At 33.7% G+C, this 1,153,433-nt stretch overlaps 1 protein-coding gene and 1 long non-coding RNA gene across 2 annotated transcripts; one reads left to right on the plus strand and one right to left on the minus strand.

Annotated features, from left to right (window-relative positions):
- Positions 1-306,258: 306,258 nt before the first annotated feature.
- LOC306642637 (melanoma inhibitory activity protein 2-like) lies at positions 306,259-308,090 on the plus strand (the record flags this gene model as incomplete). Its single annotated transcript, XM_079108394.1, is given in 2 exon segments — positions 306,259-307,756; positions 307,759-308,090. Coding segments are annotated over 2 exon segments (1,830 nt in total), but the record flags the coding sequence as incomplete, so codon positions are not given.
- A 30,894-nt stretch (positions 308,091-338,984) lies between these two features.
- On the minus strand, positions 338,985-889,423 carry LOC306643285. Its single transcript, XR_013758875.1, has 2 exons — positions 889,182-889,423; positions 338,985-339,425 (listed from the first exon to the last, which is right to left on the minus strand). It is a non-coding gene; the product is annotated as an uncharacterized lncRNA (long non-coding RNA).
- Between the last annotated feature and the right edge of the window lie 264,010 nt (positions 889,424-1,153,433).

Consider the following 1,153,433-nt stretch of genomic DNA (forward strand, 5'->3'; position numbering starts at 1 on the left):
GAAATCCATATGTAAGAAAATTAAATTAAACCCCTATCTCTCACCCTGCACAAAATTCAACTCAAAATGGATCCAGAACCTAGGAATTAGACCAGAGACCCTGCATCTAATAGAAGAAAAAGTAGGCCCAAATCTTCATGTCGGCTTAGGACAAGACCTCTTTAACAAGACTCCCAGAACACAAGAAATAAAAGCATGAATCAATAAATGAGATGGATTCAAACTAAAATGCTTTTTATCAGCAAAGGAAACAATCAATAATGTGAAAAGAAAGCCTACAGCATGGGAGAAAATCTTTTCCACATGTACTTAAGATAGAGCACTAATCTCCAAAATTTATAAAGAACTAAGAACTTAAAAATACTTTACACCAAAAACACAAAGAACCCAGTTAATAAATGGGTTAAAGAACTGGGCATACTCCTCTCTTTTATTGTTCCCTTGTCATTGAAGCATTGAAGGAGATTCTCTCTGACTTTAGGAAGAGTTCAGTTGAGCTCTTCAGGCTTCCATACTTTCCTGAGCTCCGCAAATGCACCTGCATTTGAGTTTCCTCTAGAGTCCAATTCATCACCATAGTTTTAGGTAAGAACAGAACATTTTCTGGTTCCTCTCTTCCCTCTTGACAGACAGAGTCCCCAGACCCCCAGGCTAAGGCTGAGCCTAAGTCCAAATTGAGTATCAGCAAATGACCACAGAGCTAACCCATCCTCTAATCCTCAGCTCACTTGGATAATGCTATCTTCTCAATAATTATGTCACCTAGTCAGCTTTGCTTTCACAGTTCTTTGATGACTTTAAAAATTTGATTTCATAAGGTAGTTTTAGAGCTTTTTTAAAAAGCAGTTGCAGTAAAAGTATTTGACCTTTTTGTCCACCTTGAATACCAAATTTAAATGTCAAAAAATTTCATGACAAATTTTACTGCAGCATAATAATTTCACTCTCACCATGTATTGATTAAAAAAAAAAAAACTGCGTAATGAAGAAACTTACCATGCATTCATTAGTGCTTTTAGGCAAATTTGAATTTTAAGAATCACAATAGAATTTATAAGTTTTCAAAAAATAATACCACACATGGATTATATTATACTTTCAGACAGAAGGCTAACTATTGTGGTGTGTAGATTAGCAGAGCACTTTCATGGTCATAATTTATACATGGACAACTATGGAATTAGATGTTTCATTCAAACATAATAAAGTCAATAGCCTGGCAAGAGTGAGATTCTGCCAATTCTAAATCAGACGCAAAGCTTGAAACTTCTTTGCTTAAATGTGAATTTGTGACTAAAGTAAATATTGGTAGGTACCTTTTGTGAAAAAGTTTTTCTTTTGGGAAATTTTGGCTTAGCAGCCTACTTTTATCTAAGCTAGTTTATATGACATCAACAACCACATGGATTTACAATTACTGCTAAGAAATCTACAATTTAAAGAAAGGAATTAATGCAATGGAAAAATTCTGGAGATAGTAATTTGTATTTGTTTTACCTAATTCTGTAAGAAATTCAGGTTCTTTGTGCATCCCTGGCTCTAAGCATTTCTGTTGTTAGGCTAAAACAAAAGCTGTTCTCAGACAATCTGTTTTCTAGGCTTTTTTTTTTTTTTTTTTTTGAATGCCTGACTCCTAAGTGGGCATAGTAAATGGGAATAGGAAGAGACAGGACTTGCAGGGTCTTTGCTTCTTGGTGAACTCTGTTGTCTGCAAGGTCTGTTGGAGGACTGACTGCTGGATCTTATGTGAGATCCCAGAAAAAGGCCCCCTATCATTGATGGTGGTGTGCCTTGCAGTAACCCACATTAAGTGACCATGAGGGAGAGTACCAATGGAGATCCGTAGTTCTTTCATACCTGGAGAAGTTTCCTCAATGATTTTGTTATCCTAAGGAAAGTAAAGCAAAGACCAAAGGAATAAAGATTGCATTTTTGGCAGGTCAATTGGTTAGGATTTTTAAAAAAATTGACACTATTTGCTTTTTAATTATCCCATTTCAAATTCATACATGTGAAGATGATATAAAGCGTCAAAATAGACTAAATTAATAAAAGTGCCAGTAACAATAAGGAAGTGAATTTTCAACATTGTGAAAATCTTGGATTCTGTCAAAAAATTTATCATTTCCCAATGAAATCTGCAAAAAGGAAAAGCCCGAATTCTGAACCATACATTATTTACCTGAACAGAAATTTTTTGAGTATTCTATATATGCCCAAATAGCTAATGACTCATTGCTGAATTCTTTCAGCACTACAAAATGAAAACTATAGATAGATAATAGTAGTTGTAGTAGTAGTAGTAGTAGTACCAGGGGTTGATCCTAGGGGCATTTAATGACCGAGCCACATCCCCACTCCTTTTTGATATTATATTTGGAGACAGGGTCTTGCTAAGTTGCTTAGGGCCCTGCTAAATTGCTGAAGCTGGCTTTGAATTTGCAATCCTCCTGCCTCAGCCTCCTGAGCAGCTGGGATTACAGGCATGTGCCACCATGTCTGGCCAGAGTAATTTAATTAAAGTGACTTTTAGAACTGACCCAGCAAATAATTGGGTTAGAAAAAAATAGTAAAAGTTTCATAATAGAGTAAAAGGTAATATCAATACGAATACCTTACTGAAGTAATGACCATGGGATACCTCATTAATAAGCCTTTAAATGAGGTTCAGGACCGTGTCTTTACCTGCACTATAACCTTTTCTAGCCAGGGCTCCACCATTTTTCAGGCCTGAAATTTGCCAAGTGAAATGACAATACCTGAAGAGTTAATATTTTGAAGCAGGAAAAAAGTAAGTTTTCATATAGAAATTACTGACAAAAATAAGTCCCACTGTAAAATATAAGGATTAATGTATTAATCAGAGCCTTGTGAATGCTCACATTAAACTGCTTTGTTATGCTAATTCACTTGTAAATGAAGAATGCAATGATTCTCCCATTATTCAATATCCTTGTTAAGGGTCTGATTTAAAAAAAATAAAGATGTCCTTTGTACTTGCAGATGATTTTAAGTTATGAATCGGCAGTCTGTTTTAGTGAAAAGTCACCTTATTTTTTTTTTCAAGCTGCTAAATAGCCATTTAATTTTATACTTACTTTACCTTATGAAGTTTACAGAAGAAGTATCTACTCAGGAAGAAAACAACAGAAGAAACTTTTAGAAATGTATTTTCTCACAATCACCAGTTAAAAGGTCAATGTGCCATGACTAAAACAAATAAGTATATCTACACCAAGCGTCAAGACGCCTGCTGTGGGGTTATCAAGTCATAGGAGATGCATTGTTTTTCCTACAGAGTTTTGTTTTTCATTTTTAAAAATCTGAATTATTTAAAAATTTTTTTAAATGAGAAGTTAAATTTCTGAATTTTAGTAGAAAATAAGGAAATGGGACAATACTAGCATTCATATTTGGCAATACTCAGAGGCTGCTGAATAGCGAATATTTTACTAAACTGATGTTTTCCCAGGTAACTCCAGATGTTGGGTGCAGTGTGCCATTAAGGTTTGTGTTATTGTTCCTCTTTCAACAGAAGTACAAGGAGAGAAATATATTTGTATGATCTCTGTCAAAAAGTAGGATGATGAGGATAAGCTGAAAGAGCTGCCGTCTCCAAGAAAAAATCAGGGTGGAGCCCTTGCTGAACATGTGCAAGGCCCTGGGTGGAATCACCTGTACCGCTAGACACAAAACAAAACAAAACAAACAAACAAATCAGAAAGAACATTTTTGTATAAGATGATACTATATTTTTATATCAAAATAATATTAAGGAACAAAATCTATCACATGTTGGGTTAGGAGTGTGGCTTAGTGATAGAATGATTTCTTAGCACATGCCAAGCCTTTGGTTCCATCTTCAACACCACAAAAAGTGAACAAGAGCAATAACAAAAACAAGCAACCGAAATAAAAGGTAACTTGCTAATGAAAATTTCAGTGAACTGATAAAGAACCAAATATCATCAGGTTTCAGTTTTGCATTTTATGAATTTTTTTGTTTTCCTTGTGGTCCTGGGGATTTAATCCAGGGCCTCACATGCCAGGCAAGCGTTCTACCACTGAGCTATTTCTCCAGTCCTGTTTCATTGATTTTTTAAAAAGCTTTTCTGTAAGACTAATATTGTTGTAAGGTTAGCTATTTATTATAAAAATACTGTCAAAATATTTTTCTCCCTTTAAATTTATAAATTCAGGTCTACTGAATATAATACAAAATTAGTGTAAAAAACATTGGCAGTTATATATTTCTCAAAATACTGTAGCTCAAATTATTGATCATAGTACTGTGAATTGACCCAATAATGAATGGTAAAAAGCAAAATCCTCTATTGAGTTAATTAGAAATTAGATATTAAGAAGGCCACCTAGTAACCTCATTTCTTCTGTTGTAGTGAAAATTAGTGAATATTTTATGCATGTAGATTCTAAGAAGTATAATACCAAGCAATGACATGTTTTTAGCTATTGAGAAATATTTACTCATGAATAGGTTAAGTTGAGTAAGCAAGAATACAAATAGTCTTCTCATAGTCAATTATGACATATTTGATATGAAAATTAAAACCAATGTTTCAATATTTTCAAGCTCATGGTACTCAAATCCTGTTCAGATATTCCTTTAAGATAAACCATTACAATGGAATATATTAAGGCTTGACAATTAGTAGTATAAACTGAACACTCAACAAACCATCTTTACTTAACTTGATTAATCAGTGCACAAGAGAATAGCTTAGAGTGCCAACTGGACTATAGGTAACTGGCTCCTGACCCAATTAAGGAAATTGACTTGCTCATGTATTCAAAGAGAAAACCTATACCTTTTCACTAAACATTGGTTCAAACATCTATACATTTTAGTTAATATAATCAGTCTCATTTTAATAAATCTTAGATTGTTCAATCAATTATACAATTATATGCTCAGAATTTCTTAAGTATCATCCGTTATACAATTCTTGTTTACATTTTGTCTTTAAGAATCTCATTAGGCAAAAAATAATAAAGATCATTTTGTTTTTCTGAAATCAGTTCCAGAAGAAACAGTGATGGTACAACTATATTCTAATACTGTGGACCACAAAATTAAAACCCAGTAAAGGTTTTCTTATCTTTGACTATGTGAAAATGAATGTATATTTCATAATCAATACTGATAGTTGATCATAAAAACAAATAAGAAATTGAATTTATTAATACACTGTGTAATGAGAACCAAAAACTAAGTATCACAACACTAAAATAATGAAGTTTTACATTTATCTCTGCATTGGTCACCCTAAACACACACACAAACACACACACATGCACACGTGTGCACAAATACTTACACTCATACATAGTTGGATAATACATATTTGTGTACAGCTGTTTCCTATCACTAAACTATTATTCCACATGAAAAGTAAAAGGATGAACTATTCACTCTTGCCACACAAATAAGTGGAAAACACCAATGGCATCTTTGTACAAAAGAAAAGTTGCTAGGTCTCTAGTTCCAACTGAAAAATAAATTATGAAAGAAAATGAATCATTAATCAATTATATATTTTCTCATTGTGAAATTTAGGTATATAATTCCCAAAGCATAATGCTTTGTCATATTAATACATCATATTTCAGAAGGAGTAAAGATGATATTTCTAGCACTGACATGAGTATTTTAGCTACTGAGTTTTCTAATAGTAGCAATATTGGTTACTTATAATATCTCTTCATTGTTACAGGTATTTGAGTTTGTAGCTCTGATTCACAGTAAAGAACTTATTTATAATTATTATAGTGTCATGCTATTGATTCAAATTGATTCAATATAAGTAATGCATTCATTAATTAAATTACTGTTTAATAATATATTTTTTTCTCTAAACTAACAACTTGTGTTGGTTTTGGTGAATAAGAAGCCAGCCTAAAAATTGTGTAATATAAAAATAACATTTATCTTCCATGTAACTATAGGTTTCAGCTTATTTTGCTTGGGTTAAAAAAATAGACAAACACTTCTTATATATAAAATATTGATTGGTTATTTACTTAATATCTTCCAGAAAAGTGAAAAAAATGTTACTAAGCCTTTATAAGCAATAGTGAACACTATCTTACAGTATTTTCCTCAATTTTCAAGTTACTTTCTTAGCTAATGGCACTGGAGATGGCCCACTTCCTCAAAGGGTCCATGACCACCTGCAGGCTAATGTTGTCAGCTGGATGAGTATTCGTTTCTTTTCTGTAAGCATCCAGGTTATTGTGTGACTTGAGATGAATTCACTGGACAACAGGAATTAAGCCTAGGTACCTCCATGTTCCATGTTGATGTAAGGAAGCACACTTGCAAAATTTCTTGAGAATCATTCATTGGTGGATGCAGACGGTGCTTAAAATTTTGTGTTTAGCTCTGATACCCAGCTTTCCACAACTGGGATGTGGTCTTTCCAAGACAAATAACAATTAGGTTTAAAAAGAAAGAAATACACACACACACACACACACACACACATTATTAATATTATATTATTATACTTACATATAGTATACATTTTTAAATATATATATAGATACAGATAGATATAGATATAGATATCTTCTCTATTAAAAGGCTGCCAGTTGAAATGCTGCTGCTAATATTGCTAAAATACAGGCTCTGGAGACCCATTGAGGGAGTAGGAGTAAATAATGGACTGGATCATGATGAGAAACTAGATCAAATTTGGGGGCACAAAGTGATGTCTGTAATATACCTCATCAGGACTGTTGTTAAATATTGAAGAAATGGGAATCTAAGATGCAACATAACTGAGTATATACAGAAAGGGAATTTGATAACCTAAGAGAAGGAGGGAATTCCTTATTTATTTTGCAAATTTCTGACACAATTGGATGAGTTGTTGGTCCAGCCACCAGAACATGTTGGCACCTTTCTCTGACTCTGCTCAGAACACTTCAAACTATTCCCTTCAGGGATGCTGCAATATCCTAGTTGAGTGTGGCTTCCATGTGTCTGAGCTGACTGCATTTGCCCAGGTTCACACAATGGTGGTCATGTGGATGCATCTCTGGGTCCTAGAGTGTTGAGACACTGTGACAAACTCAGTGGCACTTTTGTCTCCCTGGGAGATTGGAGGGTTGTACTGATAAATTACTTCAGAGAAGATTCTGAATGTAGATATGGGGTCCAAGATATAGATTTTCCATCGACTCATGTCCCTGATACCAAGTTCATTTTTTGACACACCTTGTTCTTTCATATTCAGAATCACCTATACAAAGAACAATAGTTCCAATCATCTTCAGTTCTCTAGCGATCTTTTCTTCCAAAGTGTACCAAACGCCATTTGGAAAACCCCCATTAAAATCTTTACAAAAGTTTTCTGGAATATCTATTTGAGGAGAGAAATGTGGAAAATATTTCTCATCACAATGTGGTCTCCAGTAACATTTGAACATTTAATCTCCACAAGTCTAGTTTGATCAAAGTTGCAAAAGTACTAACATAAGCCTTTTGTAGAAATTCATTTAACAAGCATCTCATAGTGCTTAGTTTCCTTTTTCATGAACATGCATGATCTTTCTCTATATCATACTGAAAATGAATAAGAATTTTTAATTCATCTCCAACCCTCATGTAATGCCCTTGGGTGGGGAGACCACCAGTAGACAACATGACACTGGCTCCTCTTTTTGGAATAGTGCTCTCCAACAAATCAATAGCATTGAATGAAGTCATACCCATGGATTTCAAGGCTCTTTTGGATTACTGGTTATGTGTCCCTCTGAAGTTTAATGAGACCAGCGATATACATATTAATCTTGTCAGTGGACTGCAGGTATCTACTTGAAACAAAAGTGTGCCCTTGGGGTTGAGAAGAAGATTTTGCTTGCTTTGCAGTCATGGCTACTTTGGGAAGTTTCAGCACATCTTCTATTGACTATGCAGTTAAAACCTTGGTTCTTTGGAAGACACAATTTTTGGATAGTCCTTCACAGCTTCATTTGTGAACCTGTACTATTCTCCCAAAAGTGTTCATATCCACTAGAGCATTTGGAGAAGAAGATTCAGGGACAGTGATAGTGGCTCTTTGTTGATTGTAGGTCATCTTCCTCCAAGCATGTGTCGACCCAGAGAAAGATCTCAGGGAAGTGAACAACTCAATGCCTCATGTATTCAAGTGTATAAAAAGTGGGGGGGGGGGGGGTCAATTTAGCAGGTTCATTCACCTCAGAAAGGCAGCTATAAACTGAAAGAAAATGATCTCTTTGGGAGGAGAAATTAGAAGCCCAAAATTTTGCTCAAAAATCAACCTGACAAAGTGGATTGAAGACAAGTTTGTGAGTTGACCTACTAAAGCATAGACAGGTCTGGATGTTCTCTCAAAGGAGTAGGGAGACAAGTAGAGGGAACAAGAATTCTTCCAGTCTTAAGTCAGCTGGAAGGCTACACTGTGAAACTAGAGTGTACATCATCCCATTCTTTATTCTGCTATATAAACTCAAGTTATTCTATCATATTCCGAAAGGACATTGACCAGAACCATCTATACCCGCAGCTATCTGGGGTAAGCTAATCTTAACTCAGGTCAGTCATATTCAAACATTTGTGGGATGATTCTTTGTATGTGTTTTTCACTGTTCTCCTAGGATCAGTTATTAATCCAGGTATACTACTTTGGCAATAGCAGAAGCACAAGAGTGTAGGTCAATGTAAAAATCAATTTCCACCCTCTGCTTTTATCATGACATTAACATTCCATTGTCCAAAACAAGTCACATGATGGAGTAAAAAGTTAAAAGCAGGTTAAGTTCAGCCTAAACATATGAAAGAGTACAAAAAAGTTATGTAGCAATGGGTGTGGACTCATGGATGGGTGATGAATTGGGACAAACTGAAATTTATCATATTCATTTTATGTCTGTAAAAATGATGAGACGTAAAGTATGGTTAAAAAAAATAGGGAAAAATATGGTTCAAGGGAAGAGGGACAAACAACATTTTCCAGAGATTCTTATTTGTTTGGTTATATAAGGACCAAAACAGTATGCATTAAATAAAACAAATGAAAAGCATTAATTATCATGGCAAGTGTGGCAGAATACTGTAAATAGAAGCAAGAAGTATGCGAAAACTGAATTAGTACATCTGTTTCTGGAAAATAGTCTTACTGAAAATCAGCAAGAAATGACACAAGCACTATATTCAAATTCTTTCAAATGGATAATTAAATTTGAAAAATTATAGGTAAAATCATCAGGAGCCAAATCTGAAAAATGAGTTTGGAAAAGAGTCATAAGTATGCACTGATTTTGTGGGGACTTCCTTTGGATATTTTCCAAACTCATGTTTTTTTTTTATTCTAAGGGACTGAAATATGTTCGTAGACCTATTCAATGGTACAATGTTATTACTGAAGACCCTGTGTGATGCCTGGAACCTCAAAGACCTCCAGGTTCTTTTGTAATATATTAAAGAACATGGATTTTGGCAGAAGCAGCCTCTTACATTAAAAATAATTCCATAAATAGGGGCAGGTGTGGTGGCACACACCTGTAATCCCAGTAACTTCATAGGCTGAGGCAGAAGGATTGCAACTTCAAAGCCAGCCCAGCAATTTAGTAAGGCTCTAAGCAACTTAGCAAGAGCCTGTCTCAATTTAAAAAAAAAAAAAAAAAATGGTGATATGACTCAGAGGTTAAGCACCCCTGGGTTCAATCCCCAGTACCAAACTAACTAAATAAGTAATAAAATAAAAAATTCCACAAAGAAAGCCTTCTAAACCCAAATTTGCAAAATAAAATTAACCAAAAAATCATTATGATAAACACCATGAAGAATAAACAGGAAAAGCTGTCAAAATATTGTTTCCCAGGAATTAAAGTCTCAGTAATATTAATAGAATTCTGAGATGTAAATTTGTAAAACTATAAAGAATGAAACAAAGGATAATCATGATACAGGAGTAGGAAATTTATCAACTTGAATTTAGATAATGAATTAGAAATTCTAAAAGTAAACTATATAAAATTATTTATAATTTGGAAAACATGTGAACAGGTTAAATACATTGACCATTGAATTAATGAATAAAAATAGAGTGTTAAGGACCACTGCATGTTTGCAAGTATATGAAGTCAATAACAGAAGTCAATGACTCATCCATGGCACATTCTATAACACATAAAGGCTTAATGTGTATTGCCCACTTCCCTATATCTTACAAAGTTTTAGTGAAACACTTATTTTAAATTTTACAACTTTGTTTCTGGTTACTTTCTAGATTGGAATGATGCATGTGGTGTAGGGAAGTCGTGTGAAGAAACAGGGACATCTAATTTTTAATTAAGACTAATTAAGTACAGCCACTTAAATTTGCCTGAAGGTGATAGAAAAGGCATTACAGCATAGCTAAGTTTGAGCTAAAACATAAAGTATGAGTGAAATGTGTCAGACTGACTCAGCAGGACATTGTAAGAAGCAGATAAAAGCCTGAAAAAAGCAGGCTCTACCCTAAACAGAGGAGATCCTAAAAAAAATTAAAGACTATGCCATATTAAAGGTGACCTAAGCATTGACACATCAAATGCAGCTCAACTCCTGAATAGATTAACTGATTCCTCACATCAATGCCTAACAGGAAAAGGGGACATTTTCCAAGCATATGATCTATCTACCTCAATTGCTGTTGAGCAAAACAACTTGTCTAACTTTCAACTTAAATTTCTGATGCACATAAGGAAGGAAAGAAAAAAATTGAAACAGTTAAGAAACAAACCAATCAACAGAGTGTGACAAATATGATACAGAGGTTGGAAATATCTGATAAGAAACTTAAAAACGACTGATTAATATGTTATATGTGTTCATGGAAAAGGTAGATAATATGCAAAAGCAGATAGGTAATTTTAGCAAAGTGATAAAAATTATTAAAATTGGAAGAAGTGCTAAAAATAAACACACACCTGTACACACACACTCACACAATGTAACAGAGAGACAGTCTCATCTGTAGGCTTAACACAGACAAGGGAAGAAAGTGTCAGTGAACTTGATAGAGAAATACAAAATTATAAATGGAGACTTCAACATTCTTTTCTCAGCAATAGATGAAGTACTAATAAAGTCAATTTGAATAAAAAAGGTTTAAAAAAACTATGAACAAATTTTATTTAATTGAAATTTATAGAACTCTCTACACGAATGCAGAATATACATTTTCAAATGCCCTTAGAACTTTCTCCAAATGAACTATATGATCAGGCATAGAGCAAAGTTTAAATTTTGTTGTTCTATGTATGAAAAAGTAAGGTAAATATAACAGAAAGTAAAGCACTACCTATCTCAAAAAGATACTAGATCAGTGTTTAGGCACAGGAAAGTGGTGGTCATGAATAGGAAAAAATAAAGTTGTATATTTAAACAATGAGTATCTATTCCCTGACACTTGCTATGCAAAATATCAGCTTATACTCTTCAGAGAGTTAACAAAAAAAAAAAAAAAACCTACGTGGAAAAATTAAGCATAGTTTAATTCTAAAAAATGGAAAGACAAATTTAATTGTATTCACTATAAACGAATGATAAAAACTTAAGGCATTAGATATATATTAATTGCCCTGAGTTGATCATTAACCATATTAGTGAATTGAAATATCACATTAAAATTTATAAATGTTTGCAAATGTCAAGCACTAGTTGGACAAGGTGACACACACCTATAATTCTAGTGACTCAGGAGTATGAGGCAGGAGGATAATAAATTCAAAGCCAACCTTAGCAATTTAGAGAAGACCTAAGCAACTCAGTGAGGACCTGTCTCTAAATAAAATAGATAAAACGGCTGGGGGTATGCCCCAGTGGTTAAGCGCCCCTGGGTTCAATACTCAGTATCAAAAAAAAAAAAAAAAAAAATGGTTAGGCATCAATCAAAAAAAAAAAAATAAGTCTAAGACTTCAAACAATAGAACCTATGTATAAAGAGTATTCTAGAATAACAGCAGAATGAAGTAAATTACAATAACACCAAGAGACCTGAAAATTCCCCAAATGTTTGAAAATTAAATAATACATTCCTGGGTAACTCTGAATCAAAGACAAAATAAGGGGAAATATATAAATAAACAGAAAGAAAATGAAAATACGGCCATAACAAAATTTTTGATATGTAACCCAAGAAGGGATTAGAGAGGTATTTGTAGAAAAAAAAATGTTCATATTATTAAAGGAAAGTTTCAAATCAGAATTCTAACCTTAGAATTCTCCCATCTAAACAATCAGATGGGAGAAAATAAAAGCATAAATCAATGGTATTAAAAAACAGAAAAACAAGACATTACATCAATGTAACCAAAGTTGCTCTTTTGAAAAATCAATTAAGTAGGCAATTCTTTAACCACACTGAGTACTAAATAAGATATAAACTATTAATAGAAATGAAAGGAAGGACATCATTATAACCCAGTAGACCTTAGAAGTATGATACAAGGATGTTATGAAAATCTCAATACCATAAACAGGACAAACTTAGATATAACTTAAATCTATTCCTATTTCTTTAATGACACAAACCATTAAAACTCAGAAAAAAAAAACGCAATGAATTGATCATTCAACTTTTATGGGAAAAATTTCAGCAGCAGTTTAAAACTTTTTGATAAAGAAAATTACAAGCACAGATGATTATAACATATTTATGGTAAGAATTGTGTCAGGTATTCAGAAACTATTTTACTACTTGTCGACTATTATGCAATTCCAAAACAGTGTTGAAAAAAAAAAACACAAAGAAGGAATAAGATACAATCCTAAGAAGGACTGAATTTTGTTAAGAGAGCATATTGATGACCCAAGCTATTGAAATTTTAACATTTTGAGTCTTCCAATTTTGATTTTCTTCTTTGGAATTTTTTCCAAGAATAATCTTAGCTATTTAAAACTTCTTTTAAATGTCTAATGATTAAGACAGTGAGGAATCATCATTGAAATAGATAAATAGACCAATAGAGTAGATAACTTAAGAATAGAGTGATTATGCTAAGTGAAAAAACCCAATCCCAAAAAACCAAAGGCCAATTGTTTTCTCTGATGAGTGCATGATGATACATAATGGGGGTGGGGAGTCAGGGCTAAGAGAAAAAGGGGAACTTTAGATTACTCAGAAGGAAATGAAAGGGAGGGAGGTACGAAAAATGATGGAATGAGATAGACATCATTACCCTATGTACATGTATGATTGCATGAATGGTGTGACTCTACATCATGTACAACCATACAAATGAAAAGTTGTACCCCATTTGTGTACAATGAATCAAAATGCAGTCTGTAAAAATAAAATTTAAAAAAAGAATAGAGCTACACTCCTGTTCCTGTCCCCCACCCTGCTCAAAATCTGCCAATGTAATTCATTGGAGAAAAGTAAAATCTTTTCCAATAATATTACTGTAACAACCAGATATCTGAATATTAATTCAAATTGAAATAGACCTCAAGTGAAAACTGAAGCAATATGACTTTAGAAAAAGACTGATTTTCTTCAGTGCTTTTGGGTAGGGAAAGATCAGAAATAGGTATCAAGGTCACCAAGCAAACACAATAAGGAAAGGAAAGTCTATTTAATTAATGATTGGAGATATCATATTCACATGGGAAATAGAATACTATCATGACATTCACTATGTTTCCATAGAAATACATAGAAAATGAGTGCTATATTTATTTTAAAACTAATAAAATTGCATTTTAATCAAGAAAAATTAGGTCCTATAAAATATAACATGATGAGGACTATGAAACATTGATGAGAGAAATTAAAGAAGATGCATATAAATGGGTAGACATCCCATGTTCATGAATAAGTAGAATTCATAATATTAAAATGTTCATGCTTCCTGAAGTGCTGTGCAAGTTCAACATAATCCCTATCAAAATTCCAGTGATATTTTTCACATAAATAAAAAAAATAGATTCTAAAATGTATATGGAACCACAAAAGATCCTGAATGACTAAAACAATCTTGAAAATGAAAAATTTGACTGCAAATTATATTACCAACTCTAGTAATTAAAACAGTATGGAACTGGCATAGAGTAATTAAGACAGTATGGTACAAGACTAGAGAGAGAGAGTGCCCAACAGAATGAAATATAAAACTTAGAAATCAATTCAAGCAAATAGTGAAAACCTAAACATAAGACGTGAGATCATAGAAAGAAGCATAAAGGAAAACCTCCTTGATATTGACCTTAGTAATATGTTTTTTCTTACTAACACACCAAAAATTTAGTTAACAAAAATCAAAAACAGACAAATGGGACTACATCGAACTAAAAACTTTCTGTACAGAAAAAAAAAAAAATCAACAGAATGAAAAGGCAGCCTATGAATTGGGAGAAGACATTTGCACACACTGTATTCAATAAGGCATGAATATACAAAATATAAAAGAAATCTACAACAATACAATAGCAAAAAAAGCAAATACCCTAGTTAAAAACCTCGCAAAGGACCTTAATAAACTCTTTGTCAAAAGAGACATATAAATGGCCAAAAGGTATATGAAAAGATGCCCAACATCAAAAATCATCAAGGGAAGGCAAGTCAGCACCACAATAAGCTACCACCTCAGATCTGTTTGGATGGCTATTGCCCAAAAGACAAACTCACAAGTACTGGTGAGGACATGGAGAAAAGGGAATTCTTGTATACTGCTGGTGAAAATGTAAATTGGTTCAGACATTATGGAAACAGTTTGGTTCTTCTTCTAATAATTAATAACAGAATTATTATATGATCCAGCAATCTCATTGCTGGATACATACCTGAAGAAATGAAAACTGTATCTCCTATATGTATGTAAGCTCCCATGTCCATTGTAGCCTTATTCACAATAAACAAGATGTGGAAACATGCTGAGTGGATAATTGTATACAGAAATTGTGGTAATATACAAATGTAATATTATTGAGCCCTAAATAGAAAGATAAACTCCAATTTATGTCAACATAGATGAACCTGTAGAACAATAGGGTAAGTGAAATAAGACAAAGGGAAGGGGGAAATATAATATGACCTCCCTTACACGTGGAACAACAAAATAAATTGAATGCATAGAAATAGACAGTAGAGTAGTCATTATTAGAAGAGTGAGGAAATGGGGGAGAAGTAGTTGAGATGGTACAAACATATAGTTATGCAGGATGAAGAAGTCTGCAGAACTAATGTAGAGTAAAAAAATGGAGTTAATAACATGTTATAAAATACTGAAAATTTGCTGAAAGAGTAGATTTTAAGTGCTCTTACCACACACAAAATTAGATCAATATAGACTGTATGGTTAGGTTTATTTATTTAGCTTAGTATTAATTCACTATGTATAATTTCAAAATAGCATGTTGTATACCTTCAATAAATAAATTTTTAAAAGAAAGTTAAAAGTCAAGCCAGATTGGGGAGAATACTCTATAAACAGTTGTTGGAGTTGCATCAAGAATATAAAAATAAAACATTAGCCTACAAGAGAAATAATAATACAGTCTAATTTAAAATGAGTGATTTGAAAATACATTATGCATAAGAAAATATACAAGTGACCAATAAGTACATTGAAGCACTCTTTAAATCATTAATCATCAAGCAAATTCAAATTGAAACTACAATGAGACATGACTATGTGGACCACACTAGATGATGGAAGCAATCTTGAAGCAATTCATTATTTGCTATAGAGGTGTGCGATGGTAGAGTCACTTCTGAAAATGTCTAGGGACTAATATTAAAGTTAAACATACTCCCTTCCTATACCTCAGAAATTCCACTTCTTTTAATACTGAAATTCCTGAGATGAATAAAATAAATTTAAAAAAGAAGACGTGGTATTTTCACAGTATTTGAAAGCAACCCTAATGTGCAGCAACAAAACAGTGAATGACTAAATATGGTCTGTCATAAAACAGAATATTACATAGGAAGGGTGAAGGCTAAAGCCAGATTCATTGGGTTGAGAAAAGAAAGGGAACACGTGCAAACATCCTGTAAACTTTATCTTTCACAAAATTCATTCTCAGTGGGACATTGTTGTTTTCCAGGGGGCAACTTTGTAAGTACTTCTGCAGGTGTGTTTTTACTATAGTTGGAAGGTACTTGATAGTTAGTAGAAGAGTGAGAAGGGGAAGCTAGACATTTGGCAATCTGGACAGTACTCTGTAACAAAGATGTGTTCCTACACCATGGCCAGCTTCTGAAATCATATAAAATTTTTTAAAAATTGAAAAGTAGGTTTTAGGAGTTTTTTCTTGTCTCATACCAAATCCATCAACATATAATAAAAATGTGTTTGGCATGATTTTACATACTACACTGTAATTTTGGGGAAAGCAAACCTCATGTAAATCAACACATTTTACTTTGTTTGCCAAGAGGTATTTACTGTTTCAGAAAACCACACCAATCGCAACATTAATGTTTGAAACACCAGTGCAGCACATCTGTATCAGCTTGCATTTGTAGCTAGTGCATGAAAATCTTTTACACACAACTGCAAGTATCCTATCATTTCTTTGTGTTTTCTGTGTGGTTCTGTCCAAGCATTTTCAAACTGAAATGCCTAGTGTTTAATTAAATCTTTTATTTATATGACATTGAGGGCTTTCTGTTGATTTTTAAAAATATACTTTAGGTAGTTTATTATCTATGCATTTCACATTTCATTTTTGGAGAGAAATTTGAGTGTTAAAATACTTGTAATAAAAGGAAGGTGTGAAGTCTGCTGCAGCCTAGAATCTCTGTTTTAGAAACTTGCGAAAAGAGCGTGATGGTAACTAAAGGTATATTTTTAGTGATTTTAGTTTAATGTTCAATCTGGAAAGTTGGGACAGTCGCAAGTGTATTTCTAGAGATAGGAAGAGGCAGCAATAGAAATGAGTGGAACGTACAGATGGACAATGGTAGCAGGACCAAGTCCATGGGATTGAACAGGATGTTAGAAATATGGTGAATTTTGCATACCTATCAGATATGCCTGATAACACCTACAATAGTGACCATCAGTATCAGAACTGTAGTATATATTTCTAAGTAATCTGTTGCTGACTCACTTTATGACTTTCTCCCCATTCGAATCTAAGCTCCCTAAAGAACCATGTGCTTTAACCACATGTTGCCAATCACTCATTACATCGTTGACACTTGTTAAATGCTCTCATATTTTCCTGTCCCTTTGAACATGGAGACCAATAGGTGCTGAATGCAGAATGGTGCTGGAACAGAGAAAGGCCTGAAGGAGATAGAATGCACAGCCACCTTATTGGCAGTATGGGATGTCTTCTGCTTATTTCTATCCCTGACTTTAAACTTCAGACAATGAGACCATGGATGAGAGTGAGAACCCAGCAGAACATAATGGATGACTTGACTTTGAACTTTAAAAAAACATCAGGCATTAAGTCACAGTTGTGCCTCGTGGAATAAATTGTTTTCGTAGTAGAGGGCAAATACTTTGTGTGCCTAATCAGCTAAAAGTTACTGTGTCTTGTGATACTGTCTTAGCATGCCTTGATTCTTCTCTATATCAAGGCTTTAGAGCTTTTCACAATTGGATCCTAATGGTAACAGCAGGAAATTCTTCTTATCTCTGGTTTTCAGATGAGGAAATCAAGCAGGAGGTTCTGTGACTTGGGTAAGATCAGTTAAGAAATCAATGGGTTGAAAACAAATATTGGATCACATAAGGTCTAAACTTATATTCCAAAAGACATGTCACCAAGTCATGCAGAAATATAATAATTGAAAATAAATACCCCTGAAATTATTCTTTCAGATTTGCTTACTTGGAGGTCAGGTTAAATGAAATAGGGGACAATATAGAAATCTTGAGTATTTACATCATAATACTAAAGAAAACATGCAATATTTGAGAAGTGCCTTCTCAATTTTGTGCACATCATGTTTGATGTATTTACTGAATTTTTTAACAAAATGCAAATTCCACTTCTGAATCTAACACTACATTGTTTGATGTCACTATAATCATTTTAATAATTTAGCTTTAAAATAGTCCATCAATGAATGTTTATATACAGAGAGACACAGTGAACATATATGCAGACATATATGTGCTAATGCCTTTTATATATATTGTTTAGAGTATATTTTATAAGAATTACCCAGAAGTAGTTATGAATCACCATGAATTTTAAAAGATAGAACAAAAGACAAGGCAGTTAAGCATTCTCAGGAAAATAGACTGGACTTTCTATGACAAGATTATGTTCAATATTTTACTGAGTCTATTAGATATGTGTGAAACTAGGGAAATCATCATTAACTCCATTTATTTTCAGGGTGGCACATGCCTGTAATCCCAGCAACTTGGGAGGTTGAGGCAGAAGGATTGTAAGGTCCAAGTCAGCCTTAGTAACTTAATGAGACCCTGGGCACTTTAGAGGGAAACTGTCTCAAAAGCAAAAAAATAGAATTGATTGGAGATGTGGCATAGTGGTAAAGCATCCCTGGGTTCTATACCCAGGACCAAAATAAAACAAAACAAAATATCATCCTAATTAACAGCAATATTATTATTATTGTCCCCTGGCATTTTTAAAATTTATTTCTTCTCCTTCTTCTTCTTTTATTTCACCCATAGTCCTTGTCACAGGCTAATCTTTGTATTCTAGAATTGCAAGTTCCATGAGAAGGAAGTTTTTCCCTTTGATTTTGTCCCTTTTATGTCCCAGCCCCCCAAAAAAGTGGTCTGCAAATAGTGTGCACTTAAATACTGAATGTATAAAAAGAACATAAGAAATTATGAGAAAGAGATTAGTTTAATGATTAATTTTCTGGGTTCATATATTTGAGAGAAGTTCATGTAAGTCAACTATGTACAGATATGTTTATTGAATATTTACACTGGGTTTAGAAACTATTTCTGCCAAATCAGTCACTGCAAAAGATATGGTGTGATGTTCACTCTGTTCTCAAGGAGATACAATTCTGTATATAAAACAAATAATCCATTGAACCAAAGTATGATTGTCAAAATTTGTCAGCCAGACAGTAAGCATACTTGTTGAGGAGTAAATGGGTCTTTTATTGGAGTAAGAATCAAGTTCCATGGAATAGAATAAAAGAGGAGTGGAAGAAAACAAGGAAAAATTCTGCCATGGACAGTTTTGGAGCTAACATATTTAGACCTTTATCCCAATTCAGTGTTTTAACAATTAGCTTACAGACAAATATATTATTGTGTGGACATAATCTATCCAATACAGAAAGTAGCATTTAAATTAATTCTATCAAGTGTTGAACTGATATGGCAATACATTTTAAATGAATTCTATTATGCCAATTCCCTCCTAAATCCAAGATAAGGTTGTTTGCAATTCCTCTCTTGTGTTCTTAGGGTCATATCCTAGGTAGAAGCCCAGCATATTATTACTAGGTGTACAATAAGTTCTTCCTACATAAATGAATTAGAATAAGCCAAGGAAAACAAAAGTTAGGAATTTTCCCCCAGATACTATACACAAATGACATTATATTATTATATTTTTTACTGCTAACATGTCTACATTATTTCAATCCATATGGTTATTGTAATTATAAGCATCAATTACATTCACTATATTACACAATAGACTTAAACCCTGCCGTTCATTTATTTAGCCAATATATTTTGTGTAACTATGGATACATGACGTTACCTCTGCCTTCAAAGAGCTTTCATGGAAAAAGAGCACTTGAAAATAGAGAATTACAATGTATATTGATGAGTAAAAAGAGAAAGATGCTATAGATACTCAGCCCTTTCTTTGGGAGTTAGAGTATGATTCAACATAGACTAGACTTAAGCTATATATAAAATGACCTCCAACTCCCAAAGCTTACATATAACATTATGTTTCTCTCTCATGCAAGTTCCACTGTAGGTCTTTATGGGTACTTTGTTCACATGATTATTCAGACATTCAGACATCCATTTTGTGAGATGCTGGCCACCTGTTGTTCTCCTAAGCACGAGAAGACAGAGGCTGGAAAATTACTCAAGGTCTTTTACTACCTCAGTTTCCATGTGTCATATATCATGTACTTCACATTCCACTGACCAGAAACATACAGATGCTGAGAAGTATATTTTCTCATACACTCAAGGAAGAAAAGAGAATTGGATGACTTTCAACAGAGTAGTATTCATTGTTAAGGCACGTCAGAGGTGAGAGCTGAAAATTGAGTTATTATTTCCAGTCAATTATGGCCAATACATTCTCTGTTCTTTCCCAAGTTGTTACACAGATTTCATCACAGGTATCCATATTTCTATATTGCTTGAAACAGTCACTATATGAATGTTGTGTCTTCCTAGAATTCATATGTTGAAACTTGATCACCAATGTAATAATATTAGGAGATGGAACTTGTGGGAGGTGAATAGGTCACGAGAGGGGAACCCTCATTAATAGGATTAGTGTCCTTATAAAAGAGGTTCCAGGGAGTTGTGCAGTTCCTTCCACCAACTGAAGACACTTAGAAAATGCCATCCATGAATCAAATAAAGAGTCTTCACCAGACATTGTTCTTGGCCTTCTCATTCCCCAAAACTGTCAGAAATAAATTTCTGTTGCTTATAAATTTCCCATTTTATGGTATTTTGTTTTAGCAACCCCAAATACCATAAAATACCAGACTAAGACAGACCTTCATCCTTGGAGGAAAAATGTTGACAGTTGAATTGACTAGACACCTTAGCCATATCTTAAAAGTAAACTAATAAGTATTAACAGATTTTGTTCACCAAAGCTAAGAGTAAGCCATCAGGCCAGGAACCATTAGGAAACAAATTGGTCTCCATGTAAGAATCCCAGTGAGCCTTGAGAATTTAGACTTTGAAGTCATATTCTGCTGCATGGATCAAGAATTAGGAATATGGAGGACTTCTGAATTCAAGTTGTTAAATAAGTCTGTAACCAAGTTTTGTTGAAAGACTTTATAATGCATTATTTAGAAAGGCACAGCCATTTCTTCAACTACTTAGCCAATAAAATAGCAGAGAAGTCCTGAAATTTTGTTCTCAGGGGTAGTTGAAGCAAAGCATCTCTGAACACTAGGCCACCAGAGCCAGAGGCTGTACTGAAAAATGGGAACTAAGTGTAAATTCATGTAAAAAGTTGTGAATGCTCCCTTTTCTCCCTGCCTCCTTTCTTTATGTCTTAGAATCCTTGTATTCAATTTCAGCCAGGTAATTGGAAGATTCTCATTGAGAGGGAAAAATTTCTATTAATCACAGTTCGAGATTTCTCAATGAAATTTAAAGTAGGATTATGTCAACACAAAATATTATAATGGCCTGATAATATATATGAACTAACATTTAAGGATCACTAGATATTTAAGAAAACATCCACATGAAAGAAAAATATCAGTAGAGTAATAAATGTCCTTTGTAAGAAATAGAGGCAAGTTAATCCTCTATTTTAAAACAGTGGTTTCATGAAAAAATAAAAACATAGAAAAGAAAGCCAGGGCTGGGGATGTAGTTCAGTGACAGAGCACCTGCTTAGCAAGTATGAGGTCCTGACTTCAGTTCCCGGCAGCAAAATAGAAAGGAAGGGAGGAAGAAAGGAAGAGAGGAAGGAAAAGAGGGAAAACAGAGTTAGATAATTTCTTCAGAATTAAAAATATGAGAGATAATAGGAGGGATTTTTGATTCTGATTAGGATGCAGAAACAAAGAATAGATTTATCCTCTTGCTTCAAATTACCAAACCAAGGACAAAATATATGAAAAAATAGATGACAAGTTAATGTACATCAGGCAACAAGAGACAATGATCCCCAAATTGCCAAATGAGAAGAACCCCATCATAAACCCAGCTACAGTCTTGAGAGGATTCTGTGGCACAGGGAAAAGGAACTAAGGTAGAGTCCAGCATACTCCCTGACTGGAAGAAAGGAACTGAGTATCTGGGGAGAACAATCTGGACAAAGTATCTACCAAGGGTGCACCTCAAGTGTTCAGCCAAGGGACCATGTTCACATAACTTGTATTAGTAATTAAACTGTTTGATTTTATTATTATTGTTCATCTCTTACTATGCTTAATTCATAAATTAAACTATATCATAAGGATGAAATCGGTAGGAAAAAGCATGGTACATTTAAAATTTATAAAGAAAAACAACAAAAAATTTGGTTACTATCCATGGTTTCAGGCATCCACTGGAGATCTTTGACAAGAGGAATCTTGGCCTAACTATAAAGACTCCATTTACACAAATACTCTGCATTTTCTTTCTAAAGAAATTTAGAAATCTTGAAATTCTAATACATTATTTTATTATTGTTAAAAGTCTGTGGCCAAAACTGCAACCCTATATCGAAAGGTAAAAGGCCAAGTAAACCTCCTGTGCCAATTACGTTAATGAATGCAAAGAGAAAACTCCCCCCTTAAAAGCATGGTTAAAATATGATATAATTAGGTTTTCCCTAAGATGCATGAATTTTAACAAGCTACTGACAGTTTTGCTTTAGGTCATCTTTTTTTTTTAAACCATAAGAAATTTCTTCTATTTTTTGTTTTTTTTTTTCAGACCGTCGATTGGTTTTAAAACAAATGTACGTCAGTTTCAAGAACTCTGAATGAACAGGGAAAAGTTCCAGGTAAGCTAGTTTTATGCATTGTTTTAAGAAAAATTCATATTATACAAAATAATTGTTATTAGAAAAAAGAAAGGCATCAACAACTGCTTTTTCGTTTGTTTTTTGTTTTTTTTTCTTTTTCTTTTTGCGGTGCTGGGGATCAAACCCAGGGCTTTGTGCTTGTAAGGCAAGCACTCTACCAACTGAGCTACCTCCTCAGCCAAACAGAGCCCAGGGAAAGACTGTACTATGGGAAACCTCATTGCTCTGTGCAAAGTACCAGCCAAACCAGAAAGGTGATTCCAAGAGGAGTTAGCCAAATAACAAAAACCGTGCTATTCAGGTTTTGTTTTGTTTTTAGCTTTAAGGTATCTTTAGACAACTTTATTCTTATTTTTTACTTATTATTATTATTACTTTTTTTTTTTTTTTTTTCATCAGAAATGACCAAATTAAGATGGTGAAACCTCTGAGACCTTTTGTTTTTGTGGTGCTGGGGATTGAACCCAGGGCCTCTTGCATGTTCCTCAAATGCTCTACCACTGAGCCATGCATATCCTTAGCCCTGAGACCAAATTTTTCTCCCATCTCTACCCCCTTCCAGGTGTTCACAAAATGGATCATGGACCCCTTAATCTTGAGGTGACCACTTAATTGCTCTCCTGTCTCCTTGAAAAAAAAGAAAGAAAGAAAGAAGAAAAGAAAATTACGTTTTTGCCACTGATTTAGCCATATGAAACTCATCTCATCACCCTTTTCTGGGTCTGAAACTGCTGTATCTAAAAGTGCCATCTCATTGTGCTTTGTATCAGTCAGTGCTGGAGAATCTTGAATAGCTCGTGTACAAAACTTTTTAGATTTTATATTATTTTGAAACTTTGCATCTTTGGGGCTGGGGTACCTGGCCACCCCATCTGGCTGTGAGAGTCCTGCAGTCTGGGCTGGCAGTGTGCTGATCTTTCAACGTTTCTTTCACAACCCAATCCCCACTTTTAGATGAGGTTTCTGTGAGGTCTGTTAGGTGTACATCCTGCAGCTTATTGGCTTAAAATGTACTCTCCTTTGTTGTGGTCTCTTTGGGGCCAGTTGGGAGAAAGAGAAACCAATAGTGCAACTGTTTTGATACTGAATATTGACAAGTGTCTTTTTGAAATAAAGAACCAGTCCCTCCAAAAAAAAAAAAAAAAAAAAGAAAGGCATCAAACCAGTTGGCATCACTTCTGAATGGAGAGCCACGTTTACAAGAATGTGCTATTTAATGGTAATAATGGCAATAAATCACCACGTGCTAGTGTACATATTGCATTGTATCTTTTATCTCATTTAGTTTTGTGGGTTTCAAATCCCTAAACTTGCATAATACAGGAAAAGTAACATTCGAAGCAATCTTTATGAATAGTTTTTCTGTTTCATAGCTTGCAGATAACAGCTTCCATCTGCTGCAAAAAAAGTCTCTGTCAACAGAATCCACTTGATCAAAGAGTTTTTGTCAGTTATTCAAAGAGGGAGAATCCACAAATTGGTGATTCTATGTTATCTTTTCCATTTTCTGTTTGCAGCTTATACAATTTTCATGCTTTTAAATTGTAACAATGGTTTAACATTTTAAGTACATTTTTTAGCACATTATTGATGGAGCATTAGGGACATTTGCGTCTTTTTTTCCTGTTCTTTAGCAGCTCATTGATGATTTTCACCACCACCTCCTGCCTCCCTAAAGGAAATTCAGCCTTTTCTTTGCCTATATAGCTACTCATCAGCTCTAGAAATTTGTCGTCTAGTTCCAAATGACCTACTCAATAAAGTTAAATAATTCTTTGCTTAGATCCCCCCACCCTGTCCCCAGAAGCAAAGATATTATGACATTTAGGCAAGGATCAGTTTAAGATTTTAAGACACTGATGCACTTGAAATAAAATCCTTTCCTGTAGGTAAACTTAAACTACATCCTGGTATGATATGAGAGAATGATCTGAATGTTTTTCTTTGCCTAGAATAAAACAATATGCTATGTGGGGAAAGTAAAAATAATCACCTTTTAAACATGCATATCTTTAAGTATTTCTTTAAAAAAATAATGTTCTATTCTAACCCACAATGTCATTGTGGTAAAATCTGACCTTTTTGATATACTCACCCAAATCATTTTAAAATAAATACTAATTCAGTCATTTGCAAATTTTTTTGTCTATGGTATATTTAAACATCTCATTTGGTAGTCATTATCATGAATTGTGATTAGGAGTAGGGGCTAATATCAAAAAGTGTAGTTGTCCTATCGAGTTTTGATCACTCCTGTGTAAATTTGCTCAAGGTAAAATTTGATCTGTTTGACAGCTCTTCAATATCTCCCATTGCTTGAGGAATCAAGCCCAAGTTCACAAATCTTCAAGACATATTGTCCACTTTTCCCAGTCTACTCTTCAGAATTCACCATATCCATCACCACACATCATTTTCACCCATGGCGCTTTTCTAAGGAAGCTCCTCTTTCTTCTGGCTAATGTATATTTTAATACTATTATTTTAATATAAATACTTTGTTTGTAGCAAACAACATGTATTTCTCATTCTAGAAGTCGAATGGGATTGTTTGGGAAACAAAAGTTTCCCCTTTTCACACTCCCGCATCCCCTCAAATCTTGATCCTCTGAGCAGAGCAAAGTGCAAAATGAAAACATGGGACCCATTTTCAAAAAGCAGGAATAAATATTGTTACTGGTAAGTAAAATATGAAGTGTTTTTCTTTCTTCTTTTTTTTTTTTTTTTTTGTTTTGTTTTGTTTTGTTTTTCCCAACTCCTTCTGGTATTTATTTGTAACTTAATGCTATTTATGTCAAGAAAAATTAAAATTTAAATCTTTAGCATGAATCTTGACATTCATTTTTATACTGCAAGTGACAATAATAAATGCACATATAAATCAATTACGTCTTCCCAGAATAATTATGTAATAATTTTCATAAATTAGTAATCAGTCTTCAGGTCATGACTGTATGTCTTACAACTAAGCAAGGTAGCATATTAGAGTTACATAAGGACTTTTCTTTTATAACTATTTTCACTGGAGTTATCTGCCTTATTTACTTGATTTTCTCTTACCTCTCAAATCTATAATATAAATTTCCTCTCCTAAACTTAGAGATGAATCAGCATATATATAAAATTAGGTGAGGTGGAGAGATGGCACAGATTTGATCACACTACTCAGAATGTCACACAATTTAAAACTTACGAATTATTTCTGAAAATTTCCACTTAATATTTTCAGACTGTGTTTGACCATGGTTAGTGGAAAACACAAAAAAACTGCAGTCAGAGGAGGACTATTATAACAGATATTTTACAAACAACCACTGTATGGCAGAGTCTGGTTTTAGAGTGTAAATTCCATAGTGAGATTATTTTCTTTCCTGTCATATGCAGCACTGGTCTTAATATCTTGCTATGAAAGTAGGTTGCAGGGTGATGTGAATTGAGACCCACCTTGTGCTTATTGTTAACATTTAAGCCTTAATTCAGAAGATTTCTAAATAAAATGAACAGCAACACACTGTTAGAGAAGATATAGAGACATGATTATTAGAATTATATGCATTATTTATAAAGGGCTTGGAGTTGTTTAATTCTTTTTTTTAAAAAAATGTTATCAAACTTAGAACATTCTCAGAGAAATAAAGTAAAATATCCAAAGAAATCGTAAGACCTCGAAGTCTTCATGGCTCTGCTAGGGGCAAAGGAAGCATAGGGTTAGGAGATGTTGATATACCTGTGTAAGCATTTATTTGGCTTTTTATCTGGGTGATTCTCAAATGATTGTGGGATATCTTGAGGTCTCTCATCTTTTCATTTCCTTTCATGATTCATGGATCTTTCTTTCTTTCACTCAATTAGTGTGGACACTGAAGTTGAAGGAAAGCTGTTTTCTGTGCATCATGGGTATACCATCCTCTGGGGAACCATTAAGTACGGAGGGAGATAAGTGCTACAAATGGCTTGAATTTTTAACCAGTTGAAGACATAGGGAGCAAATACTGATGGATCATTTGGTGACTGCATCTTACTGGGGAACACCTACAGTTGCAGAATATTGTAGGATCCACTTCTGCACATGCCTTCCTCCTCTCCAGCTATGGCTTCATGTCTTTACATCCTGTCTTTAAAGCATCCTTTTCAGTTCAGTTTATGATTAAATCTCTTATTGAAAGCCATTTATTTTGCTTCGGGTGATAGATGGCTTGTGGAAAGAAAATGGACCACATTAATACATATACTCTTTCATGTACTAGGAGAATCTTGTGATCTACAAAGAAATGTCACAAATATCCAAGGAACATTATAATATCTGCTGCAAAAACACTTCTATAACTAAAGCTTACTATAAGAAGAGACATGAAAACACTAATATTTCATTTCTTTGACAAGCTCACAAAAACAGGAAATAAATGTTAATGTGTGTTTTTATCTGTTAATGGAGACTTAGGGAAGTACAGTGCTTTTTGCTGGTAATAATCACAGTTTGTTGGGGCAGTGGAATCTGTCATCAAGAATACTTTGGTCAGAGCTGAGGATATAGCTTAGTTGGTAGAGTGCTTGCCTCACATGCACAAAGCCCTGAGTTTAATCTCCAATACCACACATGCACGCACGCAATGCTCATCATGTAAGGAATTATATGTAGGTTTTCATGTTGTCATATGAGATCTTAAGAGGGAAATATTTGCTCCTGCTTTTCACTTAATTAGTATTAAGTATGGGAATTATTTTGTTTTGTTTTGTTTCTTGTGTCTTTTAAACACAGATGACTTCCATTTATTCCAGGAAAACATTAGCTTTCTTCATAACCAACATCTGTCATTTGTAACCTGGTACTTTTAAGAATTGAAAACTCCTGGGATGTGCAATTGCCATAATAAGAGCAAACATTAATCTAAAGCAAGAACTTACCCTACAAAAACTCATTTTAACTTCACATCATCCTAGATACACTATCGTTATACCTATCACCTAGGCAAGAAACTAAGACAAAAAGAACTTTGCTAAATGTTATGAGGTAGGAGCTAGGATCCAAGACAGATGACCTGAGTCTGAAGCCTGTGCTCTCAGTTTCCTTGCTACCCTTGACATACCCGTTTGGTACTGGATCAATCTCACCTGATGACACACTGGATTCCTGGTCTTTGTTAACAGGGAGGACTTACATGAATATTTTTTGCTAACCGTTTATTTAATCAGGGTCTTTTTAGCCAGTTGGTCTTGTTTATCTGTCTGTCCTATTTGATATTCTAGTGCTGGTGATATATGGCAAATGGGAGGAATGGACATTTAGGGTTTCTCAAATTGTTTTTTCAAATATCATAGTGATTTAGATATATATTTTATTAATTAATGTGATATTATGGGAAAATAATTTTGAAAGACATGTTTAAGAGAACAGAGAGATCTTAATTTACATGTGCACTTTCAAAGAGAATTTTGAAATAAGAACTTTGCCACAATAATATCCTGATGAAATCAAGGGATGCCAGACATTTGCTCAGGCACAATTATTTGGTTATTATAATCTTTCATGACCAGAAACCGGATTTCTTCAAATTCTAAAACATACCAGGGACTACTGTCTGAATTAAGAAGCTAACAAACTAATTTACAATAAGAATTTTAGTTAAACAAATGGACTGAATCTTTCATATTTAGTGGTCAGTGCAGTCTCTCCCTGTTTACTAATTTATGTTTGAAGACAATTATAAACTGAAGATTGATCACTAAGTACAAAAGGAATCAGAAGATTTGGAACACATTCCCAAGCTGATGTAATTATGTTGTCAAACTACTGTGGCTTCCTCAGGGCTTATTACTGAAGAGGTAGAATTCAATTATAACAAGTAGTTTTTCTTGTTACTCTTCTCCACCTTGTAATATTTAGGGGTTACTAACTCATTGATGAAAATATTTTTATTTCTAAACTAAGAAATCTATACTTTTTTCAATGTTATGAATATTTGAGAAATTATGACTAAGCATACATACATAGGTATACTTCAAGAAATATTATTCATATTAGTTTTGCTGTGCTTAAGTTCTTCCGAGGATACAGCATGAAAACATCTCCAAGTGATTTGTGAGAATATTCTTTCTATATGTGGCAAACATTACATTTCATTCTAATGTCAAGCTAGACACTAAATATTATATGGATAGGGAATAATTTACAGAACTCTTTTTTATTTTCCAATTATTTCAATTTTCCCTGTCATTTCACTGTTGCTAAAATTGTCATTCAATGACTATTAGAAAATTATGAAAGACTTCAAAACTTTCCTAGGTTTAAGGCTAACATGACTTCAAAAATGCAACTGACAATTGCTCTGAGTAGTCATTTCTTTTCCTATTCAGACAATCAAATTTGTTCCCACATTGTGAGACCCAGTCACCCATCATCAGTCACCTGGGTCTATCATTAGTCAATGGGAAAATGTAAAAATTCTGGTATCAGAATTTTTGGTATCAGAATTCTGGTATCAGAAAGAAAGAGCTCTTTCATCTTGAAACCTATGGAATATTTTGTTAACATATCATAGCAACTGTACATTGAAAAAGTGTATTTTGTGCTTGACCTTTTTTCCAAAATGAGGTGAAAAATGGTTTTTGAGGTTAAGCTTTCATTAGTACAAACTTCCTAGAAAAAAAAATATTTGATTCCTCCCATCTCTTTTTCTGTTTTTGTTTTTGAGATGGAGCCTTGTTATATCACCCAGACTACCTTCACACTTAAAAATTTGTGCTAGGATTATGGGCACATTCCACCATTTCCAGCTTCTACCATCTCACTTTCTTTTGTTTTGTTTTCTTTGTTTATTTATTTACTTATTTATTTTCCTTATTTGTTTATATATTATGCTCTACTTTTTTGTACCGGGGATTGAACCCAGGAGTGCTTTACCACTGAGCTACATCCCCAGTCCTTTTTATTTTGAGACAGGGTCTTGCTAAATTGCTGAGGCTGGCCTTGAACTAAAGATTCTCCCGAATCAGTTTCCCAAATATCTGGGATTATTTATGTGTAGCACTGCACCTGGCTTATTATCTCACTTTTTAATCTGCAACAATTGTATTTTTTAAAAGTCTATTCTTGAAAATTGGTAGAATAAAATCTGACCTACAAGTATCTGTTATATTTGGGATCTTAAATGCTCCCCAGATATCCTTGTCCTTAGATTTGGTTGCCAGCCTGTGGTATTTTTGTAGGTGACAGTAACTTTTGGGGGTGGGAACTAGTGGAAGGATAGTGGAAGGTCACTGGAAGATACAACATGACCTCGAGTGGGATAATGGAACCCCTGATCCTTCCTCTCTTTCACTCACCCTGAAGTGAAAAGTTTCCTCTGCTATGGTTTCTCACCTTGTGGTAGTATCAACCACAGGTCCAAAGGCAACAAGGCTAAGCATCCATCCTCTGAAACCTCAGAAACCATGAATCAAAATAAACTTTTCATCTTTTTAAGTTAATGCTCTCAGGTATCTTTTCACATTTTTGGATTCCTGACTAACCCAGTATGTGTCCCAGTACACTCCCCAAATCAGGGTAGAAAGCAAAATGTCATTTAGTATTTAGCAATTAAAAAATCATGCTTTTCTAATCCATCCATGCTTGTCAACTGTTGCCAAAACAGAATTAGATGATCATCCAAAGCACCCTTACATGTTTGATCTAGAAATGATTCATAGTAAGTAGCCTAAATTTTAAAGTAAACCAATTGTTTGCAAATCTGAAGAGGAAAGAACCGAAGAGGGAGAAGATTCAAACTAATTGAGTTTTAGAATTTAATGGCCAAAATCATAAATTAGGAAAAATAAATCCAATTAAATATAATCGATATTGTTGCACTTCACACAACAGGACTCATAAGTGCTCTAAAAGAATTCATATATATTGGCTCAGGGCTGGTAATTATTAAATAGATAAGATTTTCAATTACTCTCAGTGTTTTATGGCAAACTAAGTCTCATGTTCTGAAACTAATTTAGATTCATTTATGATTTTCACATAACTGCTTATGGGGTCTTTCGCCATTAAAGGAAAAAAAAAGACAAAAAAAACAGAAAATCAATGAGGGAAGTCAAAGCCAAAACCAGTTGAAACAATATAACTTTAAGAAGAAGAATTTCAGTCTGATACTCAGAGATATGAAGATCATTTAATAAAATTTCTACGAAGGGCAAAAAGAATAACTGAGGGATAGATCTCATGAAGAACGTTTTTGAAATCATTTAAGTAAGATTTCTTTTGAACGCAACAAGAAAGTAGTTGGTACAAGAACTTCATGATGATACGGTTCTCAGCAAGAATAGAGAAAAAAAGAGTTAGAACTGAGCAGAGTTTTAAGGAGTTCATCTCCTGTGCAGAAGTTTTGAAGAGTTTTTAAATTATTTAATATGTCTTTTTAATGATAATTTAAAGCAGGACCCATGTTGAGTGTGCAAGAAATGTGCCAAGTGACCCATCAAACACAAAGAACGTGGCTTCTAGGGATAAGCATCATAGAGCTTAGGGTCCTCTTCCCAACTGCTAACCCCTCCACTTCTCAGAAGTCCTGGGAAATGGGCACTTTCTTCTCACTGGATAACATTTCCTTTCTCCTTTTGGATTTCCTCTTTTCTTTATGTTGGCCATCTTTGAGGCTCATATGGTTTATTCAGTAGAGTATTGATTCTCTCCCAACCGGGTGTTCGTCACTGATGTCAAAAGATGTGGAAGCCACAGTCCCTGCTGTTGAAGAAATCACACATAGCAAACAAAAGCAAGAAGCAAGCCCCAGACACTAATCACGGGGGACTTATGAACATCGGGCACTTTTTCACATGCTCACTGGTCATTTATAGATTCTTTCCTGAACTGCCTATTCAAGAATTTTGACATATTTTACTGGGAATTTTGTCATTTTTTACTATTGACAATATATTGTGACTACAAAGTCTGTGTCAATTATTTGTGTCACAAATATTTCTCCATTCTTTGGATGATGAAGAATATTTTCATATTTCTCTTGATATTTTTTATTGACATTTCAGTTATGTTCCTTTGAGTAGTTTAGTAGTTGGTGTATATCCAATTTAAACTATGTACTTTCAAAACTGATTTCACCATTTTGTGAATAATATATGAACTTTATGCTATTATATTTATAATATTACTGTTGGATCTTCTATGTTCTTACTTGTTGTAAAGTACTCTTTAATACTATCAACTCAAGGAACATTACCTTTTTTTCCCTCAGTCAACTTTTTGAGAAGTTTAACACACAAACACTCATATAAAATAATCATTTCTAGGTCACTATATCAAACAGCATATTCATCTTTTTTGACCCATCATCAGAAATCTGAGTTCTATCTGTTGTCAGATGCCTTTAATCTTAAAATTTTCAACTTGTGCTGTAGGACAAATGGAGATTTACTTATTTTTTCAATTTACATCTAGGTGAAAATGTCTTTATCTTTTTATTTTTTATTTATTTTATTTTTTTATTTATTTATTTTTTGTTTGATTCATTCTGTTATTTTTTCCCTTCCCCCCACCTCTCCCACCACTCTTTTTCCTCTATACAGTCCTTCCTTCCTCCATTCTTACCACCCTCCTTATCCCTAACCCAAAACTTAACCCTAACCCTAACACTAACCCCTCCTACCTCACATTATATGTTCTCATCCGCTTATCAGCGAAATCATTGGTCCTTTAGTTTTTTGAGATTGGCTTATCTCACTTAGCATGATATTCTCCAATTTCATCCATTTGCCTGCAAATGCCATAATTTTATCAGTCTTCATGGCGGAGTAATATTCCATTGTATGTATATGCCACAGTTTCTTTATCCATTCATCAACTGAAGGGCATCTAGGTTGGTTCCACAATCTGGCTATGGTGAATTGAGCAACTGTGAACATTGATGTGGCTGTATCTCTGTAGTATGCTGATTTTAAGTCCTTTGGGTATAGGCCAAGGAGTGAGATAGCTGGGTCAAATGGTGGTTCCATTCCAAGTTTTCTGAAGAATCTCCATACTGCTTTTCAGAGTGGCTGCACTAATTTGCAACCCCACCAGCAATGTATGAGTGTACCTTTTTCCCCACATCCTTGCCAACACCTGTTGTTACTTGTGTTCTTGATAATTGCCATTCTAATTGGGGTGAGATGAGATCTTAGGGTGGTTTGATTTGCATTTCTCTTATTACTAGAGATGTTGAACATTTTTTCATATATCTGTTGATTGCTTGTACATCTTCTTCTGTGAAGTGTCTGTTCATTTCCTTAGCCCATTTGTTGATTGGATTATTTGTATTCTTCCTGTAGAGTTTTTTGAGTTTGTTATAGATTCTGGAAATTAGTGTTCCATCTGAAGTATGAGTGCCAAAGATATTCTCCCACTCTGTAGGCTCTCTGTTCACATTACTGATAGTTTCCTTTGCTGAGAGAAAGCTTTTTAGTTTGAATCTATCCCAGTTGTTGATTCTTGCTTTTATTTCTTGTGCTATGGGAGTCCTCTTTAGGAAGTCTGATACTAAGCCAACAAGTCGAAGATTTGGACCTACTTTTTCTTCTATAAGATGCAGGGTCTCTGGTCTGATTCCAAGGTCCTTGATCCATTTTGAGTTGAGTTTTGTGCAGGGTGAGAGATAGGGGTTTAATTTCATTCTGTTGCATATGGTTCTCCAGGTTTCCAAGCACCATTTGTTGAAGAGGCTATCTTTTCTCCATTGCATATTTTTGGCCCCTTTGTCTAGTATGAGAAAATTGTATTTATTTGGGTTTGTGTCCGTGTCCTCTATTCTGTACCATTGATCTACCTGTCTATTTTGGTATCAATACCATGCCGTTTTTGTTACTATTGCTTTGTAATAGAGTTGAAGATCTGGTATGGCGATACCCCCTGCTTCGCTCTTTCTACTGAGGATTGCTTTAGCTATTCTGGGTTTCTTATTCTTCCAGATGAATGTCATAATTGCTTGCTATATTTCTGCAGGGTACATCATTGGGATTTTAATTGGAATTGCATTGAATCTGTATAGCACTTTTGGTAGTATGGCCATTGTGACAATATTAATTCTGCCTATCCAAGAACATGGGAGATCTTTCAATCTTCTAAGGTTTTCTTTAATTTCTTTCTTTAGTGTTCTGTAGTTCTCATTGTAGAGGTCTTTCACCTCTTTTGTGAGATTACTTCCCAAGTTTTTTATTTTTTTTGATGCTATCGTGAATGGGGTAGTTTTCATAATTTCTCTTTCTGAAGATTCATCACTTAGGTATAAAAATGCATTGAATTTATGAGCATTGATCTTGTAACCTGCTACTTTACTGAATTCACTTATGAGTTCTAAGAGTTTTCTGGTGGAATTTCCAGGTTCCTCTAAATATATAATCATGTCATCAGTGAACAGGGATAGTTTGTGTTCTTCTTTTCCAATTCGTATCCCTTTAATTTCTTTGGTTTGTCTAATTGCTCTGGCTAGAGTCTGAAGAACAATGTTGAATAGAAATGGTGAAAGAGGGCATCCCTGCCTTGTTCCAGTTTTTAGGGGGAATGCTTTCAGTTTTTCACCATTTAGAATGATATTGGCCATGGGCTTAGTGTAGATGGCCTTTACGATGTAAAGGAATGTTTCCACTACCAATTTTTTCTAGTGTTTTGAGCATGAAGGGATGCTGTATTTTATCAAATGCTTTTTCTGCATCTATTGAAGTAATCATGTGATTCTTAACTTTTAGTCTGTTGATATGGTGAATGACATTTATTGATTTCCAGATGTTGAACCAACCTTGCATCCCTGGGATAAAACCCACTTGATCGTGGTGCACTATCTTTTTAATATATTTTTGTATGCGATTTGCTAAAATTTTGTTGAGAATTTTTGCGTCAATGTTCATTAAGAATATTGGTCTGAAATTTTTTTTCCTCCATGTGTCTCTGTCTGGTTTAGGTATCAGGGTGATATTGGCTTCATAGAATGAGTTTGGGAGGGTTCCCTCCTCTTCTATTTCATGGAATACTTTGAGGAATATTAGAATGAGCTCTTCTTTAAAGGTTTTGTAGAACTCGGCTGAGAACCCATCTGGTCCCGTACTTTTCTTTGTTGGTAGGCTTTTGATGACCTCTTCTGTTTCATTGCTTGAAATTGATTTATTTAAGTTGTGTTTGTCCTCCTCATTCAGTTTAGGTAATTCATATGTATCTAGAAACTTGTTGGTGTCTTCGAGGTTTTCTGTTTTGTTGGAGTATAGATTTTCAAAATAGCTTCTAATTATGTTTTTTATTTCACTCGTGTCTGTTGTGATTTCCTTGTTCATTCTGAATTTTAGTAATTTGAGTTTTCTCCCTCTTTGTTAGTGTGGCTAAGGGCTTATCAATTTTGTTTATTTTTTCAAAGAACCAACTATTTATTTTGTTGTTTTTTCCGATTGTTTGTTTTGTTTCAATTTCGTTCATTTCGGCTCTGATTTTAACTATTTCCTGTCTTCTACTACTTTTGGTGTTGGTCTGCTCTTCTTTTTCTAGGGCTTTGAGCTATAGTGTTAAGTCGTTTATTTGTTGATTTCTACTTCTTTTGTTGAATGCGCCCCATGAAATGAGTCTTCCTCTATGTACTGCTTTCATAGTGCCTCAGAGATTTTGATATGATGTGTCTTTGTTCTTGTTTACTTCTAAGAATTTTTTTATTTCCCTCCTGATGTCTTCTGTTGTCCATTCATCATATAATAGTGTATTATTTAATCTCCAGGTATTGGAGAAGTTTCTGTTTTTTATTCTATCATTTATTTCTAATTTCAATCCATTATGATGTGATAGAGTACAAGGTAGTAACTCTATCTTCTTGTATTTGCTAACAGTAGCTTTGTGGCATAACACATGGTCTATTTTAGAGAAGGAGCCATGAGATGCTGAAAAGAAAGTGTATTCACTCTTGGTTGGATGGTATATTCTATATAAGTCGATTAAGTCTAAATTGTTGATTGTGTTATTGAGATTTGTGGTTTCCTTATTCAATTTTTGATTGGACGATCTATCCAGCGGTGAGAGAGGTGTGTTAAAATCGCCTAGTATTATTGTGTTGTGGTCTATTTGATTTCTGGAATAGAGAAGGATTTGTTTGACGTACATGGATGAGCCAATGTTCGGGGCATAGATATTTATGATTGTTATGTCTTGCTGATTTATGCTACCCTTAAGCAGTATGTAATGTCCTTCTTTATCCCTTCTGACTAGTTTTGCCTTGAAGTCCACATTATCTCTAATGAGGATGGATACTCCAGCTTTTTTGCTGTGTCCCTATGCATGGTATGTTTTTTCCCATCCTTTCACCTTTAGTCTATGGGTATCTCTTTCTATGAGTCTCTTGCAGGCAGCAAATTTTTGAATTTTTCTTTTTAATCCATTCTGCCAGACTATGTCTTTTGATTGATGAGTTCAGGCCATTAAAATTCAGGGTTATTATTGTGATATGATTTGTATTCCCAGTCATTTGACTCATTTTTGTTTTTTGACATGATTTGGTTTCTCCTTTATTTGGCTATTGCTTTAGGCTAGTTCCTCCCATTGCTGATTTGCATCGTTGTTTTTCATCTCTTCCTCATGGAATATTTTGCTGAGAATGTTCTGCAATGCTGGCTTTCTTTTTGTAAATTCCTTTAGCTTTTGTTTATCATGGAAGGATCTCATTTCATCGTCAAATCTGAAAGTAAGTTTTGCTGGGTACAAAATTCTTGGTTGGCATCTGTTTTCTTTCAGGGCTTGGTAAATGTTGTTCTAGGCCCTTCTAGCTTTTAGGGTCTGGATTAAAAAATCTGCTGATATTCTTATTGGTTTCCCCTGAATGTAATTTGATTCTTTTCTCTCTCGGCTTTTAAAATTCTGTCTTTATTTTGTATGTTAGGTATTTTCATTATAATGTGCCTTGGTGTGGGTCTGTTGTAATTTTGTATATTTGGAGTCCTATAAGCCTCTTGTACTTGCTTTTCCATTTCATTCTTCATATTTGGGAAATTTTCTGATATTATTTCATTGAATATATTGTTCATTCCTTTGGTTTGTTTCTCTAAGCCTTCCTCAATCCCAATAATTCTTAAATTTGTTATTTTCATGATATCCTATAATTCTTGTAGGTTCTGTTCATGATTTCTTACCATCTTTTCTATTTGGTCAACTTTGTTTTCAAGATTATTTTGTCTTCAATACCTGAGGTTCTGTCTTCTAGGTTTTCTATCCTATTGGTTATGCTTTCTATGGAGTTTTTAACTTGGTTTATTGTTTCTTTCATTTCAAGGTTTTCTGTTTGGTTTTTTTTCAGTATCTCTAAGTCTTTAATGAAATGATCTCTTGCTTCCCATATTTGCTCTTTTAACTGTTGATTGGTGCAATCATTTAATGCCTGCATTTGCTCTTTCATCTCCTCCTTCAATGCCTGCATTAGCTCTTTCATCTCCTCGTTTGCTTCCCTGATTGTTTTAATTATATACATTCTGAACTCCCTTTCTAACATTTCTTCTGCTGTGCTGTCATTGGATTTTATTGATATACTATCTAGGTTTGTTTGGGACATTTTCTTCCCTTGTTTTCTCAAATTGGTCAGATGTCAGTGGGACTCTGAGATATTGCAGATTTCCTCTATTGGCTTATTGTGCTCCTGTAGATTTCCAGTGTATCACCTCCCAGCCTTCAGTAGCCTGAAGTCTTGGAGTAACTTGATAATGCAGTGCTTCCGAAGAAAGCTGCCCCTAGCCTGCTACTGGTTCCAGGGCTTGGAGCTGGCTCTGTGTGGAAAGGCTCTCACTGGGAGGCCTGCTCCGAGAAGCTGGCCGTGTGGGAGGAGCCCACCACCAGAGTGCACAGGGCTGCCTGGGGAAGACTCTAGCTGCCCTGCCCTACTCTAATAAGCTGCTCCAATCCCGGCCTACCGCCTGGGCTGAGCTTCACCCAGTGGGGGAGACTCACCCCGTGGCTCTATTTTAGTCTGAGTCTCTCAGTGCCTCCCCTTCTTGAATCCGGGGTTTTGGAGTGACTGGGGATGCAGTCACCCTCTAGTCCGCCATCTTGGATCCTACCTTTTTAATGATGGTATAATTTAGGTATAATAAATGTTCTCTTTTTAGTATATGTAGCATTTCTCTTCCTCTACTGGTCTTTGGTGTGAGAACTGAGTCAATCTAAGCAAAAGCTTATGAAGTTTTCTTGCTGCTTCTGTTTCCCTCAGTTTAATCACTGTAGTCAAATAAATCCAGTTCTCTCTGTGTTTATGATGGTGCTGGTTTGGCAGGTGTATTTTTCTTTTCTCAATTTCAGTCCCACCCTCAGCTTGCACCTGGGCCTCAGCAATGATGTACCTACCCTGTCTTCTCCTGTAACGGACATGTGCAGAGGTGGGGGGAGAGCAGGGTTGTTTTGTTGTTCTGTTAAAGTTTTAGTCTCCAATCCTGGGTCTTGTGGGTGGATAAGGCCAGTTTGTTTTCCTTCTCTTCTCAGACATGTAGTTTTATTTTTCTCTTCCCAGCTCCAGTTGTACATCTTCCCCTGGGCTCTAGGGGAAATGATATTTGTTGCTCTTTCACCAGAACCTCAAGTTTTTTATTTCCTGAGGAGAAAGAAGAAAGGCTTGTTCATTTTTTTCATAGGAGCTTCATAGCCCAAGCCTGCAACACCAGAGACCTGACTATTCTTATAAAGTAGCAACCAACACCATCTCTGCTAGTTTTACCACCTCAACTTTCTATAAATTTATATTTTACTTTTGTTTGTTTAATCTATCAATCATTTTTTCTGTTTCCTCCATAGGATGATGGATAGCCCCATTAAGGAAGTGAATAAATCTAGTTTTTGACTTTCGTATCTACAACACTCAGTAAAGGATCTAAATCATCATTGAAATTCAGAAAATATACTTAGATGAGCCAATTATTGCCTTTTTTGGAAGGGGATTTATTTTATGTTTCCTGTAACACTTTTTTAAATTTCACATTTACAGAAAAGTTGAAATAGTACTATAAGAAGAACACATATCTGTTAACAAAATCAATCACTTAATTGTACATTGCCTTTGACTTTATTATGTTTCTTTATCTCTCCCTCTGTGTGCATGTGTGTGTGTGTGTGTGTGTGTGTGTGTGTGTGTGAGAGAGAGATGAATATTTATCCTTTTTATCTTATTCAGTCCTTAACTATATCACTACATAATAAAACCAGGCTTTTCAATTGCATAGTTATAGCATAATTATCAAAATGAGGTAACTTAAAACTTTAAATTGATGTGTTATTATTATCTATTATGTAGCCCATATTCAAATTTTGACAGATTCCTAGTACAGTCTCCACAGATTTCCTCCTTCCTCATCAACATTCAATTAAGGATCAAGCATTGACTTTATTTATCATTTAGTTTTAGTTTCCTTTTAAAATGTAATAGATTTTCAACTTTTTGTTACCTTAAATAACAGATATTTTGAAAGGGTACTTGCATTTATTTGTAAAATATACCTCAGATTAAGATGTGCAATGCTTCCACAAGATTAGATTTCTATCATGTTTTTTAGCATGCATGTCCAGAAGTGGTGTTGAATCCTTCTCAGTGCATCGTATCAAACAAAATAAAATGTCTGCTCACTGCAATAAGTATTCTGAGTTGGCTTTTCTTTCAAGGCACTTGCAAATCCTTAAATCAAAAAGGGCAAGATGAAAAGAGATTGGAAATCTGAGTTGAGCTCTTGGTATATCATATTAGAGATATTAACATTAGAGTTCAAGACCTACCAAGAGAGTGGCTGAAGTAAATATCCCAGACTCACTTAGACTTCTGGAAAGTAGATATTCAATACATAGAATGAGACAAAGTCTGAAACCCTGAGTTCTGTCACCTGGATTCCCTACCACTGCATTGCCATCAAGAAAGGAAATTTCATTATAAAACTGGAGAAATAAAAAAAGCAAAAAAAAAATTCTTAACTGAAAAATATGACATATTTTACATGTTTTCTATGTAAAATTGAACATAGAATAATAACACACTTAAATTATCAAATGAATGGCAAGAAGAGAAAAATTAACTTGTAATAAATAGAAAAAGAGTAATAAGATATTGAAACTAGGAAGGAATGATAGTAGGGTGAAACAGACATTATTACCTCATGTACATGTATGACTGCATGACCAAAACTAGATACAGACAACAAATAATAACAAAATGTGCATTGGCTAAAAACTATTGTTAAAAGGCAAAGATTATCTAACAAGGATAAAAATAAGCTAGACATATATTCTGATTATTGGATATACTTTAAAAAGCAAAGAGATTATTGAAAAAGAATTGAGAATGAACATTGTACCATGCAAACATTACTTAAAAGAAAGATGACATATTTAAACATACACTAGACCAATGGTAAAATAAACATAAAGGTGAATTAGTTAAAAGAAATTAATAGTAATATTTTATAATAATAAAATGGGGGTTAAAACAGGAAATCATAATAATTACAAATTTATAAGCAACTAATAACATAACTGGAAATATTTAAAGAACAAATTGGAAGAGGTAAAAGAAAAACTAACACATCCACAAAATGAGAGACATTAGTACAATTCTGTCATTTCCTGGATTAGATAAAACATCAGTAGATGAATTATGCAATCAAAAGTTTTCACATGATTTATATCTATAGAATTTTACATGCAACATTTACAAAATACAGATTATGTTTACATGAAGAAGAAATTTGTATCAAAATTGATAATATGCTTCATGAAGCAAGTCATAGTATCAAAGAATTAAATCAGATATTTGTTCTTATTAGCATGAGTTTAAGCTATTAATCGATACATAAAAATTCAAAACTTTTATAAATTAACAAAAACATTAATACCTAAGTTATGAACCAAGAAAAAATCACAATGAATTTATAAACTATATTAAAGCGAATGGTGATACAAATGTTATATATCGGAGTGAGATGCAGGAAAAGCAAACATTGGGAGAGTTGTATAATAAGTGTCCCTGTTAGGAAACCAGAAAGAATGCAAATCTATTATGTGTACCTTAAGAAGTTATTTTTAATCATTATAATACAGCATAAATCTTTGAAATAGTAAATATAGCATAAAATGCAGGAAATCAACAAAGTCAAACATTTATTCATTTACATGCCTAATAAAAATGTATAAACTGCTTGAAAATATGACAAAGAAAGAAGAACATGGATCAAATATTACAAAATAGGAAATAACCTAAGAGGAATCATCATAAATATGAAAGACATAAAAATGTATAACATGCTATAGATTTAACAGTTTAGGCATAATGGACAAATTCTTAGAAAAAAAAAGTCATCCAAGCTTACTTACAAAGACAGAAAATTTTAAAAAAACTGTATTAAGTATTAAAGACATTGTGTCTGTAATTGAAAAATATCCTGCAACAAAATCTTAGGCCTAGATGATGGCTGAAATGATGTTTTCCAAACATTTATGGGCTACATAAAACAATATTACACAAACTTTACCAGAGAATTAAAAAAGAAAAATTATTATCCACTTTTTATTACAAGATTTTCCAAATTTTAATATTGAGTGAAAATTCTCATGAATATAGAGGATAGTCCTAATTGGTACTAAATTCTTAGGAAATAACATCCAGAAATATTTATGAAAAACAGAAATAAGACTGAGCTGAGATTATATTAAGAAGGCAAGACTATTTAATAATTAAAAATTAGTGTAATTCACCACTTATTTGGAATAAAAAGTTATTTGAACATATTCCTAGATACAGAAGAAAAATTTGATAATTACCCAACATCATTTGTAATTTAAAATTACCTGCCACTATCTGCTGATCTCTTAATTTAATAAAGTATACAAGAATAACAAATAATAATAAATATCTTAAAATAAACAATAAATTTAAATATACATAAAATAAAAAATTACACGTAATTATAATAATAAAACAGTATATTTTAAAATGTCACCTAATTTAATGACGAAATATTAAAAACTTTCTACCTGAGATTTTTCTAACCACTCAAAACACTTCTATTTGTTTGCTTGAGGTCATAGATGGTAAAATAATGCCAAAAAAAAAAAAAAAGTATAGAGGCATAAATTGAATATATAGAAATCAATTTTTCATTTTGTGTGTATGGTGACTTTCTCTTAAAGACTACGGTATGGGGAAAATATTATAACTTTATCATGCAAAATTTGGCAAGTACGACTTCAGCCAGGTAATCTAGGATAACATCAATATTCACAGCTCCTTTGTTCTGTATGTGCCATTGATTTAATGTGATTAAAAATAGAATGTATCCTCTGTGGTCTTTCTCTGCACAACCTTTAACCTTGTTTTGATCATGAGGAAAGTATCAAATTCAAATGGAGAGGCATTCTACCAAAATTGCTCAAAATCATTAGGTCATTAAAAAAGGAAAATCAGAAAAAAAAAAAAAAGATGCAGCTCAGCCTAAGAGAACCTAGAACAAATTTCATAAAATTATGTTGAAAGTAAAGAAATCCTGATAAACTATGAATTTACATTAATAATAATGTATCAATTTTGGTTCCTTAATTGTGACAAGTGTACCCTGGAAAAGTAAAATATGATAGAAGGATTGATGCAGGATATAGACGAACTCTGTGTGCTATCTTAACATTTTATTTTTGTGAATCCAGTATTGTTCTAAAATAAAAAATTACAATATATGAACTTTATTATGTATATGTAAATATATATACATATGTATATATGTGTACATATGTATACGAAAATATGTCAGAAAGTTTCTTTCTCAAAGCAGTCTGTTTCTTGGAGAATAAGTATTCTAAATCTAGCTGATCCAGGTGTAAGTACATGATATAAAAAATACTGAAGATTCATACCACAAATTCCAAAAGTGTAAGTTAGACTTGGTCAGTATATATGACACATCATGAAAAAAATGTGTGGGAGAAAACAAAATTAATTTTTCATCACAATTTGGACAGTTATAAGTGGAATGCTTTCTTTAATTGGAAACAAAACCATTTATATCATACTCATAAGAGTTGGTTTTTAAGTGGGTTGCAGTAACAGATTTCATTGTTCATCCTTTGGGAGTCTATTTATAACATTATTTATATGTCAACTTGATGGTGTTCTTTCATCATAAAGCCTACTTAATTTAAAGTTAATTGGGTCATAAAACAAAACACAAACCAAAGGGAAAACCTTAGGGGTGAAGTTATTTCTAGCAGGTGTTGGTAGAGAAAACTGTTGGCTGTAGAAAGTTCAAGCACGAATTGAAACAAGACCTTTTTGTGACATTTATAAAACATAAATGTTACATAGATTGCAATGAAAATTTAATGAAGACATGTAGAAGTGCTTCAAAGTTTAACAAACTTGTATTACTTTGAATAATGAATAATATCTATAATATTAACCAATGTAGTGGGTGTTGCTCTGTATTTCTTAATTTTTAATTTTTATTCATTCTAATTTTAAATTAAAACGTGAAACATGCATGCAGTAATGTTAATATATGACCATTACCAAAAATATACTTTTTTCTAAATAAAAATATAGGACATTGTGCTTATAAATACCTTATGACAAAATAAAACTAGCAGTACGGTTCATTAGGAAAGAAAACCTCATGGTCCCTTATCATGTTTCTGAAGTTTCTGTTCTCTCCACAAGTGAGAAATTATTGGGGGGTCATTCTGGGTCACTTCCTTTCCCTCATATGAGAAGTGAGTCATTACTAATTCAATTTTATTAGTTGCAGAGCATGCTTATTTACATTCTTGGCACCCAGTTCCACTTCCTCTTAAAAATTAAAATAAATCCTGCATTTTCCAATCTTGATGTTTAGATGGGAATCACCTAATTCCAAAGGTGGACCATTGCTAACTTAAACCATCAACTCATTATTTACACATTCACTTTCTCAGTTTCTGGCTCAAGGTTGGACATGATAATCAGATCTAAACAATAGTTTCCTCTTAACCACAGTGATTAATTTAATGATAGGTATGGAATTTTGTTCTATAAGAGGAGTAAGCTGGCTGTGTGAGATATGTCCTGTTACATGATCTCTTCATCTCTATCCTCTACCATCTCTCTCTTCCTTTTATACTCTCTGATTATGGATGAGAAATCAACTAACTTAGAGTTTTGGTGGCTATGTCCCTACTACAAAAGAAGATATCTATGATTAAAAATATTCCTCAAAATCCAAATGTATGTAAGGAAATAAGTTACCTTCTTAGTGACATGAAAGACTTATGAAGGTATAATTCCAGGTCCACCTGACTAAAGACTTCCTAGTTGCATAAGCTACTAAGGCCTGCTATTACTGAAAGCAAGAGGAGGTAGTTAATGCCGTGTATAGTGTTAATAATAGATATTTCTAGAGATAAATCTGTTTGTGGAGCACAATAAGGTATTATTACTCATGCATATCATGGCTGTATTTCTCCCTTAACTTCTCTCAGGTCAAGCAGACTAGGTTCTGTTCTGTCTCTGCTTTTATGTGGTAACATTTCATGGGCAAGGTCTAGTAGGTGAGAAAGAATATTTACTATTTCTCTCTGCATAATTTTTTAGCAAATTCCTGTGATACAATGTGCTTGGTATATGAAAGTCTGTACTGTGCACCAACTTTACACATGGAAGTATGCACAATTTTAAAAAAAAATTTATTTTTGACAAAATTTTATGTATTTATGGGGTACAATGTGATTTTTGATGTTTGACTACATAGTGTAATGATTATATCAAGATAATATATCCATCAACTCACATATTTTTAATTTTACTTTTTATTATTTTTTTATTTTTACTGACTGCATTTTGATTCATTGTACACATTTTTTTTGGTTCTATGGTTATGCACAATATAGATTCATACCATTTGTGTAATGATACATGTACATAGGGTAATAATGTCTGTCTCATTCCACCATCTTTCCTACCCACCCTCTCCTTCTTCTCATTTCCCTCTAAAGTTCCTTCATTCTTCTCTCACCCCCCACACCCCCACCCACATTATATATCATCATCCACTTTGGTGTTTTGGGATTGGCTTATTTCACTTAGGATGATATTCTCCAATTCAATCCATTTATCTACAAATGAATATATATCCAGTATAGGATTGCTGAGTCTCAAAATTTTAATATTTTGAGAAATGTTGATACTGTTTTTAGTGATGATTATAGTAATGTACATTGCCACTTACAGTATATAAACTTTTCATTTTCTCAACATCCTTTCCAATATTTTCTGTCTTTTTGCCCTTCTGTTAAAAGACATTCTAGTAGGTGTGAGTTGATATCTCAGGAATAAAAATCAATTTAGGTAGAAAGTAGTAGACTCCCATTTTAGCTCCAGTTCCAACCCACATTCTTAGGTACGGCATTTATCTGACCTTCTTCTACTTTGAGATTTATAATTATGTCCCTTTTGCAGCATTAATGTGTCCCACAATTCTCATTTGGTCATCAGTTCCTTCAGTATGATTCTCTACAATATAAGATTAAAGAGGAAAGGGGTTCCCTTTCCCATCCCCTACATAGTAAATTTATTTGCTTTTGCAGATTATCTACACTATAAGTCAAACCAACAGTAACTAGAAGAGCACATGATATATTATCTATGGATTTTGGCATTAGTTGCCATGGAACTGATATGAGTGACTAACTAGACTTGTGATTGCATAGCTGCATTGTGTCTTCCTCTGTACGGGTGATGGAAAATGGATGAGCAATCAAGCAGCGGTTTTGTATTAGTTTACCATGCCGAGTGTCAACTGTTAGAAAAACGCAGTGCTCCAGACTGTGAATATATCCTTTCCTCATGAGTATTCCAGATATATTTAAAGAGGTTCAGTAATGTGATTAATGACAATGAGGATTTGTCAGAGCTGACTTTCCAGAAATAGCATGGGTTTCTGTATTCCTTGTGACAACCATGATAAAGACATAAGTGACATTTTAGTGCCTAATGACTGGTCCTTGTACCCCAAATATTAACAATGAAACTCCTGGAAGTCTTTCACCTTCTTAAATTGCCCACAGAATTGCCCTCGGTTATAGCTTTCCTCATTTCTTCCCAGAATTGCCATCAGAGTCTCCTCAGACTTTTCACCACTATGGGTTTCAACTTCACCACCAAATGCTTACTGCTTGTGTGATTTGGAGCACAGTATAAAAATTTTATGAGTACTATTCCCACAAATGTAAACCATGCATCATACATCCAATATAGAATAAGGGCCAGAATTAAATGTGTCAGAACACATGGAAGTGCCAAGGAAAATGACTGGCACTTAACAAATGCCATTTTAACATTTTGTTCCTTCTTTATACAAGAATTCTAATGTCTGTTGAAAGCTTACCTTACCCAGGATACATTAGTGAATCTATGTAACCTACAAAATAAAGCCCAAACTCTTGGCTGACACTCATGATTCATCATCAGCTCATCCCTTTACAACTTTGCTTCCCACAGCAACTCCTCACCACACCATGTGTGGTTCTTAGATCCTCTCCAGCACTTACAGACTTATTCATTCACAGGTGCCCCTAGACCTGACTGGAGTTCTGTTGTCCTCTTCCTGTCAAAATCTTACTTATTTGTTAAATGTTTACCTTATGTTTTCCTTTTCTGCAAAGTTTTCTTTAGTCTCTAGATTATCATTGCCATTCCTAGATCCCATAACACCTGCAATTGGAGAAAACCCTCATTTTTGTTTAGATTCTGCCTCTACTCCTAGGATGGGTCTCCATATCTCTTCCTTACAATGAATCTAATATTTTCTTAGCTAATATTTGTTGAAATTAGTCATGGAAAATAAGCTTCAAAGAATAAGAAAGTTATATGAATAATTTTCAGCAGTCATAATTACATAGGAATCAGATATTGGGAAACAAATCCCAGGTGCAAGTTGAGGTGTGAGGTATGAGGGAACTCAAGTGAGATCTCTGAATAAAATATGATATTCATTTGTAAGTTGTATAGAAGGAAGTATTTATGGTATGTTGATCTCCCTGCATATACAAATATCTGGGAAGAGGATTTAAATATGCTTAAGTGCTTGAGAATTTGGGAGAACCTTTAGTACATTTGTGAAACAATGAGTACACAGTGTCTTGGAGGCCATGTTTACCTGACAGCCTTTTCTGATAATTAGTTGTATAGGCACATGGAATAGATCTCTTTATTCATTAAAATTTTAAGTATAAATGCCCTTTGAAATGCTCTGTTGCGCATACTTTGAAGATTAAAAACTCTGATGCATACTCCTCAATCACAGTTGCACTTTAAGAAGTAAACAACTGTCCTGTGATCCTTTTACTTCCTTGATGAGGAGTGGGCAATCCTGCCAAGGACAGTAGAGAAACAATGTGCCCCAGTTATCCCCTTGTCCATAGACACTTAAGTAAATAGTTGAATGATATATTCTCAAAGGAAGAGACCTGGTCCATGAACACCTTTAGCAGGATATTCCTAGTTAAAAGATTAATCAAATTCAGAAAGTATAGAGCACGGGTTCCTGCAGAAGATCAGGTAAGCCACATAACTCTCTAGATTATGAAATACATATTTTCCATAATTTAATGATCTCTGCTATATGAGGTAAGCACACAAAAACTATTTAGAAACTTCACTTATTATTCTGAGCCAGAGGTGAATATCCAATGCAAAAAAAAAATATTCCACAAAATATTTTAAATTATCTTCTGAAGGACAAATGTTATGGTATTTAATATGTTATTGGAAATGAAAACCTTGATATTTGTATTTAATCTATGAAGTATGGCAATGGGTTGATACATAAGGTGCACATGTAGAAGTGAGCTATGCATTTTTTAAAGTGGTTAATTAATACTGACTAGTTATAGGAGTAAACCAGGGTTTGGGGCAGGGCTACTGAATTGGTCTGCTAATTAATTTTAGGACCATTGTCATAAAATTTTATTTTGTTTTACACACTTATCTATTTCTTGGTCAGAACATTCAAAAAGTCCATATTGGTTCCCACAAGTACTCTTTGAGCCTTGCTATGTTTTGTTGTTTAATTTAGAAAAAAGGCATGCTGCCAATATTACTTTCTTCTAAATATTACTTTTCTTCTAAATGAAAGTTATGGTTTGGCTAATGTTGCTTTATTTAATATATATATATATATATATATATATATACACATATATATATATATACATATACACAATGTTTCCAGATTTTATGTTAGTAAGAATTCTAGGAGAAATATCCATATAATAATGGAAATATAATTTTTTTCAAAAATATAATTAACTAGCATGAATAGCATATATAGGAGTTAGAGCTACAGACAATAAATTTTCTCTAATTTAATTCAAGTATTTCATGCAGATAATCACATCCTCATAAGTACACCACTTATAGTAAAGAAAAATTGATGCTTTCATCAAAGACATATATCAACTCACTTGAATTAGATATCTGTTGTACAACTCAAGAGTTTCTTCAATACTTAATCTGAACTGGCATGGAAGAACAATTAGCTCAATATTTACGTGGAAACTAGGAAAATAAAAGACTGCTTTTCTCCAAATAGAAAACGAAATAAGGTGAAGCAGGGAAATTGTATATTTTGCATCTACAGAGATATTTTTTATTTGCAAAAGATAACATATAACTGTAGAAATTTAAGCTCTGAAATGCACTATGGAGATTAAATCTCCCAATAAGGAAAGCATGATTTAGAGATTGATTTACAAATAGACACTGTGACTTCTGCTTTAGACCAACATGTAGAAACAGGGATAGGATATATCTGCACTGAACAGCTAAGAAAATGACACACAATATGTAAAACAATGTTTTTTTAAGACATTGAACATGAGGGACTAAATGAACTTGAGAGACTGGAATGAGTGAGTTGAAACCCTGATTGAAGCTCTCTGATTGCCACAGTTGATTATCCTGAGTTTTTGGGAGACCTGCAAAGAGAGGTTAGCCAAGCAGAACCTGGTGGGCTCCCTGAGTTAAGGAGATACAGCTGTGAGGCAGAAGATCAAACAGACTAGATTTCACAGAGAGAGTGCTAGAGAGGAGAAAGTTGCAGAGAGAAAACTCAAGAGACATGTGGAGGATCTGCCTTAAGTATACAGCTATGTACTGATCAGTGTATATGTGTAAGAAAACTACCAGACACTGGGGAAAGAATCACCTAACATGCTTAAAAGGAATAGGATCTGTTGCTCAGAGACCTGGGGAAAATGCATATTGCCATCAGCCAGACTGAAAAACTATAATTCACTGAGCACCAGGGTTGGTACTCAGAAGTGTTTCACTTCAATAGTGGGACATAACAGCAACAGAACCTCTGGTCATAATTAAATATATACCATTAAATTTCATAATTTTAGGTATGAAATATTTAACAAATATTAGCTAATCTTATCCAGCAATATTTATAAAGACAATATATTTTGACTACTGTACATTGGGTCTCAGCTGCCTTCCCTGCAAAAAAAAAAAAAAAAAAAAAAAAAAAAAAAAAAAAAAGTTTTTGTGTTTAAGGGTTGGTGGCCTGGCAGTGGGCTTACTGGAAGGTGGTGGAACCTTGAGGAGAGGGGGCCTGCTGAATGGGAGTTAGGTCATTGAGGGTGTGCTCTACGCAGATACTGGGATTTCTCCACTGCTCAGTCTCTGCCATGATTTTCTGCTTAGCAAAATGAGTCCTTCTTCTTCAGTTTGTTTTTTTCAGGTACTTTGTCACAGCACCAGAAAAATGGGTAACAGTGACCAAATAGAATTATCTTGAGAAAGTAGGGCTGGTTCAACATTCGAAAGTCAAATCACCCTATCAACTGATAAAAGGAGAAAAAAAAATTACAGATATTATCTCAATAGATACAAACAAATTATTGACAAAATCCATTGCACATTACTGAATAAAATTCTTAGTAAACTGGAGATAGGTGTATACTTCCTCAACTGATAAATTATACCTACAAAAATTTCTATAGCTAGCATTATATTTAATAGTGACAATGGAATCTGTCACTGAAGATGAGCAACAAGGTGTTTTAGTCAGCTTTTTGCTGCTGTGACTTAAACGATCTAACCAGCACAATTATAAAAGAGGAAAAGTTTATTTGAGGGCTCACAGTTTCAGAGGTCCTAGTTCATAGAAGACAGGCTCCATTCCTCAGGGCTCAAGGTAAGACTGAATGTCATGGCAGGAGAGTGTGGCATAGGGAAGTAGCTCACATCATCAGCAAGGAGAGAGAGAGAGAGAGACTCCCCTTAAGAGATACAAATATATACTCAAATCCCCTCCCCAATTCCCACCTCTTCTAGCCACACCCTACAGAATTGGTTACCACTAATCCCTATCAGGGGATTAAATCTCTGATTGGATTAAGACACTCACAACCCAATTTGTTTTCCTCCGAACCTTCTTGAATTGTTTCACACATGAACTTCTGGGGGACCCGTCACATCCAAACCATAACACAAGGCAAGAATGTTTAGTCTTACTATTCCTGTTCAACATCAATCTTGAGTCCTAGTCAGACATTGTAAGACAAAGAAATATATATGAATAGATATGAATGGAAATAGATATGAATGGAAGAAATATGGTTGTCATTATCCACATATGACATGCATGTTCATGTGGAAAATCCAAAGGAATCTATAAAAACAATCTATTAGAACCAATAAGTGAACCAAGCACAGTTGCTAGATATGTCAGTATTAAAAATTCATTATAGTTCTACATACTAGTTGTGAACAATTAAAATTTAAAAAGTAAGTACATGCGCAGAAAAGATTAAACACAACCATCTCAAGACTTATCCTTGAAAAGTTCTGTTTGCAAGTTTGGCCTTTGTTTAGATTCTGGGGAGCTGAATTTCCCGAGGGTTCCCCTCATTCCCTGATAAAAATGGATTAAAGAGCCAAAACTCTTCATGAAAACAATATGATTTGTAGAGAATACCTGCACAACTTTGGTATACCCTAGGCAGAGTGGCTATAAGACCAAATCCCAGTAAGAACCTTGGGTGTTTGATCTCTATTAAGCTTTCCTGAAAGAAGATTTCATACATGGTCTCACAACTTTTTGCTGGTGGGAATTAAGTATGTTCTATGTGATTCTATTAGGAGAAGACTCATTAAAAACTTATGCTTGTTTTTCATTAGATTCACCTCATGTCTCTTCTTCTTCGCTATGTCTTAGTCAGGTTTCTGTCATTGTGAACAAAACATCTGACAAGAGCAAGTTAGAAGAGGGAAAGTTTATTAGGGGCTCACCATTTCAGAGGTTCAGTGCATGGTCAGCTGACTCCATTGCTTTAGGCCCAAGTGAGGTAGAACTTCATGGTAGAGGGCATAGAGGGGGAAAGCTACTTAGATCATGGTAGCCAAGAAAGAGAGAGAGAGAGAGAGAGAGAGAGAGAGAGAGAGAGAGAGAGAGAGAGAGAGAGAGAGAGAGAGAGAGAGACCCCCAGGGCCCTACTTCTGTCAGTCACATCCTACCTGCCTACAGTTACTACCCAGCCCAGTAGTCCTTTCAAATTAGCAATCCATCAAAGGGATTGGTCTACTGATTAGGTTACTGCTCTCATAATGTAATCATTTTGTCCCTGAATATTTCCACATTGTCTAATATGAGCTTTTAGGAGACCCCTCATATTCAAACCATAACATGCTAAAATTCTTTATATCTTTTTGTTGTAATAATTCTTTTTTAAAGTTTATTTTTAGTTGTAGATGGATACAATACATTTATTTTATTTATGTGTTTTTATGTGGTGTTGAATATTGAACCAGGGCCTCACACATGCCAGGCAAATGCTCTACCACTGAGCCACAACTCCAGCCCTGTTGTAATAAATCTTAGTCATGAGTACAACCACATGCTCTCTGCTATGAATCCTCTTTATCAATCATTGAAACTGGGGATGATCCTGGAGATCCCTTCCTCCATAGTATTATTTACAGTAGAACTAAAAATTATGAGGAACTTAGAGATAAGTCCAACAAAATATGTGTAAAACTTTCTTTTGATGACATCTATAAAACATTGATGTGAGAAATCAAACAATACATAAATCAAGGAATATTCTGTGGACATGAGCAGGAAGACTCAATATTTTTTAGATGTCAATTCTCCCTTAATTGATTATTGCAAAAACAATAAAAAAATTTAACAGTATTTTTGATAGAAATTGACAACCTGATTATAAAATTCCATAGAATTTGTAATCACTGAAATGATTTTTAAAATGAAGAACAGAAATATAATGTTGCATATGATAATAGGTAAGGAAGAGCCATATAGATGGAAGAGATCAGGGTTCAGAACTAGTTCCACATATATATTATAAATTACTTTTCATAAAAGTAATTTTTTGAAAATTACAAGAGGGAATGGAAAATCAGAAAAGCAGAATATCCATAAAGGGGAAAACAGGAATTTCACATCTTGCATCTTACGGCATGGATGCATTACATTAGTCTTAAACCTAAACAGAACATATAAAATATAAAACTCTTTGAGGAGACTATCGAAAGTAAAACTGGATTACATTGGAATAGACAACAATTCTTATATAATATAAAATTATAAAACCGTGACTCATAAGAATAATATGTTTGTCTTTGCAAGATTAAATAAGACTTCTCTTCAAAAGACATTCTTAAAATGAAAATAGGAAAAAGTTTTGTAGAGAAAATATTTTATATATATGTAAAAGGACTTGTATGTAGTCTACTTAAGGAACTCTGACAACTCAGAGATAATAAGAAAAAAGGTGCCTCTTCAAAAATGTGGACAAATGAGTTGAACAAGATTCTTCTCAAAAGAAGATATGAAAATGGCTAATAGGCACATGCAAAGATATTCAATATCATTAATCTTCAGGAAAATGTGAATTAAAACCAAATTAAATGCTGCTATCTACCTATTAGAATGACTCAAGTTAAAATAACTTACATTAGCTAGTAATGCCAAGATATGAAATAATTTGATTGCATATGCTGCTGGTAGCAATGTAAAATGATATAACCACTTCGAGAAACTGTTTGCTTTTGAAAAAGCGTTTGCTTGTGGTATTATTCAGACATGCCATCCCTAGATATTACAAAAAAGAAATGAGAATATATATAGTCACAAAACTTTTATATCAGTTTTATTTAGTATAGCCCCAAACTGAATACACTTCAAATGCCCATCAACAAAATAATAGATTAATGAAAATTTGGTGTATTCCTGCAACAAATGAGTACAAGTTATTTGTCCATACAGGTTGCACACCAATCACAGTGACCACTTGCAGAATGGTGATCATGTCCTGATGTGTACTGTGTCCTTTACATTTCAAAAGGGCATGAAGAATCCTTTTAGGGGGATGGAAATGTTCTGTCTCTTGTTTATGATGATAGTTTTAGAACTGTACACCCTCACAAGACTGATGAAATTGTATCATTAATTTAAAAATTTTTATTAATTAATTTGCTCTTGGCACATTATAATTATGCATTTTATTGGGATTTATTATTGCACATTCATAAATGTACATAACAGTCAATTCTGTTCCCCTGAACTTTTATCCTGCCCTCCTCCTCTCCTGAGTCCCCTTCCTCTATTCTACTCATCTCCCTTCTAATTTCATTCAAATTGCATTATTTTTTATTTTTTAAATATATTTTAGTTTTAGATGGACACACTATCTTTATTTAATTTCTTTTTTTTATGTGGTGCTGAGAATTGAACCCAGGGCCTCACACATGCCAGGCAAGCGCTCTACCACTAATCCACAACTCCAGCCCCTCAAATTGCATTATTTAAATGGATCCAGCTTGTATGTATATTATTCCTAATGAGATTAATAGAGAAAATGGTTGGGATTAAAGAATTCCTCTATATGAATGCATGCTGTCAAGGAAGAAGCATGAAGAAGATAAAATTCATTTATTCAGGTGCTGAGTATAAAGGAATGTAGATTGAAAAGAGATATCACACAAAGAATGTAGAAATACTGAGTTCCTTCCTTTTTTATTTCAGTTTTTGTCCCAAAGACAATCCTATGAATGATAAAATAGGCACCTTTATGACAAAATTAATATTTAAATATATGAAATAGAAAACATTTACAAGTTTATAATAATTTCGTCTTCAGTCTCAGATACAATATATCAAGATAGACTGAAATAATTTGAAACTGTAACTGGAAATATTATATTCTTAATCCTAGAGATTATTTTGGGGAAAGGAGATAGGAGAGGACAAAAAAATAAAACAATTTTTAAAAACTGACAATGTGAATCTATTAATTAAAAGGAGTAACTAAGACTTTGGTTCTAGGAGAAAAAAGTTATCTCTGCAAAAGGTTGACCAATAAATCACTCTGAAGTGGTTATTTGTAAATACTTTTAGAAAAACAGGTACAGGGATCTTTGTCAGTATGATTTCACCCAGAACAAGTTGTTCAATACTATCTTCACTTTTTAAAAATACATTTGAAAACATTATTTTTTAACCTTTACTTTATTTATTTATTTTTATGTGGTGCTGAGTATTGAACCCATTGCCTCATAAATGATAGGAAAGCACTCTACCACTGAGTCACTGAGTTGCAATCCCAGACTCCTAACTTCACTTTTTAATAAGAATAGTCCACACACAAATAAGGAAGGTGTCTTAGGTAATACATTTCAAAAATGTCCCAAATCTTGAATACAGAAAAAAAAATGGATGTAATAATATTACATTAGAAATATTAATGACATTAATGCTTTAGGCCAAGAAAACCAATTTCAGCTTCCCATTCTGCATTATATCTTTAGATTCCTAATAAGGTAAGATTAACCTGAAAAATTCTCTATGATATGGTGAATAAATGTTCAGTAGTTACAATTTTTGAGGGTTTTATCTATGTGGCTTCTAATATACTCTATTTACAAGTACCTTCCTTAAAATAATTTCCATTTAATATGATAACACCTCCCTAATGTATAAAGACGGTATTAGAATTTGTAGTAGGTGAATAAATACGATATAAATTATTTTGTAGTAGGTTAATAGGAATCCTGAACTATTCGAGGTCTTTATTAGCATAATAACATTTTTATACCATTTGGAATTACCCTATGTTTTAAAATTCTGAATATCATCTCTGGGCTTCTTTGATGTAATAAGATGATAAGAATAATATTAAAATAGTGATATACCATATTATATACAGTTTACTATGATAACTTTTTACTATAAAGAATCATTTTTTCAAATTAAACTGTGCTTGAAAAAGTTAATTTCAGAAGAAATAATTTTATTATTGAAAATGTAAATTTTATAATATATTTTATTAAGAGTAAAAATGAAAAAATCTCAGCAAATTTTAAAATATAACAACCTAAAGGGATATGTCTATTTTAAATAATACTTTTTTACTTGGTTATTCTTATATCTGAAAATAAAAAACAAAGTGAAAATCTCACTCCATCTTTTATATAAAATATGACATAATTCCATTATAGGGGTTCAATATGGACATCATCAAGTATTGCTAAAATGTCTGAAAGACACTGGTACCAAAATAAATAAAAATAACCAGATGGAATATAGAAATGATAGCCATAAACATTTGGGTTGTTCTTTAGAGAACACAAGTGCTCTGGTGAGTACTCTCTGTCCTGATGATACTATAGGTCTGCTGGTAATACAGTTTCTGCTTTGATATTTAATTATAACTATAATATCATTTCTCATATGTATCTTTCTCTGATTATAAGAAACTAGATATATGAGGGGCCTTTTATCTATAGCATGACTCTGATCACATTCCTGCTTGTTGCCACAGAAACCCAGATCATGGTTATACATTTCTGTAAAAATAGGAAATACAAAGGCACTAAGACTTTTAGCTCCACTACTTAACTCTGGTTTTGTTTGGACACAAAGTCAGACCTTCACTTGATCTGACTGCCTTATTTGTATCACATTTCGGATAGTACATCCTGATTCTTATTTTACTCCATAAAATGGGTGTCTTGGCAGTTTGTGCATCAGCAAATTGTCATTGAGCAGAGCAAATGTGTTTAACAAATGTGTTGAATTTTCTTTTAAATATGTATGCTGGGCATATTCTTGTAAATCTAATGGCCATATCATTATATTGTAAAAATTATGCTGACTCTGTTTCTGATCTATTAACTGTATAATTATTCAAAGCTATCAGCTTAGCAGGTGTTTTTTTTTTTTTTTTTTTTCAAAAACTCTTATTGAAAATACCTTCAAATAGATTAAATTCATTTTTATTCCCCTTGGCAATAGTATGTTATGTAGGTCACAGTAACTGAATAACCTTTTCTGATTCATTTTAATGTACTTCACATATGCAAAAAAAAAGGAGAAAAAAGAAAGAAAAATGAGGTCTGTGTTCTGCTTTGCCTCATATTTTTAAAGAAGTTTGTATTTGTCAGCAAGTCTTGTTATTGTCTGTTGTTTGAAGGCTAAGACAGAAGTCTTTCAACAAAAATAAAAAATTGTTTATGAAATACTTTAATTCACTTTGTTTCTATTGATATATCAACTTTACTGCAAAATTAGCAATTAAGAGGCTACAAAACAGTAGGTTTACACCATATCATTATTTCTTTTGATCATCCTAAAAAAAATATTGTTCATTCTGCAGTTTGACTTAAGAAACTGCATGACCTAAAACTAAAATTGAACCAAATTATACTGAATTTCTTTTGTGTGCCAGTTTTTTAGTAAGAAAAAATAGAAATTGTTCATATTTTTAATTTTCTTTTTACAATCTTATCCAACTAACTTGCTATAAACTTTTCAGGTTACCTTTTCATATGTATGGATTTTTGTTATAACAATAACAAAAATACGATTTTTATACAATAAAATACACACATTTAGTGTATAGAATAAGTTTTGATGAAAGTATTTAACCAATATCCAATCAATATATTGAACTCTACTACACACTAAAAATTCCTTTCTGCTCCTTTCCTGTTCTCATCCACATTCCCTTCACAGACTCAGCCATTATTCTAATTTCTTGCTTCAAAGATTAGTTTTGCTGTTTTATAATTCATAAAATGAAATCATACAGTATTATTGTTTTGTGTCCTGTTTCTTTTGCACAACATGTTTTTGAGATTATAACATATATGTTACCTTCTCTATTTTATAGCATAACTTTGGGTAAGTATACTACATTATGTTACTCAGTCGTCTATTAATATATATTTGTATTGTTTCCCTCTGTCTCTCTCTTCTCTGTCTCCCCCCGAAAACACACACAGTCCTCCCTCCTACTATAAATACTGTAGACTTATAAGATATTTTTCAATGAATATAAGTCTTGTTTGGAAATTAAACAAGAATGTGAGCTAGGAATGTGAGCTGGCTATTGATTTGTAACATCTCTAGTTCTAAATCACAAACGTGAACTGCTCTGTCAAAATGGATCTGGGCCATTTCAATGTTTCGTCAATTGACACAATGTTAAACTTTGTCAATAGAGGGCGCCAGAGACATATTACAGGAGAATGGGGGTCGCACGTTGCAGCCTGCCTCAGGGTTTCTACCACCTGGACCTCTTTAGCCTCTCTGGCTTCTGCAACACTTGCAGAATTTCTTCAACCCATGAGTCCTGCCTGGCAAGGCAAACAGTAGCACCCAGTCATCACCATCTTTCCTTGGTATCCCACTTACCTGGGAAGTTTTGTGAGACAGTGCCTTTGATGAGAGCATCTCTCCATGAAACCACTTTCTCCAAAACCCTGCTTCCCTATCTCCACCCTAAGGGTGGTAGCTGCATTGTATATGTGCTGTTCATTTATTCGTTAGAGTTCTCTTTACTTTTCAAATCTCTAAATCCTTGCTATACTTAATTATGTTTATATTAAACTTCACCTGTTCAAATTTGCTCACAATTTCTCAGTTCTGATTGACCCAGAACTGGTGACAAAGTAGAACTGCTGGATTTTATAGCCAGTGCAAGTTTAATTTTGTTAGAAACTGCCAAGCAGTTTCCCAAACTGGTTGTAATCATTTAACCTCTCCCCAAAATAATAGGCATTTTCTAGATACCCCATATCATCTCAAGCATTAGATATCACATAGTTTTAAAAAATGTAATCCATTCTCATTGTTTATAGTAGCTGTGATGGCTTTGATTTGCAGTTCCCTGAAACCAATCATGTTAAAACATCTTTTTATGTGTTTGTTGATTATTTATATGATGCAGTTTCTGAAAAGCCTTTCCAAGCCAGTTGCCCATTTTAAAAAAAAAAAAAAAAGTTATCTTTTTAATTGTCAATTTACAGGAATCTATCCTTACACTGATCTACTGTCAGATAAATGTATTGCAAGTATTCTGCCCTAATCGGTGTCTAATTTTTTAATTTCTTTACTTTGTTTTGAGGAACCAAAATTTTTAATATTAATGAGTTCCAATTTGAAATTTTTTAAATTTTAGTAATATCTGTAATTAAATTAAAATCTACCTCAAATTAGTGTTTGTACACAGACTAAGTAATGGTCAAAGTTCATTTTTCCCCACATTGCTTTTTAACAGACCCAGAACCAAATAATGAAAAGATTTCCCTTCTCCATTGAGTGGCATTAAATCTTTTTAATTCATTTTCTTCCCTTATTATCATTGTCTATACCAAGGCTGTGCAATGTTGAAAGGCAGTCATGGAACCAGATGTGCTGCTCTGACCCCAATCTTAGTGTAAAAGTTTTCCATATTTTACCAATAAGTGTTTTCTTTTTATAGCTGTAGTTAATGGTATACATTAAAATACACATAATAAATGGACAATGATAAATGTTGACATGAGTACATGTGTAAAGTCCTCACCCCAATCATGTTGTTAAACACATCCACCCCCCTCATTCTTCCTAAAGATCCTGCAGTTTACTTCCAAGCATCAACCACCACTGCTGACTTGTTTGTTTTTTCCTGGAATTTAACATAAATGGAATAATCCTACATGTGTTCTTTATTATCCAGCATCTGCTACTCAACACAATAATTTGTAGAACATTCCATACACTGTACATATTAATAATTCAAACTGTTTTTTTTTTTTTTTTGCTGAGCAATATTCCATTGTTTAGATTTACCATAACTGTTTTCATTTATTTACTTACCTTTTGATGGATATCTGGGTTGTTTCCAGTTTCTGACTATCATAAATAAAGCTGCTATGAACATTTATGTGTAGGTTTCTGTGTGTGTGTAGATTTGCTTTCATTTCTCTTAAATAAATTCCTGATAGGTAAATGGTTAAGTCTTAAAGTAGGTATTTACTGAGTTTGTTAAAAAGTCCCCAGATTTTTTCCAAAGGGGTTACACATTTTATTTCCCATCAGCAATGTATAAGAATTCTATTTGCTTCACATCCTTGCCAGCGTCCTAAGATCACACTTGTAAATCTCAGTGGTTCTAATAGATGTGCACCAGTGGTACATAGGGCTACGAATTCACATTTCTTTAATGACTAATATTGCCAAACTTTTTCATGCTATTTGTCACTCAAATAAATTAGTAAATTGTCAGGACTTTTCCCCATTTTTAAAAACAATGTCCATTTTCCTACTATTGCTCCTCCATGTCTTCAACCACATGTGTAGTTTTGTAAATGTGTTCCCCATTTTGTGGCTTGTATATTAACTCTTTTAACAGTCTCTTTTGAAGAGTAGAAGTTCTTAAGGAAGTACAACTCATCTTGTTTCTTTGCATATTGTGTTTTTTGGTGTCATATTGAGAATAACGGTTTTAGTCATATTTTCTGTTGCTGTGACCCAAAAAACCTGAGGAGAACATCATAGAAAACAAAGAGTTTTATTTTGGCTCATGATTTCCAAGTTTCAATCCGTGGCTGGCAGATTCCCATAGCTCTAGACCTAAGGTGAGGGGGAACATCATAGGGGAAAGGTGCAACAGAGAAGAGCAACAAAGGACATAATGGCTAAGCAGAGAGAGAGAGCTCTGCTCACTGAGGACAATATATAAGCCACAAAGGCATACACACAGCCACACCCTACCTGCATATGGTTACCACTCAGTTAATTCATATCAGTGGGCTAATACAGTGAAAAGGATATATCTCATGGTCTAATCATTTCACCTCTGAAAATTCTTACATTTTATCACACATGAGCTTGTGGGGACACTTCATATCTAAACCATAACACAATCTTTGCACAAATAAACAATGATGTAAAGGATATTATATTGGGAATAAGATTCATTTTAGTTAATTTTTTTAAATATTGGGGAATGTAGATTTTCGATTTTTCCAGCAGCATTTGTTGAAAAGACTACATTGCCAGTCATGGTGGTATACTCTTAGAATCCAAGTGTCTCAGGAAGCTGAGGCAGGAGGATTGCAAGTTCAAAGCCAGCCTCAGTAACTTAGCGAGGCCCTTAGCAACTTCGAAAAACCCTGTCCCTAAATACTTAAATAAAATATAAAAAATGGCTGGGGATGTAACTCAGTGGTTAAGCACTCCTGGGTCCAATCTCTGGTACAAGAAAGAAAAAAAGAAAAAGAGAAAGAGAGAGAGAGAAAGAGAGAAAGAGAGAGAGAGAGAGAGAGAGAGAGAGAGAAAGACTACCTTGTCTTTTTTAAACAACTTTGTTTCTTTATCGAAAATCACTGGACTTTTCTTTGAATGGGAGGGGATAGAGTTTTAATCACATATAAATTTCATTTTTTTAGGCTGTTGAATACATTAATGTTCACTTGACTTTTATTCCTTTTACCTTAACATGCCTTATAAATCTCCTTGAATATGTAATATATATATATATGTACACACATATATTATATAACATACATTTTGAAATCCATAATATATTTCAGTAACAATTAAAATGAAGACAATGGAGTAATATTTTCAACTTTTCAATGAAAATTAAATATATATTGCTCTTATGTACACAGGGCACCAAGTAAATATGAGTGAAATAAATATTCTTTGAATGAAAAGACATTAGAAGTTTCATCACAAAACATTTGTTTTGGAAAGTAGCAATCTTTAACTATTTCAGTAGGAAGACATGACCAACACAGGGAAGGCTGAGCCGTAGGAATTAAGAGTATATATTGAACCATTTTTCCATTGCCATAGCAGAGTAACTGAGTGCAGATAATATTGGTAAATTTTATTAAATGGTAGATTATACCTTTGTTAATTTCTAGGGTTTGATACTATACTATTATTACATAGGGCACTAGCATTGGTCACACATGACTGCCCTACAGTACATTTATTCAATTTCTTTGAAATATCCTGTGTACTTATAATTATTTCAAAATGAAAATTAAAAGAAAATAGCTGCCCCTTCCCAAATTTAAGACAATACGATAATATCCATAGTAAAATCACAAAGCAAAATAATTTTTGAAGAAAATATTTTTAAACAAATCGATAACAGTTATGAAAAAATAAAACTATAGCAAGAATCACATCAATTCTGAAACTTTAAAGTTGTTTACTATTTAAGTTGGGAACAGATCTTTGTATAACTATCATCTCTTTGCCTACTATAGCATCTTGTCAATTAATTGTTACATATAGGTTGAGGGATAATAGTGATGTATATAAGGAACGCATGCAACTCAATAAGAAAAAATTAGCAAAACACTTAAAAACTGAGTGAAGGATCTGAATAGGCATTTTTCCAAAGAGGACCTAGAAATGGTCAACAGGTATATGCAAGGGTGCTCAGCATCACTAATGGTCAAGAAAATGCAAATCAACAGAATTATATCATGTAACACCTGTTAGGATGGCTACTAATAAAATGTCAAAAGACAATGGGTATTGTTAAGGACACACAGGAAGGACAAACATGGTGGGAATGCAGTGCATTGGTACCACCATTATGGAGAACAGTATGGAGGTTCATCAAAAAATTAGAAAAAAATCATTACATTATCAAGGAATTCTATATCTGGATATTAAAAAATTAAAATCACTATATTGAAAAGATATTTGCACTCCCATATTCATTCAGCATTATTCACAATAGCCAGGATATAGTGTCTGCTGACAGACGAATGGATACAGTAAATGTGTATATATACATATATATATATATATGAGTATGTTTTTGTATAAATACAAATGTTTAGGTAAATATATATATATATATATATGAAATATTATTCAACCTTTAAAAAGAAGGAAATCCTGCTTTTTGCCACAAAGTAATCAAACTGGAGGACATTACGGTAAGTTAAATAAACCAGACACAAGAAGAAAAATACTGCATAATTTCATTTATTTGTGGTATCTAAAAATGCCAGACAGACACAAAGAATAGAAGAATGGTTACCAGGGTATGTGTGTGTGTGTGTTAGGGGGAGATAAAGAAATGTTGGTCAAAGGGTAAAAATTTGGAGCTGAGAGATGAATAATTCTGAAGGCCTGTATAACATGTATAACATGGTTACGATAGTTAATGAAAACAAATTGTGTGTTTAAGCCACAAAAAAGATAAATATGTAATGCAGATATGTTAATTGGCTTGGTTGTGGCAATCATTTCACAACATACATGTTTATCAAGACATTACAATGTACACTGTAAATATATACAATTGTCATTTGTGAATTATACTTTAAAAATACTTTAAATAATTGTGTAGCTCTGTAAAGCTACTACATAATCATCCAGAGGCTCTCAGGCTCTAGATTAGTGGTCATCTTTATTCCCCAGACAAGAGACACGCATAAGAAAAGAGTAAAGACCCCATTCAAGTGAAATCCACATCTTGCCTGTTGGAGAAGCTGTTTTGACCATGTGGACCTTTATCCCCTGTGGTATTCCTCTCTGCAATGAGGTTATAAGTCATTAGGGTTTTGCAGGGAGGGTGGAGTTTAGAATGCACAGATTCCTACATGTTGAACGTTCGTCATCGAATAGAAGTAGCAGTTGTCTGTTCCCCATGGTTCAGTTCAGTGTGCTCTTTGAGGACAGCCACCCATCAAACCAGGAGGCAACTTTTCAGGGCTTCTTGGCAGCATAGGAACAGTGCATCTTCCATAAGCCTGCACTCAGAAGGGCCCCGTGCTAGCAGTGCTGTAACCATATTCTTCATGATGTTATCTTTGAATTTGTGTTTTGAAAGTAAGGTTCAGTAAGACAAGGAAGCCTGAGCAGGGACCTTGGAGACTCATCTCCCCTGATTTCTCACCTCCTGCTACCTCCTTGAGAAAGTATTTTCTGTGATGCACTTACTTGCCCTTGTGTCCACCTGGTCTAATCTACCCTTCCCTCTCCTCTATTTCCCAGACACAAGAAGTAGGGGTACACTGATCTGCCATCAAAGCCTTCGACTCCTGGAGGAACCCCCGGCACAGGTGTGTGGAGAGTAAAGGGAATGGAGCTCTGCTTTTTGCCCCCTGGAGACAGACCAACCCAGTCTGGCAGCCTCACAGCAGGTGGGCATTTTAGTCAGCTCCCTTCCAGGGTTCTGAATATCCCCAGAGCAGAGGTTGCAATCTCCTGGGGGCCACCAGTGGAAAGAGAGATTGATTTCTCTGCCTGTCTTGGGTTCTTGAATTTTCGTTTTGAATTGAGTCCTACAAGGTATGTAACTAGGCTGGTCCATAATGTCCTCCCAAATCCATGTGAGGTGGAGGAGGAAGGAAATCCTTCGAACTTTTGTGGGGAGAGATGGGATATTGGAGATTCCCTCTCTATAGATGAGGAGGCTAGTGAACTGGAGTTCCACTAGACTAGCTACCTCCTGTGGGTCACAAGCACTGGTAGGCATTGTTAGGACCAGGGCATAGGAACTTCTTAAAGGAAGTACAATTATCCTCATTTCATTCATGGAAAACAGAAAGGTTAAATAATTCTTCAAGATCATTCAGCTCCTAAATGGCAATTTCGTAGGAAAAGCTTTCTAGGGAAGGAGATATTGGAGCTGAGCAGTTCTTTGATGAGACTCTCAGGGAGGACGAACATGATAAAAGGCATAGAACATGGCATAGGTGTGCCCTATAGCAGAATCTGTGGGTATTTTCTCTCAGCAAGAGTGAGTTGAGCTCAGGTGCAGCTTTTCAAAGAGTAAATACGGAGAACAGAAGAGATCAGAGAGAAAATTTGTCAGAGCATGTGATGAGAAGCCTTCTTTGCCTGGAATTTAGTGGGTGCTTTTTGCTGGGGAGTAAGATGAACAGCTTTTCATATTAATAAAATCGCTCCATGGGGTAGAAAAGGCCTTGGTAAGGAACTAGATGATAGTCAAAGAAACAAAATGTAAAGACTAAATAGACAAAGTGGTTTTTTGACAATAAAGGGGAGGAAGTTGCATAAGTCAAGGGGGTAGAACAGGACAAAGAGGGGTCCATGGAGTCAAGGCTAGTGAGAAAAGGGAGAGGGTGCCCAGTAGCACCCTGTGTCTCAGAACAGACCAAAAGGCAATGGGAGGTTATGGCAATGGGAGGTTATGGTAAACTTTCCCACTAGACTGTCATTAGGGTATTTGACGTAGAGGTCTTATTTTGTGATTAGGGTTATCATTAGGATTTGAATAGTGGCCACAGTAAACAGACTAAATGAACTTTAATCTGAAAGTAAGAGACAGAGGAAAATGATACTGAACACAAAAGAAGTTGAATGCAAGGATTCTTGTCCTTGTTCTTTTTTAAGACAGAATTTTCTGCCTCATATTCCCAGACTACATTTTTAAAAAGTCTTCTGCTGAGGCATTTACTGCTTTTACTATATGAATGGTAAATACAAGTACTTAGCTGTGACTGTAACCTCAACGAAATGATGAGCTACTGGAAGACAGGGATTACATTTTATTCATTATTTTATTTCCATTGCATGTCATTTCTAGATGCATAAGTAATGCACTTTAATAAAATTTTATTCCTCAGTATGTAGTATTTCATCTTTCAAATGATTCTTAAACATTTTGTCCTGAACATTGAATCATGTCAGCAGTAAAATGTAAAATCTCCCCGAAATGTCTCTCTGTTGAGAGGCAGCACAGTACAGAGTACAGAGCAGAACTCCTCAGTGTGGTCCCCCAACCAGCAGCATCCACCACCTGGGGTACATTGCTGAGATGTAAATTCTCTGGCCTCACCCAGACCCACTGAAGGACAACTGTGGGTCTGGGGCCCAGCAGCCTGTGTATTTACAAGTCCTAGAAGGAATTCTGATTTGTCCTAATATTTGAGAACCACTGATATAAAGAAATAAGAAGACCCTTGAATTTAGCCACATCTCTTTTTCATTTTGCTTCTGTCAAGTATAAGCCAAAGGCAGTCAGTATGTCATTAACAGTTCCAGAATGCAGTTTCCTAGGGCAAGGGAAAGGGATGACTGGGAGGAATTAGTATGAGAATTAAGTGTTACAATAGGTAAAAGCATTTAGTTCACTGCCTGAATCAATGTCACTATTAAACAAATGCTAAATTTCTACCTAATATACAATGTGTTGTTGCTTTTATAGAATTATGGTTTCATGGAGAAACCAAGACACAGCTGAGTGAAAATTGGGTGAGGGGACTCTTCATAGGCTGAACTCTTACTTTCACTTGGATGTGGTCCTGAGTATTGTCATCTAGTCTCATCAAAATTTGAAAGAAGCCTGCCTCACTTCAAAGTCCATTTTATTTTTAGGGCTGCTCCAGTTACCTTTGTGCCAAGAATGAGTTCATTAATTGCAAAAACAAAACAAAAGCTTTCTATAAAGAGTTCCAGCTTTTCGCTTCACTAGCCTAAATCCTTTTTTCATTTTTAAACCAGAGGAAGAAGAAAACAACCATACTGTGGTGAATGCTTTAATAGCAAAATTCTAAAAAAAGGAAGATTTCTCATATTAGGGGAAAATAAAGGCAAGATGCTTGTTTGCCCTGTAAATGCTTTTTATCATCTGGCAGGAATGGAGAGATAAAAGGATCAATCACAGGCAAAGACATGCATTTTTCAGAGCTTTGTCTGTTTCTATTGTTCAGCTTTAGCAAGGGTATTAAAACAGCTTCCTATAAACAGTACTTATTCACACTGCTCACACTTTCATATAGCTTTACCCCCATCCTCTATCTTTAAATGCAAGGTCAGCTCTGCACTGTTATGAAGGAAACTGTTTTGAAATCACACCTCCCCCCTTCTGTCCTGCCTCAAATATATATCTCTGAGCTCTGTTCTTCAATTGACATACATTTAAAAACAATTCTATCCTGGATTGATCAGCTGATCCAGTGACAGGGACTACAGCTTGCTCTTGCCATTGTTTTTCTTTGTTGCTACTGGGCTTTTGTTTGAGTCCTGCAGAATCAGCCCTGACTGCAATAATTGATTGAGCTATGCCACAGGGTCCAAAATAACAAAGGAAGAAAAATATGAACAGTTAGTGAAAGAAGCCCCAGGAAAAGACATAAATAAATGTAGTAGACCCAAATACTGCAGCGCTGGTAGATCCTAACCAGGGCAAGATCAACCAGGTGACTATATCTTTATTTGAATGTTACAGAGGTGAATTCAAGGAGGGGTATTGTGTTCCAAGAAGGACATTAAACCTTCAAATGATCTTTTTCTAAACTCAGGGGACAAACACATCTACAGATATAATTCTGTACCTAAATGGCCTTCACCCTTTGAGCTGTTTAGATAATATGGTAATGAATATTTTAGAGAAGTCTACGTAGATAATAGTCATCAAGCCAATAAATACAGACTGGCTACATCTCTACTAACATTTGCATATAAATCCATTGGAGGGAAATGTTCAGACCTCAGCATTTAACCATTGCCATGAATTTGAATAGGGTCTAATAAAATCCTTACACTTTTTTGCAAGGTTTGTATATACCTAAGGAAATCACAGTCTTTTAAAATCTCAGGATTGGAAAGAACATTAGGGGTCAGATAATCCAGCTACTTTCTAATGAGCTATTTGGGAAAAGCACCATTATCTTTATAATATTTTAGTCCATTGCAAACTCACATATAAATTGGTACTTTGGGTGGAAGGTGGGCATCTGGCACTTTGATGACAATCCATGTAGCAAGTTTCTGGTGAAATTATTTAATCAGTGAAAAAAAATTTTTTGAGCTAGGGTGCCTTTTGCAAGATGAAATAATATTTATGTTTTATTAAATGAACACATTTTTAAAAAATGTCCTTTTTGACATTTAAGTGGACTGACTTAAGACTGTTTTCTTCTCTCCCTCCTTTCAACCTTCCCTCCTTCCTGCGAGAAGATATAAACCAGTTGAAAGTAATTACAGAATGCATCTCAGGAATTGTCTAACAACAGACCTACTAAAGATGTTTAGCGAAGAATGAGGCTAAAGGGAGAGTAGGGGTGGGGCTAGAATGTTCTATGTGAGAAATTAGCAGAATTTGTACATAGGCATAGTTAGCCTGGAGGTAGGAAAGAGGATCTGAGCAATTGCTCTGAAATATCTACCTTGGAAAAATTCTCAGAAGATAGAATGAATTATGGACTTTTACGATCAGTCATATTTCAATTTTTAAAAATGTTTACTGGAAATTACTGTAATATGATGCTTTTCTCTTTCCTCAAGTTCTGTAAAATATGCTTACTTTAAATTTCATGTTAAGTGGGGTAAATGAAACTAAAACAAAACACCTTTGATTCAGCTCTGGATTGACGGTGCATCGGGAAAAAAAAAAAAAACAGATAAATAAAAATGATTAAGATGAAGATTTCAGCAGAAACAGAAATTGGTAGCTCACATTTACTGAAAAACAGGGGAAAAAAGGTCATTATTATTTTTTACTATACTTTATGGAAAGGATGATAATTTTTCTCATTCTAAAATGAGGAAATGGAAGTACAAAGAAGTTAAGTCACTGCCTTTGAGGTACAAAATAAAAATAATAAATAATATGAATGCACTACAAAGTCAGAAAGTGAGACAAAATACAGAAAATAGAGGATAGATGGATCAAAGGTAATTAGTAAATATTTTACCAAATAAAATGACTGAGTTATTCTGGTCTCAAAATATTATTAATATGTGCTATAGATATGTAATGCACATTTATTTATTTATTTATTTATTCATTTTTATTTATTTGTAGTGGGGCTCAAGCCCAGGGTCTTAATTTGCTAGACAGACTCTACAATGAGCCCCACTGGCCGCTCCCTAGAATGTGTTTTTGAACACAGCTCGGAGGGAGCTCCTCTGTAATGGAAATATTCTTATAAGATTCACATTTGGAGTGGAGGCTTAATGATTGACAATCATTACTGCTCTGACATGCTGTATAATTATAAATGCACAGAAAGGATTGCTAATGAATTTAAGACATTTTGTTCATTAACATGAACTCAAAGTGTGTATTAGTAGAATATGATGTTTCTTCTATCTCTAGTCTATGCAATTCCAAATAATTACATCCTAATCATGGGTGTGCTAAACTGCTTTTGTCCTAGCATTAAAGGAATATTAGGTTTTTAATGCCAAATTTCTGATCATAGAGGGAATATGAAAACTACCAAGGCACTGACTTATTGATCATAGTGACTCTCAAAAGTGTCTCAGTCAATTAAAGCAAAAAGTTCATCCACTGAATTTTTCATAGGTTTATATTTTTAATATTTGTATTTGTTTATTCCCAGGTATACACATACCAGAAGACTTAACTTTGTGCAAATTTATGCTATTTTTCTAAAGTACTAGAAAGAGTTTAAGAATCTCAAAAAAGTTAAAAAAATATGATTTAGCTTTAAAGAAATTTTATAAGGATAAAAAGAAGGATATGAAATGGCATATTCAACATAGTTCCATTACTGAAAAAAATAAATGCATTTTACTTCTACCTTCAGTTGAAATGGAATTATGGTTACTAGATTTCATGTTCTTTCTTACAATAGCTGAACAACTGGAAAAAAATAAATGAAACAACAGTTCCTTTGCCATGGGACATGAGGCAATGAAGGATGGTGATGTCTTACAAGCAAGATACAATGAGATCCCTATGATTTCCCCAGCATGATGCGTAGATAAGGTGAGGGATGGCAGGGCATGGGGTGGGTGGTGTGTGTGTGGAAGTGGACAGTGTCTCTCAGAAGTGAAAAGAGTAAACCAGGAGCTCAGGGATGCCAAGGACTTTAGACTTCAAAGGATGGAGTATGGAAGAAAGAAAGCTGAGAAAAGGAGAAATCTAGAGAACTACAGAGGATTTCCTCAAGTATTTAGTTGAGCACTGATTAGCTTCTGCATGTCAGGAAACACCTGAAATAGAAAAGAGCCACATGGAAGGACTGCAGGAATGTGGACAGGGCTCATGAAAAGCTGAGAAGGGCGCCTACTTTGAACAGCCAGAGTGAGACCTGTATAATCCATGAAGCATTGGTTAGGACATTAAGAAATGTTTTGTCTTCTAAGACGTTATTAGGGTCTGGTAAGAATCAAAATGATCAAACTATTTTCAAATTAACTTCATACTAGGATGATGCTCAAAAATATTTTGAGCAATAAAAAAAATAACCAACACCCTTCAGGGTAAAATTTAAAGTGATTCATAGTCATTTAAAAATTATCAGACATGCACAAAAATGGCATTTGAGACTAGTATATGTGTATACTATGTTAAAAAATCTGGAGGATATATTATACAGGTTAAATGGAGACGTGAAAAGAGAAGTGTCCCAAATCAATTTTTTAGAGATGAAAACTCCAATATATGAGGTGATGAAATTCACTGGGTGAGATAAATGGCAGAATATAAATTGCAGAACAAAAATTGGTAACATAAAGACAGCGACAGAAACAATCAACAATGAAAATACATATAATTAATTAAACAACAAAAACAAAAAAACATCAGTGAACTGTGTCAAATATGTGTGTAACTGAGTTCTGGAGTAAACAATGATAAGAAAAAATATTTGAAGCTATAATTGTTCACAATTTTCCAACATTAATGAAAACTATAAATTTTTATATCAAAGTAGTTCAAGGAACCCTAAATACAGGAAACATGAAGAACAGCATAGAAGTCATATCATAATCAAATGACTTTCAGACTAGTGATGAAGAAATCTTTAAAACAGGTGGAAAAATAAAATAAATATTACATAAATAGGAACAGAGATAAGAACATGAGCAGACTGTTGCTTAGAACAATTCAAGGAAGATGTGGAGAACAATATTTACTGAAATACAAAACAAAATCAACTTAGAATACTTTATCCATCAAAAATATCTTTAAAATCTGAAAGTGAAATAAAGATGTTTTCAGAAATAAAAAAAAATTAAATGAATTCATCCCAAACAGATTTGCAAAAATATTAAAGTAAGTCTTTTAAACATAAGAAAAATGATAGTGAATGAAACCAAGAACTACACAATGAAAGGAGAGCAGTAGACATAGTAACTTGCATTGGGAAATACAGAGATTATTTTTCTTATTTAAGTTTCTTGAAGACATCACTGAATGTTTTAAGCGATAATAATTGCAAAGTGGTGTTGAGATTATAACATACATGGAGTAAAATGATAACAACAATGACACAAAAACTGGAAGGAGATAAATGGAAGTATGCTGCTATGAAGTTACTTTATCCATATGACCTAACACCAATTTAGGTCACATTCATATAAATTAGAGATGAGCACCTTAAATCCCATAATATCAACTACACTTCTATAGTTCATGAGCCCACAACAGTGATAAAATTGTACTCTCAATATTATAGACTCCAGTGGAAAGAAGGAAAAAGGGAAACAGAATAGATGGATGAAATTTCAAAAAAGCAAATAGAAATGCTTCAGTTATGCAAGATGAGTAAGTTCTAGAGATCTGCTACACAACATAGCACCTATAATTAATGATGCTCTATTCTGTACTTAAAATTTTTTAAGAGATTAGATTTCATGTAACTTGTCCTTGCTTCTGGAACAGCAGGGAGAGGGGCACGAGGGAGCTTTAGAAGGTGAAGGATGCATTTATTACCTTGATGGTGGTGGTGGTTTCTTGGGTGTAGACCTGTATTCAAACTCATTAAACTGAATACATTGAAGATGTGAAGCTTTTGTATATCATTTATGCCTCAGTAAAACTTGAGCTTGAGGTAGAATTGCAATGGGGGAAAAGTGGAGAGGGGAAACAAATAGAGGAGGTTTGTCATATCAGCACACCACACTATCTGGTCAGAAAGAGGAAGGAATGATCTCCAGAAGCAGGCCAGTCATTTGGGAAAGTCCTATGTAGAACAGAGGTGAAGTACCTCATTTCTTCCACCACTATGAGCTCCCCATCTATGAGACCTTTCAGGGGTGAAGTTCAGGTGTTCAGGAAATAAACATTTCCTGTTTCCTCTTTGCTATTTGTCACTGATATTTGAGGAATTGTTGGTTTTATTTAGATGAGAGGTGACAATGTTCATGCTGAGGAGGAGAACAGAAAGGGAACAGAAGAGTGGAAATTAAGCCTCATGATTAAGGGGACAACATTTGTGATCCTGAAAATGCTTGTCTTTATGTATCTAAAGTTCCTTTTTTTTCAAAGAAAGAGCAGCTGATAATCCATGACATAACTGTAAAGAGTAGATAAAATACAGGTGAAATACTTAGTATAATATCACATAAGGAATGCTCCTGAAGTAGTGAGTATTAGTGTGAGAGTTCATGAAGGACACTTCTTCAAAAAGGAATATATTTTTATTTGCTCTGGGTCTCCAAAGTTTTCAGTAAAGTCTTATGACAGCTGATATGACAATCTTACTGGATTTAATTAAACTGAAAAGCCAATTATTATGGGAAAAAAAATTTGTTTTTCCTAATACTCATGAAGAAGTCTACCCAGGGAGAATAATATGGATCTTCCATTAGGTATCACAGAATTATCAGAATGTGAAGCAAGGATGCTTGTCAATGATGTCTCTTTTGTCTCTTACAGCTCTGTGACAAAAGATTATTCATAGAGAATGTGATTTTTCTAAGATAAAGACAAATTTAGGTTAAAAAAAAAAGCACTGGCTTCTATTTTGTGATATTTCTACAATGTACTCGCAATCGATTGTGAAGTAAAAATTTATTTAAAAAGTTAATATGAGAAAATACTAAAATTTATTTTAAATTAAAACAATGAAAAATGGTAGATTTTAACCCAATTATGTAAAACATTAATAAATTACATTGTTCTGAACATCTGCTTAAAATTTTGAGATTGTTTTAATAGATAGAAATGCAAGGCCCATGTCAATATGCAAATTACAAAGAACTGTTAGAATATGAAACACAAATAGGTGAAAATTGAAAGGAACAAGAAATATGTGTCATGCTAAACCTAATGAAAAGATTGTTGGTGCCTGTATGTGAATAAAACAGGATAAAGTGAATAAGAATATTCCAGAACTACAAGAAAATTGTTCCATAAGTAGACATAAGAATCCTTTGTTTATGCCTCAAGTATCAGAACTTCAAAGTATAAAATGAAAACTGATATAATGGTAGGAAAAAAAGCCAAATTTTCAAATGCTCTCAAAGATTTTAATAGCCTTTCTGGAGTAATTGATAAGAACAATAAAAGTTACTAAGTAAGAAGACAGTAAAACACTGTAAACCAACTTGTCCGTTGAATATTATAGAACATTCTATCCAAGAAGAAAATACACATCAATTAAAATCACTCTAAAATTTCTACATCTACTAAAGTAGACCAAGTTTAGGGCCATAAAATTAGTCTCAATAGATTTTCAACAATTCTAGCCATCCTAAATAAATTTCCCTGGTCACACTAGAATTAAATTACAAACCAACAGAAAAAGATCTCTGGGAAATTGCCAAACACTTGGAAATTCAATAACATTTTTTTAAAAATCTATGAGTTACAGAAGAACTAAATGAGATGCTAAAAACAGTTAAATTAAAATACAGTTAAATTAAAAATACAGCACATCAGAATTTGTGTTATTCAGTTAAAGCAGCTCTAAAGGGGAAATGTATAGCACTAAACACCTACTTGCAAAAAGGAAAGTCTAAAATCAATGATCTCATTATCTACCTTATAGACAAGAAAAAGTAGATTAAACTAAATGTAAGTATCCATTTGAAAAAATTAGTAAAACTGGGATAAAACCTAATTAAATTTAAAACACCAGCAAGCACACACACACACCTGTGTGTGCTTCACACACAATGCACATACACATATCCACATACTTAGAGATATGGAAAATTAAAACCTGGTTCTTTGAGAGGATCAAGACAAATTAGTAACTTTTTGGACATTTTATTTACAGTTAAAGACTTTTTAAAAAAACCAAAAACATAAGTCTTGGTTCAGATAATTCTTAAGGTGAATTTTACTAAAACAATGCCAGGTCTAAAGACATTTTCTGAAAAAATTGAGGATGAAAAAATTCAATAATATTCATTGTATGAGGAATGTATTTCACTGGTAATGAAATCATATGGAGACATTTCAAGAAAGGGAATATATAGATCAATATTCTTCATGCATCAAAAGTTTTAATAAAATGTTAGTTAATAATATTGAACAGCATATAAAATATATTAGAAACAAATGGAATTTATATGAATAAGGCAGTTTTGGTTTATCATTTGCAAATAAATCAATGTGATTTACTATGTTTACAGACTAAATTTAAAAAGATTAAATAAACACATGGTAATTTCAACAAAGCAGCAAAATCCTTTTACAGAAACAAAAATAGTGTTCAATTAAAATAAAGGAAATCCTTCCATAATAAGAAAATTAACAAATTGAGAGTAAAAGTTTTTCAATTTGATAAAGATTGTCTCCAAACAAGCAAGAATAAAAACATACCCAAAAAACAAACAAATGAAAAACGCACACCACTAACTGACAAAAAAAATGATAGAAACACCTTCATGCAACCACACAATGACTGCTTTCCTTCTGAAATAAGCAATAAGGTATGTTCACTTTTTTCACATGTTTTCAACTGGAGCAACTGAAGTTTTACTGAAGCTTTATTTTTGAGAAAATAAAGCAGAGAGAGAGAGAGAGAGAGAGAGAGAGAGAGAGAAATGAACAGTATTTACATTAGAAAGAAGAACTCAAATTACTTTTATTTGCCTAGAAAATTGTCATTTATGGAGAAAAATCATATGAAGTCCACAAATATACTTCAAAAGAGAGTAAGTTAGTTTACTATGATTGTAGGATACAAGATAAATATACAATAAAATTGCATTTAAGTTAGGCACAAACAGTTAGATGTTGAAATAAAACAAAATAGCATACATAATAGCAAATAATGTAGCTGATAAGGGACTTTCATTCAGAATGTAAATGTTATGGTTACAAATATACAAAAAGTCAATAATGAAATAATTAAAAACAAAAAGTTGAACTTAAATTTTATAAATTCCACCTAAAAGTGTTAAGTAATGCTCAATATCTTTTGTCCTTTGGGAAATTTGAATATTAAAAGCACAAGATTAAATATATTCCCATTAGAAATTTAAAAAATAACAAAATATGACAAAACACAATCATTAATTGTTCATGAGACAGCAAAGAGAAAGGAAAGGAAGCAACTTTACGGTGCATTAGGAAGCTTTTAGGGGTGATGGATTTAATTTTTATCTTGACTGTACTTATGGTTTTATGGCTGTATCCATATGATAAAACTTAAATTGAGTACTGAACTTATCCAGAGTGGATTCATAGATGTTTTCCAGATAACCCTGATTTAGTATTTTATTAAGACTTACAGTGAGAGACCAAGAACATATCTTATTACCTCAAGAAGAATGATAAATTTGTAAAGCAGAAAAATCATATATGAACTTTATATATATATATATATGTATATATACACATATATATGACACATTTATTTTTGCATATATGTTTGAGTATAACCATTGGTTGTACAGAACCATCTTTCTCTCTCTCTCTCTCTCTGTTTGGAAGCTGCTTCATGCGTATGTACATATGTCAAAATTTATCAACTTGTACAATCTAATGATATGTATATGGATCATATATATATGGATTTTCCTTCTTTACTTATGCATGGTCAATTAATGATTTTTTTCTGTAACATTTCATCAGTCTTTTTAATGTTTGGAATTCTATTAGGTATGTAGTGGTATTTTGTGGTTTTAATTTGTGTGTCCTAAGTTACAAAGGATGTTGAGACATCAACAGGAAGAAAAAATATTAGCTTGAGGGTTCTACTTCACACATTTTATGTATGTTTCTGTATATGTTCATGTATATTATATGTATTTTATATAGGTGCATATATATGAATTAGGTTCAGAAATTGAACATTAAAATAGCTTGCCTGGTAAAGGTAGCAAATACACACAAACACACATGTTCGTGTGATATAATTTTATAATTTTCAATATGTGTTGATACATAAACATGCATATTTATATGACAATTTTATTATTTTTGAAGTGGGTTGAAACATGATACCTATTTCATGAAGTTGTTTTGAAAATTAAATGAGTTAAGGTAATTAAAGTATTTAGAATATTAGCCACCCCAAAGTAAGTATTTAAATGCTATATATTCCTGCTGGACATAATAGGTAACTTTATGTAATCATATGATTTTTAAAATATTGTCAAATATTTTATATTCTAAAGAAATTTTAATCTTCCACTCTTGCCAGTAATGTCAATTTGGTAAATTTTAGTTTCAAAATCTGCCTCTCAGGATTAATATTTTGATATTCTAAATGTACCTAAATATTCTGAGGAATATATATTTTACATTTTCTTTCAGTGGTAAGTTCCTTTGTATACCTATCCAATTCTTTTGAGATTTGTCTCTCTACTCTATTGACTTTCCACTTTTGTAAGTTTAAATTATAAACATATTTTGACATAAATGAAATTGACCTTAGAACTTCTCATGGTAGCCGATAGCCATCCATCTGGCTAAAATTTATTTTCCTGGTGACATACCCTATCTATTCACAATGGAAGAAAGAGGGAAAATTGATCTAGAAAAAATAAATAAACCTATTTCAAAAGACCGTTTATTTTAAATTTGTTTTAATATTTTCACTACCTAACATTGAAAGAGTTCATCTCTAAGTAAAACAAAACTTTACTTATAAATATAACCAATAGGGAGGAAGAAGAATAAATATCTATAGCCCTAAGTCACCACATGGCAATTTAAATATTTATGTTGCCATGATGGCAGCCTTAGTGCCTATTTAGAATCATGATGGGCATCTCAAAGAAATAAACATATCTATCTTATTCAATGGGCACAAACTCTCTCGATGTGTGTGTGTATGTATACACATGTTCATATATGTACACATACACATATATACACATTTATAATATATATATACACATGTATTCACATAGTGTATACATGCATAAAAGTTTCATATATGTGTGTCTCCATACATAATCATAAATAGACATAGCAATAAATATTTTGTAAGCTTATGTAATATTTTACACTGCATTTTCATACAAATACTGATAATTATCATATACATGTTCAGGGATGCATCTGTGTATACATACATGTGCTTAAACATGTCATAGTTTTATTAATACTGTGTGTAAACAGAACTAGTAAAACACTGAATTTATTGTGCATAGGCATGTAAACCATATGTGAGTGCTCTTTCACAATTTTGCAAACTAGAAATGTTAAAATTGGTTAGGCAAAATTAAAGAAGTTAATGAGAATTGTTATAAGAGGACTTGGTCAATGCAAATTTTGTGAGCTGCACATAAATTTTGTGGACCTAATGATTTTTGAAAACCATTTCCAAGGCTGTTGATGGCTCACGTGGAAATCTAAATGGAATCTTACAGGAACTGGATTAAGGAATTTTGCTCTTGTCAAATATTGCTGGTCTCTGCTTTTTAATTTTTCTTGCCCTCGGAGTTCTTTTGCCTTTAATACATGTTTATACTTTGTAGGCCAGAAGTAGAACTCTCTAGCTAATATTTTTTTCTTGCTATTGTGCAAAGAAATTCTTCTTTAATGCTTACATGGTTATTTGAGTTTTGCAGTAGAATGCTGTGCACTGCAGTTTTGCTTTGAAATGAATGATCCTTTTTTTGTTTGTTTGTTTCAAGGTAAATGATTTTCTGCAGTTTTGTTGTGCATCCTTAGGAGTCATCCTATTGCTTAGATGTAGAACGGGATTTTTTTTAAATCACTGCTGTGAACAACTAACTACTTGATCATCAACATTACTCTTTTTCTTCTCCTTCCCTTTGTGCTGGTCTTCGTCCCTGCCTGTCCTCCATGGCACATCAGGATATGACTAACTGGTGCTACTCACAGTGGAAGCAATTTAGTCTTTGTTAGGAAAGTACCCTGTTTCTCAGAAGTCACATAAACATCTTAGGAAGAATGGTTGATTAAATTGGTCCTGCCAGCAGTTATACTTATCTGAACACATACTTCCTTTGTGTAGGATTTGGAAATTCTACCCCAAACCCCACCCTTTCTCTGTAGAAGGTAGAATCAGTCTTGATTTCTTTCTGTATGTGCAAACTTTGTTCTTTGAACAGTTTCCATAGAAAGAGGAATTTTCAGTGTTCTGGACTTGTCCTTCAGTATGAAAACTTAGTTATTGTTTGGCATTTTTAAACTTCCAACTGGACTGTTGTATTTTGGACAATAAATAGAAGGTTGTATTTCATAAATGGCATTTCACTTCATTGTATCATTTCTTCCACCAAGCCATATTCTGTGTATATATTTTAGCTGGGTGAAATCTTTGGTTAGAGATTGGTAAGATCCAGCTGAAAAATGATGTGCTTACCTGCTGAGAGCCTATTCTAATTGTCTTCACTTTTCCTGTAACATGAAAGAAAAACGACACTTGGTCTTCTTTGGGAATAGGTTTAAAGGTGATCAAGGTGATTTTGGAGATGGGGGTTTTTGCAAATACAAGGCAATATAAAATATTAATGGGGGAATGAAGGGTCAAAAGCAAAGAGAAAAATAACTTTTTGTTATCATAACTGCTATAAAAATAAGTGTATTCTAGAATATGTGAATGCATAACTTGAAAAAGATTATTCCTCTCTATTAAGCTGTTTTTAATTTATACCTATTTTGGAAATAATTTCACAGAACATGAAAATTAGATTTTGTACATGTATTCAGAGATTGGTTAACAAAATATAATAGAATTTTTTAAAAATTATGCTAATTTGTATACTGAAGGTCAATCATTGACATTTAAAAACCAAAAATATCAAAAATACAAAAGGTATGTTATTTGAAAATGGAGAAAATTTCAAATACAGATAGCACCTGACTTAGGATGTTTCTACCTATAATTTTTCCAGTTTACTTTTTTTAGTGTAAGTTGCATCTCCCAATTAACCACACAATCACAAGGGTGAACTGTGGATGTCCTGCAGTCCACTGTGTCGTTAGCCTGAGCATATTAAATGTGTTTTTGACTTACAGATATTTTCATTTTACAATGGGTTTATCAGGATGTAACCCCATCATAAGTCAGTGAATACCTGTTGTTCTCTGTTCTCTGTGGTGTGTGTGTGTGTGTGTGTGTGTGTGTACATGCAAGCAAAACCAAGCAAGCACTCTGCCCCTATTCTCAGTTTTTAATGTTCCTTATACTAAATGTTCTCTCTTCAGCATGCTTAGCCAGAAAATGACTATAGGCCTTTCTCATATAAATTAGTCAATTTTTAGAGGACACTTGATTCAATACTGCTGAACTGATTATTTTGCCAAAGATAAACTTTCCAGTGATGAAAAAATAAATTCTGGTTGCAGCCAAACCATTTTTGTTTTGCCTTGTGCAGACGTCCATAATATTCTTTTGGATAAATGCTTTCTGTCAAAGTGGCAATTTTGCTTTTCCTTTCTGAAAATTGCTTTGAAATAAAAAAGAATTAGATTTTGGGGTTTTTTGGAACATGTGAGAAAAATGTCTGCATTATCTATCACTTGGTATTCCCCACCAGTACTTCATGATGTTTTAACTATGTTATTGCACATTGAAAGTAATTCCTTATAAATCTAGCTGTCTCTCATGTCTCCATTATTGGTTTACTATTTGTTTCAGTTTCATATAATCATGGAGCACTGACCAGTCATTTTTAGTCAATAAGATGTTGGTAATGTTGTGTTGCAAACTGTAAGAATGCTATAGGTTTTATTAGTTACAAATAAATAGTAGCTGTCACTAAAAACTAATAATAGCATATTTATAAGAAGCCCTATAAAATTGTAACATCCTATTTCATATAGCAATACTCAGGCAAAATCATATTTTCTGTCTCTAAATATAAGTAGATGAAACAATAGCTAACCTTACTAAAATAAACTAGCAAATGAAAAACAAATGTATTTTGAACCCTATAGAAGAAAGGGAAGTAAAATATACCTTCACCTTTCTAGTTCTACCTTCTTCTATCAAATATCAAGCTTTTGCTTTGAATTTTGTCAACACTATTTTGATGACTACTGAAATTTCAGATACAAGGCTGTGATTACCTCCTCATTTATAAGTATAAATAGCACATCATTGGTAAAACATTTACATGAATAGTGATCATTGATATAATGTTTTGTAAGGAATTTCTTCTTGTAACCAAATTAGAAAACTATTCCTATGGTCTATGATATACCTGTAGCTTATTTCAAAATAAACTACTTCTAATAATACTCATTAGATTGTGAATTTAGGAAATTCATAAAACTATATTTTCACTAATCCCAAGTTCCTTGAAAAATCTTTGACCTAACATTGAGTTTGTATTTGAGGGAAATCAAGACATTTCCATTTAATTTAATTTTGCTTTATTTTGGCAGTGTTGTGCATACAGTGCAAGGCCTCGCATATTCTAGGCAAGTGCTGTACCACCGAGTCATATCCCTAGCCCAACATTTCCATTTATAATTCATATCCCTTAAAGGTCATGCCTTTTCATTAAACTTCTTAATTTGAGATAATAGTAGTATACATATGTTTTAGTCAGCTTTTTTCTGCTGTGGCCAAAAGATCTGCCAAGAACAATTTTAGAGGAGGAAAAGTTTATTTGGCACTCCTGGTTTCAAAGATCTCAAATGGCCAACTTCATTGTTTTGGGTCAGACATGAGGAAGAGCATCATGGTGGAAGGTCATGGCAGAGGAAAGCAATTCAGGGAAGTAGAGAAGCAGAGAGAAAGAGTGCACTCATCAGAGACAAAATATGCATTCCAAAGGCATGCCCCAATGACCTAACTCCTTCAGTCACACCCTACTGGGTTTAGTTACCACCCAATTATTCTCTATTCGAAGATTAATTAACTTATTGGGTTAAGGCTCTTGTAACCCAAATATTTCACCTCTAAACCTTCTTGCATTCTCTTGAACATGAGCATTTGGAGACTGTTCACATCTAAAGTATAACAATATGCAATTATGATAATCAATACAAATAGATAAATCTATCCTCTACCCACTTAAAACCAATAGTAACATCTTGCCAAACTGTGGTACAATATCACAATCAGAATATTGACATTTGTTTTAATCAGTTTTTCCACTGCTGTCACCAAAAAACCCAACAAGAACAATTTTAGAGAAGGAAAAGTGTATTTAGAGCTCATAGTTTTAGAGCCCCAAATATACCTTCACCTTTAGACCTTTAGAGGTCTTTATCTATGGAGAAACAATTGTATTGCTGTGGGTCCAAGGTGAGGCAGAGCATCATTGCAGAAGGGTATGTGGAGGAAAGTAGCTCAGGACCTAACCACCAGGAAGCAGAGAGACAACTCCATTTTCCAGGGATAAAATATATACCCCAAATGCCTGCTTCTAACGACTCACCTGCTCCAGTCATACCCTACCTGCCCAGTTTACCCAATTAATGCCTTCAAGTAGATTTATGCAGTGATTAAGTTAAGGTTCTCATAACCTAATCATTTCACCCTTAAATGTTCTTGCATTATCTCACATGATTGTTTGGGAACCAGCTAATATCTAAACCACAACAACATTGATATAGTTAAGATTTAAAATATTTCTAAAATCACAGTGATCTCTCCTGTGGCTCTTATATAGGTACAAACATTCCCTCTCCTTACAAGTTGACAAACACTAATCTGTTGTCCATCTCTCTAAGTTTGTCATTTCAGAAACATTATAAAAATGGCACCCTACAGTGTAGGATTATTTTCAGATGGTTTCTGTTTTTTCCCTCAGCATAAATCTCTGGACATTTATTCAGACTCTTGAATGAACATAAGTTTTTGGTTTCTGGGATAAATGCCCAGGATGCAATTGCTGAGTCATATGGTAGTTGAATGATTAATTTTTAAGCAACTGCTAAACTCTTTTTCAAAGTAATTGGGCCACTTTATATCTCTACTAGAAATGCATAAGTGATATGGTTTGCCTATGCTCACAACAGCATTCGCGTGGTCACTAATGGCTATTTTAGTGATTCTGATTTGTGTATAGCCATATTTGATTTGTGGTATTAATTTGCATTTTCTATTAACTAAAGATGTTTAAACACCTTTTCATATGCTTGTTTGTAGCCTGTCTAGCTTTTTCTATAAATTCTCTCTTCATATCTTTGTGTTTGTTTTGGTGTTGTTGTTACTGCAGTTTCTTAAAAATTTTGATTCATTATACACAAATGGTATACAACTATCATTTCTCTGGTTGTACATGTAGTTTTAAGCATTTTTTTTTATATTTATGTAGTGCTATGCTGGATTTGTGATTGCTAAACATTTTCTCCCAGTCAGTAGCCTGTCCTTTCATTTTGTTTAAAGAATATTTTACTAAGTAAAATGTTTAATTTCAACAAAGTCCAACTTAGTATTATATTTTCCTTTTCTGAAACATGTTTTTAGTGTTAAATCTAAGAACTCTGCCTAAACATAGTTGTGACAAATTTCCTCCAGTTCTCTCTAAATGCTATATTGTTATATCTGTTACATTTAAGTCTCTGATATACTTTGAAGTAATTTTATATGAGATTTGAAGTTTACATTAAGGTCTTATTTTTGTTTACTTTTGTTTAAGGAAGTCCAAATATCCTAACACCATTTATTGCAAAATTTAAATTTCTTGTATTGCTTTGATTTTTTAGTTTGTAAAAAATGGAGTATATTGCAATTAGTATTAGTTCCACGTTCTCTTTTCTGTTCTGTTGATCTATGTGTGTATCTGCAAACAATAAAACAGTCTTGAATGTTGTAGCAATGTAATGCATCTTGGAAGTGATTAGATTTCTTGTTTTATTCTTTTTCAAAATTGTTTTGTCTATCTTAGTTCTTTGGCTTATCTGTAAACATTTTAGAATAATTCTGTCTGTATTTATTCTGTCTGTAGGCCAATGGGACTACATCAACTTAAATATGCTCTACAATGGAAAAGAAATAATCAATATAGTAAAAAAGACAAGCTATGGAATGTGAGAAAATATATGCAAACCCTCTGACAGGGTGTTAATATCCGAAATCTATGAGAAAATCTGACAACTCAATAACAAAATAATAATAGTAATCCAATTAAAAATGCTCTTTATTATTCAGTCATAAAGAAGAATAAAATTATGGCATTTACGGGTAAATGGATAGAGTTGGAGAATATCATGCTAAGTGAAATAAGCCATTCCCAAAAAACCAAAGGCCCAATGTTTTCTCTGATAAGTGTATGATGATGCATAAAGGGACTGGGGGTGTAGGAGAAGAATGGAGGAACTTTGGATTGTGTAGAGGGAAATGAGGTAGGGAGGGATGGGAAAAAGGCAGATAGTGGAACGAGATGGACATCATTACCCTATGTTCATGTATCATTACATGAATAGTGTGAATCTACGTGGTGTGCAACCATAGAAACAGAAAGTACAATGAATCAAAATGCAGTCTGTAAAAATAAAATTTAAAAGAAAATAATAAAAAAATGCTCTGAGAGCCTGAATAGGTATTTCTCTGAAGAAAAACATAATTGCAACTAGTATATTGAAAAATGTCCTTTTAACCAATCATTATGAAATTCTAAGTCAAACCTACAATAAGATATCACTTGTCATTTGTAGGGTAGCTATCATATGGATAAAAGAAGACAGCAAAATGTTGGTGAGGATATAGAGGACATGCAAACCATGTAAACTTTTGGAATGTGAATGTAAAATGCTGTGTATGCTATGGAAAACAGTATGTGGTTTACTCAAAAAAAATAGCACACCATATCAACTAGCAATGCCAGGCCTAGGTTATATAAAATATATAATTTAAATCATGATCTTAAAGAAATATTAGCACTCCTATATTCTTTGCATAACTGTTTACAATGGTCAAGATGTGGAAATCATTCTACTATCCAATACTCAACAATGTATAAATAACATATGGTATGTACACACATGGAATTTTTTCAGCTTTGAAGAGAAAGAAATTCTATAATATCTGATAAGATGGATAAGCCTTGGGGATATTATGCTAAGCAAAATAATCCAAAGAAAGACGAACACTACATGATTCTTCTGAGTGGGTTTCTAAAATAGTTAAGTTATAGAAGTAGAGAGTATAACAACAATGGTTACCAGGGAGTTGGTACAAGAAGAAAATGAGGAATTGATAGTTGAGGGGTATCAAGTCTTTGTTATGCAAAGTGAATAAGTTAGACAATTGCTGAATATAGTCATGTACTGCATAATGTCATTTTGATCAATGATGAATCACATATTCAATGGAGATCTCATAATATTCTAATGGAGTTGAAAATTTCCTATTACCTAGAATTTTTACATTTTTTACCATAATTTTTCTATATTTAGTCATGTTTAGAGACATAAAATATGTTAATGCAACTGTGTTACAACTGCTGACAATATTGAGTACAGTAATATGCCTACTAGTTTATAGCCTAAGAGTGATAAACTATATAATATGACATAGGTGTGTAGTATGCTTTGCCATATAGGTTTATGTAAGTACAATCTATGATATCTGCACAACAACAAAAATCACCTAAAAACACATTTTTATCATTATGTGACAGCTGCCTGTACTTAATAACACTGTATTGGATTATGCCTAAAGTAAAAAATTCTGTATGGTACTCTTGAAAGTCTGTTAAGAAGGTAGATCTTATGCTAAGTATTCTTAAATAAAAATAAAACTAAATCATATTAATGTGAAAATCAGAACTGAGACACAGATGAAGAGACACCTGTGCATTTAATATTATTACCCAATGTAGAATGATAGGTTAGAATATATGAGGAAAATGTAGTAATCAACAAGTAATAATTATCTCAATTAAGGTTTGAAGAATTTAAAGAAATCTGGGAATTTCAGAAAAAAATTAACAAAGAACTCAGGAAAGCTATTTTAAAATATATCAGTAAATGTTCCAACTTTCAAAATTCTCAAAAATACACAAAGACAAGAAAACATAAGAAATGAAATTTAAAAGTAGAATTAAGTTACTATTAATTATATACAATATGACTTTCCTACTTAAGAGTGCCAAGAATATTTGAATTAATAAGATAATTCCTTTAAATTTCTACTATCAAAGTACTTTAAAGATTTAATATCATTCATAAAAGGATGATAAAATTTATTTAGCTAGTACTATGTGCTTACTTTCTACCTTATAAAGTATTTTATATGGATTATGTTATAGCAATATTATAAGATATTTATGATTTTATTATTTTCACTTATAGTTAAGAAAATTGAGGCAGAGAGAAATCATGAAATCAGTCCAAGATCTTAACACTGGTAGCACATAAACAGTATATGAATATTCCTACTCTCACAAAAACAATATTTAAATCTAGGATTTGATTTATGTGAGCATGGAATTAGGCTTGATTGCAACATAGGTTGTAGAAATCAAGAAGAGATACAAGTGATAGGAGTAATTAGGAAATGTGAAACCAGGCTCACTAGAGAAGCCTTCAGATTATTCCAGGTTTTCCCTCACGGGTCTTTACTTTCAAAGTCTGCAAGATAATGTATCTTGGTCCAGATTGGGACAAGGGTCTACTCCTATGATTGTCATTAGTATGAGAAAGCAGTAGAAGGTCATTGGTTAGAAGTCTCACTACAAATACATGGACTGGGAAAGCAGAATTAAGCAAGGAAAGGGGTTTAAAGAGACATAAGTTTTGTGCACATTTAAGACCCGGACTCTCCAGAGGAGAAGAGAAGAGCTAGGTGGCAGTGTAAATGTACAACCACGGTAATGAAAGGATTGATTTTACTGCTAGAAACTGAGCAAAGTCTCTGCTTTCAAGATTGTTCAAGGGTTCATTGAAGAGTCTTATGTTGGTAACATTCTATCTCGGACTCATTCTAAGTGGCTTATACTCTTTCTATCTTGAATGAAATCAAAGAGAAGACCCTGAACAGAAGTGTACTCTAGAAAGTTTGAGAGATCCAAATATTGTTTTTGCTTGGTCAAACTGGTGACTTTTGGAAGTAGCGCTTTTATGGTACTATCAGTCACTGCATAGAAATGTAAATTTTATGACTTTGTTGTCATCTATTTTATTAGTGTTAAGATGCTTTTAATTTTGATCACATTGCTATTTAACATAGCAACTTGACTAGACATATTGTTACAGATGTTAGAGAAATTTAAAGATAAACCTCTTACATGTTTTGTGAGAACAGAATTTCCCAATCTTGGCACTATTGAATTTGGGGACAGATAAGTCTTTGCTTGATGTGTGGAGACTGTCCTATGTAAATATTGTAGAATATTTACCTAAATCTCTGGCTTCTGCTTGAGAGATATCAGTAGCACCCTTACAGATGTGGCAACAACTGAGATGTGATATCTCCAGTCATTGTTGAATGATTCCCAAGAGGGGTATTGTTGCCAGTTCTCACTTATACAAGATGAATAAGTTCTAGAGATCTGCTATTCATATGTGCATGATGATGCTTTCCAGTCAATGATAGACTATGTATATGGTGGTGGTCTCGAAAGCTCATAATGGAGCCAAAAAGTTTCTATCAGCTATCAAATTCACTGTAACTTTTCTATGTTTACACATGTTTGGATACAAATATTTAGCACAGTGTGACAGTTGCCTGCAGGATTCAGTACAGTGACGTGCTCCATAGATTTATGGACTAGGAGCAATAATTGATATCAGATAGCTGGAGTATATAACAGGCCACATCATGTACATTTGTGTAAGAACACTCCATGTTGTTTGGACAATAACAAAATAGTCCAACAATATTCCTCAGGCTGTGTCCCACCCACCATTAAGTGACATAAGACTCAGGTTAACAGTACTGAATAGATACACCATCAGAGATTAAAGAGGGACTTCTTGATAATGGAATTAGCAGAACACATTCAATTCACAGTGCTGGATAAGGTTAAGAGAATGAAGTTCTTCCAGTCTAAGAAAGTTCAGTATCAGTGTTCTTTAGGAAATTGACATGAGTATTCTTTACTTATAAAGCCATGCTAGTGGTTCTTAACTGTGGAGGCACAATGAGATTAAACCATTAGACTTTTAAAATAATACTGATTCTCAGGCCACATTCTTGATGAAGTATATTAAAAATTCTGGTGGTCGCTCTATCTTGAAACTGAAATGTCCCCCAAAGGTCCATGTGCTAAAGTCTTGGTCTCCAGGTCATGGGATTACAGGGAAGTGGTTGAGTCATTTTGATGTGGGGTCTAGTTGGGAAAAGTTAGGTTGGGGGTGGGTGGCATGCACTTGAAGGAGCAATTGGAACCAAAGCCCCTTCCTCTCTTCACTTTTTGCTTCCTGACTGGAATGAGGTGAACAGGCCACCTCTGTCATGGGCTCTGCCATGACATACTGGGCCCCTATGAGCCTAAAGCAACAGGACCAGTGACCATGTACTGAAACCTCTGAAACCCTGAGTCAAAATAAACCTTTTCTCCTTTTAAGTTCATTTCAGGTGTTTTATCACAGTGACAGAAAGTTGACTAGTGACAGAAAGTTGTAAAGTACTATACAAATGATAGGTACAGATTTCTTTTTTTATTTTTTTTTTTTTGAAGTTCACTGAAGGATCCTAACATATATAGCAACTTGATACAACTTGATGTACACTAATATAAAGTAACTGTCCTTGAAAATTGAAAATTAACCAAAATCAAGTCCAGGAATATATGCAAGAATATATGATATTTATCACAACTAAATTCCTGCTTGAGTATTCATGAAGTCACAAGAATTGCCTCATATCTGGAAGGCCCAGGGACAAAGTGCTCCAGTGGTCCAGTTACAGCATCAGGGCTTCATTGCACAACTGGTCGATCATTAAAATAAACTTAGGAAAGAACATTTACAGACTAAGGTACTCTCTAATGAACTGGTAATTAAAATATCAATGTAGTTCTATTATCAATATTGGATATAGCTGTATATGGATTCTGACTTTGTACAAGTTAACTAGAAAGCTAGGTATTGTATTTTTAGAATTATTCAGGAAAGACTTGAACATTTGTGCTATACAAATGGTCCTGGATATAACAGCAAACTTGATTCATTCTCAATCTGCTTTTGACTTGTAGATCTAACTTACTATGTGTTTGGAAGTAATTCTTTCCATAAGAGAATTTAAAATAATGAAGTGAATATGTAATAAATAGACCAATATGTAGAAGTCCTTAATATCAGTCAAAAATATTGAGACTGGGTATACTGGGTCAGAGTTACACAAATTCTCTTCAGCTATTTTTTTGCTAGGGTCCAGTCTAAGGAGAAAGGGAATAAAAAGCAGGATATTGCAGAAAGATTTTTAAAAAAATGTGATTCCTCAGGAAACTAGCTTCAGTCTTATCCTGTAAGGAGCACTCTACAGCCCAAATTACAGGGCAAAGTTAACCCCACCTTGAGGCAAGGTGGGCAACATTTGTGGACTCCATGTCATTAGCTTATTTGGAGAGGAGGGAAGCATCTCTAAGATTGTGTTTGGTTGAGTGCAATTCTTTAGTTCCATTTGCTCCTTCTGGTGGTATTTGGTTGAATATCAGCCAATGTGCAACATCAGCTATAAGACTATGCCCATTGGTAAGGAGGACATGGGCCAGTCACCATGGATATCCACTGGAGCACATAACATACTCACATTATTTCATTTGATATTTTCAGATGCAGCACTTTAAATATTAGATCTAGGAACTTGAACTGAGCATATAACTTTAAGATTCCTACATTTTTGTACATTTAAGTCATCTGCAATCAAATCTTCCATATTATTTTCACCTAGACATTTGAGACATAATGAATCAATGCTTATGGTATACTGCTCCCTAAGATACTCACTGGCTTCCTAAATAAAATGTGAACTTTTATGTGTCTAAGCCCTTTTAAACTGAGAAACAGAAGTCCCCCAAATGAACAAATATTTCATAGAGCTCATGCATTCATTTATCCAACAAATGTTTATTTAATACTGTCTACATATTTAACAATATTATGTAATTTTGTGTACAAAGTGCAAAAAGCACATAATTTCTAGAGGCAGTTCTCACCGTTGAGAAGGGTGAAAAATTGAAGAATACTAGTTTAGGAGGGAATAAGTGCTATAGGAAAAATAAAGAACGGTAAGGGGATGGGTGCAGGTGGACGTGGAAGGAGGTAGGTGCTACTTCATGTCAGAGGGCTTAAGAAGGCCTTTCTGATAGGGCGACTGCTATGTAGAGAACTGATAATGTGAGGAGCAAGCATTACAGATACATTTCCTAAATAAAAAAGTGTTTGTTGAAAACACATAACACAAAATACTTTAATGAAACTTCATGAAGGCACGACAACACTTAAGAATTAAAATGATGGGCACCAATGGTTGCCCATCATGGTCCAGCATAGTGACAAGTGTTCTCTGAGCTTTACTGAAGGAACAAGGCATCAACACAGACCTGGTGCCTGATTTAAGGACACGTGCTCTGGAGTCTGATTTGAAAAATAAAAGAAATTGCCTACAGTATGTATTAAGGAATTAACTTGTTTAAACTCTGATGCATGATTAATAAAAATAAATTCCCATTGCTTTCTCTATACAATTTAGGTGTAATTTTATCATAAAATAGTGATTATAATATCTAATTTTTTCTTTCTAAAACAGAGGAACATGAAAGGGTTACTGATTCTAACAAGCTGCACCGAAATAGACATAACTACTTTCACCTCAGAAAATAGAAAACAACTTTACATTATGTGACTATCAAAGGGATGAAGAATGGCGGTAAGTGAAACTCTCCATGGTATCTCATAATATGAATAAAGTACCAGTTTTAGACTGAATTCTAATCAGGGAACAGAATATCACTAATGTGTTAACTATGTGGGAACTAAAATTTTAAAAAATTGTGGCACTTTTACATTCATTACATTAATGACAGAGTTTTTAGAACATCCTGATGGAAAAAGATGTAGAAACCTTTTATTTGTACATCTTGGATTCATATCTTTCAATTTCTTGAAGCAGCTTTAAAAAAAAACTCAGTTATTTCTTAAATAACACTGGAGTTTGATGTAAAAATAAGAGGGATTTTTTGTTTCCTTAATCATATTACACCTACTACAGTCAAATTATAAAATGCTGCATATGCAATGTAATAAATTGCATATAGCAATTTTAAAAGGTTGTTGGAAACATTGGCTGTTTACCAAAGCACATAAAAAGCTTTCATTTAAGAAACAATATTCAAATCGTCTAAATCATTAATGGAAACTCAAGCCAAATTCCTACTATAATTTCCTTTGTCAGATTTTGAGACTCTTTTTATTCTTATTGTCAGATTTCTGAGTGAAATAATTGTCCTTGGGAATAAATGGAAATATTTAATTTCTGATAATATCATCTTTGTGAGTCAATTACTTAGAGTGTTATGAGCAGATGGTTTAATCAGAGAATTGAGGCAAGAAGAATCTTCTTAGCTCTTTATCACTGACAATACATGGCTTTACCGCTTTAAAAACACTCCTTAAATTTTGATTTATGAACCAAAAATTGTATCTGATGAAATTTATTTTTGGAAGATCCCAGATTGTGTGTGCTGCGGATGGTGTGCGTACCTCTCTTCAGGTTTTGTTTCAATCATATCTATGTTAAAGTAGGTTAAAGTGAGATACTGCTACATACATTATTTTTAGAATCTGAAATATTCCTCCAGTCTTGAGAAAAACTTGCTTACCCAAAAATATTCTAAACAATGATTCCTGAAAAGATATTTCCTTATTCAATGTTAATTTTGAATGTCATAGAAAAACAATTATTTTAAATTATTGGGATAAATAATTAAGATGTTGTTAAGAAATTCCATTTCATTTCCACATCTTTAGGTGAAATATATGCATCTTCAAATAAAGACCTCTAAATGAGGGGTCAGTAAAGATTCTATTCTGCCCACTAGAAACATGAGTCTGTGAAAAAACTGAACGTATTTAAAAATTCTATTATCAATTGTTTGACACTACATATAATCAATTAAAACACTGACCTAAAAGTATTCTTGAAAATAATGGCAATTGATTCATCCTTTGATGATTCTAGATATGCATTTTCTATTTTCCTTCGTACATTCACATTCCTTATATTAGGTCATTGTTTATATAACATGAATTAAATCCATGATGTCTATGTGGTTGTGATCATGCAAATTTAGCATTTGTGTACTAAGATTCATGAAAGCTGGTCAAAAAACATAATGTGATATGAAAGCAACTTAAGAATATTGTTTAGGCTATTTTTCTTCCAAATTGTTAAAAAAAGTTGTATCTTCCTTTAAAACATGAAACTTTTAGAGATTTTTGGGTAGATTTTATAAGGAATGAAGGACATATATCTATAGACTCAACTGAATTATACAGCTTTTATCTAAATTTATTCATTATTTGAATGTCTAAGTACCCAGCACAGTGTCAGATCTTTTTTTATGGTGGTGGTAGTGGTGGGGGATATTCAAGTTCACTGAAGCAAAGACATTTTATAAAATTCCCCAATTTATAATGGGAGCAGGACCTCAGGAATGTTTATTTTAACATTTAAATTGAGAATTGAGAGTCAAATATTACTCAGTTATGCAGAAAATAGGACAAATTATTCTGGAGGATGATGAATCATGTGCCTAATAATCTGAGGTTTTGTAATCTCATTGTTCCTGAAAGAGTAGATAAAAAAAATTGAAAAGTTTCAGAAACCCTAAATGAACCACATTGAAGTCTTTACTAACTTTTAGATAAGAACAAAAGCATAAAGGAATGAAATCAGAAGAATGATCAAAAGGAATGCCAACCATAGGTTGATTGCTTTGATCTTATATTTAAGTAGTCTCCTTTAGTAAGAGATTACATGGTACCATAAAAGTGGAAAAAACATTATAAGCCAAACAGGAAAGGATAAGGTCATAGATGGAGTCTTCCTTACATATTGGTCCTCACCAACTAAACTAAAGACTTGGATCTTTCCCCATCTCTTTCATCCTTAGGTTTCAACCTACATATACCTCTGATTTGAATGATTCAACTTGGGGGAAAAAGTTGAAGAGTAAGTACTGTCAACATTAAGAGGATGTAAACCTTATAGTTTTGTAGATATTGCTCATTGTTGCTACTATAAATAAAGTATAAAAGAAACTACACCTAGAGCACAAACCAGGTAAGAATCAGCTACTCTACTACTTAAGGATTTGTCATCTCTCCCTGCACACTGAGATTAGTGCCTCTCTCCTTCTTTCCCAATTCTATGCACTGATTCTGACCTTCCAGTTCTTTGTTCTCTACAGTTAGTAAGTAAGTGGGGGATGGGAGATTCCCGTCAGTTGTCCACACTGAGGACCATCTTCCAGACAAGTACACACCTTATTTAAATTAGGGTTTGGCTTCCAATTCTGATGTGGTGTCTTGTTCTGATGAAATGAATTGGCCCATGCATGTAAGTCTCAAGGATATATATGATCTATCCTCTTGCCTAAGATACAAAGCGAAAGCAAACAAAGCATTACCATGTATGACTTCCTCTAGAATGGTGTTCCTTAAAATGTGATCTGGAGGTTCTAGGTATCAGAATCAGAGGATGCATGTTAAAATACATACACTCCATCCCCTTTTCTCCCACCCCATGTGCCTATAATGATCCAGAATTTCTAAAAGTACTGTCTGGGAATCTGTGGTTCTATGCTCAATCCTGGTAACTCAGCATGCTGTTGTGAGCTTCCTGAAAAGCCCTGATAAGTGATGCTAAATATATTAACTCTCATGCACTAAGAGGCATAATATAACTCATTAAAGGTAACAAGGGTATTTTTAAATTTTATTTGTTGTCATTAGTTGTACATGACAGTAGAATGCATTTATACATTCTGATAGATTTTACATAAATGGAGTGTAATCTCTCATTTTTCTAATTATACATACTGCAGGATCACATTGATATGGCAGTCATACCTGTATGTGAGGTAATAATGTCTGTTTCACTCTACTATCATTCCTTCATCCATACCCTTTCCCTTCCCTTCACTATCCCCCATGACTTATTGTGAATTAGCATCCACATATCAGAGAAAACATTCGGCCTTTGGTTTTTTTGGGTTTGGCTTATTTCACTTACATGATACTCTCTAACTTTATCCAGTTACCAGAAGAATTTCATTCTTCTTTAAAGTTGGATAATATTCCATTGTGTACGTATACCACAGTTTCTTTATCCATTTTATCCATTCATCTGTTGAAGGACATCTAGGTTGGTTCCATAGTTTAGCTATATAAACAAGAGTTTTTGTCTAAACTCATCAGCAGTTAAACTCATCTTAATAAATCTTGAACTCATCTGCCTGAAATTTCTGTGTTGTCTTTACCTAAGGGTGAATGGAAGAGATTGGGTGTTGATGGGTCTACCCTTGATATTCAGGGACGTGCATAAGCCCTGTGTCTAAATACTTAAAAGCTTACATAAAATATTTCTTCCTCGTCTTTTGATAAACCTCTCTTTATAATGTTCTGGGAAGCTAAGTCTAATTTAACATGTTCAAATTCCTTGGAGTTTTGTGTTGGTACTTGGTGGCACAGTGAAGTCAGCGGCAGACCTTCCATCTCTAGAATATAGCACACCCCTTCTGATCAAGTGTACTCAGGCCTGAACTTTGGGGACACTCACTCATGTGGGAGAAGATTCCATACCCTGCAAGTACAGGTACCATTTGTTCCCCAGTTACTGCTCATTGACCTCACATTTGTCCCTTGGGAAAAGCCCTCACACCCCTAAAATTCAGAGACTGTTTGGACATGGAATTCATGGGTGTGCTCTCTAGGAAGTGTCACAGGTTCTTGTTAGCAAATCCCTTTCCCTTTTGCCTGAGGAAGTCTCACGCGATGATAAGGCTGGAGGGACACCAGACTAGAATTTAATAAAGCACAGAATCTAAGGCAAGGACTCATGGGGTTAAATTATGTGTAGTAATTGTTAATATGTAAAAAAAACCTAATCTAACTTTTGACTGAATTACTAATACATTGGTCAAGTATTTATGGAACTCTACGGCAGGTGTAACTCTAGACATTTGAACACATTACTGAAAAAAACAGACTGTGCCCTTGCTTTAGTTAAGTTTATGTTTTAATGAATTCTTGAATCCCTTATATATCATACTTAATACTTACCATCTGCATTCCTTTTGGACATCACATTGATTGGCAATTTGTTTTTTCTCATTGTTGGCTATGTTTAATTTTTTAAAACTGAATATATGGGCACCTTTGCAAGATAGTGAAAATTCCAGCTATTAAAATTTTTTGCAAGTATCTTATTGTACACAGAAGAAAAAAAAATTTCAGGTAGAATATTTTTAAGCCAGGAAAAAAATTTAAAAAATAAGTTATCAGCATATTATGACTTATTCTTTGACTACGGTGTTGAAATCCTGATTATTTGATATTATGAACTGTTTTTTAAAAGGAAAGACTAGAAATTTAGATGCATTTATAAATAAGTCTTTTGAAGTTTAAAAATTTGAAAGTTGGGGAAGTCTTGCAAATTTTGAATTGAAACTACTTACTTGCTGTTTAAAATGTACAACACCAAGAATAATCAATGCAAATAATCATAATACCCATATTTATATGATAAAATTAAAGCTTAAATATTTTCAAATATCATAAATAGTACTGCTAGGACAGTTGGCAACTTCCCAAAAACATTGCCAAGAAAACTGTTGGTTCAATAAAACTCAGATAATTAACCTTGAAACAGTAAGATACTGCTCTTTTGACAGCATCTTAATTGTTTCTCAGAGGAGAGAACTCTGTGGAGGACATTTATAGTGTTTAGAGCTTTGGGTATATAGTTTCAAGGGTCCTAGAATCTGTACTGGATGATGTTAGGATTGGTCTTAGACGAAGGGCTACTGATTGGGATTGGCAGAGTTTGGGACCCAGTAGCTTTTGATTGGTGGACAAAATCCAAGGAAGAAAGGGATCTATGTTAAGAAAATGATTTTCAAGCACATATTCATCATCAAGTTGCATCAGTTGCTTACTGGCATACCTTTCAGGAACAAGTAAATCCTGGAGAAAATAGCCAGGCTATTTTTACCTGGCCCCTCTGTTAGCTTTTCATCACTATGAAAAAATATCTGAGGAAATCAAATTACAGGAGGAAGGATTTACTTTAGTTCACAGTTTCAGAGGCTTTTGACCATGGTCAATTGGTCACATTGATTCTAAGCTTGTGGTGAAGCAGAACCACCATGGCAGGAGGGTGTATTGGAGCAAAGTGCTCACATCTTGGCAGGAAGCAGATCGAGAGCAAGAAAGGAAAGGACCTGGGACAAGCAATACCCCTCAAGCGCACCCCTTAGTGACCTACTTCCTCCAACTAGGCCCCACACCCTACAGTTTCTACCACCTCCAATAATGCCATCAGCTCCAAAACCATCAATGGATGAATCCATTTGAAGATGCTGTCCGAGCCCTAGGGATCCAACCCTTCATAAGAGCTCCACCTGTGCACATTACTGTACTGGGGACCAAATCTCCAGAGCCTCTGGGGACACTCCAAGGTCAAACTATAACACTGTTCAGATTTTTTTTTTGCTTAGGCTATTTATCTTTAGATATTGCTGAATGCTTAGATTATTTATCATAGAAACATGAGTGTATACTTTGTCCCAGAATGGATTAGCATGAAAAGAGGAAAGAAGGGTGGATGCATTTCTTAACTGAACCCCATTTTTTCTTTCTAATGAGTTGCTGCTGTAGAGAAGTTGTAAGTTATTAAGTTTAAACTGTGGCATAATCCTCTTATCATTTATATGAAAATATGATGCTGATATAATCAAATAATCTAATTAACTTTTCATTTCCACATATCCCGCTGATATTTCATGTTCTTTTATATTGGATTTTCAGCAATATTTCTCACTTTTTCTTTAATATTTTGATTCCTAGAAAACCAATGAGCAAATAAAAATAACAAAATCAATGATAAAGAGCATAATCTAGAGAACTCTGAAATTTGTGATTGATTTTTGGTTTCTGCTTTGACTTGGTATGATCTTACCATAGGAACACCTTCCTATGTTAATGGAAAAAAGAAGTTTGTTTTCCTCATAGTCTCAGCTTTAGAAAATTACCAGAATTGATATGCCAAGAACACCCTTGCCCTTTCTTTCATTGACTAAAAGCAAATCAGCATTAGGTATGCAAAGCCATTCAGAGACCTGGATCAACTTTATCTACTTTCCAACTTTTGCAACCCGACTTCAGATTTACACTTTTGTATTAGCCTAGTTGAGCAATTGTCAATACCAGCCTGAATTGTCAGAACATTAAGAGCAAGCATTTAGGAAAGTGAAGCTGTTATCAATCTGTTAAGAGTGCTACCACCTTTGGCTTGATCTTGTTTTGTCACTATTTCTTATTGGTTGCAACATTCTTTTTCTTTCTTTTCCTTTGTTGCATATTTTCAACCATGTTGCTGATTTTTAGGTTTTCCTCTAAGTCTTTTTTTCTACAAATAGCTTTTTGAAATTTTATGGTCTTCCTATTCTAAATTCAGTCTATGCTAATGGTCGCATTAAGAGAATACCACCATTCATCTCCAAAATGTGACTCAAGCATATTGCAATACAATAAATTTACATCAGGAGTCCAGAAATCTAAATTCTAGTCTTGGACTGGGAAACAACTATTTGTATAAATTCAGGAAAGTCCTTGGCATAAAGTTTTATTTGAATAAAATGAAAGTGTTAGTTTATTTAGTGGATTAATTTTTCTATAGAAGTAGAATTTATCTTTAATTATAAAATATTTAAAGTAAGTTTTATTGCATGTTGAGGGGAATGTTAAAAAAATAAACAGTAAAAGATGATGCTCTTCATGTCCTGTTGGTTATAGGACATATACTGGTCTTATATATAAAATACAAAAGGAAAAACAAAGGTGAAAATGAAGTTAAAATTTGTAAATAAAGTTTTAAAAATGATAGAGATTTGGGATGCTTAAGAAAACTTGAAAAAGTTTTAGCTCATAAAATAAATTTTATTTCGAGCAAATTGAACATAAAGAATGTAATGTTCCTAAATTTAAATATGATTTTGTGATTTTATTTTTCTTTCTCATCTTTGGCCTTTGTGCTGATAATGTTAAATTTCATCTCAGATCTATGCTCTGGAAAACAACCATGGTTAAGAAATGACCCCAGCTTTTTGTTATCCTAAATACCCTCTTGGGTGTTTATGGGAAATAGCATACCTTAAAGAACATCCTTTTGCAGGTGACTCAATGTCCACCCTGTCTCATGATTTCTGTTAAGATTTGCAGGTGGCTCCCTTGTTTACCTGTGACAAAGCCAACATGGAAACTTACCTCTTTTGTCTGAATCTGCCAACAAATCTAGACTGACCATCCACATCCCAATTCATTATCTCATGAACACCTAGCTAAGTTTAAAACTGTTCCCTGGGAAACCAGCTAGATATAAGGATAAATATTTCCATTTTACTTGTCTTTCCTGATTAAAAAAAAAATTCCATTTGTCACCTTCCCACTTGTCAACATCTTCTTGGTGAGACAATGATTTTTGTATTTCTCCATCTCAATAACCCAAATAAAATTAGTCTCCAAATTTCATTTTTTGAGTTTTGTCTTTCATACTGCTTTCCGTTCTTTCTCCTTTTCTCCATTTATTTCTTTTTCACCCTTCTTGGCTTAATTTTTGTAGGATATTACAGGATTTCTCAGATTTTATCCAAGGTGAGACCTGAATCAGATCAGACAGTTACCTTGCCTCCTTACACCAGTAAGAATGATGAGGAGCAGATGGGCACATGCCTACCAAAATGAGAAAGGAGAAGATCAATTGCATACTAAAAAAAAAAAAAAAAAAAAAAAAAAAAAAAATTAGAATGCTTCTCAGCTGAATAGCATTTTTAAGGGCCACACAGCACACAGTTATTATTATTAATTTGACTTGGGACTCATCATTATTAAGGCTTGACTTGGGACTCATCATTATTAAGGCTTGGATTTCAAATTTCTGATAATAAGCTCCCTCAGAATAATTGAGGTCCAAACTAGTCAGAATCAACTTAAATAAAAGTATACATATGAATGTATAGTGTGCATTGTATTTGAACTTTAACCTATTTCCATTGTATGTGAAATACATGGTTTCTTTCTGTCTTTCTCTAATTCTCACTCTTCCCCGGCTGTCACTCTCCCCTGCCTTACTCTCTCTTTCTCTCACACACACAACACAAAAGGTCATATTTAAAATATATAATTCCTTAATATATAGCTGCTTTCTCATTCTGAAAATTCAACATATTAAAATATCTAAGATGGTTTCAGTTATTAATGCAGTTTCTCCAGCTGCAGAATTATTCTCTTTTATATTCCCTTAATTTGTAGCAGTGACCCATTAAAAAAAAAAAAAATGTTGATTTCAAACACTTTCTGGAATTCTTGGCTTCTGTAAACATAGCTCTCTGTATGCCAGAGCTCTATAGTATTTTTAACCTCTAAAATATTTGCAGTTGGGAAAATCTCAAAACATTTTATGTGGATTGGAAGCAAAAAGGTGCAAACATTGCTGTCTCTCTCCTATTCCGAGGAATCCTCTCCTCCTCCTTGTGGGCACATTACTCTAAGTGATGGGGTTCATGGCACTGCACAGCATGCTTTCTTGGATCAACACCAGCTCTTCAATCCCAACGTATCTCAGAGTGTATTTTTGATGAATAAATTACCAAACTAATGAGACACACTAAGAGGTTAAGGATTGATCAAGTACTTAATCTTTTTAATGAAGGACACAGCATGGAACACATTCCTCTAAATAGATACAATAAACAATCCCCTAAAACCTAATTAGAATAAAAATACAGAGAAAGGTGCAAAGTCTTAGAATTTGTGCACCAGACAATAACTTAGCATATTCTGCAATAATGGAAAGCTTCACGTCTATTGCCCTTATTTATATTTGAATCAGGTGAGTCACAGAAGTTCACCAGGAGAAAATAATGGTATTTTAATGTGGAATTTTAATATATCTTCATGCCTTTTGGGTCCATGAAAATTGCTTCAAAATATGGTTTTGAAGCTTTTTTAGAACTTGCTCGGCCTTGAAGAGACTTAGCTAATATTTTGAAAATCAGTATTCACAGTGTTTGAGGCATTGTGAAATGTGTTTAGCTTTTTAGATGGAATTTTTTGGTATAATTTATGACTTAATCAAAACTTTAAGTTCTTATTTAGTTTGAAAATTAAAAATAGGTTGTATATATTTAATTAAAGGTACAGTGCAAACTGCTAATGGTGAATTGATTTTTATGACAAATGTATGTTTAAAAATAGGATGTTAACAACAGGAATCAGGTGGCATACTGAACCAAGTAATATACACCTGGAGTAAAAAAAAAAAAAAAAAATACAGCAAAATGAAGAAGCACTTAAGAAGCTTGAATCTGTAAGTCTAAAATTTGGCTTGGTAATGTACATACTTACATAATGCTTCCTTTTGAAGTTGTTAGACTGTAACACACTATTTATTGGGTATCATTATTGCTGATTAATTATATCATAATAGTGCTACACAATACACATTTGGAGCAATGTCCTCTTTTATTCTCTAACTTTTCACATTTTCTGCTTGAGTTGAATATTTGGAATGTATTGCTAAGTGTATCTACTTCAGATAACACCATGGTATTTAATAAAGCACAATTGCAAATCCCAATTTTCCTTCCCCCAAACTCTGAAATCTGTTCTGAATCTTTTTTTAACAAAGATTTGTGTTCAAACGGGGGCATCTGCCCACTAGGTTTTATTCTTTCCTGATAAAAAAAGAAAAAAAAAAAACGTGAGGTATACCATCCTCTTTCCCTACCTTGCATTTCAACTATATAACATTTTCCTTTCCATTGTGTTACTACCTGTATGTTCTCTGGGCAGGGAGAAATTTGTACCCAATTTATTCTTCTGAATCTCAACCTTACAGTGATTTTTTAAACCAAAGTAAGTGCTCATTAAGTGTTTGTGGCCTAAATGAACTAAATATCAATATGTCTGTTTATCCAAATCAGACAATAATTAGAATTTTCATTTTTTTCATTTGATCTATTACTAAAAATCTCTGACTTGGATTTTTTACTTGATGACATTAAAATCTACAGTTTTCTGAAATACAGAAATACTTTTGTTCTATGTAATATAAGAACCCATGTTGTTCCCTTTTGAGTAAATATTTTAGAAATATTTCAAACAATCGCTAAAACTACAGTGTATTTCCAAAGCCCGTGAACTTTTTCTTTGCCAATAGAGAAAGAAAAAAAGTCTAACAGAAAGAGGTAATTCTACTTTAATCTCTAAATCAATACATAATCATAGCGTGAAATTACTGAATTCCAATGGATTGATAGCTACTACTCCATAGTGCATCAATGACTGCCAAGCTTTCCTGTGGAAACAACGAGGGAATAGGCCAGTGGGCTAGAAAAATGTTTTAAAAAGAGAGGGGGAAAAAAAGGTAATCAATCAGCTAAGTAATTCCACTGCATGAGAGAAAATGATGAGATATATTAAATTCAATCTTCAGGCATCATATTGCCAATGCTCAGAAAGTCAATATAACAAAGTAAACATTTTCTAATATTTGTGTGTATATTTCAGTCTTGAAAATAAATTGGAGCAGAATATAAAAGGAGTTATTTTTGCTTCCTCTAGTCATAGAATGATTTGAAATTGGCCCTTGAGACAAATGATATTTCTAATTGTAGAATCAGATTCAAGTGACTCTGATTTTTGTCCTCCAAGAAGAATCATTCTTTAGTTTCCCAGTTCATTTTTTTTTTTCTAAGTGTAACAGACTTGTTTAAATATATTTAGGTAGTCCTAGCAAAGGATACCATGTGTAAATCTCTTCCTTTAACCTGGGAAGTGGTGAGTTAAAATTATCCAGGAGATACAGAAGGGATTTGTTTCCTTGTCTGGTCTTCCTTCTGAATGGAAGCCGTGCTTGAACTGTGCAGCAATGCAGAGAGAGAAGCAGAGAAATCAGAGAAGCCAGCAAACAGATGGCTTAATTGTAGAGTCCACTTTGTCCGTCACCGGGCCTTGTGCTATTTTGGCAGTCCAGGAAATGTTCTTTCCAGGAACAGCAGGAGTGGCCGTGAAAGCCAGCAAGTATGTTTGTATGGTAGAACCATTGGCCAGTAACACTAAATACCATTGACAGATAAACCAGTAGCTAACAGTAAGATACTGGTGTTAATTATGCAACATTGCAGGTGTAATAGTATTGTGTTTTTAACGCCATCTCTAATGATATAGTTGCCTTCCTTTTTTACTCTATCCTAAGGAAGTAAGATACTGAGATAATCATTGAGTAATTTTATAACTACTTTTGAACTCTAAGAACAACGTTTGAGGCCGTTGAGTGTTATTATATCATTTACACATATAATAAATATCATTTTTTTCTTCGAAAGTGTTTGGCAATGTTTATTTTTTCCTTTGTATGATGAAAACATAATACTGTATTTGGTCATATTTTGATAATATTAAAAATAATTGTGGTATAGTCCAGCTCCCACACAATAGTGGATGAGGATCAGGTTGAAAGGAAAGTTATATGATTTTCAATAATTGGATTAATAATAGGTTGGAGCAAACCAATATATTGAAAAAGAAGAACATTAGATCACTCAATAATCTATATTTGAAAGATTTGTAGCGTGTATATGAAGAGATAAAGAAGAGGAGGGAAGCAGGGAGGCAATATATCAAGAATAGTACTTTTAAAGTTCAGCTTTGCAAAACAATTTGCAGCTTTGTAAAATACTGAATTTTACTCATTTATTTAAAAAAGTAGGTTTCACATATGTATAATTAGTATCGATAGATATTAAACACGATTAACACAAGAACTGGTCAATTTGGGGGCAGGAAGAAGAAAAGAAAATATCTGTACTTAGTACAAAATGACATATGAACAGTTGTGTGTCTTTATTTTGTAAACTTCTGCATTTTCTTCCTTTGAAATAACAAGAACTTCATGTCTAGGTGTTCATATAATTAAAAACACATCTAATGCATAGTAAATACCACAAAAGTAGGAGGAATATTTGGATTATTAATCCTTTTAAAATTCTGAAAATCATTCTCTAAATTCCTATTTTATTATGAGATTAAACAATATATTTTTTTTTTAAATTTGACTTAACCTTTTGTATCTACAGATACCCCAAATGTGAATTCAACCTATTACAACGGAAAAATATTAGGAAAAAAATTACATCTTTATTGAATATGTAGAGATTTTTTCCCTTGTCACCATTCCCTAAACAATACAGTATAGCAACTATTTACATAGTGTTTACATTATATTATATATTGTAAGTTGTATACAGATAAGTTAAAGTATATAGGACAGTATGCCTAGTTTATATGAAAATATGATACCATTTTATTTTATTTACGATTTTTAAATGTGTTCTAATCAGTTATACACAACAGCAGAATGCACCCTGACACACCATATACAAATGGAGCACAACATATTTTTCTTCCCAATTCCTATTTCTAGAGTCATGTCAACACTCTACTTGATCATTCATTGAGTAGTTACTTGCATTTGTGAAATTCCTTATGTTATAAAAAGACTTTAAAAAAAAGCTTTTGCAGGTGTAGCAAACAATCCAAAACCTTTCACTATTTTATTGAGAGAGAGCACGAAATGGTTAATTAATTTAATATTCTACGCAGGAACTTAGGAGGTAGGTTGAAGGTCATGACATGAAAACCATTTCTCAATGTCCACTATATGTTAAGCAACTTTCCATAATTATGACCCAGATCCTTGAATTTTCTACGTAAAAGCTGCAACTTTCCTTTATTCTCCCAGTCACACTGAGCCTCCGCTCACCATCTTGGATTAGCTTTCTCAGCAGCAGGCCCTGAGGCAAGGATTTAGGTACAAGTGATTTGTTAAGGAAGATACCCAGGAGAAACAAGATGCACAAGAAGAAAACAATTGATTTTCCTTGTACTCCCACTCAGTTGGAGCCCTCGGGGGAGCTCCTCAGGAGCTGCCTTTGTCTAGACAGTGGCCAGGGAAACTGCATCTTCACTCCTCAGTCACTGCTGGGCAGCCATGGTCAATTTTCCTATTCTTGTGCCTCTCCCTCAGGACCGAGTGCCAGTCCTCTAAGAGCAGCAGGAACAAGCAGTTTGCTAGAAAGTATTCTGAAGAACGGAGGTCACTGCACTGAGGTTATCCTAGGGATCTGAGGGCACTACTGATGTCTGCTACAGCCCCGTTTTGCAGGAGCACAAAGGGTCTGAGTCTCCCTGTTATTTCTGTGAAATCCCAGTAAGGGTCTATCTTCTAGCACTAGCTTGTTACCTGTCCCTTCCCAGTGACTTCTGGGAGATTGTCAGTCCCTGGATCCCTGGATTATCTAGTGACTGCTACTCAGAGAGGTCAGCTTTAACCCTAACACTGGGCCCAGGCTTTTCTTTCTCTTTAATCACAATTAACACTGAAGGCAAGGTTGTGCATTGAGGGAACCTAATTCAATCTCAAGATAACACAGCTGACTTATAAGGCAGAAAAGGAAAACTGAAACAGCTCCTAAGTGCTCTTGATTCTGCTATTCCTTAGCGTGAAACCACTTTAGCTATTCCCTGTTCTGCCTCTACATTCATGAGATCTAACCTTCTCCCTGGCCCAAATAGATAAGAACACATCTCCTACCTGGTGCATTTAACAAACCCTATTTAAGTGACTATAAGAATATTTTTAAATGGTTATTATAATTCTCTTCTCTGAAGAAAAGAAAGACCATCACAATGTCTTACATATGAAAAAGAATTCTTACAGTCTCCAATCTGATTTGTGTATGTGCAGTTGATCCATGTCTTCACACTGTCTGAATAGATCCTCAGATAGGTATATGTTTGACATATATACAACTAAGTAATCACACAAAAATATTACCTAGTGAAGATAGTAGTTAGATCCTAGAATACAGAAACTATTGCTTCTTTCTTTATTTTTTGTTTTGTTTTAATTTGGCACCATTTTTTTCCACCTCAACTATATATCAGTCCTTGCACTTACTACTGTAAATTATTTTTGAGCTTTAGAATGTTTATGTAATTTTCTTCTATCACATAGTTACTATATGGCAAATCAAAGATTGCATTCTGAATTATTATACTCCAAATATATGATCTTTCATACTATTCCAGTTTTATGAACAAAATATAGTGTTTCTTTTTTAGGACTTTAGAGACCATTCGCCATATTGTGTGGTCTGTCAGCATGTTCAGAATACTCTGGTCTGTTTGGAGACTATTCCTATTATTAATCCTGGCTTCTTAAGGGAGGAAGGAGACTTGGCTTGTTAGTCTACTTGAAAACTCAGACACAAGAGTACATGCCAAACACCAGAACTCAGCTGTGAGAGTTTATTAAGAAGGGAGCAATATAAGGACGTAAGCATGGGAACTGTCTTTCAAACAGCATGGTGTGAAGGTGACTGACTTTTGTGGGTGAAATTAGTGAGGATTCTGGCATTCAGTTCTAAGCACTAATTGTATAAGCAGTAGACTTATCTCTAACTTGCTAACATGGGGATAAAATTCACACCAATCTGTTTGGGTGACTAAGAGATTAAATGAGATATATTTTTTATCATACTAAAGTGTTCATAGCCCAGAAGATGTTCTCAATTCCAGTTAAAATTTATGAGACAGAAGGAGAAGGAGAAAGAGAGAGGAGGAGGAGGAGGACAAGTAGAAGAGGGAGGAGTAGGTGAAGAGGAGATAAAGATGATGATGATATTCTCTCTCTAAAATGCTTTACAGGTCCCCAGACATTTCATGATGGAGGTCAAACTCCATAACTCATGCCACAGTGCCCTGCATCTTATCTTGACAAAGTCCTCTTATCTTGACAAACCCTTTCTTTTTCCACACTGGAGAAAGATACATACCTGAATTACATTCACCTACTTCCAGCTTGTGAATATATAATATTTTCAGAAGTCTCAGTGCCTTTATTCAGGGTGTGCTTCATTTACCTAGAATTGCCCTTTTCATGCAATTTAAGTCACTTGTTCTTGAAACGGAAACATCTCTGAGAAGATTTCGATGATGCAATTTGAATTGGTGCTTCCTTCTCTCTCCTCTCTTAGTATGATATGAATTTCTCAGTCTCAGGATTTAAAATTATTTGGACTTAAGGATTTGTCAGTAACCCTTTTTAGAGTATGAAATGTGTCTTATTTGAATGGTACTCCTCTGCCTTTACTCTCCAAAAGCATCAATGATTCAAAAGAATTTTGTTGGAAGCATTTGACAGAATAAATGAGAGACTCTCAATCAAAAAATACCTACTGGTAAGAACATCTATCCTCTACAAAACCTAACAAGAACATTATATTATTTATTTTTAAATGTGTGTGAATCTTTCCATATCAAACACCATAGCAGAGCTCATTTATTAACCTGTTCCCACGTGATCATTGCACTTCTCCCGCCCTTACCTGAGTTTTCTGTGTCTACTACGTCTGTTTCATCACCCATCACTCTCTTCAATCCATTTCAATGTGACTTCACTAGCACCTCCACTACACCACCAGACACTTCTTACCAAGGCCACCAATAATCTCTATGTGAGGAAATATAATGAGCCTGTTATGGTTTAGATGGGGTATCCCCCCAAAGCTCATGTGTCAGACAATGCAAGAAGGTTTGGGGAAGAAATGATTGGGCTATACCCTTAATCTAATCAGGAAATTAATCCCTGAGGAGATTAACTGAGTGGTAATAGGAGGCAGGTGGGGAGTGGCTGAGGAAGTGGTTCATTGGGGGCGTGGCTATGGGGGGTATATATTTTGTATCTGGAGAGTGGACTCTCTCTCTTCTTCCTGATCATCATGGGAGCTGGTTCCCTCTGCCATGCTCTTCTGCCATATGTCCTGCCTCACCTCAAGCCCCTAGGAATGGAGTCTTCTGTCTAGGTCTTGAGACCTCTGAAACTCTGAACCTCTAATGAACCTTACCTCCTCTACTGTTGCTCTGGTCAGGTCCTTTCTTCACAGTGGCAAAAAAAAAAAAAAAAAAAAAAGAAAAGAAAAGAAAAAAAAACTGACTAAAACAGAACCCTTTCTGGTTTTTTACTTTACAGATATTCTACCTATCTCAAAAAAAATATTAAAACAACCCTTCTCTCTGCCTTCATGCCACCATGCTCTCCTGCTATTCCTCTCACCTGATTTCTCCATCCTTCTTAGCCTTCGATCCAGGCTCAACTTCTTCTATTGTCTTTAAATCTTAAATTTCTTTAAGGCACCATTTAAGACCTGTATCTCTTCTTTCCAGATATTCAGAGCAATGTTTTCAACTCCAGGTGCATAAATTTTTCTAATAAGAAGCCATACATTAGTGGTTATCACTGGTAAAATATCGAAATGACTGTACTCCAAAAACACACTCTGTGTAAGTACTATATAAATATCATATAGACTCTGTACAGTAATATAAAATGCAAGAGAGAAGACACATGCAGGAGACCAAATTACCTGATTTCCTAGAGAGACTTAGCATCTACCATTTATTCAGGAAACAAAAGTAAGTGTAGAAATACCTAAATATGTGAACCTAACACATAGAACATCTCTAAGACCTAAAACACAGCCTGAAATCTGTTAGTACTCAAGAAATGCTTTTGGGTGAACAAATTACATTTTTAAACTTTTAAAAATTAATTTATTTTATTTGTTCTATTTAGTTGTATATGACAGTAGAATGCATTTATACATTTTGATAAATCATACATAAATGGAGTGTAATTTCTCACTTTTCTGATTACACGTATTATAGGATCACATCTGTCATGCAGTCATATATGTATATGAGGTAATAATGTCTGTTTCACTCTACTATCCTTCCTACCTCTCTACCCTTTCCCTTCCCTTCACTCCCCTCTGCCCAATCCAAAGTTCCTCCATTCTTCCCTAGGCCCCCTCCATTAAGGATCTGCATCTGCATATCAGAGAAAACATTTGACCTTTGGTTTTTTGGGATTGGTTTATTTTGCTTAGCATGATATTCTCCAACTTCATCCACTTACCTGCAAGTGCCATAATTATTTCATTCTTCTTTAAAGCTAAGTAATATTCCATTGTATATGTGTCTATATTTATATACCACAGTTTCTTTACCCATTGATCTGTTGAAGGGCATCTAGTTTGGTGCCATAGTTTTGTTATTGTGAATTGAGTTGCTATAAATTTATTCTTTTTCTTTATTTGGTGAAAAAAATTGTATATTAAGAATTGACTAGTTAGACCAGTTTGTATAATCTCGATTTTCTTGGTAACATCCAAAGCATCATAATCAGGAGGCAGTTGAATATATGCCTTCTTCTCTCCACCAGTCCTGATCAGGGATTGACCTTGATCATATCAATTTGATCTGGCCCTTTCCAGTCTTCACAATGAACACCAGAGTGCCACTGGTTTCTATGTTCCTCATGACAGGGTCAGTGGTCAGGGAAAACCTGATGATGGTATGGTGGTCAAGCGTGTTTCTCCTAAGGGTACCCCTCCAAGGGTATTTGGGTTGCCTCTGGAGCCATAATGTCTTAGACCACCAGAAAGTGGGTGATATGTGAATATGTGGACACGTGTGCAATACAGCCCCCATCCCCAGCACTGCAGATGCCTTTCAGCACTGTTGCCTTCTTGGTCTTCAAAGATTTTGCTTTGGTTTTGACTTTGGGAGGGGCAGGAGTTTCCTTTTTCATTTTCAGCACCATCTTGTGTTGGTGCTAATTTTGAAAAGTTCAGTATTATTCATTTTGTGTGTGTTAACAGAGGGGATATCTCACCAAAATGTTTAGATACGTTTACCAGATGAATTAATGTTCACTGGGGAGAAAATCAGTGAATGAGTAAATAAAAAGTAGCTGTTGTATTCTAAATATTAAAGTACATTATGGTGGAGCAAGAACAGTACTCTATGCTAGACAGATGAAATACATATACATCCTTCAAATTGTTTAAGATTGCTAGATAAAAAGGAGGATATTAAAATAAGTTGAGGCCTGCATCTCTCAAAACCCCATATATATTGCAATAACTTTACAAAATTAAGATTGGAATACCTTTTAAAAGGATGGAAAACAAATAATAGGCTGCTAATGTAAAAGTAAGAGAGATGGTTTATCCTCTTGAGAAGATCCTCTGTGGTGGTTAATCCTGAGACTTATGTGATTATTTTCAAGTTATTGATCTGGATCTTCTACCACTCAAAACTTACCAATAAAGCCTTTACCAATTTCTTGAACAATAGAAAAGATAATGCATTTAGGAACTGAAGAGTTAGCGATGTCATCCAAGGGTTCTAAGTGCTCAGTTCAAATCATCCCTAGAATTATGTTTCCTGGGTCAGCAAATGAACTTATATTCTAGACAGAGGTTTGGAAATATGACTCCTGACCAGTTATTGAAGGTTGATTAATGTAACCAAGTTAATACCAACTTATATTACAGTAGACTCATATATAAAACAATACTAATTAGTAGTTTTACATTGGAGGGTACTTGCTTTCACAACTGTAAACATCTCCTTCGCTACCAGACCTTCTCACTATTACAGAATTGAAAAATATAAAACTGCAACTATGGCGTTATTTGGCATTTCTGAAATCAGAACAAGGGAATAGAACTTTTAGGAATCTTCTTTTTATCTAGTATGAATTATCCAACAGTATAACAGGGAATATGTCTCCAGAAAATAGAAAATGTCAACCAGAGGTGATGGAAAAAGTTAGCTATACAATTAATAAATGGTGCTATATATATGTATATATATATTTTTTTTTCAGTTTTACAGACAATCAAAATGGGAATAAACTTAAATTAAATGCACTGGTCATATATATCCTTATAAATTGACTAAGAAGTCACATCTTAATTGGCTTAAAGTTTCTTCCTAGAAATTTTGAAATTATCATACTGATAAGAGAGTTCGTAGAGGTATCTGATATCTTCAAAAAACTCAAGGAGCAGTATATACTTTCATTCTAATCATTTTAAGGCAAAGTCTCAAACTTAATGTTCACTGACTATTGTGATTTTCTTATGGTTACATCAGTTCCACTTATAACACCATTGGACTTCCTTCTTTACAGAGACAACTTTCCTGGAAACCTTGTTCCTGAATTCATTCATTAAGCTGATTCATATGTATCGTACACTGTCCAACTTTTGCAAATTCAAAATTATCCAGAATGTATAGTAAAATTTCAGATTCCTGGAAGAAGCCCCATTGTTTCTCATCCTAATAATCTGACACTGGCCAGGTTACAGTGGCTCACAACTCAGGAGGCTAAGGTAGGAGAATCACAGGATTAAGGCCAAACTTAGTAGCAACTTAGAAAGACCTGCAGCAACCTAGGGGGATCTGTCTGAAAAACAGTGGAGCTGGGGGCTAGTGATGTAGCTCATTATGGAGCAGACACCTGGTTTCATGAAAGACTCTCATTTAGTGATTTCATGACATCAGCCAGTGCCCATCAGTCCCACTATCCTTTGATGTTTGCTGGCCTGGTGTCTGTTCTCATCCAAATGTCAAAATGGATTATCCAAGAACTAATCATCCAGTCTGGATGTCAAATGGTACAATTAGTGGTGTGTGTAGCCAGCACACGTTCAAATGGAAAGACATCTATTCTCATCAGTAGCTGCTGAACTACTGTTCAGCATTCAAATATTACCCCTGCTATAGCAGTTCCTGATCCATCTATTTCCTAAGATGAATCCTTTCTTCAATTATTTTTTTTCTTTCCCTGGGGAAACATTTTGGCCCTAATTTTCCAAGAAATAAAGCACACTTTTTTTCCAAGTCAATAAAGACTTGAAAGACTTGAAAGTCTTTATTGGAAGACTTAGAATCAGAGAAAGACTCAGCCTTTGTCTGTTTTTTATTATCTAGAATTGACCTAGCTAACATCTGTGATCAAAATTTGACATTTTAAATCATTCAGTTCCTTCCAAAGGTGCCACAACTATTCTTAGGCCTATTATGAAAGTTCTAAACATTTCTCTAAATTTAAGGTGAATTGCATACTGAAAAACAAAACAAAACAAACAAACAAACAAACAAACAAAAAAAAACACTCAATTTAAAATTTTTAAAGAATTTTCCTGACATTAGATTGTTAAAAACCAAGACATAGGATCAGAAGATCTTGCATCCTACATGACTAAACTCGTGGTACCAGCGAGGGGTGATGGAGGATTAGAAAAGAAAGACTCATGCAGACAGGTTATGAAGATAAACAGCTGTGGTCAGGTGGAACACTTGTCTCTGATGGAGAGGCGGATGTGAAGAGCTACACCAACAATCTTTATTTATATATGTCTCACTATCAGGTTAAAGACTATGTAAGCATTATTCTTTGTACTCAGGAAAGTTAGAGAACATCTATGCAGCTTTTCCACAGTTGCAATGTACAGTGTTAGGAGCTTTGTGCTGCTTACAAGGAGGTCTATTGTTTCACGTTCTGTCAAGCAGGCAGGCTCAGGAGTAGCAGAGCTGGTGAAACATTGCGGTTGTCTAGCATGAGAATTCCTCTATCCCTGGGAGCTCTGTGCCTGAGATCAAGGTTGAGCTGATAAAACTCTTACACAGAGCCTCCTCGAGTGGGTTGTTACCATAGCAGCTAGGCATTCTGTGCCCTTGCACAAAAACATTCCCAGGCAGCAGGTGCACTACAGCCCTGAGGTCATCAGAGACCCCCAATCTCAGTCACTGCTCTCCCATTCTCTGTCACCGCTCCCCACAAGGAGAGGCAGCAAGTTTTTCTTTTCTTTTGTGCATCACAGATTTTAAAAGTTTAACATGTACTTTTTAGCATGATAAGATGATAAGAATGAAGATTGGTTATGATGAGGGACAGTGGAAATATATGGACTATGGAGATCCCATCCAGCTCAGTGAATGTGTTCTTTCCCCATTTACATGTGCCAATGATGGATGCTCTTTCCACACTATGCAATGCCTCCAGCTGGCACTGGCACCATATTTTTTAATGAGGTAGGTGCAAATCTTGGCTACTTGTCTGTTTAATATAAACTTCCAAAAAAGCACATTTACTTAATAAGTGCTTAATCATTTTCATAAATAAGGTTTTTCAAAAACTGTGCTTGGAAAAGTCTATTTGAACCATAAATTATGTGTATTTAACCTGATTTCAAGAATTTAAAGTGCTTTATTTTATAATATCTGCTACTTAACACATAGTCCTTCTCTCTTCTTTCCTTAGCCTTTACACTTTTGTCTTTAATTTAAATTATTACTATAACCTGTTCCATCTGCTAACTTGAAGTAATTAATTTTATGATATACTTGGAAGTAGTTGCATATCCAAACACTAATGAAGCTTAGGTTTAAATCTCTATATTTTGTGGTTAAATATTCTGTCTAATTAACAAGGGGCACAATGTTGCAACATGTACCAAGCATTCGTTTATTCGTGCATTTGTTTCCCTGGGGATATATAACATTTTGAAGAGAGAGAACTGTTGAAAAGTGGGGGCGGGGGTGGCGAAAGGAACATTTTTTTCTGTGTTTAAAAAATCAAACAATTAATAGTGCAAAAGAGATAAACATAAAACAACTTTTTTTTTTCTAGAAAGGCTGCTTTTGGAAACTGCTTTCTTCTTCATTTTCTATTATAGCAGTTCCTTGGGGGCACTGTAGTTTGTCTCTGCTCATTGGTTTGAAGCTGACAGCAAATCTTGAGCTCTTCCATCAGTGTGCTGTGTTTTGTTTTCATATATTCATCATCATAATTTTGAAGTCTGGAGATTGAAATTGTTTTGGGGAATAACAGGATAGGTCTCACAATTTCCCTGAAGACAGTGTATTCTGATGTGGCTGATGGTTAACCTAGACTCACTGACAATGGTATCAGTGCAGAGCAGTAAGCAAGACTTTGATCAAGATTCTAAATTTTCTTCGAATTAAATTGCTTTCCAAAGTTCTTTGATTTTTATGAAGTCAGGTTTGGTGCTTCTCTTTTGCCTTTGTTGTTTCATTCCCTCAAACTCTAATTTCTCTTAAAAGTTAAAGCTAAAACTAAGACAAAAATACTGTTATTTGCCTATACATCACTTTTTGTCTTGCATCTGAATCACATACTCTAACTGTTGCTTACAGTAAGAATAAAGGGAATAAATGAGTGCTAGATTTTCCTCCTTATTAACAATTCCTTTGAACATATAGACAGGGTGCTGAATAAAAGTCAAATTATATTGATAGTTACATAATTTAGCTGAATGAATGAATGTTGTTTGATTGAAGGCTGTCACCTTAAAATAAGCTTCTCTCATTTCACTAATGCTGCAGTCACCTTCCATATTTTTGATTCAAAATTTTGGAATTGTTTCTAGAAACAGAAGCAGATTATTTTTATACTTTCATTTTATTTTTTTCCCTTCCTTTCTTGCTTTTCTTACTATCTCTTTCTTTACCTTCTTTCTCTCTCCTACTTTTCTTCTGATTACTTCCTGGTGGGACTCCTGGAAGTAAAAGTCACAAAAGTATAGCTGCTCCCTTTATTCTGGGTCCTGCTGGTGTTTTCAATTCTCACACTTGTCCAAATTGAGCTTTCAGCAATTCATCTATTAGAGTTTAATCTGCCTACCCCGACACGTATTCCAAGATTTTTACTTCTTGGAACAATAAGGGTGTTTATTTGTATTTGCCTGTATTTTTTCTGATTGTTGGGACACTGGATGTACCCCGCAGCCTTAATTCTCATATGGATCTATGAAGACTGGTCAACTTTTAGTTTGCTCAGCGCTTTTCTTATTACAAATGCAGAAGTGATGACTGTTAAGCATTTTGCATGCTAAGCCATATATCAAGAGTCTCTTCAAGTACCTTTTAATGTAAAGGAAGTTTAGAGCTTTGCAGAGAGTACATATTAAGTGTCCTCTCAGTTTTAGTTATCAATATTACTGTATTTAATGCATCATATCTTATTGATTCCAAAGCCATGTTTTCAGATTTCAACAACTCCAAAATTTTGGTATGGCATTTGCCCCCTCCTATGATAAACCTCCAACACCCAGTCTATGCAGTGCTATTCTATTAAGGCCTCCCTGTAAAATATAAACTGTAACATCACAACCAAATTTTACACAAGGCAGGTTCACTGTAAGCCCACCAGGATTTGTCTGAACCCTATGTTAATTAGTTTTTCATTACTATAGCAAACATCTGAGATAATCAACTTACAAAGAGAAAAGGTTTATTTTAGTTCATATTTTGAGAAGTTTCAGTCCAGGATCATTGGCTCCATGGCTTTGAGTCTTTGTTAAGGCAGCTTATTATGTGCATAGAGCATTTGGAACTCATGTTGATCTCATGGTGAAGAAGTAGAGAGTGGAAGAGGAAGAGACAAGGATCCCCAATACCCCTGCAGGAGATGTCCTCAGTGATCTAAAATCTCCCACTAGGCCCCTCTCTAAAGTTTTCTTCAATTGCAAGTTGCACCATGCTGGGGATCAAGCCTTTAACACATGGGTCTTTGGGGAACACTTGAAATTATAGCACAACACAACTTATTTCTGGTATTTATAAACTGTGATGGCACAACCATCTAGAACTTTCTCTTTTCTTTCTCTTTGCATCTCTTTCTCTGAAGTTTAACAGAAGATAGGGAAATCCTCTGGGTCAGAGATTAATTATTAAAGGAGGCTTTCTAATAAATGCAACATTAAAAATAAAAGATAAAATTTTTTCTTAGTTTAATTCATAGCATTATTTCTTATTTAGCAATAGCTATAATATTATTGAACAACTGGCAGAAACTTATATTTGATCAAATAATCCAGTGGTACACTGAAGCCAGCTCTTACTGACCTGAATAATAGCATGTGTGTTTCTTCCCTCCTGCATGTGTAGTGATGTAAATTCATAATTTGAAATTAGTCATGGAGGGAGTATTAAGTCTACATTAAAAAGCAAACTTTAGAAATTAGCACTCCAGGCCTAATAGCCAGTTATTAATCATTTAACAGAACACTACTGACTTTATCTCTGAGTTACAAATTTCTCTCTGGAAAAGCATTATCTGCATATGATTGGTCGCATAAGATACAAGCATGTAAGTTAAAACATATTTTAGAAATATGCACATATCACCATTTATTTATATGAGCTAGCTACATCCTGATAATCTGTGCTAATTCTCAGCATAAAGTTTTATAAACAATATCATATTCAAGTTCATAATAAAGATATGGATATAACTCTAATGATTTTTTTCTCTTTCCTTGATGAACATTAAGTTTAAAAGTTGTTGAACAATTTTTTTTAATAGCAAAACAGAGTTAGGTTTGTCTGTTGTAAAGAAGGCCTATAAAGACTTTTCTAAAACTTCTAAATTTACAGCAACTGGAAATCCTTAGACTTTCTAAAAAGGTGTTCCAGATTTAGCTGGTAGTTAAAAGGTTATTATTTTTTTTTTTTTCAGAAAGAAACTTGGTAAAGTTAAAAATTTTTTACAAAGAGTAGAAATTCCTTTAGCTAATATTTTTCTCTTTGACTATTATTAAACCGTGACCTTAGAAAGACCAGTTTCTTTTCCTTTTGAGATATAGCAATGAAGAAGCAATGCTTTGTTTACGATATGAAAGAACAATGTCCTTTAGAGAACAGTAGGTGAGGGACTATAATTGTCTGTAGAATTCCAGTACAAATGAGTTATTAATATGAAGCTTTTATTATGGTTCTTATACTTTTAACTGAAAAGGCAGTACGAATTAAACAATAAAGTAAAGTTAGATACCTAAATCACTTCTAAATCTACACATTGCTTTAATACTTTTGTGTAGGTCAAATGGATATCCTTGGAAAAGTTATCACCCATTTTTCTCTTACATGTTTAAGTTCTTATTGTTCATTTATTTTCAGTTGTTTTCATATAATATATTCCCTTTGCTTAGGACAATTTCTTGATCATAATAGAAGCTCAATGTATTTGAAAATTGTGAATGTATGGGTGTACATGTATATCTGACATATGCTTGTGTATATAATGTGCATATATATCTTAATAAATTGCTGACAGCATTCAAATTAATCTATGATAAAGAAATGAATTTCTATAAATTATTAAGGACCTTTACTCTGAGCTAAATGAATTCTGTTCCTACTCAAGTTCAACTTTGACTTTGTTTTCTTTCAATCCAAATCTTTTCCAATTTATTTTTTCAATCCTTTTTCTCTTCCTTTTGCTGTTTTATTCACTACTTCTTCAATTACGTTTTTATTCTTGCCACATCTTCATAAGATTTGCTGAATCATACAGCACATGAAATATTGACCATGATTCCTTACCTTCCTTCATATTAAAATGTATTTCCTCAATAGAGGTCACAAAAATGATTGGTGACTAGATGCTGTTGTGCAGTTACATTTCTATGCATCAAATGATAAATACAGAACATGCTGCCTGAAAGCAAGAAAACATAATCAAGAATTTCATTTGCTGATTTTACCATTAAAATGAAAAACCATTTCTGAACTGTCTGAAATGCTACTCTGACTTTATCATTGATAAATAAATGATAAATTAGACTTTCTTTTCTCCAAATGGCCTATGTCAATATTTTATAATGAAAATAGCATCTCCATATTGCACACATGGATACTTAATAATACACATGGATATTTATTGAATATCCAACAATTAACATTATGTCTGTGTTAGAGATTTAACCCAGGGCCTAATACATACTAGGCAAGCACTCTGTGACTGAGCTGTCCTCCCAGCAATTTTTTAACTTTCTTTTGAGACAGGGTCTCACTGAGTTGTCCAGGCTGGTCTCAAATTTGTTATTCTTCTTTCTCAGTCTCCCAAGTAGCTGGGATGATAAGTGTGTGACACTTTGCCAAACTACTTTCTTATCTTTTAAGAGTGTATTTCCTTAACCTGAAAACTTAATTGATACTTGTAGGAAGTCTTAATCCAGTTTTATTTATGTGTTGATATAAGGTTATTAGGTTTTTGCATTTTTTAAAATTGATTAATTCATTTTTTGGTACTGGGTATTGAACCCACGGCCTTCAGCACATTAAGCATGCACTCTTTCTGAGCCCCAATTTTTTACATTTTTAGATAAATAAAGATTAATTATTACCCATGTGGCATATAGTCATGAGCCACATAGTTATGTCATGCATAATGCTGTTTCAGTCAACAATGGACTGCATGTATGAGGGTGGATCCCTACAATTATAATGGAGCTATAAAATTCTCCTCACCATGTATTTTGAGTGTACCATTTCTACAGTTAGATATGTTCAGATATACAAATATTTACCAGTATGTTACAACTGTCTACATTATTCATTATAGGAACATGCTACATAGATTTATGCCCTAGGAGCAATAGTTTGTACCGTAGAGTCTAGGTACACAGAACTATATTCTGTGATGTTCACAGAATGACAATATTACCTAAGGTGCATTTCTCAGAAAGTATCCCTGTCACTAAGTGACACAGAACTATATTAAGAAAAAAATCCTCAAATTTAAATTGAAATATAGTAGGATAATTATCTCTCAGTGAATAAGATGAAATATTTTATATTAAAAATAAAGTGTAATACCATTGATCTACCTGTCTATTTTGGTACCAATACCATGCCGTTTTTGTTACTATTGCTTTGTAGTAGAGTTGAAGATCTGGTATTGCGATACCCCCTGCTTCACTCTTTCTGCTGAGGATTGCTTTAGCTATTCGGGTTTCTTATTCTTCCAGATGAATTTCATAATTGCTTGCTCTATTTCTGTAGGGCACATCATTGGGATTTTAATTGGAATTGCATTGAATCTGTATAGCATTTTTGGTAGTATGGCCATTTTGACAATATTAATTCTGCCTGTCCAAGAACATGGGAGATCTTTCCATCTTCTAAGGTTTTCTTTAATTTCTTTCTTTAGTGTTCTGTAGTTCTCATTGTAGAGGTCTTTCACCTCTTTTGCGAGATTGATTCCCAAGTATTTTATTTTTTTCAAGTCTATGTGAACGGGGTAGTTTTCCTAACTTCTCTTTCTGAAGATTCATCACTTATGTATAAAAATGCATTGGATTTATGAGCATTGATCTTGTAACCTGCTACTTTACTGAATTCACTTATGAGTTCTAAGAGTTTTCTGGTGGAATTTCCAGGTTCCTCTAAATATATAATCATGTCATCAGTGAACAGGAATAGTTTGAGTTCTTCTTTTCCTATTCCTATCCCTTTAATTTCTTTGGTTTGTTTAATTGCTCTGGCTAGAGTTTCAAGGACAATGTTGAATAGAAGTGGTGAAAGAGGGAATTCCTGCTTTGTTCCAGTTTTTAGGGGGAAGAAGACATGGACATAAACCCAAATAAATACAATTTTTTCATACTAGACAAAGGGGCCAAAAATATGCAATGGAGAAAAGATAGCCTCTTCAACAAATGGTGCTGGGAAAACTGGAAATCCATATGCAACAGAATGAAACTAAACCCCTATCTCTCATCCTGCATAAAACTCAACTCAGAATGGATCAAGGACCTCGGAATCATACCAGAGACTCTGCATCTTATAGAAGAAAAAGTAGGTCCAAATCTTCAACATGTCCGCTTAGGATCAGACTTCCTTAACAGGACTCCCATAGCACAAGAAATAAAAGCAAGAATCAGCAACTGGGATAGATTCAAACTAAAAAGCTTTCTCTCAGCAAAGGAAACTATCAGTAATGTGAAGAGAGAGCCTACAGAGTGGGAGAAAATCTTTGCCACTCAAACTACAGATAGAGTGCTAATTTCCAGAATATATAAAGAACTCAAAAAACTCTACACCAAGAATACAAATAATCCAATCAACAAATGGGAAAGGAAATGAACAGACGCTTCACAGAAGATGTACAAGCAATCAACAGATATATGAAAAAATGTTCAACATCTCTAGTAATAAGCGAAATGCAAATCAAAACTACCCTAAGATTTCATCTCACCCCAATTAGAATGGTGATTATCAAGAACACAAGCAGCAATAGGTGTTAGCAAGGATGTGGGGAAAAAGGTACACTCATACATTGTGGTGGGGTTGCAAATTAGTGCAACCACTCTGGAAAGCAGTGTGGAGATTCCTCAGAAAGCTTGGAATGGAACCACCATTTGACCCAGCTATCCCACTCCTGGGCCTATACCCAAAGGACTTAAAATCAGCATACTACAGAGATACAGCCACATCAATGTTCATTGCTGCTCAATTCACCATAGCCAGATTGTGGAACCAAACTAGATGTCCTTCAATTGATGAATGGATAAAGAAACTGTGGCATACACACACACACACACACACACACACACACACACACACACATACACGGAATATTATATTACTCGGCCATGAAGAATGATAAAATTATTGCCTTTTCAGGCAAATGGATGAAATTGGAGAATATCATGCTAAGTGAAATAAGCCAATCTCAAAAAACCAAAGGACAAATGATCTCGCTGATAAGTGGATGATGACATATAATGGGGGGTGGGAGGGGTTTGCGTTAGGGTTAGGGTTAGGGTTAGGGTTAGGGAAGGGGGCAAGAATGGAGGAAAGAAGGACTGTATAAAGGGAAAAGAGGGGCGGGTGGGGTGGGGGGGAAGGGAAAAAATAGCAGAATGAATCAAACAACATTGCCCTGTGTAAATTTATGATTACACCAATGATATGCCTTTACTCCATGTACAGAGAATCAAAATGTATCTCATTTGTTTACAATAAAAAAAAGAAAAAATATGTATTTAGTGTAATAGAAACTACAATATAATAAAAATATAAACACTAATAGATCAGAATAATTTGTTTAGAGAATATGGAATATGTAAACACATAACATATACCAATTGATAACATTTTGTCTGTAAGTTGCTCTATGGAGATGTTTACTAATTGTGAAGGCAAATAGAAGTAAGTTTTACATGAAATCAATCGTACATTATTAACGAACATATCAGATTCAAACTTCAAATTTCATCTTGCTTTCCTGTTTGAGATCATGGAAGTCTCAAACATAGAGAAAAGGAGAAAAGTATCTGCTGTCCATCTGGCTTCTTTTCCTAGAGGAATACCGTAAGCTTGGAGCTCCTTGTCTAATTAGGAAATTCTGCACTTGAGTGGGCACTGTAAGATGGTTTTTAATGTAAGAATTGAGCTTATTTATTCCTTTCTTCTATTCTATTTAAACTGTATTAACCTAAGAAACAAGTAATTTGATCAGTTTATGATTATTTTAAAAAATATTCATTCTAAAATGTGTGGCAATTACCTGTGAAAAATAGAGAGTGTTTATATATGCTTTTGTACTTTGGAGATTAAGCTTGAAGTTAATCTCCAGAAAAAAATCATCAAGAGACTTTGGAAGACACACACACACACATATTTAAATTTCTAACTCTTCACTCAGAAAGTATTGGAAGACAAGTATTTGAAACAATTTTAAAACCCTGATTAGCAGAAACAGACAATAATGATCATAATACAACAATTGCTGGTGATCTGCTAAATCAGGTCATTTATTTCTTTAGGGTTGGGAATGCTGTTACTCATCTCTCAGTTAAACGAATACAAGGAAAAAAAAAAAAAGACAGAAAGAAAAGTAAGTACAACTCAGCATTTACTCCTTAATAATGAAATACGGTATCTTCATTTGCAATATCATTCTCTTGTATTTAAGTATCATTTGAAATTCATGCACTCCTAAAGACTTTTTAAACTTTAAAATTCTGTTAACCTAAATATATGTATTCCCCCCTTTATCAGTCTTTTACAAGAAATTTGTGGTAGAAGATCACATGTGCCCAAGAAGGCACAGTTTGGTGAAGATATCAAACAAACAATAAAATGTTTCTCCAAACTCTTGAGTTATAATTTAGCAGTTATGATGAATGTTCTTTTTTTTTTTTTTTATTTAGTTACCTGAAATCAGCAATCATATTACTAAAAGAAACAGACTAGTGATTTGGTTCAGAGTGACAGAAAAAAATTATGTTTCAGAATATGAATTCTAAAGATAAAAACAGAGGGATAATATTCTGAACTGAATATATAATTAATATGACTATACAATTAGCACAAATAAATTTCTCTGAAGATTTGTGTTTTGCCTTCACACAAATGAGATGATGAATTTTGTTTTTATGGAGTTGGACATTAGCTATCACTAGAGAAAGTGATCTTTCCATTTCTCAACAGTCACTGCATATCCTTCCACTAAACAATGGTTTCAAGTTTTCAGAGTTGATTATTTCCATGTAACTATTTCAGAAATATGTGGACTCTGTAAAGCTTAAATAATTATTAAGTATGACAAGATATTGAGTAAAATCAAGTCTGATTAATAAGACCTTGAACATAATACATATAAGAACCCCAGAACATTCCTCTTGTCTGAGTTAATGATTACTAATTTCATTCAACCTCTGATAAAAAAGAAAAATGCATCATAAATAACAGTTACTATAATGAACACCAAACAAAAAATTAGAAGATAGTCAGAATAGATAAAGTATATGCATCGAGAAAATCACATTTTAAATCCAAGTCATTTTCCTTACTATTTGAACTTAGGACTGCTTCTTATTTTTTCAAGAGTACTTTCTTCATCTGTGAAATAGTATAATATTGCCAAGTGTTCAGTTTGTTGAACCTTACAGAAATGATTTGGCTGGTGAGTTACTCAGAAAAAGTAGCTCTTATAGTTTTCAAGACACAACATTTCAAAGAATTAAAGTACCATAGCACAGTGCAACCTTTCAAATGTGTTATTTTCTATTTAATTCTATAAGCTAGAAAATTGCTTACCTTCTTATTGGAGGGAAATAAGTAATAGTTATTTTCTGCCTTTTAAATATATCTCTTAGAATTATAGAACATGTGCATTTGTGCACATATACATACAAATTCCTATTAGTTTCACATGGCATTATTCTTATAGTAACTCTTCAAGAAATGACATTAACTTTGTAATAATTTCAAGATGTTCTTTTAATAGTTTTACAAATTATTTATAATGAGAATATGTGTTCAGTTTCTATAAAGTAAATTTTCAAACTTATATCCACTTCTTCTTACTTGGGAAATATAACAGTATTTTTCATCATTAGTTTTATGTAACAATATGATAGATCTTACTGCTCCATCTACCTTTGCAAAATACCAAGTTGAGAAAAGGATCTATGCTTATACTCTGTTGTGTTTTTATATTTTCTTTTTCTGCTTAATTTTATTACAAATCTATTACATCTGGTGCACAGATGTATTTTATTTGGTTAGAACAACTGGTATTTGTCTCTGTGTTCATGTTTTTGCATATCAATGTACAAATAAATATTCAAAAGAATGAATATCTTTTTGTTGAGGTGTGTGATGTCCAAGTTCACCACAGGCTCTGCCCCTCTTCAGTGCCTTGTTCTCAGCAGCTTCACATTTCATGCGCCAGAAAGACAGATGAGTTTTGACTCCATCTTTAGAGGTTTCCAGATTGACAGAGCCCTGTAATAAATCATTACCATTGCCTGGTTGAGACACAGTCAATTTAGTGTCCTCCAACACTTTTTCTCTGCTTATTTTTGTTGCTGAATTATTGCTTAAATATATGACAATTATTTATTTTTAAAACCATGCAGACTAAATTGATAGCCAATAGAGATCATAGTGTTCTATGTAACAGATGGCTAAATCTATGTGAAATATTCAGAAGGCTTTTATTCTGATGACATTACATTTATCAGATATATAGCAAAACAGTTAACTTTTGCTATCAAAGCACTTTCGGAGGAAAAACTGATATTCTCACATTTTTGTGTCTATCGACTATAAAAACAAAGAACCGAATTTTGCTAATTTTGAACTAGCAATTTCATGTACATCTGCCCTTTGTGGAAATACTCTATCATTATTATTTCCTTGCAAAGGCAGGTTCAATCAATTCTAGTTTTTGCAAAAATGACAAGCAGATAGCATTCATCATTGCCAAGACTAGTGTGGGCTTAAACTTGGTCTTTTTCCAAGAACAACTCCTCTAAGGGTCAGTAGATTTTTAAAATACTTATTTTTAAAGTTTGAACTTCTATTATATGGTAATTTACAATACATGATATTATATCTCTTGAGTTCTAAGTTTGTAATAATAGAACATATATATATATATATATACACACATGGAAATATAAAGTATATGCATCTATGTGCAATAGTTATGTATATATTTATATACATATTTATGTGTATGAATGTGTACATTCACATGTTCATGTATACACACACACACACACACACACACATATATATATATACACATCTCTTTTACATTAGATGGATTTAGGCATCATATATAATAACATTGTAAAAGTATAATGATTTGTTTGAAAATAACTGGGATGATGGATTGGAAGGATTGGCATTATATCTGAAAAGAGTTAGAAGGAATTAAAAAAGATGCTGACAGTGGAACTTGGAACAAATGGACACAAGACAGTCTAATTTTTGTGAAGTTTGATCAATATAGAAGGAGACATTAGTTATGTCTGTCTGAGATGAAAAAATAGTGATTGTACTTGGCATCAGAATCTAGGTTGTTATATCAGTTAGGTCCTTCAAAACAGAAAGTTCCAAAAAATTTGTAGAAAGAAAATAAGTCTAAAACTTGGTTTCAAGATAAAACCTTTTTCTTCCAAAAGAATCTCTGGCAAACAGGCTGGGTTTTAGTCCTCATCCGAGGGTATGGAAGAAGTACAGCAAGCACTGGGCATTTACGGAGTGCTTGATACTGGGTGCTATGTTGGATGTGGGTAATCAATAATGCATTTGAAACAGATTGGAAGAGGCAAGTTCCTCCAGACTGTGGAGCAAAAATAGCTAGGCTCCGAGAACATGGTGCCCAGTATTGACAAAGAAGCTCTTCCTGGTCAACTTATGGACAGTAAAGGAAACCAAGCCATCTAAACAAGGGACACATGTATTAGGGGTGTTCCTTTTTGTAGTTAAGAATAGTTCAGAATCTTGAGTTCCAAGTGGCCTCATGTAGGGTGTTGACTAGAGCACACCTATTGGAGAAATGGGAAAAAACCCTAAGATTTATGACTAAGAATTAGTATTTAAACAATCAAGGTTCAATGAGCCATACTTCAGATTAAAAAGTGTACATTTTAAAACTTGTAAGTATCATTCTTTTATAGAATTGCAGTCATAACTCCTGCTTCTAAAATAGGTATGCCTAAAATGTCTATGAAAATAATTATTGTTTTAATAAATTGACTTGCATTATTGGTGCATAAGGAAATTCACTTAAAAAATACATATCAAATGTTATCATCAGAAACATGAACTTTGTCCAGTGTATAGTCTTACATTTTTACAGTGATTTACAATTAATAATAAGTGTTTTTATTTCCCTTAACTCATTTAAATCTGATAACTTGGCAAGATACACAGAAGGGGTAGAGACTGAAGCAGTAGAGACTAAGAAAAAAAATGTCCAATATCACACAGCTTTTAAAAATAAACTCTGGACCTTGAAACATCCTTGTTTTTTTGTTTTGTTTTGTTTTGTTTTTTTCCTTTCTTATTTTTCTATGTCTGCATACCACATTGCCTCTGTGTGTTTCAGTGTATGAGTGGAGTCTAACCAGTGAGAGGAGGTGACTTCTTCCTTAGTCACATCAGCAATAGTTTAGTCCTTAGCATGCGGCATGGCAGCTCAGAGCTGCAGAATATGGCTTCCCTTCTTAACACCTGGCTCTTCTCTCTCTGCTTCCCTTGTTACTCATGCTCTTTTACTCATGCTCACTGAGGCTCTGATTCTGGGTCCTGGAAAGCCCTCCCATTTCTGTGTGTTCCTTCTTTACAGAACTTTAACTATAAGTCATAGAGCAGCCTACCTAGTCAGAGGCATGCTGGGATTTCCCTCTTTCTTCCCATTCCAAGTCAGTTGGTACCACAGAATTTCTGTTTTGCTGCCAATCTGGAGGAACATAACTGACAGGCCACTTGCTGTACTGCCTCAACAATTGAGGATGGCCTGTGGTACACCTTGGTTTTACATGGTACATAGTTCCTCATTGCTGAGCTGACCTGCTTGTTTATTAATAATTGTAATGTTCAAGGCATGTACCTCAGTAAAACTCTATGGCCTAAAAGTTTTAGTCACCAGCAAAATTAGACTCCTATCAATCTTACATTAGTTTGCCTCTCAGGTAAATAATTTCGTGACTGGATAATTATATTATTTTATTTTTTCTTATTGGAATTACACAGTGTTTCACATATATAAGAGTTTAAATTGTAAATTGTGAGCTAATTTGCAGGAACAAGTTGCAATGGTTCATTTGGGAAAAATTCATTTCAGATTCCCAAAGACTCATTCAAACTTAAATTTAAAAAGAAAATCAACCTGTTTGCAGTTTCAAAATTGTTTTGAGATGAAGCATATCTGCTTGACTACAATTTGTAGTATCCTACTTATAATTTCTTCTATTACAGCTGAATTTCATACACTATCTACTCAGTGAATTAATAAAACTCTGTGGTGGGTAAAGAGAAGTAGTATCACCTTAGAAGCTTGGTTACTTAATCATGCTGTAGTTGAATTCATGAGTTGTTTTCAGAAAATGATGTTTGATCATTTCCTGTTAGAAGAATTAAAAAATGATCTTAATAGGAGTAGACTGCTTATGTATTTTTAAAGATATATTTGACACAGTCATCACTTAAACAATTTGTAGTAGCATACCCTGATTTATTTTAATTAAGCAAATATAATTTCTGACTTTCAATAATGTGTTTCCTGTAGGGATTGCATATACTTGTTATTCTTCTTGGAGACAAGAAGTTTTGTTTGTAAGTTACTTAAGCATTTTTTAAATTTAATTTTTAGATTCTGGACTTCACCCAATACCTTATACACAAAACAAAAAGTGATTTTCTAAATATTTTTAATTAGTCAATATATGGAATGTTAGTTTCCAAAGAAGTATATCAGAGTTTACGTGATGTTTTCCCTGATCACTGCCAACGTTTATTCAAATGGTAAGACCTGCTTATCTAGGGATAAGGACCTGATATTCAGGAGGTTAAATGATCTGACTTTAACATAAACAAATCTCTGTGAGGCTTTGATAAGTAATTTTGGAAAACCTGTTCAAGTCACTGTAACCTGTACATAGAGTTACAATCTCTAGAGATATGTCCACACCATTCCAGAAAACTAATTAATGAGAGAACAATTTTCAACAATCTATTATTTAAAGTAGTAACTATAGCAACTCTATAGTTTTTATCATTTCTCTTCTGGCAAAAACAATTATTCATGTATCATTGGTCATTTTTATTTTTTGGCTTCCATGTTTCTTTGAAGAAATGTTTTATTATTTTATACATAAATCTGATAAAGTCTATCTACAGAAAACTATAATAAGCAATATTTCATAGTGAAAGGTTGACATTATTCTCTTCTATGTTAAGAACTAGAAATATGTGACTGTTGCCATAACTGTTCAATTTTGGATACTCAGTGCAAAGCAAAGAAGTAAATCATATGCACATGGAAACGAAAGAATCAACAACCAAAATTCAGTTATTGTGTATAGATCATGATCATTATGAATAAGATACATTGATAGAATACATAAATAAATTATTTGAATTAATAACAGAACTCAGTCAGACTGTTGGATATGAGCTTAAAAGTTAAACATCAAAACCATTAGATACAAGTATATGTGAAATTAAAAAAAAAATTAAACCCCATTTTGAATGACAACAAAATTACAAGTTCTCTAGAAAATTTATGGTACAAAAGCTATACAGAAAATACTTAAAAAATTTTTAAATCTCCCTAAAAAGATTTAGAAAGTTAAATAAATGAAGGATCTATGGGTTTATACTTGAAACAATAAATAATCAAAACATATAATTTCTTCCAAAAATGCTCAATAGTTTCAGTGTAATTCTAATCAGAGTCCAATAGTACATAAGTTTGTGTGTAGGCATACATATGTACTTTAATTAATTATTTTAACCTAAAGTTTAGAGGGAAGTGTAAAGAACTAACAGTATCTAAGGTAATTTTATATAAGAATGCACTGGGAGGAGTCTCAGTACTGGGTATCAAGATTTATGATAAAGCTATAGTTATCAGGAGAGACAGAATTGGTCAAGATACAAGAAAAATGTAGCAGAACAGAGACATCAAAAACAGACTCAAATACATAAGGAACCCACTCTTCATACACTTTCATAAAAGAGGGTCAATGAGGAAGAGAGACTTTTAAACATGTTGTCTTGGAGTTAGTGATTACCCAATTTTTAAAGTGATTGTTAAATTTCTTCTATATATATATATATATATTATAAATAAAAATTAATTCTGCATAGATTGAAAATCTAAATATGAAAGGAAAACCTATACTTTTAAGAAGGCAATAGAGAATAGTTTCACAACCTCAGAAGAGGAATGGACTTCTTTACTGAAAAAATAAACAAAAATCATAAAAAAGAATTGCTAAATGCATCTTTCTTTGAATTTCTATCAATCAAAATATACAAGAAAAACTGCAAAGCATTTTCAGAATGTGAAAATTTTCATGAATCTGCATATAAAAATGATAAAAATCTAATCATAATATGCCAAGAGTTTTCTATATGCCCTGCATAGAAGGGAAGGTCTGAAATGGATTATAAATACATTAATATTAATCAGGGAAATGCAGATATAATTATTTTCTGATACATAATTTATTTTTCATGAAGAGAATGTGAATGGCACACTTTCTGCATTAATATAGGCTTGAAATTGTCCCAATTTTTTTTTAAGATTTAATTTTGTAGATAATTAGTCTACAAGTATTTTCTCTTTATAGATAACCTAATTTTTTTAGTCTGGGTGATTTTATGACAATTTTTATCACTCTTACAATTTAGACATGTTACAAGCCTATGACTTACTTGCCAGGCACTTAAAAATTTTTATGTTAAGAAGTAAGTATTCTTATAAATTGAAATATTGATATATGTACATATATATTCATATATATGTAACAAAGTTTGCGAAGGAAATAGACCACAAGTGATAAAATTTCTTTATATGGATTCCTATAGATAAGATTTCCAAATTAATCCTTCTTCTTTCTTTTTTTTAAATTTTCCTATCTTCCATATTTTTATTTTTAATTTTTGGAGTATGGAGTATTTCCTGGAATTCTCTTTCATTGAGTTCATTGATTTTTATTTGCCTTTATCACTTATTCAATATATTTTTCACTATTTGGGGGGAGAAAGCATCCCTAGCAATCATGATTTGTATTTCCAACAACTAACTTAGTTTGCTATTTTTCCATTTGACAATTGCCAACTCCAGATTTACCAATGCAACGTGCTTTCTAATTTCCCCAAAAGTTAAAAAAAATTCCTGTATTTCTTGCCATTACAATTCTTACAGATTATGATTTGCCTGATTCCCATTTTGCATGACATTTTTATATGATCAATGTCTTTGTATGTATTGATTTTTTTCTCCTTACCATTTGTAAAGGGAAAAACCTATACATATTAGCACTGTCAGAGTTGTCTCTTATTCATTATTATTATTCCTAACCAATTCCTTCAGTTTTAAATACAAGTCAAAGTATTTAGAATTTCTCTCATGTGTTAAGAATTATATTTTCTGTGGATTCTTTGATTTTTGGAAGAGACATAATGTTGGAACAAAAGTTTCCCTCTTAGGAGCACTCCCTCTTAAATATGGGCACTGTCAGGGAAAGATGAAAAATGTACCTCTATTCTCTACCCATATGTGTGAAATTCTATGTTTTTACAGCTTCACCCATGGAAGACTCTGTGATTCTTGTCAAATCTATAAAAATGTTCACATTAAACTGATCCTAAGCAGCTCTTGATGTCTTCCATCATGTTGAGCTTTCCCGTTTTGTTATGAAGAATTCTTCATTCTTTTGCACAGGGGTGTATGGTCAATATTTTCACTGGCTTCACAGAAGAAGGACACCTCAAGTGACTATAAAATTATGGGGTTTCAAAATATTTGGCGCTGCAGACAAGGAGCCTTATTTCATTTCAGTTCTTTTCAATTTTATTTTATTTATAAGTTTAAATGTTTATTTTCTGCTTGGAATTTGTAAGATTTTTATGTCACTACATAATCTAAAATTATTACTTGATATTTATAAATGTGGAGTACCTTCTGTGTATATCTTTCACTTAATGAAGCTACGTGTTTGAGAGATGCTGTCAAGATCCATTTTTAAATTTGAAAACATTTTCCTGAAAATCTATCACTTTTTCTGGCCTCTTTCTTTTGTGCACTTCATTAGGATTCTCAATAATTCATATATTTAACCTTTTTCTTTATGGTTTATGTAAAACCTCTTTATCATTGTTATTTTTATATTGTGTGCTTTTCCATTTGCATTCTTGACAAAGTTCTTCATCCTTTTCCTTCAGGAATTTAAAAATGAATACTCTTTTTCATTTTCTATTCACTCATTCCTTTAGGATATCATTTGACATTTGTCAATTAAAGGTACTATGCAGTAGTTACTCATTGTCTGGTTTAATAAACTTTGTCTTCTTTACAGTATTTGCATTTACAGAAAAGTGTGCAGATAATAGAGTTTCCCATGTAACTGACTCCAATAAGCTCCACTGCTCCATTGTCAACGTGCTCCCTCGTATGGCCATTTGTCACAATTAACTAGTCAACCTTGATACCTTGTTATAAACTAAAGTCCACACCTTACATAGGTTTCAATTTTTAACTTATGTCCCTTTTCTGTTCTATTATTATAAGATGGTTTACATTTTAGTTCACATATTTCTTATGTGCTTTGATATGAGATAATGTATGCAACCTCACAACACTTATAAGGGGCATATTGAACAAACACTGGCTTCTTATTGTCCTGAACAGTGATCAAAAAATATGGGGACCAAGAACTTCATGGACTATTCAAAAGAAAATCAAATATGAAGAAGATGGTCATATTGGAAATTTAAATTTTCTACATTTAGCATATTTGTTTTAAATTTATTTTTATATATTTTACAATAGTATAAGACATGGATATTTTAAACCTACAGTTAAATACATGAAGAGTGCAGAATATAAATTGGGTTCTTATAAAATCTTTATTCTGATAAATATACATATATAGTATAAATGTGAAATATATATATACATATAAAACATATGCTATATATATTAAAGAGACCCAACTCTTCCAATAATTACTAGGTATGTGAACTTGAGGAAGATTTTTTAAAATTCTTTAAGTCTCATTTTTCAGATATGTAACTGAAATGGAATGCTAAAACTGAAAGATAAATAAAAGAGAAAATATTAGAAAAAAGGATAATTTTAAAAGATAATATCTCATAATTTCATAATTTCTGTAATTTTTGTTAACTTAATGAACTGGTAGAAAATAATGAAGTCAAGTTGTAAATGTATAATCTTCCTGAATTGAATTTGACATAATTATCTTTCCTGAAACAGAATATTAGTAATTTAGATAAATGAAGATATCCAAGGATATGCAAAATAACTCAATTATATAACATGTAATTGTTATTAATAATAGCAAAGCATAATTTTTCCAGGAAATTCACCAAATTAGATGTTTCATCTCTATAAATTATAACATTTATCATATTATTATAAAATTTCTCAAATATTCTGCTGAGAATGCTATTTGATAATAAAAGAATTTCATGTTTGCCTATTATCTTTCTAAACATTCTCTTGATTCTAGTACAATTCCAAACCCCTAAAATTTGAGTTCAAATCATTTAAAAACCATTAAACTAAAACTTTTTAGATGTCAGTATCAATTATTTTCTATATTTTTTTCATGTCACAAATAAAGAATATGTTTAGTAGAAATACTAAATTATAGGTCTTATTCATTAATATTTAATATAATTTGTGCTACTCCTAGGTATTTATTAAGTAAATTCATTAATAAACTTCATAAACATGCAAATAGAGCATCATAAACACTCATGATAATTAATGAATTTATAAATAGTGTTTTGCTTTCTGAACTCCAATGCTTCTAGAAGAATGGACATTAAAATAGTATTTTTAGGAGCTACTGCCTTATTCTGTGGGTTGTTAAATTTGGCATGTTATATAGAATATTAAAATGTTTAGATCAAGAGACTTTTAACTAAGGTAAAGTAATAAAGACAAATTTGCCTGAAACGATTAAAAAAAAACATAAAATATAAGAGACAATGATTCTGAAGCTATTGGTTATCAAATATGGAAGGATAGTAATCCCTAAGAAATAGGAAATAAAGGAAGTTAACAGCATGTTTCCTCTAGGTTTCTTGACTGAAATAAGTTCAAGACTGCAGCGCATGATGGAAAATGTCAGCTGGGTTCCGTCTGTGGTCTCCCTGAGTTGAAGAGATAGAGTTGTGAGTCTGGCAGGGACAAAGCATCTGGAGTTCACAGGGAAAAGTACCAGAGAGGATAGTTTTCTAACCAGAATACTCCTTGAATGGATAAGGGTGCCTCAGAGTGTTCAGAAGGGTACTGATCAGCATATGAATCTATTGAAACTACCTCAGGCTATGGAAAGAACCATCCAAAAGTATCATGGGTAATAATCACCATAACCCAGACAGGATCATGAATTTTGTGTATTCTCACTAACCAAATCCCACACATTTGAGAGTTCATGGGAATCTGGATAGAGTTCTGACAAGGGCTTTGTCTCACTAATGTCAACCACCTTACACCACATGTTGCTTTATTTCCAAATAATACAGAATAGAAACAAAGCTAGAGACAGTCAAACTGTTCTCCAAAATAAAGTGTGGTGTATGGATGTGACTGTATGAGAGAAAAAAAATTCCACATTCAGCAAAGTAAAATCACACTGCCTCATCCAATTAAAAAATTTCAGACATGCTCAGAAGTGAGAAAATATTAACTGTAGTTCAGGGAAAAATTTTAACAATAGACTGATATAGAATTAATATGAATGACTGAATCAATAACTAAAATTATTAAAATAATTATTGACAATATTTTGTACATTTAAGAAACTAGCAGTTTTGAATATGTTTAGTTCCATGAAAAATATCAAAATGTCCTAAATAGAGCTGTTAGAAATGAAAACTGCAATGTTTGAGATGAAAAATATGTTGAATCTTATTAATGACTGATGTTGCAGAAGCAAAGATCAGTGTACTTGAAAATATAGCAATAGAGTCGTGGAACAGATTTATTGACCTAACATATGTGAATTTGAAGTCTGGGGAAGAGTGAGGAAGTTCAGAAAAGTACTTAAAAAGTTAATGAATGTGAGATTTTATAAAATATTTAAATTGGTAGCAGTTGACAAATTTTAAAATTTGGTTAAAAGTACATCCTACAGAACTGAAAGCATGATAAGTCCCGTAAAAAGAAACTACGATGAATATGTCTTTACATTGCTTAAAATCAGTGATGAGGGAAAAAAAAAAATCTTAAAAGTAACTAGAGGAAAGTTTCATTATTAGAAAAAAATTAGAAGAGGATTGGATCAGATTTCTGATATCTTAGAAAAATCTTATTTGAAAATGAAGATGCTATAGTATTTGTGAAATGAAAGCCTGAACATGTTCATTGAGAGCTGACTAGTTTTGCAAAGAATGTGAAAGTTTATTCTTCAAACAGAAGGAACATAACACCAAGAAAACTATACAGGAGCACTGTGCTATGATGTAGATGTGGTTTGTGCCCCAGAGGATATATTGGAACTTGTTCCCCACCATACCAGTGTTGAGAGATGGTGGGACTCTTCAGGTATGGAACCTAGTGGGAGAGTGTAAGAATGCCCCTCCCTTCTTTCTGGTTTCCTGTTTTGCTGTGTAAGCTCTTGCTCCTCAAGTCTTCCAATGAGGTCATACTCCCTTCAGCCCTAATCAGAACCTGAACCAATGGGGCTGGGTCCACCCATCTTGAACTTTCAACCTCCAGAACTGTGAACTAAATATCTTTTATTTGTAAGTATTCAAAGTTGGCTATTTCATTGTGGCAATAAAAAATAGAAGAATTCACACTGGAAACAGTAAGTTCATGATTAAATGAAAAGGACATTTTACTTAAAATTTTATAAATTTTATAATTATAAATTGCGTATAACCAAAATTATTAGCAGTGTAATACGCAGAATTAAAATGTATGACAGTAGCAGCCTCAAATTCATCAGTGTAGAGGAACTACACTGTGGGTCATTAAAAGACATGTGAACTTGTATATCATTTGATAATACAATGTGATAATTTGAAGATATATATCACAAACTATAGAATAACTAAAATAACACAATTAAAAGTTGTTATCAAAAAGTCAACATTGAAGATAAAATGATGTTATTGTATAAAGGCCCAAATCAGACACAGAGGAAAAAGAAAGGAAAAGGGAACAAAGAACAAATAAGATAAATAGCATTCAAATAGCAAATGATAGATGTAACATTAATCATACCAGACAAAATATTAAACTTCAGTGATGTATATACGGAATTAAAAGTTGAGATTTTCATGTTAGATAAAGTTGACAGGCTGAACCATATTCTGTTTAAAAGAAACCCCTTAAAATAAGTGAAAAGATAGATAAAATGAAAGGATGGAAAAATATTTGCATACAGATATTTATAAAATAAATCTGGATTACTACATTTGTGTCAAAGTAGATTTCTAAACAAAGTGTATTATCTGGATAAATAGAGTCACTTCATAATGGGACAGCTAATTTACCAAGAGAAGATGAGAATCCTAAATGTTTATGAGTCTAATAATAGTTTTAAGTACAAAGAAACTGTTGAAATTACAAAGAGAAAAAGAAAAATCCACAATTCCAATAAGAGTTCAATTTTTCTATTTCCAAGAAAGGAGACTTTTATTTGTGAATGTGAAAGCTACTTTGTAAAGCTTATGTAATTCAGAAATTTATAGTGAAAATTTAATGCAGTGTATTAAGTTTGAGAAACGTGTAGCAAGAATGTGAATTCCATATTTAAATATTTCTGGTTTCTGTTTTCATGTTTAAACCCCTTTTGTGGGTGGCATGTTCCAGTGTGATCCTTGCTTATGTTTACTTTGGTGGTTCATACATATCTGGGATGTGGAGACTAGAAGATCTGGCCTGCAAATAGTTTAAACTTAGATTTCTCAAATGTATTTTATATTGAGATCCTTCACTCATTTTTTTTTTCTTTGCACATAATAACTACAATTACCTTCAACTTACATCTCACTTGAGGAAACACTGGTCTTGAGCTATAAGCAACAAAGGCATATCTGATTGGAGATTACAGTTCTGGAGAATGGAGCCAGGATTATCAGGTACAGAGATAGGGAGAATAGAACTCTAAACCCATACTAGAGGGTAGATTGCATGGGAGTCTTTATTTGGATGTATATTTGGGTCATGGTGACAAGTAAATTCAAGTAGGCATTAGCAGTCAAGTCAATCACAAGATGACAATAAAATTCCAGAAGGTCAACATCCAAGAAAGGCATAGGAACTAGAAAGAAATGGTAATGTAAATAGAAAAACACTGGTAGGCAATAGATCTAAGAATACTTAGGAGGCATTTTATAAGGAAAGGGATCAATTCCAAGCTTAGCTCAAATAAGATCCTTGGGAAGAGCCAGGGGAGTGATGGTAGTTGGGAGAAGACTTGAATGAAAATTAAGTACATAATGAAAAGTTGCTTACTTTTTAAAAGACTTGTATTGATCATATATATTTATAAAATTTATAACTGTTTGATCAATTTGCCTAAGAAAAGCATTTATACCATGGATAGGACTCGACTTAAGTATATAGTGATCACTAGAATTGAATGGTTTTTTTATGATTTAGATCCACCAGATCCTCTCTTAAGTTTTGAAATGACATATCTGAAGCCACTGAGTTTGATCAATGTTGAAAAAAGGAAATTTTCAGACAAAATGTCAGCATTATCAGACTTTCCTGGTCACCTCCCTTTCCAAATGTGTGCCTATTCTCAGTTGTGATTCTTTCAAGATAGTAAGAAGATGACACTGACAAAAAAAATCAAGGTATTTCATGTTTAATGTTTAATGGCAACGTTGCGTTTCAAATCTATCTTTAGAATGAGTAAATAATGGTAAGATTTTGTATCTGGTGAAAGCAATCTAGAGTTAGGTGGGTGGAATAACAAGACTTCCCTATTTAAACTTCATTAATAAATCCTTACCCATTGATGTAGAGTCAGGGAACCTCTCTAACTAAGACTTACTTTTTCATAGTCAAACACCAAAATGTTGATATACTTGCCTTCTTATTCTTCATTTTTCTCCTAAAGAGAACATTTATTGAAAGTATGATTAATGTTGTGCCTTAGGTTGTGTTGCTTGGACTCACCACCTCAGATAAGGAATTGCTACATGCCATTCATTAAGGATGTGTTTTCAGGAGAAACATATCATGGAGAAATCAGCACATGAAATGGGAAGATGTCAAGTAAGGTGAGGTTACAGGCATTGTCTTAGTCCTAGTCTGATCCCACAGTGACGTCCTGGAGTACAGGACAGCACTAAAATTTTTTCCAAGTTTAGTGATGAATATGGGCTTGCATAATTTCACATAAGTCAGTCATTGGCTAAGAACTATCTGGAAAGATGTAAATTCCCTGGCACCTGTGTTTCTTCTTGTTTGTGGGTAAGGCAACTGTGATCATCCAAGGACATTCCTCCAAAACAAGTTGAAGATGTGGGCTGAAGGAAGCAAAGTACCCAGAAGCCAAAGAGTTCTGGCCTGAACACTGAGAATATTCATCACATGTGTGTTTTGTGATTAAGTGTAGGAAGCCAAGATTCAACGGTGTAAGGGGTGACATTTCTTGTTAGCATTGTGTTAAATTTAATACAGAAAGCATTCAGTGGGTTCATTGCCAAGTAAACACCATCTATTTCCAAGTCTCACATCAAACCTTTATAATTTTGTGTTCCTGAGAAGAATGATGAAAGGAGGGAGAAAGAATGACAGAAAAATCTAGATCTCCATACAGAACTAGCAAATTCTACTTTAAGGACAACGGGTTACTTGTAGTACTAAATCTTTTCAATTTATGAATATTTTCTTATTTATTACATGGAATGCTTGGCTTAATAATTCATTCATATTACAATCAGTACTTTTAAATACTTCCATAGTTTGAACCTTAAGTATTCCCTAAAGGTTTATTTGGTAAAGGTTTGATCTCTAGGACTGCACCATTGAGAGGTAGTAGACACTTTAAGACACAGGGTCTAATAAGAGGTCTCTAAGTCTTTAGCGAAGTGCCCTTGAAGGGAATAAGGAGCTACAGTTCCTTCCTCTTTCTGCCTCTTTTTTCCTTCCTAGTCATGTGGTGAAGAGTTTTGTTCTGCTAAGTGCTTCTGCCATGATCTGCTGTCTTGCCATAGGCCCCAAAATATGGGGCTAACTGATCATGGATTGGAAATTCCAAGAGTATGAGTCAAAATAAAACATTTTCTTTATAATTTTATTATCTCACATACAAAGCCTGAGACATCTCAGTTGACCAAAATAGAAAGCTGTCATAATAGAATAGATCAAAATTTCAACCAGAAAATATTTGCAATTAGTTACTTTTGGATGATAGCTTACAGAGAAAATGCAGTTGAGGAAAATTGTTTTAAAACCCTTAAATTGTTTTTCTCAGATTATGATTTCATGGGTTAGCTATAACACATTGGTTGGGGAATTATCGACACCTCTATGAATCCTATCCTAGAACTCCTTCTACATGAATTTCTTTTCTTTTCTTATTCTTATTATTTATTTTTACATACTGCATTTTGATTCATTGTACACAAGTGAGGTACATCTTTTCATTTCTATGGTTGGGCATGATGTAGATTCATGCCATTTGTGTAATCATATATGTACATAGGGTAATGATGTCTGTCTCATTCCACGATTTTTTCATATCCCTACCCTCTCCTCCCTCTCATTTTCCTCTATGTAATCTAAAGTTCCTCCATTCTTCTTTCACCCCCATACCCCCATTCCCATCATATATCATCATCCACTTATCAGGGAAAACATTCAGCCTTTTTTTGGGGGGGGGGGATTGGCTTATTTCACTTAGCATGATATTCTCCGATTCCATCCATTTATTTGCAAATGTCATAATATTTTTCTTCTTTGTGGCTGAATAATATTCCAATGTGTATACATACCACAGTTTCTTTTATTCATTTATCTGCTGAAGGGCATCTAATTTGGTTCCATAATCCAGCTATTGTGAATTGAACTGCTATAAACATTGATGTGGCTGCTTTACTGTTATATGCTAATTTTAAGTCCTTTGGGTGTAAACTGAGGAGTTGGATAACTGGGTCTAAAGGTGGGTTCATTACAAGTTTTCTAAGGAATGTCCACACTGCTTTCCAAGTGGTTACACCAATTTGCAACTCCACCAACAAGGTAAAAGTGTGCCTTTTTCCCCACATCCACACCAATATCTATTATTGTTTATGTTCTTGATAATAGCCATTCTAATTGGAGTAAAATGAAATCTTAAGAGTTGTTTTAATTTGCATTTCTCTAATTACTAGAGATGTTGAATACCTTTTCATATATTTATTAATTGCCTATATGTCCTCTTCTGTAAAGTGTTTGTCCAGTTCATTGACCCATTTATTGATTGGGTTCTTTGTATTTGTGGTGTAAAGTTTGTAAGTTCTTTATAAATTTTGGAGTTTAGTGCTCTATCTGAGGTGCATGTGGAAAAGATTTTCTCTCACTGTGTAGGCTCTCTTTTCACATTGATTGCATCCTTTGCTGAGAAAAATCTTTTTAGCTTGAATCCATCCCTTTTATTGATTCTGCTTTGATTTTTTTGTGCTTTGGGAGTCTTGTTAAGGAAGTCTGGTCCTAAGCCAATGTGATGAAGATTCAGGCCTACTTTGTCTTCTGTTTGGTGCAGTGTCTCTGGTATAATTCCTAAGTCCTTGATCCATCTTGAATTGAGTTTTGTACAGGGTGAGAGATAGAGGTTTAATTTCATTTTATTGCATGTGGATTTCCAGTTTCTCTGGCACCATTTGTTGAACAGGCTATCTTTTCTCCATTGTATGTTTTTGGCTCATTTGTCTAGTATGAAGTAACTATTTTTGTAGATTTATCTCTGTGTCTTCTATTCTGTACCATTGGTCTGCCTGTCTATTTTTGTGCAAATACCATGACATTTTTGTTACTATTGCTCTGCAGTATATTTTAAGTTCTGGTATTTTGATACCTCCTGCTTCACTCTTTCTGCTCAGGATTGTTTTGTCTATTCGAGGTCTCTTATTCTTCCGGATGAAGTTCATGATTGCTTTCTCTATTTCTATAAGGAATGTCATTGGCATTTAATTTGAATTGCATTGAATCTGTATAGCACTTTTGGTAGTATGGCCATTTTGACAATATTAATTCTGCTTATCCAAGAACATGGGAGGTCTTTTCATTTCTAAGCTTCTCTTTAATTTCTTTCTTTAATGTTCTGTGGTTTTCATTGTAGAGGTCTTTCACCTCCTTTGTTAGATTAATTCCCAAGTATTTTTTTTTTTTTTGAGGCTATTGTGAATGGAGTGGTTTTCCTAATTTCTTTTTCAGAGGATTCATCACTTATGAATAGAAAGGCATTAAATTTATGTGTATTGATTTTATATTCCCTACTTTGCTGAATTCATTTATTAGTTCTAGAAGTTTTCTAGTGGAGTGTTTTGGCTCCTCTCAATATAGAATCATGTCATCAGCAAATAGTGACAGCTTGAGTCCTTTTTTTCCTATTTGTATCCCTTTAATTTCTTTGGTCTGTCTAATTGCTCTGGCTAGTGTTTCAAGATGATGTTTAATAGAAGTGGTGAAGGAGGACATCCCTGTCTTGTTCCAGTTTTTAGAGAGAATTTCATTTAGAATGATGTGAGCTGCACCCTGCTGCCTCTGGACCTCAGCACCCACCGCACTCTGGGAGGACTCTGCACCTGCACTGTGACTCCCTAACTTCTTTGGAGGCTGGTGCAGACATTTTGAATTATCCCTGAGGGCGAGGCCACCATCTTTGGGAGAGACTGCTCCCTTTCTGAGACACCAAAAGGGGACTGGAGGCCCTTTGAGAGGTACTGCACTTGCATGGAGATACTGAGGACTGAGAGGTTTGAGTGGTGGATGATTGTGAACCATGGATTTTTTTAATTTTTTATTTCTTCTTTTTTTTTTTCTCACTCTATTTTCCTTTTATTTACCTATTCCCTTGGAGTCTCTTTCTCCCTTTTCTCATGCTAAAGACCAACTTCTTTTGATCTCACTCTCATTCCTCCCTTGATCAGGTACCTCTATTTACTCACTTCTTATCAAATTACCAGTTATATCCTACACTCCTCCCCATCCTCTTCATCCATCTCTAGAAGTTGTAGAGCTCATTGCAAGCCTATTGGCTATACTGTAGATGACAATCAAATTCATCCTATCTGCTTATTTCAATACTGTTAACATCTTTACATCTGTCTGTTGTAGTCCTACATATTGTTTATATTGGGTGCTGCTAATATTGATCTTCCCCTCAAAGGGGAGGTATTGGAAACCTGCAGGGTCATAATAAGCCTACAGAGGGGAAGCTGCAATACCACAGATATTTACTACTGGAGGGAAATATACAGAAACAATATGAAGAAAACAGGGGAAGAAAATGTCCCTAACAAACCGAGATGCTATTTTGATGGAATCCAATGAATTTCTGATGGTGACATCGTGAATATCCCTTTTTTAAAGGATCGTCAGATCCTGGTACACACGCAAGAATGAGAGCATCTATGTTAAAGGGAGAGATATTATGTATCTCTTTTAAGAAGAGGAATAAATAGGAAGAGATGTAATGAAGCTTAGTGATTAAGCAGAAGGAAATTCAGAATAGAGTCTAGAAGTAAAGCTCTGACCTATTACTTCTCACCTTAAATTTTGTAGTGAGGTACTGCGAGGTGTTTGTCCTACTTTCTGCACTCCTTCTGTTTCAACCCAAATTCTATTTCTGCTTGCAGACCATTCTTCTTGATGCATAACTCTCAGCATGCTTTATTTTTCCTCAAATAACCCTACTTACTATATCAAGGCTAAATGCTTTAATGTGGTCCTTAACTACCTTCAAATGTGGCTCCAACATGTATTTTCAATATAGTCCTTAGAATCCTCTCAAATTCATCCATTTATCCTTATTGAGTAGCTTATGCACTTTTAAATTCTACCCTTTGCTTTTTGCCTGTTTTATCACTCCATATCTGCCTCCAAAGGCTAGAGCTAGCATAATCTGAGAACTAGAAGACTTCACTCTAACCCAACACTGTCCTTCCAATAAAATTAAGGAAAATTGGATTGTATCAGTCATGTGTACTTGTATGACTCTCATCTTATGATTGTTTGGACTCACATTTATCTACACTTTATTTCATATAAAGTAATTCTCATTTAATTGTGAGTTCATTTTTTAATATACATCTGTGTCTCTGACAGCTTGAACTTATTGAGTCAAGTTCAGCAGATATATGTTATAAGAATAAAATAATGGTTAGATTTTAGAGCCTGCAAAGAGATTCCAGGATTAGTAGTTATGCCTAACAAATAATAAGTCAGCTATTACATCTATGCCTCTGCCTACTTCATATATAATCTCAGTAAGCCACATTCCAAAACATTTGTAAATGCATTCTATTGACCAAGAACAGTTTATTTCAGAAGAAAATTTTATTAGCCCCACTCCTATCACTTTCTTACAACCCTATAGCCACCATACATACTATTATGGTTTAGGTTTTAAATGTCCTACTGCAATAGTGTGGATATAGGGTGTCCCCCATCATGACTCTTGTGATGTTTATTCAGTTTCCCTGAACTAGGGCATTGAGTCAGATTAGAAATATTAGAAGTATGTGAAATTTAAAGAAATAAAGACAAGACTTGGACATGAGTGAAAAGTGGGGGCATGGTGGAATGATTCAGCTCTGATTAAGACAGGATCTAAGGACAAAATGGAGCCTGCGGTGCTTTATGTAAATTGGTAGGAACACCAATGGGATTCAGAGTGAAGGAATTCCTGAGGAAATCAGAAAGAAGATGGCAAAGACAACTTGGTTGGGTCTCAGCATTTTATGCCCAACTCCTCAACTTCTGGGCAATGGACAGGGATTCAGCATAATCTGAGTAGTCTCAAATTGGTGGAATTTCACTCAGAGTTCTCAGAAAAGCCACCCCACTGCCTTGAGATGGCTCAAACAAACCCATAATTCAGTCACGTCCCCCAGCATCCTTCAAAAGCTCATATGGAAGACAGTGCAAGAATGTATAGAGGTGAAATGATTAGATTATGAGTTGTGTGACCTAATGTGTGGATTAATCTACTAATGTTGATAAGCTGAATAATAACTATAAACAGGTATGGTGTTATTGAAAGAAGTAGGTCACTAGGGGAATGTATTTGGGATTTACTTCTTGTCCTTGTTGAGCAAAACTTTCTCTGCTTATGTCTTGACCTACTTTCCCTTTGCCATACCCTTCTTCCATGATGTTCTACCTCACCTTGGGCCCAGGACTATATAGTTGGAAAACTAGGGACTGAACCTCTGAAAACATGAGCTGAAATAAACTTTCCCTTGTCTAAGTTGCTCTTGTCAAGTCTTTTGATCATAGTGACAAAAAACTGTCAACTAAAGCTCATGAATTAGAGATTTGCTCCCAATTGATGGAGCTGTTGGGAGGTGGTGTGAAATCTTGGAAGAACTAGGTCATGGGGGTATGCCTATCTTGCCACTCACTCTCGTTCTCTTCTTGCTGCTTCCTGGTCACCAGGAGATGTTTTTCTATCACAACCACTTTCCACCATGATGTTGGACACCACCACAATCCCAGAAACAAAGGAGTCAAGTGACCATTCATGTAAACCTCTGAAACTGTGAGTCAAAATTCATCTTTCCTCCTATAAGTTGTTTTTCTTATGTGTCTTTTCAGAGCAATAAAAAGTTGACTAAAATTCTAAGTATATTAAGATTAAAATTTACTACTATTTTTTCCACAATTCTCTATTTTGACTTCTACAAGATACTAGAAGTCATCAACATTATTCTCATGAACACTTGGGGGTGTTTTTTGTTTGTTTTGTTTTGTTTTGCTTTTGGTATTTTTTTTTTAAATCTCTCTACCCTTTTTTGCAACCTGAACGTTATCATATTGTGCCTAGAATTCTTCAGAATAAACAGGTGGCAAAAAAGCAACTCAGCTAGAAAAGGTTTGTGCTTAACAGACAATGAAAAGTGAACATTTCCTTATTTGTGTGGAAAAAGTTTTTCTATCTTTCTTCATTAACAGTATAAGATTTTGGAAAGACTTTCAAACTAAGTCTTTTAGCAGAGTTGCAAGGATCTTCTAAGTTAATTTTATATACAATTAAAAACAGTTTCTGTATCAATTGTATGATTTATTAACTTTGTGAACTTTCAGAATTCAATGAACTTTTGTCAGCCTGTTTCCTCACCAGTACTGAGGATAATGATACATGACCTGTGTCTTGTCAAAACTTGAGACTTTACATATGTCAAGTCTTAGTATTTAACAATAGAATAATTATGAAATGTAGGAATATAAGAGAAGTATTCATAAATTAACTCTTCTCTAATATACCATAGCAGTAGAGTTTTTTTTTTTTTTTTTTTTTTTTTTTTTTTTTTTTTTTTTTTTTTTTTTTAATAATCATCAATGTTTTTGAGACTCTGTCAAAAAATGTCTTTGGAATAAACTATAAACTTCATATATTTTGGTCAAGAAAATTTGGCAGAAATTAATGTACATTAATTTGTATTTTCTATTTAAATTTTTAGTTTCCATAGTGTGAATAGCTGCAATAGAATACATAATTCAAGTATTCTTAGCATTCTTTTTAAATTTAGAACTAACCACTGTGAAAAATAAAAATGTCTTTTGAAAATTTGCAAACGTTAATCAAAGCTGGACTATAGCTTTTGTGTGTGTGTATAGCAGAAGTCTTCCTGCTAAAGAATAAAAAGTGAAATTCCTTAGGGATTAGAAATTTAAAGTTAAGATTATTGTTTGAATTAAAATTAATGAATTATACAATTATTAGAGATGCAGTAAAGAAACAAGTAGTACAATTTCAACTGTGCAATAATATGTATGAATCTCTTTAATTACTTCTGAGCATCTTCTATGCTTTTGAAGTAGCTTGATTTGGAGAGTCACCTACATTCTTAGTCTGGTTTATATACCCCCTTATCCCTACCATTTTGACCTTAAAACTCTATAACACTTGTATTTTGACTTCTTCACATTACCTGTTTTAGCTTTATGTTTTCAGTGCGAAACATTACTGGCAAAGAGTAGCTGCTCAATGCATACTTAATAAATAAAAAAATCATTTTATGAACAAAATAAAATAAATGGGTAATGAAGAAAACCTACAATAAAACTTTACTTGTCCATTTTCTCATGTTTAGAAAAGCAATAAAAAGCTACTAGAAGAATTTACTGTGGGAAATCAGTGTTGAGTCCTCTTGAGGAATGAAGATGTATAAGAAATTACCTTTGCATTCTAGCTTTTAATCCAGTAGGACAACTGAGACATGGTCTACACACAGCTATGGTATAAGACATTACATATTGTATGGCTGTGTGTTTTGGTCTTTCTTCCTTCCCTCCCTCCCTCCCTTTTTCCCTTCCTTCCTTTCTTCCTTCCCTCTATCCTTTTATTCTTACTTCCTCACTTTCTTCCTTGTTTCCTAAGGGAAACACAACCAATGGAAGAGAAAATGGAAGAAGGGAAAGATCTCAAAATGGATCAAGGACCTTGGAATCAGACCAGAGACCCTGCATCTTGCAGAAGAAAAAGTAGTTCTAAATCATCAACATGTTGGCGTAGGATCAGACTTCCTTAACAGGACACCCATAGCACAAGAAATAAAAGCAAGAATCAAAAACTGGGATAGATTCAAACTAAAAAGCTTTCTCTCAGCAAAGGAAACTATCAGCAATGTGAAGAGAGAGCCTACAGAGTGGGAGAAAATCTGCCACTTATACTTCAGATAGAGCACTAATTTCCAGAATCTATAAAGAACTCAAAAAATTCTACACCAAGAATACAAATAACCCAATCAACAAATGGGCTAAGGAAATGAACAGACACTTCACAGAAGAAGATCTACAAGCAATCAACAGATATATGAAAAAAAATGTTCAACATCTTTAGTAAGTGAGATAAGCCAATCTCAAAAAAACCAAAGGATGAATGATTCCTGATAAGTGGATGATGACACATAATGGGGAGTGGGAGGGGGTAAGAATGGAGGAAGGAGGGACAGTATAGAGGGAAAAGAGGGGTGGGAGGGGTGGGGGGAAGAAAAAAATAACAGAATGAATCAAAACTATTACCCTATGTAAATGTATGATTACACAAATGGTATGCTTCTACTTCATGTACAAACAGAGAAACAAGATGTATCCCATTTGTTTACAATAAAAATAAATTACAAAAGAAACAGATAATGAGAGGCTGTCATGTAAGCATAACAGTTGCTAAACAAAAATAGGAAAGGTGTAAGTGTTGGCATGAATGAAGCATTGCAGGACAGGAGCACAGGCTCTGGTATGGTGAACAGTGCAAGGGATCAAAATCAGCAGAACGAGAGATTTGTGGTCAGAGACCCAACTGGGTGGCAGAAATGTAAGAAGTGGTCACCCAATACTTTGCCAATGAGAGAGGATACCTGGGATGGCACGCAGCTGTGCTGTGTGGAAATCAAAAGATGAAGAGAGAGGTTCAGAGAAAGGATGAGCAATGTGAGTAGCCAGCCCAGGCCTATTGCAGTAAGCACAACAGAATATTCTTCATACTACTTTGTTGATTAGGGGAACAAATCATCCCTTAATGACTAGCAGTAAAATGGAAAAAGAGCAATTATTCTTTAAAACTTTTATGTAGTACAAAAATGATTTTTTAAAGTGATATTTAGGAGAAATTCATATGTAGGGAAAGAGAAGACATGGGTGTGGTGAATTAAAAATCAGCAAAAGTTGATACTGTGTACTCAATGATATATAATCCCCAAATTCCTACTTTGAAATGTAGTATGAGAAGATAAAGCCTTTGGAGGTGATTAGGTCATGAGGGCAGAACATTCTGAAGCTCCAGAATGCTGACTATTCCCTTCCATTGTGTGAGGTTGTGGTGAAAAGGTGTCATCTATCAGTCTGGAGGCAGGTCAGACCTGACAGGAAAACTGCATACTCATTGATCCTGGACCGCTCAGCCTCCAGGGCTTCGAGAATACCTGGGATGGAATGCAGCAAAATGGGTTTATTTCAAATTATTGGGAGTACCATAACTTTGTTTATACTTACTATACAAAACATAGATTATTTATATATGGATTTGTTGGTGAAACGTGGATATATTTAACTCTTACTACTGTTATGCAAAGTGTTCATAAAAAAAGGGTTAAAAAATGTTTAAACTTTACTTTGTTCAAAGACTTAATTTTAATAACAGTGGTTATCAGAGATAAAGAAAACTATCTTAGACTGTTCAGGCTGCCATTGTCTTAGTTTGGGTAATTTATTTGAGTGTTATTTATCGTGCACATATTCTTTGCCCTTCAGAATGGAGACAAAATGCTTCCACCATGCTAAAATGACATTTTCATATTACAAAACTTTTAAAATGTAGATAAAACCATCATCTAGATTGAACTTCAGATCTGCCTGGATTATTGTGGTTCTAGCAAATGCTTCCCCTTGCCCTTCATGTTACCTCATGCCCTGTAATACCTGGCATTCATTCATCCCCCGTGCTCCCCCTATTCGTCTGCTCTTTGTTAAGGCATGCTAATTGCCGCCCTTCTAGATTAATATTTTCAATTGATCTACCATTACCACCACCATCAATATTTTCTTGCCTGAGGACCCACAACTTAAATATAATTTTTAAGATCACAATCTGCATAGTGTGTCCTTTCTCCCTTGTGCTCCCATAAAACAGTGATAGTGTTTGCTACCACCTCTTTCATTTTTCTCTTCCTGTAAATATCTACTGGATGCTGATATTCTTAGGCCTTTCAATTCCCATGCCATGGTTTTTCTAGATGAACATTTATTGTCATATTTTCAGTCCCACCTCTGATTTGTACTGCTCAGTTTTATAGATAGAGGCAGTTCTTTTGTAAACTCCAAAATGCATTGCTACTTCCCTACTGGACATCTTGTTTGGGTGGCCCTCTCAGTTCCTTCCAGTCAACATGCCTAACATTGAATCAAGTGTCTTCATTTAACCCAAAACTTTGTTTTCCACTTCATCTCTTCAATTAGTTGCTCTATTTCTTTCCTCTCTATTTGCACAAATATTGAATACCAAGGGACAGAAAAATAAACAAAGTGAATTTCATTCTTCATGGGACTCAACATCAAGTAGAACAAAATGATAATATTCAATACAACAATATGGTGGTAAGTTGATAAAGGGCATTGACATAATATAGATGTGTAAAGAAGGCTTGTTTTGGTTTCATTGTTGAGGTCCTGGAGAAGGAACCAAAGGCCTCACGCATGCTAGGCAAGTGCATCACCTCTGAGCTCCACTCCAGTCCAATACACTTCTATAATATCAATTTGGATTATATTCTCTTTGATTTTGCAGCAGATTGTGTTACTTCATTCAAATGTCTTCATAATCAAATGCCTGTTCCAGCAGAATATTGGCAGTGCTGCCCCTGTCCTCATCCCCAGCTCTTCATCTCCAGGTGTCAGATGAAGATGTTTTTCTTTCATGTCCTGCTGAATTATGAAAGACTTTCAGTTGGCTCAAAGACTTTTTAGACTGAAAAAATATAATCAACTAAATGTTCACAGTTAGAATGGGCAGGAAGATCCATCTATTATGATTTAGATCTGAAATATTCCCCAAAAGTTCATGGGTTGATAGTACGGTCCCCAATGCAACAGGGTCAAGGTGGTGCTTTTAGGCAATGGTTTGGATTATGAGATTTCTGAATGGAGTTTGGAGAGGTAGGACCTAGCTGGAGGAAGTAGGTCACTGGGGGATGTGCCCTGGGAGGACTTATTTTCTCCTCCCTCCTTCTTCTCCTCTTCCAGCTGCCATAACCTTTATTCTATTGCATACTTCCTCCATGATGTTCTGCCTCACCTCAGGTCCAGAGCAAGGGAGGCAGCAAAGCATGGACTGTGAACTCCGACACTGTGAGCTAAAACTAAACTTTTTCTTCTCTAAGTTGTTCTAATCAGGTATCCTGGTCACAAGGAGGGAAAACTCACACACTCTTCATTGTGAACATTCCCACCTCAAACTCCACATAAATGAGCAATCCTCAGTTGTTTATGTGCCTAATTTAGACCCTTCCTAGTTGAAGCTTTTGCATAGCAAAGGTGGGCAGAACTAACTATATTAGCACACTAAAATTTTTTTGCTGGTAATTGGGATAAATTTTCAAACACTAAAGCTTTGAAAGTATCCTGTTAATTCTGTCAAATCATTAGCCCCTGTGTTTTGTTTAAAAATGCAGTGCAAATAGTCTTATACTTCTGAGAGTAGGTCAGGCTACTTTCCTCCTGGTTGTTCAAGGGATTCTTAATGTTGATTAAAATCGTGGACTGTGCTGAGCTAAGACCTTTTGGAGCAACTGGTTGCCTGATAACTACAGACCAAATTTCTCCCTTCTTTCTTTTCTCATTTTCTTCCAGGATGCTGAAGCCAAACACTAAGTGAAAACTCATTCGCTATTCTTTAAATGTGCTCTATGTTAACTATTTTAGATTAGATTTTCAATCAACATGTTTCCTAGAACTTCAGTGTTATTGTGCTTTTAAAGCAAGTGGGATTGTCACAGACAGAATAATTAGATTATCAGTTCAAGACCCTGAGAAACATGGTATAATAATGTAAATCCTGAAGCATTTCATTGATGATTATTAGAGTTACCATCATTGGTTGTTTGGGGATTAGTTCAGGAAAGGTAAGGATTAAAGAAATTTAGGATTTTTATTTGTTTTGTTTTTATTTGTGTGTGTGTGTGGGTGGGTGCCTGTGTGTTGTTTGTTTTAACTTTAGCTCCTGATAAGGTAAGAATTTCTGCATATAGAGACTTGGAAGACACCTTGCTATTTTCTGTCCAAACGTGAGATTTAATGAACAGTTTCACCAAGAATCTGGTGGTTTCCCAATTCTGCCCAACATAATTTACATTATCCAAACAACTCCATTCTGAAGCTGTTTTATTTTCTTCCATTCCCATTTCCCATCTATGTCTGGTATCAATGAACAAAATCAGTACATGTTTCACAGTTGTAAAGATATTCTAGTCAACATACTTCTTCAACATTGTTATTAAGATCTTCTCATATTGACATTTAGATCCAGTCTGTTAATTTATTTATTCTTTTAATCAAAATTTTAGTTTCCATTTAATGAATATAACATCACTTATCCAATTTTATATTTGTGGAAGATTAAGTTGTTTCAGTCTTCTGCAGATATTGTTTACCATGAATAGCTTTGTACATGTTGTGCACCTAGGTGTGTAGTAATTTCTGTAAGGTACATATTCACAATTGAAGGTACCATGCACACTTAATTTTTGTGTCATTTTTATTTTATTTTGCTATTTGTTTTGGTGGGCTCCATCGGTTAGCTTTCCTAGTTTAGAAATTGTTGACTTCTTAGTGCTTGAATTCTTTGGCTACCTCAAATATGTTTTTCTTTGTTTTTTCATTTGCTTTTAATTAAGTATTGCATTGTTTTCTTACAACTCCTGTTCGTTTTTGTTTGAGGAGACTAGTGTATGTCTATTATATTTTTCCATCCTGCCATTATGTTTGTACATGATATTTATAATCTGGTCGATTTGAGAATGCCTCCATTTTAATTGGAAAATTTAATTTGCTTAACTTTTTCATAATCACTTTTGTGTTTGGAATTTATTCTATCAAGCTATTTCCTATGCTCTATTGGTGATGAGCTTTCTTTGTGGGTTCTTATCCTTTCCTTTCTTCTACTGAATCTATCAATTTTTATTTCCTTTTTTTCCTTTTTTTTTGCTAATTGGAAGGCTATTCAGTCTATTTCTGTCTTATAGTGAGTATAATTTTCAAACCTAAATAATTTGATAAAATCTAAAATTTACCAATATTCTATCCTTCTTACGAAGTACAAAGGGATCTTAGAGCACTTTAACTCTTATTGTACTTCATTCATCTTCTGTGATATCCTCATCTGGTACTTTAGTTGTACTTTGTAATGCCCCCAGTTATTTGTGAATTCCACTCATCCATTATTTTCCTTGTTGTAGAAATCTACGTTCATTTGTTATATAACTGAATTTGAGTGGTATATAGGTAGGCTTTTTGTTCTCCCTCTATTTTTATGATAATTTGAAAGATGTTGGATTTTATATTGGCAGTTAAGACATGTTGAAGCTATTACATTGGCCTCATTTGCTTATTTGCAAATATTCCTCTAAATTCATTCATCACTTCTTTGCAGTTAATCTGTGCTTTAATTACATTACTCTTTAGAATTTCTTCAAGTTACATATTTCAGTATAGTAGGTTTAAGTCTAACTGTATATTTATTTGCCTTGTTGGAACTCATGGTTCTCCACTATTTATGATTTTCAACATTTTAAGAATATTCTCAGCAATTTTCTCATTAGATAAAATTTCTTTCTAATATTTATTTCTCTTCTCTTTGAATCATGTTTGTATCCATGTTGTAATTTCTAATTTTAGTTGATATTACTTAACTCATCCATCTTATTTTTCATCTGTTTCTCTGATGCATACTCCTTAGCTTTCTCATGTTTGTCTTTCACCCCTTAAATGGCACTGGTATAGTTTTCATTTTTACAAGTTCACTTTAATTCTTTTGAAATCTTGCATTTTTATCCCTTCACAAAAGATATCTTTGTTAATTTGGTAGATATACACAGAAGAGAATTGTTCAGTCATAAGGAAGAACAAAATCATGTTATGTGAATGGAATTGGAGATGGAACTGGAGATCATCATGTTAAGTGAAAATAAGTCAGACCCAGAAAAATAATTACACATGTTTTCTCTCATATGTGGAATCTAGTAAAGAAAAAAGAGACAACATGAAAGTACAAAGGAGATTATTAAGCAAGAGGAAGGGGATAGGTGAGGCTTCAGGGGAGGAAGTGTGATGGGGGTGGGGAGATTTTGTTATTAGCATGTACAAATACACCACAATAAAACTCTTTAGTCCGTATAATTAATATGCACCAATAAAAAGGGGAAAATGAAAAAGAAAAAAGAAAATATTAATATTTAATTCTAAAAAATACTTTTGTGGGTTTCTAATTATTTTTTACCTCTTCAGCATATTTTGCTGCCTCTCACTTATTTTAATACTTTCATGTGTCCTTTCAACTTTTTAGATTTTTACCTAATATTTGGTTGTTAGGTTTTTTTTTTTTTTAAGTTACAGAGGAATTTTTCTTCTTTGTCTTCTTTTTTTCCTCATGAATAGTCCAGGGCTTTCACTGGCTCAGGATCTGTTTAAAAAACAAGTAGTCATTTTAGAATTTTAGTATCCATGCTCCTGAGAAAATTTTATTCCTGTTCCTGTGTCTAATGTAAACTTAGACTTTTGTTTTAAATTTCCTTACTCCACCTTAATATAGGAATGGGATCTCAGCTTTAAGTTTCTTTACCATTCTCAGACCAAAGTTTAAAGACCTTTACCCAATTGAGCATGACAACCTTAATCCCAGATTCTTAAAGCCCATATCCTGATCTGAAAAATTTGATGATCATGTTACTAAGATTTTAAACCTGTATACTGGAACAATTTAACAAACTTCCTTGTATTGCTCAGATAAAGCTAAAGTTCTTTAAACTGGAGTATGAGTTCCTCCATATCCTTCTAAGACTTACCTTCTTTCTACCGACAACTTTCTCTTTTCACCTTCACACTCCATAGTTCATCTCTGATTAACTGTTAGTTTCTTAAATGTCAAGCTTTCTTGCTCTATGTCTTTAAAATGCTGTTTATACTTCATAGGTCATTCTCTCCTTCCCTTTCTAAGACCACTCTTATTTATTCCAGTCTTCAGCATTATGCAAGTTCCTCTATCATGGAACTTTCATAACTCATGCATATGTATCTGAAAACTTGCCACTTATCATTGAAATATCCTATTTATTGTTCGTCTTCCTTGCTAAACTATGAACTTCATATTTACCACTGTGTCCTCTGTGCCAAGCAAACTTCAGAAATGTGCAATTACTCTCTCTTATATGAAACAAGGGGACATGTTGAATAAATGAAAGAATAATAACTTTAATTATTTTTATTTTGGGGGGAGGTTGTTGTATCATATATGATGTTGCGCCTAATTATCTTTCCAATGCACTTAAGCTTCAATCCAAATTTGTGCACACAGTTACATTCCTTATCCTATATATGCAATAGCTTAAAGAAATTCATGTGAATTTTTATGGCTAGCTCTTGCATAGGTAGGAATATATTACCTACAGCTTTCAAGAGTTAATTCCTTTCTAGGAAATTTGTCTAAAATGACTGATTCTGGCAGTTAGAATTTGATGAGCTAATGACTTTCAAGGATCCTTTAAGCCATGTAATCTCACTTGTTCTTTTGTCTAACTTTGTACTGATCCTATGCCCAGATCCTGCCAGTAAATTTTATTTCCATCATAGCAATGGAGAAGTTAAAACCATGTTAATATTTATTGGTCCAAGTTTAATTTTAAGGATGATCTCTGAATTTGGGCAAAGGAAGTGAATCCTCCCACTGGGATAAACTAAAATGAATTCTCCCAGAAGAGAATTAAAGTCATCCCTAGGTAAAAGATGTAAAGGAGGCAGATACTACATACAAGATGCCCATCTGGTACTGGCATGTCACTGCAGGAGAAATTCTAAAATGAAATAACAGAAACTCTCATCATGCTGCCGAAACAGTGGGTATCTGCAGATGAGCTGTCAAGAGTTCTTGACCTGAGTTTCTAGGTAGAAAGAAAACAAGTAAACATCGATATGCATCTTTGTACAGTTAATAGTGCTTGAGATAGCAGTATTCTCTTTTATTCAATTATTCTACAATATATATTAAGATATAAAAACATGTTCTGTCAAAAGAACATTAAATATATTTTCTCTCTTCTTTTTATATATTTGATCCAGGCTTTCAATAGCAGACTAGGAGTCTTCCATTTAAGAGATGTTTTTCTTTATATTTTTTAGAACTGTGTTATGTTCATATTGGAAGAAAACATACCTACCGAATTTATTGTATCTATATACATTGCCCAGTTCCATTAAAAGAGTACAATAAAACAAAACAAACCTGTGGCTGAAAGCTGCCTTAAAATAATTGGGAATATAAACAGTAGCAAATGTATATACTTTCTATTCTTCAAACTTGTTCAGAGTAAATATGTACTAGACTTTAGAATTTAAATTCCACTCAGCTCTAACCTTGTGCTAATAAACAAGACATGGAAATTTGAGTGCAGCTTAGTGGTGTTCTTTCAGCCCCATATGGTGCTAGCAAGCTGTATTTAAAACAGTACATTTTTTGCTTATTGTAATGGACAGACAAATGTTCAATGCCTGAATTTCTATGGAACTTGGAGCAGTCACATTAAACAAAAAGCTAGACCTCTGATGACAGGGACATGTGCAGTTAGGAAATGGATGCACTGTTATTCTAATACCCTAATACATTTGTTAGAATGGCAAAGATGATTTGCTCCATGCACATTATCTGACCACAAACTACTGCCTAATGTTACATCAAATGCTTGCTGATTTGTTGCTATGTAGAACTGCACACATTTTATGTTAGGTTCTTCATTCATTCTGAAAAGATTGCAAGAATAAATTTGAAGAGCATTTTATATGGTATGAGTCCATCTGTTTCTGAACATTGTCTCTGTGAAAACTGCTTTTAATTTAGTAAACAAGTGCAATTACATCATAAACTTCTAAATGAAAGGGGTGGTAACATAATAACAAATTTAAACTAGATTAATTTGAGCAATGGAACTTGTGTAGCATTCCCAAATCGACCCTAGAATTTAGATTTACAGTGCGTTATTTGCGAGTGCATGTATGTGTGTGATTCTCAAAGTAGTTTAAAAAATTAGTATTTTCTTTATTTATTTTAGACAATTTCAATTAAGATTAATTTTAGAATATATAAGATACTTAGGCTTGGATTTGAAATACTTCTGAAATGAACTAAGTTGATGATAATGTTTGTCATAGTTACAAATGTTTTGCTTTAGAGATCATGATTATTAATTTCATTATCATTTGAATAATTTCAAAGAGTTCGCAAAGCTAACATATAGGATGATTATGGCTATAGCAGCATTTTTGAAAGTGATGTCAGATGCCATTAGAAGGGAATCTGGCCATTTTATAGGCAAAAATCTCTGAGCTCAGACAAAAGTCTTATGGCTAAGTATGGAAGAAAAATGGCTTCTTTCCAAATTCCCTAAATATCCCAATGTGCTCATGAGCACATTCTCTGGTGGTAGGTTGTCTGGGTTCCTATTTTTCCAGCTGCTTGCTAGTTTTGCAACCTTGTGTTGTTTATCTTACTCTGTGTACTTCTCTTGCTGCTTTTGTGAAAGGAGGATAAAGAAAGTTTTACCTCATTAGCTATGGTAAAGATTAATATATGTACATGCACAAATTCCTTAACAATGTCTGGCTCTGTCTACTCACAATGTTGATTTTTAAGTTGTTTTTGTTGTTTTCTCTTATTATTTAGACAAATTCTTATAACGACATGTTACTCTATGAAATCAGTTTTTCCCACGGTATGTTTCTTTGACTTAATGATCAAATATTTTTTTCAATGATCAAAATATTTGAAATATATGAGTGCCAGATAATAGCACAATAATTTCATTTATATGTAAATGCTACCTTTCTGACTCTTTCCATTTTGGAACCAAATGATATTAATCTCTCAGAATTGGTTTATGATTAAAATTTATGTTTATTTCTCTGTCAACATTTCATCTGATGGAAATGTTGTGCTCCTAGGCACTGAAAACATTCCAGAGTAATTCTTAACTATCATTTGGACATCCTTTCTGTTGTACAACTTTATGGAAAAGTCTGGCATATACCTCTTTCCTCATTGGACTTAAAGGTAACATTTGCAAAGTAAAAGAGTAAATAAAATTCTCTTTGATTCTTTATCAGGGAGACTGAAATTCTGTATTGATTTTACCACAAGCGATTTTCATGGCCTGTGATAATAAATTGATTTGTGGGCCATCCAAGCTGCACGTCTTTGCTCTTATTCAGTTTAACTGACAACAGTGCTGCTCTGGAGACCCCGAGAACTACAATCTCTGACTTGGGGATTTTCATCCCTGTCATCTCAAATGTCGTTGCAGAAACATTAATCAGAAGTCTCCGTCACCAGACAAATAATGGGCCTCTGTGAAGGTTGTGCGAATACACACAGTTTCACTTAGGTGATAGGTCTTGCTGTTGGTTACCTGAGATTGTGGAGAAGTTCAGACATGTCAGACAGTGAATGGGAAGACATGAGCTTTCAGCTGAAATAGCACTGTGGGTGCTCACTGAGGTTGCTGGGTAAGTGAAGGATGATATCAAAATCAGATCTCCTAGGACTATGGTGTCATTTTCAGAAAAAAATAAAAAAATAAAAATGAACCAAACATGCCTCTTTCTCTAGTAGTTGGTCACTGTTGAAAAAAATGTCTTCATAGAGCAAGTATTACTGATTCAGGTCTTTAGAATTACATATGCCCAGAGACCAGTTCCAGAAAAAAGGGAAGTGCTTTTCCTCCTTGTTATACCTCTGGTCTTGAATGAAAGGGAATCAGGATTCCAAATCATTGTAAATAATTATCTTCTATTGAATCATATTAGGATGGTTTTCCATTGTTTAATATGTTTGTGTTGTAAATGTCAAACCCCTTAAAAAATCATTTGAGCTATCCAGCTTGAGCTGTTAGTATCAGGATCTTCTTGGTTGGAAATCATAACCACCTTGGATATCAGAGATATATTTTAGGACTTATAGAAAAAATATATTGCCCCATCTTCTGGCAAGTGTGAAAGGAAATGGAGTGAATTAGAGACTCCCCCAAATCTTTCAGAGTCCTCTATGCCTATCCTCTCCCTTAGTTCATGTGGCAGCTACTTCTAGTCCATTTCTATTGCCTTACCTATCTCATTACATTTCTATTCATATGATATAAATCTTCTAATTAATATTGGGCTAAATATATTACCTAGGGGAATAAAGTTGTAAGAACAGAAATTAATGTACTTTTTGTTTAGTTCATACAATACTTTGTCATCCTTTTCTACCTGGAACCATGGAAGTTAATATGAGGACTGTTACCTGTTGTTACCCTGACTCCTTTCTGGCTCACTTTTTCTTTGGTTAGGATGACTTTGACTTTAGAAGGAGGATCTGTTTCATCAATATTAACTACTCTTCAATCTTTCTCTTTGTTCTTAACAAAATATTAATTAATTCAAGGTCAACATTCAACTACAGACTTAAGAACTATGTGTTAGAACCAGAATGTTTCCTATAAATTATACATTTTTGTTTGTTTTAATACTGTTCTTCTTTTAGCAAACAAAACAAAATAGTAAAGCAGTTTTGGTAGGTAATAATTTAATTCTACATCCAGGTCCTAAAGGAAAACTCTTTGTTCAAAATTTAATCAAGCTTCAAATGCTACTAGTGAGTGGTTAAAAACAAAATACTGAAAAGTGAGTGATTTTTTTTCTCTTACTAAATTGTCCAGAAACTAAAATACCCTCTTTTCAATGACCCATTCCAGACTAAATGTCTATTAATTTGTCAGGAAGGAAGAGAAACTTGGCCTTGTGTTATCCTGCAATAAGGAAGACAGATTTTCCTTATTTTGGTGGGAAATTAATAAATGATGTGCTTACAGAAAGAACCGAGGCTTCCAAAATCACACTCTAGTAAATTATCTTACATTTATAAAGTGCATCAGTCTGTATGAAGAAATATTTCTGTATTCATGTTTAATAAGAAGTTTGGGGCTTATGAAAAATAGGGTCTACTAGATTCTACATCTTCAGCATTCCTTTGAGAGCTCAGGAGATTAGCCAAGACATGATGTTTAAATCCATTGATCCTTACAGACAATTCATTTAGTGGTCCTTGTCTTTTTAAAGTTTTATTACTTTTACAGTGTTTTCAATTTCATATATCACCAAGAAGTACAATTATTTGTGCATTACTATACTGTGAATTCCTCCTCAATGGCAGGGTTCTTTTTAAAAAATAGCATTATTATTCATACTTAAATTTTGCAATATTTTAATTTTTAATTTATATTTGTGGAGTTGAAAGAGAAGCTATAATCTATGGTAAAGAATAAGATTTCACAATGAATTGCTGATGTGGGAAAAAGAGTGCATATTTTCTTGACTGTTTGCTAATTTTATTGTTTGCATTAAATAAAAGTATATCTTCACTAATCTGGGTTATTTTTCCTCTTTCTTTCCTTTGAAAGAAATTACCTTCCTACGAAGGTAAATTATCTTACAGTTGAGGCAGATACTAGTAGTAGAACTCAAAGCTCTGGGGAAGTTTGAGCTTATTCTATTCCCAAGGAAAAAGGAATCTGATTATAGTCCAGAGTATGAATTCTATTTTAGGTGCACCCGTCTGCTAGGGAAAGCTGTTAGACAGAAAAATAACTGCAGAAATGGAGCACGTCTGTATAAATGTCTCATGGGTCACTCCCACATGACCTTTGATAAACCTGTTTCTGTGTGGACTGTTGCAGTCTGGTGGGAAATCTTTCACTAGGGAGAGAAAGGCACTGTCCATCACAGCCAGAAATGAACCAGGATGAGGCTCAGAGAAAGGAGAACTGAGGAAAGGCACTTAACCTTGAATCTAAACTAGATAGGGAAAATCCCAAGTTTTCATCTGAGCTCCAATCTTTACATAATAAAAGGTACACTATACCATCATGTCCTTTTTCTTACATGTAGCCCTCCCCAGGGACCCATGAGGTTCAAATCAAAAGTTCCTGGGTTTTGTTTTTTGAACAACTCAGAGTTCTGACAAATATTTACTAGTACTTTCTTGATTCCTTTCAGGAAGTGAGTAGCAACTCAGCAGTAATTAGAATCTCAGGACAGAGATATAATGACAAAAATATACAAGGAAGATTTTATCTTGCTTTATATCTGTTTTTTTCCATATTGCGAGTTCCCCTCTCCCTTTAGTCTCTGTTAGTGCTCTCTCCACAGACTTCCCTCCTTTTTTAAAAAAAAATTGTTTGGCACTAAATTAATTTTAGGTTAAGAAGTTATGCTTGATAGGGATTATTAGCAATACTCAGAAGTTGTTTTTTAGACATTCTGTTGCCTTAACATTTAGCACATAAAATATTCATATTAAGTATTTGACTTCGTATTAGAATATATATATATATATATATATATACACACACACACACACACATAATATATACACACAAATTTATATTGTATATCATGGTACCATACAAAAATGGTAAAACAGCCAGTTTACCCACAATCCTAAATGTTTAAGTGGCTAAGCTAGTCACTGCAAATCTATAGCTGACTTTAGCAGATTGTACCTTTCCAAGCACTAGCACCTCTACTACCTGTGAATGTTTCTTTGTTTCTTTCTCCTTTTAATTAAAGCAGGAACCTGGACATGATTGCCTAATTAAGGCAATGTTGGGAATATGAAGTAAGCAGTAAGTGGAGTTAAATTAGTTAATGGTTCTCAATTTTTTTTTTTTTTTTTTGTATACTTGGAATCACCAAGGAAGATTTAAAATTAGCCCCCTCACCCTGCCCTGAGATTCTGATGGAATTGGTATGGGATATGGCCTGAACTTTGGGATTATAAAGATTCCCTATGTGACTTTCATATTCAGTTAAAGTTGTGAATCACTGACTTAAAGATCAAGAAGGATGGACTTCATTGATTAGACTTTATGTAATAGGAATATTTTCACCTGATTGCATGTAAAATGTGAAAATAATACAGACCATGTACAGAAATAATCTTTATAATAGGATACATGACTCCTATTAAGCTTGAAAATGGAGGAAACCTCTGAAAGGAAAAAGTACTAGAATTCCTTTTACCTAGGAATTTTCTGAATATGCTCATTATTGCGCTAACATTTGATATAAATTGTACTATGTTATTGGAACAAGAAGTGTTCCCCTTTTGCTGTGCACTTACCATTATCAAAGATTTTAAAGATGAACCTGAAAGATTAATATGAGTAAAAGTGAATTTCAAAGTTAACCTGAGCTTCTTAAATATTTTTCTACTAGAAGTCGTGCTCAAAGCTTTACCTGAAAACAATTTTGAAGTACATTCTAGAGTAGAAAATTATGATTAGATTTTAAGTGTGAATCGTCATAGTGGAACATGCTACTTCTTGGTGATTTGCATACTTGAGAAAAGTAATTACGACTTCAGTTGCTATTTCCCTCTTCATTCACAAATGTATTAAAAGGCAGGCAAGAAGAGTAATTTGATTGACATTTAATTCATGTTATATGCATATATATAAATACCTAAATAAACACATAAGAATAAAACATATTATAATTCCAAACAATTTCATAATTATTAAAAATGAAGAATATAAGAACTTTTTAGAAAACTTTTTTTTTTTAAATGAGAGAATTCTTTGCTTTTATTTTTATGCAACTTCTAAAAATGTAGGAAATTTGTGAGAGTAATATCCATCCAGAACATTCTTAGATAAAAGAAACATTGCTTGAATATTGAGTATCTAAAATTTTCATATTAACTAGATATAAATGAAGATGTACACATACATATCTATATTTTTACATAAAATATATACATAGACATGTTAACATATCTTCATATTTAAAAACAGAAACTCATTTCTTAGCAAGATTAATCTAAAGTAATTGTTTTATAATTCTTTTACCAATTATTTAAAAGAACATATTATTCTTGTCATATTAAAATAGAAAATACTCACCTAATTTTGTGAAAAGAGGTTTCACCATCACCTTGAGGATTAGGGCTTCCACATATGAATTTTGAAAAGAAACAAAATTTGAGGGCTGGGGATATAGCTCGGTTGGTAAAGTGATTGCCTTGCAAGCACAAGGCCCTGGGTTCAATCCCCAGCACTGCAAATAAATAAATAAATAAATAAATAAATAAATAAATAAATAAATAAATAAATAAATAAATTTGAGTTCATAGCATGATCTTAAACCCACTTAAACACGTTTCCTTCAAATAATCTTACCCTGAACATAAAATGTTAAGGGCTGAGAGGATGCAAAAAGAACTAGTGTCCAGATAGGTGATGAACTGGGCAAGGCCCCTGGAGATGGTGGAATCTGTGTTCATACATAGCAATTTCCACTGGTGCTAGACTTGAAATATATTCAGAGCCATCCTTGGGCAGATTTTTGTAAAACGTGCATCTTGTTTCTCTTTCAATTTTTGCACATTTCTTCTGCAATACTCTCCTTCCCTTGCCTAGACTATTATTGGTTGTTAGAAAAACTTATGCTAGTGTCCTATTTTTAGCTTTCTAGCTCCACTTATGGATTATTTTGCTACCAATATAAGAGATTATATTCTAAACTCAGTCTTTTCCAAAACGAATGATTCAAATATGGGAAATTCTTCCAGTGGCCAAGATTTGAGATTATATTTGGGGGCATAGAATTCTTTGCAGTCTTACATGTATACTTATTTCGTAATATCTAAGGATCCTTCTAGCTTTATGAGTTAGTTTCTGATTCTTTACAAAATTGAAGGCAATCTGTATTTATGTTTTAATCTTTAAGCATTATATAACAGAACAAAACACAGGTGAAAACAATTTCCAATATTACTAGAGTAAACATAACAACAAATTTAATGTCTAAGATTCAACCTACTGAGTCTTCCTAAATATATAAATAGGAAAACAAAGACTCAAAGAGCCAAAGGAATTTGATAAAGATTTCAAAATTAATTAGCAACAGAACTGCATTGATCATCATTTTTTCCCACCATAACCAAAATACCCTGCAAGAGCAACTTAGAAGAGGGAAAGTTTATTTTGGCTCATGGTTTCAGAGGTTGGCCATGTTGATTACTCTGGGCCCAAAGTGAGGCAAATCATCATGGCTGGAGAGTGTGGTAGAGGAGTGCTGCTTACCTCATGGTGACCAGGAAGCAGAGAGGAGGTGCAACAGAAGGGGACACAGGGAAAATGAATTCTCTAAGGTCACACCTCCACTGAATCCTTTCCTCCAGCCATGCGCCACCTGCCTACAGTTACTATCCAGTCCATTCAATCTAGAATGGACTGATTAGGTTACAGCTCTCACATGTCAATCATTTTACCTCAGAACATTCCTGCATTAACAAGGGGGATACCTCATTTCCAAACCATAAGAAGAACTAAAATGGAAACCCAAGGATGTTGATTCCTTTACCAACACTCTCTTTAATAAGTACTATTAGATGTCACTTTACAGAGCTTTGCTAGAGAACAAGTAGTAACACATGAAGTTTGTGTCAACCTAGGGGTTGTCTTTGCTAGGAACATCATCAGCATTTCTTTTATGGTATTATATAATTCCTATGCATCTTACTGATGAGGAATTCCTATTGGTTTTAACAAACATGTTATTCTTTTCACTATTTTCTATTTATGTTCCTTTCTCAATTTAGCAGTTGTGGCAAGTAATTTTGAAAACTTCCTCCCTGAAACACATTTCTTCCGCTGAAAACCACTGCTGATTTTGCATACTCTGTAAATTCGAATCCGTATTCTTTTTTGACTGTCACTGCAAGCCTGATTTTCCTAAAGAATAACTCATCTCTATTTTGTCTTCATTGTCCTTGGAAAAGGAAAGCCTGGGGAACTCAGAGTGTAGAGGTTAAGTGTGAGTATCTAGGCTCTCTCCCACGTACTTTATTATAGTATACCTGTTATTACAGTGTACCTGGGAAAAGCTTTCTCATTTCTATTCCTGTATCTACAGCTGGAAAAAATGAATGATGTTATATGCACACTGAATAGATCAAAGCAGGAAGACAGAACTAGTGGAAAGAATTAAGACTTGGAGGGCAGAGTACCTGCTTTGCATTCCTGTCTCTGCCTGTTTTTTTAAGTAATTTAGGAGAGTTCCTGTTATGGTTTGGATGTGAGGTGTCCCCCAAAAGCTCACATGTGAGGCAATGCAAGAAGGTTAAGAGGAGAAATGATTGGACTGTAAAAGTCTTCACCCAATCAGTGAGTTAATACCCTGATAGGATTTACTGAATGGGCCACTGAAGTGGTGGGGTGTGGCTGGAGGAAGTGAGCATTGGGGTGTGGCTTTGGGTATATATTTGTATCTGTTGAAGGGAGACTTACTCTCTCTCTCTCTCTCTCTCTCTCTGCTTCCTGATGATGTGAGCTGCTTCCCTCTGCCACCCTCTTCTGCCATGATCTTCTGCCTCACCTGGAGCCCTGAGGAATGGAGGCTGCCTTCTATGGACTAAGACCTCTGAATCTGTGAGACCTCAAATAAACCTTCCCTCCCTTAAAATTGTTCTGGTCAGATTTTTTAGTCACAGCAACAAAAAAGCTGATTAAACACTTTCTTTGATACTTTTTTGTCTTATTTTCCTCTGTAAATTAAGTATAATAACCATTAACAATTTCTTAGGACTATACAGAGAATTAAGTTTATCAATTTTTACCACTTAGGATATCACAATTATGCAATAAGAATGAGGTATTATTAAATGACCTGTAAACTAAAGCATTATAAAACAACAGTATGATTTCAAAACTGGAGCTCAGATGTAAGGCCCAGACTCTATTTATGGTATCAAATGATATTTCATATGTCATACCATGTCCACCTAATTTTTCAGGGAACATTTAATTTAATTAAACAGGACCTAATGATTTGATTAATTTTAACAATATAAAAAAATCATCATTTGTGAGAATGGCTTTCTAAAATCCCAGAAATAAGGCATCTTTTAATGAAATCAATTAGGCAAAATCTAGTAATGTTTACATTATATTTATATCATTTGTAATGTCCATATTGCAGTATTTTGCAGAACTTCCAATAGGATCATTTTGTTCTTTGGTTTAAGATTAAGTACATATTTCATATACAAGAAAATTATTTTTGAAAATTTGACAAGAATTATTTACATATCCTACTTTCATCATTAAGGAAAGCTAGCTCATGATATTATATGTGTTTGGAAGTTTAACAAAAATCAAAAGTGTATAAAGTCCACAATTATATTACTCAAATTTAAGGGCCTATCATGTGCTTTTCACAGTAGAAATGAAACAATGACTTGCCCATAGTTCTTGATATGATATTATACCTCACCTACCTGTTTAATTTAGATTACTCATCAATAGTAAACTATCCAGTTTTTTCCTTTAAGCAACTCAATAAAATATAAATAGTTTTATTCTTGAATTTTTAAGTGTCTCTTTGAGAAAAGACACTGAAGAAAACTCCGGAAAGCAAAACAATGCCTGACTTTTCCCCCCCTCTATTTTGAAAGCAAACTGACTTTCCCATTTTATCTGTGTCAAATAGCTAGTGCGTCCCATGTTCGTTTTCTTCAGCTACTAATGTCATTTCGCAGTGTTGCTGTTCAGTGGGCCCAGGGGAACCAAGTGTCACTTTTTGCAGTTGGCAAGCTGCCAGAGTACAGCATATACAGCTGAAAATCACAGGACTTTGTTCCACTGAAGAACCAAAGAACATCATTACCCGCACACCTTGTGTACACAATCAGCTTCCAATGGCTGATGGAGCAACCCTGGAAAAGGGTCAGATTGGGGAGAAAGAGAGAAAGAAAGAATGAAGGAAATAGATATAGAAAAAATTTAGTGACTTGAGTTCATTTTTTTTTTTTTTTTTTTTTTTTTTTTTGGCTATTATACAGTAACATTTTTCATTTGGTGAATAGGAAGTTTTTAAACATTACTGCCAATTTACAAGAACTTCTCTCCTAATAGCTAAAACAAAATTCTCAATCTGCCCTAATTAAAATGCTAGTTTTGGGGAATGAGTTTTCCTCCTTTCATATTTAAGCTGAACATTAAAAAAAGTTAAATCACTTTAAATGGTCTTTGAATTGCATTCTTCCTATCAGAATTGTTAACTTTTTTTGCCTCAGGAGAAGAAACTCAATGTATGAATATAATATCAGAGTGGAATGGAGTAGAAAGTGGCTTTTCTATAATAAATATTTTGGTTATTATGGAGTTTGCATTTTAGTGGAAATTATTATGAGTTCTACCAACAGTGAATACTGAATAAGAAAAATACGTTGCTTTCAAAAAGCTTTGTGAATGGAAATCTGAAGCATGGAGAACTGTATGATCTGAAATATCATTTTAGGATTTGGACAGACATAGCCACTGGAAAAATATTTAAATACAAAGGGTATAAATCAAAGGATGCAACAAAAGACTGCATATAGAAGGTAAGGTGGATGTTAAGGTAGTCAGATTGCAGCTCTGAGTCCACTGGTTATCCAGGGACTTGAGCAGCCTCTTTGGGCCCTACTCCATAAAATAGGAAATTTAGTTTGGTTCCTTAGATTACTCCCTTCTTTCAGTTAACTTCATTTGGTTGTGATTCAAAGTCAAATACTCTTCTGTGCAAGGATCTCTCTGTGATAGCTTCACTATTGCAATGTATCTTGATTTTAAGGTATGAAACAATGGAGAGGAATTCAGAAATTTTCCTGATGATTTTGTTTCTTAATGTAAGTTCTGATAGCTCCCAGGACTGTGTATGCTGGAAAGCATAATGACAGCATATTAAAAGTTCATACCAATTTTAACACGAGGTAGAGCTTCATAAATGAGAGCACTACAAAAATGTTGTGAATTTTAAAAAGGAAAAGGTTTGCATTTTGAAGAAAATTTTCTCAATGGCCTGTATTTTGCCAATTTTGCCATTCCTTTATTAAAGACTGCCCAAAATATATGGTACCAGTTTGGGTACAGTGGAACTCATTTTTACCCTGCTTTGCATATACTCAAAGACTCAAAAAGATTACACATGTCATCATCAGACAAAACCAGATATATACAAATAAAATTTATGACTTGAAAAAAATAATTTTATGTTTTAAATAGACAATATTTAGATGTGGAATTTTAGTCAGTAATCAGAAAACCAGTTTTTAAGGAAAAGAAATCAACTATTTTCCCATGAAGAGAAGCAGAGGAACGTTGGAATTTGTATGAATTTGAAAGATATTCTGGATAGCTTTATTTTCTCTGTGATGATTATTTTTCCTATAAGGATTCTATGCCTTACGAACACAAAATAGCTTTCCTTGGATGAAAGAGCAGTAATAGCCACAGAACCCTGAATCTAGGGCTCACTCCCTTATTTGCCAAGAGGGTCAGATTCCATGAAATCAGGAGGATTTGAAATAGCTCAATCTTTCTTTGCTTTTGTCTTCAGCCTTCTGAAAGCAGTGGCTAGTTCAAGATAGGAATTCGATTGCCTAGAAAGTGCTGGAGTGGTTAAGGAGGGGACCCAGTGAAGAAACTTTAAAGCTAGAGTGTACATTCGAGGATATTAAGAATAGAGAAGGAAATGCAAACATGAGAGACTAGGAATTCTACGGAGTTTTTGTGAGATGGATGGAAAGAGACTAAAGCTAAGAGCAATCGTTTTATAATCATTTTCCAGGCTTTTGTCAAGAGACTTTCTAACTGTGCTCTGTGTGTATGAAAGAGAGTTTTCTTGAGTGCCAGTCATCTGTAAGACTTTTATGTACTTGATCATGAACATAACAGCAAGTGTCTTTGTGTTATTAATATAATAACCAGTGTTCACTGTAACAGGAACTGAGCTCAGCAGTCCTTCCTTTATCTCATTTCATTCTCAGGACCACCTTGAGGTAGGTGCTACTTTTAACCTTTAAATAGAAGAGAACAAAGGCCAGAGTCTTTGAAACGTTCCCAGGTCAAACTGCTAGAAAGTGGCAGGCTTGACACTGGCACACTGCTGGCTGATGGAGACTGTCCCCTCCTAAAAGCTACTTGAGTGTGACATACTATGTGTGCTCTGTGCAAATAAGATTCATTGTTTATAAATAGAAACAGGGAAGAAAGTTTCTGTTTTAAGTTTGAAAAGTCTGTTGGATGCATATCTATTGTATTTCTTCATCGTTCATTGGGAATTGTAGTTTGTTATAATACATGCATTAAATTTTCAACGTAGTGGAGGAGGAGATGGGCAGGTTAGAGTGAAGGAACATTTCTCATTGCTTGGATACCCAGGACTCAAGCAGTGGGAATACTGCTTCTCTCTGACGTGGGTGAAAAAAGAATTTTGATAATATTCTATATTGGACTGAGAACCTTAAAAAATCAGAAAGTTTGCATACATTAAACAAGGAAAAGGGACAGGTTAGTGATAAGCCACTTGTAGGACATTGGAATTAGCACACAAGGATGGAAAAAGTTTTTGAACTATGAACAGGCTTTGCAAGGAAAATCCTGAGACTGGAGGGGCAATCTCTCCTAGGCAGTTCAGAGGCTGTTTGACTCATTCTACAAATGATGCCCTGCGTTGCTGATCGTGAGTGGGGAACCAAGCCAGGGAGTCATCTTGGAACTACCATTCAGCAGCATTAATGGGAACTGGGATCTCAGGTCTGGGTGTTCTTGGTTAAGTCCCTCTGAACTTAACTGACCCTGGTGAAGTATTAGCTGGGCCTAGCAAACCTGTGGAAAGTCAGACACTGAGAACACTTTCCCTGGGGGAATATACATTGGAGAGAAGGGAGAGAACCCAGCTCCCTTCAAACTTTTGAATCCAGGGGCTAGCAGGGACTCACAGGGCCAGCTACCATGGGTCAGGAATTTGAACAAGTGTGTGTGAAAGCACCTGGCATTCAGCATTCCTCCCCAGCCCTCGGCCCACCACCTGACCACTGCTTTGCCACCCTGACCAACAAGTTAGCACCCAACCTACCACTTGGCACCCAACAACTGACTCCAGGAGGACAGAAAGGGCATTATGCAAGAGCAGCAGGAATGGCAGAGGATAAGCTCCCCATCCCACAAGTGGAACCCTGGGGATCCAGGGGTAAGTCCCCCAGTGGAGATCTACCTCTACCAGACTCTAGAGATGCATCAAGTCAATACCTCCAGTCAAGCTGCCATGCAGTAAAGCACCTGGAACCTCACTGAACATAAGCCTCACACCAGGGAACTCCCCTTTCAAGAACTCCTCCCACAGAACCCAGGGGCAAACACACCCTGAGAACGGAGGTGCCAGTTGTTCCTGTCCCACTCCAAACCACTCTGCCAAGAAGGGAAGTTGAAAAGACCTCAACCCTGACTAGCAAAATGGTTGTCAACACAATAAAAATGAAGTACTAAATAACCCGTGGCTCATATTCCCATGCTCAGTTCATACCTCAAGGAGATACAAAAGGAAAATCAGTTGTGCACGGACAATGAATATGTATTCTCATTGTCTATTTTTTTCTGATTTTCTTTCATGATTTTTATTCATTGTACACGAATGGAGTATAATTATCATTTCTCTGGTTGTACACGAAGTAGAGCCATACAATTTGCGTCTTCATACATGTACATAGAGTAATGATGTTTGCCTCAATCTCTTATCTTTCCTTCCCCCACCCTCTCCCCACCCCTCATTTACGTCTACACAACATACTTCTTTCATTCTTCCCTTACTTCCTCCCACTTCTGTTATGTATCATCAACCACTTATTAGAGAACTAATTCGGTCTTTGATTTTTGGGGATTGGCTTATTTCACTTAGCATGATATTCTCCAACTCTATCCATTTACCAGCAAATGTCATAATTTTATTCTTCTTTATGACTGAATAATATTCCATTGTGTGTATATATATCACAGTTTCTTTATCCATTCATCTATTGGAGAGCATCTAGACTGGTTCCACGATCTAGCTATTGTGAATTGAGTAACTATAAACATTGATGTGGCTGCATCAGTATAGTATGTTGATTTTAAGTCCTTTGGGTATAGGCCAAGGAGTGGGATAGCTGGGTCAAATGGTGGTTCCATTCCAAGCTTTCTGAGGAATCTCCATACTGCTTTCCAGAGTGGCTGCACTAATTTGCAGCCCCACCAGCAATATATGAGTGTACTTTTTTCCCCATATCTTCGCCAACACCTATTGTTGCTGTGTTCTTGATAATCGCCATTCTAATTGGGGTGAGATGAAATCTTAGGGTAGTTTTGATTTGCATTTCTCTTATTACTAGAGATGTGGAACATTTTATCATAACCTGTTGATTGCTTGTAGATTCTCTTCAAACTAAAAAGCTTTTTATCAGCAAAGGAAACAATCAACAATGTGAAGAGAGAGCCTACAGAGTGGGAGAATATCTTTGCCACACACACAGATAGAGCACTAATCTTCAGAATTTATAAAGAAGTAAAAAAAAAAACTTTACACCAAGAATACAAACAACCCAATCAATAAATGGGCTAAGGAAATGAGTAGACATTTCACAGAAGAGGATCTCATTTTCTATTGACTATTTTTCCCACCGTAATGGAAAAGACTTCTTATATTTTCATTAGGATTTTTTATTTTTTAATTTTTCTTTGGGATGTATACTGATTGACCCAAGGACATTTATACATATACATATTTGTTTGTCTTCTCATTTCTAGCCTTTTTGTTATTGTTGTTATAGGTAGTTACTTTTCCTTGCTCTGTTTTTGGAGAGTTAGAGGTTTTCTTTTGATTAGTACATTTTGATTTTGTTTTATATCGTCTTTTCCATTGCTTTATTTTCCTTGTTTCCCTCTCTCTTTTCTTTTGCTAATAGCTGAATTCTACTGTTTTCTTTAACTGTTCCTTTAAAATTTTACTTCTGTTTTTCTCCTTCCTCTTCATAAACAACACATTCTACATCACCATGGTTTTTGCCCTATTTACCCTTTAAAATTGCAAACATTTTTCTATCCTTCTATTTCTTTTGCTTTTCTCTTAATCAACTTCATCTTTACCACCTCTTAACACTGTATAAAACCAGCCCCCACCACCAATGACATAGTCACAATTAATATGGTGGAATTCATAGATAATATCTATTGTTTGATTTTTATGCCTGACATAATTTATGATTATTTATTGTTTTTACTAATGGGAATTTCTGTGTTTTGTGCCAATTAACATTGTAGAAATCATAATAGACTAAGGACTAGTCTACTGCTATATATTATTTGCATATGTTGTTGCTTTTATTGATCCCCCTAAATCCGTGAGGTACTAGAAACTTAAAGGGACATTATAAGCTCATAAAGTAGAAACTCTGAAGCTTCAGATTCATTCAGATAAATGGGTAGACACACCAACACTATGAAAAAGCAAGGGAACAAATCATCCCAAACAACACAGAATACCTCAACAACAGATCCATTGATAACACAGTAGCAGAAATGTAAGAGATTAAATTTAAAAATTTCATGGATAAACTGATCTGTGAAGAAAAAGATGATGTAAGGAGTGAAATCAGAAAGAAAATACAAGAAGTGAAAGGTCATTTCAATAAGGAGATAGAGATTATGAAGAATTAATCAGAAATCCTCTCAATGAAGGAATCAGTAAACCAAAATAAAAATTCAATTGAAAGAATCACCAACAGACCAGACTACTGATGAATCAGCTGAAAAGAAGAAAATCATCCCATTGACAATAACGTTAAAAACATATAATGCTTAGGAATCAATCTCACAGAAGTAGTGAAGGATTTCTACAGTGAAAAGTGTGTAAAACAAGAAAAAAATTGAGGTAGACCTTAAAAAGTGGAATAACACCCTACACAAAAATCAACTCTAAGTGGATCAATGATGTAGGAATTAGACCAGAACCTTTGCACATAGTAGAAGAAAACGTAAACCCAACACTTCAACATATCGACTCAGGAAATTACTTCCTAAATGAGGATCCTAAAGTGCAAGAAATAAAATTAAAAATCAATAAATGGGATGGCATAAAGCTAAAAAGCTGCTTCACAGCAAAAGAAACAGTCAAATATGAAGAGAGAGCTTATAGAGTGAGAGAACATCTTTGCAACTTGCCCCTCAGATGGAGCATTCATTTCCAGAATACACATAGAACTCAAGAAACTTAGCCTCAAAAAACCCCAAATAACCCAATCAATGAGTGAACAAAGGAACTAAACAGGCACTTCACAGAATAAGATATATGAATGATCAACAAATATATGAAAAAATGTTCAACATCTCCAGCAATTAGAGAAATGCAAATTAAAACTACATTGATATTTCATCTTACTTCAGTCAAAATGGCAACTATCAAGAACACAAGTGAAAATAAATGTTGGTGGGGAAAAGAGTATACTAGCACATTACTGGTGGGACTGCAAATTGGTGCAACTGTTCTGGAAAGCAGTACAGAGATTCCTCAAAAAAACTAGGAATGGAACCACTGTTTGACCAAGTTTTCCCATTGCTTCGCATAAACCCCCCAAAATTTATCAGCTTACTTCAGTGACACAGCTACATGAATGTTTATAACAGCACAATTCACAAAAACTAAGGTAAGGAACCAAACTAGATGCCTTTCAACAGATGAATGGATAAAGAAATTGTTTTATACAAATACACAATGGAATATTACTCAGCCATAAGGAAGTATGACTTTTGCCTGTAAAAGGATAGATCTGGAGACTATCATTCTAAGCAAAATAAACCATTCCCCCAAAACCAAAGGTTGAATGTTTTCTCTGATATGTGGAAGCTAAACCACAGTAAAGTGGGAGGGGAGGGGAAGAAGAGAAGTTAGTAGATTAGATAAAAGGGAATAAAGGGAAGGGAGGAGAGATAGGAATAGAAAAGACCGTAAAATGAATTAAACATATTTTTCCTATGTACATATATGAAAATACCCAAGTGAATCCCACCATCATGTATACCTACAAGAATGGGATCCTAATTTGAATAAGGTATATTCCATGCTTAAATAATTTTGTCAAAATATTTTTTCCTGTCATGTATAACTAAAAATAAAGAGAAGCATAATACATATTACCTTTCTTAAATTATTCAACCACATATCAACCATATATTTTTCTAGGTTATTTTCTATTTACTCTTTTTAATATCTTCCAAATGTCTTAGCCTCACAATATACCTAGTACCACACCATTCCATGTTGTAGAAAAGCATATGCAATATACCTCAGAGACAGTTCTTAAAAATAGACTCATATAGCATTCTGATATTTTGATAGTATTGTCTTATTTCATAATGGCTTTTCTTGTGAAAACTAATGTTGTCTAATTCCATGGCTTCTACCCCACTTGGATATATTTTGGTGAAATTTTTCTTATGAAGCTATGTATTACTTTGAACTTAAAAATGTATATTCTTCTTAATTAAAGTTAATTATATTGATGGGAGGAATAATATTTCATTCCTCTTGATTCTTCTCTATGCAGATTGTAGAATCTCAATGAACTTTTGAGGAGTGTGATTTTTTATTCTTTCTTTGATTCAACATCCTTATGATCAGTTATATACAGGTCAAGCTTATTTTATCCCTTGCATAATTAAAAGAATTTATCAGGTCTTCAGATCAAAGGTTTTAATTACCAGAGGTTTCCTCCTGTTAGACTTACTGATCATTTCAGCTCTCATAAACCTCTTCACTTGGTAAAGAAAAGACCTGGAACTTATTTTCCATTACCCAAGTATGTTCCATAAACTATATTTTTTTTCTGATTGTAACAAATAACAATTTGCTATATCACAGCATCTGCTCACACTAGGAAGTCCAAGGGAGAGGAGATTACAGTTATCCAGTTTGGATATGACAGATCCTATGCTGGGTGTAAAAAGAAAATATTCACCTCAAACAGTGATGTAAATATGGTGGTGTGGTCACACTGGCTACAAACACGGGAGAGGCCAGTATTTGCTCAGGTGTCATCAATGAGTGTCTTCACAAATTTCTCATTTCACAAATTCCTTCCACTCTGGGATGACTCCTTAGTCTGCATTGCAAAGAGTGGCTCAGCTCACTTTGACCTGACTTTCATCTGTACCTTTCTGACCACTTTCACATTTTGTGCTGACTGGCCTCATATTGACTTATGCTTAATCTGCTGCCCACGCAGATTCATCTTTCCTTGAGTTCTGAGAATTTTTTTTATTTCCTCCTTCTAATCCTAGTCCAGTCTCAGTCACAGATTTAATAAATCTCATCATGTTGATTCCCAGAATCATCAGTTTATGGCTTTCTGTTTCCTAACGTGTGTTAAACTATTAAATTTTCATTTTCGAACCTTTTTCCTCTCAGTTCTATCATTGGTTTTTTCATATGTGTAGTGTCTGAATAAATTCTGAGCACTTCTGTCTCTCTTAATGGCACCAGCTACATTTACAAGGGTCAAATGGTAAATAGATGTCCAAGCACAAACTCCATTCAAACCCCATCTGTCAAAAATCTACATCGTTTGGGAACAGTTGTTCTGTTATTGTCATTGTTTTCTAATAGCCAAATAAATATTCTTTATCAGAGAACATGGTTGTATAATTTCAAGTTTCAAGTATGGAATACTCAGTAAGAAAAATAAATTACCTGTGATAGTAAAGCAAAGAAACTGCCTTTCTTACACATCTGATAACAAAGGATGTATCTCTTTAATTTACTTTGTGTAGCTCATAAATTGTTTCTGAAGGTAATTGCAGAAGAGTCTTCAAAAGGTAGCATCATCAGAATGATCAGTGACCAGTTTGCAGAGTCATTATTTGTGACTAAAAATATACTTGTTTGCATGTGTAAATCTTGTCCAAGAATATACAAATCGCTTATGGAAAAACCTGGTAAAAAAAGTGCATTCTCTCACTGTAGATGTCGCTGTATAAGTGGTGTCCACGTGAGTGATGAGGACATTTCCCCAATGTCTGGCCAGCAGCTACAGTTCTAGTCATTGCTTTGACTTAGTGTGTTTGCCTGGACAAGTGGTGAGGTGAAAGAATTCCAGAACTGGAAAACTGAACTCAGAGAGAGCAGTGTTTCTTGAGGCTCAGAGCTGCTCTCATTGTTAGTGCTAATTACAATTTGGTTCCTGCTGATCACTAGCAAAGACATCTGCTACTGTTTTGCTTTCAATTTGGGCAAATATTTTAGAATTTGCCTTGGGGCAGAAAACTCATGTTATACCTTGTCTCATGCCAGCAAAATGAGAAGTTGTCAATATATGTTTGTTAAATTGAATTGATTTGAATTGAACACTGCTGGATGCAATTAGAATTATGATAGGGAAGAAAAATCTAATGGCAATACCTAATATTTGTGAATAGCCTACTATGCATGCAAGTGATGGAAAGAGAGAGCTAAGTTAATGTCTTCAACCTCTAAGAGCTTCCAAACCTGAGATGGCTGATAGTGAGACTAACAGCACATTCTTTGAAAATGTATAGACATAATGAGTGACAGCAGAGGAAACTATCCCCATGCCCCAGGCAACAGTATTGAGAAGTTTCAAATCACATCTTAATCTAAGACTCTAAATACAAATCCATGGCAAATTATTCCAATTGTACCTCCTAGTTAGGGTTGCAATGCCTATAAATAGTTACCTATCATTTAGTATAATGCAAACCATGTAGTAAAAGTTCCCTTAACAATGGACAATGGACAGGCGGTTGCCAGAGGAGGAGCTGCACGGAGAGCTGATTGGACTCAGAGCGACCGCTCTTGAACACCAGGGGGCTGCCTGGAGGAGGAGGAGGAGCGCAACGGTTCGCTTGGACTCGCAGTGACTTCATCAGAGCTCCAGGAGGCTGCTCAGAGGAGGAGGCGAGTGGTGAGTTGTTTGGACTCAAAGCGACTGCTCCTGAACACCAGGGGGGCTGCCCGGAGGAGGAGGAGGAGGAGGAGCATGGTGGATCACTTGGACTCGGAGTGACTGCCCAGGGCTACCGGTGGTTGGCAGGAGGAGGAGGCGCACAGTGAGTTGCTTGGACTCCTAGTGACCGCACTGGAACACCAGGCGGCTGTTCAGAGGAAGAGGTGTGCAGCGGGTTGCTGGGACTCCCAGTGACTGTATGGGGCTCCAAGTGGCTGCTCAGAGGAGGGGCCACAAGGCATGCGATTAGGCACAGAGGAGGGTCCCAGGACCTAGGAGGCTTCTTGGTGGAAGAGCCGCACAGAGACACACTTAGGGGCGGAGCGAAGGTTCCAGGACTGCAGGCAGATTCTCTGAGGAGAGGCAGCTTAAGGAGACTTGTCTGTGAAGGGTGAGGCTCCCAGGCCCAGGAGGTAGGTCCGGGCCCCTGGGAACGTTGCAGAGGAAGGCAGCCCAGCCCAGGCAGTAGCTGTGGATTGAGGGGAACCTCTAGGAGGGGAACTGACCAGCGAGACCTCCCCACCGGGTGAGTCTTCCCTGATGGGTGAGGTTTTCCCACAAGGACGGTAAAACCAGAGACACAGGCCCAAACAGGCCTTGCCTCAGCCCACAGCCTAGTTTCCCTTTGGATGACCATTGGTCAACAAGTGGAGGCACCTCTGCCCACTAGCAGGGAATATACCCCACCTGAAGGCCACCACTCCTAGAAAGGCAGCTTCCTTGTGGAGCACCGTACTATCAACTTCCTCCAAGACTTCAGCCCACTGAACACTAAGAGGGGATATACTACAAATCTTCAGGGACATTATAAATCAATAGAGGAAATCTGCAATATCTCAGAGGTCCACTGATACCTGAACAATAAGATAAAAAAAGGGAAGAAAATGCCCCAAACAAATCTAGATGTTACATCAATAAAACCCAATGACAGCATGGCAGAAAAAATGACAGAAAAGGAGTTCAGAATGCACATAATTAAAATGATCAGGGAGGCAAACAATGAGATATTGGTACCAAAATAGACAGGTAGATCAATGGTACAGAATAGAGGACACAGACACAAACCCAAATAAATACAACTTTCTAATACTAGACAAAGGAGCCAAAAATATGCAATGCAGAAAAGATAGCCTCTTCAACAAATGGTGCTGGGAGAATTGGAAATCCATATGCAACAGAATGAAACTAAACCCATATCTCTCATCCTGCACAAAACTCAACTCAAAGTGGATTAAGGACCTTGGAATCAGACCAGAGACTCTGCAGATTATAGAAGAAAAAGTAGGTCCTGATCTTCAACATGTCGGCCTAGGACCAGACTTCCTTAACAGGACTCCCATAGCACAAGAAATAAAAGCAAGAATCAATAACTGGGATAGATTCAAACTAAAAAGCTTTCTCTCAGCAAAGGAAACTATCAGTAATGCGAAGAAAGAACCTACAGAGTGGGAGGATATCTTTGCCAATCATACTTCAGAGAGAGCACTAATCTCCAGAATCTATAAAGAACTCAAAAAACTCTACACCAAGAATACAAATAATCCAATTGACAAATGGGCTAAGGAAATGAACAGACACTTCACAGAAGAAGATCTACAAGCAATCAACAAACATATGGAAAAATGTTCAACATCTCTAGTAATAAGAGAAATGCAAATCAAAACCACCCTAAGATTCCATCTGACCCCAATTAGAATGGTGATTATCAAGAATACAAGCAACAACATGTGTTGGCGAAGATGTGGGGAGAAAGGTACACTCATATATTGCTGGTGCGGCTGCAAATTAGTGCAGCCACTCTGGAAAGCAGTGTGGAGATTCCTTAGAAAACTTGGAATGGACCCACCATTTGACCCAGCTATCCCACTCCTTGGTCTATACCCAAAGGACTTAAAATCAGCATACTACAGAGATACAGTCACATCAATGTTCATAGCTGCTCAATTCACAATAGCCAGATTGTGGAACCAACCTAGATGTCCTTCAATTGATGAGTGGATAAAGAAACTGTGGTATATATATACAATGGAATATTACTCTGCCATAAAGAACGATAAAATTATGGCATTTGCAGGCAAATGGATGAAATTGGAGACCATCATGCTAAGTGAGATAAGCCAATCTCAAAAAACTGAAGGACAAATGATCTCCCTGATAAGTGGATGATGACACATAAGGGGGAGGGTGGGGGGAATTAGTGTTAGGGTTAGGGTTAGAGTTAGGGAGGGGGACAAGAATGGAGGAAGAAAGGACTGTTTAGAGGGAAAAGAAGGGTGGGAGGGGTGGGGGGGAAGGGAAAAAAATAGAATGAATCAAACAACATTACCATATGTAAATTTATGATTATACAAATGGTATGCCTTTAACCCATTTACAAACAGAGAAACAACATGTATCCCATTTGTTTACAATAAAAAAAAATAAAAAAAATATTTTAAAAAAATTGCAAACTTCAAAAAAAAAAACAAATCAATGAGATGAAAGAGCAAATGCAGGCAATGAATGATGAGATGAAAGAGCAAATGCAGGCATTGAATGATTGCACCAATTGACAGTTAAAAGAGCAAATACAGGGAAGCAAAAGATCCTTTCAATAAAGAGTTAGAGATATTGAAAAAAAAACAAACAGAAATCCTTGAAATGAAGGAAACAATAAACCAAATTAAGAACTTCATAGAAAGGATATCCAATAGGATAGAACACATGGAATGCAGAACTTCAGACATTGAAGACAAAATATTTAATCTTGAAAACAAAGTTGAACAAATAGAGAAGATGGTAAACAATCATGAACAGAATTTACAAGAACTATGGGATATCATGAAAAGGCCAAATTTAAGAATTATTGGGATTGAGGAAGGCTTAGAGAAACAAACCAAAGGAATGAACAATCTATTCAATGAAATAATATCAGTAAATTTCCCAAATATGAAGAATGAAATGGAAAATCAAGTTCAAGAGGATTATAGGACTCCAAATACACAAAATTACAACAGACCCACACCAAGGCACATTATAAGGAAAATACCTAACATACAAAATAAAGACAGAATTTTAAAGGCTGTGAGAGAAAAGAACCAAATTACATTCAGGGGGAAACCAATACAGATACCAGCAGATTTTTCAATCCAGACCCTAAAAGCTAGAAGGGCCTGGAACAACATTTTTCAAGCCCTGAAAGAAAATGGATGCCAACCAAGAATTTTATTCCCAGCAACACTTACCTTCAAATTTGATGATGAAATAAAATTCTTCCATGATAAACAAAAGCTCAAAGAATTTACAAAAAGAAAGCCAGCATTACAGAAAATTCTTAGTAAAATATTCCATGAGGAAGAGATGAAAAACAAAGAAGCAAATCAGCAAAGGGAGGAATTATCCTGAAGGAATTGTCAAATAAAGGAAGAACCAAGTTGTGTCAAATAAATAAATAAATAAATAAAATTTAAAAATGAACCAAATGACTGGGAATACAAATCATATCTCAATAATAACCCTGAGTGTTAATGGCCTGAATTCCTCAATCAAAAGATATAGAATGGCAGATTGGATTAAAAAGAAAGATCCAACAATGTGTTGCCTGCAAGAGACTCGCCTCATAGAAAAAGATACCCATAGACTAAAGGTGAAAGGATGGGGAAAAACATACCATGCACTTGGACTCAGCAAAAAAGCTGGAGTATCCATCCTCATTTCTGATAATGTGGACTTCAAGCCAAAGTTAGTCAGAAGGGATAAAGAAGGTCATTTCATACTGCTTAAGGGAAGCATAAATCAGCAAGATATAACAATCATAAACATCTATGCCCCAAACAGTGGCTCATCCATGTATGTCAAACAAATCCTTCTCAATTTCAGAAACCAAATAGACCATAACACAATAATACTAGGTGATTTTAATACGCCTCTCTCACCACTGGACAGATCTTCCAGACAAAAATTGAACAAAGAAACCGTAGATCTCAATAACACAATCAATAATTTAGACTTAACGGACATTTATAGAATATACCATCCAACCAAGAGCGAATACACTTTCTTCTCAGCAGCACATGGATCCTTCTCTAATATAGACCATATATTATGCCACAAAGCTAATGTTAGCAAATACAAGAAGATAGAGATACTACCTTGTATTCTATCATATCATAATGGATTGAAGTTAGAAATACATGAAAGAGTACAAAATTGAAACTATTCCAACACCTGGAGATTAAACAATATGCTATTATATGATGAATGGATAACAGAAGATATTAGGAAGGAAATTAAAAAATTCTTAGAGGTAAATGTGAACAAAGAAACATCATATGAAAATCTCTGGGACACTATGAAAGCAGTACTTAGAAGAAAATTTATTTCATGGAGCGCATTCAATAAAAGAAGTAAAACTCAACAAACAAACAACCTAACACTACAGCTCAAAGCCCTAGAAAAAGAACAGACCAGCACCAAAAGTAGTAGAAGACAGGAAATAGTTAAACTCAGAGCTGAAATCAACAAAATTGAAACAAAAGAAACAATACAAAAAATTGACAAAATAAATAGTTGGTTCTTCCAAAAAATAAACAAAATTGATAAACCTTTAGCCACACTAACAAAGAGAAGACGAGAGAAAACCCAAATCACTAAAATTCTGAATGAACAAGGAAATATCACAACAGACAGGATTGAAATACAAAACATAATTAGAAGCTATTTTGAAAATCTATACTCCAAATAAAATAGAAAATTTCAAAGACATCAACAGGTTTCTAGAGACATATGAATTGCCTAAACTGAACGAGGAGGACATACACAATTTAAATAGACCAATTTCAAGTAACGAAATAGAAGTCATCAAAAGCCTACCAACAAAGAAAAGTCCGGGACCAGATGGGTTCTCAGCTGAGTTCTACAAAACCTTTAAAGAAGAGCTCATTCCAATACTTCTCAAAGTATTCCATAAAATAGAAGAGGAGGGAACCCTCCCAAACTCATTCTATGAAGCCAATATCACACTGATACCTAAACCAGACAGAGACTCATCAAGGAAAGAAAATTTCAGACCAATATCCTTAATGAACATCGATGCAAAAATTCTCAACAAAATTTTAGCAAATCGCATACAAAAACATATTAAAAAGATAGTGCACCATGATCAAGTGGGTTTCATCCCAGGGATGCAAGGTTGGTTCAACATCAGGAAATCAATAAACGTAATTCACCACGTCAATAGACTTACAGTCAAGAATCACATGATTATTTCAATAGATGCAGAAAAAGCATTTGATAAAATACAGCACCCCTTCATGCTCAAAACAGTAGAAAAAATAGGGATAGTGGGAACATTCCTCAACATTGTAAAGGACATCTATGCTAAGCCCATGGCTAATATCATTCTAAATGGTGAAAAACTGAAAGCATTCCCCTAAAAAATTGGAACAAGGCAGGGATGTCCACTTTCACCACTTCTATTCAATATTGTCCTTGAAACTCTAGCCAGAGCAATTAGACAGAACAAAGAAATTAAAGGGATACGAATAGGAAAGGAAGAACTCAAACTATCCCTATGTGCTGATGATATGATTATATACGTATAGGAACCAGGAAATTCCACCAGAAAACTTTTAGAACTCATAAGTGAATTCAGTAAAGTAGTGGGATATAAGATCAATGCACATAAATCTAATGCAGTTTTATACATAAGTGATGAATCTTTGGAAAGAATAATTAGGAAAACTACCCCATTCACAATAGCCTTGAAAAAAATAAAATACTTGGGAATCAATCTCACAAAAGAGGTGAAAGACCTCTACAATGAGAACTACAGAACACTAAAGAAAGAAATTGAAGAAAATCTTAGAAGATGGAAAGATCTCCCATGTTCTTGGATAGGAAGAACTAATATTGTCAAAATGGCCATACTACCTAAAGTGCTATACCGATTCAATGCAATTCCAATTAAATTCCCAATGATGGACCTTACAGAAATAGAGCAAGCAATTATGAAATTCATCTGGAAGAATAAGAAACCCAGAATAGCTAAAGCAATCCTTAGCAGAAAGAGTGAAGCAGGAGGTATCCCAATACCAGATCTTCAACTCTACTACAAAGCAATAGTAACAAAAAAGGCATGGTATTGGTACCAAATAGAAAGGTAGATCAATGGTACAGAATAGAGGACACGGCCACAAACCCACATAAATACAATTTTCTCATACTAGACAAAGGGGCCAAAAATATGCAATGGAGAAAAGATAGCCTCTTCAACAAATGGTGCTGGGAGAATTGGAAATCCATATGCAACAGAATGAAACTAAACCCATATCTCTCACCCTGCACAAAACTCAACTCAAAATGGATTAAGGACCTCAGAATCAGACCAGAGACCCTGCGGATTATAGAAGAAAAAGTAGTTCCAGATCTTGAACATGTTGGCTTAGGACCAGACTTCCTGAACAGAACTCCCATAGCACAAGAAATAAAAGCAAGAATCAATAACTGGGATAGATTCAAACTAAAAAGCTTTCTCTCAGCAAAGGAAACTATCAGCAATGCGAAGAAAGAGCCTACAAGTGGGAGAATATCTTTGCCAATCATACTTCAGAGAGAGCACTAATCTCCAGAATCTATAAAGAACTCAAAAACTTTACACCAAGAATATAAATAATCCAATCGACAAATGGGCTAAGGAAATGAATAGACACTTCACAGAAGAAGATCTACAAGCAATCAACAAACATATGGAAAAATGTTCAACATCTCTAATAATAAGAGAAATGCAAATCCAAACCACCCTAAGATTCCATCTGACCCCAATTAGAATGGCGATTATCAAGAATACAAGCAACAACATGTGTTGGGGAGGATGTGGGGAGAAAGCTACACTTATACATTGCTGGTGGGGCTGCAAATTAGTGCAGCCACTCTGGAAAGCAGTGTGGAGATTCCTTAGAAAACTTGGAATGGACCCACCATTTGACCCAGCTATCCCACTCCTTGGCCTATACCCAAGGGACTTAAAATCAGCGTACTACAGAGATACAGTCACATCAATGTTCATAGCTGCTCAATTCACAATAGCCAATTTTGGAACCATTTATGTTATGATGGCTTGGAGTATAGTTTAAAGTCTAGTTTTGGAATGCCTTCTGCTTCACTCTACTTGCTAAGGATTGCTTTGACTATTCTGGGTCTCTTATTTTTCCAAATGAATTTCATGATTGCTTTCTCGGTTTCTATGAGGAGCATCATTGGAATTTTAATAGGAATTGCATTAAACCTGTGTAACACTTTTGGTAGCATGGCCATTTTGACAATATTAATTCTGCCTATTCAGGAGCATGAGAAGTCTTTCCATGTTCTAAGGTTTCTTCAATATCTTTTTTTAGTGTTCTGTAGTTTTCATTGTAGAATTCTTTCACCTTGTTTGTTAAATTGATTCCCAAGCATTTTTTTTTTTTTTTGCTGCTACTGCAAATTGTGTAGATTTTCTAATTTCTCTTTCAGTAGATTTATCACTGATATATAGGAACATGTTTGATTTATGGGTGTTGATTTTATAACCTGTTAATTTGCTGAATTCATTAATTAATTCTGGAAGTATTCTGGTGGAATTTTTTAGATCTTATAAATATAGAATCATGTCATCAGCAAATAGTGATAGTACGAGTTTTTCTTTCCCCTTTGTACCCCTTTAATTTCTTTCTCCCGCCTACTTGCTCTGGCTAGAGTTTCAAGGACAATGTTGAATAGAAGTAGTGAAAGAGGACATCCTTGTCCCTGTTTTAAGAAAGAATGTTTTCAATTTTTCTCTATTTAGAATTATGTTGGCCTTGGGGTTACCATATATATCTTTTAAGATGTTGAGGTATTTTCCTAGTATCCCTAGTTTTTCTAGTGTTTTGAACATGAAGGGTGCTATATTTTGTCAAATGATTTTTCTGCATCTATTGATATGATCATATGATTCTTGTTTTTAAGTCTGTTGATGTGATGAATTATTTATTGATTTTTGTATATTGAATCAACTTTGCATCCCTGGTCTGAACCCTACTTTTTTGTGGTGCACTATCTTTTAAATATGTTTTTGTATGGTTTTTGCAAGAATTTTATTGAGAATTTTTTCTATGTTCATTGGGGATATTGGTCTGAAGTTTTCTTTCCTGATGTGTCATTTTCTGGTTTTGGTGTCAGGGTGATTTTAGTCTCATAGAACGAGTTTGGAAGGGGTCCCTCATTTTCTATTTCAGGGAGTACTTTGAGAAGTATTGGTACTAATTATTATTTGAAGGTCTTGTAGAACTTGGTCGAGAATCTGTCTCGTCCTGGACTTTTCTTGGAAGGCTTTTGATGGCATCTTCTATTTCATTACTCGTAATTGATTGGTTTAAATTATATATGTCCTTCTGATTTAGTTTGTGTAGAAGGTATGTCTCTAGAAATTTGTTGATGTCCTCAACCTTTTCTGTTTTAGTGAAGTATGCATTTTCAAACTGCTTTCTAATTATCTTCTGTATTTCAGTTTTATTGGTTATGATATTCATTTTTGATCATGTATTTAAGTAATTTGAGTTTTCTCTCTTTTTCTCTTCTTTAGTGTGCTAAGAGTTTATCAATTTTATTTATTTTTTCAAATAACTGACTTTTTGTTTTGTCAATTTTTTTGAATTGTTCCTTTTGTTTCGATTTCACTGATTTCAGCTCTTATTTTAATTATTTCCTTTCTCCTGTTTTTTGATGTTTACTTTTTTCTTCTTTTTCTCTGGTTTTAAGAGGTAATATTAGGCCATTTGTTTGTTGACTTTTTATTCTTTTAATGAATTAGCTGAATGCAATGAACTTTCCTCTTAGCACAGCCCTTATGATGTCCAAGAGATTTTGATATGTTGTTTCACTATTCTGAATTACCTCTAAGTATTATTTTTATTTTGACCCTGATTTCTTCTGTTATCCACTCATCATTCAGTAGCATGATATTTAATCTCTGTTAGTGTAGCTTGTATTTTTTTTTTTATTTTACTGGTGATTTCTAGTTTCATTCCATTATGATCTGATAGGGTGCAGGGTATTTTCTCTATTTTTTTTGAATTTGCTAAGATTTGCTTTATGTAATAATATATGGTCTATTTTAGAGAAGGATCCATGTGTTGATGGGAAGAAAGTATATTTGGTCATTGATGGATGAACTATTCTGTATATGTCTGTTAAGTCTAAATTATTGACTGTATTATTTAGTTCTATTGTACCTTTGTTTAGTTTTTGTTTGGAAGATATATCCAGTAGTGAGAGAGGTGTGTCAAAGTTTCCCAGTATTATTGTGTTGTAGTCTATATGATTATTGAAGTTGAGAAGGGTTTGTTGGATGTATGTAGATGCTCCCTTATTTGGGGCATACATATTTATGATTGTTATTTCTTGTTGATGTAGAATTCCCTTAAGCAATATGAAATGTCCTTTTTTGTCCCTTCTGATTAACTTTAGTGGCCTCTGTCTTCTTAACAGGATCAATCTTGACAGTTCAAAGTTCTGCTTCTGAAATCTATACTTGAGCATTGCCATTAATTGAGAATTTGTTACATTTTGATAATCATAAAATAAAGCTGATTTGTTACCTAAGAACTTTTATTTAAAAACAATATACAAGAATAGGAGTAAATTACTTCATATGATACTTTATTGTTTCATAGTTTAGGTAGATGTATTTTGATTTCATTTTGTGAAAAAATGCTTTACATAAAAGATTACATTAATAAAGAGAATTCCAGTATATGAACTAGAATTGTAATGTGACTTTTATCTTTATTAGTGTTTTTGGACCCTCCTTTTTAGACCTAGCAGTTGGTCTTTTATTCTGCCTCTGTGCATGGCTAATCTATTATCACTTCTAGTGATAATAAGCCCACCTCAATTATTTGATATTATACAATGATTCTTCTCCCCTCAGGGTAATTTAACTCTTACCTTCTTCAATATTACAAAGCAACACAAGAATCAAATTTCAAAAATGTTTATAGTCTTTTGTTCCATCATAAAAATATTTTTTTAAAAAACACAAGAAATTTATTCATATTCTTTTTTTAAAAGCATAAAATAGATTGGGTACTTAGTGAGATTGCCATTAAAACAAATCAATAATGAAGCTCTTCAAATACTGATGTGATCAAACACAGCTGAATAACAGTAGTTGGAAATCATGGTATATTTTATAAATCAAAGATGGCAAATCAATATCAAGGTTGAAGGTGCATCTGTGGTGATCTGTCTTGGTTGCATTTTCCTGACGGGTGACCACATACTATTGATTGGGCAGAAGCTTATATTGAATAGATGGGATAAACTGAAGTGTGGGCCATTCACTCCTTACAGCCACAAAGGAGATTTGGACTTAATGAATTAATCTTCTTATGGGCACATAATTACATAAGCAAACAAGAAATTCTCATGTGGCAGGAGTGGCATTGTTAAATTAAATGGTTAGTATATATTGGATGACATGAAATTGAAAATAAAAGCCTGTGTCATAAATCATAGAATATTTGAAATAAAAGTACCTTAGAGACTCTAACTCAGAACTCATTAAATAGATATGGGAGTAAAGAAGAAGAGTAGGTAGGTGATGTGCTCAAACAAAAACAATAGGTAATATATGAATTGAAAAACCAAGCCAAGGTTCTTTCTGTTTCTTGTGTATAATGGTAATATATAGGAATTATCTCTTTATGCATATAAAATTAATATAATGTTTCTTATGCAAAAGATACTTTTGAGTTGGGTTCCTGGGATTTGGATTCTGTTTTCTAGAAGCAGAATTTTACTTATGAAAGATAGATCTCTGGAGGCATCCATAAATGATTTTATGTCAAAACTCAATCTTTCCTTCCACAGTTGGAAAGAGGAGTTATGTAACTTTGAGAAGAAAAAGTTGAAATCTAAAATATTTTCATATAAATTTGAACAGGAACATTGAATACAATTTCTTTTATGTTTTTTAGGTTGACAATCCAGTGTGTCTATACTTTTCAGTACTGTAAGATTTCAAACTCGATAAGTGTGAAGAAATTGGAATTGTGTTTTTAGAAACCTTAGTTGACCTGAGTGTATACTAGCTTTATCAATCTGCTGGTCCCCCAAAATACATATTCCCAGATTCTTAGCATGACACAGAGCTTTCTTCGTGATCTTCAAAAGGAATGTTCTCTCTTTGTGTTGCCATCCTGATGAGCTATTTCCCTTGACTGTCAATCAATATAATGTTTCACTGTCATCTGCTAACATATTTTAAATCATCATGGAGAATTTTACACTTCCAATGTTTCCATTCACAAATTCTAATTAGCGTTGAACAATCTCCTAACCTAATTCTTAATGATTCTGTCTCTCAGTTGCCTATTCCTTTATAACAAACCACCCTAACCTAGTGACTTTAAACAACCATTTATTTAGTTCTTGCCTCTGTATGTTAGCATTTCTAATTGACTTGAGAGGGCTTTAATTAAGCATACTCATGTGAATACATTTACCTGCCAGTCAGTTGCAAAGCTCTGCTGCTGGGGATCTTCTAGAAGTAGTCTGTTATTACAGAAGCAATCAGGTCACATGTCTCTCATCAAGCAGCAGGCCAGTCACAGCTTTGTCTTGTGATGGCGGTGGCAGGTTTTCAAAAGCTTTTGGAATATTTCAGTATGCTTTTGGAATATTTCATTGTAAATAACTTTTAAGTCTTAGATGCATAAAAATACTAATAATATTCTAAGGACCAATAATTGTTAAATGGTCAACTCAGATCCAAAAGGTAAATAAACAAGTAGGACAAGTTGAAAAATCACATCACAAAACCACAAATGCAGGAGTAGAAATAATCTGTCATCAGTCTTACAATTTACCATGTGTTTGTGCTGCTCAGAAGTAAGCAGTAGCCTGCATGGAGGGTTATAAAATTAAGTAAGTTGATCCAAGTCCCACACCTGGTTTTAGAGAAAGATTCAAGCTAAGATATGTTGGAATCCAAAGCTACCGGATCTATCTTACTTCAGATCTTGAATATGTGTAACACCATTTCCTCTTTTATTTTATTGTATTTTTCTAGCTGATGCCATCATCTCTCACTGGTTATAATCTTCCATTCAATTTTCTGTTTCCAACTCTCCTGCCTCTAATATATTTTGCATAAAGTAATCTGATGAACATTTTTTAAGTGTAAAGCACATCGTGCTGTTTTGCTAACTAAAAATATTCAAAGTCTTGTCATCACCATGGATAAAAAAAATCCAAACTTCTAATCTTAACTTATAAGACCCAGCAAGATTTTCTCCCTTATTCTGCTCCCAGATATATATTCTATCATTCCCAGGATGCTTGAGCCAAAGAGATCGATTCATTTATTATCTTGCATAATCATTTGCTGTTACAAAATATATTTCCTTTACATCCTTGTAAACCAAATGATAGTAGAGACCTTGTCTATCATAATCACTGCTGCATTCTTAATGAAGGCACAGTGCTTGACACAATATTTGTTAAATTACAAAATGACATGCTTCAGGGCTTGAAAAAGCCATGAAAAATGACACAGGGCTCTTTCCATATCCCTTGGCAGCTTTCAGTAAGCCAAAGCCAAAGCCAAACAATTCCAAAGCTCATCCTCTCGAGTTTTCGTCTGATGAACATACCTACACTGTTACTGTACATGGCTCTGAAAGGATCAAAGCATTCATTCATCTTCAAGGTGTACAGGCCAGGTATGAATTCAGTAATGTCTGTGTAGCCAAAGGGAAACAGTGGTCTCCATTTGACACTCATTTTCTCTACAACCTGAGTAACTCATGTGCCATTTCTACCAGGTATTACAAAGGAGATATGATAAAGGATAAAGAAAATTGAAGACTTGAATAATGGAGAGAAGTAAATATTGAGAGAAGGAACACAAGACAACCGTGGACCTGGCGACACAGGAGACTAACGTCTTTGGCTTGCTTTTGCTACACTTGTTTCCTTTTAACTTGGTAGAGACCAAAATATAAGCTATGTCTGGAGTAGTTTTGTCATGCCTGACCGAAGATACAGGCAGCTGGATTTTAGATGATTTATGAATGTTCTTTAACACAGATCAAGTAAAGGATTTCAATCCCAGCGGAATAAAGTCTACTTGACAGTGGAAATAGAGGAACCGGTAAGCACAGTTATGGAGATTAAGGACTATGTTTTAGATTTAGAAATAATGTACACCAAATTGTGCAATCTTAAAATTACCTAGAGGATTGTTTGAGAAAAGAAAATAACTTGTTAAAATGAAAAGTATACCATCTTTATTCTCAGTGCTGCTCATTGAGGAGTATATATTTTTAAACGTTGTGTGAGCATTGTAACAAAATGGCACTTTTGAGAATGTTTATGTTATAATATTGACATTCCTCGAATTTTTGTGATAAATCAAAATGTCTAAAAGCAGTCTGTATATTTTAAACATTGAATAGAGGAGCATACATATTCCTTAGTTGAATTCTCAGTTGAGAAATGCAGTTTACTTATATGCTTATTAGGTAATAGATGTAGGTACATTGCATTTATTTTCATGTTTTTATTTTCTATATTGTATGCTTTTTATTGGAGTGGAAATATTCCTGTTTCCAGACTCATTCAAATCTTTATAGAATTACATCAATAAAGGTGTCAATCAAGGTAGTTTTTTAAAAAGCTATTGTTCTATTTCCATGTATTCTGATTCCTGAACTTTGCAGCTATTGGAACTTAACTATATAATTTAGTAGACTGGGAATATATATGAATCCACATTATTTAGACAAGGACTTAATAAAGCTATGTTTACTGGGTATTTATTAGATGGAGGAAACTACTTCTGTGACTGCAAATGCAACATAAGATAATCCCTATTTTAAAGTATTGAAATTATACTTTAGTAAAGATTAAAAACATTGATTATTTGGTAAAACATAAGATGGCAAAACATTCTGTAAAATGGATAGTTCAAATGGGTAAATTGCTTGATATGTGATATATCCAAATAAAGCTTTAAAAAATATACAAAGTGGTATTACAGAAGCAGGATGATTAAAGGTTGATTCCATAAAGTCAGATGTTAGGCACAGACATGACTGTGCCATTCTTTACCGCTGACATATATCTTAACCAGGGCAGCCTTTTTTTTTGTTTTGTTTTTTTTTTAATTGGTACTGCTGAGGATTAAACCCAGGGATGCTTAACCACTGAGCAACATTCCCAGTCCTTTCTTTTATTTTTCATTTTGAGTCAGGGTTTCAATAAGTTGTTTCGGGCCTTACTAAGTGGCTGAGGATGACTTCATACTTGTGATCCTCCTGCCCCAGCCTCCTGAATCTCTGCGATTACTCATGTGCACCATAATATGTGGTCAGCCTCTCTTTTAATTGGTTAGGATAGATGATTCACCATTTATTAAATATTTGATCATCACCTTTGCTTTTAAGTAGATGGTTTGGAGTAGAAAAAAATACCCTTTAAAGATGGAGAAACTTTGATGACAAAGATATTAGACCAAGAAATCTGCTAATGGAAGAAATTAAAAGTAAATGGTCTACTGAGATGGGGTTAATGACAGAATTTCTTAGAGGATGCTCAAGGAACCACTGTATCACATAATAGAGAAGCTTATTAGAAATACAGAGTTCCTTGATATCTCAAAATTCTACAAATTTCCTGTTGGTAAAACTAAGCATGTTGCATTTTAATTAGCACTACAGACAGTTTTTAAGATTTTAAATTAAATATTTCTACACCATTCTTTCAGAGCACAGTGCTCAAGAGAATGCAACAAATGAAAATATTGTACCAGGATGACTGTGAAAACTAAACAGAGAAGTTCTTTCAACTTTGGGGAGAGAACGAAAGGGATTTATAGGAAAAGCCAGAAAAGAAGAAATTACTGGATTTTGCTTAATTTAATTAAGTCATTTGGAATTTCCTAATCATTAGGAAATTCTTCAGACTTAAAAAATGTAACAAAGATTGAGGTACACTTCTAGTTTTTCTTTGGAGATACAGAGAACTAGAAATAGCATGACTTATATAAAAAAATAGTTGGACAAACGGCAAGTGTATGGTTGATTTTTTTCCCCATTAGAGAGCTAAGATCACAGCGCAGTGAATTAGCTTGAGATATAAGAAAATACAGGAGACAGAAGGAAGAGGTGAAATACCACAATTGAAGCAGATACAGCTTGACGCCACCAAGAAGTTAGCTAGAATATTTAACATAGGTGGAGGCCAAATGTTCGTGGGGAAAGAATGTGGGCCCTGGAATGCCACAAAGAGAGTTAGTATCCTTTGCATTTTCTATCCTCAGGAACCCCAATTGACTCAAGTAGTGATAAAGTTTCCCCTTTGAGCAGATGTTGGGAAGAGGCAAAGCTATAGCTATGGAAGGGGCATGAAACTCCATCAAAACCTCCTTCCCACTTTTTCTTCCCATGTAAAATAGTCTTTAATGTAGGGTACAGAGAGGGTATCAAATACTGTCACATTTAGTGCATTTGTGAAAAGCCATTGTAGCTGGTTGAAGGTAACATAAAAAATGGAAAAAAAAAAAAAAAAAGGAACTTAGTTTGTGTTGTGTGGGGAGAAAATATGTAATGAGAACAGAAGCAAAGCTGGGGGATAATTAACAGAACTGAAAAGATTTCTGACAACCAGGTGGCTTCGTAATCTTAATAGACACAACAGAAACTGTCTCCACTACTCCACCCCTGTACCTGACCACCATAAAGCAGCAACAGCAAGGCTGCCATAAGAGTTTCCAGAGCAGAAAGACAGGGCAGCCCTATGGCATAGTAGAAAGGAAACTCCCGAAAGCTAAGGGTAGAGTAAATGTTAAAAGAACTCTCTTGAAAATCTGCTCCCACCTTAAAACTAAGGTGAACTTAAGTAATTTGAGAAAGTGGTAATCTGAGGTTGAGTTTAGAAACAGCAAACCTCAAATTGCTGTCATATCTACAATAGCTCAAAAATCTCATACTGAAGGTCCAGAATATGCAAATAAATGCACATGTGCAACCTTTAAAAACCAAAACAAATAAAATACCAAAAACTATTTACCTCTGCCTTGATGCTCTTCATTTAACCCCAAATGGCTAGATAAATAAAAATTAAGGGAAATAATGTGCTAAAACACTGCTAAGAGATAAAGCAACCAACAAAACTAGACTCAAATCTCAGGTATGACACAGATGATGGAAGTATTTAGTAAGACATTTAAAATAACTAAGATTAATATGCGAAGTACTCTGATAAAAAAGGATGAGAAAACAGAATAATAGCTGGGTAAATTCAGCATAGACAAGGAACCTACAAGAAAAACTAAAATACAAATTAAAAATACCATAGAAATATGAAAACTTTCTTCAGGAGGTTCATAAGTAAATTCAACAGTTGAACCAGTGAATTCAAAAATGAAAACTGGAAATAGATATTAACTTTAAAAAGCCACAAAGAATAATAAAAGTGAACAAAGCTAAACAAATAAATAAGTAAAAAGTAAAAGAGGATAGTAAAATTCTAATACACATAACTGACAGTTTATTAAGAAGAAAGAGAGAGAGAGAGAGGGGAAGGGGTAAATGAGGAAAAAATAAATATTTGAAGAAATAAAGGCTAAATTTTCCTCTTTCTCTCATTCTCTCTTCTATCTTTTCACTAGTGTGTATTGAATGCAGGAGCATTATCTACTAGTGAGCTACCTCCCCGTTTTATTTTAATACAGGGTGTCATTAAGTTGCCTGAGCTAGTCTATAACTTCTGATCCTCCTACCTCAGGCTCCCAAGAAATTTGGATTACAGGCAAGTGCCACTGGGCCCACCCATTAAAATCTCTCTACATTGAATGACAGTTATCAAACCATACATGCAAGAAGTCATGAAAACATCAAATAAAGCAAGTATCAAAGAAATCACACCTATGAATATTAAACTGAAATAACTAAAAGCAAAATACCAGAGAGAATCTTGAGGACAACCAGGAAAAAAAAAAAAAAAAAAAAAAAAGCCAAACAACATACAGAGAAATAAGCATAAGAATTACAATAGAAAACTTAGAAATGTCTTTAAATTGTAGTGTTGCATAATGATAACTATAAAAAGTTAATCTAGAGTTTCAAACAGTGAAATTTCCTTTAAAAGTGAAGTAGAAATAGTCTTAGCAGAGAAAAACTTGAGGAGCTCACTACCAGCAGAGGTCTTTTACAAAATGTTTAAAGAAAGTTCTTCACAAAAGGAATGTTATACCGTATTGGAATTTAAATGTGCACAAGGAAATGATATACACTGAAAAGTACAATAAATGAGAATAAAAAGAGGCTTCATTGGTCTTCATATTTCTAATTTCTCTGAATGATAACTGAGCGTATGAAACAAAATTAATAGCAAAGTATGTTACATTTTTTACATATTAAAAAGAACATTTTATGACAATATTAGTATAAGGGATAAAAAGAGGAATTAAGCATATATTTTTCAAAGTTCTTATATAATGCATAAAGCGTCTCATTTATTAGATGGTATTGATATAGTAAATAAAGATGTGTATTATAATCATAGGACAACCAATAAAATTTGAAAAAGGATATAAGTGAGAAGTGAATAGAGGAGGTAAGAGGGAAAAATGCTTAATAGGTCCGAGGAAAGACAGAAAATAGGGAAGAATAGTAAGGGATAATAAAAGAAGAAATAAAGAACTGCTAACAAAATGTTAAATTTTGCTTTTACATTATCAAACTATCACATTTAATGTGAACCAACTCAATGTACCAATTTAAATGCAGAAATTTCAGACTGATTAGAAAAATATACAAATCTATCATTAAACTCACTTTAATATAAGAAACATATATGGGTGAATATCAACACATATTTCAAGACAGTTCAATATAAAAATAGTGTCAATGAATGGTGTCAGTTCAACCAGATATGCTAAAGAATGAAATTGGATTCCTACCTCACGCCATACCCCAAAAGTGACTTAAAATGGACCATAGATCTAAATACAAGAGTTAAAAACAAGAAAGTAACAAATAACAACTAAAAACCCACAGGAGATTTTCATGATATTGGGTTAGTTAATAGTTTATTGAGTAAAATGTCAAAAAGCACAAGTAACAAAACCAAAAAATTACAAGTGAATTGGACTTCATCAAAATGAAAATTTTGTGATGCATAAAACACAACCATAAAAGTAAAAAAAAAAAAAAAAAAAACTCAAAGAATGGAAGAATGGAGAGACTATTTGCAATACAGAAAATATGATGAGAGACTTGTGCCTGGACTACTTCAAGAATATTTAGAGTCCACAAAAAACACCAAAAATACAAATGACCCAATCAATAAATTGGCTAAGGAACTGTAAGCAGACACTTCACAGAAGAAGATATTCAGGTGAGCAACAAATATATGAAAAAGTATCCAACATCTCTAGTAATTAGAGAAATACAAATCAAAACCACCCTAAGATTTCATCTCACTCTTATTAGGATTCCTATTATCAAGAATACAAGCAACGAAAGGTGTTGGCAAGGATGTGGGGAAAAAATTACACTCATACATTGCTGGTGGGTTTGCAAATTGGTGCACCCACTCTGGAAAGCAGTATGGAGATTCCTCAGAAAACTTGGAATGGACCCATCATTTGACCCAGCTATCCCACTCCTTGGTTTATACCCAAAGGCCTTAAAATCAGCATACTACAGTAACACAGTCACATCAATATTTATAGCAGCTCAGTTCACAATAGCTAGATTGTGGAACCAAACTTGATGCTCTTCAACAGATGAATAGATAAAGAAACTGTGGAATATATATAAAAAGAAGAATAAAATTATGATAATTGCAGGTAAATGGATGGAGTTGGAGAATATCATGCTGAGTTAAATAAGTCAATCCCAAAATACGAAGACCGAATTATTTCTCTGATAAGTGGATCCTGACACATAATTGGAGTGGGGGTTAAGGGAAGAATGGAGGAACATTGGACTGTGTAGAGGGAAATGAGGGGAGGGGTTTAGGGAATGAAAGATGGTTGAATGAGATAAACATCATTACCCTGTGTATGTTTATGAGTACACAAATAGTGTGACTACATCGTGTACAACCAGAGAAATGAAAAGTTGTACTCCATTTGTGTACAATGAATCGAAATGCATTCATTGTTATGTATAACTAAATAGAACAAACAATAAAGAATATTTAGTGTTCAAATACTAAAAAGAACAAGTTTTAATACAGTAAAAGATTGCAATAGACATTTTCCTAATGAAGATTTAGACAAAAGATCAATATATACAAATTGCCAATAACCTTATAAAAAGATGTCCACCATTACTAATCCTACGGAGACACAAGTAAAGCACACAGAAGAAATAGCACTTTCACCCACCAGGACAGGTAAAACAAGATAAGAAAAAATAGGTAAGTAACAAGTGTTGATGAGGATATAACAAATCAGAAACCCATCCACTGTTTGTGGGACTGTAAAATGGTACAGTAGTCTTGAAAAACAGTTTGGCAATTTCTCACAATATTACGTATAATGTTAGTGTATAACTCAGTGAGTCTTATTTTGGGGGTTGGGGGGTGTACCAGGGATTGAACTCAAGGGCACTCAACCTCTGAGTCACATCCCCAGTATTTTATGTACTTTATTTAGAGACAGGGTCTCACTGAGTTGCTTAATGCATCACTGTTGCTGTGGCTGGTTTTGAACTTGCAATCCTTCTGTCTCAGCCTGCCAAGCCTCTGGGATTACAGGCATGTGCCACCATGCCTGGTTTCAGGAACTCTTTATGAATGTCCTTCTGCAAGAAATGAAAATACATAGCCATATAAGAAAATGTGAATGAATTTTTATGAAAGTTTTATTCATAGTAGACAGAAAATGGATACATCTCAAATAGTCCTATTCTTATCTAAATATCTGCTATTTTATACATAGTGAATAAATAAATAAAATGGGATCTATTCACCTAGTGGAATTTTATTCAGTCAAAAATAAGATAGACAAAATACTGATACATAGTATAACATGAACTTCGAAAATATTATACTAAATTAAAGAAACCACAAAGATCATATAATGTATGATGTTATTTATTTCAAATATTCAGAATGGACAAGTTCATAGAGCCATCAAACAGATTAGTAATTGCCTAGGGTTGAGGTCTGGGGAAAGGAATGGGGAGATATTGGTTATCTATATAGGTTTTTTCTTAAGAAAAACAAAAATATTATAAAATTGATTATAGTGAGTGTTCTAAATATTCACACAGTTTCATGATATACTTAAACCACTAGGCTCTAGAAGTTATATAAGTGAATTATATGGAAGACAGTCATATCTTGCTAAACTTGTTTCAAAAAGTTCAAAGAGAAAGATATACTATTCAAAAGAGCAGTATTAATATCAGATAAAATAGATTTCAGAACAATATGACAGGGTTAAGCTGGAAATTTGAATGATGAAAAGGTTAATTAAGAGGCTATAACAAGTATAAATGTATATGCACTTACCAACATAATTTCAAAATAAATAAAGCAAAAACTGATAAGACAGAAACAAGAAAGTGATACATCCACAATTATTGTTGGAGATTGAAAAACTACTCTCTCAGTAATTGATTCAACAAAGAGATACAAAAGCAGTAGGACATAGGAGACCTGAAAAACTTTATCAACCATTTTGAACTAATTGAAAATAAAGTCTCCATGCAGCAAGAGCCATACTTTTCAAATACACATATACCAAAGGAGACACATTCTAAATCTTAAAACAAAATTTAACAAATTTAAAATGTAGAAATTATGCAAATATATTCATATAATATAAGGGCATTAAACTAGAAATCAGTAATAGAGAAATGTGCATGTAATCTTCAGTTGGAAATTAAATATTTCAATTATAAATAACTGTTGAGAAAAATAAATATTCTCAAAGGAAATTAAAATATATTCTTAATTGTTTGAAATATTTTTTAAATAGTACATTAAACTAGTGGGATGAAGATGATGAATGGCATATGGTAAAATTAATACCCTTTAATGGTTTTATTAGAATAAGGCTAGAATTAGTAACCTAAGTTTCTATTTTAGCAAAGTATGGAAAAAAAGAACAAAAAAATGAATGAATAAATAAATTAAATTAAAACTTAAAAACCCAAATAAGAAGAAAAGAAGAAAGAAGAGTAATTTTTTTAAAAGTAGTAAAGCAGCATTGATTATGAACAAAACCAAAATCTGGTTCTTTGAATTGATCAGTGAAATTAATAAATCTCTCACTGAACTAAGAAAGAGGGAATATATAATTTATCAATAACATGAGTAAAACAGCAGGTATCATTAAAGCCCATACAGACACTACAAGAATAATAAATGTATACTACAAACAAATCTATGCCCATAGAGTCAATATTTAGAGGAGAAGGGCAAAATCTTTGAAAAGCAAAACAAAACATAAAACCCAAAACTAACTCAAGAAACAAATAATATGAATGGTTTTATATCTATTAAATAAGTTGAAATCACAGTAACAGCAAATTCTGAAAACAAAACAAAACAAAACAACAAAGAGTCCCTAAATTGTTTCTCTGGGGAATTTTAGTGTACATTTAAAAGGGAAATTCTAGTAGAAAAACCTTCTTCTCAAATCACTGAGTCATGATGGAATTATCACAATACCAAATTAGATGAACATGTTACATGAAAAGAAAGTACAGATTGATATCCCTCATGAATGTAGATAATAAAATCACCAATGAAACATTCATATATTATATCTGACAATATATCACATACAAGTAGGCTTTATCCCAGGAACTCAAATCTGTTTTATTGTTCAAAAATCAACCTATGTGGGCTGGGAGTATAATCACTGGTGGATCCCTTATTTGGCATGAGCAAGGTTCTGCATTTGATTTCCAGTATCAATAATTTCTAAAAATGTAAATTACTATAACTTATATGAAAAGTTCAGAAAAGAAGATAAATGACCATCCTGATAGATGTAGAAAATGGTTGAAAATTTAACATCTATTCAACATTTTTAAGTGTCCACTGTAAGAACATACTGATGGGAGGAAGCATCATTTTACTCCTGGACTGAGTCAGTTCTCTGGGGACACCTGGATGTCTGATTTTGATTCTTAGGTAAGATAAAGTTCATGGACCCACTAACCAATTACCTACTGATCTATGAAGTGCTGTTTAAAGTCCAAAATGCCCCTGGAGACACCCGTGCCAGTGTGTTTGTTCATGGCTTTTAACTTGTATAATCCTTTAGCCAGCAGGACTTGGTTACATGACCAGTAGGCCATTAGAAACCCTGCTGGGATCTTCCACCATGAGTTCTCCTGAGTCCAAGATTCATTGCACAAATTTTAGATGTGTAATCTGGAGACAAAGTGCGTGTTGTGTGAATTAAAAGGACCCTGGGGAACTGCTCCTTGATGTTGCTCAAACCCTTGGTGCTTGCTTGTCTATACTTTCTTCTACTGTATCATATGCTTTGTTGTATGTAAAGTTTTATCTGAGTACATTCTGTGATAATGAGTCACTTCAACATTCTACCTAAACATTCTAACTGGAAGTGCTAACTACTGAACTTAGAAAAGGAAAAATAAAGACATACAGAGAAGAAAGTAAAAAATAAATAAATAAATAAATAAAACTATCTCTGTTGGCATGCAACATGATTGACTGTGTGGAAAATACCAAAGTATAAAAAAGCCTAACAAAGAATGAATGAGTTAAGCAATGTCATAGGCTATAAGGCCATAGGATACTAGGTTTATATGTGAAAATCAACTTTGGAGAATAGCATTTTGGCTGCTTCCTTACAGATGACAACAAAAAGAACTGTAGCACATAAATATTGTACTCCCTAATTAGTAAGACTATTTTAACCAATCTGACATTACTTTATCTGTTATGAAGACAAGTATATTGTTGATACTGAGAACTAAGTTTCTCATTATCAGGGTAAGAAGGTACAGATAAAGAAATCTTGAAGATTAGAATGAAACGCATGGTATTCATTGGAGATTCAACTCATTTTAAAAATGCAAATACATATAGATAGATAATACATAGAGACACAGAAATAAATGTAAGTGTGCATGTGCATGGGAGAGTGTGAAGATATATTTTCTGGTTCTGTATATTGAGAAAGTATAAGCTGCACCCCAGAAATATTGGACAGATCTTGGTTTCTAAAATCATTTTCTAATGAGAAGAACTAAACTCCCTTGGAGAACTGATGATTTTCAGGACTGGAGAAGGAAAAACACAACAGTTATCTAGGGGACCTTATATCCAAGATAGTCAGGGAATGTAATTCAAAGATCTAGGGCAAGTTGAAAGGGACACAGTCCAGTCCAAAAGGCTTTTCTAATGACTGAGTCTCTTGTAACTTCAGCAGAAAAGTACTTAATATTCTTTCAAGAAAACATATAAAATAAAATAAATACCTATGTCAATTATAATACAAATAAATAACTGATCACTTAAGAGAGAAAAGGGACAGGTCCCTCTTAGGGAAATTTACAATTCAAATATCTAAAAGGGATGAAAGAATTAGAAAATCACCCTAAGATCCTCATGGTAATAACTGGTGCTCCAGCTATGTAGTGGGAGCTATGTGAAGGTTACATTAGATGTCTTTAATAGATTTCAGCTTCTATTTAAGTTTAAAATTATTTCAAATTGAAAAGGTAGCAAAAAGTCTTCAAGTTGATTTGTAAATTAAAGTGATAATATTATTTTATAAATAAAAGCTTAGAATAAATGCTCCCAAATTTGGGGTTTTTTAACATTGTACAACAATTTTTCTCTGCTTCCCCATTTTTCCTGCAAACCCTAGCTAATGTGTGTGTTTTCCTGTGTCTTTGATTCTTTTCTGCTTACTCATGTCTGGAGCACAGCTTTGGCCTGAAACAAATAGGAAGTCAGGTATTACAAGTGTAATGAGAGATCCCCACACCACTGAGCTCTTTCTCTCTCTCTCTCTCTCTCTCTCTCTCTCTCTCTCTCTCTCTCTCTCTCTCTCTCTCTCTCTCCTTTTCTCTCTCATCTTTTCTCTCTTTTAAAAATGACAAATCAGTGTCAATCTTGACACATCTGTCTGTACCACATCTCTGCAATGATTGCCTCTGCAAGAACTTGACTCCCTGGTTTAGAGCCACCTAGTTGGGAGGCAGAGAGTTCTCAAAAGAAGCACAAATCTCAGAGACTATCATCCAGGAAGACACAAAATTAGTGTCGCCAAACCTAAATCAAATAAGTTATACTTCATATTTTCCTATAATAGTCAAGAAAAGGAAAAAAAGAAAAACTGGGGCAATAGAGTAGTACAAAGCAATTTGAAATATGACTTTTGTGACAGTTTAATATTGACATTTCACACGTAATAACACAATTATAAATTTTAATGCATATATTCAGGTACAATCTGAAAGGGATTCTCTTGAAAAAAAGATAAATGAATAACTTTGAAATATTCATAGAATAATTTAAAATTGTTCCAATATTGATTTAAATAGCTTTCTATACAAAAACAGATTCCTCGCTCCACTGTTAAAATTGAAGAAACAAATACATATGTGCTTGCTAAAGTAAAATACAAGCATGTATTTTTCCTTACTTTAAAGTAATAATTATCTCATTAATTATTTTTCCCCTAACATGTTACATGTGCTGTTTCTTTCATTTCCAAGCCAAGCTATTTGAATAAGATATACTGCTAATCACACAACAGAAATTATTATTAACACCTCTCCCTATTCTTTTGACTTTCAAAAATGTTGAATTTCTCCTTTAAACTTGTTTTCTAAAAGCTTGACCATAACTGAATGTTATTCTGATGTAAATAGAACAAAACAAACACCTACAACAGAGAAAAAAAATAAATAAGGAAAAGGGAAAAACTCTGAATTTAATTTGTGCCTGTGCTTATAACAAGTAATGTGATCCTAAACACATTGACACTTGACCCTCAATTTTCTCATAGTTTAATTGGTAATAAGAAGACCTGCTGTATTATTTTGCTTCTTATTATTGTCTAGGGGGGCAATATAATATAAAAAGGGCAAACAGGGTACAAAGACAAAACATAGATTAATACCCTGAGCAAGTCAGCTTGCAAAATCCTTTTTAACTCCCAGGCTGCAGTTGGAGGAGTTTGGTGGTGAAAGATAAAAAATATCCCCAGAGAGAGGGATTTCTGAATAGTGCAGGACACTTTTCCATGGGAAATTTTTCCTGGAAAAGTTCCTCCACACTCACATTGCTCTAAAAGATAGAGGTTATATATTTCACCTGGTGTAATCCATCAGGACAGCTGCAGAAAGTAATTTACAGAACTGTTGTAGCAGTCATTTATTTATTTATTTATTTTCAGAGTGTTAGTGGAAACCATTCAAATATTTAGGTAACTCAAATATCAGCTGTACTCCAGTCTTCATGGACCAACTCAGATTTAACCTTGTGCCAACTGATGTACTGAATAGCTCTTTTGTGTCTTTTTATTTTCCACATATTCTAGAATTTAGTGGATACATATTCCCCAAAAGGTGATACCTCCTTTAACACACACACACACACACACACACACACACCTTTTCTTTTTCAAAGTTTCCTTCAGACCACAGATTCAAGAAATCATGCCCTCTTGGCAAGCGGATCTCCCTACTGTTTAATCACACTCCTATCTTCTACCTTCATCTCGTATTTTCCCTTTTGAAATATTAAATTTCTCTTCCCCTTTCCTTAGGAAAATGGGGCCCTTTAACCCCAAGCTCTTGCATTTAATATTCTGAGGTATCGTTTCCAAAAAACAAAGTCACTACTGTTAAAGAGAATTATTTTACCAGGTGCCAAGGACATAAATTGTTCTCTAAATTATCACATTAATTATTGAATATCTTGGTTTCCATTTGTCCTACATCCTCCCTATCCTTTTCCTAGAGGTTTATAAAGAGCAACCTGTCATTCATACACTGTCTTCCCTTCTGAATAGCTAACCATAAGTACTAAAGTATGGTATCCTTAATGATCCTTCCAGCTACATAGTGGTACCTCTCTGTTGTGCATGGGTAACTGCATGCTTTTAGAGCTTTAGTGATAGTTTAGAAAACAACTTTTTGAATACCTCCCTTAGAGTGCAAAACTGTGAGAGCAATGTTTACTTCTGATTCTCTCTGTTGGTTCTTTGGATTTTTCAAGTGGAGTAATGCATAAAATTAGCAGAATATTTCATATATACATGTATATCAGTACTGTTTTAGCCTCATATTTATCTGTAGGTAGGATCATTTGTGTTTTCATTTGTGGAACATTTATCCAAACATAATTTTGCTTGGTATTCCTATTTTGGTCTTCCTTTCCTTATATCTATGAAAACTGTGTCCTATCCCCCTCATTATTTCACCTTGATAGAATATACTATTGTATGCTATTTTTAAATTTAAACACAGTAAAATTTGCTTTTTAATATTCATTTCTATGAGTTCTTTTATATGAATACATTCTTAGAACATTAGCACTGAGGGAATACAGTATGTTTTCCATTATCCCAAAGAATTTCTTATTTGCTCCTTCATATTGAGACCCTTTTCCACCCTTGTAATCATTGATTTTTGTTCTCTTCTCTGATACTTTTTCCTTTTCCAGAATCAATGTAATCAAGTATTATGTTTTGAAACTAGATTCTTTCCCTTGGTGTAATGGTTTTGAAGTTCATTCATGTGTGTATTGGGTGAATTGATAGTTCTTTTACTTCTTGTTGCTAACATTCTATTGTGTGGATGTACCATAGTACATGCATTTATCCACTGAAAGAAAATTGAATCGTTTCCTATTTTCGTCCATTATGAGTAAAGCTATTGCTACACAAGTCTTGGTGTGAAAAATGTTTTCATTTCTCTTAGATAAATACCTATGAGTGTGATCACTAGGTCATATAGAATGTCTGTACTTAATTTTATTTTTCTGAATTGTCAAACCTTTCCTAAGTGATTGTACAGCTGCCCTTTCCTTCAAATTTCTTGTCTGATTTAGTACTTACATAATTTTCTTTTCTTTTAGTAAGAAAGGAAAATTGCAGCTATTTTCTAAATGTGTCTTTAGACAAAATATGCTAAGAGAAGACTTCCTCTGTATTTTAACATAGTAGAACTTGTTTTATCTTGAATAATTAAAAAAATACATGAGGTATATTTTTCTTCTGCTGACTCTTCTTACGATTTCTTATTTGCTCTTCAGTAATATTGTGCAGAAATACCATAATCTTATGGCATAGTCTCATCCACTTTGCAGGCATAATAGATTGATTTGATTCTTGTAGAACAAGATCTTGATACTGTCACTTTTAAATTCTGAACATCTAGACATACCACATGAATTATATATTAGAAACCTATCAGTAATAAGTCAATTTATGAATTAGAAGAAAACATAAATGATAGTATATATATTATTTGTCTTTCCTAAAAACTTTCCTTAGTTTTAGTGATCATTACAATTGGCATTTTCTCTGGTGCTCTCTAACCCATAAGGTCTTCCAAGCAGTAAGTCCTGACCTGATTTTACAGAAAGAGATGTTTTTATATACACCACATCAATGATAGGAATGAAGGCATGCCCAAGAGAGAGTTGGAAATTTAGTATCTGTGTTGGTTGGAATATGGCTATGCTTGTATTTTGTAACTTAATTCAACTATTTCTAAACTTTAGGTAGGTTCTCCAATAATTTTTTCAATATTTTTCCCAAACTCCTAAGTTTTGGATTGCGCATAGCAGACTCCAAACTACTGATAATGTTCTTTTCGTTGAGATATTAATAAAGTCAGCAAGAAGAACTTTCCTAAAATCTTCCTTCTATGAATAGCTCAAATGTAATTCTGATACAGACAATCTCTAAATTGATACCTGGTTTATGCATCCTACACAACAAGATGCCCACTTCCTCAGGTCAGGGATTTGTTTGAAAAATGCCCAAGAGAATATCCATCCAAGGCTATGTAGAGAGAAAGATTATAGTGAGGCTGACTGAATCCACAAAACATGATGAAAAGTATATACTAATGATGAACAATTCATCTAATTATAATTACACACAAGGACCCATGTATTATCCTCATTATGCACAGAAAGAAAAGTTGCCAGGTATTTCCAAAGGAAAGTTTTATTTTTGGTCCAAAATCTATGCTGATTTGAATTTGGCATCTGCCTTATTGCTTTAGTTCTATGCTCTGTGGTTTTCTTGTCCCTGCTAGAAAATTCTGGAATAGCATTTTCTAATTTTGGGATCCTTAGTTCTAACTACCCTCATTTTCAATCTATAATTGCCACAATTTTACTATCAAGAGTCTTCCCTGTTCATCACTGTGGTTTTTGCTTAATTAATATATTCTGTAAAATATGACCTAATTGCTTAACTCTTAATGGTTTTCTGTATTATTAAGCTAACAGAGGCATATGGTAAGCCAACAGCACCAAGCTGAATTCTCCATGTCTAATCTTGTCTCCAGAGGCAGAATGTGCAGCTTTTTACTGTTTTACTTCTGCTATCTCAATATCAAGTAACATGTTTCCACACAATTTTTAATTTATTTGCTTTATGTATGACATGTTTCTGTTTTAAAAGTCAAGGATTTAGCTAATTTACACTAATTTTCACTTTACCCTTCCATCCAACAAAACAATCACATATGATACCCAATTCAGTTGGAATTTTCTATTAACAAAAAATACTGCCTTCAAAATATGTCTTTATAATTATAATGTACCAATAAGCTATTTTTAAAAAGATGTCTCAAATGTTACATGGGACAGTATGTAGTCATCTCTAGGGGCAAGATTGGTTCTAGAATTCTAGCCCATACCAAAATCCAGAAATGATCAATCCTTTATATAAAACTTTTAAAAATATTTTGATTAGAATATATTTGATTGAATCCACAAATAAAGAATCCTCAGATCAGAACTCACTTAACTAAAATATTATTTCCCTGACTTCCAGTTGAACTGTCCTACATGTCATGCATCAAACCTATCAGAATAGTCATACCATCATGTTTTATTTACTGTCTTGGTTACTCTAATTTTAATGTTTTGTCAAAAATATTTTTTACCCTAACTTTGAAAAATGAAGGTATCTGTACTTTTCTCCTTTTCCTTTCACTGTATTCCTGTTCTTGTTTCTATATTTGTAGTTTCTAAGTAAGTAATTTTAACATAAATGATATTTATATTCTTTGAATTATATATCACATGTTCACTCAGAGAGAATCATCAACATTGTTACATTGGTCTTGAAATTTCTGTACTTCACCAGTCCAAACATTTTCTAATACTATTTGCACCTTAGTTCACTCTCATGTTTTCACATATTCTCAAAATTTCCAAAGATTGACTTCTTGGGGGCCCTTCTGAACTGCAGGTGTCTAGGGGATCGATTCCATTTAATGTTCTTCTGGATTCAACCTTTTTTTTTTTTTTTTTTTTCCTAGAACCTTGTCCTTAGTTAATTTGTTTTGCCAGAGCTAAAGATCTGCATTTTCAAGTAACTCTCTAAAGGGTTTCTTGGGGTGTTCTTTTATTTGTTTGTTTGTTTTGGGGATCCTACATGTTTGAAAGCAGCTGAAATCTGCCTTCATGCATGATTGATCATTTGACTGTGGACAGAATTCTAAGGTAAAACTGATTTTTCTTGAAAGATAGAAGGAAATTTCTCTCTTGTCTTCCGGAATTCAGCATCACTGTTAAGAGTAATGTTCTGGTCTTTTTCTGTGTTTGCATTTTCTCACCTACTTTTTCCAATGTATATAATCACTTTGCACCAATTCTAAAACTCTGATGTTGTAATTAAGTGCATATTTACTCCATTTGTTGAACTTGATGGTATCTTTTGATGTAAAGGCTTTGGGGGAGAATACGTCATACACATTTATTTGATTCCTGTCTCTAGTCTGGTTGTTCTTGACTTTCTGAAACATCTGTTAGTTACAACTATGGCTTCTGAATTGATTTTTTTATGACCTTTAGTTTTCTCACATTTTTCTAATTTCTTTTTTCTTTGCTTTCTTTTGGTACTAGAGATTGAACCCAGAATCACCTTACCAGTGAGTCACACACATTCCCAGACATTTTTATTATCTTATTTAGAGACAGGATCTCAAACTAAACTGCTGAGGACTTTGCTAAATTGCTGAGGCTGGCCATGAATTTGTGATCCTCCTACCTCAGCCTCCCGAGTCCGTGAGATTATAGGTGTGCATTACCATGCCTGGTGTCTAATTTCTTTTTATGTTCAACTATTTAGGAGAGATATCAAATATCTGTAATATTCCTAATGAAATTTCCTAACATTTCATTATAAAAAATTCCAACCTATAGCAAAGAAATCTATACTAAAGAAAGAAATCTATACAGAAACACATGTTCTCATCACCTAGATTCTATTCATTGAATTTAAATTTTATAGTTATTGCAACTTAAGTTTAAGAAGTAAAAAGTTGACCTTTATTGTTTCCATTACACTGGATCTTGTTATAAGGATACATTTTTTCCCTACATCTCTTTCTTCTGGAGTAATTTTATCCATTTATCTTCTTATGTTTTACTTGGAGGAATTCCATAAATATCTCACAAGTCTCATCTTAGTAAGTCACATTTAAGATAAATGGTTAATAATAACTTGGTAATTCTGCTTCCATGGTGGGACTTGTGAACAAGTAGACTTTGCTGTGAAGTGCTTGGGCATTTCACTTGGGAAGAATAAGTATACTTTTTATTTTCCAAAGAGGAGAAATAGAGTTTATTATATTTCTTTTTTAGTGGGGAATAAACTTGTAGAAGTTTGTGTGTGTGTGTGTGTGTGTGTGTGTGTGTGTGTGTGTGTGTGTGTGTTGTGCCTGCGCGTGCATGCAGCACGCTCTCCTGTGTTAAGAGTGGGTATTTATTCATGCAACAGTGAATGTGTATGGCTCTGGATGGATTAATTGACTTTCACAGTGTAATTTAACCTTTCTTTCTCTTGACCGATTTCCGGTTTACAAAACTGGAGACCTTAGGGTTCTGAGTCATATCCTTCTCATTACCCCTGGCTAGGACTTATTAGATTTGGGCTTCCTTTAACAGGAATCTTCAGTTTTTTTTCCCTCCTCTCTGTTTCTCCTCCCTGTTTCCCCATCATCATGTTGATATCTTATGTTCCTTAACTAGAAAATTGGTGGGATTTTGCAAAACCAGGTGTTTTGCTGGGAGATGGTAACCATGGTTTTCCTACCTATTATCATACTTTTGCAGAAGTCTTAAATATTCACTTTTAGAAGACATGTCACGAATGTGGTATAAGAGTTTCCTTAATACAAATGTTGACCATGCCATCTATTCTATTCTCATTGGCACTGAAAAATTATTAAGTCTCTGTGGTGATCAATGTCTAATCTTTATATTTGAGGAGTTGCTAGACAGTGTCATTCAACTAACAGGTAATATTAAATAACTGTGAGAACTTAACCTGATACGTCATCTTATGCATAGAACTTTGTAGACTAACTCACCTTAAATCTAGATATTTTAGAATTATTACATCATGTCTTGTTGATAATTTATCTCTGTGTTGTTTAGTTACAAAAGGTGAAACCAAAGACCCACATGTAGAGCATCTTAAGGGACATTAAGACCAGGAAACACACTCTGACTTGGGCAAGAGTTATAGAATTCGCTTTTCCTGAGTGGAAATACTAGTATCTGTTTTCATAGGATTGGATTTGGAATTGAATATTTTCACATATAAAAAAACACATAAATGCGTGTGGTGGTGATAATCCATAAAGTGTGCATTGCCGTAAGAATAGTTAAATTATATTATTCCTTGTTTTCTTTATACCATGTCTAAGAATGTTATATGTGTCATCTCTGACATCATCAGATCCTTTTTCTCTGTGAGAATATACCATTATCAGCATCTTACAGATGGAGATTTGAGGTGAAGAAATATTACTTATTCAAGTTGACATAGTCAATAAGCAAAGGAGAAAAATTTAAACTTGGACAGTAGCACTTGAGAACAAATATTTAGTCACAGTCACTGAACTGAACTATCAGGAAATAAAAGTACAAGAGTCAGTTAGGATAATGAAAAAAGTTTATAATAGTTTTGGATTGGACCTTTGGTAAGATTCAAATTGATATAGAAAGGGAACATGCAGGGGCTGGCAAGTAGGTCAGTAGCACAAAACTTGGACTGATATTTATGATACAGTGCAATGAATTTGTCTCTTTGGAGATAATAGTTTGAGATTTTTTTCAAAACTAGAATAGTGTTAATTCCTAGTCAAGATGTTTGTCAATGATAGAAACACTTTAAAAGTGAATTGAAGATAAATATTAAATATTAAGCATAATTATTTTTTTAGAGAATTTTAAAAGAAATTGTGAAGGGAAATGAAAATTATTGAAAAAAATTTGTTAAATTAGGAATATCATAAAATGTTGCTTATGGCATCTAAGACATTTTTAAAAAATGTGCTACAGTAACTCCACAATAACCTCTATCTTCTTATCCTATGACTATTTTAGTTTGGTTTGCAAAGTTGTTATTATTTCTATTACCCCTCTACACTGATTGGGTTATTTAGGTGCTTGATTTTAAATTCCATGTGCTGTCCATTTCCTTGGTATAGTTAAATGCAAATTTATCCCTATCCTCTGGATTGATTTAGGAGAACAGATTTCATTCTGCACTGTAAATAAGGATACTTTGAATATGTAATCGGAATGTTACTTCTCTAGCCCCAATCCTCATTCTAGATAAGTTATTCACAGCCACTATTCCCATAACACTTAAAGTGATTATATCTATTGCCAACTTCTATAAATCATTAACATCAAATCTAGCAATTCCCTGGCACACCATCCCAACTTTCTACAGAAAGCACAACTCAGGCAGACTTAAATAGATTAAGGAAATTAAACTAGTAACGTGGTCACTAGAAATTTAGTCATTATTTACAAGCGCTTTCCATTTTTTCCCTTACTGGTTCTTATTCAGGATACTTTATTTCCAACAAAGATGTGTGGAAATTCCATAAGCACAAGTGTGATTTCGCTGAGGAAAGTTCATTCCACCCAACCTTTTCCCCACTGTTTTACTTAATGAGGAAGCAAAGTCACCTCTCACTTAACAATACTGTGCAGTTATTATAGTTGATTCAATAAGGACTTACAGACTGGGTTCATAAAACAAGAACTTATTGAATTCAAAAAGAGGAATGATGAAGATAAATTGAGAAATGTCTAAATAAAATTAAAAATTATTACTTTCTCGGAATTCAGAGAGTGGCTGGCAGTGGTATGCAATATCCAGTTAACAATGTTAGGAATAAAAGGTATGTGACTGATAAAGATGAATGTCTTACTTTTGTGCATATAACTTGGGCAGTGTATAATAAATACAGTAATAATTGATCTTTCTGTATGATGTGCAAGTGTTAAATGACACTTGATTTATGGTATCAGTTTCCTGTCTTTGGCACTGATGGATGGTTCTCATGTTTCTCCTAATAAAAGCATGGTCAAGCCTTCAATTACAAATACCAAGGTAGTATACACAAACTAAACGGAGTCGGGAGCAGTCTCTACCACCACCTTCTAATATTAGCCCAAACTAAAATCATTCCTGCCATGCATGTTGACAATAGGAAGATATCATGGCTAATTAATGAAACTTGGATTACTCTGTCACAGCAAAAGAATGGGGGCAGAGGATATTGGCTGCCTGGTTTCCTCAATAATCATAAAGGAACTTCTGAAAGATTATTAATATCTACATTGACATTCTGATTGAAAGTGATTTTTTCAGTAGGCATGGATATAATTCAGTAGAGATTCTTTTGGCTTTCAACCACAGTTTCTATGAAATATCTCAATTAATAATATCATAATCTATATGCAATCATGGCATGTGTTTGTGAAAACTTTTCCTCAGCTCAGGTCTGAGTTGTTTCAAAGACAAGAGTTTAACCATTTGGAGCAGGATCATTGTGACCCTTTAGGCTACCAAAGTTAAACATAGTATTAAACACTTAAGTAGATCAGGGTATGTTGGGGAATATTCTTTCATTTGTACCCAGAGTTATTATAAACCAACATTGATTTAATAGACCACAGTTAAGACAGGTTCTTCTAGTGAGTTTTGTCTTTTGAAAAGTGTATTGCTCTTTCAGTTTCTGCCCTCATTTAGAAAATATATCTTTGTTCCTCTTATGAAAGACTGATTTGTAGGTGGATAAACCTCATGAATAGATATTTCAATAGAAAAGCAATTCAGAGTTTTGAAAACAGAAATTCAAACCAAGTTTCTGTGGGAAACATAGTCCCTAATTATATTGTTTTCTTGAACCCAATGCTATCTGTGGCAGTTTAATTTAAACAGTTGCATATCTATAAAAATATTTTATCCTCTGTCTTCCACCTTATTAATAAGTGTCCCCATTATGAGAAGGTGTTATATGCATTTATGTTCAGTTTAATAAAGAGATATTTATTTATATTACCCTTGGAATTCAGGGACTTGGGTTAGACAGTGCACGGCTGTCACAAAGGAAACTTGCTTATCTGCACTGTATGTGTGTGTTTCACTGTGTGCAGACATTTATTTTCATTAAATAAAACCTCGTAAACATGGTATCAAATTTCACAAAGTAAGAAGACCCAGGTAAATATGATTCATAAACTAAACATCACCCAAGCCCCAGAATCTCCTTGTGTTCTCCCTTTAGCCATTACCTCTCTTATGACTCCTCTGAATTAATATGGCAGACATAAGTGCTCTTTCACTCTCTCTCTCTGTCTCTCTCTCTTCTTTTTAAAAGAAATATGTAAGAGATAAAAACTATATAAATATATTTCCCTTTTTAAGAACCACACAGTATGTGCTTTATTGTGTCTGGCTACCTGTACATAGTTACATATTTAGTTATTTTTGCAATTTGGTATTCTATTGTAGGGATTTATTTATTTAATGGTTGATGGGGTTTGGGGCAATTTCAAGTTTGTGGTTGGAAGGGTCTAGAACATATTTTTTGTAAGCATGAGCACACCTTTCTGATGAGTGTGTGTTACCGGAGTAGTATTGTGAAATCACATGATATACACATGTTCAGTTTTAACAGATACTTTCAGACAGCTTTCCAAAGTTGTTGTACTTGCAAGGACTTATAGAACCAGTGTATGAGAATTCTAACCTTAAATTCTCACATTTCTCACATTTCACAAAATAATTGGCATTTTTTTGATTTTTAAATTTTAGCCATTATTCATGTGTATGTTTGTGTGTGTGTAATTGTACTTTTTTGTTGTTTAAATTTGCATTTCTCTGAGACTGAACACTTTTTTGTAGGTTTATTATCCATTAGTTATTTTATTTTAGTAGTGTCTTTCGACTTTATTTTTTGCTGTGTTGTTATTTTTAATTAATTTAGAGTTCTTCGTATATTCTGGATATAAAGGTCTTGTCAGATATATGTATTTCAAATATTTTTATCCATTTGTTGGGTTGCCTACTCATTCTCTTAAGCATTTCTTATGACAAACAAATTATTAAATTTAATGTAGTCCAAATTAATAGAAAATAATTGACAGGGTATCTGTAACCCTCTCTCTCTACTGAAAACTACCTGTCAGAAGGATGGTTGCAATCAAAACTTTCTTGTAAACAAATTAGTGACCATATACCATAGCTTTCAAACTAGTGGCAATTCACTGGCAGAACAATAAAGTCCTAGCCACAAAATGATTTTGTAGTAGGGTATAACTGGTGTTATGGTTAGTATGTGAGGTATCCCCCAAAAGCTCATGCGTGAGACAATTCAAAACAGTTTAGAGGTGAAATGATTGGGTTATGACAGTCTTAACCCAATTAATCAGCACATTAATTCCCTCATAGGGATTAGCTGGGTGGTTACTGTAGGCACATAGGCTGTGGCTGGAGGATGTGGGTCACTGGGAGCATCCTTTGCCCATGGCAAGAGGAGAGTCTCTCTTTTTGCTTCCTGGTAGTCATGAGATGAACTGCTTTCCTCTGTCACACTCTTTTACCATGATCTCCTGCTTCAGCTTGGACCCAGAGCAATGAAATTAACTATGAACCGAGACCTCTGAAACCATGAACTCCAAATTAAAATTCTCCTTTTCTAATTGTTCTTGTCAGGACTTTTGGTCATGGTGACAAAAATGTTGAGCAAAATACCTGCTCTCTCTGATTGCATACTGAAAACACCTGGAATTTATGGACTTAAGGTGCATGGTGTTGCTGCCTGACTAAGAGGTCTATTCCCATAGACTATTCAACAGTGGATAATATAAAGAGTAAGAGACTCTAAAATCAAGGCAACACCTTTTTTATAAGTAGTGTTTCCACATATATTGAAGAGGAATAGGGTATTTTGTGAACTTTCTAAGACTTCAAAGACAATAGATTAATTTCTTTTAAATATACTAATTTTCCTTGCAAGAACTTATAACAAAGCTTCTTTATACCCTATATGTGTTTCTTAATTTTCTTTTTGCTTTTTGTGATTCCCCTGTTATTCCAGGGACAGTGGGTAAATGTTCAAGAGAGAGATTTAGGACATGGAGTTCTTATTTCCTAATACAAACAAACTTACTGATTAAAAAAATAATGTTATCTGAGGATATTAGTTTAATATGAGATGTCTTTGAATGTTTTAGTGGTCCAGGAAATAAGATAATTAATTGGAATTGAAAATTGGAAAAGGTTGATTGGGGAAAAGGGGAATTTCATTCACTGTGAATTTTGGGAACTAAATTTGGTTATGTATGGTGAACAGAATAATGAAGGATTTAAAAACTAAGCAAGGGAGTTGACCTTTGTGAAATATAACCTGTTCAGGGCTTACCCTATATAATTACAAAGAGACAGAAGTGGTATTATTTTTTTGCTTTATTTTATTTATAAAATTAATAAAGAGGAGAGAAAATTTGGAAATCCTATTTGTTGTAATAAAATAATATATACTAACTCATATAATCTGACATATGACCTAAAATTTTAAATTTTTTAAATTAACTTTGTGCAAATGCTATCTTAATGGGGATATTTTGGAAAGACTACTTTGTACATGTGATATTCATAAGTATTATTTAAGTCTCACTTGTCTCAATTACTAAAGTCATAATTGTAAATCATAAATCTATTATTCTATGAAGCTTTATCTACCACAAATATGCAGAAACATCGCTAATATGTTTTGCTGGTAATTGGACAAGATACAAAGCTTGGATGTACAGAAAATTGAGAAATGAATATTTGCCTTAACACATTTTATATTATTCTAATTTTACTATTAATAGGCTCAGTGGAGTTTTTCCATGAAAAAATAGACCATTATCAGTGACTTAGCCTTTGGTAGATTCCTAAACTGGATAGTCTTTGTAATACTTTAAAGTCAAGTATTCATTTTCCATAAAATGTACATAATAAATTTAATATTTTGTTATATAATTAAATAAAAATTTCACTTTCAAGTTTGAATGGAGCCCCCTATTTAATATGGAGGTTAAATACAAGGATGTCTAAAGCCATTGTCACAGTTGGTCAAAGAATACTTTGATTTATATTTATTTTCCAAACATGTACTTTGATGAAGGTCTAGACCTCTGATCCAAAAGCATGTAAGGCATTATCTTAGGCTGGGAGTTATTTTGGGTAGGAGTGGCCAGTCTTCCTTTATCATAAAGAAAAACATAACCATGATTCCTGAAGAATATTTTTTTGTGCATAACAGCCATCAATGAGTCCACCAGGGAGATTTAGTTGCAAAACATATCCTTTGACAATTCAATCTTTGAGTAGAATTGCTTACTATTATCAAGCTGGATGCAATAGAGTGTGCACCCAATGAAATTTCAGTTTCACATGAGTTGTTTATTGAAAATAAACAGAAAAATTAATTGATTCTTTAGAACTATTCATTGAACTCTAAAATGTGCTAGTAATTATACATATGTGGTTGTAATACATATATAAGGAAAAGTATTCAATCATCACATTAGTAAATCTTTTTCTCCAAATTTGGAGTTATTGCACAGAAGAAGCAATTTTTAAATATTTATATTGATATTTATTTTTTTGGATCACCATTGTAATGCTAAAAATATTATACCTTTACATTTTTTCTACATTCGGTTATATTCTTGCTTCTTTCCTACCACTACCTGAATTTGATAGGAGTGTAATTTTAATTCATTATAAATTATGTTTATGATTTCCAAGGTTATGCTTGAATTTGTATTTCTCAATTCATCATTTTGATGCTGACTAACACATCAGGAGTAAATAAGCAGGCCTGTAGTCCTTCTCAATTCCTCCCCTTCATCCTTCCTTTCCTTTCTGTACTTCTGACAGTTCTGTCCTTGCCTTTATGGGGTCACAATATTAATGATATGCCTTCTAAACTTTAAATCAGGTGTTCCATGGTTTTTAAACAGAATGAATTTAAGAAGTAAAAAAAAAAAGAACGTCCTTTAAAATTTATAGTTATATCTATCATCATTCACTGCATATTTTTCATTTTACCATTAGAGAACATCCTTGCTATTAATATTTTTTTTAATTTATACTCACTGGCAAAGTAAATCCCTTATCTTTACAGACCAGCAGGAGAAAAACAAATTCCTTAATGTTTGAGGACACAATGCTAACTGAGACAAAGTTTCAAACATAACTTTCATACTTAAAATTTACTTTGGCGATTAAGTTCTGAATTTATATAACAAATAAAGAATAGGACTATGTCTTTCCAGGAGTGTCTTAATAGTTGGGAATGAATCATTCATTAAGATTTCTGTTTATTTTTTCAGGGAGTGAAAGAATAGATGCTTTCACAATGGCCATTGTTTGCAGAAATACTAGCTTTAAAAGAGGTTTAAAAGGGTCTGGTATTTGTGCATAGATGTGTATATGTATATCTTTAATCTGTTCAGGCTGCTGTAACAAAAATTCTGTAGACCATGTGACTTTGACAGCTAATATCTGTTTCTCATAGTTTTGGAGGCTGGAGTCCAAGGTACCTGGTGAGGGTTCACTTCCTAGTTCATGCTGGCATATATGAATTTTATATGTATGCATACAAACACATAAGCACCAACCCACCCAGGTACACACATTCTTATACATATATGAATATATATGTATATATATATATATGTATATATATATGTGTGTGTGTGTGTGTGTGTGTGTGTGTGTGTGTATTTCACAGCTTGCATGTTCATGTTTGGTCTGTTGTTTTCTAGATATGTAGACATGTGACCTTGGACAATTAACATCTCTGGCCCATGAAGATCCCATCTGGAAAATGGGGTTAGTAACTATGTAAGGGATGTCAAGAAATTGAACAGAACCGTAGGGGAGGACAAAATATTGTTATTTTAATCTATAAATAGACCATCAACTACTAAAACTGATTTTATACTGACGGAAAGATTCTACCATGTTATAAAAGTGATTTTATCAGCAATTCATCATCCCCTTAACAATTCTTAAGCAGAAATATTAGTCAATTTATTAACATTAAACTTTATCTGATGTATTTTTTTTTTACTACTGCTGTACACAAAGGCAATTATACTTTTTTACACAAATAAGCTTTCTCTCTCCTTTTTTCTTTTCTTCTTCTTTTTTTAATTTAATTTCCTCTCCTGGCAGAATATTTGTTTCAAAAATCATGCAGAAACAATAGGATTAATCAATAGATTATCCTGTGAAGTAATATTGATCTTGATTTGAATGTTGCAATCTGCTTACCAGTGTGGCAACCTATGTCATTAAACTTGTGACTCAAATTCCTCATACACCAAGTAGGATAATATGCACCTACCTTATAGAATAGCTATGAGGAGTCGATCAAATAATGCATACAATAAACTTAACATTTCACTTTACACATATTATACACACAATAAATGATAGTTTTTAAATTCATTGTTTTAAATTTCCAACTTTAGATCCTCAATTACTATAAAATGCTTGGTTAAATTAGAAAAACAAATGTGTGTAGACTGAAGGTGTTATAAGAATTTTAGTCTAGCAGGGAGAGTATGGCTCTTACCTGAAGAAAAAGGTTTCAAACATTTATAATGCACAACACTCCGAGTTGAATCATGTTATGTTCTCCATATCAACATGTTCCATCTCTAGTTAATGGTATAAAGTTAACATTAATAAATCAGAGGGAAGATTATACAGAGCACACTTCAGATTTTGTGAAGAGTTTTACACTGCTATAATATTTGCAATAGCAATATTCTCAAGTTTCAGGTGAATTGAAGGAGATGTAAAAGCATAGACATTGAATACTTCATCAGTGTTCTATCAATTTATATCCAAACTTTAATAAAATAAAGCATTCCTGTGTGGTTTGCCTCTTAACACATTAACATGTACCATTACTGATTTTGTGTGTGTGTGTGTGTGTGTGTGTGTGTGCGTGTGATATTTTAAAAGAATAATATCACTGGATCAAATTGTAAAAGTAGGATTGCTAAGTGTATCAAAATTATTCAAATATTCATATATTGATTAGATATAGTGACACTGTACATTCAGTATAAATACAGACAAATAAGCAAGATAAGGATATGATCTTACCCTCTTTATACTTTCATATGCTATGGTCTGAATGCTGGGTCCCCTGAAAATTCATGTGTTGAATCTCCAATATGATAGCATTAGGTCATGAGAACTGTAACCTCACAGATGGGATGACTCTTCTTATGAGAGACCTCAGAGAGCTAGCTAGCCCTTTTCCCACATGAGGATGCAATGAGAAGGCATGTCTATGAGGAAGTAAGTCTTCATCAGACAACTCTGGTACCTTAACTTGGGACTTCCCCATTTTTAGAACTGTGAGAAACAAATATCAGTTGTTTATAAGCCACACAGTCTAATTCACTCTTTTATGGTAGCCCCAAAAAACTAATACAACCATAATTACTTCTATAATAGTAATGAACTACTTCTCTCAATAACAGTTTATTTATATTAAAGAAATCTGATTAACAAATTCAATATACCTAAAATGTGTGAACAAATGATGAGAATCAGATTTATTTATTTGCTTATTTTCTTATTTATGTGCAAATTCTTCCAGAAGGAATTAAGTTGTTAAAGGTTATCATTTAATTGAAATATAAATAAGAAATAAATTTTTACATACACATCACAGAACTTGTGATAGAATATTAATTGAAAATTTTCTCATGTGTTTTACTGTAATACTTGAAATAAAGATTTTATGACTCATCTCTAGACTTAAAGTTATTAAGAAGTAAAACCCAGGCAGTCACAATTCTCAGTGAATTATATAGGAAATGTAGTGGTATCTGGTTGTAAATATCCTAAATACAGTGTGTAAAGCTTTGTTTCCAGAAAAATGTGAACCTCATTGAACTTGCAGTATATTGAAGATCAGAATCCATCAGCCAATGGCTGCTATTTATCCAAGTAAAATAAAAGTAGTATTGAAATGATCTAACTGTTGTTTACCTCCTTGGAACACTCTAGTTGTCTACTCCATACTTTCCTCCATTAAAGGTGATGCTGCATTACAGAAGGTTCATTCTATAAAAATCCTCTAATGGTGGAGTACTCACTAAGCTCCTGCTCCTCCATATTTTTCTTCCCTCTCTATTCCCTATTTAGATGTTGCCATTTAAATCACATGGTTCTAGATATCATTTTACGTGGTAGTAAATCTCAGGTTAACGTCTTTGGTCACTATTTGCCAACTAAGTACAAACCATCATCATCTGTCAGTTGAGACTTTTCAAGTGTCCCCTATAATCTGCTCTCCTCTAATCAACCAGACTGATATGTCTAAAGTTATAAATAACTATTGCTCCCTTGCTTAAAAGTCCTGTCAGTCAATCCTGCTTCAAGGAGAATAAAATCTATCTCAGATCAAACATTTTCAAAAAGATAGTCCCTATCCATCTACCTGGACACACACATACCCATACATAGGAGCTCTTAAGTTTGATTTAATGCTTTCTAAATTGTACATGAGTTTTTGTGTGTTAATAATGCCACCATCATTAACTAATGGCACTAATGATGATGAAGATGAAACAATGCCCTGACAAGACCTTTTGTCCTGGGAGTATCACTAGGTAATTCTGACTAAACAATATGACACACAGTTCATATCTAGAACTAAGATCTTATATTTGCCCTATAATGAACTTAAGTCTGTCAGAGACTGAAAATTACAGGTTCTATTAAAAGATAGAAGATTTATAAACGCTACTGCATATGGATTTCTTAGCAATGAACAGTGTACCAGGTGATTTTCGAAACTTGGCTTAAATAGGCAGAACTGATATTCATTTCCTCTTTGCTACTTTCGATGAACCCTATGTGCTGGATCTGATTCAGGTTAGTTGCAGAGCTATTCTGTTTTTCTATCTCTAGCTTAAATAACTTTTCTGTTTTCATATATTTTCATTATTGTCACAATTCCGGGGGTCTCTTTGTACCTTTCGACTTTCTTAGAAAGTTAACACACATGTGCTTATCTAACACACATATATGTACACACAAACATACACATACAGATACTAATAATTTTATCAATGGAATTTTCTGTAAAAAAATTTTAGAAGAGTTAAGGAGGTACAGCATACATATAAAATCTTGAGTTTGAATAAGGTAGATTTTGTAAGTACTGAAATTAATAAAGCTGAGCTTGACAGTTTGAAGGTTCACATTCCCTTCTTTATTTCACATTCCCTTTTTTCATTTGTCTTCCTGAAGATCTCAATAGCTTTAGTCATAAGCAGATTCTTTCTTCTCCCATAGTTTTCATTCAGCTTTTACTACTGAAATTTTGATTCAACACAGTAATTAGGTTGCTGTTAGTAGGCAGATGAAGTTTTCAAAAGAGCTTTCCATACTCAAAGCCCATTTAATATCAACATTTTCCTTGTAAGAACCTTACCAAATTTCCTTACTTCCAATGATTGGAGCTCAATATGTGCAATATTGCAGAATTTGATGGCAATTTTCTGCAAAAACTGTGGAATTAATGTAAAAGAATAATTGCTTAATTGTGGTTATATCACTGAAGAAATGAAATATTTTAATTCCATTGAAATATTCTCTAAATAGTAATCATTTTGCTTAATTCAGTATTCTTATAGGTTGGTAAGTATTCATATTATATTTTATTTCTGAAATAAGTATTGTGTCTATTTTACTAAAGTTCATTCAAGTGTTATGTTGTCTCTGGTTTTGCAAATTGCTAATTTTTCTTCAATGTTGTTTTGAGAATAATTGACCTTGGACTACGTTACTAATGTACATCCATCTCACACCTATTGAATAAATTCTACATATTTATATGCATATATACATAAATATACATATATATATTACTTTATGGAAATATAGGTTTCTGCTAAATTTTATTTATTCAAGTGATTCTATGTACATGTGGCCTTGTACATCTGCCTCTCTAGAGAAAAACTATTGTGTTTTAGAATATATACATATTCAGTTTTTCTAGATATCATCAAATTACTCTTCAAATTGGTTGTATTTATTTAAATTCCCACTAGCAGGTTATGGAAAATATATTTCTCCATATCCTTGTCAAAACATGTTATTGTCAGACTTAAACATTGCCAATCTCTTAGTGTGAAATGGTTTCTTATTGTAGTTTTAACTTGCAATCCTCTTATTATTGTTGAGATTAAACATTTTTACACACATATCACACTTCCTTTCCTTCAATTTCCTGTTGCTACGTTTTGTTCATATATTAGATTACTTTTATTTCTCTCCCTCCCTCCCCTCTTTCCTTCCTTCCTTCCTTCCTTTCTTCCTTCCTTCCTTCCTTCCTTCCTTCCTTCCTTCCTTCCTTCCTTCCTTCCTGTTTGTTATTACATCATCATGAAATAAGGACTTTGAGCAACAGTGTAAATCAACTGCATAACTAAGCATGCCAATTTTCGTTGAAATGACATGAAGCAAACCTCTCTCTGGAAAGGAAGCAGTGCATTGATTTATGTTCCAGTATAAACTTCTAATCCAACTGCTGATCAACAACAATCAGCTATTTGGCTGTTGCAAGTAACACTATTCTCTTATATGGTATCAACAGAATTAGTTTGGCAACAGCTTTCTCTTACTTTTCTTAAGAGGTTTATGTAGTTTGTAATCATCAGTTTCTTGAATGTTTTGACAATTAAACTTAAATCATGTTTTTTTTTTCTAATTGTATTTTTTGTGTATATATTGGAGATAAATTTTAAATTTCTGATGAAATATTTTCATCTTGTTATATGAAAATTTTTTCATGAGTTAGTATTAAAAGAAGTTTTCCAAGTCATACAAATTTTACATTCATTCAAATACAGAAATTCATTGTATTTTCATATCACTTGAACCCTCTTCTATATCCTTAAAGTGAAGGTTAAATTTCATGTGTCTAAGTAGATTGGGTAGGAGATGCCTAGATAGTTGGTGAAACTTTTTGTTGGTGTCCTCACAGGAGGGTGTTTTTCTTTACATTATTGCCCAGCATTACATATTTCTCTTAATTTGGCATTAAAATTAATTTGTTATTGCCTTGAAGATGTTTCTTCCTTGTAACTTATTTTTATTCTTTAGTATTCATTTTCCTGTTGAAAGTTATGCTTGGGATTTGTATCAGATTTGAATTTTACCTCTCTGCAATTGTTTATATTCTGCTTTTTTTCTATAATAATACTTTGACCGTGTACAAAATTATAGGTTTTCAATTATTGTTTTTCTCATAGTTGGAAAGGTATTATCTACTCTTTCTTGAAAATGACTTTCCAAAACCCTGGTGTTAGTCCTGGTCATCTTTCCTTTCTTTCTGTCTCCGTTTAAAATCCTTCTGACATCTTTTGGGTTTTGTAGTTTTAATTCGATGTGTCAAGGGATGAGTTTTTCTCTTTGTTATTCTGCATCCTTTGGAATCTTTGTGACACCTCCGCCCATACAGTTTTTTTTTTTTAGTGATTAGTAATCTAGTTAAACATTTAAACTATGTCTTTTCTATATTATTCAGCTGATTTTGGTGTTTTTAATGAGAATATTTTCAGGACATATGTGTTTTATTTCCAGGTACTAAAGTTTCACTCATTAGATTAAAAATGGGGAATTCTTTTGCTTATAAAACATGCATGAAATGGCGATATAACAAAAACATTTAAGGAAAAGTATGCTCTGAAAGCTAAAACAAGGAAATGTTTAATAGTTTTACCACAGGTAGATGAGGAAATCAAACATAATTTTTCCAAGAAGACACTATTTTTAGTAGGGCATAAACAGTTCAGAAAGGAAATTGGCAAAGGAAACTCATCTTCATTTTGTGAGCAACAATTAGAAAACTATTTGCCTCTATCTTCTGCAAGGAAGGGAAAATTATTAACCACTGAATGGAATATGGACAAAGCATCATAATCTTTAGTTATTCAAAATTAAACATCTGCCTTTCATCTGAAAGAAAAGCAGGATTAATATACAGATAGGTAAAGAAACTTCACCTGGTGTTTTAGTCAGCTGTTGGTTGAAATGTAGAGAAGAAAATGTTTATTTTGGTTCAGGGTCTCAGAGGTTTCAGTCTATGGTTTGCCGACTCCATAGCTTTGGGTTGAAGGTGAGGCAGAACATTACAGCAGAAGGACAGAGTAGGGACATGCAATCATGAAGCAGAGAGAGAAGGCTGCTCACCAGGGACTAAATATAATCCCAAAGGCACACTTGGGTGACCTACCTCCTCCAGCCACACCTTACCTAGTTACCACCAACTTAATCCATATTGGTGGATTAATTCACTGATTAGGTCAGACCTCTCATAATCTACTCATTTAGCCTCTGAATGTCCTTCTGTTGTTTCACACATGAGCTTTTGGGGGACACTGCATATCTAAACCATAATATCTGGGAAGCAAACAAGGCAACTGGAATAAGAAAAACAAAAACCCTCTTATTGTTCAAATCCTGTAATACCTACTACCTAGTTCGGCAGAGATGTCCTTAAACCTTTTATCCATTATTAATTATTATAAAAATCAAAAGATAAATGTTTAAATGTATCTTAATTTATTTTTTCCTGGTGAAAAGTATCTGCTTCTTTCTTAACTTGAAAATTACCTCTTTAGTGTTATTTATGGGACATTATATCGTTATAGATTTCCTGCACTGAGACACCATGCTGATTCATACAAGTAGAGAGAAAGTATCACACTAGAATGTGTCAACCTCTGAGACTGAGGAGACATAGTATTATTAACAAGTCACACCGAGGAATTTTCTTCAGTGTAAAATCTCTTTTATTATATTTTTCCAATATAATTCTTCTGATAGAAAAGGTATATGTCAAACACCTCACTGAAAAATTTTTATTGGGAGTTAAAAGGGAATGATCTGGATTAAAATACATATATCTGACAAGTACATTTTGAAAAATGATGTCACTACATGTTGTGAAAAAATTTTTAATCTATAAAAACTTTAATTTTGAAACTGACACATTTTCCCCAAATTATTAAATATTATGTTGAATTATTGCAATTGAGTTAATCAGTATTTTCTAAGTATTTTGTATTAAAACGTAATATTATTTATGTAAGGAGAAAAAGATTAAGTGCACAACTTGAATTTGAATAGTAGAATTAAGAAACAAAGAATAATTAAGGAGAAAGGAAAGGGAATGGAATAGTATGAGGAACAAAATCATCATCTCTCATTGCTGATCGTTACTGAAAAATGTCAACAGAAAATATCTAGATGTCTTCATTATCTAACAAACATAAATAATCATGAAGTAGCAGTAGAAGCTTGATATTGAGGACATGAGGGAAACACAAAAAGATATGAGAAACTTATACATAAATGTGGTTGCCGCTAAGAAGAACTGTGATTGAAGCAGCTGCCAGATGGATCCTTCTCATTAAATCTTCTATATGCCTTGGTTTTTCTTTCCTTTATTTGAAAACCATGTTTATGCATCACTATGGAAAAATCATCAATAGAGTTTTATCAAGTTGAATATACCTATCATAGGGTCCTACTCAGTATACAAGACAACTTCTGTGAACTTGGGGTTTTTGAGAAGGAAATGCTGCAGGAATTCGTACACCGAACTATCACTTTTATTTGTTATCAGTATCAACCTGAAGAAATGTTCATATTTTTCCTCAAGTGGGGGGTGTTATTATTTCCATGCTAAAATACATGCTATGTAAAGAGCTATGAGTCTTCTCAGGGACATTCTTCATCTGGTTGTTCATGTCTCTCCTGTCCATTAGAAGCATTGCTGCAAGAAATTGTTTTCACTCAATGTAGCAGTCTACATGGAATAATAAGTGAATGTATTCTTTAACTCATAACTTCTATATCTAAATATAATAATTATACACCTGACTACACATGTATTTTGTATTCACACACATGTTCTTCTATTTATTTTCATATTTAATTCTATAGCAGAATATAGAATTCAAGCAGAATATAAAGTTTCTGTAAAGTCATACAATATACGCCTAATATGAACATACTCCAGTTCTGATTTACTCATTCATTTATTTATTTATTATTATGATTTTCCTGTAGATCTCCCATGACACGTTTGTCTCAGGTATTTTGGAAGTCTTGTCACTTCTAGACAATATTGCAAAGTATTTTTCATTTTTTGAGTCTGTCATTCACCTGGTTACATAATATTAAATTAGTCAAATGTGTTGATATTTCTAATTATTGATTACTATGTAACAAACTACCCCAAACTCAAATAGCTTAATACAACCACCATTTTTTTATAACTCACCAAGACCTAGGGGGTGAGTTCTCCTTCTTATGGTGTCCCTCAGAAACACTCACTTAGCTAAGAGTGGTCTGTAGGGTCCAATATGGCTTCACTCACATGGCATGGATAGTTGAAAGGCTGGACTCAGATCATACTGTTGACCTACCTGTGGTCTCTCCAGTATAATGGTCTCAGGGTAGCAGAACTGCTTAAGTAGTTGTTAGTTTCACCTAGTTGCTGGCATTATAAGAGGTTTTGGTCAAAGTTAAAAGTCCTCCCTGCTTTGAAAACCCCAGAAAATCAATTCACCCCATTCCACTTGCCAAGCTAATTAATTAATTAATCCAGCCTTTACTCAAAGGGTAGTGAATTTTTCCTGCCCCTCTCCATGGAAGGAGTAGCAAAGGATTTGCCAGCATCTTTAATCTACTATAATAATATTACAAAATTATTTTTCATATCAGTATTTTTGGTCTTCCTAAATGTTTGAATTTTAAATTACAAAGCTCAAGCAGACCATGTATGCCTTCATCATTCCCCATGTACATTTTCAGATATTCAAATTGTAGCCCTGTTAAAATCACGTGCTTATTAAATTTGAAAATGTACGACTGTGAATGTGTATTTCGCACTTTTATTTTTATTCCGACATTCTAAACATTTTCCTACAGAAAGTTTAAGAACTGATCTTGAACAAAATTTAAAAATAGATAAACCCAAAATAAATATCTGTGAAAGATGCCAAGGGACTGAACATTTTCTATTGGGGCATATGAAAACTTTAGCTCCCAAACACTCCCCTCTACTCCATTTGAAAAACTCAAATTGGTCAATAAACAGAAACTAAGCTGAGACCCTAGGCTTGTTATGCCTGAATTCCATCCTGGGCCAACATCTGCTTCTTCCTCTTTTCTAAGCACTTTAATAGTGAACAGCACTGAGCAAGGTTCATGTGTGTATGATGTAATGTTTACAATTCTTGTTTACTAATTTAATATTAAAACTAGGCACAATTTAGTAATTGAATTAAGTAAGTGAGATACAATTTAGACAAATAAATAATATTAGGGATATTCTAACATTCACATTCTCCCAATTCTCAAATTCTGTAACAAAGGACTACAGAATAGGAATACTGAAAAATGGCAGATTATAACCATTTTGTGAAACAAAACATTATTATTCCTCTAATATAAAATGTTATTTATACTTGTTATCAATTACTGTACACCATTATTTATAATTTAATGGCTTCAAATATCACACATGTATTAGTTCGTAGATTATGTGGGTCAGGAATATCAGGAATATGGATGTGGCTTATTTGGATCCTTCTTTTACAGGTCTCCCACAAGGCTGCGATCAAGATTTGAGCTAAAGAGTTATCTCAGGTTTCCATAGGGGTTGGACACAACTCTCTCAGTGACTGTAGATCAGGTTTGTATCTCACAGGCTGAGTAAGGAATTTAGTTTCTTGGTGGCTATTGATGCAGCTTGCCATATAGACTCTCCATAAGCTAGACCAAAATATAGAAGCCGACTTCATCAGAATGAGCAAAAGAATCTCTGAAACAAGAAGCCCACTCTTTTATTATCTGTTATTACAGGTAGTATCACACTATTTCTTTATTTATTTATTTGGACCAGGGATTGAACTTGGGGACACTCAATCACTGAGCCACAACCCTAACCCTATTTTGTATTTTATTTAGAGACAGGAGCTCACTGAGTTGCTTAGTACCTCGTTTTTGATGAGACTGGCTTTGACTCAATTCTCATGCCTCAGCCTGTGGGAGTCACTGGGATTACAAGCATATACCGCTATGCCCAGCCACTTACTTATTTATTTATTTATTTATTTATTTATTTATTTATTTATTTATTTATTTATACCCAGGGGTGCTTAACCACTGAGTCACATTCTCTACCCTTTCTACACTTTATTTTGAGACAGGGTCTCACTAAGTTTCTTGGAGCTTTGCTAAGTTGCTGAGACTTGCTTTGAACCTGTGATTCTCCTGCCTCAGTCTCCCAAGTCACTGGGACCACATCACTTTTGCAGTGTTTAATTCCTGAGAAGCAAGTCACTAGGTCCAGTCTATAAACAGGAGATGACCAAAGAGTACAAACATTCTATGCAGGGATCATTGGAAGTCATTTAAGAAGCTGTCAAGAACAATCATGGGCAAAGCTTTTAATTCATTTATACTTCTTTAAGGAAAATAATTGTCAGTTTTTGCAAGTGTAATCTCATTTCTTGTCAACTGACATATTTGAAATATGATGTGTCTTCATTTCAACAGCTAAATGTAATAGTGCAATTTTTGGTTTGGGGTTCTTTTATTTATTTATTTTTCTATTTGCTTGTTCTTCGCCTCAAAACACCAAAGTTCAGTAAATCATCCCTTCTTCATTGTGATCTGCTTATAAAAATTACAAACTATTTATACCTAGAAAATCACAAAATATTTATTCTTAGAAAATATTTTTAATTCATTCAAAATCATGTACAGTGGAAGTGTAACCTTTGCATTATAAATTTGCTTGCATACATGTGGCAGAATACATTGCATGCTTTTAGATTCATCAAGTGTTATTTAGGGCAGGAACACACAATGTATAAATATGGTTCCAGAGCAAGATACACATGGCTTATGGTAACTTAATTAAGTTGAATCATAAAAAAGGAAAATCTTATGATTGCTCCACTTAGTAAAATTAGCACAAGCAAAGTTAAAGTTTGAAAATGTTAATAATTATATGAAATAAATAATTCATAACATCTATTACTGTCATTTTATTAATTCTATAAAATATACCAAAAGTAGTATATTGTGTACATTGGAAAATAAATTCCCTTATTATATAATTGACGCTTCTTAGCAAAACAGGATTGATGTGGCTGGTCATGTTAGTGGCATAATAAATGACACTGTTTATTATGTTTTCTACTGTCCATTAACTTTAAAGAAATTCTATAGTCATTATTAGTGACCCTGTAGAAGATATTAGTATATATAGATTCTGAAAAAATTTTTACCTTTAAATGTTATTGGTTATACTCCTATATATTTCATACATTTGATTTATATAGATTTGCATGTGTGTCGATTTCATTTACTTTATAAAAAGCTAATGATTTTTATAAAAAGGATGATTTACTGTGCTTTCTCTTCTTTGAGATTATTTTATTCAGTCTTGGTTTTCAGAGGCATTGCCACCTTTTCTGGGCGGTAATCTATCTCTATTTCCATTATATACTGGGGAAGACAAAAACGTTCTTCGAAGGATAAGATCACCAATGGAATAGAAAGATTATATGGAGAAAAATAAAAATGTCAAAGATCTGTATATAAATTAATTAACCAGGGGACACACTGTAATGAGACTTCTAAAGATGATGTTATACTGAAAAGATAAACATGGAAAACTAGTCTGTCTTTACAATAAGCAGGTCTTTTACTTACTTAGCAATTCTGGTCCTTTATTATGATTTTATAAGGGTGAATGCTAAATATTTTGTTAATGTACTACATTAAGAATCTATTTCTAGATTATAAAAATTAAGCCCAATACAAATCAAAACACTGTATTACTATACAACAAATTCTGAATTTTATCTATAGTTAAATGGATTTATGTGTATAAATAACCCATTTAATTTCTCCTATTTATAATTAATAACTTTGAGGTCTGTTTTATTTTCATAAATATGTAGATAGTATAAGCAATGCCATTATCCTGCCATGAAAATACAATGTTATTACTCTAATTTCTCTGACTTTTGTTGTTCCCACTGCTCCAACTAATTAGGAAATCCCAGACCTCATCTTCATACAACTTCCCTGATCAATAATGTAGTTCCCCTGTGCATTGAATGCTTGTGTTTCCCCCACATTCATATAATGAAGTTCTAAACCACAATTTGCCACTGTTTGGAGGTGCTCTGTGGAGATAATTCAGGTTAAATGATGCCAAAGGTCCTGATCCAGTGGGATTAATGTCTTTATAAGAGCCTCAAAAGTGCTTGCTCCCTATCATCTCTCTCTCTCTCTCCTTTCCACTCCCTTCTACCATGTGAGGACACAGGCAGAAGACAGTCATGCACAAGTCAAGAAGAAAGTTACCATCAAAAACTGACTTGGTTGACAAACCAATCTTGGAATTCTCAGTGAGAAAATGAATTTCTGTTGTTTGAGTCACACAGTCTGTGATATGTTGTTACAGCAGCCTGAGATGACTAAAGTCCCTTATTTCATTCCCACAAGGTGCCCTTAACTTCCTAAAAGGAGAACCAAGAAATGTTACTTTTGTCTTTTTTGATTCCCTATCAATCCCTTAATGGAGTTTTTTCCTTGATGGAGGATGAACTACTTGCCCACTGCTCTCAGGAAGACCTGTTTTATCAGTTTTTTCATTGCTGTGACCAAAAGACTTGACAAAAAAAATTAGAGGAGAAAAAGTTTATTTGGGGTCTCACAGTTTCAGAGGTCTCAGACTGTAGATGGCCAACTCCATCTTTCAGGGTTCCAGGTGATGTAAGACATCACAGCAAAAGAATGTGGTAGAGGAAAGCAGGTCAGAACATGGCCACCAAGAAACATATATAGAGAGATTTCACTCACCAGGGATAAAACATAGACCCCAAAGGTGAACCTCCAATTACCCACCTCCTCCAGCCACACCCTACCTGCCTACAGTGACTGCTCAGTTACTCTCTGAAGGGAATTACTCACTGATGAGGTTAAGGCTTTCAAAACCAAATCATTTCACCACTAAACTTCCTGCATTGTCTAACACATGAGTTTTTTGGTACATCTAATATTGAAGCCATAGCAGGACCTGACCAGCAATGTCTCAAAGACTACAGTGCTGCTGGTTCATACATAAGCTCCTAGCTAGCTTATGGGCTAGCTCTTGTATCTTAGATTATGTATTGAACCATTTTTCATACTCTATATCTGCTGACCTAGGGTATCAGAGAATGGAGGATTCCTTGAAGAAGGAATGAACACTTCTCAAAGAACTATTAGACCCTGGGAATACTATACCCAGGTCCCCAGTCTCAAGACCTTGCTTTACTTCCTCCTTCATTCTTCATTGTTCTTTTTCTGTCTGATATCACAGATGTCACAAAGAACAGCATAAATCATGCCTTTAGTTATCTTGTTATGATATGAAACTTACAACTCCTATTTTAAATGACATCTTAAAAAGTGCTTTTGAAAACATATGTGAATGAATGTTTATGTGTTATACATACATACTAGAATATATAATGTATATAAATTTAAGTACCCTTACTAATATAATAGCTGGATAGCTTTTGATATAATGGAAAATAACATGATAGTGATTTAATGTGTTCACTTCATGGGTAGAACCTTTATTGCATAGAGGATTTTAAAGGTGCAGGCCTATAAAATTACTTAGGGGATATACTTTAGGGAACCATCTATGAGGAATTAAAATCATCAGGGAGTTGAAGTCTACAAAAAAAAAAGGTCACAGCAATTATTTCTTGAATATAATTGAATTTGACCTATACCTTTCTGGGGATATCACATCACCACCAAGTTAAAGAACACTTAATAGGATGATTGAAGAATTAGAATTTCTTAATTTCTAATTCTGTTCTACCTGGCCTAAACTAAAATATAAGTGTCAGTCAGAAGATGAAAAGAGAGAAGATGTGGAAATTCACATGTCATTTGATGTCTGTGAACACAATACTGTCACTGTGAGGAATCTGAATAAACTGAGCTGGACCTCCAAAGATTGAGTGAACTTAGAAGTCATACTCATATCTCACTGAATTTTTGTTTGATAGTAGAGAGTGAATGAATTTGTACATGAAATATCTGCAAAGCACCTCTGCTTGTGGACTTTGGAGTTTTATAGATCTTTATAAAGATCCAATTTCTGTCATTTCTGGTGGTATACTTAGGTAAAAATTAACATCTCTCTCCATCAATTTAATCAGCTCTGTTTTTTAAAATGTCTTCCTCAGAATTACTCCAAGAATTATATGCTATTGTGTGTAAGATCTTCATGCCTTAGTAGATTCCTGGAAAATGGTAAAAATCATTATTTGACAGTTGGGAACACTAACTTATTGCTTCTCATGTTTATTTGTTTATTTCAGCAAGGAAAAATACATATTAGTTTGAATGTCACATGTTGATGTGATCTGAACCTTTATTTTGTAGCTTTGTTCTGTCAGTTTTACAAATCTAGGCTGCAACTTGAACCTGCATCTCCATTATCCACTCCATGGGCTTAGATGGATAAACACTTCAAAATACTTGTAGCTGTAGAAAAGAAAGGAAAATCACCATATTTTTAGAACTTACTTTTAATTGATAAATAAAGGGAAATATGATATATACAGTATTAAAACATTAGCTTTTAAAAAGTAAGAGGTATATACATTTGTATTAGTTTGCTTTACATAAAAGAATTGCAAGGAAGTTTTATAAGAAACTACAAGTGTTACCTACACAGGTTTAAAGGAAATTCTCAATGCTTCACATCTTAATTGCTATTCATACATAAAATTAAGTAAATAAAGTTTTTAAAAGACAGAGGAAAAAGCAAATCATAAATTAAACTTAAAAATTGGCCAAATTAGTTACATAATTACAAATAAAATATTTAAGACTAACAGTCAACTTGAATTCTGGGTCCTTCATAGTAAGAATTATCTTCATTCATCATTATATTTCTAGTGTTCCTTCATTTAGCACTTACTCAATAAACAGTAGCTGATGGACTGTCATTTAAACATATGCTGACAGCTTATTTCAATTGTTCATATTTTAAAATAACCCAACACATTAAATATCTCTATGCAATGTCTTTTAATGATTGACAAGCTTTCTTAATCAATATAGCTTGTAATGGACTTATTAAGATCAGGCATGATTGGCTTCCATTTTGACACATTTGAGTAATACCTTTTTTATCCATTGTACTGATTTTGAAGCCTTGGCAATCTTAATGGCATGTCTGATTCACCTTTTCTGTGGCTTAATGCAGTATTGAATAGAGGACATAATGAGTGGAAATGTATTGGAGGTAAAAATATGCTCCTAAATTATTATTCCATTCTATGACATTTGGTAGTTAAAATCTATTCCATTTAAACTTTTTTGAGATAGTAATTTATGATGAGAAGAAAGAATATTCAAAATAGTTAAATGTTCAGAAGCTTTATTCTAATAAAAGCATAGATGTCTAAGAAAGATTTCAGAGCATATCTTTGAGAAGCAGAATCTGTCTATGGTAAGGATTATTAGTTACATGAAGTTTTCATGAATTATTTGTATTTTTAAAATATTGCTAAAGTATATGATAAACAATAGGACTCCTCATTTTGGAGGAATATTTAGATGACGGTTTCAAACAAACAAACAAAAAAAACCCATGGATATGGTTAAGCCATTTAGCTAAGCTTCAAATACTTTTTATCAAAATTTACTTAAAGTTTACTTACATATATCTACATTTCATATCTACTTCAAATTTTGTTGCATATGGATTAAGTACCACTAGTCAGGACGAGCAGTTTTGTTTAGTGGAAATATGACTAAACAAGATAAAATTGAAATTGTTTTATTTATTTTAGAAAATGGCTTGGAGCTGCAGTTCTCAAAATGAATTCCATGAAGTGTTTGAGTTTATGTGAAATCCTAATATATTGAATCAATATGTATTCTCAGCAACACCGTGTGTCTGGCAGGAAATGAAACAGACAAGGCACTTGCCCTTTTGGAGCTAATGTTGAAGGACTTCGATCTCAAAGAAATGAACATATACTTAATGGGTTAGATTATGAGAAGTGTAGAGAGATGAAGAAAGCAGCCTAGAAGAATAAAGTGCAATAATGTGAGTGGGTGACATTTTACACAGTATATTACTAGAAGGTCTCTCAAGTGAGTGGTTGTTAGAGCAGACATAATACAGTGTGAGTGAGCCATGGGCTATCTAGTGGCAGAGTCAAGAAAAGAAGAACAAACCTAAGGGCCAGTAGTGTTAATGATCTTGGGACTGTAGGAAGGTCAAGGAGTCCAGTGGGATTGGAGAGTAGAAGAGAAAGTTAGAAGATGAAGCTAATGGTGTTTGGAGTAATGAGAATGGTAGACATTGCAAAGATTTTGGAATTTGTTCTGAGTGAGGACAGTGGTTGTTAGAGGGTTGTGAATAGAGGAGTAAAATGTCATTGAATAATCTGTAGTTACAATGGGTCATTTCAAAATGTTAACCATGCTATAACATGCATTACATCAGTATAATGTTATATACATCACTGGATGTATTGAACAGTTCTTGCAAACACATACCAGATTTTGAAAAAAAATTAATAGTAATTATTTTTCCTAATTTAAAAAATCTTGATGCATATTATTTTTTGACTAATATGCTATAAATGCATTAAATATTTTAAGCTGTTTTAAGGTAAAATTTGTAAAATTCTGATCTATATAAATGTGTTTTTTTCACTCTCCATGAGCTTATTGAAAAAGTACGTACACGTGCATTCATACGTACAACCCACACACATATATATTCTTTGCAATAACAAAACAAAATGAACATTTAGATAAACTTTATTAGATGCGGTAATTGGTGTCACCAGGTTTGTTGTAACACTTGAATAAAGAAATGGTTTGAACTAGACTGGAGGCAATTCAAGTCACTGTTATGATGGTTCAGTGAAATATGACAATCTTACAAATGTGGAGTGTGAGAGTATTGAATAGATTTGTGTCACATGGAGGTCTAATTGAAAGGATTCACTGAGCAATATGTATATAGGACACGATGAATACAGAGAAATATAGGGTGAATGGATTATTATCATTATCATTATTATTATTCCTATTATTAAAAGGAGCATCGATGCCAGTGGCAACAGAAAAGAGTCACTTGGAGGGCGGAGGTGTAACTCAGGGGTGAAGCACTTAGTTACTACATGCAAGGCCCTGGTTTTAATCCCCATCATCAAAAAACAAAACACAAAAACGAACACATGAAAAGAGTCACAGGAGAAAGATTAACGTTAGGAGGGATAGACATGAATGTAACTATCTTCTCTCTGCTTCTGGAATTCATAACTCCTTGTCTAGGTCTTCAAGTACTAAATTTAGTTTTATGAATTACTTATAATAGCGGAGTACATGTGACATAAATTTCACAGTATTGAAGATTTCTAGTTTTTGGTGGTATGTATCACAAAAAACAATAATCCTCCAAATTCTGGAATTTATTGAGATTTAAAATATGATTTTGTGCAATATTACTTATTTAGAAGTTTTTATGATATTTAGGAAAATAGAAATTTTACCAGGTATGAAAGCTACAAGTGTCCTTGGAAATCATCTGAACCAATGCACTTGTTTTAAAGCAGATAAAAAAGAGGATACAAAGACAATCAGTTGATTGACTCAGGATTGGGCAATTAAGTAGCAGAATTACATGTTTCAAACTCTAAAGAAAGATGTAAACAAAGTAAACATATACAATTTTTTATTAGAAATTTAAGACGAATTTATGGGATTATGATATACCATATCATGGGCATTTTTCTTTTGAGCATATATTTTTATTCAACATATTTGAGAAAATATTTTTTCTATAGATAAAAATATAGGTTCAAATGAAATGAAATATTTATTCATATCATTGTTTGGTAATGTCAGATTCTCATAGGCCTAAATTGTTTTGTCTTTACTTAATTTAGAAAGCATAATGCCAATTCATGACCTAAATTACAGAGGACTAGTTTACAATGAGACTTTACTTTCCATTAGATAGTATAGAGATAAGATATAATTTCAGTAGGAATTTCTTTAAAAATTTTGAGACAAAATTTTGATTATATTCTGCATTAGTATTTATTGTCCTTTTATTCCATTTGCCATTTGCTGAAGTGAAATTACTTTTCAGCTGATCAGTGTAAAAGAGACTGTTCTATTTTTCTTATAGTTGTGATGAGTCTGCAGCTATGATAGTCTTTTTAGTCTTATTTTCTTCATGATGGACAGTTAACTCACATCCAGTAAGTTTATGATGTCTATTCCATAGAGAGTCATCTGGATTAACTTCTGTTAATTACCATTGAAATGTTGGGTTTTCTGCATAAACTGTGAAATGATACTTCAGAGAATAGACTGAAAATGATTTTGGAACTTCTGCTCCTGCCAAACCCTGTGGTTCTGTGGTGCAACATTTAACATCTTTGTAATTTAATTTCCTAACTTTAAAATGTCACTTGCCAAATACTAGTTTAGCTCTCCTCACTCTACACCCAAAAATCTTATCATAAATGTCAGATGTGATGAAAAATGGTTATTTGGATTTGCTAGTGAGCCTGGTGAAATTCTCAGAGATACAATATTATGTTTGCTCCATGAAAATGTTTACATGTTTTGCACAATAATCCTATTTCCAGAATGTGCATCTAAACCCATGTATCTCTGTATTATTTCAATACAGTTAGATCTGATTCAAGTTAAACTTCATATAAGATGAAAATACTACATCTGAGTTGTATTTCACTTGAATTTTGACCTAAATCATATCCTGCTTTTGACAGTGACTACTGGCATAACTCTAGGACAAATTATTGTTTTATTTTTCTAAAAAAATGATTGACTTTCTAAATCTTTCTAGTGCTCTGATTTCTTTTGAAAGGAAATAACACTGTAAAGTGAGACCTATTCAGAGGTCAATTGCTATTCGCCAAAGAGTGGCTTTAAGTTATTTAAACCTCCAGGGTTCTTGAAATAGACTGTAGTATAAAATATTTTAGTGGTGCAATTTTCCATCAATAAAATGATACTCTAATACTAAATCAAACATTCAAAAAAAAAGTAAAAACTTAGCTGTTTGCTGAGTTTGTAAATTATCTCAGTCATATTGCTGAATACATGCCATTCCATAAAAAGATTCTTTGATCTAGTTTTCTACAGTTTTCACATGGTTTGATTCTATCTTCTCTTTTAGAAACAAGGTTGCAGTATAAAAAAAGTGATTTGTATGTATGAAATGTTTTGCAAATATCAAATTTACACTGCTCTTGAATTATATTCTGATTTTGGTCATTTTTTAAAAAATGTCATTAACTAAGCTCTATTGAGTGACATAAAGATATCTTTCATGTGGAACAATCTTATTTGTTTTTTCCTGATTAGTCTTTAAAATCTGTGTATTAGTGAGTTCTTACATCTTCAAATTCTACATTGTTCTTTTGGTGATGGTGTACATAAAATTAGAAACCCTTTATCATATCTTCAGAGATGCAAATTTTAAACTTTTAGTATAGTACTTCTTATTGTGTTGGATATACATAGCTAATGAATATCAAGTATAAAGTTTAATATAGGTATTTAAAAAATCCATCTAATGAACACTCTGTTTTAAAGAAACCTGTAAGATAAATATATTTATCTCACAGACACTTACTCATTCTGGCCTACAGGTCTGATGTACCCTGAAAAAAACATTGAAAATGCTTTTCAAGGTCAGTGAACAATTAATATAGTCTATGCAATATGATATCAGAAAAAGTAATTAGAGTATATTGGCAAAAATTCATTTTTTTCGTCACTACTTGATCTGATTTTGTCTTAGGAGTCAGCACTTACCAAGTGAATATCAAGGAAAATCTCCAGATTTGCAATTTGATTTTTGAATACAGATTACTGCTATTAGCTGTGTGAACTAAGAAAACTCTTCTTTTCCCCTATTTGTGAAATAATGTGATAATGCATGCCTTGCTTGCCTCACTTGGTTCTATTTTGGAAAAATTAAATAAATCTATGCGAAAGTATTTTCAAAATTGTCAAACATTGCATGAATACAAGCTGTTATTGTTATTAAAAAAACTTTTGTCATGAAAATACTGAACACATCATGATATAGCACTGTGGTATCTGCTTTTTTATGGGATACTAATGAGACAGGAACCAATCTTGATTTATTTGGCTTTGAATGAATATTTTGAATTTTTCTCCCTGTTTCCCCCAGTGGATACTCCAGGGTTTAATGTCTCTTGTGTAGATAGGCATCAAAGACTATGAAGTGGGATATTACAGCTAAACTTGAGGAAGTCCAACAATGCATTGCAATGTGATGGTTTGTGGATGGTCACAGACCAAATAAGGGCCAAAGAAGGGAGACACCATTGGACAAGACAAAATGAGCTCCAAAGTCTCTTGAGGTATTTGTGCTATTTGACATATTTTATTCTTGCCAGTCTACTTTCAGCTACCTCTTGTGAGTCCAATGTTGCACTATAACTTTATGTTTAAGGAAAAGGATAGGGTACTGAGATTTGGATGTGATGATCAGAGTTGATTGGAATGAGGAAGTTAAACTCACAAAGAAATATTTGGATTTGTTATCATATAAATGGAAAAATAGATGTGACTATGTCTTAAAATGCATCTATTCTGTCATTTATTCTTTTCCAGGCTACTTGCCTAACAAATGTACATTACCATTGTGATAACTTCATAATTTAATAATTTCAGTAGCTTAAATTATATATATATACACACATATATGTATATATATATGAACCTATATATATGTATATATACTTATACACACATATATGTATGTATGTATGTGTATATATATTATATATATATGTGTATACTTTCTACTATATGTCTCCTCATTTTTCTCCCTTCCTTAGTATTATTTTTGTGATTTGAATATGCTGAAACTGTCTAGCAAGGGAGCACTATGACAGGTCGGTATACTCTGAGGAGTAATGCTAAAAATAATGGTTGTATCTTATCTGAATTTTTTAGCATACATACTTGACCACTGAATTTGCCTAAATTTCCCACTGAGCTTAAATTTTTTTAAAAAGACAATATTATTTTCCCTGGGCCACACATAGTTTCTATTCTAGTGTTCCCTAAATTTTCACATGCATAAAATTCAGCCATAATGTAAGGTAACACCTGTTCAGATTGAACCACCCGAGATTCTTATTGAGTAAATCTGGAATGATACCTAAAATGTTGCATTTCTAATAAGTGAACAAAAATGATTTGATACAAGAGACCTATGAGCTACCTTATGCAAACATTGCAAGCTCCAAAAATCTTACAATTTATTTATTTTTTTACACAGTGAAAAGCAGATGTTAAACCAAAGGAAAATAGCTCTATAAGGCAACATACCAATGTGCATTAAACTCCTTATGACTTGATTTAATTACATGTATTGTTTTTTAATTTGTCCATACATTCTTTTTAATTTTCTTTAATTTTCCCTGATCAGATATTTAAATTTTTTTTCTCTAGGATCTAAGGTTGTACGACTTATTTACAATGTCCCTTTGCTTCTCCAGCAGCTTTATGTAACTACTGATGCTGAGAGATCTTTACCTAAAGTTTCCAATCCTTGGCTCCCAGGTGTCCAACTCAAAACAGAATCACTGCATGACATTTGAATCATTTTTACACACCCAATGAAATTGTTTTATTGCTGTTGCAATTATATGTGTTATTCAGCAGTGATTGTCAGACATCATATGGATTTAATATGCAGTTTTATAAGTTCCTATGTGTGGAAAGGAGTTTGATCTTTAATGGGTCTGGAATAGAGTTTAATCTTTAGTGGGTTGCAGCAGAGGCCTGGACAACAGTTGGCATCAATACAAGAGTGAGAATGAACTGAGTAAGAGCTTTTAGAAGTCAAAGAAGAGATCATTTTTTAATGTGCACAATGAAAAGGAAAGTCACAGGTAGAGAAAGTTATTTTTCATTTATATTGTACACATAGCATTTTAAGGAGCTTTAAATTTCAAAAAATGAAAACTAAAGGGTAAAAATGTTTAAAAGTCAACAATAAGGGAGTGATGTTGGTTATTTTATGGCATTGCTTTTGTTATGCATTATTAATAATCAGATAAAGAAACTAAATTTTCTGTGGATATATAAGATGTGAATATACAAATTTTTCCAATTCATCTAGTTTCAAATGTTGATAATAAAGAACCGAATCTCTGAAGCTAAAACCCAAATGTTTCTCAGAAACTGTCACTTTTTGCTATTAAAAATCTGTTTATGGTTCTTTGGTCACTCCTGCAATTCACTAACTGGGAAAACTTAGACAAATTATATAAAGTCTTTTTACCTCAATTTCCTTAGATTTAAACAGGTATGCGTTGGAACCTAATTTACCAAGGTTTATAAAATGATCGTAAATTTATTCGTTTGAACCAGTTAGGACAGATTGGCCTATAGTAAACAGTACATAAGCTATTATGTTTTGGATCACTTGGCATAGTGAATTCTAAGTAGTATGTAATGGAAAAGGTAATAAAAAATTTTTATTTATGCCAGAGATTGATAAGTATTACTGAGTGTGTTAGCATTCTATTAATGTAACAAAATACCTGAGATAATCAACTGAAAAAGAGAAAAAGTTTACTTTAACTCATAGTTAAAGTTTCGAGATTTCAATCCATGTCAGGTTGTCCCTGTTGCTTGTGACTGTGCTTGTGCTTGTGGTGAACAGGACATCATGGTGGGAGAATTTCAAGGAAACAAGTCTTTTATCTCATGAAGGTCACAAACAGTAAGAGAAAGAAAACAACAGCGTCCTGGGATATTCTTCAAGGGCACACACCCAAAGACCTAAAATCTACCACTAGGCCCCACCTGTTTGGTTTTCCACTGCCTCTCAATAGTACCACATTGAAGACCAGGCCTTTTACAAACAGATTTTGGGTGATATTCGACATGTAAAATATAGCATTGAGGGTTATTGTTTGACATTTCAGAATAAATGTTGGTCAGATTTTTGGTTTTAATTTTCTTGAAAGAAGAATCTTGTATTTTATATGGTGTTATTTGTCTCCACAGTAGCTTAGAGAATATTTTAAAATATTATAAATAACAAGACAGGCAATTTTTTTAATCTAGTTCTCAAGGAATTACTTTTCCTTTTTGTTATTTTTTTGTATTTATTTTTAAATTGTGGGATGCCCTTTGACCACTTATTTCCATTTTTGTTTATACACATTGTGTGACAGATACATAGTTCGATAAAACGACACTAAATTATTTACCTCAGATCTAAGGGGAATGTTTGGAAATACAATTCCACTCAATTGAAGGAAAAAGATGAAAATTATAAACAACTGAACAACATAAAAATAGATTTATAAAATTTATATTAATCACCTCATTTAAATTAATCCTGAGATAAATTTACTTAGTCATGTATAATTCAAATGTAAATTTACAATGGTATTTAAAGAAATATAAAGTATTATTTACTAATTGAAGTTTTAGTTCTGGTGTTTTTGGCAAAAAACAATACAACAATTTTTTATTTTTTTCTTCTTTCTTGAAAGAAATAATTAAAAAAATACTCAGAGTAATTTCATATGATGCTGAAATAGTTTTGTTTGGCTGAAAGAGTTGGCAAGAAATAGTAGCAGTAACTGTAGGTACAAAATTGAAACTATCTGATTTGGAAGAAACTTTCTGTTCTGCCTCCTCTTATCTTCTGGAAAAATTTAAATGGGGTTGAGAAATCCAGGGAGACATACAAGTTATAGTCAGAAACAAAAGCCATTGAAGTAACTGAATAGCACTAGTTCAATATTGAACATTTTCAATGTAATTCTTGATATTCCCGACATTAGTTTTTGTGTGCTTTTTTTATTATTCATAAATATAAGATGTAAGACTACTTCTGGCACGGCCACCACCCATGCACAACTCCAGCACTGCCCAGGCCCAGCCCACAGTCTCCATGCCCCACCCAGTATGGTATGGACCTGGCATGCTGTGGCTCCCCATCTACCAACATGTGGGGTTGCCTCTGCCTGCTGTCATGGATTATTCCCAACGTGGATGCCTCCATGCTCATTTGGGGTAGCTCCCTTCCTGGGGCACCACATTATCAAGTATCTCTCATGCATCAGGCTACTGAAGACTAGGGAATTTTAATAGTATTGTATAGTTTAATTGTAGAAATTTTTAATTAATAGATTAGTACTATTATTCTTACTTTTCTATTTTTATATTATTTTTCTCACTGTCTCTATTTTCTTCTTGTATATCTTTTGCATTGGAGACTCTCCCTTTTCTCATGTTAACAACCTATTACTAATGATTCCATTTTCACTCTTCGTATGACCTAGTATCTCTATAGGCTCACTTCTTATCTCATTAATATTATACCCTACACCCCTCCCCATCCTCTTTGACCATGATTAGAAATTGTGGACCTTATTGCAAACCTATTTTTTATGCTTTAGATAATAATTGAACTCATCATCTCTGTTTATTAAGACTATGCTGTTAATATCTTATTAGGGACTATTTGGATTAAAAATGCACATTGTATTGTGTACTACTAATATTGGGTTAAGAATGCACATTGTATTGTGTGCTACTAATATTGATCTCCCACTTAAGGGTGAGGTATTAGAAATATGCTGGGACACTATATGCCTATAATGGGGGGGGGGAAACTGTAATAACTCGGATCCATGCTGCTAGAGGGGAAGATACATGAACTTGAAAAAACAAGGGAAGAAAGTATCCCAAACAAACCTAGATGCTATATCAATAATATCCAATGACACCATGTAGAAGAAATGTCAGATAGTTCAGAATGTACATAATTAAAATGATCTGAGAAGCAAAGAGTGTGATAAGAAAGCAAATGAAGGCAATGAATGATCACTCTAATAAACAGTTAAAAGAGCAAATGCAAGAAGCAAAAGAACATTTCAATGAAGAGATAGAGATTCTGAATAAAAGACCAAACAAACAAGTAGAAATCCCTAAAATGAAGGAAACAATAAACCAAATAAAAAACTCAATGGAAAGCATCCCAAGCAGACTAGATCACTTGGAAGACAGAATCTCAGATAATGAAGACAAAATAGTTAATCTTGAAAACAAAGTTGACCAACAGAAAAGAAATTAGTAAATCATGAATGGAACCTCCAAGAACTATGGGATATTATGAAAAGACCAAATTTAAGAATTATTGGGATTGAGGAAGGCACAGAAATGCAAACCAAAAGGATGAACACCTGTTCAATGAAATAATATCAGAAAATTTCCCAAATCTGAAGAATGAAATGGAGAATCAACAACAAAAGGCTTACAGAACACCAAATGTACAAAATTACAACAGATCCACACCAACCCATATTATAATGAAAATGCTTAACATCCAAAATAAAGATAGAATTTTAAAGGCCACAAGAGAAAAGCATTAGATTACATATAGGGGGAAACCAATATGGATATCAGCAGATTTCTCAGCCCAGACACTAAAAGCTATAAGGACCTGGAACAAAAATATTTCAAGCTCTGAAAAAACATGGTTGCCAACCAAGAATCATATGCCCAGCAAAACTAACCTTCAGATCTGAAGACAAAATAAATTTCTTCCGTAATAAACAAAAGTTAAAAGAATTTACAAATAGAAATCCTGCTCTATAGAACAAACTCAGCAAAATATTCCATGAGGAAAAAATAAAAACCAACAATGTAAGTCAGCAAAGGGAGGAACTACCCTAAAAAAAAAAAAAAAAAAAAAAAAAGCCAATCAAAGAGAACTAAGCCAAGTTAAAAACCAAAAATAAGCCAAATGACCAGGAATACAAGTCATGTCTCCATAATACCCCTGATTGTTAATGGCTGAAACTCATCAATCTAAAGACATAGACTGACAGATTGGATTAAAAAGAAAGACCCCCAAAAAGTGCTACCTTCAAGAGACTCATCCCAGAAAAAGATATCCATAGACTAGAGGTGAAAGCATGGGAAAAAACATACCACACACACAGACTCAGAAAAAAAATTGGGGGTTTCCATCCTTATATCAGATAAAGTGGACTGCAAGCCAAATTTAGTCAGCATGGACAAAGAAGGACATTTTATACTGCTTAGGGGAACCATAAATCAGGAAGACATAATGATTGTTAATATTTTGCCCCAAACAATGGTGCATCCATGTACATTAAACAAATCCTTCTCAAGTCCATGAACCAAACAGACCACAACACAATAGTTCTTGGTGACTTTAACACACAACTGTCAACATGGGATCAATCTTCCAAACAAACACTAAACAAATAAACCATAGAACTCAATAAAACAATCAGTAACTTAGAATATAGAATATTCCATCCATCAATAAGTGAATGCACTTTCTTCACAGAAGCACATGGATTCTTCTCTAAAATAGACCATATGTTATGCCACAAAGCTACTCTTAGCAAATACAAAAAATAGAATTACCTTGCATTCTATCAGATTATAATAAAATGAAATTAGATAACATAATCAATGAGAACATAAAGAACAAAAACTACTCCAACAACTGAAGACTAATTAATATGTAATTGAATGATGCATAGATAGCAGAAGACATCACAGAGGAGATAAAAAAAATTCTTAGAGTTAAAGAAGAATGATACAACATATCAAAATCTCTGGGAAGCTATGAAAGCAGTACTGAGGAAAATTCATTGCATGAGCACATTAAATAAAAGAATAAAAAGTCAACAAATAAACGACCTAACATTACACTCAAAGCCCTAGAAATAGAAGAACAGATCAACACCAAAAGTAGAAGACAGGAGATAATTAAGATCAGAGTTGAAGTCAATGAAATTGAAATAAAAGAAACAATTTAAAAAAATTGACAAAACAAAAAGTTGGTCCTTTGAAAAAATAAGGAAAATAGATAAACCCTTATTCACACTAACAAAGAGAAGGACAGAGAAAACTCAAACTCAAATTACTAAAATTCCCAATGAAAAAGAAAACATCACAACAGACACCACTCAAATACAAAACATAGTTAGAAGTTATTTTGAAAATCTATACTCCAACAACATAGAAAATCTTGAAGACATCAACAGGTTTCTAGAGACATATGATCCACCCAGACTGAATCTGGAGGACATACACAATTCAATCAGATCCATTTCAAGCAATGAAATAGAAGAAGCCATCAGATGCTTACCAACCAAGAAAAGTCTAGGACCAGATGAACTCTCAGCTGAGTTCTACAATACTAAAAGAAGAACTCATTCCAATACTCCTCAAAAAGTATTTCATGAAATAGAAAATGAGGGAACCCTTCCAAATTCATTCTATGAAGTTAGTATCACTCTGATACCAAAACCAGACATAGACATATCAAGAAGAGAAAACTTCAGACCAATATCCCTAAATGAAAATTCCTTAACAAAATTCTGGCAAATTTCATACAAAAACATGGTAAAAAGATAGTTCACCACGATCAAGTGAGTTTCATTCCAAGGATGCAAAGCTGATTCAACATTCAGAATCTAATAGATGTAATTTACCACATCAACACACTTACAGTTAAGAATCATATGGTTATTTCAATAGATGCAGAGAAAGCATTTGATAAAATGCAACACCCCTTCATGCTCAGAGCACTAGAAAAAATAGGGATAGTAGGAACATACCTCGATATTGTAAAGGCTATCTATGCTAAGCCCATGACCAACATCATTTTAAATGGAGAAAAACTGAAAGCTTTCCATCTAAAAACTGAACCAAGACAGGGATGCCTTTTTTCACCATGTCTATTTAACATTGTCCTTGAAACTCTAGCCAGAGCATTTAGACCGAGCAAAGAAATTAAAGGGATATGAATAGGAAAGAAGAGCTCAAATTATCACTATTTGCCAATGATGACATGATTCTATATTTAGAGAAGCCAAAAAATTCCAGCAGAAAACTTCTAGAACTCATAAACAAATTCAGCAAAGTAGTAGAATGCAAAATCAACACTCATAAATCTAATGCATTCTATTCATAAGTGATGAATCCTCTGACAGAGAAATTAGAAAAACTACTCCATTCACAATAGCCTCAGAAAATAAAATACTTGGGAATCAATCTAACAAAAGAGTTGAAAGACCTCTACAGTGAAAAGTACATAACACTAAAGAAAGAAATTAAAGAAAACCTTAGAAGATGGAAAGATCTTCCATTTTCATGGATAGACAGAATTAATATTGCCAAAATGGTCATACTACCAAAAGTGCTATACAAATACAATGCAATTTCAATTAAAATCCCAATGCTGTTCCTCATAGAAATAGAGAAAACAATCATAAAATTGATTTAGAAGAATAAGAGACCTAGAATAGCCAAATTAATCCTTAGCAGGAAGAACAAAGCAGGAATAGCACAATACCAGAACTTCAACTATACTACAGAGCAATAGTAACAAAAATGGCATGGATTTGGAACCAAAATAGACAGGTAGACCAATAGTACAGACTACAAGACAGAGAGACAAACCTACGAGTAGTTATATCATACTAGACAAAGGTGCCGAAAACCTACAAAGGAAAAATATATCCTCTTCAACAAATAGTGCTGGCAAAACTAGAAATCCATATGCAGCAAAATGAAATTAAGCCCCTATCTCTCACCCTGCACAAAACTCAACTCAAAATGGATCAAGGACTGAGGAATTAGACCAGAGACCCTGCACCTAATAGAAAAAAAGATGTAAGACCAAATCTTCTTCATGTAGGCTAAGACCAGACTTCTTTAACATGATTCCCAAAGTACAAGAAATAAAAGCAGGAATAGATACATAAGATAGATTCAATCTAAAAGCTTTTTCTCAGTAAAGAAAATAATTAACAATGTGAAGAGAGAGCCTACAGAGTGGGAGAAAATCTTTCCCACATGCACTTCAGATAGAGCACAATCTCCACAATCTACAAAGGACTCACAAAATTTTACCAAGAACACAAAGAACCCAACCAATAAATGGACTGAGGAACTGGGGAGACACTTCAGAGAAGATCTATAAACAATCAACAGATATATGAAAAAATGTTCAACATCTCTAGTAATAAGAGATATGCAAATCAAAATTACCCTAGGACTTCATGTCACCCCAAATAGAATGTCTATTATCAAGAATGCAAGCTACAATAGGTGTTTGTGAAGATGTGAAGGAAAAGGTACACTCATACATTGCTGTAGGGATTGCAAATTGGTGCAGTCACTCTGGAAAGCAGTATGGAGATTCCTTAGAAAGCTTGGAATGGAACCACAATTTGACCCAGCTATCCCACTCCTCGGCCTATACCCAAGGGACTGAAAATCAACATACCACAGTGCTGCAACCACATCAATGCTTATAGTAGCTCAAGTCACAATAGCTGGGTTGTGGAACCAACCTCGATGAATATCTGGGTCCAATAGATGAATGGATAAAGAAACTGTGTATATATACACAATGAAATATTTTTCAGCCATAAAGAACAATAAAATTATGGCATTTGCAGGTAAATTAATGGAGTTGAAGAATATCATACTAAGTGAAATAAGTAAATCTCAAAAAACCAAATACCAAATGATTTCTCTGATAAATGGATGATGATACATAAAGGGGAGTGGGTAAGGCAGAAATGGAGAATGGATGGATTGTGTAGAAGAACATGAGGGGGAAAAACTGGCAGGGGGCAGGGGAGAAAAGATAATGGAGTGACACAAAGATCATTACCCTATATACATATAGATTACACAAACTGTGTGACTCTACTTCATGTACAACCAGAGAAATGAAAGTTGTACCCCATTTGTCTAAAGTGAATCAAACAAATAAAAAAAGACTACCTCCCTCAAATTGCAAATATCTCAAGTATTTCTTATCATGCCTATTATTTGTTAAACACATAATTTCCAAGTGCAAAAAGGAAAGAAATAAAATGTAAATATGAAATTATGCTCAGGCTTCCATGTTGTTGCAGAAAATGGCAGACTCCTAAATCCATATTGTCCCATAATACCTCAAAATCCAATGCAGAAAAAGATCAAAGAAAATTAGACATTAATATCTTCCAAAGGCAGAACATTCCCATATAACAAATTACTTTTACATTAAAATGTGAAGGAAAAATTAGCTTCATCAAATCCCTGCAAGGGATGACACTTTAGTCAAGTCCTTGATTGATCAAGAGTAATCTGAGAAAAGAAAATGGTGAGGAAAACCAAGTGGATCTAGTGGCAAGGTTAACATTGCTCTAAAACCACTACCACAAAGGAAAAGTTCATAACAAGAGTGTAAATACTGAAAATATTTAAAAAAAATAATGGAGAAAGCAATCTGAGAGGCCCCATTTCAAAAGGCATAGTATCTGGAAGAGAAGGGGAAAATAAGACTCTGGAATTTGAGAAAAGGATAAATAAAAGGAAAAAAGGAATTCTTAGGATCCTGAAAGATAAATGAGAACTGACCTATCCCCTCCCCTCTTTCTGTCTCACGTACACACACCCCATTAAAAAACTGGAGTTTTTTTTCCATTGACGGAAGAGGATATATTGAATGAGGAAGATTGTAAAGAACCCAAACTTAAAAAATAAGTAAAAAGAAAATGACTAAATCTATTAAAAGTTACCAACCAAAATGCTAAAGTATAAATTAAAATACCTTTGCTGATGAAAATTTCCCCAGATGGAAGGGGGGTGGGGAAGTATAAGAAAATAGCAAAGCAAAACTCAAAAATAAATTAAGTATAAGGATGAAAAGCAATATGTGCATAAAACAGATCAAATTGGACTTTTTAAAATTTAAAACAAAAGTTTTTTTAAAGAGTTGGTTGAACTGAGGAAAGAGATACAAGAAATATTTTTTTTTTTTAAATGATATGGGGAAGTAATTTCTCACTTACTGGAGGAAATATGTAAAAACTTGTGGATAATAATAGCCAGACATTCCCACTGTCAGAGAAAGGCATTACAAATATTAAAAAGGTGAAGAGTAAATTGAATTATAAAGTTGTATTGGAATAGAAGTGTCAGGATGAACTAATAATTCTTGACAGTAGATATGAAAAATTGGGTGTGGTGGCTCATGCCTGTAATCCCAGCAGCTCAGGAGGCTGAGGCAAGTTCAAAGACAGCCTCAACAACTTAGGGAGTCCCTGTGTCAAAATAAAATATTTTAAAAGGACAGGACATGTGATTCAGTGGCTACACATCCCAGGTTCAATCCCTGGTACCAAAAACAATATTTTTTTAAAAAGTAGATATGAAGCAAAATATAGCTATGCACACACATATGTAAGTACGCATATATGTGAATATATCTCTGAGAGCTCTGGGAAGCTATGGCACTCCAGTGCCATTGAGCAAATCTCATGTCCATGGTTCTGCTTCCAAATACCATTTTCTAACAAAAGGTTCACAGGAATTCTTGTAGATATGGCTGATCCCAGGACCAAAATATGAAAATAACAAGATGCACTGGGAACATTTTATGGTATTAGTAAGTACTGATAAATAAAATGTGATGGGGACATGCCCAAAGAACACAAGGGCTAGCTTAAAGTCTCTCCTCTTGACCATATCTGAAAGAATGTGACCAAAGTAAATTATAATGATGATAACAGACTACAATATACAGAATTGCACAAAAGTAAAAAATTCAGTACCAGAATGGATAAATGAATGAATAAGTGGTATGTAATCACATCTGCTGTATTCTGAAAGATCTTTTAACTTGTATCTAATAGTTAGAAATCATTAGTCAAACTCAAAAAGAGGGACATTCTACAAGATAATTAGCCTTGAACTCTTCAATTATGTGATGAAATACTAAGAGTGACAGAAATGAAAACTGCAGATAATGTGTCATGTGTGTTGGATCCTAGAATAGAAAAGGACATCAGTAGAAGAACTGGCACAATCTGAATAAGGTATTTGGATTATGTCAACTTGCTTTATCAGCATTATTTTCCTTCTTTTGATAATTATATCCAGGCAATGTAAAGGAATGACCTATTGTTAACAATGCACTGAACTTACCAATACAATGAAGTACATTGAATAAAGGAGCATTTAGCCATAAAACCTGCAGCTTCCTTCCAAAATTGTGAAAAGTACTAAACATGTACTGTCTTAGTCTGTTTCGTGCTGCTGTGACAGAATAGCACAGACTAGGTAATTTATAAACAGAAATTTATTTCTCATGTTTCTGGAGGTGGGGGAATCCAAGATCAGTTTCAGTGGTAAGAGCCCAGTCTCCACTTTCAAGATGGCTCCTTGAATTCTGCATCCTCTGAAAGGAAGAAATGCTCATCTCTGTGGGACAAGCGTGGAAGAGCCAAGAAAGAAAGCCCACTTCTGAAGCCCTTTCGTTAAAGTTTTAAATCCAGGGTGGAACCCTCAGGGCTACTCACCTCCCAAAGGTCCCCTCTCTTAATTCTGTTGAAATGACAATCAAATTTCAACATGAGTTTTGGGAGGAACAAACATTCAAACCACACCAAACAGATAATACTGACAGGGAGTGAAACAGAATGATGAAGGATGAGTGAAAATAATGTCAAGTATTCTGACATTATTTAAACTCTTCCTAAGTTTAACCTTAATCAGAACCATATACATTCTGATAATGAAAAGTTATAATATGATAGATATTAACCACTTGTCTCTGACATCTCCTTCTCTTAGTACTCACTGCAATACAAAGATTTGTTATCCATTGCACAATATTTAGGCAATTGTTATTTTTCTTTTAAATGGCCTAACAGGACAAATTAGAACTTATCTGGAACTTGTTCTAACTAATCTGCACCCTATAGCCTGGAATAAGGGAAACTGATATCTTTAACAATATTGACTTGTTAGAGGAAAATATGTTTTCACTACTTTGGAGATAAAAGCTCAATAAATTGGGACCACACATACAGAGAGAAGAAAGGGTCATAGAAGAGATGTCTTCCTATCCAGTAAGGGAAGGCAATATCTTTACAGATTATGGACATCACAGGCAAACAATGGCTACATTTACTGGGTTGCTGTATTCACGCTTACAGTGCTCATAATTGAGGATGATTATGGTTAATGACTCCAGTAATGTGCACTTTCAAACCAGCAGGACAATGTAATTTGTATCAAACCTATTCAGTATCTCTTCAGGCATTTTGCCTGGTTTAATCTTAGCCCAGCTCTGGCTGCAGAGGGATTCTCTGGAAGCTTCACAGCTGGCTCAAATTAAGGATTTCGTGATCTCCTCCACCCCCTAAAACCTCCAGTACATTTGGTGGTAAATAAAGCTGTTTGAGTTTTCATATCAGTTGGATGGCTCAGGGCCTGTCATAGTTTAATGTGACAGGACTAAGATCTTTAGTCCTAAAACAGGAGGTTCTCCTATGTAGAAAGGAAATGAACATCTGCCCACGAGATTCACTGATGAAGTGCTAGCCAACAGCAGCTCCACTTCTTGGTATAAAGAAGCTGTTTTGCATTTCAATACACTGTGAAGCATAACATTCTGTGAAGTTTCTCAAAAGATAAAAATAATTAGTTAATACAAAAATATGTCCACTTTCCATTTCTCCAACTACCAAGAGGAAATTCCTTATAAACACATTTTTTTTTTTTTTTATGAAGTCAATTCAGGAATAGATTCAAATTAGAAGCCAGATATATCTTTAAAATGAAAGTTGTTTGAATAAATTGAGATTAAGAAGCTCAAATATGCATTTGTGTGTGTGTGTGTGTGTGTGTGTGTGTGTGTGTATGCTGACATTTTAGGGAGCAATGAGGGGAAGTGTCTTTACTGTGCACTTGTGTCTCTTGTTTCCATAGACTCTCTTCACAAATACATAAACATGATGCTATGATTTAGATATGAGATATTCCTCGCAAAGCTCATTGTGTGAGACAATGCAAGGAAATTTGGAGGTAAAATCAATGTGTTATGAGAACTTTAACCTGATCACTGATAAGGAGTAAGTGGGTCACTGGCACATGCTTTTGGTATATATATTTGTCCCTGATGAACAGAGTTCTCTCTGCTTTCTGGTGCTAAGTCCTAAGTTTCTTCTCCCACCATGCTCTCTGCCATGATGTTCTGCTTCAGCTCAGGCCCAGAGCAATGGACTTATTGATGCAGACCTCTGAAAATGTGAATGCTAAATAAATGTTTTCTCCTTTAAAATTTGTTTTGTCAGGTCTTTTGGTCAAAGCAGTGAGAACAACGGCCAAAACATAAGACAAAGTAATGTATGCAAATGGGAAGAAAAAAAATATGTGAAAGATCTAGAGTTTACAAAAATCATAATTATGACGGGGGTGAATATTGTGTTTCACTCCTCAGTATTATAAGTAGAGTTATTTTATTTTTTTTTCTTTTTCCTATGTAAGTAAATGTAAATGAATGCATTTCATGGGTCCTGGAAGCAACTTCTCAATCTTAGTAAGCATTTCTGTCAGTGATAACAGTAGAATGAGATTGGAAAGTGAGTCTGCAGTACCAGCATACTGTGGTCCTAGTGCTAGGTAAATGACAGAGGACATTTGATGTGTGAAAGGAGCAATGATGTTTGTTTGGCAAGTGGAAAGAAACATCAAGGAAATATGAATGACCAGCTGAAATTTGCAGACCCAAGTCTTTTAAATTTTATTTTGTGTTTTAAATGCTTATAAATTGTACTACTTTATTCTCAAATGTTTATTCATATGTTACAAAATCTCAAGTTTATGACATATAACTCATCATGTTGTGGATTATGTCATTCCATCATTCCTGGAACAGATAACTTTGAATATGAAAGTGTGGCTGTTTCCAAATGGCTTAAACTAAATGGACCATAAGTGACCACACATTGTCCAGCATGGAAATACCATCATTCCTTGTGTGAAAACTAAAAAGTTATTTGATATAAAGGCTCAATGGTCTTCAGATTTAGTAATTCCACCAATGGACTAAAACAGAACCTCTTATACAGACAGATAAAATATTCATGTAGTTGTTTTTTAAACTTTCTTATTGCATCACATTCTCAAGACCTACAATATAACATAATGAAAGGACTATATTTTAGTCAGCTCTCTGTCACTATAAAAAATATTTGAGGCCATCAAGCAAAAAGGTTTATTTTGGCTTCAAGTTTTGGAGAATTCAGTCCATGACCTGTTGGCCCCAATACTCTGGGCCTGGGGCGACTCAGCATATCGTGGTAGGAGTGCATGTTGGAGTAAAACTACTCACCTCCTGATGAGCTGGAGAGGAAGAAAGTGATGGGGGTCCTTCAAACACCTTGAAGGGCACCTCCCCAGTGACCTAGAGACCTTCTACTAGGCCTTGGCCCTTAAAGGTTCCATTACCCCTCAATAGGGACTTTAACACATGGGAATTTGGGGAACATTCAATATCTAAATAGTAGCAGACAGTTACTATAATACAATGTAAAATAAATACATAATTTTTGGACTGTAGTATTACACATCTGTGATCTTTGAGGGACACTCGAACTCTTCAAACATTGAAAGCATGACTCTAATTTCCCTAGCAATTCTAACAATTTCTTAATCTCCTTTCAGCAGTTGATGACCATTCCAACTTGACCTATCATTACAGACATTGGTGGCCAATACCCTGAATTGGCTCACAGTCTGTAATGCTGGTGACTACCTCTCTTGGACTCCTATGCAGGTGGTGCTCTACACATGCTCAGGAGTGTTCTAGCAAACACATTCACGTGGAAATTACAAAGGAAAGATCCTTCCACGAAAATGATCATGGAAGCATTTAATTTTTTCTTTCCTTTCATAGCTCTGGCACAGATCTAGGTTTTGTGGAGATTGCGAAGTAGCAACTATAGATTTCTGTTGAAACAGTCCTATGGTATAGTTGAACATTTTTCTGATTTCCATGCTTCTGAGTGTATAGTTTGTAAGTTGAAATGTCCTGTAATAAACCAACTTCTACTTAAACTGGCTAGAGTGGATTCTGTAGTCTGAATTGAAAAGCAAAAACAAAAACAAACAAATGTTACTAATAAAATGTGAAATTTTTAATATTTGCTTGAATTCTGTTATTTATCAGGATGCTTTATATTCATCAGGATGCTTCATCAGTATCAATTGATTGATTCATCAGTATCAATGTCACCACCCTTCTCAGTGATAGAAGGGAGCAGACCTTGTTTTTTATAATATTTTTTTCCTTTCTTTTTTCTGGAAACTTCATCTGTGACTACCCTGTTGAATGACTCAGTTGTTGGTTCAACTGTTCCAGGTCATAGGAACATCAGTGTCAGCAGTTTCTGGTATAATATGATTAATTAGAGTGAGACATTTTTGCGAACATGTGAGAGATACAGTAGCAGCTCTGTCTTATCAAATTATTTGCTCTTCTGGGGACTGGTCACTTTGAGAAACACAAATCAAAGTTATGTGCACTTTTATCACAGTTAAATGGAAGCTTGTTTTCTATGGAAATATCCTATATTTCACTGTCTGTCTTGGTCAATTTAGTGTGAACTCCCTTAGACAAGTATAGACCTCCTTTTATTTTCACTAGAGGAAAGAGAATGAAACTTGTGTGCTCCCTGAATCTGTTCTGTTTTTTACCTCAATCCAATGCTTTTAAATTTTTAACAGAATTTTTCCAATATTGTCTCTTTTCTTAAAGACTTCTTCTAAATGGCATTACATTTTTATGGGTTGTTCTCTGAATTCCTTCAACTTTACAAAACTTTTGAAAAGTTGCAATTAGCCCTTCACATATTGACCAACATTAGAAAAATATTATGAAAAATCACCCTAAAATATTCTGTGCTGGCCATCTGACATTCGAAGTCAGTTAGGATGCACTGCCATCTGATGTGTTGCTGAAGCAGAGGCAAAAATACTTCCTGTCTTTTATTTAATTATGGATCTTATGCAAAAGTCATCATAAGATTTCAGATGATGTAACCGCTTTCTCCAGATTATGCTGGCCCTTTTCAAATATTCTTGAGTTATCATTAGGAATAACAGACAATTACATTTTGACAATCTTCAGGATCAAAAGTAATTGTAATAGGTTGGAGGAAAGGCAGCCACCCTTGGTCTTTTCATGATTTATGGCATGCCGGGTCCCTGAAATAAGGGAATTGAAATGTTAACTACATTAATAACATCATTCGAGTGGACTTTGGTGATATATGGGACTGAGGAGGCCAACTCACATCTATCAGGCTTCTAAATAATAGACACTGATACAATGTAAAAGGTCAGGCTAGCTGGATGAAATGTAGGTCTCCTAAACATTTGGAACTGGCAGTATTTTCTTCTGCATTTACAACATGCCATGTTTTATATGATGTTGTTTTTGTCACATAATGTTACCAAATAAAATACCAGACACTTATAGTAATAGTTACTTGGAAATTTCCAATCTGCTATCAGGAAGACAATAAAGTATAGTGATTTTTTTCTTTCCCAGATGTTTTTGCGCTAGAGGAAACAAAAAACTGAAGTTTTAAATATCTAGTAATTCATGGAATATTTGCTTGCTATTACTTCTTCAGATAGCAGTCTATCGAAATAATCTCATTAAACATGGAAAAAAACTAAATTACCACAACTTTTTCTCTTATAAAATTATTCTTTTTCCCTAATTCCAGCTGGTAATGTTTTACTGACACCTGAATGAGGCATTCTGTGTAAACTAACTCTTTAATTGATGCTTTGAGGCCTGCATTCAATATTTTGTTTGAACGGTCTGGAAAGAATTGAAAACCTTCCTTTAAAAAATAAGTTCCTTAGTGGAAATGAACATGTCCTGGTGTTGCGACAGAGCAAGGGTCCACACAGAGCCAATGCAGCTATGGAGGTTCTCAGTTACCAGATCTTGAAATCATATCAGAAAGATTTTAGACACATCCTGAGGGTAGTAGATACCCAAGTATTAGAAAGGATAGGAAAAAGAAAAAAGGAACATTCAAGGGAGAAATTACATCCTTTCAGAAAAGGAGAACAACACCCCCTGTGTCACCCCCGCCATCCTCCAATTTACTTGGAGATCACAGCGAAGTTTATAGAGTCCACCCAGGTCCTCCTCTTGACTTTTGACTGATGGCAGGATTGCATCAGATATCCAAGTCCCTGCTGGCCATGAAGATCAAAAGCAACTCTGGTTCACTTTGGCCCTTGCTGTTCCAAGTTCTAATTGTCCAAGTTCTAATTAGAACTTGTTCGAACAGAATTTATGTTTAGGGTACTTTGCTCCTGGATTATCTCTCCTTGAGTTCTGAAATCTGGTCTGTGTAAAGGTCATGTAAACCCTTCCCAACAGGGTAACTTGTGTTCTCCCTGTCTGGAAAGGAGCAGTCTTTCAGGTCTTCTGTTTAAGTCAGCTATTTTGCTGCTGGGACTAAAAGACACAGACAGAATAATTGTAGAGGAGGAAAAGTTTCTTTGAGGACTCACCATTTCAGAGGTCTTAGTCCATAGAAGGCTGGTTCCATTCCTCAGGCTCAAAGTGAGGCAGAACATCATGACAGAAGAGTGTGGCAGGAGGAAGCAGCTCACAGAGAGAGACTCCACTTGTCAGACATGAATATTTACCCCAAAGCCATGCCCCCAATTCCTACCTCCAGTCACTCAGCTAATCCCTTTTGGAGGGTTAATTCACTGATTAGGTTAAGACTCTCACAACCCAATCATTTCTCCTCTGAGTCTTCTTGGATTGTCTCATATGTGAGCTTCTGGGGGACATCTCACATTTAAACCATAACACCTACATTTCTCCTGCAGATAACAGAATGTAGCATATCCTAGTGACTTAAGCCAGGGCTGCAGGTAAATTGCTTTTTGAAAAGAAGTATGTGGGCGTCAGAACAGTAGGCCAGGTTTATAGAATTAACCCCTTAACCTTATGTTCCCACCACTCATGTCTGTCATCTATCAGTATCAGATTTAGTTTACCCATGTCGTATGTGTATTAGAAGTATATGCTTTCACTCAGTCATGAATTCATGTCCAATGTATCGGTGAGACATTTTTTTAATAAACTGTCTTTTGTCTATAGACTACCCCCCACACGTCTTGTCCTAATTCAAACTCAGGAATGCATTTTGTCCAAGGATACTGTTTGAGGCAATTAGATTTTTCTTTATCAGGGAGTTTGGTTAACATTGGAATCAAAGGACATCTTGGGTGGTCTGAATTAGGAAATAAATTTTAAAATCTCATATGAAAATGGTAAAGAAAGAAAGAAAGAAAGAAAGAAAGAAAGAAAGAAAGAAAGAAAGAAAGAAAGAAAGAAAGAAGAAAGAGAGAAAGAAACTAACTTCTGGGAATGGTGGCACACACCAGGAATCCCCAGCTACTCAGGAGGCTGAGACACGAGGATCACAAATTTGAGGTCAATCATAAAGGTCTGGGAATGGAGTTCAGTGGTACAGCACTTGCCTAGCAAGTACAAGACCTGGAGTTCAATCCCCATTACAGTAAGAAAAAAAAAAAAAGAAAGAAAAGAAAAAGAAAAGAGAAAAGAAAACTAACATTTTTTTTTTTTTTCATTTTCAGGAAAATACATAGAGAATTTTTAAGGACATTAACTTTATGCTAAAAGTAAATGAATCAAATGAATCAGAAACATAGATAGTACTTTTTTTGGGAGGGGTGCTGGGGATTGAACCCAGGGAAAATCAACCACTGAGCCACATCCCCACTCATTTTTATATTTTATTTAGAGACAAGGTCTCGCTAACTTGCTTAGGACCTCACTAAATTGCTGAGGCTGGCTTTGAACTCTCAATCCTCCTGCCTCAGACTCCCAGATTCCTGGGATTACAGGTGTGGGCCACCATGCCCAGCTAGATAGTACTTTGATTTGCATAAGAAAGGCTAAAAACTTAGGGTCCAAATGACTGATGAAACTCTTTGTTTGTTTTGCAATTCCAAGAGAAAATTAAGCAAATTAACATAATTTTCATAATGTGTGTGTGTGTGTGTTTTCAAAGTGTACATTCTATCTTTCAAGTGTAGGGCAAGATAAGACCCCTTCATTCTGTCTCTTCAACCTTCTTAACATCATTTTAATATTCTTTTCTTTTCAGCTCCTTCTTATCCATGTCTTTTACATTTTCACATCTCCTGCACTCAGAGCATACATATGGATCTCGATTTTTTTGATTTAAATAATTTCCACATTATCCAGGGCTGGAAAAATAACTTGGTAGTAGTGTTTGACTAGCATGTACAAAGTCCTGGTTTACTTAGTACCCCTTCTTGACACCCCCTAAAAGTTCATGGTTCATTCAAAACATTTAAATCTTTGCAACCAGTTGATTTCTACTCCATAGGAGGCTTTCTACTTTCATCCATGCATCCAGCCTGTTTCAAGTTAACTTTTATATGAATTTCAGGGTGTATTTGTGTGTGGTCTCTTCAGATAAAAAAGATGGGTGTGTATGTCAGTGTGTATTTAACAATCCAATATCTCTAAAGTAGAAAACCGACATTTCAGAGCTGAGTAAATGTAAAGTAATACAATATAGAACTAATTATTAGCCTTTCAAGCAGAGACAGCTATAGGAAAATACAAAAACCTCAGGAAACCAAGATGTAGGGCTCAAAACAGTTACACATTATGGTCATGCAAACGATAGATTCATTGTAAAATAAGGTGAACGTCACTGTCCTTTGTCTGTATTTCATGCATGTGCTTCAATCTGAAAGGAGACACTGCTGGAAAGGACCTGTTGAGGGATACAGTGAGTCCTCGTACCTGCATTCTGTATTAAATCTATTGATGATACGCGCTTTAAAGAAAATATTTAGGAAAACAATACATTTTATGTTGTAGCTCAGCACATTTTACTGCCTACTGAGCTTCCCAAAATGTACTCTTAATGTAGAATCTGAGTAGAATCTTCCTGTTACGGAAAGAAGCCATCTTTTTATGGAGGGTGAGGTTCTGGGGTTTGAACTCAGGAGCACTCAACCACTGAGCCACATCCTCAGCCCTATTTTCTATTTTATTTAGAAAGAGTATCACTGAGTTGCTTAGTTAGTGCCTCACTTTTGCTGAGTCTGGCTTTGCTCGAGATCATCCTGCCTCAGCCTCCCAAGTCATTGGGATTATATACCTGCACTATACTAGGCTGAGCCAGAAATTAACAATCTTCACCCTAGAAATATAACACGTGGAAGTCAGTAACAGAGGATCTTTTATCAATAATGTTACATTTTTCAGGCTACCTTTTCAAAGGATTTTAACAAGACCACTAAAGCCTTGGAGCAAAATGAATACACAGTTGCCAAGGCACGCGCCTTGGCAAGTGACCAGAGGGGAAACGGGGTAATACCAGCCAGGCGTTTCGTAATGATGTGTGACTTCATCTAAACCATTCATTCTCTCTCTCTCTCTTCTGCCTTACTCATTTGCTAACCACTGCCTGGCATTACTGCCTTTTTCTCCCTCCTTTACCTAACTATATTTAGCTCAGGGCCCTCTAGTAAAAATATGTGTTCCTATCCGTATGAGATGAACTCCACCTCCAGCTATTAGCTCAGCATTCTGACACATAATTCCATTACCCAGGACTCAGGATTGTGTTTATTGATACCACATTCCCAGCCCATTGTTCACAGCTCAAGTCTTTCTTCCCCAAGTCCTAACTCTTGAGAAGATGATGTGATGACAGCACCATCTGTGCCCCCAAGTCTTTCATCTTCTGACCCGTGGAGGAACAACTTTAAAGTGTTATTCATCTCAATGGGCCAGTAGCGGTGCTCCTTGGAGAGCAACATGGACACACCCTGCCTAGAAGTCCTCCTGCCTAGGAGTGATACACATCCATTCATTTCAATGAGAAATCATGAAGCAACTTTTCTACTCTTTTAATTTTCCTGCAAAACTCGGGATCTTTCAAATGACCTAATTCCCTGGTTTTCTTCAGGGAAGTTCTTTGTTGTTAAGAATTATATCCTTGTTCTTTGTAATCAGGAGCCCAGTCTTTTAAAACATAGGTAGACTTAAGCCAGTACTTTTCAAATTGTTTCCACTTGCCCATATTTTCCCCTTATATGGACATATGTCTTATAAACTGTGTGATGCAAAGAACAGGAGAATTCAGGTGCCCTGGCTTCTAGTTCTCACACTGAAAATAGCCTTGTTGTATCAGGTACATATTAAACTATCCTTGCTATTTTATTTTCTTGTCTCAAAAACTAGCAAAATGGGATGGTAATTGTACAGCATCGGAGTGTCAGTTGACTTTTAAGTAGGAATTTATCTTTTTCTCTTTCATGTAAGTAAGATATTAAATGACATTTAGAAAAATGTTCCCTGAGTTTTAAAAGGAAAACACACTGTTTTTCGTTTACTTTGTCTTTTAAAAAGACAGCATTTCACTATGATGTTAAACTAAATTGTATGTTCTCCATAAACACTCTGGAAGTTATAATAATGTTATTCATTTAAAACCCTTCAAGAGCTACCATGTGGGTGATATTTAAAGATCATTGTTCTAAAGCAATAATGCAGAATGAGTTACTGAGCTATCAACAGCCTGCATTGGTGACAAACATAATTGTATATAAATGTTTTATATGATGCACAGTCATGAGTATTTGGTGAGTACATGCCATTAAATCCAAATTTATTTATTGCTGCTGCTCTATGCAGGGATTTCATGTAAATGAAGTATTTACCTTGAATGAGTTTTTGTCAATATATTTCATTTACAAAAATTCTTATTAATCTGATGGGCTCATGATTTTACTATTTTCCTTATTAAGGAAATTTACCATTCTCTTATTATAATAACACTTTAATTATCACAGGAAGGATTGGAAATTGCAATAATCATCAATGACGATGAGACATTTTTACTTTAAACAGCACAACCCTGCATTCTAGAAGAATTGTACAGTAGAAATGCAATGACATTTAGATACCACACATTTGCCTGGGATCGAATTTGCTTTTGCTTTTCTATTCCAGACACCATGATAAGTACTAGAAAAACAAATAGCAAAAACATATGATCACTGCCCTTCAGGATCTCTCCATTTCACATGGGAGACAGACTTGTCAGGACAAGGTGTCAGAGCATCTGCCCGATGGTTGTCTTCCCTCATATGTGGGGAATTTGTTCCTGACCCACATGTATGCCTGAAACTATGGACAGGACCAATCCCCAAGTATATTGTTGGCTTCACACACACACACACACACACACACACACACACACGCACACACACACACACACACACACACACACATTTATGATAAAGTTTAATCCCTAGGCACAGTAAGAGATTAATAAGAATAATAAAATGGAATAATTGTTACAGTATAGTGCAGTAAAATTTAAATGACTATGGTCTTTTTCTCATAATGTCTTGCTCTTCTGCACTCACCTCTCTTGTGATGTAGTGAGATGATGCAATGCCAACATAACCTGATGGAGTGAGATGAATGGCATGGCATTGTGACAGTATCAGGGCAATATTGACCTCTGGGTGATAAGGCAGAAGGGAAATATTCTGCTTTGGGTGATCCTGGATCATGGAACATGACAATATTGATGCTTGTCTATCAACAGAATGATGTCAATGGCTGAGGATCCTTTAATTGAAGGATTTTTGTTGAAAATCTTTGGAAGGGCTTTGTAATTGTCCTTGAGCTCATTGAAGTATTGTGCTGGAGATTGCAAACTTTGATAATTACAAAGGTGACTCTAATGCTGCATTTCATCCCAGAATCATATTCCATAGTTTGTCTTTTAACATCTATGGCAAATCAACACGCTTCAGCAAATTTTGGGAATGTTTGCACTGCTGGTGCTACTTTAGTTCTTTCTTCTTCATCATCTTTCTTTTCTTCTTTGGCTGTCTCTACAAGTTTTTCCAATTCCTCATTTGTTAATACTTCCCTATGGCCTTCAATATATTCTTCCATTTTTACCAAGTATGTCAGCAAATCCTTTTCCATCCATTTATTTCACTATGCGAGTTATTTTTCTAACTTCTCTATCATGACCTAATGAGCTTTAAAAATCATTTATGACTTCATAAAATCTTCTAGTAGGCATTTACGTTTTTGTCTTCAATTTATCCTTTGCATATTTCATGAATGCTATTTTGTCAGCAAAAGGGAATTAGTTCCAGAAGGTTAGGGTTTGCATCAATTGTTGATGGAGTGTGGTCAAATACCAGGAAGCTGTTTGTGGCCTTGACAAGCTGAATAATGTCTTGATCAGAGGGTTGAACATGGAGGTAAAAATACAACCCTATATATTTTCCTTTTATAACAAAAAGATTAAGGATGGACAGGTATGTTGTATATTATTAGTAGAACTTTAAATTGCAACCCTTCCTCTCCACAGTACACTTTTTCTGAGATAAAGCATTGGTTGAACCACTTCATAGAGAGCTGTCACCCACATTTTTGGATTTGATAAAGCATGGACTCTACTCGATGACTGCTTTATCATATACTTTGCAGGTTGCCACACAGTACCAGTTAACACAATTACAAATCAACCTTATCTGAGGAGAATAAATATAGGTAGTTTAAGTAATAGAGACCCAGAGTGAAATCTTTCTTGTCCTGTTATATGGGTGGTCCCAGCCCGAGTCACTCCCATGATTTTTCACTTCCTGTTAAGTATATATATGATATATACTATCAAATTTGTATTTGTTAAGTACAAATTCTCCCCCTTTCATCTTCTTAGTCTTTCATTATTAATCATGGAATGGCTACACATGATTCACCAGAAGTAAAGAAAACTGCTACAACATGAAAAACAATGGTGAAGGCATAGTAAGTAAATAATGGTGGTGATGAAATAGGAGTAACTTAGGAAATAAAGATAATGAAAAAAGTCTCACACTTACGTGTTCAGATGAATTTGAGAAGGCCCTTCAAGACCTATGGTTTGAAAATATTAAATGGAAAATTCCAGAAATAAACAATTCATTAGTTGAAATTGCATTCCATTCTGAGCAGCATAATGAAAATGGACAGAAATGAAAAAAGTAACAAAAGAAGTAATGAGAAGTAAAAAGTACTTGAAAATTAAGTCATTATTGGAATAATACATTCAACAAGAAAATTAGAAGACAAATGTGGGATAATCATTCACTTGATACACATATAATAATAACAAAGGAATCTGCAAGAGAAAATTTCATTTAGAATGTTTAACATTTGCCTGAGGAGTTCTTGGTAAAAATGGTGATGGGAACAGGGATAAAATGATTAAAGATAAAGTACAAAAAAATTCTCTTAAAGGGAGAAACAGTCTAAACTAAAAGGCTTTCCAAGCACTGTATCTTAAATTATTTATTAAAAAAATCATATAATAATAAGGAAAATGAAGATTAAAGATTCTAAAATTACTTATAAATGACAGATAATCAGATCATCATTAACTCAGTATCTTTTTATTTTTAGAAGTCCAATTACCTTGAACTTTATTTAAATTAAGAGAAAAATATCATGTTTTCATGTAATACATTCTTGATTCTTTAAATAACAGTTGTGACAAATAGCAGAAAGAATTAAGGAATGCTCTAATGATTCATACAAAACACCTTTATTTTCGGTTGTACGTAATTAAAGAAATACCTTACTTTAAACAAAACCTAATAGCCAAAACACGGAGGCATGCCTTAAGTGGGGAGGAATATAGTTTAAAAAAGGGAAAAAAAATCACACTGGAATGAGTCAATTTCTTTAAAATCATTGAGCAAGAAAAGCTATGTTGAACTTCACAATGTCTACAGTACCTTGACTTAAATCCAAGAGCAACAGTTAAGACGCTCCTCCTCTATTTTTGGTAAATAACTGTCTGGTAATCTTAGATGACTTTTCCTCCTAGATTTTACCTGAGGGTGACATTTTTAATATTTTATTTGAAAGAGTGCAGATTTGGCAATTTATACTGATATCATCAGTGTTAATATTTCTTGGGATCTCAGGAAGACTCAGTTTTGGGGGTGTTGGTTCTGGGCATTGAACTCAGGGGCACTCAACCACTGAGCCACATCCCCAGCCCTTTTTTCTATTTTATTGACAGACAGGGTTTCACTGAGTTGCTTAGTGCCTTGCTTTTGCTGAGGCTGGCTTTGAACTCACAATCCTCCTGCCTCAGCCTCCCTAGACTCTGGCTGCTGGGATTACAGGGATGCACCACTACATTTACTCATAATTCTTTTTTAAAAATTTTTGCAGACTACATTTTGATTCATTGTACACAAATGGAATACAACTTTTCATTTCTATGGTGTACACAATGTGGACTCGTATCATTCATGTAATCATATATGTACATAGGGAAATAATGTCTGTCTCAGCCTACTGTCTCTCCTTCCCCCACCCCTTCCCACTCCATTTCCCTCTACACAATCCAAAGTTCTTCCATTCTTCTCTTGCCCCTACACCCACGCCACCTCATTGTGTATCATCATCTACTTACTGAAGAAAACATTCAGCCTTAAGTTTTTTGGACTTGGCTTATTTCACTTAGCAAGATATTCTCCATCCATTTACCATCAAATGCCATAATTTTATTCTTCTTTATGATTGTGTAATATTCCATTGTGTAATATTCCACAGTTTCTTTATCGATTTATCTAATGAAGAGCATCTATGTTGGTTCCACAATCTAGCAATTGTGAATTAAGCATTGATAAACATTGATGTGGCTGCTTTACTGGGGTATGCTGATTTTAAGTCCTTTGGGTATAAACTGAGGAGGTGAATAGCTGGGTCAAATGGTGGCTCCATTCCAAGTTTTCTCCATACTGCTTTCCAGAGTGGCTGCACCAATTTGCATCCCCACCAGCAATATATGAGTGTGCATTTCCCCACATCCACACCAACACTTATTATTGCTTGCATTCTTTTTTTTTTTTTTTTAATAATAGTCATTCTAATTGGAGTAAGATGAAATCTTAGGGTGGTTTTGATATGCATTTCTCTAATTAGTAGAGATGATGAGCAATTCTTCATATGTTTGTTGATTACCTGTATATCTTCTTCTGTGAAGTGTCTGCCCAGTTCCTTAGCCCATTTATTGATTGGGTTCTTTGTATTTTTGGTGTAAAAATTTTTTAAGTTCTTTATAAATTTTGGAGATTAGTGCTCTGTCGACGTGTGTGAAAAGTTTTTCTCCCACTCTGTAGGCTCTCTTTTCACATCATTGATATTTTTTCTTTGCTGAGAAAAAGCTTTTTTAGTTTGAATCCATCCCAATTATTGATTAGTGCTTTTATTTCTTGCATTCTGGGAGTCCTGTTAAGGAAGTCTGGTCCTAATCCAATGTGATGAAGATTTAGGCCTCCTTTTTCTTCTATTAGGTGCAGGGTCTCTGGTCTAATTCATAGACCTTGTGCCATTTTGAGTTGAGTTTCATGCAGGGTGAGAGAGAGATAGGGGTTTACTTTCATTTAGCTGAATATGGATTTCCAGTTTTGCCAGCACCATTTGTTGATGAGGCCGTATTTTCTCTGTTGTATGATTTTGGCACCTTTGTCCAGTATGAGAAAACTGTATTTATTTGGGTTTGTGTCTGTGTCCTCTATCCTGTACCATTGGTGTGGCTGTCTATTCTGGTGCCAATACCATGCTGTTTTTGCTACAGTTTAAGATCTGGTATTGTTAAACTTCCTACATCACTCTTCCTGCCCAGAATTACTTTGGCTATTCCAAGTCTTTTGTTGTTCTAGATGAATTTCATGGTTACTTTCTCTATTTCTGTGAGGAATGTTATTAGAATTTTAATTAGAATTGCATTAAATCTGCATAGTGCCTTTTGAAGTATGGCCATTTTGATATTATTAATTCTGCCTTTCCAGAAAGGGAGGTCTTTCAATTTTCTAAGGTTTTCTTTAATTTCTTTCTTTAGTGTTCTGTAGTTTTCATTGTAGAGGTCTTTTATCTCTTTTGTTCAATTGATTCCCAAGTTTTTTTTTTTTTTTTTTTTTTTTTTTTGAGGTTATGGTGAATGAAGTGGTTTTCCTAATTTCTCTTTCAGAGGATTCATAGCTTATGAATAGAAATTCATAAGATTCATGTGTGTTGATTTTATATCCTACTATTTTTCTGAATTCATTTATTAGGTCTGGAAGTTTTCAGGTGGAATATTTTGGGTCCTGTAAATATAGAATCATGTCATTGGCAAATAGCAATAGCTTGAGTCCTTCTTTTCCTATTCATATCCCTTTAATTTCTTTGGTCTGTCTAATTGCTCTGGTTAGTGTTTCAAGCATGGTGGTGAATAGAAGTGGTGAAAAAGGCATCCCTGTCTTGTTCCAGTTTTAAGAGGGAATGCTTTCAGTTTTTGTCCATTTAGAATGATGTTGGCCATGGACTTAGCATAAATATCCTTTACAATGTTGTGGCATGTTCCTACTATCCCTATTTTTTCTAGTGTTTTAAGCATGAAGGGGTGTTGTAGTTTGTCAAATACTTTCTCTGCATCTATTGAAATAATCATATGATTCTTAGCCTTAGGTCTATTGATGTGATGAACTACCTTTATTGATTTCAGGATATTGTACCAACCTTGCATTCCCAGGATGAACTCCACTTGACTGTGTTGCACTATCTTCTTAATATGTTTTTGTATACAATTTGCCAGGATTTCATTAAGGATTTTTGCATCTATATTCATCAGAGATATTGGTCTAAAATTTTCTTTCCTTGATGCATCTTTGTCTGGTTTTGGTATCAGAGTGATACTAGGTTCATAGAATGAGTTTGAATGGGTTCCCTCCTTTTTCCAATTCCTTGAATACTTTGAGGATGATTGCTATAAGTTCTTCTTTGAAGGTCTTGTAGAATGGAGCTGAGTTTCCATCTGGTCCTGGACTTTTTGGGATTGGTAAGTTTTTGATGGCTTCTTCTATTTCATTGCTTGAAATTGATTTGTTTAAATTGTGTATGTCCTCCTGATTCAGTTTGGGAGCGTCATATGTCTCTAGAAATTTGTCAATGTGTTTGAGATTTTCTATTTTGTTGGAGTACAGATTTTCAAAATAGCTTCTAATTATGTTATGCATTTCAATGTTGTCTGTCATATTTCCTTTTTCATCACGAATTTTAGTAATTTGAGTTTTCTCTGTCCTTCTCTTTATTAGTTTGGATAAGGGTTTATCTATTTTGTTTACTTTTCAAAGAACCAACTTTTTGTTTCAACTATTTTTTGAATTGTTTCTTTTGTTTCAACTGCATTGATTTTAGCTCAGATTTTAATTATTTCCTGTCTTCTACTACTTTTATTTTTTTGTGTTCTTCTTTTTCTAGGACTTTGAGATGTAATTTTAAGTCATTTAGTTGTTGACTTTTTATTCTTTTTGTGAATGCACTCCATGCAATGACTTTTTCTATTAGTACTGCTATCATAGTGTCCCTGAGATTTTCATGTATTATATTATCATTTTCATTTACCTGTAAGAGATTTTTTTATCTCCTCCTTGATGTCTTCTTTTATCCATGCTTCATTCAATAGCATAATTTTTAGACTCCAGTTGTTGGAGAATTTTTCTTTTTATTTTATCAGTGATTTCTAATTTCATTCCATTATGACCTGATAGAATACAAGGTAGCATCTCTATTCCTTTGTATTTACTAAGCGCTGCTTTGTGAAATAATACTGAGTCCGTGTGCATGGTAGACTTTTTCCCATCGTTTCATCTTTAGCCTGTGGATCTTTTTCTATGAGATTAGTCTCTTGAAGGTAGCATATTGTTGGGTCTTTCTTTTTAATCCAATCTGCCAGTCTATGTCTTTTGATTGATGAGTTTAGGCCATTAATATTCAGGGTTATTATTGAGATATGATTTGTATTCCCAGTCATTTGGTCTTATTTTTGGTTTTTAACTTGACTTGGTTTCTCCTTTGAATGATTTTTTTCTTTAAGATAGTTCCTCCCTTTGCTAACCTACATTGTTGTTTTTCATCTCCTCCTTATGGAACATTTTGCTGAGAATATTCTGTAGTGCAGGCTTTCTATTTGTAGATTCTTTTAACTTTTGTTTATTATGGAAGGATTTAATTTCATCTTCATATCTGAAGGTTATTTTTGCTGGGTATAGGATTCTTGGTTGGCAACCATGTTCTTTCAGAACTTGAAATATGTCATTCCAGGTCCTTCTAGCTTTTAGGGTCTAGGATGAGAAATCTGCTGCTATCCATATTGGTTTCTCCCTATATGTAATCTGATGCTTTTCTCTTGTGGCCATTAAAATTCTATCTTTATGTTGAATGTTAGGCATTTTAATTATAATTTGACGTGGTGTGATTCTGTTTTAATTTTGTACACTTGATGTTCTGTAAGCCTCTGTTGTTGTTGATTCTCCATTTCATTCTTCATGTTTGGGTAACTTTCTGGTATTATTTTATTGAATAGGTTATTTGTTCCTTTGGCTTGTATTTCTGTGCCTTCCTCAATTTCAATAATTCTTAAATTTGGTATTTTCATGATATGCCATAGTTCTTGGAGGTTCTGTTCATGATTTCTTACCATCTGCTCTGTTTGGTCAACTTTATTTTCAAGATTAAATAATTTGTCTTCATTGTCTGAGGTTCTGTCTTCCAAGTGATCTAGTCTGTTGTTGATGCTTTCCATTGAGTTTTTTTATTTGGTTTATTGTTTCCTTCATTTCAAGGAATTCTGTTTGTTTTCTTTCAGAATTTCTATCTCTTTGTCAAAATGATCTTTTATTTCCTGCAGTTGCTCAGTCAACTGTTTATTGGAGTAATAGTTCATGGCCTGTATTTACTCTCTTATCTCATCATTCGTTTCATGAATCATTTTAATCTTGTAAATTCTGAACTCCTTTTCTGACATTTCTCTTACTATACTGTCATTGGATTCTAGTTATATAAAATCTTGGTTTCTTTGGAACAATTTCTTCCCTAGTTTTTTCATGTTGTTCACATATCTTACTGTCTAGCAGTGCAGACCTGGAGTATTGCAATTTCCCCCTATAGACTTAAAGTGACCCTGCAGGTTTCCAATACCTCTTCTTTAAGAGGGAGATCAATATTAGCAGCACTCAGTACAGACAATATGCAGCCCTAAAACAAATAGCTCCTATGAAGATATTACAGTTTTGTCTTAATAAACAGAGAGGATGAATTTGATTATTATCTACAGTGTAACCAATAGATTTGCAATGATGTATACAGTTTCTAATGGTGGACAAAGAAAATGTAGAGACTTGTAGGATATAACTCTTAATGGAATAAGAAAAGAGTATATGGAAATATTTTATCATAGGAATAGTGAATGTGGAATCAAAATAAGTTGGTTTTTAGTCTGAGAAAAGGGAGAAAGAGACTCTGAGGAAACAGGTAAACAAAATAGAGTGAGAGAAATAAAGCAATAAAAACTAAAAATTTTCAAAAAGGAGAGAAAGAAATCTACACTATAACTGTCATATACTAGTCAAACCTCCCAGTCTTCAGTAGCCTGATGCATGAGAAGTAACTGTTATTGAGCTTCCAGTCTCCAGCAGGCATCTCTGGGTGTGATTTTCCCACCTAATGATGGCAACTTCCACTTCCAGGATAATCCAAGATGGTTGCACTGTCTTCCAAACCTGTTGGCAATTGGGGAGCTGCAGCGCAGGGTGCAGGTACTGAGTCCATGTGGGGCATGGTTAGGTGGGCCAGGGGTCCTGTAGGTCCTGACTGTTTTTCCAAAATGGTGGCAGCCAAGTATAACCAAACTGACTGATACTATGACAATGGACTTGCAGGCAACTGCAGAAACCAGGTGATTCACTGGCAATCTCTGGTCAGTCTGCAGGTCATAATTGGATGATTGGCAGGTGGACCTCAAGAGGTGGGTGATGGGTAGTTTAAAGGCAGGTGATGGACAGGCAAGAGGTAGGCAAATGGGCAAATGGCAGATGATAGGCAGCAGTCAATGATCAATCTGCACTCAAAAAGTAGGCAATATGCTGGCAGACTTCAGGTGATCATGGTGGACAAATGGGATAAATATCAGGGGATCAATGAGAAACAAAGAGTGCCTCACAGAGACACAGATTTTCCTCTGCTTGAGTCTCCAGTTACAAAGCAACAAGGAATGCAGCCTCCATCTAGTTTGCCATTTTGGATCTCCCTGCAACTCAGTATCTTAAATGAACACTGAGAAATGCTTTGTAAGTTCCTTGGGGCAATGATTTTCAATGCAGTCTTAGGCATGCTTTCACTAAAATGTTAGGAATAAACACAATATTTAACTTTTTTTGATTATTTTATCTGCATAAAATATAGGCAAGCACTCCACCACTGAGCTGCAACCAGAATATTTTAAAACCTGAAAGAATTGAAGGAGAATTCTTACCAAAATTTTTTTGTAGAAAATTTATTGAAGATACACTCCAGCAAATTAAAAAATTAAACCAAAAAATAAAGTCAAAGAATTATGTCATATCCTATTATATTATTTTCTCCCTAGGTAATCCAGCACTCATTACAGAGAAACCATAAAAGGAGAAAATATAATCAACACAGTCTTTCTATTTTGAACTCAATTTTATATGTGTATTATACTTTTATAATAAACCCATAGACAAATTATAAAAGACTAAATCTGGTTTTAAGAGAAGGTTGTGAGGGAGTGGGGCTGTAGCTCAGTAGTAGAGCACTTGCCTAGCATGTGCAAGACACTGGGTTCAATCCTCAGCACCACAAAAAATAAATAAATAAAGGTATTGTGCCCACCTACCACTAAAAATATTTTTGAAAAAGAAGGTTATGAATGAAGGTGATTTGGAAGAAGGAAGACATCATATCCTCTTACAAAATGAGTGCCAAGACATAATGATTAATGTTGACAGAACATAAATAGTTACTTGAATTTACAGATGAAACCAGTAAAGAGAAAAATAGGATTATGGAATAATTGGAAGAAGAAGTTTGGACATGTGGACAAAAAATGAGACAAAAAAAATGAGTTAGTTTTAAGTTTTATCATTTAAAATGAGACATCAAAAGATAAGGTATAAGCTTGATAAATCAGAAAGCTGCAACTTTTCTTTTTTCCATTTATAATTCTGTGAGTGTTCATTAGATGATTCAAATGTAGAAATACTTTAAATGATACTTTCAGATAGGTGGTCTAGGAATGGAGGATATTGAGTTAGTATTAATATTAATTTTTTGCACATATTGATAGTATTTGATTTTTAAAACATTTTTGAATTTTATAAAAATAAAGAAAATTTCAATGTGAAAAATGTGAGAATATTGATAGCTATGCAATGGTTTCTGTGAGTACATTAGAAGAGTTAAAGTTAATTTCAATTGTTCTCCCTCACTATCCATTTTAAAAAACCATTTAAAATGCAAGGTCATGGATTAAGATTTTTATTTTCAGAAAGGCTAATACACTTCCTCAAATGCATTACGTCTCGGTATACATTTACACATTGATTAAAGTTAACAAGGTTTATTGTTAATTTATCTCTCTTACAAGAACATCTGCTTATTCTGCTGATTAACTAATATAGGTTGTTTATTAGTTATTAACTCATGTGATTTTAGTTTATTGCTGGTTGTAATTTTCCTTTTAGTAGTAATTTTTTAGTTTCTGTTTTGGAGAGAAGGGACAGAAAAGATTATTTTCCTGGATAAATTTCAGGAAAAATTCAGATCTTAATACAAATCTCCATCCTGACTGTCATTTTGAACACAATGGTCTATGCTTTGTGCAAATACTTCTGAGATAATGTTCTATTATTTTATTGCTCAAGTGTACTAATGCATTGATGTTCAGTAATTAAAATAAGTTACAGGAGTGCTCTCTGCAGAGTAACCATACACCTGGAGTTTATAGACAAGATCTCCAAATATTGCTATTTCTCTCTCTAATGCAGCAATGATTATATAACTGACCAACTCACCTTTTTGAACACTTCACATGTATAATATCTACCTGTTGATACCATAAGTACTAATAAAACTGAATAGAGAATATTTGTTTTAAAATTGAGGAAATAGAGAATGATAGATATCATTCTTATTTAAAAGTCTTAGTGAACTGAAGATAAGGATGAAGGGGAAGTATCTACAGAATAAAGGGCTTGCTTCATCGGGGGGTCTGGTCTAATAGAGTTACACTCCTATGTCTTTCATTAAATGATCATTTACTGTGCTATCTAATTCAATGTATTTTAAATTTAGGGCACTTGTTTTTAAGATTCATTATAAGCTGGTAAAACCCTGCAAAAGGGATCTAATTTGCAATAGAACTTATTTTTAGATTGGATTGCATGAGAATAAAGATGTTTTAAGATAGTTGGCAGATTTGGCTCCTTCACTGGTAAAATGTGTTTTTATTTCTATATAATTACAAAAATATGTAATTTATCCTTTCAAGCAGAGACTATAGCTGGAAATTGGAGCATAGCCAAAGTGTTGAACATCTTGCAGAAGAGAGTTAAGGGTAATCCAAAAATTATACATTGGCAACTCTCACCTCTGCACCTGGAAAGCTAGTTTAAAAGATCTTGGAAGGTGAAGCACAAATCATCTGGGTGAGCAAAATTCGTTAGGAATAAATCAGCCTGAGCTTTGCAAATGTAAATCATTCTGCTTTGAAAGGATACTTTATGATGCTTAACAAAGAGTAAATAAAGAAGGAATGCCAGATGTACTCAATTTAGGTTTTCAATGCCTCTTAAAAGAGATATTTTTATCCTGAGTATCACCTGACAGTGGGAATCTGTGCCTCCATTTAGAGAACACACAAGAAGCTTTTTTGCCATCTGGTCTAGCTACAGTCCAGCTTTACCAGAGACCACAGAGTTAGCTGCTGCCTCTGGACAAATCCATTTCTTGTTACAGATTGATTCCCAAGAACCTATAATTTCTTGGCAACGGAGAGAGAGGAGAGGGAAACTTCTGTCAGTGATTAAAAACTGGATAGATGACAAAATGGCAGCATTGTGGGTATTGCCTTGCTGCTATATGGAAAGAGTTGTCTGTTTATTAAAACAAAGTCAAATATTTAATTTGTTATTTAAAATAGGGGGTCTGAGCTGATTGTGTTGAATTGCTGAGGATGAGCAGCACTTAGAGGTGATAAATAATCCTGAGAAATTAATGAAGACAGTGGACATACATATCTCTCTCTCTCTCTCTCTCACACACACACACACACACACACACACACACACACACTTATTTTTATATTAGTAACATAAAAATTCATTTGAAATCACTATCTTTAACCACTTTACTATCTAATTAAGGAGAAGGTACACATAAACTGGTAGCTACAAATCCAGAAGTGTCATGCAAATGATTGATGCAGGAGTATAAGTAGATTTTAAAGGAAAAAGCCAACATTTTTGATTCAGGTTGTCATAAGTAAGAATAATAAATATGGGTCAAATATAAGAAAGTCTCTTTTGAATAGGAGAGACTATAAAAGGTGAATCAATCAAATTTCCAAAGGAAAAATAAATAAGACAGAAAAGCAAGAAAATTTAAAAAGAAAGCATAGAAGAAAAACCAGCTCTTTAAGATCTTAAAATCTATCAAAAATTAAAGCAGTTTGCTGATGTTACATGGGGAAAAAGATAATCCTATGGAAAAGAAAAGAGAACCCAGGAATAGACTCACTTTATAAATGATTATTTAAAAAATGATGCAGGAATAAGTAGATAATGATCAGATAAAAACATGAGACAGAATCCATATATCACATCACTAGCTGGGATCTATACCAAGTAGCCACAATATTTGAATATATAAAATTAAGACATAAATGTGCCTGCAGAAAGCATAGAATTATTTTGTCTTGTTAGAATGGAGAAGATTTTTCTTACAATATTTCAAATTCCAGTAGATGTAATATTTGTTTTAAAAATTGTTAAATTTAATTCCATGGAGATAAAAAATTCTGTACACCAAGCAAACTCAAAATAATAATAATTACCTAAAATATCCACTACTTATGAGATAGACAAATGACTAACATTCCTAATACATGAGTTCCTACAAACAGATAAAGGAATACACATTAATAGAAAACCAGGTAAAACAATGAAGAAACTATTCACAGAATAGAAAAAAAAAATTGTCCCTAAGCTTTAATAAAATAATGAACATCAGTCATAATTACCAAAACACAAATTTGAACTTCACTAACTCTTTTACCTTCTTAATGTAGCAAAAATGCAAGTTTACTAATTTATTGGGTTGCACAAATATGATGGGGCTCTATGAGATCTTATACTTATGGATCCTATTAAGCAACATATCAAAAGTTTTAAATGGTTATAGTCTTCAACAATGTATATCAATCTTTAAGGAACTATTTGACTGGATGACTTCGTTCTTTGCTTGTGTTTTTATTTTTCCTGTAATGCACACATTAACTTTTAAAAAATAAATGCTATTTTAAAAACAAAACAAAACAAAAAGAAATATCAAAATAACTGTAGTCCCAGCTACTTTAGAGCACAGTAGTTTGAGGTCAGCCTGGGAAACATAGTAACCCCATCTCAAAACAAATAAACAAAAAAGAATATTAAACTAATAATAATCATTATTATGATGGTCATCTTATTACAAAAGGCATTTTCTTTTTCCCTGGGCATATCTACATGCTGTTGCTAGGCCTAGCAAATTTCTCAGGCAGGAAAAATGCAGTTTATTTTGAATCAAGTAAAATACTTCTTGCTTCAGAAAAAAAGTGGTTTCCCCACTCTTGAGCATGAGATTTATTTTTTAAAAAATAGCATTTGGCTCTTTTTTTCAATTAATTTATAGGGTATTCCTGAAGCAATTATTTTTAGTGATGTTTTTCTTTATGAAAGCAGCAACATTCAAAGAAGTAAAAATTAGGAGTTTCAGGAAACAAGGGCAAGGGATCTCAATGTTATGTTCAAGTCCTACATCCATACCTTTGGCTCAGGCTCAGAACAGTGTAAAAAGAAGAATGAGAAGAAGTAGCCTTGTTTTTAAATCTGGACTTACTAGTGGTTAATCACTATGATTTAGCTATAAGGTGCCCCCAAAAACTTGCATGGGAGACAATGCAAGAACGTTTAGAGGTGAAATGATTGGGTTATGGGAGTCTTAACTTAATCAGTGACCTTACCCATGGTAGGGATTAACTGGGTGGTAACCATAGGCAGGTAGTATATAGCTGAAGAAGATAGGTCACTGGAAGGGTGCCTTTGCGGTTTATATTTTGTCCCTGTTGAGTGGAGCTCTCTCTGCTTACTGGTGCCTTGTCTGACCTGCATTCCTCTGCCACACCCCTTCCACCATAACGTTCTTCCTCATCTTGGGCCCAGAGCAATAGAGTCTGTCATCTATGGACTGAGATCTCTGAAACTGTGAGCAAATAAACTTTTCTTCCTCTAATTGTTCTTGTCAGGTCTTTTAGTCAGAGTAATGAAGAGATGACTAAAACCCTGACAAATTAATCTACCAGATACATTTGCTTTCCACTTTGGGAGTCAGAAGATCAGCAGGTATTATTGGAAAGGCAGTGGATGCCCAAGTTCCCATATACCTTTCCTGCCAGAATACATTAATGACTCTGAATCATCAGCTTGCCTGTCATGTAGTCATCTTTCTGCATTCAGTTTTGTTGACTTCTTCTTTCTTGGATTTTTATTTGCCTGGAGAACCACAGAGTGATATCTCATAAACTCAAAGGAATAGGTTGTTTACTGTGGGGTTTAGGGGTTTAATCTTTTGGGTGACCATCTTATCCTTTTCCTCTCATGTCAAGAAGTAATTGAAACATAAGCACAGGAATTGAATGGGGATCAAAAATATTAATTTTTAAAAACCAATAAAACCTGGATTACAAAATACAGCTCAGCCTTAGATTGGAATCCTGTTTCTTCTCCTTCTCCATTCCTGATTCCCAGTGATCTTTTCACATCCAGACTAGCAGAAGGCATGCTCTTAAGGTGATCTTATGCTAGAGTAGTTAATGTTTCATTAAGGAGCTTCAAAGAGAAGAGCAACCTGGGAAACACAATTTTACTCATCAGATAAGTGAGTCTCCCTTTGGGAAAGAATGAGTCAGTAGCCTGAGTGGGAATGTGGGATCCTGGATCCTGAGTCACTCTTCAGAGTGACTCAAGCTTACAAACAGAACACTATTAAGATGCAAATATACTCTGTCTTATGAGTAAGATAGAAACCACCCTTTATTCAACAGCACTTTCTCTAAGGTAACAATGTCAAATAATCTAGCTGGTGCAGGTAACTCCTGTCAAAAGTATAATATGCAGAATTGAAGACTTTAGATGGTGGAACTGAAACATGCAGGGCATGGTGAGATACTGGGGCAATGAATCCATGTGAGGGTCATAGTTCAGAGTTGCTGCTACCCAGGTTGCTGCACAAGGATTCTAGAACGAGCACAGATTTGAATTACAATTTCTATTTTTTATTGGCCAACCTTGTAAGATAAATGTAGCAACATCTAACATCTAGATTATGCTGTCATCTAGAATGAGCAAGGACACATGATTTTGCTTCCATTTTTATTGGGAAGTGGGGGGTTACCGTATATTGAGTTGCTATTGAGAACTGTGCAGGACGCATTGATTTCCAACTTTCATGGCATTATGGGCAACTTCACCTACACTAAATAATAAAACAGAGGAGCATGAACATTTGCTGAGCACCTGTAATTATTCTAAACCCCATGCCTTAACCACTTGTCACGTGTTACTCCATTTAATATTCATAACTTTATCAGATTATTAAACCATTTCATAATTAGACTGTTTCTATTTGAGAGCCAAGTTCTTTTTCTCCAGTATGATCCCTTAAAAAGATAACCACCCAAGAAACCAGGTATGTAAACTTATTCAAAGTTGGCTACTATTTAATATTATACCTATACAATATATTTTCCCCCATTTGAGTAGTATCATTTTATTAATGTAGCTTCCACTTATGTATGTAGCTCTTGATAACAACTTCAGGTTAATAATAAGGAGTAGGTCAGACTCTGGGCTTTTGTTAAGCTACCACCTAGATAGCAGTTGGTTGATTTGATGCAGCTTATATTTTTTTCATTTAGTTCTCAAAAAGCTAATAGGTCTAGCAAGAAATGATATAATATTAGATCTAAGAAGCTGAGCTTTAATAGAGCAAAAGGTCTCCCCTAGGAAAATATTACTTTCACAGATTGATATTACCCCAAAGTGGCAGACAAGAACTCTAAGGGAAGATTGCTATGGATTACTGCATAATCTGCTAAGCATTCCCTATGAATGAACTGAATTGTTGAGCAAATCACCATAGACCTATTGAATGGTTTGAATTCCAAAGCGCTGAACTATAATTTGGATGTTCCAAAAAGAGTGGTAACACTAGGAGATGAATACTCACTCATTAGATAGAATGCAAGAAACTAAAATGAACAAAAAGGAAGGTCTGTAAATTTTGTATTGAGTCCAACATTGCTGAGTTGGCTTTCCAATAGGTGGAATTGCTATGGTGCTGTTAGTCAACTTGTAATTGCAGTAACAAAAATACCAGACAGGAACAACTTAGAGGAGGAAAAGTTCATTTTGTCTTATAGTTTAGAGGTTCCTTCCTTGATCAGCCAGCTCCATTGCTCTGGGGTCAGTGGGAGGAATAACATCATGGTGGGAGGGAATGGCAGAGGAATATTGCTCTGCTCATGGTGACTAGGAAGGGGGAAGGGATGCAGGGAAGGTGAACCCTTCCAGGGTATGCCTCCAGCAAGCTATTTCCTCTAGCCATGCCTCTTCTGCTTACTTTACCACCTGGTTAGTCCGTTCCAAGTAGGATGGATGGATTAGGTTAGAGCTCTCAATATCTAGTCAATTTACTTTTAATATTCCTGTATTATCACAGGCACTATGGGGAAACATCTCATAGGCGGACAATAAAAGGTGTAGCTTTTGAGTTATTTCTCAACTTGACCTAAGCTGGTAAATTTCATGTACAGGTGGCTAATTTGGCTAAAATTTTACAATGAGACAATTTGAAACTGACAGAGTAAAAGAACCAGACATGTTCACAAGATGACATCTGAGAAGATATTTTATATTGACCTGGAAGATCTTTTTATTGTGATAACCCAGACTGATAGAGGCAGAATCATTTTACACGGTTTAGTCCAGCTTCTTGTTTAAGTGGGTGAAACTCACTGTGTTTCTATACTGTCAGTTGAACTTTCATGAATATGTTACCCTGATCAGCACTGATAGACCATAGGAAGTTAGAGAAGCAAGATCAGTATTAAATTCCTTTATCCTTGAAATTCAAGTCTTTCATTCTCTTAAATATGAATCATTATAAAATAAAATGTGTACCTCTCCCCATAAGGTGCCTTGGTAGAAATCACTGCCATATTCTCCTGGCCTCTTCATTGTCAGTGAACCAGGGTGTATAAACTAAACATATTCAACTGCAGAATGGGGTCAAAATTGTAGGAAGAGTCTCATTTCAAGCATTATAGGATCAAATAAAAGTCATAGTATAATATGATAACATATTCTTTGTTTATCATATTTCAGAGTGAATATTTTGATTTACTTCAGTGTATTTAGAGAGATGCCAGATAGTAAACTTTCAGAGTCTAGGCCTCTCAGAATGTGAGAATGGGATGGTGAATGAATGTTAGAGTGGGCAATGATCTTTGCTGAGTACCACAGAATAGTGTGGCAAATAATTGACAGAAAAAGTTTTGATTTGTTATGATTTGAATGTGAGGTGTCTCCCAAAAGCTCATGAGTAAGAAAATGTAAGAAAGTTTAGAAGCAAAATGATGGGGTTATGATATTAACCTAATAAGTTTATTAATCCCCTGATAGGGATTAATTGGATGGTAACATTAGATGGGTAGGGTGTGGCTGGAGGAGGTGAGTCCCTGGAGGGTGTGCCTATGGAGTATACATTTTGTCCTTGCTGAGTGGAGCTCTCTTTGTCTCTCTGCTTCCTGATTGTCATGTTCTGAGCCACTTTCATTCACCACATTCTTCTGCCATGATATTCTGATTCACCTTGAGCCCCAAGGAATGGAGCTAGCTGTCTATGGACTAAGACCTCTAAAACTGTGAGCTTCAAAATAAACTTTTCCTCCTCTAAAATTGTTCTTGTCAGGTCTTTTGGTCACAGCAGGGTAAAAACTGACTACAACACAGTCTAACATCTCAAATACATGCATATGCAACATAAAATGCTTTAATTGCATAAAGAAATAATACGATGCCATCTGCTGAGTATTTTCAAATAAATTTTCATTCCTTCAGTGTTCTGGGGGAACACCAGAGCTCTTTTTTTTATAAACAAAGTACTACATATAGCCTCTACTATTAAGGATTCAAATCTCTTGTCAGAAAGCTTTCAATATGCTTCATGATATTGTCATATTTTCTTTAAGTCACAGAAGAAATTGACTTCTTTTCTTGGTAAGTGAAGTGATGATTTTCAAGTTGTATGATCTAAAACTTTTAGTATAAAAGATCTTTTCAAATTAGTTAAAAAATGTTTTTGATCACAATGAGTGTGTCAAAAGCAAAAATTTGTGTTTACTATGCAACTGGATTTATGTTCCTCTGTTAAATTCCATAAGTGACTCATTCTCATAGGAAAGGTTATTATCTGCAAGTAGAATATAGTCACCCTCAGATTTTCATTGTTTTCCCATCTATGATTAAATATTTGTATTCCATCTCCATCTCCCAGTTTTCATTTTTACTGCTCCATCTGGTGATCAATCATGTCTTGTGTTTTTAAATAGTAATTTGTAGAAAGCCTAAAACATGTCCATTTTTTATATTGTCGGTAATAAAAACAGTATTGGCTATAGTGTCTTCTGGGGAACATATTCATGTCATCCACATCTGAGTCATTGAAAGATTTCTGAAAAGGAAAAGGTTAAAGGGCAGACATTTTTAATGCCAAAAACCTGATCAATATAAAAAGAAATTACATTGGTAGGCTTATTTATTTTTCCTTTCTTCACAGAAACAGAAAAAGAGGATTGCAATCTCACAAGATGGAAATAACTTGTACTGAATTGCTGCCATCCGGATCAACATTAAGTCCAAATGGTCCATTCATCTTCGATGAGGTCGTGGTGCAGCCCTGTGAACTGATGTTCTTGAAATCAGGCACAGAGACTCTGAGGCAATGTTTCACATTTGCATCCATGATTTGCTTAAAATAGTCTAGTGAGCCTTTCTTCCCAGGAAACAAAGTCACTAGTACTTGATTATCGAAGAGCCATTTTTTGATGCTTAGTTTGATGATATTTTATTAAGATTATGGGAAACTTGAATTTTATAGAATGAATTATGGGCTATATTTCCGTTTGATTTTTCTCCAAGGGTTGAAATGCATGAGACTAGGATATATTATATATTAGTTCTTTTTAAGCATGCCCTATTGCAATAGTAGGCAGAGACAAATGCCTCATAGGGAAAGACTACATTGTATTGTTAGAATAAGAGTTGTAAAAAAGGCCAAATCCATACAAGTGGATTTATGAATACTATTGCATACATTACCTTCTATATATTTATATTAAATGTATTAATTTTTCATTTGTCTGGCTCCAAACAATAATCAATGAAAACAGTGAATTGAGAGAAATATCTAATTATAACTTTCAGCAGGACAGGATGCTAGTTAACTCCTCTATGTGTAAAGTCAATATTGGAACATGTGCACAAACACAGACAAACACACTCCTCTAATCAGTCATCACTTAAGAAATACGTATTGTATGCAGAAAAGCATCCATGTTAACTATGGTACATATGACTAGATGAAAATACATTAATTTTCCTAAAAGAACAGAAGGAAAACAATGCAATAAATTTCTTTCTTAGAGTCTATACTTGGTATGAATGACCTCTGTGTATCATCCTTCAGAAACATACCTCAGCATCTTCATGTGTCCTCCTACCTCTGCCTGGGTTGTCAGGGACCTGGGGTTGAGAAGAAGGCACCACTTCCTACTCACCTAAACAGGGCCTCAATGAGTATCAGAGTATCAGCCCACTGCCCTCTTCTATTCCTGTTAATTCTGTGAGAAAATGTCTTCTCAGGGACAATCAGGATACTCAGCACATGGTAAGTTCTTACACTGCCTTGAGCCAATGTGTAAATCAATATTTATTTATTTATTTATTTGCAATACTGGGAAGAGAATCTAGGCAGGGTCTCGTTCATGCTAGGCAAGTGCTTTGTCACTGAGTAATATCTCAGACCCATTTTTTTTTTTTTTTTCTGTAGTACTGGGATCCAACCCAGATCCTTTGGCATATTGGACAAGCACTCTCCCAGCATAACCCAGCATTTCAATTTTGAGATGTCTAACAACAAATAAATGATAGTCAGGAGAATGGTTTTTGTTCACATTCAAAAGTGATTCTGGGGTACTTTCAGATCTCTCTAAGATAGCACTTTCTGTCCTTCTCTATCACTTCCCTAAATTACTTTGGTTAATTTTTAAGTCATAGCATTTTTATCACTTCTTGAAAATTTGTGAAAAAAATTAAAGACTGTGTTATAGACTTATTAGTTTACTTATTTTTTCACTTTTCTTTTTCTATAAAATATGTGTTGCATAGAGAATTAAACTATGTTCTGCTCTGCCTTTTGGAAGAGGACATTGCTGGAACTTAAGGTGTTTCATAAATATTTATTGAATCAATAAGCAAATTAATCTGTTGCGTTTCTGAAGCCAAGATTGGAATTAATTGCAAGGAATTTCTTAAGGACCCACTCCCAAGATAAACCAGTGGGGAGGAGATAGAGAGCAGGGCAGGAAAGAGGGAGCAGCCAAACACAGTGTTAGTTCAAGTGAGATCCAGTTATGGGTAGTTCTCAAAAAGAGCTCTGAAACGTGCATTCCAGCTCCAAGTTCCTGCACCTGGGCTTTTATACCTCCTGCCAGTAAAATTCATGGGCCAGGCCATAAAATGTCCCTTCTACCTTTTTTAAAATAGATTCTATTTACCTTTCTTTAAGTTTCTTTCCCTTTCAGATATGATGATTAGCAATTAATCATGTACCAAAATAGTGATAGAGGGTCCTTTATTTTCTAACTAAATAAAACAGTCAAATTTGTGTTCAATGTCATCAGGTTTCTACAGCCTAGTCCTATGTATTATTTTATTCTCAAAATAACACTTAAACTAGAAGTAAAGATATTCTAATATTTCCTCTTCTCTCCCCTCTCTCTCTTTCACATTTTGAAAAAGTGAGGTCCACGTAGGTTAAATTTTAGCAGCTGAGCCAAAATTCAAAAAGGCCCTTGATTGCAGAAATTATTTATATTCTTACTGCTGTACCAAGCTGTCACATAAAGAGGTTATTCTGCCTTTATTTACTTAATCACTAAGATTCTAAAAATAAGGAAAAAAAATTCAGGCCAAGTAAGTGGGGAAGAAGAAATCAAAACAGATTAATGAGGGAAATGTTAATGACGGAGAGAGTTTGGAGCCTCTCCAGCCACATTGAGCAGGGGCTGCCTGTTCCATCTGTGCTTGAGAAGAGTGTGACACCACATCACTGTGACACCACATCACCCCGACGCCACCCTCCTTTCTGTAGAGCCCCTCCAGCTTCTCATTAGAGTTGCCTTTATTCAACTGAAGCCTAGTCTAAGCCCTGCATTGTACAACTTCAAGATTTCACTGATGGAAAACAGTTTAAGAAATAGTGTTCAAAGAATGGTAGTGGGCGTTAATGGTCAATGATGAGTGAAAAGAAGTATTTGTTTGAACAAAACAGAACCAGAAAACAACAGATGACCTACATACTAGGTAGAATGACTTTGCCTTCAGGTTATAAAAGCACTTTGTGTTTATTTATTTGTTTGGCTACTGTGAAAATAAAACACTTCTATGCAATCAAAATCTGAACTTCTGAAAAAGGTTGCTGACTTTTTTTCATTTTTTCTTTTTCTTTTTTTCTTTTTGGTCCTAAGGGTCAAACTTAGGGCCTCATGCATGTTAGGCAAGTGCTTGACCACGGAGTTTGGGGGGAAAAGAAATTAACATCTACTTATGTTGATGTTTGATAACTATAAATATTGTTGTCTCCCTGAACTCATTTTCCATGTTTAAATGTTGGAGACCACTATAAAATTTTAAGTTGTTTTTTACAAATAAACCAGGCATAACGGCATTGATATTCAATTTAGTGGTGCTTTGGTATGTTTTATACTAAACATTACAACATTTAAGAAAATTATTTGATTTCATAGTGAGAAAATAAAGATGGTTTAAATTTTTTTATTTCCTCATATATTATTATACTATAAATGATAGTATGTCTTTTTGTAAAAATTTTCTAAGTCATTTTGCATAATTTATCAAATCTTCACAACTTTTTTTCAATTTCTATAAAAATGTGTATTCCATTTATTGGAATTGTAGAATAATGAAAATTAAGAACTGGCTGGAAAATAACTATTCATTTTATTTTAAATAGAATATGTGAATCAGGGAGTTTCCAAAAAAAGATGAATGCAAGGACCAGGTCAAACTGATATGTATTCTGAGGTGAGACCTTACACATTTTTGTCATTTCTATTATAACAACTGAGACAACTTTGAATAATTCCTAGATTATTTCTTTTTGCCTCTAATACACTTCTTCAGGTAAACTGACATGCATTTCCTGGCTGTACAATGGATGAACTCAGATCTCCTCCTCCTTCTGTAATTTATTTATTTGAATGATTGATGTGGAGTTGAGATGTAGCCCTGGACCTTATTTTATCAAGTTCCATTTAGTGGGTGGCCTCCATTAAAAGCAGAAGGGAGTGGGGTCTAAGAAAGGTGCTGGACACTGAACAGGTAGCTGTTGCTCTGCAGCACTCATCACCCACAGCCCAGAGGAAGTTAGAAGGCAATAATATTGTGCAGAAAATTTTATTCTAGGCATTTTCTAATTTCATCAAGTATTTCTTGAAAATATCTTTTGTAATGTCTATAATCACTGGCCATTTGAATGTGTTCCTAAATGATTATTTTTACTAGAATGTAAGTCATTATAAATGGTTTGGTGTTGTTTCTAATAAAGATCAAAGGAAAATCTGAATACATGCATGTGTGTGTAAATGAAGCTATTTTACTAAATTCTGAGATACTTCATTACTAGGGCAAAAGTAGGAAAATGTTTAGGGCTTTTGAAATGTAATTTTCCCTCCTACTTTACAGAAAGTTGTCTTAATTTTATATTCTCCTTAATACTATGTAAAGCTAGACATCACATTCTTGCCAAGTTTAAATATTAAGAATCTTCAGTCAATTGGGTGAAATATTCTGTTGTTTTGTTTTAATTTGAACTATCAAATGTGTTATTATCATATTTCATGTAATCATGCATATTTTAAGTTGAGTTTTTTTTTAATATCACATTTTATTTTTCAATATTTTTATGGGTTGGACATGGGATATCCCTCAAAATTTCCAGCAATAATCAGAGGTACAATAAGTAAATTCTGAGAGTTATAATCTAATCAGTCCATCCTAATTTGAATGGACTAACTGAATCTTAACTATATTCAGAGGGGCATGGCTAGAGGTAGTTCACTGGGGACCTCTCTGGGAGGATCCGTCTCCCCTGAAGCCCTTCCACACCATTTCCCACTGCCACCAAGTAGTTTTCTCTGCCATATCCTTTCACCATTATATTCTGTCTCACTTTTGACCCAGAGTAAAGAAAATCAGCTGACCATGAACTAATCCTCTGAAACTGTGAGCCCCAAATATATTTTTATTTTCTAAGATTTTCTTGTTGGTTATTTTGTTCACAATGAAGAAAAGGTGACTGACACAGATATTGGCGCTGAGAACACATTATTGTGACTAACTTGACCATGTGGTTCAGCAACCTTTGGGAGTAGTTTGCAGGAGCAGTTTGGGAGAGTTTGTAGAAGCAGATTGAAGAAGTCTTAGAATGTTGTATGTGAAGTTCAGTGGGCAATCCTGGTGGTGACCATAATGCTGATAAGAGTGAGGGCAGTGAAGTCCATGCTCAGAAGATTTCAGAGAATGAGGACTTTATTGGAAATTGGACTAGAGGTCATTTATATTACATTCTGGCAAAGAAGTTGTCTACTGTTTGTGTCCTAAGACTTTCTGTGAGGCTGAATTTAAGAGTGATGTACTAATTAACAAGTGGAGGAAATTTTAAAACAGCATAGCATTCAGGCAATGGCATGGACATTGCTGGCAGCTTTTAGCCACTTTTACTGGGAGAATCAGGAGTAGAAACAGAGAAGGGAAACTGTAAAACCTTGATATATGATCAGAAAAAAATTATGAAAATTGAAGCCAAGGAAGTTGTGGTTGTTAAAGACATTACAATCACTACACTAGGAAAGTTGCCTTGAGGGCATCTCAAGAATCAGCAAGACCATGCTCATTACAGACTCAGGAGATCTTAGGGCAGCCTGCTCTCACAGAGCAGCCTAGGAAGTTGTTTTACCATGCTTAGCTGCACAGACACACACGGAGTCCATTGTAGCCACGATTCTAAGGGCCCAGCTACTGCTCCAACTGGTGGTAAACCTTGACATTGTCCACATAATTCTGGTTCTGCAGGAGTGCAGGATGCTGGAGTTAAGGGTCATGGAGACTTACACTGAAATTTCAAAGAAAAGATTGGGTGGTCAGGAGGTGTAGTGGATGAAAATCTCTATCCCTGAGGGTGTCCCTGAGAGGGCAATATGTGAAGCTGTAAAGTTGAAACTGAGAGAAAATGGAGCCCTCCCAAGGTGAGAGATGCCAATAATATGGACTGTGTGCCAAGGAAATTTGCTGGCTGTAGAGATAGCCAAGATGAAAAGATCACATGGTTTGTAGTTATCAAGGCCAAAAGAGTGAAACTGTCCTTTGGAGATCACATCTTGCCACCATGTATCTCAGATGCTGGACGTGAAACTACAGGAAATATTTGTCCAACTGGGTTTTAATTTTTTTTTTTTTTTTTTTTTTTTTTTTTTTTTTTTTTTGGTTCCATTCCTTCTCTCTATGGCCCTATTCCTCCCTTTTGGAATGGAAGTATTTACTCTGTGTCATTGTATATTAGATATATGTTGCTTACTTGCTTTTTGGGGGTAATGGAAGGAGTACCAGGAATTGAACTCAGGGGTATTCAATCATTGAGCCACATTCCCTATTTTGTATTTTATTTAGAGACAGTATCTCACTGAGTTGCTTAGTGCCTCACTTTTACCAAGGCTGGCTTTGAACTGGTGACCCTCCTGCCTCAGCCTCCGAACCTCTGGGGTTACAGGCATGCGCCACCTCACCTGGCACTTACTTGCCTTTGGCTATTATCATATCCAAGTGTATGACTTGAATCTAATATGAGACTTTGGGCAATGGACTAATGCATTTTATACTATGAAAAGGACATGATCTTTTGGGGCTCTGGTTGGAAAGTTATGATTTAAACATTGGGTGTTCCCCCAAAGCTACTGCACTAATAGAGAAAGATTCAGAGGCACAGTGATCAAATTATGAAATCTGTAACTAATCAGTGCATCCAAGTTTGAATAGACTAACTGGGTGGTAATCGTAGATAGGTGGGCTTGGCAGAGGTAGGTAAATGGAGGTGTATCCTAGAAGGGTTCATCTTTTCTATGGTTTCCTTCCACCCCTCTCTCTGTCTCATATTCCCAGATGTATTGAGCCAAGTGGCTTTCTTCCACAATGCCCTTCCCCCATGGAGCTGTGCCTCACTTTGGGCCAAGAGAAATGGAGTCTATCAACCATGAACCAAACCTCTGAAACTCTAAGTTCAAATAAAATTTTCTTCTTGTAAATTTTTATTGAATATTTTGGTCACAGTGACAAAAATCTGACTAACATATTATTACAAAATCAGTTGATCTAACCAGAAATGCTATGTCTTTGAATTTCGTCAGGTAGATAACACACAGAAAGTGATGAAGGCAGATAAAAATTGATAATATAAAAGTGATAAAGAGTTAATAATTATTATACATTATTTGTGTATTATACATCGTTGTATACTTTACATCATAGTCTATTATTCCATTTGAAAATGAACTACATATAGACTATTGCTTATGAATTTCTTTGAGAAACTTCTTCAAATGCTTCATTGTAATATTTTCCCCTCTTGCTACCTATGCTAAAGGTGCTTCTATTTTGCTTCTCAGAAGCAATTTGGAAACACTTGTATGTCTGTGTTAACTGCATTAATTTTTATGGCATCAGGAAGAATATGCAGAATCCTCTATACACATTTGCTGGTTGAGTAGGTGGAGGTATATACTATAATTTCTGTATGTTGAATAAAATCACCTTCATCACTTGGAGGGCATGTGAACACCATAATTACACTAGGGTCATTGTGCAGATATCATCTGTAGACAGCATCTTATTCATGAGGATTTAAGTGTCATATATTGTCTGAGATTATGAAAACTTTCTCTAAGAGTAGAGCAAAGTATACAACGTGGAGAAGAAATGTACACACAAGTACAAACAGAAGACCATGTTGACTGACATTGTGCTGTTTGTTCTCTGAAAGATTGCACCTCCAGTGCTGATTCTGATCTTCCTCTGACCCTAAACTGATCAAAATATACAATTTCAGTTGGTAAATCCACCTTCCAACTTCTTACCTTCAGCTTTAAAAAAATCAGATGTAGATGAACACAATAACTTTACCTTATTTATTTTCATGTGGTGCTGAGAATGGAACCCTAGGGCCTCATGCAGGAGAGACAAGTGCCCCAGTGCTGAGTCCCAACCCTAGCCCCTTACCTTTAGCTATAAGCCCTGATTGTATTCTGTACTCATTTTCTTTTCTTTTTTTTTTTTTTTTTGGGGGGGGGAGTTGGGGATCGAACCCAGGGCCTTGTGCTTACAAGGCAAGCACTCTACCGACTGAGCTATCCCCCCAGCCCCTCTGTACTCATTTTCTGAGTTAAAATATGTATCTGCTTCTGTGATAATTCTGCCTAGGATTGATCCTGTCCCAGTCATTTATTTTTACCATCAGACTCTCTCCTTGCAAGCGTTTACTCCCCACTCCTGAAACTACTATGAATTGAGCATCTCACCTTACTTGCCTCTATCCTCTTCAGCACAGTTCATCTCTTGGTAACAATGTTCCTTAAATACTACAGCAGCTGCAGATTAGCATACAGCTTCTCCAGTTGAAAATGACCACCCATTCTGACTTTGGCTCACACCTGAAATAGTTTATATAATATTTTAACAACAGAAATAACTTGGCACCATCTTTTTGGATGAAAAAAGAGAATCATGTAGGTCAGAAAATGCATGTTTATTTGCATTCGTTACATGTGTTGGGTTGTGAATATTCTGATTCTTTAAATCTCTCTAGTATTCACCTAACAGAATTTTGGACCAGCCTAAATCAGTAGCTGAACTCCAGATGTGCAGCTCTAAAAGGAGGGCTCAAAAAGAGCAGAGGTTAGCATGGGATGATTCAAAACTAATTCCATTTGTCTATTAAGGCCAACCCACTTGTGAACATCAGTGATTCTAAGTCAAGAGTGATTACATTTTTATCTTTCCAAAAGCTTTCTGGAATAGGCAAACATTGGAATGGTGAAGTGTTTTAAATGCTTTTAGGTTTTCAAAAGTTTATTTTTTTTTTATTTGTTCGATTTGTTTTCATCTTTTTTTTTTCATTTTGATAAGCCTTGATTGTCTCTAAACTTTTTAAGTCAACATGTTCATGATTTGACACTTCTTTACTTTCTAAAGATTTATCTTCTAAGCTTCACTCTTCATTTTTTGTTCTATTAATATAAAATTCCTAGCTGTGCTCTGAATATATTATATTATATTCCTGCTTACCACCTTGAATACATATTTCACTTTCTTCTCCTGGGTAATTCCTACAGATCTGTCAAGGCTCAGAGAAAAAAAAAAGAAAACTAGTGTTTATCAAGCTTCTAAACTAAGCAAAGTGTCTTGTACCCATTGACCCATGAATACCAGAATCATGGTGCTTATTATGTTACTACAAATTATCTACATTTAATGTGAATATCTAACCCTCCCATAATATCTCAATATAAGTGGTATATGTTATTTTTCTTTGAGTTTTCATAATGTTCAGAATAAAATAGTGCCTGGCAAGTAGTTTGAGGCCGTTACAAAGAATTTCAGCCTGATATTAACATTTTTAAATATATGCTATTAAGTCATATTTATGTATGGTTCAAAACAAATATAAGAAATGGAGCCTAAATTTGAATCAAGGACTATTTTCAAAACTGTAGTGGCCGAAGACTATACAAACCAGAATGCCCCTAGAACACAGAGTTTTACCTGCCTGATATCATGTGTGTCTCTAATTTCACACATGAATTTGAATAAGAAATTTCCCTGTGCTAGCTCCTTAGTTGTTCACCAGAATAAACAAGTCCTCTCAGATCACATTTACTCCATGCCCAAAGACAAGGATTAGTTATATGGATTGGTCAGAGTTAAGGTCAGTGTTTGGATGACATTGTACAGTTGGAATAATCAAACCTGTATCAACCAAACTGAGCTATTTCTGATTTTGGAAATATTGGACCTTCAAACCTTCATCCCATTTAATGGGCAAATTTAAAGATCAAGATTTGGACTCTCATGTCTGTAGAGAGAGGTTCTTTTATTTATTTGATTATAAATATGATAACAAAATATCTAACAACAAAAATAAAGGCGGCTTTCAAATGATTTAACTTAGTTTCTTGTAATTTCACTTCAGAATATATGGGCAAAGCAGAGTAGAATGTTTCTGTGTTGTGCTTTGCTTGATATGTACTCACCTGCTGATCTTTCAGGAAAATTAATGACAGGTTGTGGATAAAAATTAGATATTCACAAGTTTTCTGGTAAAATATTTTTATATTCTACTATTATATTCTACCTTAATGAAATCTGACTACTGATATTATCCAAACAAAATTGTTCTGGGTGATTCAGAAGGATTTATTTGTCTACTGTGGGGAAGGATACAGCTCTGCTCAGAGGACAACCTGTCTGTCCTGCCTGCATGCTCACTAACTCACAAGGCAGAAGGTCAAGTTTCTCCCGTCCCTTAGCAGCACAGTTGTCTGCTGTCCTGGTCAAAGAAAGGAAGAACAGCAACATGCATAGGTCTGTCCTCATGGATTCCATGGCTCAACTGAAAAGGAAAACTTTGGGCAAAACTGCTTTCACTAAAAAATGTGCAAGAACCTTTGTCATTTTGTAAACATTCTGGAAAAATATACAGTATTTAATACACATTGAAATAGTTCCTAATATAGCAAACAAATATAAAAACAATTTTAAATTAAGCTGTTTGTCATTAACCATGCAGTTTTACATTGGCAATGCCTTATTCTTAATAGTTTTAGTCAACATAAATCAACAGTTGGCAAGGCACTTTGAGCTCTGAATCACAAACTGACTCCAAAAGCTGTTGATCTAGAGATTACTCAGTAAGTTTCAAAATCAACTCTTACTAGAAAATGACTTCCAGATAGGATTTGGTGTATGAACCTTAAGTATGCAAAAAAGAGAATTCTGAGACCATCTTAGACACTTTCTCTTCACTCTTTTTAAAATTTTACCAATATATTTATTTTAATTACCTCCAAGACCTAATTGTCAAAAGTAGCAATAATTTAGATTCTCTGTAAAGCACCCCAACCAACTCCTTGAAATGTATTAAACTCTCTGGGTTTTTTTTAGCCAAAAGGAGGTATTTTCTTCCTAATGCCAAACCAAGAGGGATCTACCAAGTGTTAAGTTGGACTCCATTTACATATTTGAATTAGAGGGTTATGCACTATCTCATTGAAGACCTCTGCAAGGAGCATGAAATAGGAATCTCCCTGAATCTTGCTAAAATTGATATAAAAGTGGTATAAAACAATCAACATTTGAGAAAACTATTCATTAACTCCTCCATACTTCAAGGCTCTGGATGCTGGAAAACAAGAGAAGGAGGAGGTGGAGGAGGAGAAGCCAGAGACTAATGGAAGTGGGAAAAAGGGAGAAGAAGAAGATGATAGTTCCAATAAAACCTTCATCACATGAAGAAAAGTTTATCCAGGTTTTAGTGTGCATAAATCTTACAATTCTCCTTTTCTTATATTTGTATTTCCTCGTCTATACCTGACTTACTGAATCTAAGGGAAATGATTAAATCACCAATAGAAGAAATCAATGATTCTTTATCCATGTAACAAAAATTAAAATCACCAGTGAGAGTGAAACTTGGGTATCCAATACAGTAGATGTTTCCAGATAATACCAGAGTGACAAAACGTGACTTACACAGTGTTATGTCTAGGAATGCATAATCAGAGCTGAAGATGAGGCACCTTGTCAAATACAAAATAAGTGACCTCATATATTAAAAATTTGTTCTTCAAAAATGTCATTATAAAAATAAAATATAAAATATAAAGTTTTTTTGGTCCTCTGTAATTGTGGTTGCAGGTTAAACAGTCTATAAAAGTCTATATCTGGCATTTTAGATTGAGGCTGACAGGAAAGGTGGATATAAGGTGGGGGAAAACAAAGAAAATCTAAAATATGTGAGGTTCAGGTGTAACCCGTATATGTGCAATTGAACTTTGCATTGGTCTCCTAAGTTCTCCAAGTTTCCAGTTTCTCTACTGGGAGTGTCCCACATCTTGAAGCTAAAATCCTACTGGAACAAGAGGTGGAAAAACTAAAGCCAAAATTGGAGGATTGTTGCCCTGGTTGCTGACATACTGTCAGTCAGGAGCAGCAGGTGAATAGCATGCATGACCTTCAGCAACATCTTAGTCCTGGTCTTGATTTCCTCAACATCAAACACTGTAACCACTCTTTAATGGTACCTTTTCATTTCAGTGGGCGAAGCTTCTCTGATCCAAATGAACCCAGATTTATCCATGAGCTGTAGTTTTTCTCCTTGAAACACATGTGAAAACTTTAAGTGGTGGGGCCTAGTGGGAGGAACTCTGGTCCTAAGGACATGCCCTTGAAGAGGATAGTAGGACCTCAGCCCCTCTTCTCTTCTTCTTTTTGTTTACTGGCCACCACAGAGTAATTGACTCTGCCACGGGCTTTGTCATGGTGTGCTGCCTCAACACAAGCCCCAAAGCAATAGGACCCACCAACCATGAGCTGAAACCTCCAAAACTGTGAGACAAAGTAAACCTTTCTTCATTATAAGTTGATCATCTCTGGTATGTGATACAGTAACAGAATTTTGAGTACCACACCATGGAAGGGAATTCTGAGAAATTTAGGTCCAACTAAGCTAACTTGACACGAAATAAATTTACTAGGATCACCCCGTGTGGATATTTCATCCACAAGGTTTTGACCACATTTAACTTTCAAAAATGTATAGTCAAAGAATATGTGCTTCTGCCTAACTTAAGGTAACTACCCCTTATATGCCAAACATGTCCAAATCCTCTTTATGAAAGAGGATTTGTAGATTGTTCATATCTTTTCTGAGTTATATTCCTCCTTTGACATCCTGGACCTTTAATACGGAAATATAACAAATACTATTCACATGTAATGTGTCAGATGGTGGGGGAATGGGAAAAAAGTATATGCACATGGTAAAAAAATATATGCACATGGCAAAAGTATATTAACATGGCAAACACAAAATAAATACTTACAGTTGTTATAGTCCTTTTCTGCAACTGGTCATATGGCTGTCGTTGGTATTGATAACTGTCTTTTCCAACAATATGTTCCATATGCTCTCTATTCTCAGCAAGGAACTTTGTGAGTTGTGACTTTTTTCTTTTTTCTTTTTTGGTTACCAGGAATTGAACGCAGGGATGCTTAACTATTGAGATGCATCCCTTCCCCTTTATGTTTTATTTTCAGTCACGTTCTTGCTCAGTTGCTGAGGCTGACTTTGAACTCATGATCCGTCTGCCTCAGATTCCCAAGTCAGTGGAATTTCAGGCAAGTACTGTTATGGGATGCAACTTAAGAACAGACTGATAGCCACTGAGAAGTCCAAATTTGAGAGACTTTATTAAGCCGGCCAGCTGACTGTCTCACACATGCCCAAAAAAATGGCTATTGGGAGAACAGCCTCGACCACAGGGTTGTAGGGGTGCTTATACCAAAAATCACATCAATCATAAGTGTCTGTTGCTATGATTCGAAATTACAAACTAACATGAGATCATCAACAGAGGGGGAAGTGGGTCAAAATGGCCCTTACCTAAGTACAAACTAAAGAATGGTTGCTAACATCCACACAATTACCGTTTACGTGGTACATTGGTTAAGAGCAATAGGAATCAAAAGAGAGCAATTCTTTACTACATAGAAGTTGCCATTGTATATTATTCAACATGTCACACCAAGTAACTGATGATGGGCACAGAGGCAGGGTGTTCCCATGGGAGAAGCTTATTTCCTACATAACATGGAGTCTTAGAGCAAAATGGAGTCTGTTTAGTCTTTTCCCTTAGAGTCTGGCCTATAACATTCTCATGGAGCCAGATCTGTCAGCCCATCACAGTACCACCCAACCTGGCCATGAATGATGACTTTGGTGGGTTAGACAAACAAATGTTCACTGCTGAAAAATCTGGAACATTAGCAGCTCTATTGATAATGTATTGTTCTACTTTTCCACTAATTTTAATCATATATGAATATTATGAATATAATAAATGTAATCTATTATGAATATTATGAATATAATATTATGAAAATATGAATATTAGGGACTGTTTCAGGAGTCTTCTGTATTCCAGATATGTACCTTTTTTTTTAATCCCTGTTGTGTAAGATGAGTCCAGTTTCTATTTAATAAACAGAATGAGTAACCTCTGTCTTTGCCCTGTGATGCACCAATATAAGGAGCCCAAGGTGGAACGGTGGTAGTTTGAACTTCTACTCAAAAGGAACAATTGTTGGGTTTTCTATGGAAGTCTCCCCCGACCCTTGGGAACCAAGATGTTACAATCAACAAGATCTAAAGTTATTGAATGGGAAGCCAAACAATGGATAAATAATGAAAAACACCATTACAATTTGATGTCCAGATTTTAAACCTTAGCATTGTAAGAAATAACACAATGTATTAGTCACTAATGTAGAGATTTCTGGAGAAAATAGAAAGGTCCTGCAGTGACCTCACAGGGTAAAAGTGTGTTACTGAAAGGTGTTATCACTTAGCCTACAGTTGTTGCTGTAAAGTGTTTTCACCATCAAGTACTGTAATTAACTTTTAATAAGACCACATTTTTATTTTTATAGTATGTACAGTGTTAGTGTGTTTCCCAATGTCAAATTAATACCAAAAAAACATACTTGGCAATGCTTTTTCTTATATTCCGACAATCCCATCACCCTCCCTTCATGTTCTGAAGTGATAAACTTCATTGTTTCCTGATGGACTTTCTGGGGTCTTTATGACAGGATAAGCAGATATGTTCTGTTACCAAGGGAATCAAAGGGCAGGGCTTGAGAGACCTAAGAAAAGTATGTCAATTTGGATAGGACAAAGGCGTAACCATGGCAAATGATGATTGATCAAGAAAACTATAAAAGTCTTGTGTACTTCCGCAATAAACAACTTTGCAGGCTGCTCACCACATGCCTGCTCCACCCAACTCCCAGAGTCTGAGTCTTGACTCTGCCGCTTACCCTGCTAGCTACCATGAGCTAGCCCGGCACAAGAAAAGCAACAATGTGCATATTTTTTTCTGCCTTGTTTGTCTTTTGTAAAAAGGATAGCATTATATATGACATGTACATGCATATGTGTATATATACTACATATTCATCAACATATTCATATATGTATGTGTGTGTGTGTGTGTGTGTATATATATATATATATATATATATATATATATATATTCATATTCTTTGTAGTTGACTTTTTGGACTGAACAACAGTATTTCCTAGAAATGGCTCCATATGCATTCACAGACATCCTCTTATTTTTCACTTTTTCTTTAGAAACAGCAGTATATGATGTCATTCTGTATATATACCATTGTCTATTTAATTCTCTATGTTTGAATATTTAGGTAGCTTTAATACATTACAGTTATAGGAATGCTACTATGAATAATCTTACCTTTGTGAATGTTAATATTGTTGGAGGTGTGTCTTTAGTATGCATTCCTAGAGGTAGAACTTCTGCATCGAAAGGTAAGTCCAAATGCAATTTTCTTGGATTTTATCAAATTCCTCTCCACTGGGATTGGATAATTTTTCATTCTCACTAGCAAAGTATGTGAGTGGCTGTTTGCCACATTCTTGCTGAAGTCTATTTTGTTAAGCTTTTGGAATTTTGCCCATCTCATAGTTGTGAAATTATAACTCCATATGTTATTATTTTGCAGTCCTCTTACTATGAGTTAAATTGAACACCTTTTCATTGTTTTTTATATCCTTGTAATCATTTTGATTTCACATATTTTCTCTGATAGGATTTTTGGACATTTTCTCTCATTATTAAAAGTTCTTAGTTGCTAGTTCTTTTCCTGTGGTATATGTGGCAAATATTTTCCCATATGTCTTTGTCATATGACTTTTGATTTTGCTATAGAGTTGTTCCCCATGAAATGTGTGCATATTTTCCCCTAAATCTTGTCAAAATATAAAAAATAAAAATCTTTGCTTTTTATTATATCTTGAGTTTCAGTCTGTTATAAAGTTTTCTTTATATGCAGTTTAAACAGAAATTCAGCCTAAACTTCTAATACTTAAATACATTCTGTACAAAATAGTTTGATCTTTGATTCATTTGCAGTTAATTCTTGTGTATCATATGAATATTTGATTTTATTCTACCTTTTTTCACAATAGCCAAACAGTTAATTGAACCAATGTCATTAATTACAACAAACAACAAAAACATTGAGTCACAACTCTTTCTCCTGTACAAGATTTCTGTGAGTAGTTTTCTCATTTCTGTGCTTTTCAACTGCTTCATTCATTTCTATGTTTATCCCTGTATCAGAAGACTCTTAATTATAGCAGCTCTGTGGTTAGTTTCTGGGGGTTTGTGCAACTAGTTCCCTCTCTACTCCATAGTCTTACTTTTTCAGTTTTTTCTTGATACCCTTGCATGTCAACTATTCTAGCTCCATTTAAAAAAAAAAATGTTTCTTGGAATTTTTGTTGGGATTTCCTCAAATTTACATTCACTTAGGGACAGCTAACATCTTGGTGATGTTGAAATATTCCAAGGAAGACATCAATGTCCTACCACTTATTCAACTCTACTTCTCTTTCAGAAGTGTTTTAAAGACTTCCCCATAAAGATTTTGGTCATTTTGGTTAGACCTATTCTTATTTTTACCTTTCAAATTTTTACTGAAATTGCAACTTTTAATTGAACACACAATAATCAGTATCTGTTGGTAGAATTTGTGGAGGCTATACATATTTTTATATGTACTTGTGCGGGTATGTATGTATGTATGTGAGTGTGCATAATTAAACCAGTTTAAGCTCAAAGAAGTTGTTCTGCTACTTAGATCATGCTTTTTTTTTTTTCAAAAACTAACAATGATTAGAATGTCTGATAATATAAAAACATAACTGATGCCATCTTTAAGTATAATGAAAGTAAGCACTTTCCAAACCTCATTGTTCACATAGGAAACTGGGTGTAATAATAGATTTCCAGGACATTTTAAGAGTGGGAGCTTTTCTAAGCAAAGGGTTAAGTAATGGGAATCATTCAGTAAATGTTTGTGTATATTAAGTTATTATATATGTTTGATAGAAGGGAAAATTGCTTTTTAGAAAATATTTCTTTTACCTATGGATCAGAAAATATCATGCTTTGGTTTAGAAAAGGGGCTATTGGTAGAGATATTGGAAGATGCATATTCTGCATTTGTTTTTAATTAAGAAAGTCATGGCAAAGGCAAAGAAGCTGATGTAGAACAAGCCAGCTCCTCTTCTTCTCTTGGGAGGGACTTCCAGGTGAATAGTCGTAGTATTGCAGAGTTTCTGGCTGTAATCCCCTAATTTCCCTTTTCTTAGAGCATTCAATTTAGGGAACTCTCAGTTATAAGTTTGTTCTCTCAGTCATTGAGCTGTGAATCTTCTATGACCCAGACATATCTTTCTGGAGAACCTCTGACCATCCATCCTAAATGTGACCATTAAAAGGTATGGTGCTTCCTTTTCCAAGGTTCTGTGGGAGAGTAGGAGTCTGATGTCCATCAGTGACAACCAGCAAACACTGATGACCTAATCATATTGACTAGTGCCTCTCTCCTTCCCCACAATCTGTAGCCAGCCTCCTCCAACCCCCAATATCCTTCAGTGCTCTGCCATGAGTTCACCTCAGCACTTACAAACTTTCCTACCTTATGTTGCAAGGGAACTGAGATCAGCCTCTCAAGTATTCCTTGTTTGTTTAACTCCATCTGCTACGATTTTTCTTTGACAGAGGCCTTAAATATCAGTTTGCAATGCAAATTTATAATTTAGCTTTACTGGTGGTAGGCTAAGGTGTATAACACTCTCCCAGAACAATTACACATTTATGAATGGCCCTTGGGGTAGCTTAACTATTTGGGAAAGGAGAAAACATCAGTTTCAAATTTATATGTAAAAACTAATTTGGTATGCCTGCTCATAAAAAACAGCCACTGACTCTTTGGACCTAACACTCTTTCTGTCACTCTAACAAAAGAAAGGAGTTTGACAGAAATATTGAAAGATAGTAAATAGGACACTATCACCGAGTTGCAACTTGATTTTTTCCCCCCACAATTTATTGTAATTTGCTTCTTAACTGTCATTCTAAATTTAAACAGCTTTGTTGGTATTATACTAACACACCTCTCTGCCTAAGGGTGAGTTCTCTGGGTTGACTTCACTATCAATTTCTCTTTTGTTTTATCTCAATGTTTTTCTTGTTTGGTTTGTCTATTTTATCAGTATATCCAACGTTTATATTTATAACAAATAACTTTTACTTTTCCTACCAATGGCTAAGTTTTTACTTCATGTATTTGACAAGTAAAAGTAATACATATTATGAAAAAATAAGATAAATAATAAATGAGGGATATGATGAAGAAGATATACTTTCTGTTCCAAATTTTCGTATAATGACTGGGTTTGTCAGTCAGTAATAGAATAGGTGCTTAGCATATGCAAGGCCATGGGTTTGAGTCCTAGCACCCAGGGGGTGGGGACTTACAGAGTTTTACAGACTTACTTTAGCTGGATTATGAAAAAACACACGTTGAACAAATAATCTCATTCCAGCCTTAATGGTAGCAAGGGTGAAGGGGAGCAGGTAGTGGATATATGTGGATGAATGGGAAGAAATGTTTTTGTTGGTGAGTTTGAACTTGATTCCAAATCTGAAAAAGCTGGTGGGGTATTTTGTGCTTGAAAATGACTGACCTAATACCATTTGAGATTTAAAAAATGCATCTGGTTTAAATATGGAAAACGATTTGGAGGTTGTATTTGTGATTTTTGTAAAAGTCTAAATTTACCTTAATTATTATTGAGCTTCTCTATTACTTTGGCTGTATAACATCAACATAACCACTAGGAAGTGAAAATGTTTGAGCTAACTAATATTTTATTATCTTTTTATTGTATATTATTATTATATTTATCTACTGTTATTTTTAGGGAAAAAATCTTAAAAAATTATAAATGTGTTCTAGTCAAAATCATTGAGGGATAAAGATTTTAGTAATGTCCCAAAGTTACAAAGTAGTTTATAGTAACAATATACTATATTTGCTTTGCTAGAGTGAATATTTTATACTTAAAAAAATCAAGTCTATTTCACTGAACAATCTCTTTCTGAAGGGGATTTTTTAATGGAAATTGAAATATATATTTCGTTTTGCATTGCAGTACAGAGAGAGTGGAAGTTGGTCAATGAGGAAATTCATGTTTGGAATTGATTCAGCAAAAGCAGGAGCCTAGAGCTAGGGATGAGGGAATGGTGGATATGAAAACATAATTGCTGTGGATTGGCTGTAACCATGGGGAGAAGTTTGGACTTTTCAAAGTTTAGATCAAAGGTTAGATTGCTTTCTGATCATAAGGCCCTATTGCCCAGACACCTGACTTATACTGTATCATAGTTTAAAGAACTAAAGTGTTGCCCTTTATAATAATCTTGTTGTATAGTTGGGTAAATGTTGTTGTTGCTTTATAAAATTAGTTTTAACTGTATAAAAGATTTTAATGAGCTATGGATCTGAGTCCAAAATTTGTATATTCTTATTTTTCAGTTGAGTGAGTACTTTAAGCTAGTATCACAATGTAACCATACCTCTCCCTTAAACAACATATTACTTTCATGGAGTTGTTAAAAAAATTAATGCAATAACATTTGTGGCTGTCGTTTATTACATAGGAGTACATCTATATAGTATAGGAGTTTATGGTTAGAAAAATGAGTGCGTTCTATATTTTAGTAGAGTAGAGATACCTTTCATTTACCCGCTTAGATCTACCCTTACCCTCTTTCCACCCTGCTCTGTGGTCTCTGATACAAGCTGATCCATATAGCTTGCTTAATGGTGCCCTTGCCCTCTGGCTCCCCGTTGATTTAGATCAATGGGAGATACTTGCAAAAGCTCAGAGGATAGGAGGATGAAGGCTGGTATATACTACACTGGCACCTTTTTCTGAGTTATCATGAGTTAACTGCATCCCTGTGTGATTTCTCTGAACTCTGATAACTACTTTATCCTTTCAGCACTAGGGGGAGTCAGGTTTCCTGCTATAACTCATTTGAGTAAATATATTTTTCCTTATTCATTTTCTCAAACTTTTTTTCACATCTTTATAAATTGATCCTTCATTTAAGTCTTTTCAACTGGTCCAGTTTAAATATTTCTGTTCAGAATTGCCATTTTATTGCAGGAACAATGAAAATTATTGCACTGGTGTCAAGGATGTGGTAGTAGGAGGCAGAATGGATAGTGCTTAGGAGAGGACAGCCTGGGGAACCAGGAGACTCATTTCTAGCCCAGCTCTCTGCTGCCCCCTGTGTGATTTCTTAACAGCAGTCCCTTAGTTTCTTAATTGCAAATAGAATACAACCATTTCGTGAATATATAAAGAAAATATAAATATATACATGGATATAATAACATGCATTAGAGCACTGTGCAAAAATATAATCAGGATTACAAATGTGAGCCATATATGTGATTTTATGTTTTTTACTACTTCAAAAAGAGAAAAAGAAACAGGTAAAATTAATGTTTACTTAACCCAATATAAATGTTTACTCAATGCAATATATTCATTTATCATTAATATTATCATTTAAACATATAAATGGTATAAAATGATTAAAGAGGTATTTTTACATTTTCAAACACAGAAGTTACCTATAATCTATTATATAGATATACCAGTACAGCAGTATTCTTACAGCCCTTCTCAGTGTGGATTAGCCACATTTCAGGTTGGTGGTTCTATTTTCAACCATCGCAAGTTTAGTTGTTCTTCAACCTACCCCTATTTAAACAACTTAACTTGATTAACTACTTCTCCTTATTCTTTCTGTTGAACAAAATGTGCTTACAGCATGTTGAATTTCCAAGATTTCACAAACAGTATTTTTATACATCCTTGGATATCTTCTCCCACCAGCTGAACTGCAGGTCAATGAAGAATCCATTGGAAATTTTCAGATATATTTATGATAATTATGTGTTGTTATAATAATTTAATTTGTTTATAAGTCAATGAAATATGAGTAAGGAAAGAAATAGTTATTTCAAAGAAATTATGTTATATTTGACTGGAGTTATAACTCAATGGTAGAGCACTTGCCTTGTATATGAAAAGTCCTGGGTTATATCCCCAGTTTTAAAACAGTATATCTGTATATTAGGTTAAATGTTTTGGAAAGCATAGATGTTTTGGAAAGAAGAGATACTGATTTTTTTTTTTTAAATAAAAGTAGTAGAGAGAAATAAAAAAAGAGTGTAGAACTATAATCAAAAGCTAGAGGGATTTTTTATTCACGCTACTTGGTGAGTGTTAAACGAGTCTGAAAATCACAGAGTAATCTTATGATTGTGTTAATTAAAAAAGAAGCATATACCTTCAAAGTAAGAATATACAATAAAAATGTTGAAATTGAATACACAAATGATAAAAAAATTTCTAGGTACAAAGGGTAAAATAAAGTGCTTAGATTTTATTTGTAACATTTTAATAACTCTTCATTTCTACTATTTTTGATGAACTGACAAGAATTCTTCTACAGCAAGCCTCACGAGGGCAGGTGTTGGGTTCACTTTGTTTGACGGTATATTCTTCGTGCTAGAATGGTGTTTGGCTCAAAGTAGTTGTTCAACAAATGTTTGTTGACAGATTGAGTGACTCATTATTTCCATATGGCACCTCCTACTATGCAAGCCGGTTGGTTTTTCAGTTTATAGTCTGCTGTCACATTTTTAAAAACATGATATTGTTTTATTTACAACTGACATAATTTTATGGCCTTTTTTTCCCCGTAAATGAAACATTTCTAGTCATCCAGCAGGAGAAAACTCATGCAGAATTTAACTTGGTAAATTTAGACTCGATGTTTTATTAGAACAATGCCTTGCTGAGGGAAATGGAAGAGAGTAAATACAAGTTGGCCTATCTTTTCCTGAGAAGGTCAAAAAAACTTGGTTTTCATATGTTGTGAGGAACTGTGAATAAATATCTAACAAGGCTCATCTGGATTCACAATCTGTTCATCAAAACACCTAAATTTATTTTCTTCCTAAACACCCTTATTCACAGACATTGGCTATAACTATACACATCAACTAACTTCCAAAATCTTCTGAAAATAGCCAGCAAATATGTAAATCGTTACTGAATTTACCCCCACTAGCCCACACTGATGGTGATTTAGTCACAGCATAACTAAGGAGATGTAAATTGTTTAAGTTAGAAATAGGATCCTCCTTGAGAGACTCATCCATATAATCACTTTTTTTCATAGCTCCCAAAATATGTCATTTCCAAGGTAAACTTTTAATTAAAGTTTTGCATATATAAAAATGCATACATCAAAAGCAGACAGCTTGATGAATTTTCTGAAAGTAAATGCTCTGTAAATAGTACCAAGATGAAGACTCAGTAAATCACCAGCAGCCCAGAAGCCCGTCCTGTGTTTTCTTCCAGTTACCACTTTTCTAACAGTAATTAATATCCTGACTTGGTCAGTACAGATCCTTCTACCTGTTTATAAACTTCATGTAAATACAATCACTCGGTATGCACTCAACTGTACATGACTTCTTTGATACAGTAAATGTTTTTGAGATTCATTCAAGTATGTGACTGTAGTTTGTTTATTCTCATTGATTGATGTTATTCCCTCATGCAAATACACTACAATTTCTTCATCTGCGCTAGGATTGCTGAATATTTGGGTTGTGCTCAGGTTTTGGAAGTTATGGATAGCATTGCTCTGAACACTCTTGCACATGTCTTTTAGTGAACAGAAGACCATATGTCTTCTGGGAGTAGGGATTCTAGGCCACAAGATGTGCTGTCAAAGTACACTCTGCACAACTTTAGGATGGAGTTACTTTACAGAAAACAAAAGGAAAAGAGGCATTGATATTAGGAACTTCAAATAGTTGGTCATATTAAATATTATACATACATATGTATTTGTTAATTTCTAATTAGATTCTTTTTTCCATTTTTTTATTGGTGCATGATAGTTGTACATAATAATTGAATTTGTCATAATGTATTCCTATCTACTTTAATTCTTTAATATACTTCTCTTGAAATGAAAAGTGAGCTAATCACTAACACTTCATGTGTTTTGTTTTATAATTTCATGTTTCTTTAATTTTTAAAAAAATCTACAGTAATGTTTACTAATAAATTTCTGATTAACATTATGAAATATTATATTCATGAATATAATTTATGTTATAAATATGTCAGGACTTATATTTGAGAGAATGGAATTACAAAAGACATTTTGCCTTTTGAAGGTATGTGGTCAAAGACATCACCTTGTCAAATTTGTTTTATATTATTTAAACTAAGCTTCCTCACTTCAGAAAAAAATGAAATATTTGTTCAGCTTTGTTTCCTTGCACACACATATGCACAAGCACACAGACTTTGCTCTCAACAATATTTTAAAAATTCTTGTACATAGAGTTGCTTCTATGCACACACGTAGTTTAGAAATCCTCAATGATATATTTTTAAATCTCTGTAAAATATACTATAGACAACCTCGTCTTTTTTTGTTTTGTTTTGTTTGCAGTTCTGGGGATTGAATGCAGAGGTGCTCTACCACTGAGTTACATCCTCACCCTTTTTATTTTTGGGGACATAGTATTGCTGAGTTGCCCAAGCTGGTCAAACTTGTGCTCCTCCTTTTCTCAGCCTCCCAGATTCCTGGGATTACAGAAGTTCACAGCTGAGCCTGATGAAAACCTTGTCTTGAAAAAACACTCTCAAGGAAAGTATAAAGCTTATTTGAAATATATTTTATTGAATTTGTTAAAGCACAACTATCCTAAAGTTGATTTTTTTATATATTTTAAATTGTTCTGACAATTATACATGATAGTAGAATGCATTTTGATATATTATACATGTATGAAGTATAACTTCTGGTTGTACATAATATAGAATTAAGTTGGTCATGTAATTACATATGCACATAGGATAGATAGTAATGTCGGATTCATTCTACTGTCTTTCCTATTCCCATTCCCTTCCCGTTCCCTCATTCCCCTTTGTCTAAACCAAAGTTTTCTATTCTTCCCCATCCACCCCCCTTATTGTGAGTTAGCATCCACATGTCAGAGAAAACATTCTGCTTTTGGTTTGGGGGGATTTACTTATTTTACTTAGCATGCTATTCTCCTGTTCTACCCATTAACCTGCAAATGCTATAATTTCATTCTTTTTTAAGGCCGAGGAATATCCCACTTTGTACTTACCAAATTTTCTTGATCCATTCATCTGTTGAAGGGCACCTGAGTTGGTGCTTACGTATTGTGAATTGGGCTACTAGAAATATTGATGTTGCTGCGTCATTGTAGTATGTTGATTTTAAATCCTTTATGTATAAACCAAGGAGTGGGATAGCTGGGACAAATGGTGGAGCCATTCCAAGTTTTCTAAGGAATCTTCATAATTCTTTCCAGAGTTGTTGCATCAATTTGCAGTCCCACTAGAAATGTATGAGCACCTTTTTCCCCACATCCTTGCCACAATTTATTGTTGCTTATATTCTTGATGACTGCCATTCTAACTGGAGTGAGATGAAATCTCAGTGTAGTGTTCATCTCCATTTCTCTAATTGCTAGAGATGTTGAACACTTTTTCATATATTCATTGATCAATCAAATTTCTTCTGTGAAGTGCCTGTTCAGTTCCTTAGTCCATTTATTAACTGAGTTACTTGGGTTTTTTGGTGTTAAGATTTTTGAGTCCTCTACAATCATTCTAAAGATTGTAACATCTGCTAAGACATAAACAATGTTCAAGTTCACAATTTTTAATTTTTTTAATCCTAAGTATCAATAAATCAATCTTTCTTACAGAGCAGAAGGCAACAAGTTACTACTGCAAATTGATTTCCCTACATCCTTCCCTCACACCTTCTAGTCCAGGTTTTCTGACATCACATGCATCCAGGGCAGGAATGTTATCTGAATTCTTTTTATATTTAGAGAAGCCAACGTACATTTTGAAATATCACCAAGATAGCTGAAGTACACTGAATCAAAATGTCTTATATCTAAATTTAAAGTCATTAAAAGTACCTAATTGTCAAATCTAGCTAATAGCAGTTTATTTCTTCTTTGACATTGCTGATGATCTTCCTTCCTTGAAACTGGGCTTCACAATTCTGCTTTCTGTATTCCTATGTACTTCTGGGTCTATAATACTTTATTGTGTTACTATGCTAACATATTCATTCCATTCACACATTTTCAAGCACTTTGACCTTAATCACTTGCTCACTCCACATGCTTTGCTGTGGCATTGAAAATCGTCTCTCAAAACCATATATGCAAACTCATTCTTTTTCCTGAGAAATGTATTTAATTAAGTCTTCTTGCTTTAGTCAGCTTTTTCACTGCTATGACTAATTGATCTGACCAGCACAACAGGAGAGGAGGAAAGGTTTTTTAGGGCTCAAAGCCTCAGAGGTTTTAGTCCATAGAAGGTGAGCTGCATTCCTGGGGGCTCAAGGTGAGGCATAACATCATGGTGGAAGAGTGTAGCAGAGGGAAGCAGCTCACATGAGGCAGAGAGAGAAAAACTGCACGCTCCAGATACAAAATATATACCCCAAAGCCATGCCCTCAATGAATCACTTCCTCCAATCACACCCCACCTGCCTCTAGTTATCAGTTAATCTCACCAGGGATTAATTCATGGATTAAGTTAAAGCTATGGCCCAGTCAGTTCTCCTCCAAACTTTGCATTGTCTTATATGTGATTTTTTTGGGGGGGTCTCCTCACTTCCAAACCATAACACCTATTTATACTACTCTTTACTTATATTAACATCTTCATATCCCATTTCTGCTTAAATTAAACGTAGTTCGGTATTTTCATTTGTAAACTAGAATTATCTCTTTTATTTCTTATTTTGGCTAATGGTACTCATGTTTGCCTGTATTAGAAATTTTAAGTTTCTTATTATTTATTAATGCTTTTTCTCTTATTTTTCTATGTTCAAACAAATAATTCCCTTCCCTTACCCCCAATTTTATTGCTAAAGTACTTCATGAACACATAATCTTTTCCATGTACTACTGTAATTTTATCTTTACTATTTTGAAATGCCAATCTCTAGTTTCTTTCTGTACACATTAGACGTTGTATATTGTCCATTGAAATAGAAAAAATGTGAATTTTACCAACATGGTTTATGCACATACATGCTAAGCTGTTAAGTAGGACATGAAAGAAAATGGAACATGATGATATCTGTGTACTTAAAGAACCCACGTTTAGAAGGGAAACAAAGTTGTAAATAACAATGGGCCCACTAGAAGGTGACGTAAATTCCATGGGGAATTAAAAGAAGTATTCGATTTCTCAACCCACAATTTATTGAGGAAGTCTTCTGGGTATTGTTCTAAGCATTAAGGATACAGATCTGATCTTGACAAGATTTCTAAGCTTATGAGTTTTATTTTCAATGACAGAGGATCTAGAAGTAAAGAAAGGCTTCTTGGGAGATGATGAATAGGAGCTGAATTTTCAAATCGTTATTTCTTTTGGGTGTAGAAGAGAAAAGATTTCTTTCCTCATCCATTGCTACAGTGATGGCTGAGACCCTTATAACAAAGGTCAGAGTAACAAGGGAAGAGCATACACCTTTATTTAATATAAGTTTAACATGACATAGGCGCCTTTAGTAATGAAGATCCAAAGAAAAGAGGAAATTTGTACTTTTATTGATAGCTGTGAGGAAGCATGTTTGGAAGACAAAAACAATATGATCTAATGGCATGAACAAGGGGGAACTTGCAAGGTATTGTGTTCTTGTGTGACATATTTTTTCTTTGGGGTATACAGATTTCTCTGAAGAAGATAGAGGAGAGGCCACATGGGAGGCTTAGGTCACTGAGGGCAAGTCCTTGAAAGGGACTGTAGTACCTTCCTCTCTTTCTTTTGCTGTTTCACTTCTGGATTATCATGAAGTGAGCAGCTTGTTCCACCGTACATTCCCACCATGATGTACTGCCTTGCCACAGACCAAAATACAGCAGAGTCAATTGCCACAGGATGAAGCCTATGAAGCCTTCAAAGTTATGAGATGAAAGAAAAAAACAAAAAAAGACATTTCTCAGGTATGGAAAGCTGGCTAACATAGTGCCTTATTTTGGGGTAGTATGTCCTAAATACCATTGTAGCAATGCTTAAATATTTCTTTTTTTGATAAAAGGCTTTAAGATGACTATAATATATAATTATCACACATACATATTTACATACATATTTATCAATGACAGTCTTTTCTGTTGTTTATTGGGAAATCTAGCAAAGGAAAGAGCTTATAATCCACATTGGAACACATACAGCTCCCAATGAATATAATGAAATTCCCCAATACAAAGTTTTATTTTTTTATTAAAGCGTTCTGGAATTCCCCTCAAGTTTCCTTTGTTAATTGAATGAATGTTTTAAATAATCCACTAATATATGTTCCTTCTCATAACCTAGACCAGAAGATGAAAAAAGTCAGCAAATGATGTTTCAAGCCTGAGGAGTAGTAGAAAGGGTGAACATCATGTCCTGTTCTTTAGGAATATGACTTCATAGGGCATGGCATGCTCAAGAAATTGAAACACAGGCAGCAAGAGTGGAGTGCAGAGACTCTTTTTACTTGCTTTAAGTTCACACTCCAGCAACAAAGGTTTTTTAATTTGATGAAACCAGAGCATGTCAGAATGCCTGATATAGAATGGAATCTTAGTGTATATTTGTTCAATGAATATCAATACCTAATATATTATTGTTCATTTCTACATAATTGTACTTTTGGTTTATGGTTTAATATAACTTTCAGAGTAAAAGGTAAGAGGTGAATTCTTTGATAATAATACTTTATGAAAGCTGTAGCAGTTGAGAGTGAAGAACAGTTCTCAGGAAAGAATAGAAATAGATGGAACAACCCTTTAGGCCTTTTTCTCATATGTTTCTGTCGGCTACCTGGATTTCTAAGGTACTCAATATCTGAGGAATGATTGTGAAGGTTAGTTCATTGGAAAATGCTTTCTTTGTAACCGAGGGTCAACTTTAAATGAGAAGAGTAGGAAATTCATAGGATGTTAGAGCAATGAAAAGAATATTTTGTATCACATACATATTGTCAGTCATACAAAGTCTAATCATTTTGCTCATTTTGTGGACGGTGGGGGACTGTAGGAAAGAGAATGAAGTAGTAAGAAGTAAAGGAATAGATCACATGGATTCGCTTTCAACTTTTTACTCCAGCATTTAACATCTAGTGGTTCCTGACAATTTACTAAATCTCCATAGGTGTCAGTTGGTTTGTCACTATGCCTGTAATGTATAGTTAAATGATAGCCACTTGTGGAAAACATAACTTTAGTAAGGATAGTTCCTTAAACGTGTCATATGCTCAGTCATTTTCATTTTCCCTTGGCAATTCCTATGTTTCATGCATATATTTAGACACGTGATTGCAATTCTAGGAACTAGAGGCTAAGTATATGTCTAACAGTCAAATCATGCTAATTGAATATCGCAGTGTCAAATAAACAATATTCATACATGAACACTTCCAAGGTTCATAAGGAGGATAACATCACACATGTTGAGAAAGTTCATCTTGTTTCTTCTCAGTTGTTACTAAAAATCTACCAATGCTTGACTCTCAATTTCGAATGTAGATTGAGAGTTTGCAGTGAAAGTCCATCTGGTTTATGCTTACTTCTTTTCTCTCAGGGAAAATCAGGGACTCTAAAAATAATATTCAGACAAGGTGGTCAGGAAAATGGCCAGAATTTTCTTTCCTGAAAATTATAATACAAGTTATATTTTATTATATATCTTTTTGACAGCAAACTCCAAAACTGTGCCTGGTTATTTCCCATCTTGTTCTCCATCTTGTCATCTCATATGACATTATTCCTGTGGAGTTTCTTGCAGAAATGGCTCAGTTTCCCCTTTGTAAGCTCCTTCAGAACCCTCTGATATTTGACTCTCCTACTGAAAGTATAATTCAGTTTCTTCAAAGTGGCAATTAAATAAGTATCCCATTTTCTTAGGTCTTGCTTTCTGCTTAATTTATCCATTTCTCATTTCATAAACAATTACTTGTTTTTTTAAAAAAATTCCAATTAATCTTTTGGAGTTCTTGAATCTCCAACATGGTAATTATTCTGTCAAATACAATGCTTGGAAATTATTAATTCTGTCCTTCAAGTGGCTCCATTCTTCTTCTTGGAGGACAAATGAAATACCTTGTTCCTTAGTTGCTGAGATAAATTTTGGGAACCATTGTTTGATATCAGCTATACACTATCTCATTACTCACACAGTTGTAACACAGTTAGCCTTTTTCTACTTTTTTTTTTTTTTTTAAGTTAGGAAAGATTTATTTGGACAGATTCACTATTCATCTTTGGTTTTCATTTATAGTTTTTAATGTACCTGCATAGTTATCAGTATTCATTCAAGATTCTGTAAAAAGAATTTTTTTTCTCTTTTTAGAAGAAACAAGGTTGAATTTATCTCTTAACCTTTTGAAAATGTGCATATCAAATGCAAATTCAAATGATGACTCACTACTTTTTAAGTTGAAACGATTTCACCTGTAACTTTATTAGTAGAAATATTTGTTGGCTGGATAGTAAAACCCATTCTGCCATTGTTTTAATTATCTTAATGTCGGTTTCAAGCTATTTTGTAACATTTTCAACTCAATGAAATATATAAATTGGACATTTATATGTTCTTAGAGTGGGAAGAAAAATAATCACCTCTGCTCAGCTGTGATAAGATTGTAGCTATCAAAACTTCGCATTCATTTGTAATGAATTAATAGGAAAAGTAAATTTTATTGTACAGATTTTGTCTTATCATTGTAACCTTCACCCTTTTTCAAAATGAAATATAATACACACAGAGTTTATAAAACACAAATGTAGAGCTCAATGATTTATTACAAAATGAAAACCCAGACATTACGTCCAGGTACAGAAACAGAACATTCCCAGAATCTCAAAAACCATTTTCATGACTCTTGCAGGCATTACCTGCTTCCTCTCTTAAGGTGACCACAATCCTGACTTCAAATACTAGGGTATGATTTTCAATCTTTTTAATTTATATAAATAGAATAATTCTCTAAGTTTGCTTCTGCTTCTGATTGTTTTGCTTATTGGTTCATCCACAATATTCCATTTGTTTATATGATATATATAAGTATACCACTGGATAAATGTGTTTATCCAGTCTGTGGTTGATAAGCATTTTGATTGTGTATATTTTTGGCAACTATAGATACAGTTGGCATGACCATTCTCATGCATGCTTCTGAGTAAATGTAACCTTTATGTTACATTTGTAATTTGTGACGATATTGTCAGTTCATATTTATAAATTCAATACATAATATGAAAGAATTTTCTTGAAAGAGTATCCAGTTTCAGCACTGACCAGGAGAGCTTGAGAGTTCTATTTAGAGACAGGGTCTCACTTAGTTGCTTAGTCCCTCACTTTTTCTGAGGCTGACTTTGAACTCATGATCCTCCTGCCTCAGTCTCCCAGGCTGCTGGGATTACAGGTGTGTACCACTGTGCCCAGCAGCTTGAGAGTTTTGTTCCCTCAAATTACTTCTGACATGTGACAAGATAAAATATTGTTTTTCTTAAAAAAAGGTTTTTTTGTCCTTCTGTTAGATATTTCAGTGGTATTTCAATTGGAATTGTCATGACTGATGAGACAATTCTTGTATTTATTGTCTATTTGAATACCCTCACTTATGTGGGGCCTGTTTGTCTCCTGAACATTTTTCTATTGAATTATATTTTTCTGTATTTATAGAAATATTAAATGTATTCTGGATACAACCCCTTTTATGTGTATATATTTAGCTCTGTAAGTTGAGTTGTTCATTGCTTTTTGGATTCTTTTGAATAAACAACTCTGATTTTAATTTAATGCCAATTATGAATTATTGCTTTTTGAGTGTGCTGTGTTTAAAAAATCATATAGATATCTTTTTTACATTGTGTTTTAGGAATTCAGAATTCCAAAAAGAAGTCAAAAGAGAGTGGCACTGTGTTCACACACACACACATATATGAAGACACATTAAGAAACATAAGAAATCAAAAATTGAATTTGGGAATTCAACTTTAACTGTCATTTATTCAAGGTCATTTGACCTTGACTCGCTCCTCATCTAACAAATGTCCTTGAAATTTAGCCATTTCAAACAACTGTATTTTTGTTTATTAGAGATAAACTGGGTCTCTGATAGGGAAGGCTTCAATCCCCCAGTTTACCAAAAACACCAAACTGAAACTATGCACTCAAGTTCATGTGAAGGAAATGAGAATAGAACCCAAAGCTAGGGAATAGTAGACCACAAATTTTTGATCAGTACTGGACTGTATGCTACATTCAGCAGACAATAGATTTGTTGAAAATTTATTTGAAGAAATTATTAAAAATAATTCTTGATAAATCTATATTGTGAGACAGAAAGACAGGAAAGTTTTAAACTCAAGTATCAATGCAGCTTTTAAATACTGATAGAAGTTAATTTTCTTCTTGGCTATGTTTTTCTTTTTAATGGAAAAAGTAAAAGGTGAATCTGCTGTCTTTATGGAAGTCTGATATGGTACTTTTTAATCGTATTTAGCTTTATGCTACAACTAGATAAAAGCCCGAATGCCGTAAAAATCTTTTTATTTTTATATGAGAATTTCGACGTCATTTCTTAAATATGCTTTTTGTGTCATATATATCTGTAAGATACAATTAATATAATATAATAATAACTAAGCCATTGTCTTAATTATTATTGTGGTATAATGAGATACAATGTCTAATTAATCTTCACTGTTACTCCTTCCTAAACAATCCTCCCTTCATATACAAAAAGGAGGAAATAATAGACCCAATTTGCATAATGCTTTAATGTAGTCATGCTGAGCAACATGATTCACAGATAATCAACTTTGTTAAAGATAATGGTGTAACGATTTATAACGGGAGTTTTGTCACATTGCTCAGGGTGGGGAATGAGAAGGAAAACAGATGTTTTCAAGGCATTTAGGGTTTAAGGAACCAAAGGGAAAAAAGGGATAATAACAAAGTAGTTCTGAAAAACCATTTTGTGTGGAAAATCCACTTCAGATGAATTGTAACCCAGAGGTTGAATATGGAATGTCTGTAAGGAACTTTGGACCTGTGGTCAACCTACTGTAATGTCTTCATTTTCAATGCCATCCGAAGTAGTTCTGAGAACCCTGGTGCCAGGTGGAAGGCAGTTTGAGAACCACTGAGTTACTGAACAAAGAGAGCGTCATTGTAGGAAGACGTCTGATGTAGCTACAATTCTGCTTAGGGAAAATAATTTTCTAAAAGGATCACAGAGAAATAGAGGAAACAAGTGTATGGGGTTAAAATAGTTGAAACAGCCTGGTCTCTTTAGCTTAAATGCTACATGATCCTCAACAAGTCTATTATGCCCTCTGAATCCAGTTTCTTAAAGTATAATTCAACATTTAAAATCTACTTCAGGCAGTGTTATAAGAAAAAGTGAGTAAATATAAGTTCAAAATTATATTTTAAAGAAAAATATAAGTCAATAGCATCTTAAGTATTGGGGAACTATTTGCTCCACATCATCTATTAGACCAGGGATCTGCAAGCTTTTTCTCTAAAGGACCACATAGTTAACGCTTTAGATAGTCAAGATCATATCATATTTGTTAGTTACAGCTGTTCAACTCATGGTGCAGCACAAAAACAGACAAAGAGAGTATGGGAACAGGTGGGAATAGCTATTTATCAATAAACCATTGTTGACATAAGCAGGCAGTATTTGTGCCAGTGATTCATAATTCTCAAAACTCCATATAGTGGAGAGCTTGCCTAGCATGCACATGGCCTTGGAGTTTAACCCCAACACTGCAAGAAAAGGACAGGGATGGAAGGGAAAAGGAGGCAAGGAAAAAGAAAAAAGGAAGGAAAGGGGAGGAAACAAAGAAATGAGTCATTAAAACAAAAAGACATGTGGTACAAATATATATATGGCATTAAGCTCTTACAAAAAAGTTTACTAAGCTTTAGAATTTTAGTTATATCAACTGGATGATATTTTGACTGCACAGAATAAGTAGCGTTTAATAAGCGCCATGGTGGCCTGGCCAAAACCAGAGGGGTGGGCAGCAAGGGGGCTCCAGGGGGACCGGCTTGAACCTGCGCTGCTTGGGGTGTGGGCGGGGCATAGCGGAGGGGGAGGGGGAGGGTGGGGCAGTGAGGTCACAGGGCAGTGAGGTCACAAAGCCTGTGACCTCCACACACCTCCAGCATTCTGTTCCTAGTCATTGGCTTGGTCGCAGGTGCAGGTTTGGTCTCCCACCCAAAGTCGAGTGTCCGAAGCCTGTTTTCGTGGCTGGGCAGGATGTTATTACAAAAGTAGTTTTGGTGTGATGGAGGGGCCAAGGGCTGCCCCTCAGTCTTACTGGGATCTGGGTCTGGAAAAAATATTCAGGATTGTGCCAGCATTGCCTGAAGATGGAAGACCAGGCCCTAATCCTGATACCTTTCATCTGGAGCTGGTAACGTGCAACTATTGGATTTTTTACTGTTCTCTTGTTTTTGTGGAGAAGTGTTCAGTCTGTTAGAAGCAGGCTTTATGTGAAGAGAGAAAGAAAGCTTGCTCTAAAACTTTCTGAACTAATTGAAGAAAAATGTAACCTACTTGATAAAGTTAGCCTTCTTCAAAAACAGCATGAAGGCTTACAGTTGTCTTTCAAGGATGCCAATCCTGAGAAGGCATCAAGAGAAGTGCAACATTTGGAGATAATACATGAAATGCTGAATAGGTCCAAATCTAAACTTGAGGATAAAACACTCTTTATAGAAACAGAGCTAAAAGAAGAGAAATCTAAACGTTCTGAACAGGATGAATTGATGGGAGATATATCAAAAAGGATAAAGTCCCTAGAAGAGGAATCAAAATCCCTCATATCACAAGTAGCTGAAGCTAAAACAACCTTAAGACTATTTCAAATGAATGAAGAAGACCTTAAGGTAGCAATAAAAGAGGCTTTGAATGAAAATTCCCAACTGCAGGAAAGTCAGAAACACCTTTTACAAGAAGCTGAAGTATGGAAGGAAAAAGTGAGTCACCTTAAAAAACAGAAAATAACATCTGAAGACTCTAAAGTACAGGCAGAACAAGTTCTAAGTGATAAAGAAAATCACATTAAGTCTCTGACCAAACGCTTGTTAAAAATGAAAGATCAGTCTCCTGTGCTTGGAGACGACCTAACAGATGATGGTAACTTGGAGCTGGAGATGAAGAGTGAATCAGAAATTGGTGCTCACTTAGATAATCAGCCAAAAGAAGCCTTGAAGGAACTAGTTTATGCAGCTGAGTTAAATGCCTCTTTAGAAACCTTAGAAGGAGAAAGACGTCAAATTTACACTTCATTATCTGAAGTAGATAAAACAAAAGAAGATCTGATAGAACGTATTAAAAATCTTCAGACTGAACAAGAATCTTTGCAGTCAGAAAATACACAGCTTGAAAATGAGAATCAGAAGCTTCAGCAGAAATTTAAAGTAAAGATGGAACAACATCAAGAAAATGCAGTGAAACTCCACAGGAAATTAGGAGTAGAGGAAAAGTGCCGGTTAGAGGAAGAAGGGAGGTTTTCCGAAGTTGATCGAAAGATCAACCGTACAGCTAAAGAGTTGGAGACCTATAGAAATGGAGCCAAAGATCTTGACGAAGAATTGGATACCATCGTTCATTATTATGAGAGGCGAAGTATTTCCTATGAGAAGAAAGCACGTGATAATGTGTTGGCAGCTTGGAGGGCTGAAAAAAACCTCAAGTATTTCAAGATAGTAAATGCTCACAAGAGACAAAAATTAACTGAAATGGAGTTTCAATTTATACTTTTAAAAGATCCGCATGCACTTGATGTTTGGAACACAGCATTTGCCAGAGGGCAGTCCCCATATGGTCCCTCACCATTGAGTGGACCTTCATCTGAAATGAGAGCTTTTCCTTTGGAAAAGAAGGGTCCACCAAGATTGTCACCTTTACATCCAGGGAAGGAGGAAGAGGCTCAGGAGGCCCAGAGGATCCTCTGGACCATCAGATTAGCAATGAGAGAAGAGAATCAAGCTCTGATTCAGTAACTGATCCTCACAGAGCACGTGCTGACACTGGGCCCCTGTCATCGCCACGAGAACCGGAACGTAGGATGATGATCCCTCCACCAGGCCGACCATATTGGCAATATGGATATTATTCTAATTATGGAAGACCATCTGAACCAGGAGAACTGCCTCCAATCCAATGCAAAAATGTCTTTTTATTGAGGCGTTTTCCTCATTATCCTCCGCCAAGAGCTGAATTTTTTCTCCTTATCCCCACATTCTGAGAGGAGAAGCGAGTTCCCTTCAGGGTTGATTCCACCTTCAAATGAGCCTGCTGTTGAACATCCAGAACCAAAACGAGAAACCTAACACTATATTTGATCTCTCTTCAAAATATGACATCTCTTATTTTTAGTTTAAGTAACTGCTTTTAGTTATTATATTTTTGCTCCAACCGAAGCTTAATTAGAATGCTGAAGATAATATTGTATAAATAAATATGATTTCAATATGAAAAAAAAAAAAACAAAAAAAAAACAAACTCCATACTAGATCCTTTCAAACACAAAGTGTAGACCACAGAACACCAGCAGGAGCATTAAAGGTAAATAACTTGTGGGGCCCAATGTAAGATAAAAATGCAGGACTCCACTGCTTGTTCATAAGTTACTACTAATAAAATGCTGACAGCAGAACATTAATTCAAGTGTGGAATTTGTACACGACATTATAGATCACACATCCCTGAATCCAGCTCTGACCAGGAGTTCATTAATAATGCAGAACCTCAGACCCCAACCTTGACTTTCTGAATCACAATCTGAGTTTCAATAAGTTTTCTTATATGCACATGTTTGAAAAGCACCAATAAGACCACACAATTTTTTTAAAAATGTATTTCTAATTAGGAATTCTCTAAGGCCTAGTCATCTATCTATGAGACATCTACTTTGAAATTCTTGCAAAACTATATACAAAAATAATTCAAAAAGTAACACAGTCAACACATATTCTATATTCCTAACTAATCTTTCAATTAAATTATTTGCAATGTATCCTTAGTCTTATCTTCCATTCTCATTTCATCTAATTACTCACTGAGTGCTGATCATTTCTCTCAGGATATTTTATCAGTCTGTCTTTCCAGAGAGTGGGGAGCTTATGCATGTTGATACTGGAACTGGAACTCTTGGGTGTGTGTGCTGACCCAAGTGGCTCCACCACTTGCCAGCTGTTTGGTGTTGAACAGGTTACTTAATGAATCCATCTGTTTTAGTTCCTTCTTCTGTTAGAAAGGATAATAACTCATAGCATTATTATGAGGATTAAATGAGTTTTTATATGTAAACACTTAATTAGTGTCTGACACATGGTGAATACAAGTAATAGATAATATTATTATTTATTGTTATTATTTCCATCACCTTTATAAATCTTCTGACCCTCATAATCAGTTGTCTGAGTTCTTGAAACATTAACTGCTCCCAATGCCACAAGGGAATTAGGATTTGCAGCATACTTTGGGGAGCAGAATGAGCCATTCTGCTATAGTATTGAAATAACTCAAGGGAGTGTGTGTGTGTGTGTGTGTGTGTGTGTGTGTGTGTGTGTGTGACAATATAATGGGAGTCAGATAATGATTCTGTTAATGGAGACCCACCCTGACTTCAGGGAATTCAAAAGAACAGGTAAGCCGTTGCCTCAAAAATCCAGCAGAAGAAGTAATGGTTAAGTAAACAAGGAATTTAATTATTATAGCTATTCTGGGAGGCAGGGGGACTAACATCCTCAGTACTGTCTTAGTGGCTAACAGGAACCCCAGATTCTATAAAGAAGGTGGTAAGAAGTATGTCTAGTTAAGAAATCTTGATCAAACTGATCGGTTTGATCATTATCTCAGGATTGACCATATGGAACCTTCTGGGCCCAGAAAGTGCTGCCTTGGAGCAGGAATGGGTGCAGTAGTCTGGACTTACCACAAGTATTTATTCATCAGACTTGTTCCTGGAATCCAAGGTAACTGGGTAACTGCAGGAAAGAATGACTCAGATAGAAGAACAAGCCACAAAGGCAAGATGGAGTTAGTTTCTTCAGGTTTAGAGATGAATAACGAGATTTCTATGCTCTGGAAAAAGATGTTATCAAAACTGGCAATTTGGCAATGCCCTTGTAGATCTTGAAAATATATTAGTAATTCTTGTTTTGGTACTTTTGTCCTTAAAAGGAGAGGATTACCAGTTTTGAATGAATATTCTTTAAATGATGAAGGTCTATGTGCAGAACTGGGCAGGAATCTGACTCAAGTTTAAAGTAGATAGGAGACAGATACAAAATGAAGGCAAAGATGCCAAACTTCTACCTGCTTTTCATTACCCATTGAGTGTCTGTAGGCCCAAGTAGTTAGTTCTTTTAGAAAAAAAACAGTTTCTAAGTTCCTAATAGAGTTTCAAGGATGATGTCATATATACATCATGTCCACGAAAACAAGTATAATAAACTCAGTTAAGTTCAAACAGATCTTGATATTCAAGATGAGTAAGGTATAAACCAGAGATCAGCAAACTATGGCCATTAATCCAAATTAAGGTTTATTTGAATATAGCCATACTTATTCTTTTACTTATTGTCAGGGGCCACTTTTGCACTAGTCTAAAATATTTAGTATTTGGATTTCACAGAAGAAAAATCCTGGTCCCTATGTATAACATCATGCAAGGCAACATTAGCAGACTTTTCAAGGAAGAATCTTGATCACTGAAAAAAAATCTGATAATAAAGGACCAAGAAAAGAATAATAAAATTGGAAGGAATTCCAAGTGATTGGCTGAGGATCAGGCTCCTACTTGTGAGTTGGCTCTGGACCCGATAGGCCAGAATATTTAGGGGTTTTGCTTTTCATCTTCATTGCTAAAACATGTGGGGACTCGATCCTCTTCAATAAGGAATTAAAACTACCTTAAAATACTCTTGCAGGGTAAATACTATTATTAGACTGAGTGGATTCTGTTAACTCTGGCAAGGCTTAGCATTGGCAGAAGGCTTGGTGATTATTCCTATGGCCAGGGTACTTCAATTTTACTCGTAAAACATCCAGCTGTGAAAACTTGTCTTAACACCATTGATGTTATAATTTAAGAACTCTTCGACATGGCATATACATCCTTTGCAAAGTCATATAAACTCAGCATTCAAGAGAAGCATAGCATAGTCGACTTTAGATATGAAAATAGTGTTTTTCCAGATGTTTCTCCTATAACCTAAAAATCCTTCTCTTGTCCTTCTTCATACAGCAGACTACTATTCATCCTACAAAAAATGCCAGCTCAAATACCATCTGTTCTGGAAATCTCTTCAATGGTCTTGCAGGCACAATTAGTTATTCCTTTTACTGAGAGTAGAGAAGATCATGTTATAACCCAGGGAGCTGGTGGACACATGAAGCAGAAATCCAACATAGCTGCAGGATATCATCTAGAAGTGGATGTCTTCTACACATAACAAGCCAAACTAACAGAGACTCCTCCTAGTCTTGGTAGGAGTACAAAGCAGACACTCACCACTCCTGGGCCTCATCCCAAGAGTAATAGCACATAGGATAAGCTCATCCAGTAGCTATTCATCTCAGACTGGAGTTTTTCAGAAATGTGTTAACCCAACACACCATCTGGCACCTTTTGCAGCGATGTTATAAGTAGATAGTGCCCTTTAAAAATATTATGAAGGAAAACCACTGTGCGAAACAGACATTTTGCAAGAAAGAGGTAAGGAAAAGTAATTTGTGGGAGTGTTCATATCACAACTAATCATGTAGAATGGGTTCAAATCTTTCACTGTGTGTGTGTGTGTGTTTGTATGTGTGTGTGCGTGTATGATACTAGGGATGGAACAAAGGGCCTCATGCTTGCTAGGCGAACATTCCACCACTGAGCTATATACCCAGTCCTTTTTCCCTTTTTTAAAACTTTGAGACAGGATCTGTCTAAGTTGCCAAGACTGGCCTTGAAGTTGTGATCCTCTTGCCTCAGCCTGCCATATGTCTGGGGTAACAAGCATGTGCCACCATACCTGGGGATGTTCAAAACTTTTTCTTCCTTGATCACGGTTTCCAAGATTTGAATTTATTCTCCCCCAAATGCAAAAATTGCTAATGTGAATTCAGAAAGGGAAATGTTAACTGACGGTGATTAGGGCCATGAGGTCACCTTCCTAGTAAATGGGTTATGACAATGAACAGCTAGCCCTTTCACCTCCTACCAGTGAGGATGCACCACTATCATTTCTCAGTATTTCCCCTTTCCCTCCATTTCTTCCTCCCCCTGGTTAATTTTCTCTACTCTACTGGTCTCCCTTCAATTTTCATGATACTCCCTTTTCTTCTTTAATTCATTCATTCATTCATTCATTTCTACCTATCATCCATCTATCTATCTATCTATCTATCTATCTATCTATCTATCTATCTAGTCTATCATCTACCTATCTTTCTCTTTTTTCCCTCTCAGCTTCCATATATGAGAGAAAATATATAGCCCTTGACTTTCTGGCTTATTTTGCTTGACAAAATGTTCTCAAGTTCATCCAGTATACTGCAACTGACATAATTTAATTCTTCTTGATGAAAGAATAAAACTCCATTGTGCCTAAATACCACATTTTATTTATCCATTTATTCAATGATAGTTCCAGAGTTTGGCTATTGTGAATTGTGCTGCTATAAACATGAGCAGGCATGAGCACTGTATTATGATGACTTTAATTGTTTAGGATAAATATTCAAAAACTTCTTAGGAAATAAAAAATTCTAAGTTAATAAGAAAAGTAAAAGAATCTAACTATCTGAAATTTGAAAACATTTTTCTGAATTTTTCAATGAGGAAATCAAAATACAATGATACATGATTTTTTAAAATTTATTTATTTTATTTTTTTTTGTGGTGCTGGAGATCGAACCCAGGACTTTGTGCTTGCAAGGCAAGCACTCCACCTGCTGAGCTATCTCCCCAGTCCCTGATACATGATTTGAAAAGAAAAAAACAAACAAAAAAAACCCTAGAAATTATATGTGAACATGTTTTAAATTTGTCTGCAACTGCAAGTTACAAAGTCATAGCCTTGAATATTTATAAAAGTGTTTGCATATTCACACACAATATACATAGGAGAATGAGTGAATAAATGAAAGAATGAAATATCCAACTGAAAACACCAGAAGAACTTTCAAATAAGTTTAAGAAAGTAGTGTAAAGGGTAGCGATATGATGATTTTTATTTTCCTTTTCAGTGCCTTTTCTTAGAAGTAGAAAAATATTTAAGTGAGCACCTATTGTGTGAACATGAAATTAAATAGGTGTACTAATTTTAGTTAGGAAAAATACAGCAATAATTGTATCTTAAGTATGATCAAGGTCAGAAAAGCATGTGGTTGTTCCTTTATTAATTAATTTATTTACTTATTCATTTATTTATTGGTATTGGGAGTTGAAACCAGGGGTGTTTTTCCAGAGAGCTACATCCCCAGGCCTTTTTATTTTGTATTTTGGACAGGGTCTTGCTAAATTGCAGAGTCTCACTAAGATGCTGAAGCTGGTTTCAAACTTGCAATTCTCTTGCCTATGCCTCCTGAGTCACTGGAATTACAGATGTGTGCCACCATGCCCAGTCTTAATTTCTTTAACCCATGTTTTCTGCACACATAACATAGAGATCATAGTCTTCCTACTTCTACGATCATATTACATGAGTTAATGTAAGCCTAACCCAGCAACTCATTTATAACAAGCTCAATTAGACACTTCTGCCATTACTCTTATAGTATAGGGTAAGGATTAACTATTTAGCAATAGCAGAAAAGACATAAAGCAATGGACATTTGACTGAGCTTAAATAGAATTTTACAGTATAGCAAACAGCATGGGCTAAGCTATGATATGGTGACAAATAATTCTCCCAACTTTCTGGCTCTAGAAAATAAACCTTTATTCCTTTTTATCTGGCATTTCTAATGTAGACCAGCCATCAGGGGGTGGAGAGAAAGCATGCAGGTGATGGTCTGTGGCCAATGATCAGGGATCCAAACCAGTAAAGGCTTGCTCTTGACCTATGCTTGGCCAGTGCAGCAATAGGCAGGAAATGCATCAAATCATTTGTATTTTTAAAACAACTTTTTGGACACAAGCGACACATTTCACTTTCATTCACATTTCAACGGCCAAATAAAACTACAAGGCAAACTAACTTCAAACTGATGGCAAGCAATCTACTCTGGGTGTGAATTTCAAAGAGCTTAGAATATCTGGTAAAAGCAGTAATGATCACCAAAGATGGGTTGGCAAGGAAAGTCTGTAGATTTGTTTCATCACTTCGGTTAATTTAGACAATGAAGATAGTGTTATGCCCCGAGACTTTCTTCTATCTCTGGATAAAACCATTTTGAGGGTATATTATCTCTAGCAACCTGGAAACATAGTTACCCCAAATCATCCTACTGCTAAAATGCTGAAAAATATTCAATATAATTTTTAAAAGACTTTAAAATGCATGTCTCAGCTGGCAATAAAGTAAGAGTAATCCTCAGAGGCAGAAAGCAAATAGAAAGCATAAATCTACGGTAATAAGTGAAATAAAGTCCATGGCTTCCCTGGGAAAACTTGTAGATCCCTTAATATAGAGTGTTGATTTTAATAACACATGTGTGCCTGGGGCCCACACAAAGTGAAAGATCAGATCAGGGACCACAAATAAAGCTGGGACAAGGGGCAGCAATCTCAGTGAAAGAGTGAACCTAGAAAAATAAATAAGACAGAGAAGTTATCATTTGCAATGATAGAATGTTCAAAAGCTTGCAGCATGTCTTAGCTTTGGATTTCGGAATTCTTATCCACAAGCTGGTACTTACATGATTTTGTGACCCAATTTCACATGGCTTATGTGGCCTAAAAACCCCAAGAAGGAAAACACTGTGTAAAAATTTTCCCATGGGGTAATCATGTACTGTTAGTGCTCTGCAAAGAGAGGCATGTACTTTCCAAGGGAACAAAACTTCAGTCCTGGTCACAGATTTCCCACAAATACAGGTGTTGATTTTGTTTGCTAGTTTGTTTGTTTTCCTCCAAATATGAATTCACAATCACAACAATCAAAGCAAGTAAAGAAGTGAGGTTATATAAATGATAGTTGTTCTAATACATAGACAAATCACATTTAAAAGATTTTAGATATTAAAATTATCATTGACAGTGAAAATGTGTTCCTTTAAAGATTTAAAAATAAAATATGGAGTAGAGGCTATACAAATTGATGATTGCAGATGAAAAAAGCTACCAAATATAAATTTTATATTTTATAAAATATAATTTTATAAATAATATAATCTTTAAATATTTAAGGGTATATATGTATGTATGTATATATACATGTATATACATAAGTATATATATAACATACAATATATCTAAAAAATTTACCATTTCAACCAATTTAATGCATATAATTTAGTGACAATAACTACATTTACAATATTGTTCCAGATATCTTGTTCATCATCACAAAAATAAGCCACATAACAATTAATCGGTAAAGTATTTCTTTTATTCCTTATTTCTTCTCTTTCTTTCTTAAAAGAATTTGAGAAGATGAAAACAATTCTTCTTTAGATGTGTAGCAGAATTCAGTAGTTATCATCTGGTCCTAGATTTTCCTTTGTTGAAAGATATTTCAATTGGGTTCGGATATTACTGTCTTTAGATGTTATAGATCTATTGTGATTTTTAAAAACTTCTACCTCAGATGGTTTTGTGGGTTTGTGTATTTCTAAGAAAGTATCTTTTAGTTTGTCCAGTTTGTTGCATGAAACTATTCACAGTACTCTCTTATCACTCATATTTGTTAAGGTTTGTGATCATGTGTTTTCATTTTTGATTAAGTAATCTTAATCTTCTCTCTTTTTTCTTAGTTCATCTGGATATTTACTAATTTTAATAATATTTTTATAGAACTTATTTTCATCGATCTTTGTTATTTTTTATTCTGTAATTTCATTTACTATTAATAATCTTCATTCTTTCTTTCTGCTAGCTTTGCATTTAGTTTGTTTCTTTTTAGCTTCCTTAAAGTTATTTCCGAATTTTTCATGTGCTTTATTCTTGATCTATTGTTGGTTTAATATCATATTGTTTAATTTTAACAAACTTTTGAATTTCCCTATTTACACTCAGGTACTGCAATCTAATTTTATTCCTTGAAATTTTCATTAGAGAAGATATTTTACAAGATTTTAATATTAACTTTATTGAGACATTATGGAGTCTAACATATGATCTATTCTGGAAAATGTTCGAAGTACATTGGAAAAAATGTCTATTCTTTTATTGTTCTGTATATGTGTGTTGCGTTCAACAGGTCCATAGTGTTCAATTCTCTGTTTCCATATTGATCTTACATCTGATTGTTTCGTCTGCTACCTAAAATATGGAATTGAAATATTCCATAATTATTGTGCTGCTGTCCATTTCTCCCTTCAGTTATATCACTATTTGCTTCATATATTTGAGAGGTTTCATTTTAGGTACAAATATACTTATAATTGTTATACGTTCCTGGTGAATTAACCCTTTGACTGTATATCTTTATCTCTTTAGACTTAAAGTCAACAACAGTGGCAACAGTCAAATAACAATTAAAAAGAGAAATAGTTCAATAGCCATTTCTCTTAGAATGATGTACAAATGAACAGTCAGCATCTGAATAGTTGTTCAACAACATTAATTACTGGAGATCTGACAATCAAAACCATAATGAGATATTACTTTGTACCTGTTAAAACATTTACTATAAAAACAAACAAAAATATGGGTAAGGATAGGAAGACTCTGCAAACTTGTTCACTGTCAAGGGGGACTTGAAATCATTCAACTGCTATGAAAATGTATGAAGCTTTCTTAAAAATCTTAAAAATAAGATTACCCATATAATACAGCAGTTCCACTTCTGAGTATATATATACAAGAATCAGAAACCAGAAGGGGTATTTTTACACTTATGGTCATAGCATCACATTCACAATAATCAAGGGGTAGAAGCAACCAAATGCCCATCAAAAGATAAAAGAGTAAACATATGGTGTAGGCACATGAGGAAATAATATTCACCCTATAAAAAGAAGAAAATTCTGACCTATACTATAACAGCTCTTGAAGTGAAATAAGTCAATCTAAATGACAAACGCTATATGATACCACTTCTATGAATGATGTAATATAGCTAATTAATAGAAGCAGTAGAATGGTGAGTACCTGGGTCTAGCAGAGTAAGAAATGGGAAGTTATTTTAATATGAATATAGAATTTAGATTCTGTAAGATGAAAAGGGTCTGGATATTGGTTGCACAACAACATGAATGTACTGAACAATGCAGTACCATTCGTGTAAGGGAAAAGAAAAGGTTAGATAGAAATGAATGGTTTCTCAGGTCTTTCCTGAACAGGTGTGCTGTTTGGACAGGCTTGTAACCTCTTTACCTGACACAGGTGGGAGTGGGAATTTTTCAAAGCCCTTGTTTCCCAAAGTATCAGCTTCCCTGGATTTTCCTTGCAGTTTGACTCACCAGGTATCTCTTGACAAATTGTCAATGGCTTGTTTCATTTCACTCTCAGTGTTTTCAAGGAAGGTCCCCACATTGCTGAGTTTCCACATTGAGAGAGTTCAAAAGTTATGAGAAATAAAGTCTAACTCTGTACCTCAGGGAGACACAGCCTCGTCCAAAGAGGCAACCACTATTCTTTGATAATGAAGTCCTGTTGTCCTCCATGCTCCCTCTGGAACTAAAACTCACAGAAGGAACACAGTCAGGATTGCTCTCTTCAAAGCCACCAATGAACCAAAAGTGTTGACAAAAAAATGGGAATTTAACAAAGCCACAGGACTCTCCTGTTACATTTTTCATCTTTTTTCAACTCCTAGTATACTTAAATCCTGCCAACTTTTGTGTCATGACAAGTTTTTACACTTTTTCCTTTTTCTGTGGAAGGATGGGTTCTTAAAGTTTCCTACTCTGCTGTTTTCCAGAAATCATTGAATACTTTTTTTTTTTTGGGGGGGAGGGCAGGCAGGAAAGTACCAGGGATTGAACTCAGGGACATTCAACCACTGAGCCAGGTCCCCAGCCCTACTTTTTATTTTGTTTAAAGACAGAGTCTCACTGAGTCGCTTAGCACCTGGCTGTGGTTGAGGTTATCTTTGATCTCATAGTCCTCCTGATTCAGTGTCCCAAGCTGCTGGAATTATAGGCATATGCCACTGCACCTGGATCACTGAGTACATTTATTTTTTTCTTTCTTTATTTTTTTTTTTTTACAGACTGTTTTTTGATTCATTATACACAAATTGGGTACGACTCTTCATTTCTCTGGTTGTACACGATTTAGATTCACACCATTTATGAACATTTACATGTACATAGGGTAATGATATCTGTCTCATTCCACCATCTTTCCTCCCCCTGCCCTCCCCCACCTCTCATTTCCCTCTACATAATCCAAAGTTCTTCCATTCTTGTTGTACCCCCTCATCCCCATTATATATCATCATCCACTTACCAGAAAAAGCATTTGGACTTTGTTTTTTGGGAATTGACTTATTTCACTTAGCATGATATCCTCCAATTCCATCCATTTACCTGCAAATGCCATAATTTTATTCTTTTTTATGGCTGAATAATATTCCATCGTGTATATATGCCACAGTTTCTTTATTCATTCATCTATTGAAGGGCATTGATGTTGATTCCACAATCTAGCTATTGAGAATTGAGCTGCTAAAAACATTCATGTGGCTCTGTTTTTGTAGTATGCTGATTTTAAGTCCTTTGGGTATAAAGCAAGGAGTGGAATAGCTGGCTCAAAAGGTGGGTCCATTCCAAATTTTCTGAGGAATCTCCACACTGCTTTCCAGTATGGAGATTGGCTGCACCAGTTTGCAACTTTAAAAGAAGTTGGAAAACAGCTAAAAGAAAAAGTCGGTGAATGTAAAGTGCCTATAAATAAATTATAAAGAGATAGTAAGTAGAAACAGAAGAACCAATGGGGGAAGGGAATGATAACTTCTATCATATGTATACCATGAATTCTAGAAATATGCAATGAACATGTTTATAGAAGCAATGACTGGAATTTACCCCAGAATTTGTAAAAGATATTTTAAAAGAGAACATAACAAATCTAGTTTTGCAGATCTTAATTGGCATTGTTTGCAATTCTAAAATCACATTGTAGTCTGTATCAAGAATGGTTCAGAATGTGCTGGTCTGCCACATAAGCACATTATATTTAATAACTCAGAAAAAGAAATAACATACAGAAAATCAGTATCAGGATTGGTTGAAACTTATAGCTATATTACTTGAACATAGTTTAAACAGTTAGCTACTTGTGATTGGCTGAGAATAGGCTACTTTTTACAAGAGTGGGTTACAGTTTGTTTGCACATCAAATTAGGTTGCAGTTTACTATGAACAGAGAAATCTTTAAACCAGTCCTAAGATGCAAGGAAACAGCTTTAGGAGAAAACTTAACAGAAAAAAACCATAAAATCAGGAAGTTCAAGTAATCATAAGCAAATTCAAAATATAGGGAACCAATAGATGTAACAGGCAATCTAAAGAAATTTTTAACATAACCTGAGGAAACCTGATGTTCTCCACATTTTCCTCCAGCTTATACCACACTTCAATATTTAGCCAAAAAAATTAAAGCCATCATATTTTAGGCATGCATGCACACCTATGTTTATCACAGCACAATTCACAATAGTCAAGTTACAGAATCAACCTAGATCTTTATCGCAGATGAATGGATAAGGAAAATGTGATATCTATTCATGATTGAGTTTTATTCAGCCATAAAGAAAAATAAAACTGTATCATTTGCAGGAGAATGGAATCTACTAGAGACCATGATGTAAAGTTAAATAAGTCAATAAACAAAAGAAAATTATTTTATGTTTTTTCTCAAATGGGGAGCTCAATGAGAAATAAAGAAAAAGAAAAAATGACTGTCATGAAAGTAGAAGGGAAACCTTAAAGATATAGGAAGGCGGAACGAGGAGAGGAGGATTAGAGGACATATTTGGGAGGAATATTGACCAATGTTACATGCATATATGAACCTGCCACAGTGAAATCTGCTATTCTGTATACTTAACATACACTATTCAATAAATTTTAAACGTTAGAACAAATGCAGGATGCTTTGGTGCACGCCTGAAACCCCAGCATCTTGAGAGGCTGAGACAGAAGAACTGCAAACTCAAGGTCAGTCTCAGCAATTCAGTGAGACTTTCAAAATAATTTTTTTAAAGAAAGGATGGGGGATGTGGCTTAGTGATTCAATCCCCAGGACCCACCCAAAGAAAAGTTAGGATACATGAAATACAAATTTCTTAATTGGTTCACTTATAATTCTGGATTGGACAACCCTTCATTTCACTTCATAGAGAAAGGGTTTGAATGAGCTGAACAAAATAATTAAAAAGTTGGCTTTATATACGGAGAAGGGATGAAGAACACAGAAGCAAAGACTAAAGGTCAGAACTATTGTAATAAACTTTTTAGCATGAGAGTTCTATGAGAGTATTATCTGTGTACAGGCTTCAGTTTCCTAAATCTTTCTACAATTCATGCAATAAAAGACAATTTTAAAAAATACTAACCCCCAGTATGAGGACTAAAAAGTGGCTTCCGATTTCGTGACTAAAGTTTGATGAAACAACTTTGAAAAATATTTTGTAGAATTCAGTAAAAGTGAAGATATACATAGCTATGACACTGCACTTCTATTTCTGTGCCTACGGCCCAGAGAAAATTATGCTTAATTGCACAGAAATAACATGTTCAAGAGTGTTGACAGCAACAATTTCTGTAATGGACAAAAAATGAAAATGTACCCAAAGTTTATTATGATATAATAAATAAATCATGAGGGTTTTTCTTTCTGCTATGAAGAAGTATTCCATAGTGAATAAAGCACCATGCAAGAAACAACATGAATAATTCTTAAAAAACACAATCTTGAGCAAAAAATTGAGACATAGTAAAACACAACTTGCATAATTTCATTTCCATACAGTTTGCATACAATTCAAAAATAGCCCTATTAAGCTATATTTGTCAGGTATGTATAGTTTAAAAAGCAAACACCTGAATGCCATTATGTGTGATTGTTGATTATCATTGGGGGAGGGGGACATTGATGAGGGATGGACAGGAGGGGGCACTTATGGTGCTTTATTATGTTCTGTTATTGTCCTGGCTTGTGATTACATAAAAGCTCTGTTTACAAGTCTGTTTACCTGTGTGAAATGCCTGTTATATATCAAAGTGGAAATGTTGAAATATATTTGGATATATGACTGGAATTCAGTGAAGAAGTCCAGTCTGGGGCATAAATTAGGGAGTTTTCAGTGAACAGACACAATATAAAACCATCAATCTAGTTGAGATATAAAAATAGCATTTACTTAGGTAAGGGAAAGGGTAGTAAAAAGAAGAGAAGTGGTTTAGTGTGGGTTGAATTATGTCCCCTAAAATTCCTACGTTTAAGTCTAACTCTTAGTGTCTAAGAATGTGTCTTTGTATGGAAATGAAGCCAATGATATAATTTATTAAGATGTACTGGAGTGGGATGGGCCCTCAATTCAATGACAAGTACCCTTAGAAAAAAAGGTTATTATCTTCACCAGCCTTGTCTGGTTTATCCAGCAGGCCTTCCTGAGAGCCAGGTGTAGAGAAGACCACAGCAGTAGTCCCTAGTCTCTGGCAGAGGCTGTGGGCGTCAAACTCAGAATGCGTTTTAGAAACCTCTTATTTGTCAACAATGATACTAGCAGAATTTCTTTGTCTTCCTAGAAAGAATTCCAAATAAATCTTCATATTTATTTAAATTGTGACAGATTAATAGTGAAAATATTACTACATAATAAGGCACATCAGTTTAAGTAATGATTAAAATGTTATGATGATATTATAAATCCACATTATAGTCATTCCAAAAACAGTAACTAGCAGTTGAACCACCAATTTCTGAGAGCAATGGGATTTGCACATTCGTTCTTTTATTTACTATACTTGCCTTCGATGGGCTTTCATCTCCACTTTGCTTATAAAGAATTATGAAGAGATTTGTGACAATCATTGTATATCTCTTAATTGCTCTCTGATCAGTTTTTAAATTATTTATAATAATTATTCAAAAAAGTTTGTTCTTCTTTGCTGATTGCCTCAGTAGCATTTATTTTTTTAAATTTTTTTTTTCCTAAACAATTGGGATACATGTTGTTTCTCTGTTTGTACATGGAGTCAAGGCTTACCATTTGTGTAATCATAAATTTCCATAGGGTAATGTTGTTTGATTCATTCTGTTATTTTTTTCCCCTTCCCCCCACCCCTCCCACCCCTCTTTTCCCTCTATACAGTCCTTCCTCCCTTCTTGCCCCCTCCCTAACCCTAACTGTAACCCTAACACTAACAACTTCCACCCCCCATTATGTGTCATCATCCACTTATCAGCGAGATCATTCGTCCTTTGGTTTTTTGAGATTGGCTTATCTCACTTACTTGGAGAATAGCATGCTATTCTCCAATTTCATCCATTTGCCTAAAAATGCCGTAATTTTATCATTCTTTATGGTTGAGTAATACTCCATGGTATGTATATATATATATATATATATATACCACAGTTTCTTTATCCATTCATCAATTGAAGGGCATCTAGGTTGGTTCCACAATCTGGCTATTGTGAATTGAGCAGCTATGAACATTGATGTGGCTGTATCTCTGTAGTATGCTGATTTTAAGTCCTTTGGGTATAGGCCAAGGAGTGGGATAGTTGGGTCAAATGGTGGTTCCATTCCAAGTTTTTGAAGGAATCTCCACACTGCTTTCCAGAGTGGCTGCAAATTAGTGCACCAGCAATGTATGAGTGTACCTTTCTCCCCACATCCTCGCCAACATCTGTTGTTGCTTGTATTCTTGATAATCACCATTCTAATTGGGGTGAGATGGAATCTTAGGGTAGTTTTGATTTGCTTTTCTCTTATTACTGGAGATGTTGAACATTTTCCATATGTTTGTTGATTGCTTGTAGATGTTCTTCTATGAAGTGTCCGTTCATTTCCTTAGCCCATTTGTCGATTGGGTTATTTGCATTCTTTGTGTAGAATTTTTTGAGTTCTTAATGGATTCTGGAGATTAGTGCTCTATCTGAAGTATGATTGGCAAAGATATTCTCCCACTCTGTAGGCTATTTCTTCACATTGCTGATAGTTTCCTTTGCTGAGAGAAAGCTTTTTAGTTTGAATCTATCCCAGTTATTGATTCTTGATTTTATTTCTTGTGCTATGGGAGTCCTGTTGAGGAAGTCTGGTCCTCAGCCGACATGTTGAAGATCTGGACCTACATTTTCTTCTATAAGATGGAGGGTCTCTGGTCTGATTCCGAGGTCCTTAATCCATTTTGAGTATGGTTTCATGCATGGTGAGCGATATGGATTTAGTTTCATTCTGTTACATATGGATTTACAACTCTCCAGGCACCATTTGTTGAAGAGGCTATCTTTTCTCCATTGCATATTTTTGGCACCTTTGTCTAGTATGAGAAAATTGTATTTATTTGGGTTTGTGTCCATGTCCTCTATTCTGTATGATTGTTCTACCTTTCTATTTTAGTACCAATACCATGCTGTTTTTGTTTCTATTGCTTTGTAGTAGAGTTGAAGATCTGGTATTTTGATACCCGCTGCTTCACTCTTTCTACTGAGGATTGCTTTAGCTATTCTGGGTGTCTTATTCTTCCAGATGAATTTCATGATTGCTTGCTCTATTTCTCTAAGGTAGGTCATTGGGATTTTAATTGGAATTGCATTGAATCTGTATAGCACTTTAGGTAGTATGGCCATTTTGACAATATTAATTCTTCCTATCCAAGAACATGGGAGATCTTTCCATTTTCTAAGATGTTCTTTAATTTCTTTCTTTAGTGTTCTGTTGTTCTCATTGCAGAGGTCTTTCACATCTTTTGATAGATTGATTACCAAGTATTTTTTTTTCAGGCTATTGTGAATGGGGTAGTTTTCCTAATTATTCCTTCCAAAGATTCATCACTTATGTATAAAAATGCAATAGATTAATGTGCATTGATCTTATATGCTACTACTTTTCTGAATTCACTTATGAGTTCTAAAAGTTTTCTGGTGGAATTTCCTGGTTCCTCTATGTATATAATCATATCATCAGCAAATAGGGATAGTTTGAGTTCTTCCTTTCCTATTCGTATCCCTTTAATTTCTTTGGTCTGTCTAATTACTCTGGCTAGAGTTTCAAGGACGATATTGAATAGAAGTGGTGAAAGAGGGCATCCCTGACTAGTTCCAGTATTTAGGGGGAATGCTTTCAGTTTTTCACCGTTTAGAATGATATTAGCCATAGGCTTAGCATAGATGGCCTTTACAATGTTAAGGAATGTTCCCACTATCCCTATTTTTTTTTAGTGTTTTGAGCATGAAGGGATGCTGTATTTTATTAAATGATTTTTTTGCATCTATTGAAATAATCATGTGATTCTTGACTGTAAGTTTATTGATATGGTGAATTACATTTTTTGATTTCGTGATGTTGAACCAAGCTTGCATCTCTGGGATGAAACCCACTTGATCATGGTGCACTATCTTTTTAATATATTTTTGTATGCGATTTGCTAAAATTTTGTTGAGAATTTTTGCGTTGATGTTCATTAAGGATATTGGTCTGAAATTTTCTTGCCTTGATGTGTCTCTGTCTGGTTTAGGTATCAGGGTAATATTGGCTTCATAGAATGAGTTTGGGAGGGTTCCCTCCTCTTCTATTTTGTGGAATACTTTGAGAACTATTGGAATGAGCTCTTCTTTAAAGGTTTTCTGGAACTCGGCTGAGAACCCATCTGGTCCCGGACTTTTCTTTGTTGGTAGACTTTTGATGACTTCTTCTATTTCATTACTTGAAATTGGTCTATTTAAATTGTGTATGTCCTCCTCGTTCAGTTTAGGCAATTCATATGTCTCTAGAAACCTATTGATGTCTTTGAAATTTTCTATTTTATTGGAGTACAGATTTTCAAAATAGCTTCTAATTATGTTTTGTATTTCAATTGTGTCTGTTGTGATATTTCCTTGTTCATTCAGAATTTTAGTGATTTGGGTTTTCTCTCATCTTCTCTTTGTCAGTGTGGCTAAGGGTTTATCAATTTTGTTTAATTTGTCAAAGAACCAACTATTTATTTTGTCAAGTTTTTGTATTGTTTCTTTTGTTTCAATTTCGTTGATTTCAGCTCTGAGTTTAACTATATCCTGTCTTCTACTACTTTTGGTGTTGGTCTCTTCTTTTTCTATGGCTTTGAGCTGTAGTGTTAGGTCATTTATTTTTTGAGTTTTACCTCCTTTATTGAATGGGCTTCATGAAATAAATTTTCTTCTAAGTACTGCTTTCATAGTGTCCCAGAGATTTTGATATGATGTTTCTTTGTTCTCATTTACCTCTAAGAATTTTTTAATTTCCTTCCTAATATCTTCTGTTATCCATTCATCATATAATAGCATATTGTTTAATCTCCAGGTGTTGGAGTAGTTTCTGTTTTTTAGTCTTTCATTTATTTCTAATTTCAATCCATTATGATCTGATAGAATACAAGGTAGTGTCTCTATCTTCTTGTATTTGCTAACATTACCTTTGTGGCATAATATATGGTCTATTTTATAGAAGGATCCATGTGCTGCTGAAAGCGTATTTGCACTTGGTTGGATAGTATATTCTATAAATGTTCGCTAAGTCTAAATTATTGATTGTGTTATTGAGATCTATGGTTTCTTTGTTCAATTTTTGTTTGGAAGATCTGTCCAGTGGTGAGAGAGTTGTGTTAAAATCACCTAGTATTGATGTGTACGGTCTTTGGTTTCTGAAATTGAGAAGGATTTGTTTGATATACATGGATGAGCCACTGTTTGGGGCATAGATGTTTATGATTGTTATATCTTGCTGATTTATGCTTCCCTTAAGCAGTATGAAATGTCCTTCTTTTCACTTCTGACTAACTTTGGCTTGAAGTCCACATTATCTGAAATGAGGATGGATACCCAGCTTTTTTGCTGAGTCTATGTGCATGGTATGCTTTTCCCCATCCTTTCACCTTTAGTCTATGGGTATCTTTTTCTATGAGGTGAGTCTCTTGCAGCTAACATATTGTTGGATCTTTCTTTTTAATCCAATCTATGTCTATGTCAGTCTATGTCTTTTGACTGATGAGTTCAGGCCATTAACATTCAGGGTTATTATTGAGATATGATTTGTATTCCCGGTAATTTGGTTCATTTTTTAAATTTTATTTATTTATTTATTTATTTGACACGACTTGGTTCCTCCTTTATTTGACAATTGCTTTAGGATAATTCCTCCCTTTGCTGACTTGCTTCTTTGTTTTTCATCTCTTCCTCATGGAATATTTTGCTGAGAATGTTCTGTAATGCTGGCTTTCTTTTTGTAAATTCTTTTAGCTTTTGTTTATCATGGAAGGATTTTATTTCATCGTCAAATTTGAAGGTAAATTTTGCTGGGTATAAGATTCTTGGTTGGCATCCATTTTCTTTCAGGGCTTGAAAGATGTTGTTCCAGGCCCTTCTGGCTTTTAGGGTCTGAATTGAAAAATCTGCTGATATTCGTATTGGTTTCCCCCTGAATGTAATTTGGTTCTTTTCTCTCACAGCCTTTAAAATTCTGTCTTTATTTTGTATATTAGTATTTTCATTATAATGTATCTTGGTGTGGGTCTGTTGTAATTTTGTGTATTTGGTGTCCTATAAGCCTCTTGAACTTGATTTTCCATTTCATTCTTCATGTTTGGGAAATTTTCTGATATTATTTCATTGAATAGATTTTTCATTCCTTTGGTTTGTTTCTCTAAGCCTTCCTCAGTCCCAATAATTCTTAAATTTGGCCTTTTCATGATATCCCATAGTTCTTGTAGATTCTGTTCATGATTTCTTACCATCTTCTCTGTTTGTTCTACTTTGTTTTCTAGGTTAAATATTTTGTCTTCAGTGTTTGAGGTTCTGTCTTCCAGATGTATCCTATTGGATATGCTTTCTATGGAGTCCAAGCAACTCACTGCATGCCTCCTCCTCCTGCCAACCACCCATAGCCCTGGGCCATCACTCCGAGTCCAAGTGACCATCCATGCCCCTCCTCCTCCTCCGGGCAGCCCTCCGGGTGTTCAGGAGCAGTAGCTCCCAGACCAAGCGACCTGCCGCGCTTCTCCTCCTTCTCTGGGCACCCCCCCGTGATCAGGAGCGTTCCCTCTGTGTCCAAACAACTCACCACACTCCTCCTCCTCTGGGCAGCCACCCGTAGCCCTGATGCAGTCACTCCGAGTCCCAGCGCTGTGCTGAGCGGCCTCCTCTAAGATGCTCCCAGTTGTCCGAGTTCACTGCTCCAGCAGGGGAGGGGTGTCTCGCCGGCAGCCCTACTTCACAAAGTTCCCTATGTTCTGGAACTACCGCCCCATCCGGGACGCCTCCCCAATGGGAGAGACTCACCCGGTGGCTTTGAGTTGGTCCCAAGTCTCTCAATATCTCCTCTTCTTGAATCCTGAGTCCTTTAGCAACATGAAATGCAGTCACCCTCTAGTCCACCATCTTGAAATGCCCCCCTTAGTAGCATTTCATTTAATGGAACAAATATGTGCTTAATAAATTATATAGAAATAATACATATAATTTCTATTTAAATGATGTACTTAAATATAAGTAATTGTGTATGATTTATATTTAATTTAAATATATATTATATATAATATATATCATATAGATTTTATGTCATATAAATATATATTATATAATATATGTTACATATATATAATATATAATACATATAGTCATATATAATATATAATTCATATATGATATATAAATACATATGGCATTTACATTTATATATATCATGTTATACATATACAAATTATATATAATCACAATATATTATAATATATGTACAAATCATATGTATTGTTATAACACATTATATAATATTTGTTTATGTAATCTATTTTTATATAAAATTATATATACTTTTAATTATATATATTATATAGTATATATATTATATATGATGAAAGACAGGAAAAAGCATTATTTGAAGTCAGGTCCCATAGAGAATGTTCATGAATAATAGCAAAAATTTAAGACTATGTTCACTTGCTTTCATTATTAAAAATGAAGTCAGAAGGAAGTATTATAATTGTTAGGTTGAAGTTTCACTTTTTTCCTTTTGGTTAAAACTCATTTGGGTTCATTTAAAACTACTAGTTCATTATATTTGAGGACTCAGAGATTAGTTGACTTTCAGAATATTTTAGTAGATAGAAGTTAATGTAGGCACCTAGATTTTTACAAACCCATTATAAGGTCTGGAGACGTAAGGTCAAAGAATTACTGCTTGCTTCAGGAAAATCTGAAAGAGCAAACTGTCTACAAATTCAGCTGTTTTTTGATGGTAATATGAAGATGTTATCCGGAGTGTTTCTGGAGGTGGTTTCTACTGCCTAGCTATACAGGTATCGGTGTCTATTAGAAGAGAAAAATGACTTTTGCTTTCTGTCTATGAAATTTCATACAAATGTCTATTATTGTCAAAATCTAAACTAGAATTCTGCTGACAAGAATATGAAAACTGCAATTTTTAGTACTTCTAATACCTGTGATACAGGGAGAGTTTAGAATGATGTGAATAGTGTTAAATATTATCATGATTTCATTGCCCCCTTGCATTCCCGACCTATAAGAAGTATTTCTATTTACATAAAAACCTCAAATAACAATAAAAGCAACAACAGGTGTCCCTGTGCTATGTTCTGAATGTTTGTGCTCCCCCCAAAGTCATACATTACATCTTGATCCCAAAGGGGATAGTATTTGCGGGTGGGCCCCTGGAATTTGAGGGTGAATTTTTTGTCAGTGGAATTCGTTCCCTGAGAAAAGAGGTCCAGGAGAGTTTGTTTGCCCTTCCCACCTGGAGGACACAGACAGAAGGTGTCATATAAGCCATGATTTAGGCCCTCCACCAGTCACAGAAGCTATTGATATTCTTGATTTTGGACCTCACAATCTCCAGAGCTATGAGAAATTAATTTCTCTTGTTTATCAGCCACATAGTTTCTGATATCTCATTAAACAACCAAACAGACTAAGACTACTTCTAATATGATGTTAGATTTCGTTGTATGATTCTTTCTTCCTTTCTGTAACAGTCTGATACAAGTGAAAATGTAAAAACCTAAACCTCTAAAAAGAAGTGATGTACACCCTCATGGATCAGTTTATCTACCTCTCATAATGATTATCGCTCTACTAGCTTACTTACAAACTACCCTTGTATTTTATAAATTAAAAATGAGATAACTAAATAAAATGCTACACGTATGCTGCATATAAACTGATGTAGGAAAGTAGAATAAAATAAAATGTTGGTTAATGTATGCAAATGCAGTAGCAAACTAGGAGGTGCTTCTCAAAGTGAAAGTAGTTATTTGTGGAAAAAGGCAATGCTTTGCTTCAAATGAGTGGTGACCGCATATTGCATCCTGATTGATGATAGACATTTGAGCATCTCTGCATCTTTGCTTCACAAGTTCCAACTGGCTGAGCATCTTGTGTTGAAGTCTCTTGCCTGCAGAACATTTGCTTTTTCCGATATTCACTCAGATCCTGTGGCTTTGGGCTTCTCGTTAAATGGCTGGAAGCAGCATGCTCAAATATGATACATTGTGACTACAGAATCCTTAAAGACCCCTAAAGAGTCTTGTCCTTTTTAGTGTTTTAGGGGTATACATGGCAGCAACGTTTATTTTGGAAGGGACTCTGAAAAGCCTTAGACAACAAAAATTAAAAACCATCAGGGTGGCATGTTCCTAAAATCTGACCTTTTGTGGGACAAATGTGTTTCCTATTATATTAAGTAGAGTATTTTCTATACCTCCTTACCTGATCTAATCAGCATGACAAACTTTAACTCTGTGGAGCAGAAACATACTTTGTTTATAAATGCTCCTGCATTTATTATTACATCTTTCCTGATATAATACCCTCAAAATCTATTCTGACACACATTTCCCATATTTAAAATAAATTAGCAACATTATTACATTTCTTTTGGTTTGTATATTGTCTGATTTTAGAGAAAGCTATAGAGGAATCTATTTCTACTTTTTCCCCCCGTTTCTTTAAATGAACAGAAATTTGACTTTTTGAAAAAGAGCCCATAAGTAATGAAAATTGGTGGGGATAGCTTTTGAGGAGAATCAGCAACCCTTTGCAAGATAAATCATTTCATCACTGTGTCCTCTGACAAGAGTAGACTGATCTCAGAAGCAGGAAAGAAGTAGTGAATTTGGAGGTCCAAGGTATTCATAATCACCAGGATTCATCAAATAACAGCATTCCATATTTCCTTTTCACTTTTTAGGCACAATTCAATGCACTGTATGTCGTATAAAAGCTCTGCAGAGTCTGTGAATATCAACTAGATATTATTATCTTGGACTGTGAATAGTTAACTGTTGTTTTAATTTTGAACATTGATCCAAATGCCACAAGGGAATAGAGGTTCTTTGAAAGCAGTAATAGTAGTAGCTTATTTTTTTCTTTTCTTTTAGGCAAAAAGTCTTGAATTTTTTTGTTTGTTTGTTTGTTTTTTAACTAACTGTGTTCGGAAGGAATTATTCCATAGTGTTTACGGGTCCTGTTTCCACTAAATTCCATTTCAACAACCATCATGGTCTCCCAACACCATGGCTTAAGAAACATTTCTTTGCAGGAAATTGCAGGCATACCCTGGTCTGCTAGCATTCCATTTATCTTAGCAATGATATTAATACTATTTTCAAATAAAACTGGGTCAGATAATCAATTCCAGTTTCCCACCTCTGACCTATTTATGTTACAAAATTCTGTATCAGTCAAGGATTCAGTTAGGAAAAACAAAGCAAAACAAAACAGAAAGAAATTTAGGTATCTCCATGGGAACAGATTGAATATGCTGAAGAAGATCTTAACATCTGAAGGGCTGGCGGAACATAGGCCAGGGGCAGACTCTGCTGGATTTTCTGAAATAGGAAACACAAGCATTGAATTGTGGCTAGAGTACCAAGGTGGGACAGTTGAAGAAGTTTCCCAGGAACCTGATAAGAGTTTCATATCGTTTGGCCACCCACTTCCTTGATGCCTCTAAAGGAAGGAGTATATTTATTCTTGTCTGACTCTTAAATTTCAAGCCATTACTTTCAGTGTTGAAATATAACCTTAAACCCTCTGGGCAAAGAATTCTGGGAAATGTAGTTTTTAGGTTTTAAGATTCTGTATCACAAGGGAATAGTTTATGTGACCAAGAATGGTAAAGTATACAAAAAAACTGATCAAACTAAGGTTAAAACAAACTTGGTATTGTGATCAGTTACTTCAGTCATTTTCACATGCCATCTTTTTTTGTTATTGTTTCTGGCAGTTGCACAGTGATTTTGACATGATAACCCTATCAAGTAATCATCCTGAAGTGTCTTATATTGACCCACTTTTCTCCTTCCTGCTAGGTGACTCCATCTGCTCATCATCATCTCTCCTTTGGTTTGCTACAATAGTCTCCTAATTGTTCTCCCTACCTCAAATATCACTGGACAACAATCTATTCTCACTGAAGTCAAAATGATATTTTGAACAAGTCTGATTATGCAGCTTCGTTTTCAAAATATTTAATTTCTTCTCAATGTTTTTAGGCTAAAGTAAGAAACTTATGAATATTATCATATAAAAATTATTTGGACTTTGTTACCTGTCTTTTCTGATTGTTGCCACAGTTTGTAGGTAATTCCCTTAATACTTCATAGTTTGCCATGCATAATTACATGCAAAATCCACATTCCTTCGTCTTCTATCCACTTATATATAACTTACTCTGTTCTTCCTCACAACAAATTATTTTATTTTTTAATTTTAGTTTCTAATATTTTATCCATTCTAATTCTTTATACATCACAGTAGAATGCATTTATGCATTTTGATAGATCGTACGTAAATAGAGTATAATTTCTCACTTTTCTTGGTTGTACATATTGTAGGACCACATCAATTATACAGACATATATGTACATGAGGTAATAATGTCTGTTTCACTCTACTATCTTTCCACCCTACTTTCCTTCCTACTATACCTCTTCCTCTCCTTTCCCTCCCCTTTCCCTATTCTAAAGTAATTCTATTTTCTCTGATATGTGCATGCTAATTCACAACTAATTACTTTTATTTGTCTGAATAATCCTTTATGTTATGGTTTAGATAGGAGACGTCTCCCAAAAGCTCATGTGAGAGATGATTCAGGAATTTTAAGAGGTAAAATGGTTAGATTATGAGAACTATAACCTAATAAATTTATTAAACCACTGACATGGATTGATCTGGTGGTAATCATAGGCAGATAGTGTGTGGCTAGTGGAGGTGGGTCACTGGGGGTGTGCCTGTGAGTAGAGATTTTTGCTTCCTGGCTGTCATATACTGGGCTGCTTCCCTCTGCCACACCCTTCCACCATGATGTTCTGCCTCATTTGGGCCCAGAACTGTGAAGTTGGCTGAGAAAGGCTGAACCTTTGAAACTGTGAGCCAAAATAGACCTTCCCTCCTTTAAGTTGTTTTTGTCAGATCATTAGGTCACAGTGACAAAAAGCTTACTAAAACAAACTACATGTTTAAATACTCATTTTTTTCAACTTTTGTGCTTAACTGAAATCAGACTGTCCAAATGCCCACCTGTTTTTACTGTGAAGGATATCCTCAATTCATTTCTACTTGATTTTCCTTGGTGTCACAGATAAAATCTGCATCTTCTTAATTCTTATTGCTACTTCCTGATCATTGATGTTCAGCTCATTTTAAAATTTCTGGTTTTGAAGTTCTGCCACGATTTATCATCCTTTGATATTGTCATCTGCTGTGGCACTTTGATAAGTGACTTGCAGTCTTTCTTTTTATTTCACATCCTGGCAGCCTCCAAAATGACTTCAAAGAATCCTAAGTGGCTAGCCCATTGGCCACTTTATTCTCACAGAGGCTCATTTTTATGGATTCTAGTTCCCTCAACTTGTACCCTTTTAGACAACTTTTCCCATGGCTATGACCTAGATTTTTATCATCACTTAAATTTTATTACCTCTAATGGAATAAGTTCTAAAATACTAATCCCTGATCACAGTCTCTATTCTTTCCAGCCTTCACTTCATTATTTTCACTATGAATTGACTTATGTTCATAATTTTGGTTATTCACTCCTCACTTTTCTTCCATCCCTGTTGTTTCCATTTATTTCCTATGAATTTCAGGCTCAATGGCTAATCATATCAATATTTAATTTGAAACTTACTTGTTAGACTTAGTTGTTTGAATTGCCTCTTTTATAACAAATTTAAATGATTTCCTCCCAAGCATTGTAAAAGTACTTATCATTTGTTCAGCTAAGCCATCATCCCAGGATACTAGGTGTTGCTGGAAGAAGTCACATGCCCTTATGGGTTGATGCTGCTATAAATTGGTTTTTTGTTTTTTGTTTTTTTGGTTTTTTTTTTTTTTCATTCTCACTGGGCGTCAGTTCTCCCAGCAATCACTTTACCTTTTCCTGTTCACCTTCACCTGCTCCTGCTCATTGTCTCATAACACCTATGGGATTGTTTTTCCAGGCCTCGACATATCAAAGTTCCACAATGACTCACTGTCAAACCACCTTTACCCTCTATTCTGTATACTCTTTCCAGATGATCTGTCTTTTCTGGGGTTTCCATTAGTACCAATACATTAATGATTTTCAAATACATATCCAAGATTTTCTTTCTGAGCTTTGGGTTTATAACTGCAATCACTGACATTTTCGAATAGCACAACTATCTACACGGTCGCCGAGCTCAACGTCATACACCTCATTCTTGAGTTTTCCCTTTCCTTTCCTATTGATTCTACTTCATTACACCTCCTGATTCTGTTGCCTTTTCTAACACTGGTGTTACTTCCTTATTCAGGGTCTTGGCATATTCTATGAACTTCTGAAACACTGTCTCCCTGTTACGTATTTATTTCAGCTTGTTTAATATCTAATATATACAGTTACCAGAATTTCTGAACTATCAATCTCCAGATGTAATTTTCCTGCTTCAGATATTTCACTGGCTCTCAAGGCTTACAGATCCAACTTCACGTTTCCTGGCATGAAATAAACAGCCCAGTAACTGTCCCCTTCCTTTTTCCCTACTGTCATCTCTTACCAAGTTCTCCCCCTCTTACTTTATCAGGAATGCCCTTGAAATTGTATGGTTTCTTAAGATCCAGGAATTGGGGATATATGACATCATGTGTCTGGAACACCCTGACTATTCCAATGGCACATTGTGTTTCTATCTCAAACAGCACATTTTTCCCCACCGAGTACCAGGGATGAAATCCAGGATTGCTTAATTACAAGCCACTCCATGAACCCTTTTTATTTTTTATTTTGAGATGACTTCTTGTTAAGTTGCTTAGAACCTCGCTAAATTGCTGAGGACAGGTTTGAACTTGCAATCCTTCTGCCTCAGCCTCCAGAGCAGCTGAGATTACAGGCACATACCTAAGTGCAAGGTTCAAAGAACACATTTTATTTTCACCTATTTTCAGACATGTCTTTTCCAGCAGATTCTAAACTCCTGAGGGGGGAAAAAAAACCTATTATTTCAAGCATTTAGTAGTGTACTTATTACAGTAGTATTCTAATATAAACTTATTAACTGTATTAATAAAAATTTAATGATTAAAACCAAGATACAGAATTTTACCATAGTCTTGTAAATGAGAACCTCTCTGTGTTTTTATTATTTGTTTTTATGGTAGCACCTCTACTGAAATCCTTACATTACAGGAATAGTTGATATGGGATCATGTTTGACTTTTGCCCTGCATTTTCTTATACTAAACTATAAGCTGAACTTGAAATAGCATAGATGAGTTTCATACATCAACTTGTACATATGTGTAGTTTACCCTCTTTGATACAGATGAATTAATAAAACTGAATTATTCATGGAGTTCTAGCTGATTCTGTACTCAACTTACAGTACTTATTTAGGGTAGCATTGGGCTTTTTGAAGACAAATTATGTAATGTTTTCTGCTCAAATAAGGTTAAAGGTGATTATATATAATAATACAATGAATTTTCTGATTTTTAGAGTCAAAAACAGGCTGTGGTGGAAATATCAAGCATTTCTTATACTGCCATTCTACATTGTATGGTGATTTATAGACAATCAGGAGTTGTGATATATTTCCTCTCAATAGCTCTGAGACTACATCTTAAAGGACTTATGATTTAAGATGCTGGTTGCTCAACATTTCTATTTCACTGTAGCATTCAATTACTTATATTAATTTAATTCATATTATTTGTCTGAGAATCCAGTTATCTGTGTCTGTGATATAGTAAATACCATGTACCCATCTGCTTTGGGTGGAGGGAGAGTTACAGATTCACTTTTCCAAAAATTAATGCTATAAACTTCTGTTAGTTTTATGTCATAATATGATACATGCATTTGCTTAGAAGATTTCATATTGTATTATATTTTAGTTAGTATTTTAGAGAAAATTACGCAAAAAGGGAAGGTTTAAGAACACTGCAAAAATGCAACTGTTTCATTTTACCAAGAACTGCAGATGAGTTTAATCTTAGAAACTAAATACACTCACTGAGAGTACACCATCTATCACAACTAAGCAAAGTCCTGGTTCTCTCAGGTTAACCTATTCCCATTTTAATAACAGAATGGAGAGATGTTTTCTCTCATAGTACAAACACTAAATTTGTTATTGATTTTTTTCTGCTGATCCTGCAGGCACTGTTCCCATTTGTGTATCCTTTTGTTTCTCCAGCCTTCTGCAACCCACATTGATAATGCATTCACAATAGAGATTAGGTCATTTTCTTGTTGAGTTGTTATCTTTCCACTGCTAAGGTATGTTTGCACTTCACATATACAACAGTGATCATATTTCATTCAGGGGGCCAGAAACACTATCCTCCTTACTTGTTTGGGTGTTAATATCCTATGATTCAAATTACATTTCCATTCCAGTTTCTCCTGCTTATGCAGCAAACTTTTATTAAGTGTATTCATTGCTTAATCATATTCATTTAGATAAGTTTAACATTCTGCTTGGTCTTACTTGCAGTAAATAGGTAAGAAAACTTTGAATAACAAATGGACTCAAAAGATATTCATTAGGGATCTTTCTTTTTTTTTTTTTTTTTTTTTAAGCTTATTAAGCAGGTTTTATTTAAAGGTAATAATACAGACTTCTCCCGGCAGGAAGAAGGGGGCCACGGCTGATGTTCTAAAGTCCCAAGAAGTGAGCGCACCCTACATCTTTTATAGGTTAAAGTCTCTTTTGTTCTCCAGTTCTCTCCCCACTTATCTCTCCTTCCTGCCTACATGACTAGGCCTGGTTTTGCATTAAGTGAGAAGCCATGGGCAGGGGGAGGGCCAAGGTGATTCAGGCAGGCAAGGACCCAGGACCATGCTTGCATTCCTTGATAAAGGCAGGTAAATTTGGTAATCAATGGGCTCTGGAGCTCCTTGACATTCCATTCTTCCAGGAACAATCTCCAACTTCCAGAGACAGATGGCTTCATGGCTTCATTTTCTCGAATTGACCCGATTTCCTATTTCTACACTAACTACCTGTCCTTAATTCTGACTTCATTCCCCCCTTTAGCATTAGGAACTCCTAACTGCTGTAAGGAGAAGAAAGGGGGCGCTGATCATTCTGGCTGCTTCGAAGCTGAAAAGGGGCAGCGAGGGGCAAGCAGTTTGGAGTTCCTTTTTTAAGGAACAATCGGGTCAATCAAGGGGTCCAAGGTAGAAGTCTGGTTGGGGAAGAGCAGGTTGTAAAGTCATCTGGGGGTGGGTGCTTCTATGATAGAAGAACAGAAAGACATGAGTACTGAAATGAGATTAGTACAAAGTAAATGTTGCAGCATCTGGAACATGCCACTGAGTATCATGAAAATGACAAGTCAATCTCTCACCAGGAGGTGGAAGAACTGAGAACTTGTTCCCATAATGAGGCCTAACAAAGGCTGGAGAGGACAAGGCCTTTATTTGGGGACTTTAACATTGTCCAGATTATCAGGAATGTAACACATTTAACTCTTAATGACACAGATGTCCCCAGAAAATATAGTTGAGCTACTTAATGTCATCTGATTTTTGTAAAGTATTCCTTTATTGGTATAACTTGTGTTTAGTAGAGATATCTATACTTCTGTTACTTAGGGTTGATAGTCATACTAGCAAACATAGATTAAGTCTACATAGTAAGTCTACCTATGTAGCTTAGTAAGGTCTGCAGGCCTTAAACTGACTAAAAACTTCTGACTCTGGCAGTTTCTCTTGATAGTTATCAGGCACATTTGCCTAAGAATTTCTCTTTCGTTTGTAGCTTTCAGTCTTTATTCTAGTGGGCTAATACAAGTGTACATCTTAAGTTACATTTAACTATTATTTCTTTAAATGCCCAAGAATGGCTATATTTTGGTTTTAACCATTTTGCTGGGTGTCTAAGATCAAGCTGGTCAAATTGACCCGGTTCCTGTCTTGTTAAAGAGTCAGCTGAGTTCCCACAGGGGTCACTCCTAGAGAACTTAAGAGCAGCTTCTTAACTCCACCAGTGCCTTTGGTTAGGCAGGGTCTCCTTCATGAGGTGGCTTCCTTTGGAAGCATCAAGGGATGTCTCCCTTTTTCCATGACCCTCCTCTGTTTTCATCCTCTAGTCTCAACAGTCTCCTTGATCAGGAGGTTGTGTGACCCACAGTTGCAACGCTCCTTAGAGAAGTTCTCTTGTTCATGGGTTCAGTCTGACTGAGGGCAAAAGATCCAAATACTGGTCTATCTTGCCCTCTGTATTTAATCTCAATCTCTAAATTTGATCTTAATCATCCAGCAAGCCAGTCTCACCAGTCATAAAGTAAGAGTACTGGGCTTTAACTGTAATGTCCATAACTTTACAGTTATTTACCCTTTTATCTAACCAGAGTATGTATTAGTACTGGAAGTTACCACTATCTGTTCTATAGGTGATGGCTTATTATCAAAAGTTACCTAGGTTGTGTGTTCTTGAAGCAGCTACTTCTGCAAAACATTAACAGGTAACAGTTTTACAAAATGAAATTATCAAGGGTAAAAATATATTCAGCTTGTATAATAGCTATCTTAAATTTTGACTGAGAACCACATTATATCCCCTATTTGAGATCATAGTAATTTTACAACAAAAACAAATCCTTTGAACATAACTTTAAATAAGCTGAAGTCTGACTTATTTTGGAGCCGTTCTAATATGCAGTAAGGTGGGAGGCAGAGCCTTATCTCAGGTAAGGCATGGCTCTTTACAAATTTTAAGTGTTCTAATTTTGATGTTGATCTTTGCTTCTTTCTTAAATGTCATTTTAAGAAGTTTACATATATTGATTCCTGAGTCTGTATGAACACTAGTTAAAAAATTTAACATTATATCTAAAACATGAGTTAAAGAAAGGCTGAGAGAGCTTTTAACTTTCCTTTTGTGTGGCAAAGTGGCAAAAATGTTTTCATGTTTCACAATATTAACCTTTAAACAAATCAGGCTCTAACTTTTAGAAATACATTTACATTTAAAATTACATGTTAACTCTAATCTCAGTGTAAAAAGTAACAAATTTTACATACACCCTATTGATAACAGGTCCTATAATAGAACATTAAATGATAGAAATAAATCCCCAATAAAATTCACTCTTTATAAGTTTAAGATTACCATTACAGACAAGTTTAATCTGGAGAATAGCAGAGCTTGATAAATTCCCTGCTTTAAAAACTTGTATACCTGAAAATATGAACACATTTAATATATAAAGAGTGACCATTTCACAATTACCTTGACACTTTAATCTTACTAAACTTAGTTTTTAAAGAAAAATTTAGACTCTGTAACATAGTACAATACTCTAATAGTTGTTTAACCATAATTGTATAAATCCCAATTTTTAAGACTAATTGTTCTAAAGAATAAAACTTAATAGACACAAAGTTAAGAGTAAATTAGTGTTTCTAAGAAATCCTTGTCATTTTACCATATAGATTAAACTTTGGTTTATATCAGAACATTAGTATTTCACCTTAGGAAAAACCTTAAATAGCTTTAGCTGTCTCACATACATACAACCAACTTAGTTACACGGAAACTTGTTGAAACTTGTCCTTTACTTACACACAGACTTTCTTAGCACTTACTTAGACCTTCATGTATTTCATCACACAAGCACTTTCTTACCCAGAAACATTTCATTTTCCCTTTTACTAAATATATTTCCATACCCAGAACCTTTTCTCTTTCCTATTTTTTGACCCCTTTTTGTTCACATTCTGAAACAACTCTTATGAAATTTCTGAATTTAGATAAATCACTCTGTCTTAAAAAGATTAAATATTTTGTTGTTTATAGTACTCTAATTGAAACACAGTTGAAAATTTTGGGACCCTTTGTATATAGATTTGCACTTGTTAGGAAATAACTCTTAGTAACCTTGTTTTTAGTTTAGTGTGGACACAAAGTAATTGTAAACCCTTTTTATTTACCAACCTATGAAAACACCAATAATGTTTAAATATGTTACCCCATGGAATTTAAGGAGTTAAAAGTACTTGATGTTATTTAACAATGAGCATTTTAACTTTGTAAATCAATCAGATATCTCTACACACACATTTGAGTAATCCCATGCATGTTAACTCTAATTCACTTATTCTGTAAAAACCAAGATATCATACAAGTGTCCTGAACAGTATTTGCTGTCTCTTTCCTGTTGAAGAAAAGTCCTAGAAACAATTGATATTAGACATTTTATTAACATCAATATTTTATTAGCTTGACCACCTAGAGACTTGCGAGTTATTTTCAAAGACATTTTACTTTTATTAGTTTACCCAATTTGAATTGAACCTTTTTAAATCACGTGAATTAAGAGTATCTGGATCCATTTTTAAATTTTAATTTTAGGAGCGCTCAGTTTTGATACAGACAAAACATGACATCAGACAGCACAACATACAAATAACACAAAATCAAAGGCTTGTAACTTTATAGGTGAATCTCCATTGCAATGTAACAGATGTTCAAAAACTAGTTGAATAAAAAATAGAACTGATCAAAAAAATCATGAGCTCAAAAAAACATATAATTAAAAAAAAACAAGAGTCCTGGAAAAATGATACGGCCGTTAATTACTTTAGTAAAGTAATTACTTTAGTAAAGTACCATAAAATTTACTTTTGCTGGAGTTTAGGTAAGACTCTTTTTACCCTTTTTCCCTTGGGTTTGAGGCCAGTCTCCTACTGAGCCTTTAGGCTTCCTTTATTTACATTTCAATGTAAGCCTTGACTGAGATCTGGAAGGATCTAACAGGTTTTAACAGAAACCTGTGCCTAAGGCATTTTAGCCATCTCATCAGGACAGGTTGGATGTCAAAGAAAATTATGAGATCTTATTTTCCATTCATTTTGAGAATGAAGCTACTTTGCTAAGCTCCTCACTGAGATATGCCATTGGTTATTGAGTTGCCTATGGGTGATTATCCAGGATTTATTTTCCCCTTTGTGACAAACAGGTTAAATCTTGCTTCATAGGTAAGCTGAGGACAGGAGCTTGAAGTAAGTCCTCTTCTTGATATTCCTGAGGCAGAGTATTGTCCTATGGTGGCTATTTCCTGTAGTATTGAACCTGTTGATGACATAATTAAGCTTTATTTTTGAGATCGTATAATTCCTATTAGCTAAGAATTTTAGGAGCTCCTTTTGATATTCCTCCTGGGTGGAGGCACATAAAGGATGTCATTTACTTACTGGAGAACAATCACAGATGTTTTATTCTGAATTTTGTTAAGTCCTTAGCTAAGGTTTGTCTGGAACAGGTGAGGGTCATCTAAATCCTGAGGCAACACTGTCTAAGTTAGTTGAGATACAGTATCTGGTGGCAAACAGAAATTGCTATTCAGGTCTAGCATAAACAGGAAAAGCCATCTTTTAAATCTAACTTAGTAAACCAAGCAGCAGTTGGAATCCAAGATAAAAGTGTATGGATTAAGAACTACAGGGTGGGGGAAATTACTGCTTCATTATTCTAAGGTTTTGGACTAGGCAGTTTGCTTTTTAACTCCTAAAATGAGCAAATTGCATGGACTATTGCAAGGCATTAAAAGTTTCTGTCATTTTGAATGATCTTTAAGAAGTCCTTTTTCTTGACTTTATGCTCCCTTTTTTTTTCCTTTTGATGTCTATTAAAAAAAAAAAAAAAAAAAAACAAAAAAAAACAGAAGATGCAAGCTGGAGGACTGATCAGGGCCACGTGCCAATTTTTGTAATTTCCTCTAAATATTTGGGGCAGGCTGACTAAATGATAAATTTATACTTAAAAATAGGTGGCCCTTTATGGATTCAGGATTCAGAGTGGTGCGTTTTCTTATTGCTTTCCTAAGTCTCTCCATGAAAACAGCAGGATTTTCCTGAAGGCCACATAATAGTTTTTTTAGGCATCCTACTCATTATTTGAATCACAATTAGGTTGGTTTCTGAATCCCAGTTAGGATGGTTCTGGGAACTGCCTGTTCTCTAGATGATTAATAGCATAATTTTCCAGGTGAAGTCAAATACCTGGCATAAGTTTTGAAACATCTCAATATTTATTAGGATCCTCCAAAAGCCTCCTTAAATTTATTTGTGTCTGTCTTAAGTTGGGAGGGTCCCCTCAATTTTCCTCCCTTAGTAGGCGATTCCCCAAGGCTTTCTCCTCTCATGGTAGAAATTATTGATGTCAAGCATGATAACATGTGAAAGGCACTTTTCTTGATCATTTGCAATTTAGCAGTATGCAGGCTAGTGGTGAACCTGGCAATACTGTTGAGAGAGAAGCTCCCTTCTGAGTTAGAAGTATTAGGGACGTCTCCCTAACTTTGAGCTTCCTTATGGTCCAGAAAAACCCGTCTCTCATTACTTGGCTTTGCCAAAGTTATTTCTGGCCATCTTGGCAAAGTGGTAGGGTCCTAGTTTGCCCTGTGCTAGAGACCCTGGGAGGATCCAGACTTAAGGGCATTACTGCTTTCCTCCCTGCCACTATAAACTCCTAATTATGAAAAGCAATGACAAAAGTAAAAAGTGTGCCTTTTGCCTATCCTTTTGCCCTGTAGACTAAAGGAATCTCCGGAGGGTGAGGGGGCATCTATTGGTTGTTAGGCGTTAACACTCTTTGCTTGGAGAGTCTCACGGGAGGGGTTTTTAAATTGCCTCCCTCTTGTAGCTTAAAGAGAACACGTGAGCACATTTAAGCACAGAACAGTAATGGGGCGACTCTAGATGTCTAGACTAGTGAAGGCTAACTATGCAAACAAAGGGAACCTGGGCATTTTCATACTAATCATCCCAGGCCTTAATCTTACAGTTTGAATTCCTAATGTCTAACTGGCAAGGGAAGGGGAGCATCCAGGAGGGAGTGGATGTGCGGGAGTGTTGTGCACTGTGTGGCCCATACGGAGGCAAAGGTAATTGGCACTTTCCCTCAGTGCCATTGTCTACCGATCACCCTGGATACCCCTCAGGGCTGTCGGGAGGTGGAGTCCGGAGAAGGAACCTTTGGGGTCCACCCGAGAGTAGCCCGGGCCGAGAACCCCGCAGTTGTTCCAACCCTTCCTCCGCCTCCACGCATCCTGGGCAGATCTGGACTAGGGACACTGTGTACTGGCGGCAATTGCGCTCCGGGCCTGGACAGAAAAGTAGGAAACGGCTTCAGCAGAGTCCAACATGCCTACAGAGCAGGTGACTGGAAACATGCCTGTGCTGGGAAACCTCTCACCCGAGTCTTAAGAATGGCGGCTGCACTAACTACATTTAAGTAGCCGACGGGTGCCCATTTTGCCCTCCAAAAATAAAAAGACAGAAAGATGCACCTCAAACAGATGGGGGTGTGTGGAGAGAGAAGCTCACTTACCTCAGCGTAAATCTCAGTGGAACCTCCAAATCTGATACCGCCATTTACTGGTGACGAGTTCTGCTCCTTCTAATGTTGAAGATTGAACACTAGAGAAGCACGCCAAGGCAGGCATATTAAGCAGCTTTTATTTAAAGGTAATAATACAGACTTCTCCTGGCAGGAAAGAAGGGGGCCATGGCTGATGTTCTAAAGTCCCCCATTAGGGATCTTTCTATATCAACTTGATCATGTTGTCCAATTCATGATTTAAAACTAGTAATGAAGAATAAGAAAACACAACAGCTCTGATTTTCCATCCAGAACAACAACCAGCCTTTTCTTACACTTAGTTGAACACTGCCCCTCTTGTGGAGGGCTGGGAAGTATATGGTTCTAAATGTCTGCAATAGTTTTGGTCAATTTTCAACCCTGAGATTGTTTATGTCAAAGCTTTGCACAATTTCACTATTGGTTCCTCAAATCTGTGTGGCATTATAGAATGCACTATAATAATAGTATGCATTGTTGGACAAGACTAGCAGCAGTAGCATAAAAGAAAAAGCAATAGCAGCGACAAGAGTATTGAAAATCCCATATCTGAAAAGTTCCATCTCTGGGCAACCTAACTACACATTACCCCCCCCCCCCCCCCCCAAAATAAAAGTCAGAGTTTATAGTTGATCACTTGGAAGAAAAATATATAAGAGATGGAGGAGGAAGAGAGAACTGTAGAAAGTATTTCTTGCATGTTCTTTCTTCCCTCTGTTAGATTTCTAGACTGGAGAAAAGTAATATATCGTCATATTCACTTCTTGAATGATAATTATTGATTTTCTTTTCACTTAGCAGAAACCTTGAATGTTAGTTCTGGAAAAGTGGTGGAAGTGTTTTCTCCATCATCTCTTGTCCTCAATTCCTATTTTTAGGCAGGCAACATCACAGTTGTCTAGAATAGAAAAGACCTGGTAGAAGTGACCTGAATATCATACAGGCAGATTTTTCTGGTCTTTATATTATTAGATACTGCTGCCACAGTCAGTGTGAAAAGGAATAAAATATAATGACTATCCAACATGCTTTCAAAACCCCAAGCTGTGCCATTTGGGTAGAGGTCAGTGCAGGTCTAGTTTGAGTATGTTTTGCATAAAAGACAGTGTAGAAAAATGATGATGGTATTGTCACCTTTAATAGCTTTTAGTGTCACATACTTATCCAGACATGTGCTTTCCCAGTTTATTCTCTGCTCTTTTGTATTTACCTTTCTGTCAATCTCTCTTTTTCATTTCCTTTGTGCTCATTTTCTAAGAAGAACTGTCACATGTATTATGCCCATTAACTCTTGTTTCTAGCAAATTTCAGGTGAGAATAACTTTGCTCTTAAGCCAAGCAAGCGGAGACACAGTAGACTAAATTCCTTGAGAAATTCTTCTCAGTTTTCTTGAGTTATATTTCATGCTTCAAAAAAGCTGTTCTTCTCTAGGATCCCTAAGTTAACATTTTAGTTAAAGAAACAAAAATTCTTTCTGAAAAATTATTTTAGACTGAAATTAAAACTAGGATACACAAAATTTATGATGGGTAATCTATAAAGCATTGGAAAATAAAAAGTTTTAAATTCATGTTTTTCACTCATTTATATACTAAATATTTATGTAGCACGTATTAATTGCTTTTTACATGTTAAATGACACAGATGTGAACATTTTACCTAACTTTACAGAACTTCATTTGTAGACAGATGTGTATGTTAATAATAATTATAAATGTAAATATGTCAAAAGAACTTATTAGAAGAAGAAATGTGTACAGGCTTTCTAAAGGATATAAAAGGGATCTTGTTTTCTCTGTGGGTTTATAATGTTTCTCTGAGGACATGAAGCTCAATTTGTAGTTTTGAATAAAAATAGCATGCGATATGGGAAACTGCCACACAGGGAGAGTAGCAGAGACAGAGTCCCTCATGTGACAAAACCTGGACTGAAAGAAGGGATAGAGATGAGGAGGGTGGTATCAAACAGCACAGTGATGGGCAGCAGACCATGCAAGACCTGGATCACCAGGCTGAGAACTTTGAAGTCATCATCTGGTTGCAGAGTGAGAAATAAAATACATCCTGGCAAAATAGAAAAAGAACGTTTTATTTATTTATGTATTTTGAGGCTACTTCTATCCAGGTAAGAAAAAATAAAGTCTAAAGTCATATGATTTGAGATGGAATTAAACATAAACCTTTGAGAATTAGCAGAATACAGGCCATCGTGAGGAAATGAAAGAGGAATTTGGATGTGCAGTAATTTCTAGATTTTTGGCTTACAAAATGGATAGATGGAGATGCTATTCATTGTGGGAGGGACCTATGCAGAGAATGATAATAAAAAAATAGCATGACACCAAGAGTTAAGCACTGAAGATAGAAATTTGAAATTATTGCTGTATCAATTGTAATGGAAGCTCTGGAGGACATGAAATTTCCTAGGAACTGATTACCCAGGGAAAACAAAATCCTGGGACAAACTATTACTTAATGTATTTCTATAGTTGGTATTTTTTATTGTTGTTATATGGTAGGAACCTTGAGCAAATTTAAATGTTAATGTGAGGGATGCATCAAAATAGAGTTTTATATGGAAGAAACAAAGAATGATTAACAAGGTCCTTTATAAGGTAGATATAAGGATATAAAACACTGCTAGAAGGATCAATACATTTTATATCAGCCACTGTATAAAAGTATTAGTGATTTGTCTGAAGCCCAAAACACCTTGTGTTTTCCCACTTTTTAGTTTTTTGAAATGTACTTCTTCTGTGTCAGTATATAATTCATAGCTCATAAGGTTATGGTGAGGATTAAATGAGTTAGTACATGAAGAACTCTCAGGACAATTCCAGGTGGAGAGTGAGAACCCATAAATATCAACTGTCTTTATAGCAATTTGAACATTGTATGGAAATGTTCTGCATAATTGTTGTGTCTAAGATACATATACCCATGGTGTTGCACTTAGGGCTTGCAACATAGCATCCAATTCAAGCCTGGTGGTTAGAATTAAATGTGCATGCAGACCCAGGTAATAGTTTATATTCTAGAATAAAGGAATAAATTTTGTCCAGTTAAGAGGTGAGGAGGATTTAATCAAACATCTTTTCTGAATTGTTTTTCCATGTTGAATGTATAAAGGTAAGAGAACCATCAGGCATTCAGCAGAAGTAACTGCATTATTTTCCACCTGACATATGCAAAACTCTCCTAAACCAATAAGGAGGAGTATTTCAGCAACCTTTTAAATCAAGTGTTATGATTGAATCATACTGGAATCAAAGCCCCCATTGACTAATTAATGAGAGACCAATCCTCTAGCTAAGGGTATGTCTTATGTGGTACAATAGAGATGAATATGATTAGATTTGATTACATTACATTTAATTTAATTAAATTGTTACCTTGCCCTTTTAAGCTTCTTTGTCTCTTTTGGAATTACTTGTTTATGACAGAGGTTTTATTAAATTCTCTCTTTCATCTCTGGGTTCCTAGGATATTCTGAGAATAATTCATATTCATATTCATATTCATAGAAAGCAGTCAACCACATTATCAGAAAATAGACATGTTTCCACATGGGACAATTTCACTGAGATATTTTGACTTAATTTTAATATGGTTAATTAACCTGAATGTTATGGTCAATAAGATTTTCAGTTTAATTTCTTTCCTTTACTCAAAAAAATGAGCTTATAAAGATTGCTATATTTCAGGACATCAACATTTTCTTAGAATTATCAGTTGTTCAAAGAAAAAATAAAATGCAACGGTAATGATTATTGGGTCTTTTATTAGATTATAGGTGCAACAAGCCTTGTGGATGAAACAAATATATATTGTATAATATTGTTTATATTTATTAATTATATTAAATATATACTTCATGTGAATTTAATTCAGGAGACTCCATTTATGCAGAACAGAGGACAGAAAATTATGTTAGAAGAAATACAGTATTTATACCCTTTGCCATATAAGTGGGGTTTTCTAAAATCTTCCAGGGACAAGAGCTTAGTGCTGTGCTAGATGGGTTTTCCTCATAGGTCTCATTACAAAACATGATTTTTTCAAAAGAGTTTAGAATTCCAGAATTGGTGAATAAAATTAGAACTTTTCTAAACTCAAAGCTTTCCAACTGTTTCTACCTGATTGTATCTTAATGCCAAAATGTAATGCAGAAGTGAGACTGTGGGTCTAATCGTAGGGTAATTCATCTGTATCTCTTTTGGGGATATTGGATTTTAATACCAGAGTGAATTTTCCAGAGATATAATTAACACATTTCCCAGCAAACTAGAATTACTGATTTTATACTATAGAGTGTTCAGAAAATATAATGGAGATAACTGATAAACTAAACTCTTCTTAATTAGTTAATTCTTAGTTATTCTTTAATCTTAATTTAGATATTACTTCCTAAAAGAATTCAATTCCCAAGAATGGGTCAATTTTACCTAATATGTAAACTTGACATATCTTTGTATTATTTCTGCCATGTTCCACTTATCACATTTATAACTAAATAATTTTTTAATTAGCTGCTCGCATTCTTCACTGGACAATTAGTTGGCAAATTTATTCATGAATTTGGGACTCCATATCTATTTTGCATATCACATGTAATAATAGACATGCAGAATAAATATCAAAGTCATTATTAAAAACAATTTCTGTATTATGAATGCTCAGAAATTTTATAAATATGTTAACTTAATAAAAGAATGGATATGTCAGCATTAATTGGTAATTTCTACTATTTCCAAACAATTATAAATTATAATGATTTTAGTAGTATCCCTTAACAACTCAGGTCCACATAGAACTTGAGAATGTGAATTTATTTCATAATAGTCTTTGAAGGTGTAATTAATTAGGATAATATGCTAAATTTAATGTGTACTCTAAATCTAATAACTAGTGTCCCTACAAGGAGAAGTGAAGACACAGAGACAGAGAAGAAGGTTATGTGAAGATATGCAGAAATGGATTTAAGGTTTCACAATCAAGGAACACCTTGGATCAACCAAAGCTGGAATAATCCAGATAGTAAAAATTCTTCCATAGAGACTTCAGAGGTACTATGACCCTGCTGTTCCTTGATTTCAGACTTACATTCACCAGAATCTTGTGAGGAGAAAGGTTGGTTGTTTGAAGTTACCCAACTCATGCACAGTATTTTCCTAACAAGTAATATGTAAATTAATACAGATACTGTAACTTAACTGGACAATTGATCAATATTTATTTTCATTGTCTCCTATGATGAAATGCTTGAACTCTATAGAATAATAGAACAAAGTTGAGAAGAGTATATATTTGTCCAAGTAGGATCATAAGTAGGAAGAAGATAAATTACTACTTTATGAGGGAAATTAAGAAGTTTAATTAAGTGAATTTGATAAAACACTTTTTCAAAACATCAAATATGTTTCATGCCAAAAGTAAGATAATTCAAATGGTTATCTTTCTACATTAATGATAATGATACACCTATTCCACAGAAATTAAAAGAAGAACAGTTTGCTATAAAAGATTTCTTATAAAATTATTTATAATTAATTTTATAATTAAATTAATTATAATTTCTTATAAAATTATTTACATTAAATTGTTAATAATTTAGAATTTAATATTAGTCAAATGAATTGTTGGCAGATCAAAACTATCAAATAATATGTAAAATGGCAATAATGATTTGAAATCTCCAAGGAGATAAAGTAGCAAATTTTAAAACATTGACACTTTTTCTACCTGTCAAAAAAGCATTTAAAGGAATCATGGTTTCAAAGAAAAGCATAGAGAAGGCTTTCATTTTTTAATGAGACTTACAAATTATTATCCCTTTTTTTTTTACCAAAAGTTTATTTCTGAAAGAAAAGAAAGAATTCAAATTCATTCATTTTTTCTGTTGAAATCAATATGCACTTAACAAAATAAATGACAAAAAAATGAAGATTTTTCACTAAGCAAATCAATGATGATTCTTTTCTCCCAATATCAAAATGTGCTTCTTTTCCCACATTAGTATGTTGTAGCAATTGAGAACGTAGGCTTAAAAGTCACCATATTATAGAGGTTCAAATACTGAATTGCACAATACAAATGATTTAAAAATAGAATCTGAGATATGTAAATCATTCTTTTCATATAATATGCTTTCAATAATTGGTTGCTGTTATGGTTCTAAAAATGCTGTGAATTTATTGAAAAGCAATTTGCTTTATTTATGTCTGAATCCTAAGTATACTGGTTACAGATAATAATGTGTCTTAAATATTTATTAAATGAGTTAGTGGATTAAAAATAATCCAAAAGAATATAGAAAGCAACTACTTAATAAATTTAGGCACTATAAACAAGTGATTACTTTCATGTAATATGGATATGAAAAGTAATACCTGCTACTTGTGTATTTATTATATTGCTGGGAATGAGTAGATGCTTTGGACACATTCTTATCATCTGATCATCTTTGAAAACCTGTGAAATCTGAAGGCATCTTTTTTTTTTAATATTCATTATTATACGGAAGAATACACAGGGGCTAAGAGAAATTAAATTGTGCTTCACCAAACAGCTAATTATGGCAGAAGTGGTATCAAAAATCCAGTTTATATGATAGAAACACATAAAAACAAGTAAATTTTAATTCTTTCTTTTCTTTCAGAAATAAACTATTTTGATTAAAAAAAAAAAAAGACTCCTCATATTAACAAAAATTACTTAATGGTTCTAAAGCTTTCATTCAAATGTAACCAAAACATTTTTGGGAAAAAGTGTTGATCTAATAAACTTTGGTTATATAGATGAATATACATGAAAGAGTATTGATATCTTTGGTTACTGCTAATCTTGAAAGATTTTTGATTTTCCTTAAAAAACAAAACTCACACTGGGGGGTTAGGAGATCTTCACTGATTGTGGTTTTTTTGTCTTTTGTGTAGACCTATGCTAATCGTAAATGAGGCACTTAACTACTGTTCAGATTTGCAATCATTTGAAACTCCTCCTGGGATAATTTTAAAACTTATATTTCATATACTTTCAAATTTTTGCAATTTTCTCTCAGATTGCATAGAAGTTGCACTCACCTGAGTCTGCTGGAATCTTGTTAGACTGCATAAGTTCACCGGCATGAAGAGGTGTTCCTATTACCATTCATCCAGTCCAGGGCTCCTCCTACAGACGACCAGGCATATCACAAACAATGTCACTGTGTTCAATGAGCTAAAATCCCTTTAAAAGTCACCTCAAACAATCAATCTTTCTGTAGAAAAACTTTCATTAAGCTATACATACATTAAATATAAGTATTAATAGAATGAAAAGTGTCAAGGCGTTTTATGTGCTAAAATATAAAGGAAACAGAAATGAAAACTCACTTTTCATCTTTGAGCACACTTGCCACATGGCATTATCTGGGATCTCACAGTCCTATATGATATCATTTGGTCCATTACTTTAATAAAAAGATTCCTTAGAGCAGCTACAACTGTGCTTTTCAAGTCTAATGCTTTCTCTTTCCCCATCTCCCTTGTGAGGCTGTTCTGACCTTGACAGCTTCTATCCCATTACTGAAATATTACAGCAATAATTCAGAAACACCATGGTTAATATTAAAGTAACATTTAACTACCTAGAGATTTGAGTGTTGGAGAATTCTATAGTATCTTCCTTTAGGGTTTTTAATGGTTCTCAGTTCTGAAGATTGATGCAATCAAAGTTTTAAACAAACATATTCCAAAAAGCAGATATCAGGCAAATCAGAATTTGATTTTTTTCCACAAGGAGATAAAACTCCTTGTTCCTTTTTAACAGAGATAGTATGTATAATTGTAGTGAATATAAGCTGAAAACCATTTTTTCCTTTGTATAAAGTAACCTAATTAAATTAAAAAAACAGACTATCCCTAATTAATCCACCTTGCACTATCAGGACCTCTTTTTGATCAATATCCTTCCTTCTTTGTCTGTGAGGATAAAAAGTATAAAAAGGTCAGCATTTAACAGATTTGAGCTTGAAATGACAATTCATATTGAGGTATTGTGTTCCTATGTTTTCTGATCATGATTCGGTAAGTGGTGAACTGAGAATGTGTGACTGTTTTACTACATCGACCACCAAACTGGTTTTCATATCATGCTTCTAAAGTGCTTGTAAAGTTTTAGGTGTTATCCAATTCACAAGGATCTCTGTCTTTATGATGTCTAATTCAATGTTATCTCCATGATGATCTTCTCATTTTCTGTGACTTTGAGTCACCTCTGGAAAATCATTAGTCTTTAAGTACTCCTCAGCACTGCTTAATGATTCCAAAATGAAACTAATGAAACTCAAACTCTCATTTAAGATAATTCCATTATACTCATACTTCTATTTCTCCTGCCCATTGTGTTCTTTACATCTTTGTTTAGGTCTAAATGACCATCTCCCTTCAGTCCACCACCATTAGAATGTGAAATCTGTGAAGGAGGGTGTTTTGCCTGTTAGTTTCATTGCACTATTTCCTGTTAAAACCTGCCACACAATCAATGCCAAATACAAGAATTAGAGGTTGCACACATTGATGGAAGAAACTGTTTGTTGAATAATACAGACATTAGGGAATAATACATGACTAAACAAAAACAGTGAATTTTATCTTAGCCTTGCATACTATATGGGTTCTATAGTCCTCTAACTATTGCTTGCATTTATTTATTACTCATTCAATTTTCTTTGCCTAAATCTAATTCTTTGTATGTTTCTGTGTTCCAAGTATGTCTAGATCTTAACCACTTTCCATTCTTACCAGCTAACGATTCCAGTGCAAATATTTATTCTCCTGATGCCTAAGGATAAATGTGTTAACAAGTTAAAATTTAGGTTTACATTTCTCTCTTCACTTCATGTCTTAAATATTTATTGCCCATTTCTCTTTGAACAATCATTAATCTCTTCTTACATATATTTAACCACTCGTTCATCATTAACAGCTATCCATTAAGTGCCTAAGAACATTTATTAGCAATACTCATGGTTTATTATTTATCACCAATGTGAATCAGCTGTGAAAATGTATTATTTCATCTTTAGGAATATTGTTGATACTGGTATCTGAATGCCCATCTTATTTCTCATGGAGACTATGCCAAAGCCCTGTCTTCCTGTCCAATCTCTGTCAATTTATCATTTCACTGTAATGAACAAAGAGACAAAAAGCTAGCACTCTCAAATATATAATTACCACAGGAATGATTTCAGACAGAAATATAAGCTATTAAAATATTGGATACATTCAATTCTCATCAATTTCAAGAAATTTAATTTTTAGAAAATGATTGAATCAAATCAAAACATCTTTTCTTTTACTTTTCCCTGGTATAGTCCCTAGTATAGAACGTGATGTCTGAGACATGGTAGGTGTTCAATAATTGTTAGTTTAATGAATAAATGCATGTCTCAGAGAAGGAGTAGACTGTCTATACTGACCAGAATTCTTTCTAACTTTGGAAGTTATCTCAATATAGTTCTGCATGTTCGAAAGATGTAAACTACGTAATCCTATGAAGAGGGAATGAAGGACACTTGTATCATTCTATGTAATCTGTTTATGTGTGTGTACATATATATCATATATCATATATTATGGAGTCATATAATAATAAAATTAAAATATATAAATTTTCTGTATGATATTTATGCTTACATAAATTCTTTGTAGTCAGAATTAGAGAAGCAAACCATTCCTTCACCATGGATATCAAAGTTGTGCTCTTTGTGAAAACTCATAAGCCAAGAAACTTTTGTGAGAGTGTATACAATAATGGAAGTAAACAAACCAAAATCAAATAGTAATACTATTTATTAAGAAGATTTTATAAATATTGCGATAAAGATATTACAATGTACTCAGGCAAAGTTAAATGGAAGCCAAACGGGCTCTTGCTACTCCTTGAGTAGCCAGACTCTTATCTAGAATAGAATTGCTTACACCATTGTTTATCTCATATTTGTGTAAAAAGAGATGCTGCACCTCTCTCAGCTGGAGGGAAGCTTAGCAGTTAGTATGAATGTCATGAAACCCCTCCTCCTATTACTAATATTTCAGTCCTCATACTACAGAAGAAATGAATAATTTCCAACTGTTATCCCTTCCTTCTTCATCAATTTGAGTTCAATTTGTACAACTGAGGTAACTTACTATCCCCTAAATCAAATTAAGGCAGGAAAAATAATTAGTGATCCCATTAGGCTGTATAAAAAGGCAAATGAGTCATTTTACAAAAGGAAACTGCAATGTTAGGAACTTTTATGATTTCTCTATGATCAAAAAGTGCCTACAAATTGACTATATGCAAATTTTTTTAAAAAAATTAGAGTTTTCTCTAACGTGTCATCTTTATAACTAACATATTTCCCATAGAAATTTCAGATTTAACTTTGACATTTATGGTTCAGTGGATAGTATAGTTTTCCTGTCCATGACATAACAGCAAGAAAGCCTGGAGAACATTCATATATAAATAAATATAAATCCATGCATTTTTAGAGACACACAATTATCTGCTTTAGTGATGAGGGGTTATTAGTGTCATCATTATATACAAAAAATGACAGTAGAGCAGTAAAACTAGGTTATGAGGGTGAATTCAGGAAAAACAATTAATTTGTCTTGTTATTTTCTCCTGTCATCTGCTTAGTTCAGATATTCAACCTGGAGAAGAGGGTAAGGCCAGGTAGAGGAAGAACAGATACATATATAATCATGTATTGCTTATTGACAAGGACATATCTGAAAGATGCTTCATTAGACAACATCATCATTGTGTGACCATCATAGGAATGTACTTATATAAACTAAAACAGCTAAAAAAGTAAAACTGTGTCACATGTGTGTTATGATATAATCTTATGGAATCGCTATTGTAAATATGATCCATTGTTGACTGAAACATCATTATGCAGAAATGGCTAAACTACTAAGCAGAGAATCCACTCAACCCCATGATTGTTCTAGCCTAATATCATGTGATTCCTAAAAAAGTGAAATAGAATTGTCATATAAGCCAGCAATGCTTCTTATAAATATGTACCCAAAAGAATTGAAAGCAGATTTTCAAGGAGTTACTTGTATACACTTCTGTTCACACTAGTATTATTCATAACCAAAAGCTAGATATAACACAATTCATGAATGTGAATAAATGAATAAATAAAATATGGAGTAGATGAACAATGGCATATTATACAGACTTTAAAAGGAAGGAAACAACATAGTGATCCATGCTAAAAAATGGATCAATGTTGACGATACTGTGCCAAGTAAAATAACACAGTCACAAAATGACTAATACTGTATGATTCCCTTATATGAGGAACTCAGAATAGTCAAATCCATTGTAACAGCTAGAAAAATGGTGGTTGTTAAGGGGCGGGGAAAGGGAAAAGTCATCATTAGTGCACATAGAATATTAGTATTACAAGATGAAAAACGTTCTGGAGGTTGGCTGTATCACAGTATGAATGTATTTAGCCCTTAAAAATGGTTAGCATGGGCTGGGGGTGATGGTGCACTCCTGTAATTCCAGCAGCTCTGGAAGTTGAGGCAAGAGGATCGATAGTTCAAAGCCAGCCTCAGCAAAAACGAGGTGCTAAGCAAATCAGTGAGACTCTTTCTCTACATAAAATAAGAAATCGGGCTGGGGATGTGGCTCAGTGGTTTAGTGCCCCTAAGTTCTATCCCTGATACCCCCCCAAAAACAATTAGCATAATCAATTATACATCATGTATATTTTACTACGATTATTTTAAAATTTCTCTATGGGGATTATGAAATAAATGCTGATGAAATAAAAATTCTTTGAACTCCTTCTACATTCTAAAACTCCTTTGAAACCATAATATTAACTTTTCAAGCATTCAGCTTATCGGATGAAGTCCACTTATGCTAGATGGAGAAATCTGCTTTACTCAGCCTCTTATTAGAATATGAATTGCATTCAAAACACCCTCACAGACACACCCAGACAAATGTTTGACGAAGTATATGAGCATCCTGGTAAGTTGACCCCAAAATAATCATCACAAAGCCAAATATAAACTTTTTTTTTTCATTTTCACATTGTCATTGGTCAAAATGATTTCTGTTGTGTCATATCGTTACATTTCAATAACTTAAGAAAAAACATTATTGTAACATTTCAAAACAAATTCAAATTCTAAAATTCATGTATTGTTGATTTAATAGCTAAATGACTAGATTCAGATAAATATAGGCTATCTACCTGTGTTGAATGTTAGAGTCTGTTGGGTGCTGTGGGTTGTGTTTTGGAATTCATGTCTCTGTGTTTCTTTTTTTCCCTGTGTGTCGGCATATGTATGTGTACTTAAGATCGCATGACAATGTAAATGTATGATCACACAAATGGTATGCCTCTACTTCATGTACAAACAGAGAAACAAGATGTATCCCATTTGTTTACAATAAAAATAAATTTTAAAAAAAGATCACATGACAAAGACAATAGGGTTTGGATGGCAGGACACTGTGGGATGCTTATAATTACCTAGAATTCTGATAAACATGTGTCCTTAAACAGCATTCAAAATAGTTTGAATATTTTAAAATCCAAAAATGGCATTTTTTGAAATTTTAATAAATCTAAAACAAATTATTTCCTTAACTTAGCTATGTCGTGGATATAGAAGATGAGCTGCTTCTCCATCTTTCTTGTATAATTTTAAAATTTCATATTCAAATAAAAGTAGCTTTGATTCAAGAGGAACTGTAGAAGCACTACTTGATTCTGTTATTTCTAATTCTTTCAAAACTTATGACTTTTGAATCAACAAACTATCAAACAAACTTTAATAGCTATGATGGAGGAAATGTTCTCTATATCTTTTTTCTTTTTTTTATTTTTACAGACTGCATTTTGATTCATTGTACACAAATGGGGTACATCTTTTTGTTTCTGTGGTTGTGCCCAAAGTAGATTCATACCATTCATGTAATCATACATGTACATAGGGTAATGATGTCTGTCTCATTCCACCGTTTTTCATACCCCCACCTCATTACCCTCTATGTAATCTAAAGTTCTTTATATTTCTCCATTCATAATTTCATGACTTTTTTTGGATTCTCAAAATTATCTTAATTCCCTTAAACAGGTGGTGTTATACTTAATATATTATTTGTAAGTTTTTGTTTTTGTCTAATTAAGCTTATTGGATAAGGTGTTTCCTAGAGGCACTGATATTGCAAATTCTTTCAGCAATTAATCTATTCAGATGAAGACAATTATATCTTGAGGAGAGTTAAATTATGCATAAAATCATGTTCTTTTTTCCCTATTATTTATTTTTCTAAAGATGTCCTGCTCTGTAAATTCTGTAACTCTTTTTAAGTAGAATGAACCTCTAAAAATTCTCCCTGTCTGCCCTTCAGGTGGGCTAGGAGGGAATGTCCATGACTTCCTAACCCTGCATTTACTGCTCCAACAAATCCCATATGCTTGCATGCTTTCAGATGAAAGAGTACCTGTGATCCTGGAAATAACTCAGTCAGTCTTCTATTTACTGGCTACATAGTACCCTTCAGAATTGTTTATTATAAAGCAGCTGAGAGGAAATAGAATTTTGAAAATTCCTTTCATTGCAATCTGCCCTGTTTAGAAGTATACACACACCTTTCCCACACGTAATGCAGTGCAGTTCCTAGTTTGCATCAACAGTTGAACTAATGAAGTAGGAAAAGTACAGGAGTCAATAGACAGATACATAGGAGAAAAAGATGTTTAAATCCTAACAGGAAAGGAACACAGCACATAAACCTACAAACATTGTGGGAATAATCAATTCATTTACATAGCAAAGTATATATGTATACATATATATTCTTGGCCTATATATATATATATATATATGTATATCCAATAAAAAAAGAATTTTTATTTTGTGAAATACCTTAAATAATACACTAGTGTCTTCATAGTGCTTCTGTGCTTAAAGCTCAATGTACCATAATTGACCATATAAAGCTGATAAATGTGTTTCTGAAGGGCAATGAATCAAGGTCATGCTTCCTTAGTTCCATATAGTCCAACCTCCTTCTCTTTCACTGCCTCCAAAGTAAGAATGAAATAGTGAAAATTTATATTACTGCAATACTATAAAACCCATGAATGCAATGAGATTTTGCTGAAAGAATATAAAGTATGTTACAATCACAAGCCACATCGCCAGACATGGGATTGCCAGCCATATGGATGGGTGTTACTGCTTCTGGATCTTTATTTCATACAATGTGTGGGGGGGTGTATTTTTGAAATATAAGCTTCCCTGACTATGGAAATACATACAGAGCATGGTTATTGAAACTCACTCTGTCTACTGATGTGTAGATTAACAAAATCAGACATTCTATTGAACATAGCTGTAGTATGGATACAGTTCATCTTTCTGAATAGAAATTTGCACTCCACGGTACCTCTTAGGTTAATATGTTAAGGATATTTCACACTTTGGGATGTGATTTTCCTCTCTAAAATTTCATGGTGATAAATGTAAGATTATCTCTCATAGTCATTTCCTTTTCAATTTCATTGCTTTTCGAAAAATAATTTCACCCACCATACTGTTATCTTGCTTTACTGCAGTATACAGTAGATTAAGTTAAGGCTTTAAGGGATTCTTTTTAAGGAAGTTCTAAATCTCACCTCATAATCAATATGCTGCTGCACTTCCCCTAAGTAGAAATACATTCTCAATCCATTTCTGAAAAGCATCATGACATTCCTTTATTGGTATTAAATTGCATTCAGTTTCAAGTATCTCAGAAGAATGTTAACACTTTTGTTTTTTGATCTGGACGTAGAGGTACACAGCACATTAATTCAAATCACAAATGGTACTAAATTGGGTGGTAATATGAACAGCCAGAGAAAACAAACAGATGATGAAAAAGAGATCCAGAGCAAAATGATGTTCACACTTCTTAATATCATTTTGGATACACGTAAGAGAAATGTTCAAACACTGATTTCTAGTAGCGAGGGAAGATTTTCTACATGACTAACTTATAAAGAAACTTGTGACTGATAAAAACAAAATAACTGCAAATTTATAGAGAAGAATAATATCCAGGGAAGTTTAACAAATGACAGCAGCATACACTGAAGCATCTCTTCAGTGTCTCCAGAAGTGATTGTCCCTTTCAAAATAATCTTGTCTTCTAAACATGGCCCATCTGTTTAATCAAACTGTTGTAGTAATGCAGATGTCACCTATATGGGGATATACAGTCATAAGATAAGCTAGAGTTCTTAACAACATCATAAGTAAGAGTAGGAGAAAGTTGGGAGAGAGCCTGACAAAACTTAATTTGATGAACACAGGAAAGAGATCACCAGTTCAAAGAAAGGGAGAGATGTTCACTGTAAAATCATTATAAAATAGAGGTAAAAACCGGCATGTTATAAGGAGAACCTAATAACATGTGGTACATGAAAAATTATTATTGGGAAGAGATGACCTTTTTAGTTAATAGCCTGTTCAAGTAGGAATTTTCATATCTCTAAAATTTGTTTCTCTAATCTGTGTTTCACTTTGGACCCTTAGGTTAGCTTGCAATATCATCAGTTTATTATTTTAAAATGAATGTATTATATAGAGTCAGGTTAGAATTCAACCATTTTTATTATTATAAAATACCAAATGACACCATGCTCTTTCTCTACTCACTGCTCTTTTTTTTTTTTTTTTTTTTGCTTCTGATTTCTTTATAGAATGTAAAAAAAAGTTTTGAATTTTCATTACCATGAAAAAAAAAAAAAAAAACAAGTGCATTGCCACATTTAGAGTCAGATTCTAGGAGTCAGAAAAAGAGCCTAAGGGAATGAATAAAAAAGTGAAGTAAACTATAAAACTCAGGAGCTCACCAAATTATTCCCTAATTAAAGTTTAATGTTCTTCATACTCACTGAAAGTCTGGGTATTCAGTCTGTGGTTATGAACAGCTAGCTTTTCTGCCTATTTCCAAGCAGCATATCAACAAAGATACAGAGTCAACTATATCCTTAAAAGTTGGTGAGACATTACACATGCATTAGGATGAAAGCACAAAACACTGAGTGTGGTTTATTCATTAGTTTAGAGAGATAGATAGATGATGTCAGGATACACACACACACACACACACCCACACACCCACACAATCAATTACACTTAGCACAATACTGGTTAAAACAAATAAAGAACTTAACTCTTAAACCCTCTCTGACCTCAAACTTTATTGTTTCCAAAAGTATGCATGCTCTTACTTAGATCTTTATTGAGATAATCTTCCATCTCATATAAATAAATATTTGTCTTTGTAGATGTATGTGTCTTTAAACACATGTGAGATGTATGTACCTGTGTGTGCATGTGCTTGCATGTGTGTGTGTGTGTGTGTGTTTGTCTCAATTGGGCACCGAAAGTGTAAAGGAAAGACTTGAAGTTATATCTCTCCCTTTGTTCTCTAAAATTATACTCAATCACAGATTTCTACTATTCTGAAAACAGGCAAAAGGGGAAGGCAATTGAGAGACAACTGGTGCCTCTATTATTACCTTTTTAAAATTAATATTGTTTTTTAAGTTTATTTTGTTGTTCTACTTAGTTATACATGACAGTAGAATGCACTTTGACACATCACACATGTGAAATCAAATCTTTGGAGCATTATGATGTTGGCAATTCAGTCTTTTACTGAACACTCTGAAAAGTCCTTACATCATATAAGTATAAACTCAGAACCCTAACTGGCTTATAATGTCATTTCTCATCTTCCCTCTGCCTCTTATAGGGCCATGGGTCTATGTCACCCTCTATCAGAGCAGCCACACTGGTCTTTGGACATTAATATTAGTATGACTCCATCATACATAAATGAAGTATAACTTCTCTTTCTTCTGGTTGTACATGATGTAGAATTACACCAGTTGTATAATCATATATGCACACAGAGTAATGATATCTGATTCATTCCACTATCTTTCCCACCTCCATGCCACCTCCCCTCCCTTCACTCTCCTCTGTCTAACACAAAATACCTCTTATTCTTACCTAGCTCTATGCTCACTTACTGTGAATTAGCATTCACATATCAGAGAGAATATTTGGCCTCTGGTTCTTGAGATTAGATTATTTTCCTTACCACGATATTCTTCAGCTCCATTCATTTACCTGCAATGCCATAAGGCAACACTTAGGTTGGTTCCAAATATTGGCTATTGTGAATTTAGCAGCTATAAACACTAATGTGACAACTTCATTGTAATAAGCAGATTTTAAGTCCTTTGGGTAAATGCTGAGGAGTGGGATAACTGGGTCAAATGGTGGTCGTATTCCAAATTTTCTGAGGAATCTCCATACCACTCTCCATAATGGTTGCACCAATTTGCAGTCCTACCAGCAATGTTTGAGTGCACCCTTTTCCCCATATCCTCACCAACATTTATGGTTGCTTATATTCTTGATAATTGCCATTCTGACTGGAGTGAGATGAAATCTCAGTGTAGTTTTAATTTGCATTTCTCTAATTGCTGGAGATCTTGAACATCTTTTCATTTGTTTGTAGATTGATTGTATTTCTTCTTCTGTGAAGTGTCTATTCAGATCCTTAGCACGCTTATTGATAGGAGTTTTATTTTTTTGGTTTCAGGTTTTATAAATCCTGGAGGTTAATGCTCTATCAGAGGCACATGTTGTAAAGGTTGTCTCCCATTCTGTAGGCTCTCTCTTCATGTTATTGTTTCCTTTACTGTGAAGAAGCTTTTTAGTTTGATTCCATTCCATTTATTGATTCTTGATTTTACTTCATGTCTTTTAGGGGTCTTGTAAAGGAAGTGATTTCCTAAGCCAGTCTGGTATAGAGTTAGGCCTACTTTTCCTTTTATTAGGTATAGGGTCTCTGTTCTGCTGCCTACATGCTTGATCCCCTTTGAATTTAGTTTTGTGCAGTGTGAGAGATGAGGTTTAATTTCACTTTACTACATATGGATTTCCAGTTTTCCCAACACCATTTGTTGAAGAGGTTATCTTTTCTCCAGTGAATGCTTTGGACAACTTTGTCTAGTATAAGATAACCATATTTATGTGTGGTTTTTTTCTCTGTGTCTTCTGTTTTGTACCATTGGTTTATATGTATGTTTGGTTCCAATGCCATGCAGTTTTTTTTTTTTTTTTACTATGACTCTATAGTGTAATTTAAGGCCTGGTATTGTGATGCTTCCTGCTTCACTCTCATGCTAAGGATTGCTTTGGCTATTCTGAGTCTCTTATTTTTCCAAATGAACTTCATGATTGCTTTTTCTATTTCTATGATGATTGTCATTGGGATTTTAATAGGGATTGCATTAACTCTGTATAATACTTTTGGTAGTATAGCCATTTTGGCAATGTTAATTCTGCCTGTCCAAAAGCATGGGAGATCCTTCCATTTTCTAAGGTCTTCTTCAATTTCTTTCTTTAGTGTTCTGAAGTTTTCATTTAGAGGTATTTCTATTAGATTGATTACAAAAATTTTTGAGGTCATTGTGAATGGGATAGTTTGCCTAATTTCTCTTGCAATGGGTTCATCATTGATGTACAGGAATGTATTTTATTTATGATTGCTAATTTTATATCTTGCTACTTTATTGAATTAATTTACTCATTCTAGGAGTTTTCTGGTGGAATTTTATGGATCTTATAAATATAGTTTGAGTTCTTCTTTTCCCATTTGTATCCATTTAATTTCTTTTGTCTAATTGCTCTGGTTAGAGTTTCCAGGACTATGTTGAATAGAAGTGGTGATAGAGGGCATCCTTGTCTTGTTCCAGTTCTTAGAAAGAATGATTTAAATTTTTCTGCATTTAAAATGATGCTGGCCTTAGGTTTAGCAAAATAGCTGTAAGAATGTTGAGGTATGGTCCTCCCATCCCTAGTTTTTCTAGTGTTTTAAACATGAAGGGTTGCTGTATTTTGTCAAATACATTTTATGCATCTGTTAAGATGATCATATGATTCTTGTCTTTAAGTCTATTGATGTGATGAATTACATTTATTGATTTCTGTGTGTTGAATCAACCTATATTCCTGGGATGAACCCCACTTGATTGCAGTATACTATCTCTTTAATATGTCTTTTGGATTTGCCAGAATTTTTTTTGGTGAGGCATACCAGGGATTGAACTCAGGGGTACTTGACTACTGAACTATATCCCCAGCCCTATTTTGTATTTTATATAGAGTCAAGGTCTCACTGAATTACTTAGTGTCCCACTTTTGTTGAGGCTGGCTTTGAACTGGTGATCCTCCTTGCCTCTGTCTTCCCAGCCTCTGGGATTATAGGCATGCCAAGATTTTATTGGGAATTTTTGTATCTATGCTCATCAGGGATACTGGTCTGACATTTTCTTTCCTTAATGAGTCTTTGTCTGGTTTTGTTATCAGGGTGCTACTAGATTTATATAATGAGTTTGGAATGATTCCCTCTTTTCTATTTGATGGAATGATTTGAGGACTATTAGTGTTAATTCTTCTTTGAAGTTCTTATAAAACATGGCTGAGTATGCCTTTGGTCCTGGGCTTTTCTTAATTGTTAGGCTTTGGATGATATCTTCTATTTCATTATTTGATACTGACCTATTTAAATTATTTAGTTCTATAGTTTCTTTGTTTAGTTTTTGTTTGGAGGATCTATTCAGCAGTCACAGAGGGTTGTTAAAGTCACCCAGTTTTATTATGTTGTGGTCTATTCAATTCTTGAAATGGAGAAGGGTTTGTTTGATGTATATAGATACTCCATTGTTTGGGGCATAAATATTTACCATTTTAAATCTTGTTGTACAGTTCCCTTAAGCAGTATGTTCCTTCTGATTAAGAGTATCTTAAAGTCTACTTTTTCTGATATAAGGATAGAAACCTCTGCATGTTTACACAATCCATGTAAGTGATATATGTTTTCCCATCCTTTTACCTTCAGTATGTGGTTATCTTTTCCTAGGAGGTGAGTCTCTTGAAGATAGCATATTGTTGGGTTTTACTTTTTAATTCGATCTGCCAGTGCATGTCTTTTGATTAATGAGTTTAGGCCTTCAGCATACAAGGTTATTAAGACATGATTGGTATTCCTGGCCATTTTGGTTGATTTATAGTTTTTAATTTTAATTAGTTTCTTCTTTGATTGGCTATTTCTTTAATGTAGTTCCTCTCTTTGCTGATATTCACTTTTTTCATATCATCTTCATAGAATATTTTGTTGAAAATATTCTGTACTGCAGGCTTTCTAGTTATTAATTCTTTTAACTTTTGTTTCTAATGGAAGGTTTTTATTTCATCTTCAAATCTGAAGTTTAATTTTGCTGAGTAGATTGTTCTTGGCTGGCATTCCTAACTTTGAAGTCTGGCTTGAGAGATTAGCTGAGATCAGGATAGGTTTACTGCTAAGTGTTACATGTCCTCTTTCTCTGACAGCCTTTAACTTCTATCCTTATTCTGCATTTTCATTAAAATGTGTCTTGGTGTAGGTCTATTGTAATTTTGTACATTTGGGTTTCTGTAAGCTCTTGTGTTTGACTTTCCACTTCATTCTTTAGGTTTGTGAAATTTTCTGATGTTGTTTCAATGAAAAGAGAGTGCCTGACTCTCTCGTGCCTCTGTAACCTGTGTTCCCCTGGACAAAATGCACCCAGTTTCTGATGTTCCACAGGTTTGCTAGTCATAGACAGACCCTCAGACCTAACTGCAAACTCACAGATGTGGATTTCCAGTTTTCTTAGGCTCCCCTACACTGCAATCCCAAGATGGCTCACAGACAATGGATTAACTTTAGTGGAAAGGTTTTTTTTTTATAATTTATTTTTTGTCTTTTGTTTGTATGTTTGTTTTGTTTTTAAATCTGATTAATGAGTCACACAGTCTCTAGCTTGGTTAAAATCCTCCAGAATCAGGATTTTCATTCTAAACCTTGGGGAGATGTGTTATTATTCCTGCTTGATTTCTGAGTAGCTAAGAGAAATGTTGCCACATGCGAATCCACCATCTATGAACACCCCATTATTTACTTTTATATCATAAAATATATTGTCCTCCTGTTGTCCTGTCATTATATAAGATCAATATGAATTTTGGTATTCAAAGGACCATTTACTTCTGTGTATATCGCCACATGTGAAATCAAATCTTTGGAAGCATTATGATGTTGGCAATTTAATCTTTTACTGAACACTCTGAACAGTCCTTATATCATATAAGCATAAACTCAGAATCCTAACTGGCTTATAACACCATTTCTCATCTTCCCTCTTCCTCTTGTAGGGCCATGGGTCTATGTCACTCTCTATCAGAGCAGCCACACTGGTCTTTGTTCAGTATATTAATCACTTCAGAGCATTATACATATATCTTCTCAGTTATATTGTCATTCACAATGCACTATTTGAGGCCAGTTCCTTTCAGTACCCTCCCTTCACCAATCTTCCTCTAGATCCTTTCCATCCAACTGTCCCAGGGCTCCTTGCATTACTCTCTAGAGATGTGTACCATTGTACTTACTCCTGTGACTATCTGCATCTTGTCTTTCCCATCCTGTTTCCTAAGGGCAGAGGCCCTGTTCCTCATTAATACTGTCTTCTTAATGTCTAAAACCAGTACTCCTTTACCATTCATGGCATTGTGGAGCATTGTGCTTTATAAGTTTGTGAGCAGGGAGGTAGCGGATTAATATTTCTTTCTTCTAACACAGATAACAGAAATCCATGAAAATCCACAGCACTGAAGAAGTTTTGTTCTGGTTATAATTTAAACTAATAATTTTCTTCTCAATAAATTATCCAAGAATTACAATTGCTGATTGTTGAAAATCTTTCCCAAAACATTAATAGGAATAGTCAGGACTTCCCAACCTTTTTATTTTTTCACTTCATGGTTCACACAGATGGCAATATTTATGCATAGGACTAGAATAAATGAGCAAGGCAGCTTGGATGTCCTGAGGGTGAAGGATCTTTTGCACACCTAATGCCTATAAATATAGCAGAATTATAATCATTAAGTCCTGTTAACTCTGTATCTTAAACATTTATCTCCTCTTTTCCTAGTCCATTACCTTTGCACCAGTTAAGGCTTTTATAATTTCTCATCTGTAATGTTTCAATTATCTTTTTAATAATGTCTCTGAATTTAATATTTCCATAACTCATTCTTCCTTCATATTTTCACCAAGTAATCTTTTATAGCAAATTTAACTAAGTCACCCTCTGACTCAAAATCACCCAGTTGCTTCATTTCATCTTCAGGAAAAATTGAGAATTCTTTCTAAGTCACACAGAACTGTTTTGGTCCAGCTCCAACCTCACCTCTGTCGTTCTTGCTTCCTATAGAACTGTATGGAGTACCAAGGTCCATAGGGTACTTGGGACTTCTCAGTATATGCTCCCTCAGATCAGATGGTCTCTTCCCTTATTTTATGTGTTTATTTACATTTTCTGTCTCAGACTGAATGTTACTTCCTTTGTTATCTTCTTAGCAAAATTAGTCAGTTTGTCTCCCACATGCTTACACAGTACATTTTTTCATAATTTTAGGAAGCCACTCTGCTATTATAATCATTTGTGTAATGAGCAAATGTCTCCTTATCTTTGCATCAAAAATCTGTCCTAATGTCTACACAAAATGTTACTTGATAATTGCAGAAATCATGAATTTATGTATGATTGTCTTATAGTTTTCCCATTTTTATTTTACTTTTATTCCTTAAACATTTTAAAAATGTTATACAATTGAAGACTCTCTAATTATTCTTTGTTTCTTCATTTCAGGTTTTTGGATGATTAATATGCTTTTGATTTTCTAAATTTTCTTCTATAAGTCATTCATTTCCCTGAAGCTACTTCAATATCTTTTCATTCTTCATTTACCCCAACATTATAGGCTTGGCTTCATACCTTGACAGGGTTATCTCATTCCCACCTTAATTTCTGCCCCTCCAAATTCATTTTTATCCTTGTTTATGAGAAACATTTACTTTCTCCTTTTTCCATTCATTTTCAGTTAACCCAAGTTATCAGAAATACTCTCAGAGAGCAAATTTATATAGTAGAGAACTTGCTACTTTTATTAATAGTCCTTCCATTTCCTACTTCACTTGGTATTCTTGGGAAAAAAAATCACATGATTAAGAATTTCATAAGAATAGATCAAATTTTTTATATTTAGTAATTAAAGAATACTGTCTCAATATTATATGTATAGAGGTAGTTATATAGTTTGAAGATGCTCAATAATCTACTTCATTTGAGTTATGAATGAATTTTTTAACATCTTTTAGAAAACATGTTTGGTAAATGATTGCCAGGTAAAAAGAGCAGATATTAAAAATGACAGGTCAATAGTTAAGATCAATAATTGATTATCTTCTAAAAGCATCACCTCAATTCTTAATTTAGATACAACCAGTTACCAAAATTATCAAACACTTTATTAGAATTTTTAAAGTAGGTTTGATTATTCAGGGTTTGTGATCATGTACAAAAACATTGTGATTGTCTATATTTGATTTTACATAGGCATCATTTGAAAATAATACACATGCTATGCAAAATATATTTTGTAAGACAATAATTTAGTGGGCAGTAATTTAAGGATAGTCAATTCTTTTCATTGTAGCATTGATGAGGCTTAGGTAATTAATTTTGCCCAATATCAACCCTTTTGGTTTAGTTATTTTAATTAAGATTTCTACTTGTCCTCTGAAATATTTTTGTAAATATTATTTTTCTGTCTAAAGCATAGATTATGCAAATGTACCTGCAATGATTATTCAAAAACATAAGGTATATTAGTGCCAAAATGCATTTTTGTAATGATAATTTTTAATAAAGAGAATTTTCTTACCAGTCCACTGTCTTAAAGGAAGTGTTAAAGCTTTCACCATTGAATATGCAACTATAACAACAGATAGAATAAATGCCTTATCTATATTAGTGCCAATTAGCACTAGACCATTATTTGGCATCAGTAATAATTTAAAAATAAATAGTTTCCAATTTCAACTAATGTTGTACATTAGCATATCATCAAGTGTTCTTGTCACTGTTTCTCTTGAATTCATTTTTGCACTTAGATTAGCAACATCAATAAAGGAAAGAGAATCCAAAGTGTATGGTTTGTCCCCTAAACCATAGACCTGTGATCAAAATAATCTCATACATATTTATAGGTTAAATTTTATAAATCATGAAATGGTGACTAGATACGTCAAGATACAGTGCACACCAATGTGCTTTCTAAATTTCAAGAATCAACAATAATCAATCTGGCTTGCATGAGAAAGTCAAGGCACAATTATTTTTCTAGGTTGGGAATTAAAAAAAAAATAACTGTCTAAACTAAGTGACCTGCTTAGAGACACAGCATGGTTGGCAAATGGCAGTTGAACCCAGATCTCAGGTTGTATGACTTAAAATTTTTAATATTAGACATTCACTCTATTCTGTGTGCTCTGAGTCATAAATGTATAAAGAATAAAAGAGATTACATGTTTTGAACAATATCAGGTACAACGAATAATTTTGTTTCCTTGAAGAAGATATATTAGATTTGTATGCTTTAAATCACTAGACTTGTGTGATTGTGTATATTTGCATGAGTGAGAGGTGGAAATATTTTAAATGATTTTGAAAAATATTGTGAGCATTTCAATAAAAATAAAATACTAGTTCAGGAAAAAAATGTGATATTATGGAAACATCTCTTTCACTGTGGGTTGCTTCTAAATGTATCCCATGTGAAATTAATTATATTAAAACCTTCAGTTTTCTGCTATATCAACAAATGCAGATGAATGAGTCCATGTATATTACAATGATTATTCAAACAAAATAACAGTCACAGAGATTCTAAAATTTCTGACTATTATCAACACACAAAAATGATCTGAACAGAAAAAGAAACCTTTCAGTGGCTCACTTTTTGAAATGAGAGTTGACATATTTTGCAGGTAATATAATAATGTAACTCTTTTTAGATTTTCAGAGCAATGAGGAGTTATTGTTCTTTTTTGGTAATATCGTTGTCATTGCTCGAATTGGTCTTCTACTGAATATGTCTTCTGTAACTTTAAGTTAATCCTTCAAATGCCATTCATTCCTTAATATTTGCTGTTGTATACCCAGGAGTTAGGTAAACAAAGATACAGTTCCCACATTCTGAGAATTTACAGTCTACATGCTGAGACACAGAAAAGAGTAATATGAGAACCCAGTGTGAACTATGCTATGATAGGTGTGAGCTCTGGCTGTAGGCATGGCACAAGGTAGCAGAACTTCACCCAGAATTAAGGGGCAGGGCTTGAGTTGGCAAAAGGACTGATGCTTACACAAGATCTTGAAATGCATTAAACAAGGGATGTTATGTGGATAACACTTGATACTGGGCTAAGAAGTTTAGAGGATATTCTATTCGGGAAGTTTTCTTAAGGTGAAGCAGCCTAATGAAGTTATATATATATATATATATATATATATATATATATATATATATATTTACATACATATATAAATAGATGAAATATATATCAAATACATGTGTATACATATGTATATGTATACATATGCATATTAAAATATACAAATATTAAAATATATAATTAAGACTGCATAATACAAATATTAATTATACCCAAATATGTGGGTGTATATACTATTAAGAAATATTCAAAAATAAAACTATAAAGATTAAAACAATAAATCAAATCATCCATGGATTTTGCACCTAGCATTCTCATGTAGTGACGTTTTGTCACAAATATTTAGATTTGATTTAATTTTAGTAATAAAATATTATGGATAAAATAGTTGGTAATAAAATATTATGGATATTATGGATCATTTTGAAGGAATCTGTGTGACCATCCCCACCCCATCATATTCTGTTCCTCCTGGTAGCCATAATATCAAATGTGAAGGATATTTTTATTCCCATGCATAACATACTTAAATAATTGCAGGAAGCACAGTCTTATGCATAAATTATTTTTCAAATTCTATATATAATATTAATGATTATTTTGTCTCTTCTCATCTACATGCCTTTTATTTCTTTCTGTTGTCAATTTCTCTCTCTCTTTCTCTTTTTTTTTTTTTCTTTTGGCTATACCTTGGCTAATTTTCCACTCCTATGGTTTAAGTAGAAGCAATGGTGTCTTTCATGAATCAACTTAATTCTTAAGAAAATGCTCCTACGTTATCATCATTAAGAGAATTATCAACTACAGCTTTCAGATCCTATATAAGATTAAGAAAAATTCTTATTTCTAGTGTGCTGAGCTTACTTTTTAAATTGTGACGTCGTTTTCTGCCTCCGTTGAAATGATCATATCATATTTCTCTATTAATATATTAATGTGCTGATATTATCCTTCCTGCTGTGACTTCTTGCAACCCAGATGATGATAATGATGATATTCATCAGCAGGTGTATACCCGGGGTTCACAGAGCACTGCATGCTTCTGGCAATATGCCTCTCTCCTTGTCTCAATGTCATCATTGGCAGAACAAAAGTGGATGCCAGAAATACCTTAGGTACTCCTGGAGAGACCCTGCCATCTGCATTCAGTGTTTCTCATGATATGATCTGCCAAAGTCCAGTTGTCAAAGGGAAGCCATAATAAAACTAATCATCTACCCTCACTCCAGGAAATCACCAAAAAAATGAAGACTTTCATATTTATGTTGCTGTCTATCTCAGTACCCACCAAGCCCATGACTCCAAGGCCTTTATATGTATCTTGACCTTTTATTAATGCAGTTTGTACGTCTCTCATTTGGTATGTATATTCCCACTATTTCTGCATGCTTAAACACTTCCACTCTGGAACTCAAGATAGTGCAACATCAAAATCATCCATTCCTACGCCTTCCCAGGGAATCCTCTCACCTCCTTTCTCTGCAAGTACTCTGAGGACATTGCTTCCTTTGTTGTTCTTTCAAGTGGTTTTTTTCCTTAGATACGGATCTTGGTAGGTTAGCATTCTACTTCCTCCCCTTTGCTATATATAACCAATTGTTTCTCATTGATTCCCTTGTCCTTACTACAGCTCTTTGAAAACCTATGATAACAAACTTTACCACTAACATTTTTCCTTGTTTGGGTAAACTACTGATATGCAGGTCAACAGTCCTCATCTTGAAGATATTAGTATTTCTCTTACAGGCATTACGTTTTCCATGATTCACAATGATTTCAACATCTGAGATGACTACTTCCAGCATCTTGAACCCTTGTTCTACTCACCTGGTTGTTTTAGTTCATTTATCTATTGCTGTAATGGACTATCTGACAATAGGAAATTCATAAAGGATGTTTTAGAGTCTCTAATTTTAAAAACTGAGAAGGTCCAAAGGCTTGTCACTAGTGAGGTTCTCATGATGTTCCAACTGATAATGAAAAGGAGTAAAGCAAGCAGGTGCCTGAAGAAGGGAAAAGTAGGAGAGGCAGTCTCACGTTTCACAACTCGCTCTTGAAGCAACTAATCTAGCTATAGATGAATTCGTCCATTTTCACAAGAGAAGCATTAATTCCTCTGAATGTGCTCATCAGAATTTAAAGACCATGTCTCCCGAACTCACCACTGTGACAATGACTTCAACATGATTATGGTTGGGACAATTCATATTCGAACTGGAATACTAGCTTATGCTCAAAGACTTAAAAATCACTGTTCGGAACATACTCTCCATCTCCTTTCTCCCCTTCCCTTCCACAGGAATCTACAAGAATAATAATCTAAACCCTGCTAAAATCCAACTATAAATCACATCACTCTCAATTCCAACTAGGAGTAACAAGGAATCTAAATGAATCCTTATAATCACTGTGATTTCTTTGTATTATTATGCACATAGAAATTTCTTTACTATAAATTGTTGAGTTTTAGTTTTGATGGACTGTAATAATTTGGTTCCATGAGAATTAGCCTCTGACACTGACACTGGCATATACTTGGTTTAGTAAGAGTGATTTTGGAAACACCTGTGATGTAGTGATGGAAGCAGATCAGGGAGAGGGAGAAGAAGAACTGAAATATAGAAACAGAGGAGGGCTTGATTAAATGCCTAGGTGGAATTTTTAGCTCAACCCAGGCTCTGGGGAGGGGAAAGGTGGAGGTTATTCTAGTCCTTAATAGTCAATGATTTCATAAGGCAATTCATAAGGCAATCAAAGAGGTGAATTAAATGGAGATATGTTCAGTAGACACTCAGGTATCAAACTCCTAGAATATAGACAGAAGTAATAACCAATGGCTTTGCCAAAGCAATCTTGAGCCAAAATAACAAAACTTGAGGCACCATACTATCTGATATTGAAACACTGTATATTACAAAGCAATTCTAATCAAAGTATCAGGATACTGGCATAAATACACACATATTAACCAATGCAACCATATGAAAGTCCATAAATGAACCCACATATTTATGGTCACATGATTTTTGACAAAGATGCCAAGAATGCAGAACTAAGAAAGGACTGTCTATAAAATACCTGTGATTCACAGGAGGAAAATCAAATTAGGCTCTGACTCACATCAAGAACAAAAATCAACTCAAAAAGGAACAAAGACTTAATCATGAGTTTGAAATTGTAAAACTTCCAGACAAAAAAATACAGAGAAAACTCTACAACATTGGTCTAGATAAGATTTTTTTTTTTTAATGTAAGTACATAATTTCAGCCATGATGAATGTAATTCTGATTTGTTAATTTTTTGGAATATGCCAAATCAATTTAGAGAATGAGAGTCATCCACATCAACATGAACAAATCTCAGAAATATTACGTGAGGAAAGCAAGTCACAAAAGATATGTACAATTTTCTGTATAATTGAAGTGTAGTAAAAACAATAAAATTAGTTAGAAAAGAAAAAAAATGGTCAAAATGATGCTTATGTCCATATAAATATTATTAAGGAAGTGTAAGAATTCGAGTAGGTAGGATACACAGGTGATGTGACCTCATTTATAATACTTTATTAGTTTCTAAAAAGTTTAATGCATATTCAAACAAATAACATAGTTCACTATACCTAGGTGCTAAATACAGCAGTATTTCTTATACTAACACACTTGAGCATTTTCACATGCATTATAAAAGCAAAAACAACAAATGCAATAAAAACAATTCAAATTTCTCACAAAGGTCTGTAAAAGGGGGAACATGATACAAATCTTTGGTATGAGGAACAGTGATGAAAAGAAAAGGAGATACAAGAGGTTGGGGCCACTAGTGAGACAAACATAAAAAGTACTTCAGAGTGAACACATATTCAGACCATCTCTCAGAAGTGCTGCATATGCACCCTTTTCTGATAACACAACTGGCAATCTGCTGTCACACCAGGATAGATGACTATGCCCCTACACAGAAGTAACAAGGAGAAGGATTATATTGTATTATGAAAATAATCCTATTCTGTAAATTCCCACTAACAACTTCAGAGAACACAACACTGGGCATATGCATTAATGGAACATTTCAAGCAGAGAGGAAATCAATAACTATTGGTTCTAATGAGAAAATGAAAGTTGAAAACACCTGAATCACTTATTTTGAAAAACTAAGTGGCAATAAATTGGAAAATCTAGAAGAAATGGGGAAATTTCTGCACATATATGACTTACTAAAATTGAAACAAGAGAACATAAAATATATAAATTGATCTATAACAAGTAACGAGATTCAAGCAGTAGGGAAACCAAAAAACATAATTTGGAGAAAGGACAACCTCTTCACAAACCATGCTGGGAAAACTGGATATTCAAATGCAGAAGATTGAAACTAGAACTCTATCTCTCACCCTATACAAAAATGAAGTCAAAATGGATCAATGACTTTAATGTAAAAACTGGAACGTTGAAATGACTAGAAGAAAACATAAGGAAAATCCTTCAAGAGAATTGCACAGGTGATGATTTCCTGGAAAGAACTCAAATAGCCCAGGGGGAAAAAAATAAACAATTATCGACAAAAAAGACTACATCAAAATAAAAGAAACAGAGTGAAGAAACAACAGAGTGAACAGACAACCTTCAGAAAAGGAGAAAATCTTTGCTAGTTATTCATCTGAGAGAGGATTAATAGCCAGAATATATAAAGAACTTGCTAGGCTTAAGAAGAACAAAAATAATCCAATCAATAAATAGGTAAGTATTCTGAATAGTCATTTCACAAAAATCACGAGTACAAATGTTCAATAATTTATGAACAAATTCTCACTGTCTTTAGTCATCAGAGAAATGCAAATAAAAAATACATAGATATTCTATCCCACCCCACCTAGAATGGCTAGTATTAAGAAAAAAAAAAAAAAAAAAAGCAGAGAATAACAAATCTTGCCGAGTTTGTAGAGTAGAAGCAATGTTCATACCCTGTAGGTGGGAATGTAAATTAGTGCATTCATTTATGGAAAACAGTATGGAGGTTTCCCAGAACAATAAAAATAGAACTACCATGTGATCCAGTTATACCATTCCTAGGTATACACCTGAAAGAAATAAAGCGAGCATACAAAAAGACATCTGCATATTCATGTTTATTGCAGTGCTATGCACAATAGCTAAGATATGGAAACAGCATAAGTTCCCATTAACTTATGAGTGAATAAAAAATATGGTAAATATACACATTATGGAGCATTATTTAACCATAAAGAATAAAATTTTACTGTTTACAGGAAATTGTGTGGAACTAAAAAACAATAAAAATAATCCAGCAAAGAAAGACAAATATTGAATGCTTTCTCTCATGTGAAAACTTAAAAACTGAAGACTGAAAAAAGATGGCCTGAAAGAAAAAGGACTATATTAGGGTCTGGAAATGGGGTGTGAGCAGATAGGAGAAGTGCAGGGGTCATGATCAAAGATCAATATGAGCATATAAGAAAATGTCACAGTGAAATGCATTAATTTGTATAATTAATATGTTAATAATTGTTATAATAACAAAAAAGAGCAAAAAAGACTGAATTTCTTAAATCACAGGTATATTATTTCTCTCTACTAGTCCAGTAACTTGAAGGTAATATCAATACACCACACTTGAATAATTTTAAACAAAAATGTCACCTATTATATTTCATTGAACTTTTAAATTATACTTTATTTTCCAACTTGATTACAATCTGTGTAATGATAATATTGCAAACATGGGTGAATTAAGAAAATCATAGTAATAAAGTACAGATAAATACCTGAGAATAAAGCATAAATTGGGTGTGGGGGGTCCAGAAAAGTTGAAATGTAAAGAAAAACCTGAAAAAACACTGATTTTAGGCAAGAGCATTAAAGAACTGTAAGTAAAGTAAAATAAATAAAATAGCACACGGGAATAACATATAGAGGACACATGAACCTAAGACAAAAGTCTCAATGCTTATGTTGAAATTTAATTGCCACTGTGATGCTATTGGGAGTAGGCACCTTTAAGAAGTGGTTTGTTCATGAAGGTTCCATTCTTGTGAATGAATTAATGCCATTTTCATGAGATCAGATTAATTACTGAGGGACTGGCTTTGTTGTAAAAGCAAGTTGTCTTGTGTGCATTCTCTCTTTCATGCATGTAGTCCTGTTATGTGATGTCCTCTAATACTGTGATGCAGCAAAAATGCCCTAATTGGAGGCAGCCCATAGACCTTGGACTTCTCAGTCTCCAGAAAGGTAAGAAATACATTTATTTTCTTTATTAATTACTCATTCTGTGGGAGTCTGTTGTAGCAATACAAGATGAACTAAAACATTTCACAAACTTGCTTACCTGGAAAAATTTCAAGTGCAGGTTGCAACTTGAGATACTGAACATTAATATATAATTTTAATATGCAGCCCAATGGAAACTAATTTGCATTCTATAATTACCTTTCCAACTGTCTTTCATGAGATAAATACACAGCCATTAACAGAACTTTAATGTATTACATTTTTTTACTAAATAAATTTGCTTTATGATATTGCTTAATCTTTTGAAGGAAAAGGCAAAACCCCCTGATGCTTCATTAAGCACAAAGAATTGAAAATATTTGAAGTTTGATTTTAGTGTGAAAGAATGCTTCATAGCAGTAGTTAAATTAATGACATTGTTTTTCAAATAGCTGCTGCACAATAACTCATACCTTTTAAAAATTATTCATTTAGGTTCAATTAGGTCTCGGCTTATTTGAAACTAGCTGTGTGGCAGTCAAGATGAGAAATGGTCACACAGAAAGTGCAGAAGAAGATTACTGTTCATACTTAATTCATCTTCTGGTATGTTCATTTCTATCATTTCTGGGGAAAGTATGTAATCCATCTGCTTATATTTAAATAGAAATAAAAAAAGAAAAAAAATGTGTTGCTGACCTCTACAAAAATCAGAAAAATTTCTAGAGAAAAAAGGAAAATATATATTTAAATTAAGTTACTTTCAGTAAGCACAAGTAAGGGAAAATAAGGATTTTTGATGTAAATATAAATTGTGAGAAACTGATATCCAATATACAAAATACAGAATTTGTTGTTATTTTAACAAATTCTTGCCTGCCTATTATGTGATCTGGTACCTAATGTGACCATTTCACATTTCTACCCTGATCTGCACTACTGAGGTCCAAGGGACCTGCCCTCTAGCTCAATGGACAGAGTCCTTGTGGACAATTAAAACACAGTCCTTATGAGCAATTAAAACCCTTCCCCTGACACCCTGATGCTCCTGTGGATTGTGGTCCTCCCCCTCCTTTACATGATGAGATGCTCTCATGCTCTGAGTTTGAACTCAAATTCCATTTACTCCAAATGCTTTCCTAGAATACACCCTTTTAAAAGAAATTACATTCTTCTGTGGTCTTAAGAATTTGGGCTTACTTATTTTATCATTCCTGTCAGCAACAGACCATTGCCCAGAATATGTACTGTTTATCTTTTTCCCAAGAAAGGAATATTCTAGTTAAGTAAAAGATGTTTTCAACTGGAGGGTCAAAACACAGAAAACAGTACATAAAGTGATGTTCAACATCTACCCCATAATTTTAACTTATGTAAAAAAAACTTTTTTATTGTTGATGCATTTTAATTATTGTGTATTACATGGAAGTTTATGACTTTCCAATTGGTATAAGTTAATGAAAAGTATGTTCTCTTTGTGTTAGTTATAGCTTCATAAATGAATAGGAAGGGATGGAGCACTAGAATAAGCACACTAGAATAACTAGGAGTTTGTATTTTATACTTAAGAATTTATTTTGTTAAGGAAAAGATGAAACCCCAGGTTCTTAGGTCAATCACTCAGAAATAGTTATGGTGTGGTCTTTTTTCTAAGTTATTTATGTTTATTTTTGTTCTTATTTCTAATTATCTTTTAGGTAAACAGGGTTTTGAAGTGGCACTTCTGAATTTTCAGTGACCATGAGGTTACTGTCTGTAGTTTTGGGGACACTATTTCCTGTTTCTATGAATATATATTAAAAATGTCTGATATTAGAGCAAAAGAAGTAGAGTTTCAGAAATTTAAGAGAAATTCAGGAATAAGATCAGTGTCACTCTTTTCCTTTAGATAAAGAAAGTATACAGAAAGACTGAGAGACACCACAACATTTATATGCATCTGAGCTGTGGCTCAACCTGACATCTTAATCTGGTACAGCAAGTTACAGACAATTAATGAAAAGGGATGTTTTCCTGTTTGTCTTTACACATTTTTATGCTTTTTTCTTCAATCTGGAAGGGTGAACTCATTCACAATGACAACTATTTCTTATGGGTGTCTCTTCTACACTACAGATCAGTATATTTTGGGGATTAATAGTGGTAGCTCTGGGGGGTTATGAAAAATAGTGGAAATAGACATAATTGCCCTATGTACATGTATGATTACCCGAATGGTATGAATCTACATTATGCACAACCATTGAAATGAAATGATATACCCCATTTGTGATCAATGAATCAAAATGCAGCTGTAAAAAATAAAAATAAATAAAAATTTTAAAAAATAGTGGTAGCTCTGATAACTGCATGTATTATTAGGGTAAGAGGTATTCCCCCAAATGCTAATGTGCTAAATGGTTCAGGAATATTCAGAGATGAAATGGTTAGATTAGAAACTATCACCACATCAGTGGATTAATCCATTTGATGGATTAATAATTTGAAGGGACTACTGGGTTTTAACTGTAGGCAGTTGGCACACGATTGTAGGAAGTAGGTCACTGGGTGGTGTGACCTTGAGTCCCCTCTCTCTTTCTCTGTCTCTCTGTCTCCTCCATTTCCCTGCTACCACAAAATGAGCAGCTTTCCTCTGCTGTGCCCTTCCACTGTGACATTCTGCCTCATCTTAGGTCCAGAGCAATGGAGACAACCAACCAGGCACTGGGACCTCCAAAACTTTGTGCCCCAAATAAACATTTTCTCCTCTAAGTTCTGGTCAGATATTTTGGTCACAATGATGAAAAACTAACTGACACAGAGAAACTAGGTATGAATCCTGGGAGTGCACACCTCAGCCCTGTTAAACTGCCCACAAACTTATGTTATACGAAGATCTGTAGTATTATACTAAATTAGATGATGCATTTACAGTTTGACTTAGAATCCAGTAAGTAATCAAAAAAGATTACTAAAAGTCTAGATATCTTTCCTAGATTTTTATTTCTTATGATTTATGGTCATTCAACTGCCCTACTTCCTTAGGAATCTCTTGAATCAGTCCTGATTTCTCTATTTCCAAAGTCAATTCTTTGACTTGGGGCTTTTTGTAATCCTACCTAAATTATTGCAAAAATCCTCTAACTATTCTAGCATACCACTCCGTATAATCTATTCTTCCTGTTGCTGCCAGAATACTATTTCTAAAATTCATGTCTCACATCCATTGAAGATAAGACAGAAAATTCACGCTTTGATAAAATACTCTGACTCAGACACCCAAAAGTGATAAATAAATCCACCAAAAGAACACCAAAGAGGCACATCTAAAAATATAGGAAAAAAAACTGAAGGAACTCTAAAAGGGACAAGAAATGCAAAGTCCTGGAGGGACTTATGGAAATCTATGCTTTGCATGTCTGAAAATTGGCAGTGAGTTTGAGGCCAGTGGTGAAATCTCTTTGAGAAAGGTTTCAGTTCTTCTACAGCAAGTTGTGTCAAAGAGATTGAACATCCCTTAAAATTGCGGATAAAATAAAGTTATTGACTAGTTTTGAGATTTCTTCAATGTAAGCACAGGAGAAAAGGTTTCAGACACTGTTACAAAACCTGGCTCTATAATGAAATTTGGAGAAGTAGGATTAGAGCAACAAGATACTAAGAAATACACTTTCACTTAGAAAACCTTGGAAATGCTGGACACTACAAAACAAATATCCTTCAAAATGCAGAGCCAGTGCTTCCTCCCAGTCTCTTACATACACACACATTCACACACATACACACAGGGGAGCCCTTCGCAATCAAATAGAACCACCGAGGTGGAAATCGGAGAGTATCAAAATCACTTTGGAACTGCTGCTTTGTTTCTTTTGTTGTATTTAACCAGCTAAATAACCCTGGATTCTTCATCTCATTAACCACCAGAATTAGAGAGTAAGACTTGTATCCACCCAAGAGAGACAAAAGCCATTGACTCTGCCATATAAAGCTTAAAGGGTTGAAACCTCAGTAACCAGATAATCTGGGGTGGAAGTCATCATCAGCAAATGGTTTAGATTGGTGTAGGCTCTGTATCAGGAAAAGGGCTATCTGAGAATTGTTAAACACAATCTGAATCTCAGAAAATTGTGCATGAATTTTTGTCATATGCACAGCCCAGAAAATCAAAAGCTAAAACCTCTTTGACAGAAATTAGTCAGAAGCAATTTCCTTTTGGAAGTTTCAGATTGCATAGTCTTTACACAGATCAGTTCCCAAAACAACACAATATATATAAACACTTATAAGAAAATTTCATTAGAGACAAATAACAGAATTAAAGTGCTGTGAATTTAGTGGCACTAATTAGATAAAATATAGATTATATTTAAAGATAGTACAAAAGAAAAAGAATGATGAAAAGATACATTCAAGTGAAAGATTTAGAAAATGGCCAAATAGAATTTTTAGAAACAAAAAAAATCATTCATTTAAAGATAAAAAACTAATGAAAGGCTTATTTAGCTGATTAGTTATTATTAAAAAAGCAAATTGGTAGGCTCAAGAGATAAACAGAATGTTTCAATGAGAGACAAATTGAAAACATGAAAAAAGTGAATGGACGAGGGGAACAGATAAAATGTAATTTTGTCCACTGGGTTTGCAAAATAAAAGGAATAGAAAGAAAAGAAGACCTTTTAAAATAATATAACTACCAAGAATTTTTAAATCAAATGAATAGAATACAATCTCAAATTCAGAGAATAAAGGAAATCTTGAAAGAGATACTAAAGGAAATCTATGTTAAAAAAAATTTCACCAAGATTTCAATATATAAATATGTGATTTTGCCCCCTCTGAGACTGAGACACTAGAATCTGGTGAAACTCTTCTGAGTCATCTTCAAGAATTGACCCAGATTCAGTCACGTAAACCAGTGTCATCCAGTTAACACATTGAATTTCCACTATGATAGGCTATTGTACTTTCTCTTCAATGACTAAACTCCATATTGCTAGGCAACAAAACAAATTCAGTTTTGTTTCAGAAAACTGGTAGTGTACTGATATTTCATTCTGTTTTAATTTGCATTTCTCTAATGGCTAATGAGGTTGAACATCTATTCTGTCTTTTTTAATCTATATCCTCTTCAATAAAATTCCCTATACATGCTTCACCCATTTATAGTTGGATTTTGTTGTTGTTGTTAAGTTTGAAAATTTGTATGTGTATTTGTTCTAGATGTCCGTCCTTGGTTGAATATGTTGTTTACAAATATTTTCCCGCAGTCTTTTAATGCTTCCTTAATTTCCCATAATATTTTGATTGCAAAGTGTTGCTGAAGACCATGCATGCTACTTCAATGTCTGGCCTCTAATTTTGCTCAAATATTAGTTGAATAATGAAAACCATATTAACACATCTAATCACTTATAGATCAGGGAGGTTCTAAGAATCTTGATAATGACAGGAACTAATTTAAATTATAGAAAGATGGAGGAGGAGGAGTGAAAAAAATCAGTGAAAGAACTTTACTGTCCTAAAACTATCTACCATTAGTACTCAGCATTCAAAAGTTTTTCATATTTCACCCACAGAAGCAAAAACACATAAGCAAAAAATGTATCAAATAGAAATGCAGATAAAGCATTCGTTCATTTGTATATTGGCTAAGTCATTCACATACTTCAAATACCTCTGTGAATGTGTTCGGTACCAGGCATAATGCTGGGGTTGGAGATCATACAGATGAGACAGCCACACTGTTGACTTTAACATGCTCCCTAATAGGAGGAAAATATGAGATGAAATTAGTACATTTTTATATTATGATTGTAGTTAGAGTGAGATGCATAGCAATCCACACAGAAGGCTGCTAATCTAACCGCTGATCTTTTACTAAGTAATATCATAATAACAAGACCAAAAGTTATAGCTTGCTTTACTGAGCACTAATTATGAAGGAGGTAATGTTCTCGGTGTTTCATAGCTAATCTGAGAATGTACTCTAAAGAATGCTATTGTTATCTTTGATTCACAAAAGCAGATAATAGCAAGGGTCAAGGCTGCTTGATTTTAATAGTTAGGGGGAGATGGTGTGATGGTGACATTCATCTTAGCAGTAAACTACTTATTTCTATAGATTTTAGTTATTGACTGTCCTGCACCAGATGCAAATTTATAAAATAACTATGTAATGAATTACACATTTACATATTTTAATTTTTATGGTCCTTAGGATCAAACCCAAGTTCTTATACATCCAAGGTAAGTTTTCTACCTGTAAGCAACCTCCCCAGCTTGCACCTTTAATTTAATTCACTAGTTCAGAATTTGTTTTGTAGACAATGTAATTTTACTTCCTACTCTTTATCTATGTCCCCAAAAAGATCCTGAAGTAAATGGTATTCCTGCATCTCAAGGCTCATAGCAGGATATTGGCCTATTCCATTTCCAAGGGATGAACTTGGTATGTTCCCTTGATAGATAAGCAACTATTGAAAATCAAATGCTACATGTCTGACAAATTGCCTCTGCGTAGTACTCTGCTGGATGAATTAATTGCCTTTTGTGTGGTTCTGCGTGAACTATCAGTCCACAGTGGCATATTATTGGGAAGAGAGAGAATAATGGTTTCATAAACCTTTCAGGAAAAGTTTCTACTTGTTGCTTAAGTGAAATGTCTAAAAGTGAGTCTCATCTGCTCTGAAAAGAGGCAATAATTAAATTAATTAATTTATTTTCACGCAGAAAGGAGTATTAATACTATCATTACATAATTATTTTCCTATACTTCCTACAATGAGATGTTTTTCTCTAAAGTATCAGTGTTCTCTGTCCTAAGAAAAAAGATTTTTTTCTGATACCCTGTTAATATGAACAGTTTTTTGAAGTGTTTTCATCCAATTCATTTAGTGCTATAATGAAGGATAATTAGAAGTTGCCAGACAGTCTTATTCTAACAGCATAGCACATAATTAAATACTCTTCCATACCTGGGTAGGAGACAGAAGGCTTCTTTAGGCTGTAACAGTTGTAGGCAGGAGAGTTGAGAAGAAGGTGGCTAAGAAGTGGAATGAGACAAGCCTGGATTGGATTTAGGTTCACTACTCAGTCTCTGTGATGTTAATCACATTTCTAACCCCTTGCTATACAGTTGGAGGCTACTGCAAGCGTAGGTGAAGTCATGCTTGTGAAAATAATATGCACCACCTTTGCTCCTTGATCTGTGATCATTATTTTTCCTTCAATTTTGCTGCAATTTGTTCTCAGTAAAAATGATTGTTGTAGGGGCTGGGTATTATAGCTCGGCAGTCTTAGAGTATATGCTTGGAGTGCGTGAGAACCTGGGTTCAATCCCTAGCACCCCTCCACACATATTAATAATAGTAATTATTGTTAAAGTTTAATTTTTGTTATAAAATAGAGCATCTTGGATAAAAAAAAATAGATAGTGAATATCATTTCCCATGAAACAATATTTGACTCCCTTGATAAAGTTTTATGCTTAATATTCGTGAAATCAAGGTAAATATTACAAACACTAGCTGTTTGAGATTTCAATGAATGAATGAAAGTTGATTTAAGTGGTGTAGAATTTTTTTTTTTTTTTTTTTTTTTTTTTTTTTTTTTGCGGTACTGGGGATTAAACCCAGGGCCTCCTGCTTGCAAGGCAAGCACTCTACCGATTGAGCAATGTCCCTAGCCTGTGGTGTAGAAATTAAATCGGTGAAAATATGTAGTTGTAAAAAGCATAATGTCCTTTGTTTCTCATTTTATTAATCTTTGACTTTGTCAATGTTTTATCTTAATGTATGAAAAGAGAATTTCTCACAAGTATTTGAGTGTTTAGGATTGGGGTGCTTTTATGTAACCTGCAGCTAATAAACTTGTAGTGTATAATGGATGTCAGAGAAAAGTTGGCTTATTTATAGTCCATAATTAGGAACCTAAAGCTCACAGTCAATTGTTTCTGAATGATACAAGAGCGAATGGGATTCTATATACCATAATATTTCATAGTTTTTTTTTTCTTTGTTTTTTTTTGTTTGTTTATTTATTTTTTTTTACAAAGGAAAACTTGCCTTCAATTGTAGTCCTAAAGAATCCTATGTACACACACACACATACATTTATTATATCAATGAACAGAACTGCTCTGAATGAAAATTGACAGGGATCCCAATTAGATTCCTGTAGCACTCTTACCCTCTGTCCTTTCCTCTGCTCAGTGTTCCCTAAGATTCTAAATAGCTCTATATTAACCATGATAAACTTTGTAAACCATTAATTTTCTCTCTCCCAAACATCAAATTGATTAATCATTTAGTCCTATAGGATATGTCATAACAGCTTAAGATGATTTTATTTTTCAAACAACAACAAAACTCTACATGCAACCAGGGAAATTAAGACAGAATTATGTGAATTACTTTACTGGTAAATCTTAATAGTAGGTATGGTAAGATTTAAGGGACTGAATATTCATTATAAATAAAGCTGCTGGATATGAAAAAATCAGAATATCCAACAACGATGCTCTTATTACACTTTAAACATAAAAGATCATTTCTTAGTTTACTAAATTTGATGGAATTTTAAGTCTACAATACAACATCTCAATTTTAAGGTATCTCGAATAAAAAGGTTTATATTTATAAGTAAAATAGTTTTATATACACAATAAAATGTTTAGTATTTGTTTTAAAATAGAATAAACTATTTTGTGGGTGTATTTTTACCATAGGCTTAGACAAATAATTTTATTAAAAAAGAGAATTAACAATGATAAAACATCTTACTGGGAGAATTAAACTGCCATGATTCATAGGAGCATGAGTTCATTTCCTGTCCTTCACTGGTTTCTCTCTCTCTCTCTCTCTCTCTCTCTCTCTCTCTCTCTCTCTCTCTCTCTCTCTCTCTCTCTCTCTCTCACTGTCTCTTGCTCTCCCTTTTGATCTCTTTCTGCCTAGGACCTCATGTATACTAGACAAGCTCTCTATTACTCAGCTACACCTCTGGCCCTAGTCTCATTCTTCATAAGTGAACTTGATTCCTACTAAGTCTACTTGTACCATTTATGAGCACAATTAGCTGTATTAATCTAAGAAAGCTAATATCAGATTTTTTAATTAATGTATTTAAGCCTGAACTGATAGGCATGTTAAATCTTGTATGCTAATTTTAATTAGTTGATAACAAGAGGAGCTCTGTGTTAAGAGGTTCTCAGGAACCCAGACTAAGGAAATGATATGCCTGTTCAGGATATATAATAAAGAAATATTGGCAGACATGCTATGTATCTGGTTTAAAAGAATTGTCACTAATGAAAGGCATCGATCTGAATGTTTAAAGATAAATACAGATATAAACTTACATGTCGAGCAATGTTACTTCATCATCATTATTATTATTATTATTATTATTGTTATTATAATGTACTGGATATTTTCTTTAAGGAGCCAAATTTTTTTTTGTTACCTTCTAGCTAAAATACTATATTTGAACTGTAGCTGAGATGAAGCTCTTAAAATTTCATGGACTTCTTTATTAAAATTCTTAATTTGAAGAGCCACTAAGCAGTATTTTGCATTATTAACCCTTTAAAGAAATTATAATATTTGAAATCAACTATTCCAAATAGAGGTGCTCTGATATCCCAATCATTTGTTTAGTTGATATTATTTTAAAATTATCATGACAAAAGAATTTATTTCTTAATTTCCCTCCATTTTAGAAAAGTTAAGTGTTCAAGTTTCTTTAAAGTCCATTTCTGCCGAACCAATTATAAGTTTGCTTTAAGTTTGTTTCATATGACCAAAAATATCCTACAGAAGTTTTCTTCAACAGAACAGTTCATATTCAAATTCCAGATCCACTGGCCTCAAACAAAATATAATTTTAGGTAAACTACTTAAACTTGATTTAACTAATCTGTGAAACACGAATGACTATAGTGAATTGTCCCCACTTGTAAGCTATTCTGAGAATTTCATCAGATGGCCAATGTGTAGCAGTAAAGGAGAATCTGGCATATAGTAAGCAAAGCCATATTTGCAATTATCATAAGAGAAAAAACTTTCTTCTCAACTCAGAGGGATGGCAAGACATTTTCAATACGAAGTTTTTGAGTTAGAATTTTCTATATATTTCAAACTTTTGAAAACTATCAATAATGGTGGTTCCAAATCTCAAGTTCACTATCACATTTCTTTATCCCATTTTGTGGGATGAATTTCCTCTATAGTCTTTCCGAATCATTATTTTCCCATTGAAGCTTCCTCTTCTATGCCAGACAAGATACCATTAACATACATGTATCATTGTTTGCAAAATTGTATTTTGCAACAAATAGTATCTGTAGTGTACAAGTTACTTCTGAGTCAGTTTCTGAAATATCACAAACTTATTTGATTTCAGTGAATAAAACATTGTACCTTTTAACACAAATATTGATTTTTTAATGAACAATTTCTTAAATAATCCTTGCTTTCATATATGGAATTTGGGTGCCCTTAGATTTCATCTCCCAGAAACTTTTTTAAATGATTCCCTGGTGTTATTGTCTCATAAACACACTTTAAGATTATCATTTAACTTATCTGTCCTTCAAAAGGAAGACAATAAAGTATTAATAGTGGCTTGCTATGGTTATAAAGAGGTCCTAAATCCTCTAAACAAATGGTTACAATCTCATTGTCTCATCTACTGATTGGTGCTATAGCCTCCTGTCATCTGAGTGCTGTTGAACTTGTAGTGTCTCAGAGTCACAGATAAGCTTTAAAGAGTGGAGATAACTTTTATTTGTTATGGGCAATAAAACCAGAGTCTCCACTGACTATCTGACAGGTAGGCATCTGATGATGCAGAGCCAGTCAAGCAGAACAGAAATCGAAATAGTGTCTGACGGGCAAGGTACTGGAGGCGTGCACAGTATAAAGTCCACACAATAAAATTATATGTCAAATGAGAGAAAATTAGAGAACAAGGAACAAAGGCTAAAACTGAGTCTGTCATGGAGAGTTGCATTAATAAACATAAATCTTCCAAATAGATAATGTCTGTTCAAAAAAATCTTCAATGGAATAAAAAACTCATTTGCATACATCTGTTATACAAATGTATATCTTCACACAGTTCAGTGTGTGATTATATGTATACTCAGTCATGTGCCACATACCAACATTGGCAACCATGGACCACAGACCCTGGGGAGGTCCTAGACGTTTTTTAATAGAGCTGAAAACTCCTTTCACATCAGTTTCTTGCCGATGTCATATCGTTGGAGCACAATTCCTTATTCATATATTTGTGAGGATGCCTGTGTAAACAAACTTACTATACTGCATTGCCAGTCATATAAACATATAGCAAATGTGATTCTGTACATTGCACAATACTTGAAAATGAAAATTAATGACTGTTACTGGTTTATATATTATTCTATATTTTAGTGTACACTCCTAAAATTATAAAACAATGTTTACTATAAAACAATATGCCATATGCCATGTTATGACAGCAATAGTCTCATATTTTAAGGCATTTACCATTATGTCTAAACATAATTAAATATCTCATAAAAGACCATACCAAATTATTATCTTCCGGTAACAAGCAATGGTAAATAGCAAATTTCATCATAAGGCTTTTTCCTTGCATCTTCCCAATGAGCTCTTAAATTGGTCCATTAATAACTGGCAATTGTTTAATGTCCATAAGTTTTTTTCCCCCGCTAGGAGACAGAACTGAAGATATGTCAATGAAAATTAACTCCAGGTGCATTAGAACAAAATAGTTAAGGATTTTTAGGACAATTAAATATATGTGTTATTTAGAGTTATAATTTTATTTCAAAAATACCCTGGTTCTCATTTAAAGGAAAAAATACATTTATAATAACATAATATTAAGTAATAAATATCAATTCTTTCTTAAATTTCCAAGAAATATTGAAAATTTTCACTGCACAGTGTCTGAAAAGGCAAAATTAAATGCATCTTTGGCTTTTTCCTAATTCTTTATTATTAAAATTTGAGTGTCAAGAGGAAGTATTTTTATTTGCTTGAATTATTCAAGTAATCACTGAAGGTCTCAGTATTACCTGATGAGACTCATCTGGAGTCACAAAGACCCATTATTGTAGCTTTCCCTCAGTTACTTCTCCACAACTCTTGCTTGGTTGATACCACTACTACCTTCCAGTACACCTGATTGGGAAGGGGCAACTGCCCCAATGAAGAGCTGCTGAAGGAGATACAAGCAGCTATCTGGATTTGCAAGCTAGTGATATCTGCTTCCTTGCTCCACAGTACAAAGATTAAGCTTATGACTTCAATTCTTATTTTCTTGCCCTGCTCCCTAAGACAGTCTCCACTTGTTACCTCTATAAATAAAACCCCTCCAAATTACTCACATCTGCTTCCCCCAGTGCAGGTGCAAATTAGATCCAAAAAATCATTGAAATCTAATTTCAAGTTTACATCCTAAATACTTGGCTAGAAACCAGCTCATGTCTTTATTCCTTTCCTGTCTGCAGCTAACCAACTCAATACTTCAACAGAGCATTTCTTTTCCTTTTGTCTTCTTTTCCTTTTTCTTCCCTTCACTTTAAATCTTTCAAAATGTGCAACTCTTAGGTTTTACATGCTCAAATCATCATCAGCCCCTCCCCATTGCATTCCCTTTTCAAGTTCAATCTTTCTGACAAATCTAGAGATGTCATATTTGGTAATGAGAATTTTTCTGTCAATTCTCTTTTATGCTGACCCCCCACAGGAGAGCAAATATTTTATTTAAAATGAAGTTTTCATAGAAACTGTTCTTATTTTTGATGTTGTATTTTCCTTATTTTGTCATTTTTCCTTTTCTTCTCTTGAATTTAAAAATAGTTGAATGAATAATGTTGTTATTACAGTTTATTCTCAAATACAATGCCTTTTAAAAACCTATCTCCTATGTAAATTACTTTTGCAGTGAGAGACAAAAGCTAGACATTGCTCCAAACTGGTATCTGCTCCTTCATGAAGGTGACAATTCTGATAATCTTCTACGAGTAGCATACAGGTCATCTGGAACTTTGCAACCTCTTATGTCACTGCTTTAGGTTCAGATCCTACAGTTCAGATATTTTGCACACTGCAATGATTCCATAATTCTGTCCTTGTATATCCTCACCAGAGGGTGGAAAACTACTTGTTATCTAAAACTCAGTTCCAAAATCATGTTTCTGAAGCAAGTGAAAATTATGTGCTTCCTCTTTACTGAACTCATTAAAAAAAAATATTTTTACCCCTCTTATAACATATATCTATTTGCCCTTGAATTAAAGTTAGTTTATTCCATGTATTCATCTGCTACTGTCACAATCTCCTAAAATTTGGCTTTACAGTAAGATAATCATTAGAGTCACTCAAGGAAATGCTCATATTGGAAAGAGAAATGAACTGGTGAATAATATGTTCCTTCTTTATATTTTAAGTACGATTCATTATCTCATTCATTAGTTAGTACTCATGTGTTGTCCAGCCATGATGTAAGCCATTGTGGATACAATTAATAAGACAATTTCAACACTTAAGAAACTCAAAGATGAGTAAAAATGGTGGAAAAAAAAAACAGAAAATATACTTAGAATTCAATGTTAAAAGCATGAGAATAGAAATATGCATTTGAAATTATAGGATAAAAATGTGAAGAAAACTCTTAACCTGAGATTCATCAGGAAAGTTTGATGAGCACCATGACATGGAGTTCTTTGAATCATTTATTAAGAAATTTGGAATTGATCCTGCAGGTCAGAGATTTCCCACATGTTCTCTATAAAGCACTATAAGATGCAGATAGAATTCATTAAAGCAGGGTACTCTTTTTATAGACTTTCAGAAATTCTTATGCTGGAGAAAATAAATTAAATAGGTATCCTTCCTGTGGAATTTTCCAAAATTACCACATGCTAATATGTTTTCTTACGATCCCAAAAGTAGGCCTAACATTGAGAATTTCACAAACACATTTGTTGCACAAATGTATTTGCTTTTTAATAAGCACCGATTAATAACTTCTAAAGCTTATTATTCTTTGGGGAGTGGGCTGGGACCACTAATACAGACAATAAGGAACCATAAAGGAGGGAATTTGAATTGTAAACAGGTCACTCTGTTACTTGGAAAATAGAAATGAGGGAAAAGGGTTGAAAATGATGGTACTAGGATTGCTGAAGCCAAAAAAATATGAGACTCTAAACTATTTGGGAAATTTCTAGGAAATAAAATCAATAGGAGTGTGTAATTGAATGAAAGGAGGGAACACAGTTCAAGAGTGATTTCTCATACTACACAAAGGCGTCAAAGGCATTCACTGGAGAAAAGATAACCTTTTCAACAAATGGTGCTGGGAAAACTGAAAATCCATATGTAACAAAATTAAATTAAGCCCTTATCTCTCACCAAGTATGAACCTCAAGTTAAACTGGATCAAAGACTTAGGCACTATAAAAGAGACCCTAATGTAGGCCCAAATCTCCATCATGGGTGCCTAGGAACTGACTTTCTTAGCAAGACTCCTAAAGTGCAAGAAATAAAATCAAGAATCAATAAATGAATGGATTCAAACTAAAAAGCTTCTTCTCACCAAAGGAAATAATCAACAATGTGAAGATAGAGCCTACAGAATGGAAGAAAATCTTTACCACATACACCTCAGATAGAGCATTAATCTCCAGGATATATAAAGAACTCAAAAAACTTAACACCAAAAAATAAATAAAGAGCCCAATCAATAAATGGGCTAAGGAACTGAATAGATACTTCACAGAAAAGGAAATACAATGGATCAAAAAATAAATGAAAAATGTTCCAAAACTCTAACAATTGGCAAAATGCAAATTAAAACTACACTGAGATTTCATCTCACTCCAGTCATAACGGCAATTATCAAGAATGCAAGCAAACATAAATATTGGTGAAGATGTAGGAAAAAAGTACATTCATAACATTGCTGGTTGGATTGCAACCATTATGAAAAGTGGTATAGAAATTTGTCAGAAAACTTAGAATGGATCCTCTATTTGGCCCAGTTATCCCACTCTCAGTTTATCCTCAAAATACTTAAAATCAGCATACTACAGTGATGAGGCCACATCAATGTTCACAGCAGCTCAACTTACGATAGCTAAACTAAGGAACCAACCTAGGTGCTCTTCAAAAGATTAATGGATAAAGAAAATGTGGTAGATATACACAATGGAATATTACTCAGTCTTAAAGAATAATGAAATTATGGCATTTGCAGTTTAATGGATGAAGCTAGAATATATCATGCTAAAGAAAATAAGCCAGTACCAGAAAAGTAAAAATCAAATGTTTTCTTTGATATATGGATACTAATTCACAATAAGGGGGGCATAATAGAGTTACTTAGGATTAAGCAGAGGTGAATGAAGGGAGGGGAGGGTGTATGGGAGTAGATAGTAGAATGAGTGTGACATTATAACCTTCTGTGCATATATGACTACATGACTCCTATGATTCTACACCATGTACAACCAGAAGAATGAGCAGTTATACTCCATTTAAGTATGATATGTCAAAGTGCAGTCTACTGTCATTTATAACTAATTAGAATAAAGGAAAAATAACACAAAAAAGAGTGGTATTCAACTTTCTAGCTCAGTTGAGTGAACATGGGTTACTAACAGTGAGACTGTGGTGGTAGAAATTCTTTTAAAAAAGGAAAAGGTCATTATGGTTTTGGAAATGTCAGATTTGAGCTTTGAGTGGAAATCCAGCTGGATATATCCAGTTTGAAGTGAGATTTAAGACTCAGGAGTTTGGCAGAGTGATATCAACTCAAAATAGTCTTTGCAAACCATTGTGATATCTGGGGACTTGATTAGTTACCAAAATGATGTTTGAATTGGTCCTTGGTTTCAAATTATTTATTCTTCTGTAATAATGAAAACTGTTGACAATAAAAGTTGAACTAGATACTGTTCTACTTTGGAGTTTTTTAAAAATGTAATTATCTTCATTTTGGAAATAAGAAAAAGGTAATAGCTCGTTTTTAGAACTATCCTTCTGACCAGTAAAAACTCTACTGAGAAAGTAAAAAAAATCACCAAAGATAGATATGTTTTTATGAAAAGAATAAACTCATTTATTATGGACTAAGAGTTCTGTGGTTTTACATATGGCTTATTTAGATTATAACTTGAGTCCTAAAAGCAACTCATTATCTATCCAGTAGAGACATCTAAAGATAGAGCCAGTAGGAATCATCTTGGTCAACCATAAATGAATCCTAGCACACTCATTACCAACCACATCTATGTTGAGTTAAATATCCAGTTCCAACTGCGACCAAAGGGTGACAGACTAGTGAGCCACAAGTTATTAGTACCAACACTTTTCCTCATACACTACACTTCTTAAAGTAATCAAAAGTATTAGATGTGGTGACTTAAATTTGCAATTTTTTTTCCTTCTCATTTCTACTAAAAACATCATTGCTAACTGAAACAAGTATTATCTAATGCTTTTCTCAGATTATCCATATTCAGTTTCATAGTTGGTCCAACCCAACATGAGAATAAGTTGTGATTTATTAGGGTGTTTAAGATGAATAGTAAAGTGCTTTATTTTCATATACATCTATAGCATCTATAAACCTGGGGTTTTGCATTACAACAAAAGTGCTTTGTGACAAAAATACACTCATTATATAATATTTTTTAAAAATCAAAAAGTAGAATTGATTGGAAACTGAGATTAATGAAAAATTTGTTTCTTCTATCAATCTTAAAATACTTCAGATCATCTATTTCCTTATTTATACTGCAGAAGCAACATATTTTCAGATGGAAAAAAATTGTAGTATATATAGTACTGTTGCATTTTTATAAAATGGAAAATTCAAGGTAAAGAGAAGATTATTGCTTGAAAATTTTATGAAGCCCAGGGGAATGTTTAATCCCCTGAGTTCCACTGTAGTTAATTCTAAACAGTTAGGAAGTGCTGTTGACTACAGCCACCAAATCTGATATGAGAGTAACATAAAAGTGAGAGATGAATTGTTCTTTCCCAAAGACAGACACAAACCTGTGCAATTCCTTAGTAACACTAAAGGTGGTTAGGTCACTCTGTGAGTAGAGTTCTAGGATTTTAGGTGACTGAACAGGCTACTTGTGTGACTCAAAGCACTTCTTTACCATGAGTACCACCCTGAGTTCCATTCCCAGCACCACAAATATAAAAAAAAAAAAAAAAAAAAAAAAAAAAAAAAAAAAAAAAAAAGGAGAAGAAAACAAAAAGACAAAAAGACTAGAGAGTGACCTGCCTATTTGTGACATTTTCTATTTCTCCATTACTCTAGGACGATCACTGATGTCCCCATTATACTTTGGGACAGGAAAAGGGGAAATTTTAGTACCAATCAGAAAGAATTGGTGATTTGTTAATAAATGCTGTAGCCTAGTTAGGTTAAGGATCACCCTGTAACAAACACTAGGGGTTACATGGCTCTAGGTATCTCTTCCACTTAATCAAAATGCTTAAAAAATGATAAGGAGTTGTCATGGAGCAGTCAGAACAGATGATGGTTTTACTGGTGATCCATGACGAAGTATGCTGTACCCTACTCCTAACTGATGCAAGGAAAGTAGCTAGTCATGGAGATGCTTCTTGTTCCAACCAGAATTCCTTTACTCCTTGGATAACGAGGAGGTTTTTGAATGACTAGGGATGATGGGGGCTTAAAAGTACATCCATTTACAAATGGTAATAGGTAATATATTTTCCCAGTTGGTATAATTATCATGGTTGCAAACCAGAGGTCAACATGAGCCTTACTTTTATTTCAACCTAATTTCACCTGCAACTCCAACTTGTTATGGTAGTAAATTATCACAGGGAGAGAGAGAGAGAGAGAGAGAGAGAGAGAGAGAGAGAGAGAGAGAGAGGTTTACAAGCACAGCAGCTGTGAAGAGCTTCTAGAGGATTTCTGCAGGGCAGTATAACCTTGTTAGATGTGAGGGAAGCAGGAGAGATTGGGCAGAGTTTGCACTTCCAAAGTCTTTCTACTCTGCAAACACATTGGGCACATCACCCCTTTCCATTCTCTCTTAGTTACTTCACCTGCAGGTGTACAAGTTAAGACATCAATTCTCTATTTTTCCTTACAGATACAAATATCAAAATGACTAATAAGTCCCAGAACTATTTATATTAAAATTATATTAAAACAATTTAACCAGACAGGACAGAATTTAAAATGGAAGTTTTTAGAGTTAATTGACATTATTGGAAATATGGGTATGAAACCAGAGATTATGAACAACTTGCCTTTGGCTACAGAATTCAATAAGAAAATGTGCATATTGCCTATAACTTAGCTTTTAGAGATTTTATTTTTATTGATAAACCTCTTTCAGGCATATTAAGATATAAATTACCCATGACCCATGATCATATATTGATGTCTTTGCAACCTTTAGCCTGTGTGGTATTGTCTCATAGCATATGTAAATATATCAAGATCTCATAAGCAACTTTTAAGTTTTACTTGCTCTTTCCCTGCCTTCTACTGAAATCCATCATTGGAAGTTAAACAGTTTTTTAAGGTCAGCAGAAAGTTTCTTAAAAATTGATGTTCGAAACCTAGTCCAGAATTGGTCACACCAGCTGTTCACTATTTTGAACTTTTCTTTATCAATTCTTAGGAATTTGATTCTTCATCCTGCTTTCAGTTACGTTTCTTGGCCTGTGTAATCATTAATCCTATTTATCAACTTGTCTAGTCTGTAGTGCCCACTTATTTGGTCAAACATCAGGAAGGGAGTTGCCCTGAAGGCATTAGATGTGATTAATATTCAAGTCAGTAGATGCTAAGTAAAGCAGGTTACCCTCTGTAATGTGGATGGATTCCCTTCAACCACTCACAAACCTAAAGAGAAAAGACAAACATTTGGGGAGAAGGTTTTCTGCCACCTAAATATTCTGCCTGAGCTTCCAGCTTTCAGCTCAAGACTATAACATCAACTATTGTCAGAATATCTAGCCTGCCAGCCTTCCTTGAACATGTTGGACTTGCCAGCCTTATGATCAAGTAAGCCAGTTCCTCAAAATACATATCTTTCATTCCCTATATAGACATCTGTGGGGGATTTCAGAGCCCACCTGTTTTCTACAGGCCTTTTGTATCTATCTCAGTTACAAAATATAATACACAGTTTCATTTATTGGAAACCATCCGTCTGTTGTCTGTCGTGGGTTTTCTTTCCTTTTCTTTTCTTTTCTGCAGTACTAGGGATTAAACCCAGCAGCACTTGACCATAAACTTTCTATCTGTAGGTAGTGTCACAACCCTGTGATACTGTGAGCTGGGATTACAGGCATAAACCACCGCACCTTGCTTGTCTTAGTTTTCTTAAAGTACTTGCTTATTATACCTCTAGCATTATGAAATAATATTAATTCTTTCAAAGACAAACATTTGAATTACTGACATCAACTTGACCCTAATGTCATTTTACTGTTTTTTTTTCAATTACAGTTATTATTTTTCTTAAGATAAGACTATGGTGTAATTAAAACAAAATAACACCCCAAAAGAAATGAAACCCCTAATATGTAGTATAGATAGTACAGTTTTTTTTTTTTTTTTTTTTTTTTTTTTATGGCAACCATATAAGCAGCAATGATCTAATTCCTGTAGCAAGAGCAACTGTTGTACTAAGTACAATCTGACAGTGGGAGGTTGTGAATTGATGTCAATTGTTAAACACCTCAGTTTCAGAGAAAGCAGGAAAATATGGGCACATTAGAATTAATGGCATATGATGTTTATTACGTAAATGAGTATATATATATATATAATATATATATATGTGCATATAGTTAAATAAATAATGCTTTTTTAACCAAAACAATTTACTGAGGGGAAAGATCAAATTCAGCACTCTTCTACAAAAAAAAAAAAAAAAAAAAAAAAAAAAAAAAAAAAAAACAAAAACAGACTTTTTAAAGTGAGGAAAGAGACAAGAAATATGGAGGGAAAATCAAAATTATTCAAAGGAACAAACAAATTAGACAAGAAAAATATTTAAATAAATGATTTAAAGTGTTCTCCAACAAAAGAAAAGTATTGGGTCTTACCTCAAAAGTTATCTAAAAGTTTAAAATGCTAATTTTTTAAGCAAAAAAAAGTTACAAAGCAAAATTATTATGGAAAAAATTTTAAAGGTTTCAAACGAAGATTAATTCTAAAAATCTCTCAAAAAGTAAACTTAGATTACCTATGAAGGAACAAATATTGATTGTTATCAGAAATGTCAACAGTGTGCTAGAGGGAAGATTTTTATGTAATATTTTCAAATTGATAAAGAAAAAGAACTTCGCATAAGGAATTGTATAGCCTAAGGTATCATCTACATCTGAGAGGCAAATAAATGTCTTTTCGATCTCAGTTAACTCGAGTAGGGATGGTGGATGGGTTTGAGATTCTAACAAAATGTAGACGGTTCAAAATTCTTATTGCATGTCTGTTTCTAGTGAGATCCATTAATAATGAAGATCATATGAAAATGGTAGTAAGCAAAAATTAAGTAAAATTTTCTTAAAAAATTCATAATTCTATGTAAGGTTGAAAAAGATCTTTTCTAATTCTGGTAAAATCATTTCTGTAGTGGGAAATGGAAAAGACACAATATTAAACACAAAATAAAATGGCAAGTCATTTCTAATAAGATAAATTAGAAGAAATTATATGTCAAGCTCAGCAAGAGACCCATGTTGAGTCCAATAATCTGATCCAATGTATTTCGTTAAGAAAATCCTATTTAAGTAAGCACATAATGAAAAGCTTGATATAAAATTATGATAAAATTTGTACCAAAAGAAAGTCTTTAGTCCAAAAGAGAAATTAAGATGAAAGCCACACAAGATATTATGAGAAGCAGTGTATATTGATTAGGGAAAAATAGAACAGATATTGAAAAAGCAAAAATTCTAGAACCTGTAAAAGAAACCAGAACTATATAGAAATTTATAGTGAAAATTTGCATACTCCTCAAACACCTTGAGATTTACAGTTAGTTTTAGTATACAAGGATAACAAAAAAGAAGAAGTCTGGGCTAATGCATGTGAACATGCACACACACACACACACACACACACACACACACACACCAAAATATAGCTGTTCTTTTTAGTACTACATAGCATAATCACACACACAAACATTCACAAACACACAAACACACAAGATCGACTTCCTGCAAACAAAGTCAAATCTGCTTCAATTAATCATTATCAGAGAGAATATTTTTAGGCTATTCTGCAAATACTAGGATATCTTTATCCAAGTATCTGAAAAAGTAACATATATCCTGGGAATGTAAACAGGGGATTGAACAGCACTTTCTAATAAAAATTTTATATTACATTCTTAATATTTCTCCTTCCATCATTCCCCCTCTGGTTACACAGTCTGTTCTCCACCAAGGTCTTTCCTCATCCAACCTTCTAATCACGCGCCTGCCCCTTGTCAAAGCCAGTACTCTGAACTGCTGGTGGCATTGCTCTCAGGGGCAGCAGTTTTCTTGATCTGGAAAAATTATGAGGAGAATTGGAAACAGAAGAAGAAGAAGAGAGAGTTTTTTTTTTTTTAATTCTTATTTTTTTTTTTAGGGTCTGCTTTATTGGCAGCAAATTCTATATCTCTTAGGGAGGAGGAGAGAGTTTTGAGCTTTGCCTTTGACTTTGCATCAATAAGAGAATTTCCAATTGCTCTGGGCCTTTTCTGTGATGGAGTGATACATATGCAGGTCAGGAAACATTCCCAAAGAGAACCTACATAGGATATCAGGACCATATATCTGACTGCAAATCAACTACCGTTTGTAGAACAGTGGAATAATTGACAGAGGATTTTTACCTACTCGTGTGGATGATGCCAATAAACGAGTGTGTTTATTAAGAATTTATTTACAGAACAAAGGTTGATTTCATTGAGACTGCATGACCAGACACTACAAGGAGGACTGAATGATTTATTCTAGAGCTTTTAGGAGTACACTACAATAAAGGAGTCAGTGTGTACTGAAATGAATATCAGGGTGTCACAGTAAAATGACAATCAGTCCAGAAAATGAAATGAAGTCTGCCTGGACACCAAACTAGCATGCATTTTGATTTACAGCCTAACAATTTAATCTGTACCTCTGAATTAGAGGAATGAGCCCAGAGGTCAGGTACCTTCAATCACCTACTTTATGCAAATGCTGTTGAAAATAATTAGCTGGGCTGTATTGGTACAAAAGTGAGAGTGGGTTTGACATGCCTTAATTAGTGAGGGTGATAGTAATGAAAATGAAAGGAACAGATGACAAATTAGGAGAAAACACTATTTTAATTTATATTGTATACCATATGAGTAAAGATAAACAGAAAAAATATAAGACCAGGATCCAAAGAGAAAGTATTTTAAGATAGAACAAGGATGCAAAGAGAAAGTATTCTATGTCCCTGGTTTTCCTTAAACAGGTAAAGTTTGAAACTCATAATGGAAAAGGAAGTTTACATTGAAGAATGAGAAGATACAAGAAAATTATTTTTTTCATCTGCAGTATCATACTTTCAAAATATAAATTGTTACCTGGATTTAAAAGCACCATAAAAATACAACCTTATGTTTGGGAAGTGGTCCCATATGGGAATGGGTAGATGGATGTAGATAAAAAGCAAATAGAAAGTGGTAACAGTGGTAACAGGTAACATAAAAAATTGACTGTGTGTACAATACACTATTTTTACCCCTTGTGAATATATTTATATTCATCCTGGGGAAAATGGAAAAGCGATATATTCAAAAGTATTAATAATTCTTGAGGCCTGAATTTTATTTTAATTCATTGCTAAAATGAGTAGTTATTCTCTATGGTTTCAGTCGATTATAAATATATATGATTTCAAGGGAAAATTGTGGCATGTAAATATAAGAGTTTGATTATATATGGAAATTACTGGGAGAAGACTATTGTTTTAGCAATATAAAAATCATGAAGACATTATTCACTTTTGGCTTCATGTTTATAAAGATTGAAGTCTGGAAACACTGCCACAGTATTCACCATTACTCACTGAATGGTCAATTGGAACTATTACTCTCTGCCCTTGACACAAAAATCTTTTAAATACTTATCCATAGACACTTAGATTATATGAGTCAGCAGACTCATTGTACAAGAAAAGGCAGTAATTTTTTCATAGCTAAGCTAAGATAAATGTTCTCCTCTGACGTTACCCAATAACATAAACATAACAATGCATGCACCTATAAGGTGGAATTCTATTCATGCCTATTTTCATTGACTCTTGAATGCATATGCATGAGGACACAAATTTCTGATGACATTGTTTATCGTGATGAAAAATAAGAATCAACTTCAAGTTCCAGGGGTTATATAAATTGTGGTAGATGCTTATGGTATAATGATGTACATTTGAAATGAAAGATCTCAATGTATAGTTGAGGTTTCTGTTTATTATTTATTATGGCTAAGTACTGAAAACACGGTTGAGTAAAACAAAAATTGTAGTCTGTCATCTATGTCACTTATGAAAATGAAGAATGTATTCTCCAAATGATGTCTTATGGACATGCACACACTTTCACATACACACACACACACACACACACACACACACACACACATACACATACACACATGAAGGACACATACTTAATTTATGACATAGGTTGAATGTCCTTCATCTGAAATACTTGGGACCAAAAGTGTTTCTGATTTTTTCAGACTTTGAAATGTTTGCATACATGTAATAAGATATCTTGGAAATGGAACCCTAGACTAAACCTGAAATTCATTTATATTCTCTATATATCTCATAATCTGACTATAATTTTATAAAATATTTTTATAGTTTTGTTCATGCAAGATAGTTTCTGCATTGCAGCTCAAGGAGCAGATGGGTCTTTTTTTTCCCTTGGGAACACTAAATAACTATGTGTTGTACCCCTGAGTTTTGACTGTGACCCATAACATGAAGTCATGTGTAGAATTTTCTACTTGTTGGCATTATGTTGATACTCAAAAATCTTTGTATTTTGGAGAATTTTGTTCTATGGTTCTTCAGATTAAGGATGTTCAACCTGTAGGTTTCCTCTGAGACAGGAGGAAAGAAAATAGCATTGTAATATAAATAACATGTATAATATTTTGTATCTTTTGTTTGAAAAATAGGAAAGAAACACTGAAAAGAATCAATGGTGCCGAATTATATATAAGAACATAAGAATTATTGGATTCTTCTTTGAAATTATCCCATATGTTTAAATGTTTAAAAAATCTCTCTCTTAAGCCAGTCACAGCGGTGCGCACCTGTAAATTCAGAGGTTGAGGAGGCTGAGGCAGTAGTATTATGAGTTCAAAGTCAGTCTCAGCAATGGTGAGGTGAGAACACCTCAGTAAGACCCTGTCTCTAAACAAAATACAGAATAGGACTGGGGATATGGCTCAGTGATTGAACACCCCTGAGTTCAATTCCCAGCACACACAAAAAAATCTCTCTTAATTACCACTCATGTATGGAGGGTCCTGTGTTTCTCCTATATCCTGAGCCTTATTGTACAATTTCAGTGATATTACAATGAAAACTGCAGTGTTTATTGAGCGCCAAATACTTACTTATAAATGTTAATTATAGCAGTATGTGAAAAGTAAGCTAAAAATGGATAACAATTAAATTTTATGGAACTGATAAATCGAGCTTGATATTTTGAGGAGGTTAAAGAAAAAAGAAGGTGTTAGATGAGCTAACCTCCTTGCATTTATCACTTGCTAGAATCCCAGTCTTTTGAATTAGTCTATTGCACCTAAAAGTGGACTTTCCTTTCTTGGACAGTTGCAATGGTAATACATGTTAGAAAGATAAATATTACAGCACTTATTTCTTGTGCAAAATAAAACTGGTGCATGCCTGTCAACAAGAATAAGTGAGAAAGGTGAAAGGTGGTTTTTTCAGGGCTGGCGCTTGGTCGTGGATTGGCTATTCTCTTTATCTGCATAACTCTTGAAATACTTAATGGTGTTCTATGTGTCCATGTTTTAAGGTGCAAAAAGTTTTTATTGGAAATGCTCTGAGATTCCATTATTAGATAAAATTATTTATGTAATATACAGTCTTCTATAATTGTAAGGAAAAATAATGAAAAGATGGATATTAAGAGGGGAAATTGTGTGTGTGTGTGTGTGTGTGTGTGTGTGTGTGTGTTTGTCCGTGCATGCATGCATGTGTGTGTGCAGGAAAGATATAAATGATCTTATCTTGCATGAGGGATAAAAATTCTGAATAAATATTTTGTTCTAGAGCAAATGGTCTCTACTGATCACTTCTGATAATTACACCAAACAGACCTTAGAGTTTTGAGTTCATAAACCAGATGTGATAGGTTAAAAATAATCACAAAACTGAGCATAGAAACAAGAAATGGTTGGATTAGAATTCTGGCAGGCATAGTAATTACAATTATGCATTGTGTCTGTGTTGCTGAGAAAATATGTGGTGACTCACCTGTTGAAGACATATTATCACCTAGACAAAGGTTGATGATACAGTGAATTTGTTTTAATCTGAAAGCATCAGCTTTAACTTTATGGGAACTAGAGCTGTCAGGAATGGTTATTTCTGTCTGAAATCCTGTTCGTTCTTGGCAATATTTATTCCATTTAAGAATGCAAAAAAATGCCTGTCATTACTTAGGTGTGTGGAATATTCTCCCAAAAGCATGCAGCAATTTTCTTTTGACTATTTTTAATATTTCCCCAAATTCAGGTTTTCAATAAAATTTTGATATCAGAAAGCATGCAGGAAAGATTATATATAAAATATTAATTGTATCTGCATATGGACTTCTGAAATTTTCAAAACTCACTGGAAAGCATGTGAAAAATAATAGTCTCAGTTAATTTTCTTATTTGAATTAGCATACTGAGAAGACAAATGCTATTTTTCTCAAGAAGCAATTTGGCAAGGTACTTTCTAATAAGCAAGTAGCAATGTCTAGCATGGACTGTTTTTTTTTTTAATATTTTCCCTTTTGTGTGTAATAATCTATTAATTATTCTCCAAATAATTATATTTTTCAGGACCTAACATATGATCTTACCAAATGCTCACTTCACTGTGTTATTTCAGTCATTTTTAAAAATCATTTTTTTCTGTTTTGTTGTATTTCTCATTCAGGATTAATTTTATGCAAATGAGACTCACCATGATGGGGGAGTGAAGACTCAGTATACTCAAAGTATAACTGAGAAAGAAAATTATTATTGTCCTGTATCTGCTTGGGCACATCTTTTGTTTCCTCTGCTTCCAGATTGATTATGTGATAAATCTGGCAAGCTCCTGTGTTAGCTCTGTCTGCAGAAAATGGTATGTCAGAGTGATTGGGTTTCCCCTTCACCTTTTCAGGGACCTTCTGAAGGTGGACATCTATCTACTTGACCAGATGTGTAAATGTCAGACTAGGCACGAAGAAAGGTTGCCTTCATGACATTTGAGTGTACAAGTCTCCTTTTGAGCGGGGAATACTTGTAGTTCTTAATTCCTAAGACTCCATTACAGTAAGTCTCATTGCTTGGGAGATCTTGTCTGTCTCAGTAAAAATATCTCAGCTTTTCCTAAATAGTGATTGTTATCATTAAGGCAGAGAGTACTGTTTTTTTTTTTTTTTTTCCTGTTAGACCTACAGTTAACTTTTTCACAAGATTTTGTCATATGTTAACAAATTTTAATTTTAGATAAGAAAAAAATGTAGTGCTGGATATTGAACCCAGAGTCTTGCTCATGCTAGGCAAGCACTCTGCCACTGAGACATACATCCAGTTCTGACAGTATTTCTATTGTAGCACAATACTTTTTTTCCAATAAATTAATTTTTTTGGTGAATTAATAGCTACATAAAATAAAATATTTCACAAATATAGGCACTCTCAAGTGTTTTGTTTTCTCTCTTCAAGTGTATAGAAAAGATTGTTTCAAGATCAGGTGGAAGCATCTTGAGGTCCAGGGCACAGATGATTTTTGGTGAAAATTCTGTATGTATTTTCCATAAAACCAGTGGTTCAACAAAATTTATTAATAAAAATTATATTAAAAAAATATCCTTCTATTTCTTCATCTGTTGAAAGGCAATTAGGTTGACTCCATAGCTTAACTATTGTGAATTGAGCTGCTATAGACTGATGTTCCTGCATCAGTGTAGTATGCTGATTTTAAGTCCTTAGGATATGTACCAAGGAGTGGAATAACTAGATCAAATGATGGCTCCTTTCCTAGGTTTTTAAGGAAAGGAAAGTGCTTTCCAGAATGGTTGCACCAATTTGGAGTTCCACCAACAACATATGAGAGTACAGTTTTCTCCACATCCTTGTCAACATTTATTGTTTTTGTATTCTTGACAATGGCCATTCTGACTAGAGTGATATTAAATCACTTTTTGACATTTTCCAGTAATTGAATGAATCCGGAGACTATTGTGCTAAGTGAAATAAGCCAATTTCAAATAACCAAGGGTGAAATGTTTTCTGTGATTTGTGGAAGCTAATCTCAAAGAGGGAGCAGGGGAGAATAGAAATTCAGTGGAGTAGTCAAATGGGTTGAAGGGAAGGGAGAGATGAGAAAAGAAAATACAGTGCAATGAGTCTGACTTAAATTTCCTATGTACATCTATGAATATACCAACAATGAATGTCACCAGTGTGTACATTCATAAAAAAATTGATTGGAAAAAAAATAAAATATGGGTAAGTGGCAGAGAGATCAATGGAGGAAAGGGAGCAGGGGTCAGGAGAGGGAAGGGAAAGGAAAGGTATTGGGGACTAATTAGAAGAAGATATATTCCATGCCTTTATAATTATGTCAGAACGGACTCTATTGTCATGTATAATGAAAAAGAACCAATAAAAACATATCCTTCTAACTACTGGATATTTGTTAAACAAATCGCTTTAGTACATACCCTCAGTCTCTCCCCATTCACAAAACAATCATAAGTTGATGTGGGCTTTACATGTTTATGCCTACATTGGGTTAGAGTTTTTGAAAAAATATACTCTAAACCTTGGTCCTCAAGTCATTTCTTGACATCAGCTTCTTTGCTTCCAAAGTTGGTACTGATGTTTATCCTACAGTTGTCTAAAACTATCATCACTCCCTTTCTTACTCTGACCTAAAAGACCACTGATTCTGCTTCAGAGACAGTAGATGATTCTTAATCCAATTTTGTAACATGTGGGAGCCTCCAAGAATCATAAGAAAACTTGGAATGATATTCTCCAATTTCATCCATTTGCCTGCAAATGTCATAATTTTATCATTCTTTATGGCTGAGTAATATTCCATAGTATATATATACCACAGTTTCTTTATCCACTCATCAATTGAAGGGCATCTAGGTTGGTTCCACAGTCTGGCTATTGTGAATTGAGCAGCTATGAACATTGATGTGGCTGTATTTCTGTAGTATGCAGATTTTAAGTCCTTTGGGTATAGGCCAAGGAGTGGGATAGCTGGGTCAAATGGTGGTTCCATTCCAAGTTTTCTAAGGAATCTCCACACTGCTTTCCATAGCGGCTGCACTAATTTGCAGCCCCACCAGCAGTGTATGAGTGTACCTAAGTGAGATAAGCCAATCTCAAAAAGCCAAAGGACGAATGATATCGCTAATAAGTGGAGGTTGACACATAATGGGGGGGAGGGAAGGGTTAGAGTTAGGGTTAGGGAGGGGGGCAAGTATGGAGGAAGGAACTACTGTATAGAGGGTAAAGAGGGGTGGGAGGGGTGGGGGGAAGGGAAAAAAATAACAGAATGAATCAAACAACATTGCTCTATGTAAATTTATGATTACACAAATGGTATGCCTTTACGCCATGTACAAACAGAGAAACAACATGTATCCCATTTGTTTACAATAAAAAAAAAATAAAAATAAAGAAGATTTGAATAAATAAATTAAAAAAAAAAAAAAACAAAAAAACTTGGAATGAACCCACCTTTTGACCCAGTTATCCTACTCCTTGGTTTATACGAAAAGGACTTAAAATAAGCATACTACAGTAATACTGCTAAATCAATGTTTATAGCATCTCAATTTACAATAACTAGATTGTGGAACCAAACTAGATGCCCTTCAGTTGATGAATGGATAAAGAAACTGTGGTATATATACACAATGGAATATTATTCAGCCATAAAGAAGAATAATATTATGGCATTTGCAGATAAATGGATGGAAATGGAAAATATCATGCTAAGTGAAATATGTCAATCCCAAAAAATCCAAAGGCTGAATGTTTTCTGATAAGTGGATGACGATATATAATGGTGGGGGGAGTGAGAGAAGAATGGAGGAACTTTAGATTACAGAGAGGGAAATGAGAGGGAGGGAATATGAAAAAAGAAATGATGTACCCCATTTGTGTACAATGACTCAAAATGCAGTCTGTAAAAAATAAAATAATAAATAAATAAATAAACGAAAAACAAAAACACCCAAAACTGCAGACTTATCCTCTGTGAAAGAGTAGAGACTCCCTTATAAAAAGAAAAAGGTAGAGACCCTCTGATATAAAATAAAGATATCTAGTTAAGATTGACCAAATCAAAATGAGTGTGAATAAAATCTGAGTTATACTGACTATGGTAAATGCTAGGACAGTACCCATGATAAAATAATGTGGCCATGAGTAACGGCATTGTGATCATTTCTGTGCAGCAACCCATCCCTTCGGAGGCACCAGAAGCTGCAGGTTTCAGATATGGGTAGGCTGGCTCCCCACGTCTCCCTCGCCCTGCTAACCCACCAGGTGCAGCCTGAAATAGGTAAGCTGGAGATGGCTGCCTGCACTCCTTGGGAAAAAAAGGAAAAAGGCCCCTGTTGTAAGCCTGCCAGGACTTTTTTTATGGTTTTCACTTTAAAAACCAGCTTGCTGAAGTCACTCCCCACTACTGATCCCTTACTTGGAGTAGTGGTCCTGAGGAGTCTGTCTGTTTCTTCTTTTCTCTTTCCCTAAAATAAACTTTTCTCCTACTTTAGTCTGGTGGTCTCACTATGCGTCGATAACAGGACCCCATAACACCTCCATCTACAGTTCACCTCTGGGGCTTACCCTTCCAAATCCTCCTACTGGCCCTTCCTAAAGAAGAGGCATATGACCAATCTATAACCCTCCTCACCAGCTGGCTGCCACTGTCAACCCCCAAGGTCTAAAAGGAAGGCAGAGCATAAAAGAAGAGAGTTTCTATATTTGAGGGAAGGACTGCTTTCCTACTGCATAAGGACCAGTAGGAAAAAATCCATGATTGAACGCTTTTCAATTACATATTCCAGTGATTACAGAAACCCCAAGTCTGCATCTGGTGCTCTCCATTTGTGGCATTGAGTTCAAAAATACCAGAGTGGGAGAATTAGGGGAACAGGAAAGCAACATTCTAACTTTATTTCTTTTCTACATGTAGGACACAGTCAAGAAAGTGTTAACCGCATGAAATCTGCATACAATTAAAATCGCAAGAAAATCAAAAAAGTAGAATTTTAAAATTTTGATTGTTATTGAGATGTAGAATCAGGAATACAAGCAAACTAAAGAAAGAAAATCATTCCAAAAATTTAGGAAGGGCCAACTGGTTAAATCCAAATCTGACTGTTCTTTTTTTGGTCAATGTTAGTAAGGACTATGGAATATTTCCATGTATAGCAGTAATTGCCATTCTAAAGCATTCTTTTTTAATATACTTTTATTTTTTGAGACAATGCAATGTAGCATCTCTGTGTTAAAGAATAGTTTACATATTTTTACATTACATGATAGGGACTAAAATAATAATGCTTAAAACGAAGTTAAAGACAATTTTGAGCAACTAGAGAGAAAAACTAAAAAGTTCATTCAATGAATTTTCTGAATTTTCTTTCCTCACATTTTTGTCTTCTTTTTCACATTTCAATCTATTCCAATATGCCCCTTAATTCAAATTTTTAATTGACTCACCAATACCTTCACTGTTTTCTCTCAGCTTAATTGCAGTATTTCTCTATTCTAGAGCTTCTTGACCTTAACATTTTGTTTGTAACTTTCAAAGGTGTCGTAAAATTTGTCAGTTGGAAACTGAGTTCATGTCGCACCTCATGCTATTGTTTGGATAGTGTTTAAATGCTTCTTCCCAAAATTCATGCCCCCAAGCTTGGTCCCCAGTGTGGCCATGAAGAAAGATGGCAAAACCCTTAAGAAGTGAGGACTAGTATTGGGTCCTTGGTTCACTGGGGGTACTGCTCTTAGAAAGGATTAGGCTAATTCTCATTGGTCACTGAGTTAGTCCTTCTGAGCACTTCTCGTTAATAAATAATAATAAAATAAAAGATTCTGTCCTCTTTCTTTGTCCAGTAATGTCATCTTTTCACCTTTCTTTGCTTCCAACAATGCCACCACTGTTAGGCCTTCAGCAGAGGCTGAGCCCATGAGGTCGCCTGACCTTATGTTTTCAGCCTATGAAATGGTCATCTAAATAAACCTCTCAAAAAATTTTTTAAGAAAACCATAAAAATAGCTTTAAGTATTTAATTGTAGTAGTAGAAAATCTAAACCTGTGAAAGCATACCCATAGGAATAATAGTCAACATCTCCACCATCTACATCACCTTTCTTAATGTGAATTTCTAAGTGTTCTCCAAATTCATCTACTTCACCTTCATCTTATTACCACCTTGATACCAAATGTCATCCTCTTTAAACTTAATTAAGACAATATCTTTCTGGGCCATTTGTCCACCTTTGTTCCTTTTTTCGTTTTTCCAACTAGATTACCCTCCCTAGCTAATACCACTTTAATAACTTCCCACAGCTATTAGGATGAATGCCAATTTCCTTTACCTGCTACTCAAGGCATTGTATGTAAGAATTCGTCTCCTACTAGCTTCATGTCACCCAGGTCTTTCACATTGGCATGATTTTTGTTCCCAGTCATGCCATACATTTTCATGTCTTGATGAGAGTTTCCCCTTCTCACTTAGCCTGACTGAATTTTTTCTCTCCCTATAACTCTTACCTCAGTTCTTCTCTCTTTTGGTTAGTTGAACTTGACTTTCCTGATGGTTTCAAACATCTCTATTATGTAATTTCATAACCTATGTTGCTTTTCACTCACATCACTATGGGACTCCCAGTATGCCACCTGAAATATATTTCTAAAACACATTTCAGGTTGACTCTTCAGTGAAACTGTAGCCCTCTGAAGACACAATAATGGCTCTGAAAGATTCTCCTTTTGATAAAGAAATTTTCATGTATAAAAAAATTTACATTAGTGAAGGAAAACAAGAGCAGATATACTTAAACCTGTTCTGTCTGATATCTACCCTCTACCTAGAAAAGATGTTTTCACAAGAAGAAGAGATTGGGATTCTGAGACCTGGCCCAGAAAGTGATGACCACAGGTGGCTGTTACTTGGTAGACTTCATCTGCATTACTAGGTAACCCTTGTTCACTGTGCACCTTCCTCTGCCAGCATTCCATAACCTGTTCTACCTCCCCACAAGCCCAATTCTCTCTTCTTTAAGGTTCAGCTATCTTACCTCTCTTCAAGTCTCATACCATAAGTGTTTGTTGCTTCTGTGTTCAAGCACATAATCTGTCTGTGATCAGCGCATTTCTTAAACTAAAACTGTTGAAACTTCAGAAGAAAAAAGAGTCAATTAAAAATTTCCCTACATACTTACTATAGGCACACTATTTTATATTTATGTGTGTGTGTAATCATTTACTTACAATTCTTCTTCAGGTCCTAAGTGACAATGAGCGAGAACTCACTGCCCAGAGAGCACATAGAAGCCAATGCCATGGCACCATTTTTTGCAAAACAAAACTACTGTGAGGCCATTGAGCAAGGAGGCCAGAGGTGGAAAGAAAAGTGCAAATCTCCTTCCTCAATCAGATGTTATTAGAATAATTTATACGAAGGTAGAAGGGAGAAGTTTCTTGTTGATTGGATGGCAAGAAGGGGAGTGTTAGGGTTCATTTGCAGTGGCAGAATCCTTCATTATACCCTGTGGGTGTCATGTTTCCTTTTAGGAGCAGTTACAATATTTTGAAAGGGGTTTTTTGAGATTGTGAAGTCAAAAAGTCATTGACTAGATGAGCTGGCTTCTGTGCAAGCTCATTCTTGAAAACCAACTCTGAGTGAATTATGAATGTTTTTCTTTAAAAAAAAAAAAAAGAAAGAAAAGAAAAAAACCTTAAGCATTGTCTTATTTAAAGGATATGTGTGAAGGTGTATCCAGGCCTTGGTCAATGCAATAAGATCTTAACAAGAAACCCTATCCAGTGCTACTTGCTGATGCAGAGGAAGAGACCAATGGAGCTGGAGTAATCATGGGATACTGCAACCACCTGTTCTTGTGATCTTCCAGGAAGGATTTCAGGTGAGTTGCACAAAGAAGCAGGCAGGAGTTTATTTGGGAAAATGAGAATAAGAGAGAGAAGTGTACAGTACAGGAATCAAGTAGCCTGGACCATCTTCAAAGAGAATGGCATAGTTCTTACAGCGTTGGGGGTTTTTAAGGCTTTGAGTTTCTCTGTCCTTGTTCTAGTCTCCTGTAACCTCTTAAGCAGTTGATTATCCATTCGTATAGCTTATAGCAAATTTCCTATGTGAAGGTCATGATAACCTAGACACAAGGGGTGGATGAGATACGGTTTAAGTAATAAAGGAGAGTCCTGTTGATCTGGTACAAGAGCTATTGGTGATATGGTCTGAAACCAGTGACTCCTCTAAGGGATTATATTTAAATGTGGTTGGAGAAGGTCAGACATTTCAGCTTCTATTCTCCAGATGCTCACCTGCCTGGTAAGGCTCCCCAAGGTCTTAGTGTTGTGACTCATGAAATTTTCTTAATGCATTTGTCTGATCCTTCCCAGTATTTACTTCTCCATTGTTCTTGACTGACTCACCCACCTAACCCTGGCCAATGTTTCCTTAGTGTCTGGTAGGTACTCAAATATCTGCTGACTGACTGAATGACTGAAAGAAGATAACCACAGTTAAAATTCATTCTGGGGGGGGTATGAAATGCTGTAGTCAATGGTATGGCAAGGCCAGCATGAGCAGATTAGCTAATAAAGAAGAGGAAAAGGACATGGGTCTCATTGAGCAGAGACTATGGGTAAGTGTCAAGTTTATATGTTTTACTTATACAAGTATTGACAAAGGCATCATAGTTGTAAAAGACTGCATACAAAGTATACTCCATACATGACAATCCATTTTTAACAGTTTTTTTTTTTCTTTTTAAAGATGTGAATAAAATATCTTTTGAAGTTTTCATAAAGATGTAGCAATCACATTAGTATTTTGGACCTTAGATTGAATAGATTCTGTAAGGAATATCTGCTGCTAAATGATGTACAAACAATTATCTCTCTGTTTGAAAATGCAGGATAGCTACACTATAGTTATTGATTTTCAGGTAGAAATTCTAAATTTCTGTCTCAACCATTTCTCATTCTAAGTAAGCGTCATTAATAGCCCTGTGTTGAAATTGGGCAGCAAGAAAATGTCAATGACAAAGCAAGAAAATGTGGATGACAAGTTCTGCATTTGTATTGCACATACACAAACATTATTTCTTTCTTTGAGCGGCTTCCTATTCTTGTGTCTTATTGGCAGAAACATGGTGTGTGCTATATTTCTACCTGTAAAGGCACATTTTCCTCTCTTCTTTTATTGTTAAGTACAATAATAAAAAAAAGACAAAGGAAAAGGGGAGTCAAAGGATATGTCTGTTGTTTCATTTATAGGGTTTTAAAAATCATTTTAAATCTATTTGTTCTTCTTTGTGTTACCACAGTACATAATGACAGTACTTGGAATTAATATACATCCACGTGCATTACAATGGGTATTCACTGTAGCTTAGCAACAGCTAAGGTGGCTTCTTCAGTTTGTTGATTTCCATTGCTGGACCTAGGAGGCCACAGAAAATTCAATTTTCTCTAAATTTCTTGTGTTAGCTGTTAAATGTTAAGTTCCTGTTTACAGAAAGGTTTTTTCTTTTTTTCTTTTTTTTTTTTTTTTTTTTCTTTCTGTGAATTGCCATTTAGAATTCAACAAGCTGTGTTCTACACAGTAGGAGATGTTAGCCATTTACTTTTTTGGAGGGTGAAGGTAGTAGAAAATAAATTCCCTGTCTGCTCTCTCCTGCCCCCATGTATTCTTCCCTTAATCTATGATGATTCCAAAATAGGAGAAGTCTATTAACTCATGGTATTTAGGAGAGATCTTTAATGTATGGAAATTTGCTTATTTCACATGACATAAGTATGAATAAGAGCATAGTAAAGAGTGTGTGCAGAAAGAGAGAAATGAAGTTATAGAACTCTTAGGTCAAAATTACACCCCTTGCCTTTTGGTGACTGGTATAGGTCCCAGAGTGTCAGATATTCTGACTGTGCTTGGCACCCAGAAGATCCACAAGATTGTCAATTTCTAGTTTTCCAAGTGAATGTATTGAAAAATTGTTTTCGATTCTTATCAGCATGTTCCCCAAACAAATGTTTACACACATACACACACACACACACACACGTAGACACACACACAATAGGAAATTAATGGGAAAATTAAGTTCAATATTGAATATTGGTTTACTTAGCTTTGCCTTTATTGTGAATAAAACACCTGACACGAGCAACTTAGAGGAAGAAAAGTTTAATTGAGACTCATGGTTTCAAAGGTCTCAGTCCATAGGCAGGGTCATGAAGCAGAGGTGGAGAAGAATGAAAGGGCCTCAGAGATGATGCACCTTTCTAGGCCCTGTCCCCAGTGACCGACCTTCTCCAGTCATTTCCCACCTTCCCTGCCAGCCCATTTTAACTAGGGTGGACTGATTAGGTGACAGTTCTCTTAATCTAGTCATTTCTTCTCTGAATATTCCTGCATTAAAGGAGCTTTTTAGGAGACACCTCACATCCAAATTGTAACAAATATGAACCAAAGTGAACCCAAGTTAAAACACACAAACAAGCACACACACACACACACACACACACACACACACACACACACTATGCTTTATTTTACTACCAGAGCAATATTGATGTGTGACCCTAAATTAAGGATCCACTACTTGAAGGAATACTTGCAGCTACTTTTAACAATTTTTTTAAGAGATGATTTATAAAACATACAATTTACCCACACAAAGTGTATAGTAAAATGTGTTAGTATTGTCAAGGAGTTATGCAACCGTCACCAAAATTTAATTTTGAAATATTGTGTTACTCTCCAATATAATTTTTTTCTTATTAATAGTCACTTCCAGAATCCCTAAGGGCATTTATTTCTATCGGGGATGTAAAGCTAGAGACCTTCCCTGTGCCTGGAGGGGAATTTTTGTATTCCATAGCAATAGTTCTGCTTTGCTTTCAAAAGGAAGGAGAATATTTGTCAGCTGACCTATACATACACTGATCCATAAGGTTGGAATTCTTCATTTTGTTGCAACCATAAGTGTACATGTTGATACATGTGTTCATGGTGTTGCCCACAATAAGTGTTCTGTTAGCAATTAAAAGTTGGTCTCAGGCTGGGGATATACTCAGTTGGTAGAGTGCTTGCCACACATACACAAGGCCCTGGGCTCAATCCCCATCACCACAAAAAAAAAAAAGTCAGTCTTTGAACCAAGGGCTCTTCACTGTGTACGCATGTAATTCTCTTTTGCTTTCTTCTTTTGCATTAAATAAATATTATCTTGTGCAACATTTTTATTTTTTAATAATTTTAAAAGCTTATTCTTTTATTTTCTCAGTGTTTGCTTTAGGGTTTACAATATACACTTTCACAAATCATAATCTGTTTTAGATTTATAGTAAATTATAGCAAGCTACAGAAACTACACTTCTATAAAGTCTTTTCCCTTCTTTCTTTCATGTTGTAATTATGTATTAACATCATTAGCAATATTAATTGTTGCATTTACATTCAATATTAATAACCAAAATGCATTGTTACAAATATTAATATAGTTAAATGCTTTTTAGTCACTGAGGAAAGAAAGGAGTTTGAGTATACATATTTACAGATTTTTTTAATATGCTTTTATTAATTCTGATTCTACTCATTCCTTGTGGATTTATGTTTACCAACTGGTGTCAATTGCTTATTTCAAAACGACTTTATTTACACTTGCCTCTTATATGCTATTATTGTCATACTATATTTCTGTCTGTCATAGTCTACAATGTAATTATATATCAATAAACAATTATATTACAAGATTTTGTATACTTGTATTTTAATAAATTGTGAAGAAAGGAGAAGAAATATGTTATTATAATATGTTTATAATAACCTACACAATTACCCTGGCACTCTTTGTTTCTTCTTGTGTTTTTTAATTATTGTCTGATATTACTTGTTTTCAGTCACAGAGATTTCTTACCATTATTTTTAAGGTGGATCTGCTAGGAACAAGTTATTTCAGTGCTTGCTTATTTGGAAATACCTCTATTTGGTCTTCATTTTTGAAATGTAGTTTTGCTGAATATAGTATTCTTAGTTGACAGATTTTTACTTTAAATAGTTTGATATATTATCCCACTGCCATCTGACCTCCATGGTTTTCTAATGACGTCAGATATTTATGTTATTGTTGTCCCGTTGTATAAGTTGGGTTTTTAATACCGTTTTCACCATGGTGATTGTTTTTCAGTGTTATGACTCTGATGATCTCATTATGGGTTTCCTTCCATTATCTTAACTGAAGTTTGTTGAACTTCTTGGTCATGTAGATTTATGATTTTTAAATAAAATTTGGGAAATTTCAGTTATTATTTTTACGAATTTTTTTTGCTTTTGCTTTTTTCTCTCACTTTGGTTCTCTCAGAGTGCTTAATGGAGTTCTACATTTTTTCAGAGAGTATGTTTATTTTCCTCTATTTTTTCTCATGTCCTAAATTGCATCATCTCTATCAATCTATCTTCACATTGATGCTTCCAACCTCAATTCCGCTATTCAAATCTGTAGGTAATTTTGCACTAGTACTTCTCAAATTCATAATTTCCAATTCTTCAAAAAATTATTATTTTATTTTATTCTTTCTCGAATATAATTTTTTAATACCCCTTAATTTTTTTAACAATGGTTTTCTTTGGTTATTTGAGACTATTTATCATTACTGCTTCAAAACCCTCTCTGTTCAGTATAATTTCCGGAGCATTTGAATGCACTTTCTTTCATTTTTCTCCTGTGTATAGTCGTGCTTTCCTGCTTTTCTCCATGTCTCATAATTTATGTTAATAATTGCATATTTTAGATAATATAATGGAGCAGGACTGAATTCTGGTCTTCTCTGCCCACAGAACTTGTTCTTATTTGCTTATTTATTTTTATTTTTATTGATATCTCTAGACTAGTTCTATTGTCTATTTTCCCAACTGGTTTAGCCAGTAGTATCACCCATCAGAGGATACATTCATGCCCAGAGAGCTCCTAAATGCCACCATTGCCATGGTTTTAACTGGAATCTCATTGGCTGTATCTTCCCTCTCTTCCCGATGAAAGTATGGCTGATCTCTATCTATTCATGTCACACCCATATATTACCTTCCACTTATCGCTACCTGGAATTCTATATTGTTTTGGTTAGCACCCTGATGCATATGTTATTGAATTTTCTAATTCAACTAAAGTCGGTTCCCTTAGCCAAGATAGCATGTCGCTGGATTTTTGAGGCTTTCTTTGAACCTTCACAGAGCAAGACCTCTATGCTATAAAATGGGACAAAAAAGGGGTAGATAATTAACACTTCATTGCTGCTCCAACTAGATCCTTACTATGGAACTGAAACTGCGTTTGTGTGTATTGAGGATAAAATCTTGATATAGCCATATATTCTAGCCACTGCCCTGTAGGGGTCTTCCAAAGCCAGAAACAAGAGGGAAGGGCAACTGCCAGTGCTTCCTGAATACCATCATGAGCCAGAATTTTCCCAGCAGGGCCTTCTTCTCTGAGACTGGGAGGTATAAGAATGGATACCTGACTGCCAAGTAAAGTTGTTATCTTGCAACTCAGAAGTGTGTATCAAAGCAACATTGCTCTCTTCCCCAGCTGTTGTTCCTGCCCAAATTCTTTCTAAATAATAAGAACTGGAATGAGGGCTTGATGCCTCCTGGCCAGGCCATCTGCTTGATATAAACCTCTGTAGCATAGAACTGTGGAAAGTGGAATCTGCTGATGTTTGCCAGGAGTGGAAATCACCTGGAATAGCTCTTTTGCTCCAGGCAACTAGGGTACTGGAGAAATGCTACCTATCTGCTGAGCCCCGTGGAAAAGGACTTCTGCAAGACAGAGCTGTGGGGGAAAGGATATAATCTCTAGTTTGCATGCCACAGTCTCTCACTGTTGTCTCTAAGCTCATACAGATTTGTTGAATAAAAGTTTCTCAATTTATCTAAGTTTATTGATTAATCACTAGAGACTCTGTATTGTCTTTGCTATTTCTTAATCAGCTTAATAAATGTCTTTATTTTTTAACTTTTCACACTGCTATTTCAGAAGCTCCTTGTGGTCATCCTTCTTGTTGAGTGCATTTTGATAGATTATTCTCCTATATTTTCACCTAAAATTCACATGCTTTTAATAAAAGTTAGAAAAAATATCCAAGGTCCCTCATGACTTATTACAAAGATCTTTTAGAACCAATAAATATATATTAAGCCACTTTCTATATATAAGACTTTGAGCTGAATCTTTGTATTTTATTTTTTGAGCAAAATATTAGGAAGGGGTACAAATAAATTTTATTTCATAAGTTTATTTATCTTAATGCTCAAGCAGCTTATATTAATGTATTGTTACTAAATATGTCAAAAGGAAATCTGTGATAACTTAGCTTACCATTGATTTCCATGAATTAAATAGGACATTTGTTTTGGGAGAATAAAACATAAATTCTTGAGAAATTACTATGGAACTAATTTATGAAAAATATGAATTAAACCAAGGGTTCTTCTCTTACAGCACTTGAGTTTTAGATTCATGTTTGAACCAATAAAATGAAAGAAAATGGAATAAGTCATTTGACCCAATTTGTTATATTGTACATTGCTTTTTATAACATCTCATGGTACACTGATAAAAGTTTCTCTTTCTTTTTCTGTGGAGAGAAGAAATTCCCATAAGTAATGCTTTTAATTTATTCACAGTTTGCCTGTGTGTGTTCTATTTTTTGAAATGATTATATTACAGAATCTAGAATTTTTCTACTGAACATTTCTTTTGTATCAGTATATATTATTATCAAGATTTCTGCCACATAGAAACATTATACTTTTTTCTTTTCTTCACAAACTGACCAAAAATGTTGGAGGAATACTGTCCAAATGCTTTTGTTTTGTTACCCTATGGATTCTGGATACAAATTAAACTTTGTTATTCCTTCAAATTTTCTTAAATATTTTTTATTCACTCCATCACATGACAAAGGAAGATACAAGAAAGAGGTTAAGGTGGCAGTAAGACGTCTAGTGATTAGATTTTAAGTGATATAGTGCTTCAGTAAGGAAAGTCTCATTGATAGGGTAGCAGAGAAGGATTAAATGACCTCAGAATACTTAGAAAAACAGCATAAATCATATAAAATATGATATTACTACTATGTAATGAACTAGGATTCAGTAATTGAAGAGAGATTAAACTATTTCCTTCACTTGAAAGATACAAACCTTCTTTCCAACCAGCACCAAAGAACAGAAATAACATATAACCAAGGAAAGCAAACTTTTCTAAATAATAAAGAAAATCATCACAGTGGGAATTATTTAGAAATAAACACAATGAATGCTCTATATTAAAAAAAAACACATGGGATGTTTCTGTGGAGGAGAATTTATTAGGGTGAAAACCATTGATAAGCTCAGCATTCAACTCAAGAAGCTAAGAATACAGACAAACAAAAGCAATGACATAAACCCATCCTAAGTCAAATGGCATAATTTAAAGAGACATAAACTTTGAAAAGACAGATAAAATAAGCAGTTTTGAAAGAAATTATGCTAAAGGGAGAGGAGTGACAAAAGAACCTGAACAATATAAATGAGAAAGTACAGTTACAGGTCTGCAATCATTCATTTAGGAAACAAGTGTCGAATCACTCTTGTGCACTAGGCATTACTGTGTGCTTTAAGAGTTCAACAGATGCAAAAGGACGAAATTCCTCTTTTTGTGGAACTTACAAACTAGCATGGAGAGAGAGAAATAAATCAATAAGGTGAATTATTAAACTGTATCATAGATCAGATGTTAAGAAACACTATTGACAAAAAGTAATTTTTAGATATGATAGTAAAGGAAGATTTTTAAATGAGAAGTAAAATGGAGTAAAGGCCTAAGAAGTGTATGTGAGTATCATTTACAGATCTTGGGAAATGTATTTTAAGCAAATAAAACAGCTCTCTAACGTAGGAATTTACCTATGTTAAAATAAACAGAGGGAAAAGAGAAAATCCCTGCAGTGGGATTGAGCAGAGGCTAGTGAGCAGTAGCAAATGAATCTAGAGAAGCAATAAAGCAACTGATCCTAAGTGACCTTGTAGGTTATTTTAAGGATTTTGAGGTTCACTTGAAATGAGATAAGACAGCCACTAGCAATGAAGAAATATATCTGAACAGGATTCTTGAATCTGAACAAGATTCAACATTGGTTTCTTCATGTTGAAAACAATGAGGAATAACAGGTTCAGAAGCCAAGAGATTAGTTGAGGAACTATTTAAGTAACCCAAGAAAGCAAGAAAGGTGACTTTCACCATATTAGAAATAAAGGAGAAGAAGAAATGAAAAATATTCGATCATATGTATATTAGTATGAAAAAAACCAATGGAATTGTCCAGTTTACTTGAGGTAGAGTAAAAGATGAAGAAGGTTTGACTCCAATATTTTGTTCTTGGCAACTAGATGGATTACAATGCAATGCACTGACATGTGGAAGGTTATAAAAGTAAAGAATTTATGAGTGGGGCTTTAAGGACTTGGTTTAAGATGTAAGTTGAAATGTCCATTAGACATCCAAATGTAAATATCATGAGTATGTGTTTAAATATATTAGTCTGGAGTACGGGAGAGTTCACTACACTGTAGATATAAATTCAGGACTAAATAGCAAATATATGATATCAAGATCATCAAAGGAATAATTGTAACAGGAAATATTTAAGTCTGGTCATTTTAAAAACAGAAAAGGAATGATAAAAAACAGTCCACTAAGGATGCTGAGCAGGAGTGATCAGGGTGTTAAGAGGAATGCCAGTTGACTATGCTGTCATGAAGATCAAGCAAAATCCAGTACTGTCATGAATCAAGAAAAGGTTTAAGGGAGAATTTGAGAAGAAAACTAGAATGTCGTAAACATGAAATCTTCTAATTATTTTCTATAAGAGAATGAAGATAAATATGTTGTTGAATAGAGAGTTTTATTTCATACAGAGCATAATTTTTAAGGATGGTTAAAATGAACCCATTTTTGTATGTCTCTGGCAAGAATAGAGCGGGAAATTGACAATGGAGGAGATGGAATTTTTGGATGACCTTAATTTGGTGAGATGGACTGGGACCCAGAATATACAATAATTCTGTAATAACAAGATAGACAATAGACTCTGATTCCAGAGGTAGAGGTAGATGTACTAGGAGGAAAATGTAGAGTTTCCATTTTGATTGCATTGTTTTCTCAGAGAAATAAAAATAGAAATAAGTGTATTGGTTGTGTATGCCTAATGTAGGCAGATAGTAACTGACTGGAAGCATGGGAAAGTTAAAGCACTGAGGATAAAGAGTACTTGCCAAGTTCTCTTAGGGTTCATGAGCATGGATTTAATATATAAATAACTACTGAAATCCTATGTCTTTGTGAAGCCACATTCAACTTTATGAGTGACAACAGATGAAGCAAAGAGTTAAAAATAACCAAGGTTTGGTTTAGCTAAGTAAACACAGTAAAGTGAGAAAGGGATAATGAAGGTGAAGAAGATACTTATAATTGACTATGGAAATTAAATTGAGAAAGGAAATAAATGAATACATGATGGCAGTGAGATATGGTGACAAGATGGCAGAACAAAGAGATAGAAGACCTTGCGGGTTGCCTAATTTACAGATGCAGAGTATCAGAGGAAGTAGAGTGAAAAAAAAAGTGACAGTTGGAGGGGTTGGGGATTTAGCTCAGTGGTAGAGTGCCTGCCTATCACACACCAGTCATGACTCTGGGGTTGGGGAGATGCTAGCTGGAGCATAGCATGTATGAAATTAAAATAATTGAAGATTTTTAAGTATAGGTAAAAATAAGGCAAAGATAGAACAAAATAAAAATTGAAGAAACTATAGAAGATATAATGAACATAATGAATTGTGTAGTTATATGAAAATAGATTTGAAAATACAGAAACCCTGTTGAACATCTAAGAAAACAAGTGTGTATTTGACTCAAAAATGATTGGAAGACATAGCTTTAATTTAACTGAGTAATGACATAAGTACTTGATAATCAAGCATAAAAAATGTGTCTGAGATATTTTATGGGCATATTTTGACTAACCTTCCAAATAAATATCCACTAATAATAATAAAAAAAAAGAAAAATTAAAAACAATAAAAACAAAAAAATAAAGAATGCTTCATTCATCATGGTGCATGGTGCATTTGTACTAATATACCTACATATTATATAATATATATTAGGTATGTGATATATAGTATATATGACTATTAAAAAATAATGTTTGTATAACTTGAAATAGAATCTAAAAACAATAATATATCTGTGAGTAAAACAGTACTATCAAAACAATGAGTTGCAGCACATTGTAATTTCATATTGTTCATTTTGACGAATGTACAAATATATGAATAATGTTCTTAATGAACATAAAAACTTTTGAAGTTATTCTCTTGAGAATTAGTTTGGAAGACTGCAATAAAAGAACAACTCATAATTTTTCAATGAAAACCCATTTATTGATGTGAACCTTTTACCAAGTATGTACATTATATTTTTCATGACAAACTTTAATAATTAAAACACTTCCACTATATATTCTTCTTTTATATATGATGTACATACTTATATATTTCAAAATCATGTGATAGACAGTGATAATATTTAACTGTGATAATATTCAACTGACAGGGTCATTGGTATAATATACTTACACTATTCTAAAATTTAGTTTGATTTATTCAATAACTTGAGATATGTCTTTCAGTAAAATATTAATCAAAAAAGAGTCACTTGTATTTACAAATAGCATAGCCACAAAAGATATATTAAATACTGACAATGTCATCTTTGAATATTTCATTAATCATCAACAAAAAATTCCATGACAAAATATATACAGTTTTTGAGAATCTAGATACCTAATGTTGGCATGATTATTATTTTTAAATTTTTATTATATAACAATTTATATTAATTGCAGAAAAGTGAAAATAAAATTAAGCAGACTGGCAGTTTGAAGGAACTGTATAAATGTGTACCTAGAGAGTTTAGCAAACTAATCTTTTTTCCATCAAGGCTTCTAGTGTCTAGATATTCTGATTGCTTGTTAAAAAGTCCCAACTCTCTATTCCTGGATGTTGGGTTCCAGGAACACAGTCTATCTAAACATCTTAATTTATCACATCACCTACACAATATAAGTATCTCATACAAAATGTTTCTAGCCCTGAAAACTCAAAGTTGCTTGACCTTTCCTTCAGTAACCATGTTCTCTTCTTCTATAGTCTACTCCCCCAATGTTAACCACACTAGAACTCACAAGGCATCTATTTTCTGGGCACAAATTCCTCTTTTTCCAATTATCTTGTGCCTTCACTTCCCGTAAATCCCCATTGAAGAAAAGACTCAATTTCTTTCTGAAGTTTTTCATTTTTGAATTTGTTTCGCATTTTGAAAACCATGGTGACTCATTTCAAATAAAGATTGTAAGTCATTTTTTCCATACGCTCTAAGACTCGGTAAAATGAGGTTCTACTCTCTTACATATTAAAACATAGAATTTATACCCCAATTTAGGAATTAAATACTGTTGGAAAAGTATTATACTTATCCCTGATGGAATTCATGCAATGCATATGATGTTCAACAATCTTATCAGATTTCTTAACACCATCATTTATAGTTTCTAAAAAATTCTCCTGCTTCTAGTTTAACAGAGGAAAAGATGGCATGTTTGAGTTAATTTCTTCTTTTATCCATTCATGCAACATAAGGTTTTACTCTGCCCTCTTCAAAATATCAATATTTTACACTGGAGAAGCAAGAATAGAATATAGCTTCCCAACTGAGTGATCCAAAGACTGTTGGAAAACACATATGTAAGCAATATATGCTTCATGGTAACTGTCGTGAATGGGTATGTATTACATATGCCACAGGCACAGAATTGGACACAATATAATTCTGGAACAAAGCTATACAGATTATGAATACACATTGGCATACATTTGGAAAGAATATTCCAAGCAAAGCCATCAGTACAGGAAAAGTTTGCATATGTTGAAACAGGATATCAGGTTCAAGTAACTACAGTTATTTATTGATGATCAAATCAGGGAATGACATTTTCAACGGTGCATTTTAAAAAAGTCAACATGAGAAACAGTATAACATGGCTCAGAGTATGAAAACTGGAATACGGATAATAGTTGAAACATTTTTCAGGAATAAAATGATGTCTAAAATGAGACAGAGGCATTGAAAAGAGGAAGGAGTTATAGCAGAAGTAAGGAGCTAATTGGAGAAGTTTGGAGATTAATTAGGTATAGGAGTTAAGAAAGATAAATGGGTCAATATTGTTACTGTTTCTGAAATTGGAGAGTAAGAGAAAGGCCATTTTTTGAAGGATAGATATTGAGTTCTATTTTGGCTACATTGAATTGGAGGTGCAATTTAAACACTCAGCAGGAGATTTGTAAACATTTGAATATCTTATGCCCCTAAATGTAAGATGCTTTCTCCCCTTTAAAAATAAGAAAATAAAATAAGAAGAAAAAGACTTTTATATTTGATTTTTTTGCCACAGCTCCGATATTAGGAGGATATTTTGTTTTATTTATTTTTCAATTACTCTATTTGCAGCATCGAAATGTTATTGAGATAACATACATTACCCTGTAATGACTTCAATCAATGCTAATTTGGGATACTTACAGAGGTCATCAATATGAAAGTAAAAGAGGAAGCAAAGACAATTAACACCAATTAGTCATTATTCCTGCAAGTGTGACCTCACATGTTTAAAGGAACCAAGGTCTTAAATAATTGAAAGAAGTAATAAAAGAAAGGATTACACAAGAGTTTACAAAGACATCCCAAGAAGAAAAGATACTTTTCAAAGTAAAGATACTCTAATGTCTTATCAAAGGCTTACCTGGGGCTTTGGATAAAATTTATAGTGCCAGTATACTAAGATGATTCAACATTGACCATTTCACAAATAATATAAATGCTCATGGAGAAATCTGCATGACATAAATCCAAAGAAATCACTGTGATAGAATCTGGTATTGAAACGAGTTTGAATAAAATCATTTCATTATTATTTTATAAAGTATATGGTTTTAAATATGTATGTACAAGTAAATTAAATATTATGATTAGACTTTTGAATATTTAATCGACAGTATAAGAGTACAGTACATATTTATAATTCCCTTTGGGAGTATGGGAGAATACTTTACATATGTGTTTACCTTATCTTTCAGCATATATACTGAATAAATCAAGATCTACCAATGGTGACCTATACCACTTTTGTGCACCAAATAAGGATCAGAAGCACATACCAAATGTATTGAATTATCAATACGTTTATTACCTTTATTTTCTCATCTTACAAATTTTACCCAATAAAGTATGGTCAGTTCATGCGGTTTAATTATTTGAAGTTATAGTTTTCCCTTCAGTTTCCTGCCAGAACTCAAGGCCAGCCTCAAGATCGCTTAAAAGGGCTAGAGTCCAGAATGCCTAACATCTTATTACCTCTATGGTACTGTATTGAAAACCGTATTTCTAGTTGCTATTGTTTTCTTTTAAAATAGGTGTGTCTCTTCTGGATTCAAAACACAACTACTCTTAAAATACAAATGCTGGTGTTGGTCAGATACAACTGTTGCTGTGCTTGATCCATAAATTAAAATTTTTCCAGGTGTTGTGTGGTCATTGCAGGTTGATAATGAAGTATGAAAATTAAGGTGTTGTGGAGAAGCTCCCTGCAGCCACTGTGGGGAACCAACTAACCCAGGGAAAGAAGGGGCAGAGAGAAAAAGAGACTGAGTCCATGAATGATACTTCGAACCTTTCTCTCAAAATCTTGAAGTCTGCTGATCTGCTGAAGTTCTTGCTATGCAGACCAATGAAACTCCTTTATTATTTAAGCTATTTTGAGTTCAATTTTCTTTTATATGCAACTCAATTCAACTGTATTAATTTTTAACGTTCTGCATTCTTCCTCAAATTTAGTCATTTTCCTTTTCCCACTATAAAGGTATTTTTATTGGTCCTACTTCTACCTACAGGCATTCCCCAGCCTAGTGTGTATGAATATACTTATAAGGTCCATTGACTGTTCTGTGCATCTATTACATCATGTCATTTCTGTTAGTTATTTTTCTCTGTGAACAAAACACCTGACACAAATATCACAGAGAAAAGATTTATTTTGCTCACAGTTTTAAATGTTTTGGTCCATATTCAGCAGATCCTATTGATTAGGATTTAAGACTGCTATAGCAGCCAGGAGGAAGAGGAAGGGGCCATGGACACAATATAGTCCCCAAGGGCATGCCACAGTGATCTACTTCCTTCAATTTACAGTTCCTGATAACACCTTCAAATTATTAATCCAGTGATGAGGTCAGAGCCCAAATTATCCAATCACTTCCTCAAAGCCCCACCTCTGAACATTGCTGCATTAGAGACAAAGTCTTCAACAATGAGTCTTTGGCAGACGCTTTATTTCCAATTATAACACCATAACGGCACTTAGTCTTGTTCTATTTAAATTCACAATAATATCCCCAGATATTTTCTGTACCACTGTCTATGTTTCACCAATGGTTTCTTGAGTTCTTTTCTTTCATACCTTGTGTTTGTCTATGTCAGCCTTTACATCAGATATTTTTCAGTCTCCACTATCAGGTAAAAGCCTACTTAATTTTTCAATACTTACCTCAGATTTCAGTTTTACCAGGAACCCAACTTTCCCATGTGAAGAGAATTATTTACCTCACTGTGTTTCTATTGCATTCTTGGACTTTTCTCTACTCATTAGTGATTGTCTTTTATCTATACATGTTACTATATTTTATGATCTTTAATGGCAGAGGTCATATTTTATTCATTTTTATTTTCTAGGATCCTAGCATAGTACTAGGCCAATATCCTTGTGTGGCAAACAGAATAAGTGCTACATGGAAGGAAAAGAGGACAGAGGGAGAAAGAAAAGAAGGAACATAAAATAGCTTTTACAGAAGAAATAAAATCTGAGCTTGGGAGACAGTTTTTATAAATGAAGAGTGTATCTAGTACTAATCATAGGTGACAGCTAAGAGATGATTCATGGAATATAGAAATATTACTCCACTGTAGGTAACAAATAGAGTTCACTATTTCATCTATTACTTGATAAATACTAAGATGCATTTTGTTCATATGAGGATTATAGAAAGCATTCTAATTTTAGTCCAAAGGTCAAAGCATAAAGAAAATCCAGAAGTATTACTTTGAAGATTAATTAATTAATTTGATCAAATAACATATTTTTAGCAATGAATGAGGAAACATGAATGTGCAGAATAACACAGGATCTATGTAGATCCATTGGCAGAAGATAGTGATGTCTAGTGGTGACCAGGAATATTTGCAGGAATCAGCTCATAAGATCACAGAGAATATTATGGAATAGAAAAGCAATAATTTCTTCTTGAGTGTTAGTTATTTGTAAACATATTTTCAATCAATTATGAAATAATTGGAAATAATTTTTGGAAACCAGCTTTTTTTCCCCTGTGGTTTGAATATGATTTAACCTTTCTGAAACTCATGCTGTGTGTTTAATCCCCATTGTGAGGTATTAGCAGGGTGGGATTCATCTGACTATGGAGTTTACAGGTGGGGCCTTTGGAAGTTATTAGGAATGAATAAGATCATCAGGGTGGGCCCCCTATAATTGAACCCTGGTGGCTTTATAAGAAGATATCTCTGGTGATATAAAGATCTTCACTGACCCCAAACTCTACCAGCATGAAGTCCGTCTCCAGATGTGATCTCTTGATGTTGAATCAGAACTGTGAGCCTATATAAACTTATTTTATTACTTATCCAGTCTGTAGCATTGTTTTATGAACAACAACAACAGAAAAAGACTAAGGCAACCCCTTTCTTATAGTAGAAACTGGATATTTCTTTGTATAATTTCAAGGTTTTTAACTTTAATATCAGGTACTAAAAATGGTCGTCAAGTGAAATTGACAAAAACAATCATTGTGCTTCTAATTTGAGACTGTCTTTTAAGTATTCAAGTGGACAACTAGATTGATGATACCTATGAATATCCTGACCTGATATAGAAAACTAATACTCAAAAGAGAATAATTGGAGAATCTATCAGCAGTCTGACAAGAGCTGTTAGACTTCATATTAGTGACGATGAGCACGTCTATGTAATTCAGCTTAGGGATATTCCTCCCTTCCCTGGAGTCACAGCCCAGGGTGGCTGTACCTGAATAACTGAGTAATATATAACCTCCCAAAGTCAATAACACTTGAAATTGAAAAAGTAATATTCAATTAAAGTAAGTTCCTATAAAATTCAATTATAATAAAATTCTAAGAGACATTTCCTTCTGTAATTCCTGTTTTGATTAATGGAATTATTTTGCAAAGCCATCCTGGACTCCTCCCTCTCACTACTTCCTGATGCTCTCTCTACTGTGTATACTCATTGCCTCTACATTTTTACTGACACTGCTAAATTTCTAAATTGTTTTTCAACTCTATTCTTGTTCCTTGCAAACCTATTTTCTGTATGTGACTTTCAATCTTCATCATCACCTCAATGGGGCAAAAATTAAACTATTTCCACATTCTAAATGTTCCTCCTTCAAAGTTGCCATGATATTAAATGACAATCCCGTTTTCTCAATGATCAGCCAACAAAAATCTCTCATACTGCCTCATAATGCACCTTAGGCTCCACTTTTTGATTGTGCTCATAATCAGTAAATTCTACCTTATTCTAATGATAGCTGAAATCCTATCTTATTGTAATAATAGCTATAAATCCACCATTATATATTGCCTAATTTGTTGGCATAGCCCTCTAATTCTTTGATTTCCTTCCATGCTTAACTCACTGCACTCTGTGTTATAACAGTACCTGGAGCTTTCTTTTGTAAAAACATGTTTCAGATCATATCATTCTCTACTTTCAGTTTTCAACAGTTTTCCAGTCTTCACAAGAGTTACAAGCACTCGTATCCCCTTTCCTTGATGCATTTCTGAACTTATCTCCTAATATGCTTCCTCTTACTCACTTGCTTATAGCTACTTTGGCCTCTTTGACATTTTTTTGTACAAGGCAAGCATATTCCTAACTCAGGGTCTTTGCACTCACTGTGTCTTTTTTCTGGAACACTTCCCTCCTCATCTTCTCAGGTCAATACACAAACACCCCTTCATGGAAATGTTCTTCCCTGAAAACATTTCTAAAAATGAACTTGCTTCTGTCGTGCTTTCTCTCCTTTACTATGTTTTTTGTTTTATTCATTGTGCTTATGACTACCCAATATTTATTTATTTCCTAATTTAATTTCTTTCTTCAATAGGATATATGTTCCCTAAGAGCAAGACACTAATTTATGTTGTTCATTATTATATCTTGGGTGATAATGGAATAGTGCTTGGCATGTAATGGAAATTGATCAAGGATTTCTTGACTTTGTTAAATCTCTTTATAAATAATCTTTCTAATATATGTGTGTGAGAATATAAATATGCATTGTGTGTGTGTAAATAAAACCATGTTGCTCATCAATTTAAAAGCTAGTCTTTGGGATTGACTCTCAGCATGACAATATGCAAAACTGCAGTGACATACACTCCAGTGAAACTTGCGAAAATGTGAAAACAAATAAGCAATGCCTGAAAGTTTGGAAATGGCACTAAGTGCACATGCCAAATGAGGAAACATCTATTTAAGAAAAACCTATGATATTTAGTAAGAAAGGGAAGACTTTGTGGTATTATAAACCAATATGCAGTTTCTAAACTGAGACTCAACACTTCAACTCTAACTTTTTTTTTTTGATTCATTTTGTTATTTCTTCCCCTTCCCCCCTCCACTCCCACCCCTCTTTTCCCTCTATACATTCCTTTCTTCCTCATTCTTACCACCCTCCTTATCCCTAACCCTAAACCTAACCCTAACCCTAACACTAACCCCTCCTACCCCCCACCCCCGTATGTCCTCATCTGCTTATCAGCGAGATCATTCGTCCTTTAGTTTTTTAAGATTGGCTTATCTCACTTAGCATGATACCCTCCAATTTCATCCATTTGCCTGCGAATGCCATAATTTTGTCATTCCTCATGGCGGAGTAATATTCCATTGTATATATATGCCACAGTTCTTTATCCATTCATCAACTGAAGGGCATCTGGGTTGGTTCCACAATCTGGCTGTAGTGAATTGAGCAGCTATGAACATTGATGTGGCTGTATCTCTGTAGTATGCAGATTTTAAATCCTTTGGGTATAGGCCAAGAAGTGGGATAGCTGGGTCAAATTGTGGGTCCATTCCAAGCTTTCTGAGGAATCTCCATACTGCTTTCCAGAGTGGCTGCACTAGTTTGCAACCTAACCAGCAATGTATGAGTGTACCTTTTTCCCCACATCCTCACCAACACCTATTGTTGCTTATGTTCTTGATAATCGCCATTCTAATTGGGGTGAGATGAAATCTTAGGGTAGTTTTGATTTGCATTTCTCTTATTACTAGAGATGTTGAACATTTTTTCATATATCTGTTGATTGCTTGTACATCTTCCTCTGTGAAGTGTCTGTTCATTTCCTTAGCCCATTTGTTGATTGGATTATTTGTATTCTTGGTGTAGAATTTTTTGAGTTCTTTATAGATTCTGGAAATTAGCGCTCTATCTGAAGTATGGTTGGCAAAGATATTCTCCCACTCTGTAGGCTCTCTCTTCACATTACTGATTGTTTCCTTTGCTGAGAGAAAGCTTTTTAGTTTGAATCTATCCCAGTTGTTGATTCTTGCTTTTATTTCTTGGGCTATGGGAGTCCTGTTAAGGAAGTCTGCTCCTAAGCCAACAAGTTGAAGGTTTGGGCCTACTTTTTCTTCTATAAGATGCAGGGTCTCTGGTCTGATTCCGAGTTCCTTGATCCATTGTGAGTTGAGTTTTGTGCAGGGTGAGAGATAAGGGTTTAATTTCATTCTGTTGCATATGGTTTTCCAGTTTTCCCAGCACCATTTGTTGGAGAGGCTATCTTTTCTCCATTGCATATTTTTAGCCCCTTTGTCTAGTATGAGAAAATTGTATTTATTTGGGTTTGTGTCCGTGTCCTCTATTCTGTACCATTGATCTACCTGTCTATTTTGGTACCAATACCATGCCGTTTTTGTTACTATTGCTTTGTATTAGAGTTGAAGATCTGGTATTGCGATACCACCTGCTTCGCTCTTTCTACTGAGGATTGCTTTAGCTATTCTGGGTTTCTTATTCTTCCAGATGAATTTCATAATTCTTTGCTCTATTTCTGTAAGGTACATCATTGGGATTTTAATTGGAATTGCATTGAATCTATATAGCACTTTTGGTAGTATGGCCATTTTCACAATATTAATTCTTCCTATCCATGAACATGGGAGATCTTTCCATCTTCTAAGGTTTTCTTTAATTTCTTTCTTTAGTGTTCTGTAGTTCTCATTGTAGAGGTCTTTCACCTCTTTTGTGAGATTGATTCCCAAGTATTTTACTTTTTTCGAGGCTATTGTGAATGGGGTAGTTTTCCTAATTTCTCTTTCTGAAGATTCATCACTTATGTATAAAAATGCATTGGATTTATGAACATTGATCTTGTAACCTGCTACTTTACTGAATTCACTTTTGAGTTCTAAGAGTTTTCTGGTGGAATTTCCAGGTTCCTCTAAATATATAATCATGTCATCAGCGAACAGGGATAGTTTGAATTCTTCTTTTCCAATTCGTATCCCTTTAATTTCTTTGGTTTGTCTAATTGCTCTGGCTAGAGTCTCAAGAACAATGTTGAATAGAAGTGGTGAAAGAGGGCATCCCTGCCTTGTTCCAGTTTTTAGGGGGAATGCTTTCAGTTTTTCACCATTTAGAATGATATTGGCCATGGGCTTAGCATAGATGGCCTTCACAATATTAAGGAATGATCCCACTACCCCAATTTTTTCTAGTGTTTTGAGCATGAAGGGATGCTGTATTTTATCAAATGCTTTTTCTGCATCTATTGAAATAATCATGTGATTCTTAACTTTTAGTCTGTTGATATGGTGAATGACATTTATTGATTTCCGGATGTTGAACCAACCTTGCATCCCTGGGATAAAACCCACTTGATCGTGGTGCACTATCATTTTAATATATTTTTGTATGTGATTTGCTAAAATTTTGTTGAGAATTTTTGCGTCGATGTTCATTAAGGATATTGGTCTGAAATTTTCTTTCCTCGATGTATCTCTGTCTGGTTTAGGTATCAGGGTGATATTGGCTTCATAGAATGAGTTTGGGAGGGTTCCCTCCTCTTCTATTTTATGGAATACTTTGAGAAGTATTGGAATGAGCTCTTCTTTAAAGGTTTTGTAGAACTCGGCTGAGAACACTTCTGGTCCCGGACTTTTCTTTGTTGGTAGGCTTTTGATGACCTCTTCTGTTTCATTGCTTGAAATTGATTTATTTAAGTTGTGTATGTCCTCCTTGTTCAGTTTAGGTAATTCATATGTCTCTAGAAACTTGTTGATGTCTTCGAGGTTTTCTGTTTTGTTGGAGTTTAGATTTTCAAAATAGCTTCTAATTATGTTTTGTATTTCACTCATGTCTGTTGTGATATTTCCTTGTTCATTCCGCATTTTAGTAATTTGAGTTTTCTCCCTCTTTCTCTTTGTTAGTGTGGCTAAGGGTTTATCAATTTTGTTTATTTTTTCAAAGAACCCAGTATTTATTTTGTTAATTTTTCCGATTGTTTCTTTTGTTTCAATTTCGTTGATTTCAGCTCTGATTTTAACTATTTCCTGTCTTCTACTACTTTTGGTGTTGGTCTGCTCTTCTTTTTCTAGGGCTTTGAGCTGTAGTGTTAAGTCGTATATTTGTTGATTTCTACTTCTTTTGTTGAATGCACCCCATGAAATAAATCTTCTTCTCAGTACTGCTTTCATAGTGTCCCAGATATTTTGATATGATGTGTCTTTGTTCTCATTTACTTCTAAGAATTTTTTAATTTCCCTCTTGATGTCTCTGTATCCATTCATCGTATAATAGTGTATTATTTAATCTCCAAGTATTGGAGAAGTTTCTGTTTTTTATTCTGTCATTTATTTCTAATTTCAGTCCATTATGATCTGATAGAGTACAAGGTAGTATCTCTATCTTCTTGTATTTGCTAACAGTAGCTTTGTGGCATAAAACATGGTCTATTTTAGAGAAGGATCCATGTGCTGCTGAGAAGAAAGTGTATTCGTTCTTTGTTGGATGGTATATTCTATATAAGTCGGTTAAGTCTAAATTGTTGATTGTGTTATTGAGATCTATGGTTTCTTTATTCAATTTTTGTTTGGACGATCTATCCAGCGGTGAGAGAGGTGTGTTAAAATCACCTAGTATTATTGTGTTGTGGTCTATTTGATTTCTGGATTTGAGAAGGATTTGTTTGACGTACATGGATGAGCCAATGTTCGGGGCATAGATATTTATTATTGTTATGTCTTGCTGATTTATGCTTCCCTTAAGCAGTATGTAATGTCCTTCTTTATCCCTTCTGACTAGTTTTGGCTTAAAGTCCACATTATCTGAAATGAGGATGGATACTCCAGCTTTTTTGCTGTGTCCGTGTGCATGGTATGTTTTTTCCCATCCTTTCACCTTCAGTCTATGGGTATCTCTTTCTATGAGATGGGTCTCTTGCAGGCAGCATATTGTTGGATTTTTCTTTTTAATCCAATCGGCCAGTCTATGTCTTTTGATTGATGAGTTCAGGCCATTAACATTCACAGTTATTATTGTGATATGATTTGTATTCCTATTCATTGGACTCATTTTTGTTTTTTGACATGATTTGGTTTCTCCTTTATTTGGCTATTCCTTTAGGCTAGTTCCTCCCGTTGCTGATTTACATCGTTGTTTTTCATCTCTTCCTCATGGAATATTTTACTGAGAATGTTCTGTAATGCCGGCTTTCTTTTAGTAAATTCCTTTAGCTTTTCTTTATCGTGGAAGGATTTTATCTCATCATCAAATCTGAAAGTAAGTTTTGCTGGGTATAAAATTCTTGGTTGGCATCCATTTTCTTTCAGCGCTTGGTAAATGTTGTTCCAGGCCCTTCTAGCTTTTAGGGTCTGGACTGACAAATCTGCTGATATTCTTATTGGTTTTCCCCTGAATGTAATCTGATTCTTTTCTCTTGCGGCCTTTAAAATTCTGTCTTTATTTTGAATGTTATGTATTTTCATAATAATGTGCCTTCGTGTAGGTCTGTTGTAATTTTGCATATTTGGAGTCCTATAAGCCTCTTGTACTTGGTTTTCCATTTCATTCTTGAGTTTTGGAAAATTTTCTGATATTATTTCATTGAATAGATTGTTCATTCCTTTGGTTTGTTTCTCTAAGCCTTCCTCAATCCCAATAATTCTTAAATTTGGTCTTTTCATGATATCCCATAATTCTTGTAGATTCTGTTCATGATTTCTTACCATCTTCTCTGTTTGGTCAACCTTGTTTTCAAGATTAAATATTTTGTCTTCAATATCTGAAGTTCTGTCTTCCAGGTGATCTATCCTATTGTTTATGCTTTCTATGGCGTTTTTAACTTGGTTTATTTTTTCCTTCATTTCAAGGATTTCCGTTTGGTTTTTTTTCAGTATCTCTAACTCTTTATTGAAATGCTCTTTTGCTTCTGTTATTTGCTCTTTTAACTGTTGATTAGTGCGTTCATTTAATGCCTGCATTTGTTCTTTCATCTCCTCGTTTGCTTCCCTGATTGTTTTTATTATGTACATTCTGAACTCCCTTTCGGACATTTCTTCTGCTGTGCTGTCATTGGGTTTTATTGATATAGTATCTAGGTTTGTTTGGGACATTTTCTTCCCTTGTTTTCTCATATTGGTCAGATGTCAATGGAACTCTGTGATATTGTAGATTTCCTCTATTGGCTTATAGTGACCCTGTAGATTTCCAGTGTATCACCTACCAGCCTTCAGTAGCCAGAAGTTTGGATTAATTTGATAATGCAGTGCTTCCGAAGAATGCTGCCCCTAGCCCGCTACTGGTTCCAGGGAGAGAGACCTGTAGAGGTCTCTTGTTGCACAGCCCAGGTTCCAGAGGCTGGTTGTAGGTTGGAGGTCTCCACTGGCTTGGGGACTTGTGGCTGGCTCTGTGTAGACAGGCTCTCACTGGGTGATTTGCCCCGAGAAGCTAGCCTAGAGAGGCGCTTCCTGCTGGAGGGGGCTGGGCTGCTTGGGGAAGTCCCTGGCGCCCTGTGCTGGTCACTGAAGCAACCTGTGGGTGCTCTGTAGCTGGCAGTGGGGCGGGCTGGAGCTGGCTGGGGCGGGCCGGTGCTGGCCGCGCTTCTTCTGTGCAGAAGGGCTCTCACTGGGGGGCCTGTTCCAAGAGGCTGGAGGATCTGTCCCTGTGGGCGGAGCCCACCGCCAGACTGCACCAAGCTGCCTGGGGGAGACGCTATCTGCCCTGTCCCACTTTACTAAGCCACTCGAATCCGGGCCTGCCACCCAACTGAGCTTCACTGGGTGGGGGAGACTCACCCCGTGGTTCTATCTTAGTCCGAGTCTCTCAATGCCTCCCCTTCTTGAATCCTGAGTTCTGGGGCGACTGGAGATGCAGTCACCCTCTAGTCCGCCATCTTGGATGCCCCGTGGAAAAAGCCTGCAGCTGGAGGGGGACAATGCTGCCTGAAGAGGTCTCTGGCTGCCCAGCCCTGGTCCCAGAAGCCACTTGCATGTCGAATATCTCCACTGGCTTGGGGACTTGTGGCTGGCTCTGTGTAGACAGGCTCTCACTGGGCGGTCTGCCCCGGGAAGCTAGCCTAGATAGGCGCTTCCCGCCGGAGGGGGCTGGGCTGCTTGGGGGAGTCCCTGGCGCCCTGTGCTGGTCACTGAAGCAACCTGCAGGCGGGCCGGAGCTGGCAGCAGGGCGGGCTGGAGGTGGTCACGCTGCTTCTGTGCAGAAGGGCTCTCACTGGGGGGCCTGTTCCAAGAGGCTGGAGGATCTGTCCCTGTGGGTGGAGCCCACTACCAGACTGCACCGAGCTGCCTGGGGTAGATGCTATCTGCCCTGTCCCACTGTACTAAGCCACTCGAATCCGGGCCTGCCGCCCAGCTGAGCTTCGCTGGGTGGGGGAGACTCACCCCGTGGTTCTATCTTAGTCCGAGTCTCTCAATGCCTCCCCTTCTTGAATCCTGAGTTCTGGGGCGACTGGATTCAACTCTAACTTAACACCTCAATTATCTCAAAAGAAGTAGAGCATTTAATTGAGAAATAGACTAAACTTTCCCACTGCTCTCCACATTTAGTATGGCAGCCATGGAAGTACACAGCATGTGTCTTCCTTCAATTACAGCCGTTAAAAGGAAAGTAGCTGGGAGAACTGCTTCTGCTGTGAGTTTGGACTCCCAAAAACATTACACCATGATCACTAGCCTAGGGCATTGCTACCTATGGTTCTCCTAGAGCTTGGCCAGTTCTGCACCACGAGGGACCCCTCTACAGGGCTGCCTGTGCTCTGACTGAGATTTTTTTTAGAGCTACTCTGTTTTTCCTAACTACCCAATCCTCTATTCTTTGGTTTGTCCCTCCACAGGTCTCAGACCTACCTCTACTCTCTTAGGTGACACTTGCCTACCCCTTCTACTTTTTATTCTTCACGGGTGTTTAAAAAATGAATACCCTGCATACATTATTCCATTTTGGTACTTAATTATGAAAAGACCCAAGGCCTCTGTGAAACAGTTTATCTGCATTTTGACAACTCTATATTGCTTATTTATTTTAATGTATAAGAACTGTACACAAACTTGAAAAAAGCAATCTCCGTATCATACTTCCATCTGACAAATTCCTAATATTTTAATGCAAATATATTTAAAAGTTTCTAGTAACATGCATATACAGCATATTTGCTTTTTACCGTATTTTCCTTTATATTCCCAATTTATTTCCTATTGTGGTAGACACATATTTAATCTCATCTATCTCCATCCTTCCAATATCTCATTATATCTGTAGTCTATAGTTTATGTACTTGTATAGATATTACAGCTGAACAACACTGTACTATGATTTGGTTTCTTTCTAATTTATTTTTTAATTTTTTGCGCGCTCGTGAGTGTGTGTGTGTGTATGTATGTAATTAATTCTCCACTGTTGCTCTTCACAGAGTTTTGAGTTTTGTATGGATCATTTATATGCTTATTCTCAAGTTTTTTTCAGAAGAGTTATGTGCTCTCCTAACATTTAAACTCTTCATGCCATTTATCAGTTTCATCTTGTGTGTTCTAGATGGCATCTTCTCTGGAGCCTGTCATTTCCTTTCTTCTACCAAGACTGGATGCTTAAGTTATACCATGGTAGTAATTTGTACCTCTTCATCACCATCTTCATGGAATTCTTGTGTCTCATTTTTTTCTGGTTTAGTCCTTGGAGCACATAAATAATAACTTCCCAAAGGATAGTGCATGGAATACATACACATTTTTGAGATCTTATATTTTTAATAAGTCTTTCCTCTTTCTTTTTCTTTGCTCTCATTCAGATAACTAGAGCATTTATGATTAGGAAAAAAAAGTGTTCCCCAGTGGTTTGAAGGTATTATTTAATTATATTCTAGACTCCTCTTATACTCATAAGAAGACTAGAGTCATTCAGAACTGTTTTAATTTTCTCCCTAGATATAATTGGGATAATTTTTATCTCCTCTATTATAGAATTTCTTGATGATTTATTTTGGATTATGTATATATTTATCAATTGTTCTGGCTAGCTTTTGGATTCTTACTGTATAAGAGAATCAGAATTTTCACTTCTATGAAATTCTCTTTTCAGTTACTCCATTCTTTCTTCCTGTAATTTTATTATTATTATTATTATTATTTAACTTTTATATGTTTTCAATGTGCAGGGAGACCTATCAAATTTAACTTTCTAACTTCGAGTGATTTTTATTTTCAGTTTTGGTATCATTTTTTTTTTTTTGAGACCCGTTTTAGACTCTAAATATTCTTTTGCTCTACGAGTCCTCCCTCCCTCCCTCTCTGTCTTTACTTTCTTTCTTTCAGTGCTAGAAATTGAATCCTGGGTTTCACATATGCTAAACATGTGCTCTACTATAGAGCTACACCTCCAACTCTGACTATTCACGTTTTAAGAAATGATTCTTTTATCATGAATGTGATATACTTGCACACATATGTCTGATGATTCAGTTATTTCTTATAAGGGTTCATTCACTATCTGCACAATGTGTTTTTATCTTCATTTCTTATTTTTTATTTTTTTATTTTTTGTCTTACTGAGAGTTTTGCTGCAATAACTGATAACCAATGCAAGGAGGCCATACATACTTAAATATATACTTTGGAAATCTGACTTGAAGCCATGCAGGTCCAAACTGCATGATTATCATAGTTAGTTGATGGTGATATGAAATATCAATTTATGGAAGTGTTTTTCCTTAGTCAATTTCCTAAAGAGGACTTCTCAAACCTCTTAATTGGAATATTAATACTTTTGTACCTTGCAAGAGCAGGGAATCACTGTTCTTATCTTTCAGTAATTAGTTTTTCAGTTCATTTCTCTGCATTCAGTATGATAATCCACCATATATTCATCCTAGGTTCTCTGGCATTACAGTCCTTTTGGATGAGAACAATAAGACTGAAAGTTTATTTAAAAATTCTTATTTTCAGCTCTGTTCTACACACCATTTTGTTAGATATTTGGTGCCCCAATTCTTAACATTTTATGCTTTCTTTCATTAATCATCGGCTGATTTCTGTGCTCCTGCCATTGACAGATAATTCTTCACTTTTTGTGATGTTTCGATATGTAACTCCTATCCATCTACATCTACCAGTATATAGTGTCTACAAATGCCATAATATTGTCATTTATGACTGAATAATAAATGGATGTAACTGGAGAATATCATGGTAAGTGAAATAAGCCAATCCCAAAACAAAGGCTGACTGTTTTCCTTGATAAGTGGATGATGATATAAAATGGGGGTGGGGTCGTGGGGGATAAGAGAAGAATGGAGGAACTTTAGATTACATAGAGGGAAATGAGAGTGAGGAGGGGTTTGAAAAATGGTGGAATGAGACATCATTATCCTAGGTGCATGTATGATTACACAAATAGTATGAAAATACATCATGCACAACAATAGAAACAAAAAGATGTACCCCATTTATGTACAATGAATCAAAATGCAGTCTGAAAAAATTTTTTAAAAATTAAAAATTGTATCTAATTGGCTCATCTTTGCATTTTCCTAATTTTGTTTTTATTATTATTATTGTTATTATTATTAGTTGCTCTCATGTTATGGGAGGTTTGAGATGGAAACTTGATAAATATTTATGTATAATCCATTGCCTTTCACTGCAAGCTAAATACATGTTTTTATCTCCGCTGTAGTATTATCATTTCTAAGAGTTATATGAAGTGAACATATTTATAATAAAAAACATATTATCCATCCTGACAATAGTTTCAAAATGTATTTATTAACTGCCAAAAGTATGCCAGGTAATGTTTCAGGCATGTTACATAACATCATTAAAAAAGAGGGAATTAATGTTCTGTGTATATGGAGCTTACTTTTTATAATTAGATGGATGCTAATAAAAAATTAATAATGATATTATTAAGAAACAGAGAGTAATGAGTGATGAGATTGTGAGACATTGGAATTCTCATGCATTGCTGGTCAAAATGCAGAGTGGCATAGCCATTATCAGAAATTGTATGAGAAGTCCTTAAAAAAATAAATAGAATCAACAAATAATCTAGCAACTCAATTTCTGGGTATATATGTATAAAAGTAGAAATCAGAGACTCAAATACAATTTTGTACCATGTTCACACATACTATTCACAATTGTCAAAAGATGGAAGCAACCCAAGCGACTATCAGTGGATGAATGGATGAATAAAAATACTGTACCAATACTTCATGGAATATCATTGATCTCTGAGGAGGAAGAAAATTCTTATGCAGGTTAGAGCATGAACAAACCTTAGAGACATTATTCTGAATGAATTAAGCCAGTCCATAAAATACAAATAGAAAGACTGAAGGGAAGAAAGTCTGTGAGCCCTTAAATGATGTACCTAAAGTAGTTAAATTCTTAAAGACATAAACTAATATGCTTTGTGGCTAGTTGAGAAAGAGGGGAAAATGGCAAGTATGGTTTAATGGGTTCAGAGTTTCACTGTGCAAGATGAAAGTGTCATGGAGAATTGTAGTGATGGTTGCACAACCATGTGAAGGTGGTAAATGTCACAGAACTTTACATATAATGGAGATCATCAAGAATACAAGCAACAATAGGTGTTGGAGAGGATGTGGGGAAAAAGGTACACTCACACATTGCTGGTGGGACGGCAAATTAGTGCAGCCACTCTGGAAAGCAGTGAGGAAAATCCTTAGAAAACTTGGAATGGAACCACCATTTGACCCAGCTATCCCACTCCTTGGCCTATACCCAAAGGACTTAAAATCAGCATACTACAGAGATACAGCCACAACAATGTTCATAGCTGCTCAATTCACAATAGCCAGATTGTGGAACCAACCTAGATGACCTTCAATTGATGAATGGATAAAGAAATTGTGGTGTATATATATACAATGGAATATTACTCAGCTATAAAGAATAATAAAATTATGGCATTCACAGGCAAATGGATGAAACTGGAGAATATCATGCTAAGTGAGAAAGCCAATCTCAAAAAACCAAAGAACGAATGATCTTGCTGATTAGTGGATGATGATACATAATGGGGGGTGGGAGGGAGGCAAGAATGGCGGAAGCAGGGACTGTATAGAGGGAAAAGAGGGATGGGAGGGGTGGGAGGAAGGAAAAAATAATAGAATGAATCAAACACCATTACCCTATGAAAATGTATGATTACACAAATGGTATGCCTCTAATTCATGTACAGAGAAACAAGTTGTACCCCATTTGTTCACAATAAAAAATGATCAATTAAAAAATGATAAATTTTGTCTATATTGTAATACACACACACATACACACACACACACTAAATGCTTAGGGTAGTGTTCATTGAGAAGATTCCACTTGACAAAATGCTTGACTAAGGTGTGAAGCTTAACCATGTTGACAATCAAACCATCATGAGTCTTATTTCACACTTATTAAATATTTCCTTGTGTTTTCAATCCTAAAGAAATCAAATCAAATGGCCTCCAAGATGATTGCTAGAAGGAGGCAGTGTCTGAATACTGGGAGTTGCACCATAATCATCTTCTATCCCATTGCAGCTATGCCACTCTTAGTTTTATATTGTGATTAGACAGTTAGATACCAATGCTATTTGTTCCCCCTATGTCACGTGATGATTTTATGGAGTCATAAGCAGAGTGTTCACGACGTGAAATGATGATTCTGTATTGCATTAAAAACATAGTGTATGATTTCTCCTTGAAGCGCATAATTCCTGCTGTACCAATCAGGTATTGCTGTATAACAAGCCTACCCAAGTCTTCAATGGCACAGCATTTACATCTCAGGCATCTTTGAGGTTCGTTGAAATCTAGGGAATTCTGTCCTTTGCTAATCTTACCCAGGTTTTTCAAATCATTTGGGCTGAGCTTGCATCTGTGGCTGACTAGTTGCTAGATTTCATGGGACTCACATTCTATTAATCAGACTTGCCTACTGGACTTGGCAAATCTTCCTTATGGTGGGGGTAGTGTTCTAAAAGTGAGAATGAGACATGAGGTAGGAGCCATTTCAAGACTCTACTTTTGATGTATCTGGTAACATCTAAAGTCAATGCCTTTCTAATAGATTTTCTATAAAATGTTAGTGGAGGGAAATTTTGTCTTTGCACCTTTTTCTTCCCTTTGAAGGGTGAATGACTACTTACTTTAAAAATTCATTCATTTGAGTGTCTTTTCTTTATCATAAGGTTTTTGGAGAGAACACTGACAGACATCAGTAACTTTGACAAAGTTGAAAAAAAAAATAATCTAATAAGAAAGGACCTCAACCTTTTTCCTTTGGAATGGATTATTGTTATGCTATTTCAAGTTATTATCAAACATACACCTGGATGAAGGCAGTAGTGACCTAATAGTTTCATTTGGCCGCAGATTCTCCCATCTGCGCTACCAGGTACACACTTCTGTGTGATTAATCTTATTAAATTGCAGTCCTCACTGAATCACCTTCTTGCTTTAGAAATAAGTTTGCTAACTAAATATTTGCTCCATTGAATTGATTAAGGATGTAAATGTGTGTGTCTATATAAAAATGGAGAGCTGTATCTTCACTGCATGAAGAGAGTATATTTTTCACTAAATTTATAACCAATGTTCTTAGACAGTCCATTTTGCACATAGCTGTTTTTCACTTAATTTTTTCTCATAAGTGATAGATTTCTTGTTGAACTTACAATGCATCCTCAGATGGTTAAAGATTGCATATGTACAACCTGGGGAATGATCTCTGGAAGATGCAAGGCTCATAAAAATGTACTTGAAATGTCTTAAGAATTTAGTGTGTGTGGGTGTGGGTGTGTGTTTACGTATATATCTGTAAGTCACATGCCTGTGACTTTTCTAACCCTTCATCCTGACACTGAGTTTGTCTCAAAAAAGCAGACAGGATTGCAATTTTAGCTCTAATAGTTTAACTATTCTCTGACTTCAAACAAAGATGTAAGCAAAAAATATTTGAAAATAAGTATGAAATTTTATGAAACAACTGTTTTCACATATTGGATGTCACATAGAACAAAAGTCTGATCATTTGGAGAAGGAATGCACATGAAAACAACTCCTAAAATGCTCTGGTATTACACCTGGAGGAACTTTCCAGAAAGGGAAATGTGATTCAATGCAAAATTCTGCAATTTTACTGAGATAAAGAAATAAATACAGATTTTGAGGCAAAATACAAAGTCACCTTTGCCAAGAAGATTAACATACTCACAGAATGCAGGAGTAGGGTCATGAACACCTTGGAGGGAATGACAGTATTTTTCCTATCATATCATGTGGAAAGCACAGCAATGAAACTCATGAAAGATTGTAATCAATATAACTCAAGTAAAGAAAAATGATTTTTCTCTCTATTAAACCCATTGGCAAACATGAATATATAAAGTTACAATAAAATACAAATATGATAGATTATTATAAGAAAAATATGAAAATAGTGGGAAGATAAACTGAAGATATTAAAAATACTAATGTGAGGATATAGAGCCCAAAACGTAATGACTGGAGGGAGAAAATTATTCAAATTAAGAGTAGTACAGATACTATATTAGAAAATATGAATTAATTTGAATTCAGTGGAACAGAAGCTATTTAAACTGAGGCTCATAGAGGGAGGGTAGAGGTCTAAAGTAGTCTTAGCATATGTGTAATTAACACATCAGAAAGAAAAGGGGAGAAGAAAGAATACCTGAAGTTTTGGGTGGAATGAAATCTATAAACTCATAGATCCAAGAAATATAAGAAAGTATTGATGATAATAGTAATGATACAGCAATGCTTAAGTCTTTGACAAATTGCTGAGGCTGGCTTTAAACTTTCTATCCTCCTGCCTCAGCCTCCGAGCTTCTAGCAAGATATATATTATTAGTACATTGTTGAAGATCAGTAATCCCCACTACTGCAGACACTGCTGTTGGAGTCCGGAGGTCTTTTCCTAGGGCGCAGCTGCTCCTGATGCCACTGCTGAGGATTTTTCCCAGGTAAGCTGCAATCTATACTGCTGCTGTCAACACGGTTGCTTCTACCCAAAGGTCACCTAGAGGTCTTGTCTCTGGGTGCCTCCACAGCAACAGGCCCCACTGCTACTGCTGCAGCTGACCCCCCACCTGTTGTCAATGCCACCCACCCACTACAGCTGCCACTGATTCACTGTCTGCTGCCACCAATCCCTGCCACTACTGTTTCTACCACCACCTAGAGGTCCACTTCCAGGGAGACTCCAGGTTTGGTTGCATGTGTCTACATCCAGCTTGAGATGCCAGTCAGGGCCTGGGGGTCTGGGATGCCAGCCAGTTTGCTGCCACTGCCATCTTGAGGCACAACCACTATTTGGGAATTCTGGTCAGGACCTGGAATTTTAGCATTAGGAGGCCTTCGGGTATGGGTGCACCTGGGGTCTTCCCCCGGGGAACACAAGTGGCTGCCACCTAGTTGCTGCTTCTCAGGATGGCTCATCTCTGGTGGTCTCTCTCCAAATTCCAGCACTATTGAGATCTTGGGTCTGCAATGTAGCCAAACCCAGAATATCTAAGCCCAGATCAGTGAGATAGTGACAGGGTCTGCCACAAGCAACCTGGAATAGGCAATCCTGTGAAATGTCAGAGACAGGGCTGAGAAACTTTCAAACACAAACAGAGATAGCTGTTTAATTTACCATCAATATTTATTTTATTTGTGTTTTTTTTTTTTTTTTCTTTAGCATCTCTCTCCACAATATTTGGAGCAAGGTATTTTTTGTGCATCAGTTTGTTGAGGACAGTTATATATGTGTGGTGTTTTGCAGTTCAGGTGTATGTTCTTATATTTTTAATTTTTTTCTCTTTTATATATATTCTTCCTCTCACTTGTCTGTTTTCCTGGGTTCCTTTCCTAACTTTTCTCCACCTAACAGTCAATCTCTCTTGATTCCTCTTTCACTTTTCCTGTGGATTTTTACTTCTCTCTTCTCTCTTCCTCCCTCATGAATATCGCATCTTACACACTTTTTGTTCTCTCTTTGTCCACCATTTGAAACAGTAAACCCCTTTTAGCAAGTTTTCTGTTTATATTGTAGATAGTGATTGAACTATCATTTATGTTTATATCAAGAAAGCTTAAGATGCCTTAGTGGGAGCTATTAGATTTAAGGCTATATTATGTTTACACTGGGTACTGTTGATATTGGGTTCCCACTTAAAGATGGGGTACTAGAAACCTTCAGGGACAATGTAAACCAACAGGGTAAAATCTGTACTGCGTCAGAGCCATAAAACTAGATGGGAAAACACACAAACAACATGAAAAAACAAGGGAACAGAGTACCCCAAACAAACCAAGATGGCCCAATAAGAGAATCCACTGAAAACAGAGTAGAAGAAATGTCTGAGAAGGAGTTTAAAATGAACACAGTTAAACTGAGATGAAAAATAAAGAGTGAAATAAAAAATACAGGAAGTGAAAGATCACTTCAATGAAGAGTTAGAGATTAGGGAAAAAAAGCAGAAATCCTCGAAATGTAGGAATCAATAAACCAAATTATAAATTCAATGGAAGGCATCACCAACAGGCTAGAACCATTTGGAATATGGAACCTCAGGCAATGAAGACAAAATATATAATATTGAAATTATGTTGACAGGGCAGAGAAGATGGTAAGAATCCATGAACAGAATTTCCAGGAATTATGGGACAATATGAAAGCACCAAATAAAAGAGTTATCAGGATAGATGAAGGAGCAGAGATACAAACCAAAGGGATACATAATTTTTTCAATAACATAACATCAGAAAATTTCCCAAAGTAAAGAATGAAATGGAAAATCAAACACAAGAGGCTTACAGGTCTCAAAATGTACAAAATTGCAGCAGACCCACACCAAGACACATTATAATGAGAATGTCTAAAATAAAGAATAAGGATAAAATCTTAAAGACTATCAGAAAAAAAAGCAAATTATGTATAGGGGGAAACAATTTGGATCTCAATTGATTTCTCAACCCAGGCCCTCAAAGCTAGGAGGTCATGGGACAACATATTTCAAGCTCTGAAAGAAAATGCCAACCAAGAATTTCATATCCATCAAAATTAGATTTCAGATATGAAGATGAGACAAAAATCTTCCATGAGAAACAAAAGTGAAAAGAATCCACACTTAGAAAGCCTGTACTACAGAACATTCTCAACAAAATATTCTATGAGGATGAAGTGAAAAAAAAAAAGTGAAAACCAGAAAAGGGAGGAACTACACTAAAGTAAGAGTCAATCAAAGAAGGAACGAATTAAAATTAAAAACTGGAAATAAACCAAAATGACCAGGAATACAAATCATATCTCAATAATAACCTTGAATGTTAACAGCCTAAACTCATCAATTAAAATACATAGACTGGCAGATTTGGTTAAAAAACAACCCAACAATATGCTGTCTCCAGGAGACTCACCTCATAGGCAAAGACATTCATAGATTGAAGATGAGAGAATGGAAAAGCATATTACTCATACGGATTGCATAAACAAGCAGGGATTTCCTTTCTCATATTAGATAAAGTGGACTTCAAGCCAAAGTTAATCAGAAGAAATGAAGAAAGACATTTCATATACTGAAGGGAATTATATAGAGCAAGACATACTGATTGTACATATTTATGCCCCAAATAATGGAGCATCTATGTACATCAAACAAACCCTTCTAATTTTCAGGAATAAAATAGACCACCACACAATAATACTGGATAATTTTAATATACCTCTTTCACTACTGGCCAGATCTTCCAAACAAAATTTAAATAAATAAACTATAGAATTAAATAATAAAACCAATAATTTAGACTTAACAAACATATGTAGAATAATCTCCAATTTTTTTTTTGTACTTACTTAGGGTTGCTTTGTGGCATAAGATATGGTCTATTTTTGAGAAGGATCCATGTGCTGCCGAGAAAAAAGTGTAATCTCTAGAATATTTCATCCATGGGTGTGTGAATACACTTTTTTCTCAGTAGCAAATGGATCCTTCTCTAAAATAGACCATATCTTATACCACTAAGCAACTCTTAGTAAATACAAAATAATGAGTATAATACCTTGCATTCTATCAGATCACAGTGGACTGAAATTAGAAATTTGTGTTAAAAAAATAGAAACTACTTCTAACACATGTAGTAAATACAAAATAATGAGTATAATACCTTGCATTCTATCAGATCACAGTGGACTGAAATTAGAAATTTGTGTTAAAAAAATAGAAACTACTTCTAACACATGGAGATTACATAATATGATATTGAATGATGAATGGATAGTGGAAGAAATCAAAGATAAAATTTTAAAAAAATACTTAGAGAACAACATAGCAAAGGCTCAGGGATACCATGAAGGCAGTACTAAGAGGCAAGTTTATTGCATGATTACATGTGGTGTGATTATTCATTGTGTACAACCATAGAAATGAAAAGTTGTACCCCATTTGTGTACAGTGAATCAAAATGTGTCTGTAAAAAAAAAAATTAATGAACTCATTTATCAAAAGAATAAAAAGTAAATAAGTAAATGACATATTACATCTCAAATCCCTAGAAAGAGAAGAACAAATCAACACTTAAAACAGTAGAAGACAGAAAATAATTAAAATCAGAGCTGAAATCAAGGGAATAGAAAGAAAAGAAACAATTGAAAAAAATTGACAAAACTAAAAGTTGGTTCTTTAAGAAAATCAACAAAATTGATAAACTTCTAGCTACACTACTGAAGAGAAAAAGAGAGAACACCAAAGTTAATAAAATGAAAAAGGAAATATCACAATGGATGCAGTTGAAATACAGAAAAAATAGAAAGTATTTTGAAAAATCTATATTCCAATAAAATACAAAATATTAAAGACAATGACAAGTTTCTAGAGACCTATCACCTACCTAAACTGAATCAGGAGGTCTTACACAATTTAAATAAAACAATTTCAAGTAATGAAACAGAAAACACCATCAAAAGCCTACCAATTAAGAAAAGCCCAGGAACAGACAGATTTTCAGTCAACTTCTACAAGACCTTCAAAGAAAAATTAGCACCAATAATCCTCAAATTATTCCAATAAATAGAAAAGGAGGGCATCCTTCCAAACTCATTCTCTGAAGCCAATATCACCCTGATACCAGAACCAGACACACACACCTAAGGAAACAAAACTTCAGACCAATACTCTGAAGTATACAGATGCAAAAATTCTCAGTAAAATTCTGGCAAATAGCTTATAAATACGTATTAAAAAGATAGTGTACCACAATGAAATGGGGTCTATCCTAGGGATGCAGGGTTGTTTCAACATATGGAAAATCAATAAATGTAATTTATCATATCAATAGACTTAAAAACAAGAATCATATTATCTCAGTAGATGCAGAAAAAACATTTGACAAAATACAGCATTTCTTCATGCTCAAAACACTAGAAAAACTAAGGATAGTATGAAAATACCTCAATATTGTAAAAGTCATATATGCTAAACCCAAAGCCAACATAATTCTAAATGGAGAAAAAATTGAAAGCATTCCCTCTAAAAACTGAAACAAAAAGAATGACCTCTTTCACCACTTTTATTCAACATTGTCTTTGAAATTCTATCCAAAGCAATTAGAAGAAATAAATTAAAGGTACACAAATAGGTAAAGAAGAACTCAAACTATCACTATTTGCTGAGGACATGATTCTATATTTAGAAGATCCAAAAAATTTCACCAAAGAACTTCTAGAACTAATATATGAATTCAGCAAAGTAGCAGGATATAAAATCAATACCAATGAATCAAACATATTCCTATACATCAGTAATGAATCCACTGAAAGAAAAATTAAGAAAACTATTCCATTCACAGTAGCCTCCAAAAAATAAAAAAAATACTTGAGAATCATATAACTAACAAAAGAGGTGAAAGACCTCTACAAAGCAAACTACAGAACATGAAAGAAAGAAATTGAGGAAGATCTTAGAAGTTGAAAAAATCTCTCCAGCTCCTGGATAGGCAGAATTAATGTTGTGAAAATGACCATAGTACCAAAAGTATTATACACATTTAAGGCAATTCCTTCTAAAAGCTGAATGACATTTTTCATAGAACTAGAAAAAGTAATCATGGAATTCATCATGAAAAATAAGAGATGCAGAATAGCCAATGAAATCCTTAGCAAGAAGAGTGAAATAGGAGGTATCACAATACCAGACCTCAAACTATACTACAGAGCAATAGTAATAAAAATAGCATGGTATTGGCACCAAAACAGGCATGTAGACCACTGGTACAGAACAGAATACACAAAGACAAGCCCACATAAATACAGTTATGTCATACCAGACAAAGGTGAAAATAACATTCACTGGAGGAAAGAAAGCCTATTCAACAAATGGTGCTGGGAAAAATGGAAAGACACATGGAACAAAATGAAATTAAATCTTTATCTTTCACCCTGCAAGAAACTCAAATCAAAGTGGATCAAAGACTTAGGTACAAGAACAGAGACCCTATCCTGTGCCTATTACTAAGGTAAGCCCAAATTTTCAACAAGTCAACCTAGGACCTAACTTCCTTTACAAGACTCCCAAAGCCAAGAAGTAAAATTAAGATTCAATAAATGGGATGAATTCAAACTAAAAATCTTCTTCTCAGCAAAGGAAACAATCAATAATGTGAAGAGAGAGTCTACAGAATGGGAGAAAATCCTCACTCTAGGTACTTTAGATAGAGCATTAATATCCAGGATATATAAAGAACTCAAACCATAAAAAAAAAAAAAAAAAAAAAAAAAAAAAAACCAAATAACCCAATGAATGAATGGGCTAAGAAACTGAACAGATACTTCACAGAAGAAGAAATATAACCGATCAACAAATATATGAAAAATGATCAACATCTCTAGCAATTAGAGAAATGCAAATCAAAACTACCCTAAGATTTTACTCCAATCAGAATGACAATTATCAAGAATGCAATCAACCACAAATGTTAGCAAGGATGTGGGCAAATAGGTACACTCATACATTTCTGGTGGGAATGCAAATTGGTGCAACCACTCTGGAAAGCAGTTTGGAGATTCCTCAGAAAACTTGGAATCAACCCACCATTTGACCCAGCTATCCTATTCCTTTTAAGTCCAAAGAACTTAAATCAGCATACTATAGTGACACCACCGTATCAATGTATATAGGAGCTTAACTCTCAATAACTAAACTATGGAACCAAACTAGGTATCCTTCAACACAAAAATGGACAAAGAAAATATGGTTTATACATATACACAATGGAATACTACTCAACTTTAAAGAAGAATGAAATTATAGCATTTGCTGGTAAATGGACAGAACAGGAGAATCTCATGCTAAGCAAAATTAAGCCAATCTCACAAAACCAAAGACTGAATGTTTTCTTGGATATACATATGCTAATTCACAATGAGGGGGAGGAGGTACCAGGGAAGAATAGAGTTACTTTAGATTAGGTAAAGAAGAATAAAGGGATGGGAAGGGGCTTGTGGGTAGGAAAGACGGCAGAGTGATTCAGACATTATTACCTCATGTACATATATGACTGCATGACCTACGTAATCCTACAACATGGACAATCAGAAAAATGAGAAATTATACTACATTTGTGTATGATTTTTAAAAATGCATAAATGCAATCTAATGTCATGTATAAATTATTAGAACAAATAAAAAATAATAAAAAAAATAAAATCAGTAATAAAAAGAAAATGTTAATGACACCAGAAAGGAAGGACAAGAACATAAAACAGTATTGATTGATAAAACTTTTATCAGAAACTGGCATTCAAGAAGCAGTGTCAAGGTATCTATAATGTACTTTTAAAAAAAATTATGATCAGGACCCAATTATTTTTCAGTATATTTTCAGAAAGAAAAAGAACAAAACCATTTGTAAACCAAATAATAGTGTTCTAAATAAAAGTCACAAGTTCGTATTCCAAGTTCAAAAACAACTCTTCAGGACTGATAGTAAACTTTTGAATTTGATGGAGAAAAAGCACTAACACAAACAACATACCCAGCTCTGTGGGATATAGTTTATACAGTGATAGGGAGGAGATGTATGCATTTCTTTGTCATGCTAACAAAGAAAAACTGCAAAACAGTTTACAATCAAGAACTTCAGCTTTCAGCTCAGATATCTAAAAAAAATTTAACAAGCTAACTTAATTACATAGGAGGAAGAAAACAATACAAACATGATCTAAAATCAAAGAAGAAAAAATGTGAAATTTCTATGAAAGAAAAGTTGATTTATAGAGAACTTCAATAAAATTGCTCAAGCCAAAAAGAAAAAGAAATCACAAATAATCAATACCAAGAATAAGAAAGTGATTATCATTACAGATCCTACCAACTTTAAAGGCTTAAAAAACACTGTCATTATTTAAGAAGACAGAATTGTGTATATAGAAAATTCTTAGAAATCAAAAGAAAACTAATAAAATTAATAAGTGAACTTAAAAATTTGTAGAATACATGCTCAATGTAAGAACCACTGCATTTTTATCTGTGAGGGCAAACAATTATAAAATTCAATTTTTAAAGCAGACAATTACAGTGACATTTAAAAAAATCCCCTGAAATACTTAAAAAAAGAAGTACGTACAGACCTGTAATTTAAACATTTCAAATATTAAAATTAAAGAATAATTATGTAAGTGGATAATTATCTTAGTGTTTCAGAATGAGTGAACTTATTATATGTAAACTTTGACTCATTAATGCTATTAATTAATAAATATATAAAGTAACAGCCATCAATTGGTGTCAAGAGTTGCAAAGGAATGATGAGTCTTGAATTGCCCTGTGACAGAGGTGATACCTCTCTTGGAAAGTCTTGAGCAAAGGCCATGGATTTGAGACTGCCCGGTTGCTACGGTGATGCGCCCTGTTTAGGAGTTTCTATTCCAGTTGTGAAATGATCATTTCACAACCTTGGGTTCAAATGCCAGCAGACTGGGGGTAGAGATTTATGGGTAAAAGCTAATTTTTCTAATTAGATTGAGTATAAGCTCAACTTCAGTTCTCTTTATCTTGAAGAAACTTTCTCACAATAAATCCTTTTGATGTTTAAATCTATATAATAAATTTGTGGAGCTTGCTGGTGGTCACTGCCTCCCTACCAGGGTTGGTATTGATTCACCAGCCTCAGCTTCTTCTCTATTTATGTGTCTGTCTTTTCTCCATCCCCTCACTGCCCCATTCTGGAACCTGAATTAACAGTCACGCAGGATGTGGCAAATTTGATATTAGTAACCCTATCAAATACATAATATAAAGTTTGGGCATTCAATTGAAATAAAATCATTAATCTAAAAAAAATTTATTTCATGAAAAAATGCTTTCAAGTCTTTATTTTCCTTTGGTTGAAATTTTAGCAGAATTATCCTAAATTCAAGCAAATATTTTGTTTTAAGAACTCAGCTAGAATAATCTTAGAGTATGTCAAATGCTATCACATCCTATGTACCAAGGTGGGGTAAATCACAAAGCACGCCAGCTGTGTTGCCAGAAAAGTTTACTTTCACTCAGGAGGTTCTGCTGCCTGTGTATGACCAGCTGCTTCCCTGGAAGCTCTGGTATGGCTGGGTCTTCCCTTTAACTACTGCTGCATAGCAAGTGCAGTCAACCGAAGCCACAAGCTTCTGACTTCCTCCCCAACTTCCAGAATTAGATGAAATTATTTCCTTTGTGAAAGATAAGTGCCTTCAGCAGAAGTTGCTATAGGCCCCAAAGGGGGAACTTGATAGAAAAAAAAAAAAGAGTAAAGGAAGTTATATTTTCTCTCTGGCCCTCGATTCACATGCTGTTCCAAATACTAGTTTTGCCTTTGGGGTTTTTTTTAGTTTTGCCTGACACGACTTGTATGAGCAAGCATCTATGCCAGTGTAATTCATCAGAAAAATTTGGCCAGCTTAGTAACATAGCAACTTGCATTGGTTCTTATGTTTGTCTTTTTACTTTTATTTCTCCTATGTCCAAGATGCAGGGATTTCATTTCCATTCCCCTAAAAATAGCAAAAAATTAAAAAGAATATCAGCGTTTTCTTTCCCTCACCTTTTTTTCCTAAGGGAGTCATTGTTAAGACACCATGTCAGTAATACATTTCATCAATAGTTACCAACGTGATTGACCTTGGATTCTGTGATCAAGGGTTTGCAGACTTGGGAAGTAATTGCATATTTGTAATGTGATTTTATCCATAAATACTTTTTTTAATTTTAACATCATTATCATTGCCAAGGTTCTGCTTTTGGGGAAGGTGTGGGAATCAGAATAATGCCAACAAGTTCATTCCTAATCCTAAGATGGCCATATCCTAATTTCAGAAATTGGTAAATATTTTATCTTACATATTAAGATTAAAATTATGTGATTAAATTAACAACTTTGTGATAAAATTCTCCTGTGTTATCTAGGTAGGCCCTAATGTAATACTGAGAGTCTTGGGAGACAGAAGAGGCAGATCAAAGTGAAGCAGCTTAAGCAAGACTCAACCACCCATTCTGGTTTTGAACACTGAAGAGACCATAAACCAAGGAATCTGATCTAGGAACTGAAAAAATGAGAGAGTGGGAGACTCTAGATCATTAGGAAGAAACCCATTCCTTCCCAGGATTAGACTTTAGTTGTGTGAGCTTTGAATTCTAGCCTCCAAAACTGTAAGAATATGTTGTTTAAGCCACTACATCTGTTGCAATTTGACAAGCAACAAAGAGAAAGCGATTTTTGTCATAGAATACTTATTAATATAGAAATAGGTTTTGAACAAGTGGAAATGTGCTCTAAGAAGCAGAAGGTATTTCTGAAGACATGGGAAAGTGATTCCCGACTACCCTTTTTCTGACAATGTCAAGGTGTAGAAAAGAAAAACAATATAATATTTGTGTTTTTTCTTTTCTTTTTTTTTTTGGCATGTGTATCTGTGGGTGTTTAGATAACAATTTGAAGAAAGGTGTATAAAATTGAGAATGTTTCTGGAAGTAAAAATGTGTAAGAAATAAATTCAAAGGAGGACATCCTATTGTCCTTCCAGCAATCATTCTAAAGGCTTTCAAACTACGTGAGAAATGTGACTATTTTGAGTCATTTATGTTGGACATGAGATTGAGAGAACCCTCTCTCAGTAAGATGTCCTACTTCCTTGCTATATAAGGATCCTGAATTTCAAACAGCTCAGTCAACTCCAGAGGCGAATCTGGAACAGAACTGGTTTGAATTATGAATTTAGAGGGGATAAGCATGAACTACTGTGCTTCTGCATTCTTAATAATTTTTCAATGTATATTTGTCACACAGAGAATATGCAATAGAAGAAATGTCTAGAGAACTAAGTAAAACTGTACAATATCAGTCAAATTAAAAAATAGCCTTTGGTAACATTTGTTTTTCCCTAAGGGCTCCTGTGCCGTCCACAAAAAATATATGTGTCAGATCTTCAACTTTATGATTATTAGTCATAAATTGGCTATCATTCTCAGCTGCTGTACTGAGAAACTTACCACTGCCTTCCCAAACTTCTGATGAGCCATGTCTAGTCAATAATGGACTAAGTCAGGATACAAAGACAGACTAGTTCCCAGGAGGATTGGTAATTCTCTGATGATCAAGTCTGTTTCAAGGACTTGGTCAAAACTTTCATAGAACTACCTTATACTAAAAAGATCTTCTTTCCTTCTTTTTCACTCCTCCCTTTCCTTTCTTCCTTCTCTCCTTCACAGATGGCAGAAATGCATCACATCTAAAAGTCTCCCACTCCTTCCAGTTCCCTCGCTACTTCCCCAAGTAAATCTCTAACCAAATCTTGGTGTATATATTTTGAAGACCTCAGTTAATGTACTTCTCCACCATCTGCCACTCAATCCTCATTGTGATTAATAATAGTAATGAAAACACATATTGATATATTTGTAAAAGCTACTGTATGAATCCCAATTTAAAAAATGAAATAAAGCAGCTAAAATTAAAGGTGATGTGAATAAAAATATTATCAAGGAATAAGAAAAGTTTTTGTAACAACAACAAAGAATTAAAAGCAGTGCCTGTTCTCATTTACCCGATCTCATGAAATTTTGTTCCTTCACAGTGAACAAGTTATATGGTAGCAAGCCTATCTCAAGACTTTATTCAGAGAACAATGGTCAAAATCAATTGAGTTAAGGCAAATAAAAGTTGAAATACATAAATACTTGAGGTGGTGGGTTAATTGTGGGTAAATCTATGAATAGTTTTATTATAATCAAATATCAAATCTGAAAAGCAATTGAAATGTCTCTCTTTTTCTTGATTTTAAAATCTAAAGTTCTATACTATAATATTACTATAAAAGTGCTGTAACTACTAAGATCATACAAAAAATTATTCATAAAAGCTCAGATGTCAGAATGTTTTTAAAATTAAGTATATAATTGTCACTTGAAAAATTCTCAATAACGTATTTATTTCTTCAATTTCTGTGTTTTATATATGTAGACATGGAATCCAATAAACCTGATTTATGATGTGAACTTGAGTCTGTCTATCTTTGTAGAGCAGTTGGCTAATTGGAACAGTCCTGATCTTCTCTTCTTACCCACTAATAGGGCAAAGGGATTCTTGTTTATGATTGCTGAGGTAAGATATTGCTTTTCATTCCTTGAAATCTAGGACCCAAATTTACCATTTACCATTGAGAGAATGTTATTCCTACCTTGATGGAAAACATTCCTTTTGTTTGAACATTCCTTTTGAGTGAATACTTACATTCATTCCTTATCTAAAACATTGGAAACAACTTTTTATTATTTTTTTAAATTGGTAGACTATTTGGTACTTAGAGATTCATCAGAGAAGTTTTATTACATTACAATTATATGTGCATATTTTCTAAATCTGCACAAACCTTTGAGGTATCCAGTACTACATTGTAATCTTAAATTGGGTATCTAAATTGAATATTATTATTTTTTAAAATCATAAATTTAGTGATGCAGACTGTGGGAAAGTAATTCTGGTCTTCAAATGCCAAAGGATATTTTCCCTTCTGTAACAAGTATAGTCTTCACTTTGCACAATGTATTGTATCTAACAGGGTTCAACATGTTCATGATGTTTACTTTGATAACTATCATAATACTAGAAAAATTCGACCTGCAATGCCTGAGTTCAAATTCAAATGCTTTCAATCAAACAGTGTGACTTGGATTGAATGAATATTTTGCAAATTTCCCCATCTCTGAGTGGCATTTAAGGGCATCTGGAGGGAAATTAGTCATGTGTTTCTTTCATGGTTGTTTACATGTGGTTTTCATGTCCTTGACTTTTTTTTTCCTCAATCATCTAGTAAGCATATGTGCCTAATTCAGAGAGAAACAGGGAGGGCTGAAGTAAAAGATTTTATCAGTTTGGACTTAGTATGAGTGAAAATTTTCAATTTCATGGGAAAGTACATCATACAATGTATAAAGTCAAGTATTTTCTAAAAGTTAATTTCATACAGACAGCTACAATTTTCAGAATATATTGGAGCACAAAATATTGCTCTAAAAATGTTTGGACACTGTCAGTTGATGAAGTAAGTGATCATTTTAGATTATCACAAATACTAATTTTTGGAGGTACCTTTGTCTGTTACAGGATTCATTATTGCTATGCCAAAAGATATTAAATAAAACAAGTGCATTATCTATTTCTGCTTTACATTATTAGTTATAGAAAATTAATTTAACAAGATGTCTTCAGCTCCCTATTAAATCGGCCATGCATTTCAATATGACAGAGTTTATAGATGTGTAAAAACTCTTAGAGTTTAATAAACTTAAAATATCATTATTTTAATCTACACTTATATATATGATTCATGAAGGACAGTGTAAGTTATCCATACCAAAACTCTACTCTTGATTCAAATTAAACAACTTTAAACCCTATTACTTTGTTTATGTTCCTTAAGATATGATTAAATTATTTCCTTTTTACAATTAACTTTACTCTGGCTAGCCAGAAACAGCTTACCTCTAACTATGGGATTTATAAACAATGACATAATAGACAATATATAAATTTAACATTTCAATTTTTAAAATGTTCTGTGGATGTAAATGGAATTGACATTATACACAGAGTCATTAAACTCAAATTTCCATGTTGAAATACATGAGGAACACTGAGAATATCTTAGTTAAGTGCCCTAATTTTTCTACTTCCATCTGATGCTAAAAATGTTGCCATGTGGTTAATATGTTTTATTAAAGGATGAAATTTCTATTAAAATGCAAATGTAAACTCTAAATCTTTTCACTTAAGCTTCAGTACAAATGAATTTATGTGAAGCATTCAAATTGACCTCTACATCAAACACATTTTGTGAAGAATAGTGAGAAAATAGTACAAAGAATAGAGTCATCAGGAAATGTGAGATTAAGATACTCTGCAAGAAAACCTGGAGTGCATCCCATGCATTACAATAGTGACATTGTGCATGATACAAACACATCAGACATCAGACGGTTCCTTATTTTTGTTGTCCAAAGATTTTTGTATTGTTGGCAAAATAAAACCCCTGTTCCAATACAATATTGTGTACTTTTGGAATATTCTGCCATATCTAATTTAGTATCAATAACACAGACCAAAAATGTTTCCCCAATATTTCTTATCTTTACTTATAATAAACCTGTAAAGATTTACCTGGACACACATATACAAACACAGAGCCTTTGGTTTGACTGCCAATGTAGATGTTGGCCTGTGAATGAATTCCAGTGATGCATGGAGCTTTAGGATGATCTCCGAAATGATACAGCTCAATCTTATGGTTGTGAGTTTCTTCAATGTCCCTCATGTAGATGCAGTTCATTAAGTCAAGGGATCCATGATATTCTGTTATGTGAACAGATTGTAATTCATTTACCTATGCTACTGTTTAAAAAATTCAAAATTTTTATGTGTTCCTCACTTCTATTTACTATGAATAATCCTTCAATTATCATGTTTGTACACATATATGATATCCATGCATTTCATTCTTTTGTGGGATTCATGCTTAGGAGCAAAAACACTGGATAATGCATCACATACATTTGGTATGGATAGATTCTATTAGAATGTTACATAGGAAAAGTAACCAAAATTCTTACACACAGCAGCATGTGAGCGCCATTTGCCACAAAATCTGACAACTTGTATTGTCATCATTTGGAGTCTCTTTAAACCTTCTATAATCTAACTGGAATTATCTCATAATGTTTTAATTTGCATTTTCTTGGTGTTATAATTACTTTCTTTTGTAAATTGCCTATTTGAGGTTTTGCCAATTTTAACTGTTTGGTTACTTTATGTTTCTGATTTAAAGTGAAAAGAATGTGCAGAAATATAATTCTAGGAAAAATATTAGCAAACAAATTTTGACTATATAAAGTAAAATAATATATGTATTATTAGAAAACAATAAAGTTGATTCAAATCTGGAAAACTAAAAAAATAAAATAAAATATGTCAACAGATGAAAAGAGTTTTAAATAAAATCCAACACTGAACCATGATAAGGTATTAATGATCTAAAAAAATTGAATTTCACAAGCTATAAAAGACATATTCCTTATAAATTAAGAAAAACAAATTTCCAGTATCACACCTGTTTTGTGAATGGCACAATAATATCAGAAAAATGTACACACTAGAAAATACTTTTAAAACAACCATTATTTTCATATAATATTATCTATATAAAAATATTAAAAATCTATAAAAGCATTTGTACTAGTAAGTAGCTTAAAACATTTTGTGCCATTCAAGTATTAGTTGTGTTTGTGTTCATAGAGAGTATATAACTAAAGAATATTTTATTAGCAATAAGTAATACTTGCAATTAAAATGTAATGAAAGATTCAAGGCCTTTATATAAAAAATTATATGTAAGACATTAAAAATACTTAGTTAAATATAGTATTTCTGCTTACTATTGTTTGTGTATGTTCTCCAAATTTTTCTCTGTATTTCAATCATGTGCAATACAAATTTCTATCAGAATTTTCAGAATAACTTGACTCAAGAGTAAATAGCCAAGAAGTTCCTGAAGAGCACGGTAGACATCTTTATCTCTTTAATTGTTAAAAATATTGAGAGACATAGACATTGTGTTTTCAGCAGAGGGAAGCAATAAATCAGCAAATGGTGCTTAAAAATAATGTTGCCAAATAAAAAATATCGTAATCAGCTTTAATCTTACCAATGCGCAAAAATCAACTCCAAACAGGTTCATAACTTAAATTTAAAAGACCAATTTAAAAATGAAAAGTAAGCATATATGTAGATAATATTGGACTAGGTATGTATTTCTTCAAAATATCCAATCGCACTAACCATGGTGAAAAGACAGACACTACTGAATACATCAAAATAAAGAATTTCTCATATTCAGAACTCATCATCATAGACAAAATATAATTTAACAAATCTAGAAAAGATGTGTAATATAGATAGTCTATAAAGGATTTGTATGAGAACACATAAAATATTCTTTGAATCTGTAAGAAAAAAACCCTTCCTTTATAAGCATGTTTCAATGAAAAACTGAAAACATGCATCAGTAGATATGTACATTAGAGTAGCATCATAAAAACAAATAATAATAAATGATAAAACAAAGCAATGGAAAACAATTTTAATCTACAATAGAATAAAAGTCAGTGATTGGTATTGTTATGATCCAATGTTGTGTATCACTAAAGATTAATAAGTGAACTACATAAATACACCTTAGAATGAGTTATGCTGAGAAATATTGAATAAACAAAGCAAGTTGTAAATAATGAACACAATAGTTGTATTTATAATATGTAATCTTTAAATATCAAAATGTAGAACCATGTCTTTAAGTATATGTCCAAGAGCATAAATTTCTTTATGAAAAATTGAAGAATGAGTAACAAAAAATAACAAGTTATGGAGGTGCCTCTAAGGAAGTTGAGATATGACATCTGAAGGAGATACATGGAAGTTTTCAAAGTACTAAAGATATTTCATTTCATAAGTGAGAGTCAAGTATAATGGGTATTTATTTTATTATTCTTAGGTGTACTTTTATCATAAAAAATTAACATTAAATTAATAGACGAAAAATAATTAATCTGGAGATATCAGAAAGTATGAGGGAAATATATCTCAAGCTGATAAGATTTGACTTGTTTCCAAATTTTATTGAATATATATTTCAATTTTAAACATGTTTCTTTTTAACATAAGCATATTATTAGAAATATGATATCTATTACTTTTCCTTTACAAATAGCACCATTTGACAAAATGTATCTACCTAAAGAAAGATTATCTTCTACAAATTGATATTTACTTCCTGATATTTAGATAGTATGTATCTAGTAAATATGGCACTTAAGGAAATTTCCTAAAGTTCCTTAACAATCACTTTATTCATAAGAAAAAGAAGTTAACTGCAATAAAAATGGACAAATTATGTCAGACTAAGAAATGTGATCATCCTTGCTCAAGTATTCTCTCTGTGATAGAGCAACCTAGCACCAGTCTGGAGGCTGTCTTTGGAGTTTACAGAAAAGAAACAAATCTTCAAGGGGTACTTTGCCTTTCAGTTAGCCATGATTTCCTAGTATGTTTTTTTCTCTTTTTTAGTCATTTTATTTACTATGACATTTTGTGGTATAAATATATTCTGATTTTAATTTTTCATAAAGCAATTACTCTGCTAACAAGAATGAAAGTAAGAATGAAACAAATTTGATAAGGTGGAATATATTAAGTATCATATTTGTTGAAAAGTACTACTAATTTAGAATAATAATATATTTTAATAATGATGTTTTAATAAAAATAATGATAATGTTTTAATATTAAAAATATTTTACATCATCCATAATACATCACGCATCATCAATCTTTTCTAGGTCTTTTGGGTAAGATCAAGTGCAGCATCATCAACAGTGACTAGAGCATAAGTTTATAATATTCGGTAAACAATGACCAATTTCTTAGCTTAATTGTGTATCTCTTAACATCGCATCTAACAGGTTTCATTCAGCCTCCATATGTATACTAAAGAAGTCATAGTCTATTGAGAATTTTAAACAGAAGTCATTAATGAATCAGAAAATTGCTTTTATAATATCCTTAAAACAGATCTTCTTAGATATGTAGCCAACACAACATGGCCCCAAGGTAGTGATCCCCCTATATTTCTCCCAAAATATGCAACAACATGTAAGCTCATCAAAGAAAACATTTTTTAAATGTAGTTAGCCCCTGCATCTTGTTAACATAAAAAATTGCTTAAATCATAAGCAAGAAAGGTGTCTGCTTTTCAGGTTAACTTGCTTTCAGGAAAAACTGAGCTGTATCAGTGCTGTTCTCCAGGCCTTCTTTCTCCCATTCCTCCCCTTTTCAGATCTAAATTCTGTTCTGCCTCAATTTCTTTGTTAATAGATTATTTTCCCTCCGACTCCTCTGCTCCTCCTCCCTGCATTCTTGCATTAGTCTCTCTAAAGATGGTTCCAAGAGCCAGTGGAGAAAATGTCTAATGGCTGCAGAAGTTTTTTTTTTTGTGTGTGTGTGTGTGTGTACTAAATGGCTAAAGTAGTTATTTGGTTGAAACATTTTAAATCCCATCTGCTGGAACTGAATAGATTCATAGAATTTTAGTTTGTGGAGATAAGACTTTATTTCTGGTTTTCTATGTAAATGTAAAGCAGCAAAGTCTGTAAACTAAGTTGATGGAGATTCCTCACACTGAATTGCTATATGTTCAAATATATTCAAGGATAGAAATTCACAAACAACTATTTTCTAAAATGATTTTTCCTCAATAGCTGACTAGTTATCAAGAGAAAACAAAAATACCAAACTCCAGCTTGAGCTCAGGGATGGATTCAATTGAGTTTAAAATTGAAAATGTGGAAATTATATATACACCTTTTTATCTTCATTCATGAGTTTGATATTTTTGACTAAAGTACTTAATTCAATGATTTAAAGCATTTAGCATTTCTATAGATGTCATATTGAAGAAAAATTATATTACTGGGATTCTTTGAACCTGCCTAACTTTTAAATGAGTTTATTAAAACCAATTCATTACATAGTTATGAAAAGTATAGTTACAGTTTTTGGACGATGGTAAATATTCTGAATCATTTTATTCCTGTAGGTTTTTGCCCTCAGGGATTAACAATGGTAACCATCCATTTATTATTAACAATTTGCTCATATTGAGTAACTAAGCAATCTCTTTGTTGATCTTAAGCTATACATCCTACAATTAGAAACCCAAGTCACCCTGTAGGTTGATATGATGAATTGCAAATGTATTTTACTCTCTTGACTTGAATATTGGTACACAGGGCTGCTGGAGAATGTAACATGCAAACATTTCTGAAGTGTCTATCTCATGCTTATCTTTCAATAAATGTTAATATTGAGTCAGAGTTTGATATGAAAATGAACATTTCATGATGACTAGGAGAAACCAATACTGCTAATAGTAGGCATGTAAAGCTCCAAAACATGTATCTAACAGGTTCATAAGCGAATTTTAAAATCCCAACTCCAATTTTAGGAAATGGGGTAACAATTTAAAGGTGATTATAAGGAAGGGCCGAGGGTACCTAGCTCACTGGTAGTGTGCTTAATCTGGAGTGCATGAGGCTCTGAGTTCCAACCCTAGTACTGTAAAGTAAATAAGTAAGAATGAATGCTGCGGGCCATTTATGAACCATGTGTAAATGAGTGACCTTTGAGCCATTAGACAGGGAAGCCTAGTAGGGAACTCCCAGTGGTAATCCACTGGTTTGAAAATGCCCCATTCATGTGGTGCCCTGTCCTAGTTCACCCCTCAAATTCAAGCACAGCCTCCCAGAGGAGATGGGTGTAGCCTGCCAAACGCCAATCAACCTGTTTACTGGAAATAAAAAAAGGAAATAAAAATGGCAGAAGTCAGTGTTTTTATTATTATTTTTTGTAGTTGTAGATGGACAGCATACTTTTATTTATTTACTTATTTATTTATCTATTTATTTATGTTTATGCGGTGCTAAGGATCCAACCCAGTACCTCACCCATGTTAGGCAAGTGCTATGTCACAGAGCTAAGCCCACATCAAGTCAGTCTTTCTTTATCAGTTAATTATAGTATAACTGTAATGGATTAAACTCTCCAAATAATAGACAAAGGTTTACAGTAAGAATTTAAAACACACAATTACACATACACATTACCTTATTATAGTCCATCTCAAAAAGGTTGACTCTTGATCCAAAGATATAAATAGATTAAAAGTAAAAGAATGGAAACCGATATTCCATGCAAATGGCAACCAAAACTCATATGGAGTGACTATGCTAATAAAGGACATATTTTAAAACAAAAACTCTTACAAGAGATGAGAGGTTTATGAAATGGTAAAAGGTTCAATTAATTAGAAAAGTATATATAATGTATATTATATATACATCATATATGTACATATATATCATATATACATTATTTTATATACTATATCATATATAATATATATTATATAAGTATGTATACATTATGTATAATGTATATATGTATACATTATATATTATATGTGATGAATATATGTATACATTATATATTATATACATATATACATAATATATAAAGTGTGCATATATATATATATATATATAAACCTAATCCTCAACTATATAAGTCAAAATCTATCAGAACAGAAAGGAGAAATAGGAGAAATAATTTAATATTGATAGCTACATATTTCATAACTCCAATTTAAAAAATGGATAAAATGATTAGACATGATAAATCCCTGAAAATAGAATATCAGTACACTATCAGCCAAATAGATCTAACAGAAACATATTGGACATTCCACTAAACACAAGGAATATTCTTTAGGATAGACTGTATGTTAGACTACATAAGCCTCAGTTAATTTATAAATGTTGAAATCACAAAATATTTATACTCTCCAAGGTCAGTGAACTGAAATTAGAAATTAATAACAAAAGGACATTGTAAATTATCCAATATGCTTTAATTAAATAATATAATACTGAACAACAATTTTGACAAAAAAGATAGTACAAGGAAAATCAGAAAGTATGTTGCGGTTAATGAAAATGAAAACACAACTTACCTAAACATATAAGATCCAGTGAGGGCTGGGGATAGAGCTCAGTTGGTAGAGTGCTTGCCTCAGAAGCACAAGGGTTTGGAGAGCTTTCTAAGGTAGGCACGTTATAGCTATAAGTACTTCATTAAAGAACAGAAAGATTTTTAAAATAAGGATGAGGTGCTCTGCTTATGAATCTAATAAAAGTAAATCAAATTTAAGCCAAAGCAACAGAATGAAAAACAAAAGTATAAAATGAGAGTGAATATAAATTAAGCAGTGAATATAAATTATATAAAAATCATTAAGGAGAAACAATAAAGCCAAAAGTTGATTTTTTAATAAGTTTAGCACTGACAAAAACTTGAGTGAGACTGACAAAAAAAAAAAAAAAAAAAAAAACTTAAAAGTAAATAGTGGGAACATTGCAACTTGTTTTGCAGAAATTAAAAAGATTAGAAAAGAATCACATAAAAACTTGTATGTCAATGAAGTACATAACCTGGTTGTAATGAATAGTCATAGAAATACATGAACTACCAAACTGAATTACAGCACAAGAAGACTGATATCTTAAGTAAATTAAGATAGATGCTTCACTGATGAATTCTATCATGTATTTAAAGTATGACACAGTTATTAAACATTAGTTTTGAAGGAGATAAGAGACCACTTCCTATCTCAGACCAATATTTTATATCAGTCAGACAAAAAAAAAAAAAAAAAAAAAAAAATCAAAAGGAAAGAAAACTATAGGCCAAAATTCTGGGTAGGTAGTTTCAATAATGCTCAATGAAATTTCAGCAAATCTAGTTCTGTAGCAAAATTAAAGAATTGTATGCCACAATCAAGTGGAATTTATCCCAGTAATATAAAGGTTGTTCAGCATACAAAACTCAGTGTAGTCTACCACATTCAAAGAATGAAAGAGAAAATTTTAAAGACACATGCTTATCACAATAGATGAAGACTTTTTTTTTTGATAAACCCAACACAATTTCCTGATAAAACCACAACGAACTAGTAGTGGAAGGAACTTCTGAGCTTGATCATGGCATCTATGCAAAATCAGTATCTAACACCATATTGAATGATAAAACAAATAAAATTGCCCTAAAGGAAGAATGAAGACAGGAATGTCTTCTCTTTAAATGCCTATTTAGTCCTGTACTGGAAACAAATAAAAGGACTCCAAATTTGAAAAGAAGAGATTCAACTTACTACATTCAAGGATGATATTATTTAACATACAGAAAAATCCTAAAGACTACATATGTACACACACACACACACACACACACACACACACACAGTCTCTTAGAGGCAATAAATGAGTTCAACAAAATTGCAAGAAACAAATTCAACAAGCTGAATTTCTAGACACTAAACACAATACTAAGGAAAATGCAGGAAATTCTCTTATTTACTGATGGTGGAAAATTAGATTTTACACTTGTTTAGAGTATAATTAAGCAATCTGTAACAATGGCCTCAAATTATTAATTCCACATTTAAACACAATCTTAAGCAATCATAAGTGAACAGATATGTGATTTATATGCATTAAGACAAATTTTTCTATTTAATAATTGAAATTAAAACATATCTATGTTAATACTAATAGAGTGAACATGTAAACATTTTTACTAACAGGAGTTATTAGTTTGTATTCATTAAAAGATATTGTTTTATGTTTTAGAGACTATGAAATTCTCTAAATTCTCTAATCTGAAAGATTTAAAAGAACAGAACATTATAATTATGTAATACTACTGCTTTACTTTTGCAAATTTCTGTGTTTCTATATTGTATATATGATAATTTTATAAGTTTAAAATGTATTAACAGTATAGTAATACAAAAGAATTCCAAAGTAAACTATTTTAAAATTTATTACTCGCAACTTAAATAAGATCAACACTGACAAAACTTGAGTCAGATTGACAAAAAAATGAAAAAGAAAGTTAAAACTTTAATGACTAAATCAAGAATATAGGTGGGAACTTTTCAACTCATTTTGCAGAAATTAAAAAGATTAGAAAAGTATCACATAAAACTTGTATGTTAATGAAATAGATAACCTTGTTATAATGGACCAAATCATAGAAATACTTGAACTAGAAGATTAATAAGTTTGGTCAGAGGCTAGCAACTGAGTATCTTAGGTACTATTTTATTAGAATGTAATCACCTGTCAATGCATCCATCCATAAAATTTAAATTCTATGGTTGATTTGAAAAATGTTTTCTTAATAAAAGGATTTAGTAGAAAAGTTTAGGGAATTTATTTATTTAATAAAGTTTTAGAATGAATGTATCAATGTAGAATTTATATGTGGACTATATCAACATAGAATAGTAATTCAAGTCATTTTGTTATTCCTAATATTAGAATCATTTGATATTTTGAGCTATAAAATTCAATTGAAAGTCAGGCATGGTGGTGCACACCTGTAATTCCAGCAACTCAAGAGACTGAGGCAGGAGGATGGCAAGTTCAAGGTCAACCTCAGCAACTTCGCGACACTCTAAGTAACTTAGGAAGACTCTGTACCAAAATAAAAAAATAAAAATGACTGAGGATGTGGTTCAGTCATTAAGTATCCCTGGGTTCAATCCCTAATACCAAAAACTATAAATTTTAAAAAATTCAATTGGGCCTATTTAATAAAAGCTTTGAGAAGAGCTGTGGGTTAAAGGAGGAACTGATCCAAATTTGTCTGTTAATCCATAGTGCACAGGGACATGGCTATTAGAAAGAACAGTTGATTTTCTCATTAGGAACAAATTCCTATTTACTGGGTTCATTCCAAAGATATTAACCACATACTCCCCAGGTGCCATGGTAGGATTGTTTCCTTTACAATCATTCTGAATTGTGGTTTTAACAGAATTATATGAGCAATATTTATTGCCCAAATTGGACATACTGTTTATACACTAACTATATATTCAGCACAAATAAAAATCTTCAAGTATAGATCCCTCTTACTAATTCTTATAAATACAATAAAAATAAGCACTAAGCAAATTGATTTGATATAAAAAATGAAGGACTGTTGCTAATTATAGAGTTACTATTTACTATGCTACTTGATGAAAATATAATAATTTTAATACCTTTTATCATATTATTCATTTTGCCTACCTATTTTTAAAAAAAACAATTAAAACATAAGGAAACCTGTAGATGAGCTCCAATTTTGAAAGATTTGAATGCAATTTTCATAGGTTTAAATGAAATTATTATTTCCTTCTGATATAATAGATATTCAACCTTATGAATCTTCTTGTTCTAACTTAAATCAGATCAACACTGACAAAACTTGTGTCAGATTAACAAAAAAATGAATTACAGAGTAATCAAAAGGTTTCTCATCCAATAAAATAAAAGTTAATGTTGCTTTTACTTTTTTTTGTATTAATAGAGTTTATTAAATAAACTCAAGACTTCCTGCTTGCTTGAAACATGCTTTGTAGTTCTAAGAGCTAACTAGATACAAAGATGTGAAGAACAAGAAATCTTCTTTTGTATAATTAACAAATCCTGAAATAAGATACACTTGGTGATAACCAAATCTATACTATATTCATATTGCTTTACATGAACATAGATGTTTAGGAAAGAAAAACTGAGCACTGCATCCTGACTTCAAGGAGATTCTATGTATGGTCAATTCTGCAGGTTACAGAGATCAGCTAATGGTTTTGGGTAGAGATCAGCCCAAGAGAGATATTCGACTAAATTTCTAGTGTTATTCTTTCTGTATGATATGTGTACATGTATTTTGTTGCAGTAAAAGAACCTTCTGAAGGGGCCATATGATATGACCAGTGTCAAATAACAGGACCAATGCCACAATTGAAAAGCTCTACACCATAGCCTTTGAGCTGTGGTCATATTTGTTCTACAGTCCTGCCTGTTTGCAATGCTCTCCCCATTTCAACAGAGAATGCATTCTTCATCTTAAGTGTTTATGCAAATCAACTTATAAAGTACAATCTTTCTGGACTTGCAATTATCAAACTACACAACATTGCTTTACAGCAAACTGTATATGGATAATGTAGAGGCGATTAATCTCTCTAGTATTGTTCATTTGTTGCTATGGAAATTCTGCTTCTCTTCAGGGCTATTAGTAAACATTATATTGAGAATGCTGCCAGTGACAGAATCAGTCTTGGCAAACCCTGCCACAAATGCAAAACAGCATTATTGCAGTCATGCTCTGCCAGGCCTATCCACATCAGCAGGATTTCATTTCAATAAAAAGCAAAATTTATTCCTTTTACAGAGCACACTGATATAAAATTGACTACACATTGGTATTGGGAATGTTCACAGTTAACAATGTATAATGATTTTATAATTCAAATATTTTAAATGAAATTTTATATACAGAATCCTACTAAAGTTGAACACTGGCTATATTTCTTGATTTTCAAACTTAAAATATTTTTCTTTAATATTTAGACACTGTGATAAAACTAATATTATTTTTTGAATGAAAGTGAATGCCACACCATATATATTAACTTGGAAGGAGAGGCAGAGATCCATATGATCATATGCAACATATTTGGTTACATTTTACTAAAGTGACATGTGGACCATATGTGAAATAGTCTACCCTTTTCTAGTAGAACTCATAAGATATTTACATAAATGCCTTTCATTTGTGCATGAGATGAAGAAAAATATTTTTGATTGCCATAAAGTATATAATCATTATTGCTTAATGACGGAAACACATTCTGATAATGTCTTTAGATGATTTTGTTGTTGCAAACACCATAGAACGTATCTATACAAACTTAGTTGGTATAGCCTGCTATACCTCAAGTCTATAGGATACACACACACATATATACATATGCAAATATATCTATATCTATATCTATACATATGCATATAATATACACACTATACAAACATAAGTAATATTTTTATGCATATACTTTATGTACATATATACATAGTATAGTCCATTACTTCTAGGATCATGATGAACTAAACAACTTTAAATTCAATCAAACATGAGAGAAGATTATGCAATCAAGAGACACAGTAAACATAAGATGTTTTAGACTGCTACCAGTATAATGCAGTACACTGTTTTACAGTACACATTATTCATAAGTGGAAGGAGTACACTCTTAAATAATGATAAAAAGCATAGTATAGAAAATCCATAAGCCAGTAACTGTCATTTTTTCATTATTAATTATTACATGCTAGACATGATTATATGTGTTATTTTGTGCAACTGGTAGAGCAGTAGGTTTATTACACAAGCACTCTCACGAATACATGAGAGGTACACTGCATAAGGACATTGGATTGTCTACAACATCCCTAGGTGATGGGACTTCTTCAGCTCCATTATAATCTTATGGGACTAATGTTGTACATGCAATTTGTTGTTGACCAAAACATCATTATTTGGCACATGACTGTATTTAGCTCTCAGAGAAGCTAGTTTTAATAAAATGAGTCTATTAATAGGTATGTATTAAGCCTAGATCATTCAAGCTAAAAGAGCAAACATATCTTTTTATGTATCATTACGAGATCCTTGTTATAATTGCCATCTTACAAAGTATTCTTTAAATGTAGGCTAATATGCAGTAATGTCAAGTTATTGAGTTCAATGTATTGGAGAAACAATGACATCCATTTAATTGTCTTGGTGCTTTTAACAATGATAAGAGAGCTAATATTTTGTGAATTTGTGTTGAAATTTAAATTATCTGAGTTATTAAATGTATAGTAATGTGTTTCAGTCTTGTGCCATCTATTCATTCATTCACTCATTCATTATTAAACACATATTTAACAGTCTACTTTAGATTACTTTTAAGAATGAAAAATTAATTCAATTCATGGCCTTCACCTAACAAACGAGTGACTAGAAGAGTGAGAGATAGACGAATTAAATAATTACTGAATTAAGCATTTCAACAAGTGTTTTAATTTTTATTTAAAAGGTTCAAATGATTAATTGAGTAATAAATTCATACTATCTGTGATACAGTTGATTACTTAGTTGATAATTTCAAATTAAAAAATATTTGGAAGTTAATAAAAAGATTATTTTTAAGTTTTTAGGATATATCTTAGAATAAATTGATCTAGCATTTCAGATCAGTAATAGAAAGCAAGTGATCTTTCCAATTAAACATTAGTTTTACTCAATAGCATTGTGTTTATCTACATAATAATCATGAGGTACAAAGCATTACATAATTATTATTTTTTTTAAATCATTACAATTCGTTTTTACATGTGACAGATGATATAAATTACATCGATCAGAAAGAACTTCACAAAATCACTTAAAGTTCTACATAATCACTCTATACATTTTAATTCATTACAATTAATGAAAGATGGTGGATTTGGAAAAGATTTCACATTGAATGTAGATATGGTCATTTGTTCTGTTCATTAAATTATTATGTTATCACATTTGCATGAATCTTTCCATTTTAACATATTAATCCAAAACCAGAGATTTAAAAATTTGTCAAAAATGTACAAAACTTAAAAACTACGCTTTAAATGTTTTTGTATGTGATTAATTATCATATTTTATAATTTTTCAAATCTTAAGCAGCATGCATTCAAGAACTTTCATTATCTTTCCTTGTAGTCTAATGACATCTCATTTAATTGCAGTTAATTGATAAAATTCAACTATTGCTTTATATTTGGTAAGTACTATTAAAGCCATCTAATATTTCATGGCAATCAGACTGTAAGCAAAGAGGAATAACTTCCAAGATCTAATTTGGACAGCTAAACTCATTTTCATCTAATAAGCATTAATGCATGACAACATTGCTAGATTCCCCAAAGTGTCCTAGAACACTTTTCTCCTGGCTACATCATTATGGATATTTTGAACTTTGATCTTAATTAGGCATTCACATTTTCAAAATGGAAGTGATAATTTTGGTTAGATACCAACTGTACTACTCATTTTGCATAAATTGTTTGTAAATATAGTTTTAGTGCATTAAGTAAATGGGACAGAAATGAAATTTCTTATAGGTTGATGATAAGTTGATACTGACGGTGAATGTTTCAAATGGGAAAATTTTTTCTTGGGAATACAGCAAGTGCATCTGTGGGCAGTGGTAACTTTTGAAAACCAAAGTCTAGCAAGCAATTTTAAATCTAAAATTTCTCGGACATCTTTTCTTAGAATTAAAATGATAATGATGGTAAGTAGCACTGCAATTGCAAAAACAAACATAAGGGCTAAGATGTTAAACTGTCTAATTTTGAAGAGGATTAATGGATCATATGCAGTGAATAGTGTTGAATATTTAAAACATACTACTATGATCAAGAAGAACTTTTACAAAAAATAAAACAATAAAGTTGTTTTAATAGCATTAAAGTGATCAGTATGCATATTTACTACTTTATGTCTACGTGACTATAATAGTATAATTTCACTACATGGAGAAAAGACTTCACTCCTTATTGTTTTATATTCCTCTATGCAAAATATTTCAAGACTTTTGATAAGAGCAGCATAAAGAAGAAAAAGTTTATTTGAAGCTCATGGTTTCAGAGTCCCAGGTCTATAGTCATCTTCATTAGGGCTTAGGTGAGGTAGAACATCATAGCAGAGGAAAGCAACTCAGAACATGGCAACCCAGAAGAGGGAGAGAGTTCTGGGGCTAAATATAAACCCATAAGCCGATGTCGTGGTGCATGCCTGTAATCTCAGTGGCTCCCTAGGCCAAGGCAGGAGGATTGTGGGTTCAAAGACTGCCTTAACAAAAGTGTGGTGCTAAGCAACTCAGTGAGACCATCTTTAAATAAAATACAAAAAAAGACTGGGGATGTGACTCAGTGGTCCAGTGTCCCTAAATTCAATCTCCAGTGCCTGCCCTGCCTCAGAAAAGAAAAAAGATATAAACCCCAAAGATATGTTCCCATTGACCTACCTGTTCTAGCCTTACCCTTATCTGCCTACTGGATTACCACACAGTTAATCCACTTAAATGGATTAATGAACTGATTATGTTAAGACTCTCATAACTCAATTATTTCACATATAAAATTTCTTTCATTGTCTCACAAGTGAGCTTTTGGGGGACATCTCATATAATAGCATAATAGCAAGTATAAATAGTATCAGTATATTCTAACTATACCAAACTAATGAAGAAAAGACCCGTTTTAAGGTTGATATCACACAAAGCCAAGTCAAAATATTTTTTGTTACTCCTTTTATGTTTTCCTAACATTTTCCTAGGAAAATGATTCTTAAACTTAGTGCACATCAGAAAAAGACTGAGGATATTTAACAATATCAAATTATGACACAAGTCAGAACAACAAAATGAGAATATTTGCATGCATAGCTTTGGTCCAACATTTCTAAAGCCACCACCTCAGGTGATGTGAAGCTAGGGAGATTGTGAACAAATATTTATGTTTTTCTTTATTTAACTAGTTATATATTAATCAGCTTTTGTAAAATATAATTCATAGATCACATAATTCATCTACGTAAAATGTCTAATTGTATGATTTAGGATATTACAAACAACAAAACCCAATTTCAGAATATTTTCAATAGTTTTCCAAAAGGATATTTTAACCATTAGCTGTCACTTCCTATTTTTCCCCAATGTTAGACCAATGCAACTACTATTCAATTTTTCATGACTGTAAAATTACCTATTCTGATCATCTTAAATATTTAAAATCATGATATCTAATTTTGTAAATTATTTCTTTCACTTAACATAATATTTTCAATATTCATTCAAGCTGTAACATGTATCAGCATTTCTTTTTTTTTGCTGCTGAATAATTCCAATATATGATCATAACATATATTAGTAATTCATTTTCACATTTAGGCTGTTACAAATAATGCTGTTCTAATTATGCATATACCTCTATCTAGATATTTATTTAGATTGAATCTATAAATCAATTTTTGGAGTATTGGGTGTTGCTAGATTAATAATATTAAGACATTTTATTATTTTTTTATATTTTGATGTGGTATGTATGATTACATAAATGGTGTGAATCTACATTGTGTACAACCATAGAAATGAAAAGTTGTATCCCATTTGTGTACAATGAATCAAAATGCAGTCTGTAAAAATAAAAAAAAATAATAACAAAAAGTAAAATAGAAATAAATGTAGAATTATTTCTGTTTATTTAGACAAAATATTTAATTTGTTTCAATAATACTCTATACAAATTTGGCAGTTTTCATTAAATTTATTTCTATTCTAATGCTATTGTAAGAGTAATTACTTCCTTAATTTTATTTTTGTGTGGTTCATTGCTAATTATATATAAATAAAGTTTGTGTTGAAACTAATGTATATTTATATTGTATCCTGCAAACTTGCTAAACTCATCTGTTGTTTGTAATATTTTTCCTTAGGTTATTCAGAATTTTCCATGTATAAGTACATATCATCTACTAATACAATTTTTTTCATTTCTTCCTTTCCAATGTCAATTTTTAAAATTGATTTGTCTTTTTATATATTCTTAGCTTTCCTGGAACTATAGTAATTGATTTTGTGATGGCAAACCAACCTTGCATTCTTGTAATACATCTTATTCACCTCAGTGAATAATCATTGCTTTGGACAGCTGAATTGTGACTGCAAATACTTTGTAGAGGGGTTTATTTATATTTTTACATATAAAATATCATACTCATTTACATGAGCCATATTGCAAGTATTGTCTTAGTCTCATTTTTTCATAGTTGTGTCATTGGTTTCATAAAATAAGTTCAATGAAACTCATTTTATGGGAGGGTCTCTTTAGGTCAGCATGAGCCAGTTATTGGTCATGGTTTATACCTATGTCCTCTTTGCCAGTTAGATGTTTACCCTATACTATTGTACATGTTTGTGGTTTCATGTTCACAGTTCAATGAGCTTGCAATTTTTTGCTGTGCATTCAATCAAAGACGACTAGCTTGAGGATTACCTCCGATTTCTTCTGAAAGTGCTCTGCTATGAGAATCACACAGTCTTGCAGACCATCAGGGACGACTGTGTTAATATTTTTAAGCCCGGTTTCTCAAGAGTCACCCCCAGATAAGGACAGGTAGCTTATTGTTCAGTTAGCATTGAACATGAGTTATGTTCAAGCCCTCATACCAGTTGTGCAAACACCCTGTGTCAAAAGTTTGTGTGTAGTTTGAGAAGTGCTTTCAAGTCCTCTCTACATTCTGTCCTGATTGCTCCTTTTTTGGGGTGTATCCTACCTAGCACACATGAACAACTACCATTCCCCAAGTTGACTGATACCAACAGTGTTCTTTCTATATTCTATTAAATTTTGACTGCTCTACCATTTCACTCCATCATAAAACTACCAGACTCCTCTTCACTGTTCTCCACTAAGATCTCCAACATTTAAGAAAATGACTTTCGGAATGATTTTCTGTTCTCCGTTCTAAGAAAATTCAGTCTTCTGAGGTAGAACTATGGAACTCTTTGTTCTTATGGTTGCCTTTTCCCTCTGGGCAGAAACCCAGCTCTGCACTATAGCTGGGGCAGAAACATGCTTTTCTCAAAGTGACACCAGTTTTATGGATGGGCATTTGGGAACAGAATGTAATCTTCTGGTTTTCTAGGCTCCTTTTTCACTCTGCAAGTGAGCTGGAACAAGGAAAGGGAGGTCACAATATTCTCAGTCAGTTGTGCTCAGGGTTAACTTCTTACCTATGAGTAAGAACTGAGCAGGAGAAGATACCAAGTTCTGATAGCTGCAATAGACTTTCTACAACATGGAGCTGAGTCATGGGGCAGGGGTATAGAAAATACCAGTTGACTGGACAACTCACAAAGAATTCATAACCCCACACTGGAAAGTGGATGGAGAGAAAACCCTCCATTTCTTGACTGCACATGATGAGGTACAGCTTGTGTAACCCAGGGCAGGGGGATTGGTAGTAGAGTGAATCATTTCTCAAAACCCACAAACTTACTGTTCTTACTGTGGGTTCTTAGTTTTCCTGGATAAATGTTTCTCTATTTGTTATACCTTTTTAGGACAATTACTGAACACTTGAAATAGATTTTTTGAAATATAAATCTTCATTTAATTTTTTGTTCTTATAGAAATAGTTTCCATCAAGTGTTTTACTCTGCTATTCCGGAATTCCCCAAGTTTTGCTCTTCATCAGTTCTACTTTGCTCAAAGTGAAGTTCAGTCCTTGTCCCTGGTGCTGATCCAATAATGAGGACAAGGTTTTGAGAAAAAGAAGAAAAATTATATTGCTTTGCTAGCAAAGGACAAAGGTGATGGACTCATGTTACAGAGGCTGCTCTTCTAACTGCTAGGGGGAGTAGAGGACTTTACAAAGGGATAGATTGTTTTACAAGTATCATCATCCATTGGTCTAATTACTATAAACATATTATTGAAAGAGCTTTTATTCCAGTTTCCATGTCTGGAGTTTTATTATTCTTGAGAACAGTGAGTAGAAGGACAGATGCCTGGACTTAGGGTGGGAAGAATATAAATCTTGCTTCCCTCCATAGTTGGGAGGGGAAGAGGGAGAAAAGAAAGGGGAAAGTATGTCACTTTAAAGTAAGCAACCATGGGTCAAGAAATAAGGTTTATATTCAAAGAAAAAAAATGAACTTCTGCTATATGAAAAAGATCCATGGTATATAATCACTTGAGGGATTTAAAAAGTACTGATGACTACATTTTACTGTACACAATTCTGAATTAATCTCAATTTTTACATGGATAATAAGATTTAAAAAGAAAAACTTTCTGGATTATTCTACATTGTATCCAGGATACGAACTAATGTCCTTAGTCCAGCCCATGATGAGCCTATGTTCCTTAGTCATTTGGGAGCATTAAAAATTTTGATCTTTGTGACATACTTCAGTAAAGCCATTAAGTGGATGCTATGGTTTGGATGAGAGGTGTCCCTCGGAATCTCATGTGTGATACAACACAAGTAGGTTTAGGGAACACATGATTGGGTTATGAGAATCTTAACCCAAATCAGTGGAATTAGTTCCCTGACAGGATTAACTGAGTAGTAACTGGATGCAGGACGGTGTGACTGGTAGAGGTGGGAATTGGGGCATGACTTTGGGTATATATTTGTATCTGACCAGTGAAATCTCTCTCTGCTTCCTAATCAGCATGTAAGCTACTTCCCTCCATCATACTTATCCCCCATAATGTTCAGCCTCTCCTCAAGCCCTGAGGAATGGAGCTGGCCTTCTATAGACTAAGACCTCTGAAACCATGAGCCCTCACACAGAGCCCTCTTCTCTAACTTTGCTGGTTAGATCATTTAGTAGCAGCAGTGAAAAAGGTGATGAAAACAGTATGTATGCCATCTTCTTCAGAAGAGCTCAATATAAAAAGAAGACAATTTAAGGACTGTGATATTGGGTGAACTGCAAAGTATCTTGGATATTTACCAGAAGGATAAGATGCTACACTAAATTACCAAGTGGTTCTTGTTTTGACTTTTGGTCTTTGAGCCCTGTAATGAAATCCAATAACTACTTAGTAGATATTTTAAATAAATTAATGAAGAAATGGATGAATGTATGGAGTTTATTTAAATAATCCTAAAACTATTCTTCAATGATATGATAACTGTTCTTATGATGAGAAGCATTAGGGATTATAGTGGAATAGTGAATGTTACTAAATTGCAATTCTCAAACTCAAAGCAAAGTAATACCCGAGACTTGGACTCTTCCTGAAACAAAGATCATTTGAAATGAAAAGCCCTCAAATATTTCTCCCCTAACTTCTTGGTTGTTATTTTCTTCATCTAAGTGGAAGATAAGTAACTGCCCCCTGAGCCCTGGAAGTAAAACAAAGGTTGTAAATTCACATAGCCGAACTAAATTGGCATATGCATATTTTCTACCTTTTGTTTCTATAAATTATAACTACTTGTATAGGACAGGGGACACACATATACATAGTGATGCATTTAGCTCTTTCTCACAGTTTTGGTCAAAACTGCTTATGAATTCCTTTTTTCTTTTAAAATCGTTTGCTTATTTCCTATGTGGGTAGGTGACCAGATCCAATCAGCTAAGATTCGAGAAGTTTCCCTTGTTTGACTACCAGTAATATTTGCACTGCTCATCACCATTTTCTCATTTCAAATCTGATTTTTTAAATATTATTCACCTTCTCCCTCTTTTCACTGGATCATTTTATTTTGTCCCAGGCCATATAGATGGACAGAAGAATGACTGGAGTTTTATGGGGCACTTGGAAGCAAAAGTAACAATAATAAAGCCAATACTCTGTATTATTAGTATATATCTATATAAATTCATTTTCAATTAAAGTTCAAAGAGTCTATCACATACATACTCTCAGTTGTGTGTGACAAAAATACATTTTCTTAGCAGGTTTTCGATTCATAGACTTGAACTTCTGTCAGCTTTTCCACTAATTTTAGTTCTTCCTGCCACAGTTTTTTTACAACTAATAATGTAACATAAGAATCATTACAGGAAAAAAAAAAAAACACTCTGGAAACTAAAACTGTCTAGCAGATTCTATGCTCAGACAAATAAAATATGTACATTTTATGAAGTTGCTAATATATGTCCTAAGTAAATTTCCAAATTGCTCAACAATTTACATCAAGGAATTCTTTTCTACCCTCCCCCCTCCATTTTTCTCCCTCTCTCACTAAAGGAATATGTTAAATGTTTAAAGAACTGATGATCCCCAAAGAGGTTATTTTCACTTCAAGGAATATTTTCACTTTTCAGAATGGCTGGACTTTAGATAAAGTATATACTAAACTCAACGTTATTATTCATTACTTAGAATCAATTTTGTTTTAAGTTGGGAGTTATTCTATGATGTACATATTCTTCATTACTGGAATGAAAGTAATTTTTAGTGTTTCAGGGACATTCCTTAAAGGAGTTAAGATACAAATATATATATTTTACAGATACAAATAGATATAAATATATAATTTTTGTTGTACTGGCTTAAAAATTACACATGGAAGAAACAATTGTTATATTCAGAATGTGGTCATAAAACCTCCTACTCAGTTAGTTTTCCAGCCTGTGGAAGTCATCAGGTATTACTTGATTTATGCCTTATGCAACTTGATTGTTATAAGGAATATGGCTCCACAGTCATCTTTGTATAAATACAACTATCCAAGAGAGATGGCTATATTTTATTTTTAGTTATAGTTAGGACAATACCTGATTTGCATTCTTAAATATACCTTAGGGATTATATGTTACTAATAAAAAAAGGAATGTATATGTCACTCGTAAACTTCAGTTCTGGGTCTAAAAAAGGACTTATATTTACTTACAGCTAGATATCTAATACAGATGGACCAATAGTTCAGAAAATTAAAAGGAAAAAAAAAATAAGGGAATATCTAGGGAGATTTTGTTAACCCAACAAACCAAGTCCAGCCATACACCAAGCAGAGAAGATCAGGGTGAAACCAGGAAAAGAACTTTAATCCACCTGCACATTGGGAAGACAAAGTGAGATTTAATCACTCAGCCCTGTCTTTGGGATACTCATGGAACTTTAGGCTCAAATAGAGGAAGAACGAGATCAGGGGCAGAAGGTATGCATGAGTAAGCAGACTTGGTCAAACAGTGGTCTGGTCTATCCATTCTATCAGTTCTGATTCTGGAAGGTGGCTCTGGAGAAGTCCCAATCACTTGAAGAAAATTCCCAGAATGCAGGATGTTTGTCTATCAGACCTGTGATCTTGGAAGGAGAGTGGTTATTCAGTTCCCATGAGTAGTTTTGCTGTTCCTGGAAGGTGTAGGACAATGACTGAGATTTCTCAGCACTATTCCAGGGGGGAAAACAAACTGTTGCAAATCTTGCCTCAGTCTTCTGGACTGAGGAAATAGGTTAGGTAAATATAGGAATAATACACCTTGTATTGAGTTTTTAGATGAACATTCCTTAAGTGATTACCATGCCTATATGTAGAGCTGAACAGGCCAGAAAGTTCAAGGTAATGAAGGAGAGAGATACAAAATGAAGACCGATGCCAAGCTTTATCCTGCATTTAGTTATCCACTGGGCATTTGCAGGCCTGAGAAGAGAGTTACTGCTTCCTGCAAAGGCAGCCACTGTAAGTCCCTGTCACAATTGTAATACAATATGACTTGACAGCATTTTCTACCTTTTATACAAATGTTTATACAGAAAATAAATTTCTTTAAAAACCATTGCTTGGAAGCTATATAGTCAGAGCAGAAATTGAACAACAGCACATCTCACCCTAAAATATACTTTTATTTTTTCTATGAGAAAAACTTTATAGAAATAAACAAGTTTTAATAATACTTTCATATTCTCCATCAAGAAATTCAGATGCACAACTACAGAAGCAAAGTTTTAGAGAAATAAATTCAACTTCATTCATATCTGCCTCTGTGCTTCTCCTATGAAAATCACTACCATCAACCTCAAAAACAAACAAGGAAATAAAAAATATCCTTATCTTTCATTTGAGCTGCTGTTTAAAGGACCATAGAAATTTTTAAAATCAATTAATGTACCCAATACACTTTGTCTCTTTGCGTAATTTCTAGAGAGGACTACTCATCAGGTACATTGTCCTCTATAGGAATCACCTGCTAAATGAGGCTGCAGATACTAAAGACTCGTACCTTTTTATTAGTGAGTGACAGTATCAGCAGGTCTCTAAAACTATTGCAATATTGTGATATAACAGGAAATGTATATTTGATCTATATTCCACCTCCTTCCTGAGACCTCATAGGTCTCAAAATCTTTGCAGATAGAAGGGAGATAGGATAGGAGACTCATTTGTTGTGGTATCATATCTTTGACACCAATTCCAGGCACAGAACCCCTAGTCTTGAAATTTCCTAGGAAATAGGAGTTGTTCTAATGGTGAGACTGATACCTGGGGTCCTGGATAGGGTCAGGATGGTTGCCAAAGGAAACATTCATGGGGACTAGGATGTAGAAACTTTTAGCTCCCCCTCCACCACTCACCTCAGGGACACAAGAAGGTCTGAAAGTTCCTTTGATCTCTAGTGAATAATGATTTACTCAGTCATGACCAACTAATGAAGCTTATATTAAAAATCCATCTGGAAATGGTTTGGAGACATTCCAATAACTAAAAACATGGAGGTTCCTGGAGTGTGACTCACCAAGAGAGGCCAAGGAAGCTCTGGGCTCATTTTCTTAAAACCTTGCCCTATTCATTTTTTTTATTGGCATGCTTTGTAATATTCCCTATAAAATAGGGATTAACTGTTTCCCTGAATAATATGAGCTGCTGTAGTAAATTAAGCCAGCCTGAGGAAGGGTCATGTTAACCCTGATTTATAGTCTGTCAGTCAGTAAGTATGGGTAACTATCAACCCTTTGCTACTGCTATCTGCATTATAGGAGGGGGAAACAGTTTTGTGGCACTGAGCCCTCAGTCTGTGGAATTTAACATTATATACTCTCAAAATTGATTTGCTTTAGAGGACTCCCAGCTTGTGTCCTGTAGAGAATTGTTTCATGTTTGGGGAAACAATTTCCATACATCTAGTGTCAGTTGTTGTGCTGAGTAGGTGAGTACAGAGTAGAAAAAACACTCCTCCAGATCCTTTATATCAATGTACCTGCATTTTAAGTTTTATCATTTCACTATGCCTTTACCTCTTTCTGTATGTGTACCTGATTCTCCAATATTTAAGTTCTTTCCACCTTGAGGTTTGTCTAGCACTCATCACATAGATGTAACCACTGCTGGGACTCTTCTTTATTTTGCCTTTTGTCTTTTTTCTTGACTGTGATCTGTCTGTACAAGTCAGAGGGCAGCAGCTAGTTGGGCCATTTCAATGAAATGACCTATATTGTACTGCTATTGCTTGCTGAATTCCATGTTTGGCATTCCTGCTAGGATAATTTCAGTTACACTGATAGAAAATTATTTAATATTCAAAAACAGTTTATAGGTTCATTTTTTCTAGAGTTAATCAGATGATAACTTTGTATAAATTATTTGAAGATGTTATTATTGGTAGCATCGAATAGAGCTGTGACTTAGAGCTAAGGTGTCCAGTGCTACTTTTCAGTCTCAACTGATTTATTTTTTATAAAACATGTTGCATTAGAGTATTTGTTTTCCAGATTCCTGCAAACAGTTTCACAGGAAAGGAAAAGTCATCAAAATCTATAACAAATATCATTAAAACACAAGGATTTACTAACAAAGTGACCTCTTAACTATTTCTTGCCACTGATTATCTATTTAGGATATATTCTTTGTACTAGTGTTAAAATCTTTGTTGATTTCACATGTTTGTGTTGTAAATACAGTATTAAATAATACATAGTGGAAATAAAACACCAAATCTTTTAAAATATTCAGTATTTCAATCGGAAATTTTGGAGTAGTTTTCAAACTATACTCAAGCTCCTCAACTTTGAGAATCTGATAGTTGAATGCATTAACACTCAAAGAACAGAAAATCAATAGGAAGTTTCCAAAGTGAGTGGATGGTGTACAAATTTATTGAGAGACTCTTTTCAAATTGAAGAAACTTCACATTATTTTTGTTTTTAAAAATGTCTGGAAAGTCACCCTCAAAATGTTAAATGCATAGTAAAGTGTGTGAGACGGTACACAAAATAGAGGTCGAAGAATGAATTATGTCTTTGTGCAAATGCCACGATTCATTTTTGTGTAGTTGCTATTATAATCCCAAATATGAAAATATAATATAAAATCTAACATTATAGGTTTAGCTTAATTTCTCAAGATAACCTCCAAATGCAATTTTTAAAAAATATTTAAGCTTTAAATCAGTTTATATTTAAATGAGTTCATTAAATGCATACTCCCCACCCCCAGATATTTCTGTTTTTCTGGCAGAAAGTGATTTACCATTTGCTATTAAGACTATTGGTAAAGTCAAGGTAAATGTCAAAGGATTTATTCATTTATTCAGCAAATATTTTTAGCACGCACCATGTACCAAACACTGCTATAATTCAGTGTAGCAATGAACAAATTCCTGCTCACATGAATTTTAATCTCATGGGAACTCTTCAAACAGATCAGTTTATCAAAAGGAAATATATATTATGGGGAAAAGGTAGATGAATTTAAAGAGATAGAGAGAGAGACTGAGTCAAAGCAAATCTCTCTGCTATGTGGCATTCAAACATAGAAGTGAAGACAGAGGGAGGAATGTGGTTATCTCAGGAGAAAAGTAGAGAGAGGAGATTTTTTTTTCCAGGCACAGGAAAGAGTTCGGTACAATTTCCAGTGGGAGCTTGTACTTAGCATGCTGAGGAAAAGTAGGGAGACCATGATGAGGGTTCATCTAAAGAGAGAAAGAAAGGAGATGGAGTCAGAGAGGTAGCAGGAAGTAAAATCATGCTATGTTATGAGCATGAAAAGGGAGACAGAGTTTCTGAGCATAGAGATGAAAATATTTACTTTTGTTTTAAAGAATAACTGCCAGTTGGGTGGAAAATAGGTATCAGTGGAGGTGAGAGCAGGAAAACCAGAGTAATTTTTTGGGGGATACCAGGGATTGAACTCAGGGGCACTCGGCCACCAAGCAACATCCTCAGTCCTATTTTGTATTTTATTTAAAAACAGGGTCTCACTGAGCTTAGCACCTCGTTTTTGCTGAGGCTGGCTTTGAACTCCAATCCTCCTGCCTCAGCCTTCTGGCCTGCTGGTCAGGAGTAATTTTTAAATCTATCCGGAGAAAAAGAAGCATGATTTACTTTAGGGTAGTAGTCATGGAGGTAAAACAGTCAACCCTGGAATTTATTTTTCACAGGGTTTTATGGTGGAGTTATGTGTGAGAAAGAAGAAAAAAAATGTTTGAAGACTTCTGGGGGAAAAATAAACAAGAATGAGTAGGTGATTTTGTCTATTAATTAGGCCATAATTTCGTAGTAGAAGGAGACCCAATCGTAAGTGCAGACGGGGAAAGGACACACTGGAAAAGGAAAAATAAAAAAAGAAAATGCAATACAAAGTAGTTGATAGAATGTTATCTTAAAAGACTCAGGAGGAAAGAAGCAGTGTGTAAACAGAGGAGTGGACCTTGAAGGAAGAGACATGTTCTGAGACAGGAGAGAGGGAGGGAGTGACAATGACCAATACTGAGAAGGTATCAGGCAGGGAGATGAAGAGATGCCTGCTGTAGATGTCCTCGGTCATCTCTAAGCTAAGGGTAGGAGGGTGGTGGTAGAAGTGTTTGTTAGTTTTCAGATCATACAATTTGACAGATCGATTCTTTTTTTTTTATTTATTTATTTATTTATTTTTTATTGTAAACAAATGGGATACATGTTGTTTCTCTGTTTACACATGGCGTAAAGGCATACCATTTGTGTAATCATAAATTTACATAGAGTAATGTTGTTTGATTCATTCTGTTATTTTTTCCCTTCCCCCCACCCCTCCCACCCCTCTTTACCCTCTATACAGTAGTTCCTTTTTTTTAACTCCAAAATATCATTGTAAATGATCTTAACCATTTAATGAATGGGGACACTGGACCTGTGATTGTTGACAAATAGAGAAACAAAACAAGTGTCCATGCACATTTCTTTATAACATTGAGGAAAATTTCCTCATCACCTTCAGAAAGAATGAACAACCAGAAGAACTCTGAGAAGTGGAGATGATCTGAGAATCTCCCTACTAAAGGTTAAAAATCTTGATGCTGCTGTACATAGACTATAATTCATAATCTAGCACTTATTCCATGGGATTCTAGCCACATTATCTTCCATTTGAAAGGCTCAGGGAATTTTTCCAACCCTTTCCAGCTCTTGCTGTCATACATTTCTTGAGGGATGGTGGAGGTTAAAGTTATCTTAAAGGCTATATATAGGCTAGATAGGGGCTTATTTTCACATTTTATGAAATTATTAAACATTTTTGAGTAGGGGACATTTCCTGTCACATCCAGTGTGGATGAGGGAAAGGGTTTCTTTGGGAGGATGGTGCCGGCTATTGATGAATCACTAAGAATCTTATTTAATTAAATAAACACAAGGGTTAATGATCTTTTCAAATAAGAGGGAGTGTGATGGATTGGGTGAAGCCAACATCGGGCCTCTCACATGATAGAGAAGCCCACCTGCCCTTTATTTATAGTCACACAGATAAAGGGGGACCAAGAGGAGCTGCTTCTGTGAGGAACAGGATGAGGTGGAGTTAGGGAAACCATTTTCTTGGAGAATTAGCATTTTTTCAGGTGGTGACAGCCACCTTTCTACAGAGTCACCTACCCCATGCTATCTGAAACAGTCTCTTGTGACTGCCAGTTCCTGGGAGTCAGACCTCTGTGTCCCATGACTTAGCCAAGTCTGATTCTGCTAAACATGGATGGCTTCCCACATTCTTGCCTTCCTCAAATGTTGCCAAGTTTCTATGTCCTTCCATGACCCTCAATTTGATCCTGTGACTAACATCCTGTGCTGAAGTCTGTACTGTACATGACCTCTGTCTCCTAGTAGCCTGCATATACTCTGCCCTCATCCTGGACAGAGATGAGGTTCCCATGACAGAGGATAAAATCAATGCCCTCATTAAAGCAGCTGTTGTAAATGTCCTTTTTGACCTGGTGTGTTGCAAAGTCCCTGGTCAGTGTCAACAATGGGAGACTCATTTGCAACACTGGGGTTGATGGGCCTGCTCCAGCAGCTGGTGTAGCACCTGAAAGAGGTCCTCTCCTTCCACCATTGCAGCCCCAGCTGAGGATTAAAAAGTCTAAGCAAAGAAGGAAGAATCTGAGATGTCTGATGATGGCATGGACATAGGTCTTTTTATTAATGCTTTGGTAAATTATTCAATAAAGAGCTGAACCATTTTTCATATATTTGTTGACCATTTGTATTTCTTCTTCTAAGAAGAGCCTGTTCAGTTCCTTTGCCCCCTTATTGATTGTATCCTTTTTTGATGCAAAGTTTTTCGAGTTCTTTATATATCCTGGAAATTAATGGTTAAAAAGCTGAACCTGCCTGATTAAATTAAATAAACAAAATAATTCTTCTTTTTTACTCAAATTAGAAATATGGATGGAGTAAAGAAACAGACATGTATATGGCACAACAAATGGAAGAGTTTCAGTGAGAGGGGCCCATACAAAGGGAAATAAGACCGACTAGACAGAATTGTGTCCCTGGGTATTTTTGTTTGTTTGTTTTGATTTTTGTTTTGTTTTGTTTTGCTCTGGTACCAGGGATAGGACACATGAGTGTTCAACCACAGAGGCACATCCCCAGTCTTTTTTTAAAAATATATGTTTTTAAAAATTTTGAGACAGTCTTGTTAAGTTGCTCAGGTCCTCACTGAGTTACTAAGGCTGGTTTTGAACTTGCAGTCCTCCTGTCTCAGCCTCTCCAGTTGCTGGGATCACAGGTATCCAGATGTTTTATAAAAGGTCAGTTTACCTTTTTTCTCTTTTCTATCACAGGACCTGGTGTCTGTGATGGGGCTCACTAGTAACCCTATATGTTTAGTAGTGACTGGTAAGTTCTAAGGCAATGCTTCTGTATACTCATTGGTATCATCAAGAAGTCTCTGAGAGATAATAACTAAAGAGGAGTTTACCAAATAATGCTTCTTATAGTCAAAAGCTATTGAAACTCATATTTTAAGAATAGATGGATCCTAGGGAGTCTTCTCAAAACTGTAGTATAGTCACTAACTTCTTTATAAATATTTAATATTTTACATTCTTCAACTTTGTGAACCCACTTCTGAAGTATGTCTTTCTAGGTAAACTTCCAGCACAGCTGGACCCTGTTTATCTCTTTTTAAGTTATGAACATGTTAACCAGAGGGAAGAAGCAAGAGCCTGGTATGTGTTGTGAAAGCTGTCAGTTTTCTTCAGTCTAATTTTCTGGAGTCTAAAGCTTGCCCTCCTGATAATGTTTTGTCTTCTTACTCTGTCATACTGATTGGGCTCACTCTCTTCACACTACCAGCCGCTCCAGCACACCTCAGGGGTAAGGGACAAGGGTTAAAGTAATACTTGGTTGTGTAAGAATCACTTTCCTCAAAGCTCAGGAGCATTCATGATTATGGTTGACACATTCTGTTTTGACAAGACTAGACCCTATTTAAAGACTATTGACAGAAAATTAAACTTCTCAGCTTATGAGTCATCTGTAAATTTTCCAAAGCAGCAAAACTGGCAGTGGGATCCTGGTAACTCTAGCAGCTTTCTATAGATATTTTTAAATAATTGTCACTTTAAAAGTTGTTATCTGATATTTATATCAGCAATATGGTGTCCTTTAAGATTTCTTAAGTCATAATATATAAGACTTCACAAAATTGTAAAAATTTTTACTTCAAAACTACAGCTCTGGCCAATGTTTTTCAGTTAAAATTCCTAGGGTCCTTTGCCCCTCTTCTTTGCCTGTGCAGCAGGTGGGAAAAATGTTTTAGCTTAGAACACATTCTACTTTGACTCTAAATAATTTAAATGAGACACCCCATGAGTAATTTTGTATAAACTAATTCCCTCTAGAAGAACTTACACTAGGTCCTTGGGGAAGTTTGTCACATTTATTTGATGTTGTAAGAACTTATACCCTGACAAGTACACTATCAGAGTGTCACTAGTAGTATCAATTTAATTAAGGTACTGTCAGCTTTTCTCTAGTTTGCACAGTTTAATGTCTCAGTCTTTTATAATCAAATGGGCCAGAAAATTGGTGTTTGGTTTACTATCCCCAGTTTGTTTTCTTTTCCTAAAGTGTGACTTGAATTTTTAAAACCATTCTTTAGTCTTTGGGTGTTAGATTTTGTACATATTTCTTTTGGGGTATTGAGACTTAATACTAAAAGGTCTCCTCACTCTAGTTTCTGTATATTCCAGAATGTTTAAAAAGAAAATTAGTGGAATTTTTTTATTTGAATTGTTTAATCTATTAAATAATGTAAAGATTAGACTTTCAGAATATGCTAATATTTTGTAGAAGTCTTTTCTTTCTCATGAAAAATGAATGGCTTATAATTTCTTCTGTATGACTTATAATTGTGTTTTTAAGATGGCAATGTTCCTGTGTCATGTAACTCTATCACTTATACCAACCACAATTGCTTAAAATCAATGAATAAAATCAAGTGTGGTAGTAAGGGACTGTAGTCCCAGATACTTGGAGGTTAAGACAGGAAGACCCTTTGAGCTCAGGAATTCAAGGTCAATGTGGGCAACATAGCAAGACCCATCCCCACTTAAAAAAAAAGTCAATGTATTTTTAAAATATGTTTAGTACAGTTCATTACAGGCAGCATAAAATATATAAAGAATATAGTATAGAAGCAGTACTGTTTAGTTAGTTTTTGCACTGTTGTGACCAAAAGACCTGACAAGAAAAATTTTAGAGGAGGAAAAGTTTATTTGGGGCTCATGGTTTCAGAGGTCTTAGTCCATTCAACTCCATTCCTTTCCTTAGAGCCTGAGGTAAATTGGAACATCATGGTGGAAGTGTGTGGTGGAGGAAAGCAACTGGGAGCATGGCACCAGAAAGCTGAGAAAGAAAGAGAGAGAGAGGGGGAGAGAACAGAGAGAGAGAGAGAGAGAGAGAGAGAGAGAGAGAGAGAGAGAGAGAGAGAGCACTCCACTGACAAGAAAGAAAGATACATGTCCCCCAATGACCCACCTCTTCCAGTCACACCCTACCTGCCCACAGTCATCATCCATTTATTCCATTTAAGGGGTTTAACGCACGATAAGGTTAAAACTCTCTTAATCCAATCGTTTTACCTCTAAACCTTCTTGCATTATCTCATGCATGAACTTTATGCAGGACACCTTATTTCTAAACCATAAGAAGTACATAATTTGAAGACAAAATTTTTGTTCAATAAAGATTCAGTTCTACAATTAGTTGTGCTACACACAGACACAGACACTTTGTTGAGACTGGAAAAGAGCATAAGTTGTCATTTCTTCAAAGCCTTCATAACATAGACAATTATAGATACATTGTATAGGTATAGATGAATGTGTAGATATGGGTATATGTATAGATAATAATTAGAGATAAAGGTATACATGTGTAATAGATAGGCAATTTTGATGCCCAAATTAACAGTTTCTTAGCAGACATAGAAATAATTCTTTCTATAATGATTTAAATAAATCATTTAAATTTTTCATTTTCATTCAATGCAATTGTTGAATAAAAAGGGACTTAGACATCTAAGATGCTTTTCAGTTATAAAATTATGAACTACATGATAGGAATCTAGTTTCTGAAATTATATACAGAGGTCTCAGTTCATAGAAGCCAACTAACCAGTTCTGGTCCCCGGTGAGGCAGAACATCATGGTGGAAAAGTGTGGAAGAGGAAAGCAGCTCAGAACACAGCAACCTGGAAGCAGAGAGAGAGGACTGCTCACCAGGGACAAAATATAAACTCTAAAGACAACCGCCAGTAACACACCTTCTCCAGCCAAACCCTACCTGCCTACAGTTACCACCCAGTTACTCCATATTGGTGGATAAATGCTGATTAGGTCATGGTTCTCACAACCCAGTCATTTCATTTCTGAATATTCTTGCATTGCCTCACCACATGAGCTTTTGGGGGACACCTTATATCTAAATCATAACACATCATAAGAAAGCTCTTTTTTGTATTAGTTTCTTAGTTCCATCATTTTCAGTTATTGTGCATTGAATGCCAGACTGGTCCTTGACTTCTTTTGACTTAAATAAACCGGCCTCTAATATATTCTTCAAGAAGTTTGCATTATAGAATGTGTTGTGATTTTTCCTACTATTTGTGCAGTGTAGTTAAACGGTTTTTATGCCTATTTTGCAAATGCTGTGAACAACTAAGTATTTTTTTTAAATTTCATGCATATTAATAATAGTAAAGTTGTTTTATCACCTTAGTAACAACTGTATCTTTATTCAATTATTCTGTGCATATCCAGCTCATTTTTGGCATATGGTTTTGGCTTGTAAACATCCTGTTTTGAATAAGCAAGAAAGGAATAACAGTCGGTATTTGTTTTAAATGACACACATAATAGACAAAACATCAAAATAGTGATTAAACTTCAGTCCCACTGTTCACAGGTCACTTGTCACAATCTATAATGTCATTGCTCTGTTAGGCCAAAAAAGAAGAATAAAAGCAGCCTACACAGTTGCATTTTCGGATAGTTTTACAATAACCATCTCTCTGGGTAACAAAAATCCAGAAGCTGTCCAAAAAAATAACAATTTGTCAACAATTTAGAATAGGCTTTTGACTTGATATGTTTATTTGACAGTGTAATGTAATAATAGACATACAGTAGGATGATGGTTGTAAAGGAAATTATCATTGGTAAGTGTCCTTCTCTGCAATTAACTCAGATATGTATGGGGAAAATATTGATTGACAAAATGATTATGGGTGGATGATTATGGACAAATACATGGCACTGGTATTGTCCTACATATTTTTTGTACATTCACAGAATCTAAATTAAGTGATGCTTGCAAACTCGAGTCATTTAAGTCAGTTCCGCTTCAATAAATATTTCAAGTCAAATGTGAGGAATTATTTAATATTTTTATGGGATAATCTACTGAATGGAAGAGATTACAAAGTGCTCGAAGCCAACAAAATAAAGGTTCCCATCTCCCTATCACACAGGTATTTCTAGTTTCTTTTATTCATATCTCAGAATAGTAGCATATAATGACTCTATAAATTTTACATTGTGAAACAATATATATCATGAATACATCTACACATGTGTGCATTTATTTATTGTTTCTTTGTTTTTGGTGGTGCTGAGGATTGAACACAGGGCCTCACACATGCCAAGCAAATACTTAGCACAGAGTCACATTCCCAGACACATATATATTTAATGAGAGCCATGCCTTTGTAGAATATTTAGTATGGCCAGTAAGATTAAAGTAAAAATTCTATGTACAATTTTTAATAAACATTTACAGAGTGCTTTTCATATAAGAAATAGTTAGTAATAACAAAAATCTTGGATGAATCTCCAGGGAATTTTACCAAGGGAAGAAAATTAATACAAAAGGGCTATGTTCCGTATGATTTTGTTTATATAACATCTCATTACAGAACATTTGGAAATGGAGAACAGATGCTTTCCAGGGATTAGATGTGGAATAGGTGGTGAGAGAGATGGTTGAACACAAGATGGAAAGGTCTTGTATCTTAGTCGTATTGTTTTTATTGTTATGTTCCCTGGCATAGATGTATCATGGTTTGTTATGCCACAGAGCAGTTGACAGGCAGATGGAAAGTTTCCAGTTTGGTGATCTTACATGACCATTCATACACAGGTCTGTGAGTGAACATAAATCTTAATTTTTCTAGAATAAATGATAAGGAATGCAATTGCTGGGTCCTATGTTAATTAATTATGGTAATTGTATAAGGTAAATTTTAAGAAATTACCAGTCTATTCATCAGAGTAACTGCAGTTCAATATTTCAGCCATATATGTGAGTTATGCAGTTTCTCTGCAAACTTAGCAACATAATATTTAGGGTTCTTTTTTCTTTGATTTTGTGATTGGATAGGTATGTCATGATATTGTGGTTTTAATTTGTATTCACCCATGGCTAATTATAATGAACATATTTTCCTATACTTGTGTGCCACTTGTGTATCATTATTGAGATATCTATCTGTTCATATATTTTGCTCACTTTCTAATTAGATTATGGTTTTCTTTCCTCTCGAGTTTTTAGAGCATTTAAGAAGGATTTATATTAGCCCTCGATCATATATATGACTCAACAAAGCTTTATCCCAATCTTTCATATGTCATTTTATTGCCTTCACATTTTTGTTGCAGAACAAATGTTTCAAATACTGAGCAAGATCAACTGACCAGTTTTTCTTTATATGCATCATGCTCTTGTTCATTCTGAACGATCTTTTTGTCTTGCCTTTCTCTCAAAGTCTTCTCCTATATTTTTTTCAAAGACTTGCAATTCTTATGTTTTACAGTTAAGTCTATGATCCATTTGGAGTTAGTTTTTGTGAAAGATGTAAAGTTCCACTTGAGTTTTATTCCTTAGTTACTATATGTGCAGTTGTTCTGGTATCACTTCTTTCCTTTTGCACAGAAGTTTGTGGTGCTTTCGTCAAATATCAGTTGGACATATATGTTTATCTATTCTATGTTTGATATTTTATTTTATAGATTTATATTATTTCCCTACAATAAGTCCTTTCAGTTTACCATAACAAAGATACCTTAAACCAGGTAATTAATGAGCAAAAGAAGTTTATTCCTTATAACATTGGAGGATGGAAAGTTAAAGATGAAGGTGCCAGCAGATTTGATGTTTGGACAGAGCCTTCTACACATGGATATGCCTTATGAGGGCTCATGTGGTGGAGAGAGGGAACAGTTGCTTTATAACTTTTTAATAAGTTCATTAGCACCCTTCCTGAAGGCTGCTGGTATAACTTAATCACCTTCTGTATGCCTTACCTTGAATACCATTGCATTGGAGTCTACAAACTCTTGATTAATGAAACTATATTAAGACAGGTAGTATGATTTCTTCCTCCTTATTCTTATTAAGATATTTTAAGCTATTTTAGGTTCTATGTCTTTTCTTATAAATTATAAAACTATTTGTTTACTTTAAATTCCTTCCTGGAACATTGATGGAAATGTTTATTAAACCCATAGGTTAATTTGGGGATGATTGACATATTTATTATGTTGAATCTTCAAATTTAAAAGTCAAAGTCTTTATATTTATTAGGTTTTGACTTTTTAGGAAGTATTTAGTAATTTGTAGATATTCCATACATTTTGGGTATACTAATGAATCTCTATGTTCTTTTTTAGTGTACAGAAATATGACTAATTGGATGTATTGGTCTTTTATTTTTAAACTTCTGAACTTGTTTATCACTTCTAGGAGTTTGATTACAGATTTCTTGTAATTATTTTAAGCAGAAAATCATGTCATCTACAAATATTGACAATTTTGCCTCTAGCTTTCCAGTGGTTAATGAATTTTCTATTTTTTCTTGACTTATTGCAGTACTTATATATGATGTGTTCTATCTAAGTTTGTATATATAATGTAAAGATTTTTAAGAGAAGAATTTCAAGTCAATCTTTTTAAAAATCATACAATTTTCATGGTTTCCATTAAAGTAGACATAAAAAAGATGATTAATCTTCATATTAGCTATAAGTGTAGCATATTTCTTATATAAAATTAAGATAAGCCTAGGAAAAAGAAATTCAAAATGTCCATATTACTACCATGAAGATTTAACTAATATTGTTAGCTCTTAATTGAATATTCAGATTGAAAAATAATATCCAAAGGAATGATTTTAAAACTAGCAAAATGATAAAATTTGACATTTTTCATAAGTTGCTTTGCTATTTTTTATTTTCTGTCTTTATCCTCAATCCAGGTTTATACTTAGTCTTAATGTTTGAGAAATTGAAAAATTTGTCTTTCCTCTACTACACAGAGTATCAAAAATAAAACTATTAAAATAGAAGATATTCCAAAATTTCAGCTACTTGAAAGCTATTTTGGAATAATCTGACTTCCTCTTGTTCTTCATGTCCTGGATATCTTTTAGTATCTCTACTAATGTTTTCCTCACTAAGAAATATGCCAAAAGCATTCCTGTCATTAAGAAATGCTCTACCACAAATAGCTGTGTAAAGTGTTGTAAAGTATTGTAGCATGTAGGAGAACAAGTACATATTAATTGCTGACTATATTCCACTTTGTATGTTTTAATATAATATTCTCCCCTTAAAGCAACCAGATGTAATTTTGAAACTAACCCTAGTTCCTCGTCACTTTATATACAAAATTTGTATAGTAGATCAGTGTCATTATCCAGAAATATAAATCTAATTTTAACCTATCCATAGGGAGTTACCAAGAATTTTTTTTACACAAAATATTAAGGCTTAATTTTTTTCTCCAACTGAATCCCACATTGGGGATGTTAAAAAAAAGAGATTTGTTATGTGATATCTATTTTGTATCACACACACACACACACACACACATGTTCTGTCTTTCAAAAGTCTAAGCAACATAAATTTGACTCCCATAATTAGTAGAAGATATCTTCCATATATATCTGTTTATAAAAATGCTTGTGAATTCATTTGGTGATGACATTATGAAGACTACCTAAAATGAATTACTAATATTGACAAATATCCACATTTATTTTCAACAAACATAGAGTTTGGCAGTATAAACTTTCAAGTGTACTTTACAAAGGCTCTGAAAATAATTAACCAGAAAAATAAATAAATACATATAGCCAGCTAGATAAATACATAAATAGATATATTTGTATATATACACATATATACTTACATATGTTTATAATTTATTGAATTTCATAGAGTAAGAATACTAAAATAAGAAAGCTCACAGGTATATTTATTCAGAAACTGAGTAATATTAGGGAATGAACTTTTTATTTCATCTTGTTATTTTTCAAATTGATAGATCTTTACCTTTGTGTTGCCAAAATGCTGAAGTAATTTTGGGGCTGGGTAGTTAAAAATATAAAACACAGAGAAAATAATTGGTGAATTAGAAAACCTCGTGATAAAATATGAAAAACAGGCTAAAGTAGAAAATCACAAGTGAGTATTCAAGATATTTGGGACAGTATCAAATAGCTAATCACATATCTAATTACATTCTGAGATAGAAAAAGAAAATGGGGAGAAGAAATTTTTAAAGGTAGCTGAGATTTTTCAAAAATTATGAAAGATATCAGTCTATGTATGTATGAAGGTCAGTGACCTTCAATAAAGATGGACACAGGAATGAGCATTCCAAAACATGTCATAATCAGACTGCTGAAATGAGAAACAAGGATGCCATAATGAAAGTAGTTAGAAAAAATATATTGAAACACAAGGTAGGCATAAATTAAAGTTTATTCTCCAAATGCTGTAAAATTTTGAAAAATTAATTTAAGGATAATATGTGAAAATAACAGCAGTTTGGATCAGAGATTGAAGATATCCATAAACTGTAATAACTTTAATGACTGGTTCTGCTGTGTTTCAATAAATCTGCATTTTTTTTTTGCTTAATTAAATTCAGTAGTGTTTTATTTATTTTTTGATTGATATACAATGTGATGTTTTGATTCATATGAACATTGGATGGTTACTAAGGATAATTAGTATATTCATCATCTTAAACTTTTATAATTTTCTTATGAGTATTTAAATTCCTTTTTTCCTGACTATTTTGAAAGCCATAATGTATTATTGTCAGTTACAATCACGTTGCTGTGCCACCAAACACTTGAACTTATACATCTAAACAAAAATATAGTTATGGAACTGAGGATACAGCTCAGTGGTAGAGTATTTACCTAGCGTAAACAGGGCCCTGGTTTCATTCCTCAGCACAGGAAAGAAGGAAGGAAGAAAGGAAAGAGGACAGGAAGGAAGGACATCATTGTCATTGATTAACCACTTCCTCTCTACATACCCACATTCTTCCCAGTCTCTGGTAACCAGTATTCTGCTCTGAACTTCCGTGATGTTACATTTTTAGGTTCACTTATGAGTGACATAACCCTATATTTGTTTTTCTGTACTTCACTTATTTCCTTTAACTTAACGTCCTGTATGTACATTCTTGCTGTTGCAAATCACAAGATTTCACACTTTTGTGTTTGAATAGTATTACACTATGTATATGTATATGTGTATATACACAAAATTCTCTTTATATATCCATTGATGAGCACTTCAGATGAATCCATAACCTGGCTACTGTGAATATGATTTCAATAGACATGGGCATACATGTGTCTTTTCAGCATGTTCATTTCATGTTACTTGGAGATATTTACACACACACACACACACATATATATATATATATATATATATATGCATTGGGATTACTAGATCATATGGCAGTTATTTCAGAAACCTCCATGCTGTTTTCCATAATCATATTTCTACCATCATATTTCTATAATCAGTGTGCAAGTATTTATATTTATCCACATTCTTGCTAGCACTTGTTATTTTTCTTTTAAAAGCCATTCTTCCTAGAATGAGATAGTTTTTCATTCTGGTTTTGATTTGCATTCACTTAGTGAATAATTATATTGAACACTTTTCATGTGTCTGTTGAACATGTGTGTGTTTTCTTTTAAGAAATGTCTGTTCATATGTTTTGTCCATTTCTAAATTGGCTTAACTATTGTTTTGCTATTGAGTTGTTTGAGCTCCTCATGTATCCTGGATATTAACCCTTTGTCAGATACATAGTTTACAAATATTTTCCATAATTCTGTAGGTTATTTTTTTGTTCTGTTGTTGGTTCTCTTTGTTGTGCAGTTCTTTTGTAGTTGGAAGTGATCATATTTGCCAAATTTTGTTTCTGTTGCTTATGCATTTAGGGTCACATCCAAAAAAAAATGATTGTCCTGGAAAATACCCTGAAGCATTTACCCTATTTTCTTGTAGCAATTTCAATTTACAGGTATGTCTTTGATTTATATTTAGTTGATATATATAACTGGTTTATTTATGAGGTGAGTCCCAAAAGTCCATATGTGAGACAATACAAGAACATTCAGAGGAGAAGTGATCAGCTAATGAAAGCCTTAACCTAACCATGGCATTAATCCACTCAAATGGATGGTAACTGTAAGCAGGTAGAATGTAGATAGAGTAGGTAGGTCATTGGGGTGTGCTTCTGGGATACATATTTTGTCCCTGGTGAGCAGAGCTCTCTATCCTTCCTTCTTTCCCATATCCTGAGGTACTTTCTTCTACCACACTCTTCTGCCATGATGTTCTGCTTCACCTCCAGCCCAGAGCAATGGAAGCAGCCATCAGTGTATTGAGACCTCTGAAATCATGAACCTCAAATGAACTTTTCCTCCTTTAAATTGCTCTTGTCAGGTCCTTTGGTCACAAGTGGCAAGAAAGTTGACTATGTTGTGCCCAGCGGCTCAAGACCCCACAAAGACCACCAGAGATCACGATCAATGCAAGCAACAAAGAGTCATTTATTAGCAAGCTCAAGCCTGGTCCTCCGCGCACTCGGTAACCGGTGACGCTAAGAGGCCCTGAGCCCTTGTTCAGCAGGCTTTTTACAATGAAAGGCAAGCAGTTTTACAGTGTTCTTTTTGATTGGCTAACATATAAAATTGTATACAGAGCATGTCATTTTAAGTTGTGGGTCACCCTGATCTCCGAGAGGAGGGTTATCATTATCTTTAAGTTTGCTTTTGTGCCAGCAAAGTTTGCTTTTGGGTCAGCCACCTAACCTTTACAGATAAGAGACAAAAATTCTTTGCAGCTTTTATGAGGGGTTGAGGGCAGTTTGGGAAGAGCCTCATATTTGTCTTTACACAGGTGCGGGCTCTTTCTATCTTTACAACTACAATAGTAACTATGAGAGTTAGGGATCTGGTTTCATTATTTTACACAAGGATGCAAGATTTTCCAGAAACATTTGTTGAAGATACTGTTCTTTCTCCATTGTATATTCTTAGCTCCTTTATCAATAATAAATGGGGTATAAATGTGCGGAATTATTTCTGGGGTCTTTTTCAGTTCCATTGGTCTTTGCTGTTTTTATGCCAATACCATAATGTTTTGATTATTAGAACCTTATTAATATTTTGAAGTCAAGTAGTATAATACCTTTAACTTTCATCCTTTTGTTCAGAATTGCCTTGTCTATTTGGGGGTCTTTTGTTTTTATGTATGAATTTTCTGGTTGTTTTTCTAATTCTGTGAAGAATGGAATTGATTTTTTATAGGGATTGTATTTAATCTGTGGATGGTCGGGTAATATGGGCATTTTAATAATTATTCTTATTTAATGCATAAACATGAAATATCTTTCCATTTATTTTTTACTCCTCAATTTCTTTCATCAATGTGTTTTAGTTTTCATTGTAGAGGTCTTTCAGCTCTTTGGTTAAGTTTATTTCTGATTATTAATTCTGTTAAGATGGTGTATCACTTTTATCAATTTGCATATAGAGAACCACACTTGCATTTCAGTGATGAATCTCCCTTTGTCAGAGTGAATGATTTTTTAAATGTGTTGTTGAATTTGGTTTACTAGTATTTTGTTTAGGATTTGTTGTTCTATGTTTCAGGGATAGTGGGCAGTAGATTATTTCCTTTCATGTGGTGGCAAGACCAAATCTGGTTTTGGTATGAGGGTAATGCTTGTCTCAGAGAGCATTTGGAAGGACTTCATCCTCTTTATTCTTTTTAATAATTTAAGAAGAATTGGTATTAATTCTTCTTTATGTATTTGGTAGTCAGTTTCACAGTGATGTTATCAGGTCCAAGGCTTTTTCTTGATGGAAGATGTTGTATTACTGATTCAGTCTCATTGCTCATTAATGATCTCTTTAGGTTTTCTATTTCTTTATGATTCAATTTTGTTAATTTGTTTATGTCCATGAATTCACCATTTCATATGAACTTTCCTGTTCCATGACATGTAGTTATTCATAATCATTTCTAATGATTATTTGTATTCTGTGATATCAGTTCAATTTCTGCAGTTCCGTGTTCTGATTTCATTGATTGATTCCTCTATTGTTTTTGCTAAAAAATTGCTAATTTTGGATTATTTGTATTCTTGGTGTAGGGTTTTTAGAGTTCTTTATATATTCTGGAAATTAGCGCTCTATCTGATGTATGAGTGGCAAAGATATTCTTCCATTTTGTAGGCTCTCTCTTCACATTACTGATAGTTTCCTTTGCTGAGAGAAAGCTTTTTAGTTTGAATCTATCCCAGTTGTTGATTCTTGCTTTTATTTCTTGTGCTATGGGAGTGCTGTTAAGGAAGTCTCATCCTAAGCCAACAAGTTGAAGATTTGGACCTACTTTTTCTTCTATAAAATAATCCAATCAACAAATGGGCTAAGGAAATGAACAGACACTTCACAGAAGAAGATGTACAAGCAATCAACAGATATATGAAAAAAATGTTCAACATCTCTAGTAACAAGAGAAATACAAATCAAAACTACCCTAAGATTCCATCTCACCCCAATTAGAATGGCGATTATCAAGAACACAAGCAACAATAGGTGTTGGTGAGGATATGGGGAAAAAGGTACACTCATACATTGCTGGTGGGGTTGCAAATTAGTGCAGCCACTCTGGAAAGCAGTGAGGAAATTCCTTAGAAAACTTGGAATGGACCCACCATTTGACCCAGCTATCCCACTCCTTGGCCTATACCCAAAGGACTTAAAATCAGTATACTACAGACATACAGCCACATCAATGTTCATAGCTGCTCAATTCATCATAGCCAGATTGTGGAACCAACCTAGATGCCCTTCAGTTGATGAATGGATAAAGAAACTGTGGCATATATATATACAATGGAATATTACTCTGCCATGAAGAATGATAAAATTATGGCATTTGCAGGCAAATGGATGAAATTGGAGAATATCATGCTAAGTGAGATAAGCCAATCTCAAAAAACTAAAGGACAGATGATCTCGCTGATAAGGGGATGAGGAGATATAATGGAGGTTGGGGGGTTAGTGATAGGGTTAGGGTTAGGTTTAGGGATAGGGTTAAGGAGGGTAGTAAGAATGGAGGAAGAAAGTACTGTATAGAGAGAAAAGAGGGGTGGGAGGGATGGGGGAAAGGGAAAAAAATAACAATGAATCAAACAACATTACCCTATGTAAATTTATGATTACACAAATGGTATGCCTTGACTCCATGTACAAATAGAGAAACAACATGTATCCCATTTGTTTACAATAAAAAAAAGAAAGAAAGAAAAAAAAATAGTCAATCCCTTTACTTTCATCCATACAAAGCATGCAGATGATGTATTTCTTCCTATCTCATGTTTTAAATGTAAAACATATATGTGAACTCTGCTTCATTTAAAAAAATACTAATTTTGATTGATTTTTCATAAAACCAACTCTGTTGCATCAAACTTTTGTGTGATTTTTTTTAGTATTCATTTTATTTATGTCTATATTTATTCTTTATTCTGCTAATTGGGGTTTTATTTGTTCTTTCTATTTGCTTTAGATAGCAGTGTTGGGTTTTTCAGTTGAGATCATTCTACTTCTTTGAGATAGGAATTTATTGCTTTGATCTTCCTTCTTCCAGCTGCTTTTACTGTATTCTATAAGTTTTGGTATGTTGTGCTTCCATTTTCATTTATCTCCATAAGCTTTCCTACTTCTCTTTTAATTACTTAATGACCCAATTTTTGTTCAGGAGCTTTTTTTTTTAATATCCAAGTATTTATAATGTTTCCAGACTTCTTCCTGATGTTGATTTCTGCTTTCATTTCATTTTGATTAGAAAAGATACCATATTATTTTTTAATTTCTTAAGAATTATTTAGTGACCTAATATTAACATAACAACTATTCCAGAGGGTATTTCCCATACAGTTGAGAAGAATGTATAAAATATTCTGGAAATACCTATTAGGTTCATTGTTATAGTATATGAGGAATATTTTAGATTAAATATTTAGTCCTGGTTTCATCATAGCATACCTCAATTACCTTGAACAAGTTTTTTTTTTTTTTAACTTCTGTGAATCTCATTTTTAATATGTAATGGGAATTTGTGAATGTTTAAAAGAAAAATACATATAAATTTTCAAATGTAGTTCCCATTTCATCAGTTACTTGATAACTTATTTTCTAATTTGCTACCAATGTTTTCATTTTATATTTTTACATGCTTCTAACTTGTTTTATTTTATAAATAGAAGTTTACAAAAACATGTACATTATACCTGTACAATCATGCTATATTGGCGTAAGGAAGCATATAGGAGCAAATTAAAATATATGTGAAAATGAGGTACGACCTCAATTATACAATAATTTATTATTAAGCATACATAAAACAGTATGTAAGTGCTGGTTGTAGGCTGGATTTCATATTGTAAAACAATTAAAGATCTAAAATTAGTAACAGCCATTTTGCCAGACTTACCATTGACTATTTGTAATCAGATTTAAGGCATAGTACTTCAAATAAACAGCTATAAGGCATATTTTCAGAAAAACAAAACCAAAAGAAAGTGGTGAGACAATCATTTTTATTTTTTAATATGTCTTCAAATATAATTTTAGATAACTTTTATTCTTCAAGTTTTATGACTTAAAGCATAAAATTAATAGTTTCATATAACAAACATCTATGAGCCACATCTATTCTTAAACATCTGAATGTTTTAGCTTAATTATGTCATCTATTAAAATGACTTTATTCTAAATGAGAAAATCAAACCCACTAAGTATATGTTTAATTTGCAATTCAATTATGAAAAAGTTCTTCACTAAAAATAATTAGGTAGTAATTACACCCCCCACCAGTGTAAAGATTAAGTCAATATCATGTAGAAGCTTATGCTGTAGAATCCTTTTGCTATTTCTCCTCAGCAAACAATAAAGAAAGACTTATGATATATGAAAACAAGCATAAATAAATGACTAAAATTACTTGAGAGTTCCTGCAATCACAGAAAGGCAGATAATAATAACAATAACTCTTCAGATATTTTTAACCTCAGTATTTCTGATCTGTACAACTGTATTGGGCCTATTAATTCACAATCACATTTTTAATTATTTTTCTTTTTCTGCTCATACAGGGTTTTGAAATGATCTGTATTAATAAAGGAATATTCAAAAGTGAAAATGCATCTCAGACCTGTGACCTGCCTTATGTAAGAATGTTTCCTTTCCTCTACGGGTCTCATGAACACCTTCTAGTCTCAGCTATTATTTTTTTTAATTTTTAAATTTTAGTTTAGAAGACATTAATTCAAGTACAGCTGATGATAGGGAGTATCATTGTGTTAAAAATGATCACCTCATTTTGGGCCTTTTTCTTTCAAATTCATATAATAAGAAGTTCCAGCATTTTGAATAAGGTGAATTACCTTCTTATTTCCTGTCTTTATTCTTTTCTGATGCAGGTCGGCTAGACCTCAATATAGGTAGCCAGGTCAGTCAAGCATTACTTATTATCCTTTATTGCCATCTGTTCTTTGCCTTTTACTTTAGCTTAGACTGAACTGAATTCAGGACAACTAAAAACAAAGATTGTTTTTCCTCTTCTATCATATGTCACCACTTGGCACAATATTACAGCAAGGCTAAGAGGGCAATCCTTTAGAGTAGACATCTGTGTATTACAACACCCCTTTTGAATAAGAAATACATCCATGGGTGCAGTGATACTGAGATTAAAGTTATATTTTGTGGTAGGATATCTATTACAACAGAATGATTTTGGAGGGATTTGGAAAGTGAATCACATAAGAGATTGAAATTGGGTTTGCTTAATTTTGGAGATGTTAAGGTCACTATGAAAGTGTCCGATTTTTCTTTTCGTTTCTTAGATCAGGCTTTATTTAATATACAAGGGACCCAGACTGTTAAAAAGTCTGATTTATGCTGGGTGCAGTGGCTCATTGTAATCCCTGCAGCTCTGGAAGCTGAGGCAGAAGGATCTCAAGTTCAAGGCCAGGCTCAGCAACTTAACAAGGCCCTAAGTAACTTAGTGAGACTCTGTCTCAATAAAAAAAAAAAAGAAAGAAAGAAAGAAAGAAAAAGAAAAAACAACCACCAAAAAACAGGATGGGTGTTTCCCTGGTTAAGTGCCCCTGGCTTCAATACCTGTACCAAAAAGAAAAAAACATTCTGATTTGGGTGCCTTGTGGAAATAATATATATGAATATTAATCTATTTTGGATTATAGGTTTTTCATGATTTAGTTTCTTTAGAATTCAGAATTTTTGTGCTAATTTAATGACCATTATTCACATGAAGCCTTTTACTTTTTTCATTGCATTAATCTGTCATCCTTTTCCACCCTGCAAAATTCTTCAGTGGTATGTGAACAATGGAATAGTGTACAAGTTAAAGAAATAATTTTCTGTTGTCTGTTGAGAAATAATTTTAAGATTAAGGTATAATTAATAAGATGAATTTCTGGTCTTGAGGTAAGTTAATGTGGTGATCAGAGAGTTCTCAGTACCAGTTAAATCTTATGTTCCTTGGCCCAAGTGTCTATAAAGTAGCAATAGCATGCAGAAAATGAGTATTTGTATATGATCATACTAGTTTTTTTCCTGAAAGTCGAATTATCTCTACTGTTTGGTTCAAAAGTTAAGCCTAACTGCTACTAAAATCAGAAGAATTGGCAATGCAGAGAGGGCCAGGTTGGATGCTTTTTTTTTTTTTCTTTCTTTTTTGGTATTGGAGATTTAATTCAGGGGTTCTTTACCACTGACCTCCACAGGCAACCGAAGGCCCCCTTTTTAATTTTTTTTTTTATTTTATTTTGAAATGGTCTCACTAAATTACTGAGGCCTGCCTCAAACTTGTGATTTTCTTATCTCAGCTTCCCAAGTCACTGTGATTACAGGCATGTGCCCAGGGGCATGACTTCAAGGACATTTTTCCTCCTTGTTATCCAGACCCTTAGAGACACCTGGATGCAAAAAAAAAAAAAAAAAGAAAAAGAAAAAGAAAGTAATTTATTTAGGGTCTTGGAATTGCAATTCAGAGAGAACAGATTTCAGCAGAAACCAAAATATATCCATAAAGAAAGGGTTTAGAATGTCTTTTCAAGGGTATATAAAAAAGAAGAAATAATTGCGAGTTCTGTAGGGTGTCAATAATTATGATTGGAGGATAAATTTATCTTTTTTTGGGAGGTGGGTACCAGCGATTGAACTCAGGGGTACTCGACCACTGAGCCACATCCCCAGCCCTTTTTAAAATATTCTGTTTAGAGTTGCTTAGTGCCTCACCATTGCTGGGGCTGGCTTTGAATTCTTTATCCTTCGGCCTTAGCCTCCAAAGCCACTGGGATTACAGGTGTGGGCCACCACCAGGCCAGAATAAATTTACTTTCGTAGTTCATTGGTCCACCATATACCAACTTAGATCATGACATTGTTTTAGCAAAGAGCTTAGTTTTTACAATACTCAGGATGTTCCTTCTCAGCAAATACCTTCCTTTTGACTTGTCAGCAAGTTCATAGAGTTGTTAGCACAAAACGAAGTGGACTGTAGGTCACACAATGGGGTCATCAGTGTCAACATTCTTTCATGTCCTTCATGTCTTTCTATGGTCTTTCTACCCATCCCTCTTCCCCAAGAGAAAAGAAAACACTCTCATGTATTGCAAATGTTGAGTCTACCCACTGTTAAAGTCATTATACAGCAAATGGCCATGTTTCAGGGCATAATTTTTTTTTTTTTTTCAAATTCTAAGGGAGGTAGGAAGTTTAATTAAAGCTTGAGTTTCTATTCTCTAGAGCTCATATTAAGTGAACAGAATGATCAGAGTTCCGTTTAGTCCTTGAACCTCATGCATGTGCATATGAAGAGCTTTGCCTTTGGCTGGAAGACTTTAGCAGTGTAAACCTAATAACAAAGTGCATTGTTTTCCATTTTCCATGATGTTTTCTGTGTACATGTGTCTATCCAACTGGGACACTCAATGTGAAGAAAAAGCCTAGCGATATCAAACAATCAAAATCTGGTTAATGAACCTAAAAAGAACTTGCTCCCAAAAGGGATCACAATATGTTTGTTGTCCCTCAGCTGACATCTTTTGAAATTTATATCCATTCAACACTAAATATAGTGAAATCATGCTGGGATTATATTTACCTCGTTAATTGCCAGAAAATATTTTTAGAATGAAATGATTATATCATGTTTTGAAATCAGAACATATATTTAAATTTTACAAAAACTTGTGTATGTGAGATTGCTCTTTGGTCAGTCAAGAATTAACAGAACTTTCTTGAAAACTAGCACACTCTTTTGTATTAACCTTTTGAATGATTAATATGCCATATGTTGTGTAATTAATAATGAGAACACTTGAATTAATACTTCCATCTGGTCCGAAATATGTTTAGAAAAAAAACAGGCTTCACTTTTGGTAACAGGGATTGTGTTTTGTGGCATAAAACAGAAAAAAAAAAAAAAAAATCCAAAATAGTAGTGGCTTGAACAAGGACTGAGTTTACTTCTCTTACCCGAAATAGTTGCAGAAATTGGCAAAGTGAGGTGGGTTAGGCATTTCGATCACTCCCCGGGGAACAAGCTGTGTCCCCTCTCAACTCTAATACTTCCAGGATCTAGTCATATTTCTCACTGTCCCAAATGATTTCAGCCATCCATCCACATGCCAGGTAGCCAACGTAATAAAGGATGAAGAAGAAAAGACCACACCTTTATAAGGAGATTTCCTAGAATTCCCATGAAAATCTTTTCTTTATAAATCAATGGCCCAAATTTAGTCACATGGCCATATAGCAAGAAGACTTTTGGAAACAGTCTTTTACATGGGTATTGGGAGGTTCTGTTGCTAAAGAAATTGAACAAAGGACTTTTGGGAAGTAATGGACAGTCTCTGTTACAATGTTTGGGAGATTAATATTCTCGAAACTAATAAAATGTTGAAGGCTATACATTTTAAAGTGACAGTGAATGAGGTCATGCTTTAAAGAAAACTAGAATGACAACTTGCATCTATTTATACTTTTAAAAGAACTTTAGCTTGATAATATTGCTTACTGAGTATAAAATAGTAACAAATGTTTCCTAGCTTCATCAAGAAAGAGTACTATTATTTCCTCTTTCTTTAATTCATTTCATGTGATCGGGAGATTGATGGATGGCATCACCTGTTTTCCTCACTCTAGGAAACTTAAATCTAGGAAACTTAGTAGACCGCCTCCAAGTAATCGTAGGGGGGGACAGGCAGGAAAGGATGCCAGGGTTAGGAACAAAGGAGGAAAGCCAAGTTTATTACTAAAATGAACAAAGATAATATATCATGTACTAAATTTGACAAGTGACTTGATCTGTTTTATATATACTAAAGCAATTTGTATTCCTTGATATTCTCTATTCATGTATTTTGACAACTTGATAGTTATATTAAAACATTTTTAATAATTTTCTGGTTAGTATCTAGACTATCAGAAACTGCCCGATTTCTTCTTCATAGCAACTATAAATTTAGAATGGGCTATGATATTGGGATAGGGCAAAACTATCCAAGTATCAAACTAGCAACTGGCTAGTTTTCCCAAAGTTATCCATATGTATAAATACTACCAAATATATGTTATTTCATTAATTGTGGTGCCATTGAAATTAGACATGATTTTTATTAAATAAGCATGATTAATGAGCAGCATTTAATTAACATGTATAAGACAGAGAACACCTTGCACAAAAAATCTAAAATCCCCTAGTACCTTATTAATTATTGTACTACTTAAGCTCCAATAGAGCAAATAATATATTCCTTAAGCTTAAATTTACTTAATTATTTTAAAGGTGGCTACCTTTAGCTTTATCAATACCAACTGTGAATTCAATTCTTTGAGGTTCTTTCTATTGTACCTTCTGAGAACTTCTAGATCACAGAAGTTGCTCAGGGATGTGTGGTTTAAAAACTGTTCTAGTTTATGAATAACCACATCCAACTGCAATTAGAGAATGAAAGTTTTTTTTTTTTTAATTCTCATCACTGTTTTGAATATTTTTTAGATAATTTTGCTGAATGTTCCTCATTGGTTTAAATAGAATTCTATCATAAATAAAAGGAAAGTTTAAAATTTTTTTATTTGGTAAAAATGTGAATTTAAGAAATTTTAGAAATGAAAAATATTGACAATAATTTTTATGTTTTAAGAAATGGCATTAATACTTATCTTGCCCAACATAAAATTAATTCTTACCTCAAAAGCATAATGAACAATATAAATTAGAAATCAAATGTTCACAGCAACATAGACATAGTGCAACATAGTCAATAATAATGTTAAATTTATTTAACATATAAAGAGTGCTCATATAAATAAGAAAATATTGTAGAAAGTTTTATTAATCACAATGGTAATTAAAGAATGCAAATCAAAATATGATATGTATTTTATCCAGGCAAATTAGCAAGTTTAAATTCCAAGTTTAGAGGAACAAATTCTTTCATATACAGATAGTAGAAGTGAGTAATCGAACAATAGTGAGGAATTTCAGGCAAAAATGTACCAAAGATTTAAAACTTACATACTTCATATATATCCTTTATTAAACTTCCCTAACTAGTATTTTTATCTCCATTTATTCACAAACAAATGACCAATATTTACAGGAAAAATACTATCATTTTATTTATATTAGAGGTTATATGAAACAATGTTAATAACCAGCAATAGGAATTTGTTAGCTAATTTTATTTGTATTATTATCTGGCCACTAATAATATAGCAGGAAAATATATAGTGACATGAAATAATATTTTCAAAAAACTCATATTTGTAAAATTCATGTTGTGCTTGAATAAGAAAATATCCTGAAAACACATCAATAGTGCTCATGAATCAATATAAATAAGAAAAATATTAGAAAGGTTTACTAATCACAGCAGTAATAAAAGAACACAAATTAAAATAAGATATATTTTAACCAGTCAAAATAATCAAATGAGAAAGTTTGATATTTTCACCACGAATAAATGTTAGAACATTTAGATATATTTACCCTAATTTGAAGATTACACTATGTGTACATGTGTCAAAACATCACATAGTATACCATATACAAAAAAAAATATGTCAATTAAAAAGAGATAAAACATTTTAAAAAGAAAAAAGTAAAAATAAAATTCTTCTACATGTTGGCATGCTTTCTCTTTCAACACACACACATGCATGCTTAATGCATGTGTATTTGTGTATATTTTTCCTGCCAATATGTTAATGGAATCTTAATCTATATATACACTTACTAGTGTATATATATGTATAGACAACATGTGTGTATGTATGCTTATACTAATGATGAAATATTTCAGACTGCTTTCCTTTAGCAAAAACTTACATAGTTCTCAATGTGTGTCAGATAGTTTTTAATTTTAAACAAATAAATAGATTTAATCCTCACAGCACTTGCTCAAAGAAGAGGTCAATGCTCTTAAGCACTGTTATGCTGACTTTTGGTATCTTTATTAAAAAGCAATTCACACTTATTTGAATTTTATTTAATATGCCATATACATCATGCCAAATTGCATCATTAATGTTCACACTTTCCACTCAGAGCAGGCCCCCAGCTTCTTAAAGAGCCATTTCTGTTCAGTCTTTTGAAATGTTTAGTTCTGTATAGCACTCTAGTAAACCTGTTCACACTGAATCTACCAGTGGCCAATTTCTGATCTCACCTGAGTAAATTAGATTATCTTTCCTAGAAATAATGAAGTAAGACACAAAGGTTGAGTCAATCAGATGATGTCCTTTTTCAATGCTTCAAGGCTACTGTGTAGGTTAGAGTGGTACTCAAGCCAAAGCCCACAAAAGTAGCAAAAAGCCTGGTTCAAGGGCAGCTGTGTCCAGAAGGAAGTAGCAGGGAGAATTGGGAAACAGGAAACTACAGGGCACTACACCCTTGCTCACTCTTTGTGTTTGCATAATTTCCCTCATTTCTGCCTATTCACCTGTTCTTTTTCCACCACATTCCATCAGTTTCCTCAATTTCTCCTGTTAATTCCTCCTCAAGACTTAATTTTCTAAAATTCTAAAATTTTGCAGTCAACAAGCAAATGAATAAAACCAGCAGTAACTTACAGAAACCTGAAAGAAGAATCTTTTTCCTTTATATATATGTCACTTGTGATGGTTTTATTTCTGATTTTGTAAAGTTATTATGGGTTTATTGGATCATTAAATACATTCTTAGCAATATTTTGAATTGCAATGGATTTATCTGGATATAGCTCCCTATAAATTGAGGAACATCTGAAAACTACCATTATCTTATTCTGAAATTTCCTGAAGATTATCAATAATACAGCAACTTTAAGAAAATTCTACAGTTTTCTAGGAAAGGTGTCTGGTTATTCAGTGCTTTCACAAATTGTATTTGGAAAAAAAATAAAGAAAACTTAGTGAGGCTGGGAATGTGGATCAGTGGTTAAGCAGTCATGGGATCAATCCCTGGTACCAAAAATAAATGGAGATAGATAGATAGATAGATAGATAGATAGATAGATAGATAGATAGATAGATAGATAGAGGAAAAATCATTAAAATATGCATTTGTACAATGCCAGGTACTGTGATTGCATCTGGTTTCCTTTTTTTTTTTAAATACCAAACTTAATCTCTTTAAATGGGGATATATGGAAAATATAGAGAATACTGAGTCAAATTGAAGTTAAATTTTAAAATTTCAATGTTATGTTTATCACAAGACAAATAATTTAAAAATTACAGTGGTACTATAAGGCCTAATAAGTAAAGTGAAATATTAATAATATTAATAAGTCCAGTTTTTATGTTAAATTTCTGATCCTCAGAATACAGATCACAGATTCATTTTTTTTCTTTTTTAAATTATTTTTTAATTTTTTTAAAAATCATTGTTTTATTTGTTCTAATTAGTTGTACATGACTATAGGATGCATTTATATATTTTGATGGATCATACATAAATAGAATGGAATCTCATTTTTCTGATTATACATATTGCAAGATCACAAAATTCTTTGTATCCATTTTTTTTTCTTGAATTTTCCTAATATCATATTAGATATTTATAATGGCATTTCTTGAGTTTTCAAGTATATACATTACCTATTGATAATGTATTGTAGAATATGATGATGCAGATTTCTCACCCAAAGTACTCAAAAACCAGCACCCTCACAAATAAAAGAGTTCTGTTCTTTACCTCCATGTTCAGAAGTACCCATTGTCTCCAAGTTCTAGAGTATATATTCAACAAATGGAATCTTGTTGGTTTCACTTTCTTCTGGATTTTATTTAAATTTTCTTTACTCTGTGAATTTGTCCTCACTCATTTATCTGCTAATTTCTAAAAATTTTCTGTTTTCTCGTCTATTTGTCCTTAACAGATTCATGTGTTTTCTGGTAACGTCATTTTATCCTACATATGTAAAAGTAGAATCCATAATTAAAAATCTTTCCATACAGAAAATTCCCAGATGGTTTTGCCAGTGAATTTCTATAAATTTCAAAAAATTCTCCATTAATGTACAATCTATATTCAACTGTGCAGGCATTTTATACTTCAATAATAATAATAATAATCCTTGTTCTATATAATCTTTTTAACGCAATTATTTTTATTTCAAGATATCAGAAGAATTTGTAATTTACATTTCTTTTTTTTTTTTATCTGATAATGCAGCTTTTATTTTTTTTTATTTTTTTTTTTTGTAATTTACATTTCTTGTCTTCATAACAACTTTCATCAGTTTCAAGATTGGAATTGTTTTATGCCTGTTTATCAGAGTTCTAAGAGTAAAATGATTTTGAGGTGAGCTTGGGAGCGAACTCAGGTCTGATTCCCTAGTCCACACACCAATCATTACATCAACTCTGTAAGTATTACTAAAGTAATGAAAGTCAATTCAAATTAAAATTTAAAATGTGATATTGGTTTGCAGTGCCAAAAAAGGAAACTGCATACCATTCTTATAACTCATCAAAACAGCTTTTTATAATCTTGATCCAACTTAAATTATTGTCCTCATCTGTTTCATGAGTGCCATAGTAGTAGTGCTTCTTTCTAACTGTTGTGAGGAAAAAGCAAGAGAGCGATTAAAGAACTAAGTAAAATTAAGAATAATTATTTTCATAATATATTTCCTAGATGGAACAATTTTACCATTCCCTCATGGTAAGCTATCCTGGGAGAGGCTAAAAGTAAATGAAAGAGGTTTAGGTGGAAGGTCAGAGAATGCAGAGAAGATTCCATGCCTTCCAGGTTTTAAATCATATAGCTTCTCCAAATTGGTCACTGCATAATAGTAACTGTAGGATAGATGGCTTTAATCAATCCTGGATATGCTTATGATGTAATTGTTATGAGTAATGGAAACAGAGAATATTGCATAACTAATTAACACTATGTATAAGATAATCACAGACCAATGCTTAGTAAGGAAGTTCTTGCCTAGACAAATTTGATTTACCAATTCAAAATTTAGCTCTAGTGAAATACATTAGATCCATTTTTCTATATACACAGGGCTTATATTAACTATGAATATTAGTTTTATATAAAAGGGGGACTAAGTTATATAAGATTGTGTATATTCAGAAATCACTACTCTATGAAATCACTACTCTATGCCAGAAATATGTTATTGAACTTGCTATTTTCAGTTTATTCACTGTTATTTATATTATCCTTTTCTCTGTTTCATTTTAAACTTTATAAATATGCATACTAAAAACTAAAAAGTGATAATTTATCTTTTACATGTAATTTATGGCATTATTTTATGCTTACATAATACTTTAAATTTTCAAATTCATTGTAATCACTGACTAGCTATATAGTAAAATTATATTAAATGGATTTTCAAAGGATATAATATCAAAATAGTCTTCACTAAAAATGAAGAAAATGAGAAAAATAATGGATTTCAGCCTTAAAATTTAGCATATTTAAAACCCTGTAATTTGATTAACAGAACCACTGTTAGCAATCTTCTATGAGAATTAACAGAATATTCAACATAATTAGCTGCCTTATTAGAATATATTTGGCACGATAATAATTGTTTTACTGTTGACATTTTAAAATGCTTTATTTCTCTCTATTTCCATCCTCCTTAATTTTACTCTTTAATCTTGATTTATCATCTTTATGTTTTATATGTCCCATTTTCCCCATTTTCCCCAAGATCACATCATGTTGTCCATAAGAAATTTACATCTTTGGTAATTTTATTAGTTTTTTAAACAAACTTTATGTATCACATGCGCATATTTCTAACATCTCCATTCCATATTCTCTGAATCTTTACAAAAATGTAAAGTTAATAGTCATACCTGAGCCCAGTGAGAAGACAAGTTTCTGGTATATTTAGAATATTGAATAAAGAATTTTGGAAAGCTCTCCAATCCACATATAACTAGGAAGAATCCTGACCTTCTTTGGTTAAAATATAATGCAAAATTAGCCTAAAGAAAATATTTTAATACATATGAATAGCACTTTTTTTCTGATACATCTAAACATTTTTCTCCAAAAATGTATGCTTCTTTCATCTTGAGTTTTTAGTCTCTATTTGTATTTTATTCAGCAGGTGGGAGTACTTTTAGTTTGAAAGAAGCAGCTATGAAATGAGCATCTTACTAGTCAGGAATGCAGTGTTTTACTGAGTAGGTCAAGATTCAATCAACTGTGAAAAATAGCAAGAACATATTTTGTAAAGCAATTAGCATTTGGACAAGTTCAGTTCTAGTTTAAACAGATATATTTTATGGTTGGTTGATTTTTGACTCATTTGATAACTTAAAACTGGGTGGTATGCTCATGAAGAAGCAAACAAGAAAATACTTACTAAATATGATCCTTGTATTCAATGGAATGGGCAGATTCTCAGAAGGAACTGTGAGCCAATCTTGGTTAACATTGCATTTTTTAAAAAAATTATAGGTACTCAGGGAAATTATGGGAAAAACAATACATTTCTTAAATTACTAGATTTACAACACTGTACAACTTATTCATAAGATTTCATCATTTTTTGAAGTGGAAAATGAGTGATTCCTACCTAAGGAGAAAATTCATAGAATGCAGGTGGAAGACTGATATGCAAACTAAATATGTTTTAGCCTGATACTGTTTATAAATACTCCCTATTGCTACTTATATCTAAGCTAGTGAATGTAATGTCAATTGAATAGCACTTACAGTAGAGTAATATTTGATAAGAAGACATATCCACCTTAGATTCTGAACAAGGAAAAATAGATATGGTAAATCAAAATGATTTCAATTTAAGATTTCACCACATAAACTCACCTTGAAGACATAGTTGAAAGGTAGACTTAGTAAATAAGAACTCATGCTACTTAATTTCATATGTATTAATGCAGTTCAACTCCACAGAAGCTTAGGTTCCCTAGCCTAAACTAGCATTGATTTGTTTTATCAAATCAGAACTCTATTAAAGGTTAGAATTGTGAAAATGATTGGTAAAGATGTCATCATGCTGGAATCTCCATGAAAGATCTATACTCAGAATGAGACGATCCTGCAGAATAGCAGTTTGCTCTGCAAATTGGATAATGGTGTGATTTTCTCCTTTGTCTATTCTCTGAACTATGAAAGCATCGTAATCAAGTTCCTGCCATGATCTTCTGTAGCACAGTTTATGAAAAATATATATTACCTTGTGTTATTCCTTAATGTTTAACGATGTGGTCAAAAAAATTATTTTGAAGTGGAAAATGGTCCATATGCAACTCAATAAAAGTAATTTTTTCTCTACATGAAAGTTTGTATATTTTTCTAATGAGGAGTCAATAAAGTATGTGAGGCAAGTAGCATTTGAATAAATTGTCTATAATATGTATTATTTGAGGTATATAGAGTATGTTCTAATAAGTATTCAACAGCCACCATTCAACTAGAATTGAAAATTTATATTATACAAATATAATTTGTCTATTCAACATGGACACTGCCAATATTTTTCTGTTTCATTATCAATTACATTTTCTCTGGAATTTATGAGGTAATTTTTCAGAGGCTAATTTTTTCTGCAAATATAACTGAAGAAAATATTATGTAAAAACTATTGCTCTCAAAGGTTTTGAAAATGGAAAATATACGTTCAAATGTTGGACTTGATCTAATAATTGCCCATGACTAAACATTTATGCATGAATGCTCTGATGCTTAATTATCTTTTGAAAGTAAAATTAACTTTTATTTTTGCATAGGAACTCAATCTCTAAGTATAGGTTATTCGAATTTCTTAAGAATGCATCCAATTGACTGATAATATATATTGATAGTGTATTATTAATGGACCAGTATTTTTAGATTCTTTATAAACATTTTTGTCATAGAAGGTATTTATCTATAGCTCAGCTCAAAGTACAGCTACTAAAATATGGTAATCAAATAAAGATTACTGTGCTGCTGCCACTGCTGACCTAGTAGAGACATTAAGCTTACAGAATTCAAAATGAAAACTTTGAGAAAATGTGAATAAACAAAAAAGCAACCGAGTCTCCACCGAAGCAGGAGATAAGAGATAGGAGCTAAACCACAACCCAGGTCAAGAGAGAATGGAGTGGATGATGGCCCAGCATGAGAAAGCATTTCCACCATGTTCTTTTCTTATGTTTAGTATCATCCTTATTGTTGTTAATTATTTCTAAATTCTCACACAAAAGAACATCATAGTTCTATTACATTAATTTCTTTGGAAAAGTCAGTTTTAAGTTTAAAGCTGAAATATAAATTATTGATTTTGAATCCTATGCTGGAAAATGTGAAAATGACTTCTTATTTAAACAAACAAACAAAAAAAGACATTGCTTCACTGGAGAATAGTAGAATAACACATATTTTTCTCTTCATCTCAGCATCCAATGACAGGCTGACTTTTGAATAGATAAAATTTTTGAAAGGATGAAAATTTGTCATATTTTGCTGATAAATAATATCATAAATGTACTTCAGGTTTATTTTGGAGTATATACTAATTTGCTAAGTGTGAGAAAAACAAACATGAAATTATGGGTTTTGTGTAGTCTGGTTATAGTCTTGTAGTTCTTCCTCCTGGCCCCAGATCATGTGGTGACATACACACTCAGATCTCCTTGCCACCATTGCTGCCTATGCCTTATTATATTCATTAGGGTAGAATGTTCATCCCCTAAGATAAAAAGCCCGATGAAAAGCCCTCAAAAATCTGTGACATAAATTGTGTCACCTCTTCACTTTTTGTTGACTTCAAGTGCTGCTTTAATTCCTCATTTACACACACACACACACACACACACACACACACACACACACACACCTATTTATTACCTCATTTATATCTTTTCACTTTTCATTTTTTTCCCAAGTTGATCCACCCATATCCACTGTAACTGGCAATAGGAAGAAAAAATTCATCAACTAATACCAATGTCTGCTTTCCAAAATTCTGGAACAAAAATTAATCAGTTATACCATCCATGATAATCTGCATAGATATTCAGCTGTTTTCTTCTGCTAGAATTATGTGTAAACACTCTGTTCTGCCCAGGATACATTCTTGCATTCTCAATGATAATCTTAGCTCATGAGATTCACTATCAATTCTGTTGTTTCAAAGATAAAGGTTATGAAATTTCAGAGGCACCCTATGTGATTTTACATGATCCTCGATTGATCACTGCTTCTTACATCATCATCGACACTAGTATAGCAACAGCCATAAGTGACTACAGATAAAGGTTAGGATGGAATTCCTTATGATAGGGATAAGTAGATGGACTAACATAATATATTCTATATTCCCCTTCCATGCCTATGAAACAAACATACCAATGGGAGACTGAATTTTGAAACGAACATTTAAAAGGATGAAGGTTCTAGGACCATCATGGAAGAGCAGCCACCTCATGAAGAGTCAGCAAATAAGAAATGACCCAGATAAGATGGCATTTGGCATAATCCAGGGACAAGGATTCCTATAATTCACTCAATGGCAATTTTGCCAAAGTTGCCAGAACTGCTGAGAAAATGTTAAAATAATGAGATATGAAGGGGGAAGACTTTATAAAATGGAGGGAAAATTCATTAAAGTTTAATAAGAGTAAATAGGTATATAGCTACATTATTTATAGCTATATAAATTCATATAAGGACTTCATTTGGAAAGAGTATTATTAAAAACATGAAGCAAAAACAAGTGAATATATTTTGCATGAAGAATATCTAAAACTGATTTATTCTGATTACAAGAAAACATCTTGAGAAATAGAGTCCTCTAGAAATCAATAGATGATTCCAACAAGTTTCAAGAAGATGAGAACAGGAAAATCAGGGTTATGACCGTGATCATATGAGGTAGAATTTATCATTGAATTTTAAACAAAGTATTTTAGTTTATAAATATTATTATTCATTGTGAACTCAAATTATATCTATGTACCATATAACAAAATAGAAAACTAGTAAAACAAGAAGAAAACTGATAATGGTAGGACCACCTTCAGCAAGACTAACAAAGTTTGGAAAAAATAAATATAAATGTGGATGATGTAAACAACATGATTAAGGTAATTTTAATCAGTACATTAAACTTTTACTCACATATATAGAACATACTTTATTTTCAATGTTTTATGTGGTATAAATGCATATTTTTATCATTATTATATTATAACATGATTTGTTGGTTTACACCAAAAATCAACAAATTACAAATGTTATAAACATCATTATTTTAATCATAATATAATGACAAAGTAAAAATTAAAAATCACCTTTCCTCAACACATTTCAAAAATATTACTGAACTGTTCCTTAATCAAAGGTATAATTGAACAAAACAAAAATTAATTTGTAAACACGATAAAAATTAATATCATATATCACAGCATGACATGTTATTGAATGGAAAACCAAAGGAAACTCTGCCTAAATTCTTAAATTTTAGAGTCATGAAAATTAAAAATGAAAATAAACAAATGCTCAATTCCAAAAGTTAGATCAAGCCTAAAGTAAATAAGAGGAAAACAATAATGAAATAATTAATTTTTTCAATTTAATTATTTAGTTAAAAGTACGATTGAATTCATGCAGAGAATGACAATTAGAAAGTATGCTCATCCTTGTCTATAAAACAAAGGTAGAATAATTGTTACATCCTCATCATGTGATTCCATCATAGGCACTGTAATTGTAATCCTATTTTCTGAATAAAATGGTAAGCACAGATACGTCATCAGTTCTGTTTGTGAACAATGGTCTGGAGTCAAGGACATTGATAACAAAGATGTGTAAACAAAAATCACACTTCAAATCCACATAACTCTTCTGTTTTATTCCCCACTTTTTTTCTCAATCTCATTCTAAAGCTTTGCTCATAGATTTGTGCATGCCTTTCCATCATTATTTCTTATTCTCTCCTTTGCTTAAACTCTTCTCATGATATGCCAATGGCTTTCACATTTTCAAAATTAGTCAAAACACTACAATGTTTTTCTGTACTAGATCTCTTCTGTGTTTGGCACTATGAACATTTATGCCATTTAAACATTTTCAATACATCCATGACAATCTTCTATGAATTTTCTCCCTCCTATACTAGATTACATCTACTTTGTTGGATCCTTTAAAATAATCACTCTTCAACTTTTCTTTATAAAGTTACTCTGTAATTAGTTTTCTGAGACGATCTAACTTTGGCTGACCTCAGCTAAACTGATAACGTCCATATTTCTAGACCAGAAGTTTCTGCTGTGTGAAGACCTACTATCACCTTAAAATAAAAATGTGTGAAACTGAATTTGTCATTTTTCACTCTGACATACTCTATCTCCTGTTATCATTTCAGTGGTTGAACTCATGGTCTAGGCATTTTCCTAAATGAGAAATCTAATATTCTTCCTGTTCTCACATGACTCACTCCCTTCTCACAACCAAGCCATCAATAAATCCCATGTTTTTTAACTGCATAAAAAATGTGCTTAGCTAGCTGCTACATCACCTTTTCACTGTTACTGACTTCTTGTTAGGTTTTTTTATTCTTAATGTGGAAAACAGTAGCGGTAAAATACTATTGTCCTTCTCTCTCACATGATACCTCCAAAACATCTCTCTTACAACTTGCAGGAAAATAAAATTTTCCTTGCACAAGAAAAAATATTTTATTATTTTTATATATTTTGTATTATTACTTATGTATTCATCATAAAGATTGAAAAGAAGTATAAGGAGAATAGATCAAAATAACTCTAAATCCCACCATGTAAGTGGTTTCAAAGCTCACATGGTTTCAAAATTATGACTACCTTTACTGATGACTTTCTCATTGAACTAAGTTACGTTCTCCATCTCAGGCACACAACCAGAATACATTAAAATCCTTGTACATTTATGTTCCAATTTTCATGTATGATCATAGTTATGGTTTGGATATGAAATGCCTCCAAAGACTCATGTGTCGAAGGCCTCATCTTCAATGCAGCAGAAGGATCAGAGCTCTGACCTCATTAGTGCACTAATCCAAGTGATGGATTAGTAATTTGTACTATTGGGAGGCGATGCAAACTGTAGGAGGTAGAATGTAATTGTAAGATATGCCCTGGAAGGATATTTCTTTTATTTCTTGTGCCAAACCTCTTCATAACTCTCTCTCTCTCTCTTTCTCTTCTAATTAAGCAACTTTTCTCTGTCAAACTCCTCTGTCATGATGTTCTGCTTCACCTAAGGCCTAAGGCAATGGTGCCAGCCAATCTTGGGCTCAAACCTCTGAAACTGTGACTCAAAATAAATAATTCCTCCTTTAAATTGTTCGTCAGGTATTTTAATTTAATGAATGAAATGAAAATCTGTTTTAGTTAGCATTTTCATCCCTACCACCAAAAGACCTGACAAGAACAATGTAGAGGAGGAAAGGTTTATTTTGACTCTGGGTTTCAGAGGTTCAGTCCATGGTCAACTGATTCCATAGCTCTGGGTCTAAGATGAGGCAGAACATCCTGGCCAAAGGGCAAGGGAGTGGAAAGCAGTTCAGGACATGATAGCCTGGAAGTAGAGAATGAGCTCTAATCACCAGGGACAAAAACAGACAGGCAAAAAGCATACCCCCAATGACCCGGCTCCTTCAGCCACACATTACCTGCCTACAGATAACATCCAGTTCATCCATTCAAGTTGATTAATCTGTTGATTAGGTTAAAGCTCGTAAAATCTGATCATTTCACCTCAACTCTTTTGCGTTCTCACACATACGCTTTTGGGGAACACTTCATATCTAAACCATAATCATAACTGATATGCTAATCATAATATATGGTAATATATAAATATATACAGAGATATGTACAGTTGGTTCATATTCCTATTCATTCTTTATATAGAGGTTATTATATCCTGGTTTATTAACATTTGAATCTCAAAGTCAATTGATATAAATTTGCTTCATTTTTTATGAATGAAATAGTAAATTTTCATTTTATTCAAGTCCCACAACTGAACTCTTTCCTGTCAGTAGACATTTACTTTCTTTGTAGGTGTGTGTTTTTTATAATAACCTTTCTAAAATAGAAATGCATATGCATGTGTGTATGTGTATGTATATAATCTCCTTGAAATTATTTTATAAAATTTGAAAGGTTTTTTTTTTTTTAAATATCCTTACACTTAGTATAAGATCATCATAATACTGCCCTTCCTGACTTCAGTACTTCAAATTTCCAACTATTGCATATTTAGTGACTGACCTAACAAACTGATCTATAAACAGTACTATAATGAATAACCTTCTCTACAGAAGTATAACTTTGCTACAACTGTTTTTATGGATATTAATATCTTACTTAGGTTTTTTTTTCATTTTTTTAATTTTATTGTAAACAAATGGGATACATGTTGTTTCTCTGTTTGTACATGGCGTAAAGGCATACCATTTGTGTAATCATAAATTTACATAGAGTAATGTTGTTTGATTCATTCTGTTATTTTTCCCCTTCCCCCCACCCCTCCCACCCCTCTTTACCCTCTATACAGTCTTTCCTTCCTCCATACATGCCCCCCCTCCCTAACCCTAACTCTAACCCTAACACTAACCCTTCCCTCCCCCCATTATGTGTCATCATCCACTTATTAGCGATATCATTCTTCCTTTGGCTTTTTGAGATTGGCTTATCTCACTTAGCATGATATTCTCCAATTTCATCCATTTGCCTGCAAATGCCATAATTTTATCATTCTTTATGGCTGAGTAATATTCCATTGTATATATATACCACAGTTTCTTTATCCACTCATCAATTGAAGGGCATCTAGGTTGGTTCCACAGTCTGGCTATTGTGAATTGAGCAGCTATGAACATTGATGTGGCTGTATCTCTGTAGTATGCAGATTTTAAGTCTTATAACTCCCATTTTACAGAGGAGTAAACTGAGTCAAATTCAGCAATATATTTTAAAAATTTCTACATAACCAAAAGTTTATTGTCCAGGTATAAGGTTCCAGTTTTTAGGGGGATGCTTTCAGTTTTTCACCATTTAGAATGATATTAGCCGTGGGCTTAGCATAAATGGCCTTTACAATGTTAAGGAATGTTCCCACTATCCCTATTTTTTCTAGTGTTTTGAGCATGAAGGGGTGCTGTATTTTATCAAATGCTTTTTCTGCATCTATTGAAATAATCATGTGATTCTTGACTTTAAGTCTATTGATATGGTGAATTACGTTTATTGATTTCCTGATGTTGAACCAACCTTGCATCCCTGGGATGAAACCCACTTGATCATGGTGCACTATCTTTTTAATATGTTTTTGTATGCGATTTGGTAAAATTTTGTTGAGAATTTTTGCGTTGATGTTCATTAAGGATATTGGTCTGAAATTTTCTTTCCTTGATGAGTCTCTGTCTGGTTTAGGTATCAGTGTGATATTGGCTTCGTAGAATGAGTTTGGGAGGGTTCCCTCCTCTTCTATTTTATGGAATACTTTGAGAAGTATTGGAATGAGCTCTTCTTTAAAGGTTTTGTAGAACTCGCCTGAGAACCCATCTGGTCCCGGACTTTTCTTTGTTGGTAGGCTTTTGATGACTTCTTCTATTTCAGTACTTGAAATTGGTCTAACAATTCAAGGCAGGGATGCCCTCTTTCACCACTTCTATTCAAAATCGTTCTTGAGACTCTAGCCAGAGCAATTAGACAAACCAAAGAAATTAAAGGGATACGAATTGGAAAAGAAGAACTCAAACTATCCCTGTTCGCTGATGACATGATTATATATTTAGAAATTTAAATTGTGTATGTCCTCCTCGTTCAGTTTAGGCAATTCATATGTCTCTAGAAACCTGTTGATGCCTTCAAAATTTTCTATTTTGTTGGAGTATAGATTTTCAAAATAGCTTCTAATTATGTTTTGTATTTCAATCCTGTCTGTTGTGATATTTCCTTGTTCATTCCGAATTTTAGTGATTTGGGTTTTCTCTCGTCTTCTCTTTGTTAGTGTGGCTAAAGGTTTATCAATTTTGTTTATTTTTTTCGAAGAACCAACTATTTATTTTGTCAATTTTTTGTATTGTTTCTTTTGTTTCAATTTCATTGATTTCAGCTCTGAGTTTAACTATTTCCTGTCTTCTACTACTTTTGGTGCTGGTCTGTTCTTCTTTTTCTAGTTCTTTGAGTTTTAGTGTTAGGTCGTTTATTTGTTGAGTTTTACTTCTTTTATTAAATGCGCTCCATGAAATAAATTTCCCTCTAAGTACTGCTTTCATAGTGTCCCAGAGATTTTGATATGATGTTTATTTGTTCTCATTTACCTCTAAGAATTTTTTAATTTCCTTCCTAATATCTTCTGTTATCCATTCATCATATAATAGCATATTGTTTAATCTCCAGATGTTGGAATAGTTTCTGTGTTTTACTCTTTCATTTATTTCCAACTTCAATCCATTATGATCTGATAGAATACATGGTAGTGTCTCTATCTTCTTGTATTTGCTAACATTAGCTTTGTGGCATAATATATGTTCTATTTTAGAGAAGGATCCATGTGCTGCTGAGAAGAAAGTGTATTCACTCTTGGATGGATGGTATATTCTATAAATGTCCGTTAATTCTAAATTACTTAGGTTTTATATTGACTCAAAATCCTAAGGACAGACTCAGCCCTTAGATTTTGTATCCAGGCCCCAACCTTATGCCTAGAATTTTGGCAGCATCAAAAAATTCTGAATAAATTAAGAAACAAGCATTATTTGGTGGAAAAAGTGATGAAATTTCTAGGGTACATTTATAGTTTCAAGTCTAACATTATGAAACTTTTAAAGTAGACTATCTTTGAGAAGGCATCTTTTTCCTGAATTTGTGATTAAAGGATAGTTTTCCAATTGGTAGTGGTCTGTTAAGTCTTAATTATAGTGAAGTTTAGTAAAAGTTCATAGTCTTCTATTTTGAGATCAACTAAACTGGCTGTTTCCTTTTGGCTATAATTCTGAAACCAAAAAATAATTATTTTATAGACAACTGTTGAAGTCTACATAAGGACTTGGAATAAACGTGTGTGTGTGTGTGTGTGTGTGTGTGTGTGTGTGTGTGTATTCATATATTATGTATGCCCAGTCCTACATTTATCTATCTTGAAATAAGCTGGTTAAACCACCTTGGATCTAGATTTGACTGGGAGCTAATTTCTTTATAGTTGATGTCATCGGATGTCAGGATGTCAATTGCATTTTGAGGTATGCAATTCATTCTGAGAGTGTACATGCTTAAGTTAAGAGGATTAAAATAACTTTCACCTTCATTCCTATTATTATTGCTAATGTTATCATTTATCTATTATCAATTGTTTTGAAAAACTCCTTCCCATTGGCTCTTAGCTTTCAGAAGGAATGCCATTTGTTTTAAAATATCTAAGGAAACTGCTGACACATAAATCCTCCTATACACTTATAAGGTATAAAGGTCCCTAAGAATTTCAGGTTACACGGATAGTATCTATTAATAATACCATTATAAAAATCCAAACAACTTTTAAAATATTTTATTTTTAATTTGATTAAATGAATAAATGGAAATCCTATTATGTAATAATAGGACGAAATAATTATGAAAAATCAAGGATGCATTTTCCCTGAAACAAACAAAACTAAGTAAGAAATGGGGTCACTATTCTAGTAAACATCAATCTTTTTGATTGATGACTACTGGACTTTTCATTTCCTTAATGATTGACATATATAAATTTAATTTTTACGTCTGCATTCAGCCTGTGAAGATATGTTATTTTGGTTGAATTTTATGAGGAAAACATAGCCTTAGGAAGATATTTTCTGGAAAAGCGAAGAGTAATTTATGAACTTTTTCAACTAATTGGGGATATTCACACATATTAATTGATGTTTGATAATTAGAGATTTCTTCAATGTTGCCTTATGAAATCTGAAACCATTTCATTGAACTTTTTGTACTCCTTTATGTTAAAATCATTGCCTCATAGTGCATATTGAATGTATATTTTTTCAGGTATAATTTTGAATGGTGGAGCCAAGTTTCTCAGTGTTGAAGAGGATGTTAGAATGAAAACCTTCCCGGTTTGCCTAGTATTTTCATGATTTAAGCACTGAAAATAACACATACTAGAAATACTTTCAGGCCCTAGAAAACAAGAACAGTTGGTCAGCATAGGAATTATAAATATGTGTGTAGGTTAGCAGGAACTGTGTGGCCTTGGATAAGAGTTGGAAACACCAATATGAAATCATATCCAGATGCATAGATGCTGAAATAATTATATATGTACATATGTATACTATATAAGTGTGTGCGTGTGTGTGTCTGTGTGCATATGTGTAAATGGAGGTTAGAAGACATACAATATTTACTAGCTCTGTTCACTGGGGACTAGAAAGAGTGACTCCTCAACAACAAGGAGCATATTCAGCGCCCTGATGTGAGTTTCTGCTTACTATTCTCCAGTAAAGGGAATCAGAGTTCTTTGGAGAAATGTCTTCTTTTATGACTGATAAAGAGAAAATGTAAAATGACACTGAGGCATCCTGTGGCATAGAATGCAAGGAAACGCAGTAACATGTCACACAATATCAGATATGCCTTCTGAGAAGTGTGTCACTAGGGAATTTCATTGTGGTGCAATAAGCATGGGTGTATTTACACAAAGCTTCATGGTACAGACTACTATGCCTCTAGGCTACATGGTATAGTGAACTATTCCTGAGCTACAAGCCTGTGTAGCATGTCTGCACTGAATAATGCAGACAATTGTAACTCAGTGGTAAATATTTTTGTATACAAATATATAAACATAGAAAGGCACAGAAAAAAAGGAGCATCAAAGAAAACACATGACGCACCTTTACAGGGTCCTTATTATGAGTGGAGCTTCATTCAGACCTGGACTTTACTTGGGATGTGCCAGTGAATGAGTGGAGAGGGAAGCCCGTGACATTTCTGTCCACTACCATAGATTTTATAAATACCGTTCACTTGTTCTACATTATATTTATTTTAAAAAGTGTTTCCTCAGAAATGAATTAAATTTAGCTTACTACATTTTTTACTTTATACATTTTAGTTTTTAAAATTTTGACTCATTTGTAATAACAGCTTAAAACACAAACACATTGCTGAGCTCTATAAAAATATTATCTTTATATTTTTAACTATAATCTTTTTTTCTATTTTTAAAATATACATTTTTATGGTCAGGACCTGACTCAGACATTTTTGCAGTTGACATCTTTATAAAGAAGTGAAAAGGATACACTAAAATATCAATAAAAATTATACTATAGTAAATACAAAAAATGGCAACATAGACATTCATCATCGTTATCAAATATTATGTCCTGTACATATTTGCATCTGCTATAGTTGTATACTTCTGGCAGCATAGTATGATTTTTATACCAGTATCACCACAAACCCAGGAGTAGCTATAACAGCTATGATGTCATTAGGTGACAAAAATTTTTAACTTCGTTAGTCTTACGGGAGCACTGTAATATATAAAGTTTGTTGTTGACTGAAACACACTTGTGCAGTTCACAATGGTCCTCAAAAATTAGGCATATCAAAGAGACACAGGAGGATTCATAATGACCCAATCTGAGTAACATAGTAAAATGTCTTTGGATTACAACCCAAAGTATAAAGTAAATATACATAGATTCACACTGATAGGCGTAATGACTTACTAACTAAATAGAAGGGGGGGGGGGTCAAATAATGACCTAACAATACCCCATTTGTGTACAATGAATCAAAATAAATTAAAAATAATAATGACCTAACTACTTCCCACTCCAGGATTAGTGTCATACTTATGCTGAAGCACATAAAGCAGGAGATTTGTAACTTCAGAGTGAAGCTATCTTAACCAAGTAATCAATTTCAACATTATTAGTGAAAAATAATTTTGGTTGCAGATATCCCCTTTGATAAAGGATTTTATCTTTGTATTAGTTTCTAAAGTCCATAAATCCATAAGAATTAACAACAACAACAACAACAAAAAAAAAAAAAAACAGAGGAGAGGAAAACCAAATTTGGGGACATTGGACAAAATATTTGACCAGTACTGCTGTTTAGATAAGCATTCCCCAACAGTCTTGTTTTGGTTCCCAGTATGGTACTACCAGGAGGTGCTGTGGATTTTTGGGGGTAGGGCCTTATCCATAGGTCATTGGGGGCATTACCTTGAAGGAAATTGTGGGGTCTTGGCCCCTTCCTCTTCCTCTTTCTAGTTTGTTTCTTGGCCATGAAGTGAGCAGTTTGCTCTTCTATAGACTCCATACCATAGACATCAGGCATGCCCAGTGGAGTTGGTGCAAAGTAATGGGTCCACCTGATGATATTGGACTAGAACCTCCACAACTGTGAAAAATACAGTTTTTCTCTTTACGAGCTAATTATTTCAGGTATTTTGTTACAGTGATGGAAAACTGAAAAATAACCCATAGTCCTCAAAACTGTCGAGGTCATGAAAAATAAAGACTTATGATGATTAACTCTAATGTGATGTTTTGAGTTGGGTTCTGGTATAGTGGCAGAACCAGTGAAAACCAAATAAAGTCTAGATTCCAGTTTATGATGTAATACGCTGCTGTTTGTCCAGTTCTTACAAATATATCCTTATGAAATAAAATGTTGGCTTTGCAGTAAACCGGGTAAGAATATATGGAAATCCAAGCTATCAGTACAACTTTCTTTTTAAATAAAAATGATTCTCAAATTTTTTAAAAGATTATTACATTTAGATAGTTCCTGTATATAAACAAGATTCTTGTTTTGGAAAGCAATTAGAATCTGTTTTTCATGCAAATATACCATGATATGTTGAATTTGCATGTGGTTGAATTTTAAGAGTCACTGATGAAATAAATAATGACTAGACATATAGGACTTATGTCTGCTATTATGCCAAATTTGGTTTTACACGTATCACTTAAGCTTCTGTTTTTTTCTTTTGTTAAAATGTGAAAATATAAAGACTAGCTATTTTCTAATACCTCTCCTTAGAAATGTTCCATTATATGAAATATGATAGTTATTACAAATGTTCAGTCTTTTTATTACATGCACTAAATCATGATTAAAGTTAATCATGCATATGTAACTATGCACTTATTTATAACCTTGTAGAAAGTAAAAAGGATCCACTTTGTTGTCTAATAGCACGTAAGTAATTTGTGACCATGGGACAATGCATCAATGTAATTATGAGACCAGGTTGTGTTTTATGTGTACTAGAAAATTAAAATGAGCATATCTGAGTTTATATCCCTATACAATGTTTCTTAGAAAAATATATTTTGAATGTGTTAGCTATTTTCTAGAAAATAAATAAGCAAGGAACTAAAAGAGTACATGACAGAAGAATTTTCAAAAGCCCGGAGATTTTTTAAAATGTAATGCTAATCAATTATTGATTAGTTTTTATTTCAACAGTTAATTTGTTCATTAATTAAATCTGCATAGTATGTGGGTGTTAGTGAAAGAGAGTGAGAGAATAAACTGAACATAAAAAGATTAAATTTTACAAAAATAGTTAAACTTATTTGAATGTTTGTTCTACCCAAACATGCTATTTTCCTGTTACATATGAATCCTACATATAGAAACACAAAGTTAATTATATTGCATTTATAGAAGACTATCATGCCACTTCTAGATCTTAAAGAAAATGTGAGTAATACGTTTTTGACATCAACATATTGGAATGCCTGTAAAATACTGATAGTTTATAGAGACACAATATATGATATCAGAGATTCCTTAGAATTAACCATAACTAACAAATGTTTTTGAAAGTTCTTTCTTCATCACAGTATGCAGAAAAAACACTTACTTTAAAGATCCTTTTATCACTTTTTCATGTAAAATCATCCAATTATAGTTCGAGAAAAAAATCAAAATGCTTCTTTTTGTTGACAGACTATAAAATCAAGAATGCATTAATAACAGAGAAAGCATTTAATGTAATATTTATGTAAATAGCAAGTAAACAACAACAACAAATAGTTAGTTTCAGAATTAGAGACAGGTTACTCTCTAGAGAAACAATTCCTGAGATTGAACCAGGAACCCAGACCCCTATATCCTTCTTATTCCTTCTAGCTATTTCTCTGCTGGCATCTCTTCCTGTCCTTGGTTTCTGCACATTGTAGTGTCCCATGGTTCAGTCACTCAAATGAAAATACTTCCTCTACTTTCATACCCTTGGTGATCTTCTCCAGCCCCATTTTTTAAAATCCAATTTAAGGGCTGGTGATCCTAAACTTCTATCTTGGATTGAGTCATGTCTCTACAAACTCCATATGTGTGTGTGTGTATGTGTGTGTGCATGCGTGATTATATATATATATATAATTTCCCAATATTCCAGTTTAAATTTTCATTTGGATATTTAATTGACAGTGCAAAGTAAGTGCCTCTAAATAGAAACTCATTATCTTCCCTCCAAAGCTTAATTTACCCATAGTTTTCACTATATTAGTTGATATTAACCATCAGATTAGATAGATAGTATTAACTTTAAACTTTTACTCACTTCTATCTATCAAATATTTAATGTTGCAGCAAATTCTCTTGATTGCTTTCAAAATATGGCCAGACTCTGGTGGCTTTTCCCTACCTTCAATTTCACCACCCGCTTCAGGCCATTGTCATTTCTTTCCTGAATTATTACCCTAGGTTCCACTTTCATTCCTTCTCAGTTGACATTCAATACTCAACAAACCTGCTAAGGGAGATGATGTTTCACCATTCCTCAAATCCTCAGAACCAAAGTAAAAATCAATGAGAAGGACTATGTACCCCTATGAGACCCAGCCCCACATAACTTTTCTGATTTCACCCTCATCAGCTGCATATGCTGGCACATCAGCCACATTAATCTCTTTTCTAATTCTCTAAAACTCAATTCCCCCTCAAACTTCTGTTAACTTCTGAAATCAAGTCAATAATTCTTTTTCCCCCTAGGTTACTTTATTTCCCTTTTCCTAGGTCTTTCTTCGAATTAAAATTAAATTTCAAATCTTGTAAAAATCCACCTCTCAAAAGCAAGTCACATTCTTGCTCTACCTGTTGGAGTCTAGAGAACTTCAAATTCTCCCTCAGATATCTTCCCACTTTGTTCATGCTCCTCCTTTAGGTCTTGAGTGGAACATCACCTTCCTTTCCTAACTGCCCACCAAATTTCCGTATCTACCACATTTCCAACCATGCCTATCTACCGTTTTCTCCCTGTAGTATTTATCACAGTGCAAAACAGCATGCCTTTTACTGATTTCTTTTGATAATTTATGTTATCCTCACAAAAATATGATTTTTACCCAGCAGGTAGGGATTATTTTCTATATTTATTCACTGCAGTCTCACCAGAATTTAAAATGCTTCTGGCACATAATGGAAATGCAACAAGTATATGATGAATAAATATGTTGAATGAATCCAAAGGAGATGGTTTTAGAGTGATTAAGAGATTAGAATATGGGAAGAAAATGTTCTACGAAACAGAACACTGGAAATGCTGCTCTTTGAAAATCTTACTTAGCCTGTTTGGGTTGTAGAGTGATTAATAAAACACAGGGTTGAGGACTGGGTTGATTCCAACACTCTGACTTTTATTTCTAAGCCCTAACTGTTCAGAAAGAAATTATTGAAGAATTTCTGGACTAACTTTATAAAATAAAATGAATATCTTTGAAAACGCTGGATATCTTGCTTCATACTAATTGTCTAATTTAGTATTCAGGTTGAATCACAAGGTTTTCTGGAAAATGGATCAAAAAGGATAAATTAGTTTCATTACTAACAAGAATCCTTAGCTAAATCAGGGTTTTGCTTCAGGCTCAGTAATTAAATTCCGTTTATGTGATATCATGTTGCCTCTTTCTAGCCTTGTTCCTTTGCTAATTGTCCTTAATATATTATTGATCACTGAAAATTCTTCCCTAACCTTCCTCTTTCCTAAATCAATTTCTTGAATCCAATCAATAATTTTGTATTCTGCTAGCTTCTTTCATTTCTACATATCTAAGTCTTTCCCCAGATGTTTGAGAACATAGATGTTTAACCTGATAGAAACATTACATATTTGTATAAATGTACTGAATCACCAGGGTAGCCCATTATATGTACATATTTACATTTTCTGTATGACTTGAAGTAAATATGTAAATATATTTAAATGATAAACAAAATAAATTTCCAAATTTCTTGTAAAAATCTGAAGACCAATTAATATATCTAATTTATCACTTCAAGAGACAGAACAAGAATAGATTAACTTGCAATATCCTGGTTATATTTTCAAGAACAGAGTGTATAGTTCATTTACTCTTATTTTAACCCTCTTCATTTTAACATTTTATCTTCTGTAATGTGTTACATATTCAGTCTATTGGGATAAGTAAAGAATATGTTCCATCAACAAAATTGATGAAAAATGTACATGGAAGAAGAGCCATTAAAATGATAATAGAAATATCTATAATGTAATCATGCCCATATAGCCAATCTTTTTATTGGCATGCAGAGATATCAGTTAATTTAGAATGCATTTATAAGCACCTGTGCAAATATTTATTGTCACCATTAATCAAATGAACATCAGTGCATCATGGATTCATGACTGGAACACAATTAAGTGTTAGTAAGTTCCACATAGGAAAAGAACCACTGTCATTTTTAATATATGCTATATTTAGACAATGAAGACACTTTTTTTTTTTTTTGTGGTGCTGGTTATTGAACTCAAGGCCTTATGCTTGCAAGGCAAGCACTCTATCAACTGAGCTATATCCTCAGCCTTGATGACACACTTGTCATTCTGTCTTTCCATTTACTTATTTTCTCTATTTTGAAGTCTTATCTAGGCATAAACACAGAAAATTGAAGGCTGCTTAGAGATGTTTTAGTATAATACTTTCATTTACAGTTGAAACACAGACATAGAACAGTGACATGGACTCCCCCAAGTGAAAGTGACTTTCAGTAGCAGAAATGTCTCAAGCATATAAGCCATTATTCTTGACCAATATTATATTCTCTATACCATGCTGATGTTCTTACTTGCCTTTCCGCACACAAGTGGAGAATCTACATGTTCATCCCTGTTTCCTCTTTAATCATTATGTATGTTTATATTAAAAATAATTTGTATAGTACTGTATCAACTGTGACATGTTCATAACATGTTTTTGCACATACATCACAGTTAGTGTCAAATGCAAATATTATTTTTACTGAAGAACCATCAAAATACTATACCAAAAATTTCTAGATTTGCACAGTGCTTCACATCTTAAACAAGAATAAAAGGGAGAGTTATGCTAATACAATGTAAATATTCATAACAACTGTGCATATTAGAAGATCATTTTGAGAATCTGAATAATTGATTTTTAAAGTAAAAAGTGATATCAAAAAACAACTATAATAAGATACTTATGTTTTATTTCAGTTAACAATTTGAGATGTTGTAATTTTAGTAGCAAGAGAAATATTTTAAATTGCTATGCTTGCTCTGTAAAATAGAAAATGCACACACACACACAAAAATACATAGCCCTGAAAAAAATTTCAGAGAAAAGCAAATACAACAGTATGGGGATAAAAATTTGAACATAAAACCTGTGTTGAAATGAAGTGTTCCATTCTAACATCATGTGGACTCGTTCCTTAATTCTCCAAAAATCTTGCATCACACTATAAATTTTGCATGGAATTCCTGAGCTAATTTTAATTTAAATGATACAGATGGAATCATCTCAATTCCCATTAAGAATATTCCTGAATAAGAACGTCTCAATTCAAATTTTAAAGTATTTGTCCTAATGTTTCTATTACTCTATTTTTCTGAAGGAAATATTCAGAGGATTACTCTTTAAATATTTCTCCTCAAAAAATAATGCATTTTAAAGGGATGAGTCTACTTCTGCTCCAAATTCATTAAAAAGAAATAAGTGAAAGAGCATACATTGCTTGATGTTAGCATATAGCGGTGTGTTTTTATGGGCGCGTGTACTTGAAGTATTTTAACACTTCTAAAGAATGGTGTTAACACATTGTCTATCTTTCTCTTCCAAATATTTAAGTATTTGGTACTAGAGTATCCTTATGAACAAGTAACAGATTGATATAATTATTGTTCCTCATATTGGCATTACATATTCACTTTATATGTTGACATATAATGAAGTAAAGAAAGCAGCAAAGTACACCAACAAAATTATTAAAATTAAAATGAGTTTCTTTTTCTTCTTCCCCTTTGTCTTTCTATTTCCCTACACAACTTTACTTCCCTGAGGCAATGTACTTTTATCATTTTCCTTTCAAATTTTTGCCACTCATACTTCAGATAGAGCACTAATTTCCAGAATATATAAAGAACTCAAAAAACTCTACATCAAGAATACAAATAACCAAATCAACAAATGGACTAAGGAAATGAACAGACACTTCACAGAAGAAGATCTACAAGCAATCAACAGGTACATGAAAAAATGTCCAACGTCTTTAGTAATAAGAGAAATACAAATCAAAACTACCCTAAGATTCCATCTCACCCCAATTAGAATGGCAATTATCAAGAATACAAGCAACAATAGGTGTTGGCAAGGATGTGGAGAAAAAGGTACACTCATACATTGCTGGTGGGATTGCAAATTAGTGCAGCCACTCTGGAAAGCAGTGTGGAGATTCCTTAGAAAACTTGGAATGGACCCACCATTTGACCCAGCTATCCCACTCCTTGGCCTATACCCAAAGGACTTAAAATCAGCATGCTACAGAGATACAGCCACAACAATGTTCATAGCTGCTCAATTCACAATAGCCAGATTGTGGAACCAACCTAGATGTCCTTCAATTGATGAATAGATAAAGAAACTGTGATATATATATATATATATATATATATATACACACACACAATGGAATATTACTCAGCCATAAAGAATAATAAAATTATGGCATTTGTAGGCAAATGGATGAAATTGGAGAATATCATGCTAAGTGAGATAAGCCAATCTCAAAAAAGGACGAATGATCTCACTGATAAGCGGATGATGACACATAATGGGGGGTTGGAGGGGGACAAGAATGGAGGAAGGAGGGACTGTGTAGAAGGATAAGAGGGGTGGGAGGGGTGGGGGGAAGAAAAAAATAACAGAATGAATCAAAAACTAGTACCCTAGGTAAATGTATGATTACACAAATGGTATGCCTCTAGTTCATGTACAAAGAGCAAAACAAGATGTATCCCATTTGTTTACAACAAAAATGAATTTAAAAAAATTTTTCAGACAAATAGAAGGGCATGAAAATAATTCTTTCCCCTTAGTAGTATATTGGATAGACTCTTTCACTTCTTTTTCACTTAAAAATAATGTTTCTTGGAGTCAATTCTCCTTTTTCCATAGCTGTGCAGAAAGTCAGATGATCTCTGTACTGTAATTGTTGAGCTAGTTACCTATGATGGAATTTTGCAGTTTCGTTCTTCTCCCCTTGATGCTGGACCTTCCTTTGTTACTTGCTTCTTTGGAGTAGAATAGGATGGAAATGGCTTTAGTGACTTCTGGAGCAAGATTAGAAGAAGCAATAGCTTTCTCTTCTCTTCTGTCTTAGCTTTTCTCTCTTTTCTCTACATCTCTCTCCCTCTCTGAATTTCTCACTTTCACTTTCTTTCCATTTGACTTTGCATCTCTGAGATCATATTTAGAAGGAATATTTACTATAAAACTTTCAGGAAAGAAAGATTTCTGAGTTACAATATGAGGGTAAGAAGAAATTCCTCTTGAGCAATATACACCAATATTTTCATGATGTTGCTTTTTTAAATATTTTCCTTTTGTTTGATTCCTTCTTCTGTAAATTTCATTTAACTATGCTAAAAATGCTCAATTATTAACTTAGTACCAGAATTCATTTAGAATAAAAGATAATTTTTTAGGGAAAGTTAAATATTATTTCTGATTTATTTCACAAAATCTCAAATGTAAGGTTTAAACAAGCATTTGAAACAGGAAATATTGGTTAAAAGAGAAGAATTGACTAGTTCTTTGAGAATTAAATGCTTTGGAAACAATAAGCTTGCAGAAAAGAAACCAATTTGTTTAATGAACATGACTTACAGTGCTAGTTTTAGAACCATGTATACCTGATGAATAGTTAAACTTTTGGATATAACCTCATTATCATGAAAATGGTAACTACTTCCAATAGGCACCTCATATAACATAATTTTGATTTGAACTTGAAAAACATGTTTTTGTTAATAAATATTATTGAACTGATAAAAATTAAGACAAAGGAAAACCAGAGCTGGGGATATAGCTCAATGGTAGAGCGCTTGCCCAGCATGCATGAACCCTGGGTTCAATCCCTGGTACTGCAAAAGAAGAGGAAAAACATCACCTAAAGATGCGGGCAATTTTTTTTTTTGACAGATGCCTGCTTGTCTTCTTTGGGAGTTGCAATGCATTTTCAGGGCAAGTTACAATTCTCCTGCCTCTCTTGGAATTGTCACTGCTCATTTAAACTACATACTTTATAACTTTTTCAACTTACCCGAAGGGTACTTCTGTTGCAAAGCAATACACTGAGGCAAAATCAATCCTGCTAATGGTGAGGTGCCTATGCCACCTCCATTGGTGTTACAGGTTATTTAGCATAAACATATGTGTTCTCATTAAGAGTCATCTTTCCTGAAAGCACAATGACTCACCAGTGAAAGAAATTTTGTCTATAAATCTGAAACTAATTTCTCTAGTGCATCTCTATAAGCCTAGTTGTAAGACTATGCAAATGTCACTCCTAAAATAAACTTACATATGAAGAATACATAATTTAGATAATTTTATAACAGCATATTATATATCACATAGCAAAGAAATCAAATTGACCTTGAGTAATTTTCTTCTGCATATAAGAATTCACATAGTACCTAAACCTCAATCCACTGACATGCATGCTTACCATTTAGAGAAGTAAAATAATTCATAATTCATGTTTGTCAATTATTTTTCCATGATATGTAAAATTAGATGTAAATAAAGCAAAGAACTGGGGGAAAACCATTAGCCCAAATCTATGATCTTAGCTTTATTTACTTAAGGGTCATTTTACTTAATAGTCACTATAAACCATATAATTAATTCCAGATATCTGGCTTTTTTACAAATGTATTTTAATTATCAGAAAACAGGGAGAAAATGTGAAAGGATCCATGAAAATAGACCCATGCTACCAATTGTTAGTTCCCATTCACATTCTATTTAACTTGATCTTAAATTCTGAAAAACAAAATATATTCATGAGAATAACAAATAACACAGTACTCATAAAAAATATTATATGCTACCTTAACCAGCTAAGCAATTTTCATAAAGAATCTTCCTGAATTTGCCAAATTATTTTGTGTTTCTTGTGTGTATGAGTAGATATTTTTTAACTATCTAAGAATTTTGCATTTCTGTAGTCAATTTAAGTGAAACATCTTTAAGAAATCTGTGGAAATGGATGTTCCTCTAGATATTTTCTTATCTGTAATATTTGCAGTCAAATAAATTAAAAAGGCAGGAATCACACTAATTGTATCTGAAACATTGCCAGTAATTTAAAGGATTAATTAGTTGAGAGGATGACCAATAAATTACTAAATGTTCATTTTATTTTGCTTTCTTACAAATAATTATCTAAAATGTTCTAGCAAGCATTAACTAATAGAAATTCCTTAGGAACATATAGAGGACTATATAAATAATGCTTGCTTAATTGTCAAAGAAATGCACATGTAAATTTAATTAAAAGCATGAAAATCCTATATGTATGATTTAATTTGTGTGCAACAAGAGTGACCCAATGTAAGATATTTTCTTATTCAGTTCAGGCTTATATACCAGAAATACCACAGATTAAGTGTTTTAAAAACTATAAATTTATTTCTCACAGTTCTATAGGATGAGAAGTACAAGATCTAGGTTCTTTCTCTTCCTCTGTGGTCACTAATCTCACCATGGTGTTTTGACCTCATAACCTCATCTAAACATAATTACCTCCCAAAGACCCCCATTTCCTAATTACATTCCTTTGGGAATTAAATCTTCAACATATAACCTTTCCAACGTTTACAAATGTAATTTAACTCTCTTTATTTAATCATTACCTATTAATTAAGAATATTTATAATATTATAGGAAGAAGGCTGTACAGTAATTGACTTTTCACATTATTATATATCTAGGCTAGATGATTTGGGCAGAAAAAATTACACATACCCTAATTTAACCCTGGTGTTACAGGAAAACTCAAGAAAAGGATATTTCTGGAACTACTTTTATATGTATGCATTAGGGTTAAAATTTTCATAACATAATTTCTGAAACTGCTGTCAAAGACATTCAGTGATGTATGAGAGGCCTAAGTGCAGTGTGAAATCTTTGATAAGATAGAAATAAAGTAAAATGACATTACTTTAGAAAAACATAAGATATAAATAAATACAAATCTGAGGGATCCTTAATAGTAACATACAAAGATTGGTCTCTTAGTTGTGTTAACAGACCATGATAATCTACATGTTAACATTATAGGAAAGTAGATGAGTAGTATATGAGAACTGTGTTTACTAAACTGTCAGTTTCCAGAAGCATAAAATTATTACAAAATAAATAGTGTAATCAATAAAAATTGATTCTGGCTTAATTAATTATTTATAGATATGTGAATTGTTTGGGAGTAGTGAGAAGACATTCTGTCTCTGTAGCATGAACAGTGAACAAAATATTCAAGGCCTCTGTTGCATATACCTTAAGGATAACATTCCAGTGATGAGTCCACCTCACCTTCAGAGAATCCTCAGCATCTTGATTGATTGTTACTAATCCCACTTTTCCTTCAGTGACCCTTCCATGCCTGGTGTTTTCAGAGCAAAGTTCATTTACAAAGAAGGTGTTTCATTAATTACTGTCACAGTTATTTGAATTTCTTTCTAATTTGCATGTTCAAAATCATATGGAAATCCATCAATAAAATTTATTTTGAAATGATGTCAATTTAATTAGATCTTAATATAAATGTGTTTAAAAATTTTGAAATAATCAACATGCAAGAGAAGTCTTATTCAGTCATTCAGGAACATTTATTTACACATTTTTGAAAATGAACAAATAATTGTCTACCAAGATTGATCCAAAGCCTATTAATTAGGCCATTTTAAGGGGACCTTTTTTAATCAAACGTCCTAAGAAATAGTAGAAGAAAAAAGAACTTACTATTAATATTAATGAAACTTTGCCAACACAATGATTTTTCATAAAATTCCATTAATTTTAATACATTAGTCAATAATAAGAAAATTCATTTTTAGTTTACTTAATATATAGAAAGTGCTTGCTTTATAAGTTGGCTAGCAAAACTTCTCTCACTATCCAAATGATCAGTAAAATGAGATGTGTTTCACAGAAAGAGCACAACTTCATTTACTTCTTTGTAGATAAATGTATCAAAACACCTTTAGGGGCTTGCTGCCTCTGTGTTGCCCCGTGCAACTGTCCCATCTCTAAGTGCAACTGCCTCCATCTCAGGACCTGGGCCAAGGCCTGGAAGCTCAATAGCAAGGTGACTGCAGATTTCTCACCACTGACACCATCTCAGGTTATAGCTGCCTCCATCTAGGGACACTGGCCAGGGCCTGGAGGTACATTGTCAGGGTGCCTGTAGTTTTGATTACACCTGAAGTATTCCTGCTAGGTGTGCTAAGAGCCACCATCTTGCTGCAATGGCAGGAGACAGTTGTGCTTTCCCCAGCTCCACAAGTCCTGAAACACAGGGGGACTGACAGGGCTAGTTACAGTGAGTCAGAAGATTGGAAGAGGGTTTGAGGGCATCTTGCTCTCGGTTGACACAGCCAGCTGCTCTGGCACCCACCATGTTCTGGGGGCCCACTTGGGCCAGCACTCACTGGGTTCTGGCACCAACCTAGTCCCTGACTCCCTCTCCAGTCCAGCATTCATCAATTTCCTGGTCCCTCCAAGCCCAGCATTAGTCCTATATCCAACAGGGCCCTCTGGCTCACCAATCCCCAGTCTCCCAACCCCTCCAAAGCCACCAGTCCTGCCCAGTGCTCACAGCTACATAGCTGGCCCATAGCTCTTGGTGCCTGCTCCTGACACTGGATACAGAACAGCTCTCCACCACAAGCACACCAGTCCTAGCAGTTAGCCCTGTGGACCACCTGGGAGAAAAGTGCCTAATGTCTTTTTAGGAGCTATTTGGTTTAAGGCTGTATATTGTTTGCATTGGTGCTGTTAAGATTGATCTTTCCCTTAAAATCAAGGTACTGGAAAGCTTCAGGGACACTAGAAGTCTCCAGGGTAGATTCACACTGCTAGATGGAAAGACACAAGAATGACACAGAAAAAAAAAAAAAAAAAAAAAAAAAAAAAAGATGAAGAAGAAGAAGAAAAACAAAAAAGAAAGGGAATGAAGTTTCCCAAACAAACTAAGATGCCCCAACAAGAGAATCCATTGACAACACAGTAGAAGAAATGTCAGAGAAGAGACATATGACTTACCCAAACTGAATTAAGAGGACATACACAGTTTAAACAGATCAATTTCAAGTAATGACAACACCATGAACAGCTTACCAAACAAGAAAAGCCCAGGACCAGAGGGATTCACAACTCATTCAAACTCAATCTATGAGGATAGAATCACCCTGATACTAAAACCAGACAAAGACACCTCAAGGAAAGGAAATTTCATGCCAATATTCCTGATGAACTTACATACAGATATTCTCAATAGCAGACTGGTAAACCATCTACAAAAACATACTAAAATGTGCACCATGGTGAAGTGGGGCTCATCCCTGGAATGCAAATTCGTTTCAACATACAGAAATCAATAAATCTAATTCATCACATCAATAGACTTAAAGACAAGAATCATATGATCATCTCAATAGATGCAGAAAGAGCATTTGACAAAATACAGCACAATTTCATGTACAAAGTACTAGAAAAACTTTGGATACTTGTGACATACCTCAACATTGTAAAAGCTGTCTATGCTAACCCAAGGCCAGCATCATTCTAAAAGGAGAAAAATTGAAAGCATTCTCTCTAAGAACTGGAACAAGACAAGGATGCCTCTATCACCACTTCTATTCAACATAGTCATGGAAACTTTAGCCAGAGCAATTAGAAGAAAGAAATTAAAGAGATGCTTCTGATATGTGAATGCTAATTAACAATAAGAGTGGGGGGCTAAGTAAAAGTAGAGGTACTTTGAATAAGGCAGAGGGATGTGAAGGGAGGGGAGGGAATATGGAGATAGGAAGGATAGTAGAATGAATCAGACTTTATTACCCTATGTACATATATGATCACATGACTGGTGTGATTCTACATCATGTACAACTAGAAGAATGAGAAGTTACACTCTATGTGTGATATGCCAAAATGGATTCTGTCATATATAACTAATTATAACAAATTTTAAAAATATACCTTTATGTGCATATTATGAAAACTTCTTAGAAATGAATGGCTAAATATGTCTTATGAGAGGGTGGCATAAAATGACAAAGATATAATTATTATATTCACTTATATTATTACAAAAACAGGAAATTCAGTACTTCTTTGAATTTACTAAGTACTGATATCTAATTGAAATTGTGCATGTATGATGTATAAAATGCTATTAATAGCACTATTGGCTAACAATATTATTAGTACATTATGTACAACAGGTATTTTAGCTTGAGAAAATATAAAGTAATAACCATTGATAAAATCTAGAGATAATTTCATTAAATTCTGTTCACCTTCTTAATAGATTTTCCCTATGCAGTCAATGAATCATAGAAGGTATACTGTTAAAACTAAATGGTTTAACAGTATGAATGTGGTTCTATTTTTAGCTACTTGCAGGTAGAAAATGCTTTACATTTATAAGATGAATGATGAAGATTAACTGTCATTATAATTCATATTTTATAGCATGTTTTGATCAAATAAATTTGACCTATCTAATTAAATAATGCACAGAAATTTTACAAGAAAGCTTGCAAAAATATCAGTAGGTTTTATCCACTACAGAATGAACAAAAAAGTGAACTATCCCTGAAAAACAAAATTAGCCTGGTGACAATTCAACATATTAATATTATTGAAGTGTTTTTCTTTCTAAGTAATAAGAGCTCCAGGGATGAGAAAACTGAGAAAAATGTTGCTTACATTGGAATAGGCACAAAGACCATATTTTAATGTTTGGTATGTTTTACTAGTACTCTTTTTTGTTTTGTTCTTAGAAGACTCTCCCCAATAAAAATTTATTCTTTGACAATCACAAGACATGGGAGAATACTTATTTGATAATATTTCCTTGTCTCTTACAGATAACACTTCAGACATAAGATTCTAGATAATTCCTACAAAGACTGTAATCTGTAATCACCCATTCACAATACCATACCTCACCCTTAACAGAAATATGATGTATAAGGCAATGAAATAACAAAAACCTTATGAAGATTTTTTTTCACCATCTTTCATAGCCCCCTGCCCCATGTCATTTCCCTCTACATAATCTAAAGTTCCTCCATTCTTCTCTTACCCCCACCTCCCCACCCCCATTATGGATCATCATCCACTTATCAGGGAAAATATTCAGCCTTTGGTTTTTTTGGAATTGGCTTATTTCACTTAGCATAATATTCTCCAGTTCCATCCATTACCTGCAAATGCCCTTATGAAGATTTTAAATATCTCAAGTATTTTTTTTTTTTTTGTACTAGGTATTGAACCTAGAAACATAGAACACTTAACGACTAAGCCACATCCCCCGGCCATTTTAATTTTTTAAAATTTCGAGACAGGGTCTCACCAACTTGCTCAGGGTCTTGCTATGTTGCTGAGGCTGCCTTTGTACTTTAGATCTTCCTGCCTCAGCCTCCCAAGGCACTGGGATTACAGGGGTGCACCATCATGCCTGGCTCAACAACTAAATTTTTAATAAAAATTTTCAAAAATCCTCTTTGTTTATTATATAGAAGTTTTCCTACCATGACACTGAACCACATAAATTTTAGGTACACATGCATGTACAATCTTGCATGTAATAGCCAAAATATAGAAATAAAAAACATTTTGCTTAGATGATCCATCTTAATTTAGCTCTGTATACTTGCCTCACTTAAAAACTGCTCTCAGTTATTCTCAGCTATAAGATTTTATATCATCTTCCTGCAGGAAAATAATAAACGTAGCCAAGAAGCAGACACCCATACTTTCCTAAGATTATACAGTGGCCCTGATAGAGATTCAGTTCAGTTATGTTCACTAAATTATTCGTGCCTGCTTTTATGTCTGAACTTTAAATTACACTATCTGCCTGATTTTAAAAAGCATTTTGGAAAAAAAAAGTTAATCTTATAATTAAACTAAATATCCTGTCTTCTGCTTGCTCTTTCAGGTTCACTTACCACATAACAGCATTCTCTGACTTTTCTGACATGTTAAAGCATACATTAAGAGGTGATATAATAAGTGGCCATATGAATCATAACAAATGCAATGCAAGGCTCAGATTTCCAGTGTAGTAAAGTCCTCATACTCAACACGTACTTTCTCCAAATATCACTTATTATATTTGACCTTCTTGAATTGTCTTTTAGTATATTATTTTCACTTAATTAAATCCTTATAATAATTATTTTTGAATACTTTTTGTAGGTATATATGGACTCAATGCCTTTATTTTTTTTATGTGGAGCTGAGGCTCGAACCCAGTGCCTCACATGGCAGGAAAGCATGCTATCACTGAGCGACAACTCCAGCCTCTAAATCCTTATAATAATTCTTGCCAATGAAATAAAAATTTACCTAAACCTTCTCTTGTCTGTTCATATGCTATATTTGTATTTGGAATGTCTCCCAGAGACCCACTGTTGAAGGCTCAGTCTCCAGGCTGTAGTGCTGTTGGGAGGAGGTGGAAAATTGAGGGAGTGGGTCCTCGTGGAAAAAAGCTGGGTCACTGGGGGCAAGCCCTAGAAGGAGATTTAAGGACCTGCCCCAGTACCACCTCTTTGTCTTTGCTTCCTGGCTACCATGATGTGAGTTGCCTCCTCACCCAAATGCTCACATCCTGATGAATTGCTTCATCCCAATCAAGTCAATGGATCATGGACTGGAACCTCCAAAACTGTAAGCTAAAATAGAACTTCCCTCCATATAAGTTGATTGTCTCAGGTATTTTTTCACAAAGAGGGAAAGCTGACTAACAGGTATAGTCTATAGTGTTATTTCCTTGGAACTTCAGTTTATAAGAAATTTAACAACATATTTTAAAAACTCTAAGGGGTTGGGGATATAGCTCAGTTGGTAGAGTGCTTGCTGTGTAAGCACAAGGCCCTGGGTTCAATTCCCAGCACTGCCAAAAAAAAAAGCAAAAGGAAAGCAAAAACTCTAAATTATATCCATTTAGATTTTGCACATTTTCTTCATTCTTTACTATTTTGCTTGTTATTATATGAAATGATATTATTTTTATTAATCTTTCTGAGACAGGTAGTTGATGTGTTAGTGACAATGTATATATGTCCACAATCATTCATGAATTCTTATTATGTAGGGCACTCAAAAGGGTGCTTTACATTTTTTTGGATAAATTTATAATGATGATGCAAAGTACTATCTAATGTTTGTCCTTGATTTTTCTTGAAATACTCAAGTGAAGGTCATCATCTTGTAATGTATTAATATTATTTACAGATAACTAGAAAAAAATCTATTTCTCAGGAATATTGTTAAGTATTTTATCTGATATAAACTTTATAGGAAATTGTGATTTGGCAGAAACATGGATAATTAATTCATGTAGAAATAGATTTATGTTTCTCAATGCTTGAAAATACTGAAATATTTTGATATTACATTAAAGACATTTCTCAGAAGGATTTGATTGAAATCATTACAAGAAAATTCATTTTCCAATTTTTCTTTGCAGTTGCCCTAGGTTCAGATTTTCAAATAAGCAAGAGGAAAATATTGTTACATCAATTTTCTTTTACTACAAAAACCAAAACATTATCTAAATTTAACATAAATTTTATTAATCAAACTAATGGAATTTTATGATAAGCAGGATACAAGCAGTCCAAGGAAGTATACATATCTTTGAGGAAAGATATAATTTGAGAATTTTTCAGTTAAAGATATTATTTTTATCTTATGGTGACACACAAGGAGTTGGTGGCATAGAAAAAACATTCCACACTATTATTCATTTTTCAATTTATGATACAGGATATAATATAATACCATGTTAATTTTTACAGAGCACAGAGTTACCTTCACTCCCTTTTCAGGGGGCAACGGATGAACTCAGGAGCACTCAACCACTGTACCACATCCCCAGTCCTATTTCTATTTTATTTAGAGACAGGGTCTCATTGAGTTGCTTAGCACCTTGCTTTTGCTGAGGCTGGCTTTGAACTCATGATTCTCCTGCCTCAACCTCCTGCTGGAATTACAGGCATGCACCACTGGGCCCAGCACCTTCCCTCCTTATTCTCACTTTACTAAAATGCACTTGGAGGGGGCTTAAATAATAGGAACAGAATTAGTTGTTTTGTAATTATTAGGAACACCTTTGTTTCAAAGAGCCAATACAGTATAATTCCATATATATTTAGATTGATTTGGGACATTTTAAAACTTGTTTGCTTGCTTTTGTTTGGTGTTAGTGAATTTAAGCAAAATGGTGCTTCTAATTTGCAGTTGAACTTACACTAATTTAAGAAATAATTGTTAAGGTACATGATTAAATTTACATTATAACTGTTTGCAGGGATCAAGTGATATAATTGCAAAGAGGCATACACAGAGGTCCAAAGAGTTCACTATAATCATCTGGGGTCTGACTTTAAAATAGAAAGTTACTCATAGCTACTATAGGCTTATATGGGAGTGGTCATCAATGTATTAGATTTTCATCTTGAAGCAAAAACCACCTATAGAATTCAGATCTTTATTTTCAATACCATTCTTCAATCAACAGATCCAGGACAATGTGAAGAGATAACTAGTTCTAGAACTGGGGTAAGAAATATACAAGATGAACTTGGAGCATCTTTCAATGACAAAGAGTAAGATGTGCTCAAATAAAATATAGTGAAGGACACAAGTAAACAGTAGAAGTTTCAGTGACCAAAAGTTGAACAATTTGAGACACAACAGGAATAAAGTGGTATTGAGGTATAAGCCAAAATATAAATTAAATACCCCCAGGTCATGCCAATTTAGATAAAATATTAAGTAAGTAAATAAAAAGAGACAAATTTCCTCAACTTGGAGAGTTCAAAGTAAATTGTATAGATACTTTGCTGTATCAAATGGAGCATTACTCTTTGCTACTTGTGTGTGGATTATATATAGTGACTTCCTTCCAAAGAGTACAGTATGGGAAGGGAGAAAAAAATATCATAACTGCATGGTGGAAAACCCAGACAAACAGCCAGGAGATGAAGTTTGACATAAACTTTGATGAGTAATGTTGACAATATGTACAACTGATGTGATATGATGAGAAAAGCAATTTATCTCTGAACTTCCCCTCAAGAAAAACAACATAATCCCTGTATAACCATAATTGAAATACCAGTCAATTCCCACCTAAGGGATTTTCTACAAAATATCTGACCAGTACTCAAAAAAAAAAAAAGTAAAAGAAAAAAAAATTCTGAGTCACTGTTATAGCTATAGCTAAGAGAGAACTAGGAAGATCAAAATTAATATGATATCCTGAAAGAGAAAGAAAATTTTATGCAAAAATAAGATAATCAGAAGAAAGTACGAATTTTAATTATATGTATCAACACTGATTAATTTAGACAAATACACTATGCTAAAGCAATATATTAATAATAGGGAAACTGCATGAGGGGTATCTGGGAACTCTTTCTTTTTAATTTATTTAAATATTTCAGACATTTTTCTTAAATTAAGGAAAATGCATTGAGCATACAGAAAATGGCTTATGGATTTCAGAGACAGAAAGTAAAGATCATCAGTAATAGTTGGCATAGGCAACAGAGAAACTACAACTTCAGTTTCTGATTCTTGGTAATGAATATGAATTGTCTAATCAAACATGTGTTTGAGTGAGCTATTCAAACACAATTTCTACTGGAGATAGGAAATTGAAATGCATATAAAATGAGATATATAGAAAGTTTAGGAATAGGTCTTGATCAGTTGTACTATTTGACATCTGGATTGATCATGTCAAGAAAACTGAGATGAAAAGGTCCCAGAGAATAATGGTTCATTGTCTCAGTGAAATTGGCTAAATTATGCTCTGATCATATATGCACAGTGAATTTCACCTTTAGGTATATCTGTAAAGCACTAATGCTTTATTAGAAAACACTATATATAAATAGAATAGAGGGTGGGAAGAGGGGGAGAAGAGAGGGGAGAGAAAGAAGAAATTCTGGGTACTGAAATGAAGCAAATTTTATTTCAAGCATGTATGCTTATATCAAAATGAAAATGAATATTATGTGTAACTTCAGTGCATTAATTAAATCATAAAAAGAATACATAAAGAATACATGTAAAAAAAAGAGTATTATAAGGAGTAACTAAACAGTAGCACTGCTATTAAGAATTCAACAGTAGAAAACTGAAAAAAACCGCTGATTGGACTTAGCTAAAATTGCTGACTGGGGGCATGAATGTGTCTCTTTGGCCAAATGAAAATGGAATGATGAGCTTGTCAACCAAATAAGGCTAATGGCGAGATTAGTTTACCTTAAATTTCACTGAAACATCCAGACTCTTCTTTACCTCTCCACATATTATATATGAGCAATTGCACTGAAAACACAATTAGAGGTTTGCCAAGAACTGTTATAAAAAATGTCTAGAGAGATTGTATAATCTCCTGAGGTTGTATTTACAGTCATGGCTGCAATTATTATCTTTATTTTTATCATGTAAACTAATAATTTTCATAGTCCATCCTCTCTCTAAAGCTTCAATCCACCTATATGTCTTATGGATTTGACTAATTAACATGACTGAATAATGATCAAATGAGACCTAAATGTGCCACCACTTATTTTTTGCTCATGATATGTGTTATGGTTTGGATGTGAGGTTCTCCCAAAAGTTCACATGTGAGACAATGAAAGAGGGTTCAGAGGAGAAAGGATTGGGCTGGGAAAGTTTTAATTCAATCAGTGAACTACTCCTCTGATGGTAATTGAGTGGTAATTGAAGGCAGGTAGGGTGTGGCTGGAGGAGGTGGGGCATTGGAAGTATGGCTTTGGGGGTATATATTTGTATCTGGCACGTGGAGCCTCTCTGCTTGATCTTCACTTGAGCTGCTTCCCTCCACCACACTCTTCCAACATATTGTCCTACCTCACCTTGAGCCCTGAGCAATGGAGCCTGCTGTCTATGGATTGAGACCTCAAAAACCATGAGCCCCCAAATAAACTTTTTCTCCTCTAATATTGTTCTGTTTGGATCTTTCAGTTGCAGCAACAAAAAAGCTGAATAAATCAATATGGAAAACTCTGAGACGACATTAAGGGTATATTACATCTAAGCTTCATGGTTCCTCAGTAAAAAGAGAATTTCAATTTAAAGATGGAAAAATCTAGGTGTAGAGAGATGAATCAAGTTGCCCAAGATCCCAAAACTAGTAAATTATTCAACCAGAATCACGTCTACTTCTAGAAACCTTGATAGTTCCCTGTTTCATTCAAAGCAGAAGAAAACAGTTTATTGTCACCAAATGTATAGTTTCTCTTCCATTTCATATTCAGTGAATAGCATCTTCTTCAGCCTTCTACATTAATGTTGAAAACTGGCCAAGATCATCTATTCTTAACTTTCAAAACTACTTCTCAAAACTACATCTCCTTTCCTCTTGTGTATCTCCCTCTTCTAGGTTCTACTTTTCTCCATGCCACTGACGAATGGGAGTTCATACTTTCTTTTTCCCAAATTACATCAAAAACTTCCCTATCAGTTTGCCTTTAATCTCCACATACCTCATCAATTCTTCATAGGAATAAATGAAATCTGTGCATGTGGATCCCCTGGTGTTGCCAAGTAAAATTTCCCCATTTCCTGGTGTTCAGGAAAGTAATAGAAATCTCATAGCTGACACAGAAAGCTTTCTATCCTCTGGCCCCTGTGTAATATTTTAGCGTTGTATTTTACCATATCTACCCAGGCACATTTTCTTTAGCCACGGGGAACTCTTTTTAAGTCCCAGGAGCATGCTGTGTTCTCCAACATGTCTTGAGAATTGCTAATTCTTTTTCCTTGGTCTGAAATAACCATTTTTATCCTTTCTTATTTTTATTTTTGTTGGTATAGTTTCGATTTTTCTTTAAAAACTCATCTAAAGGATTATCTGCTGTCAGAATTTTTTTCTCTGCCACTTCTCTGTTGCATTTCCTATCAACTTGTCTGTGACAGTTTCTCACATATTTCTTGTTTTTGATCACCTTGGAAGATTCAAAGAGAGGTGGTCAGGCATTTTGTAGCATTTTGCTGATGAGATTAGTCCTATGTTTTAATCATGGTTACAAAAGGTTGTTTTAATTTTGGGGTGGGATAGACCACAAAGTTGAAATATTCTTGTCATATCACATCAAAGGTTGTGTTCTTTTTGTGTACATCATTTACAACCCATTTCTGTCATAATTTTAACTTTTTTATTTATATTGTTTCCCCCATTTTCCTCTTTTGATTTTGAAATCTTATGATAGATTTCCTTAACACATAATAGTTGCTTAATTAATGTTTGCTTTCATTGACTAAAAATTAGAATGTGCAGTTCTAGAAAGTGTCTCTAAAAATATGAGAAGTCGAAAATTAAACAATAAAAAATTGTTAAGAGCATAGAAGAAAATGTTTTCCATGAAAAATATATAAATAATTTGAATTTGATTATAAGAACCAAAGGATATAAGAGCAAGAATGATGACAGCAAAAACCTCATTACCAAAAAGGGAAGCTACATAACTTGAAGATCTTGATTTGTTTAAGGAAAGTTTATAATCTGAGTTGGTTTGGTGACATAGAAACTTTTATTTTTGTATTGAGGCATATTTGTAAATAATTACCAGGTAGATTTTTCTTATTAAAATAAACAACATCTTCTAAAAATATTCTGCCTGTGTAAGAATGAACCAATAACCCAAGTAAACTATTTTTCTATTTTAAAATCTAAAATTAGATAGTAAAATCAAATCAGAGGCTCATGGCAGGTAAGTATGTGATCTATCACTGAGTCTTAACCCAGTCTGAAAACTTCCTCACATTTTAACAAGACATATACCACCAATCACTTAGGAGATTACCTACCCAGTCTCTTGCAGCAAGTAATGACCATGACTGAGGTCTCTGATTTTGATAGTGAGTTGGGATTAAGTGACATATCACATCACTGGTGGCAACAGAGTTCATATGAGCCAATGTAGTCCCTATGAAGTACTGAAATACTCCTATGGGATGTTGGAAACCAGATGAAAGGAGCAGGAGTCTTGGTTACCTTGTGATTCAGAAAAATCTGACCACTCAGACTGACATTATTCCAGATTGTTTTGTGATAGAAAGATCAAGTTCTATTTCATCTTATTAATTTGTAGGTGTGGTTGTTGCAGGAACTTGGCTGATGCACTAATGAAGACCCAAGGCCAGTGTTGAATTAGATAAAACTATATTCTAAGAAGAATACTTCCATAGTCAGAAGCTGCCTGGTTGTTTGAAAATATGAAATTCTGGTCATATAATAATTCACAGGAATAGAAGCGTAAGAATGTGTCTGTGGCTATTGTGAGAAAGAAGAAAAGAATCTAAATCCCAGTGAAGAAGTCTTCTTTGTAGATGTCAGGTTATCACAAACTTGCTTTAGGGGAAAAAAAAAAAAAAAAAAAAAAAGATCAGATTAGTGTCCTGAGTTCCTGTCACGTCAGTAGTGGGCAATGGCACATGCCTTCCTCAGGTATGTGACTGAGTACAGCCCCCATTCCTATATTGCTTGTGTCATTTCCAGTCCAGTCTGTGCATAGCTTCTTTTCTCTTTCCTTTTAGTTTGTTCTCTTACCTTCCTTCCTCCCCTCCCCTCCCCTCCCCTCCCCTCCCCTCCCCTTCCTTCCTTCCTTCCTTCCTTCTTTCCTTCCTCTCTTTCTTTCTCTTTTGTACCAGGGACTGAACCCAGGAGAGCTTAACTACTGAGCCTCATCCCCAGCCCTCTTATTTAATTAATTAATTAATTATTTTTATTTTGAGACAGGGCCTTTCTAAATTGCTGAGGCTGGATTTGAACTCATAATTCTCCTGCCTCAGCTTCCAGAAGAGCTGAGGCATATATAAAGGCATGTGACACCATGCTGGGCCCTTCTAGTGGTTAAATTTAACAAGTGACTAGGTAATTTGACAATAGCATGCAAAGATACAAAATATTATCTAAAGAGATTTCTCCTGAAAACAATTTTATAGACTTAAAATGATTTACTAAATCAGATAAATAAGAAGCAGCAGTTACCATGTTTTGAATGATCAATCAATTGCTTTCCTAACACGGCAACATGAATCACACTATGTCTTGAAAAGTTGTTAAATGGAATAATCTTGCAAGATTAAAATGTTAAAATATTGTCATCTATGGAACCCAAATTTGGAATAAGTCGATATTTAAATTATAATTTTTTTTGGTAGTCTTGTCTTTTATCTGTCAACTCCCCCACCCCCTGCACACACACATACTGGGGATTGAAGGTAAAGGTGTGTTACCACTAAGCTACATTCACAACCTTTTACTTTATTTTACTGTGACACAGAGTATCTTTAAGTTGTGGACACTGACCTTGAACTTGTCATCCTTCTGCCTTGGTCTTTCAACTGGGTGGGTATCACCACACTTGGCATCAGTTTCCTTAAGTGAGATATTTATTATAGGACATTTGTCCTTTTGCACCTTTAAATAATGGCCTAGACCAGTGTCCATTGATTGGAGTGCACGATTTTAACTCAGTCTTTAATATCTTTCTTATCACATAAGTTAGCAATAATATATTTTAATTAATTTATTTATTTTTTATTTTTACAGACTGCATTTTGATTCACTATACACAAATGGGGTACAACTTTTCATTTCTATTGTTGTACACAATGTAGATTCATACCATTCATGTCATCATACATGTACATAGGGTAATGACATCTATCTCATTCTACTATCTTTCACACCTCTGCCCCCTCTGAATGGAGCAACAATATTTAATGACCAAATCAATAGCAGGAAAGTTTAATAGAGTGTAAGGAAATATTGGCAACATTTGACTCTACAGAAATGTGAAAATATTTTTAGAAATAAACAAGCTTCTTCACACTGATTCTCCAATAGGGACTGTATTATCCATGCAAAGAGCATGAATACTGTAAAAGTAGAGATGTCAGGAAATATGTGCTAAGGGAGACCACAGCCTATTTCCTAAAGAACAACAACAAACAGTCATAATCAATGTTTTTTATTTATATTTCTATAATCACATAAAGACATATAAATAATCAATATCCAGGTATAGATGATACTGAAAGCCAGCATCAGCTTTGAATTGAAGATCTAGAGCTGTGTTTCTCACCTCTGACATCATATTAGACTTGCTTGAAGAAGATTGAGCAAATACTTATCTCTGAAACCACCTGCAAATAATCTGGTTCAGTTCCTTTGGGTGGACTTCACACAGTGATTTATTTTTAATGCTGATTTTCATGATTTTAATGTGTAGCTGGCTTGAGAAACAGGACTCTTGAATAATTTGGAATAATTGTTATAAATATGAGTGTGTGTGTGTGTATGTGTGTTAATTTGCAGCTGCTGTTGCTGCTCTTTGGTTTGGACTGGTGAGCTGTGTGAATAAATCCTGATGGAGACAGCTGTCCAGCAATTAGGAATCTCCATCTTACTTACAAAAATAATCTTACTAGAAAAATAATCTTTTTTTTGTCTCTCTATAATCAGCTGTTAAAATTTCCATAATTAATTCCATGCTATGCAGTTTTTAAATTGGCAGATGATTATGTGTAGAAACCACAAGAAAGAAGTCAAACCATACTTGAAAGCAGATTTTCCCCCCAAGTAAACCAGATTTCATTTAAATTAATAATGCTGGCTTTCACTGTTTAATAATTACATTGTCTTTAATGTAAGTTATACATCTTTTTGTACCAGTGCTGTGACAAGGATATGAATAAGTTATTTTATTCTTTAGATTTAGCAATTAAATATATGTGCACGTTCCTTTTTGGAAAGTATAAACTGAGAAATATTCAAAAATTAACATCTTTTCACCAATCCAGAACAGACATCTTTTATTTTCTGCCTATAAAATGTGTTGTTGAAACTTCTCAAGATTAGTGGGTTGTTTATTTAAACATGAAAAACACTTATGAAGTGACAGTCTTTGTAAATTACATTTACCCAGCTTAATCATAAATAACCAATTATTGAAATATGTACCGAAAATCTGTTCTCACAAATATGTCTATGTTACTTGAGACAGAGATAGGTATCATGATAGCAATGTGTTTATTTTACAAGATGTCCGATAGAATTACTGTATTCGACTCCCACTCAAAGGGATGAATTGACACCTTTACAAGAGCTCAGGGAGGATATTCATGGGCAGTGAAAGGCCTCTGGAGGACCAAACTGTGTCTCCAATTCAAACACTGGAGGAGGCCACTGCCTGGTCATCTAAGGGTTATTGCATAAGGAAGTAAAACAGGGCTTGAAAATATTATTTATTGGACACTTCTCACCATCACTGCAAGCCTTAATATTTAATTCCTTTAAAATAAGAATTTTTCTGAAGCTGACACCTACAGATAAAGCAAATAATTGCTCTGCTAATTCTCCACTTTTTACACCAGCTAGCATTTCATAATATTTGAATTTTACCACACTACTTTTAGTCATACTCCTATGGATAAATTCCTTTTTTATGTGTTTGAACAAAACTAGACTTCTTATAGTTACAAGGGGGCCCAAATGCTTTCTTCCATATCTGGTTGTGTTGCTTCAAAGAGAAAAGTGTTGACTCTTTATATTTACTTCTAGGGCTAATGTGATTGACAGTAGCAGTGTCTTTCATAATTTCATGACCTCATTTAAGCAGTATTAAACACCAAGATAGCACAATTTATTATGGCATTTTTGAAAGGCTTCCATTCCATATTTTCATGTATTGCTATAGTAGGTTTGTTTTTGAGAAAGATGCCCACAAATTTCAGAAGAATTGAGTCAAAAATCTTAAGTAATAGTATAGCTAATAATTAAATGTATTATTTTCATTTTGTCCACCAAGGGAAAAGAAACAAAAATTTAGTTAAATTGTTTCTTCTTTAAAATGACCAATGGTTCTCTTGCAATTCATTAAGATAAATAAACAAAACATTTTAAATAAAAATGTAAACTGACAAGAGTCTTCCTAAGTACAAAACCAAACAAACAAAAACAGGTTTTGATCCAATAATAGGTTTTCACAAAGTCACCACTTCCTGGAGAGTTGTAACTCTCAAATATTTTTTGGCCAGATGCATAGTTAAGTCTGGGCATAAATAGTATTATATGCAATTCTGTGAATTCTTCACATCAATTTAATCAGTTCCTCACTCATTCAAAGGAGCCAAATGTGTATAACCATGAAATAGATTCCACTCTGTTTTAACAAGGTAAATCATACATATGTTTAAATTTAAATTTGATAATTACTCTCAATCACCTAAGTTAAATTTAGTACACTACAGAGCATAGATAAAAGAAACAAAAGACTCACTCTCTGGACAAGTTATGAGGTATTTTGTTCGCATCTTCCTTCTCAAAGTGGTTCTTAAAATTAAAGAGAATTGGGTGATACTCAAAGACCTAGAAAGGATTCCGAAAGAGAAGGATCTAGAAGAGTCTTGATCAGTAGCAGTGATGATCTGAAACCTGGAGCGATGCCAATGACTCTTGGCATTGTAAGGAGCTGCCTTGCCAAAGGCAGATTGAAGACACCAGAGGAGTTGTTAATATGCTTTATATATACTTCTCCACAGAAGGGTCATTGCCAAGGTCTTGTCACCAAGAAGAGTAGGGAGAGAGGACATGGATATAGAAATTCAGCACATGTACCAGTTCTTACTCATTGACAGAACTCCCAGAAAGGATGTGCTGAGACCTACTTAGAAGTTTAATACAGACCTGGCAGAAATGAGTGCTGTGAGTGATCAGCAGTCTTTGCCCCAGCATGGGCCAGGGGAAAGATGTGCAAACTTTTGCCAATTCTGGACACACCTTTTTCAGATAAACATAACTAGTAAGACAGAATAAAATATTAAATTCTAAAAGTAAAGAAACAATGTGGAATATTAATATAATTAATTCTATATTATGAAATTGTTGCACAAATGTTAAATGTATCAATACTTTATATTATATAATACATAATATATAACCTATTATATATAATATATTTATATAAATACTAACTTTTTTCACAATACCAGGGATTGAAGCCAGGACCTCACACATGGTAGGCAAACACTATCACTGAACTACACCTCCAGACCAATATTAATATGTTAATGAGTAATTTTGTGCTGAATAATCTGGTAAAATTCACGGTTACGTTAGTTTGTATAGAGCATCAAAAATTAAAAGGATTCTGAATGATGGTTTAACATTCATATAGGTAGTTATATAAATCCAGATGATATAAAGATAAAAAATAAAGGCAATTTCAGGAATTTCAGAGTGAGGAAAATGCATTGACAAAACTCAGTCTTGCCAGAACTTTTGAGAATCACTTCCGTGGTTAAAATTTTATTTAAAATAAAACCTAGCTGTGAAATAAACTTCTGCATCTCGAGGTCCAGAAGGCATATTTCTGTTTGGTACTAGGTATATTATTCAATTTGTATAGATTTGAAAATATGGATAGAGCTCAGGAACCCACTCCCAGAACCAGAATACACACATGGCAAAGACTTTCAGCAAGTCATTTATATTCTCTGTGTGTTAATGTCCTCATTTGTAAAAATAACACTTCAAAAAATATTTAACAAGGCTGTTCTTAGGACTATATGGGTGATATCGTGGAAAAATCACTAAACCGAGTGGGATGATATTGTATCAGTCTGTGTTTGCACTCCTGTAGTTGACTCCTTTAGACAACACATTTTGGTACATCTGGATCAATTCCTTATTGCATTAGGTCATCGTCATCATTGTCTACAATTTACTGGGCACTTATTTTATACCAGACACTGTTTAAAATACTTTAAATGTGTTAACTTCCTCTTATTCCCACAACAAATCTATATATACTCATAAAATGAAGTGTATTTAAATTATAAATATTTATAGTACTGTGATTCTGACTTGATTATATCCAAATGGCATAAGCCTTCTCTCACAGAGACAAATCAAGCAATCAAATTAAGAGTGAAAAGCAAGATTATAATCACATACCCCCAAAATAATCATTCAATTAAATATAAAATCATTTGGTATTTGTCATTCCAAGATAGATATCACTGAATGTCTTGCCTATTTGTTCTTTACAATGTATTGAGCAATTGTTCTAAACTTATTGTAAATTTTGTTTCATACAGAAAAAATATTGAATCTGTTAAAATTTAAAATTCATTTATGACTTAAATTTTCAATATATAATTTTACATAGATGCTGTATACTACTGAGATAAGCAGAGAAATACATATATTTTATAAACATTTTATACACATTTGTATTTATTTAACTCATACTTATGAGTTGACAAATTAGGTAGATGGTAAAGATATTAGAAGACATTCATGTTTCAAGAAAGAACACACTCAGTGGTGTCTAGTTTACCATTCTCTAAAATCTCATAATAAAGCAGCCCAATTACATGATGCATTAAGAAGGTCAAACCAGGAGGAATTGGGGAGATGTTAGTAAAGTATACAAATTTCCAGAAGGAGGAATAAAGTCTATACATCTTTTGAACATCACGATGAGTAGAGTTAATATTCTATATACTTCAAAATTTGAATAGATTTTAAATGTTCTCATAAAACAATATGAGGTAATGCATATTTAATTAGCTTGATTTAGCCATTCCACAATGTATACCTATAGCAAAACATCACAGCATTTGCCATAAACCTATATAATTTTCATATATAAAAATACACTAAATTTAAAAGAAGAAAAGTATTCAAGAAAAATTTTCAATGATTAGTAAGGTGGAGTAAGATAAACTAATCTCTCTTCTTCAAAATAATTCTTTTAAAGTTGCTGTTCTAAATTTCTAAAATTTCTATAATGAAAAGTTCTTTGGTAACTTTATGTGTTTATTTACAACTTATTGGTATATATAATGTGTCTGCCAAATGATCACAATTTTAGATTAATGTAAGTTTTGAGTAGTTGGATAAATCAGGAGTCTTAAATGTAGGATATAAGTACTATTATGATTAATTAAAATGGAAAAGATCAGCAATTATTGGTATTATATAAGAAGCTAATTAATACTAGAAAAATGTCCCAGGGAAACTAGCCTGGGATCTGGCATAGAGGATTCAGGAATCACAAATGGTAAGAAAATTAGCTTCCTGAAATATTAAATAAAAAACAAACAAACAAACAAACAAAACTTTAGCACATATTTACAGACCTTAAAAAAATCGAATTCACCCATATTTACAGGTACTTCTGGTAAAACTCTTGGAAAGGGCTTCCTTTTCTCAGTTTCCTAGCTTTGGGATAAGCTATAATAGAGGATTTTACAAGACTAATACTTTAGGAAAGCTCAGACAGAAAAGTCAATTTTATAGTTGGAGTGTTTGTTCAAAACTGTCCGGCTGTGTGTTTGCAAAGCAAATTTAAGGAGGACTAATTAAAAACAGTCTTGTTGCCACTAGATAAATAATCACATTAACCAAGGTATTTATCAAGACAAATTCCATCCCAATCAATATCCTTAGAGGGATATCTGTTAGAATATCTAGGAAAGCAATAGGATTCTGTAACACAAGCATTCAGAGATGAGAAATAACAATTTAAAATTGGTAAAGTGATGGAAGTGATATTTTTTAAAAATGTGCTTTGATGTTTAATAACAACTGCAGCAAAAATAAAATGGAAGAGTACATGAAATGTACACATTCATTCCAGAAAATGAATACAAATAAGATCGATTAAGTCCAGATCGTTATGATATTTCAGCATACTCAGGATTATGACAGGAACCTAACAATTTTCAGAAAAAGATATTAACAAAACTTGTCAAATAAAAAGGATTGGAAATTAGAATGTTATGAGAGTTCTGAAAAAAAATGCTGAAAGTTGCAAGTGAATGGAGAGATGATAGGCAGAAGAAAGTTTCAAAATAGAATTCCAGATCTAGCCAGTATCAATCAAGAATGAGGACTGAATGAATAATTTCCCAGGTGTGTGTTCACAAAATCTTTGTCTCCCGTGAATTATTTTCAGAGGTTATTGGAGTAACTTTTGCATCAAAATGAGGAATCCATTTAAATAATATTAAATAAATCATAGGATAATGTGGAAAAGAGTGAAGAGACAAATGGATATTCCTTGACAATGATATATTTCGTGTGAAGGGAATAAGAGGAAAATGGAGAATGTGTACAGTTTTGACTTTTCCAGTAGGAGATCAACAGATGATATCTAAAACATAAAAAAATCAATAAATTGCACATACAAACTTTAAAATTTAATGTGCTGCCAAAAAGAAATGAGAATCAATCAATCTTCTGAAAATGGTTGACTTGCAAGAGTTGTGAATATTCATTCACAAGGTTTGAGCAGACTGACTGCTGGTGGTATGTTATGATATTTGAAGCAACATATGGGCGTTCCCATGCTAAAAAAATAAAAATTACCAGGAATCAAATATCCTTATAATAAATATAACTTTTAGAAGACAAATCAGAAAAGAGCAATGAATTGCCCAAAAGTAATGAGAGAAGAATGTAATCTGGAGAAAAGAAGATAACTATACAAAAAGACACTGAATATTAACATTTATATACATGGGTAGGTAATGGATTTTGAATTCTCTGAAATACTTATAATTTGGATAGAAATATAAATTGGTAAAACTACTGTAGAGTCACAAATAACATCACTCCCTATCAAATCTTTATAACTATAAAAAGAGGTTCAAGTGTCCTCCCCAGGTGGGAGGGTTCCTTGCCCAGTTCCCAGCTGCCCCAGCTAGCAAAAGTTAGGGTTTGGAGCATCCTGGCATTGGGACTAGAACATTTCTGGAGTTTTTGTTGTCATTGTCTCAGTCACCTAATAACTCTTTAGAAACTGAATGTTAGAAGGTGCTTGCCAGGGTGACAGAGCATGGGCTCTGGTTGGAGAAGACTGTGTTCATTGGAGTCTTTTCTACCTGGCAGAGATCTGGCACTTTAAAAGTAAGCTCTCACAGATGAGGTGACCCCTAGAACATGGGGAAATTGTGTCTGACATCACCCAGCCCAGGGGAGGTGCAGTCGGGGTCTAATTTGGGTCTGATTCAGAGTTCTGGGGCTTTAGGCACACAGCAGCTAGATTTGATGCTGTGGGGGAAGACTGCCAAACCAGGAGCTGCAGCCCCCCTCAAGCTAAGGTTTGAGCTGGATGGTCACCCCAGAAGACAGCCTGCCACATCCTCCCAGGCCAGGCCCTAGGCCAGGGTAACAGGGCTGAGAATTTAACCACAACCAAATGAAGGCTAGCTAGAGCCAGAGGCCTGAAGCTCTGGCCTCATCCCCACATGAGAGCCATTTCTTCAGACCTCAGATCCCCTCAAGCTCAGTGAATTCCCACCAGGTACCTACAGTGCCTGGACTTCAAATTCTATATATATATAGAGAGAGAGAAAGAATATATTAAGAGATATTTTTGGAAAGGAATTGATCTGTGCAATGCCAGTCTGGAATCTTCTTGAAAGATAGTTTAACGTTTTTACCAGGAGATTTAAAGAAAATAAAGGTCTATGCTATTTTTAGGGTTCTTTATTTTCTAGTTACCCCACCAATGATCTGCCAGGATGGATCCTGTCCCTGTTTCCTGTCTCTACGGAGGAGACGGAAGAGGGGCATCATGGGTTGTTTGCTGTCTCTTGTTTTTAATCCTCTTTTCTAACAATGTTGCCACCGCTGCTCCCTGTTCTGTGGGCTGTTTGTATCTCTGTCCCAGCTTCTGTCATAGAAAATAACATTGTAAGGGGAAATCAGCCTAGTGTCAGTGTCTTGGTTTTGGGGGGATTAAATATTGCATTTTTTGTTTAAAAAAAAAAAGAAAAAGAGGTTCAAAATGTTACAGTTTTCTGTATCTTCAGGCTCCTTTTCTAAAGTTTCAACCAACTGTGGATTGAAAATATTCAGTGAAAATAATATCTGTAGTGATCTGACTTCTTCTTGTGATCATTTCCAAAAAATAGAGTATAACAACTATTTGTATTATATTTAGGTATTAGGTATTATAAAGTGTGTATGGTAGAGATGACTTTTTATTCTTTTTAGTTATACAAAATGCTAAGATATATTTTAACATAATTCCAAAAGCATGGAATATAATCTGCTCTAATTCAGTCCCCAGAACATCTCCCCTTATAAAGAGGACTTAGGTCATATGGAAGACTATGCATAGGGAATGCATAAATACTACCCCATTTTATATATGGGACTTGAGCATAAATTGATTTTGGTATCTTAGAACTCATAACTCCCAAGACCAGGGAATGATAGTATAGAGAAGTATCTTAATCTCTATTAGATTTTAATATAAAAATGGGGAAAAACAGCCTAGATGCATATCATTTAAAAGAATGAATGTTGGAAAAGTCCTTAAGAGATGAACTGTCACATCATAAGTAGTCAATAAATATGGAATACTGTCATTATTATTAAATTTAGAGAAATATTTATTAAAGCTCTAACTTAATAATGAAATAAATTACAGCAACCTGTGTAGATACTTCTCATTCACCCTTATTAAAATAGACATATTTCCACAACCTCCTGAGCAATTAAAGATTTTAAAAATACTTAATTCTATGTTGTGTAGCTTTTATATGAGTGTGCATTGTGGGTGTGTGTTTACAAATATATTGGTGCAAATTGTTACTAAAGAAGATATTTGGAGATACTTCATATTTTCTCTTAGTTTTTTTCAAATCCCTCAAGGATTTCCAATGTTAATATCTTAACATCTTTTTTGTGTGTGTTTTTTATGAACACATTTAAATGACACAACATTAAAGAGAATACTGTTAGTGAGCTTCATATGCCCATCGTTTTGCTTCAGTAACAATTAACATTCTATTATTTTTGTTTCAGTTCTACTCAGCTACGTCACCATTTCAGGAGTATGACTGGAATATTTTTAACTAAGGTAACATCATTTCACCCAACAGATTATGATTGAGAGCTATTAAGAATACAAATTCTAATAAATGCTGGTGAGAATGTGTGGGAAAAGAAACACTTCTCAGACACTGTTGGTGGAATTTTAAATTAATGCAAACACTATGGAAATCAGTAGTGACACCTCAAAAGACTGGACATGGAACCACCATAAGAACCAGCAATATCATTCCTTAATATTTATCCTAAAGAATTAAAATCAGTACAATTCAGTGATACATGCAATACCCATGTTTATGGCAGCACAATGCACAGTAGCCAAATTCTGAAATCAGCCTAGGTGTTCATCAATAGAAAACAGGTCAAAAACTGTGGTATATATGCACAGTAATGTTTCACTCAGTCACCAACACTGAAAATTAAATTATGTCACTTATAGGAATAGGACTGGAACTTGGGGGTATTTTGTTTAGCAAAAGAAGTCAAACTCAGAATGTCAAGTGTTCTATCTTTTCTCTCATAAGTGGAAGATGGGAAAAGAGAAAAGAAATGGAGGAGTCTCATGAAAATAGAAGGGAGACATAGTAGAGAAAGAGGGTGAGGAGGAAGGAGGTGGGGAAAGAAAAGGGAGTTTCTAGAGAAGGAAATTGGCCAAATTTTATTGATGTATTACATGTGAGGACAGATATGTAACAGTGAATCCCATTATTACATACAATTATAATGCACCCAGAAAAAGTATGTGCTGGCAGCAGTGTGATTCAAAATAAAAAGTACTTATTTGAAGTCTGGAACGTTTTAACAATTTCAAAGAAAGACAGAAAGAAAGAGGGATTAGAGGTATAGGTCCCTGGGAGAGCACCTGCTCCTCATGTGCAAGGCCCTGGGTTCAACCCCCAGCATGAAGCCCAACCACCCATGATAGCAGATGAGGACTAGTCATAGGAAAATTAAAATAGAGCCAGCAGGATGGTGCAGGCCTGGAATGCCTGTGGGAGAATCTCAACTTGAAGGACAGTCTCAGCAATTCAGCAAGGTGCTGCCTCAAAAGAAAAAAGATAGAAAGCAAAAGGGAATGGGGAAAGGGAAAGAAAGGAAAGAAAAAAATTCTGGGAATGTAACTCAGTGAGGGAACATCCCTGGGTTCAATCCCCAGTATCTGCAAAATAAATACATAAAAATGAGGGGAAAGTTGGTCAATGGGTATTAAGTTTAGAAGGCAGTAGTAAGTCTGGGCTACTACTGCACAGTAGGATGAAAATGTATGATGTGCTATGTATTTTAAAAAAGAAGGATTTTGAATATTTCCACGACAAATAAATGGTAACTAATTGAAGAAATCAATTATATATCCTGATTTAAACATTATAAAGTGTACACATGCATCAAAACATCATGATACTAAGTGCATAGAGCTTTCATAGTTTTATGTATGAGATAAAATTTTAAATGAAAAGATGATTTATAATTTCAAACCCAAATATGATCTGTAAACAATTCCAAGTGAAGAACACTTGTAAGGAATTGCAATTTCTCCTAACCAAGAAAGTTCAGATCAAATTTAAGAAGATTATACTTACTCAAATGAAACAAGAGAAAATGAATGACTTGCATGTAAATAGTGGGATTTGATTACTGGATAATATTTTTCCAATTTCCTTTTCCTTTCATTATTTTGTTCAAATTTGAATGTTTTCTATATAACCATTAAATTTTCTGGCTTCCCTTAAATATATTTCAAGTGTTGTGATGTGGCATACTTAAAACTTTCTTTCTAAAAGAAATAGGAGTTAGTATTTTATGCCCATAGTATGCTTTTTGCTTTTCTTAACGTAGAAAAAAATGTAAGGAGGAAACAGTTACCATATCATTTTGTAATATCTTGCTTGAGTGATAAAGAGGTAGTAGGTTAAAATAAACCAGTTGTCCAGAAAGACTGAGGAACACTTAGTTCAGACAAAGTTGAAGAAACTACATTCTAGGAAGGAAAAACCACATGGGAATTTGAATCAGAATATAAATATATTTATTTAAATGACTAACATCCTTGATCTAGGTAAAATAATGGTATACATACATCATGAAAAACCTTTGATTCTGAAGTAAAAAAATATATATGGCAAAGATATGGCCCAGAATTATTTCAATTGTATCCTTTACTATTACTATGCTGTTAAAGGTTCAAAGAATTCATTTTTGACTGAATAGTAAATTATAAAATGCATAAATAATGCCCACTTGCAAATAAATTTTAATAATGGTTCATTATACCTAAGAGATCTAAATATATAGATGTCAATCATTAATCAGATTTAGTTTTTTAGCTTTTTCAAAATAGTTTTAATTCAGCTTGGTCTTGCTTTTTTCCCATGTTTTCTTTAATTTGCTTAGAATACCAAATTCAAAATTCTTAGGATAGCTATAAAGAGAAAAATTTTATAGAATACAGTAAAATTATTTGTATTTGCAGTCCTAATAGGATAACATTTAGCTCCATTGTTCTCTGCAGGATCTCTAGCATAGCTAAAATAGGAATCCTTTTAATGACGAATGCAGATTTAACACAAAATTACAGCACTTCTACAAAGAACAATAGAGGTGTTTTGTTGACATTTGAATTACGACATGGAGGTATGTTTATATACATCATAATTTATATATTAAGTGTGTTTTCTATATACGTATACATTAACAAACAATACAACAGGGTTTAAACTACGTTGTGCATTTTTTGAAATTTAAAAACAGGCATATAATTATATATGTAAGCAAAAATATATTTTGTTTAATGTATGTATTAAAAATGTGAATTAAAAGTAATATCTACAAATCAGTTTTCTAATAAAGGACTTTTCAGCAGGGTGTGTTGGCTCAGGAGGCTGAAAAAGGAGAGTTGCAAGTTCAAAGCCAGCCTCAACAATGACAAGGCACGAAGCAACTCAGTGAGACTGGGTCTAAATAAAATAAAAAAAAAAATAAAAAAAAAAAAGTTCTGGGGATGTGATCAGTGGTTGAGCACCCCTGATTTCAATCTTGGTTACCCTGCTGCAAAAATAAATAAATAAATAAATAAATAAAATTTTAAAAAACTTTATGAATGTGATAACATTACTAGCAGACATTTTTGCTCATTTCTAACTACATAATATTAATATAACCTTGTGAATATTTCCAAAAAGAAAACATGATTATATTAGCTTTTTATTATTGTAAACAAATGGGATACATGTTGTTTCTCTATTTATACATGGAATGAAGGCATACCATTTGTGTAATCATAAATTTACATAGGGCAATGTTGTTTGATTCATTCTGTTATTTTTTTCCCCTTCCCCCCCACCCCTACCACCCCTCTTTTCCCTCTATACAGTCCTTCCTTCCTCCATTCTTACCACCCTCCTTATCCCTAACCCTAAACCTAACCCTAACCCTAACGCTAACACTTCCCACCCCCCATTATATGTCCTCATCCGCTTATCAACAAGATTATTCGTCCTTTAGTTTTTTGAGATTGACTTATCTCACTTAGCATGATATTCTCCAATTTCATCCATTTGCCTGCATATGCCATAATTTTATCATTCTTCATGGCAGAGTAATATTCCATTGTATATATATGCCACAGTTTCTTTATCCGTTCATCAACTGAAGGGCATCTAGGTTGGTTCCACAATCGGGTTATGGTGAATTGAACAGCTATGAACATTGATGTGGCTGTATCTCTGTAGTATGCTGATTTTAAGTCCTTTGGGTATAGGCCAAGGAGTGGGATAGCTGGGTCAAATGGTGGTCCCATTCCAAGCTTTCTGAGGAATCTCCACGCTGCTTTCCAGAGTGGTTACACTAATATGCAACCCCACCAGCAATGTATGAGTGTACCTTTTCCACCACATACTCGCCAACACCTATTGTTGCTTGTGTTCTTGATAATTGCCATTCTAATTGGGGTGAGATGAAATCTTAGGGTAGTTTTGATTTGCATTTCTCTTATTACTAGAGATGTTGAACATTTTTTCATATATCTGTTGATTGCTTGTTCATATTCTTCTGTGAAGTGTCTGTTCATTTCCTTAGCCCATTTGTTGATTGGATTATTTGTATTCCTGGTGTAGAGTTTTTTGAGTTCTTAATAGATTCTGGAAATTAGCGCTGTATCTGAAGTATGATTGGCAAAGATATTCTCCCACTCTGTAGGCTCTTTCTTCGCATTGCTGATAGTTTCCTTTGTTGAGAGAAAGCTTTTTAGTTTGAATCTATCCCAGTTGTTGATTCTTGCTTTTATTTCTTGTGCTATGGGAGTCCTATTAAGGAAGTCTGATCCTAAGCCAACAAGTTGAAGGTTTGGACCTACTTTTTCTTCTATAAGATGCAGGGTCTCTGGTCTGATTCATGGTCCTTGATCCATTTTGAGTTGAGTTTTGTGCAGGGTGAGAGATAGGGGTTTAATTTCATTCTGTTGCATATGGTTTTCCAGTTTTCCCAGCACCATTTGTTGAAGAGGCTCTCTTTTCTCCATTGCACATTTTTGGCCCCTTTGTCTAGTATGAGAAAATTGTATTTATTTGGGTTTTTGTCCGTGTCCTCTATTCTGTACCATTGATCTACCTGTCTATTTTGGTACCAATACCATGCCGTTTTTGTTACTATTGCTTTGTAATAGAGTTGAAGATCTGGTATTGTGATACCCCCTGCTTCGCTCTTTCTACTGAGGATTGCTTTAGCTATTCTGAGTTTTTTATTCTTCCAGATGAATTACATAAATGCTTACTCTATTTCTGTAAGGTACGTCATTGGGATTTTAATTGGAATTGCATTGAATCTGTATAGCACTTTTGGTAGGATGGCCATTTTGACAATATTAATTCTTCCTATCCATGAACATGGGAGATCTTTCCATCTTCTAAGGTGTTCTTTAATTTCTTTCTTTAGTGTTCTGTAGTTCTCATTGTAGAGGTCTTTCACCTCTTTTGTGAGATTGATTCCCAAGTATTTTATTTTTTTCGATGCTATTGTGAATGGGGTAGTTTTCCTAATTTCTCTTTCTGAAGATTCATCACATGTATAAAAATGTATTGGATTTATGAGCATTGATCTTGTAACCTGCTACTTTCCTGAATTCACTTATGAGTTCTAAGAGTTTTCTGGTGGAATTTCCAGGTTCCTCTAAATATATAATCATGTCATCAGCTAACAGGGATAGTTTGTGTTCTTCTTTTCCAATTCGTATCCTTTTAATTTCTTTGGTTTGTCTAATTGCTCTGGCTAGAGTTTCAAGGACAATGTTGAATGGAAGTGGTGAAAGAGGGCATCCCTGCCTTGTTCCAGTTTTTAGGGGGAATGCTTTCAGTTTTTCACCATTTAGAATGATATTGGCCATGGGCTTAGCGTAGATGGCATTTACAATGATAAGGAATGTTCCCACTACCCCAATTTTTTCTAGTGTTTTGAGCATGAAGGGATGCTGCATTTTATCGAATGCTTTCTCTGAATCTATTGAAATAATCATGTGATTCTTAACTTTAAGTCTGTTGATATGGTGAATGACATTTATTGATTTCCAGATGTTGAACCAACCTTGCATCCCTGGGATAAAACCCACTTGATCGTGGTGCACTATCTTTTTAATATATTTTTGGATGCGATTTGGTAAAATTTTGTTGAGAATTTTTATGTCAATGTTCTTTAAGGATATTGGTCTGAAATTTTCTTTCCTCGATGTGTCTCTGTCTGGTTTAGGTGTCAGTGTGATATTGGCTTCATAGAATGAGTTTGGGAGGGTTCCCTCCTCTTCTATTTTATGGAATACTTTGAGGAGTATTGGAATGAGCTCTTCTTTAAAGGTTTTGTAGAACTTGGCTGAGAACCTATCTGGTCCGGGACTTTTTTTTGTTGGTAGGCTTTTGATGACCTTTTCTATTTCATTGCTTGAAATTGACTTATTTAAGTTGTGTATGTCCTCCACGTTCAGTTTAGGTAATTCATATGTCTCTAGAAACTTGTTCATGTCTTCAAGGTTTTCTGTTTTGTTGGAGTATAGATTTTCAAAATAGCTTCTAATTATGTTTTGTATTTCACTCGTGTCTGTTGTGATATTTTCTTCTTCATTCCGAATTTTAGTAATTTGTGTTTTCTCCCTCTTTCTCTTTGTTAGTGTGGCTAAGGGTTTATCAATCTTGCTTATTTTTTCAAAGAACCCACTATTTATTTTGTTAATTTTTCCGATTGTTTCTTTTGTTTCAATTTCGTTGATTTCGGCTCTGATTTTAACTATTTCCTGCCTTCTACTATTTTTGGTGTTGGTCTGCTCTTCTTTTTCTAGGGCTTTGAGCTGTAGTGTTAAGTTGTTTATTTGTTGATTTCTACTTCTTTTGTTGAATGCGCCCCATGAAATAAATCTTCCTCTAAGTACTGCTTTCATAGTGTCCCAGAGATTTTGATAGGATGTGTCTTTGTTCTCATTTACTTCTAAGAATTTTTTTATTTCCCTCCTGATGTCTTCTGTTATCCATTCATCATATAATAGTTTATTATTTAATCTCCAATTTTTGGAGATGTTTTTGTTTTTTATTCTGTCATTTATTTCTAATTTCAATCCATTATGATCTGATGGAGTAGAAGGTAGTATCTCTATCGTCTTGTATTTGCTAATAGTAGCTTTGTGGCATAAAATATGGTCTATTTTAGAGAAGGATCCATGTGCTGCTGAGAAGAAAGAGTATTCATTCTTTGTTGGATGCTATATTCTATATATGTCCGTTAAGTCTAAATTGTTGATTGTGTTGTGTGTATATGTTAGCTTTTTGTTATTATAACAAAATTCTTGAGATCAGTGACTTAAAAAGCGAAAAATGTATTTCGGTTCAGTCTTGAAGGTTTTTTCCAGAGTTTGCCCATTTTCTGTAGTGAGGCAGTACATTATCGCAAGCAGGTATGGCAGAATTCATTACTTTATGAACAGAAGCAAAATAGTTAAAGAAAGGGATGTAGTCCTACTATCCCCTTTAAGGGCATGCCCCCAGTGACCAGAATATGTATTTCTTGAGGATTCACCTCTTGTGGATTCCTCTACTTTCCAATGTGGACCAAGTTTCCAACAAAAGGGCTTTTGGAAGACATTTGCCTGAACCATAACACTGATTTTTTTTTTTTTTTTAATTTTTTTTTTTTTTATTGTAAACAAATGTGATACATGTTGTTTCTCTGTTTGTACATGGCGTAAAGGCATACCATTTGTGTAATCATAAATTTACATAGAGCAATGTTGTTTGATTCATTCTGTTATTTTTTCCCTTCCCCCCACCCCTCCCACCCCTCTTTACCCTCTATACACTAGTTCCTTCCTCCATACTTGCCCCCCTCCCTAACCCTAACTCTAACCCTTCCCTCCCCCCCATTATGTGTCATCCTCCACTTATCAGCGATATCATTCGTCCTTTGGCTTTTTGAGATCGGCCTATCTCACTTAGCATGATATTCTCCAATTTCATCCATTTGCCTGCAAATGTCATAATTTTATCATTCTTTATGGCTGAGTAATATTCCATTGTATATATATACCACAGTTTCTTTATCCACTCATCAATTGAAGGGCATCTAGGTTGGTTCCACAGTCTGGCTATTGTGAATTGAGCAGCTATGAACATTGATGTGGCTGTATTTCTGTAGTATGCAGATTTTAAGTCATTTGGGTATACGAGCAACAACAGGTGTTGGCGAGGATGTGGGGAGAAAGGTACACTCATACACTGCTGGTGGGGCTGCAAATTAGTGCAGCCACTATGGAAAGCAGTGTGGAGATTCCTTAGAAAACTTGGAATGGAACCACCATTTGACCCAGCTATCCCACTCCTTGGCCTATACCCATAACACTGATTGATATTTGTAGAATATATATAAGTATTCAATGACAAAGTTAAGTACCTTTAGGTGATATTTTTAAGTGCATTGATTTTTTGTCAATATCTTTATACCAAGTATATTAATTTTTTAATTTTATTTTTCCTTAATGTATTAACTATTACTATTGGCACTTTAATAACCTGACAGTTTCATTCCATCTCTCTTGGAAACTCTTATTACATGATTTGTCTTCTGCTATTATTTAAAAAAAAATACTATTATTAAATATCTAATAAAACTATAACTCCTAAATTACCCTTTCATCATTGGAGCAAATCCTAAATCCTCAATGACTGGGAGAAAAGAACTTGCAGGCAGTTCCTGGAGGGAGAATTTGGAAATCGAACAGAAGTCATAGAGAATATATTGTTAATATACCTCAATTTGTCTTCACCACAATCATGCCAACTTCAGAAACTTTGAAGAACAGCTTTTCTACATCCTGTGTATTTTTTTGTAGAAAAACTACAAAAATAAAGACATTTAAAACCTTGCTATGCATGCAAATTACCTGGACAATGGGTTAAAATAGAAATTGATTCTCCACTCTGGAGATTCTGTTTGTGTAGGTCTGAGTTTAGCTGTAGGTACTTGATTTTTTAAAAATCACAGTTAAAGTGATTGATTCTGATGCAGTTTTGGGCTGACTACACTAAAGATACATTGCTTCACTATTGTTTTGTAAATAATAAACATAGTAAAGAATGGTTACAGAAATTGAACAATTTTCTACTAATAAATAACCAAAATGAGGAAGTGGCATTTCCTTACAATCTTCCACTGCATCTAGTTAGTTTCGATTATACTCTGAACTTGTCTGTCACGATTGATATTTACATGGTCATTTTTTTCTACAAAATAGAATATAAGCAGTTGTTTTCAAGTTTGAGAGTACAAGAGTACATTAGTTGTTATTTTTTTTGGAGGGGGAGTATACAGCAAAAATATGAAAAACCATAATATTTTTCCATCAGCTTTGATTGCAAGAGTAAGTTTAGTAAGACTCAATATTTGCTCTTTAATGTCATTTACATGTTGGTATGTCAGTTGCAAAAAGGTTATAATGTTGGCAGTGAACATAGCAATTATTCGAGGGGGGGATGTAGTAGATTGCCACAGAAGTACTGCAAAACTTTAAGAGGATAAATATGCCCTGCAATTAATGGGCACTCATTTAATAGAAATGTGTATTTATTTAGATTTTTTAAAAATCATAACCTTTGAATAATGATTTGTTACTGAATGTCTTAGCACAGGTGTTCAGGGTTTCTGAATCAATGATTTGTCAAGTGTAATTGGTGGGTTATGCTACCTTTAAAAAGGAGTAGTTATTTTATTGGTGAATAGAAGAGGAGGTATGTGTGGGTAGTTTTATATTTTTCTCCATGTTAGGTAGAAAAATGCAATCCATGGATTATAAAATTTTCTTCTATTTTTATGACTGTAATTTAAAATAAAGTAGATGACATTATTTGATTTTGTGGTTGTTTAATGAGAAAGTTGTCTTAGGATTTTAAGGATATGAGGAATCTCTTATATGAAATTCAAACTGATGTAAAGTAAATAAGGAATTTTTCATAGTGACTGGTTTAACAAGTGTCTATCATTCAGTGAATCTTGTTACAAGTAGAATGAATATCTAAAACAAAGATTTATTTTATATGCTTATCACACTGGTTTTACTGAAGTACATCCTTATGTGTTGGATCTGTAATTTACAAACATCTTATTATCCGCCTTGTATGGGCATTATGATCGGGCTTCATGTCAATTAGATGCAAAAGACTTCAAAGTCTTGCAATAACCACTTTCTTTTCTAATTGTACTTCTTTTATTTTAATCTAAAACAGATTTTTGATATAATCAATCAAGATACTTGTTAGAAGAGAACAAACTGAAGTTCTTATTTTATACTTCCGATATGCCAATAATTGACTATAGTGTACAAAATGGTACTATATTGTATATTAAAATTTTTATGAAATAAAGTGAATTATTAATTGATTTGTACGTTAAAAATAGAAGGTATGGAATCAACATGTACAGGTATATATATGTATTTATATATATATATGAACAGATATATATATATATTTTTATATATATGAGCAGATATTTTACCACCATTTTACTTAGAATGATAAAATAAGATGTATCTTCATTTGTATATTTTTTCTTTTGTGAATTTCTTTAGCACAAATTCCAATACCTTGTTTGTATTCACATTTTTAGCTATACTCTGCTTCATTCAAATACTCAAATCTGTCACTAAATTATATCATGATGACCTGGCAGACTAATCCAATTATAAACTCTTAACTAGTTAAACTACATCCAAATATTTCTTGCATCTAGTCATATTAATTTCAGTCTTACCAATTCATAGCACAGTATTAACACTTCAGTTATCTGAAGGATAAGCAGTAAACCTTTTCTTTTATAAATTCTCTCAATGGAAATATTTCTCTTTATCTTTATTTTTTTTTCTCCATCTTCATATTTCTTCCTCAGCCTCTTGTTTTCTTTCCATCTGGAATCCTTTAGTCAAATGTAAAGTTTATTTTAACAACTACCTGAAAATAAAATAAGGAGCTGAGATGCTTGAAACATGCACTGAAACCAAATTCCAGTGGTCCTTTTTATAATTTCATTTTTTTTAACACCTTCTCCCAGATCTCAGAGGGAGATTTGGGAATATTTTGAATTCAAAAATTACTAATACTAGACTTATAAGCAAAATTAATGTGGGAAAGAAAAGAATTAACACAGTTGTGTCACATTTTATTTCCCTTTAGAAATTTGAAATCAGCACTTATTCAAAATAGCATAAATTGTAAACATCTAAATGTTTTAAAAATCTATAATTGTACAGTTTGAAAATATGATTAATGGCAAAAAATTATTAACAAACAACAAATAACAAATGAATGATTTTTTTCTGTAAGGTATTATATTTGGTATTTTTTTCCTTAGCAAAAGGTGAAGATTGAATATTTGAAATAAGTTTATATTTGTCCTATACAAATACATATATATTTTAAATAAAATATATAAACAAATATATATTTACATCCTAATAGCCTTATATGTTAATTTCTAGTAAGAAGGAAAAATACTGATTTTAATTACTTATCATGTACTTGGCCATTTACTGATTTCACTTGTATCAATAGTTTGTCCTTTGATTTTAATGGGTTTTCTGTGTACTTGATCACATATACACACATCATCTGAGAATAAACATTGTTACTCTTATATTTCATTAATAGGTAATTTTTGTTTTCATTTTGCCTTTCTCTCTTCAATGGTTAAACACCAAGTACTATGTTGAAGAAGTACAGTTAGTGAATATTTTCTTTACGTTTTTTGACTTGAGTGAGATTGCCATGAGTGATTATTCCCGTGAACCTCATGAAGCCTAAGTATTACTACCCTTTAGTTAATTGTCTTTTTCCAAGGCTCTAGTTCTACCTTTGTATTCCTAATTCTGTTCTTTTTCTTAAGACAATTCTGACTCCATCACATCATATAAACTTCTGGTCCCAAGAACTCTTTTTTTTGGTGGTGCTGGGGATTGAACTCCAGGACTTGTGCATGCTAGGCAAGCACTCTACCAACTGAGCTATATCCCCAGCCCCTCCTCCCAAGAACTCTGATTCACCAAGAACTCTGAGTGGTACCATTTACAATAAAAAGGTAGTATTATAGCTTATAGGTAGTATTTTATCTTATTTATCAATGAATTTGGATTATCAGTGACTTTTCTTCTGTAATGAAGTTGTGCTCTTTGTTTTTCAGATTTTAAGGCAACCTGTTAAAATATTTTCTGTATATTTTCCAGTTTGATCAGACTCATCATTTTTGTTCTGTAGAACTCTTATATACATATCTCAGCAATGCTTATGGTTTTAAAGATAAATCCTGACTATTTCCTACTCTTGCCAAGTTTACAAATCCATAGAGATTTTCTATGTCTACTGCCAGTTTCAGTAATTGACACTTTCCCTGCAAATTATTGTTTTCTCCATTTTCACACTTATTGATAGAAAGTTTTATTATTGTTTTTTCCTTTATCTTGTCCAATCCTTTGTACTTTTATCTTTCTCACAAAAACAACTTATAATTTTAGTAATGCCATCAACATAGGGATTTCCCTTCATTTAAAAAATTCTTTGTTACTCCTTTAACTCCCTGCTTTTGAGGTTCATTTTGTGACTTTTGCATAAATTATTACATATAAATTTGATTCATTCATACAATTTGATATTCTTTATTTTAGTGTCACTTTGTCTTACCTTAAAATTGTTTCATTTTTAATATACTTCCTTTTAAATTAATTTTATGAACTATTTTGATTTAATTTTGTTTCAAATAATATTTAGAAGTATTTTTTATTTCTGTTATGAAGATTACTTTGCTATATCTTTTGTGAATAAAGCCAAATGCTCTATTGTGAGTAGCAAATAAAACCAGTGTGCAGATGGCGAATACAGCCTCATGAATTCTACATGTAGATGTTTGTTGGCACATGCTTTGCTCCCAAATATTTTTCAAGATTCATACAATTTTCATTTGGATTTGAAAGTTTCTATATGCTGTTGATTTTAGGCATGATTATATGTAAATGCTATAACACCATGTTAAAATTTTCAATTCAAAATAAAAATGTCTGCACATAATATAACTTAAGATTCATATGTATTGTAATTAATTAAAATGTTGAATTTCTTCTTCAGGTTCTGTGTGTGTGTTTGTATTTATGTGTGTGTGAGTGACTCTTATTCTCTTCTTCCATCTGTTAGGTTAATCAAATTTGTTTATAAATTCCTTCCTTTTCAATTTGGGTTCACAGTTTTATGCAACATATTTAAGGTTACATATTTCTAAAAGCCTTTCTAATTAAACAAAACAATGCCAGTGCTTTTATTTTCTTCTTCACACACATTTTGAGAACATTTTGTGTTGTAATTTCAATACGGTTACAACTTTTTTTCAAATTTTTCTTCTAATGTATAAGTTCTTTGGTTTTGCTTGCTGGCCTGACTATTTTCTTTTGTGTCTGCTTATTCTACATTACATCTTAATACTAAGTCCTTATAGATTAATTTGGTTTTGCTATTCCAATACACTCTTATTTATTTATTTATTTATTTATTCACTCATTTATTTATTTTTCTATTGCTGTCAACTGAGGACCTTGAGTGTGCTAGGTAAATTCTGTACCACAGATTTACATCCCAGCCCTGGTTTTGCTATGCTGATATGCATATCATAATTTGACTTTATGTTAGTGTTTCCAGAGTATAAATTGTATGGAAAAGTTTTATTTCTTGCTCCTTTTAGAATACTGAACAATCTCTTCCTCCATTCTTTTGCTCATTTGTTCTTCAGAAAAAGAGTGATCACACTCTGATCAGAAATATTACCCACAGAGTTCTCTTTCTCTCTTCCTTTCTAGAGATTTAACATTATTCCTTTTCTCTTTATCAATACATGGATGTTGAGTGTGCAATAAATATATAAATGAGTAATGAACCTAAATATATATGACTTCTTTCTCTCCCTCTCCCCTTTCAGTGCTATTGTTATAATGTTCTTTAATATTTCAGGATTGTGTTTTCAATAATATGGTACAAATCCATAAATCTAACTCATAACAAAGGTTATTATTTTTTCTTCTGCTTACTGGATTAATCAAATTTGCTTATAAATTATTTTCCTCTTGATGCCTTGCTTTGGTGCCAAGTGGTCATTGGACATCTCAGTTTGCTTCCTGTTAGGAGAAGTTTATAAGTTCCTAAGTCATGTTAAATATTAAGTATTTGGTTCTTATGATCCAAATTAATGGTTTTTTTGGCACCACACTCTCAAAAAAATTAATTAGCCTTTTCTATGTCATATTGCACTAATTTCCATGTACCCATATACACAGCCTTTTGTACTTGAATTTATTAGTTTTGTTTATTTGTTTAGCTTCTCTTTCTTATATCTCAAATTAATTTCAAATATATTTGATCTTTTAGATTTTGTTATGGTTTGGATATGAGGTGTCCCCAAAAGCATTGTGAGACAATGCAGGAAGGTTCAGAGGAGAAATGATTGTTTTGTAAGATTCTTAACCCAATTGGTGAATTAATTTCTGATGGGATTAACTGAAGTGGTAGGGTATGGGTGGAGGAGGTGGGAGTTGGGGCATGGCTATGGGGTATATTGTGTCTGGAGAGTGGAGTCTCTCTCTGCTTTCTGATCAATGTGGAATGGAATAGGCCTTCTATGGATAAGGCCTCTGAAACCGTGAGCCCTCAAATAAACCTTTCTTTCTTTACAGTTGTGCTGATTGAGTCATTTGTTCACAGCAGCAAAAAAGATAACTAAAACAGGTTCGGTGGAAGAACTATATTTTTAAATTATTTTCCTAAAACATTTTCCCAGTTTAATGGATTTAATTATGAATCTACACTTCACTGGGTCTTTATAACTTGAATAATTAATACACTCTGAGTTACATCCTCTTGACTTGGTTCTTTTCTTGAAGTTTAGTTTCAATTTGCCATTTTTGTTTGAGACCTTCTTAGATTTATCTTTTTGAGTTGGGATTACAAATAAACAAACAAAATGCAAAAAAAAAAACCCCAAAAAACAAAAAAACAACCCCACCACCACTACCATCTATTCTTTCTTCTAGAACTGTGAGTTCCTGAAATTCTGAACTCTTTACTGCATTTTTTCCTGTTCGTGAGCTCACTCTCTTCTGAGCTTATCTGAACCTCTGTGTAAAATCCAGCCCAAAGCAAGGAAAACACAGTGCTAACATTCTGCTTCAAGACTTTTAGCCTTAAAGGACATAGCTTATTATGTAAAAGATTGAATCCAAAATTACACACAAGTCATATTTCCCAAATGAATTACTACTGCTGTAAGGGACACAGTCTTCCAGTTACCAAAAATTGTTTACTTTTTGCCTATTTAGTTTTTGAGATAAGACACACATATACACGTATACACATCTGTATTTGGAGGTTTTGCATATATTAAGAAGAAAGAGCCTACAGAGTGGGAGAATATCTTTGCCAATCATACTTCAGATAGAGCACTAATCTCCAGAATCTATAAAGAACTCAAAAAACTCTACACCAAGAATTCAAATAATCCAGTCGACAAATGGGCTAAGGAAATGAATAGACACTTCACAAAAGAAGATCTACAAGCAATCAACAAACATGTGGAAAAATGTTCAACATCTCTAGTAATAAGAGAAATGCAAATCAAAACCACCCTAAGATTCCATCTCACCCCAATTAGAATGGCGATTATCAAGAATACGAGCAACAACAGGTGTTGGCGAGGATGTGGGGAGAAAGGTACACTCATACATTGCTGGTGGGGCTGCAAATTAGTGCAGCCACTCTGGAAAGCAGTGTGGAGATTCCTTAGAAAACTTGGAATGGACCCTCCATTTGACCCAGCTATCCCACTCCTTGGCCTATACCCAAAGGACTTAAAATCAGCATGCTACAGAGATACAGCCACAACAATGTTCATAGCTGCTCAATTCACAATAGCCAGACTGTGGAACCAACCTAGATGCCCTTCAATTGATGAGTGGATAAAGAAACTGTGGTATATATATACAATGGGATATTACTCAGCCATAAAGAATGATAAAAGTATGGCATTTGCAGGCAAATGGATGAAATTGGAGAATATCATGCTAAGTGAGATAAGCCAATCTCAAAAAGCCAAAGGACGAATGATATCGCTAATAAGTGGAGGATGACACATAACGGGGGGGAGGGAAGTGTTAGTGTTAGGGTTAGAGTTAGGGTTAGGGAGGGGGGCAAGTATGGAGGAAGGAAGTACTGTATAGAGGGTAAAGAGGGGTGGCAGTGGTGGGGGGAAGGGAAAAAATAACAGAATGAATCAAACAACATTACTCTATGTAAATTTATGATTACACAAATGGTATGCCTTTATGCCATGTACAAACAGAGAAACAACATGTATCCCATTTGTTTACAATAAAAAAAATAATTTTAAAAATAAAATTACCTGTAACAATGTCTTGAAAAAAAAAAAAAGAAACTCAATATAAATAGTGTCTTTCACTTTTTTTGGACAATGTCTACTTACTGTAATAATGAATTTTAATCTCTGAGGGATGTCTAGATAAAGACATAACTATGTATATCAAGAAATCAATGCCTAAAAACAAAAAATAAAAAGTATTTTATGTTCCTATTACATGCCTGTCACAGGTTGGCTAAAGCTTTATTCTTTCATCCTAACTCTGGGAAACAGACTGAGGGAAAAAACATTGTCTCAAATCTCACAACTGACTACAACTCGTCATCACTTAGGAGTGGAAGAGATCTGAGGCAACATGGTTCTTGTAATTTCAGCCTGGAAGTAACTCATATTTTCGTTTTTACTTGTGAATTTCACATCACCATTCCAAAGTTCAAAAGTGGAAGAATATGCATTCCGACCCTGTGGCACATGTGTGATAAATGGCATTGGAATTTTTCATATATACATATCTCTTGATCCCCAGTGCTATCTATTCTGGCAAGAAAAGAAACAGACCAAAGTATAGTCAAAGTTTCCAAGCTTTATGTCATTTTGTAGAGCAATATTCACAGATTAGTGCAGGCCCTCCTCCCGTAATCTTCTCCAATGAAGAAAAACACATGTACATTCTGAATCCTGCCTCCTGGGAGAGTTCTCCTTCCACTGGCTGGAAGGCACTTTCTTGACTTGGATTTTGGTGTTATGGCAAATTTCCAGATGTCAGCATACCAGGAAGAATCATCTACAAACCAGAGACACACTTTTTATTTTGTTCAGTTTATTTCCTCAGGCAACTTATCCTAAGGAGAAATTCATAAGGCTGTAGTGGGCTGTCTTGAGCTAATTTTGAAGGACTGTTTATGTGTCATCTGAGAAATCAAAACTGGCAACCTAATGCTATGCTAAAAGAAGCAGAATTTAGCACTAGAAACGCTTACTATCCGGATTGCTGAAATGGAATAATCAAAGAATATATCACATTTTAAATGGTTAGAAAACATGAACCAAAGATATTAAAAAAAAAAAAAATTCACAAAAACAACCTATGGCATAAATAGGAGGCACGAGTGAAGGAGTAAAATACAACAACAAACTATAATGCCAAAGATTAGGAGATAAATCCCATTTATTGTTGAAGATTTGAAATCATCAGAGCAATCTCAGTATAACATAGAAATTATTTTATCAACATATGACTATAATTTTACATTTAATGTGGTTAAAAACTTTCTTAAATTCTGTTCTCTTCTGTTGACTCTTAAAGGAATAATAATTAAGAAGAAAGACCTGCTCCCTGCTGGGTTTATTATTGTGTGCTTGCTAGTTTTTCTTAACTGTTAAATTGGAGCTTTATTAAAGCATCAAATTGCACTGTAATCTCTTCAGTCAAAATAGCATTATGATAGACAAATTTTAAAATATATTAAAGACTGGCATTTTTGATGGGAAAATTATATGTTTTATATGGACTCTAATGTTTTTTTTTATAAAAATGCCTTAATACTGCTACAGGATTTTCACAAGATCAGATTATGGTTTTTCTAGACATCTTGGACACATAATGGCTGTATGTCTTTGACAAATTACCATATTTCTCTATGACTTAATTTCTTCATTTGAAATTATAGACAAAACAATGTTACCTACCTTCGTAAATGATAATTTTATATTTATTACCACCATGTACACAGTATCATTCATATTTTTCATGAGCAGTTTCACAGATTTCATTTTATAGCATCCAATCTGTCGGTGATATTTATGAGTAGAAGAGAAAATTCTCTACTCCACATTGTTGTACTTACTGGCAAAATAAACTATTAACGAGTATCTGAAGCTGTACTTATTCATCCATGGATCAGAATCCAAAATGTTCCCTACCTATTATACCATAATAGTGAACATTCCTTCTTTCAAATAACAATATTTTTTTAGTGTCTACTGGATTTGAGAACAAGCATTTGCCTCACGTAGCAGTATGTATGTATATATGTATGTATGCATTTATTTATTTATTTTTGGTACCAAGGATTGAACCTAGGGGCATTCAACCAATGAACCACATCCCAAACCCTTTTTTATTTATTTATTTTTAATTTTGAAACAGGTTCTCTTGCTAAGTTGCCTAGAACCTTGCTAATTTGCTGAGGCTGCCTTTGAACTTGCCATCCTCCTGCCTAAACCTCTAGAGCTGCTGGAATTACAGACATGTGCCACCACACTTGGCTCACAGCAGTTATTGAGCTTTTAGCAATACCATTCCAGTTAGTGATACAGAAAACAGTATTACCAGGAAAAATATTTGTAGAAAGATTAGCCATTATTACGAAGGCATTTTATTGTGTTAAATAGTGTGCATGATTGTCTCATCAGTGAATAGTTAAATCCCAAATCAATCTTAAGATCCTAACTAATGCTGGATCAAATTATAAAATTTTTCACTGAACAACTTGCATTTTTTATGTTATCTCATGGAAATGGTTGTTTTATTTGTGTTTATCATTATTTAGGACAATCAGAAGAGATGACTTAGGATTAACATGAATTTAATATTTCACTAATTATCTGGAAGAACATTCACATACTCAGTTGTGCTTAGTCAATCCCAGGCAATATTTCTTAAATGTCTAAAATTTGAAAATAAGTCCTTTGCCACCTATATTGTAAACGGTATTTGAAGGTAGGCAGCTATTCTGAATTAAAAAATAACTTCAGTTCTAAAAATATATGCAAGTCTTTGTTACCATCAACATTAACATTTCTTATTCACCAATTAGAGAGAGAGCTGGCTAATGGGAAAATAATCTGTGTTTATGTAATGCAGACTTCAGATTTTATGATAAGATAATGAAAGGTGATTTGTATCAGGTTTCCAATTTCACATACATAATTGCTTCTTCCATTCATCCTTAGCAGGCAATTTTTTCTACATATTCTTTATGAGAATGTATTTCAATTGACATAATGATTTGAGGCATAGTGCCAAATTCTTCAAATGTGGTTTTCAGGAAAAAATTCTAGGTTGACCCCTACTAGGGAGAAATGTATATTTCAAATTTTTCTTTCTCCCAGAAAACTCTTCATCATTATACAAAAAGCATTAACTATCAATTTAATTTGATATGAAGAGTCAAATATTTCATGATTTAGCTGCCACATTATACTTTACACCTGCACTTTTACAGGCATGGAATTTAATTGCTCCTTTATTTAGCTGATTATTTTTATATTTGACCGTTTTTGCCATTACACTAAAATTAGGTTATGCATTTATTGATGCCCTTGAGAAATTTTGCTCCATACTGACAATTTACAGTCATGATTTAATTGCAGAAACTGTGTGTAGAATAAAAGATGTCTGTTCAATCTATTGAGAAGAGTGAAGAGATACACAATTGGACTTAGAAATACATTTACAGAATGAGAGCTATTATTAGCAAGTGCTTTCAAAGCTTTGCACAATTACATTTTTTAGACACAGATATGTTATTATCTTCTATTTTCATTTCTGCTCTTAGGGAGAAGTATGCACTATATACAAATATATGTAATTGTACATGCACTACAGTCCTACATTGCTTTGCAATTTCACCTGTCTGCAGAGATTGAACATCTATAAACTTTAATTTGTGTTTACATTGTGCAAAGACATTTTACTGGAACCACAGATTTTTAATTGTTTAATTCTAAGAATTCCTCCATATGTACCTTGACTTGTCCATTTGGTAAGGTCAGAATGAAGACATTTGAAAGTATGGACTACAATACAATGTAGCACAACAATAGAGAACAAGAATAAATGGTTTTAATTTTAAAATAAGAGAAGTAGCTTTAATATAGCTAACAAAAAATATTATTCATTTAAGTATTTGAAACTCTCAAATCAAGCATCAATATCACCATATTAAGTACTCTCATGTGCATTCATTCTAAAATTTACTGTAAAACTTTTATTATTTTAATGTATCCGTGTGACAGAACATTCAAGTTCAGAGAGGCTTTGCTGGACTTCCTTTCCAGTCCCATCTTGTAGAAGGTGCACGTTTTAATTGGTTCTCATGTAAGTTCCCAAGCAGTTTCTTCATGAATAGCAAAACAAATCTCATTCTCTTGTTTCTCATTTGCAAGTTGGGATAGGGATGTTCCTCGGGGAAGGTAAAGATTTAATTCACGTTTCTCAAACTCCTCTATGTCCACTCAAGTCAGTGCCTTCTGGAAAAAAAAAAAATCTACAATTTTATTTTAATGCTGCTGTTGCTTATACATTTAGACAGTCTGCTAAAAGAGTCATTTTCCATCAATGTTGACCTCCACACATAAAATGAACATTTTAACATCAAAATTGCTTTCTTGATATTTGCTCTGCAACCTCTCAGTTCTTTCAGTTATACCTCTACCTTTACATTATCAAAGCTGATTGCATTTGCATTATGCTCCCTGTCTTTAATTGTCCATACTCTACCTTTACTTTGTGTTGTAAAGTTAAAATCAACTTATGAATATGAAAACTGCTCTTCAGAATAAAGATACCTAGTTTTGTTAGACATTTTTTCTTTATGACTCAAACATTAGGATTTCTAGTCCTTAAAATTCTGCCTTACGTGTCCAAACTTGCTTAGAGTTATGAAACCTTTTAGTACACCTTATATTTTATTCATCACCTTGTTACACAGATATTTTCCTCCTCAAATTTTGAATTTCAAATTATATCTTCCCTTCTTTCTTTGTTCAAGTTTATTTTCTTCTATCTTTGAAATAATAAATGTCCATCTTCCTTACAAGATTCATAATATATTCCAAATTTTAAATTTATTTAAGATATTTCCTGAAATTTGACCATTTTTTTTCATATAATTTTTTCAGGATTGATTTTCTGTTCCAATTCGAAACAATGTATACTTCATTAATGCTTCCTTTTATTGAGTCTCTGACTGACTTGTATCTCTTCTTATATTCCATGAGTTCCTCTTTATATTTTATACTTCTTTGCTAAAATGAATTCTGAGATTATTTCCTCAGAAAATCTGGAAATTTTGTTATTTCTCAATTATAGTTAAATTCAAGTTTACTTATTTTCTTATGTTAACTACTATAGAATTCTTGCTCCACATAAATTGTCCTTGGAATATGAAGGCATTGACCAATTGAGTTATCTTTCTTTACCAATTAAAACACCTCCTGTGAGCCTGATCACACTTTTATTTGTTTATTTGGTTTTGAATTAACTGTATAAAATATATTGCATCTTTTCATCATTCATGAATTTTTAGCAAATTCCATGTCTTATATATCTTATAATTAACTTCCACTATTTTTTTTTACTTTCTCCAAAGATCATTTTATTTATGTTTCCTAGGATGAATCATTTTATTTTTTAATATTCAATTATTTCCTTTCTATATTTTCCATTTTGTCACCATTCTAAACAGAATTAACATCCTTCCCTCTTTCATAGATCACTATCCTATGTTCATCTTTCCTTGAATTTCTTCACGTAATAATACTGTTTGCTTTTTTCTTCTAATAATGAAAGATATAAAGCATACACATTACTGATTTTCAGTCCATAGTTAAAATACTAGCAATACTACTATTGATTTATAGCAATATTCATTCTTATTGGTGATAATATTGTTTAGATTGATCTGTCACAGTGCCATATTGATTGCTAAATATATTTCATATACCCCATACACACAATACTTAAAGAATACAGAATAGCAGAAAGACTAAAACTATAAAATAAAAATAACATCTAAAAGGGTTCTTATATATGGAAACTGAAGAAGCTTATTTTATAGAAATAGAGAGTGGAATAGTGGACTCTAGTAAAATAGTGGTCTCTAGGAGCTAGGAAGGGAAAGAAAGAAGTTGGATAGTGAGTACAAAGATGCAGTTAGAGAGAAGGAATAAGTCAGGATCTGGTACAGCACAGTGGACCAACTGCAATTCACAGCAATTTATTATATATTTTAGAGAGACATGGAAACAAGGAGGTCAAAGTTTCCTAGTACAAACAAATCATATATGTTTATACAAATGGAAATCATCTTGATTTGAACATCACATTCTGTATGTGTTTATCAAATTATAACTGTATGCCATGAATGTGTTGAATTATTATGTATTAAAATAAAAAGTGTGAAGAGAGGGGAAGGGGTAAGGGGGTGAGAAGGATAGTAGAGTGAAACAGACATTATTACCTCATGTACATATAGAACTGCATTACTGATGTGATCCTATAATATGTACAGTCAGAAATTTTTGAAATTACACTCCATTTATATATGATCTACAAAATGTATAGATGCATTCTACTGTCATGTACAACTAATTAGAACAAGTTAAAAATATTAATAAAACATAAAAATTAAAAATAAAAATCATTCAGATGGTAAAAATAATAATAGTAGATTCACTATAGAGCACAAGAACATATTCTTTTAACATTATTTGATTACAAAATGAAGATCAAATTATTTAAAAAGATATATACACAACTTTTTTAACATTTTATAATTAACACTTTTCCTCAACTTGAAATATTCTTCAATTTGACTTTCAATGGACATAAAGTATGTAATGTAGAGGTATAATTATTCATTCAAACATCATGAGATATCTAAATTATCTACTCTGATTTTATAAACAACATTTTGATAAATATCATTGTATATTAATTTTTCTTTAAAACTTTTATCTATAACTTCCTTAGAAAAACATTATTATATTTCCTAAGGCAAAATTAAATGAATGAATAATCAGAATATTGTTATATATTGTTGAATTTCTATTAAGAAATCTAACATTTTACTCACATACCTCTTCTTTCTTATACTGCTGTTTCTCTCTCTCTTGCTTGTCTTGGAAATTTCAATATCTGTGGTTTTCCAAAATTCAAGTTTAAATTTAGGACCTAATTTTATTTAGTCATATTTTAATTGCTAATGAGGTTACACATTTCCTTATTATAATTATTTGTAGAAAAACCATTAATACTTTATTTTATAAAATGCAGTTAAATTGGCTTTTTACTTAGGTATTTTCCACACAGAAACCTAAAAGTATTATCCTACAGTTTTTCTAATTATTTAAATCATAAACTACTTGCAATTAATTTTCACATATCTTTTATATGAATATAACATTTTATAAAACTTTTTAAAATTGTAGTTGGAAAAATTCTTCAAAATTATTGAATAATAATTTTTTCTCCACTCTTCCAAAACCTACTGTAATTTTATATGTAATTCTTATATTTGGGAAAGTTTACTCCTGGGCTTATGTATTCTCCTGAGCACCTGACTGACTTTATTGGAGTAGTAATTCATTTCATTACAATAGCATTTTAGTGCATTTTATTGTCTGTACAAGTTTTAGTGAATAATTTTTCATTTTAAATATTTCTTTTTTCATATTTCTTTTTCCCTTTTTTAAAATTATTATTCTTTTTATTTTTACAGACTGCATTTTGATTAATTGTACACATTTCTAAGGTTTTTTTTTTTTTTTTTTTTTTCCGGTTAGTTGCTGTTTTAACCAGGTGAAATATACTAGTTTACCATTAAAATAGATATACAAGTGACAAAATCCTTAGAAATCGAGATTTCAATAACTTCTTAAGATATTTGGTGACTATAGCACTTTTGTCCTTGTTTTGTTTTCTCACAGGGTTTGTAACTACAGAGACCCAGGTGTGAAGGACAGCTCCTTTGCTTCCTAAGGAATAAGGGTTAGTCAGAACTATTCTGTAAACTAATACTGATATTTTTCAACTGCAAAAGGAGGATATTAATTAGACTTTATAGGACTGTTGTGAATTTTAAAGAAAAATTATTTTAAGTGCTTACCTGAGAATATGGCACCAAACAGTCGTTGGGTAAATAGGTGTAGTATTAATCTGATTTTGTCAGAGGGACATGTAGAAGTGAAATGGAGTGACTTACTCATTACACATAGACCGTTTCTCATTGATAAATGGGATAATTTAATCTCTAAAGTATTTCTGAAAATTAAAACTACAATCTCAAATTTTTGATAAAATAAGATGATTACTGAATTCAGAAAAACTGGTATGACATAACAAAAAAGAATTTCATGTGATGATGACTAAGCCTATTAGAAAAAATTCTGATTTCCCCTTATGCCATATTAATGACCTCCCATAAATCTTGGTTCTATTGGTCCACACTTTTTGCATTGTGATATTGCCATTGGTGTCCTCAAAGTTGAAGTATATTCATGCACTTCTCTTGATTCTGAGTTTGCTGATATGTGTGTAACTTGTTTTAACAAATAGAATATTGCAGAAAAGAAGTGGGAACTCTCCAGTCAAAGCCTTCAGAAGCCAAACACTTTCAGCTCTCAACTTCTGAGAATACCATGTTGTGGAATCCAGATGATAGTAGGCTGATATTCCACCAGGAGGAGAATTGAAGTACTCAGCTGGCAACTTGCACCCTTGAACTGCTTGTAAAGAATGTTCATGAAGCCACAGGAGATTCTATGTCCTGGTGGGGTACCACAGCTATATGAGTAATCGCAGCAAAATTAGATCTACTGAATGTAGAATTTTGGGAAATAATGAATCACGGTTTTATGTCACTAGATTTCAGGATAAAAACCAAAGGTGTGCAGTGAAGGTTGGGTCCCTCCACGTAGCCCTTCTGCATATGGACCACCTCTCTGGGAGATGTGGCCTGAATTTAAGGAAGACAGAATTTTCTGTCTTAACAAAGTAAACCAAAAACTAAAACTTCTCAAACATTAATTCAAAAGAATGCTCTTCCAAGTTCAATTTGGTAGTTACAAACTGTAATTGAAAAGGTTTACTCTTAGAGGTATCTGGATAAGTAAATTACTTTCTAGATCCTTTCTTTTTTTTTTTTTTTTTTTAACCATACCAAAAAGAAAGGAAAATCTAAAAAAAGAGAGAGAGAAAGAGGGAGAATAAAATATCTCCATATACAATATATTTGGAAATTAATCTAACTGCAAGCAAATAGTTTTCCAATGCAGAGATATCTGAAACAAATCTGGAGAAGTTGCTGACAGTGGGGACATTTTGCCATACTTCTTAAACAACAACCAGACCAAATGTATATGGAAAAGCAAATTTTAAAATAAAAGTAAATATAGTAAATAATGTTTGTATTTCAGGATAAAAAATATTTCTAAATGTAATGACTGCAGAAAACTAACAGATTGTCAGATTTGGCTTCCAAGCCTTCTAATACTTACGTATGATAATAAAAGAACTACAAAAATTAAAAGGCAAATAAGTTAAAAAGGTACATAAAACTTATGACAAATTGATATGAAGAATAGGCAAGGATTATAAATCCCTGCATATCAATAAATTAAAGTATCAAGAAGCCTAAGGATCATTGTGGAAATGTGGAAATACGATTGTGAACACAAATATAACTACATTAGTTAAATAAGGAAAAATAAGTAGGAAAGAAACATTTTAATTCTGTATTTGTTTAAAAAACGACAGTGGAGAGTATGGGGGTGAATGACATCCCAAGGATGCATCATCCTTTTTGAAAAAACATGAGGCATGGACATTGGTGGACAGATGGAGAGGCCAGGTGGCAATTACATGAAGAGTCTGCTGATCCAGGCAAGGGAAGGAATATGGACAGTGTCATAGCATAAGCAATTTATAGTCCACATGGCTTCATACAAAATCATCAATTCCCTGATCTCTCAGGAGTGAAAAATCTCTTTGTACTATTGAAAGTACAACGTGAACCTTATATAGGCTCAGATAAATCATTCTAGGACACTATATTGGAAACCTAGCTGTTACTTCACTTGCCTACTCCCTGTTTACGCCCATCCTGATTTGTATTATATAGTTAACATATATAGTGAGCCTGAAAAAGAAATAATGATTATTAGAAAGGAATCTGCATGGGTCAATATATAGATGCTCAATTTTTTGACATAAGCAAGAGCCACAATGAGTACACATACACACACACACACACATATCCTTCATGCTGTAAAAGCAAAGAAACTGATACTCTGATAAATGAAAATTCAAAGAAAAAATGTAAGAGAGGAGACCAAGAAATATATGATAAACTCTTTAAAATGGAATGAAAAATATTAAATAGCAGAAAGGAGAATAATAAACACTGTTAAAAGAAGACATAAATAGTCAATAGGTATATGAAATATCATTGTTAAGAAAATGCATATCAAAAGTCCAATGCATTGTCATTTCACCTTTGCTAGAATGGCTGTTATAAAACAGCAAAAGGTAACAAGTGTTGATAAGGATGGGGAGAAATCAGAACTCTTGTACACTACTGGGAATGCAAAGTATGGAGATCCTCAGCAAATTAAAAATGGAACTGTCATGCTATCCATCTTTCCTTCCTCAGACATGTACAAAAGAAAGAAAATTCGACTCTTGAAAGGCTATCTGCACCCTCCTCATTCACAATGGAAATATCCTAAGGGTCCATCACTAATGAAATGAATGCATAAAGAAAAATGTGGTCTCTACATACTGTGGAATATTATTTGGCTTTAAAAAGGAGAAGGAAATTCTACCATTTGTGACAACGTGAATGGACTAAAGGACTTTTTTTAAAAAATAAGATAAGCTATCACAGAAGGAAAATCCTTCAAGAATCCACTCAAATGATGTGTCTAAAATAGTCAATATTATGGAAGCAAAGAATACAATAGTGTTTGCCAGAGGCTGTGAGTGGGGGGAATGGGGAACATAGTGCTTTTACTTAACATTATGATAGTGTGCACTTCAAAAATTTTAAGAGTAGGTCTCAAATTAAAAATTCTTATTGCAGAAAAGCAAAAATAAAAGGACACAAGGCAAGTTTCTGAGATGTTGGTATTACCTAGATTGGAGTGATGACATTAACCGTGTATATATACAAACTTGTCAGATTGCACATGATAAAAATGGGTAGCTCTTTTGATATCAGTTATTCCTCAATAAAACTTTTTAAAACTCTGAAGATTAGAAAACATGATCATGTACATGTAAGGCATATATGCAAGATGAGGAAGAAAAATATAGTTGTTTCCAAAGGAGAGTTTTGAAAAATTAAATGAAAGCGAATAGATACAGCAGACTATGGTGGCTAAATACCAGAAAGCAGTAAATAAAGAAGGGAAAAATAGAACAAAATGTCATTAAAATGTTTTTTGCCCTTACACATTTGAAGTAAGAGTATTTTGACCTGTGAAAACTGTAACATCTTACAACAACTTTCCCCTGACTTTTTAATGATGTGAAAAGAAAAATAACAAGGAAGCATTTTCTTAAACCTTATTTTTGTGGTTCTTGTGTCATTACTTATACAGTGCTTCATTAGGATTTGGTTTCCTTTCCAAATTCCCCACATTTTTTGGCATGTGCTACATAGACAATTAACACATCATCTCATTGACTTTAAAATATGACTCAATTATGTTATAATAATTTGATAATAGAAATTCTCTTATGATTTTTCTTTTCTGCTTAAAGATTTTGTTTATCAATATATCTGTTTCTTTGTGCTGCACCTACTTCTTAATGCAGCCAGTCATGAATATGTGACTCATATTTCTTCAGTTTTCTTATCAGATAGTGTGAAATTCACATTCAAATTCTGATGCTTGTCAGCATGCTGGATAATTAAGATCCCTTAGTCTCAGATTTCTTCTTCACAAAAACTTATTTCATATATTACCAAACTGTTATTAGGACTAAAATCAATGATAATATTCTACATGTAATTGCACATAAGAAGAAGTATTTGAAAGAAATTTAGTATTATTTACACATTCAGGATTTAGAGTAAAGTATATTTCAGATGAAGAGTTTAGGTCGTCATTTCCAACTTTCTGCATCAGATAGCACAGAAACTGAAGGGGCAAATATCTGTCACTCCAAGAGCAGAAACCTGGAACTGAATTGTAAGTAAAGTACACCAAGGTAGAGAGAGAGGCTGAGACTACTGGAATATTGCATATTTTGTACATTTGACTTGGACACAAGAATATTTTAAATAATGTAAAAAAGCATGAATATTTTTTACAAACTAAGTCTAAAAAAGTCTAAAAAGATAAAGCAAAGTAAAGCATATAATCTGTGCCCTAATCGCACCCATACACACTTACATACATATTATATACAAACAAAAGTGAAAAGACACAATGTCTGGGATATTTTAAGGTAATACCTTGGTGGTGAGGAGGAAGCAGTGAGAGGGTTAGCAGGAGAAACCAGATTGATCTTGGGTTGATGAATCCCTTTTTCAGACACTTGCATACTCACATAAACTGCATCTCTGCACTGAATGTCTAATAATTGGTGGATTCCTTTATCCTTTCAAAAAATGTTTATATTCCCTTCCTATGCTCTTGATAGTATCCTTTGCCTCACATTAAGAGCAATGTAAATCTATTTTTAAATGGACTGCTTATGGTCAGCCTCTCCAGGTACTTTCCTTGAATTTTCTTTCTGTGTCTCTCAAAAATATTCCAAACAGTTATGAGGTGTTATATCACCTACCCATGGGTAGTCTATTTACTGGAGCTCCATTTCTGGGTGACAGTTTTGTTAGCAGCTCCTGTGTGGAAAAATTCCTTTGTTCCAGCTTATAATTGGCTCCCTAGCCACACAGTTTTACTCCAGAGTATTTTCCAAAGTGTCCCAAATTTTTAGGCATTTTTCTTTAGCTTTACCAGACACTGTTACTTTTTTACTCTTTCTGTTTACCGTCTTTATGAAATAAAGTTATAAAAGAAAGATATCCCTTCAGGCATCATCATGTTTTCATCCAGAACAGAAATCTTATCTAGGCTGTGATTTATTTTTTTTAGCAGAAGGTGAATCTCATGGCCATTCTGAATTTATGCTGACATTTTATTTGCTTCGTGAAATATCCATTTAAAATACACTTCTTCACATATATTTATTACTCAGAGTTCTGATTTAGATATTTTGCATTTAAATATATGGCTCTCTTTTAAGATCTTTACAATTCAAAAGAATTCACAGAAGGGTCATGGTTCATTGTATCAAGTACCAATAAATGATGTCCACATGTTTTCACTCTTGATAGTTGGGTGCAATGGTACACATGTGTAATTCCAGCAATTTTGGAGGCTGAAGCAGGAGATCCCAAGTTCAAGGTCATTTTCACTCCACTTAGCAAGGCCTTGAGCAGCTTAAGAAGACCCTGCCCTTCAACAGAGGAATGGATAAAGAAACTGTGGTATATATACACAATGGAATACTCTTCAGCCATAAAGAAGAATAATATTATGGCATTTGCAAATAAATGGGTGGAATTGGAGACTATCATGCTAAGTGAAATAAGCCAAGCCCAAAAAAACCAAAGGCTGAATGTTTTCCCTGATAAGCGGAGGATGCTATATAATGGGGGTGGGAGTAGGGAAAGAGAGAATAATGGAGGAACTTTAGAACATGTCGAAGAAAATGAGAGGGAGGGGGTTATGAAAAATGGTGGAATGAGACAGACATCATTGCCCTATGTACATGTATGATTACATGAATGGTATGAATCTGCATTGTGCACAACCATAGAAACGAAATTATGTACCCCATTTGTATATAATGGCTCAAAATGCAGTCTGTAAAAAAAATTAAAAGCTAAATAAAAATAATAATCATAAAAGACCCTGTTTCAAAATTAAAAATAGAAAAGGGCTAGGAATGTGGCTCAGAGGTTAAGTACTTTTGGATTCCATCTCTGGTTCCAAGAAACCAAATCAAAAACAAAACAAACAGAAAAAATACTTCACTTTTTAGAGCATTTTTTAGCATTCTTTTAACCTTTTTATTTAAGTGTTGCACCGGACATAAAACACCTGGCATCAAAAAAAAAAAAAAAGTGAAACTATCACAGTTTATAAAATATGAAATGTGTATCAATTCTTATGTGAATATGAACACAAATATCCTGTTGGTATCAATTTCAAATTTAATTGTGCCTGAATAAATTCTTAATGTGTTAGCTTCCAGGAAAAATGTAGTTGTGTGATGTTGTGCTCCAGATACCTGTGATCATGCCCAGTCTCAAGTCCCATGTAAGTGAAGGAATATCTGTTGGGAATCAGTGTTAGGGATTTGCTTTTTACAATGGGCCTCAGGTAATTCTTTGTACACACAAAAACAAACTATGAGCAATGGATAGTTTTAGTACTGAAACTACAGTTCCCCACATTTTCAAACCAAGGAATTATCATGCATTCAATTATTTTTCAGTCAGGAAAAAATTTCACCTACTATCTTTTGGGTGCATTTTTTTTTCTGCAGCTAGATTTTATTGATTTTATTTTTTAATTGAAGAATAATATTTGTGTATATTTATGAGGTACACTATGATGTTTTGATTCATGCATGCGTTCAATAATTAGGATACCCATCACCTTAAACTGTTATATTTGTTTATGGTGAGTACATTCAAAATTCTCTCTTCTAACTATTTTGAGATATACAAGGAATTATTCCTAATTATATTCTCCCTGTTGTGCCATTGAACATACGCACACATTAAAATATGTGTATCTGTTCTACTCTACCATTGTATCAATATATCAAACTTTCCCATCCTTCTTCCTACTCTCCCCGTTCTCTGGTAACCTGGTAACCAATATTCTTTTTAAAATTTCTGAGATCAAATATGAAAGGAGATCAAATGGTATTTGTCTTTCTGTTACTTATTTCACTTAATGCAATGTTTTCTGGAACCATGCATATTGTTGCAAATGACAGGATTTATGGCCAAATAATGAATAGTACTCTGTTGTGCATATATGCCACATTTTTTTCATCTGTTTCTGTTGATGGACATTTAAGTTGATTCCATATCCTAGTTATTGTGAATAATGCTCCAATAAACAATCAGAATCCAGGTGTCTCTTTAACGTGGTTGGGTTTATGGATATTGAAAATACCATATTTTCTTAACTACCACTGTCAATTATGCTAGATTCATAATACATATTTTGTTATGCTTATTAAACTTGAACCCTCAAAATTTTTGAATATAGCAAAGTAAATATGAAACTAAAAGCAATTAAATATCAATGCCAAATTGTTTTTTTTTTTTTTTTTTTTTTTTTTTTTTTTGTCTTTTACTCCATTCTCTCTAAACATATCTAGGCAGCACCTACAATACAATATACATTGTACAATGTATAATGTTTTAAAACTCTAAAATTTGGAAAATACTATTAATAGAAAGCACATTTTTATAGTACTTTGATTTGAATAAGTGTTTTTCAAAGATCTCTGAGTTAAAAGCTTGGTCTCCTGCTCATGCTGCTACTGGAAGGTAGTGGGATCTTGAAGAGGCAGATCTAATGGGAGGTCTTTATGCTGTTGGGAAACACATCCTTAAAGGGATGTGGTTTCCCAGCTCCTTCTTTCTGTCTTTTGCTACAAGGACATGAGGTAAATGGTTTTGCTCTTTCACATTCTCATGAATGATGATATGCCACATGCCCCAAAGCAATGGAACAAACTAATCATAGACTGGAACCTCTAATAACACTTTTCCCTTTATACATTGGTGACCTCAAATACTTATTATAGTAACAAGTGATCAGACAAATGGTTTACAATAAAAAGTACAAAAATTGTATAGGATGAATATTCTCCCTATTACCACTTTTTATTGTCTTCACTGATAAGCATGATATGTCTAGAGAGTAGTTTGCCACGGCTACTAGTTTTCTGCATATCCATTTAAAAAAACACATAAATGTGTATTACATGCTGGTTTGATTTTAAGCCAATATTTTTTATCGTATACCCTATTTTTTAACTTTCCTAATGGAATATATGTCCATTTCTTTCCTTCTCTATAACTGATTGCTATCTAGAATGTTAGGATTTCAAATTTTGGTTGCAAATCTAAGAGAAAATAGGGTCTGGTTTTATTGAATCTTTTATTTTCTTTATATTGATGTTGAAAATTCCTTTTCTTTGGTTTGCTTGTTTCCTGCATTTGGATTTTTATTGGAGTACATTTTTAGTTTTTCAAGATAGTTTTTCAGATACTAATTCGCTTCCAGTTTTTGCATCTTAGTTTCCTCATGTGTGGAACCTAGCTGATTAGTTACTAGGATTCTTGTAAACAGTTATATACATGGAAAATATATGGGAAAATTTTAACGATCTTCTTTCCAGAGAAGAAAGGATAGTTCTGACTTGGCTGTTACCATTTTTTATAGGGAGAAAATACTTTGAAAGTGTCCATTGCCCAGGTGGAACCCATGCCAAGCTACCAACATAATATTTAGCAGCTAACAAAATCCTGAATGTTTTTCACTCATCTCTCACTTAGCACAAATAAGTCTGAAGAACTGCTTCTTCTTAAAGTTCTTTCATATTTTTAAACCATTTTATATTTTTCACTTAAATTTTATTCCACTTGAAATTTATTTTGAGTTAAGTTCAGTAATGAAGCTCTAAACTTCTTTTATGATTTCCAGAAATAGAATAAACAGTTCTAGTTTATTTTAGTGAATAATATACACAGTCTCTCTGGATTTTGATTCTAGATACTTTTTTTAGCTTATTTGCACTCATGTATTCCCATTATAAGTAGCAAGAGCTATGAAAATTAATAAAAGTCATTTCTTTTAAAAAGACATAAAATATAACACAGCCCAAAGACTCTTCAATATTTAGAAATTTGAAAGAAAAGTTTTAATGATTTTTTTTCTTTATATAGATGCATTTGCTGAGGGGATTGAGAAAAACATACTTTAACTATCTTGAAGAAAGGTCTTCTGTTATCTGCACAGTTACTAGGTCACCAATAGAGTATTTTCCATCTATAACCTTGTTGACTTTCAATTTGTGACTTAATCATGTGTTTAACAATAACATTTATTATGTCTTTTCTAAGTCTGTGACTAGTGAAAATAAATTCATACAGAATTAAAAAAAGCCTGACACATACTAATGGAGACCAAATAACATATCCCAAATATTCAATTTATATTTATATTGTACCAACTTTCTCTTACAGAAAGTAAGACTTCCAACTACAGAAAATTCCATGGACATAAAAAATAAAGGAACATTATGAATATAGATTATCAGGCCAAAATTTGAACTTTGTTAGTTTTCTTTTAGAATGAACAGCTCTTCTATCTTTTAATTTGTTCTGTTTATGACCCAGTCATTAGATCCAGATGGTACTACATAAAAATTTAGGTTGGTAATTATTTAAAAATATGAGCAATATCATAAAATCAACAGCGATGCTAAGATTAAGGTATCTAGCACAGAGGCTTTTGGATACCATCATCACAAAGAAATGATAATGTATGAGATAGTGGATATGTTAATTAGCCTTATTTGTTCATGACATAAAGTAAACATGTATGATATCATCAAATACTGCAAAGCAATATATTTTGTCATTAATGAACTTAAAATTATGACAAATTATTTAAACAATAATTTTTAATGAAACAAACATTTAAAAATGCCTCCTTTGTTTCTTCCTGGGTATTTTTGGCATCAAAAAATCCCATTAGAAAATTCTAGAACTAACAATTGAATTCAGCAAAGTAGTAGGATATAAAATTAACACCCATAAAACAAACACATTCCTATATATCACGAATGAATCCAGTGAAAGAGAAATTAGGGAACTATCCTATTCACAATAGACTCAAAAAAATAAAATACTTGGCAATCAATCTAACAAAAGAGGTGAAAGGACCTCTACAAGGAAAGCTACAGAACACTAAATAAAGGAATTGAAGAAGACATTAGAAGATGGAAGGATCTCCCATGTTATTGAATAGCCAGAATTAACATTCTCAAAATGGTCATACTTCCAAAAGAGATATTCAGATTTAATTCAATTTCCATTAAAATCCCAACAACTTTTCTTCATAGAACTAGGAAAAGCAGTCATGAAATTTGACCCCTATCTCTCACCTGCACAAAACTCAACTCAAAGTGGATCAAAGACTTAGGAACTAGACCCTATACCAAATAGAATAAAAAGTAGACCCAAATCTTTACCATTTTGGTTTAGGAACCAACTTCTATAACAAGACTCATAAAACTCAAGAAGTAAAATTAAGAATCAATAAATGGTATGGATTAAAAATAAAAAATTTCTTATCAGAAAAGGAAACAATAATGTTAAGAGTGAACCTACAGAAGGGGAGAAAATTGTTTACCACATGGACCTCAGATATAATATTAATCTGTAGGATATATAAAGAACTAAAAAAACTCAACACCAGAAAAAACCCCAAATAACCCAATCAATAAGTGAGCTAAGGAAATGAACAGACACTTCACAGAAGATCTACAAGCAATCAACAGATATATGAAAAAATGTTCAATGTATCTAGCAATTAGAGAAATGCAAAACAAAACTACTCAAATATTTCATCGCACCCCAGTCAGAATGGCAATTATCAAGAACACAAGCAATAATAAATGTTGGGCAAGAATGTGGGGAAAATGATATACACATACATTGTTGGTGGGACTACAAATCGGTGCAACCACTTTGGAATGCCATATGGAGATTCCTTAACAACTTAGAGTGGAAAAACTCTTTGACCCAGCTATCCCACCCTTCAGTTTATGCCCAAAGGACTCAAAATCAGCATACTACAGTGACACAGCCATATCAATGTTTATAGCAGTTCAATGGTCTTTATAGCCATATCAATGTTTATAGCAGTTCAATTCAGAATAGCTAAACTATGGAACCAAACTAGATGCATGGAAATCTAGATGCAAACAGATGAATGGAAAAAGAAAATGTGGTATATATACACAATGGAATATTACTCAACCTTAAAGAAGAATGAAATTATGGCATTAGATGGTAAATGGACAGAGCTGGAGAATACATGCTAAGTGAAATAAGCCAACCCCCCAAAACCACACTCCAAATGTTTCCTCTGATCTGTGGATGCTAATTCACAATAGGGGTAGAGAAGTAGGGAAAAACAGAGGTACTTTGCATTAGGCAAAAGAAATGAAGGGGGTATGTGGAAACAGAAATAGTAGAATGAATCAAACGTTATTATTCTATGTACATGTATGATTACATGACTGGTGTGATTTTACTTCATGTACAACCAGAAAAATGAGAAGTTATACTCCATTTATGTATGATGTGTCAAAATGCATTCTATTGTCATGTACAAATTTAAAAAGAAGGGTCTTTATAAAAAAAAGGCTAAAAGAGGATAAATGAAAACTACAGTAATTTGTTGTATTGGAGGTATACATGCACACAATCACACATACACTCACAGGTTTACATAATGTATATATATTTAAATATACAAATACATATTATACATGTACAGTTATATACATATATATTATATATGTATTTTGACTAAAGACAGAATAAAAACATGAAGGCCACCATCTTTATTATTTCTTTTTTTAAATCTTTTTTAGTTGTAGATGGACACAATACCTTTATTTTATTTATTTATTGTTGTATGGTGCTGAGGATTGAACCTAGTGCCTTACACGTGCTAGTCAAGTGTTCTACCACTGAGCTACAATCCCAGTTCCTTATTATTTCTTAACAATATTTGAGGTGTTCTTATTATTGCAATAAAAAATTGGAGTATTAATATAAAATATAAACTTTAAAAAGGAGAGGAAAATATTCATTCTCCTCAATAAGTAATTAACTGAAATACTATTAGATCAAATAAGAATTCTCATAACATGAGTGAAAGCAGATCAATATGGAAAAAAGTTTTATACTGGTGTTTACAAATAATTTTAAATGTTTTCAGAAGTTTCACATTCATAATTGTCACTAGTTTGGTGAACAAATAAAACAACCTTAATCACACCTGCAAGAAACCTATGATAAGACTATACACTTTACTAATGTTTTCTTTGATTACGTTGGCTTTTATCACTTTGAAAAAATGGAATGATTTTAAATAATTCAGTATCTGAGAACTAAGTCTTTGTCCACTATATCACATCTACCATACAAAAGAACCAATGTATTTCAAAGCTACCACTCTTTGTAAGATACCAATGTTTTTTGAAAGTTTTGTGACAATCTTTTCATGAACTATCATGAATCCATTCTTTAGTTTTTGTCTCCTTCTTAAAATATAAACACTGGGTTCAATAATAATATTTTGCTATAGTCCTTATACAAGCTTTCTGTAACATCAGCCCTGTATTAACTTTCCAAAGAGTGAAAAATTCTGAATTTTGTGATAGATTTAGTCTGGAAAGTTTTGCATAGGATAATTTAAAGATATCTTTCTTCTTTGAATTTATTTATGAGTTTAAATAAAAAATTACGCTCCCAATATGGTGTTTAGAAGTTGAAATATTTTAATATAAAAAGATTTTTCAATTATAATAATCCACAAAAGAAAATAATTAAAAAATGATTTTAGAAAAGGATGCTCATTAAGGAGAACATTGACCAGATATCAAAACCATTGGAATACTATTTCTTTACAGAGAGAATGGAGCCCCCACAGAGGTGAAGAATAATGCCATGTACCCACATTTATAGTCGACTTCCAAGTGTTTTTTAAAAATCTTGGATTATGTCTTTCACAGGTAAACACACCTATTTTTAGGTTCAACTAGTTCAGTGCCAAATTTCCACTGCTTTTCTAATTACTGATATATTTTAATCTTTCTTGTGGGAAACAAACATTTTCTGGCAAGCTGAAAACAAATGTTTAATTGAAATGGAAGCTCAAAAGTTATAGAAGTGGTGCTAATGACAGTGCAGTGGGTGGGTACTCCAAATAATATGTGATAAAACAGAGAAAAGTATAGAATAGACATTTGGTGAAAAAGAAAATTATATGTAAAAATTCCCCAAAGCATTACTTTGAAGAAGTCTCTGTGAGTGCCTCTAAGCAAAAATTTCCTTTCCAAAGCTTCTATTTATTCATGAGATAATAAGTAAATTCTCAGAACTGAGGAATCATGCTGCCCCAAAACTGTGATGTTCCTGAATCTAGTCCATCATAATTTTTAGGTCTAGGTTATTTATATATGCTAGGAGAACATGGAAACAGATGTGTCAATGAGAGAAATTAAGATTTCTGTTCCTGTTGGAAGACTGGGAGACTATCTTGGTGTCTGATATGATGATTCTTAGTTGACCTGTCCTTGGTAAATGTGCCATACCAAGTTACAAGCTCTTCCATTTTCCTTTCTGGAAATGTTCATCTCACAAAGGATCCAGAGCTATCATTGCATTTAAACAACTGATTTGATTTCCTTCCCCAATTTTCCAGAAGGGTCCTAATGTTACTGCCAAGAGAATATAGGGCTAGGAAAGCTGTTTTTGTCAACATTCTATTATCTGATAATGTTATAATCCTCATAGTCTAAAACTGTTCACCATAAAACTCACCTCAGGTCACCTTTTGTGTGTACCAAAAAGGATTACCTAAGACCAATGAGCTAGTTTACAGAGCTCTGAGACATATTGACTTGAATGAACTTCTTAAATAATTAAAAGGTTCTTCCAACAATGAGTATTAACTTTGGAGGAAGTTACATGGTTCTCTGTCAATATGCTAGACACATTAGCCTTTCCTTCTTTCCCTAGGTAGGAGAACACTGACAATGTGTACATAAGCAGAGCTCAGGAAGATGCATTTTGAAGGTTTTATGAAATTGCCCTGGTATTCTCCATAAAGAAGACAGATGGAAAAACTATGCTGGGGTAGCTTTAGGTGGCATGCTAGACAAAGCATTTCATTTTAATGACTCTAAAATTGTTTTTAAATTTTTTGGACAGAATAGTAGATACTTATTCTTGGGTTGATCTATTCTCTGGAGAAGAGTAAGAACTTCAATCAACTTGCCAAGTTAATAACAGAAGGACGTCTAAGGATATATAGATATGTATCACATAGATACATGATCTATCACATAGTAATATTATGCATCCCATTGTTCTAGATGTCCTTCTGTTATTAAGGTGATATATATATATATCACATATATATACATATATATATATATGTATCTTTTTATATATCTTATCTAACTATATCCCTCCCCATTAATTTTGTTTTAATCATACATTTCTAAGAGCTCAATGAATATATAATGTTAGAGAATACAGACAAAGCAGAAAGGAATAGCAAATTGCAGTCTCAAACCACTGGAAAATCAGGGTAGTCTGATATACCCATATTTACAAATACTTAAAGATGTAAGCCATTAGAATTTCCACATTTGTACATCATCCTAGCATGGAGATCAGAACAAGGGCAGGTCATGTTCAAAATGCTTACCTGAGAAATCCTGAAGGTATTGTATCTCACCTCTCTCATGGCTATGAGTAAGCCAAGTTGGTTTAAATGTCAAGGGACAGAAGGTAGAATCAAGGGTCAGGACTTTCATCCAGAACCATCCCTGTGTCTCACCAGCACATCAATCCATCATCTTTGCTCTGTGTTGCCCTCTCAATTTATCAGGCAGGCTAAGTTCTGCTACAGATCTTCCAGGTTTGGCATTTGTGTTGACCTATTTTTCCAGCTCTTGAACTCTGTTCACTCTGCTTTATACCTTGCATTCCCATGAGTGTGATATTTTTGGACTGCCTTCCTAGTTAGTGTCCTTTTGGCCTAGGTCTAGAAATATTCTCACCACTATATCCCCAGAGAGATACTTCTAAAATGTTAAACAGTGTAATGAGGTATCCTTGACAGCAATTTTAGAAAACATTTAAAATCATGCATTTAAAATCATACTCATGATTTTAAAAAATCATACTCATGTTTTTTTGTATATCACAACCAAGAAAAGTTAAGGGACATAGATTAATTTGGGCTCGATACAAGCAACTCTGTAGGAGCCTGAGTGTTATAGATCAAGTGTACTGCCTTATATTAATCTGGTGTAAGTACCTGTAAGAATCTTGATGAATATGTGGAACTCACATTTTCTCAGAATAACTTTGCTAAATATCAATTTTCAGAATTTTGCAGAATCACTTATTATACAATTAAAGATTCAATTGGTATTAATATCTTAAATCTAATCTGTTCTGATTGAAAAATAGCAATAAATATGCTCTCAATACAGATGCATAGATGGAAATAAGCTGCTTTACATTGTTAAAAAATGAGCAAGAATCATGAAACTATAGTTGAAGATAGTCATACATATATAGACATAAACTGTCAGGTTGTTGTGATTGAATCTCCTTTCAACAGTACCATTGAAACATTACCACAGCTTAAATGCCTACACACACATATACATGCATATCCATTATTGCTGTTGTATATGGATGTATACACATGCATAATTTACTGCTGTTGCATGTAGATAAAGGAAACTATATAAGTATGTAATGATAATTTTAATCCTTTAATAAATTACAAAGTAGAAAAGCACGAATCTACGCTCTTCTCAAATAATCAAATATTCAAATGTTTTAAAAAATCCCTATACTTTTTCTACTACAGGTCCCTATCTTCATGTACCTTTGATATTTCTCCTCAAAAATTATTTCTAGTTTTGCTATAGGCTACATTTCTAAATGTGTTTCTAACATTATTTTAGCACATGCATCTGTTTTTGCTCTCTCTCCTTTTGTTTGACTCATTTAATTCTTCAGAGCTTCTTAGGAAACTTTGAAGATCACATGAGACATCTTCTATCTGTTGTTTACTTCTGCATCTTTTGTTCATTTCCAAATTCTTTATCTGTATTCCCTCTTGTTTCCTTCCTTGTCCTAAAATCCATTTCTCGTTGTTGCCATTCTTGTCTTTATCTTCCTGAAGCCCCATGTTGCTGAGTGCCTGTCAATCCACCTCCAATAACTGTCATGGATTCACTGAAGTATGTGGTTATTATTTTATTCCTTAGGCAAGTAAAAATAAGAAAAGAGGACACTTTTACTAAAAAATCGTATGCTAAACTATGAGACCAAAAATCTAGATGAGGATATACTTCCCCATTGAGGCTCTAAAGCTATTTTTGCTCTTTTTATCTTTTATTTTATCGTTATCACATTTTGTTCACCTATTTCAATTCTAGCTTCCTACTCCCCATTTTCACCTTTCTCCTCAAGTTTCTAACAACTCTTCATCCCTCCAACTGTTCAACAATGATCGAGTTGCTATTTTACTGTAAAAAATAACTTTTAAAAATTTTCCTGTGCTTCCCCAAATGTATCTTTAAACAACTATGTTTTTATTTCTGCCTTCCCTCCTGTGTGTGTCACTTGGTGGTTTTGATCCAAACCCAATCTCCCTAATTATTCACAATATTCTCTTAACTCTTCTACTAAGAGAACTTGTTCCAGCAAGCTTTCTGTCTCTGTTGTACATCAATGATTTTCCACTCATACTAGATCAGCTTCATGATGTTATAGGTCTCATCTTTGAAAATTAGTTTTTCTCTAAAGCACCAATTAAAAAAACCTATATTATCAATAGTAGGAAAAACAGAGTAGAAGAAGGTCAACAGGAGGAGGAAGGAGGAGGGAAAGAGGAAATACTAGAGACTGAAGTGGAGCATATTATATTCCATGCATGTATGATCATGTCAGAATGAACCCTGACATGACCCCAATATTACCCCAATATTTGGTATAATTTACTGATAAAAATAGTTAAAAATTATTTTTATCTTCAATGTCCTTTTGGATTTCTACCTCTCTGATTCCATTAGAGCAGGACATATGCTCAAGATAATAATTCACATTTGATGACAATATTTCTCTTCTCTACTACTTCATGGAATCCTGGACAGTATAAATAGCTCCTTTTAGAACCATTAGTTACCTTCATACTTCTAGACCCAGTGGTGGTCAATTCTCATCCTTCGTTTTTATTATCAACTATATCTTGATCAATAATTTCATGGGACATTTTTCCCCCTTTGCCTGTGGGACATTGTCCCTCCATCTCCCTTTTCCCTCACTGGTAAATCCTTTGGATTCTCTTCCAGCAGTTTGTCCTTTTCTATGTGAATACAACATATTGGAACGACCCAACCTCTCATGTTATGACCTCTTTTTTATTTCACCTTAGTGATGTTATTCATTGCATAGGTCATAAAAGGTGTATTTTATATGCTGATAATTTCCAAATGTGTGTCTCTTACTTCATTCCTTCCTCTGATTTTCAAAATACCAAATACCAAATCCAACATTGGCTTTCCATATCCATTTGGATATATAAAGCTTCTCCAACTTGACAACTGAACTTCTCTCTCTCCCTGTCTCTCTCTCTCCCTCTCCCTCTCTCTCTTTCTCTCTCTCTCTCTCTCTCTCTCTCTCTCTCTCTCTCTCTCTCTCACACACACACACACACACACACACACATACACTTTTTCCCTTACTATCTTCCTATCTTCTATATCTTAGTGAATTTATCTTTCTCTTTGTTCAGGTTGAACATCTTAATGATAAACTTGTGTATCTCTTCATATCCAACACTACATATGAGCATCAGAAAATTTTGTTAGTCATGTTTTCAACATATAAAATGACAGAATTATAGCACTTCTTGTCCTTTCTACCATCACACAGATCCAAGATACCAACATCTTTTCCCTAGAATATTAAAATAGTCTTCTAACAGGTTTCTGTCTTCCTTGATATTTTATCTTCCATAAACATTAAAATATTTTATCCTATTCTACCTTATGGTGAACTGTCCTATTCTAAATATACCTACCTTTATCCTCCAAATAATTATTCCTCTTAAAGGGTATACATTTCTTCCTCTTGCTCATAAAAGACTAAAGATTTGTAAACTATGGAATCCGTGGGAATAACTCTCTCTCTCTGTGTCTCAGTCTCTGTCTTTCTTTCCCATTCTCTTTCTATAAATATCTATTGTGTATATATATGTATATATATATATATATATATGTATATATAGAGAGAGAGACAGAGAGAGAGTTTGAATAAGTGAGTGAATTCTCAATAAAATAATCATTAAAACAATATATAACCTTAGAAGCAGGTGCTAGTCCAGATGTACATTTATAACCAAATGAAAAAGAGCTTTCTCTTGATTTTTTTAGCACAATAGTGACAAGCTAGACAGATTTTTTGAAGTATATAAATAACTCTGAATAGAATGATCCAACTTAAACACCACATGTTTTTTGAGGTGAGATTAATGAGCATTTTAGTATTATTGGCAGTATTTGTGCTAAAGTTTCTACAAGATTAAACAGTGACACATACTTTTACCTGTATTCTCTACTCAGCAGAGCCACTAGATAACAATTCCATTGGTTTTGAACATTTCCACTTTTGCTTAATGAATAAGAAAACACTATTCTGATCATTCTTGATCAAATGGTACTGTGTAGGTGGTGAAGGACAAGGATATGAAGATGGAAATGAATTTTCCAAACAGCTAAGCACTTTAATAAAGGAAATAAACATTTTGAACTAGGATTCAGAATCTCAGTCATAGGAAACTTCCTGATGTAGACCCAACCTCACTTATCTTGTATGAATTATTATTAGTGTATATGTGAGTATATCTGTGATTATAGACTAGGTTTAAATTTTCTGGAAGTAGCTTTCAAACTCACATCCCAAATCCCACACTTTTATTCTAGCCTAACAGAGTACCATTCGATACTATGAAGATTGGGATTGGAAACAGAATTTGACAGGATTTTTAGAATGACGATGTAATAACAAATATGAGCTCTATATATTAAAATGCAGCAGTAATTCTCATCATTAATTGGATAAAGTATATGCTTTATACCACGTAGCGTTTATAAAACTATGTTCTGATCTCCTGTGTTCTCCAGCCAATCCTACCCAGGACCTTGTTCTCAATTTCTGCTGTGGTAATACAGAACCACGTGAGCTGCAAGAGTACATGAGAGTGTTTTTGTTTCTGTGCTTTGGTTCCAGTGATTTCCTGTGAATTGAATGCTTTCCTCCCACTTAATTTATATCCTCTAAGAGTCAGGTAAAATTTGATTGATTCTAAGAACACAATCTTGTTGAAATCCTCTCATCCAATACTTTTCACATTATCGTAAGCATTTACATATAAATGAGTGGACCTATGGTTTTCAACTGTTCATGATATCATAATCAACTTGAAATGTTTCTCCTTTGAAATATATTCACACCCCCTACTCTCACTCTCCATCATCAGGAGGGTTAGGATGCAGGGAGAGCGTGTCTAGAATGTCTACTAGAAATATTTGAATGTCTACTAGAATGATGTGAATATGCAGTTACAAAACAATTGAATAAAATCTTGAATTACTAGATGGAATTTTAAAATATATAAATTGTGAACTTACTTAGCAATAGTAACTGACTATACAATAATTTTTGATGATTTTGTTACCTTTAAAATTTGTTACCTTCTGGTAGTTTACATTTAAAATTTAATGGATTTTATATTTTTTAATCTTAAAGGTAATATCAAATTTCATCCCCCCACCAAGCCCTATAGATCAGCAGTGATTTTCAACCAGGAAAAGGTAAAGAGAAACCCCTAAATGTCAGGCACCTATATATTTGATTACCTAAGAACTTCCAGATCTATTCCTTCTCTGAGAGACACTCATAATTGACAAGAAGGGTGTCATCATAACTTCCCACAAAGAAGATTAAAAAATGCAATGCTCCCTCTCTCTTAAAGCTCCTTTAGCATAGAAATATTTGATCACAATACCGTCTTAACATACATAATATTAGAAAAGCTTCCTTCTGGATGGCCTCACTTCATCACAGGAAGTTCAGTAGATTCATATTGACTTTCCTGCTTCTTTTCAGCACATATCTTTAAACTTTCTTTGCAACAATTTCTTATGTAAAGGTATCTTTGTGCTTTCTTTGTCCACAACTAAAAACTAGACAGCTTTGCAGAAGAAAAAAATGGAAGAAAAAAAAAAAACCCTTCTAATTAAGATTTCTTCTATATATAGAAAAGAGAATAGTTGCTCATGCTGAAACCATAAAGGGGGTTTTCATGTGGAATGATCTAAAAAATGACTTCTAATTTTTTGGGGGGTGGTACTGGGTATTGAACTTAGGGTGCTCAACCACTGAGCCACATCCATAGGCTTATTTTGTAGTTTATTTAAAGACAGGGTCTCACTGAATAGCTTAGCACCTTGTTTTACCTGAGGACGGCTTTGAATTTGTGATCCTCCTGCCTCAGCCTCCTGAGACCCTGGGATTACAGGTGTGGTCCAGAGTGCCCAGCCTGAGTTCTAATTTTTAATCAAGGTAAAATAAGAAAACTAAGGTATATAAAATATGGGAGAAAAATAATTGTAATGCCCACTCCTAAATATTTTTCATGTCATAATCACAGGAAACTATGAATTCTACAAAGGGAAATTAAGATTTCAGTTGAAATGATGGTTGCTAACCTTAAAATAGGGAGATAAAAAATATTATCTCTGTGGAGACACTGTTATCTCAGGCATTCTTAAAAATAGAGGAGGAAGGCAGAAGAGAGGATCAGCGAGAAGTGGTTGCAGGAGGATAGCTGCAGAGATGGAATACCACTGGCTCTGGAGATGAAGAAAGACAGGAATCAAGGAATGCTGACACCCTCTAGAATCCAGAGAAGGCAAACAAATATATCTCCCCATAGAACCTCCAGAAAGAAATAGAGCCCTCCCAACAACCTGAGTTTTATTCCAACGAGATTCCTGTTGGATTTCAAACCTACAGAACTGCAAGAAAATGAATGTATATTCCTTTAAGCTATGTTTATCATCATGTGTTCTAGGAGCAATTGAGAACTAACAAACAATACATCCAGAAGTTCTTTTCTTACTGGATTAAGGGATACGAAAGATTTGTTCCTTATTTCCTAAGCAAAAGAACTATAACAAGAGCACTTGAAAGCTTAAATAATGATCTGGCAGAGAGTATTTGAACCATTTTGCAATTATGCCTGTCTTGATTTTATATATATATATATATATATATATATATATATATATATGATGCACATATAGTTTCTTGTGGCATTTCAAATAAATGTAAATGTACTGACTTAAATCAGAACAAAGGGTGAAGGTGCAAATTTGTACTCCAACTATTTCCTTCAAGCATCCTTTTATATCTAATATTTGACTGGGGCTGGGGTATATAACAATGGCAGAATGTATGTTAATAAGAACAAGGTTTGGGTTGGGTCCTAGCACTGCAAGTAAATTAATGAATACAAATAAAAATAAGAATAAACGAACTGGACCACACCGTCAATTGCTTCTTGTCTGTGCCATTCCATTCCTCATACCATTGAAACATTAATTTATAAAAATATGGCAGGTGTTTGCACTAAGTAAATGTTTAAATTCAGCATCATTACCACTTGTTCTCATAGGTTTTACTAACAAGAGATTATAAATGTATGGATGTGAAGGAGTCAGCAATTTGAATCGTTCCTGAGTTATCCTTTCAGATGGGTTTAATATTCACTTAATAACTCCTCAGTGAAAAAATTCAAACAGAAGTTTCATTGAATTCTCAACACAGATATTTTTAAACCTGGGCATGTCATTCTTTCCAAGATGAAAATACCCTAGGCCAGGAAGGCCAGCATATTTTAGAGAAAAGATAACTTGAATACTAAACAGGCTCCATATGAGGAAGAGAAAAAACATCTAAGCCAGTGTAGAGGCACAGTTCACTCAGAGCACACACATGTTGATGTTTCTCAATCATCCTAGGAAGTAAATACAGAAAAATATTGTTGCATATATGGGCAAGTACATATTTATTTGGTGTATATATACAAATTTAACAAAAATATAATTATGTGGATACAATAAAATTCTGGTAGTGGTATGTGCTGCTGAAGGCTAAAAACCCTGACTGAGCAAAAAATCTAAAATCAAGAAAGCAAAAAGATCAATTTGTTGAAATGATACTGAATAAATTTCAAATACTGGTTACTGTTGACATTGTTTTAATACCTTAATTGCATTTGGATCCCTAAAAAGATTAGGAGATTGTCAGTGGCAGAAAATTTTTAGGTTCCTAGCATTTGGTCCTAAGAAAGGATATGAATTTTACAGCAGATCAGTGTATTCTCCAATTAAAAACTAGGAGATACAATGAATGCTACAATTAACCATAGTCAAGATCTAGATGAAAGTTAGCATTCATTGCAGGCTAAAACACAATACTACCAAATTAGGTTTTAAGAATTAACTATTATGTACAAAAATGTAGAGAAATAGATTTGTGTTTCAGATTTAATGAACAAGCAAATATTAATGAAAAATTAAATGATAATTTTTGTAGAAGTCAATTTAATTACTTTGAGATTGATAAATTTATGAACACAGATGATGTTAGGTTTAAATCTGGAAAATTTTATATACTCTCTACCCCTCAATGTAATATTAATTATATCATTCAGCAAAATAAGTTGCTTCTAAAGAATTAACTGATGAGGGCTACCTATAAGATCTGAGTAGTTTGATTTTCTAAATAGGATAATATCCTTTTGGGCATCAAAGAATGAACTGAAAAACACCTATCTGAAAATAGGCACCATAAACTCTAATATAACTTAAGTAATTGATATTGATTTTTATTAATCTTGAGAACTTTGGTCACAAACCAATTAAATTTTCTTCACTAGCAAATGCCAGTTTTTGAGTTCCAGCAGTTCCCAAAGAAGTTACTGATTTTAAAGTTAATCATAAAGCAGATATCAGCCTCTGTCTCACTGCCTGTCACAGGTCAAAGCTTCCCCCATGAAACTCTGGCTGGGGATCACTAGAATCTTAACATAGATCTGAGATTCCTCTCTCTAATGTGCTGTCTCACTCAGACACTCACTGTCTTTAATTCCACTTTCAGAAGTTTAATTTCTTTCTGAACTTCCCCAATACATTGCTCAACTTAACACCTGCTCATTTACTTACACGTTGTCTGCTATCTTCATCAAAAATACACTGCTTTTTGTTTCAACCCTCCACAGCTTTGATTCAATTCCACTTCTGTAAGAAAAGACGCACAGTGATTTCTTATTGTTCAAATGATTGGATCATCTCTCTAATCAAAGTTGATTATTACCACCACTGTTCCTCAATGATAAATTTAAATTTCAGATAAATTCCATAATAAATTAAATTTCCAAGATTATTTTTCACCCTGGGGAAGTCAGAGAGTATATCAGAGGAAAGTTTCCATATAAAATATGTATTTGATAAAAAAATAGTTAATATGATATACTCAGACATGTGTTCTAATCAAAATGAATAACAAGAGGTAATTCACAGAAGTCAGGAAAATGTAGCTAGACGTTTGCTTAAATGACTTTATTTAAATGGATGTGAAATATAGTTTATCTTTCAATATATTACTTTCTGTACATGTAGTTTTCTGTGCCTGTGTGTGCATGTGAATACTGGTAGTGGAAAGGTGACAGGTGCAGTGGTGAAAGTAGAGAAAGAAGTGTGCCCGCACTGGAACACCAGCTGTCACTGATAATACAGGTTGAGAAATGCACTTATTCACTCATTCATTCATTCATTCAAAAAATACTTATTGAGTTCCTTGTATGTTAATCACAGTAATTTAGCAGCTTATAAATCATTGGTAAATGTAGATATGCCAGACATAACTGGTATATTTTTCAGACTGCACAGATTAAATACATTTGAGCAAGTTAATTTTATAAAAACATTTCTAGCAAGGGTTTTGGAGAGAAAGTGGGGATGCTTGGGAGAAGAATCCCATGTAATATGTCTGAGACTTTAGTCATTTGCTCAGCTTCCTAGAAACATGCTTAGAGAGAAGATCTGTAACTAGAATCTGGAGGGACTGCTTTCCTGCTAGAACTTATTCAGTCCTCATGAAATAAAGATAAACAACAAAGTGTGAGATTGGTCATGGAAGGTTGTATTTCACTACATTTGTAAAGAAGGACTACCATGTTTGCGTTTAGAATTCTTTGTATAATGCAGTGATACTTCAGTCACTTGAAGGTTTGTAGTTTTGTAGGGTTAGAAGACAAAAGCCTGACACAAATGTCAACTCCTCTGAGCATGGCTAAGAAAGGCTCTCTCAACTGTGGAATAAGTAAAAAGCATCTTACCAGACTTCCTGGAAAAACTGGGAGAAATTTTATCTGGACTGGAGATCTTAAGTTCATAGTTGTTAAGAGACTATTTTCAGAAAGAACTGGATTTGAGTTTGCTCTGTCATTTACTAGATCTGACTGTTGAATTTTTTAAAAATCTTTTAACCTAAATTTTACTTTTATCACGTTTAAGATGGAGATACCAGTAGCCACTTTAAGTGATTATTGTGATAATTGCATTAGATAAAGCAGGCAAAGTAACTATCACAGTGGTGAGAATAGTGTTAATGGCCTCCGCCATTAAAGTTACTAATCATAGAACATTATTAGAAACATATGCACTAAAAGTATTTGACAAAATTGTTGTTTTAGACACATATTAAACCAAGAAGTAAAGAATCAGAACACTAGGTTATAATGAATGTAATTTAGTCATTCACTTATTTACTGAATAAATTCATATACTGAAGATACAAACATGAATTATTCTCTTCCCTTTACAGAACTAAATAGGAATAATAGATAAACCAAAGAATAAATATTATGATTAATTATATGTTAAGGTATAGGGAAAATAACAAATTGTAAAAATCAGTACATTCCCATAAATATCAGATTCTGTTTTCATTTCAGTTTCAAGACTGAAGAGAAAGACAAGTTAACTTGTAAAAGTAATTTTGAATCAGTAAACCCTTACTTGTTACTCTCACGTAAACTTACTGACTGCTGAACAATTTTTGTGGTTGACCCAAACATTTAAAATTTACAGTGTTATTCGTGGGCATATATGATCAGTAGTTCACAGCCTATCACCTTTCTTTCTGTCACCATCTGTGTGTATGTGTCTGATATTCATGCACACACACACACACACATACACACATACAAACACAATCACAGAGATAGTAACAGAGACTCAGAGATGGAGATGGAAGACAGAAAAGGAGTAGAAAAGGGTGAAGAAAGAGGGAAGTTTACCAATACTTGTAATAAGACATATTTTTTAATTACTCTGATAAAATAGGAGCTGTCATAATAAACTATATGATAGAATCCTTATATAAAGGGAATTTTTAAATTTCTGTGTTGTATAATGGAGAAAAATATAATAGTGATTTACCTTAGAAGGTTAGCATAACAACTTAATTTTAATGTTAGTGATTTATTTTTAGGCATCCCTTAGAAATTGAAATGGAAGTTCAAAAGAGCTGCTTCTACAATATAACCCCCTAGAATTTACTTGGGAGGTTTCCTTTCGGTAAGCTTTCTAATTTTTTATTCATGATGTGGATTATTCAGGAATTGCTTCTTTAGTTAGCATATACATTTCACCATGGATCCTTATTAGCCAGTATTCTTCAAAAGTTAAAATAATTCTGGAAATCTCACAGCAAGTTGAGTTAAGATATGCTCTGGATATTTAAAGAACAGATGATGTATTTTTGTGAAGGTATATTATGGTCTCTAGAACCTTTGAAGTATCAATATAGGTCATTTAAACTTACATATTTTGAATTAAGGAACACATCAGGAACCAACTTATAGTATTTGCTTTAAAATGTGTGTGGAAGACTATAATGCTAAGAAAAAGTGGCCAATTTTCTCAAGTTTGGATAAGAAAATTGTCTTCACATAAGCCCCGTTTATCGCCACTTCCTGATACCTGCTTGAAGCACTGATATTTGATAGGTAAGTATTAAATCTAAGATGTTAATATATTGAAAGAAAATAAATAGAATAAGAGTAGTGAGAAATAAACTACAAATAGGAATAGTTAACACAATTTATAATAATCTAGGTAAGTGAATATGTATTTACACAATTATTTTATAACATTATAAGTGCATTACTATTTAAAATATTTATATACATGAACTAAAGAGTGTACTCACAATTGAACAACAAACAACAACAAAAAAAATGTGGTCAGATTGTTCTAGTTGTTAGATGTAATGTTCTCAAACACAGATCAGTCAGAATAGGGTTTGGCACAGTTTACTGAATTTTTGAGGGCTTATATATTTGTATATTTATTTATTGTTCTGAGACAGACCCTAAGGACACAGACATTTCTTATATCCTCAGGATGCAAAGAAACCTTTAAGTTTGTAAAATCTCTGCAGGTCCACTAGAGATGCAAGGGAATGTTCAAGTAACCATGAAGAACACAGCTTTCTCCCACAGCCCTGGTGTGGTACATGGAAATAGTGACTGTGGACAATTGGAGGAGGTACAAATATCTCCAGGCAATCCGATACGATTAGCTCCTGTTTCTAACTTAAGCACTTATTTAGAGATTCTAGGATGGTAAAACACTGCAAAGTATGTTCAGAAGTTTGGTTATTATGACTCTCTGATGCTTGATGAAAGTAATATTCTTTAGGAGAAATAAAAAGAGAGTTGTTATGTTAAAAATTGATATTTTCCTATCATTACTCTGATAATTTGGCAATTTTTAAAGTGGAAAATGATCAAATTAAGCACAAATTTGTTAATAACATTATAAATCCATATCTGTAAATGTTCTTTAAATAACTATGGTAAATGGTATTAATAATTGATTCAACTGATATATGTTAATTAGATGTGGACTTTAATTTTATCAGTAACAGACCTTTCCATCTGTAAAATTATGTTATACCATAAAGATATGTACAATTATATATATACACACACGATAATATACACAATTATTGTGAATTAGCTAAGTAACATATTTTGAAAAGTACACATTTCAAATTTGAAGTAGCTAAATATTACAATTTAATTTTAAAGTTTTCTATAGGATTGTTTCTTTTGTTTATATTGTTAAGTCACGCAGTTTAATATTTAACCAAGAGTAAAAGAAATACTATTTTCTGGATTCTGGGTATACTGAAAATGGTAATATACTGAAAAAAAATATGGGATTCAGGTACTCATGCAGTAACATGCAAGCACATTCAGAATTTTTTGTGGCAAGTATTATTAGAATGCTGATCAATTAAGAACTAAAGAAATTTTACTCCATTATATATGATGTATCAAAGTGCATTTTACTGTCATGTATAATTAATTAAAACAAATTTAAAAATTAAAAAAAGAGCTAAACAGGCTTCATCAGACTGTCATTTTACTTCACATGTACTTTGGCTTATATATAAGTTCTACGAGATTCACATCTTAAGTCTCTCCTATGATTTTCTTCTCTCTTAATTCCTTGCTGTATCTTGTCCCACAAATTCATCTTGGAATAAATTCATAACCTGTCCTCCTGACCAGTTTCTCCTTTGTCTCTCTGTGTTCTGTTACCTGCCTCCACTATATTTTTCCACAGTGATTTCCTACTATTTATCCACATGCATCTTGTGACAGAATCAAACTAAATGATGTACTTTATGAGAGGGTTCTCATTTCCCTCTCACTTTCACTTGGAAAATCTGTGCTCTCAGGTCTACCAATAAAAATTCATCTAATTCATTAGGATGGAACCCAAAATAACCTTTTATATTCGGAGTGGGGAGTGGATTGTCCATTGGTATCTAGCTTAAAGTAGTCTTTTCTCCTACACATAGCCATAGGACTCTGTAGTTCATTTACTTCAAGTTTTACCTATCCTGTATATTTATTTCATGTCTTATCTCTTTCTGAGGGAAAATCTTTCTTCTCATTTTGTGAGCACATCATAATTTATTTCCTACTGTACTTTGCACAGGATGGGCTTTGCCATTGCCTTGCCTAAACAAAAGAGGAATGAAAATTATAATCTAAGGGGACTTGAAAAAAATGAGAAAATCTCTCACACCGGTTTTAGTCAGATTTTTTGTCCAGGTGACCAAAAGTTCTGACAACAATTTTAGAGAAGGAAAAGTTTATTTGGTGCTCACAATTTCAAAGGTCAGTTCATAGATGGTGTACCCCGTTGCCCTGGGTCCGAGTTAAGGCAGAACATCAAGACAGAAGGGAGTTGAGGAGGAAAGGGGTTCTTAGCAATCAGGAAGCAGGTAGAGCTCCATTCAACAGGAGCAAAATGTAAATCCAAAAGCATGTCCCCAGTGACTCAGCACATCTAGCCACATCCTGCCTGCCTACAGTTACAACTCTGTTAATCCATATCAGTGGATTAATGCACTGATTAGGTTAAGACTCTCATAACCCAATCATTTAACCTTTAACTTTCTTGCATGGTCTCACACATGAGCTTTTGGTGCATACTTCAAATCTAAACCATAACAACATCCAAATATTCACTTTCTGTATGCTGGGAAGGAGCTGTTCTAGATTTACAAAGTAAAATATGTAGTATAATGAGGAAATAATTCATATAATTATCACCTGTTATAAGACACACAGATCTTATTCTTAAAAATAAAAGTGTAAATATTTGGAAAAACTCATACAGTCATTCTGTTACCCCATTCTCTCCAAAAATCTAAAAAAGGACTTGAATTTATAATAGAAAACTTGAATAATCTTTAAAAGGTTCTTTTTCTATTTTTGTTGGCTTATAGCTGTACTAAATGATTTCCAATTCATAAGATTTGAAGGGAGAAACAATTTTTTTTTTTTTTTGCACTTCATGTATCTATTGAGTACTATAAAGAAAAGGACTCATAGTATTATATGAAAGAAAGTGCCTGCTATGCTCACTCCACTGACTAGCATTTTAAAATGTGCATAACAGGTTATCTTGCAAGGTAAGGAAATGTAAATAGCAGAAATATTTGTCATGAAGAATATTGTGAAAGAAAACACAAAAGATTTAAAGAGAGTTTCGAATATATGTTCCCTCCTTTTTGAGCAAGACAAGCACATCTCAAGTTTTAAAACTTGTCCAGGAAAAATATCAGAACACATTTATAGAGTTTACATAAAATGTTTTCAAATTAATACATCTTTTTAAAAGTAATGGTTGAGTTTTGATACTTATTATTTTACTGGATACTCAAAAGTAGAGTTGTTAATCTTTCTAAGTATATTGATTTTGGCACCTAAATTTTACTATATTATAGAGAACATAAGGTTGATTTGGAAAACAATGAACAAATTTTCCTTTGAACATTGATTATGACAATTGTAGTGAAATGAAGACTATCAGATTGAGTATCTTCATGGCCTTGGACCTCATTCTTTGTATAGCTTTTCTTTTTTAATTTTCAAAACATCCCAGTGGAATTGCCATCTTCATTTTAAAGATGAATAATTGCAATTCTTTAGTGTCACTTGATCAGTATTATGCAGCTAAATGACCACAATGGATTCCAAATTCAGGAGTCTAGGACTCCAGAACCAACAGTTATTTTTTCATTCTGACATTTGAATTATTTTGTGATTGGAATTTAGGAATGAAAACTATAATTTTTGCATAGGAAACTTCCCTTATTGATAAAGTCACATTTTAAAGTATAGGCTTATAGACACTATATGCATGTGTATGTTAGAAAGGGGGATACTTTAAGGAACATTGAGAGATTAAGGTTATTATAATGCTCCCAGGAGTTTAAAAATCTTGGACAGTCATCCCATTACAAATAAATGACTCCATGCAGAAGGCATAGTAAAAATTATTACTAAATTTTTATGTAGTATTAACTATATACTAGATACTTCTAAGAACGTTTTACACATCAAATCATCCAATCATCATAAGAAAGTGTTAACTTATAATAGCACCTAATTCAGTTAGATATGAATGATCTTAGCACCATTACTTGCTTAAGCTCACATAACTAGGAAATAGCAAAACAAAGATGAAAACTTCATAATGCTTACAAAAATATGATTTCGAAATCCCACTCACTAATCCATTCTGATGCAGGAGTCTATCACCCTTGGTTTGTTCTTCCTATTTCCTTGAGAATGAATGTCTTTTCTCATCCACTATTTCCATAGCACTCATCTGTCCTAAGAATTAACTGCTTTTCCCCATCACCTTATTTCAACAATAACCCTTGGCAGCCAATCCAGCCCTTTGGCAGGTGCATGATCCCATGTGGTCTTTTGACACTCTTGATGTTCACTCCTGTACTTTCTATTTTTAGATGTTGATTTTTCCATGGGGCTCTTAATGCTTTGTTAGATCTGTTTGAAGATAATTGAAATCAGTAGGAAAAGCAGTCACAGCAAAAATTCTCATGCTTTGATAGCTGAAACTGTTTCCTGGAAATTTATGATAATCTGTGTCTTCTTACCTCTATTTAATTCATTTTGTAGAATTTGAAAGAAATGAGCATTTTCAGGACACTCCCTCATCAGCATCAGCTAAAGAAGAAAAACAAACAAAAAAAAAAAAACAGAAGAAGCAACTTAATTTTATCTATGCTAAATTTTCTATATCAAATCTATTCATGAACTGAACATTTTAATATTGCTAACTTCATCATTTTTTTGGAACAGGTGATTTTTTTTGTTTTGAAAAATGCCTTTTAGTCATATAAGATACCCATGGGACATAAAGGCTGAAAATTATTTTGTAGTAAACATCTCCTTTCCTCATACATTATAACTCTTACATTTGAACAAAGCTCTATGCATTTCTACTGTTCTGCATTACAAAAGATTTTATAGCAGTGCTGAAAGCATTTTTGTAGTTCAGTGATGGCAGTAGAGTCAATCTCCTCATTTGAGATGTAAGACATAACTCTGAAAGAGGCAGTGGCATTATCGAAATGCCTGGATGTGAGGAGAATGTCACAAAGTTGCTTCCAAAGCTTGTTTGACTCAGGTGTATATTTGATTCCTCTATTGCTCTAAGCTACTGTCAAGGAGTTGTATATGAATACAAAACCACTTATAGGATTCAGATATCAGATATTGCTGTGGGGAGACCATCTTGAATGCTGCTAGAGGATGGGAGGCTATTTTCCTGGGGGAAGGGAGAAAGAGGATAGCATGGGGAGATAAATCTCTGACTTGGAACCTGGCTCCCGTGGTAGCTCCAGATTAGCAAAGTGTTGTGACAGATGAGGTGGCTCTCATAAGAGGTGGTTGAAACTGCTCCTGCATAAGAATTAAAATTATTCATTCTGTTGTATATGAGCTCATACATTCATTCATTTATTTATTCCATGTGTCCTAACCACTACTCTAGGAACTGGGGATGCAGTGGTGAACAAGCCAGAAGAAAATTAATCCCCCAAAATTTACTTTCTATCTGTCTTAAAGTTAAAAAATGTATACATACTCTCTCAGAAACTTTTAAGGCTCAGAGCGAAGGGTACTAATTTATTTCTGAATAGTTATAGGGGAAACACATATGTCTGGAAAAAATTTTTTAAATCATATAACAATTAAATATCATACAGATAGAAATCATTATGTGAATTGCAAAGAGGGTTAAAATGGCATTAACCTGAAGAGCTAACCCAGAAGACGTTTAAAAGCTCTCTCATCTTGATTTATTTATTTATTTATTTATTTATTTATTTATTTTAAAAATCCCAAGAGCAACTAGCATTATAATGGAGGCTGTCAGGAGGATAGTTGTCTAATAATATAAACTTTGATCATTATTATCAACAACCAAGGAAAATATGAGAAGGTAAAAAATGGCTCATCAATTTTTACATTTTTTCTAATTTGAAATTATCATTGACTTCTAAGTACATTTTAATAGTTTTATTATCAAAAGTTCATTAATCTTTCTCTTTGGGAATAATAATCTGTGTACGTCTGCAATTCTGGCAGAATAAAAATTGAAATAGTTTTCCCTTAGCTGGTAGATTATGCTGTTTGCCTAAAAACATGAAATAGATATTTACTAAGAATTTGAAGAATTCAGCAGTAGGTTCTGATCCAGTGTCAAGAAAACTTTTGTATTAAATTAAAAAGATCAGTATCAGTGTCATATTATTAACATTATCTTTTGTCTTGGGATCAACTAGTATTCCTTTCTAAGTTGAAACTTTGATTGAGCAATAACATACACACCTTTGAGTCAGAAATATGCCAAATTACCAAATGCTTCAGAGAAACATTATTCCATACTTGTTCTTTTTATTCTTACAATTCACTGTCCAACTTATAATATTTTCCTCTTTTTTTGGCTCCCTTCTTAATTGATAATCCCATTTCTTTTCAGGAATGTGTCATTTGTGCAGAGTTCAACCAGTTTGGCTGCTATCCCTGTTTTACATGCTATTGCTTAGGCACAATTATAAAAGAATTTGTGCTCATAGAAATAATACTCTTAGATTGTTGCCCCACTCACCTAAATCTCCCTATATGTACTTTATACTTAGGTGATATTTTTGTATACTTTGTATCTAAAAGTATCAAAGACCTTTCAATAAAAGGGAGGGGGAAAGCATCTATGAAATATAAGGTACGAAGAAGATTTTATTACTAAGTAGGCAAAGGTCTAAAAAACTGAAAGTATTTGCTGTTTTATCATCCTTAGTGACTTAAATACATTTTGGCAAATTCAAATTATACTTAATAAAGATTAGCATGGAAAAGTGACTCAATAATTAATGAAATTTAGATGTATAGTCATAGAATTATTGTGGTCCATTCATTCATTCAATAAACTATTAAGGCTATATATTATCTGGCCCTGAAAAATACAATGATAAATAAAACATCAATCTCCAGAAGCATTTAAAACTAAAAAAGGTCTAAAAAACTGAAAGTATTTGCTGTTTTATCATCCTTAGTGACTTAAATACATTTTGGCAAATTCAAATTATACTTAATAAAGATTAGCATGGAAAAGTGACTCAATAATTAATGAAATTTAGATGTATAGTCATAGAATTATTGTGGTCCATTCATTCATTCAATAAACTATTAAGGCTATATATTATCTGGCCCTGAAAAATACAATGATAAATAAAACATCAATCTCCAGAAGCACGTAATCTAGCAAGGAGTACAAATAAATAATTAACGTACTATATAAAAACTGCTACTAAATATATGAGGTATACAAGGGGATGAGAGTTTCCCTTATGCTTCAGTTTGGGAACCTGTCATGTGATAGTGCATTGAAGACAAGTTTGAGTACACTACGAATCGACAAAAGAAGATGACTAATTCAGGCATCAGGAGGAACATTTTCGGAGACACTGAAATAGAAGATAAAACCTCAAGTTAGTGCCATAAGTTTCAAGTGAAACTGATGTTGATTGAAAATGATTATGAAGTTAATTTTTAAATAATCTTGCTTAAGATTGACAGAAGTCAGAATATCTAGAGACCTTCAGATTATACTGGAATGTGTAAAATGATGGCTAACTTGCAGAAATGTAAAGTGTTCTTCTTACAAATTCTAGGAACTAGCCCCAGGAGATGGAGCAAGGTTGCAATCTTCTAACCAAGAAAACAAACAAAACGTGTTACAACACACACCTTTGCCCATTGTGCTGCTGCTCCTTTTCCTCGCTGTAAAAGCTCTTCCATGTACCTGAGTTCCACAAGATGGTCCTTTCTTGGTGACAAGAGTTTCTCCCATTTTCTAAAAGTTCTGCTTCTCGAATAAACCTGATTTCTGTCCCAATGATTCTTGCCTGTTGAGTAGTGAGCAGACAGACTTGGATCCGGTAAAAAGAGATTGTTTCACTGGAGTTGGGGTACCCCACTCCCTCGTCAGAAACTCTCTGAACACCATGGTTTTGCAATAATTTGATGAGTTTTTTAATCACACGCTATGATAGATTATTAATTCAATCTCTGGTTCCTCTCTTTTCTGGAGGATGGGGCTAATATTGAAAAATTCAACCTTCTTATATCCTGTTGTTTCTCATGACCAGCTCCCATCCTGAAGGGATCCAAGAACTCATTAAGAAGAACTTAATTGAAACAAAAGATGTTCCTATCACCCAGTAAATTCCAAGGGATTTAGAAGTTCTGTCAAAGAATAGAATACTGTTATGAAACTTCCAAAGAAAAATATTAGAACATAAAAATGCCTCCAGTATCGCTGAGACTCAGTAATCACAAGGATTTTGGCAACTCTGTGTAGGGATCCCTGGGTAAAGGACAAATATATATTTCTTATTATGTCACAAATATCTAGAAGTAAACTTATACATATATTTCATTTACTTGAGGAAAATATTAAAACTCTACCAAGGTCATACATATGACCATATGAGGCTGATTTTCCTATGTACATAGCTCTATTTCCTTACAATGTGCAAAGTAAATGAACAAATGACACTGCAGGCAATTTTTTGAAGAATAAATTCAAATACCGAAGAAACATGAGTTATTCATTCTCTTTCACTGCTTAGGGAGCAGTTGTACTGAACTCCAACTATGGCAAGCTCAGTAGAGCAGTGAATTAGGAAAAAAAATGATCAGGGAGAAAGATGATAAACTGGAAGTAGCCTTCTCCCCACTTTATATCATGGCATTAATGTTGCATATGTAATCATGAGGATCAAGTGGGCACTACAGAATGTAGCTAGGCTTGAAGTACCTCCTGGTGTCTCAAGAAAGTTGGTTTGCTGCTAACCACTGTGTCTCAGGAGGAATGGTTTGAAAGGTGCATCTACATTAGCAGGAGCTGAAAGAAGCCAGGCTGAAGTTTGATATCACATGCTGTAGATACCCGAAAATGCAGGAGGAAAACCTGGAGGACTTATCTGCCTGTTCTCACTTTTAAAGGGGAAACAAAACTAAAAGCAGCAGCTATCATCCCCAAAGTACCTGTCAGGTGGACCTAACTGGAATGTGTAGGTGTTAGCCAGAAAATAGCATCGATTGAAGAATTGCAACAGCTTTCCAGTCAGGAATAAAGCAGATGGTCTCTTTCCATATGTTTCATTTTCCACAGTCTTTGAAAAATTAGAAAAGGATATGGTGGGGTTGGGGAGAGTAAGAGAAGGAAGAACTATCTGGAAACTATGTATTTGTCCCAGGGCAGATCCCAATCCAGGGATAAATCTCTGTCAGGCTGGGGAAGAGACATGTTCAGAATAGATTTTGAATCTCTCTAATGATCAAAAGTGACTGGAATGCTATTTGATCTGTCTATAATTATGGGAAGGAAAGGGGGATGTTTTATACCGTCTCTCTGTATCATTACCATTTTAATAACTCCTACCCTCTAATTCCCTCTTTCCATATTTCATATAATTTTGGAGATAATTTGAATTGTCAAATTTACTCAGTTTGGTAGTGTTATTAACTCAATCATTATGTCCTCCCTAAATGTGTATATTGGAACTTTAATGCCCAATATTATGCTACTTGGATATGGGAACTTTGGAAGGTATTGGGTGGATTTCTCATCATGCGATTGCCATCCTTATAAGAAAAGAAAAAGGGAGCTTGCTTTCCCTCTTTCTTTTTCTTCATCTCTCTGTCATGGGAAAACATACAAAGATGGTCATCTACAGACTAAAGTAAGTAGTCACCAAAGTGGTACTGCACAGTCTCCCTGATCTTGGACTTTCCAGGCTCCAGTCTGTGAGAAATCAGTATTTGTTGTTTAAGTCACCAACCCGTGGTATATTATAACAGCAGTCAGTCAAACTGATAGGAGGTGTTTGACTTTATGTATGCTAAACAGACTCTCTGGGAGTTACATGCAGACAGATCCAAACTACCTCTGAAGAGACATCTATGAGGTACTCCTATTGAGATTTGCGTTAAGTCTGAAATTTAGCTTTTGGTTGCTTCCAGTTTTGAAGAATACCAAGTGATTAAGACAGTTCTAGACCCAGTTAATCCAGAGACACAGGGAGAAGAATCACAAGTGTTACAACAACCTGTCTCAAAATAAGAAATAAAAAAGGGTTGGGGATCTAGCCCAGTGGTACTGTATTGCTGGGTTCAATTACCAGTACTGCAAAAAAGAAAAGACTTCTATAAATTTTTTGCTGAGTATATACTTCCAATAGGCAACTAGAAAATGGTCATTAGACTAAGGTAGTGTGAGTGAACTTCCATTTGATAAAATAGAAGCCATGTGCAATAAGGAAAGAGTCCATCCAGATGCTACATTACCTGGCAATATGACCAATGATGATGAAACTCAGGTGGTTGAATAAATTGTGCTTTTATTCTTCTTAATAGTAGATAAGTAATAAGAAAACTAAAGTGAATTTTTATGACTATAACAAAACACTAATTTATCCATGGGGAAGTAAGCTTAATAAAGAAATTTACATAACTATAATAGACATTATCACTGCATTTTTTTTCTTTTATGCTTTATTTGAAAATAAATTATATAAAATCATATCACATATGGTATGGTCCTATAAAATTGTTGGACCTATATGAAGAAATGTAAGATATTTGCCTATAATAGCAGAAAACACTGGGTGGGAGTAAAAATGATGAATTGAGGAAATAATGGCAAATGGCAAATTAATAATTATGACAATGCATTGCTGGCTTTTTTTTTTTTTTTTACAATAATAGATGGAATTAGGTAAAGCAAAAATACTAACCAAGGGCTTTCATTGATGAAGAAACCAAAAGAACTAGAACAATAATCTCTGCAACTTTAAGGCCTACTAATGGTAAGGCAGCATGCATTCATTATGTTGCTTGACGTAAGTGTAGCCCAGTGAGATTGAGACACAATGTTAACCATTATTCCAGCTCAGTCTCTCTGGGAGCACTGAGAAAGACAGGATTTAGAGAGAATGTAGAATCAGAATGCAATTTTGAGAACAAGTTTCAAATATACATTGGCTTAAGCTGCATTTATCCAGAACCGTTATGTCCAAAGAAAACACATTTAAGTTTTTTGTTGAAGAAGTCAGCCAATGCTTCATTAAATACTCTAATGTTATCTTATACTATATAACATATAAAAGACTGATGTTCGTTAGCATAATATAGGTGGAAAAAATGAACAGGGATAGAGGATTCTGGACTGAAACACTGAAGAAATTCAATTATTCTGTATGTCCCTGACAAGGAACAGAATATCACGTGACTCTTGCCAGAAAATAACTACTCTTTCTAAACCAAAACTTCTGAAGCAAAATTTTCACTTCCTGATCTCATCGACATTGAAGTGAACTGAGTATTAACAAGTTCATAAGGCTCTATTTCTCTGATGCCAGGAATGATTATATATGACAGAATGGGGGAATCTGTCTCTCTGAATTAGAAATTTGAATGTTGAGTTGAAACCATAGGAATGGAAAGACCTTGGAGCTGAGGAATTGATGATACCATTCCAGGAAAGACTAGAAGAGCTTGTCCCAGAAAAAAATACCAAGATTCTACATTCATATCTTTTTCTAAACTTGTTAATTCTGTTTTTCTTTGGCTTATATGGGCTAATTTTTTTATCTTAACTTTAGCAGAGCTGGTTTCCTTTTGCTTTCTTTGTAAAAGTACCTTAATAAACTAATTTAAATATAATCACCATGTTTTATGTAATTGCTATGCTTTTTCCCCAGCAGAATTTAATAAGAACAACACCTAAACCTACACTAATAAATATGTAATATCTGTCTTTCTGTAATTGTAACAATTTGCACTTCATCAAGTTTAGACAAACTGTGTTCATTAAGTGTCTGCCTGAATTATCTTTGTCTTTGAATCCTATAGTAGCTTTTACTAATAGACCCCAATTTACTCTATGCATAGGGGTTCCAATGAGAAGACAAAAATGTCTGAATTATGTACATTCTTAAGTGGCAGTTTCATTGTTTATAGGTAGATTCTAGAAATAATGAATGTTTGTAACTTATCATCTTGAAAAAACAAAGCCTAAGTTTACCTTAGTTTAAGTCAAACCCCAAATCCAATATTAAAATATGTTAAAGATCCAAATTTACCTGTCTATAAGGTTTAGCATGATTTAAGATGTAGTATAGTTAACAAATATAAGTTACATGGATCTAAAATAGCTTCCAATCATGAGAATGATGATTTAAATGTCTTATGACTAAATTGTTGGCATATATTAATGCTTATGTCTAAATTGTCAGCATGTTATGAAGTAGTATATTCAATTACGTCAATATCTATGAAAACTATGAAAATCAGCATGCTTGCAGCCAATGGAAGATTTAGAATGGGCCAGGATCCTTTCATAAGCTCTATCACCTCTGAATGAGCACGATCCCATCCTCTGGCCTCATTTGGTAACAGAATGTCAACTCCATTCCACAACTTGTCTTTATATGATCTCAGTTAGTGCTTTTTTCTGTGAATATGGCTCTTTTCCTCCTGAGTTGGTAAAACATGATGATGAGCAATTATTTAACATCAGAGCTGACTGAAGAGATAATGAGAGTTGAAGCTAACAATATAGGCTGACGGAACATAAAATGAAAAGCTGGAAGTGTGGTGACCATGAGACTTTAGGAAAGTTTCAACATATTTGTGGGAATTTTACATGTCAGACATAGGCACATTTATATACTTTACAGAAAAGATCTGGGAAGACCCTAATCTCTCACTTCAGGCTCACCTTAAGACTGCATGAGAGGAAAGTGCAACTTAAAGCAGAGATATGAACAGCTTGCTAGAACATTGAAAATTTATTCTAAAAAACACATAGAACCCTTCTCCAATGGCTTGGAAATATGTCAGTCAAGGAAATTAATACAATCTCTGTCATATAATTAGATAACTTCTATGATTATTGAGCACAGATTAAAATGACCACACATGACAAAGTATGAAAAACTAAAATGTATTTTTGAAAAAAGTTAAAGGCACAAAACAGAAAGACATCCCATGTTCATCTATAGGAAGGTTTATTATTAAACTGAATATTTTTTCTGATTTATCTACAGAATTCAATGAAATCCAGGTCAAAATTTCAGCTTTTTCTTTATGGAAAAATGCTAAGCAGAACGTAAAATTCAAATGGAGGTGCAAGGCAGACAGAATAACTAAAATAATATTGAAAAAACAAGTTTGAGAGACTCACACTTGCCAAATCATATTACAAATCAAATCATATTACAAAGTCCAAACCCTCAAACAGTATAGTAGTGGCATAGGAATAAACTTAACAGGCCAAAAGAATTGAAATGAAATCCTACAAATAGAGCTTTATTTTTGTGATCAATTGATTTTTGACAAGAAGATATGAGAACTCAACAGAAAATGAATCCTCTTTTCTACAAGTGGTGTTACAACAACTGTATATCTACAAGCCAGAGAATATATTTTGAGGCCCTCTTCATATAATACACATTAGCTAATGGAAAAGGATTACTGCTAAAATTGTACAACTAAAACAATGAAATTTTAAAAATAAAACATTCATGACTTTTATTTTGGGTATGGATTCTCAAACATGATGCAAAAATCAAGTAGCAAAAGAAAAAAATTACTGTATAAAAATTATTGTATAATATATCTGTAACTATTTCAATAAAGCTGTTAAGAATAAAATCTTTATAGTTCTTTGTGGAGTTCTATGAGAATGAATCCTTAATGTTAAAGAATTTAAAGGAATATTGAATGCTGATATTTATTGCAATTGAAGAAAACTATGAACGTACTTAAATTTCCAACAGTAATTGCTAAGCATTTGGGTATAAGTCCTTCAAATTAATATTTGATACTAATTTATATTGGCCAAAATTTATTACCTCTCAAATTCTAGGCAGTATGCTTGTCATCTTGCTTCGTATTTCTGCTTTAAATCTCAGAATATTTTAAAATATATTCTTTCCATTTTATAGATTGGAAATGTTAATTAAGTTAAATATTTCATTTAAGGTCATAGTTCATAAAAGGCATCAACCAAGACAGAAACCCAAATCAATAAATTGTAAAGTAAATACTTTATTCACTAACCTATGACTTATACTTTTTATTTAAGACTTAATAGGAAATATTTATTCATGCCAATCAAATTTTTATAGCTGTCTTACAAATGTTCCATAAGAACTATTGTTTGAAGTAGGGTTTCATTGAATATTATTTCTAATATCATAGGAGTGTAGTGCAAGTAGATTCGCAGGATTTATTCCCATAAACTCCCTTCAACTTATTACTCCCAAACTGATTGAGGTCACCTGTCCCCAGGAGTCCGCTCATTTTAATATGTTTGCTAATACTGGAAAGTACTTGCAAACCACAACAATGAGCACTGTTCAAATGACAAACAGAAAGAAAATCCTGGAGTAAACATTCAGTGGAAAGTAGCTAAACAAATAAATGCAATTATAAGTGGGAAACTGGCATTTGCACAATGAGTCAAGATTAAGTAAAGAGTTTATCTGGAATCTAAAATGTTTACAGTGGCTACCCCCCAGGTTAGTGACTAGGATCAGGGTTTGATGTTCTTTTTAAATTTTTTTTTCACTCGAATTTTTGGCAATCTGACTTTTGATGTTTTCTCTTTGAACTGTGTTTTCTTTCCATTGAAATAATTTGTTCAGTATTCCCTTTGCAAAATCTTTTTAACAAGGATCATAAAACTCTAGAACTTTACAAATAAGACTTAGAGGCTATCTACTCCAATCTCATTATTGTAGAGAAGAATTTGAAGCTAAGATAGGCTAAGAGCAACTCAAATATTTATCCTCTAAAGTAGGAGAGGCTTGCTTCCAATGGACATCTTCAGCTTGTTTATAAATCTGTTTTTGCCAATTTGCTTTAAATGTCTGAATTAAATTCAATTTATTCTTATTTCCTTTAAGATTTCTTTCTTAAATTTAATATTTTTTTTCTTGTTAGCCTGAGTCATTTAATGCTCTTTATTCTCGTTTTTTTTTTTTTTTTTTTTAACAAATATCTCTATAAACTGTCAGAGCACAGTGTCCAGGATTCCTGTTAGCCTCTCTCAGTATACTGAGAAAGTCTACTAATGAAAGATTCTAACCTTCTAATCTTAAGAAATATTTCATATCTCAGAATTAAAGACATTTTTCAGCAGTGTTTTTCTCTGCTTGACCAGTTACATACAAAGAGCATAATTTGTTCCCAGCAACTTGAAGCAGTCTAAGGTTCTCCTAATGTCAGAGAAAGTGTATGCAAGTCTCCTCCTAAATATCATAATGCTAAAGTTAAATATTATGATAATAAAGTTTCTCAATACCCTATAACTTTGCCATTAATATTTAACCTAAATTTGAATCATAGTGTCTAAGTAGGGCTATCAGCTTTCAAATATGAATTATACATAAATAAGAGATTTAGCTTCTCATTTACACACACTATTTGCTTGTAAGCTCAAATTATACCACATTCTAAGGGTTCTAAAAAGTTAAAAGATCAGTTTTTATCAGGATTCAGCTCAGTGATCTTAATAACAAGTGTGGAAGGCTAGATTTATTGCTGGCATTGTATAAACACTTGGGGAATTGAATCACAGAGAACTTAGTCAATATTTTTTTTTTCTTTTTTTCCCACTAACTAGTGAAGCCTACCCTGATCTAAGCTCTTTCACAAACATTCTACGTTCTGAAGTTTCTGAAGTTCTTTGGTGTCTAATGAAAGCACAATGCTGAGTTGGAGACATTATAGCCAGAGTGGAAACCTCTCACTGAGATGGGAGTTTTATTTTCAAGAAGGAATTCTGAGCTATAAACAAAATGCACCATGGAAAAAGGAGGAAAGCTTGGCTTGGAAGCCAAAGAGAAATATTATTTTACTCTTAAGAAGAGCTTAGTTTATACTTAAGCAAGAAAAAAGTGGTAGTTAATGATAGACTTACACGTGTGCCCAATGAAATCGTACATGGTTTAAGTATAACAAATCTAAACATATCTATATATACTTTATAATTTGTCAATTGTTTATGTAAATAATCAGTATCAAACTTCTACCAAATGCTGGTGAATGGATCAGTAAAGCAAGAATAAATTCACCTGAGTCAGTAGAAACTGAACTGGCTAACAGAAAGTCCATAGAACTAAATTATGAAAGATATAAATAACTATTTTATTTCTGTAACTTTTTTCTCAAATTTTTAGTTTAAAAATCTACTTTCTTTTTCTTTGATATTGCAACCTGTCTCCTCTTAGCACTTATCTCTCTGATGTCTTGTATCACAGAATGAACACAATGCCTGCCCAATGTGGTATGTACTGATTTTTACTGAGGCCATGCTTGCAGCTCTGACAGTTTTCAAGCAAGATATGTATAGTTATTTCCATAACATGTGCTTAGTCCTTCTCAGTGCAAATTGTGTTTGTCCTATCAAAAGGTCGTATTGCAATAACCACTTGAAATACTGTAAGGAGAGAGACTATAAACTATCTGTTCATCTAAGTTTTTCTGAAATTACTTTGAATCAACCAAATGAGTATGCTTTTCAAAAAATGTAAACCAGATAGAAGTCCTGTTGCCCCAAATTATTTAATAAATCTACCTAGGTGATTATTACAACTGGACAGGTATTTGAGGGGAAAGAATAGATTAAAATGTTATCTTCTAATACCATATCCATTAACTAATTATTTTGGAATCACATAGATTTATTCTCAATGTATTATTAATTGTCCCAAATGTTCATTACCATTATTATGAGTAATAAAGAGGGCATCTGGAATTTAAATATATCCATAAACCCACCTATATAAGGCAAAAAACACATTCCCCAGTAAAAAAGAAGCTTCTCTCCAACAGTCTAAACCACTTTCTTCTGAATTTTTCTCACTTTTTACTTCCTTAACTCTTTGACTTTTGGGAACTCCATGCCTAAGACACTTTCTGAGTAGCTGTTGGGACTTTTCTTTGGCTTATCTACTGCCATTGTGTTTTCTGTAAAACAGGCATCAACCACAGATTCAGGGGTTCATACTGAAAAGAACAGCCTGGAGCACTGTGCTCATTCTGAGAAAATGATGCAAAAACCTTCCTATTGTTTTCTTGACTATTTATTCTTCTACTTTGAAGACCTGAATTAACAGAAATTGTAAAAAATTTTATTTTTAATTGGATGTGAGTCTACCTTTTATAACTGCCATGAATGGATAGGATATACTTCTTGTAATATAACTAAAGTTTTTGAGATATAAATATTATAAAATATTACTAAGAATATGACCAGTGTAGAACAGGTTATCCATATACATAGATGGATTCTAATGTTAATAATTATCATTTTTGTTGGTTTGCCCTGACTCAGGCACTGTTCAAATACTTCACACATATTAACTAACTTTATTCTCATGACATCCTTATGTGCTAATAACTACTAGTTATTTGGAAAACTGAAGCAGAGAAGTTGAGAACCTTGCTCAGTGTTATACCCAAACATTGAGAGGGGTTTAGAACTCAGGTAGGGTGATTCCAGGTCTCACAGGACTTCCCTACAACATGGGTCTTAGAACATTTGAAGAAATATTCCTGCATAGCTTAACAAATAATTTGTTCTCTTCATTAGGTTAATATTGTGGATTAAGTTTATAGGCCAAGCATTTTGCTAGACAATGTAACAAAACCAAAATAGAATAGGTTATTTTTTGGGAACTGTTTATTGGAGAAATAGAAATCAACCTCATGTACATATTATGATTGCATGACCTATGTGATCCAACAATATGTAGAATCAGAAAAATGAGAAATTACACCCCATTTATGTATGATTTAGCAAAATGTATAAATGGATTCTACTATTGTGTACAACTAATTAGAACACATAAAAATTGTCTTAAAAATTGTTATTATTATTTTTTTTTGCACTGGGGATTGAACTCAGTGGCATTTTTCACTGAGTTACATCACCAGGCCTTTTTATTTTTTATTTTTTGTTTTAAAACAGGGTCTAATTAAGGAGGCCAAGTTGAACCTTGAACTTGTGATCCTCAAAAGTCATTGGGATTACAGGTGTGTGTCACGATGTCTGGCTTTTAACATTGAACAATTTTTGTTATCTACTTACACAGGGACATAAAAGGAGTTTAGCAGGAATGTGAAAGGTGATTTCAGAGAGTTGAAGAAAGGAGAGTAATCAGAAAAACAACCCTAAGGAATGGTCTAAGGCATCAGAAAGAATAGAGTTACTTTGGTGAGAGGGGAAGCAGGAGGCTGAAAGCAAGCAGAGAAGGGGTTGGAAATTCTTCCAGGCAGAGAAAAACCTCAGAGAAGGCGTGTCCTGGTTTTGGTGGGACTACAGAGGAAGAGTGGACCCAATCTTGCAGAGCCCTGAAGATCTATTGGAGACCTTGGACTCTTTCAAGAACCACGTGGAGCTACTAAAAGACTTTTAGTTAAGTAATTTATTCACTCTACCAAAATGATGAAGGATGGAAAGAATCCTATGAATCCAAAAAAGTTCTAGATCATAATCTAATAATAATGACTTAGATACATTTATTTTTGTTTGTTTTTTAGTGTATCTGGAGTCATAGGAAGTACAATATTACTATTTGTTTACAAAAAGTTAGTGGAATGGTATATGTCACACTCAGGGAAAACTAATGAAAACCTCCCTTGGTTTCTGAAATGCAGGGCTTTAAAAAGTATTGGTTTGAAAGCTAATGCCAACTCCTGAACTCTATGATTTTAAAGTTATAGCAAAGGTAAGGGAATGTCTTTGAGGTGGAAGGAGGCAAAAATTGAAAAAAATGTATTTATTGCATAAAGGAGTCATATTTTTAAAAATACATCAATATGAATTTAATGCATTGATGGATTTAAAGAAAAAAATACTATTAATCAGTCAGAGGTATATTTCAGTTATACCAAGAACACAAGGAGTAGGAACACAGAAACGTAAACAACAGCTTACAAGAAATTTCTGTGGAATATCTCATTCCACAAAAATAAAGCATTAAATCAATTTTGTGGTATGAAAATGTTTAATGAATCAACACCTACTTATTGATCCTGTGTTATGCACAGTTCAGTAGATTTGAAGCTTTATTAACATGCATATTCTTGGCTGATGAGATAAAAACTCTTCAGTTCTATATCCCAGCTCAGTCACTTCAGAAGCTGAGTTTAATTATATTTGAATTTACAGATTAAGCATTTCTTAATGGGTTTATGAAGAAGATAAATTTCTTTCTCAGAAGCAAAAATTTATATCCTTAAAAATAACCATGATAAAGATGTCTTGCTAGAAATATGTGCATTTTTAAAAGACAAAAAAAAAAAAAACTCTAATTCTAGTAGCTACTAAAAATTCTAGTATTAAAAATTATGGGTCCTGCATATTGTCACATTTTTTTTTAAATCAGTAGTGAATGTTACTGTGGATGATATTTGATTGAAAAGGACATTGCAGTTGTTAGGGGGAAAAAATGGGAAAGAGAAAGAGACACTAGATGCTTGTTCCTCAGGCTAATTGTCTGCCTCTAACCTTGTATTTGTTGACCCTCACCTTTTGTCCACATTTTCTTTACACCATAAGTACACGCTCTTAAATTTGAGTTCCAAACTTATTACATTTAGGATTGTGAAAAGCCTGGAGCTCCGCAGCTAAAAGTGTAGCCTCTCAAACAATTTTCTCCAATGATATTAACCTTGAATGCAAGAGATGTAAGTGATGGAGAGTTTACACCACCAAACAAGTTATACTGTATTTAGTCTAAACCGTTCATTTAAAGGAAAATGACAATTTGGAGGTCAAGGGAACTCTACAATTACACCGATATTTTTGCCTGTTCATAGTTATACTTAACCTCATGACAAAAACAACATCACCATGATTTTAGGTGGCCTCGTTTAGGAAATTACTGTTAAAAAAGAAGGTTGATACAATTGATACTTATTTTGGTTTACTGTGTATGAAGCGAAATCAAGGCACATGACAATAATTTATATCCACTGTATGAAATATACTTTTGGTCTACTTACACCAATTATTTCACATTTAATTCAACTAAGTCCCATACTTTTAATTATTAGGAATAGCATTTAAATTGCCTGGAGCTGATATTTTGTTTTCTTAATTTCCTCATGAAAGGTGAGAATTCAATTTTATTCTATCATGTCTCAAAATTTAGGGAAGTCAATTAATTTCCTTCTAAAATATTTACAAAATCAAAACATTTTAATATACCCATAAAACACTCAAATTGAAAATTATGAAGTTTATTTTGTATTAAACTTTTGGAGATAAACAAAATCATTGAAGATCCTGTAGCTTATATTTCCCCCTTTCACTACCAAAACTCACCCTCCCTAGAGGTCAGGAGCATAGACTGCTGAGGGGTCACAGCTGAGGGGCTATCTGTGCCTTGACCTCAGCCTGAAGGGAATTAACAGTCTTGCTCATTGTTGGGCACTCTCCCAAAAGAACCTTGCATCCAACGATGACTTGACTTTTCATTAAGAAAAAGTGTCAGAGTTTTGCCACAATTCAGGACTACAGAAGATCCTCCCAGTTTCAGAGTCCTGGAGAACTGACTGAGATCTTTGTTCATTTCATCAAATTTCAACTTCTTCCTTTGCCTAATCTGTTTCCTTGACTTCCTACACTGGTTCTAGTGTACTTATCCCAAATTTTTCTGCTTACTAATTTCCTTCTCATGTTTCCCCAAGCAATGTATACTAAGGCAGGTGGTATAGCTAGTACTAAAAGTAATCCAAAGAAGCAAGATTAAAAATGGAATTTTGGAGCAGGATCATTCCCTGGGCAATGACAGTGAGGTCCCTGTGGATAGTGTTAGACCCAGTGTGCTAGAACTGTACTATTGTTAAATAAAATTTTTTGCTAGCTGTGGAATGTGATGAGATGTTGGGGGAAGGGTGTGTGACATCACCAGCTGCTGTAATAACCACGACATTTGAGAGGTTCTCTGAAATTAAAATTTATGAAGTTGTTAGAATTGGGAGGTGGTGTGGAGTGTCATAATTTGCCGTAACAAATAAAAAGAATGAATAACATTGGAGAACTGACAAAGGCAGAGGGTAATTAATAAAATATTTAAAGCAAAGTGTGAAAGACACACGGTTTCCTTGGTAACTTTCTTCTTTTTTGAGTCAAAGAGCAGAATAACTCATGATCAGTCCCAAGATTTAATTTGTAGGATAACAGAAGCCACAGAAAGCTATCGATGACCAGAGAGAAGGTAGAAGAGGGGTGGTTGAGAATTAAGTTAAGCAATACCTGGGTTAAAACTCTAAATCCTGGTTATCTTAGAGCTCCCTGAATTCTCCTAGCTTGTAGAAGTGGCACACTCCTTGCTCTCAGTGACCAGTGTCCCTGTACTGTTTAAAGATAATGCAGAAAGGTTGTGAAGTAGTTTATGATAGACTGCTCGCCTAGCATGCACAAGGCCCTGAGATCAATACCCAGAACTGCTAAATAAATAAGTAGGAAGGCAATGCAAAGACCTACCTCTTGTGTGATTCCAAGTATTCTCCCTCTTAACTATAAAACAATAACCAATGTCAAGTCACCATATAATCTAGCTAGAAAATTACTAAGACCTGCTAAGAAATGAATGCTACTATATTGTAGGGAGCTACCTAATCTTTCTAATATGTCTTGACAGCACATAGGACAGTATGTATGTAAATGGAGTTGGAAGGTGCCGGAAGAAGGAAGTGGACAGCACATAAAGTTTTCCAATATAGTCATACTCTTTCCTCTCAGAGATGCTCTGAAGAAGAAATCCTCCTAATGAATAAGTGGGAAAATCCTCCTAATGAATAGAACTTTAGGGGGCACAAATGGAAATCAACTTTTATTTTATTTTTATTTTTATTTTTTTGGAAAAGAATTGGTTCAATTTTATAGTATGAATGTTTTCATGGGAAATTGTAAGTGCCTGGCTCAGAATAAACAAAGATTAGGACAAGGTCCAGGTCATGTGAGCTTGCTTATTGCTTATTGTTTCAGGAAGTGATTAAAGATCTTTTCATTACCTGGATTGCCTTGCTAAGAGAATCCAGGATGGTGGAGGCATGAAAAGCAAATATTTGTAATGGTTTGGCCATTTGATATCAGCCATCCTCAGTCTTCAGTTTTCCTGTGCTGATGGCTTGGGGCATGAACAGAGTCATTTTGAAAACAGTGAGCAAACATACACATTACAGAATGCACCACCAACATGGGTTGTCACACAATTCAATAGTCATTACAGGTGCTATGTCCCAAAAGTTTTATATACATGAGTCTGTGGAGTTAAGGGTGGAAGTTGAAGCAGTTCTATGTATTAGATGTCTATTGTCATGACAAATTACCACAAACCTAGCAGCTTAAAACAAGAAAAAAAAAAATTACCTTATAGATCTGTGGTGCAGTATCTTGGTCAGCTTTGTATCACTGCAACCTAAATACCTGACACAAATAGTTTAGAGGAGGAAAAAATTTATTTGGGTTCATGGTTTCAGAGGTTTAGTCCATATTCAAATGACTTCCTTTCTCTGAACCTGAGGTGAGGAAGAATATCATGGCAGAAGATATGACAGAGGAAAGGTCATGACAGACAGGAAAGAGAAAAAGGAGCCAAGAGGCAGAGATATAATGTCCAAGAGCATGTCTTTGGTGACCTGTATCCTTCCATGCCCCATCTGCCTATAATTACTAACCCAGTTATTCCTTTCAAATGATTAATCCATCAAATGGATCCCACCAGACCAAAATGAAGGTATTTATAGACATTTTACAGAGACTCTTTAGAGCCTCTAGGGGAAATGGTATTTCCTTGCTCATTTAGAGGATTAGCATAATCCTGTTTCCTTTGTGACTACTAGTTTAGTGTCACTCCCAGGTTTTTGAGGCCAAATATATTCCTTAACTTTGGACTCCTTCTTCCATCCTTTAAAGCAGAAATGGCATATTATATTCCTCTCAGGCTGAAGTTTCTCTCTTTTCCCATGATTGTGTCTCTCTGATCTACCATTATACTTTCCTCTTCCACTTTTAAAGTCCTATATTATTACTTTGGACCAACATAGTGATTAATGATTAATCTATCAAATGGATTCCACGAGGCCACATAAGGTATTTATAGACATCTTATAGATGGATCAACTGTGATTGGACCAACATAATGATTGTCAAGTGTAATTTATGTATTTTAATGTCAGCTGACTATAAATCTTAATCCATCCAATCTACAATCTCAATTTCATTTGCCATGTAATGAAACACATTTCCAGGTTAAGACTAGAGAGCGAAGATCCCAAGGGATAAAATCCTTCCTATAGGCCCTGCTTTCAATCATCCCCAGTAACTCACTATATGCTCCCTCTACTTTTAATCTTTTTCTTAGTGAATTTACAGGTATTGGTTTCCAGAGGGAGAACTCCGGCACCAGAGAAAGCAGCAAAATTCCCCTAAAATTTCAAACTGTGGCTGCTACTTTGTTCACTTTGGACTCCTGTAGAAACGAGAAAGAAAATGATCTATCATCCTGGCAGGGTAATTTGCCATGATGATCAGGAGTTAGTAGAGTTGCTGTTATACAGTGAGGATATTTCACTTCTTAGAAGGAAATTTTTCTATCTCCTTGTCCAATTTTGACACTAAGTAGATAAAGTGCTGTAGTCATGACCTGAGAATATCATTGGCTCAGAGCACAAGGAAGGAAAATCTGCATCACACAAGAAGGCAATCCATTCATAGTTATTGGGTGGTGAGAAGAATCTAGAAGGTATAATAGAGAAGAGGACTGAGAAGCATCAGCTGTAGTTGTAAGAGCAGCTATAGTGATGGAATCTATAGATCAGCTCACTAACTTTCCTCTTAAGAACTAACTCACACACAAAAAAAAAAACAACCAAAATCCTAGACGAGTTGTTTCTAGAGGACACAAATTTTTAATGTGTGGCAAGTGGATCAAAGTGACACAACACAGTGGAATTCCATGTTTTATAGTGCACCAGCCAGATGAACTCACTCCTCTGCAATCCAGATGATAGTATTACAGGTGAACTGCCCTCAGATAAAGGAGTCTGCCTCACTCAATGTTATCCTGTCTCCGTGGACACATTCAGAACCAATGATGGGTCAGTGAGGGGTACAGATGTCCAGAGACTTTGCCTCATTTTAGGACACCTCTGCAGATCATCCTATACCCAGTACTTCTCATAGGGCTAGTCATGGCTATCATGCAAATGGATCATTGCTCAACTTTGCCCAATTCCTCATCCTTTCTTAAGAAGTATGAAGTTCATGACACTCCTCAATAAACTTCCTGCAAGCAAGTTTGCAATTCAGAACGTGGTTTTTGAGAAACCTGACCTAAGACATCTTGTTTGCTCATTGAAATGCTTTGTAGATTTTCCTTCAAACATGAACTTTGAAAAGAAATTGATTTTGTTTGCTTTGGGATGATACTTTTTAAAATGATCAAAGTCAGTTATTTTAACACTAATAAACTCTGTGAGAAAAATGGCAAGGAAATGCATTGAATATCAAAACATCAGACTTTAAAAAATATTTCCATTGACCACAGGTTTGGCAATGTTTGTTTGATACTGATGTTAAAAGTGATTTCATGCTAATTCCCTTTTGAAATAGACAGAATAATCCATAGTAGCAGAATTTTTTAAATGAATTTTATTCTTACTCTGTTTTTAAATATCATTCCTAACCAAACAGAGAAACCGTACTATATCATTCTTGAAAATATGCTGGGTTAAAAGTAACAAGAAATTAAAAACTGAAAAAATTACAATGTTGTATCAGTGGAATCACATCAGGAACTGATGCAAAAGGCTTTCTGCTTGTTTTGAAGGTAAAAATTAGTGAATGTGATAATATAATTTAGTTGGTTACAGAGACAGGAAATCTCTTTGCTAAAAATAGTTTTCTTAAGGTCATAGAATATATCAAATATGTTCATATGTTCCCCAAGTACTATTAGTAGAAATTTGAACTATTTCTCCAGGAAAGTCTCTCCAAATTTCCTAAATGTTCTATGGTTTTTTTAATATGTAAATATTTCTAATAATGCCTATTTGTCTCATTCACCATAATGTTTGTTTTCCAATTCCACCTTCTTCTTTCTTTTACAAGTTTCTCCACTTAACTTGCTCAAATTTCTAGTCACCTATAAGAAAAGTGATATTATAAGAAGATTGAGGGTGTACTGCAAAATAATTCTCCCCCATATAGAATAGCAGCATGGTTTAGGAAAAAAAAAAATGAAAGAAAAGAAAAGAAATAAGACAACTATTTTTGATACCAGATTTCTACAATGTTCAGCCATGTGGTATGGTTTAAAATACATAGAAAATTTACTTAACATTCTCCCACTCAAAACAAAGCTTAGTGTTCCCTCCCTTTGAGTATGGAGTGAACTTAGTGACAATTTTAATGAATAATACTGAAGAGAAATGAAAACATGTGACTTCTGAGGAGAGGTCATTAAGGATGCTGCAGATTCTTCCTAATAGCAGTATCTCTCTTTGTCCTTTGTCTCTCTCCTCTTTCTTGTCTCTTGCTCTGGAAGAAGCCAGAGCCATGTTGTGAGTACACTTAAGATCTCTGGAGATGCCCCCATGGTAGGAAACTATGGACTCTTCCTGTATCCTTGTGAAGGAAACATGTAAAAATAAATCCTTCAGTACTAGTCTAGTCTTTTGGGATTGCAGATCCAGCTCATGAAACCTCATGAGAGACCCTGATACAGAATCCACACAGATAAACTACTCTTACATTCCTGAATCATAAATGTGGTTGTAGTTTGACACTCTAGATTTAGAGCTAATTTGTTATGCCACAATAAATAAGTTTAAGCCAGTTATTAATGGTCCCTGAGTCATGCAATAAAAAGTTATTGAAAGAGAATATTTCCAAGTTGACATTTGCACAAAAGGGTCTTTTCAATAATCAGATCTCAGTTATCTATTTTGTTCTTCCTTTGTGAAAGTTGGAATAAGAGGAATGCAATAAACAACAATTATGCTGCTATCTATGAATGAAAATAGCTGTGGGAAGGCTCAGGAGTCCAATTACCAACATATGGCAGCACTATAGAGTAAAAACAGAGAATAACAACATAGAAAGAATATCTGGGGAAATCAGCATATCTGAGATTTCTGGACATGGCTAGCAACAGAGACAAGAGGACAGGCAATCTGTATCAGTCATTTGATGAATACCCTTGCTCTTAGTCTTTGCTGCCAAGGAGCTCAACAGCCCTCTTACCAGTAGTAGTCTCTTCTCAGCTTTCCTATTACTGTTCATCAGTGCAGAGCTCAGAGGGTCTGCTCTTCAGAGATCTCTAGAAGTTTTTCCATCGATGTAATCAGCAAACTGCAACTGAGGGTTCCACCCAAAGGGAGATATGTCTTTGCATACCCTTAAAAAATAGCTGTTGTTCTGCTTCCCAAAATCAGAGTTAGCCCACACAGGCAATAGAACAGGAGCTGTGGCCACTCTCTGCACTTCCAAGATCTGAACCTGGATCCTTGAGTGCTCTACATGTTCCCACTTCTCAGATTCTGGAGATATTGCCATTGTTAGCTGGCCCATGCCCTAGACCTAAGAGCTGACATAGTTTTGTGTATGCCCACTCTCTAATCCTGGCTTCCCAAATGTTCCAGAGCACCTGTATCTCATATCCTTTTACTTATATTGTAATTGGGGAACCTATTCCCTGTACACTGCTGCTGACATGGCCCTGAATACCAGAGCTGCATTGGTTTCAAATGTTCTTGCACTCCATACCCTGTCTCCATGTCTGCTTCAAGGGGGCTGACTCAGTGCCACCAAGCTAAAAGTAAACCCACAAGCTGAACCCAGTACTGAGAGGAATTTTGGCCATGGTTTCTCCCTTTGGAGACAAAGTCATCAGAAGAACCCCATCAGTGCTCACTACAACAGTGTTCACTGTTACTGTGATATCCACAGCTTGACTGTGGAGGACCCCAACATCTTTGCTGATGCTCACTTTAGCTGAAAGAGCTAAATGGAGGCTGCATGATGTTCTCACTGGAGCCAGAACCACTACACTGTGCTTTGCTCGATTTCTGGCTCCTATCTGTATTGGAGGGTTTTTATTCACCAAAATCTGTGAAGTTTGAAACAAGTGATGGCTTCATCAATGCTCAGACATCAATTGAAGGTAACAGGAAACATTAAAAATTCAAGAAATTTTATAGCAGCAAAGTAACTAGGTAGTTCTCTAGCAACTGACACCAAAGAAATGAACTACAAATTGCCAAATATTTCAAAACTTTTGTTTTAGGGAAATTCAACAAGTTGCAAAAGAACAAATATAGATAACTCAGTGGAATTAAGCTCAAAGGAATTGAGAAAATATCAATGAACAAAATTATAGGACATGGAAATTGTAAAATGAACCAAACATATTATGGATCTGAAGAATTAAGGAAATGAAAAATGCAATAGAATTTTTAATAGTATGCTCCCATTAATGATAAACTTGATAGAAGTAGAAGAAAAAAAAATGTAAACATGAAGATAGGTCATTTTAAATTACCCAGTTAGAGCAACAAAAAGGAGAAAATAATGAAAAAGAGCAATGAAAGCCCTAGGATTTTTGAGACACCACCAAAAAGCCCAATATATGAATTACAGAAATAATCAAAAAACAAAGCAAGAAAGAATTAATTAAAACTTATTTAAAGAAATAATGGCCGAAATTCCCCAAATCTGGTGAGAGATATGGACATTGAGATACATGAAACCATAAGTTCCTACAGAGGTTCAACGGAAAGCTCCATTTACAAAGACACATTTTAATCAAACTGCCAAAAAACAGAGACAGAAAGAAAATCGAGGAAAAAAAAAAAAAAATCTCTGCTTACAAGGAACCTCCTTCCTATAGGCCCATCAGTCAATTTGTCAGCAGCCTCATGAAGCCCAAGAGAGAATGGGATGATAAAAAGTACTGAAAAAACAATAATTTAAAAAAAAAAATCCTGCCCACTGAGAAGAGCCAAGAAACCTCTGTTTCAGAATGAAGGAGAAACACTTTTTCAGTTACATGAAACTTGAGGGAATTCATCACTCAAATCCCTAGCTTTTTAAAAGAGATTCACCTCACTTTTAAAAATGTAGAATAAAAGTAGAAAAAATATAAAGAATATTCCACATACATGGAAACTAAGAGACAAAAAGGGTAGCCATACTTACATCAGACAAAATAGACTTGAAATCAGACTGGAACAAGGAATAAGAAAGAAGATAATTCTTCAAGAGCATATAACATTTGTTAAGTATATTGCCTTTAATATCAGGACATAAAGATATATAAAGCAAATATTATGAGTTTCCAAGGAATAATCAGCATCTGTAGAGTAATATAGAAAACTTCAGTAACATGATTTCAACAATGGATAAATCATCCAGACAGAAAATCAACAAGGATATCAATTACTTTTCAGACCAAATAAATCTAACAAATGTATGCAGAGCATCCACCTAACAGCATAAGAGCACATTTTCATCAAGCACACAGATCATATGTTAGGTCACCAATCAGGTTTGCCAATTTAAGATGGTGGAAATCATATCAAGTATTTCTTCTGACCACAATAGTATGAAACTAGAAAGTAATAACAAGTGGAAAACTGAAAAATTTACCAGTATGTACAAATTGAATTATTCACTACTGAAAACACAGTGGATCAAAGGAGAAACGAAAGTGGAAACTAAAAGTATCTTATAAATAAAAACAGAAATACAATATGCCAAAATTTAGGGGTTCAGCAGAAAGTGATTCTTATAAAAAGGTTAGTAGTGAGAAACACCAACATTAAGAAATAAAAAATCTTAAGTATACAACTTAAGTAGGAAATAATAACAAACTATAAGTATAGCAGAATAATGTAAAAAGCCAAAATGAGAGCAGAAATAAATAAAATACAGACTATAAAAACTTTAGAAAAAAGTGAATAAAGCTGATTCTTTTGAAAAGATAAAATTTACAAAGCTTTACCTAGGCTAACTTAAAAAAAGAGAAGATGCAAATATATAATCAGAAATTAAAAAGAAGACAACACAATTGACACCATAGAAGTACACAGGAAAATACTATTTATGAGCAATTACATACCAAAGCATTAGATAACCGAGAAGAAATGAATAAATTCCTAGTAATTTATTACCAAGACAGAACCATGAAAATAAAAACTCTGAACCACTCAGTAGCAACTAAGGGAAGTGAATCAATCCCCCACCTCCAAAGAGAAAAGCAAGCCCAGGATCAGGTCACTTCACTAATGAATTCAACCAAACATTTAAAGAAGGATTAATTCCAATTTTTCTTAAACTTTTCCAAAAATTAGATGGGGGAACACTTCCAAATTTATGAGCTTTACACTAGCAAGAGAAGGACATTATGCTACCAATATCTCTGTAAGGTGGGCATGAGTAGCTGGAATTGAAAACTTTAATCTACCTCTCTAAGGATGGCACTGTAGCCAATTTTATTTGAAAAAGCACTGGAAATCCTAGGCAGGGCAAACAGGTTACTGTCCAAAAGTCAAAAATTGAGTGTTGGTCAGAATGTGGAGAAAAGGAAACTGGGTACACTGTTGGTGGGAATTAAATTTGGTAGAGCAGTTAAGGAAAAAGGAAAAGAAGGTCCTAAAGTTAGAAGTAGAACTCTCATGATCCAGGGAATTCTTTTTTGGATAAAACCCCAAATAAATTAAATCACTATCTTCATAGACACATACACTCCCATGTTCACAACAGCATTATTCCCAATAGTTCAGATCTGGAAAGAATCCATGTGTCTGTGAACAGATGTATGGATAAAGAAACTATGATTGATATATCTCATCTAATTACATATTTCACAATTTATGTATGCGATGGAATATCGCTGAGCCTTAGAAAAGAAGGACACGCTGCCTTCTTTGTGGAATTTATGCTAAGTGTAATAAATCATAAGTGGAAAACTACATACTGCATAATCTCATTGTCACATCATAGTAACACAGAGTAGTATGGTGGTTATAAGGTCTGCGGATGGGGAAGATGCAGAGATGCTATTTAATTGTAAGACGATTAAGTCCTGGGGAACTAAAATACACATGTCTACTGTGACTGTAGTTAATAACAATATATTTTACACTTGAAATTTGCTATGAAAGTGGGTCTTAATTGTTGTCACAAAAATAGAAAAGTTACCAATGTGAGGTGATGTTATATTAATTAGCACAGTTGGGGCAGTCATTTCTCAATATACATGTATATCAAAAGGTCACACTGTATACTCCTAAAATATATATTATGTATATATATGTGTGTGTGTGTGTGTGTGTGTGTGTGTGTGTATAGGTATATGTATGTTTATATACATATGTATAGAATTTATACATAAAGAGTTTGGAGAAATAATTATACATAAATGAAATTTTAGTAGAAAGTAATACGTTTTGAGTAATAAAAATATTATAATGAGCCAGGGTGGTGGTACACCACTTTAATTCCAGCTACTCAGAAAGCTAAGACAGGGGGATCTGAAGTTCAAGGCCAGCCTGGACAATCCTGTCTCAAAATAAAATTGAAAAAAAAAAAATTTAAAAAGAAGAAAAAGGGCTTGGAATGTAACTTGGTGCTTTCTTAGCACCAATCCAGGTTGCAAGACCCTGGATTCGGTCCCTGGCATGGCAAAAACAAAAATACTCTAAGAGCAAAACTGAAAAATAGTATTGTCATTATTATTAGCATTTAATAATTTCAATATAATTTTGTAAAATCTAAAGGTAGAGAAATAATGAGAATTTTCATTTTTGTTCATTTTTAACAAAACAATAACCTGACTGTACAATGCTTGCAATTAATGATTTACAAACAGAACAATGAAAAAGTATTTTTCTGGAAAAAAAATATGCATTTTGCTAGAGATGTAGTCAGGCATACAACATACTTGAATACAACTTTAAAAGCTCTAGCAAAAATCAAGATGTGAAAAGAAATAAGAGATGCATCAAAATTTCAAACAGGAGTTAATTTTAGAATTGTGGAAGAGGGTGGGGCTAAAATGTGTGGAAAGTAGAAGTGGCAGTTTCATGTTTGCTTTAATTACTAGTGATATCGTTAGAAATAGCACCAGCTGTGAAGTCTTGGTGAAGGCCTTAAGCAAACAAGCTCATTTCTCTTGTTTTTCTTTTGAAAAGAAATAATAATTTTATAGGCCCGAGAGAAGATAATTAAAGTCACTGAAGAAATTAAAAAATGAGAAAATATTAGGTTAGTAAGAGGCCTTTTCCAAGAAGCCAGTGGCCTGGAAACAAAGTGGAAAAAAATTTTAGTCTTAATTACACTGCAGACTTTATCCCTAATGGATTTACTTTTCAATCTATGTTGAGTGGAACAACTGTCAGGTTGTTTATTGCAGTATGTGTGTGTGTGTGTGTGTGTGTGTGTGTGTGTGTGTGTGTGTGTGTGGAGACAGACAGAAAGAGAGAGAGGGAAAGAGAGAAAGGAATTGAGAGAGGCTACTCCACAGATAAAATATTACAGCTTCATAGAGATTTCATACAACTCTCTTGTTTCTACTTTTCACATACTCAAAGTTTTGAAGAATCATTCAATTTATGTGGAAGAGGTATTTCACAAGAATGTGCTTCTATTACTTTCTACTCCTTAACAGTTAAATTTCCCATAAGAACACATCATATGCCAGTTCTTTTGTGGAGGCATAAGTATGACTCCTTTTCACTAAACTCTAAGGGGTTTAGCCCATTCGAAAGTTAACCCCATCTCTGAGTCAAAGTGAATTCTTGGCTGCTTCATCATAGATGACTGATTTTTGAACTCTTGTTAACCTGTTGTTAGTAAGATGGCTTCAATTCCCTCCTGATAGGGTCTATATCTTACCTTGGTACATTCAAGATCCTCACCTACCTTTTAAAACATGTCCACAAAAGCACTACTGTTAATTATCACTTCTTTTAATTTCATTATCAAATTTATTTTTATAAGATTCCTTGTTCAATTTCCATTTTCTTTTTTTATGATCTTTTTTTTATTTTTACAGACTGCATTTTGATTTATTGTACACAAATGGGGGTACATCTATTTGTTTCTATGGTTGTGCACAATGTAGATTTATTCCATTTGGATAATCATACATGTACATAGGGTAATGATACGTCTCATTCCACCATTTGCCATACCACCTCCTCCCTCGTGTTTCCTTCTACATAATCTAAAGTTCCTCCATTCGTCTCTCACCCCACTCACCACCCACATTATGTATCATCATCCACTTATCAGGGAAAACATTCGGTCTTTGGTTTTGGGATTGGCTTATTTCGCTTAGCATGATATTCTCCAATTCCATCCATTTATCTGCAAATGCCATAATATTATTATTCTTTACGGTTGAGTAATATTCCATTGTGTATATATACCACAGTTTCTTTATCCATTCATCTGTTGAAAGGCATCTAAGTTGGTTCCACAATCTAGCTCTTGTGAATTGAGCTGCTATAAATACTGATGTGGCTGTTACTGTAGTATGCTAATTTTAAGTCCTTTGTTATAAACCGAGGAGTGGGATAACTGGGTCAAAAGATGGGTTATTCCAAGTTTTCTGAGGATTCTCCATACTGCTTTCTGAGTGGCCCTACCAATTTGCAACTTCACCAGCAATATAAAAGTGTGCCTTTTTCCCCATATCCATGCCAACACCTATTATTGTTTGTGTTCTTGATAATAGCCATTCTAAATAGAGTAAGATGAAATTTTAGAGTTATCTTAATTTGCATTTCTGTAATTACTAGAGATGTTGAACACTTTTTCATATATTTACTAGTTGCCTGAAGATTTTCTTCTATAAAGTATCTGTCCAGTTCCTTGATCCATTTATTGATTGAGTTCTTTGTATTTTTTCAAGTAAATTTTTTAAGTTCTTTATAAATTTTGCAGATAAATGCTCTTTCTGAAGTACATGTGGAAAGATTTTTTCCCACTCTGTAGGCTCTGTTTTCACATTATTGATTTTATCCTTTGCTGAGAAAAACCTTTTTAGTTTGAATCCATCCCATTTATTGATTCTTGCTTTGATTTCTTGTGCTAGGGAGTCTTCTTAAGGAAGTCTGATCCTAAGCCAACATGTGAAATTTGGGTCTATTTTTCTTCCCTTTGGTGCATGGTCTCTGGTCTAATTCCTAGGTCCTTGATCTGTTTTGAGTTGATTTTTGTGCAGGGTGAGAGAGGTTTAAATTTCATTTTACTGCATATGGATTTCCAGTTTTCCCAATACCATTTGTTGAAGAGGCTATCTTTTCTCCATTGTATGTTTTTGGCTCCTTTGTCTAGTATGAGGTAAATGTATTTGTGTGGGTTTGTCTCTGTGTTCTTTATTCTGTACCATTGATCTGCCTGTCTATTTTGGTGCCAATACCATGCTATGTTTGTTACTGTTGCTCTGCAGTATAGTTTGTGGTTTGGTATTGTGATACCTCCTGTTTCACTTTTTCCTGCTCAGGATTCTTTTGGCTATTCAAGGTCTCTTATTCTTCCAGATGAAGTTCATGATTGCTTCCTCTATTTCTATGAAGAATGTCATTGGAATTTTAATTGGAATTGCATTGAATCTGTATAGTGCTTTTAACAGAATGGCCATTTTGACAATATTAATTCTGCCCATCCAAGAACATGGGAGATCTTTCCATCTTCCAAGATATTCTTCAATTTCTTTCTTTAGTGTTCTGTAGTTTTCTTTATAGAGGTCTTTCACCTCTTTTGTTAGATCGATTCCCAAAATTTTGTTTCTTTGAGAATACTGTGAATGGAGTGGTTTTCCTAATTTCTCTTTCAGAGGACTCTTCACTTATGAATAGAAATGCATTAGATTTATGTGTATTGATTTTATATCCTGCTACTTTGCTGAATTCATTTATTAGTTCTAGAAGTTTTCTAGTGTGATTTTTTTGAATCCTCTAAAAATAGAATCATGTCATTGTAAATACTGACAGCTTGAGTTCTTTTTTTCCTATTTGTATCCCTTTAATTTCTTTGGTCAGTCTAATTACTCTGGCTAGTGTTTCAAGGATGATGTTGAATAGAAGTGGTGAAAGAGGGTTTCCCTGACTTGTTTCAGTTTTTAGAAGGAATCTTTTCAATTTTTCTTCATTTATAATGATGTTGCCATGGGCTTAACATAGATAAACATTACAATGTTTAGGTATGTTCCTACGATCCCTATTTTTTCTAGTGATTTAATCATGAAGGAGTGCTATATTTTATCAAACACTGTCTCAGCATCTATTGAAATGATTCTTAACTTTAAGTCTATTGATCTGATGAATTACATTTATTGATTTCTGGATGTTGAACCAAACTTGCATCCCTGGGATAAACCCCACTTGATCATTGTGCACTATCTTTTTAGTATATTTTTGCATGTGATTTGCCAGTACTTGGTTAAGGATTTTTGCATCTATGTTCATCAGGGATATTGATCTGAAGTTTTCTTTCCTTGATGAGTCTTTGTCTGGTTTTGGTATCAGAGCGATACTAACCTCATATAATGAATTTGGAAGGGTTTCCTCCTTTTCTATTTCCCGAAATACTTTGGGGAGTATTGGTATCAATTCTTCTTTAAAGATCTTGAAGAATTTGGCTGAGAATCCATCTGGTCCTGGGCTTTTCTTGGTTGGTAGGCTTCTGATGGCTTCTTCTTTTTTGGTGCTTGAAATTGATCTGTTTAGATTGTGTACAACTTCCTGATTCAGTTTGGGAGGATTATATGTCTCTAAAAATTTGTTGATGTCTTTGATATTTTCTATTTTGTTGGAGTATAATTTTTCAAAGTAGCTTCTAATTATGTTATGTATTTCAATGGTGTCTGTTGTGATCTTTCCTTTTTCTTCACAAATTCTAGTATTTTGAGTTTTCTCTCTCCTCTTTGTTAGTGTGGCTAAGGGTTTATCAATTTTGTTTACTTTTTCTAAGAACCAACTCTTTGTAAATTTTTTGAATTGTTTCTCTTGTTTCAAATTCATTGATTTCAGATCTGATTTTAATTATTTCTTGTCTTCTACTGTTATTGGTGTTGATCTGTTCTTCTTTTTCTAGGGTTTTGATATGTAATGTTAGGTCATTTAGTTGTTGACTTTTTAGTTTTTTTAATGTATGAGCTCAATGCAATGAGCTTTCCTCTTACTACTGCTTTTAGTGTCCCAGAGATTTTGATATGTTGTGTTGTTGTTCTCATTTACCTCTAAGAATTTTTTTTTTATTTCTTCCCTGATGTCTTCTATTGTCATTGCATCATTCAATAGCATATTATTTAGTCTCCAGGTGTAGGAGTAGTTTTTGCTTATTATTTTATTGTTGATTTCTATTTGCATTCCATTATGGTCTGTTATGATCCAAGGTAGTATCTCAATTTTTTTGTATTTGTATGATACATTAAAATATTAACTGAATTTATTGAGTAATTTCCTCCTATTTTCTCATTTTACAATTGGTCCTTCGATAGCTTTGAGATTTTCACAGAATAGACATGGTTTTTATTTACTTTATAAATAAAAAGTAGTGATTAAGAGATGTTAAATGATGTCACCTTTTCTGCCCAGACAAAGAGTAGAATATTTGAAATTTGGTATTGAGTTATCAAAAATCCCCTGCATCTACAAACAACTTAGGGAAACTCATTCTTTTTTAAAGCTTCCAAAATGTATCCTTCCTTCATATTCAATTTTATATACATTCCAACAATTGTCATTTTCTTTACCTCCTTCTTTCCCTTTTATTTCTGCTGCCTTATGTTTAGTATCCCCATTTTGCTATTCTGTTAATAACATTCATACTTATCACAAGTGTGTAGATAAGAAAAACACACCTTCTAAAGGTATAAACATAATTTTTTGTTTTTATTTTTCAGAAAAGAATCAAAGAAACAGTAGCAACAGAAAAAATAAAATAGTATGCTAATCTTCTAAGAGTTAATCTTTCAAGAGATATATTTAGAATTTTAAATATATATGTTATATATATATATATATATATATATATATATATGTGACAAGCACTGAGGTAGGAAAATGGCCTGCAGAAACTTCTGAAGAGAGAATCACTAGCTAAAGATGTTATATCATGGTATTCAATAAAATAGAAAGAAGTCTATTGTCATGCCATTAGTAGACATTGCCAACTCAGATAAGGAAGCAAAGGGAATTCTTTAAAAATTAATCATGAATGTAGACCTTATATACTGCCTTTGTCATTTTGTAAGTGAAAGCAGCTTCTCCCAGGACTAAGTGTGTAGATATTTCCATTATGGTCTCTCATTTAACTCAGCATCCCAATCTGATTGAAGTATTTTATGTTAAGAATTCAGCCTGAAACACTAATATTTTTGTGGAATTCTGTTCATTTTAGTACTTTAGGTACTAGTCTTCCCTTCTTATTATTTATTCTCAGCATTAATTAGTTCTTAGGAAGTCTATTTTATTTTTCTATTTTGAGGTTTTATTTCAGAGATCCTTAAATTAAGAATTCAAGCTCAAACAGCTAAAATATGGTAAAAACTTTCTTAAATCAATTTTTCTTTCCTCCCCAAGAAAAGACATTTTATGAATGTCAGCATAAAAGTATTGGATTTTTCTATATTAAATATATTCTACATTCAATATTATATAATGCCTTTCCAATCTCTAACTTGTTTTTAAATACTCAAGTTGAATATAAAATATACAAATACATGATTCTAATTGAAATCAGATTGTTTCCATTCAAATCCTAGTTGCATTTTTACTAACTGTGTGACCTTGGATATTCAAATTTTCTGTCCATCAGTTTCTTCTTCCATAAAATGAGGATAATAAAAGTGTCTACATCTTAAGATAAGGACTGAATATGATTAATGAATATAAATCATTCTAATTTTTCCTGGTACCATAGTAGGTACACAACAGATGTTGAAGATTAATTCCTTTAATTCAGAATTGTTTATACTTAAAAACAGAGCTACATTCATATTGATTTACATCGATGTTGGTAAAGCATGAGAGAAAATATCACGGGCTTGGGGGCCATATGGTCTCTCTATAACAACTGTGGCACTCTGCCTTTGGAGCAGAAAATCATCTATAGGCAAAACATTAATGAATGTGCATGGTTGCATTCCAAAACAAAAAACAGAAACAAACACCTTTATCATAAAAACAGGCAATAGATCAGATTTGGTCTGCAAATTTAGTGCCAACCCAGGTTCCTGTATGCCTAATAACCATGTGTATGATCTCATGATTTAAAAGAAACCAATATGCACAACCTTATTACTGACAAATTTTCAGTGACAGTTAACATGCATAAGAAGATATTTCTTTGCTCACAATTTCTATACAGTTTATTGTGGTTTGAAAATACACGTTATAGTTTTATATAGTTTACTTAGCAAAAGATTGAAGTCAGCACAAGGAGAAAATGGAAATTTTAAAATGTTAAACAATATCACATAGCATTCTGTCCATTACATATTCATTGCATATTAATAGTATTCAATACATCCCTTAGGATTACTAAACACATGAGAAATTAGCACAGAAAAACAATAAAAATGTAAATTTTCCTACAATGGTGACCCATTTTATCCTTCCTTTTGTGCACACATGGTGCAAACAGAGTACTTTTTTCCCCCTAGCTAGGACTGAGGAGAGTGAAATTATTAAATGGAAAGAGTTGGAAGGAAGCAAAGTGTTTATTTTCACCAATGCAGCAGATACTATGAAATTATACTGAAAAACTTGTTAAGGTACAATGACTGTGTGCCTTTAACCTGCACCAGATGTTGCATAACTTATTGAAACACAAAAACCATGACAAAATACCAAGCAGTGACTTATCCACACACTTGAGAATTTGTGATGGAAGGTCTGGAGGATCAATTTAACAGAAGATTTTGCTAGAACATGAAAACTGATGATGCTTAATATAAAAATATGAATGCTTCAAATAAGAATAGTGAGATTGTATCATCTGCCAATGAATATGAATAAATTTGTTGTGTTTATTTGAAAAATATGTATTCTATGTATTTGAACCAAAGGACTTTAATTTTACTTTCATTTCTATTGCACAATTTTCTACTTATTATTCCTAATGCATATTATGCAGTCTAGTAATAATACTTCCACACATACCACATAAATCTTAACTGCCTGACAGTCTTTGTAGTTGCGTGCACATACAAACTGTCTCTATTCCTCTCTGTCTCTTTATCTGGGTTTTGTCATTCTTACACACAGACAAGGAATGAAATGACTCATCACATATAAATTATATCTATAGATATTAAATTATCACATGTAATGAGCTGCCTAAAATTGCTTAAATAGAGTTGCAAATGCCTGTTTTTGTTTCCCAAAGTAGTCTTTCCTTTTTTTGCACAAGTTGTTTTTATGATTACAGTTCTTTGGTGTTATCATTCACAAAGACAACTAGTTCCAACAAGCACAGATCATGGTTGAGGGCCCAAAGATACATTAGAATTTCTGAACATGCTTCTTCTTCTGACTATTTTGAACATTAAACATTTATTGAAGAGTCAGAGATGTGCTCAATCTACTTATTATTCATCCATGATGCAAGTAATTGATTTTAAGGTGAAAAATTCTATCTCAAAATGGCTTTAGGAATATTCACTCCTAGATGCAGTGATATTATGTCTGCTGAATGCCTTGAATATTATCCAGGTTATTAACATATGACACATGGCTCATCAGCATTATATGAAATCAAAGCAAAACTTTTGAGTGTATTACCTAATTTAATTGAAATTTAATGTGATAATGCATTGGAAAGCACTTTGTAAAAAGTCATCATTATCATTATTACGCCTCACTTCTCTAGCATTGCATTCCACATCGTATAGACATATATAGACATAACAAATTTTCACAGCCTCTTCTTCTCTTTTAAGGCTGAGTACAAATCCGAGTACAAATCCATTAAGAGATCTGTGCATTCTGATATAGTAAATTCCCTTCCGTTAACAAATCCCATCTTCCTCTCTACACTGTTTTCCAACTGTTGTCTTAATGTAACCCATCATTTGTAGATTCATTGCACTTTTCTCAGTTATTGAAGGACCTTGTTTGCATTGTCCTGTTGTTAAGGCATCTATATATTGAAAGTCAGTGTAGAGTAATGGTAGAACATAGAGTGAACTTATGGAGACTGGTACAATCAAACTTTAAAAAGAGACGTGCTCATTAACAACAGTATAGTCTTGTAAAAGTAACTTAAACTCTCTGAATTTGAGTTTCTACGTCTACAGAGGGGATAACACAACTTCAATGTGATCTTTCCAAGGACAAAATTAGTGTAGCTAAATGCACCTTCTGAGTAAAATTAAGTATTCAATAAGATTTAGGTGTTATCTTTATTATTGGTATCATCATTATTTATCATAAAAATTATCATGGAAAGGCTATATAATGGAAGTTGTTTGAAGGAATTAGACTGGAGGGGATACACTGCCACTGTTACTACTAGGTAGCTGAAGGCTGCTGCAGCTGCGGTGTATGAAAGGAATGAGTGACAATGACAATACAAAAATCCCTCCATATAAGGAGCAGTGCAGAGCAGAGTGACTGTCTTGGCAAGCTGAGAGTGAGTATCACTGAAGTACCACTCAGAGCCTAGTACCCCAGAAACGAGGTCCTGGAGTAGCAGCCCGGAGCCCTGCTTGCCTAAATCTCCATTGTTCTCTCCTTCCTTCCTTTTACAGTTTCCCAACTCCTTTAGATCACTGGAAATATGATGATAGAACTTGTCTAAAGGGAAGTGAAGACAGAATTTTTAGGAAGACATTGAAGCTATTCTAAAGAGTGTAGACCTGATCTAAGTTAATGGAAATTCAGTAGATTACTCTGACCTTATGAAAGACCAGATGGGGTAGAATTTTTAAGTGAGTAAACAGGGAGAAGTGCAGAAGAAGATAGACCTAAATTGGAGTGCATAATCAGGTTTCTACGTGAAAACTGGAGTATGAAAGAAACTTTAAGAGTAGGGTGGATTTTAAGATACTTAAAGTGTTTTAACCACAAGGAACTTTGTAAGGAATAGGATTGTAGGCATTGTTTTAGGATGATGGAAGATTAGGACTTGGGGTAAAATTTTCATCCATGGTGGGACAGATGATAACAAATGTGGAAGCTCCAGCTAAGAGTAACTTAGACCTGTGCAGAAAATTAAAAGGGAACATAAGCACAGGGACTGGTTTAGTCAACTTTTTCACTGCTGACACTTAATGATCTGACCAGCACAGCACAATTATAGAAGAGTAAAGGTTTATTTGAGGGCTCACGGTTAGTCCATAGAAGGCTTGCTCCATTCCTCGGGGCTCAAGGTGAGGGTGAACATCATGGCAGGAGAGGGTGGCGGAGGGAAGCAGCTTACATCATGGTGATCAGGAAGCACAGAGAGACTCCCCTCTCCAGATATAAAATATATACCCAAGAGCTATACCCAAATTCCAGTCTCCTCCAGTCACACCCTACCAATCAGTAGTAATCCTTGATGGGTTAAGACCTACTGAGTTAAGACTCTTACAACCCAATCTTTTCTCCTCTGAACCTTCCTGCATTGTCTCACATGTGAGCTTTTGGGGGGACATCTCACATCCAAATCATAACAGGTGCATACCACAGATTACACAATTATAAAACAGGTTTCAGTGCAGAAATTCAGGCACAAAAATTTAACCGTCAGTGATACTACAGAGATACAGCCACATCAATGTTCATAGCTGCTCAATTCACAATAGCCAGACTGTGGAACCAATCTAGATATCCTTCAATTGATGAATGGATAAAGAAACTGTGGTATATATATACAATGGAATATTACTCAGCTATAAAAAATAATAAAATTATGGCATTTGCAGGCAAATGGATGAAATTGGAGAATATCAAGCTAAGTGAGATAAGCCAATCTCAAAAATCCAAAAGATGAATGATCTCACTGATAAGCGGATGGTGACACACAATGGGGAGTGGGAGGGGGGCAAGAATGGAGGAAGGAGAGACTGTATAGAGGGAAAAGAGAGGTGGGAGGTTGGGGGGGAAGGAAAAAATAATGGAATGAATCAAACATCATTACCCTATGTAAATGTATGATTATGCAAATGATATGTTGTTACTCCATGTACAAACAGAAACAACATGTATCCCATTTGTTTACAATAAAAATAAATTTAAAAAATTTACCCATCAGTGACTTATAATATCCTAGGCAAAACATTGTATTTGTAGTTGTAGAAACTTTGATTTAATTAATGTGATCCTATGCTATTTAATGCAATTTATTGAGTGTCTTATTAAGCCTATGGTTTTGGGTCAGGCAATTGGAATATAGCAATTGTCCAAATAATCCAAAATCTGGACGCTTGGTTGAGTGTTTGGGATATTATACTAAGCTAATGGTGATTAAAAGGCTCTAGCTAAAGGAGATCTGGTAGGGAAATACATGCTCCTCCATTGTGTTTTGCTCAGTATTATGTTTGAAATAAGTTTCTTAACTAAAAGGTTATAGAGTGAAACATTTTGTCTAGTTGCTTTAATGCTCATGTTGAACCTAATTCCTTTCCTGTTCTTTTCCTTCTACCAACACCATAATTTGACAATTTTCTTATCAATGAAGAGTTCTTAAATTTCATAAAATAAATTTTATATTTTAGAGTAATTTTAGGATTACAATTTTAGAATTGAATGGAAGATACAGAAGCATCCAATGTGATTCTGTTCCCATGTATGCTTAGGCCCTCACATTAAATATCTCCCACCAGGGAAGTGCATTTGCTAAAAGGGATGGACCTGTGTTGACACATCATTATCTCTCAGAGTCCAAGGTTCACACCATGGTTCCCTGTGTGTTGGGGGCTGTGTTATGTTGGCGGCGCCGGGATGGCGCCTGATCACAACGGCAGCGAGGAGGTTAATTGACATAAGCACACTCAGGTGATTTTCTCGTCCATGCACACAATGTATGCGCATGTGTTCTCGAGCACTAATTGCCTGCTCGGAGCATCTCGCCTAATCTTTGCATAAGAGGCGTGGCCCTGCTCTCCGCCTCCTGGAGGTGATATAAGCGTACGCGGAGCAAGACAGCACAGCAGCCATTAGCAGGAAAACAGCAGAAGAAGACACACTCGGCAGCAGCGAGTAGGGGCAGCGGCGGAAAGCAGATCGCGGAACGGAGAACTGAGATCCATCACTAGGGCACCTTGGGTGGACGTACCCTTAGTTCACAGGATGCAGGACTTTAAGGTGTAGCAAGTCTCTTCCTCTAAGCTCTAAGAAAAGCCTGTCTTTCTTTCAAAGTTTCTCTTAAGCAAAGTCTCTTTCTCTCTGATAAGCGGGCTCTCTCTCTCTCTCCTCTCAAAGCAAGTAAACCTCGTTTCCTCTATCCTCTATAAACAAGCAAGAAAGCAGTGCACTAAAGAGAAAGAAGTGCCTCAGTTTCCACTCCACCACCCATAAGACCCGTGCAAGTTGTTGCTGCAAGCGGTCACAAATATCCATGGATTTTGGAACTGCAAAGAGCCAGCGACACCTGTGCTCCTATAAATTCTATGAATTTGAACAAATGCATGATAGCTTGTATTTACCATTACAGTTTCATAAAAAGTAGTTTCACTGCCCTAAAAATCCCATATGCTCTGCTCACTACCTTCCCCACAATCTCTGGCAGCCACTGATCTTTCCACTGACTCCACCATTTTACCTTTTCCAGAGTCTTATGTAGCTGGATTCACATAGTATGAGATCTTTTCAGATGGGCTTCCCTCAGTAATACAAATGAAGCTTCCTCCATGTGTTTAATTCCTGATATCTATCGCATCTTAGTCAGTGGATAAGAAAATGTGTGTACCCTGCCATTTGTTTTTTGCTGTCAGAAGTTCCAAGCATGCAAGTCCTTACCCCTGACTGTATAACAAAACAAAATAGACACAAATGTTACACCTTTCACAAAACCAATTATAAATATGAATGCAAAATTATAAAACAAGAAAATATAAATCATCTTTGTGAAACTGAGTTGGTTGAAGAATTTTTTGATGCAACAACTGAAGCTCAATCCATGAAAGAAAAAAAAAATAGGTAAGTTAGGTTTATTAAGTAATAAAAAAAAATCCTATTCTTCAAGGCAATGCTGAATGAATGAAATAAGAAACAACAGGTTTAGAGAAAATCATTATAAAACATACATCTGCTATAAGATGTACTTGAAATATACAAAGAATTTCTAAAATTAGTTCACAATAAAGTTAAACATATAACTTGATTAAAGATAACAAAAAATTCTTCATCACTAAAGAAATTATATTGATAGAAAATGTGCTCAATCTTTTTTTGTCATAAAGGGTTAAAAGTTAAAATAAGCTAGACACACATTAGAGGGGCAAAGTTCAAAAGACTGATAATAGTATTGCTGGAGATGGTGTGGAATAAGAGGAATTATCATTTTCTGGTAGTAGGAAGTCAAAATAGCACAATTATGGAAGGTAATGTAGCAGCTTCTGACAAAGTGAACTTGTTTCACAATATAATTCTGCAATTATGTACCTAATTTTGAAACTACATTTCCAGGGGGTGGGAGACATATGAATGTTTGTGTGAGCTTGTTCAATAATAACTAAAAGTGGAAGAAACAAAATGACATTCAATAGATGAATAAGTAAAGAAATTATGAAACAGTTATAAAATAGTGATGAAAGGGAAGAAAATGTGAATCAGCTTCATAGAAGTAAGTGAAAGAAGCTAATTTGTAAAAAATAAATCATTTATGTGATGCCATCTCTATGACATTCAGGAAGAGGCAAAACTATCTGATCAGTGAACCCAATCAGAGGTTACTTGTGTTGTTGGATGAAGAACGGTCGAATATAATGATGGAGGCAGATACTATGCATTTGTCAAAACTCATGCAAGCTTGCCTTGCAAACATCATCCTTATGCTAATTTCAACTAAAAATAATTCAGTTGATGGGAAATATCAGGATGTTTTATAAAATGATAAAATGATCTATTAAAATGCATGAAACAAACATATTGAAGTGAATGTTTGAAAAAGGAAATTAACATAAACACATAGATCAATGGAATTTAATTGAGAATTATGTTTAATTTATTTTCAACAAGGATACAAAATAATTGGGGAAAGTACTCTTCAAAAATTGGTGCTGGTACAACTGGATATTCAAATGAAAAAGAATTACATCACACATTAAAAATTAATTAAAAACATATCCTAAATGTAGTGTAAAAACTAAAACTATAAAAGTATTTACAGAAACTGTTAGATCAAATTCTCATGACCTAAGCTTAGACAAAATTTTATATTACACTAAAATACAAGAAACACAAGACAATCATAAAGTTTCTTTTAACAAAATTAAACCCATTGTATTTAAAAGACACCATCAGAAAGTGAAAGACAACCCACAAACTGCCATAACATTCTTGAAAATCATTCATCAGATAAGAACTTGTATCTAGAACATGTAAGAATCCTTACAATCCATGAGGGGTCAGAAGGGGGTGGGGAGAAGGAAAGGTAATAGAATGAGACAAACATCATTACCCTATGTACATGTATGATTACACAAACAGTGCGACACGACTTCGTGTACAACCAGAGAAAGGAAAGTTGTACCCCATTTGTGTACAATGAATCAAAATTTAAAAAAAGTAATACAAACATTTCTTCAAAGAAGGTATATGAATGGCTAATAAACACATGTGAAGTTGTTCAAAGTTATAAGCAACGAGGGAAATTTGATTCAACACAAAAAAATGTGATACCTTCTCATACTTGGATAACTCTTATTGAAATGAATGATTATAATAACTTGACAGGTAGTGAGACAGTTGAAATATCATATATTTCTAATGAGAGTTTAAAATGTTACAGACATTTTGAAAACAGTCTCACAGTTCCTCAAAAGATTAAACATAGTTACCTTATGAGTCAGTAAATATATACATATATATACATATAATTATACATGAATATAAGCATACATGGGTTATGTATATGTCAATATATATTATGTATCAAAGTGTAATAAAAACATATTTCTGCATAAGCTCTTGTACACAAATATTTATAGGAGCATTAGACATAAGAGCCAAATAATGGAAACTACCTAAATACCTATTAATGCATGAATGGATGCACAAAATGCAGTATATTCAGATAATACATTATTATATTTTAAGCGATAGAAAGAGAATAAAGTTCTTGTATTTTCTACGAAACTAATGAACATTGAAACTATCGTACAAAAATAAGGAAGACAGTTATAAAAGAACATATATTTTATTATTCTGATTATATGATGTGCTTAGAATAGTCAAATCTATAAGAGGAGAAAGTAGATTCAAGATTTCCTAGGATGGGGTTGACAGGAAGTTTGAAAGGAAATGGAAAGGGATTGCTAGTGGTCATAAGGTTTCTTTTGGAAATGTTAGAATTATATTAAAATTGATTGCAGTAACAGTAGTATAACTGTGGATATACTAAAATATTCATTGAATTTTACTTTTTAAATCAATGAACTGTATAGTAGTGATTTATATCTCACTAAAGCTGGTAAAAATAATCTGTAAGAGCTCATATACTACTCTGAACAAAAATAAGTTTCAAAGATATAGGTAATTCTCCATTTCACCTCGGAAAGCACACATAGCACCAAAATTCTGTTGAATATTCTGTATATGAAAATTATCACAATAAAATATTTTTCCCTGAGACCCATGTATATTGGTATATTGATGATTTCAAGACATTGTGACTGAAAAACCTTCTAGAGGAAAAAAAAAAAAAAAACAGAGAAAATGTAGGTTGAATCAACTTGTCTCCTTAAATTTCCTAATGTTTGAAGGTACAAGAAACACCATTAACTCTAAGGATAACAGTTGGCCCTGGAGCATCATCAGAAAGGGCATGCACTATGAAACATACCTAAATGGAACAACAAAGCTAGACAGAGTATGCCGGGCTGGATCCCCATGATAACAATAGTGATAATTAATTACATAGGCAGTGTTCAATGTTTTTCCTCCTGACAAGACAGCAGTGACAACACTATAACTTGCAGAGAGAAATTACGGCCAGGAGAACTCACCCCTGAACTCCCTCTGTAATGGACCACGTATTGACCGTGTCTATAATGAGCAGGATTCCACCGGGCAGGTCTTCAGCAAGAACAAAACACAGCATGTCAACAAACTGCAGAGAACGTTCAAATACATTTTAAAACAGATCACATTCTCAGAACTCGTGACAAATGTTTCCTTTCTAGTGAGATTGTGTTGTGCTATTCTGCTGTATATTTTCACCTTGTATTGTGTGAGAATATTTTGTGTACTGGAAATAGGATTATAGCACACTACCAGGCCATTGAAAGATTGAAGAAATGAAAATAAATTAAACTTTAGGCCACTATACTTTAGATCTGTACCATTTTGAAGAGAAAAATATTCTAATGTAATTTAAAACAGCAGAAAATGAAATGTGCTAAATGCAGCATTGATATTTCTAAGTGTTTATTATTGCCGCAGAATCTTTTTGTAGTAACTGATGATATAAGGTAGCTCTAAATGTGAGTGCAATAGGTTAAGTAAATAATTCTGATTTCATATCTAGTTCTACCATTTGTTACCTTTATAATCTAGGATGTAGATTTTTAGGTCTCGACTATTAATTTAGATTTTATTTGAAAACATCTAATTTGTAGTGTTACCCTGAGGATCAAGAGGGATATACGTTTTAAAAATTGTGATATTTCCATAAAATAGGAAGCATTATTTTGATGTGTAAGCACAAGCATACTTGGAAGCAAGGTCGGGAAGTAAGATGCTAATGAAAAATTGACCAAATCAAGTATAAATATTTTTAAAAGATTTTATTGATAAGAAATTTACCTTCACACTGTTGGATGCTGATTATGACATTCATTCTGGGACTTGGCAAGGGCCAGCATGCTAATAATTATACATCAAGTTGTTTATTTTTGGCACCTATGTTTCTCTCATTACTTTCTATTCCCAAGACTGATACTGAAGGAATCATTCCAGGACATCAGCTGTACTCTTACTGTTCACCTAAGCCAGATGTTATTCTGGTCCATCTGTTCACATGTTCACTGCTACAGTATGAAAAACAACTGGGGGCTGAGAAGTGACGCAGTAATTAACCTTGTAAAAGATGTCAGTACCACAAATGAAACCAACACTTAATTTTGTGACTTCAGCCAATTAGCAGCAATTAATCTCAGTTGCTTTGTATGATATCCTGTTAATAATTTATAATTTGTTTAGTGGTGAATGCTATAAAACCACCATGCTTACTTCCACTTTTCTTGTTGTTTAGTTTTGTTTCTGTTATTTCAACTTTTGCAAGTATCACTCTTTAACCCATTTGGGTCCTATTGAGAAGGTGGAGCACCTATAAAAATGCAAACATAAAATATGCAATTGTATAATAATATAATCATATCATTATATAATGTCAATATATGATTGCATTATTATACCATATGAAGTACATATATAATAATACATTTATATGATTGTATAAAATAATATGATTAATTATATATAACAGTATTGATTGATGTAGTAATATACGTAATCTCTGGGTTATGATTCCCACTATTTTAATGTACCTTTTTCAATTTCATTGGAATATTCACAGAATTGAAAACTTGGGACTGAAGTTTGGCATAACTCCCTTTACTTCCTTATGAACTAGTCACTTGTTTTAAAATTATGGTTTCTCTTAAATGATAGCTATAAATAGTTCAGTTTATGTTTGTCTTATATTGAGTTCTTTATAAAAGCTTAATGAAGAAATCTTTTTGGAAAGATTCTAGAACAACCTTTAAAGGAAAAGATTTTAAGTTATAATAGTGAAAAAATTTATAATTGAAGTGAGCATTGTGATTTAGGAGAAATATAAATGAAGATGAATTAGTACATTTGAATGTGAGTTAGTGCAGTTGTACAAATTTAAAAATTTATATAATAAGATATAAAGAAGAAAAGTAATTACTTAATTAAATAATGACAGCAAAAAGAACAGAGAAAATTTTAAAAATGAAAAATCTAGGAATTAGTACATTTGAATGTGCGTTAGTGCAGCTGTACTTGTTTAAAAATTTATATAATAAAATATAAAGATGAAAAGTAACTATTTAATTGAATAACGACAGCAAAAAGAATGGAGAAATTTTTAAAAATGAAAAATCTAGGAAAATTTCTGCCCAGATCCTTATTAAGCATAATGTGAAAAGGGAATCTTCATACTAAAGGGGATACATCTCGGATGCATAAAAGAAAAATATTTAAATTTGTTTGAAGAAACAAATGTAAAACTTTGGAAATTCACTGAAAAACATAAACTTACAGAAATGAGAAACTCAAGCAATTGAAATACCAAAAAAATGATGCAAGCATGTTGGAATCAAACTACTTAAAAAGAGAAATATAAAATAATTTTTGAAAGCAATGAGAATAAAAAGACATCATGTACAGGGAAACAAATCTACCTATGATAGTGAGATTCTTATTAACAACCGAAAGTAGAATTTAATGGAATGTTAATCTTGACAGCTTAAGGAGAATTGTTTCCAAGACTTTTCCTTATTCTAAGTAATAAAACCTTGACATTGGCATAAAAAGAGATACTTTGTTCTCATTTTCAATTGCATAAATTCAGGTCACCCAATAGCAATGAAATTAACTTGAATCAAGATGTAAGAGATGCAGGTTACATCCTTTAGACCAAGATTTAGAATTATAACTTTATTTGTTAAAACACTTTTCTAATGCTTATTCTGGAAGCCATATTATGAAGTAAACTTTACAGAAGTATCTGTGGTTTTGAGGAGACTGTTAAATTTTCTGATAATTTCTTTGGCATGAAAGCCTCATAATTAAATGATATATATTAGAAAAAAAAGAATTAAAGGAGAAATTTAAAAACCTATATTTCTACTATAGGTGCTAGCATATTTAAATTAAATATAAAAAGTAAACTGTTGAAAAAAATCCTGAATGAAAACAATCGTCAAATATCTAGACAAAAGAAAAATATTCTCAGTTAACTTGTGATAGAATTGGTTTTTAGTAGACCTGCACTGCATGCTAAAATAAATCAAGCTTAAATATTTCTTTAGAGGAATATGGGTATAAATTTTTGAATAAAAATTCATGACAGCATCATGAGAGGTTACAGTGTGCATGAAAATAAATATAAGACAATATTGGCGAATTATAGAATAAAAGAACTTTGATAACTCAAAGCAAAAATAAAGATAACATAGAAGATTATAGTATATTGAAAAGCAAAATATAAGAAAGTAAGGGTACAAGTTATGAGAGGGAGGAAATGTAATATAATTTTGAGATACACATTCTTTATGACATAGTATATCATTTGAAGGTGGAATGAGTTAAGCCAAAGATGCACATTGTAACTCTTAGTGAAACTACTAAAAATGACAAAATAGATACACCTAAGAAAAGGAAATGTAGACAATAACACAGATTGCTAACAGTAAAAGATTTACAAAGGTGAAATTAGAAAAAAAAAAAGAGGAATAAATTAGTTAATATCAAATAACATCATTAAATCCAAACCTATCAATAAATGCAGTTTTAAACTTTGATAAAAATTCCAAAAGCTAGATATTTATTGTTGTGTAGAGGAAGTTCTGATTTAAAGCTGTTTATAGGAAGCAAAAATTAAACAAAAAGACAAATGGTGTGAAAATAAATGTGTATTAAAGATCAAACTGCAAACAGTAAATAAGAAAATGACAAATTGACTGCATTAATATCAGAAAATGTAGAGATTTCAATGAGAAGATTGAAAAAAGAATGGGAGGCATTTATTTTAATGTTTTTAAAAATATACAGTCCTATTGAATAAGTACTTAAAGTCTGTGTTTAAACACATACAAAAATGAACATTTTTTTAAATTCATTTTTATTGTAAACAAATGGGATACATCTTGTTTCTCTGTTTGTACACGAAATAGAGGCATGCCATTTGTGTAATCATACATTTACCTAGGATAATAGTTTTTGATTCATTCTGTTATTCTTTTTTCTCCCGCCCTCTCCCCCTTATGCCTCTATAGAGTCCCTCCTTCCTCCAATCTTGCCCACTTCCCACCCCCTATATGTGTCATCTTCTGCTTATCAGTAAGATCATTAGTCCTTTGGTTTTCTGAGATTGGCTTATCTCACTTAGCATGATATTCTCCAACTGCATCCATTTGCCTGTAAATGCCATAATTATATTATTCTTTATGGCTGAATAATATTCCATTTTATATATATAAATATATATATATATATATAATTTACAAAGGTGAAATTAGAAAAAAAAGGTAAAGAGGAATAAATTAGTTAATATCAAATAGCATCATTAAATCCAAACCTATCAATAAATGCAATTTTAAAATTTGTGTTTTAAATTATATAACTGTGTTTTAAATTTTATATATATATATATATATATATATATATATATATATATATATATATGTATATCACAGTTTCTTTATCCATTCTTCAATTGAGGGGCATCTAGGTTGGTTCCACAATCTGGCTATTGTGAATTGAGCAGCTATGAACATTGATGTGGCTGTATCTCTGTAGTATGCTGATTTTAAGTCCTTTGGGTATAGGACAAGGAGTCGGATAGCTGGGTCAAATGGTGGGTCCATTCCAAGTTTTCTAAGGAATCTCCACACTGCTTTCCAGAATGGCTGCACTAATTTGCAGCCCCACCAGCACTGTATGAGTATCCCTTTTTCCCCACATCCTCACTACACCTACTGTTGTTTGTATTCTTGGTAATCGCCATTCTAATTGGGGTGAGATGGAATCTTAGGGTAGTTCTGATTTGCATTGCTCTTATTACTAAAGATGTTCAACATTTTTTCATATGTTTGTTGATTGCTTGTAGATCTTCTTCTGTGAAGTATCTGTTCATATCCTCAGCCCATTTGTTCATTGGGTTATTTGTATTATTGGTGTACAGTTTTTTGAGTTTTTTATATATTCTGGAAATTAGTGCTCTATCTGAAGTATGAGTGGCAAGGAAATATCACAACAGACACGATTGAAATGCAAAACATAATTAGAACGTATTTTGAAACTCTATACTTCAACAAAATAGAAAATCTTGAAGACATCAACAAGTTTCTAGAGACATGAATTACTTAAACTGAACCAGGAGGACATACACAATTTAAATAGATCAATTTTAAGCAATGAAATAGAAGAAGTCATCAAAAGCCTACCCACAAAGAAAAGTCCGGGAACAGATAGGTTCTCATTCGAGTTCAACAAAACCTTTAAAGAAGAGCTCATTCCAATACTTCTCAAAGTATTTCATGAAATAGAAGACGAGAGAATCCTCCTAAACTCATATTATGAAGCCAATATGACCCTGGTACCTAAACCAGACAGAGACACATCGAGGAAAGAAAATTTCGGGCCAATATATTTAATTAACATTGATGCAAAAATTCTCAACAAAATCTTAGCAAATCCCATACAAAAATATATTAAAAAGATAGTGCACCACGATCAAGTGGGTTTTATCCCAGGGATGCAAGGTTGGTTCCACATCCAGAAATCAATAAATGTCATTCACCATATCAAGACTTAAAGTCAATAATCACATGATTATTTCAATAGATGCAGAAAAAGCATTTAATAAAATACAGCATCCCTTCAGGCTCAAAACACTAGAAAAAATAGGAATAGTGGGAACATTCCTTAACATTGTAAAGGCCATCTATGCTAAGCCCATGGCTAATATCATTCAAAATGGTGAAAAACTGAAAGCATTCCCCCTAAAAACTGGAACAAGGCAGGGATGCCCTCTTTCACCACTTCTATTCAACATCGTTCTTGAAACTCTAGCCAGAGCAACTAGACAAACCAAAGAAATTAAAGGGATACGAATTGGAAAAGAACTCAAACTATCCCTATTTGCTGATAACATGGTTATATATTTAGAGGAACCAGGAAATTCCACCAGAAAACTTTTACAACTCATAAATGAATTCAGTAAAGTAGCAGAATATAAGATCAATGATCATAAATCCAATGCATTTTTATACATAAGTGATGAATCTTCAGAAAGAGAAGTTAGGAAAACTACCCCAATTCACAATAGTTTCAAAAAAAAAAATAAATAAAATACTTGAGAATCAATCTAATAAAACAGGTGAAAGACCTCTACAATGAAAACTACAAAACATTGAAGAAAGAAATTGAGGAAGACCTTAGAAGATGGAAAGATCTCCCATGTTCTTGGATAGGCAGAACTAATATTGTCAAAATGGCCTTACTACCAAAAGTACTATACAGATTCATTGCAATTCCAATTAAAATCCCAATGATGTACCTTACAGAAATAGAGCAAGCAATCATGAAATTCATGTGGAAGAATAATAAACCCAGAATAGCTAAAGCAATCCTTAGCAGGAAGAGTGAAGCAGTGGATATTGCAATACCAGAACTTCAACTCTACTACAAAGCAATAGTAACAAAAACAGCATGGTATTGGCACCAAAATAGACAGGTAGATCAATGGTACAGAATAGAGGACACGGACACAAACCCAAATAAATATAATTTTCTCATACTAGACAAAGGTGCCAAAAATTTGCAATGGAGAAAAGATAGCCTCTTCAACAAATGGTGCTGGGAAAACTGGAAATCCATATGCAACAGAATGAAACTAAATCCCTATCTCTCACCCTGCACAAAAATAAACGCACAATGGATCAAGGACCTGGAAATCAGACCAGAGACCCTGCATCTTATAGAAGAAAAATTAAGTCCAAAACTTCAACATGTCGGCTTTGGATCAGACTTCCTTAACAGGACTCCCATAGCACAAGAAATAAAAGCAAGAATCAATATCTGGGACAGATTCAAAGAAAATAGCTTTCTCTCAGCAAAGGAAACTATCAGCAATGTGAAGAGAGAGCCTGCAGAGTGGGAGAAAAATTACCAAATTAAAGGAAGTTTTGCAACTCGCAATGAAAATAAGAGGTTGTAAATTTTTTTTTCTGGTAATTAAAAAATAAATGAAATGCTGGAGTTGTTGCTCAGTGGTCAGTGCTCACCTAGTATGTGTGAGACGCTGTGTTCAAGCCTCGGCATCCCAGAAAAACAAAATAAAGGTATTGTGTTCATTTACAACTAAAATATATACATACATTTATAAATATAATATATATATATAATATTTTATCCGACAATTGCAGAATACTGTTATTTTCAAGCACATAAGGAAACTTCCGTAAGGAGAATTAAATGTTTAAATTCTTACAGTCTCTTTTCAAGAAGGATATTTGATAAGTGACCAATATTCTAGGAAAAATCTCAATATTTTAAAATTAAACAAAAATTTAAATATATCTTAAAAATAAATAATAGAATATACAATTTTTTAAGTTGAATAAATTTTTTAGTTACTAAGATGTGTGAGGTTCCACAAAAGTTTTTCTTAAGTAAAAGTTTCAGTTTTAAATGTATATATTAGAAAAGTTGCAAGATTGGTAATTAAAAACTAAATTTCCACCTTGGTAATATAAAAGATGGAAGGAAAATTAAATGAAAGCCAAGCAGAAGAAGGAATGCAATAATGATTTGAGTAGAAATGAATGAAATAAAAAACTATAAAACAATAAAGAAAATCAATAAAGCCAAAAGTTGATTCTTTGAAAAGAGCAACATTGTTTACAATTATGTACCTAGATTAAACCAGAAAAGAAAATGAACAAAAAAACAAAAACGATCAATATTTGTGTTGCCTAGTGCTATATTCACAATGGTGTGAGTAGATCTTAGAAAAATGTTGCTGAAAAAAGTTTGATACAGAAGAATACATATTATGGTTCTAACAGTATTTTAAAACATTGTTTCAAGGATACGCACTGAAGAAAGTTATGATGTGACTGTGCACATCCATTTAAAAAATTCATATACTAAAATCCTAATGCCCAAGGTGTGGATTTTAGGAGACATGACTTTGTAGGTGATTCGGCTATGGGGGCTCATTGAATAGGCTTGGTGCTCTGATAAAAGAAATTGCAGAGAGCTGGTTGGCCCTTTCTGCTTTGTGAGGTTACAGCAGCCTATGAAGTTCAGCAGACCCCGCCAGGCACTGAATCCATCCATGTCTTGATCTTGGCTTTCCCACCCTCTGGAACTGAGAGAAACGAATTTCTGTCATTTATAAGCCATGAATCTATGGTATTTTGGTTATAGCAGTCCCAAGTAAACTAGTGCAAGAGGATAAAGCAATAAAGAAAAGCAAACATTGTCTTTGGGTGTAAAAATGGGCAGAGACTAAAAGTGGCACTCAGTGATTTATAATGTTCTATTAGTGCTTGGAATTGTAGTTACATGAGTATTTGCTTTGTGATAAATCTCTGAAATGAACCTTTTAAAATATTTAATTATCTGTATTTCACAATTTAAAATGATTTGTAAAACAAAGTTAAAGGTAGTTACTTATAAAAGTGGTCTTCCAGGATGGAACTTCTATAAAGATTCTGTAGTTGAAAAAAAGTGAACAGATGTGTATGCATTGACTCCAAATCATTAACTTCTGATGTAAGCACATTTCAAGTTACAATTTCAATTCAAATTTTAACAAACATAAGGTGTTTGATCAGAATTTAACATGTGCATGCATGCATGAATGTGACAGTTTTAAGAACACATTTCTGGTTCAGTGTTCTTTGCTAAAACAATGACTGAAATTAATTTGAAAGCACTTGACCATTTTGAGAATGCTTCAAAGTGAAGTTAAACTGGAAATGTAATCTTGCAAATGTTATTAACTACAGAGAGGTGTGTGTGTGTGTGTGTGTGTGTGTGTGTGTGTGTGTGTGTGTATGTGTGTGAATAATTCATGTGCCAAAATCCCAGCGAAGTCTGGTTATTAACAAAAGTTTAGAGTGGCAGGAGGATAATTTAAAATAAATGATAAAAATCTCTTTACATTAAAATATAAATATGGTCAATTTTGCTGGGAATACCTGAACATTAGTTGAATGTGTAAACTTCTGGTAATTATAGAAAGCAAAACAGATTGAGTGAATAAACCTCCCAAATCCCATGTATTCTGTCTTTTAGCTTTCATGTATTGAGTGTCAGATGCTATTCTTGGTATTTCATATTCAATATTTCCTAAGTTTAGAGTTTTATGAGAGAATTTGTAATCTTCCTTTTAATTCCAAGGAAGCAAAGGCTCATGGGAAAAAAAAATCACCAAACTGGAATTCAAATATATAAAATGCAGGACAGAGATTTATATCCGTTGGTTTATCTCCAGGGTTTTTCACTGTCTATTCTACTTTGTTATGTACCCATTTATTTATTTACTTGGTACTGGGGATTGAACCTGTGTCACTTAACCACTGAGCCACATTGCCAGTCCTTTACACTTTTTATTTTATTTATTTATTTTTTATTTTTCCATATATATTTTTAGTTGTTGATGGACCTTTTTTTATTCATTTATTTATATGTAGTGCTGAGAATTGAACCCAGTGCCTCACAAATGCTAGGCAAGTGCTCTACCACTGAGCTACAACCCCAACCCTATATTTTTTTAATTTTGAGTCAGGTTCTCAAGTTGCTGACCCTGGCTTAAAACTTGTGATCCTTCTGCCTCAGCATCCCGAGTTACTGTGAATTCAGGTATATGTCACCATATCCGTCTTTTATTGCTTGAAATAATATTTGTTGCATATACCTTGATAGAGTTACAGAGATATCAATTTTTTGAGGCACTTTTCCCCTTGTAATTGATAAATATTTTGTAATTTAAAATAGAAATCCACATTAATCTCCAAGATTTCAAATGTGTACTCAAGTTCTTCTTACACAAATAACTTGAATCGGGAAGTACTTTTATTCCTTTACTTCTTGAATATTCAATTTTTCCTGCATGGCTCTATCAGAAGAGTGTGAGGTTATTTTTTTACAATGGTGACTGTATTATACTTCTCTAGTATGTACAAAACTAACAGGGATTTGTGAGGCTCTATATTCTTTCTAGTACCTTTTATGTAAATGATGGAATTTCTACTTGAGTAAATCAATCTTAGCCCATAACAAGACAAAAGAAAAGGAAATTTTGTTCAAAAGAAAAATTTGTTCAAAAAGCTTTTGGCCTCCCCTATACTTTATAAAGATTCTCTGTAGAGTTTAACACTTGGAATGCAGAAAAATTCAACTTAATTCACAATGTGCCTCCTCCTTTTGAAAGAAGTCCTCAGCAGGAATTATGTCTTCATTGTCCTGTTTTGAAAATCACTTTTCATGAAATATAAAAAATATACATCTCCCTAGATATCACACAGTTCACCACAAGTCTTATAGTTCAGCCTCCTAAGAACTCTAACCTCCATGACAGAAAATTCTAATTTGTTTACTTATACCTTCACATAAGTAAAGTCTAAAAGTGTTTTGCAAATGTGTAGTGAGAGAAAACTTTAACTCTCTCAGCAAGATTATATTCCTCACTGGTAATCTTTCAACTTGGAATCTAACTTGTCTCCTGTCAGAAGGGCAGATTTTCTTTGCCCTAATTGCCTGCCTAAAGATCTTTCTCTCCTGCAGCTAACTCTCCCCTTCACAGTCCTTGGATGTGTCAATTCCAGGATGCTTTTATATGTTGCAACTTAATTTGAACATGTTTGCATTGGAACAGAGAATGTTTGACCTAATGGTCCCCAACCATAGACTCCATTATGAAACCAGACAGAAAACTGATGTGAGAGCTTTGACTGACAGTTCTGATTCCCTGTTCAGCTGAGTTTGAATGAGAGATACAGTATATGATTTTAGTAATATAAACAGTCACTTAGAAAGAAAAAAAAAGGGGGGAATTAATATCTGAGGCTCATTAATGGTCAAATGTTAACACTGGTTAAAGAATAATTCTGAAAATTCTTCTACTAAACTATTGGTTAAATAATCAACTACTGCTAAGCTGCTGGATCATTTAGTAGTCTAAAGATTTACCAATTTTATGAAACCTCTTTCACAAATTAGTATGATAATGTCAGATTGTTTGATATGATGAAAAAAATAGCAAATAGAAAGGCTGGAAGGTGGAAAGTTTGTTTTGCCTCATGGTTTCAGTTCATGGGCAGTTGGCTTCATTATTTGGAAGCCTGTGGAAAAACACTCTATAATGGTGGGGAAATTGTGATAGAGCAAAACTGCTCACCCCATAGCCTCAAGGAAGAAAAGAATGAGAGAGGACAGGACCAGGTTCTCAATATCTCCTTCAGAGGCATGTCCACAATGACTTCCTCCTCCTAGGTCCCATCTCCTAAAGGCTCCACCACCTCCCAATAGTGCTATCAACTGGGAACCAAGCCTTCAACACATGAGTCTTGGGAGGACATTCAAGATATAAATCCAAACAATTAGAAAAACCTGTCTGAATGTCTGATGTTTCAGGTAGTATTAACAGACCAGATTATCTCAGGCAAAAGGGTTGAAATATGGTAAGGAACAACACAATACAGAGATTTGTCTAGGGACAGTTATATTAAAGAAAGCTGATTGGGTAGAATCTCTTTCTATCTTATATTAAAGAAAGCTGATTAGGTAGAATTTTTGAACACAGTAGGTTTTGCTGATTGGGTATTTTATCTAAATAATAATGGAAAGCCACTGAAGAATTTTGGTGATAATGTTGCAAAGAATCTACTGGTAAAGAGTTATCATTGTGTCTACACACTTTTGAAGTGAAGTTTTCAAGTTTTAATCAATTTACTCTTAATATTTAAGTATTTTTTTTCCCTTGGTTCATTTGTAAAATTGTGCAGTAGTGGAAATATGGGTATGAGATTATGGTCTAACTCACAAGCATTGTTCTACTAGCCTCCATTAAATTCTCGAGTTAAAGTTTTACAAATTGAATCATTTGAAAATACATTGTGAGCTATGATTTTTAAAACATCAAGAAATTTTTGTGATTATATGAGGGGAAAGTAGCAATTTTAAGTATTATCTAGATAAGACAAAGAAGCAAAGCTTGTAAAGGAGAAAAAAAATAAATATATAAAATTATGTAATCCCAATGAAATTGAAAGAATAATTTGTGCTCTAATAATTAAAATATCATTAAATAACAGTCAGATCTTTGGATGGAAACAAATGTCCTTTTGATACATGCAGCAAAATCAGCTACAGAAGAATGGAAAAAAAATGAACACTCATCCAACAAGTATTTATTAATCAACATTTATGCTGCTTTGAGTGCTGGAGATGAGTTGATGAATAAAATAGACAATTATGATCTCCCATAAGGACCATGTGATTTGATAGAGGTGGAAAGGGACAGATAAAACTGATACATTATATGGATTATGTAGTTTTTAAGATGATACATCCTATAGGAAAAAAAGGAATAGTAAGAAGGGCAGTTCTGTCACAATACATAGCAGTAAAGTAGTTAAAAGTTAAACTTCATTTAAAAATGGAAAGCAGATTTGGATTAGGAGTTGTTAAAACATATATTAAAAATGTGCAACAAATCAGAAGACGGATGAGTCTCTAAAGAAAACTAGTCACTAAAATGACAGATATTTGGTTAATATCATGAAATGATATAAGACAAGAAGATAAGAATTCATAAAATGCTTTCATAAATGAATATTAAAATGATGACTTTTAATCTATAAATTTGGGAAAGATAGTTTGACAAAAATGGGCATTCACTACTCTGACATATTTTCTTTCTCAGTTAAAGGAAATGCACATTAATATACTTTTTCTGGAAAAAATCCAAATATTTTTAAAATATTAATACCCTCACCAGCAACATATGTTATAGGAATTTATCCTAAGAAAGTAATCAGTGAAATAGTCAACAATTCTTATTTAGAGTTGATTCAGTGTTAAAATTGTAATAGTGGAAATTCAAAGCAACCCAAATACCTAAGAGTGAAGAAGTAAAAAAAAAATATATCTTTTCAGTATATCCTTTTATTTTAACCCTCTCTGTAATTAACCACTGCTATAGGGAATCACTACCAGTACCACTGTAGTACATTACCATAATTTCAAGATAAGCAATACATTTCTAAGTTATCTCTCTCACATGTATTGTGCAACATATTCTTTGATCAATATATTTTCAATAGGGAGCCAGAGATTTTTTTACAAAATTCAATTCAGCATTCACATATCCTTGCTTGAAATATTGTAAAGACTTTATTGCTCCAGAATTAAGAGAAAAGTCATAACTACATGCTGTAAAATCCTTAGTACCTCCAACCACTCAAACTTCATTTCACACCAGGTTTCCTCTTCTTCCTCTGAGTTTGGTCATCTCTGCTTTAATTCAGCTTGTTCCGTGTGCAGTGCATGACCTGCTAAGGGCTCTTAGCCTATGCTGCCTGCTCTGACATATAACATACTTCAATTCTTGGTGACTGAAAAATGAACAAACTATAGTATATGATACAATATAATTAACTGATCAAAAGAATCAATTCACAAATGGTACTAAGTATTGTGAGAAGTTATAAATATATTGAAATTTGTGATGTAGTATGATATTCAATAGATAACATTTGTCAGATATGTGGATGGCAAGGTCCTCAGCTCAGATGGGATTAGTTAACATATCAGCATTTTAGCTCAAGAAGTCATTTTAATGTACTGATTACATTGAATTTTTTTTTGTGGTGATGGGAAATAAATGAAGAGAGCACATTTCTTGCTCTAATATATTTTAGTATAATACGGATGCTGTATCATAGAAACTATTTTAGAATACATAAAATAAATGTACTGCATGAACATAGAAATAAGGTTTCTGAAAAGAGAAACTGTTATAAATATAGAAAGGCAGAAATATATTTACTTTCCCAATTTAGGTACACTCATTTCACTGAATTTTGCTGAATATAAATAATCTCTGTCATATGGTACAAGCAAGTTATGAGTACTGTGAATATATAACCCATCCTTAACTCATTGTGAAATGCCAAAATGAAACTGTGATTTGATCAAATTATTTTTCTCTTTTTATGTATCTGGTCCTTAGGGAGATTTTATTAAGTATAGAAGACAAAAGCAAAATGGAAGCTAAGAAGTATCAAAGAAATTCTGCTTCATCGCCGAAAACTTACTAATCCTTCTCTCCTAAATGAATATATTGACACATTTCATATGAGGTGCTGGCAACCCAAGACTACAAATGAGTAAGATGTGAAAGTACCTTTAAGGTAAGATCAGCCTATCACATATCAGGCACCACCTTCTACCAGTCTGTCATTAGCTGAAGCAATGGTCTCATGAAGAGTGCATGGATCACTAAACTAGTTGGTGACTGCACAGATTCAGCCACTAGTTGAGTGACATTATACAAACTGCTTAGCCTCTGTGTGTCTCAGTTAGTCAGCTGTGAAAAACTGTTTCTACCAAATGACTCTGACATTCCTTCCAGCTCTACAAAGCATTCTAGAATAGCATGTATTTTTTAAAAAGTGGATACACAATACAACATGCAACATAGAATACTGCAATAAGAAAATACTATCCTAAAAATTGAGAAAAGCAAGAAGTTTTATGTAAAAGAGTAGTTCCTCAAAGAGCTAAGAAAATAAGAAACACATTAACACAGTAATAAAAAACAAGAAATATGAATTCTCTGACAATCAATATTTATTCCAATTTAACTACATTTAAAAATTTCAATGATTTTGAGCAGGTTAAAACTTCTTTCAACACATTAACATTTTAGAAAATAAAATTCTCATTCTCAGTGCAGGACCTGAGAATATTTCTTTAGATTATGTAATTTTAAGCATTCTTGCAATTTCTTTACAGTTTATGAAAACATGTGCTGCTATTCCTCCACAAAACTATTTTAGAGATGAAAACTGAGATACCAAAGAAATAAAATGACTTCTCTATTATGTTCACCTAACAACTGGGGGTGGGGATATTATGTTCATATCTTTTTGACAGCACATCTAAGTTTTTTATTGGCAAATGATTTTTAGTTTTTATATTTGCATTTCATGGAGGAAAAAGGAAGTTTTTTTAAAATAATTAAAATAGTTAAGGTTGTTTATTTTGAAACAAATATCTCATAATATTTCCCAAATTTAAAAAAAATTAGCATTAGCAGAAAGCTATCCTAAATTAATTCCTGTACACATCAAAAGGGGCAGGACCTTCAATAACAAGAATGACCTCAGCATTTGCTTTATCATGCCTGTACAAACTACTCTCCTATGTAACTTTGTCCTCCATCCTAGAAAACAGAAAAGGACTCCTACATACTTGTGCAGATTACAAGATAATATAAGTTGCTGCACTATGATTTTACTAGCTGTCTAGAATATAATCCAACGGGCATTGCTGGTAAGGCTTCCTGTGTCAGGGACCACGGATGACAAAGCCTGAGGGTGCAGTGTGTACATCACCATTGAGGCAGCTCAGTCTCTGCCTTGCTGAATCACATAGAATGGGCATCTACCTACCTGAGAGATAATTGTCCCTGTATTTTAATATACTGAACACCAGGAAGGACACAATTTCCCTCAGAAGGGAACATCATAATCAGGAAAAAAATATTTTCTTTTTCTTCCTTACTTGATACTCTCAGTTATCTAGGGCTTGGTTACCTCAAAGTTGGCAAGGGTTTTTGTCTGAGACAGGAGAACAAAGGAGTTAAACTCCCAAATATCTGGCAGATATTTTTTGTAATGTAAATCCCCAAAGTAATTTCTCACCGTACTTTTCTGGTATTAATCTCAAGAATTTTCCTCTGTTTTCTTTCCCAATATACTGCCTTGTTATTTATATTTAAAAAATGTTCATATTCACTATAGAACAGTCACAAATACTTGAATTTTTCAAGTCTACCTTTCTTTTTTACCTTCAAGGATTTTGGAACTTTTCGTAGAGCTTAGTAACAATAAGAGAAAGACAAATAGATGAGTTTTAAAAGTGAAAAGATTTTCCAATCAGAAGATTAAGCATGTTTGTCTCCTGAATTTAAGGAAATATAGATGGAGTCAAACTATGTTTCCCTGCCTGTTCATGGTTAATATTGTGTTGCTCCAGTGGATAAATGTCGAAATCATCAACAATTTAGAACTTTCACATCCAAGTAAAATAAAATATAAAATATACTCTAATACTAAATGTTTGGTCCACTAAAGAGTAATTCACCAGTCCTTGTACTCTCTCTGAACTCGTATGAGTTAGATCCTACACTGAGCGTCTTTTTGCAGTCCTAAATATCTAAAACATCTTTAAAGCTTGGTGGGGGAGCCTCACCAAGCATTTATTACTATTTCTGACATAGCTATAATTTTGAAAGATTCTTCCCATTTTTAATAGGACAAATAAGCACATTTTCACTGTGTAAATTACAAGTGATTTTGGGAATGTAGAAACTTCTACACATTTTTCACCTTTGCTAGAAAAGAAATCTATCCCTTAGACTTAAAGCAAATATTTGCCTTTTGACCAATTCAATCAGATCTGTAATTAGAAAATATAGAACCATTTCTTTATTCACCAAACTGTTCAAATTTACATCATTTGTGAAATGAAAGAATCACACCATTAGTAATTGGTCTGTTTAATCTAGAAACTACCCAATGTTATTTAGGTTATAATACTCTGACAGCAAATTGCCTTTATCCCTCTGTTTACATATCAGGAAAATTATAGAATTTTAGCTTCTAAATGACAAAGGATGTGATCACACCACTCCCACATCTCTTGGCTCCCAACATTGAGTTATCATTAATTTCTAATTTTATGTCAAGTCTCAAAATTTGGAAACCCACAATAATTTCTAGTAGTATTACTTTCCATTATAACCAATATGATCTTAGTTATTGTCCTGAGTAATATACAAGTATATAAGAGAATTTATTATGTATTGTTTGTTATTTTTTATTGTGGTATTCTTACTGTATGAGAAGTACTCTCATTATATCTAATTCCTTAGCAAATTTTATTTATAAACTATGGTATCGATAACTATAGGCACAACATTGCAGAAGAGATCTCTAGAATTTAATCATCTTGCATGAATGAGACTTTGTGCCTTTTGAATAGCAATTTCCTATTTTAAATTCTCACCAGTAATTGATAACCACTATTCTATTTTCCATGTTTGACTATTTTAGTTGCTTCTTTATTAGTAGAATTGGGCAGTGTTTTTCCTTCTATGATGGAATTGTTTCTTATAGCAAAATGTTTCCTGGTCTCATGTCACATATGGCAGGATTTTGTTCTTTGTTAAAGGTAAATTATAGCTCATTGCATGTAGATACAAATGATCTTTTTCCACGGGCAATTCATTTAATAAACCATTGCCTCATAGTGCTCTTTTTTGCTCCTCTGCTTTCTGTTCCTGGTAATAGCACAATACTTTTGTCATAAACTTATACTGAGGGATGTAGTTGGCAGAAAACATTAATGTATAATGTAATTTACCAAGTAGCACACGACCAGTATAGAATATGGGAAGTTTTAGACAATGCTATTTTTCAAATTTATGTACATATTTGATACATGAATATGTACATATATACGATATATTCATGCATGTATACATATGCATATATGTATATGTATGTGTATGTGTGATGCAAAATTTATAGTTAGTATTTTCTACCTGTGGTAATACAGAACCCTGAGGTATATTCACTTTTGATCGGTTTCCTCAAAATTGAGTATTTAATGCAAATATTCCTGCTAAATCAATTGATAATATATTTTGAGGTTCACATTTGTTCAGTCATCTAACTATGTAGATATTGGGACAAGTTTGATTTTTCTACCAAGGACTGTAAAGTTTCCATTCTTGCTTTCCAGGAAGCTATTAGCTGCCTGTAATTTTCTACGTAATTCTTCTACTTTCCACTATAAATGCAGAAAACGTTGTGATCTTTCATTCATACTGAGTTTTGAACCCAGGGGTGCTTTACCAGTAAGCTATATCCCCATCCCTCTTTATTTTTTTATTTTGCAACAAGGTTTTTTGTTAAGTTGCTTAGGGCCTTACTCTGTTGCAGAGGTTGACCTCAAGCTTCCCAGACTCTTGCCTCAACCGCCTAGTTGCTGAGATTACAGGTTTGTTCCACTGGGGACAGGTATCATAAGATCTTTCCAATGTTATTAGGAATACTGGAAATTAACCTATTAATGATGTTAGCCATTTTCTCTCAGGATTTAGTCTTTTTCTTTTATCTGATCTCTCTTCTGCAGTTTTTTGTCATTATTATTTCCAAATTCAGGTATCTAGTTGTTTCAATGCTTCCAGCTCTTAGCATTTCTCGTAAGAATGATACCATGGAACTTGCATCTATCATTAATATTCTACAGTAAGATCACTTAAAAAAAGAAATTGGGCATTGAGGCATGATACGGTGATTAAGAAATAAAAAAGTTTTTCATGAAGAACTCTATAAATCTGGTGGGAAAATACCACATGGAAATGAGAAAGTGTATTTCTTAACATGATCTATAACACACTGTGCACATACTCACACACAATTCTTGTTAAATATTGAATTTGCATCATGCTTCTTTCTTCACCCTTTCCCACATTTAGTACTCTTTCTCCATATGAAGTCACCATTATTCCCACTCAAATGACATTAGGAGTAATTGTCCCAAGAATATAAGAGGATGAATGAAGAAAACTGTTAAGAATATAATTGGAGTTCCAGACATCCTAACTAACTGCCTGTTTGTCATATCTATGTAATTACTTCACAAACAAACAAAATCCACTAACTCTAGTAAAAACAATGCATAAGAAAAAAATAAGTTGAGCATCTGATGCTTTAACAGACAATAAAAGTATCCATCCAGCACCTCAGCCTGAACTGCATGAGCTGGTTTCAAGTCTCCTTGCTCTTCAAGCCTCCATGTTTGGCACATCACCATGTTTTACAGACTTCTAATAAATATTGACTCTACTTCATTGCATCTCTATTCAATCAGTACTAGATCAGATTTCCATCATATCTGGTGTAATGAATCTTCAAGTTGCTGATTGTTCTTCATGTAAGTTCACATTTAGAACTTGGTCCTGAATAGCCTGAAACATTTAAATATTGTCGACCTGATGAAACTCATAGTGTCATTTTTCTCCTTTATGTTCTTTTCTGGATCACATTACCCCAGTCTTTTTCCTTTGCTTTGAGTTCTTCCCAGAAGTCATTCTCTCATTTTGAAATATTCTTTGTTTTTTAAATTAATTCAGACTAAAATATTCACTGCTTACCTAGAATAATTCCCCAAAAACTTTGATCAAATTTTTTCTTGATTTAGCTCTTATATGCCAACACGGTGCTTTGTTAGTGTTTGCCAAAACTGTTGTTAAATAATTGATATATACAGTTATATATATTTTTTCATTCCTTATTAAAATTACTTTCTGAGAGATGAGAGATTATATATTTTTCCTATTGGTTTAATCTGATTAAATAGCATAATCTTGGGTTATAGTAGTCTATTAGTATTTATTGCACAAATGAGAGTGACTTTAATATAAACAAAATAAAATCACATATTATACTTTATATCTCCACTAACAATTTAACATGCTCAAAGGTCACACATTATAGCCAGGATCCTAGTAATAAGATATGGCAAGATGAAACTTCCACTCTATCAAAAGTCATTCTCCGCCATGTGACTCTTGATTCCAATAAGAAGGATCAAACTTATCAAAACCTAGTAATAATCTTTGAATCTAACATTTCTCAAATTCATTCATTCATCAGATCCTGTTTTTAACACCTAAAATCACAAATCTAAACATACAGGACACACTGACACCACTTTGGGAAATACTGCTTCAAAGTTATTAAATGGCCAGGAGTAAAGGTAACTTTCTCAAGAAACACTGCTAGAGAATGTCAAGGAATTTTATCTTTCGAGGTTTGAATTAGGGTACCATTGAATTTTCATAAATGCTTGGTTTCTAGGCTTTATTTTCTGAACTCTTTTTTTGGGGGAGTGTCAGGGGTTGAACTTAGGAGCACTCAACCTCTGAGTCACATCCCTAGCCCTATTTCATTTTATTTAGAGACGGGATCTCACTGAGTTGCTTAGCAACTCACTTTTGCTGAGGTTAGCTTTGAACTAGAGATCCTGCTGCCTCAGCCTCCAGAACCACTGGCATTACAGACATGTGCCACCACACCCAGCCACTTAACTCATTTTTCCCCCCCAGGAAATGAAATGCCACTGAACTGTCATTTGAACAAAATTTTGATTTTTCAGTTCCTTCATACCGAAAGCAGAAGAGGTTAAGTAATGTAATTCCTTTCCACGTTTTCATTTGAATATCATTTATCGTACTTTCTTTTGGAAGATCTGTGAACTCTTCAAAAGTTGTTGTTTCTTTTTCTTATATAAAATGTAAAGTTTAAATTTCAAAAATCCATTTATTTTTATTTTTTTATTTTTTTTATTGTAAACAAATGGGATACATGTTGTTTCTCTGTTTGTACACTGCACAAAGGCATACCATTTGTGTAATCATAAACTTACATAGAGTAATGTTTGATTCATTCTGTTATTTTTTCCCTTCCCCCCACCCCTCCCACCCCTCTTTATTTTTAAAGTTACATTGGAGTAATATTTTATATGCTTGAATTGACATTCACTAATTTCAAATAAGTGAGAATAGTCTACATTGAACTAGTTACAGACAAGTTTAACTTATAACTTTTCTTTTAAAATATGCACTTTAAATTGTATAAGCTGCAATTTGTGGCAAATGTTTTATCAATAAATTGCAAGTATCATTCATTTATCATTAATAAATGAATAGTTTAAAATGTCAACCTTAATTTAAATCAAATGAGACTATTAAATAACTTTTAAAAATTATTCGAAATTACATTATTTTCTTAGACACTGTAATCACTCTTATTCATAAAATTATTTTCTTTTATAAGCAGAGTAGTAGATTAATGTTGCCACAAATTCTTTGTTAATATATTTATGAGGAATTTTCAAGAAATGCTTATTCTGCAGGAAATGCCACTGCACAGGAGAAATTCATCTACATCAAGAAGTCAAGGTAATGACACTGTAATGATGCCTAAAAATTATGGAATTAGCTATGCAGTGGGTGGTAGGAATAGTCTGGGAGAATTTTGAGAAGCATATTAGTAAAAGTCTAGATTGTCTTCAGTAGGTTGCAAGAAGAAATATGAATGCAAAGGATTTTTCTAGTGAGGGTTCTAATGGAAGTGAGAACTTTGTTCTTGAAAATTGTTGAAATGGGAATATACTTGAAGTTGCAGAATGCTTAGCAAAATCATATCTTGCACTTATGTGGACAGCAGAATTTATAAGCAATGAATGTAACTGTGAATCTCAAAAGATTTTCGAGTTTGAAGATACTGTTCATAGTAAAATGGAAAAGACAAATGAAGAAACACAAAACTGTTCAATAAAAAGGAATCAGAACTTGATGACTTGAGAATTTCAGTCTATTCAGATGGCAAAAGAGCAAAATTTAGAGACTACTTCAAAAAATTGGATGGAGAAAAGAAACAGAATGTAATACATGATGTCTTCTTAGCCCAATAAAGATTACCATGCCAGGTACCCTGTCACACAGAAGCTCTCAGTGATTCATAGAACCCCAGATCACATCAGAGACTGCAGACATTCTAAAAGACCCTGCCCCCAAAGCACCTCAGCCAAAGCTAAAAGTGGAGAAGAGATGATCTCAGAAAGACTTGCACAGGAGTCATTCTCTAAAGGAAAATTCCCCAGTTGAATTCGTACAAAATCCATAAGTTCCTTGAGAAATTTTTGTCACAGAATCACTGCTAGTTTAAACAGAATGACAGAGGAATATGAAAAAATTAATTCTGGATCAGCAAATTTCTACTGTCAAGAAGCAGTCTGATAAAACTACTCAGGTGCAAACCTGTGCCAGCTTTCATGAAAAGGGAAGCATGACTCAGAAGGCAGAATTGAGAACTCCAGGGAATGAACTTTGACCCCACTGGGTGGAAGGGGAGGCAGGTGGGAAGGCAGGCAGGGAATTGCCTGGCTAGATTTCAGGATAGCTTTGGGCCACTGATTCCCGCCACCCCTCAGCCCTATCTGTCCCTTAATATCTTCCTTTATTCAGCCACAATGCCTGTAATTGTTACACCTGCTCTACCATGGTACATTGGGAGTTTTGTGAGCAAACAGGTTGTTTCATTAATTTCATAGGTCTATGAATAGTGAGGAATTGTGACTGGAGCCTCATCGGTACCCGATTTATATTATCTAGGTGACCAGCTTTGGAGCTTTGAACTAATGAGAGTTAGATTAGACTTTAGAGTTTAGAACTTGTGGGGATTAGAATGAAATTTTTGACTTCGAGTTAATGCTTTAAGGTGACCCTTTGAGCTATTAAGAAAGGGTGATTCTATTTTTTATTTGAGAGAATGTAAATAATGCATCAAGGGACAGAATGGAGTAGGCAGAATTTTGATCTTTTGATCTCTAGCCCCTGGTATCATGCTCATGGTAGAGTACCTGGTAAAAGGGACAATATCCATGTGACTGATGGTGATACCTCAGTTTACTAGGTTGCTGTAACAAATTAACACAACTTTTATGGCTTAAAACAATGGAATATTTTCTTTTCTACTTTTGTATGCCAGCTGTCTGAAGTCAAGGTTGTGGCAGGACCATGGTCCTGCTGAATTTTCTAGGGATCATGGAATCCCACTGAAGGTTCCTTCCCTTTTTCAAAGTTCTGGTGGCTGCTGGCAGTCCTTGGTATTCTTTAGTTTTGCAGCTTCCTCTCTTCATACTCTCCCTTAGCTATTGCATAGCTTCCTTCTTTCTGTGTCAGTCTGTGTCTGTGTTTACTCTTATGAGTACACCTGCTGTACTGAATTTGGGGTCCCTCTAATCCAGTTGATTTCATTTGAACTTTGCAAGTTAAGACTGCTCATGGTGCCATAACAAAATGACTGATGGCTTAAACAGCAGACATTTATTTCTCACAGCTTTTGAGGCTGGAAAGTCCCAGAGCAAGGTGACAGCAGATATGGTACCTGGATAGGCCTTTCTTACTAACTTGCAGACTGCTGCCTTCTGGCTCTATTCTCACAATGTAAGAGACAGGGCTCTGATATTTTCTCCTCTTAAAAAGATGCTAATCCCATCATGGAGGACCCATCCTGGTGTCCATATCTAAACTCAATATGGTCCAAAGGCCTCACTCCCAAATACTAATATAGTGTGTATTAGGGCTTCAGCATTTGAATTTAGGGGGAGCACAAACATTCAGTTCATATAATGACCTATTCCAAATGTGGTCATATCTGGGAGTTTGGAGTGAACATGAAATTTGGTAGGACACTGTTCAACCCATTACAGTTACTAATTGGTTTACCTTAAAATAGGGAAATTTTCTTGAATAGTCTGGATGGATCATTGTAATCACAGAAACACAGAAATTAGAGCTGTTTCATAGTTAAGAGTAATAAAGCAAGTCTGAGAGATTGAGCAGAAGGAAAAATTAGATTCTAAGTCCCCATTTGAACAAAACCTCATTTGTCCAAAAAGCTGGAAAAACTTGAAATTAAAGTCTCCCATAAAGCTACAAATAAGATGTCAAGCCATCAACAACCTTCACTGTAACCTTCTTGAAAGTTTGACCTACAAAACAATAGGATGATAAATGTATACCTGCTATATTGTTAAATTTATGATCATACTTTCATGGAAGCAACAGAAAACTGATACATTATTCTTCACAGAATTATTAATTTCTAATAAACAATATGGTAGGTTAAAGATGGTCCCATATTCTATCTGGTATACCTATTAATGTGTTCTCAATGGAATGCTTGTTCTGAGGGAAATTAACTCCATAATAGAAGGCTACATTGAAATGCCTGAAACAGGGAAATATTAAACCACATGGAGATGCTCAGGAGGATAAGAAACCATATGAAAAGAGAAATCAAAGAGCCTTGAGGAGTTGGGAATACAAAAGATGGGATCATCTTGGCAGTAGAGGTTTTATTCAACGTTTGCAGGCAGATTAGTCATTACTGATTGAGTCTGAGCTTTTCTGAATTCGTGACTTAGAATATTACAAGCAAAATCATAGGCTGTCTTAACCTCCTGAGTGTTGAGGACTTTGTTGTGCAGTAGATCACGAGAAAAAATCCTTTTTTTTTTTTTCCAGGCAATTAATGTCATCTGAGTCTATTCTCACAGTCTGTACTGCATTTTTACATAACATAAACCATCTGTGCTTGTCTGCTCCTTTTAGAGGTATACACTATTTGAGTTAACTAAAGTTGCCTTCTACTTATATAAATTTCTTTGGGAGACAATGTCAAGAGAGAATCTGTTGGTAGATAATTCTTCTTAACTCTAGCGAATCTTCTGAGCAAAGGATACTGAAAGAACGATTGCATAACAGAAATTTTAGAAGTTAGAGATAGTGTTTCTGTGGATAGAGACACTTGGGAATATTTTAAGGTATAAAGGTCCTTTCTTGTCTTTCCTTGGAAGCTTTTATTTACATTCCAGGGAAATAATTGCAGGGTACCATTCTCCTCTACTCCCCTGGGAGAGATTTGCTTCATAGGAAATTTCTCTTTCCCTGGAGATGCGGACAGACAGAAGAACTTGATGCTCTATGCAAACTTGGAGTATTCTAACTGCAGGGTTTCTCTTTTATGGTGCAACCACCTGCACAGGAAGGGTAACATCTGAATCTTATTATGTTGCCCCAAGAGTACTGGGGCTACGGAAATAGACACTAAATTTTTCCAAGAGTAATGAACTGCCTGCCTGATGGATGCAGGGAGACTCATTGTGTCTTCTGTCAGAAAATATATGTGAAATTGTAAAGGCTTACTTGTTAGGTTGCAAGACAGCTAACATCTTACAAATTTCACAGTCTCTGACTTAATGTCAATGTAGCCCAGGCTGTTATAATTGACTAAGTCAATATATTTCTAGCTGCATTACCTCCTTACATTTTGACCCTTGTAAAATCAATTTTCTTCACAATAGGATAAGTTTTTAAAAAGAGAAAAAATGAAAAGAAACAGAGTGCATTTTCAACATCTTGCATATTTTCAATAATCAAAACCATTACCCTAACTGTGCCTTGAAGTTGGTCCCTAAGTACTGCCTGCCTATTCAACATTGTCTTACAGTGCAGTTCTCTTTATCCTCCATGCAAATAACACATGGATACTTATTTCTTAATTCAGCATTTTGCCAGGCCCATAAAGACACCATTCTTTCATAATCTGTTATCACTATAGAATGCTCCTTTTTCCTGTTCTCTTTAATTTTTAACTCAGCTAATATTGCTTAAATTCTTTTAGTCATTGTGTGGTCTCCTGCATCACTTCTTCAGAAAAGCATTCTGAAATAATAATAATGATATATTATATATATATACACACACATATATGTATATATATGTATGTGTATATATATGTATGTGTATACATATATGTGTGTGTGTTTGTGTGTGTGTATATATATATATATATATATATATATATATATATATACACTTATCTGTCCTAGTCTCTTTGGTGATCTTTATCAAACTGCTATTGACTGGATAACTTATTAAAAGAGAATTTTGTTTCCAGTGTCTGGTATCTGGTGACGACTTATTTTCTATTTCATAGACTCCATATTTCTACTTGTCCTCACATAGTGGAAGCAGTAAAGAATATCTCTGGAGTCTCTTTTTTTCAGGACATGAATCCCACATATGAGGGGTCTCCTCTCTTGACCTCATCACCTATTCAAGATCTTACCCCCAAACATCATTACACTGGGCCACACAAACATTCAGAACTTGGTACCCTATTATTTGTTATTATCAGTTCATCACCTTTATAGAAATTACTGTGTTGCAATTATATGTTCAATTAAGTGATTATTTTGTTTCTTCTTTCAGCCATAGACACTATGAAATTATGCAAATTATATTTTTCTCCTTATTTTACCCTGCCACAAACTTGATATGTATCAATTGTGTTATGTAAATCTTTTAAGTAAATGAATAAACAGATTAATGAATCATGTCTTCCATTAAAAACATCAGCAGAATTCTCAAGAAATTCAGTGGGTTGACAAAAGGGAATGAAGGGGATTTGAGGGGAAGATAGGAAAAGGGAAGACAGTGGAATGAATCGACATAATATTCCTGTGTACGTAAATTAATGCACCACAGTGAATCCCATCATAATGTACATCGACAAGAATGAGGTCCTAATTAGAATAAGATAAATTCCAAGCATACACAATTATATCAAAATAGAATCCACTGTCATGTAAAACTAAAAAGAACCTACAAAATAATTCCCTATTCCTACCATCAAAAAGCTAAGTAACAGATAGAATGTATAATATAAAGAAAAAGCAAATATCATATTTACTATATCACCTTACTCTTTAATATGTCCAGTAATGAAGTGGCCAAAAAGCAGCCAAGAAATATACTATGAAGTACCACTTAGTATTTCATGTCTCCTTCATATTAGAAATTCCTATGCAGTTCTCCTTGGCCAGTCAACTCCAACAAACATACAAAAAAGAAAATAACTAACAAAATACAATCTAAAGATCAAACTATATAGGGTATTAGAAATCCTTAGTTCAAATGCTCTGGCTGTGTGATTATCTGGCTTTTTGTTCTCTTGTTTTTTATGCCTCTGCATTCTTACTGAACGTCGGTATGAATCCCTTCACGGTGACACAGTAAGGAACAAGTTTTAAAATATACAATGATGCAGAATATGTAGCATATCATGAACTCAGAGATTTCTGCCCATAAATGTAGAGTGACATTGTATAAGAGTAATTAATTCCACAAAAGTGAATTAAAGAATAATTTTCCTAACAAAAGTTATCAAACCTGATAAAGGACAAATGTTTCCCCATCATCTGGGATTTCTCATCATAACATTATATACCAAGGTTCTATTTTTTTTCTAACTTGCTACCTGCCCCAGTTTCTTCATCTCTAAAATTAAAACTGTTGAGCGACGTATTTCTAAAATGAACATTATGGAGTCAAACTTGAATCTTTTATTTCGTGAGGAATGTACTCCAAAAAAGAAATCCAACAATATTAAATCTAAAGGGAAAGATTTCAGTAATACATGGTGCTTTCAAGACACTACATTCTTACATGAAACTTTGAAACTATAGTTTGATAAAGCCCTAATATTTTTACACTTGACTTCAATTTTCGAGTTATGTGAGAACTGTGTAGAAAAAGACATCTTAGATTATCAGGTAGATTAAATGAATATCCAACCAAATCTAGGTTACTTGCTTATGATTCAAATCTATAGTTTGTGTAGCATTTGTCTGAGTGAACAAATTGTCCAGTATCATTTCTTCATTTAGATTCTTTATTTTCTGCTACTATTGTATGTTTTAACAAAGTGCCATTATTTTGTTTAAACATACTTAGAAAAATGCATACATACCCACTTTAAGAACAAAATACAAAAGAAGAAAGATATGTTTAAAACACTATAAACTTTTAATAAATGTAGTAGGAAAGTCGAAAAGAAATGAATTCATATAATTTGTGATGGATGGTATAATTTGTCAATAGTATTTGATACTTTAGTCACTTATAACTGGAATGACTGAATTTTGACTTTCTAAAGGGTTAAAAAATAGACAAAAAGAAGAATATTCAATGCTGCTGATTCACCTTACCACTTTCATTTCATTCTAAAAATTGAGGTCTTTATTAGAAGATAACAAATATTCTTAGGTAGCAGTTTTTATTTATTTGTAGTTTTAAATTTTAAAAGTCCACATATCTTCACTAGCAATATTTCTATAGTCTTTGCATTTTGAAATTTTTTGAACGTTAAAGTATTCATCACAACTAATATAATAAAAATCTAAACCATTGTAGAGTATGAAAAATTCAGAGTGCTTCATTAACCTGTAAAAATATTCATATCCCCCTGTACAATCCACCTACCTCACTTTTCTTTGTATCAATAAATTTTTAAAAATACATATGGCTATGGCATTGGTAAGTATTGTAATTGAGGACAATCTGACATTAAGACTTAAAATGTAAGTACAAAGAATACAAAGGAAACTGCATTGCAGTTTTATAAACATTAATATAGTAGTTGACTTCTGTCCAATTCTTTCTTTAATTGTGCAGTGGAAGGAGTCTGCAGAACGCTACCCACAGTTTTCACCTATTTCATTTCCTACCCACTTTGTTGACATTTACTTGCACTTTCCAGCACCTTCTACATGTGTGTAATGTACAAATCTTCCTCTCCAAATACCAATCACCCCTTGAGTTCCCAATGTGCCATTCCAAAAGTGAATAGATGTCAGTGTGTAAACTATCTCATAGGTTTCTTAAAGTTTATATATCAAAACCTCATATCCATAGCTCTCTGATTTTCCAACATTGATCTTTACTTTTTGCATTCTATTTTTTAAGAGTATCATCATTTAGCCATTTGATTTACCTTAACAGCAGAAATAAGTAAAAGAATTCTAGCTCTCCGTTATTATAACCATTCCTTTTTTAATACTTGCCATATTTAGTAATTATATATGCAGTTATTAATTTATTAATTGATCTGAGTATGTATCAATCACATCCTAAATTTCAGGTGTTGTTCTAGGTGCTAGAGTTATAATACAATGAGCTTACATTTTAGTGAAGCAGAGATAAGATAGCCTAAAAAGCAATGAATACATTTAAGATCTATAAAATATCACAAGATTGCTTTTTTATAGTATATCCTTAAATGTTTTGTTAAAATGCAGCTCAAAAAATATAACTTATATGCTGTCTATAAAGGATATGCTGCAATGAGAATAAATATATTATTTTGGGGATTTGAAAGATATTCCTGGAGAAATGATAAATAAAACCAGAATAATAAAGAGGACATAGTTTTACTGATGAGCTAAAATGTTTAAGAGACATGGAATAATCAGATTACTTATCTTTTTTGTAGCTTGATTTTTTTCATCTTTAAAGTGAATGTATAATGATAAATGTTATTGGGATCAAATAAATTGATTCACATCAATTGGATGAAAAACATGGAGCATAAGTGCCACTATCAACTTTTTATCAATGGGATTTTTATTTATTTACAAAGAAAGCCACTGCATCATGAAAAATAAAAACACATATAATAGGTATGTATATTTGTATGTATATCATGTTAGTCATGGTTCTTCTCCAATGGATTCATGCAATCTCACATTCTTGAATGCATCTTTGAATCAGTTACCAAGAAGTTTATGTAGTCAGATTTCACTGCTGTGATAAAACTAATAAAGGAGAAGAGATTCACCTTTTCCACAATCGTTCAGTCCCTTTGCAATGGAGCCGTAGTGAGGCAAAACACCATGACAGGAAGCACGTGGCAGGGCAGAGCTATTCTCCTGGAGACTGGGAAGAGGAAAGAGAAAGAGAGCAAGGAAGGGGACTCAGACAAGCTACAACCTTACAGGGCACACTCATGGTGGTCTATTTTCTCCATTTGGGGGCCACACCCTACAGTTTCCACTACCTCCCAATACTGTGTTCACTTACAAATCCATTAATTAATCCATTGATGAGATCAGAGCCCTCCTCGGGATCTGTTCACTTCTCCACATCCCCACTTCTGATCATGGCTGAACTGGGGTCACATGAGACTTTGAGAGACATTCCAGATACAAAGTACAACAGACATTCAATTAGATAAGTGAGAAACCTGGTCTTCATTGTCAGAATCGTAATAGTCTCAAAAAGCAGGGCAAGAGCAGATAATTTTTGAGAAATTTTATTTTTAAACACTAAGTTGCTGTTTCTCTTTTTAAATTAAATCACATAGACCAGAGTGATATGGGAGATTTTATACATACACACCACATATTACCTGAAATTCTGATACTTTTAAAAAAATTTAGCGTAAGGCTTTCTTTTTAAATAATAGGTATATCCCTGGCCTGTCCATCCTTTGGTGTGCCTGTCCATTGTACTAAAGGCCTGGATGAATTTATTTATAGCCATAATCTTTTCTTTGGATAATAGCTAAAGCTAATGGTATATCATCTGAACAGCCCTGCAGTCTATCTTTCCTGATTCCTCAGGGTAGCTATACCCTACACCTCATCAGTCTGTTGGATCTCTGAACAGACATCATCCTTAAAATCCCATTTGTACCATTTGGATCAGGTCAGGAAGAGTAATAGCTCTAATCTTCTTGGAGTGATATTATTAATCTTGAGCAGGTGAGCTCCAAGGTACTTTCTCTAACCTACACATTCAGAAAGCAGAAGCTTTAGGGCTGTAATGAATAAAGCTAAAATGGAAGCCTTCAGCATGAACGGAAATGATTGTTAAGATTAAGCTGTCCTTTAGGTTTTGTACTTAAACTTTGTTTACACTGTTAAATCAAGAGCTTTGAGAAAAATAAAAGGAAGTATTAAATGGCTCTCCATCTGAAGAATCAGAATATTTTTCTATTATTAATGTTATTCATCTTATTCTAACACAGGCTGTATTCAAATCAAAGCTAAATCAATTTTAGTCTAGTATCTACGAAAATTCCAATGACTTTTTGAAACATTTGCCTTTAATTTGTTCATAAACCTGTTTTGATATTAGACAAAGTAAAATAATACAGTTACAAGTCAATAGAATAATATCAAACTTCTCTATTTTCCCTCTTGTTAGCAATTGTAAACCACATATTTACTTATTTAGACCCATTTCTCCTACACACAGTATTTGTTTTCTTTCTGTTATATATATCTGACTTTTCACATAGGGGACAATTTCCTTTGTTATATAATATTTCAGATAATCTTCCAATCAATTTTATATGTCAATTAAATATTTTATTCTCAAATTTCAGTTTTTGTATCTCTTAAAGTCTCTACCTATCCCCACTAGAGAACTTTATTTTGTATCATCCACTTTCATTGAGCCATCAGAGCATCTGACTCTAGAGATAATACAGTTACAGTGTTGCTGACCATGTTTATGAATTTCAAGATTCTTCCTTTGACTAGATTGTAAATATTATAAAATAATTTTAAACAAATTTCTTTAGTCACATGTTATTTTTCAATTTGGCAAAATGGCACAGTATGATTTTTTCACAAACTGAAATGCATTTTTATAGTGTTCCCACAATTTGTTAATCCTGCTTTCAATGTTTCAGAAATTATCAAACATGATGGTTAAATGCAGTTTGTAAATAACTTTTTCAAAACTTAGACTCCTCACTTTGGCATGAGCATCAATGAGTAACAAAGAATGATAGATGAATCTAGTATAACCTACATAGTATTAGTGGTAATTACCATGAGTGATTTAATCAGCTTCTCTGCCATAATTTTCTCATGGAGATAATAACACATATATTTTAAGAAATACTTTTGGGAACACTTTATCTTTCAGATATTACTCTAAGTATTTTGTATTAATCAATCAACTCTATCGTACCATTTTATATATGAGGAAACAGGCTCAGAGAGGTTAAGTAATTTTCCAAGATTATGCATCTATCAGATGGTGAAACAAATATTCATCCCTGAAAGCATGAGTTCAAGTTCCAAGTGTTTAAGTAGGACATTATGGTACTTTTGTTCTATCAAATAAGAATAGATTTGTAAAAAATGATTATCAAAGCATTGTTTACAATATTGAAATAGTCTTAAAGATATGAGCTAATACAATCCTGGATGTAATTATTATAATATTCCTATTTAATCAACAGTTATTTTGCCTACTGTGTGCCAGGTGTTGAACTAATCATTTTCCACTGGCAATATTGATATTATTAGCTTTACTAATTTCATTTTACAGAGAAGAAAATGAAGACTCTGGGAACTTAAATCATTCCTCTAAAAAGAGCAGGCAATAGATCTAAAAAGATAATTTTTAAATTAATATAATGCAAGTTTAAAAAGTCAGAGCTAGATTTATCTTATGATTCTATCAATGATCTTGAAATGATGGTAGATAGTTTTCACTAATTTTGATGAGAAGAATATGATTTCAAAGTTTTTAAAACAGAACAGTAATATGATTAAAGCCAAGGCAATCAGGGATAGGAGGGAAAGTATTTTTTTCTGGACAAATAAAGAAGTACAGAATATTTTAAAAATAAATAACTAGATTATCATCAAATAAAACTATACAATTTTTCAAAATGTCACATAGGCTGCAGCAAAGAAAACCTAATAGTCCAGAGAAAGGAGGAGCCTGCAAGATAAAGCAAGGGAATCATTCTCTTTTGGCTGTATTTCTTATGGTGAGGAAACAAGCCTCTCCAAGAAAGTGTCATATTTCTGTAACTAGCATCACTGAAGTAAGAGTGAAAGTGCTCTGCTCTGTTTTGGCAAAATTTCTGAAGTTCTTTCAAAATCCTATCAGTGATCTTTGTCCATTTATTTTTATCAGGCTGTGTTTGGATTAATTTCTGCCAGGTAATAATGTGCCTCATAATTGGTTACCTTTATTCATTCTTCTTATATCTTTCTTTAGATTTATTATGAATTATTTTCAAATACTTTTCTCTCTCCTGGTTTTAAAATTACACACTTCATACTGTTCTTAAAAATTCCCTGGGGCTTTTTGATATTACTTATTTAATTAATAAAACTCAAAATGAAAATAGTTCTCCTGCATGAATATACAGAACTATGAACATCTATGCCTCATGTGAATGTTACTATTGTTCAATGTTTTTCCGGTCTATTTAATGCCAGTAAGTTCTGTAACACATCTACTATTGAGAGATGATCCAGATATAGAAAAGTGTTAATTCTTAATCTTCAGATCACCATACTTCACAAATGTAAACCCCATTATGAGCTCTACAGCCATCATTTCATTTTGAACATACCAAATCATTGTTATTTTATAGAGTTGGTAAGATTGTTTAGGTTCTAGCCTTTCTTTCTAAATATTTTTCTTCTTAAATCAATATGAGCTGTCCAAGGTAACTTCAAAGAGAAAATTAGACTATAATTGTCCATTATTTTAATTTTTCCTGGTGCATTATCTTTTTTACAAATTTTCTATTTTTATGCCATTCACTTTGTTAAAACATAGCTTTTTAGGAAAGTGAATACATGACTCCCATAAAATTATAAAATGAACATTTACTAAAGATTTTATTTGATGTATTAATAAAGGTCATCATCAATAAGATTTTAAAAACCAATTCAACAGAAAATTTAATACCTACACATATACACACAAATATATGAGAAATTAGAAAGGTAGAAAACTATTCACAAAATGAAACAAAATTGGTTGGTATTTACAGGGCAATGATCTGTTACACATGAAAATCCATTTGCATTTCTATGTAATAATTTTTATTTCTAATAGTACTTACCAACGTACGTAATTGTAAAAACCTTAATGGTAATGAATCGGAACAATAATCTGGGAAATTGTGCTTCACAGGGCAGCTAATAATCTTTTTTGCCCATTTCAATGTCTTTCTAATTTATCTTGCTACCATGACATAGGCAAAAAATTTAGGGGAAAAAAAAAAAAAAACTTCAAAATGAAAGATAAAGAACAAAGAGAAGGAAAAATAAGATAATTATTGCCACATTAGTCTGTAAGAATAAGTGCAATCACATTAGACAGCCTAACAAATTTCAACAAAAACTCCAGTAACAACACAAAAAGTACAAATTTAAAGGCAGATATACTGTCTTTTCTCCTCCTTACCAATTCGTTACATTAATTTTTTTGAAAATCTAACTAACCACAGTTTACAAGATGAATACCTAAGTCAGAAATACTCAGACCAAATGAAGTTTAAATTGTGTAATTAAATAAGAAAACACTGAGAAAAATTACTGTGATACATTTATACCAGAAGTGGTAAATTTACAATAAATAAATAGATCAGACATAGAGATAATGAAAAATATATTGGTGATCAGGATTGTAAAACAATTTAAAATTTATAAGGTATATTTAAAGAAGTTTTTTAATAAGAATTATTAAAACTATTATTGAACTTTTATAAATTTAAAAGCCCTATAGTTTTCTACAAAAGTTTGTCTGACATTAGACAATAAATTATTAAAAATATATACAACTTAAAAACATGAAATAAATTAAAAAGTCATGAAGACATATACCAAATTCCATACTCCCCAAAATTAAGAATGCATATTTTAAGCAGATGTGAAGCATTTATAATAAGTGAACAAGCAGCATGAGATAGCATAAGTCAAATATTTTCAGATGATTAAAAGTAAACAAATTACATTTTGGTGACAAATTAATATAATATAGTTAGAAATTGATAAAAATGTAACTTGAAATATCTCAAATATTAGAAAATTTTCAAACTCACTTTTAATATCTCACAGACCAAAGAGGAATACCAACACTAAAAAAGAAGTCATTGAAAAAATCAATGATCTTGGCTTTGTGCTTCTAAATCATGCAAAACAATAAATCAAGAAGAACAAGAAAGTGATACAGTGCAGAACATGAATAAATTAAATAGAAAACAATCATGAAAAAAATCAAAATCAATAGTTGATTCTTCAAACAGTCTGGAAATTAGAAAACATAAATAAAAATAGCAGTAGTGAAGTTTAGAGGGGAAAAAAAAGAGAAAAAAATAAATTAAAAAAAACAGGAATTACAAGTAGTTGTGGTTCCATCTAGTTCCCAATAATGTGCTATATTGGTAGGTACAAAGTTTCTTCCAAACTGTAAAGCACCCATAGGAAGAAACTAAAACAGAAAGCTGAAGGTGGGAGAGAGGAGGTGGATTGTAGGGGTGATGAGATCAAAAAATTCAGGTCTGAGGTGGTATTTGGGATATTTTTACTAAACTTTTGAAGAGAAGCTTACTCCAAACTTGAACCTTTCAAAGAATAAAATATTAAACTTCTACAAATCCTGTTCCTTTCTTTCTTTTTTTTTTCTTTTTTGTTTGAGTTTTATTGTTGTTGTTATTTTTGGTACCAGGGATTGAACACGGGGGCACTTGACCACTGAGCCACACCCCCAGCCCTATTTTATATTTTATACAGAAACAGAATCTCACTGAGTTGCTTAGCACCTTGCTATTGCTGAGGCTGGCTCTGATCTTGAGATCTCCTTCCTTAGCCACCCAAGCCACTGAGATTACAGGTATACGTCACCTCTGCAGGCTATAAATGCTATTTTCACATCAGAATATTACTCTGATGAGTCATACTAATGAACAATTTTATATAAAATTTACTTTGCCAGTTTGGAATTGTGCAAATTTTCACAATATTTTAAGTTTTGTTTTAAGAGTTGCAAGATTAATTTATATATGTGCATGTGTGTGTGTGTGTGTTTGTGTGTAACAGAATAAAGGGTCAAGAATAGCCAAGGCAATAAAGGGAAGACAAAAATATGTAGGAATTTTCTCTAATAAAAAATACAATTTTATTATAATGCAATATTAATCAAGACAGTATAATGTTTGCCTAAAGATACTAAATCACCCAAGTGAACAGGAAAGTAGGAAAACACAGATACATATGTGAATCAAGGTAGCATCAGAGTTCTTTTGGATAATATGTCTTGTTAATATTGTTTAGAAATGTGTTTACTCATATGGAAAACTCTCCCAACTCTATCAGCAAGGTAAAGACACTCCAATTTCCCAGACGTAGAAATGTGGAAAGATGTCATGAAAGACCTAAGGCAGGTTTCCTCTGCCCTGCTCTCAGCATTGAACTCATTATCTTCCCCCCCACATTTCAGCAGTGACAGTTTTCAATCTCCACTCACCTGAATGAGGTTAAAGGCTGATATATTTCAAATGCAGTCACATTTATCTTACATTTTTAACAGAGAGGTCACCTCAAAATTTTGAAAACTTACTCCCCCTTCTGTCCCCCTTTTCCTCCTCCCCTCCTTCTCTTTTCCTTTTTCTCTTTTGAAAATGTCCAATGACATTTCACATTCTAAAGAGGGTGGAAGAGAAACGGAGGAAGTACAATCAACCAGAAGAGGAACCACGAACTCTTTCAAGGCCTAAATACTAGGTAATAAAATACCAGAGTGACCCAAACCTGAGAAAAATCATTTTCCTATTAAAGTCAGAGAAAGCTGCTTTTTTTTGCCAAGACAAACTATTCCTGGTTAATAACAATACAAGTAAAGAGTAGCAATATTCTAAAGGAATATTCTCTGTAGGATATGCTGCACCAACCCTTGTAGAAAATGTTCTGAAGTCGTCCATCCCTCACCTGTGTTCCTGTATAAACATCTCTCATGTTTGACACAAGGGGACGAGAAAGAACAAACGAAAAGATCATGAACTTGAAGAGGCCTCCAGATCAGATCACAAAGTTGGCAAGTACACACTTGCATGGGGATCAAATCTCAAAACAGGAGTACCAAGGCATCTTTAGCAAGAAGGAAACAGAAAGAACCAAGGGACTCAAAACAGACCAGATCAATCTCATCCATAGAAAATTCAGCATATGACTAACATTTTAGGAGAAAATCTAGAACTTCTCCCTATATACATCAGGTGTGCCAGTTGTGAGTACTCTGGATAACAGATGCTGAGATCTGGTTAGATCTAGTTAGGACCAGAAATACTTATTGGGGAATAAAATTAGTGAAAGGAAATGAAGAAGTCAAGATGGGTTATGGGAAGCCTTTAGACACTGATGCTGATTTGACAAAGTCTGTCAACTCACTAGGAAGATACAGGGATGCATGTCTGGTACAAATGACTAGGCCCTTCTATAGCTGCCTTGTTCAGCTATTAACTGGTGGACTTGCAGTGAAGGGAACATGCTTGAATGTCACTGCCTTGCTTAGCAGTGTCTACCCTGAAAATATGGTTACGGTAACCTGGGCTCAAAAGTTGAACTAACATGTTGGGATGTTAGCTGACCACCCTTTGCTATTGGGCAGCAAGTCCTTTCCTAAAGAGGGATTTGAGCCCTACATTTCATGTCTGTTACAATATGCCCCTTTTTATTAGGTCTCCTCAAACTTTCAAATCCTATCAGAATCTGTACAAGTACAGATCTTTCTTAGAAAAAAAAAAAAAGAACACTGATAATGATGATTTTGAACTCCTTTTGCCAAAAAAAAAAATAAATGAAGGAAAAACTGACAATGACTGATTTTATTTCGAACTGGCAATAATTGGCATTTCTCTATAATAAAAATGAGATTCAAAACCTGGTATCTAGTTGTAGAAAATAGGCAGCTTAATGCTGGTATATTCATTGTTTGCTATTGTAAACCAACTATATGTATTTAAATGTACAGACACAAGGAAACTATATTATCAAGAATTGTGTATAACAAGTTAATTCTAAATTTCTATGTGCATTTACATACAGAATTAGATTATTTGCTTTGAGGAATATAGACCAACCACATACACAAGTTCACTGTTATAGAGCTACATTCTAGAATAAGCTAATATAAACAGTAGTGAATTATTTTCTTAGTGCATTGTATTAAGTAGTCTGAAAGAATTAGTGATAACTTCTAAAGGTGATAAAAGGTGATTAAATCCACTGTAAATCCCGGATGAAAGTTAATAGCAATGTCAGAAAGAACTATAAAATGCAATTCATTAAGCCCTGATAAGACAAAAAGTGTTTTAGATAAAAACACAGGCAATTGACTTAAAAGAAAAGAGGAAAGAAAAATGCAAAAAAAAAAGAGAGAAAGTATCAGAATTTTTAATGTCATGCATTTTCTCAAAGTTTCTCCAAGGACTCTGAACTTCATAGAAATACAGCAGTTGTCTAACAACTCCACATCCTATGTGAAGTTTTGGGGCTCCTATCCAGAACTTCTAAGTGACTATTAAACCAAATGGGTTCTGCAACATAGCTGATCTATTTCTGGTGTTTAAGGAATGAAGGTAGAGAGTCAAAAGAGGATTACTTTGCAGCAACCTATAGTATTTAATAGATTCTATTCTTATGTCTATGAAGGAAGTTATGGGAGAGTTTCTACTAACCATAGCAAGACAGAGGGTCTTCAAGACAACCAATTATGTAGAGTTTGAGCTTATGGAGTGTTAGGATTGGTATGAGAGACTTTGGCAAACCTGGCCTTTCAAAGTGGAAGATGAGAGGAGATTTTGCATTGGAGGAAACTACATTTCCACCTACTTAGGGAAAAAATACCTGGTAAAGAGGAACACAGGAAAGTGTAGTAAGAAATGGATCTGGCTTGTCATCTGAGGGACTATTTCTAAGACAATGACCTTGAGGTTAAAGAGACACAACTGGGAAAGTCACCGACTCCCAGGGAACAAAGTGAATGCTCCGAGAATAAAGAACCCTATTAAGAGGGCACATTTCTGTCTGTGACATTGTATTTATAAATTTCTAGCAAGACTATTCCTGGGAATAGCATCAATTTTCCATAAAATAACGCTAGCCTCAAGGATCAACATTAAATCACAAACAGCACCAACAAAAAAGACTGGTCCACTTTTTTTTTTTTTTTTTTTTCCTTTCCCTTTAAATCCCTATGAACAAAACATCTGCAAGGTCAGCAGCTGAATCCAGGTAATAGGTTAAGAGGTTGGTACGGGAAATGAAATCACCCTCATCCTTCAGTGCAGCTTCAGAGACTGAGGACAGGAAACAGTTTTGTTAGTTGAAGTCTGGAGTTCTGATGAATACACTGAACACAAATTTAAAGGAGAAATAAAATTATATTTGCTAAATGTATAAGCATCATGGGGAAAGGTATGGCTTGCTCTGGCTTTCACCAAAGGAAAGTATATCACACTTCCTAAAATAAATTAAATAAAAGAGTGATGCTGGATTTTAGGTGGGACTTATTGATTTCGAATCTCAACAAGCTATATACAGAGATTGCAATCAGTTAAGAAACAAAAGTGTTTCAAGGCAATAAAAATCAAATTCATCAAAGTTACTGAGGTAATGCCACTATCATATACATGGTTGCAGTAAAAATCAAGACAAATTTCATGGAAAGCAATTTTACAAAACTTTGAGGAGCCATATGAAGTCTAAAGAGTTCTATTATTAGACATACAGCCTGAGAAATAATTTTGAAGAAATAAAATGAATAGTGCTGAATGATGATCATCATGAAGTCTTTGGAAAGAAAGGGATTAAGTGCTTGGATCCCAGTCTATTTTCCCATCAGATATTCCCAGGAAAGAAAAAAGATGACGCAGGTATAACTCTTGGCATTATCAAAATGTGATATATATTGTAAATTTACAAACTAAATTCCACATATCACCAAGACATAAATCAGTGGGAAAACACACATTGTTCATGGATAGGAAACTTATCAAATATAAAGTTAATATTTCTTTCTAGGCTAATCTCTACATTTGATGCATTCTTCATTTAAATTTCTTTTCAGTTTTTCTGACATAGTATTCTCTTGCTCATTGCTCTCTTTTAAATTACTATATCATATATATCATATATCATTTTACCACTTTATTTATTTTTAAATAATATCTGTAATAGTGTTCTTTTGAGTTATCACCTCGTAACTTCAGGAAGTCTTCTATAGTTATTAACATGAAAACTCTTTTAATGACTCTCCACTTTCTCCTAAGCAAAGTTCCCTCTCTTGGCAAAGGTATGCAGCTTCTTCATGGCCCATACCTGACTGCATTTCTAACCTGTGTGTTGCTATCACTCCTGAATTGCTTTTTGCTTCTTGTACCATGTTGTCTCAAGCCTATCACCCAAATGCTTTCTTCTCTTCTTGGAATGAATACATTTTATCTTATTGTCCTTTTAAACAACCTCTCTAGCTTTATCAAGAATCTGCTCAAATGCTGCTTCTACTATGAAATATTACCAGATTTCCCATCTATCTCATCTTATAGGTAAAATAGAATCCTGATGCCTCTGTCTCCCCTGAACCCCACAAAACATTCTATCACTATGTCTGTATTGTTCATTATACCTAAATATTCGCATGCTAATCTTTCTTAACATGAGTGAATGATCTTGTTTTATTGATCTTGATATTTCTAGGCAGGGTGTTGCTATATAGTAAATTTATTATATTGATGGATTGAATAAATATGTTACCAAAGTTTCAACCTCTAGTTTGCAATGATTATATAAATATCAAAGAAATAAAACTCCATTCTCAGGTCACTGTCTGCTATACTTTGAATATGTTTTATAGTCATTTTTTAAACTACAGTATGTGGGGGAGGTTATAGTGGATACCATGATGTGCTGCTCAGATCTCCTTTAAGCACATGGCTTCTGGCAAATGGCCCTGAACTGTGTGTCTGCTCTGGGTCTTGATGAAGAGACCCTGATGAAGACAGCTCCTCACCAAGGCTACACATTCTTCCTGGGGTATCCTAGGGAAGTCCATGTCTTTTACCCAAGCTGAGGACATCCTTGAAGGGCCAATATGTTCCAGAGAGCAACGCTTTGGGGTCAGCTGAATGAAACAACAGGTTTTCTATTATTTTTAGTTTATTTAGGGGAAATATTACTGATATTTAGATATACCTAGTTCTTTCTCTAACCAATCCTTTTTTTTTTTTTTTTTTTTTTTTCTTATTCATTGCACATATTGTTGGACTCAAGGAAAGAACACAATTCTTTCATGTTAGGAATTGAAGGTCTTTACCTTACCCCTAAAATTCGTGTTTGAAATTCTAACATCCAATGTGATTGCATTATTAGGTGGGAACTTTGGGAGTGATTGATTCAAAAGAGTAGAGCCCTTGAGTGGGATTACCACCCTTATTGAAGACCTCTCACTTCTTCTGCCATGTGAAGGCATGGAGAGAAAATGACTGGAAATCAGGAGGTGGACCATCATTGTACACCAGTTCTGTTTGCCTTGCATCACTGACTTACCAGTTTTCAAAAATGTGAGGAATACATGGCATTGGTGTAAGTCACCCAGTCTATCATATATTTGTTACAGCAGCTCAACTGATGAAGACACATGCTAATCTACTCCAAAGCTGTTTGCTGAAAATCCCAACCTGAGATCAGCATGTAAAGGAATACTTTAGGTTGTAGAAAAAGTGATTAACACAGGTTACCTTTTGTTTCTCCACAATAAGAGAGACATTACATTTCACTAATAGCTAATGTGAGAGGGGCCTTAAGAGAAGACTGATAGTTCAAATGCAGAGGGAATTTTACTGAGGTCTTCACTTGTTGGTACACTCTCACAATATTGAAACCTGTTCCCACCTACATTTCCCTTACATGTACACTGTAGATATTTTACAAATTAAATTATCTAATTTTAGCTAAAGAAACATTTATATAATGGAAAGATGGCTAACAAATATTCTTGTAAATAACAGAAAATATTTTTATGATGATAATAATTTTATGATGCAAACAGTAGTTAATAAAATTAACACCAGAAAGACTTCATGTCACCTAAATTTTGCATGTGTTTTTTAACCTAATGAAACATTTCTTTCAACTAAACTAACAACTTGACCTTTGGTTTACCTTGGTTATTGGTCTCAGCTTCTAATTTGGGCTGGCTACTTTTATTTTATTGATATGCTTCTCTTTTTATAATGTTTCCTGTATTTTCATTATGAATGTGGAATTACTATGTTTCTGCTATCACCTGAAAATATAATTTTAGAACAGCTCTTCTTAGAACATTGAAAAATGTCTTCAACATTTTTTGATAATAAAGTCTGATCTATTTGACCATCATTACAAATTTGACAAATTCTTAAAGTTATAACAACTAGTGAAAAAAGTAAAAAAAAAAAAAAAAAATGCCCAGGATTCAGCTATGCATTTAGGGAGAAACCTCATGGTCAGTTATTAGGCTCACATAGTTTCAGAAATGCATAATCACTTGGAATGTTGAAATCGAGAAGTTAATTCCAGTGTGATACTTCAAAGTAGTATGACATTCAATAAATTGTCATTGATATTAATTGTATTTAAACAAAAATAAAATATAATAATTTTAATACATGTTTTGAAAAACATTTTGCCATAGAACTAAAATTGCCACGTAATAGATTTAAAATGCAGTAATTAGAAAATACATAAAAATAAAAGCATGTTTCAATTTTTTCATTTGTAAAAATTGAAATTTGCTTTTTTTCTCTTTTGAACACTCATTTTAAAAATAATTGCTGTATTCTAATCACTTTTCCAAAGATTACACTTTGATGTAATAAAATATAAGCTAAAATTTTAGGGTAAGAAAGGAGGCATCTGAAAATAGAGGCTGAATATTGATGATTATGCACCTGAAGTACCTTTAAGTGATCTCACACCTACACTGACTTTAAGGCAGTATAAAGAAAGTTCATTTTGATATATATATTTTAATATTCTTTTTATTAAAGTGAGAGGCAATACAAAAAAGTAACTTACAGTTTCTTGGGACAATGCATTTCCAAATTATTCTCTACATACACATCCTTGTTACTTTTAATATTCCCTTTACAATAATACCGTTCACTTGGAACTATAAAGGAAATATTAAAAAATCACAAGGGAAAGAAAATCTATAAGTTGCCATGTTTTAATTTAATAATTCTTCCATTTTTTTTTTAAAACAAGTTAATGTAGGTACTTTGTATTTATTTTTAAAACTTAGGAGTTATATAATGCAGTGTCTCTGTAGAAACAGATTTAAAATAAATCTCTACAGATAATCTATAATAAAATCTACATCAACATCAGATGAACTGCTAAAATACTACATTAACTTCTAATATATGAAGATGATTTAGACCATTTTATTTAATGCACATTGCTAAATTCAACTTAATTTAAAAATATCTCCTAGGACATACAACTCACAATTAAAACAAAACAAAACAAATGTATTGTCATTACCCAATATTGCTTCTAAATGTTCAGTGGTATCATTTGCATTCTGATGATTTCATTTTCTTTCTATTCATTTCCTAATTTTGTCTGATATTTAACACCTTATTTTTTTGAGTATATACTTAAAAATTTGTTCTATGTTCTTGTATATAAGAAAATATATTTCACTTTTAGCAAATATAAGGTAATGTATTATAGATAAATTCTAAAATATTATCATTTTTGATAAGACCATGAAACACTGTAATTAATTCTAATGCATGTTTATAGTTTGATTAACAATATAAGTATCATTAGCTTTTTCTTCTGCATTTTCAAAACCACTTAGTGATACATTTTTGCAGCTGGTTTTATGCCAAGCTATTGCAGCAGTGTTTCTAATGCTAAAATTCTCAAAAGATTAATAGTTTATTACAACATTTCTGTGGCTTAATAAGTTTAGAGCAAGACTTTCTCTTCATCCTCTGCTAAGTAAAATAAAAAGAGGGTGACTCCCATGGCAATAATTTCATAGTGATTATTAAGTTCAATATTTCACTTTAACTTGCTTCAGGAACTGTACTGCTGTCTATGTTAAAGGACCTATGTAAATATTTTATTATGAAGGAGTTAAAGACATAAGACCTGGAGAAATTGAGTAGAAGCATTTCAAGAACTGATCTTTTCTTCATCATCTAATATAATTATTGCATTAAATATAAGAAAATAATGTGCTTTTCCTTCTCAATATCAAATTCAGCAAATATGTATTCAATCATTCCTTTACTTATATAATAATTGATTATATGAAAAAATATGTTTGAATGCTAATGTATATGGGTATGGGAACATATACACATATTCTATCTGTGAGGAGATGTAGGTGTATATGCACATATCTATATGCACATATCTATATGTGCAGACCTGTGTGTAAACATGGGGTATAGGCAGCCACTCAGAGTAAATGATTTGACATGAAAGACATAAAAAGTCAAAATTTTTTATAGTTGATCTGTCTGCTATTACTCTAAGTAAAATGAAGTCAAAAGTAGAAACCTGCAGTCAGAAAGAATTATATGATATATATCCAAAACAAGTAAAACTGATGATTGAATTTCCCTTAACTGGGATAATCAGAATCAACTGAAATACACAATGCTAGGTGGTAAAAAATTTTGTTTACAAAATGGGTAATATAACATTCACTTAGAACATTTTGTTGCAGTAGCTTGAAGAAGTCAACTTTGCAAAAAACATTTTCTATTTTTCCAGTGATTTTTTGAAAATTTGTTTGAAACTCTAGTCTGTATTTTCTCTAGAGGAATCAATTATCTACAAGACCAGTGGATTTTTTTTTGAAAGTAGGTGAAACTAAAGCATTCCTCTGTGATTCTTCCAAGAAACTCTTCACCAAGAATATTTCCCTTCTTCTTTTACATACACAGATTTGCCGCATGAGACACACTCATGGTCCCATTTTCTTTATTTTATTTTACTATTTCTCCTCTTCCTCCTCCTCCTCCTCCTCTTCCTTCTCCTTTTCCTATTAACTCCTCCTCCTCCTCCTTCTTCTTCCTCTTCCTTTTCCTTCTCCTTCCTCTTCTTGTTTTCTGTCAACATTGACTTTGGTATTTAGCTCTTTTTGTAAAGTTTGTTGCTTATAACTCCAGTCACCATCTTCCTGCATGCTTGTGATCCTGTCAGTGATCTCTTGACTCCAGATCATTTACTCAAACAATCATTTAGACAATTGAAAGTCTCCAGAGATGAGTTTCAGGTCATATCCTTTTGTGTTACTTTGCTGAAGCAACTGTCCACTGTTAGTCATTTCTGGAGCAGAGAGTTAATGTCAAGAAGCTAAGTACATATATATACTTGACTATATTCTGGGCACAACTCGCCTTTTTCTTTGAATCTTGGTCACTTTTAGAGAAAACCCAATACACTTGAGACGTCTGCCAGGTCTTTTAAAATGAAATGTTTCTCTTTCAAATTAGAATTTGCTATCTGTCCTATTCCATGCTCTCGTAACATGAGTACATACATCTGTTCATACACTTTGTTTTGCCTTCTTGCTTGTAGGGCCAGGATTAGAGAAAGCAGATGAAAATGTTGTAGCTCTTTGATTTGTTTTCAGAAAAATGACAGGAATGTGGCCAGATATAAAAGTAATATTCTGTGCAGGAGGAGAACTAAGATATATTTCTGACTTTACCAGGAGTAGCTTTGGCATTTTGGAGAACTCACTCTACATGTTTGAGTGTCAGATTCCAGATCTGTTAAATGACTACTGAAGATCTCCAAGATTGGCATACTATTCAATGCCAGTGTGGTTTAGAGCACATGCATTTGCAAAAGGAGAAGGTGAAAAGATTACCTAAACCTGAGATATAATATTTCAGCTATATACTTCTGTAGAAATTTAATATCAACCATTTGAAGTTTCAACTAAAGTGAAGGACTTCAGTTTTCTCAAAAGTTCTACAATGTTAAAAACTGAAGTATATATCTTTCTCTTAATTTTATATTCTCTCTTTTTATGCATAGGGAAAAAACACACAGATACATTAAATGGTTTTATGTTAAGTACACTAATATATGCTTTGATTCTTTCTTTTGCATATGTTTGGAGTAGATATTTTTAAGCCAGGAATGGCATCTATTACCACTTTACTCAAGCCTACCTCAGGTTGATAAATTTTGAATCTGTTTGATAATTGGCTGAATTGGTTACTTACTTAAAATTTATGGATTTGCTTTTTTTCTGAGAATGGGTTTTTGTTGTAATGAATTGAAAGACTTTAAACGTTTATAAGCTTAAATTATCCTTTTTAAACAATCAACACATTTTACTCACAAATTCCATGTAATTCTTTCTGTCTATGAAAATCAATGATGACACATTAAAGACACCATATTGCATCTTAACTCTCAAAGGAATAAAGGAATATAATTTTTTCAATTACTCCTAAAATTTAAAGTGACAAAATAATTTTAAATATAGTTTACAAATGTATCATATATATGTGCGTATATTTATAAATATTTATAACAACAAATATAAACACACTTGCATCTGCAATACCTAGATTCATTTTTTAAGTTAAGATTTTGAAAAATAGAGATACAGTATATGATGCATGCACAGATAAAATATACAACAAAACTGATGTCACGACTGAGAACAGTACTATAAATAAAAATACTTTCTATATATTTTAAACTTAATTTCTTAGTTCATTGTTGAAGGATACAGATATAACTTTATTTTGAAACATATTCAGTTTCCTGAATTCAAATTTAGATGACAGAGTATTGATGGAACATACTATAGTATATTGATAATATTTGTTCTTAAATTCTGCCTGCCTTTCTGGTCTTCTGTGAGAAAGGAATAGAGGGGAATCATCTTCTCCATGGATGGTGCCCAGAGTCCGTAGCTTTCAATGGAAAGGAGTATTGACTAGAATTTTCTAAAGTTTCTTGGTATTGAGAATCATGTTCCTGGCTTCAAACCTGAAAATATGTTTAAAGTTCTCATCTCCAATTTGGTCTCCTGCATAACTTCACTTAGGTCTTATAATCATTGCCTATAAAAGGAGATTTGAAAAGTAGACTTACCTATATTTTTTGTTTGTATTTGGTAGGTTCAAGTGAGGTAGTAAAAGTACTTTAACTCTGTCATTTTCACCACAAATCCCATCATTTTCCCTAATGTAGAACAACTGAGTAGTCTTTATGAAGACTAGAGTAAGATATTGAGGTCTTTTAGTATTCTACTAATGTGTCCACTAATGTATATAAAATATAGTGTCTGGGACTAATTACTAAAGCTTATTCCTCCTAACTGAAACTGTAAACACTTTGATCAGCATTTTCCCTTTCCCTAGTTTCAGGGATCTGTTGTACAGAGGGATATGTTTAATAAATAATAAAGCATTGTAGTTTTCAAAATCTAAAAAAGAATGAATTGTGAATGTTTTCATCTGCAACAAAGACAAGTATGTGTGGCTATGGATTTATTAATTAGCTTGATTTTATCATTTCACAATGTAAAGATAGCACATCACATTTTACCCCATAATTAAATACAATTATTATTTGTCAATTGAAAATGAAATGTAAAAAATGCACTATATAGAATATTCCTTATTCTATAATACTGTTTTGGAAGTATTAGCACTAGAACATTAAATCAGGCCACTTGGTTATAAGCTTGTGTTATAAGCTTAATTTTGGAAATCAGGAGTCAAATTGCCATTTGTGTATGATGTAGTCATCTACCTACAAAAATTAGGATAATTTTTTAAAAAACCTCTTATACAAGTAATAGAAGTTTTAAAAAATGATTATAAAATATTGAAGAAATAGTTTAAATTTTTATTAATAAAGTTATAACATTTTTCTGTTTGCTTTGTATACCAATATATATTTAAACATGTTATGGAAAATTTCAATATTCAAACAAGTAGTTAGATTAATGGATCCTTGCCTACATCAGTTAAATTCTCCCTGTCCCTCACATCCCCTTCCTCCATGTTATTCTGAGATCCTTTATTTTATCACCTACCAATTTTGTAGGTGTTGCTAAAGAAGTATTATCTTTCATTATCATAATTTTAAATATCCACACCATATGTAAAGAATAACAGTTTTATTGTACCTAGTCAAATTTCCTTTGGCTCAGTCAATCATAAAATGTGTCAATGTTCTCTAATAAGCATACATTTCATATTCAGCCATCACCTTCATTTTTTTCCATATATTTTCTGACAAATATGCTTGCTATTAAGGTATTTTCAAACAAAAAAATTTTTACATATGATAACATGTAGTGATTCAATAGATAAAAAGTAACTATAAAATTGTACAATTTTGGTGGATATATCATGAGGAAAAGATAATTGAGACATAAGTTTCAGCATCCAAGAAATAAAAAGAGATTTTTATAAGATTGTGTCATATGTATTTATATGTGTAGTTATATTACATATGTATATATAATCTGTTTATAATATTTGTGATGCCTTTATATGGGTTAGGCAAGGTCCCCCGTCTGATTTTCAGAGCACATTCACCGATTCACAATGTCTTTCACATCCAGATAACTTCTGAAACTTCTTCCAAAGGTTTTTCACTATTCCTCATTCTAAGGTAATGCACACAATAAATTGTTTTTCTAGGAGCTAGCAATGTATTTCTGTAATAGTAGTACTGACAAAAGTGACATTCAGAGAAAGAAGAGATGTTCATCTTGTGCAGAGCTTTTAGGATTTGAAAATACTCTTCCTTATGGTGCTCCATGTTAGATTTTAGATGCAGAAAATTATGATATACAAAGAGACTTATATGCTTTAGGCTGAAACGGACAGATTTCTATCCTCTAGCTTGAATTGCATTTCTTTCCTCTAGCTTGAATTGCATTTTCTAAATACATTTTTCATAGTTTCTACTATTGGTCATCCATCTATGAGTTTCTTCCTTTCTGTTTCTCTGCCTATAAGAACATGAGCTGATCGGTATCAAATATGCACTGAGTTCTGATAATATGTAAGGCTTTATTTTCAAATGAAGTTTGCATGATCCATAATATTGCGACATAGAAAATAACCTTAAAAATGCATAATATAAAAATCCACATAATAAATATGTCTCTGTTAATTTTACATTCCACTGAATTTAGAGAACCTTGGTATAAGTTAATAATTTGGAGATTTTACTCTAAATGTAAAGTTTATAATTTGGAGAAAATTATTTTAATTACATTTTAATAAATATTATAATTTTAGGAATGTTGATTTGAGAAAAGATACAATTTCCTGAGAGCAGATTCTAACCTATTCATTGCCTAATTACAAAATCATATTTTTTGTTGCTTCAACTATGTTTTGCAGAATTTAGTACATGTGTAAGTATCCACATATCAATCTTTTGATAAATATTTATTATAAATTGTATTACTATCAATTTGTAATAGTAAATTGTATCTGGACCTCTTAAGCCTTGTAAAAATTTTATAATTCTATTTATAAAATTTCATAATTTAAAAGAACAGTCTGAGAAAAGATAATTAATTGAAGTCAATTAATGATCTATTTGAGATATGTACACAGTGCTTGAATCTCTTTCTAAGCTATAAAAAAGAAGTCATAAAAATAAAATACTTGGGAATCAATCTCACAAAAGAGGTGAAAGACCTCTACAATGAGAACTACAGAACACTAAAGAAAGAAATTAAAGAAAACCTTAGAAGATGGAAAGATCTCCCATGTGCTTGGATAGGCAGAATCAATATTGTCAAAATGGCCATACTACCAAAACTGCTATACAGACTCAATGCAATTCCAATTAAAATCCCAATGACCTACCTTACAGAAATAGAGCAAGCAATTATGAAATTCATCTGGAAGAACAAGAAACCCAGAATAGCTAAAGCAATCCTTAGCACAAAGAGCGAAGCAGGGGGTATTGCAATACCAGAACTTCAACTATACTACAAAACAATAGTAATAAAAACGGCATGGTATTGGCACCAAAATAGACAGGTAGATCAGTGTTACAGAATAGAGGACATGGATATAAACCCAAATAAATACAATTTTCTCATACTAGACAAAGGGGCCAAAAATATGCAATGGAGAAAAGAGAGCCTCTTCAACAAATGGTGCTGGGAAAACTGGATTTCCATATGCAACAGAATGAAATTAAACCCCTATCTCTCACTTGCACAAAACTCAACTCAAAATGGATCAAGGACCTCGGAATCAGACAAGAAACCCTTAATCTTATAGAAGAAAAAGAAGGTCCAAATCTTCAACATGTCGGCTTAAGATCAGACTTCCTTAACAGGACTCCCATAGCACAAGAAATAAAAGCAAGAATCAACAACTGGGATAGATTCAAACTAAAAAACTTTCTCTCAGCAAAGGAAACTATCAGTAATGTGAAGAGAGAGCCTACAGAGTGGGAGAATATCTTTGCCACTCATACTTCAGACAGAGCACTAATTTCCAGAATCTATAAAGAACTCAAAAAACTCTACATCAAGAATACAAATAATCCAATCAACAAATGGGCTAAGGAAATGAACAGACACTTCACAGAAGAAGATCTACAAGCAATCAACAGATATATTAAAAAAAGTTCAACATTTCTAGTAGTAAGAGAAATGCAAATCAAACTACCATAAGATTCCATCTCACCCCAATTAGAATGGCGATTATCAAGAATACAAGCAAAAATAGGTGTGGACCAGGATGTGGGAAAAAAGATACACTCATTCATTTCTGGTGGGGTTTCAAATTAGTGCAGCCACTCTGGAAAGCAGTATGGAGATTCCTCAGAAAGCTTGGAATGGAACCACCATTTGACCCAGCTATCCCACTCCTTGGCTTATACCCAAAGGACTTAAAATCAGCATACTACAGAGATACAGCCACATCAATGTTCATAGCTGCTCAATTCACAATAGCCAGATTGTGGAACCAACCTAGATGTTCTTCAATTGATGAATGGATAAAGAAACTGTGGTATATATATGCAATGGAATATTACTCAGCCATAAAGAATGATAAAATTATGGCATTTGCAGGCAAATGGATGACATTGGAGAATATCATGGTGAGATAAGCCAATCTCAAAAAACTAAAGGACGAGTGATCTCACTGATAAGTGGTTGATGACACATAATGGGGGGTGGGAGGGGTTAGTGTTAGGGTTAGGGTTAGGTTTAGGGTTGGGGTTAGGGAAGGTGGCAAGAATGGAGGAAGGAAGGACTGTATAGAGGGAAAAGAGTGGTGGGAGAGGTAGGGGGGAAGGGAAAAAATAACAGAGTGAATTAAGCAACATTACTCTATGTAAATTTATGATTACACAAATAGTATGCCTTGACTCCATGTACAAACAGAGGAACAACATGTATCCCATTTGTTTACATTAAAGAAAAACAAAGAAGTCATGATAATGCAAGGATGTGAGCACAACACCATACACAAAAATCAATTCAAAATTGATAAAGGACATAAATGTGAGACCCAAAGTGATAAGAATCAGGAGAGAACATAAGGGGAAAATCTCCTTGACATTGGCCTGGCGAGTTTTTGAATATCACACCAAAAGCACAGGTTATAAATGCCAATGTAATTACATAAATTGCAACAAACTAAAAAACTTCTGTACATCAAAACAAACAAAAAAAATGAAAAGATAATCTTAAAGAAAATATTAAAGACATATTAAAGAACATATGTATAAACTATCTGATAAAGCGCACTATTCAAACTTCATAAAATCTCTTACAACTCAATAGTAAAAACATAATCCAATTAATGAATAATCAGATATCTTAAACATTTCTTCCAAAAAGACACAAAAGCAACAAATGGACATATAAAATAAGCTCAGCATTATTAATCACCAGGAAAATGTGAATAAAAGCCGCTGTGAGATATATGAGATACCACACTGCACTCACTAGGAAGGCTAATGTCAGAAAGAAAAGAAATGAGAAATGTAGGCAAGAAGATTGAGAAATGGGAACTCTACATTGACAGTGGAATTGTACATTGGTAGGTCCATTATGGAGAGAAATATTGAGGTTACTAGTGAAACTAAAATTAGATTGGTTGTTCTATATCTCAACATGCACATAGCAAAATTTAGTCAAATTTCTTTCCCTGTTCTTCCTATTTTGCAACCCTCCTCTTCCCCACTATTCCCTTCTACTTTCATGAGATTCTTTCTTTTTTTAATATTCATGTCTCTTTAACTTCTGGATATGACAGTAAGTATTGGACTTTGAACTTTCTGCATCTGGCTTCTGGATAAAGATATTCACTTAGCCTAATGGTCTACAGATCCATCCATCTATCAGCAAATGCCATAATTTTATTTATCTTTATGGCTAAATAAAACTATATCGTGTATACAAACCACATTTGCTTTGTATTTTCATCTGGTTCCATTACTCAGCTCCTGGGAACTGTGCTGGTACAAGTATTGGAATAAAAGTGTCACTACAGTATGCTGATTTCGGCTGGCTCATATGGTGGTTCCATTCACAGACATTTGAGCTACCACCAAATGGATTTCCATAGTGGCTGTATTAATATGCAGGCCAAACAACAATGTACAAGTGTTTCTTTCTCCCTACATCCTTTCCAGCATTTACTATTACTGATATTCTTGATATTTACCCTTCTAACAAGGATGTAATAAAATCTCATTATTGTTTTGAATGAATTCCACTTCTATGGGTAATTATAATGCACCAATAGTTAAAAGGTAAATAAATACAGGAAATACAAATAGAGTCAGAGAAAAAGATCAGGGAGAGGTAGGAGGTGAGGAAAAGTGGAAGTACTAGGGACTCAGTGGACCAAATTATATTATATGTATGCATAAATTTGTCATATCAAACCCCGCTATTATGTATAATTATAATGCACTAATAAAACATAACAAAAAATTAAAAATAGAACTGCTATATGATCCAGCAAACTTTCCTGGAGTTATACTCAAAGGAGATGAGATCAGTGCTCCAGTTAAATATTTTCATTCCAAATTCTTTGATGAATTATTCACAGTAGCCTAGATGTGAAAACAACCTAAGCACTTGTGGATGGATGAATGGATAAAGGAAAAGTGTGTGTGTGTGTGTGTATGCGTGTGTGCGTGTGTATGTGTAAAAGGAAGTTTGCTAGAAAGAGTACAGAGGTAATGCAAAAAGAAGAACACAGAGAAAGCAGCAGATTAATCCTTGAACCTTTCCATCTCATCCTCAATGCCTCATCTCACTCCTTTGAGATGCAGTCTTGACCTTCTGGTTTAATGAAGATAATTAAGAATTTTCTGTCTTGGTAGTTATTTGAGAGATGAAAGCATCACAATTCTTGGCAAAAGAGACAATAATTACTTGGAGTTTCAAAGGAGAGAGTTTAAAGGAGTGAGTTGATGGGGTGTGCTATTGTGAGAAAGATTTAAAAAGAAAATGATCCACAACTAAATTCTTAAAAGAAAAAAAAAAAGAATAAAAAGAATAAAGCCCACACAGGGAAATTTACTAATTTTAAACATATTTGTGCACCAGAGGCTCTCAAATTAATACATTTCACATCATCAGGTAAAAATCTAGGAGATATCTTTTAAATTATATTCTTTCATCCTTTCTTTTATTGTAAAACTGTTTTTCCTCTGGCAAAACTGTAATTCATGCTCTAGTGACTCTCTTCTCTATTGATGTTACATAGTGACTGTCACACGAAAAGCTCAAAATGTCCTCAGGAATTCTATCTTATTAATTCTCGCATCCCTGTAAGGCAGTGGAAAAAATTACTTTCCTCAACAAATAAATTATCAAGAGAGGACACTAAATATTTAAGTGATTACTAAGACCACAAGGTTACAAAAACCTCTGAAGAGTACTGCAGATATTTGATTTGATTAATCCAGTAATTACTGCTCACTTTAAAATTTTATATTGACTGCTTTACTCATCAAGTCTACTTAGTGACAAGAATCAAAACTTTTTTTTTAATCCCCGCTTTCTGTCCTTTCCTCCCTGTCTCTTTTTATTGCACAATTTCTTCAGATCAGCATCCTCTCATTCATTCCTACTGCTGCCATCTCACAATTTTATACCCAAACTGCATCTCCATTTCCTAATGAATGGATACTGTGAAGTCTTTAATGCGAATCTTCCAATAAACATAGACAAATTAAATTTTCCCCGAAAGCACCATATTAATGATCTTATTCCATGTACAAAAAATTTGACTAGCTAATTACTACTCTAGGAAGACCTTCTACTGATCCTAGCCTACTTTTTCAAAAACAATATTGTCACATTGTATAAATCTCTACAATAACTCTTTTAAATGCCATGAAGACACTGAAAGAAAAAAGTGTCATTTAATATTTTTATAGCTTGGGAAAAACTCCTTATGCCTCTGTGTGATTAGGATGAAGTGATTTACACACACCAATCATTTGGCATTCTCAGTTCATTGTGCTAAGTACACCTTAACAGGAAAAAATATTGCCAAAGTTTTAATAAATATATTCTTTGTTAACCATATCTGCTGAAATCATGACAACCACTTTATTAAATGTCCAACTGAAGAAATGCTTCTTCGGGAGGATTTGTTTTAGTAAAGTTTTTGTTTTAGAATAGCTTCAGATGTACAGAAAAGTTGTAAAAAAATAATATGAAGTTCTAATATACCACTTATTTCCCAAACATACCTTCTGCTATTATAAGCATTTCACATTACCATGGTAGCTTTGTCAAACATAATGAGCAAACATTGAGACATTACTATGAGTATTAAAGTTCATAGCAAATAAGTTCTTTCTCCAGGTCATTTTATTGGCTCAGGATCTTATGCAGAATGATACATTAAATTTAGCTGTTGTCATGTCTCCTTGTGTTCCTCTTAGCCAAAACACTTTGTGATATTTTATTTCTGATGATTTGACAGTTCTCAAGAATGGAGGTAAGGCATTTCATGGAATATGCCTTGCTTTAGACTTGTGTGATTTTTTTTCATGATTAGTTTTTTTTTTATTGTAAACAAATGGGATACATGTTGTTTCTCTGTTTGTACATGGCGTAAAGGCATACCATTTGTGTAATCATAAATTTACATACAGTAATGTTGTTTGATTCATTCTGTTTTTTCCCTTCCCCCCACCCCTCCCACCCCTCTTTACCCTCTATACAGTACTTTCTTCCTCCATACTTGCCCCCCTCCCTAACCCTAACTCTAGCCCTAACATTAACCCTTCCCTCCCCCCCATTATGTGTCATCCTCCACTTATTAGCGATATCATTCGTCCTTTGGCTTTTGAGATTGGCTTATCTCACTTAGCATGATATTCTCCAATTTCATCCATTTGCCTGCAAATGCCATAATTTTGTCATTCTTCATGGCTGAGTAATATTCCATTGTATATATATATACCACAGTTTCTTTATCCACTCATCAATTGAAGGGCATCTAGGTTGGTTCCATAGTCTGGCTATTGTGAATTGAGCAGCTATGAACATTGATGTGGCTGTATCTCTGTAGTATGCTGATTTTAAGTCCTTTGGGTATAGGTCAAGGAGTGGGATAGCTGGGTCAAATGGAGGGTCCATTCCAGGTTTTCTAAGGAATCTCCACACTGCTTTCCAGAGTGACTGCACTAATTTGCAGCCCCACCAGCAATGTATGAGTGTACCTTTCTCCCCACATCCTCGCCAACACCTGTTGCTTGTATTTTTGATAATCGCCATTCTAATTGGGGTGAGATGGAATCTTAGGGTGGTTTTGATTTGCATTTCTCTTATTACTAGAGATGTTGAACATTTTTTCATATGTTTATTGATTGCTTGTACATCTTCTTCTGTGAAGTGTCTGTTCATTTCCTTAGCCCATTTGTCGATTGGATTATTTGTATTGTTGGTGTAGAGTTTTTTGAGTTCTTTATAGATTCTGGAGATTAGTGCTCTATCTGAAGTATGATTGGCAAAGATATTCTCCCACACTGTAGGCTCTTTCTTCACATTACTGATAGTTTCCTTTGTTGAGAGAAAGCTTTTTAGTTTGAATCTATCCCAATTATTGATTCTTGCTTTTATTTCTTGTGTTATGGGAGTCCTGTTGAGGAAGTCTGGTCCTAGGCCGACATGTTGAAGATTGGGACCTACTTTTTCTTCTATAATCTGCAGAGTCTCTGGTCTGATTCCAAGGTCCTTAATCCATTTTGAGTTGAGTTTTGTGCAGGGTGAGAGATATGGGTTTAGTTTCATTCTGTTGCATATGGATTTCCAATTCTCCCAGCACCATTTGTTGAAGAGGCTATCTTTTCTCCATTGCATATTTTTGGCCCCTTTGTCTAGTATTAGAAAGTTGTATTTATTTGGGTTTGTGTCCGTGTACTCTATTCTGTACCATTGATCTACCTGTCTATTTTGGTACCAGTACCATGCCGTCTTTGTTACTATTGCTTTGTAATAAAGTTGAAGTTCGGGTATTGCGATACCCCCTGCTTCATTTTTCCTGCGAAGGATTGCTTTAGCTATTCTGGGTTTATTATTCTTCCAGATGAATTTCATGATTGCTTGCTCTATTTCTGTAAGGTACGTCATTGGGATTTTAATTGGGATTGCATTGAATCTGTATTGCACTTTTGGTAGTATGGCCATTTTGACAATATTAATTCGGCCTATCCAAGAACATGGGAGATCTTTCCATCTTCTAAGGTTTTCTTTAATATCTTTCTTTAGTGTTTTGTAGTTCTCATTGTAGAGGTCTTTCACCTCTTTTGTGAGATTGATTCCCAAGTATTTTATTTTTTTCGATGCTATCGTGAATGGGGTAGTTTTCATAATTTCTCTTTCTGAGGATTCATCACTTATGTATAAAAATGCATTTGATTTATGAGCATTGATCTTGTAGCCTGCCACTTTACTGAATTCACTTATGAGTTCTAACAGTTTTCTGGTGGAATTTCCTGGTTCCTCTAAGTATATAATCATATCATCCGCAAATAGGGATAGTTTGAGTTCTTCTTTTCCTATTCGTATTCCTTTAATTTCCTTGGTCTGTCTAATTGCTCTGGCTAGAGTCTCAAGAACGATATTGAATAGGAGTGGTGAAAGAGGGCATCCCTGTCTTGTTCCAGTTTTTAGGCGGAATGCTTTCAGTTTTTCACCGTTTAGAATGATATTAGCCATGGGCTTAGCATAGATGGCCTTTACAATGTTAAGGAATGTTCCCACTATCCCTATTTTTTCTAGTGTTTTGAGCATGAAGGGGTGCTGTATTTTATCAAATGCTTTTTCTGCATCTATTGAAATAATCATGTGATTCTTCACTTTAAGTCTATTGATATGGTGAATTACATTTATTGATTTCCAGATGTTGAACCAACCTTGCATCCCTGGGATAAAACCCACTTGATCGTGGTGCACTATCTTTTTAATATATTTTTGTATGCGATTTGCTAAAATTTTATTGAGAATTTTTGCGTCAATGTTCATTAATGATATCGCTCTGAAATTTTCTTTCCTCGATTTGTCTCTGTCTGGCTTGGGTATCAGGGTAATATTGGTTTCATAGAATGAGTTTGGAAGGGTACCCTCCTCTTCTATTTCATGGAATACTTTGAGAAGTATTGGAATGAGCTCTTCTTTAAAGGTTTTGTAGAACTCGGCTGAGAACCCATCTGGTCCTGGACTTTTCTTTGTTGGTAGGCTTTTGATGACCTCTTCTACTTCATTATTTGAAAATGTTCTATTTAAATTGTGTATGTCCTCCTCGTTCAATTTAGGCAATTCATATGTCTCTAGAAACCTGTTGATGTCTTCGAAATTTTCTATTTTGTTGGAATATAGATTTTCAAAATAGCTTCTAATTATGTTTTGTATTTCAGTCGTGTCTGTTGTGATATTTCCTTGTTCATTCCGAATTTTAGTGATTTGGGTTTCCTCTCATCTTCTCTTTGTTAGTATGGCTAAAGGTTTATCAATTTTGTTTATTTTTTCAAAGAACCAACTATTTATTTTGTCAATTTTTTGTATTGTTTCTTTTGTTTCAATTTTGTTGATTTCAGCTCTGAGTTTAACTATTTCCTGTCTTCTACTACTTTTGGTGTTGGCCTGTTCTTCTTTTTCTAGGGCTTTGAGCTGTAGTGTTAGGTTGTTTATTTGTTGATATTTACTTCTTTTATTGAATGCGCTCCATGAAATAAATTTTCCTCTAAGTACTGCTTTCACAGTGTCCCAAAGATTTTGATATGATGTTTCTTTGTTCTCATTTACCTCTAAGAATTTTTTAATTTCCTTCCTAATATCTTCTGTTATCCATTCATCATGTAATAGCATATTGTTTAATCTCCAGGTGTTGGAGTAGCTTCTGTTTTTTACTCTTTCATTTATTTCTAACTTCAATCCATTATGATCTGATAGAATACAAGGTAGTGTCTCTATCTTCTTGTATTTGCTTACATTAGCTTTGTGGCATAATATATGGTCTATTTTAGAGAAGGATCCATGTGCTGCTGAGAAGAAAGTGTATTCGCTCTTGGTTGGATGGTATATTCTATAAATGTCCGTTAAGTCTAAATTATTGATTGTGTTATTGAGATCTATGGTTTCTTTGTTCAATTTTTGTTTGGAAGATCTCTCCAGTGGTGAGAGAGGTGTGTTAAAATCACCTAGTATTATTGTGTTATGGTCTATTTGGTTTCTGAAATTGAGAAGGATTTGTTTGACATACATGGATGAGCCACTGTTTGGGGCATAGATGTTTATGATTGTTATGTCTTGCTGATTTATGGTTCCCTTAAGCAGTATGTAATGTCCTTCTTTATCCCTTCTGACTATTTTTGACTTGAAGTCCACATTATCTGAAATGAGGATGGATACCCCAGCTTTTTTGCTGAGTGCATGTGCATGGTATGTTTTCCCCCATCCTTTCACCTTTAGTCTATGGGTATCTCTTTCTATGAGGTGAGTCTCTTGCAGGCAACATATTGTTGGATCTTTCTTTTTGATCCAGTCTGCCAGTCTATGTCTTTTGATTGATGAGTTCAGGCCATTAATATTCAGGGTTATTATTGAGATATGATTAATATTCCCTGTCATTTGGTTCATATTATTTATTTATTTATTTATTTTGAGACAACTTGGTTCTTCCTTTATTGACAATTCCTTTAGGATAGTTCCTCCCATTGCTGATTTGTTTCTTTGTTTTTCATCTCTTCCTCGTGGAATATTTTGCTAAGAATGTTCTGTAATGCTGGCTTTCTTTTTGTAAATTCTTTTAGCTTTTGTTTATCGTGGAAGGATTTATTTCATCATCAAATTTGAAGGTAAGTTTTGCTGGGTATAAGATTCTTGGTTGGCATCCATTTTTTTTCAGGGCTTGAAAAATGTTGTTCCAGGCCCTTCTAGCTTTTAGGGTCTGGATTGAAAAATCTGCTGATATCCGTATTGGTTTCCCCCTGAATGTAATTTGATTCCTCTCTCTTGCGGCCTTTAAAATTCTGTCTTTATTTTGTATGTTAGGTATTTTCATTATAATGTGCCTTGGTGTGGGTCTGTTGTAATTTTGTATATTTGGAGTCCTATAAGCCTCTTGTACTTGATCTTCCATTTCATTCTTCAGATTTGCGAAATTTTCTGATAGTATTTCATTGAATAGATTGTTCATTCTTTTGGTATGTTTCTCTAAGCCTTCCTCAGTCCCAATAATTCTTAAATTTGGCCTTTTCATGATATCCCATCGTTCTTGGAGATTCTGTTCATGATTTCTTGCAATCTTCTCTGTTTGTTCAATTTTGTTTTCAAGGTTAAATATTTTATCTTCAATATCTGATGTTCTGTCTTCCAGGTGTTCTATCCTATTGGTTATGCTTTCTATGGAGTTCTTAATTTGGTTTATTGTTTCCTTCATTTCAAGGATTTCTGTTTGGTTTTTTTCAATATCTCTAACTCTTTATTGAAATGATCTTTTGCTTCCTGTATTTGCTCTTTTAACTGTCGATTGGTGCGATCATTCAGTGCCTCCATTTGCTCTTGCATCTCGTCATTTGCTTCCCTGATCATTTTAATTATGTACATTCTGAACTCCCTTTCTGTCATTTCTTCTGCCATGCTGTCATTGGGTTTCATTGATGTACCATCTAGATTTGTTTGCAGCATTTTCTTTCCTTGTTTTCTCATATTGTTCAGGTATCAGTTGACCGCTGTGATATTGCAGATTTCCTCTATTGTCTTATAAGATCCCTGAAGCTTTCGAGTATATCCCCTCTTAGCCTTCAGTAGCCTGAAGTCTTGGAGGAAGTTGATAATGCGGGGCTCCACAAGGAAGCTGACTCCCTAGGGGAGGTGGTCTTCCGGTGGGGTATATTCCCTGCTAGTGGGCAGAGGTATCTTTACTTGCTGATGAATGGTCATCCAAAGGGGAAGTAGGATGTGGGCTGATGCAAGGCCAGTTTGGGCCTGTGTCTCTGATTTTACAGTCCTTTTGGGAGAACCTCACTCGACAGGGAGGATTCACCCAGTGGGGAGGTCTCGCTGGTCGGTTTCCCTCCCAGAGGTTCCGATCAATTCACAACTACCGCCTGGGCTGGGCATCCTTCTTCTGCAATGTTCCCAGGGACCCGGACCTACCTCCTGGGCCTGGAAGCCTCGCCCTTCGCAGATGAATCTCCTTAGGCTGCCTCTCCTCAGAGAAGCTGCCTGCAGACCTGGAGGCTTTGCTCCGCCCCTCAGTTTGTCTGTGGGGCTCTTCCACCAAGAAGCCGCCTAGGCCCTGGGACCCTGCTCTGCACTTTTCGCCTGGCTATGCAGCCCCTCCTCTGAGCAGGCACCTGGAGCCCCTTACAATCGCTCCGAGTCCCAGTGACCCGCCACATGCCTTTTCCTCCAGCAGCCACCTGGTGTTCCCTGCAGTCACTCTAAGTCCATGTGACCCACCACGCACCTCCTTCTCCGCCAGGCAGTCACCCAGAGATCTGGTGAGTCACGAGTCCCAGGAACTCACTGTGCACCTCCTTGTCCCGACTGCCACCCGTAGCCCTGGTGCAGTCACTTCGAGCCCAAGCACCCCGCCGCGCTCCTCCTCCTTCTCCAGACAACCCCCCTGTGTTCAGGAGCGGATGCTCTGGGACCAAACCACTCACCACGCTGTTCCACCGGATAGCCGCCCAGAGCCCTGGCGCATCTGCTCCAATTCCAAGTGACGTGCCGAGCCCGTATTTCTCCTTCTCCTCTGGGCAGCCCCCTGTGTTCAGGGATGGTCACTTTCAGTCCAAACAGCTCACCAAGCACCTTCTCCTTTGGGCAGCCTCCCAGAGCCCGGGTGGGTTGTGTCGAGTCCAAGCGCTGTGCCGAGCGGCCTCCTTTTTGATGCTCCCAGTTGTCCGCGTTCATTGCTCCAGAGGGGGGAGGGGCGTCTCGCCAGCAGCTCTACTTCACAAAGTTGCCTGTGTTCGGGGACTACTGTCCCATCTGGGACGTCTGCCCAATGGGGGACACTCACCCGGCTGCTTTGAGTTGGTCCCAAGTCTCTCAATATCTCCTCTTCTTGAGTCCTGAGTCCACGCTGCTCCTCCAGATAGCCGCCCGGAGCCCTGGCGCATCTGCTCCAATTCCAAGTGACGTGCCGAGCCCGTATTTCTCCTTCTCCTCTGGGCAGCCCCCTGTGTCAGGGGTGGTCGCTTTCAGTCCAAACAGCTCACCAAGCACCTTCTCCTTTGGGCAACCTCCCAGAGCCCCAGTGGTTGCTCCAAGTCCCAGCGCTGGGCCGAGCGGCCTCCTTTACGGCGCTCCCAGTTGTCCGCGTTCACTGCTCTAGCGGGGGGAAGGGCGTCTCGCCGGCAGCTCTACTTCATAAAGTTCCCTGTTTTCGGGGCTACCGCCCCGTCTGGGACGCCTGCCCAATGGGAGACACTCCCCCGGCTGCTTTGAGTTGGTCCCAAGTCTCTCTATATCTCCTCTTCTTGAGTCCTGAGTCCTGGAGCAACACGAAACGCAGCCACCCTCTAGTCCGCCATCTTGAATCTCCTGATTAATTAGTTTTTTGAGATGAGTGTGAACAGCACAGAATTAAAATGCTCTTCCGGTTTCATCATGTTGAGAGTACCTACTTTTGATGTGACCTGTCACTGTGCATCAGCTGCAAACTTGATCCACTCTCTGAAGACATGTTTGTGGTGTTTGACCCCTACTTTCCCTACAGTTCTTGAAGGAGCACAATAGACAGAGCCAGCACCTCTTAAGTATAGTGAATCTACATAAGCTATTTGGAATTCTTCTGTACAGTACATTTGTCTCTTCTTCCCTATTTATTTACTCAGTCATTTACTTATAACAATATGTACTCATGAATATTTAGTTTACACTTTGGATTGTATTCTAACACAATATAAACCAACATAACCAGAGGCAATTTTTGGTATGTTGTTTTTACCTCATATAACAATGTTAGAAACTCAATAATCTCAGTACAAAAGGAAACTATTCTGCATTTTAAACTAATCACATAAAAAAATCTAATTTTAGGTCATCTTGGTTAATATTTTTTTTCCCAGAAATATAGTGAAAAAATATATGTTGGTTTTTAAGGAAAATATGCTAGTTTCACTTAAAACATTTTATTTAATTTATTTATTGATGAAAAAGTATTGAACAGCATTATTTTCAAAAAACTTAGTACACTTAACAAATTTTTTCTCAATTATTTATTTACTTATTTAATTTTTGAGTCATTGTACACAAATGGGGTACATCATTTCATTTCTATGGTTGTGCACAATGTAGATTCATACCATTCGTGCAATCATACATAGGGTAATGATGTCTGTCTCATTCCACCATTTTTCATACCCACCTTCCTCTCATTTCCTTCTATATAATCTAAAGTTTCTCCATTCTTCTCTCACTCCCCAGCTCCCTACCCCCATTATATACCATCATCCACTCATCAGGAAAAACATTTGGTCTTTGGTTTTTTGGGATTGGCTTATTTCAGTTAACCTGATATTCTCCAATTCCATCCATTAATTTGTAAATCCCATAATATTATTCTTCTTTATGGCTGAATAATATTCCATTGTGTATATATACTCCAATTAGAATGGCTATTATCAAGAACACAAACAATAATAGGTGTTGTCATGGATGTGGGGGAAAAGGTACACTTTTACATTGCTGGTGGAGTTGCAAACTGGTTCAGCCACTCTGAAAAGCAGTGTGGAGAATCCTCAGAAAACCTGAAATGGACCTGCATTTCGATCCAGTTATTCCACTCCTCGGTTTATACCCAAAGGACTTAAAATTAACATACTATAGTAACACAGCCATGTCAATGTTTATAGCAACTCGATTCACAATAGCTAGATTATGGAACCAACCTAGATGCCCTTCAACAAATAAATGGATAAAATTTTTAAATATTGTATTTTGTCTAAATAAAAACTATGACAGGTAAACAGCCAATCTAAAATTATTACTATAATTCTATAATATATACTTGAAGTGATTCTCACACTGGATTGCATAATAATTCTGTGAGTCTCGTGATACATGTCCATTTTTGGCTCTCATTCTCAAACATTTTAATAGGGAATGACATGGGTGATACTCAAGGATGCACACTTCAGCAAGCTTCCCCTGGAATTCTGATGACAATTTTCAGTCATCGTATTTGAGAAACACTCTTTGGAATATTTGTTCTATTCTCCCAGTATCTAATCCCACATTCTTCCAGTATAAGAAAGTCTCCCATCATTCATTCCTGTATTTTAGCAGCTTAGTTAACTACCCAACCTCATGTAGCCATGTGATTGAGTTCTCCTTGCTAAAAGGGAAGTGGAGATGATGACAATTTTTGTCTGTTCTTTAAAAGACAAAGACCATTTATTTCATTTCATGGTCAGGACTATGGTCATACTGCTGATGAGCTACCTTTAACCAAGAAAATCAAGGGCATATTGACAAGAAGTAGATGACTCTGGATATATTGAACCTCTTATATTATCCTCTTTGTATTTTTGCCCTCTTTATCATTGGTGCATAACTTAGCCTTTAACTTAGAAAGAATTTCACCAACTTCCACTGAGAATGAAATCATGCATATGTATTAATATTTCAGTTTTGGATAGGATGACCATATGTCCCTGTTTGACCAGGACAGAATCTTTTTACCTGTAGTTCATTCTAATTATGGTGGCTTATTTCCCTTGGAAAAACAGACTTATTGAAATGATAAATTATATCATCACCTTGTTTTAAGGGACTTGGTTTGCTCAATGATATTTCAGAACTCTAATAGATTTCTACCAAAAATTAAATTCAGGTTTAGGCATAGCTCAAAATCATGGTGAATTTTTAAACTTTGATTAAACACACAGACAGAACACTCTCATTCAAAGTTAATCTTACTGTACAGTTATGCACATGTAATATTATAATCCATGTCTGATTAGAGGGTGAAAAGATAAGTAGACAAAATAAGTCTAGAATGATTTTTTTTTTATTTCTGTTTAAATCATTTCACAGCCTCTCCAATCTCCTCAGGCATCTAAAAATCAACGAGCCAGGAATTCTACAGTCCATTGACAAGTGCCTATCACTCTTCAGAATTTCCGAATAAGCAGAATGATTAATTCATTTAAATTTATTGCCCAGGAAATATCAGAGGTGGCAGATGCTTTTCTCAATAGTGATTTACATTGAGAAGAAAATGAAAAACCAGGGCATTTTAATTAAATGAATGCACCACTGAATCCAGACCCTTTCCTCTATAATTTCCTCAAGTCCTAAATGTGCTCTTTTCCTGTTTTTTTTTTTTTTTTTGTTGTTGTTGTTTTTGTTTGTTTGTTTTTTGTTTTGTTTTGTTTCATTTTGGTTTGGTTTGTTTGTTTTGTTTCTGTTTGTTGGCGTATGTATTTGCCAATTCTTTCCTTGCCTTAATGGGTTAGAAGTCCCTAAAGATTGCTGCCTTGGAAACTGATTAATCTCTAGTCATTAAAGCTCTCTACTGACATTGCAGAAAAGCTGTCAGTATCTCTTCATTAGCCTTGAGATTGGAAGCTTTAGATAAGCACAACTGAGCTTCACTTTCCCACCATCCTCAGGGTCTCTTAACAAGGCAGAATTTTACAGCATCTCAAGCCTAATATTTTCTTCGTTCAAATACAGTTTAATCATAGGGATTTTGCAGGACCATATACATCTATCTTAATAATACTCAAAACTGCTAATATAAGTCTTGGGAATATTATGCAATCAAAACTTATTACCAGTAACTTCTTTCTATCATTTTTCAGTGATTGAAAGTGATGTGAATTTTAAGAGACTTATCAAGATTGCTCTTTTTATCTTTTTTTTTTTTTTTTTTTAAATGCAAGTCGAATTCTAACCATAGTTAAGTTTGGGGACATCAGCATTTCCATCTAAATCACTACATTTCATCCTTAAAAAAGAAAAATTCTTTCATTTTAATTTTTTCTTAGGATTTATTTTTTCTAAAATTGTTGGTTATCAACAGCTGACATGAGTGTGATTTCACGTATCTGTGTCTGTATTGCTAACTTGAGTTTGGAACATTTTATAAGGTTCTGTACAGTGGCTAAACCCCAATTAAATGTAAGTGTACAAATATCATGCCCCATCAGTTATGTAACTGTTTCTGAAAAGTAAATAGAATAAGATTCTACAAAGTGAAAAGTGTCATTCCACATATTATTGCCCTATGTCCCAAGGATACCTTTCCTTTGCCTCTTCTTACTTGAAATGAAGGAATAATAATAACTGGTGTTCAGTTATTATTCATTTTCCAAAATGTGAAGTTCAATCAATCACAATAAGGGAAAAAAGGATTAAAATACTTTGATTTCATTTTTACTAATTTTTTTATTTCTCACTAATGCTTTAGCTATGGTTTATTTTAAATCAAAATTAGGTCAATCAGAAGTTATTTCAGTGAGTCTTTATATTTACCTAAAAATTATTTTCTTCTGTGACTGTCCATATTCCAATGCAAATCTGTGGTACTAGAAAATTGAAAACTAGAAAAATCATTAGAAATCATGAATATTAAAACACATGTAACATTCATGTTTCAAAACCTTTACATATACTTTCTTGAGTTCTACCCATGAAAGGATGTACAAGTTGCTTGCAAAAAGATCATTTAATGCACTTGGATGTCTTCAGATAGTATCTAGTAATCAGGGCTGAATCTGGGCAGTGAATTGGTAGACAATATAGGAAAATCAAGTTGCAACTGAATTTTAGGTGGCTTTTTACATAATAAAGCGTCATGACAATATGATTGAATATGCCACTTTTGAAAGACATAAATATTGTTAGAGATATACACATTTGAAGATATTAAAAAATCTTGAAATTCACCCAATCTGAACCATTACATTCTAGAAGAAGGCAAGGTTGCTTAGTAGATACACACAGTAGTTCATAGTTATCAAAAAATTGCTTTCACTTAATACTCCTAACACATGACCTACACATACCAAATCAAAGTGTTCAGTTAAATGCATTTTTAAAAATCTGTTTTATTAAATTCACTTTTCCATTTCACATTTTAGATGTCTGTTTACGGCGGTGATGTACACATCAAGACGAATTTATGATTTTAAAATGTGTAGTTCTGTGGTAATAAGTATATTCACATTGTTATGTAACCATCACCGTCACCCATTTCCAAAATTTTTTCATCTTCCTAAACTGTATTTCCACATGCATTGAACCACAGTTCATCATTTCCCTCCCCATCCAGCCCTAGAAACTGTTACTATATTCTCTGCTTCTGTGAGTGTGACTATAGTAGGTACCTCATAAAAGGGGAATCATATATTTGTCCTTATGGTTTAACTTATTTCTTTCACATAATGTCCTTCTTGGTTCATCCATGTTGTAGTATGTGTCAGAATTTCCTTCCTCTCAGTGTCTGAAAAATATTACATAGTGTGGATATACAAATTTTATATAGTCTATTCTTCAACCTTTGGGCAATTGAGTTGCTTCTACCATTTAGTTACTATGAAATACACTACTGTGAATTTGGTATACAAATATATATTCAAGTCATTGCTTTCGGTTCTTCCTATTTCATTTTGTTAAGATTCATCCTTGATAATCTTAGTTCATATGTTTCTCCAGGCAGAGATCTTTATCAGAACTGCTGAGTTCATTATAACAATTAGACATGAGAGGACGATTTTAACCACCACAGCATAATCTTAGATGGTCATAAAACTCAAATAGTGATCTATACCTGTCATTAAACTATACCCATTATAATACATTTTTAAAAAATCAACTGATGTGGGCAATTCCATAGACAACAAATAGATAAATATTAGCAAGAGCCTTAGACTGCCATAAAATTCACATAGTGATCTTTATCTATGCTATTAACTGGTACACAATACTCCATAGATAACAGGTAGATAAATATGGGACAATATATAGATCTACTATCTATAAAAAAAAGTCCACGAAATTCTCTTTAAAAATCACATTCAATAACTACTTCAGTCATCCACAAATTTAGCAAGTTTATATTTCATATGTTGAACTTGTACCAATGGAAGATAGACTTAAAGTATTCTGAAGATAAATGTCCATCATCCTCTTCCTAATCAAATACTCTTTTGCAAAGTGATTCCAGTATCTGCATATCCCTTGTCCTGCATGATCATTAATTTAGAAACTGGAGAGGGGTGATGGAGGATTGAGAAAAGACAAACAGACACACATAGAAAGTTTAGTCCGGTTGGGACATTGTCTTTTGAAGGAAGAACAATGAACCAGAGCTAACTCACCACTTATTATATAGATTTTATCATGAAAGGTTATTTGTGGGAAAGTTTCTGCAAAGCAGACAGCCTTGAAGATCATGGGCACTTGCAAGACATTGTGGTTGTCTAGAATTCTCTATCCCTAGCCACTAACTAGTACCAGAGCTCAAGGCTCAGACTGATATAGCTCCATGCCCTTGCACACAGTCACATCAGCCAGGTCTCGACATAGCAACTGGGCAGTCTTGACCTGCATCTTTGCACAGGAATTTCCCAGTGCAAATGCTCCATGAAACAGTCACAGATCATGAAACAAATCACAGCTCCCCACATGCATATTTATGTCACGTGTCCAATCGACCAGCAGTGATTTCTTGAGAAGCTACAGGAGTCTCTGTAATATGCTACCTTGTATTGTTTCCCCATTCTCATAGTCACTTCCCTTTATCCATAATACTCTAACACCAGAAAAAGAAGCTTACTGCCACCAAGTCAGTCAAAAATCCTATTCAGAATATTTGCTTCAATTTTATTCTGGGAAGAGACCATGGGAGGGAGGGTAAAGAAGAGAGAGGAATACTGTGGAACAATATTGACCATTTATACTATTATATCATGTAACAACAAATCCCACTATTAGGTATTATTACAATGCACCATAAAATTATGGAAAAATATACCCCGGGTACCATATGTGTTAGCCATGAATCTCTGAAATCATAGAATCATACATAAAGATTTATTTAGAGGTTTGTTTATTATGTTATTTTCTTGTTACCAAAATAGGGAAACATGTTTCATATACATTTTCTCCAAATATCTCCAGTAGCTTCCACTCCTTTTTGATTAAAAGCCTAAACTCTCTCTAGAAGATATATTGTTTTCTTCCTATATTCCATGAAGATTCAAAGATTAGGAGATACTTATACTTTTCTAGTCAACTTGGGCACTGAATTATTTTCTGGAACATATCCACACATTTTCCACTTTGCAACACTCAAGATACCAATGCAGCTAAGTAGTTCTCTTCTGAAAGGGTCCACTTATGGAATGCACTATGTGTGCAGCGGACCTTGCAGAAAGTACAAAATGATGTCTCCTGTTGGTGCCCAACACATTTTCTGAATAATATCTGACTTTTAATTTTTAAAGTGTTTATGTCCCTGGGCTTTGTCAAAATACAAATCTCTGGTACTGTTGTACACTGAAGTTCAGCTTCACAAACCTTCCCAGCTTCTAGCTGTTATGGTTTTGATGTAATGTGTCCCTGCAAAAGCTCATGTGTGAGACAATGCAAGAAGGTTTAGAGGATAAATGATTGGGTTATGAGCCTTAATTAATCCTCCTGATGGGATTAACTGTGTGCTAATGAAGATGGGTAGGGTATGGCTGGAGGAGGTGGCTTCCTGGAGGTGTACCTTTGGGGTATACCTTTTGTATCTGGCAAGTAGAATCTCTCTCTGCTTCCTGACCATCATATGGGCCATTTACCTCTCTCACTCTTGGTCCATGATGTTCTGCCCCACCTTGAGTGCCAAGAAGTGGAACTGGCTGTCTATAAACTGAGATCTTTGAAACTGTAAGTCCTAAAACAAACTTTACATCCTCTGAAAGTGTTCTTATCAGGCACTTTAGTCACAGTAATGAAAAAAACTGACTCAACCACTAACCCAACTTTATGAACTGATCTCAAAGGTATGTTCCACTAATCAACAGGTCGCCTATCTACAGTATAGCTGAAATAAAGAAATAGAAGTGATTTTCAATTTCCTCTCTTTTTTTCTTCCTTTTACATTTTTTTTTTTTTTTTTTGGTTACATTTAAAATGATTAGCTCAGCAAGTGTTTTCCACACTGATTTTTTTTGCCATAGTCCCTCTGTTCCAAAAATGAATTGGGCATTATCAGTTTAATAATAGAGTTCTCACCTAGATGTTTCTATATACATGTGGTGGTAACTACTGTCACTTCTAGCACATCATTTACTCAGTTTCCCCTAACTGGGCTGACGAGGGGATTGGAAAAGATGTACAAACAGAAACATAGAGAAAGCAGGACCCATGGTTCAGCTGACCTCTGATGGAGGAAGACTGACAATTAGCTGGCTCTGTGTATTTATTTCATAGGTTTAAACATCAAAGGGATTCATTGTGAGAAAGTTATTTTAAAACCAAATTGAGGTCAAAAGCCTAAATATCCCAATCACAGTCATCAAACTTGTACCCACAATTCTCTACCCTTAGCTGACTGGCACCTGAATCTTAGGTCTTGAACTAATAAACTCCATGACAACCATGGAATTTCCCTTTGAACAGGGTGTCACCAAACAACTGGATGGTTTTCTTGGCACTAGAGATTCCCAAGGGAGGTGTCAGCTTCTGTCTCTGGGCAGTTCAAGGACCCATAATTAATTTGCCCTGCCCAACGAACTGCTGTGGCAGTTTTAAATATCTAGTTCTTTTTCACTTAGCTGGTTTTCCTCTCCATGCACCTAGTTCACCATTATGGATCCAGGAGAAAAGAAAAGCAGGAGCCTTCCCCAAGGAAAAGGGGAGGACACAGGTGAGCTGCAGACAGGAAGAGAGTGAAGTCTCAGAGCTGAGGCAGTGAGTCTTGAAGTAAGGGTTATTTAGCTCACTAAGCAGCCCTAAGGCAAAGGCATTGTCATTTCCCAATTGCCTTCATCCAAGAGATTCTTACAATAAAAAAAAAAAAAAAAAAAAAAAAAACTATCACAGAGGAAAAGTAACTCAGAAAGATAATTTGTAATTTAAGAAAGTAGACCAAGACTTACCTTACAAAACATGATTTTTGTTTTCTTTCTCTTTAGAGACAGCTTCTTGCTAAATTGCTAAGGCTTTGCCAAGTTGCTGAAATTGGCACAATCCTCCTGCCCCAGCCTCCTGTGCCACTGGGTGCTTTATTTTTCTTATTTCTCAGGATGTGACAGATAAAAAGAAGGAATATCATAGCTTCACAGAAGTAAAGGAATGCTCTTTTCTATGTATACATCAGTGGTTAAAACAAGTTATTCTGTAATTCATCTACATATGAGCTATAATGAAGTTGCTATGTGTGTATACTTATCCTCTGATAATTACACATGCATTTTGGATCTATAAGAAGTAGCAAATTCTGGTATTGTCAACACATTCTAGAGTTCCAGGCTAACAAAATTGAAAGGTTTAATTATTAATATAAATCTATTCTTCATGAAGGAAATATAAAACCCACTTTCAAATAACAAAAATATAGAAAATAAAAGGTGAGATTTGCAGAATCAGTACTACTCATTTATCTAATTTTCCAGTCCCTTTCTACACAGGCATGGATATTACTTATGGTGTCCCTGTAGTAAAATGAAACTACAAAACATCTTTCTAATGACATTTTTTCTGAAGAAGCCTCCTTTTGAAGATCCATCATACCATATCCCTCTAAGTTAAGATTAACGTTTTTAAGAGAAAAAAAAAATTTAAGCCCGAAATCCAATGAAAAGAAGAAATAGAATCTCAGGATAACCAAAGGAATTTTGAATAGAAAGAAAAATATTTGGAGTATGTAAATAAAATTTTATTCCAGAAAGAAAGTAAGAAGAGTATACAACATTTATTGTAAACATTTAAAAATATTCCTTAGATTTTTGATATCCATCATCTTTAAGAAAATAAAATAATTTCATTCCCACTAATTATTTCTCTGGTAAAGCATTGCCAAGAACGCAACATGGACTATTCTATATCCATAAATGATTAGCAACATAAATAGAGGGATTTGATTTTCTTTGGCTTTGTTTTAGCAAGGCCATAAATAATTTTCTATGTGATAAAATGCCCAACCCTCTGGCTTAACTTTTCTATCTAAGGTAATCATTTTCTCTCAACAAAATTAGATTTTTTAATATCCATCCAAATTAAATTAAGACTTCATTAAGCCACATAAACAGAAAATGAAGAGTGGTTAGGAGAATTACTGCTCCAATTCCAAATTGTGTTATCATTTTTTAATAAGCACAACATTCTTATTACAACTACTCATTGAAGCACCTCAAGTGCCCTGAATACTATACTTTAAATATGTTATAAATGATCCATAAAAATGGTCTTTAAGGTAAGTATGAGTGCTTTATAGATAAGAATTGGACTTGTATCTACTGAGAATCCAATCACAGATGAACAATGATTTAATTAATTTTGAAATCTGGTATATAACACAAACTGCCTCTATATGAACTTGCCTTTAATATGAAACTTTTATAAGGTGCATATTGCAAGACTTTGTATAACTAATTAAATAATGTCTACTTTTAAATAGGCATTTCTCATACATATATTTATTTTATTTCTAACATCATTCTTGTATTTTAAAACACCATATTTCTTTCTGAAAAGTGATACATACTAACTGTAAAATACCTAGAATGCAAGGGAAAACTATTAAAATGATTTATTTAGCTATGATATATTCAGATGCATTTAACAATTATTTGATATGCTTATGTTTTGTTTAGAATATCTTCATAGTCTTGCATATTACTCTATATAGTATTGAATTGGCATGTTAATTCTTCATATTCTATTAGTACCTGTATACTATTGTTATGTTGCTATTGAAATTTTATAGAACTAATAATATTAGGCTATTAGTAATCTGGTAATGGTAATTATTAGATTACTTCCATTTTAACTTGACTATATTTATCATAATCAATAACACTGATGATTTTTTAAATTATTTATATTCATAAAACATCTTACATTGAGGATTCTAAAGATTCTTCTCTACATTTTTTACTTTACATAATACAAAATTTTGTTGTCTCTGTTACTTTTTTCTTCTTTTCTCTAATTACATAAAACTTGGAGTTCTCATATTTTTATGTGATTCATTTAGAAGTATAGTAACATATTTAATTGCAAATTTGCCCACCAAAACAATGTCATTCACTACTTCTATCCAACTCCTAAATGAAAATAGTTTAATACTCCTTAAATGGATGCTTAATTTAACATCTCCATTACTAAAATTTAAGTTGTCTCTTTCATTATTTTGGAATCTATTATGATTATAAATATCTTATTACTTAATTATGTAAATAATCACTATCTTTGTAATTTATAATTATGATATTAAAAATTTCAATGTATTTACTCAGTCTATTATTTGTCTGTATTTCTTCCCATTTTTCTGTTCATTTTCTTCTTTTGACAGAAGCATTCTATTTGGTAGATTACTTTCCTTCTGCAAGAAAAAATATTAAGTAAGTCCTCTCAACTGTTTCATGTCTCTTCTCTTTCATTAATAATAATTTTATAAGAGCATTTAATTCCAAGTTGATAGGAAATTTTTCTTAAGCACTTTGAAGGTTCGAGGGGATCTTCACAACTAAGAATTTCAAGGGCATTGATCCAAACATCCTATCCCATATTTCAGAGTTCATGCCTTCTGACCATGGTCCTGACCTTTCACTACAGATGTAACTTGGTGGGAAAAGAAAATGTTCTGGGGGACTCTCATTCCTCTTTAGCTTTTCAATCTGCTTCTCAGGTGAATCTCTGTATACACTATAGAGAGGACCAGTTTGTATTGGTTATTTTTTAATGGTCTCATATTCTAATTATCTCTTCAGTATTATCAATATAAAGTTTTAATAAGCATCCAGTGCCTCTATCTTTGTACAGATTTTTTTTGTCATTATTTTTCTTGTTTCTGACTTATCACACCCACAAGAATTCTCCTCAGTAAGGACATTTCAGGGGTCACATCAGGAAAATTTTCAACATTTGGACAGCCACTTGTGCCCACTCCTCACAGTCAGGCAATGAGTAAGCTAGACATTCGTTCCTCTGAATGCTGTTTCCTTTGGTTAATCTCAATATTAGATTATTTAATTCAGTTCTACCAAGAAGCAGATATAAATATAAATTAAAATGGTGAAACATTAACTGAAAGAGAAAAGAGGATAATGAAGAAACCAGGTGCATGTATGATGTTTATGAAAATAAGGAAGAAATGAAGAAAGGTTGGGTAAGAGAATTATCATATTGCCTTGTAATTTCAAGAAAAGTTAGACCAGCCCATGAGCTCTCTTCAAATCAAAGTTCATGCCACTGAAGGAAGCTATTCCCTGAATCGGAATCTGTCTACATACCCTTGTTATTCATACACACACACACACACACACACACACACACACACACACACACACATTCACTTATGGAGAGTGAAACATGACTTTAATACAACAGGAAAGTATGTCAATCACCATAACTCTCTGTAGCTGGTTGTATGAGTGATACATTTGCATGGCTTATATATTGCCTTTGAATTAGCTTTCCTCCTGTGTTTTAAAATAATAGTTTGAACATTTATGTTGAGTAGTAATTTTCTGTCTTATTTCATTTACAGATATGTAATCAGGTCTTCAGATATCAAAACTGAAGCCAGTATACATAAACCCATATAATAGTATCTTTGTAGACAAAGTCAGTAGAGACCAAGAACTGAGTTCTTATTTTGAGTTTCTGTTTTCTTCCATTTCTCAATAAGACAATCAGCATCATCAGTGATTGTGATAGGTTTTACTATCTAAATAATTTCATTAGTAAATTACAGTCCATGATTTCAACGAGTAAACACTACCTTGTTCCCAATTTGCATTGTATACTCTCCATTCCTTTTCATTTGTAACATCTTAATCTACTAGTAGAAGTGTCAGAACTTCACCATTATTTATGTGCTTACAGTATAACACTCTATGTAATTCATCTAAAGCAATACTAGGTATTTTGTCTTAAGTTCTTATATATTACATTTTTTGACCATTTAATACCATTAGGAAGAAATAAGTGAAATATTCTCACTTGTATTGAAAAATTAAGAAAGTTATTCCTGAGAATTTTATCCCTGGGAGTATGTTAGAGTAGATATTCTCAAGAACTCTTCCAATTTAAGATATTTATTACATGAATGGCTATATCAGGGATGACTTTATTAAAAGGGAAAATAAAGAATCTAGGGAGGTAGTACCTCACACCAAAATTATCCTTCAACCTGAAGTTTCTAATGATTTTTGGTGACCTTAAACATGTGCCCTAATAGTAGTGAACCTTGAAAGAAAACTATAAAGCATGAGGCCTACCCTAAAGAATAACATTAAAAAATCCACATTGAAACATGAAACTCAAAGTCATGCTACTTTTGTATAGAGATGACTCAGATGTTTAAGACAAAAAATTGGAAAAAAGCAAACGGAACATCTCAGGAGAAACTTAAACCTAATGTTCCAAGGGAAAATGATAAGTGTCAGTAACTAATAACAAAATATTCAAGGATCAAGGCCCCATGAGTTAAAGCCAGTACATGCATAAAACAAAATAATCCACCCTGCATATCTTCATATGTTTCAGGTAGTAGAATTATAAGACATAAAAGACAATGTAACTATATTGAATATTACAATATGTAGCACGAAGCTTCATACAGTAATGTCTATAAAAATATGAAGAATAATTCCTTATAAATAATAATTTTTAGTCCCTTTTTGGTTTGGCTTTCTCAAACATTATATCTCCCAAAAATATATGCACTACTTTAAGCATGAAGAAATTCATTTATATTATAGCATAACTAACACATATTTTAAAATATTATGCATATAAGCATGGATAAACCATTTTAATAAATAAACTTAAAAATTGCATGAAGTAAAAGGCATACAATTAATATGCATCAATTGTGTATTAAATTAATGATAAAATGATATCCCAACTAAATTTCTTGAACTAGAAATTCCCATCATGGTTAATTTCAATGTGATGGCCTTAACTAGTCAAATTATGGTAAGGATTACCTATTCTTAAAAATGTTCATTTTATTTATAAATGAAAGGACTTTAATACATATAAGTACTCACATATGATGGACTCTACTTGATAAGGACAAATAACAAATATGTATCAAATAAGGTGCCCTATAAACTGAAAGGCATATTACTAAGTTTAAGACAGAAACTATTGGACCAAAATTTTTCTCTGTCTCCAAAAATCTGTTACATAAAAGATCTCTCAACCTTTTGTTTTCCTCTTGCATGAAGAAGGACTATTTTTTAAGTGACATTTGTGGTGGGTAAATCAACATAAAACAAATGAAAGTATGTGATATGTATTTTAAATGACTTGAGATCAGCCATGGGCTTCTTAAAAAATATTGAAAATTTTGAAAAAGGAACCTTCTAGGATAAACTCTTACCTTTGTCAATTTCAGGCTGATTTACTTGGCCCATGTAATTTAATTTTAACATATTTACCTTCCTAACAATTTAAAACAATAGATTTTTATTAAGTAGTCAACTTTGTCTCCAAAGAATCAAGCCTAGGTTTTCATGAACATGCATCTGTAAGATATAATATTGGACAATTCCAAAAATGGTAGTTTGTGTGTGGATGTGTGTGTGTGTGTGTGTGTGTATACAATCAAATATACAATCTATGGAAAACAACACAATACTGACTCCCTTCAGTGCAAATTGTGTTATGCTAATTGTAGAGCAATTGTAAACCACTAAATTCGGGAGAAAATTATGAATTAAACTGAGTATACAATTCATAAGTATTTTAGAATAAACAATGTATGCTTTTCTTGATCTGTCATATTAATGTGTGTCAGTACTCTTTTCAATTCATCAGCCACTGCTACTCTATGAAATTATTCTGTTATCCTTAAATATTATTTTATCTGAATATAAGAATACTTTGTTTAAAAGTCTAACATCTTACATCTACATTTCAGAATACAATTATCCCTTATAAAAGTTAATTTATGAAATAAAAAAACAAGTAACTCCTGTGAATGTTAAATGAAATAATGTTTTAAATAGCTGAGCAGTACCCCATAAATGATACTAGTACATTAATTCTCTACACCTCTTATTTTATTTTAGGTAGTGGTCAGGTGGAATTTGTCAGCACAAGAATGTATTTCAATATATATGACAGTTATACATATTGAAAATGGATAAATTAACTTTATGGTTTGGTTAATGTTGAGCAAATTCATCAGTACCTGAATACACTGAGGGAAATTGTAGCCATTATTTTGAGGCCTGTCTAACTTAATAGCAATTTTCATTTTACAGGTGGTCTTTGCCAAGTATCAACAGCCTCTTGACTTACAGGCAAGGCATCATAAGCACCTAATACTCCTTTTATTCTGTTCTCCTATATTTAATTTTATATATAGTGAGTTTATTTTAATCACACTAATATCAAGAAATAAATGTAATAATATTTTCCCATACTAGTAGAGATCCATCATACTTAAAATTATACATGTGAGAATATGTTACCTGACTTCAGTCAATTCTAACTCATAAGGTTCAGAAAATGTTTACTTTGAACACATTGGATAAAGAAGAAAAATAGGGGGAAAAACTCAGTAAAATGAAGTAGCATATTGTTGAACATCCTGGACCAAGCTCCCTTTCTTATTGTGGACATGTAACAAACTGTTCATAACCTGGCGAGGTCACACAGATATTTATAAAAACTCTCCAAGTCTATCTTCACCTGTCTAATGTGAATAGTGACAATTTCTCTGGAAATCTTAAGAAAAAATCTGATATTTTTGTGCACCAAAAATGACAAATAATATGAACCAACCAATTATGTATTATTGACAACTGCCATATGTGAATGTCTTTTGAAATAAAGTGGTACAAAAAAAAAAAAAAGAAGAAGAATAGGGCTTTAAAGTCTTTACATATGTGGGAATCATATAGAAATATTTGATCTCATTCTTATACAGTAGACATCCTCTCCATGGGTGGCAACCAAACTGGTTAAGATGAAACATAAGACACATTTGTCAGCTCATGTTTGATTCCAATTTCAGAGCAAAGTTTTCAGTCTAGGCTAAAGATACAATCTTATTTCCCCAAGGACACAATCATTAGGGTTCATAACTTTTTGTTGTTATGAACATCACTCTAATCTAAACTGGTGACCTGGATGATCAAGACTCATATGCTGTAGTAAATCTTCCAATTGACTTTTAAACTTATATTTTAAATTTAACTTTTGAATATTTCATGTTTTTATGATCTATTTTGTTGAAGATATAATTATTTAATAAAATTCTGAAAATTTTATGTTTATGCTTTTCTCTTTAAGATAAATTTTAATATGTAACTATTATTAATATATATTCATTTCTAGAATTTTAAAAATATGTATTAGCTTGTGTTTCGCCAAGTGATAATTGAAGACACTTTGTATTTTTAAATTGTTCTATAATGTCATAATCACTGATGTTTAGCATGCAGATAAATCTAGTACTCTTATACAGCCTTCCAACTGTGTATGATTCACTTTCCCACAAATGATTAGGAGTGCCTGATTGTGTATAATACATTGGGATGAAACCAGTTCCTTCATCATGTAGATATTACAGATACAAATTGTATTTATTACCACCAATGCTGTTAGTGACTACATGTAGAGAAGTTTTACCTCAAGAATGTCTCTTGAGTTAATAAAATAGTTTCTAAATGTGGATAATACATAAAGGCAATCAAAATCAATATTAAGATTGAATATTTATCTTGTTCATAAAAATTAATTTGAATAGGGAATATTTCAGATTTGGAAATCTCCAGAGCACCCTCTATTTTATAATATTTAGGAAGGAACAGAAAGAGTATTAAATAAGTAGAAGTAAATGTGAAAAAAGCAATTAAGCACATCTATCTTTCTTTTGTTTTCCATTTTTTTAAAATTTATTTTTATTTTAAACAAATGGGATACATCTTGTTTTTGTATTTTTTTTCGCATTCAACATATCATTTATTTATTTATTTTTTATTTTTTTTAATTGTAAACAAATGGGATACATGTTGTTTCTCTGTTTGTACATGGCGTAAAGGCATACCATTTGTGTAATCATAAATTTACATAGAACAATGTTGTTTGATTCATTCTGTTATTTTTTCCCTTCCCCCCACCCCTCCCACCCCTCTTTTCCCTCTATACAGTACTTCCTTCCTCCATACTTGCCCCCCTCCCTAACCCTAACTCTAACCCTAACACTAACCCTTCCCTCCCCCCCATTATGTGTCATCCTCCACTTATTAGCGATATCATTCGTCCTTTGGCTTTTTGAGATTGGCTTATCTCACTTAGCATGATATTCTCCAATTTCATCCATTTGCCTGCAAATGACATAATTTTATCATTCTTTATGGCTGAGTAATATTCCATTGTGTATATATATATACCACAGTTTCTTTATCCTCTCATCAATTGAAGGGCATCTAGGTTGGTTCCACAGTCTGGCTATTGCGAATTGAGCAGCTATGAACATTGATGTGGCTGTATCTCTGTAGTATGCTGATTTTAATTCCTTTGGGTATAGGCCAAGGAGTGGGATAGCTGGGTCAAATGGAGGGTCCATTCTAAGTTTTCTAAGGAATCTCCACACTGCTTTCCAGAGTGGCTGCACTAATTTGCAGTCCCACCAGCAATGTATGAGTGTACCTTTCTCCCCACATCCTCGCCAACACCTGTTGTTGCTCGTATTCTTGATAATCGCCATTCTAATTGGGGTGAGATGGAATCTTAGGGTGGTTTTGATTTGCATTTCTTTTAATACTAGAGATGTTGAACATTTTTCCATATGTTTGTTGATTGCTTGTAGATCTTCTTTTGTGAAGTGTCTATTCATTTCCTTAGCCCATTTGTTGTTTTTCTGTTTGTACATGAAGTAGAGGCATAGCATTTGTGTAATCATGCATTTACATAGGGAAATAGTTTTTGATTCATTCTGTTATTTTGTTCCTTCTCCCCACCCCTCCCACCTCCCTTTTTCCTCTATACAGTCCCTGCTTCCTCTATTCTTGTCCCCCACACCCCCCATTATTTGTCATCATCTGTTATCAGCGAGATCATTTGTCCTTTGGTTTTTTGAGATTGGCTTATATTACTTAGCATGATATTCTCCAATTTCATCCATTTGCTTGCAAATGTAATAATTTTATTCTTCTTTATGGATAAGTAATAATCCATTGCATATATATATATATATATACCACAGTTTCTTTATCCATTCATTAATTTAGGGACATCTAGGTTGGTTCCACACTCTGGCTATTGTGAATTGAACAGCTATGAATATTGATGAGGCTGCATCTCTGTAGTGTGCTGATTTTAAGTCCTTTGGATATAGGCCAAGGAGTAGGATAGCTAGGTCAAATGATGGTTCCATTCCAAGTTTTCTAAGGAATCTCCACACTGGTTTCCAGAGTGGCTGCACTAATTCGCAACCCCCACATACACATACAGAAATGTATGAGTGTACCTTTTTCCCCACATCATCTCCAACATCTATTGTTGCTTGTATTCTTGATAATTGCCATTCTAATTGGGGTGAGATGGAATTTTAGGGTAGTTTTGATTTGCATTTCTCTTACTACTAGAGATGTTGAACATTTTTTCATGTATCTGCTGTTTGCTTGTAGATCTTCTTCTGTGAAGTGTCTCTTCATTTCCTTAGCCCATTTGTTGATTGGGTTATTTTTATTCTTGGTGTAGAGTTTTTGAGTTCTTTATATATCCTGGAAATTAGTGCTCCATCTGAAGTATGAATGGCAAAGATTTTCTCCCACTCTGTAGGCTCTCTCTTCACATTGCTGATAGTTTCCTTTGCTGAGAGAAAGCTTTTTAGTTTGGATCTATCCCAGTTGCTGATTCTTGCTTCTATGTCTTGTACTATGGGAGTCCTAATAAGGAAGTCTGATCCTAAGCTGACATGTTGAAGATTTGGATCTACTTTTTCTTCCATAAGATGCAGGGTCTCTGATCAGATTCCAAGGTCCTTGATCCATTTTGAGTTGAGTTTTGTGCAGGGTGAGAGATAGGGATTTAATTTCATTCTGTAGCACAATGGATTTACAGTTTTTCCCAGCACCATTTGTTGAAGAGGCTATCTTTTGTCCATTGCATATTTTTGGCCCCTTTGTCCAGTATGAGAAAATTGTATTTATTTGGGTTTGTGTCTCTGTTCTCTATTCTGTATCATTGACCTACTTGTCTACTTTGGTACTAATACCATGCCGTTTTTGTTACTATTGCTTTGTAGTATAGTTGAAGTTCTGGTATTGCGATACCCACTGCTTCACTCTTCCTGCTAAGGATTGCTTTAGCTATTCTGGATTTCTTATTCTTCCAGATGAATTTCATGATTTCTTGCTCTATTTCTGTAAGGTATATCATTGGGGTTTTAATTGGAATTACATTGATTCTGAATAGCACTTTTGGTAGCAAAGCCATTTTGACAATATTAGTTCTACCTACCCAAGAACATGGGAGATCTTTCCATCTTCTAAGGTTTACTTTAATTTCTTTCTTTAGTGTTCTGTAGTTCTCATTGTAGAGGTCTTTCACCTCTTTTGTTAGATTGATTCCCATGTATTTATTTTTTTCGAGGCTTTTGTGAATGGGGTAGTTTTTCTAACTTCTCTTTCTGAAGATTCATCACTTATGTATAAAAATGCATCAGATTTATGAGCATTGATCTTATATCCTACTACTTTACTGAATTCACTTATGAGTCTAAAAGTTTTCTGGTGGAATTTCCTGGTTCCTCTAAATATATAATCATGTCATCATCAAATAGGGATAGGTTGAGTTCCTCTTTTCCTATTTGTATCCCTTTAATTTCTTTGGTCTATCTAATTGCTCTGGCTATATTTTCAAGGACAATGTTGAATAGAAGTGGTGAAAGAGGGCATCCATGCCTTGTTCCAGTTTTTAGGGAGAATGCTTTCAGTTTTTCACCATTTAGAATGGGCTTAGTGTAGATGGCCTTTACACTGTTAAGGAATGTTCCCACTATTTCTATTTTTTCTAATGTTTTGAGCATGAAGGGATGCTGTATTTTATCAAATGCTTTTTCTGCATCTACCGAAATAATCATGTGATTCTTGACTTTAAGTCTGTTGATATGGTGAATGACATTTATTGATTTCTGAATGTTGAACCAACTTTGCATACCTGGGATAAAACCCACTTGATGGTGGTGCGCTATCTTTTTAATATATTTTTGTATATGATTTGCTAAGATTTTGTTGAGAATTTTTGCATCAATGTTCATTAAGGTTATTGGTCTGAAATTTTCTTTCCTCAATGTGTCTCTGTCTGTTTTAGGTATCAGGGTGATATTGGCTTCATAGAATGAGTTTTTGAGAGTTCCCTCCTCTTCTTTTTCATTTAATACTTTGAGTAGTATTGGAATGAGCTATTATTTAAAGCTTTTGTTGAACTTGGCTGAGAATCCATCTGTTCCCAGACTTTTCTTTGTTGGTAGGCTTTTGATGACTTTTTTTATTTCATTACTTGAAATTGATCTATTTAAATTGTGTATGTCCTCCTGGTTCGATTAGGTAATTCATATGTCTCTAGAAACCTGTTGATGTCTGCAAGATTTTCTATTTTGTTGGTGTATAGATTTTCAAAATAGTTTCTAATTACGTTTTGTATTTCACCATTGTCTCTTGTGATATTTCCTTGTTCATTCCGAATTTTAGTAATTTGAATTTTCTCTCTCCTTCTCTTTATTAGTGTGGCTATGGGTTTACCAATTTTGTTTATTTTTTCAAAGAACTAACTATTTATTTTGTCAATTTTTTTGATTGTTTCTTTTGTTTCAATTTCATTGATTTCAGCTCTGAGTTTAACTATTTCCTGTCTTCTCCTATTTTTGGTGTTGCTGTGTTCTTTTTCTAGGGCTTTGAGCTATACTGTTAGGTCATTTATTTGTTGATTTTTTCTTCTTTTATTGAATGCAGTCCATGAAATAAATTTTCCTCTAAGTACTGCTTTCATAGTGTCCCAGAGATTTTCATATGATGTTTCTTTGTTTTCATTTACCTCTAAAAATTTTTTTCATTTCCCTCCTGATGTCTTCTTTTATCCTTTCATCATACAATAGCATATTATTTAATCTCCAGGTGTTGGAGTAGTTTCTGTTTTTTTTCTCTGTCATTTATTTATAATTTCAATCCATTATGATCTGATATAATATAAGGTACTATTTCTATCTTCTTGTACTTGCTAACATTAGCTTTGTGGCATATAATATGGTCTATTTTAGAGAATGATCCATGTGCTGCTGAGAAGAAAGTGTATTCGCTCTTTGTTGGACGGTATAGTCTATGTATGTCCGTTAAGTCTAAATTATTGATTGTGTTATTGAGATCTATGGTTTCTTTGTTAAATTTTTGTTTGGAAGATATGTCTAGTGGTGAGAGAGGTGTGTATTATTATACCTAGTATTATTGTGTTTTGGTCATTTGATTTCTGGAATTGAGAACAATTTGTTTGACGTACACAGATGAGAAACTGTTTGGGGCATAGATATTTATGATTGTTATATTTTGCTAATTTATGCTTCCCTTAAGCAGTATGAAATGTCCTTCTTTATCCTTTATGTGTAATTTGGCTTAAAGTCCACATTATCTGATATGGAGGTTGGATACTCTGGCTTTTTTGCTGATTCCATGTGCATGGGTATGTTTTATCCCATCCTTTCATCTTTAGTCTGTGGGCCTCTCTTTCTATGACATGAGTCTCTTGCAGGCAGCACATTGTTGGATTTTTCTTTTTAATCCAATCTGCCAGTCTATGTCATTTGATTGATGAGTTCAGGTCATTAACATTCAGGGTTCTTATTGAGATATGATTTGTATTCTCGGTCATTTGACTTATTTTTTTTTTTTTTTGACATGACTTAGTTTCTCTTTTATTTGAGTATTCCTTTAGGGTAGCTCCTCCATCTGCTGATTTACATCATTGCCTTTCATCTCTTCCTCATGTTATATTTTGCTGAGAATATTCTGTAGTCCCAGCTTTCTTTTTGTAAATTCTTTTATCTTTTGTTTATCATGGAAGGATTTTATTTCATCATCAAATCTGAAGGTAAGTTTTGCTGGGTATAAGATTCTTGGTTGGTATCTGTTTTCTTTCACTGAAAAATGTTGTTCCAGGCCCTTCTAACTTTTAGGGTCTGGGTTGAAAAATCTGCTAATATTCGTACTGGTTTCCGCTGAATGTAATTTGATTGTTTTCCCTTGCAGCCTTTAAAATTCTTTCTTTATTTTGTATGTTAGGTATTTTTATTATAATGTGCCTTGGTGTGCATCTATTATACTTTTGTATATTTGGAGTCCTATAAGCCTCTTGTACTTGATTTTCCATTTCATTCTTCAGATTTGGGAAATTTTCTGATATTATTTCATTGAATAGATTATTCATTTCTTTGGTATGTTTCTCTGTGCCTTCCTCTGTCCCAATAATTCTTAAATTTGGTCTTTTCATGATATCCCATAATTCTTGTAGATTCTGTTTATGATTTCTTTCCATCTTCTCTGTTTGGTCAACTTGGTTTTCAAGATTAAATATTCTGTCTTCATTGTCTTCCAGATGTTCTATCCTATTGATTATGCTTTCTATGGAGTTTTTAATTTGGTTTATTGTTTCCTTCATTTCAAGGATTTCTGTCTTTTTTTTTTCAGTATCTCTAAATCTTTATTGAAATGATATTTTGCTTCCTGCATTTGCTCTTTTAACTGTTGAGTGTTTCGATCATTCACAGCCTGTGTTTGCTCTTTCATCTCATCATTTGCATTTTGATCATTTTAAATATGTACATTCTGAACTCCCTTTCTGACATTTCTTCTGTCATGCTGTCATTGGATTTTATTGCTGTAGCATCTAGGTTTGTTTAGGACATTTTCTTCCCTTGTTTTCTCATATTGGTCAGGTGTCTACCCCTCTAGTAGTGAAACTCTATTGGCTTAGAGTGTCCCTGGAGATTTCCAATAACTCACCTCCTATCCTTTAGTAGCCTGAAGTCTTGGAGAAACTTGATAATGCAGTGATACACAAGGAAGCTGCCCCTCCAGGGGTGGGGCCTTCAGGTGGGGTATATTTCCTGCTAGAAGAGATGCCTCCACTTATTGACCTATGGTCAGTCAAAAGGGGGACTAGACTGCTGGCTGGAGCATGGGTTGTCTGGGCATGTGTCTTTGGTTCTACTGTCCTGGTGGTAAAGCCTTGCCTGGTGGGAAAGACTCACCCAGTGGGGACATCTTTCTGGGCAGCTCTCCTCTGAGAAGTTCCCTTCAGTCCAGAACTACCACCTGGGCTGGGCAGCCCTCCTCTGTGATATTCCAAGGATTCTGGACCTATCTCCTGGGTCAGGGAGCCTCACCCTGTGATTGAGACTCTCACTGGGCAACCTTCCTCTGCAAAGTTCCCTGGGGCCTGGAACTACCACCTGGATGGGGGGCCTAGCCCTCAAGGGACTGTCTCTCTGAGGGGCCCTCCTCTACAATGTTCCCTGGGGACTGGACCTACTGCCCAGGCCTGGGACCCTTGCTCAGCGCCAAAGCCTCTTGCTAGGTGGTCCTCCTCAACAATGCTTCCGGTTGTCCGGGTTCATAGCTCCAGCAGAGGAGTCTCACTGGGCAAATCTACTCCACAAATTTCCCTGCATTCTGAGTCTACTGACCCGTCCAGGGAGCCTCGCCCAGTGGGAGAGACTCACCCGGCTGTTCTGAGTTGGTCCCAAGCTCTCAATACCTCCTCTTCTTGAATACTGAGTCCCGTCAAAGGGCCTCCAGTCTCCTGTAGGTGTCTCAGGAAGGGAGTCAACCTTCTGATGATGATGGCCATGCTCTCAGGAATAATTCAAAATATCTGCACCAGCCTCCAAAGAAGCTGGGGAGCCCTAGAGAGGGTGCGCTGAGTCAGCACAGAGGCAAGAGCAGTGTCCCTCAGCAGTAGGGGGTAGGGAGGCAGGCTCAACAATGGCATCCAACCTTGGTGTGGGGGTCAGGCGGGCTGGCTAGCTCCGTCTGATGTTATCCGACCACGGCAACATCTATCATTCTTTACAAGATTGTATCAGGAATGGTACTTCTATTCCTTTCTCCTCTTCTTCCCCCCTCCTTTTCCTCACTCTCTCCTTATCTGTCTTCTGTTTTTAATGGTGAAAAAGAAAGTGCACTTACCCTGCTACTGAGATTATTTGGAATAAATAACTGAGGAGAAAATAGTCCCATTGATATTAATCATTTGTCAAACAAACAAAACATTCATTTCTGGTGTGCAGATATTTGCAGAATTTGGTATGTGTGTATATGTGTACTTGTGCATGCATACCAGAAATGATAGGGACAGAGAAAGATACTACTAGAGATTACTGCGAGAATCTATTTTTCTTGCACCATCAATAAAAGGAAATAGCAGCAAATTTTCTATTTTCTATCCATAAACTAATGTCTCTTTCAAGAAAAAAATGTAATGGTTTAATAGGTTTCAAGTTTGCCTTCAAGATCATCAAGCTACTGGAGCCTCTTATAAAGCAATTAGATATCTACAGTATGAGAAAGTCTCTACAAATGAGTTCTTTCTCCTACTTGGAAAATTTAGAGCCATTAAATTCTTATGACAATACCAACTCAGAAATAGGAAGATTAAGAACAGAAATTGTATCTTTATGGTATAATCCCAAGTATATATCTAACTCTTAGGAAGATTGCTTAAGCTGCATATGTAGGAAAGAAAAGGAATACTTCCACAATGCCATTAACATTCACTGGATATTTCCTAACTTGGCTTGATTAACTCATGTAGAACAGCAATAAATTAACAAACCAGAGACCTTAGTCATAATGGTAATATCAACAACGAAAAATACTATCATAATTGCATATGCAAATATATGTATAATCTAGTCTAATATACAATGAAACAAAAATGTGAGTCAGCAGCTGGGTATATCACATCTTCCCATAACAGTTTACATTTATGTTCTCATCTGATCTTTAAAAATACATACATACATGAAAATTAAGGCAGAGGCTCCTTGTCGAAATTGTAGCTGACCTACTTCTGTGTTTCTATTTTAAAACAGACAAGACCCTTTCATATGCACATGGCAACAACATACATATTGTGTGATGTAAAGTGCTGAAAATCCCTTGAAAATCTTGGCAATTAGAATAAACCTTAAGTCTTTCAAATAAAACAGAGATATTTTGTCTTAATCATATGGAAGAAAATAAATGGATGAGCTCAGAAAAAAATTACAGGCTTATTATACTGTAGCACCCAAGGGCTAGAGTTGACTGCAACAGAAGAATATCTTTGATCTGGTGAAAATGATAAATCTTTAATTAGATTGAAGGGAAGTAAGAGAAATCAGCTTGGCAGAGTGGCAGTCAGGACTCTGTCAGAATATTGTCAAGGACTATATTTCTTAAGACTGACATGGAGTTGTGGACTGAATGACAGTTGTTGACAGAAATATAATTTTGCAAAAAGAAGTTTCTAAAGTTCTAATTAGGCATCATGGCAAGGATAAGCAAAGATAACTTACTGATGAAAAGGGGATATACATTCTCATTCTAACTTTATCTTTCTTTGGAAGATTTAAGTAAATTAAAAGTACTCTCTGAAATAAGTTTGTTGTCTGTTTCGCAACAGCTTTAAATTTGGGTAAAAATGACTAATAATCAATAGTTTTACAAGTAAGCTATTTAGCAGAATTGTCAAAAGAATGAAATATTTAGATTACAAAAATGAAAGAGTAATATTGATGATAATCAAACATCATATTATAAAAGCTTAAAATCTGTCTAGGTTGTGGTATATAATATACAAGTGCCACTTACAGATGGTACCATTATTAGGATAAGGATTATAATTCTGTCCTCACCACAACAGAATATTGAAACTGGCATCACCTTTATTTTGTGGAAATGAAAATGGAAGTTATTAACATTTCACATCATTGTCTATTCATTCATAGAGGTTTTCATATGTTTTCTGCCAGAAATTTTCCTTTGAAAGTGTTTTTTGTTAAGTGAAAAAAAGCACTAGTGGATTTCTACAGACTACTTCAATTTCTTATTTCATCTGCTTTGAGTTGAAAGATTCTGTAAGATTTTGCACTTTGGATATTATTTTGAATAATATATGTTCAAGGCTATGCATTTCGTGAATTGACCTGCAATCACATGCTCAAAATAACTAAACTTAGAAAAACAGAAAGAGCAATAGCAAAAGTTAAATACCTTGTTAAATCTATCAAAAAACAGACTTTAGGGGAGAAAACAATAAAACAAATCTTATGAAATGAGAAAAATTAAAAACATACAATATTGAAAATACTAAAAGATTTGAATATTGAATCAAATTTACCAGTATATGTACATTAAATATGTAAATCATTTTATTTCATGTATCAATTATACCTCAGTAAAGTGATTTAAAAATAAAAAGAAGGAGACACAGAAGTAAAAGTCATTTTTAAAATTTCAAAAATTTTTATGATGGTGTCTTTGGCTCCATGAAAAAGACAAAGGATTTACTAAGAAATAAAAAAGAGATAGAAGCCTACAATGAAATACTAAAGACTATACAATTAATCCTTACTTTCTCAAGAAAAGGTAAAAGAAAAAAAGAATCAAAGGATCCCTGCACCAGTTTAAAAAAAAGTGACTTGATTACTTAAGCACAATATATCATTTGTCAGATTAATACAAATATTCCAAATTACACGTAAAAGGCCAAAATCACAAAACTGGATAAAAGAAGAATACGTAATTATAGTTCTCAAGAAGAAACATATTTACATATAAGGACACCAATAGGTTGGAACAAAAAGTTTTAAATTATATAAATGTGCATATATTTGTATAATTTCTGTCTTAATTTTATGTGAATGTATAAATTTTATTTATAAACTTCAGTCCTAAAATCTTGTTGCCCTAGAACTACTTAACAGTTAACTCTTGGCTGGGTGGGAAGAATAATAATCTCCTCCATTTACATGGACACAATTCTTAACAAAATAATAACTGATTAAATTTATCAATACATTAGAAGGCTACGATCAAGTTGACTTGACAAAGTTATGCAAATCTAGTGTCAGGTGGGCACAGGGGCACATGCCTATAATCTCACTGACTCAAAATCTGAGACAGGAAGTTATAAAGAGTCCAACCTCAGCAACTTAGGGAAACCCTAAGTAACTCAGCAACACCCTGTCTCAAAAATCAGTAAAAGGTTGAATATGCAAGTCTGAGTTGACATTCAAGCCAAAATTGTTCACCGTTTACTCAGAACACTTAAAATAGATATGATTATTTTGGTCAAATTTTCTGACACTGTGAACAAAAGACCTGACAAGAATAATTTTATAGGAGGGAAAGTTTATTTGGGGCTCATGGTTTCAGGGGTCTCAGTCCATAGACGACAGACTCCATAACTCTGGGCCCAAGTGAGGCAGAACAAGGTGGAAAGGTGTGGTAGAGGAAAGCAACTCAGGACATGGCAACAAGGAAGGAGAGAGAGAGAGAGAGAGAGAGAGAGAGAGAGAGACTGTCTAAGCTCAGCTCACCAAGAACAAAATATAAACCCAAAAGAGATGCCCCCAGCAACTTACCACCTGTAGCCACACTACCTGCTTACAATTACAACCCACTTAATCGATTCAAGTGGATGAACACCCTGATTAAGACCCTTATAACCCAATTATTTTATCTCTGAACTTTCTTTTATTATCTCACACATGGGCTTTGGGGGACATCTCACATCTAAACCACAACAATGATCTAAATAGGCGAAGAAAAATCGTGAAGAAATTCATTATATGGTCATGTTCAGACACACACGTGCAAACACACACACACACACACACACACACCAAAATACTCAAGAAATTAAAATGGAAGAAAACTTCCTCAGTCTGACAAACAAATTTATGAAAAAGAAAAATCTATTGTCACCATTATTCTTAATGCTGAAAGCAAGTATATTATTCATAACATTCATAACAAAACAAATATTACCTGCTTTCACTGCTGTTCTTATTGTACTTGAGAGTATAGCCAGAGAAAATAAGGCAAATATTTGAGGAACAAAAGACTGAAAAAAAATGTATTTATTCACAGGTTATGTTAAATAATTTATTCATTCACTGGTCTTATTAAATATTTTCATCACACTATAAGACACTTTGACATTAGAACATATAAATACATAATCTAGATCATATTATATTAAGGCAAATATTCAAACAAATCATAATTCTCTAGTAAAATGTTTGAAAATAAATGTAAAATAATCACTGATAATGCCTTAACCAATGAAATGCTTATATTCAATTTAGCAAACTTGTTCAAGACCACTTCAATGAAATTTACAAATTGTCCCTGAAAATCATTCAACGAAGTATAATTAAGTGAACAAATGTATGGATTTTATGGAATAAAAAGTTCTGCATTGTTAAAATGTTAATTGTGCCAAAATTGACAGTTGGATTAAAAGTTTCCAGCAGGCACTTTTAGGAAAATTAATATGATGACTCATTCATAGCACTTAAAAGTACTCTGAACAACTTTTAAATAATGAATTTGAAGACATATTGTAATGCTAAATTAATCAAGTGAAGGCAGTAGTTGTGTTAGGATACAGATGTAGATAAATGGAAGATAATAGCACAGAAATAGAGTAAAGCATATATTTTTAATCAAACTGAAAAGAGCACCAAGATACACTATGAGGAATGAGTGTTTTACAACAAATATTGGGTGAAGAGGATATTCATGAAAAAAATGAACTTTGATCCTTACCTCACACCATACTCAACAATTAGTTCACTCATAGGATTAAATATAAACTAAAAAGCTAAACTCACATTTTAGGAGAAACCATTACAGGGAAAATGTGTTTGAAAATTTGGGATAGGTGAAGATTTCTTACAATAAAAATGGATCATGAAAAATAAAATAGAAATAGATAATTAGACTTCATTAGAATTTTAAATGTTTGTTGTACAAAAGATGCCTTTTAGGAAAAAGGTTAATAATGGACCAAAAGTAAACATATTTTTAAAAGACCTTGTATTTTAACTATATGGAAACTCTTATAAATCCAATACACCAGTCCTTAAAAATGAGTAAAACTTTGAACAGAAACTTTAAAAATATAAATGTTTGACATCTAAATATATAAAAAGCTCAACAACATCCATACTCAGCAGGAATATACAAATTGAAATCACAATGCAGTCACATTAATCTAATTGGGTAAGATTTTACAAACCGATGACAAGAAATTTTATTGTATCATCAAAGCAACTAGAACTCCTACACCAATGCTGGTAAGTCTGTAATGATTATATCTACTTTTAAAAATAGTTTTAAGCTTTTTGCAGAGTCAAAAACGAAAGAACTATTGGATCCCAGATTTCCTCTTCTTGGTCCCTTCAAAAAAATCATGGAGATCCAAGATGGCAGACCAGAAGGAGGCTGCATTCCTTGTTGCTCCTTAACTCAGGTTTCAAGCAGAGGATATCTTTTTTTGGTGAGGCAGTTTTTGTTGCTTATCGATCCCCTGCTGTTTACCTCATTTGTCTACTGGGATCACCTGCAGTCTGCCAGTATATGGACACCTTTTTGAGTGCAGATTGCTCACTGTCAGGCACCTATCATCTGCCATTTGCCTGCCTTTTGCCTGTCCATCACCTGCCTTATACCTACCCATCACCCACCACATGCGGTTCACCTCCCAATTGTTTGACAACAGTCAGCAAACTGACAGCAGAGCACCAGTGCAGCACCAGCTGCCTGCTGTTGCCTGGAAGTTCACTGTCAAGTACCTGCAGGTTTGGTTACAAGTGGCTGCCACCATTTTGAGACAACAGCCAGGCCCTGTAGGACCACTGGCCAGAGTGACTGAGCCCCGTCTCCAGGATCCCTTAGCCCGATCAATCACTCCCTGCCTCCATGGCCCTCAGACAGACTGACTGTGCCCTATCACCAGGACCCCCACTGACCGATTGCACCCTGCCTTTAGGATCCTGCAACCAGATTGACAGTGCCCCACCTCCAGGACCTCCAGCGGACCACACCCACACCCCAAGATGCAGCTCCCCATTTGCCAACACATTTGGAAGCCAGAGCAGCATTCTTGGATAATCCTGGAAGCCATAGCTCTGATCTTTAGATGGGGCAAATCCCATCCTGAGATGCCTGCTGGAGACTTGAAGCTCATTGTCAGGTACCTCTCATAAATCAGTTTACTGAAGACTGGGAGGTTTGAACACTACATGACTGTTACAGTGTAGATTTTCTTTCTTCTCCTTATTGAAAAATTTTAAGTTTTTATTTCTTTACTTTTCTTGCTCTCTTTTCCTTTTGTTTACCTGTTCCCTCAGAGTTTCTTTCTACCTTTTCACATGTTAACAACCAACTTCTTTTGATTACACTCTCACCGTTTCTATTATCTAGAGCTTCTATATATTATTTTCTTATCCCGAAAACAACTACATCCAACACCCCTCTGTAACCTCTTTGTCCTCCATTAGAAACTGCAGACCTTATTGCAAATCTATTTGTTATACTGAAGATAATGTTTGAACTCATTCTACTTATTATGACAATATTGTTAACATCCTTATAGGGACTATTTGGTTTAGGTTGCATACTGTCTGAAATGGGCACTACTAATATTGATCTCCCCCTTAAAGAAAAGGTTTTGGAAACCTATAGGGTCATTATAAAACTATAGGGGGGAATTGCAATACCCCAGATCTGCACTGATAGAGGGGAAGATACATGAACAACATGAACAGACAAGGGAAGAAAATGATCCAAACAAATCTAGATTCTATATTAATAGAATCCAGTGAGAGTATGGTAGAAGAAATGTCAGAAAAGGACTTCAGATTATACATGATTAAGATGATTCCCAAAGAGAAGGATGAGATAAGAGCAAATGCAGGCAATGAATGATCAAAAGACCATTTCAACAAAGAGATAGATATTCTCAAAAATAAACAAGTGGAAATCCTTGAAATGAAACAATAAACCAAATAAAAAACTCAATGGAAAACATTACCAACAGACTAGACCACTTGGAAGACAGAAGCTCAGACAATGAAGAAAAAATATTTAATCTTGAAAATAAAGTTGCCCAAACAGAGAAGATGATAAGAAATCATGACCAGAATCTCCAAGAACTACAGGACATCATGAAAAGACCAAATTTAAGAATTATAGGGATTGAGGAAGCCACAAAGATACAAACCAAAGGAATGAACAACCTATTCAATGAAATAATATCAGAAAATTTCCCAAGCCTGTAGAATGAAATGGAAAATCAAATACAAGAGGCTTAAAGAACACCAAATGCACAAAATCATGACAGATTCACACAAAGGCATATTATGATGAAAATGTCTAACATACAAAATAAAGATAGGATTTTGAAGGCTGAGAGAGAAAAGCATCAGATTACATACAGGGGGAAACCAATACGGATATCAGCAGATTTCTCATCTCAGACTCTAAAAGCTAGAAGGGCCTGGAACAATATATTCCAAGCTCTGAAAGAACATGGTTGCCAACCAGGAATCCAATACCCAGAAAAACTAACCTTCAGATTTGAAGACAAAATAAGATCCTTCCATGATAAACAAAAGTTAAAAGAATTTACAAATAGAAATCCTGTGCTACAGAATATTCTCAACAAAATATTCCATGAGGTGGAAATGAAAAACAACAATGTAGGTCAGCAAAGGGATGAACTACCTTAGAGAAAAAACACTCAAAGTAGAAACAAAGCCAAGTTACAAAAAAAAAAAAAAAAAAAAAAAAAAAAAGACCCAAATGACTGTGAATACAAATGATATCTCAATAATAACCCCGAACATTAGTGGCCTGGCCTAAACTCATAAATCAAAAGACATAGACTGGCAGAATGGATTAAAAAGAAAGACCCAACAATATACTGCCTTAAAGAGACTCATCTCATAGAAAAAGACATCCACAGACTAAAGGCGAAAGGATGGGAAAAAATCTACCACACACACACAGTAAAAAGCATGGGTTTCCATCCTTATTTCAGATAAAGTGGACTTTAAGTCAAAGTTAGTCAGAAGGAATAAAGGACATTTCATACTGCTTAAAGGAACCATAAATCAGGAAGACATAACGATCATTAATATTTATACCCCAAACAAGGTGTATCCATGTACATCAAACAAATCCTTCTCAATTCCAGGAATCAAATAGACCCCAATAATTCTGGGTGACTTTAACACACCGCTGTCACCACTGGATAAATCTTCCAAAGAAAAACTAAACAAAGAAATCATAGAACTCAATAACAAAATCATAACCTACACTTAACAGACATATATAGAATATTCCATCCATCAACAAGCAAATTCACTTTCTTCTCAGCAGCACATGGAATGTTCTCAAAAATAGACCATATGTTATGCCACAAAGCAGCCCTTAGGAAATGCAAAAAATAGAGATACTGCCTTGTGTTCTATCAGATCATCATGGAATGAAATTAGAAATCAATGACAAAATAAAAAACAGAAATTACTCCAACACCTGGAGACTAAATAATATACTATTGAATGAAACATGGATAACAGAAAACATCAGGGAGGAGATTAAAAAAATTCTTAGAGGTAAATGAGAATAACAATACAACATATCAAAATCTTTGGAATACTATGAAAGCAGTACTAAGAGGAAAATTCATTCCTAGGAACGTATTCAAGAAAACAATAAAAAGCCAACAACTAAATGACCTATCATTACAGCTCAAAGCCCTAGAAAAAGAAGAACAGAACAGCACCAAAAGTAGTAGAAGACAGGAAATAATTAAAATCAGAGCTGAAATCAATGGAATTTGAAAAAAAAAAAACAATTAAAAAATTGACAAAACAAAAAGTTGATTCTTTGAAAAAGTAAAAAAATACACAAAACCTTAGCCACACTAACAAAGATGAGAGAAAAAATTCAAATTACTAGAATTTGTGATGAAAAAGGAAATATCATGGCAGACACCACTGAAATACATAACATAATGAGAAGCTACTTTGAAAAACTATATTCCAACAAAATAGAAATTATCCAAGACATCAATAAATTTCTAGAGACATATACTCTTCCCAAACTGAACCAGGAGGACATACACAATGTAAACAGATCAATATCAAGCAATGAAATAGAAGAAACCATCAAAAGCCTACCATCCAAGAAAATCCCAGGACTAGTTGGATTCCCAGCTGAGTTCTACAAGACTTTCAAAGAAGAATTCATTCCAATACTTCTCAAAGTATTCCAGGAAATAGAAAAGGAGGGAACTCTTCCAAACTCATTCTATGAAGCTAATATCACCCTCATACCCAAACCAGGAAAAGAACATAGAGAAAAGAAAATTTTAGACCAATATCCTTGATGAATATAGATGCAAAGATCCTTAACAAAATACAGACAAACCGTGTCCAAAAACATATTAAGAAAATTGTGCACCACAATCAAGTGGGGTTCATCCCAGGAAAGCAAGGTTGGTTCAACATCTGAAAATCAATAAATGTAATCCATCATGTCAATAGATTTAAGGATAAGAATCATATGGTTATTTCAATTTGCAGAAAAAGTGTTCGACAAAATAGAACACCACTACATGCTCAAAACACTAGAAAAAATAGGAATAGTAGGAACATAACTGAACATTGTAAAGGCTATTTATACTAAGCCCATGGTCAACATCATTCTTAATGTAGAATAACTGAAAGCATTCCCTTTAAAAATGGGACACACAGGGATGTCCTCTTTCACCACTTCTATTCAACATTGTACTTGAAATGATAGCCAGAGCAATTAGATGGACTAAAGAAATTAAAGGGATACTAATAGGAAAAGAGGAACTTAAGCTGTCACTATTTGCTGATAACATGATTCTCTATTTAGAGGATCTAAAAAACTCCTCCAGAAAACTTCTAGACCTCATCAATGAATTCAACAAAATAGCAAGTTATAAAATCATCACACATAAATCTAAAGCATTTCTATACATAAGTGATGAAACATCTGAAAGGGAAATGAGGAAAATAACTCCATTCACAACAGCCTCAATAAAACAAAAACAAAAAAAAATACTTGAGATTCAATCTAACCAAAGAGGTAAAAGATCTCTACAATGAAAACTACAAAACATTGAGGAAAGAAATTGAGGAAGACCTTTGAAGATGGAAAGCTCTCCCATGTTCTTGGATAGGCAGAATTAATATTATCAAAATGGCCATACTTCCAAAGATGCTATACAGATTTATCACAATTCCAATTAAAATCCCTATGACATTTCTCATGGAAACAGAAAAACAATCATGAAATTCATCTGGAAGAACAAAAGACCCAGAATAGCCAAAGCAATCCTCGGCAGAAAGAGTGATGCCAGAAGTTTCAATATACCAGACCTTAAACTCTACTATAGGGCAATAGTAACAAAAACAGCATGGTACTGGTACCAAAATAGACAAGTAGATCAATGGTACAGGATAGAAGACATGTAGACATACCTACCTAAGTACAGTAACCTCATACCAGACAAGGGTGCCAAAAATATGCAATGGAGAAAAGATAGTCTCTTCAACAAATGGTGCAGTGAAAACTGGAAATTCATATGCAACAGAATGAAATTAAACCCCTATCTCTCACTCTGCACAAAACTCAACTCAAAATGGATCAAGTACCTCGGAATCAGACCAGAGACCCTTAATCTTATAGAAGAAAAAGTAGGTTCAAATCTTCAACATGTTGGCTTAGGATCAGACTTCCTTAACAAGAACCCCATAGCTCAAGAAATAAAAGCAATAATCAATAAATGGGATAGATTCAAACTAAAAAGTTTTTTCTCACCACTGGAAACAATCAATAATGTGAAAAGAGAGTCTACAGAGTGGAAGAAAATCTTTTCCACACACACTTCAGACAGAGCACTCATCTCGAAAGTTTATAAAGAACTTAAAAAACTTTACACTCAAAATACAAAGACCCCAATCAATAAATGGGCTAAGGAAATGGGCAGACACTTCACAGAAGAAGATATACAGGTGATCAACAAATATATGAAAAAGTGGTCTTCATCCCTGGTAATTAGAGAAATGCAAATTAAAACCACCCTAAGATTTCATCTAACTCCAATTAGAATGCCTGTTATCAAGAACACAAGCAATAATAACTGTTGGTGTGGATGTGGGAGAAAAGGTAAAGTCATACATTGCTGGTGGAGTTGCAAATTGGTACAACCACTCTGGAAAGCAGTATGGAGATTCCTCAGAAAGCCTGGAATGGACCCATCATTTGACCCAGCTATCCCACTCCTTGGTTTATACCCAAAGGACTTAAAATCAGCATACTACAGTGATGCAGCCACATCAATCTTCACAGCAGCTCAATTCACAATAGCTAGATTGTGGAACCAACCTAGATGCCCTTCAATTGACGAATGGATAAAGAAACTTGGCATATATATACAATGGAATATTAGTCAGCCATAAAGAAGAGTAATATTATAGCATTTGCTGGTAAATGGATGAAGTTGGAAAATAACATGCTAAGTGAAATAGGCCAAGCCCACAAAACCGAAGCCCAAATGTTTTCTCTGATAAGTGCAAGACAATATATAGCGTTGGGGAGTGGCAGAGGAACTTTGGATGGTGTAGAGGAAAAAGCGGTGGGAAGGGGTGGGGATTGGAAAACAGTAGAATGAAACAGACAGTATTACCCTATATATGTATGATTACATGAATGGTGTGAATCTACATTGTCTACAACCATAGAAATGTACCCCATTTTTGTACAATGAATCAAAATGTATCTGTCAAAATGAAAAAATATTTTAATTAAAAAAAAACGTAATGAGATGTATGTACAAGAAGGCCTGTAGAAACCATATTTATAACAGCCAAGAAGTGGATTTAATTCACTTTCCCACCTACATATAAATGGATAAAAATGTGGAAGATTCCTATAATGTAAGGTAGTATATAATAAAATGACATCAATCACTGCTACACATAAAGACACGAATGGAGTTCAAAAATAATCTGAAAAAAAGAAGCCATGCATAAAAAGACTACAAACTGAATGTTTCAAATTTATTTTTGTTGGGGGAAATTCAAGAGCATGCAAAATTTATCTATAGTGACAAAGCATAGACCTGTGATTTGTGGGCCAAAATTGAGAAAGACTGACCAGCAAAGAGAAAGGAAAAATCTTGTGGGCTATACAAATATTCTATTCCTTCAGTATGGTAAGGATTACAAAAGCATATACTTAGTATAAATATATCAAGCTGTGCAATAAAAATGGGTACATTCTATTGCATGCAATTATAATTCAAAATTTTATTAAAAAATAATAAACACAGTTGGTGATTATCATTAATGATAAAGTACTGCATATTTCCAAAAAGATAGAAGAAACTTCTTCGAATGTTTTCACCATAAAGAAATGATGAGTCTTTTTGGAAATAAATATGTTTGCCTGGATTTACAATTGCATAATGTATACAAGTATTGAAACATCACATGACACCTCATAAAGATGTGTAATCTTAATGTATTGGTTAAAAATCAATTATTAAAACATAAATGATGTGTATTAGAGTATTAGGCTATTTTAGGAGTTATGTTGTGGGTAAGTAAGAAATATTTAGGTGCCCTGAAGAAGCAGTGGGATTCTTTCTGATAAAAAGCACATTTTTTACATGCAAAATATTAATGGTAGGTATTGGTCAAAAATAAACAATTATAAGATGGTAAAAATCACTTTGCATTCTCAGTGAAAGAAGATAGGACTGACTTTGAAGGAAGAACATAGGAAGATTGAGTAAAGAGACTAGGAGATAGAGTGAGAACATTGATGAGAAATATAGAATAGCAGCTAGAATCAATGGGCCACTTGTTTGAAAGTCATGAACTTGATGTGAAATTAGCCAGCTATTGTATAATTTCTACAGCCACACTGAGCTCATAGGTACAGTTTTGAACTCAGGCAATGTTCAAAAGTAATGATTTAAGTTTTAATTCATTGATTATTTATTATTTTTTGTCAGCTGAGTAAACAGAAGAGAGAGGAAGGATTAACTTTAGAAACAATTTACCTGTTATAAGAAAAATCAAGGACATAAGCATGGGAGTGATCATAATTACAAATTATGGCTTATGCCATTTACATTAGTTGAGCAAGGAAATAATAATGTATGTAGGGTGAATGAACTACAAAGAGTATTAGGGTCAATAGAGAGTGCACCATATTGCAGTCCAGTCAGGAAATAAGCAAAAGCAGTTTAAAAATATATTTGAGATGCACAGTAGAATAACTGAATTTGAAAGGAATAAAAGTGACCAGGTTAATTACAGCTGTGATCTGTAATAAATGATAAGTTGTGTCTTTAATATTTGTAGGCTGTTAGTACAAGCTACATGACCAAATAACCCATCCCCTTAATACTGAAGTTTGTTCATCTTTCCATCATTCTCTGTCCCTCAATATCTTAATATTCTAAGCATAATTTTAATGCCTATATCTGTCATAATGAATAAATGAGTCAAGGAATGGAGCTGCCTTGTCAATTCTTTATAAAATGTTAACAATGCATTTTATCCTTTTCCTCTGCTTCCTCCTTCCCATTCTTCTTCTTAGTATCAGTACTAGATCCTTCAGGGTTTCTAGGGCCATTGTTACTATTTTCTATCATAATTCTGCTTCTGTATTATGTTACTTGGCAAGAGTACTGTTAAATTTATAGTATATTCTAAAACCTCGTTCCCCAAACTGCATGCTAAACAAAGATTTCCTAGTGAATTATGTAGTACTGTAATTATGTAAATGGTATCTCCTCAGGAATGATTTATCAGAATCTTACTCATAAAACAGAACACATGTTTGGGAGCAAGTAAATGTATTCCTATTGGTTTAGTACCCTGCAATTGCTCATTTATTAGCATTGCCATATGTGCCTTACGTTCCTATATGGAAAACTGTTCTTATAACCGAGGGGAAGATACCACATAATAATTAAAATGATAAGTGATATGAATTTAACCATATTTTACATAAATTATTTGTTGCTCTTGTTAATATCACAATCACCAACTGATAAAAACATTAAAATATAGTATTAAAGGAACATTTGAAACACAATGCAAATATTTGGGGTACCAAATAGTGTTTTCAGCTTAAGTTTTTCAATCAAATATTACAATGCAATACCATGTTTTGAGATGACCTCCTTCCATAACTTGATAGTACTAAATGTTGACATTCAGCATAAAACAGAATGCATACTTGAAAGATTTCCTCAGCAAATGTAATGAGGCAGCGAATATAATTTATTAACATATATATGATAAATGATATGAATTTAATCATATTTTACATAAATTATTTGTTGCTCTTGTTAATATCACAGCCACCAAATGATAACAATATTAAAATATAGTATTATTAGAATATATATACTTGGGGGTATACCAAGGATTGAACCCAGGGACACTTAACCACTGAACCAGATCCCCAGCCCGTTTTTTTAGTTTTACTTTTAAGACAGAATCTTGCTAAGTTGGTTAGGCTTTTGTTATGTTGCTGAGGCTGGCTTTGAACTTGTGATTCTCCTGCCTCAGCCTCCAGAGTGGCTGGGATTACAGGTGTGCACCACCACACCCAGTTAGTATGACAAATATTTTTAAAAATGTGATGGAACAAGAACATCAACAAGGAGCTGTCATAGCAGGGAGCCTTTAGGAGCCATAGGTCTGAAGTGTCAAAGGAAGGCTTGGATTTAAGAGCCCCATGGAGAGGTGACATTGTGGAAAAAATAGCATCAAACACCAAATATAACAGTGAGAGAATACAGCAGCTGGCAGGTGTGTTGAGAAAGGGCAGAATAGTATATAATTCGAATCCTATTTTCTGTTGCTTCCTGATTTCCTGTCAATGTCTTCTGTTGTTCAAATTCAATAATAAATAATATTGTTGGATGATTTAGGGGATGGGGCCTAGAGCTGTCATGCCCACCATGCCAGAAAATGGCAAAGGATGTTTCTGGGGTAGGTGGAAAACAACAACAAATTAAATCAACAATAGTACTTAATATATCAACATTGGAATACACACAATTTTCCAGAACAAGCCTATACTGCTGTCATCTGCTGTCCTGTAAAGCATGCTCTTTTTACTTGTTTTGACCAAAACATAATTATAAATGACTGTACATGCTAGTCTTAACCTAGAAAGAGTAATGATGGCAGATATCCAGGATTCAATTCATCTAACTGTTTTCTTTTTTGTCAATGGCTAATGGACTTAAGGATGTGAAGAGAAGCAGTATTGAAGATTGTTAGAACTGTATCAAGGAAGGGTAATATAGCACCAGCGAGTAACAATATCTATGTCCATTTAAATATTCATCTGAAGCTATTTACTACCGAAGACGGTCTTTACAGTCAATTTGGCAGGAAGTCAAGTGGTCAGCCTATGGATGTCTTTCTGCCACCTTTCCTCTGAAGTGCAATGTGGTGTCTTCTGTGATGGGGTATAAAGCAGTTGTTGCAGAAGAGAAGCTGTACACAGTCTGTTCAGCAGCTCAAATTCCTATGAAGTCAGCATTTTGATCCTTCAGTTTCCTCACAACAGCAAACCACCCTATTCTTGTGTGTCACACCATGCAGGCAGCCTGCTGACTAAACAGAATTCTAGTATTGTTATATCTTATTTTGGCCAGAGATTTATTCATATAGAATAATTCATGTAGATTAGAATTTGGTTTATCTGACCTTCATGATTCTTCCAGAATCACCATCAGATTATGTTATATCATCAATACATTTCATTTTATATTAATTCCAGTCAGAGAATTTACAAGATGAAGGGACTCAATGAACCAATGTGAATGGGAGTTAGTGGATCAATACCAATGCAGCTTGACTAATGCACCAATAGGTATTGATAATTTTTTCATGACACTAGTAGAGAAAGATTACATTAACTGAATTTTCACTTATATATAAGGTGTATAATTTTGTTTTATTTTCATTTTTTGATACCAGTGGTTGATCTCAGGGGCAGTCAGCCAGTGAGCCCCGGCCCCAGCCCTTTTCATGTTTTATTTTGAGACAGAATCTTGCTAAGTTGCTTAAGGCCTCCTGAGGTATATGTTTTTAGCCAGTTACCAGCATATAAAGTTGTCTCCTTCATAAGCATACCAAGGTATTCAGGAATCAAAGAGCAAAGTGGTTACATTTTATCATCTAATAAGGCATTAAAATAAATTGCTTCATTTACCTTTCATTCTGGTCTCTTTTGCTGTGAAAGTTTTTGTCTTTGAAAAGAAACTTTCAGTATTTGCTCCTAGTTATTGATGATCAATTCATGTGAGAAAGTAAGACTCAAAATCTGACAAACACATTTTTCATCGCAAGAATTTGGAATAGTGTCTCAGATATTTTGAGGAAAATAATCTTATGCATCATATTCAAGTTATATAAAAGTAAAATTAAATTAGTTGAATTATAAGCTAAATAATTATGGGTTAGTTTGTTCAAATGATACTAATAAACAGTAATAGATATGATTTAAAACTGGTTTTCATAATAATATAATTTAAAAATAATACTCACCAATCATGTTTTTTATATTTATTTGTCAAATTAGTGAATGCTAGATAAAACTAAGAATTTTGGGGATCTACACTATATACATCAGAATATTTCAGTTTTATACAATATTGTTGTAAGTAGGAAATATAATTATTAGGGTTATTTTAGTTTAATTACTTTCCTAACAGTTAGATAAGAAATGTATTATTCTTTATTTATCTTTCTCATTTTCATTTAAATCAATAGATTCATCATTATCTTTTGTATTACCAACTCAGTTTATTCAACAAATAGTTTATAATATGCATTACATTACTAAATTATACTTAATACTTTATATAAAGTATATATGTATATATGTGTATATATCCATATTTCTCTATATCTATCTCTCTCTCTCTACATATATATATATAGAGAGAGAGAGAGAGAGTGACAGAGATTGACAGAGAGTGACAGATATATATATACATATATATATATATAGAGAGAGAGAGAGAGAGAGAGAGACAGAGATTGATTTATAAATACATAATTTTGGTTTGTTAGTGAGACACAAATTTAATGACAGATAAAATAACAGAAGCAGCTTCTATAATGAATGGAAAGTCATGAAAGAATTTTGAAATAAGGAAGTAGAAGGGACAATATACCTTTTGAGAACATCACACTGCCACTACTGTAAACTATAGATTAGAGGTTCTAACAATGGAGGCTGTAAAGGACTGTGCATAGTCTAAGATGTTATCCTATTTACAACAAAGATGACATACCTGAGTAAGAGGCAAAAGAACTTTATTTCTATTGGCAAAAAGAACGTACACCATCACACTTGCATTGGTTTCTTATGCCCTCCTTACACAAACCCATGTCTCATGGGGTCCACACAGAAGCACATCTATCATGGATAGCTACACACAGAGTTGCATCACAGGAGAGAAACACTGAGCTGGAGAGACTTACCATGTTTATAGTGAGTGAAAGTGTCACCTTCTGCCACAAATGCAATCCTGAGAAAAATTCAACCTGAGTTAAGAAATCTCAGGACCTTGCACACTTGGCATAAGGAACACAACATGCAGGCAAGCTCAGGACCCAGCTTGTCTCTCCTAATTGATCAGGACTTATAGCTCGGTTCCTGAGTAAGTACAATAAAGGGGAGGATTAGGAAAGCAGAATAATGCTGATAAGCAGAAAAAATGCTAGGGCTATGCATAAATAAATAAAATTATATATGTTTACATATACACACACATGTGTCTTCATGTATGCTTGAATTTAATGTAGTTTAAAAATAAAATTTGCAAAGAACATATAACCCGTCTGAAAGAAAATGGAACATAATTTGAACTTAAACTTGCCTGATGCTGAAATTTGTTCTATTTTATTACAGATAGAAGAGAACGTGCAGCAGTTATCAAAAATATTTAACAAATACCAAACTAGAAAGTATAAATGACAATTAATGATGTGTTGAATAAAATAGTAACAGGAAATGATAAATTGAGGTCTAAATTCCCATTCATTAATATTGATAGAATTCAAGTAAAAGATTTTGGTTATTGTTTTTAGAAGTACTGATAAGGATTTCAATGTTGATCTGGTAAGATTTTAGTTATCAAGCAAACAGTTGAATGTAAGTAAAATAATTGTGAAAAAAAGTGTAGAGTTCCAAAGAGTTGACATGAACAAATGCTGAGAGGACCACACCTGTGTGTTATTTTACCCTATGATTGTTTGCCTAAAATTTATTTATGTATTATTTATTTATTCATTTTTATTTTTGAGAAGGTGTCTTACTGTGTTGCCCAGGATGACTTCAGACAACTGGATTCAAGATACCCTCTGCTGCTTCAGCATCCAGAGGAACTGGGATTATGGGTATGCACCTATACAACTGGCTTCCAACTAAATTTCTAATAGTAAATTTGATTTTCCTGAAATCTTATTGTCTTCCTTCATTCACATGGCAAAACCCCATCGTGTAAATATATTTTGCTTATTTATTTATTCAATCAGTTAAAATTCTCTGGAAAAAAAAAAACTATCAGCCTTACAGATTTGTGACTATAAAAACCATTTCTAACTTTATCTGATTTTTAATATCTGTGCTTTGGCTTAAAATTTATTTAGTTCTTATATCTTTTCCATCCTTGACTCTTCAGTTCATGCTCCCTATAAGTTTGTTCCCTGTCTCAATTTTAGGAAATAACTTTATTTTCTGTTTTTACAAGAAAATTTATATTGATTTTCATTCTTTAACTTTTATTGCCTTACATAAAATCTTGTCCAAACGTCAAAGTCCCTCTTATCTTTGCATTTCAGAAGATGTGGATATCTTTTATTTCTTTTTTCCTTTATTTCTTTTCTTTCCTTCCTTCCTTCCTTCCTTCCTTCCTTCCTTCCTTCCTTCCTTCCTTCCTTCCTTCCTTCCTTCCTTCCTTCCTTCCTTCCTTCCTTGAGCTCATTTATTATTTCATCTAAATCTTTGTTCTGTTATTATTTTTTCATTCTTCTTTTACTCGACCATATTTCCTATATTCCATCTCGCTTAACTTTTCGTTTCCCCACATCTGTTTCTCGGGGCTCATCTACATTACCCAGGAACATAACACATTACTTACTTTCTTCTTAACTCACTGCTGAATCTCTTTTACTAAGACCATCAATAATATTTTCTTTCCCTGTGCCTCACCAATCCCACAATTATACTTCAATAATTTTGTATGCTAGCTATCTGTAGAATTTATCAAAGGTGAAATCAATATTAAGAAAAATGTTGTTTGCAACTTGGATAAATTGTCTTTCATAACACCACACATTTCTTGATTCTCCTCATCTTTCTGATCATTTCTGTTCTATCTCTTTCCTTGTTCCTCTTCCAAATCAGCACACTGTCCTTGAGTGATTTGCATCTGTCTCCATGGCTTCCACTGATTTTTATACACAAAGAATTCCCAAATGTACATTCAAGCCTCTGGGCTTTTCATTTGTTTAGTTTCAAACATCAAAATTCATTGGCTATTTCCCTTTGGATTCTCACAGGAGTCATGAAGACAGAGGGTCCAAAAATGTCTATCATCCCTTCCTATCTTCTCCCCCCTGGTCAAACTTATTCAAAGCTCATTTTACTTTTTGGTACTGTCATGTAATGAGTAGAGAATTAACTTTAAGTTTATCCTTTTTTCCTTCTATTTCCTTGTATTCTATAGCCCTTCTTTTATTAAGTTCCCAGCTCCTCCAGTTCCAATTTGAGCAGCCATTATCCCAGGCTGCAATCATGTAGCAGTTCCTGATTTAGATTTCTGTATGTGGTTAGAAATAAACCCATGATATAAATAAATATATAAAATGCTATTTGGCCACCATACTTCTTTTCTACAATGCTTGAATCATTCATGAACCTGTTACCACTGCGTACAGGGTAAAATTTTGACTTTATCAAATTGCAGTAAGTAGTCACTTCTTGACTCTGCCTCCCTATTACTTTGATTTTTGCAAACTTGTCCCCACATGGCATGATTCATCAACCTGAACAGCTTATATATCTTGTTTCCTAATTTGTCTCATATATGTCTTAAAATGTCTCCCTCCTTTTCATCCAAAAAAACCTAGCTCCAATCCCTGTGGGACACTCCAGTTTAAAATTGTTTGTCAAACCTTGAACACTTTGCTGCCACTGGTAAAAACACTTTAAGTGTTCAACTAGATTTTTCTATGATTGTCTTCTCTGTGACCCAGCATCAAATCAGTGATCGTCATTGTGTAGTGTAGAGTACCCTCCCTCAGAGGTACAAAAGGGATTTAATTCAAGGGCAAATATATACAGAATGGTACTTGGGAATGAACCAAGGGACACTTAGCCACTGAGCCACATCCCCAGTCCCTTTTTGTATTTTATTTAGAGACAGAGTCTCACTGAGCTGCTTAGGGCCTTGCTAAATTGCTAAGTCTGACCTCATACTTATGATCCTCCTACCTCAGCTTCTAGATCCTATATTTTTTGCTTTTTTTTATTTCTCTAATTTTTTTCTCAAAAATGCATGTAAGGTACTGTATTAGTTTCAGTAGAGGAACAAACCCAATTGAATTTACGTGTGTGTGCATACATATACAGGTAATTATTTTAGGGAATTTATTAGGTTACAGGCTGGATAGGCCCACAATGAAGATTTTCTACCTAGAGAGCCAAAGAAACCTGTCCATGTAGCCAGAAGTCTAAGAACAAAAGGGATCAGTGATATAGCCCCAGTCTGAGGATGAAGGCCTATAAATTCTCTAGAGAGTCGCTGTTGTAAGTTCATGTTAAAGGGCTAAAGACACTGCAATCTGATGACCAGGGCTGATGGCAGCAGCAGAACATGCACCAGATCAAGAGGAATCAAGATTGCATGTGTTGGTGCTAATCAGGGGCTCATATAACATGTAAAATGCATTCTGACATAGAACTTAAAATATTAAAAACAAATATTCATGCCATTTATATTGTAATTAATGCATATTCTCAAATCTAAAAGTCATCATCCAAATACCATATTGAGAAAGAATTTATGTTGCACGCAAGCATTTTTTCCCCTAGAAAGATGTAGAGGAAGTTGTCTACTCACATCCATGTACTTCTAAGAGTCTGCCCAGAAGAGACCTTGGATCAATATCACTTGGAGCTACCAATTAATTGCAGCTTGATTAAAATTTAAAATATGGGAGCGAACACAGTTCTAGTGTGGCACTAAAATCAATGTCTCCACTGATGTGAAAACAAGGAAAGTGAAATTGGCATTATTCCTTCATTCATTGAACTTTTGTAGAGCATGATGGGAAGTTTTCTGGGTTTTGTCTTTTTTTGCTATTCCCATGTCTCGACTTTGTTCCTTTTGGAGAAATAGATACCTCACTATCTGGAATCCAGTTTACATTTCAAACTAGAAAAGCAGCATTGAGACACAGGACTCAGTATCCGATATCGTAGGTGCTCTTATTATATGGATCTTGTAGGATGTCAGTGTTCAACCAGAACAGCAGAAGCCATCTCAGACATTTAAAACACAGGGAAATATATTTCACATTGTAACACTGAGAACACTGACACATTCTCCTTCAGTTGATTTTTTTTTTTTTTTTTGGCATTTGTTTTTCTTTCCTACTCCTCCTCTTCCCTCCCGTTTAATGCATTCATGTGTCTGCCTTCAAATCAATAATCATAATGATCTTACCCTCTTCTCAAGAAGAAAATACACAGAGTCTCATTGGTCTTCACATTCATGGTCAGATCAGAATCTCTGGGAATAAGGAGTCCTATCCCCCAGTTCTACCCCTCAGGTTTGATCAGAATTCTTTGGAGGCAGGAGAACGCCTTGCTTTATGCCTGAGATGTCTAAACCCATATTTTTCTGCTGTTGTTGGGTTCCTATAGTCTTCTACTCTCATTGCTATTGAAAACTGCACTATAAACAGACATAAAGGGATTTAGATATACTCTCCTGTGTCCCTATTTTGTAAGAGTCACATAATTTTCAACAGAGGGAATTATGGGCATCCATCTCCTCAGATAGAATAACTTTTTTTCTTTTTCTTTTCTGTTTATTGATTCAGAGGTACAAGGAAACAAATACAGCCAGGTGGTGATTTTATCTTCTGATTTTATGAGGCTATTTTTGTGTCTTCTATTGGAAACATTTTGCCTTTGGGAACTAAAGATTTCAAAACAAAAAGCCAGTTTCAAAACTAGGAAGCAAAAATTATAAAGGTCACTTTTCCGCTTTGGCCCCTTGCTTGCCAAAGTCATTGTTTCTCAAATTATGAGAGAGAAACAATGACTTTGCTCCATATAATACTCTTTCCCTTTTTTATCTTCTTAGTTAGGCCCCAAGTGAAATATTGACTATGCCCATAGCAACTACAGATTGAAGACTAGGGAAATAGCCACTAGGAAGGAGCACACACCTTCAAACTCACTACAAACAAATTCACACCAAAATATCTGTTACCAAATTATCTAAATGAGATTCAGAAAAATCAGTAGAACACGAGAACTATCTTTTTAACTCTCAAAAAATAATGATCAATCCAGTGCTCATATTTCCTAATATCTGTGAACTCTGAATATTTTCCTTTCCCAATAATAAGTATTCCAGCTACTTGTAGTTCCGTTCCAGGGCTACCTGTAGCTTCAATTCCCCCCGGGGAACGCCTGAAATCATATATATACATGTGCGTGTATGTGTGTGTGTGTGTGTGTGTGTGTGTGTGTGTGTGTGTGTGTACATATACACACACATATATACTTGTATCCAAAGAATTATTCAATATTTCTTCTTGAAGGAAGAAAGGAAGGAAGGAAGATTTTCTTCTTCCTTAGCTGCCTCTTTGATTGTAGGCCTATAGGTGTAGAAACTAGGTAATGACTAGAATCTGTTTATACCTGAGAATTATTAAAGGAAGTCAAGCCAGGTTTCTCACTACCAGACCTACAATGCTCCCAAGTATATACATCAGTTCCACTCTAGTAGTCTACACATCTATTTTACTATTAAAGAGCTCAAAATCAATTATGCACTTCTGTACATCCTTAATGTCTCCTGTGGCAATTCTAATTTCTTTGTCTTTAAACATGAAATGCTTTATCTGACTTTTGTTGGTCCGGGATTCTGTTATTTTTCTTTAAAATCAGGGGTCCTATTTTAATAATCATATTTTTCAAATTGACTTCATCATTCAGAGAACAGTTACTTATCAAAGTAGTCAGGGACAAAAGGGTTCTCTTATCTCACATGCATTCATGAGTGGGCATATTTCTCAATGACTTAGTGAATGTAATCTCCCAAAAGATTTCTCTCATTGGATTTCTTCCTTCATGTTATGCAAGGGAAAACCAAACACCTAAACTTTATTGAAAGTACTCCATTATTGAAACAGGTTTTCAGTTAAAGAGAAAATAAACTAAATGAACTAGAATATAGAAACTTGAAGAAGTATACCCATTAGAAAAAATTTGGCCCTATCCAATACTGTGCTTTTTCTTTCTTAAGCTACAGACCTCAGGAAACATTCCCCCTGCATGTTTCCCAGATTTCCAATGACTGTGACTAACCTTCAGTGTTCTTGAGTATATGCCCTCTATCCTGGAGATCACCTTATAATTCAGGACATGCTGGATACAACATGCTAGTTATAGATGTTAATGCAATGAGACGTCTTTGGGGAATACTAATCAGCATCCTTTTACATGACAGCAATCCTACAATGAAGTCTTCTCTAGGTTATTATTCAAGAGAAGGGTAGTTTCCACAGAGAGCAGAGAAAGACCTGTTTTCATGTGGGGGTTGGGGGTCCAAAGATATCAAAGGTTTCATGTCCCTCTTTAAAACTATTCAAATAATTTCATTTGTGACATCAAGTTCTGACTCATTTTCAAGTTTAACATAAGATGTGTGTTAAGGTTGAGCATTCAACTTATTTTCTAATTCTGCAACCTACACAGACTCACGTTCTAATTTGTTGTCATATTGTTCTGATACACCAGACATAATAGATGTTTTTGAAATGTTTCCTATAAGCTCTCTTGATCTCACCCTGAAGATCAGCCAATATTTCAACTTTCTGAGGTAAGCTTATTTTTCTAGATTTTCAGCTTACTCAGTAGCAGTTGTCCCATTCCATAGTCAAGATATCATCGTTATGATACGTGCATATGATAATTACATCCCCTACTTGATATATCAAAACCTTACTTTCTTCTTAAACAATGTGATTTATTAATTGAGCTAATCTTGTTTTAGATTGGGTTTCTTGGAAAAAGATTAAGCAGAGTTTATTGTGCCTTTAAACCACACAGCTGCAAAGGGTGAGGAAATATGGAGGAAAGTTTTGGGCAGTGAAGGAACCCCAATGAGGCATCAATCACACAAACCTCTCAAGAGCTAAAACAACCCTGAAGAATTGTTATGAATTGGGCCAAGATGGCTAGGCCTTAATAATTTCATTCTGATCAGGGACTGATCGTCAGGAATTCTGAGAATGGAATCTTTTCAAAAATTAATTTATTTTTATTTGTTCTTTTTAGATATACATGACCGTAGGGTATATTTTGATGAATAATATATAATATACATGGAATATAATTTCTAATTAAGAGTCCATTTTTGTGGTTGTACATGATATAGATTTTCACTGGTGGTGTATTTATATGTGAACATAGGAAAACTATGTCTAGTTCATGCTATTTTCTTTCCTATTCCCTTCTCCCCTCCCTTCCCTTCATTCCCCTTTGGTTAATCCATGGAACTTCTATTCTTCCCTCCCACTCCACTTATTCTGTGTTAACAACTGCATATCAGAGAGACCATTCTGCCTTTGGTTTTTTGGGGATTGGCCTTTTTCACTTAGTGCAATAATCTCCAGATCCATCTATTTGCCATCAAAAGTCATAAAGTTATTCTCTTTATGGCTGAGTAATATTCCATTATGTGTATATACCACATTTTCTTTATCCTTCATCTGCTGGAGAGCACCTAGGTTGGTTCCATAGTATGGCTATTAGAAATCGAGTTGCTATAAACACTGATGTGGTATACTGTAGTATTCTGATTTTAAATGCTTTGGATATATACCAAAGAGTGGGATAACTGGGTAAAATGGTGGTTCCATTCCAATTGAGAATGTAATCTTTCGCATAGTAACTATGTAGCTGAAACAATCCACAAGAAGACTGAGAACAAAAAATTATTTTCCAAGAGCATCCCTGGAAGCTGGGTCACATCCTTGAATTACAGAGTTTCTGGGATATATATCACGGTATGTGCCATATTGTTTTGTGTTGTTTTGTTTTTCTACCTGAAAGTAAATAATCATTGTATTCACACTCAAACAAGTAATGAACTCAATTTTAGAACCCCATCTGAAGATCTGTTTCCAGGAACTATTTGAGGTATTAAAACTGGCATCATTTAGGATTCAACCAGGAAAATGAAAAACATTTTATGTATTTGGAATAGCTAAAAAACTATTAAGCCAAGCAGAGAACTTGAGAACAACTATACAAGTCACAACTAGAGATCACTAATGCTTCTAGTTTGACAATAAAAAGAGAAAATAAATTAGCAGAGCCTTGGAAACAAAGCCATCCAAGGGAACCCGAAGCCATAGTAGGCCTGTGCATTGCAAGTTAGAGACACAAAGGAGATATTGCATCTGATGGTGGTGCTAGCAGAAGCAAAGCAGGGAAAAAAGATACTTCTCCCTCTTTTATCATCCTGACTGTCAGTGTTTGCCACTGCCTCCCATTCACAAATTCCATCTGGGATTCATATAACGAGTAGGCTGGAAAACACTGAAGGTCCTCAACCAACTTCCTATGGATATACAAAAGAGAAAGGAAAGTCTGTGACAAAAGAAATAAATAAAATAAAATAGGCCAATGACTATCAAAAAAGACTCAAGAGGTTCAAAGGATATCTGAGTGTTAGTTTTCATAAATCATAAAAGTTTAATTAAATCATATGGGTGCTTTACAATTCTATAAAGATATGTGTATTTATGTGTATGCATTAAATATACGTATGTTTATTTCAACCTATACTTTAAAAATTGGTCTTCCAATAATACATAAATAAAATTCTGTCATTCTTAAACATAGCCAGAATTAATTAGAACACTATTGAAATTCCATCTCCTATAAATGAATAACTTGTGTAGAGTTGAGAAAAAAGAGATACATAAAATAACCAATGTTGATGTGAGTTCTATCAGATGAGTCAACATTACAGGATTCAAGAAGAATATAGAAACTAAAGACAATGGAGATATTTCATGGGATTTAATGAAATAGCTCCTATAATTTCATAGAGATTTAAAAGATAAAGAGGTGGCTTATTTTTAAATTTAGGGTGTAGGAATGGACACATTTGTCTTTAAGGTGATCTGTGTTAGCCCCCTGGCTTTACCAAGTAAATTATTATACCCACATTAACAATCAAAGCATTTAGGCTCAAGAAACCAAACAATTAACTGGAGGTAGTTAACAGGTAGATAAGTTTGTAAGTAATAAAGGAGATGAATGCAGTCCTGCATCTTAAAAAACATGTTTTTAATTTTATTTATTCTATTATATGTGATTGTTTAGAAATGAAATGTATCCAATTCCAAGAAATATTAAGAAAACAGAATAAAGAACTTTGCAAAAATAAATTAAAACCATGCACCTAGAAATAAATATGATCACGTTTTGCTATAATTTCTGTCAGTTATTTTGAGTACAAGTTCTTTTGTGCATTTTGGGTCATAGAACCTGTACAGTTTCACATTAACTTTTACCTTTAAGCAAAATATCATGAGCTCTGGCTGACTGGATTAATTTAAATGGCTTTCTAACATAATTTTATAAGTGCATGTATGAAGATAATTAATGCTCACTGCTGCAATTGATAAGCCCTCTAAGTCTCTATGGTTCAGCCCAGTAAAGATTTACCTATTTACCCTTTAGGTGGAGGCTGATGGTGTTCAGGTGGCCCTCCTGCTGGGGGGTTGCATAATCAGGAACAACTTTCTTCCAAGGTGGTCATAGTTGAGGGTGAAAACAATTAGGAGTAATGCTATGCCTTATCTGACTCAAACCAAAAGTGCTACACATTACTACTGCTCAGAGGAATTTAGTCAAAACAAATGTCCCCAACTTCATTGCATGAGAAACTGGCAAATGTATGGGAACTCATTAAATATTTAATGAGTATTAACAGTTTGGGCTAGACATGGTATCCATACTAGACATGGCATCAGGGCAATACTGACCCTGCTCTTAGTTCATATATACAATAGAAATTATGTACAATTACACACACACACACACACACACACACACACACACACACATATATACATATATATAAATATGCTCTTGATATGCCCTTTTTCCTCTCATTTCACTCTAGTCCCATTGGCCTCCTGGCTTTCATGAGCATGTTAAGCAATTTCCCACTTTGGAATTTGCATTTGCTATTTTCTCCAACAGAATTGCTCCTTGGGTTTTACCCTTGCCATTTTAGGTCTGTGCTTAATGTCACTTTCTCAAAGAGATCTTTCATAACTCCTCTATTTTAAAATAGTTTCTCTTCATATACCCTCTACCTTTCCACTCTGTATTCTTTGTTAGAGTATATTTCTTGCTGATATATTTAGGTTATATTCTGCTCTTTCCACTAATATATAAGTATGAATTTTTGTTGATTTTTTTAATGTAGTATCAGAACCTGGTATATAAATAATAGCCAATAAATATTTGTAAATGAAATACTTGAGAGAGAAGATGTGGAGGGTTTTGGTTTTCATTTTATTTATTTTTTTCTAAACTGTGTTTTTGGCTCAGCTAATTTTCTTTCATCTCAAATCCAAGAGGCAATTTGATATGTATAAGCCCAAGAAAATTTCCCATTTCCTACTTTAATTCAGCTGTAATACAATGATCTAATATAGTTCCTACTTGCTCTGCCTGTCTTTCTGACATTCTATGACTTCAATTCAGTGTATGTAAAACGGAAAGCTCAATCACATGGTGCTTTGCTTCTTTTCTCCCTGCTTGATACTTTTACACGATTCATGCAACATTCATTCAAGAAGTCTGACTATTACAGAATGAAATGTGTCACTTGCCATCTTCACTTTTTCCTTCATTATTGTTTTCACAGACTTACGGACTATGAGCCTTTATCTTTAATATTGGAGAGGTTAGACATTAATAATATGCTTCCCTAAAAAATAAATACAGCCACACCACCACTACCCCATAGTAATTTTCTCAAAATAGTATGCAATCTCTAGTCCATAAAAAAAGACATAATTCAGGAGGTCCTCAATAATGGACATACATCTGATTGTAGTAGATACTCCCAAACAATTCTGATGTAAAAGTTATATTTGTATACAACTATAATAGGTGGAGACTTTAGAGCAAGTTCCAAAAATAAATGAAATAACTCTTACTTTTCAAATCCATTTTTGGTCATTTTATTTTATTTTTACTTCTTAGATGTGCACTTTCTACAAAACTCAATTAAGATTTTATTTCAGGCTTAGGCATCTGATGGTGGTAGTATTTTAAGTGTTCATCTTAGTCCATGTGCCTTATTAGTGGGCCTGTGTGTGTGCAAGCATGGTAGTGCACTCCTGTGTCTTGTGTGCATTTGATTCACTGTTCCTTTCATTTATTTGGTAAGAATGTAATGGTGGCCTTCTGTTTTGGATGCCAAAGTGTTCTTAATGAAAATGATAATTGGACACTCAAAAATAAATATAATATATAAAATTATCTAATCTGGTTTTAAATAAAGTTGAGTGGACCACAATATAATGTTATCATGGTCATTTTAATGACATGAGAGATACTTTTTTATAAGCATTAATATAAAATAGTGACCCAAATAAGCTATTTTGAAGATGGTTTTTAAACAACAAAAATGTCCCTAATGGAATTTTGTTAGACTTAATTATATTGTATTGAAAAATAAAATAAACAATTTTGCTCTGAATGAGGTAGGGTGTTAAAAATGACCTGGCTACTTAAATTACATTACAAATTAAAGCTAATTGATACTTAGAAAATGACACTGCACAACCATTAACTATAGTCATAATTGGATTGGTATTTAATCCCAATAGTGTTTTGTGGGCAATCTGAGGAAACCTTATAAACTCCTTTTAAAAAATAGAAAGTGTGAAAAAAAAAAGTTCAAAATGATAACACAGTTGATCAGTTCAGTTGCTACTTAAAATCCTCCTCCTCCCTTCTTCCGGAAAGAACATTCTGCCAATGTTTAATATGGTCATTTTCTTCTGCTCATTCTATTTCTATTGCCAATTATCCTTAATTATTGGAAACTTTTTCAATGTGTAATAGATACCCTAATGTTAGTATGCTTATTAAACTGCAACTCTAGATAGAGCAATAGATTCTGCTAAGCACTGGTTTATTATAGTTTTGAAATTTCAAAAATTCCTTTATTAATTTCAAAATCATACTCCACAAAACATTTATTTATTCAGAATTAACAAGCATTGTTTTTTAAAGTGAATGAGGCCTTGCAAAATAGTTTCAATGATGCAAAATGTAAGAAAAATTTAAACTGGCTTGCATGAAGGACAATCAGATGGAAATTTAGAAGAAAGACAAGTCATTCACCTGATATCAATAAATTCTGTGTCTGCACTTTCCTACTACAAAAGTGTGTCCTTGTGTTCTAGTAAACCGACATCAGCAGAGAGAAGCTATGACAAATGACAATTCCATACAAGGAGGTTGCATCCTTGAGGTTAAAAATTTTATTGTGACTATGGACATATATGTTTGTCTCTCCTATGATCAAAGCCTACCAAAACATTATCCAGAATTACTTTTCCTACAGTGCTTAAGATCAACAATACCACAAGAAAAATTATGTATGATATTTGGACAGTCACGAGCATGTGTGTATCTCTATGGTACTGGGCTTCAGTTTTTCCATCTGGCCATCCTCTGCTTGGAGGTTAAAGGTTCTAGAAGACAGATTCAGCATGTTCTTTCAGTTTCCAGTTGTCCTCATGGTTTTTAGTTTAACCTTTTTCTTGTACACATTCAGCTTTCCTTCCAAACTTCCAATCCAGCTGACCTATAGTGTCTCCACACTCAATAACAGTAGCTGAAGCATCAGCTTGCAGCAAACCCATAGGATTTTTCACAACTGTGAAAGGTCTGAGACCTACAAAAAGTTCTTGAAGTTAAAAACCAATAGCAGTTATGTTTCACTGTTCAAATCTTGGCTGGTTTACTTGGTATCCTCCATTTCTCTGGAAGTAGTTACAAGAAATACTGGAATGAGAGAGCAAATGAGAATAAGACATGAAATCCCTGTCATTCTAGGATGTTATATTAAATACCATAAACTGCATGGGTATAAACAACAGAACTATATTTCTGGAGACCAGTTTGTTCTAAACTCAATAGATGAATTGATTAGTTGGATCAGTTGGATCCAAGATTCCTTTGCTAGGATGAACACATTTGAAGTCTGGCCAGGGTACCCTTCCTGATTCACAGAATTGTACCTTCTCTCTGTGTCATCGTGATGTTGATGACAAATGCAACTCCTTGGGATTTATTTTATAAAGGTCCTTATCTCATTAATGAAGGCTCTGCCCTTCACATCTGTTATGAGGGTTCCACAAATGCATGTAGGGGAATGCAAAGATTCAGACCACAGCAGTCCTCAAAGGGATCCAAAGATAAAGAATCCCATAATGTAGATAATGTGAAATCCCATAATAATACTTCCCCAGAAAGTCCAGATAGCAAATAGTACAGACTGGAATACAGATGGTCCCAGCTTACACTTAGACTTATTGGTCTTTCCACTTTAGAATGGTGTGAAAATATACACATTCAATAGATACCATACCTCGAACTCTGAATTTTTATCTTTTTCCAGGCTTGCAATATGTGGTGTGATACTCTCATGATGCTGAGCAGTAATTGTGAGCTGGAGCTCCCAATCAGCCATGTGGTCACAAGGGCTAACAATCCACACTCTGGAGTGTACTCTGCTGCTGAAATTTTGGGGTACAAGTATCGAATAAACTACATGAATAGCTAATATTTCATTATAAAGTAAGGGTTTTTTGTTAGATTTTTTTTTCTTCTGTAGGCTAATGTAAGAGTATGATCAAGATAGGCTCGGCTAAGCTATGACATTCAATATGTTAGGTACAATCAATTACCAACTTATGGTATTTCCAACTTATAATGGGTATATTGGAACACAAACCATTTAAGTTGAGGAACATCTGTATAAGATCCAAGAATTGTGATAGAATTATTTCCAAATGTAAAAGAATCAAATTTGCTATCTTAGGTTGTTTGACACATTTGAGAGAGATTTTCCTGTACTGTGAAAAAGGTTCAATTTAATAAGTACAATTAGTAAGTAAAACAAACAAACAAAAGTGAAACAAAGAAGGAACCATTAATGTACTTCCCACATGCAAAATACATTCACTCTATCTTAGCTTTTCCGAAATTTTATCCCATTCTAGCATCCACTTTAAGTTCAAATTCTTAAGTGTAATCGACTACAAATCTATGATTTATAAATCATATAAATCAGGTAGAATGAGACTTTAGGTATGATTAATACTAGGGCACAATTCCTTTCTATCTGTGGACTTATGGAACTTAGAAAATAAGCCATATGATTTCAGATAGCTTATTATTCAATTAGATAGCTTATTATTTTAGACCTGATGGACTGGTCTAGAAAAGAGACTTTCGTTCCAAAGGAGAAAATGAAAGGTTTGAAGTGGTGCTGTTCTGAAGTTAGTTTGCAACCCAGCAGGCAAAATTACATTATATTTCCAGGTCTGAGAATTGTTTTTAGGAGGTTGATGCTGTGTCTTCTGGGAGTGCCGGAGTGTGAGTTCACCCGCCTGGCCCACCTACCAGAGTTGTGCTTAAGATCTCTAAATGTGTTGCTCTGCTCTGGGAGTAATTCTCCTTTATTTTGTTCCATCTCTGTGACTTTTAAATTAGGTTTACAGTATTTATGCTGATCTAACAGTCTCATAAAATTTATTGGACTCTCCTGAAATTCAGGAGTGTCCAACCCATTAGAAAAGAAGATCCTCTACAGTTCTCGATTGAATAACTGTATCTCTGTTCATTGGAAATATGAATCATACACCTATCTCGTTTCTTAGCAATGTTTTCAAGTCACATCTTTGGTCCTGATTCCGGAGTACACAGTTTTATAGACTGCGAATTTTTCCAATCACCAAATACTTTTTGCTTAGTAACTTCTTCCTTATTTATCTTTTCCTCTTATATTTCATTATAAGCATTAAGGAGAAATGAAATGACATTTTTATATTTTGTTTCTAAAAGTACTCAGCTAAATAACTGTGTACATTACTTCCAAATTCTAACATCCACTCAGAAGTCAATTCAGCTGACATATCTGCCCATTTATAAAGAAGACTATGTTTCCTTATTGATTCAATAGCATGTTTTTGGTTTTCTTGTGTGAGTTCAACAGAATTATCTTTAAGTTTCATATTTCTAGTATTATTCTGTTCATGGCAAAATATATTTGAATATATATATCTGAATATATATATGTATACATGTGTGTACACATGTGTATACACGAGTATACACATACACACACGCACACACACACACACACACACACAACACACACACTGGAATTGTGCCCCAGTATATAGATATAGATATAGATATAGATATAGATATAGATATATAGATAGCTATTTGTTATTGCTCTACTCTGTTCATTTAGGACTCCCAACATTAATGTCCAAATTTCAGCCATGGCCTCTTCAAGAAAATATAGACTTTTTCTCATTTTCTCAAAATTATTCCAACTACATATTATCCAATTCCCAAAAAACTTCCACACTTTTAGCTATTTATTACAGCAGCAATCCACTTTCTATTACCAAAATTTATGCTTGTTTCCTAAGGCGGCTATACCACAATGCCACAATTTGTGGTATTGTGGTATTATCTCACAGAAATGGTTCTGGAAGCTAGAGACTTGAAATCAAGGTTTCAGTTCTAAGGTATTTCCTCTATAACTTGTAGGGAATAATATTTTGCTGCTAATTCCTAACTTCTTGCATTCCTTGTTGTGGCCTACAACAATATCATTCTATCCTCTAACCTTATTATTATCATTCTCTCCATTTGTCTCAGAGTACACATTTTCTTCCTTTTATAAGGAAACACATTATGTTGGGTGAGGGCCTATTCTATTGAATTTACTTTAAATTGCATCTGCAAAGACCTACTACAAAATAAGGTAAAAGCCATTGGTATGGGCAGTGAAATACAAGTGACAGGGAGGATTCAAAAGCAGTTTCTGACATAATTCACATAGAGGGGATTGGGAAATATCCCCCTTTGAAGCACTAGTTTCACATTCTTCATTCTATCCAGTACTTATTATAGCTGAATATTTGCAATCTGAAAAGCTTGAAAGGGCAGCAGAGAAACACAAACATAAAAAAAATGGTGGGAAATTAGAATGTCAACATATTTGTTTTGAGAGAAACATTTCAACTCATAGTGAAAAAAAAAATAGATATACCTTGACTCTAGTACCTTATTTTATCACTCTATTACTTGTCTTAGTTTATATTTTATCCTAGGAGACATTTTATCCTGCTATAAGTGCTCTCCAAAGGCCCTTTAATTTATGATGTAATATATCTCTTCATTTAGAAGTACCTTAAAGCTTGTGGCATAAGACATCTGGGAGACTCAGAGAAGAGGATCATAGGTCCAAGACCAGCCTGAGCAACTTAGCAAGTCCCAGTCCCAGAATTAAAAGGAAAAAAGAAAAAGTTTTAGGGATGTAGCTCAGTGGTATAGTAGCTCTAGGTTCAACTCCCCATACTGCAGAACACACACACACACACACACACACACACACACACACACACACACAGAAACAAAACATATGGCATGAATGCAGCCACAGATGATATACAAATTAATCTAAACAGTTGTGCTTTAACAACTTTATTTGAAACAACAACAACAAAACAAAACCCAACAGTGTCAGGCAATATTAAGAGTGTAGGCCACAGTTTTCAGACAGGCCCTTGTTTGTTACAGGCAACAAGATTAGGCATTTTTGAAATACTAATAAGTACTGTAAAGTCACAAGCAACCCCAGAAAATTAGTCACTTTAGAAGGATTTAGTACTTTACATTGAGTACTTTAGATCTCAGTAGCAAGTCTTCAATTGCCAAAATATTTACAGCAAATCGACTGAAAATTGATTCTAAAACAATGATTATATCTGAATAATTGGCACCTTGTTTGAAAATGAGAACTGATTTAGAAAGAAAGGAATGTATCTATTATTCAAAGAAGAAAAGACTGGTGGGACAGTATTCTATTTTAATGCCAGTGTGCTGAGATGGCATTCAAGTATCTTGTGATTGAATGCCTATCCAGTTACAGAGCCACACACGGCTTTAGATTAATAAATATTCTTTAAATGTAGGATTGTGGAGAAATATAAATTTAATATTTTAAATCTTTATATTAGATACAGTTCCATTCAGTGATACCTTTTAAGCACATGTTCCAAACTAAAACTCCAAAGAAAGAGATGTGAATCCATGATCTATTGCTACAATTATGGTCAGTAAATCATCCCAAAGCTCAGTGCCTTAAATCAATAAGTATTCATTTAGTTCACAAGTCTGTAGGTTGACAATTTAGTCTGGGCTCATCTAGACTCACTCATATGTCTGATGATCAGCTACATATTGGCCTCATGTGGGATGACTGGGTAGATTTATCTCCTCCGTTTATCTCATTATTCAATGGACCATCACTGGAATGCTGTCATGGTGAAAGGGAAAAAAAAAAAAAAAAAAAAAAAAAAAAACTAAGAAAGTGGGTGAAAAGCAAAGTTGCCAAGATGCCTAGTAGAGGGAACAGGTATAGGAATAGGTAAGAGATTAATGCCATTGATGGAATTACTATTGACATTTTATGGATTTCCATAGATATAGGTATATTTTGTGAAATTTGCAAATATCACTATCAAAATACACTGAGAAACTTCAACTTTTGGGAGCTATTATCTCTGAACTAATACTAAAAAATAATTTTCTGACCTAAATTTGCATTTTTTAAGAGATGAAAAAACCTGAAGTAATGTTACAATTTTTGGTGAAAGTGATAATTAAATATAGACAGTCTAAAGGAAGGAAATATATTTATTATAAAACAAAAACATTTATTTGATTTATTTTGTTTCTTCCTTACTTTTTCCCTTGCTTCCTGTCTTCCTTGGCATTGGGGATTGAATCCAAATGTGCTTTTTATTCCCAGCCCTTTTTATGTTTTATGCTGAATCAGGGTCTTGATAAGTTGCTGAGTTTGTCCTTAAACGTGTGATCCTTCTGCCACAGTTTTCTGAGTTGCTGGAATTATAAGCAGGCACCAACATACCTGACTTCAATTGATATTTTAAGCCAAAGTTGCGTTTTCATTTAGAATGAGGACACTCTAGAGTTCCAGCTCTCTCAATCTTGTTCTGGTACTCTTAATACATTCACTGAAGTATCTTCTATTAAAAAATTTGGACAGACCAGCCAACTGGGAAATCTGGTTAAAACCAAGATGCTAATAATGTTTGAATAATTCTATTAATTATTAAATTATATAGAGGAAAATCTATGGCTCCTTTTATTTATTTTATTTTGAAGTGAGAGTGGAGATACAGTTTATTTTTGTACTCCATTCATCATCATTTTGATCCGTGGTACATTGTCAATGTTAAAGAATGTCAAGTAAGAAGCGAACGACACATGTGAATGCTCTTACAGTGATTAACACACAGCATGCCATATGTATTCACATTTGTAATTCGTCCTCTGTACTTACAGTTTGAAAAATCTGTTTTTGTACAGTAAGCACATCTGACTAAAGTGTACGTGGGATAAACTTTCATGATGCCTCATGGGTTTGAAGCTTGCATCTGTCATTGAAATCATCAGAAGCTGAATTGCTACAACCTTTATCCCCGACATTTTATTCTGTATGAAGCACACAAAAGAAGCAACACACTGCTACTATTTTCTTCTTCAATTAAAGAGTTTGTACGTGGGTTACATTGGAGTCTTGAACATGACAGACCCTATTTTTTACTACTAACAGCATTGCAATTTAACTCATTATACCCAAACACATATATACTCTGCAGATTCAAAATTATATACCTTCAAAAATAAAACCTCTTCTATGTGAATGTCTAATTTATAGATATTCATTCAAGATCTCCTAACAACTTCCAGTGTTCCACTAGAATTTCAAGCACTTAGCATTTGAATTCAAATTATTCCTTTTGTATACTTTGCTTTTAAAATGTCTCTGTAGATTGAATTTTAAGTGAGTAATAGAATATTTAACAATGAAATGGCTTTTCTCATTTTAATGTTCATAGTAATTGGACATATTACATTCTCTTTAGAGTCTAAATTATATCCTGAGAATACACAAGTTATTTTGGTTTAGCAAGGTACCAATTATTTCATTAACCTTATTTTTTATTACATTATTTGGACTCTAACAGAGCGGCACTGAGATCTCTCTGTGAGTTTAACCATAGGGAGCTTCATTGAGTTCCTTGATAAAATGGCAGCCTCACTAGACAGTTGATGGAATAAAAGGAAACAGTACCATAAATACACTTCACCTCATATCTGTCACAGAGGTAACAATTAGTGTAGTCACTAATATTAATATTACTGTTAATTATCATTTACGATCTTTATATGTTGATTCTAAATTTAAGAAAATTCAAAATTCCCTGTGTATTTTAAGAAAAGGACAAAAAGAAATGTCAGAAAAATACTTTCCTGATATAAACTACAGTTTATTTCATGCAACCTGAACGACATGAATCATTGTTTTATGGAATTGGCAGAAACAAATGTTAAGCACCAATATAACATTTTAAGAGAATATAAGATGTCAATGTTTTCCTTTTGTTGTTGTTGTTGTTGTTGGTACTAGGGATTGAGTCCAAGGACACTTAATCACTGAGCAACATCCCCAGACCTCTTCATTTATTTATTTCTTTTATTTTGAGACAGGTTCGTACTAAATTACTTAGGGTCTTACTTAATTGCTATGTCTGACCTCAAACTTGTGATCCTCCTGTCTCAGCCTCCCCTGCAACAGGGAAGAGAATATAAGATGTTTTTTATGTGGTTTAGATACTTTTCCCATAAAAATTAAAAAGAACAATTTTTACATTATAGAATGAAACTTTGATAATTATAACAAGGTGATTTTGGGAGAGTGAGTAATTCATTAGTGTCAGCAGGGCTTAGCAAAATCTTAAGTGTCTGGTTTAAAACTCCTAATTATGGTTTGCAAGAGACTCTAGTCTGCTTTTTAAATACCTCTAAAACCTCATTTTCCGCTGCATTTCCATTCACTATGCAAACAACACAGTCATTCTACTGTTTGTAGAAACTCTTCTTTTTAAAATGATCATTTTCTGTTTTTCTACCTGACAAGCACCAAATTATCCTCAACAACTCAGCTTAAATTTCATCCCTTTTAAGTTTATTTTGATGTTCTTGTTGTTACTATACCTAAGTAATAATGACCACAACTTCCTTTTATCTCCCAAGAAATATAGGACTACACAGCACTGCCAAATTTCATCGCACATACTCATTTATAAGCTTCCAGTTTGATTTCAGTTACTCTAATAATGTGGAGGATTTCCTTATAATGTGTATAACTTTAAAAAAAATACTTCTTTAGTAATGAATGATGATATTCCAATGGTCTATGTAATTTCATGACTGAAAACTAGTTTGGCTGTGGAATTAGAGGCACTGAAATTTTTTAGCTACCTTAGTCTCAGGTGTCAAGTTACCCTGAGTTGGCCAGGTTATTCAGACTTGAAGTATTCAGCAAGCCATTTGTAGGTTCATGCTTACAAATAAAGTGGTGTATCATAAAAATGGGAGATTTTGAACATCATATAGCAAAACATTTTTAAGTAGATGAAAAAAACAACATATCATGTTTAATAGTTATTGATTGGAAGATTCCTCTGCCTCAATGAGATCAGGAGAGATCAGATCTCCATGCAGCCTCATGGGAATACTACTGGAATTTAGTCGATTTCAACTAATATTTATTTTAATACTCATTCTATAGCAAGAAACTGTGCTCTGTAATCATAGACTTTCCAATGATATAATTCACAACAGATAAATAAGAATATAAAAGGTATAATGGGTCACAGCAGTCATCTATCATCTTCAAAATTTCTTCTTTAAAAAAATCAATTTTATTGATGTATTTTGAGATAGAAAGGACTCATAATTTAGGGTGTACACTTTGGTAAGTTTGACAATTACATGCACCCATGAAGTCATCACACTAATCAAAATAATGACCATTTCCATCACCTCTTGAAGCTTTAATATAATCTTTTGTAATCTTGAAAAAAATCCCTCTCTTTCATATATTTCTGCCATTTTTAGGCATCGGCCATTAGACTTTTATCCCTAAAGATGAGTTTTCATTTTCTCAAGTTTTATATAAACATAATCACTCTTAATGAAATTGTTTTGTCTGCCCTCTTTTATTCAACATAGGCATTATGAGTCACCTATGCTTTTGTGATATGGGTCTTGTCAGACATTTTATTCAAAAACATGTTATAAAATCCACAATGTATTGCATTTTTGTTTAAATAATCATATGTATTTTAATGAGATTTAAACAACAACAAAATATGTATTTAACAATGTAGTTACCATTTCTGGGACTTGTTCTAACATTGTCATTTTTGTCAAACCTAAACAATTTCCTTTGATATTTCATGTAGCACGAGCCATCTCATGAGGAATCCTTTCAGTGTTTATATGTTTATATATATGACATGTATTTATATCTGTGATTTGTTTGTATATCATTAAGCCAACATAAAGCTTTCTATGTTTTCTCTATATTTTGAAAATGTTTCTTCAGAGTATAAAATTCTCAATGTATATGTCCTTTTCCATCAGAATTTAGCATGTTGCTCCATTGTTTTCTTGCTTGCATTATTTATAACAAGAAATATGCTGTAATCCTTAAGTCTCTTTCTTTGAAGATAGTTTTTTTTCTTTCCTCTTTATGCTTTTTAGAATATGTTCTTTCAGAATATTGATCAATAGTATTTAGAAATTATTTTAAGAGATGCATTGTAGGTTCCCATCATGATTCTATAGTTTTATCAAGTTTCTTGGATCTGTGATTCTCTGGTTCTATCAGCTTCAAAAGTTTTTCAGACATTATTTTGAAGAATATTTTTGCCCTTTCCCTTTGTGTACCAGAATTACACACATATTAACTTGTATGACATTGGCAGTTTACAGATGCTCTGTTCGTTATTTGTTAATTCTATTTTTGTGTTTTTCATATTTGTTATTTTTAAATTTATATTTTCCAATTTATAATTATTTCTGTAATAAAACTGTTCTAATAACCCCATCCAATATGATTTTCTGTTCAGATATTACAGTTTTCATCTCTACAAGTTTTGGGGGGTCATTTTTTTATAGTTTCTATATCTCTGCTTAACTTACTGAATATTTAGAACACAGTTTGGAGAATTATTTAAATGTCTTTGCTAATATTAGGATCTGTGTTATGTCTTGGATGTCTTAGTTGTTTAATTTTCCTCATTTTATGGGTTATAGTTTCCAACCTCTTCTCATGCCTACCTATCTTTGATTAGGTACCAGAAAATGTGAATTTTACATTGTTGAGTTTTCAACATTTTTAAACTCATAAATATTCATGAACTTATTCTGGGATGGAGCTAAATTATTTAGAAACAGTTTGATCCTTTTGATTATTGCTGTTAAGCTTCATTACATAGGACCAGTAGAATATTTATTCTTGAGTAAATTATTCTCCACTGTTGAGGCAGTGCCCTCCTGAATATACTACACAATATCCTGATTTATCATAGTTTTAAGATTGAGAATTCTTTGAGAATAGTTTAATTCATCAGATTTTTTTTTCCCCAGCTTCCTAATGTCTACTGAACACTTACTACATAAACCTGGCACATTCCTAGATTGATTGCATATATTATTTTGGGCATGAATCTTAATGCTCACTTAATAGTTCTCTCTTTTTACTGATGAGAAGGTTTAGAATTCTGTATGCATCACATAATTCCTGAATTCCTCCTAGATTCAAGATATTAGGAATTCAAAATTTTGAGTAAGTTAGTGAGACCCTGTATTAAATGAGAAAATAAAAATATCTGAAAGATCTTGGAATGTGGCTCAGTGGCGAAGTGCCCCTTGGTTCAATCCCCAGTATCAATTCCCAAAGTTGAACACACTTTTATTTGGCTTCAAATAGTATATCTTTGTACTAGACTAGAAGTTGTGAAACTTTTGTTTTTGGAACTAAACACACCATAAATACTTCTCCTTCATGATAGTGGGATCTCTCATAACGATTTATGACATCATAACATGAAAGCTGCCAGAGATAATGCATATACAAATAAGTGTGACTGTTCTATAAAATTAGTTGAAATAAAACAACAAAAATATTGTCTGCATTTGGCCCATAAGTTGCTCTTTATTAAGGTCTGTACTTGAACAAACCTTAAAATTATGATTTTAAATGACTAAAAAGGGACAAATTAACTTACACAAATGTTCAGGACCATCCTTTCAAAGACAATTGTGAAGAATGCCAAGGGGGTTTGTTTTGCAATAGTTTAAAATGTCAGCCAAATACTTAAAACCCTTTTTTCATAAAATGTATTTTTATTTTTCCTTTAGATTTCATTTTTAAAATTCATATTGCTCTTATTTTGCATTGACTGAGAAAGACTGAGAAAGATACGTATACATATATTACGGTTTGGACATGAGTTGTCACCCAAAAGTTCCTACTAGTGCAATAATATTTAGAGACAAAATAAACATATTATGAGATCTGTTACCTAATAAGTCCATCTAGTTTAAATGGACTGGGCAGCAACTGTAGGTAGGTGGATCATGGCTAGAAGAGGAAGGTTACTGGGAGTTTACAGAAAGGATGCATCTTCTCTGTGATTCCTACCTTTTACCCCCCTCTCTCTCTGCTTTCTGACCACCACACAGTGAATTTCTTCCTTCCGATGGGTCCTTCCTTCATGATGTGCTGCTTCACTTGGGCCCAGAGTAATGGAGTCAGCCATCGATGAACTGAAACTCTTAAACCATGAGCCCCAAATAAACTTTTCTTCCTCAAAGCTGTTCTTGTCAGGTACTTTGGTCACAGTGATGCAAAAACTGACTAAAAAACATTTATATATATATATATATATATATAAATATTTGATATTATATCACACATATGTGGAAAAAATATAGACCATCACTCCATTATGAGGAATAATAGCGATAAAGGTAGAAGAATCAACCACATAACAATCCACCCAAAGCTCCCATGTATTTTACTGAACCAGAAAAAATATAATGTAATATGGTATTAAAATAATTAAAATTGTTATATGATTTTGTAATTCTATTTTTTGAGCAAAATTTAGTTTCATTACATTGGTGGACCTTTGAACCATTATATTTGAAAACTAGCCTAAACCACAGTTCTAAGTTAAATAATGATTTTTTAAAATATTTTGAATGGAATGTTTTTCAAATAATTGCTAAATACCATACCACCAAATAGTAGTTGTTTGTTCTGGACAAAATGAACCTCCAAAATTTTACTTTTAACTTGCTTAATTAGACTAAAACAAACAAAAAACCCACTATTGAAATTAATTTTATATAGAAATCCCGGTGACAGCCATAAACATACAACCATATAACTGCTTCCAACAAATAAGAATGTCCTTGAATCTGGTACCACGGTGCATGCCTGTAATTTTAATGGCATGGGAGACTGAGACTGCAAGTTCAAACTAGCCTCAGTCACTTAATGAGGACAAAAGCAACTTAGAAATATTGTCTACAAATTAAAAAATAAATAAATAAAAAGGACTGGGGATGCGACTCAGGGTTAATGTGTCTGTGGGTTTAATCCTCTGTATCCCCACCCCAAAACTCTGCTTGATAATCAAGATAATCATGGTTATTTTATGCCCTTTAGTGAGTTGAAATTATGAAGGAACCTAGTCAACTAAAATCCAAAAGGTGACAAGCCTCTCTTCGCCAAAGGTGGACTCCAGTGATTATATTGTTGCTAGAGCAGCAGGAAGAAGTTTTTTAAAATTCCAAAGGTGCCTCAAACATAAGAAAGCCACCTGCCAATTTCTTTCTCATAGGACTCCTTCAACCCTACAAAATATTCCATTGAAGAAGAGGAGCAGTGAAAAATTCTCCCTCTAAAGAACTTGTTCTGCCATGTGAACTGTGTTAAGAGTAGGAGACCTGGCTAAAAAATTTCCACTCTCTTCCTCTCCTGGTGAATGAGGCAGTGACTGCCTACTACTGAGACAGGGCAAGAGCTGAGAGAAGTCGCCTCTGAGTTACAGGCCTGCTGGGCTGAGTACAGTGTGCAGCCAGAAAGGAAAGACTTAAATGCTCCAGATACTCTCACTGGATGAGTAATGGCCATCTCACCTGTGGAGTGCGGGGGAAGGCAGAGGTTAAATACTGGAGAAGAATGACTCTGACAGGTGCTGATGTATGATTTCATTTAAAGTAGTACTATTTATTTAAAGTGAAAACCTAAGGTTAATGCAAAATCAGATTGGACATCAGGCAAAAACATTGGGAAATCCTAGCCTAAACAAACAATCCTTCTAATTAAGCTTTATATTTAAGTACACAACTATGAATTTATAATGATATCAACCATGCTTTGCATTTATAAAATCACAGCATCTTCATTATTAATGGCAATAAGAAAATACATAGTATCTGGGTAATTTGTAAAACTCAAGTAATGAGACTTCTATATCCCTTTTAAAAAGAGAACTTTTATAAAATAATATATACAAATATACAGATGCCACTGAAAGACTATTAGGAATCTCAGCAAAATAAGTGAGTCTAGCAATGTTAAAAATAAATACACTGAATCTGAAGTCATAAAGTAAATATTTATTATCATATACATAAACTAAATTAAAAATATGCAATATAACATCATTAGATATCTTCTAATGGCATAATACAGATCTTGATTTTGATCACTGAAAGCAAGGATATGTAATAAAATTATTTTTAAGCTTAAATAGTGATGAGGTATTTCTTTGTGATAAATTATAATTAATACTCTAAACCATATATTGCTAGTGTATAATAACATGGTTTACATTTTTGAAAAATAATTTACTGTTCACTAGGGGTAAGTTGTTATTTTTTTCCAAAGGAAATATTACAGTTAAAAATATTCTTAAGTTCCCATTAACCTATGGTCTCAGGGATACAAATGGTTACAGATGTGAATGGATTCTGAAAGTTTTCAACTGAACTTGTACTACAACAGATTCATGTGAAAGATTGTAAGCACAAAATATGAGCAATGTAGGAATAATGCTTTCTTCTGTCCCAAGTCCTCTGATACTGGTTTACACATCCCTGTCTTTTTGAAAACACGAAAGTAAAAGATCGTGATTTCATTCATAGGCAGAACACAAGGAATCCTCCTTGGATAATATGGATTCAAGATATGAGTTGCTAAAAATTATGTGTTCTCAAATTAAATAAAGAATTTTATTCAGTTAACAACAAACTAACAGTTAAGAAACCAACAACAATAGATTTATTATGATTAATATTTCCAGTAAGACAGTTACATGTATGAGTAATGTATATACTGTACGTTCATATTATGAACTATATAAACATTCCATGTGATATATAGTATTTTCACATAATTTGAAACGTTAATAAATAATTTAGACATATATCAAACCATGAGATTTGAAAAAAATGACATTATTGGGCTCATTGTAATTTATGCACTTATCTGGCAAAAGTTACATGTAATCTGAAATCTATACCATATATGTATATGTATCATCTAATAAGATATATTTTATATATATTATTTATATAATTTAAACTATTAATAATTCATAAAGCAGTGAATTTATTCTATTTAAATATCTGAAGTGATAAATGACTATATCATTTTGAGATAATAAACTTTTTCTTGAGAAAAATTACTAACGAAAAATAAAAGCCCCAAAAGACACATTCTATGTTCAGAGAACAGTGGTTAGCATGAAACAAAAAAAAAAACACCTGTGATTTAGAGTGGTAAAAAGGCAAGAGACTCAATAAGAGCTGTTTTACAACCTTGCAAAATACATCTATCTCCACACTTTTCATTTTTTTATTATAAACAATGATTCTTTCATTTAGATATGTCAATCAGCTTGTCAAATTATGTAAAGAATGACAGAATCAATTTAACTGTTAGAAAGATTGGCTAATTGACTTTATAGCTTTCTTACATTTTCAGTTTTGTAGCTATTCTTAGGAGGTAAATATATTATCACATATTTAGTTTCTAGAGTATAACTTTATATCACCACACAATGTTACTCATGATGGCTAAAGAATAGTCAAGAATAGTATGAGCATAATTTCTTCCTGGAATGAATATAATATTTATACAGTCCATGTGCACATAACATCTGTCAAATCAAAATCAAATTACAACAATAACTTAAACATTTCCAATTTGAATATTGGCAATTCCAATTAGCAGATGTGTGAAATTGAGTGAGATTTTTAAACTTAGTGGAGTTTCTCAAAACAAAGAAACAGTCTAATTCTAATGCAACACAGATAGACATCTGGTTCCAGCTCAGAAAAACATTTACGCCTAGATTTGATCCATCATATTTCAAAACCTTAAAACAACACTACATCACAAAATAATTTGCTATTAATACAATAGAAGTTTGGCAGTCTTCCATATCAAGAATTGAACCTAAGGTATATGTAATTTTCCCATAGAAATGTGAAAAGCTCAGTCCACCTAGTTAATGGTCAAGGAGAGAAAGCATAGTTTGTGTTCTGTGAAGGACACCAGAAAGAGAAGGTGCTGATATGCCAGTGACTCTCTAAATTGACCTACTGTCCTAATTTTCTTGAGGGAAAGAGCTCTGATCTTAGTGAAGGAACAGCATGTTCTCTTCATTACAAAGTAAAAGAAAAGATGCTTGGGGCATCTAGCAATTGAAATTCCTATTCGCCTCAGGAGAGGAATAAAGTTTGTAATCAGAATGAAAAAAGGTCCTGATCTTCAACTGGGTGTACTCCTGTGAGTGCAGATGGGACATGGAACTACTGTCCTTTGCCTATTAAAACTCAATGGAAGCTGGGAACAGTAGCTCACCCCTGTAATCCCAGCAATTATGGAGGCTGAGACAGGAGGATACTAAGTTTGAGGGCAGTCTGGGCAATTTAATGAGACCCTGTCTCAAAATATAAAATAAAAGTGACTGGGAATGTAGCTCAGGCATAAAGATCACTTGAGTTCAATCTCTTCCCCCTCAAAAAATAAAAAAATAAAAAATAAAAAAGCAAGAGCTCGGATGGTCTATCCCCAGGTAGACCTGGTGACTTTCTCAGATTCAGTTCTCAGCTGGAACTTTAAATACCCAGAAGTGCAAGGGCCCCCATGAATGGTTTGTACCACTCTGCTCCGAACCTTCATCTGAGTTTAGACTACTACAGGAAATAAGTGTGGAAGAAGAAGGGCTGTCTATTAGTTATGAAGTGGTTAACAAAGGACACACTACAAACATCCAGAAACCTGTAAATTTGCCATGATGACAATGGGAACATTACACAAATCTTAGACCAAAGGAATAAAGACTGTTCCGTATCTTACTGGTATAAAACTGTCAGGAAACTGGATTAGGGATGAATATTCTATAAACAAGCTTTATGCACTGGTTGCCAATGAACCTGTCACTTCAAAAACATACAAACAAAATCTGTGTGAAATTAAGATGACTGAATATTCACATATGACCTTGCTCTTTCTCAACTTTATTGATCCTATAGTAGGGAATATATATATATTCCCTACTATAGGATATATATATATATATATTAGGTGAAAAAAGAAATTCCCTAAAATTAAATATTGGACAAAGTTTCTAAGAAACTCAGTAATTCAGATGTACTAAACAAAGAACAAGAAAGATGGGGAGGCAGCAGAGACACTGGTTCACCACAGTGTGGAGGGATTACACAAAGAGAGAAATACAATGGATATATTAAATGCACACACAAAAGAACCCTGTAGGATAGAAAAAGTCTCTGAAATGAGGTGTTCAAAGTTTGCACAACACAATGGTGTTTGAAAAGTGCTCTATATGTCTCATCTGGCAAGCAAAGAGCTGAGATGGCCTCACTGAAGCTTGTTGCTATGGGACCCTGGAAGATCGTAACAAATACTGTCATACTGTACTAGCAAACACCTATGTGTGACCTAAGATATACCTAGCAGAACATGAGTTAAACAGGCACAGACAAGATCATACTTAGGGGGACTAAAGTCAGAAAAATAGGAGGGTGTAATTCCCTTTCTCTGTGAGTCTGGTGGCTCATGTGACCTTCTGAAGAATGTTAGAAAATTGAATAGGTGGGCACGAATATTCTCAGGGACTAAGCCACATAAGGCTATATTCATTGGCAATGGAGTGTGTGGGATTTCCCCTGCTGCACAAAGAGAATTCTTGAGATACTCATGTGATCCAGACTTCTATATAAGAGCAGCATTTTCCTAGCCCTAGGAGTTTGTTAATCTTATCTCTCCCAAGCAATTATCCCCAACAAAGTTACTAAAGCTTAATTAGAGCTAAACTGAAGTCACCAGAACTTCTAGTTTAGAAGTCTTTAGGAGCCCCACTGTGAAACTCTATCAATCTTGTCTCTCCATACAAAGCTCCAATACCTCCCATTCCATCCTGTCTTGTTCTGGTGAAAATGAAGTTGAAAGTTATCTCAACCAATATTGGTTTTAGGCACTGCAGCTGCCAGCTGGTGAGCAACGCAAAATGAGGAAGGGATTAACAACCACCAACCCTGTCATCTCTCTTAGTATGTAACCCGGGAAGAACAAAAAGGTACAGACAAGCACAGGCAATAATAGGCAGGAACCATTCATACTCCTTAACAGTTTTGACCAACTCCCACTCAGGGGAGGGTCTTCTATTTTTCATTAAGACATTTTTTTCCTCTTTTTTTTTTTTTTTGTGTGTGTGTGTGTGTGTGTTCTTACTATGTGCTGATTAGTTAATGGATATTTATACATATGCATGTTTGTCTTTACTCATTTTAGCATTTTTATTATTCTTAATTTTCCTTACCTTTTGAGGGTTTAGGGTGTTCTGTTAATTTATTTTTGTTTTGCTGTGTGTTTTGCTTCCTATACTTTCTTTTCCATCTAACAGCCAAATCTCCTTATTCTCTTTCTCCCTTTACTTACTTTCTTTTTGTTTTTTTTTGTTAATCTTTTTCCTTCTTCATTAGAGCCAACACTTGCTACATCTCTCCTGCTCTGTCTCTTCATGCTTTTAGATATTTCACAGTTGTTTTTATTTTCATATCACATTTTTTCTTTTAATAATCTATACTTATATCATCCTATAGAATTATTTGATCTGTATAACTCCTGTCCCCACCATTCATGTTATTTCAGTTATTACCATTGTAGATGGCATACTGCTGTTTAATGCTAAATCTAGCTCATGATTATCATTTTTGCTGTTATCAATTGCTGACTGCACCATTCCTATTTTTGTGGTAATTAGTATAGTAGATATCATAGGATACAAAGCATATTTATTTTAATACTGTATATTGTTTGCATCTGTTGTTGGTGTTCTTTGTTTTTCCCTTTTCTGTGCAGTGTTGATAATTAACTTAGACACTATGGGTTCATGTGATGGAGACTCTTGCTGAACTAGACCCAGCCAAGAGACAGAGCACCTTGCTCCACACAAAAATTAACTATGCTCAAATTTCAGAGATATTTTAATACAAACAATAGAAGAGGCAAAATCTCAAACTAACAATCAGGCCCCATGGATGAATGGTGATGGGGGCCTCAAGTCCCACACATGTACATCTATTCCTATAGTTAAAACAGAAAGAAGTAACACAGAGGTTATACGTATCACATCTATGAGAGGTCTCAATGTAGATCACATCAGATCATTTTGGAAAGAGAATGCTGTGCCATAAAAAGGTTAACAAAAGTGGAAGGGGAATCTAACCCCACAGAGTAATAGAACAAACACAGCAAAAAATAAATATTAAAAAAAGACACCTTTTGAATTTCACAATTCACCAGCAACTGACTCCCAGAATTTTGAAATGATTGAAATACATGATGCATGATTGAAAATTAGAAAGAATTATTGTAAAAATGATCAATGAATTCCAGGACAGTACAGAAAAACAACTGAACTAATTAAGGAACTCAGTAAAGAATAATATTGGGGAAATCAATAAATATATTGAAAAATAACCAAACAGAAATCTTGGGAATAAAAACAAAATAGATAAAATAAATTTTCAATTGAAAGTACAATATAATAGACCATGTTGAAAGCAGAATCTTGGAGTTGTAAGACAGTGTCCAAAGTTGAACCTTTAGAGAGTATTAAAGAAAACTAAATAAGTCACCATGATCAGAATATACAAGAACTATGGGAAAAATTAAGACACCAAATTCAATAATCATCAGAAATGAAGAGGGTTATGCAAGATAATTACAGAGATATCTTTTTCAGGGAAATCATGAAAGAAAACTTTTCAAATCTTGAAAATGAGATGGAACATAGAGATATAGAAAACATTTGGAACCCCAGATACATAAGATAAAAAAATAATTTTTCCATGAGAAATTACGATTAAAATACTAACATGAAGAAGAAAGAATGTTAAAAGCAATAAATAATAATATCAGTTCACATTTAGAAGGAAATCAATCAGAATTACTTCTGTTTTCTCAACACAAACTCAAGAAGGACTTGGAATGATGTGTTTCACATCCTAAAAGAAAATAATCATCAACCAGAATTACTATACCACCAAAACTACATTTCAAAATCAAAGAAGAAATAAAAGCCTTCCAACATAAGGAGAAACTAATATATTTCATAACCACTAAGCCAACACCACAAAAACTACTTAAAGAAATACTACACAGAAAAGAACTCAAAAACAAATCCTTGAACCCTCAAATGGATAAGTCTCTTTGAAGAGTATCTAACAAATGAGAAACAGGAACAAATTAAATATTAAAAATAAATCAAAATGGTGATAAATAATAAATATTTCTTTATAATAACATGGAATGTAAATTATTTCAAATTTATTACAAGACATAGACCAGCTGAATGAATAAAAAAGTAAGACCCAACTATATGTTGTTTGTAACAGACTAAACTTACAGGCAAAGACAGCTACAGACTGAAAGTGAAAGGATGGATAGTGATATACCACACAAATGCAGCCTATAAACAAGCAGGAATATCTACTCATATTTGACAGGGCTGAATTCAAACTGAAATTAATCAGAAGAGATAAAGGTCAATTCATACTAGTAAAGGGAACCATTCAACAAGAAGACATAATGATAGCTAATATTTTTGACTCAACTGTTGGTGCATCCAATTACATATGAGATAGTATTCAAATTAAAAACTTAGACTCCAGTACTAACACTGGGTGATTTTAATACACCTCTCTCAACAATAGGGCATCTAGTAAAAAACTTCAGATCAAAAAACATTATAAATCAAATAGATTTAATAGACATCTATGTCATTCAGAATATTTCATGAAAGCTAAATGCACTTTCTTTTCAGCAGCTTATATTACCTTCACCAAAACTGACAATACTTTAGGCCACAAAACAAAAATACAAAAATAATTAAATTTGATAAATCTTGATAAATACAAAACTAAAGTAAATATAATTACTTGCATCTTATCTAATAATAATGAAATTAATTAAAAACCAACATCATAAAACCTATAGAAACTATATATACACATGGAGATTAAACAATACATTTTTGAATAATGAATGAATGATAGGAAAAATCAAGCGAGAAATTTAAAATAATTTAGACTCAAATAAGAATAGTGATTCAACACACCATAATGGCTAGGACTCTATGAAAGTAGTTCTAAGAGGAAAGATTACAACTATGAGTGCCAGCATAAGAAAATCAGAAAGATCCAAAATAAACAATCTTAAGTAGCATCTTGATGCCATTGGAAAACAAAAACAAAAACAAAAAACCAAATCCAAAACCTGTAGAACAAAGGAAATTAATGTGAGCAGAGCTCAAATCAATCACATAGAGAATTTAAAAAAATATCAAGGATCAATGAAGCAGAGAGGTTTTCTGAAGGGATAAGTAAGCTCAAAGAACCCTTAGAAAAACTAACTAAAAGAAGAAGAGAAAGGACACAAAATAATAACATTAGTGATGAAAAGGGGGACATTACACAGATATAAGAGAATTCCAGAAGATAATTGGGAACTACTTTGATAAGGTATACTCAATAAATTGGAACACCTTGAATAAATGGATATTTTCTAGAGACCTAGTACCTGCCAAAATTGAATCAAGAGGACATAGAACACCTAAAGGGTACAATAACTACCAATAATATTGAAGCAATAATAAAAAGTCTTTGAACACAAAAAAACAGGATCAGATGAATTCTCAACTCCATTCCAAAAGATCTTTAAAGAAGAACTAATGCCAAAGCTCCTCAAATTATCCATGAAATAGAAAGGGATTAAACACTTCACAATTCATTTTATGAAGCCAGTACCACCCTCATATAAAAACAAGATAAGGACACAGCAAGGAAAGAAAACCACAGACCAAGATACCTGATGAACTTATATGCAAAATTCATTAATAAAATATAAAGCAATCATATTAAACACTGTATTATGAAAAATTCTACATCTTGACCAATTTTTTTTTTAATCCCAGAGTTTTAAGAATGGTTTAAATTATGCAAACCAAAGAAGTTAATGCACCACATAAGTAGAATTAAGGACAAAAATCATTTAGTTATCTCCATAGAAAGCCTTCATCAAAATTCAAGGCCCATTTCTGAAACAAACACTGAAGAAGCTAGAGATAGAAGAACTTACCTCAACATTATAAAGGCTGTATATGACAAAGTCAAAGTCAACATCTAACTGGATGGGGAGATAAGAAATCATTCCATTTAAAATCTGGAACAAAAAATATTTTCACTCTCACCATTCTTATTTAATGCATCACTAAATATTCTAGACAGAGTAATTGGTAAAGAGAAGGAAAAAAAGGGGGGATTGAACACTAAGAATTCAAACTATTATTGCTTTTCTATGACATGACCATATACATAAAAGATCGAAAAAAACACCAGAAGACTGCTAGTGCTAGTATATACATTCATCAATGTAACAGATTACAAAAACACAAAAACATCAATCATTCTTATATACTCCAATAATAATCTGCTGAGAAAGAAATTGGGAGTACAATCCCATTCACAATAGCCTCAAAAAGCAAACAAACAAACAAACAAAACTAGGAATAAATCTAACCAATAAGGTGAAAGACATTATTACTATGAAAACTATAAAACATTGAAGAAAGAAATTGAAGAAGATACAGGAAGGAAAAGATCTTCCATATTCATGGATAGATAGAATTAATATTGTTAAAATGGCCATACTATCAAAAGCAATATACAAATTTAATGCAATTACCATCAAAATGCCAATGATGTTCTTCACAGAATTAGAAAAAAAAAAAAAGTCCTAAAATTCACTGGAAAAATAAAAGACCCAGAGGAGCCACAGAAAGTCCAAGTTAAAAAAGCAATGCCAGAGGCATCATGCTATCTCACTTTAAATTATACTGCTGAGCTGAAAAGGGACATATAGACCAGTGACACAGAATAGAAGACACAGAGACAAACCCACCCAGATACAGTAATCTGATCCTTGACAAAAGTGCCAAAAAAATACATTGGAGAAAAGACGGCCTTTTTAACAAGTGGTCGGGAACAACTGGTTAATCATCTGCAGAAGAATGAGACTAGATTCTTATCTTTCACTGCATGAATGTCAGAGTTGAGGTTCATCAATCAAAGTTCTGGGAACCAGATCAGAAACTCTGAAACTCCTGAGAGACAACATATGGTCAACATTCAAACAAAAAGGAGCAGGCAATGACTTTCTCAATAGGAACCCTAAAGCTTAGGAAATATTATCGAGAATTAATAAATGGGATAAAATCAAATTAAGCCTTATTTGTTTGTTTGTTTATTGGTACCAGGAATTGAATACAGAGGTGCATAATCACTCAGCCACATCCATAGTTCTTTTTTATATTTTAATTTGAGACAGGGTCTTGCTCAGTTGTTTCAAGCCTCACTAAGTAACTGAGGCTGGCTTTAAACCTGAAATGCTCCTGCCTAAGCCTTCTGAGCTCCTCAAATTATAGGAATATGCCACTCTGGCCAAATTAAGGAGCTTCTGCAGAAAAAAGAAACAATTAAGAATGTGAAGAGACAACATATAGAATGGGACATTTTTGCTAATTACTCTTGTGACAGAGGATTACTCTAGAGACTATAAAAAGAACTCAAAAACATTAACATCAAAACACACATGCACACACACACACACAAAATTAATAATTGGCCAAATAAGTTAAACAAACACTTCTCAAAAGAAGCCCAACGTATCCTCCAATTAGAATGACAGCCATCAAGAATATAAATAATAAAAAAAATTCTGGCAAAAATGTGGAGAAAAGGGAACATTTTTATACTCTTGGTGGGATTGCAAATTAGTACTTACACTATGAAAATAAGTATGAAGCTTCATTAAAAGAATAGAAATAGAACCAACTTATGACCCAGCTATACTACTTCTTAGCATATATCCAAAAAATTTAAAAGTCAGTATACTATAGGTATACATGCATATGCTTGTTTATAGCAGTACAATTTACAATAGCCAAGTTTTGTGGATTTTAATTTTACATGTTTTAGGCAGCCACTGTTACTTGTGCCCTTTTTCTTTTTCTTCTTCCCCCACTCCTCTTTTTCCTTCACCTTGTGCTTCTCCTCCCCCTCCTTTTTACATAGTGAAAGAAATTTTCTTAGTCCCGTAGAACAAAGATAAAATCCTAAGGTCCAATTTTTTAAAGAATTTTTCTACATCTATTCATGAGTGTTAGGAAGGAAAGAAAGTAATACTTATTATGTCGTATGCCCTACTATTTAGTTAATTTACTTATTAAATTATGTGTTCTATCAAATTTGTCATTGGTATGTTCTAGAATGCTTATAACTCCCTGTTAATAGCATCATGTCTTTATCTTTTGTGCTTACATATATATGTGTGTGTATATATATATATATATCATATATATATGAGGGTATATATACATATAAATACATGTATATATAATATCTTAATGTCTTACAAAATGGAATTGCAACTCAACTCAATTCTTATTTTTGACCCCAGGTTAACTTCTCCACAATGTCTTCAACAATTAAACCATATGAATCTCTATGAATCCACAATGTTTATTAGTGCTTATAATATTCATTTTTCTTATTCTTTGTTGATTGCAGTTCTTCCCACTTGAGTATTTTTTATTCAGAACAGGAGTAATTCCCATATCATTTTTATTCCCTGCCATCACTGCCATAATACTTTACACATAGTAGAGACCAAATGATTGGTCTCTTGAATTTATCATTGAATTATGTAACTGCACTGTTTAGTTTCTACTTCTTTCCTTTTTATTTTCCTATGCAATAACCATTATTAATAATAATTACTATTATTATAAGGAAAAGACTCAAAAGTGGTTATAAAATTAAATAACATGCAGATAGTGATTATTTTCATAGTTCTGCTAGTCAACTTTCAAAGAAAATAATTGCCTTCCCTGGGTCTCCAGTAAACTAGAGAATATAATTTCTATAATAATAATAATATATTTTAATAATGGTTCAGAAACAACATTCAAGTGAAGACATAGAGGTTTGGTTTCACGTTTCAAAATTAAAGAGTGCTATTATATAATCAGTAATACTGCACAGAAATAATTTTTTTAAATGACCAATCACGAACTCTTCAAATTATTGCTTTTTTAAGCCTTGCTACATCAGATTCTGCTAAAGTATTTTTTTATGTCTTTAGTATGTGAATAAAGATTTACTAGAAGGGAAAGGTGTTTCCCACTGATATGCTCTGAAGAAAATTTAAGAATGCTTGAATGATGGGTTGTAATTTGTAAAAATGTAAAAACTTCTCTTTTGCAAATAAATCTTATAAATCTTTGATTTAGTAAAAATATTGAGCTCATTCAATTCCTCCTAGTTCCCTTACCAACTAAGAAAATGAAGGGAAGTAATATCATTCTAGAATTCTCATAGGAAGCTATAAGATTTTGGTTTTCTTTGAGATTTAATTTAACTATTCCTGATATCCATGGTCTAGGTAAGGTCTTCATGAACAGAAAGCAATATTTTGGTCATAATAATAGGGAATGTCACCCATCTAAGAGGCCATGGTACATTCTTGTTCATGTTTTAATGAAAATAATAGCTGAGGGAAAGTGTGGGATGTGTCAAAAAGGAATCTCACCTGATTTTCAGTCTTTGCTGCTTGTTTCTTAGGATAGCCACTGCAGTGACATAGGTTTTTTATTTGAAAGCAGAATAAGGCTAGTACTTGTATTTGTCCAATAACAAATGCTAATGCCAATACCTCAATTTGTACAATTCATATGTATCAATTTAAGATAAAATAAATAAGATAAAATAAATGATCTATGCATTTTTCAATGTCATTCAAAAGAGTAATATGAAAATGAAGTGCTTTGTGAAAAAAATAAAGGGAGTTGGAACTGAAAGAATATAATTATTTTTGAATTTCTGTTGGGTTTAGATTCAGGGTCTAATATGACTTTTGGTCATAGAAGTAGCCTGTTTCTGATATGATTATTGGCCCAGATGCTGCATTTTGCCCAAAAATATTTAATCACCTTCTTTCTAAATTTAAGAAAAAAATCTTTTTGTTCATTATAAAGAAAATTCTATTACTCTACAAACTTTGACTTTTTGATAGCTGCTAAAATACTAAGTGAAATGCAATGAGTTAGTGTCAGAAGAATTGACTCAAAATTCTCAAAGACTTGACTGCTTTTTTTTATAATTAGATGCAGAAAATCATCTCTATTTCCTATGATATTATTTCTTTTGATCAAAAACAGGAACACTAATGCTTCCCGTGAAAATGTCACATCAGTTCACTGATGTAAATAATTTTACCAATGCTCTACTAAACATTTTGAATTATATAACTACAAGTCACTAAAACCTCCTCTATTTCAAATGGCATTTTTAAACATGATATGGGTACTTCCATTTTGGTCTTTAAAATTAAACAAGTTATCTCTGGATTATATCACAGGAAAAAAAAAAAACAATTTGCTTAAAGAATTTTATTTTATGATTCCTGGTAACATTTTCTCTAATTTTTAATTTTAAGCTTTATGATAATATAAATAATAAAAGCAAAATTTAAACAAAAACTGATAAAAGTAAAAGTAATAAGCAATTTTAAGATGATCAGGGCAGATAAATATGATAATACATTATTTTGTATTATTTATGTAAACTCTAATTTTCCATTTTGAAGAACTTACAGATAAAGTTTTGAACACCTATAGAGAAAAATTTCACATAAGAAAGAATTCATAACTAAGGTAACACTCAAATTTTGCAGATTTTTGCCAAAAATTGACCAATGTCTGAATTGTCGCTGATTTAAAACAGGCATTGATGTTGAATTCCAAACAATGTTTTTTTATGGCAATGGTTCCATAAGAAAATTTATATTTGTGTCCAAACACATTATTTATACTATTCATGGTAATAACACAGGAATTTGATGTTAAAAAACAAAAAACAAAAACAAACAAAAAAAACAGGAACAACTTTATCTACTGTCTTTAAGAATGTTATTCAGTTTTCATGGTCCCCATTTGACTTATCTAACAACAACAAAGCAACTTGAAGATAATAATAGGGGAATTCAATATGGTGGAATAGAGGAAGACTACATTTCTAGTTGCTAGTCACTTGGGATTAAAGCAGCAGGGCTACTGCTTCTCAGTTAGGTGGGTGAAAGAGGTATAAAATTTAATTTTGTATATTCAGAGTGTCTTAGCGACTCAGCAAAGAATAAATAGTACATCAGAACTGAGCCTCTTGTTACTGTCACAACAATAGCAGTGCTGGTTCACCACAAAGGGAGTGAGAACACAAAGAGAGAAACACAGATTTAGTACAGGAAAACCTGAGATCAGTAAATCAGCCTGTACTTAGCTGATCCAAAGGCTGCACTCTGCACTGGTGCTTGAAAAGTCTGATGTTTCTCACGTGGCCACAGAGAGCTGAGACAGGAGCCACCTTGAGTTAGCCTTGCTGCACCTCTACTGTGTAGCTGGGAGATACTAGCAAACACCACCACATCACCCTACCAAGTTTCTACCATGTGACTTATGGTGTAACTAACAAAACATGTGAAACAGGCATAGAGAAGATTTCACCCAGGGACATTCGCATCTGAAAAGTTAAGGGAAGCCCAACTCAAATCTCCTTTCATTCAAGTGGCTCATGTGGCCAACTGAAGCAGGATGGAAATCTAAATAGGTGGATCTGACTGTACTCGGAACTAAGCCTGAGAAGGCTGTTTATGGGCAGCACAGTGTGTGGAGGATTGGCTCCCCTGACCCACCAGTGGAATTTTGGGGATCCTCTTGAAATACAAGACTTTCGTTAGGTCTTTTTGTCAGCAAGTGCCTAGCGACATGTTGATCTCTCCAGAGCAGATTGTACTCAAAAAAACCCAATAGCCTAAATAGACTTAACACCCACAAGTCAGAATTCCCCTCAGAAAAATTCTGCAGCATGTCCATCTTTGGAATGGATGGATCTGGTCTGTGAAGACAAAATTCCAATGACAGTATTTCCCACTCCGTTACACATCATACTAATGCAAAGGAAAGCTGAAACTTATTTCAAAAAAATTGAACCTTAGGTAACCATTCCAATTGGCAGCTTGGAGAGCAAACTATAAAGATATGTAGTAAGTACTCAATAAATTTTAACCATAATATATTATTTTTATTGGTACTAGAGAACAAGGAAAGAAATAGGGAGGAAAGTTTTACTTAATTTCAGGGAACATGTTGATTATGACCAGAGGGCCACTGAGAAAGCTAAAATCTTATTTTGGCTTTCTTTGATTGTAATAATTAATTACCATACATTTAGTGACTTCAAAAGCACATATTTATTATCTGGAGGCAAGAAATACAAAATCAATTTTATTAGAATGAAGGCAAAGTGCTATTAGAGCTTAATCCTCATTCAGTCTGCAGGGGAGACTCTGCCCTGTGCTGCTTCCAGCTCTGGAGCCTACTGGCATTTCTTGGATATTGGCACATTACCCCATTGCCTTCAGGATTGACACCCTGAATGTGTTGTTTGTTCACTTGTATTTGCATTGAACTTAGGCAAGTGTGAGTGTGAGGAGGATATGTATTATGTCTGATGTTTGTGTGTATAAACATTTTAAGTGTATTTTCTAATTTTTCAGATAAAAGTGTATATGCATAATTTCTGTAATTTTAAAGTTTATATATTTAGAGTTAATATTTTAAAGGTTATTATATTAATTACAATTATGTCTGAATATCAGAATATAATGTTTTCTTTCAGAAGTTACTCTATAGTTTATAATTTTTTTTATAATATTAAAGTTTGTAACCAGGTCCTTATCCACTATTTTTTACTCTGTTGAGAGTGATATATTTGATGGCACAAAACTCTAGAATTCTAATAGTCTTAATATTTTTACTTGCTAGTATTATTAAATATGTTAATGTAAAAAACTTTCAATTTTGGCTCATTTTTTTCTCAATGATATTTGGTTTCCTAAAGAAGGTAAAAAAAAAAAGTGGTTCTCTATATTCTTGAGAGAATGTTTTATTTATGATCTCTATTTTACTCTAATATTTTACTCTATATATTTACTCTAATATTTACTCTATTTTTTCTAATGAACATTTAATAAATTGATCAAATAAGTCAAATATTAGATTAGTTATGAATCATATTAATTTTTTAGTATTTCATACAAAACACTAATATTTCAGAGGATACTGTTTATTGAACCATAATTGAGACTCTATTTTCTTTCTCACTTTTGGCTTCTTTGAGATTTCTGAATACCAAGCATAAAAATCCAGTGTGAATGTTTATCTTCATTGTAGAATATAATAATACAAACAATATTCTTATTAATTATGATTTTGATTTTTATTTCTGGGAAAAAATTCTTAAGTGGCTGAGCCTTTGCTACAATACATAGAAAAGTGTGACTCCTTTTGTATAGATTCTTCATACCCATTAATTCAGTTAGAGAGATTTGTCAATGAAATAATGGTAAATATGGAAGGAGATTAAATATGTTGTAAACTAGACTATAATGACTTGTAGTTTTATAAACATTGGAGAAAGTACTTAAAATCGGTTTCCTAATCTTTAAAATATGACTAAAAATAATTACTTAAATAATTATAAAAACAATTAAACATAATAACCATAAAATTATCCACCACATTGACTGAGATATAACTAGGCTCAATTTAAACTTTCCTGAATTACTCTTTATTGAATCTTTTGGGTTCTTTTAGTGTCTTTAATGACTATGTAATGTAAGGAGAAAAACAAAATATAAAAGATTAATGACCTTCAAGAAATTTTAAACCTATTTAAGGAATAACACAATTATGTGCAAATAACTTATCTGCTCCTCATATTTTTCAGCATTAATTAAGGATGGCCATTATTGTATGGTAGTGACAACTGGCATTGATGTATTAACAATGTTATTAAAATGGAAATTAAAATTTTGATTTTGTGTAAAACGGTGATTAAGGAATTGTGCAGCTAGGCATCTAATCAGTGCAATATCCCATACTGCTTGTAGCATTGATAGTAGCAGCTGCAGAAATTATAACAAATGTGTAGATATTGTTCATCCATACATGTATCCAAATGCACATGTGTTTGCATTCTCAAGTGCCAGCTACTTATGTCAGCACTTTCCATGTAGAAACTGTAGTAAATCATTTCATCCTAATGACATCCTATGAGGTAGATTTTCTGATTATTCCAATATTACAGATGTGAAATTAAGTCATTTAGACTAGAGTTAAGTACTGGGTGGTGGAATTGAGATGAAAACTTAGAGTGGTATAAAAATGCAAATGTATTTTCTAAATAGTGTAATACTTGATAGAAGATATTTTTTTCCAGACTCTTCTCCTATGAATATCATTTACCAATTCCTGGGAAATTCAACATAAGAAGTCAATGTATGGAAGGCAAGTTAGGGTGAATAGCCTACATTGTATTGTTCTAAAATATTATTCAAATCCTAACATAGTTCCTGGTAACAATTTGTGGAAGACACATATTGCTTCAGATGCATCCTGAAAATTGTTTACTTCTGATCTTAGACATGTAACAGAAAGAGATAAAGAGAAATGGGAAGAAAGTGTGCATCTTAAACACATGCTTTTATATAGTTCCTCTTCAACATCTCTAAGGTAACGTTTTGACATGACAGGACTCTGATGAGAAAACATGAGAGGAAAGACAGGGAGGAACACATAAATGAATCAGTGTTGAAATCAACTTATGTAGATGACAGGCAAAGAAGACATCTTATTTCTGTATGTTCCTTGATCAACCGACAGCTGACACCCTGCGTTTGAAATCCAGTCCTTGCTGAATAGTTGGTAACTTCCTACTAGGCATTGTTAAGGATAACTTCTCCATTTCTAACTGAAGTGAAAGATGTTTTTCAGAACACGACGTCCTGTGAAGAACCTCTAATTATGAACTAATGCTTTAGTTCAGTTCACCTCAGGCATGGAAGTAAATGTCTCAAACCAATGGAATCTTAGATTCAGGACCTGGAGCTACACAAACTACAATCAAGAGTGAGGGTTTCTGACCATGAAATTGCTACATAGACTAAAAGAGTAAAAATCAAAAAGACAAAGCTGTGCTGGTTAATCAAGACTCAAGATATCCTCACAATGTTGGAGATAAGACCTTACCTGAGATATATCAACAGAGTTCGCATTGTGTTCTCAGCTCTTGTATTGCATGGGAGGATTTCAAGCAAAATCAAATATTTTTTAAAAGTACATCAAATTTGGGCAGGGGTTGTAGCTCAGTGGGAGAGTGCTTGCTTTGCATGTGTGAGGCACTGTATTCCATCCTCAGCACCACATAAATAAAATAAAGTTATTGTGTCCATCTACAACTAAAAAAAAAAATTTTTAAAAAGTACATCAAATTTTATTAGAAGGGGGAAAGACATTTTCTAGGGAGAGAGTGGGTCCTCTCAGAGAGGAGAGTGACAACTCACTTCTTTGTGTCCCAGTTTTTATTGAGGCAGGAAGATTGGTAGAAGGTCCTACCTGCATTTCACCTTTCGGTTGTAGATTGACAGACAACATCCTCAGCTCCGGACTGACAAGAGATTACATAACAACCTAAGGCCAACTCTTAGTCATCTTGGCCCATGCTGACAAGTCCTCTTTGGAACTGGTTTTACAGAATTTATGGTCAGTAGACTCTGGACTAAATCATTCTGCTTTCCTAGGTCTGAGAATCTCCAGTCTCCATTGCTTGTTGTGCATGGTCTTTCTTAAGATGCTTCATCAACTAGGCCCTTTTGAGAAATCATCTTCCTGCACTGTGCTCCTTACCGCTTGAGTTTATCCATCCTCCTGTTATAAGATGGATAGTATAAAAGGGCAAGGGTCCATAAATAGCAATCTCTTCTGACCTTGCGGCACCACAGAAGTAGGGATGTAAATTAATTGATTTGTTCAACACTAAACATTTTCCTAAGCAGCTGACCCACTGCTACTGTCTAACTCCTACCTTAAAATCAGACCCATCAACTCCTCAAAACCCTTAAGAAGCTACCTCACTGACTAGTTGGAAAGACATATTTAAGCATGCCCCCTTGTTGGCTAACTTTCAATGAAACTCTTTCCTTTTGCAAAAATGTGCACCATACTTCTGACTTCTAGGCATGTGCAGGAAGCCTTTGCTCTGTACCATGTCTACACTGTTCTAGGTAAGTGGAAAATTATCAAATCTTCATAATAGACAATGTCACACACTATAAAATTAGATAGTTGCGAGGTTTCAAGATGGCAGCCTAGAGGGTGGCTGCATTTCATGCTGCTCCAGGACTCAGGATTCAAAAGAGGAGATATTGAGAGACTTGGGACCAACTCAAAGCAGCCAGGTGAGTCTCTCCCATTGGGGAGGCGTCCCGGATGGGACGGTAGTCCTGGAACACAGGGAACTTTGTGAAGTAGAGCTGCCGGCGAGACGCCCCTCCCCCCGCTGAGGCAGTGAACTTGGACAACTGGGAGCGTCACAAAGGAGGCCGCTCAGCACAGTGCTGGGACTCGGAGCAACCACTGGGGCTCCGGTGGCTGCCCAGGGGAGGAGCGGCGAGGAGAGCTGTGTGGACTCAGAACACCGGGGCCTGCCCTGAGGAGGAGGAGGAGGAGCGAGGCTGCTTGGATTCAGAGTGACTGCACCAGAGCTCCAGGCGGCTGCTCAGAGGAGAAGGCGAGTGGTGAGTTGTTTGGACTTAAAGCGACCGCTCCTGAACACAGGGGGGCTGCCTGGAGGAGAAGCACGGTGGGTCGCTTGGTCTCGAGTGGCTGCACCAGAGGTCCGAGCGATTGCCCAGAGGACGTGTGCAGCGGGTCACATGGATTCAGAGCCACTCAGAGTAATCGCTCCTGAACACCTGGGGAGTTACCAGGAGGAGGAGGAGGAATGGGGAGGGTCATTTCGACTCGGAGTGATTGATTGTCCAGGGCTACTGGTGGTTGGTGGGAGGAGGCACGCAGTGAGTTGCTTGGACTCCTAGTGACCGCGCCGGAATACTAAGTGGCTGGAGGAAGAGGTGTGTAGCGGGTCTCTGGGACTCAGAGCGATTGTATGGGGCCCCAGGTGGCTGCTCAGAGGAGGGACCGCATAGCCAGGTGATTAGGTGCAGAGCAGGGTCCCAGGATCTAGGAGGCTTCTTGGTGGAAGAGCCGCACAGAGACAGGCTTAGGGCGGAGCGAAGGTTCCAGGCCTGCGGGCAGATTCTCTGAGGAAGGGCAGCCTAAGGAGAGTCATCTGCAAAGGGTGAGGCTCCCAGGCCCAGGAGGTAGGGCCGGGCCCCTGGGAACTTTGCAGAGGAAGGCAGCCCAGCCCAGGCGGCAGCTGTAAATTGAGGGGAACCTCTAGGAGGGAACTGACCAGCGAGACCTCCCCACCAGGTGAGTCTTCCCTGCTGGGTGAGGTTTCCCCACAAGGATGGTAAAACCAGAGACTCAGGCCCAAACAGGCCTTGCCTCAGCCCACAGCCTAGGTCCCCTTTGGATGACCATTGGTCAACAAGTGGAGGCACCTCTGCCCACTAGCAGGGATTATACCCCACCTGAAGGCCACCACTCCTAGAGAGGCAGCTTCCTTGTGGAACACCGCATTATCAACTTCCTCCAAGACTTCAGCCTACTGAAGGCTAAGGGGGGATATATATAGAAATCTTCAGGGACATTGTAAGTCAATAGAGGAAATCTGCAATATCTCAGCGGTCCTCTGATACCTGAACAATATGAGAAAACAAGGAAAGAAAATGCTGCAAACAAATCTAGATGTTACATCAATAAAACCCAGTGACAGCATGGCAGAAGAAATGACAGAAAAGGAGTTCATTATAATGAAAATACCGAACACACAAAATAAAGACAGAATTTTAAAGGCTGTGAGAGAAAAGAACCAACTTACATACAGGGAGAAACCAATACAGATATCAGCAGATTTTTCAATCCAGACCCTAAAAGCTAGAAGGACCTGGAACAACATTTTTCAAGCTCTGAAAGAAAATGGATGCCAACCAAGAATCTTATACCCAGCAAAACTTACCTTCAAATTTCACGATGACATAAAAGCCTTTCATGATGAACAAAAAGCTAAAAGAATTCACAAAAAGAAAGCCAGCATTACAGAACATTCTCAGCAAAATATTCCATGAGGAAGAGATGGAAAAAAAAAGAAGCAAATCAGCAAAGGGAGGAATTATGCTAAAGGAATTGTCAAATAAAGGAGGAACCAAGTTGTGTCAAACAAATAAATAAATAAAATTTAAAAAATGAACCAAATGACCGGGAAACCAAATCATATCTCAATAATAACCCTGAATGTTAATGGCCCGAATTCATCAATCAAAAGACATAGACTGGCAGATTGGATTAAAAATAAAGATCCAACAATATGTTGCCTACAAGAGACTCACCTCATAGAAAAAGATACCCATAGACTAAAGGTGAAAGGATGGGGAAAAACATACCATGCACATGGACTCAGCAAAAAAGCTGGAGTATCCATCCTTATTTCAGACAATGTGGACTTCAAGCCAAAGTTAGTCAGAAGGGATAAAGAAGGTCATTTCATACTGCTTAAGGGAAGCATAAATCAGCAAGATATAACAATCATAAACATCTATGCCCCAAACAGTGGCTCATCCATGTATGTCAAACAAATCCTTCTCAATTTCAGAAACCAAATAGACAATAGCACAATAATACTAGGTGATTTTAACATGCCTCTCTCACCACTGGACAGATCTTCCAGACAAAAATTGAACAAAGAAACCATAGATCTCAACAACACAATCAATAATTTAGACTTAACGGACATTTATAGAATATACCATCCAACCAAGAGCGAATACACTTTCTTCTCAGCAGCACATGGATCCTTCTCTAAAATAGACCATATATTATGCCATAAAGCTAATGTTAGCAAATACAAGAAGATAGAGACACTACCATGTACTCTATCAGATCATAATGGATTGAAGGTAGAAATAAATGAAAGAGTAAAACACAGAAACTATTCCAACATCTGGAGATTAAACAATATGCTATTATATGATGAATGGATAACAGAAGATATTAGGAAGGAAATTAAAAAATTCTTAGAGGTAAATGAGAACAAAGAAACATCATATCAAAATCACTGGGACACTATGAAAGCAGTACTTAGAGGGAAATTTATTTCATGGAGCACATTTAATAAAAGAAGTAAACTCAACAAATAAACGACCTAACACTACAGCTCAAAGCCCTAGAAAAAGAAGAACAGACCAGCACCAAAAGTAGTAGAAGACCGGAAATAGTTAAACTCAGAGATGAAATCAATGAAATTGAAACAAAAGAAACAATACAAAAAATTGACAAAATAAATAGTTGGTTCTTCGAAAAAATAAACAAAATTGATAAACCTTTAGCCACCCTAACAAAGAGAAGACGAGAGAAAACCCAAATCACTAAAATTTGGAATGAACAAGGAAATATCACAGCAGACAGGATTGAAATACAAAACATAATTAGAAGCTATTTTGAAAATCTATACTCCAACAAAATAGAAAAATTTTGAAGACATCAACAGGTTTCTAGAGACATATGAATTGCCTAAACTGAACGAGGAGGACATACACAATTTAAATAGAACAATTTCAAGTACTGAAATTGAAGAAGTCATCAAAAGCCTACCAACAAAGAAAAGTCCGGGACCAGATGGGTTCTCAGCCGAGTTCTACAAAACCTTTAAAGAAGAGCTCATTCCATAACTTCTCAAAGTATTCCATAAAATAGAAGAGGAGGGAACCCTCCCAAACTCATTTTATGAAGCCAATATCACACTGATACCTAAACCAGACAGAGACTCATCAAGGAAAGAAAATTTCAGACCAATATCCTTAATGAACATTGACACAAAAATTCTCAACAAAATTTTAGCAAATCGCATACAAAAACATATTAAAAAGATAGTGCACCATGATCAAGTGGGTTTCATCCCAGGGATGCAAGGTTGGTTCAACATCTGGATATCAATAAATGTCATTCACCATATCAATAGACTTAAAGTCAAGAATCACATGATTATTTCAATAGATGCAGAAAAAGCATTTGATAAAGTACAGCACCCCTTCATGCTCAAAACACTAGAAAAAATAGGGATAGTGGGAACATTCCTTAACATTGTAAAGGCCATTTATGCTAAGTCCATGGCTAATATCATTCTAAATGGTGAAAAACTGAAAGCATTCTCCCTAAAAACTGGAACAAGGCAGGGATGCCCTCTTTCACCACTTCTATTTAACATCGTTCTTGAGACTCTAGCCAGAGCAATTAGACAAACCAAAGAAATTAAAGGGATACGAATTGCAAAAGAAGTACTCAAACTATCCCGATTTGCTGATGATATGATTATATATTTAGAGGAAACTGGAAATTCCACCAGAAAACTCTTAGAACTCATAAGTGAATTTAGTAAAGTAGCAGGTTACAAGATCAATGCTTATAAATCCAATGCATTTTTATACATAAGTGATGAATCTTCAGAAAGAGAAATTAGGAAAACTACCCCATTCACAATAGCCTCGAAAAAAATAAAATACTTTGGAATCAATCTCACAAAAGAGGTGAAAGACCTCTACAATGAGAACTATACAACACTAAAGAAAGAAATTAAAGAACACCTTAGAAGATGGAAAGATTTTCCATGTTCTTGGATAGGAAGAATTAATATTGTCAAAATGGCCATACTACCTAAAGTGCTATACAAATTCAATGCAATTCCAATTAAAATCCCAATGACTGTACCTTACAGAAATAGAGCAAGCAATTATGAAATTCATCTGGAAGAATAAGAAACCCAGAATAGCTAAAGCAATCCTTAGCAGGAAGAGTGAAACAGGGGGTATTGCAATACCAGATCTTCAACTCTACTACAAAGCAATAGTAACCAAAACGGCATGGTATTGGTACCAAAATAGAAAGGTAGATCAATGGTAAAGAATAGAGGACACGGACACAAACCCAAATAAATACAATTTTCTCATACTAGACAAAGGTGCCAAAAATGTGCAATGGAGAAAAGATAGCCTCTTCAACAAATGGTGCTGGGAGAATTGGAAATCCATATGCAACAGAATGAAACTAAACCCATATCTCTCACCATGTACGAAACTAAACTCAAAATGGATTAAGGACCTCGGAATCAGACCAGAGACCCTACAGATTATAGAAGAAAAAGTAGGTCCAAATCTTCACCTTGTTGATCTAGGATCAGACTTCCTTAACAGGACTCCCATAGCACAAGAAATAAAAGCAAGAATCAACCACTGGGATAGATTCAAACTAAAAAGCTTTCTCTCAGCAAAGGAAACTATCAGCAATACGAAGAAAGAGCCTACAGAGTGGGAGAATATCTTTGCCAATCCATACTTCAGATAGAGCACTAATCTCCAGAATCTATAAAGAAGTCAAAAAACTCTACTCCAAGAATTCAAATAATCCAGTTGACAAATGGGCCAAGGAAATGAATAGACACTTCACAGAAGAAGATCTACAAGCAATCAACAAACATATGGAAAAATGTTCAACATCTCTAGTAATAAGAGAAATGCAAATCAAAACCACCCTAAGATTCCATCTCACCCCAATTAGAATGGCAATTATCAAGAATACGTGTATCCCATTTGTTTACAATAAAAAAAAAAAAAATACGAGCAACAACAGGTGTTGGCGAGGATGTGGGGAGAAAGGTACACTCATAGATTGCTGGTGGAGCTGCAAATTAGTGCAGTGTGGAAAGCAGTGTGGAGATTCCCTGGAAAACTTGGAATGGACACTCCATTTGACCCAGCTGTCCCACTCCTTGGCCTATACCCAAAGGACTTCAAATCAGCATACTACAGAGATACAGCCACATCAATGTTCATAGCTGCTCAATTCACAATAGCCAGACTGTGGAACCAACCTAGATGCCCTTCAACTGATGAGTGGATAAAGAAACTGTGGTATATATATACAATGGAATATTACTCAGCCATAAAGAATGATAAAATTATGGCATTTGCAGGCAAATGGATGAAATTGGAGAATATTATGCTAAGTGAGAGAAGCCAATCTCAAAAAGCCAAAGGACGAATGATATCGCTAATAAGTGGATGATGATACATAATGGGGGGAGGGAAGGGTTAGTGTTAGTGTTAGAGTTAGGGTTAGGGAGGGGGGCAAGTATGGAGGAAGGAAGCACTGTATAGAGGGAAAAGAGGGGTGGGATGGGTGGGGGGAAGGGAAAAAATAACAGAATGAATCAAACAACATTACTCTATGTAAATTTATGATTACACAAATGGTATGCCAGTACGCCATGTACAAACGGAGAAGCAACATGTATCCCATTTGTTTACAATAAAATGAAAAAAAGAAAAAAAAATTAGACAGTTGCATATTCAGCCCTAGGAATTGATAAATGATTCCTTAGTGTTACCCAATTTAATTTTTTTTTCTTTGACGAGTAAGATACAAAGGAATGAAAGAAAAAGATTGTCCCTGGTCCAAAATATATCATTTTGTGCTAAAAATGAGAAATTTACCTGAAAATTTGAGGTCAAGAGTTGCCAGAAGATAAAGAATGTGTCATTTATTTTTGTGCCCTGATATTCCAGAGTTCCACAATTATTATTTGTTGAGTAAAATGGCAGTATTATAATGCAATATTCCTTTTTCATTTTGCACTCTTAATGCAAAAAAGTGTATTCGGTGCCTTGATTTAAGCCAGGAAAGTCATTTACATAAACATGAGAGTAATTTGAAATATGTCAATGAGGAAATATTTTAGTGAGAGAGTAATGTGATAATATTCTAAAAACCTGAAATTCCATTGCAAATTATGTTGTACTTTAGTCATATTTATGCATTTAATCACTGATATGCTTTTAGGAGAGTTTGTCCTGCTTTCTGTGAGACACACTGGGGAAATGATGCTTGAGGGTCTTGAATTCAACCTTTGTTGATGTCAAAAACTAAAAAAATACTGTATTCATACCATTCCATTCCAAATATGTTTATTTACTTACCCAAGTAACCAATGGAATTCTTAATTTTCAAGAATGTAATAAATTATATTGCATTTTTGCGTATTTTTGAAACTAAGTTCTATGATTATTATAATTCCTCCAGTCCAGATTACTTTCGTCTAAACCTATAATGAATGTCACACAGCACATAATAAACATTAACAGAAACTGGGATATGTTCAAGAAAGTTCACTGTTTTAGACATGTAATTATATTTCTAGAATTTTAAGATTTTCAAACTAAATTTCAAATTTGTGATTAAGGAATCTAGCTTATAAATTATGTAATGTAACTTAAAAATAAAAAATAGATTTTATTTCAGTAATATCATTCACCCATCTTGTATGATAAGTCTGGTTTTGGTCAGCTGAGACTCATAAGCCTAGTAGGAAAGCTTAATTTCATACTACTATTGCACCATTTAATTGCTGTAAGTTTTTTTCTCAATTTCATTTCTGATAATTAGTTTGTACAACTGACATTTCAATGTCTGTGATATCTCTCATAGTAATTTTGACTTACACAAGTTTTTATGAGATGAAATTACCCATCAATTATTATGGAAATCATTTTGCAGTGACACTACTAATATCAATAACTAAAATTTTCATCAATATATTTAATAAACATTTTCATTTATAATTAATATGTGACATAAATCAATAAAAATGTAAGTCTATGATGCAGTCCTAATAGCTGGAGACCAAAATCAGACCTTTAGATATAATTCTGTCATTTGCTTTTAAAAACTTTTCTGATTCTCAGTATTATCAATACCAAAGTAGATATGACATTTATCATAAGAGTATAACTGTGGACACTAAAAAGCAAACAAAAACTATGATGCTTGGTTCATAGCAAAAATTCAAAGCATTTGAATAAAGTTTAGAAAATTGTGGTATAGGCTAATGATAGAGGTCTCTAATATTAGAAAATAATACGGTCATCTGATGTGAGATAAGCTTTTCCCCATTCAAATTCACAGAATTGGCAAGAAAATATTAGCATGCTTGTGAAAGTTTTTAAAAAATTAGTGTGATTTCAAGAAATATGTTTTCATTGCTGTTGTGCTTATTTTAGAAACTAAGAAAATATTTTACAAAATGATATATTACAATTTACTTCAGCAGTGTGCCCAGAATCCGGTTATTGCAAATGTCTAAAGCTTCTTTTGAATCATAGTCTTACTCCATATATAATAGTTTTTGCTATAATTTTATTTGTGAATGCTATGAGTTATGAGCTAATTTATGAATTTATTGTATATGCAGGGATGTAATGACACACAGCTTATGTACTAAATCATACATACTAAGTGGACAGTCCATTAAAATAGTAACATACCCTGACCTCAGCTCCACTGCAACCACACCCTCCCTTTGCCTTGTACTTTCTTGTTTGAAATATCCACTATTTCATTTTCATACTATCTATCTCTTCTGAAATATCTCTTGTTCAGGGTCGTCTTTTTGATCACACTAGCAAATAGTACTCTGTAGCTAAAAATTCATGAAGTTTGTTTATCCATAGAATCTGCATAATATATATTAAAATTCTTACTCTTTCCTTACAACTAAATATAAGTTATATGAAAATAGGGTCTTTGGTTTTTTTCCACTATGTTGTCACCATCATTTCAAACAGAAGTTGATTCAGAACTTGCATTCAATAACTATTTCTTGAATAAGTGAATGTATTAGACAAATGATTAAAATTATAATAAATGTGAACATGTGAGATGGTATGCGAGATAAGAATTCCCTGAACAAATAACTTAGGAAGAATAAATTATTTTCCCAAGATTTTTTAGTTAGTAAGCTGCAAAACAAAAATAAAATACATATGTGTAAACTCACTTGACTCCACTATTATATGGTTTTGCCTTCAAAATCTAATTTACTTCATTTCAACTTTTCAACTGCTTGTGGCATTATAATGGACACAGTTTGTTCTAAATTTGTGTAAATTTGATACATATTGATAAAATATACGATATAAATTTTTGGCATAAAGAAAGCAACTTCAAGGCACATCAAAAATAAATTACTTCACTGGAGTTATAAACAAATTTCTTAAAAATAGTGCAAAATACAAATTATATATAATGTCACAAAGATATGAATGAGAGTAGGCTTTTAGTCAGACACTGAGTAAATTAGAAACCAATTCAGTGAAATTTGTATAGTACTTCAAGAAAAATGCTGTCAACTTAGAACCTTTGCATTAATTCCTTTTTTTTAGACAAACAAAAGATGATAGAATTTATTACTAGCAGACATGCACCACAAAAAATGTTAAATTCCTTCAGGAAAATATAATTTAATTTTCTTTTCAAAAAGATAAGTGATCTTTTTATTTTGTTTTGTTTTGTTTTAAAATTTCTTTGAGAGAACTTTGGGTATTCTGAGGAGTTGAAGGCAAAAGCAGCTGTCTAGGTTCCAACTCTCAGTGTATTTTACAAAAACAAAATAAACAACAAAATCACACCCTTGACATAACCAATAAATTTCCAAACATCAGATTAGCTGTGAGTTAAAAAAAAAAATATCCAGTGCTCAATTTCCCATACTAGTTTTCTATCCTTACTCCACTGCAGAAAATGAAAAGGGAAAGGTAATCATGGGTTTAAGTTTGTTCTAAAACATGTGCCCAATTTACTAAGCCTATCATAATTCCAAAAACACTAAAAAGGTGACCTCATTGATTGTACTACAGGAGAACTTAAAACCATACACACTGAAGTTGAAATTTATTGTTTGAATATGACAAATGCCCAAAAGCTCCTGTGTAGAAATGTTCAAAAGTTAAATGATCAGATCATGACATCTTTAACCTAATCAGTGTATTAATCCATTTACCATATTAATAGTTGCAATGATCATACTGGGTGGTAACCATAGGCAGATGTGGCATGACTATAGGAGGTAGGTCACAGAGAGCATGCTCTTGGGGATTATGTATCTTGCCCCTCTTCCCCTTTCTTTCTCTATTTCTCATTTACCATGAAGTGAGTGGCTTTCTTCAGCCACACTCTTATAACATGATGCCTTATTTTGATCCCAGAGCAATGTAATCCATGGACCACAGACCGAGACCTCAGAAACCATGAGCCAAAGTATACTTTTCCTCCTCTAAGTTGTTCTTGTCAGATGTTTTTGTCACAGTGATAAATAGCTGACTAACATGGGAGCTTGTTACAATGAATCATCCAGAGTTAAAAAAAAAAAAAAAAAAAAAGGCAGAAATAAAGATAGAAGTGCTATTTGACAGGTAATTGGGCAACTGAAGAGGAAGAGCAATGCAAATGAGACATTTTGGGTCCTATAAAGCAAACCATGTTGTTCAGTGATATAGATAATGGATACCATTGTCTTTTTAGTAATCTTATTGAAATGCTAGTGGGGTTTCCCATTAGATTTTAGAACTAAACTGTAGTCTTCTGTTCCTTCTCCACCCCATTATTGGCAGAAAAGAGCAGTCAATAGGCTTAAGATTGATCTATAGCCATGACTGGAAGTCAACTATAAAGCCTTCTGTAATTCTTACATTGCTAATTATTAAATGATGGACTACAGGAAAAAGAGGAAAAGAAAGAAAGAAAGGGCAAGCCATAGACATATATATCTCATGAATTTAGGTGCGAACTTAGTTAACTAAGTGGTAGAAAGAATCTTGAAATATATTAGTTGGATAATGCATTATAAGAAAGCTAGTTTTTTTTCCAAAATAAGCAAGGTTATTTGAACCAAGCAGTTAAAATTTTATATCAACATTTTTAAAAAATGCAATCTATTTGTCTTTATAGCTAATATCATAGTCTCTAGGCATTCAAACAATATTGGACAGCGTTTAACATAGCAATCATGATGAAAAACAAAACAAACCTATTCAAATTAGGAAATGAAGAAAAATTCCTGAGTCACATAAAGCACCTCTACGAAAACTTGCAGCTAGCATTACTTCTAACATTGAAAGACTATTCCATTCTCCTACCCAAATTAGGAGCAAATCATAAGTATGCATTTTTTCCAATTAATTCAACAGTTGTTGAAAGTCACAGCTAGAACAAAGAGACAGGAATAAGAAAAAAAGAACATGTATGTAAGCTTGCAAATTTCTACATAAATGTTTCCTGAGATTTTATTTGAATTTCCTTTCATGCAAAAATGTGAAATTTCCTCTTGCTTAAGTCTGTTAATTGTTCTCATCAGTATTTTGCATATGGAAATACAATGAATTTAGAATGCCTGAAACAACCTGAATAAAACAAACATAAAGTTTGAAAATGCACACTATTCCATTTCAAAATTCACTGCATGACTAAAGGGGACAGTGTGATATTAGCATATGAATAGACATTTAGATAATGGACCAAAATTCATACTAAAACTCAAATTGCAACCACATGGTCAACTAATTTTTCAAGTAAGGCACCAAGATAATTCAGTCTCAAACAAATGGTGTTGGACAACTAGAAATCCATACATCCATATAAAATAACTCTTTACTCTTATTTCATATCATATTAAAAATATCTAGACCTGGTTCATAAATCTAAATATAAAAATTAAACCAATAAATTTTTGGAAATAAATATCAGAGAAAATATTTTTCCTTCAGGTTAGTCAAAGAATTCTGACATAATTAAACACACAAAATTGAGATAAGTTGGTTTTCACCAAGATTTTTAAAACTTTATTCATTGAAAATCAATATTAAGAAATTGATTAGAAATATAATATATGCAAAACACATAAGTGACAGTGGACTTATATCCATAATATAGAAACCATGTCTAGATTTCAATAGTAAAAAAACTGTAATAGAGAATAAATATCCATGACCTGCTTTTCTTACTAGAAAAGTTTTCTTACTAGAAAAGTGTGGATACTATGCAGCTAAGCATAAGATGTTGGATATCAATAATCATCAGAAACATGAAATGAGATAATGAATGTACTGTTTTCCCTGCGTGATTTTTTCTAAATAGAAAGAAAACAAAATAACATCAGCAATACCAAGTTCTAGAGAATAAATAAAATAACAAGCTCTATAAATTGCATTAAGGAATGCAATGAAGAAACCACTTTTGAAAATATTGGGTGGTCTTTTATAATATTAGTCAGTTATTACCATATACTCAACAATCTCACTTTAGGCATTTACTCAAGAGAAATGAAAACCTTAAGTCCATACAAAGACAGATACAAAAAGGTTGATAGCAGCTTTATTAATAATTTATGAAAACTGGAAGCAACGAAAATGCCTATCCAGTGATCCCTGGCAGCAAACTCTGGTAAGTTCACACTAGTGAATACTATTTACTAATAACAAATCTTTGTATGCATACAATAATGAGGGTCAAACTAAACAATACAATGTCAATAAAAATGCAGCACAAAAACTAAAATCTGGATTATTCCATTTATATCAGAAAGTTTCCATGAATTTGGACAAGGGAAAGAATTGACTGTAACATGGAATGAAGGATCTTTGCGCATGATGGTCATGTACTTTGCCTTGATAGTGGTAGTGGGTACAGGTCTCCATGTATTTGTTAAAACCATTAGATATTCAGCTAAAATCAACAAATTTAATTCATAAAAGTTGTTTCATTATAAATCTGACTAATAGAATGTAAAAATGTTGGAAAAAGACAAGGTGTAGAAACATCAAAATAAATTGGAATAGACTCTATTATTATTAGATAATGTCAAGTTCAGAATAAAGGATATAACCAGGAACAAAGAGGACAATTCTATAATGATAAAGTGGTCAATTCATCAAGAGTTCAACAAGAAAATCATGAAAAATCATGAGTAATTATGTCTACAATAATAGAACCTCAACAAAATACATAAAGCAAAACTCTTCTAAAATGAGAATCAAGCTAATCCACAATTACACCTAGGAACAGTAAAGTGCTATCTCAACTATGGATAAGTGATTGCTTGTTGGTAGAACTAATAGATAATCAGTAAGCATATATAAGATGTAAATAATAATATCAACTTAACCTGACATTCTACTAAACAAGAGAAGAATACACATAGTTTTCAAGTGTCTGTGATCATTCATCAAGGAAAAAGATTTTATAAAATTTTCCAATTACGTGGGAAAGTTTTTGTAGATATCTTATTATTAAAAAAAAAAAAAGAATCCTCAGAATACTTGAAATGGACCCACGATTTGACCCAGCTATCCCACTCCTTGGTTTATACCTGAAGGACATAAAATCAGCATACTACAGTGACATAGTCACATCAATGTTTATAGCTGCTAAGTTCATGATAGCTAGATTATGTAACCAATGTAGATTCTCTTCAGTTGATGAATGAATAAAGAATGAATATATATGCAATGGAATACTACTTAGTCATAAATAAGATTAAAATTATGGCATTTACTGGTAAATGGATGGAGTTGGAGGATATAATCCTAAGTGAAATATGCCAATCTCCTAAAACCAATGGCTGATTGTCTTATCTGATAGGTGGATGATGAGACATAAAAAGGGGGGTGTGGGGGGTAAAGAATGTATGAAGGCACTTTGAATTGTGTAGAGGAAAATGGGTGGGGAAAGAGAGGTAGTGGACTGAGACAGACATTATTACCCTATGTTCATTTATGATTACACAATTGGTGTGAGTCTACATTGTGTACAACCAGAGAAAAACAATAGTTGTACCCCATTTGTGTACAATGAATCAAAATTCAGTCTTTAAAAAAATATATATATATATACTTTAAAAATATTGTCTTGTCAGGGTATATTTGTCAATATTGATGTATCAATTTTGATTGGTCAATGTAGATTCATTAATATTGACCCATAGGGGTAAATTTGTTATTGACTATCCATTGGGGTAGATTTTTCAATATCAACTCTTGGGTGTGTATTCATCAAAATTGATTCATTGGTATAGATTTTTTTATATTGAATATGAAAATACTGAAACTGAATAGATTCCTCAATATCAACTCAAATGGCTTGAATCATTGACATCAACTCAACTGGTTAGATTTATTGAAATCAACTCATCAGTCTAGATTTGGCTATATTGACACATTGTGATAGATTCATTGATATCTACTCATTGGTGGGTGTAGATTTGTCAATGTTGTCCTGTCAGTATAGATTCATTGATATCAATAAAAAGGTGTATATTCATTGAAATTAAAAAAAATGATTTATAATATAATTCAATTTTTGTCAGACAGCTTACTCTATAGGCCTCATACATTTAGAATTTTAGTTTTATATCCCACCATTTGTTCTATTTTCAAAAAGATTTTAATTGTACTTTAAAAGTTAATTTAGTTTATTTTTATTTTTTATATTTTTATTATTTTGATTCATTGTACACAAATGTGGTACAACTTTCATTTATCTGGTTGTACATGTAGTAGAGCCACAACCTTTGTGTAATTGAACGTGTACATGGGGTAATGACGTTTGTCTCATTCTATTATCTTTCCTTTCCCCCTGCTCCCTTCCCACCCCTCATTTTCCTCTACACAATCCATCCTTCCTCTATTCTTGCTTCCCTCCACATTATGTATCAGCATCCACTTATCAGAGAAAACATTCGGCCTTTGGTTTTGTGGAATTGGCTTATTTCACTTAGCATGATATTCTCCAACTCCATCCTGCAAATGCCATAATTTCATTCTTTTTGGCTGAATACTATTCCATTGTGTTTATATACCACAGTTTCTTTATCCCTTCATCTATTGAAGGGCATCTAGGTTGGTTCCACAATCTGGCTATTGTGAAGTGAACTGCTATAAACATTGATGTGGCTGCATCACTGTAGTGTACTGATTTTAAGTCCTTTGAGTATAGGTGAAGGAGAAAATCTTTGCCACATGCACTTCAAATAGAGCACTAATCTCCAGAATTTACGATGAACTCAAAAAACTTTACAACAAGAATACAAATAACCAAATCAATAAATGGGACAAGGAAATGATCAGACACTTCACAGAAGAAGGTCTACACATGATCAACAGATACATGAAAAAGTGTTCAACATCTCTAGCAATAAGAGAAATGCAAATCATTCCAATCCCTAAGATTCCATCTCACCCCAATTAGAATGGCTATTATCAAGAATACAAACAACAAAAAGTGTTGGTGATGATGTGGTGAAAAAGGTACACTCATACATTGCTGGTGAGGTTGCAAATTAGTGCAGCCACTCTGGAAAGTAGTGTGGAGATTCCTTAGAAAACTTGCAGTGGAACCACTATTTGACCCAGCTGTCCCACTCCTAGGTTTATACCCAAAGGACTTAAAATCAGCATAATTTTTTTTGTTTGTTTGGCATTGGAAGAAGCTCAAATACTCTGTTTCTCTTTTATCTAATTGTTTTGTCTAATCATAAGCTAAGTGGCTTATTAAAATCTTCAGCTGTGAATGTGGTTTTGGCCTAATAGTCTCTTAATTTTGTCATTTCTCTCTTTATTGAATGATACCTTAACTGGATATTGACTTCTAGGTTGACCTTTCTTCTGTGCCTCACCCCCAAAACCTTTGAGCTCCATTGATTTTTTGACAAGAAGTAAGCTGGTATTTACTTCACTGTCCTTACATGAAACTTGTTCTTTTTTTCTATTTATTTTTAAGATTTCCCTCTTTATCTTGGGCTTTCGGTTGTTTATGATATGCCTAGATATGTATTACTTTGTATTTATCCTGCTTAGAATTCCCTTGCATCCTTCATTTGTAAGTAGATGTTTTTCAGAAAGTTCATAAAATTCAATTATTTTCAAATGATTTCTGCCCTGTATTCTCTATCTTCTTTTAATATGCCAAATAAAAATTACACCTCTTCATTTTGTCCCATTGACCAATAAAATACTATTTATTGTTGAATAACTCTTTCTGTTCCTTAGATGACCTAATTCAATTGTTTTATCTTCAAGCACACCAACCCTTTCTTCTTCCATCTATGATCTGCTACTACACTGATGAATTGATGTTTTTATTTCATATATTGCATCTTAATTCCTAGAATAAGTTCTTATGATTTCCTTTTCCATTCACAAATTATTCATTTCTTCACCTACTATTTTCATTTTTTCTGTAGGTTTTATTCAGGTTTGTCATTATGGATGTTATAATTGTGGAACATTCAATTTTGTATTCTCCTTTTGAATAGTGGTGTTTTTTGTTCTAGACCAATAACTATTCAATCCAAACCCCAAAATTTATCTCGCCTCTTACAGGCTGGAGCTAAAATATTTATTCCTTTCACTCAATCTTCAAACTATTGCATTTATATTTAAAGTTTCCACCATGTAGGTAAGTTCAGTGATCAGATGAGTTTTTAGCATATATAATGCAGGTTTGGGAGCAATCTTTGTGATGCTATTACACAGGGCAGCCCGGATTTTCCCTCAGGTGAAAAGATTCTTAAAGTCGAATCATCAGTACAGCTCCATTTCTTCTAACATCCATTCCCTTTCAATTTCTGAATTCTGCAGTGACTTGTAAATTCTCCCTTGAACTTTCACACAGTTATTTTTATGTAATTTTGGGAGTATACAGTATATTGGTTATCTGTGGAAGATTTAATCAAGCAAGCTATCCTACCCAATTGAATTAAGTCCATGCTATAGCAGCTTTGAGTTACCAACTCAAAATGTTCTAAATTTCTAAAAGTGCAGGTAAAATAATGATGAGATACAGTTTGCCCACTTGGATGCTCTATAAAGAGATAGTCCCTTGGAGCATGCTGCTATTTGTCACTAAGTTTTTTATAGGATTTTTATAGCTTTGGCTCTGTCCTGATGTTACTAACTTTCACTAAGCATTTATACAGGTTTAAACATCTCTTCAGGGAAAAATAAATACCTTGTATATTTTGGCAAAAAGGAAAGCTAAAATTATTGTATTATGGAGTCCTCATAGTCGATTTTTGGAAAGGTAACAATAGGAGAATTCTATTCTGTAATATGATGACAGAGTAAATAGTTAATTTATACATATCAGTATTTCATATTCAATCTTCAGAATGAAAGTCCTGAATGGTGCACAGGAGTATTTTGATATCTAGTATTTGTGTACAATCCAGAAATAAATCAAATATTATAACTGGATACGATCTGGTCAATAGTTTTAGTGGAAAATTATTTTGAGATATTTCATTGCAAATCAATTAAATAAAATAAGCAAGTAGAAATATGTGTCCATTGAGAACGGGGTGAAATATTTTCATGTACTTTGTGTTTTATATATTCCTATGAGTTTTTTTAAACAAAATGGGAAATCTAACATCAATTGAGGTCAGCTATTTATCCCATATTCTACACTTTGTGAGTGGTGGAACTGAATTTAGAGTCATCTACTTCTAGATCACATGTGTTTTCAAGGTTATATACATCATGTCCTCCTTTGCTTCTTCTGTTTTTTTTTTTTTTTTTTTGTTGTTGTTGTTGTTGTTGTTGTTATTGTTGTTGTTCTTTTCTTCCTTCTTTCTTTCTCTCTCTTTCCTTCCTTCCTTCCTTCCTTCCTTCCTTCCTTCCTTCCTTCCTTCCTTCCTTCCTTCCTTCCTTTCTCCCTCCCTCCCTCCCTCCCTAATTTGTTTCTCTTTCTCTCTCTTTCTTTCTTTCTTTCTTTCTTTCTTTCTTTCTTTCTTTCTTTCTTTCTTTCTTTCTTTCTTTCTTTCTTTCTTTCTTCTCCCCTCTCTCCTCTCTCCTCTCCCCTCTCCCCTCTCTCCTCTCTCCTCTCCCCTCTCCCCTCTCCCCTCTCCCCCCTCTCCTCTCTCCTCTCCTCTCTCTCTCTCTCTCTCTCTCTCTCTGTCTTTCCAGTGATGGGGAATTGAACTCAGGTCCTCATGCACATGCATTCCAAGCAAGCACTCTGGCACTTACAGAAAACCGCTGCTTCCAGCCCGGGTTGCTCCAAGCGGCTCGGCGCCACTACTTGCTCTTTTGGCCGACCAGCGGGACAAAAGATACGTACACTTCAGAGGTTCATGAAGCAGCTTCCCTTTGTTCAGATAACACACACTCAATATATAAGCAGTCTCATGCATAAGCAATTGTAACCAGATATGTCCATCCAATCCTGTTAAAGGTCAAGCGATCACTCGCTCAAGCATATATGTAAAGTATATCTGTCCACGTGCTAGGCAGCTGAACTGATTATCATACAGCCAATTGTAAGTGCTTCCTGCCTCTCTCCAGGCATAATCAGGACGCCGTTTGCTCTCTGCCAGTTGCCATCTTTAGATGCACGTGGCGTAACCCTGGGCTCCGGGTTTCACACGCCACAGGCACTGAGCTACACACCCAGCCTTTTTACGCAGTCCATGTTCTTTAATATGAGCATTCCCTCTCCAGAGATGTATGCCTTAGGTTTAAGATGGCAAATGTTTGAGGCAGAATATTACAGCACATGGTTCATACTTTGTCCTGACAATTGAGAATATCAGAAACTGAGAGTCTGTAAGCAAGATTTTGAAAGGGCTATGCATTAATTTCTATATGTGTTCAGGATTATATTCAGAAATTTAGTGATTTCAGATTTAACTAATTTTTTCTTAGTTTCCAAACATCCTCTCATATTCTGCACAAACCTGATGTCTTTTACTCAGAACTTTCTTTTATTCTTGAAAATATCTGTTCAATCCTTTGATAAGTTCAAATACACTGCTCCTATATGAAGACTTCATTAGATCATCAATCTACAGTGGGCACCACTGTTTTCATAGTTTTAAATAATGATGTTTGAGGAACATGCAACATATTTATTATGCTACATATATAACTATTATTATGTATACATTCTATAACTCACTAAGATAACAATATCACATATGTGGAAATTAACTGGCTGTTCTTTGGTATATTAGACCCTTAATAGCTACACCATCACCCTTTAGTTTTAATTATAAGACATTCTGTAGTAGTTTTATTTTTCAAACTAGCCCATCTCTGAAAATTCAGGAGTTCAGTGTCTATCATTGAACTTAACTTTTTCTCTTTCTTTAGATGTTAAATCCATCAAAATATATCCTCTTAAGCTATTTATTTTCCAGTTAACTTACTATGATATAGTTTATAACTGGATTTTAAAATACTATTGTAGAATAATAGATTTTACTTCTCTTGAATCATGTTCTAAAGAACAAAATCAATAATGCAACTATAATCCATTAAACTGGTATTGGGTTTCTTTTCTGATATTTCAGTCAGTATGTCCCATAATTTTATTACTTCAACCTTGTCCTTACAGGTTTATGTAATTGCTTGCCTAAACTTCAGCATTGGAATTATTTATTTACTTATTTTTTTACCTGGCACCAGGTTATCTCAAGTTCCTGATCTTTTTTCATTTGTGACTTTTGAAAACTAGCAGTTAAGTCATGCATATCCTCCCTGAGACTCCAAGGAATTGCACAGATAAAGCACTAATAGAAAAAGTTAAAAAGAGTCAAAAGCAAGCAGGACTCAAAGCAGATCCAAATAGCACAGAAACAGCAGAAAGCACAGCTTCAAAGTAGGATATGTGGGATCTCATGGTACACACAGATATCAAAAGAAAACAAAGGGTAACATTTTGATATTCCCCTAACCTTCAGAATGAAACCTTCAGAGAAATTAGAAAAAGCATTCTATGCACTACCTACCTCTGAGATTGAACTTGTTGTAAAGATGTAGATTGAGATAAACAACCTCTTTCAGAGTGCTATATCATTCTCTCTTGTGGAAATAATCCTTCATATACACAATGACAGATTCCTTTGTTTACAGGGAAGAAATCTGTGATTTGGGGGCGAATGTGGTGAAAATTTTCAGATTAGAAACCACAAAGAATTTGCTTATCTTACGTAATGATTCACCTACTGTTATAAGTCATGTTTAATGTATGTTTAAGATTCCCAGTTTATAAATAATTTATGAAACTTTATTTCATGAAAATGACTAATATCATAAGTAGTTACTTTTTTTAATGTTGACTGAGATTTCTTGAAACAAGTTTTCAGAACAAATTTCCTTACTTGATAGATTCTTTTAAAAGTTTTTTTGTTCAGATTAGGGATTGAACTCATGGGCACTTTCCCACTGAGTCACATCCAAGTTCTTTTTATATTTTATGTAGAGAAAAGGTCTTGCTATGTTGTTCAGGAACTTGCTAAATTGCTGAGACTAGCTTTGACTCACAATCCTTCTGCCTGAGCCTCCTGAACAGCTGGGATTACAGGTGTGCATCTCCGTGCCTGGCGATTTACTTGATAGATTCTAATCTCAATATGTATTATTGTTTACACTTGGAGACATAAGCAGCATTCAGGTATTAATGGAAAATTGAGATTTTTTTCACTTGAATTGATATTCTAAATATTTTATAGCTTATAATTATGAATTAAAGTTATATGAAATTTTAGTCATATAATTTTAGTTTGCCTAGGGATTGGATAGTTGAGTCTGAGTACAACAAAATCCACTGACAATGATATTATTGATCAGGAGTAAAGTGGAATGATTGCTTATCTCTGCAGAAAGATGCAGACTTGATTGTGAATTAAATAACTTCTTTCAAGTGGAATCTTGCTTGTCCTATAAATATAGTGCTCTAAATACTTTTTGATGTCATGGGTCATTCAGAATAAAATAAGATATATCTAACATATTGAACTTTCTTCTTGATGCATGAATTACTGGAAATGTGTATTGAAAACAATATTTTAGGAATTTATGTAAATTAAAGCTTTCTGAAATAAATCAATTAATGGCAAGATCAAAACACTTAGTGTTTTTCAATCTTAAAAGGATTTTTTTTTCAATAACTTGGGGCCATCATGCTATTAACAGAAGTGTTTCTCTTAGGTGATTACATACATTCCTCCTTCAGCATCAAAAACATTCAAGGCAATTAAAAATGAATGGAATATATTGCATTTTTGTCAATAAAACATCTGAAACTGCTACTACTTAAGATGAATCAGTTTCTCATCAGAAATAACCAAAAAGTAGATAAAGTATAAGAAAGAAGTTTTGTTTTAAAATATTATATTGGTATTTTATAATTATGGATAATAGTGGGATTCATTGTTAAATGCATATCATATGGTTTTTAAGACATCAAGCATTAGACTGGACATTAGGCACTGGATAGGACATCAGAAAATGAATGAAAAAAAAATCCTTGAGAAATGGAAAACAGATACTAAAATTATACACTTGAAAGTTTGAAAGTGTTTCTAGTCATTTGTACTGAGAGGGGAATGCCACATGGAGACTGGTGGACAGGCTAGATTTAGGAGGTGGAGCTGAAGGAATGAGAAAACAAAGAGAACTAGAATAAGAAGGATAAGGAATCTCAGAAAAAAGAAATGCGTGGGAAACAACCTCAGAGGTCTGAAGATGGCTGTCTTTGAGGATGCAACTAAGTATTAATCAGGACATACTTTGGGGAAATAACTTAAGATGCAGGAAAAATGCTATCTGGAAGAATCAAGAGAGAACAGTCTCTAGTAACACACTGGGCTTGTTTCTCTTGAGCAGAGAGGAAATCTCATGAGTCACAGGGGACTAAATGGAGTACTTAGAAGGGTCTAGTAACAGTAACAGCAGTGAAGATGATCATCCAGAGACTAAGCTGTGGTCTCATCTAATGAATCTTAAAAGCAATACATGAAAGAGCCAGTGTCCAAATAACCGTACCAGGCAAAGCTCAAATGCTGTGGTAGGAATACAAAAAATGTCTAACGACAAACAAAGCATTGGTAATAAAAAAAAAAAAATGACAGGCATGCAAAGCAGAAAAATGTAGGACATAATAATAAATACAATCAGGCAAAACAGACCCAATAATGGCAAGTATATTAGAATAAGAAGACCATTACATTAAAATGGCTATTTTAACTGTAAGAGGTTAAAAAACATAAGCAAACACAACAGAGATCTTAAAACACACTCACACACATGAATTGATCTGCTAGACACAAAAAATACAATTTATACAATACAAACTACATTGGACACTAGATAAGATTTACAGTTGATTACCTATTGTAGGAGGAAAAATATTAAAGTAGGAAACAAAAACAAAGAATGAACCATAACTTAAATCAGCCAACCTACCAGAATGTTATAGGTGAAAAGAAATTATATCAGATCAAAAATGTAGATTTAACTGAAATAATATAGAACAATAATACTGATGATTATGTCTGTAAATACTTACTATTTTATTAAATTAAATATTATCGAAATGTAATTATTTAAATAGAGATGATAACAATGTAGTGTAGGGTTTAAATATACATAAAAAATAAATCACATGACAGTGATGGTATAAAGAATAGAAAGAGAGAAATGTAGGTGAAATGTGCAGCACTTAAAAATAGGAGTGAAGAGTTATAGATGTATGCTAAAGCTACCACTGACATGGCAAAATGAAGAGTTATACTGACCAAGATTACACTAAGGTTGTGATCAGCTTGAGTGAATTTTCTGACTGTAAGTTCCTGACCTCACCTATCTTAGAGTGTTCAGTTTAGAAAACTGGACATCCTAAATTCTTTATCTGCACTTTTGAGATATCAATCTCTCAGGGATACTGTAAACACTGAACTTCATAAAAAATTAATGTTGTTTCTTAAAAGACACTTTGAATGAATAAAATATTTTAAAAATATTATAAATAAGAAAAAGCAATAATGCAGAGAAAATATTTATGAAGCATATATAAAAGATATATATCATATTTAAATAATCCTGAAAGCACAATAATAAGAAACAACTGAATTTGAAATGTGCAAAAAAAATTTTTAAGAGCTTTTTCCCCAAAGACTATTTATAGATGCAAACGAGACAATGTTACTAAATTTATTTTAGTATCCCAGATGTGACATGTAATAGAAAAGTGTTATAACTCTAAACTCAGTAAATCTGAATAAAATATATACTTTATTAAATCATACATACTTGAATTAAAACTTAATTAATTTCAATGTATGGCTTTGTTTTCATAAAGTCTAGTGTTTTGTTTTGTGATTTTGCATCTCTCATTATTTTGGCAACTTGCTAGGCAGAATAAGGACCTGCCCAAGCTGGTTATGCCCTAATCTTTGGACCTTGTGAATATTTTTCTTTACTTAGCTAAATTTCCTTGGTATCTGTAATTAGCAATAAGAACCTGAAAATGGTGAGATCATCCTGGAAACCACCCATTATAATAACATGAGCTCTGACCTGAGAAGCACTTTTTTTTTTTTTTTTTTTGGTACTGGGGATTGAACCAACGGGCATTTAACAACTGAGCCACATTCACAGTCCTTTTTTATTTTTAATTTTGAGACAGGAGCTCATTAGGTTTCTAAAGGCCTCACTAAGTTGCTGAGGTTGGCTTTGAACCTACCATCCTACTGCCTCAGGTTTCTAAGCCCCTGGGATTACAGGTATGTACCTCCACAATCAACAATGAACACTTTTTCTCAGAAAGCAAGAAAGAATTTTGGTGGAAGTGAAAATTAGAGAGATTCAAGTCTTAGATGTGATGTATTAACTGCTGCTGACTCTCTGAGAAGTAAAACCCCAAGTGCAAGGGCTGAGGTGAGGCCTCTAGAAGCCAAGGGCAGCCTCAGCTGGCAGTTGTCCAGGCAACAGCGGCCTCAGCAACTGGATTCTGACAACACCTAAGTGACCTTAGTAGGTTCTTTCTGGAGATTTCCAATACAGACTATCTGGCTGACATTTGGATTTCAGCCTTGTGAAAATGGAACAAATAAACCAGTTGAACCAACCTGGACCTCTGAACCTAGAGTACTCTAAGATAGTGCACTGGTTTTATTTGAAGGCAAAAATAAATAAATGAAGAAAGAAAGTTGGGTAATTTGTTAAGATGATAATAGAGAACCCTAATATACTCTCTGTTCTGTATTAAGCAAACAAACAAGAAAACACACAAGCAAATAAATAAATGAATTACCCACCAAGGGTAATTTGGAACTGTTTTCCAAAGTATTAGAAGAATTTTGCATTCCTCCTGGCAATATATAAAATTTCAATTGCTCTGAATTCTGACCAGCTCTGAATATTTTCTCTATTGTTTTTAAAAGAATTGCCTCTTTAAAATTGATATGTAATTGATATCTAGTTTTAAATTTAAATTTTCATTTTCAGATGACAAATGCATTTGAACATCTTTTCATGTATTTGACTTTTCTTTCTTTCTACACCTTTTTTTTTTTTTTTGGAAAATCTCTCCAAGTGTCTTTTGCTAATATTCTTTCTGAGTTATACTGTAATCAGTCTTCATTATTCACAAATTGTGTATTTGTAAATTTGCAAACTTGCTAAAATTTGTTTGTTACCTCCAAATAAAGGTCATGTACATACATGAACATGTCCAGAGAGTTGAAAATGCTGAGTCATCCATCCTGTATTTTCCCAGTTGAGGCAGAACAAGGCAATGAAGCTCTGTTATACTGTTTAATCTCCGACACTTGGAAAGAAGTTTCTTTTCAATAGTCTAGTGCAAGTTTTTTCATAGTTTTGTGCTTTTTGTTGGTGATTTCTCTGCCTAAAATGGCCTTCAAAAATAGTACTTAAGAGATTGTATGATATTTCTGAGTGTGAGATGTCTGGGATGTACCTTGCAGAGAAAACAGATGTGCTAGATAAGCTTTGATCAGGCATTAGATTAAATTTTGTTGGCCACTAATTCAATGTTAATGAGTCAACAAAATATATTAAAGAAGGTGTCTTTTTATCAGGTCAAGATGGCATACATCTACTGTAGTCCCAGCACTGAGACTGAGGCAGGAAGATCACTTAAGCTCTTAAGTGTAACCAGTCTGAGCAACACAGTGAGAGTGCTGCATAAGATAAATACTGCATGTTGTCAATCACATGTGGGAGCTGAAAAAAGCCAACCTGAATGTAGAATAGTGATTAATACAGGTTGGTAGGGGTGCAGGGCAGGAGGGTGAATAAGAGGGGGCTGGTTTTCAGCAGGGTACTCTGTATGCTGTGTGCATGTACAACACTGAACCCTATTAATTCACATGTTAATAAAAAATAATAATATGGTGTCTTTAAACAGAACACACACATAACCAAGTTATATATTGATTGGGTAATGAAAATGTTTCAACCAAAGGCTTGCAGAAAACAAAACCTAAATTTCCCCTAGGAACAATGTCTACTTTAGTGTTTGTGGCAACTTTATAAAACAAAGGTACCTGCATTACCAGAATCAGCTGTACTTACTGTGAGTATTCTTCACAAATCCTGGATAAGAATCCTTTATGTGGAATGGATTTTGCAAAAGTTTTCCTTACTCATGACTTGCCTTTTAATTCTCTCAAACTGCGCTATATAAGATAATTTTAATATTGATAAAGTCTAATCCATCATTTGCTGTGGTTTTGCTTATGTATCTCCATTCTGCATTGTATTCACAAATTTTGGTTTAATGTAAGTTTGAAAAGATCTTCTTCTAGGTTTTCCATGAAGTTTTATCATTTTTTAAAATTTTACACTTAAGTTTATGATCTATTTTTACTTAATTTTATATTATAATATGAGGACCAGGTTGATATTTCTTATATTACATATGGATTTCTCCTTGTTCTAGGACTATTTTTTTAAACAATTGCATTTTTCTACTGCTTTGTCAAAAATCAGACAAAATATTTCTGCAGACCAGTTTCTGAATTTTCCATTCTGTTTCATTCATTTATATATCTTCTCTTCCTTCTTTGGCACACTTTATCATTATAATAAATCTTGAAATCAGACGTTATGAATCTCCCAAATTGGTAATTTTCAAATTATTGACTTGAAACCTTATTTCCAGACAACTTTTTATGTTCTTAGAGCCTTAAATGTAATAATGTATATGGTGTAGTGAATTCTTTATTATATTACTAATTATTATATCTTCTAGTCTTTATTCCATTTTCATACTACTTCTCTTGCTCTTTATTAGTATATTTTTACATATTTATATTTTAACATCACGTTTTTCTGTCAATATTTTCAAAATGATGCTTTAGGGATTGCTTTAGAAATAATACATCATTTAAAAATTTATATAACCAACACAAAGTCAATATTTTGCCACTTGAGGTAAAATAAATAAAATTCATTGTCAAACTGATCTCTTTACTTCCTTCCTCATTAAGATCTAGTATTCATACCTACTGCAATATCTAAAATATTATAGTATATTTCAATGTATTCACCTATTTTCCCGAACTTCAAAGGTGAAAAAAAATCTACTTTATCGAGTACTGTTATATTTACATTTTTTTCATTCATTCTTTGCACTACAGGGTACCCTCTGCTCTCCTCTTCCACAACCTGAGGAATTTTTTTCAGCATTTCTTTTAAAGTATTGCTACTGTTTTCAAGTGCTCTGAGAAATGCTTCTAGTTCATTTGAGAATGCTTTGTTTTTCCTCCTCTATTACTGAAGGATATCTTACTGCAGTTGGAATTCAGTGTTGGCCATTCTTTTCTGTCAGCACTTGAAAGGAACATGCTATTGTAATCTCATCTGGATGATTTCTGATAAGAAATCTGATATTATTCAAAATTCAAATATGTTTCCCTGTCTGTAATTTACTGTCTTTCTCTGGAGGCTAATAGGTGTTTGCTTGTTTGTTTTTTCTTGTTTTCGGATATTTGATTATGATACTATGTTGGAGGCCGCTGCCCTGTAGGGCCCGCAGTGGTGGCTGGCCTCGCCCTAAGATGGCGCCTAGAAGCCCAGCTGCAAGTGCTTTCTATTGGCTGACTGATCTTCTCCAAGTCGTGCTTAGCTTGTGATCAGTACATGTCCTCATTACCCACCATTAAGTCTCCACGAGCCAAACGCCTGACCCATTAAGGTGATTGGCTGTTATATCCCATAAAGCTGCGTACTTTGCGCGGCGGGGAGAGCAAGCGAGGCAAGGAGGGCAGGCAGCAGCTGCAGGACGAGAGGAGAGGCGGCCGTGGTGCCACGAGAGAGGAAGAAGAGAGAAGTGGCAGCTGCACGAGAGAAAAGAAGGAGAGAGAAAGCTGCGCGACAAGAGAAGAAGAAGAGAGAGAGCTGTGTGACAAGAGAAGAAGAGGAAGAAGACGGCGGCGGTGGAGGAGGAGGAAGAACCAGGCACTTGGCTCAGAAGCTCTCCCATAAAAATAAAGACCTTAAAACTTCATTTGAGAGCCGTCTTCATTGTACTCGCTGGACGAGACAATACTACTTGCTTTGGATTTCTTTAAGCTGATGTTGCTTGAGGTTTGCTATGTTCTTGGATCTGTGAATTTATATTTTTAACCAAATTTAGGAAGACTTCACTGATTTTTCTTCAACTGCTTTCTGCAATAATATCACCTCCTTCTTCTAAACTACTAAAACATTAACAGTAAATACTTGATATTGTTCCAAAGACACATTCGAATGAACACAGGCTCATTTTTTAAATGTTTTCCCAGTCTTTGCAATTATAATTCTAACATGGGAGCTATTCTGAGGTTAGCACCCCTTGATCTTTAGTTGAGAATTATTTAGTTTCTTTTTTTCTGAATGTATTTAAATAATTAATATGTATCCTTGTAATTTTGAGTGTTGTGATGTAATTCTGTATGTATTTAAATAATTAATATGTCTCCTTGTAATTTTTAATATTATGTGATGAAATAGTTTTAATATTATTGACTTTTGTTGTTTCTGCTGTTGTTTCAGCAGCCAGCAATCTGGTTATGTTAAAACCAAATGTCTAAGTTTTTTGTGGTTGTATTTCTCAAGTCTATACAGTTTACAAAGACTTTCCTGTGGTTCTTTAACATACTTCTTATTTTATTGCCAAGTGAAAAACTGAGCTTTGGGTTTTAAACTCTACTTCAGTATTCGAAGACTTTTAAATGCCAATTCAAATCATGTTTTTTTTCTGTGCAACTAGGAAGTGAATACAGATCTTAACACAACTGACTTTAGATTGGAAGCCTCCTTTCTCTAGCTTCCTGCTTCTTGTGATCCTTCCCAAGTCCCATGTATATTTCCCAGTGATTTCCACCTTGGTGTTCTCTCTACAAACTTGGGGTTTCAGATTTCCTCACTCTTGACAAAGTTCTATTCTACAGATCTGTCACCACCCTATTGTTTGGGATGCAGGGTTCCCTTTCTCTTGACAGGCGAGCCCTGTATAGAGTACGGAGAGTCAAGAGAGATTTGTTTTCTGAGGGCTATCTTTCCTGCTAGTTGGGGAGTTGTACCTTTTCCCACGTCACTTATCTTAAGTCAAAAAGTGTACACAGATCTCCACCCTGCAAGATTTGACATATATGTGCCTATAAGGATGGGATGGGGCACTATTGCTCTTTGGATTTCCTGAATAGCTTAAGTTGTATATTTTGTATTTTCCTACTGGAAGTTCGATTTTTCCTCTTAATCCTGTATTTAGGAAAAGAAGAAGAAAGAGACAAAATAAAATATTAATTCATTAACAATGACTGACTGTTTCTTAATTCCTGAGGTTCTTACCCACTTTATCTACTTTTTTCTACCCTCAGAATTGTGTTAGTTTGTGTGTTTTAGTACAAGTTTATTAATTTCACTTTGTTGAATAAATAACATGCAGTATGTTCACTCCCTCAAATTCGGGACCAGAAATCAATTCATATTTTACTATACGTGTAATAACTTATTAAGTCTAAATAGAAGGACACAAGAGGTGGTCCATATAGAAGATCATCAATGCTAGGTTAACCAACTATGCTCAGTTTCCCTAGGATTGAGGGATATAAGTGTTAAAATCAGAAATGTCGTGGGGAAAACAGGAATAAATCAGTCATCTTGTGTCTTCAGTTACCTATTTTATGATGACATCCACTCTGTTTATCCAATAATTCTTAGAGAAGACAAGGTCAGCCAAACATACATTATAACTACTGAATTACAATTTCCACCAGGAATTCACAATATTAATGAATGGGCTAATGGAAAGATCACTTTTGCTTAGATAATGGAGAAGTGCAAGTAGCTTGGCTCATTCCCCCAGTTCAACAGGAGGGCTCGTCTTGGTTTCATTTGATTATTCCCAAAGCAAGGATCCATTACAATGAAAGGTACACAGACTTGTGGAACATTTTAACCACAGTGGTTAAGATGATGCCTCCGATGGTCCTCTGTCAGTGCTTACCCTAAGGAATTCAGTGTTTTCTCTCTTTTTCATGTGCACCCTCTGACAATGCCATTGCCCTGTCATGGTAAGGCTTTGTTGCTGGCCCACATTAAAGTTTTTGCTCCTCTGAATAGAGAGGGAGGTGAAAGACAAAAGAACTCCAACACCCACAACCATCTCCAGACCTGTAGTTTTCTTGTCAAATAAATGAAGGGAGCTATTACACAAATGATTTTCTTCCATTGCTCACCATTTTAAAGTACAATTGATAGAAATGTAAAATCTAAGAATAATAAATCTGTTAGCCCAGAATAACCAAACAAAAATCCACACAAATCATCAGTTACAGGAGTCCCAAAGTATAGCAGACCCTTTTTCTCTGAACAGATAATGAACATTTTCAATCAGGCATGATCCTTCAAGGTGAAAACCTTGTACCAACCCATATAAATGAGGTTAAAGGAAAAGGTGAATAAGAGATCGGTAGTCTGTTACTTTTGAACCTTTGTGGGGCCTGCTTGAAAACGCAAAACGAAAAACATCAATGTTTCAAAAACAATCCTCAATTCCATGAGAGAGTGGTATGTCTAATGAAAAGGAATATTAGCACAAAATCCCTAAAGGGCACACCTTATAATTTAAGTAGTTAAACACAAAGAAATCTGTGAGTCCAATTTGCTAATGTCATTGGTATTCTGTGACGATTCAGAGAAACAGGTTATTCTTACAACTTGAGATAGAAGAGACAATTCACTGTCCTGTATCATCTTTCTTTCTTATCATGTAGAATTCAAAGTGCAAATTTACTGTTGTACTGCTTCCCTTTCTACAATGGAACTGTTATTCTAATTAGTAAAGATTTAGGAGCAGATGCCAAGAAACTTTCTGTCACAGAAATAATATTTTTTTTACTTATCACAAAATAGAACAGTGTATTCTCAACTTGTTCTTTTGTTGTTGTTATTTCACATCCTGACTATTACTTCTGTTTTGAGTGTAATAATATTAATCACTGAGTAATCTCAGTCATTCCAGAGTCAAATTATTCTGCTAAGAGTCTACAAAAGTTTCAACATAAAGATTTATAACAATGCAGCATAAAATAAGTGGTTATTGTTTTTTAATATTTTTAATATTTTAATTCAGTAAATAAGAAAATAATAACAATAATGCATCAAAAAACATCAAAAATGGCCAAAGGTCCCCTTCCAAAACTGGAAAAATATTTTCATCTACATCCCTGCTATTTTGTCATTAGGGTCTCCTAGTCATTGCATATCAGTATCAAAATAAATTTAAATTGAGGTTTTATATTTTATTATTTTCCATTTTGCCTATCAACAATATTTCCATAAGGGTTTTTTTTTTTTTTTTTCTGTTTTATCACTGCATTGTAGATTAAGCAACGTCTTGGGAGAAGAGGAATACTCTAACATTATTACCATGGGGAATACTTTCTAATCCCTAATACCTACTTTCCAAAGAAATTTCAGGGGGAAACATTTCAAAATGTAGAACTATGTGATATGCAGTAGACATTTAGGGGAAAAATAAAAAAAAAAGAACAACTTATGGAGACAAATCACACATCTTGTGAAAATGCTTTTCACCAAACAACAAGCAGAAAATACTCCTCATTTGCAAATGAAGTGGATGTCATCATTCCATGTTTTCTAGGTACTTATTTGTTTTACAAACACAGAAGACAGAGATTTCAATTAGGAATAAGACATATGTGATTTTTTCTGGTAATACATCTAATTGAAAATTGATAAAATGATGAACCTGCTTGGCTTCACGCATATGCAAAGCTCACTCTGGAGCAGGATCACCTTATCCCCTAAACTTTTTCTCCTCATTAGGAGATTTTATAGAATGTGACCAAGTCTCTACCCTAATCTGGTTTGTGTTCTCTCCATTAAGGTCTCTTGATATTCTCTTGTGCTCTCTTTATTTTTCTGCCAAATTTTCTTCCCTGGTGTTAAATTGGAATGTGGTTTACAAAGACACTTAGTTTCCAATGTTAGCTTTATCCATTTACTAGCTTTGTGTGATCTCCAGTGGAATATTTAGTCCCCCTTGGCTTCAACAGATAATATACTTTTCTTAGATTTCTATAATCAAGGTTAACAGAAGAATTAATATGACTCTCAACCCTTGTTTGCTGGCTATGAAGTTATTTTGCTACACCTCCAGAATTTATCTACTTATTTTCAAAATATTTTCTGAAATGTATTGGCTGTTTCTTTGTGCGTTGCCCTGCGTGTTTGCTTAGCTCTGCAACTCTGAGTATCTCTACATGGTGAAGAATTTTCTTCTCAGACCACTTGAGAGAGATGAAGGAAATATTCCACATCCACTGTATGGAAATCAATAATTTGTGATGTACTTTTATACTGAAAAATTTTCCCCTTTAGAAATAACAATATGCAGGTAAAATATACATTGGAAACACTGTGGATATGAATATAACATCATTATTATTGGAGTTTTTTCTTTGTTTTACTTATTAGCATCATGGAAGACGAATATTTTCAAAATCTATTTCTTGTAGAGTTTCTGTAATGGGTTTTTATGTTACAAAGGGCATTCACATGTTTTGAACTAGCATCTTGATACAGAAAGAGGAGATATGGCATTTGAGAGAGTTCACAATCAGTACAAACATAGAAAAAAAAAAGATATTTTTACCATTACACACAAAAACTCTTTTAGGCATTTTCTTTTTTATTGGTGCAGTGTAAGTATACATAACAGTGAGATTCATTTTGCCATATTCAAACATGAAGATGACATAATTTGATCAATCAATAATCAGTACTTTCCCTTTTCCTCCCCGCATCCCATTACTCTGTTATACAGATGTCCCTTCAATGATGATGGTGATGAAGATGATAATGATTTTAATTACAGTGTATTATTACTATATATAAAAAAGGATTCACTATGGTATATTCATACATGAACATAGCATAATTTGCCAGATATCATTTTCCAGTACTTCCTTATCCTCTCCCCTCTTCCCTCCCTCTAAATCCCCTACCTTTATTCATTTCCATTCTGTTTTCTTGAGATCTCTTTTTTTATACCTTTTTTCCCCCTTTAGCTTCCATATATGGGAGAAAAAAATGCAAATGATTTTTAAGGTATCAGGCACAAAAATTCAATGTCAAATGAAAATTTATGATGGAAGTTTTTGCTCCCTTCCCACAGAATAGAGAAGAGAGAGAAGTTGTGATAAGAAATGATTAGTTGGTAGAGAATAGGAACATATGAATTTGCAGATTTTGCTAGATCACATTCTGCCCTTCTCCAGAAATATTGGAGCTGTGTGGATGCTGAGTTAACATTCACAACTACCAGCTGGTAGTAAAAGCACATCAATCAGCAGGATGGAGCAACTTTATCCATTGGTCACTCCACTTAGAAACACCTCCGCCCCAATGAATCACTCCATCACTTGCAGATAATTTTTAGCACACACATATTTAGTTCCCTCCCTCCACAAACATAGAAGATAAGTATGTTTTAGGAATTGGTAAAAGTGGTGAATTTAGAATGACCAGGAAGCTTTTATTAATCTATTTAATTACTTTGATTTATTTTATTATTTGTTTGTTTGTTTATTTATTTATTTATTTTGCAGTACTAGGAATTGAATCCAGGGTGTTCTAGACTGAGTAACAGCTCCAGTCCTATTGCTTTTTCTATTTTTTTAAAATTTTGATTGAGAGTCTCTCTAAGTTGCTAAGGTTGATTTCAAATATGGGATTCTCCTGCCTCAGCCTCTGGAATAGCTGGGATTGCAGGTATGCACAACTGTACCCACTTGACAAAGAGGAAACTTATCTGACCTAGGAGGAATTAAGAAAATCCAGGCAAAATGCACCAAATGAGTTGTCAGAGCAGGTGACAACCATCCTCTTTCCACCTCTAAGGTTCTTTACAGAAGATCTCAACTTAGACTCCAAGTATTATTTTCTTCTTGGCTGGCATCCATTCCGTCAACACTTCAGTAGAGAAACTCAGAGAAAAGAACTTGCTTTTTCACATTGCTATGGTTTCAACACTATTTGAGCAAGAGATAACCCACATGCTGCATTTTCTTTTAGTATTTAAGGATTAACGTCCTGATCTTTGCCTTCATTATGGTTTAAATATTCGGCTGTGGTACTCATTTCAAGATACGGTAGTTATTTTTAATGTTTGTATCTCTTCTAGCATGTCTGCTCAGTGCCAGCATGATGAAACTTGATGTACGCTCCCATATTCAAAAACACACCAAGTGCAGGAACAATAACCATGCCAAGTATGGTGACAATTGCTCCATAGGATGGCCTAAGACATACATACTTTAAATTTTATTATCATGACCCAACATGCTAGTTTGAGTTTTTAGAATTTTGATATACCATTTGCCTTGCACACACACACCCACACCCACACACGCACACACACACATACGCACACACACACATACACACAACATATACACTCATACATACTAAATTTGTGAACTTGATTTTTTCCAATTTTCATTTCTTTATGCTTTCTTTATATAAAAAACTTGTTTTGATTCTGAAATTCTTATTGTTTTTTTTATTACATAGTACAATTTCACTAAAAAATATTGACACTTCAACTCAACATCAGAGTAAAACTTGAGATTGATCAGAGTAGTTAGCTTATAGGACAGCTCAATAAATATTGAACATAAAAATTAGTGAATGGTTTGTTTAAGCTAACGCATGGATTTGTAATAAGCCTAAGTTAAAATAAAAGACTCCATTTTTCTGGACTAAACTGCTTTCTAATAGATTACAAAGTGCTAGTAAATAAATGGATCATTTTGAATTTTATCATAAAATTGCTAGAAAGATGCATTCACAAGCATCAGCGTCCTCTATTGGCCACCTAGTTCTAGACTAACCAAATCATTTTGGTACATAGAAACAGGAGAACATTTTTATACATACTTTCCTCTCTCTTTTTGTGTGAAATTGTATTTTAAAATGAAAAGAAGTACTTAATATAAAATATTATTTTGTCAACATTTTTTAAAACACAAAATGGTTATTTAGAAATCTGGAAATATAAATTGTATTTAAATTCTCAAAGTCAAGGTCATTGAAGCAGTTCTTATGTGCTCTTTTATTTTAATAGTTTGGACCAGGTTTCCTATGTTATTATATGTCAAATGTCAACCTTATTTTTAAATACAAAATCTTAAAACATTATTTTACTAAAGTAAGAGAGTGCAAACAAATTAATATGAACAAATTTTTCAAAGAGCATAAAAATTCAACAAAATTGCATAAATGAAAGAATCTGGTTGATTGTTTTAAGGTTCAATAAAACCTTAATTGAATTTGAACTGCCAAAACTGGCCTGTAGTATCTCTCTTTTGTCCTTGTATGTTCTTACTGCTTTGAAATTGATGTGTAGGTCTTTTATGTTCTTGAAAGATTTCTTCAAACTTTGTACTTTTACACTATAAACTTTAAATATATATAGTCCATATTCAATGCTCAGGATTACAATAACTTGGTTGTGTTGTAGTTACAACCACAGAAATTTTATAGATCTAAACACACACAGAGTGCATGAAAAAAAAAAAAAACACTAAAATGTAAATAAATTCTATGGATTATATGAATGTCAATTTCCTGATTTTGATATTGTACTATTATATATAATATATTTATACCTTTAACTATGTACATTATATCATATGTTCTATTACATGTAATAACTATTACAAGCATTGCCAAAAAGTGGAAAAATCAGGATGGGAAAAATGAAATTTTCTGAGTGAGGGAAATTTTATGTATTTTAACTAGAGATTTTGTACATAAAAGTTCACTGAATTCAAGGCTCAGCCCTTGGATATTAATCTGCTGGGCCAGTGTGCACTAATAGAAGCTGCTTCCTGCTTTAAAAAAATCTCATTATGCTCTACATTTAAAAACATATATTTTATTAGATGCAAATAATATCTCAATTGTAAATATTAACCTTGAACAAGACCATTAATTTGTAAAATGTCAGCATTTGATTAATGGTTCTCAACCCTTCCTGAACATAATAATCACCCTCTTATTTTTTAAAAAGTACTGATGTATACTGTAGTCCCACCTCAAATGTTCTTATGAAAATTTCCTGTGGCAAGTCCCTGACACTGGTATTTAAAAAAAATTTTATGATGACTTTAATGGGTAGGCAGAACTGAGAGTCATGAATGAGATGATCTCCAAGGTGTCTTTCTACAATAAATTTTAACAGAACTGAGAAAAATGACTTAAAAATCAAATTCATAATTGTAAAATGTTACTTCAATAGCTTGAACAATATTATCATTTTCCAATAATTTTACAGAAAAATGTTTTCCAATTATGAAAGAATTTCTGTGATTTTAAGACATTTTATTTCTGTAATTAGCTTTATCTCTTAATGCATTTTAGTGTTTGCCAATAGCACAGCATTGAAACAATATGAAACAATAAACATCCTCATGTACTGTTTATAAAAAGAGAATTAAACTTAAATATCAATTCTCTAATATTGGATTATAAAAAAAAAAAAAACTTAAAATTTTAGTACCTAAATTGTTGGTATGGCAGTGTTAAAACCTGACTCTCAGGAACTATGGGTGTGGTACCCTGTGGTAGAGGGCTTTATCATGCACAGGGCCTCAGGTTCAGTCCTCACTCCCATGCACAAACAAAAATAGAAAGAAACTCTCACATTTTCCTAGTTAAAATATAGAACGACATCCTAGTTAAAATATAAATCTCATTGAAGTATAAAATATGTAGTTGAATACATAAAAATATAAAATATATGGAATTTGATTTGGTGAAACCTTAGAAGATAACATATGCATATAGCAGATCTTGAAGTCTGAAGAATAGATTGGACAATAAATTCACACTTTCCTTAAATTCAAATAAATAAATATATATATATATATATTTGAACAAATACAATTTATACCCAAGATTAATCATAATGGTATTTTTGTTAATAATCTAGATATTTATGTCTTATCAGTAGGAGATGATTTAATGCATTATGTTATATCCAAAAATTAGAGCACTATATATACTGAAAAAATTGTAAATTCTATTTGTACCACTGCTATTTATAAATATAAATTATATATATATATAAATAAGTATATATCCATATTCACATCCAAATCCATAGCTATATTGACATCCCTATGTATATCTTTAGATAACTACACTGAAATTGATATATTTTAGTAGTGATAGTCCCACCTAATCTTTAAATCTTGTTTCACTAAAGGAAATTAGGGTTATTCAAAAAAATAATTGATTCTAAGTCATTAGCACATATGATTTGATAGAACAGAAAGAAAAGAATATAAATGTCTGCAATGAATATTCACAAGATAACTTGAAGGTATTTCCACTAGATAAATCTAAGATCATTTGAAACAAATATCAAAAAATACTGTGACAATTTTAACATGTTGAGTAAATAAGAAATGCAGTTTTTAATCCATTAAATGATGGGGAAAACCACCTACAGACTATCATTAGATGTGGCTATTAAACTAATCTATTGTTTGGAAAATTTGTAACAGAACAGAAAAAAATATGGATTAATTCTAACAGGAAGTGTAGCACTTTCTATTTGGTGAAAGAAATCATTGTATGTCTGAGGGTCTTGTGTTCCTAACAAAAGAAAATAAGTTTTTATTGAGTGACATTTCAAAATAGTGCCATTGTGTGCTTGTTTTTTAATGATTATTTTGTTCACGTCATTTTTGAGTCATAACATGCTGATTTTTCTGACATCTCAACATCAGTGACCACAAAATATTGGGAAACCATTGCCACGTTAAATATGTATTACACACTAACTTCTGGAAAGCTCTTTCCTTAGCAGAGCCATTTTCCCAGAAATGATAATATGCTATTGATCTTCATTGTATTATAATGCTTAACTTTATTTTCACATTCATGAGTATTACTGACTTTACTGATGCACCATTTAAAAATAAATTTGTATATAAGTGGTCATATGGTAACATAACTCCAAGAAGATAATACATTACTTAATTTTGAGAACTTGAAATAAATGCTAAAGGCATTGCTTCCAACCAATTTTTTTTTTTTTTTTTTTTTTTTTTTACAATTTTCTTAAAACTTGAGCAAAGTTTGATACTAAGGAAATACTATATCCTCAAAGAGAAGACTTTTGTAGAAATAATAGGTTTCAGCCTCTCACATTCAATAGGAACATGATTATAAAAAATGTACGCATAGAAATACCTTGGAAACATTGAAATTAAAAGTTTCAGAAAATATGCAGAAAATAATCAAATGTAAATAAGCAAAGAATACTATAGTACAGATAAAAACAGATACATAGATGGATGGTACTGAATATAGAGCCCAGGAACGAATCCACACATTTATAGTCAACAGATTTTTGGAAAAAAATGCCAATAATACACAATGGAAAACAGAGAGTTTTTCAATAAATGATACTGAGAAAAATAGATGTCCACATGCCAAAGAATGAAACTCAACCCTCATTTTGTGTGAAATTTTACTCAAAATGAATCAAGACTTAAATGTAAGACCTGAAACTTTTAAAGTATTAGGGGAGAAAAAAAAAAAAAAAAAAAAAGAACATAGGGACAGTGTTCCATGTCATTGGTTTAAGGAAGGTCTTTTGAGTTAGAACCTCAAATCTATGGACAAAAAAAGTAAAAGTAAGATAAATGAGATCACATTCAAATACAGTTTCTGCACTCTCACAGCTATTATCAAAGGAGTGAAGAGATGACCTTTGGAATGGGAGATCCTATTTACACACCACAAATTTGATAGGAGTGTATAAAAATATTTAGAAAAACTCAAACTCAATATTACGAAAAGAAATACACAAATTTTACAAAATGGACAAAAGGTCTGTATAGACATGACCCAGAACAAGATATATAGACTTCTCCATGCGACACTGCCCCCATCAGGCCGCAGGCTTTTTCCACGGGGCGATCCAAGATGGCGGACTAGAGGGTGACTGCATCTCCAGTCACTCCAGAACCCAGGATTCAAGAAGGGGAGGCACTGAGAGACTCAGACTAAAATAGAACCACGGGGTGAGTCTCCCCCACCCAGTGAAGCTCTGCCCGGGCGGCAGGCCTGGATTTGGGCGGCTTATTAGAGTAGGTCAGGGCAGCTAGAGTCTCCCCCCAGGCGGCTCTGCGCACTCCGTTGGTGGGCTCCTCCCACAGGGCCAGATTCTCCAGCTTCTCAGAGCAGGCCCCCCATTGAGAGCCTTTCTGCACACAACCAGCTCCATGACCCTGAGCCAGCACACGGTGAGCTCTGGCCCTCCCACAGGTTACTTTAGAGACCAGGACAGGGCAGCCAGGGACTTCCCCAAGCAGCCCGGCTCCCTCTGGCGGGAAGCGCTTTTCTAGGCTAGCTTCTCGGAGCTGAATGGCCAGTGAGAGCCTTTCTGCACAGAGCCAGCCACAAGTCCCCAAGCCAGCGGAGACCTCTGACCCACAAGCAGCCTCTGGGACCAGAGCAGGGCAGCCAGAGACCTCTCCAGGTGGCCCTGCCCCCCTCTGGCCCCAGACTTTTTCCACGGGGCAATCCAAGATGGCGGACTAGAGGGTGACTGCATCTCCAGTCACTCCAGAAACCAGGATTCAAGAAGGGGAGGCATTGAGAGACTCAAACTAAGAGAGAACCACGGGGTGAGTCTCCCCCATCCTGGTGAAGTTCGGCCCGGGCGGCAGGCCCGGATTCGGGTGGCTTATTAGAATAGGGCAGAGCAGCTAGAGTCCTCCCCAGGCAGCCCTGCACACTCCGGCAGTGGGCTCCTCCCACAGGGCCAGATTCTCCAGCATCTCGGAGCAGGCCCCCCAGTGAGAGCCTTCCTGCACAGAACCAAGCATAAAGTCCCTGAACCAAGGCAGCGAGTTCTGCCCACGGGGTGCTTCAAGGACCAGGACAGGGCAGCCAGGGACTTCCCCAAGCAGACCAAAGCCCAGCCCCGTCTGGTGGGAAGCGCCTTTCCAGGATAGCTTCTCGGTGCAGACCCCCCAGTGAGAGCTTTTCCACACAGAGCCAGCGCCAAGTCCTGGAACCAGTAGAGGACTAGGGGCAACTTTCCTTGGAAGCACTGCATTATCAAGTTACTCCAAGACTTCAGGCTACTGAAGGCAGGAAGGTGATACACTGGAAATCTACAGGGACAATATAAGCCAATAGAAGAATTCTGCAATATCACAAAGTCCCACGGACATCTGACCAATATGAGAAAATAAGGGAAGAAAATGTCCCAAACAAACCTAGATACTATATCAATAAAACCCAATGACAGCACAGCAGAAAAAATGTCAAAAAGGGAGTTCAGAATGTACATAATTAAAACAATCAGGGAAGCAAACGAGGAGATGAAAGAGTAAATTCAGGCATTAAGTGATCGCACCAATCAACAGTTAAAGGAACAAATATGGGAAGCAAGAGATCATTTCAATAAAGAGTTAGAGATATTGAAAAAAAAAACAAACAGAAATCCTTGAAATGAAGGAAACAATAAACCAAGTTAAAAACTCCATAGAAAGCATAACCAATAGGATAGAACACCTGGAAGACAGAACCTCAGATATTGAAGACAAAATATTTAATCTTGGAAACAAAGTTGACCAAACAGAAAAGATGGTAAGAAATCATGAACAGAATCAACAAGAATTATGGGATATCATGAAAAGGCCAAATTTAAGAATTATTGGGATTGAGGAAGGCTTAGAGAAACAAACCAAAGGAATGAACAATCTATTCAATGAAATAATACCAGAAAATTTCAAAAATCTGAAGAATGAAATGGAAAACCAAGTACAAGAGGCTTATAGGACTCCAAATATACAAAATTACAACAGACCTACACCAAGGCACATTATTATGAAAATACCTAACATACAAAATAAAGACAAAATTTAAAGGCCACGAGAGAAAAGAATCAAATTACATTCAGGGGGAAACCAATAAGAATATCAGCAGATTTTTCAGTCCAGACCCTAAAAGCTAGAAGGGCCTGGAACAACATTTACCAAGCCCTGAAAAAAATGGATGCCAACCAAGAATCTTTTACCCAGCAAAACTTACTTTCAGATTTGATGATGAAATAAGATTCTTCCATGATAAACAAAAGCTAAAGGAATTTACAAAAAGAAAGCCAGCATTACAGAACATTCTCAGCAAAATATTCCATGAGGAAGAGATGAAAAACAACGATGCAAATCAGCAACTGGAGGAACTAGCCTAAAGGAATAGTCAAAAAAAGGAGAAGTCAAATCATGTCAAAAAAACAAAAATGAGTCAAATGACTGGGACTACAAATCATACCACAATAATAACCCTGAATGTTAATGGCCTGAACTCATCAATCTAAAAACATAGACTGGCAGATTGGATTAAAAAGAAAAATCCAACAATATGCTGCCTGCAAGTGACTCATGCCATAGAAGGAGATACCCATAGACCAAAGGTGAAAGGATGGGAAAAAACATACCATGCACACGGACACAGCAAAAAAGCTGGAGTATCCATCCTCATTTCAGATAATGTGGACTTCAAGCCAAAACTACTCAGAAGGGTTAAAGAAGGTCATTACATACTGCTTAAGGGAAGCATAAATCAGCAAGACATAACAATCATAAATATCTATGCCCCGAACATTGGCTCATCCATGTACATTGAACAAATCCTTCTCAATTCCAGAAATCAAAAAGACGACAACACAATAATACTAGGCGATTATTAACACACCTCTCTCACTGCTGGATAGATTGTCCAAACAAGAATTGAATAAAGAAACCATAGATCTCAATAACACAATCAACAATTTAGACTTAACTGACTTATATAGAATATACCATCCAACAAAGAATGAATACACTTTCTTCTCAGCAGCACATGGATCCTTCTCTAAAATAGACCATGTTTTATGCCACAAAGCTACTGTTAGCAAATACAAGAAGATAGAGATACTACCTTGTACTCTATCAGATCATAATGGATTGAAATTAGAAATAAATGACACAATAAAAAACAGAAATGTCTCCAATACTTGGAGATTAAATAATACACTATTATATGATGAATGGAAAACAGAAGACATCAGGAGGGAAATGTAAAAATTCTTAGAAGTAAACGAGAACAAAGACACATCATACCAAAACCTCTGGGACACTATGAAAGCAGTACTTAGAGGAAGATTTATTTCATGGGGCGCATTCAACAAAAGAAGGAGAAATCAACAAATAAACAACTTAGCACTACAGCTCAAAGCCTAAGAAAAAGAAGAACAGACCAACACCAAAAGTAGTAGAAGACAGGAAATAATTAAAATCAGAGACAAAATCAACGAAATTGAAAAAATGAAAAAGTCAGATAAATTAACAAAATAAATAGTTGATTCTTTGAAAAAATAAACAAAATTGATGAACCCTTAGCCACACTAACAAAGAGAAAGAGGGAGAAAACTCAAATTAGTAAAATTCAGAATGAACAAGGAAATATCACAACAGACACGAGTGAAATACAAAACATAATTTGAAGCTATTTTGAAAATCTATACTCCAAGAAAACAGAAAACCTTGAAGACAGCAACAACTTTCTAGAGACATATGAATTACCTGAACTGAACAAGGAGGACATAAGCAACTTAAATAAATCAGTTTCAAGCAATGGAATAGAAAGTCATCAAAAGCCTACCAACAAAAAAAAGTCCGGAACCAGATGGGTTCTCAGCAGAGTTCTATAAAACCTTTAAAGAAGAGCTCACTCCAATACTTCTCAAAGTATTCCATAAAATAGAAAAGGAGAGAACCCTCCCAAACTCATTCTATGAAGCCAATATCCTTAATGAACATTGACGCAAAAATTCTCAACAAAATTTTAGCAAATTGCATCCAAAAATATATTAAAAAGATAGCGCACCACGATCAAGTGGGTTTTATCCCAGGGATGCAAGGTTGGTTCAACACCGGAAATCAATAAATGTCATTCACCATATCAACAGACTAAAAGTTAAGAATCACATGATTATTTCAATAGATGCAGAGAAAGCATTCGATTAAGTACATCATCCCTTCATGCTCAAAACACTAGAAAAAATCGGGGTAGTGGGAACATTCCTTAACATTGTAAAGGCCATCTACGCTAAGCCCATGGCCAATATCATTCTAAATGGTGAAAAACTGAAAGCATTTCCCCTTAAAAACTGGAACAATGCAAGGATGCCCTCTTTCACCACTTCTATTCAACATTGTTCTTCAGACTCTAGCCAGAGCAATTAGACAAACCAAAGAAATTAAAGGGATACAAATTGGAAAAGAAGAACTCAGACTATCCCTGTTCGCTGATGACATGATTATATATTTATAGGAACCTGGAAATTCCACCAGAAAACTCTCTTAGAACTCATAAGTGAATTCAGTAAAGTAGCAGGTTACAAGATCAATGCTCATAAATCCAAGGCATTTTTATACATAAGTGATGAATCTTCAGAAAGAGAAATTAGGAAAACCACCCCATTTACAATAGCATCGAATAAAATAAAATACTTGGGAATCAATCTCACAAAAGAGGTGAAAGACCTCTACAATGAGAACTACAGAACACTAAAGAAAGAAATTAAAGAAACCTTAGAAGATGGAAAGATCTCCCATGTTCTTGGATAGGCAGAATTAATATTGTCAAAATGGCCATCCTACCAAAAGTGCTATACAGATTCAATGCAATTCCAATTAAAATCCCAATGATGTACCTTACAGAAATAGAGCAAGCAATTATGAAATTCATCTGGAAGAATAAGAAACCCAGAATAGCTAAAGCAATCCTCAGTAGAAGGAGTGAAGCAGGGGGTATCTTAATACCAAATCTTCAACTCTATTACAAAGCAATAGTAACAAAAATGGCATGGTATTGGTACCAAAGTAGACAGGTAGATCAATGGTACAGAATAGAGGACATGGACACAAACCCAAATAAATACAATTTTCTCATACTAGACAAAGGGGCCAAAAATATGCAATAGAGAAAAGATATCCTCTTCAACAAATGGTGCTGGGAAAACTGGAAAACCATATGCAACAGAGTGAAATTAAACCCCTATCTCTCACCCTGCATAAAACTCAAATCAAAATGGATCAAGGACCTTGAAATCAGACCAGAGACCCTTCATCTTATAGAAGAAAAATTAGGTCCAAACCTTCAACTTGTTGGCTTAGGATCAGACTTCCTTAACAGGACTCCCATAGCACAAGAAATAAAAGCAAGAATCAACAACTGGGATAGATTCAAACTAAAAAGCTTTCTCTCAGCAAAGGAATCTATCAGTATCATGAAGAGAGAGCCTACAGAGTGGGAGAATATCTTTGCCACTCATACTTCAGATAGAGCGCTAATTTCCATAATCTATAAAGAACTCAAAAAACTCTACACCAAGAGTACAAATAATCCAATCAACAAATGGGCTAAGGAAACGAACAGACGGTTCACAGAAGAAGATGTTACAAGCAATCAACAGATATATGAAAAAATGTTCAACATCTCTAGTAATAAGAGAAATGCAAATCAAAACTACACTAAGATTCCATCTCACCCCAATTAGAATGGTGATTGTCGGGAATGCAAGCAACAATAGGTGTTGGCAAGGATGTGGGGAAAAAGGTACACTCATACATTGCTGGTGGGGTTGCAAATTAGTGTAGCCACTCTGGAAAGCAGTATGGAGATTCCTCAGAAAGCTTGGAATGGAACCACCATTTGACCCAGCTATCCCACTCCTTGGCCTATACCCAAAGGACTTAAAATCAGCATACTACAGAGATACAGCCACATCAATGTTCATAGCTGCTCAATTCACAATAGCCAGATTGTGGAACCAACCTAGATGCCCTTCAATTGATGAATGGATAAAGAAACTGTGGCATATATATACAATGGAATATTACTCTGCCATGAAGAATGATAAAATTTTGGCATTTGCAGGCAAATGGATGAAATTGGAGACCATCATGCTAAGTGAGATAAGCCAATCTCAAAAAACTAAAGGACAAATGATCTCCTGATAAGCGGTTGAGGGCGTATAATGGGGGGTAGGAGGGGTTAGCGTTAGGGTTAGGGTTAGGTTTAGGGTTAGGGATAAGGAGGGTGGTAAGAATGGAGAAAGGAAGGACTGTATAGAGGGAAAAGAGAGGTGGGAATGGTGGGGGGAATGGAAAAAAATAACAGAATGAATCAAACAACATTGCCCTATGTAAATTTATGATTTTTTTTTAAAAGAATATATACAATGTTATGAATGTCTAGATTAATGAAATCAGGTTAGTGCAATCTCTCTTTAAAACAATTTGATAATATTGTTTTACTTGGTTATATGTAACATAGGAAAATAAAGATATTCGTAGCATTAAAAAAAAGAACAAGATACATAAATGGCCAACAGGTATGTGAAAAAAATGTTTAACAGCACTAATTATCAGGAGAATAAAAATTATAACCACAATAAGATGACACCTCATTTTTATTACAATGACCATTATCAAAAGTAACAAAAGAATGACAAATTATGCGTTGGTGAGGATGTAGAGAAAACAAATCCCTTGTATACTTCTGGTGGGACCGTAAATTAGTATGGCCAATATGGAAAATAGCATGAAGTTTCCTCAGGAAATAAAAATTTTAAAAAGAACTACTATAAGTTCTAGCAATGCCACTACTGGGTATATATCCAAAAGACATGAAATCAATATTTTGAAGAGCTATCTTCACTTTTGTGTTCCTTGTACCATCATTCACAATAGTCAAGATATGCAACCAGCCTAAATGCACATTAATGGATGAATAAAGAAAATGTGATGTATATGATAAAGTCCTACTCAGTCTTTATAAATATAAAAAGGAAATCCTAACATTTGTAACATTTGTGGTAACAAGGATGAAACTGAAGGAATAAGCCAGACAGAAAAATAAATACAGCATTGTCTTCATTATGTGTGGAAACTGCAAAATTTGAATACATAGAAACCAGAGGATGAGAGGAAAAGGATTTCAGGAGATGTTGCACAAAGGACACAAAACTTTAGTTAGACAAGAATAAGAAGTTCAAGGGCTCTATTGTACATCATTTGACTCTCATTAACAACATATTGGGACTGAGCAGTGACCACTGTGCAGACCAGATTTCGCTGGCCTATGCATGTCACTCTTTTTCCTCTGCAGCTACATCTGACAGACTGAATATGACTGACATAAGTTCGATAAGTGGAAATTGAAGACAGAAACACAAGAGAAAAATCCTTGCTTTCTGCTAGAACAAGAGAAGCAAGCAGGTACGTGAATCGTAATGAGATGCAGCACTAATATACTTTGTGCATTCCACAAGCACTGCCCTCTTACTTTACTTCTTTAAGCTGTTTTACTTTGTAAGAGGCAAAGAAATGGAATCAAGCTTAAACGACAGTGCTGCCCCCTTTTATGACAAACAATTGGACAGTACTGACAAGGAAGGCCACACCTGGTTCTCCTGCCTGCCAGTGGATAGCAGGCATGAAAAAGGACTTGCCTCTTGGTGAAGAAAGAAGCAGGGTGGGAAGTTGTCGAAATCCAGAGGAAGATCCATGTTGAGGTAAGATATCCTGTAACCCAGAAAATGCAGTTTAATCAGAGTGACTTTTTTTTTTTTTGTAGTCAAAATGATTTTGATTATTGGAATGCACAATTTTAAAATATGCAAATAAATTGAAAAAAAGAAACCCATAAAGTTAAAAGTACATAAGGGGAATGAGTAGGTTCCCCTCATGACTAAAAAGATTGATTTAGTCATTATGTTATACATCATAAATATATATAATTTTTACTTGTTAATAAATTTAAAAATCAAGAAAATTGAAAGAAACTGGAACACTTTAATATAAACAGAAAAATGTATAAAGAGATGTACTATTCTGAAATGTAGCAAGTATGTTTGTCCATGAATGATAAGTAAAAATAGTACAAAATAAATTATGAATAAACAAAAAGAATACATAAAATATAAATTATTTAAATAGTAGAATTTAATTTTTAATGAAATAATAATTATAATAGTTATGGAGGAATTGAAATGTTAATAGTATATTTTTGTCTCAAACTTTTGATGTCTTTTTAATAAAAATAAATTATACTGGATGTACTACTTTAAATTTTATGACTATATTCCTTTGCTATTAATTTTATTAACTATATTAAAAATTTATTATTAATTTTACTAATTTTATTAACCACCCTACTTAGATAAATTAAACTGCATCTAGTTAAAGAGCATAATTTTATATATACATATGTATATATATTATATATAGATATATTTTGTTCGTAAGGGGATACTGGGGATTGAACTCAAGGTCACTCGATCACTGAGCCACATCCCCAGCCCCATTTTGTATTTCATTTAGAGACAGGGTCTCACTGAGTTGCTTAGCACCTAGCTTTTGCTGAACTCAAGATCCTCCTGCCTCAGCCTCCTGAGCTGCTGGGTATACAGCTGAGTGCCACTGTGCCCAGCAATTTTATATATTTTTTGATATATGGATATACCTGTGAAACATTAGCATAAACAGAAACATAAAGGGCCTCAAGCATGAAAGTTTGATTGTGTCTCTCTTGTGTTCACCCTTTCTTTATTCTCCTTTTGCTATCCCTTTTCTCAGGCAACTACTAAGGTTACAGATTAGTTTGCAATCTCTAGACTTTTACATAAGTAGGGTTATACAGTTTATACTGTCTCTTGTCGAATGTCTTTCGCTCAGCATTATTTTGTAATGTACCTATGTTATAGTGTGTAACAGTTCATTCTGTTTCATTGAACAGTACCCTGATGTGCCTCTGCTTACATCTATATACATGTGGATTGTTTCCAATTTGGTGCAATAATGATTGTGGCTGCTATAATCACCTGTGTAGTAGATCTGATTAGTTTCCATATGGACTTATGCTTCATTTTTTTGTGAGCAAATATGGCAAAGAGATTTGGACACAGAGACAGACAAGCACACATTCAGAACACCATGTAGACATGAAAGCAGAGATAAGGTTGATTCATCTGTAAGCTGAGGAACACCAAGATTGCCAGCAAACCACCAGGAGTTGAAAGAAAGGATCCAAATATGTTTTTCCTCACAACCCAGCTGCTTCTAGCTACGATCTGTGAATCTATACAGATCTAAGATGGTGTGAGCTTCCAAGTCAGAGGCACAGTGCTATAGTTGTCAATGAGTGGCTACAGTGCTAGATTTTTCATCTCTCTGAATATGAAATTACTTTCCTAAAAGTAATTTTACTTTTAGGAAAAAGCACATTAATTTTGTATTAGATGTTACACTAAATTTATTCTGATATTCTGATGTCCTGTTTATTTATAAAGCATTATCAGGCTTACTCCAATCTTGTCTTCTGAATAATTCTTTTGTTTCTCCTACGGTTTCCCCTCAAAGTATACCTAACGCATGGGATTTCTTATTTCACCATTCTTCAGAATTTTTTGATTAAATTTAATTCCACATAATTATTGCTCCTTTTGAAATGAATATTCTGAAGTTTCAGATTTTCCAAAAATTTATATAGCATTATTGATTTCTTTCTGAGTCATTCTCAATTCTCTATACACTCAACAATTCCAAAGCAGTATAAATAATAAAGCAATGATGGATATTATGATAATATAAAATATAAAATTTAAATGAATATTGGTACTAGGTGAATAGACTTTGAAAACATCCACCAGTAATATATAAAGTTAAAGGATATTCTTCATTAAGAATATCCTTAATGTATAGGAATTCTTTATTTTATAAACAGTTTTACAAATATTTGATCAGTTTCCCTGTCTTACTTTTATAAGTGTTTCATAATTTGAGGATTATTATTCAATTCTCATAAAATTTCCCATTAAGATTTTCCAATATACCTTATGTACAGTTAATAAGTGAAGCTTGAAAAATCTGAAGATTGATTCAGTCTTCTTTTGCATGACTCAATATCTTTCTTATCAATACCTACAAATTGTGTAAGTTTTATTTTACTATTAAAATTTTTTTATGATTTATACCAGAGCCAAAAAAATAGTCTTATCTCTCCAAATACTGTTTCCAAAACAAGACAGTCATAGTCCACCAAGCCCAGTATTCATACTTAAAGATTCATCATAAGGTAATTGCTGGAAAGTATATGTGGAAATAGACTTATTTGTTAAAAGCATGTTTTAATTGTTCTGATGTTGAAGGTAAGCCCTTCTAACTGGATATTTCTTATGTGGGTCAATGTCAGTATTAACATATGAACTGAAGTCACTTAAACGTCCTTGAATGTCAAGCACACTTATATCTATCTTTACAGAAAAAAGGCATTTCTTCTTTAGTGAAATTATGTTAGTTGGATCTTCATCATTTTAGTCTATGAATGTCAAATTCCAGCTCTTCTAAGATATGATAAGCCTTTTTATATCAACTTTAAATCTCATCATAAATAGTACCATGCTCAACATCCAATAGGTAGATACAGTCCTGTAGTTTCATACTAGTAAATGTATCCTGTAGTGAGTGAGTAGCTATTTATGAGGTATATAAATGTGAGAACTGTGACAAGTCTTATGGTACATGTTGTCAAAACAAGAACTCATTCCACACTGTCCAATTCCAAACTCTTTACCAATTCCTATATAATCTGTTCCTTCTGCTAGGCCCTGTATCTTGTTAAGATTGCATCATGGTGAGGGGAGGGAGAGAAGAATGGGGAAACTTTAGATTATGTAGAAGGAAATGAAAGGGGGTTATAAAAAATGGTGGCATGAGACACATCATTACCCTATGTTCATGTATGATTACACAAATGGTATGAGTCTACATTGTGTACAACCATAGAAATGAAATGATGTACCCCATTTATGTACAATGAATAAAAATGCAGTCTTAAAAAATTAAAAGATAAATAAAAAAAATTGCATCATGTTTGCAGCTGTATTACTTGTTTCCAATAATTGCCTCAGAATGCTGTTTGTCAATATTTCTGTGTCAGAATAGTTTATAGTCCTAGTCCTGGTTTCTGTCCAGCATTATATTATTTATCAAGTACCATTTAGTTTGATTATGATCCTATTCTATGCCTTGATTTTAAAAATTCCATAATTGGAAAATTCATTGTATATAAGTTAAATTAAATAAAATCATATTAGTAGCAATAATATTGAGGGATAGAAAAATTTAATTAGAGGGGGGTCAAATCAAGGCAACTGGACTAATTTACATAGAATGGGTCAATTTTAGAGACTATTTTATTTCAGGTTTTTTTAAGAAAAGACTCCATCACTTGGTTTAGAATTTTTTATCATTTTATATCCACCTTCAGTTGTGTGAAACTCAATCATCAAGGAGCTTTTTCCCATGTTTTCTTCTACAAAGGAAGTGATTGGTCATAATCAATATATTATATATAATATTATAGATTATTCCAAATGCACAAGCAACAAAATAAAAAATAAACAAGTGAAATTAATTAAAATTTTAAAAAATTACTGCACAGCAAACGGAACAAACAATATATTGGTAAGGCAACCTATAGACTAAGAGAAAATACTTGTAACCATAAATCAGACAAAGGGTTAATATGCAAAATATATAAAGAAATCCTACAATTCAATAACAAAAACAAATAAACCCCAATTAACCCTATTAAAAATAGCAAAAGATCTAAATAGATACTTCCCAAAAGACATAATGACTGCCCAACAGGTTATATAAAAAGCTGACCAATATCACTAATCATCATGTATTAGGGAAATGAAAATCAAAATCATGACATCTCCTCACATCTGTTTAAATGACCATTATTTAAAAAGAAATAAAGAAAGATGAATGTTGGGAGGTAGAGTAAATCTTGGTACACTACTGGTGGGTATGTAAATTGGTAGTGTCATTATGTAAAACACGGTAAAAGTTCTCCAAAAGTAAAAAAACAGAAGCATCAAATAAGTCAGATGTCACTCTTTTAAATATGTATCCAAAGGAAATCACCGTCTCCAAAAGACACCTGCATCCCCATGCCTATGAAAGCAGCATTATTTATGACAACCATGATATGCCAAAATATTTTGTTTAGAACCGTGTGTATTTAGTAATTCAGGTACTTTGCCTAATGGAAGCTATAAAGACACTATGCATAGTATAGATTATTATAGTTCTTAATTTATATGATTACGAATAAAGAAAATATGATATGTGTGCACAATGTAATATTATTTCACTTTTAGAAAGAAAAAAGTATCAGGCTGGTTCTGTGATTCTGTGGAAGAGTGCTTGCTTGACAGGAGTGAGGTCTTAGGTTCATTCACTGCACAGCAAAAAAAAAAAAATTATTTAATTTGCAACAGTATAAATGGATCTGCAGGATATTATGCTATGTAAAATAAGCCAGTCTCATAAAGACATATACTGTATAATCTCACATATTTATGGAATCTAAAATGGTCAAATTCATGGAAGTAAAGAGTCCATTGATTGTTGTCAGGAACTGAAGGAAGAAGGGAATGGAGAAATGATGGTCAAAGATCAGAGGGAAGTCAAAGGGAGGAAAAGGAGAGATGACAGTTAAAATAAGTCATCAGTTATTTAAGATAAATTAATTCTGGAGATATGTTTTATAGCATAATATCTGTAGATAGTGATTCTGTATTATATACTTAAAATCCGCTAACAAGGTAGATATTATAAGTGTTCTTACCTCACCAAATAATAAAAGGAACAGGAGGAAATTTTTGGAAGTTATAGATGTCTGTGGACCTGATGGTAGTTGAAGGCATATACTCTCCCCAAATTCATTTTACATAAAGGCCTAACAATCTTCCTTGTTGAATTGTCTTTCCTTTATCAAAAGTCAATATCTCAGGGCACCTCTCCTATCCCCCCACAGCGCAGACTAACTGTGCTGCTGTGCAGACGTCCATGGGCTCCATCTAACAACATGGGGCTCCCCTCTACCAACATGAGCTCCCCTGCCACCTCCATCTGGGGACACTACAGCCACCACCATAGCCCCCTCGATGTGGTAGCCTCAACCTTGGGACACCTGACAGGACCTGGAGGCAGCTGCCTGCCACAGCACCACCTGCCAAAGCACTGCATATCCAAACAGACCACCTACGGCCACCACATGACTCGCCCTTACTGCCCCATCTCTAAAAGCGGCCGCTTCCATCTTGGGACACCTCCACCACCATCTTGGTTTACCTCCACTGCTGCCATTTGGAGCAACTTTCATCTTGGGACAGTGCCCGGGGCCTGGAAGACTAAAACCAAGTTACCTTCAGGTTTGCTGCCTCTGCCACCACAACCAACTAGGGATGTGGCTGCTTCCACCTAGGGACAACAGCCAGGACATGGAAGACCACCACCAAGGTCCCTGCAGTACTGTTTAAAGCTGAGATTTTCCTGTGAGGTGTGCTAACAGTCACCGTCTTGCTGCAGAGACAGGAGAGAGCCTTGTACAGGGTCTGTAGATTTAAAGAGGGTGTGAGGGCATCTTGATTCTGGCTTGCCCAACCAACGAGCCAGACACCCACTGGGTTTCCAGGGTCAACTCTGGTGGTACTTGCTGGACTTGATTCCAGCCTGGTCCCCAACTCCCTCCCCAGTCCAGCATGTACCAATCACCAGTCTCCTCGACCCCCAGTTACCAACCCGGATGGGTGCTTTCAGCTACATAGCTGGCCTGCAGCTCTCAATTCGTGATCCTGATCTCCCTGATACAGAACAGCTCTCCACAATAGGCACACAGGTCCAGGCACTCAAACCTCAGGACCTCCTGAGAGAGGTTCCTGATTGGAAGTTGAAAAGGCAGAAGTGAGAGAGAGACACTTTAAGGACTAAATTAGAGAACAGGAATTGTGAGGTCTGCAGGTGATGTAAGGGGGCTAGGACCAGCTCCCTACATTACACAGGTAGACCCTACAAAGCAATTCCTGGGGTGCAGTCTTCCAACAGGGACCAGCAAATGCTATGCCCCACATCCAGGTGTTCCTCCTCCAAGACTAACCCTTCCACCCTAGTAATCTTCACCATCCTGAAGGGGGAGGTACCAGCAAACTTCAGACAACCCCACCTATTGGATGAGAAGGGAAGCAGAAAAGCTTGATTATCAACAGAAACAATTATTGTTTTCCTTTGAGTTTTTTTTTTATTTCTTTTCTCAGTCTCATATCCTCAATATTTTTGACAGCAAGTACTTTTCATGCATCAGGCTACTGAGAATTGAGATGTCTGAACATTATATTACATTTTGTTGTATATTTTTTTATTTTTACATATTTTTGCTTTTGAATTTTTTTCTGTTTTTTTTTTCTTTTTCTTTTTTCTTACTCTATATTTTTCTCTTACTTATCTGTTTCACTGGATTCTCTTTCTCTATTTTTCCTGCTAACAGCCAACTTCTTTTGATTTCTCTTTCACTCTTTGATCTAATACCTCTGTATTCTCACCTCCTACCTCATAAACATCACATCGTACACTTGCTGGGTTGTCTCTTTGTTCACCATTAGAAACTATAGACCATTTTGCAAACCTACTGTTTATATTATAGATAATAATAGAACACATCATTTCTATTTATTGTGACAAAACTGTAAGCATCTTAATAGGAACTATTTGGTTTAAGACTACATATTGTTTGCATTGGGTGTCATTAACATTGATCTCCCCCTTAAAGGCAAGGTATCAGAAACGTGCAGGGAACACTATACCTCTTTACAGAAGAAACTGTAATGCCTCAGGTCTGCACCACTAAAGGGAAAACACATGAATAACATGAAAAAAAAAAAAAAAAAAACAAGAACCAAGATGCTACAATAATAGAATCCATTTATAGCACAGTAGAAGAAATGCTAGAGAAGGAGTTCAGAATATATACAGTTAAAATGATCTGTGAAGTAAAGGATCGTAGGGCAAATGTAGACAGCAAAAGATCACTTCAATAAAGAGATAAGAGAGCAAATGCAGGTATTAAATATTATATCAATAAAGAAATAGAGATTCTGGAATAAAATATCAGAAATCCTTGAAATGAAGGAAACAATAAATCAAATGAAAAACTCAATAGAAAGCATCACCAACAGACTGGTGCACTTGGAAAATAAAACCACATGAGGACAACATATATAATCTTCAAAATAAAGCTGACTACACAGTGATGATTGTAAGAATCCAAGAACAGAACCTCCAAGAATTATGGGGTAACATGAAAAGACCAAATTTAAGAATTATCAGGATATTGGAAGACACATAAATACAAAACAAAGGAATGGATAATCTTTTCAATGAAATAATATCAGAACATTTCCCAGAGCTGAAGAATGAAATGGAAAATCAAATACAAGATGCTTACAGCACACCAAATGTACAGAATTATAACAGATCCAAACCAAGTCACATTATAATCAAAATGCCTAGCAAACAGTATAAGGATAGAATTTTAAAGGCCACAATAATAAAGTATCAGATTACATAATGAAGGAAAACAATTTGGATCTCTGCAGATTTCTCAACCCAGACTCTCAAAGCTAGGAGGACCTGGAACATCATATACCAAGCTCTGAAGAAAAATGGTTGCCAAACTTATATCTTATATCCAGCAAAATTAAGCTTCAGATTTGATGACAAAATAAAAACATTTTATGGCAAAAAAGAAGTTAAAATAATTTACAACTAGTAAGCCTGCACTAACAGAATATTCTCAACAAAATATTCCATGACGAAGAAATGAAAAACAACAATGAAAATCAGCAAAGGGAAGAACTACACTAAAGGAAAAGCCAATCAAAAGGGATATTAAGTCAAGTTAAAATTCAAAGATAAACCAAAATCACCATTTCATACTGCTTATGGGAATCACACATCAACAAGACAATAATCATAATAATTTATGCCCCAAACAATGGAGCATCTACATATATTAAAAAAAATTCATCTCAATTTCAAGAATCAAAGAGACTACAACACAATAATACTGGATGACTATAACACACTCTTCTCATGACCGGATAGATCTTCCAAACAAAAACTAAATGAAGAAACTATAGAACTGAATAATATAATCAATAATTTAGACTTAAAAGACATATATAGAATATTTCATCCATCAACAAGTGAATACACGGTTTTCTCAGCAACACATGGATCCTTCTCTAAAACAGACCATGAAAGCAACAAAGCAACTCTTAGCAAATAAAATAGAGATACTACCCTGCATTCTATCAGATCATAATGGAATGAAATTAAAAATCAATGATAAAATAAAAAATAGAAACTACTCCAACACTTGGAGACTAAATAATATACTATTGAATGAACAGTGGATAGCAGAAGACATCAGGAAGGAGATAAAAAATTCTTAGAGGTAAATGAGAACACGAATTCAAAATATCACAATCTCTGGAACACTATTAAGGCAGTGATAAGAGGAAAGTTTATTGCATTGAATTAATAATTAAAATAATAAAAAGTCAACAAATAAATGAGCTAATATTACATCTTAAAGTCCTAAGGGGAAAAAAAAAGAACAAATCAACACAATAAAAGACAGGAAATAATTAAAATCAGAGCTGAAATCAATGAAATTGTAATGAAAGAAACACTTGAAAAATTGATAAAACAAAAATTTGGTTATTTGAAAAAATAAATAATGTTGATAAACCCTTAATTATGCTAATGTAGAGGACAGAGAAAACACAAATTACTAAAAATCATGATAGATAAGGAAATATCATGATTAAAACTATCGAAAGACAATAGGTAATTAGACACTATTTTGAAAATTTATACACCAATAAAATAGAAAATCTCAAAGGCATTGACAAATTTCTAGGACATATGATCTACCCAAACTGAAGAAGGAGGACATATACAATTTAAACAGATTAATTTAAAGATGCAGAAAAAGCATTTGACAAAATCAGCACTCCTTCATGTTCAAAACTCTAGAAACACTAGGGATAGTCGAAACATACCTCTATATTGTAAAAGCTATCTATGTTAAGCCCAAGGCCAATATCATTCTCAATGAAGAAAATTTGAAAGCATTCCCTCTAAAAACCATAAAAAGACAAGGATGCCCTTATTACTTCTATTCAACATAGTCCTTGAAACTCAAGCCAGAGCACTAAGACTGATGAAAGAAATTACATGTATATGAATAAGAAAAGAAGAACTCAAACTATCACTATTTGCTGACATGATTCCATATATAGTGGATCCAAAAAGTACCATCAGAAAACTTCTAGAACTAATAAATGAATTCAACAAAGTAGCAGGATATAAAATCAATACTCATAAATCAAAAGCACTTCTATACATACATGATGAATCCTCTGAAACAGAAATGAGTAAAACAATCCCATTCACAAGAGACCCCTCCCCAAAAATAAAATGCTTGGGAATCAATCTAATAAGAGAGGTGAAAGACTTTTACAATTAAAACTATAGAACACTAAGGAAGAAACTGAACAATACTAGAAGATGGAAAAGATCTCCTATGTTCTTTGATAGGCAGAATCAATATTGTCAAAATGGCCATACTACATCAAAAATGTTAAACAGATTTAATGTGATTCCTATTAAAATCCCCAAAACTATCTTCATAGAACTAAAAAAAATCAACCATGAAATTCATTTGGAAAAATAAGACACCCAGAATAGTCAAATCAATCCTTAGAATGAAGAGTGAAGCAGGAGGCATCACAATACCAGACCTTAAACTATTCTACAGAATTATAGTAACAAAAATAATATGGGATTGTCACCAAAATAGAAATTAAGCCCAATGGTACAGAATAGAAGGCACAGAGACAAACCCACATAAATATACTTACCTCATATTAGAAAAAGACACCAAAAACATACACTGCAGAAAATATAGTCTCTTCAACAAATGGTGCTGGGAAAACTGGAAACCCGTACATAGCAAAATGAAATGAAACACTTATCTCTCACCCTGCACAAAAATCAACTCAGAGTGGATCAAGCACCTCAGAATTAGACCAGAGACCCTCTGCCTAATAGAAGAAAAAGTAGGGATCCAAGATGGCAGACTAGAGGGAGGCTGCGTTCCTTGTCACTCCGTAACTCCGGTTTCAAGCAGAGGATATCTGTTTCTTGATTGCTCAATGTCAGGTGCCTATCATCCACCATGTGCCTGCCTCTTGCCTGTCCATTGCCTGCCTTTCAACTATCCATCACCCACCACCTGAGGTTCACCTCCTGATCCTCTGACAGCTGCCAGCAGACTGACCACAGACTGCCAGTGGAACACGAGCTGCCTGCTGTTGCCTGGAAGTTCCCTGTAACAGTACCTATAGGTTTCATTACACGTGGCTGTCACAATTTTGAGACAACAGCCAGGCGCCATAGGACCCCTGGCCAGACTGACGGAGCCCTGTCTCCAGGATCCCTCAGCCTGACCGATCACTCCCTGCCTCTGGGCCCTCACATTGACTGAATGATCCCTGCTGCTGCCAGGACCCCAGGACCAACTGACTGCATCCTATCACTGGGACCCCAGACTGATGGATTGCACCCAGGCTTCAGGATCCCACAACCACACCAAACACACCCGACCTTCAGGACTCCTGGCCGACCAACTGCACCCCACTTCCAACTGACCATGTCCACACCCCAAGCTGCACGTCCACATTTGCCAACATATTTGGAAGCCAGAGTGGCCATCTTGGATAATCCTGGAAGCCATAGCTCCGATCTTTAGGTGGGGCAAATCCTATCCTGAGATGCCTGCTAGAGACTTGAAGCTCATTGTCAGGTACCTCTCATGCATCAGGCTACTGAACACTGGGAGGTTTGAATGCTATATGACTGTTATAGTGTAAATTTTCTTTCTTCTCCTTAGTGAACAATTTTAAGTTTTTATTTCTTTACTATTTTTGCTCTCTTTTCCTTTTATTTACCTGTTCCCTCAGAGTCTTTATCTCCCTGTTTGCATGCTAACATCCAAATTCTTTTGATTACACTCTCACCATTACTATTATCTAGAACTTCTGTATATTCTTTGCTAATCTTTTTAACAGCTACATCCTACATCCCTCTGCATCCCCTTTGTCCTCCATTAGAAACTGCAGACCTTATTGCAAATCTGTTTGTTATGCTGAAGATAATATTTGAACTCATTCTGTTTATTATGACAATTTTGTTATTGTCCTCACAGGGGCTATTTCATTTAGGATTTCATAGTGTCTCAATTGGGCACTGCTAATATTGATCTTCCCTTAAAGTTAAGGAAAAAAGGTTTTGAAAACCTACAAGGCCACTATACGCCTATAGGGGGGAATCTGCAATACCCCAGATTTGCATTGCTAGAGGGGAAGATACATGGACAACATGAAAAAACAAGGGAAGAAAATGATCCAAACAAATCTACATTCTACATTAATAGAATCCAATGACAGTATGTTAGAAGAAATGTCAGAAAAGGACTTCAGATTATACATGATTAAGATGATTTGCAAAGCAAAGCATGAGATAAGAGAGAAAATGCAGGCAAAGAATGATAATACCAATAAGCAGGGAAAAAAATTTCCAAATGGAAATTCTTGAAATGAAGGAAACAATAAACCAAATAAAAAACTCAATGGAAAGCATCACCAAAAGACTAGACCATTTGGAGGACAGAACCTCAGACAATGAAGACAAAATATTTAATCTTGAAAATAAAGTTGCCCAAACAGAGAAGATGGTAAGAAATCATGAACAGAATCTCCAAGAACTATGGGACATCGTGAAAAGACCAAATTTAAGAATTATAGGGATTGAGGAAGGCAAAGAGATACAAACCAAAGGAATGAACAACCTATTCAATGAAATAATACTAGAAAATTTCCCAAACCTGAAGAATGAAATGGAAAATCAAATACAAGAGACTTACAGAACACCAAATGCACAGAATCACAACAGATGCACACCAAGTCACATTATAATGAAAATGCCTAACATTCAAAATAAAGATAGGATTTTGAAGGCCTCGAGAGAAAAGCATCAGATTACATATGGGGGGAAACCAATATGGATAGCAGCAGACTTATCAACACAGACACTAAAACCTAGGAGGGCTTGGAACAACATATTTCAAGCTCTGAAAGAACATGGTTGCCAATCAAGAAATATACCCAGCAAAACAAACCTTCAATAATTTGAAGATGAAATAAAATCCTTCCATGATAAACAAAAGTTAAAAGAATTTACAAACAGAAAGCCTGCACTACAGAATGTTATCACCCAAATATTCCTTGAGGAGGAAATGAAAAACAACAATGTAGGTCAGCAAAGGGAGGAACTACCTTAGAAAAAAACCACTCAAAGGAGAAACCAAGCCAACTTAAAAAACAAAAATAAGCCCAAATGACTGGGGATACAAATTGTATCTCAATAATAACCCTGAATATTAATGGGCTAAACTCATCAATCAAAAGACATAGACTGGCAGAATGGATTAAAAAGAAAGACCCAACAATATGCTGCCTGCAAGAGACTCATCTCATAGAAAAAGACTAAAGGTGAAAGGATGGGAAAAAACCTACCACTACCACGCACATAGACTCAGTAAAAAAGTGGGGGTTTCCAACCTTATTTCAGATAACGTGGACTTCAAGCCAAAGTTAGTCAGATGGGATAAAGAAGAACATTTCATACTGCTTAAGGGAACCATAAATCAGGAAGACATAATGATAGTAAATATTTATGCCACAATGGTGCATCCGTGTACATCAAACACATCCTTCTCAATTTCATGAATCAAATAGACCACAACACAATAATTCTGGGTGATCTTATCACACCGCTGTCACCATTAGATAGATCTTCCAAACAAAAACCAACCAAAGAAACCATAGAACTCAATAACATAAATACTAACCTACACTTAATAGATATATATAGAATATTCCATCCATCAATGAGAGGATACACTTTCTTCTCAGCAGCACATGGAACCTTCTCAAAAATAGACCATATGTCATGCCAAAAAGTAGTCTTAGGAAATGCAAAATAATAGAGATACTGCCTTATGCTCTATTAGATCATAATGGAATGAGAATAGGAAATCAATGACAAAATAAAAAACAGAAATTACTCCAACACCTGGAGACTAAATAATATGCTATTGAATGAAACATGCATAACAAAAAACATCAGGGAGGAGATTAAAAAAATTCTGAAAGGTAAATGAGAGTGACAATACAACATATCAAAATTTTTGGGACACTATTAAAGTGATACTAAGAGGAAAATTCCTTGCATGGAGCGTATTCAAGAAAAGAATAAAAAGTCAACAACTAAATGACCTAACATTACAGCTCAAAGCCCTAGAAAAAGAACAGAATGACAGCAAATGTAGTAGAAGACAGGAAATAATTAATGGCAGAGCTGAAATCAATGAAATTGAAACAAAAGAAACAATGTAAAAAATTGACAAAACAAGAAGTTGGTTCTTTGAAAAAGGAAACAAAATAGACAAACACTTAGCCACGCTAACAAAGAGAAGGAGAGAGAAAACTCAAATTACTAAATTTCATGATGAAAAAGGAAATATCACAACAGACACCACTGAGATACATAACATAATGAGAAGCTACTTCGAAAATCTGTATTCCAACAAAATAGAAACTACCGAAGACATTGACAAATTTCTAGAGACATATGCTCCTCCCAAACTGAACCAGGAGGACATACATAATTTAAACAGATCAATATCAAGCAATGAAATAGAAGAAGCCATTATAAAACTACCATCCAAGAAAAGCCAAGGACCAGACGGATTCTCAGCCGAATTGTACAAGACCTTCAAAGAAGAACTCATTCCAATAGTTCTCAAAGTATTCCAGGAAATAGAAAAGGAAGGTACCCTACTGAACTCATTCTATGAAGCTAATATCACCCTCAGACCCAAACCAGGAAAAGATACATCAAAGAAAGAAAATTTTAGACCAATATCCTTGATGAATATAGATGCAAAGATCCTTAACAAAATATTGGCAAACTGTATCCAAAAACATATTAAGAAAATTGTGCACCACAATCAAGTGGGGTTCATCCCTGTAATGCAAGGATGGTTTAACACCGGTAAATTAATAAACATAATCCATCATATCAATAGACTTAAGGATAAGAATCATATGGTTTTCCCATTGATGCAGAAAAAGCATTCAACAAAATAGAACACCCCTTCATGCTCAAAACTCTAGAAAAATAGGGATAGTGGGAACCTACCTGAACATTGTAAAGGCTATTTCTGCTAAGCCCATGACCAACATCATTCTGAATGGAGAAAAACTGAAAGCATTCCCTCTAAAACCAGGAACAAGACAGTGATGTCCTCTTTCACCATTTCTATTCAACATTGTCCTCAAAACTCTAGCCAGAGCAATTAGACAGACTCAAGAAATTAAAGGGATATGAATAGGAAAAGAGAAACTTAAGCTGTCACTATTTGCTAATGACATAATTCTATATTTAGAGGATCTAAAAAACTTCTCAAGTAAACTTCTAGACCTCATCAATGCATTCAGAAAAATAGCAGGCTACAAAATCAACACCCATAAATCTAAATCATTTTTATTCAAAAGCGATGAGACATCTGAAAGGGAAATGAGGAAAACGATGCCATCTGCAATAGCCTCAAAAAAAAAAAAAAAATACTTGGGAATCAATCTAACCAAAAGTAAAAGATCTCTACAATGAAAACTACAAAAGAAAGAAATTGAGGAAGACCTTAGAAGATGGAAAGCTCTCCCATGTTCTTGGATAGGCAGAATTAATATTGTCAAAATGGCCATACTATCAAAAGTGCTACACAGATTCAAGGCAATTCCAATTAAAATCCCAATGATGTACCTCACAGAAATAGAGCAAGCAATCATGAAATTCATCTGGAAGAATAAGAAACCCAGAATAGCTAAAGCAATCCTTAGCAGGAAGAATGAAACAGGGGATATTGCAATACCAGAACTTCAACTATACTACAAAGCAATAGTAACAAAAACAGCATGGTATTGGCACCAAAATAGACATGTAGATCAATGGTACAGAATTGAGGACATGAACACAAACCCAAACAAATACAATTTTCTCATACTAGACAAAAGTGCCAAAGATATGCAATGGAGTAAAGATAGCCTCTTCAACAAATGGTGCTGGGAAAACTGGAAATCCATATGCAACAGAATGAAACTAAACCCCTATATCTCACCCTGCACAAAAATCAACTCACCTTGAAATCAGACCAGAGACCCTGCATCTTATAGAAGAAAAAGAAGGTCCAAATCTTCAACTTGTTGGCTTAGGATCAGACTTCCTTAATAGGACTCCCATAGCACAAGAAATAAAAGCAAGAATCAATATCTGGGACAGATTCAAAGTAAATAGCTTTCTCTCAGCAAAGGAAACTATCAGCAATGGGAAAAGAGAACGTACAGAGTGGGAGAAAATCTTTGCCATTCATACTTCAGATACAGCACTAATTTCCAGAATGTATAAAAACTCGAAAAACTCTACACCAAGAATACAATTAACCCAATAGACAAATGGGCTAAGGATATGAATAGACACTTCACACAAGAAGATCTACAAGCAATCAACAGATATATGAAAAAATGTTCAACATCTCTAGTAATAAGAGAAATGCAAATCAAAACTACCCTAAAATTCCATCTCACCCCAATTAGAATGGTGATTATCAAGAACATAAACAAGAATAGGTGTTGGTGAGGATGTGGGGAAAAAGGTACACATATACATTGCTGTTGGGGTTGCAAATTAGTGCAGCCACTCTGGAAAGCAGTGTGGAGATTCCTTAGAAAACTTGGAATGGAACCACCATTTGACCCAGGTATCCCACTCCTTGGCCTATACCCAAAGGACTTAAAATCAGCATACTACAGAGATACAGCCACATCAATGTTCATAGCTGCTCAATTCACAATAGCCAGACTGTGGAACCAATCTAGTTGTCCTTCACTTGATGAATGGATAAAGAAGCTGTGGTATATATATATATACAATGGAATATTACTCAGCTATTAAAAAAATGATAAAATTATGACATTTTCAGGCAAATGGATGAAATTGGGGAATATCATGCTAAGTGAGATAAGCCAATCTCAAAAACCAAAGGACAAATGATCTCACTGATAAACAGATGATGACACATATGGGGGGTGGGAAGGGAGCAAGAATGGAGGAAGGAGGGACTGTATAGAGGGAAAAGAGGGGTGGAAAGGGTGGGGGGTAAGGAAAAAATAACAGAATGAATCAAACACCATTATCCTTTGTAAATGTATGATCACACAAATGGTATGCTGTTACTCCATGTACAAATAGAAACAACATGTATCCCATTTGTTTACAATAAAAATAAATTTAAAAAGAATGTAGAAAAAGTAGGCCAAAATATTCATCATGTTGTCTTTGGACCTGACTTACTTAACAAGACTTTTAAAGATCAAGAAAGAAAAAAAAAAAAAAAAAAAAACAAGAATCAATAAATGGGATGGATTCAAAGTCAAAAGCTTCTTCTCAGCAAAGAAACCAATCAATAACATGAAGAAAGAACCCATAGAATGGGAGACAATCTTTACCACGTGCACTTCAGGTAGAGCACTAGTCTCCAGGATATAGAAAGAACTCAAAAAACAACAGCGTGAGCTTCGGTTGTGGTTTAGCAGTAGAGCACTCGCCTCATATAGGTGAGACACTGGGCTCTATTCTCAGCACTGCATTCAAATAAATAAAAATAAAGATCCAGAAACAACTAAAAAAAATTTAAAAAACAAACAAATAAAAGAACCAAATATACCAATCAATAAATGGGCTAAGGTACTGAGCAGACACTTCACAGAAGAAGATACACAATCAATCAACAAATATATGAAAAAATGTTCAACATTTCTAACATAGAGAAATGCAATTCAAAACTAAGGTTACACCTCACTCTAGTCAGAATGGCAATTATCAAGAATAAAAGCAACAATAAGTGATGTGGAGGATGTCAGGGGAATGGTATTGTCATATATTGCTGATGGGACTGCACATTGGTTCAACCACTCTGGAAAACAATATGAAAAATCCTTAGAAAACTTGGAATGGAACCACCATTTGACCCAGCTATCCCACCTCTTGGTCTGCACACAAAAGACTTAAAATCAGCATATTACAGTGGTGCAGCCACATCAATGTTTATAGCAGCTCAATTCCCAATAGCTAATCTGTGGAACCAACCTAGATGTCCTTCAATAGTTGAATGGATAAAGAAACTGTGATATATATATCACAGTTATATATATCACAGATATATATATATATATATATATATAGAGAGAGAGAGAGAGAGAGAGAGAGAGAGAGAGAGAGAAAGCACACTCACACACACAATGGAATATCATTCAGCCTTAAAAAAGAATGAAATTATCACATTTGCATGTAAATGGAAGGAGTTGGAGAATATCATGCTAAGTGAAATAAGCTAATCCCAAATAAACAAAGGCCAAATATTTTCTCTGATATGTGCATGCTAATCCATAATGGGGTTGGCAAGGGAAGAATGGAAGAAATTTAGACTGGGAGTGAGGGGAGGGGAGGGAGCATGGGGATTGGAAGATGGTGAAAGGAGAGGGACATTATTATCCTGTGTACATGTATGATTGCAGGAATGGTGTTATTCTGCATCCTTTACAATGAGAGAAATAAAAATTTGTGTTCCATTTGGGTACAATGAGTTGAAATGCATTCTGCTGTCATGTATTAGAACAGATTTTTAAAAATTCAACATTTTCTGTTTATTATACCCTGTTTTTGTAGCTCTGTTATGATAGATCCCATTCCTTATACTGGAGCTAAAGAGAGAACATTGTTTGAAATATGTCCAGGCCTTTTACTGATGTAAGATACAACAATGGAGATTATGTCTTTCATTAAATAGTATCATTCATAAGAGTCAATAACATGGATCTGTTTCTTGTAAGGCAGGACTGTTTTTTAATATTGGATGAAATTGCAAGTCCTTCTTGTCCATCTTTTGTTTAGAAGCATATATATTTAATAATTCAGGCATTTTACTTAATATAAGATACAAAAACACTTTCTAGAATGCAGAATATGGTAGTCTTTTTTTGTATATCATATTCCTTCATAGATGGTTAACTTGCATGCCAGGATAAGAGAAAAGCAGAATCCTCTAGTAGATAACATATGCACGTAGGAATGTCAGAGGAAAATGGATAGATAGAAGATTCTTCAAATTATCAGTATTAGAGATAAGAGAGTGGTGAAACTACTTAGTAGATAAAAATATAAGGAAAAAATGCAGGTTAGATAAAATGGACAACTCACTTGGAAAACTCAAACTTTCTAAATTCACTTTTAAAAAGTTGTAACCAGAATGGTCTGTGTATTTGAAGGATAATGACTTCATTCACAAATTCAACCAAATAGTTAAGAAAAAAATAGGATAATAATACAAATTCTAAAAATATTCTTCCAGAGTATGAAAGGATGAAAATACTCCCACTTCATATTACTTGTTATTCTGATACCAAAAACAAAGTCCTGACAAAGGGAAAAAAATATAAAATGCTTTAACAAAATTTTAAGTAGACAGCAAAGGCAATTATATATAATTATAATATTTCATGATAAAGTGAGGTTTATCTTAGGAAATCAAGGTTGGTTTAACATTAGAAAATCAATGTAATGAGCATATTAACATACTAAATATGAAATTGTATGATCATTTCAATGATATATTTGACAACATCAAACTTCTCTTTCTGGCTCAACTCTATAAAACACAAAAAAACAAGGAATAGCATGAAATTGGATAAACCTGATATAGAATATAAAAACTGAAACTGGTAATTATTTGAAAACATTCCCTCTAAAATTATGAACATAATTAGAATTTTTCAGTCTCATCACTTGTATTCAACATTGAAATACAGGTTCCAGCCACTACAATAAGGGAGAAATTAAACTAAATGCATGCAATTGTAAATGAACTGTTAAAACTATTTTTTAAAAAGAAAAAAATTTTACATATTTATTCATATGAATATTTTTACTTGTGCTTTTTGTTCCTTCATATAGATTTCTATTTCCTCTAATACTTTTAAATGAAATACTTCCACATTTCTTATAGTGTCTTTGCATGCCAAAAGTTTTTTTTAAATATTTTTTGAATAACATTTTTACTAAGTATAATATTCTAGCTTGATAATAGTTTTCCTTTCAATATTTCAAAATTGAACTATTAATAATTGGCTCTCTGAAATTATTTATTTATTAGGTATAAATAACCCAATTTCATCTCAATTTTAAATTTTATTATATTTATGTTTCATATATATGTCTATGCATTTGTATATATGTGAATCTTTGTCCTTTATGTACATGAATCCCATAGGAATACTACTAAACATTTGCTTTTATAATTAAAAGCAAAAAATAATAGTTTTATGTTAATAATGACAATTTTATATGAACTTCCATGTAAATGTATATGATTTAAGGATATTAGGAAACCTAACAAAAAAAACAAAAATGGTGACTTTGTATTTCAAGAATCACTTGATATTTGAAGCATAATATTACAGAATATAGTTATGGATATATTAGAAATAAAAAATTCATTGTTCAATTATATTAAGCAGGGAAATGAATTAGCTTCAAAGTATTTTAAAGTTAAAATAATTTAAAATATAAATCAGAAGAAAATGATAGACAATTTCAATTTCCCTAGTAGGTGTTCTTTCTTTTTCTCATATTCATTGTACATGAAAATTCTTTTGATCTGTTAGATTCATTAGAACTTATTATCAAATTTCATTCGCCTGTGGCAAGGTTTTCTTATCTTCCTGGATATAAAACTTATTCCTCTACTATAAGTGATTCACTTTAAAAACAACCCACCTTTAGTTGTGTTAATGTTTACTGAACAAATATATATTGAACCCCCTTAATTATATATCAAATACCAAATGTCTTAATTTGACTTGCTAAGAGTAAATAATAAACTGGAAGCTTTAAGGAACATATATTTATTTCTTTCTATTGTAGAGACTGGAAGTGCAAGATCAAGGTGCCAGCAGATGGAGCATCAGGTGAGGGCCCTCTTCCTGGGTGGCAGACTGCACCTTCTATTTGGATTCTCCTGCAGTAGAGAGAGCACTCTGCTCTCCTCCTCGTCACATATGGCAATCATCATGAGGGTTCAACTCTCCTGGTTTTAATGAAATTAAGAAGAGATAATTCTCTCCCCAAATAGATGACCTCAAATATAATCACATTAGGGATTAAAGCTTTAACATATGTATGTGGACAGGCAGGACACCAACAGTACATATAGCACCTTCCTCAGAAATAAGAAGAAAAAAAGAAAAGTTTGAGTTAAACTAATTCATAATCCTATTATATTCACAATGTGGCATTTGAATGAAAATTTCTGAAAACAAAAATAATGTATAATGTTGGCTATGGTGTCTCACGCCTATCCCAGGGGCTTGGGAGGCTGAGGCAGGAGGATTGTGTGTTCAAAGCCAGCCTCAGCAACTTAGGAAGGCCCTAAGCAATTGAGTGAGATACTGTCACTAAATAAAATATAAAAAAGGGCCAGGGATGGGCTCAGTGTATGTGAGCCCCTGGGTTCAATCCCTAGTACCAAAACAAAAAACAAAACAACAACAAAAAAAAGTGTGCTTTTCTGGCCAGGGCCCATCTGTTCTAATGGACCTACTTTTATGTATCATTAGGACACATATATCCTGACTTGGTAGAGTTGCAAAGGTCAGGAGAGAGATTTTTGGGAATATATGTGAAACAATTAGAAGCAATATGAAATATTACAAATAACATTAAAATAATTTATCAAGCATTTCATTCTTTGATTTGAGATAATTTCACAACTCAAAACGAAGAGTTAAAACATAATTTTGTAAGAATACAAAATAAATAAAGTTCATTCCATTACTGTAGGCAATTAAATGAAATTCTGAGAGATGAATCTTACTATTTGGGGATTTTAAATTCCTCTTAGATTTGAGAATGAAGGTGGCCTACATAAATGAGAGTTTGAAGTGTCAAAGGACAAAGTAACAACAATTTAGCTTAACAATTTTAATTGGCATAATTTTTGATATAGACTTAGGTAGCACTTACTGTGTAGAATGGCTTGAGCAGAAGAGGTTGGTTTCATAGAGAAAGGCTGAAGAAGGTAGAAATAAAAATAAAGAGTGAATCATTTTTTTCCAAAGTTTAAGGCAGGAAATAAGAAGAAAATAACCGATTTGTACACATCAGGTGATTTCAGCTTACTTTTTTTTTGCATTAGCATCAAAATGGATGTCAACTGAAACTGGACTAAACTGAGCATCTCTCTAATCCTGATTTCTCAAATGACTGAACAGCTTCATATCAACTTGTTGATGTGGAACTTTAGCAGAGGTGATTTCATTTTTATATTTAGTCCAGTCGTTCATGGTGTAGTGCAAGAGTCCAATTCAAACAATGGGCTTCTGTAATGTTTAGCAGATGAAATGATTAAATGAAATTATTTAATCATCTGGTATTCTAATGTGTATAGATTGCTTACAGAGTCTATCTTGTTCACGGCTACTAAGAAGTGAATTAAACTAAGCTTAGTTTCAGCAGCTTCTCATACTCCATTATGGAAAAAAACTCCCCTCGGCTCCCCACCCCCTCAATAAAAACCTTCACTTGTGGTGGATGGGGACAAGTGATCACATCTATTTACAGTGAACTCACCCATTGTTTATGTATGTGAAGAGATTCAGCAATCCAAACACAGCATCCGTGCAAGTTAGACATCCTGTTTCACCACACAGCAAAACACATAAAACTGGTAAGGACTTCATCTCATCAAAAGTTATTTCATATGACTAAGCAAATTTGTCTCATACAGAATTTTCTCATACAGATAAGAAAACAAAAGTAAAATCCTCCTTACACTAAATGCAGTGAGATGCCAAGATCTTACTACCACTTTTAGTTTGGCAAATAAAAGACTCATCAACGTGCTCAGTAAGGACACTGTGATGAATTCTGGGGTAAAGCTGATGGTCCACTTGGTCCTTGCCATAGCAGGAAAAACAGGAACTATGATTCCCTGAATAGAAGAAATAAGTTGTAAATTTTTCTACTGAGATAAGTAGTAAAGACCTAATAGTTATAGAATGATTTTTAAAATGTATTTTATCTCAGCAGAGTTCTTCGTAGATTCTAAAATAAGATTATCATTATCTAGGATTTTAAAACAAACTTAGTAGATCTATATAAATGATTGAGTTGCCACAATTTAGAGATATTTCAAATTCTGTGACAGTGAAAACTAGTTGATAGGAAGATTCCACCTCCCTACTCCCTAAAGGTACATTGAAGGATCATTGTAGGGAAAGACAGAACTGAGTAGACTTTTCTTTTTTCCCCAAATGGTATTCTACAGAGGTCTCAGCCCAAAAATTAATTAAAACTTCTTGTAGGCATATCAGGTAAACACAAAGACATATTAAAAGAATGTTCAGCAAGACAGTGATATTGCTCTTCCACATCTTGTTCTTGAACACTTTCCTGAGCAATACAGAAAATCTAAAATACCAGCGAGAGTCAAGCAGCACCTGACAAAACCCTGTTAATTTCTTCCCTTGGCATGGCATTATAGATGTAATAAGAAATATTGAGCCAACGTTTCCTTAATGAGGTCTGCAATAAAACTAAGGAAACAATCATAATTCTTTCAGCAATAATGTGAAATAGTACTTAGAAAAAATGGTTAAGAACTGAATAAATGCTTATTTTCTAGGATGGCAGTTCAGCAGCATTTTGTTTTAAAATCATAACATGGATGATGATGATGATGAAGATGAAGATAGATAATTAGATGGATGAAGAGATAGATAGTTGATTATAATACACTTATGTATAGACTAAATCTTCCTCTTGGATAGCAGAATTATTAGCTCTCAATTTATTCTGTGAATATGTCTGGATCAGACATATAAGATAATTTCCAATTGAAGATGATAAGGTTTACTTATTAAATTCAGAGATTGTAAAAATATTAATAATTCAAGTGATTATAATGGAATATTTCAAAGAAATTAATTACCTTGGGGATGTGAATAAGAATCTACTGAAGCTGAACATTATTCTGTACAATTATATTGGCTAATAAAAATAAAACCAGCATCACTAGTATTAATTTCTATTTTATTTATTTATCTGAATGTATGGGGAGGGATCAGCACAAACTAATAGGAGTCACATTCTGAAAATGAGAAAAGAAATGCATTATTACTTAAAAATCACTTCTCAAAAATACATAGTAGTAATTGTTTTAGGGAATGACACTGAGTCATAATTTCATTGTATTACTGTGATAATAAATGAATATAATAGCATAACTCTAAGATATATTCATATTCTCCAGTGAGAGAGATTTCTACATTGCTCATTATTTGTTTACTTTTTAAATTTATACAGAAGATAGCTCAAAGAGCTAACAGAAACTCATTGTAAAAATTGGTTAAGGAATGTTTTCAGATATCTAGATATATATATGATTGAAAAGATACTGCTATTTCTAGATATTGTACCCTACCATCACAGGTATTCTGTCATATCATTTAGCACTGAATTTATATATTGTGCTAAAAAGAAATAAAATTTTTAGGCAGTGCAGGGAAACATACCATTGAAATATATGACCAAACTGACAAATTAATCTTCCCTGAAAAGTGGCACTTCTAAATAGAGCATCCCCTAGGAGCTGTATGTGTGCCTAGTGCTATTTCTTCACGACATTAGCTGCAGAGAAGTATGTTTCTGGGGATGTGTGTGCCCCACTCCATCATGGCATAGCTGTGGTCAGAGAAACTGCCCTGTACCAGTGTATCTGGGACTGACCCATGCACTCAACAAGGTTGTCATATGCTTGTTTGAGGAAATAGATACCCAAAGAAACTACCCAGGTAGAGATTTTGGAAAGAGGGCGAATTAGAAACAAATTCCTTTTCCTTATTCATTAGGTAAAAGTCTATTCATTCACTGAGAAAGCATTGTAACTGGATGGAAATTCCATTTTCTCATCTTAGCATTAATTTCTAGTGGCTACTATGGTACAGAGAGGCAGTGATGTGTAGGTGATGTCATGATCTTAATATTTAGACATTTATATTCACTAATATTAATTTTCATGAAAGTGATAGATCTGCCTTATCTTGATGGATCATAAGAGGTATTATCTCACTATGAATGGGGAGCTTAATATCTCTGATAATGGCAATAATCTCTACACTTGTCAATTTTGATAATGGTTAGCTTAATTTTAAACATTACCATTGGTTTTGAATTTTAAAACAATTTCAATATTTTTTAAAAAATTATTACAGCAATATTGGTGTTCAGTAAAATATAATATCATGAACCTTGGAGTCAGGAAGAAATGTGCTCATGTTGGCCATTAACAAATTTAGCTGTACCTTCTGGGGAGATAATTAACTTTAATATTTTTCTATTTGTAAAAGTGAAAACATCTACAACAGAGAATGACTGCAATGATACACTTAATAAGTAAATTTAATTTCAAATTAAATATCTGAAAGTGCATGCATATAGTAGGCAATATTGTAAACTCTTACACTTAAATATCAACAAAATTCTTTCATGGCAACGAGTTTACCACTTTCAGATATTCTAATTTTGTAACATATGATGAATTAATTTTTCATTGTATTAAGGAAGCCATACTCTTTTTCATGGAATCAATAATGTTCAAAGAGATGCTCTGACATAGAACATTCCAACACAATGAAAATCCAGCTTTCCTTGGTTTCCAATAGTTTTTATGGAGTCATGCTTTTAATATTTTAATTATATTAGAATAAGTGATCTGATTGGACCCAGTGTTACCATAGTAAGTACAAATATATTATGTTTTTTTCAAAGGTTTTATTAATTGACTATAGTTTTTGTTGATGTCCTTTATAATGTTTATCAAATTTTGTTTTTTATATCTATTTCAAGGATTTCAATTAATTATGGAAGTTGGATTTTATCAAATCATCATTAAAATGATCATGATGTCTTCTGTAGTCTGACAATATTATCACCACATTGATTTTCTAATGTTGAATCAACTTTGACTTCCTTGAATAAATCCCATTTTGTCATGAAAAATTATAATTTTATATATCACATAGTCCAGCTGCTAAAATTTTGTTAAAGATTTTTGTATCTATGGTCTTGCAAGGTATTTGCCTGTATTTTTTCTTTGTAATTATTTTATTTTTTAATGTCAGAATATCAAATAGAATGAGGCAGCAGTATTTACCCATGTCTGAAAGAATATTTTCGGAATTTGTATTATGACAGGTATTTTTTTTTTTCTTAACTAATTGTGAAATTTATCAGTGAAGTAGTCAGATCTTAGGGCTTTTGACAGACCTAATTGCAAATATCAAGGCTATACTGGTTATCAGTTTTAAGTGAAATTTGTGTTTTTCAAATTAGTTACCCATTTTATCTAAGTTGTTGACTATATATAATAAATCATTGTGTAGCATCCCCATGTTATCTTTCTATAATTTGTAGTGCCACTGTCTATGCTGTGCTTACTCTGGAATCTTGCTGTATGTGCCACAACAGGACACGTTCCTCTCTATCTCACTTCACACTGCTGTTTGTTCTCCAATTCATGAGGCAAAATGTGACTCTCCAGACAATAACCATGACCAGTTCAGTCACACTGTATCAGTAGAATGAATTTCCAGATAGTGCACATAAATAGAAAACCCAAAGCACTTCTAATGTTACCATCGATATTAGGGATTACTGGTTTTTATCAATATTCAAAAGAATTTAAGAGATTCTTTTTACTAGAATGACTATATTGATGAGGTTAGAAAGTGAAAGCACTTTCTGGCTTAACTTATGTGTATTTGAGTAACTTTTTTTGTAGATAAAAACTTTGGAAAAATTCTGTATATTTATGTGGGTGTGCATGTGATTTTGTGTGTCTGACCTAAATACAGTTCATTTTGAATCTTCATGAAAATTTAAATGAATTTGCTCTTGCCCATTTATAATGATGTTTTTTAAAGAAGACAAAAGCATTTTGTAATTGAAATCATAATTTTCCTTTAATGTGTTTGCTTTATTATCATTTTAAATATTTGGACTTTTGAGAAATAATAAACTTGCATGAAAATATGCATTAGGTGCATATGTATATAAATGAAACTTATATTGGTGTAATGAATAAGAAACAAATAAATCATCAAAAGTGATTTGTTCCATTTTTTTCTCTGCCTTATCAATAGTAGGGAATTTTTTTCTCACTGATTTGGTGATTCTATATTCTGAGGAAGAGCATTAATTGTCCTTGAAGTAAAAGTAAACACAGGGAGTATTTTGAGAAGTTTCTGCCAATGTTGGCTCTCTCAACTTGATTCATAACACAGTCTCCTGCATTCCCACATACTTTTCTCTTAAGTTGTACTGGCAACTCATCAAAGCTAACAGTATTCTTCAGAATTCTGCAGAAAGTAGCTTATAAATAAAATATTCTGCATGTAAAATAACAAAATGTTTAGGAATATAGGCGCTGGAATAACGTAGATTGATTTTAATGGTTCTTGGATCTTAGAGGATTATTTTGACCATATACCATTTCAATAAAGATGAACTGCTGTTATTGCTATGGCTGTTTGTGTTCTTGCTATGATATTTCTCTGATTTTTGCCCCTAACAATGATACTGCCTTAGCTAACAGCCAAGTGTACAGTATATAAAATGTATCATACAGATTATACAATTAGAACTCACAAACCCCATCCTCCTAAGTACAGGCAAGAAAATCAGAAAATTTTTAATTTTAGTTTTAGCCCAAAAGATGACATACTAATCAGCATGTCCCTTTCAGAGTCAGTGAATTAAAAGTATCATTTATCAGTTATATCACTCCTTTTGCTCATATTCCTAGGAAAAGACAACCGGAGTAAAAAATGTATATATCAATTGACTGATTGAATTCTTTCTCAAAGGATGAAACCTCTAAGGTGAGATCAACCTCTTCTTGAATTGAAATATAAATCTTTTCTCATACTTTACATTCATAAATATTACTTCTGATTTTTCACTGTTGTACTTCTCTCTCTGCTGTGAAGATTGCTAGTATGGTTATTTATCATTTCCAAAACCCTAGGCTAATGTCAGAACATGTTAGCATGGATCTAGGTATCAAATTCAATTGTTTGGCAAGGTTGTCATTGTTCTCCACGTTCAATTTCTTGGAGATTATCCAGTTGCATTGTTAGAATCTGACTTCTCAACTATTGCACCAAGTATAATCCCGTAAAAAACTAGTTTAAGGACTGTTTTATGTTTACAGAAGATTTGAGCAAAAAATACAAAAATTCCCCATATGTCTCCTGTTCACACACAAGACTCTCTTATTATCAACATCCCCACAGAGTATTTTTACTGTACCAAAAGTTCTGTGTTTTCTGTTTGTTCACTAAGTCATGGTTAAAATTATTGCATTTTATTGTTTCTGCATATTTGATTTTTCCAAAATGATGTTGTATAATTGGAACTATGTCATAATTTTCCTTATTAGAGTACCAACATTCACTTAGTATTTCAGTATCCTTCATGTTTCTTCATTCTCTCACTACACACACACACACACACACACACACACACACACACACACATACATATATACACGCACACAAACACACATACACACAGGGTGGGTTGGAGGTTCCCAATACCACACAGTTTTGATTACTGCAGCTTTATTGCAAGTCTTGAAGTTGGACAGTGTTAGTCTTCTAGTTTTGCTCTTTTAAATATTGTGTTGACAGTTCTGGATCTTTGACTTTCAATATAAACTTTAAAGTTATGTTATCAATATTCAAAAAACTGATGAGACTTTGATTGAGATTACATAGACTCTATACATCAACATGAGAAGAATGGACATGTTTACAGACAATACTGAATCTACCTCATACATAAAATATCTCTTCATTTGCTTACTTTTTATTTTAGAGTTTTCCAGAAGAATAGAACAAATATATTTTATATACATACAAACACACACATGTAGATGCTCAGAGACGGGTTTGCCGAGGGTGAGGACAAACAATGTCTACCATACCTAGCCTTACCCAGTGCGCTTACTCAGGCATCAGAGATCCAGCTCTGAAGGCATGGATCTAATTTTATTTAAGGTTGCACAGAACATATATAGGCACATTATCCAATTAGGTTAACACTCTTGTTAAAGTATAACAGAGTCAGCCAATAGGTGAACTATACATCAAGGATCTAGGTAGTGTAAACAAACCAAGCATGCCTAAGCAATTCTGCCCAGCAACAGGTCTGAGACAAAGGACTGGGGGAATGGCAAGCTCGCACACAGCATGAGGCAAAGCAGTGCAGGTAAGCTCACATCACAGCTTTCTGGGATGCATGACAGAATGAGGCCTTCCCTCAGTTCAAACTCAGCCTCAACAGCTGCAAAGACCTTCATTCCATGGCGAGTCTTTACCATTACCTCAGTTTCTCTGTTCAGACTGTTTGGCTTACTTAGACCATGGTCAGTGACTGCTATCAGGTAAGCTTGAGGAATGTTCCCTACACACACACACACACACACACACACACACACACACACACAAGGAAACCAAACATATGAGAGGATTTATTAGATTGGCATATCTGATGAGAGGCTAAAGAATCTTAACAATAACCCTGAGAATCCAGAGATCTAGGAAAGTCAGTAGCTTCTCAGGCCAGAAAATTCAATGCCCCAGAATAAGAGGGACCAATGTTGCAGCTCTGTGTGAGGCTGAAGGCTTGGAACACCCTTGAATAGTCACTAATGCAAGTTCACAAAGGCTGAAGAACATGGAGTGTGACATCCATGGGTGACAGTAGTGGCAGAAAACACCAGAAAAATAAAGGTCCAGCATGCCCATGCACAAACTTCCCTCTTTTGCTCTTTTTTGTTCTATCTGAGCCTACAGCCTATTGAATGGTGCTCCCTGCATTCAGGATGCATCTTCCCCACCCAATTCACTAAGTCCCATGCCAATCTAATCTTCTCTGGAAAAAATATTCACAGACACACTCAGTGTGTGCCTTACCAATTTTGTAGGAGTGTTTTGATCCAGTCAAGATGACAATCAAGAATAGTTAACCATCACATTTTTTAAAATCTTAATTTATCAATCTTGTTCAGTGTAAATTTTTTTATTTTCATACAGATAGCAGAAACTAATGGACAAACTTAGTTCTCCCTCATAAAATATCCCCAGAATATCTTTCTATTTTTTATTTGTTTCATATTTTACAGTTCATTCAATCTTAGTTATTGAGAAAGTACCAGCACTCACAGTGAGGACGATCGATGAATAAGAACTCCAGTTATTTCTCAGTTGGCCATTGTGACAAAACTAGAGATAGATTTGACACTGTATCCACTGTCAAAAATATTATTGAACTCCTAAAGTTTAGATTAATAGAGTGAAACTCTTACAATAGCTTATGAAGTAGCTTAGCATGGCATAAGTCCATCCCATGGTAGAGAGGGCCATCTGACATATCTGAATGTCATTCTAAAATAGTTTTGAAGATTGTAAAGAGAATAAAATGTCTACTTTTATTTCTATAAAAAATATACTTCAAATAGATACAAATGTTAACATTTTTGTTGAATAGAGATATTATTAACTGTATTCCAATATAGTTCTATTTCTAAAGAGGCAATATGTGAGAAAAGATAGGAATCTTTTATCGGTCCTTTATATATTTAAATCTCAGGAACTCTTTTTTTCCTGTAAAATGAAAGTGGTTAGCCTTATGAGTTTCGTAAGCTTTTAGAAAATTTTAGCCTTACATTGATATGGTACTTTTCCTCCCCAAACATGAAAAAGATCAGCAGAACAATGATAATTAATGTACAATAAGAATGCATTAATTGAAAAGTTAAGAGTAGAATTATATATCTAAAATACAGCTTGATATTGCAGGGGGGAAAATACGTTGTATCCACAGTGCTGAAAAAGAATGAAATAGGAGACTGAGTTTTGGGTGTTTGTGATTAATCTTTGATATATCTTTGTAGTTTAAAGGTAAACAGCTATAGTTCTTAACTCTATCAAAACCTATACAAAACAGTAGTGACTCCTAGTGACATCCATATCTTCATGTTAATCTTTGTACAAAACACACTTGAATCAGTCGTAGTTATACAATTATTCAGCCAATTGACACTAGAAAGTAACATGATTGAGTCACAAAACCCATGCCAAGAGAAACACATGAGTGTACTTTCAATTTCAAAAAGCATACAAAAATTAGTTAGAAACAAACATCAATGTTGATTTTCTAATTTTAAACACATCTATTACATTTTCATGATGATCTGAGGCTTAGTAATACACGTTATTTTATATCATTTCTTTTTCCTTTAAATATCTGAGCAATTTGCAAAGTTTATATGATAAGGAAAGTAGAGTTTTATATATTTTTTCATAAGTCAGGAAGTCATCAAGTGATTGAGGATATCTGGTCATTTTAAGAGTTTACACTCATCTCACTGTTTCTCCTAACTAAATACTATATTTTATCTTTGTGTTCAGAACATCAAAAGATGGTGAGATGGTGAACTAATTAATGAAATAACTGAGAAGTAAAAGAAAAACAAATACGTACTTTTTTTTATTTGTTCAGACTAGTTATACATGAAAATAGAATGCATTTGACACATCATACATAAATGGAGTATAACTTCTCATTCTTCGGGTTGTACATGATGTAGAATTACACTAGTATTGAAAGTATTCCCTCCAAGAACTGGAACAAGACAAGAATACCTTCTTTCATCACTTTTATTCAACATCATCCTTGAAATCTAGCCAGAGCAATTAGGCAGAAGAAAGAAAATAAAGGGATATGAATAGGAAAAGAAGAACTCAAACTATCACTATGTGCCCATGACAGGATCTATATTTAGAAAAATCAAATCATTACTTTTATGATCAACATCTAACAGAAGAAGACAACCCAGATTTGGCATTTACCAGCCTCTAATTCAGTTACAGAAGACAGCCAGGGTCAAGTGGGCTTGTTTTTCCCCTGGATGAAATAGAGCCCTATGGATAATACAAGCAATGAGGATCTTTGAGTCAAAGTTCACTATAAGCAAATGCAGTAAATAAAGGGGAAAAGTTGTTATGCCTCCTCTCTATAGAGACATGATAACACGGGACCTTAACTGTAAGAATCCGCAAGCAGCAAGCATCCTGCTAGGAAAACCTTTGCCCAATGAAGGCTCCTCCCTGAGAGATACTATGTGATCAGTAGAGCACCAGTAAAGGGGAAGCCCATGAAACACATCTTCCATATTCCGTATTCCATAAGAATACAGAACCAGAGACCCTTTCTCCCCCACTAAAAGACATCAAAAGACCAGGGGTACACAGGAGAATTCAAATCACTGCCGGGGCTTACCAGACAAAACTAGCTCTGCAAAGTCTCTAAATATTAGGATGTCATCAGAACCACAGCCCACAAAAGCATCAATGCAAAATTGTATGCTAAACATAAGAGTATTACTTCCTATTAGAATAATATAGTTAAATCAGACTTAGTCTCCTAACATAACATCTGCTAAACATATACCTAATAAGGAACTGTTGACCCATGTTTTTAATGTAACTCTTAAAAGTCAACAATAAGGGGAAAAAAAATGAACAAAAGATCTAAACTGACACCTCACCAAAGAAGATAGATATATAGATAGAAAATAAACATGCGAAAAAATGTTTCATTTTATATCATTAGGAAGTTAAAAAAAAATTAAAAAAAAAGCAAACCAGCACTATATCCCCAGTAGAACGATTAAAATGTAAACCGATGGCAACATCAGATATGGCAAAGTTGTGGAACAACGCGAATTCTCATTCATTGCTGGTGGAATTACAAAAATGAACAGTTACTTTTGAAGAATATGCAGTTCATAATAAAATTAAGCATCCTCTCACATGATCCAACATTCATAGTCCTTGGTATTTACCTTCCTTTTTGAAAACTTATGTACACAAAAAATGTGCATGAATATTCATCAAAGTCTCATTTACAGTTGCAATGGGTGGAATCCATGAAATTCAATGATAAAATGAATTGGGTTATCAGCCATGGAGAGATATGGAGGAAACTTAAATACCTATTGTGGTGAAGGAAACCAACTTGAGAAAGACAATGTATGTCATTCCAGTCTATGATATTCTGAAAAATGAAAAACTGTGTAGAAAATTTAAAAATCAGTGTTTTGGGATCCACAAAAGAAGGAGGAGGAGGTGGAAGATGGAATATTGTTAGGGTAGTGAAAGTATTTTGTATCATTATTTATTTGTCAAAATCCTTAGAATGGATATCACAAAGAGTTAATCATAATGCAATCTTTGCACACTATTTAGTTAATAACAATGGATCAGTATTGATGTTTCATAGCATATTTAATTTGAATATGAATATTTGCTTATTGCTATTAAAACTACCACTTAATTTAGTGCTTTGGAGGCTTTTCTATTTTCAGTAACCATTTAGTTTGGTCATAATATTAAGTGAGGTCTGTGTTTATTCAACAGAATATTGTTATGATGGATACTTTTCACAGAATTAGTTATTCCTATTCCTTTATTTTTCTGGTCAGAAATAAATATGAATATACTGAGAAGGATGTTTTCACACTGCCATTGCTATAAGTTTTCCATGGGTTGTAGTGGGAGCTAGAAGCAACCTGAGCTAAAAATAACCTTAGATATTTTACCTATTTTCTTTTCATATATTAGAAAAGAAATACATTAGAGCAATACATTAGTTAGGGAAGTTCCCTGCTTATTAACTGGGATTAACATTATCATTAAAAGTCATATCAGTCTCATTTTCCATAGGTAAGAATGAACATTATAATAACTTGTTTTAATTTGTATGATCTAGGATCAAGTGTAGATCCTGGAAGACCCAATATAATTGACTTGTTCTCATTTAATGAAATTACAGCCAACTTTTGCTTGTATTCTTTGTGTGTCTCAATTACAGATCATAAAATATGATCCAGAGGGTTCCATTTTTCTTTAATTCACTGTATGCATATTTATTTAGCTACTTCTAAGCACTATATAAGACATTAATATTTAGTAGAAACATGATTATAGATGCTTATTCACTTGATAATAAAAACTAGAATTTAAAATATTCAATCATACACATATAAAATGAAATTGTCAAAAAGGTATAAGATTACAAAAATGGCTATTAAATAATAGACAACTGAGTTGTCATTTGGTAGAGTGCTTGCCTTGCATGCACAAGGCCCTGGGTTCCATCCCCAGCACCACAAAAAATAAAATAAAATAAAATAAAATAAAATAAGGTATACAAAAATTCCTCCATTTCTTCTCTAATTGTCAGACTGTCTATGAATAAACTTCATACAAAAGAGTTATAAATAAAACAAGCTGACTTCAATGCTGTCTCAATTATTCTCAAGATCAAATAAGGTAGAAAAAACGGAATACTTTAAAAAAAGAATTTAAATTCCTAGTGTCTTTAATTACTACAACTAAGGTATAGCGAAGAAAGGAATTAAAATGGCTTTGTGGACTCCATATCATTACGAAAACTGAGTTGTTACTTGTGCATTCAAGCAGAAAAATCGTTCACCCTCTCCAGTGTCTTGGGATTATAACAATTGGGGCATCACCCAGAACACACTCTGGTATTTCAGACTGTCTCCACTCTGGGCTCTCTCTCTGTAGTACACCCACAGATATGCCCAGTTATGCTAAGCATACTGTCAGTCAGGACTAATTCTCAAATATGACATTTGTGACAGTGTGACCTTGAAAAAATAATGCATCACTCAACCTCTCTTGTTTTATTTCTGTGTTCAACTGAATAACAAACTGGTTTACTAGGTCAATGAGAAACTACATAAGCTGCATCATCAATAAAATATCATTATTAAGTGTAGCATATTTTATATTATTTGTACTTAGCAAATGAGAAAAGAACTTTTAAGTTGTCTAATATCTGACAGATTTTTGGTGTCCTTTCTGTCATATCACCATGTCCAACATGCTCAGATCCACAGGCAGAAGATATGACAAGAGTTTGATATTTTGCTCATACATTAGTAGTCTTTTTGATTGATAAAGCTTTCAATAATTTGTTAAAAATAAATAAGTTTGTAATATTTTTATTTATCTTACAGGATCATAAGCACCCTTACGTATTTATGAAATCTTTACACAGAAAATGCTATGTGCTGGGGTGAGACAACAGAAGAAACCGAGGCATGCAGTTAAATGACATAACCAGAGTCACAAAGCCAGCAAAGGGCAGATTTGGGATCTTAATTCAGTATCTGGCTCCAGAGACTGGGTTCTTTATTCAATAATTAGCTTTCTCAATAATAGCTTTGAATTCTGACTTTACTACTCAAAGGCTATAATTGAAATACACAGAATGTAACAATTAAAATGAATGAAACATAAGGTGAAAACAATTTTTATAAGGCTTATGATTTTAGGTTCCCAATATTAAGCACAATTGCTATCATATATCATGATAACAAATGGCTCCTTCTGGAAAATTTATTTTCAATATAAATATTTAATATAACTCTCCTATACAAATTTTTTTAGAATTTAAGAATCTAATCACTTATGTCAAATTTGGTTCAATTTACTAAAATGTTTGATTTACTAGAATAAGTTTTCCAAATATGATAGCAAATAGACCTGTTAAAAACTCAAAGACATTGTCTAAACATTTAAGGAATTTTATCATTAAAACCAACAATAAAAACTTTTGTAGACACTAGAAGAATGAAAAACAAAGCAAAATCTAAAGCAGCGTCATTAATCACATTTCATGCAATTAATAACTTGCTTATCACTTTCAACTGAGAATAAATACAGAGAAAATACTAAAGTAAGTGTGGGAACATTTCCTCTGGGGAAGAATTATGTGGTAGAAATTTAAAATTACCTAACATATCTTATTTCTTTTAGCATGAGAATATCTCTCAATTCTTAATGATCAAATACTTGGTTTAACGAATTTGCTACAATCTAGAAAAAATTTATATTTAAAATGCTAAATGGAGTGTACTCCCAAATATCACTTGGTTATTTCAAATCCTGTTTGTCCACATTTAAATTTGACTCTTAAACAGTAAAATTATTAGTCATATTTTCCCCTCCCTACCATCCACACAATCCTAGACTTCTATGATGTATTCAGTAATAAACACAGGACATCTAATAATCAGTTCAAATTGCTCTCTGTTCTGCATTCACCCTCATTTGACTTCTTTATCAAGTGTCACATATTTTTCTTTCTGAGTATAACTTCAAAACCAATTCACCATTCTATCCCTATTTCTATCACTCAGTAGGGGGTTCAGCTCCCTATTGATCTGTCACCTGGGCCTTTATGATCTCCCTTTCTCCTGCTTTGTCACTATTGAGATAATCTTCTAAATTGCCATCAAATTCAAACCTTTTAAATGAAATGTGTTACTCATTCCTTGTTTAGAAATCTTCAGTTGCTCCCCACTCACTGAAGGCAGTCTTTCATAAGGGCCCTTGATGAAGCAACCCAGAGGAATTCATTCAGCCTGTGTCCCCTATGCCCTGCATTTTGTTCTGTGGTTTCCAGCATATAACATTTTATTTTATAGGTCAATGATGTATTCATATGCTTTTCCAGTTGAAAAACTCTTCTTCCTATCTTCATTTGGTTAATTCCCTTCAACCTTCTATGTTACTGGTCAGCTATTATTTTCATCAGAAAATCTTTGCTGAGCTATAATGAATAGAATATTTATTATTTTCACTTCTCTCAAAGCATCTTTTGCATATGCACAGCATAAGACTTATTTTAATTTAATGACATTAAATTATCTTAAAACTTTTAAATAATTCTGTCTTACCTACTTCTTTGGATGCTCCTCTGGGGCCAAATAACATCCCTTCAAAAGATGAGACAGAATATTTCATGAATGTAACTAATGTTCAATATTCTTTGGTTGAACTTGAAGATAATTATGTACTTCTATTTGCATGTGTAAATAACATATTTGTTTAGTCTTAGTAATTTAACACCAAACCAAATTTTAATGAAAAGTATCATATCATTGATACATAAACTAAAGTTTATGATTTTTCTTTTGTATTATTTTGTAATTTAAGAAAAGAACAAAACAATAAATATCATGTGAGAAAATTATAAAATGTATAACTGTTATGGACATTTTTAAATACCAGGTTAAGAAATGAGGTATACATGTAAATGTATATATATATATATATATACACACACACACACACACACACACACACACACATATATATACACAAGCATATACATACATATATATATATATAAGCATGTTTGCTGAAATTATATATTTAAGTAAGAAGGAAAATAAAATGTCTAAGTTATCTTGTGAGAAGGAAAATGAATAAGTTTTACTACTTCTAAAATATGAAACCTTGGGCAAGAGTCACATTGAGATAATTTGTATTGACTATAATATTTTCAAGTAGATATTCAACTTCACAGCTTTAAGTTTTAAGAGCTTATATGTTCTTTTTTAAGAGTAATTCTTCCTCTCTGGGGATAGGAAATTGAACATTTTATAACTACATCTGACTATATTAAAAATAAAAATGCAATTAAACATGTTTAATTTCTCTCTTGTTCTGAAGAAAAAACTACAAACATGAAGGTCACTTGCAAGCCAAATGTTTCCAAGAATGACCCATCTAACCACTGAGGATTCTGTCTTGATATAAATGAACACCTTAAGCCATAAATTGGTGCTTTTCAGAGAGGTACTGAAAAATAAACTGTTATAAAATTGTCAGCAGCTGCCAACCAGAGAACTGATTCTGTAATTTAGTGAGAAACTAAAAAGATCAAAATCACATTTCTGCCTTTTAACAGGTCTTTGGCTGTTGCACAGAACCTGCTAATAGCATCGGAGAAGGGAAGGAAGCAGTAGAGGTCATAGGCCCACTTCACACTGCTGGGAGAATGGATATACCTATTCTTGTGAGTCCCAGGAACAAAAGACTAAAAAACTACCAGCCTTGCTCCCAGAGAATTCATCACATACATTCCAACGGAAAATTTTCATATGCAAAGAACAATTAGTGTAACTGTTAATAATTGCTTGTGTTTTGTTTACCTCTTTATTCAGAGACACAAAACAATACACATCTCCAGCGTACCCTAGGGACTGGATTCAGAAGATATAGCCACTCTTCATGATTTCACATTTTCCTTCTTTAGGCTATATGAATCTATTGCCTACTATAGAATAATTATTTTATGTATTTTTGTACATCTCTGTATATTCTAATACATCAAATTTGACTACAGATCTGTTACTGTGATTCTATTCCTAGCACTTAACAGTTATGTAAGGAAGTGTTTTCTGTTTCTTTAAAAATGTTTTTTTTGTCTTATTAAAGATCAGTCTCCTCATGTAGTTAGATTAGCATAGATATATTGCTAGTATTAAATAAAAACTAATTAATTGATTTTTAATGCTAGGAGATTATCTATGGAATACCCAAAAATACACACTGTCCTCTTGAGGAGCTAGAAATTTGACACTATTTAGTGGTCTTTCCAAAGAAGATTCCAATAAATAATCATGTGTAAGTTATATATCAACAGGTAGGATAATGATAGATCCCTTGTAATCATAATTTCAGAGTATGGTCTAAAATACATGCTATGGATATACAGAAAATGCTGCTGATTCTTATTTTGCTTTAATTATTATTGTTTATCATTTTAAGTTGACAGTTTATTTCTCCCAGGTATACTTACTGTACAACACGTCCCCTTCCGTGAGCTCACTTTCTTTAATGTGCTTTAATTTAAAGCCACCTGTGAATTTCTAATACTGAATACACGAAGTGGGACTATCTTTCCAAACACAGTCATTAAAGTATTCTTTTCCTTAATAGTTGAAATCTCATTAGATATAAATAAATATATTAAGAGCATGAAGTATATATCACTCATAAGATGTAAGTCAATGGAACCAATTTTATTGAAATATTGGCCACAAAGAAATAGTGTGATTTAATTTAAAAACAAATTTTATTTCAATATTGAAATTACATTTCACATATTTTAAATGTGAGTTTAGTCACTTTACTGGTTTTGTGTGTTTACTCACATTGTTTCTCTTTGATGATTTCCAAAAAGTTAATCATAGATCAATCTTTTTTAAAGTTGAATATTATTTTATTTTATTATTTTTTTTCACAGCAGGAACTGATTTATTAAGGAAGTCACACAGCTTTTATGTAGGGTGGAGGCTAGGTGGGAACCAAGCAGCTTAAAGGTCAACAAGGCTCGGGGGGTACACGCAGGTGAGAGTCCCATAAGACTATATGGCAAGCACGAGCTGATCACGTTCGCGGAACTGTTGTTAACCAATCCCTGATGGTGGTTGATTTATCGTCATTAACTTTTGAAACCGCCTTTGAGGCCTTGATCTTGCTCACTCGCCAGGGAGTAAGGAGTTAGCCTGAGTTAACATGCCATTAGTCCCAACATATCCCCCTTTTTTCTTTTATATTAAGGGTGTGTCTGTCTTAGGTTGCCCCTGGGAGGGTCTTACATGTCATGGAACATCACCCTAGCCATTTGGGGGTGTCCGCCTTACTCGAAGGTGTGCCTGGCTTAGGTCGTCCTCCTCTGAGGATATTACCCGTTATTGACTACCACCTTAGCACTTCAGGCAGGCCCCTCAGGAGGAGTAGGGCTTATGGGAGAGACACTTAGACCCCAGTATCCTGATACGAGTGATCCATGATCCTATAGGGGTCCCAATCATCATTATGAAGGCTGCTATAATGCTGTCGGACCACCATGAGCTGAACAGGTTTAGCCTAACTTTTCAGGAAATGGATAAGCTTATTGATTATACAAGGCCCAAAGGTGAACACAAGGATAATGGTGACTAGTGGTCCCCTAAGCGGGATGAGTTAGGGGAGCCACCCATGTAACCCAGTCCAGAGGAAATTAGAGTGGAGCTCCTATGACATTCCAGATCTTCTTGTAGGTTTTTTATTTTATCTTGTACAATGCCAGAGTGGTTAGTGTAGAAATAGCACTCTTCACCAAGGAACAGGCAAAGTCCTCCTTCCTTCACCGTTAGCAGATCCAAACCACAATGATTTTGCAGGTCGACAGCAGCCATGGAATCAAGTTGAGCCTGTAGATCTAAGATGGTAGAGCTGCAAAGTTAGGAGCTCTGTGTAGCTCTCAAGGAAGTCCACTGTGCAAAGTCATGAGATCAGAGACCTCAATCTCAATCAATGTTGTCCCATTTTCCTACTGCACATTACACTCTTTCTTTTATTTTTTATTTTAATTTATTTTTATTGTGAACAAATGGGATACATATTGTTTCTGTTTGTACATGGACTAACAGCATATCATTTGTGTAATCATACATTTACATAGGGTAATGATGTTTGATTCATTCTGTTATTTTTTACTTCCCCCAACCCCTCCCATCCCTCTTTTCCCTCTATATAGGCCCTCCTTCCTCCATTCTTGCCCCCCCCAACCCCCAATATGTGTCATCATCCACTATCAGCGAGATCATTCGTCCTTTGATTTTTGAGATTGGCTTATCTCACTTAGCATCATATTCCCCAATTTCATCCATTTGCCTGAAAATGCCACAATTTTATCATTCTTTATATCTGAGGAATATCCCATTGTATATCTATACCACAGTTTCTTTATCCATTCATCAATTGAAGGACATCTAGGTTGGTTCCACAGTCTGGCTATTGTGAATTGAGCAACTATGAACATTGATGTGGCTGTATCTCTGTAGTATGCTGATTTTAAGTCCTTTGGGTATAGGCCAAGGAGTGGGATAGCTGGGTCAAATGGTGGTTCCATTCCAAGTTTTCTAAGGAATCTCCACACTGCTTTCCAGGGTGGCTGCGCTAATTTGCATCCCCACCAGCAATGAATGAGTGTACCTTTTTCCCCACATCCTCGCCAACACCTATTGTTGCTTGCATTCCCGATAATCACCATTCTAATTGGGGTGAGATGGAATCTTAGTGTAGTTTTGATTTGCATTTCTCTTATTACTAAAGATGTTGAACATTTTTTCATATGTTTGTTGATTGCTTGTAGATCTTCTTCTGTGAACCATCTGTTCATATCCTTAGCCCAATTGTTGATTGGGTTATTTGTATTCTTGGTGTAGTGTTTTTTGAATTCTTTATAGATTCTGGAAATTAGTGCTCTATCTGAAGTATGAGTGACAAAGATAGTCTCCCACTCTGTAGGATCGCTCTTCACATTGCTGATAGTTTCCTTTTCTGAGAGAAAGCTATTTAATTTGAATCTATACCAGTTATTGATTCTCGCTTTTATTTCTTGTGCTATGGGAGTCCTATTAAGGAAGTCTGATCCTAAGCCAACAAGTTGAAGATTTGGACCTTCTTTTTCTTCTATAAGATGCAGGGTCTCTGGTCTGATTTCAAGGTCCTTGATCCATTATGAGTTGATTTTTGTGCAGGATGAGAGACAGGGGTTTAATTTCATTCTGCTACATATGGATTTCCAGTTTTCCCAGCACCATTTGTTGAAGAGGCTATCTTTTCTCCATTGCATATTTTTGTCCCCTTTGTCTAGTATGAGAAAATTGTATTTATTTGGATTTGTGTCTGTGTCCTCTATTCTATACCATTGATCTACCTGTCTATTTTGGTGCCAATACCATGCTGTTTTTGTTACTATTGCTTTGTAGTATAGTTGAAGTTCTGTATTGTGATACCCCGTTTCATTCTTCCTGCTAAGGATTGCTTTAGCTATTCTGGGTCTGTTATTCTTCCAGATGAATTCCATGACTGTTTGCTCTATTTCTGTAAGGTATTTTAATTGGAACTGCATTGAATCTGTATAGCACTTTTGGTAGTATGGCCATTTTGACAATATTAATTCTGCCTATCCAAGAACATGGGAGATCTTTCCATCTTCTAAGGTCTTCCTTAATTTCTTTCTTCAATGTTTTGTAGTTTTCATCATAGAGATCTTTTACCTCTTTGGTTAGATGGATGCCCAAGTATTTTATTTTATTTTTTTTTGAGGCTATTGCAAATAGAGTTGTTTTCCTCATTTCCCTTTCAGCTGTTTCATCACTTGCATATGAAAAATGCTTTAGATTTATGGGTGTTGATTTTATAGCCTGCTATTTTTCTGAATTCATTGATGAGGTCTAGAAGTTTTCTTAAGAAGTTTTTTGGATCCTCTAAATATAGAATTATGTCATTAGCAAGTAGTGACAGCTTAAATTCCTCTTTTCCTATTCATATCCCTTTAATTTCTTTAGTCTGTCTAATTGTTCTCACTAAAGTTTCCAGGACACTGTTGAATAGAAGTGGTGAAAGAGGACATCCCTGTCTTGTTCCCATTTTTAAAGGAAATGTTTTAGTTTTTCTCCATTAAGAATGATGTTGGCCATGGGCTTAGCAGAAATAGCCTTTACAATGTTCAGGTAGGTTCCTACTATCCCTAATTTTTCTAGTGTTTTGAGCATGAAGGGGTGTTGTATTTTATCGAACGCTTTTTCTGTGTCAATTGTTATAATCATATGATTCTTATCCTGAAGTCTATTGACATGATGGATTACATTTATTGAATTATGGATGTTAAACCATCCTTACATTCCAGGAATGAACCCCACTGGAATGTGGTGCACGATTTTCTTAATATGTTTTGAACACAGTTTGCCAGTATTTTGTTAAGGATCTTTGCATCTATATTCATCAAGGATATTGGTCTAAAATTTTCTTTCCTTGATGTGTCTTTTCCTGGTTTGGGTGTGAGGGTGATATTAGCTTCATAGATTGATTTTGGTAGGGTACCCTCCTTTCCTATTACCTGGAATACTTTGAGAACTATTGGAATGAGTTCTTCTTTGAAGGTCTTGTAGAACTCGGCTGAGAATCCTTCTGGTCCTCGGCTTTTCTTGGATGGTAGGTTTTTAATGGCTTCTTCTATTTCATTGCTTGATATTGATCTATTTAAATTTTGTATGTCCTCCTGGTTCAGTTGGGAGGAGCATATGTCTCTAAACTTTGTCAATGTCTTTGGTAGTTTCTATTTTGTTGGAATACAGATTTTCAAAGTAGCTTCTCATTATATTCTGTATCTCAGTGGTGTCTGTTGTGGTATTTCCTTTTTCATCATGAATTTTAGTAATTTGGTTTTCTCTCTCTTTCTCTTTGCTCGTGGGGTTAAGGGTTTGTCTATTTTGTTTCCTTTTTCAAAGAACCAACTGCTCATTTTGTCAATTTTTTCAATTGTTTCTTTTGTTTCAATTTCATTGATTTCAGCTCTGAGTTTAACTGAGTTTAATTATTTCCTGTCTTCTACTACATTTGCTGTTATTCTGTTCTTCTTTTTCTAGGGCTTTGAGCTGTAATGTTAGGTCATTTAGTTGTTGACTTTTTATTCTTTTCTTGAATGCATTCCATGCAATGAATTTTCCTCTTAGTACCGCTTTCATAGTGTCCCAGAGATTTTTATATGTTGTATTGTTGTTCTCATTGACCTCTAAGAATTTTTATTATCTCCTCCCTGATGTTTTCTGTATTCATGTTTCATTCAATAGCATATTATTTAGTCTCCAGGTGTTGGAGTAATTTCTGTTTTTTATTTTGTCATTGATTTCCTACTCTCATTCCATTATGATCTCATAGAACACAAGGCAGTATCTCTATTATTTTGCATTTTCTAAGGACTGCTTTTTGGCATAACATATGGTCTATTTTTGAGAAGGTTCCATGTGCTGCTGAGAAGAAAGTGTATCCGCTTGTTGATGGATGGAATATTCTATATATGTCTATTAAGTGTAGGTTATTGATTGTGTTATTGAGTTCTATGGTTTCTTTGGTTGGATTTTGTTTGGAGGATCTATCTAGTGGTGACAGCATTGTGATAAAATCACCCAGAATTATTGTGTTGTGGTCTATTTGATTCCTGAAATTGAGAAGGATTTGTTTGATGTACACAGATGCACCATTGTTTGGGGCATAAATATTTACTATCATTATGTCTTCCTGATTTATGGTTCTCTTAAGCAGTGTGAAATGTCCTTCTTTATCCCTTCTGACTAACTTTGGCTTGAAGTACACTTTATCTGAAATAAGGATGGAAACCCCCACTTTTTTACTGATTCCATGTGTGTGGTAGGTTTTTTCCCATCCTTTCACATTTAGTCTGTGGATGTCTTTTTCTATGAGATGAGTCTCTTGCAGGCAGCATATTGTTGGGTCTTTCTTTTTAATCAATTCTGCCAGTCTATGTCTTTTGATTGATGAGTTTAGGCCATTAATATTCAGGGTTATTATTGAGATACAATTTGTATCCCCAGTCATTTGGGCTTATTTTTATTTTTTTAAGTTGGCTTGGTTTCTCCTTTAAGTGGTTTTTCTCTAAGGTAGTTCCTCCTTTTGCTGACCTACTTTGTTGTTTTTCATTTTCTCCTCATGGAATATTTCGTTGAGAACATTCTGTAATGTAGTCTTTCTATTTGTAAATTCTTTTAACTTTTGTTTATCATGGAAGGATCTTATTTCATCTTCACATCTGAGGTTAGTTTTGGTGGGTATAGGATTCCTGGTTGGCAACCATGTTCTTTCAGATCTTGAAATATGTTGTTCCAGGCCCTTTTAGGTTTTAGTGTCTGGGTTGAGAAGTTGGCTGCAATCCTTATTGGTCTCCCCCTATATGTAATCTGATGCTTTTCTCTCACGGTCTTCAAAATCCTATCTTTATTTTGAATGTTAGGCATTTTCATTATAATGTGCCTTGGTGTGGATTTGTTGCGATTTTGTGCATTTGGTGTTGTGTAAGCCTCTTGTATATGATTTTCCATTTCATTCTTTAGGTTTGGGAAATTTTTTATAGTATTTCATTGAATAGGTTGTTCATTCTTTTGGTTTGTCTCTCTGTGCCTTCCACAATCCCTATAATTCTTAAATTTCATCTTTTCACGATGTCCCATAGTCTTGGAGATTCTGTTCATGATTTCTTACCATCTTCTCTTTTTGGGCAACTTTATTTTCAAGATTAAATATTTTGTCTTCATTGTCTGAGGTTCTGTCTTCCAAATGGTCTAGTCTTTTGGTGGTGCTTTCCATCGTGTTTTTTTATTTGGTTTATTGTTTCCTTCATTTGAAGAATTTCCATTTGTTTTTTTTTTTTTTTTTTGAGAATTTGTATCTCTTTGTTGAAATGATCTTTTGCTTCATGCAGTTGCTCTTTCAACTGCTTATTGGTATTATCATTCATTGCCTGCATTTGCTCTTTTTATCTCATCCTTTGCTTCTGGAATCATCTAAATCATGTATAATCTGAAGTGTTTTTCTGACATTTCTTCTAACATACTGTCATTGGATTCTATTACTATAGAATCTAGATTTGTTTGGATCATTTCTTCCCTTGTTTTTTCATGTTGTTCATGTATCTTCCCCTCTAGCAGTGCAAATCTGGGGTTTTACATATTTACCCCTATAGGCTTATAGTGGCCCTGTAGGTTTCCAAAACCTTTTCTTTAAGGGGAGATCAATATTAACAGTACCCAGTTCAGGCACTATGCAGTCCTAGACCAAATAGTCCCTATGAGGACAATAAAAAAATTGTCATAATAAACAGAATGAGTTCAAATACTATCTTCAGTAAAACAAACTGATTTGCAATAAGGTCTGCAGTTTCTAATGAAGGACAAGGGGATGCAGAGGGATGTAGAATGTGGCTGTTAATGGGATAAGAAAGGAATATACAGAAGTTCTAGATAATAGAAAGGGTGAGCGCGTAATCAAAAGAAATTGGATGTTAGCATGCAAAAAAGGGAGAAAGAGACTCTGAGGGAACAGGTAAACAAAAGGAAAAGAGAGCAAGAAAAGTAAAGAAATAAACACTTAAAATTGTTCAATAACAAGAAAAAAGAAAATCTACAGTATAACAGTCATATAGTAATGAGTCCTCCCAGTGTTCAGTAGCCTGATACATGAGAGGTACCTGACAATGAGCTTCAAGTCTCCAGCAGGCATCTCAGGATGGGATTTGCCCCACCTAAAGATTGGAGCTATGGCTTCCAGGATTATCCAAGATGGCTGCCATACCTTCCAAATGTGTTGGCAAATGGGGAGCTGCAGCTCAGGGTTTGGAGGTCCTGGAGGCAAGGTGTGGTTGGTCAGAAAGGGGCCTGGAGGTCAGGTGCTTTTGGTGTGGTTGTGGAATCCTGGAGGCCAAGTTTAATCATTTGGTCTGGGTCCCAGTTATAGAACGCAATCAGTTGGTCTGAGGGTCCTGGCAGCTGGGAACAGTCAGTCGATGTGAGGGCCTCGGAGGCAGGGAGTGATCAGTTGGGCTGAAGGATTCTGGAGACGGGGTTCAGTCAGTCTTGTCAGGGGTCCTATGGGGCCTGGCTGTTGCCTCAAAATGGCAGCAGCCCCATGTAATGAAACCTGCAGGTACTGTATCAGTGAACTTCCAGGCAACAGCAGACAGCTGTTGCTCGACTGGCGGTCGGCGATCAGTTTGCTGACTGTTGTCAGATGATCGGGAGGTGAACCTCATGCTTTGGGTGATGGTAGGTGTAAGGCAGGTGATGGAAAGACAAGAAGCAGGCAAATGGCGGATGATAGTCGCCTGACAGTGAGCAATCTGCACTCAAAAAAGGAATCAATATGCTGGCAGACTGCAGGTGGTCACAGCAGACAAGTGGGGTAAACAGCAGGGGATCAATAAGCAGCAAAAAATGCCTCACCAAGAAACAGATATCCTCTGCTTGAAACTGGAGTCATGGTGTGACAATGAACACATCCTCCCTCTAGTCTGCCATCTTGGATCTCTACACTCTTTCTTAAATGTCATTTTAAGAAGTTTACACATATTGACTCCTGAGTCTTTATGAACATTAGTTAACACAATTTAACATTATATCTAAAACATGAATTAAAGAAAGGCTGAGAGGGCTTTTATCTTTCCTTTTGTGTAGCAAAGTGGCAAAATGTTTTCATGTTTCACAATATTAACCTTTAAACAAATCAGGCTCTAACTTTTATAAATACATTTATATTTAAAATTATTTATCTCAGTGTAAAAAGTGACAAATTTTACATATACCCTATTTATAACAGGTCCTATAATAGAACATTAAATGATAGAAACAAATCCCCAGTAAAATTTACACTTTGTAAGTTTAAAATTACCATTACAGACAAGTTTAGTTTGGAGAATAGCAGCTTGATAAATTTCCTGTTTTAAAAACTTGTGTACCTGGAAAATATGAACACATTTAATATACAAAGAGTGGCCATTTTACAATTACCTTGACATTTTTATATTACCAAATTTAGTTTTTAAAGAAAAATTAAGACTCTAACATAGTACAATACTCTGTTGTTTAACCATAATTGTATAAACCCCAATTTTTAAGACTAATTGTTTTAAAGAATAAAACTTAATAGATACAAAGTTTAGAGCGAATTAGTGTTTCTAAGAAATTCTTGTCATTTTAGCATATAGATTAAACTTTAGTTTATATCAGAACATTAGTATTTTACCTTAGGAAAAACTTTAAATAGCTTTAACTGTGTCACATACATACAACCAACTTAGTTACATGCAAACTTGTTGAAACTTGCCCTTTACAGACTTTCTTAGCATTTATTTAGACCCTCATGTATTTCATCTCATAAGCACTTTCTTACCCAGAAACATTTTGTTCTTCACCAAATATATTTCCAAATCCAGAACCTTTTATTTTTTTCTCACCTATGTGTTGACCTTTTTGTTCACATTCTAAAACAACTCTTAAGACATTTCTTAATTTATATAAATTACTCCATTTTAATAAGATTAAATATTTTGTTATTTATAGTACTCTAATTGAAACACAGTTGAAACTTTTGGAACCCTTCATATATAGAATTGTACCTGTTAGAACATAACTTTTAGTAACCTTGTTTTTAGTTTAGTGATGACACAGAGCAATTTTCTCTACAAACACATTTGAGTAATCCCATACATGTCAACTCTAATTCACTTATTTTCTTAAAAAAACCAAGATATTAGACAAGTGTCCTGAACAGTATTTACCATCTTTTTCTTGTTGAAGGAAAGTCCTAGAAACAATTGATATTAGACATTTTATTAACATCAACATTTTATTAGTGTGACTACCTAGAGACTTGTTATTTTCAAATACATTTTACTTTTATTACTTTACCCAATTTAAATTGAACCTTTTTAATTAAAGGTTGAATTAAAGGTTTAATTAAAGGTTGAATTAAAAGTATCAATCCATTTTTAAATTTTAATTTTAGGAGTGAGTGCTCAATTTTGATACAGACAAAACATGACATCAGACAGCACGACATACAAATAACACAAAATCAAAGGCCTTGTATCTTTATTGGTGAATCTCCATTGCAATGTAATAGATGTTCAAAAACTCTACTTGAATAAAAAAATAGAACTGATCAAAAAAAGTCATGAGCCCAAAAAAAAATGTAGAATTAGAAAAAAAAAAAAAAACAAGAGTCTTGGAAAAATGATATGGCCATTAATTACTTTAGTAACTGCTGGAGTTCAGGTAAGAATCTTTTTGCTCTTTTTTTTTTTTTTTTTCCCTTGGGTTTGAGACCCATCTCCTTCTGAGTCTTCAGGCTTCCTCTATTTACATTTCAATGTAAACCTTGACTGAGATCTGGAAGGAGCTGACAGGTTTTAGTAGAAACTTTGTGCCTAGGGCATTTTAGCCATTTTTTCCTCGTTAATAATCAATTCAGGTTTGGATGCAAAAAATTGTTAAACATTATCTCCCACTACTTGTGGGGAATGGGGCTGCTATATCATACTCCATACTGGGACATGCCACTGATGGTTGGGCTGGTTACTCCCTCCACACCAGCCGGTGTATGTGGGACCTCATGGCAGGAGGACTAGGCAGGCTGGGCCAGGAAATGGAAGCACGAAGAGCTGAGTCGAAGTTGGAGGAGGAGGAGGGACTAAGAGGGGGAGAAGAACGAGGCGTTCGAGTTTGCAGGAAGAGCATAGAAGCGCAAAAAAGAAGAGACTTGAAGATAAGGAATCCCTTTCCATCTGCCTGCTCACAAGCTGTGTGCCAATATCTTTGGTAGCCACAATCCACCTTCCCATGGACCGATCTTTCATCCCTGCACAGGCCAATTTGTGATCGGTAGTTATTCCTTCCCAAACTAACATTTTAACAAATTGATCTCTTAGGGGTCCCAGAGGAAATTTTCTCTGAAGGCTTCTTTCTACCCTTTCAATGAAGGTTGCTAGATCCTCAGTTGCCTTCTGGGTAATCCCTGTGATGGAGGGTTCTGAGGGGCCTTCCTCTAGCTTTTTCCATGCCACTAACCCTAAAACTCTTACTTGTTCTTGATATGGGGCCAGGATGGCATCCTGTAAGAGGCCAGTAGAGAATTGGTCAATGGATCCCATGAGCATCCCATAAGTAACCGAGACAGGAGGGTTAGTGGCCTGGTTTCGTTCAGCCTGAGCATGACATTATTCATTAAAAAAGGCACACCACTTTAGATATAAAGGACCAGGAAGGACAGCTTTAGTTAGGTTCTTCCAATCCTGAGTGGTGCACTGCTGGTGGGCGAGGCCCTGGAGTATGGTTTCAGCCCAAGGGGAATTGGGCGCATCCTCTGAAACAGCTTTCTTTAGTTCCTTTAAATCTTGTGCCTCCCATGGGTACCATATAGCAGGCCGGTTACCCACTGGGTTAGCATTTACCGGGAAGGCCATACAGGGAGGGGGGAGGTTAGAGTCAGTGAGTTCTCTCCCAGTATCATAAAAGCGCCACTGGGAAGATTTCCAGCCATCCAGAAGGAGGAGGGCGAGGGCTTTCATTGGAGTCTGATGTGGCCCCAGAATAAAGGATGGTGGCAATGAACCTCCCCAGGGTGGAAGTGGGCCCTTGCTATGTGTAGAGGCTGGCTGCCTTCGTGGTTCCTCAACCTTGGGAGGAGCAGATGGAAATGGATTGGGCTCCTCATTCAAGGTCTCCCAACATTGTTTACTATGTGGCAAGTTTCTAGAAGGAGATACAACAGGAGGAGCCGACGGTTTTTTAGGTGGTGGCTCTTTGGGGAGAAACTTGGAGCCCCCTTTGGGAGGTCCTGGAGAGAAGCAGGCCTTAAGGGTGGATAATGTAGGGTAGACTCCCAATGGGGGACCCTCCCCTAAATTGATTTCCCTCTTCCTAACAAGTTGTTCTACACGATCCCATGTGGACCAGTCAAAAAGATTAGTGGCAGGAAGCCAAGGGGCCATCTGAGTAAAGGTGTCCCAGGCTTTTTCAGCCTGTGTATCAGACCACTCAAGGTCCCTACTCTTCAGCACGAGTCTAAGAGCTGAAAGCACAGGGTCACCATGTGTGGTGTGTGTTTACCCCATCTTTTCAGGGATGCCCTTCCCTGGGAACTCGCTTGGCCCCATCTGCCGGTACTTTTGGTTTCGAGGCTGCCTCTTCACTTTGGCTGTGAATCAGTCTGGAGGGGCCCCACGTTAGGCACCAGATGTTGGGGTCTTTAGCCCCGCTGCTCTTCTCAACCAGTGACAAGGGAAGGGAGCACTCCCCAACAAGGCCAGACCGGGAAAGTTAGGGCTGACTGACCACCCGCACCCAGCCCTCCAGGCAGAGGACGATCAGACACGTTAGGGAGACCAGCCATAGCAGGAACTCCAAAGTTGAATATTACTTTAAAAGAGGGCTTATAATTTTAAAATACTACACAATTTCATTTTTAAAGAAAAGACAACTTGTTAGATAATCTTTCTTTACATTTCTGCTTTTTTATTTATGTTTGTTTAAAACATGTTATAGTACTATATTCTTAATTATAATTGTATACACCAATAATAATAAGTCAAAAAAAAGTTTACTGGTAAGTAGAGTCAGAATACAAAAAAATTAAGTTGATTTTCTAATAGATGTAATAACAGATTTACAAAAAAATGGGTACAATTTTCAGATCTCTTGTTATAGTTTAGATATGAAGTGTCTTCTAAAATCTGCATTATTGCAGTATAATTCAAAGGTGAAATAATTAGATCATGGGAGCTTTAACCTAATCACTGGATTAATTCATATAATCCATTTGATGGATTAATCCTTTGAAAGGACTGTTGAACTATGGGATAACCATAGGCAGGTGGGTAGTGATTGGAGGAAGTGGGTCACTGAGGGACATGCCCTTGGAGATTATGTCTTGTCCCCTTTCTCCTTTTTTTGTCTCTCTGCTTTCCCAGTTGCAATGTGCTGAGTGACATTCTGCTGCCATGCCCTTCTGCCATGATGCTTCTCATCAACTAGGACCCAGAACAAAGAGTCAGTGGACCATGGACTCAACCTCTAAAACTGTGAACCAAAACAAACTTTTCATTGGCTAGATTTTTCTTGTCAAATATTGTGGTCACAGCAACAAAAACCTAAGTGATAAATCTGTTTCATAATAATAGGATGAAGTGTTGGGGGGAAAGAGAAAGAAAAGGAAAAACTCAAAATACTATTTAATCACACATAATCAAAACAAACTTCTGCCTATCAACACACATGTCCATTTTGCTCTTTTCCTAAATGCTTAATCAAAAGAGAAAATATTTTCTATTGAACATAGAATAATACTTTTGACTTTTCTCATTCTCCATTTATGGACAGTTTCTTTATTTTTCTTTGTAATATGCTTTATTTATCTCTCTTCCTTTCTATCGCAAATGTAGTCTGGGCTTATTTTTTACCTCAAGGACAATAACACTATTCTTAGCTAAATTGAATCTCAGCCAGTGATTCTTCCCTTAATTCAAAGGCCCCATTTTAATCATCTTTTGGGAAATTTAGCTTCCATCCCATTCAACAAAAGCTTTGTATGCCTTGCCTAACATTTCCAGTCCTGTGGACCTTAGTTTATTTGCCGGTTGCTACTACTTGGAACTTCACCATCTCTAAACAGGAAGCATCAAAAAAACAACCCTATTACTGCCACATCACTATCCCCCACACTATCAGTCCCATTTCCACACAGCTTACTTAACTTTACAGATGAGGTTAAGATAAGGAACAATATAGTAGGGTATTTGGGAGCAGAGGGAAAAGTAGAATTAAAATAGTACTCTGAATACCACCATTTCTTTCCTCCAAAGGGAAAATATTACTTATAAAGAAACTGCAAGGGCTGGGGAGATAGCTCAGTCAGATAGCACAAGGCCCTGGGTTCAATCCCCAGCCCTGCAAAAAAAAAAAAAAAAAAAAAAAAGGAAACTGCAAAGTTGTGCTCTCCTATCTAAACTTATTTCTCTGCACTCAGTTCACTCATCCAAGGAACCATTTTCCCTTTTGAAAACTCTAAGATACATTTGCTCTCCCCTTTGATGAAATGTTCCCCACTCTCACACAAAGATATTGGTCTGAGTATAGAATTTGTCTTTATTCAATACCCCTTCATCCAAACAATAGGACATATAAATGCTCCATAATACATTTAATAAGAAGAAGGCTCTGAAAAGTGCAGGTTTAGCTCTAATTGAAGAGTTCTTTGCATCATTCCTTTTTTTTTTTTTTTTTTTTTCTTGGTACCAGTGATTGAACCCAGGAGCACTTAACCACTGTGTCACATACTCAGCCCTTTTTATAATATTTTATTTAGAGACAGGGTCTCGCTGAGTTGCTTAGGTACTAGTTACGTTGCTTTGAACTCTCAGTCCTCCTGCTTCAACCTCTGGAAACACTGGGATTGCAGGCTTCTGCCACCACGCCTGGCTATGCATTGTTTCTTAATGAAGAAGAAGAAGAAACTCATCATCAACTTAAGTCACCATGAAATCATAGAAATTTTATCAAATTTTAATCAACCCAAAATTTAATTATTAATTAAAATACACACGCACAACATAAACACAAACATTTGTTCTCAGATTCATAATACTATTTGCTATCATATTGTAGGGTCTTTTAACTGCACTCATTCACATCTGCATGCGTGCTTGACAGAGATCAGAATTTATGTCATTCATTTTGCATCATGGTACTAATTTGCGCAAATGTCTGCACGTTAATAAGGGAATATTGGAAATGGGGTCACTTACAAGGTCAATTTGTGTTTAGCACAGATTGTAAGTAAGCACCAATATCTTCAGTTTTCATTTTAATTTTAGATCCAATCCTTAACTTCATTTCTAGTCAATTCACTAGTAGATGGGGCCACACGATTGAGTCCTTACCAGTAAAACATGAGTAAGAATGAAGTACATTGCTTCCAATCTGACATTTATAACATCTCACATCATTCTCCAGGCTGTCTGCACCCAGGCATCCTGACAGATGTAGAGGCTTCAAGAAGGGAGTTGTCAAACTCTTAGCTTATGATCTCGTATTGCAGAGACCTGAAAAATAGAGAAACAAAACTGAGTATTATTTAAACGTAGATTTTTGGGGATGGTATAAATGCCATATTTGTTCTCATTTTTTTTCACACAAATAGAGCAAAATTAAATCCTTAAAGCAAAGTACATTTTTCATTGCAAGAAAAGCAAGAGAAAGCCCTGTTCCCTGTTGACAGGTCCTATTCCCTTATATCTCTGTTTAGCTTGAAGTCCTTTATTTTCCTGAAGGGCCCACAGTACTAGAGATTCAACCCAGAAGCTTTCTTTTTATGGACATAGGCTTCTTTTAATACCTTGAGGTTTTGTTTGTTTATTTTGGTTTGTCATTGTGGTTGTTTAATTAATGCCATGTATTCAATTTTCCTTGAATTGCTCTTAAGTTGCTCAGATGGGATGAATCCATTTACTTTAATGAAATAGATAACATTTTAGCATATCACACTGTTCTATGAATAGCTTTTAGGAATTCAGGAACTGATGATAAAAAGGAACTCTAGAGAAAGAGATGTTTCCAGACAGACAATGAGCTTGGATGTACTAGATGTGCCTGGAACGACAGTAAATAAACAGAGAGAGAAGTAGGGTCAGAACACCACACTTAAAGAACAAGTGCAAACACAAGTAACTGTATGACTATGTCTTCATTAATTACTAGGTTTGCCTCATTTTAGTTCTACCACAGCTGTATTTGATAAACTATGAATTCAATGAATATATATATATATATATCAATTATGATCTGTTGGAAACTCAGTGATTCTCTCTGTATAATGACCTCCAGAAATAAATTTTTAAATGCAACGCTGTGATATGAAAAATGTTGATTTCCTTAATCTCAATATGTAAAAAATGTCTTACAGATATTTATTTACCCTTTAAACATATAAGATGATATTACTTAAGTGGATAAATTCGCTTCAGAATATTTTGGTCATGATTATTTGCAACATTTTTAGATATTTGTAGACTTTTATTTAAAAACCCATTTCCATGTACATATAATTAAATATGATAAATCTAAGCAAACTCCTACAATTTATTTATTTGGTTATTTAATTATTCTGCTGCATTATGTTTTTCTTTCATTTTGTTCTTACTCAGCTTAATACAAAATGCTGTTGTGTCCAACAATCAGTAGACTTATGTACACATTTCATCCATTGCTTCCTGACAAACACTTTACCATTTCCACTGATTTTTTAATATCAAAAGAAAATATAGCAAACCTTACTTTTATGTTACTCTTCTAAACAACTTCCGGACTGATTTTTATATCATTAATTCCCTAAAGAGCATTGAGTTAGAAAGCAGATGCAATTATCTAATGATTAGTATTGTGTTTTCTGGTCCATATATGTCTCAGGGAGGTATTTGTGATTGCTTCACAAGTCTTGTTACTCAGGAATATTCAAGGTTTTTGTAAAATTGTGAAAAGGAATTCAACTGGGTTTTCACATTTAGTGTTATTAAGGGAATTTATTTGAACACTTCTCACTGTCATTTCTGTTATTTTTACTTATTAGCAAAATAGTTCAGTCATCCAAAATGTATTTTGAAAAGCTAACAAAACTTGATTAGTTTCTAATGTGATTTAATTTAATTTAATATAAACATTCTGATTTTTCATAAGTATTCATAAGTATAATTATACAGCATAAAATGCTTATGGCATAGTAGAAATTTATATCTGGAAGTAATCCAAGTTTTCTGTTCTAGGTGAAATTATGTTCATCCCCATGAATGTAGGTAGCATTGATATTGAGACTAGCCATTTCTTCATTTCAATTGTTCTAATAGGGCTCGATCCTGCATCTTCTTTTTAATTTGCAGTTGGATCAGAATGAAATCAGAATTAATGGGTTCTTTGTAGTATATTTAGGAATGGTCATAAGTATAACAGCAGTTTTTATTAGTGGTTTTATGAAAAGAAGAAAGTGGCATTCTATTCAAATCATTAAGATAAAATTGTAATAATTATCATTTCATTAAAAACTCATTTTCCTAGATTTCATTTATTTGGAAATTTCTGTATTTTGGATCAAAGCACTATGTAAAGAATAAGGAAAACATATATGCTTATTCAACCAAATAGTGTCCCATCATTCATTCATGAAATGCACTAGCTGTGGTCAGAAAATACCTAAAACCTTTGAGGGCTAATTTGATATGATTTAATCCTAATATACTTTCTTTTCAATTTTATCACTATATTAAATTGGACATGTTTTGATTCACAACATGAGTGACATAATTATAACAATATTTCACAATAGATATCAATCATTTTTAGAAGATAAAATGACATAAAAGAGTGTTCAGAATAATATCTATATCTCTGACAATTAAGTTACTTGACTAAGCAATAGTTTATGAGAAGAAAGATTGGAGATTTTAGGTTAGATCCCTTCAATGTGAGGAAGTGTTTTGATGCCATTTCCAAATGAATAAGCACAACATTAAACAGTGTGCTTCTTATGGCTTGCCTGCTAAGGCAAAGGGTTAAAATCCACATTGTAGAACAATGCTACTGACTCAGGAAGCCAGAGTCAACACCTGCGTTTATCCGTTCTAACCATCAACCAGATGATGCCAATGACTCTGGTCATGGACTATGTGGGAAACAAGGCAGTTCACCCTTCTCTGAGTATTGGATTTTATTTTATATATCATGATTTAACAGTACTGTTGGCAAATCAACATATTTTTAAGAAATCTTTTTTATGAGATCTTAATAATATGTTATTTCAAGAAAAATGATAAAAAGTACTTGAAGAATGTAGGTATTTAGAGAGATGCTTGTATCATGAATGGAGGGGAAGGTGTAGAATGTTCCTTGACAATTTAAGAGACTGCCATCTGTTGCTCCAAAGACTCAGCCTGAGTGAGAACTTATTAACAGAACTGTCCAAAATAATATGAACTTTCTTGAGTTAAATGTATACTGCATGGCCAATCAGTTGCCGATTTCCAAAATAGACTAAAGAAGATAAAATTTGAACTTGAGGTAGACCAAAGATAAAGTTTGAGCATGCCCACATTTATATCCTATTACTTAGTTAGTAGGTTCCTACCTTCCTTAAAGTCCTGAGAATGTTGAAAAAAATGTACCATTCTACAAATAATAGAACGTGACAAGCTGAATAAAGAAAATATATGTGGAAATGTAGTTCAAACTCTCCAATTAAAGGGCATGCTCATGCTTTGATGTTAATCATAGATAGTCTTTAGTATTCATTTTGTTGTAGAAAATGTGTGAAGAAATTTGTATTTGGTTTTCAAGTTTTCTCTCACAACTAACTAAAAAGATAGTGTCCCTGTTTACAGATGATGAAAGGCAGGCTAAGACTGATATTATCAACCTGACTTGAGTTATATATGTGGTGTATTCAACATAGAGTAGATTCAAAGTCAGTCTGCATGATTAAAGAAAAGACTTTACATTCCTAACCATTGCTTCTCATTAAGGAAGATAAAAGAGGAACTAGTTACTAACTGAGGGCAAATGTTGCCCTTTTTATCTGACTGATAAAATCCTCTTGAACTTCAAATGACCACATTCTGCTCTCCTCGCAGGACCCTAAACTGTAAAACCACTGGAAATTTCTATTTCAAATTTAGATTTAGTTGTATAATTATGTAGTATCTATACAGAGTACTGCATCACTTCTGTGTGATTTGTAGGAGTTCATGACTGAGTGCTACTATCATACAAAATACCAACAATTCTGATCTTTGCTTTGGTAAAAGTAGCACAGTATCAGCTTTTTTGCAAACTTCATCAAATATTATTTTCAAAACCATGAATGGAGAATAATCCTATGTAAAAAAGTCATTCTGTAGAATGAAATTTATTATGAACTGACATTAATGAGGCATTCTTTTAATAACATCATAGTTACCTCATTTTGGAGATAATAGTTTTAGTTGTGCTCTTCTGAGTGACCTTTAAACACTATGAAAAAATTGCAGAAGAAAAATAATCAAGCATTTTAGGCATAAATTAAGGACATGAAAAATTATATGAAATAATAACAGAATGATAACAGTATACATTTAAGCTAGAATTGTAGCAGCTTAAAATAAATCCATGTAGGCAAAATATTGTCCATTTTTACTTACACAAAAAATAAAGAATAGTTTTCTAATAACCTTTAGAGGTTAAAATGTATAATTGGCTTATTAACACAAGGAGAAAACAAAAGAAATGGGGATAATCATTTTAAACTCATAAAAACCTTAATTATGTGAAAAAACAAATAATGAATTAAAAATAATAAAATAATGCTCATTATTTAACTAGAACATCTAATAACTGTTCCTCTGTGTTGTAGTTTTAACAATATAATTGGTGAAAAATATAAGGATTCTTTATTAAGGCTATTTTCTACCTAATATTTATTCTTCTTATAATGCAACTTCTTCTGTCTTTAATTTCTCTCTCTCTCTCCCCTTCCCTTTTGCCTTCAGTTCACAGAATAAATAAATTAATATCTTAAAGGCATGAAAAATGATGATAACTTAGCAGCAATTACCATACAATTCACAGGCAGATTAATATAGACCTACAGAGACTGCCATAATTTAAAAACTGGGTAGTTGAAAATATCCTTATACTTTTCCTATAATTTTCTAGTTATTTCCAAAACATCACAGAATTCTAGAGTCAGAAAATATTTTAAAGGCAGAAGGACTTCAACTTTCTTATGAACAGAATGAAGAAATTAGAAACCTAAAGGCCTAAAGCTGGCTTAAAGGAGAGAATCTTGAACTTCTATTTTCAACCATCGTGTCCTTTCTAGCATGTTATGGATATGTGATATGTGCTTCCTTGATGTAATATTTTTTTTTTTTTTTTTTTTTTTTTTTTTTTTTTTTTTTACATATTTATAAAATAGGTGATGATTCCTTAGGGTAAGTTGAACAAAATCAAAATGTGAGTAAAACAATTGTAAAACACTTTAACCTCTATCATAGAGGATTGCTACACAAAGTGATTGAAGGCATGCACAAATTATAATTTTGTAATTTCATGGATATGTCTCCAAGCAGAGTGGGTTTTCCATATATCATGATTTATAGCAAAAACTTGTTTACAAATAATATCATAGAAAAATCTTCAACAGCAGCTCAATAAGAATCTTCTCAACTGGATTATAAATGTTATATTTCAACTCTTCCAATTCCTCCAAAAGAAATCTACACTTTACACTTTGTAACAATGGTCAAAGGTAACTTATATGTACAGTCAAGGAATTTATTCAGGCATCAGCAGACCTTGTTCTTTACCAAGTATTATCATTTGTTACCATACAAATAGGAGCTAACAATTTGGAATGTGGACTCAAATTTCATATCTACAAAATAGGAACAATAGATATTGCTCAGTGAGTTGTCAAGATCAAACAAAAGAATGTACATGAATGTTGTTTATAAGGTTTCATAAGTCAAGGTAAATTACTAGAAATCAAGGAGTATAGAGTTCTCATTTTTCAGAAGGATACACCAAGAATCTATAAGAATAAAGAGATTGTCTTGAGGTCACATATCACTTTTCATTCATTGCCGAACTATATTTTAGAGCCATCAATTTTTTTCAGTGTCAAATTATTTCATGAAATTTCACTACGAAAAATGTTTTATGTGTACATAGTCTTACATTTTAAAACAATACCTTTTAATTTTTGATGTTGCTTTTTGCATTTTTCGTCAAAAATTGAAGTAAATTTGCAAAAATTTGTTAGTTAACAGTATATTTGTATGACATGCACGAGTGTGGCATTGTTTTCAACTTAGTAGTCTGACTACCTTTACCTTTATTAAATTTAGAACTAAGTGTCCTTAAAGATTAAAGTTTACCTATTCAATTATTTTTTATCTTTTTCTTTATCAATTACAAATCCTTGCCAAATACCAAGACACTACTAACCCAGAAACCACATATTTTTCATGTAATTTTATATATTCATGGCATTTATCTTTTAGGATCTTGTACTAATCAGTATAACATCTAATAACTATTCTTTTGTGATTTATTATTTTAGGTGCAGGGCATCAGAACTTTCATAACTTAGTAAGTGGTGCTATATTCAAAAACATAGACTTTTATATGAATAACAAAATGACACATACATAATACTCAGATGATTACATGAATATCTCTTAATGAATTATTACATAACAAATATAAAATATCAATATATATGTGTTAATAGTTGTGTGTAAAGGCATTTACATTCTTTAACAAAATAAGCAAAAGTAAATTTTTCATGTATTAGTGAAATATACATATGTAATATACTGGAGGTCCTTGAATATACAGAGAAAAAATGATTTACCAAAATTAGAAGTAAATTACTAGAAAGGAAGAAAATTTATAAAATTAAGTAAAACTGTCTTGTCACATATAGCCTCTCAAAAGACTGAAGATGAAGCAAAACAGACTGTCATATTCAAAATCAGAGTTTTCCCTTTGAAAGACTTTTAAGATATTGCGGGCAGATCCAAGATGGCGGTCTAGAGGGAGGCTGCGTTCCTTGTCGCTCCGCAACGCCGGATTCTAGCAGAGGATATCTGTTTCTCGGTGAGGCAGTTTTTGCTGCTTATCGATCCGCTGCTCTTTACTCCATTTGTCTGCTGTGATCACCTGCAATCTGCCAGCATATCGACGCCTTTTTTGAGAGCAGATTGCTCACTGTCAGGCATCCATCATCCGCCATTTGCCTGTGCCTGCCTCTTGCCAGTCCATCACCTGCCTTACCCCTACCCATCACCCAACGCTCGAGGTTCACCTCCCGATCGTCTGATAGCTGCCAGCAGATTGACCACAGACAGCCAGTGGAGAACCAGCTGCCTGCTGCTGCCTGGAAGTTGACTGTTACAGTACCTGCAGGTTTGATTACACGTGGCTGCCGCCATTTTGAGACAACAGCCAGGCCCTGTAGGACCCCTGGCCGGACTGACTGAGTCCCGTCTCCAGGATCCCTCAGCCTAACCGATCACTCCCTGCCTCTGGGGCCCTCACATCAACTGACTGCTCCCTGCTGCCAGGACCCCCAGACCAACTGACTGTGCCTTATCACCAGGAACCCAGACCAACTGATTGCACCTGGCCTCCTGGATCCCACAACCACACAAACACACCCGACCTCCAGGACCACTGCCAGACCAACTGCATCCTGTCTCCAGGACCTCCAGCTGACCATGTCCACCCCTGAGCTGCAGCTCCCCATTTGCCAACACATTTGGAAGCCAGAGCAGCCATCTTGGATAATCCTGGAAGCCTTAGTTCTGATCTTCGGGTGGGGCAAATCCCATCTTGAGACGCCTGCTGGAGGCTTGAAGCTCATTGTCAGGTACCTCTTATACATCAGGCTACTGAACACTGGGAGGTTTCATTAGTATATGACTATTATACAGTAGATTTTCTTTTTTTTTTCCCTTTTTTTAAAAAAAATTTGTTTTTATTTCTTTATGTTTCTTGCTTTCTTTTCCTTCTGTTTACCTGTTCCCTCAGAGTCGTTTCCTCCCTTATTTACATGACGTTATTGTCCCCATAGGGGCTATTTGGTCTAGGATTGCATAGTATCTGATTTGGGCACTGCTAATATTGACCTCCCCTTAAAGAAAGGGTTTTGGAAACCAATAGGGCCACGATAAGCCTATAGGGGTAAATCTGCAATACCCCAGATCTGCAGCACTAGAGGGGAAGATACATGAACAACATGAAAAAACAAGGGAAGAAAATGATCCAAACAAATCTAGATTCTATAGTAATAGAATCCAATGACAGTATGTTAGAAGAAATGTCAGAAAAAGACTACAGATTATACATGATTAAGATGATTCATGAAGAAAAGGATGAGATAAGAGAGCAAATGCAGGCAATGAATGATAATACCAATAAGCTGAAAAGCACCTGCAGGAAGCAAAAGATCATTTCAACAAAGAGATACAGATTCTCAAAAAAAAAAAAAAAAAAAAAAAAAAAAAAAAAAAAAAAACAAAACGGAAATCCTTGAAATGAAGGAAACAATAAACCAAATGAAAAACTCAATGGAAAGCATCACCAACAGACTAGACCACTTGGAAGACAGAACCTCAGACAATGAAGACAAAATATTTAATCTTGAAAATAAAGTTGCCCAAACAGAGAAGATGGTAAGAAATCATGAACAGAATCTCCAAGAACTATGGGACATCATGAAAAGACCAAATTTAAGAATTATTGGGATTGAGGAAGGTACAGAGATACAAACCAAAGGAATGAACAACCTATTCAACGAAATAATATCAGAGAATTTCCCAAACCTGAAGAATGAAATGGAAAATCAAATACAAGAGGCTTACAGAACACAAAATGCACAGAATCACAACAGATCCACACCAAGGCACATTATAATGAAAATGTCTAACATTCAAAATAAAGATAGGATTTTGAAGGCCGCGAGAGAAAAGCATCAGATTACATGTAGGGGGAGACCAATATGGATAGCAGCTGACTTCTCAACCCAGACTCTAAAAGCTAGAAGGGCCCGGATCAACATATTTCAAGCTCTGAAAGAACATGGTCGCCAACCAAGAATCCTATACCCAGCAAAACTAACCTTCAGATTTGAAGATGAAATAAAATCCTTCCATGATAAACAAAAGTTAAAAGAATTTATAAACAGAAAGCCTGCACTACAGAATGTTCTCAACAAAATATTCCATGAGGAGGAAATGAAAAACAACAATGTAGGTCAGCAATGGGAGGAACTACCTTAGAGAAAAACCACTCAAAGGAGAAACCAAGCCAACTTAAACAACAAAAATAAGCCAAATGACTGGGAATACAAATCATTTCTCAATAATAACCCTGAACATTAATGGCCTAAACTCATCAATCAAAAGACATAGACTGGCAGAATGGATTAAAAAGAAAGACCCAACAATATGCTGCCTGCAAGAGACTCATCTCAGAAAAAGACATCCACAGACTAAATGTGAAAGGATGGGAAAAAACCTACCACGCACATGGACTCAGTAAAAAAGCAAGTGTTTCCATCCTTATATCAGATAAAGTGGACTTCAAGCCAAAGTTAGTCAGAAGGGATAAAGAAGGACATTTCATACTGCTTAAGGGAACCATAAATCAGGAAGACATAACGATAGTAAATATTTATGCCCCAAACAATGGTGCATCCCTGTACATCAAACAAATCCTTCTCAATTTTGAGAATCACATAGACCACAACACAATAATCCTGGGTGACTTTAATGCACTGCTGTCACCACTAGATAGATCTTCCAAACAAAATCCAACCAAAGAAACCATAGACCTCAATAACACAATCAATAACCTAGACTTAATAGACATATATAGAATATTCCATCCATCAACGAGCGGATACACTTTCTTCTCAGCAGCACATGGAACCTTCTCGAAAATAGACCATATGTTATGCCACAAAGCAGCCCTTAGGAAATGCAAAAAAATAGAGATACTGCCTTGTGTTCTATCAGATCATAATGGACTGAGAGTAGAAATCAATGACAAAGTAATAAAAGGAAATTAGTCCAACACTTGGAGACTAAATAATATGCTATTGAATGAAACATGGATAACAAAAAACATCAGGGAGGAGATTAAAAAATTCTTAGAGGTCAATGAGAATGATGATACAGCATATCAAAATCTCTGGGACACTATGAAAGTGGTACTAAGAGGAAAATTCATTGCATGGAGCGCATTCCAGAAAAGAATGAAAAGTCAACAATTAAATGACCTAACATTACAGCTCAAAGCCCTAGAAAAAGAAGAACAGAATAACAGCAACAGTAGTAGAAGACAGGAAATCATTAAAATCAGAGCTGAAATCAATGAAATTGAAACAAAAGAAACTATTCAAAAAATTGACATAACAAAAAGTTGGTTCTTTGAGAAAGTAAACAAAATAGATAAACCCTTAGCCACACTAACAAAGAGAAGGAGAGAAAAGACTCAAATTACTAAAATACATGATGCAAAAGGAAATATCACAACAGACACCACTGAGATACAGAACATAATGAGAAGCTACTTTGAAAATCTGTATTCCAGCAAAATAGAAACTACCAAAGACATTGACAAATTTCTAGAGACATATGCTCCTCCCAAACTGAACCAGGAGGACATACACGATTTAAACAGATCAATATCAAGCAATGAAATAGAAGAAGCCATTAAAAATCTACCATCCAAAAAAAAAAAAAAAAATCTACCATCCAAGAAAAGCCCAGGACCAGACGGATTCTCAGCCGAGTTCTACAAGACCTTCAAAGAAGAACTCATTCCAATAGTTCTCAAAGTATTCCAGGTAATAGGAAAGGAGGGTACCCTACCAAAATCAATCTATGAAGCTAATATCACCCTCACACCCAAACCAGAAAAGACACATCAAGGAAAGAAAATTTTAGACCAATATCCTTGATGAATATAGATGCAAAGATCTTTAACAAAATATTGGCAAACCATACCCAAAAACATATTAAGAAAATTGTGCACCATGATCAAGTGGGGTTCATTCCTGGAATGCAAGGGTGGTTTAACATCCATAAATCAATAAACGTAATCCATCATGTCAATAGACTTAAGAATAAGAATCATATGGTTATTTCAATTGACGCAGAAAAAGCATTTGACAATATACAACACCCCTTCATACTGAAAACACTAGAAAAAATAGGGATAGTAGGAACATACCTGAACATTGTAAAGGCTCTTTATGCTAAGCCCATGGCCAACATCATTCTTAATGGAGTAAAACTGAAACCATTCCCTTTAAAAACGGGAACAAGACAGGGATGTCCTCTTTCACCACTTTTATTCAACATTGTCCTTGAAACTCTAGCCAGAGCAATTAGGCAGACTAAAGAAATTAAAGGGATATGAATAGGAAAAGAGGAACTGAAGCTGTCACTATTTGCGGATGACATGATTCTATATTTAGAGGATCCAAAAACCTCCTCCAGAAAACTTCTAGACCTCACCAATGAATGCAGCAAAATAGCAGGCTATAAAATCAACACGCATAAATCTACAGCATTTTTATATGCAAGTGATGAAACAGCTGAAGGGAAATGAGGAAAACAACTCCATTTGCAATAACATCAAAAAATAAAATAAAATACTTGGGTATCAATCTAACCAAAGAAATAAAAGATCTCTACAATGAAAACTACAAAACACTGAAGAAAGAAATTAAGGAAGACCTTAGAAGATGGAAAGATCTCCCATGTTCTTGGATAGGCAGAATTAATATTGTCAAAATGGCCATACTACCAAAAGTGCTATACAGATTCAATGCAATTCCAATTAAAATCCCAATGATGTACCTCACAGAAATAGAGCAAGCAATCATGAAATTCATCTGGAAGAATAAGAAACCCAGAATAGCTAAAGCAATCCTTAGCAGGAAGAATGAAACAGGGGGTATCGCAATACCAGAACTTCAACTATACTACAAAGCAATAGTAACAAAAACAGCATGGTATTGGCACCAAAATAGACAGGTAGATCAATGGTACAGAATAGAGGACACGGACACAACCCAAATAAATACAATTTTCTAATACTAGACAAAGGTGCCAAAAATATGCAATGGAGAAAAGATAGCCTCTTCGACAAATGGTGCTGGGAAAATTGGAAATCCATATGCAACAGAATGAAATTAAACCCCTATCTCTCACCTTGCACAAAACTCAACTCACAGTGAATCAAGGACCTTGAAATCAGACCCGAGACCCTGCATCTTATAGAAGAAAAAGAAGGTCCAAATCTTCACCTTGTTGGCTTAGGATCAGACTTCCTTAACAGGACTCCCATAGCACAAGAAATAAAAGCAAGAATCAATAACTGGGATAGATTCAAACTAAACAGCTTTCTCTCAGCAAAGGAAACTATCAGCAATGCGAAGAGAGAGCCTACAGTGGAAGAATATCTTTGCCTCTCATACTTCAGATAGAGCACTAATTTCCAGAACATACAAAGAACTCAAAAAACTCTACACCAAGAATACAAATAACCCAATCAACAAATTGGCTAAGGATATGAGCAGACACTTCACAGAAGAAGATGCACAAGCAATCAACAGATATATGAAAAAATGTTCAACATCTTTAGTAATAAGAGAAATGCAAATCAAAACTACACTAAGATTCCATCTCACCCCAATTAGAATGGCGATTATCAAGAACACAAGCAACAATAGTTGTTGGTGAGGATGTGGGGAAAAAGGTACACTCATACATTGCTGGTGGGACTGCAAATTAGTGCAGCCACTCTGGAAAGCAGTGTGGAGATTCCTTAGAAAACTTGGAATGGCCCTACCATTTGACCCAGCTATCCCACTCCTCGGCCTATACCCAAAGGACTTAAAATCAGGACACTACAGAAATACAGCCACATCAATGTTCATAGCGGCTCAATTCACAATAGCCAGACTATGGAACCAACCTAGATGCCCTTCGATTGATGAATGGATAAAGAAACTGTGGTATATATATACAATGGAATATTACTCAGCTATAAAGAATAATAAAATTATGGCATTTGCAGGCAAATGGATGACATTGGAGAACATCATGTTAGGTGAGATAAGCCAGTCTCAAAAATCCAAAAGAGGAATGATCTCACTGATAAGCGGATGATGACACTTAATGGGGGGTGGGAGTGGGACAAGAATGGAGGAAGGAGGGACTGTATAGAGGGAAAAGCGAGGTGGGAGGGGTGGGGGGGAAGGAAATAATAATGGAATGAATCAAACATCATTACTCTATGTAAATTTATGAATATGCAAGTGGTATGCTGTTACTCCATGTACAAACAGAAACAACATGTATCCCATTTGTTTACAATAAAAATAAATTTAAAGAAAAAATATTGCTACTTGTTTTTATTTATCTAATTTCAAACATTCTCTCAATATTTTCCACTGAAAGATGTAGTATTACCACTTTCATATTAAAATAATGCAGTATGGTGAATCATACCCAAAGCTAAACTTGGTTTATTTCTTTAAAGCGGTCATGTGGTAACCAGGCCCAGATTTATTTGGATATACCTGATTCCCAATCTAAAACTTTCTGAACTTTTTATGTTCCTTTAATTAAGAGAAGGTATATGATTTTTCAAAATGGACAAAGAATAAATTTTATGTTTTTCTCTTTTCAGGTTCTTGCAATATTTCATTCTTTGTTATATCTATTTTTTTTAAATTTTATTTCCCTTGCTGCTATGCTATTTAAGATAAAATTAAGTTCAATGACGGAGACACATTAGTGCTCATCTAGGGCTGGAGGGGTACTTTGGGAGAAAGACTAGCTAGGAGGTTCAGAATTTCTTTCACAGGTGATGAAAAAGTTCTAAACTGATGTATTGAAACTCTCTGAATTGAGTATTTTAAATTAATAAATTGTATGATCCACAAATTATATAACAATAAAGTTGTTAAAAATTTAAGAGACATAGTCAATACAGGAAAAAGATAGTGCTACTTCTCAATAGGTAATAGTTACTCTTAAAAAGGACTATTACTAAAATAATTCTGAAATCAGAGCATATTTTATTATTGTTGCCTAAGGGTTACATATTCAAGCATTTACCAACGTGAGCCAAGTTTATAGAATTTTGTTCAAATGGTCACATTTTTACCAGTTCTATTTTATTGGTTAAGATAAAATAAAGGGAATAAAATCATTGTTTTAAAACTGGTTAATTTCTCATGTGACAGATTTACTTTTCTGTCTAAAGTCTTTCAAGGTGTCAGAGATAAATCAATTATTGACATTATTGTAAGTCCTTTACATACATATATTCTAGGCATATATAACATTTCTTTATGTATATTCTAAGGCATATATAATAAAACCATTCCCATATTCTAGATTATTAATGAGAAAAATAGAGAAAGTAGTAGCTTGATCAATGTGGCAAAGTTATTAAATGTTAATTTAAGAATTACAAGTATGGAGTCTGACTCTAGAACTTCAACTTTCGGTTATATTCCGTAGTTCAACATGATTCATAAACACACGAGTTCTTGATAACTTGTAAGTGTAAGATTGAGTCAGTACACATGAAAGTAAAAAATAGTAGCAATTTACAATAATTAGTATTAGACTATAAATATCTTTTAAATGATAAGGGTTTATTATAGTGATAGTAATAATTTTATTATAATGGCAGTAATAAAATAGATAAAATTTGTGTAGTATTTGATCTATGAAGAGCACTTTAGAAAATTATAATTCCACATTAAGTTTGAAGAAACTGAACTAAAAATGTATAAAATAACTTAAGGGCACTTAGACAACTAGACAGTAGGAAAGACCAATTATTTATTCCCTGATATAGAATATTTACATAAATTTTCTGGAGAGTCAGGAAGAAAGATTATATGAAACTTTAAACTCTCTCTTTTCTACAGAATTCAGACTCTTTAAATTTGCAAATAATATTATTTAGAGCTCAACAGTTTTTTAACAACTTGTCTCTTGCTTTCTCCCCAGGGAAGTTACAAGTAGTTGTGTCTAGGCATGAGTTTATTGACCAGAAGACCAATGAGCCATAGAAAAAAATATCCAAGAGAGTAGTAAGCATCACTTATAACTATACAAGGGAACTCATCAAATAAAAGACTGACTGACTCAGTTTGATGTCAGAAATTTCTAAAGAATTTTATTATGTGTCTGATACATAATCAATATTATAATAGCTAAAGATGAACCACTATATAATCAGAAAACTATGTAAAAGAAAGCAAAAATATACACTTCCTGGTACCCAATATACAATAGGGCATGATGTGTGGGTATATGTGCCAATGAAAAGAAAGTAAAAGAACATTCTTAGGATATATGACTTTGATATTAAGGCTACGTGTGTGTGTGTGTGTGTGTGTGTGTGCGCGCTTTACTGGGAATTGAACCCAGGGATATGTAACACACTAAGTACACTTTCAGCCTTTTATATTGAGACAGGGTCTTATTAAGTTGCCAAGGATGGTCATGAATTTGGATCCTGCTTCAGTTTCCTAAATGGCTGGGATTACAGAGATGAGTCACTAGATCCAGTAAGGTTACTTTTTAAAAACCTAAGCTTAAAAAATAAAAATAATTGACCTAAGAGCCTCAGGCACTTTTTTCTCATTCTTTCTTTAAAGTTGATTTTCATGAAATGTCTGCCTGTATTCTCCATTCATCTCCATGTCTGTCAATGACTAATCCCTTTCAAAACTCCTGCTGGAGTCTAAACATCATTGTGAGAAATTAAAAGGGTGGGGATTTAATCTAGTTGTGCTGTTTATAGGTAGAGCCTTTGGGAAGAGTTTGAGAAAAAATAATGTCATCAGGTTGGAGGTAACTTCATAAGAAACAGGAGAGAGACCAGAAGTCAAGCACATCCCTCCCTTACACCAGGCGATCTTTGCACTGCCTCAGAACAAGCCAGCAAAGCAGCTATCATCAGAAGGGGTCCCTCAACCTTGGATGTCAAGAAGAATCATGACCCCAAATAAACCTTCTATTTTGAAATATATTGTGATATTGTGTTATTAGCACAGAAAGTAGACCAATAAATATCCACACTCAATGACAATAACCAACGGGTATGGCATCTGTCACCATCACTGAACGAGAATTGCTCTCACTGTGTTCAATGACTGCATGTTCAAAAGTCTGTAGACACTTTAGAGCTCATCTTATTTGATCTTTCAATGAGCTTAAAAAATTGACCCTTCTTCATATTAAAAGTGACTTTCCTGTGATATATGTGATGACATAATCTCTTTTTCCCATCTACTCACTAATCTTAGCTTTGTGCATCTATTTTTCCTATACCTACTAGCTGAAATATTTCAAGAGGAATATATCATTCTTCTATTCTCTCCTTACTGAGTATTTTATCACCAACACTTCCAAATTTCACGAAAGAAATGGCAAACATATTTAAGGTAGACAAAGAATTATAAGATACAGAAATTAGAGATTCTTTAACAAGAAATCCAGGATAATAACTTGGGGAACACATAGCAACAATCTCTGAGAAACAACTTTTACCTAAAAACAATAAGAACACATTAAAAATGTCAAAAATCATATTTCTAAAAATTTTGAAAATTAACTAAAACTTTTCACCACCTAAGAAGTGCTCTAAATCTGAATTTTCATCTTTCTTAGTCCTATCACTCTCTATACTTCCACAGTAGTCTTAAAAAGCCTCCTAGCTAGAATAGCTGACAAAAAAAAAAATTTAAAAAGAAATACGGAATAAGAAGGAAAAATAAGTTTGGAGCTAACCAAACGCTGTATCCCCAGAGAACCAGGACTACTTAATGTGTGTCAAAAACTCTGGCAAGTTCCATTCCCAGGTCTTGTCTCTATTTGGCAAGCTTACTCTGTGTAAATAGCACTACCCACAGGGAATTTGTCAAAAATGATTAGTGGCAAATTTTTAACATTTCAGCTGTCTAAGGCACTAATACAAGTAGGGCTACCAAGAAGCTGGCAAAAATATAAAATAAATGAATAAAATAAAGGGAAAACCCGAGAATAAGATAGTGATAGGGGGATTTTTAACAGCTTCGCCTTATCTAAGGGAATCTAGAAAAGTAAAACACATATTCAGAACTGTGTATATGTCCAGGGTGAACCCTAAAAAGCCCCAATCTCTCCATACTGGTTAAAGTTGAAGCTCCATAAAACTGAAATTGAAGACTAAGGCAGAGTGTGTTCTGTCTGCCAAGATAACGAGCCTGTTGGCAAATAGTGAGAGGATTATTGGCTCAAAAAATAGAAAAAATTATTTCAGTTAGCACCTTCACATGAAAAATAACACAGATAATATGAAATTACTCCAGGAAAGTTGCTAAATAAATAAAAGTAAATAGCAACAACCAATAGATAAAACAACAACCTTCAGTAGAAGAGGTACTGATTTCCAGAATAAACACAAAATATAATTTAAAATGCTAGTTTCTTTGAATTTTTCTTTTTTGGAAAATATTATAATAAGGGAAGTATGATCACACATAGGAAAAAAGAAGTCAGGAGAAACCACTCACCAAGAATACCAGATATGGGTTACTGGATGAAGATGTGGACAGAAGCAATTGAAAATATGTACAAAAAATCTAAAGGATGCCATGTTTAGAAAACATGTTTTGGAAGTATGAGAATAATGTCACATGAGATTGACAGTACCAATTAAAAGCAAAATTTAAAGAAGGAATGAACCAAATTTAAACTATGGAGTTGTAATGCATTAATAATGAAATAAGACACACTCTAGAAATGTTCCATAGTAGATGTGATCTCTAGCAAATGAAAAGATCAATGAATCTGAATACAATCAAGATTAGCTAGTATAAAAAATGAAAAGAAAAAAAGAGATTTGATAAAAGAAAGCAGGGCCTCCAGAGACATGTAGAAACCATGAAGTTTACCATTTTGTATGTAATCAAAGACTCAGAAGGAAATGAGGGAGAGAAGAAAGACTATATAAAGAAATAACAGCTGAAAAGGTCACACATTTAATGAAAAATATTAATACACATATCCAAAAAATTCAACAAACTCAAAGTAATATGAAGTCAAAGAATTCCATGCCTAGACATATCAAAGTCAAATTAGTGAAAATCAAAGACAAAACAGTGAGTCATTAGTTCAAGCATTCATAATCACATTCACAGATGAATTTAATTTACAGGAGAACCAGTGAAGCCCAGGAAACAGCAGGATGATGCATTTAAAACACTGAAACATAGAAATATAAGAGGTCAACAACAAATTCTATACCCACCAAAATAAGGCTTAAAAAATAATGAAAAAAACTATTCAGACAAACATTAACTGATCATTTTTATCAGCAGACATATTCTACAGAAAATATTAAATATTAACAAATATTAAAGAGAGTGCTACAGGCTGACATGATGCTAGTAGTTTTAAAATACTACTTTAACTGGGTGCCATGGCAGATGATCATAATTCCAGCAACTTCAGAGACTTAGACAGGAGAAATGTAAGTCGTAGACCAGCCTCAGCAACATAGAGAGATTGTGTCCTAAAATAAATAAATAAATAAATAATAATAATAATAATAATAAAAGGGCTGGGAGTATAGCCTCACTGAGTTGCTTAGCACCTCGCTTTTGCTGAGGCTGGTTTTGAACTCTCCATCCTCCTGCCTCAGCCTCCTGAGCTGCTGGAATTGCAAACATGTACCACTGTACTCAGCTTCAATACCCCATTTTTGTTAATTGATAGAAACCAAACCAAAGATAAATTTAAAATAGAAAAATGAATGACACCAGAGGATTCAAGATGGTGGACTAGAGGGTGGCTGCGTTTCATGTTGCTCCAGGACTCAGGACTCAAGAAGAGGAGATATAGAGAGACTTGGGACCAACTCAAAGCAGCCGGGTGAGTCTCTCCCATTGGGGAGGCGTCCCGGAAGGGGAGGAAGCCCCGAACGCAGGGAACTTTGTGAAGTAGAGCTGCCGGTGAGACACCCCTCCCCCTGCTGGAGCAGTGAACGCGGACAACTGGGAGCATCGGAGAGGTGGCTGCTCACCACAGCGCTTGGACTCGGTGCAACCCACCCGGGCTCTGGGAGGCTGCCCAAAGGAGAGGGTACTCGGTGAGCTGTTTGGACTGAAAGCGACCACCCCTGAACACAGGGGGCTGCCCAGAGAAGAAGGAGAAATACGGGCTCGGCTTGTCACTTGGACTTGGAGCAGCTGTGCCAGGGCTCCGGGCGGCTATGCAGTGGAGCAGCATGGTGAGTGGTTTGGACCCAGAGCATCCGCTCCTAAACAGGGGGGTTGTCTGGAGAAGGAGGAGGAGCGCGGCGGGGTGCTTGGGCTCGAAGTGATTGCACCAGGGCTACGGGTGGCAGTCAGGACAAGGAGGTGCACAGTGAGTTCCTGGGACTCATGATGAACGCATCAGATCTCTGGGTGACTGCCTGGTGGAGAAGGAGGTGCGTGGTGGGTCACTTGGACTTAGAGCGACCGCACGGAACACCAGGTGGCTGCCGGAGGAAAAGGCGTGTGGCGGGTCACTGGGACTCGGAGCAATTGTAAGGGGCTCCAGGTGGCTGCTCAGAGGAGGGGCCGCATACCCAGGCGAAAAGTGCAGAGCAGGGTCCCAGGGCCTAGGCGGCTTCTTGGTGGAAGAGTGGCACAGACAAACTGAGGGGTGGAGCGAAGGCTCCAGGACTGCAGGCAGCTTCTCTGAGGAGAGGCAGCCTAAGGAGATTCGTCTGCGAAGGGCGAGGCTTCCAGGACCAGGAGGTAGGTCCGGGTCCCTGGGAACATTGCAGAAGAAGTCTGCCCAGCCCAGGCAGTAGTTGTGAATTGAACAGAACCTCTGGGAGGGGAACCGACCAGCGAGACCTCCCCACCAGGTGAGTCCTCCCTGTCGGGTGAGGTTCTCCCAAAAGGACTGTAAAACCAGAGACACAGGCCCAAACTGGCCTTGCATCAGCCCACATCCTACTTCCCCTTTGGATGACCATTCATCAGCAAGTGAAGGTACCTCTGCCCACTAGCAGGGAATATACCCCACCGGAAGGCCACCTCCCCTAGGGAGTCAGCTCCCTTGTGGAGCACCGCATTATCAACTTCCTCCAAGACTTCAGGCTACTGAAGGCTAAGAGGGGATATACTAGAAATCTTCAAGGATATTATAAGTCAATAGAGGAAATCTGCAATATCACAGCGGTCAACTGATACCTGAACAATATGAGAAAACAAGGAAAGAAAATGCTGCAAACAAATCTAGATGGTACATCAATGAAACCCAATAACAGCATGGCAGAAGAAATGACAGAAAGGGAGTTCAGAATGTACATAATTAAAATGATCAGAGAAGCAAATGACGAGATGCAAGAGCAAATGCAGGCACTGAATGCTCGCACCAATCGACAGTTAAAAGAGCAAATACAGGAAGCAAAAGATCATTTCAATAAAGAGTTAGAGATATTGAAAAAAAAACAAACAGAAATCCTTGAAATGAAGGAAACAATAAACCAAATTAAGAACTCCATAGAAAGCATATCCAATAGGATAGAACACCTGGAAGACAGAACCTCAGACATTGAAGACAAAATATTTAACCTTGAAAACAAAGTTGAACAAACAGAGAAGATGGTAAGAAATCATGAACAGAATCTCCAAGAACTATGAGATATCATGAAAAGGCCAAATTTAAGAATTATTGGGATTGAGGAAGGCTTAGAGAAACAGACCAAAGGAATGAACAATCTATTCAATGAAATACTATCAGAAAATTTCCCAAATTTGAAGAATGAAATGGAAAACCAAGTACAAGAGGCTTATAGGACTCCAAATATACAAAATTACAACAGACCCACACCAAGGCACATTATAATGAAAATACCTAACATACAAAATAAAGACAGAATTTTAAAGGCCACAAGAGAGAGGAATCAAATTACATTCAGGGGGAAACCAATACGGATATCAGCAGATTTTTCAATCCAGACCCTAAAAGCTAGAAGGGCCTGGAACAACATTTTTCAAGCCCTGAAAGAAAATGGATGCCAACCAAGAATCTTATACCCAGCAAAACTTACCTTCAAATTTGATGATGAAATAAAATCCTTCCATGATAAACAAAAGCTAAAAGATTTTACAAAAAGAAAGCCAGCATTACAGAACATTCTCAGCAAAATATTCCATGAGGAAGAGATGAAAAACAAAGAAGCAAATCAGCAATGGGAGGAACTATCCTAAAGGAATTGTCAATAAAGGAAGAACCAAGTCGTCTCAAAATAAATAAATAAATAAATAAAATGAACCAAATGACCGGGAATACTAATCATATCTCAATAATAACCCTGAATATTAATGGCCTGAACTCATCAATCAAAAGACATAGACTGGCAGATTGGATCAAAAAGAAAGATCCAACAATATGTTGCCTGCAAGAGACTCACCTCATAGAAAGAGATACCCATAGACTAAAGGTGAAAGGATGGGGAAAAACATACCATGCACATGGACTCAGCAAAAAAGCTGGGGTATCCATTCTCATTTCAGATAACGTGGACTTCAAGTCAAAACTAGTCAGAAGGGATAAAGAAGGACATTACATACTGCTTAAGGGAACCATAAATCAGCAAGACATAACAATCATAAACATCTATGCCCCAAACAGTGGCTCATCTATGTATGTCAAACAAATCCTTCTCAATTTCAGAAACCAAATAGACCATTACACAATAACACTAGGTGATTTTAACACACCTCTCTCACCACTGGACAGATCTTCCAAACAAAAATTGAACAAAGAAACCATAGATCTCAATAACACAATCAATAATTTAGACTTAGTGAACATTTATAGAATATACCATCCAACCAAGAGCGAATACACTTTCTTCTCAGCAGCACATGGATCCTTCTCTAAAATAGACCATATATTATGCCACAAAGGTAATGTTAGCAAATACAAGAAGATAGAGACACTACCTTGTATTCTATCAGATCATAATGGATTGAAATTAGAAATAAATGAAAGAGTAAAAAACAGAAGCTACTCCAACACCTGGAGATTAAACAATATGCTATTACACGATGAATGGATAACAGAAGATACTAGGAAGGAAATTAAAAAATTCTTAGAGGTAAATGAGAACAAAGAAACATCATATCAAAATCTTTGGGACACTGTGAAAGCAGTACTTAGAGGAAAATTTATTTCATGGAGCGCATTCAATAAAAGAAGTAAAAATCAACAAATAAACAACCTAACACTACAGCTCAAAGCCCTAGAAAAAGAAGAACAGACCAACACCAAAAGTAGTAGAAGACAGGAAATAGTTAAACTCAGAGGTGAAATCAATGATTTTGAAACAAAAGAAACAATACAAAAAATTGACAAAATAAATAGTTGGTTCTTTGAAAAAATAAACAAAATTGATAAACCCTTAGCCACTCTAACAAAGAGAAGACGAGAGAAAACCCAAATCACTAAAATTCGAATGAACAAGGAAATATCACAACAGACACGATTGAAATACAAAACATAATTAGAAGCTATTTTGAAAATCTATATTCCAACAAAATAGAAAATTTCGAAGACATCAACAGGTTTCTAGAGACATATGAATTGCCTAAATTGAACGAGGAGGACATACACAATTTAAATAGAACAATTTCAAGTAATGAAGTAGAAGAGGTCATCAAAAGCCTACCAACAAAGAAAAGTCCAGGACCAGATGGGTTCTCAGCCGAGTTCTAAGAAACCATTAAAGAAGAGCTCATTCCAATACTTCTCAAAGTATTCCATGAAATAGAAGAGGAGGGAACCCTCCCAAACTCATTCTATGAAGCCAGTATTACCCTGATACCCAAACCAGACAGAGACAAATCGAGGAAAGAAAATTTCAGACCGATATCATTAATGAACATTGACGCAAAAATTCTCAATAAAATTTTAGCAAATCGCATACAAAAATATATTAAAAAGATAGTGCACCACGATCAAGTGGGTTTTAACCCAGGGATGCAAGATTGGTTCAACATCTGGAAATCAATAAATGTAATTCACCATATCAATACACTTAAAGTCAAGAATCACATGATTATTTCAATAGAAGCAGAAAAAGCACTTAAATGACCAAAAGAGAATTAGACTATTGGAACAGAGCCAAAACAAGTAACATAAGTTACTATTTAAAGGAAAGGGGCGGGGGAGACAGATGGCTATACTAGTGAACTCTATCAAACTTTCAAATATAATCTAACCCCAATTCTTAAAAACTGTTCAAATAATAGAAGTGTGAGAATCTTCCTAACTCCTTGTGTGAATCTAGCATTATCCTGATACCCAAACCAGTCAAAAAACACACAGGAAAACAACAGACTAATATCCTTTTTAAACATAGATACACACATCTTCAGCACCATACCACCAAACAGAGTCTAATGATATGTAAAAGGAATGTAAATAAAAATCCCACTATGGTCAGTGGGATTTATTAAGGTAAGATTGGCTCCAAGTAAAATTCAATCAGTGTAATGTGCAATATTACTATAACTAAGGAGAAAAGTCATATGATCATTTTCTTAGGTATTAAAAAATGCCAGATGTCATCACCCTGTCAAGATAAGAGCACTCAAATGGAAAAGAACTTTCTCAACCTAGAAGAGTTGTCTATAAAAAAACACAGCCTAACCTCATAGTGAGAAAGTAGATGCTCCTCACTAACATCAAGAGAAAAGACAAAACTGTCTGCAGTTGATAATTTCTATTTAACATTTTTATTGAAGCTTCTAGTTAATGGCAGGAAAAAGAAACGAAAAGCGTACAGACTGAAAAGAAGTCAAGTTATCTCTATTCTCAGAAGAGATTATGTTCTTTATAGAAAAACTAAAGGAATGTGTAAAAATGCAATTGGAACTCATTAACATGCTCAGCATAGCTGTAAGATTCACTATCTATACACAAAACAAGTTGCATTACCTCACATTAACAATAAACAATGAGAAAATGAGACCAAACAATTTCATCTATAAGCTTCAAAACCTAAGATTTAGGAATAAATTTAACATAATACTTGCAAGACTTTTATACTGAAAAGTACAAAACATTGTTGAAAGTAATAAAAGAATACCAAAATAAATGAGTAAAGTTACTACGTTTGTGGAGTAGAAATGAAATGTTGATAACAGGCCAATCCTTCTGAAATCAATTTGCCTCAACATATGCCATATCATCTTCCCAGATTTAACTTGCTTTTCTGCAAAAACAGACAAGTTCATCCAAGAAATGAAAAGGATTCAAAATAATGTTGAAAATAAGAACAAAGTTGGAGAATTCACATTGCCTGATTTCAAATATTACTACAAAGCTCACTAACCAATACAATGTGGTACTGCCCTTAGGATTGACATATAGATCAATAAAGGGAAAAGCTACAAAATTAAAGCCAACTACAATAAAGATTTTCCAATGTATGGACTAATGATGTGTAATAAATACATGCTTGCTTATGGAACTAAATTAAACGAGAAATGATAGAAAAAGAAGATGTTGCATAATGGTCATGTTGCTGTGAGGAGGTACATACAGTACACCAAACTAAAGGGGCAAAAAGGAGTCAGCACTGGCAAACGTTTTTTTTTGTTTTGTTTTGTTTTGTTTTTTATCAGTAGTTATTGGTGATAGCAACAGTCTTCTGCTGTGCTTGTTGTCTATGCAAAGTAGGATGCAGAAAATGAAGGATTGAGAGATATAATAATACTGTCCCCTGCAATTTTGAAAACCAAAGCTTGGCTTGGTGTAGAAAAAGAATGATATAGATGTAATATAAAGAAGATGAAGTAAACACTCTGGAGTCCTGAATTTGAATGAGAAATACCAGTACAATCAGTGTTATCTGGTTTTCTTCTATCATCTCTCTTTCCAACTGAAAACTTCTAGAAACGAACTACAATCAAGAAGTGATGAATAACCCAAACTTCTGGTTTTGCTAAAGAGCCCTGTTTCTGTCACTGAGTGCAGCAGTAAAATATATGCTTTTCCTTTCTTTCAGTTTCTACATCTTGGGCAAAATGCTTTTTGTGGTGAAATGCTAATCATGCAGGGAAGAGAAAATTAGAAAAGATAGAAACATCTTTGCTAAAAATACACAAAACAAATCCCATATAGATAGATAGATAGATAGATAGATAGATAGATAGATAGATAGATAGATAGATAGATTTATAGGATCTGATAAAACCAGGGTTCAGATAGTTTATTACAGTCATGATAGTCCAGGGGAGAAACCTTGCATATGAATTCAGATGAGATTTCTTTAGGTGAGATAAAATAATTTAAAAGCCATCAGAAAGTAGTTACTATATAAGTCAGAATAGTAGTTTTTTGTAGAAGAGCTGACATTAAGATTAAATAACAGGGTATGTAGAGATATTTGAGATATTTGATGCAAAGCTCTCTGTTGAGCTAGGTGGTCATTACAAGGGTTCCCTTATGTCCTATCTACAATTCATGCATTCATTTTGCTTGGTTTTATATATTTTTATAAGAAAGTAATCTTTCAAAATATGAAGATGAGTATGCTTTTGAAGTATCTCTTAGCTATCTAAGGAAAAAGGTATGAAGTATAGTTTGTGTGCATTTGGTGGTCAGCTCTAAAATTAGGTTTAGAAATAGAGATTTGCTTTTCATCAGTATGGAGTTACAGAAGAGTGAGAAATGCATGAAAAAATAAAAGAATAACACTGAGGTCAGAGCCAAGTGACAGACAAGAAGAGATAGAAATACTGAAGAAAGAAGGAGCTGAAGATGCTATTTATGGGGTTTACACTAACTAGTTATTGTTACATAAAATGCTATGTGAAAGTAGAGTCTGAAATTGTTCTCATTGACAGTCTGATTATGTAGTAAGGAAGCAGAGAAGGTGCCAGCATGCTCTCTGATCTCTAGGCACCAAAGAGCTCTTCTTGCTCTAAACATTCATAACAAATGTAAAATTCATACAAAAAGTATTGACAGTTTTCTTTAGAGCAGCACACTTAATATTTTGGTAGAAAGTTTATGATGTTCTTATGATATGCTCAACTGCTCTTTATAAACAATTATTTAATTTAAGAAATAGTGGCAGTAGTATTTGGCTAGTTTTCGTTAGTCTCTAGAATGCCTAAGAAGCATTTATTTTTAATTGCTTTGAATTTCTTGTTTCTCATTGACAAAAGAGTGGATTATTTATATATTTATTTTAAATTCTGTTTTAGTGTCCATGGAAGTAACTCCATTGGATTCATTGAAAAGCATCACTAAATTTCAATCTTTGCATAAACTGTACTAAGAAGATATATAGTAATTGTCTCCAAAGGAAAGAAATTCATTGTATTATATCAGCAATTTAATCTGTAATTCTGAAACCCACAAATTGACTAAAATGTCTATCCTTAAAATATTTTTTACTTACTAAATACAGATGGAATGCTCAAAAGTGAAGTGTTCTCAAAGTTATTAAGTGTATATTTGCAAAAAAAAATTCATGATCTGATAATTCTAAAAGTGATAACTGCAGAGTTTTATAGGATCTGAGAAAACGAGGGTTCAGATAGTTTATTGCAGTCATGATAGTCCAGGGGAGAAACCTTGCATATGAATTCAGATGAGATTTCTTTATCATAATGAATTATAATCAGATACTTTGATCTTTAAATGAATATGTAGTGTTTAGTAAAACGTGAGACAATAGCTATCTTCCTGAAATGATCAAGTTTTGTCATGCAATCATAAGCAGCTAATGTCTTTCCTGATGAGAAAGAAAGTCTATTGATAATGTTCTAATGCATGAATCCAGGGATGCTACACTCTAAAACAATATAAAATAAAAACAAATTTCTCATCATACCACTTTTGAAAGGCTTTGCCCAGCCTGTTTTATGTTTTTAAAATCAATTATCAGAGTCAACTATATCTGGTAACAGTCTAGGAAAAAATATGACAGGAAGAAAAGCATTATCATAACCACCACCACGCCATATTCACTATATGGTGTAGATTAAGATTGATTGTAATGTTGGTTCATTTAATATGTCTGTATCTCATCTGATGTGTGAATTTGAAAGTAATACTGGGCCATCATTTTGATCATCAAAATGCAAAATGTTCCAATTTCATTGCTACCTATTAGGTTCCATGAAAGTATGTAAACACCACACTAAAACTCAATTTTAAATCTGAAAGTAAGTTTTTAAAATAAAAATTATATCATTTAAAAAATACATTCAAACTTACATTATGATTGATTTTTGAGTTGACTGTAGAATTCAGATTTCTTAAATATAAACTCAGAGCCTATTTCCCTGAATATTGCAATCTTTGGAAAGTATTCTCTGTTTTGAATCATAAGGGGTTCTAAAGCTATTTTGGCTCATTTTATTGTGATAATGGCAGCACAGTTTTATGTATTAAATTGTGTTTAAAATCTTGATTTATTTTATTAATCACTTCTTATTTGTACAAAGCAAAAATATTTATTCATTCAGCAAGCAGTTATATAATATTCTAAGAACAATGCTTGACATCATGGAAATGAAGAAAGGAAGTCCCTTCCACTTTTACATGGAGATTCTGAAGCTAGTATAACATAAAGTTCAAAAAAGCATAATGCTTTCATCAGTACTTCTCATTTTCCTTTCATTCATTTTCTTACTTTTTTGATGGACATATTTCTAGGACTTTGCATGGACTGGTGAAGAATCAGCTGAAAGGTGTTTTTCACTTCTGAGGGAAGCTTCAGGAGCTCATGTATGATCTGCATGTTTCGTTTTTCCTTGCTGGAACATCACAGAAGCATAGACACATGGAGCCTTCCTCGGTTGTCGGAGCGTAGCCTCCCTGAGAAGAAAAAAAAATACTTTGGCTTCTTTTAAGTTCCTGAGAATTTAAGGCTTGTTCTTTGTCACAACATAACCAAACTATTCTTACTGATACACGCTGCCAATTACTATGAAGTTCTTGGCAAGAAACACGCAGCATTGTCAAAGTGGAAATTTCAGAAAAGTTGCAGAAAGGAATCATTTACAAGTACCATAGAGTATAAGGAATGACAAGTGATGATGGTTCAGTAGACCAGGGCTAAAATCTGATTGGATAATTAATATCCACAGGCATAATAATGCAAGTAAATCTTTACCAGAACCTGAAAAAGTTGAGAATTTAGTCTTTGAGTATACCCTCTCAAGGTGCATCTATAGGACAGAAGTGAAGAAAATGAATACTCCAGCCTCACTCTCTTCCACCTCTCATACTTTCCAGTGTTTTGAATAATTGAACCTAAACAGGATGTGTTAGGAGGGGAGCCTCATAGTTCATGCAGCAGCCTGGAACAAAATTTGGAAAGACATTGGAGAATATTTAGTAAGAAAAAATATTAATCCGTCTGTAGATTATTAGAGGAATACATGAAACAGGGCATCTAAAGTACCCAAAATATGGGGGTGGGACCTTTTAGGAAAATTCTAGTAGAATGTAACTTGAGGTGAAAAAGACCTAAAAGAACAGTTTGTAACATTTTTGAAGGTCTTCCCATCCAGATACCAAGAAAAGTTCCCTACCACCCAAAATGTAGGATTTTCAGAAATAGAGTAATGTGTTATTATCAGGCTTATGATTATGTTTTGTGTGTGTGTGTGTGTGTGTGTGTGTGTGTGTGTGTGTGTGTGTGTGTGTTGTTGGGGATTGAATCCTGGGCCTTGTGCATGTAAGGCAAGCATTCTACCAAATGAGCTATATCCTCAATCCCTGGTTTATGATTTTGAAGAGATAAGCCTGGAGTCGTACACAGAAGCCAGGATAAGGAAATATTATATGTTATATCAAATAACTCTGATGTTACCTGAAGATCAAGGGACATTTCTTTAAAGGATTTAAAAGCACATGACTGGATTTGTAATTAAAAACAATATTAGCAGTAATTATAATAGCTTACATTTATTGAACAATTATAATGAGTCGCATCTTGTTTCAAGCACTAAGCATCCCCATAAGTCAGGTATTATTATAGTTCCTAATTTGTAAATGAAAATGCTAACGCAGGAAGTGATTGCTATACACAACAGCAAATAGTAGAGTGGAGATTTCAAAGTAAACATCTTGTAGAGAGGAGATGAAGATGAGTGTAAGGTTAGGGACAGGGAGAAATTTTAAAAAACAATTTAGGTAAGGAAAAGCACCAAATAAGTCAGGCACAGCTGAAACCCTGGGTAATCCCAATGGCTTAAAAGGATGAGGCAAAAAAATTGCAAGTTGAAAGCCGGCCTCAGCAATTTAGAAAGACTTATGCAAAATAGCAAGAACCTGTCTCAACATAAAAGAGTCTGTGAAAGTTGCTCAGGGGTTAAGCACCCCTGGGTTCAATTCCTAGTACAAAAAAAAAAAAAAAAGAAAAAAAAAAAAAAAGAACCAAATAAAAAATAATGATGACTAGAAGAACAATTTTAAAACTTCAACCTATTGGATAGGACTGTGACTGACCTTGAAAAACAAAGAAAAAGAGAATGAGCTATGTCCCAGATTGTCCCTACTTGAAAATGTGTTGGGCTTAAATTAATTTACAGTATTGTCAATTTTACCACTAGTGTTTTTACTTTGAACAAAAATATTTAAAATTATCACAAAATATGTTGATTACAGATGCTAATAATGTAATATGAAAATGTAATTTAATATTCAACACATTTCTTGCTAGAGCTTATGTTTAGAAAAAAGAAATAAAAGAGTTAAATTTGCATTTAGCTTAATCATTAAATTCATAAATCTCCAGCACACGATATTGGGCCTTTGTGATAGCTGTCTTAATATATTTGTGCCATTTGAGTTATATTTAAAAAGCTAATTAAAATAGCAACTATAGCTTGTTATCTTCATCAAGATCTTTCTATTTGCATAGGACAAACCTATTTTTATTTTCAACATTAAATGCTTAAACTAGCTCTTATCTTCCTCTAAGATAATCTAGGATATTTTTGGTTGTGACAAAACTAAGATAAATCATTAATCAACAATTTAAACAATCTTAACTATATCTAGAGTGTTTCCTTTTTCTCTTTTCCTCAGTATCTCAGGAAGCCATGTTATTTACCACAATATTACCTGAATATCCATTCTATAATCTGAAAAAGATAATTCTTCCCAGAGTATTGTCTGATATTTTTGTACATGCATATTTTAAAAAATCAGGTACCTCAAATAATACTTTTGAAAAATGAAGCACTACTTTAAAATTAAAGACTACGTATATATTATTTTATATATCATTGTATATTATATATTGTACAGATTTATGAAAATATAAATGGGAAAATAAAGAGATAAATTGTTACATGTGTAAACTCAAGGGACTGTATAGTGCAGCATACATATTAGTTATCTATTATGTCATAACAAATATTCTCAAAAAAATCTCAAAAATATTCATATTAAACACCAAACATTATCTTACTGTTTCTGGGAGTTACAAAAACATATGTTTAGCTGGCACTAGATGTGTCATGAGTTTGCAGTTCAGTTGTTGTAGTGTATGGCTATAATCAACTGAAGGTTTGAACCACTGTTGGATAATTTGCTTCCAAGATAACTGATGTGCTATGAGGTAATCTTCACTTACTGCTTGAAACTGAATGTCTGATAGGAGGTGAATGATCGAATTCAAGCATTTCTCATGTGACAGTTGATATAAACCCTTAGTTCCTCCCCTGTATATGGCTCATGATAAACCCAGATGACTTCTCCCAGAATGAGTGGGCTATGTAGGAGGTGGTAACTTATATGGAAGCTCAGTCTCTTTTATGAACTAATCTAGGAAATAATGTACTTTACATTCGAATTTGTCCAACAGAGAAGTCCTACTATGATGTAGGAGAGAATTATAAGAGTATGAATATCAACTGAATCAAGGACAATTTTGGAAGCAAGTTATTATAATTTTTGGTGAGAAGCAAATAATAATAGGGAGAATTATAGCCAATAATTATAAATCCATAAAATTCAATAAATTTAAAAGAAAGATTAAATCAAAATACATGGAATTAGCAGTGGATATAAAATAAATGGTACTGGCACAAGAGGAGGAGTGCCCAGGGGGTCCCAGGTCTAGGTCTTTTTTGTTCAGAAAAAAAGAATTGAGCTAGACTAGAAAGATTAGCATGCGAGGCAGAGGTTTATCAAAAGCAAAAGTAACTCTCTGGGAGAGCCAAGTGGGCTGAGCTATGAAGTAGCTTAGTGCCTGTCTACCCAGCTATTTTTTTAACTGAGTTGTGCTAGTTGTTCCCTTTCTGCTCTGGGGGAATCTGGACATGACTGGCACCCTGATTGACTGCTGAATTTTACATAATTTCTTTTCTATTGCCCAAGTGTAAGTGGCCACACCCCAAAGTATACGGAAAGGGAGCAAACTATAATGCTAATGACAAGTTAAGTAGAAAAATGTTAAATCTAGATCTGTCCCTGGGGTTACTGCAGATGCCTAAGACTAGGGACTGTCCATTCATGGTCTTGAATTCCTCTCCTGGTTGTCTAGCTTCCTCTCTTTAATCACAAGATGGCCCAGTTTTCCCTCACAGGAAGCACCTGCAGATAGAGCGTGGGATAGGGGGCAGAGGGCTCTGAGTGGAGCTGAGAACTCTAGGGGCAGTCCTTTTCTCAGGTCCTATCTCCTACATAACATAGTCATACCTTATTCAAGTTGGCATTTTGCCTGAACAGGAGAACTTTTTGAGTGGAATTTAGAAATTGCCTTAGTAAGTAATAAAAATGATGGATAATAATCTCCTAATAATGTCTTTTTTGACATAATATCATTCATTTGATATGAACTTCACTCTTGTGAAGTATACAATTAAAATTCACAGAGATAGGCCACCCTAATCACTGTTTAAATTTAGAACATTTTTGCCACTTCAAAATAATTTCCTTTACTGATTTCCTCACCATCCAGTTTTTGGTATTCAGGTGTCTCTACTGTCTATTTATATGGACTTATCTGTTCTGGACATTTCATATTAATCAATTTTTAATAAAACCAAGTAATTTGTGATCTTTATATCACATTTCTGTCAGTTGATGAATATTTATGGTTTCTCCCCTTTTCACAGCCTATAAATAATATCACTATGAATACTTTATGAAGGTTTTTGTGTGGATATATGTTTTCATTTCCGTAGGTCATACACTTACAAGTTGGTTATTTGATAACTCTATACTTAACACTTTGAGAAATTACCAAACTCTTTTCTGAAGTGGTTGCAATATTTTATATTCCTGTAAATGGTGAATAAAATGATTGTTAATACTTGACAAAACTTTTGTTTGGGGTGTATAAAGAAAGTTGGTTTTTGCATGTTTATCTTGTTTTTGTAGTGCATTGAATTAATTTATTAGTCTGAATAGTGTTTAGCATGTGTGTGTATGGGTGTGTGAATGTACACACATGTGTGCATGTCTGTATGTGTATGGAAGTTAGGGATTTCTATATATGAGATCATGTGGTCTGCAAATGTTCTTTAACTTCTTCCTTTTCAAACTGGAACATTGACCAGACTGCAGTATAATGTTGAATAGATGTACCGAGAACAGAGCTACATCCTTATCATTTTCTTTCTGATTTAATCGGGAAGTGTTTCATTTCTGTTCATAAAGTATGCTTTCCCTGAAGGGTTTTCAAAAATCACCTTTTTTAAGTTAAGGGATTTGTTTATATTATAGTTTGTTAAGTGTATTTAAGAGCTGGTTTTGAAATGTTGCAGTCATTTTCTGCATCTATTGAGATGATAACATACATGTTTTCTTCATGATATATAATATGATACATTGCTGTAGTTGATTTTCAGATAGTATAGTAATTTTGCATTCTTTAGGTTAAAACCCATTTACCATAGTGCATAATCTTTTTTAAGTATTCCCAGTTTTGGTTTGCTTTAATTCTATTTCAATCTTCATTTCTCTATTTGTAAGGAATATCTCTGTTAGTTGTGGGATTATGTCACATAGACTATACTTTCCCATTTCTTTACATATCTCAAATGTTTTTTTGCATCCAAAAACCTGGAAATTAAAAAAATATTATATAATAAATCTGAAAATCAGATGTATCTCTCTCTCCAAGATTCTTATTATGGCTCTTTGTCTTCTAAATTGCCAAACAAGACAAATAGTGACAATTCTCTGGGAATGGGACTTGGAGAGATGCAAATCTGACCAGTTTATTGTTACTATGAATAAAGGTGTCTGTGTGCATGTGTGTGCTTATCATGTATCCTGCAACCTTTATGAGCACACATGTTAGTTCCATGTTTTCATTCTTGGCTTTGGAGATTCTTCATGGTCATCCTGTGTAGACACTCACATCACCTGCACATATAGTTTCCTTTCTTTCTTTTCAATCTGAATGTGATGTATTTCCTTTCCTTACATTATTGCCCTGGTTGGAAGAACCAACACCATATAAGTGTTAAGAACAGGCATACTTGTCTTGTTTTTCCTTCTTAGGGGGAAGGTACTTAAGTTTTCACCATAAGTATAACGCCAACTTGTCTGATGGTGTTTTCAAAACTCAAGGTCTTTCCCATCCATTATTATTTAATGTAGAGTTTTTAATCATGAAAAGGTACTGACTACTCATTGTTTTTAAAAAACTTCTTTTGTTTTCTTTCTTTTTTGGTGGATCACACTGACTTATTTTTAAATATCAAATCAATCTTATACCTGGACAATAAACTTTTGGTTATGTAGAAATTTTTAAAATATATTGCTGAATTTGACTCGGTTTACTCCTCTGTAAAATGGGAGTTATAAGACTTAAAATCTGCATACTACAGAGATACAGCCACATCAATGTTCATAGCTGCTCAATTCACAATAGCCAGACTGTGGAACCAACCTAGATGCCCTTCAATTGATGAGTGGATAAAGAAACTGTGGTATATATATACAATGGAATATTACTCAGCCATAAAGAATGATAAAATTATGGCATTTGCAGGCAAATGGATGAAATTGGAGAATATCATGCTAAGTGAGATAAGCCAATCTCAAAAAGCAAAGGATGAATGATATCACTAATAAGTGGAGGATGACACATAATGGGGGGGAGGGAAGGGTTAGTGTTAGGGTTAGAGTTAGGGTTAGGGAGGGGGGCAAGTATGGAGGAAGGAACTACTGTATAGAGGGTAAAGAGGGGTGGGAGGGGTGGGGGGAAGGGAAAAAGTAACAGAATGAATCAAACAACATTACTCTATGTAAATTTATGATTACACAAATGGTATGCCTTTACGCCATGTACAAACAGAGAAACAACATGTATCCCATTTGTTTACAATAAAAAAAAAAAAAGAACATCAACTTCTCACCTATAAAAAAAAAAAAAAAAACTTCAAAAAAAAAAAAAAAAAAGATCTCATCATTAGACTGTTGTAAGGACCAAGTAAGTTAATCTATGTGAAGAACCTTGTACATAGTAAGCACTTAATTATTATCATCATATGGACTGTATATATTTTCTATGTAAATAAATATTTCTATCTTTCTGTTTCAGAGTCTAAACAACTAGAAAAAAATATATTGCTGAATTTGGTTTGTTAATATTTTGTTAAAAAATTGTGCTTCTAAATGTAGGCTATTTTGGTTTGTAATTTTTTCTTTTGTGTGTGGATATGATGTGTTTTTTTTTTTTTTGTTTTTTTTTTTGTTTTTTTGCTTTTGGTATCAGAATGATACCAATTCACTAAAGTACTTGGGAAATGCTCCCGGAAGAGAGTGTATAACCTGGATGCTAATTCTTCTCTAGTAAAGTAGAATTCTCTAGCAAAGCCCTCTGAACCTGGTTATTGAGCGATTTTTTAAATGATGCATTTGATTTCTTTAATGGATGTATGATAATATATATCACATTGATTTTGGCAATTTTGATTTTTAAGAAAAATTCTATTTCTCCCACATTGTCAAATGTATGCTTAAGATATCAGTATACTCTTATTTTTCTTTTAATATAATCAGAATCTCTAATATTATCTTCTATTCCATTCCTGATATTGATGATAACTGCCTTTTTGCTAGTCTATAATTTTTTTTTACTAATATTAATAAACTTTTTTAAGATAGTGGGTATTGAATTGAGGAGTAGTCTACAACTGAGTTACATCTTGTCCCTTTTGAAATATTATTTTGGGACAAGATCTCATAATGTTGTTCAGACTGTTCTGTAGTTTGTGATCCTCCTGCCTCAAATTCCAAAATAACTGAAATCACAGGCATGTGCCACTACATTCTACTTTCAAAGAACAAATCTTTGCTTCAATGATTTATTTTATTGTTTCTCTATTTTAATTTTAATTATGTCCTTATTCTGCTTGTGTCCTTATTTATTTTCTTGTGCTTGCACTGGGTTTAATTTACTTTCTTTATATAGTATCTTAAGGCAGGAAATTAGCATACTAATTGAAAACTTTCTCCATTTCAAATGTAAGTATTTAGTTCTATAACTTGTGCCATTAGCACTGTGTTATCTGCATATCACATATTATTATTTATTACATTTTCATTTCCTTTCAGGTCTCCATAGTTGGTCTTTTCTTGAACACCTTCACTAACTCATGAATTATTTAAGTGTCCTACTTAATTTCTGCTTTTAATAATGCTATTCTTTTTGTTGATTTCTACTTTGAGTCTATTGTGATTGATGACATACTCTATGATTTAAAAATCATTTAAATATTTTGCAGGAAGTTTAATGATTTCAAATATGGTCTATCATAGTAAAGGCATAGCTGATAAATGATGGATACCATATACGTGTGTGTGTGTGTGTGTATGTGTGTGTGTGTGTATACAGAAAGCTATACATATATATATATACATGTATCTTAATATAGACATATCTATATATATGTTTTAAAATATATGCTATGATTTTATATATGTCATTTTAATCTGTTGATAGGTTTTATTGTGCACATCTTCCATATGATAACTGGTATCATAGCTTTTTAGTTTATTCTGCCTATCTCTGCCATTTAATTAGTATATTTAGACCATTTACATCTAAGATAATTATTTAAAAAGTAAAGTTTGAGTTTGTCTACCATTCTACAATTTATTATCATATTCCTCTGGTTTTTATTTATTTTACTTTTCTGTCTTGATGTGAGTTATTTGAATACTTTTGTAGGATTTGTTATAGCTATCTATGGATGTAATTGTGTGTGTATATGTGTGGTGTCTGTCTATTCTTATAGTTTTGTTATAGGTTCTCTGGATATTACAATACATACAAATGGCTTATTGTCTGCTGGTACCAAGAACTTGGTACATTGAGTGAAGTATGGAAAGTTGACTAGGTTCTGTTACTTTTAACACAATTAAATATAATTTTCTTTTATGTGATGTGTTTTTCGTTGTTGTTGTTTCTTTCAATCATCACAAGTGATTTCAAATAATTCTAAAGAAATTAAGTCCGTTCAATTAGCCATATTTCTACTGTTATCTTTGCTTTTTTTCCTCCTTTCTTGATGATCTGAAATTCATTTTTCATTTTTTTTTTCTATTTGAAGAACTTGCATCATCCATTTATAAAGAGATTTCCTAATAATCAACTCTTTTTATTTGTCTTGAATGATAGTTGTAACAAATATAGGATTTTGGTTAACAATTCCTTTGCTTTAGCATTTGGAAAATGTTATAGGATTTCTGTCTGTCTCCATGGATTCAAATGAGAAATCACCAATTATTAAAATTATTGGTCTCCTATACATACTGCCAGTATAGTTTGATTACTTTAAAGACATTTATACTCTTCTTTCTTTCTAGAATTTCAATGACAGAAATGATGATTAATGATCATTAAACTGTTATTGTCCTTTGAGTTTTTATTTATTTAGAGGTTTTATTTATTTATTTATTCATTTATTTACTTGGAGGTCTCTTTTCTGTTGTGTTTAGGTTAGATATTTTGATCTCTCTTCAAGTTTACTGTTTCTATACTCTTTTATCTCTTTTCTATTATAGAATTCACCTAGTGAGATTTATTTAAACTACATTTTTCATATTTATGATTTCCATTTGGTTATTACATAATATTTTCCTGTCTTTACTGAGATTTTCATTTTTGTTTCATTTGTTTCAGTATATTTTATAATCAATAGTGCATTCATTATTTGTTAAAATGGCTGCTTCAAAATCTGTGTCAAATAATTCTAACAATAACTCAATTTAGCTTTTGTGTCAATAGGTTTTCTTTTCTCTTTCGAGTTGTGATGTTCCTCTACATGTTAGAACACTCATGATTGTATTTAAATCTTTTATTTTAGTAAGCAATAACCCTTTTTAGGTTTAGCACCAGAGTCCAGGCTTGCTTTTATGGGTTCTCGTTTCAAGACTTGTTTAATTTTAGACTCCTTACAGTGTTATGTTGGTTTAATTGCCTCATCTGCCTTATCAGAGGCTCCTACAGTCCATTGACGAAACTGCCTGTTATAAAAGGGGACAAGTAGTTTTCCCAACATGGGATTTCTGTTGCCTCCAAGTGAAGAAGAGAATTTTTAGCCTATGGGGAGAGGGATAGTGCTTCCTGGGTTGAATTTTTTTTTTTTTTTTTTTTTTTTTTTTTTTTTTTGGTGGTGCTGGGGATTGAACCCAGGGCCTTGTGCCTGTGAGGCAAGCACTCTATAAATTGAGCTATATCCCCACCCCAGGGCTGGATTATTTGTCATAGTTGAATCCCCTTGCCAGTGTGGTTTGGTATTTTCTCCTACATTCTGGAAAAAAAAAAAAAAAAAAAAAAAAATCAAGACTCATAACTAGTTTGGCCCCAAAATAAATGATTTCTCTAAGGAGATCTTATTGTTCTTAATGAAAAATGATATCAGAGAACAACATCTGGGCAAAAGCTCTGTTCTTAGCCATTAAATTGTTTTTTAATACTTTGAGCAGACAGATCTAAGGAACATATAATTGCTCAAACACATACACAAATTTATGCACATAGAGATTCATATATAATTCATAAATACATACAAATATAACAGAGGAATGCATACATAAATCCTCATGTATATTATGTGGATACATATGATTAGATAGATACCAGATAATAATATATTATTAGTATTTCTACCCCTTTCATATACACATAAACACACATGCACATAGACATACATGAAAAATTATAGGTAGTAATTTATATAAAATAATCTATTTACACATATAGATTCATTTGCAATTTCAACAGAAATTCAGTGTCATTTCTTACATTCTCCCACCCATATTTGAATTTCAGTGCAAACTGGTTCTTAAGAACATAAATGTATGTGTTTATTTTCTCGATTCATTAATGTCTACCATAGTTTTAGATTAATTGAACCACACTGTCATTGATAAATAGTAATAAAAAGAGAGTTCAATTTTCTTTGTTTTTTTCTCCCTATCCCTGAATCTTCAGGAGATAAAGCACATAATCAAATACTATGATTTGTTTTAACTTGTACTTCTCTCAGTGTGAATGAAAATAGACCTTATCATATTATAATTTGATGAAGATAATCTTCTTGATAGTTTCTTAACTTTTTTGGGACAAATCTCTTCACCTCTTTAATCTCTTTTAATGGATCCACAGCTTCAAATCCCTATTCCAATATTTTTGTTTGAATTCCTTAGTTTTATGTAGTAGTGCACCATTTTATGTCACTTCCAAAAAAAAAAAAAAAAAAAAAAAAAAGAATAACATTTAATTTTCCTCTCAGGATAGATTCACACAACAGGGACCACTAGATGGTTAATTTATTCTTAAATTTACATTACAATTTATAGGACTTTCAGCTTTCGAATCCCAATAACAAACTTCTAATCTTTTGCCATGCTTCTGTTCCTTCTTCTCTCCTCTTTTGCTCTTAGAAATAAGTTGTTGATTACAAGTTCAATTTGAGAGGTGTTTTTATTTTTCATTTGGTTGTAGTCTGGTTAGAACAGAAAAATAAAAGCTCTTCAAACTGATGCAGTTACAAAATCTAGAAGAGTGCACTTAGGTGGACTCTGATGCATGTTGAGGAGGAAAGGACCATTGAGTCTAGCTGAGGACCATAAGCCTGATTTTATCTGCTCCCCACACCTCTCTCCTATCTTGCCACTATACCTTGATTACTGAAATAAAAATTGTGGATAAAACACACGTTAATGTTGCTCTGACTCACAGAGCTTACAGAGAAGCTAGTAAGCACACACTCAGTTACAAGTGTGAGAAGTGAAAAGCCGTTCATGTCAGTGCCAGCTTCACAGGCATTGGACTGATCCATGTAGCTCCACAGGTCTTCGTATCCTGAAGAGCCCTCCATTTCATTCAATGCCATACTGTTATCATCTTGCTATTTTTAATAATTTTGAATAAAGGTATACATGTTCTCTTTTTGCTCTGAGTCCTGTAAATGATGTAGCAAATCATGCTGCAAGTGATCATAAATTTTGGTGAATATTAGAATATTATTTATGCATGTGATCTGTTATGGGTGCTAGATCTATTTATTAAAATATTATAACTTTAATCATATTTATGACCACAATCATATTTGCAGAGTCCCTCTTTCCATGTAAGTTAACATATTCACATGTCCTAGTATTAAAATTTGGAATCATTTTGATGGAGAGGAAATGACAAATCAACCTGCCTACCACAAATAGTCTGATATTTTCTCTATTTCAGATGTTTTATTTTTCCATATTAAATTTTCTGATTAATTCAACTTTATAGTCTCTTCGCAAAAATTTACCATCCTCTTCTTTATTATGATCATGTTGTATTTTATAGCATTGCCCACATTTATGGAAACTACTTCAAAATTATTTTTTCCTATGAATCCTCATGATTGATTTCTGTTATTTGATTTTTCTTTTTAGGCTGTTACTTCATAAGTTTTAATTATAGTTTCAACATTGTAAAGGATATATTGTAGAAATACTGATTCTAATATTTTAAAGAGCATAGATTGTTTTTGTCTACAGACAATTTTCTAAGTGGACTTCAAATTATATTGGGTTGTAGTTTATATTTTTGTTCAGGTTTTGTAGGTCTAACTTACTTGGTCACTTGCTAAATGAATACACTTCAGAATATAGCCCAAAAAACTGAATACTGGAGAATGAGCGAGTCAGTGTCCTCTTATATTGTTCCTCAATTATTATCATATTTTGTCACACAAAAAATAGTATTGTACACACTCATATAATTATGTAAATAAAATATGTTTCATTGCTTATCCCTCTGTTAGTAAATGTGATAACAACAAAATTCATCCCATGCTTTTCAGGCCTGGAAAAAAATGTGAAATTTCTATGTGTTAATCATAATAAATAACGACTATATACTATCCTTCATTAGTGTTCATTTTTATTTAGCAATATTCCATTGTCAAATAGATGTCATTTGTTTATTCATGCATCTGTGGGAACTGATTTTCTTTGTTTTTTATAGTTTTGTAGTATTATTAATAAGATAATTATGAATGCATGTGAACAATCCTTTATTGGCTATATGTTTTGTGTTTCTTAAATATTTATAAATAGAGTACAAGGCCTTCAACTTGTGTGTGTGTCTGTGAGTGTGTGTATATGTGTGTGTGTGTTTTCTTCTATTGGAACGTGGAACCGACTTTCAAAGTACTCCTACCATTTTCTAGTCCTATCATTAGTGAATGAGAATTTTAATTCCAACACATCCTTAAAAATATTTACTGTGATCAACTATCTGTTGTTAGTCATTCTAGTACTAGCAATTTCTCACTGAGATTTTACTTTGCAATTTAATAATAATTTTAAAATATTGAGCATTTTTTACATATTTGTTGGTTGTATATCTTCTATCCTAATATTTTGGTCAGTTTTCAGTTGAGTAGGCTGTCTTCTCATGAATTATTGTAAAGTTTCTCTTACTTAATATTACTAAATCTTATGTGTTAGTGAAAAAGTCACGCCTCTTGTTGTGTTTTGTATTCCACTTCCTTGAATAGGTCTTTCAAAGATCAGTACATTTTAAAGTAATATTTGATGTCTAACATTGCTCTTTTGTTTCTTTGTAGTTTTCACTTTTCTGTGTCTTATATAGGAAATCCTTGCCTATTCTAAAGAAGCTGCTAGGGAATTGAACATAAGCCTCATATGTGCTAGGCAAATGATATAACACTGAATTACACCTCTCATCTCTTATACATTTAAAAGTGTGTGTATCTCAAAGTTTGTACATATTTATGTGAATAACATGTAAGGGCAATATTGTATTTGAAGAAAACACTGTTTTCTTTCACTTTTATGTACTACTTTATTTATTTATTTATTTTGGTACCAGTGATTGAACTCAGGAGCACTCGACCACTGAGCCACACCCCCAGCCCTGTTATATATTTTATTTAGGGACAAGGTCTCACTGAGTTGCTTAGCACCTCACTTTTGCTGAGGCTGGCTTTGAACTCCTGATCCTCCTGCCTCAGCCTCCTGAAGGTGCTGGACCCGGGAGTACACGGGCCCGGCTGTGTTCTATGTTTCTAAAAAACCTTTCTTTCATCAAATATTATGCCTGACTACACAGCTGAGCGGTGATGCCTGGGGCAGTGGAGTGGGTACTGGTAGGGGCGGGAGGTAAGGATTATGAAGGGGCACAATGAAACTTTGTGAGTGATTGATACAGTATTTATCTTGGTGTCATCAGTATGTTCACATGTTAATATTTACCAAATTATATTGAATTTTAATTGTTCTTCAGTAATGATGAAAAGAATCACACTTTTGCAGAGGAGTGATGAAGGTCTGTAAGGAGAGGCTTCATAATATTGTAAAGCATATGGCTTCACAATAAACGTGTGCTTAACATAACCGTGATACAATTGAAAAACTCACAGGCAAAAAATGTATAGACCTCCTATTTGCCAACCAAATACAATATGTTTCATATCTTCTCTTCAATCTTGTATTATGACTGATCCTCTACATGATTGTAAAACTAGAGTTTTCTTGCAATTAGTCTAAGTTTCTTCTATTTTGGCATGCATTCTTCTTAGAGGAATCAAGGCTAATCATTCCTAGTGTCATTTAATTATTTATGTTGTTGATTCCTGAGTTACTCTTCACTTACCTGTGCCTTTTGGTTTATTCGTTGAGTAAAACAGTGAAACACAGAAGCTGTACAATATTTGATTGTAGCAGTAAGAATGGAATAGTTGAATATAAACTAAGAAAATATAACCATGAGAACACATAAAGTGCTTCAGAGATAAATTAATTTTTTTTAATGCTGAGAGATATAATTAATTGGTGCATACTTCTAACAGAGAGGGAGGGTGTTAATAAGAGAGAATCCCATAAACTGAATTCCATCAGGGATCCAGTTTCTCTCACCTCTTTCAGTATCTTGCTCAAATTTCTGCAACCACAGCCATGCTCTCTTTTGCTTTTGAAAGTGTCTTTTCTTTCTGCTAAAGAAGTCGGTGCTATCAGATATCTTCCATGGATCTATATATTTCATTGAGTTCTTAGTTAAAATGATAGGGGGAATTGTCTCCATTGAAAGGTTTTTTAAAAATTACCAAAGGTATTATAACTTTCATTCAGCCTATCACTCACTAACTTTTTATTTACATCTAACTGGAAATCATGAAATAACATTGATTAAACAAATTATTTATTTTATAACACTGTCTGCAACCATTCTTTTTTACCAGAATGAAAATTCCATGAAGACAGGATCTTGTCCCTCTTATTGATCACTTTTATGTAACCTCTAGAAAAGTGCTTGGCATATAAGGACCTGTTTAATCATTATTGACTATGTGCTACTTGAAAATGACAGGACTTTATGGAGATAACTTTATCTTGTTAATATCAGTTTTTCTGATACAAATAAGAATGATCAATCTAATTACCATACGCACTTAACATGCTTCAAAATAAAAATAATAAAAATAGCAAACACATGTTTTATTTGTCATAAAGGAATGTAATTAGCATGGTTATTTATGCCTCTTGAAATCTATATTTTTACTTCTAAAATCAGAAATTTTATATGAGAATTAACAAAAATATTATCGCGAATTATGGGTTCTAGCCTTTTCAAGAAAACACAGTTAAAGAAATCCATACCTAACAAAGGATTCAAATACAAAACTCCTAACATAAAGGCTACAACTTTGTATTTAATTGAGTTGTTGAATATAAAATTGTTTTATTTTCTTCAAATCAGTTTCATGACAAAATTTCTCCCTTTGTAGGTAGTAAATACATTGCTGGTATGTCTCATTGTTTCTTTCTTTCTTTTTTTTTCTCTTTTGTTTGTACCAGAAATTGAACTTGAGGGCACTTTACCACATAAGCCACATTCCCAGCCCTTTTGATATATTGTTTTGAGACAGGGTCTCCCTAAATTGCTAAGGCTAGCTTTGAAATCACAATCCCAAATTGATGGGATTACAGGTTTGTGCCACCATGCCCAGCTCATAGTTTCTTGATTGGTAATGGTTATTTCAAATTCTGAATCCACCTTTAGATGATGGAGGGGCCGATTCTGTCTGATGCTGATGACCTTTGCCAATGTGATCTTTTCTGTAGTTTAAAAGAAATGGAGACAAGTGTTGACTCTATTATCAATTTATAGAAAAGAATATGAATGAAAATAACTGTTCCATTAAAATAAGCTAATAGGAAAACAGAAGAATGTGTATTTTTAGAAAGTTAAAAACTGATTATCTTGTGTCTACAGCCCCACTATTTCTGGTAAAATCAAAATTTCGCTGCAGGCTCAATCATTTTCTTTTTTTATATAATTATGGTAGATTTAATCAAACTATATCAATACTTTATTTTTTAAATTTTGATTGTTCTTTTTAGTTGAACATCAGAGTAGAGTCTATTCTGATATATTTATACTAACATGGAGTGTATTTTATTTTAATGAGAATTCTAGTCTTGTGCCTATACACACTGTTGAGATTCACTGTGATGTAAACAATAACTTTAAATATTAGTGATCAAATGCAATAATTAAAAGGCAGTAAGAAGGAATAAAAACAGGATCCAACTATGTGTTTTTTTTTAACCTAAATATAAATACAAAGATGGGTTAAAAAAATTGGTTGGAGATAGATATATCAGGCTAACACCAATCAAAAAAATCCAAAGTAGTTATCTTAATTTTATATAAAGCAAACTTTAGAGCAAAGAAAATAATCAGGTACCTCACGGGCTATTACTTATAGAAAAGGAAATTCTTCAAGAAGACAACAATCCTTGATATCTATGCACCTAACAAGGCATCAAAATACATGAGGCAAAACACAGAATGTGAAGGAGAAATTAATAGATCCACTGCTATAGCTAGAGACTTCAATATCCCCTATCAATAATTGACATGACAATTTGGTGTTGCAGCTAAAAATTGTAATTGATAGTTTTATCATATTAAAATTATTTGCCAAAATGTCAGATTTTTCTTAATGGTTGCTTCTATAAATTTATATATTACTTTTCATTTTCTTAAGAAAATACTTAGCTTAATGTTATTAGATTGAACAGACACTAGGGATCAGTGTCACAGAGGCTGAAGAAGAGCAGAACTGCAAGGCAAAGTGAATTTTATGTTTGACAGAACAAAAAATAGAAGGAGAAAGTAATTATCTCCTCTTAAAGGAGCTAAGACAACTCTCTTCTCCGGATTTGGGACATTGCTTATCAAGCATTTTTAGTAAAAGAATGTTCTAGAGGTGGCAGGGTAGTATAATTTCAGAGAAGCAGTAAGGGAGAAAGAAGCAGATATTGCAAACATTTCATTGTATCCTGAGAGAAAAATATTTATTTTAAAATTAAATATAGGAAAAATCTATTTAAACCTTGTTTTACTAATACAGCAATTTTTTAAAAAGCTTAGACTTATACAGTTTTAGGAATTCACAAAAAATACTCCCTATACAGTTCAAATACACAATAAATTGAAAAAGTGTTAATATTTTAAAACAGTTGACAAAAATATGAAAATGGTTGTTTTTCTCACACATTTTTAAATAGTTCTAGTAGTAATTATTACCAATTGCCACTCTTAACTAGTTTCATTGTTTTTAATCAGTTTAATTAATACAATTTTTATAACAAGAGCATAATATATGCAATTTAAATTTTTTTCATACATTATGTTAATTATAATTAGGTATATAATTATTTGTTAAGTCATTGTGTTTTGGGGGAAAGGTCAAATATAACTATGCTCAGGTAGTCTCAGAAGTTGTTCACTCTTCTTGATATTGAGACTTTCATCTTCAAATCTCCTTCTTATCTCCTCATTTTTGACTTTGTTGTTCTTCAGAGTGTCCCAACAATGCTTTGTACAATTTTTATATAGAGAAATTACTATGGTTTTCACTAAGGTTTATGATGGTTAATTTTGTATGTCAACTTGACTAGGTTAAGGGACCCTCAGGTATCTGATGAGACATTATTTTTAGGTATGTCTATAAGGATATTTCCAGAAGAGATTTGAATCAGTATTCTCTGAGAAGATTTGCCCTCACCAATGTGGGCTGGCATCATCAAATTGTTTGAGGGTCTCATCGGAACAAAAAATAGAAGGAGAAAGTAATTCTCTCCTCTTAAGTGAGCTAAGACAATCTCTTCTCCTGATTTGGGACATTGCTTCTCCTAGTTCTCAAGGCTTCAGACCAGACAGAATAACATCGCTGAATTTCCTGGTTCTTCAGCTTTCAGATAGCAAATGGTGGGGCTTCTCAGCTTTCAAAATTTTGATCTTTTATTTCCATAATAAATATCTCATGTATCTACCTGTAGCCTATTTTTTTTTCTGTTTCTCTGGAGAATCTTGACTAATACAGGTCTAGTAAGGTTGGACATTCTGTAAACATAGTATGGTTCCTTTTGCTGGGCAACCTAAAAAAGAAAGAAGAAAGACATAAAGAAAGAGAGAGGAAGGAAGGAAGGAAGGAAGAAGAAAAAAGAAAGGAAGGAAGGGAGGGAGGAAGGGAAAAAAGAAAAGAAGGAAAGAAAGAAAAAAAATATATATATATAGAGAGAGTATATATACATACACACTGCAGGAAAAAGAGTCATTTATAGAAGTTCATACAATTCAATTTTTTTTTATTTTTAGTGCAGAAAAATTCAAGGTAATAGTTTAAAATTAAACACAATATGTAAAATACAACTATTTTAAAGAATTTATATGTAAAGCTTATTGTTGCATTTTTTGTACTATATGAAGTGATTGAAATAAGAAATGCCTGAAATAATGTTTTTTATAATAACACTGATTATTTCTGGTTGAGAGGACTTGAGGGAGGTTTCTTTTTATCTCTATACTGCTTGAATTTTTAATAATGAATGCAGTTCACATTTATAATAACAGCATGAAAATCATTAATTTTAAAACAAAAATTTGAGAAATGTTCTACTCGTAAATGTGAAGTGTATATGAATTGGTAAAACAATTAAGTCAGCAACCCCACTTGCAGAAATTTCGCTTATAGAATTTAACAGCAGTATATTTAAAAATTTCAAAATCACATTCACAAATCCTATGGTTGACAAAAGAAAAATATTGGAAAACCTGTTCATGTCATTTAATAAGAGAAAAAATGTATTAAATATGGTCATTTCCAACTTTGGTATACTTTGCAACCACTAAAAGTAATGAGTTATATCAATGTGTTTTAACATGGAAGACTGTGATAGACTAGGAAAGGAAATTATAGGAGAGGATTTATTGAACATTTAAAACGTGCTAGAAATTGTTTTACCACTTTTCATGTATAAACTTGGGTACTTCTTAGCAGCACCATGGTAACCACATACACATGAACATGCAGAGTCACTGAGCATGTCTGTTACCCATTTGACAGAGGAGATTATAGCACCCTGATTCCATTGCCTTTTGTGATATTTTACGTGTATTACCTTCAACATTAGGGATAGCATGTGCAACAGAATTCCATGTTCGTGTGAGAAAGAGAAAGTGTTTGGAGACACAGAGCATGAGAAGTCAAGTGCATGACCTATTGTATGCGTAAAAGAATCCTGTGCCATGTTGTCTCGAGTTGTTCAGAAAACTATCTCACCACAAGAACTTTACTTCTTTCTGTATGATAATTTGCAATTACTTTGTTTGCACTTTTTTGCAATTTTTAAATAGTAATAGATCAATAATTAAAGATTTAAGTTATTCTTTCATGGGCTGTAACAGCCACCTGAAGTGAAACTGCTTGGGTTAGTGTTACTGAAGCTTCTGGCAGGTTGACACAGGAGAGGGTATTGTGTCAAAGTTGGCAAGTTGTGCCTTGCTAATCCTTTAACTACACTGAGTAAGCAACAGAGCATGATTTTGTTAGATTTCACTCCCGGTATTCCAATCTTAGCTGGGGGCATTTTCTGTCTCTCCTAGATAAGACCCCAGTGCATAACACTGAACAGTCTCAACCTTTGCTAATCTGAAATGAACCTCAGAGGAAGCGTCTATGTGTATTTATCTGCCTGAAAAGAAGACCCATTTCCAGAAATACTTTTGGGTATTTAAAAATATTTTGAGGCAATGTATCCTGAGTACTATAAAGCCTTTGAAATTATGACTTTTCATCCACCATAAAGTTAATCTACTAAAATCAAAACTTCTCCAAAGGAATATTGTGCTTATTTATTAGACATTTTAATATCTTTACGTATAGATTATTCTCATTATATGAACTTTTATTTCTGTTGCTAGTTAAAAATCTCTTTAGGAAATGTACTTATTCAAATATTGAGGCAGCAGATATAGAAGATGAGCTTGAGCATCAAATGTGCCCAAAAGAAGGAAATGCTGGACATATATACACACACACACGCTCAGATAATGAAGATTATGTACAAGGGGGACAGAAGACAGCTGAAAGTGTTTACCTGGCATAGCTAGAAAAATGTGAGGAATAAATAAATAGCATTGTACTGAATTATAACCCAAAGTACAAAATAAATGTCCTTTCATCCATGCTGATAGAAACACTAACTAAATGAATAATTGAGAGAGAGAAAATACAAATTTTTAAAGAACTCAAAACAATTTACATAGGTAGTCTGTTCTCATGGAGATAGAACATAACTCCAATCCCTCAAATGTAGACTGGGCATAGTGACTGCTTCCAATTAGTACAGTGTGAAAAAAAAGAGAAGAATTAGCTACAGTTTAAACCTGACAAACATGACCTCAGCCAGGTGATCAAAGTCAACAAAAAGAGTGGTAAGTCATATTCAGTACATGTGCCCTTTAGGTGACATAATGAGAATGGAAGTGTAACTTTGTGGTTTTTCCAAAACAAACAAAAACTGATGATCCTGGTCTTATCATAAAGAAAACATCGGAAAAAATCCCACCTAAGCTACATTCCAAAATAACAAACCAGTATTGCTCCAAATTGTCTAAGACATAAAACTAAGATAAGTCTGAAACTCTATCAAAGCCACTGAGATTCTAAGAAGATGTAACCATGGAATGTAAAGTGGTATTGTGAATAAAACCTTGGAAGAGAAAAAGGATTAAGGAAAAGCAAACAATATTGAAATAAAATAAGGACTGAGTTATTAACAATGTAGTACTAGTGTTAGAAGGTATCATGTCAATGCAAGTGTTATTGATAGGGTGAAATGGGTGTGTGTTATGTGAGATCTCTATTATCGTTGCCTCTTTCACATAAGCATAGATAAATCCTAAACTATAATTAACAAAAATTCCTGTTCTAGGGTATGGGAGGGTGACTTGAGATAACAGTAATGTGCTATGTATTTCAGAAAAGCAAGAAGAAAGAATTTTGAATGTTTCTACCAGAGAGATTGTAAATGTTTGAGGAGATAAATGTATTTACCCTGATTTGAACACTGACTCATGTATACATGTATGGAAAACATCTAATGGTACCTGATAGTTATAACTTTAATGTATCAGTTAAATAACTAAAAAGGTTTTTAAAATTAAAAATCCTAAACTGCATTAAGTAATAAAAAAATTTAAAGTATTTGTAGTTTTTGAAAGGAGATTCCATTCTCGCCTGCCTTTCATCATTTCACAACAACCTTCAGTCAAGTAACCAACTGGCAAGCAGCCCAGCAAGAGATTCTGTAGCAAAACTACAGCTCAAGGAACCAGAAAAGGAAAGGTGCCTCTCTGTTGCATTTGTGTAACTTTTTATTTTTTTTCCTAGTTCTTTGGATACAATCCTGCAGATGATCATTTGAACAGCATGGCATACTGTCATTCTCTGATGCATTCTAAATCTTAGCATGCAATGACACAACAGATTGTGACTCTCATTCCAGAAATGCAAACAGCATTTGAATTGATGACTCCTGATCATCTCATAGTGATGATCTCTGCGTACAAAGTATTGGCAAACTGACATGGGAAAGTAATGAGTCACTGCCACCTTCTTATTTTGACTTTAATTACTTATATTTTACTTTTTAAAATCATTAAACATTGTTTTCCAACTTTTTGTCAATCAATACTTAATAAAATTATTTAACCAAAGTAAAACAAAAGAGCAAAAGTTTTAAGAGAATGAAGTAAAGGAACAAGGTCATACTGTGGCTGACCTTATGGACTTTGGTGATGAGCAGTGTTGGAAGCCGGTCCCAATTCTGTTCTCAATATTTCAGTTGACTTTGGCCAACCTACATAACATCCCCAAATTTCAATTTCCTCATCCTTAAAATGGACATAATAATAATACCAATTATGAGTTCATTGTGCAGATCAAGAGACTGTTAACACATCTCAGTGAAGTCAGTTCCTATTACAAACTAAATGATACAGCTAGATTTATTGGTGCATGTTTATACAAAGATAGGGATGCACAAATCTTTATGTATGAATGCATGCACACACACACACAGACACGTGATTAAGTGAAGAGAATGAAAAGAAGGTAGAGTAATGCAACATGCTTGTTCATTCACTCAGCAGCCCCTGCTAGACACTAGAGAAGTTAGCAGTCTTGTGAGTGACACAAACAAATAAAGAGATTTATACAATGCAATGCTTTAAGAATCATAATAGAGTTATAGTTATAGGAGAACCGAAGGAGGGATGAAAGGTAGATTTAAGTAGTTAGAAAAGGAATGCTGGTGCTGCTGGGTGAAGTTTGCCTGGAAGCATGAGGAAAGACAGAAAGAGAACAAAAATGTCAAAGGTAAGAAAAAGCTTGGGTGCTCAGGGAATTGTGTATAACTTGGTTTGTCAAGAAAGAAGGAATACTGATGGAAGTGTATGACAGAAGGGTTGGGGTAGGTAGACTTAGGCCAGAAGGTATAGAGGTATAGAGCATTATGCAAAAATAAATTTCATTGCATCCATTAGGTGTGGGGTTTAAACTGATAAAAGCAGAGCATTTCTAATTTTTAAAGAAGTAACTAACTAGGTATATATTTGGAAGGCTTAGTCCCAGAAGTAATACTCAAAATGAAAATGACAATGAGAAAAAAATGTAGATTCAAAGGTATAAGGAATTCATCTTCTAGTCTTGATTTTGAAGGCTTCATCAAAAGCACAATGAGGCTTCCTAGTTTATATTCCACTGTTTGTGGCTAATGTCAGATGGCTGTCATAAAGAAGGAAATCAGTGATTTCAAAGTCAGACCTTTGCATACTAACTAGTTGTGTGAACTTAATCAAGTTTTCTTTTGTGCTTCTCAGTCTCACAAAACTATGCAAGAATACAATTTACAAAACATTGTCAAGTATTAATGGTCCTTACCTCTCATTATAAAACACAAAATTATGTTTTTTATGGCAAACTTTTCCTTCATTTAACATTTTCTTGTTCACAGTGCATTCGTATCATTACTCATTTATCCTTTTTTTTGATGTTGAAAAGCAGTAAAATCCCTTTTGTGAGTTAAAATGTCTACAAGATAAAAATCTGATAGCACAAAATGAATCAGTGAATCCAGTTCCAATTTATATGACCAGAAACACTTAAAGAAAAGATTGAGAATAATCAGAGGACTGAAAATGTCACCAATAGGTTCCACTCATTTTAAAGTCCTTTTTCAAAAGTGGAGGAAAGAAATGCTTACTTTTATATCACATTGAATTATAAAATATTGAACTACAAGTGAATATATTTCCACTCACTTTTCATCTATTATCATAGATTTGATTTTTATCTTCCTTTAAATATCTAAAACCTATATAAAACTCATCAAGGGTGTGGCGAAACATGCCCGTGGTCCCTGCAACTCTGGAGGCTAGGGCAGAAGGATCACAAGTCCTAGGTTAGTCTCAGCAACTTAGCAGGGCCCTAAACAAAGTAAGACTTTGTTTCAAAACAAAAACAAAAAACAAAAAAGACCTCGGGATTGGGGATGTGGCTCAGTGGTAGCACCCCTGGGTTCAATCCCCAGAACCAAGAAAAAAAAAAAAAAAAAAAGTCATCCATATTTTGTGATTTGTTTCTTTCTATCAGTATTGAAATAAAGTGTTGCTAGACGTCCATTTAGGGATAATGATTACATGTTGAATTAAAATCCGTCGATTTAAATTGTCAGTCTTTTGGTTACCCTCATGTAGCCCAGTTCTACATGCCCCCACTGTAATAAAATACCCTTATTTTACATAGTTTAACTGCAGAAGAATATGTAGACATCAATGTGTGATTTTTAATTCATCAAAGTGTTCATAAATAAGTTTAGCATTTGAAATTGTGTTTATTTTTATTTGTTTTTTTTTTAAATATACATGACAGTAGAGTGTATTTTGACAGATTATATATACATGGAGTAAAACTTATTCTAATTAGGATCCCATTGTTGTACACGATGTGGAGTTACACTGGTCATGTATTCACATATGCACGTAGGAAAGTTATGTCTGATTCTTTCCTTCTCCCTTCTCCCTTCCCTTCATTCTTCTTTGTCTAATCCAATGAACTTCTAGTCATACCTCCCCACCCTTATTGCATGTGAGCATCTACATATCAGAGAGAACATATGGCCTTTGGTTGTTTGGAATTGACTTATTTCACTTGGCATAGCACATGAAATCTTAACACATGAAATTCTGCATGATATTATTCAAAACCAAGTGAATTTGCTTGTTATTGGAATCACCTCACTCCCACAGAGAAAGACAAAACCCACAGTCTTGTTATTTTGTACTAAAATGTATATGGCTAGAGTAAGATGGCTGGCATGAAGAAAGGGATTCCCTAATTTTGAAGCTAGACCTTTGTCCTGGTGTATCTGTCTCACTTCCTTACAAACAATGACCTTTATCAAAGCAGTAAATTTCTCAGATCCCAAACTTTTCCATGAATTAAATAGGAATTGAAGTGACTTCTTTCCCAGCAATACAAAGTTTATTGTAAGGACTCAATGAAATAATACATATAAAATGTCTACAAAGTAAAAATCACTCTTTAAATGCACATATTTGTTATGAGTTATTTATTTCTAAATGATGTATTACTGATTTTATATCATGGCATATTAATATTGGAGTACAATTGGTAGCAAATATTAAATAATTTAAACATTTGGAAAGGTAGGAAATATCTCTGGTCATGCAATAAAGTAGTCTTTAATTTTACTCATTTAGATTCACATCAATTACACAGTGAAATTCTGTAAAAAACATTAGGTGGCAATACACTGGTTAAGTTGATTTTTATTATGCCAATTAATTACAGGTTTATCAGAAGAATATGAATTTGAGACCATAAAAAATACAATACCAACATATTGCAGATATATACTCATATATATTCAATTTTAAATTAATCTTCCTTTAGAAAATTATATTAGTTTGCTCAAATAGTATTATATATTCTTGACTTGCCTTTTAAATTTTATTTTTCAGAGTGTATATGTAGAAATCATTAAATGACAAGCTAGAAATGAATTGGAGATATATAATGTCTCTCTATATATAGATCACAACCACTTTACATATTCACTTACAAACTTACATTTAATTACATATTAAAATTACAATAAATATATAATGATAATAAAATAAATATATAATGATAACCTTATGTAGATTTGAGAAACACAACATTATACTTAAAGGGAAAATAATTGATTTGGCTATGCTATTCCTATGAAGGATTCCCTAAATTAACATTGATATAACTGACATTAAATTATAGGCTATATACATATAGTGCTACATTGGTAATCAGAAGTATTATGCAGAATTTGATTTACTGGGTTTGAATGCATGTATATGAGTAAATGATTGTTAATAGAAATGAAGTATTTATCTGTACACAGTTGCAATTACCAGGTTGCATATATTGGTCAATTTATGTCGGTGCTAGCAATAAATGTGAAGTTTATCATTTTAAATGTAGAATCAATCTAATGTAGTATATAGGCAATTTTAGCACTCAATAATTGAGATTCTGTAAAATCAACTTGCCATTTGGATAGTGATAGATGGAACAGCATGGAGTTTATGTTTTAATTACTTCAATATCTCACTGACATTAAAATGTCCCTGTTGGCAAAGGATAGGGTTATATAGTGCACATGTACTCAGTAATCTACCAGTTGCACAGCCAGTGTTTGGATGCTGTCTAGTATACAGGAATGAATGCTTTGGTCTTTTTCATGAAGGAACAAAGATACTCTTACCTACTTTTCGATTTGACTCATACCCTGCTGGGATCTTGTCAAAACTGAACTATTATTTCTTGATGAAGAGAACACACTCTTTAGAGAATTTACTATTTCAATGGTAAGTCTGATACTGGGGGAACATGTGTCTTTTGTTCCATTTCTTGGAGAAAACATTGATGACCACAAATGATCAGTAAAGAAGTGGGCCCATACCTCAAACCCACCAAAGCCTCATGCTTACACCTCTGAGCACTTACTGTAATTTGTTTTATTTCAGAAAAATAAACTCTTTTGCACATGTTGAGTTATTAATCTCTGTTGAGCAGACTATTTCTGCTGTTAGTTTGTGATTTCTCATATTTTTACAAGTCCTCCAAGAATCTTTCTTCTTTTAAAAAATAATTGTTTTACATATTTAATATATTTTCACTATTTTGAATTTTAGTTTGAAAGTTATTAGTGTGCCAATTCCATTTTCAAGTCAAATGCAGAGCTGCATCTTTTCCTTAAAACTTTTTCAGATGAGTCATGCTGATCAATTCCTTAATATCACTGAAGACCAAGAGAAGCATTGGTCTCTATACTTCTCTGCATCATAATTTTATCTCTACATTGTCAAATATGCCTACTCAGAACATTTGTATCTTATTCTTAGTCCTCTTGTGTGTGTTTTTTTTCTTTTCCTCCTGTTTTTCTTCCTCCTCCCCCTTCTCTTCATTTTCTGTTTGTTTTGTTTCACTACCTATTGCTGGAGCTAACTATTCTGATAAGTGTTAATCCAGTCCGAATATTTGCCTCTATAATTAATCCATCAAAAGAAGCTACTATTATATAGACAATTAGAAATGCAATGTTTCTTCAGTGCAATCTCTAACCTTTCTCTCTCATTTTCATTATTGATTACTACCAGAGAAAGCAGTTTTCTACATTTATACATTTGTGATTTGTGACTTGGCTCTTTTTTTTTTTTTTAAGGATTTGTTTTTTAATTTTTCTTTCTTTTGATGATTTTTAACATTTTCAGTGGTCATAAGAGAGGGGAGAACAGTCAAATTATCTTTATTCTCACATCTTTAAAGAAAGCATTCATTGATATCTTTTGAAGGGTCATGCATTTGTTTGGGCTTAGAAATGTCTCTTTCAGGAATTTAATTGTATGAAAATAGCTGCAGATGCATGCAAAGATTTGTCAACAAAGATGTTTGCTAGAACACTGTTTATAGTAGTGATAAACAGGAAACCAATACATTGACCATATGTCATTAAATGGCTAATGATTATAGACTAAACATAAGATGAAATACTTTCCCACCATACAAATCATATTGTAGAAAGGCCACATAATGAAATGCTATGATATAAAATCATTTACTTGGCAGAATCTCCTTTTCTTTACACAAAATGAGAATATGGATATAAATTTAGGATATTAATTGATAGGTAATATACAGACATGAGCAGTGTAAACATGAGGTTAAGGGAATACTTTTGTGAACTGGGCCTACTGTGCTGACCCCACATGCTTTCTTTTAAAAAAAACAATCTAATCTACCTACAGCCCTATCTGGCTTAAGTCAATAGGATGTGTTATATTTCTCAACAAACTACACGTTATCTATAGGAGAAATGCAGGCCCAAAGTGCTGATGAGGAAAACAGAAGTCACCCTGAAGGGGAGGGTGATTTCTGGTACTCTTACACTGACCAGATTCCAGAACTCAAGGAGATAAGGATACTTCCCCTTAATCATAATATCTGTAAGAACAGGTTCTAATTATAACTGCATGGGCTGCAGTGACCTTGCATTGTCTTGAATCTTCATCATGCTCACTGGGAACTTGAAAGTCTGGTATCATCCTGCTGTCAGTCAAAAGTCAAGAGGTGGATCTAGACAGGATTCTATGGAAATTGTCATGTTTCCCCCCCCCAAAAAAAAAAAATTAAAATAAAATAAATTGGAAGGCAGCAGCAGCCTGTTGTCCTCTCTGAGAGGACCTACTTATACCTTGAAAGTTTTCCCTTTTTCCTTTGTGTATCCCTTCCAATAAACTCATGCCTGTTATTCTTGTTTGAAGGGACCTCTTAGAGAGGACCACTGTACCTGACTCAGTTCTGCGGTAGACCCTTGCCTTGGAATATTAATTATCAAAAATTATGTTCAGTGATGGACTACAGGATGCCAATAATAATTTAAATGAAAACAAAAATCTTATAACCATCCACCTCATGTATTTTCTAAATTTTTGTTAGAGGGTTGATAAAATGATCTAGATACCATGTCTGTAAGGTACAAAATTAAATTATCTCCTCATAATAATAAATTCTTCAGCTAGGACCTTCAGAAATTCATATTTTCAGTCATACATACAGCAGTGTGATCTGTTCAACTGAATTATTTGAGATGTTCTGTTCATAACCATCAGGGTGAAGGACACACTCTCATTTCTCTTTTTATTTTTTCATATTCCATTTGGCTGAAATGCCAAATGAGCAGTGTGACCTCTTTAGTACCACACATATCAGAGGAACTTCCTAGGAATTAAAGTGTTGTAGGCTAAAACATCTTTGATTAGAACCTGGTTTAAATATCTAGTTCCTATACCTCAACTGATAAATGAGAAAAACGAACTTTTATTTTCTTTATGTCCTCTCATTTGTTTTCATTAAATAGGCCAACATCTGTGCTACCAAATATAGCATATAGAAGTAGAACATTCTCTAGCTGAGACACCAAAAGGTCAATCTGACAGAGGCCAAAGTTAAATTCTAAGAAAGGAGGCAAATGCATTAAGAAGAAAGCAGAAGTATTGGTTCTTTCTCTTCATTTGCTCATTTGTTCAGTAATTTTTGCACACCAGGACAGATTCATGAATACGTATTTTGGCACATTTCAAGTTCCGGTCATTGGAAACTCTTCTAAGTTGCCTCCTGTGCCTGCTTTAAGTAATTCCCTGTTATTAATTACATTATTATTGAATTATGTCTAAATATATTGATACCACAAAGGTTTCAGTCTTACCTTTCCTTTCTTGCCCCTACTCTAAATTAAACCATTTTTTCCTTGGAACCCTTATTATTAAAATACATTTTTTTCTGTGTTTTATTCTAGGGCTTATATAGCTGCATGTTTACATTTAAGTCTAAGATCCATTTTGAATTCCCTGTGGTATAAAGCAAGATATATTTTGAGGTTAATTTTGTTTTGTTTTTTGTTCATTTGTTTGTTTCTGATTATCTGTCCTTTTGCAAACCTACAAATGTTTCCTTTTGTTTCTAATTTGCTGTTTAAAAAGAAAAAAAAAAAAACAAGAGTAAACATTGGATTTTTTCAAATACTTTTTTGCATCAGTTGAAATGATTGCGTGATCACCCTCAATCTGTTAAAATGGTGAACTACACTGACTTATTTTCACATGTTGAAACAGGCTTGCCTCCAGGTGCTGAAACCCACTTGGTTATAGTGTATTACTTAGTTTATATTTTGCTGGATTTGGTTGCTAATATTTCGTTAAATACTTCTGTTGTTCTTCCAAATGTGTGCATGTTCACTAGTATAATTGCTCAGGTCCACTTAGATTCTCTCTTCTTCCTTGAACATCATTTTGATGGTGTATATATTCCAAATATTTCATCCAGATCCTCAGATTTGTGAACGTGGAGTTGTTCATTGTATTCCCTTTTCATATTCTTGAGTGTTTGGATTCAATAGTGCTATTCCCTCTTTCAAAACATATTGTGAGATACGTATTTGAGAGTGGGGAGGTAGTTGGTATCACTGGGCTCTAAGGAAAGTCTGTAAGAGGGTGTCAGTTCCATATAAATACAGCCTCAGGAACTTCATACCCTCATGATAATCCATATTTAATGCTTAATAACTTGTTAATTATCTCTGACTGAATGTGCTAATCAATTTACATGGTGTTTAGTGGCATTTGGTCATACTAGTATCTGATCACATTTTTCTCTATAGGTACCTGTCTTACTCCAAATTTTAATTAACTAATCAATTATTATTATTACTATTGGTATGGGGGATTAAACCCAGGGCCTTCTAACCACTAAGCAATATCCACAGCCTTTTTTTAGTTTGAGACAGGGTCTTGCTAAGTTGCTTAATGCCTCTCTCAGATGCTGAGGTGGGCCTTAACCTTGAGATCCTCCCACCTTAGCCTCCTATGTCACTGGGATTGAATGCCTGTGACACTGTACCATGCAGGGGATTTCAATTTAGTTATTTGTCCTACAATTTAAGTTCTCTCACAAATTCAGAAAAGTCTTTCTTTTTCAACCCATGCCTTGTTATAATGGTGGGCAAAACTTTCTTTTTAACTTTATAAATCTTTTCAGGCAATAGAAATCTTTAATGTATAAGAAATAATCTGGTGATTTAAAAAAATAATATAAAACAAGAAAATTAAACATTGGTGATTTGAAAATTAATATAAAACAAGAAAATTAAACATAGCTAAAGAAATGAGGTACCAAGAGAGCTCAGAGAGCAAAGGAGTCAGTTAGGGTTATTAGATTATAGAACTTTTGGAAAGTGGTCTCAATGCAGTGGGCTCAGACTTCCAAGTTGAACACACTGCCAGAAAGTGCTACTATCTGAAGAGATCAGAGGAGTGCCTGTGTGGAGTTTGGATTTATAGTGCTTGGTGGAGACCCTGACTGGCTAGTACCACAGCAGGGCTGTGTGTGACTGACTATGAGTACAGGGGAGAAAGTAAGAAGGAGATGGGAAACAACTGCAGATATTTTAATTACACATCCATGTCAATAAAATACTGCTGCTAGGGTAATGTTGAGAAGAGTGAGCAAATTAGGAATATTATGACCACGCAAACTCCTCCAGATTTCCTGGATCTTTGTTTCTAGTGCTTGCTGTTAGCTGAAATGATACAGGTAGGAAGCAAACAAACAAAAAGTAGAATCCCACCCCAGCACCATCAGAGATGTACATGATGTGGAGAGAAGAGAAAATAGTTTAATAATCACAATAAGCATAAAAATGTACATGTGTTACTTTAAAAATATGTTTAGTCTAGGCCAAAGAAATTATATATATATATAATATATATATGCATATATGTAATTTATATATATACATATATGTAATTTATGTTTATATATAAATTTTATATTATATAAAATGAATAAATTAAAATATGTACCTTATTATAGCAATTGCTTTTAAGAGGAAAAGGGACTTAAGAGAGAAAGAGACAAAGAGAGCTATGACTAGTTCTATTTTAAATCCTGTTTTTCTTTTCTTACTGTTTAGTTTCTTTGTTTGTTTGCTTCACCTTGACAGAGGAGAGGAGCCAGCTAGAATCCACAAATCTAAAATTTTAAGGCTATTAGAATGACCTACCTACTTCACCAGATGCATCCTCTGAGGGCAGGATTCTCCATAGCATAATAACGACAGCTTTGAAAAGCATATCATTAGAAATGTAATAACATATTCTCAGTACATCATGTCACATTCTGGGTACATTATCCTTCTGCTGTGTGAATTTGAGTCCCATTACCACAAAGATACAAAACAAAGAGAACTAAACTTTAAGAGTTTTATTTGTTTTAGGACTAATGAGTTATCATTGCTAATTTTTTAAGTCAATATTACACAGAAAGAAGATAGGACATTTACATATCTACCAGTCTTCAGTTTTTCTGGATTCAGTCAACTTTGAATTATAGTTTCTAGAACTATTTTATCATAATTTTTTTCTCTTATGATAAATCATTTAAATGTTACTATATAAAAAGTTATAAGCTTTCCCAGAATATAGAGTATGCAATTCTTTATATATTGGAACATAGTGTTAAAAAATAGTACACACTAGCAAAAGAGACATAAAGTATGTGAGCTGTATATTGCAGTGTTTAGTAGCTGTCTTTGCTCAGGATTTTAACATTCTTGCAGGTCATTCACATGTGTTTAATCTATAAAACTAAACTATCAGAGACAGACATGAAGTGCACACTTTCTTTAAGCTGCACCCAGAAAAGGGGGAATAATCAGATTGTTAAAAACGGACATAAAGGGGATTCAAATAAAATGTTTTTAACCAATTGTTGTTCCAGATATCACAGCTGCAAATCCAACTGTGTCTATATTCATGTATCCACTTATTATAACTTAAAATTACTGAGTGAATTCCTGTTGTTATGCAGAAGTAAACCTGCATACTAGATGTGTATAAGCTGTCACTTATAATTCAGAGACAAAATCAACCAAAATTAAAACTTTATCAAACACATTTTTGGTGGTGGAACTGGAAATGCCTATTTGCATTTTCAATACAGAAGCTTGACTAAGTTTTGTGGCCTAACTTCGGTTACACAACTTTATCTTAATTATTACTTTATCTTAATTATTAAACCTCATTAAAAAAAGGAGTAAGATAATATTTTATTATTTTATAAAATATGAAGAATATTTAGTAAATAATATATTCTTATATTTGCATTTGAGTGGAGAAAAGTTAATCATATTTTTCTTGCTATATGTATACATCAGTTTATATGATTTATAAATTATAGTTGAATAAAAATTACATGAATGTGCAAAATAGTAGAATTATTTTCTTATGAATCTTCTTCACTGATATGTTCCACCAAGAGATTCACTTTTCAAAAGCACAAAACATATAGACATGCTTTTTTTTTTTTTTTTTTTTTTTTTTGCAGTCCTGGGGATTGAAACCAGGGCCTTGTGCATGCAAGGCAAGCACTCTACCGACTGAGTTATCTCCCCAGCCCTAGACATGCATTTTGAGTTCTAGATCAAAACCTAGGGATGGTGCAAATGCTTGAGATCTACTCAGGAGGCTGAGGCAGGAGGATCCCTTAATCCCAGGAGTTTGAGACCAGCCCAAACACCATAGCAACACACTGTGTCAAGGAAACAAAAATACATATATAATTTCATATGAAAAAAATAAATACAAACTTAGCAATGAAAATGATAAATTCACATGTGTAAGGAGTACCAAAATAATTTGCAATATAAAAAGTGCATTAAAATATTGATTTTAAAATACAGGGATAAATGTTCAATACGATTTTTAAAAATATAGAAAGAAACATAATTAATTATTTTAAAGCTGCTTTTCAGTTATGTTATTTCTCTGGAAACATTATTCTGTACTGTTAAGAGTACATGGCAAGCACTTCACACAGGCTTCTTGAAGCAAACATTTCAAAATTGGAGATTTTAACCCAAGAAAAATAATAGTACTGTACTATATTACAGACTGTTTTGAAACAGTGTAACAGTGAATAAGAGAAAATACATGACTTTATTGTACACCTAAAGGCTTCAAACCTCCATTTGAAATATTCTAAGTGAAAGCTAATTTAACAAAGAAGTTTATGCTAATACTGCTGAGTGCAATGAAAGGGAAGGAGAAGCAACATCTGCTGAACCTTTAAAAGCATTGCAATGAGCTGAGATTCTGTTAATATATCATCTTCCATATATTTCAAAATTAAAGTTACAAAAAGCATTTAGAGTTAGAGAATAGAATTAGTGCCCAATATCTCAGAAAATCACTCAAAAAGTACCACATTCAACTCATTAAGTGATAATTACTGCCACTTCATACTCAGGAGTTGTCTCATAATCATGTTTAGCAGGAATTGCATTATAATGGAATAAGAGAACAAAACAGATGATGGATTTTCTGATATGACACGTAAGTGAGCATTGCATTGGATATAGATTTTTGGTAATTATTGAAAGTAATCAATAATAATATAGAATATTAAATCTGAAACTTTCAATCCTGTGTTTGTAATACTAACTTTAAATCTAGTCCATTGCTTGGGACCTAAATTCCCCATGTATTCTAGTTTTTCTTTTAGGACATAGTAATTCTTTCTTCTACCCCAGGCATACACAATGTAGGAGATCCTGTAGCCATGAAACACTTACCCCAAAGTCAGCTAATATCCACCTGACTCACATGTTGTCATTGAAATCTGGCACCTTGCTTTTATTCACAGTTACAAAATATAACAAAATTTAAAATTGTTCAATGTGGCTTAACTGTCCATATACATGGGGAGATTTCATGTCCTCTCTATTACATCTCTAAAATTATGTGTCTTGGCAATTCTGTCAATGTCAAAGGACAAATTGCCTCGTGCTGTTCCAGTTAGTTCCCTTTCACCACCAATGTCGGAACCCATCCTGAACCCATCCTCCATCCTTCTAGAGACACTTTCTTCCCTGCAACCACTACAAGCAAGAAAGATTCCATTTAAATTTTTTTTAAAACTGTTTTTGAAGAAAAACAACCTGACTCAAGCATCTGTTGCCTTTGGAATTTGTTCAGCTGCAGGAGAACAGAACTATTGTTACTGGAAGACCAATGACTTTGCTAAAGTGATTTGGACAGATTGAATAGCTGGAAGGGCATGGCTTTCAAAATAGAACAGACAGGCAAGACAGAGCACAAGAAATCTGATACTGAATGATTACAGAATGAAGTCTGCACTACCTGGACAGTCAGGTCAGACATTAGACGATTAGTCAGGTCAAATAAGTACTTCTTAGGGATCTTAGGAATAGAAAGAGCATTGGACGATGAGCTCAGTATAATAGCTCATTTAATTATTACAATGTTAGCTTAATTTACAGATAAAAAACTACTTGATTTTGGATTAACAGTAAGTTTAAGGAGAAACTGTCTTTAAACAAAGACCCTATTATTTGTATTTTTAGCTATTCAGAGCACACTTCTTATGGATAGAGAATATTATCGAGTTTTTCACATATAAATTGTATATGAAATTTTCCACACAGAGCTGCTGTAACTATTTTTCAGAAAAATCTACAGATGACAACAGTAGAAAAATATAGTGTTATTTGAGAACATACTGAATTTTATCAACTTGGGTATATAATTGCTTTCAGTTGTGAAGGATTTTAAATTATTTTTCTGTTACTTCATTAGCACAACTAAGATGGCTCTTACACATTTAAAGACTCATATAATTTTATCAAATGAAAAAAATTTAGATAAGTAGGAAACCAGTTTCCTAATTTATTACACTTGGCTGAATTGATTTATGGAGTTTTAAATTTAAATTCTATATTCACTCTATATTATATTTGTAAAAAATTATAAATTGTAAAAAGTTTTTAAATCATATTTGTATTTTAAGCAATAGTAGAAGTGGTCAAAGATTTTTATCTTTTGTCTTTACTAATGTTCCCAAAAAGCAATACCATGTCAGCTGCGCTGGTGCATGCCTGTAATCCCAGCAGTTTGTGAGACTAAGGGAGGAGAATTGCAAGTTCAAAGCCAGTGTCAGCTACTTATTGAGGCCCTAAGCAACTCAGCAAGACCCTGTCTCAAATTAAAAAAAAAAAAAAAAAAAATTAACAAGGGCTGGAGAAGTGGCTCAGTGGTTAAACACCCCTGGGTTCAATCCTCAGTAACAAAAATTAAAAAAAGAAAAAAAAATCATGTAAACAGGAGATTTAAACTTGATTTTAAGAGGATCAAGAATAATTTTCCAAATCTGCAATTAGTAGGAAAGAGAATGCCTGCCTCTGTTGTAGACAGAATAACCCCTCCCAAAATGCCCACATACTCATCCTGACTCTAACCCTAGTGACAAAACTGACATTTCAGATGTTATTAAGAATCTGAAATAACTAAATTATCCTGGATTTATCATGGTGAATCAAATCACAGGGGACCTTCAAAGAGAAAGTAAATGAAATTGTGATGATAGAAGCGGAGTTCAGAAAAATGAAGCCAAGAGCTTAAAAAGTGGGTAGTCTCTAAAAGCAGGCAGAGTGTTCGAATCTCCTAATGAACCTCAAGAAAGAACCTGATCCTGCTAATAATTTTAGACTTATAACCTCAGAAACTGTAAGTTAATAAAAATGTACTGTCTCAAGTCACAAAATTTGCAATATTTTGACACAACAGCAACACATCGAAATGCAATAGAAAATAGTATGGAAGAGAAAACAGCTACCAGCTACTAAAAAGGCAGTGACCTCCAGGAAGAGCTGATTGTCAGCTGAGTCAAACATGACGGAGGAGTTCCACGGCACATGGTGAGAACAATGGGGAAAAACTTTTAGGAGATTGGAAACAATGGAAGTTGGGCTCAAAAAAAGGGGCTATACAAACCCGTACAGCAATAAGAGTTCTCAGAAGAGTAAGCGTGAAATGGGCTGGGCTTTCCATACCTTACAAAATGAATAAGAGAAGACACATGAGATTCATCCTGATGGTCATAGGAAGCCTTTTGATGGTGAATTAGAAAAGAAAGAATGGGCTTCCAAAGAATAGTGTATTTGCCCATGAGGTCTTGGAGAAAAAGTGAAGGTGGTTTTAAAATGAGTATCTAGGACTCTCAATCTCTCTTCATTCTATTCACTATGTAAAATTCTAGGACTTTATGTCTAATTTTTTTCTTTTTTTTTGGACAGCATAAAATTTGAAGGACTTGATGGTAAAATGAATAATATGCAGACACTAGACTCTGAGAAGCATATGTAAATTGACTTTATCATATGAATTTAAAAGGGTATATTTAGTGGCTTTGTGAGAATTTGAAGGAAAGAATTTTCTTGGTTACTGGAATGCCGTACAGAATCTTCCTTGATAAGAAGGAGTGATAGGTACCTCGAACTTGTATTGAATATCTCTGTTTGAATTTAGTAGAGAAAAAGGATTGTATGAGGTGCTGTGCAAAAGGAGAATTTGATAATTATCAATTTCAATAATAAACTGTGAGTTTTTTTTCTCTGTTTTGAAAGTAAGTATTTTAGGAGTTGAGATATTTCACACTGACCTTTGGGAAATTAAAATTTTCATGTGTATTTTTGAAGGGCAAAATATTAAGTGATATGGGTCACTCGGATATAAGGTAGAAATCCAAAAAGCCTTAAGCAATTAAAATGCAATTTTAACAATAGGATTAAAAAGAAGAAAACATGTCTGATGATTCCTCATTTTCTTTCCACTTGAAAAATGAATGCCTTATTTCACTGCAAGCTTTCAGTACAATATGTTAGTCCATGAATTTTGTAGAAGATGAATCCATAGGAAATTATCAGAGCAGCGATATAAGTCCCAAAGCCTAAATTCAACAGCAGTTGTACATGTATTAGTTCAGCAAGCAGTACTGGATTTTCACAAACATGCTGACTTATGATGACCAAAATGAGAAATGAATAACTAGCAATGGAGCCTGAATAGCAATAAGTGGAAGTCGGCAGATGGTGTGTGAATATCACACTGGCACTGGAAAATAGGAGAACAGACAGCCATGCTTACTATGATGACAGATTGACTGACTAGGAAAAGCTTGAATGCACTTGTGGTGTTTTCCCTAGTGTTTTAATTGGAGACATAAAAGTTCATACTAAGCACCATATCAGTTAGAAATGAGAAGTTGAATTCAACTTAGTATAGGCTTTATGTGGTGTTCAATTTTTTTTTTTTTGAGGGTGGAGTGATCTATATACTGACTAATTAGCATAGAAAAAGAACTATTTTTTCCTTTGTTAAAAGATTCTAATGTTTTTAGTGAATGTCCTTTTAAATAAAACTAAGTGACCTTAAAGGAGCATGAATATTATACTACTGACTTTACATGATAAACTGCTTATGATAAAATGTGATGTTTAATTATCTTTGAAGAAAATATAGCCAGTAAGGTAATTTTGGCAGGAACATTATTTGTCTCTTCCTTACTTCAAAAGTTTGCATTAAATCATGTGAAAAATATGGTCTTTTTCCTGGAATGATGTTCCAATTAGTCTATAAAGTTGTGGGCATGTCAAATGTGCATTAAGAAATACAGAATTCCCAGGCAGGCAAACATCACGGTTTAAATGATCAATGACAAAACAAAATACATTAGAAACATAAGGAAATAGCCATCCAAGAAACATATTGATAAGATGATTTGAAAATGTGATTTACAGATGTGAAAACAATATGTTTCTTATGTGTTTTAAATATTATCACTTATCTTCAAATAATTATGGAAAAGATTTTCGACTTCATAAAATCATTGTGTTTCTTCTAGTCTCTGCATATAAACTATGAATGATGGAGAAAACCAGAACTTCAAATGTGATCAGACTAAGTATGACAGGATATCAATATTACCTATAAAATGTGTCCAAGACAGTGTGATCTTGCCTTCATAGAAGCACTAACCACCTCCTGCTCTTCAGAATCCTGATCCACTCACAACTCATAGGAATAATTCCTTTCAAAAAAAATTGAATTCTCTTTTCTATTTAGTAGGATATTGAAAACATTTTGAAAAAAAAAAACCACCATAATCAATGCCTGAGTCAGTATGAAAAATCTTTATCTTATAAATCAAATTATCTAGTAATTTCTATTATTTAGATGAATTTATATGATGCTTCAAATGTTAGCATAACAATATTTATAGCAGCTCAGTTCACAATAGCTAGATTGTGGAGCCAACCTAGATGCCCTTCAACAGATGAATGGATAAAGAAACTCTGGTATATATACACAATGGAATACTATTCAGCCAAAAAGAATAATAATATTATGGCATTTGCAAATAAATGGATGGAATTGGAGAATATCATGCTAAGCAAAATAAACCAAGTCCCCCAAACCAAAGGCCTGATAAGTGGAAAATAATATATAATGGAGGTCGGGAAGGGGAATGAGAGAAGAATGGGGGAACTTTAGAATAAGTAGAAGGAAATGAGAGGGAGGGGAGTATGAAAGATGGTGGCATGAGACAGATATTATTACCCTATATACATGTATGATTATACAAATGGTGTGAATCTACATTGTGTACAACCATAGAAACAAAATGATATACCCCATCTGTATACAATGAATCAAAATGCAGTTTGTAAAAAATTAAAAGCTAAATTTAAAAAAAAAATGTTAGCATAAGTATGCTGAATTTGCTGTCATACTGAGCAGAAATTTGAGTTTGGAAAGTTTAGAGATTATTTGGTAGGATTTTACTCTTTCAAAATAAAAATCTAATTGAAATCTAGTCCATCATTCCAAGTGATAAATATTAAATTGACCAGTTCATTAAGGTAGTGTGTTTTTAATGATTTTCTGAATCCCATACATTTAAATATGTGTACCTAGACTTGCACTAATCTATAAAATAAATTTGAATGTATAAAATCTGTTCAGTATTTCATGATAACTCCTTTTCCAGTGTTTAGAGATCTTTTTATCTGCAAATTGTAGCTAGCACCCAATAAACTTGTACTGGCTATATAAAGAGTTGCCATTTTTATAGTTATTTAGTTAGACAAAGTCACAAACGGCAGACTAAACACCAAACTTTCATAGAGCAAATATAAGGACCAATGTAGTATGTGCTTTTCACTATGTACTGGTGCAGAGATGAAAGTTGTAAGCAAATATGATTATTATGTTATTACCCTCATTTCATACTTTAAAACAGAGTCTTTTGCAAACAGTAACTCATAAAATCTAACCGTCAAATTGTCTTCATATTAGTTGCAGTTTCTACAACATATTAGTCTGGGTTACTCTTATTGACTGATATAATAACTGAGTCAACAACCACATGTATTTTACATAATTTCAAAGTAATATCAGGTGTCACTTATCTTCAATATACTTGAGACAGTTCTTATAAAGAATAAATACAACATTACAGCCAAGTTTTTCCTGAATAGAAGGAGTGGTTAGATGAATTACTATAAAGACTTGCTAAGAAGGTCAAGAAAAATAATGTCTTATTTGATTATCAGAATTTTAAAATATCACTGAGATCAAGGGACTATCCTCTGAACTGAAATCAGGTGGTTAAATTTTGAGAGACATAGATTTATTTTTTAAGAAGTAAATTAACCTCAGAACTGAGTGTTCAATCAATTCTCAAATGAGAACTAGCATCTATCCTCTTTAAATAGTAAAGTAAGTTAATAAAGAGAAGAAAAGTAAGAAAGAAAAAGTGAGGGAAGTTATAATGCTATATCAAATAGATTAGTAAAATATATTGCATTATAACTTTAGTAAGTTGGATTTTCTTTGAACAAAACATATTAAATATAAAATCTACTGGGCAATATCTTTATTTGAAAACATGCACAGATACACATACACACAAACATACACACACACACACACACACACATGCAGTGAGGGAGAGAGAGAAACACACATTTATTTCTTATTTGGAGCACTGTAATTTGGATCTTGAATGTCTCCCATTGGTGCATGTGTTTATGGTTTATTTACCAGCCTATGGTGATTTTGAGATGTGATAGAACCTATAGGCATTGGGGCCTATTGGGAAGGAGTTAGGTCATTGAAGTCACGCCCATAAAGAGGATATTAGGACCCTGCCTCTTCTCTTCCTCTCACTTTACTTCCTGGACACCATGAGGTGAGTAGCTTCCTCAACCATGTGCTCCCACAGTGACATACTACCTCATTACAGGTCCAAAAGCAATGAACTAAATGACTCTAAAATGAGCAATGACTCTAAAATTGTGAGTCAAAATATACCTTTTCTCTTTTTGAGTTGATTTATCTCAAGTATTTGTTATATAAATGAAATCTGACCAACACATATAGGGATACAATTGAAGAGTTAATTTCTTTCCTAAGCTCAGGATGATAATCCTAGGGATGAATTTTTACACACTTCATTAGAATTACTAAAGAAAACCAAAAGCAGAACTGAGAGGTAAGCAGGACCCAAATTGAGCCACAATTGGGTGAGAAATAAACTTTAGTGGATTGATGTTCAGGTGGTTCCCAAGGAGGGAATTTTGCACATTGGAGTATTCTAACAACTGGTAGAGCCAGTACACTCTTTATCTGGGAAGGAACATCAGTAAGATTGGAGACACCTTCAGAAGTTGTGTTATTTTTATTGTCTGGGAAAGATAATCTGCCCTAAATGGGAAAGAATCCAGAGAAGGCAGACAACTGCATACTAATGATGCATGCCCATCCTTTGTGCATTTGTTCCCAAAGCTCAACTGCCTTCCTACCCATCACAGGAATTTGATTATAAACTTTTTTCTCCAATCACATATTATGTGCAAAAATTCGTTTAAGAATGAGGACTAACTAGAGTTAAGGAGTTCAGCTAGGACACATTTATCAAAACAGAACCTGATGATAAAAATAGACTAGGTTAGGCAAATGAATAAGTGAAATAGACTAGCCCCACTCTAAACACGGAAAAGGAGGATATACAGAAGAAAGATTTTGAAAATGTCATCATAAGAAATGATAACCAACTAGATATCAAAGGCAAGAGCTGAGCAAATAATATTTGCATTTACCTGGTGAGCAAAAGAGCAATGAGACAAATCACCAAAATGTTTTCAAAATAGGTAAGACATACAAGTCTACTAGAACAGTGTACTAAATTGGTTTTGAAGAAGAATGAGACAAAGCACTATGCCTATTGTGAATAATAACATAGATATAATAATAGTAAAACTTTTCTGTATTACTTAAAAGAGATCAAGGTTCCAGTGTATTCACACAAGCATAATAACTGATTAATTGATTTTAAAGATAAGATATGGTGGATAGGCAGAAAATTTTGTCAAAATAGCCAAACTACCTGAAGTGTTACATAGATTTAATGCACTTCCTTTTAAAATTTCAATGCAATTCTTCATAGAAATAGAAAAAGTCGTCATGAAATTCATTTGGAAAAATAAGAGGCTCAGAATAGCCAAAGTAATCCTTAGCAAGAAGAGTAAAGCAGGAGGCATCACAATACCAGAACTTAAGTTAGACTACAGAGCTATAGTAACAAAAAAGGCATAGAATTGACACTAAAATAGATTGTAGACCAATGGTACAGAATAGAAGACACAGAGACAAATTCACATAAATACTATTATCTCATACTAGACAAAGGTTCCATAAACATATATTGGAGAAAAGATGGCCTCTTCAACAAATGATGCAGGGAAAACTGGAAATCCATAGGTAGCAGAATGAAGTTAAAACCTACCTTTAACTCTGCACAAAAATCAACTCAGTGTTGGATGAAGGACCTAGGCATTAGACCAGAGACCCTGTGCCTACTAGAAGAAAAAGTAAGCCCAAATCTCCATCATGTCAGCTTAGAATGGATTTCCTCAACAAGACTCCTAAAGTTCAAGAAGTGAAAATCGAGAATCAACAAATGGGATGGTGTCAGACTAAAAGCTTCTTCACAAAAAAGGAAACGATCAAGAACCTGAAGAGAAAGGCCACAGAATGGGAGAAAATCTTTGCAACCTGCACCTCAGATAGAGCACTAATCTCCAGATATATAAAGAACACAAAAAAACTTAACACCAATAAAAATCCCAAATAACCCAATCAATAAATGGTCAAAGGAACTGAACAGATACTTCACAGAAGAAGAAATATAAATGATCAACAAATATATGAAAAATGTTCAACATCTGTAGCAATTAAAGAAATGCAAATTAAAACCACACTGAGATTTCTTCTTACTCTAGTCAGAATGGCAATTATAAGAATAAAAGCAACAATAAGTGCTGTGGGAGATGTAGGGGAAAAGGTTACATTCATACATTGCTAGTGGGAAAGCAGATTGTTGTAACCACCCTGGAAAGCAATAAGGAAATTCCTCAGAAAACTTGAAATGGAACTACCATTTGACCCAGTTATCCCACTCCTCAGCATATAACCAAAGTACTTAAAATCAGCATACTGTGACATGGTCACATCAATGTTTATAGCAGCTCAATACAAAATAGCCAAATTTTGGAACCAACTGAAGTGTCCTTCAACAGGTTAATGGATAATGAAAATGTGACATATACACAATGGAATATTACTCAGTTATAAAGAAGAATGAAATGATGACATTTGCCAGCAAATGACTGGAACTGGAGACTATCATGCTAAGTGAAATAAGCCAAACCCAAAATCCAAAGACCAAATGTTTTCTCTGATATGTGGATACTAACACATAATAAGAGTGGGGGAAGGAAGAGTAGAAGTTCATTAGGTTAGACATAGGGGAATGAAGGGTAGGGAGGGGAGATGGGAATAGGAAAGTGTAAATGAACTGGACATTACTATCCTATGTGCAGATATGACTACACAACCAGTGTGCTCCACATCATTTACAACCACAAGAATGGGAAGTTGTACTCCATGTGTGTAAAATATATCAAGATCCAATCTGTTGTTCTGTATAACTAAAAAATACAAATAAATAAAGATGAAAATATGGAGTTGCTGTGAGAGAGGTAAAAATGTTTTTAATTTACTGAATATGAAATGTGTAATTTAAATATCCTATTAGTCATGGGAGACAGAAAAGGAATTTTTCAAGAACTTTTTGGAAGGTGGGGCATATGTGATAGTTTTCTGCATGTTGTACATTTTATAGCATGCAATTCTTTCAATCAGAGACCAAGAATAGCAAAATAGGTGCCAAGCTAACTCACACTCTAAAACTAAGCACTAGACCATAGTAGTGGTGCCCTAAGAAAATATGAAGTGCAATTTAACATTTATTAATACATTAGCTTGCAAACTACTTCTAACCTCATCACAATAAGGTTGAAGTTGCTTTAGGGAGAGAGAATAGGTAATTAGAGAACTGCTGTATATTTGTGTATTTCTCTGCAGTCTTACAGAATAAAGAAGCCCTCACCCCACACACACACCCCAAAACAAGTGTATATAGGGTGGGAGCAGAAGCATGCCCCCCCAAAATCAGAGAGCTTGTCATGTGTCCCCTGGAATGATTTGCAGGACATAAAGAAATATCCAAAGAGTCTTTGGCAACTACTGAGCAAAGACATGACTATAGTTGGAGGCATTTCCAGTTTTAGTGGGGAAAGAATTCAACTTATTATAAAGGACTGAAGTCAGGAACAGTTAATGGATGATATGCATAGGGTGGGGAACGTGCAAAGGGTGCAGAATTTCCATATGAGGGATCTGGGAGCATCACTCTCCCACACATCAAAATATCTCAATACCCCATGTTTAAGGATACGGGTTTCATTATGTGGACAAGATTAAATCATTGAGTATTGATAAATGACTTATCCCCAACTCCTCTTCCTACTGCAGAGGTCAGTGGATATTGAGGACAGTTCCAATCTTCTAATGAGGTTTGGTTTTCCTGGTGACCAACCCTATGGGAAAACCGTCAGGATCCCAACAAGAGAAAATGATATTCCTATCACTTTTACTCCTCAGGAAATTCCTCAGGTTTTATGAGTCCTGTACCAGGAACCAGGGATAAAGACCAGATTTTTTTCTTATCATACCACAAATATTATAACAACTGTCAACTAAATCTATAATTTACAATCTTCTCACAAATAAAACCTTGTACCCAGATCAATTTTGAGGAATTGTCTGTTAAGTATGCAAGAGGCAACTTCAATAGTACACAAAATTTTAAGAAATAACAAAAATAAGAAATCTATACTGATAATATTTTATGTATTTAATAGGTCTGTGCTCAAACACAGAAAAAACAAACAAAAGAAATGTAAAATAGTTTTTTGTCACCCATGAACAATCAGCCAATCTTAAAATAATTTTAGCAAACCAAATCCAGTAAGCAAAGACTGAAAGGCATCATGATGAAAAATGTGTTATTTTAGGTTATGAGGCTGGTTCCTCATTAGAGAATTGATTTATGTAAATTTCCACATCAAAACATTAAATTAAAAAAATGTCTGAACTTCTTCAATGTATGCAATACCAACTTTTGTTAACAGTTAAGAACATTGGATACAAATATCTTTGTAAACTAACATTAGACTTATTTAACTTGCTAAAAAGTATCAAAGTCAGCACCATAGGCTCCAACAATTTTGCTCTAAGCATGTAGATAAAGGAGATAAAATCAATATACTGAAAAGACATTTGCACTCCTATGTTATTGTGGTCCTATTCACTATAGCCAGGCATGGAATCAACTGAGTTCTTCACTGATGGATGAATAAACACAAGCTATTTTAAAAGCAGTGGAATACTATTCAGCCATAAACAGACAGGATTCATAATTTGTAGCAACATGATGGACCTAGAGATCATAATGTAAAATGGAATAAATCGTGCATAAAAAGACAAATGTCACATAGTTTCACTCATGAAGAATCTAAAAAAGCTGAGCTCATGGACATAGAGAGCAGCATAGGGAGGAAGACTGAGTAAAGGGAAAACCAAAAGACTGACACATATAAAGTTACAACCAGACAATGGGGAAAATTTCTGATATCCTATTGCACTGAGGGGTGATTATTTCACAATAGTGAATATTCAAAATAGCCAGAAGAGAGGATTTTGAATGTTCTCATCACAAAGAAATAATAAATATTTGAGATGATGGATAATCTAAGTATCCTGCATAAATGAGATGAAATATCACATTGCATCCCATAAAAATATGCAATTATTATCTGCCAATGGTTAAAAACTCCTTACAACAAACAAAATACAGTGTTGAGAAGTAAAAATTTTCATTTTAGGATTAGAAACAGGAAAATATCAGTAATTATCACCATTTCATTCAACATTAAACAAAAGTAATAGATCATAAGGGTTAAAAAAATCAAAATTTATAAGGATTGAAAGAAGACAATAGTGTCAATATCTTATGATTGGTCTATATAGATACTCTTCAAATATCTACAGAAATAAAATAAGACCTAATGAGTTAGTTTGCCAATATATAAAATCAATGTTAAATGTGATTTATTGCATTTCCATACTCACAAAAAATGTTAAATTTTACTTAAAAATTCCATTTATATAAAATGGCAAGCATACCATGCATGTGAATATAAGAAAGGAAAATGGCTTTTAAAAAATCTTTCTTTCTATTGTGAAATATTAAATAAGAATATAAATCAAGCTAGCTGCAGTACGGCACATCTGTAATTCCAGCTATGCTGGAGACTGAGGCAGGAGGATTACAATTTTAAGCTATCCTGGGCAACTTAGTGAGACCCTGTCACAAAATTTAAAAATGCAAAGTGTTGTTCATATAGCTAAGTGATAGAGTACTTGCACAGATTTCACAAATCTCTTGGTTCAATTCCCAGTACCAAATAAACACCAGTGAAAAGTTATACTGATGTTCCTAGGTAGAAAAGTTCAATGATTAAAAATGTCAGTTTTTATAAGTCACTCTATGAATTTGTAAATTCAATCTAAAAATCATATGGAAAAGCAAAGCAACAGGAAGAACCAAATGGAAATTATTTGAAAGCACACGCTTTATAAGACTCATTTGAAAATTGTGGGAGAGTATGCTATTGAATGGACTGAGACAATCAGTCAGTGGAATTTTAAAAAGACAGGCATATATTTGACATATATTTAAAACACAAACATATATGTGAGAGATTGATATTTAATACATGGACCAATAAAATTTAGTGATGGAAAGTATGAAGTTTACAATAAATTATTTAGGGGTCTATTAAATTTAATACATTTATAATCGAGAAATACCAATTCCACACAGAAGTGTATTCCCTATTTTAATATGCATTCCCTAATCAGTTATACTACAAATCCACCAGAATAAAGGAAAATCAGTCAGCACTCTTGATACAGTGAACTAAAGAGAAACAACACTGTTGTTTCATCAAGAAGACAATGGATTAATCCACTGATAGGGATTAATGGAGTTGTAACTATAAACAAGTGCTGAGGAGGAGGAGGGTCCCTGGGGATGTGCCTTTTGGTTTTATGTGTTTTCCTGGTGAGTGGAGCTCTCTCTGCTGCCTTGTCGCCATGTCCTGAGCTGCTTTCCTCTGTCCCTCTGTTCTGCCATTGTGTTCTGCCTCACTAGGGGTCCAGAGCCATGGAGTTGGCTGCCTCTGGACAAAAATCCCTGAAACCATAGCACCGAATTAACTTTTCCTCCTCTTGAGAGTTTGTCAGGTCTTTTGGTCACCACAGTGGAAAAGCTCACTAAAACAAATAGTAAGCACTACATGGTCATTAAAATGATTGAACATGGCACTTCTTGAAAGTGTCTAAACCTTGTAGCTTGATCACGGTAGATGGGACGGAGTTATGCATACTGTGCATCAATGCCAGCTTGTCAGCTCAGTTCACAGACTGGCCTGAGTACCTCATAGGCAGGCTGGAGAAGAGTGATCCCACTGGAAAAATGTTCATTATTTCACATGAGGAAGGAAAAACATGGAAACATTAAGCTGATTGATGAAACCAATTGATGAATAAATCTCTGTAATCCTGGAAATAGATGGAAAAGTAATAACCAAGGTAACCATCATGCATGCATTTATATTCAGTTTAATGAAAAATACTATCCTTTTGATTTTGGACTGTAAAAGAAAGCTGTAAAAGTTACCCATGACCTCCCTCAGCTTTATTTCCTTTAGCAGTTGTGAACCATGAATGATCTTGATGAATTCTCTTGTTGTGAAGGAGCTACTTCAAAACTATTTTTAAAAGCCCCTCATATTTATGAAAGAGATTCCTGTAATTTTAAATAGTTCATTTACTCTTCTTAAAATCAAATTTACCAAACTTTATTATTCCAATGTGCAATTTTTGATAAAGTGGGAGCATTGAAAAATTTTACCAGTCATTTTATAAAACTTGCTTCTGTACTATTTGGCCATAATGGATGTAAGAACAAAGTAGTTGTCTTGAATTTAAGTTTCTAACTTATTTTATTAAAAATTAAGTTTAATGAATAAAAACTAATTTTAGTAAAAAAAATAGTAAAAAATAAAGTATAAAAAGTGTCAGAGTAGTGTATGTATGAAATCATTTACAAAACATTTAGGATAGGCAAAGATAAATATATAAGCTTATGTGTACCTATTTATCAATCAGATAACACATACATATTGATATGTCATTGTCATATATCATAAACTACAGGGGTATGTATAGAAAGATATGAATGTACTAAGAATAACCTGTTTCAATGTGTTAATACTAGCTGTACAAATGTTGAAGTACTTCTACACTACTTGATAAGTAGCTGTTACCCTGCACACGACAAGTGTCCCTCACCCAAAACGCTCAACTCTGTATTCTAGGGTCCTCTGAATGTCTTCCCTTTTCACTAACACCCTCTATCAGAGGCATATTTACAATGAAACTTAGGCCTGATGGTCCTTTATTTCATGAAAGTCTCATAGGTTCTGGTTTTGCATTTAGAATGAAAGGCACACCACCCCATGAAATCATGCCTTCTTCCATTCTCAGACAGTCAGAATGCATTCAGATACAGCCCAGAGGACCTTTAGGTCCCTACTCCAGCCCTGACTAGCTGCATCCATTCTAGCTGTTGGGTGCTATAGTTTCAACAATTTGACAGTCATCTGTGGGCTAACAAAAGACAAATGCAATAGACTAAAAGCATCAAATTCAAGATAATGAATTTTCTGGGGAAAAGGGAGGGATAGATAGGAGGGATCTTCAAAGGTTCAGGTATATTTTATATCTTTATAAAAATCATTAATGCATAGTTATTTTACTATTACTCATTAAGTTATGCATATTTCTTACAAACTTTTGGTTGTATATTTCATGATTAAAAGATGTATATAACTATCAGAAAGTGGATTTTAAACCCTCTAATAACAATTAATCAGTATGGTTAATGTACTTCCAAAGATATTTGGATACGAAACCTTAAACTTCTTTTGCTAAATAAAGTATCAAAGTTTAAAATTATTTATGGATGCGGAAGTCTTTTGAATTCAATAAGATATTCATGTTTCCTCTGAATGTAGTCACCTTTGCTGTTTATACGTAAAGCATTTCTAAGTTGCTGCAGCTTAATTTTACTCCTAACAGAGGGAGACTTACATAGTAAAGGATAGTTACTTATTAAAAATACAAATCTAAACTAATCCCAAGGCCAAATGTGTAAGAATCTTTGTGTTGGCCACATGAAAATGAATATTTAATAAGAGTCTTTGTGATTTTGATGGATACTCATGTTTTAGAGCCAGTCTGTTATTTTCATGGATGACTTTTTTTCCTTTCCTATTACATTATAACACTCCCAGTTTCTCATAGTCCTTGGACATTTATAATTTAATCTGGATAGGATTGACAGTGAAATTATTTTTGTTTCTTTATTATAAAGGAAGTCATTATATAAAGACTCAAAATTATGATATTGGACATAATATATGCAGCTCTATCTTTAAGGTTCTGAGCTTTTCAGAGAAAATTAAGATTAAAATAAACAGTACAAACAATAAACTTTTTATTCTAACTTTTAAAAATTTTAGATCATATTTTGATACATATTATTACACAGTAGTATTGAAACTGATCTAACACTTGTTTTATTTCAACAAAATCTTCCAAATGATAATTATGTATAATAGCAATATTACTAGAGTAATTGCCTTCAAAATTACTCATTATTGCCTTTTTCACATTGCATGCATCAGAAACTATAGTCATTAACTCAATTTTCATTACGGAAATATATTCAATTTTTATCTTGGTATTATTTTTATTACACAAAGTCCCATTCAAATTAGTAATGAACAAAATTGAAAAGGTACAAATTATTCAACTTGTATGTATGTGGTAAATTTCCTTTATGGGAATTTCCTTTATTCAAGATGTGTAGCTCTTTGATCAAGTTCTGATTCATGGGCTAGTATTTTTGTTTCATTTTGGCTTGAGCAACTTGATATTTCATATAAGATTAGATTATTAGAAGAAATTACAGTAAATGATGGTAAGACAAGAGGGACATTCATTTTAATGAACTAATCAATCATGAGATCTTTTTAATTGTATGACTATGATTTTATAATATGATATAAAATGTTGATTCAGCTTATTGTTTTCAAAATATTAAGCCATCAGCTTATATAATCAGTACACATAGAAGACTTAGGAATCATTTTGTACTGCTCCACTATCTTCTGACAACTCCAGAAATTTCTGAGCAAATGGATATCCACTCAGAAATTTAAGAGTTGCAGGAAATTCATAAAGCTCTTGGGAAATTGTTTCTCATCTTAAACTGTCCCTAGAGATGGCATCAGAATACGATGTATCAATCTTATGTCAGTGCAGGGAAATACAGTCTATTCTGGGAGAGTTAGAAAGGATCACATCACTTTCTGATTTCCATTGATAGCTGTCAATAAACACTTTGAGCAGAAGCTCACAAAGCAAATGGAGAGTATAATGAGCTCTCTTGTTAAACACACTCTGCTTTTTGGAACAACTCAAGTTCAAAAATAAAATAAAATCACCTGACATCCCTTAAATCTTGTCTTTTCTCTCTTCAAGGCAGAAATTCTTAAGAAAAGAGGGAAAAGATGTATTATGCACCTTTCATATTCCAAGATTTTTATCTAATTGCACAGAAAAGGATAAGAAAAAAAAACATTATGTATAGAAGGAAGGCATGATGGATGGGATGATTAATTAATGTTTGTTTAAAATTATACACAAGTGTAATAATGAATCCTTTATCAAATAGCCCTGCTCAGAAATCAGCAATACAACTTCACTCAATGGGAAACAGTGAACTTGTAGAAAAACCGACATACTCATGCACATACTTATTTGCACATACTTATGCATACATATTTATATGCATATATATAGACATATTTATACACATAATTTCATATAAATACATGTGCTTACATATAATTTCATTTTAAATTCACATTAATAATATCCTACATTATAAGATAAATCTGAGATAAATAAAATGTTATAGAAATGATATTTAATTAAATAAAATGATCATATCAATATGGAGTAGAGTTATACATTTCTATTTAAAATACATTAATAATACATTAGTAATTATTATTTCCATTACTTTTTAGGTAGCAAAACTGAATGGCTCAAACAACAAACTTGTATATTTTACCAGAGTGCACAAAATTGCTTACCATCTAAATCTGGTACATGTTGTCTGGAATAAAATGAATACAAAACAATTGTTTGTGAGATGAATAAACTGAGAAGCATTTGCTGAGTACACTGTCTTTAGACAATACTTTAGGTAGAGTTCTCCAAGATCAATTTGATTGACTGTTTACAAGTTTATCTTCAAGAAATCAATTAACTTTAAAATGGGCTAGGTAATCCATGCCTGTTAAACTACCTACAAAACCACTAATTTAATCAGACTTCACACATGTGATTTGGTACGTGAATACTATGGTATATTAGCTAACCAACTAGATATTAAAGCTGTCAACTCCATAATCATATATGTTTATGCATTTATACACATTGCATAACATTTACATATATTATCCCAGTTTTAAAATAAGGTCTTTGTACCAAAACAATCATTACTTGGCCTATGTAAAGTCCATAAAAGTCAACAGAACCCAGACTGGAAAATCAGACTTTTACCTTCTTACATTTATGTATGTAGTATTGATTTATATATTTTTTAAATGTAAAGTAAAAATTGCATAGATGTTTCTTGTAAAACATGTTGTTTTCAGATATTTATATGTTGTAGAATGGCACAATTGAGTTAAACATATTATTTCACAACACAATTTATGGTAAAAATACTTAAAATCTATTTTCAGTGATATACAAAATATAATGTGTTAAACAGTCACCATATTGTACAATAGATACCTCGATTTTATTCCTCCTGTCATTTCGTATCCTTGGAACAATACCTCAATATACCTTCCCAACCCCACACATAATACAAGTGCCTTGTACCATCATTCTATTCTGCTTCTAGTTATTCAACATTTTTGGATTCCACACAGAAGTGATATCATGAATGATTTGTCTTTCTTTGCCTGGTTTATTTCACTTATTCTAATATTTTCTAGGTGCATACATACATGCTGCTGAAAACAGCAAGGTTTCCTTCATTTCATTTTTTAAGGCTAAGTAATATTTCATTGTGTATTTATAGTATATTTTTATGCTTTCATCCATTGATAGACATTTCAGTTGCTTCCCTATCTTGGTCTTTGTGAATAATACTGACATGAATGGAAATAAAGATATCTCTTTGACGTACTTATTTCATTTGGAATATACCCAGTAGTAGGGATGCTGGATTACATGGTAATTTTATTTGTAAATTTTTGAAGATCTTCTATATTGCTTCTTTTAGAGGAAATTCCATTCTATTAATTTTTTGGAAAGTTTTCATTCTATTTTCCATAATTACTATATGAATTTACATCTCCCTCAACACGTGAAAGAGTTCCCTTTCCTTCACATAATTGTTAAAAGTTTTGTTATTTCAATAATAACTATTCTAACAATCATTAGGTAATATCTTAATTTTTTTTTGTTTTTTAATTTTTTTATTTATCTTTTCATTTTTTACAGACTACATTTTGATTAATGGTACACAAAAGCGGTATATCATTTTGTTTCTATGGTTGTACACGATGTAGATAAATACCATTCCTGTGTTTTAATTTGCCTTTTTGAACAATAATTATATTGAGCACTTAATACACTTGTTGGAAATTTGTATATCTCCCTTGGTCTACTCACTTTCTTTCCACCTGTTTTAATCAATTTAATTGTTTTCTTCCTATTGAGTTGTTTGATTTCCTTTTATATTTTGAATATTAACCTGTTATCAGATATGTGATTGGCAGGTACATTTTTCCCATCTCTTAGATTTTCTCTTAAACCTGTGGAAGCTTTGTATGCAGTGCAGCTATTTTTTAGTAACACGTAATCCCATTTAGTTTTACATTTATTGCCTGTGCTTTGGAGTCAAACAAAAAGTTACTGTCAGACTAAGGTCATGGAGCTTTCCCTTTATTTTTATTCCCAGTAAACTCATAATTTTTATAGATAGTGTGAAATAAATGTATGATTTCATTGTTCTGCAAGTGAATTTACACTTTTCCTGAAACCATTTATTGAAGATCTTATCCTTCTACCATAATGTGTTCTTGGCACCCTTGTTGAAAACAATTGAATATGTGTGATTACATTTCTGGACTCTCTCCTCTGTTATACTGGTCTGTGTGTCTATTCTTATGTCAATGCTATTTTGATAATTATAGCTTTGTCATATATTTTGAAGTGAAATAGTATAATAATACTAACATTTTTTTTCCTCTCAAGATAGCTTTGGTTAATCAGGTTTCTATGAAGTATACATTTTTTTTTCTCATGTTTCTATTTTCAACTTCAATATCCCTTTTACTACATCACAATTGATTAAATATAATTTTAGATATAAAGTAACACATGAATATACATGCAGACACTTTTCAATAGAATTAAGCTAATATATTATGATGTGTTATTTCTCTTTGAAATCTTTATATTAGAAATTTTAAGTGAATGTTAACACTACTACTTCTATATTTTACCTTTAAAGTTTAAAGAAATCTCATTTCACAGTCCACATATTTGAAGTTAAGTCAGTTGAAAAAATTTAGCTTCTAGTATAATGTGTTTTCTTCCCTAAGTCAATTAGAACAATAATATCAAAAAACATTGCAAAATATTCAGAATCCTTTTTTAAAAGGAGGGAAGATACTAGTAATTGTGATAGATAATTTCAAAAATTTTAAGAACACTCACAAGAAAGAATAGATGCTGTTCTTTTCTTTTGAAGAGGTCCAAGACTTGATATCATAGAAAGGTTAACTAAAACTCAATTGTTAGGATGATTGTCTCCTTAACTAAGAATCCTTGCTTCAGAGATAAACATAGGAGTACAACAGACTTGTGCTGGGTATCACTTCCATTAAAGGGAGGAAGCATGATTCAGGAGGGGAAGTATCCAACCACCATGCCCTCCTGAAAATTTCTGTAGACCAACGAGCAAGCGCTGGAGCAAAGACTACTGCAATGAACAAGGTCTGGAGCAAAGATTACTGTCTTTACAAGTGTACTCTTTATTTTATTTATTTAGTTAGGTACTGGGCATGGGGGTGATCTACCATGAGCTACAATCCCAGCCCTTTTTTTCTATTGTTTTAAATTTTGAGATAGAGAATCACTAAGCTGCTGAGGATGGCCTTGATTTTCAATCCTCCTGTGTCTCCTAAATAGTTGGGATTACAGAAGCACACCACCACACCCAGATTAAAAGTGTTTTAGGAATGAAAGTGATTAAGCTCCTGCTTAACTAATTTTCTCAGTTGATACCTAGAAAAATGTGTTCTAAACACATTTCTATTCTTCCACACTATTGATTCCTCTCTTTAATACCCCCATGTGATCCATCCATTTGTTCTAGCTCAGATTCTGTCCATGTTTTATCCCTCCCCCACCTACCAGCACAGTTCAAGCCATCCTCATCTGTTCTAGAATTGTTGGGATAGGCTCTTTATTATCCTTCCTGGTACCAAGATGGCTTGCTGCAATACTTTCTTTATATAGTAGATCATACATCACCCCTTTGCTATCAAATCTTACTGCTCATACATCTAAGTCATATCATGGACCTCGTATACTCAACTTCTTTAATAGCTTGCCATCTTATTCAAAGTAGAATGAACCTGACATTATTTAATCATTATCATATTATCATTATTATTTTAATTGTATTTTTACCTATATCCTATGTCCAGATCCTCTATCCATTCACTTATTCTGCTCTAACTTTAGTATTCCTTAAACATGGGTAGTGCCCACTCACTTGAAGACCTTGAACTTGCTATTGCCTCTACCTTTTAGGTACTTTCAAGCCACAGAAAGACCTTCCCTGCTACTCTGTTTAAAAGTGCAATCCAAAATACAACCCTACTTTGAAACATGGCCCCTCCTGTTCTGTTCTGCTTTATTTTTCTTCATAACATTTATCAATAACTGTTAATCACCTTATGTTTAGACCTAGATTATCCTGGCATTTGCTAGGTGTTCAAATGAACATTTGTTTAATAAAAAATGATGATCAAAAACTACCTTCACCCTGCATCTTATAGAAGAAAAAGTAGGTCCAAATCTTCAACATGTCAGCTTAGGATCAGACTTCCTTAACAAGACTCCCATAGCACAAGAAATAAAAGCAAGAATCAATAACTGGGATAGATTCAAATTAAAAAGATTTCTCTCAGCAAAGGAAACTATCAGCAATGTGAAGAGAGAAACTACAGAGAGGGAGAAAATCTTTGCCACTCATACTTCAGATAGAGCACTAATTTCCCGAATATATAAAGAACTCAAAAAACTCTACACCAAGAATACAAATAACCCAATCAACAAATGGACTAAGGAAATGAACAGACACTTCACAGAAGAAGATGTACAAGCAATCAACAGATATATGAAAAAATGTTCAACATCTCTAGTAATAAGAGAAATGCAAATCAAACTACCCTAAGATTTCATCTCACCCCAATTAGAATGGCGATTATCAAGAATACAAGCAACAATAGGTGTTGACGAGGGAAAAAGGTACACTCATACATTGCTGGTGGGACTGAAAATTAGTGCAGCCACTCTGGAAAGTAGTGTGGAGATTCCTTAGAAAACTTGGAATACAACCACCATTTGACCCAGCTATCCCACTCCTTGGCCTATACCCAAAGGACTTAAAATCAGCATACTACAGATATACAGCCACAACAAAATTCATAGCTGCTCAATTCACAACAGCCAGATTGTGGAACCAACATAAATGCCCTTCAATTGATGAATGGATAAAGAAACAGTTGTATGTATATACCATGGAATATTACTCTGCCATAAAGAATGATAAAATTATGGCATTTGCCGGCAAAAGGATGAAATTGGAGAATATCATGCTAAGTGAGATAAGCCAATCTCAAAAAACCAAAGGACAAATGATCTCGCTGATAAGCGGATGATGACATAATGGAGGTTAGGAGGGTGGCAAGAATGGAGGAAGGAGGGACTTTATAGAGGGAAAAGAGGGGTGGGAGGGGTGGGGGAAATGAAAAAAAATAACAGAATGAATAAAAAACTATTACCCTATGTAAATGTATGATTACACAAATGGTATGCCTCTATTTCATGTACCGAGAAACAAGATGTATCCCATTTGTTTACAATAAAAATAAATTTAAAAAAAACTATTTTCATCCTACTTGTAACAATTAATGGTGATGGGAACCAAATATTTATACATTATTTCATGTGGACATCAGTAAGAGTAGTTCAGATAAAGACCCATCTATAGTCAGAAGATAATTAAGAATGAAAACAACAATATTAAAATTATCCATGACATAAGGAAAGTAACTCAGAGTACCATTTAATAAATACTTACTCTGTGACAGGCATGTGGCAATTATTTAACATTTTTAATTCTCACTATGCCCTTAAATAAGTATTAAAATTTTTTTCTTTACTGAAAGAAATAGGTTTAGAGAAGTACATAATCAAGTTTCTCTTAAAATGGAGAAGAAAAAAAATCTCATTCCCAATTCTTTACCATTCCATTGCTTTCTGTAAGTTAAGGATAATAATCAATTTACAGGAATTATGCAACAGCTTCATAAATTTAACAAAAAAATTAAAATTTTAATCTCCAGTGAATATCCCCCTGATGCACCTGAATTTTATCCAAGCTTTAAAGAATCAGTCTCTAATAGGTATTGATTTAACTCTGTGATCTCCAATCTGTTCATAAAACATTATATTTAATCATTTATTTATAAATCTATTTATCCATCTATCAATATTTTTACTCATCACTCATTCATTTACTTTATTAGATATTTTCTAATGATTATATAATTTTCTCATGGTTCATTTAAAATTAACAGACAGAATTTCCACCATCAGAAGAGTTCATTATACATAAACAATTTATCTAAATAAATATGTGAGTATTAAAAATAAAATTTTAATATCAATCAGTACAGATATCTTGGGGATTTAATCTAGTGTAGAGATTAACATACAGGCAAACACAGCAGCAACACTTTGGTGCAGTCACTTTGGAAAGCAGTATGGAGAATTCTAAGAAAACTTGGACCCACCTTTTGACCCAATTATCCCACTCCTTGGTTTATACCCAAAGGACCTAAAATCAGCAAACTACAGTAACACAGCTACATCAATGTTTATAGCAGCTCAGTTCACAATAGCTAGATTGTGGAACCAACCTAGATGCCCTTCAACAGATGAATGGATAAAGAAACTCTGGTATATATACACAATGGAATGCTATTCCACCATAAAGAGGAATAATATTATGGCATTTGCAAATAAATGGATGGAATTGGAGAATATCATGCTAAGTGAAATAAGCCAAGCCCAAAAAACCAAAGGACGAATGTTTTCCCTGATAAGTGGAGGATGATATATAATGGGGGTGAGGATGGGGAAGGAGAAAATAATGGGGGAACTTTGAAATATGTAGAAGAAAATGAGAGGGAGGGAGGTATGAAAAATGGAATGAGACAGACATCATTATGCTATGTACACACATGTATGATTACACGAATGGTATGAATCTACATTTGCACAACAATAGAAACGAAATTATGTACCCCATTTGTGTACAATGAATCAAAATACAGTCTGTAAAAAATTAAAAGTTAAATAAAATTAATAATAATAAAAAAGAATGAATAAACCTGACATTATTTAATCAGAGATTATTCTGATCAGAGCCTGGATGGTGCCAACGAGGAAAGACTTGTTCTTACTCAAAGTAGCAGTACGCATGAAAGGACAGAGTCAAGAAAGCATGGGGCCTATTTGTGGGGATGTATTATGCTCAATTCATCTTTCTAAGGTGACTGTATCTTATTATGAGAAAATCAAAAAACACTGAAATGAATAGGAGACCAAAGTGGATGAAAGTGTATTATTGGAAAATTATTCTTATGGTACTGTAGAAAATAGGTTAAAGAAAGCATCTGTTGATATCTGGCACCCCATCCCACGAGAGCAGATTGAAACTATTCACACCAAGCTTGTTAATCACCTATCTGTTGTTGAATATAGTTTATATTTCTTGCCCCTTAACTTGCTCTGCTTCCATATCACTATATATAAACTATACATATATATGTATGCATTTATATACAAGCACCTATATATATGTATACATAGTATATATGTATACATAGAAAGATGGGCAGTAACCAGCAAGAGAGAAATGATAAAATCCATGTGAAATAGCAGAATAAAAAAATAGACGATATCCTAAGTGTAGTATATTGGGATCAATCCAGACCCCCTGTCAACTAGCAGGACTTATCTATGATGCAAGTAGATGAAGAATTTTAAGTTTTAAATTAAGAAGATTCAGTTTTTCAGAAAACTAAAATGTAACAGGAATGTTATTCTTCCTCTGGCAAATGCAACCAATTCTTAGAGCAGGCTTTTAAACTTTAGGATGTCTCCCAGTGACAGGGAGGTGAGAAATCAAATATCATAACTGGTAGTCCAAGTATATCCCTGTGTTGTGCATTATTTGTCTTTTCTACCAATTCCAAACTTCACTCACATTTCACATTACCCTACATATTCAGAATATCATTCTGATTAATGTTCACTCTTTTTCTTCTGCCTGGAGGTATTTTTTTCTTTTTCTATACACTCTTTTCTAAGCCCATCTGTTTAGTGACAGACCCACCTGCTTCAACTGCTCCTTTGTCTTTTTAAATTTTTCTTAGCAGTTTCTATAATTGCTGATAAAAACTCCCCATTGGAACTGTGAACTCATTTCTGTGAGAATTCAAATGTGTTTGACCTCTTTTCCTTCCTACACATTTCCATATGAAAGCCCAACACTCATAAATAATGTTAGAACTAATAATAAAACTGAGAATATTAAACAAAAGATTGATCTTCTCAAACCAGCAGAGATGCACAGAACTTTGAAGAGCACTGAATTGATTTACCGCTTAGGGCAGAAAACATATGAAGACATAGCAAAAGACATATATTACATATTGTTTTTACACAGTTCATCTAGAGGATAAGGATAATATTTGTATTTCTCTTTAAAGACAGCAACTTGAAAAGTATTTTAGATTGGGAGACTGAGGCAGAAACATCACAAGTTTGAGGTCAGCCTCAAAAATTTAAGGACATCCTGTCTCAAAAATTGTTTTAAATAGGGCTGGGGGCATAGCTTGGTGGTAGAGCACCCATGGATTCAATCATCAGTACCAAGAAAACATTTAAATAACTTCTAAAAAAATCAATATTTATAATGCATATCATTGATATAAATCTATGTAATACATAGGAAAGTATTGAACTAGAATATTTCCACCTTAGTTTTGTTTGATGTGACTTTTCCATTAAAACAATAAAAATTCTGTCAAGAGATTGAAGACTATCTTTTTCCTCACCATTATTTATAAAAAATTTAAAATAGTAATTCTTCTTTCCTGAACACATACACATATACGAGATAGGAAATACCAAAAGAGAAATGTGAATGATTTATTTCCAAAATCGTAAAATCAGTAGGGCCATCTATTATGATAAAATTCACTTTAGAAGCTTATGCTCCTTAAGAACAACTTTCTGATTGTGATATGGTGGCAGTGCCATTTAAAAGTGACTATTATACTTACCAGTTGCTTAATGTTTATTATATAGAAGTCTCAAGTGTACTGAAATTTCTCTGCTACAACCATCTGGAACAAAATAGTTTCTTTTGTAGGACCAATACAATTGCATTCTCAGAATGAATAGATATAAAGCATGCTTATTAATTCACAATAAATATAATACATAGAGAACTTCATTTTTTAATCTATAGGCAGTTTGGGAAAAGAGGCTTTGCTGAAAGATCTGTTTCAAATAGGTGGTATTATTTCACTCTCCTATGCTCAAATAGATTTTTATGCTTCTATGATAGCTCTTTTCATCTTATTTTTTGTATTAGTGTTATGGGTGCATTTATCTGCCTTTTAAAGTATATTTCAAAAATGAGACATAAGGAATGAATTCATACTCATCTTTGCTTATCCTATGACACCTTCCAGACTGTTTTGTACATAAATGCATGATTATTCAAGTGAAAAATTAACATATATCATTCTGATGTTTTGTAAATTCACTGAATGAGCTTAATAAATTAATTTTACTATATTTTGTGTTGATGTCTTTTTTACATAGCATTTTACTTGTAGTATTAGAGTTCAATGCATTACTTTTCAAATATAAACTTGCTGCAATTACCACAGGAAGTATGTTGCCATACATATTTAAAAAATACATATTAAAATGTATATTCATATATATGACTATATATGAATTATATTTAAGAGTTCTTTAGTGAACTATCCAACTTTTAGCTATTTAGGAATTTTTCCATTAAAAGAACCATTTTACGTTTCAAAGGCCAAAGCTGCCATTTAGAGAAATGCGCATTTAGCTTACAGCAAAATTCTGAAGCTCTCCTGGTGAGAAGTGCTTAGATATAAACTGTGAAATGAGAAGAAAAGTACATTCATTTTAGTTAGCCTATAACATGAGAGTTCAAACGAAAAAAAAAAAAAAAAAAAAACACTTCTCATCCACAATAAACTGTGAAAAGCACTGGAAGTTGTTAGAGGTTATGCCAGGGGATTTATGGGGGCACAGAAACTCAAATCTATTACTGGTTAATTCAAAGGTGACCTAAATCGGCAGTGACTGAATGGCATTAACATTGCATCAGCAAGGCAAAGTAAAAAAAAAAAAAAAAAACAGTTATCCTTCATCTATATATGATGGATGACTTCTTAAAATTAAAGTGTATGAAGGTTCATCATCATCCTATCATTATAGCAGTTATTGCTTTAGAAATAACTTAAAAGAATATTTATTATATTTTATGCTAAGAGAACTGTGACTATCATGAAGTTATCAGTTCAAAGGACAACTTGAGCTCATTCTTTAGGTAAGAAAACTAGATATTGTTTTTCATATGAATTTAGTACTATCTTTCCTAGTTTGGTGGAGAAAGACATTGGTATCTTGATGAAGAGTGCTTTGGTTCTATATATCGCTTTGGGTAACACTGCCATTTTTACAATATTAATTCTATCTATTCAGGAACATGGGACATCTTCCATCTTCCAGTGTCTTCTTCAATTTATTTCTTCAGTGTTCTATAATTTTTATTGTAGAGGATTTTTTTTTTACCTCTTTCTTTAAATTTATTCCCAGGTATTTAATTTTTTTCAGGCTACTGTGAATAGAGATGTTTTCATGATTTATTTTTCATGACATTGTGGAAATTGGAAATTCTTATGTAGAAAAATGAAGCTAAACCCTTGTTTCCCACACTGCAAAAAATTCAACTTGCAATATAGCAAAGACTTAGAAATTAGAACAGAAACATTGCAACTACCAAAAGAAAGCAGATCAACACTCCATCATTTAGGAGCAAGCAGTGACCTCCTCAATAAGACCCCTAAAGTTCAGAAAATACAGCCAAAAATTAATAAATGGAATGGGGATGACTTCAAATTGAAAGAATAAATAAATGAAAAACTTCACAGCAAAGCAAACAAGAGCATAAGAGAGAGCTTACAGAACAGGAGAAAATCTTGCCAACTAATCTTCAACAGAGGATTAACATTCAGAATATAAAATAACTAAAAAAAAGTTAATACCAAAAAGCAAAATACCCCAATCAATAAATGGGCAAATGAACTAAATGGGTATTTCTCAAAAGAGGAAATACAAATGACCACAAAATATTAAAATGTTTGACATCTTCAGCAATCAGAGAAGTACAAGTCAAAAGTAAACTGAGATTTCATCTGATTCCATTTAGAATGGAAATCAACAAGAATAGAAATAATAATGAAGGCTGGTGAGGACGTATGTGTGTCGGGGGAACACTTTTACACTGTTGGTGGGATTGTAAATTAGTATATATATCATGATGATTATTATAGAGATTTCTCAAAAGGCTTAGAATATATCTACCTTATGACCCAACTTTACCACTCCTTGTTTTTATTGAAAAGAATTAAATTCAGCATAGTACAGTGATAATGCCTGCCTATGTTCATAATAGTCCAATTCAGAGAGCCAAATTATGAATCCAAGATACATTTTCATCAACAGATGACTGGATAAAGAAAATGTGGTATATGTATACAATGGAGTATTATTTTTCATAAAGAAGAACTAAATTATGTCCATTTTCAAGAAAATGGATGATGCTGAAGAATGCTTTACTAAGTGAGATTAGCCATGCTCAGAAAGTCAAGGTTTGTATGTTTCCTCACACCTGTAGAAGAGAGAAGGAAAAGAAATGAAAAGGGCACTCATGAAAATGAAAAGAAAGAAGTAGACTCAAAGAAGGGGATCTGGTGAGGGAAGAGAGGAGGGAAATCTAGGGGAAAAAGGAATGAAAGAGACCGAACTGTGATTTGGCATGTATATGAACATATCACGGTGAATATCCTTGTTATGTAAAACTATAATACACCAATACAATTTCACAAGGGGGGAGAAATAAAAATAGAAATTAAAGCAAAGTAGGGGTTACAACCTGCTAAAATTAAAAAGTGAACATGGATAACTAAAAATCTATAAAGCATATATAGAGACCTTAATTACAGGATAAAAATTAATCAACATTTTAAATGAGTTCAATATCATAGACTTCATATTCTTTAAATTTGTAACCAGGATAACATGGAAAAGACACAAAATTTCTATCTTGGTGCTTCAAAAATTGTCACATGTGCAATTCTATGTGTAATGTTACAGAATTTTAGCAGCAGCCTTTCAAGTGATGTGTGAAAAGAATTCTATTATTAAGCATATTAAGGTATGAAAATCTTAGTCACAAAATAAACCATGTACAAAAGCACAAATGAAAAGCTGTAAATATTTGCTAGCATGAAAGAAGTGTACTATATTTTAAAGACAATCACAATAATCATGACCTTTTCCATTAAATGTGGTGTATTTGACTGCTACACATCGATTACTTCAGTTGATCTTTAATTCAATGACATGATTTCTAGGAAGCTATTTTTTGTTCATTCCAAAAATACGAGAATCCATATCATTTGATTTCTCCCAGGGAATCAAATGCCATTATTTAAGAATGCTACACCAACTGTCAATTGATTCTGAACATCAGTGTATTTTTCCCTTGCAAGGTTTCACATTACATTACTCAGAGCCTGGCTTTTGTTGCCTTTTCTTTCATTCTTTAAAATCATCATTTACATAAATGCAACTAAAATTTGCTAATAAAATTTACCAATGAATGCAATTGTATTAGTGAACTCAAAGTTGAAAATAAGAGTAGGTGTTTTCTTTTTTGGAAAAGTAATTGGTACTATGAATATTCAGGGGCCTTGTATAGTATTTGTGAAAGGCATTCAACAATAATTATTGGGTGCTTAACTTGTGACTAGTCTCTAAAAAGCACTGAGGATGTAAAAGAGAGAAACATATAAAGTGAATTGTGATGGGCCACATGTAGTTAAAATAAAAGCTAAAGATTTTCTATTGGATCCATTCATTAAAATATCATTAACCCCATAACTAAGGAAGAAAATTTAAAGTCAACTTAAAATAAAAGAAAAAATTAATGATATCTTTTACCTATAGGCAGTTTATTTCAATAGATGCATTCACAAATTAAAATCAAGGAAATACATTCATAAAACAACATTGTTCAGGTTTAATATTGACTGCTTTTATAGGATTTGGAATTCATTAAATATGAGAAAGAAAAAGCCATATTTTAAAGATAGTGTATAAAGTTGCAGTTCCACATTACCACTTTCAGTGGAATATTCTATCTACCACAAGATTAAGTATACAACTAGATTGCCATTAAGTACATCCTCAATTTAGAAAATGATACTCTTCTAAATGGAGTTAAAGTCTAGATTATAGGTAATTCATGTGGCAATCGATATAAGACATTACTCTGTACATCCTGGAAAATCCCTAAGGATATTTTCATTTAAATCAAACATTTTCACCAGAACTGAAAAAGCAAAATGTGTCCAATGGAGAAACATGATTATTTATGCTCAGGGAGAGAATGGGGCAGACCTCTAAATAACAGAAATCTTAATATATATTACATCTTTGGTAAATTAGGCAAAAGAAGACCTGGAAAATAAGTTTAATTTTGAAATCTTTACGAAATAGTTTCACAAGATACTGACGATAGTAAATATATGCAGTGGTATACTTTCCAATCCTTGCTGACACTCTTGAACAGGAGAGAAGAAATCTCCATGTTTTGGTGCAGAATATTGACATGGACACCAGCATCAAAGTCATCCTTACTTTCATCATCAGCAAAACTAGTTGTCAAGCATGTTTTTATAGCTATATATGTGTTAACTCATTTCACAAAGGAGAAATTTGATATTTAATGACGAGAAAATGACTGGAGACATTCTAAATAACTTGCCCAAGGTGACACACTTGACTAGTAGCAGTTGGATTTCAATCTATGATGTCTAATTTCTTCCTATCTCAAAACTCATCACAGTATTAATTTAAACATAATATTTGGAATGATTGATTTTTAGGCTTATAATAAATGGTGAAAGCATTAAACAGTGAGTCAGATGACTATACTATTCAATATAATGCAGTAGTCTCCCTTTATCCAGAATTCTTCTATAAATGGTTTCAGGGACAGTCCAAAAATATTAAGTAGCAAATCCAGAAATAAATAATTCATAAGGTGTAATCTGCACACTGATCTGAGTAGTTTGATGAATTCTTGAACTATTCTCCTTCCTCCCACCAAGGCAAGTAAATCATTCCCCTATTTAATGTATCTATGGTGTATATGCTACCTACATTTTAGATAGTTGGCAGTCATTCTGTTTATAAGATCAATCTAGTATCATCACAGAACTTGTGTTTATGTAATCCTTATATAGTAGACTAGCACTACATCGAAAAGCTAAAGTTACACTGTATTATCTCACAGCATTGTAAGAAGAGTGAATAAGATATTTTGAGAGAAAGCATATTAACATATTTTTATTACAGTATATTACATAATTGTTTGATTTTATTATTAATTTTTATAATTAATCTCTTACTATGCCTGACACATAAGCTAAGTTTTATCATAGATATCTATATATAGGAAATGCACTGTAAAAAATAGGATTACATGACATCTACAATTTCAGGTATCCACTGGGATCTTGGAATATATCCCCCACAGATAAAAGGAAAGCAGCACAGTTGGACTGTGTTGAAGATATTTATTTTAGAATAGAGATCCCCTGTACATGGAGAGACAATTAGGCTTTGATTTAGAATTAGTTTGGAAAAATTCTTTCCACTTTTATTTTTGAAGAACTCAGCTCTAACAGTTTTTGTCAGATTGGTTTTGTGGAGATACATTCTATGAGTTTTTGTTTCTCTGGAAAAGGCTTTATCTTCCCTTCATTTCTGAAGGATAGATTTGTTGGATACAGTTTTCTGGGTTAACATTTATTTTTCTTTCAGTATTGTGAAAGTGTCATGCCACTCTGATATCAAGGGAATGTGGGATATATGTATGTATTTTCTTCTTCTTCTCCTCTTCTTCCTTCTTCTTTCACTCATTTTGTCCCACCATCCCAGATATGACCACTTATAAAAACTGAAATTGAGCAACAAATATAACACTTGTAGTAACTTTGAAATAATATTTCTTTGAAATTTTAGTATGCTTGCATTGAGAACTTGAAATTTAATTGGTTAAGAATCTTCTCATTTTTCACCTTTGGGAGTTTGAACATAATAGTCTTGGGATAGATTTGGTTGAGTTAATTTTTATGGACTTTTGGCCTGCCTAACCTGGATATATATATAGCTTTCTCTAAATTAGGAATTTTTCTCTATGAATATATTTTTATACTCTTTTGACATACATTCTCAAGTTGCTCTTGAACCCCTGTGACCTAAATATTTGCTTTTAAGGCTGCCCCAGTTTTCTCATAAGTATTCTTCCTTCTTCATCATTTTCTCTATTCAAACTGTGCATTTTCAAATAGCTTGTCTTTGGCTTTGTTAATTCTTTCCTTCATTTTCTCTATTATGCTATTGATGCCTTCTATCACATTTTTTACTTTTTTCAGTGTATTTTTCAACTCAAAATTTGGTTTGATTTTTTTTAAATTGTTTCCATTCCTATGTTGAATTTCTCTGATAGAGTCCTGAATTTTTCATTTGTTTTCTTGAAGTTCATTAAGTTTCCTTGAAAGATCTCTCTTAAACTTTCCATCAGAGAGTACACTTATATTAGTTACTACATAGTTCGTTTCTGGTACCTTATTTTGACCATTAGGTAAGATACTGCTTCCCAAAAATGTTCTTGATGTTTGCTGCTATGCGACATCATACAGGCATGGAAGGACTATGCATTCGTTCTAATCTTTGCAATCTAACTTTGTACCTGTCTTTCTGGAAATTCTAACCGGACTGCTTATATTCTCCAATCCTACAATCTCCAGTGCTATTTAATTATTGGATGGTGCCCTAAGTCTATATGCTATGAGTTCTTCGTTGGTATAATATCACTCTTTCAGCAATAGAGAGTGTGCCTGTTGGTGTATACTTAAGGACGAACTGAAAGAGTACTTGAAAGAGTAATCATCCCAACTGTAGGCAGAATGAGCACTGAAGGACCAGCCCCAGGCTTCTATGCATATTTTGTCTTATCTTGAGACCACTGCAAGCCAAAACCAGTGCATCCCTAAAGTAGGACCAAGGCCCACATTGCTATGAACTGCCTATTGCTGAAGTAGACTTGTGGCTCAAGGCCAATGCGACTAGTCAGAGGTGATGCTGACCAGTATACAAGTCCAATGGACTGGAACTGTTTATGTCTTCATCTCGGCTCTTCTGGAGGTTCTGCTCATGGGCATTGGTTTGGGGATAGGAATCATTAACACCTGACAAATGTTGGGTTTTACCAAACACTTAGTTCCAAATAAGGTCCTGTTCTTCCTATCTTGTCCTACCCTCAAACAATGGAGTTTTGCTCCACAGTATACTGCTTGAGTTGGGGTAAAGAATGGTGGAGACAGTCTACCCAGACTGACCCTACACAGAATTGAAGCTGTGACCCTACACAGAACTGCATAGTTCTGGTGGGGTGCTACAGTCCTGCTGTAAGGCTGGTAATGATGCAAACAATAACTTCAGTTGTCCATCAGAGTACAGGTCGGTCTGTGTGTGCACTCTGCCTTCGCAAGTCTAGATGCTTCATCTGTGAGCCTGGCCTGAGCATAGGGACCACAAGTTTCTGCTGGGTGTAACTGTAGCGAACCTAGCACCATGTTCTTAGGCAAATGCATCTTGCCACCTCCTCTGATGCCAGATAACAGGGCAGAGGCTATGGAGGCAGTCTTTTGGCCTCCTGTAGAATGTAGTTCCACAGCTTAGTCTGAGGGTGCTGGTCTGGGGACAAGGATTGTTTGGCTCCTCCTGGCACTGAATTTCACAGCCTTGTACTAGGCTTCAGACCTGACATGAACTTCCTCCTTCTCCCAAGCAGGAATTGTCTCTTCTATACTGTTTTAAGGTGTGGGGGAGAGGGGGCAAGTCTTTCCTCTCTGCTTTCTTTAGTTTCTCTTACCATTATACTGAAACAAGGCACTAAGATCCCTCGCTTTGTTTCCTAACTTCTTGTGAAGTAGTTTGGTGCCTGAATAACCATTAAAATTGGTATGCCTGTGGACAGATAATTATTGGATGATCTTACCCAGCCCACATTGTGTTCTGTTTCTTCTCTTTTGGATTTTTATATGTTTTCCTAAAATAAAAATAAGAATATAAGCAAGACATCCAGCAAAATGCCCTATAGATAATATTCCTTCAGCAAGTGTGATATTCCCTCTTTTCCTATTGCAATTGGATTTGCTATTATAAAGAACAGGTAAATACTTGTTTAAAATATTAGTGTCTTTTTTACCCCAAATGGACAAGAATAAGGAAAAATAAATAAATATAAATTATTTTTAAACTAATTAAAAACACAAGGTAACATTAGTAATAATAGGCAATAAGCCAATAATTACTTCAATGTTCACACTTTTTAGTACACAAACATATTTATGTTTTCATTTACTTATGTATCTGAACATTAAATAGATACCCTATGCAGGCCCTATGGACAAAGTTCTTGGTAAACGATTATGATCTTTACTATCAAGGACCATGTAGCATGAAGGCCAAAAATAAGGCAAACAAATATGAATTTACATAATGGATTCTATAAAATATGCATGAATAAAGAAATATGCAATCACTGTGCATTGTTCAGAAATGCCTTCCTGTAGAGAAGTCTGAGTTAGGACTTGTGGATCAAAGTAAAGAAGAGAGATAACTTCCAGACAAAATTTTATCATAAAATGGTGATACTTTTCAAAATACAATTATGTGTATATAGTTCTGGAGATAGCAGGAAAGGAAAGAGTAATTTTCCTTAGTTCTTTAACAAATGGTTACCCCTTGTGGAGAAGGAATAATAAGTGATACTAGAGTCTGAAGAAACAGACGTTGTCATGGGGACAGACATGTCTTCTCAACAGTAGTTCATTTCTAGAACCAGAATTATAGTGAACAGAAATAGGCTAATTCAGGTCTGGGGGCATCTTCTCTTCTCTGTATTAATTTTTCTAGATGAATTTTTTTTTTTTATTTTGGCCATTAGGAATGATTGTATCACTAGTACAGCTTGCCAAAAGTAATGTGGAAAATTAGTACATGAAAATTTTTTAACTGCTTATTTCCAGTAGAAATAACACAAACATCAGGCACTCGGTAACACAAAATGAGGTATTAGTACTCAAAGATAACACAGAACAGTCACATTTTGAGAGAGAAAAATGAAAAATATCATGTCTTGGAAATACATATTTTAGAAACTTGTCATTCGTTTAGACTACAACTAAAGAAACTTTTCTTGAGAAACGGTGTGTAAACTAAATGGAAGATATTTTCATGGTATTTAAGGAAGACTTTCTGAAGTCCCGCATTATGTTCTACATATAATGTGGTGTCATGTGGAGTGATCCGACATCAAAAAGCCCCCAACCTTCAGTTGGTGAACCTTTACCTTGCTTTCATGCCTAAGAAAAGTTGAGCTCATGTTGGGATTTCAGAGACAAAAAAGAAATGGCAGCGCTTTATTCACGGTAGTTTGTTCTAATTCCAAAAGACTAAACGTTTGGTTTCGAAGAACTAATCTCAATTCTGCTAACTCTCTAGGACCTCTCTACCCACTCCTGAATATAATAATATCACACTGAATTTGTTTCCTTAGTTCTCACTTCATATTTACGTTTTATGATTGCCTGAACTACTTTGAATCAATGATTCTTTTAAGTAATAAATCTTCTTGTTTTTATCAAACCTTAAATAAGCCACATTATTATGATCAGTCCAGTCTCATATAAGCAACATCATTATTTAATAACATCCTTCCACACATTTAAGAACTTTTTTGTCATTTTGCTAAAGTGACAAGGAAAAAGTAGAAATTTCATTCAAGTTATTTGTGTAAATGGTTGAAATTCTAACATCAAATGTCTTCTCTCCATCTATGCCTATGTCTTTCCTTTTCTTTCCTCCTTTCTCTTATTTTCAGCAATTTTACTTACTTACTTATCGATACGAAGTTTTTCCGTACTTTCTAGAAACATGGTTTGTGCAAATAATAAAAAATTAATAATGACCCCATAATGTACATGGCAATAAGATAGAGTTCCCCATTCTGTGTAAAACAATAAGAGCAATGAATAATTTTGAAAGTATGTTTATTTGAGTTCTTTGTTTTATTTCAAGTTTAGGAAAGACAAATAATAAGTGTCAGTTTTCCTTTGGGGAGACTTATCACTGTCATTCATGTGCTAGTGCCTCAGGGAAGTATTTCACTTGTTAAGAATAACGGATATGTTAGTTGTGTACTAATAAGCCTCAGTATTTATATATAATTAATTATAAAAATTTTGTGGGTATATGAAAATTTGTGGGCATGCTTTTATTATTTTTAAAAGTTTTAGATTTTATAGAACATCAGCACATAAACTCTTCCAGTGATAAGGAAGTACTTAGAATGAGACAATTTTAGAGTAGAAGAAATTACATAGTAGCAGCTCAAACATATTCAATATAGATATTTTGAACATTTCTGGTAAACCAGGAATTTTCACAAAATTTTTATATTGAAAATGTGTGTGCAGAATTGGGTACATTTTTATCATTGGTCAATGCTATAGTTTATGAATGCCCTGTTGTATTCTAAAATGGAAAGATGTCTTCACAAAGGAATGAACTGCCAATGAATATAGAATTTTTTTTTTAGGAATGAGTGAAGTAAGAAAGTAAAATAATGATACCAGAAAGCTTAAAATGTAGCCTTGTCCTAATTTCACCAAATGATACAATGGTGAGTGAACCTTGACAAATAATAGAGAATAAACCATCTAATGAAAGTGGAACTCTTCTAGATGTAAATTTTTGACAGCATTTTGCCAAGAGATACTTTGCATTACCAAAAAATCCTTGAAACACGATACCATGAACTATGTGTGATAGCTCACCTTTTATGTTATCATAGTATATCCCAGACTGAAACAGAAAATGTGACATATGCCTATAATACAGTGAAACAAGTTGTCCACTGAATTTTTACAAACCTATGCACAAAAATGAGCCTTTTAAATTCACATGTATATTTATGTATTTTGTTTGATTATTTGTTTTTTTTTTTTTTCATGTTAAATGGAATCAGCCACAAATTAAATTTGGACTTTGATGTGTAAGCAATTAAAGTAATGTGTAGATGCAGCTCATTTTGGAAAAAAATTAATGATAGCATAACTATCATTTTTAAAAGGCCAACAATGATCAAATATTTAACACCCAACTATCAGAGGAGTGTGAATATGCCCATGTCTTATAAAATACCACTCCAATAAGTCATTGAAGAGGAACTCTATTGGTGTGAGAGGGAGAGTCTGTGACATCCATGGTCCCATTAATCTCTACCAGGAATGGCTTGGTAGTGCCCCCTTCCTCCCTCCCAGTTCCTGTCCACTCCTCCACAAGCTGTCTACTCAGTGGACTACCCTCCCCACAGAAGAGGATGGACTTCTTTCTTGCCCCATAGAGAAGAACCCAGCCTTTGGTCACAGACTCACTTATGGTCACACTACTGCTACAGCCTCCTGACATGTTCCCAAGTAATTTCATTTATGAGGAAGCAGAAGCCTTATCTGAATATGACACTGGATTATGTACATTGTCAATATGTAAAAAAAAGTATATCAACGACCATTTTAATAATATTGTGTCATTTAATGTCCTAATCTCAAGAGTTACATAATGTATATGTTGGATTACCAGTTCAGAATGTTTAATGTTTTGACTTTTATTGCTTTCTGACACTATTTTATTATGGAGTAAAAAATAAATGACCAAAACCACAAAGGATACCCTAATTCAAGAACAATTGCCAGATGAAATATGCATTAGTCCATGCTGGTGCCTTACACTGTAATGATGTCGTCAGTCAGTCAGCTAGCATTCCCTTATTGACACTTTTCATTTGTCCTTCTGCAGTAGATCTGGGATCTAGTCTGGATTAGATCTTCATGACTTTAATCTTTTCAAAATGTGTTTCCTTTAAAAAAATGTCTGGAGGGAGAAATACGGACACACAGAATCAAGGAAAATTAAAACAAATTGAGTCTAACTTGTGGTTTGTAAAACAATGATCACCATTTAGGTCCAAAAGAAATATCCCTTTAATCTTTCAAATAAATCTATTTTAGGATTGAACAAATGTTATTACTTGATTTTTATAATATATTTTCCTCAATACACATTATATCGAAACATGTATTTTTCAGTGCATTTAGGCGTTTATCCATATTTCTATTTTCTAAAGAATGTTCTACTTTGAGAGAGAATTGTATGCTGAACATATTTAGGCTTTCTCATATCTGGTGATAATTTTAATCATTAAAGCACTGATTTTGTCACCTTTCAACCCATGCAATAAAGTAAAAGAACAAAGTACTTGTCATATTTATGTTCACTGAAAAAGATGGCATTTGAGAGTGCTGATTTCAGATTTGTCTTCTTACAGTAAGAACACTGAAGTTAAAAATATTAGCATTCTTAGGTGCACATCATTTCTTACATTATTTTTTAAATGTCCACAATTATCTGTAAAACCACTTCTTTGAAAAAGAAAACTAAAAGTTCAAAATGTTAAATAACTAGAAAATGGTCACATACATTTTTGTGACTTTTTAAATATTTTGTATTATAATTATTATTTCAGAAGGAAATTTAATAGTTACAGTAAACTTGCTTCAAGAGCTTAAATTTCAAATCCTCAAATATATCATCCAAAGGAAACAAATGGAAGTATAGTTTTCTGTTAATTAAAAACTAAAAAAATTTTTACCCATGTTCCACAGTAAAAGAAAAAAATGACAATTGACTGGTGATGATCCTTCGTTCTTGCTCTAATCCTGTTGTCATTAAACCCAACTTGACAGGAATCTACAATAAGGTAAATAAACTATCACTGAATTTGATGGTTCATATTTTATAGGGTATATACATATATATTGACATGAGAAAAATAAATTAGGATTCTGTTCAGATCTTCCAGATTCTCATTTAAATTCATTTAGTATCTTCTTTGAAAAACTGCCCATTTGTATTCAATCAAGACTTAAATAGATAGCCCTGTGGACTAAGGTTTTATTTTTACACTTAAGTGTACTAAGGCATTAGTTTAGACATTTGACCTGTCTAAAGTCATTTGCATAATAAGACCCATAATTTGATCAATAAAAATAAATGATTAGAAAAGTTCAAGACCTTACATAGTTTCTTGGTCTAACAAAGCTTAATTATACCTAAAACTCTTTTATCTTTTCTATTTGACTCAACTGTAGAGTCATTCAATGTGTACTTGAAGAGGTGAAGTTAGCATAAATAAGGTACATGGTTCAAAGTCATTGAATTTCTTAATGGGTCATGGAAAAGTTCATCATAAAGTCCCAAGAAATTGACATGACGCCATTTGTGTGCTACATATACTCTTATTATTTTATGGTGAATATTATCAGGAAGAGAATTGTATTGTGCAACTTTAGTTTGTCTTTAAAGATTGTCTTTCTGTAACATATTGTGATTATACTTCAAACAAATTACTAAAAATAAGCCACTTCCATTTTGGTAAAGATAATCAGATAAATATATATCTCAATATGTACATGTGCTGGCACAGTTGTATTTGACATTGACATCATCTAGAGATGAGCAGATACTTGGAATCATGGGAAGAAATATAACAGGAACTTTGTATGCATGACTAAAATTCCATGAGTGGCATTGTTTCCAGAAATAAAATTTTCTAAAATTGTCCATGATTATTGCTAAAACCTCATCCAAATTTCAAAAGTAATATGAGTATTTAACCTGTAAGTTAAAAAAAAGAAAATTTGTATTTTATAATTTGTGCTTTGATATGTATTTTTTTCTTATCAGAATATTGAAAACACTGCATAAAAGTAACTTGAATCTTTTATTTGATGTGTTGATGAAAGCATATTGCTAATGATCTGTAACAGTCTTAGAGAAGAATCGTGAAGAACTAGAAGAAGATCAATGGGTTGTCGTCCTCTATTCTTCTATGCCATCATTTTCAGCATAAATGTTTGTATTATACAGTGGAGTAACATGAGGAAGAAAGGGTATGATATAGTTCCTCGTCCTTCGTGTTTCTTAGAATACCATTGTTTGCTTTCTGCATTCAAAGCCAATTACACTTCCAATAAACATGACCTGCCAGGTGTCTTGAGAAACTTAGTGCCCTTGATTATTCACTGAAGGAATTCATATCTATCAATACTCACATTGAGTCTGAGTGGACTCTTGATAAATCAGAAGTCCATTGGAATTCAGGTTCCTAGTCATCATTAGTGTTATGTGCAAACAGGATGATGAGGAGCAGTGGGGGGCACTCATGACATGTGTTGCTACTGTTCATGCACATATTCCATTGTTCTACTAGACTTCATATTACAAAAAAAAAAAAAAAATCTGGAAAGCAGCATGGAAATGCCTCAAAATAACTAGGAGTGGATCCACTATATGACTTAGCTGTACCACTCCTGAGTATATATTCAAAAGATTTTAAATCAGCGTACTTCAGTGACATAGCCACATCAATGTTTATATAGTAGCACAATTCACAATAGCTGAGTTATGGAGCCAATCTAGGTGCCCTTCAACAGAAGAATGGATTAGAAAATGTGATTTATATACACAACAGAGTATTACTTAGCCATAAAGAAGAATAAAATTATTTTATTTGCTGGCAAATGCTTGGAAAAGGAGACTATCCAACTATGTGAAATAAGCCAGTCCCAAAAAGTCAAAGGTCAAATGCTTACTCTAATGTGTGGAATCTTATCTAAAATGGGTGGAAGGAGAAAGGGAAAAAAATTCATCAAAATAGAGGAAAGATTAGTAAAGTATATGACGGAGATTGAAGGGGAAGAAGGGGGAACAGGAAAAGGGAAAAACAGTGGAATGGATATAAATGAATTTTATATGTACATATAAGTATATAGCACAGTGAATCCCAACATCAAGTGTATCTATAAGACACTAATAAATTTTAAAAAACTACAAGTAATTTGAAGAAAGATCAGAAGAGAGAGGAGAGTGGAGGGGTATTACTAGGGATTTGATTAGAACAAAATACATCCCACGCTTTTGTGATTATGCCAAATAATATTCCATGATTTTGTGATTATGTTGAAGCCTATACTAATGTTATATAGAACTGAAAAGAATTAATAGAAAGTAAAGTATATGATAGAAAAAAGTGCTCAGGGGTAAAACGATTAAGGATACCAGGTGAGTAAATCACAAACATCAAGTAAAAGATTCTTCTGAACATGGGGATTTGGATGACTGCACACATCACATTCCATGGTGCTGGGCCTGGGTTCATGTGATCAACCTTTATTATAGGAAGACCCAGTTTCAGATGAAACAAAGTAATGAATATAAAATTCAAGGAAAACTTTCCATGTAGACAACATAGAAGAAGTCTAAGGGAAGGGAGGGAGGATGCAAGTAGAAAAGACAATAGAATGAATCAGATATGACTTTCTTGTGTTGATATATAAATACACCATAACTGAAACTTCACATCATGGACAACCTCAAGAATGGGCTCCTAATTACAATAAGTTATCCTCCATGTATGTATAATACTTCAAAATACACTCTACTGTCATGTATATCTAAAAAGAATGAAAGAAGGAAGAAAGAAAGAAAGAAAGAAAGAAAGAAAGAAAGAAAGAAAGAAAGAAAGAAAGAAAGAAAGAAAGAAAGAAAGAAAGAGAAAGAACGAACTCTAGCTTTCCTAGAAAAAAATTTGAAAGGTCAAAATCATAAAGTTTAGGAATAAGAAGAGCTATCAAAAGGATAAAATTGTATGAAGCAAATAGAATAAATAAAAGGTCTTCATTTTATATGAGATGAAAAGATGAAAGAATACATGCAGGTGGCCTAATACTTTCAAGGGGAATCTGGATACCAAATTCTTGAATATTCTGGGATTTTCAAGGAAGCAGAGGTTGAGTAGAAACTCCATAGTGTAAAGGTATGACTCATTCTGCAGTGGAGGATTGTGGGCTCATATTCCTGCATTTGAGGAAATGTGTGACTCCTGATGGAGAGGAAGCAAAGAGGGAAACTGGATCTAAATCCCTGGAGTCAGGAGCAGAGGGCAATTTAACTTCCAGGATAAATTTCTTTAAAAACAACAAAGAAAGAAAAAAAAAAAAACAAAAAAAAAAAAACACTTTAACGATTAGATTATTTGAGGAAAGATCTGAGATCATTGGTTTTCTCTAAATGTCAGCAAAATAGGTCCTGGGTGTTCTGCTTTCTGAATACATTATATCCACTGTAATGGTTAATTTGAATTGTCAACTTGATGGATTAAGAGATGCTGATGATTAAGAAGCCTCTGGGTGTGTCCATGAGGGCATATCTAAGAATGACTGGAATGTGGGACAGTGAACTGAAGTGGAGACCCTCCCTAAGCCTGGGCAGCACCACCCAATAGGATGATAGCTCAGATAGAATAAAAGCTGGAAGAACAAGGAGGCAGATGCAGATGCAAGCTCAGCTGTACTTGAATGGGTTCTTGATTGCTGCTTCTGTTGTCCAAAGATATCAGACTCTCACTTCTTCACTCTTCCAAAACGGACTCTGCCAGTGATTCTTCAGGTAGTTTCCAGAAGCCTTCCTTTCGGACTAGGGTATCACTATTGATACTCCTTGTTCTGGGGCTTCTGCCTCTTGGACTACACAGCTACTGGTTCTTCCAGCTCTCTGTCTGCACACGGCCATTGTGGACTATTCAGCATCGGGTCATGTAAGCCAATCTAATAAATCCCCTTTTTATAATCATACTTCCTGTTAATTCTGTTCCTCTAGAGAACCCTGACTAATCTCTTCACTATCTCAGGGTCTTTATAAAAGTAAGAATAACTGTATTTTATTCATCATGGAAGAAAGAACCTGACATTCCAAGTCTGGAAAGAATCTGAATATTTTCTAAATTATCAGCAGTGTTCAAAACATTTTTTGGTAAAAGGAAAGAGAATATTAAATCCTGAAATCTCCAAGAGTTGTCTGAAAATAAATATCCACTTTCATTCTTGTACATTCAGAAACCATCAACTATGCCCAAAGTTCATAATGAGAGCTCAAGTTTCACTTGTTACTATTATATTATTGGTGTAAATTTAGCAATTTTGTGAAGTTAACATTTTCGACCACACATTAAAACTTGTAAGTACTTCAGAGCATCTGATGAAGAGTTAAAAAAAATTCAAGATTAGTCAATTTTTTTCCTCTGTCTTCAAACTAATAGGTAAATCTAGATGTATATGTCAATATGGTAAAAGATAATGTTCATTTTATTACGATCTCATTTGGTTGTTTTGAGTACGGTGAGTGCACATTTATCTAGTCAGTATAGATTTATAATTCTGTGACTATAATAAGTCATAGCAAGTTAAAGCAAATTGCACTTTATCTCTAGACATTCTAATTTAATTTTTATGATTTATGTACAGTGTTATTTTAGAAAAATCCTGCTTCCCTTTTGTTTATACGTTTCGTTCATCTTTTTAAAAAACCTATGCATTATGGAAAAGACAGTGGAAAACAGGATTCAGTGAGGATGAGTACAGCCTGAAATAAATTGCTCAGAATTCAAAATTTATGACTTACAGAGAAAATGCAATATTCGGCTGCTAAGAAAAAAAGTCCTGGGACATAGCAGGATATACATGAGAAAACAAAAAGTAGAAAGCATATGAGTCATATAAATCAACTATGTCACTTCTATTAAGGGAGTTCTATGTATGTCTGAAGCAAATTAAAGGAAAAAATACAAAAGAAAGATGGAAGGAAAGACTAGAAAATAACCAAGAACTGAGAGTGGAAATTAAATCAATAACGTGATGTAAAAGGGAAAATGTACAAACGAAATTGCAGGTGTGAATCAGAAATAAAAGATCAGAGAAATGCATTATAAACTTTTTGGAGAGTTGGAAAAACTCAAGGGAACATTTATTTGTAATGTTTCTCAGTTCCAATAAAGAAAATGAGAAAAATACATTATGAAGGAGAAAAGCTACTTAAGAATACATGTGCTGAAGCTTATGTTAAGGAGAATAACAATGAGCAGATTAAAGATAGAATACAAAATTAGAAGAAGCTGCTTTCAATTTTATACGTATAAACACTCAGATCCAAAGACAGCATGGAATACTACCAATAATAGTACTGCTACTACTAATAGCTATATTAATTAGAATGCTGCAAGAAAGACAAATTTTGTCTACATTTACTACAAGAAATAGACCTTAATTTTTCTTTCCCATAATAGTTTAGGTGGGTTGTATGTTTTTGTTCCCACAATTGAATGAGATTCTATGATCCAACTCTAGATATAGACTTTGCCATAGTCAGTATTTCAACAATGACTTCCCAATGATGGTGAAAAGGCTGCCATAGCACCTGCCATCAAGTTCTTACTCAGACATGTCCAAAAGCAAGAATAAATAGCTTGTTCCTTAAGCCTTTTCTTTTTTGTTGCTGTTAGGTGGAAGTGAGGTGGAGCTCTACTAGCAGCTAAGACCTATTCTGACTCATCCCTGTGGTTTGATTAGCAAACAAGGATGAAGGTAGAGTAAAATGAAAATGGCTGCCCAGTAACAATCCACAGTTTATTTTCCAATGGTGAATTCTGATTAAGCATTTCCTACTTACTAGGAACACTGTACACCATGAGTATGCCTAAACTTGCAATGTAGTTCACAAAGTTATTATCCTAGTTTCACATAATAAGAAAATAAACTTGCAACAAAAACATGCAATTTACTTAAGAAATCATGGTTAGGAATATGATGCTGGATTTGGACATACTCTGCTTTACCTGCAAGTCCACAGATATAATACCCAAGGTATAAAACATAAAACCAAATATCATAACAAAATACAAATTAGTATTTTACATAAATCATTCTGCTATGAAACATTGAACTTTTGAAGCTTTATTAAAATGGTATACAGTTATGAATTATAAAGTAAAAAATATAAATTTTACTCATTTTATAGATATCTACTAGCATTTATTATAATTCCCCAAGGACCCACTTTACTTTCTAGTGGGAAATTGGATATCAAGGTCTAAGAGAGCAGCGTGTGTGTGTGTGTGTGTGTGTGTGCTTGTATATCTATGTTTTTAAAGATGGTAATATTATTTTACCCAAATAAAGGAAAAAAGCAGAAGAGTGTTAGCATAAAAACAAAAAACAAAAAAAGAATCATGGATTGAGTAGATAGTTAAGATAGATGTGAAAGAGAAATAGTAAGTTTAATGTTCATCCTGGAGTAAAATAAAGGATTTAAATATTACTTTTTGGTGTAGGACAGAGAATACAAATAGTTCTTTAAAATAAGGGATGTTTTCTTGTTTTATTTTTTGTGCGTGTTTGTTTTTGCTTTTGTTTTTAGTTTTCTTGATTACATTAAGATATAAACTTGGTCAGACCTATAGATCTGAAATAACATAAGCTTTAGGGAAGGAAGTAGGACTTCTAATATACTTGTTATTTTCTACCTAATTAATCCAAACAAGTTTACATTAACACAAGGTAAATAGAGAGTTGTCCCTTGTCTTCACAGCAAAGGCATTAATTTCACAAAAGTAGAGGTTGTTTTCTTCCTCAGATATTTCACATAGATACTTCAGGAGAGGGAGGATGTGATTGATAAGTCTCATTTCCTGAGGAGTCAAGAAGAGGGAAGATTCTCATCAATGAAACTTCAAAGAAAGAAGGTCTGTTTCTGGGATATAGATTTTTTACTAAATAGATGTTATATAAATGAGTTAAAATGGCCTCTGAACATTGGTCTCTGAGTTATTTATTTCTGCACAGCAGGCTAAGCCCTGTTGGCTCAAAAACCTGCTGGTGTCAAACTCAAATTTTACATATCCAATTGTTTTAAACATAGCGAAGAATAAGCTGATATTTTAGCCATCTAGAGCCTGTCTTCTTTGCATACCCTGCAAGACTGCGCCCAATATCTGCCAGCCATAGATAATATACAAAACAGGGCTATAAAGCCCCAAACTCCTGCTTGGGAACTCTCTAAGGGACTTCACACCAGGCTCATGAGCAACAACATTTAGATATAAAGCCCTCCTCTCCAATCCACATCCAGGAGTTCATTTGTCCTACTTCCATTCCGCACATGGGAATCCCTGTGCAGCCAGAACCTCTGGAAAGCTTCTTGCTACAAGGGACTCCCCCTGCATGCAGACTTGTCAAGCAGTCAACCAAATCAGCCTATGTGTGCCCTTGCAACTTCTTGACCATGCCTTTTCCCTCATCAGTATCCAAATTCCTCAAAGTCTCTATGTAGGACCGTGACTCATAGTCTACGCATTATTGCAGCGCCTATCTCTTCACAGAAGCAAGTGCATTTTCAGAACAGGAGAAGGGGAAAAAACCTTGTGAAGGGCAAAATGGTTTAGAACAGTTTGACTGCAGGGAATGAGATGGAGGCCTCATTGTAGACATTTTGGAACTGCTGACTTGAAAATGGAAACAAAGAATTTACTGTAAGCACAGTCCACACTGGATTTTTCTTTTTCTGAGTTTTATAATGCATTGTTCAGCATCCATGGTGGCAAATAAAAGATGGAAGTTTGTGAGGATGTTTGGCATTTGTGTGAATGATTAATAGCAAGAGAAGAGACTTTGCAAGTGTAGTTAAAATCTATAATGAGATCTCAGTTATAGAAAAAGCGAGTGGAGATAGAATGATAGATTGGAATGAATTGGAAAAAGACACTAGAGTACGGTAATCCAATGGAACTTTCTATAAAAAAGGAAATGTGTGTAATGTGGTATATAATTGCTTCAAAGTTTTGTTTTGTTTTGTTCTTCTTTCTTTTTTTTTTTTTTTTCTTTTTAGTTTTGGTACCAGGAGTTGAATGCAGGAGCGCTTAACCACTGAGCCACATCCCCAGTCATTTTTTCTAATTTTCTTAGGAGACAGGGTCTCACTGAGAGCCTCACAAAGTTGCTGAAGCTGGCTTTGAACTTGTAATCCACCTGCCTCAGTCTCCTGAGTCACTGAGATTACATAGGCAGATGCTACCACTCACAGACTAGCTTCCAACTTTTGAACATTTGAAATATAGAGCATTAATAAGAACTGAATTTAATTGTATTTAATGTTAATTGATTTTAAAATTAAAATGACACCATATAACTACTTGCTACCATCTTTAACATTATGATTCTAGTACAGTGAAGAAATAGGTAAACCTACCACTTGTGAATGTGTGAGTTCAAAGTGTTACAATTGGAGTGCATTTATAGGACATGTGTTCAAAAGTAGGATAGTTTAGATTACTGAAATGTGAGGGATATACAGATTTTTCAACAAAGTCGAACTGATTCTACTTAAATTGATTTAATAACCTTATGAAGGTGTAACATAAAAGCCCTTTCACAATCATACGAGGAATAATTAAGCAAAGTTTCATCATTGACAATTCAGTCAGAAATGAGTTTTCTCTTATGCTTTGCAAGGCAGTTAGTCAGTATAGGTGAGAAGTGACAGGATTAGTTAACACTGCTTATTACTCAACATAGAAATCTACTTATAGTTGTAGAGTATATTAAACTTTTAGGAAGCAGTGAGTCCTCACAAAGAATTTATTCCAGGGTTTGATGTAAAAATAAAAACTCAGAGAGCAGTAAGGGCAAAGAAAGTCAAAAGTGAGGAGTAAGTCATGGAGGATAACCAAGTGTATGTTCCTACTGAAAGTTAGAACACTTCATAATTTCATATTCTGGCTTATCATCCCTCCTAAATGCTGCTTATTTTTTCCCAAAGAGTTTCTGCTTTGTAACTGTTTTTTCCAAGCCGGTACTTCCAACTTTTTTCTAACAGGCCTAATCTGTGTTGATCAATTATCTAATGTATCTGAAAATGATTACATTAAATTCCACTTTAGTTGGTTCCTTCAAACTGTTTAGGGGACCATATTTACAATGAAGGCAAAATCAGGAGAAAAATGGCAACCAGGTTTTCAGTGGGTATTCGATAAGTATTGATGTGTCTGAATTTCTGTGGTCCCCTGTGTGTACATTCATGATACAAATCAAAGCCAGGCACTCTTATTTGCAAATTCCAAAATGAACTATATCCCTATAATGTAACTTAAAATTACACACTCCTAACACAAACCAATTTTTAAAAACTATTCTTTAGTTGTAAAAGGACATAAATTTATTTATTTATTTTTAATGTGATGCTAAGGATGGAGCCCAGTGCCTCACATGTGCTAGGCAAGTGCTCTACCATTGAGCCACAAACCCAGCCCCAGGAACCACTTTTATTTCATGCATTTTAATGAGTAGAGTAAGAGACGATTACATGCAATCACATTATGTTTTGCTTTCTTTTCTATATAGGTCACATAAATGCAATTCCTTTATTCCCAAAAGTTATCTCTATGATGACTTAATAAAAGTTGTTATTTTAGAAATCAGTTAATTTCTTGCTTCAACATATGGTACTTGTATTTCCTCTGAGGAAAAGAAAGAAAGTATCTTATTCAGGCTAATCTGTGATATAACTTGCAAATTTTCTAAATTTGCTGACTACTGACCTTATAGTTTTCTAAACTAAGTATGATACCCTATTTGGAAGTTATGATTTTTCTGTTTTCTCTGGGGTTTCAACTGCTTTCGTTTAGTCCATTCTTCATAATAACATTGTGTTATCAAAGATGTCCATTTCCATCCTTTAAAGTAAAACTTTCTACAACAGGCTGCATATTTCAGTGGAATTAAAAACTAAATCTGTATTTATATCTATATGCATACATCTATGAATGTCTGTATCTCTCTGTCCATGATCTACATGAAGTCTAAGATGTCATGTCCTATCTGCGTGGTCCCTAATGATTTCAGCAAGTCAGAAATGCATTTTTATTTATCGGAATTACAGAAAGAATAATATCCTATAAATATACCAAAGAGTCTTTAAATTGTGAATAATTAACCTACTAATTATTAGGAAAGAGTTTACTTCAGGACAGTAACTATAATATTTCCATAGGCAAGAAAAATAGAGTCAAAATACTTGTAAATGAAGCATTTTCAAGATAAACAAATAAATCTCATCAACTTAATTGCCTTCTCAAGCCCCAAATGAAAATAGTGATCAGAAATCCAAGGAACTAGTACTCTATCTTTTTTTATTTTTAATCCAAGATGAAAAAGGGAATTTGATGTCAGAACAAGTCTAAACACCAGGACTCCTAATGATCAGCCTATTTTAACTATGTGTGTGTGTGTTTATGTGTGTGTGCACATTTGTGAGTGGGTGTATTTATATCACTGGGTGATGACAGACTATTGGTAATTAAGCCTTTGTCTCACTTTTTCCATTCAAGTAAAAATGTACATTAGATTGACATCTGGGGAAGAATATATCAATCATCCCAAAACCAAATTCAGTCATTCATATTCCTTCAAACTTAAAACAATGAACATCTCAGAGCAGCAGAAAAATGAACATATTCATAGAGAAATCTTTCAAACACTGATAAGCAAAATTTTCTTGAACTCTAGATTTGTTGACAATCTCAGAATGTCATAAATATTTAACAATAATATAATATCTGGTGATAAATATCACAGACCTTTGTATTCTATAACTTCCTGGAGTTCTGAATTTTAGGAGGTCTCACGGTTACTTCTCTCCTACCTGTGATGTAATGATGTCTCAAATTAGCATTACTTGAAAACTTGTATGCTGCTTTAGTACCTCTGCTAGGGAATTGATGAATATTTTTTAAATGAGATAGTCTGAAGCCATTTCATACTACATCTCAAGTCATATCCATTTATTATACCCAATTTTTCATACTTTAGCTATTTTTAATGGTATTTAGCATATATAAACAAATTTTTTATAAAAAACTGCAAGATATTCTATTAACATATACCACGTATTTTGTAAGTTATGTTTCTTTTCATTTATGTTTTTTCTGAGGATTAAAGGAACTGAAGCTATTGTTATAAGTGAAAAGTTGGTAGACCTTGAGAAATTGAGGGTAAAACAAGGGTGTAATAAAAATCACAGAACTATAGTTACACAAAAATATAAAACAGAATGGGATAACTGGGTCAAAAGGTGGGAAACTTGGAATGGATCCACCTTTTGACCCAGTTATCCCACTCCTCGGTTTATACCCAAAGGACCTAAAATCAGCAAACTACAGTAACACAGCCATATCAATGTTTATAGCAGCTCAGTTCACAATAGCTAGATTGTGGAACCAACCTAGATGCCCTTCAACAGATGAATGGATAAAGAAACATACAATGGAATACTATTCAGCCATAAAGAAGAATAATATTATAGCATTTGCAAATAAATGGATTGAATTGGAGAACATCATGCTAAGAGAAATAAGCCAAGCCAGAAAACCCAAAGGCCAAATGTTTTCCCTGATAGGTGGAGGATGATATATAATGGGGATGGGGGTGGGGAATGAGAGAATAATGGGGGAACTTTGTAATATGTAGAAAAAAATGAGAGGGAGGGGGGTATGAAAAATGGTGGAATGAGACAGACATCATTGCCCTATGTACATGTATGATTACATGAATGGTATGAATCTGCATTGTGTACAACCATAGAAACGAAATTATGTACCCCATTTGTATACAATGTATCAAAATGCAGTCTGTAAAAAATTAAAAGCTAAATAATAAAAATAAAAAAAATAAAAAACGCAGAATGGGAAATATGTGAAGGGCTGTAGATAAGTAACTTCTGCAATAAATGTCCCCTCCCCCAGTATTTAGCCTATTTCAATATTTCTAACCACTCCTGCTCCCTCCTTTAATAACTGATCATCCTTAAATAAAATGTTTAAACATGCAAATCTGGACCCAGTTTTGCTTGGTTTAAATCTTAGCTTTGCCATTTATCTGTTTCATAAACTTGGTCAAAATTATTTGTGCCTCGGTTTCTTTTTCTGCTAATTAAAAACATTATATTAGGATTTTTCCTAGAGAAGCTACTGGCATGTTGAACACTCTCTTTGAAATGTTCATTATTGTTGTTCTGACTTGTCTGGTATGGGTTATTTTTCATCATATTTTCCAATGGAAACTTCTCAGCCAGGTCTCTGATCTTCAGCAACTAAATGAGGGCACAGTCAGATTTTCTCTAATGATTGCATTCATTGTCCACTCATTGACACACTTTGTCATTCACCAATAAATGTTCAGTAAAATAGATACTTTAAACAGTTGGGTGCATTATTAGCTAGGAGGATCCTCCAGCAGTTTGATTCTTAACTTTATGACCTATCAAATGACTAAAAGTTATTTTCATAGTGTTAAACAATTACTTCAGAATTATTATTATTTTATGAATGAGTGACTATGATTTCTCTTTTCAAGGAAGTGCTTTTTCTTAGCCTTCTTTAAAAACTCTTATTCAAATTCATAGGTAAAATACGCATTGAGATTTCCATTAACTTTTAAAAAAGGATTTGAATATTAGGAATGTAATTCATTCTAATGATTGTTTCTTACATCTCACAAATACTTGCTGTAGCCTCTTCCCTAAATTATAAGTGGAGGTGTAGGTCCATAAAACATTTTATAAATGTACTTCATGAATGAGAAAGTCAAAGGGAGATGTGTATTTGAAGAGAGATATTATTTTACATATATATATAGATAGATAGATAGATAGATAGAGTTATATATTATCCACTAATAAAATTCACCCATTTTGATAATTGCCACATCTTTACAATAGTGAATCCAGTTGGGGGACCATAGAAAAAACCTTTTGTGCTTCTATATAGTTAAAGTTTTCTAAGCATTCTTCCCCATAGAGAAAATTAAAATGGTGTCTCCTTCTAAAGACCCATAATGGCACTCACTCTTAGAAAATGAGGTAATATCCATAAAAAATGAATTATATCAGTGGGAAATAAACAACAAAAACAGATAATTGGACTTTATGAGATTTACTGGCCTGTAAACAGTTTTTACTTAAGCACAAATGATTGATACTCAATTCCATGGATATTTGAACAAGCACTTGATTTGAAAATAAGTGTAGGAAATTCTTTGTAAGTTGCTTGAAATAAAGTTGTAGGAAAATATAAAATGTGTACATAAGTATGGTGATTTAAATAGTAAAATGAAGTAATTGGTCACTTCTGCAGAGCGTAATCTAATACAAATAATCTAAGCTGAAAAAATATAATTACTTTCTACAGTAAATGAGACTAATGGATGAAACAAGTAACATTTTTCTTCACTATTTTTCAAATTTGAATGTAATAATTAAATTACAGTTTATAAGTGGGTAAGTACTAAAAAGAGCTAAGTAAAACTGTATTTAAACCAATTTAAAACTTCTTAAAATACATTCAGAGAGACAGAAGTAAACTACTAAATTTTTAAAATATTGACAATTATCAATGCTGTGTATTACTACATTAGTTTTTAGAGATAGATATGTCATAGATTTATAATTTGATGGATCATGTTCATGATATTGAATTTCACAGACATTTGAATATAAAGGTAGGAAATCCTTTTTAAGTTACTTGAAATAGAGTTGTTGAAAAACCTGAAATATATACTGCAAGAATGGTAAACTAAACAGAACAATGCTTGGTATTTGCCAACAGAAAAATTTCATATATTTGTGTTAGTGTTATCAGATCTCTTTTTGAAATCACTTTTGTAGAAATTTCTAAGTGATACTCATAATTGAAGATTTTGAGGGCAACATCAATCATTCTTCTGGTTCATGAATTTTTTAGTTTGAAAATAATTCTGACATATTCCTATTGTAGCTAAAATCACTCACCTGATCTTCTATGAAAGCATTTACCAAAAGGGAAAACTTAAGAAAGATTTTACTAATTGCTTGGGGAGTGTCATCTTATTTCAATAATTTCCTCAGTAAAACTGATGGGTAAATTAACTGGGAATGTCAAATTTCAATATTACAAACTAAAATTTTTTGCAAGATATTGCTATTTTATTGCATTTCCAAGTTGTAAGCAATAATTTCACTAATCCTCTTTTATTTGTTGAAATTTTTATTTACAACTTAATGTCAAGTTTAAGCATTTTCATTCTCTGAAATAAGTAATGGAAATCTACATATTGCCTTTATTGGCATTAGTATTTAGAGATTTCTATACTGGCACACATAAAAACTAATATTTTTAATATTATTTATTACTGGCTTCAAAAATGACTTAAACATTCTCAGGCAAATAAAAATTCTAATGTTGAGATTTTAAACATTTATTTATATAAAATATTACTGAATTTCAGATTATTTTGTCATGCCTTCAGCATGGTTTTTGACCTGAACATTAGTGATTTCAACATTATCTTTTCTTTCATGTGCACATTACTAATTCTGTTAAATTTAAGAAAAAAGAAAGGCTCCATTTCAGTACCTGTAGACTTAATTTCAGCATTTGATTGGACTCTTCATGTGGAAAAACTGAACCTAAATGTTCAACTTAAGTTTTATGCAGTTCAAGTAAATGGAAAAGCCTCAGGCCTGACACTAATCTTTTTAAGTTATAGATTTCTTATTTGGCAGCATAAACTTCTTGGTTTACTTTGCTCTACCTATAAAATGAGCTACTACCTACATCTTAGCAGGAGACTTATGAAAATATTTTACTGTAGACACCAAAGTAATTGCTCAATTCTGAATTTCACATTAAAACCAATAAAAATAAATAATATGATCACTACATATACTTTCCCCTCACGAGTAGCCTTACTTCCATCATGGAATTAAAAATTTTTTTTTTTCAATTGCTTGTATCTTTGAGAAATGTGCGAGAACTGATTTATGCATATATATTCAGCACTTTGGACAGTACTTGCTCATAGAAAGAGAGCAACTCGTTGACTCCAGGAGTTGAACTTAGCTATTTACGAACCTGGTGCAATCACTAAAACCCTAACAGGCAGACTGACTAAAGGTAGACCTTTCATGTATTTATATAATTATATGTCTTAATTATCAATTATGTTCTTGTTGTCTTTGTTAAGTGATGCCACAGAAATGATCTAGTAATTTAGTTAGGTCAGAATATAAATCTAAAAACAGATTTGGAAGTATCCTTGGTATAATATTTTATGACTTAAAGCAAGAAAAATCTGAAAACACTAATATTGCAATCATCCACATTCAATATACAGGATAACCAATGGATAAAATTTCAGTGTTATAAACTGATTCTGGAGAGACCAAGTTTTTTGCCTAAGTTGGTATACTTAATTTTTCTTATAAACTAACAAATAAGTAATTCAAACATTGTAATATACGAGATCTACAGAGATCCTTAAATTCTCCCTGTTTCTTCTTATAGAGGAAAGAACCAAGCCAGGTGAAAGGAGTCAAGAATCTGAGGCTCTAGGTCTTTATTTCATTATTGAGTGAAGGAAACATCATTCGGTGGACTTTCTACTACTAGAGTTACACAGACTCTTATATTCCATTTCTTATTATATGATAAGGCCTGAAAATGGTCTATTCACATACTAAAGTACTAGCTCAACTGGACAATCCTCAAGACATCTACTGCTTAGCTTGAAGTGAACCATCTGAGTCCCTTTCTTTTTGATCTGTGCTGTATCTATCCAACAACTAATCGGTAGATAAGGGTGGATAAGTTTCACCTGGAAAATTGATCTTTCACTTAAGTTCTTTTTGTGGTGAGATTAAATTCCAAGACTCAGCAGCTCTTTATGATTCTCAAGAAATTCACTAGAGTGCTACTCTATCAAAAGATGAGAGGTGATCGTTAGTGGCTTAAAATTTTGAATCATTCTCCACTCTGCCCTCTTGAAACCATTCAGGTAATCACTTTTTTTAAGGAAGAGAAGCAGCTGAGAGATATTAGATATATGCATATTTGGGTCTTTTTTCTAGCTTTCATCAAAAAAGAAAAATTGGAGTATTCAGAAATATTTATAAAATGAACTCCACAAAGTATATATACTTCTGAACTAAATTAAATGAAGACCTCGCTTTGAGCAACTGTGTATTGATTACCTGTAGACGGGCAGTACTCCACCTCTTCAAATCATCCCTTTTTACTTGTAACACCTCCACTCCTGACAGACACAAATGAGTTACATTATCATTTGAGATCACCTTTCCCCACTCATGCGCTGGAGTTCCTGTTGCCCTGACCTCTGATTTCATATGTTGCCCATGGGTGAAGACACATTCCTTTACATTCCTCTAATGTTCTGACAGCTAGTTTCACCTTTCAAGGAAACTTAATCTTATATTTTACCCTTTTCAGTTAGGGTTACTGAATCTTAAAATAAGGAAGACAGAAAGGGAGGCTGTTCAAAGAGATTTTAGAGTTCTCTTTTATGTTTACTGGATTAAAAATAAGGTAAAGCAACCAGACAGAGACACTGAGAGTTTACAGATAGGGAACTGGGCATAAGGAAGAAGTCACTTAAGAGATACAAATTTGCAAGTCATTACATTGAGACCAAAACCATGATCATTTTCAAAACATAACATATTTGTAATCATTACAGGCTAAATTCCTGCAATAGAAGGACAAATTCTATTATGTCGAAGAAATAATATATAAAAATTGAGACAAATTGAAAAAAAAAGCCAATAGTATTAAACTATTTTTAGACATGAGATATGAAAATGATTTCTAACAAATATTTGTACTAAAATTGTCTAATTCCAAAGTTGCTGTAGATTATATATTTATTCCCTTGATTCTACATTGAAATTAATGGTGAGTTGCAAAGTAGTTTAAATTTGAATATTTAAGGAAAAAGTTTTGTTTCTAATTGTACCACTGAAAATGTGCACTTTACTCATTTGATGATCACCCACCATATATTTTCCAATAAAATACTTGTACATGTAGGCTTATTTTCTCACTTGTGAAAAGTAGAATTTTATACACAGCAATTGTGATGATTGTAATGACATTCATGTCATAGAGACCATCATATTATATGCCAAGTGGAAATTTATTTGTTCCCTTTAATTTTGACATAATTTATAGTCATTATTTAATTTATTGTCTTTCTTTCTTGAGCCAAATATCATATTTTCCTTGTTCCTCCACCTTATATTTGTTAATCAACCAAATACAAAATTCTCAGGTGGTGCTGTGTGTATGCAGCCATTGCCAGAGGCTGAGAAGCTATTGATTTGATCGTTGTTGTTTTTGGATCAGTGTGAGGTTGGCACTTGTAAGGACCTTTTGCAGCCAACCCTTCTTGGCTCACTGGACAAAGTAAACTCCCAGGCCAATAAGAGAGGCCTGCTGAGTAAAATAAATCACTTGAAATGGCACAAAAGCAAGAGTTCTTTTTTCATTTTGAAGTCCCAAAATGTGTTGATCTTCTTCCACCAAATATATACTCTATCTTGGGACTGCAGGTGACAGAAGGATCTTTAAAGGCTACATTTGGGGAATAAATAACCACCTACTTCCTTAGGTAAGAATATAATGTCAAAGAAGAACATGAGATTTTCAAAAAGTCAGGTGGCATATTTATGAATCTCAGTTGAAATATAACTAAAATCTTGGAGATTATTTTCCCTAAAAGTTAAAGTTCAATACACTATAAAATAACAAATATTTAAACACCATATTTTCTCCATATATCTTGTTAGAATATGCCCATTGCTTTAGCTTAAAATTATTCCATACTTTTTTCTATTCTGAATATTATTGGGAAGTAAATATTTAGGTATGTGTTTCTTTAAACATTTCCTTCATTTTAACATGCCTGTTGGTTCCTTTTCTGAAATTTCATGTAAATGGAAAACATCCATGTTTCTGAAAGGGTAGAAAATTGTTAGAATTTTTCAGTATAATGTACGGAATACAATATAAGATTACCCCTGCACTAAAAGATCAAGAGTTATATCAAAAACACTTACTTATGAGACAGATTTATGTTTAGAACACAAGTTCATAAAAACTCTGTTGAACTGAATTGATTTACTATTTCTTAAAATAATGAGTTATGGGGATTTAGCTGAATGGTAAATAATACATTTATAATGTATGGGCCCGTGGGTTCAATCCCTGGCATCACAAAACTTTTTAAAAAAAATAATCAATTGCTAAACAGTTTACCTTTAACTATATTGTTCCCTAATTATTTTAAAAATTTCACCAGTTTTCTATACTAACCAAACGGGTATAACAACTGTCTATGTTATTATCATTAGAATAATACAGGCTAATATTTAGAAGTAGGAAATTCTCCTCTATAGCTTCAGGACTTTGTGGAAGCCAATAGTCCTGAAATTCATCTTTTTTTTTTAAATCTGTGCAGTGACCACAGTGTTATCCTAACTTATCTCATCAGTGTTCTTAAGGTCACTATTCTGGAAGGGATTTTGAGCCAATGGTATAAATATTTACATAAGAGAATGTAATTCTTTTTACAACTGTTATAGAATCTCATTTATACTTCTTTTACAGTTCAGTTTTTTGTTTTTTTTTTTTTTTTTTTTTTTTTGCTGCAGCACTATTTATGTTTTGTTTTCACTTTTACCTCTTACTCATTGTTACCAATGTCTTTGGGAATCTCTCCAGATATCTTGTGTCTCTTAAATGGTTTCGTAAAGAAGTGGACATACTGCTATTCTAAAATAGATGAGTTAGACTCATATATAGAAAAAATTATATCCCAGAATATTTTAATGTCATTTTCAGTCTACTTAACATCATAATATTATTACCAAGAAGTTTAATACTTTTTAGCAGAACTATTTTAATGTTTGCATCATTTTATTTTCCTATTATACTGACAGTTACACGTTTACTTAAAGAGGCCAAGAACACAATGCTGCACTTTGAAGATTGATCCAAGACATCACAAGTTTAAGGATGCACATTTTTTTGAAGGTTATAAAATAAATGATATGTTTTTAAGTAGAATTACAAGTATCAGTGAAAGTCATTGATGTAGTGACCAGCTCATAGAAGCAAACAAGGGCATTCTCAAGAGCAGCTCACATGCTATGGAGTAATTTCAAACAGATAGACAGTAATGCAATTCCTTAATAAGACTTGAAGAGTGCTACCTCTGGTAGGAAAAGCATGAGTTTAAACTAAGATATATTAAGAGTAAAATATATTCATGGCATCAGAAAGGTGGTGTCAACTAGACTGAAAGACCTGAAAACATGAAGCTCAACATCGAGGCCTAGATGCTAGTATCACCTGTAGAATGGGGAGGAGAAAGTCCATGGAGTCCAGGTTGGTATAGAAGTCTCACAGAGAAAGGTTATCAAGTGAGAAAAAGAGAGGACTGGAGATGAAGCCTTTAAGAGAACTAATAGAGGAAAAACAAACAGACCCAAAAAACATAAAAGAATCAGCCAGTTAAAGAGGTAGGAAGGAATAACAAAAGTGGTTAGGAAAAATATCAAGAATGTGTTCTGTGATAGCAGTTAAATGCATATTGATGCAGGAAGAAGAGTTATGAACAGGAAAGAATGAATTTTAGACATTAAATACCAAAGGACAGATGTTCTGATAATAATGCAATGAACCATTGACACTTAATTGAAATAAGAGAAATGTTCCTGTATCTAAGACACTGCTCAGGGGTGAATGAAGGGCTTGGTAAATCCTCTCCTGACAATCCAGTGATAGCATGTACAAAACAGATAAAAATAATTACTTTAGAATTCTGGAACTTAACTAAAGGCATGTAAGAAATAAGGCATGTTTATTCAAGAAGTCTTGAAATTCTGTAAGAAAAATGGGGGTCAGGAGTTCTCACCTGGTTTACTATCCTGTTTCCACTGCATATCCATTGGTTTGAGGCCAAAGAAGCCCACAAGAACATGCATCTTTGTTGTCAGAGCCACCTGATTTTATTTGATATGAGAGCCAGGAAAAATCCCTGTCAGGGTGACAACTGTTGAAAATAATAGAGAAATAATTACAGAACAATAGCAAATAATCTGAGAGAGCAACACACTTAGAAGTGCTGCAGTTTGAAGAAAGCAGCAGACATCAGACCAACCAGAAACAGAAATTCTGGAGAATCAGACAGGAAAAGGGACCTCAGTAGGCTTTTACATAGCCCTGGTAGCTGGAACATTGTGTGTTTGTGTGAGGCTCTTTGCATACTCAGGCAAACCAGAGGACTTAACTTATCTATTTGTCTCCGGCTGACAAGAGTTTTTAAGTATCCAGTAACCAAAACCTTGGGAAGAATTGCAAATACATTAACTTTCAGTGTTCCCAAAGCACACATATAACTATTATCATAAAAGAAAACTTCTGGGTCAATGATTAGAGACAAAAGTCCCCAAAGTAAGTACTCCTGTGAAAAAGGAAAAATCCACATAGTTTTCTGTGACTTAAATTTACAAATCACCTGTTGTAACTTTTCTTTATTCTAAATGTTTGGAGCAGTCACTTGCCAACCAAGATTCAAGGGGAGGAAGCATAGACCCCAGCACTCAATAGAAGATGTATCAAAGAATTCATGACCATATTTCAAAACCAAAACAGCCTATCTTTTTTTTTTACTTCATTTACTTTCCTCTTACATATGAAATACAAGTTTCCACTCCCAATACCCAATGCCCATTTAATTTTGCAGCAACATTACAGCATCAAGGGCCAAATTTTATCTTCTGAATTAGATTGAGGTACAAATGAGGTTCTTTGAATTTGAGAATATATGGTCTCTATCAATCTGAATATTTGTGAGTTAAAGAGACAAAAGACCCTACCCCCAATTTCCCAATGAACTATGGTGAATAGATATAGGATAAGGACAAACAAAAAACTCTTCCTCAAAGAGGTGAAGTGAGAGGCATAGAAGTTCCTGGTCCAAAGCAATTCTGAAGCAAGCCAGGCACAAATATCAGTTTTGTGAAATCTTATTCCTTAAGATTTGATTTCAATGTGTTAGCTACATGGGACAGAAGAGAGACTGGGAAAATCTGCAGACCCAGACAAGATAGTCCTTTGTTTAATATAATAACTTAATGAATTTCAAATACACAAACTTAATTACTTGTGAAACTGACTAGGTTGCTGTAATATAAGATAAGAATATGTAGTAGTTTAGACAAGATGAAATATATTTCTCAAATAACAGTCTGAGCAGTGATGTAGAACTGATATGGTGGCTTGATAATGTTAACACAACTAGTTTCAATTTCTTTAACTGCATCCTTAGAGTGTTGCATGGCCCAAGATGAATCAATAGTGCTTATGAAAACAGAAAACACACATACATAATCAATAGCAAATTTTGCCAGACCCAGAAAGGACATGTTATTGGTGATATATAATAAAATTGTGTTTTCAAATAATATTTAGTTTTATGGAAAAGCGTTTAAACTACTCAATTAAATGGAAAATAATACATATTTGCCTTCATAACATGATCTTGTCTATACACATAAACACACCCCTTTACATACACAAAATAAATGAAGTAAACTTACTCAAATTCATAGCTATTACTTATGGTTTGGGAAACTGCAGGATTTTAGATTTTTATAGAATAAAAATGACTAAAAATATCACAATTATTCTACTTCCTGATTTTACAAGCCCCTTACTTATTCTGGGATACTGATTTTAGAGACATTTTATACTTTGATACTTTAGCAGTAATATAACTCATTACGAAAAAAAAATTTGCAGGTATAATTTCAATTTATTCATGTGTCCTTTCTTCCTCAGATAATTCCTAGAATGCTTTAATGATGAATGAGTGGAAACAAAGACTTAGTCCTAGGTGTAGAGTCTCCTTTACACTATTGCTTTCTTGGTTTCCTTTGGGATCTTTTACATTTGGACTTGATTTCTAAATTAAATCACTGCATTAGTGAGTCAAATAGTGTTGAATCTCAGAATGTGACCTCATTCATTATTAGGGCTTTACAGAGTCACTAGTTAAGTAACATCTGCTGGGTTGGAGGGGACCCTAAATGTAATGACCAACTTGAGAAAGAGGAAAGGATCCACAGAGACAGGAAGACAACTGCAGACACTGGAGTAGCATAACTAGGAGTCAACCAAGGATTTTCCAGAAACAAAGGTAACTCGGAGGAGTCAAGGAAGGAGTCTTCTCTTAATCCTTTAGAGAGAATGTGGCTTTGCCAGTACCATGACTTATAACTTAGATTTCAAAAGCATGAGAAAGTTCATTTCTCCTGCTTTAAGCCACCCAATTTGTGGCAATTTGTTATGACAATCCTCAGAAACGAACACACTTACCTTTTACAGAGAGAAACACATTGCATTGAAATAAACAGAAATAAATGACAATAAATAAATACTCACCTGTTTGTAATATTATTCTCATAATGCCCAAGAAATACATAGGCTTTGAAATACAAAAAAATAGAGAAAAAAATTAGAAGAAAAAAAGAAAGAAGAAAGAAAGGAAAAGATAGATTAATGTGACTCCTGACCAAAAAGATACTTGGAAAAGTGTTTTGCTTGTTACAAATTGCTATGTAAAACTTAGTTATAAAATAGTTTATGCATTTTAGCGTCTAACTCCATCATCCACAATATAAATTAGGATAATTTCCTCTTCCCAACCCACATGTTAAAGCCAATCATTAACAGAGATATGAATTATTTCACACTCTATACAATTCATCTCAATGTAGGATGATATTTAGAACTTTGAACTCATAAATCAGGTACAATGCAGGAAATATATCTCTGACTACATAAATGAGAGTTCACCATATTCTTCTTTATCTACATTTCTCCAGGAATGCAAAATTAATTACTAAATTAAATTAATCTGAATTAATTTGAATGGATATAATGTAAATAATTACTATCCCAATTTGGATACCAATTCTATATTGCACAAAATTTATCTTGGCTTTCTCATTTATTTAGTTAGTAGCCTTATTAGAAAAGAACAATTGGCATTTGGAATGTAAACAATGACTCCAAAATGGTTTGAAGGGGAAAAAAATAAAACATTATAAATACAGAAATAGTTCTGTTAAGTCAAGATAACAAGCTTGAAATAATAAATAATTATTACATTTTAATCTAGAGAGTATAGCATACCAGAACATGTAACAAGAAATATAGCAGCTTACTTAGACCTCATTTCCAGTAAAATGGAAATAAACTTTCCTCATGAAAGTGCAGTAGGATTAAAACACCAGTGGGTTTCTGTGACTTCTTCCCAGGTGCTTTATTCTTTCTTTTTGTCTGTCTTGTTATTTCAGAGGTGAAGCCTCTGCAGCTGTGTTTCTCAGTCTTCCGTGACCCTTGCCTTCCATGGTACTCCTTGAAAGGTTGGAAGATGAGAGTAAGATATGAATCAGAAGATTTTTTCCCCTTCATCAACATCTTCAGAAGACCCTGTATCTCCTCTGAAGTTCCAGTTCCTACTGGGCAGCACCAAGTTCCATTGGTCTTAATCAGTGAAATAATGTTTAGAGAAGTGCCATTAGAATTAGAAATTGTTATATAAAAGATTAGTCATGCATCAGTAAAAGGGTTTTCACTTTAAATTTTATCCATAATGTAAGTGGAAAATAGTTCTCTCTCCTTGTGACCCAGCATTCTGAAACCAATCATTACTGAAGGGACCACGTGATTCCATACCATTTATCATTCTAATTAGCCTCTGCCCATCTTAATGATGATTAAAGATATGAATGATCATTATTAGAATTAAATTCAATACTTCAGAACTAGTATCAATATTTTAGCATCTCAACAAACTCCTAATATAAGAAGTAGCATGTCAATAACATTTAAACCATTTTTCTACCCTTTTGCTGTTTGACCTCCTGAAATCCTGTTTCTGCTTCCTAAAAATTTCCATGATTAGACAGACATCATTCCCCTGTGTACATGTATGATTACATGAATGGTATGAAGCTACATCATGCACAACCATAGAAATGAAAAGATGTACCCCAAATGTGTACAATGAATCAAAATTCAGTATGCAAAAATAAAAAAAATAATTAAAAAGTTTCCATGCTTTGTCAATCTTTCTTTCATCCTCTCACTTTCTTTTCTTGCCTATAAACAGGAACTATTGCCATCTGTCCTGTCAACTCGACAGAATTTCTGCAAAGGCAAAATAAGCATTTGTGTTATAGTGCTTTATAAACTGTAAAGAATCATTCACATATTACTGAGTATTAGTACATCAGTTTGCCCCCTCTTTTCCTTTCTCCATTCCATTGACTTTTGTGAAGGTTCATTTTAATGCTTCTTATTTAATCTTACAAAATAACTTTGAGAATACATTCAATTATGTGGATTAATTATAGATCTCTTCTTCTGGCATGATTGGATGCTACCTATATACATTTTGACTTTATCTTTTCACCATCAACTCATTCTCAGCAGGTCCAAAAGCAAGTTCATATTCATTGTGCACACACTGAGTTCTTGAGCTCTGTTGATTATCTTCACTCGCTTTGTCAATATTTTTTTCTTTTGATCCCAATATCTAAAATATGGATGTATGCATTTACTCCATTTTTATTATATTCTTTATTTTTACCTCCAAACATATAAAATTGATAATTTTTTTTATTCCTAATGTAACTTTTGTTTTTTTCTTCTTCCTTTGGTTACTTTTATAGTTTTGTTGTCATTGTTATTTTCTTTTCTTTTACTATTTATTTCAGAACTTGTTGATTTGTGCTATTACTTTGCCTTTATATCAGTCAAGATCAGTTTGGAATCACTGTTGATATCAGTTTAGTTGTGTGTGGAAATTTTAGTGGAATAATAGTTTTAAGGGAACTAAAAAGACAAAGAGGAAATTGTAACACCATCTGGGAATTAATAACAGGAAGAAGTGACCACCTTCCTGGGGGACTGGAGGAAAAAAGGAAGCAGAGTTGAAAAAAGAGTCCAGCTTTGTTAATTTCATAAATGAACTTTTGGAATTTAATTTTTAGGCACCATATTATAAGGCTATTAAAAGTAAAAAAGGGGCCTAGTGTGATAGTAAGAGCACTGAAGATTAATAATCATTGAGAGACTTATAATCATTTTGCCTTGAGACTAGGTGGGTGGTGGCAACGGGGGGACATAGCAGTAGTTATCTCTAAACATTGAAAGAAATATTAATAGTAATATATATTGTGATCATTATTAAATAGAACTTATCTAAGAAAATATAAAATCTTATCATTGATTTTGTTGGATGCCAGGCAAGTTTTTCTAAAAATTCATGCTGCCCAATATTATACTTTGCCTTGAAAACAATGAGTGTGCTTTTGGAAAAAAAAGGATGCAAAAGTATTCAACCAAAGGTTAAATTTGAAGCTGAAGAAAAATTTGCATTGTGAAGCAGTACAGGCAATATAACCTCACAGTTTCTTAGAGACTTTAAGGTTTAATATCAGGTGGGGAAGAATAACAAATAAACTCAAGAAGTGGTGCTTAAGATTTTCACATGCTGCAGAAAATTAAAAATTAAGATGATCCAGTTTCTTTGACAAATGGCAGTTTCAGCAGTGACTTTCATGGGTGCATTTATTTATGCATTTCTGTGCACAACACCAAGTTGTCAAACAGAGTCAGTGTTGTAAATCAGTAAAGTAAGGAGAAAAATAAATCAGTGCAGGGAAGAACCATCAGTGTGAAATGAGTTTTTACAAGCTGCAGAAGTAGCCAGGTATGCTTGCTTGCTGTGGAGACACAGCATTGCCTTAAAGATAGAAACAAAGATTTTACCATAAAATTGGATAATCAGGTGATAGGAATAATGGAGGTAAGGGTGTGGGTAGAAAGACCTGATGGTGCCAGTCAAGAGAGAGAATCAATGGAAAAGAAAGACATGGCTTTAAAAACAAGTGTTGAATCTCATGGACCTTTGAAGCCCTCATCACAAACAATACAAAGCAGCTAATGCACTCCCTCTCATTTACCAGAAAAATGATCAGACTTCCATTTGATTCCTCTCCAAAATGTTCCTGAACTTTTCAACCTTATTTCATGTGCATGTGTATGTGTAGGGTATTTTGCAAATTATTCACTGAACATTTATTACTCTTAGAAAGATATTTCAGAATATATGTGTATAAATTCTATGTATGCACTATGTGATCTCATATACATAATAGTTATGTGTAATATTTTCACATAATATAGATTGGTAAAGACGAATGTGAATGATAGATGGGATTATAAAATGGAGACTATCTTTGTAAAACAAGAGAAAAATGCCAAGGTTTCTGATTATTATAAAGTACAATAATATGACTTTAATCTGGATGAGATGAGAAATATAGTAAAAATGGGCTAATGGGCAGAATAATGTAGTATGATTCTGAAATCATTTAAATATACATTGGAGGCCAGAAGAAGATAATAGTAAGAAGTTTGTTATTAGAAGAAAAATACCTGCTTAAAATATCAAAGGGAGAGAGGTGGGATGCAAGAATCATGACTAGAAGGAAGATGTTCTGGTCGGTAGCTGAAGTCTAGTTGCCAAAGAACCAAGAAATTGAAAACAAGGGAATGCTAATCCAGGCTAGATAAATTATGGGTCATAAGTAAAGACAGTGGTTAGCAACAGAAATCAAAGTAGACAGGAAAAAAAGTATGTGAATCAAGTGTAGCAGTGATAAAATGTTGCTTTTCCATACACTTCTGAGTATGTCTATAGAGATGAAATAATTAATCAACTCATTGCTTTCAATGAATTGTAGAGTTAGCGTGAAAAGGAAAATTGAATTGGAGTATACAGAAATGTATTTGCTGTGTTTAAGTAATTTATACTTTTGTGTAAAAATGTATGGTGGTCCAGAATTATGGCCATGCACTAAAAGTAAGAAGCTAAATTATTTTAACCAACAGTTGTTATTTTAAATGGACTGTTATGTAAAAGAGCAGATGAGGTAGGGGAAACTCTTTTCAAAACTCATTATAAGTAAATTATAATAACTTCCATTTAGATACAAGGGTAAATTCCAAGGATTCAAAAGTGCCCAGTTGGAGTTTATCTTGAAAATGTCAGACAATCTGTTATGAAACAATATGGTTGCCTGCATGAAGAATTATGTTCATGCCAAACCAGCTAGTGGGCAAATCATTAACAAACAGTATAAACAGAGAAAGAGAATGACAGATTCCCTAAGGAGATAAAGTATTTATGTATTTTGGCTCAGAAACTCACTTGGACTCAGTCTAACAGGTAGTCCCAAACAAAGGGGCCATCTGCCAAATGAAATAAAACTGATTTTTAATTTCAAATAACATATAGTATAACATTTTAAACTAAGGAGAATGTATATGAATATCTCTTGCTAACTCTGCTTGTGACCTTATCTTAAAGGATAAGAAGCAATCTCTAACTAATTCTAAGGAAAGAAAAAAGTTATCTTCCTTGGATCAATTGGTTAAAATGAATGCATACCTTCCCAGAGTCAAGGGACTACTGTATCAAGTTAGGACATGTGTACTATAACATGGCAAAGCATGGGCATATAAAGGAGTTTGCTAAGTAAGAGATAAATTAAACATTACTTCTTTTCTGCCTATACTGCCCAGGCCATTTAGAACCAAAACACAGATATAAGTGATCAAATCCTCAATTCTTGATGTGATATAAGCTTAAGCACCTACTGGATCCTCTTGAATATTAATTTGATATAATTACATTTAACTTTGTGACTCATCTCCTCTGTCACTGAAAACCATTCATATGTGTTCACATAAAAGGTATATTGTAATGTTAACACGCATTAAGGGTACTTTGTAGTTTATTTTTATTTTTCAGACATAATGATTCTGAAGTTCAATCTGTGGCTACTCCTAAATTCATTGTGTATCATGGTGTTCAAACCCTATGTTTTACCCATTGTTCTCACCTATGCTTAATACTCAATCCAGATTATACCACACTATAAATCCCTACCATAGATATCACTGCAAGAAATGTCCTTGAATATATCCCTTAATAAATCTGTAAGAGAGGAAAAATATATGTATATATGCATTAAATGCTTATTCATAGGATATTAGATTATCTTATTTTTATTTTGACTATTGTTACATGTCTTACAAGAATGACTATAATTGTTGGCAGATGCCATGGTGAACACATGTAATCCCATCAATCCGGAGGCTGAGGCAGGAGTATCAGGAGTTCAAAGCCAGCCTGGGAAAACTGAGGCACTAAGCAACTCAGTGAGAACCTGTTTCTTAATAAAATATAAAATAGGGCTGGGGACGTGGCTCAGTGGTCCAGTGTCCCTGAGTTCATTCCCTGGTACTCCCCCAACCCCGCAAAAAAAATGGCTATAATTTTTGACATTCCCTGTTAAGTACATGAATGGTTTTATGTGTGTATTAATAGTCCCACAGTAAAATAGCATTCATTATCCAACTTGCATTTTTTTCATGTGAATAAATATAAAAGCATATAATTCTCTCTCTTTTCCTTTCAATTAACTATTTCTCTGATCACAATATATGTTAGTGACATTTAATATGGCAGTTAACCTTGACGTCTTATTCTTTTGTGCATCATTTATTTGCTAAACATTACACTGAATTCAGAATATTTTGGTAGTGTGAAGTTTCAATAGTAATTTTAAAGTATGGTGGAATATGAATCTGAATAGCAAAGACATCATCAGTGTTAAAACAATGCAAAAATAAAAAGAATGTATTGCTTAGGAGTTATGAGTCAGTATACCTGAGGTATACTGCTGTATACCTCAGTAGCTATATGACTTGTGAGCACTGTGCCAATGCTTCCTCTTTTAAAAAATTGTCATAATTTTAATGCCTACTTAATGGAATACTTGGTAAACTAAATAATACACAGATGAGACTAAAAACAAAATTCAATCCTACTAAACACTCAATAAATTATTGAACATTTTTTTTCAATTCTTCCCTAATAATTATAGATTTCTCTGATTTTGTGCAGTTTTCTTTGTCATATAATCTTATTAAATAAATTAAATGTTAATGAATGGACATAAATTGCATTAAAATAAATTCCACATGTTCATATCAGCCTCTTTTTAGGATTTTGTGTGTACATATTCTATCTTTTTTTCATAGCTCAGGTGAACAAAACTCAAAAAGCCAAAGTTCTGTTCACTCAATGGTTCTTTTTTACGATTGTGAGATGCTCTGATTAGCTACTTTAAAAGGTCATCAGTACAACAGATGTTGTCTTAAAAGTTAATTAAATAATCAGAAAGACAAAACCACTTGCCATTCATTTGTAAATTCCTGCATCACATCTTCCTTCCACCTTTATTCATTTATCTTCAGTCATTTTTCATCTATAATCAAAACTTAACCTCAAAAAATAATATTTCTCTTGTTCCTAATTACATGAAATTTATCACCTCAGCATTTAATTTAATTCTATTATCTCATGTTTCATGAAGCACACAAATGAAATATGTTCAGGGAAAAACAATACAGACTTATGAACCACCCCACAAAATCCTGTTTAATTTTATGAACAGCTTATGAAATTACAGAAGAAAAAATAGTGGGCTTTTTAAGATGGATTAAGATTTCTTGCTCAGCATTAGTGGAAAAAAATGAATTTGAAGACTTTGCCAAAGAAATTTATTTTAAGTACAACAGTTTAAACAGAAGTAAAGTATAATCTGTTGTCTTAATAACCAGGGTTTTATTTTAGGATTGTTATTTTACTGGAAAGACAGTTTGTTAAACATTTAACAGAGTTTCTTCAAATTAATTCCACATTAACTCTAATTATGAACATGAGGATTTCTACAAAAAAAAAAAAGGGAGTAAACTAGAAATAAACATTCTGAAATTATGTAAATGAAGGTCCTGTGACTGATTTGAAACCATGATCCCATTGAACACAGCATGTCTTAATGACCATAAAAAATACCCTCCTGCATTCCAGAATCTGATCAGTTTTGTACACGTTTAAAAAGTTTAATAACATTGCTTAGAAATATAATTCTGTAATTTATATTGAAATCTAAATGTTCTGGATGTTTAGGGTATTTTGATATTGTACATTTGTTTGTTTCTCAGGGTTGTTTCCCCTTCTTGAATGGTTGCTTATTTATAATTCCTGTTCCCCATTACAGTCTCTTTTCCTATATACTATTGATTTACATTCTGTCTTCTGTCCATATAGATTTAGTGTTACCTAAGTAAATACACATATGGATTTATGCCCATGTGAATGGGGAAATAAATATAATTGAGCAAGATTAAATATTTGAATTAGGTAATAAATGGAATAAGTAGAAAATGCAGGTAGGAAAGTAAAAGTAAATTTACTAGAAAAAAAATATGAAATCTGGATAATATAACATTATGAGTTGAAGCACAAATTTGAATTAGATTAAATTAGTTTTGACTCCCTGATTGCAAATTAACCTGAATTTAGGGAGATTCCCCTTTAAGATTTAATATTCTCAAATGTAAATTGGTATATTGATACTTGTTTCATAGAGATGGTATAAAAATCAAATTATAAAATGCCTCAAAGCATGTAAAACTGTTCTTGAAATACAGTAAATGTTCAGTGAACACTATGATCATAAAGATAATACCTTAAACATTTCACAGAGAAGTTGGCTTTAAGTTTTATTGTGGCAAACACCTAAATAATACTTTTATGATTCTTTTTCTTTTCATGAAATTAAATCCAACCAGACATTTGGTGAAACACAATTCTGTTCAATATAACAACCCTCTTTAATGCCTTCTCACAAATAATATCAGTGACAAGTTTCAGAGGATTTATTATGATATCCCTGACTATAGGCTGATGGCTACAAGACACATTACAATTTTATAAATGAGAATAGGGATGGATATGAAGGGAAATAAAAAGATAATTTTCCTAATATTCCAATTCACAGATTGAATAAGTTCATAGAGTAATCAAAGAGTATTTGAATGAATGAATAAACTAAATTTTCCTTTTTATGTCATACTTGGTGGATATCAAGTGACCATATATGTTCAAGATTACAATTTTCTGATAATCACTGCAACTATGAAATAAAAAGTTAAAATGCCTTTGTATTAGTGTTAATCAAAAGGAGAAGGAAGATCTAATACTCCTAATATTTACACAAATATCAGTTTAGATTAATTAAAAAACAAGCTGTCAGACCTACCTGTCCCTGCTTTCTCCTTCCATCACTAGATGTTAATGAACCAGCCTCTCTCTTTCCTGTATTCCTCCATAACCTTTACTTCTTTTCTTGGAGAGAAAAACAAAAGAAAACAACAAAAAGCATAAATAGACCTCACTGAGTAATGGAACTCATTCAGAGAGACAAGTAAACCTATTAGACTTCTAGGCCTTACAAGTTCTGTGAACCAACAAAACCCATTCAAAGAGAGCATAATGGGATTTGACCTAATGAGTTCTTCTAGGTTCCTTTGTGGTTGCTCTGAAATAACACCAGTGGTTCATAGGTACCAGGTGTCACATTGAAGCCATTTTCAGTGCCAGAGAAAAATAAAAGTAGCAGAGGTAGTAGAGAATTATTAAACTATTTAGATTGTTCTAGAGAAGAATGAGTAAATCCGCATTCTAGGAATCCACTGGTGGTAATGAATTATCATAAATGAATATGGGGTAGTTTTCAGGACTGACTTTAATTTTTTAAATGAGGACTATGGAAAGATTGGAAACTTTGAGTTTTTATCAAGAGGAGGAATGGAATTCAAAGGACTAGACAGGATTACACGTTATTAAGCAAACAGTTTGAAAGCATTGACTCTGCAGCTCTGCAGCCTGGATTTTAATTATAACATCCCCATTCATCAGCTTGAAACCTCAGCTACATAAACCATCTCCCCCAATTATTATTATTTATAAGACGAGAACAATATCACAACGTAGATGAAAAACACAGAATCATGTGTGGCATGCAGAAAATTTCACGTGTTTGTTAAATTAACAAATGCTAGGCATCGTGACGTGTATTTTCACGTATTATCTGGTTTAATAATTCTGAAATTCTTAACTAGGAAAGTAAGAATTCCAAGTGCAGGTATTTGACATTTAATTCTTGCAGGCTCTTCAGATATTTGGGCTAACACCTGCTTCCTGTGGTTGTAACATTAGAAACATATACCCTAGTGCCACATTCTGGTCTATGGTGACGACCTTGTCAGCATTTCTTACAGAGATGTTCAGAGGTCTCTATGTTAAAATCACATTGGTGACAATTTCACAATGGCTGCTGTAGCAGTTAAAATGCTAGAAGTTCATGTCTTTGTAAAAGGAGTTTCTGAAAAAAAAATCACCATGAAAAGAACATCAAAGAAATAATTGTCTTTCATTGCCTGGGGCATGCTCTCACCAATCCAATTTTAAAGCAAAAACAAAACACGGGACAGAGGGGTAATAACAGTCATGTTTTATAAGATGAAGCAAAAATGTTAGATGATTTGAAGAAAGTCTATAAATTGAGGTTTTTTTTTCTTTTTTTTTAAGCTGGACTCAAGGGGGGAAACATAAAGAAAAAAAAATAAGATGAATGTGAGCAAGTATCAATAGACTGAAGCCCAGCACCAAGCCAAACTGGATAGTAATAAAAACATGAAAAATAAGTAAAGTGAATGGCTGTCTAGATGGAAATATAAAGTAAGCATCACTATATATGCAGCATAACTTCAGGTTTTATCTAATATAAGGAATGCATTTATACTGGATGAATTCCAAGATTGCCAAAGCTAGAAGAAATACTCACATGAATTCTGCCTAATCTTTTCCCTTTTTTTTGTAAATATATTTTATTAGCACATTATAATTATATATAACATGGTATTCATTATGCCATATTCAAACATGCATATAATTTGATCAATCTCCCCCTACTTGTTCTATTCTAATAATCTTCCATCTTTTTTATTATTATTATTATTATTTTAATTAGCACAATATATGTATATATAAAATATGCATATAAAATATGCAACATATATTGTGCTAATTAAAATAATATTAATATATCTATATGCATATGTATATGCACATATATATACACACACACATATATATACACATATCTATGGATTTACTGTTGTATATTCATACGTGGACATAGCATAATTTGGTAGGTGTTGTTCCCCAGAAATATCTCTTACCCTGTCCTCTCCCCTTCCTATCAATTCCTTTTTCTGCTCTATTGATCTCCCTTCTCTTTTAATGAGATCCTTTTTTTTTTTAATCTCTTTTCTTTTTTTCTCTTTCTAGCAACCACATATGAGAGAAAACATTTGAACTTTGCTTTCTGGGTCTGGCTTTTTTTACTTAGCATGATATTCTGCACCCCTCAGAAAAGGTAAATTTCTATCTAGAGCAGGAATCCATTTTTTAAAATTTTCTGTTCATTCTTTTATACATGAAAGACTATTATAGTCTTTTGCATGCCTATACTAATCTTTTAGTTTCATATATGAAGGAATGAACACAAAAATTTTTAAATGAATCCCTGTTACAGATAGAAATTTACCCTTTTTGGAAGGTGGGGATATGATGGCCAGTGATCTTAAAGAGGCTAGTACATTATTTAACAAATTGACCACTTCTATGTATGTAAATCAAATCTTTTCCCCAGTGAATACTCTCTTCAATGCAACATGTAAAGTCTCAGTCAAGCTGTTTTAAGTCTGAGATTCTGTGGGAGTATCAATTTCTAAGCTTATTTGTTAAAAGTGCTTTCTCCAGATGCACTGGTAGTAGAGTCCCTAATTGTTGTTATGGTTTGCATATGAATGGTTCCCCAGGCTCATGCATTAAGGCTTGTCCCCAGTGCAGCAATGTTTAGTGATGAGGCCTCTAAAATGATGGAATCATAGGAGCTCAAGCCTCCTCAATAGATTAACCCATCTGATGGAATAGATTAACCCATTTGACTGGAATACAGGGAGGTGGGGCTTAGTTGGTGAAATCTAGTCACTGGGAATATGCCTCAGGCAGCTATAATTTTTCTTAAACTGCTTCTTCTCTGCCTCCACCTCCTCCACCTCCTCCTCCTCCTCCTCCTCCTCCTCCTCCTCCTCCACTTCCTCCTTCTCCTCACTCTCTCTTTCTCCTCCCACTCCTTCTTCCCCTTCCCCTCCTCTTTCCCTTCTTCTTCCTTCCCCTCTTCTTCCTTCTCCTTCTTCTTTCTTCTCTCTGCTTCCTGGCTGCTGTGAGCTGAAGAGCTTTCTTCTGCTACACTCTTCTGCCATGATATTTTTCTTGCCTTAGGTCTAAAGAAAAGGAAGCAGCCAGCTGTGACTGAAACCTCTGAAACTGTGAGACAGTATAAATCTTCCCTGCTTTAATTTTTCCCCTCAGGTATTTCTCATAGAAATGAAAAGCTTACTGACACACTTATCCTCTGGTTAAATATGGCAAAGGAACTAGAAGAGAGGGGGCAAAGACTTCCATAACTATTTGGCTCCAGAATTTTGATCAGAGCTTTGAAAGGCAGTCAGTGACTTTGACTTCATTATCTATTGTATACCCACTGTACAACTGCTAGGCTCAGCATCTGGGGTGGGAGGCAGGGGAGGTGGAGGAGTGGAGGACAGTGGATAGGAAACTCAGGTGTTGAAGTTGAATGACTAGATATAATGACTGCAAGTAACTGTTGCAAATAGAACCTTGACACCACAGATAGAGAAACAAGTCTAAAGAAATATGTGAAACAGCTTGTTTGAACTAACACCAAAGCAAAGTTGGAGCTGACTCTAGATCTACAAACTTTCTGATCCTAAGAATATAACCTTGATGGATGCTCTATTTCCTCAACAAAATTTCTAGATGTCACTTTGTAGGTGGAGAGACTCAGTGGTATAATGCAAGGAAGTGCAAATAAGAGAAAAAATTTGGTTTCTCACAAAATATAAATTCTTCCTCTAAAGACTTGTGCATTTGTCTACTCTTTTTCTTCCCAGGTTACAAAGAAATTCTTTCCTAGTCAGAGATTAGTGCAATTGCTGAAACATTCATATATTTTAGTTGAATTATATACAGCTTTTTTTTTTTTTCAATAAGAAAATCACCTTCACTCTTTCTACCTCAAGGTTTCTTCCCCTTCCAAAACAATTGTTGCTTGTAATTATTTGCTTGTTTGGGTGGTTGTGATGGCTAAATGTTACAATTAAAGTGGGGCACTTTGTAAATGGACAGTAATAATCAAGCAAAATAGTAATGGTGATGGTGGTGGTAGTGGTGAAAGAATTGGTAACAGCAATAACAGTAGCACTGATAATAACAGGGCTTACAATGGAAATTCTTACAAGAATAAAATCTGCAAAAAGGTGAGAAAATTTTGTCCATTCCATAAATAACATTAGCTAAACAATAGTTCAAAAATCATATATCTCTATTAGTGCAAGAAGAACAGTTAAATAATAGAAGCTAGATGTCCTTAAACGTATTATCCTTATGTACACATGAAATACCTTTGCAAATGGTGGCAATAATAATGAGGCTTGAAGTTACTCCTACAACATGAAATAATATTGCAGGTAAGAAAATGTCCTGATACATCTTGTAATGGTTTTACTCATTTTATAATGTGAACCTATTTTCTCTGGATTGGATGGTTCTCAATACATTTATTTATATTTTTCATGAAGCATTAGTAAAAAGTTTGGGAACCAAAGGAAGAATGGCATTGATGGTTATAGTACAGCTTGTGATATTTACAGTACCATTGTGAAATTTAAGTTGTGAAGTAAGTGTAATATTGAACAACAAAGTTGCTATTCAGATGATTTTTACTGAGAAAGTTCTACTTGCAAAACAAACAAAACTTTCTAAAACTTTAAGACTCTATTTAGATTTTTTAAAACTCATGGATAATTACATAACATATTCCACCCTTTTTTCCCAGTTATAGTGGCAAATTATTTTTCAAAGGTGCAAAAATATTTACTTTGGAATTCTATGGGAAACTGAAAGATAAATGCAAAAAAAAAAAAAAAACTGCACCTTTTGCATACAACATTCAAATATATTTTAATAGTGAATATTTACTCAGTGACATGTGAATTTTATCCTGAAGTACCATTTAATTCTTATTTTAATAGTTTCAATTTAATAAAATGATAACTCTAAGTATCTCATTATACTTCTTTTTACTCAAGTGAGAAGTCTTTTGCTCTCTGAAGCTGCAAAACAATAAATAATGTACCAGCAAATTAAGGGTAAAAATACTGGTCAGTGCAAAAATAAATATGTAGAGGCATGTCTTTAATCTAATAGGAGCATTCCTTCCTATGTAAAAACAGTATCAGAAATGCTTAACACCTGCCAAAAGATGTGGAGATAAGCAAGAGACGTAGATTAGTCACAGGTGTCATACTCTCTTCCTGAATGGACCAGAGATCAGGAGTGTCTGCATTAAATGGCCCCCACCATCTCCATTACCAGTATGCATGGGGGATTTTTTTTTTTTTTTTCCTGTTTCATTTTATTCTGCTGGAGGAAAGAAAAGAGGAATTCTGGTGACTGGCCCAGAAACAAAGAGTGAGTTTTAAAAGTATGTTCTCCCCACGTGGGTTTGAGCTCTACTTTTTAGAAGCACAAAGGTCAGGAGACCAGAGACCCACTTATTTTTGTAAGATATTTTGAGAGACGACACTGAAAGCAGGCTTTGCATCAGATAGAAGGATGTGGCAGTTGGTGAGGAGACAAATCTGCTAAGGTCTGTATGTTGAATTAAAAAGTTCTGGCACAAGAAATGCAGAACACATTTGTATTGAATTCTGGACATCTCCAGCCCTCGTTTCCCTTCTGTTGAAAGGGTGTACAGATAATCATAACACTGTGCTTTCAGTGTTGTGCTAAGAATTAAAATAGAGCATTCTAGGTAAAATGCTTAAAGGAATTTCTGAAATATGGTACCCTCTCAGTAAATGTCTGGTAGTGTTTTATCCCATCATTTTTTATTAGACCTGTAAAAATGTTGAACTTCACCAAAATATTTGTTATAATTTTATAACATTTATGTAAAAAGTTGATTAAAGAACTATTACAGAATTCACAAGACTGGTAATTGATGGATGCAGATTTAGAACAATGGATGGAAAATAGATAGTTTTGTATTTGCTTATTGTCTGATCAATACATGTGAAGATTCTCTGTGATGTCCAGAAAATCTCTCTTTTTTCCTTATTTTCAAATGTGCTGTTTCTAGTTAACTGTGCCTTATCTTGTCTCAACAGAAGAAAAAGAGGCAACACCTATGTTTCAAAGCTGTGGGTTTTGGAAACATGCATGTATTGAAACAATACAGATTCTGGCCTCCATGGTTTCCTAATATCATTTATTTAATTCAGGTTACAGCACTATCCATAATACTACATCATACACTGATGCTGTACCCATGGATTTTTGCTTCCAATGATGTTCTCAAAGGTGATTATTGGGCTTTCTTGAAAATAAATTCAAATGCAATTTGGCCTAGTGTTTCAAAAGTCTCAGTCTATGGTAGGTTGGATCCATCACTTTGAACCTGAGGTGAAGCAGGAGATCTTGGCAATGGAAGTGTATAGCAGAAAGCTGCTCAACTCATGTCTTCCAGAAAGGAGAGAGAAGAGAGAGAGAGAGAGAGAGAGAGAGAGAGAGAGAGAGAGAGAGAGAGAGAGAGAGAGAGAGAGAGAGAGAGAGAGAGAGAGAGAGAGAGAGAAAGAGAGAGAGAGAGAAGGGGCGGAGAGAGAGAGAGAGAGAATACGAAAGTGAGAGAAAGAACGAGAGAGAGATAGGAAGGGATCAGGGATAAAACAATCTTTAAGAGTAGGCCCCCAAGAGCTTACTTCCTCCAACTAGACCCCTGGTTTCTAAGTTTCCACCATCTCCTAATAGATCAATATATTATGAATCCATCAATGGATTAATCCATTGATAAAGTTAGAGCCTTCATGATCCAATTCCCTTCCCAAGACCCTAGTTCTGAATATTGTTACCTTCAAGGTCACTCCTTCAATATATGAGATATTGGGAAATATTTCAGATTCAAATTGTAACCACTTGAATATGCATAGTTGTTTGCAATTAGTTTTTTGTTCAGTTTGCACAATTGTGATTGTGAGATCAGACTTTCTTCCACTACCAACTTCTACTTACAGCCCTGTTCAGGTTCTCTCAATAATCCAGTGCTAACTTTTTCTCTAATGAATTTCAATAACATTCTTGTACCATGTTTAAGGTATGTGATGCATACTTTCTTTAATATAGCACTTTATCAAAATATTTTAGCTCATTAGGAATGTTAAGTCTTAGGATTTAGTTTATCAACTATATATTTCCCCTAAGATATTGTCTTATATATATCAGTGATTCAGTAAATGTTTACAGAATTTCAAATTATGGTTTATTCCACCCACTATTAAATAATGTTAACAATAATCAATTTATAGCATCTCTCATTTCTTCATTAGTATTGTATAAGTTCTGAGATAGACCATGTTCATACTTTATCTGCATCCCAACAGACTGTAATACATAGACCAGCAGATGTCTCTGTACTTTTCTCTGAGACCCTCAATATGTCTCCTCCTTCCCCTGAGCAACTTCACAATCAGGAGTTTATCTGTTTAGTCTATGATTTTAATCCACATTAAATTGTAATTAATTTCACTTTGAACTCTTATTAGCTCTTGAGACATTGCCAGTAATAAATCTGAAAGCAAACTTTGATTCAAAAAGAATAAGACATTAGGTAACTAGGATCCAGAGGAAAGTAGAAAAATATTTTCATAATATGAATACTGAGGGTGCTAGTCTAAATTTTGGCCACAATTTGAAAGATTACTCTTTCAGTCTGATTACATCGAGAGTTTTCTCTGCTTTCACTTTAACACGTTAATCTTTAATCCTAAGAATTTTTAGGAATCTGAATAGTGAAAAAATAAATAAAGAAGCTTGTACTTTAGTGTCAAAATTATGAGTTTTAATTTACATGTTCAATAAAGATGAAAGAATTACCACACCTTAAATAATGAAATGTAAATTGCAAATCCATTGTTGAGATAAGTGGCAAGTAATTTCTTTTTAACATAAACTGTGTTCTCTTTACTTATTAGTCAGATTATTTGTCACATCAATTAATTTGTTGATCAAGCTTCTAGATCACTTGGTATGGTTCACTAATTTTATTTATACTATTTACATAATTCTCTCTCTCTCTCTCTCTCTCTCTCTCTCTATATATATATATATAAGCTTTTCACTACTGGGACAAACACCTAATAAAAATAGCTTAGAAGGATTCATTTTGGTTTATGGTTTCAGAATTTCCAGTCCATGATCTGCTAGTTTGGTTGCTTTGGGTCTGAGGTATGGCAGAATATCATGGTGGAAGGACATGACAGAGGAAGGCTGTTAAACTCAAGGCAAGCAGGAAGCAGGAGTGGGTAGGGCACAAGAAATACCTTTCCATTGCACATGCCCAGTGATCTACTTCCCAAATAGTTCCCACCTTCTACAATTTCCATCACCTCCTGGTATTCCATTCAGTTAGCAAGGGATTAATCCACTATTCAAGTAGGACCTCTCATGATTCATTCAATTCCAAATGCTCCATCTCTGAACATTTCTGTGTTGGGGACCAAGTCTTCAAGACATGTACCTTTGGGGGACATTTTATATACAAACTATAATAGCCTCAAGGTTTAGAAATGTATGATGAACCAACAAGAGAGAAAACAAATCAGTGTTCCACAGGGGTTGGAAGCAGAAATGGGGAGTGATTACATAAAGATATGATGTGATGAGAATATTTTTGGATCTACAAAAATGTGGTGGTTATAAAATAGTATAAATGTATTCAGTGTCACTGAAATATTACTTTAAAATATTTAATTTTAATTTTATGTCACCTAAATTTTGTCTAAATAAAATTTTACTTTTCACTGGTTATTTTTAGTTATGCATTACAGTAGAATCTATTTTGACATAATTATAAAATTGTGGAATGTATCTTGTTCTAATTCAATCCCCAGTATCTCTTCTTCCCCACTCCTTCTCCGACCACCTGTTCCCTTCCCTCTACTGGACTATTCTTTCTGCCATTTAGGCATAGTTTTATTTTAAATTAATTTCTTGTGCATGTACAGGATGGTGAGGTTCACTGTGTATATACTGTGTGTATTCAGATTCGTACATAGGAATGTTATGTCAGATTCATTCTACCATCTTTCCTTATCCCCATCCTTCTTCCCTTCCCTTCATTCCCCTTTGTCTACTTCACTGAACTTCTATTCTCTTTTCAAATCCCCCCTTTAAAAGCTGCATTGTAGGACTCCATGTCAAAAATTTTTAAAACTTTCTAACAAAAAAACAGTAGTTCACAGATATATGGCTTTTGATTCAATCATTATAAGGCTAATATTTCAATATATTCTTGTCAAATCTGGTCTTACTTTTCTTTTTCCAATTATAGATAGTACCATGCATTCCATTCCCCTCTCATAATCTCCATTTTCTTTTTGTTCTCCCTGTCACAATATCCTATGTATCCAATTCTTGTTGATCTCAGTGAGTAGAATTTATACTATCATTACCCCAAATCTCTCAGTTGAGAAATGAATGCCTCATCTTTGAAATTTTTTCCTATGGTACACCCAATAATGGCCTCCAAATTTTCCACATCCTCATCTCTAGAATCTGTGAATATGTTTCTTTACCTGGCAAAGGGGACCACGAAGATGTAATTAAATGAATGACATTGAAAGGAGGAGATTTTCCTGGGTGGTCTGGGTGGACTCAATCTAATCCAGGCCTTAAAATTCTGTAAACCTCCTAACTGTGATAAGAGGAAACTGTAATGTGGGAGGTGTTTAGGAAGATGCAGCACTACTGGCTTTGAAGATGGCAGAAGAGGTTTTGAGCCAAGGTGGGAAGAAGCTGAAAGACAGCAAAAAAAAAAAAAAAAAAAAAGAAAAAAAAAAAAAAAAAAAAACCGTTTCTCTCATAGAATTGCTTAGAAAAGAATACAGTCTTGCTGACACTTTGATTTTCGCTTAGTAACAACTGTGTCAAAATTTTATCCTACCGAACTGTGAAATAATTTTTTTCTATTGTATTAAGAGATTAAGTTTCTGGTAATTTATCATGGCAGCAATTGGAAACTAATACATTTTCCTTTATTCCCACATCACGTTATTTTTGGGAACTATCTCCTTTTCTTGCAAATCTATACATTTTCTTGTACTTTTATTTCCTTTGTTATAATTAATTCATTACATCTTTTAGATAGTAACAATAAACTGTTAAACACATCCTCTTTATTTCTAAAGTCACTTCACTTTAATTCATTTTCCATACTGCTGACAGCATTGACATAGAAAGAGACTTACTACTAAACTTGTCAATCATTCTCAGCACCCACAAAATAAAGTTCAATCTGCTTGTGTTTCACCAGGCCCCCCATGGACTAGATTCTGTCCTTTTCCATTCATCCTTTGATGATTTATGGTCCAGCTATACATAACATTTCCGCAAAACATCACATTTCCTTTGCTTTTCTCATATACACCCTTGCTAACTAGTCAATGTGTCCATTATTTATTAACATAAATGCTACAAATTTTGAAAGCCTTATCTTAATTCTTAAAATTAGATTTCTTATCTATGCAATGCTCTTATTCCTGAAGAAAAACTTTTAATAATGTCATTGTAGTGTATTGTACTTTAGTTTTGATTTGAAAGTAACCTTAGTTATTAGATGTTCAAAATAATATGTAAGTCAATGAATAAATGTATTTATTTTGCCAACATGTATGCATATAATAAATGTATATCAGAGTTTTAATGTTTAATGAATTTTAAACCTCTTATAACTTTAAATTTATGATTGTGTTATAGTAATATATTAATCAAAATCCTAATTCTAAAGAAAAAGCAATGCTTACAGATTGATGTAGATAATGTTCTCACAAATACTGTCTGATATAAGTGTAAATTATACTATTTTGGCTAACCTATCACATCCAAAATAATACATTTCCTGGCTCCTATATAAATTAATTCCCTAGGAGGAATTAACCAGATTTTAGACGTTTGATTTGAAAATTCGAACCTATTAAATGACACAGAATGTCTCAGCATGTCATACAGTAATGCAATTATCACTGACATTAATTATTACATTCTAAATTGCCCTTTTAATCATGTCCTAAAAGAGGAAATTATGATTACTTTCTGTTCTTTATCTTCTCATTCTATTTGAAGAAACATTGTCTGGGTCCAAAGGAATAATTAAAATAAAGCCATCAATAATATTTTTAAAGTTCTCCAGAAAACTGTATAAATATTAGAAATGTTGAGTACATTAGTAATTTCTTAATACTGGTGTTAATTGATTATTTTATTAATTCAAAAGCCATTATACAATATTATCTTAATTTGAAAAAGTTGAAAATATAATCAATATGATTAGGGAATATATAACATAATTATTTGTCATGGAAAAATAAATAGAAATAGATACTGAATTTTTGCTAATGAAAAGAGTCACTTAGGCATTCGATAACTTACCATGTAGTATAATATCCCAATACAGTAGATTCTAAGTCCAAATACATTTGTTCCATTTTGAATTGTTCATGCATAAGATATTTGCTTTTAAGTACATCTTAATTAATATGGGATATTGCTTATTAATCTGTAAAATGATGCTAATATTTATTGTGTCTCCTTAGGCAAAATAAATACTTTATGAACGGTAAATGGGTAATATGAATTGATTGCTGTAAGCAATGTTCCAATCTAAGATTTTTCTTTAATACCAAAATTTTTAAATATCTCCCAATTAAGTTATGTTATATGGTAAATGTATTATGCCATTTTTAAACCATAACATTTTAAAGTACTAAAACCAGATTTCATTATGTGTCAGACATTATTGTACAACATTGTTATCCATTTTATTTGTACTGAATAAAGTGCAATAACTTGTATCAATTACAAAGATAAGAATCTTGCTTGAAAGGAGATTAAAGGAAAAAAATCAGTTCTTTCTTTAATTTCAAATATCTGATTGGTTATAAAACTTTACTTGTTACTTTATAAAGCTTGTAATGAAATATAAAGGACTAAAAATGCAATTTGATTTTCTAGGTATGCAGCGGGCATAATGTAATTTTATATGTACTACAATACACCAATGAAACTTAATTGTAAGTGGTCAGAGGATTTATCAGCTTGCACACAACTCTGCCATTAAAAAGATTCCAGTTTATGAGACTATTTAATATGACAGGTGACCAATTCTGTAGCACCAATGAAAAATGCAGAATAGACCTATGGTCTCATAAGAGATCCTATTTGCCTAAGAAGCAAAAGATGTGTATTTGAATTATGTTTCTCAAATATTTATTTGTAGACTTTCAGTGACTGATAAAATTTCTTCAAGTCTTGAATTCCTTCTAATTAGAAAATTAAAACCTACTCTATTACGTAACAAAGCTTAACAAAAACTGATAATTTAATATATCATGTATTTAGAAATCTATATTTCTAGTTCTGAGTATTGGAAAAATTAAAATAGTAAAGCAAAATATTCATCAAACCCAAGGAGAGATTAAAATATACACACTATTTTTATTTATGTTTAATTAATTAATTAATTAATTTTCTGATACTGGGGATTGGACCCAGTAGTGCTTAACCACTGAGTCACATTCCCATCCCTTTTTACATTCTTTTTAAAATTTGAGATAGGGTCTCCCTAAATTGCTGAGGCTGTCTTGGGAATTTGTGATCCTCCTGCATTAGCTCTGAGACCCTGGCATGACAGGTGTGTACCACCAAGCCTGGTTTATACATTATAAATAAATTCTCAGTGATATCCAAGAATGAAAATAAAGATAAGTAAATTGAGAAATTTTTGAATATCATAAAATATAAACTTTCTATAAAAGAATCTATAAAATATCAAGGATAAGAAACAGTAGAGATTATTGTATTCAGAAAAAGTATAATACTTAAAGGGATTGGTGGAACAAGTCATGAGAATATTTCTATTTCTTCCTGATAGAAGGAATAGAAAAATCAAGGTGACAAAAGTGAGCTTCTATTTGATATGTTTGAGGAACAGCAGGAAGGCTGAAGTGGTCTAGTTAGAGAGGGAGAGAAAAGGAGATGAAGTCAGTCTGACTTGAGGCCAGATCAAGTAAGATTCTCAAGGTCAGTATAGGATGTAGGCTCTTATTCAGAGAAAGATGGTAAAGTTGAGGGGTGTGAATACAGAAATGATATATATCCTAAGGTGTCCCCTTTCTAAAGGAGAGTGTGAAAGGAGTTGTTCAGAGGTTTTTACCTAAGGACAAAGCTGGTCAATGTGAGGAGGGTATTGTGAAAGGTATAAGAAAAAATGGGTTTTGATCACAGTAGTAGTCAATTGAATCAAAACTGATGATCATATTTCGAATAAATATTGAACTTAGAGTCAATAAAATTTGCTTGAAGATAGAAATAGCAAGCACATTTAAAATAGAGAAAACTTGTTTCAAGGTTTTTGTTGTTATTGTTTTATTTCATTTGATGGCTAATTGGAAAGGGCATGATATTTACTAAGATGCAGATAATAGCAATGAGAGTAAGTTTAGTATAAATGGAAGCTTGTTAAGTTTGAATGTTAATTTTGAGATGACTAGTAGACATCTCAGGTGAAGATGTCAAGTAGCCTGTTTGTTATACATGATTTGCTTTCGGAGCATATGTCTGACTTGGGTTGGAGATTAAACTTGTGATAGTTAGCATATGGATAATATCTAAGCCTTAAGATCACTTGGAATTGATTATAGATTGTAAAGATGAGAGGTTCCAGGAGTGAAATATGGATTCCTGAAAATTTAGAGGACACACTGAGAGGAAGAAAAACCAATCAATAGAAGCGGAGAAAGGTTTTGAGGAAAGGTAGAATGTGAACTGAGAGTGGTGTCCTGGAAGCCAATTTCCATACAGGCAATAAATGATAAGTACACACAAAAAATATTGATGACCGAGTGTGATAAAATCAATCTGAGTGAATCAGTGTGTAGAAATGTTTGTTTGGATCCATCCTGATAAAATGTGCTTAAATAGAAAACCTCCTTCAGGCCCATTATATTGTTCATGTCTATTTGGTTCAGAAGTTCCTGAAATTGAACTTGAGCTCACTGAGAAAGACAGAAAATTTCACAGAAAAATTTAACGATCAAAATATAAAGTAAGAGTAATATATTTCTAAACTTAAATAATAAAAACCTCACCAGAACCAAGGACTTGAATGCCATCACCTCTTTTAGTTATCCACCTGTGCTTTTTCTCCACCTGTGTGCTTCATTCTCTATCGCTCTCACTTCTAACTGATTTCTCATGAGAGGACACTTGACGGTTCATACATCTTAAGCCCTCATCTAATAATAGCTGCTCCCTTAAAGCTTGAATATGTCAAAAACTCCCAGGGAAATTCTCTCTATGGCTTAAGCCCTCTCCTGAACTAATCAATCATAGCCAGAGAGATGCTCCATCATACATCAACATAGCAGTCAAACATCAAACATAGCAGTTTTCAATGAAAACAGAAGAATGAGGAGGGGAAAATACAAGTTTCTAAAAGAAAATGCAAAAGGGAATGTTATTCTCAGACAGGATAGTAAGCACGGGGGGAAGATGAGAGTTTCCAGTATATTTTGAGGACCATTTTCATATATATGAAAGCCTCAGGATCGAAGACCACTATGTCCCCAGGTTTCCTCCTTTTAAATTATGAAAAAGGGTTTTATTAAGTTGCCTAAGTCAGCCTTAACCTTGCAATTCTCCTGTTTCAGTTTCTAGAGTCACAGAGATGACAGGCATGAACCACCGTGACAATTTTGTGTAAAATTATAATTATATTGATTGAATTAGGACTTATTAGAGTTAAAATTGATTTTCTTCAATTTAAGCACAATTTCAATTTAGTTTATTGAAGGAAATAATAATACTTGCATTATCATTGAAACCAGTCTTCTGAGATTTCTTGTCAGGATCTATGAGAAATAAACAATTTCTCAGCAATACTCCTATTTCTAGAGGATTTCATTGAAGGGCAAATCTTTGGATCAAGATTTTTTAAATTGATTTTTGTGAAGATAGGTTTATATAAAGCTAATTTTGTGTTTCAGAGTGTTGTTCTTTTAAAATAAATGCAGAGCCATGTCCCTCCAAACACACCCATCAAGTGTATTTAATTGCAGGAAAAAAGTCTTCCGTAATATTTATTCAATGAAGTACAAGTTTGATTAAGAGCTAAAATATACATCCCTAGCATATAAGTTATGATAGTGAAAATAAAATTCTATATACTCTTTAAGTTTTAAAAATAACCATGTAAATATTTACGAAAATAATTGCCCATTGATATTTTAGAACATATCTTTAAGCTCTTTCTGTGACATTTGATTGCATTTTTAACTGTTAAAGTTACTGAGAATTATAGAGATAAAAATATAACTTTTTTCTCATTCATTTAATATATCTTGATTTTGATTTATCAGTTTCCTGTGAGACTTAATTTTTTGTTATATCAACGCAACCTCATCTGAGCACAACATTGGATGTTTAAAATCTTACCTACAATGACCCCACATCATTTTTCAATAGCTATTAAACTAAATTAGTATTCTCACCTCAAGCATTTAATTATTGCATATAATCTCCCCCAACTTCTCCAAGATATTCTTAACAAAATAAAATTTTAAAAAATATTTAAAGCTTTTTACAAAGCTCAAATGCAAACAGTTTAGGGTTCAAGCAATGGATTCCTTTTTATCTTCAGGTTGTTTTCCAAGAATGCTCATCTAGCATACATTTCTAATCCAAGTTGCTGATAAGACAGAAAATTTTGTGTTCCCCCCAAATTGTCAATTGTATATTTTTCCATTTGGAATTATCTGAATTTCATGTCAATAAGCAATAAAAATTAAGAGAGTTAATATATACCTAAAATATACACCTAAAAACAAGACTAAACATTTATCTAATGTTTTCTTTTCTTCCCTTTTCCCCCCCAAAAGCATTCAGGGGTAAAAAAACAGGTGAACAGTTGAGTTGGTGAATGAAGATAATGATTTATTTCTTGTCACAAAGTGTAACAGGAATAGGATATGTTGTTACATTTTTATTATTGAAATTTTTCTGTTATATTCTGTAGGTTAGTGAAATGCATATACTTAGAGTTAAAAACTCTAAATGTACTGCAGATGATAAGATATATAGAGGTATCAGTTTTGCATTTCTCCAAATGTTTGCAATTAAGATAAAAATATTGTCATGGGGAGTAGTGAAGTAAATTTTTCATACATACTAGGAGAAAGAGAAAATGAAAACTATACATAGTGATGAAAGAGGAATATGATTTACTGTAGAAAGCTAGAAGATAGACTTGTTAAAAAAAAAAAAAAATTCCGATCCTGACAATGCCTGGTGCAAACTACCTAAAATAGACTATTTCTCCTTTCATTTGCTAACATTTTGTTCAGAACTGAAGCTGTGAATGAACATCCAATGGTCTGTCCCAAGTAATCACAGGCCAAGATTTTCCTTTCCTATCACTTCACTACAGAGATGATGTTTCTCTCTCTGAAGAGTTGTAGATCTATGTTTCTAGTTTCACAGAAAGAATTTTTTAAAGTATGCCCCATTCCCTCCAACTATATTTCCACTGTTCCAAATTCTGGAAGACAAGTAGGCAACATAAGACATTCAAAAGATTCCTAGAAGACAGTAGACCAGATTTTTTTTTAATGCACTTTCACCATTTTTGTAACCTTAGGTAAACTTATTCTGTTTCAGTTTTCTAAACTATAATAAATTATAAAATGATGTTCTTTATAGTTAAAGATTTTCTACTTGTATTGAATAAATATACTGATTTACTAGGTGAGAACCTTCTTCTTGCCATCTCTGGCATGCTGAAGAAAAACTGAAGTCTCATAAAACCCTTCTCAAAGGCACTTGAGTAAAGTTGCATTTTCAGTTGCTGATCCTCTGTCTTGTATCTAGTCAGAAATGAAAAAATAAATTCATCCTAAAGTCACTTTCTTTGTTAATTTCTCCTCATTAATGATTCAATGCGGCATGACCACCTGCACAGTGGGCATGACCACATAAGGACCCATGTGAGGAACTGAGTTCTCTGCTTTTCCTGTTTTATGAGCCCTAATTTCTCCAGAGAATGATGAGATCTTCATTTTGTTCAGTAGTGACCTTGCTGCAGAATCACTGATTAATCAATATTGGAGCATGCCAAGTTCTTACTGAAGAAGCATAAGGCCTGTCTCACAGTCCCAGAATATCAGACATAAACATGATGTGAAGAATACCTATCAATTGATTTGACCTCAAAGTCTCAAACACAAAGGTATATGTCTCTTTATGTAAAGAAAAGCACTCCCTATGTGCCCTTTATTTTCTTCCCAGTTATTTCTATACCCTCTGCAGACATGCTAGTGACAGGAAGCCTGATTGCAGTATAGTCTAACAGATTAGGTGTATCCAAAAGAAATGACTGCCAGGCAGGCACTAGTTGCCACATGCTGGAAGCTCTGATTAATCCAATCCTGTCTCAGTCTTAGCACACACATCTGAAGGTGAGATGTGTCTCAGAGCTCTTAAGGTGATAAGATGTATACCTAAGAAAGAAGTCACACTTTTTTCAATGTAAGATTTTCCATAAGTCACAACAAAGTGAAAAATTTTAATTACTTGGTAGCACTCAGTTTTCAGGGGAATGGTCTATAATAAAATAAAGGTATTTTCGACCAGAGAAAAGTGTCTCACTTTGTAATATCACTTAAATAACATACCTTAGCTGATACAATTTCAGATTACAAATTCCTACACCTAGAGATTCTTATCCATTGTGCCTATTGAGCTCAGGAATCAGCCTTTAAGAAAACATCACCAAGTGATGCTTTTGCAGATGATCTGTGCACAAGATCTTAAAGAACAAGGTTTAGACAAATGTATCACATCTAGGCTCTCATGCCCTTGCTTTTTATAGATTATTCAAAATTGCCCGTCTTGCAAATACTCCTCTGTGCAATTGTCAAGCAATATGAGCAACAAAATTATACAGTCTGCTGATCATTAAAGAGATCCTTCTTAGGATAAAAATTCAGTCCTGATAGTGATGATCAAGTTCATACTAATTAAAGCAAAAACCGGAATCTTTTAATTTTAAAGTAATTAGTGAGCTAGTCATCATACAGAGTTGAATTTATTAATAGGTCAGTCATGGGGGCATACTTCTCATCTTAGTATCTAAGGAACTGATCTCCTGGGTCTCCAATACTCTTCGACTGCACAGCACCCTCTTCTTTCTATCATCTTAGGGACTCAATTTCCTGTGGACCTCTCTTCTCTTAAAGCAATTGCCTCTTCTTTGATATATGAATGTGGCCTACTGTGTTTAAACTAACAGAATTTGACTGCAAGCTACTGTTTTTTGAGAAAAGTCTTCACAGAAGTACCTGCAAAAATTGTGAAACCCTGATTGAAAATTTGACTGCTTTCCACAGGAAAATAATATGGACAGACAATTAAAATGGGCTGCTTTAAATCCATTTTGACCCTCCCTAAATTTCTTTGTGTGGTATGTTTGCTGATTAAATAATTTTCATCAAGTGAATCAAGGGTGCTGAATTTATTCAGAGCCAGATATTTTACTATCTCAGAGTCTGATTATTCTTCTGAAGAAAGGAACCTGTTTCTGTGTTGGATACAAAAGAGAAAGAGAGAATTTTGCCCTTAAGAAGTTTACACTCTATTTAGAAAGATAAGGTAAGATCCTCTTGGGCTTTGTTTGTTCATGTATTTATAATGTGCTTTCTATAATCTAGAAAGCACTGTAATAAACAATTTTAGTAGAAAAAAGAAAGTGAAATATAATTTGATTTTCCTTTTAAAAAGAAATAGAGAATCAAGACTCAATGACCATCTAGATGCTTACATGAAGTATAAGCTAACCATAAAATTCAAAAACAGAATTTGTACTTCTGTAAGACAATGTGCTCAACTGTGTATCAAGACACGAGTTTTCCTGATTTCACACTACTCCAAGTTGCAGAACACTATTGAGAGATACATTATGATCTTGTACCTAGTTTACTACAACTTTGGTCTCAAATGCTACCTGTTTCTAGGACACTTTTTGTCCCATTAAACTTAGATTTAGCTCATCTCAGTGTTTTGTTGTCATTTCTACATATTTTAGAGTTGCTAAAATGAGCTCAAGTAAGGCTGGGGCAGTAATTTAACAAAATGTAATACCGAAAATTGTTACTACTTTCAGTAAGAGTTAAATTTAACCAGGCCTTTTTATAATCACCAGGGAAGGTCAAGTTTTGTAGGTAATAAACTAAAAATATCCTGAAGCCCTAAAGAGAATTTTCTAATAATCACATGAAAATAATTAAGTTGTAAAGATGGGATCATACTTAAATCCAGTCAAATTAAGAAAGACAGCCAGATTTAAGAAAAGACAATGGATCACATTTACTGCTATTGTTTATTATTCTCTAGAGCTTAATTCTAAACTTTCACTTGTCATTAAAGTTTTCACTCAAATTGCTCAATCTTTGATGAGGAAGATTACTTTCATTTAGATCCTTGCATAACTTTTGAGATGTTAAAGACTAAATTGTTGCTATTATAGAAAATCTCATACGCTAATATGATAGATAAAAGCCTTTTTTTAAAATTTCCCCAAGTAACTTTCAAAGAAAGTAGTGGTTACAACAGTTCTTAATTGTTATAATCAGGAGTGGGAAGGAGTAGTTAAACCATATAATAGGGACACATAGCCAAGCAGCCATATTGTCCCAGTTGTTACCTTGTTTTGACTTGGGCAAGGATATGTAGGAAAAAATAAAACACACACTGAGACCTGCAGGTATATATTGTATTGTTGAAAATTTTGTTTTATAGTGTGAAGCCTAGTCCAGTTAGAGATTAAAAAAAAAAAAAGAAAGAAAGAAAAAATGGAAATCTGGTCCTTTTGTCTATTGAAAACTGCAGCCATATCATCTGCTTTCTGTTTCTTCCACACATACGGAAGAAAGAACTTCATATGGTCTTTAGGAAAAATTGTTCCTAGACTTTGAGAAAACTAATATTAATATTTGTGAAACAAATACGTTCTATGCATAATACATATTTATAATATGGATTTAAAATTCAAGGTCAAGCAAATCCACAGTAATTTTATTAGTAATAAAACTTTATTGTTCAAAGTCCTGATATTACATAATTAAATATTTATTCAGCAGGATAATGATTAGAATCCTGATGATAATAGTTTCTCAGTTCATATTAATTTAAGAACATTATATTAATAAATATGAAACATTTTAAGGGGTAAAACTTTTTATCACAGGATATGTGAGTTTACTTATATTTTTGTCATTTTCCTATATTCTAAAATGGAGTTGTGGTTTGGCATCTCACCATAATGAAGGAAATCTAATAGAATTTGAGTGGTGGAGAAATATAATGATATTTCAGAGTTTTAAGTAACACTATTGTAATTAAAGCCTTGAACATGTCATTCCTCAGAAGTGCCTCCAGGTCTGAGATGGAGAGTGAGTCTCTGTCCCTTGATCTCTAAACGAGGAGAGGGCTGGCCTAAAATCCTTCCTGATGGTGAGGATCTGAGTGGGGAGAGAAGAATACCCATTATCACAATATCATATTAAATAAGCATAGCCTTGATTTCAGCAAACTTGATGGAAGCTAAATTAAATTCATAAAGAATCCATTTCTGAGAAAGAATCTTAATTTGTTAACTCTCTTTTGAAGGTGGGAAAGGGTCCAATTTTTAAGGGCAGTCCTGTCCAGGTAAAATTGTTGCCAGTCTCCTTTCTTCTCTAAGTGAAAGGGTTACTGCCGGCCAGAGAGTATCCCTGGGAGGAGGGCGAAGGAATCCTGAATATCAGCTGTATTACTGCAAGGGCCCAGCTCTTGGGAGCAGCCTGATATGGTCTCAAGGTTACACAGATCGGAGTCTCAGGAAGAGGATTTTTCAAATGACTTGCTTTCTGCTGAGATTTAAATTAAAAAAGTGTCCCTTTGCCAGAACATGACATTTTACAAATTATTAAATAAATATGTATGTCTCTTTGTTTAAAATAAATAATTTAATTAATAACAATGTCCTTGCTCATATCTAGTTTCCTCACATACATTTCCCTGCTTTCCCTTTTGGGTTGAAAACTTTCTCTTCATAATATAAACCTGGAGGTAAATACATTTTGGAAACATAGAACTAAATCAATTCAGGTATTCTGAATTATGCATTTTAATGCTAAATTTATGATGAAAGGAGGAACACCTCAGAAGCTATTCTTCATCAAAACTTTGCAACTGTACATACTTAGCAGCTTTGGCTGCTGTATAAGGTGGCACCCTACTGTTAAGAGGCAATTTCAAGCCCTCCAGTCTCTCCTATGACATATTAATGAGATCATACAGGGAAAATAATAAAAAAGTTTATACTTGGCATACTATTTATTTTAAAGAATGCCAAATGATTTGATTGGTGTTTTCAAAAATGTTTGAAATGATATCTTCAGGTCTTGGTGAGTGGAATGGAAAACTAAGATCAAAGATTCAAATTAAATCATACTATAATGTCTTTTAGTCAGAAAAGTTTTTGTTGAAATTTATCTAATGCACACATAAATATGTAGTAGAGTAAGCCTCAGATTTTTGTGTTCATATTATTTTATTATTTTCAATTGACAATGAACTCAATGTGTCATTTCAATATATAATACAATGTTTAGTGATCAAACCAGGAAATTAACATATCAATAACCACAAATATTCAGCATTTATTTAGGCTGGGAATGTTCAAATTCTTTCTTCTAGCTATTTTGAAAGATAAAATAAATTATTGTTAATTGTAGTCACTCTCTTATACCACAGAACACCAGAACTTATTCTCCCTGACTGTATTTCTATACCTGAAACCATCCTCTTCCTGTCCCCCTCTGTACCTTCCCCAGCCTCTGTGATCACAGCGCTATTCTACTTCTATGAATCTGTTTTAACTTCCACAGATGAGCAGAAACATGCAGTATATATCTTTCTTTCCAGGTTTATGTCACTGAACATTATGTCCTTCTATTTCAATCATGTAGCTGCCAGGATCGTACTTTTAATGAGATTTAGGGTGAATAATATTCATGAATGTTATTCCACCATCACTAATACAGACACATCAAGTGAGAGTATATATTCCACATTTTCATAATGAATTCATTAATCAGTGAACTCCTCGTCGGCTTCCTATCCTGACTACTGTGATAGGGCTGCAATAAAGTTGGGAATGCAGGTGTCTCTCTGTATATTGATTTCATTTCCTTTGGATATATAACTGGTAGTGGGATTGCTGGATCACATGGCAGTACTGTTAAAGTTTTGAGGAACCTCATTATTACTGTTTCCCATAATGGCTGCACTAATTTAAATTCCCACCTAGAGTATATGAAATTTCTTTTTCCACATCTTCTCCAGTGTGTGTTACTTTTGGTATTTTTGATGATAACCAAAAATTTTTTTTTTGGTGAAACCATGGATACTAAGATACAGCTATGTTCTCAGCTCTCTTTATTTATTTATTTTTAAATTTTGATCTCCTGAAGTGGCTTACTTCTTCACTAACTTGTTGAGATCAATCTTGAATTCAATTTGTGATCTTCTTGCCTCAGGCTCCTGAGTAGCTGAGATAGCCATTCTAACCCAGGTGAGATAATATTTTTTTGTGGGTTTGCATTTCCCTGATGATTACGGATGTTGAGCAATTTTTCATATGCTTCTGGGCAATGTATAGATCTCTATTTTAGATGTATCTATTCAGATACTTTTCTTGTTTTTTGGTTAGATTTTTTACTGTTGAATTTTTTAGTTTCTTAATATTCTCAATTAGTCCCTTATCTAATGAATATTTTGCAAATGTTTTCTATTTGCCTACTTTTGATCATATCATTTTTTGTTTTATGTTATTGATTTTTATTTATTTGTTTTTAGTTTCTTACATAGTTTGAACATTAGTCCCTTGTCTAACAAACATTGTACAAATATTTTTTCCCATTTTCAGGTTGTATCTTTCTTTATATGTTCATTTTTTGCTTCTGGATATAATCCTATTTTCTAGTTTTGATTTTTAATTCTCATGGGTTTTATTTTTAAAATTGTAGCCTATGTTGTTGTCTTATCTAGAAATTTTATAGATGTAGATCGTTCATTTATTTTGAGCAGACTTTTGTAACTGGAAAGAGATAAGGGTATAATTTCCATGTTCTAAATATGGATGTTCAGTTTTCCTACCATGATTTAGCGAAGAAGCCATGCCTTCTCCAGTGTATGTTTTTAGCACCCTTCTTGAAGATCCATTGGTTGCAGATGCCTGGGTCATCATTCAAGGAAAGCAATAAAACAGGATGTACCATTTCAATTACATATGTTGGAGGAAATTTGTGAATTTAAATTGTGAATGTTAAATAAGAGAAGAATCTCTGAGAAAGAATAAAAATTACTAATTTAATAGTAAATAGAAAAGAAAACATTAGGAAAATAGCATTCACATGACCAAAAAAGAGAAAAATAACAAGACTTGCTTTCTAACTCTTTCGTAAGCAAAGTGGGGAGAGACATGTGACTCATATTTTGCTGCATTCAAGGGAGACACTCATGCAGATATTGATATATGGGAAATAAGCATGAAGAAGAGCTTTCCATCTTGTAATATTATATAATGAAAAATTGTAAGTGTAGTTATGATGAGAGGGTGCTGCAAAAGGGACTTGACTGACAAAGGAAATGTAACCACTCAGACCACATGAACAAACTAAAGAGAATTTTATATTTAATACTGAAATATTTCAGAATTTTAAATTGTACACCCTTCTGCTGATCCAGCTAACTGAAGGCAAGGGAAAAGACATTCTCAATATATTGAAAAGAAGAAAATAATTTTAATGTGTCATATGAAACAGTTCCAATTTTTATTATATATAAAGCATTGAATTTAAAATGATTCCAGTCTAAATTCTGCATGATATTAAAAGTCAGGCAGGAGTTTTCATTTTAGAGTAATAATATTTTTTCACATATGCTTTAATTTAATCTGATTACATGATCTCACTGTATCTGCAACACTAATATATATAAAGCAACTTAGCAGTTAGGAGAAAGTTTAAAACTGGAAGCCTTTGATTCTATCATATTGTCTTTTTTGTTGTTGTTGTTGTGAAATGTTTTCATTTATTTATTTATTTATTTTAATTTTTTATTGTAAACAAATGGAGTACAACTTGTTTCTCTGGTTATACATGAAGTAGTGGCATACCATTTGTGTAATCATACATTTACATAAGGTAATGATGTTTGATTCATTCTGTTATTTTTCCTTTCCCCCCACCCCTCCCACCCTTCTTTTCCCTCTATAAAGTCCCTCCTTCCTCCATTCTTGCCTCCCTCCCACCCCCCATTATGTATCATCATCCACTTATCAGCGAGATCATTCGTCCTTTGGTTTCTTGATTTTGGCTTATCTCACTTAGCATGATATTCTCCAACTTCATCCATTTGCCTGCAAATGCCATAATTTTATTATTCTTTATGGCTGAGTAATATTACATTGCATATATATATTATATATATATATACACATCACAGTTTCTTTATCCATTCATCAATTGAAGGGCATCTAGGTTGGTTCCACAATCTGGCTATTGTGAATTGAGGAGCTATGAACATCGATGTGGTTGCATCACTGTAGTATGCTGATTTTAAGTCCTTTGGGTATAGGCCAAGGAGTGGGATAGCTGGGTCAATTTGCAACCCCACCAGCAATGTATGAGTGTACCTTTGCCCCCACATCATCACCAACATCTATTATTGCTTGTATTCTTGGTAATTGCCTTTCTAATTGGGGTGAGATGGAATCTTAGGGTGGTTTTGATTTGCATTTCTCTTATTATTAGAGATGTTGAACATTTTTCATGTATTGTCTTTTATCTACAGTTACAATGGAGATGTATAAACAACTCTAAGAATTGCTTTTCACTTCCAGAAAATTTACTTAGCAAAAATCTGTTAATTTGTTTTACCCTCTTTTCCATGTATGTAAGTCTTGCATACAGCCTGCTTGTATTCCTGGGTAACTTGTCCTACCTTCTATGGAAAGATAATCAAGACATATGGATTGCACACTCTGGTGTACTGCTTCTTCACAAACACACTTTAGACACTGCTTATGATAAAATTCTTAGTTTAAAATATTCTGATAAAAGGACTACATGATACTAGACTTTAAAAAATTACATAGTGGTAGAATAGATTTAATAAGCTTCCATATGTACATAAATGAATAAATGGACATATCAATAAAAAATATTAAAGTATTTTGCTATTAAATACCAGAGAAAATTACCATGGTTCCTACACTCCAATTGTAAAATAAGAACAAATGCAGAAAACATTGAGATTAATTTACTTTTATCTAATTTAAATTTACCTACCTGGATTTCTTTCACTTCAGGATAAAATATTTGCCAGTAGACAAATCTATATGTTTTGTAAACTACAAAATATGTTGCAATGCTGCTTATATGAAGAGAAGATTTTTTAATTTCATAAATACAACATTAACTTTCCTTTGGGGTCAGCCTATTGGAAAGGTAAACTCTTTTCTAAATATAGCAACATGGCCAGAACATTATATTTTAGTTTCTATGCATTTAAATTTAAGTTTGTTAAGTACTTTCTCTCAAGTAAGCACAGTATATACATAAATGTGTTGGATTAGTTCCAATTATCCATCAGAAATAAATGCAAACAATGACACTGCAAACAGGAATCTGGCTATTGATCTGTGCTTTATACAAATTATAAAATCCATCTTCCATGGAGGGTTTTAAAGTTAGATTTCTTATATTTGAACACATATAATTATTTCTCAAGATTTAAGTGCAAGGAAACCGTAGTTCCAAAAACTCTCTGATAACTTAGCCTTAATAAAATTGTATATGAAAAGTAAATGCTGGCACATGCTGTTTATGGAAAAGGACAAGTTACTTTCAAACTGAGTTGGAGTAATTAGTTTATTCTGAAGTGTGTGATGCAAAAAGCAATGCCATAATATTATGTCTAAAGTGCTCCAGTTTTTAGGTGATATTTTTATTAAGCATATGCTGCCAAACCCAGAAGATTACTAAATTTGTCTACAAATACTTGATCTCAAACTATGCCTAAAACTCCAAAAATGCAATCATAGATGTTCTTTTTAATTTTTCCTCATTTTAATGGTTTTAAAAGCATGTGAATTTAATTGGACTATAATTTAAAGTGGCCATGTGTCTATGCTCATGCAAAATTGCTTATTATTTACAAGGCACTCAAATCTCCATTAGCGAACAAAATTTCCATTCTCTTATTCCCATTGTGGTAATTACAAGATTACATTTGCTAGCCTATCAAATCAAAAATTTTGATAAAATATTTATTAAACGCCCGTAGGACATCTGATTTTATTCATTCACTGCTTTGAAATGACTAATTTAATACTTTATAGCAATGAATTTCTTGCATTCCTACAGTCTGGATGACCTGAGCATGAACACATCTATTTGGCTTTAGATTATGATGCAATAAGTTTGCTCCATCTGCCTCTCCTGACTTTCTAAAAATGTTGATTATGTGCAATTTGGAAAGAGATGACTATGACTTGATTCCTTTATGGACTCTGAACATGCTACCAATGCTACATCCAATATGTTTTTATAATTAATAATATGATTTCAGAAGAAATACTGCTTTGTCTTCAACCAAATTAGTATTCCATTGTTAATAATTTTGCATATATGCAAAATTGTGTGTGTATATATTTATACACACACACACAAAGGAGATAAGTGCTATCAAGATGAATAACCATCTTCTTTTATTTAGTTATTCCATACACTATTTACTCCCCTATGCCCACAAATATGCCTGTCCCTTTGTCCTAGTCAGAAGCGTTTATTTATATCTGAAGAATCATGTCTTTATACATTGATGCTCTAGCTCAAGGAATTGTAAACAGTGTGATGATGAAAAACTGGTTAATTTAATTGCCTGCCATTGGGGAAAGGAGGTATTTAACTATGCAGTCCATAATGAGAATTTGGCAAGTTTACATGTTTATAAAATATGTTTTACTTACAATACTTTTCTGGACTATTTGTATGTATTTTATAAGTGAATTCAATGGATGTTTTATTTAATCTTAACTTTTCCCCTTGATTTTCAACCATAGTCCCATAAAATTGCTTTGTAATATTTCTTTAGTGGCATTCGTCTATATTTCTTCTATATTATGTCTGACTTTGATTTATTTTATTGTCCATTCATCTTTTGTCAAAAATCTCATCCTCTTTATTAAGGCCCTAACTTCTTCGAATTACATTTGATTAAAAGATAGCCTATATCTTACATTCTTTTATATTGTATATTTGAAAAATTCAACATTGGTGCATGTTTTTCTAGTTTCTACCTTGTAACTGCTACATAGTTTTTATAACATCTAAGACATTGTATTTATTTATTTGGTATAAGGGCATTTCCATTACTCTACTATAACATTTATTAATCATGAGCTTTATTTTCCGTATTTGAGTATTTATAATCAAGCTTCTTCTTTTACTTTAAAAAGGAACTCCTGAATGGTGCAAAGCAAATATAATAAAATATGTCAATTTCCCCAAATATTTGCACTAACCGTTGATGAAGCATTTATGGTTTACTCCATTATAATCCACTGTTCATTCTATTTTCCTTCTCATGAGCAAAAGTGGTAACTTTTTATTGCTTTAGTTTTATCACTCAAAATTTGAGGATCACTTCACATATGATAAACCAATAAGATTCCTTTCATGTGGCTTAATATTTGTGCATTTCTTCATCATGTTTACTGATTTTTTTCTTGTTGCTTTTCAGGTATTCCCTTTACATTAGATAATAATCATTTATGCTGCAAGTATTGATGTTTATTTCTTTATTAAGTTTTATTTATAGACAAATTTTGTGTCATAAAAATCCCCCCTTATTTATTTATTTGTTCATTTATTTATTTACTTATTTTTGCTTAGTGCCTTCTTTAAAGAAAAAAAAATTAACCACAGACTTACACAGCTATTGTTCTAGATTTTTTTTCTGATTGTTTTGGAGGCTTTTACTTTTAAATGAAATCTTAATACATCTGATGAACTATTAGTCCTATGTGAAATAGACCCTATTCTTTTTCAAACAGCAGTGGAATTTTCTTTAATGTAGAAAATACCTTTTCACAGATTAATGATGCCAGTTCAGTCATACAGATATACAAAGAGTTTAACCATTAGCTATTATTCCTATTTTGTCAATTACTTAATAAGTACTTAACAAGGATTGCATCATTTGATTCTTACACAAAATTGTGAAATATTTTGTTGTTCTTTTGTTGTCATTGTTCATTTTGCTGATGAATAAGTGATGTCTTTTGAGAAGATGATTGTTTCACCCAAAGTCACCCAGCTAATAATTGGTAGAGGTAGGAATTAACATTATATCATTTTCAAATGAGTAAACACAATCCATTCTACTCTATAGGAAAGTATAATACAGTATTTTAAAATAAAAATCTTCTGAATCCAATGGTATACTTCCCCATTACACTTCTTCAGTGTTTCTGCATCTATGTAAGAGAAAGAATACCTTGTCACAGTTTAGAGGATTTTCCTCATCTACTCATGACCCCCCCCCCCATGTCCTGATGATGCATAAGTTCATCTGCTTCGCCATTCTATCTCCACTTTATTTTTTGCCCAATTTATGTTTTGTTTTACTTGCTTTTATTTTTCTACAATTACCAGTGTTTACAAACATTCCTTAATTAGCCCCATTTTAAATAGTCTCATTCTCCTTATGTTATGTGTGATCCTCAGCAAAGGAAAACAACACATTTCCTATCCAACCAAAAAATCTGGGTGGCTACACGTCATGGACAGAGTATAGGTCTTTTCTACAACCTGTTTGACATACCACATAGACCAAAAGTTGTGTCTTTTTTGTAGTATAATGTGAATAAGAAGTGATCTCCTCTATGAACAGGAACTGCAGAACAAGTTGCCCAATTAAGAGACTCATAATTGTTTTTCAATGAATTTCAGTTTCAGTATGATATCGTTTCCTTCTCTCCTTTGCAGCTGTAATGGGTATAATAAATGTGAAAACATATTTCATAGAGAAATAAACAATCATAATAAGTTGCCGTGAACTTTAACTATTTTTATCTACAGTACATAGGTCTATATGAACATTTGAGACAATTTATCATAGAAGAGAATGGGTAACTTATTTTTATCCTTTGTGGGGTTCATCTTCAGAGTCCACATGTATGTTAAACATGACAGGTGAAGTCAACAAACTTCTTATGAACTGATATCATACATTCAAAAATCACCCATTGGAGGCTGACTATGAGAAGCAAGCAAAGAAACAAATCTTTAACTACGAAAGTAAATAATTTAGTAGTTTTTTTCCCTCTACAAATCATTAGATGAATCCTCTCTCAGAACTCAGTTCCAAAATAACAATCTTCTATATTAGTCAAAAACTGTACAGCAGTAAATTTCTTCATGTGCTCTATGGACATCAACCTTGCTTTTCTTGGAAACAGAACTGTCTGTTGCTGATACTGCCTTGGAGGCCGGAATTAGCAGCTACTAATCTGCCGTCTCTTGTGCAAAGCATCTCTTACTCCCTCTCTGGTTCTGTAATTAATTAGAATAACATTACTTGATTCACACTGCATAATGTCAAATTCTCTTAAAACTCAACTTTTCTAATACTATAAAGTCAGCTAAAACTGACCGAATAAATTTACCGAATACCTAAATCAAGAGCAAAACATCATTCTTCACACAAAGTGCAAGCAAACAGTTTTATTCCTGTTTGTGGAGCTTAACCTTCTGCAAAAGTAATTAGGTCTATAATTAAAAAGCTATTTGGAATGATTAAAACCCTGTTATCTTGTGGCATTTAAAGATAAATGCAAATGTCACAGAGGATGAATTCATTAAAATTTCTATTTAAGAGAAAAAAAATTGTGGATGGAAGGCATTATTCATTAAAATGTTACCATTTGAGGGAAAGTTTGATCTACTGAGACAACACTGAAGATGGAAAGTATCTCTTCATTTTGATAGAGCAATCAACTGTTTTTCAAAAATATTTATTTTGGGGGTTATTTTAAGCTAACATTTCATAGTCTCAGTCACGGTGTTATTTTAAAGATGATGTAATTCTTCTGTGGGACTTCATCATTTTCAGTACATTAAGAGTTGTCAATGTGTTTAATTCTGATTTAGTCATGTATACAAGAGCAGAGGCATACCTGACAAGCAATGCATGTTTTCAATCTGGATTTTCAAGGTGTGAATTCAAAGGCTAATTAGTTTGGATGAAACGGTCGAGTATTGAAGTCTCCTGTTGCCCAAACAATCTAATAAAATTAAGGGAAGAGTTCTTGAGGCACTGTGGGGACTTTTGGGCTGCATACTGTGTAATGATCATTTTGAAACAAGTCTGCCGGTGGTCCCTAGCTAAATGTATTGTGTTCTTCTGCAGTAACACAATTATTCTTGAATAAGTGAAATTAATTACCAGTGGTAGAAGTAACATTATCATATGCATTTATGTGACTTTAAAATTATATATTTTAAATTTTTAGAGTTTCTATTTTCAATTCATCAGTAGAAACAGGAGACAGTATATACATATAAAAATAAATTTGAGAAATGAAATGAGGACAAGGACAATAACATTAACTTTTGCCAACTGCATGATTAAAACCAACCAAAGAAAACACCAAACTGTCTTTTAGGTTTTATTCAAAATTTAGAGAGCAGATTAAGGATAAAGAAAATCAAGAACACATTAGAGTTGCCTAGAAAGAAAAAAAATACTGTATTTATGTAGTTGCTATTTTGATCAATAAAATCAAGAGCAAATTAGGCAAGGATTAGTTAGTGGAATAGCCATCTCAAATTTTAAAAGAACACTCCTTTCTCTAATTTGACATATGGTCTCATAACATCAGTTTCCTATGATTGGAAAAGACATTATAGTGACTAAGGATGTAGCTCAGTGGTACAGCTCTTGCCTACCAATAAGCAAGGCCCCAAATTCACTACCCAATATCATATCATGTCAAATCAAATCAAATCAAAAAGGTATTAGAGCCTACCTACAATACCACATAGCATGCATGATTCCATGAAGCCCCACATTATATAAATGTTATTATTTTTTTCAAATAAACCTAAAAGAGAACTAATTATTTCTTGAAAATTTAACAACATTGTCCATGGACTAGTCATTTTCAGTGATGTGACCACAGACCTCACTCAGGGGCACCGATAATCAGTTTAATTAGAATATTTTATAGAGAAGGATCTCAGACACTTGGTGTTAATGGGACTTTACATTTCTAATTTGTCATTAATCCCCTTAGTGGAGTATGTGAAGGAACTTGGGTGGATGACAGAAAGCTGACAAAATATCCATCATTAGACTAGAAATGAAGTGATAAGACCAAGAAATTACCTTGCAAAACTGATATGAACTAAATAGAATCATTCAAATGGAAAATTACTAAAGAATATCAAAAGTATAATGAAGGAGTATGAATTCCCATGCTGAAAAGACTGTTAGAAATAAAATAGCCATTTTGAAAAAAATGAGTCAAGAGGACATTGCACTTGTGAAACTTTTACCTAAGATATGCTCACTTTCACCACCTATTTTATTGAATACCTAACTTTTTTTTCCCATTTATTTATTAGTTTTTACAGACTGCGTTTTGATTAATAATTCACAAATGGGGTACAACTTTTCGTTTTTATGGTTGTGCATGATGTAGATTCATACCATTCGTGTAACCATACATGTACATAGGGTAATGATGTCTGTCTCATTCCACTATCTTTCATACTCCCACCCCCTCTTCCCTCTCATTTCCCTCCACATAATCTAAAGTTCCTCCATTCTTCTCTCATCCCCACCCTTCCCACCCCCATTATGTATGATCATCCTTTTATGAGGGAAAACATTCGGCCTTTGGTTCAATGTTTTTAGCAGTTCAATTCACAATAGCTAGATTGTGGAACCAATCTAGATGCCCTTCAACAGATGAATAGATAAAGAAACTGTGGTATATATACCTAACATTTTATAATGAAAGGAATGCTCTAAAGAGAAACACATATAAGTGATGGAGTCTGGACATGTGTATCCCACATATCTTTTATTTATCATTGGATAATACACAAGGGTGACAAAACCCAAAATTTAAGGAATGTATGAAGCCCTTTAATAGTAGATAATTTTTCCATGTATCTAAGAATTCATAAAGATGAATGATGTAACAAATAAAAGAAATGTCACAGGGTCTTTCCACATGACTCAGGACTTAGCATTATAAAGGTAACAATGGCATGAAATTTTAAAAATATAAGAAATATGGATAAGAGAATAATTTTGGAAGTGCCCTATCTTACTGTATACCCAATGGTTTGTGCTATAAAGAAATATTTCAAATGTAAGCATTATCATTAATATGGGGGAAATTTTTAAAAATCTGGTAAAAAAATTTCTATTATAATTCAAGAATTACATTCCATGGTAGAATTCATCCTAGTGAGAAACTATAAATGAATGCAGTAGTGTTAAGACCTTAGGTACAGCTTTGAACTATCTTGTCTTCAGACAATCTATACTATTTGGAAATAGCATGAATTGGAGCACCATGGGAAGGTACTTTTTTTTGTAGAATAACAGAGAAACTTGTAAACAATGTACAAATTGAGAAACATCTTGCTAATAAATGATTATGGAAAGGTAAAATTTATCAAGTGATCCCAACTTACGATAAAAGAACATTTCATCATCTTTGCATATTTAAGGAGGAACATAGGTGTATGAAAATAATTTCGTAAATTTGACTCCATTTTTTATAATCTATAACAACTACATGCATATCTATCTCACATACATACCCATCTCACATTTATTTCACTCTATGGTGTACATTACGGAAACTGATTAATGTCACCAAAATTATCAGAACACTTCACCCATAGTTCCTTCTTTCTTATTGATTTTTCTATTTCTTGATGTGATGTTCATGATTCTACTAATTTGCATTTCAGTATAACCTCTTTTGCACTTTTGATGAGCTACCTCAAGCTTTTTCTATGATCCACTGTAATACCTTATTTTATTCTATAAGTCAACTGTTTTAATAAACAAATACATTGTCATTAGCTTAAAATAAGATACATGTACTTTCCTTCACTCTACCCATATATGCAATAACACAAGTATTCCTACAATCATTATTTAGAAACTTTGTTATCACCTTGAAAATTTTCCTTCTTTTTTTTTTTTTTTTAGTCAATCTCATATCTCCAACCTTAGTTCCAACAACCACTAATCTAGGCCTTAAATCTTAAAATCTCTAAATCTTTGCCTTCTCCAGATTTTTATACAAATGTGTGAATAAAGCAGTTAGGTTTGTTTCTGGCTTCTTTCATTAGTTTTATCACTTAACAGCATTTTTATTTTGTCCTTTAGTACAAACTATAACTATATAACTAATTATAGTACAAACTATAATTAGTACATTATAGTTATACATAATACTGGAGTTCATTTTGTTATATTCATAAATGCAAATAACATAATCTGCTCTCTTTTGATCCTCAGTACTTTCCCTTTCCTCCTCTCTCCCACTGATTCACTTCCTTTACTCTATTAGACTCCCTTGTATTTATTTAATGTCTTTTAATCAGTGCATTAAAGTTATGCATAAAAGTGGAATTTATTGTAATATATTTATATGTGCACATGACATGATTTGGTCAATTTGGCTCAGTAGTTCCTCTTTCCCATTCCTTCTCTCTCCTCCTCAATACCCTTCCTCTACTCCACTGTACTCCCTTCTATTTTCTTGAGCCTCCCCCTCCCCTGGTTTTCAATTTTTTTTTTCTCTCTCTCTAGCTTCCACATAGGAGAGGAAAACATTTGACCACGATTTTCTGAGACAGGCTTATTTCACTTAGCATAATGTTCTCCATTTGTTCCTTTTACCAACAAATGAGATAATTTTATTCTCCTTTACAGCTGAGTAGAACTTCATTGTATATGTTAAGCCTAGGATATGAGGTGTCTCATGAAATCTTATGTGTGAGACAATACAGGAATGCTCAGAGGTGAAAAGATTATATCATAAGAGCTATAACCTAATCAATAGATTAATCCATTTGATAGAATGATATTGGGAGTGGCAACTGAATTATGGATCTTGAATTGCCTGTGATAGAGATGATGGCTCTCCTGGGAACTCTTGATGCAAAGGCATTGATTTGAGATTGACAGGTTGCTATCGTGTTGCCCTGTTCCATAGGAGGTTCTGTGTCAGCCAGGGAACTAGTCAGTTCTTGACCTTCCGCTCAGACGCCAGCTGCTCAGGGGTAGAAAGTAGAAAGTTATGGGTGCAAGTTGATAATCATAATGGGGCTGCTCCTACTCACGACCTTGGTTCCATTTACTTTGAATAAGCTTTCTCACAATAAATCCTTTTGGTGTTTATACCAATAGAATAAATGTGCTGAACATGTTGTGTGTCACTACCTACCTAGCAGGGTTGTACTCAACTACTAAGACCCAGCTTTTTCTCTATTTGTGTGTCTGTTTGTCTTTTCTCCATTCCCTTACTGCCCAGATGGGGAACCTGAATTAACAGCCATGATGGTTGTGGCAGAGTGATAATTTGAAAGGACTTCTGCACTGGATGATGACTCTAGGTAAGGAAGATGTGACTGGAGGACATAAGTCTTTGGGGATGTGCTTTTGGAGTTTATATTTTGTCCCTGACTCCTAGCTCTCCTCTCTCTCTCTCTCTCTCTCTCTCTCTCTCTCTTTCTCTCTCTCTCGCGCGCGCGCGCGCTCTGCTTCCCAGATGCTATGGTGTGAGAAACTTTCCTCCACTCTGACCTTCTTCCATGAGTTCTGCTTCACCTTTAGACCAAAGCAATGGAAATGACTGACTATGGACTGAAACTCTGAAACCATGAGTCTAAAATAAATTTTTCTTCCTCTAAATTGTTCTTGTTGGGTAACAGTGAGAAAAAACTGACTAACACAATGTATACATGCCATATTTTCTTTATCTATTCATCTGTTGATAGGCACTTAGGCTGGTTCCACAGTTTGGTTATTGCAAATTGAACTGCTATAAACATTGGAATGAATGTAAAATTATAGTATGCTGCTTTTAGTTCTTTTGGAAATATACCAAGGTGTGGGAGAGCTGGTTCATATGGTGGGTCCATTCATAGTCTCTCAAGGAATCTCCATATTGCTTTTCAAAGTAGTTGTACTGATTTTCAGACCCACATACAATGCATGAGTCTGCCTTTTTCCTCACATCTTCACCAACATTTATTGTTATTTGTGACCTTGATTACTATCATTTTAATTAGAGTGATATAAAAATATCAGTGCAGTTTTTCATTTGCATTTCTTGATTGATAAGGATATTGAAGAATTTTTCATATATTTGTCAGCCATTTGCATTTCTTCTTCCTCTTCTCCTTTTCCTTTCCTTCTCCTACCTCTTCTTTTTCTTTTGGTACCAGGGATTGAACCCAGCTATGTTTAAAAACTAAACCACATCCCCAGCCCTTCCTTTGTTAAATTTATTTTTTGAGACAGGCTAAGTTGCTTATTTGTGTTGAAAAATCACTAAGGCTGGTTTTGAGCTTGCAATCCTCCTTTCTCAGTCTTCCAAGTTGCTGGGATAACTCCTGCACCCAGCTGCATTTCTTCTTTTGAGAAATGTCTGATTAGTTCCTTACAAATTCATTCTATGAATCCAGTATTACCCTGATACCAACCAGATAAAAACATATCAAGGAAAGAAAACTATAGACCAGAATTCCTGATGAAAATTGACATGAAGAATTCTCAATAAATATCAGCAATCTGCATTCAAAAATACTCTGAGGAGATTGGACACCATGAGCAAGTTGATTTCATCCCAAGGATGCAGGGTTGTTTCAACATACACCAATTAAAAAATGTAAGTCACCATGAAATTAGAATTAAGACATAAATTAAATGATTATATCAATAGGTACAGATAAAGTCTTTGACAAACTCCATCACAGGTTCACGTATTTTTAAACTGAAGAAAATAGTGATAAAAGCAACTATTCTCAACATCATAAAGGCTATATATGACAAATCCAAAGTCAACAAAATACTTAGAGAAATAATGATTAGAGAAAAACTGAAAGAATTTTACTGAAATCAGGAATATGACTTGGATGTCCACTCTCACCACTCCTATTCAGTATAGTTGTTGAATCTCTAGCCAGAGCAATCAGATAAGAGAAGGAAATTAAGAAAATACAAACAGGAAAAGAAAAAGTCAAATTACCTCTTTTTGCTTATGGTATACACCCCTATGTCTAGAATTCTCAAAAACTCTACTGGAAGACTTCTAAAGCTGATAAACAAATTCAGCAAAATAGAAAGATACAAGATGAACACTCACTAGTTTTCCTATACTCCCATAATGAATCTGTTGAGAAAGAATTCAGGAAAACTATAATACTCAAAATAGCCTCACAAAAAGAATCAGTGCTGTTTTTGACTATGTCCCATACTATTGTATGTATCAACAGTTCCATTCTAACATTCCTTTTTATGTGTGTATCATTTTAAAAATTTACTGACCAGTAGATGAACTTCTGAATTTATTCCAGATATTGACAATGAAAAATCAAGCTTCTGTAAACAATGGAGAACAAATTTTCATAAACATACATTTTATTTGTTGGGTAAATATCTAGGAATGGGATTACTGTTTGTATATTTGTGTGGTGAGTATATGATCATCACCTTCATAAGAAAATTTCCATTATTTTTTCCTTGCACCTTTTGAGATTCATGACCAAATGATGTTCCTCTAACATACTATTTTGCTTTTAGCTACTCTAGTAGGTTTGTATAGGTGGCACGATCATGTTAATTTGCAATATCCATTTGTTGGCCAGTTTTGCTGAGCATCTGCCATAGTTTGGATCTTAAATATTTCATAAATATCTCTTTCCTAAAGGCATGATTCCCAGAGGCACTGTTGGAGAAGGAGGGCAGAAACTGTAAAACTAGTCATTGTTTTATTATTATTTAATAATGATTTCTTAAAATATTCAGAGATTATTTGTTATTAAGTGTTTATTTATACTCTTTATTTTGAAATAAGTCTAGACTAATGAACATTTGTAAATATAACTCAGAGATTTTTATCCTTTATCCTTTTCACTCAGTCTCCTGAAGATAATATCTTACATAATCATGCTTAATTGTAAAAACCAGGAAATTAACATTGACACCATAGAATTAGCTGCACTTCATTTGACCTTTGTCAGTTTCCCAACTAATGCATTGTTTGACCCAGATAATTAGTCTCATATATTTAAACTGAAGTTTATGATTTGAATAATAGGCCATTTTCCATTGTTTTACTTCTAACATATATATATATATATATAAAGTTTATTCCTTTTAGAAAATAAATAATAGGTTATTATTTATATTTTTATTCAATCTGGAAAATCCTGCCTCTTAATTATGGTGTTCAGAGTAGATAGATTGTATTAAACATAACTGTTGATACATTTGGATTTAAGCAGATCATTTTATAATTCTCTACTTGTGGCATTGCTCTTTTTTAATAGTATTTGCTTATATTCTTTTAGAATAATTGATTTTTTGCAATTCTGTTTTATATCCTCTACAGACATTATATTATTAAGTTTTAGTGATTTCTCCAGGTTTTTTATTATGTATTGCTAACATATCACCACCTACCTTCAAATAATATTCAACCACTCCACATGTAGATTAAAAGTTTTAAAACAGGGCACTCTCATTTCTTCCCTCACATATCCATGCTATTATTATCTTCTCTGAGAGTTATTGGGGACTAATTATTTTTGCTTTAAATTGTCCATTACACAGTGATATTTTCAAATGAAGGAATTTATTAAAGTACTTCAATTGACATGTAAAAAAACATGTATATTTTATGCACACAATTTGAGGAGTTTGGGGATAAAGATGCTTCAGTAAAATAGCACTTCTAAATCTTTACACATGATTCTCAGCTTCCAAAATTTTCTCCCGCCCCTTTATTATTTTTTGTGGTAAGAATGCAATAGAAGAACTTCTCCCTTACCAAGCTATCTGTGTAAAGTACAGTAATGTGTGCTATGTTCACTATGCTGTGTGATACATCAAGAATTCCTTTGTCTTGCATGGATGAAACTTTATGCCCTCCACCATCACCTTTCCTCCAGTAGTTAGAAACCACCATTCTACTCTGTTGCTATAAGCCTGATAATTTTAGAGGTAAATATGTTTCAGCTTTATCAACTATTTCACATCACAGTTGTCCTTGACTCATTGGTGTAAATCCAAATTTCTATGTAGTCTTCATTCCATCTGCTCAAATAAGTTATTTTAATGCTTCTTACAGTGGAAGTCAATCTTTCATGATTCTATTTTCTTTTTCTTCTTTAGTGTGCTATCACCATTTTTAAAGACTTTTATTGTAAAGAAATTTTAAAGAAAGTTGAAGTCTAAAGGGCACCAGTAACTTCCCTGATATCCATAGCTTCTGAGTTAAAAATTGAAATAAAAGAGAAAAGAGGAAGAAGGAGATGGAGGAGATTGAGATAAACTAGGAGGAGATGAAGGAGAAGGTGGGAGAGATTGTATAAAGTATACTCATGAAAAATAATTTTTATTTGAAATATGTTTTTATTGCTTTGTCAAGATTTTTACTGAGTCTTTTTCATAAGGGAATTTGAATGCTCCCAAAATTTGTAATAGTGTCTCTGATTTTGAATTTAATTGGAGTGAATAGCAAAGACGTTTTTTTGTAAGTCATATTCTTGGGAGCTATTATGTTGCTGTTTTCTAGATTACTAGAAATTCTAAACATTAAAAACTGCATTTCAAAATTGTAGACTTACTCAAATAAATGTGTAAGGAGGAAAACAATAATGAATGCATTATTTCATAGTGTTATTGACCCAAGTATTAATAAAAACTCTCGGGCATTTTTAGGGCAGGAAATTTTAAAAGATAAGATGAAACTTGTCTTATTTGATTTTGATTTTGTATACATTTTATTGTACTTTTAGTCATATTAATAACTTATTATTATGCCAAGAGTCTTGGTATTAATTTGTAATTATGAAACAGGCAATGCCAATAGCCAAAGAGAATTTGTACATCATGGACAAATCTTGGTTCTTGGGAAAGAAGTTAGCATGTGCTTGGCATTGTGGTGCATGCTTATAATCCCAGATACTAGGGATGCTGAAGCAGAAGAATTGCAAGTTTGAGTCCAAACAGCAATTTAGCAAGACACAGTCTCAAAATAAAAATGATAGTTGAGTACTAACCATCCCTGGGTTCAGTCCCTATACCCCCCAAAATCAACAAGATACCACTATGTAAATAAGAGACTAGGCAACAAGAAACTGATGTACATAGAATACTTTTTTTTCCTGATGTATAAAAGAAAATTGAGGAATTTAGCACGACCGAGTTGCATACAAATAAGTTATATACAAAGAAGAACCAGAATAAATGGTACTGATGGTAGCATATAGACATTAATATAGTCAACAAGTAAACCTGATGCTATCAGCAAATTCAGAGACACTTAGCACTGGGTGCTTAGCATCAGTTTCTGTGCCATGTACTGAACACTCAATCCTTGAAAACCTTATGAGGGAAATACTATTATTATTATTATCTTTATTTGGCCAGTGAATAAACTGAGATAAATATTAAATAACTTGACTGAGGTACCTGTATGATAGTGGCAGTATGAGTACTAGAGTCTAGATGAACAAGAACCATAGACAGACTAACATAAACTTCAAGCCACGAGTAACATAGACCTATTATTAGACCTTCTCAATGTTTCACAATTGAAACGGTCTAAATGGTTAAATGAATCGCTTAGGTTAGGTCAGTCTTTTAGGTTCTAAATTGTGCTGATATAACTTCCTGAACAGCAGCCTAAATATTAGCATGATTTTCTGTTGATATTGCCATTATTTGTTAATATTATATTATTTATCTAGCATGTATCATTATATATTTAATCATGTATTTAATTTTTTAAAAATCATATTAAACATACAATGATTAATATATCATTGGTATATATTTAAATACATAATCCAATTTATTATGAACATTTCAGTCCTTGCTAAGGAAATTTGAAAATGGATAAGTGCCTGATTTTTAAATTTTGGTAGATTATTTATTATTGTACTAGCTGGAATTGAATAAGTCACTGTTAAATGAATAACTGTTTACTCATTGTTGAAAATAGATTGAGAAATATAATTTCTGCATAAAATCTAATGCTGAAAATATTTTCTTACATACGTAGTCGTCTTAACTTTATGTCACCACACTCTGAAATTACTTATATTTTTCTATCATTTTTAAGTTGTTGCTGGTTATTTTCTGAGTGCAAGGCTTTCGGAAAAGTTCTGCATTTCTTATGAACTGTTAAAAAACAAAAAACTCTAACTTGAGACAATTTTTTTTTTAAGATTAAGGCATTAATGTTTACAAAAAATAAATAATATCTGAAGATAGACAGTAAGTTCGTGTGTTTTATGTATTATTTAGCTCAACACATACTGTGTTTCAGAATTATTTCCACATGTATCCATGCAAAAATAACTAGAGGTATAGTTTTCAGCTTTTTTCAGTGGTGTCTTTATTTTCTACCCTGAACCTCTTGGCACATTCTGTATGGTATATTGCTCAGTGGCTTCTTGCAGTCTTTTTCAATACTATGCAAGTGATCACAGGAGGCAGATGCTTCAGAGATCTCTAGTTATGCTTAATAACCAAGCTGCACCTAAGCGAGCTGGCTCAGTGCCACCCCAACCTGCAGTTTTTCATCATTTTTCACATTCTTACTATTCAAGCTTATTGATGGTTTTTGTACATCCTTAACTTCACATGATTATAACCACTGAGTTAAAAAAATGATTTTTACCACATATATCTTCTGAAGGTGAAAGATAGAGTCATAGACCTCGCTAAATTATACCTAGAATATAATCTGATTAAATTCATATAGCATATTGTTTTATACGTTAGTGTAAGTAGAATGGATTCCCCATTTTTCTAAAAGAAAAGTATTTCACATTCTTTTAGAGCACTCAGCATAATCAGTGCAATATGGATGTAAGTTCAGTGAAATGATTTTCTGCCTGCACCTGTGCCAGCTGGAGTTGATCTTCCAAATTGACCCCAGGAATTCTCAGCTCCTAACTGCTCCTGAGCTCTGTGACCCCAGCTTTTTATCCTTCAAAACCCTAAGAACAATGTTTCTGCATTGGTTTTTATTAGAGTGAATCACCCGCCATGCCTGGAAGAGGGATGATACCTAGATGACCCTTAACCCCAATAATCATGAAGTACAAATATTTAAGGAGAAATGGAAGCTTATGGGTGAAAGTTAATGAACCCAAAGGGCCCATGGATCCTCTGGAATTATTGACAGCTCTCATAGAGCAAGGACGTGGCTACTTGTAGGGCAGACATCAATGCCTAGATCTGGAGCCAGAAAAATAGTGTCTGGAAGCCAACACTGGTGATCCTGAGGATCAGTCCTGGAGACAATTTTGTGAAGTGCTCCATCTCCTCTAGAGAACAAGTTTGCTGTGGAAAGCAGAGTACCACTCATTTCTGTTTGTTACTTCAGTTCTGGAAATGACTAGTGGTTAAGTAGACATGTTAAAAAGCCCATAGCTGCACCATCCTCAGCTTGGATTGACAGCCTAACATTTTGCTAGCAGCAGGATCACATGATTTCAAATGCAGAGTATCTTCTGCCTACAATAAAGAAGTGACTGAAAAGTCAACCAGTATGCCCAGGGGCAGCAAGATACCTTCTGGTCAGCTGATGTCCCTCAGAGTTTGGTAACAATGACACTGGCAAAGGGGTCGACAGAATCAACTTTTTTGCCAGTGGGAGGGATCTCTCCTGGTTCGTCAAAAGAGCACCCTGTCTTGCTGCCATTGCCTTAAAAAGTGTACAGGTCTCCACACTGAATACCATGTTCCTGCCATTCCTGATTATCTCAGAGAATAGTCTTGTGACTGCTGCCCAAATCTCTTTGACTATGATGACTGCAGCTGCTTGACCTTGACTCCAAGCTAGACATTGCAAAGCAGAGCAACCCCCACAACAGGTCTGCCATGAACTGTTTTTGCAACATGGATAAGAGGGCCACAACGCAAGACCTAACACAGCCCTGTAGACACTGCGCCAGTCTAGAATCACTCAAGTGTCTATTTATAAGGTGGACAAGCAAGATTGCTGCAAATTTTGTGCTATTGACATAAATGGAGTCAAGAAAAGTTGGAATTTCAAGAACTTAGTCTTACATCCAGGGCCTTCTGAATGGAAAACCAAATGAGCCTCCACAGCCCAGCATGAGAAATGTGGCTGATTGCAGCTCTGCTATTTGCCTGTTGGTAAGGAAAGTGAACCCCAAGAAAACACTTTAAATATATCTGACAAACATCGCATGCTTTTGTTTTAATTGGTGAAAATGTTGGTGTTTTAAAAACAGAAGTGGTTTTTGTTTGTTTTGTTTTTGTTGTTTCATTTCATTCTTCTTGTTATTTGTTCTAACTAGTTATACATGACAGTAGAACGCATTTTGACACATCGTATATAAACGGAGTATAACTTCTCATTCTTCTTGTTGTACATGATGTAGAATCACCCCGGTTGTGTAGTCATATATGCACGTAGGGTATTAATGTCTGATTCATTCTACTATCCTTCCTATCCTCATTCTCCCTCCCTTCCCTTCACTCACTTCTGCCTAATCCAAAGTACCTCTATTCTGTCATGGCCTCATCACGTCCCCCGCCCCCGTATTGTTAATTAGCATTCACATATCAGAGAAAACATTGTCTTTGATTTTTTGGGATTGGCTTATTTCGCTTAGTATCACATTCCATTTACTGGCAAATGCCATAATTTCATTCTTCCTTAAGGTTGAGTGATATTCCATCATGTATATATACCACAATTTCTTTAGCCACTCATCTGTTGAAGGGCATCTAGGTTGGTTCTATAGTTTAGCTATTGTGAGTTGAGCTGCTATAAACATTGAGGTGGCTGTGTCTCTGTAGTTTGCTGACTTTAAGTCTTTTGGGTATAAACTGAGAAGGGGGATAGCTGGGTCAAATGGTGATTCCATTCCAAGTTTTCTGAGGAATCTCTATACTGCTTTCCATAATGGTTGCACCAATTTATAGTCCCACTAGCAATGTATGAGTGTACCTTTTCCCCATATCCTTGCCTACAAAACCAAATCAATAAATGGGCTAAGGAACTGAACAGACCCATCACAGAAGAAGAAATGTAATTGATGGACAAATATATGAAAAAAAGTTGAACATCTCTAGCAATTAGAGAAATGAAAATCAAAACTACGCTACGATTTTATCTCACTTCAGTCAGAATAGGCAATTATCACTTCATTCTTGATGAAAGCTTCTCTTTAAGTACTTTATTATGGAAAATTGTCACACTAACTTAAAGGAATAGGTAAGGGAAGTATGTACATTATCTTTTTGAAAATTAAATAAAAATCCTGAATGTGAAAAAAAGAGAAATGATGTTTTATTACCAGAGAGTTAAACATTGCTTTCAATATATGATGAACCAATCTTTCAATAAAATTTGTTTTTATGAGTTAGTCAAATGTCTCTTTTCTAAAGAGTCGTAAGCAGTAAAAGTCTTATTCCCTAATCACATAAACTAATAGATTGTACAGGAGCACAATATACTGTTTGCTCTCCACCATAATTCCTACAGGAAGCTGTTAGCTCCCAATATGAAATGGCAGGATACATGCTGTACTATTGTGCTTGGATGAGAAGACTTCAGATAGTTAGCAGAATGTGCCTGTGGGAGTTCACTATTGTACATTAGAGTGACAAAATCTTTAAGACTTGGTGAAATGACTTCTAAGCACACTTCTACTATGAGCTCATGAACTAAAACCCATGACTTATTTGCATAAAAATAAAAGCAAACAGATGTTCAAGAGAGTATTAGGTACATTCTATTAGTGAACAGTCACAAGGAAGACAAGTCTTTTAAAAAACATTTTATTTTAATATAACATGGAATCTTATATTAAGTAAATTCATCTTAAAAAGAATTTTCAAATTCTCTCAGTAATTACAATTGCAATTAATGAAATTACAATCATTAAAAGTGACAGATAAGATTCCTGGCAGTGGCTTATTTAGAAAAAGATATTCAATTTTCTAGCAGCAGTATATTGACTTCTGAAGATAGTGTGTCTATTATGTCAATTTACTCCACTTTGGCTTTTGACCAAACTACATCCATTTATCTTTTTTGTCATTATAATGTTCAAATTCTTTGATTCTTAAAATCAATACCATGGGAGACTAGAGAATTCCGAGAGACATCTGGATTTTCTCCCGGATCACAGATGGACTTGCTAACCAACTTCAGTAAGTGTCCCTAGAAAACAACACAAAGGCAACTCTTCTGGGTTTGGCACACTACTGGGTTGTTTTGCTTCAGGGTAAGCTGATACTTTTCTGTGCTACAGTGGAACTTATTTAACATGTTCTAAGCATTCGAGACAAACTGGCTGCACTGAACAGTGAAGGACACAATAACATCTCGGCATCATTTCAAAGAAAAAGAAAAATAAATTGCATTTCTTGCCTTTTGAATATGTTGACTAACAAAGGACAAAGATGATATTCACTAGCTGCAAATGGTAAGAGGAGTAATAAACTCAAATACGAGCAAAATGGTTTTTATCGTTAAAGACCATCTTGCTCTTTCTACTATAGCTTAATTGCTCCAGTCCAAGAGTTGAACATGACCTAGGAAAGAATAACTAGTACACTGTGATTATGTACCCAGGTAGGACTTAACTGATCGAGAATATAAATGCAGGAAGCCCACACTCACAGAGCTTGTCACTACCCCTTTAATGAAGCAAAGTTGGTCACAATATTTTACAACCAAGGCACTCCTACATTTTATGCCAAGATGGAGATGATTTAGTTTAGTTTTCAAAACAGAGACATCAAAAGTAGAAAAGTATATCAATATTCTACAAATACTCTCATCAACGTGGAGGTAAGATCTGAGAATATGGTCAGGAGAGGGAGCTCTGGGTGAAATTGAAATCTGAGGGGGTGTGACAAAAGCAGTCAACCCCATGGAAACTCACCCAGGATATGTCTTCCAATTCAAATCCTCACAGAACTCTGGATTTGGCTTCATAGCATTACTAAAAATTATAAATATTTATTGAAAAATATGTGTATGGCAATACCTAACCATCTGCTAAATTTTAAGGCAAAGTAGAACATAATTCTTCACACAAGTTTTAAATAAATATTTTCAAATGAATTATAATTTGAATGCTCAGGAATGATAATTTGAATCCAAATAAAATCTAATCACTGTTGTAAAAAAATTTTTAAAGAAGGTTCTTTCTTTAAAAAACAAAGTGCAAATTTTAATGTGGCCACTTATCTGATGACCTTTCGCTAAGTTTTATAGTTTTACAGCCTTCACAAATCTGCACAAATAGTTTCTAAAAGCACCATAGTGAGAAAGTAACTTCTTTTTTTTTTTTTTTTTTTTTTTTTTTTTTTTTTTTTTTTTCTGGTGCTGCTGGAGATTGAACTCAGGGCCTTGTGCTTGCAAGGCAACTGAGCTATATCCCCAGCCCCCAGGAACATAACTTCCAAATTCAGTCATCTTTCAGCATCTATGGGGAATTATTTCTAAGACTCCCATGGATATTAAAGTCTGTGATGGTCTAGTCACTTACATAAAACGGCCTAGCATTTACATATAAACCTACAGAAATCTTCCTATTACTTTAAATCATATCTAGATTACTTTAGTATGTAAGGCAATGACAATGTTACATAAATAGTTGCCATGCTTTATTTATTTAGAAAGTTTATACCTTTCTATGTAGATGCAACATTTTCTCAAAATATTTTCAATCCACAGTTTAATTCATAGATGTGATGCTTAAGAATATGGAGGATTTAACATATGTGCTTTCTTGAGTTTTTGGGTGCCTTTAATCAGAAACTCATTACTGTATATCATGATTAAATGTGAATGTGAAAACACAAAATCAGAAATGTATTGTCTAACCAAAATCATTACATTCTACAAGCATTTACCAACTAGTGGAAGATATTTCTATGCTACCTTTGGAATTTAATTTGACTTACCAATGAAGAGGTAGGTAAGACATAATGTCACACGCACACACACACGAAATATTATTTAGCCTTGAAAAAGAAAAGAACTTCTGGCATGCTAAAAAAATGAATCAACCTTAAAGACATGATAAGTAAAATAAATTTATCACAAATAAGCCTATTATTTTTTTGTCACCTCTGTCAATTAACAAAGACAGAAAGGTAGAATAAGTGGTTGCAGAGGTTAGGGAGAAGGAAGACTGGGAATTTGTAGTGTTCACTGATAGAGTTTCATTTGGAGAAGCAGAAAAGGTTCCGGAAATGGATGGTAAAGGTAATTGTGCAATGTGACTGATCTCTGTCTCACAACTGTACTTTTAAAAATTGTTAAAATGGCAAATCTTATGTATCTTTAACCACTATAAAATAAATAGAGCAACAAAGGTTTTATTTGAAATCAAGATCTCATCAGAAATATTGTTGTAATTATATCTGTGGCATCATAGGTTCCAGTGGCCAACCTATTCATATTTATCAATATCATTGAGATAGAATTTGAGATATTATCTGAAGGCAATCAATTTGAAACTTAATCTAAATTACTTAATTTCATGTTTATTTATATCACTTGGATATTTCTACATTCCAATGACTCAGTGATTAATTGAGATGCAACTCCAATTGTTTATAAACATCAATACTAGACATAATTTAGAAAAATTGTAATGAGTAAGTACAAACTGGCACTAATACCCTTCCTAGTTTTATATTTATTTTAAATAAATACATAATTTTTTGTTATCCAGTAGATTTTTATAATAACATATATGTAAAATATTTCAGAATACATACACAATAAAAGCTAATTATTGGTTATATAATTTTATATCAGTGTTAATATTCTTAATGCTAATACTATTTTTATAATGATTTCACTGAGCCCACATTATTTTGATTCTTTATTATAATATGTATTTTTTTACTGGAAAAAAATAAGAATTAAATTTGGGTTCAGCATCAACCTTCCTGAGAACCAATGTCAATTCCTATACATAGGATTGTAAGGATATGGCAACTATTTCAACACACAGGGATTCCGTTTTTTCCTTTATAATATAGAAAAAGAATATTTCCAACATCATATAGATATATAAATGACCTGTATATGTTAAATGCTGATAAACTTGCCTGGTACCTATTTAGACCTAAATAAATGTCAGATACATTGTTATTATTGAAATATATAATATTGAACATCGTACTGAAATTATAGCCATACATTTCAAAGCATTTGAAGTTTGAAAGCATTTACTGCATTAGTAAATTATTCTTCCATCTTCAGATTTGCTGGAGAAATATTTTCAAACCATTCACATTTTTATGATGACAGCAATGGTTTCAGAGTAAAATCTTTTAAGCCATTCAAAAGCACTGTGATGTCCAAGAGAGTTATTGAAATATGATATTCTGTACAAACCATTGTTATGACCAGATTGATCTGGGTTTGTACTGCTATTTTGTAGCATAAGATAAAAAAGAACCCTACCAGAGGAGATTGATAAATTATTTTATGTCTGCTGTTTCAACTGAGAACACGTAGAGAAGAATCAATCAATACTGCATCTTATATTTACCTTGATGCATTCATGAATCCTAACCTTTAAATATCAAAAGGGAAAGCTATTACTTTGCTAAAGCTCTCAGTTTCAAATATATTTACTTATATTCACATAGAATGAAAATATGCTATTTAAGGAGGCAGTAATCTGGGTATATCAGCAAAACATTGTGTGGTCCAAAATTTAACTTTATTATCTATTATTCATGTATTTAAACAGAGGTAGACCATAAATAACAGAAAATATAATATCAGTTAGATAGTAGTATATGCTAAAACCTAAATGATTTCACCAAGGTTCTTTAGATTATGATATGTATATTGTCCTGTGCTGATGAGAGTTCATAATTGATATACATCTGTGAATTCATAATCAGTACAACTAGAGACTCTTGTGGGGAAAATAAAATGAGTGCTCGGAAAAATACTATTTCCTTAAATATTTTTAAAATTTTCCAGCATTTTCATTTTTTTGTGAATGCTATATTGGTGTTCAATTCAGGAAACACAAGAACAGGAAAAAATTAAACTGAAGGACAAAAATCAACTTTTTAGGTCAAAGTTCTAACTAATAAATTAATGTTTATTTTAATTTATTTATAATAATAATACATATTTAGAGGCAGAATGTAGTGTTTTCATATTTGTATGCAATATAAATTTATTAAATTAGCATCATCTCAGTTACTACTTCTCTTTTAGGAATAGTTAAAGTTCTTTCTTCTAATTGACTTCTAAATTTATTTCTTTAGAATATGCAACAACTTATAGTTAACTATAGTTACCTACTTTGCTGTAGATATTGCTATCTGTCTTAATGAAATTTCTAACTGATATTCTTCTTGTACCCATACCCCCATCACACTTCTGTCTTCTGGCAACCACTACTCCAAATCGACATCTATAAAATCAGCATTTTTAGCTTCAATATATGAGAGAGAACATGGGGTATTTGTCTTTCTGTGCTTATCTCATTTTGCTTAAACATAATGTCCTTCATGTTCATTAGAGCTACTTTGCTACCTTGTAGTTGTCAACAATATTCTTTTTTTTTTTTTTCTTTTTTCTTTACCAGGGATTGAACCCAGAGATACTTAACCACTTATCCACAAACCCAGCCCTTTTAAAAAATATTTTATTTAGAGGCAGAGTCTCACTGAATTGCTTCGTGCCTCCATAAATTGCTGAAGTTGACTTTGAACTCCAAGTCCCCCTGCCTCAGCCTCCCCAGTTGCTGGGATTACCCACATGCACCACAATACCAGGAATGAATGATATTCCTAATATGATATGCATCATGTGAAAATAAACTCATTTATTCAGCTAACTACAATTATTTTGGTTTATGGGTATCACTATTATTGATAACATAGACTCAGATTTGAAAAACAGTTTCAACTCTAAGTACAGAGTTATTACGTTTGTAAAACATCAAAGAAAGAGAGTAATGCACAGCTCACCAAAAAATCTTAAGGCACAGACATATTGCTGAAAAATATTATTTGATGCTCAAACATACATAGCAACTCTAGAGAAGTATAAAACACAAAGGAAAATGCAAAGAAATCATATATCTCTGATAATAAAACTTTCTGGAAAAGAGAAATGATTCTTCTCATTTATATGAAGCAAAACAAATGACACTGGTTTTATCTCAAAGTCTGAATTCAAAGAATGATTGTTAGCTTTTAACTTAAATGAAACCCTGACAAAATACACTGTAGCATCAATATTTATCTTCTTGTTTATGTATTACTTAAATATTTTTTTTCTTTTTATATCAAGTCTTTTTCCCAAAAGACTATCTGTTAGTTCACAAGAATGCTATATAATTCAAAAAAATTTTTTAAAAAATTTTAAACTACGGAATAAAAATTAGCTCTACGGAAGACAATTGAAGGAAAATAAGGTGATGCAATTTTGTCAAGGGTAAGATGAGGATTCCAGCATTAGAAGACACAAACTGCATTTGCTAGAAGCACAAGTATTCAGATACATGTTTTCCTGGGTGTGTGAAACACAACAGGATCATCTACAGCACTTGTAATGTTGCAATCACAGAGAAATTGTCTCTGAGATCTTCTCCAAGGACAGAAACTACAGTATTAAGGCAGCATATTCTAATGATTCTTGTAACAAGTTTTTGAGCTACTTTACTCAAAACACACAGTCAAAATGGTTTATAGTAAAATGCATTTGAATTCTGCATTCTAGTACCTTCCATCCTCAAACTTCCTGAGATTCATGGCAAGTTTCTCAATATTAAAACATATTTATTGCATATTAGCCTGACATTTTCCAAACTGAGTTTGACCAAAAACACTTTTAAATCCTTTATTTTCCTTCATTCTCACAATTTGCTCTGTGTCTCAATCTTTTGTATATAGTGGGTTTTAGTGTTTGGAGGTTGTTCCTAGGAACTGGGTACAAAGAAAACATCCTGTGACCACACCTAAATATGCTTGCAAAGTGTGTTCTTATCATTGCCAGCTATAGATTTTCAGGGTACATCTGGGCTCAGGAAAATCAAGGAGGCAGAAGAGAGGTAATGCTAACCTAACCCTAGCAAAGGTTGAAGTCATGAATGGTAATCAGAACCACCATGCCCTGAAGAAGCTGGGTCCCGGTGGCTATTAAAGGAAGCACTCACTAAACAAGAGCAAGGAGCTAGGACCTGTGGAGGCACTGCCAGGACTTGCAGTTAGCAGTGTTAGGTAATCTAACACCACAGGCTCTATCCACTTACATTTAGCTCCTTTCAGTCGGATTTTTTCATTCTGAGCCCATAATCTGTCTGGTTCTATCACATCAACTACCTCTCTTTCTTTAGCCTCAGGCAAGGAGAAATCCTTCAAATTATGGAGGAGGGGAAAAAAGTGGGGGGAGGAGGAGGGAGAGAAAGAGAGAGAAGTCCTCCCACCCATGTATTTAATCCTCTTAGCCTCCTGGCTAAACCCAGATCTTTTTCTATGCCTCCAGAAGTGTTACACTGGGACTTTTTTCTCTAAAGTTAAAGTTGTTGCAAAGTTCTTTTTTATAGAGACCTGTAGAGGAAAAGACTCTCTGACTGCTAATGCAGTGGCGGCAACACTCTTGAACACTCTTGGTGCTGTTTTATACATGCCTTGTAAAACACAGATGGAGATGATACTGGTGTTGAGAATCAGGCGAAAGTCCTTTCCCCTGGTGCTCGAGATTGAACAAATGAGAAACGTCAAGGCAAGAGCAAAATGTTTTATTTAAAGGAAAGAACAGAGAGAGAGAGGGACAGAAGCTCCTCAGCAGAGCAGGGGGAGTTGGTGCCTGAGGAGGTGGGAGTGTCCTCCACTTTTTGTACACTTTAGATTTCCATTGTTCTCATGCCCTTTCCTCCCATCTTGCCTACATGACCCAAAAGGTAGAATGATCCAAGGGTGGGAACAAGGCCATCCAGGGGAGCAGGCAGGAAGGGTGACTATCCAGGGCTACTCATTCACAACTTCTTGCAGGGAGGAAAAATTCCTGGAGGCAGGGAAACTTGGCAACAGGTTAGAGGTGGGGAAGTGTCCCAACGGTATTAACATTTTATTTCCTCTTAAATCAGCCCCCAACTTCTTGACTCAATCATTCATTTCCTACACTGACTGTCCTTTGCAACCCCCCACCCCAGTCCCTTGACCTAATAAACATGTGTCCATGTCTCGCATGGTTTGGTGTTTGTGTTCTTATCTTACACTTGCTAAAATATCTATTCACTTTTCAACTATTATTTTCCATTTGGATAAGGAGTCTATCAAAAATATTAGAACTTCTATTTATTTCATGGTAAGTCATATTCTTACTTTATAAGATTTAAGAACCTAATTGCATAGTATATTATACTGGAAGAGAAATATGAAGGAAATAAAGAAGTACACTATAATATGGGGGAAGTATGGATACAAAAACGTGGTTAAAGTCTAAAAGAAATCCTTTTGGCATTGGTGGAATACAGTCTAGAAGTAGTCCTTTAGTGTAAATTCAATAAAGTCTAATTTAGTTGTAATGTTTAAATAATGTCATTTAATACATGCTTACCTTATCAAGCAAAAATGTGAACAAAAAGGTTCAAGAATATTGACTGATTCTATAGACTTTTGTTAGTGAAAACTTAAGGATTACATAGATTCTTGAGTATCTTAAGGAGTAGATGGGCTATATATCTTCCAGACAGTTCTATACTTAGAGAAATATCTCCAAACAACTCTCAAAATATGGTAAATATATTCTTCTTTCATATTTATTTTGCTTTATATGCTTATGTGCTTATGTATAATTTATCAACTGACTTCCTTTATATCTTTGATTTTCACTTAGGAGGAATTTGATGTGAATATTATAAAACAGTATGAATCTGCCTCGTATTTTCTCAAGTTCTTATATTAATGAAAGTGAAAGAATCAAGAGACTATTTGACTATATGTAAAATTCAACAAGATTAGACTGTTACGAATCTTAAGTATTTTTATAAGATACATAAGTAATTTTCAGTTTCAAACTTCTTTAACCGTAACCATTTGTTAAGTATAAACTAAGAATCTTTCAAAATTAAAAAGAAAAATTATATTTATGAGAAAAGATGAAGGGACTCAAACTTTTTGGGGGAGAGAGTACTGGGGACTGAACTCAGGGGCATTTAATCAAATGCCAAATCCCCAGCCCTATTTTGTATTTTATTTAGAGACAGGGTCTCACTGAGTTGCTTAGCACCTTGTTGTTGCTGAGGATGGCTTTGAACTCGAGATTCTTCTGCCTCAGCCTCCGGAGTCGCTGGGATTATGGGTTTGTGCCACCATGCCCAACAGGACTCATAAACCTTTAAAGTTGTTATAAAATCAAAATTTCTCTTCTTATCATTCTGGAATAAAATAATTTAATGGATTGGTAATATTATTCTAAAAATATAATAGCTATGAACCCCCATACATTAAAATTCTTGATTATTGGATCTCTGTTCTTGATCTCATTAAATCTCCTTATTTTTCAAAATCAGAAATCTATTAAAACATCAACACAGTAAACACTAATACCCAAAACACTTTGACTTTCCCTTAAAATTTAAAACAACATTTCATAGGTATTTTATCACCCGATAATTTTACTTTTGTTGCTCAACAAATAAAGAATAGGATTGGATAAATAATATACATAGAAAGAAATTGTAAATATTTCTTATAAGCAGATCATTAACCAAAGGATATGTTAGAATTGGGGTAAATATGAAGGGAGAAACTGAAAGTTACTGAGAAATGAGAGGCAGATGACAGAATAGGCTGTGCCCTCAGTGTCATTGAAGGCTGAGCATGCTGCATAAGGTAGGAAATAAGGACTACGAAGAGGTGACTTAAATCCTTGATGAAAGGTTCATGAAATTTCTCTTAGTAAACCTAGTAAAACTCTCTAGAATTACAGAAAAAAAAAATTCAATTGCCTAAAATTTGATCTCATCTCCAATAATATCAAAGTTGTTAACTAATCAGAATGTAATTTTTCCATAATGACACTTTTTAAGACCTATTTTCTACCTTATTTTACAGCTCCTAAAAATCAAATTACAAACATCTAGCAACTTTCTGAGTGCTTTAAAAAAATCCCAATTCTCTTTTCTTGCTAGCTGAAGTTTTATTTCTCAAATAGCAAAAATATAAGAAGGATGGGAAATTATGGAAAATGGAGAGGATACATTGAAAAAAGATTTTGTTTCCTTATAAAACCAATGATACCAAAGAAAAATCCTTTTTAGTTTACTGTAATTTTTTTTTCATGTTTCATTCCTTTTTTTTTTTTTTTTTCTTTGAAATATATCATTGTTGAAATACTGATCTCCCTAAATGCATTTCAAAAGATCCAGAAAAGAATTCGGGGATGTTCCACTATGTAAGTAGCAACTTCTTTTTCTTTCTCTAACTGGATACTTAGAGACACTTATAAGGAATTGTGTATATTTATAACCTTGAAGGCTTCCCGTAGAATGTCTGTAGACCTAGGCTACTCAAAGTGCTATTCTTCAAGTAACTAAAAAATCAATCTTAGAATGAAATATAAGGTACTGTATCCTTCCTTAAGAAACTTGTGTCTGAAATATCATTTTTAGCTGAACTAATAAATGTAATAAATAAAACAATTGATTTATATTCTAATTGTCTTACATCTTCACCAATTAGGAGCAAGTATTTTGGCCCAGATGGTCAATTTGAGAAGGAGATGTTGATAGCAATACCTAGAACACATACTGACATCCTGGAACCATCTGCTCAGAAGAATTCCCACACAATGTGCACTGTCATACCTCAAAGATCCATGTTTTCATAGAAAGCATGGAAAATAAAACCAATATGATTGGTACTTTGAAGTTTCAGTGATGAGAAAAGAAGGACTCAGGAAAAAGGAGGCTGAAGAGGTAGATAAGATAGGTGCAGCAGGAAGAACCATTCAGAAAACTGAGATGGTTAGTAGAATCTATCCTGAAAATTCCAAGATTTAGTAATCATCTAATAATTCATTTGAAATTATTTTACTCTACTAATGCTTGTATTTGTAGTTTTAGAAACAAATGAACCACACACACAATCAGGCATCCATGCATACAAACAAGCATGGTTTCTTCTTCCTCCCAAATATAGTAACAGGACCCAGCATCACTTACAAAATTGAAATAACTCAGCAACCAATCAAGATATCTGCTTCAGCTATAACATGTTAAAACATAGGAAGGCATTACTCATGTTCTTATGACAAGAAAAAATGAACAAATGAAGAACAAGTGCCTTTTCTTGAACCCACAAAAGAACTGCAGAGACAGGTGAATGCAGAATCAAAGCTGAGTTCTGCTTACCTAGAATAGAAGCTGGGAAAGCCATAAACGTGTGTGAACCAGTAAAGGTGATTTTGATGAGCTGCTTGAGGCTGTGACCTAAAATTAGGGTGAGAAACTCTTCGGTGGCCCCAAAACATTTGAAGTGTACCTCCACAGACACTACATCTGTCCTGGGGAATGTACAAGAAATGTCCTTCTCTGGCTGTAGCCAAGGCACATGGAAAAGAAATCTTTGTGCAGATACTCCCAGAGCATTCTCCATAGCCAAGAACTACTCTCCAGAGAAAAATGAGTTATTCACTAACTACTCTTTCCTGGGGACCAGTGTTTTGTCAACTCCAGATACTTCTACCTTACTCTTTCACTTAACAGAGAAAATAAAATGTTAGAAACACTCAAGAAGATCCCAACTCAGGAACATATGGCATTAATTCCCTTAAATAATTTGAAAGATTGTGCGATAGTTCCTTTCTCACAACATTCCATCAAACCAACAGAGCTCCAGTTTAATAGCCATGGATTATAGTTGACAACAGCCAGAGACAGGTTTTGTCTGAGGAATAGTTCTTAGCAAAGTACCAGGAAACTGGAAGAGAACTGTTGAAGAACATGAAAGTACTTTGAATCCTTCAGTACTGATGGTTACAGCAAATATTAAACACAGTCCAAAGCCGGGCCAGATTAATATGAAACCTCACATTAAAAGTCTCATTGTCTCAGTCATGATCACCCTCATTACTTGGTACTCAGCTTTCAATAAAATTTTCTGTGTCATACTCAAGGGCAAGAAAAAATACGGTGTGAAATAAAAATGGACAACCGTCAGAATCAGATGCTGATATGAATCAGAGGTAGGAATTATCAAACAGAGAATTGTTAAGTGTTCTAAAGGAAAAAATATAATATGTAAGAACAAATGGACCATATAAACCCAAAGACAACTCTGGGAAACAATCAAAAGGAAATTCTAGAAATCGCCCCCAGTGTAAAAGTAAGACTTTTTTTGATGTGCGAATCAATGAACAGAAGGCATCCCAGGAAAGAATCAGAATCAGTGAATTTAAGGATTAGCCAATAGAAACTATCAAACTTAACTGCAAATATAAAGATAAGGAGGATGAAAAGAACAGGTCAGGATACTTCTTCAAAGAACTTTGGGATCATTTCAAAATACCTGAAGGAAGCCAACTGGAGAATAGTGCAAAAGAAATACCTGAAGTAACAATAGCAGAAAACTTTCCAAATGGCTGACAAACATTAAACATTAAACTACAGCTCAGAGGAGGCAAGAAGGATAAATATACATATTTAAAAAAGTGTTCAACATCTCTAGTAATTAGAGAAATGCAAATTAAAACAACTCTACGATTTCATCTTACTCCAACTAGAATGGCTATTATCAAGAACGCAAACAATAATAGATGTTGGTGTGGATGTGGGGAAAAAGGCACACTTTTACATTGCTGGTGGAGTTGCAAATTGGTGCAGTCACTCTGGAAACCAGTGTGGATTCCTCAGAAAACTCGGAATGGTTCCACTTTTGACCCAATTATCCATTTATATCCAGAGGACTTAAAATTAGCATACTACAGTAACACAGTCACACTGATGTTTATAGCAACTCAATTCACAATAGCTAGATTGTGGAATCAAACTAGATGCCCTTCAACAGATGAATGAATAAAGAAACTGTGGTATATATACACAATGGAATATCATTCAACCATAAAGAAGAATAATATTATAACATTTGCACATAAATGGATGGAATGGGAGAATATTATACTAAGTGAAATAAGTCAATCCCAAAAAAAACCTAAGGCCAAATGTTTTCCTTGATAAGTATATGATGATATATAATGGGGGTAAAGGGGTGGGGGTGAGAGAAGAATGGGGAAACTTTAGATTACGTAGGGGGAAATGAAAGGGGGAGGTATGAAAAATGGTGGAATGAGACAGACATCATTACCCTATGTACACGTATGATTACACTAATGGTATGAATCTACATAGTGCACAACCACAAAAGTGAAATGATGTACTCCATTTGTGTACAATGAATCAAAATGCAGTCTGTAAAAATAAAAAGAAAAGAAAAAAAGAAAAATCTACCTCCAGCAAATTAATTTTTAAACTAGAAGAAACTATCAATACAAGGATAAGAATGTACTATCGTTAACAAATCTGTGACTGGGAACTTGATCGTAGATTAAAATGGACTAATTCTCTTTAAGACACAAGTACTGAAATTTATATAAAGAGAAACAGATAATCATAATGAGCCTAAAGAAATTGAATCAAAATTAATAACCATCTAAGAAAGAAAGCACAGGACAGATTGTTTCTTTAGTTAATGCTATGGCATACTTAAGAATGAAATCATACCAATTCTTCAAAATTTCTTCTAGAAAATGAAGTTGGAGGAAACATCAGCTTCATCTATAAAGTTAGAATAGCAAGGTTGAAGGACATAAGATTCATATGCAAAAGTTACTTGTTTACTTTGATCCTGTAAGTACATAATTAGAACTTAAAAATAAAATATCAATACCATTTATAATAATAATGACAAATGTAGAGACAAAAATAAAAAAAAATATGTCAAGAATCTATATGTAGAATACTACAAAAAGACATCCAAGAACATTGTATAGGTTTGGATTGGATACTCAAAATTGTTAATATATCAATTCTTGTCCAACATGCTCTGAGCCCAAACAAATTTCTAGAGAACTGTTTTATAGAGACTAATACTATACTAATACTAATACTAATACTAATACTAATACTGTTTTATGTCGACTAATACTACATGACTTTGAGACTTGTTACAAAGACAGAATAATGAAGACAACATTGTATTTCATTGATGAAGAATGGACACATACCTTAATGGAATAGACTAGGAAGCCTCCAGATAAATCAATGCAAATATAATCAAATAACTTTGATGCAGGAGAAAAGGAAATTAAATAGAGAAAGGATAGTAATTTCAATAAATGTTGCCAAAAACATTTGAAAGTTCCTATGTTGAAAAAAATACCTGTTGGTAGACCTTAAATCTCTAATAAAATTAAATCCAAAGTGAATCACACAGCTTAATATAAAACACAAAACTACAAAATAAATTGGGGATTAGCAATTTTTTAAGTTTTACTGTCTTTTTGTTTTTTTTATTTTTTATTTTTAAATTTACTTTAGTACTAGGAATGGAACCCATAGGTGCTCTACCATTGAACTACACTCCCACATTTTTTTTTTTTTTTAATTCTGAGACAGGAGCTTGCTAAATTGCTGACCTCCAACCTGCAATCCTCCTGCCTCATCCTCCTTAGTAGTGAGGATTATAGGCATGCGTCAGTGTGCTCAGCCATTGGGAAATATATTTTTATGTATCATGTCAAAAACTTGAACCATAAAAGAAAATGTGCATTAGTTGGGCTTCATGGAAATTCTTCTGCTCTGTGAATGATACTTTCAAGAGAATGGAAATGCCAGTCCCTACATGTAAGAAGATATTCTCAATATATAACAACTGTAACCAATATATAGGGAACTCTTTAAATTGACAATGATAATGCAGGAAAAGTTTATTGCTCACCGTTCTGGAGGCAGAGAAGCCCAAGATTGAGGTATGAGCTGATTCTGTGTCTGGTGAGAGCTTGTTCTTCATGAGGGGCACCTTTGTGGCTCTGTGTGGCACAGTAGAAGTGGCAAATGGGCCCCGTTAGGCATTTTTGTAAGCACCATGGTGCTAGTCGGCTTTTCCTAGCAGTGACTAAAATACATGACAAGAATAACTTAGAGGAAAAAAAGTTTATTTTTGGTTCAGGGCTTCAGTGGTCTCAATCCATGTTCAATTGACTCCCTTGCTCTGGATCTGGGGTGAGGCAGAACATCATGTGGTGGAAGAGCCAGGCAGAGGAAAGCTGTTCAGCTCATGAGAGTCAGGAATCACAGAGATGAGCACTAAAAGCCAGAGACAAGCTATTAACCCCAAAGGCATACCAAGTGACTTACCCAGTCACTCCCCACCGGCCTATGGTTACCACCTGGTTAATCAGTTTTACTTATAAATTAATCAATTATTAATCCACTGATCACATTATGATCTAATCATTTCACCTCTGAGCACTCCATCATTAAATGGGAGCTTTGGGAAGCCACCTGAGATATAAACCAGAACAAAACACTCATTCCATTCATGATGGCAGAACTTTCATGAAGTAATCACTTTCCAAATGTTTTCATAAATAACTTTTTTCAGTATATAGACATTCATATGACTGCAGACAGTTTTTAACATAGCTAAAAAATCTCCTAGGTATTTACTCACGTAATGTGAAAATTTTATCCACATGAAAACTTGCATGTGAATGTTAGCAGAAATTTTATTTTTATTTTATAATCATCACTAAATTGAATATTTATATTAGCATTATGAATATTATGGATGTTCATGTTATTATTTTTTGATGAATATTCATATTCTATTCTTAATTTCCCCAAACTAGAAGGGACAAAACTGTTCTTCAACAGGTATAAATGGTAGTGGTTATGTGCAATGAAAAATTACTTAACAATGAAAAAAATAGGGTCTTGAAGCATGAAAGTTATAAATAAATCTTAAATGTTTATGACTAAAATAAAGACCCAATGTGAACAAGTTATACAGTATTTGGTTACATACCTCCTATTCTAGAAAATTAAAAACTATAGATGAAGACAGTGAGAATAAATCAGTGATTTCCAGAGGTTTAAGAATGGGGTACAGTGGTTGAGTAGGTGAGTAAAAGGAGATTGTTAGGACTGTGAACTGTTCATATTTTACTGTAATTGTAGATATAATTTTGCATTTGAAAAAAACTAATCGAATTGCATTGATGATATAAAAATGAACCTTAATGTATGCACATATTTAATAAAACTCACTTTGTCAGAAGAATCCCCTAATGGAATGTAATATATGAGAATACTATCTAACTACATTATAAATAGGTGAAATAAGAGGTGGGTAGTAAATACGCTGTCTTAAATAATTTTGGACATGAGTAGAATCTGCAAGATTGAAAAGTAAAGGTGGTGTATATGATCATCACATCATGCTTGATAAAGTTGTTTCACAAAGGGTTAACAATTTTAATACTTTCATGCATACATAATGAAGTGTAATAGTTAAGAAAATGGGTGGTGGGAGGTAGATTTCTCAATGTTGGAAGTCTAAAGTTACAGATAATTAAAAGGAGACTAGAATGATCCACATCCTAATGCAACAGAGTTAGCAGGATTGGTATGAACTCATGTAAAGTTTACATGAGTAATTATATAGTAAAATTTATAGATATATGTATGTATACTGATGCATATTTACACATATATTTCCTTACTTTTTCAGCTGAAAAGGCCTAGAATCAATCTCAATAAAATAACAATTAGCACAGTCAGAGGCCATTCATTGGTTTCTAATAACGCTCTCCAATACAAGAAACCAAGATTCCTTGGAGAAATGTCTGATTTTAGGGTTGGGCACAAAATATGTAATCTAGACTTGGAATATCTTATAGTTAAAGAAAATTAAAACCAGGTTTTTTTTTTTTCTTTTTTAATTAACTCCTATACAAAAGAGATAGAGGATACAATTCAAAGAGCTCCCAGTGGTCCAAGATAAAACAACATGAGCAAAAAATACACAATATAGTATTGGATAAGAACTGTAAAATAAATGCCCATGAGAGCACATATTGTAAATAAATAAATGGGGAAAAAGGCAAATCTCTAGCACTGAGGAATTACAAATATTTATGCAGATACTCTGCCCTTGGGACATGGAACATAAATATCTACTCCTTCAGTATAGAATGCACATGCAGCTTTCTTTGAAAAACACAATATGGGAAGAATGAGAAAACATAACTTTACAATAAAAATATCTGAAAAAGCTTCCTCCACCAGGCAGTCAAGGTTAACATCATTATCACTCCTGTTGAAAGTATATAACCTTGATATGATGTGATGAACATTGCACTTTCTTCTGTGATCTACCTCACAGGCCCATAATATAAGCCTAATTTTGAAAAGAACATCAGATAAATTGCTACAGAAAGTTCACAAGATAGCTATGCAGGATGCTTCAAAACCTGATATCAAGATCCTCAAAAACAAAAGTTAGTTTCTGGCATTTTCTGAGAGTTTGAGAAGTAGAATTAATAGTGCGGGGAGGTAGGGTTAACTAGCATGCTCAGGACAGGAGAGGAAAGACCTGCACAAAGGACAAGCTCCAGATATCCAGAGAGAGTTCTCAAATTCTCATGAGATTATTAATCAGAGCACACAGATGAGGAAATTCCTTATGGCTAAGGAAATTACCATTTGAAACATTCAAACATTCAAGGGTGTTCTATCCAGGGTTCCCATATGGCCCAAAATAATTCTTATTCCCATGATTTAGAGTGAAAAACCTTAATTAATGGGACAGTGGGTAGAGTGCTCAGAAGGGACTAAGCTCAGAGGTCAGGTGTAATGCACCAAACACTAAAGGCTGCTCTGGTCCCACTTAACAAATCACAAAAGCAAGACTGAAATCAGACAAAGTAATACACCATATTCAAAAACAAAAGTTAAAGAATATTTATAGAAATAACAATCTGATATCCATTGAGATAGAATTTATTATTTCTTCGTATCATTAAATATTCACAGGCATCCAAAGAAGAAATAAAAGAAAAAAGAAAAAAAAGGAAAGAAAATGAAACAAAACAAAATCCATCAGAGGAAAAACAATTCAACCAGTAAGACCTAACTCAAAATAGACAGATGTTAGAATTAGAAGATAGGAAATTAAACATTAGTTATTTTAATTATATTTCATAAGGCAAAGTCAGAATGATGATTAAATTGTTGAAGAGTGACATGAGAGATATAAAAAAGAAAAAGCTTGAACTTCTAGAAAATAAAATTAAATTGCCAGATGACAAACACTGGATGGAATTAATGGCAGATTAGACGTGGCAGGAAAAAAGATCAATAAATTTGAAAACAGCAAAATAAACAAATACAACAAAACAGCCTAGACTGACTCTCAAGATGAATTATGTTGTAGATTTGCTGCAATCTAGGGTGATTAGTGCTCGCTCAAAATTTGATTTGGCAATCATACCAAACGTGGATCCACCTCTCACCAGGATTTCGTATTTTAACTGTTTTTCAAGGTATAATTCCATATAGTAAACCACTCATTTAATTTATACAATTTAATTAAGTAGGACTTATCCATATATACTTCTGAGAACATCGCCACCACAATCAAGAAATGAACATATCTATCACTTTCATGTAATCCCTTGAAGTCTGCTCTTTCTGCCACACCCATCCTCTCTAATGTTTTCCATAATTTTATTTAACAGGAATTATAAATCTCTCCTCCTTTTATGTGTCTTCTTTGTTCAATAGAGATATTATGAAAAAAATTCTTTTAATTCTATGGTGAACTGGTACCCACAAGTGAAGAGGTGAAAGTGACCCAAGGCACAATGTGGAAATGACAATTCTTCATCATTTATTGCAATATTCCTTTTTCTATATGAAATCATTTATTTTTAATGATATATTGCATGTGAATTTTTTGTATTGTTTACACACATACCCAGACTTTTATGAAAATATTGCATTCATTTCCTACTCATGTTTTAAAGAAGTATGAGAAATCTGTTATTATATTGAACACATGATGGGATAGAAAACATGGAAAGTCACAATGACCCATTTCCAAATACCAATACCTAACTGAAAAGAGGCTGAATATCAATGGTTTTCACTAATTTAGCGAAACTGAATATTTCACATCATAATTTAAAACGTTCTGATTACTTTCTTAGCTTTATATTATGCAAGATGAATTACCTAAATAAAAATTTAAAAGTTTTATATGAAACTCTAAAAGAAAACTGTGGCAAGGGAGGAAACTAAGCATTAAATACATGCACACACACACACACACACACACACATTGTGTTGGTCAACATACCTGCGAGGTAACACAGTGCCTGATGTAAACATAGAAACAATTTAAAAAGAAGTAAGGGTTTTTTGCTGGTTTTTGTTTTTTAGGTGCTGAGGATTGAACTCAGGGGCACTCAACCACCGAACCATATCCCCAGCCCTATTTTGTATTTTATTTAGAGAAAGGGTCTCACTGACTTGCTTCATGTCTCGTTTTTGCTGAGACTGGCTTTGAACTTGCTATCCTCCTGCCTCAGCCTCCCAAGTCCCTGGGATTACAGGGTGTGTCACTGTACCCGGCTTATTTTCACTCATAGCTTTAGAGGTTTTAGTCCATGGTCTTTTGGTGCACTGCTGTTGGGCCTTAGGAGAGGCAGTGAATCATAGTATGGGCACATGGCAGAAGGAACTCACCTTTCTAGAGGCTAGGAAGCCAAAAGACAAAGAGGAAGAGACCTGTGTCCCACAATCCCCTTTGAGGGCTCATCTCCAGTGACCAAACACATCCTACTAGGGTCCATTTCCTTTTCCATCTTCTTTTTTTCCCCTTTCCCTGCTGGGGATCAAAACTGGGGCCTCAAGTATTCACAGCAAGTGCTCTATCACTCAGTCACATCTCGTAGGTCCCACCTCTTAAAGGTTTCACCACTTCCCTAGAGTGCCAAGCTGGGGACCAATTCTTTGATGCATGGGTCCTTGAGGGAACATTCCAAATCTCAACTATAGCATAGTAAAAAAATATAAATTAAATTGCTTGAAAAATCATTTTATATACTTTTAATTTCATCTTAGATGAGATGTCATGAGCAATTTTATGCAAAGCAGTAATAAAACCTTCAGTGCTAGTGAATAATTAATCAGTAGTGTGATTTTAAAAGAAATTTTAGTATAACATTAAGTACATAGTAATATTTGACCTCTGCTTAACTCAACTTCCTTCTTAATCACCATAAGTTTAAATCTTTAAAATATTGTTATTCACCACCATCAGGCAAAAAGATCTTTGGGATTATTTTTCTTAGAAAATGATCTCTATGTTGTTTGTACATGAACTCTCCTTTTCTCCCACGCATCATGTCAATTAGCATCTTGCTTTCAAAGGCTGGTTTCATACTATGATCCAGTAAGTTAGAAATTAGTTAAAAATTCAAGGCACATTAAGCACAGAGAATACCAGTCAGTCATTATAATTTCCATAAGGAGGACATATTAGAACTGGAATTTTTAGGAATGTCTGGATAAGTAATGCCTAAAAGAAACATAAAGTGAGACCTGGATCTAATTCACATTTTCTAACATTTTTTTTTTAAATCAAACAGGTAATCAAGAGTGGTTTCAAAATATATATATTATTTGACTTAATACTTAAGAAATAATGTATTCATGTAATCTACATGAAAAATAATTTTATGGTGTGGTGTGGTTTGGGGAATGCAGAAGCCCAGCCTCAGTTCCCGCCTACAAACTGCATATAGCAGAATGGGAACAGATTTGGACAATATAGGTACACTACTTGAGAGACTGTTCTTTGTGAAGCCGCCCTCAGAGCCCAGAGGGCAAGATTAGAGGAAGTCACGGAAACCAGCTGGGCCTAGGTCATGAAAACTGTAGAGGTTCAAAACCCCACATAAATCTGGAGCAAGAGATTGCCAATTGAGAAAAACAACAGTGTAATAAAGGCCTTGATAACAATCAGGGATGAGACTCAGGAAAATGAAGATATTTAAAAGCAGGCATATACACAGATGAACTAGTCTTAAAAAAGACTTCCAAATACACATGGACAATACATACCTAGAAAAGGCCTGAAAACACCTTAAGCTACAACATTTGAATCATTAGGAATTTTACCTGTAAATTCCACCAAATTAAAAGAAGAAGGACACCCACCCTCCAAAAATTCTTTCAAAAAAATTGAAGTTGGGAGAAATTTCTTAACTCATATTATGAGGCTATCATTACATTGATACTAAAGTTAGAAAAAGAACTATGAGGAAGAAACAATATAGACCAATATTCCTGATTAACATTGATGGAAAAATCATCCAGAAAATACTAACAAACTATTTAACAGCATGTTAACAGGAGAAACATGATCAACTGAGATTTGTTTCTGGAATGCAAAGTTAGTTTAACATACAATCATCAATCGACATAATTTGCCATATTAATAGAATTAAGGAAAAAGCTCATGATCATCAATCAGTGAAAAAGCATTTGAAAAAAATCAGCAACTGTTTATGATAAAAACACTGAAGAATTTTGAAACAGGAGGAAACTGCCCCGACATAATAAAGACTATTAAAACCCAAGACAGCATGATGCTCAATGGTGAAAGTCTAATAAGTATTTTAAGATCATAAATAAGTAGGGACACCTGATGTTGCTATTCATTTTCAACATGAGCACTAGAAGTCCAAGTCAAAAAATTAGGCAAGAAAATGACTAAAAGTGATCGACTTTGCAAAAATATAAGTAAAATTGTAGTTGATGATCATACAAAATAAATAAATAAATATTCCACAAAAACCTCTCATAATTATTAAATTTGGTTAAGATTTTAAATATAAAACTCAAATTTCTATACATTCAGCAGAATAAATTAAGCAAATACTTTTGGTAATAATATCCATTCAACAGAATAAGAATAAATTCACCCAAAGAAGTAATAAAATCATGTACTAAAAACTACAAAGTATTTCCAAAAGAAAGTAGACATAAATAACTGGAAAGGTGTATTTGTAACTGGATTAGAAAAAAGTATTTAAGACTTTCATACTATCTAAAGCAATTTATAGATTGAAATCGTTCCCTATCAAAATTTCAATGATGCTTTTGCAGAAAGAGAAAAAAATTCTAAAAACCATATGGAACCCCAAATGACACTAAAAAAACAATACGTTCTTTAAAAAATTGGAGATTTCACATTTCTTAAGTTCAAATCTTACTATAAAACATGAGTAATCAAATGTACAACATGACACTGGCATTAGGTAGGCAAAGAGAACAATTAATAAATGAAACAAAATAAAAATTTCATAAATAAACCCTTATATATGTTGACAAAAGATATTTTGCAAGGGGGTCATGATTATTCAAGAGAGAAAGGACAGTTTATTTTTCATTGTTTGTTTTTATAACAATTTAGATGAAAAACTTGGATATTCACATACATAAGGATAAAGTTGAACCCTTCCGTGTACCATGTACAAAAATTAATTCAAAATGAATCAGACTTATATGTAAGATATAACATAAGATATAAAGCTGTAAAACTCTTAGAAGAAAACAGGAAAAAAACTTCATGACATATGATATCAAAAAGTGAAGCAACAAAAGTAGATAAAATTAGGTATATCAGTATTAAAAATTTTTGTAAATCAAAGTTGTTAACAGTGAAAAATCAATACACAGAATTGGATAAAATATTTTCAGATTGTATTTCCTGTAAGAGATTCATATATGGAATATATAATAAACCTTATAACTCAATAGTAATAAAATAACTACCCTATTTTTTGTGGACAATAATTCATTGACTATAACTTCCTCAAATGAAGTAAATGAATAGCTGATATGCATATAAAATGGTAAACATCACTGATCATTTGGGAAATGCAAGTCAAAACCACAGTGGCATACCACCCCACATCCATTAGGATAGGTTTTATCATAAACTAAGAAAATAGGGGCTGGGTTTGTGGCTCAGTGGTAGAGCACCAGTCTAGCATGTGTGAGGCACTGGGTTCAATTCTCAGCACCACATATAAACAAAAAAATAAAGGTCCAGCAACAACTAAAAGTAAAGAAATTTTTTAAAAATAAAATAACAAATGTTAGCCAGCATATAGAGATTAGAAATTTTGCTCACTAATAGTGGGGATATAAAATAGTGAGCTCACAAAGGGAAAGCACTATGGCAGTTCCTTTAAACTTAACAATAGAATTATTCTGTGACCTAGCAATTCTAGCCATGGATCTATATACAAAACAATTGAAAGAAGGGACTTAGACACTGAATTTTACAGTCTTGCTCACAGCGTTATTGGAAACCAAAGGAGAGAAACGAACTGTCTTTCAATAGACTAACATATGGACAAAATGTGGTAGATGGATGTGTACAGTGCAATATCTCTTAGTCTTAAAAGGGAAAGAAATTCTGGCACATGCTGCAACTCAGACCAACCTTGAGGGTATTAATCCATCCCCAGTCCCAATAACCTAGTCAGAAACCTCATCCCAAAAGGACATATACTATGTGATTCCACTTAGGTGCCTAGAGTATTCAAATTATTAGAGACAGAAATTAGAATAGTAGTTGTCAAGAGCCAAGGGAGCAGGAAGAACTGGAATTACTGTTCAGTGGCTTGAAATAGATATAATGGGCTTAATGGATATGGAACTTTAAGAATGAAAATGTTCTGGAGATTAGCTGCACAATAAATTGAATGCCCTAAATGCCACCAAAATTAAATTGATTAAAATGGCAAATTTTATATTTTGTATATTTTACCACAATAAAACATTAAAGTTAATGACAAAGTCATGAAACCAAAATGCTCAAGTTTATTAAAGAGTTAAATGACTTTTATAAATTCAACCAATTGTTCAGTATATGATCAAAAGTAAATTTTATGTACTATCTTTAAATAATTCAAAAATTATTAAGATATTGTGTCCTCATTCCCCAGAAATTTGCACAAGCCTAAATTAACTATGACATTATTTTTAAAGTCTGTAATCTACGTGCTGAGAAAGAAGAATGGACCAGGTCTTGGGAGAAGAAGCAGAAAGTTTGCTTTCACTTTACATATTCTATCATTTTCATGGTAAGATTTTGAACAATTGTTTGTTGAATATAATGCCTGTTAAGAGTGACTTCAATGATGCTACTTATGCAATACAGTTATTTATATTTCTAATGTACTTTGTGGATTCTCAACTCTCTCTCACTCTGCCTCTCTCTCCCACACCCCTTCCTTCTCCTTCCTACCACTTTGCCTTCTTCTTCTCTCTCTCTTCCTTATGATCATGTTTGCTAATACACAGTAGGCAAACTCAGAGTGCTAACCTATTGTCCAAAGTCAGTAGGACATTATGGCTATAAATCTTACATAAATGAAATATAAATGTGAACAGAAGCACAGTTGTTTTATCTTGTAATAATAACCTCCCACTGGAAAGGAGCCTGTATTTGAACTTAAATAAAAATAGATGATAATCAAGCTTGATTTGCTTTTTTATCCATTTAAAACATTTGCTATTTGTGTGGGATTACGCCAGCATTTCCTCTACACAATTTCAATGGAATATTGCAGAGGATGTCGTTCAGCATAGAGTTAATATCGTATTGCTTGTTCTCTCATGGAAAATTAGAAATGAGAAACACTACAAGAAACTCCAACATAGATTTTTAGCATTTCAGGCTTCAGGTAATACTTGGGTTTCTTCTTAATGCAGTGTGTGGAAATGTCCATCTCCTTCACTTTTCTCCATTTCTTCTTTCCCTTCCAAGGTTTATCCTTTAGCACTGCAGCATATAATTTTTGCTTCTGAATCTAAATTCATATAGACAAAAGAAATATTATTTTTTCACCTTCTTACTCTGTGTACCCCATGCTTCTTACATTACTTACAACTCAAGCAGCATGAAGAAAAGTGGCATTTTTAGTGAAGAAGAAAATAGATTTCATAGTAACTCCGAGATACCAACACAATTAAATGAAAATTGGAAGAACAAGATTTCTTTCATATGAATAGATATTTTCTTACAGAATAAATACAGGTTTGCTTGAGCGGAAAAACTACTGATTGGCAAAAAAAAGAAAAAAAAATCAGAAGAAAGGCTGCCCTATTTTACATATAAATGAAACCATGATTTTAAAAAAGGCATATGTGTACTGAAGTTGTAGAACCAATTTGAACTCTTCGAAAGAACCCCCTAACCCCAGTGCCTCCCCAGACTACACTAACAACTCCATTAGTGAGAGTGCATTTTCTACTGATTGTGGAAACAACAAAAATAAATAAATTTAAACCTCATTCTTCTGGCAAAACTAAACAAGATCTAAAATATAAATTAAACCTCTGAAAATCAAAACGATATTAAAAAAGTGACATGATTAATATTTTTCTATTTAAATTACATAAAAATTCATGAAAGATGCATTTCATTGTAACTATGAACAGAAAAAAATATTTAATATTAAATTTTAATATGAAATACTAGCATACTAAAAAAATTTTATTGATTTATACAATCACACATATACAGGCAAACAACAGCAAAATTCCTCAGCTTCAAGCTTCTATTGATAAATCTCAAATATATATTTTATTTAAATTATATTTAAAGAGTCAAGTCATAATCCATATTTTAAGAAGGTTGTTGCAATCCTGCCATTTCATTACTGAAAACCCTAGAAAATTTCTGACTTTTAGTAACAGTATTTTATTAATTTAAACAATTTTGTCATCAGAAGTGTATTCTGAGTAATGTTTATTTTAATTAAATATCTAATTTGTTCAGGAAGGATATGAGTTTCAAAGTTGATATAGTTCAGAATGGAAACATTTCTTTGGAATTCTAATTAAATGAAATGTTACCATTATAATGTTTTGATGAACTATATCAGTACAAATTTGAGAATGTTATGCAAAAATCCTATGAACAGGTTGACTTATAAATACTGAATATTTATTCTTCAGTTCTGGAAGTTGGAAGGCTCAAAATTTAAGACCTGGCAGATTTGATGTTAGGTGAGGGCCAGCAGCTCATATTGGGGACTTCTTTGTGCAGGTGCTAGCAAGGGTGCAGCAGCTCTTGGATCCTCCTTTTCTAAGGCTGCTGACACTATTCCAAGGGCTGTGCTCTAAATGATCCAGTCACACCCACGTTCCCCATCTCCTAAAGGCATCATCTTGGCAACTATGATTTCCATACATAAATGCTCAAAATGATGATGACTCAGGGAAGGAAAGCCCTTATTGCTAGGAATGACCCTGAGGCTTTCAGTTGATTTATCTAGGTTATGGATTAATAACTGTATGCATACTACTATAAGGCCAAACTTAAATACGTGCCTACAGGATAAGCCTAAATAGATTCTTGCTAGTATGGATAGATAAAATTTCTTAATCACATTACCTGGTATGCTAGTTTATACATATTTTTGAACCATTATAGATTCTTACTTTCCATAGTCATCATGTATTCAGATTAAAAATTTTTTGTGTGACAAAGATAGTTCTAAGAAATTTTATGTGTGAGAAAGATTTCCCCCGCCCAAATGGGTCTCAAAAACTAGATAGGAAGCACACCAGGAATACTAGTATATGACACACAACTCAAGATGCAGGATACTCAAGTATGAACTTCGTACTACCGTCACAGAATCCAGAGAAGGAAAGATTTTACAAAACAGTAAATGATAGTCAATTTCTCATGTCATACTGACTAGATTACGGTTCCTAGTTCTTTGATTGAATGCCTATCTAGATGTTGCTGAGAGGACATTTTTAGATGTCATCAATATTTACAATCAGGGGGAAAACCTGCAATTGGGTCCCCTCTTTCACTGCAAGAGTTCTGTTCCTCTTTCTATTTTTCAATAATACCTACCTTTGAAATAATGTATATATATACTATTAAAAAACATATATATTTATATTACTATATATATTTGCAATGAGTTTGTTTAAATAACGTTGATCACACTCCATAATGTGAATGAGCACCCCATAATCAATTAAATGGCTTAAACAGACTGAGATTTCCCGAAGCTGAAGGAATCCTGCTTCATGACTACAATATAGAAATCCTACCTCTGATTTCAGCCTGCTGGTTTGCCCTGCAAATTTTTGAACAAAGGAATGCAATACCAATTCTTACCTGAATTTCCAGCCTGCTAGTCTGCTCTACAGATTTGGAACTTTCCAGTTCCCCCATTGGCATAAGGCAATTCCTAAAAATAACGCTTTTTCTTTCTTTTTTTTTTTCTGTCAACTAATGTCACCATCTATCTACCTGGTTTATGAGAGTATGTGCTTAAATGATTTTGAATTTCTCTGGAGCATCCTGAGGCATACACACCATATAATAGTTTCTCTTCTGAGAAGATCATAGCAAAGCAAGATATAATGGCATTCCTAACTGCAAAATTTTAGCAAAAGTACATAAATTATGATTCTACAAATTGAATTTTTTATACTGAAATCTTCAGTAATATTGTGTAGGTAGTGTGTAGTCTAGTGAAGGTGCTTTAAAGAAAGAATGATCAAAGTCATTTTAGAAATATCATGTTTTATTTTGTGATCACACTGTGTTGGCTGGTACGACACTTTCAGAGTTGGCTTTAGTCCCTGTTCTACTCTATGTAAAATACAATTCCAACTGACTTCCAAATTCTTCCACATCTATATCATGCTGCTACAGCTACTCTTTGATTTACCTTCTTATTTAAATATTACTTTTCACATTTTACTTTTTTATTTTTAATTTTCAAATGTGTATTCCATTAATTCTTCAGTAGTATTATAATCTATCATTAAAAAAAGAGCTAAGGAGCTAGATAGGAAGATAAAAAAATTATTCACTTAAACTAAAGATGGGTGCTTAGTACATGAAGCTTGAAGAAATTGATTTTTACTGAGATTTTTTTTCCACCATTTAAGCAGCTTCAGCCAAGACTGAAACTGTTTATCTAAACAAATATATGCTCAAGTTCATATTTAGAATGGAAGATGAGATCATGCGAAGGTCTATTTTATGCCCCTAATTTTCTGAAATTAATCACAGTAATGGTAAATGTGTATAAATACTTTGTGCAAAGGATTAGTCAAACTGAGGACTCGCTTGTTAGCAGATGATATGTCAATTAAGCCTCTCTGATCACAACAAATTCAAGTTGAGCAAAAAAAAGAAACCAACTCAAGTCAAAAACGAATATTTTAGAGGACATTGTAGCAGCTCACAAAAATAGAGAGAAGGTGTAGAACCTGGAAGTTCTGAAGAGCTCAAAGACAAGAAGTACTTAACAATCTCTCCAGGTTCCACAATTAGACTATACCATTTCCTCAGAATCAGAGCTCTACAAAATAGAATTTAACCAAAAGAGTTCTGTATTATGCATAACTTTTGTCCCACAAAGGGGATTTAAGCCTCCATTTCTGAGGGGTCTGAACCCTCAGTGCCCCTGACTTTATAAAGCCATCGTAACTCTCCATTCTTATATCACACTGGACTTGGTAGCATTAAGAGGCACTCCCATGAATCTGTTCATTTCACTGTCCCACTCTTTAGAAAATCGATTATATTTCCTACAGTTTGTGACTTAATAATGCTGGCCTATTATACAACCTGCCTTTTGTTGTGTTGTCTGTTGGTAGTATAAGAAGTTCTCAATTGCTCGGATGGAAGCCTTAGCTTCTGGTTAAATGGTATGTGTCTTTTGTTGTTGATGATGCTATTCGTTTTTGTGTTTATTTCCCCTTATGAAAAAAATCATTCTTTAGCATACCAAAACAAACAAAACCATAGTGCTAGTATGGTTGAAACTGGGAAATTGGGAAGAATTGTGAGTAGTGACACTCAGTGTATATCATATGGTTTGTGAAATGTTTTTAAAATGTGAGAAATGACAAAGCCAGCCTCAGCAAAGGCAGAGTGCCAAGCAATTCAGTAAGAACCTGTCTCTATATAAAATACAAAATTTGGCTGGGGATTTGGATCCATGACTAAATGCCCCTGAGTTCAATCCCTAGTACCTGCATCCCACCCCTGCCAAAATGTGAGAAGGCAGGCCATATTCTAAAACCTTTGTGTAAGTATATGCCCCAATTGTTAAAATCTTTTTTTCTCTGTCCTCATTAATTTATATAAGTAAAAACTAATGTGTATGCGTTTTATATTTTCTTGGTCATATAATGCTCAAGGCATCCCCACTTTAGCCATTGGGAGCTATCTTGCCTTGGTTTCTCTGATCTTTTGATACTTCCCATACTTTATTTACTTATATTTTGAGGTTTAACTTGCTTTCAGGGACTAGATACTGCACATTTTCTTTCTTTCTCCAGCCACATGTATAGAATCGAGTCATTTTTATAAGGACCCCTGGTTCTTTATATTGGAAAATGAAGTTTAGAAAACAAGATCTTTACTTTTTGGGCAACATTATTCCTGTCCTCAGGAAATAGCACTGAGACATATATGTAGCGATACTAACCAATGCATGTACACATTCATGCAGACACACACCTCTGTTTATATATCTGAACCTATACTAAGCTAAACATGAGTTCACATTTTTGGTAATGAAAATGGGTTTCATTTAGTTTGTTTCAGGTTCTAAGTGTTTACTGATGCTATATAGGAATGCAATCGACTTTCACAAATTGAACTTACAGACTACAACCATACTGAATTCACATATTCTTTCAAGTTTTCTTCACATTTGTATTTTAGCAGATTCTTTGAGATTTTCTACATAGAAAATCATGAGATTTGTGAATAAGGGCAGATTTATTTCTTTATTTCCAATTCATATAACTTTTTATTTTGTTTCTTTTCCTATTACACTGGTTATTAATTCCCAAACAAAGTAGAGGGAAGAGGGTAAGCGACAACATCCTGGGCATAGCTGTAAATCCTCAACAGCATGTGGGGTTAAACTGCATCTAAAAGTAAGCTTAATGTAATGTGTTGGAGATAATACTATTTTCTAGGGCAAGATATTTACTTTAACAAGTGAAATACATAATTTGCACAGGGAATATGGAAACTCCCTAGGTATTTTTAAAGACTCTCATTCAGTACTGTCTTTCCCCTCTTTGCTCGCCCTCCAAAACAGATGCATGAAATTTTATATTAAACTCATGAAAAGTTAAAAAATAAGAAAGAAAAGTTTATCTACTGTACAAACAAATTTGTTTCTATTTTGCATTTAAGTTGTTCACTTCCTGGTGCCCTAGAAAGAGGTGAGCTACATGCAACTCTGATTTCCAGAGTGTGGAATTCCAGCAAAAGACAGGCAATCCTAATGTGTTTATTAAGCTCATAGATACCTGCAAGATGAAAACAAGCTTTAACATAGTAATTCAAAACTTCTTCCACTTAAGAACCCCTACTTGGCACAGATAACTCATGTTTGGAAAGTGCAAGTTTGGTAAACCATAGAAAGAAATGCAGCTCAATAATTCAGGACAAATTTGGTTTCCAGTTACTCATTGAATTCAAGTAGAGCAGAATGGGGCAATATATCAATGAGCAGGTCACAGACTCTTGAATTCTTTCTTGCCATAGGACACATATGTTAGTGGAGGAGATGTGAAGACCTGCCCCTACACACAGCTGCCCAACTGGTAAAGCAGCAAGAGAATGCCCAGCACACCAGATCACACTATGACATTGCATTTTCAGACACACTGTACAGGGAATGTGACATGTCCTCACCCCTGTGAGAAACACACACACACATCCTCGCTCTTAAATCACATTGTACATATGTAGGATAACTTTTTTCTTGTATGGTCCCAGTACTCTCCTCAACAATTTTGTTTGCTAGGATTTAATTCTATGCCCTATAAAATCTTCTGTTTGCACATGCTTACTGAAGACCATCCGATGTGTCCCCATCAGGCAATGGTCTAAGTCCAGTTCTTCCCAAGTAGATTTATTCTTAAAAAACAAGCTTAAACAGCCATGTTTTGTTTTTCCTCCAATATGCACTTTATGCGGAAATTGAAAAGCATTGATTAAAAAAGCTCTGCATTGCCAAAACAAAATAATCTCCCAAGTGTATGACTGACAGGCAGAATTTAAATTGCAAACTAACATTTTAGCAAGCTGATACTTGAAAATCAACCTGAATAGGTCTTTTCTTCATTCATTCATTCATTTATTCATAACTCTTAAAACTTGCTTTTTCCATCTCAGCCAAAAATTTACAATGCATTATGTTTATGTAATTCATAAATCTACTGTTAAAATTAAGAAAATATACGTTAGCAAAGTCATTGTTTTTAAGATCATATCACATATTATAAAATGTTTATTCACAAAGTGTTATGCTAGGTCTACATTTTATTATGGTTGCTTACTTGTTTTGTCACATTCTTCTATTTCTTTTATAATGAGTGGATGTGGCAGGCATTTACATATGTACATGAAATTAATGTAAATTTGAAAATTTATTTTTTCATTTTTTGTTTATGAATCTGAACTAATGGCACTGCTGCACTTTTAAAATTAAATGATGGTCATGTGATCACATACTAGTGACATCATTTCATTTGTCAGAACATGTCTGAATAAATTTGTTGGGCTGTTTTTAGCATCAGTATTTGTGCTCATCAGACTCATAATCTGTGATCACATGGAGCTTGCACATGATACTTTCATATTATTCCAATAAGGATGTAAATAGCAAGATTATTCATAAAGCAAAGGCACAATGATTCATGAGGAAGAAGCCAAAAAATAATAAATAATTAATGAATAATTATCCCTTTATTCCCATTGTCCTATATGTAGGACACCTATAAAAACTGAAACTGAACAATTTAATAGATGTCCTATAAAATTTTACAGCATTTAATAGTCCTATACATAATAGATTTACTACTACATTTCAAAAGAGCTCAGAGACATTAATAGTGTTAAATTTACATTATTAAATCTGATATATCTGATATATCAGTAGATCATTCATATAAATTAACATATATGTGAATTTTTCTATGTATACAGAGTAAGATTATGGATATATATGTGTGTGTGTATATATATATATATATTTATATATGTAAAATCATTTGATTTACCAATTCAACTATTTTAAGTATTCAGTTAAGTACATTTACACTGCAGATATTTCAAAGGTTTTTTACTTGGGCTTGTATATAACATCTACTATCGACTGATATTAGATATGTTTTCCTTTATCATAAAAATTTTCAGGATTATGTGATCCAACAGCAACTGAAATAAAAGAGTATAAGCTTTTTATACATTTTAAAACGGCTGTGTTTATCTTATTGCATAAATTCTAATTTATTGTTCTACCTTAAAATAGTTTTTATTTGAGTACAAATTGATTTTGGTTATACAATCTTTTCTGGAGAAATATAAGAGGCAAGAAATAATGTTGTCCTTGAAGGTTTTATAAAAGTCATGAATTTCAGAAATTTTTTATGATACAGAATTTACTAAATAAGAAGTATTGTGCTTAAAATAGAGGTTAAATTCATGTCCTATGTATCATGTTACAGTTTTTGAAATCATTTCGAATATATCAAAATTTTAAAGAAATTAAGTGAACTTTACAAAGTAAGATCAGTTTTATTAAAATATTGCAATTTGCATGAAAGAGTAGGTAAATAATTATGGAATTCTAGGCTGCACAGATTCCATTTGACTCATGGAAAAAAAAACAGGCTCCTGTAAAAGCATAGACAGGATATACAGAATTGCTTCACTGCCAAAGCATTTAGTTCAGATAATATTTACTGCTACGAGCAAGAAACTGATATCTTAGTTGGGTAAGCAGCATTGTTAAAGATAGATGAACTAAAGAAACACTTCTATGCTTTTAGTTTCTAAGATTAAATTCATTTAATATATTCTGACTTAAAGGCACAGCATTCAATTATTTAAAACACCTAGAGCAACCATCCAATAATTAAATAAAGTATTTAACTGAATGTATCATCAATTTTTCATTTGCTCACCAAGTGGACCAAAAATTGTGGTTAATAGAAATCTCTCACCAAATAAGTTTCCTATGTGTTATCTCCGGCTAAATTGATAGTTTTCAGGGAGCAGAAAAGGTGGGGATCAAATCGATTAATGCCTTTCCTAAGAGTCCAGACATTGTATTGATATTCAGTAATATGGGCCAAGAATAGCAATGCAGGGAAGATAATCTAGAAGGCCTCCTTTTTCTATTTGAGCATTTATAATCACAGAGGTTTGAAACTTAACTCCTTTTTCAAAATTAGCCCATTACTCTGAGTCAAATTTTGGGTTCCATACCTAAAAAAAAAAAAAAAAATTGAGTGAATTGTATATGGTTTTCCTTACATTCACCTCCTCACTTTTAAAACCCTGCTTTTATTCACTCTTTCATTTATTTAATGATGCCAAGGTTGCTTTCTCCTCCTGAGATCATATGACCCCACCTCCTTCTTTCTTCATAAATTCAACTGTTCTTTGAGGTCAGTATTTGTGGGTGCCTTTTAATACCGGTGCATCCCCAGCACCAAAATCAGAATTTAAATCCCTCTTTTCCATTCCATTTTTATATAAATAGAGCTCAGTCTTTTTATTCTCTTTCATAATAAAAATTCTTCCTCATGCTTCTCACTTCCAGAAGCATCTCTTTTTCTCTCCTCTTATCACCCCATTCTTTAAAAAGTAAAAGTAATGTGTTCCCTTTTAGTTCTTTACTTCTCACACACTCCTTGGACTACTTACAAATTCTCCCTTAAACTCTTGCAAGTACTAAAATGTGTAGCAATTATCTAATCTCCAAATCTAGTGGCCTATGCTCATTTTAATCTGTTACTTTGAATGAATAATTCCTCACTTATTTTTATTTTTGAAATATTTTTTAATCTTTGACTTATATCAATATAAAACATAGTCATTTACCTATGAAAGTGTGCCCGTTTGTTTTTTCTCTTACATAATATCCTTTCTTCTCAGCCTTCTCATTGACTCCCATTCTTGGAATTGCTAGTAAATCCTCTCCAAAGTTCTCTAAGCTTACATATTTTTTTTTTCTTGTGACATTTCATTTATTTTTACAATTTCAGTTGTAGGTGTTCCTTAGCATATATTCTGCTGAGTCCTGTGTTAGGATGACTAATAGTTTCATAGAATGGCCACACAATCCTATCAGGAAGCACTGATTTCTGATTTCCATTTGCTAAAATAAAGAGTATTCATGCCACATGGCTAGGGGAAAATAGAGCTAAAAATCAAAGTTGAGTGAATCTGATCCCAAAATAATGTAGTCATATCACATTGCCTCCCTTGCATTCAAATAACATTTCTCTTATTTTTATTTTATATATCTTTTGCTTTTAAGTGCATAGAAATGGGGGAAATCTTAAATTCAGGAGAGAAGTCTTTTGAATAAGATTAATCGGTAACCTTGTAAAAAAGAGTATTTCCAAGGATTTTGAACTTGATGTATAATTAGTAAATAGGCATAAAGATCAAGATTTGTTAAGCTGAATATGTTCTCTCAAAAGACATTTTTGACTGATATTGCAGACACGTACATTCAAGACTTCCAAAAATGTCACAAGGGTTTTACATGTGTCTACTTTTCCCAGTAATTATTTATTATTATGATTACTATTTTATTTATTTGTTTTTTATTGCATTTATCTCACTAAGTAGCTGAGGGTCTTGTGAAGTTACCAAGCCTAGCCTCAAACTGGCAACCATCCTGTCTTAGTCTCCTGAGTTGCTGGGATTGCTGTGCCCAGCTCTGGTGGTTAATTATATTCAATAATCATTCCAGAAATTTGTCATACATCTACTACCATTCATTAGTATGTCAGAAGTAAGTTTGGCTCTCCTATTTCAATAGATATTCTAACTGAGACTCACAACATAGTCAATACTCAATACAAAAGGACTGGTGACAAACTACCTTTCAGTCAAGACAGTAAAAATACTGAATTATAAAACAGGGCATTTCCAAAGGAATATTTCATTTCGTTCCTTTCACTTAATAATTTCTTTTGAGGAAATGGCTAATGAGTTTTCTCAGGACACAAATATATCAGAATATCTAATGGAGCAAATTGAATAGAAATGGATAGAAAAAATTTGATCACCCTCAAGTCTAGTTTTCCAACTGTTCACACTATTTATAATATGACTTCATGCATTTGTATAAAGTAATATGTGGACATGAGTTTAGATAAATATTTGCTTATCTGCCCCTTTTATACATGCTTTTATTATTTAATTCTAATATTGGAGGGAAATCTCAAAAACAGCAAGAGAAAAGTAGAACAATGTGTTCTTGAAAAGGAAAGGTTTCTTTCTTTTTTAGAAAAAGACATCATTAGATGAAGTTATTTGAAAGATTCATTCTAAATGCATTTTGAATTTAAGTTGCAAATTAATATGTTTGGGAAAAAGAGTCATTTAAATGCAATGGGAAGCTCATATGAAACCAACCATTTAAATATGTGCTAAGTTTTCTGATATCTCAAAACTACTACATATGTCACTGCTGATCTACCATACTAAAATGCTAATATATGAAATTCTCTATCAAGTGCAGAAAGAAAAGGTGCAAGATTATTTTGGTCCTCACAGAACCCAAGGCTTCACACATCTGACAACACTTTAATCAGGACACCAAAGCAAATGTAGAACTGTTTCCATTTTTAGTTTCACAACTCATTTGCTAATGTTGCAAAAGAACAGAGTGTTACATAATAACCATTTGATGTTTATTTTAGGTGTGCATTATTCTTTATGTGGAAGTTCCCAGATGCAAAAGCTTAGTTTTTCTTTACACCACCATCTGGTTGGTGGTTGCTTCATTGGAAGCTTCCTTTAATCTGGTTTGAAGTCAGAAACACTATTTCCAAAAGTTTCTTAAATCTTAATATCTCAAGATAAACTTCTAAATGTTTATGTGGGTATTATGTATCTTAATAAATTCAGAAACACGGTCAAAGTCTATCATATACTGTACAAAGGGATATAAACATTTTATCATCTTAGCTTGCTTTTCTGCCTGTCTCTGAATAAACGTATAAAATAACTAAGTATTGGGTTCATATAATTTAGATAGCAAGTGATGATTATCTTCCAAGTGGCTATCATAACATCTTTTTCTCCATACAGTACCAATCTTTTTACTGTTAGCACAATTCCCAAGTTACATTCCATGGGATCAAGTCTCCACTGTCTTTTAACAACTTCTCATTAACTGCTGATTGACAGCATCCTCGAGGCATCATTTTTCCTTGGGATACATGTGAGGATATTTCAAAAACTGAAACATTTTTATACCAAAACATAACCCCTTAAAGTTCAATGTCTATGAAATTAGAAAATATTAAAATCCCCTCCCTGTGCACTTGCATGGAAAGTTCAGAAATACAATAAATGAATGGAAGCCTTAATGGGCAATTGAGTACATTAAGAATAATCTTTTGTTAGATATTTACTTGTAGTATTTATCAATTTTAAATTCTCATACCAGAAAAATAAATTCATGTTTTGTTATTTGAACTCTATTTTAAGTCAATTTCTATGTAGGTTTGCAGTATACATATCTAATCTGGAAAACTCATGAGAATTAAGTACAAATAACATCATTATTAGTCATAATTTTCAGTCATAGAAAATCAGAAATTAAAACAAAAATTGTCATTTACAAGATTAACACAAAATATCACTAATACATTAATAGTACATTTAATAAGAATTTTGCCAAATCTTTGAGTAGTAATTTCCTAAAATAGACATCCCAATTGCACTATAGTTTCTGAGACTTAAAACAATATAGCCTGGGATGGCAGCTCATACCTGTGATCCCAGCTACTGGGGATGCTGAAGCAGGAGGTTCACAAGTTTGAGGACCACCTGAGCAACTTAGTGGGACCCTGTTTCAAAATGAAAAGGGTGAAGGATATGGCTTGGTGGTGGAGTGCTTGCCTATCATGCATGGGGCTTTGGGTTCCATCCCCAGTAATGCAGGGGGGGGAAAAAAAGAACATCATAAATTTCACCTATCACTACAGAAATAATAAACCTGAAGTTTTAAATCTCTTACAGTGAAATAAAAACTTTAAATGAATTTATTGTGTCCCTGTGATAACATATCTGATATCATATGATTCAGGTCTCTCCACTCACAATCAAATCCACATTGCTAAATAAATGTTTTCTCTCTCAAGAAAATTTTCAAAATCATAATTTTGAGAATTTATTTTTAGGGACTTTTATCCAATTCCTTATCTTCTCATAGTTGAATAATGAACATTAATGTCACCTCAAAGCATGGTATAAATTGTACAAATTGAGTTATCTCTCAACATTTTGCCACTGTGTATTTTCACAAAATAGGTATTCATCTAATATTCTTCTTATGCAATCTTATGTAGACACTAAAATAAAATAACTTCATACTCAATTATCTCAGTTACCAATTATGCTATAACAAATATCTCTATAGAGTACTTATATTCTTGTAAAGAGAAAATTGTAAGGGAAAGTTTCATAAAGATCAAAAAATGATTCTCTATAAAAACACTTTGCTAGTATAAAAAGGAATACATTACTGAGATAAAGGAAATCCTAAATTTTAGTGCTGTTCAAACCCATGTTTTGAATGGTCTAAATTTGAAGACTATGAACAGAATTTCTTATAATGCCTTTTATGTGGTCAATACAGAGGATATTTTATTTTTTATATTATTTAACACATTTAGGAGGGTCTAAAATTTATACTTTTCTGAAAACCTATTATTTCCTGTTACTTTATAAACTTCCTATAGTTTCTATGCCAACCTGGCTTCTTGAAGAGATTTAGTATGATATCTCTTGCTTAATTTAGTAGCTTGCTTTTAAGTTATCCACTTCCAGCAGAAGTAGACAAGATGAGTCTAGACCAATTATCCCTTACAGAAGAACTAGAAAGTGTAAATTACTTTCAGGCATGTTTGTCTGTGTGTGCATGTATAATTAAAGAATACATGAACACATATTGTAATCATATATATGAACATACGTAATTGCAGAGGCCAAGTCTGATTATAAAAAATACATTGGACAAACACAAATTGAGTGATGACTTCCTACAAAATATCCGACAAGAACTCTTCAAAACTGTCAAGGTGATAAAAAAAAAAAAAAAAAAAAGACAAAAAGAAAATGTTACAGTCAAGAGGAACTGAGGAAGCAGGATCATGAAATGTACTATGGTATGTTGAATGGAGTACAGGGGTGGGAGAGGGGCATTAGAGAAATCAAAGATAATCTGAAGGAAGTAATGATGTATGTTTCAATATATTCTGATAGATTTCACGAAATGCACCATAAACTAAATATCAATGATAATATAAAACAAGGTGGGTGGTCTAGGGGAATTCTGTTCTACATAGCCTATCTGGCTGCTATCTCTTTTAGCAGAAGCCCTCCTACCTCCATTCAGCAAGAACCTAGGGCAAGTGACTCCCCAGGGAACAGTAGGCATTTGAGAGTGGAGGGGGCCTCCAAGAGGGAGAGACTATGCTCCTTTCTAAGTTCAGAAGAATAATTGGGGTAAGATTTTCCTCTGATTCTTTCAGGGCACACAAAGAAGATAATGGAATATCCCGATTACATTTTCAACAAGAAGCTATCCAGGGTAAATTCATGTTAATAGAACAGCATTCCAAAAGCCTGAAGTCAATGCCTCTGACAACCAGGAGGTCTCCACTGTAATTGCAAGTCTGTGCTGAAGGAAAGAGTCAGGGATCAGGCATTTTTATCATGTGCAGGAAAGTCAAGGGTATTTTCATTTCAACAAAAATACTTATTAATGTAAATACTTTATTCAACCCACCCCAAATCCCTTTCCCAGCACAACCAGCACAATTATATTATTCCAAGTATTCATTTGTGAGGGCTGCCTTGACAAAATATCACAAACTGGGTGACTTAAGTGGCACAAATTTCTTTTCTCACATTTCTGGAGGCTGTACGTTCTAGATAAAAGTATTAGCACATTTTGTTCTTCTGAGGCCTCTCTTTGACTTGTAGATGGTCATCTTTACTCACAGGTCACATGATCATGCTTTGGTTTGTTTTTCTGTGTTATAAACACCCTTTTCCCTCCCTCCCCCATTAAAGGACATCAGTCTTATTGGATTTAAGTCCACCTCCATAACCTTATTTCACTTTAATTGCTTCTTTATGGGCTCTATTTCTAAATACAGTCACATTACATTTTGGGGAACTCAATTTGGCCCATTAATACTTCAGAATGACCTCTCCTCTACCACAGCATGTGCAGGATTCTCCCCAAGCAGTACTTTATAATTAACTTTAAGCAGTACTTCATAAATAGTATGAATATATAACAATGAATCCTACTCTTATGTATAATTATAATGTACCAACTGTAAAAATAACTAGAAGGGAGAAGAGAAGAGGAAAGGGAGCAGCAGGATGGAAGAGAGAAGGGAAGTCCTGGGGAATGAAATGCAGCAATTATGTCATGTATATGTATGAATATGTCAAAATGCCACTCTTACATACAATTATAATGCACTAATTAAAACATAAAAAAGAAAGCCAAAACAAATTTATAATTTGTCAGCTTGAATCCTCAGTCACAATTTTTTCTTGTGAGATTCCTAAGTTTGAGTCAGATAATAAGAAAGGTGAAAGGTAACTAATACTTACTGAGAACATACAACTGCAATGTAGATGGGTTTTGAGGTTTGTCATATATACTTATATGCATTTTATAATACATCAAGGTTTAAATTCATAAGCGTAGGAAAGAGGCTATGTTGGTTTTCTAATACCACATAAAATTTACCAAACTTTATCATTATATCTATATCTACCTATATCTATCTATCTATATCTATATCTATATCTATATATATATATATATGTATATATATATATATATATATATCTCACAATTTCTGTGAGTTAGAAGACTGAGGAAAGCCTTTCTGGATCCCCTGTCAGGGTCCCATGACACTACAGTTAATTTTGGAGGAAGACTGGAATTTGACTAAGAGCTCAGCATCTTCTTTCCAGAATTCAAAACATTATAGTTTTAGAATTGAAGTACTAAAGTCTTAGATGATAAACATCATAGGCAGTTTAAAATATTGCTGTTTTTATTCCAGGCCATCAGGAGAGTGTCTCTTTAATGGGTTCTTCCATTAGAGAACTCGTATTAATAGTTCTGTCCTGCTCAGGGTAATATACGTTTTAATTAATTCAAAGTCAACTAATCAGCAATTTAATCTTGAGAAAGATGATTTATTCTCATCATGTGGCCATGTGGAATCATTTTCTAGCTTAGAACATGAAAGTTACGTGTTTTTAATACCTAGAAGTTGCAACTTCAAGCATGATACATAGATGTTAACTTGGAGTAACATTAAAAAGGTGTTCTTCCAATTTCAGGATCACACAGTGTCACTGAAAAGGTCTATAAAGTTCAAGAGAAAGGAAAGAAAAACATTTTGAAAAGCAGTATTCATTCGATCATCCCAAAATATTTTGGGTTATCTTGTAATTGTACAATTATTTTCAAGACTGCTGTATGTGGGAAATACAATATTGATACTTCACGTCTAATTTACAAGTGAATTAATACTCCTGGTGATGGGATGCTGATCTGTTGATTGTACTTGTAGGCCCAGTAAAATTGGTTGGATACATAAGAACAGTATCTTTGGATTATAAACTCAATCAAGTATTGATTATATTTTAATAGGTATCCATGAAATTTGAAACTTACTCTGGAAACTAGACAAGTAAATTATTTTAATGAAGTTCTTTCCTTCCATGTGTTACATAGTTGATTTTTCTGCTACTGCGAGGCATTTTGTTGTGATCTGTGAATGAATTGTGGGCTTGTTTGAGCCATCTCTAAGGAGAAGTGTGCCCCTCCGAGACCACTCAGTTGCCTTGGCCACATCCTGCTCAAAGAGAATTCTGTGATACAGCAGAATTTATTGATTCAGACAGCCCTAACTTCAAAAGCAACTCCCCAGAGGTAAAAAGAGATATCAGTGCACCTAAATAGTCTTGAGGGACAGCTGCTTAGAGGAGACAGAATTACTGTTCAAGTGGTAAGACTCCAGTCAGGCCAATTTTCTTCAGCTCTCACTTCTTGTTTATCTTGAATTTTTTTTTTTCTCAGAATAAATCCCCTTTTGATGTGTTTCACTACACAAAAAGCATTTGTGGGCCTTTTTCCTTTGTTATGACCAGACCCATCAGGTCTTTTCCATCCATCAAGCCCTCACTTTGTTTCTTGCGGCCTTTGTCTTTATTTCTTGATAATATTATTTCAGTCTTTTAATTCCAGCTGACCCACACCTGTATATGGTTTACTGATTCCCTTGCTGTGCAGGTTGCAGCAAGAGCATTCCTTTCTATAGTCCTCCGGTTCTTTATTGAATTTTGCTTCAGAGGGTCGTGGTGCTTCTCATTTATGCCTGACATTACTAAAATTTTAGCCTACATTAAATTGCAATAAAGTTTTATTTCTAGGTTCATAAGCTAGCAAAATAACTTTCAGAAATTAATTCCTTAACTCATTTAAAAATCTCCAATTCTAATTCCCTGTTACACAAAAATTATTTACACTAATCAAAATACAATTTAGAAAGAGGTGAGAGGGAGTGATTCTAAAACTCTAAAATTGTTTCTTCATTTTCTCACATAACCTTCTTTCTTTCATTTTTTAATTCAATACATCTTTATATAATTGAAATTTAAAAGACATGTTTTGGGTTAATGTTATAGTTGACCATATATGATAAATTATAAATAATCATTTTTAATTATTTTTTTCTTTAGTTTCCAGGTTTTTGAGGGGGAGTGATAGCAAAAAAAAAAAAAAAAAAAAAAAAAACCAAAAAAATCAAAAAAAAAAAATAAAATGTCTACCCATGAAAACCAATTTATGGAATAACATCAATTTGTTTTTATCAAAGTCATAAAATTATGAAACTGTTGTGAGAAAAACAATTCTGATATTTAATCTCATGTGTCAAAATTGTTCTTCCATCACAATCATTACCTTGCATGCAGACATTTCAGAATTTTATTATCTTTTTCAAAATAGTTCTTCCCCCTAAATAGTATATTTTACATTATTTGAATGTATATTTTCCCTTTTTGTGATGGGGAATAGGTTTTGCAGAAAATGATTTTACTAAGACATTACTTCAGTAATTCTATTATTTTTCTATTAGTTAATTAATAAATTAAATTTAATTATTTAATTAAATAAATTAAATAAATTAATTTTTTCTATTATTTAATTCTATCATTTAATCTGTCCATAGGAAGATTTTTTTTAAAAATATATTTTATAAATTGCCTTAAAAATGCTGCCATTACTATAATATTTGATAAAAAAATAAAAGAAGTATGGAGTGCACTTGTTGCCTGAAAAATAGAGCAAAAGACTCTGGAAAAATGTTATATTCCTTTAACACTAACACTGCTAGAAGAAAACATAGAGTCAACACTCCAACATATTGCAATAGACAAATATTTCCTTAAGAACTCTCCGAATACTGAAGAAACAAAACCCAGAATAAACAAGTGTGATGGCCTTAAATTAAAAAGCTTCTGTACAGCAAAGAAACCATTAAGAGCATGAGGAAAGAGCCTACGGAATGGGAAAAAATATTTGTTAGCTACTCTTCCAACATTGAATTAATATACATAATAATAAGAAAGACAAAAAATTTCAAAAAATAATCCAATCAATAAATGGGCAAAAGAATGAAGGAAACATTTCTCAAAATAAGATATACAAATGGTCAACAAATATATGAAAAAATTTAACAATCTTAGCAGTCATAGAAATGCAAATCAAAAAATTACACTGAGACTTTATCTCACTCCAGTTAGAATACAATCATAAAGAATACAAATAACAATAATTTCTGGTGAGTATGTGGGGAAAAGGTAGACTCATGCATTTTTTGGTGGGACTACAAATTAATACAACTACTATGGAAAGCCGTATGGAGATTACTCCAAAGACTAGAAATGGACCACTGTATGAAGCAGTGATCCCATTCCTTGGTATTCATCAAAAAAATTAAAATCAGCATACTATAACCATACAGCAGAATCAATGTTTATGGTAGCATAATTCTTAAAAGCTAAATTAATAACCAGTCCAGATGCACATCAACAGATATAGAAAATATAGTTTATATTCACATAAGAAGGAAATTATATCTTTTTCTGGTAAATGGATAGAGCTGGAGAATATCATGCTAAGTATAATAAGCCAGATTCAAAAAGTCAAGAGTTGAATATTTTCTCTCTTATGAGGAAGCTAGAGAGAAGAAAGGAATTAAAAAAAAAATAAGGGGGGGAGGAATGGATCTCGTGAAAAGAGAAAGGAGAATACTTGAGTAACAAAAGGGATTGATGGAGAGAAAGGAAGGATAAGTAAGAAGGAGAAACTGCAGAATAAAACTGACCAAATTATGCATTATGTATGTATGACTATATGGCACTGATTTCTACTTTTATGTATAAATACAATGGATCAATTTTTTAAAAAACAATAAATAAAAGGATAACCAGTAGAATAAAAGAATCAGGAGAAGGTAGCAAGGGAGGGAATAGGGAAGTACTGAGGATTGAAATGAAGTTAATTTTATTATATGCACTTATGTCAATGAGAATCATACTATTATGCATGACATGATGAACTAATTAAAACATGCCAAAATGTGATCTTGAATGCTTTGCTTTTAAATTCCTTTCTGATTCATTTTTCAATGCAGTATTTAGTTCCTATCATATTGCTACATGGTGCTGAACCATGCTGATTTCCTTAGTATAAAGCAACACTGTCTATTCTTTTCCATGTGTAACTTCATTGTTATTTCCTAAGCAGAAAATTATTCATATGAGTATGTAACATAAAAATTCCATGCCTGGTCACATGATCGATGCATAATCTGATTTTCTTTTTGTTTGCTCTTCAGAGTAAAATACTACTTATATAACTGCTATGGCTCGAATTTTCATTCTTTCCAAACCTCATATAGGACTTTAATTACTCTTGTGACAATGTTTAGAGTTGAAGAAGATTGTTGCCGTATGCATGCCTCTTGATCTTGAAGGTTTTTCACAGTTTCCAGATATGAAAGCAAGTACATGTATTTATTATTAATTACTGAGGCTTAAGTATTGTGCTATAGAAGTGCAAATGGGAAATAGCTTTACTGATGGTCACACTATCTATGTTTCTATTGTTTATACAGAAACTTCAGTCTGGTACAAAATTTGCAATGTGCAGTTAGCAGTTACAAAATGCTTGTAGACAAAAATAGAAGTGTAGCTATGGTTAACATAAAACATACACAAAATAACTAGTTTTCTTAGTAACTTGTATTCTGTTCCTATTTCTTACTGTGCTTGGTCACTCTATAGGACCCTAATATTCTTTTTCATAATTTCAATAATTGTTGTACATCCATTTTAATGTATTCACAATGACAGGTAAAAGGTAGAAGGGAAGACCAAAATAAATGGGAATTGCCTATCCTGGAAATCATGCCCTTCTGTTTTATCATGTATGTGTGTGTGTGTGTGTGTGTGTGTGTGTGTGTGTGTGTGTGCTGATAATTTCATTTAAAATAATCTTTATGAAAATGTCTGCATGTTTACCTTTTCTGATATGTCACATGGATAGGTGGACATAAACATATGCATATTTGTATACTGATTTAGATACATCACTGTTCTTTATCATTGCAATATCATTTGTAAATATTAATTAAATAAGTAACTGTGTAATCTGAGGTGTGAGAGCAACACTTACAAAAGCTGTAAATATTAACAAATGGTAAATTGGCTATTCAGTAATAGTCACTCAGGCTAAAGCACAGTTTTTCTATTAATTACTGTAAATGTTAATGACTTTCTAGCCATGTGACCCTCTTTGACATTATTAATACTGTCCATTACATTTCAGCAAAGATATTTCATGGGGCAGAATTTTTAGCTCAAACAAAGCCATGCTGATTGTGAATAGAGGTAGGTTCTTCCCCCTCCCAGAAAAAGTCTTTGAAATCTTAAAAGAAGAAATGAAATGTGCCTTATAAAATAGAATAAATTGTCAATTGACCAGTAATTCTTGGGCTGCTTTCTACAGAGCAAAATGAAGAATTCTATAAGAGAAAAGACGGGGAAAAACACCATAAAATTGGTGTGGATTCTTTCACTGGATAAGGAAAAAAAAGTGTCACAGACAAAGAAAAGAGACTTTGGACTTGAAATATAATGAAAGTGATTTTTCTGAACAGATGAAGCAGATGGCATTTAAAAGGCAACTAAACTTTGTGAATAGTTTCAAGTTTTCTTTGGTTCTCTTTTCAGAGAATATAACACTTGGAAATGCAGTGGGTCTGAAAGTTGCTTACCAGGCCTTTACTACTGAGGAACCAAATCGAATTTAACCCTTGCTACTTCTAACTGAATTTTGTAGTAAGTTCCTCATAAGAATAACATGGGATAAAATTTGGGAAGGATATTATACATGCTTACCACTAAAACTACTATTTTTACAAAACTTGATGCTAAATGTTAGAAAAGGAAAATAAAACAACATAGAAATTGAAAAGTTTTATAATTCTCTAAATTGTGTCAATGCTTATACTAAGTGATGTTTTTGAGGTTCCCATACCAATGTCCAGCATAAAGCATAAGATTGATGAATAATTGTTTATTCAACCACCCTTGGAAAATATCAGACAAATTTAAGTAGAAATTATAGAGTAAATAATTTGTTTCCTTATTTCTTAGCCACAAATGCAATTGATGTAAATATACATGGCTTTATAAAAGGAAATTCTCAGTCCAAATGAAGCCAACTCATTGTAGACATATGTTTAAGTTTTGTTGGTTGGCTGAGGCAATGGACTGAAAAAAATAGAAAGAACCTTGTATTCATTGAACTTTAGAATTCTATGCTGTATACAATTTATAGATGATAAATTTGAAATTCTAAAAGGTCATATAATCAATCCTATTATCAATCCTATGTCTAATATTAGAATATTAACCAATATTTAGATTCTTAGGATCTATCCCTGGCTCCATCTCCTATGCTCAGGAGGTCCACTTTGCTCTGCCACACAAATTCTAGAAGACATATCAGAAGAAAACTGGGACTATGAAAGCCAAGTATTATAAGTTTATACCAGGATTAGAGGAACTGCAGAGAACACTATCAACAATATCATGGGTTACTAAGTTTGATTAGTATGTGACTACACTCTGAAGTGATTATAGTAAGTATGACTTGGCGTCCTCTCTCAAAGAGACGTTGATACTGGGAACAACAGAGAATGCATTCGAGTGAAAGTATTAATACTTGGATATTCACCCAGCCCAGGGTTCTTAAGAGAAAGGAGTTCAATAAATAGTCCCTTGCACAAAAGAAGAGATAATCATCCCAACAGATGGGTAGGCATGCTAGTGGTATGAAAAACCAGGGAAACAAACCACCCCAAACAGTCCACAACACTTCAACAAATGATTCCATTCATACCATCATGGAGAAAATGTCAAAAAAAGATAACAGAAAGTTCATAGTTCAAATGTACAATGAGCTTAAAGAAGATGTAGGAGTGAAATTAGAAAATACAGGAGAAGATCAATTTCAATAAAGTCACAGAGATTCTAAAAAAAAAACATAGAAGTGAAAGACTCAATAAATCATATTAAAAATTCAATGGAATGCATCACCAATAGATTAGACCACTTTGAAGATGGATTCCTAGGTCTTGAAGACAACACCTACAATCTTGAAAATAAAAGTGAATATAAAGAAAAAAGATTAAGAGACCATGACCAGAATATCCAAAAAGATCTGAGATAATAGGAAAAAACCAAATTTAAGACTAATTGAAGTACAAGGATCCAATATATGAACTAAAAGAATGCTTAACTTTTTTCAGTGAAATAATAATAAAGAATTTTGCAAATCCTAGGATAAAGATTGAAATGCAAATATAGGAGGCATTTAGACATCGAGTAGGATGAAAAACAAAAATGCCTGATATACATTATAAGAATAGAATTTTTAAAACCACAAGAGAAAAAGGCAGGTCACATTTAGAGTATAAACCTCTAATTTGACTGAATCCACAACCCAGACCCTAAAATATAGGAGGGTTTGGAATGATATATAGCAAGCCCAAAAGGAAATGGTTGCCAACGAAAATTATCATTGTATCCAGCAAAACTATCCTTCAGAATTGAACATGAAATAAAAAGCTTCCATCATAATCAGACTCTAAAAGAAATCATAATCACTAAGCCTGCACTACAAAACATACTCAATGAAATATTTATTGCAGAAGAATTGAAAAAAAAAAATGAAAACCAGCAGATTGGATGAATTGTACTAACACAGTAGTGAATTAAAGAAAAATAAATCTGAATTAAGCATTAGGAATAAATCAGAATGGCAGGAAATAAAATCATCTCTCAATGAAAATATTAAATGTAAATGGCCTAAATTCTCCAATCAAAAGTCATAGATTGGCAGATTGGATTGAAAAATAAGTCAGGCATCCTGGTGCATGCCTGTAATACCAGTGGTTCAGGAGGCTGAGGCAGGAAGACTGCGAATTCAAAGTCAATCTCGCTAACTTAGCAAGACCCTAAGCAACTCAGAGAGACCCTGTCTCTAAAAACAATATTAAAAAATGGCTGGAGATTTGGCTCAGTGTTTAAGCATCTCCAGATTCAATCACCAGTACCAAACAAAATAAAATAAAACAAAACAAAAAACAAAAATTGAAGCACAATGTTGCTTAAAATGTATCCATCTTACAAGAAAAACCATCCACAGAATGAAGGTGAATGTTTGGGAAAGGATATACCACACAAATGAAAACCAAAAGCACACAATATCTCATATCAGACTGAGTAGACTTCAATTCAAATTAACCAGAAGAAACAAAGAATGTCACTACATACTGATTGAGAAAATCATCCAATGACAAGATATAATGATTACAAATATTTATGCCACAACAGTGGTGCATCTATGAACATAAAACAAATCCTTCTCAATAAAAAGAAGGAAATTGACCACAGAATTATAAAACTTGGTGATTTCACCACATCCCTTTTACCGTAAAATCGGGTATGCGGACATAAACTAAGTAAAGATTCTTCAAAATGAAAAAACACAGTTAATCAATGGACCTAACAAACCTCTATAGCATACTTCATCTATCAACAAATTCACTTTGCTCTCAGTGGTAATTAGAACTTTCTCTAAAATATATCATATTTTAACTCTTAGCAAATTAAAAAATGGAGATAATACCTTATACCAAAACAAACATGAACATCACTGAAATAGAATAGAAGGTACAGAGACACACACACATAGTTACAGTCATCTGATACTTAAAGTTTCCAAAAACATATATGACAAAAAACATACCCTTTTAGGTGTTGGTGCTGGGAAACCTGAATGTCTACATGCAAAACAATAAAACTCGATACCTACTCTCACCCTGCACAAAAGTCAACCCAAAGTAGATTAAAACATAAGAATTAGAACAGAAACTCTGCAAATGAGAGAGGAAAATGTAAACACAAACACTTCGATATTTTGGCACAGGCCCCAAATTCCTTAATGAAATTCCTGAAGCACAATAAATAAAATAAAAAACCATTAAGTTGAATGGCATCAAATTAAAAAAGCTTCACAACAATTCAGAGTATGAAAATTATTAAGAGCATGAAAAGAGAACCTATTTATCACCTTTTTCTTAGAGTGGGGTTTAATATCCTGAATATAAAGAACTCTAACACCCAATTAATAGATGAGCAAAAGAACTGAACAGGCACTTCTCAAAAGAAGAAATATAAATACACACAAAAAACCTTCAACATCTTTAGCAATCATGGAAATGCAAATCAAAACTACACTGAGATTTTATCTCACTCAAATGAGAAAGAAAATTATCAAGAATACAAATACAAATATTAATAAATGTTGACTAGATTAAAGGAGAAAAGGTCCACTCATACATTGTTAGTGAAAATGCAAACTAGTCCAACCACTCAGGAAAGCAGTATGGAGACTTCCTCAAAAACACCAGGAATGGATCCATCATATGATTCAGCATTCTCACTCCTTGGAATTTATTCAAAAGATATAAAATCAGCATATTATAGGGATATAACCACATCAATGTTTATAGCAACACAATTAATAATAGTCATGTTATGAAACCAGCCCAGATGTCTGCAGATAAATGGATAAAGAAATTGTGGTATACATACATGATGGAGTTTTACTTAGCTGTAAAGAAAGAAATGTTGGCATTTGTGGTGAATAAATGGACCTGGAGACCATCATGCTAAGTGAAATAAGTTGTATCCAGAAAATCAATCAAGGGTCAAATCTTTGTTCTCATTTGTTGAAGCTAGACCAAAATAAGAAAGGCATGACAGGGGAATTCCATGAAAATGGAGGAGAAATCAGTGGATTAGAAGCAGGGGATCGAGAGAGGAAGGAGGGATGAGAAAAGGGAGGAACAGTGTAATAAAACTAACTGTTTTATGTACATATATGAATATACCACATTGAATGTCACCTTCATGTATATATATATATATCCCTATATATATATATATATATATATATAATGCATGAGTTCAATAAAAGCTATAAATAAATAAAAGAAAGACAGCTATATTAGGGAAAGGAATAAGAGAAGGAAAATGTGAAGGGAAAGGGAAAGTACTGGGGATCAAACTGAAGCCACTTAAACTTCATGTTTGTATAATTATGTCAAAATGAATTTCCATATTATGTGTAACTGTAATACACTAATAAAAACAATAACTTATTTCAAATGCCCTACAACATAGGTATTTAATGTTTAGTTGTTTCTCTAAGTTTGCTGCAAGTGAACTTATTCATATTTAAAATTATGTTTCCAGTCTAAATGTTGATGATCTAAAATCATCATTTCCTACTCAGATAGCTCCTCCTCCACTCAACTCATAAAGCCTTTCAGCCATGTATCATAAACTCTTCAAAGAGACTGCTTCAAATGAAACTCTTCCTACTCGTAAGTTCACCTTTGAAAGATGGGATCTCTAGTTCAACCAGCTTCCAAGTCAGAATAGTGGGTGTTATCCTTCATGGTGCCTTTCCTTCCACTCCTGTATCTAGTCAATCACTGTTTTCAAATGTTGATCTTTTCTCATTATCCCCGCTCCTTGGTGCATGCACTACTATATATCTCAAGTTTCCTCTAAAACCTCCTGTGAAGATACTGCAAGTTCATGCTGCAGTCACTGGAGTCTTTTCTTTTGTTATTTTCATTTCCTCAAATGCTCATTTTCTGGTCTAGAACTTGCTAGAATCCCTGCCTAAATCTTCCCTATACTATATACAAATTCCTACAATCAGTCTGATTTGTGACAACCCCATATTTCAGCCAAAATTCAGTTTTTAAATAAAGATTTGTTTGCCTTAAGTTCACATTCCTGTCAAGTGTCCTATTTTTAACAGCTTGCATCACATCCATTCTGTTTTATCTTTACTTAGTCATTCCAGCCCCCTGAATTAATATGAGGAATTCAAAAATTATATCTTATATACTGTTGAATCTCCACAGTTTATCCTAAGGCTAGAACATGTCATAATATAATTTTTAGAATAATTTTAATATAATTTAATACCTAGTATGGCTTCTTTCTTTATACTGTCATCAAGTGAGGTTTGATTATCTAAGTTAATTATTAAAAAAATGCCTTTACACACTACAATTTTGCTAAGAAAAAGACAAATTCCTAAAATTATTTGCACAGAATGTAGAAAACATACTTGATAAATAAGTGATTAAATGTTAAATATGTTTATAAGAGCATTTAATTCATTTTATTTATCATAAAACTTTCTATTTTTTTTTTCAGGAAGTAGCAATTATCCTTAGTCCAACTGTCAGTATTATGATAACAGCATAAAATGTCATCAATTTTTATATTGAATTTAGTTTTTTACTGGGAAGATGATAAAAAACTTCTAATTTTCTATGGTTTTAGTATGATTTTACCCAGACCAAAGGACTCATGAGATGAATAATTTATTTGTGTAACTAGTCTACATAGGGGGTTACTCTAACATTGTCAAGGAAGTAAAGAATGGAGAACAGAAAAGAAAGAGAGAATGAAAAACTAGCACATAACTCAAAATATCTCCCACTAGAATCAATGGAACTGAACTGAATTCAGTTTTTTTATGCAGTGAAACCAAGAAGGTGAGCTTTCCATAGCATAGGATATATGTAGGGAGGTAGATTCCAAATATACCATGGTCTATACAGTTGGAGACACAGGAGTTGAGGGAGATTTTGGTAATAACATTGAATACGAGAAATGCAGATTTTCAAGTGTACAATACAGTATTATTATCTATCCATAGAAATTCAGCAAATTCATTTAAGCACACTATAAAACAGATGAAATCTTCAATCAAATAAGTTTTATCACAAAAATCTCTAGGTTAGTTTAATATTCAAAAATAAAAACAATGAGTCTTACCCTGTTAATAAAGACGAAAAGCCTATGTTCATCCTAATAAATATAAAAAGATTTGTAAGATATAAATACCTATTCAAATTAAACTCTTCAACATGATGAATGCTATCTATGATGTTGAGAATTATTTCTTCTTTTTAGGAAATTGTTGTAAAATTGTTATTATTTACTTTTTAAACATTTGAATGACTTCACCAATGAAGTGATCTATGCCTATTTTTCTTTTGCTACATTTTAACAATGAATATAACACTCATATGGCCTATTGGCTTACTTAGATTATCTACTTTTTATTGAATAAAATTTGAAGTCCATTTCTTTTGTTATAAAATTTTGGCATATATTTTTCATTATATTCTCTTTGATCCCTAATATATTTATGGAATACCATCTCATTTGTCTTAATGTAACTTGCTTTTTTCTTCTATTTTTGGTGATTCTCCTTAGTTGTATCAATTCTGGGATATTTTCAAAGAAACAATTCCTTTCACTTATTTTATTCTTCATTTCATATCAGTTTCTGTGGAAGGTGAACAACTAACAACATTCCTAATAAAAAAATGTAAACCTAAGTTCAGGCACTTTGCAAAGATGTCTGCTTTCTTCATTTCTACTCAACATTGTACTACACATCCTAGTGGGCAAAATAAGGCAATAAAAGGATTATAATTGACATATAAAGAGGAATTGAAAAGTTAAACTGTATTATTTACAACAGAATGATCTTCTATGCCTATAATTTATAGACCACAGATGTTAACGATAATATGCAACACTTTTAAATATTAGAATTTAAAATAAAAGAATTTGAAATGTAACAAATTTAATGCAAGAGCTATATATTGAAAGATACAAGTCATATTCCAGATAACTTAATATTTACAAGATTAATCTAAATATCATGATCTTACTCAATAAAATCAAAATTGATTCAATGCAATCTCAATCACATTTTGATTAAGGTTATTAATTGAAAACATCAAGCTGATTCTAAACTTAAATATGAATATAAAATAGCTAGAATGCCAACAATGATTTTGACAATGAACATAAATTTAAAGGAGTTATACCACCTGATATTATACTTTCAATAATTAAAAATAGATCATAAAACCTAAAAGTTTCATAGCTTTAAAATTGCCAGTGATGTTTTAAATATCAAATAAGAATCATACACTAGGAAAGGAAGTATGATATATTTAACTCTAAAAATTTGAAACAGCTGCCCTATTGAAGACACCTTTAAAATGAAAGTGATAACTATAACTCAGAAGGAGCAATTTTAATGAATGTATCTAAAAAATATCTGGTCTCCATAATATGTAAAGAACTATTTAGAAGCAATAGTAATAAGGCAGATAGTAACACTCCCCCCACCATGACCATACATGTTGGTGGAAAATTTGGAAATATATTTTGGAAAAGAAATTTTTAAAATAGTCAAAAAACACAAAGACCCTCAACATCACTTGACATCAGATAATGCAATAAAAAATTCAATAAAATTCAAATTTATGCCCACTAAAATGAATAAATTAAATATCAAGTATTCAAGAGGATACAGATGAACTCTATCATTTCTTAAGGGGATATAAATAGTATGGTTCTTTCAAAAATATTTTGACAGTTTCTTATAAGTTAAAAGTAGAGTTCACATATGATCTATTGATTCTCCTTCTAGTTATTTATCCAAGAGAAGTAGAACTGTATAAGCGATAAAACGGAATGAAGTGCAAAAACTTTGATGAATCTCAAAAATGTTCCCTGTAAAATGAAGCCAAACACTCTTCTGGTCTCTTCTGACCAAACTCTATGAATTTAGTTATATGAAATTAGCACCTAATAGTTTTCATAAAATTTCTTATCATAAATCATTTGAAAGTAAGTTACTATATCATTGCACATTTCTTCTAAATATATTAATGTATTTCTAAAAAGGAAAGATATTGTCTTACATATTTACAATATAATAATGAATTTTAATTACCTCATTTAAGTTTTCAAATGTATTTGCATTAAGCCTTCTATGTGGTTTGTCCTCATTGTTATCTCTTCCATGGTTATTAACTATTTCTTTTTTGCCTACTTCATTGATGTCTATGTTTATCTTTACTATCTCTTAACCATTGAAAGTTATTCTTCTACTTTGTTTCTCTATGTTTAATATAAATAAATAATGATGGTAGCAATGATGGAGTCTCTTGGAAAATAATTATCTGGGAACATCTATTATATCTTAAAAAGTGCCTATCCTAGTACTTCTAGGACTTTCATTTCTGACAGAAATCTAAATTTCAAAATATACATACATGGATTCTTTATGAAATTTTATGAAAATTGAATGCAAACTGGAAACAACCCAAGTAATCCAGTAGATAAATTTTGATCCATTCATACCATACCACCAATGAAAGTGAATGAACTACTGTAATTGTGGAATAACATCCATCAGTAAAAATAAATAAACCACTCCACTGAAGCAGCATGGATGTATCTCTTACACATATGTTTGAGTGAAAGAATCTAGACACCAAAGAGTACATGCTGCCTAATGTTAATTCAGGAATTAGAAATAAAAGTAATGATTAACTTGTATAGGAAGAATCAAGAGTGGCTGCAGAAGGAGACATGGAGTTCTTTGAATTTTTTTGGTAATGTTTTATCTATTGATTAGATGGGGATTGTGTCAGTGTGTTCATTTTAGGCAGACTCATCAGGATGAACATTTATGGTTTGTTTACTTTTATTTAGGTGTCTTTTCAAAATTCATCATTGATGAATTTTTGGTTTCCATAAAGACTCTCTAAATATTGAGGAGGTCTTCCATTTTCAATACCTCTATGGTCAAATCACTTCCACTTTCATTGTCTTCTTTAGTCCTCATAACTTGACTGCAGAAAAGTAGTTAGATTGTCAGTCATACAAGTAGTAACTGGCTTGTTAGATGGAAATTCAAATTTTCTGACTCCTAGATTAGACTTTTTGTGAATGTCCATTTTGTTACCCCTTCAAATAATTCTCTAATCATACCCATTGAAGGATCATTTCATTCATCTTTAAGCATTAAATTTGCCAAGTTCCATATCTAAATTTGCTTTTAAAACAACAAATAAAACATCCGATTAGGTGAAATTAGTCATATCTTAATTCATTTAATATTTTCCTTATGTAATAGAGATCTGGTCTGATTCTCAGATGCTTGAGGATTTTGGTTTTGATAGAAATTGTTCCTTGACTCTGTAATTGGGGTGGGAATGTCAAATGTAATACAATAAATATTTTCAATATTACTGTCTACAATGAAAATATTATACCAATAATGTGAGTTGAATACTATGATGTTAAAGAAAATGTTATTGGTTTAGAAAGGAATCATTATTCTGGGTTTTCAAAACTATTGGCTCAAAAATGAAAATGTTGTGCTATCGAAATTGTGTTTGAGTTACCCTAGTTAGAAAGATTGAGATTTTAGGCATGTTACAAAATATTAGTACATATAAAGAGTAAATTTCATATTAATTTTCAAAGTAATAATCTCTGTGATGACATTTAAACTCAAGGATAAACATTTTTCTACAAAAGAAGAATCTCGTCTCTAAAGAGGAGTTTTTAGACTAGTTCTTTCAATAGACTCATATATTAATTCTTATAAAATCTTTATGTTTACTGAGCATCAGAGGAGAAAGAATGGTTTTCAAGTCTCAGATTTGCTATACATGGCCAGAAGACAAAGTTTCCATTCATATATTGCATTTTGCAGTTTTCTTATAAACATCAATCTTAAGCTGACATTCATGCCTGCAATGATTTGCCAAGCGGCTGTTTTAAAAGCAGTATAAAACTCAAGGTCATTTTCTCCTAATTATACTCTGTCCCTCAGAAACTTTATTGAAACTTTTTTTTTTTTTTTTTTCCAAACTGAGACTGCTGAACAGGGGAAGAAAAAAAAAAAAAAACTCCTTTCAGGTCAAGCTTTGTGCTCTGTGACATATTTATTGACTCTTTGTTCTACAACTGGTCCTTTCATTACCTAATGCAATGAGAACAGGTCAGATAAGAAGTTTGATATATCTAAATGTCCTTAAGTCCAGATTCAGTTGTGAAAAATACAAGAAGGTGCTCACTCTTCTTCTTTATTATCGATTTTGTCTCTTTGGTTTTTCTGCCACATATGAGTTGTCACTCATTTCCTCTATGTCTTAGATGTGACAGTGACTTTAAGAAGAATGTATGACATGTAGATAGTTCCAAAAGAGATTTTATTCTGAAAGTCAATTGCCAAAGAAGGATCATAAATAAATGCAAGTGTCAAGCTATAGCATTTTTTTAAATGTAAAAGTTTTCTAAAAGAAACTACTTATGTCAACAAGAATCACATCCCTCAACTCATACATTAAAGAGATGGTATCAAGTAGGCTTTTTAAGGTTTGGAATTAAGTCTAAAATCTTTTTTCTCAACACAAGAGTTTATTCAGCACTAGTGCATTTGCTTGTAAATTGTCGTCTGTGATGGTATAGTTGTTTGATAGAGAGGAATAAGCACAGCTTAGCAGAAACCTTTAAAGAGAAGTTGAGGAAGCATGGAGGAGTGAGCAGTGTGATCAGTGCAGTTTGACAGAAGCTTGTCTTTCTGCAGTCATTTTGTCTCCAAATAAGAGAGGAACGTTATGCCTTTGGTCCTGCTCAAACTTGGGGCAAGGCAAATTTCAAGGACCTATGGGTGGGAGAGCAGTTGGACCTAAATTTGGTCATGATAAGGAAAAGGGTTAAAATTAGCAGTTGCAAATGTGGTCGATCCCAAGGTATAATATTTGCTATAAAAAAAACATGAAGGGGTTAACTTAGAAAAATGGATGGAGGAGGTCATTATTATGCATACAAGTTCACCATTCAATCTATTCTACTAAAAGGGTCTAACACCATGAAATTTTTTTCTATGTGACATCTCTCCTTTCACTGATAATAGGCAGTATTTTTGCCTATAATTAGAAATTTGAAGAAAACAAAGAACAATAAAAATAATAGTATCCGAACTTCAAAAAGTTAGGTGTGTATATAGGAAAATTTCTGGAGTATTTTCCAAATATATACCATTAAATCTCAGGTAACATAAAAAAACAAACTGTTGATTAATTAAATGGAGTCTTTATATATCAAGAATGATCAAGAAATAGATCAAATTTTATTCTATGTATGTATGGTTATGTCACTATTATTCTAAATAATGTACTAATAAAAAGAAAAGAAAATCTAAGATCATACATTCAACAGTCATGCCTCTAGCTCACTTAAAATGTTTGAGTTAAAATACAGTGTGTTGGCTATAATCCCATTGACCATGATCAATTATAATCCCATTGATTGAATTATCTTTTTGAAAAATTTTCAAGAGTTTCTTAATATGTCACTCAACAATATTGATGCAGGCACAGTTAATGTGTGAAATTTTAGTAGCAGTTTTTATTTTGGTTTGTTTTTTCTTATTTTACCAATGAAATATTTTTTCCATTGAGGCATTTTCTAAAACAAATAATATTCTCTTACATTGACACTTTATATTCACAGTTTCAAATATCAGTTAAAAATTTGGAACCAAGAGAAATTTATATTACATTCTCCATAAAATGATTCAAATTCAAATAGCACTAGAGATTTGCACACAGTCCCAGGGCTACAAAGGAGCACAAAAATGGTTAAGAGAAGGTTGGCTGAGTTCTAGACCACTGTTGTCCTGAAAGAATGGACATTTTTTTTAAGTTGTTTTATCTCAACTCCCTAAGGTCTCCCTCCCAGTAATGGGAACAAAGCCCTTAAAGCTGTTCCAGGAAACGGCCCCAAACAGAGAGTAAAAGAGTAAATTGAGCCTGATAGCCAGATAGTGCTCAGACAGTAAGATTACCAGAAACTATTGACCAGAATCTACGCCCTGTTGTAAAACATTGTGAAACATGTTGTATGTTATCAACCAACTCAGACCCCCTTTGGAATTTCCCAGCGGCTTTGTTCCCCTTTTTTTCCCCCTTTTTTCCCTTTCATGTGCGACCCCTCCCGATGTGTGGTTTCTGCCTTTATAAACTTGTAAGATTTTCTGCTAGGGATTCGACTCCTCGACTCCTGCTTGAGTCACGAGTTGGATCCCAGCGCGCTGGAATAAAAGCCTCTTGCGGTTTGCATCAAGTGACGCCTCCTGCGGTTGATTGGGGTGGCCCTTGATCTGTGGGACAGAGTTGGGGTCTCCTGTTTGGGGGTTCAACATTTGGGGGCTCGTCCAGGATAAGACGGCCCCCCTCATCCGCGGAGTCGACCTTGGAGGTAAGAAGGGGTACCCCGAGGTTGTCTGTCTTTGTCTTGTGTTTTGTTAGTTGGCCTGGTTCTGTGAGCGCGCTTTCGGTTTTGGTTTCAGTTTCACAGCCGTTCAGCGACTCGTGAGAGTGGCCGAACAGTGGTCAGTAGATGTGCCTGGAGGGCCACAGGTTGCAGCCCTGGGGGATGCCCCAAGGGTGGAGGAGAGCCAGGGACGCCTGGTAGTCTCCTACGGTACGGGCACTGATCGGGTTCAATTAGTGGATCAGAGATTGGCGCCCGTCTGATTCTGTCGTATGTTTGTGGCAGATAAGGTGGAGTAAGTGGGTCTTCCTGTCTGTAGCATTTTTGTTGTTATTTTTGTTGTTTGTGTTTCTAACGATGGACAAACTGACAATGGGACAGACTGTGACAACCCCTCTTAGTCTGACATTAGACATTGGGCTGAAGTTAAGGGAAGAGGTCACGACCTATCAGTTGAGATCAAGAAAGGCCCATGGCGGACCTTCTGCTCCTCAGAATGGCCTGCTTTTAATGTAGGATGGCCAGAAGAAGGGACCTTTAATCTATCTGTCATTCTTGCTGTTAAAAAGATTGTTTTTCAGAAGGAACCTGGAGACCATCCGAATCAGCAGCCTTACATCGTGGTCTGGCAGGATCTGGTGCAAAATCCTTCCCCCTGGATTCGACCTTGGGTTGCAAAACCCAAGCCCAGGCCAGCCGCACAAATCCTAGCCGCCCAATCTCACAGTTCTGGGGGGAAATCCAGTCACTCAACCTCCCCCCCAAGAAGATTTATCCCGAATTCCAGGCTGACCACCTTCTCCTTGACTCACCTCCCCCATACCCTCCCACCTCGGTCCCCATAGGGGGTCAGGAAGAGCCAGAAGAACTGCCGGCCCCTGCAGTCGCCCCTCTGCTCCCCCTAACGAGTCTCTGCTGGGGCCCACGCAGGGCACCACGTGGCCTGCACGGGGTACCAGGAGCTGCCGCAGGATAACTCCCGACACCACCATTGCCCTTCCCCTAAGGGCTTATGGGCCCCCACTGGTGGCAACGGATGGTGGACCGGCTCCTCTTCAGCCCCTCCAGTACTGGCCTTTCTCCTCCGCAGACTTGTATAACTGGAGAACTAATCATCCTCCCTTTTCAGAGGACCCCCAGCACTTAACCGGGCTGGTGGAGTCTTTAATGTTCTCTCATCAGCCCACATGGGATGATTGCCAGCAGCTACTGCAGACCCTTTTCACTACTGAGTAGAGGGAGAGGATTTTATTGGAGGCAAGGAAGAATGTACCAGGAGTAGATGGACCACCCACCCAGCTCCCCAATATCATTGAGACTGCCTTCCCCCTCTCCAGGCCTGACTGGGATTTCAACACGGCAGAAGGTAGGGAGCGAATGACAGTCTATCGCCAGACTCTAGTGGCCGGCCTTCGTGGGGTAGCGAGACGCCCCACTAATTTGGCTAAGGTAAGAGAGGTTATCCAGGGGGCCAGGGAACCCCCGTCAGTATTTCTCAAGCGCTTAATGGAAGCTTTCAGGCGCTACACCCCGTTTGACCCTACCTCTGAGGGGCAAAGGGCTTCCGTGGCCATGGCTTTTATAGGGCAGTCAGCAATAGATATTAAGAGAAAGTTGCAGAGAATAGAAGGGTTACAAGATTATACCCTACAGGATTTAGTTAAGGAGGCAGAGAAAGTGTATCATAAGAGGGAAACTGAGGAAGAGAAGGAGCAAAGGAAAGAAAAGGAGAGAGAGGAAAGAAAACAAAAGGGATCGTAGGCAGGAGAAGAACCTAACACGGATTTTGGCCACAGTAGTAGGTGAGAAAGGCCAGGAACAAACACAAGGCAGGGCTAAAAAAGGGTCAGGTAACCTGGGCAACCACACTCCAAGGATCAGTGTGCCTACTGCAAGGAGAGAGGTCACTGGGCTAGAGAGTGTCCTAAGAAGACCGGGCCCTCCAAGAAAGCATTATCCCTAGAGAAGAAGAAGATTAGCGGGGACGGGGCTTGGAACCCCTCCCCGAGCCTAGGGTAACACTAGAGGTGGAGGGGAAGCCAGTTGACTTCTTAGTAGATACTGGGGCTCAACACTCAGTCCTACTCGAACCGACTGGGCCCATCTCCCACAAGAAATCGTGGGTCATAGGAGCTACAGGGCACCAGCAGTACTCGTGGACTACCCAAAGAACAGTAGACTTAGGAACGGGACAGGTAACCCACTCGTTTCTAGTCATCCCCTAGTGCCCTGCGCCTCTACTTAGGAGAAACCTCCTAACCAAAATGGGAGCTCAGATTACCTTCACCCCTGATGGCCCAGAGGTAACCCGAAGCAAGAGAATAACTACTGCCCTGACTATGTGCCTGGATGATGAACACAGACTTTTTGAGAGACAGGGAGCAAAAATATGTCACATAAGTAACTGGTTGAACAGGTATCCAGGGGCATGGGCTGAAACGGCTGGAACAGGACTAGCCGCAGAAAGACCACCCATGGTTATAGAGCTTAAGGCCACATCTACTCCTGTGGCTGTACGTCAATACCCTAAGACTAAAGAGGCCCGGGAAGGAATTAGTCCCCATATCCAGCGCCTCCTTCAGCAAGGTATCCTAGTGAAGTGTCAGTCACCATGGAACACTCCCTTGTTACCTGTTAAAAAGCCTGGCACAGGAGACTATCACCCGGTACAGGACTTAAGAGAAGTAAACAAGCGAGTACAGGACATCCACCCCACTGTACCTAACCCTTACAGCTTGCTGAGCTCTCTTCCCCCGGATCATATTTGGTATACTGTATTGGACTTAAAGGACGCTTTCTTCTGCCTGCAACTACACCCTTCCAGCCAGAACATATTCGAATTCAAGTGGAGGGACCCTGACTCTGGGACAACAGGACAATTGACTCGGACCCAATTACCCCAGGGGTTCAAGAATTCCCCTACCCTCTTCGATGAAGCTCTCCACCAAGATTTAGCCCACTTCTGTGCCAGCCATCCCCAGGTAACACTTCTGCAGTATGTAGATGACTTACTACTGGCTGGGGCCACAGAGGAGGAATGCTAATGGAGCACGGGACTACTGCTAGAAGAACTTGCCCGCTTAGGATATCGGGCCTCCACCAAGAAGGCCCAGATCTGCCAAAAGGAGGTAACGTACCTGGGGTACGCCCTCAAAAGGGGGCAGAGATGGCTAAAGGAGGCCAGAAAACAAACTGTGACTCAGATACCCATTCCTCGCTCACCCCTCCAGGCGCGAGAATTTTTAGGGACTGCAGGGTTTTGCCGCCTGTGGATCCCCAGGTTCGCTACCCTTGCAGCTCCCCTCTATCCTCTGACTAGAGAGGGTGCCTCATTTGAGTGGGGTAACGACCAGCAGCAGACCTTTGATGACATCAAGAAGGCATTACTATCTGTCCCAGCCCTGGCATTGCCGGACATAGCAAAGCCCTTCGTCCTATTTGTGGATGAGAGGAAGGGAGTAGCCCGAGGGGTGCTGACCCAGCCTCTAGGGCCATAAAAGAGGCCGGTAGCCTACCTCTCCAAGAAGCTAGACCCTGTTGCTAGTGGCTGGCCTGCCTGTCTGAGGTCCGTGGCAGCAGTGGCAGTATTGGTGAAAGATGCTGACAAATTAACTATGGGACAAAAGCTAACGGTCATTGCCCCTCACTCCCTGGAGAGCATCATCAGACAGCCCCCTGACCAGTGGCTGTCCAACGCCTGCATGACGCATTACCAGAGTCTCCTACTGAATGGAGACAGGATCCAGTTCGGACCACCTGCCATCCTCAACCCAACTACCCTATTACCTGACATGTCCACCCAGGAGAGTGTGCTGCATACCTGCCAAGAGATACTAGCAGAAGAAACAGGGACCCGAAGGGACCTCCAAGACCAGCCCTTACCAGACGCTCAGCTGACCTGGTTCACTGATAGAAGCAGCTACATAATAGAAGGTAAAAGGGTAGCCAGGGCGGCGGTAGTGGATGATGAACAAACTATCTGGGCAAGTGGCCTACCCGAGGGGACGTCGGCTCAGAAGGCCGAGTTACTAGCTCTGACTCATGCTCTGCAGTTGGCAGAAGGGAAAAAAAAATTAACATCTATACTGACAGCAGGTATGCCTTCGCTACTGCCCATGTCCACGGGCCATTTATCGGCAGCGCGGGCTGCTGACCTTGGCAGGGAAGGAAATCAAAAATAAAGAAGAAATTCTAAGCCTCTTAGAGGCCATTCACCTTCCTAAGAAAGTAGCAATTATTCACTGCCCCGGACACCAAAAAGGGGGGTCAAAAGTTGCCAGAGGGAACCAAAGGGCTGACAGGGAAGCCAAGCAGGCGGCTCAAGGACTTAACATCCTATCCTTTTTTGGGGAAAAACTGATGTCTCACCCTAAGGAGGTGGTATACCCCTCTATTAGGAATTTTGAATATTCAGAACTAGACCTTGAGGAAATGGACAGATTAGGATTTTGCCTGGAGACTCCAGAGGGGATCCAGGAAACCTCAGAAGGAAAAAGAATTCTCCCTGAAAAACAGGCGATCATATTTCTCAGACACCTTCACAAGTTAACTCATCTAGGCCCAAAACATTTAAAAACTCTTGTCCAGTCTTCACCGTATTACATCATGAAGCTCGGGGAGCTTGCAGATACAACTGTAAAAGAATGCAAGTCTTGCCAGATGGTAAATGCCCAGCCCAGCAAGCTACTTCACGGCAAATGGCTCCGAGGAGACCGTCCTGGGAGTTACTGGGAAGTGGACTTTACTGAGGTAAAACCAGCCAGGTATGGATATAGATATTTATTAGTATTCATAGATACATTTTCAGGATGGGTTGAAGCCTTTCCTACCAAGAAGGAGACTGCTCAGGTGGTGGCCAAAACAATACTAAAAGACATCTTCCCGAGGTTCAGGGTGCCCAAGATAATCGGGTCAGACAATGGCCCTGCGTTTGTTGCCCAGGTAAGTCAGGGACTGGCCAAAATCCTGGGGCTTAATTGGAAATTACATTGTGCTCATAGGCCCCAAAGCTCAGGGCAGGTAGAAAGAATGAATAGAACTTTAAAAGAGGTCATGACTAAATTATCCTTAGAGACTGGCATAACAGACTGGACAGTCCTCCTTCCCTTTGCTTTGTTTCAGGTGTGCAATACCCCTGGCTCCCTCAAGCTAATTCCTTTTGAAATCCTTTATGGGACTCACCCCCCACTCATTACCATATATAGTGCTGCTCACTACTCCAACTGCAGTAAAAGACGATGGCATCGCCGCCTGGATTCACGCTTTGCATGTCAAGCCTGCACCACCACCAGACCCAACGTGGAAAGTGGAAAAATTGGACAACCCCCTCAAGCTCCGCATCCACCGTGTTCCTGCTCCTGTTGATGCACCTCCCGCCGATAAGTAGTCCCAACCCTCATGTCCACCCTGATGGATCCCCTTGTTATACTGCTTTTACTCCTCCCTTTTGGGCCCTGCATCCTAAATCGCCTAGTCACCTTCATCAGGGAAAGAGTAAGTGCTGTACAGGTAGTAATGCTCAGGCAATAATACCAGTCCCTCCGCCAAGGAAATAGCTTTGGAGAAGAGTATATAGAGACAGAAGTTCCATGATTAGAACTTTCCAAAAAGAAAATGGGGAAATGAAAGAATGGACATTTTTTTTAAGCTGTTTTATCTCAACTCCCTAAGGTCTCCCTCCCAGTAATGGGAACAAAGCCCTTAAAGCTGTTCCAGGAAACAGCCCCAAACAGAGAGTAAAAGAGTAAATTGAGCCAGATAGCCAGATAGTGCTCAGACAGTAAGATTACCAGAAACTATTGACCAGAATCTACGCCCTGTTGTAAAACATTGTGAAACATGTTGTATGTTATCAGCCAACTCAGACCCCCTTTGGAATTTCCCAGCGGCTTTGTTCCCCTTTTTTTCCTTTTTTTTTTTCCCCCTTTTTTCCCTTTCATGTGCGACCCCTCCCGATGTGTGGTTTCTGCCTTTATAAACTTGTAAGATTTTCTGCTAGGAACTCGACTCCTCGACTCCTGCTTGAGTCACGAGTTGGGTCCCAGCACGCTGGAATAAAAGCCTCTTGCGGTTTGCATCAAGTGACGCCTCCTGCGGTTGATTGGGGTGGCCGTTGATCCTTGGGACAGAGTTGGGGTCTCCTTTTTGGGGGTCCTACAGTCCCACTACATCATACTGTCCTAAAGGTTAGCAAGGACCTTAGTAAAAATACCAAGGAAAAGCTTAGGAATTTGCAGCGTCAGATCAGTTATCCTTTTCCTATAAGGGAAAGTGGATTCAATAGACTTTAAAAGTTAAAATTCTCTATCATACAGACAGGACAGTGAATCACAGAATATAAATATTGAAGGAATCTGTTTAATCATATTTTGAACCAAATTTCTGGTTGTGAGTTGTCATTGCTAAGACTCTTTGAGCCATAAATATAAAATAGGAACATAGATCAATTAGACCCCTTGAAGTGACCATTATCTTCAATATTTTAGTAAATACTGTGTCTTCTACACTTTATATAAATTGTTTTATCTAATCAGCGTAATTCTCTCCCAGGTGTAATTTCTCCCCCTCCCTTTAGAGATGACAAAAGTAAAGTTCCGAGAATTAAAATTACTTCCCCATAGCTACATACTTAATAACTGGCCAAGCCAAGGTTTTAAATAGAATGCTTTTCCAAAGAGATAGTGTTCTTTCCACCTTACAGAACTAATTCCAAGCAAGCATAAATATCCATTGTTTACAATAATTAAATACAACTGTAAATGTGTTCAGGCCATTATTATATCCAAATTTCTAGGGAAACTGAAGTTATCCACTTTGCCACTGGTGAATATATAATAGGAAGAGGTAATAAATGTACTTTCCCTCTATTTCTTCCTGATTCATTTTTTAAAGTTTAACAAAAGTTATACTAAAGAATAAAAGGATAAAATTACTTATAAAGAATTACAATACTAGTAATAGAAGTCTCCTTTTGGCATTGTGATTTATTAGATCTGGGGGCTATCAGCTAAAATGTGATTCAGATAAAGCCCAGACTAGTATTTCACATTCTTCTACTAGCTATTTCTTACTCATTAACACATTTAATATGCAAACAATACTGAAAGGTGTATTTATTTCAGTATAAATGCCAGCTATTACATATGTTAGAACTTTAAGTCATTTAATATATAATAAAAGGCTATTATGTTAATGGGAATTAAATTCATACTTTACTACATTTGGACAAGCAAAAATAAATTTTTACAATTTAAATTTTAGACAATATTATAAGTAACACTTTTTCCTTTCTGATAAATTTCTGCTTATTGCCACTAGAATATCACAGGTGATTTTTTTTTTCCTTTCTGATAAAGCCCTATTGCCACTAATGAAGAAGAATGCAACAATTGACTTTTTTCACATAAGGAAAGTAAATTAGGAGGTTAAGGTTAACCTCTTAGTAAACTAATAATAATAATTAGTTGCACAAACTTACTACACTTAGCAATTTTAAGTAATAAACTTTAAAGACTGGATTTTGTGTGTGTGAAAAGTGCAGTTACTTATAAAGAAAACTAAACATGAAGGGAAGGAAAAAGTTTAAAGTGTAAAAAACTGAAATTCATTTATTCAGAAAATAACATGCTCAGTAGGTAGCTCAATACTCAGTATGCAAAGGTTTGGAAAATGAATCTGACACTATTATAGATCTTTGAAGTGTCTGTCTTTGGGAGAGTTGAAGATATATCAATAAATGAGAGACACATCAATGAATAACTAGGATGCAAGGTGTTGAATTACCAGTATTCATACAGTTTTACAGAGCCTAGGAGGAGGAATTTATTTTATTTTCACAGCTTGAATAATGATTTCACTAGAAGGGGGCATTTTCTCTAGACCTTAAAGATTATTATAGTGTTTTGTTACTTTGTGATGGTATTCAGACTAACTAAAGAACAGGAGTAAGGCTCCTGGGAAGTGGTTGTTAGGCAGGGTATGTGTACAGAATCACCTCCCTGGCAGCACTTTGAAAATGTATTGACTGTCTTAACAAAATTACAAAATGTTATTAGTATTTATTGACTGGGGGCCTGGGGCTATAAACATTCTGCACACAAAGAATTATGGCAGTTCCCACGTGACTTGTGAATATCTTGCTGTACAACAGGTAAATGAAAATTTGTTCATAATTATCTGAGATTGTGTATTTAACAGCTCAGAATTGTAATTGATATGTACACAGAGGGAAAACTAGTAGCTTTTAAATTTCCAGTTGTATTAAAAGTTACTTGACTTTTTAAGAAGACTAAATCACTAAGGTCAGTAGAACACATAGTATTTAAATAGTTAATACAACACATTTATATCATCGTACATTTGTGGGTGTTTTATCTACAGTGAAACCAATATACATGTGCCTATAATTCATCTTTTGGTTTTGTTCTAGCTGAATATTTACATATTGACAAGTGTATGTTTGTTACTAATTAGTTTTATCTTGTATCATCATTAGATTATATTTAGGATATTATACTGATCATCACTGAGATTATGTACATAGGTTATTTTATCTATGAAATTAGTTACAAGATACCTGTGTGATTAAATGTTATAAAAAAGTTGATTGTCACTGACTTTAGCACATTTACAAAACTGAGTGTAATTTTAAAGGTAAAGTAAATTTCAGCAGAAGATAAGACAATACCTGTTTTGTTTGGATCCTAAATGTCCCCCAAAAGTCTTTGTGTTGAAGGCATGGTCCCCAGTACATGGTATTATTGGGAGCTGATGGAACCTTTAGGAGTTGGGGCCTAGAAAAAAGAAGTTAGGGAATCAGGGACATGCTAGAGAAAGAGATCACATGTTGTCTATGAATTGAATTAAATAGGAAACTTGACTTTCTTGCTACTTAATAGAGGAAATCCCAATGACACATCTGTAGAATTCTCCCAAATAAATGTTTCACAAATATCAACTAAGAACTTTCTGTCCAAGTTCTGACACACACACACACACACACACACACACACACACACACACAATCATAATACAGAAAAAGCTTCCTTACCCTGAAAAGAGAACTTGGAAAGATTAGCAAATAGTGATATTACACTTGGAAAATTACTTCTGGTAATGGAAATGTTAATCATATTTATCATATAGATTATTTATAAGCCAAAGTAGTGTTACTAATTACATGATCTGGGATTATAACACAATTGATAATTTACATCATCTAAACCCATCTTTTATAAAAAGAACTCAAATTTTAAGTCTAAGCATATAGCAAAAATTATTTATAATTGCCAAGTATAATACATACTCAATGCATGAAAAAAAATCATTGATATTTAATATAAAAATCAATAACACATAGAAATTTATAAGGGAAGTATTTTTAGTTCATTTATTTTACAAGGCTTCCTTTTAAAGCATTATCTATTTTTTTCCTTTGCTTAAATCATAGAAACCAAAGAATACATGTTAGTTTGTTTATGTAACTTGAAGCAGGAAAATATCATGCATATAACTTTCCACATCACACAGAGGAGCACGAAGCAATGGCCTTGACATGTGTTTTACATTCTGACCTTGTATACAATGCAATAATGTTTTGACAGGACACATGTCCGGCTGGAGAAGAGATCACCTTACTTCTTCCTGTATGGGTAATGGGCTTGAATATTTAAAAATAAAACAATTCCTAAATATTCTCAGCTGAATGTTAATAATGTATTTGCATTTCTGATTCATTTAACTTTAATTTATTTATTCAATGCAAATTAAATCCACCTTTCTATTTTGCCTAGTGGTCTAACAATATCCTTCCCAAGATTCCTTGTAAAGGAAACGGTGTTGCTCTGGTGTCATCATTGCATCCTTGAGGCATTCCATCTCCAAACATGCAGGGGGAGGAATAATTAGAGCCCCTGAAGCAGCAAGGAGTAGCAGCCTAGAACAAAGCTAAGCTACTGTAAGAATCCTAAATGAGACATTTCTAATAATGAGTTGACTGCAAAATATACAACTCTATGAAATATTAGAAGCTGACTTGACCTCTATCAATATGTAAGAAGGCAAATTGAAACAGTTTTATGTATGATTCTATTAAAGTTCCCTGCTGTATCAGTATTACCAAATGTGAGTTCTTATTGCATTCAAATGCCTAAAATCAAAATGCAAACTCCAACATGAAACAGAGGACATTTATTCCCATGCTTAATAAGGACATTGTTACTACAGTTTTCAGGCAACTTTATCCTACTAAAATATAGGTTTTGTAATTATGAAGAGTTTCTGTATGACCAATATTAAAGGAATGGACAAATTGATGGCAACATCCCAACCAGAGTTAGTTTTCTATACTCACTGTCTATTTTATAATCAGCAATTCAGTATATCCATTAGAGAAGACTAAAATAAACATGCATTCAGAAATATATTTATATAATTTGAACAAGAGAGATTGAGGCAGTATAATTATAGAGAAAAACGTGTATTCTGTTACCCCCCTAAAATCAAATGCATTTGGAGAATTTATTTGATCTTTCATTCTGGATGGAAGCATAGATTCCTGAATTTTCTAGAGAATCTGAGGTAATTTTAAAAAATCTTTTGGTTACTTTTAGTTGCAAAATATAGTGTACTCTGAAACATTATTTTTAATATTTCTGAAAAATGTTTTGAACTAAAATGTCTAAGTATCTACTTTGATCTATTTAACATGCATATGCAAAATCATAAAATCTTTGAGAAAAAGGGAAGAATTGCGAGTGAGGATCTCTGGGGTCATTTAGTTTTCCAAAATAAACTACACAGGAGATATAGAGTTTTTCATAAAAAAAGAGTTGGTAAGTGAAAATGCAAACACACTTAGTGCCAATGTAGAAGGCACTGGCTGAGTCTTAAGAATAAAAGATGAAACAGAGGCAAATTTGTTTCTAACAGAATAATACAGATGAAAAGGCAAGATGTGGACACCAATAAATAAATAGAATATTCACTGAACTTTCTCAGTAATTCAAATAACAAATATTCAGAAAATCAGCAAGCATATAGAAAATCTAAAGAACATGATCAACAAAATTGATTCAAATTTGTAGAAGCTTTACTAACAAAAGAAGGATACATGTACCTTCTAAGTACACATAAGCAATTCACCAAAATTGAATAAAATCTGTCCCTAAAACAAACTTGAGTAAACACTTAAAAAGAAAAATATAGACACACAGAAATCATATGAAATATATTTTCTAACAATAATAAGAATAGAAATCAATGACAAAGTAACTTAGAAAATCTCCTAGTGTTTGTAAACTAAGTTACATTCATCTAAAAAACTCATGGATGAGAGAGGGTGTCTCATTGGAGGTTTAAAAAGATTTTTGTCTGCATGAAAGTAGAAAAAAGTACCAAAATTGGTAGGATTTACCTAAAGCAGTTAATACAGCAAAATTGAAAACATAATTCTTAAATTAACAAAGGAAGATGTGACATCTGTAATAGAAGAGTTTACCTTAAGAATCATGAGAAAGAATAAAATTTGAACGCAAATCACACAAGCTTCTCTGTTCTTCAGTTAAGGGCAAAGGCATTTCGGAAGACAAAGGACACTTATTTCAATGTGGTATTGGTAGAAGCAGACATCCAAATGCAAAAAAAGTGAATCTACATACAGACTCTACCTTTCACAAAAATTAGCTCCAAATGTGTTATACACTTAAATGTGATCATAAACCTACACTTTAGAAAATAAAGTAAGTGATCTCATATTCAGGGATGAGTTTTTAGAAATAACATCAAAATATGACCAATGGAAAAAAAATCACATTGGCTTTGATTTAAATGCAAAACTTTTCTGTGAATGTCATCACCATCATGAAAATGAAAAGACAAGCTGAGGTGCAGACTGGAAGAAAATATTTGCGAAATACATCCCTTATAAAAGGACTTGCATCCAACATATACAAAGAAATTTTAAACTCAATGACGAGAAAACCTACAGGCTTATTTAAATATGGACAAAAAAATCTTAACAAATGCCTTACTAAATGGAAGGCAAATAAGCATATAAAAAGATGTTCCATGTCATATGTCCTTGAAGAAACATACATCAAAACAAGCAGATAATTCCATAACTATTAGAATGGCTAAAAATCCAACAAGTCTGAAAATAACAAATGCTAGTGAGAATTTGGAGGAGCAGGAATTCACATCTGCTTCTGGCGACATTCACAGCCAATTTGACTGACAATTTGGCATTTTCTTATAAAGCTAAGTGGTCATATCATACAATCCATTATTTGTGTTCCCGAGAACTTACTTAGATAAACTGAAAATGTATCCGCACAAAAAACTGAACATGAATGTCAGTAGCAACTTTATTCATGATTGCCAAAAAGCTGAGGCAAGCCAAATGTCTTTCAATATGTAAACAGATAAATAAATTGTAGTACAATCATACAATAAGATATTATTGGGGCTGGGGATATAGTTCAGTTGGTAGAGTTCCTGCTTCGCATGAACAAGGCTCTGGGTTCAATCCCCAGGAACAACCGAAAAAAAAAAAAAAAAAAAAAAAAAGACATTTACTAATGAAAGGAAACAGGCTATCAAGCCATAGAAAAATAATCATGGTAAATCTTAAATGACTATTGTTGAGTGAAACTAGATACATATGTATTTTGTGATTTCAACAAGACATTTTCGAAGCACCAAAAACTACAGAGGTAGTAAAAGATCAGTGGATTTCTGGATATTGCAGGAATGGATAAGTAGCTGAAGAACGAAACTTTTTTTTAGAAATAAGAACTATTATGTGTGGTACTTTAATGATGAATACATGATACTGTGTATTTGAAAAAGAAAAAAAAAAAACAGAATTATACAACACAGAAAATGAACCTTCATGTGAACTGGATTTTAATTTAAAATAATGTATTTTGTCTCTTGTAGTATATTTGCTATATGTAAGACAATAAGAAAATAACAGTGGAAATGGAGTGAGTATGAAAGGTGTATGGGAATTCTCTATACAATCTCATAAACTTCTTTAAACTTAATGCTGTTATGTAGTCTGTTATTTTAAAAAAATAATAATTCAAAAAAACTCAATAATATTTAAAAAGTTGGCAGATGGCAATAAAACTAAAATTTGGTTCTATGAAAATAAAAAAATAATATTGATGTATTATCAATACTAATTGTCAGTAGTGACCAAAATAAAAGGAAAACCAATATAAAAATGTATAAAAATGTTAATTACCTCTAACAGTAATGAAAGGAGGCCCTACTCATGGAACACATAGACATTTAAAGTGTAAGAGAATGCATAAATCATTAAATGCTCATAATTTTTTATTAATTTTAAAAAATTAATAAAACAGACCAATTCCTTGTAACAAATTTCCAAGGCTCAGTCAGGTTAAAATGCATAACCTAAAAATTCTCATAGTTTTTAAAATAAATTGAATATAAAATTAAAAGCCTTCCCACAAAGATAGCTCTAAATGGAACATTCAGAATGAAATGTCTAGCAAACACTTAAGAACAAAATAATATTATTTCCACAAATATTTTTTCCAGAAAATAAGAGAAATTAGCACACTTTTCAACTCATTTAATGAAGTTGAAATCATCTTAATATTAAAATCAGACAAAGATGAGGCTAGGAAATTTCTAACTTTTAAAAATTTCATTAAAGGCATCTAAAGCTCTACCACTAGTATGTCACACAATTCAATGTTTTTCCATAAAATACATAAGAAGGAAAGGAAGACTCCTCTGACTGCTGGTAGTCAACATTATCCTACAAGTACTAGATATGGCAAGCAATAGAATTAAATTACTTAAGAATTGTATAAATTAAAACTCATCTCTTAGCAGTTGACCTAAATACCTGTGTATAAAATTACAAAGTAACTACCAAAAAGCTCCCAGGACCAGTGAAAGAGTTTTACAAGTTTCCAGGATAAAACTTTGAAATATAAGTTTATTAAATTTATACTTATATATATATTTATATATATAATTATATATATAATTTAGAGATTAATAATGAAAATTTTGAAATAATTGCCATTTATGTTAGCCTAAAGCTGAAAACTTTTAGTGAATATATAAGAAAAATTGTGTTGCAATTACCTGAACAACATTTTTTTATTCCTTCCCCCCACCCCTCCCACCTCTCTTTTCCCTCTATACAGTCCCTCCTTCCTCCATTCTTGTCCCACTCCCACCCCCCCATTAAGAGTCATCATCTGCTTATCAGTGAGATCATTCCTCTTTTGGATTTTTGAGATTGGCTTATCTCATTTAACATGATATTCTCTTATTTCATCCATTTGCCTGTAAATTCCATATTTTTATTATTCTTTATAGCTGAGTAATATTCCATTGTATATATATACCACAGTTTCTTTATCCATTCATCAATTGAAGGGCATCTAGGTTGGTTCCATAGTCTGGCTATTGTGAATTGAGCCGCTATGAACATTGATGTGGCTGTATCTCTGTAGTGTGCTGACTTTAAGTCCTTTGGGTATAGGCCCAGGAGTGGGATAGCTGGGTCAAATGGTAGGTCCATTCCAAGTTTTCTAATGAATCTCCACCTGCTTTCCAGAGTGGCTGCACTAATTTTCAGTCCCACCAGCAATGTATGAGTGTACCTTTTTCCCCACATCCTCGCCAACAACTATTGTTGCTTGTGTTCTTGATAATCGCCATTCTAATTGGGGTGAGATGGAATCTTAGAGTAGTTTTGATTTGCATTTCTCTTATTACTAAAGATGTTAAACATTTTTTCATATATCTGTTGATTGCTTGTAGATCTTCTTCTGTGAAGTGTCTGTTCATTTCCTTAGCCCATTTGTTGATTGGGTTATTTGTATTCTTGGTGTAGAGTTTTTTGAGTTCTTTATAGATTCTGGAAATCAGTGCTCTATCTGAAGTATGAGTGGCAAAGATATTCTCCCACTCTGTAGGCTCTCTCTTCGCATTGCTGATAGTTTCCTTTGCTGAGAGAAAGCTATTTAGTTTGAATCTATCCCAGTTATTGATTCTTGCTTTTATTTCTTGTGCTATGGGAGTCCTGTTAAGGAAGTCTGATCCTAAGACAACAAGGTGAAGATTTGGACCTACTTTTTCTTCTATAAGATGCAGGGTCTCTGCTCTGATTTCAAGGTCCTTGATCCATTGTGAGTTGAGTTTTGTGCAGGGTGTGAGATAGGGGTTTAGTTTCATTCTGTTGCATATGGATTTCCAGTTTTCCCAGCACCATTTGTTGAAGAGGCTATTTTTTCTCCATTGCATATTTTTGGCACCTTTGTCTAGTATGAGAAAATTGTATTTATTTGGGTTTGTGTCCGTGTCCTCTATTCTGTACCATTGATCTACCTGTCTATTTGGTGCCAATACCATGCTGTTTTTGTTACTATTGCTTTGTAGTATAGTTGAAGTTCTGGTATTGCGATACCCCCTGTTTCATTCTTCCTGCTAAGGATTGCTTTAGCTATTCTGGGTTTCTTATTCTTCCAGATGAATTTCATGATTGCTTGCTATATTTCTGTGAGGTACGTCATTGGGTTTTAATTGGAATTGCATTGAATCTGTGTAGCACTTTTGGTAGTATGGCCATTTTGACAATATTAATTCTGCCTATCCAAGAACATGGGAGATCTTTCCGTCTTCTAAGATCTTTCTTAATTTCTTTCTTCAGTGTTTTGTAGTTTTCATTGTAGAGATCTTTTACCTTTTGGTTAAATTGATACCCAAGTATTTTATTTTTTTTGAGGCTATTGCAAATGGAGTTGTTTTCCTCATTTCCCTTTCAGCTGTTTCATTGCTTGTGTATAAAAATGCTGTAGATTTATGCGTGTTGATTTTATAGCCTGCTATTTTGCTGAATTCATTGATGAGGTCTATAAGTTTTCTGGAGGAGGTTTTTGGATCCACTAAATATAGAATCATGTCATCCGCAAATAGTGACAGCTTAAGTTCCTCTTTTCCTATTCGTATCCCTTTAATTTCTTTAGTCTGCCTAATTGCTCTGGCTAGAGTTTCGAGGACAATGTTGAATAGAAGTGATCAAAGAGGACTTCGCTGTCTTGTTCCTGTTTTTAAAGGGAATGGTTTCAGTTTTTCTCCATTAAGAATGATGTTGGCCATGGGCTTAGCATAAATAGCCTTTACAATGTTCAGGTATGTTCCTACTATCCCTATTTTATCTAGTGTTTTCAGCATGAAGGGGTGTTGTATATTGTCAAATGCTTTTTCTGCATCAATTGAAATAACCATATGATTCTTATCCGTAAGTCTATTGCCATGATGGATTACGTTTATTGATTTACGGATGTTAAACCATCCTTGCATTCTAAGAATGAACCCCACTTGATCGTGGTGCACAATTTTCTTAATATGTTTTTGGATACGGTTTGCCAATATTTTGTTAAGGATCTTAACATCTATATTCATCAAGGATATTGGTCTAAAATTTTCTTTCCTTGATGTGTCTTTTCCTGGTTTGGGTATGAGGGTGATATTAGCTTCATAGAATGAGTTCGGTAGGGTACCCTCCTTTTCTATTTCCTGGAATACTTAGAGAAATATTGGATGAGTTCTTCTTTGAAGGTCTTGTAGAACTCAAGGACTAGATGAGCAATTCAGAGTCCAGTAATCTCACATCTCCCAACAAGCAGAAGTTCAGACAGATCAGACAGATGTAGTATTTCCTGTCCTCCACTGCCAATGAAAGACTACCTATGTTCATTCATTCCTCACCTACTACACAAGAGTCTCTCTGAAAACACCAGATTGACCTGGCACTAGAGGTATCGGAAATGATGAGCAGCCTGCCACCAATATGCAGCTATATGAAAGCTCTGTTTTTCCCTGCTAAATCATAGGCCCAGCTCCCTGAAGACAGATTCTGAAGCCACTCAGGAGGACTGAAGGGGGATCTCATGACGTCTTCTTAGCAGGAAGCCTTTTTGCCTTCTCAGGCTTGGGATCGCCCTAGTCCTCTAGGATATATGGAGACAGGATGTTGACAGGACGTTGAGCAGCATCAGCTGGGAAGACTTTTCCACAAAAGTCACCCAACCCTGTTAATACCCTTGAGACTCCTTCCCTGCTCAGAGATACTGGGGAGACAAGGACATATGGAAAGAATGATGTCATGACAACAAGCAGGTCAACCAGGAGAATAATGCCTCTGTGGTCCTAAGATGACCTTGTCTCCACCAGAGGCATGAGGATGGCCAGAATTGTTAGGGAAAAACTAACAAAACATGTACATCTTCACTGCTTTGGGATGATATTCCTTTCTGTTAGGGAAAAACTAACAAAACATGTACATCTTCACTGCTTTGGGATGATATTCCTTTCTGTTACATCCAGCATCATGTCCTATGGAATCTCCTTTGCCTTCTCAGGATGTCATGAGGGGTGATTGAATTTGGGTCCTTGAGCTGTCCTGTGACAGAGTCAATACCTTTCCTGGGAACTCTCAGCTTGAAGGTAATGATTAAAGATTGCTCAGTTGCTATGGTGATGTCCTGTTTAAAAGGAGATTTTGTGCCAGACATGGAGCTGTCAGTTCTTGACCTTGAGGTTCAGACACCAACTGTCCAGGAATTGAAAGTTATGGATGCAAGCTGATAATCATAATTGGACTGCTCATACCTATGACCTTGGTTCTGCTTGTTTTGAAGAAACTTTTTCACAATAACCCTTTGACATTAAAATGTATATAATAAACATGCTGAGTTGGTTCAGAGTCACTATCTCCTTTCAGGATTTAGTGATCCAAGGGGTCCCAGCTTTTTCTCTCTTTGTGTGTCTGTTTGTCTTTTCTAATCTCCCATTGCCTCTCATCCAGTTTTCTAAATTAACAGCCATGTAGGTCATGGCATCATAAGGCACAAGCAGGGACAAAGAGGAACTTCAGTAATCCCAGGCAAACCATGTGGACAACAATGTTGCTGAAATGACTCCAAAAATTAACCTACCATTAGAATCACAGCCTACAAATGTGAGCCTGTGCCTGCAATACTAAACCCAAACAGGGCCACTGCCCATTTAGACCTAAGTTAATAGATATAAATACAATTCAGAGACTCTAAAACAGTAGGAAAAATCTCCAGCATCCAATAAAATACCACCTGTCATTTGAAGAAACAAAACACAAATTGAAGAAGCAAAGACAATGGGCTAAAACAAACAGTAGTGTTTAGTATCACATGCTGTACTATCCAACATCGAATATGCAAGAGTTTTAAAGTTTTCACCATAAAACTGATTCAACATTATAAATTTTCCTCAAAATATAAAAAGTAAATGCCCCAGCTAAGAAATGTGATTTATAAGAATGAAAAAAAAAAGAACTCAGAAAGATTAAAAAAAAATGAATAAGTTTATGGAAAATCCCAGTAATACAGTAGAGATAACAGAGTATATATTCCATAAGCTTCAGGAGAGATTAATAAAATATAACAAATATGAACAGCAGAAACAAAAATGAAATTTAGCCAAATATATGAACAGAGTCTAAGTGACCTTTTGAATTATAGCAACATGTATATCATTCAATTACATAAAGAAGAGGAGAAAGAGAATGGGGATAAAGGGATATTCAAGGAAATAAAAACTAAAAATCTCCCAATTTTGACCAAAGACAAAAACCTACAGATTTAAGAAACAGAATCTATCCCAAATGAGGTGAATCCAAAATAATCCATGTCGAGACATATGATAATTAAACCTTTGAATACACAGTAATCAGACAAGAGCAGTTTGTACATCTATAATTATGAAGTCCAGAAGGAAGTGGCACAGTAATTTTTAAAAACTAAAAGAAAATTAAGTTGTGAATTCTATGGCTGGCAAAATTCTCTCTCAAGGCTAAATGATAGACTAAAGACATTCAGATAAGGAAAACTTGTTAGTACTCTGATTTGGAATCTTAGCTCAAGGGATTTCTTCAAACAGGAAACTATAAGAGAAAAAAGTGTAAAGCATCAGAAAAGCAAAACAATGCAAATAGCATAAATGTGGACATATAAAATAGATTCCCCTTTATGTTTTCAATCATATTTGATGATTGAAACAATTATGTAACAATCAGATATCTAAGACATTATTTTATAAAGATAACCTAAATAGAATTAGGAAATACACTGGACATAAAGAGATCTAAATGAAAGGGAAGTTTCCACACTTCATTTGACCTTCATATTAGTAGTTTGTAACAGGTCATATGTTCTGATTACAATATTCAGAGCAACCACTACAAATATCTAGGCAAATAGATAATTATGGACACTAAAAATCATTAAAGAGAAACAAAAAGTCATAAACAGAGGATTCGAACAGCAAACAAATAATGGCAGATGCAACTGCTAACATGAGAACAACTACCTTAAATGTAAAAGTTCTAAATATATTAATAAAAAAAAACATACAAACACATAAAAAAGACAGAAATTGGGATCACACACACACACACACACACACACACACACACACACACAATTATCTGTTCTGTAGATTCACCTCCTTTCAAATTAAATGACTTTGCTATATTGAAAACAGAAAACATAAACAATGGAAACATTGATGAAGGAACAAGGAGGGGTGGCTATATCAATATCAAATCAAGTAAATTTCAAAGCAAGGAAAAGTACTAAAGTCAGGCACGGCCATTACATTATGTTAAGGGGAGAAATTATTGCCAGCAAGACAGAACTATCTTATTGTGTAGATATCAAATAATAGTTTCAAAACACATGAAGGAAAAATTGATACAGCTGAGCAAAGAAGGAGAAAAATCTAAAGTGATAGTTGGAGACTTCAACATCTCCTCTTAGCACATCACTAATGTGTGAAATCAATAAATAGATAGATCTGAGCAACCCAATTGATCAATGGTATCAAATTAATATTTTTATGACAATCACCCAATAACAGCAAAATCTTAATGTTTTAAGTATTTATCCAGCATTCATTAAGATAAGAGTATATCTTGAGCTATAAAGTAAAGTTCAACAAATTTAAAATAATTTAAAACATAAAGAGCATGTCCTCTCACCAAAATGCATTAAAGTTGTAATCTATAAATAGGAAGAAAATAAGAGAATCTCTAAATGTTTGAAAATTGAACAACAGATTTTTATATAATCCCACAGGATAATCTTCAAATAAAATAGAAATGAATTAAAATGAAATTACATTATATTAAGAAGTATGAGATGCAGCTAATACAGTGCTGAGAGAAATTTCATAATAGAATGCTAACAGCAGAAATAAGCAATGGTCTAAAGGAATAATCTATGCTCCTACTTCAAGAAACTTGAAGAGATAGAAATCCAAACAAGTAAAAGAAAATCATAAAGAGCAAAATCAGTGGAATTGGAAATAAAAAAATAAAAAGAAAGAGAGGAAGTAGAAGTACAGTAGATTAGGTAAAGGAGAATGAAAGAAGGGAGGGAGGGGTTTTGGGAGCAGGAAAGACAGTGGAAAGAATCTGACATATATGTCTGATACACACATATGAGTATAACACAGTGAATCTCACCATTGTGTACACATGCAAGACTGGGATCCTAACTAGAACAGTATGTATTCCATGCTTGTATAAATATGTTAACGTATATTCTCCTGTAAGGTACGACCAAAGAGAACTCATTAAAAAGTTTAAAAAAAATAATTCAGAAGAAGTAATTTAAAAAATAAGTATGGGTAAATGGCAGAAAGATCTGTAGAGCAGAGGAAAGGGGGCAGGAAATGGGGAGAGGGGAAGAAAGGAGAGGTACTGGGGACTGAAGCAGAACAAGATATACTTCACGTTTTTACAATTATGTCAAAATGGATTCTATTGTCTTTTATAACTAAAAAGTACAAGTAAAAGTAAATTCAAAAAAGAATAAGGGAAGTTCAAAAGAATTCATAAAACAGTTAAGTCTCTGGCAAAATTGACACAAAGCAGATGGACGCAGGTGGATGTGGTTATAAATCTAGAACCAGAAGGGTCATAGTAGAGATGGAACTGTAAAGGATTTTGATTACAATGGAATTTACAGAAATCTACCTAAGTGATTAACTATGGAATTGAATGTACACACACACACACACACTAATGAGTACCAGTAAAACGGGGAAAATGTGAATAAGATCTGTGAATTTTATCACTTTCAATATTCTGGTTTGTAACTTTGCATAATTTTACAAAATACTATCATTGAAGAAATATGTATGTGGGAGCTCTCTGTATTTCTTTTTACCAACACATATGAACTTATGCTTTCTTCAATAAAAATTAATCCATGTGCAGTTGGTTGCATTACTATATCCAAAAAAATAAAAAGAAATGAGAGAGAATTTAAAAAATCCTGATGAATGAAATCAAAGACTTGATAAATAGTTTATACATTTGATTAGGATTAGTATTATAAAAATGATTAGTATTATAAAAATCAGTATTATAAAAATGCCAATTTTCCACAGTTTGGTCTAAGGAAATTCCCAGTCCGAATTGCAGAAAGATTTCTTTCAGATATCAATAAGCAGAATTTAAAACACATATGGGGATTAAAAGCACCTAGCTGAGCCATAATTTTTTTAAAAAGCTCTCATAATCTATGCAGTGCTGTGTATTGCTGAACATTTGACACACAGAACATTAAAGCAGTCTAAGTTTCCAGAGATAGATCCACACAAATATAGTTATGACTTTTGGCAAAGTTGCAGAAGTAGTTCAATGAAGAATGAATAGTCTTCAGAAAATGTTACTGGGAAAAAATGGATGTCCATATGTAAAACTACATGAACTTGACACATCTCACAGCTTTAAAAAAAGACCTAAAAAAGAAAAAGAAAAACTCAAAGTGGGTCAGAGACCTAAATGCAAAATGTAAAAATATAAGATATATAGAAGAAAAGTAGAAGAAACACTGTGACCTGGGGTTAGGCAAGAATTTTTAAGTACAACACCAAAAGTACAAACCCAAAAAGAAAGAGAAAAAAATAAATGACATATTCAACTTTAACAAAATCAAATATTGTACTTTCCCAAAGACACTTTTAACAGAATAAAAAGCCACCGACCAAGAGTGATGTATTTGGAAATCACAAATTTGATAAAAGATTTATACCAAGGAAAGGTAAACTTTCAAAATTCATAAGGAAAAAAAAAAGAATACAGGCAAAGTATCTGGAGAGACACCTCATTGGAGATCTCAGGCAGAAAGTAGGTGCATGAAGGAGCTGCTCAGCATTAGTCAGCAGGGACTTCAAATCAAACCTCTAGTCCAGGGTCTTTCTCATGCCATGTTTCTGTAACTGTGCTTTCCCTCCTCCTTCCTTTCTGGTCTTTTTCTTTTTTAGTATTATGGAAAAGAATAAATCATACTTGTGAACCAATGGTAATTAAATAACATTAACCAAAAACAAAGATCACTGTGTTCCTTGTTTAGCAGATTTCTTTTGTAATTTCCTTTGGTGACTTGGGAAATCAGCATGAGAAAATGTTCAATGACTGTTACGCAGTTAATTTTTTCTTGTGCCTTAGTTTGGAAATTTCTCTTACTGAGAAAATAAATAATAGGCAGAAAACTTATCTTACTTTGTATACATTTCTGCCATTAGTGATAGTAAAGAGACTTTAAATTACATAAAGCAAAATCTGAGAATAGACATAGCAAAGAAGACAAACTATAGTATCAAATCTAATGATTTAACAAGTACACTAAACTGAATAATGGTATGTATATATACAGTGATTAATTTTCATATACATAAAAATGTATGCTTATGTGTAGCTATTCACCTGTAAATGTAAATATACATTTACATATAATGTTTTAATCTATTAATTTCCCTTTAGTATTTAAGCTATAAATTGTATACTTGAGTTTAAATTTTGTGTTACTGATTCCATTGACTATTCAAAAAGAAAAAATATATATATATATTAAATAATCTAATGATTTTTTTTGCTTTTTGTACTTTTTAAACCACAAAAGATTTTGAATTTTGGTTAAATTTGTATTATGTCAACTTCATTTTTTTGTTCACCATATGTCTACTATTTATTATTCACAGTGCCATACTTTGATAGCATTTTACACATGTGATTTATTTTAATAGTTGTTGACATCCAGAATAATTCCAAATCTTCAATTTTTATTGAATTGTAATCTCAGATGCCACAGAAAATGACTCTCTGACTCCCCAGGCACTACCTGCCAGAACATTGTGAATATTTCTATTATATCTGCCATCAATCTTAAGGGAGTATGACCCACAATGTACTCAGAGTCCTTTAAACCAAACTATATAACTTTTTATATTACAGAAAAATCAAGGAGTAGAAGCAGTGAGTGAATGGAGACAACAGGCATTCTGAACATGTGCTGCTCTCTCATGGCCAAAACTCTGGCTTTCTTCCCGTAGCTCTTCCTGCTATTCCTCACTCAACACTGTCCTTTTGTTCCTAAGATGCCACCTTTCTACCTTGACCATGGGTCTTTTTCTTTCAAGTGATGCTATTCAGGGGAAAGAAGATAAAGGGAAACTCAGAGTCATATCTAGGTCTCAATCTTGCCTTTATTATTTCCTATTTATGTAACCTGGAGCAAATTTCTTAACCTACTTGAACCTACATTCTCATCTTCAATACTGAAATCTGTTCTGTTCTGAGAATTATGTCAGATAATATTTATAAAGTACTTAACACTGCCTCGCATAAAGTCTAAGTAACATTATTGTTTTTATATACTAATGTTCTCGATTATTTATCTTTGATTTGTTCATTTTGTAGCAAGGAGAATCATTACTTTTGAGGATAGCCTGGGCTTTAAAATATTTATTTTATTAATTAATATACTTTTAGTTATTAACTCATGAATAATTATCAATTATTAATCAACTTAATAATAAACAAGATTTAAATGACTAATATCTTTGATTTTCTAAGATAGAGCTCTCTTCTAAAATTTTTAATATTTCCTAAAGAGAACAGTGTAGATAGATAGTAGTCATACTACATACATATATTTATATTTTGAGTAGTTTTTTATGTTGTGATGAAAATATTTTCTAAATCGAGCACATTATATCAAATATGTGAACTTCTGCTTTATACATTAAAGTGTAATGAAAGAAATGGAGAAAATAACTGTGAGAGCAAGCAGCAAATAGTGAACTACTTATTATTTCAATTTTAATGTGCTCATAAATTAAATGTTTCCTTTTTTCAAGTTCTGCTGGAATTGCATACTGGAGATTAAAGGAAAATTAATAAAAAAGAATTTTCCTCCCCTTTTTGGAAAGTTGGGGCAGGGGAAAATATAGCCTTTTCTCATTTCCTAATTTTTCACATTAGAATTGTAATTTAAAGATTATTCACAGAAAATGGGAAGATTGGGTAATAGGGTTCATAGGGTAAATAGTGCAGTGGGGAAATTACACTTGCCATGACAACAGCAGAGTATTGTGAACTCCCCTTTCCACGAATAACAATTTGAAATGCTAAGGAATTTAAGGAAAATATTTCTAAGAGCATCAGAATTCCATGAAGGAAATTGTGGTCCCAAGAAAAATGCAAACTTAGAATTGATATCCAAGAACCAGGAATTCCAGAGAAGCTAGAGTGGCATTTGGTATTCTATTTCATATTGAAATATTTGTCCATTCATAAACAGTGAGGCCAGTGAGGCAGACGAGGTCTGGAGGCAAGACTTGGGGTTTATGAAAGAAAAGTCAAGGCCTATTAAGAAATAAGACTCTTGGATAAAACTACAATTTTTCACATACAAATTGAGTAAAAATGAACCAGCCCTTACAGAACCAAAGCCAACTTCTAAAACCTTCAATTACTGATTAGGAACAGATAGTCTCCAATCACTTGGATTTTGCTGACAAGAGCAAAACTAAATTGCGTCAGAAAAACATAACACACAAAACCTCAAATTCTCACTACAATTTTTTAAATAAAATACTTTGCCAAAAATAAATTCCAAAAAAGGAAAACAAAAATAGACAATAGAACTAGTCACAGAATATTTAGGAAATAGATTTATTAGATATCACTTCAAAATAATGTTTAATATGTTTAATAATAATTAAAAATAAATTGGAGAAATCATTAGGTTTGTTAAAATCATTAAAAATATCAAATAATTCTGGAAATAAAACTAGAATAACAAGTTAAGGAATCAGTGCATTGCTTTAAGAGCAGAATGGAAGTAGATGTAACAAAACTTAGTGAAATGGAAGAGAAGTCAGAAAAGAAACCATTAATCTAGAATATAGTCAAGAGGTATTATATCCATGTACATTCAATTTCAGAAAGAGATGAGAGTAAAAAATTAGAAACAATTCTGAAGAGATAATTTCAGGTGATTTTCCAAAATAAAATGAAACCAACCCACCTATTAAAGAAGCACTATAAACCTTAAGTTAGATAAACAGTATTTCTACTTAAAACAAAGAACAGAAACTAGTCATATTATATCCAACAGTGTAAAACAATCATTAAAACAGTCAGAGATTAAAAAGAAATTTACCTTTCAGGTACCAGAGAAATGTTAATAGCTTACTTTTCACTAGAAACAATGAAAGAAAAAAAAAATAAAAAAGATATTTTGAATGGGTGCTTAAAATTGACAGTTATTTGCAAATGGTGAAAAAGAAGAGCTAGAGATATAACTCAATGATGAAGCACTTGCAAGTCCCTGGGTTTAATCCCCAGTACCACACACACAGAAACAAACAAACAAAGAAAAATTAATAAAGTGACATATAACTTTCCGTATAACTTAAGGAGATGATAACATATATATAAAGATGAATGCAGTAGGTATTCTTTTTTGAGGTGGGTGTACTGGGGATTGAATGTAGACATATTCAACCATTGAGCCCACATCCCCAGCCCTAATTCGTATTTTATGTAGAGACAGAGTCTCACTGAGTTGCTAAGCACCTCCCTTTTGCTGAGGCTGCCTTTGAACTCACACTCCCCTGCCATGGCTCAGCTATTACACGTGTGCACCACTGCTTCTGGGGTGGTAAGACTCTAGCATTCAATCGTTCTTTTTGGGTTCATTAAATTGTGATGTCCTTTCAAATTCCAGTCACCATATTGCAGCAAGCCCAAGCCACTCAGACTGGTTGTAGTTTGTTGTCCCAAAATGTTAGTTTTCTAACCTCTATCAGTAATGAACATAGCATAAAAATTGTTTTCCCATCTTTGAAACCAGAAAAAAAGGTCACTATTTGAAAACTTCAAAGAAAATATATATCCATTATAACTAGTGACTCTTTATTATGAAATCATACCGTAAAGAGCAGACTGCTTTGGAAGAAAAATTATGTGTCTTGTATCTCAGTTAAATTGTGCCTCTCTCTACTTGGACTAGAGCTCAGTTAGAGCTTGATGAAAAATTTG

The sequence above is a fragment of the Sciurus vulgaris genome (assembly GCF_902686455.1).
Source record: "Sciurus vulgaris genome assembly, chromosome: 13".
In the NCBI taxonomy this organism is placed as follows: Eukaryota; Metazoa; Chordata; class Mammalia; order Rodentia; family Sciuridae; genus Sciurus; species Sciurus vulgaris.